This window comes from Lepisma saccharinum, chromosome 26 (genome assembly GCF_977018435.1).
Source record: "Lepisma saccharinum chromosome 26, izLepSacc3.1, whole genome shotgun sequence".
NCBI classification, from domain to species: domain Eukaryota; kingdom Metazoa; phylum Arthropoda; class Insecta; order Zygentoma; family Lepismatidae; genus Lepisma; species Lepisma saccharinum.
Window position 1 is genome coordinate 16,051,353 of NC_139254.1, and position 1,112,688 is coordinate 17,164,040.

Genomic DNA, 1,112,688 nt, shown 5'->3' on the forward strand with positions numbered 1-1,112,688 from the left:
TGTGTTGTACAAATCGTACGTCAAAGTCATGCTCTGCGTTGTTTGAAGCAGACGAGATGCACGAGTGCACATGGTCTTGATATAAAACTATGAACTTCTCTCTTCTTACACTTCAAATATTTTCAAAGTATTAATTTATTTATCGTGAATACAAGGAAGGTTGTCATACTATGCCAAGTATAACTAGTCATCCCCACAATAACTTTATCCCAAACTGCATGTGCGGGATCTCCACTGATGCTGTCATCTTGCAAGATCTTGTGCAGATGAAACGAGACAAGTTTTCCTTGACTTGCTCTGACTGAAAGATGACTGTAAGCCGTCTGAATCTTCATCTTACTATTCAAGGCATGATGTCAACTTCTGGCTGCCAGGTGCTGAACGTGCAAGATTTGCAAGATGACTTGAAGTTATCTGGCTCGCCGAACAGGGTTATTTTGACAGTTAACAATTGCATTTGGAAAAGTAGTCATTGATCCCACTGTTGCAAACTAAAGTTCTCAGAATGATTCTCTGGAGACCTAGGTGGGGATGTTTACCTTAGCTGTACCAGATTTCACTTTTTGTTGTGGAGGCTAGATCCTATAGTCCAATGAGTAGCGATTCAGTGGTAGAGCTAATTGCAATGAGAAGGTTTTAGAATGTATATATGTGTATTCCTGTTCTTGATGCAAAAATACTCCACCTGAGGTGTAACTTACAAGAAGTGAGCACACATGCAATATTTCAGTTCCACTGACTAGCCAAAAGTGTCATTACTAAGGGGTGAACTTCTGGTAAGACATCCAGTAGTCGGCCTCACTTCCACATAGTGCACGTGCGTGACATCACAAGATTTGTCAAACATCAGGGTCGATCTTTCAACGGAAAAGGGGGGGGGGGCACAATATTTCTCTGCGACAAACGCCAAGGTCATTATGCCAATTCAATGTAAAAGCTCATACCACAGACCTTACGACTACAAAAGATGCATAATTCTATCCCATACAACGAGAATTATTAAATATGATGGAAACTGAAATGCAAACGCCTCAATTGTCGCGTTTAAAGGTAAGAAGAACCTTTATGGTTCGCCTCGAATTGTTGTTTTGATAATGAAAAATAGATTCATATGGTTCAATGTGTGCTTTCCGTCTTAACAAGTGGAAATAGCAGACATTCGAGTGGTGTGCCCAGGATTTTCGAAGAGGGTGAGGTTACGTGTACTTTTTAGTAGTCATTCCTGAAGTCCTCATTTTGCCATATTTTCCTGCCTTTTCTTTCTTCTTTTTTTTTTTCAAAGAATATTGAGCCTAAGCAGAATTATGATCCTCACCACCCCTCCTTGAGCACGCCACTGGACACTCGGAAGAATCTTGACTCCAGACAAACCCTGCCCTGGTTGTAAGCTTGGGGATGGGGGCTGAAAAAAGGGCCTGTTATGACCCAGACTGGACCTGTCTGCCTGTTCGGAAGCGTTCGGCTGTTCTTGGCAGAGACCAGAGAGATTCGTACCATTCTGCGATGAGCTGGGCCAACAAACACCATTGCCTTCAATAGGAAACTTGGCGGGAGGGTTCGGCGCGAGGGGTAGTACTGGGGCATCATTTCGATGCGCTAAGATTAGCGAATCTCTTGAGCATTTCGAGCTGTTTCATGCTGTCGCTTGGCTTATTTTGCACAAATATGCGAGTATTCTGACTTATTATTTTTACTGCTTCTCTAAAATACATAAAATACAATCGCAGCATCTCCCGATGGCCTCTGACTCTGGACAGACCCTGGAGATTTCCCCACGCTTCTGGTGGCCCTGCATCAGAATTGGTTTCTTACTGCATTGACAACACTCACACTCCAGCGAACCTCTTGCAGACTCCCTGTCCCATGCGATCGTGCCCTGGTGCAGGTTGTTTCTGGTTTATATGTTCTGTTTCATACTTGCTTCCCTCCCCCCTCTCCAATAATCAATTACTATTCAGTTTCTCTTCACATGTGAAGTTAATATTGTAAAACTAGGTTATGTGGAATTCAGAGTGCGAGTATTTAGCTAAAATAGACAGGGTGGTTTATAAAATTTGGGCCCCTAGGTTATCCTTTGTTTCGGGCTCTGCCATCATCATAATCATTATTATTATTATTAACAGTTTTGTTATCACTGTACTTCACTTTGTAAACTTTAAAGTATAGACACCTGATTAAAAATTATTCAACTTAAACTCAGTTTAAAATACATTGCTGCTAATAGGGTTATGATGTAAGACATTTACACACTAGAAACTCCTTCCTTGTACCTTCTTTCATGAAATAAGCAAGCAAAAGGACTTGACTGAAATGTTTTATTTTGCTATTATCACAATATTAAGGAATATTAATAGTTGATGGTCTTTGTTGCTTCTGCCTTTTCATCGTCTCATTTTTGTGCAGTGACAAATCCCCCATAAATATAGTGATCTTCGAGACACATAAATGTACCCTAATTGTCCTAATGATATGATATGAAAAACCTAGAGATCAGGCACATATCTAGAAATATGTTTCGAGGTGGGGGAGTGTCCAAACCAAGTGTCTCAGGATTAATAGTAATAATAATGTTTAAAATAATTATTTTAAATCAAATTAATACTAATTACAATACATAATATTATTACACGAATAGGTAAAAAAAACTGTTTATGAATAGAGATATAACTGCATATTCATTACATAGCTTACATATAGTTAAGATCGGAATAATTTACATAAAAACAAGTGCCCTGGCAATGAAATTGATGTCAAATAGATGAATAATTGAATATTTATCGAACAACAAAAATGATGTTACATGTAGTTGAAGAAAAGTAAGTTTCTGATTAATATTTTATGCATATTATTTTGAGTAGTAGTGTACATAAATCTTCTTTGTAATGTCATTCAAAGCCGTATGATCTCAATATAATCCTTGCCTTCTAAAAAGTTCAGAGGAAATTAATAACCATCGATATGCAACAAATGCTAATATTTTCATTACTTAATTTTAACCCCTTAAGTGGGTGTTTTGATTTTATAAATTGGGTTACAAGCAGGTTACCCGAGCTGTGTTCGGGGTTGCAATGTGTAACGTTAAGCGGGTTGCCCGAGCTAGGTTTGGGCAGGAAAGTTTATTCCAACTTCAGATCGGGTAACGTGAATTGTTCTCTGGTATTGTTGTGTCCACTATGTGGAATCTGATGTGCAGTTGTTTTTGTAGTTTTGAAAATGGCAGCACGGTATTATTAACTGAGCGGGAATAGCATTAGTTTCTTTCATGTGAGAGAATAGCTGAGAAAATGCAAAGCACGGACCAAATTCGACTTTTTCTTGAGGATTCCAGTTGTGATGAAAGTTCGTAATTTGAAATTAGTGATTCCAAAGGAGATACGAACTATCATATGGGATGTTGTCTGGAAATGTAATTCTTCTCCATGACAATGCCCACCCTCACACGGTCAATGTGACAACAACAACTCTGGCCAACATGCGCTGGGAAGTTCTGCCCCATCCCCCCTACAGTCCAGATGAGAGTGGAAGTGAAGAAGTTGAAGGTGAACAAGAAGAAGAATATGAAGCTTGGACCATTATGCTTCAGTGTCAAAGATCAGAGATTCCTTTCACAGCTGACTGTGGAATAACGATAAACTTTACAAATCCTTCTGATCCATTAATTTTTTTTCGGATTTTTTGTAAATGATGAAATAAATATTGTAGAGATATGGAGACTATTAGACCGAGAAAACCTCGTCATGTTAATATTCACACTTGTTCATTTCCTGAACTTGTCCGACCAGCGAGTGATCCCAAGAATGCGCTAACTTGTAACTTCCGTAAAACCAGGAACTGGAAAGGCAAACGCGTGGATCTAAACAGGATCTACCGCGTTTGAAAGGTTTAACAACCTTTCGACGCCTACAATGATAAAAGCAAGCTCCTACCCGGAGCGAGCTCTCTTTTGATTCTGACACTCATCGACGCTACATGGATAACTAGTCCGATTACTCTACAACACGTTACACTGCTAACTACGACGATGGAACACGGAGTTACCGCTGCTTAGCATGCTACAAGGCGCAAGGGATCGCTTGGCTTGGTGAACTGAGGATCGCTGGATAGAACCTTGGAACTTTCACGATTCGGTCTGCGAGAAGCATTAGGACAAGACATCATACACATCTACCAGGTATGAACAAGCGTGAATAACCTTTTACACCAACTTTCCATATCTCTACCCTCCTACGGAGCAGGTTCAGCCATCAAACATTATTAAGCTCTACCTAAAATGTTTAAATGAAACTACCCTGTACCTCTCAAAGCCCAGGTAAAACGGGCTTACAACATGGTGGAGGTGCTTCAGGCCCTTTTTTGCAATTAAGTACCCTCCTGTACGAATTGCTTTACATTAAATTATTCCCTCCCACCCCTCCCTCCCACTTTGGGAGCATTTTTAAAGTAAATTTCTAGTAATTCCAACTCATACTCCCACAAAACGCTTAAGATGCGTCAGACCCAGTGACAATTTTGTGTATTACCCTATGGAAAACAACCCCTCTTTTTCATTTATGCCGAGCCTCCCCCTTTTTCAACAAAAATCTAGTTCTTCTGCATAACACGTATTCAAGCATCATTCACACAGGAATGAGAACACTTGCTTATACTTATTTGACCAGCGATGTATTAATGACATAAATAACTGTATACCCATACTTTCATTTGTTCTTTGGTCAGCACGACGAACCTTCGTTTATGAATACGTCACAGATAGCGTTGCACGAACACCTAGATTCCTCCCTCGACCAAATCATAGAGTTAGCAACTGCAATCACGGCAAATCCAATAAATTCACGTCCTTTCTCCCCAATTCCCTCCCCTCCACTAACACGGTTAAGGTCTGCTAATAGAAATTACCCTCAATTTGTCCTTGGACTACAAACACCCAACAAAAACCAACCCCAGCCCTTAGCAAGTACCCCAGGTGAAGTTCCTACTCCCTCTAAAGGTACTAATAACTCTGATCACTTAACTGTAGAAATTTCCACCACTAACATGGCCACCCCAATCCCCACTGCATTATACCCGGCACCATTTAGCGGAAATGACCCTAAGCACATTGACTCATTTTTCCATAAGTTTCAAAATGTAGCACACGCCGCAGGATGGTCGGAAGCTAAGTGTAAAGAGATGTTACCTTTATTTTTGACGGACACCGCTTTAACTTATTTTCATGACATACAGAAACGACCCAATTTTGTAGACTTGACATACACCCATATCAAAGACGAGCTAAGTACGCTATTTAAGGGTTCATACTTGTCAGCAGATCCTGTACAGATAATTCTCCAGAGAAAACAGGTGGTAAGCGAGCCCATTCACACCTACGTTATTGCTAAAAAGGCATTAGTCCAGCAATACTTCCCGAACGCCACTGAAGAACAAACTCTCTCTTACATCATCACGGGACTGCGAGCCAAATACATTGGCTGTTTAACCAACAAGCATTTTGCTAGAACAGAAGAATTAATTGCCCACCTACAGAATTTCGAACGCCAGCAGTCATTAATTAATTCCCGTATGTTGGAAGAGAAATTGGAAATTGATCAGGCCATTGCTCAGGCGAGCTTGCCCCAGACATTCAACCCGTCACCACTTCACAGCTGTTCGCATGCACAGGTCTATTCCCCCCTCCCCAGTAGTGCACACAACCCAGCTCAGCACTTTGTACCATACAACCAGTGTCCATCTCCTTCTCTCCCACCATTGACACATCAAGTCCAAAGTCCGGCTCTCGTAAACAGTTCCCACACAGTGTATCAAGGAATGTATCATATACCGAGTTCTGATAGTGCCCGCTGCGCAGCGACACCAGCCGTACCCAGAGTAGAACACGCTCCAAGTGCTACCTCTGGTGACGAAATAAACAAACTTTCGTCACAAATCTCGACCTTAACTCTGCACTCGAACGAAGAGATGAACGCCAGTTCTCTCTTCAATCTTTGCTCAAATGTGCTGGAATTTGCGAAGACGGCTAATCAAAACGCACATAACAGAGGTTTCAACAAGGGGAATAATAAGTCCTCTTCCTACAGAAATAATAATAATTCTAGAGCTAATCACAGAGGTAACTTTCGATCGAACTCAAGAGGCCAGTTCAGAAGTAATGGTAACAAGAGGTTTCAACGTCGAGATCAGGCTAATCGCGACGATGCAAATACCTCAGCCTGCAAGTTTTGTGGTCGTTATAATCACGAAAGCGACAACTGCTTTTACAAGCCACAACAAGACAGTGTTTTAAACTAAAATCGTCTTCGACTTGCAGGAACGAAATCGAAGATAATACCAGATTAGATAAAGTTCCTATAATTGAGAGAAATGGCCTATACTTTATTAATAGTAGTATACAAGGAAAACAGGTAGATTTACTTATTGACGTGGGTTCCCAAATCTCAATTTATCCTTCCCATCTTCTCCCTACTGAAAGAAAAACATACAAGGTACAATCCACAATCCAAGGTGTGTCCGGATCGAAACTGAGTGTGTCTGAAATTGTCGTTCTTCCTATCATAATTGGAAAGCGTAAATATTCGCACCCATTTAGAATAGTAGATTCAACTAACGTCCCTCCCCTTTTAGGAAATGACTTTTTACGAACGCAGAGGTGCGAAATGTCATTAAAAGACAATACAATAACTCTTTGTCATTTAGGACGTACTCCTAATTATAGTATTTTAAGATCAAAGTACAAGACTCACCAGCTGTCGCATGACATATTTACCCAAATTGAGAATGTAAATGTGTATGAGGGAAAAGCTACCCTTTCAAACACAGTTCAGTTAAGTCCACGATCCAAGACTTATATCAATTTGAACATTACCACTACGACACCTAATACCCATAAGCCTGTACTTTTTACACCATCTGCTTCCCTTATGAGCCAGCATCCAGTAATCCTTCCCAATGCTGCAGTAAACCCGCAGTCACCTGTCATTCACATACACAACCCTACGGAAACCACAATCACTTTGGAAAGTAACACAATATTAGGCGAAATATCGACATGTGAAATTTTAACTGACGTTACTTCCGTTTGGGAAAAAAGTGAAGATGTTGCATTTTCATACTCTTGTAATGAAAATACTACAGTAAAGCAACAACTTAGTGAAAGTCAAAAGAAATTTGACCCCTCCCTCCTCACAGTTAACCCTGATATTCCCCGAGAAGAAAGAGAAAAAATCCTAAAGCTCGCATACACGTATGCAGATATTTTTCTCTGGCCAGGGGATAAATTGACGAAAACTAATGTTTTGGAATACGATATCAAACTGACAGATGACACCCCAGTGTATGCCAAAACCTACCCTATTCCTTTTCATTACCGAGAACCCATGAAACAGGAAGTCCAGAAATTACTAGACCAAGGTGTTATAGAGCGCTGTGAAGGGAGTCCCTATCGACACCCAGTCCTATTAGTTAAGAAACCCAATGGGACTTACCGTTTTATCTCTGACCTCCGCGACCTTAACAGAATAATAGCTCCGATTTCCTTACAATCCCCAGACATAAAAACCATCATGACAGAGATGGCTGGAAAGAAATATTACTCAATTTTAGATATGTCCAGTGCATTCTTTCAGGTATCATTAACAGAGCGTTCTAAGGACATTACCGCCTTTTCTATTAACAATCTGGGTAGTTTTAGATATGCTAGGTTATGCCAGGGTTTGAAAACATCCCCCGGTGTAATGAACCGCGTAAGCGAACTTGCCCTTAGCGGAATAGACAGTTCAGAACTTTCTGTTTACACTGATGATATTATTATTTACAGTTCAAATCTCCCACACATGCTTAACATACTGGACAGAGTGTTTCAAAAGTTACGAACAGCATCCCTTAAATTATCACCCTCTAAGTGTAGGCTAGCTTTTACCGAAGTAAAAGTCCTTGGTAACTTGGTATCTCAAAAGGGAGTTAAGATTTCAGAACACATTCTTAAAGCTATTTTGGAATATCCCACCCCTACCACCAAACGCAAGCTTCGTAGTTTTCTAGGACTTGTCAATTTCATTCGACGATTTGTGCAAGGTTTTGCAGGACCCACAGAATGTTTATTTAAGCTTCTTAAAAAGAATGTTAAGTTTCAATGGACTGATGAACACCAGAAAAGCTTCGAAACACTGAAAGAAATGATCACGTCCGCCCCTATCCTCCGCCCTTATGACCCTAAACGCCCCTCATATGTATACATTGATGCGAGCGGAATTGGCATTGGAGGAGCCTTGTTACAGCCTGATGAAGAAGGAAATTTACATCCATGTGCCTATTGTTCACGAGCCTTAACAGACACAGAGAAAAGAGCTGACACATTTTCACTCGAAATTGCAGGTGCATATTACGTACTGAAAACTTTCAAATTTTTTCTTATGAATCAACATTTTGTGGTTCTCACAGACAACAAAGCCTTATCCTATCTTCGTTCAACTAAACACCATAGTTCTATTTTAGGAAGAAGAGCCCTTTATTTTCAGAATTTTGATTTCGAAATAAGGCATGTCAGCGCTAGTAAAAATGAACTTGCGGATGCACTCTCCCGTGCAAGTTTACCGCTTGACAAGACTAATCATGACAAGAAAGATGATGATGATGATGATGACTTATTCTTTCATCAAGTATTTCATGCACAAGCAGCAGATTTTGATATTAGTTCAGAACAACGTAAAGACCCCTATTTCAGAGACATTATTGATGTATTAGAAAACAAAGATAAAGCTAGTGACCCTAAACTAGAAAAGCTTTCGTATTCTTATGTACTCAAAAATGGAGTCTTATACAGGACTAATAAAATCAAAACTGGTAATAGGGATAGACTTTGTATTCCTCATGCATTAAGAAATCAAGTTTTCGATCTTATTCATGCACACAAAATGAATGGAAGTCATCAAGGTGCACAAAAGACATATAATTTAATGCTTATGCGCTACTTTATCCCCAATATGAAGAAATTTGTGTACGATAAGGTTAGACATTGCATCCCTTGTCAGATTTCAAAGAAACCACAAGGTTCTAAACCGCATACGCTGCAAACATTTCAACCAGCCCAAATTCCTTTCCAACGAATTCATATTGACGTATGTGGTCCTTTAGTCTCTTCAAAAACGCACAAATACAAATATTTCCTATCGGTAGTCGATAGTTGTACAAGGTATGTAATTACAGCTCCTTTGGCTAATCACGATGCACAAAACATAGCAACAGCTTTAGTTGAGAAAGTCTTTTTAGTTCATGGCATCCCGGAAACGATCTATTTAGATCGTTCAACGCCCAATTCAAGTTTACTCTTACGAGAGTTAGCTAATATTACAGGTGTACAACTAAAATATGTAGATACTTGTGCCCATTTCACGAATGGATTAGTTGAGAGTTCATTTAGTTACTTAAAGAAAGCTATGAGAGTCTTTGTGTTAGAAAAGAAAGCTTCGTGGTGTGATTATTTAGGTAGCGCAGCGTTTAGCCACAACGTTACAATCCATTCTGGATCACTCCAGAGCCCGTATTTTACTTTATTTGGCTACAACCCAAGGATCTTAGCTGACGCTGTCCTTCCTTCGAACCCCGACAATGTTTCCCAGACGAACGCACAGAGACTTGAACTCCTGACCTCCATACGTAAGACAGCACATGACAACTTGAACAAGCGTTACGAACAGCAGAAAAAGTACGTAGACCGCACTTCTAGGAAAATGCAGTACTCACCAGGACAACATGTATGGATTCTAGATGCCACTCCAACTCCAGGTGTGTCAAAAGCCTTTGCGTCCTCTTATAAGTACCAAGGAACTATTCTTCGTAAAGTTAACGAGAATTCCTAAGTAACTTACATCGCCGGCAGGAATAAACAAAAGACTGATACTATTACTATCTCTAGACTCAAAGCCCGCTACGACTAGTGCCATGAAAACCCGACTAACATTCATTAACACGCCACTCCGTTGTCACTCGCTTTAGCCTCCTCGCTTGTCGTTGCGTACATTGCACATGCATGATCCAGCATTTTCTCACGCTCATCCACCTCCCCCCCCCCCTCCTTCCACTTCTCGTGCACGCACTGCATTTCTGCGTTAGAACGAACTCATTTTTATTTTTAATACAACATGGTTATTTTTATTTTTAACAAGATCAGGATTACAGAATGCTATCTCAATCGTCGGAACATTTATAATACATCTCTTGCCTAATAATATTTTTTTTTACAGATATTTTAATGTTATTTTATAATTTGCGATTAAACGCATAGTAATAGTCAGAACATATCACTTAGCTGATTTGACTAATAAGTACTTAGTGTGTTTATGATCCGAACTAGCAAATATTTTTTTTTTCTTCCCCATTTGCTGGTACATATACGCTCAAATGAAGAAAAAAGTACAAAGAAATAAAGAACGAATGAACTAAGATAGAACAAGATCAATGATTTAAAGAACAAATGAACTGCGTAGAACTTGCTTGAACTTTTGGCTTTTTGGCCATAGCAATTTTTTTTATTTACGCTCAGGTGTAACGCGAACTGCTTCTTTGAAAGCTGCAATGCACTAAATATGTTAATAAAGCATATAATAAAATAGGCAAATGTTCCCAATCTCTCCTTTAATTTTATAGTTCAAATATTGATAGCATACAACATGGTATAGCTCATATCCCATGAAATTACAACCTACTCTATTTTTCAATGAACTATTACACAAATATATTACTTACTCTTTTTCACTTCTTTTTCAATTTTTTTTATTAGCAGCGAATCGAAGGCGCTTAAACCTTTGTCCACAAGACACGTAAAATTCTTGCAATTGCTTTTATAAACGACATTTACACATATTACAGAAGGAAATGTCTCGTAATCACTTAGTTCGTTCTATTATCGCTGAATTCTCCTTTCTTTTCTCATTTCATTCCCGGCTAAGCCGAATATTCTAACTACCCCCCCCCCATTCCCCCCCGGCGAACTTTCCTTACAACATGGAATTATTCCACCTACTTCCCCCCCCCCCCGTTGCCCCGGCGAACTTTTCTTCAGGTAAACCTGTTAATCATAAACAGGAACCCTTAAACACTCTACACCATACAAGTAATAACGCCCCTTCGCCGTCATTCAAATCAGATATTACCTCCCCTCCCCCCCAAAATAATTCACCAGTTTTAACTGAAAGTCCCTTTTCAATCGATTTTATAACCCGTCATCACTTATTGTAAATCTGCTCCACTACCTTTTGCTTTTTCCTAATTTTTCCCTTTTACGCTTGTTTCATTATCTCATCGCCACGGATGTTACTGGACCCATGACACCACCGGCTTGTACCATCGAGCGACAGACCTAGGCTCATCGCAGAGACCAACAACGATTTTGTGGAGTTCCAGCACCAACAAGGACCCGTTCCCGTCTGGACCCATGGCTGATTTTTCCATCTCCCACGCCGCGACCCAGATGTGGAGCGCTTTACCCAGGACGTTTCTTGCCCCGAAGCGCCATCGCAAATTTGACTTCCAGACTCAACTTCGCTGACGTCACGGCGATCTACATCGACAGGCCCCGCCCACTCCGTGCATCCTGCTCTTGTTTCCCGACGACACATGATACTTATTGTTATCTTACATCGGCTACAAGTGTTCCGGTGCTCAGCTACTTCAAGTACCGTAAGGCACACGCAATTAATACAAACATATGTCATTTACAGTGCCAAAGTTAGTGCCCATGGGTACTACCCATATTGGATTAGAGATACGTCTCTTTCTTTTGTGTTTTTTTTTTTTATCGTCAGCTGCACAGCACGTCCAGCCTATGGCGGCATGCAGTTTACAGAGTTGCCATAGGTAACATACCTCAAGGCTCCGCCCAGCATTGTGTATGTTCCGCCGAGTGTACTTTGAACTCAGCAAACAGTGAATACAACCGCTTGCGGTTCCCGGCGTTTCTTCACACTGTGCTGACATGTGTTTTTTTGTTTTTTTTATTGTGCTGTCATCATTCAACCAAAACTAGTTCAGTGTCACACTTATGTAATTATTTTTATCCATGCCTCAAGACTTAGTTATTGTGCTCGTACTTTTTGAGTTTATACGAGGCTATGACCTACAATTTTATTATTTTTTCTCTACGTGTTTTTATATTTTTTTCTCAACGGTGTTTGGTGCCACGATATGATATGACTCTTCTGGTGATTTCAAATTTTTTTTTACGGTGATGTGATTCTCCTACTGATTGATTTATTGTATTGGTTTCTACGAGTTTGATTTGTTAATAAATCCTAATTTTTAAATATAATCTACTCCGGCCGAGGTAGTCGACCATCACAGAGTGGCTCGATTATCTCAACAAGGGGAATGTAGAGATATGGAGACTATTAGACCGAGAAAACCTCGTCATGTTAATATTCACACTTGTTCATTTCCTGAACTTGTCCGACCAGCGAGTGATCCCAAGAATGCGCTAACTTGTAACTTCCGTAAAACCAGGAACTGGAAAGGCAAACGCGTGGATCTAAACAGGATCTACCGCGTTTGAAAGGTTTAACAACCTTTCGACGCCTACAATGATAAAAGCAAGCTCCTACCCGGAGCGAGCTCTCTTTTGATTCTGACACTCATCGACGCTACATGGATAACTAGTCCGATTACTCTACAACACGTTACACTGCTAACTACGACGATGGAACACGGAGTTACCGCTGCTTAGCATGCTACAAGGCGCAAGGGATCGCTTGGCTTGGTGAACTGAGGATCGCTGGATAGAACCTTGGAACTTTCACGATTCGGTCTGCGAGAAGCATTAGGACAAGACATCATACACATCTACCAGGTATGAACAAGCGTGAATAACCTTTTACACCAACTTTCCATATCTCTACCCTCCTACGGAGCAGGTTCAGCCATCAAACATTATTAAGCTCTACCTAAAATGTTTAAATGAAACTACCCTGTACCTCTCAAAGCCCAGGTAAAACGGGCTTACAACAATATATACACAAATTCCAAGATGAGATTGTATTATCCAATGCTACTATTCAAAATGTTGAATAATATTTGACGATATTTCTGTTTTGTCAATTTGCAAAATAATTAGTAAAAGGAATAAATATGTACAAAAATTCCAAAAATTCTTTCTGTTGTGTCAATTTGTAAAATACAAGGGTCGTTCAAGGTTGACCGGGATTTTCGTACGTAAAAAATCGATGAATAGCCGGATCATGATGAAACGTGCAGGTGACGTAATGTATTCCTTCGCGAGTAACTAGCGCCCGGCATGACATATTTCGCGCATGCGCAGCAGTTGCAGCGAACATGGCGGCAAGCAGTGTGTGTGTGGCTGTGGAGCAGCGGTGTGTAATCAAATTTCTCGTGAAGGAGAAACTGAAACCAGCTGAGATATTCAGACGATTGCAAGCACAGTATGGTGAACAAACAATGTCGCGGACAAGAGTGTACGAATGGTGTGAGCAGTTTCGCGAAGGACGGGAGCTGGTGACAAATGAAGCGCATGGACACATTCGCCCGACTGCAGTCACACCAGTGAATATAGCACGTGTTGAACAAATGATTCTTGAGAACCGGCGAGTAACAGTGCGGGATATTGCTGAGTGGTGCTGTACGAAAGTCCATTCGCAAGAAAAGACCTGGGATGTTGTCTGGAAATGGCATTCTTCTCCATGACAATGCCCACCCTCACACGGCCAATGTGACAACAACAACTCTGGCCGACATGCGCTGGGAAGTTCTGCCCCATCCCCCCTACAGTCCGGATTTAGCCCCCAGTGATTATCATTTGTTTGCACCCTTTAAAGACCATCTGGGAGGGAAGAAATTCACGACAGACGAAGCACTGCGGAGCTATGTCCTCTAGTGGCTACGACAACAACCAAGTTCTTTCTACGTCAAAGGAATTCGGGAGCTGCCAGAACGATGGCAACGGTGCCTCGGCGCGCACGGAGAATACTTTGAAAAACTGACATAGTTTGGTGTTTCTTCTGCTACCTATTTCCTCTGCAGAAATAAAAGTCCCGGTCAACCTTGAACGACCCTTGTAATAATTCAAAGGAATAAATATATACATATATTCCAATATGTAATATGAAAATTTTGAACAATATTCAATGAAAGTTCTGTTATGTCAATTTGTCAAATAATAAGTTAAAAGAATAAATATATGCACACATTCCTAAATGAGAATGTATTTTCCATGGTATTATTCAAAACATTGAACAAAATTTGAAGTTTTTTTCTGTTTTGTGTGTCCGGTAATTTCTCTGTCTCACTACATTGTCAAGGAGAGTGAGAGAGAGAGAGATTGAGTGTGTGCTTTGCCTTAGAATATGCTGTTAGGAAAGTAAAAAAAAAACTAAAGAAGGACTAAAATTAAATGGTATGACTCAGTTGTTAGCATATGCAGATGATGTAGACTTATTAGGGGATGATATAAATACAATTAAGAATAATGCAAAAATATTTTTCAAAACTGCTAAAGAGATAGGTTTGGAAGTTAACAAAGAGAAAACTAAATATATGCTAACAGGCCGAAACCAAGTGTTAGGTAAAAATCAAAATCTAATTATTGATTACAACTCGTTTGAACCAGTTTCCAAATTCAAATACTTAGGAGTAATATTAACAAATGAAAATTATATTAAAGAGGAAATAAAAAGTAGGCTTAATTCAGGAAATGCATGTTACTTCTCTCTTCATAAATTTTTGTCTTCTAGTGTAATATCTAAGAAACTAAAAGTTAAAATATACAAAAGAGTAATTTTGCCTGTAGTATTATATGGGTGTGAAACTTGGTCCCTTACATTGAAAGAGAAACATAAATTGAGAGTATTTGAAAATAAGATCCTTAGGAAAATATTTGGACCTAAAAGGGATGAGGAGACAGGTGAGTGGAGAAGGTTACATAATTTAGAACTACATAATTTGTATTCATGTCCAGATATTATTAGAATAATTAAATCAAGAAGACTTAGGTGGGCAGGCCATGTGGCACGAATGGGAGAGGAAAGAGGAGTTTACAAGATTCTTGTTGGGAAACCTGATGGTAAGAGACCTGTAGGAAGGCCAAGACGAAGATGGAGGGACAACGTTGAGATGGACCTAAAGGAAATTGGTAGGGATGGAAAAGAGTATATAGGGACGGATGGAAGGCCTGTGTTGCTGCAGCCATGAACCTTCGGGTTTAAGAAGGCTAGAGAGTTAGTTAGTGTGTGTGTGTGTGAGAGAGAGAGAGAGGGAGAGTGTGTGTACCTTAAACCTAAATGGGAACTGAAACTACTGCGCACATATTTTAAAGTAAATCGTATGTTGAATCTTAGACCCCAGTTCAGCGAGCCCCCAGTCCGCCCCTGTCCCAGAGGGCACATGGCTCTGGACAACATTATAACATTACATGTCTTGTAAATGAGAGAAAAGTGAATGAACACACAACCCATTCAAGCAAACTGTACAAAACAAAATGTATTTACTATGTATGTACTACTGTATATCCATTTAAAGAAAATAATTCCCCGCTACGAGAACATTGACTGGATCTGAAATGCACAAAAAGCCGCCAAATTCATTATGCCCGAGCACAACTCGGGCTCCCTGCTTAAGGGGTTAAACTTGGTAAGTCTGGACCCACCTAAATACTTCCTTCCTGTCCTTCAAAGCCATATGATCCCAATATAATGCTTGTCTTCCAATAAGTTCAGAGGAAATTATACAACAAAAGCTAAACAAATATATTTTTCATTATTTAATTTTAGTACTTGATATAAATACATCCTTGCTGAAGATGTCAGGAAATTTGGTTTTTACACGACATTGTAGACACCAAGTGATTTTCATGTGATTACATCTGAAACCCTTCCTTGTGGTCTGCTGTTCCACAATCATGACAAGATCAAAGAATGCATTATTCCCCTTGATTTTCTTTTGTTTTATTTTTTAATAAAACTTGGTTTGGTGTTTCATTTTTGAAGGTGTTTAGAAAGATACTTTGGCAATCCAGGTTATGAAATATCCTTTTTACAGACTGCCATATCCTTAATTGCAGCTTCAGTTTTCTGAATTTTTTTAATCTTCGTAGATTCTTCATCAGAAATGAAAATAGCTAAGAAGCCTTTATCATAACTGAGAAGCATCTAGGTACACATGAAAATTTGAAAAACTAAAGGACAGTATATGTTAGTAATCAAGGTTAAAGTTAGGATCTTGACCATCATCATCATCCTTTGCCGTTTCCTGCCTCTGACTGGATCAGCATAGAAGTCAAGCCTCTAAAGTTTCTTCTGGCCTTGCACCACTTCTCTCTTTCCACGGTGTTCCAATCTTGTCCTCTTCTCCTAACGTGCTCCGCTATCTGCTCTTTCCACCGACATTTTGGTCTCCCCTTTGTCCTTAGTCCCACACCTTGTGCATTGTAAGCTCTTTCTGCATCCATCCTCTTCATGTGTCCGAACCATCTTATCTGTGCCTGATCTATCCTGTCCTGAAGCTTCACCACACCCACTGTCTGTTGGATCTCCTCATTCCTTATTCTATCCCTTCTAGTCTCCCCAATATACTCCTTATTTCATCTCCACTGCCTGCATCTTTCTTTTGTCTCTCTCTGTCATTGTCCAAGCCTCTGCTCCATACATAATTATTGGCACATTGTATGTGTTATATATTACCTTATTGCATTTCATAGGTACATCCCTGTTCCATATTAATCTTCGAACATTTTGATAGAGTCCACCACCCATTTGTCCTCTTCTGTTTACCTCCTCATCTATTCTTCCACTATCCTCAACTCTTCTGTGTCCACCTTTATTCTTGGTACATTTCCGGCTCTGTTTCTTGTTATTAGAACCTCACTCTTTTCTGCACTGGATTTTATTCCTGCTCTTCTGATTTCCTGATTCCAACTATCAAGCTGTCCCTGTGCTCCTACTGATCTTGGCCAAGAACATATTAACTTTTTAGTATAAGTAAGCGATGACTGTGTTTTCTGCCTGAGGGAGAATTCAAGACTTTGGTTGCTGAGCACTTTGATTAGTCAATATAATCTCACCACTAAAGGTTTGTTTGTTTCCTGAATCTTGCGTTAGTGTTCCTTTGTAAGTCCCTCACATCTAATAACTTTAACTAATTATTAATTAAACTAAAATCCCTAAATATTTTTTGCAAAAAAGAAGAAACCTGTTCCATTCACCAGAATGGATCAATGCAATAATATAAACTTAAAACCATTAATGTATGTGTAGAATATTCTATTTTTTCTCTTATTGTATTTATGTATGAAAATTGAAAATAAAGACTAAGTGGAGGATAAAAAACTGACATCCTGGTTTATTTAAAAGTACCAGGACACAAAGTGCATACCCTCGAACGTGTGTGCTAGAGGTGTCTTACTTCAGGATCCTCCCTTATCTGTCCTTCACATCTGATAACCAAAAAATAACAGAAAAAATAGTTTTGAACTCAATGCTGCTATTGTAGTTCTTGATTTAGATGTACAGGCTTTCTACATGGCATGCTGTCCTCTTGTAATCAAGATGTCCCTGAATTGATCCCTGGTGAAGGCAAATTGCACAGTGATTCCGATCTCACTTTAATCCCAATTAGTACGATGGTTATTTTGTAAGTAAGGTCCGTTTTGCAATAAAAACGAAGTAAGTATTTCTGAATTTACATACACTTCTCTATTTTTCTACATAATTTCCTTGCTGGTTTAAACATTTATCGAACTACAAGTTTCTGGTTATCCTCCTCATAGAACTCTGCCGCCTGTGATGATAGCCAGTTTACTCAAGGTCGTTTTCACTTGTTCATCAGTGTCTAAATGCTTGCCGCCAGGAAGGTCTTCAGATGGCGGAGGAGGTGGTAGTCACTAGGTGCAAGGTCTGGTCTGTATTGCTGATGGTCAACACATCATCGCCGGTCAAAGTGAAAGCAAAACAGACACTTTCAAAGTGCAAGATCATGGCAACTGTGTTTTGGGACAGGCAGGGTGTTTTGTTAGTGGACTTTTTGCTGCTAGGAACAACAATTAACTCAGCTTCCTAGTATTAGACCCTAAGAAAACTTCATCGAGCAATCCAGAACAAACAGCGTGGAATGCTGTCAGCCAGTGTCGTACTGATTCATGACAATGCAAGGCCACATGCGGTGGCTCAAGCTCAAGATCTAATCGAACATTTGGCTGGGAGGTATTTGATCATCTGCCATACAGTCCAGACTTACACCTAGCGACTACCACCTCTTCCACCATCTGAAGACCTTCCTGGGCGGCAAGCGTTTAGACACTGATGAAGAAGTGAAAACGACCGTGAGTAACTGGCTATCATCACAGGCAGCAGAGTTCTATGAGGAGGGTATCCAAAAACTCGTAGTTCGTTACGATAAATGTTTAAACCGCAAGGAAATTATGTAGAAAAATAGAGAAGTGTATGTAAATTCAGAAAATAAATGTTTTTTTTTAAAAAAAAAAACATTTACTTCGTTTTAATTGCAAGACGGACCTTACTTAAAAAATAACCCTCGTAAAATGGAACACCTGAATATAAACAATATGATTTTCATTGGTACTACTATATAGAGGGCAATGTCATTCTAGGAATTCCCAATATGCCGGTGCCATCTCCAATTTATCACTGCGTACTCCTGGCTGGAACTTTGTATGTGTTCAAACGTCAGTGAATTCATGCAGTCTCATGCCACCCACATGTTGCTTGTTGTGTCTGGGTTTTTACTTTGCCAAACTTTTCTTCAGTGGTTTTCTTGAAAATGTATTACTAATTTGACCAAAGATGGATGTAGTAAATTAATTGTAAAATACAATGATCAATGTGCTGCTTAAAATAACTAATTATTTAAAAGAGTATGTCTGCAATTGCTACATCACCTATGCACCTAGTGGTGTTACAAAAGCAGCATATGCTCTGCAGTGTTACATGGTATGTCTCTTTTCTAGTCTTGCGGCAGGTGCTCTACATGCTGGCAAGGCTAGTGGGGAGCGGTGAAGCAACGAATCCAGTTCGATAAGAAACGCAGCAACCTGTGGAACGAGGTGGGGGCAACAGCTCCTCCCCTCGACGTCCTAACTCTCAGTGCTACCGCTGTTGTGTGGTTGGTCTGCGGTGTATTCCCCACTTCTCTTACCAGCTTGTAGAGTGCCCACCATAAGAGGAGAAGAGACTTATATAGTGAAGAGACACACAAAATGTCTTAAGTCTTTGACAGCAAGTATAGTAATTGTGATAATTATTGTAGCCGAGTTGTGCTTCTGATAATTAATTTCATCAACATTAGATTCAGTAGTAGTTTGTATGACATCTATACCAGTGTGGGTGATCTCAGGTGGAATAATTTTTCCCACAATGTCCCTGCATAGGGTGGCTCTGGGACCCATTCAGCTTCTAATCCTTACCTAGGAGAAAGTGCAGCTGGAGCATGGTGCTGATCACTATGACTGAGATGGAGAATGCACCTCGAAGACAAGGTGTAATGTTTTACCTTTTTTACGTATACTATCTCAGAGCCTCCCAGATGACATAGTGGCAGTGCCGGATCTACAAATCTTGCTCCCCCCCCCTGCAAAAAAATACCAAAGGCCCCCCTCTACCCACGTACCTACGTTTACACACACACATACAGTGTGTGTGTGTGTAATTCTTGATGTCATGTTGACAAAGTCACATATAAGGGTATAGAGGGTGATTCAAAAGTCGCTTAACACCCCCTATAAAAAGTAAAGCAGTCAGTTAGGCTGGGTACCATTTGTCACGATAGAAACACGTCAGGTTTCGGAAACAACCACATTGGTGTGTTCCAAGCGGATGTCTGCCATATTGAATTCAACTCAAAAATTTTTAAATGGGAAGGGGTGATGTGATATATATATGACACTGTTTTCTCACACCTAGAAAATGATACATTTGTTGCAATCATGCTGTCGTATCTTTTTCCTGATTAAAGATAGGTTAAAGAAATCACCACCACTGACTGCATTTGTAGTGAAATCCTAGCCTGCTTTGATTGCAGTCTGACACTCACTCAAGCGGAGTAACCCGGGGTGGGTGATCCAAGGTCGGAATATTTCCAGCTTTGTCCCCGCATAAAGCAACTCTAGGGCCCACACGGCCTCAAAATATGGTATTCGAAGGGGGTAAAGGTGGTCACAGTGTGGTGCTGATCACATCACTTCCAAGATGGCCGACATCGAAAATATGTTGGGTCCACATATCCTAAATGTACCTTCATAGCACAGTACTATATGCCTGGGGATACCTTTACCTGTATATATTGTATTCGTTTCTGTACCCCTGAGTAACTACGTTTATTTTTTACATACCCATATATGTCAATGGCTGAGGACCCCCTAAAGGCCTAATTGTCTCCACCCCCCCCCCCCCCCCCGCACTGCGGGGTTTTGCGGCTTGTAGATCCGGCACTGCATAGTGGTAATGCCTGGTGGAGGCACACACGCTAGTTTGGATCCCACTTTAAACTGTAGGTCCACTCCCAAATAGCCTATTGGTAGGGACATGAAGTTTTCGTTTTAACCATAACATGAGGAGAGCAAAATAAAGTGTTTAAAATGCATTTGGGTAGGCAAAGGAGGCAAGTTTTGAATGTTTTGTAATCGCAAAATAATGCGAATTGTGCCATTTTTCAGAATAACACCAAATCTTAGACTTTAACGCAAAAAACACCGCAAAATATGTAATATAAACTGGAGATAACACTTCTTCTGTTCAAAAAGAATTACCTGAAGCACTATTCTGTCATTTGTAGTTTAGCTGGTGATAGTTCGATTCAAAAGAGATTATCACGATTTATTTATTGCAATTTGGCGCAGTGATAATGTTAAACCTCGTCCTGAAATAGAATTTGCTCGGGGGGATCTCTCCAGAAGAGAAATTTCGTAGGAATGGGAAAATTTTCAGGGAGAAGCACATGTTGTGTTTCAGAAGGGGGTATGTATGTGTGTGTACACAAACCAGTATTTTGAGATCGCAGAGGAATTTTTGGGCATTGTTAGGGAAATGTGATGTGTATGATTGTGTACAAAGATTTGGGTGTTAACATTGAATAAACATTTCATATTTAGTGGCTGATGAGATGAAATAGTTTTCCAAATGGAAAGAAATGGTCATTTCTCACAACGGTAAAGGTAAAAAAAAAAAAAAAAAAGTAAAGTGCTCCCCTGTGCTTAGCACCATGCCATGAAGGCGTATAGGGGGTGTGGGGGTAACGCAAAGGTACGCAATAATTTATTTTTGTCATTAATACTAAAATTGTTTCAATTTTCCAGAACTAACACAATGTGAAAATCTTAAGCATAGAAGTAACAGTAAAAATGCATGTAAAAATAACACCAAATTTTGCCCTAAACCGCGAAAAATAACACCGAATTGAGTAAAAAATAACATCACAATTTAGGGAAAAATAAAACTAAAACTACACATCCCTACCTATTGGTGCATAAAGTGGGACTTAAAAACTCAATATAATAATGAACTATATTACTTGATTGCAATACACAAGCCATAAAACTTACTGTTATAATAATAATAGATGTCCAAGCTGGTTAACATATTCCTACTAATTGGCTCGTTGAAAGCTTCACATTTCGTAACACTACAAATAATGTAATATAATTTCAGGATACTTGAGCTTCTGACTGTATAAAGGTAACATGAGTCAAATATTCTCAGTGTGATAACACCATGTGTAACTGATATCTGTAAAGTACTTGTGTATTGCAACAGAGTACAAAAGAGAAGACAACCAACATTTTGATAAAATATTTTGAAACTGATAAGAATGGAAGTGATAACACTGCTTATCATTATCATGAGATCGATTATTGATTAGTTTATCACAGCCCATGTGACTCTTTGCTTATAGTTTCACATCTTGGTGCTCTGAAACAAGAATCATGAAGATTTGTGGTCCTAAACTCTCCATTTGCTGTACAATTCTCAGTGTATGGGGCGTAGTTCAACTGGTAAGTTATATAAGGTTATTTATTTAAATTGATTACTTATTGCCAGTATAGTGAAGCCAGAAATCTTGAAAGCAAAATATGGCTTCTTTTTAGTGCCATTTTTGCACATCCAATATTCATTTTTTAGGATAACTTCCACAGAAAGGTGATGTAAACCACATCAGCCCCATTCCTGGACATGCCATTTTGAAGGCAGCTTGAGAATTCCCATCAGCTAAATGGTTAGCATCCTTGCATTTGGTGCACAAGGTTCTGAATTCTATGCCTGGTGGGTGCTTTATTTTAGTGATGACCCAGCATTGTGAAGGGAATATGGAAGCAACTTGAGGAAGTAGCAAGCATTACTGTAAAGACCCTGTCCACAGAGTTTAAATTAGTTTTTTGTAGCTTGATGGAAGAATAGAAAAAAAATCATTCTATAATCATGTTTTAGAGAACTAAATAAAGGGGTAAAGTCAAGTGAGAACCAGCCTTTCCTGTAGCCAATGGTTGGCCCACTGGGTGATGTCATGCTTCATGCTGATTGGTTGGCTTGGTCGGAGCCTCTGAGAGGAAAGTTGTTTTGAGGTATCGCTAAGGGAAGTAGCATGCTAAGACAACACTCGACTTAACAATGCAAATGGTGAGTTTGTAGGATTGGGAATTTCGTTATGGGTATCTAATTTACATTAGTTTTCCTTTAGTAATTAATTTCTCATTACTTAACACTCGTAAGGTAAGTGCTCTCTGTGCATATAGCACCGTGCCACGAAGGCACATTTGTGGGGAAGGGTCCCACACATTCTCAATCTTGGCCATTTTGGGGATGGTGATCACCACCATGCTCTAGCCACCTTTACTCCCCACCCTGGTTTCCTCCAGATTACCATTGATTTGAGACTGGGTGAGCCCCAGAGCCACTTCATGCAGGGACAAGGTTGGAAAAATTCCGACCTAAGATCCACCCCAGGAATCGAACCCGGGTCTCCCAAGTGGAAGTCAGATACCCTGCCGACTACACCACCGCGTCTCATGTGAATATTCCAAATTTATATATTTTGTATTTGTTAGTTATAGGGAAAACCTTCTTTTGATTATCTCTCTTGTATAGACCCACTCACTTTTCATCATAGTTTGGTATCCGCTCAATAAAATTAATGACAAGGGGGATTAGTTTTCATAATGAATTTGATTGTTGTTGAAACATAATTAATGGTTAATTGCAAATGTGATGATCCTAGTTCGAATTGTAAATTAATTTAAGTTCTTGTCCATTGTGGTATCATTAATTGTTCAATAAATCTGAAGAAACTTGTTTTTAAGACTTATGTGTAGGGAGCGGAAGTTGATGACCTAAAAAATATAGGTAAATGACCTATAGAATGTCCTAAAAAATGGGAAAAAATGCAAGAAATGACGATTAAATTTGTTAGTTTCAGGTTAAAAATTGAAATGAAAAGGAAATTAAACAAAATACAATTGTGCTTTCCAAAAAAAAAAAAAAAAAAAAGGCACCAAATGATACCACATGCACATTCAATTAAAATATGCAACAAGGATTTCCAATGGAAACAACCGAATAATTTTAAAACAATGTAATGATATATATAGGCCTATGTTCACCTTGGTGAAAAGACTCAAGAATATTGCCAAAATGAAAGAAGTGACAAAATATGATGAAACAGTACATCGAATATTGCGAAAAATGACGAAAATCGGGGAAAATGACCTAAAACCTGGCAAAAAAATGCACTTTAAAATTACCTTTTTTGGGTTCTAGACGAAGTGTAATATTGTGTATATTTAATGGGCATCGTGTCCGAGATGTCAGAAAAAAGATGACATTTCATCAACTTCCGCTTCCTAGTTATATGTAATCCCTGGAATTATGGGACTATCCTCTGCACATTTCTACATGACTTTGGTAGATCCTGTTTCTGTCTTGACACAGACATACAGAAAAATAATGAATGTGCATTTACTCTGAATATTGGGCAATTAATACAGCAGAGTTACAAGGTCTGCAGTCAATGCAAAGATTTGAGACGATTTGCTGTGAAATGTGAGTTTCGTGGTGGTTTCAACATGGGGCTACACTGTAATCGATGTTGCACAACATTGCACCTAGCCATTGTGAAAATTTAGGTGAGACAGTCTTACACATCCTTTGTACAGCTTGTACCATTAGTCTTGCAATTTTCATAATTTCAGCTGAAGGTTGCAAATTTGTGTCTGATACTAATATGGGGCAGGATGTTACATAAATTATGAATTAGGAACCAAGGAATTTTGACGAGAGAAGAATTACTAGTAGCTCAAGGGCCAAGTGGTAAATATTGCCGACTTTTTTAAAATAAAGTTAATACTTTTTGACACAATTACGTCGGCTTAATTTCATTCAACTTGCCCTTTCACAGGCAATAATATCATGTGCCTGTATATTTTTTTCAGGGTTTGTTGGGCGTTTTCTTCTACATAAAAAGTGTAGCTTTAGCAGATGACCTTGCCATAACAGGTGGCCCATTTGAGACTCCTTCTGACTTTTACGCGGCAGCAGATGAAGCGTATGAAGAAGTAAGTATCATTCTTGCAAGTTTGTTCACTAATTATAAGATAGAATGTTACCATAATACAATGGTAATGTAGTGATTGAGTTTTGTAATCGGCGCCAAGGTTTGAGCCCCATTGGAGGTACATTCTAGTGGTTCAGATACCACTTTAATAGAAATTTGGTCGTTTATGTTATTAGTTCAATACCTCTTGCGTATGTCCTCCTCCGTGGCCGTGCAGTCTAAGGCACTGTGCTTTGGGCTCAGACCTCAGACTGTGGGATGGCATGGGTTCAGCCTCTGCATTTTCAGCCTGTGGCAACCCACCATCGTAAAGAAATTGGGGAGCTATGATCGAAGATCATCACACCTCTAGGTAGGATTGCGGGAGGGAGACTGGCAGTCAGGAGTTCAGCCTAGGCCCTTCTAGGGCTGTCAACCCATGGGTTATTATAACGGGTGTCCCACTAGCTTTCGAACCCGAAAAAAAAGTTAATTTCCGAACAAACATACATCGGAAAATGAAATTCATAAGACATGTACCTTGTTTCATGCTGAACACAAGGCAGGGTTGAACATAAGTGCGTGCGTCAAAACAAAGGCAGTAGGTGGCACCAGGGGAAGTGCTGCTTGGCATGGTGCATGTGGGTTAGTGTGACGCGAGTCCCTGCATCGCGAAGATGGATCGGTACACCGTACCAGAATGTGTGTTCATTGTAAAGAAATATTGGATATGGGGAACGTATCAGACCGTTCAACGTGAATTGTGCCGTGAATTTGGATGCCGTAAAGGACCATCGAAATCAACCAGGAGTTGAAGGCTACAGATTGGGAAAAGCGCATGACGTATTGTCGTTGGTTGCAACCTTTGCTGCGTGACAATCCAGGACTATACTTGGTTCACCGATGAAGCTTGGTTCCATCTCTCCGGGTATGTGAACTCGCAGAATACCTGGGTGTGGGCCACCGAAAATCCGCATGTGTACAACGAGACCACTTCATCCCTTGAAGGTGGGAGTTTGGTGTGCAATTTCCCGACAGCGTATCATTGGACCCATCTTCTTTGAAGATACAGTAAACACACAAGTTTACTTACACATCTTCAGTGCATTTGTGAATCAGCTGGATGATGAAGAACTGCGTCGGTTATTTCCAACAAGACGGAGCGACATACCATACTTCCAACGTGGCCATGGCAGAAATTGAGTCCTTTTTTGGTGACAGAATCATCTCCAAAGGATTGTGGCCACCAAGATCCCCAGATTTGACACCTCCGGATTTCTTTTTATGGGGTTTCCTTAAAGGTTGTGTCTACAGAAACAAACGACGATCACTGCAAGAGTTGCGAAACAACATTGAGAATGCAATTCACGAGATCACACCAGATACTCTACATCGGACTTTTCACAATATGGAACGCCGTGTACAAACGTCTGGACGTCCAGGGAAGACACGTGCAGCACCTGCTGTGACGATCTGTATTCAGCACGAAACAAGGTACGTGGATTGTGAATTTCATTTTCCTATGTATGTTTGTTTGGAAATTATAACGTTCTTTTCGGGTTCAAAAGCTAGTGGGACACCCTGTATTATTTTCCTCTTGTGTATGAATTTGGGTGGTAAGTGCTTCAAAATTATGTGTAAATATTATTAGATTTAATGAACCAGGTTAGAACAAATGGTCTTTGGACATCATCAAGGCTGCCCCCCCCCCCCCCCTCCCAAACAAAACTTACCAAGTACTAAAAATCAAATAATCAAAATATCCTTGTTTAGGATTGTACACATTACTGCTTATAATAATATGCATGAAATATTAATCAGGAACTTTACTCTTCATCCACTAAACCTAGCATCATTTTTTGTTATTCAATAAATATTAAATTTTTTACATTTTTGACATTATAATTTCCTTGCCAGCACAGTTGTTTTTATGCAAATTTTGGCCATATTAACTACACACAAGCCTCATAATGAATATGTGTTGTTATATCTGTGTTCTTATACCATCTTTTTACCTATCCATGTAATAATAAAGACAATATTAATCAATTTACATATTGTGAATAGACCTATAAATTATACGTATTAACATATTAATTATAAACATTTATATTATTATTAGTTCTGAGACACTTTGTTCTCTCCTCTGAAATATATTTCTAGATATGTGCCTGGACATTATCCATTGCCTAGTGCTTTGATCTACATTTATTCTAACATTACGTTTTGAGAGGTTTGACATGTGACAGGCCTGTGATTCGATCCCACTACCGGCAATTTTTTTTCTTTTCACCTGAAGATTAGCGAAGAGGTGCTCCCTTGAAATGCAGTGTTAGAATACGTAAGAAAAAAGTACTAGACAATGGATAATGTTTAGTTAACATTGCAGAGTTACATGATAGCAATGTTTTCCATGTAATTTCCTTCTAAAAATTGCTTTAGCTGAAGAAGAAAAATATTTTATCTTTTTCAGAATGCATACAATTGTTGGATAGCTGCTGCTTTGTATTTAGCCACGTTTTTTTTTGCTGGGTGGCAGTTTCAAGTGAACAGACGTCTATCTAAATAATATTGTCAACTGTACTTTTTTATATATAAAATGTAAATAACAACAATTTAAATGTGAAAGAAAAAAATATTTTGCATCATAATGCACAACATTCAATTTAAATGCTTTCTGTTGTACCAAAGTTGTAACATTGACCAGGATAATGTAGCGCAAATGGATGAATAAATTTGTATATAATGTGCCATAAAACACTTTATTTATAATGTCAGAAATAATTTTACGAAGCAGCATTAAAAAAATTAAGCACAATTGATACAGATGCTTGTGTGCATTTTATAAATTTTGTTCATATACAGAGTGAAGATATTTAATGTAATCATAGCACAAACTCAGATTCAATTCACTAAGAATAAATATTAAATCTCTGAAATCTCGCTCAAATTTCTTCCACCTTCTCCTCCGAAACACATCGGAACCTCCAGAATGTTTATTAATACTTCCAGTCGCCAAAAACTTCGCACAGCATGCCTTAATGGTTTTCCCATGAGGTGCTTCACCTACATATTCTCTCCGGTAATTTCTTTGCACTGTAATGATTGATTTGGTCTCTGCATACCAGAATACAGATTGTGCGCACTGCTGCGGAGTCACCATTGTGCTTTATGCGATTGTGGCGCTGCATAGTGAGAGAACGGTGAACTTCGAGGTCATGGAATATAATTCTTTGAGTTTCTCGTTCGTCTAGTACCACTTGCATTCTATTATGTTTCATAACCTTTTAGCAATGATGAATTGAAATGTGGCAGGTTTGAACAGAACACAGGTATTACTTTTATTCACTTATCTATTTGGTAACTTACTGCCAGCATTCACAAAATATTGTTTGTTTTGGGGCTAGTCTTGATTAGCAAATAAAAAAAATATATTTTTCACTACTAACATGGATTTAATATGTATTTATATGAGAAGTAAATATGTTTGGAATTATATGCAAATGAACAGGTCTTTCTGTTATAAAGCTTGTAAACGTAAATGTTGTTGTGTACGCTAGGGATACATTTATATAGAATTTTTGCCAATAACAATCAAGTACAAATATAAAATGTTCAAAAAACATTCATTGTTGCCAGAAAGTAATTTTTAGTGGATATAATAATATGCTACACACATTTTTTATGCATATTAAGTTGTGATTACTCAATTCTGGTCTCTTGTGTGATTTTTAGTGCTTCTCATGAATTTTGCTTTTTATTATGCATTTAGAAGGGAAAATTCCATGAAAATTGGAGCTATAATACTCTAGCAGGGAAACAAATGCTAGTCTTGAGTGACCCACATCACACATTGCCCTCATGATATTGGACGAACACTAAAATTTTAGAACTTCCACAGATGTGTGACTGTTTTCACCAAAGTAGGGAGCATTTACTAGTTGCAAATGATAGAAACTGATTGAAAAACTATTTTTTAAATTTCCCAGTCTGCTGTCCTTTTCCATAGCCATCTTGCAGTGAAAGGATGAAGGGGTATAGGTATTAAGTTTCCAAGTAGACCAAAGTTGTTTAGATTCCGAAGCAGTTATGTGTTGAGTTTGAGAATTCTTGTCACTTAAGTTCCATAGCATGTACAGTCACGGACACTTGTGGGTTGTAATGATTCCATTGAAAGTTAATGGAAGTGTTACAACCCAGAAGTCTCCGTGACTGTACAAGAGACCAACAGGACAGCATGAATTAAACATTTTCATATATTTTATAATCAGTACAACTAATTATTTTGAAAAATGCAAAGATATGGTTTCAGATCTAGCATTTATGGTTAATTGGGCGAAATATTTTGTTGGGGAGGGAGAGAAGTCGCATTTAATACACCACAAAGTACCATACAAAAAATGCTACTCTGATCTGAGAACATTTCTTTTTGTAGTCTTTCTTGTTTGTTGGTGGGCAGTAAGGGGGACAGCTGGGTCAACCAAGGGCAGCATCCACTCTCATGCCATCAATGGTTCCATCACAGCTCATTTTTATTTCAATAAAGTTTTGACGAATAAGGGTCACTTACAATTCGTTAGGTAAGTTTTATGTATCATTGTAAACTGCAAGAGTTGTAAAATCTTTCTTAGACTATGATCCCAAATAGGACACAAAGGCAAGTTATTGCACTTTTAAAAATCTCACTCCTGGAAATTGCTCTGCATTTAGTGCTTTTTTAATAATCCAGTTTGGTAACATTTGGCTCCAAATGAGAAGTTAATCCACCACAGTATGTAACAAAATAGTAGAGGAAACTTTCAGATAAACACTCATTTTACATATCCTTTAGTGCCATACATTTTATTCAATCCATGCAACATTTTTCCCGCCATTCCAAAAGATGGAAAATCATTGAGACTTGCACAGAAGACAGTGTTGAAGAAATTAAGTATAAACAAAATTGTTAAAAAATATATATTTGTTATTTTATGCTTACAAACTGTCACATACATGGTAACTGAAATTATTATTGCATGAGAACTCTGCACTTTTGCATTTTCCAAATAAAAAAAAAACACTTTGTCACTTGCTTACCAGTGCCTTTTCCCAAATGAACAATAATACAGTGGAACCTCGATATTATGTTTTTTTTCAGGAGACCATGATGGAAAAACTTAAAATGTAGCAAAATGTAAAATCCATAAAAATTTTATAGTATAAATCTTTATTGTGACCATGAAGGTTGAATGTACTATGGTTAAACGAAGCTCTCTAGAACCGTTTTGAAGCATCAGTGTGAAGTGAAACTTGGTACGGAGGCTATGGAGGTCATGGAAAAGCGCATGCTGGTCAAAAAAGGTTCAAATTTTCACCACAAGATGGAAATGTCATGCTGAAATCTGATGCACAGTAAACAACATCCTGTTGTTGATGCTGTCTTACGCTTCCAAAGGGTTACTCATGTTGACGGTGTTGACGGTTTACTAACATAAACTCAAAATAAAGTTTTGAATGTCTGATTTGTGGTTGATATTTCAGCACCACATTTCCACCTGGTGGTGAAAATTTGAACTTTTTTTCTTTTTTAATCAGCATTCGTTTCCCCATGTCTCCATAGCATCTACCCAGTTTCAGCACAATCCGTTGCTTCGAAACGGGCTCCGAGTGGTGGAACTTTAATTTTGACTACCCGGTGTAATGCAGGAAAATGCAAATCCAGGAACATAAATCCACTGTATATCTCGTAGTCTGATTGGAAAACCAACTAAAAATGCTCCTACATGCACAAAAAATAAAAATGTCATGTTCTGTTGGACATTATGAAGATCAACTGTTTGCAATAAATTATATTCTTCAATAAATTAATTGCAACTATTAATTTTTTTAAATACCTGCAGAAGTAAATTACATATTTATAAAAAATTATTATTCCAAATAACCAACATACCTTACTGGCAAACCATGTAAAAATGATAATATTATCCTCAGAGCCCTTTTCCTACAGCATTTACCCAGCTGTTTTTCCCCCCGCATAAACAGAAATTGAAGCTCAGATTACAAGATGCATCAAACAAGGTTGAATTTTCTGCCTATGTAATTATATACTTGGCACATAAACACTAGATGAGTCAATATAATACGTTATTGTTGAGTTGTGCTTTGTACAATGTCAAATTTGTGTATTATGGAGCCACAGTTCTGTACATATATATAATATTTTTACACATATAATACGTTCTTAAAAATTTATAAAAAAATAACCACACACAAGTCCTATGTACAATTGGATAATTCAAATCCTACTGCCACTTTACAACTAAATAATACCATACTTTTGTACCGTTTGACAGTTAAGAAACATACAAAGTATCTGGCACATTGTATTATTTTGAGTTTCGTTCTAAAAGTAAACATATGCATAATTGCATGCATGTTACCACATTACACAGATATTCTCATTCACATATATACATTCCTGAAGATACAAAAGGTTTGCACTCACACAGACACATCTTCTCAGAGTCACAATACTCTTCCGACCAGGGAGATTGGTATTATTTTTATTAGCTTTCTCGCTTGTAGATCTTTTCCATGAACTTGAAAAACAGTTCGTGAGGCAGGCCTCGGGAAATCTGTTGAATATGTGTGCAGATCAGATTGTAGCTTTCTTCCTCGTATAAGGAAAAGGTTGCTGGCAATCCAAGATCTTCATATAATGCCTTCACAGCTGCGACTTTAACCGGATCACTGGAGCCGTAACAGTCCTAATAAAATAAACAGGTAACACACAATGAAATAGTTAATTTGATTTAATGTGTTTTAGTAGAGTTGAGCTGATACCATTGTCAATTTATGGTGTCTACTGATTGATGTGATTTATTTTTATTTTGCTTTTCTTCCACTTTTCGCTAATCATAAGGAGGATGAGTGGTGATGATGAAATTGATGAAGCGATACTCACAAAGAACACCCATGCCAAGGCCAGGATTCGAACTTGTGACCCCTGATGTCACAGTACGCTGTGCTGACCACCACCATGGAAGTCAGTCAATGTATGGTATCGGCTAACATGGTTGGAATTTATCCACCAATAGCATCTGATACCATTCTGGTGATAGCATAGTAGTTTCAATCACACTTTAAACTGTAGGTTCAGTCCCTATTAGCTTATTTGACCATGAGGCAGACTTAACATTAAGCTCAGTCCTAGTATTTCATTGGCTCACTGCTGAACTTTTATGTTGTATGGTGTTTATATGTGTCATATTCCTTTAAATACTTCTCTTCATCTTTAACCCCGTAAGTGTGGATGGCGTATATATAAGCCCTCCACATTGTGCTGCTGTAGTGCGTATATATATACGCTTCATGTTTGTTTCAATAATATTTGATTTAATGTGGCGTATATAGTCACACAGATGTTTGGTGAGATAGTTCTAGTTGTAGTAGAAACAAAAATAGTAGCAAGAGAGGAAAAGGACAAAAAGGAAGAAGACAAAACTAATTTTTCCCTTCTTCTTCTTTCTTTTCGCCTGCTTCTTTTTTGACTTTTTCCTCTCTTGCTACTATTTTTTGTTTCTACTACAGCTGGAACTATCTCACCAAACGTCTGTGTGACTGTATACTTATTTTCCTGTAGTTTACGGTTATTACAAGCATAAGAAAACAGTTTTCCGTTGTGACGTTTCAGGAGAACACACGCTCCCTTCATCAGACATTTATTTTCATTTTGACTAAAGATACAGTTACAACAATGGTTAGCAGTTTTTTAAACAAAAAGAATCCATTATATAATGGATATTGTCAATGATACATTGTTGCAATATAGCAACTTAACAGTGAAAAGAAGCAGTCTGTTTTAGTTTTATTTCAGATAATAAAATTAGATCACATAATTTCTTATTTAAAATTATGAATCCCAAATATCATCAGGTAATTCAAAGTCATCATTGTTTTCACAAAGTCTTTTGATGTTTTCTGTTACATTAAATTTTAAAGATGGTGGCTTACTCCATTTGTGAAAAAGAAAACTCCATACCGGATCTATGTTACCATTTTTATTATTTAATTTATTCCAATGTTCTTCTGCAAGAAGCTTCCCAGACATTCAACTCTATGTTTCCCGTCAATCTTTTTAAAACCCTTCTCTTTTTAATCAAATGCTTTTCTTCGATGATGTGAGCTGACAAACCTGTTCTCCTGAAACGTCACAACAAAAAACTGTTTTCTTATGCTTGTAATAACCGTAAACTACAGGAAAATAATTATACAATGCAAGCAATGCGTACATACAAGAAAAAGTGACTGTATACGCGACAATAAATCGAATATAGTTGAAACAAACAAAAAGCGTATATATACGCCTTCCGCACTACAGCAGCACAATGCGGAGTGCGTATACTGAATTTGACGAAAAACCTACATTTTCCAGCAAAAAAAACTATATTTTCCAGTACGGACTTGTTCAACAAATTTCACACTTCAGGGGTTAAAAATCATTTCCTGCCCCAATCTAAATATTTAATATTCCAAGGGCCTTAAGTTTTAGTACGCATATTGCCTTGCTTCTCACAACTCCTCAGTAGAACATCATCTTTAAATTAGTTTGGTGGTTGTAGCTAACCTTGGAAGCAAACCTGTCCAAACTCTGCAGCTAGCACAGATTGCAAATGCTGATATGGTAACCATAATTGAATAACTTGGGAGTGTTTTTTTAACGAAACCAGCAAAACGAAATTTAGGCACGTAAAACAAAAAAGTGGCATAAAGTTTACTGTGCTGTGTTACCCTCCTAAAATTAGCTCATTCCTAATGTGGAATATTTTAAACATAGGATATTACCTCCAACAGTGCTCTTTGTTCAGGGTTTGCACGTTGCAGGGCCATTACGATAAGCCAGGAACATTTTCCATCTTCAATATCGGAGCCTTTCTTTCCCGTCACTTCAGGATCACCAAAGCAGTCGAGATAGTCATCCTGAAAGACAATGCATCTCATAAACTTTTTTCTTTTTTAACACATATTCATTAAGTGCTCACGTCACTACCATTGATATATCAAACACAGAAATTCTACATTTGGATGGGGCAGATTAATTATCTGATAAATAAACAATAATTTTACAGATCTTTTATAGGTACAAAAACTGCATATTTTTTTTTATTATTATTATTATTATTATTACGGATATATATCCTGATTGATACAGCTTGCTGCAAGTTTAAAACATAGCAAATTATCCACTGCCAATTATTTTACTTGTACATCTTTTGCATTTCCAGTAGTATTAATTCTCAAACCTCATATTACATACAATGGAACTAATGAACTAGGTAATAGACAACTGACCAGTAGCATAGCAACATATCGCAAGACCTTGGGCAAGATTAGAATGCGAGGCCCCCCCATCCGTTTTTAAATTGAAATTGAAATTTAGAATTTAAAGCCAGATAAAAACAGAATGTTGAATTTTATTGGCCACAAAAATTCGCCTTTTCCATCTTTTTTATCACTTCTATTTATTACATTTTTCGTATGAACCCCGTGGGACATGAGGCCCTTTCAGGCATGAGGCCCTGGGCGGTCGCCTACTTCGCCCATCCCTTGCTACGCCACTGCAACTGACCTACTATTGTTTCACATTTTCTGCTGGCTGTACATGTCTAATATGCAACTTCGTTTTACCTTACGCAAAAGTCAACAGAACCACAGTTGCATACATTAATTAAAGGCATGAAAGAAACATTAATTAAAGGAGTGAAAGAACCATTTATATTTATGAGTTATTTATGTCAGTAAAATTTAATGCTGTGGATTCACACTTAAAAGGACTTAACTCTTACTGTGTAGCTTAGAACCATTGTTAATTATATACTGCAACTCTTGTATTATTTCCAGAATTTAGACAACTTTGTAGTACCATTTTGTTTCAATAATAAATATTTGATATTTACTGGTTCTAATAATGGGAAGTTTTACAATCCTCCATTCTGTACTATGAAGTTAACAATCAGTGATATTGCAGAAATATTTATTTAATGAAAAAATGTAATCTGAAGATTTTCATTATAAACAATATTCAAAGCTAATACCTGGGATATTTTAATGCCTTTTTGACATTTTCTGTAATTTTCAGTGCCTTGAAATTCAGTCAGCAATAACTGAAGATATATAAATTAAAGCCAAACATGCAAATTCAAATTCAAATCACTGCTCTCGTGAAAATCAGATGAAATGTCCTTACCTGTATTTGGAAGAAGTGGCCCATTTCTAGCAAGATAGTCTTCGCTTGTCTGTGCATTTCTGGATCCCTTATTCCACTCTGCAAAAAGAAAATCATTAACTGTAGTTTCACTGAAATAACTGAAGTAGCCAAAAGCAGTCATTTACAGCAACATTAACATTATAAAGAGAGACAATACATGATGGCTGAGAAGTTTTGTTTTGACTTTTGATGTTATCATGTAAGCAAGCAAAATGCTAAAAATTAATGTTTCTTAACTGTGTTAGAGTCCAGTCAGTAGGACATCTGAAAGATAGTACATTGCGTGATGACGTCAAGTTGAATATCATCCATTGAATGCATAAAGGGGAGACAGAAAAGATAACAAAACAGATAGACGATGGAAAAGCTTATCAATCAGCAAGTATTTTTTTTTGTCCAAATAAGGAAAAGGTACCAAAGCATTATGTTCTTCATTTTTAATATATTCCTCAAAATACCAAGCACTTCCTCAGTATATTAGTAAAAATATTAGGCATAATATAATCTCCATTGTTGTCCTATAAATACATAAAACTTGCAATAATACTACTTTACAATAAACAAAACAAGACTTACCATGTACATTGCTAAACCTACAGGGAGCTGAAACGAGTAATATGATGTTTTGTATTTAACAATAGCATTGTAACGATCCATGGTAAAAAGTTCCAACACAGGTTTCTTCCCAGCTTGCGAGGAAAGAAGGTCCAAAGACTGACCAAGAGCTGTCTTCAATGTAATCTACAATGAAGGGTAAATAATACCAAAATTAACTTAATGAAAACTTAGTATACCGGTTATTCTAATAGCAAATTCAATTTCAAATATTAACATTGTTTGTAATTTAAATATCTTAACTTAATCATGGCCTTTACATTATATTTTTTTTCTGTAAAAGTATCAGAAGCAGGTGAGCAATTCTTGCCACGAAAATGGAGCATACGTCAGGCAATATGCAGGTACGTTTTGAATCCTTGTGTCCCTGTGTCCTAACGAAGTTAAAATTTTGTAAAAAAAATATTTTTTCTTACTTTCATCATCTTCTTTTAGTCGATAAATGAAAATTTGGTTTTTTGACCACAGCTTATACAAGCACAGCTTTTACATTAGATTTTTTTTTCTCCACAAATTTTGCCACGAGGTACGGTTTTGAACCCTCACATCTCTCATAATATTGTTGGGAGGAATAAATTTTATGATTAAACAAGTGCTCCTGTAAAATTTTCAATATTTTAAAGCAAAAATTGAGGTAGATTGCTTGGTATAGTTCAAATGGAAAACTTATCAGTTAAAATTTATAAATATTCTTAACAAATTTGAATCGTTACAATTTTCAAGTATTGGCATTGGTACTAGTGGGAATCAGTAAGGGTATTGGTATCATTATTGGTTCAAAGTGGTATCGGTTCAGCCCTACTATGAGAATATTCATTCACTGTTTTCCTCAATTACAGGTTCGAGTATTGAAACAAAGTTGTTAGAAACAACACACAAACAGCACAATACGAGACACTTTAAAAGTTTGTCCGAGCTTTCGACTCCATCTCACAATCATCATCAGGGCTGGTCGAGAGATGGTGAAGAAGACATGGTTGAGGTTCCGATGACACTGCTAGCTGTGTCTGTCAGAAGATGTCGTTGTGGTCTTGAAGTATTGGCAAGTTCCTGGTTGTTCCAATTGATCTCATCTCTCTCAGTCATCAATCAGAACAACCAGGAACCTACCAACACTGCAAGACCACAACGGCATCTTCTGAGACACAGCAAGCACCGTCATCGGAACCTCAACCATGTCTTCTTCACCATCTCTCGACCAGCCCTAATGATGACTGTGAGATGGAGTCGAAAGCTCGGACAAACTATTAAAGTGTCTCGTATTGTGCTGTTTGTGTTATTTTAAACAAAAATACGCTAGAGTATTGAATTTAGTCTACTTACATAAATGAGTATGTATTCGTTGTCTCAGATTGGATTGACTTGGTGTTTTACGTCCAGCTTTATGCACAGTAAGGCTAATCGGGACTGGACCTACAGTTTAAAGTAGGATCCGAACAACCATGTGCCTCGACCGGGTATCGAACCTGGGACCCCTTGATTACAAGGCGAGGATGCTACCACTGCACCATTGGGGAGGCCCTATGTATTCGTTGTAAACTACGTTTCGAAATCTTTACTGCTTCCTTCTTCAGGTGGTCGTATTTTAGGCTTGGAACATCAAGTCACGTCGGAGAAGTGTCACCTAGTATCCTCGCATTCCTTCCGAAACGTAGTTTACAACGAATACATACTCATTTACGTAAGTAGACGAAATTCAATACTCTAACGTATTTTTGTTTATAGATAGTGAGTAACACGCACGTAACCAATATGCTATTGTGTTGTTTTTGACAAGAATGTTGCCAGTTTTTTAATGTCATGTATTGAAACAAAAATACCAATGAAACAGAAAATAATACCCTTCAAAACACTGCTAGTCCAAATCCATTCTGTGGAAGTACACAGGATGTATAAGAAATGTGAATGAAAAGTACTGATGCACAATTTGCCTCCATATATCTGAATGCATGACTGTACTGTTACCTCTACCACAGCAGGAAAAACTACAACACATCATGCATAAGCATATTATAAAAATTACATACGTCATGGAACATTTCCAAAATATCTTGATAATACATCTTGTTCTTGAAATATTTTTTGATAAGTTGGTAGATTCCAGCCTCCATGAGGATTGCATCATTGGCAGCTGCCACTCCAAGATCTTCATACCTGTACCAACATGGTCTTCCACGTCGGGTCTCGGAGTTGTCCATTATGTCATCAACGACGACGAAGAAAGCCTGGAGCTATGGAAAGACATGTAAATACAGTCGTTCAAAAATGCAGATACGGAAGAAAAAAATCTAAAATTGTTTGAATTCCCATCGAGTGTATGTTCAAGTTAATAGTGTATGAACTATTTCATGTTAACACGTACGTTTATTCCCATCTTCTAAAAACTTCAAAATTATTTCTCGCGTTTCCTCTAAGAATATAATCCCAAATTTAACTGAAATCATCTGCAATAGGTTAAAACCATAAATATTTAAAAATATTTAAACTCCATGGTGTAACAGCCCTCTAAGGGCTAGAGCCTGCCAGAGCAGCTTTTTCATTGGGTGATGCATGATCAGCACATTGAGTCCCATCGCCGCTGTATTTTGGCTTTTCAGTTGAGCCCACTTATTTCAAGTAGTTTCCCAATTTTCCTCACGGCAATGTGTCAATCCTGAAATTTTGGGGATCCCATCGAGAATCGAAGACAGGATCACTCACACCAAATGTGAGAGCGCAAACCACTTGGCTACACAGGATCCCCATAATTATCTTTACCATTTAAAAACATGAATTGTTTTTGTAATTGTTGGGTGTATAAACTTCTTTATACAAGTTAATTCAAAATTAACTCTCTAAACCTAAGTGGCCAAGCACTCTGAGTGCTCAACTCATGAATTTGTGAGATGTTTTTAACACACTCTGACAAAATTAACAATACTATTATAGCTAGTGTTCAGTACAGTAATTTTGTTTTCAAAGCTGGCACTATAGATTGGTTTAAGCCCTGGAACATCATATGCACAAAGTCCTACATAAACCAACTTACATTTTCACGTAATGGTATTCTATAAATTAAAAAATAGAATGCATGCATTACTTTCCAATTATTTAAGTAGGAGAGATCAGGGCAAAAATACCGTGCTTATTTTCTACTCAGTTTTTTTTAACTGGATATTATAAATTTCTGAAACAAATCTCAACCACAAATTGTTTAACACAAACATGGGTTTCTTCAGTAAATGATGTCTATTCTAATTCCTGATTAACACATACGTTAATCTGCTAATATCTTTAGAAGAATGGTCTTGGTTCAGTGGTGTGTAACATCTTGCTATAACTGACATACAAAGTGATTTTATACAAGATTATTCAAAAAGAACTCCCTGGCTCCATTTTATTGTGCAGACCCCATGGAAATATCGTCATTATATGAGTGTACATCTGTGTCTTACGGCCACAAGTTTTTATCTGAATAGTCCAGCACACCGCTGGTCTAATACTTCGCTGTTGCAAGTGCGCAATGCAACATGCCGGCATCAGGAGAGGAGAAGGCACTCTGTGCCCTGTGACTTCCATGAAATAAAATCTGCATGACGATAGTGGAGGGACCAAAAAATCAGAAATATCCACCAATGGAGAAAAGCATTCATTATTGGTACAAATAATTCATGGCTACGGGTTGTCTGTGAAAAGAAAAATTCAGTAACTGATCATCGTATCAAACGAGGCTGTGGACTGGGTCTGTGAAGCTTTCCAATGAAACCCACGGAAATCAACAAATCTGGCAAGTTGAGAGCTTCAGCTGTGTGGAGAATTGTCTGAAAGCATCTACGAATGAAGCCATCACACTTGCATTTTGCACTCCTAGTGGCAAAGTATGGAACCAGTGGTGTCCGGGACTATTTCAATAAAAACTTGTGGTCACAAATGTACACCCATATGATGACGATATGCTCCATAAGTTTCCCACAATAAAATCACAAAACCAGAGAGTTCTTTTTGAATAACCCTGTACATCTCATTACTGAAAATTTTATATGCAGTGATACAAATTCACAAAATTATTACCATTGTGCTATTTCTTACATATGAATACACTCTGTAGAGAAAAAATAGCGACACTTGCTCGGATATGGTTTTCACAAGATTATGAAGTGAATTAAAACAATAAGAAAAGCAGGATTTGTCCACCAGCCGTATTTGTGAAGGAGCGTTCTCGAATGCATTAGTAAACTGTAGGAGCAGGGGTGCTGGAGCATTGCAAGGGAGCAGATAGGAGGGAGTGGGAGAGGCAGGAGACATCGTCGGTCGTGTTCTTTCGATGGAAAACCTCTCGTCATGTGATGCCTCTCTCACTCCCTCCTATCATCGTAGAAGAAATGGGAGGTGTTTTTTGCGAAAACGATGGCATTTATCCAACACCCCCAGTTCTTTTCTATTTTCATTTATTTTCTTGTTTCAATGCAAGAGGCTCCTTCTGTTGCTACTCTGTTGCTTTTGAGGTGCATTGTGCAGGCGGGAAGTTCGCATTGCACGAAGCACTCATCGGCCTCCATGCAACAGAGTAGAACCAGAGGGAGCCTCTAGCATTGAAACATAAAAAAATTAATGAAAATAGAAAAGAACTGGGGGTGTTGGTTAATGATTCTTGTGAAAACCATATCCGAGGAAGTGTCGATATTTTTTTCTTTACAGAGTGTATATGACTAAAAATCATGCTCACCATTTCAATGCACCATCCCAGTATTTGAGCTAACCTTATGTTTTCTGGGGTGAGGTGACTAGTTGGTGCCAGCAAGCGATATGAGTGGACCAGAGCCAAGCCTCTGTTCTTCTTTCCATTGGGAACATTGTATTGAAGAACCTAGAAACCAAGCAAAAGTGACTTTGTAAATGAAAACAAACAAAAGAATTAAAATATCCATTAGGATCATCCTTATCAAGGATAAAAAGGGATCAAAATACTGTGAGATAAAAACCATTCACATACACGCACAGAATCACACATTATCCTTCATTCTCTGTGTGTGTTTGCGATATTACCCTTAGTAAAGTATATTTGTCAAAACTAATTGCTTATCTTTATTGTAGTGACAAAAACTGTCCCCCCATCCAAGACATTTTTTGGTGGTGAGAAATACCACCTGCCCCCCCCCCCCCCCACAGGTTTTTGCATCCTGGGCCACTGTAAATGATTTTGAAGGGCCATATGTTCAAATAAAACTGTAATTTGATATTTACATTCTTTATGTTTACGCCGGACCCTGTGGCCGAATGGTTAGCACATCGTGCTGCAATGCCAAGGGTCCCGGGTTCAAATCTCGCTCGGGGTTGGTTGTTTGTGAATGTCCATTCATCAATTTCATCATTTCATCACTCATCCCCATCTTCGCAAATTAGCCGAGAGGCACAAAACGCGAAGTAAAATAAACTAAATCCACCAATCCATCCACCATCTTTATGTTTACAGGATCCAAACAAGGTAGGCTCCCATCATATTACGGAGTGACCACAAACAAAGAACCTTTGCGTATCTTCCCTTCAGCTCCTCCTACAGTGAAGCCTGCTTCACTCTGCCCCTCCCCTATCCACATGAGAATGATGCACCGGACAGGCAGTTCTGCGCAGGTTATTTTGCTTGTGGTCTCACTATATCTACACATGTAAACATTTTCATTGTATTGGGTTGGCAACTAAGTTCCCACCGTTTTTTTAATTGGAAAAATCTCTATGACATTAAATACATTTGGCACGAAGGTGTACATCATGCGAAAGAGAATATATTGTTCTACCTAAATTTATGTTTCTTTGTTACTAAGACACATTTTTTTGTTATTTACAGATCATTAAAATGGAATGTCAAGTTGAGAAGAATGAGAATTTTCGACACCTCCTCCTTTTTGCCTTTAATCAAGGTTCTAAGGCCGCAGAAGCTGCTCACAACATTTGTGCTGTGTATGGAGTGAGTGCTATAGCTGAAAGAACCGCCCGTGATTGGTATGCGAAGTTCAAAAAAGGAAATTTTGACCTCAAAGACGCATCTCGTTCTGGCCGTCCAGTTGAGTTCGATGAAGAGCGATTGAACCACCTGTTGCATGAAAATCCGCGTCAAACAACAAGGGAACTGGCAGAGAAAATGGGTTGCTTCCACACTACTGTAGAGAAGCATCTTCACTCGATGGGAAAGGTTCAGAAGTGTGGAGCATGGGTGCCTCACACTTTAAGTGTCACCAACAAAAATCTACGAGCCACAATCTCCGCTGGTTTGCTTGCTCGGCACCGTGCAACCCATGGACACAAGGAACGATTTCTTCACCGAATCGTTACTGGCGATGAAAAGTGGTGCCTTTACATGAATATGAAGCGGCGTAAGGAATGGCTGAGCCCCGGGAAACAAGCGACCCCATGCGCAAAACAGGAACTTCATCCGCGTAAAACGATGTTATGGGTATGGTGGGACTGGGAAGGGATTCTCCATTTCGAATTGCTTGAAAGGAACCAAACGATCAACGCGGAACTCTATGTGCAACAAATGGAACGACTCAACACGGCTATTCAAGAGAAAAGACCGAATCGGCAGCATGGTGTTCTTTTGCTGCACGACAACGCCCGCCCTCATATCGCCAATATGACCAAGGATGCCATTCAAGCTCATGGTTGGGAAGTGCTGCCACACCCACCATACTCTCCCGATTTGGCACCAACGGATTTTCCCCTTTTTCGATCTCTTTCAAATGCTATGCGGGGAGTTTCGTTCAATACTGATGCAGAATTGAGAGCTTGGTTGGATGACTTTTTCGAGTCTAAACCACGTGATTTCTACCGACGAGGTATTGAAAACCTTGTTGAACGTTGGCAAAATGTTGTAAACAACACAGGAGAATACATTATTGATTAACTACTTGTACAGATGGGGGACAAAATAATACGAACACCTGTGAATGTAGAGAAAATCTTTATTAATAGGGGTTTGGACCACCCTGTGACTGAAGTACACTTTGTATGCGACGTGGGATGGACGCATAGAGGTCATGCACAATGTTGAAGGGAATATGGAGCTATTCTTCCTCCAGAGCAGTCTCCAATTCCGAAAGTGTGGCTGGAGGCGGACTTCGAGCACGAAGTTTGGACTCCAAATATCCCCACAAATGTTCTATAATGTTCAGGTCAGGAGACTGTGGGGGCCATTCAAGATGTCCTACTTCATCGTCATGTTGTTCAAACCATGTTTGGACAGACCCAGCAGTGTGGATAGGAGCGTTGTCGTCTTGAAAAAGTGGTCGGTCCCCAGGAAATAAAGTCTGGACAAAAGGATGGAGATGATCCCCCAGAATGCTCCGATAGTGACTGGCATTGATCTTCCCATGCAGAAAAACAAGTGGTCCCACACCATGCCAAGATATCGCGCCCCATACCATAATGGACTCACCTCCATGCTTCACAGTCGGCAAGAGGCAGTCAGGATGAAATGCATCTCGAGGCGTTCTCCACACATTAATGCACCCCGTGGTCTGAAATAACGTGAATGTTGATTCATCAGACCAGATGACTTGTTGCCACTGCTGTGGGGACCAACTTCTGTGAGCTCTGCACCATTGGCGTCGCTTGACAGCATTACGTGATGTCACCAATGGCTTACGAATTGCCACTCGGCCATGAATGTTTGCAGCATGGAGTTCCCTTTTGACAGTTTTGGTTGAAATGGGGTCCTGGAGATGCCTGTTCATTTCAGATGTTATCTCTGATAACGATTGCTTGTGCTTTCGGGCCACTATGCGCTTCAACACCCTCCTATCCCGAGCAGCAAGCTTTGTCTTTCGTCCACTGTTGTGCTTTGAAGACGCCATCTTACCTTGTGTTGTGTATGCTGTCATAACGGCTGATACTGTGCTCCTTGCACACCCAACAAGCTTTGAGGTTTCAGTCACTGTGGCTCCAGCTGAACGTGCTCCAACAATCATGCCTCTTTGGAACTCTGTCAGGTCTGACATTGCAGTGTCTCTTGAGAGCGTATGATAGACGAATGCACCACCAATGACTGCTGTTGGCAAACTAATACATTCCCCTTCACAGCCACTAGGTGGCAGACTTCAGTGCCAGATGGTGCTGCTGTACTGCCTGTGTGAAATGTGGCATACTTTTTCACAGGTGTTCGTATTATTTTGTCCCCCATCTGTATCTGTTTATTGAAAACTAACCTTTAACACCTTCCTTAAAAAACGGCGGGAACTTAGTTGCCAACCCAATATTTCTATCATGAAACTTGGCTATTACATTTTGACAGGATGGGCTAGCAGGTGACCGACCCATCCTTGGTACTGTCCATAGAGGGATAAACAAAAAGGTCATGAAATTGGATAGTTACGTAGAAATGAGGAAGTGCCTGTTACAGTTACAAAAAGTATGAGGACTTTAACCTGTAACTGGCATGGTGCCAGATTGTAACGCAAATGGCGTGAATTCACTATTTCCATAAGTTATCGAAACAGTAGCGAATGTTTTCACAAATTATCATGTATTTTGGACCTTCTTTATGGAATTATGATAAATTTTTGTCCACTATTTCCGTTATTGAGGTTTTTATTACTCAATTTATCTAACGCTACAAAAATCTGTTCGTTTTTCATAAACGGCTCTGTACATACATTTTCAGGGGACTGTAGATACAAATAGTCATTTAATTGTTCAATTATCACAGAACATACATGTAGTTAACCAATGAAAACAAAATTACATAAAAAATTTCACACAAAAAAATTCTGCACAACATCAAAATGAGAGGGAAAAGCTAATTGATCATAATGATAGTGGAGATAAGTACTTCCTTATCACTTTTATGTTCTGACTCCAGATCTGATAAATCTCTTCCGCTTGCAACTTATTCAAGTTTATTTTTCATTACAAGAATATTTTCACTAAAAAAAGAATCATCAACTCAGATTCTCGAACAAGGTACCTTGCCAAAAGACTTACATAAACGGCATCGCGTTTTTCCGTGGGACCCACAGGTGTCTATTGCTCTGAAAGTAAAATGCAGCTAGCGAAGTGGCGCCGGCAGGTTACGTGATATTGCAAAATATGAAGCTACCGAAAAGGAGAGGGAAGTACATGTTATTGCATCAGAGAACGAAAGTGTTGTTCTAGGTAGTGGGTCCCAGGCCACACCATGACAGTTACAGGTTAATATGGTAATTACTGGCACTGACAAGCATAAGCTCACCAGACCTGGGCTCCTCCTGAAATTATAACAAATTACACTGCTCCATAATTGATTTTGGTTTTCAAAAACAAAAGTAGCCTTTACAGACCTTAGGGAGCTGAATTCCAAAATGCCAGTTTAAAGGCAGTAAAAATATTTCCATTTCTGACTTTTTCAATATATCTTTATCTTTTAGCCTTATAGAATTCTGAATCAGATTTGCTTTTCCTGGCATGTATCGATAGTGCGAAGCAGTGCTCAAAGTGGAAATTCCTAGTAAAGGAGATGCTTTCTCGAGTTTGGGGACAGGTGGGGAGATGCTTATATGGATCAACATGTGCAGAGATGCCTATCCTAGCAGGGAGGCTTTATAAGAATTTCCTGGGTGGATAGCATTCCCTTGCATTCCTTCCCCTTCACTTTGAGCACTGGCATGAGGCCCTGTAAGATGGCACATTGCACACCACTAACTGCAACCCTGATACAAATATATATACAAGGTGTACAACTTTGCTTCCGCCGTTTTCCGACAGGTGGCAACAACAGGAAGTAGCGGTCGAAAGAAGCAGATCGCAGACGTCACGCAGTTAGCTTGGACCTCTGTCAAGATAACCCCATTCAAACATTAGTCGAGTGGTGTGTGCATCGTGAAGTTGTTCGCGATTGAAAATGTCAGTGTACGAGCCAAATTCTCGCCATTTGCGGGAGGTTCTACTTTTTTGTTTCAATATGAAGAAAACTGCAGCTGAGGCTCATCGAATGCTCTCCACTACGTATGGTGAGGACACTATAAGTGAGAGAACCTGTCGTGAGTGGTTTCAACGCTTCAAGAATGGTGACTTTAACGTCGAAGACCGGCATAGTGGTGGAAGACAGAAAGTTTTCGAAGATGCAGAATTGGAGACATTGCTGAGTGAAGACTCGCGTCAAAACTCAAGAAGAATTGGCACGATCATTGGGAGTGACACAGCAAGCCATTTCAAAACGTCTGAAAGCCATGGGTATGATTCAGCATGACAACGCACGACCCCACGTTGCCAAAGTGGTGAAAACGTACTTGGAAACATTAAGATGGGACGTCCTACCCCACCCGCCTTATTCTCCAGACATCGCTCCCTCTGATTATCACCTGTTTAGATCAATGGCTCATGAACTGGCTGACCAACACTTCCGATCTTATGAAGAAGTCAAAAAGTGGATCGATTCGTGGATCGCCTCCAAAGATGAACAATTTTTTAGACACAGCATTCGTACGCTGCCCGAAAGATGGGAAAAAGTAGTGGCCAGCGATGGACAATACTTTGAATAATGCCTGGGTAAGCAATATTTTTCATTCCAGCATCATATTTTTGGGGAAAAATGGCGGAAGCAAAGTTGTACACCTTGTATATATATATATTTTCTTGTTACATAACTACAATAGAAATAAAAGTTAGGGTAGTTCTATATTTTTGAACATTCAAGGTATAAAATTACCAAATGACACAATATCTATGTTCACAAAATACCAACCAGTAATAATTAAATTTCTTCAATTCTGATATGAATGTATAAGATAGTAAAAAATTCATTTCTATTTGACAAAAATAAAATTTTATGCTCTACCCCCAACATATTGTTCAAATTATTTGTAGTAATATGGTTTTAAATTAAGTATTTGTATGGCTTAATTGTAATCATATTAAGATAATAAATAATATATATATATATATATTTTTAACTAAGCTCGATTGATCGCAACAATTACTGCATGGACTGAAACTTTGAGCTTACCTTAGCAAACCATTTTGTGACATCTGGAATGTCCAGATGCCTCCCTGCATCTGTCAGGTCACGAACAATGTCAGGAAACACAGACATAAACTCTCTCCTTTCATCCTTGCTTACTACTGTTGTAGTAGCAGCAAGAGGAACAGAAGTGTTCAACGTGGACAACGTCCTGAAAACAAACAAAAAACACATGTGAGTGAACATACAAACTTCGATTTACATAATCGGTAAACACATAATAGGCAATTACAAAACAATGCAAATAACAGTTGTTGCTCCTTGAAAGTTTATTATTGTAAATGTTGTGCCAGGATGCGGGGCATAGGCGCCGACTCCATGGGGCTTGGGGCTCGAGCCCCCCCCCCCCCCCAATGTTAACGATGTGGGGCAGAGCCCCCAAATAATTTTGCTTAAGAGGATCTAATGTATTATTTTGCTTCTCTTGTAAAGTTTACTCTGACTTGTGCCACATGAACTTAACTTCAAATAAACATTTGATCTAGACCATCAACTTTGGGGGCTGAGACTGCTAAACCATCAACTTGGGGGGGGGGGGGGAGGCTATGACCAGAGACAGCAAAACACATGACTTATTACTATATAAGTATGTAATTATGAGTATTGTTAAAATTTTTACTAAAAAGAGTTTCAAAAGACGATGTGCATGAACTAGGGTAGTGTATGGGACGTTCGGGCTACAAACGGCTCTTACATGACATTCAGAATGAGATCATTGATATATTAGGGAGGTCTGTTTTGCGCTCCGTGGTAGCAGATATTAAAAGTCGGGAATATTTTGCTATTATGGTTGACGAAACTTGTGACATATCCATCCATCGACAATTAATATTCTGCATTCGAACTGTGAATGAAAATTTTGATATTTTTAACGAATTCATGGGCTTTTATGAGATTCCGAACACTGAGGCCAAAACTTAAAAAGGGAGAGAGTGTGTCATTCATTAATTTATATCAGTGATCAGACCCCCCCCCCAAAATTTTGACAGGTCGGTGCCCCTGATAAGGGGCAGGGGGGAGTGGTATAAGTATAAAGGGAAGGTTACGTCAATGTTTCTTATTTGTCGTTTCTCTATTTCCAGTGTTCAACAGTTTATTTTAAAAAGTACCAGTTGCAGTTACCAGTAACTTGGTTCATAAAGTAACTGACTTACAATTACAGTTACTCATTTTAAAGGTAGCTAGTTACAGTTGAAAAAGTAACTGTTACTTGTAACATTACTTCCAAAAAATGTCTATTTAACCATCTTCTCCTGCATTTGATATTGTAATGATATATATTACATTAGGATTATAGGACAGTATATTGCATTTATATTCGTGACATAACAATAAGAATAAACACTGGGTAAAAAATTCAGTAAACACTCTTGTAAACTTTTTTTTTAAAATTTGGAACATTTATGTCTCATGTTATACTGTTCATTTGAAAACATTTTTGTAATCTGTAATTTTTAAGACAGTATATTGTTTGAAATACAATATTCCAAACCATATATGAGGTAGAATTACACATATTGTCAACTCACCCCGCACTTATAGTCAACTCACTCCATATACGGGGTGAATTGACAATACTGACACATTTCGAAAAAACAAACAATAACTTTACAAGTTCTTATGTGTGCTGAGTGCCCCTTTACAGCCTCAGCTTTTAAAAAAAGTCAGAATATTTTAAGATTTTTAGTTACACAACGTTAGAGTTGTTATTTGTAATGATAAGGGGCTGGCCCCCGTATAATGTGACGGGAGCAAAATAGCCTAAGTGCTGACGCTCCCAAAATTTTAAATTCAAATTCAAAACTCAAAATTCAACAAGTTTTAGCATCATGGTGTAATAAAAAATCACAGTGGTCAAGGAAACTACAGGTATTGCTCGTAGCATTTCATCAATAGTATATAGTAAGTTTTAAGAACTGCAGAAATTTAAACATAAAAACATGCTCAACTCACCCTGGTGTCCCCTACTTGCAATTTGTTCTCTTGTGATTTACAGGCTAAATTAGATCTTAATCTCTAATGAAGTAGCTAACAATCTTGTTAAGTATAGAGAATATTCAGAACGAAGCAACACATGACCGGGGGGGGGGGGGGGGGGGTCACATTGAAGTGACAAGGGTCCCTTCAGTCTAAGCAAACATCCACCACGCATGCACAAACATGATGCGTGCCAATGAAGGAGCTTTCAGACTGAAGTCACAGATGACAAGCAACACAGTCTCCTTCAGTATGAAGCAAAACATTCACCGTGCATGCAAGAATAACAGACCAAAGCGGCACGATTCACACCACTGAGAAAACAGTATAGTCCGAGCAACATGCAAGTGACATGTTTAGCTTGTTGTCGTGCTTCAGTTCAAAAGGTTGAATGGATTACTGAGGGTCTGCTTCCAAGTGAAACATGTCACTTGTTGCTTCGGTCTGAAAGTTCCCTGAGAAAAAGGTACAGGCCAAGTGACAAGCGACACTTGCAGCTTATGTTGCTTCGGTTCGAAAGGTTGCATGTACTTCTAAGGGTTGGTTTCCAAGAGCCACATGTCGCTTCCATCTCAATGCTCTGTTAAACAGGATATATACACAAATTCACGTAATATGTAAGCTTCTGTGTAGTGTTGTGAACAGTAAAGATTTTTAATTGTATTGAAACATCGAATATTTTGATATTAACATTTGTTTCATATTTTATGACAAACATTTATATTGCGATAAAACATGTAAAAGCTTGTTTTAAGTCCATTTCATGGTCTGATGTGCTCATCAGGACTACATGTTTAGTTTTCACCCTAGTTTACCCATGCCATACAAGAAACTTACATACCAAGGGGCAGCTCATAGGTCCACACTTTTTTTTTATCTCTAAAATTCAAGAAAACATTTTATTATTGAATCACTGCTTCCTTTCCTGATTATATATGTGCTGTTATTTATTAATTATAATACAAAAATTACTATCATAAATAAAAAATAATAACCAATTATTGCATGAGTGTCTCATATTTTATCATTCACTAAAACTCACAAAATCCATAATATTTTTTATTAATCCTTTTTAGTTTGCAGAAGTGCGGTTGTTTATTAAATATATTAATTACAATAATTACCATCATTACCAACCAATTGTACACTGTCACTGGCATGAGTGTGTTGAATGAGACACATTCAAAGATGGTGCCTGATATGCGCACCAAGTGCATTTTGCCTCCTAATTACTTTACATTTGTTTTTATGAACAAAAGTAATAAATAAATATATTCGGAACACCCTAGTAAACAATGTAATTTTATTTTCAAGCAATTGAAAAATCTAAAAATAGAGGTGGTTGGCCTGCAAGCCCCCTCCCCCTCGGTAAGCCACTTGAACCATTATGCAATATGTGTCTCCTGGGATTAGCCAATATATATCTCTTGGCTGCTACATCATGTCAATTTGTTTTAGTTAGTTGTAAAATATGTCACTACAAACCTGTAAACTCATAACAGTAACTTCAAGTGAAATAGGTTAGCTATAATTGGTAAAAAGCCAAAAATCCGGCTTTTTATCGGGAAAAAACATCCATTCAAAAAAGCCGGCATTTTTACAACTAATTAATGTAAACCAATGATTATTCTGATCTCCGAATAATCATTGGTCCTTTTTACCATCATGTAAAAAGAAAATGGAAATTACAAATAAAGAATAAGGAACAAGGATAAACTGGGGAATCCGATAAATATTTCGCGTAACTGACGTTCCGGTATAATTTAAGGCACCAGGACAATAGTGCATACCTCCGAATGTATGCACGTGGAGGAGAGGGCATTTTTCAGGGGTTCCCCCCTTTATACCCAGTCGTACCATAAGTTCTGATACAAAGTGATCGCCTGTCTACTGGCACTGCAAACCCAGCACGATCTAGTGGCAAGATGGTAAAATATCAGTCGAAACATAGGTGTTGCCTGTTCAATCTTGGTGTAGTCAGTAAGAGCTACGAAAGTGTCAAATGGACATCAAACAGAAGCATGCAGCAGTGGTTGCCTTGTACAGTCACGGACACTGCCGGCTTGTAACGATTCCATTGAAAGTCAATGTATTCATTACAAGCCGACAGTGTCCGTGACTGTACAAGGCAAAGAAGATGCCCACTGAGATTTTCAAGGACCTAAAACATCCGGGCATTAACAGATTATTTTTTTATCGCACGATTAAAAGGTTTGATGAGACCATCGGAATTGCTGACCGTGTTAGAAGTGGTCGTCTGCTGTCAGTCCGAACACCAGCTCTCGTCAAAGCCGCCAGGGAGCGAATTCGACGGGAATCCCTGTCGCAAGAAGTCTCTCCTTGCAAAGCAAATTAATGTTGCGACAAGAACAATGTGACGCATCATTAACGAAGACCTTAGACTCAAAGGTTATCGACGAACAACTGGGCATTTCCTCACAGCAGACCTAAAGTGTAAGCGACAACTGAAAGCAAAGGCACTCTTGGATGGTCGAAACGGCCACAGAGGATTCTTTTTACGGAGGAGAAAATTTTTGACGTAGAGGAATCCTATAACCGCCAGAATGATCGTGTGTATGCTCGAAGTGCTTAAGAAGCTAAGCAGAAGAATAAATGTGTGCAGCGTTCTCATCATCCTGCATCCATCATGGTGTGGTGGGGCATTAATTGTGAAGGCATCACACAGCTGCACTTTTGCGAGAAAGAGGTTTAAACCACTGGAAATGTGTATCAAGGTACCATCTTAGAGCCAGTGGTGAAGCCCCTCAACGAAACCTTGTTCCATGGAGAGGATTGGACGTTTCAACAAGACTCGGCCCCAGCACACAAAGAGAAGACCACCCAGCGGTGGCTCAGGAACAATGTGCCCCACTTCATAGCAGCTGATGATTGGCCCTCGAGAAGTCCCGATTTGAACCCACTGGACTACAAACTCTGGTCTGTGTTGGAAGGCAAGGTCTGTCAAAAGGGTCACCCTAATTTGGAAAGTCTGAAACGGACCTTGACCAAAGCAGCCGTTGAAATTCCGATGGAGGTGGCCCGTGCCGCAATGGATGAATGGCCAGACAGACTTGGGCTTGTGTCAAGGCAAAAGGTGGCCATTTCGAGTGAATGTTGTATTACTGTACATCTGAGAGGCACAATCAAGCTCCTTGATCTTCCAATTGTGTCACAGAAGCGTGGTGCTGATCACATTACCCCCACATTCGGCCGTGATCAAGAAAGTGTGGGGCCCTAACCCCCACCCCTATACGCCTTCATGGCGTGGTGCATAGCACAGGGGAGCACTTTACTTTACTTTACCTACGTGTACTGTGTTTTATTTCTACTCCCTGGTATGTGTATCACAACTTATGGCACAACTGGGTATATATCGTCACGATATTTGGCGATATATATCGTGGAGAAGATATATCGCAGATATCACGATACGGAAAAAAATATCGCATCGTATCGCCTGTGATGTATTTTCTTGACGATATATCATGATATAAAATTTCCGATATCATCCATCCCTGGTTCCGCAATCATTCCGGATAAAAATCCGTATTTCGAAGGTTGCAGCCAAGAGCGTCCGCAGGACTTTTTTCGGGCGTACTGTGTATGCTGCGCTCCTTATTTTCTTTTTATTTTTTTTTTTATAGAAAGCAACTATGCACTATCCACCTTTACAATTGCAGCCCCTCCCGAAAAATCCTGCGTACGCCAGTGAACGAGACTGATGCTTTTAATCTAGGCGAGAACGAGGCAGGTATTTACAAACCGAGAAAAGACAGAGACTGTTAATTTTCATCTTGTCTCGATACGATCCATATGAGTTTTCTATTGTGGACAAAAACGTTTTTTCCCCACCTAGAGACGAAGAAAAGATACTGTAACGTGAAAGTCCTACAATATACAAAAAAGAGTGCTTTTGCGACAATAGGTGCGAAACCAAACATTTCTCCGCTCTACTTAACAGCACAAAAAATGATGGACAAAACTGCACTGCGTTACAAACTTACCCTCTTTTTTGGCCCAAAAGCTCTTCCATCACCGCGGACTTGGTTTTCACTATGAAATCAGTGTCAGGCAACAGCGACAAAAAGCAGCAGCAGCCCACACCTAACTCTTATACGAAGCGATATCGGGCGGAGTTACGGAGAGCGTGTCCTTGGCGACCAGCCAATAGCAGGAGTGCAACGTTGTACAGTTAGGTTTGCGCGCAAGAAGTTCTTTATAAAACTCGCCACTTGAAGGTTCATCATTGCATGGGACACGACATATGAACCTGACTGTCCAAGTCCCATGCATTTCCGTCGCCTACAGCCCGAGATATCGTTTCTCGAAGAAACGAGGGAAACAGCGCGTCTCTACACACACACAATGACCCTTCGTTTTCCTTCAGTGTTCCGTCTGTTTTTTTTATTTGCCACCTTGTTAACACTACTGCGTTTTGTCTTAGTGTCTTGTGTTAAATTCGGCTGAATATGAACAATGGCCCTTCATTGTCGTGGGCATTTACGAACATTGCGAGTCTGAGTCACTTTCAGTTCAGCGTTTTCGTAACAAGGGCAGTGTAAGACAATTGTACTCGTACGCCACGAAGAACAGTTGTGAGACGATTCAATATGGCCCTTATTGATGGATTAAATGTTGGTTTATTTTACTTCGCTTTTCTGCTACCTTTGGCTAACCGCAAAGATGAGGATGGATGATGATATGATGAAATTGATGAAGGGACACTTACAAACACCTATGCCCGGGCCGGGATTAGAACCCGGGACCCCTGGCGTCGTTGCCCTTATGTTCGATAGTTATGCAATAGTGTGTGTTCCGCGAGTGTTACTTAATAATTTCGCGCCGGCCCCCATGGTAGAGTGTTAGCGTATCGCGCTACGACGCCAGGGATCCCGGGTTCAAATCCCGGCCTGGACATGGATTTTGTGAATGTCCAGTCCATCCATCAATTTTATCATATCATCACTCATTCCCATCTTCGCAATTAGCCAAAAGTGACAGAAAAGTTAAATAAAATAAAGCAAATCAAATTAATAATTTCGCTCTCGAAACCTATTACAAGTAGTACAGGCACCAAGGATAAAATATTACGTTCACAAGACAGAAATCTTAGTTTTAAAGTGTATTCTTGCTTCAAGGAATTTGCGTCGGAAGAAGTGCGTGCTGAAACAGTGTTTTCTCCGAGTCGAGAACTTACGGCTCAAGCGTGTGGTGTGTGTGTGCATACTGTGTTGCGTATTATAAAACAGGGTAACGTATCTACCACAGAAATCGGTGACCCCCTATTCAAATCTCCTGGGAAACATGTCAGAAAACAAAAACGAGAGCGATGATGATGACCTTGCAGTTCCTCTACAATAAATACCTTCAAACTTCTTTCAGGTACGAGTTTCTCTTATATGCTGCAGTGATATGATATAATCCTGTGTAGAATTCTTTACTATATATTTCATTGTACTCAAATATCACGTGCATGCATTATACGTATATAAAAAGCTGAATATTGGACACGGCGAAATCTCTGCGTTTCCTTTCCGCTAGCAGTTGGTTTGGCAGCAGCGCGACAGCACTGGCTGCGTATTGGCTGAACTCATGTTTCTTCTAAAAGCGTACGCTGTTTAACTGATTTCTATTTCATTCAAGTCTGTGACGGCGAGAAAGTTTAAAGGGTTATAACCTTGAGCCCTGTCATGCAAAGCAAGATATATCGTGACAATCGCGAAAAAGCTGGGTAAACCTTTATTATTATTATTATTATCTACGTTAACGATTTTTAGCATTGTATTGTATTGTATAAATGCTATCTCCGTAACCATCTTCAGCCATGGACAAAACACGCTCACCTTCCCAGTCTACAATGCCACAAAGGTTTGAAAGATAACACGAAAGCGGGTGGCAAGAAAGATTATTAAAATCCATTTACTCATCCACCACCGTGTCTGAGGCTCTGGACTGGAACCTGTGGTGTAAGCCTCGAATGTGTAAGTCGTAGGAGGGATGTCGTTATCCAGAATTTTCTACCTGGGGAGGGAGTATAAGTTCGTGTTTAGGGGGGGCTGCACAGGTAAAATTAGAGCAAAATGACCTTTGCAATTCTAAGGGTGTGTTGAGAAAATTTGGGGTGTGTAGTTAATTATTTTTCTATGGTACGAGGGTACATTATATACTCTCACATTTTAGAACATACAGTTTAGGAGGCTGTAAAGGTAAAATTATAGCAAAAATGGCCATAAATTGGGCCTTTGTGAAAAATCTTAGGGGGTGTTGAGGAAATTTGGTGGTATGTCAGTGAGGATAAATCACTGGTGGAAGAACTTTGTAGTTAATTATTTTTCTATGGTACGAGTATCTAGTGGCGCAGGAACAGGGGTGTACAGTGGGATCCATGAGTATTACCGTGCAAATTGTCCATCACCATGTTCGTGCACTTTATTTAACCCAATGAGAGCTTCAAGAATTAAAGGAAAACTCAAAACAAGCTGTTGACAACTTCAGCACCAGCATACATAAAAATCCATAGCTTAAAAACACACAGGATGTAAGAGAAAAACTAATGAAAATAGTCATGGACAATTTGCACGGTAATACTCATGGATCCCACTGTACAAGGGTACATAGTACACTCTCTAGTTTTTTTTAGAAGTTACAGTAACATCCTGAAGCGATCACTCCACATTGAAACCTCTGTAAATCCGTGACTGTAAGAGCGCTTGAGCGCTTGAAGTGCAAATTACTATCTGTCAGTATGTTTGGTTGAGCTTTGGTGGGGCTAGCTGGGGGGAAGCTCCCATGGTTTAACATGGTGAAAATGACATAGCTGAGGGGGAAGGGGTGCTTTGGGAAAATTTTGGTAGCTAGGGGATACCATCCACCGGAAATACAGTCTCCATCGTGTAACGGCATTTGATGTATTTGAACGAAATGAGTAATCAATAAGGGCACAGCAGATTTAACAGGCCATTCCACTTCCCACGAGTTTCTCTTGTAGCGGAATTTCCCTTTCATCTTCTCATGAAAATCTGCTTTTCCCTTGCCTTATTTTAGGAGTATAACGGTAGAGAGAGAGATTGGAATCAGCGATGGGTTTGGGAAGAAAATACTTCGATGCGTGACCAATTCTATCTATCTTAGGCTTCCCTTTCCCTTCTCTCTCTTACCATCTGTTTCTTCTCGTCCTGTCTGTTTGTTCCCATTCCTCCTTCTCTTTTCCTTCCTTCTCTCTCTCTCTCTCTCTCTCTCTCTCTCTCTCTCTCTCTCTCACTCACTCACTCACTCACTGTCTGAGTGTGTCTCTTCCTGTATATTGCTCCTTGCTCTCTCTCTCTCTCTCTCTCTCTCTCTCTCTCTCTCTCTCTCTCTGCAGTGTTATTCCTCTTTTTCCCACCTGCCGGTTCGCCTCCGATTCTCCCCCCTCTCTCACACACATTCTGCACGTGTTGCGAGTGTTTTGTGTGGAATATGCACTAACATCCAAGGATTTCTACGTATATTGGTTTCGCTTTTCACTGATGCCTGGCAGCATGGATACAAGATAAACTGCCAGTTTCTTCAAAATCAAAATCAAGTCTGTTGTTCTCTCTTCCGACAATTCGCGATTAAAATTATCCGATATGCTATCTGGTGAGATTTTCAGGAACCACTCCACGTAGGACACCTCCCTGCGCTTCGCCGTGTTGAAGCCATTCAAAGCATGGGGAACATGCGAAAAAGTAGCGTATACTGTTCAGTTTTTTGCTCTAAATCGTTTTGTGGTTCAGGACAAGTGAAAAGCTTACATGTGTTTTCCACCCCGTGGAATCAACAAAATGAAATGTTTAAATAAATCAGGGAATACAGAACTGATTGACAAGACTGGCATAACTGAAATGCGGCAAGGAAATTACGAAGAATGTACGAGTCTGTTCACTCTATTTTCCGAAATAATCTTTCGGAAAGATGATTTTATTGCCATGAAAGTAAGTTTTAAATTGTTCTTTGTGAATATAACATTTTTTTTCGAAAACAATGTATTTTGTATGTAATTTGGAACAGGTGCAAGTCGATTAAGTGCAAAGATGAAAATAGTTTGAGAATTAATTAATGTCCATAATCATAAAGGTAAGTCAGAAAAACATAATTGACATGCTAACGTTGCTGTTTCATTCAGTATGTTAATTTTCAGTGAAGACTGAAAATAGCCTCAATGAAATTGTTGTTTTTGTTATTATTATTATCATTATCCGGTGTTGTTATTAAACCAGCTTGCCTCTTTGGGGAAAAACTGCAATAGCACGTTTTAATTCATTTCCTCCCAAGCTTTGCAATACAGGTGAATTGCTTTATTTTCAAATCATTTCTGAGAGCCCCAGTTAGGCAGTTACAACCGAGGTGCAGTGCAGATGAAACAGCGCCGCTTTGAAAAACCAGTGCGTATAAATAAATGAGTTTCGTGTGCGTTTCCCGTGTTATTTTTATTATCATAATTAAATGCTTCGCTCTCAGCACAGCTTCACCTTCGTTATAGTTCCTGGAATTCACATCGCATTCGCAATATTTAAATATAACGCGTAATTTAAACGTTTCTTCCATACCAGCAATGACAACACGCTGCTATTACGTACTACTACTGTAAACAAAGATCTATCCTACGTATAGCGGCCATATTGGAAGCGACACTAGCGCTCAGATGGTAATTTTAATCGTGAATAGCATTTAGATTTCCGATAGAAGAATCCTACAGGGTTAAACAACTACCCTGGTGATTTAATGATAAAACCGTAGTCGTGAATGCGGAGCAAATTTTAAATCTCGTCTTATTCAAGATGTTGTCTCAGGTCTCGTCAATAAAAATTAATCGTTTCCGGAAGTCAAAAGGGGCTATTCTCGTACTTTGAGCATCAAATTCGTTTTAACTAGGGATGGCCAAACGGATCCGGATCCGAAAAAATGGATCCGGATCCAAAAGTTACGGATCTGGATCCGGATCCGAAAGTTCCGGATCCGGATCCGAGTGTTTCGTTTCTCAATCCCATTATAATATTACCACACCGTAAAAGATATTATGATCTTCGATTACAAAGAAATTTTTCGTTAGTCCTACAAGAATTTTTTTCAAGTGTTGTTCCAAAAATACTTTGCTACGCATCGGCTAACACACTCGTGCACACATGTCAGAGGTGATTTTGTAATTGCCATTGAAACGAATATGTATTCATTCGAATGTATTGGAAATGAAAACACACATAAATGTGAGACATTCCATTCCAGGATGAAACCTTTAACACATATAACAAGATAGAAATGTTATACAAATATTATACAATTGTTCTACAGTTACAGTTTTACAAATTAAAATAAAACATTATAATATATGCAGTGTTAAATAATTACAAAGTGTAAGACTAACAAGGGAGGTCATCTAAGTGTCCCCCTCCGATTTCCATGAAACTTGGCAGTATAGTGGGGCCCAAAGGAAGAATTACGTGTTTTTTTTTCAGCTAAAAAACGGTTTTAGGAAAAAAAACTCAAATGTCAAGATGAGGACAAATTAAAGTGATGATCTGACCCCTGTGTCCCTCCGATTTCCATAAAACTTGGCAGGTGTATACTGAGGCCCAATGGAAGAAATACGTGTTTTTTTGTTTCAGCTAAAAAACGGTTTTAGGGGGCAAAACTCCCTCAAATGTCAAGATGAGGACAAATTGAGGTGAGGATCTGACCCCTGTGTCCCCCTCCGATTTCCATGATACTTGGCAGGTGTGTGTATAAACGGGCCTAAATGAAGAAATACGTGATTTTTTTTGTTTCAGCTAAAAAAAACTGTTTTAGGGGGCAAAACGCCCTCAAATGTCAAGATGAGGACAAATTGAAGTGAGGATCTGACCCCTGTGTCCCTCCGATTTCCATAAAACTTGGCAGGTGTATAGTGGGGCCCAATGGAAGAAATACGTGTTTTTTTTTGTTTCAGCTAAAACACGATTTTAGCGGGGACAAAACCCCCTCAAATTTCAAGATGAGGACAAATTGAAGTGAGGATCGGACCCCTGTGTCCCCCTCCGATTTCCATGATACTTGGCAGGTGTGTGTATAAACGGGTCCAAATGAAGAAATACGTGTTTTTTTTTTGTTTCGGCTAAAAAACTGTTTTAGGGGGCAACCCTCAAATGTCAATATGAGGACAAATTTAAGTGGGTATTTGACTTATGTGTTCCCCTCCGATTTCCATGAAACTTGGCAGGTGTGTGTATAAACGGGCCCAAAGGAAGAAATTTTTGTTTCAGCTAAAAAACGGTTTTACAGGGCGAAACCCACTCAATTGTCAAGATGAGGACATATTGAAGTGGGGATTTGACCCCTGTGTCCCCCTCCGATTTCCATGAAACTTGGCAGGTGTGTGTATAAACGGGCCCAAATGAAGAAATACGTGTTTGTTTGTTTCGGCAAAAAATTTGTTCTAGGGGGCAACCTCATCTCAAATGTCAAGATGAGGACAAATTGAAGTGGGGATCTGACCCCTGTGTTCCCCTCCGATTTCCATGAAACGTGGCAGGTGTATAGAGGGGCCCAAAGGAAGAAATACAAGTTTTTTTTTTGTGTGTCGGCTAAAAAACTGTTTTTGGGGGCAAAACCCGCCTCAAATGTCAAAATGAGGACAAATTGACGTGAGGATCATCTGACCCCTGTGTCCCCCTCCGATTCTCATGAAATTTGACAGGTGTATAGATAGGCCCTATGCCCCCTGTTTCTTCCTATGCCATATTTACGTGGTTTCGGGGTCAGATCCCCACTTTAGTTTCTCCTCATCTTGACATTTGAGGGGGGCCTCTATACACCTGCCAAGTTTCATGGAAATCGGAGGGGGAGACTTAGACCTCCCTTGTAAGTGTATTAATTAATTACAAATCGCGCACGCGCACACACACACTATATATATTGAAAACAAATAGTCAAATCATAAACAATATAATATCTATACTTTTATTTGGTATAGATAGTTTCGAGATATCTGCATATACGGATGACATAATTTGCTACACAAACTCACAAACTCAAACTTAAATCCTATCGTATTTATCTAAGCTACATCCCGGCGTGACTCGATCCAATACCTTACCCGACGTCACACTACAATATATATATATATATATATATATATATATATATATATATATATTGAGTTGGTGTTTTAAGTCCACTTTATGCACAGTAAGGCTAATCGGGACTGGACCTACAGTTTAAAGTGGGATCCGAACCACTATGTGCCTCCACCGGGTATCGAACATATATATATATATATATATATATATATATATATATATATGTATGTATGTGTGTGTGTATATATATATATATATATATATATATATATATATATATATATATATATTAGCAGGTAACAATATGTTATAAGCACATTCTTACTTTCCAAAGAAGCGCATGTGGGATGGCAAACGGATCCGGATCCGAAAGTATCGGATCCGGAACCGAAAGTTTTGGATCCGGATCCGAAAATTCTGGATCCGGATCCGAAAGTTCTGGATCCGGATCCGAAAAATTTTAGGATCCGGATCTTTAGGATCCGGTACCAACCGGATTCGGATTTCGGATCCGCCAGGATCCGGATCTGGCCATCCCTAGTTTTAACCCGGGATCGGTCGCGCTCGCTTGTCACGCCGTCGGTCACGGGATTCGAACCCGTCCCCTGGCGTCGTAGTGCTGAGTTAACCACTACGCCAAGAAAGTAACGCGCAGATAAATAATTTTTAACATGGTAATAAACTGAGTGTGCGAATACTTTTTGCGCCTCATTTCTGTGCCATTTTGAAGAAATAAATTGTTACCCCCGAAATGTATTTTCATTAGCGTAAACATACAAGTTTAAATTGTTGTTTGACATTGTGGTCGAAGTAGCTGCGAGAAAACAGTTTTAAGTAAAAAAAAAAAAAAATCGAGTGTGCGAATACTTTTTACATCACTGTGCCTACCTACAGTGTGTATATAATACATTTTCCTAGATTATTGGGGGGGGGGGGGGCACGATCCGACTGTTTCCTTCGCTTCAGATGCTTATGCAGTTCGTAAATTTTTATGTCAAAGTTATGAGTGGTTAAAAGCAGCAGATGGTTTTAGAACTCAAGGAAAATAAACACGTCATGATGACGTAAGTAATTTCTCAGACCACGTGGGCTACAGCATAAATTTCAACATCCTGCACGTAAGACTTTCCTCTAAGGCTGGTTGAATTAATCTCAATCGAATGGACGTCCACAGACATTTCTGTAGGGAAGATCAGGCCATTGATACAAAATTTATTATTATTAATATCAGAAATTTATAACACCTATAGTATTAACTCACAGTAACAATAAATAATTTTGTTGCCAAACCATTACTGAGTTTGAGTTTCGTCCACTTTTATGCACAGACAGGCTAATTGGGACTGTACCTAGAGTTTAAAGTGGGATCCGAACCAGTATGTGGGTCTACTGGGTATCGAACCCGGTTCCCTTGATTACCAGGCGACGGCAGTACCAATACGCTACCGGGGAGACTCGCAAATCTGTTTTTCTTCATTTTACATTTCACAACAATAATATATTGAAATGGACGGTTATGCTATTTTGTTATTAACTTTTACACATTTCGTTCAAGAAAAAGCTTTGGATGTTATGGGGCTTAGTGCTACTTGGCCATTTTATCGATAACACTGTATTTGTAAAAGGAGAAATCACACGCATCATATCAATTTAAATAGTAAATAAGTGAAAAGCATTATCCCGCTTTTGTACCGTGCGCCTGCGCTACAGAGCGAGGTGGAGTGACATTCGAACTGGCACCTGGCGGGAATAGTGGGACCTACACTACTAGGAAACCTTTCGATTCGGAAGCTTTCCAGCAATTTATCATCATGTTGGGAGATGAGGAAGGTGTTTTAACTAAAAATTTTAAGCTTTGTGAGAAGAGCGGGTGTTCTCAGCACTCTGTGCGGAAGTTTTTTAGTTTGTCCTTAACTTTTTAATGTGTCTTGTGCATGTCCCTTTACAATCTGCATATTTAACCTTTCTCAAGGAAATTTTTAAACCGCTTTTAACTCTCAGGTAAGGAAGCTAGATATCCTGCTGGATTTTCCACTTGGACTAGTTGCGTAGTAATTGCTCATCTGATAGTTTTCGATTCACACGATTTTCGTTACCCTACTTGTCGATATTATTTTGTTCCCACAAGACATTGCGCAGAGCAGAGAAGCTAAAAAGATGGACGAGCCACTTGAGCAAGAACATCGTAGGAGAATATACTGCTGTTATTGTTTAAAATCATAGGTGCCGATTTCTTCCGATATTTGGGGCGGGGGCAAAGCTAATCAAAGCATAAATACAGACTTTTTTCCGTTTGCGGGGGGAGAGGGGGGAGCTTTTTCCGTAGTAGGGACACGTTTGAGAAAAACCTTTCAAAAATTGTAATTGCAATTAACTAGCTCAGAAAACACAAACATATATACCAGGCATGGACGTCCGGACGGGGGACGCACCCCACCCTTGGAAAATGAATGTCCATCTAAAAATCATATATTTCACACAATTTCATTTCAGTCCCAGTAATTTATGATAATTATTATAAATTCGTTGAAGAAACATGATAATTTCAGACTGAAATAGTGTTTTTTTGAGGAGGCATCACTATTGTGGGGGAAAATATGCCTCCATTGCCCCCCTGGAAAAATTACTTTCGTTGCCCCTCCCTGGAAAAAATCCAGCGGACATCCATGATACCAGGGTACATCAAACTTTATTATTTGGACAATAAATGAACTATATTTTGATTACACATATATCATACGTTTGTTTCTAAATTCACTGTGTGTTCGAAAGAAGAAATACTGAAGTGGGGTGTTCGCACAGAAATACTGAACACTACATAAACTCCACATTTATTATATGCCCATTTCAGAAGAGAATCCTGCGTAATTTCCCCGCTTTTTTGCATGCAAAAGTCTTATAATCATAAATAGAAGAAGTAATTCGAATTAGAAATGTGAGGAAATAAAGACCTAAAATATTTTCACGCAGAATCCTCACTTTAATTTATGGAATTTTCATCACATAAATAATATGTTGTTCCAAAATGTTAAAATTTATACATTGGGCCTCTTACAAGTGGGGCCCAAGTGAAGTTTGCGGGGCACCCCCGTTTCGGCGACCCCGTTTAAAATTAGAATAAAAGCATTGGCTCGAAAGAAAATATAGTGATCAAGATATGCTCAAGAAGCTTTTTAATTAACTCAGATATGTATATTCATACATGAGATTCGCAGGATTTATTCATAAAAAATATTTTGTTGAAAAAAAATGTCAAACATTCAATACAATGGTAATAAGAAGGATTTTCGTTATTGGCTAATCACATCTGTCGTGTACAAATCTCATCGCTTGGATATATTCCTAAATATTAATGAACACGAATGTACCTCATCGCTGGTTTTTTTTTTCCATCGGGCAGCGAACAAAAATAACCAACACTCGAAATTAACAGAAAAAAGAACATTTCTTCTTTGCCAAAGCCACAGATCATCTTCACATGGCACAACTCTCGCTCTGATTGGCTGTTCCACAGAATCTAGCAGAGAAAGCCAGTTGCAAAATAACATGGTCTAGTAATCAGAAGCAGTCTAGAAGGCTCCAAGGGCGGCCGCAGGAAGTTTTATTATTATTACTACTATTACTACTACTTATAGTAGTACTTATGTTGTTTTTAAAAATTACATGTATTTGTAATTTCCATATTTTGTATATCTATATATAATTTGCATAACTGTATACTTAACATTAATTCATGTAGGACAAAAGGCTGTTTTTTATAGTTAGACATAGACTGTAAGCTTAAATGTAACCCTTTTTCAAATAATAATAGTTGCGGCAACTTACGGCCTGGCCTGTAAGCCACGGAAAACAATACTTTTTGTTATAAAATACCTCTATAATTTCACCATTCAAATTACATTAACTCTTTCCAAAAAAAAACTCGGGGGGGGGGGGCAACCCATGCAGCCATCCTGGCAGTCATCATTTCCAGCTAGGTAGCCAATCCAGCTTTCCTACTGGAAATCCAGTTAAGTTTTATTCGGCCTTTAGATAAGGGGATTCCCCGTATATGTTGAAGAGTGCAAACTGGCCATATGTACCGATGCACGCAAAAATAATAATAATAATAATAATAATTCATTGATTCATTCGGACGCGGCCATAGATTACATTATCTACTAGCAGATACGAGGGTCACTATTTATATTTTGAACCTAACAAGGAGAAAACAGGAATTTGGCATTGAAAACTGCTTTATTGTTTTTCCAAGTATTCTCCTTTATGGTCAATACACTTTTGCATTCGTTCGAACCATTTGTCAAAGCAGTTTTTCCAATCTTCTTGAGACACCTCCATAATATGGTTTTTGAACGCATCAACGGCGTCTTCCGCCGACGAAAATCGTTGTCCACGCAATTTATTCTTGACATTCGGGAACAAGAAGAAGTCATTGGGTGCCAAATCAGGACTCACGGCGGATGAACCATCAATTCGATTTTTTGACTGTTCATAAAGTCGGTTGTTAGACGAGATGTGTGACAGCTGGCATTGTCTTGATGAAGAATGATCCGACGGCGTTTGTTTGTTTTCCGTATTTGACCGAAGACCTCTGGCAAACAAATTGTTGTGTACCATTCAGAGTTGACCGTTCTACGTTCCTCTAAAGGCACAGTTGCCACGTGACCAGTTTTCCCGAAAAAACAGGCGACCATTTGTTTCGATGTGCTTCGAGCGCGAACAACATTTGTTGGATTGGGTTCATCTTGAAACACCCATAACAGTCGACTGCTGTTTACGTTCCGGCTCATATGCATATATCCATGATTCGTCACCTGTTACAATCTTATATACGTCTTTTGAAGCACCACGATTGTATTTATTGAGCATTTGTTTGCACCAATTGACGCGAGCGTCTTTCTGAGTTTTTGTCAAATTGTGTGGGATCCAACGAAAACATACCTTTCTTACAGCTAAATGATCATGTAATATTTTATATATGCTGGTGGAACTAATGCCTATGGTTGCCTCAATCTCACAGTATGTCACATGACGATCTTGCAGTATTAGGTTTTGCACAGCATCAATGTTTTCTTGAACAACAACTGATTTTGGACGACCTTCGCGAATCTCGTCGGTGAGCGAATGGCGGCCACGATTAAATTCGTTATACCAGCGTTTCACAGTTGCAAAGGATGGGGCTTCATCGCCAAATGTGGAAGTAAGTTGATCGATGCACTCTTGTCTTGATAATCCACGTCGAAAATTGTAAAAAATCATCGCACGAAAATGTTCACGAGTTAATTCCATTTTATTGTTGTTGCGCAATCTCCAAGGCAACATAAACAACACAAATCAAGCTATTGACAAAACATTTGAAGTACGTTATGGTCAATAATGCCAGACGATTCCGTGCAAACGTTAAATCGCGCCTAACTTCAATCAGTGTTGCCAAGGCTCAAAATATAAATAGTGGCCCTCGTACAAATCGCTAAGCCTATGGCTACTGATACAATCGAAATAAGGCGATACTTGTAGCTTTGGCCTAGGCGCAAATTACTACTTTTACTCAAACTTGCTACATTTGGTTAGAGGTGAGTTAGTGGATTAAAAAAAATAATATTAAATCAGGGAAATTGATAATCATGAGATTTTAGTTATATGTTCTTATTAGAGAAATAAGCAATATATCATATATATGTGGATGCAAACATGTGTCTAACGGAGAGCTTAGCATAGTGCGCTGCAACGCCAGTGGTTGCGAGTTCGAACTCCGGCGTGAGCATGAGTGTTGTTTGTGTTCCCCTTCCTCAATATCATACCATCATTCACTCACCTTTGCGATTAATCAAAGTGGCAGAAAAGCAAAGTTAAATAAACCAAATCAATCTCTCATGTGTCTAGTTTGCTTCTGTAGTTGAGATTTATCGCCACAATGGTGATTGAGCATGTTGAGAACTGCATTTTTTAAGTGAAATTATGTAATTCCGTACAGAATGTTTATGTAAATGCGAAACGATAAGAAATTTAACTATTTTGTCGTTGACGTGAAAGAGTATCATGTGAATTATAAAGAGAAGGTTTCTATTTCCCCCTCGCCCCTCCACAAAAGCAAGTATCTAGAAATATATTTTGGGAGTGGGTCCTCGGACTCTCGCCTATACCCTGTCCCAACTATCTCTGGAGCAAGGTCACGCATAGCGCCAGAGAAGGGGAGGAAATCGAGTGGGCAGAGCGAAAAAAATTATATAAATTGTCTGAAATGTTCGAGCTATTTTCCTCAAAACAATTGGTCACGCATTTAAGACAAAACTGTTTAGCAGCAACAGTGTGAAGTATACACTTTGTCTTACTTCTCTCTCTGGTAATTTACAATGCATTACAGAAATGAATCATATTACGAGCGAAGCGAGGAAGAAATCTTTTAGATCCAAATTTTTGCAAACTGAAAACAATTGATTTAATAGGGCGCAAATATATTTTTTTTTCTTCATTTAGATCGTTCGGCTTACGAAATGTATTTTTATTTGTATAAAACCGACAAAACTTTCTTGGTTACCTTTATACACTTTGCTTTATTATTTCATTAAATTATTATTATTACATTAAAAGTAAAATTCAGCACAATAACGGCATATATTCATTACCTACCTTATTTCTAGTCAAAACAAGAACAAATTTTATTTGCATTAGCTATTCTGTGAAGGACAATCATGATAAAACAAACGGAGAAATGCAAGATTTGAAAGATAACAGCAAATGAAGAGTGAAGTATCTGGTTATTATTACTATTAAGGCCGAATCACACGGAACTCGATTTCCAGTTATTGCTTGACTGGTTTGAAGGAATAGGACATGTTCTAATTGCTACTGGCTCTCCTCGACTGGATTCTGTGGAACAGCCAATCAGAGCAAAGTTTGGCCATGTGAAGATAATCTGTGAGTTTGCAAAGGGGAGATTTTGTCTGTGGTTTCCGAGTGTTGGCTGTTTTTGTTAGTTTCTCGATAAAAAAAAATAAGCAACGAGATGACGTGCAGTGCATTCATGTTCAGTTCATTAATATTTAGGTATTTATGCAAAGCGATGAGATGTGTACGTGACAAACATGATTAGCCGAAAATAAAAATCCTTATTATTACAAGTGTATTAAATTAAATGTTTGATTTTTTAAAAATTGTGAATTTATTGATTGATTGATTTGGTGTTTTAAGTTAACTTTATGCGCAGTAAGGCTAATCGGGACTGGACCTACAGTTTAAAGTGGGATCCGAATCACTATGTGTGTCCACCAGCAGGCACAGGAATTCCTTTCGGGGAGGGGGGGGGCTCAACACCATTTTTTAAGGAGTATAGTAAGAACCTCACAATTGTATATTCAAGACCAGTGGTAGCAATTCGGTTCCAAAAAGGGGGGGGGGGGGTGCGGAGGGCGGTGCAAGGAAAGTTTACTTTCTCTTGGCAGACAAGGCTTAACATTAAGAGGCCATAATGTTGAGGCAAGAAAATAAAGAATGGGGAGCAACTATCCCTTAAATCGTGGCCACTGTAAGGCTGTCATTTTAATCAGAACGTGAAATCGGAACATTTTTTACCACTCGACTCCTCTGTTTCCATGCATTAACATTGTGTGCCGGAACCATCTCGGTATGTGTGTTTGTCCATTTCTTCTCATCTGGCATAAAAACATCTATGGTGTCTTTGAGTGTTTTTACGAAGCTGTTACACATGCACGGGATGGACAATCCACTCGACAACGCGAGATTCAAACTGTGGGTTGCGAACTGGACGCAGACAGTTCTCGAGTATTTCTCTCTGATTCGAGCCTGAACACCACTAACTTGTCTTGTCCTCCCATGTTTGCAGCTCGTATAGAAGGCAAAACCCACCAAATTGTTCAGCTTCAGGCCTTCGCACTCACAAGTGTTCAAAAATGCCTGTCACAGCTTCCGCTGTCTTGTCATATATCGGCACGAAACAAAGGAAGTCTACCCGAATACAGGTGGATCACGAAACAATTAATGCACAGTGAAAACCCTTCCCTTCCTAACACATCTAATGTTTCGTCTCCCAGTATGATCAAATGCTTACTCATTTATCTCCAGTGACGTGCCTAAGGGAGGGTTGGTGACCCCATTTCACCCAGTATTCCTTTTTTTTAAAAAAAAAAGAGAGGAACGTCAAAGACAGGAAAAAAATGGCAAAATCAGGACTGACCACCAAAAATAGTACGCGTAACCCCTCTCCCTTCCGAAAATCCTGGGCACGCCTCTCTTTATCTCGGACACATTTTTTTTTTTAAATCAACTCTCCAGAAGTTTTTATCATTCCGTATTGGAGATTGAAGTAAGATGCGTTCTTCCTGCAGGTTTGGATATGATCCTTTAGGGTGCTGTCGTCTGCCTGCCTTCACGCCTAACCTTAACAAGGCCCTAATTTTCCATCCTTGTGACTTGGATTATCAAGACTTAGGAAGGTTTCAGACTGAAGGGACACGCAATACATGTCAATTGGAATGGGCCAATCAACAGCAACGTTTCACACCGTAGCGACACAAACCTAATCTTCAGGCGACACGGTGTGATATTTCCCTTATTAGGCCATTGTCATCATCACCTCCAAGTAGTAGCTCTTGTTGACCACAGAAAAAAAATTCTCCTCAACCGGTGGGAATGCTCCTCAGTTTTCTTCTCTCTCCTATATTTTCTGTGCTTGTTCACTATACAGACACCTTACGATTTGATATACACAGGACATGTACTATGTAGACATTTTAACGAAAAATCGGTTGAAGTCAAGGATGGCTAGGTGGCTCAGTTGGTAGAGCCCTGATTTGGGTCCTGGTAGAGCCTGCAATTTCCGCCTAAAATGTCTACATATGCAACATCTTCCTTTCTCTTCTCGACATTCATAAAATTTTCGGCTGTCTCTTTATGGTAGTTAAGTGTTTGAATGTGTTTCGAACCCAGTAGGCTTAAACGAAAGTTTTTTTGTTTTTTTTTTTTACCATGAAATTCTCGGACTGCATATACGAAATTTTGTTCTGGCAAAACTAAATCATCACTCAAAACTTTGATTTTCAGTTGATCTATACAGCTTATTTCTGTTTTAATAAACCACTCCAATATCCGGTACTGCTGAAATATTCACTTTAGAGAGAGAGAGGCCTTGATCTCTTCGGCCCTCGAACCGAGCTAGCACTACTCTGAGGCCCCGGAAGTTCTGTAGTCGTCAATGTCTTCATTTTCGAATCACTATATCTTATAAAGAAACCAGAGGACGCTGACTGATATGATCGCCAATCGACTGTATGAATTGTCTTACCTCTGAAATCTCATTAACCGATTCTTTGTACAGATCAACCGAAAAATTGAATCCACGTATTTATATCCTCATTATATTCTAGAACGTTCCGCAGATAAAACGATTCGTTAATATTGCCAGTAGTTGACTCCTTCTTTCATTCAAGAACGTACCCTCTCTCGCCTTCCAGAGATTAGAAATTACAACGAATCGCCCTACGTGTGGCGCTACCTTTGTTGTGCAGCTTCCAAATGCTGACAAGTCTCTACATAGTGCTCAAGTGTGCTGCGACAACACCGAAAGCGTAAGAAAAGTTTACGTGCAATATTATCAACAACAGGGTTATAGAACATTCTCCGTCTTGCCTCGATAATTTTCTATCTCCTTAAATCATCGTCGCATTATTCAAAAAGCCAAAAACCTAATTTTATCTAGTGTAAAATAGAAAATTTCCTGGGGGGGGGGGGGCTCGAGCAACCTCAACCCCACCTTGGATACGTGCTATTAACAATAACAGGGTTATAGAACATTCTCCGTTTTGTCTCGATAATTATTTCTCCCAAATTATCATCACATTATTCAAGAAGCCAAAAACCTAATTTTATCTAACGTAAACTAAAAAAAAATCCTGGGGAGAGGGTCGAGACCCCTGTGCCCCATCTTGGATACGTGCTATTATCAATAACAGGGTTACGGAACATTCTCCGTCTTGCCTCGATAATTATTTATTTCCTTAAATTATTGTCACATTATTTTATTTCACACCACAAGAAACCAAAAACCTCATTTTATCTAGTGTAAACCTAAAACTTTCGGCGGGGGGCTCGAACCCCCTAAGCCCTCCTCTGGATACGTGCCTGTCCACCGGGTATTGAACCCGGGACCTCTTGATCACAAAGCGACGATGCTACCACCGCGCCATCGGGGTTGCACTAAAAAATTGTGAATGAATCCTGCGAATCTCATGTATGAATATGCATACCCGAGTTAATTAAAAAGCTTGTTCGGTACAGATTGATTACTATATTTTTTTCGAGCCAATCTCTAGCCCATACTTTTCTTTCTTAATTTTTAATAAAAGAACAAAGCAGTAATTCTCCTACAACGTTCTTCAAATTGCTCGTACACCTTTACAGATTGTCTGCTCTGCGCAATGTCTTATGGGAACGAAAGTCTATCGACAAGTACGGTGACAGGTATCGTGAGAGGCGAAAACTAGCAAATGGGTAGCCAGTCCATCGCCAACTAGGGCATTCCTACTGGAAATCCAGTTCCGTGTGATTCAGGCTTTAGTGGTGATGGTTATAGTAGTAGTTGTAGTAGTAGTAGTAGTAGTGGTGGTGGTGGTGGTGGTAATATTATGCATTAATTTTCATGTACACTGTCAATATAAAATTGATTCATGGCAATCAAATCCTATTATCGTGCAAGTTCAGTGAAAATAGTCATCACATGGCATACAAATATTTTGCTCAGCTTATTAGTGCTAAAATACACATTTTAATTTTATTGAACGAGAACATTTTTTTAAAATTGTTCTTGTCAATTCCTTCGAGAGGGTCTGGGACATCTGTAAAGCTTAACGCCCACCGAGACGTCGGAAACGCGCCACCCCAAACCTCCGAGTGGAAAATTCCATGTGCCTTTCCGAAGGTAGTCCGCCCATGTACCGCGCCGCCACGCCGCTTCGCGGAACATTTTCCCTGCTCGGCTACAGCGGGGTCGAGCATGACGCTTGCCGGAGCTAAACGAAGAAACGCGGAATTATACGAGAGGACATTTGGAGACGCGGCCAGCGGAAAATTTCCACCTGCAGACTTCTGGAACGGACGGTTCCGCACGTTTCGCTGTAGTGGGCGTTACACCATTTGATTTCAATAGAAGCAGACAACACAAGTTATGTTGCCGCATTTCTCCGCGTCTCAGTGGCAACACACACACTTTCTTTCTCAGGGGTGCTCCCCCCACCAGGCCAATTTAGCATCCCAATCATATCCTTCGCGTCCTCAAACCATATCGTAATCCCTACAAAGTATTTAATTACGACAGGGTGTCTACCGAAAGTAACTCCTTTCTTAGCTTTTTGTTACAAATGTACAAATGATGCACCTGCAGGCCCGTGGCCAGGTAGGGGCAGCCCCCCCTGGCACCGCCTTCAGCCCCCTTGATATTAGGCAAAACTATTTTCTGTAATTTGTTTGCAGTGAAGAGTAAAAATATAAGAGCAGATATTATTTTGCTCACAACTTTTGTGAAGGATAAATTCACAGAACATGAACAACAGCTAATACATTTGTTCATCTTATTTATAAGAAGAAGTAGCGGCAAGTATTTAGAAGATTCTCTTCTCTAGACTCTATAAGGTTCTTTCACAGGACAGCTTCTTTATCTGTACTTTCACTACCCCTGGTGCGACCTCCCGTTTAGACAGAAATGTGTGACTTTGATGTCATCGTGCAAATTCCCTCCGCATCTGAGTCAAAGGTCAACAGCTCCGATGTTTTGGAAACGAAGGGGAGTTTCATTGATTCAGCTGGGGGTGGAATTTATTGTAGGCACTATGATCGAATATTGTGCATTTTTTCATGTGTGATATAAATATCTGTATCATCAAAAGTAGTATCGGGTGTGTAGTGAGGGACGGTTGGTTGATTTGGTGTTTTAAGTCCACTTTATGCACAGTAAGGCTAATCGGAACTGGGCCTACAGTTTAAAGTGGGATCCGAACCACTTGTGCCACCACCGGGTATCGAACCCGGGACCCCTTGATTACAAGGTGTAGTAAGGGATGATGTTAGTATCAGTCAACATTTCAAGAAAACGATGTTTTAAAAGATATAGAAAAATATAGTATTTGTATGATATTTCTAAAATCCATATAACTTAATAACCCCCACACATAATTTACCTTCATTTAATACTGTTAAACTTTTGAAAATTGGACTTGGTTTACAAAGCCGCCCCCCCTGATAACCCGTGAGCAACCCCCTCCCCACCGGAGATCAATTCTAGCTACGGCCCTGTGCTCCTGCTTTAAATTAAGCAGTATACCAACACTGAACCATTATATTTTAAGACGTAATGTTATTAGTGAATATCGAGAATATCACTTTTGTCTTGTAATGCAGCTATAGTATTAAACTTCACATTCACCAGTAAAGCGCCAAAGAAACACGCATTCTTGCAACACATTATTGAGAGCAAGAAAATTTTCACATCCATTTCTTTGCAGGCTTTCAAGAATATTAATTTAATGGGATGTCAATACTTTCTTAGGATCCCGATATATTTAGTCTTTTCCAGCTTATATTTTGGCACGTTCGGGGCCGAAATCGTGTGGATGCCATATCGCTAAATAGGCTACAGTCTCCAAAATGTAATGTTCGAACTCTCTCTTCACTACAGAAATCCCTTGACAGTCTAAGATTTAACATTTTATCAAGATCTTCATATCTCCCCCTTTAAATTTAGTACTCAATCCTACCACCAAAATTTCTATGCCAATTTAGACTTACTGTTAATATTGAAGAGTGGATATTGCCTCCTCGAAAAAAATAATTCTGTCTCCACACCAGAATTTTCGCAACAGTTTAAGACAATAGTAATACACAAGAATTGGATACCTCCCTCAATTTAATGCTCAATCCCCCTCTAACTAAAATATCCGCCATAATCTAAGACCTAGAGTTAGATACTGTCTCTCCCCACAACGTTTAATTCAGAATCTCCCGCAGAACCCACGTGTCAATTAAGACCTAATATGTAAGAGTTGGATATTTCTCCCTCCCCCTTCGATAATGCCCTTAAACACTTTATTTTCTTCATATAATGGATTGAATATGGTGCATTTAAGGTGTACTAGTTTTACATATGTTTTAGAAAAATATATAATGTTGAATCTTACATTATTTGAAGGAAAGAAATGCCCCCCAAAAATCTCGATGGCGCAACCGGTGCCATAACCCCCCCCCTGTGGGCACACCTGCTCTCTATCTTTCTCTAATACTCTGAATATCCGAAATAACTGCTGCAACAATTGTTACACATTATACAACCTAATAACGATAAGCTACCTGTTTGGCCTTCTCCTCGTAATTAAAAAAAAAACTTTAGACATGTAATCAAAGAAACCCTGTTGACTACAAATTAAAGGAAAGATATTTAAAGAAAGCTCTGTCGTTAAGTTCAGCCTTTATATAATAAAGGATGGAAGACATTTAGCTTTCTAATTCCACGTTACTCAACCCCTTACCTCTTGCCAGGAGAGTTACAAAGGTGAAATGTAGGTTGGTTGCTTTCATACTTTCTCCGGCATTCCATCTCGTTTCACACCTCCTCAGACGGAATGACTAAAAAGAACTTTCCTTGCCAGAGTGAGACGTCACTTGAATTACGACACTACTGTCTCCAGGGCAGTTTCCGCTAAGGTTGTTTGTGTGTATGAGTAAATATGTTGCATGTTGAACTTGCATCCCCCTCCCCCAGTCCTGTAGTTCCAAAATTTTCAGAAGGCATACGCCGAGTTTCGTGAAACCTTTGGAGACAATGTTTTCACTAACTTTGGATTATATTTACATATATGGTAAAGGTAAAGTTCTCCCCTGTGCATAGCACCACGCCATGAAGGCGTATAGGTGGTGTGCGGGTAACACCCCCCACACTTTCTTGATCCGGTCGTGAGTGGAGGTGATGTGATCAGCATCACGCCCCTGACCGCCTTTACCACCCAGGGTTTCCCCCAGGTACCCATGTTATTTGACGCTGGGTGGGCGCCGGGGCCGCTTCCAACGTTAGAAAAGTTACCGGATTTGAACCGGCCGGGGATCGAACCCGGGACCTTGAGCATGGTAGTCAAACGCGTTACCGACTGAGCCACCGCGGCCAACATATATGTATGAAATCATTTAACTTCTACAAAAAATGTCTATCTTCGTACAATACTGATGGCGATGATGGCATAAAAGAAGAATATTACAATAGAGGCAAATGTAAAATAAAAAAAGCGCGTATTTAAGTGATTGCATTTAAACATAAAGGCTACAGTAGTATTTTATAGGCTACAGTACAGCATGTTGTATTTCATTTTCTTGTTGATACTGGCATGCTGTTAACAGTCTTAATAATACTGTTAATTACACTAAAAGTGAAAAATCTTGGAAAAATACTTATGTAAAAATACAAAAAAAAGAACAGAAAGAGCAATAATTCCCTATTCTATCGTTCTGGTAGTGTTTCAAACTGAAATTGTCCCGTTTAACGATTAGAGGCTTCATAGTCTATGATGCGCTCCTTCAAATAATTGGCGACAATAAAACTGTCCAAATGGTCGCACACGAGGCTCCGTGTATTGCAAACCAGTTGCGTGGCTTTACATTTCTTTGCTCACTACTTATCTGGTATGACTTCTTATTCCACGTAATGTAATGAGCAGAGTGCGGATTTTGCATATTTGCATATTTTATTCCGGTCCTCTAATTAATATACAACCGGGTTCTAAAGTTGTTTCAGAGCATTCCGAACCGAAGTACGGGGGTTTTAAAGTGCATATAAATGCATATTTAAGGTGTTCGTGTATATTTACTGCGTAAGCGCATATAAATGCATATTACGTGAAAAAATCATTAAATTGATAGTTTTTTAAAAATATATTTGTTTACTTGGTTACTGTTTCGTCTGTGGAGTGTTTCTGAGAGTAAAATTTTCAAGCACAGGTGTTCGAAAACAAGACCTAACGCCAGAGGACATAGCTGCATTGAAATATTGTCCAGTGACAAGTTGTAATGTGGAGCACACCTTTCTTCATACAAGGATAGATATACTAACTGATAAACTGAAAAAATTCACTAACCAATTTAGAGAGATATGTTGTAGTGCACTGCAATTTACATAAATTCAAAACTACTTAACGATTTTCGTTATATTGTATTTAACAACTGGAAATAGTAAATTCAATTTAATACAAGATTTTGCAACCTTACTTGACATGGAAGCTGTTGTTACTTCGTCTTTACCTTCAATGGTCACTATGTGTGTGTAGTACTTTAAAAAATAAATGTATTTCGAGGAATTTTTTTTGTGCCTATATTTGTCCTTTAGTGCATAATTTGCATATTTGAGTGCATATTTTACTTGTTTTTAGTGCATAGATGCATGCATATTTTCCACTTTTTTAGTGCATATTGATCCGCACTCTAGTAATGAGCAAATGCCTTCAAAACATTAATCTACGATATGTTAGATGATTTCTTGCAAACATATCAGCGTTTTGAAAAAATCAGGAGCGATGAAAATTTCAAAGTTTCTTAGACGCCACTTGGGAGCCTGGCAGGGCCTCCCTCCCTCCACTCGTTGAAGAGACGGGGGGCGGCGACCTGTGAGTCCAGGTTGATGAGAAAGAATTGACATTAGATATAGATGATCCAAAGATAGGAAAAACTGTACAAGGCCGAAATCGAAAGAAGAAGCAGTTTCAGTATGATGAAACTGTTGAAGACCCACAAAAACAGTACAAAGTTGATTTTTATTACCAGGTCCTAGACGATTATTTTAGCTCGAAGAGAAAAATTTGAGCAGCTTACATCATAGTGAATTTTCAATTTATTTTATGATATTTGTAAGCACAAAGACATGCCATCTGATCTCTTGTCTGAAAAGTGTAGAAAACTTACCGAAATGTTAACACATGAAGGCTACTGAATTAAAAGATGAACTAAAAGTGATTTCGGCTATAATAAAACAATCACACCAAAGGAGACCTTAAACTGATAAAGGGTCATGATTTTGCACCTAATGTGAGTGTAGAACCTCGAATTTATTAACTTTGTCGGAAGGAAGTATTTCTTTGGAAATTAAGACTAAAAAAAATATTATTTTCGGCCAATCATGTCTGAAACACGCTTGTTTCCATTTTATGCAAGATAGCTTTATACGAAAAACAATATTATTATTATTATTTATTATCTCAATAGGGTTACAATTAAGCCATACAACATTTCATTTAGAACAATATTAATACAAATAATGACTTGATGACTTGTCTGCTCTGCGCAATGTCTTATGGGAACAAAAGACTATCGACAAGTTCGATAACAAGTATTGCGTGAGGCGAAAACTAGCAGATGGGTAGCCAGTCCAGCGCCAACTAGGACATTCCTACTGGAAATCCAGTTCCATGTGATTTGGGCTTAATCCACAAGGCTGCATACTTTTCAGCAGGGAAATCTTTGATGACTGGGACCATTAATGGACACGAATGATGTTTCTTAAATAGTTAAGAAATTGTATAGCTGTATGGTGTCAATCTCATATTCTTTGAGGAGGATAAAAACATCCCTTGCAGGGGATAACATTTCTTGTGAGGGAAAAATCCCCGGCATCCGATCCCCACCCTCCTCCCTACAGCCTGCCCTCCCCCGCATAAAAACTCTGCATAAACCCGCAAGTGATGGAAGGCGAGTGTCCACAGGGACTGAACGAGATAACGGAAAAACCTCATCTGGGATCAGAGTGCGAAATCTTGGAGGTAACAAGGGGAAAATATACGCCAGTATTTGGGCCGCTTTAGGATGGAATGCCCAGAAGAGCGGTACTGCATGAGAGAGTTCAGGGTGAGATAGAAAGCCGGATGCCAATGTAGATCTTCCGCTTTCTCCAGACGTCATGGTCAAGGTTCGTTCCGCCAGTTTCTTTCCTTCCCACTCAATCAGAGCTGTACATGTAAACATCAGAAAATATATGTAATTTTACAGACTTTATGCTTGGGTGAACTGGCCTTGCCCCACAAGGTCTTAAGAAAAGGAAAAAACGCGTGGGAACTGCGACCAAGTATTAGGTGTACAAATTAATTCTCGGCCTTTTTTTAAACAAAGAAAATGCTTACTCGTTAAAAATAATATTATATCTTACTCGGCGAAATAATTTCCATTGGAATTTATACAGTTTCGCCATCTTTCAGGCAGCTAGCAAATTATCTGGGGATACAACGACGGCGTTTTAGAGTATAAACTCTTTCAACGCCTTGAAGGTTTTTGAAGTTGGAATCCACTAGATGGTGCCGCAGGGACTGGAACAAGTGGTAGTCTGAAGGGGCCAGATCAGGGAAATAAGGTGCATGACGCAGAACTTCAAAACCCAATGAATAGTGTGGTGAGTAGTGGGCTGGTCATCTTAAATGAAACTCAAATTAATCGTTCGTGCGAAATTTGAATTGCTGTTAAATCCACTTTTTGCACAGTATGGCTAATCGTGACTGGGCCTGTAGTTTAAAGTGTGATCCGAACCACTGTGCTTCCACCGGGTATCGAACCCGGGACACCTTGATTACAAGGTGACGACCTTACCAGTATGCCTTCGAGGAGGTCCAAATCGTTCGTGCGGCATGCTGTCCATACATCTGATGTAAATATTTTAATATTATCTGTTATTAATTGTAATACAAAATGCCATGGCATTAATTGCTAATGTCGTCACTGCAGTAATCCGGGACACACAAAAAAAGACAACACCATGTTAACGAACTTAAAGCGTTCCGTTTCGTGGCCTGGAAGAAAGAAGAGGAGAGAATGCGAGAAATGAAGAAAGGTATGCTATTGTGTTAACCGTCACGGGGAAGCTAAAGGACAATGAAAGGATAAACTCAAATTCCATGGCCTTCGTTAAATATACTATCATATCAAATATACGAAAAACAACCATCAACCATGACTTTTTTTTCAAAATATATTGAAAATGATTTATGAATTTCTTTCCCCGTACAAGGCGAAAAACCTAAACTTATTTTGAATTACTTGATTAATAAACGTGAAAGTGTTTTTTGAAGAAAAAACAAACTCTGTGTGCTCAGAACCACGCCCCTGGCCGCCTTTACCCCCGTGAGTTTTCTCCAGGCACCCACTTTAGACGACGCTGGGTGGGCGCCGGAGCCGCTTGAACAGGTGGGGAAAAAATCCCGGGCCTCTCGCATGGTAGTCCGACCCCCTAACGACTCAGAAGGAAGTGGAGTAAAATTAAAAATAATTAAGCCAATTTTCTCTGTTCTATCCTGCTTCTCTACATCAACACTTTTCTTTCAAAGATCTTGCCGCCCTCCATGGCACAGTTACGACGCCAGGGGTCTCGGGTTCGAATCCCGGCCTGGAATGGGTGTTCTTTGCGAGTGTCCCTTCATCAACTTCATCACTCATCCGGATCTTCGCGATTAACCAAAAGTGGCAGAAAAGCGAAGTAAAATAAACAAAAATCAATAAATCCAAGATCTCCAACACCACTAGCCTATAAACAAGTCATCAGTATGAACTTCCCTGGATCCACCCTCCCACCTGAATTTAATGAAAAAGACAGAATGTGAATGATCAGAAATTTTGTAGGTGGGGGGGGGGTCAGGCCATTCATAAATCTTGGAACGAATATTTTCTCACATTCTCCAGTTTCCAAACTCAAGAATTTGGCTATTTACACATGAACAAGGCAGTTAAAACTCCTATAAGAATAGTAGAAATAATAACAATAATAATAACTACTACTATTATTATGGCTATAATTATTAAACATTAATAACTATTATACATTAATATAAATAAACCAATTTTACTCCAAATGTATTTGTACTGTTATTATATTATTGGGGAGATACCACCAGATTAGTGAATCTGAAATCCACAGTCATCCTATTTTGTTGCCAACTTCTAGACACAAAAGTTAGGGGGACATTTTAGTCAAAAATTTATGTTGTCTGACCTATCACATAAAATTCCAATTTTTCGATTTTTGAAAACTCTTCGAATTAATGATAGAATATGAAAATATAACCTGGGTCCTCTATTTTACACTATTTTTTCGATCTAACGAATTTTTACTTCATGGTTATTTTCTTTTTTTAATATTAAATTACTGCAATTTATTTCAGTTATCAACAATAAAAATTAGCTTTCTGCTTTTTTTTCCTAACTTGAAATGAACGATGCCAATTTCCAGGGGGAGGGTCAAGGTCAACCCTGGCAGAGGTCGACTGAACATGATTGTTCACATTATCCACAGCTGTGATCATGAATGTGAAGAGCCTTGGCCCTTTCTGGAAAATTTTAGAGGTGAATTCTAGAAAATGGGTATACTTTCTATTTTAGTTTGTGTAGTGCAAGTCCTTTTTAGATGAAGTAAACGCAAGGTTAGCACCAAAAGGACTATAAATTTGGGAAGTGCCCTTAAAATTCGAGAGAGGGAGGTGTTCAGATAAATCACTACCATTGCACCTGTAAGGATTCAGAATTACACATTAAAACCCTCCCCCAACACACATGCACTGAAGGAAGTTGGCGTCATCCTATCCAAAAAAAAAAAAAATCACATCACACCTCAAAAATTTTGGATAACACCCTTTTAATTTAGAGTAAATTGCATGATGTTTTGAAAGTTTTTGCACATGCTTTGAAAACATCCGCCCATTCTTTAGACGTGATTTGAAAATAAAGATGTAGATAACAGTTGCGAACTTGCGTTAAGATGTAAATAGAATATACACTTGTACATAGCTACAATTTTCTATATTTATCCTTGAACCTGTAAGAATACCACTCATTTCTATGTACAAGGCTAAAAAATATAATCATTTCCTTCGAGCCAATATGGTCGAAATTAAATATTCTTTGTAGAAATCAAATACAATACACAAAACAAGCATCACTTTTAAAAATCGATTTAAAATCAACACACACAAGATAACATGCATATATTCCAAGTGCGTTTCACCACAGTAAATGGCTGAAGTGGATGTACATAATAACAGTATCTTACCTGGGATGTCTCTTTGCCAACTGAGATTTGCGCACAACACCTGAATTCTTCGTGTGAGTATTTTCACTTCGATTTATCAAGTTTTCGTTTGTGTAAGCACTCGAAGAACGATAAACACATTGCACTTCTGGCCATAACCTTCGTGTTACAGAGCACGTCTTGCTCAGCGAAGACAGCATAGTTCCTTCTTGGGAATAATACTTCCTTGAAAAGAAAAACCTGACGTGAGCACAAAGCACTTTCACTCAACACATAGTTTGTAACAAATTCCACACTACACACATCTCAGTCTACCACGTAGGAAAACTTGTCTTCTGCAATTGCTGGAGGAGGGGGTTGTTGGCATTCGAAAGCCGAAACAGTGCTGCCAACGTTAGTTAAATATTTCTCTCTATCCTTTCTGTTTCGTAAAGCAAACCAGAAGTTTATTCAAAATTTTCATCTTGGGGCAAGTTCGTATTTGTGGGTGTGTAAGGGTAAATTGCACAATTTCAGAGGTGAGTTGATTCATTAAATTGGTTCACTATATCTGAAATTCACTAAAACCAAATTGCCTTCCCTAAAGCTAAAATTATATTAGTAATTAGTAACAAAACAAAAAAAAAACCTGATGCAGAAGTACTTTGACACAGGACCTATTAATGAAACATAGTACACCTACAGTCCTACACTGTGGCGGCGATTGTGTCCCAAAACTGGGGGGGGGGGGGGGTTTGGCGAAATACTTGCTAAGTAACAAAATTAAATAATGAAATAATAAAAGAACTGCAATTAAATAATGAAAATATACTTATTATATATACTTATTAACTATACGTAGATAGATAATGAATACGTGCTGTTTCATTACTATCATTATAACATATTTTAACCTATTCATGTAATAAAACTATATTAATTAATTTCAATATTTTAATTTAAACATCTTTCTTATTATTATTATTATTATTTTGAGACATTTGGTTTGGACCCCCCGAAATATATTTCTAGATACGTTCCTCACGCCCCTCTGATAGTACAATATCAAACATAAAATCACTTTTTAGTACATTCTTAATTACTGTAACTACTTCAAAAAGTCAGCATAATAATAATAATAATAATAATTCCTTCATTTAGCGGGTGAGGTTCAGCCGTAGGCTGCTCTGCCACCTAACCCTTGTCATGAGCTACATAAGAAAATATAAGTATATATAATACTGTTTCCGTGTAAAATGGTCATTCAGTACTGTATCTGAAACTTTAGGTAAAATAAAATAAAATAAATATATGAGTACAGATCGAAAGCTTGATTACACTAAAGAGAAATTTAAAAATTCACATTACCTACAATTACGAATATTCTCATTTCAGTAATATTAGTCATAAGATAATATAAATGTGAAAGAACCAGAAAATATTAAAAAATAAAATACAAATGTGAAAAGAAAAAATATAAATGTGAATGTTAATGCTTTAGCTTCAAGAAATTGCTAACCTCCCTGTCCCTTTCAAACTAAATAACGATACTCACCTTTACATTTTAAATATTATGATCGACGGAAATTAATGTAAAAAAAATCATAAATTTCAATACTTGAATCATCCATCGAAATGGATCATCGTGTTCGGCCGTTTTCGTAATAGTTATAAAATATAAAGTATGGAAACACTGACAACCAATATGCTCGCCAGCCAGCAATCTAGACGGCATGTTTACACTACGTGAACTAAAGAACGAGCTGCTATATCCTCGCATCTCGTGCATCATGGATGTTACTTATTGCACACCATATTTTGCACCGTCGTCTACTGACGTCAGGAGTTGTTAGGTTAGGCACGTCAGATTTATGGCTCTTGGCATAAATAATACCCTTTTGGGTAAAGCCCCGAAAAATTTAAGTCTATTTGTCGTGTATTTATATTAGGAGTCCTGAACCTAACTTACCAACGAAATGAATCAGATTTACGTCAGTAAACGAAGGTGCTCAGTTCTGTGTGTGATAAGTGAGACCCATACGTCACGTAGGCAAGCATCGTCTGCTTTGTTTCGGAGCGTAAATTTGAATAGTAAGAAGCTTGGTAAGCTGTTGTCAAGGAATATAGAAGTATTTTAGGAAGAGCATTCCGAGGCACGGAGCTCTCCCATTGGCCAGAAGCCGCAACGAGCTCTGACGTGACCAAGGGGATCTGTCAAGGGGCGTGGCTCGCTTAGCAATGGAAGCTTACGGGAAATATTTTCATTTTTAATTGTCCATATCTTGGTTCTATTAACCATTTGCAGCAGAATAATAAGCAAAACGCAAGGAATAAGACCTAGGCAATAATATGAAGAAGTTTACAGCAGGCAATTACAATAAATGGCGTTATACAAATCAAACAAAAAGTAATCACGACTATCCTCTTATATCGCCCCTACATTGAAATCTGAACTTGCGTATGGGTAAATAAATACAATTTTACGTATTAAATATTTTGCTACCACACCAATACTTATTATCCTTCATACCTTCAAATTTTCACAGATGTTTGTTATTAATAATTTGTTCATTATAATTTATATATCTAGTATACATAGGATGTCGCTGTTGTTATATGACGTCGCTTTTCTACGTATTTAGGGTAACCGCAACAATAAAAATGAATGATGAAATGATAAATTTGATGGGCTAGATGAGTGTGGCAAGCACTGGTGTACGCAGGGGGGGGCTTAAGGGGCTGCAGCCCGCCGAAATTCTTAGAAATTAAAAAAAAAATCAAATGAAGACAGTAATGAAGTAAAAAAAAACAACTTTAAAATGACCCCCAATAACTATTTTTGTGTTTGAATAACTTTTAAAACGAAGGATTAAAATGGTAATTGGAGCTCGTATCTAATGAAAATAGAACAGCGACAACGGGATATCAGCGAAATTGATTTTCGGCGATACATTCTATGAACCAATCTCATTCTGTTCAGTAAAGGTTAGATTCATGGCACTGAACCCGCGTATAATTTGAATTGAATTAACATAATCCTTGAGTGAGGTGGAAATGGGTTTTGGATATTTTTTTTTTTGTAAATGTTAAAATCTTTAACTAGTGATGCAAACATGCTTTCGCTTACATTAAAGTTTACACTATGGTAAAATTGCAGAAATATTCTACCTAAACTAATTTGTGTTTAAAAAACCGTAACATCAAAATATGATTTTTAGAAATTAATAAATAAATAATAAATGGATAAAATGCAATGTCGTGGGAAAGCGTAATCCCTTAATAAATTCAAGGAAACTCGTGCCAGATCGATGGCGAATCTGGTCAACCGCGTGTTCGACTTTGAATCCCGTCACTGAAGTTCCCGACTTCGAGTCACGTCGTGGGCATTGATGTTCTTTGTGCCTGCCCTTTCATCAGTTTCATGTGATCATCACTCATCGCCGCGATTAACCAAAAGTGGTAAAAAAAAGCGACGTCAAATAACAAATACATGAACAATAGGCCTGGCCTCTGTCTTGGTTTAGCAATGTGATTTGTTAATCACTATACGGTGGAGGCCGAGGCGGAAATAAATATCAGTAAGAATAAAAATTCATTACAACTTACCCTTCCTGGAGACGAAGTGGAGACAGTGCTACCCACTGTCGTCTTTTTCTCGCTGCACTTGCTTCCATGGACTTGAGTTTCATTAGTTTATTCAAATGTCGAATTCTAATAAAAGTTCTTGTTCTGACATACAGGGAAGTAATCTTTTCGTTAACTTCAGGAAATTTTGACTGAAGTACTGTCTTTAGTGTGTCCATAACTTTATGTTGCTTGGAACCAATTGACCCATGGAAGGATGCAAACACAATCTCAAATTGAATAACTTTTTCCATATCCGAACCACTACGTGCCTCCACCGGGTACCGAACTGGAATCCCTCGATTATAAGGCGATGACGCCACCACTACGCCATCGGGGAGGCCCTCAAAATAGAAATAGATGTGGTGCCAGATTCCTTAAAGCCCCAATTGGTACACTCTGCAACAGCACAAGAATGTTTACCTTTGGCACGCTTATTCATGGTACAGACACCGAATACACGTAATACGACCTAAAATTACTCGCTTTAATATTCAAGACAAACAGCACAAGCACTTCTGTAAACGAATACCTGATCGCTACTACTGGACCTGCAGATTTTTCTGACATCTGGGAGAAATCTGTGCCTCGAAGTTGGCTTATAGTTATACCGAACAATGAAAGCCATGTCGCTTTCGGAAACTGGAAGCAATTACTTTCCATTTGAATGTTCCCAACTGCAGGTATGAACCCCCTCGGTGTACATCAAATCGTCTATCGAATATCCTTTACCTGGAGGAATCGCTAGCGTAACGCTCTATGAACTCAGAAGCGAACCTTGGTTGAGGCATGGGTGTGTATCATTGTGTGTCTTATCTATTTCATCTTTCATTTTTATTTCATTGCCCTAGTTTGCTCTATATGTCAAAAAGCGACGTGAAATAATAAAACAGATTGATTGAATTGGCGTTTTAAGTCCAGTTTATGTACATTGAGGCTAATTGTACCTACAGTTTAAAGTGGGATCCGAACCACTACGTGCCTCCACCGGGTACCGAACCCGGGATCCCTCGATTATAAGGCGATGACGCCACCACTACGCCATCGGGAGGCCCTCAAAATAGAAATAGATGAGAACGTTAATTGGTTCAGTAACGATCTCGCTACCCAGCGAAGGTTTAAGGCTAGAGTCCCGCCTGGACATTGTGTCCCTTTGCGGGTGTCCATCTATTCATTACTCATCCTCGCCTTCCAATTAGGTAAAAGTTACAGGAAAGCAACCCAAAAATAAGAAAAAAAAAATATTTGCCTCGTAATGACGCAATTTGACAAGGACGAACGCAAGATTTTTTCACAGGAGAGGCAGCAGTGCTCAAAGAGGGAAAGGTTTTGGAATGCTATCTCTCTAGTTAAGAAAATCCTCTTAAAGAAAATTCCCCCGCTAGGATATATTGCATAGACATCCTCCACCTACTGCATTTTCTCTATGATTTTGCAATATACTCGTACTTATTATGTTATGCAGCAGTAACTTCAATTAATTCTTGTCAACAATAAGTCGCCCCTGCAAAGAAGTTGCTGAAATTCTACTGCTGGAAATTTTTACAATACAACACTACCTGAATATATGTACAATATATTGACATAATTTGATGCATGTTTCTTCCGTATAAAAAAAAAAACACTACGTGTTAAATAAAAATTAAATAAGAAGGATACTGTTATAGACATTCGTATTATTGAAACTGATGGCAATATTTGCATTCCTACGGCTTAGACGTTTATTATTGCGTAACTGTAACTTCATAATAATAATAGTTTTATTCACACGCACACAACACCGAAATTTTGGAGCTTCTCGTGGATGCAACTCGACAGAACTCATACCACTGCATTTTACATACTAGTGACTAGCGAGGCTCTGGCGTCTGGACTCGTGGCCATTATAATTCTTGGTGGGGCTCGTATTGTGTTGTCTTTACATGTTTATGATTGTCCCTTCATCCGCCTCATCCTATCACGATTCATCCTCATCTTCGCGATTAGCCAGAAGTAGCAGAAAAACAAAATAATAATAAATCAATACGTATGTTTGCAGTGGCGTGCCCAGGGGGGGGGGGTGGTGGGGGTTAAAACCCCCCCATTGGTTTCGTCATTTAAAAAAATTCAAAGCAGAAATACATTTTATTTCATAAATTGCCAATATTGTAAAATGTTTACATTTGGCAATGAGAAATGTATTGCTTCTTCAATTACTTTTGATAATACTGGAGTTGAGTTACAGCAATGCACAAGCATTCATTCATTCCTTAGTCACTGAAAAGGAAGGAGAATTTCCTTCTCAGTATGGTCAAGAAAAGAGCCGCAACCCTTGGAATGCGAACTGAAGGAATCCCTCCTCCCCTTTCTTTCACCCACGATGACCCTCTTAGGAGAATGACCCTCCCTTTCCTGTTACGACAGTGCTGCTAACTTCCCTTTTCTTTCTTTCCCCTTCTTATACCATTTATACCAGCAGAGCAAAGTTCTGTGAGATTTGAATCACTACAATTAGTAGGCAAAGTAAGTCAAAATCTTATTTCGCACCTGGATGCATATTTATTTCAAAATATCAATAATTATAATAAAAAAAGTAAAGTAAAGTGTTCCCCTGTGCTTAGCACCACGCCAAGAAGGCGTATAGGGGGTGTGGGGGTAACGCCCCACACTTTCTTGATAATAATAATAATTGTTGCAGGCAGTAGCGAGGCATGGTTTTACGAAGGAGGCAAGCGATGTTTTGTACAATAGCATGCCGGGATGAAGGGAGGGATGCGTTATATAGCGCAACTGGCCCAGTCAGTTTCATAAACAAAATAAAAGCAATTAATATGCCAAAATATTATACGTTTTACTCTTGTGCTCTTTACAAATTAGATATTTTTTTCGCAACCAATTTCCAGCCTTCAGTTTATTGAATTTTATTGTAACATGTGTGAAAGATCTCGCTTGAATTTGTGCGTAAATAATTTAGCAGTTGCCAACACTACTGACACTGACACTACTGGTTGCTGTCAACACTGGTGACGTAATTTGAGCTGGACCAAGCTGGATCCATGGTTCAGACATTCGACCGCCCCGTATCTTTGTCCCAAGTCCTGGTGTTCACTGGGGTTGTAGCGAGTTGCAGTCTGCAAGGTAGCAAGTCGAAGTGGTCGTGTTGTGTGTTACGTTTCTGCGTGTGTAATAGATTTTTGACGTGGAACTAAAGATGGATAGAAAAAAGAGAGAGGAGAAATACATTATTAGATTATTTCAAAAAGAAACAAAAAATGGAAGTTGAAGCTTCACCTTCCACAAATAGAACGTCAGAAAAGGTCGATTTAAGTTCAGAGGAATTCCATCCGAATTGCCAGAGTGAAACGTGCGAACTTTCAGACTCTTGATATTCAACAAGAAGGCATAACAGAAGATATTGCAAACCTTGTTGCAAAATTATGTCAAGGAACTGTCGAGGTAAGTGACGTTCATTATTTGATAGCAGATATATCCATAGGCGGATTTAGAATTGTTTTTCTGGGAGGGCACAGCATGTGCTGTAAGCTTACAATCGTGTGTGTGCAGGGGAGGGGTGTGCCCGCGTGTGTATGTCTGGAAGACGTGTGTAGGATGTCACCCTATATCACCAATAAACTTTCGCAGGGCGAGAGAACATTATGATGAACAAGTTTCCTCAATGATTTCAGGGGCCTCACCGATGGTGGTGTAATCAAAGAGGTCCTGGGTTTGATCCCCTGTGAAGGTGCATTGCACAGTGGTACGTATCCCGATTTAAACTTTAAGACCAGTCCCGATTAACGTATCTGAATATAAAATTGACTTTAAAATCATTTACTTTTTGTTTTGTTCACGAACCCTCGAAAAACGATATTACCTATCTTATAGATCCACGAAGGTATTTGAAACCCTGGCGTCGGAGCAGTGGCACTAATGTCGCTAGTGTATATGTATGCAACCACATTATAAAATCACGGTTGGCATGGACAGTTTTATTATTTTGTAGGAAAGGGATAAAGTTTGTATTACGACACGGGATAGACTAGATAGGCATCCTATTAACTGTAAATATTCCTTACAAATCTTCTGAATATTTCTCTTGTACAAACGCAACAAATACAATAAGTAATATACGTGTGCAGTAATAAATTCATTTTCTGAAAGCATCTTTTCTGGCATCAGTGGTCGAAGTAGGGGATGCTGCCTTCAGTTAAGAAAGTTTCACAAATCATACCCCCAATTAGAATAATTTTCATATTGAGCATCCTCCACCTACTGTATTGTCTCCATGTTGATCCATACAAGGATGTACCCCCTCGTATTTCCAAAATCGATCAAACATCCCCTCCCTTTTCGGCTACGAATTTGCATTTCGAGCACTGTCTGGCAAGATTTTGTCGGGCTCAGTGGCAGATCCTGTGGTGCGGTACTGGGCTTCGGAGGGGAAGGGGGGAGTGGCCCCTTCAACAGTTGGTTTCGCAGTTCCATAACGTTAACATTATACAAAATTCCTCTCCATAGACCTAATATGAAAATGAATATGACACATTAATGACACTGTAGTAGAAAATGTTAATTACTGAAGCGGTTCGTATTTGTTTGTCGACTGTCAAACAAATGTTTTGACCAATAATATAATAATACAATGCCAAAAATGTACACAATATTTAGCAAAACCATCTCCACAACAAGTACAATGTTGATTGATTTGATGTTTTAAATCCACTTTATGCACAGTAAGGCTAATCGGGACTGGGCCTAAAGTTTAAAGTGAGATCCGAACCACTATTAGCCTCCACCGGGTATTGAACCCGGGACACCTTGATTACAAGGCGACGACGCTCACACTGAAATGAAACTGTGGTATCGTCATCTTGCAGCAATGCAAAGACGTCTAGTAAATGCTCTTGAAGCAATTGATATATGCAGTGAAGTAATATTTCCCTGGGTAAACACACGTTTGCTCATATTATGTACAATCCCGGTAACAACAACATCAAATGAGAAATCATTCTCAACTTTGAGGCACTTGAAGACCTATCTATGAAATACCATTTGCGAAGAAAGATTAAATGGGTTAGCTGCTCTGAACATTCACCGGGATATAAAAGTTACTTGTGACGAACTTACATGTTACTTGTCAGAACTCGCACAGAAACCTTGATGCCTAAATTTCAGAATTTAAATTGTTGAACTGTGGAACGTTATTTATTACTGTCTTTAAGACATCAAGTAGTCTTAATCTCTTTAATGTTGTTACAATGTTGTGTACATGTTTTTTGTTTAAAAATTATATTTGAGCAATTAAATATAAAATATTAATAATTTGGAAATATTCAAGCAGGTGCTTTTATATGATGCAATAAAAACATGAAGCATCCATAGCAAATACATTGATTGCGTTCATTGGGGTAAAATCCAAGTATATTAATTATCTAATTTATTACAAGAAATTTGACCTGTGAACTGGAAAATGTGTTGGATTCATAACCCCCCCCTTACGAAAATCCTGGGCACGCGCCTGTATGTTTGTGTCGTTCATTTAAAGACGAATCTCTACTGGGTTGATCGCTATTATGAGGATGAATGATGAACTAATGAGTGGAGAATGAGACAAACATTGCTATATGCCTTACTATGGTTCAAACTGGGGCCTCTGGCTTCCTAAAGCGTTATGCTGTCATGGAGACCCGTTATATACATGTAGAGGGACTTACCTAAGCCTTTCCGTTCAATCTTACTCTCTCGATCCTGTTGAAGTTATGTCCATGGTATAATTAATTAAATTAGTAAACTATTTGCATGAAAATATGCGCACGAGACTCTACTCCCACCCCTCTCCAGCACACACAGGCATTTAAAATTGTTTCACTTTACGATTTTTCGTGTGTTCTATCTATTGTGCTCGTCTCAAGATGAGACTCTCATCTAATAATCATTTAACTTCATTGCTGTGTCTCGTAATCAAGGGGTCCCGGGGTCGATACCCGGTGAAGGCACATGGTGGTTCGGATTCCACTTTAACCTGTAGGTCCAGTCCCGATTAGCCTTACTGTGCATAAAGTGGACTTAAAACACCAAATCAACCAATCAACCAACCAACCAACTTTATTGCTGCGTGTAGAAGTGTAGACAAATAGTGTTAGAGAATCAAAGACATTGATTCCCTTTTTGCTGAATTCAGCATGAATTTGTTCGTTTGCCATCCTCAGTTAACTTGAGAAGGTACGGGAAAGCAGTGAAGAAGAGCTACATGTTATAAACATTGCTTCCCAAGAGTTATAATCGCCTCTATGAGGCGATAAACTTGTATGATTTTACATGTTATTAAGCGGCCCGCAGCTGAGGGATCCCCTTTTTGACGTCACTCTAGCAGAAGACCTTCACGTGCCGCCGTAGCGCGGGAAGCCGGAATAGCACCCCCTGAGCTGTTGTGATGAGAATGTAGCAAATTTGAGTGTGTATAAATTGTTTTCATATTGTTGTGTTTACACGGGTAAATATGCGATATCGCCCGGGTGGATTTCTTCAAATTTACCGGAGAAAGTACTTACTGAAATGAGTTTCTTTAGCATTCTGGACGTTCTTGGAGGTATTTTCTTTCACGGAAAGTAAAAACTTCATAGTTTAATGCTGCCGAACAAGAATTAATCACTTTTTACGTAAGAAATTGGCATTGCCCGCCACATTATGCCGTTGTTTACATTGTGGGCGTGCAGATGGCGCCGCGCTTTCTTTTTTCGATGAATTTAGGGGTGAAATGAGTGCTAATGGAACCTAACCTAACCTTGTGTGAATGGTTTGTGGGGCTAGCCGTGGATGGTTTTTGGGGCTAACGTCAATGGTTTGTGGGGCTACCCATGGATGGATTTTGGGGCTAACGTCAATGGTTTGTGGGGCTACCCGTGGATGGTTTTTGGGGCTAACGTGCATGGTTTGTGGAGGTAAGGCATAACTTCACCTTAAAGAATGTTCCGCAAGGCAAAATAGGTAAGTACCAGTGGTAAAATTAAGGAATAAATGAGTGAAAGGTGTCCGGGCGTTATCGCATATTTACCTTTACATGAATATTTGTGACTGCAAGCAGTATTTATGTTAATTGCTAAGTAAAACGTATTTTATTTTTTCGGTAACAGTATGGTATAGCGAAAACACATTTCTTCAAATTTACAGGAGAAACTACTTACGGAGCTGAGTTTCTGTAGACTTTTGGAAGCTCGTGGAAGTGTTTTCTCCCTTCGTTCAACTTATTCGGCCGGTAAATCATGTATTTTTTGACATAAATGTATCTCCGATGCACGATAGCTATTGCCACCATTACCGTCGACTACGTGAATCAAATGGTCCGTGCTTTCGATTATGGGTACTACTTTACTATACCGGAGACACCTATCAATGATTTATTTCGCAATTTTTTACATTGTTAACCTACTATTCAGCATTGCGGAACATTTCTTTAGGTGAAATAATGAATTTCTAACGAAAACAATGTCCATTTCTTACAATAACGAGTACTTACTGTTGTTCCTTATTTCCCACAAACCTTCCACGGGCAGCCCAAAAATTCACGATAGCCCCACGAACCATCACGGGGACGAGGTATGCCTACTAGGTTAGGTTAGGCCTGTTAGGTTAGGTTCCATTAGCACTCCTTTCGTTCAATTTAGCATATACGGACAATACGGGAGCGTATTGTGCTCTCGTGCAGAAAGCAAATGGCAGCAGAAGCAATAGCACGTCGGAAATAGATTTTCGTAGAAAACCACATGTATTCGCATTAAAATGGATCGAAACTACATTCCCGAATATCAACAACGCTACAGAAAATGATTTGCGTAAGTACTTTCTCCTGTAAATTTGAAGAAATCTGTCTCTGGTATAGTAAAGTGTTACCCACAATTCGTTAATGGTCTTCCTTTACGCACAACAATCTTGCTGACGTCAGACGAGGAATGCCTAGGAGGTTAGGTTAGGCCTGTTAGGTTAGGTTTCATTAGCATAAATACAAAGAAAAATTAATATTTTAGCTAAGAGAACTATACCTTGTCTTGCCTGTTGATTTCTTCGTTGGGAAAATGGCGTCTTCCGTGGAGCTATTGTTCTTATGGTAGGGTTACGTTACGTTAAGAAAACATAGTTTATTTCGTTTTTTTCTCGATTTCCATACTTAACCACCAATTATTACATGCAGATTCGTGATTAGGAGTTCACAGTTAGTGAGTAGGCAAAATTTCATACAAATTGGAGAGTGGTCTGATATTGTAAACTCGTTGCTAAATACTTGTAATGTTAAAAATTTCGCTTTTTTCAGTGTAAAAAGCAAAATCCCATGTTCAAAAATGCTCCCCTATGAATAACAGGTAAGTACAAATGTAAATAATTAGGAAATAAACGAGTGAAATGTGTTTTCACTATACCATACTGTTACCATTTTTTCCAAGTGCACAAGTGGTGGATTATGAAACGGAAACATATACAGCTTTCCCTGTGTAACCTTGTCCCAAGAACTAAAGGCAAGAAATTTGAAAATTTAATATATCGTAAAGTGCCTTAGATTTTATTACTTCTCACGAAATAAGTAATATTGATAAGGATTCTGAATGTTCTAGAAATTTAAATCATCTTTTGAGTACAGAATAAATTCATCTATTGAGAAGAAAACCTTTTCTCTTAGCCAGACTTGTAGCACCCTTCTAAATTTTTCAAGAGGTGCACAGTGTCCTTGGCCGAAAAATAATATAAAATGCGGATTCAATATATTTTTGTCCCAAATGATACACCTGCTTTAAATTAAGCAGTATATCAACACTAAGCATTATATTTTAAGAAGTGATGTTATTAATTAATATCGAGAATATCGCTTGTGTCTTGTAATGCAGTTATAGTATAAAACTTCACATTCACCTCAGCAAAGTGCCAAACACGCATTCTCGCAACACATCATTGCGAGCGAAACGAGCAAAAAAATGTTTACACCCATTTCTTTGCAGGCCTTCAAGAATATTAATTTAATGGCGTGTCAATACTTCCTTAAGATCCTGAGATATTTTGTCTTTTCCAGCTTCTCTTTTGGCATGTTTGGGATCGAAAACGTGTAGATACAATATTGCTAAATACAGTCTCCAAAATTTAATGTTCGAACTCTCTCACCACTGCACAATCTAAATCTAAGATTTAACACTTTATCAAGAGCTTCCTATTTCCTCCTTTAAATTTAATACTCAATCCTACCACCAAAATTTCCATGCTAATTTTAGACAGCATTGCCTCCTCCAAAAAAAAATAATTCTGTCTCCACACCAGAATTTCTGCAACAGTCTAAGACAATAGTAATACACAAGAATTGAATACCCTTCTCAATTTAATGTTCAATTCCCCTCTAACTAAAATACCAGCCATAATGTAAGACCTAGAGTAGGATACTCCCCCCCCCCAAGTTTAATTCAGAATCCCCCCCCCAGGACCCTCGTGTCAATTATAGTGCAGACGGCCTTAAATAAAGATATCGCTTTGAGGGATTCCAGCAGACAACAATATGGGGGTGTGTCTGCGAGAACAAATCAGGTCCGCAAATGAGCGAGCCCGGTTGCCACAGCTAGCTCGCTGCACACTTCTGGAATGGTGAGTGACCTCTGCCTCTTGCTACCTCGGCCTGTTTGTTCGGCTGAGGAGCAGACGACGTGAGAGTATCGGCAATAGTGTGCGAGCGATGTCTGCTGTTAGCCCGCGAAATGCTCTTTCTAAGGCCTCCTGCACTATAAGGCGTAATATGCAAAGTTAGATATTCTCCCCCCCCCCCATTCGATAATACCCTTAAACACTTTCTTTTTAATCTTTATCTGTATTTCTTTTCTCTTGCCATATTCTTTAATTTTCTCTTTACCATTTCCTTCTGTTTTTTCTCTTTCTCTTCTTCAATTTGGCAACATCGCTTTCCTACTGCAGATTGTTTGCTTCTACTTCAAGAGAAAACCGCCACCTGGGTGTTTCTTTTAACAGAGAGTACCGCTCCCTTTGTTAACCGCTGGGGATATAATGAACGCACGGACTTTATTGTTTGCAATGTCAATGTGAATTGAGTAATTTGTGGGGTTTACATGTGGTAATAAAGAATGAGCTCAAAATTAGTACATACACTGCTTACCGTGGATATGCATGCGAATATGAAACATTTGTAGGATGTGTGGACATATGTGCGTTGTATGCATGGGAGAGAAAGGAGTGCATGTTATAAACATGTATACATGAGATCCTTGAAATACCTAAATATAGTCTAGGAATGATTAGTCATGTACAAAATATGTGTGAAAAATGTTCAGAATAGGACCAATTCTAGTACAGAATATATAATTTTCGTGTCCACAATCAAATGAAAACATCTACAAAATATTCATGAAATAACTTCCCTCTTAATAAGAATCCTATCAAACTTTGAGTTGACATCTGTAATTGTATGCATCTAAAATTGTTGTTAATTTATTTCACCTACAAGCATGTTATGCTATTTGATGCAAATTATTTTTTTATCACCATAGGCGTAGCTAGAACTTTATATTTGGGTGTGCACAAAGAAAAAAAATGAGGTCTTGTACCTTTTTAATAGCATATTTTGCAGCACAATCACTTTGCTCTTTAACTGCACTGATGTTTGTAAAGGAATATAAATTCACTAAATGACAGTGTTGAAAATTTCTGAATATATGTAGTAGAAAAAAATCAAATTGCATAGAAATCACACACACACAAAATGTTCATAAATGTTACAAACAAATGCATCAAAATACACGTCATCTATAACAAGAGACGTCTGTCAAAAGGTACAATGTTCTTAAACTCATCAATAGACTAAACTTTTTCCTGTTCCACAAATAGCAAGAGCACGGCTTCCAATCTATCCTGCTTCTGAGTTTCTCTTAATTTAGTTTTAACTTGGGTAAGCTTGGAGAAAGCTCTCTCACACTGCAGCTTGTGACAGGTATAGAAGAAAGGCACTGCAGTACAGAGTAGAATGCAGTAAATATCTTCTTTCTCCAATGACATCAAAAAATCGAAAATCTGTAGACACCGGTTTCATCAGCGATAATGCAAGTGTTTGTACCAATTAATGACATTTTCAACTTCTTACAAACTGCCACTCTTATTGAAATATCTGTATTTCATTCTCTTTGATAAAGCAGCCCATTAGGGTGTGCCTCTGGCGCACCCCGTAGCTATGCCTATGTTTATCACCCTATCTCTGACCTGCCCATCCCAATTTTTCCATCAGGCATTAGTACACACACTGAGCTACCTACATATAAAATTGGGGAAAATTGAAGGGGGGGGGGCAGGGTATTGCGTGAAATTAGTTCTTGAAGTTGGTCATTAATTTTATATGTTTATTCATACACTCTTCTGAAACGTTATTTAAAAGAAAGCTTACATTATTCTGAACAATAGAAAACAAACTTGAAGGTTCTGTGTCAAACCTGAGGGAAGATACGATCATTTAGACTGATGTGTGTCATTCAAAGTGGAGCTGCAAGTGGTGTACACGGAGATTTTAAAAAGCATGTAACTTCTGAACCCCTTGACCAATCTCAAAAAAGTTGTCATTTTTGTAATCGGCATTAAAAGTTCTATAAGTATATCGATTTTCATCAAAATCAGTGATAGTGTGCGACATTTTAACAAAATTCTGAATGATTTGACATGGAATGACCCTGCTGTCACTCACCCGCAGTGATGTGCTGTACACTGTAAGTTTACGTCTACACATAATCTACGCGTAGATTACATTGGGTTGTAGTTTACATAGACTATGTAGACAATTTAAAGTGCATTAAAATTAATTTTCAAGGCTTTCATAAAAGGAAAGTGACATTTTCAACTATATTGGTTTCCTAACAAACTGACAAGAATCATATGTACAACAAAATTTCTCTTCTATCATCAACTATGAAAGAAGACAAATAGTATGCAAAAAGAAACAACAGATGGCAGTCGTGAGGCAAAAGTAGTCTTTTTCCAATAAAACACTAGAATATTTTCTACGTTAGGTTTTATCCTAGTTGAGAAATTGTTCGAATTTGGAAGGAAGAGCATGAAAAGTACTGCTCACACATCAGCAACTGGTATGCAGTATAATTTTGTTTTACTTCCACAGCACCTTTTGCTAAGTTATCACCTTTCGCCATGTTGTTTACATAGATTCCATCATATAGTGTACGTGTAGAATGCAGACTTTCGTTGTTTACGCATAGACGCACATCACTGCTCGCCCATCATACAACAGCCAGATGGGTCAGGAGTGGAAGGGGCAGAGCAGGAGAAGGGTAAAGGTTGTGCAGTTAAAACTGCATGTCCTATTTATGGATGAAGTTGCGTGCAGCAGCTTCCACTTCTGCTGTTGGGGTGAAACATTTCATTCCCAGTGCCTTCTTCAGAACAGGGAAAATGGAAAAGGTCAGGACTGTAGGATGGATGATTTAGGTGCTCCCAACCATGTGTCAAGAAGGTTGACCATTGCTGCTGCCGTGTGGGGTGTTGCGTTGTCATCAAAGAGGAGGATGCCTGATGTCAGAAGGCTGGTTACGAATTTCCATACCGGAAGTCCCACGTGCCCTTTCGTAGCGAACAACAGCTCTCACTTCACCCTTTGTCAACAATTGTAACACCTCTGTTCTCCATGTTCGCAGGGCACACACTTCTCCACTCTTCCTGTCTTCAACACAGCAGTACACTGGCACCCTCTGCAAAGAAAATGTCATGTGTCGGGCAACAAAAGAAGGATGATGCTCATACCATGACATATTACCAACCCAAAATCTCCAGTTTCTAGACATACAGATGCGGGAAACTTTTTTTTCCCAACTTTCCCTCCAAATGGCTACACCATGTTATTAACACTTCCAGCAAACAGTAACAAGGAATACAAACATCAGATAGAAAATATTTAACAAATGTATTTATTTGCTCAATTACAAATTCAGTCTACTGCTAGCCCATTAAAAGGCTAATTAGAATCTCATAGTACTACAAAAATATTTTTTTTTTGTAAAGAAACGTTCCACTTTTCCTTGAATTTCACATAAGCTTAAGCATACAAAATATTGAGCAACAATATGTTCACTAAATGTCAAAAATTATTGTTAGTCATAAATCCATAAGTAACAATAAGATTTCACTTTATTGCATTTCATTGTAATATGTGCATGTAAACAAAACTATGTGACATATAGACTTTAACATCAAGAACAAAGCATTTTATATTTTTTTCCGTTATATGTTATGTGCACTTGCGTTAATGCTCTCTAAACATTGTTGCAAAAGAAGAAAAAATGCCTCTCAGCTTACAACTTTCCTTCTCAATCCACTTCAAACTTAACAGGCACAAAAAAAAAACCTTAACACTAGAGAAGTGTTATCACAGTTTTGATTATATCTTGTGGTCTATACATTGCACCATGGCACTGACATGGTTCATTAGTCATCTTGTGAATATATTCTGTCAAGGAACTTGAAAAACAGCTTGTGCGGCAATCCTCGTGTTATTTGCTGAATTTGTTTGTATATCAGAGCATAATTCTGCTCCTCAAACACTTTGAATGTAGGCGGAAGAGCAAGGTCTTCGTAGAGTTCCTTCACTAATGCAACCTTCTCGGGATCCTTGGAGCCATAACATTCCTGAAAAGTGAAAATGGAATGAACTTTGAACTTATCACAATGTACTTATACAGGTTTAGATGTCTGAAACTGAAAATAATGTACCAGGGGTTCCGAAACTTGTAGTTTCACAGCACCCTTGGTGTTTCAAGATTTTCCCGCAGTGCACAAGTCAGAATGTGACCTATGTAACACTTGCAATGCTCAGTTAGTGTGATTAGATATAAACATATATTTTAAATTCAGAAACATGTGTAAAAAGTACTAAATATAAACACATATTTGGAATAATCGTATCATTGATTGAATTTCAGTGAAAATATTGTAACATTTTTTGAGGCACCCCTATATCAATATCAATTGTTTATTCATCATTAAGCATTACAATGATGCAATAGATGTAGTCATTGGTACAAATATAAAACATAATACAAGGATAGTATATAAACATACAAATATAAGACATAATACAAGAATAGCATATAGTATATCTAAATAAAAATAACAAACAAGCCTACATAAATAATAAATATATAGGGTGAGTAGAGAGAGGACAGTATTACATATATTAAGAGTTCTAGAAATTTAAATCATCTATTGAGTAGAAAACCTTTTCTCTTAGCCAGTCTTGCAGAACCTTTCTAAATTTTTCAAGAGGTGCATAGTGAGCTGTCCCTGGCAGCTGGTTGAAGAGTTTTATTCCCATGTGTTTGTAATTATTTTGTACTTTGCTTAGCCTGGTTGATGGCGCACACTTTGAGAACCACTGAAATACACATAGAAGCAGAGTTGAGGAGTACTGTAACACATGCTAACCTCCATGGTGCAGTGGTTAGAACAGTGTGCTACATGCCAAGGGTCCCAGGTTCAAATCCCAGCATGCCCAAAGGTGTTCTTTGCAAGTTTCTATTCATCAATATCATCATTCAGCCTCATTCGTCACGATTGACCAAAAGTGGCAGGAGAGAGACCCTAATTAACAAAATTCAAATGAACAAATAAAATCAATATATAACAAGAATGCAACACCTACAAACCTTCTCAAAATTTAGAATGGGGTTACACTATGCACAGATAGGCTAATTGGGACTGGACCTACAGTTTTTAAAGTGTGATCTATCTGCCTCCACAGAGTTTCAAACCGTGGACTACAGTGACAAGATTAAAGACTAGCGAAGTGATGCGCTATACAATACACGGCAAATAATAATAATTAACAAATAAAAATATATAAAAAAAGAACCACATGGCACAAAAAGATGAAGACAACATAGATGAAATCGTACAATGTGAACAAAGCATCTCGATGTAGAGAGGAAGCTTTTTTTGAATGCTATAATATGTATTTATCCTGCACCTTGACCGTGCAGTCTAAAGCGTTATGCTTTGGACTCCGGCTACGGGACTTGCACAGGCTTGAGTCTCCTGAGGGAACTGTAACAACTTTTCTCTTGAGATTTTGGCCTGTGTATGGGACTGGTGGCCACACACCATCGGGAGGAAATTGGGGAGCTACGAATAAGTAGTGTAACCCCGTACATTAAAATGTCACCTTCCAACTGGTTGGATGATCTTGTACCTCGGGTGAGTGAGTGAGTAGAACAAGTAGGAGTGAGGCTTCTAAGCAGTAGGTAGGCCTGAGCCCTGAATGGGCTGTTGCACCACTGGTTATTGTTGATTGGTTTGTGTTATTTTACTTCGCCACTTTTTGCTAATTTACGAAGATGGGGATGAGTGATGATTGGACATCTACAAACATCCATGCCCAGGCTGGGATTTGAACCTGGGACCCCTGGCATTGTAGCGTGATGTGCTAACCATTCCGCCAAGGGGGCTGGCATGGGTTATTGTTATAATATATACTTACTATTAACACATTGGGGTCTGTACTTCGTCTCATGTGCGTGTTCATTCAAGCCCCTCTGTTGAAATTCCGATCCCTAGGTGCTATTTTTATCTCGCACCTGCGACTGTTTGTGTTGATGTATGTTGCATTGTTTAGAATGGCGTGGTTACATCCAGATTGCATATCGCGATTTTGATTATGCAGATGGATTTGAAGATTTGGAAGGTAGATTATATTCTTAATAATTAATTGTTGACAATATAAACAGTGTTGCAAACTCTAGTATTTTATGAATGAAGTGAGAAGAGGTATTTTTGTTGGGTCTATTCATCTTCCCTCTTGCTTGATTCTCCTACATGCACCGATGTATTTTTAGTTTTTCCATTTATTATTTTGTATAGTGTATGTCAAATGAAAATTTAGTTTATTTATTTGTTTAATTTTTACAGATGACGCAGAACCAACTGATATATCGTCTGGTCCTGTCCTGCAGCCACCTTTTCATACAAAAGCTAATTACCTGTAATTTGTAATTATTTTTGTTATGTGCACATAAGAAGTATTCTTATGCAAGATTCAAAACATGTATTGATAGTTTATGTAGTTAATTATTGAAATTTCCAGATTACGAACTTAAAATATCTCTATATTAACATTTGTTACAATGTTGTACTTTTTTTTTCACAAAACATTGCTGAAAAAAATATTCAAAAATGTCTGAAATTGAAAATAAAATTTAACAAATTTTTGTTCATTGAAAAGAGGAAGTTTTGTAGATTTAAGAAATGTGAGGTAAATAAAAACAAATTAAAAATATTTTTTTCTATGATTTTTTTTAAAAACAACCAAAAACCGCAGTCCAGAGGTAAAAATGCTGTATTATGAGGCCAGACCCGAATGTGTTAAAGAATATTAACAGTTTGGTTCACATTAAAAAGGAATGGTTCACATTAAAAAGGAATATATCACAAAAATATTGTTTTAATGAACGTGAACTGTCTGTTTCCATTACTGACAAGTTGGAATAGGAAGGTTCCAGTTATTCACGAACAGGAATGCCATTCTGGTCCTTTTCGAGCCCTGGAGGCGATTAGCTGCATCCAGACTTTTGTCTGTGCAGGACCTGTAACTGCTTGAACAATTGATCGTGGGCCATATTGTACTATATTTCCATTCAAGACAATGCCTCAAAATCAAGTTAGGGCTCTATAAATACTAAAGTGGGTCCTCTAAAAAGTGATGATTGGGTGAATGTGGACTGTCGGTCAAATTTTGATATGAAATCAGCAATGATGGAAAATATTTGAACGATATAACCAGGATAGGTGGAAGGGAAAGTTGCTGGAGCAATGAACCTCCAGCTTTAACACTGCCAGAGGGTTTGTTCATTGTTTTTTTAGCTAAAGATGTGTTCTTTAGCTACTTTAAAACAATGAAATATCGGAAAGGAGCCCCAAGGGCTGGATATAAATAGGAAATTATAATAAGTTGGCCACATCAAAGAAAATCTGAGAATAGTACTGATTCCATGTTTTGATCGTCTCTTAACAGCATGGTCAAGTCACATGATACTGAATTTTTCTTAATGTCTTGCTAATGTTAACTCAATTTAAAGTTAACTGAACACAATGAGTGTTAACCTGTTCCCTGAATTTATAACATGTTCATCTAGTTGCCATTAACAAATTTTATGTTCATCATCTATACAGGGTGTCTCATAAGTAATAGCGCAAACTGACACAGGTGAAAGTACACGATAATAGAAGCAAAAAAACATGGGTCTGCGAACGAGCAGTTTTCGATATAATCGTAAATGTGTGATTACAAGCTGCCACTGACTTCATTGTTTGTAAATGTTGTCCCAGTTGGTAAAATGCTAATAATACAGTAAGAAAACAGTCATTGGAGATCTCATTGCTTTTACTGGACATTCTACTTACTGATTGTATCCATCCTGTTCGATTACAATGCCAATGGAAATGTTCGGAGCAAACCTCCGAACGTGCAAGGAGTACAGTTCCCAGTGTTTACAAAATGCAGTCAGTGACGGCTTCTAACCACACATTCACACACATTATTAGCATTTTACCAACTAGGATGACGTCAGTGGCGGTTTGTAATCACACATTCACGATTATCTCGAAAATGGCTCGTTTGCAGACCCATGTTTACTGAGACTTTTTTGCTTCTATTATCGTGTACTTTCACCTGTCAGTTTGTTCTATTACTTTTGAGACACCCTGTATAGAGTGAGTCTAACTTCAAAATAGTTTCTGAGTAGGCACCCAAAAGCTGTTCTCTAGTTATCAGTTTACATCTAACTGCATCACAGGCTATTTTCAAAAGGGAAAAAAAAGGAAAAGACCTGCATTGTTACATGAAAATGAATGAAGCAAGTTGAGTATTGTAATTTAAGAAAATCATTGTGCTCTCCTAGAAGGAGGAAAGGGAAGAGGGTATCATTGAAAATTTTAAATGTCAAAGATGAACAAGTGACAGCTTTATGCATATAGATCTCTTAATTTATGGATGAGTTTTTCAGATTATCCTTTTTTGCTATTGGTCAGTGTGTTTGAAGGTCCACACACACACACAAATAAAAACTACTTTCCCCAGACAGAACTGTAGTTTTGTAACAAATGGGAATGTATTTTAAGCATTGCAGGCATTTGTAAATGCATAAACACACAATAGTTAGAACTAAAAAGTAGAAAACAACTGATAAATCGTAAATTTTCTAATTTGGATCTAAAATCCAAATTATGCTACACAGTTAAATGTGCAAAGAAAAGTTACATCAGTTTTTGGGTGCCTATTTGAATAATGTGACCCATAGAATGAAATGTTTTCTATAAAATTTGTTTGACATTAAGAGATTTATCCAAAAAATGCCAATCATCCCTCTTTACTACCTAAAATTGGGGGGCACTAATTAGGTTCGAAATACCACCTCTAGATCCATCCCATGAACTTCTGTGGAGATTATTCTTTTTGTGTTTGAAGGTACACACACACACACATAAAAAAGTGACATCGGTGCTTTGAGTAATTCATTATTAGTTTCGAAACGATAAGCCTGCTACTAAGTTCAAGATTCACTCGATAAAATAGAGAATATCACAGTAAGTACACTATCAGCTGAAATATCATAATTGGGACGCAATGGACTCATGGGAGGAAGGTTTGTTCAGTCTGACTTGGGGTGTGTGGCTGCGAAGGGCTAATAACATGATTCTACAATTTTGTCAAGTGCTTGCCAGTAATGTGGAATCTTTAATATTTGAAATCTTACCTGCAGCATCTTCTTTTGTTCTGGAGATGCCCTCTGGAGTGCTACCACACTCATCCAAGTGCATTTGCCATCTTGAATGTCTGTGCATGGACGACCGATAACTTCTGGATCCCCGTAGCAGTCCAAAAAGTCATCCTGTCAGAATAAAACAAAAATGTAACATCTTAGATTGTGAGCATATGAAGTTCAGGATGTGGCATATTTTATATATATATTTCTTAAGTGCAACTACGCTTTATTAGACAAAAAAAACCTCATCAACCACACTTTTTGCAAAATATACACAGTCATAGTTAAGTCATGTTTTGTATATCCTGCAGGTGACCACCATTTCTTTGTTGACACCTGGTCAATTTGCGATTGAACTCATCCATAGCACATTCCAACATGCGGAAAGGTGCGTTTCTTCATCAGTGCACTTCCCGTGTTTTCAAATTTCTTCAGGCACACCCTGATTGCATAGGCCGATGGAATAAGATCATGTCTCCCGAGATTAAATTATGTCGATATTCTCGTATCGCAGCAGCAACAGAGCCGCCATTCTTATAGAACGTCATCACAACTACAGCATGTCGAGCACCTCTCCAACAATCCATGTCCGTAAATGGCGTACATTGCTGATGCAAATGACAACCAATAAGTGTTGCCAACACCATTACAGAAACTCTTTCAAACGAAAACAAATGAGACACCCTGCGCTTTGCTAGAATTAGCATTAGAAGAAAAAAAATGTTTCCACCAAGTACACAAAAGGAGTAAGATTATTGTCATTATGGGGGGGGGGCTATTAGAACATTCCAAGGAGATTAAATATGGCATAACCTATCTTTACCTTTTGTCCATGAAAACCAGACTACTAAAAAACAGGTCATTTTCTTTGGTGTCTCCTTGACCCTTCCTAAAAAAGAACTGGGTGGGATTATACATGTCAATCGTGGCTTTTATTAAAAACACGGAAATTCTTTCTAAAAGTGACTATGTACATGAATGTTATTGTTTTCATTATTAAGAGGGTCATGTCAAAAAAAAAGGGCCGATTGGTTATTACAGAGAGTAAAATCAAATGAGAAAATTTTTATTTTGATGCCATACAAGTGTATATCCTGGCTATTTTTCTACATAGTCACCATGACGCTCCAAGCATTTTCGGTACCATGGAACAAGTTTACGTAGACCCTCTGCGTAGAAATCTGCTGCCTGGGATCTCAGCCAGTTGAGAACTTCACTACCATTGAAACATTGCGAAGCAAGCCACTTTTTGAGGTGAAGGAAGATAAAGTAATCACTTGGGGCAAGATCGGGACTGTATGGTGAATAATTAAAATGTTCCCATCGGAATTTTTGAATTGTTGAAACAGTACGGTCAGCTGTGTGTGGGCGGGTGTTGCCATGAATAAGCAGAATTCCAGACCATGACATTGCTCTTGCTCTTGCTCTGGATGGCACATCACAGATTAGACAGTGTTTGGCAATACACATCTGCTGTGATGGTTCGTCCCGGTTCCAGGAATTCCACGAGGATTACACCTTTTTGGTCCCAAAACACGGTTGCCATGATTTTGCGATGTGATGATGTTTGCTTGAATTTCTTCTGTTTTGGTGAACCGGAGCAACACCATTGCAAGTATTGCTGCTTCGACTCACCACTGACGTACGATATCCAGGTTTCGTCTCCAGTCACTATGTGAGAAAACAAGTCATCCTCATCCTTCTCCCAACGTGCCAAAAAATCACTTGCTGATTTCATTCTTTCATCTTTTTGATAGTTTGTCAACATTTTTGGCACCCACCTCGCACAGAGTTTGCAATAACCTAGATTGTCCGTTATAATTCGGTGCAATGTTTTATCAGACACTTCAGGGAACTTCTTACCTAGATCAGTAATGGTAAAGCTGCGATTGGATCTCACTTTGTCATCAACATGTTGCACAAGGTCGGCATCTGAACACTAGGCCTGCCCCTCCACTGGTCATCATGAACATTTGAACGTCCTTCCCGAAAAGCATGGCACCATTGTCTTAACTTTCCTTCACTCATTACTGTTTGTCCGTAAATGGTACACAATTCCCGATGAATGTCAGCTGCACTCAGTCCTATTGGGATATTTTCTATTACAGCAGCCATTTCAACTTCCTGCTACTCGCACATACGCCCCTCCACACTGAGAAATATACCTCTGTTGCAGGCACATAATACTGAAGCATGCTTCCATGCACGCCCAGCTTCGTCAGTGTTGCCAGTCCCAAGTGAAAAATTATCGGCCCTTTTTTTTTTTTACATCTGCCTCGTATTATAACTGAAATTACACATTGACCATTGACAATATTTGTAATTAACGAATTATATTACTTCTCCACTGATTAAATTTTCATAAATGTTCATGATGTTATTTTAAACTGAAATAGCACTTTGCGCATTTTATTATATTACTTTCAGAAGTATCAAGGAGTGTCTGAAATTAACAGTTGCAAGTTGCAAAATGTAACTAGACTTTATGGTTATACGTGTATGTAGATTTTTCAAGTTGTGACTAGCTGCATCCAACAGGCACAGTGGTTCACTAATTTCTTGAACATTTGTTGTTTTGTCTGCAGTCATAAATGACACTTTGACCACTCAAGATCTACTGTCCCACTTACAGCAGAGATACTTCTAAAGTAAGGAAGTCAAGAAGAACAGATGCATTTCAGAAAACTACTTGGATCAAGGCCCTTTGTATCTAGCTATAGAGTGGAAAACAAAAATTCCACTTTACCAATTAAAAGTGTCTTTCTCTGGTCCGTTCGATGGTCAGCATCCTCACTTTCTACTAGTCTACAAACATGACAGTTCTAAAATAACATCAGGCCAAGAAAGCAATCTCAAAAAAATGTTTTGAGATCTGGGGAAATACGGTCATTGTAGCAAACCTTTTTGGTAGTACTGAACAAGACAACTGCACATGATATGATCCCTCAGTAAAGTTCTGTGTTGAATTTCATCTGTGTCACAGTGGCATATTCTCCCATGTTACCTGGTATACCACCGGTAAACCAACTTTTTTCATATATGCAGTGGTAGCATCTTCGCCTTGTAATCAAGGGTTCCTGGGTTCAATACCTGGCGGAGGCACATAGTGGTTCGGATCCCACTTTAAACTGTAGGTCCAGTCCCAATTAGCCTTACTGTGCATAAAGTGGACTTAAAACACCAACTCAAACCAACTCCTGAAACTCTTGCAAAGTGATGCCTTTTAATACCTCATCATTTTTTTTCTTCACCTCTTCCACATCCGCAAAACATTTTCCTTTGAGTACTTTTTTTCATTCGGTGGAATAAGAAGTTGCACAGAGCGAGATCGGGTGGATAAGTGTTGCTTAAAAATTGTTTCACAGTCAAGGGTTTCTGTGCTGGCGCATTGTTGTGGGGAAGCCACCACTCCCCACTTTGCCACAACAACCAGGGTATTTAACTAATGTGTCTTGATGTCATGAAGTTTTCGGAAAAGTAGTATTCTATTTATAACAGCTTTGTGGATAAATTTCTTGGGAATGTGTTAATTTATATTGAATTACTTTTGTAACCCTTAATTGGAACAGTAGCATTGTGCAAATTTGTGAGAACATCCACCAGTGTTACATGATAATGTCTAAACACAAAAGTGTCTTGATGGGTGATACCTCTGCATGTACACCTTGCTCTTTGCATTTTGCTAAACGTTCTCTAGGATAAACCTGAATGCAAATGAACCTGCCTGCAAATGGAAAACAATAATAATAATATAGAATTACCTGTACTTGGAAGAATTGTCCCATTTCCAAAAGGATAGTTTTTGCCTGCCTATGAACTTCCATGTCGCTTCTCCCTGCCTAAAAGAATGAGAAAAGCATTTATTACTCAAATGTAATAATAATAAAGCATATGGAAGTAATACACAATTGCTGAATACAACTTTGGTAAAATTAACATTTTTCTCACATCTTTAACATTCACCCATTCTTCAGGTGAATGTTTGTTTCAAGATTTGCGAAAATATGGCTGGCAAATAATTTTATTGCATGTTTGCATTACAATGTTTATTGCATTAGTAGTTACTACCCTGCTGGCTCTGTGGCTGAACATATTAGGTGCTCAACTTTTGATCTCGTGACCAAAGTTTGCAGACTCGAGACCTGGTGTAGGCATAGGTGTTCTTTCTGATTATCCCTTCATCAATTTCATTTAATCATCATTCATCATCAGGGAAAGGATTTAAAAGTAAATTCATATTTACGTGTGAAGCTGAAATCAATTGAGTTTTGTATTATCTTTGCGCATCATAGCATCTAGACTCGAAAAATTAAGTTTTTATTTTCCATATTTGTACATATATTAGGTTTTGGATCATATTTTAGTTATTTTTACATATTATTTACATATACTCCATATTCGCACAATAACTACATGTCCTTGTGTGATTGAAAGAGTTTAAATTTCTTGTGAATACTGACAAAATCTGAAGAGATTTAAACAAATGGAAGTTTATGATCTTTTTTACACCCTCATGCGCTAATTGCAAGTTTTCTGTTATCTGAACAATATATGTATATAACAGTAGCGAAGCGTAGTCTTACGAAGGAGGCAAGCAATGTTTCAGTACAACAAAACATGTAGTACAACGACATGCCGAGGGGAAAGATTCAAGGTTTATAGCCTCATTTACCCAGTCGCTGGATTTGTCAAAATATCGTAAGAAAGTGACTGTACTAAAAATAAACCATATGATCCGCAAACGTCACATTTACTTTTTAAAAAAAATCCAGGTAACGTTATTCATATGACATTAAACGTTTTGCATATGCGAACTTTCCGCATAGGACTAAAGGGAGACGGAATTTCTTACTTACTTATTAGTACCTTTATTTGTTCATTATTATTTAATATGGTCAAACAGTGACCAAACCGATTTAGATAAAAAAAAATGGGAATCATTTGTTTATTTTACGCTGCATGATGTAATTTAGTATTTTTGGGCACCCTAAAAACCGCATTGGAGTAACTTAAACACTAAATAAAAAGTTAAACACAAACAATAAAAAATTCATTTCAAAGCAAAGAAACACATGCATAGACGATGTACTCACCACAATAAATTTCAAACTCTTGGTGTTGGTCGACCCCCTTCCACGATTTTCATTTTAACACTTATCTCTCTCGAGCTAAACGAAGCAATTTTCAATTGCTCAATAATACACCCGCACTTCACATCAACCGTTCCTAAATACGCGTTCATTCCGATAAATTCACAGCACAAAACACGAAGCAACAAACACTCACACTATCCCACGTGCTTTCCAAGGTCCGTCCAATCTCCCCTCCCTCCCTGAGAAAACTCTTCACGGGGGTGCAGAAATTCCACTGCCCCAACTCCCAATGTCAACTTTTTTTACGCGTTTTACATTTCGCGAAATCTAAAATAATTTGTAATATAATATGATATATATGGAATTTAGAACAGTGATAATAACTTCTTTTAGTTATTTTATGACTAACAATTAATTATTATATTTGCGATCTTGTTTACGTGTTCATGAAGACAAATATTCGTTACTAGTTTTTGCTGGCAACGTACCCATAGATGAATCCTTCTGCTTTCGGTTGAACTCTGCTATTTTCGGGAATCACGCAAGCTCGGAAAGCACAGCTTTTTGTAGAAGCTTTGTGGACGGGTTCCACCAGAATTTCACGCTTCGCCATGTGACTCCTTCGGAGGCCTTATTTTCCCGCAGAACGGCTGCAAGCATTGAGGCTGGTGCTTGCTACAGAGCTGCTGGGGGAGTTTGCGGCCGCATTTTTTCACGAAATCGAGTGTGATGGAAACTAAATACGGTTAGAACATTAAGTACATTAAATGATATTCGAATTATGCAAGCAGTGCTTGCATTGCTTGTACTATATCTTCGCCTCTGGTATATATACACTCCTCGCATAAAGTTTGGAATATTGTTACGTTAGACAATAGGTGATAGACACAGCCTTAGAATGCAACAACACATGGTATCTGTCTGGTGGTCAATCTCATCTTTTCGTCGACATATGCCATCGTGCCTAACACCTATTGCCTAATATAATAATATTAGGAACTTGTTGTGCCCAATATAACAAAATGCCAAACTTTTTCTGAGGTGTGTGTATATTTTTTAAAAAAAAAAATCACCTCCCAACTGTTTGCTTTTGCTATTTAAAAACACTTGAAATTCCTGTTTATTTACAATTGTCAACGACAGAGAATGCGAGTTAAAGCATCTGCTCCTGGTTGTTACAAACGTTATTTTTGCAACATTAGAAGAGTGTCCCAAGCAGTCCATTGCTAACCCCACAGCAGCACCAGAAGCAATGACTTTGTGGCACACGTATGGGATTCGCTTAATTTCTCTTCAAGACAGTCACGGTAATAGTTACAATGCCAAGACTGTATTTTATGTAGCTCAAGTAGTGTCTTATATTATTAAAAAGGTAAATGTTTACAATGTTAAGTCCACATTTAAGTCCATATTCTGGTGAAAATGACTGAATATGTATTTTTACTACATATAAATCCATTCCCTGCTCATCATTGTGATTGCATTTCTGCCATTTTGGGCTAATGTTAAGTAACAAAAGTGCACGTTACTAGTTATGCGAACAAACTAATTGAATTACAGCTCACCTGCATAGCCGGATAGTTAGTGCTACAGAGCTACAGTTGCTGATTTAAAAAAGTAACTAGTTACAGGTACAGTGGGATCCACTAGTATTGCTCGGCAAATTATCCATTACTATTTTCATTCATTTTTCCTCTCATTATCCTATGCGTTTTTAAGCGATGGATTTTTATGTATGCTGGTGCAGAAGTTGTCTAAAGCTTGTTTTGAGTTCTTTTAGAATCACTCACTCACTCCATAAACCCAAATTTGGAAGGAAAAGAATAGAAAGTTTAGATTAATTCTTGAAGCTCTTATTGGGTCAACTAAAGTGCACGAACATGGTGATGGATAATTTGCATGGCAATGCTCATGGATCCCACTGTACCATTACTCAAAATAAGTTTCCAACCGATGACCTAAACATTGGGCAAAAATACATTTTTAGCCACTATCAAGACAATACTTACATTAATGATTCTAACATACTGTGGTTATCATTTTAAATTGTCATTGATAAAGTGCTTACCATGTATAATGCCAAAGATACTGGCATCTGGAACGTGTGATATGCAGTCTTGTATTTGATAATGGCATTGTACCTGTCCATTGTGAACAAGGACATGGTCTTATCCGCCCTGGCCTGGGCATCCAACACCTGCCCCATTGTGGCCTTGTGCGCAACCTGTCAACAAGAGATGAAATTATGAGAAAGTATAAAACAATACTATGAGGCATACAAAACGATTACAAACCAGGAAGCTTAATGTCATTACATATCATAGATTCCGCAAGTTTAAATGATACTACTGTAGTCAAGTGTGCATTTACAAAATGGTGGTCAGTACATCTTCGCTACAAATACAAAAATAAATAAATAACCAGTAACACATTTTAACTTGCTCATAATTTATTTGAAAACACATTAAATTTGTCACGAATATTCTCTGAAAGGAGTATTTTTGTTCTCTCAAAAGCAATAATCTGAAAATTGTTTTTGTAAGTTTTTAAATTGTAAATTTAGTTAATAAAAATCATGAATGCAAAATTTCTGATTTTCAGTTCAGAGCATGTATCACACACACAATCTGTAGATACATTTTTAGACTCCCAGCTTAAAGTGTAAATCACCAACCCTGAGACCTTCTGTAAACAAACCGTCTCACCAATTCCATGTATCACTGAAAATGGAGACCTTCCCGGACGCATAGAACTCGCCACGTTGAAAGTGGCACTACTTCCTTGCTGTTCACAGGATTATTTTTAGAAAATAACCAATGTTATAAAATATCATTATGTACACAAATCTCTAAGCTCATTGAAAGTTACAATGCACATTCCTACAAAATGTTCACAGTTATCTTACCTTGCCATGTCACCAACTTATTTTACGAAGTGCACTATATTTGCTGGAACAAAAATCGTTATTAGGATGCTTGTCAAAGTTTCCAACCACAATAAATTTACGAACTTTCTTTGTCTTGTTTTGATCATCATCATCAATATATTTATTGGACTTACAGCATTGCATATGGCTGTTTATTCCCATTATATATTTTATTTACATAGATACAATTTACATAAAATCTACAAACAAATTGCAAATACACTCCTATCTATATCAAACCTTAGAAATATACATTACCATGTTAGATCATTTTGTCTAAAAATATGCAAGTGAAATATATTCAATTCGCATGCAAGAAAGAAGCAAAATTTATGGGAAATGATTACTGATGCAAAGAGTTAACCATAAAGGTGAAGCAATAAGTACAAAAGAAAGAGCATTGGGTTTAAAGTTAGACGTCATTTGTGGCAGCGTATCCCATACTACAAATTGGCCGTTATTTTACCTTACTTAATGAATCCTGTAACAACGCTGGATTTTTGTGTGGATTATTTTACTTATTATATGAGTTTGCAATGCTTTCTGCATGCATGTGGTTTTGTTTACAGAAGGTCTCAGGATTGGTGATTTGAACTTTAGATTATATTACTCTAAAATAATGTTTTCCCCATGTTGTCCACAAAACACTAATCCCACATCTAGGATACCAGGTGTTATTGTTTCAAACAACAGTACCAAATGGCAAGAAAAATTGGATTCCTATATATAATTGATTTTTTATTGATTTTTTTAAAAAATATCGCCTGCATTATTATTCCCAGATGTTCCTGCGACGTCAACATGCAAAGCAAGGAATTAAATCCTCGGCACACTTTGGGCCCAATTAGCCTAAGTGGCAGAAAAGCGAAATAAAATAAACCAGATCAATCAATCAATCATAGGAACCCATTGCCATCCCATTATGAAATTTTGCATACAACAATTTTTTTTTCCAAAAAAATTAAAAGTTGTGTTTTTATATTTTCAGATTTTTTTTAGTTTTTGATTTTAAATGCTACAGTCATGTTCTATTTCAAATTAAAGTTCATTAAAAACAGAAGATTGACACCAATTTGAGCTCACTAGGGCAAATAATTTTTGATCAACAGCTGTTTAAATATTTCAAAATGTCATTTTTTTTTCGAGTTTTCTGGAAACCAACAGCTCAAAATCTAAGAGTCCAAAAAATTTTAAATTTTGTATTTTTTGCCTCTTGATAAGGTGTTGTATTTCAACGCATAATTGTCACAGATTTTATGCCTATTTTTAAAAAAATTAAGAAAATGGGATGTGACCATTATGTGAAGCTCTTCATTTTTTAAAAAAGAATGTGCCGGTACTTAAAAAATCATTTATTACTAGGAAATCTGTCTCGTGAATAAAATTAAATTTAGATAGTCCAAATCGACGCACATAATTTCTTTGTGACAGTTAGCGAACATTTTTCTGGCATGAAATAAAAGTTAACACATTAATTGTTATTGGTTTGTGCATTACAGTCCAAATATTACATTTTAGAAAATTTACTACAATGTAGCGAAGTACGGACTGTGTCCCGAAATTCTGTACCGCTATCATATGTTTCCATATCTGACGCGCCAATGAGACGATTACGCAATGAAAGGTTATAAACCAATTTTTGGAATGAAAAAAATGTGCGGTGAAATACGGTACAATGAATAAACAAAAAAATGTTAAAAATTCTGAATTCTAAAGGTTCAAAAATATATTTTTTTTATTGGTTGACTTCATGACCCATGGTGGAAAGACTATAAGTCTTGTTTTTACACCATTGGAATGATCGACACACGTGGACGTCAGGAAAGGGGGGGCAAGGAGGGGCCGCCCCCCTGGGAAATGAATGTCCACCTGAAAATTATATATTTCACACAATTTCATTTCAGCCACAGTAGTTTATGTTATTGTAAATACGTTGAAGGAACATGATAATTTCTGACTGAAATAGTGTTTTTTGATGGGCCATCACTATTATGGGGAAAAATATGCCTCATTTGCCCTCCCTGGAAAAAAATGTCCTTGCTTGCCCCTCCCTGGAAAATATCCTGCGGACGTCCATGCCGATACATAGTGACTGTATACAACACTGTTCAGTATAGAAGTAATTATGGGTGAATCCCCTCCCTCGGAAGTTTTTTTTTTTCTGTCTACGGCCATGCCACTGGCATTCATATTCCCCCTGACCTCGGTGGCGAAGTGGTTAGCACAGAGTACTACGACGCCAATGCTACAGGCCTGATGTTTTTGTGAGTCTTTCTTCATTAATTTCATGCTCATCGTTGTGATTAGCCAAATGTGACAGAAAAGCGACGTAAAATCAATAAATTTACTCTGGCTTCAGCTATTATTTCTAGAACTTGCTGTGGACCCGGCGTGAATCAAGTCTTGGGCGTGAATGCCTCTCATAGTAGCATGTTGTACTTATAATTATTCAACGTTTCGGTTTTTCGACTTTTATGACAACTTCTACCACCGCCGTAGATGCCCCCCATTTTTTTTTGCCGGTGGCTGTACGCGAAAACAGCTCAACCCCTTCGCCCGCTCTGTGTTTTTCCAATTCGAGGTGGGAATGAGAACTAAAAGCATTACTACTTTCATCTAGTCAAATCACCTATAACTCATTTATTTCGTCCTTTTTAACATTGCTACTTACTTATTCTGCTTTGCGGAACATTCTATAAGGTGTAGTAATTATGATTTTCTCACGAAAATAATTTCAATTTTTCATATTACGAGTAATTATTGTTGTTCCTTTTCTTTCGCTTGCGTGACACAATATGGCGCGAGCGTTCTGGATCATCGCGCGTCGTGCTTGTGTTTTGTCGATTTATAGTGGGGTATGCAGTGTTTCCAACCTTATAAACCAAAAAATACCTACTTCAGTGTTATTCATTTTCTATTTTTTCCCGGGTTTGAAATGATGCTAATACCTAAAATTTGGGGCCATATAAGCATTGATCGATAGCCCCACGAACCACTCACGGTAAGGTTAGGTTAGGGAAGCATAGTTATAATTTGGGGTCGTAGAACCATGCACGGGTAGCCCCAAAAACCATTCACGGTAATGTTAGGTAAGGTAAGCATAGCTAAAATTTGGGGTCACGTCATCTTCTTGAAAAAACCACGGGGTGGTTGGAAACAGTGACAGAGGGTTAACGTCATCAAACGCACGGAACATCTTGTTCTTTTAGAGGAAGTACATGGAAGCAATTGCGATATTTTTATACATATAAACATGGATTATCGTTAAAAAAGATGAAACGATGACGGACAATACATTCGGGAACTTCAACAATGCTACAGAAAGTGATTTGCGTAAGTAGTTTCTTCTGTAAAAATGAAGAAACACTAGACGAAAGTGTTACCCTAAAAACATCATCATCCCGAAAGCCGTTAATCCATCACTGCATGTTATTAACGATCAAAATAAAGTATCGTTGATATTTTGAATAACTCTGTACACTGGCGTACGTAAGTTGTTGTTTTTTTCTTTTTCGGGAGGGGCTGGAATTTTAAAGATGGATAGTATAGCTGCTTTCTAGGGGACGGAACACGCAATATGACGATTCGTATTTTTAGAACTTTCCACTCTCAAAAATGGCAATCCGGGCTCTTTTTAAGGGAGGTGTGAATTTACCACTGGCTTTTTCCAGAGTTCTTCACGCAGGGTGCGAAATCACTGCAGACTGGTGGGGGGAAGGAGCAGACAGATACACACACAAAATTTTATTATTAAATAATTAAATCAATTATTAAATAATCAAATATTATAATTGATTGATTGATTGAGTTGGAGTTTTAAGTCCACTTTGTGCACAGTAAGGCTAATCGGGACTGGACCTACATTTTAAAGTGGGATCCGAACCACTATGTACGTCCACCCGGTATCGAAAATTATATTATAAAATACACAATATATTATTCTAAATTGAAGATTTCAGTTTACTACTATGAACATGAACAATGATTTGCGTGGCTAAAGAGGGAGGCAAAAATTAAGAAGATAATAGTTTCCTACATACAATTCAGATCTAAATGCTATTGTGTTTTAGCTGATGAAAGGCGATGAGAAATGGAGAAGAAAAAACAAGGACGAATTTCTGAGTTCTGGGGATTGCTGGGTTCAGTGTCCTTAGAGATGAGGCTCTTTGTTGTCCGTTATTTGTGTAAAACTAATTGTTTATGTTTGTTGTTAGAACAAAAACTCTCCCACCCGGAAAAGTTTGGGGGGGGATTTCAGGACAAGATCGTTGGTGGGGGGATTCCCCTGTCCCCCGGGGATTTCGCACCCTGCGTTCACGGTTTGTATTTGAAAATATTGATTTTATCAAAATTTCGGAGATGGCTATAGCCCCAACCCCCCCCTTCCTCTCTGCGTACGCCAGTGGCTATATTCTTTCAGCTAGGATCAAACAGCTAACAAGCCTGCGAGAAAAGCAGGGCCGCATAACCAAGTTCTATTAGTACAATTAGCGAAAGATTTACACTCCACGTGTTTGTCAACACAGCGCATGTTTACTTCAAGCAAGACGAGTTGAATGAACTCGTGGAGAAGTATGGCACAGATGGGGAGCGACAAACTCCTCCCAACAATGGTTAATAATCACCTGCTTCCCTCATGGCTCGGAGTAGCAGACACTGAGAATCACAAAAGACTGCATTAGAATTCTTGACACGTGCAGTCTCAACGAAACAAAGTACTGTCTACCACTCTTCTTCTGTGTAACATTCGTCAAGCCATGCTTGAGGTAGCGTCAGACCATCACCCCCGAGGGACAGTGCTCTTCTAATCTGTGCTCTATAGTATCTCCCCAGCTGACCATGGGCGTAGTTTTGCCCTTCCGCTTGAGGGGGGGGGGGTAGCTGGGGCTAACTTCATCCATGCTTTTATCGATTACAAAAATCATCACGGGCATTCTCCTTGGAAGACAGACTATTAATAAAATCTCTAGCCCAGGGGTGCCCATCCTCCCCCCCCCAAAATCATGTCATGCGTCCCCCCCCAATTATATTATTCGCGCACTCAAAGCATATACGTAGTAGTAATCCCCACGAAGTAAAGCTCAGGGCGATAATATAATATGGTTCCCCTTTCAAAGAACTCACGCCCCCGTTTTCTTGGGGTAAATATAATTATTTCATTAACCAATAACAATAATTACGTGGATTTTATCTTCAGTGCAAATTTAACTTGTTAAAATAAAAAAATATATATGTGACGTGAAGTTAGGAATGCGGATTCGATATATTTTAGTTCCAAATAATGCACCTGCTTTAAATTAAGCAGTATACCAACACTAAGGATTAAGTGATGTTATTAATGAATATCGAGAATATCGCTTATGTCTTGTAATGCACCTATAGGATAAAAGTTCACATTAACCTCAGTAAAGCGCCAAAGAAACACGCATTTTTGTAACAGAATATTGCGAGCGAAGCGAGCAAGAAAATTTTTATATCCATCTCTTTGCAGGCTTTCAAGAATATTAATTTAATGGGGTGTCAATACTTTCTTAGGATCCCGAGATAATTGATTAGTCTTTTCAAGCTTCTCTTTTGGCACGTTCGGGGTCTAAACGTCGCCAAATGCAGTCTGCAAAATTTAATGTTCGAACTCTCTCTCCCCTACAGAAATTCCTTGACAACATAAGATTTAACACTACCAAAAACTTCCTATCTCCCCTTTTAAATTTAATACTCAATCCTACCAACATAATTTCCAAGCCAATTTTAGACTTACTGTTAATATTGAAGAGTGGATATTGCCTCCTCAAAAAAAAAAAAAAAAATCTGTCTCCACACAAGAATTTCGCACCAGTCTAAGACAATAGTAATACCCAAGAATTGGATACCCCCTCAATTTAATGCTCAATCACCTTACAACTAAAATAGCCGCCATAATCTAAGACCTAGAGTTGGATACTGACCTCCCCCCAACGTTTAGTTCAGAATCCCCCAGAACCCACGTGTAAAATAAGGCCTAATATTTTGGAGGTGGATATTTCTCCCACCCCCTCCCTTCGATAACACCCTTAAACACTTTCTTTTCTTCATCTAATGGATTAAATATGGTGCATTTAAGGTGTAAAATTTTTACAAAAAATTTGGAAAAATATATAAATGTTGAATTTTATATTAGCCTATTTGAAGGGAACCCCCCCCCCCAAAAAAAAAATTCAATGGCGCAACCTGCGCCATAATCCCTCCCTATGGGCACCCCTGCTGTAGCCTATTAAAAGGAATGATCATTCTGTCATCTGTGTCTTAATTTCACAAACAGTATGAACACAAAATCAAATAATGATTTTCCGATAATTTCCAATCTCCAAAAGATGATTTCTTGCTGTTATATAACCAGCATAAGCACGTATCCACAATCTTCCTGCGTGTTACTTGAAACAATAAATAACCTTTTTCTTACCTCCAGAAGAATTTATCTATCCTGAGATTCCAAGCATCCCTAGAAGTGATTCACAAGATTCACCAGTCACCAGGAGAGTTGAACACACCTTTTAACTGCACCGCCTTCGTCCAATGAAAAACCCAAATAAACCTGGCACATCTGCACGCATATTTCTGACGCGGCGCAACGCACACAAAAGACTTGGAAAAGAGTGATTTCGCCAGTGAACTGTAGTGATCATAAATCAATTATGCGTGATTGAATCGCTTGTAGAGGATCGCGACACATTCACGCGACATTTAGGCGTACATCTTTAAATGTCCGCCACGCAATACAAATCCACAGATACTAAATTCACTTCTGTCAGAGCTAACGGCTTTTCCCTATCAAAACTGATTCTGTTCAAGTCTCTACAATGATGGCTTCTCTTTTTCATGTTCGAAAAAAAAAAATTGTAGGAACTCATTGTTGAAAGGCTACATGTATGTAGGCCTATATAAACACTGGATGCAACGCCGCTATTATTTGAATGTAACAAGGTGGAAGGTCAAAAGAAATAACGGCGATTTTATTCGAAATTTTGTCCGAAACATATGGTCCCCGTAAAAAGGCCCAATCACTTCAACTTTTATTGTATTCTACATCAGGACATAATTTGAAATTCTTTCCTTGCGTGTGACTGCCACACCACAAAAGTAACACATGAAAGTTTCCTGACAATTAGTATATAATTTTGTGGAAGTTTATTTCCTTAATTATTTTATACATTTGTCGCATGTGTTTGGGGGGAGGGTTAATGGCTTGCCCCCCCCCCCCTAACTACGCCTATGCAGCTGACTCTTACCCTATATGAGCATCCTACCGGTTAACCGCAAAGCTCGAAGGAACATACCCCTGCCAGGGTTGAAATACTGCGGGGGGGGGGGCAGATGGGAGGATTTCCCCCACCAACAATCTTGGCCTCAAGAATCCCCGCACCAAAAAATTCCAGAGGGAGAGTTTATTATAACAACAAAAGATAAGCAATTAACACACATTCTCTCTCTTTCAAGAGATCATTAAAAGATCTACACTAATAGCAATATATGCACAATAAAAGTATGAAAGCTAATTTATTTATATTAATAGAAAGCAAAAATTAAACAAAACTATTTTGTAATTTATTGACATCTTTAACCAGTTAGTAAAGAAATGAGTTTGCTACTTTGAAAATATCTGAAATAAAAGTAACAAGTTAATTCCTTTATATGTATACTATAATGATAATGTATTTTTAAATATTTAGTCATTTATTTTATATTTAATAACATTATATATATTGAGATATTTCTCCCCCCCCCCCCACCAGTCTTCAATGATTTCACACCCTGCCCCCGACTTTCGAACTCAAGACCGAAGTTCCATGGTTCGAATCCCGCATTTGTAGTCACGGACACTTCCGGGTTGTAATGGTCCCATTGGAGGATTGTTACAGCGCATTAGTCTCCGTGAGTGTACCAATCGAAAGAGCCCTCAACGCCGCGGTTAGCCTGATGCTAACATGTGACGACAAACACAACCTAACCATTGTTACACCGTGCGTTTGTTATTCATTGTTAGAACATCAAGGTACACCAAACAGCCAGTCTCTTCCTGCATATTCCAGCTATCAGCAACGCTTTTGTTCCAATCTTTTACTTGTGTCCATATGGCTTCACATCCATTCTTGGCGCAACAATGCATCGCGCTCCAACACAAGCGGCCAATAAGCACCAAGTCTTTGTGTAATTAAAAACCAAGGACCCTAATTATTCGACACAAAGGTGTTTTTTTCGGGCGAGATTAGATTAGAAAGAGTGTCATCTCACTAACAAAAAAAAAATCGTGCAAGAGTGATCACAGAAGTGAGACCCGAGAAAAACGAAAACTGTCATTAACAAGAGACAGAAGCAGCTGTTCCATGACGGTGAAAGACAAGAAAAAATAGTGAACGTTGCTTTTTGTACAGGAAGATTTTTGTGCCCAAATGAGCTTTTATTTGTTCGCACGCACGCTGTGTGCGTTTTGAAAGTCCTATATAAAAGAGCTCGCGACAGACTTCGAAATAATCCGACGCAAAAGCATCTGGGGTGTGGTGTACAAGATCCAACGTACGAGCCATGAGGCTTAGCTTTAAGGTACGACTGTCTGGTTCTGAGAAGAATGTACTATATATTATATCTCGTGTAAATTATCATATGGTTGGTTATATGGTTTAATAGCCTATGGTCGCATTGGATCTGGGTTTGGCCAACTTTTATTCTGACAAGCTCGACCGACATATGCTCTATGTGGCGTCACCGAGGGAATCTTACTGTTGGAAAATACTTTATTGATAGCCGACCTCTGTGACGGAATGGTTATCACAGCGCGCTACGACGCCAGAGGTCACGGGGTTCGAATCCGGGCCTGGGCAATGGTGTTCTTTGAGAGTGTCAATTCACCGGTTCCATCATATCACCATTCATCGTTACGATTAGCCAAAAGTGGAAGAACGCGAAGCTAAATAACAAATGAGATTTTGGCCTGTCTCGTCTCGTGAAAATGCAGTTTCGTGTCGAAGATATTAGTTTGCCTCGTCTCGTGAGCACTCCAATAACAAAAATCAAATCGTATCAAACCTTTATTTGCGCTTTTACTAACCAATTGCAGTTTGTGCTTTGCAATACACCTGTAATTTTACGCTAGTGTTCCCTGGCTTGTGATACTTTGTGATTGTTCTTGTTTATTGTGTAGTTAGGTTGAAACCAGATCTAATGCGGCCATATTTTGGGGTCACAAAGTTCTCCGAATATATTGTGTATATATATATTTTTAAAATGTATTATGTAATATTTTTCATTTTTTTAAGCTATTTGAAAAATATCGAGGTGTGGTAGTCAACTCAGTACGGCGCATCAATTCTCGACAAGATTTTGGTTAAGTTAATAAACGGGACGCTTTACCGACATGGAAGGTTTGTTTGTTGCTGTTTGTCGTGATGTTAGTAATTGTAGTGCTTCTAGGAGTGATAATAAATTAGGACTGAAAATTTTAAGGGAGTTGAGGAAATTTTGAGAAATGTAAGAGATGTGTTGGACAGAGGCGTCTGCTGAACGCATGCGGTGCATGCTGCGCATGCGTCAATTCTGGGGAAAAGGACAGCTTGCTCTGCGACGACATTAAGTAAAGTGCTCCCCTGTGCACAGCACCACGCCTTGAAGGCGTATAGGGGGTGTGGGGGTAACGCCCCACACTTTCTTGATCCGGTCGTGAGTGGGGGTGATGTGATCAGCATCACGACCCTGACCGCCTTTACCCCCCAGGGTTTGCCCCAGGTACCCATGTTATTCGACGCTGGGTGGGCGCCGGGGCCGCTTCCATCGTTAGAAAAGTTCCCGGATTTGAATCGGCCGGGGACGACATTAATGAGCATTTCTACATTCTAATTTCTTCATATAGGAGAAGTATTTATTTTACACGAGAGCGCTCAACTAAGCTTATATTACATTTCTTGGATCTGAAGTGACGCATGCGTCAATTGTGGGAAAATAATTATTTACTTCCTTTCACTTAAGATCCAACAAATGTAATATAAGCTTAGTTGAGCGCTCTCGTGTAAAATAAATACTTCTCTTATATGAAGAAATTAGAATGTAGAAATGCTCATTAATGTCATCGCAGAGCAAGCTGTCCTTTTTCCCACAATTGACGCATGCACAGCATGCGTTCAGGAGCCTCTGGTGTTGGAGATGTGTGGCTAAATCACTGGTGTAGGCATCAAAAGTGACAAACTATGTTATCTCTTCCTCTTGAGGAAATTGGCCCGGAGGGGTGGGGGCAGAAAGTGCATATTCCCAAGTTGGCGCCTATGCTTCCCAGTACTCAGACCCAGTTTTATGGGGGGTGGGCCTTGGCAACTCAGCCACAGGCGCACTGAGACATCTGAGAAAAAAACAAACGAAATTCGATATTTAATTATAAATTATACTGCTTTCTGTAACTTACAGGCTGTAAGTTACAGCGATTAGTGCCATGCCTACCTAGGTAGTAAAATAACAAACGAACGTCTTCACCACAGGCATTAGAATCATTTTGACTGCCGCAGCTAGGGAATGTGATGGACTAAAATCTTTGAAGAGACTGAATTAGGAAGGGAAACTTTTATACGTAAATCCCGTGGCTGAAAATCTCGAATTCTACACACTATTCCTCCCCCATCCCCTTCAAGTGATTGGCTTTGCACTTATTGAATGAAAACTTAAATTAAGTGGTTTTGTTTGATAATCTATGCATCGTGGAAAAAAATACAAAAAGATAAAGAATTGTTAATTACCCAAGTGATAGATGTTTATGGAAAGGAAGCAAGGCGAATTCTATTTTAATAGTGCACTGAAGTTGGAATTTGTCAACGGCGTCAAGATATTTTCACTATTTCAATTTTATGATTTGCAAATTAATAATCATAATATAAGAAGAAGAAAAAAAAGGAAAGGGAAAAGACAAGTTCTGCCCCCAATAAAAATTTTGCTGGAGCCCTTGGACTTCGCTGTGGGAAGATTGGTTTCAAAAGGGCCACAAAATGATAAAAAATGTATACATTTGAAATGTGCTAAAATATAACTATATATAACTATCGGACATAAAAGTGTAAATTGGGGCTCACTATAAGTCCAGACCTGCCAGTACTTGAAACTGTACGACCTTCCAAGCATATCCTATAGAAATTTAACTTTGGAAAAAGCAATTTGTTTACTTCAGCTATCACCTTTTCGCGTGGTTGATTTGCAGCTGTGTTCAAATACGCCTCTACCAGTTTGGTAGCAAGCCACAGCAACGCCAGTAGCTGGCGGCACGTGCATCACATTTTCACAACGCAAATTCTCCAGCTGTGAAGTGTGGGTTGAATCAACAAGATTCAAGGTTGACGAACGATAGCTAACTCGGCACGAATCATGAATGCACATTTTTTTCTATTTTCAGACCACGAACAATAAGCACTTGAAATACGACTTATTAATCCGTTGGTTCAATAACTCTTTTGCTTCATGTTTAACAAGACGTCCACGGAATGATGTGTTCAAGAGGCAGCTGAATGGAGTTCATAATACCCCCCGATTGGCTCATCTGCCAGAAACGGCGGTGACGTAAGATATAATACAGGGTGACACAAAAGTCCCGAACCATATAGGACAACCAAGCTATTAGCAAAAAATGGAAAGAGGAGAAAGTTTTTTGCAATATATGGTTTTCAATCGAGTGTGTGTGTGAATTGTCGACGAAGAATGCACTGCTGAGGCTGTATGTACACTGGTTCTCTGTGTTTCAAAAGTCGCCTAATGCTCAGCAAGAATAAAATTGAAATACATGTATGATTTTGTTCATTCATCCACGAAAACCTGTTTAAACATTAGAAAATAAGCATGTGGGTGCTGCGTGCATACATTTCGTACATCAGAAATTGAAGTTAGTTTTTTGTCTTTCAGTTGTTGTCCCTGCTACTGCTTCTATTAGCGACAATGTGCCTAGGAGAAGAAAAGGAGGAGAAGAAGGAAAAGAAAGTGACGTAAGTGCGCATGTTATGATTCTCAGTCTTTCATTATAGAGCCAGACAATAGTGGCGAGGGTAGAGCGAGATTATTTCTGTAACGTCTCTGACTGTTCTTCATTTGCAGCTTGGGAACGAGTCATAACTCTCGAAACCACCAATCAACGAGCGAGCGGCTGACATTATCTCAATCCAGCACCAATCGCTAACTCTCCAGCTCATGCTAGGCTCGCCAGCTAGTTTCTCGCAGTCAGCTGGGGATGTTACGAAAGTAACCTGACTCTACATACTCTGTGCCATAGGCGTGCGCACGGGGGGGGGGGGGCAATTGCTCCCCCCTATCATGGACGTCCGTAGATTTTTTTTTTCCATGGAGGGACATGCAAGGTATTTTTCCATGGGGCATATTAACCCGTTGCCACTCAAGACCACCACTTGAATTTGAAATTATCGCATTCCTGCATCTCCATTATAATAATTAATGTAAATTACTGTAACTGAAATCAAATTACACGTGCTAAATATATACTTTTAGATTGACATTCGTTTTCAAGGGGGGTGGCCATCCTTGCCCCCCCCCCTTCCAGACGTCCATTCCCCTATATTATTATACTTTCACCTAGAAATTTAGTGTAATGGAATCTTATCGCCGTTATTAAACGATATTATACTCTCAAAGAAAATGAAGTATTTTCAAGCCGATGAAAGCTCAAAGCAATTACAGGGTAAGGGAATGCAGTGGTGCGACCACAGTTTGCAAAAATTTGGATCTAAATTTTTTCTTGCTCGCTTCGCTTGCAATGTCATTATTTTCTGTAATGCATTGTAAATTACTAGAGAGAGAGAGAGAAGTAAGAACAAGTAAGAACTTCAGACTGTTGCTGCTAAACAATTATGTCTTAAATGCAAGAACAATTGTTCGGAGGATATGAAGCGACAATTTATAATTTTTGCTGTTGGTTTGTTATGGGGAGGATGAATTGATTATGTAATGCATTTAAATAATATACACCCACATTCAATGCAATAAAACTAAAAGAGTGAGATTAAATTATGTTTTTCTTTCCAGACTCAACTTTCATCAAGGCTTCCCCCCCTAATAATCAGAGGGTGTGCACACGCCTATGCTCTGTGCACTGTCCACGTGCCACCCAAGGAAAAGACATTTGGTAGCATTGGGTACACCTACCCCTCCCTCCCTCCCTTTCCCCCCCCTCTCTCTCTCTCTCTCTCTCTCTCTCTCTCTCTCTCTCTCTCTCTCTCCCCCCCCTTGGAAGGGGATTGCCCTTTACTGTTAATTTCAGATTTATTGAAAGTTTTAAAAGTCCTCGTTATGGCATGTATTAATTGTCATGATTCATTAAACAAATCCGTGTCTATAAGATGAGGCAAGTACAGTCAACTTCAAAGATACGAGTACTCAAAATTGTCCATTACCTTATTCACGCACTTTGTTCAGTGCTATGTGAGGTTCTAGAATTGACACAAAACCATCACGAAACCAAAGGCTACCTTCTTCAACACCACTAGTACAAACCACCCTGTATAAGCAGACAGAATGTAAAAATTAAAGTGATAAACTAGTGATGGACAATTTGTGTCCATATAATCTTTGAACTTAACTGTACCAAAAGGTAGTCAATTTTTCCTATTTATTTACTTGGACAGTCTAAACTCACTTAGTGGGGCAGAAATGTGAACTCCCAATCAGTGAATGAAATCCTAAACAAACAGAAGATAAGGAAGCCACATTGACAAACACTTTAAAGATAAACCCTACCTTGGGTTGTAAACTGGTCTATCTACAGATTCTGGTCTGCTATTATAGGTAGATTTGACAATCTAGTAAAATAAATCCTCTTCCATAATGAACATTTTCATAAGTTATTTTCTGCATCAATAGGTTAATCTCAGTGAGGAGGATGGAAGAACATGATAAAAATGGAAGATTGAATTGTTTTAACATCATGTTGATATATGAACTAAGCTTATCAATTTGATATTTTAAATATTACAAGTAAAAGTGTCTCTAGCATTTGGCAACCCTCCAAGTTTTCAACTTCTTCAGTTATTGTATAGTGCTGCAAGATCTCGATTTGCTTAAATTGCATCCATGGCGAATCCCTGCACCCTTCTCTATTATTCAATCTGAGTGATTGAGCTGAGAGGCCATGCCTCATACTTACTTGTCAATATATCACACTACCTTATTTTACAGCTAGACTAACCTGAACATACCCCCAACTCATTTTGCAAATTCTCCTCGAGCTTTTTCAAAATGTTATTTCTGGATCTTGTGAATATCTGTAGTCTATTTTTTTTCAGGAAAAGAAAAATCGTCATGCGTGTTCCGGTCAAAACAATGAAAGTCCTCCAAGTACCTCGCAAGATTGCAAAGTTGCTCAAGAATTCCAAGAACAATGATGACAGCAATGGTGGTTCAATCAAGTACTCAAGCACAGGTAACTATGGCAGCTCCAATAGCTACGAAAGTGACTACGAAGGCTATAGGGACTTTAAGAAACCCAAAGGATCTGATGATATCTCTTTTGGAGGAGGTAACTCGCATGATGGTGACAATGACAAAGGGTTTTATGGTTTTGGTAGCAGTGTGAAGAATTATAAGGATCACAAGCAATATGACGTCAGTGAAGAAGAGTTCAAAGACTTTAAGCAGTATGGTGTCGGCATAAAGGCCTACAGAGACCAAAGAATCTACGGAAACGGCCACGGGGGTTTCAGAGATTATGGTAGGGGGTATGGAAATGGTGCAGGATTCGACAGCAGCCCCGCAAGTTACAAAAGTAATGGTGCAGGATTCGACAGCAGTCCCGCAAGTTACAAAAGTAATGGTGCAGGATTCTACAGCAGCCCCGCAAGTTACAAAAGTAATAGTGCAAGTCACCCTGCCACTGAAGAAGAATACAGTCACAGGATACAACATCGAGGACCAGGATTTGCTCATCCTGTTGGTGGTTTTGTTGGCCCTCACATGCCGTATGCTGTTCCCGGACTACATATGCCATATGCTGCTGCTGGCACCATGATGGCTCCTGTAGTTTATGCACCAGTATTTCCTTACGCACCATATGCTTTCCATCATGGTTACGGGTTCTATGGTGGGCACTATATGGCTGCACCCGGACATTATGGTCACATGGTAGGATACTACGGAAGACCTTGGAAACGTCCTGGATAAGTTGAGTGACTGTGCAGTGTTAAATTATTCAGGATGATAAATACAAGAAAGTTCAAATGTGCATTTTCTTTTGATTTATGAAAATATTGTTATAACCTCAGTAGTGTGCCCAGAGAAGCCGGTTTGGTGCAGCATCCGTTACCCCATTTGCATTTAGAACTACATTTCACGACTGTTGCACATACTAATTATATGCACTACACATAGTAGTACTTAAAATTCATCCTTCGTGGCAGAATGGTTAGCACAGCATGCTATGATGCCATGGGACCCAGGATCAAATCCCAACCTGGGAATGGGCATTCTTTGTGAGTTTTGCTTCATCATATCATCACTCATCCTAATCGTCAGTATTAGCCAAAAGTGGCAGAAAATCAACGTAAATAACCTAATTCAATCAACCAATCATTAAAATTCATCCTATAACATACACAATTGGCAGCTTTCCTTGAAATTTTAGGGAGAGTCAAGACTGGTAGTTGCATTTAAGGCTTGGCAGGATCTTTGGCTCATGCCAGGGCAGTTGTTTTCGTATTTTCCTCTACTTTAAAAAAAAATACTGATATGAAATTCCAAAATCTGAAAAATTACAACATCTGCTTAGAATGACTTCCAGAGCATTCGCTTGAATTTTCACGTGATTTGCTTTCACTGTTGCCTAGTTTAATAGACTTGCATAGCCATAAGGCTATTAAGAATGTCTAGGCAACAGCAGAAGCTAACCACTGCCCTGGCATCGGCTCAAGGTCCAGTCCAGCCTTAAATACAACACTACTGACCACTAATTACACTGGATATGAATATCAGACAGATGATTTAAATACAATGTAATTTAAACTGAAAGCAACATCACCGGAGATGTACATTTGATGTTACAATATAATACTAATACTTGGCAATTAAATTATTCTTCTGCATGTATATGTGTGCGCATATTTGTACACACAAACATATACAGCGTGTCTCAAAAGTAATAGCGCAAACTGACACAGGTGAAAGTACACGATAATAGAAGCAAGAAAGTCTCGGTAAACATGGGTCTGCAAATGAGCCGTTTGAGATAATCGCGAATGTGTGATTACAAGCCGCCACTGACTTCATTGTTTGTAAACGTGGTCCTAGTTGGTAAAATGCTAATAATGTGCGGGAATGTTCTGTTTGATTGCAATGCAACCTCTTGGAAATGTTCTGTTTGATTATAACGCCACCTCTCGGAAATATTCTGTTTTGTAAAAAAGATCAAACCCTCGGACCGCGCAAGGAGTAAAGCACTCTGTGTTTACAAAATGCAATCAATGACGGCTTGTAACCACACATTATTAGCATTTTACCAACTAGGATGATGTTTACAAACAATGAAGTCAGTGGCAGCTTGTAATCACACATTTGCAATTATCTTGAAAACGGCTTGTGTGCAGACCCATGTTTACAGAGACTTTTATGCTTCTATTATCGTGCACTTTCACCTGTGTCAGTTTGCGCTATTACTTTTTGAGACACCCTGTACATGTTTGGTCATTAATGGTAAAATTGATATTTTGTCCTGATTTGTGAATATAAAATTATTTTTGGACATAATACGTATAAGCATCTTTATTTCTCCTCATTTCTATGAAGACCAAAACTTCCTTCTATTTATAAAAATATATTGGTATTTGTTTCACCTTTACAAGAACACTCAGAGTTCTGAATTCAACATATTTAAGTACATTGAAACTGAATAAGAATAAATGAAGCAGTTTTAAAAAGTTGGAGTCTTTACTACAGGGTGGCTCAATAAGTCACTTAACACCCTCAGTACAAGGCCACTGCGGCATGGAATGTGAAAATGGCGATGACCAATCATTGCCTGGCCAAGGGGGAACCACATTGACGCCACCCACACTGTCGGCGGCCATCTTAATGTCCACCATCTTGAATTCAACTTCAGAATTTTAAATGGGAAGGGGGTCGTGCGACATATCAAAATGGGCTAGAATTTCACGAGAAATGCAATGGTGAAGGTTTTTTCGACGTATCTTTAACCAGTAAGAAGTTATGACTGAATTCTTGTACCAATTTGCTCCTTTTCGAGGTGTTAGAAAAATGCCTTAAAATTTGTTTAGCACATCGGTAATGCATCGAGATCAAAGTGACGTCTAGGGAGAGACGTTCGCATGCCATTGCACATTATTTTAATCGGATACATCCATGAAGAGCTGTGCATTATGAATGGTTGTCGCGAACAATTTACAGTGTGATGCTTCCATTGAATTAAAAGTCCTTCACAGTGACAAGGCTAATGTTTATGTTCAGAAGGAAGTTCATAAACAGAATATTCGATGCTTTTTATCTGATAACCCATTTTCGACAGATCAAAGCTGAATGGTTAGTGTTGGTAAGTTAATGGTGTGACATGCTGTGTGGAACACGATTGGTTAGTCAATTTTCCATCAACGGAACCTTAAATGATTAGGGCTACTTGGATTTGTTAAATAAAGAGTTTCTTTCATCCTTGCTTATGGAAGAAGGTACTTTTTACAGAGTTTTTTCAATAGGGAAGAACACCAGAACACTTATGGGAACGTTATGAACCTGTTTTTGTCCAAAGTTAGTTATCAGATGACAAGGGTCGCATATTCTGTTTATGAACTTCCTTATGAACATAAACATTAGCCTTGTCACTGTGAAGGACTTTTAATTCAATGGAAGCGTCACACTGTAAATTGTTCGCGACCACCATTTATAATGTGCAGCTCTTCATGGATGTATCCGATTAAAATCGTGTGCAATGGCATGCGAACTTCTCTCCATAGACGTCACTTTGATCTCGATGCATTACCGATGCGCTAAACAAATTTTAAGGCATTTTTCTAACACCTCGAAAAGGAGCAAATTGGTACAAGAATTCAGTCATAACTTCTTACTGGTTAAAGATACGTCGAAAAAACCTTCACCATTGCATTTCTCGTGAAATTCTAGCCCATTTTGATATGTCGCACGACCCCCTTCCCATTTAAAATTCTGAAGTTGAATTCAAGATGGCGGACATCAAGATGGCCGCCGACCGTGTGGGTGGCGTCAATGTGGTTCCCCCTTGGCCAGGCAATGATTGGTCATCGCCATTTTCACATTCCATGCCTCAGTGGCCTTGTACTGAGGGTGTTAAGTGACTTATTGAGCCACCCTGTAGTTCTTCATTATGAAAAGAAAGGGTATTCTGCATAGTGACAAAAGACAGTATGATAATAAAGAAATAATTTATATCAGGCATGGGTTCCCTGGTGTTGAGTAGGCTTCATCAGCACCAAACTTCAGACTCCATTACAATAAAATCTGCTTGGCATTTCCCAAGTTATGACCCACTTGGTAAACTTTGCCACATGTATAGTTTTATATGACATGCAAATCCACATGGAGGGCAATAGGGGCAATTGGCGTTCTTAAGTACCAGGTTTTTGGATATACGTATTATTATCCCTAATGACTCAAATGTTCTTTTATGACCAAGTTTAATTGATTCGAGAATAATTTTTAGTTTTATTTAAGTCCCACTTTATATGTACTCAAAAGGGAGGTTATCCAAGTGTCCCCCTCCAATTTCCATGAAACTTGGCAGGTGTATAGAAGGGCCCAATGGAAGAAATACGTGTTTTTTCTTTTGGCTAAAAACTTTTAGGGGGCAAAACCCCCCTCAAATGTCTTGATGAGGAGAAATTGAAGTGAGTATCTGACCCCTGTGTCCCCCTCCCATTTCCATGAAACCCGGCAGGTGTATAGAGAGGCCCAAAGGAAGAAATACGTGTTTTTTTGTTTCAGCTAAAACATCTTTTAGGGGCAACCCCCCCCCCCAAATGTCAAGATGAGGAGAAATTGAAGTGGGGATCTGACCTCGAAACCACGTAAATATGGCATAGGAAGAACACGCACATATAATTAGAACACGCACAGCATAGAACTGTAGGATTGTCGGTACCAAACGCAAGTGCTATCATGAAGGACGATGGCGGTTGAAGTTCTGTGCTAATATGTAGTACTGGCAGATACACAAGTAGGACACTTGAGATATGAAGTGAATATCACTAACAAACACAGCTCTGTGCTGTGTGTGTTCCAATTATATGTGCGCGTTCTTCCTACCATATTTACGTGGTTTCGGGGTCAGATCACCACTTCAATTTCTCCTCATCTTGACATTTGAGGGGAGTCTTTTCCCCTAAAACTGTTTTTTAGCTGAAACAAAAAAAAACACGTATTTCTTCCTTTGATCCCCTCTATACACCTGCCAAGTTTCATGGAAATCGGAGGGGGACACTTAGATAGCCTCAGAGAGGCTAATTGGAACTGGATCTTCAGTTCAAATTTGGATCCAAACTACTGTGCAATGTGCCTCAAAAGAAGATTGGATCCTAGACCACTTAAGAGAATAGATTTTTGTTTTCTTTCCTTATTTACTGTACTCTTCATATCCGATCATTCAGTTTACTGTGGAAATGGAAGGAATTATGATAACATAAAATAATAACCATATATTCCAATCCTGGACCCTTATTTTTGCAAAACAATACTCTAATCTCTAGAACGTGGAAGTCCGGTTTACAGTACAATATACTGTGTTTCTAAAACAGTGCAAATCTATGTTAGAAATGACCCTTGGTGAGGTGCACTTGACTGCGCAATTTGCCCCTCCGAACTGTAACTTCTGAACCTGTTGTGCATCAACACCTATCATAATTACGATGACAGCTACTGTTTGCACTCTCTAAACCATCTAAAAATTAACATGTTTCATAGAAATGTAAGGGACTATGTACTTACATCATGGAAGAGCTCCATAACATCTACGTAATATGGTTTATCCCGGAAATGCCTTCGCAACAGTTGATAGATTGCAGTCTGCAACAGTGCTGCATCGTTGAATGCCACCATGCCTTGATTGGCCTCCTTGTACCAGCATGTTTTGCCACGTCGAGTTTCCGCACCATCCAGTGTGTCCTGAACAACTAACAATGAGCCATGGAGCTGAAAAGAAAATACATGTGACATATTTCCATCATTGAGATCCATTTTTTTTATTGCAATACATTTGACATAGGCGTAACTTGGTCCCTATCGAAAAAATCAGGTTTATTAAGATTTACTTTTGTTTTCGCAAATGTAATAGTTATTTAGCAAAATAGCCTTGGACATTATTTACATGGTATGGAAAACTTTCGATTCAAAATTAGGCTCCAAGTTACACCCATGAAATATACCTCATCCCCCCTCCCCCCAAAGGGAAAAAAATCCTGCAGATGTCCATGCATGGAGATTGCAATGGAAAAACCTGCCTAGTAAGGGAATGATGAATGTATGAGTATGGTTTTCAATCACAATATTTGAACTGCTCATCAGGAGACATAATAAAGATGACAAGTGTGATATTAGGATGGTCCCATGTTTAAAACCCAAATACAGGTCAGAAATAGTAATAAAAGTACATTGAAAAAGAAATCACAAAATTCCTATGAAACAATATCAAGAATTAACTTAATTGAGAAGTGTAAATTTTCATAACCAAGTTCAACTTGTTTGCTAGATTTTGTGTATTCTTCTCTTATCATTAAGTTGTTCTCAATCTTTTAGATTGATGTCTATTGAATCACATTATAAATAAATCTATAGAGATGATAATCGAGATAAAATATAATCAGTAAGTGATTTCAAAACTGCTTCCAACTGGTTAATCTACTCATTCTGCCACAGCTAAAGAAAATACTTGTCATTTTTTAAAATTGATTACATTTGCGTTAAGTTGTTTATTAGCAAAACAGAGGAAGTTGATAAAGAATAGATCACATGATTTTTATGTCTTGAAACAGTTTGTCAACCTTGAATAAACACTTCCCACTGATAATGTCAAGTTAGAAATATCAACTCAATGGATATTAATTGGTTACAACTTCCTCAATACTTTTTTGTTTTTATTAATCCTTGCTTTGTATTTAAATTATTCAATATATATATCAACTTTTGTTTTGCCTTTGGATACAATTTAGGGTACGACAGGGACGTCGTTAGGGTGGGGCCCGGGGGGCACTGGCCCCTCGAAACGTTCACGTGGCCCCGGCAAACTGTTCTACATTTGCTGAAAAGTTTACTTTCATGACAAATATTGCAAAATAGTTTTTGAGCAATTTTTTTATTTCAGTTAGAAACACTGTTCTTAATTTGAGTGGCACGAACCGAAAACCACAATTCTTTCTCGTTTTCCTGGTTCTAGCTATAGTGGATGTCAGTGTAGGAACCTAGAACTTCGTTGTTTCTCGGAATTTTGAGGGAGCGGTCTTTCTAACCCTAGCAGTCGCAGGTCAACAACAGGCAGGGTTGGGCGTTGAGTGTTGCCGTTGCGTCCAAACAATGTTTTGAGCTTGAGTAGATTGAAGAACGACTGCTTGTGCAGCGGTAAACCACATATATGCAAACAGTTACAACTGGTCCTGAATCAGAGCGCAATACACGCTAAATAAGTATAATAGTGGCAGGATGCCTCATATCTCCAGGTAAGTAGTATTATTCGCACCAAATATCTATTCTACTATTGGAACAGTCTAAAACACGCAACGTGTTATAAGTAATTATCTTCACAAACTGTACGATTTCTCGAGTCGCATATTTTTCTCGATATCGTGAAGACCGATTTTGAGAATCCTCCTTAACAAACGATGCCTCCCCGATTGCGCAGTGATAGCGTTGTTGCCTTGTAATCGAGGGGTGCCGGGTTCGATACATGGGTGGAGGTACTCAGTGGTCCGGATCTTACTTTAAACTGTAGGTCCAGTCCCGATTTGCCGGGCCTCCCCCATGGCGCAGTGGTAGCGTCGTTGCCTTGTAAGGGTCCCGGGTTCGATACCCGGTGGAGGCACAAGTGGTTCGGATCCCACTTTAAACTGTAGGTCCAGTCCCGATTAGCCTTACTGCGTATAAAGTGGACCTAAAACACCAACTCAAACCAAACCAAACCGATTTGCCTTACTGTGCATAAAGTGGACTTAAAATCACCAACTCAACTCCTTAACAAACTTTTTGAAGAATCGAAAATTTAAACAAGAACAAGTAAATACATTTTTGTAATTTTGAAGTAAGTTATTATTATTATTATTATTATTATTATTATTATTATTTTGTGTATTTTTGGTTCGTATGAATCTGCCTCACACAGTAAGCTTATTTTGTTGAGTCAAGTACAATAACAAACCTTTGCAATAAGTCACTGGAAAGACATATGAGGTTGCACATATATTTAAGCTCATATAAATAAATAATAACCCGTGGTTCGACAGCACTGGAAGAGCCTTGGTCTATCTCCCGACTGCCAGTCCCTCCCACAATCCTACCTAGAGGTGTGGAGATCTTTAACCAGTAACGGGGTGACGTGGGGTCAGCACGTCGAACCCCCAACTGTTATAGGGGATATCCGTAAAGAATAATTATATTCTTGTGGTAAGAAGTCGTTGTCATTTAACAAACTTTATTGATTTATACCATCAGCATTATTTAAAATGTAGTGCCATACTGAACTTACCAACTTATCAAAGGCACATTGATTGCTAAATGAGGCATTTTCCTTGTGTTGCAGAGCAGGTTCAGTTTTTGGAGTATTGCAATGTGTTATACAGTCCGTTCGAAGAATTTTTAGAATATTGATGTTTTGTCAAAGGGACCACCCCCGAATAAATATCTGTGGATGTTTTACAGGTTTCATCGTATTTAAGAAGGTAATCTTTCCGGTGCAACTTTCCTCCGTACAACATGTCTTTTGCCACTCAAACTGAAGAGCCGATTCATAGGTGCAACGACCTTGGCAGAAAGAAACTCTGATTGGCACCATGTTGACAAAAGACTCAAGAAGTCCCGCAACCGACAGAACTCGAAGCGCTCGGATCCTACGGTGACATACACTTTGGTTGAACACAAACGGATGCATTGGTAGGAAATGCAGTGATTTTATGGGCCGTCCCTTTCTGGGAAGTCAGGGACCTTTTGTAAACACACTTTTCCTTCATGCACACCAGGGGGCCTAAGTCAAGTCACCCCCTTCCCACAAAATCTTCTCTTCATCTGGCTCTGGTTATCGGCCGCGCCGAAACGCTACTTTATGGTTCAGCATGGACATAGGCTTTTCAAATTGCAAGAGACAAAATTCTACTGTTTGTCCCTTTTCTGGCTGGAGATGAATGACAAAGATGTCGCGGTTCCTTCAGGTTCCCACACTCAACCCTTGTGCTCATAACCTGCAATGAAGGGAAAGGCCATAATAAGCCTTTGTAATGTACCGACTTTATATCCTTCTGCTTCTTTTTGCCCTACTGTGTTGATTTGTCGACAATTGATGACTGTCAGCTAGTTCGAAGAAGAGTTTGATCCGAGAAGTGGTTTTATAGTTAGCTTCTGTAAACGTGAGATTCCGGTAGGATCACGGAGTGCTTGAGATCTCATTTTCATGCATTGCGAGGGAAATTTCGATTGATTTGGTTCATTTTACTTCACTCTTCTGCCACATTTGGCTAATTGCGAAGATGGGGATGAGTGATGATATGATTAAATTGATCAATGGACACTCACAAACACCCATGCTCAGTCTGGAATTCGAACCCGGCACACCTGGCATCGTAGCACGATGTGCTAATTACTCCGCCACGGGGGTAGGCGAAGTGAAATATCGAGTGTGAAGCTGCCAGCTCGTTTTCTTCTCGAAGAAATTGAAGTAGGATCGACTGATCGACCAAATGTCCAACACATTGATTTTCTAAATTGGTGTCCGACTACCACACAGGAGACCGGGTTTGACTCCCAGGGCGGTTGATCTCACATGTGATGAAGAATAAGTCACATTTCAGTTAAGGAAGGAAACGAGGTATGTAGTCAACTTTATATAGTAGTGTGCATGCTCTAGAAATAATGTTTCAAAATTCTGCATATTTTGTGATTTTTCTTCATTTAGCCTTCACTGGGGTTGTCAAAGGTCCATCTACCCATAAGTTCTATGGGTTTTATTGGGTTCCGTTGCAGGACAGGAACCTTTCTTCTCGCACAATTTAAATTCGGTCCTAGTAGTTTATTGTTCCATTAAAAAAAAGTTACTGGATCATATTTAAATTGATCCTGAAAATATTCCTGCACCGAAATTTAATTGATCCTGGAAAAAAGATTCTTGGACAGTGTTTAAATTCAGCCGGAAAACAAGGTTCCTGGACCGAATTGAGGCCTAGAACCCATTTACACTTGCTGATTTTCTCTCCCGGATGGGAAATGAATTTATTTACAATACCTGGACCATTAACAACCCTGGGATTGTTAAAGATTAGGGAACGCATACATTCTTCTTTGTTCTATAGGATTCCGTTATAGGACCGAAACCTTTTCTCTCGCACAATCTAAATCCGTACCAAGTTGCGAATTGTTTCATTTCAATACGGAACTTTGACCCTATTTAAACTGATCCAGAAAAAAATGTTCGTTGACCGTATTTAAATTCTTCAGAAAATAAGGTTCCTGGACCGAAATTAAATTCATCTGGAAAAAAATTCATGGACCGAATTGAAAACGTTACAGATGAAGAGGTTCCTTACGGTCCAGAACCCATTTATGTTTGCTGATTTTCTCTCCTGGATGGGAATTGAATTTATTTAATATTCCTGGACCTTTAACAACCCTGGCCTCCACCCGCAAATGCAGACGATGTGGCTGCTGCTTAGGCGGGAAAGTTGACTAGATATACAAATAAAATTAATCCAAAGTTATATAGCGAATAATAGTTACTTACATAATAATATCATGAAATATGGAGAGCCAAATTACTTATCAAGCATTTTCTGTTATTTGTCTAGCCTAGTGGGAGCGAAAATCATTTGCCCTTGCTGGTGAACTCGGTTCCTGCAAATTCAAGACGGCGTTTTCTAATTTACATTTCTATTTGGGCCGACAACTCCGTGGTGGAGTGGTTAGCAGGTTACGCTACGAAGCAGAATGTCCCGTGTTCGAATTCCGGCCTGAGAATGTGTCTTATTTGTGATGGTCCTTTCATCAAGTTAATCTTAACTCATTCTCATCTTCACGATTAGCCAAAAAGTGTCAGAAAAGTGACGTAAAATCGTAAAATGAACCAAGTCAATCAATAATTTCTATTTCGTTATTTTATGCCGCTTTTCTACCTCTTGGGTTAAATGCGACGATGAGATTGAATGATGATCCGAAGGAATAGCGATGCGAGACACGATGCAACCACACCTGTCCAAGGTCCGAACCTTGGACCTCTGGTTTCGTAGTGTGTCATGCTCATGCTTTGGGAGTGGAATCCTTTGAATGAAAAACTATAAAAGTAGGGTGAAAGAAAACAACATTGTACTGTGCAAAAAAGCTATATTTAGGTCCTCTAAAGAAAAGTACAGTTATTCAGTGAAATGAATTTTGAAGGACAAAGTCCGAAGTGTTTTCCCATTCGGTGACGCGTGGTCATCACATCGAGTCTCATGTAGTTTTAAGAGTGGAATTCGCTTACAATTTGATTTCAAGTAGCTTCCCAATTGTCCTCACGATGTTAGGCCATCACAGAAATTTTGGAGTTTCTACCAGGGATCGAACCTTGAAAGACTAGAGCGCAATAATTTGAACGCGCGGGAATTTTGTTGTTTCTATTGCCATCATATATTCAGTTCTGCACGCGCAAAGTGGATTACTTTTAAGAAATTAGATGTGTGCATAAAATTTCATATATATAGTCATCATTCTCCAATGTGTACAGTACAATGCCACAAAAGACTCGTTCATCTCCCATATAATAGTGGTTAAGGGTGTCGTCTTGCACTAAAGGCCGCCGGATTCGATTCTGGTATAAACAATATACATGGGATGCCTATCTTGAACTCATTACACAAACATTTCATTTTCGCACCGTTGTCATACTTGTGCACCTGATTCCAGCACTTTTTTTTTATATCTAAACTGACGGTAGAGGGTTTTCTCTACTTCTCAATTTTCTTCCAGCATATTTACAAATCTAAGGAGTAAGGACTAATGAAGGAACTGCCTGCTAAGAGATGCCTTGGAGGGAATGGTTGAAGGAAGAAAAGTCCGTGGAAGAAAGAGATATCAGCTTATGGATTATATTAAATTAACTGGGTCGTATGCTATTACGAAGCGTAAGGCGGAGAATAGGGAAAGCTGGAGATTGCAGTGAAAAACCTGCCAATTAGGCAGAAAACAATGAATGAATGAATATATATATATATATATATACACACACACATATTATACATATACTTATATATTAATAGTTTGTTAGTTTTTTAATGGTTTGATAGAAAAAAAATCTTAAGTTTTGGGCCCCCCCCCCCCCCGAACTGATCAACCTAGCTACGTCCCTGGGGTACGATGACTGTATGGCTCATTAAAGTTTGCTGTTATTTCTTTTTTTTTTTTCTTATTCTGATCCTCTTCTACCGATTAGTGTCAAGGTTTTACAGAGAGCTCGCCATCTGTCACGATCTACTGCCAACCTTCTTCCTTCACTCCACGACCTTTGGTCATATTGCGTATAATTCTTTCTTAGTTTGGGGGTGCATATCTCTGGCAATATAAACTTGGGGTTAAACATAATTTTGAGAGTAGTAATGCGTGGATATGACAAAAATAAAAGGATATTTTTTTTAAAAAAATCAAAAATCTTTACAATTTAAGATACACTTTCCTTAAAGCTACTTTTTCAGTTTGGTCTACTGAAACTATTTAATTAATGATCAATTATGAAAATTAATGCAAAGCACCATGATTTAAACCCATGGCGCAACAGCCTGTGAGGGCCAGGGCCTACATACTGACTGCTAGCCTCACTTCCACCTGCCAAGGTGGGAGATCATCCAACCAATTACAGGGTGATGTGTGGTCAGCACGACTAACCCCTAATCGTTGTTGTAGTTTCCACGACTGGGCTATGCTACTCATTCGTAGCTCCCCAATTTCCTCACAATGGTGGATGGCCACCGGTCCCATACACAGGCCGAAATCTCAGGAGAAAAGTTGTTACGGTTCCCCCAGGAGTCTCGAACCTGCACACGAACCATAGTCTGAGTCTAAAGCCTGTCATCTTAGACTGCAAAGCCATGGTGCGAGGGAAAATTAAATTATTTGCAGAAAAAAAATTCTACATTCATTCACTGAAGGCTACAGCCCTCCACTTTATCTCACATTCCATATGATCATGTTGATCACATGGTCCCTCTCCCGGAAAAGAATCCTAGCTATGCCTATGCTCAAATATAACACTCAATAAAACTTTAATAATAATAATAATATATCACTGTAACTGTGACAGAATGGGTTTATAAAATGATCAAATTGATTTAGTAGACAGACATGTCAGACTTCAATGACAATACATCAATTCCTTTTCCTGTTATCAGTGTTTCTTGCATACATTGATTTATGGTGTTGACAAACTATTCTTATTCAACAGAATGTAAAAATCAAACATTCATGTATCTCTTGTTTCGTGAGAGATGTTTATAAAATTCACAACATGAGCTTGCAATAACCATTGCACAATTTCTATAGTGGGTTTGGTGTTGTATGGGTATGATATTTTTTTTTTCAAAAATTGAAAAATCTTTCCAACTTTAGACATGCACACCTTAGGGCTACTTTTTAAGAAAATTTCAGAAGTCTACAGATGAAATAACACATGAAATCAGTAGTTTAACTTCATAACAAGCACTTACCATTTCAAGTGCCCATCCCATTATGTGAACCAATTTGATATTTTCTTCATCTCTGAGCATTTCCTCAGGTGCCAACATTTTGTACGAAAGCAGTGTTGCCAATCCTCTGTTCTTCTTTCCTCCTGTTACATTGTACTGGAGAACCTGCAAGGGGAAAAATCAATATTTCTGAATGGTTGTAGCAAATTGGAATTACATATTTTTTGCTACACACTAATATATATATACACTAGTGTCCAAAATTAAAGCAACAAACAGAAATCCTTTCCTCGTGTGATTTTTTTGTTGATAAATTTGCCAAGTTTAACCTGTTGCTATCGTGATTTTTTTTGTTGATAAATCCTGGCAGGGGTGCCCACAGGGGGGTTTTATGGCGCAGGTTGCACCATCCAGATTGGGGGGGGGGGTTTCCCTTCAAATAATATAAAATTCAATATTTACATATTTTCCAAAATATATGTAAAAATTTTACACCTTAAATATTTAATCCATTAGATAAAGAAATGAAAGTATTTAGGGCATTATCGAAGGTGGATAGGGTATCGAACTCCTCTATATTAGGCCTTAATTGACACATGGGTCCTGAGGGGGATTCTGAATTAAACTTTGAGGGGGACAGTATTTAACTCTAAGTCTTAAAGTATGGTGAGTACTTTAGTTAGAGAGGGATTGAGCATTAAATTGAAGGGGGTATCCAATTCTTGCGTATTACTATTGTCTTAGACTGTTGCGGAAATTCTGGTGTGGAGAGTGAGAATTAATTTTTGGAGGAGGCAATATCTACTCTTCAATATTATATAAAGTGTTAAATCTTAGATTGTCAAGGGATTTTTGTAGTGGAGAGAGAGTTCGAACATTACATTTTGGAGACTGTATTTTTAAGGCATCCACACGTTTTCGACCCCGAATGTGCCAAAGGAAAAGACTAAAGATCTCGGGATTTTAAGAAAGTATTGACACCCCATTAAATTAATATTCTTCAAAGCCTGCAAAGAAATGGATGTAAAAATTTTCTTGCTCGCTTCGCTCGTAATAATTTGTTGCTACAATGTGTCCTTGGCGCTTTAATGAGATGAATATGAAGTTTTTATACTAAAGCTGCATTACAAGACAAGCGATATCCTCGATTGATTGATTTGGTGTTTTAAGTCCACTTTATGCACTCTAAGGTTAATCGGGACTGAGCCTACAGTTTAAAGTGGGATCCACGCGATATTCTCGATTATGATGAACGATTTTAAGGGTGGTCTTGAGTGATAGCATCCCTGTTTAGGGAGGAGGGGCGTATCAATTATAATGTTCAGTAAAGCTAAGAAAAAGTTACTTTCGGTAGACACACTGTCGTAATTAAATATTTTGTGGGGATTACGATATGGTTTAAGGGCGCGAATGATATGATTTGGGGGAAACGCATGACATGATTTTTGGGAGGATGCGCCATTGGCCTTGGGGGGGGGGGGTGATGGGCACCCCTGAATCCTGGCACATTAAGGTTAGTTTATTTTCTATCTTAAAATAGTTGTCTATGACATCATAAACATTACTATCACCTGATCGTATTATGTGGTCAAATGGACACACAGGAAATAATTTCCGTTTGTTGCTTTAATTTTGGACATTAGTATATATTCTTTCTTAACTTCTAATGATATTTCTATCATGTGAAATAAAACAAAAATGTAATGACCATGAACAGGAAAACATGACAGTTAACTGCTTGAGGTCACTTGAGCACCTCCTTACGTAGAAAAAAAAATGCTTGCTTAACTAAGATTAATGTAAGTCATTTAAATGTATATGTCTGTTGTTAAATGCCAGCATCCATGGCGGAACGGATAGCACAGCATGCTAAGATGCCAGGGATCCCGGGTTCAAATCCCAGCCTGGGAATCTTGTGAGTCCCTTCATCACATTTGTCATTCATCAATCATCCTCATCTTCGCGATTAGCCAACATTGGAAGAAATGTGAAGTAAAATAAACTAAGTCAATCAATAAATCTGTCGTTACTAAAAATCATCATGCTGGATACTGTAGTATTTCATAAAATTTATTTAATTAGGATAAAGGAAGACAAGACTGGACAAGGAAATGGATCAATGTATCTCTCAAGATTTGCCTGGGAAAAAATGCAAAAATAAATAAATACGTAAATAATATTCAAAATGTTAAGATGGTAACCTGTAGGATTTGAATCTCCACCCTTTAGGATAGGATAATATTGTAAAAGTATAATGAAGTGAATATATATCTAAAAAGGAAAATCCTCTCTGGTAACCTATTTGTCCCCTGACCCTGGTAGCAAAATGTGTGCTGATTGTGGTGGCGATGGTGAAAATGATGGTGAATAACAAGAACAATTATCATGGCGGTAACATACCTTCGCCAACCATTTGGTTGCCACTGGAGCATCCAAATAGCGCCCTGTTTCTGTCAGATCTCTCACGATGTCTGGAAGAACTGCGTTGAACTCTAGAAGGTCTTGCTTGCTTGCAGATTTCCCCATCAGCGCCGGTGGCATAGGTTTGACTAGGGTGCTTCTTGACCTAGAAAAGACAAGCAAATATTGTTAGTATGTGTGTGCCTGACCACCAAAAATGTATTTGGGGTAGGAAGATTGAGCAAAACAATTATATTTACCTACTTATTAAAGTAAATTAACGCCACCTTGTAATCAAAGAGGTCCCGGGTACGATACCTGATGGAGGCTCATATAGTGGTTTGGATCCCACTGTAAACTGTAGGTCAAGTTCCGATTAGCCTATACAGGTATGTGCATAAAACGGACTTAAAAACTCAACAAACTCGAGTAAATTAAGTCCAAAGGGTTCGCAAACCCCTATGCTCCCCTTTATGTAGTCATGGGCATTTCTGAGTTGTAACAACGTCTCAGGCGCGTTGCCTGATAATGTTCGCATGAGCACGTGAACACTCATGTATATGCCTTAAATTACGTAGATATTAAATGCACACACACACACACACACACACACACACACACACATACATACGTATATTTATTCAAAAAATTACTACGTTTGATGTGCGAGTATATACACACAATTTATTCTGACACGACTTCTTTCACGTCTGATAACTTTCTTAGATAGTTGGTAACACTGACTCCTGCAGTGTTCCACTGAGGGCGTTGAACACAATTGCTGTGCGTGTTGCATAGAGCTGACAGCTAAGGGGCTGTTGGCCACTATACGCCGAAGATGTTCACTTCGCTGTGCGAACACTGATGTAAGCAACAATACTTCTTACATTCGGCACCAGAGTGCAGCATATACAAGGCATGTCTAGGGGGACTCAAAAAGGTCTGTGCTACATAGTTGCAAACTTTAGCGATAATTCGCTAAACCTGGCGGATTTTAAGGGGGAGAGGGATAATTTCCCCTAGGTCCTTCTTGTATTAATTCAAATATAGCATGATTTTGGGGGGAAATTGTTGAAAATAAATTGAACTGTTATTCTCACTTTTTCAATTGAATATGAAGTTAACAACGGAAAGGAGTAAATCTGCATTCAGTACAAAAACATTATTGTGAACACTCGTATGCGAACCGCACGCGACGCCACTGCAACGTCTTTGAAAAACAGTGGTGATAATAATAATGCCTTTATTTAGAAGCGAAGTTCTGCTATTGGACAATTTTCCCGCCCAACCTTTGCCATACATAGTTAAGATCATATGTAAATAATATAAGGATATAGAATTGTAGTAAAGAACATACCGTTAATAATAACAAAAATTCTATAATGATAATTGCAGTTTGAAAAATGACTTGATAATATAGAAAAAATATGAATGGGGAGAAAAGTGATCAGAAAAAAATATGCAAGTTAAAACAATCTGAAGATAGTAATAATAAAATGATCAGCGGCGTCGAAACTCGATCATTCCTCTGCCCGTCCTTCTCGACTTTGCATCCTCAACGCTGTTGTAAATTAATTCCGGAGTGAATCTCAATTCCACCCTACTAAGTAGCTCCACGGCACGGCGTGCATCAAATAGTCAGCTGTTTTGCATTGTGTGGCTGTTACTGCGTTACAAAATTGTTTAACGCGGTCAAAAGGTCGTTCCTGTTTCAGTGTAAAGGGTTTAATTTAATGATGAATAGGGAAACTGTACATAGCGAAAGCAGACTTAATATTTAACGTTATTGAATTTTTGGAGGGACGTTAGCTACAAAGCCTGTAGCATCTGCAGTAATATTAATTTAATGATGAATAGGGAAACTGTACATAGCGAAAGCAGACTTAATATTTAACGTTATTGAATTTTTGGAGGGACGTTAGCTACAAAGCCTGTAGCATCTGCAGTAATAGGATACGGCGGAAGAGAAGGAAAATTCTGTAGTACGATTACGAAGCAAGCCAGTGTGAACTTAGTGACTACTGTTATTTGCTTTAACATTTATTATTATCTTGATTTCGCTTGATTTGCTTGGTTTGATCGGTCTGTCATTAGAAATAAACAACAGCTAGATAGATTACAATTGATTTCCTCCATGTGGTAGTTGGATCGGCTTCTTTGATGTACGCCAATGTTGTTATTCTCCTTGTTCATTAATATCAGCAGAGCCAGGGAGAAAGTTTTTACCAAATATTTTGCAAATCGACAATAGTATTGATATTGTAGATCGGTATTTCTATGTTTTGAGTGATTTGTCAGGTTATCGAATGCTGAATTACATACTGCACAATAACATCGCTCTTGTCGTGATTGGCTGGATAATTTCCGAAATATTTGAAATTTGTAAAAAAATCCGTGTTAAAAAATCATGAAATACGTATAACTCTGTCATATCCCCATTTTCAGTGAAAGGTGATCAAAACTTGGGTTGCCAATATATTAAGCTTCATTATGTATGCAAAAACGGGTGTGAGTATTTCACAGGGGTGGTATAACACTTCTGGACGATAGACTGAAGTGCACACCCATAAGAGCCAGATCACGAGCCGCCCCTGCTCAGGAGTATAGTATCTGAAGATGTGGCTACAAATAACGATAATTCAATAGAATGTGCATAATTCTATTGACAAGCATGGCGACGTATAAAGAAAGAGGCACTTTGGAGTGTTTTCGAGTAAACAGGTAAAAGCAGCCACAGACGAAGACCTTATTGCTCAATATAAATAATGCTGTCTTCAAAGTACTCTTTACCAAGTGATTATTATTTTTATGTTCTTATCAGTATTACTAAGTTGTTAAGATTATACAAACGGACAATTCATAAAGCAATATCAACAACAAAATAAATACAATAACATGCTGTGCTGTAGCCTATAAAATATTTTTGTAGCCTTTATGATTAAATGCAATGATTAAAATACGAGTTTGATATATTTTTTTTATTATTTTAAAAATACCTTGTATAATGTAACATGCCTCTTTGGTGCCAATTGTATCATTATCAGAGTTAGGATTTTTAGGTGCGCACCTTTTTTTTGTAGTGAAAGTGGGACCTCTCTGGAAGGACTCAGTGTGTGAAATGTTGCCTCAACGTGAGAATGGAGCTAATTTTCCAGCACCTTTTTTCCCCTTTTTTGATAACCTTTCCCCTTCCCTCCCTTTTCTGGGACATTTATCTATTTTCCCCCTTTTTCGTGTTCTTAATCGCTTTTCCTCCCCTTTTTGTGTCCTTTTACTGGTGATGTTAAATATATTTCCTCAAGAAATCATTGAATTTTTATTTTCTTTCTTCGCGACACTTTTCTCTTTTAAGATGTTTTCACATTTTAACTGAAATTGAATGTATTTAAACTATGCTTGATTGATGCCTATTTGAAATCAACAATGGAAAGGCAGCTACTGATATGCACCAGATTGCCGTTATTTTTTTTTAAGATAGAAGGAAGAAGGAAACGCTGTTTGGTCTTGGAAGCAGTGAAGCAACAATGTGTTTCTGAAGTGGTGGGTTTCACATTTCATGTGTGGGCAGTGGACAGATATTATTGTTTGTGGATGTAAGTTCCTTACCTGCTTTTTCATTCTGTTATATCCTGTTAGTGCATGTACTTTACCATGCCGAAAGTGGCCAGATCCCGATTTCTCAGTCTGGCTCAAGAATTTAAGCACGAGTTCATAGAAAGTGATGGAACTGTTATTCGATGCACGGTTTGTGATACGGGAATCACATTACATGAAAAACACCAGAGATATCGCATCCAGCAACATATTTCCAGCTCTAAGCATCAAAAGAACAAGAATCTGCAAGGAAGTAAATCTCGGCAGCCTCTCTTACGCAATGCATTTGAGCATTGTTCTTCCAAGAACCAAAATTTAAAGGAATTTAATGTTGACTTTGTGCATCTTTTACACAGGTGGGGATTCCACTCAACAAGGTGAACCATCTGGCCTTGAAAGGGTTCCTTGAAAAGTACACATGGTTGTCAGTGCCCGCTTAGAGTACGTTAAGGAAAAACTATATTGAACCTGTGTATGAAGAAACTATTCGTAAAATTAAGGTGAAAGGTCTGATTGCGATATAGGTGTCATTCTGGATGAGACGACAGACTCAATGCAAAGATATGTTTTGAACATTTTGGTTTTTCCTCTGATGGGTGAGGAAGTTAAGCCCATGTTACTAAACAGTATGAGTTGCAGAAAACCAATGCCAGTACAGTGATGCAGTCATTTATGGATTTCTGTCAAAAACTCTAGCCCGGTGGAATTCAGTTCGAAAAAGTTGTTGTTGTAGTTACTGACCAGACTCCGTACATGCTTTCGGCAGTTAACCAATTGAAGCCGTTGTTCCCTAAGTTAAAGCATGTAACCTGTTTGGTTCATGCCCTTCATAGGGTTTGTGAATCTATTAGGAACGAATACAACATTGTAAATGAGTTCACATCTGATCTGAAGAAAATACTCCTAAAGGCCCCTAGTCGCATTCTTGCATACAGAGAAACTACCTGCCTGCCCCTGCCACATTTTCCCATCATTACTCGCTGGGGATCATGGATTGAGTGTGCTGCATTTCTGTGTGAAAATTTTGAAAAAATTAAGGAGTTTGTGCTTTCCCTGGATTCAACCGACGCAGGTGCAATTTCCCAGGCACAGCAACTTCTCCTCCCAGACAAGATAGATGATTTGCAAAAAGAACTATTTTGTGTACATTCCTGCAAGTACCTGTCGACAGCCATCAAAAGCTTAGAAGAACAAGGCGTCGAAAAGGAAAAACAATGGGATATCTTTACTACTGTGAGGGGACAGTTAGATGGTTTTGTCAGAGACAAACTTGAGGCTAGTCTTGACAAGAATCCGGATGTTGTGGAATTTGCCATTTCCACAGAGTTGCCATTCCGAGTGAATACTAAGTTTGCCCCACTTGTTTCTGTGGATCTAGAGAGAAGCTTCAGCTTATATAAAAATATTTTATCTTCGAAAAGAAACAAACTCACTTTTAAAAATTTAGAAATGCTTAATGTTGTAAGGTACAACAACTTTGTGTTTTTCCCAGACTCTGGTGAATAACTGTAACACAACATGTGTGTGTAATGTGTACACACCTTCGAGTGAATAGCTTACACTAATAAAATAGGAGGGAAAGTTTTAATAAGTAGTATAATTATCAGCACCTTTTTTTTGCCCCAATCAGCACCTTTTTTTGCCCCTTTTTGGGTCTTATTTTAGCACCTTTTCCCTTCCTTTTTCCCAATGAATTTTTCCCCTAAAAATCCTAACTCTGATCATTATCATCGGTATTCTTCCATCAATGGCATTTTTTGCCTTAGTTAAATGATTTCATCCATATATTTAATGGAATCATAATCCAAAGTTAGTGAAACATGGTCTTCAAAAAGAAAGTATTTTAACTAACAATATGGATAATCGAATATACGTATCTGCCTACGTTTCGGAGACATCAGATCGAAAACAATTGAGACGAGAGCCATTTTGATCGTCGCGGGGGAAAGAAGGGGAAACACTTATGAGAAAAGGCGGGAACTTTTGTGGGAATAAACCTTCCTGAAATTCGGCTTTCCCCGATTTTTCATTTTCCGCCATGTGTTGATTTTAGCCCTTTCATTTGTTGGACTAAATCTGATGTAATTTCTGACAATGATGTGCAAGGAGTTACGCGTACGAGAGCAAGCTCTATGCTACCCTCACAAAATGACGTCAAGAAGCATTTCTCTTGTTATTGGTTGAAAATTGTCCGTTCATCCATCCCTGGGCATGCAACCGCGGTGTACATAGCAGGCCAGGTTCAATCAAGGATTATCTATAATCCTTGGTTCACATTCCAAGAGACCGTTATTTTCGAAACAGCTATCAAAATGCACCAACCAAGAACATGGAAAAACACGGGTGAGTCGAAATGTAATAATTTGAAGTAAGGTGGCAAGTAAAGATGGAGAATTGTGCGCATCTAAGAATAATTGCCAGGGATTTGTACTTAAATATTTTCATTGATGCTAAAATCAATGTCAGCTTTGCGGATTGTGGCATGTACGCTCGAAAATGTTATTTATATATTACATAATTTTATATATTTTAGCTTTTAGCACGTATACATATAATTTCCATATTTTGAAGAATTTTCCGACATATATTCCATATTCATGATCTTACTACATTTTCTGTTCGTTTTTACTTTGTTTATTTTGAATATTGACGATAGACAATCCATCTGCTATTCTAAAATCCTTGTTAAAAAGCTTTGGAGTCAAAATTCATCGCATATTTTAAATATGTTCCCATTATTTCATGCGGTATTGAACGTAGCTTCAGTCAATAGGCTATAAATCTGCCTTTAGGGAGATTCATGTTTAGGAGATACACTTGTAAGTCCTTATAAGAAAGCTTAGTATTCCACTGGTTTGGTAACAATAAATAAAAGCACATTCTGTATTTGAATTTTGCAATAAGATTATTGTCATATAAGTTTTAGCCGCTTACTTAATGAAAATTGCCATTTTTCACAATTATAAGTCCATATTAAATTCCATATTTTGATTAAAATATATATGTATATATACACATCTTACGTTATTTCGTTGCCTTGTAATCAAGGGGTCCCAGGTTCGATGCCCGGTGGAGGCACATAGTGGTTCGGATCCCACTAAACTGTAGGTCCAGTCCCGATTAGCATACTGTGCATAAAGTGAACATAAAACACCAAATAAAATAAATAAAAATAAAAAAATCCGTTGCCTGACAATTACAAATAGCCAGGGACATTCCCGGTACGCGCTCTGAGTAAAATACACTGCTGGACCAAAAAAAAAACGGACGCTTGCATTTTTTGTGATAACGCATAAAATCTGATTCGAAGGCTCTAAATGTTGCAGAAATTATTAGAAATAAGAAAACCTCAATAATAATAAACGGACAAAGTATGGAAAATGTTCAATTCAATAATAAATGATCAATTGTTCAATATTTAACTGAGAGCGTGATTCATAAGTAATTGCAATTCACATGTCAAATATTAAGGTGTCCGGTTTTCTTTGTCCAGCAGTATATTACCCACAAGCAAAATTGTAAGTGTTTTAACACACATAAATAACAATACCCCTATCGATTAAACTAATTTTTATTAGTTTGAACATTTTCGTTGTATTACGCAATTGATAAAAATTAGAAAAAAAAAGAACGTTCAAGTATCAAACTGAAACGTGTGAGCGAGCGTGTGGGTGAAATTTGCTGCCACGGCCCTGCGAGCGAAACTAACGAAGTGTCACAGCTGATTCAAGGTCCTGACAGTCGAAAAGGTTCACAGGAAAGGTACTGAGAAGGGTGGCCTCGGGTACTCCTCGGGATAAAAAAAAATAGATTTGCCCATACACACGTCCTTACGAGCTACTATAGAGAGGCCGATGCGTTTGGAAGGGAGGCAAATTTGGATATATACGAGGGTTGTTTAAGGTCCAAGAACTCATACATTCTAATGGGTTCTGTTGAGTTCCCGTCCTTTTTTCTCTCACAATTTGCATCTTGGTAGGGCCTCTCCGATAGCGCAGTCGTTGCCTTGTAATCAAGGGGTCCCGGGTTCGATACCTGGTGGAGGCACATAGTGGTTTGGATCCCACTTTAAGCCGTAGGTCCAGTCCCGATTATCCTTACTGTGCATAAAGTGGACTTAAAAACACCAAATAAATAAATCAATTTGCGTATTGTTTCATTTCAATACGGAACTTTGACCCTATTAAAACTGATCCGGAAAAAAAGTTCCCGGACAGTTTTTAAATTGAGCCGAGAAAATGGGTCCTGGACCGTATTTGAATTGACCCCGAAAAAAGGTCCCCGGACCGCGTTGAAATACTTTACAGATAAAATGGTTCTTTACGGTCCAGAACCAATTTACGCTTGCGGATTCTCTCTCCTGGACCGAAATTGGATGTATTTAAAACCCCTGGACCTTTAAGCCGCCCTCGTAGCGGAGTGGTTAGCACATCGCGCTACGACGCCAGGGGTCCCGGGTTCGAATCCTGGCCTGGGCATGGATGTTTGTGAGTGTCCATTCACCAATTTCATCATATCATCACTAATCCCCATTCTCGCAAATTAACCAAAAAGTGGCACAAGAAGCGAAGTAAAATAAAGCAAATAAATCCTGGATCTTTAACAACCGACATATACAACAAATTTCCCTCATCTTCGCGGTTAGCCAAAAGTTGGAGAAAAGCTAAGTAAAATAAACCAAATGAAAATATTATTGTACAAGGGTTGATCAAATGAAAAGGTACAAAACAACACTGTCGGTGTAAATGAATACTTTATTCAAAGTATCCTCCATAGGCCTGAGCACATTGATCCCATTGATGAACGAGCCGAATGATTCCTTTTTCCCAGAATTCCTTTGGCCGTGACGCGACCCAGTCCTTCACAGCGTCCTTGAGTTCATCGTCCGAGGTGAAGCGCTTTCCTTTGAGATGCTTTTTCAGGGGACCAAACACATGGAAGTCAAAGGGGGATAAGTCCGGACTGTAGGGCGGATGGTCTAGCTGCTCCCACCTGAACCTGGCCAGTTCCGCGTGTGTGACCCTGGAGACGTGTGGACGTGCGTTATCATGGAGCCGAACCACACCCTCCGTGAGCAGCCCCGCCACACACTCTTCCCCGTAAACTTTCACCATGCGGCGATGAATATCGGCCGGTTTAACACCTTCCGCTGTCAGAAAACTGATAACGCCTCGCTGCTCCTCGACAGTCGAATTTGCCAATGTTAACGCCATCCTGCCCGAACACGCACTGCCGCGTCACTTGGACGGCGCTCTGTATCGGAGCCTCTGCTCTCTCCTGCGCATGCGCGTTCCCCTGCATGCTCCGATGCTGCGTGGCGACTCCAATCGCACCCCTACATATCACGCTACGTTCTCCCATCGCGGCATCGGTATTATATAAACGATTCCGTTGTTACGACGTTTCGTACCTTTTCATTTGATCAACCCTTGTAAGTTAGACCAGAAATTCAAAAGGAAAGATCTGGAAAAGTATATTTTATATCAATATATTTTGGACTATAAACACACACTAGCTATAATAATCACATTACTGTCACGTTTTATTCCTAGAGCAACTGCAGAGCATGTTCAATTTTTAAATCGATTTATTCAATAATTGACAATCTATTTTCCTCGAATTTTCCAACCTACACTGTAAAAAGTTGACTAGATAAATGATTGTCTAAGACCCTTTAGTGGTGTCTTGGAAGGACACAAACGAAATACTGATCTGCATCCTACAGCTTTATTTCGTTAATGTTTCAACTTACTTCCTATTTCGCATGTAAAGTCACCGGCAATGAAAATGGGGCACGTAGATCTTGAAATACTACACTCGGGTGCAAGCTATCTTGACAGTGACGTCAGCTGGGACCGCACTACAACATGATGTATCACTCCGCGCCAAGCATGACGAATTCTCTGTCACATTTGCTTAGCAGAGAAAGCACACAGGAGCGGAACCAAAGTAAGTATATAATATAGTTGAGAAAGTAGCGCAGTCTTCCCTCCCGAAGCTGAAAAAAGAGGGTCGTGGGCGTTCCCAACCCTGACGTCACTCACGGGACAGAACTGAAGCTGTCACAGACCTTTCCGCTTGTTATAGGATCTGCATTTGTGGGAGGGAACGTGAAAGTGCCTTGTGTTTTCTTTTTCTGTAGCTCTTGTGTGATAGTGGAGAATTTTTTTCAACAACAATAACATTTCAGAAAAATGCCGCGCAATTGTGCTGTTGCTTTGTGCCCGAACAACGCAACAAATACAGTAGGACAGGCACGTATCCAAGCAAAAGTTTTCGGTTTAAACTAGATAAAATGAGGATTTTGGTTTCTTGTTTTGTGAAATAAGATAATGTGACGATAATTTAAGGAGAGAAATTATTATCAAGGCAAGACGGAGAATGTTCTGTAACCCTGTTATTGATAATAGCACGCATCCAAAGTGGGGTATAGAGGGCTTGATCCCCCCCTCTCTCCAGGAAATTTTTCAGTTTACATTAGATAAAATTAGGCTTTCGGCTTCGTCAATAATATGACTGAGAATGTTCTATAACCCTGTTATTGTTACTAGCGCGAATCCAAGATGGGGATCAGGTGGCTCGAGTCCCCTCAGGTAATTTTTCAGTTTACACTACACAAAATTAGGTTTCTATCTTCTTGAATAATGTGACGATAATTTAAGGAGAGAAATACTTATGAAAGCAAGACGGAGAATGACCCTGTTGTTGATAATATTGCACGTAAACTTTACTTGAGCTTTCAGTGTTGTCGCAGTGAACTTGAGCACTATGTAGAGACTTGTCAGTATTTGGAAGCTGCACAACAAAGGTAGCTCCACACGTAGGGCGATTCGTTGTAATTTCTAATATGGAAGACGCGAGAGGGAATGTTCTTGAATAAGAGGAGTCGAACTACTGGCAATATCTATGAATCGTTTATCTGCGGAACATTCTAGAATATAATGAGGATAAATATGCGTTAATTAGAACCATTCCTAAATAGATATACTTTGACCGGATCTTGGATCCAATGAGAAAAATTGCGTTGTTTCTGACTTCATTGCCTTTTAAGTGTTCAATTCAAGGACTTGTTCATGATTTATTTGATCGTGTACAAGGCGCTTTACTTCAGTCTCCAATACGAAATCATAAAAACTTCTGGGGACTTGATTTCAAAAAATGTGTCCGAGATAACGAGTGGCGTTCCCAGGATTTTCGGAAGGGAAAGTGGTTACGTATACTATTCTTTGGTGGTCAGTCCTCATTTTGCCATCTTTTCCTGTCTTTGACGTTCAAATGGGGCTATGACCCCACCAACCCTCCCTTGGGCACATCACTGATGATAAATAAGTAAGCATTTAACCATATTGGGAGACGAAACATTAGATGTGTTGGGAACGGAAGGGTTTTCACTGTGCATTAATTGTTTCGCGATCCAGAAGACTTCGTTTGTTTCGTGCCGATGTGTGAGACTGCGGAAGCTGTGACAGACAATTTTGAACACTTGCGAGTGCTTAGGCTGAATATGAACAATTTTGTGGGTTTTTGCTTCTATAAGAGCTGCAAACATGGGAGGACAAGACACATTAGTAGTGTTCAGGCTCGAATCAGAGAGAAATAATCGAGAACTGTCTGTGTCCAGTTCGCAGCCCACAGCTTGAATCTCGCGTTGTCGAGTGGATTGTCCATCTCGTGTATGTGTAACAGTTTCGTAAAAGCACTTCTGGTACACAGATGGTTTGATCCTGATCAGAAGAAATTGATAAACACACATACTGAGATGGTTCCTGCACACAAAGTTATAGCATGGAAACAGAAGTCGAGTGGTAAAAAATGTCCCGATTTCACGTTCTGATTAAAATGAGAGCCTTAAACAGTGACGACGATTTAGGGGATAGTTTCTCCCCATTTTCTTGCCTCCACACTATGTCCTCTTAATGCTAAGCCTTGTCTATCAAGAGAAAGTAAACTTTCCTTGCAAACCCCCCAGTTTTAGAACCAAATTGCCACCACTGGCCTTAAACATACAATACACCCCTTAAAAAATGGTGTTCACCCACCTCGCCGAAAGGAATTCCTGGATACGTGCCTGGGTGTAAGCTATTTTTCGTTCCTAAAGGATCCGATTACGTGCAAGATGTGGGTAGTGAAGAGATTTGATCCTGTTAACACCAAAACAGCGACAGTGTGCTCATTGCATTTTCTGTATGCCGATTACGAACGGAACTTAAAAACTGCTGAGTATTATTACCTGTAGACCGCAGCTTAATAGAAACGCTGTACCATGTTTAAATTTGCGTGGTTGTGTGGTGAATTGTAGTAGTGTTCAATAGCCAAATGGCATAATTGATCGGAGTTTACGTGCCAATAAACGTCAGATTCGAAAGCGAGCAAATGACAGACTTGAAGAGTTGTCTCCTCGCAAAAGAATTTGCATGGCACATAATTCAGAGACTTTGAGTACTGGAAATATATCCAATCTCCAACAAGATAGTGTGTTGGAAACTCTGAAAAAGAAATTAAAATGTGCTGAAGAACAAATAAAGAAACTGCAAACACTACAGGATGAAAGTGGTAAAAAAGTAACTTTTGGATTTTAAACATGAAGTTGTAATATCTCGGTCCCAGTGATTTATCCAACAACTTCGCCAAACACCCCACACAATGTTTTAAAAAGGACAACTTTGTGGTCATTTTGGCTCTAAGTATAACTTTTCACCCCCATAAACACGAATTGACACCACTCAAATAGAAAATTCTGAACAAACCTCTCTGCTCCACCTCCGAGCCGGCTTTCCCGCTCGAAATTCTATTGATAGTTAACTTTCAGCGACACAGTTTACTAGATATAGTCTGCTCTATACATATACATTTATTTATATACACACACGCTAGAACATTCATTCGATTTTATAACAAATTTATTTCCGAAAACACGGAAGAAGTATGAATTCCTATGCCGTTGCTGGTGCTCGTCTTTGACATGTCCCGTGGCTGACGTCATCCGTGGAGGTTTACGAATGGTTCCGAACTTTTCCGAACGCCAGACTGCACCTCCCTGAGCGGAACGTTCTGAACACCTGTTCGGATCTCAGTCGCTGAGGAGTTTCCCTTGCCCTCACCTCGACTTGCAATCCGCTCCGAGATTCGGGTCAACGAACCCACACATAGAAGAAAATTTGATTCGATTGATTTGGCGTTTTAAGTCCACTTAATGCACAGTAAGGCTAATCGGGACTGGACCTACAGTTTAAAGTGGGATCCGAACTACTATGTGCCTCCTTCACTGGTTATCGAACCTGGGACCCCTTAATTACAAGGCGACGACGCTACCACTGCGCCATCGGGAAGGCGAAAATTTGATTCGAAATGAATTGACAGTCTGAATTATTTCAAGATTTTACGGAAGCAGGTAATATTCTGGCTGCTTCCAACAGTGTTTCCAGCTCCCGTAGTTTGTTGCCAAATTGAATAGAAAGAGGTGGGCTCCTACATTCGTTGAGTACATGTATACAATTAGATACATTGTCTATTCGAACACTACAGTAATGTGAGATACTCCATGTTTTTTTTTATTTATTTCACTTCGCTTTTCTGTCACTTTTGGCTAACTGCGAAGATGAGGATGAGTGATATGATGAAACTGATGAAGGGGAAATCACAAAGAACACCCATGCCCAGGCCGGGATTCGAGCCCGGGACCTCTATCGTCGAAGGGCGCTGTACTAACCACTCCGCCACGGAGGCCGGTCACAGGTTTTCTTGTTGTTTTTTTTCACGCAGCATATGCCACTAGTGAAGACCCTGCATTGGTATACTGTCACCAAAGATCAAATCAGAAAATATCGGTTTGCATTTGTAGCGTCACGTGATAAATGCGAGTTCGGATCACGACTCCGTATTGTGCACACTGTGGTAAAAACAAAGGCTGTACAGCAGTGTTGCCACATGAATGGAAATGTCCCTTTTGCAGGGAAATTCGGACCGAAATTTTAGCCAAAAGGAAAAAGGGACAATTGCAGGGAAATTTTAAGGTCATCCGACTACATTTTTACAGTTTATGATAATTTCGAATTTCAAATCCACATTTTTATGTTATTTATTTAGTTTGCTATTCCTACTTGTTTCTGCTCCTTTAAGTTTATTGTACGTTGCTTTTATGCATCTTTGGATAAATTGCAACGATGAGGTCATGAGAAATAGCGATTAAATAGGTTCCTGACCAAGATTCAAACGTGGGACATCTGGTCAGGAAGTGATGAAACTGAAATGTGAAAAAAAATTAAAATATTTTTTATTCAAAGGAATACTTAACTACGTACTACTGCTGCTTCCACCACCACCACTACTAATAATGCTACTACTACTACTACTAATTATTATATAATTTACTTATGCGAAGGGAAAAATTGGTGCAAAAAGGGACATTTTGCCCCTTGGAAAGGAAAATTATGCCCTCATATTGTGGCAACACTGCTGTTCAGCAGCCAACGGGCTGTTGGCCGCTGGACTTCGCTTCTTTGCATATTTGCTGATGTTACACATTGCCCCACTACAACAGCAGCCCGCAGATAAGCATTGCATGGCTTGGCGAATTTCGGAGACTTGTCTCATGTTGTAACAATACATACACTTGTCTTTAGCGTGTTTACAAGAATGGGAAGGGGGTTCTCAAGCAGTTCAAAGATCTCGGATGAAAGTGGCATAAAATCCTCGTGCACTGCTCACGTGATAATGTTTACTTTGTTGTAAAGTTAACATGTTTTCAGAATGTGATATCGGGATGTTTTTACTACTCTATTTCTAGGTCGCAATACATGACCACATGCGCGTACACATAAATGATACTTATGTTATTAATTAATCTAAATAAACAAATGTTATTACGCACAATATGTAATGGAAAAAGAACAAAAGCATATTACTGGAAATGAAGAAAACAGATTAGTATCCCGAAATTAGAATATCGAAATGTAAATGAAAAATTTAGAGAGCAATATTTTTATAAACTTCGTGTAGTTTAATTCCAGATTTTATTCGATGTTTGAACAAATTAAAACTAATGTAAAATGATTGTTACGCAGAGGCGTCTCGTGAACGCATGCTGCGCATGCGTCAATTGTGGGAAAAAGGACAGCTTGCTCTGCGACGACATTCATGAGCATTTCTACGCATGCGTCAATTGTGGGAAAATAATTACAGTATTACTTTCTTTAACTTCAGATCCAAGAAATGTAATACACTAGACTCTCGGTAATCCGGCCATTCCTTGCACATATGGGTGCCGGATTCGCGGAAGTGCCGAATTATTGAGAGGGTCGGAAATTACGTACTACTATGTAGTTTAAACACATAGGGACTATACAGGCTGTACTTTACGTGTTTCCTTTTAGAAGCCATAGTATGTACTGAACTTTACTGTAAGAAAGGCACAATTTCATATACTGTACGTATAGCATTGTTTAACATTTTAAACTAACAACATTGTTGAACACGATAATTCATTGTTGTGCGCCTCATTTCTGCTTGAGTGACTACAGGCCGGATGTGGGCCGGACTACTGAGAGGACGGACTATTGAGCGCCGGATTAGCGAGAGTCTAGTAGCGCTCGTGTAAAATAAATACTTCTCCTATATGAATAAATTAGAATGTAGAAATGCTCATGAATGTCGTCGCAGAGCAAGCTGTCCTTTTTTCAATTGACGCATGCTGCGCATGCGTTCACGGGACGCCTCTGATTGTTAGTAATGAATACCAACAAACACAACTGCATATGCTCAACCTCTCTCTACCCCTTCGCCTGACTAACATGCAAGAAACCGTTTTTTACATGTTATATTTTTCTTTATCTCTCGCAATCAACAATGTTTTGTGGAAAATGTGCGTTTGTGTTTATTATGACTGAGTAAACGCAAGAAAATTTAAGAAAAAATGGCTTGATAAGAAATCGGGACACGAACTGGAAAAAAAAAAAAAAAAGGATTTGTCACGACTATATCGGGACGTCTGGTAGCCTTATGTTGTTGTCGTCGTTACGTGGTTACTTTGACGATGAAACAATGGCGTCTCGAATCGGAAGTGCCATTGTGCATTCTAGGAAGGGCATTGAACGAGTGGTTTGCATTCAAAAGTTTATCATGTTGCCAACAACAGCTCGTACTTCTACGATGATGTACGGCACGTGGCCTAAACTGAGCATTGTTTGAGTGACGTTTATACACTGCTGGACAAAAAAAAAACCTGACACTTGCAATTTTTGTGATAACGCATAAATTCTGATTCGAAGGCTCTAAATGTTGCAAAATTATTGGAAATAAAAAAAACCTGAGTAATAATAAACGGAAAAGTATGGAAAATGTTCAATTCAATAATAATTGTTCAATACTTAACTGAGAGCGTAATAAGTAATTGCAATTCAGATGTCATATATTAAGGTGTCCGGTTTTCTTTGTCCAGCAGTATATTATGAGCTCATCAGCACATATTCTATTCTTGCTCCTCAAAGGGTCCCGGTAGAGGTGCATAGTGGTTCGGATCCTACTCTAAACTGTACGTTCTGTCTCGATTAGAGTTGACGAGCTGTATCTTTGCGGGTGAACCCTGCCCAAGCCTGGCTGCGCAGTAGCAAGGAGGAGGAGCTACCGGCTGCGCGTCATTATCCTTGCGTTCTGTCCTTGCTGTCGACCACCCAAAGGGCGAGTAGGTGGCAACTATATAAACATATCTCTCTCACACTCTGCGCGGAGTAGCCAAGGCCACCCGCAAAGATACAGCTCGTCAACTCTAGCATATCTGTGCATAAAATGAAACCTAATAACAAACCCAAACTCTTTCCGTCCACCTCCCTTTCTTTGTATTTCTCTGTTGATGTCTTTCTCCCTTCCAATCTCTTCCCCTCCTCTCTCTGGTCTTTTTCTACCTTTATATTATCTTCTTCCCCATTCTCTTTAACATACACATATTCTCTCAGTTTCTCCCTCTCCCTCTTTTTCTCTGCCCCCTCTCTCTCTGCCCCTCTCCCCCCACCATCTCACCCTCTCTCTCCATCTCTGCCCTGTCTTTTACTTCTACTCTCCCTCGTCCTAGCATTCTGATCTTGCATAACCATATCTCTCTGTGTCTATCTGTTCCTCTCTCTTCGTTTTTTCTTTCTTCTTCGCCTTCCTTTTATCTCTTTGTCTTTCTCTCCTTCTCTCATTTTTTACATAATCTACCCAGAGTCTGCTCTAGGGAGGGGCAACTCGGGAAGTTATAAATATGGCCACAAGGGGGCACTCACTCAAAGGGGAATATTTTTGTCTGCGGTGACTACAAGTTGGCTGCGGTCTTTTTATTCCTGATAGGTGTGTATTTATCTGTTTTACTATGTTTTCATGGGTTTATTTTTTATTTTTTTATTTCCATCCTTTCATCTCTCTCTCTCTCTCTTTCTCTCTCTCTCTCTCTCTCTCTCTCTCTCTCTCTCTCTCTCTCTCTCTCTCTCTCTCTCTCACACACACACACACACGATTTCTATTGTCTACCTTTATGTCATTCCTCTGCCTCTGTTCATGCCTCTACATATTTTATCTCCTTTACTCCACATTACTTTGCCCGTCTCCGTGGCGGAATGGTTAGCACAACGCGCAATGACACCAATTTCATCATCACTCATCCTCATCGTCGCGATTAGTCAAAAGTGGCAGAAAAGCCAAAATAAACCAAATCAATCAAACCATGTTACTTTGTTCTGTTCAATCATAATCATCTCTCTCTGAGTCTTCATTTCTCTGTTTCCATCTCTCATACTCTGTACTTTTTATTTCGCTAAATAAATAGATTTCCTTTCTCTCTTTACTTACTATATACCTCTCCATATCTCTCTTCAAACTTCATATCAACTCAGTTCCGTTGCGTTTAGTGGCGACAAGATAACTTCATGTTATGTCTGTCATACACACGGATAGTTAATTAATGCACTTTCTGAACTCGTCATTTTGTTGTTGCATCAACATGCTACACTACCGCAGGTCGCATGTTGCCTACATAATTGAGTTGAATCGCACCTTTATGTGTAAATCTTATCGTCACATGCTATCGCGTTGTAACTTCAAACGTTGATAATAAAAAAAAAAACACGTTCATTTACCAAGCTTGCAGCGTTATCTTTATATATATTTTTAGCAACAAAAACAAACGAAAGACTCGTTACAAATATCTTCCTTAGCTCTTGAAATCTAGTAAAAAAAAAACAGTCATTTTCTCTTATGTAACAGATAGTGTATGAAAGATTTCACGTGTTCACAAGGTTAGGAATAAACACGAGAATTGTTTTTTAATCTCAGTTTCTTATTCGCTAATTGCAATAATGCTGAGTTACTTGTGCATTAATTGCCTTATTTCATGGAGATTTATTTATTTATTTATTTTACCTCTTACCTACGAGGTTTATAATAATATATATAATAACTTATGACCCAACAGCCGGTGGTGGCTAGTGCATACCTGCATATCGACTGCCACTTCACTCCCACAAGCCCCAGCAGAGGTGGGGAATCATCTAACCAGATGCGGAGTGACGTGTGGTCAGCACGACGAACCCCAAGTCGTTGTTGTAGGTTTCCACGACCGGGTTACGTTACTCGTTCGTAGCTCCCCCATTTCCTCACGATAGTGGGTGTCCACTGGTTCCATACACAGGCAGAAATCTCAGGAGAAAAGTTGTTACGCTTCCCCCAGGAGACTGGAACCAGCGCGTGTCCCGTAGCCGGAACCCAAAGCCCGACGCCTTAGGACATATTTAATTATATATATGTAAAAATAAGTGCCGCGGCGGTGTAGTCGGCAGGGTGCCTGACTGCCACGCGGGAGGCCCGGGGTGGATGAACGGTCGGAATTTTCCCGTCCTTGATCCCGCAAAAAGCGGCTCGGCGGGCTCACCCATCCTCAATTATATGTCACCTGGCGGTAAAGGCGTGCAACGTCCCTCTAGTGCACTTCTTAATATAAACTTATACCTACCACGGCTACAGAAATATCTTAATCTCAGGGGATAGGTTCTTTATTGGAGAATTCCAAATAAGAAAGCGTTTTATAGCCAAGAGGATATAGTTAAATGCGGATCTATATTCTGAAAACTGTACACAATACAGAGAAAATATATAGCGAAGCTTGTATATACATTGAAATATATATATATATATAGGCCTATGCTGATTCCAAATTTACGTCGGTTATATATTCTTCTTATATATATATGAATAATTTAAAGGAAATCTTCTTTCTTCTCGTAAATTTGGGGAAAAGGCTTCTTCTTCTTTTCTTCCATTTTTGGAAAATGCTTCTTCTTCTTTCCTATCTTTGATTAGGGAAAAGGCTTCTTCTTCTTTTCTATCTTTGATTAGGGAAAATGCTTCCTCTTCTTTTCCTTCTATTTCTGGAAAAGGCTTATTCTTCTTTTCTCTCTTCTAATTTATTGTCTTTCCTTTTAAAGTGTAATCTTATTTATTACATATATGCGCTCGCTTTCCCCGCTTCTTTGGCATTATACAAACGACACAAGCTGTACTTATAGAAAGATTAGGGGCGACTAAACTGACAATAGCGCCACCTCCTATGTAACAACCAAAAGGGGAATAGCCCAGGATCGCTAACAGCAAGCGCTGCTTATGGCCCAATCCGTCTAATAAGGAGCGCAACAAGTGCTTCGGGGCGTCTAATTGAACACAGCGCCACCGAGGGACGGACAAACACAAAACCTGACGATGTTCTCCTCGTCAGAGGTATTAAATCAAATTTTTATCACTAGGATCATAAACGAGAAACATTTCTGAATTAATTTGCTCACTTATTAACTTTCATAATTGTTTCATATACGAGCATATTCTTATTTATCTTAATTGGCTATTTACAACATTTTATTCACTCCTTCTATAATTTTTATACTCTTCCTTTATGTATTTTGCATTTACTATAATATATATAATCACTCTTCTCCGCTCCTGGTTTCTACAGAGCTCTGTTCTTCTTTATATGACGCGCTGCCATCTATCGTTGCTCTCGGGAAACATTTCTTCCTTCCATTTTTTCATTCTGTCGTCGGAACTGGCACGTGACAGGCGTGTTGCTGATCACATGACCTCCAAAACTTTACCTTACTTTTACCTTTATATAGCTATGTAAATATTTTGCGATTCATTTTTACATGTAACAATAAATACATGTTTATCATAATAATTACATATATCACAGGTGTATCATAAATAATAGCGCAAACTGACAGTTGAAAGTACACAATAATAGAATCAAAAAAGTCTCAGTAAACATGGGTCTGCAAACGAGCCGTTTTCGAGATAATTGCGAATGTGTGGTTACAAGCCGCCACTGACTTCATTGTTTGTGAACATCGTCCTTGTTGGTAAAATGCTAATAACGTTTGCGAATGTGTGGTTAGAAGCCGTCACTGATTGCATTTTGTAAACACCGAGTGTTTTACTCCTTGCGCGGTCCGAGGTTTTGCTCTTTGTTTACAAAACAGAACATTTCCGAGAAGTGGCGTTGTAAACACACGGGATGGGTACAATCAGTACACAGTCTAATCGTATTGTGGGAGTCACGTCAGTTGTGCTGTACTGCGTAGTGAAAATGGAACCTTACAGCAACGAAGATTACATTTTACCAACTAGGACGACGTTTACAAACAATGAAGTCAGTGGCGGCTTGTAATCACACATTTGAAATTATCTCGAAAACGACTCGTTTGCAGACCCATGTTTACTGAGACTTTTTTGATTCTAGAGCATTCCCTGACATTCGCTACGAGACTCGGCAGCAAGCGGCCCGGCATCAGCGCTTGTCTTTCCCGGTGAACGGCTCCGCGACAGTCCGTAGAGTCGGCTATTAAAATTACAGTTTTCATATTGTGTACTAACCTTGACTACAGAAGGTGTTGAAAATGATGTCCCTCTGCTGCAACACATTCCTGGCATCTCCGAAGGAAATTGGCATTTACACGTGCAGGTTCGTCTATTGTAATTCTCCCGATTTCTCGTACAATACTCTTTTTTAACTCACGGATGGTGTGCGGATTGTCTTTGTATACTTTATTTTTTAGATTTCCCCATTTTTATTTCCACTTTAATTCAGAACTGACCCTGTTACTCTAAGCAGGTTTAATATAGTGGTCCTATGTGAAACGGGAACACTAGGAAATTTCGCTGCAAAACGTCGTCGCACTTCTCCACAATTCCCCTTTCCGAAGTAACATTCGACAAGATAAAGCCTTTGTTGCAATGTAAACTTCTGTGGTGCTATATTAAGCCACAATCTTCAACACACGGACACGACACAACACAACTTCCGAGGCAGGATTATACTGGCGTCAGTCTGCAACATCAACAGACAGGGAAAGAGAGCGAAGGCAGAGAGAGCGAAAAAAACAGACTTTCAACTGTGTCAGGATCGAAAGGCAATAAAAACTCTCAAAATAGGCAGGTAAAAACACCAAGAATACAAAAATTGGTACTAAAAATTATTAATATCGACGGATTTGTTATTATTATGCTGATCGCAGGCACAATTGTCGGCTGACCTACATAGACCTATCTGCCCACCAATAGTAGTCTCCAGAGGTGTGTGCGTCGATGAGTGTCAACAGCCTCAGTTGCAAAGTAAAAGCTGTAGGGGTAATATCGCTCTCCCGTTAGCACGTCGCCACGCGTACGTCTGTTTTTTGTCATTTGTTTTTATTAGCTTGTTTGTACACCGTCTGGTTGTTTTATGTGTTATTTTTCCGTGCTTTGTGTACTGTAGTACAACGTTTAGTAGTGGGTCTTGTGCTATGGAGAGCGCAAGAAAGTATGAACCCCCCCCAAGCAGATTTACCTACACTTAAAACAAGCTCAACATGCCTATATGAGTTTTTTGCTCAAGTGTGGAACTCAGTCTAATCCAAGAATTTTTGTAAAAAGCCCTCATGGACTCCATGAGAAAGTATGACCCTCCTCAGATTGATGAGGCTACACTTACAAAAGGTACTTCTGTGAGATTGTTGTCCATAAATTTGTCAAAAATATGCCCCTCTTGATATTTTTTTTGCCCACACTTAAAACTAGGCCACCCATACCCATACACACCCACCCACATACACCCACACCCACCCACATACACCCACACCCACCCACACCCACCCACACCCACACACACATACACACACACATATTGACCTTGACCCTGACCCTGACCTTGACCCTGACCTTGACCCTGACCTTGACCTTGACCTTGACCCTGACCCTGACCTTGACCTTGACCTTGACCTTGACCCTGACCTTGACCTTGACCCTGACCTTGACCTTGACCCTGACCTTGACCACACCCACCCACATACAGACCTACACCCACCCACATACACCCACACCCACCCACATACACCCACACATATTTACTTCCGGTCCACTTCCGGTTTGCCTACTTCCGGTCCACTTCCGGTCCACTTGTGACCAAGTTGTGGCCTATTTCTGCTTTTTTTTATCCAGCATAGAGTTTTGATTTGAATCCCAAGAAATTGTATATAAATACCAAAGCCAAAAATATCAACACATACACACACACATACATACACACACACACACATACACACACATACACATACACATACACACATACGCACACACACACAGTACAGTGTTGAACCCAACTGATATTTTTATCCAGCATAGAGTTTTGAATTGAATCCCAAGAAATTGTATATAAATACCAAAGCCAAAAATATTAAGTGTATACACACATACACACATACGCACACACACACAGTACAGTGTTGAACCCAACTGATATTTTTATCCAGCATAGAGTTTTGAATTGAATCCCAAGAAATTGTATATAAATACCAAAGCCAAAAATATTAAGTGTATACACACATACACACATACGCACACACACACAGTACAGTGTTGAACCCAACTGATATTTTTATCCAGCATAGAGTTTTGAATTGAATCCCAAGAAATTGTATATAAATACCAAAGCCAAAAATATTAAGTGTATACACACATACACACATACGCACACACACACAGTACAGTGTTGAACCCAACTGATATTTTTATCCAGCATAGAGTTTTGAATTGAATCCCAAGAAATTGTATATAAATACCAAAGCCAAAAATATTAAGTGTATACACACATACACACATACGCACACACACACAGTACAGTGTTGAACCCAACTGATATTTTTATCCAGCATAGAGTTTTGAATTGAATCCCAAGAAATTGTATATAATAAACAACAAGAAAAATGCCGAATCAAAAATATTGTAATCAATGCAATAAGAATATATCCAGCCCCAATTGGGCCAAGCACCAAAAGATTTGTAACCCAGACAAATGCAGAGCTCCCACAAAAATTTGCCCCAAATGCCATAGAAAATATAACATGCAATACTTCACATATACACATAAAGATACTTGTTCTGTACAGTCATCAACATTGCCCCCACAACCATCCACATCTGGTCTGAAAAGAAAGCATGAAGCACCTCTTAATGCCAGAGCAGCAAAGCAGCCACGCTATCAACCCATCCATAGCAGTTTTAATGCCCAACTTAGGGATTATCGGTTTGTATCAGAGCCAAGATGCGGCATTGAGAATTTTTTGAACAGTATAAATCCTGATGTACAGGCAATTCTAAATGCACAAAATGGCTCTTATAAGCTCTCTCTCAAATTGTTTGCACAATATAAGAAACCAAACGGCACAAAATTTACACAGCCCCACATAACAGAAACTGTACCTGTATATTCAAATACAAATTTAGACAGAATAATAAGCAGTTTGATGGATCAATTGAACATTGAACACTCTGAATTTGCGGCAAAAGAATCTGGATGGAGCCTATGCGGTTCTCCACACAAGTTATATGTTAATATTTCTGAATTCAGCCCATTACAAGGATCTACATATCTGCCATTACCTGCCAATATTAAAAACAAAAGAGCCGTGGTTAATATTGAAAATACCGACCAGAAATGCTTTTTGTGGTGTATATTAGCTGCTCTGTTTCCAGTTTCAAGAAATTCTCAGAGAATAACTTATTATAAACAACATGAACACTTTTTTGACGATGCAATGGAGGGTTTGGAATATCCAATGTTAGTTCAGAATATTGATAAATTTGAAAAAAGGGCCAGGCATATCAATGGCAAACAATTATCTATTAATGTATATATTTGTTCCACTGGCAATTGCTTGATAGATCCTCTCAGAATCAGTACATTTGATAATGATGATTCTGCTATTCCAATTAATCTCCTCTTAATTGAAGAGGATGGCAAATATCATTACACTCTGATACACAGTCTTGAAGCTTTAGTGAGAACACAACTAGACAAATCCAATACAATATTCAAGTTGTGCAGAAGATGTTTAAGTGTATTTGATGGTAGAAAAACAGTGAATGGGGTTCCTGAAGAGAATGCAGAAATTGCAAAAAACAAGTTAATTGAGCATCTGAAATATTGTGGCAACCATAAACCTGTTCATATGGTGATGCCTAATCCAAGTGAAAATTGCAAATTCAAAAAGTTTGAAGCCTTGTTGGAACACCCAGCATATATTGTCTGTGATTTTGAATCGAACCTCAAATCTCTTGCATTTTGTAGCCCAGATCCTGAAGAATCTTCTATTACACCATACCAGCTACATGAACCTTCCAGCTTTTGTTATGTGGTTGTACAGGATGGTGTTGTTAGTAAAGAATATTCATACATGGGAGCAGATGCCATCAAAATATTTGCACATAGAATAGAAAATGAGTGCCGTGACATAGCATCTAACATCTTATTAAAATCAAAGCCCATGTTGCCTTTAACAGAGAAACAAATTGAGGATTTCAACAATGCAGAAAAATGCCCGGTATGTGATTCTGAATTTTCAGATACAAATATCAAGGTGAAACACCATTCTCATACAGATGGTAAATTCTTAATGGCCCTGTGTAATAACTGTAATATTAAGATCCAGAGACCAAAATTTGTCCCCATATTTTGCCATGGAGCATCCAATTATGATTTCCATCATCTAATCAGGTACGAGGGGTTTGAGAAGCAGAATTTAAATATTTTAGCTGAAAATGATGAGAAATATATATCTATTAGCAAAACAATTAAAGTTAATGGTGTTCCTATTCACATGAGATTTCTTGATTCTTACAGATTTTTACCTGCTAGCCTGGATACACTGGCCTCTCAATTATCTGATGATCAATTCAAAATTACATGTGCCATGTTTCCAAATCAGGACCTGAAATTAATTAGGCGGAAGGGTGTATATCCTTATGATTATGCTACAGATTTTTCTAAATTTGATGAGTGTTCTCTGCCACCACAAGAAGAGTTTTACAGCGAAATCAGAGGTTCTGGAATCATAGATAAAGATTATCACCATGCCCAATTGATGTTTAACAATTTAAAATGCCGGACATTTCGTGATTATCACATGGCATATTTGAAACTTGATGTGACCATCTCAGCAGATATAGTGCAGGCATTCAGAAAATCTTGTATGCAAAATTATGGACTGGACCCAATATATTTTTTCAGTGCCCCGGGCCTAGCATGGGATGCAATGTTTTTAAACACCAAAAAGCAATTGGATCTGATCCAAGATCAAGATATGTATCTGTTTATGGAGCAAGGTATAAAAGGAGGGATGGTGCAATGTTCTCAGAGATATGCCAGAGCAAATAACAAGGATATTCCTGATTATGATCCAGAATTGCCATCAAATTATATAGTGTATGTAGATGCCAACAGCCTCTATGGTCATGCCATGATGCAAAAACTGCCATATGCAGGGCTTGAATGGGTCGAAGATTTTAATATTGAGGATCTTCAGGACTTTGATGACCGTGAACATGGCCTCTTCTTAGAGGTTGATCTGACAATTCCTGATGATTTGCATAACAAATTTTCTGATCTGCCCCCAATTCCTGAGGTTCAGTGCTCACCTGGCTCTAAACAGAAGAAGCTCATGATGACACTGGAGTCAAAACAGGGTTATGTCATATATTACAAAAACCTCCAGTTTCTAATAAAACATGGTGTTCAAGTGACCAAACTTGGCAAAGTTTTGAGATTCAGGCACTCAGAATGGTTGAAACAATATATTAATACAAACACGGAGCTTCGAACATCTGCAAAGAGCGAATTTGACAAGACCTTGTTTAAATTGATGGTCAATTCTGTATATGGCAAAACAATTGAAAATGTCAGAAAACATACCGATGTTAAAATAATTACTGACCCCAGGCTGAGCAAAAAAATGGTTGCAAAGCCTAATTTCAATTACAGAAGAATTTATGATGAGCATATGGCACTTTTCAACATGAAAAAAACAAAGATTAAGTTTGATAAACCTATTTATGTAGGGGCTGCAATATTGGAATTGGCCAAATCACATATGTTAACATTGTATTATGATGTGCTGAAACCTTTTTATGGTGATAATATAAAATTGATGTACATGGACACGGATAGTTTTATTCTTGATATTCAAACAGAAGATGTTTATCAAGATATGTCACAGCCTGAATTGCTTCAATATTTTGACACCAGTGAATTGCCAGACCATTTGAATATTCAACCCCACAACAAAAAAGTGCCTGGCAAGTTAAAAGATGAGACACTTGGTGATGTTATTGTGGAATTTGCTGGGTTAAGTGCCAAGATGTACAGTTTTAAAACATGTAGTGGTGTTGCTGCTAAAAAAGCCAAGGGTATTGGCAAAGTAGCTGTGGAAAAAGAGCTTGAATTTGAAGATTATGAAAATTGCATCAAATCACAGAGTTTAAAAAGAACATCAGAATGCAGAATTCAGAGTGAGGATCACTTGTTGACTACAAATGTTGTAAAAAAAGTGGCTCTGGACCCACATGATGATAAGAGATGCATTTTATCATGTGGCATACATACTTTACCATGGGGTCATTGTGATTTGAAAAATGGCAATCAATGCCCAATTCCAGAGCATGATTTGAAATAAATAAACATGCCTATGAACTTATTTGGGTTCAAAAAACGGGCTATTATGGAGCTGCCAACACCACAACCCTCTTCTGATATGCTGTCTAAACTGAGTGGCTTGTTAATTATTCATCTGAACAGCATACTTACAGATGTTGATGATGAAACAGGCAAAATATTGTACATATTCAACAATAATTTAAATCATTACCAATTACCTGTAGGTGGGCAATTGCAATTTATTACAACCCCTGAGGGTGATGTCAAGATTTCAATAGGGAGAAATATTTACAGAATTAAGCACTCAAACATGATTTCTGGCACTGTATATACTGTTTCTGCTGGTGACTGCTTATATATTGAGGTCCCGGGATCTTATGACAAGCTTATACCCTTTTTTATAGAATTAAGAATCAGATATTCAATAATAAATAACCACTAAACAAAATGCCTAATGATATATTTGGCCATACAAGACATGAAGATCACAGTGATGAGATTCTGATGCTTGATGTCAGAGTCAAGAAATTAAGAAGTGATTTACAAGCTTTACAAACCACACTCAATGCCAGTCTTCAATTAGAAATTACAAATTTGCAATCACAATGCATGGACCCTCTTCTTAAAATTGATTCTGAACTCAAATTGTTGCTTCAGAAATATACTGATTTGGCCACATTGGATAATTTTCAAAGTTTAGAAGAGGCTGTAGCAGCTCTTCAAGCCAAATTTAAGACCCAGGCCACCAACTCTGAGCAATTGAAACAGCAATTGGAAGAGCAAATAAATAATGTCCAGACACAGCTCCAAACAATTGTCAAAAGCATAAAATCACAAGAAGATTTTGATCTAGTGATTTCCACTCTAAAAGAACAGATTCAGTCACTCCAAATACCTAATCTGGATCCTCTGAACAATGCCATAGCCGAGGTTAAAGAAAAAATTGAGACACTTGAAAATTTTATGAACAACTTGCCATCTTCTGATGCATTGAGTGCAATAACTCGGAGTGTAGCAAATATTAAGTTGCAACTTGAAACATATGAAGATTTTGGAAAAATTCAAAGTTCCATAACCCATCTTGAAGGTACAATAGCAGCAGTGCAAAGTGATTTGGCAAATGTACTAGAATCCCGATTGCCCGGTATTGTAGATACTCTTGTCAGTGTCCAGCAACAAATCACAAAGCTTGAAAACCTCAACACTGAATCTGAGCTATCTCATTTTCATCACTTGATTGATGATATCCAAACAAAACTTGAAATTTTACAACAATCCACACCCTCTCAGGCAGATATAGCCCTGCTCCAAAATGCTATGCAAAATGTGGCTGATGCTTCTGAATTAAACAATATAAAATTGGCACTTGAATTTTTGCAAAATACAGTATCAAATCTTCCTACATCACAGGAACTTAAAAATATTAAGAGAGCAGTGAATAGGATATTGAAATCAGAAGATATCAAGAATATCCAGGCAGAGATCAAACAACTCACTCAGACAGTGGCCACTCTACCAACCAATCAACATATTAATGAACTGCATGCCCTGTTTGAGGATATCAGAAGACAAGTCCATGATCTTACTGCTCAAAATTCAAAATTGGCAGTTGTTGAAAATTTACAGCAAATTGTAGCTAATATCAAGCAACAGCTAGGAACCATGGAATCCAATCAAGCAAATGCCCTGTCTGTTTTTGCCACCCAGCTACAAGAAATTGTGCAACAATACAAGAAACTTGCTGTGGACATAAGAATCAAGCCGGGGCACGATGAGATTGTTAGGACCATCAATGAGCACCTTGAATCTGTAACAAGCAGATTGCTCACAGCAGAAAAATAAATAACTGGCATAATCGAGAATCCAAAACATTCAGTAATTCTTGAATTGTACAGCATCCCCAACAAAGAATATGATTCACCATTTACACCAGGAGGCAAAATATATATGCTGTCCCCTGCACAATTTTATTACCAATTTTTTGTTGGGGGCACATTGAGACCAATCAAGATCAAATATTGGCATCAGCCACAGGCACACCACTACCCTACCTTATCAATAACAAATGCTGAGAACAAACCGAAAATCACCAGTGTAGAATTAGAGGATTTTACAGATCCCAATACATTAGAAACAGCCTATACTGAAGATGATGGCTCTCTGGAATTTAAAATACAAATTGGAGACAAATTATATTTAGAAAATCCTGTAGTATCAGCTGCTGAATACCCCATAGTTGCAATATTCTTGTTTACATATTATGTCTAGACAAATTATTGTTGATGAATTACACAGACAAGCCAGACATAATTATAAGAGACTCCCAGTAGTCACAAAGGGCATAGATGATTTATGGCAAAGCGACTTGATTGAAATGGCAAGTGGACAGTTGAAAAACTTAGACAAAATCAACAAGGGCTACAAGTATCTACTCACTGTCATAGACACATTTTCAAAATTTGCCTGGGCTGTGCCACTCAAATCCAAGACTGGAAGATGTGTTACAGAAGCCATCAGAACAATCATCAATCAGAGTGGAAGATCACCACGCTATTTGCAAACAGATAATGGCAAAGAATTTTATAATTCAGTGTTTCAACAATTTATTAAAAGCCAGTCAATACAACATTATTCGAGTTACAGTGATCTCAAGGCCTCAATTGTAGAGAGATTCAACAGAACCTTAAAAAATCTTATGTATAAGCAATTTACCCTCCAAGGTAATTATAAATGGATTAATATTCTTCCAGAACTTCTACATAAATATAACAACTCGGTCCATTCCACAATCAACATGAAACCCTCTGAAGTAACTTCATCTGATGAGCAAAAATTGATCAGCACTGTTTATTATCCTAAATATCAGCCAACAAGAAGAAAGGCCAAATACAAGGTGGGGGATCAAGTAAGAATCAGTAAATATAAGCACTTATTCAAGAGAGGCTTCACAAGAAACTGGAGCACTGAATTATTTACAGTGGTTCAAGTTAAACCTGGGACCCTTAACACATATATAATAAAGGATCATCGAGGAGAAATTCTCAAAGGCAGGTTCTATGAACAAGAGCTCAGCAAAACTAAACAGCCTGATACATATCTCATAGAAAAAATCATCCGCAGAAAAGGCAACAAGTTACTTGTCAAATGGCTGGGTCATCCGGAAAACAGCTGGATCGATGCAAGCAAAGTGATAATATGAACACCTGGGATGTTATAAAGAGGCTGCCAGAACCTGAACAGCAGAATAAGAGAAATGGCAACTTGCTGCCTGATAATATTAGGTGTCTTATTGTTGGGCCATCTGCTTGTGGTAAAACTACACTAATGGTTGATAATTTTTTATTGGCACCCAACTGGTTAGACTGGAAAAACAGGCACTTGTATATCTTCTCTAAGAGCTTGGAACAATTAAAATATCAGCAGTTGATGAAGCTATATGATGGACTGGATATTGCCACTTTTGAACCAGATGTTAAGCCACTCCATGAATGTCTCGATAATTCTGTTGTTGTGTTTGATGACATTATATTGGATAATCAAAACAAGGTTAGAAATTTCTTTACACAGGGCCGACACAAAAACATTGATTGCTTCTACCTGGCACAGACTTTTTCAAAAATACCCAAGCAGCTGATCCGAGACAACAGCAATTTTATATGTATATTTCATCAAGACCATACCAACCTCAAACACATACATGATGAATATGTAGGTGGGGACCTGAGCTACAATGATTTTTCCAAGTTTTGCAGTGGATGCTGGAGCCAGGACAGTTATGGGTTTGTCACAATTGATATGACAAGAACACCTAATACTGGTAAATATAGAAATAAAATCAACAATTTTCTAGACATTGAAACATATATAAATAAACATGAAAAGGCCAATCATTGATGATCTTAAGTTAAGAGATTATCTTGTAAAAAGATTTAAGGGATGGAAATCAGAGAACCGAGGAATTTATGAAAAACACAAACAAACAGAACAGCCTGTAATTGATGCTATTAATAATTTAGGTAAGAATATCAAAACTGTTACAGAGCAAAATCAAGATTTGATCACAGAGCTTGTACCTGTAGCTGCAAGGAACATATTAGATTATCCATTCACCCCACTTTCCAGTATTCATACACCTAGTCCTATTGCTCCTAGAAGAATTGAGGCTAGTCAGGATCCTATTGAATTGGGTCTTCTTGCTCAAAAATATTTAACAACACCTAAAGACAACAAAGATGAGGTTTTTGGCTTATATGCTGACACAGAGCTTGATGGCAGCATTATTCATAGAATTGGCAATTTCAGAGTAACATTTATGGGAGATGATATAATTGTATATTCAGAATCTCGACTTGGAGAAAAAGGTGCTTTTGTTAAGTACACCGGAACACCTGGATTGTGGGAACTGATGACTAGGAAAAGGCCTGGCAGCTATACAGATCAGGATTATGAGGATTACAAAGAAATATTAATAAAATCAGATGCCCTATACCAGAACAATGATCCCACACAAAAAAGAGTCAAGTCGAGCAGTGGGGCAAAATACAACAACTTAATCAAGCCCATATGGTCACAGATCAAGACTGGCAGTGGAATCAAACAATACAACACCCTGCCCAAAGAATTTGTGTGGGTTGATGATGTCAGGAAACTTGTAGATAGGTTATTGGTGATTGCTGGGGAGGAAAATGCTGGGAACCACAATTTTTACAATGAAAAGGTTGGAATTATGGACATGATAAGCACCAAATTGTCTAATTTTATAGTGAATGACACTAAGGGGATTGGATATCTTATAAAAATTATTAATACTCTACCACCTAAATTTTGGAATATTTCTGAGGGTCGGGGCCTTGTTAATGACATTATAAACAAGCTGCCATTTGAACTACACATTCCAGGCTATCAATATTGTGGTCCCGGTACAAAATTAGACCATAGATTAAACAGAGGTGATCCTGGTGTTAATCCTTTAGATGTTGCTTGTAGAGACCATGATATTGCATACAACACACATTCTGATCTTGACAAGAGACATGTTGCAGACAAGAAATTAGAAGAGGCTGCATTTGGTAGATTTGTAAGCAAAGATGCTTCTTTAAGTGAAAAAATAGCAGCTTTGGGAACTACCATAGCTATGAGCACCAAACAAAAACTGGGGTGGGGGTTGTGAATATGTATATAATAAACCTACAATGAAGGCCAAGGGTGTTATGTATCAAATACCTTATGCAGGTCTCAAATCTCTTAAAACTATTGACAGTCTTTTAACCAAAAAGCAGCGCAAGAAAAAAAATTCTTGTATTGCAAAGGGGCATGGTATGAAATTGTTGCTTAGCACCCCCCAATTAAAAAAATTACAGCAATCAAGAAAAAAATCACATGTGGGGGGATTTATATTTACTATCCCTGCCATCTTAGCTGCTCTCGGAGCTGTGGGGAGCTTGGCTGGGGGATCAGCCGCAATAGCAAAAACAGTAATAGATGCCAAGAAAAATAAGGCAGAATTAGATGAGCAGAGGCGCCATAACCTGGCAATGGAGAAACAAGGCAAAGGTGTTAAGAGAGCCATGAATAAGTTTAAAAAAAACAAGAGCCGCTTACAAACCAAGATATTGAAGCTTTAATCAAACCACTGGGCATCAAACATTTTAGAGGTGTGTACATGTCTGATTCTTTACCAGAACAACCACTCAACAAAGAGTGTGGCATTGTTAATTTGGATAAGTACAAAAATCAGAGCACTCACTGGATCTGCTATCTTAAATATTTAAAAAATGAGGCATTTGTGTTTGATTCATTTGGAGGTATTCCACCTGAAAATTTAATAAAATATCTAAAATCAGCTAATTTGTATTACAATAATTCCCGTGTTCAAAACTTCAAAGATGTTAATTGCGGACATTTGTGTTTATCAGTTCTTAGATATATGTCTCAAATAAATAAACCATCAATTGAAGATTTTCAAAAAGCCTTGTGGTATCTGAAACATCATGGGGGTATTCCATCTCACCAGCCAAAATTCAATATTGAAACTCAAATTGCATGATGACATAGTGTATCCCAAAACAATAGCTCTCAGAGCATTTTATGGCATGTACCTGATCCCTAATATTACGCACCACAACAACATAATTGCAGTAGGGGATCAAAAAATTGTTATTACTCCAGGGCAGTATAATCTATCCACTCTAAATGCTCAATTACCCAGAGGTGAAGTGTTAAGTCAAAATTCTGTCACTCACAGAGTAGAAATTGTATCTGCTACAGAAACAGTGAATCTGGGTACTATAGGAGAGCTGTTAGGATTTGAGAACAACACAAAACTTGAACCAGGCATCAAACACACTGCTATGAATATACCCAAATTCTTAGCCATAGAGACTCTGAATATTCACTGTAATGTGGCCGAGGGTATGATCACCAAATCAAATGGCATAGGCACTCACAAACAAACCGGCATCATTGCAACATTCAAACCTAATTCTGAATTTATGGAGCCAATCATCTACAATCCATCCCCAACATTATATTTCCCTGTGTGCCATAATAGAATAGATAATATTGAATTGATGGTCACTAATGAAAAAGAAGAATTAGTTGATTTTGCTGGAGCCACAACAACTGCTATCATAGAGATTAACATTTAAATAAAAATACATACAATGGAAAATATTGAGAGTTATGAGCTACAATCATTCCCTCCAAACAGGAGGACATTTGCAAATTTAAATCAACCCAACACAGAGATAGAGGTTGATCTTGATGTAGGGGATGGCTTTATACACCCCCACAGAGCAGATCTATACATCAAATTTGATGTTGTAAAGCTCGATGGAACAGATTATCCGGCAAATTCAAATATAAGACTTGTAGATAATTTTGTGCCGCATCTATTCTCTGAAATTGAGATCAGAAAGCACGGTGTTGTTATAAACAGAGTGGATTATCCCGGCATTACCTCCACAGCTTTGGCCACACTAAAATTATCCAAAACCGAGGCTTCTTACTACAAAATAGGAGGATTCGAGGCTGGTGATAAGATATTATCTAAAAACCACACAGTGCTGTTCCCGATGCGCCTGTTGCCAGGATTCTTCTCAGATTACAAAGATATTATGTGGAAGGGTGGGTTAAGAATTACATTTAGAAGAGCTGCAAATGATAACAATGCTTTGATGAGGTACAGTGCAATAAACCCTACGGGGGAAGCTCTGCCTAATACCATACCTGATGAGGGCAAATGCATTATTCAGACTATGGAGTTAAGAATCCCTGTTGTTGAATACGAGGCCAGTTATGCTCTTAAATACAAAGCAGATATTCTAAAAAATCCACAGGTTCCTCTGCAATTTTATACATATCAATGCGTACAGAAGCCAGCATCTGGTACATATTATGAATTTGATGCCACAAATTCATTCTCCAGCATTCAATATGACATGCCTGATTTTGTAATAGTACTATTTCAGACTGGAAGACACAATAATCAGGAAAAAAATTCAAGTAAATTTGATAGCTGCAACATCAAGAACATATATCTTAAAAATGGCAGAAATGAGGTCTTTCCCAGAGAAAATTACAATTTAGACATGTCCAAGGATGATTTTCTTAAATTATATGAGGCTTTTACGGCTTTCAAACGTGTCACTACTGGCAATACTGACATGTATTACACACCAGATGAATTCAAGGCACAGAGACCCATGTTTGTAATCAATGCTTCAAAAAGAAAACAAGTTGTGGTGAATGACAGAACAAATATTAAAATTGTCTGTGAATTTCATGAGGCATTACCCGATGACACCATATGTAGTGTTATTCTCATAGGAGAAAAATCATATGTTTATGATGTAAGAAATGAGAGAGTCACGGAGCAATTCTAGAGGGTCTCTGCATATTACATTGTTTTAATATTGGATATACAAGTTGTGGCTGGGCTCCAATTAAACTTAAATTGGAAGTAAATATGTGTGTGTGGGTGTGGGTGGGTGTGTGTATGTATGTGTGTGTGTCTTGGCGTAGTTTTAAGTGTGGGCAAAAAAAATATCAAGAGGGGCATATTTTTGACAAATTTATGGACAACAATCTCACAGAAGTACCTTTTGTAAGTGTAGCCTCATCAATCTGAGGAGGGTCATACTTTCTCATGGAGTCCATGAGGGCTTTTTACAAAAATTCTTGGATTAGACTGAGTTCCACACTTGAGCAAAAAACTCATATAGGCATGTTGAGCTTGTTTTAAGTGTAGGTAAATCTGCTTGGGGGGGGTTCATACTTTCTTGCGCTCTCCATAGCACAAGACCCACTACTACGTTTGTCCAGTAATGACGCTGATCAACTCTCTGTCTCCTCCGTTTTTACAGTACGTTTGGCAACATGCGGTGCGGTGAATCCGACGCTGATTTGTTTCGTCCCGCCAGCAACGTTCGGGTGTCTCGTGACACGAAAATGCCCGATGACAGTCGAAGATAATTCAACAGATCGCCGTTTCGTTGCTTCTCAGCCGCCAGTTGGAAATGCGATCAGTATAGGCCCCAAAAAGCAGTTATCTTCGAAATAGGCACTTATGACTACAGTAGGCAAGTACAGCCACTATAAAATTCATATATTCCTCTCAGAAATTGCCTTTAAATGTTAAAGCTTATATTTTCTTGCCAAGGGGGGAGAGAGAGAAAACATATTAAAGGAACTCCAAACTCATCAATGTTACTCCAAGGTTGATGCCACTGTTTGTGCATCGTATTTGCACAGTATCCAATGTGTATCTGTCTACGAGCAACGTTCGTTCAAGGGAATGCAGCTGGTTTTATCGCTGGAGGAGAAGTTAATTACCTTTAATCCGATTTATGCGCTTCTTGTGCCACATCTACATCATTTTCTACTTGAACAGAACACGTTTCATTCGAGATTTCCGACTCGGCCCACTAGCGACATCTGCTCCGACCACTCGCGAGTTATTTGCATCTTAGCACCCTCAAGCATGGTTGCCAACTTAAGTCTTAGTAAGATGCAGGGATGCAGTGGCGTGCCCAGGATTTTCTAAAGGGAGGGGGGGGGTTAAGCATAATTTTTTTTTTAATCGGTCCTTATTTTGCCATCTTTCCCTGTTCTTTTTTTAGGAATACTAGGACAAAAAGGGGGGGGGGTGTATCACCGGATGACGTCTCATCTGATTTGATTTCTGCTATTTGGCGTCGTTTTTTTGCCACATGTGGCTAATCGCGACGATGAGGATGCCATGGCCAGGCCACGATTCTAACTCTGAACCCTGCCGTCGTAGCGCGCTGTGTTAACCACTCCGCCACAGAAGACCGCCACACGGGAGACACGGGTTTGATTCCGGTGTGGCTGATTTTTGGTGGGAATTTTTTGAAGCAATATCCCTGCGTAGAGTGACTCTGAAGTTCAAAAAATCTCTAATAAGTTGGTCGCGGGGAGATAAAAGGTGGTCAGAGCATGTTGCTTATCACACCACTTCGATAAATGGCCGCCGAGATCGCGTATATTGGGCCCGTTCCGAAAGTCGCACGAGTTTAACGCGTTAAACGAGTTATGGTAACTGGCCGTTCCATCAGTGCTTCCGTGCGTTTCGTGAGTTTCATTATGCTGTCCCAAAAGTCGCATTCCGTGCGTTTCGTGCAAGAACGAGATTCACCAAACGCACGGGCCAGGGTGCTGGTTTGTTCCGTGAAAATCGTCTGCTCCTTGCAGACAAAGCGCGTGCTGATGGATTCAAACTGCACTAGTTCGGAAAATGTATTATAATTTTAACAGATAGCGATATGAAGCAACATGCACAAGATAAGTATGCCTTGACCGTTCTTAGAATGTGATTAAAATGAGTAACAGTGGCCATAATAAGAGTTTATTTTTGCCATAAGGACATCCCTTCCGCTGACGCCATGCGGAAACTTTCTCTAAACAAAACGTTGCGCCTGCGCTTTCGCCTAGCGTGTCCCATAAGTCTGTAAAATAACTGGTTTCACCAGATTCACGAGCCCAGTTATTTTCGTTGAATGCGTTCGTTTCGTTAAGACTTTCGGAACGCACCCATTGTGTGTGGAGCCCGTGACGACGCCAGGGAAAAGTGACTGGGGGGGGGGGGGGGGGGCGGAAGCGGGGCGACAAAATATTGTTGGGGGCAGTCACATTAAAATGCCCGAAACACTACAGATATTACTTATAATAATAACAACAATATTTTTTATTATTATTATTATATTCATATACGGTGTTTTGTGTTTGTTCTTTATTTAGAGTCGGCGTTTACTGCCTAAATTTAATTCGTGATTACGAGTTTATCTCCGCATGATTCGCTTTAATAAGGGCATTAATTCTTTCTTTTTATTCGTGGGAACTGCCGCAAGTTGCGTTGTTTCTAGTGTCCTATTTCAGTATTGGAAGACATTTATAATTTTAAAAATCATGGTCTTTCTTGAGATGAAACTACTCATATAAATATTAAAGTTATAAAATAATAATATAAATGACGAAAAAAAATTCAGAGTTCAATATTCTTGCAAAATAAACATGACGTTGGAAGAAATTAATCTTCTTAAGTATTACCAGGTGTGCCGGTTAATAATTCTTCATTTCGTCGCTGGATGGCGCTGGAAGAAAGGGTTGGTGCACAGTCTCAACTGTTACGTCAATGTGTTGCCAGGACAGTACCTGTCAAAACGCCGTGGATGTGCAACCGAGTGTGAGTGATCGGATCGTGATATTGGGTTTGTGTGGTAAACATGTCAACCTTCAAACCAAATAAGGAGCATGTGCGGCACGTCCTGCTTTTCTTGTTCAATCAAAAGAAAAACGCGAGTGAAAGCCATCGTATCCTTGTGGAAACGTACGGTGACAATGTCCTAACGCAAGACGCGTTGGTTTCGACGATTCAAAAGTGGTGATTTCGACTTGAAAGACAAAGATCGCCCGGGCAAGCCGAAAAAATTCCAAGACGCCGAATTGCAAGCACTGTTGGACGAAGACGATACGCAAACGCAACAACAACTGGCAGAGAAGTTAAATGTTGGTCGCCATACCATATCTGATCGTCTTCATGCCATGGGAAAGATCCAGATTGGGCGACAAGACACGGAAAAGTGATTTTGCAGGACGACAACGCCTCATCACACACAGCGAAAGGTGTCAGAGACACCATTTCTGCACTTGGCTGGGAATTCTTGCCCCACCCGCCATACGCACCAGACTTAGCCCCTTCGGACCACCACTTGTTTTCATCGATGTCTCACTCACTTTCCCAGCAACACTTCAACAATTACGAAGATGTCGAACAATGACTTGCTGACTGGATCACCTCAAAATGTGAACGATTTTTCTGGTAGGGCATCCACAATTTGACGGACAGATGGGCAAAATGTATAGCTAGCGATGACGCATACTTTCAATAAAGTATTTGTTACCTTTCTCCCAAAATACACTTGTTTTCTTTCGGATCAATTAAGAATTGTTAACCGGCACACCAGGTAGAAATAACGAAAGTCACTTAGTGAAGTGGAATTATCCTGTAGGAGAATTCTGCTCTATGTGCTTTGGAGAACACATTGCCCCCCTTCGGTACGTCCAGGACTTGACATTTCTTCTCAATAGCAAGGACAGCCAAATGAGGCAAGGCAACTAGCATCCAGCATCCTGTTTCGAACAAGGCTTTTCAAAGGTTTCAAACACGAAAAAGTTCTTTCACACGCTGCATTGGAAACTGGAATTGTTACAGAGAATACGACTAGAGTGTGAACCTTGTGAAATGTAATTTATACTTTCCTAGGATTTCGAAGAAATCCATTAAGTGAACTTTCGTTCCATCTTCGTAACGCTGAAGAGTTTGGGCAAAAACTGCGTTTCATCTTTCAGGGAAATGTCACAGGAATAAAAATCTGAAAAAGGTTACAGTTATCTCATAATTAAATCTTTTACCTGCCCGCGATACAAATATCTGTCCTGTTCCTTTCTAGCAATGTATTTTGTTTAATCTGATATCAGTGCGAATACTTTCGCCTCTTCCACTTCCTCGCTTATTTTGCTGAGATATTGTGTGGATATTACGCAGATTAATTTGTTTTGAATCGAATTTTCAGTATACTTTGCATTTTAAGGTTAAAGTTCAATACATTTCCGAATAACATCCTCATTTTGAAATTAACTTTAAAAAGTATCAAAGAAATTCCCTTTTAAGATTTGCATCAGACTCATCATCTCGAAAATCAAGTCCCTGAATAGTAAGAAACCGCGATGCATGCACAACTGGCATATAGTACTGTTGGATTTCTTGGATCGCCTTTTGTCGCAGGTTCGGTACCCGGTGGAGGCACTTTAAACTGTAGGTCCAGTTCCGACTAGCCTTACTGTGCATAAAGTGGACTTAACACCAAATCAACCAACCAACCAAATCTTGAATCACCTTTTAATGTTTTTTTACTAATTATCGTTGTCACTAACGACCCATGATTAGAATAATTTGCCCGTACAGATGATGTTTTGTAGTCCTCAGAATGTTCGTGATGTTTTAAAACCATCCACATTCAACGCTTTATTCCAGTTCTTAAAACTGGTTAAAACTTAGGTTAATCGCCACGATTACAGGACATAAATGAATGAGAAATCACCTATGCCCAGGTCGGCGTCCAAATCTTACACGAAAGTCACACAAACATACTAAACTAGAAGAAATTGATATTTGTTAGTCAAGTTGGTATTATAAGCAGGAAAAGTAATATCATGCAAAATACACCACTTAAAAAGTATGAAAATCGTCATACTCTTATAACTGAACTATCTTATTATTCGATATTTAATTGACTTCAGTTGGGAGCCCCTGCTCCCCTCTGGCGTCGTCACTGTGTGGAGCCCTACCTCCACATCCTTCAGATACTTCCATGATAAGTTGGAATGTTTGCATACTATTGCGCACACACACACACACACACACACACACACACTATTCACAGTGGAGATATTAAACACGCTTTGCCGGGAGTTGCAGTCTGGCCGCCTACAGGAGGACCAAGCGACGGGGAAACGCAGTGTATATAATTAGAATTTCGTTAAACGACGTACTAACGCAATTTACAATAAAGTGACGTTTCACTTGCTTACTTTTCTTCCCTAGTATGAAAAAAAAACTTTTAGCTCGTTTGACAGTATTTTTTTTTTTTAAAAAAAAAAACATTTTTCTCCCTATCATTTCGAAGCCCCAGACGAGAAAGACAATTTCCCTTAACAGTTCAGTGGGTTGTGTGTTTTAATTGATAAGAAACGGTAAATACTGTACATGATAACATATGTGAACTTTTGGCACAACTATTGATTGAGAAAATATATTTTAACTTTTTTCCATGTTGATTTCTAAAGTCATACGTATTGCCGACTGCAGGGTAAGTAAAAGAGCATCATCTGATGGCATTAAAAAGCATAAAATTCCTTTTCATACACAATTCTAATTTTAAACTAAACCAAACAGTAATTGAACCCCTATCAAAATATATCGAATTGAACGACTAACTATTCAATGTAAATGAATATCCTATCTAATAGAAATAAGTAAAGAAGTCGTTGGAACCCGAACCAACACCACCATTGGACATTGTCAAATACCACAACCAGTAAATGAATTTCCATCAGATTCCCATGAAACCCACGTTTAGTCTTAAAATGTACAGTTGGCAACACTATATCTGGTTTCCTGAGCTTGACCTCCCTGACAGCTCGCCTGACTAGAGTTGGTGCTCGGAAAAAAAGGTTACGTAACCGGTATTGCGAGCCATACGACAACCACGTGGTCGTCACAAATACTCGACACTTCATGAAAAGCCTGAGGTCACACTCTTGGAAAATTAGTAACAGAAGGAACAATTTAGAGTTTATCTGTTGTGAGCAACAATTGACGTCAGAGCATTCGGATGCCAACGTAAAATTTTTCACAATGCAAGCCGAAGATAAACTTAATGAAAGTTCATCACTGCAAAGGATAAGTTTATCTAAGTCGTTTTAACCCCTTAAAGGTTACGATTTGAACTCTTGAAACGAGCACTTTATAGGCTTGCCGTTTCTGAATAAAAGGAAAACTGAAGCAAAAAGTTTACTTTTTGCAGTGCTCTAGAAATTTATTTTTAACAATTAGGTGCATTCTTCTCGTTGATCTGAATAATGAATGGATGATAGAAAACTCACTATTCGTCCTCGTCAAATCGAATCTCAGTATGAATCACCAACTTGTCTGGTATGATGTGGCCAGTGGCGTGCTCATAATTTTCGAAATGGAATGGGGGGGGGGGTTACGTGCAAATTTATTTTAGTAAACACTAGACCTCGGATTTTTTGGTTCTAAAAAGTGTGCTTTTAGGTTCCTAAAATAGACTAAAAAACCTAAAATAGGTTCTAAAAATCCTAAAAATCTTAAGTTAGGCTCCAAAAATACTGAAGTAGGTTCAAAAAACTTAAAAATAGTTCAACATTTCTGAAAAATGCTGATTAGGTAGTCACTGACAATGAAAATGGGACACCTATATCCTGAAATACGCACTATCTTACATAACGTTATGTGTGTTGCCTAACCCTAAGGCGATGGCAGAACTTTCGATTTGAAATTTGCTATTAAAATCCACTCTTCGCCGTATAGTTAGGCAACAATCTGTTTTCATGTTATCCACAGTCAAACTCCGCAATTTTGTCTGTGAGGATCATCTTATATGCTGAAAATAATCTTACAACAAAGACATAGTCAGTGGTGAAAACTTCAATGGTCAAATGTTAGTTTGCAAGGCGTGAATGTCACAAAGCACCGAAGTGACGCGAAAGTGAGCAAGACCACACAGATCAGATCAGACCACTTTGGAATCTACAGGTAACAGTGGCACAGACATTTTGCTTTGTTCACAGCTTTGAAAAATCACGACGGACTTGGGGGAAGGGAAATCCACGGAGAGTACGTTTCAAACATGCCCGTTTTTTTTTTTTTTAGCAAATGCAAATGCCTGTGTGTGACATAGAAGCCTGTAGAACCTTTAAAAATATATAAAAACCTAAAAAAAAAAAGTTCGATTTAGGCACATAAACCTAAAATAGGTTCTAACAAGCAAAATAGGTTTTTTTAGGCATTATAAAACTTCATCAATTGTTGCGTTTTTTTAACGAAATGCTGACATAACTTATTTCTTACATACCTGTAAAGGAAAAATAGGTTAAAAACTAAAATCCGAGGTCTAGTAATCACCCTCTATTTAACTATATTTTCGTCCAGGAATACTGGGCCAAAGAGAATGCTAAGAGAACTACACCTAACAACGAAAGCAATTTGCCTGATGTCAGAAGGCGAAGGGCGGGATTTGACCATAACGTTGTTTGAGAAGGGTGCGATCAGTTATACCCACAGCATTCTGTATGGGAATTCCATTACTAGAACGGTACTTTCGCTACCGATTCGGACACAGCCATCCATGTACTGCGTTTTAACGACAACAAGGAATCCGAAATTTGATTTGCAATAGCTTCCATTACAATAAACACTGAAATGCTTTATTTTCATGTTCAAATCATTGCATTAGTAATATGTGGATCGGTTATAATTGAACAGAATTGGGAGATTTGTTTATGTTGATAAAGAAGTACATTAACCCAGGAAATTCTTACCGATATGCTTCTCAAACTGTCTTCTAAGCTTAGTCCGTGCAGAAAATATTGCTTTACAGTTCAACTATGTTCTTATGCTTTTCGGTTATCGGCTCAAAAAAATTACTCATTTTCGCTCGGGGATGGTGCACCCAACAGCAAAAGAAACAGTAGGCGAATTGTCCACCAATTTATATTTATCTTTGCGAATATTGGTATGCAACCTCGAAAATATTTTACATATATTAGATTTTTGTACACATTTTAAATATTTTAGTAATTTTTACATTCATTCATTGTTTTCTGCCCAGGGGGCAGGTCTTTCCTTGCAACCTCCTTAATCGATCTAAAACCCTTCGCTTTGGTAGCAGCGTAGGACCCATTTAATTTGACGTCGTCAATCATTAGGTATCTTCTTCTACACCGGATTTTCTGTCCACTGACCATCTCTTCAATAGCATCCCTTAGGATACAGTTTCTTCTCATCCAGTGGCCGAACCAATTTCTTATTTTCTTCATGATTATCTCCAGCATTAATCTCTCTATAATTTCCATATTTTTCAAACATTTTGCAACATAAACTTTTAAACAACTCATTAGACTCCTCTCAGCAGCTCTCAGAAATCCTTTTTTATGTACCATATAATAAAATAAGGTAAGATCACGGAAAGAGCTGTTTCAAGTACCGAGTGCTCAAACAAAGTCAGTCAATGCGGCACCCACTCGGAGAATGTGTAGGTTATATAACGAAATTGCAAAGACATATGATAAGATAGACATCTTCCAAAGTTTTCGAAGGCTCAAAAGGGAAACAAACTTACTTCCAACACCAGACTTAACTTTGTTTAGTAGTTCAGTCTCTTATGTACAGGCGAAAGAGTCTATCCTATGTTTTTCTATTTTTTGTGTTATTTACTAATTACTATCATTACATCTATATATCATCGTTTATATGTAAGGTGCAGCTCACATGTTTTTCCTTGGTTATTTTCTTGGTTAGCATGTGTAAGTTCTAACCTCACCTGTCAGGTTACTACTTTATACTTCTTTTTCATAACTAATCTTATATTAATTTTTATATTACTGTAACACATTATCATAGTACGAGGGTGGTTCAGCATGCTCCGCCCCTGACATAGAAGGAACCCTCGTAGGAAAACCAAATCACTGTCACTTTTCAACATAGTCCCCTGCAACATTAACACACTTTTCCAATCGGCCTTCCAGTGCTTCAATCCCAGCAGAAAAAAAATATTTTGGTTGGTCCTGCAACCAAGCATTCACAACATCCATAACCTCGGAATCACTGGCAAAATGTTTTCCACGAAGGTGTTTCATGTTCGGGAACAGGTGGAAGTCACTTGGGGCCAGATCTGGAGAATAAGGGGCATGAGGGACAATTTCGAACCCTGCTGCATGAATTGCAGCCACCGCAACTTGGGAGGTGTGGGCGGGAGCATTGTCACAATGGAACAACACACCACGGGCCAAAATTCCGTGGCGTTCCTCCTTGATGGCACTACGTAATTCTTCAATTAGGGTTGCAAAATAAACACCTGTGATTGTCTTTCCCTGTTGGAGATAATCTATCAAAAGAATTCCTTCTGCATCCCAGAACACAGATGCCATCACTTTGTCCTTTCATGGTTGAACCTTGAATTTCTTTGGGGGTGGAGAATGGGGGTGTTTCCATTGCATGCTTTGGCGTTTACTTTCGGGATCGAAGTGGTGAACCCACGTTTCATCCATTGTAACAAATCTCTTCAGAAACTTTGGCTTGTCAGCCTTTATTGTCTGTAACAGGTTCTGACTTCTCACACAACGTGTCCTCTTTTGGTTGACCGTCAGCATTCTCGGGACCCAACGTGCAGAGATATTTTTCATTAACAAATGATTATTAATAATTGAATGCACACTGCCAGTTGAGATGCCACATGTATCTTGCTATATGGCGGACAGTCACTCGCCGGTCAGCCAAAATCATGTCATGCACTTTTGTAATCATTTCTGGCGTTGTCACCGTTGCAGATGGGCCACCACCATGCTCATCTTCACAGGTCTGCCGACCACATTTAAATTCACGGCACCATCTCTTCACTAGGTCATATGAGGGGCTAGAGTCTCCAAGAGTTCCCACCATATCTGCATGGATGTCTTTCGGTGCTAGATTTTTCTTGAGTAAATATTTTATCACTGCTCGGACCTCAGATTTTTCCATTTTTTCACATGTGGCTACACTTCTTACTGATCATCAACTTGTAACAAAAAGATAAATTGTTGTAAATTCTTGAAACTTTGTGGATATTAGTCTAAAGAATGAACAATGGTACATATAAAATTACAGGTCTCTACTATCACTGGAAATGGGTCAGGGGCGGAGCATGCTGAACCACCCTCGTATTCTACCATATGAATTCTGCTGATTGCATATTTTGTGTACCAAACAGTGCTATAATACAATACACTGTACGTAGGCATTTGCCTGTAGTGTCATGTCTTTTAAATAAATAAATAAATATTCATGCTATTAAGTACTAAAGGTTTTCCATTTATAAGTATTCTGTTCGTTTTCTACTCTGTGTGTATTCTAACATTCTTGTAAACAACCCCAGGCTTTTGCGCTGAAACCCATTGACTATTTTAAATATACTCCCACTATTTCATGCGATATTGAAAGCAGTTTTAATCAATATAAATATGCCATTTGGAACAACAGGAGGAGATTCACGTTTCAGCACTTAATAAAAAGTTTGGTAATCCATTGTTTTGGTAACAAAAGTAACGCATCTTTTGCATTTGAATTTTTCATAACCATGTCATGTAAGAAAAATTTAGTAATTCATTGTATTGGTAACAGAAAATAATGCACGTTTATTTGAATTTCGTATTGCTAGGTAAGCACTTTGCCTAATCAAAATTGAAAAACCATGCTAAATTCCATATTTTGATTAAAATAACTAATATACATTTGTAACGAGTGCACTCACGGTCCCCGAAATGACGTGTCAATCATACCCCGGCACGGGGCCAAACGTCGTTATGTGTACGGGGAACCGGTCGTGTCTCTCGGTCCAGGTTTTCAAGTTCGGTACTGAGACGGTCGTTTATTGTCATACTATTGCGAGGCGGAGATTAATACCTTGAAATGTTACACTGTTTTGTTTACCTTTGATATGTAGATTCGAACAATCATAAAACACTAATAGCATAATATCTGGTACCTGAAAAAACGTCAAATAACAACACTGACGAACGGTAAAAAGTGAATATATATTGTAACAACAAAAAAAAAAACATTGCAATCAACAACTGTTTACAAAGCCTCCTCAAACTCTCACAACATTCACTCTATCTCTCTTTCACACACATGAGGTATTTTTACATATGAAGTATAGATACAAATGATGGATCTCATTAACATATCATTCCTTTTTTTGTTTTAAACTGTAATGTGAATTTAGGGCATTTGTCTGCCAGCTCCTGTGCTCTTTTAAATTAACTTAAGTGCCAGCCCTCGGAAAGCGGTTAACTAAGACAATTGGGTCGGCGTGGTTAAATCTTTCGTTCGAATGAACGTATGCGTCCAGTCGAAAGCACGACATTATACAAGTTTCTCGGACGGGGGTAATACACATAAGCCTCTCTCGTCCAATGAGAACAACTACACAATTACATATTGATGCAAAAACTTAATTGGCTCCAGCTGCCGGAAATACACAAATCAATCGTCGGTGCGAGCAAAAATTACATCAAAAACCACTATGCAACAAATAATACTACTTCATGCGCACGACCTTGCAATAAAAAAAACTACGCTTTCCACAATTAACAAGGACTCATCAGTCAACTATTGACAAGTTAAATGGCGCGACGGACGGGGCGGTGGGTTACACAAAAAATGGAGCACACTTTGACAATTTACACTAAATATTAAAGAAATGAAATGGAGCTTCTAACGCTGAATGCAGACAATTAAATTAGAACATCTGAACATGAAATAACCCTTTTTTACAACAATACCAAAAATTATCAGACACGGAAATTAGGTTCGGGGTTTCCTGAGTAACTTCGCGAATAAGTGAGACTTCGGCGTTAACAGTACGGTGTTGATACTAACAATGCACGTTTACATGGACATAAGACCTTCTGAAGTATACTCTACCGGACTCTGCTACATTGCGTTGTCATTCATCTCTCCTGGACGCGGGACTTACACGGTTCCTTTGTGGCGAAATTGTTCTCCGAGGTCGATCGCGACTAAGAATAATTGCGACGATATGGTGTACTTGCACCTCCTCAGTACTTCGGGCGTTCCTCTTGTCACTAGCGTCGGGTGTACGAGGTCACGCGCCGGTCCGGAATCTCTCTAGTGTCGGGCATCAATTGGGCGTCGATCTGGAGTCGTCCTTCTCTCTCTCTCTCTCTCTCGTAACGGGCTTCAGTTGGAACGTCGATCTGGAAACGTCCTTCGGGCTTTGGTTGGAACGTCGATCTGGAAACGTCCTTCGGGCTTTAGACAGTGTTCGGCTGGCTTCACCGGATGGTAGCGGCGCATCGTTGCGGGTGCCGGGGAGGCGACAGCCCCCCTTCTCTATCTCCTTTAGCCCTGCATTATTAGGTAGTCCACGCTTGGCAAAAACAAATCACCGCGTAATCTTCACCAAGATAAGGCGCACACTGGTAACTCTCTATCTGCAATTCGCTCACGGTACGTAAGGAAACAAAGTTCACGGACACAAAACAATAATCACGCGAGAGTGTAGCGCGGAGATGCTGTCTCTATGAAATCCGGGTAAAAACTGTGTCTGGGATCGTGGTACTCTTGTTTATATGTCACTTTCGAATTCGTCCGTTGGGGAGGACGCTAAGGTGGCTTCGCTTCGGTTTCCCAGGGGAAGCGAATGACCTCTGTCCATTGTCTTGAAACGCGGTCACCGAGGCGTCTTCGATCCTTTCAGGCTTGGGCTCCAGCTGATTTTCCTGGTCATCCGTGAAAAATGGGTTTGCTCACCCGCTGTTACTTAAAGCCCGGTAGCGACGAAAATAATCTTTCCTTATCTCCGTGTTGGTGCAAATATGTCATGTTCTAAGCGGCGGCTGTCACTCAGGAAAAACCCGGCTCCCAACTCCCGACGTCTGGCTCGGATACAAGTTTATCCACAAAATAAAATCAAACCTCACACTTTCATGTTTGTGCATAAAATGAATCAATAAACAAAAAATAATTTATATCGAACTGCGTTTCACATGTCACTAGATACCGTGACACATTTATATATCAAACAATTGTTTTGGTACATATAAATCATTTTCCTGATAATTATAAAGTAATTGGAGACAGAAAAAAAGACAAACGAAATCCACAATCTTTACATGCCTTCATGAATCTACATCAAGCTTGTTCTGAGGAAACAGTCCTGAAAATATATAGTGACCGTAATTCAATTCAAAGAAGTTCATTGCGTAACCATAATTTTTTGGACAGTTTTACTGTTACCAGCCTATCTTACTCGGCTGTCTAGTGTGGTAGGCACACAGCAACAGATAGGAAATTAATTATGTAACTAAGCTTAGTGACATAAATACTCTAGTCCACTGCACAGATTTCATAATTGCACGAGAAGTGATTAACTGATGTAGTTATGTAGTTATGCAAGATCTACACTGTAGCTGATTCAATTTTTTTAACATCCTTCTAATTTGCTACAACAAAAGTGAAACTTTCTGATTTTTCTGTAAAAAATAGTACGGAAATCCACTTCTGTTCAAGTTAAGAATAAAGAGAAAACTCTGCCTTTGAGACATCCCCAAAGAAAGCCTGTGCCTGTCAGATCTGGTGACCTAGCCGGGCAAGGACATCCACAAATCTTGAGATCAATCGATTTGGAACGAACCGCTACAGTCTAGCCATCCTGGGAGGGGTTGTGTGGGCTGTATCTCCATCTTGTTACGGCGTTGCAACTAATGATCGGTAAGAAGTATTAAATACATTTCTCAGGGAGAGAAATCATGAGGGGGTGGGGGAAATTCCCTCCTCACCAACAATCTTGGCCTCAAAAATTCCCCCCACCAAAAATTTCCGGGGGTAGAGATTTGTTATAACAATGAAAGATGAACAATTATTTTTGACTTCAAATATACTTTACTAAGGATAATATTGTAAACACACACTATCTCTTCATTAACAGATTTGCACCAATAGCAATACATGCACAATAAAAGTAAAACAAGAATGCAAGACAAAGATACGTATGAAACTAATTGAACCAATTCAGACCTGATTTTTATTGAGCGCTAAATAACAACAATAACTCGAACACAGAAAAAAAGAAAATGTCATAATTCTTAAGAGTAAGGCAATTTATTTTTTTATGCATGTAAAGAAGGGTGCCTGCAGATTTTTTCTAAGAATAGGTAACAGTGCTAAACGTGTGTGTATGGGGGGGGGCATTGTGGATGCTATGCCCTTAGTTAAGACAATTGTCGTAAAGCACCCCCCCCCCACTAGGATAATTTGCCTAGGCATTTCCCCACCACTACATTTTCTCCACGTTGATCCATTCAAGATTATTTCTTCAAACTGGGCAAACCATCCTGCCCTCCAGTTTGAAATTTCCACTTCGAGCACTGGGGGACAGTAAGAATTCATACCTTGCCCTTCAGTCACAAAATCTCACATTTTACCTTTTATTACTATTATTATTATTATTACAAATCATAAAACTGAAATGAATTTAATATATTTTAACGTTCTCAAGTTCAGATTTGAGGCCACCATTTAAATAGAAACTGGATTACACTCGCTTTCTTTCCATAAACATCAATCACGCTGTTGATGAAAATGTCTTTTTTTGCACAGATTCAGTTTTTTTGCACAGATTCAGTTTTCATAGCACCCCTCGTCCATGTTTTCAAGCTACAATTTCACAATTTGAAATACATTATTTTTTCCTGGTACCTAAAGGGGGCAAGTGGCCCCTTGCCCCCCTTCGGGGCCCCTTGAAGGTATACCGAATTTAGATTTGGCAGTAACTGTAGTGTGGAGTTGTGGAGAGATGCACTTCTCTAACCAATAATCAATCCACAACTCCTTCAAAGCAAGAAATGTAGGGGGAGGAGATGTTTATGTCTGCTAGGGGTGCCGGCATTTTAAATTTGCCTGGGCAAACACATCTGAACAAAAGCTACAAAAACACATGAATTTAGTAGAGCTGAGCCGATACCACCATTTGCCGATACCGATACCGACACTTGTGTAATTCCAGTATAAAATAACAAAGGCTGTTCCCGAGTCATACTAACTGGTCACATCACTCTACACGTATTTAGAAATATATAATTTGAGGAGCCAGTCCGAGCCAAGTGACTCAGAAATATAATAATAAAATTGTTTCTATTTAATACGCTCTAATTATTTGTAATATGAAATTTATTAATTACTCAATAGTACTCAATTTCTCCGATGCGTATGGAGTATTGTTGTATGTAACCACAGACTAAGAAACTGAGGAAAGACAATGTTCATACCTATTTGTTATTTGTTTCTTGACTAAGAAATATTTTTATTACATAAATAGTAAATAGACGCTATGAAACCAGAGATAAAACAGGACATTTCAACATGTAGCTTACGTATAGTTAAGACAGTCAAGGCAAGGAAATTTGTCAAAGAAGTAAAAAAAAATGAATATTTATTGAATAACAAAAAGAATGATTGTACGTACATTTGATGAAAAGTAAAATTACTGATAAATATTTTATGTACATTATTGTAAGTAGTGGTGTACATAAATCTTTACAGGGGCCTCTCCGATGGTGTCACCGTCGTCTTTTAATCAATAGATCGCGGGTTCGATACTCAGTGGAGGCACATTAGATTAGATTAGATTAGATTTATTTTCTTTTTGTGCGAGCCATAGGCTGTACGCACTACATATTTTTGATTTTTCTACAATATTTTTTTTCGTTTAAGCTGGCTCTTACTTTGTCCCCTACATACACATTCTTCCCCTCCCTCGGCAGTTCTTCTTCCAGTCTTTCTCCTCACTTCTCTTTTCCTGCACTCTCACCAAAACACGCATACATTTTGCTTTACACACACTTACACTATAAAGATGGCTCGTCTGGAGCATGATCACTCATTTCGTTGCCTTCTCTAATAGCTTTCCCCCGCCGTTCTCTACTTCTCCCAGGTATTTCCCCACTTGCTGCCCCGCTTCCTTTATCTTTATTCTGTCGTCTACCACTTCTATCATCTCCCTGCCTGTTAAAGTGGTTCGGGTCCCACTTTAAAATGCAGGTCCAGTACCGATTAGCTTATCTTTCTTAGCACTGTCATTCAAAGCCGTATGTTCTCAATCTAATTTCAGCGAAAATTATTGATTGATTTGCTTTATTTTACTTCGCTTTTTTTTGTGCCACTTTTGGCTAATTTGCGAATTTGGGGATGAGTGATGTGATGAAATTGATGAAGGGACACTCACAAACACCCATATCCAGGCCAGGATTCGAACCCTGGCGTCGTAGCACGATGTACTAACCACTCCGCCACGAGAGGCGGCTTTCGGCGGAAATAAATAGCCATCATTGGCCGATACCGGCAGTCACACGAAAGACAGAAGTGAAGAGGATAAGTATAAATTGCTGATTCCCCTTCCCGCTTGAACGTAGAGAACACAAAGCTAATTTCACAGTGAGTGACCTTCATACCTCTTTTCCAAGAACTCCGCAACTACCTGGCCCGGCATTATTGCGGCGGGGGGCTAAAAACATCCATCTATCTTACCACCACGAGCTTCAACCAATAATTGGCAATGAATGGTTTATTTCCCACAGCGTGAACTAAGCAGTTACATGCCTTCATAGTCACGTTCGGGTTCAGCTTTCACTTACCCATGCCTTATCATCTTCTTTCCAGGAAGGTGGGGTTTAATGCAGTGTTTCTAGGAAAATCTATGGAACTTCCTCTGCTTGTCTCCCAATCTGTCACAAGGAAGGGTGAACGAACTTTTAGAAAAGACAAATGTTGAGACGAGCTGTTGCCTTTGCCCGCTCTTCTAGTAACTGAAAATCTTTGGTATCGGATGGTATCGGCAAAAGAAAATCAACCGATACTCACGGATGCCGTTACCGCCGGTATCAGCCGATACCGATCTCAGCCCTAGAATTTAGTGTTCAAAACAACACCATACAGCTTTTGTATCATAAATTCTCGCACACCCTGTGCGCAATCACAAGTTTAGAAAGCAAAACTGCCTGCTTCTGATAATCTATCATGCTGTAATCGTAATTTTATCTTCAGCGTAGGACATCAAAACAGATTATATATCAGACTAGAACCTGTACAATTACACATTCTTTGTGTACACTGATAAAGGCGCAAGGTTGCCAGCTTGCCTTGTGTCAACATAGCGAGCAGCTCATTTTTATTGCAGTCAGGCTGGATGAAGACTTCCGCAAATATGTCACTCGCTACCAACGTCACCACGCAGCTGTTTCCGTGCAATTACACTGGAGGACAAGGAACATTCTACATCTGCTAGTTTCGTCCAGTTTTACAAAGGAAACAAACTCCTTGTTGTGTGCTCAGAGAATTACAATGCAAGCTGAATGTCAACTCGACTTTTAACCAACCTGTGGCATTGCATGACCAAAAAAGTTAGAATAGATATGAGAAAATGTTCATTGCTTCCAATGCCGTAACTATGAATTTGACTTTCTACTTAGATAGTTCAGAAATATCTACGCTAACTTCGCGAGATGTAATAATGAGATTCATAAGTAGAACCCACAGTTTAGAAGTAGCAGTCAATTCTCAAATAACAGTAGCTGTAAAGAAATCTGCATAAGTTGCTCAAGAAAAAGTAGCGCGTTACAGTAACAGTTACTTTACCTCTAAAGGTAATGCACCACCGTCCCCCTTACTTGTCATACTACAGGGTGTCTCATAAGTAATAGTGCAAACGGACACAGGTGAAAGTACACGATAATAGAAGCAAAATAGTATCGGTAAACATGGGTCTGCAAACGAGCCGTTTTCGAGATAATTGCGAATGTGTGATTACAAACCGCCACTGACTTCATTGTTTGTAAACGTCGTCCTGGTTGGTAAACTGCTAATAATGTGTGCGAATGTGTGGTTAGAAGCCGTCACTGATTGCATTTTGTAAACACCGAGTGTTTTACTCCTTGCGCGGTCCGAGGTTTGCTCCTTGTTTACAAAACAGAACATTTCCGAGAGGTGGCGTTGTAATCAAACGGGATGGATGGATACAATCAGTACACAGTCTAATCGTACTGTGGGCGGCACGTCAGTTGTACTGTACTGCGTAGTGAAAATGGAACCTTACAGCAACGGAGAGTATGCGGATATGCATTTCATGTATGGTTTGGCTAACGGCAAACGGGAAGCTGCACGCTTGTACCAAGAAAAATACCCTGCTCGAAGGCACCCCGAGAGTCGCACATTTACAAGGGTACATCAGCGCCTCAGAGTACATTATTATTACTGTATTATTAGCATTTTACCAACTAGGACGACGTTTATAAACAATGAAGTCAGCGGCGGCTTGTAATCACACATTCACGATTATCTCGAAAACGGCTCGTTTGCATACCGATGTTTACCGAGACTTTTTTTGCTTCTATTATCGTTTCACCTGTGTCAGTTTGCGCTATTACTTTTGAGACACCCTGTATAAGGACATTTACCGACCTCAGTAGTGGAGTGGTTAGCGCAGCGCTCTATGACGCCAGGAATCCCGGGTTCGAATCCCGGCATGGGTGTTCTATGTGAGTATTTCTTCATAGATGTCATCTTTTCCTCATCTTCGATATTAGCCACAAGTGGTAGGAAAGGGAAGTTAAATAAAATCAACCAATCAATACAGACATTTATAACTGTTTACACAAGTATCAACTCTGTTCTCCGTAGTGCAAATTTTTCCAATGTAACTTTACATGGACGAGTTTAAGATGACACAAAGCATGTTTCGTCATGGCAAATAAATACTCCAGAGTGCGCGTCAAATCTCCTGCATATAGCGATAGCCAATAGCAGCACACTGCAGCGGCGCCATGTCGAAATCTCACACGGTTGAGCGAAACCCCTTGTCGCAGACCACGGAACTAGGCAACGCCGCACGTCTGTGATTCGCTGGTGCTGTTCAGCCGTTCAAGGCCATATGCAGGCGATTTGACGCGCACTCTAGTTCTGAATTTATGAAGCTAACTCAATCACAGTAACAAACAACTTCACAATTACCCTTGTATTTTCGGCAGCGCATCACGTTACACCCCAAGACTGGCCTGGACGCTAAGAAGGAAAAGCGACCAGAAGTTTTACACTGTCTCAGTAATCTCTGGAGCAAGGCCGCGCATAACAGTAGAGAAGGGGAGAAAACGAGTGGGTGGAGCAAAGCAGTGTGCGCTGCTGCAAACGGCTGGTAGCTGCAGCCGCGTATTCCCTTCCATGCTCTCACTTCCCCTTCCGCGTTCTTGTTTTCGTTCGCCTGCTCCAGAGATTACCGGGATATGGTGTATCTATTGGTGCTAATGTAGCAGAAAATAATGCAAAACGCCGATTTCCAAACTTGCGCTAGTTTTCCACCGTTTCTTTTAGTGACTTTTTTTTAGCCTCTTTGAAGGTCTGCTTGATCCTGTATTGCGAACTCTGTCGACTTGAAATCAAAGTGTCCCGACTTCGATCCTCGGTGGAAGCAACTGTATATCTAGTCCCGATTGGCCTACCTGAGTGAAGTAACATTTCCTGCCTATTTGGCTTATTCGCGACGATGAGAATCGATGAGGAGTACATGACATTAATAAACGAATACACAGAAAAAAAATGGTAGTAGCTACAGTCAGAAAAAAAAACTTTCGGGGCAGGAGCGTATATTCCAGGCTAGTTAGGTTATCTGTGAATCCTGAAGCCTAGAAAGTAAAATACTGAAGAGTGTAACGACCCTGCGTGGTCGCCACATTTAACGATCCTGCGTGGTCGCAATATTATATTTTGTTTAGAAGGTATGGATGAAGAATGCATGCTAAATGTTTAAATGTGTTAACGGATCGACCTCTACGTTTATTAGTTTCGCTTATTATTATTTGACGCTGCGTGGTCGCTGTATTCTGTAAATGTTAACAGGTCCACCTCTACGTTTATTAACTTCGCTCATTATTAAACCCTGCGTTGTCGTTGTATTTGGTAAATGTTATCATTTATTGTCATTTACACTGTTCAATTCGTTGCAAAGTCCTGCGAGGCTCATTATTAATTGTATTGTCTGAATGCACACAGTTTTAGTTTATATTTGACCCGTGCATCTAGTGATTTTCCCACTAGTGTTTTCTTAATGTCACTTCTTGGATGTTTCTCAGTACGAAGGTTGCAATATGTAAAAAAATGAGTTAGCACCGCGTACTTGTAGTTAAAATTTTCACCACCCATGCGCCACCGCGAGTATAAAGCCAGCGCAGCGAGGCTCAATCATAGTAACGGCCACCGTCAGGGGGTGCTATTTCGGCTTTCCGCGCTAAGGCGGCACGTGAAGGTCTTCTGCTAGAGTGACGTCAAAAAGGGGATCCCTCAGCTGCGGGCCGCTTAATAACATGTAAAATCATACAAGTTTATCGCCTCATAGAGACGATTATAACTCTTGGGAAGCAATGTTTATAACATGTAGTTCTTCTTCACTGCTTTCCCGTACCTTCTCAAGTTAACTGAGGATGGCAAACAGGGGTTGGTTGGTTGATTTGGTGTTTTAAGTCCACTTTATGCACAGTAAGGCTAAACGGGACTGGGCCTACATGTTAAAGTGGAATCCGAACCACCATGTGCCTTCACCGCGTATCGAACCCGGGACCCCTTGATTACGAGACACAGCAATGAAGTTAAATGATTATTAGATGAGAGTCTCATCTTGAGACGAGCACAATACATAGAACACCCGAAAAATCGTAAAGTGAAACAATTTTAAATGCCTGTGTGTGCTGGAGGGGGGTGGGGGTAGAGTCTCGTGCGCATATTTTCATGCAAATAGATTACTAACTTAATTAATAATACCACGGACATAACTGCAACAGGATCGAGAGAGTAAGATTATGGTAAGATTGAACGGAAAGGATTAAGTAAGTCCCTCTACATGTATATAACCGGTCTCCATGCCAGCATAACGCTTTAGGAAGCCAGAGGTCCCAGTTTGAACCATAGTAAGGCATATAGCAATGTTTGTCTCATTCTCCACTCATTAGTTCATCATTCATCCTCATAGCAGCGATCAACCCAGTAGAAATTCGTCTTTAAATGAACGACACATACATACATATTGATTTATTATTATTTCGTTTTTCTGCTACTTCTGGCTAATCGCGAAGATGAGGATGAATCGTGATAAGATGAGGCGGATGAAGGGACAATCATAAACATGTAAGGACAACACAATACGAGCCCCACCAAGGATAATAATGGCCACGAGTCCAGACGCCAGAGCCTCGCTAGTCACTAGTATGTAAAATGCAGTGGTATGAGTTCTGTCGAGTTGCATCCGCGGGAAGCTCCAAAATTTCGGTGTTGTGTGCGTGTGAATAAAACTATTATTATTATGAAGTTACAGTTACGCAATAATAAACGTCTAAGCCGTATGAATGCAAATATTGCCATCAGTTTCAATAATACGAATGTCTATAACAGTATCCTTCTTATTTAATTTTTATTTAACACGTAGTTTGTTTTTTTTTGATACGGAAGAAACATGCATCAAATTATGTCAATATATTGTACATATATTCAGGTAGTGTTGTATTTTAAAAATTTCCAGCAGTAGAATTTCAGCAACTTCTTTGCAGGGGCGACTTATTGTTGACAAGAATTAATTGAAGTTACTGCTGCATAACATAATAAGTACGAGTATATTGCAAAATCATAGACAAAATGCAGTGGGTGGAGGATGTCTATGCAATATATCCTAGTGGGGGAATTTTCTTTAAGAGGATTTTCTTAACTAGAGAGATAGCATTCCAAAACCTTTCCCTCTTTGAGCACTGCGGCCTCTCCTGTGAAAAAATCTTGCGGTCGTCCTTGTCAAATTGCGTCATTACGAGGCAAATATTTTTTTTCTTATTTTTGGGTTGCTTTCCTGTAACTTTTACCTAATTGGAAGGCGAGGATGAGTAACGAATTGATGAAATTGATGGACACCCGCAAAGGGACACAATGTCCAGGAGGGACTCGAGCCTTAAACCTTCGCTGGGTAGCGAGATCGTTACTGAACCAATTAACGTTCTCATCCATTTCTATTTTGAGGGCCCACTTTAAACTGTAGGTACAGTCCCAATTAGCCTCAATGTGCATAAACTGGACTTAAAACGCCAATTCAATCAATCTCTTTTAATATTTCACGTCGCTTTTTGACATATAGAGCAAACTAGGGCAATGAAATGAAAATGAAAGATGAAATAGATAAGACACACAATGCTACACACACATGCCTCAACCAAGGTTCGCTTCTGAGTTCATAGAGCGTTACGCTAGCGATTCCTCCAGGTAAGGGATATACGATAGACGATTTGACGTACACCGAGGGGGTTCATACCTGCAGTTAGGAACATTCAAATGGAAAGTAATTGCTTCCAGTTTCCGAAAGCGACATGGCTTTTATTGTTCGGTATAAGCCAACTTCGAGGCACAGATTTCTCCCAGACGTCAGAATCTGCAGGTCCAGTAGTAGCGATCAGGTATTCGTTTACAGAAGTGCTTGTGCTGTTTGTCTTGAATATTAAAGCGAGTAATTTTAGGTCGTATTACGTTTATTTGGTGTCTGTACCATGAATAAGCGTGCCAAAGGTAACCATTCTTGTGCTGTTGCACAGTGTACCAATTGGGGCTTTAAGGAATCTGGCACCACATCTATTTCTATTTTGAGGGCCTCCCCGATGGCGTAGTGGTGGCGTCATCGCCTTATAATCGAGGGATTCCGGTTCGGTACCCGGTGGAGGCACGTAGTGGTTCGGATATGGAAAAAGTTATTCAATTTGAGATTGTGTTTGCATCCTTCCATGGGTCAACTGTTTCCAAGTAACATAAAGTTATGGACACTCTGAAGACAGTACTTCAGTCAAAATTTCCTGAAGTTAACGAAAAGATTATTTCCCTGTATGTCAGAACAAGAACTTTTATTAGAATTCGACATTTGAATAAACTAATGAAACTCAAGTCCATGGAAGCAAGTGCAGCGAGAAAAAGACGACAGTGGGTAGCATCGTCTTCAAAATCATAAGTCTCCAGGAAGGGTAAGTTGTAATGAATTTTTATTCTTACTGATACTATTTATTTCCGCCTCGGCCTTCACCGTATAGTGATTAACAAATCACATTGCTAAACCAAGACAGAGGCCAGACCTGTTGTTCATGTATTTGTTATTTGACGTCGCTTTTTTACCACTTTGGTAAATCGCGGCGATGAGTGATGATCACATGAAACTGATGAAAGGGCAGGCACAAAGAACATCAATGCCCACGACGTGACTCGAAGTCGGGAACTTCAGTGACGGGATTCAAAGTCGAACACGCGGTTGACCAGATTCGCCATCGAGCTGGCACGAGTTTCCTTGAATTTATTAAGGGATTAAGCTTTCCCACGACACTGCATTTTATCCATTTATTATTTATTTATTCATTTCTAAAGAAACATATTTTGATGTTACGGTATTTTAAACACAAATCAGCTTAGGTAGAATATTTCTGCAAATTTACCATAGTGTAAACTTTAATGTAAGCGAAAGCATGTGTGCATCACTAGTTAAAGATTTTCACATGTACAAAAGAAATATCCAAAACCCATTTCCACCTCACTCAAGGATTATGTTAATTCAATTCAAATTGTACGCGGGTTCAGTGCCATGAATCTAACCTTTACTCAACAGAATGAGATTGGTTCATAGAATGTATCGCCGAAAATCAATTTCGCTGATATCCCGTTGTCGCTGTTCTATTTTCATTAGATACGAGCTCCAATTACCATTTTAATCCTTCGTTTTAAAAGTTATTCAAACACAAAAATAGTTATCGGGGGTCATTTTAAAGTTGTTTTTTACTTCATTACTGTCTTCATTTGTTTTTTTATTTTCTAAGAATTTCGGCGGGCTGCAGCCCCTTAAGCCCCCTGCGTACGCCAGTGCTTGCCACACTCATCTAGCCTACGCTCCCATCAAATTTATCATTTCATCATTCATTTTTATTGTTGCGGTTACCCTAAATACGTAGAAAAGCGACGTCATATAACAACAGCGACAGCGACATCCTATGTATACTAGATATATAAATTATAATGAACAAATTATTAATAACGAACATCTGTGAAAATTTGAAGGTATGAAGGATAATAAGTATTGGTGTGGTAGCGAAATATTTAATACGTAAAATTGTATTTATTGACCCATACGCAACTTCAGATTTCAATGTAGGGGCGATATAAGAGGATAGTCGTGATTACTTTTTGTTTGATTTGTATAACGCCATTTATTGTAATTGCGTGCTGTAAACTTCTTCATATTATTGCCTATTGCTTATTATTCTGCCTCAAATGGTTAATAGAACCAAGGTATGGACAATTAAAAATGAAAATATTTCCCGTAAGCTTCCATTGCTACGCGAGCCTCGCCCCTTGACAGATCCCCTTGGTCACGTCAGAGCTCGTTGCGGCTTCTGGCCAATGGGAGAGCTCCGTGTCTCGGAATGCTCTTCCTAAAATACTTCTATATTCCTTGGGCCACCGTGGCCGCTGACCAAACCACCCTCCCCTTCAAATTCAACTATAAGAGGGCCAACTGGCCTAAATATCAAACACTAATAAGGGAAATCCTACCCCTCCCCCACAACCCAACTCAAAAGAAGAAATAGACCAACTTGTCGATGCCCGAACCGCTACTATTAACAAAGCTGCAAAAGCTGCAATTCCCCGCCGTAAACCTCCCCCTCCCATCCAGAATGATCTCCCACCTCACATCAAAAATCTCATAAAAACCCGAAATCAAACGAGGGATCTTTTCCGGCGTACCCACGACAGGGGCTACAAATCCCTCATAAATCAATTGCAAAGACGAATCAAATTAGAAAGTGAACATTTTAGAAACAAGAAATGGGCTGAGTTAACATCCCACCTTAAAATTACTGACAACTCAGCCTGGAAATTAACTAGGGCACTCACAAAGCCCTTCGCCCCACCTACGGCTCTCCATGGCCCTAACGGTTTAGTATATGATGATGAGGAAAAAGCACAAGCCTTCGCCGACACCCTTGAGCTAGCCTTTAGTGAAAATAACACCAACACAGATCCGGACGAGGAGCGACATATCTATCGCACGGTCCGAACCTTTTTCCGAGAGGAAAACAATGACAACGCTGTCCCTACCAACGTTAGAGAACTAAATAGCATTATTAAATACCTACCCCCTCGTAAGGCACCAGGCCCGGATGGCATACAAAACATATTAATCAAAAACTTACCCCTAGAAGCTATAACGCTACTCGCTAACCTAATAAATGCGATATTAAATCTAGCATACTTTCCCATACAATGGAAAAAAGCTAAAATCATTATGATACCTAAGCCGGGAAAGGACCCTCTTTTTCCGCAAAACTACAGGCCCATTAGCCTCTTGTCCACGCTTGCAAAAGTCACGGAGGCAGTAGTCCTCCGTAGACTCAAATTTTACCTTATGCAAGCCAACACCATAATAAATGAACAATTTGGATTCCAAACGAAACATTCCACTACCCACCAACTAGTCCGCCTAACGGAATTTTTAACGGGGAAATTCAATAAAAAAATGACCACAGGTGCAGTTTTTCTAGATATAGAGAAAGCATTCGATACGGTCAAAGTAAATTCCGCCACCTCCAGGTACTTAAATATAAATGCCGGGGTGCCGCAAGGGTCACTACTTGGACCAATCCTTTTTAATATATATGTCAACGACATCCCCCATGCACCATCCACCCAAATAGCCTTATTTGCTGACGACACGCTAATATATACCACAGGCTACAAACAAAATGTCAGAAAGAAAATACTTCAAGACCATATTACTATACTCAAACCATGGTTCGATAAATGGAAGATCAAAATAAACGCAAACAAATGTGAAGCGATTCATTTTACAAGAAGACGCCGACCTCGCCCAACCACTGATATAAAAATAGGCCAAACAACCATTGCATGGAAAGAGTCAGTTAAATACCTGGGCGTTCACCTAGATACTAACCTAGTATTCAAAAAACATACAAATGTTCAGATTGGTAAGGCACAAGCCACTCAACAACATAAAAGGACTTTTATATAGCCCTCAATTCCCTATCAACCACAAAACCACGCTATATAAGGCCCTTCTGCGCCCAGTGGTAATGTACGCTATCCCAGCCTGGGGCTTTGCACTCAAACTCAACATGAATAAAATTCAGAAATTTCAGAATAAAGTTATAAAAATGATGACCCGGGCCTCAAGGTTTACAAGACTTGCCCCTCTTCATCAAGAGCTAGGTATCTTCCAGGTTGACCGGTTCCTGACCGAAACTATAAATAAACTGTACCTAAAAATGAACAACCACCCTAATCCATTAATCAGAAATCTTGGCAAATATGATTTAAATTATCACTATAAACATAAGAGACCCCTCCATGGAGCATTCATAAACCCTCGACCAGTCAAAAACAGACAAAATTAAAATATGAATCTAGGCAAGCAAATATATCTAATCTAATCATTTAATCAAATAATAATATATCCATAATAAATAAAGTAGGAAGCAATCTGTAACTGGCGATTAAACAATTAACTCACCCGCCCACATACAACACACACAACCCCTACGCTAAAATAAAGTAGCAACCCAGAAACCCACAGACCTATACAACCCCATACCAACCCAAACGGGCCACGGGAATGTCAGAAGGAAAGAACGAAAAAGTCAACATCCGGAAGGAACGAATTTGTACAGCAAATAAATAAAGACGACGAAACCAAAGTAATGCCCCCCATGCTCGTCCCCCCCCAAAATGTAAACAAATAGAACAAGGTACCTAAATGGCGAGTGAGTTGATATGTTGTGTGTTAGTATAGATAAGTTAGGCATAAGAGCGTCGGGGTGGGGGGTGGGTGAGGCGAAACCCCCCCGGCGCAACAAAAAAAATGACTCAGACTAATGTATCTATTTGCATGTATCCAATTGTATATAAGATTATAGTATGTATCAGGACGACGCCTCAGGTTCAAACCCATCACTAAAACCCAAAACTACTAATCCCAAGCTTATAAGTTTCTTTTCAGACCCATCCTGAGGTCGACCCGGCAATGATAAAGGACCTCGCCAATAAATTATACCTTAATTAATCATTATTAGAGTCACATTAAAAATAAAGCATAAACTTTGGCATCCACTTCCCACTAACCCCCCCATAGCTTGTACCAAAAATTAGTAACTTTCTTCATAGGTCACCAACTCCACCCAAATTTAGTAATACTCTTACACTTGCTGTCCCATAACAACCCATACCCTGTCACAGAAATAAAACACACATATCAAACCTTAATAAAATTTGACTAGTTGGTTTTTTTACTGCCCTTCAGGCAGGTTTTTTCTCCTTCATACGTTAAAAATCTTTTTCTTCTTTTTCTTCGCGTTTGCTGCAACTTCCTTCCTTTTCCTTCCTCTCATTCATACTACCCGAAAAGTGCCGAAAGGCAGAAGTCGGAGATTGCAACTCACACTAGGTGTGCTTTCCATGTAAACTAAAGTGCAAGCTATCTTGACAGTGACGTCAGCTGGGACCGCACTACAGGTTGATGCGAAACCATTGTATCACTCCGCGCAAAGCATGAAAGATTCTCTCCTCACAGTTGTGTCTCAGAGTCCGCAGAGAAAACACACAGGAGGAACGGAACGTTTTTGTGTACAGCTGATCGAGGGTTGGGTCGGGTGGGAGGTGGGGGGTAGTAAACTGCTCGACTTCTGACACCCTTTCAATGTTGCCAAACTTACATGGACGAAAGGTCATTGAGTTCGAGTGCGTCTGTTGTTTGTACCGAAATGAAGGGCAAAACCGTACATAGTGAGAGCCGAGAGGTGATTTCCAATGTTGTTAATTTTTTTGACAACGAAGCAAGAGAAGGATGTTACACGTTTCCGGTCAATCAAGCTACAAAGCGTGCGGCGGCTGCAGTTCAAATGTCGGACACTTTCATTAAGAAAATTAGAAAGGAAGGAAATTCCGGGGGGAAATTTACGACACCAGGTAATCACAGGTCTGCCGAAAAGAGTAGAATTGTTGTAGACGACTTTGACAAGTGTTTGATTAGAAGAACTATTGGTAATTTTTATACGGTTGAACATGAAGTGCTTTCGAAATTAAAGAAAGAAATTAATTTTCGGGGTAGTCGTGAAACTCTTCGCAACATTATTTGCAATGACTTAGGATTATATAGTATTATATATATATATATATATATATATATATATATATATATATATATATATATATATATATTAGTTATATCAGCTAATCAAAACCAACAAAAAGCCCCCGCAATATCGGGTCGACACTCTTGCAGCAGAAAACGGCCACACCGTACTTCGTCTTCCACCTTATCATTGCGATCTAAACCCTATTGAGTATGTTTGGGGTATCATAAAGGGTCGTATTGCATCACAAAATGTGGATCGTAATTTGGGCAGAGTACTGAAAGTTGCAAGAGAAGAATTTCAGAACTTTCCCAAATAAGACTGGAATCACAACCATGACAATAGATTTTATTGTTATTAATTATTTAAATCGGGAATCGTCACGAACGCTATCCATACTTCTTCAACCACTGACCGCGCCACCCTGAACGTCGCGTTTTGCGGCAGGTCCACCAGAATTTCATCTGTCAGAGAACAGCTGTGAGGCATCGTGGCAACAGCGTGCCATTTGAGAGCAAAGGAAAAGAAAAATTTCCCCCATATTCTCGTCTGCTGCCGTTCACCGCGACAGAAACAGGTGGGGGTGGATTTTAGTTCGCATATTTTCCGGGTGTTTTCTCTTCTTTGCTGAGCAGTATATATAATTTTAACTTTGACTTGTAACAAAATAATCGTGCCGAATACTCTACATTTCAACAAGTTTTTAAGTATCTAATATTTTTAACACATTTATATGCTCTGTATACGCTGTAACGTGTTTTCATTAAGGAACTATATTTTTGTGCTCAAGCCTCGCGAACTTTCCGTTCAAAGGCGCGTTGCCATCTCGTATTCATTATCCGATTCCGTTCATTTTCTTGTATTTATACATCGTGCTCGTTTTAATTGCTCTTTATTTTACATGATTCCATTCTAAAAGAAACCTCGCATTGCGACATGTTGGACTTCCTTCCCTTGCATTTCAAACTATTGAAATTCTTTCCCTTGTTTGTCTTTTTTCTTAGTGCAGACAGTGAAAGTATTAACGATGGAAGTTTGCAATGCTGTTACTACGTCACTGTCAAGATAGGTTGCACCAGAGTATAGTTTACACCCTAACCGCATGAAGCATGCTACACACAAGGAGGGCGCTCTTGAGCTCTACTGTACCCGCCTCACGGGTGGTCGGGTTCAAGAGTGGCTGCCATTATTCCGCAGCGCCGCAGATCTGGCTGGGCCCCACTTAATGCGGCGGAGAACTTTGGGGGCCGCATTAATAACAATAACAATAGCTCGGAGTCAGTGATGCCAAAAGCAGGGAAATTTCCCTCGGCACAGGGAAATTTGAGGGTGAAAAGGGAAATTTACTGAAAAATAGCTAAAAAAACAGGGAAATCTAAACTCACATTTTCGTTTCATTCTTTTAAAAAGTTCGAAAATATTTTTTTCAGCGTGTACTTTTTCCAAATGAATAGTTAGTAACAGTGACACTTTTCAGTAAGCTTTCTTTCTCCCTGTTATAGATGACCTTGACCGGTCAGTCTTATATTTGTTGCGTTTCCTAGAAAGGCCTCAAGGCACGAGCCGCGCTGCACCTGGAAAGAATTTGGGACGCGATTTTCATTTTTTTTATTGTTCCATCCGTCATTTCAGAACGTGTCTTAGTGGCTGTGTGTGTGACTTTGTGTGTCCTGTGTCTTTGCAAGGAGAATGGAAGAGGTAACTGATAGGAAGCTACCTGCAACTCCCAAAAAGGTTGGAAAATGTCGTGGGGATTTATCAGCGGATGAAAATATATCTGGGAAACATGTGGAAAAAAATTCGTATTGAGTGGCTGCCCATTACTTCACACTTTTATGATTTTCATAAATATTTAATAATAATAATAATAATAATAGTAATGTTTGTTCCTAAGGTAAAACAGGCGTCAAAAGAAAAATATTAACAGCAGGCCCCTAGCTAACTTTGACAATGGGTGGGTTTCAAAGGCCGACAATCATTGCGCTGCAGAAGAATTTTTTCTTGGTATGGAGATATTTTACATACATTAGTGTTTTATTTTAAAATTCAAATGTTTATTTTAGGATAATTATATTATGAAACTATGATCAGTTTCTAGTATTTTATTCAATGGAGGGTTTGAACCCAGTAAACCCCCTTATATACGGTCCTGATTAACAGTTATAGTAATACAAAGATACAGCTTCAGATGTGTTTTAAAAATCGAGGAAATTTAGGTCGAAAAAGGGAAATTTTACACTGGTAAAAGGGAAATCCTGCATTCGGAGATTGGCAACACTGCTCGGAGTTCAGTTGGCTTTCAGGTCGGCTCCCGATAATATCTCTCTTACCAACAGACCTGGAAGAAAGATAACTCCGCTCTTGCGAGAGTCCAAGCATCCTAAGGAAGGAAGTTGCACTCCGCTCTTGCGAGAGGCCAAGCACCCAAGAGAAGTTGTCCTCCGCCTGCGGGCGAGAGAAGCCGCACTCCGCCTTCCAGCGAGAGAGGTTCAACTCTGCCTTTGGCAAGAGAACCCACTCCACTTTCGAGTGAGAGATACCCCACTCCGCTCGCTTATTGGCGAGAGAGAACAACTCCACTTTAGAGTGAGAGGACCCGCTCCGCTTGCTGCGAGAGGTTTCCTTCCCCTATCAACCTGCGGCACCCCGCCAGGGTAGTGTGGCGTTGGGTTTCCAGACAACCTAGTCTCTCTTTCAGGGGAACCCGTGACGACTGCGGCGACCAGGCCCTAAATAAAATTAGGTCCCCATACTCCCTATTGGCGCCTCACTGCGAGGAATGAATTGGATGTTCCCTGCTCCCCCCTTATCTCTTCGAGTCTAAAGGTGGTACAGGTAAATGCACGTGAGTGGTAAGGGTAAAGGTAAGGACACGTGTGTAAGTGTGCTAACGGACATCCTTGTGATAGGATTATAATAAACTGTTACCTCTATATATAAACCTGGTTTAGTCTTTCTTTACACCCAGCAAGCCCTGAGATATTTCTGAGTCTTTGTACTACGACTGAATCAGTTAGCACACATGGGTAAACTTTTGCCGACCACCCAACTGTAGTGTTTAGCGTGTTGAACGCAGCCAGTACCAGTACTCCTGCGCCGTGGTGCTGAGCACTGCGTGGGTGGACGTTGCAAGAGACATCTCTTAGAAACTGTGTGAATTAAGCTGATTTGAAAAAGAAGATAATGGCGATTCTGAAGTTGGCAACCTGAATTCTTAGGAGTTGGCAAATTGATTTCTTAGGGAGTTGGCAAGCTGAATTCTTAGGGAGTTGGCAAGCTGAATTCTTAGGGAGTTGGCAACCTGACTACCGTTCGGATGGCAACGTGGCTTCCCTGAAGACGTCAAGAATGAGTCTAGTCTTCTCCCTTCCTCCATAGCCTAGGACCAGGTGACATAGTGAAATAGCCCAGGTCTTAGACTCAGCATACGCCACTGTTTCGGGGGTTACATGTAAATATCTGCGCCGACTTTCACTTATAGACACCGTTACGACGAGGCGCAACATATACGAGGTGCATTCATTTATTGGTGGATGATGTCGTTTTACTACATATCGACTTATTTGTATATTTTAAATCATTACATACCTAATGTGATAATAAAGAAATGGGCTTGTTCCCTGGTCAACCCAATTTATTTTCGGGGGGAGGTGGCATGTCACGAGCCGGAAATAAAATCCTATGTCATCCCAAAAACCTCAGCCAGCTCCCGGGTGAGGTCGCAGGAGCGGTTCGACTAAGTAGTTCCAAAGGGGAAGTACTTTTTTCCATGACTGTACGCCCATAATTGATCCTACTTAAAAATACACAGTGCGGCAATTTGAAATCGAGACTGATTTCTCGATAGGTAGCGCCACTGTACAAGCATTCTGTGGTGCGAACAAGTAACGGGTATCACACGAACAATCGACGCAGAGCTCGTTGACCTTCAGCGACATTGTCGCTTGTGGCGTTGTTAAATGTGGGCACATGTCGTTTAAGTGCGTCGTGATTTCAACATGGAACAAAGAGCAAACATCAAGTTTTGTGCGCTCTTGGGTAAACTGCTGCGGAAATGTTTCACATGTTGTAGCAAGTCTATAGGGACAATTGTTTATCCTGTACGTGTGTATTTGAATGGCTCAGGCTTTTCAGTGAAGGATGGGAGCCAATTGAACACAACGAGCATCCGGGTGTAGCAGGGACGGTGAGAAAACCAAAATTGGTTGAGCAAGTGAGGCAAATCATTACTGAAGACTGAAATTTCAGACAGACTGTTACTGCTGCATTTTATCTTGAGGTACTGAAATGTTTGATGCAAAGGATAACACGTGTGAGGCCAGAGTATCGAGATGATGGCAGCTGGCATCTGCTTCATGACAGTGCCCCAAGTCACAAGACTGATTGCGAAGAACTTTTGGCCCTAAATCGACTCTGTGTGCTACCACACCCTGCCTACTCACCGGATCTGGATCCTTGTGATTATTTTTTATTTCCTAAACCAAAATCTGAACTGAAAGGCTCCTACTTTTATGATGTACCAACAATCAAGAAGGCTACGACATGGATTTTAAACAGCGTTGCACAAAACGAATTCCAACAATCCTTCCACGCACTGGTAGGCATTGCACTAAAATGTGTGGATGTAGGAGGGTCCTACTTTGAATCATCCAAAGTAAGTACGGTAACTTTCTATGAAGACTAGTTTATTTTTTAAAGCACCAGTCTCGATTTCAAATTGCCGCACTGTGTATATACAATCACTAAACACTAAAAGCATGCATTTTATGAAACAGAAGATAGGTCAAATCTACCTCTTAGATATTAATTCATTTCGCCTTATTTTCCATGGCGAAATTAAGGCTGTGGGAGCTTTCTCTACCACTTAACTATGGTTGCATCTACAGGTTTTCACTGAAATAAGCATGTAGAAAGAATGGAAATATATAGAGAAGGAAATTCCACACGATATAGTACAGGGTTACCTTTTTGGGGCCACCCTGTATAAAGTAATTTCATAAATGGGCAAAGGTAAGTAAACACAGAGAATCTAAACCTAGACAAAGACATATACACACGACATACATACACGCGCGTCTCTTTTCGGAAATATTTTGGTATTTAGAGTGACAGACATGACAAATAGTTGACGGATTTCAGTTTTCCTTTTATGGAGTTGGTGATGTCTGATGTGTATATTAGATTTGAATTGATGTGTTATTGCTTGATATCAAATATCTTAATTTGCTCTCGAAAATACACATTGAAGATGCGTTTCGGATTTCAAGGGGCAGTTTGTCCCACAGGCGTACCGCTGTGCAAGGGAGAGGAGGAAATGAGTGTATATCGCCCTACAAAGCCAGAGGTTCCGGGTTTGAATTGAACCCTTGTCAAGGAGGATTAATCTTATCAGAAAGGGCATTTTCAGGCTACACCAGGAACAATATTGGAAAGAGGGCGGCCAAAAAGGAAGGTGGCGAGACAGGGCCGTCCGAAGGATTTTTTCTCAGGGGGGGGGGGCAGTCACAGAAACTTCTATATTATTATTATTATTATTATTAGAGGAGAAGGTCTAAATATGGACGAAGGTTTAAATATGGGTTTTCGAGTTATCAGTGCTCCTGGGTGCTGCAGCCTGGCAGAGGCTATTGGAACTGGTTATCTGTCAAGGACAAAGGTTGCGGCGCCAATTCGCAAGAGAAAGTGGTGGTTAGTTTCGGCCTTGGACGCTGTTATAGAATTGCGACCTCCGAAAACTTTTTGCAGGTATGTTTAAACTCAGCGTTTTCTGAATTCTCATCTGCTTTGTATATTATCGGTACATAAAACAAATGTGTGCTTTTATAATGACATGATTTGTTTATGAAATATGTACTACAGAGGGCGAAAATAAATTGAAGAAGAAAAATAGCGAGATGGTCTAAATATGGGCTATGACATGAGGTCTAATGTTGAGATCACATTTTCAACAAATATTTGGACGTTTTTCTTAATTTCTATTTTTCGCATTCCGCGTGATTTTCAAAACAACAGATTATTCATAAATATGAATTTTATAATGTTTTAGCGATAAATAACTGTTTTTTAAATTTTAATTGCTTTTTGTGATATTGCCACTAGTAGCCCATATTTAGACCACAATTTTGAAATGCATCATTTTACAATTTTTTGCAAATTGCTTTTTTTTTTAAAAAAAAAGGCAGACCTTCTATACTTTAGCATGCTATTACATTTACGTATATATTTCATAGATATGCATTTTAAAGGCAGGTGCTTGATATATTAATTTTTTTCCCTCCGAAAATGACAAAATAAAAAAGGGGGCCCATATTTAGACCTTTTCCTCTATAGTCATCCGTGGCCGTGCGGTCTAAGGCGCTGTGCTTAAGACAGCATGGGTTCGAGTCCCCCTGGGTTCAGTCTCCGGGTTATCGGCCTGTGTATAGGACCGGTGGCAACCCACCCTCGTGAGAAAATTGGGGAGCTACGAGTGAGTAGCGTAACCCGGTCATAAAAATCTCCTACAACGGCTGGGGGTTCGACGTGCTGACCCCACGTCACTCCATTACCGGTTGAAGAACTCCGGAAGGATTGTGGGAGGGAGACTGGCAGTCGGGAGATAGGCCAAGGCCTTTACGGCCTGTAGAGCCACGGATTATTATATTCTGTAAATCTATATACAATTCGCATGACTGTATACTTAACATTAATTCATGTAGGACAAAAAGCTGTTTTTTATAGTTAGATAATTAGTGTAAAATAGACTAAGTTTAAATGTAACCCTACTTCAAATAATAATACTAGTTGCTGTAACTTACGGCCTGTAAGTCACAGAAAACAATACTTTTTGTTATAAAATATCTACAATTTCACCATTCGAAATACATTAACTCTTTCCAGAAATCTCAGGGGGGGGGGGGCAAATGCCCCCTGGCCGGGGCGAGACCCTGAGGCTGAGGAGGGTCGATCGCTCCAAGTCCACTACGGTGACCAACTCTCCCGTATTTCCCGGAAACTCCCGTATAAAAGCTATTTTGTTGGGTTGGGTACTCCTGGCTCCCGTATTGACATTCTACTTATTTCCCCCGTATTTTACATTTACAATGAAGATCGCGAAATTTAAGTTCATTCCGATATAATAGGAGTTCGGCGAGCCGTACAAGGCAATTATTGTGAGCATTGTTGTACAGTGTTTGAAATTTCCACCAATTTTTTTTAAAAAATGCTTGGTTCTTCAGCGTCAGTGGACAAAAACATATAGGTCAGGACTAAGAAACTTGTAAATTTAGAAATTTTTATTGTGTTGTGGCCTGTTTTTTTTTATCCATCCCATGAACATCTGCAAGTGTGACACTGAACCGCGAAAAATTCACAAAATTTGTCGCACTTAAATCTCCCGTAAAATCATGGTCGAAATTTGGTCACCCTATTGGGCACGCAGGTGGCTCTTGTGTTCCTAAATACATCACGATTCGTTTCGCTATCCGGCCGAACATCGTGGCCCGTTGTGCATTCGGCTGCAATATTTCCCCGGGAACTAGAGAATAGCACAAAGGCAAAGCTCAAGGCCACTTCCGAAAAGCAGAAAATATTGACTATCCCGAACTCTGTTTTTACCTGGGCAACTCCGCCAACGTGTGTCTGACCTTGAACGTGTCCATTTTCTTTCGTGCCTGCTTAACAAACGGTTATGTTCGTTTCCTCTGCGGCCTTGAAAAGTGTTAACTACGTACAGACGAGGCGTAATGTCACATATTCAGCTACGCAGTGGTGGATTCCCGGCAGGGCCGCCGTTAGGAAACGCGAGGCCCTTATATTTTCAAAAGTGAAATATAGACACCTTTCTTTCCTTGTAAAACACTGACACCCCCCCCCCCCCCATCGCCAATCCTCCCCATCAGCCCACAAAAAAACATTTTATCTTGTGTAGTTTTCGAAGTGGAAATTTCTAATCGGGATGTGGTGTTGATGGGGGGAAATGATTGTGATGAAGGTGCAGCACAGGGGGACTAACCCCATGGTTTCATTACTGTCAAGAGTCAAGTATTATTATTTTTTTGTTTTTGTTTTAAGTTCACTTTATGCACAGATAGGGTAATCGGGATTGGAACTACAGTTTAAAGTTGGATCCGAACCACTAACTCCTCCACTGGATGTCGAACCCGGGACCTCTTGATTACAAGGCGACGACGATGCCATTACGCCATCGGGGGAGCCTTTTAGTAGTACGAATATTTAATATTTTACGTATTTAGAGTAATTTCTGGCGATTCACATTGAAATTTACTTGCGATAGGTAATAAATAGATCCGTCATACACATGGCGACAGAGCCGGACTGGGACACCGGGGGCAAAATACCAGTGCGCCCTTTTACCATGGCGCCCTGCCTCCAAATAGGCGCCGAAAAGATGGGCTCACCCATCCTAGCTTATGCTATTATCTACAACTAAAACATAAATTTCAGAAGACTTGGAGAATGAAATGAAATTTTATCATTTGAAGCACTAGTGCATTCGGCTTCCATCAAAGTATTTCATTTCCAGTTAAAAAAAAATGTTAAAAAAAATCGTCTAACATCGCCGACAAAAAGTAGCAAGTTGCGAAAGTGGCTCCCCCGAGTGTGGAATGCTTTATGGGAATTTTCTTAACCGGGGGTGATGGCGTCACCCCCATGTTCCTCCCACTGACCCCCCTTTTAAAAGACTCATGCGGGCGCCCTTGATTTGAGAACCATGTTTTTTTTAAACACTCACCACAGTCGCCACCTGTCAAAATTTTGACTTCGATAACGTGACTGAAATAAATAAACAAATGAAGACTTCGATACACAAAAGGCGAGAGATTGTATGAACGGTGAACGATACGATTTTTGCCTTTATTGTATTCTACAAGTTTTCTAAATGAATTTCACTCTACGATACTTTCCTAAACGATACGGAATGTTCACAATTTACGATACCAATGTGTGAAGACTGCGTAACACACACACATTTATGCAGAAACTGTTTGGATATACCCGTATACAGAGTCGCTGAACTCCGAGGCGGAGTGGTTAGCACCAGGGCTCTCTGGTTTGAATCTCGGCTTGGGCATGGGTGTTCCTTGTGAGTGTCACTTCATCAATTTTATTTTGTCATTCATCCTCATCGTCGCGATCAGCCAAGAGTGGCAGAGAACAGACACTAAATAACAAGGTGACATTATGGACCACAGACAAACTTTAACAGCTTGCAGAGGACGTCAATGGGAACAATTTTCCTTGATAACGGTTTGTTCCTTGACGTTTCATTTCGGCTTCAGCTTTCAAATATAGCATTTATTTTGTATCCTGTATGTTTGTGTCCATGCATCAAATTCATGGTTACTACGGACTAGCATTTTTCCTGTCGAAAGACGACAAAATCTTTAGTACGCTGCGAAGGATGACCCTCAGGATATAAATATCTCTGAAAAAAACAACAACTTAAGAAGTCTTTAATGTCACAATAAGAAGCAGCGTAACTTGGGGTCGAACGTGAACCTCAGGTTTCTAAATATACAAAAGGTTTAACATTCCAAAACATATGTGTACATTTTAATAAACGTGGAGATTTGGCCCCAACCCTTTGCCCACGCCAAGTTACGCCGATGACGATAAGCAGGAGTGCATGAATTAAGCGAAAGGGACAATCTCAGGGGTTTCATCCGTCTGCTAGCATGATCCCGTTTCCATAGAATATTGACGTCTTTAGTATGTTATCTGACAGAAAAAATATCACCTACATACACACAAGATCAGCGTCCAAAGTGTGGAGGGTGAAACGCAGCGGGATGATAACCCCTTCAGTTAAACAAATTTTATACAGTACCCGCCAGCTAGGCTAATTTGCCTGAGCATTCTTCCTATAAAACCTTTCCCGGATTCTCTGGAGTAAGAAAACGCGAACGCGTTCTGTGCGCATGTTGAAGGGTGTGCGCCTCGTCCAATGAACGCGCGGAGGGGAGGGGCATCCACGGGGGGGGGCTCATTCGCGGTCCAGTAGTTCCGTAGTAAACATGTCAGCTCGCAAATCTAGGGGAACTCTGCATTCAGGAGAGTGCCTCATAGTGTTGAATGTGTTCGAGAACAACTTGTTTGAAAAGTTTAAAACACATGTTTTTTTTTTTTTTTACAAATGTTTAAAACAAAGTGTTTGAACCATGTTTTTCAGACTTGTTTAAAACACATTTTGATACATGATGTTTCATAGTTTGTGGTTATTTTCATGTTTTTTTTGAAAATGTATGTTTAAATTTGTTTTAGTTCTTTTCTGTTCTTCGTAGCATCAAAAGACAAATAAACGTGCAATATTATTTGTTATTTGTGTAAAACAATACACTGGCCATAGTTAAGAATAAAAGAAGAAATTGGCAGCAGAAAGCGTTTTGCTTTACGGCCGTTATACAGCGCAGCACTTCCTTGCTTTCATCCAGCACCCTTCCCCACCTAGTCTGGCCCCGCCCACAAGCTTTCCCCTCTGCGCGTCGCTACTAAAGAGAATCCGGAAAAGCAGTATAGTATTTTCAATATTTTCAGGTGGTAGAGGGGAGATTCCATTGATTTTTACAGCATAGATATACAGTCCCCAAGGGCTGAACATTTGTAAAAACTGGGCAGTGGCGGATGCAGGATGGCACTTGGGATGGATGGTTTTTCCTGCGGAAGTCCATTCCAACTAATATTTGCATAGTTTTTTATGTAAACAATGCACAGCACTATTCTGTGGTCCTAGGAATTAACGTGTACAGGTTGAGATACTGGATTCGTACTCCGTATAAGTAAAGAATGTATATTATTGTCATACATCATTATTATAGCTTTCCATTGTCATGATAAATCTAACGATACTAGGATACGACGCAAAGAGGGGAAACGAAGAAACAAGGATCTTGTTTCTAGAATAAAGCATTAGGTCGTTTCTTATTTATTTAATTTTGATATTAAATGTAGATTATCATCAGTAGACCTCAATACAGAATTAGGAACAAATAATAATAATCAGTGGGGGCGATTGGATTAAAAAACGGGGGGGCAACTGTCCCCCACGCCCCGCCACTGATAATAATTATAATTTGACATTATAATATCTACGAAATATCCATAAAAACCATCCATAATGTTTTACACCAATGGAATAAAACAATACTGAGATGCAAATAAAATTACATCGATTAAATATAATGTACGCAAAAATGTAGACCAGCCATTTGAGAGGGGGCGATCACCCCCATCGCCCTCCCCGTGGATCCGCGCCTGCCACTCGGAAACAGGCAAACACAGATACCGTGTCAACAGCTAATCAACAAATAATTTCACTATCACCTACAAATGTGATGGATCTATTTATTAGCCATCGCTCATAATATTTTTTTATGCTGTATCTTAGTTTCTCCCCTATATACACATTCTTCCCCTCCCCCAAAAGATAATTCACTTCACTCGTTCTTCTTCCAGTCTTTCGTCCTCGCCTCACTTCTCTTTTCATTCACTTTCACCAAAAACACTCCCACTTTTCCACACTTGCTGCACTCTGTTCCACAACTAATTTGAGAGCTCCTTCCTTTTCCAAACCCTCCAACCATTTGTCTTGCAGGGCGCGCGTTCCCAGACACGAATTTTTTTTCCAGTCAACTTGTGAATGCGGGTTCATTTCTTGCTCTCTGATTAGCTGTTGGAAAGTTACGGTGCTCTGATTGTGAGAATATCTTATTTCCTATTTTCAGCGCAAATTTGTTGCTTTCTAATCTAACCTAACGTAACGTACAGCGCAAATAAGATATTCTCACAATCAGAACACCGTAACTTTCCAACAGCCAATCAGAGAGCAAGAAATGAACCAGCATTCACAAGTTGACTGGAAAAATAAAACGCGCTTCCCTTCCTGGACATGCAAACAGGTGATCCGTCCCGTCATTCCCCTTACACATTATACATTCATATGTACCTCCCTCTCTTTTCACCGCACTGTGTCTCATTCCTCAATCTCTTGCTTCCTTGCATACTTTCTTCATATACTTTGCTTGTCCTCATTCCCGGATGTCCCTTGATGTCTAGTGATATTTTCGTTGCACTTTCCATAATTATTTCAAGTGTGCCTTGGTCTACGTGCTCTTCTTCCCATACCCCTCCCAACCCGATCTCGAATAGCTTGGCAAAAAAGTGGGGGCAACCATCCCCCTAATCGCCGCCACTGACGCTGAGTGATAGGAGAGTTGTTTTCGTAATCTTCAAAAGAACAATAGTTTTCCAGTTTTTGCATGTCCTTGATCCAACTAGTGCCCATAGTCAAGCAATATAGGTTGCTCTTGACACAAATTGTATAAAAATACTCCCAATATATCCAACTACATGCACATTAAACCACTAGCATACGAAGGATTTTTGTCCCGGGGGGGGGGGGGCTGGAATTGTATAGGTGGAAATCGCTGGGATCTAGCACACAATTTCGTAATTAACGACTTTTAATCTGTTTTAAAAGTTGTTCTAAGGCAAAAATATTAACTGGGATCATTTTAAGGTTGGTTCGCATTTACCACTTTAATTTTTCCCAGAGTTCTTTACTGCATTTCAAAATTTTGATATTCTCAAAATTTCGGGAGGAGACGTAGCCCTATCAGCTCTCCCATGCGTACGCCAGTGCAATAAGCTCAAATATGCACCTTAAAACTTCACCAGATTAAAGCAAATCAAGTGTGATGAATTGGTGTTTAAAAGCTTGCGTGCATTATTGCATCCCCCGCCCCCGCCCAAGGGAAAAATTTGCAAATATGCAAAATATACGCCCCCCTTTATTGCGACAGCAATTTTGCCCTGTCCATCACTATGTTTTTTCGTCGAAAAGTTTCTCTTGTATTATTGTATACACAAAAGGACTCGTCCATGACCTTCCTCACGATTGTTCGCAATTATCAGTTCCTGGGTGGAACCCTCTGTTAGGGCTATAAATAGCTGCGACACAATAGGGTGTGGTGGCGACAATAAATAAGCAGGTAGTGAGTGCGACTTTCCATGAACCTCTTATTCGTGCGTACCATCACGTAGGCACGAATCGCATGGTGCTTTTGCCTGGTAAAACCACCCAAGCATGAACAACAGTGTTGCCAATTACATCGTAATTATGCTTCTTACATGTGGAAAAATATATTCGGAAACCATATCACGATAAAATAAAATTGAAATAGTATGTGCGTCAGCTTCTGGGCTATATGCACCCGCCACATTATACGCCCCTTACCACAACCAAAATCTCCACATACCCACAGGCTATAAAGAGGAGAACACATCACAACAGAGGATTATATAATGACGAATCTGAAGTTGATGGGGGAAATGATTGTGATGAAGGTGCAGCACAGGGGGAGACTTACCCCATGGTTCCTTCACTCGCCCTCCCCCAGTTGTAAACTATTTAATCACTTCTTTTGTCCTTCATATTTGAATTATCTTATTTGTTTAATTGGTTTGCTTTATTTTACTTCGCTTTTTGTGCCACTTTTCGCTAATTTCCGAAGATGGGGATGACGTGATGAAATTGATGAATGGACACTCACAAACATCCATGTCCAGACCGGGATTCGAACCCGTGATCCCTGGCTATCTTATTTGTGTCAGACGTTATTTTATAAAATAAATTTGGGGAACATATGTTATTATATTTACAGCATCAATAAACGTATCAATCCACGCATATTTGTAATAAGCATAATTCATCAAAGAAAAATTGAAAGAAACAACGATAGACACAGGGTTCGAACCTGGGACCTCTGGCTTCCCTTATACTGATCACGCTGCCACGGACGCCAGACGTTCTTTCCCAGTTGAGAATGGAAGAATTTGAAGAAAGGACACATCAGAGGAGGGACGATATCAATTTCATTGCCAACATTAATACCAATGACCTTTTGAAGATCCGAACCCAGGAGTTCTATAGTTTCAGATCGCGTTCTACTGACCACTGGTTCATGGATATCTGTAGTATTTTTTCCATATTTCCTATGCTGTCAATTAGGTTATATATTTTTTTTATCACCACTACCATAAACGTAATTGAAAATAAAATGTAACACTTCCAATGATTTTTATTTTAGGGTCACTTTCCTTCCAATTTTGGCTAACCGCAACGATGAGGATTAGTGATATGATAATATTGATGAAGGGACATTCACAAAGAACACTCTTGCTTGGGATTGAAACCCGGGAGCCCTGGAGCTGTCACGCGCCGTACTAAACACTTCGCCACGAAAGTTGGCAATGCAATACTCGAAATTATAGGCTTAATTTATTTTTGTCCGAGTTTCTGTTTTATGCGCAGAAGGGTTAATCTGGGGGGACTGGATCTACAGTATAAAGTGCGATTGAAAACAATATATGCCCTCACCGAGTATCGAACCGGGGTCCAGGGGTTGTGACGATGCGAAATTTTACCTATAAAATCGCATCGTCACAGGGTTTATCCAAAACTGGGGGATTTAATTCCGATTTTTGGTGGGTAGGGGGGATAAAGGTACAATATCACTGCCAAGAGATCCTTTCGAGTACAAAGCGACATCGCCACTGCGCCATCGGGGAAGCTTTAAATGCATTTTGACTCCTGGTTAAGAAATCCTTGCTTGGATCACGTGATAACAACGTGAACAATATCAGTACATCCATACACGAAGACGTACCCCACCCAAATCTTTGACAGTCACCCATTTTGGCCCATACACACCAGCAAGTCTGGCACCGGCAGTGATATACTCTCATCATTTTTTTATGGATCTCTAAAACTTTCCCGATTTCACGTTCTGAAAGTATAAAACTAATTTCTGTCATTTCAGGAAACAAAATGCACTTACCTCTCGCTCCTGTGCGGTTTTGGCTTTGGTTGTTTCCTGGTTTGCGTCCATGATGGGTAAACGGACGATGCACATCGTAATGAGTTAACCACTGTGTTGTTTATGGGCGTCAATCCCACTAACTGGGACCCCAGCTTCACGACTGCCGACGGTAACATGTTCACGTATCAAGATCAAAATGCACACTGACTCGCCCCGCAGCCACAGCCAACCACAAGCCTTTTGAACAGCTGAGAAACCAGTCGTAAGAAAAACAGAAGACTACGCACGCTACCAAAGTCTGTTTCTTTGTAAACAAACTTCTATCGTTCTTCCGACTGCCTTCCTATCTCAGCGCCACGCACGGCGAAACTTGGCTACGTGCCAATGAACAGCACAAGTGGTTTTGTACATGGAAGTTGTCCTTGAATGTCCTTCCAGCGTTAGGGGCGCAAATTTGGCGGATGTTACGGCATTTATGTATCTACTCTTAAGTTAACGTGCGTTTCTTATCGTTTTGAATGGTTGATATCCTAATTGAAAATGAATCACTCGTGTGGAACGAGCGATCTCTTAAAAAATTATTAATAGCTTTGCTTCGCAAAATTCACTTTTGTAAATAATGACAAGCCAGCTCCGGTTTTGGTACTGTTACCAGGCGTGATGCGTCCTCCCAGAACATTTACGTCGTTAAGGGGAGGGACCGGGGGCGCAGGCTCCCAAAAAAAACCCGTGCCCTCCCCACCAAAATTTTCCATGGTTCAGAGGAAATTTTACTTTATTTTTTAAAACCTCCAAATTATTGTTTAAGAAAACTTTGCATATTTATCGCAACTGGCTTATTTATTTTAGCTTGTGTACTTGTTGAGACATATACTAAGTTATATATAAATGTAAACAATAATTTGAAACAAATTAAAACACCACATCAATGAAAACTTTATATGTACAGGGTGGGCCACGAATAAGTGGCCCGTCCCCGCACCGCAGTACATCATTTCAGTCTGGGGCTACTTTTTCGTGGCCCACCCTATATATGGCAATGTGCGTGTGTGTGTGTGTGTGTGCGGGTGTGTGTGCAATGGACGTCCGCAGGATTATTTCCAGGGAGGGACAAGCAAAACTATTTTCTTCCGTATTTTCTTCCAGTGCGGGGGCAAACGATGCACATTTCCCCGCATAAGAGTATCGTTACCTCAAAAAAACATTGCTTCAGTTTGAAGTTATCATGTCCCTTCAACGCCCTTGTAATAAATAACATAATATTACTGTAATCAGTGGCGGCGATTAGGGGGGCGAAGGGGGCGGTTGTCCTCTACTTTTGCCACATTTGCCTCCGTAGTATTCTAAACCTTATGTACCAAGGGAAAGTAAAATCAGCGGCGGCTATAAGGGCAGAGCCGCCGTGCCGTGGCACTACCCTCAGAAGAAACGCATACCTCGCCAAAGTATTGTTAAATTAATACATTTACAATTTACAGACAAGGAGATTCGAATCTCGCAATCGGTCAAGCTCGTGGCGGATAGGCATGGGTCAAGCTGACGACCGATCCCAACTGTGGTCTTAATACGTCACGGGCGAAACTAGCGACACCTATTGGCAGTGCACCCAACTACGTTGCCGATTTGCTTCTCTGTGGGCACGCTAGATGGCACGCTGTGTATACTGCTTTTCAGGATTCTCTGGAGTAGCGACGCGCAGAGGGGAAAGCTTGTGGGCGGGGCCAGACTAGGTGGAGAAGGGTGCGGGATGACAGCAAGGAAGTGCTGCGCGGTGTAACGGCCGTAAAGCAAAAAGCTTTCTTCTGCCAATTTCTTCTTTTATTCTTAACAATGGCCAGTGTATTGTTTTACACAAATAACAAATAATATTGCACGTTTATTTGTCTTTTGATGCTACGAAGAACAGTAAAACATTAAAACAAATTCAAACATACATTTTCAAGGAACATGCAAATAACCACAAACTATGAAACATCATGTATCAAAATGAGTTTTAAACAAATATGAAAAACATGTTTCAAACACTTTGTTTTAAACATTTGTAAAAAAAAACAAAGCCATGTGTTTTAAACTTTTCAAACAAGTTGTTCTCGAACACATTCAACACTATGAGGCGCTCTCTTAAATGCAGTGTTCCCCTAGACTTGCGATCTGACATGTTTACTACGGAACTACTGGACCGGGAATGAGCCCCCTCCCGTGGATGCCCCTCCCCTCCGCGCGTTCATTGGACGAGGCGCACACACTTCAACATGCGCACAGAACGTGTTCGCGTTCTCTTACTCCAGAGAATCCGGGAAAGGAATATAGAGGAGAGGGAGGGGAGGGTGTTGTACCGGTTGTACCAACAAATATATTTCAAATATTTTCTAAGTTTCTCGTTTTTACCTTTTAAATATTATACTGTTAATATCATTTTCTCTTCAATGAAAGCATGAGCGAAATAACTAATTTTGCAGCTATAGGTTACAATAACAGTGCATTAAACTGCCGTTGCTAACGAGTCCAAAACAAAGCATCCTCCATACATCACGCTGCACCTTCGACCCTTGTCTATCCACGTATATTGTCCAACTAGCGGTGACGGCCGTTTCAAATTCAAAGCTGAGCTCACGGGGGCTGGCGAACGTTGAATGAGTGTTGCTAACTCTACCCGCAGAAAATGAGCTGAGCACTGGATGACAGTAAAAAATTATTTGTGGAAATAAATATCAATGTCAAGCGCTGTGTAATATAAGCTTCATATTACAAGCAGCAAATACCAAGGATTAGATATAATTCATAATTAATACTAATTAATAAATAATTAGTTCTAAGACGTCTACAGTATTCTTTGGGAACTCAGGGCCAAATTTCGAGTTTCTTATTCAAGGAAATAAGTTCAATACTGTATTACATAATGCACAAGACCATGTCGCATCCCGGATGGCGTAATGGTAACTTCGTTGCCATGTAATCAAGGTGTGTCGGGTTCGATATCACACTGGTGGAGACTGGAGAGTGTGTTCGAAATGGAAGTTTTTAGATGAGGGAATGTTTGCTCGAGCCGTGAGTTCAGTTGTCGAATGCTCCTATGTTTTCAAATAATAAATTATAAAATAGGACAGATGGGGATGCTTTGCGTAGATATTTCTACCTTGGAGATACCCCGCACATCGTTGTCCATTTCAAGCATTTAATGGTGTGATCCCATTTTAACGTGCTGGGCCAGTCCCAACTAGCCTATCTGTGCATAGAACAAACTTAAAATTCAAGACTTCTTCTGGAGATATTCCTGCGAGGACTTTCAAGTAGATGTCCTAAAAACGTTCAATGTAACTAGGATCAGCAAATATATATTGTGTTTGTTTTCACTGTTAATTGGCGATGGAGTGACATCTAGCGTAGAACTATGAAATACTTCGCGACTGAAGCGCATAACTTGGGTGCACTGCCAATAGATGTCGCTTACATCGCTGACGTCACGAAGACCACAGCTCGCGGCATTAGAGTTTCACCCCCGTGACCCGAGCTCTCCGAGAGCTGGCCTGACCCAGGGGGTGCTCGTTCGGCGGCGCAGATCGTATGCGCAGTTGTCCGTGGATACATGACGTCATCATCGAGAAGCTCTGCACGGAAAAGGCTGGTTCCATATGCAAATATTGAGATATTTTGACAACGAATATCTTCTAAAATATAGTAGCAGTGGAAAAGTTACAACTTTTACTGTTAAGATTCATCCCTTCTAATCAATTTATCACAAAGTTGATTCAAATGTGTAAAATGGTTTTCAAGAAATCGTGTTACGAAGGAACCCCTGTTTTGTTCTCTCCAGGCTTCCAATGTAATGGAGTTTTAGCTTAAGCGCGTTGGATTTCTTTTTGCTGTATGTTTTAAAATAAGATTATTTTGTTCTTGCTGTGAAAACTATTATCAGAAAACGAACGGAAGAAATCTAAAGTATCACAGCCTTTCCAGTCGGTAATTGCGCAAGTAAACGTAAAGACAAGATTGTTATAAATAATGCGGGATTGCCCATTTTTGTGAAAAAGACATTGTGCGAGATCTAAAAGCAGAACATTTTAATATGGTATGTAAATGTAAGGGTGTAATAAACGTGACTGCTTCCCGTAAAATATCACTGCACTCTCCACGTTTCTCTTCTGTCTTTTCTTTGGCGCCGTCAATAGCTTCAACACGTTGTTTTTTTATATATATTTGTCACATATTTGTTTTAATTAGTATTCTGCTCGTTCCGCCACCTGCACGCAGCAGCTACGGCTCAAAGGGCAGTGTAGTTACACCGGAAGAAGGCTCGGAAATGGCAGGCTTCGGAAGTTAACTCATCCAAATTAAATTAAACAGGTATGTGCTCTCTCTAAATTTAAATCATAGTTCACAAATAATTTGATTAAAAGTTTTAAAAGTATCTGTTTTATTTAATAACGTATTAATTGGTGAATTCTTCTCCAGCATAGCTATAGGCAGTGACCACACTACGGGGGGCAGGAACGCCCCCTATTCTCGTTCGACAATTTCTCTCTCTCTCTCTCTCTCTCTCTCTCTCTCTCTCTCTCTCTCTCTCTCTCTCTCTCTCTCATCTGCCCCCAGTAAAACGACAAAAATAAATAAATGAATGAATGTTCTTTTAGCCAAAATATGAATTTTTGTGTCGTATGTAACGGAATAATAAACATGATTGCCCCGGGAAAATATGATTTACCCCTCCATCTTTTCTATTACGCCGTCACTAGCTACAACATATTTTGATTTCTATTGTTCCCACATATTTATTTTAATTTTAGTATTGTGAATCATATTCCACTGTATTACCTCACGTAGCCACCCCCCCCCCCCCAACACACACAAATGTACGATTTCAGTTGTACGTTTTAGACTACGCTTGTCAAATGTCCACTTATATCTTTGTATTCTTGAGCCATTTAAAAAGAATCATTTCGCCCCTTCTTCTGGACGATGTTTTCCCACTGGAAGCCCCTTTGCAGATCGAGATCCGGGGCTATAGCCTTCCCAAGCCACCGTCCCCTCCAAATACTGTCCTGGCCTCATGAAAGAAAAATATATGTATTTATACGAAATATTAATTTGACTTGGCAGTTTCTTTTTTCGAACAGGAATATGGATTTTCAAAATACATTTTTTCACATGTACTTTGCCCCCTTTTAAAAGTAGCAAGTTTTCATTTATGTTACTAATCATTAAAAAGATGCCTCAATACCATCTTGGAGGATGACAATTAATATTTTCCCCCTCCTAAAAGTAATAATATACTTTCGCTCTCTGAATCTCCCATATAAATGCTAGGAGCCGTCTGCTTCAGCCGAGTTCACTCCCTCTCTGGTGACGTCACGCGTTCGTGCAAGATCGGCAATCTTCGGATGGCTTTACCTAAACTCTATCTACCTTGGGCCTGACCAAGTTGACACATGAGCAGAGGGTGAAACAAGTCTCAGCCAGTGTTGCCACAATATGAGGGCACAATTTCCCTTTCCAAGGGGCAAAATTTCCCTTTTTGGACCAATTTTTCCCTTCACCTAAGCAAATCATAATAATAATAAGTATTATTAGTGGTAGTAGCAGTAGCTGTAATTATTATTATTATTATTATTAGTGGTGGTGGTGGAAGCAGTAGTAGTAGCATTTCCGTTGGTCCATGTCCGTGTGAATAAAAAATGTTACATTTTTCACATACATGTCACTTTAATCACTTCCTGATCAGATGTCCCAGGTTTGATTCCTGGTAAGGAATCGATTTAATCGTTAATCTTCATCGTTACTATTATCCGAAGGTGCAGAAAAGCGATGTACTTAACAGAAATATAAATAGTTACAGGCTATATTCAAGGGAGCAGAAAAATGAACAGAAAAATGAAAATGTGAATATGAAACTTGAACTTAACATTAACTGTAATAATGTAGTAGGATGTCTTAAAATTTCCCTGAAATTGTGGAATTTTTCATCGAAATAACCTTTTCCCTTTTGGCTAAAATTTCGGTCCGAATTTCCCTGCAAAAGGGAAATTTCCCTTCATGTGGCAACACTGGTCTCAGCTGGAAACAAGGGAGGGGAGGGGGTAGCCATGCTGGTGATGAGACACCAGCCAACGTTTTCGATTGGCGCGACGAGGGACATAGTTGCCACCTTTGGAGATAAGTCGCTTAATGTGACTGATTTGTAAGACCCATTGGGAAGCAATTCGTCAGAAAGGTACAGGGTGTCCCACGAACGGCGCAACTGGGAATTAAGAGTGGCGTTACTTTGTAACCGAAACCTGTACATACATAAGTCATACACCAAATGTTAGCCCTGTCCAAGTAGATATTTTTAAGCATAGAAACAACAAACGGGGTGAGGTGTTGTTCATGCAGTGTTGCCAAATGGAAGTGAAAGTGTAAATTTATTTTTCCACAAAGCATGGAAAATTTCATGTCAAACATGAAGTTGCCAGGAGTAGGTAAGTAACACTTTTTTCACCATAATTTTCATTTTCTTTTTTTCCTGTTTCCAGTATTTCCATGTCATAGACCATCACTAAACACACCTTTTGTTGCCTTCAAACATCAACAGTGTTGCCACTGTACCTCATAATTTTTTTAAAACACCCATTTGGACCGGTACGCCTTTACGAGGCATTTCAGGATTGGCTATACGCGAAAACGATCGGTTTTCTTCTCTGAACTATAGATGGCGAAATAGTCCACCTACCCAAGGTGGAAATTGACGTCCAAATTTCCGTACGAATGTTTGACATGCAAATTTCCATGCTTTGTGGAAAAATAAATTTACACTTTCACTTACATTTGGCAACACTGCATGAACAACACTTCACCCCGTTTGTTGTTTCTATGTTTAAAAATATCTACTTGGACAGGGCTAACATTTGGTGTATGACTTATGTATGCACAGGTTTCGGTTACAAAGTAACGCCACTCTTAATTCCCAGTTGCGCCGTTCGTGGGACACCCTGTACTATCTACTTTTCTGCCTACTTTTGGAAAAACAAACGTAGTATTTAGCCAAAGTTAAATGAACAATTAGAAAAAGATAGATGCGTCTAAAGGACCATCCAGACATTTATATTTTTTAGATAGCAAAAAAGCCTATGGTGATGCGAGTTTCCTTTGACATTTCGACAATTTATTTTAAAATATATGTCTAGGATATTTTCGACGTCCAGTTGGAATACATGTACATGGGGGAGGAGAAGGTGAGAGGATTTATTTTTCCCTTTCTCTTGTAATTGTTGTGTCTTTAGGGAAGTGTCCTGTAGTGTATAAAAGATAGATTAGTGAGTGAAGACGAATCGCATTAGTGCGTTATTACTTATTACGCACACTGTTTTCCACGTTACCAAACGAAGATAAATTAAAAGCTAACATCTTGACCAGTGGCGCAACCACAAGGAGGGATCGGGAGGAGGGGCATTGCAGAGGGTTTTTTCTTCGATTTTTTGATCACGTTGGCACTACCCATCATAGTAGCCGCGGGCCGCCACTGAGTAAAATGTTCTTGCTTCGCACTTTTTGCACCTTGCTCCTCTGGATTTGGAACCCAATCACCGCCACTGACTGAGATTGAAATGAAATGTATACGTATGTGTGAAATATGTAATTTTTGCACGAGTTTAATTTTCCAGGGGATCGTGGCCATTGATGAATAAACACTCACAAACATCCATGCCCAGGCCGGGATTCGAACCACTTTGACATCGTAGCGCGTTGTGCTAACCACTCCGCCATGCGAGCCGGCATTAATGAATATACAATGAATACAGTGGCGTATACTGAGTCCAAAATCTGGGCTATCTCACCATGTCACGTGGTCCTAGGCTATACATATAAATAAATTTACCAACTCCTTAGAAATCAGGATGCCAGCTCATAAGAAATCAGGTTGCCAACTCATAAGAAATCGGGTTGCCAACTCATAGGAAATCAGGTTACCAACTCATAAGAAATCAGGTTGCCAACTCCAGAATCAGTATCATAATCTCACTTATAACCGATGTACTAGTGTTGCCCACGGGACGAGACGGGACAGGCTTTTAAAAATTCGAGACGAGACGAGATTGACCATGTGTCATAAGACAAACGAATATTTTCGAGACGAGACAGCATTTCCACGAGACTCCACGAGACGAGACAGGCCAAAATCTCGTCTCGTGGGCAACACTACGATGTACCAATTACCAGTTACAATTACCATCGGTCTTTCTACGCATTTCTCCCCAAGATTTCATTTTTCTGCTCTCTGAGAAAAGGACAGCCGTCTCGAACAAACCGTCTTGAACCGGCATTCTTTCCCATGAAGCCCTGCATATATTCTACTTCGAGATAAAGAAGCCAGTGTGTTCCCGCAATAAACTCTGATATCCAGCCAGTCCACATTCGACTCACGTCACCATCAATTCAAGTTCAGCGTGATGGTTGAAATTTAGAGATGCAGCTATACCGCGTCTGTTACAACCTGTCCCGGTTCCCGCGCTAGCTGATCGCTGGCGTTTCTCCGTGCTGGAGAAAGTCAAAGCCAGGCAGCCAATTAAAGTGCGCAACGTCTCAACAGTGTCTACGTAAGCGCCTCTCTTCTGGCTTCCATTCGCTCCTCGCTGGCCAGCAGACGATTTTTTCCTCGTTTCTCATTGGCACCGAAACTGTCAAGCGATCGCTAGCGCGAGAAAAGGGACAGGTTCTAACAAACGCGGTATAATCACAGAACTTCAGGCATTTTAAAATTTAAAACCCCCAACGAGACTCTCGCCCTCGTCCCGAACAAGGACCCTCTGTTCTCAAGGGAGTGAGCATCTGGTCAGGCCCGGAATCAAAACAATCGTCCTACACATAACAGACCCTCGCAGACGGACATAATTTCTACAAGCGCGCCCGTCAGTCTGGCTCAGTGACAGTGAAGTGACAAGGGTAAATAGTACGGAATCTTGAACTACAACCTCGCCCGAAAATATCTCTTCGCCTCAGTGAAGCTTAAGCCTCGCGATAGGGTAAGTTTGCAGCAAGTTTTATGTATTAATCCACGCGAGAACGGCGCTCAGCATCTCCCGTGCCAATCTTACCTCAACCGTCGAGCTGTTCATGTCACAGGCAGTGAGGAAATCGGCAGTATTGCAGCGGAACTATATTCTGCGCGCACGCTTTGGTCTACATGTGTGAAATGTTGCTGCAAACTTAACCTGTCGCGGGGCTTAGACAGCAACAGAACGCATAACTTTAACGAACTGTCTGCATAACTTTAACGACGTGTCGAGCTGTGAGCAGTAAAATTTAATTAGAACGAAATACTTTGATGTTGAAAATAAAGATAGCATGAAATATGCATGAATGTTTTAGCAGAGGCACATTTTTTTTCTGCGGGAGGATAAACGTGCCAATAATAATAATAATAATAATAGTAGCAGCAGTAGTACTAATAGTAGTAGTAGTAGTATCAAAGACTACTCGTAAATTTCGCTAAAGCAGTGGTAGCCTCCCCGATGGCGTAGTGGTATCCCCGTCGCATTGTACTCAAGGGGTCCCGGGTTTGCTACCCGATAGAGGCACAGTGGTTCGAATCCCTCATTAAACTGTAGGTCCAGTCCCATTTAGCCTTTCTGTGCATAAAGTGGACTTAAAACACCAATTCAATCAAATTAAAGCATTGGCGTTGGACAAACGAATTCAAATATTTTTTCGACACGTTCAATTTCATATTAGCTAATAATTGAAAACAAAGCACATAAACTGTATTTTTGAAAAACAGAAAATGCATGACGAATATAATTATTTTTGTACATGTGACATGTATAATTTTCATGTACGTACAACATATGTTTTACACATATGCAACATGAAGCGACGTAAAAAATAAGAAAATACATGTGCAACATGTTAACACTAAATTGTGTACGTATTAAAAGTTTATTTAATACGTACATATAAATAACATATTATTTAAAGACGCGTCTTGACCGCATTTTGGAACAAGAGGTCCGAGGTTATTGTACTCCGCTGGAATCCAAGCCACGCTCATCCTAGCCAAAGAGAATGATCCTAGCGTCCCTTCCAACTGAAATTTTCGAATTTTGTATAAAACGACAGGATTCAGGATTTTCAAGATAGTTTACCGCGAATCTCGTTGCGAGAGCACCTCCGTGCCGGAGCACCGCCTACAGTGAACTTAAGAGTTTCGAGCACCGTCAGCATGTGGTTATCAGTGAGACGCGATACGTGCATATACATCGCTCACTAGAGGACGCCGAAGTGAGACGGTGGTTCGGTGAGATCATACGCAGTTACTTCGTTTTGTGAAAAGAAGACTATCCAAAACCATGGCCGGCTAGACAGATAAAAGAAGGAGGGATGTCGGGTTCCCAAGTCCACGACGACGCCCTACTACCAGCCGACGTCAAAACCATCGACGTTCCACGCCATAGAAGCCAGCCAACACCAAACTCCATCCACCGCGACGCTACAGCCCGAACATCCAGCGCCCGATTGTACCGACGCTTGAGAGATGCCCGAAGCCCGAGAGAGAGGATTCCAGACCGACGCCGAAAGAGAGGATTCTATACCGACGCTCGAGAGATGCCCGCCGCCAGTGGAAACAGTAGACCGGAGCGAGAGACGCCTGAGAACAACCAGAGAGACGCACGACGTGTGAAAGCGACGAGTCAAGAACGCTACCTGATGAATGAAAGTGCCAAGGATGACCGAAGAGTGTCCATTGTTACTGACCGAAGGAACATTTTTCACCGCAATGAAACCAAGTGCGATTAACCCTACCAAAGAAAGATGCAACGTCCGACAACATAGCTGAGTCTGGTATAGTATTCTTCTGTTGATCCACATCCACGTGCAAATGTATTGTTTTCTGTCGACGCCCTACCACTAAAGCCAAAATCGTATTGATTTGTCATCCGTAACGTGACTCAGGTTCCCTAACCTAACGTTCGAGTCTTACATTTGAGTAATTATTTAAAAATAGGTCGTTTCAGTTAATTTTCATGTAACTTGTTAAATTGTGCTCCATGGTACAGTAACTAACCGCCCAGTCGTTTCAATTAACTCCTCAAAGGTCTTTTCATTGTTGAATATGTATGTTAAATTGCCCAGGGTCGTGCAAGTGTGGTATTCTCTATTGTATAGTGATAATGTAATTTTTGCTCGCGCCGATGTTAAAGAAAGTGTCCCGGCAGCTGGAGACTAATTAAGCATGGCCGAGTCTGCTGCCACGCACGTGTCAGCAGTAAGAATAAGCGTCAAATTTGCTGCTGCCACGTAATTAGTCTGCTAAGAGGATGTTACAAATCTTAAGAACAGATTGAGACGAGAGACATGCAAGTTTATGATTAGTGGGAATTAATGTACAGGTAATTTAGAACCTTTTTCTTTAGAAAGCATTTAGCGATATTATTTTAATGCGAACAGAACTTAAACTAACTACGAGAGCATTTAGGTTTATTCATTAAGTATTGCATCACCCGGTAGAGAGGTAATTGTTTACAAAGGACGAGAGAGGCTTGCTGTAATACCCCCGTCCGAGAAATTGGTAAAAATGTCATACTTGCGGTACTGATGTTTATATTCATGTGGACAAAAGGTTCATCCATGCCGATATCATTCTGATAATTGTTTTTCGAGGGCTGGAGCATATTGATAGTACTGAGCACGGGAGCAAAGACTAACGACCTAATTCAATTTCATCTTAACAAAGGAAAGAGCACGTTGACGAATAAGAACCATGTAAAGCCCCTATCACACGGAACTTGATTTCTAGTAGGAATGCCCTAGTTGGCGCTGAACTAACTTTCTAGGTAGCAATCATGGCGCCTGGCTGACTGCTTGACTGGTTTGGAGGAATAGGACATGTTCTAATTGCTACTTGCTTTCCTCGACTGGATTCTGTGGAACAGCCAATCAGAGCAAAGTTTCGCCATGTGAAGATAATCTGTGAGTGTGCAAAGGAGCGTTTTTGTCTGTGGTTTCCGAGTGTTACTCCAGCAATGTATACGAGGGTCACTATTTATATTTTGAGCCTAACAATGAAAAAACAGGAATTTGGCATTGAAAACTGCTTTATTGTTTTTCGAAGTATTCTCCTTTGTAGTTAATACACTTTTGCATTCGTTCGAACCATTTGTCAAAGCAGTTTTTCCAATCTTCTTGAGACACCTCCATAATATGGTTTTTGAACGCATCAACGGCATCTTCCGCCGACGAAAATCGTTGTCCACGCAATTTATTGAAGACATTCGGGAACAAGAAGAAGTCATTGGGTGCCAAATCAGGACTGTACGGCAGATGACCCATCAATTCGATTTTTTGACTGTTCATAAAGTCGGTTGTTAGACGAGATGTGTGACAGCTGGCATTGTCTTGATGAAGAATGATCCGACGGCGTTTGTTTGTTTTCCGTATTTGACCGAAGACCTCTGGCAAACAAATTGTTGTGTACCATTCAGAGTTGACCGTTCTACGTTCCTCTAAAGGCACAGTTGCCACATGACCAGTTTTCCCGAAAAAACAGGCGACCATTTGTTTCGATGTGCTTCGAGCGCGAACAACCTTTGTTGGATTGGGTTCATCTTGAAACACCCATACAGTCGACTGCTGTTTACGTTCCGGCTCATATGCATATATCCATGATTCGTCACCTGTTACAATCTTTTGAAGCACCACGATTGTATTTATTGAGCATTTGTTTGCACCAATTGACGCGAGCGTCTTTTTGAGTTTTTGTCAAATTGTGTGGGATCCAACGAGAACATACCTTTCTCACAGCTAAATGATCATGTAATATTTTATATATGCTGCTGGAACTAATGCCTATGGTTGCCTCAATCTCACAGTATGTCACATGACGATCTTGCAGTATTAGGTTTTGCACAGCATCAATGTTTTCTTGAACAACAACTGATTTTGGACGACCTTCGCGAATCTCGTCGGTGAGCGAATGGCGGCCACGATTAAATTCGTTATACCAGCGTTTCACAGTTGCAAAGGATGGGGCTTCATCGCCAAATGTGGAAGTAAGTTGATCGATGCACTCTTGTCTTGATAATCCACTTCGAAAATCGTAAAAAATCATCGCACGAAAATGTTCACGAGTTAATTCCATTTTATTGTTGTCGCGCAATCTCCAAGGCAACATAAACAACACAAATGAAGCTATTGACAAAACATTTGAAGTACGTTATGGTCAATAATGCCAGACGATTCCGTGCAATCGTTAAATCGCGCCTAACTTCAATCAGTGTTGCCAAGGCTCAAAATATAAATAGTGACCCTCGTAACGTATACAGCATGAAAGGCGCGTTGAGTAACACCATCTATGCTGAGTGCACGGTGTTTACATTTGAAACAACTAAAATATTCTTCCATACGTGTACAGTAAACGTTGTAAAGTAAGTATTTAAGCAGCGCCATTGTTTTGTACCTAATGACGTTTTATACGAAACGGGTTCCTCTCGGTTGAATATTTATCGGCTTCTAAAAATGTGAAGTGATAGATTGTTTACATCTCACGCGGCCGCCATTACAACTTCCCTCGTATGGGAACAAAAGTCTATCGACAAGTACGCTGATAAGTATCGTGTGAGGCGAAAACTAGCAAATTGGTAGCCAGTCCAGTGCCAAGTAGGGCATACCTACTGGAAATCCAGTTCCGTGTGATGCGGGCTTAAGTGTATTTTTCATGTGGAAATACCCCAAGAGAATGAATGAGTGAGTGAGTGCACGTATGAGTCAGTCTGGCCTTGTATTTGCAATTATATGTTTTTTTTTATTCTAATATACATATTTTTACTGTTCGTATGAGTTGTCATTTACGTTTACAGGTCACAGGTGTATCAGGTATAATGCTATTTGTGTTTATTTACTACTGGAGGCGATAGGTCTCAGGTAAATTGAAAGGTGTCATATTTCAAGGTATTTAATTCCCGCCTCCGCTCTGATTGGACAACCAGACAGTCCCGAGACCCGAACTCAACCTGGATCGTTTGCAATCGCACGAACGGCACCTCCTGCCTATTGTGACATTTGGCCCCATTCCGGGGAATGAAAAATATGTCACCCGGACCGGGAATTTGATTGTAACATTTGCCGCCCCGTGCAGGTACTTGGGATAACGTGCCCATTAGGCGAGTGCGTAACAATTTAATACGGCGCCACATTCTCTAATTTATAACTTTTATATTTATAATGTTCGCCCCCCCCCCCATCATATGGCTCTGAACTTTTACGAATTTACGAAATTTCGTTTACGAAACGTACTTTTATTTGCATAAAATTTTAAATCAAGGATGGTAATTGTTTCTCTGTGCCCCCCCCCCCTGCAGGTCCCTTGGCCGTCTGGAAGAATAAATAAATAAATACATGAAAACTAATTCCATCTTGAGTATCATTTTGTCCTGCTACTCTTAGATTCTGCTAGCCTTCTTTTTTTTACTTCAATGTTACCCTCTTGCCCCCATAGAATTGATTTCCGACCAAGGTTGTGGGGTAATGCCCCCTGCCCCCTGTGGTTGCGCCACAGATGCTGCTGTGTCATGACAAAACGCGAAGTGCACGGGAACTTCATCTTTGTTAAAATCCCCTTCTGCTGCACTATCCCCATCAACGAACTGTAACATTTCTTCGTGAACTTTGGGCTACACGCCGAAGTCTGAAATGGTACTTTACTGGAACATACAGAACGTACTAACAGGTAAATTACCCGTCACGATGCAAATCGCGTTAAATAATTTCCCGAGCACAAACTGATGATATTATTATCTTGAAAGCACCTGAATTTTTTTTCCAGTGCAACTTTGAGAAAAGAGGAACAAGTAGGTGGACAATAAAACCGTTTAACAACAAGGCAAAAAAAAACAAAAAAACCCTGAGCTGTAGGCAAATATCGAAAACATAAACAGGCCACTTAAAACAAAATAAAGCCCCTATCACACGGAACTAGATTTTTAGTAGGAATGCCCTAGTTGGTGCTGAACCAACTTTCTAGGTAGCAATCATGGCGCCTGGCTGACTGCTTGACTGGTTTGGAGGAATAGGACATGTTCTAATTGCTACTTGCTTTCCTCGACTGGATTCTGTGGAACAGCCAATCAGAGCAAAGTTTCGCCATGTGAAGATAATATGTGAGTGTGCAAAGGACCGTTTTTGTCTGTGGTTTACGAGTGTTACTCCAGCAATGTATAACGTATACAGCATGAAAGGCGCGTTGAGTTACACCATTTATGCTGAATGCACGGTGTCTACATTTGAAACAACTAAAACATTCTTACATACGTGTGACGCACAACGGGGAGCGGCGAAAGGGATGGCATGAGACTTATGAAAGTTTACGTAGGTGTTAACCATTTCCCCACCTCGCCGCCGTGAGCACTATAATTTGTTCATAAAAAACAACCAGTACAATAATATTTATACAAATAGTGAATTTATTATTTCTGCGTTGTTTAAAAAAAAGATGATTAAATGATTGTGAACATTATAGGTTATATACTTTTGCTTCTTGTTGTATTTACAGTTCCATCTTAGTTATTAGAGGCCTCTACTATTTGTTTTACTTATCCCATGCACACACACTAAGTCCCGGCGCCTTCTGTTGGGGCCCTTATTCACTGCACTCTCACCTGCATATTCCTTCTAACCTAGTCCAGTCCTCTTCTTTTACACACTTTCCTTCGGCGGCTTCTTTCTTTCACACGTACTACACTATGTCCAATCCTTTCCTAAGATCCTTGCTTCGATATTACACATGTCAAAAAATCCTTATCCGCACTATTTGCACAATGCACACTCGCACACTCTCTACAGGCTGTTTTACTATGTCCTTCTACTCCGCCATACTATTTCTTTGTTGTGTCTTTTTGTAGCCTCTCTCCTCGAAGAGAGAAAAAAAAACATTAAAAAAACTTCCCCCTTCTCCCTCCTGGGGTGATTCTTGGACTGACCGGCAGAGGGGGTGTCCAACAGGCAGGCCCGTAGCCAGGAATTCTTTGTAGGGGGGGCGAAGTCAATCCTAGAGGGAGCAATTTCTTAATATGTTGTATATATATATAGCAGGGTTCACAGAGGCATTTGCCCCCTCCCCCAAAAGAGATAAGTAACAGAAAAGGGATGATATCTTGAAACTGCAACGAACAATAAAAACTTCGACCATCAAATAGCAATATTTCGATAATATTTTAAAAAAAAAAGGACGTCAAAGGCAGGAAAAAATGGAAAAATGAGGACTGACTACTTAGAAATGTAGACATAACCTCTCCCTTTCGAAAATCCTGGGAATGGCACTGCAAAGAATATAACGTTTTACATAAATAAGCTAATAGGGACTGTATCAACTTGACATTTAGAGGTCGATAATGTTAATAGATGATTAACATGTACCAACAGCTTTGGGCCTCTGCAAAACTGATTAAGGAAGTCCTTTATAAATCGTGCTTCATGATGTTTCCCTCTAGTTTCCAGTATGCAAGATTTTTACTCACAAAGGAATCTATCCTGAATCCAACAACACCATTGTGTTGTTTTATGCAAGAAAAATCGAATTACTGTAATTAAATAATAATGGTTACATATTATCTACACTTTGATCTAAAATTGTGTAAAAATTTGTAATACATTTTTTTGTACTTTCTAAAACATTAAAACATAGGCCCCTTAGTCCACCACGGACTCTATTTCCTTGAAAGGGGAGACTCTTACATCACTACAGACAATGTTTACCTACTGATTACGTTAACCATTTTGCAAAATATTGTATGAATTGTATTATATTATAGTTGAAATAAGTAGTGTAAACTTAGCGGTTCAACGCAACACTTGGTACGAGTGCATTTGTAGCCTCTTTTTTTATCAATCGAATATCAGTTTTTGACATATTTTGACAATTTTTTGTCGATGTTTTAGCGCTTAGCGATGTTTTAGCAAAATTTCCCATTTTTCCCACCTCACACTTGGTACGAATGCCACCATCTTACGTGATATAACTTAACCTATCCTTTTTTCTTACTTATTGTTTCAAAATAATACTTTGTAGGTATCCTCTTTTTTTATCAATTGAATATCACTTTTTGACATATTTTGACAATTTTTTGTCGATGTTTTAGCGTTTTAGTACAATTTTCAATGCAATCAAACAGATTTTTCCTAAGTCTTACCGTTTCCAAGATAACCCCACTTCCGGTCGCCATTTTGGATTTCCGAACATAGGTTCTATTCACATTTTACTCACATATAGGCGTACGTGATGAATCCTCAAACAGATTTTTCCTAAGTCTTACCGTTTCCAAGATAACCCCACTTCCGGTCGCCATTTTGGATTTCCGAACATAGGTTCTATTCACATTTTACTTACGTATAGGCGTACGTGATGAATCCGCAAACAGATTTTACCTAAGTCTTACCGTTTCCAAGATAACCCCACTTCCGGTCGCCATTTTGGATTTCCGAGCATAGGTTCTATTCATATTTTACTTACATATAGGTGTACATGATGAATCCGCAAACAGATTTTTCCTAAGTCTTACCGTTTCCAAGATAATCCCACTTCCGGTCACCATTTTGGATTTCCGAACATAGGTTCTATTCATATTTTACTTACATATAGGCGTACGTGATGAATCCGCAAACAGATTTTTCCTAAGTCTTACCGTTTCCAAGATAATCCCACTTCCGGTCGCCATTTTGGATTTTCGAATATAGGTTCTATTCATACTTTTTCTCACGTATAGGCGTACATGATGAATCCGAAAACAGATTTTTCCTAAGTCTTACCGTTTCCAAGATAACCCCACTTCCGGTTGCTATTTTGGATTTCCGAGCATAAGTTAGTAGTGTCACAAATATGCCTTCTACAACAACCCTGATTTTTCGACCCCTCAGAAAATCACATCGAAACCTCAAAAACTCACTTTCTCTCCACGTTTCGCGCCTCATTTCTTGCGCTGACGATGTTTCACGGCGCAGAAAAGCCGTGATGAGTACATTCACTTTCTCATCCTTGAAGGATGAATGCATCTTATCGTAATTTTTTTCTAAGTCCGGGCCAAATGTTTATATATCGCGAGCTTTGTAAACCTCTCGCGAACGATGTGATATTTCTGCCACACACACACATATGCGCGCGCCTCTCATTATTTCCGTATTGTGACTCAAACAAACAAATAATAATAATAATTGTTGTTTTTTTTTAGGATTCCTGGCCCCTATAACCTCGCCAGGGTGCGTGGTGCCCAACCAAAAAAAAGTAAAAGGTTCTAACGGCTGCGGTTGTAGATAACCACACCTCTGTAGAGTTTCGCGTGTTTTTTTTTTCTCAAAGGTCCTATGGGACACCTCTGTTTGTCAAAAATTCGAGATATTTGCAATTTAACTCAGGACTTGGAAAAAAAAATGCGGAAAATTTTTGGTTCCATGACGACCTATGTTTATTTTGGTATGGGTGGACAGAGGACACCGAGACTCGACCGATACACTAAACCCGACCTCTCTACGACAATTCGTTCAAAAGTTACGAGTGATCGAAGTTTTGGAGGTGGGTGGGCTAACTTCTTACCCCTTGACCCCAGGACCACCAAAACTTGGTATACGTATTCTACACCTCCAAAATCGACAGGGGGCATCTAACGATGCCGTATGGGGGTGTTTTTCGATATATTTTTTCGATAACTCTTACCATTTTCGAGATATTTGCAATTTAAGATTTTTTTTTAACGCTGGACTTAGAAAATTTTCGGAACATTTTTTTTTTGTTCCATGACGACCTATGTTTATTTTGGTATGGGAGGACAGAGGATACCGAGACTCGACCGACGCACTAAACCCGACCTCTCTACGCGTACTCTACGTCACCAAAAAAGGTTAAAGGTTCCAAATAACAATAGTTAGAGTTTCGCCAATCTAGTAAAGTGGATTGGTTGAAATCTCCAAGGCGTATTTTGCATTTTTTTTTTTCAAATATGAACACGTTAAAACTGAACTGTCTCAGATTTTTGAGTTTTGTATTCGCCCTGAGAAAATTCTATATAAAATAACATACCTGAAAATTATATTCACAGTAGATTGATTTTTTTTTGAGTTTTGTAATCACCTCAAGAAATTCTATATAAAATAACATACCTGAAAATTGTATTCACAGTAGATTGAATTCTTGAGTTTTTGTATTCGCACACAAGAAATTCTATATAAATAACATACCTGAAATTCTATTTACAGTAGATTGAATTTTTTGAGTTTTGTAATCACTCCAAGAAATTCTATATAAAATAACATACCTGAAAATTGTATCGCTATATACTAGACTTTTTGATTTCTGTGATTTTGGAGAAAGCAATGGCATCCACCACCAGTTTCAATCATAAAAATGATAAAACTGAATGTGTTACTTGCCAAAAATTAATATCTAAAACTAATATTAGCAAGCACAGGGCAAGATGTAGCGAAACAGGTTCGAGAATTAATCGTTCGTTACCTTCTAAGCCTTGTGCTCGATGCGGAAAGATGATCAGCATTGCACATTTAAGTAAACACCTCAAAATTTGCAAACCATCGACCGGACAAGCATCGAAAAGGAAAATCGATAATTCAGAAACGGAAGCTTCCACTTCCAAGCAAATTAAATTATCCAATGAACGCAAACCAATTAGATCTGCATTCAACGACCAACTCCAGGATTTTTCAATTAAGTCAGAACCAGGCCGTGACATCCTTAGTTTCTTGGATGAAACGAAAACATCTGTACTAAATATTTTAAAAGATAAACTTGAAAACAACTCTATAAAAGTATACGTTGTTCTGTTTTCTGAATACGAGAAAGTTGATGGCACAACGAGTATTTTTTATCATCGTACAAAAAACCAGACACTTTATTTTGCTGACGTCGATAACTTGAACGAATTTTATTCTGATCTTTCAAATGAACTGGTTAAGAAACATGACGATTTCGAGGCTAAAGGGTCGGGATGGTCTCTGTGTGGAAGTCCTCACACGTTAACTGTTTACGTGAACCAATTCTCGCCTCTTCGTGCATCCAGCTACGTTCCTCTTCCACCGAACATTCAACACAAGAGGGCTGTGTTAAATATACAGAACAGCGATAAAAAATGTTTCCTTTGGTGTATATTGGCTGCACTGCATCCTGTTCATTGGTCAAATCATCCAGAACAGGTTTCTCATTACAAGCAATACGAGTCCGAGTTTGAAAGTGTAATGTCTGGCATCGAATACCCGGTGACATTGTCGGATATAACAAAGTTCGAAAATCGTGCAGGAAAACGCATCGCTATTAATGTATATTCCTTCACGTCAGATAAATATCTCGTGCATCCCGTCAGGATAAGCGACATCGACGATGACGATGCTCGTGTAATAAATCTTCTTCTCATTTCCAACGAGGATGTTCATCACTACACGCTAATTCGTTCAATGTCTCGATTACTACGAAGCCAAACTACCAAGTATGAACATTGCATCGAAGTTTGTCCGAGATGCCTAACCACGTTCGACGATCTAAAACAACTCAATTATCGAAAATACAGCGGACGTCAAATTGCTATCGATAAACTTGTCGAACATAAAATTTATTGCGGCAACAACAGACCGGCTAGAATGTTGATGCCCGAAACGAACGAAGTGGAAGAATTCAAAATGCACAAGGCGTTGTTGGAACATCCAGCCATCATCGTCGCTGATTTCGAGGCGTTCCTCAAACCACTCTCATACTGCGAACCGGATCCCGAAATTTCCTCCACAACGCCGTACCAGCTTCATCAACCTAATAGTTTTGGCTATGTTGTTGTGCGACGTGATAAAATAAATGAAACATATATATACCGCGGACCAAATGTAATCGAACACTTCCTGGAAAAAATGGTGGAGGAGGTTGAGGTAATTGGTAGCGTACTGCTTACATCAAAACCGATGGCACCTTTAACTGAAAATGAACTTCAAAATTACAATTCCACTGAGGTGTGTCCGGTATGTGATCAAAGTTTCACTGATGAGAACAAAAAAATATTCCACCACGATCATTTCAGCGGAAACTACATAGGTGGAATTTGCAACACGTGCAATCTTAAAATCCAGAAACCTAAATTCATCCCCATATTCTTTCACAACGGTAGCGGATATGATTTTCACCACCTGGTGAGACATCTTGGCTACGATCCGAAACGTATAGGTGTCTTGGCCGAGAATGAAGAACGCTACATTAGTCTCAGCAAGCAAGTGTCGATTCCGGGAACGAAAAATACAATCGAGATGCGCTTCCTGGATTCGTATAGATTTCTCTCTGCAAGTCTGGATGCTTTAGCGAACAAACTCACCGACGATCAATTTAAAATAACTAGAGCTAGTTTTCCCAACGTAGACATAGAACTCGTTAGACGTAAAGGGGTTTATCCTTACGAATATGTTAGTGATGGTTCTAAATTTAACGACGACGCTCTCCCACTTCCAAGAGAATTTTACAGCAGACTCAGAGAGAAAGGAATCACGGACGAAGAATACCAACACGCGCAACTCATGTGGAAGAATTTAGAATGTAGGACACTCGGAGACTACCACGACGCATACTTAAAATTAGACGTGACGATACTCGCGGATGTTTTTCAAGCGTTCAGGAAAACGGCAACGAATATTTATAAATTAGATCCAGCGTATTTCTACAGTCTACCGGGATTAGCGTGGTCGGCAATGTTATTCCAGACAAAGGTCAAGCTGGAACTGATATCGGACGTTGACATGTTGCTATTCATCGAAAGAGGGATACGAGGTGGAATGGTGCAATGCGTACAGAGACATGCAAAAGCTAATAACGTACACATGAAAGAAGATTACGATTCAAATCGAGCATCGAATTACATCTTCTACGCCGACGTTAATAATCTCTACGGACATGCCATGGTTCAGACTCTTCCTTACGGGGGATTCGAATGGTTAGATCCCACTTCGATAGACATTATTCATTTCGACGATAGTGAGTGTGGTTTCTTCGCAGAGGTAGATCTCCAATTCTCCGACCACCTGCACGACACGTTTTCGGATTTGCCTCCGACTCCCGAAATCAAATGTCCACCCGACTCGGTTCAAGACAAGCTTTTGTTAACATTGGACCCTAAACAGAGATACGTCGTCCACTACAAGAATCTCCGGTTTTTGATAGGGAAGGGTGTTCAGATAGTAAATGTTAGAAGAATACTAAAGTTTAAACATTCCACGTGGTTAAGACCTTACATAGAAACTAACACACAACATAGAACAGCTGCCACTTCCGATTTAGACAAGGACTTCTTTAAATTAATGAACAATGCGGTGTACGGAAAGACCATGGAGAATGTTAGAAAGCACGTAGACGTGAAATTAATTTCCGATAAGAATAAATGTCGGAAGTGGATAGCCGATCCTAGATTCAAGTCGAGAAAAATTTACAACGAGAATTTGGCACTTTTCAATCTAGATATAAAATTGATGAAATTCAGAAAACCAATTTACGTTGGCGCAACGGTTCTCGACTTGTCGAAACTTTACATGTTCGAATTTCATTACGACGTGATGAAACCCTTCTACAATGATAAGATATCACTTTTGTACACGGACACCGACAGCTTCATTTACAGCATACAAACACCTAACCTATACGAAGACATAAAAAATCCTTCCATGCTTGAGTATTTCGATACTTCTGCGTATCCTCAACCCAACAGATTTGGAATTCCATCTCGTAACAAAAAAGTCCTAGGTAAACTGAAAGATGAATGTAACGGTGATATTATTGTTGAGTTCGCGGGTTTGCGGAAGGTGAGTTTGTTCTCCACCGTATTTTTGCCCACACCTTTTGCTTTCTTCGTGACGCTACTCTCTGTTCTCATGGCATACATTTTCGAACGCAAACCCGCGAACTCAACAATAATATCACCGTTACATTCATCTTTCAGTTTACCTAGGACTTTTTTGTTACGAGGTGGAATTCCAAATCTGTTGGGTTGAGGATACGCAGAAGTATCGAAATACTCAAGCATGGAAGGATTTTTTATGTCTTCGTATAGGTTAGGTGTTTGTATGCTGTAAATGAAGCTGTCGGTGTCCGTGTACAAAAGTGATATCTTATCATTGTAGAAGGGTTTCATCACGTCGTAATGAAATTCGAACATGTAAAGTTTCGACAAGTCGAGAACCGTTGCGCCAACGTAAATTGGTTTTCTGAATTTCATCAATTTTATATCTAGATTGAAAAGTGCCAAATTCTCGTTGTAAATTTTTCTCGACTTGAATCTAGGATCGGCTATCCACTTCCGACATTTATTCTTATCGGAAATTAATTTCACGTCTACGTGCTTTCTAACATTCTCCATGGTCTTTCCGTACACCGCATTGTTCATTAATTTAAAGAAGTCCTTGTCTAAATCGGAAGTGGCAGCTGTTCTATGTTGTGTGTTAGTTTCTATGTAAGGTCTTAACCACGTGGAATGTTTAAACTTTAGTATTCTTCTAACATTTACTATCTGAACACCCTTCCCTATCAAAAACCGGAGATTCTTGTAGTGGACGACGTATCTCTGTTTAGGGTCCAATGTTAACAAAAGCTTGTCTTGAACCGAGTCGGGTGGACATTTGATTTCGGGAGTCGGAGGCAAATCCGAAAACGTGTCGTGCAGGTGGTCGGAGAATTGGAGATCTACCTCTGCGAAGAAACCACACTCACTATCGTCGAAATGAATAATGTCTATCGAAGTGGGATCTAACCATTCGAATCCCCCGTAAGGAAGAGTCTGAACCATGGCATGTCCGTAGAGATTATTAACGTCGGCGTAGAAGATGTAATTCGATGCTCGATTTGAATCGTAATCTTCTTTCATGTGTACGTTATTAGCTTTTGCATGTCTCTGTACGCATTGCACCATTCCACCTCGTATCCCTCTTTCGATGAATAGCAACATGTCAACGTCCGATATCAGTTCCAGCTTGACCTTTGTCTGGAATAACATTGCCGACCACGCTAATCCCGGTAGACTGTAGAAATACGCTGGATCTAATTTATAAATATTCGTTGCCGTTTTCCTGAACGCTTGAAAAACATCCGCGAGTATCGTCACGTCTAATTTTAAGTATGCGTCGTGGTAGTCTCCGAGTGTCCTACATTCTAAATTCTTCCACATGAGTTGCGCGTGTTGGTATTCTTCGTCCGTGATTCCTTTCTCTCTGAGTCTGCTGTAAAATTCTCTTGGAAGTGGGAGAGCGTCGTCGTTAAATTTAGAACCATCACTAACATATTCGTAAGGATAAACCCCTTTACGTCTAACGAGTTCTATGTCTACGTTGGGAAAACTAGCTCTAGTTATTTTAAATTGATCGTCGGTGAGTTTGTTCGCTAAAGCATCCAGACTTGCAGAGAGAAATCTATACGAATCCAGGAAGCGCATCTCGATTGTATTTTTCGTTCCCGGAATCGACACTTGCTTGCTGAGACTAATGTAGCGTTCTTCATTCTCGGCCAAGACACCTATACGTTTCGGATCGTAGCCAAGATGTCTCACCAGGTGGTGAAAATCATATCCGCTACCGTTGTGAAAGAATATGGGGATGAATTTAGGTTTCTGGATTTTAAGATTGCACGTGTTGCAAATTCCACCTATGTAGTTTCCGCTGAAATGATCGTGGTGGAATATTTTTTTGTTCTCATCAGTGAAACTTTGATCACATACCGGACACACCTCAGTGGAATTGTAATTTTGAAGTTCATTTTCAGTTAAAGGTGCCATCGGTTTTGATGTAAGCAGTACGCTACCAATTACCTCAACCTCCTCCACCATTTTTTCCAGGAAGTGTTCGATTACATTTGGTCCGCGGTATATATATGTTTCATTTATTTTATCACGTCGCACAACAACATAGCCAAAACTATTAGGTTGATGAAGCTGGTACGGCGTTGTGGAGGAAATTTCGGGATCCGGTTCGCAGTATGAGAGTGGTTTGAGGAACGCCTCGAAATCAGCGACGATGATGGCTGGATGTTCCAACAACGCCTTGTGCATTTTGAATTCTTCCACTTCGTTCGTTTCGGGCATCAACATTCTAGCCGGTCTGTTGTTGCCGCAATAAATTTTATGTTCGACAAGTTTATCGATAGCAATTTGACGTCCGCTGTATTTTCGATAATTGAGTTGTTTTAGATCGTCGAACGTGGTTAGGCATCTCGGACAAACTTCGATGCAATGTTCATACTTGGTAGTTTGGCTTCGTAGTAATCGAGACATTGAACGAATTAGCGTGTAGTGATGAACATCCTCGTTGGAAATGAGAAGAAGATTTATTACACGAGCATCGTCATCGTCGATGTCGCTTATCCTGACGGGATGCACGAGATATTTATCTGACGTGAAGGAATATACATTAATAGCGATGCGTTTTCCTGCACGATTTTCGAACTTTGTTATATCCGACAATGTCACCGGGTATTCGATGCCAGACATTACACTTTCAAACTCGGACTCGTATTGCTTGTAATGAGAAACCTGTTCTGGATGATTTGACCAATGAACAGGATGCAGTGCAGCCAATATACACCAAAGGAAACATTTTTTATCGCTGTTCTGTATATTTAACACAGCCCTCTTGTGTTGAATGTTCGGTGGAAGAGGAACGTAGCTGGATGCACGAAGAGGCGAGAATTGGTTCACGTAAACAGTTAACGTGTGAGGACTTCCACACAGAGACCATCCCGACCCTTTAGCCTCGAAATCGTCATGTTTCTTAACCAGTTCATTTGAAAGATCAGAATAAAATTCGTTCAAGTTATCGACGTCAGCAAAATAAAGTGTCTGGTTTTTTGTACGATGATAAAAAATACTCGTTGTGCCATCAACTTTCTCGTATTCAGAAAACAGAACAACGTATACTTTTATAGAGTTGTTTTCAAGTTTATCTTTTAAAATATTTAGTACAGATGTTTTCGTTTCATCCAAGAAACTAAGGATGTCACGGCCTGGTTCTGACTTAATTGAAAAATCCTGGAGTTGGTCGTTGAATGCAGATCTAATTGGTTTGCGTTCATTGGATAATTTAATTTGCTTGGAAGTGGAAGCTTCCGTTTCTGAATTATCGATTTTCCTTTTCGATGCTTGTCCGGTCGATGGTTTGCAAATTTTGAGGTGTTTACTTAAATGTGCAATGCTGATCATCTTTCCGCATCGAGCACAAGGCTTAGAAGGTAACGAACGATTAATTCTCGAACCTGTTTCGCTACATCTTGCCCTGTGCTTGCTAATATTAGTTTTAGATATTAATTTTTGGCAAGTAACACATTCAGTTTTATCATTTTTATGATTGAAACTGGTGGTGGATGCCATTGCTTTCTCCAAAATCACAGAAATCAAAAAGTCTAGTATATAGCGATACAATTTTCAGGTATGTTATTTTATATAGAATTTCTTGGAGTGATTACAAAACTCAAAAAATTCAATCTACTGTAAATAGAATTTCAGGTATGTTATTTATATAGAATTTCTTGTGTGCGAATACAAAAACTCAAGAATTCAATCTACTGTGAATACAATTTTCAGGTATGTTATTTTATATAGAATTTCTTGAGGTGATTACAAAACTCAAAAAAAAATCAATCTACTGTGAATATAATTTTCAGGTATGTTATTTTATATAGAATTTTCTCAGGGCGAATACAAAACTCAAAAATCTGAGACAGTTCAGTTTTAACGTGTTCATATTTGAAAAAAAAAAATGCAAAATACGCCTTGGAGATTTCAACCAATCCACTTTACTAGATTGGCGAAACTCTAACTATTGTTATTTGGAACCTTTAACCTTTTTTGGTGACGTAGAGTACGCGTAGAGAGGTCGGGTTTAGTGCGTCGGTCGAGTCTCGGTATCCTCTGTCCTCCCATACCAAAATAAACATAGGTCGTCATGGAACAAAAAAAAAATGTTCCGAAAATTTTCTAAGTCCAGCGTTAAAAAAAAATCTTAAATTGCAAATATCTCGAAAATGGTAAGAGTTATCGAAAAAATATATCGAAAAACACCCCCATACGGCATCGTTAGATGCCCCCTGTCGATTTTGGAGGTGTAGAATACGTATACCAAGTTTTGGTGGTCCTGGGGTCAAGGGGTAAGAAGTTAGCCCACCCACCTCCAAAACTTCGATCACTCGTAACTTTTGAACGAATTGTCGTAGAGAGGTCGGGTTTAGTGTATCGGTCGAGTCTCGGTGTCCTCTGTCCACCCATACCAAAATAAACATAGGTCGTCATGGAACCAAAAATTTTCCGCATTTTTTTTTCCAAGTCCTGAGTTAAATTGCAAATATCTCGAATTTTTGACAAACAGAGGTGTCCCATAGGACCTTTGAGAAAAAAAAAACACGCGAAACTCTACAGAGGTGTGGTTATCTACAACCGCAGCCGTTAGAACCTTTTACTTTTTTTTGGTTGGGCACCACGCACCCTGGCGAGGTTATAGGGGCCAGGAATCCTAAAAAAAAACAACAATTATTATTATTATTTGTTTGTTTGAGTCACAATACGGAAATAATGAGAGGCGCGCGCATATGTGTGTGTGTGGCAGAAATATCACATCGTTCGCGAGAGGTTTACAAAGCTCGCGATATATAAACATTTGGCCCGGACTTAGAAAAAAATTACGATAAGATGCATTCATCCTTCAAGGATGAGAAAGTGAATGTACTCATCACGGCTTTTCTGCGCCGTGAAACATCGTCAGCGCAAGAAATGAGGCGCGAAACGTGGAGAGAAAGTGAGTTTTTGAGGTTTCGATGTGATTTTCTGAGGGGTCGAAAAATCAGGGTTGTTGTAGAAGGCATATTTGTGACACTACTAACTTATGCTCGGAAATCCAAAATAGCAACCGGAAGTGGGGTTATCTTGGAAACGGTAAGACTTAGGAAAAATCTGTTTTCGGATTCATCATGTACGCCTATACGTGAGAAAAAGTATGAATAGAACCTATATTCGAAAATCCAAAATGGCGACCGGAAGTGGGATTATCTTGGAAACGGTAAGACTTAGGAAAAATCTGTTTGCGGATTCATCACGTACGCCTATATGTAAGTAAAATATGAATAGAACCTATGTTCGGAAATCCAAAATGGTGACCGGAAGTGGGATTATCTTGGAAACGGTAAGACTTAGGAAAAATCTGTTTGCGGATTCATCATGTACACCTATATGTAAGTAAAATATGAATAGAACCTATGCTCGGAAATCCAAAATGGCGACCGGAAGTGGGGTTATCTTGGAAACGGTAAGACTTAGGTAAAATCTGTTTGCGGATTCATCACGTACGCCTATACGTAAGTAAAATGTGAATAGAACCTATGTTCGGAAATCCAAAATGGCGACCGGAAGTGGGGTTATCTTGGAAACGGTAAGACTTAGGAAAAATCTGTTTGAGGATTCATCACGTACGCCTATATGTGAGTAAAATGTGAATAGAACCTATGTTCGGAAATCCAAAATGGCGACCGGAAGTGGGTTATCTTGGAAACGGTAAGACTTAGGAAAAATCTGTTTGATTGCATTGAAAATTGTACTAAAATGCTAAAACATCGACAAAAAATTGTCAAAATATGTCAAAAAGTGATATTCAATTGATAAAAAAAGAGGATACGTACAAAGTATTATTTTGAAACAATAAGTAAGAAAAAAGGATAGGTTAAGTTATATCACGTAAGATGGTGGCATTCGTACCAAGTGTGAGGTGGGAAAAATGGGAAATTTTGCTAAAACATCGCTAAGCGCTAAAACATCGACAAAAAATTGTCAAAATATGTCAAAAACTGATATTCGATTGATAAAAAAAGAGGCTACAAATGCACTCGTACCAAGTGTTGCGTTGAACCGCTAAGTTTACACTACTGAAATACATGTTTTGACACCTGACAAACAAATAGGAATCCCTTGATTGATCAATGAGTTCTTGGATCATCATCAATATTTCATAATAAGTTTCATAGAAAGAAATTGTTTTAATAGGGCGCAAATAACTTGACGGGGCGCCATGGCATTCTCTTTAACATTTTTTTTTACTATAGATCGTTTGGCTCCCAGGGCTGACTCCCGCCGCCCCATAGCTATGGCTCTGAAGTTGGACTATAAGAACAGCAGACATTGCGAGCGAAGTGAGCAAAAAAATATTACGAGATGTATTTTCATTTGAATAAAATTTGAAATTCAGGGGGGCAGTTGCCCCTTTGTGCCCCTTACAAGTGCCCTTGGCAGTCTGGAAGAAAAATGCAAGGAACACGTAAAAACTAATTATATCATGAGTATCCAATTGTCCTGCTATTCTTAGATTCTCCTAGTCTTGTTATTTTTTACTTCAATGTTTGCTTCCCCTAGGATGGACTTCCGTCCAAGGTCGGGGGGGGACAATCCCCCCCTGTGGTTGCGGCACTGTTTATGAGTGTCTCTTCATCAATTTCACGTCATCACTCATTGTTGCGATTAGCTAGAAGTTGCAAAAAAGCAACGATAAGTAACAAAAATCAAATATTGACACGCACCTTCTGCCTTTAGGGCTTTATGTTAGTCTTGTTTTAACCCTTTTATCGGACTTCTCAAAGGCTTCTAAGGGTTAGTAGGACCAAGCCCTAGCGAGGTCTGTGGTGTAGGATTTATTTTTAATTATCACCTATGTAGGTTTGAAATAAAAGATCATTAAGACCTTTCACTCGAAGATTTATTTAAACTGATGATGTTATACAAACACTTTTTCAAACAGACAATTCACCCGGTATAACTTGTAGGCCTAAACCTATTAGTTATACCGAAGTTTATAACCCTGGTCTTTTGATGATGCAGGAGAACACCTTATTCAGAGTTGGGTTTGTAGAATATCTGCCAAAATGGAGTACAAGTACACCAGCCAATCCGAACATTGAAGCAAGATATTCCCCAACGTCCCCTGAACCATCAACCTTTCGGCAACCAGGAGAATGTCCCGTAGACTTACAAAAATCTAGCTCTTTTATATCATATTGTTGTTTACAATTTACCAAGGTTACTACATAGTTGTTTAATATTTCTATAGTTTCAACATTCTTTAAGTTAAACAATTCATTACCGATTGTAACATTAACAATAACACATTTTTTTAAGAAAGATTCCAACATAGATTAATATAATACAGATTGAAAAGTTTTTTGCTTGAAAAATCATGTGTTGACAGGGGCGACACATAGCGTTCCCCCAGAAGAAAATAAAATTAAATGTAAGTTAACGTAATTTAATTTTGTTTTATAACTTTTTCCCTTTTCATATATTTTCATTTTTGTTTCCCTTCTTATTCTTCATGATGTGAGGCGATGTTTCATTTGGCATCGTCTTCTTGGACTTCATTCTTCATCTGCATGTAGCTTCTGAAGAAAACAGGAAATGGTTTTACATCTTGTTCAACACGCTCCTTGGTAAAACTTCTTAACGTCAATTAGCCAGGTCTTCCATCCATTTAGGTCTTCTAGATTCTCCTCTTTTGGAATGGGAGATGGATTTTGTAAAGGAAATACAGGTAGTTCTGTACTTATCTTGCAGATTGAAGTATTTACAAGTCCCTGTTTGTCAGAAAATAATGGGCAGTGTAGTTCCTCCTCATCTTCTTGATTCGGCAACCCTGGAGCGAAAGCCTTCTTTCTGATATCTTCCTCGGCAGCGGACCTATTGTCTGAATGCGATTCCCTTTCAGCCATCGATAGTTTAACACACGAAGTCTTACCATTAATTGCTTCAAAACTATCTTCTTGGTCATCTGGAATCAAACTTTCTTCAACGACTTGTCCCTTCACCGTTAAATATAATTTATTGGCACCAGCATCCAAATTGACTCTATATCTCTTGAAGAAGGGATATCCAAATAACAAATCTGCCTCTAAATTCTTTATCACATAGACTTGGTCTTCAAAAGTGTGTCCTGCAATTTCAAAAAGAATGGTTCGGTATCCCACAATTCGGGACCTCTCATGTCCAACAAAATCTTTTAACCTTATTCCTGGACATCTTTGCAGTTTCAAGCCTGGTAATCTCTCTCGGAGCTTTACCCAAACATTATAATTCATGACAGTGCACTCGCTTCCTGTATCCAAAGTACATCTTATGTTTAATCCTAAAACTTCTATTAGAATTTCTGGCTTCTTGCTGCAATTCCCAGTTACTTCGAAAACATTAAACAATTTCTCTTCTTCTGAATTTGGATAAGAATTTATATCTAAATATAAAACATCTAAATTTTCATTAGTAATTAATTTGTCTTCTTCGCTCTCACAAACATCAAGATTGTGTCGCGTTGTAGAAGGGAGAGCTTCATCTACAACGACCTCTGGTTTAAATTTGCTCGACTGGTAGAGGGAATATCCCAAGAAGGAGCTTTAATAGCGGAGGGAATTTCCCATACAGGTGCTCTAGGGTTCTAAGCACAGTCTTCTGGACTTTCGTCAGTCTGTATTCCACATTCTTTCTTACGAGACTGGTTCCAGTTTCTTTGATTCTGGTTCTTATTCCAGAATGTCCTTCTATCGGCATCCTTCCTTTGGAACCTTAGATTTTCATTAAACCTTTGGTTGATCGGTGCGGGCCTCTTATGTTCTTCTCTTCCATTCCTCCGGGATAGCTCTAGATTCCTGATTCGAGGTTGAGGATTTCTTCGTTCATCAGTTTGTTGGTGATCGGCTTTCCATCCTTCCATTTGTTCAGACGCTTCGAACTTTCCCAGGAAATTCGTGAGTTGGTCTATGTTGGCGGGATCTCGAGTTAGTACCAGTTGTCGCACTCGTGAAGGTAATTGGCCAATGATTAAGTTCAGCACTTCTGATTGGTTGATGGTTTCCGTCAGATTGCAGTATGCTGCATATACCTCCCAGCAATATTCTTCCAATGATAACCCTGCACCTTTGCTATAATGTTTATTCCTCAGGGTATTCATTTCCCTTTGTTTTGCTTCAGGTGATGCGTATTGCTTCCTAAATGCAGAGCGGAAATGTTCAAAAGTTTTCCATCTCTTTTCGTTTGCCATAAACCAAGCCTTGGCTTTACCCACCATTAGCGAAGGAAGGACCTTTAGTCGATACATCATGGGCATTTTCATTAAATCCATATAAGTATTTATCTCCTCCAGGTACCTTTCAGCAGATACTGAATTGATTTCTCCATTAAACTTGGTGAGGGAATTGACGTCAGACATTCGGAGAATCCGATTGGATGAATGGTTTAAGTAGGAATTATCTTCTACCATTTTTTCCGTAGCGTAGTCTCTAGTTCGTCTCATTCCGCCACTCCTTTTTCGTTTCTTTCTTTGGCATGGCTCAGAATGTTCGGGAGATTCGGAACTGGAAGAACGTGAGGAGCAAGAGGTTCTTACACATATCCTCTTTGGCAGAGTTTCCATCTCTTCATTCCTATTCTCCTTGCCTAGTTGTAAGGTTTCCAACTTTGAGGTTAACGTTTTTATAATTTCAACTTGTTGTGTTTGGGCCTCTTTTGTCACTCTTATTTCACCCTCCAAATTTACGGACATTTCCTTTTGACTTTCCTTCAGCTCAGTCATTTCTTGGTTCAAGCCTTCTTGTAGCTGTTTAAAACGGTCATCATCTATCTGCCGATCTTCTCTCCTTCTTTCCACTAGTTCTTCATATTTTTCGTCTCTCTCTTTTCTGATTTCAGCTATTGCTTCGGATATTTCTTTTCCTAGATTTACTTTAAAATCTTCAAACATTTTCTTACTCATTTCTCGTTCCCTTTCTCTTTCTGCTTTCTGTTCAGCATCTCTTTCACCCAAGGTTTCAATCAAACGTGCGAACTTTTGGTCATTTTCTTCCTTCTCCTTTACTCTTTGCTCTTTTTCTTCTTCCCTTTCTTTTAATCTTTGTTCTCTTTCTGCTTTCTGTTCCACATCTCGTTCACCCAATTTTTCGATCAAACGTGCAAACTTTTGGTCATTTTCTTCCTTGTCCTTTACTCTTTGCTCTTTTTCTTCTTCCCTTTCTTTTAATCTTTGTTCTCTTTCTGCTTTCTGTTCCATATCTCGTTCACCCAATTTTTCGATCAAACGTGCAAACTTTTGGTCACTTATTTCTCGTTCTCTTTCTCTTTCTGCTTTCTGTTCAGCATCTCTTTCACCCAAGGTTTCAACCAAACGTGCGAACTTTTGGTCATTTTCTTCCTTGTCTTTCTTGAAATCAGTCATAAACGAGATCATCATTTCCTTCCAACTATCATCTGTTGGGGTTGGCGTAACTTGTTTTTCCACACACTGTCTACATTTAACGTCTACCTCCGCTGCTACGTCAGATCCTGGGGTTTTATGTGCGCAACTTTCATGAACGTATCTGTTGCAGCCGGAACATGGCAATAAGGTTTCCTCCTTCTTTTCTTCATTCGTACAGCAAACGAGCCTCTCCCTTTGCTGTCTGGTCAAAGGTCTCTGGGAACCTATCATCTTTGCTTCTTCTGTTTCTGGAATAGGCTTCGTCTTCTGTTTCTGGAACAGGCTTCTCCTTCTGTTTCTGGAACAGGTTTCTTCTTCTTCTGCTGGGCCACGAAGATCCACAGGTGGTTGCTTCGAGGGTCCTGTCACGGTCGCCAAAAATCACTGACACGCACCTTCTGCCTTTAGGGCTTTATGTTAGTCTTGTTTTAACCATTTTATCGGACTTCTCAAAGGCTTCTAAGGGTTAGTAGGACCAAGCCCTAGCGAGGTCTGTGGTGTAGGATTTATTTTTAATTATCACCTATGTAGGTTTGAAATAAAAGATCATTAAGACCTTTCACTCGAAGATTTATTTAAACTGATGATGTTATACAAACACTTTTTCAAACAGACAATTCACCCGGTATAACTTGTAGGCCTAAACCTATTAGTTATACCGAAGTTTATAACCCTGGTCTTTTGATGATGCAGGAGAACACCTTATTCAGAGTTGGGTTTGTAGAATATCTGCCAAAATGGAGTACAAGTACACCAGCCAATCCGAAGATTGAAGCAAGATATTCCCCAACGTCCCCTGAACCATCAACCTTTCGGCAACCAGGAGAATGTCCCGTAGACTTACAAAAATCTAGCTCTTTTATATCATATTGTTGTTTACAATTTACCAAGGTTACTACATAGTTGTTTAATATTTCTATAGTTTCAACATTCTTTAAGTTAAACAATTCATTACCGATTGTAACAAACAATAACACATTTTTTTAAGAAAGATTCCAACATAGATTAATATAATACAGATTGAAAAGTTTTTTGCTTGAAAAATCATGTGTTGACAGGGACGACACAATATCCACTCTCTCTCTCTACCACATGAATCACTATTACCAAAAGGTAGACTTGGGAAAGAAACATTTAAGCAGTTCTAAGTTCATAGCAACACATCCAAGAAAAACATCCCCTTTAGGCACCTTTAATACAAGACTACTCAAAATGTCACAACTGTTCTAGATACTGAAAATTACGAAATCTTTTCCGAAGTCTGAATCTGGAAGGGAATTCCCCTCCCATCACGATACGACATTATACGGAATCCCATACACCCTAATAAATCACAAAATCAATAAGTGTCTTTGTTATGCTGCTAGAGTAACACATGATATAATTGTAAAGATTTTTGAGAACTTCAGGTAGGAATGTGTTCTGTATTTTTCACAGGGGGGGGGCAAAGCAGGCTGTCAGACGGGGCAGTTGCTCCACCTGCCCCCCTCTAGCTACGGGCCTGCCAACAGGAGTCCTTTTTGGTCAGTCACACGAGGTGCTGCCCTCTTGCGTATTTTGTTACACTCCATGTTGAAAATCCACATCTATAGTGCAGGAGGCCTTAGAAAGAGCGTTTCGCGGGCTAACAGCAGACGTCGCTCGCACACTATTGCCGATACTCTCGTGTCGTCTGCTCCTCAGCCGAACAAACAGGCCGAGGTAGCAAGAGACAGAGGTCACTCACCCTTCCAGAAGGGTGCAGCGAGCTAGCTGTGGCAACCGGGCTCGCTCATTCGCGGACCTGATTGGTTCTCGCATACACACCCCCATATTGTCGTCTGCTGCAAGCCCGCGAAACGATCTTTCTAAGCCTGCACTTATAGCTGCCCGTAATCTGCCATGGACCGTATATGAGGGTACACTGATAGTACTGGACCTCAATTAATCCCTAACTATAACCCGAATACCCCAGGAGAATAGGAATAGATTAAATATTTAATATAAACCCAAGAAAAAAATAATAATTAAAATACAAAATTTCTACCCTCACCTTCTCGCCAGAATCCTTCTTGACTGGATCACTTATACTCCAAAGAGCGCAAACTACACACGAAACACATACAAAAAAAAAATAATATGTATATTATTATTGAAAAAGAAATACTAAACTGGTGGTTGCCTAACAATACGTGTACAGTAAACGTTGTAAAGTATGTATTTAAGCAGCGCCATTGTTTTGTACCTAATAACGTTTTATACAAAACTTTTTTCCTCTCGGTTGAATAGTTATGGGCTTTTAAATATGTGAAGTGATACATTGTTTACATCTCACGCGGCCGCCATTACAACTTCGTTCGTATGGGAACAAAAGTCTATCGACAAGTACGCTGATAAGTATCGTGTGAGGCGAAAACTAGCAAATGGACATTTCCACTCAATTTTTTTACAACAATTTTAAAAACTACACCCTGGAAAAATGACCCCTGCAAGTTCTCGCGTTTCTCTGCGTCCAGTTTAAGGCAGAAACGAGACTTCCAAAGTTGCGAGGCTAGCGTTGCGCTGAAAACACGCCGCAACTACGTCACTCCTTAGGGAGAGCTCGTTTGTCGTCTGCTTGGAGCGTCCAGTTTCGGATTGTTCCGGATGGGTAGCCCACGATGAGCGAACACGTGCAGCATTTTCATAAATCTGTACCGATTTAAATACTGGAAGGAGGAGCGATAGAAGAAAGGAAAGTTATGCTTTGTAATGATCATTCTTCTATGAAATATCCGTGCTGCTCACGTGCAAGGTAAATGGAAGGATTCAGTTGCGTGTGTGTTCTCAGGCCATACGAAAAATATTGCTTATAAAATTGGTTGCTGACCAGACACTCAAAAATAATTTTTAAACTTATGTTTATCGATATTTACCGTAAGCTATGTAGTGCAAGATAGGAATTTTCACATTCTTCACTTTATTTATAAAGCCTATTTAACTTTCTTTTCCATAAAGCAATTTCAGTTTGTGTTCCATTTCTGTTGCGCAAATTATGATCAAATATGTTTGTGCAGATAAGAGAAAATACACTGAGAAGATTACATTAGTTGCACAGTACATACCTATACTTAGTTTATGTACGTATAATTATTACAAGGAAATAATGTGTATAACCATGGGCGTATTTAAGGGGGATTCAACGGGTCCAACCCCCCCTCTTTTTTTGGTTCACTAAAATTACCAGTTTCCTTGTTCTTTCCGCTTGTTCATAAAAAATTCCTTCGGACTTATTTCATTCTCTTAAATTAGAGACGTATAGGACGGGATACGGATGGGAAGGAAATTTCGTAATTCTACACACCAGATGGGACTGCAGACCAATATCTGCAATTTCCTGATAGTTTCGGAATTTCTGCGATAAGAAACTGCATTGAGACTGTCAAATCAGTTATTTTCCCCCCCTCGAATCATATTAAAGAAATTTGGTTCTTAAAAACGTAGTGACACAAGATGAACAGAAAAGTATCAATACTAAGTAGCATGACTTCGTGACTACAAACACACAACTTTGTCGGGTCCAACATTCCCTCCCCCCATGCTCCCCAACAAGCTTCCGGCCAGCAGTGTCGTGTATTTTCACTTACGAAATAAAGCAACCCTAATCATACCAAAAGTTGATCCATCCCTCCCTCCCCCCCCCGTGAACTATATATACGCCCATGTGTATAACAATATCCCATACTGAAATAGTACGATATAATTATTTTGAATTTTGTACTCCGAAAAAAGCCGCCTCATCTCGTTACCCCGAACGCATGAATTGGTTGGTTCACAACTTCACGACTAAGGATCCTATCGAGACGAGACATGGCAGCCTTGGTCTCGTTCTCGTTGAGAGTTGTAAATGTCTGTCTCGTGTTTATTTGTAAATGTCTCATTGACAGTCTCGTCTCAATTTATAAACATCCGTCTCGGTTTGGGAGGGCAATTCTCGTTCTCGTCTCAAGTCTAGAAAAATATAGAATTAACAACGTATGCAAAGACTTATGATTATAAATACAAGAAAATCTCTCTTATTATTTTTTTTGACTACTCGTTTCGACGGTACAGCCCTCGAAAACTAAATATTATCCTGCTTATATATGCAAACCAAACTGCAGATTCAGAATTACGAGGAATGAACTGGCGTTGTAATGATTATACACAAAATTCATGATTTATCTGAGGAAGTCGCATGTTCAGGTTTGACTCTCGACCTGGGCATGACTGTTTCCTTGTGAGTGACATTTCATTGAACTGGAAATTGTTACATGGAAGGATGTTTGCTCGAGACTTTGGGGACAGCTAGGGGGTTGCTTCTATTGTTAATGTTAGTGTTGCTCACGAGACGAGGCATGTTCCGTTTCGTCTCATAAAAGGAATGGGACAAGTGAATGTTTTCGAAATGAGATGGGACAGAAGAAAAAGTTCGTTTCTTATCATGGCAGGTTGGGTGATACTCAGTTGGTGGTAGTGTGTGTGTGTGGGGGGGGGGGTGTACTCCTGCACCCCGACTTCGAATACGGCTTGTAGTTCTTCATCTTCATTGTAGCGATTAGCCAAAAGTGGGAAGAAATGTGATGTTAGAGATGATAATTAATAAATAATTTATAATAAATTAACCATGCGTTCTCATCGTTGCGGTTAAACAAAGTGAACGGAAAAGCGACGTAAATGTAGGCTAAATACAAAAATTTGCAATATATATATATTAACTGAAGAAAACTGTCATTTATTGCAGGAAATTGAAAAACTCACCGTACCTTTTTATACCGTATCACCTCTTATATTGCAGAAATTGGCGTGTAAACCAGTGTGTTCTAAAAGTATTATCTTAAAATTTGTGAAGAAAATTTTATGACGAAAATAACTGTAATTCCAGAAAAGGCATTCCTATAATATTAAGTTCTTGCCAGTCAGAACTAACCTATGTATTCGCAATGAGCAAGGCTGTTCACGTGTTCAGCCATTGACCCTGTTACAAGGTTTGCTTTGTCACCCTAATGGGAAAACCCTCTACCGAGTGGCTGAATTATAGTAAATACTACTATACTGCTAGAGCATAATTCATCTCCAAGAAATGGAGCACAGATTTTTGCACTGGAAGTTGTAAGATACTTGTTTTACACAGTAGCAAGTGAATTTGCTGTCGCTTCCGCGGGTCATGCTAAGTTGACGGGACGAGCAGAATCCCCGCCTGCACGCATTTCTAATGGCCGTGTGCACGAACGAAGATCAAATTTTAAAATCGGATCAGGAAAGGATCACTGGAAAATTCCATTGCACGAAGGCGGTTCGTTCAACACTTGATCGCGATCTAGGAACATCAAAACGCGTTTATCTTCTGAACGGCCATTCGCCACCGTTTTGGTGGCCGATCCTGGTTCACGATACTGACGCTTCGTCTGCAGGCAGTTGTTTTTTAATATAAAAAGAGCGGAAAGTGATATCGAGGGCGTGCAAACGCTATAGATGTTGAATATGCAATGCTGATAATTCGAGAGTTGTGTAAAGTAATCTAAAAACTGCCAAAATAATAATAATAACTTGTGGTTCTGTGGTGCAAAGTCGAAATGTTTCTAAATACTGTACCTTCTATCCCAGAACACAAAACATGTGCAAGTGCAAGGTAAATTAGAACAGAACAATGTTACGATATTGCTACATGGTGTTGCTACACGACATGACAATATAAATATATAAGAATTAAGAAATGAAAAATTCAAATACTTACCACAATACAGTAATAATAATAATAAAATATCTTTATTGAGCGGGCGAGTTTCAGCGTACGCTGTTCTCTCGCGAATGCATTTCGTAAGGCATTGAAGTCCCGTAGAAGAAGGTTCCATGCTTTCTCCTTATTCTTTAGTCTTATGCCGTCAGTTATTTTTTAAGATTATTATTTCTTTACACCCTACTACATCCTTGTACTCGTCGACAAGGTTGATCAGTGCATTTCTCAAATTCAGATAAGTTTGCGGCCCGAATTACTTTCTTCTCCTACACGTTGATACTTTAACACATCACACTATTCTGTGGGGTTCTTGATTGTCATTTGTTTTAGCCAACCAATCAGGTATAGCCTTACAAATTAATCTCGGATCATTTGAACGGAATCTCTTGAACGTCGTTTTTCGTTGGTGCAATGCAAATCTTTAAACCAAGTTCATTTAGAGTGGATCAAAATTGATCCCGCTCATCTGAACTTCGAAATAATCGGCGTTGGTGCACTCGGCCATAAGTGATGATGTCAGAGGACCTCCTGTCTGTGGAGAGGACGTTTTCAAATCCGTGACGTAGTAGGTGAATTTCAGCGATGTTTGAAGGCGTTTTTCTCGAGAACCGAAACAAATATCGCCGAGATATTTTGCACATCTCATGTTTGTGTCATTATCTGTAAAATGAATGGATTTAAAACGTTTTTCATGTCAAAGTGGAAATGTCCATTGGTAGCCAGTCCAGCGCCAAGTAGGGCATACCTACTAGAAATCCAGTTCCGTGTGATGTGGGCTTAAGAAACAATTCTTAACAACAATATTGACGAAATAAAAAACAGCGGATTCAGCCAACAGTACAGGAAAAGATATGCGGCTTCTCTTTCAATGCTTGGCTGTTGAATGCAATAACAGCGGTCTCACCACAATACTTAACATTCGGGCGCTCAATGTGATTACCACATATGACACTGTTAATGTTTTCAACATGTATTTTGAATAGGGGTTGTTCAAACGCCCCTGTATAGCATACACGGCTACTACTTGGAGACAGAAATTCTCCTCAACTAGCACTCTGTATCCTCCGTTCAATGTGCATTATTTTTTTTCTCTTGCATCCTAAGTATTTTTAGTACGATTGGTGGATGCAGAGATTGATTGCCTGCACTGCAGCTTCCCTCGCGTTCTGTTTGCGTAAAAGATATAAACATGGTAATGGACAATTTGCTTGAAACTATAACAGTCGACCACACTGCCATCTGCAAGGTGCTAGCTAATCTTTGACCATCTGCGATTTCCTTGGGTGTCATCATTCTCTATAGTTGGTTAATAATAAACCATTGCAAATTTGGCATATTTATTCTTCTCATTCTGGCGTGCTGAAGTATGATATTAACTTACGAAAGTTAAGAAAAGAAAAGAGAGATTGTACATGGTGTCATTAAAGACTTATAACACAAAGTGCGTGAATATACTGTTAGAAATTGTCCTAGATAAGTCCGTAGTGTTCTCAAAAATGAACCAAAATTCTGTAAAGTGTCTGTGTTACTGTGAAAATTCAAGCATGAATGCTTATATGCAGCGTAAATATATTGTGGAAATTACTAAATCAAAAAAATCTGGATGAATTGGATTACTGCAGGTAAGACATCTTGAAGATGTAAGTGCTTAGTTGCTATAATGCTGTACGTAAAGAGTAGGCGAATGTAAATTAATGGGTGTATCTTCTCCCTTTTTACCATTCTAGATACTGTAAAATGCTACATATTGTCTTACAGCTCTGAGAAATCGTATTCGTGACCGAATACACAGATACCTTACCTTTAAATTTAATTCTGTGGTACTAGTTTACTATCCTTCGGACAGATTTCTTCATTTCTACAGAAGAAACTACGGTACTACTTTACTATACCGGAGACACCTATCAATGATTTATTTTGCAATTTTTTACATTGCTAACGTACTATTCTGCATTGCGGAACATTTATTTAGGCGAAATAATGAATTTCTAACAGAAATAATGTCTATTTCTTACATTAACGAGTACTTACTGTTGTTCCTTATTTCCCACAAACCATCCACGGGTAGCCCCAAAAACCATTGACATTAGCCCAAAAATTCACGATAGCCCCCCACGATCCATCACGGGGACGAGGTATGCCTACTAGGTTAGGTTAGGCCTGTTAGGTTAGGTTCCATTAGAACTCCTTTCGTTCAATTTAGCATATACGGACAATACGAGAGCGTATTGTGCTCTCGTGCAGAAAGCAAATGGCGGCAGCAGCAATAGCGCGTCGGAAATAGATTTTCGTAGAAAACCACATGCATTCGCATTAAAATGGATCAAAACTACATTCCCGAACATCAACAACGCTACAGGAAATGATTTGCCTAAGTACTTTCTCCTGTAAATTTGAGGAAATTCGTCTCCGGTATAGTAAAGTGTTACCAAAACTACTTACCGTAATAAGTTCCTGTAGTATTGTCTAACATCTGGAAGGTGTTTTCTGTGATGTGGGAATGTTTCATAGCGGAAATTCAACCATTGACGCATAGCCCCACAAACCATTTCCGGTAAGGTTAGGTATGGTCACAATAGGGTACAATAGTTAAAAATTGGTTTCGAAAAAAATATGCGTAGCCCCACACACCATTCTCGCATAGCCCCACAAACCATTTGCGGAAACGTACGTTCTTTAGTTACCAAAACAGTACTAGTTTACTATCCTTCGGACACATTTATTTATTTTTACAGAAGAAACTACTTACCGTAATAAGTTCCTGTAGCAATGTCGAACATCGGGAAAGTGTTTTGTGTGATGTGGGAATGTTTCATAGCTGAAATTCATATTGTTCGTTGAAAATTAATTCTTCGACGGAGAATAGCTAGCCCCACGAACCATTGGCGCGTGGATAGGTTAGTTCTGTTAGGTTAGGAAACATAGTTAAAATTTGGTGTCGTGTTAGTATCAGGATCTAGAAATTGGAAATAATTGCAAACCATTCGTGCTAGCCCCACGAACCATTGGCGCTTGGTTAGGTTAGTTCTGTTAGGTTAGGAAACATAGTTCAAATTTCATCAAAACAACGTTGATACACCTTCAGGAATGTTCCGCGAAGCAGATACATAAGTATGAATGTCAAAAATTGACAAAACGAAAAAATTAGAGGTGTCCGAAGGATAGTAAATTTTTACCGTAGGTGGTTTCCTGGTGCCAGTTTTTCAGAGCTGGCTCCTAGCTCTACAAATATACATTTTTATACAGTTTCCATTTCTTAATAAAAGCCCTGTTTACAATATTAAGTATACTAATTTTGTTATTTTCTATTACAGTTTCTTTGCAAGAATTTAGAAATGGCTGCGAGACGTTCACGAATCAAAGCAGTAGCCAATTTACCTTTAAGGCGGAAAGCAGAGCAATCCAATGGAGATCTTGAGGATGGAAGTGTTCAAGAGATAGTCCCGTTGTCCGCCACAAAGAACGAAAATCCCTCGAAACCTATTATAAGAGAGCTTTTGCTTCAAGTAAAAAGTGAAGACAACAATAGTCCTGCAATTAATGGAGACAATGGTGTCAAGGATGAAAAGGAAGACAAGAGTAGTCCCGGAATAAATGAAGACAACGTCATCAAGGATGAAAATTCTTCACAGAGTACAGTGCATTTGGAGAGCCCAAGCAACAGTGTTATATGCGATAGTAGTTCATGTGAAAATTCTCAGAATTGTAGTCAAAGTAGCACAGGTTCCACAGATTTACAAACCGATGTTGACAAATCAAAAGCCACAGGAAGACGTGGACGGATAAAGTTGAAGCCAAACGTAAAGGTCATTGCCAATGGTAGCAGGAAAGTACCCGGGTCTGATGAAAAATCTTTAGTTACATCAACAAATATTAAAAAGTTTAATGGCGATGCGACTGTCAAACACGATTACAATGGAAGCTATTCGATAGCTTCTAAATCTGACAAACAAGGCAGTGATGATTTAATAATAAATGAAAGTGCTAGTGCAGGAACGTCTGTTAAAGATACCTCAGTGCATTATTCCTCGGATTTAAATAAGGCTTCGGTGTGTGGAGTGGAGGATAATGGTATTAGCATTCCAGGTATAACCCCAATACGAATAGGTACTGCGGTCAAGTCAAGTGAAATAGGGAAGAACTTGGTTCCCGAATCGACATTCGTGGGCGAAGGTGACCCTCAGCATAATTCAAGCACAGTCGGAGCCAATCTGCCACTCGAAGGTGCTGGCCAATCGGAGTTGACCACCAGGAAGGATGTTGAGCTTTCACCCAGCCAAACGTTACCCTCTCGTCATCGGATGAGGTTCGTTCGGCCATCTCCAAAGTTGATTGACTCTGCTGCCAGAAGAAGCAGTTATGGTGGAAGTGGTTTGAGTGCCAGCGAATCAGAAGATGAATCAAGGAGAGGATCGGCTTGTACAAAGAGGTAGGTAAGAGTTAACCCCCTATCCCAAATTGCAAATTGACATTGTACCTTTGAATGTTAAAAGAAACGCAAGAAGCTTATTTTTATGATAGTTGGTAAAAGAAATATAGGGTGATTCATTTGAAATGTCAAAAGAAGAAAAAAGTTATAGAAAGGAATCCACTTAGCTGCTAGTTATTCCACTCAGAAACTCCTCAGAGATATGTATATTACCTTCTTGTACATGGTGGTTTACTTTTTTGACATTTCAAATGGATCACCATGTACATTTCAGCTAATTACTATTCCAGCAGAATACAGAAGATTGCTCACGATAAAAATAGTCTACTTTGACTGGCCATTGCGAACGATGCATTAAACTGCTGTTATGTCCCGATACAGAGCTGGCTACACTGGGGCCTGTACTAGATAACAGTATCAGTTGAGCACGATCCGTGGAACGATTAAGGTAAAAGTGACAGCTTTCTAGGAGGGGTTCATTTGTGGACTTTCCACCGCCCATTATAGTAACTCAGCAATAGTGAAAGGGTGAAAAGAAAAGGGTTTAATCGTCAGCAAAACTGGTGTGGGTCTCATCATCCGACGATGTGCCCAAAAGGCCCCTGCCGTACGTGGTCGGACGGAAATTGTGAGGAGATTACGGCCCCAGCCCACTCAAACCCCTAATACAGTGCGTGCCATTAGGGCATCAGTGACACATGACAATCCACCAACGCAGAGAAGTTTGGCTATATGCTACTGTATCTCAAAAGGCACAGTTTCCAACATCATCCGGAAGAACCTCTCATTGGAAGCGCATCACAAAGTGCACGGACACCATCTCACAGAGCGCCACATCCAGGAGACGTTCACAAATGCCAGAAAACTGTATGAAACATACCTTGCAGGGGACAAGTTGAAATTGGTGTGTACCCTGGATGAGGGGTGGCTCTACCTAGATCAGACCAACAGAGTTCGATCCATTTTCTACCGCCCAACAGACCAGAAGAGCCGTTCTGACTTCGTGCTGCAGTGCAAGAAAAAGTTCTTGTTAGGGGCCTGTCCTCAATTTTGTGTTTAGTTAAGGGGTTTATCCCCATATTACATAACGGACAAAAATAGCCTATGTTCTTGAGAGCCCATAATATAAACACCAATGAATCAATCCAGCAGAAAAAGAATTCCACACAGGTAAAACAGTGCCAACGAAAAATCAGGCTATACCGGAGACCTGGATTCAAGATCTGGCCGAGCCTGCATTTTTCGCTAAAATTGGTACAAAAATATTCTACCTGGAAAAGAACAGAGCATTCCCCGACATTCGCTACGAGACAGTGTGGCAAGCGGCCCGGCATCAGCGCTTGTCTTTCCCGGTGAACTGGGTCCGCGACAGTCGCACGCTACACTCTCTTTTTTTCGCTCTCTTCCCCTTTCTGTTGACGTTGCAAACTGATGCCAGTATAATCCTCCCTCGGAAGTTGTGTTGTGTCGTGTCCGTGTGTTGAAGATTGTGGCTTAATATGGCACCACAAAAGTTTACATTACAACAAAGGATTTATCTTGTCAAGCGTTACTTCGGAAAGAGGAATTGTGGAGCAGTGAGACGACGTTTTGCAACGAAATTTCCTGGTGTTCCCGTTCCACATAGGACCACTATATTAAAGCTTGTAAAAAAGTTTAGAGTGACAGGGTCAGTTATGAATGAAAGTGGAAAGAAAAATGGGGAAATCTAAAAAATAAAGTATACAAAGACAATTCGCACACCATCCGTGAGTTAAAAGGAGTATTGTACGCGAAATCGGGAGAATTACAGTAGATGAACTTGCACGTGTAAATGCTAATTTCCTTGGGAGATACCAGGAATGTGTTGCAGCAGAGAGACGTAATTTTCAACACCTTCTGTAGTGAAGGTTAGTACACAATATGAAAACTGTAATTTTAATAGCCGAGTACCGACTGTCATGGACCCCGTTCGCCGGGAAAGACAAGCGCTGACGCCCGGCCGCTTGCTGCCGAGTCTCGTAGCGAATGTCAGGGAATTTTCTGTAGAATTTGAATTCATATACCAGGTCAGAACTTTTTTTGTGGGGGAAAAGTTTAATAATTTGCAGTCTGAAAAGTAAAGGATAACAATTGTGCCAGATATTTGGTCATCTGATGTATAATAATTATTATACAATTATAATTGTAATTATATCAGTGTACATTAACAAGATCAGTAGCTCACCAATCGTCCTTATCCCATGGAGGCATACTAAATATAAAATTCATATTCTTTAAATGGCACGAATGGGAGAGGAAAGAGGAGTTTACAGGATTCTTGTTGGGAAACCTGATGGTAAGAGACCTGTAGGAAGGCCAAGACGAAGATGGAGGGACAACGTTGAGATGGACCTAAAGGAAATCGGTAGGGATGGAAAAGAGTATATAGATCTTGCTCAAGATAGGGACAGATGGAAGGCCTGTGTTGCTGCAGCCATGAACCTTCTGGTTTAAGAAGGCTAGAGAGTTAGTTATATTATTTGGAAGTAGTTGCTGGATGGAAATTTTTCAAATACCCCACTGAAACTTCTCTTATCTTGCACGGAGGGCATTGTTTAATTTTTTACAAATAGGTAGGGATGTGAAGTTTTAGTTTTATTTTTCTGTAAATTTTGATGTTATTTTTTATTGCAATTCAGTGTTATTTTTCATGGTTTAAGGCAAAATTTGGTATCATTAATTTAAAATCTGTGTTGTTTTTACATGTGCATTTACTGTTTCTTCTATGCTTAAGATTTCTGCATTGCTTTAGTTCTGGAAAATTGAGACGAAGTTTAGCTTTAATGACAAAAAATAAATTAATGCTTACCTTTGTGAGAAATGACCGAATTTCTTGCATTTGAAAACTATTTCATCTTATCAGCCACTAAGTATAAAATAAACACTAAACCACCAAACTGCAATAAATGATGTGTGACAATCTCTTTGAACTTTCACCAACTAGGCTAGAAATAACGGAACTCTTAGTGCTTCAACGCTCTTTGAACAGAAGAAATGTTATCCCCAGTTTATATTGCATATTTTGCGGCGTTATTCTGGAAAATGCCATAATTTGCGTTATTTCGTGATTCCGGAACACAGAAAATTTGCCACCTTAACCTACCCAAATACATTTTAAACACTTTATTGTGCTTTCTTCAACTTTTCGATGTTATCGTTAAAAGAAAATCTTCACGTCTACAAATAGGTTGTTAATGCAAGTTGTAAGATAGAATTATAATTAAACAATTCATCAATTAATATTATAGTGTATAATTTGCTTCTGAAATACAACAGTGTAACATTTAGAATATGGGAGCACCAGTTAAATAGCGAATGATTTTCACTGTTCTCATAATTCAATGAAAATAATTTATTGAGAATGAGAATGGTCTTTCGGAACTGTTTTTGTAAATATAGAGAAGCAATTCATGTACCCTTTTCTTTAATATTAATTTCTATGGACATATATATCAAGAATTAGTGTTATAATCACAGACTTTAAATAAGGATATGATTTTTTGTTCAATTTCTTCATATATTTTCTTTATATTACATCAGCACATTGCTTATCTGTTCATCTTGTCATTAACTATTTTTCTATTAATATCATGATATTTTTCCATGTAGGAAAGATGACGAAGCCTCAGAAGCAAGTGGTGGAAGTAATACAGATACAAATAAGGAACAACACTCAGGCGAGGTGAAAATAAGGTAAGTGTTGATGTGTGCATTAAGGGTATTTGTCCCAAAATACGGTACAATCTAACCCCTCTGCCCGGGATTTAAATCTCCCACCTGCTTAACCTCAAGCAGTATTTAAATCACTCAGCTTTAGTGTTTTCAGGTTACATCAAACATATTTCTATATATTTAAATCTAGAGAATATTTTAAAATTAAATTTTCAGAGTTATTCACCAACTGTGTCCTCCTCACACATCTTGATCGGTGTGAATTTTTTCGATTCATGCATTCTAAATGCATTGTGTTTATGACTATAATATGTGAACACAATGAGAGAACTTTCTAAAATCTGGTGAATCTTCTAAATACTTGCTGCTACTTAGACTTTTTCTCATAAAATAGATGAACGAATGTAATAGTCGCTGTTCATGCTCAGTTAATTTACCCTTCACCAAGTTGTGAGCAACATAATATCTGCAGGCTACATTTTCACTCTTCACTGCAAACAAATTATATAAATTAGTTTTACCTAATGTCAAGGGCAGTGCCAAAGCCCCCCTCCCAGTTGGCCCCTGGTTTCATGTCAGTCATGCATTGAACGTACATGTGTATGTCGTACCCCATTAACACAGAATTCCGCGTATGTACATGTGTTCCTTGAAGGGTTAAGAGAGTTTCCTTGATGGACAATTTTCATATCAACATCTGTAAGTTTGGAGTTCTAGAAAGCTGTCTCCCTTGTAGTGAAAAGTTTGTGGGTTATTAAATATAAGGGCGAGTTGAATGAAAGTGAGCCAATCCGATGTTTCGGGAAAACAAGTATATTTATTCTCATATTGTACACCAGCCAAGACCAAAATTGTGATTTTTTCCTTGCATTGAATGTTAATGACAGGCACCCATGCTAAATCAATCAAGTCATAGGTCATGCAGAAATATTTAGGCTGTTCGGAATTGATTGAGACTGTGTCCTGTGTGCCTATATGCTGTAAACGAGAACAGAAGTGAGTGTGGTGTGTAAGGGCGGTCACCTTGGACTGTGCGCCGCCTGAGTTTCATTTTCCTAGCTGCAGATGGCACCACATGACAGGCATTTGTTCCTCACAGTCACTTGCTCCCTGAACCTTGTTCGCCACAGGTTTAAGGCACAGAATATATCGTTTTGAGTTTTGATCTCATGAAATGGCAGGCTTTACCAGCTAATCAAGAAGTATTTATGATTAACGGCTTGCAATATGCTGCAATTACAGAGAAAGTTCGAGTAACAGATAAAGAAGGTAATATAATTTTCCACTTTTTGTAATTGTATTAAAATGAAAGTGTTGTTTTTACTTCAAACATACACCATACTTTTTGCAAAGTTGTGCGAGTGTGTGAAAACAAAAATTTGGTGAAAAATGTGTTTGGTTTTGTTTTCATACATTAGCACCCATCATTGTGTTGAGAAGCAATACATATAATATTAGTTTTGCAACGCACAATCACAACTGATGGCACTGATGTTTTGCAGTGAGCACACACCATCAAGTAAATGATCTGTCTGCTCAATGAGCGAGAATCTTGCTCAGTGAGCATTGCTCAGATACTCAACACACCCCTGGTAATGCTGGAGTCATAAAACTCCTTTGGCGTTTGGATGAGGACATTTGCTGAAAACCTTTACACCATAGTTTCACAGTGCCCAAGGACAGACATGTGATAAATCTTGTGTTGTGACTGAGGGGTTTTATAAAATATGGGCCCCTAGGCTAGGGCTACCATATTTTGAAATGCTAAAAAGAGGACATTTTCTTCGAAAGCCCCACACACCATCAATTTATTCACAAACACGAAAAAATTACATAAATCACACAATTTATCACCATTAAATAAAATATTATTCTCCATGATATTATACTGCCACTAACCTAACCTGACTTTATAGTATTGACGTCCACCCTCTTATTGACGTTCACCCAGTACTGCCAACATCAGACGTTTAATGATTCGAAAAGTTGTAACTTCGTGATCTCTGACCTATGATGATTGGATAAAAGTAAAAACCCGGACATTTTAACAGAAAGTAAAAACCTGCCCAGATGCAAATTTCAGGGTCCGAATAGAGGACATGTCTGGGAAAACCAGGACGTATGGTAGCCCTACCCTAGGCTATCCTTTACTTTGATCCTTGCCAACATTATTATTATCGGGTTTTATCACTGTACTTCACTTCCACTAATTGCATGCTCTGTATTAATAACACTTGTATACTTTAAGATGTACACATATCTGATAAAACCACAAGGGGGAAAACCATTAGAAGTAAACACACTAAAGCTACATCAGATAAGTGGTGATATATACAGGTAAAATGAGAATTAAAACTCAATGATAGGTACACTGACAAACATAAATAAATGTTCATAAGTGTACACATTTGAACCATTACGAATCGTCGTGCGAGAACCGGAGGAACATAACTCCAAAGATGCAGTTTTTCTTTTGTTTAATGCGTCTCCTCTGTAAGTCTGTGTTGGTCTCTCACGATGATATGTGTGTGTAAGGAGTTTGCTGGTGTTCTAGTATGATAAAATTAATGCAAAATCTATTTGTCTGTCACGTAGCTCCAGGTCCCGACGTCCAACCAATAAGGAAAAGGAGAACAGATTGGCCGAAGCACGCAGGCAGTTCAGACGGAGATTCGAAAATGGTGTACCGGACAGAAGCACAATTAGAATGTTTGACTTAATTTATTACAACCCAACAACAAATCCAATGAAGTAAGTATTTTGCAATCAAGTGCCTTTCATGTTGTTTTGAATGCATGCCCAAGCAGAGAAAACATTTTTGCTTTGCAGAAAAAAATCATCCTTTGCCATGATTGAGGGATATCTTTTGAACGTTTCAAGCTAGTTCATAGGAGCAGTGAATACTTAAGGTTAAGAACCTTGATTTTAGTTCTGAGAGAAAGTGTATACCAGCCTGTACGAGTGCCAATACTGGGTAGAAAAATACAGTGTCCATTTTTAAGTGGGGTTCTAATTTTTTTTTTTTCAATTATTCATTTACACTTATGGATATTTTCATGATCTTTTTAAAATAAAGTAACGAGTATGGTATATGTTTTGTATCATGTGTACCATTAAATCAGAATAATAAACATTGCATTATAAATTTTTGCAATGTTGCTAGCCAAATTTTAAAAGCCGCCTTTAGGAAGCCCACTCTGGCAAGAAATAACTACTTTTAATCCATCTTGTGTAAATATATTAGATGTTTTAAGGCTTTTTTTAAAAAAATGTTTATCTTGATCTTAAGTTGGATTCATAGCCACCTTAGCCTGTATTTGCAGAAAGAGAAATTGCTGCCTCCTGAGAAAAAGGGACTGGTGCCTGAATTATTTTTAGTTCTTTCCACCTCTGCACTTGCCAATTCACACCAATACCGATACTGTTGCTTGAAGATTCATCATCATCATCATCCTTCGCAGTTTCCTGCATCTGCCTGGGTCGACATAGAAGTCAAGCCTCTCCATTTTTTCCTGGTCTTCCACCACTCCTCCCTTTCCACCGACATCTTGGTCTCCCCCTTAACCTTATTCCCACTCTTTGTGCATTCTAAACTCTTATTGGTAGTCTTTCTGCATCCATCCTCTTCATGTGTCCGAACCATGTCATCTGTGCCTTATCTATACTGTCCTGAAGCTTCACTACACCCACTGTCTGTCGGATCTCCTCATTCCTTATTCTATCCCTTCTAGTCTTCCCCAATATACTCCTTAAAAATTTTATCTCCACTGCCTGCATCTTTCTTTTGTCTCTCTCTGTCATTGTCCAAGTCTCTGCTCCATACGTAATTATTGGCACATAATATGTGTTATATATTACCTTCTTGCATTTCATAGGCACATCCATATATTAATCTTTGAAGGCTTTGATAAGAGTCCACCACCCATTTGTTCTCTTCTGTTTACCTCCTCATCTATTCTTCCACTTCTCTCAATTATGCTTCCTAGATATTTGAAGCTCTCCACTACCCTCAACTCTTCCGTGTCAATCTTATTCTTGGTTCATTTCTGGCTCTGTTTCTTGTTATTAGCTCCTCGCTCTTTTCTGCACTGGATTTTATATGCTCTTCTGATTTCCTCATTCCAACTATCAAGCTGTTTCTGTACTTCTTCTTCCCTGTTCCCCAATATTACTAAGTCATCAGCAAACAACAGGACCTTCATCTCTTCCTCTCCTATCTTTTTCCCACCTCTTCGTTAATTGCATCCATTGTAATTATGAAGAGCAGTGGGGAAAGAGCACTTCCCTGTTTTAGTCCATTACTTATACTGAACCACTCCGTTCTTCCCACTGGTGTCTTCACACAGCTCTGGTTGGCCTTGTATTGCTCTGCACTCTACACACTATCTCTTCCTCGACTCCTTTCCCTCTTAGAGCCTTCCAAATCTTTGTTCTGTCCATGCTATCGTATGCCTTTTCTATATCTAGGAATGCCATAATCATCATTTCCATACTCGTAGTGCCTTTCCTGTATTTTCCATATGTTCATCTACCTCTTCTAAATCCATACTGTTCCTCTCTCATGTTCAGTGCTGTTACTTCCCTTAATCTTTCTCTAATAGTTTCTCATACACCTTTGCTGAGTGGCACATAAGTGTTATTCCTCTTTAGTTTTTACATTCCTTTCTGTCCATTTGACCAATCTCTTGGGACTTCTTTCTCTTGCCACACTGTTTTCAACACTCTGTACAGCCACTGTACACCAATGACTTCTGGTCCTAGTATCATTTCCTCTGGCACCTCATCTACTCCAGGTGCTCTACCTCTCTTCAGAGCTTCCTCCACTTCTTTTCATGTCAGATTCATTTTTTCCTTCCCGTTTTCTTTTTCCTTCACTTCTTCTTGATGATTCTAATAATTAAACGTTTTTAAAAAACTGATAAATATTAATATGTAAGTATTCACTAGAATTATATGCAAGAATTTTACAAGAGTATTGTTTTCGAATGTACAAGAATTACAGCCAGTTGTTAAAAATGCATGTTATGTAATCACAAAAATCATTTTTTCTTCGCACAAAATTGGTGCAAAAAAAATGAAACTTTAAATTTACTTCTAGTGGTTATTCAAACCTTCAAGAGAGTACCTTGTAATTGGAAACACCTACACGGAATTTATGATTTTTATCATTTTGGTGTATTAATTTTTGCTGTATTTTTCCTTTTTTTTTTTTAATGTAAATTGCAACTACATGTATGTTATAAATATTCTTAGGTACACAGATTCCAGTCCAAAATCTGGTTCGAATGAAACCATACTAGGTCCTAAGGAGCCAGAAAAGGAGTCTACAAATCCGTAAGTTTTCAAAATAAAATTATAACCATAAAAATTATAAGGGTAGTTACAAAGTGCATTTGGCATTTTATCAACAGAATTCTTTTAGTATGTTTCAATTGCAGCATAATTACTAGAAGCTCAACTTTGTTTTTACAACCCCGAATGGGTTGATTGATGTTGACATACACACTTAAATCAGCCAGACCTGTTTTGATTTTGGAAACTGTCAATTTAAGCCTTTCCACTGGCGTAAGTTATGAAAAGCGGGAGGGGGTGGGGGGGGGGAAGAGAAGTTAAAATTTTCCCTACTCTGAGCACTTTGGAGCTTGTTTGAAGCAATGGATTGTAGTGAAACTTGGTACAGATTCTAGGAGACCTTGGGGAAGTGAATGTTAATGAAAAAGAAATTTGTGACACTGAAATAACAATCAGAATTCTGACATGCAACACTATATTTTTAGTTTACAGAGGTGTTAAATATGCACGCCGTCAATGTGAATTACCCTTTGGCAGCGTAAGACAGCATGCTCAGTGGTTGCATGTGTTTCCTGGGATGTCGTTCACTGTGCACCAGTTTATAGCACCACATTTCCACCTGGTTGTGAAAATTTGAACTACATTTTTTACAGGAGGATTCACTTCCTCATGGGGTCCATAGCCTTGATACCAATCTACACCCATATAACAGTACATAGTAATGCATCATTATAATCTGGTTAAATTATAAAAATATAATTAACATTGAAATAATTAATTTACTTCATATATAGTGTTCAACTGCAGTGGAACACAAATTGTTAAATTTCCTTTTGGTTATTTCTTAACAGATCATAATTTTTACGTAAATTGCAGCACTGCTTTGAAGATTAAACTGTATAAAATTAAAACGTATATTAATTTGTGCTTATAGTATCAATATAAAGTGCTTATGATCACAAGAAATCATACATAAAAACATCTAAAAGTCAGGATTTATCTAGTTTTGCAAGATAATTATGTTATCAGGTAATATTCTTGATGATCAGCATTGAGATTTGTCTCAAAAGAGCAGGTTTAGATTTTAATTTACTGATTAATTCAAGAAAAGCATCTTATATTCTAAGTTAATTCTAATCTTTAATCCTATTCTTAAATTAGGTAATTTCTTGTAGCCATATCTCTGTATGGGGAAAATCTAATAGGCATGTAAAATAACCTTTTCCCCCTCTATAGCTGAAAATATTATAACTAACATTTTAAACATGAAAAATATTCAAAAACCTTTGATTTTGTATCAGAGTATATTTATACTGTACAAATAAGGTTTTATTAAAAAAATATATGTATATATTACAGTGTATACAATTGGATTTCACATATGTATATACTTTCGAAGTTAGTAAGTAGCCTGTGACAATAGGGAATGAATGAGAGGTTTGGCAACATTGAAGGTTTATCAAAAAGGGGGTGGTAGGAAGGAAGCAAGTGGATAAGTGTAGAGCCTGAAAAGAATCTGAATTTGGGGTTCAAGGACTAATTATGGAGAAGTTCAGTATCGCAAAATGATATACTGACACCCAAAAATGTGTGTGGGTAAATTTGGCTATTTGTAAGTCCAATATATTACTTGAACTTAAATTTATGTGATCAAGTGAATGCTGTGAGAACGAGATGATTTTCTACAGTTGAAAGGTATTGCATATCCAACAGATAAGTACTTTTCTAATTTTAATGACTAAAAATTGATAATAAGTGGTAACATAAGAATAAAATAATATCTTTGGACAAAAGTGAGATGATGCATACATAGATATGTTTCCCATGTTATGAGTAGAAGTGTTTGAACCAGCTGTGAAGGCTCTTTAAGTATTTGGATTCTGCAAATAGGCATGGAGTGACTTGTCTATTTAACAGGAGTATCACATGATATATAAATACAAGGACTTTAAATATGTAAATGTTGTGTGTTAAGGTTGTTAAATCTTTTTCATTGGCCAATAATTATTTATAATTGTACTTATGAATTTGCAAAGTTGAATATAGGTATAATTTATTGAATTGTTATGTATAGATTGTTGCATGATGATGAATGATAGATTAGTCTACCAAATTCCCTTTCCCTATGAGGGCATAGCGCTCTTACTTGTGTCACATTTAGAGATAATACAAGTCAAATTGTAAAACAGAGGCAAATTAAATTGAATATTAAAAATGGAGATGGTATACCCACAGTCTGAGTAGGGTATTTTTAATTATGACCACTTGGTAGAACCACAGAACTGTGTGCTTGCGGGGGAGGGGGGGGGTGTAAGGGCAGGGGTTTGGTATTGTGTATACATACAGGGTGCATGAGAAGTAACTGGGCATTGAAAATTTGCTGTAGTTTTTGTAATATTTAAGCAATCTCAATGAAATTTTCTGCACGCATATACATTATGGAATAGGATTACATACGTGCCAGTTCAGAATTCAATGTAGGCCCCGGCGGCATCCACCAGCTTCATCCAACGAACGGGGATGGAATCCATTGTCTTCTGCAGGAATTGCTTTGTGACATTTGTGGTAACATCCCAAATCCGTGCCTCCAATTATTCCATAGTGCAGGGTTTTGTCTGTACACTTCCTCCTTTGCCAGCCCCACAGGTAAAAGTCACAGGGTGTGAGGTCTGGATGTCTGGCAGGCCATTCGTGAGGTCCTTGTTGCCCCGGAAAATTGTGGTCAAAGTGCAAAGTGTGGCAGTGTACGGTCTTGCATGAAAACAAACTCACCAGCAAGATACGATGGTCCAAATATGCCCTTTCAACATTGTTAGGTAGCATTCACCATGCATGGTGTCATGCAGAAAATACGGACCTACAGCCCTATCGGCTATCATCATGTGAAATTCGTGTGTACATATGTAATCTTATTCCATAATGTATATTTGCACAAAGTTTCATTGAAACTGCTTAAATATTAAAAAAATAAAGCAAATTTTCAATGCTTACTTACTTCTCATGCACCATGTATATTTTATCTTTTCTAACACAATGTATTTTCTTAAGGTCAGTTGAGGAAAGATTAGCTGAAGAAGTAGTAGACGATCCCGGAGAAGATGACACTCGATCCGAACAAAGGAATAGTGAGGGCGAAGATGATTCCAACAGTGCAGTACCTGCTCCTCGAGTTAAAGTTGGTCCTGATGGGCAGATTGTACTTGACGAACAAAGTTTGGTGAGTAAGAAAATAACCCTTGAATTACCATTTATAATTTGGATAGTTCACTGTTGTGTGGCATTGAAAAAGTATTTTCTAGGGCTGGGCCGATACCTCTTTGACCCAATACCTATGCATGTACTCTTACTGATTACTGCTTAACTGCAGGCTGATAAATAATGATAATAATAATATAACAATAAGGTGGTTTCATATAAATTACGATTTAAATTAGATTTAAATCTGATTTTTTTTTTAATCACTGATTTAAATCATTTTAAAGAATTAATTTGTAGAAAAATGTATATAAGTATTTGGTGGATAGCAGAATCACTTTTAGAGAAAGTACATTAATCTCATACTCATTGAATGGTGTATTAGGCTCTAAGAAGGGGAAACAAAATATATGTACTAATGGGTCATACAAAAGGAAATGAAATGTTAAATTAAATTTCTCATGATTTAAAATTCAATAATTTTTATAGGCAAAAATAGAAAAGGTAACCGAAATTTTACTTTGTGTTTAATTTGTTTATTTGTGTTATATGAATTTACACACTCTACTATTCACTATGCAAAATATAGTTTACCAGAGGAAGCCTTTCTACAAAAAAAAAAAAAACATCTCTATGTACAGTGCCAAAACACATAGGCCTACAAGCAATTTTAAGCGTGTTTTTTAAAAATAAAAATAAAATATCGATTTAAATTGAAAAAAAAAATGATTTCACTTGCGAAAGCAAAATTACCCTGCAACAATAAGTTAGAAGTGCGAATTTGACACTATTCATTTTCCTGTTTTATCGAGTAATGTGCAAGATGTTACTATGAAGTACACAGTTAGTACAAATATTGCAGCATAGCCGACAATATTTCTAATAGAACCATATCATCAAACTGACCCACCTGCTTTAAATGAAGCAGAATACCGACAGTAAACTTTATATTTTAAGAAATTGTATTATTAATAAATATCGAGAATATTGTTTGTGTGTTGTAATGCAGCTACAGTATAATTCTTCACAATCGTCTCATGAAAATACCAGACATACATTTTTGTAACGGAAGAAAATTTTTATATCCATTTCTTTGCAGGCTTGTAAGAATATTAATTTAATAGGACGTCAATACTTTCATAGGATCCCTCGATATTTACTCATTTTCCAGCTTCTCTTTTCCCATGTTCGGTGCTCAAACATGCTCATACCATATCTCTAAATATATTTCCCAAATATAATGTTTGAACTCTAAAGAAATCGCTTATCAATCTAACATTTTACACTTTATTAAGAGCTCCATATCTCCTCGCCTCAAATTTAATATTCAATCCTTCAACCTACATATTACCCCCTCCAAAAGAAAAAATCTCCGTCCCCAAACCACATTTTCCGCTACAATCTCAAACGTAATATTAATACACAAGAGTTGGATATCCCCCCCCCCCAAATTTAATGGTCAGCCCCCTAACTAAAATTCCTATGATAATCTAAGATTTAACACTGATATTCAATAGTCGGATAATCCCCCCTCCCCCAATGTTTAATACTCAATCCCCCAGCAGAATCCACATGTCGATTTAAGACCCAATGTGTAAGAGTTGGATATCCCCCTTTCTTTACAATAATATTACCCATTACAATTTCCTTGGCAGTCTAGAATTTGCTGTTTATGTAACAGCGATGGATAGTTAATAATGTAATTCAACTTGTGCCAAATGCTGTACTGTTTCACATCAAATTTCCATCACAAAAAATCCCCCCCCCCCAAAGAAAATAAGTTGCTTGGACATAACGTGAGTCCACAAACCTACCTTTGGGCATTGCTGCCTCTAAATACTTTATTTTCTTCATATAATGGATTAAATATGGTGTACCTAAGGTGTAAATGTCTTTATATTTATTTTGGAAAAAATATATAAATGTTGAATTTTATATTACATTAACGAAAAAATCTCCCCAAAAATGTGGATGGCGCAGTCTGCACAATAACCCCTCGTGGGCACCCCTGGGTGAAATAAAAAATAAGAACCAGCATGACAGAAGAGTACTTTTATTACCATCAGCACAACGGAGTCATCAGATCTTTTTTTTTTTCAAAAAGTCTAGAAAGTTTGGTACTGAGGTTCAGTATAATTTCAGAGTTTAACTGTTCTGTCTCTCATAAATATATTCTGACTAAACCTGAAATATTGATAAAAATTGACTCCTCTGAGAAGCATCAGTTAATAAGAAATGTATTGTGTAGTAGTATTGATTACAAGTTTGGAAATAGCTGAAAAGTGGATATTTTGTATTACTTTCTAACATGTTCTGTAACTAACGAACTAACTCTCTAGCTTTCTTAAAGCCGAAGGTTCATGGCTGCAGCAACACAGGCCTTCCATCTGTCCCTATCCTGAGCAAGATCTATATACTCTTTTCCATCCCTACCGATTTCCTTTAGATCCATCTAAACATTATCCCTCCATCTTCATCTTGGTCTTCCTACTGGTCTCTTACCATCAGGTTTCCCAACAAGAATCCTGTAAACTCCACTTTCCTCTCCCATTCGTGCCACATGGCCTGCCCACCTAAGTCTTCTTGATTTAATTATTCTAATAATATCTGGACATGAATACAAATTATGTAGTTCTAAATTATGTAACCTTCTCCACTCACCTGTCTCCTCATCCCTTTTAGGTCCAAATATTTTCCTAAGGATCTTATTTTCAAATACTCTCAATTTATGTTCCTCTTTCAATGTAAGGGACCAAGTTTCGCATCCATATAATAGTGGCAATATTACTGTTTTGGATATTTTAACTTTTAGTTTGTTTGATATTAAACAAGAAGACAAAAGTTTATGAAGAGAAAAGTAACATGCATTTCCTGAATTAAGCCTGCTCTTCATTTCCTCTTTAATATCATTTTCATTAATGAACAAATGATTTATTAAGAACATGTTTTGTAAATGTGTGTTATTTATTGTGAATGTTTTGTGTCCTACATTTTGACTTAAAGTCCTACATTTTTGGACAGCATGTCCTACTTTTCCCTCATAGCGATCTGGTAACCCTATTAATGACTTTAGTCTGGAAAATTTTGGTTCTCGATCTGGAAAACCTGGAAGAGTGAGTGATTTTTTTTTTTTAATTGTAGACACCCTGTACGTTGTGCTGGTTATTGATTAACCAATCATAACTGAAGGTGTGTATGGTAAAAATAGAAGTAATGAATCACTGTTATATAATTATAGGTAATTGAAACGACTGAAGCGAAAAAAGGAAGACAAGACATGGAGAAGATTCCCATTGTGTTTGAAGGCACCAATCAACTTACAAACTATGGAACATGGAGCAAAAAGAGGAAATCGGCTGATTGGTCAGGTGTAGGTATGTATTTGTGTTCAACATTCATCTTGAATTTTCTCTTTCTATTGCATTTGGCTCTTTTTTGATTTTCCTTATTCCTTGTTTTGTTCATCAAGATTTAAGCACTGCCTGTTTACATTTGAGAGTATTACTGTCTATAATAATACAGTATATCGAGGTCAAGTGCTGATCTCGATATGGAAGTGGTTGTATGGAAATACAGTAAGACCTCATTAATCTGGATGCTGATAAGCTGAACTTTGCTTAATCCAGACAGGCAAAAAAAAAAAAAAAAGAATTAGCAGATTGCAAGGTTTTAAATCTGGCTAGAAGTATAGATTAATTCGTATTTTCAATAAATTAATCAAAAATACAAAACTTTTGTACTTACGTGTAGCGAGTATCTATTATTTCATAATTTATGATGTGTGCAACTTACTCACTTTTATATAGATTAATTCGCATTTTCAATAAATTAATAAAAAATACAAAACTTTTGTACTTATGTGTAGCGAGTATCTATTAACCTTTAGTCCCCCGCCGTTCCATATGTGGAACAAAAAAAGTATGTCCCTGTCAGCCACGGTTGCATATATGGAACAAACAGCTTTAGATACAATTATCGAGGGTTTGCCACACTTATATTTGTATATTGAGGTTGAAACATTGACAGTTCGGTTTGGGAACATGTGTTTACGAAAATTCCAACCCCCCCCCCCTCCTTTCTCGGAATATGTCACGTGTTTGGGCTCACACTTGGCAGACACAATGAATGCTTGGTATTTACGATGTTGTTTTCCTCCAAGCTTCCAACGCTGTGATTTAGTACTGATAAGGCACACATTCTTCTTTGTGTTTAGACCTGGTGATCCAGCCGAAAGTAGTAGCAGGAAGGGGGGGGGGGGGAGGGGTCAAGGAGAGGCTGGATTGGAAGAGGTTTAGCGGTGTCAACTTTCTGTCGCCTCTATGTTAGAAATGCAATGAGCCTGATGACAGCCCGAGGCCAGAAGCCAGAATCATGAGGCTATCCAGAAGTATAGACAAAACAAAGTAAGCTAGAGGGCTCATACCCCACATATGAAGGTCTATAATTAATCCTTCCCTTTTTAATGCAAAGGCTCCCTCCCCTCCTCTGTTTAGGAAAGGCCTCGCCATAGACGTTCAGAGCAGTGGCTGTGAAAGACCGTGTTTTGTGCTTTCCGATTGTGTGCCCCCTGAGCTGTGTTGAACTTGTGTTGGGTAATTTTTTTGTGATATGTGCTTCTGATTTTTTTCGTTCGCTTTTGCATCTTGTGTAGCTACTGTGAATCCATTTGTTCCCTGTTGACTCGGCTCTTTGTGGAAATATGTCCGGAAGGAAACGATTATGCGTTAGGGAGATCGATGAGCTTTTATATGATACGGACAATGAATGTGAGAGCATGGGATCAGATGTTGATCAAGATGATGATTTTGATGTGGGGGGGATATCTGATTCTTCTTCGGATGAAAATGACTCTCCTCTCCCAACAGCATCATCATCGACGTCATCAAGTTCATCAACCTGGGGCCCGCACACCTCTCATGTTCAGGGTCCAACTCCTTTACCTTTTACTGGCCGGCCCTGACCCAAGACCTCAGATTTGACTCCTGATTCTTCACCTTTCGATTCTTTCCGCCTATTCTGGACGGATGCTCTTCTCGACATTATTCTGGTAGAATCTAACCGATACTACCAGCAATTTGTCGATGAGAATAATCCGTCCAGGGTAGAACCCCCTCATCACCCTTGGAGAATTATTCCTTTTCTTTGCCCTCTGGATCTATTTTGGACATAACAAGCACGACTACATGGACTCTTACTGGCAGACAAATTCCTTCCACACACCTTGGGTCCGGCATGTTATGTCACGCAACCGTTTCCGTCACATCCTAGCTTTCCTGCACTTTGCCGACAACTCTTCCCCTCCTCAAGACAACACCGATCGCCTTTGGAAACTACGACAGGTTCTAGAACATCTGAGACAACGTTGCTTCGACTTGTATCACCCGACGGAATACGTAGCCATTGACGAGGCTATTGTTCTTTACAAGGGAAAGGTGCTTTTCAAGCAATATATCCCAAAGAAGCACAAGCGATTTGGCATAAAGCTGTACTTGCTTTGTGATGCTTTGGGATATACTGTTGATATGTTAGTTTACCTTGGAAAGGACAGTGCCAGACAGACTCCAACTGTGACAGCCACCCATGCCCTGGTCATGGAACTAAGTAAGAGAGTACAAGGAATTGGTCATAAACTTTTTATGGACAATTACTTTACCTCTCCCGAACTTTTTGATGATCTCGCAACAAAGGGCACCCAATGTTGCGGAACTGTCAATAAGAATTGGCGTTCCATGCCCACTGTCTTGAAAATGGGGAAGACCAAACGTGGTGACCTGGATGTGTATACAAAGGGGGACCTGACAGCTATACGTTGGAAGGACAAACGTGACGTCCGTGTGTTGACAAATTTTCACAAACCCCCCGCACAAGGAAACTTCACTGACGACCACGGCAACCCTTTGAAGCCCCAGATCATACTAGACTACAATAGGAATATGGGTTACGTGGATAAGGCAGACAGAATGACATGTACATACCTGACTGACAGAAGGACGATAAAGTGGACCAATAAACTGTTTTTCTACCTTCTAAACCAAAGCATCCTCAATGCATACATCCTCCTCAGCCAGGTCTCCCGGACTCGCAGACATCGAGACTTCCGGATAGTTGGTTCGGCGGGGATCTATGGAGCAGGCTGGTCCTTCTAGACCTTTGATTGTTGATCATCCACCTCCCCCTGAGATGGTAAGATTGGAAATTTCTGTTAGCAAGCATTGGCCTAGAAAGACCAGGAAGCGCATGAGATGCAAAGTGTGCAACAAGAAAAAAGTTTTCCGCCGCATGTTTATTCAGTGCAAGAAGTGTCTTGTTTTTCTGTGCCTTGGTCCCTGTTTTGAGAAGTATCACACAGTACAATAGTTGGTGAGTACCTATTTATATAACCCTAATTATTTTGCTGTGTTATATATTACTAACTAGCCCTCGATCATGTCTCTTTTTCGAATGGTTTGCCAAATATTGTAATACAAACATAATATTTTAGTCATTGCATTGTCCCACATAATGACTTATTTCACTTTGTATGGCAGCTAGGAACATGAAACAAGTTTCATTATGTTGCGAAAGGTCCATTCTTTGAAAAAAAGCAAAAGTTCAGGTTTTCTCCCCAAAGTAGCTGGAGAAGAAGGGGCAAACTCCACATTTTATGTTTTTTCATTGAAATTCGGGGATGCAGCCCCCGCCCGTAACCCCCCCCCCCCCCATGGTTGGGGCATCCAAATTTTACATGGTTGCATGCACTGATGTTCTACCTGCAAAACAAAAGTTATCCGAAGTAGATTGGTCCCATAGTGTCCGAGTTATAACAATTTTATGAATAATATGCAAATTGGCTAAAATTCGCTAAAAAATATCTAAATTTGAGTAAAAAATTATACGTGTTACAAGAAGTAAATATTTCCTTGTAATAGCACATTTGTGTAATTATCAAAGTGTTAGGTTTATTCCTGTGTAAATTTTTGCTTCTAAAATTTTTACAGCAGAATTGATCAATTTTCTGTGAATTTGCATAAGTCGCAGGCAAATTCAGACTTCAGAAAGTCTTGTGTTGGTAAATAAACTATACATTTTGTGGTTAACTTTAATTTGAATTTAGCAGCCATTTCACATCATTTTGTGACTAAAAATGGTAGGAGAACGTACCTCACACCTTTCACCTGAGACTTTTTTGCTTCTATTATCGTGTACTTTCGACTGTGTCAATTTGCACTATTACTTATGATACACCCTGTATATTAGAATTGAGTAGTCCAAATCGACAACACATTACTAGTTGTTATTGATTTGTGCATTATAGTTGAATTAGTACACTTGAGAACAGTTTCTACAGTGTTGGGAAGTACAAATTTAATCTTCTGTGTTCAAAGATTCTGTGCTTCTATCATTGATTTCGTTATCTGATGTGCTGATAAGCGATGAAATGTTACAAACCAGTTTTTGAACTGGAAAACCGATGCTGTGAACGATGGTATGTTTGCTATCTTTGAACTCGCTACAACATGTCTTCAGATTTAGTGAATATTAATTGATTCTTCACAGAGACCGTGCGCTTCTACAAGGCCCTGAGAGCGGTCGGAACAGACTTCTCTCTCATGCAGACAGTGTTTCCCAAAAGGACTCGGCAAGACTTGAAGAGCAAGTTTAAGAAGGAAGAGAAGGTGAATTGTGCCTTGATTGAAAAGGCTTTGCAGTATCCTCTGCATTTTGACATCACGGAACTTAACAAGGAGCTAGGTAACTGTTTTTTTTTAATTACTAGGGTTCGGATTTTTATGACCTAAAAACTTCTGTAATATGCATGCATTTATGCGCTTAAAATTAGCAAAATATGACCTTAAAAACTGAAAATATGATGAATAGGATATATGTAAAATTTAAAATGACTGACATTTAAAAAATATATGAAACACAATTTCCAAAAACAAACTATATTACATACATTTTCATTCATACATGCACGAATAATATTTGGGGTAATTATTGAGAATTATTGCTTTTCTAAAATAAAGAATTACAAGAAAATGAAACTTACAAGGACATCTTCTGGCTCTCATAAAAATGTTTGAAAAGTACAGTTCAGAAAATGCATAAAAAAGTTACATCACATCATCTCCATCACTACGGTTGCACTGAATTACAACATGCATTTTCAAATTATCAAATTTGAATGCCCTTCTGTTGTCCGCAAGCACAGTCTTATACCTGGAGAAACTTCTTTCCACATTACGTGACGTAACAGGAGCATATCTGAAAAATGTGAAATCATTTGGGGGAAAGTTCTAAATCTTCGCCCACTTGCACATCTTTTCCGCAAAGAACTTTAGAAATTTTACAAAGGGTTGAATATCCAGGGTTTCGTTGAAGCACACTTTTCAATTTTGCATTTATTTTGTCAGCTGCTTCACTCTGTGCTCGCGATAATTTCGCACTCTCTGGGCACTTCACTTTCGGCATCTTGAAATTATAACAACGTACGCATTACCTACTTTCTGGAGCAAAGGTGGTCTCTGGATGCACTGCGAACTGGAAGCTTCAAACTCTAAATGACAGGATTCCTTTCTTCCCTTCCTTGGCACTGATACGATCTCTCGGTGAAAATAACTTACACTTCCAATGCTGACTGGTTGCCGTGTATAGAAGGGGAGAGGAGGGGCAGAACAGCTAACGATAAGGAATGAACAATAGCCTAACAATCTTTAAGCCGATTGTGGACAATGAAAAGAACGATTGGAAAACAATCTCACTGTTTATTTTTTAAAGCACGTCCAGAAAAAATACACCGTTGGTTGTTTTCCAACCAAGGTATAAAGCAAACTAAGATAAGTTTAGATAAGTTTGCGAAACAAGCCAGGAATTTATTTTTAAACACTGGAGTACTGTGTGTTGAACATGAAAATATGCTTTTATTCCACACTTTTGGGCCATAATATGCCCTATTCCACACTTTTGGGCCATAATATGCCTTAAACCGAAAATATAGTAGAAATATGCATTTATATGATCAATAAAAACAGTGTTATTGATTTCAAAACACCAAGAAACGTGCTTAAACTAACTTAACAAACAGAAAACCAGACTTTGGGAAAATATGATGTCATAAAAATCCGAGCCCTATTTATTACAGTTAATATAAATTATTCTTAATATTACAATAGGGATGGGGGCAGATCAATCAGTACTTTATCGGTATCAGCCGATATATCGGTAAATTATTACCAATTATTTTTACCGATCCAATGTATCTATAAATATCTTATACAGGGTCGTTACTCACCAGGAGTTCCTTCAATTCTAAGAATTATGCATGAATTATTAGCTCAGGGAATTATGCATGAATTGTGCGTGAAACACTGCAACTTTTTAGAATCCCAATTCCGTTTAATTTATACATATTTTTTAATGCCATGAGGTAAGATTTTCACAGTTTATCCTTGATTTTTATCTAGGAAGGAAAAGAGAAGAAAGCTGTGTGCAAAATAAAACAGAATTCTCTCACTCCGTTTCGTTTGTTAGTGTCTTTTGCAGAACAATCTATCAGTATTGGTATCGGAATTGGTATGAGTATCGGTTTATGGCTACGAGGGACAGTTTCGCACCAGATGGGCATTTATTTCAGTAAAATGTGAACTGCTACTGAAAGAAACGACTGAAGCGAAAGAGAGCATGAATTTCTCCCCATGTTGGAAGTAACGCTGTTTTTTAAGTTGATTATTAAGCCAGATACGATCTGTGAAACATGTGATGAATATGTACTTACAAGATCCCATGTATTCCTGAGAGGCAACTTCAACTTACGTCTAATGAAATGAACATTTTGATTTTTTCAACCGCAAATAAACTTGAGCCTGTTCTGTTTCCATTCATATCTTTTTCTTCGCCATCTGAAGTTTGATATTCCCAAGAGAACAAGTAAAATAGTACTCTCATAAGCGTAATGCTAAGTTTTCTCCTACGACCATCCAGTGCACAGACCTCTCATTCCCCAGTTCGCCGTAGCGAAAGGTTGGTGGGTGTGAAGCAGTTTAGTGTATTTTGCTTCTGGCTGGATACAAACTGTTCCTCCTACCCTTAAAGTGATATCAGCTCAGCGCTGGTATAAACATTGTCAAGGTTTGCCTCTAGCAAAGCCATGAAATATATTTAACATTTGAAATTGATATAATTAATAATTGACAGTCGGGCTAAAAATGACAAATACATTGTGTCCCAAAATGATTATCGGGGTTTCAAGTAGTTGGTATATTGCAACAGACGAAGGTGAATATTTATATCGTACATGTATGATAAGAACGGCTGTGGAAGTTTGCTACCCTGAGCGCTTATCATTTGTTTCCCATCAGCCACTGCAGCATAGGTGTATTACAAGATGGTGACTCCCGTGCAGAAGTCCTTTTGTGTCATTGAATTTGCAAGGTGTGGTTCTGCTGTTTCAGTACAGCGAGCTTTTCGACTGCGATTGGAAGTGATCCTCCGTCAGATAACAATATTCGTAGATTGTTTAATAAGTGTCAAACAACTGGATGTGTCTGCAAAGGGAAGACTTCCGGATATCGAATCTCAACAGGGACGCCTGGAACCCACTCCTCCGTAAAACACGACACCAGCCAATAAGAACACCGGGATCCAGAGCGAGCCAATATGAAGACAGCATCCAAGCTCTACCCCATGATAGTCTTGTATATAATCCTACACTTATCTCAATTGTTTACATTCCCTGATGAGGAGAGCAATGTATGCTCTCGAAACGTTGGAAGCTAACACCGATTTAACCTGGCTGGTAACCCGAGAATACTTGTTCGAATCACGTCACCAGGAAAGCTGCAATTGGTACAATTCCTACATCCAAGTGTGTCGAATGAAAGCGTCTAGAAGCACTGGACTACATGATGGATGTGTGCCGTGTCACGAAAGGTGCTCACATTGAACATTTATAAGGTACATTGATTGATTGATTAAATAGTTTTTTAAGTGCACTTTATGCACAGAAAGGCTAATCAGGACTGGACCTACAGTTTAAAGTAGGATCCAAACCACTATGTTCCTCCACCGGGTATCGAACCTGGGACCCCTTGATTACAAGGCGAGGACGCTGCCACTGCACCGTTGGGGAGGCCCTCTGTAGATAGATAGAGGAAAAAGGATCTAGAATGAATAGAGGTTAAGAGAAGAGGGAAAGAAAGAAAAACAAAGGGAGAAAATGAATCTCTTTTAAGATGGAAAAAAAGTAAAATGCGACACCAAAAATATACACACACATACATACTCAGTGTGTGTGTGCAAGAGAGAGAGAAAGAGGTGCCCAATGCTACCAAATGGCTTTTCGTTTGGTGGCACGTGGACAGTGCACAGAGCAGAGGCGTGCGCAGACTCTCTGATTATTGTTGGGGGGGGGGGGGGGGGCAAAAGCCTTGACGAAAGTTCAGTCAGTTAGTCAGTTCAATAGTTTTCTAAAGTCCACTTTATGCACAGAAAGGCTAATCGGGACTGGACCTACAGTTTAAAGTGGGATCCGAGCCACTGTGCCATGTGCCTCCACCGGGTACCGAACCCAGGATCCCTTACAAGGCGACGACGCTACCACTGCGCCATCGGGGAGACCCTTATAAGGTACATTATGTAAACTTGTTGAGTTGTAAGCTTTGTCCTTGCTCCCCACATATAAGGGAAATTAAATTACTATGAAACCCTGATAATCATTTTGGGACATGCTTTGTAACATTTTTAGATGTCGCTGACCTTTTGTGTGTGCCCCAGAGCTAAAGAACAGCTGTTTCATTGTATTTTTATTTTTATAATTTGTTCTGTTCTCATTGCATCTTGGCTTGAATATTACAGAAAGAGATGAGTTAGCAAAGAAAGAAGAGAAGGAAAGGGTAAGACAGGAAAAGGCGAAGCAGGCCAAAGCAAGGAAGGGGAAGGAAAACTCTTCGCAGAAGGTTTCGAAGGCAGAAAAGAAAAAGACCAAAAGTAAGTACAAATTTTGTTTGTGTTCAGCAAATGCTATTTCTTCATATACATGAACTTGTATTTACATGAGTCAGTTATTTTCAATATGTTAGGAATGTGCAGCATCAATGGGTGGTGAGGGTTAGTGGAAACATTTCTCCAACATGCTGATAGCACAAACCGTAACCCTCCTAACCAACTTATGTGTATTATTTTTCACAGAATTATAATCATACCTACATTGTTAAGAAGTTAGGAGGCCAGGTTTAGGGCTGATACCAGCCCATTTTCGTGATGTGCGAGCAGCTGCTTGTGCCCCGCATCCAACCTTAGGTTAGCTGTATGAATAATTGGTTAACAGTTTCATAGATTGGAGACACATTAAAATCGCATATTTTGTGTTTCACATGGTTCGTACGTACCAATTGTGTATTGCGGAACATAGTTCGAGGTGCCATTATGCTTTTTACACGAAAACAAATGCAATTTTTCACATTCGGAGTGCTTTTTTTTTTATTCCTTTCTTCGCTTCCGGAACACACAGTATGGCGGGCACATCTTGACTCACGTTGTGGTTATGCAGTGTTACAACCTTCTTCACCGAAAAATACCTACTATCGTGTTCGCCACCAGTGGAAATTATACATTATGCACGGGTAGCTGATGAATAGCCCCACGAACCATACATGGATAGCCCCACAAACCATTTCCGATAAGGTTAGGTTTGGTTGGGTTAGGCAAGCATAGTAAAAAAAAGGGGAGGGGTTGAAACACTGACAGGGCCTGACGTCATCAAACGTACGCAGCATCCGGTTGTCGTAGGGCAAGCAAATGAAAGCAACGTCAATTGTGCGTCACTGTGATGTTTCTCTTGAAAAATACATGAGTTCCCAGTCAAATATATTCCAGATGAAAGAAAATACCTCGACGAATGTTGTAAACCTTTGAAAAACTCATTTCCGTAAGTAGTTTCTTGTGTTAAATTGAAGAAATGTGTCTCCGATGTATGAAACTGTTACCGAATAATTGTTTTCGCATGGGAATAGATTTCAGTCCAATACATACATTTTTTCTTTCATCTTACAATAAAAAACATTCAAGCACAAATTATTTATTTGTGACTGTGTTTAACCTTTTGCATCAGATCTGTTGTTAGACTATGAGAAGAGATAAAAGAAATAATTTGTGATTTGAATTTCGTCCAGATTGATTTCAATTTTTAAATTGACTAGTATGTGAAACATCATGTAACCTCCTCCCCCAATGTGTGGTCCATATGTGTACCAGCACCATGTGGCAGCAATTATCATATTTCTAAAAAATTACTGTTTTATTTGTTCATTTATATAGATATGAGGGTATTACATACTTTGAATTACAACTCATGGTTTTTGTTTTAATTGATATGTTTGTTAGTTAAAGCACATACTTTTCAAATGCATGGGGATGTTTTTAAAAAATCTAGGAATGAGAAATATTCGTTGTAGAGAGCTGAAGTTTGTTTTATTTTGGATGCAATGCCTAGGGTTTTCATTTGAAAAACATTGTTGACATACCAGAATGGGTGCTCTAAAGTTGACCTCCATTTCGTTCCACACATTCTATCAGTAAGATAGGAAATTGAGCCACCTCTTCCAGGATCCGAATCTTTAAGTTTATTGAGGGTGTGTGGGAGTTGGTTAGAAGACTTTTGTTTCAAAAATTCCCAAAGAAAGTAATCACAAACAGAGAGATTTGGTGATCTGGCGGGAACAATGTACTGTAGTGTAAAGTTTTCAAATATGTTATAATGTAAATAGATACATACATTATTGAATTTCTTTTTTTTAATTGTTGTTTCTAAGTCCACTTTATGCACAGATTGCTTAATCAGGACTAGACCTACAGTTTAAAGTGGGATCCAAACCACTGTACAATGTGCTTCCACTGGGTATTGAACCCAGGACCCCTTGATTACAAGGTGAGAAGGTTACCAATATGCCATAGGGTAGGCCCCTGATATAATGGGGTAACGTAAACTATGTAATATAATCTAGGGGTACTGGAACTTTTCGGACACCGTGGAGTAGGCATCTTTCCATGAGTTTAACTGGTTTAATTTTATTTCTAGAAACTAGAAGTAAATTTCTGCATTTCATCGAAAAAGAGGAGGACGAAGATGAAGTGATCAAGCCAAAGAATGCAAGTAATAAAAGAAAACAAAAGAAACCACCACCGCATAGATTTTTTGAAGAGTCTGCTGAACTGAGACTCGACCCTAATGATCCAACAGGAATAGGTGCTCTCGCAAGAACAGAGGATCCAGCTTGCAGTGTTGTTATAGACCGAGAACATGAACTTAGTGATGTTGAACCAGTTCCTGATTCCGAGCAAGAAAATACAAATTTGAATGTCGAGGATGTTCAGGTTGGTGAAGTATCGCAAGAGGAACCTGTGATTATAATAGAAGGCACAGCTGTAAATGAGAGTGAGTCACAGAACAGCAACAGAGAGTCTTCTGAAAATACCTTGGAAGATCAGGGTAATGCAGAAACATCGGAAGTAGCCAGTGCGAGGAAAGAGTGTGAGAGTGAAGAAAGTGAAGACGACGAGTTGAAGTTTCTCTCTCAACAGAGACCTACGCGATCTGGAAGGCTCCCGAAGCGGAAAGAAGTCTTGGAAGTAGGTTTTGAACCAACAAGGAAACGTCGACCCTCCAGCAGAGCATCGTCCGTGGCTTCGGATTCAACATCTCGGAAACGTAGACGAAGCAGATCGAGAAGCCGAAGTAGATCAAGAAGCAGGAACGGCAATAACCCGGTGTCCCCAGCACCACCTTGGGAACAGTTCTCGACTTACTTATCTGGACAAGACGACAGCTCTGATGGCAGTGACGAAGATGATTCGAGAAACGAAGCCGAATCGCCCGACATCGCTGAGAATGGCAACACACAGGAAACTTCAATAAAAGAACCCACAGCCAGTACGATGAGCATGGTTCCACAAATCGCCAACCTTTCGAATGTCGAACCGGGATCACTGGTTGTCGTCGCTACTCCAGCCCCTCATTTACCAGAAAAACATGTTTTCCAAATTTTCTTGGTTTCACCATCATCATCGGGCCCATCCTCACAGCAAGTATCAACCCCCGTTACCACATTTTCTCAACAAACAGCTTCGTGCTCTGGTGGTATGTATGTAAACCTCCAGTCCCCCAATCAACAAAATGAACCTCAGAACCTGAGTAACAAGTTGCCTCAGACATCACAAGAACAGTTCGAAAAAGTAAACCGAAGTTTTACGAACACCCCAGATCACATACTGCCAGATATAATGGAAAGTGAATATCCTTCTTTACCCAAGGCGTGATAAGAAACTATTTAGTTGCATAATAATTTAAGAAGCTACTTACTTGCATAATAATTTAAGAAGCTACTTGGTTGCATAATAATTTAAGAAATTTACATGCAAGAAGATTACAATTTTATTTATTTTTCATTTGGCATAATATTTAATTTGTACAAAGAGGATTGGTATATTATTTACAATTTTTTGTTTGGTTGAAAACGAACTCTAGAAAAAAATGGAAGGTTTTGGATAAATGTTATATTGTTTTTATAACTATAAGAAACTTAATCATTGTGATATGAAGTTAAAATTTGTGGAATCATCAATTATTGTTTGGTTATGAAAATATATTATTGAAACTTTAAAAAAAATGACTTCTTTATCAGAAAATATGCATTTCTGTAATGACATGTTTAATGTTATTTATTTGTTAATCAAATTTGTTCAGTGAATTGACATAAGTTACCAAGATGCAAACGAGGCTGATTGATTTCCTCTCTGTCTTAATTAATGTAGGAAACTATGTCTCAGAAGTTTTTCTTTAAAAAGTATTTTACTAAATTAAGGTTCATATTATAATCATACAAAAAAAGATTAACAAAATGTCAGAATTGTCCACTCACTTATTTGCCAAGTATGATCAGTAAAATTAAATAGCACATTGGCAATTTTTTTATGTCGTAATACTGATTCTTCTGACCCATCTGAAATAAGAAGCATTGACTGACAATAGAGATTACTAACATTTGAAGATGCACTGACATAAAGTTTTTATGTGGTACTGATAGATATGATATAAATAAATGAGATGACAAACATCTAGTTTACAACAGTTTTTCTGTGGAAATGTATTTATATTTACATGATACATAAATTATTCTTCCATACAGGGGTGGGCATGAGTAGGTCAATTGTTAATTTTTAATTCTTTTCAGTTTCTTGTATCTCGATGGCTGGAAATTTAACTAAAGACACTAGTGAAGTCCAATGACTCCTTTACATGACAGGCCAGTGCAAACCGTAGCGCTGGGTTGATTCAGCTGTTTCTCTATTGTTAAGTGGGGGTTTAATGTTGAGTAGTAGACTCGGTTATGCCTATTTACAGCACCCAACAGTTTAAAGTGTGCTTCGACAGACCACACAATTCTTCGAACAATTTCAACTTCATGCTCTTCGTTCAACAACACTTCACAGAATTGTAAACGACGATCTGGATCATCCTCTAATAAACAATGCATCAATCTTGGCCGATACAATTTCAATTTTAGATGTAACATCACACGACTCACAGATCTGCGTGCGATGTTCAGTTCCTTAGATGTTCTCACTTTTGATTTTTGTGGGCTTTTGAACAAACATTTCATTTTTAGGCATTGTAACGGTGACTGGTCGACCACTCTTCGGCACATTACCGACGGACCCTGTCTGATCAAATTTGTCACGTAATCGGTAGATTGTCAGCCTTGCTGGAGGTGGTGTTTTAAATTCTACACGCCATTTTTCTTGAACCCATTTGCAATTTTCTGTCATCCAGTAATGTTTGAAAATCCAGATTCGTTGGTCTAGTTAAATTCTCAGCCATCGTGACACAAGAAATTGAAAAGAATGAAAAATTAACAATCAGTAAACAAAAGACAAAGCTGGGAAACTTAGTTAAGAGAAATTTTCCTGTAGCCACAAACATATGTTCAAAATACTCATCTCAATCCACCTAATATACCTATTATACAACTGTATACCTATTTATTCCAACCCGTGTATAATTGTAAGAACAATCAACGGAATCACAGAATTGCTGACCTCTGTGGCAGAGTATAAATAACGCAGGGTGTTTACCAGTATGGAAATCCTGGAAAAGTTGGGAATTTACCGTTTGTGTTAAAGTCATGGAAATGCCAGGGAAATTTACTGTTTTTCTGGCAGTAGTGTACTAAAAGTAGGTTTTGAACAAAGAATTGATAAGGAATTTTAAATTTGTTGTGGACAAACTATATTTGTTTGGTATACTGAGTATTACCGCTGGTTGAAGTAGAAGTTGCATATTAAAAACTCAAGGAAAAGGGTCCATGTTTCAGGCAGAAATCTACTACAATATGTAGGCATTTACCACTTTCCTGTTGCAATTTTTTGGTTTTCATTTGGTTCATGTTAGGATTAATGCACATATTACTAAGTTTTAGTATAATAGCCCATGGCACAACAGCCCTTGAGGGCCAATCCGTACTTACTGCCGGCCTCACTCTCACCTGCCGAGGTGGGAGATCATCCGACCAGTTAGCACGACGAATCTCCAGTCGTTGTCGTAGGTTTCCATGACAGTTACGCTACTCATTCGTAGCTTCCCAATTTACTCACGATGGTGGATGACCACTGGTTGTACTCTCTGAAATGTCAGGGTTAAGTTAAACTTCCTCCCAGGAGACTCGACCCCACACATCCTGTAGCCAGAGCCCAAAGCATGATGCCTTAAACCACATAGCCATCCATGTTGGGGGACAAATTTTTGTATAATTATGATTTTATATGTAAAAAACAAATTTTGTTTGACATTAGTGAGCACGTGGCAAGTAATATGTAATAGCTCACACCTGACATCCAACAGTCAATTTCTGTTCAGTTTCCCTTCTTATTACTTTTTAACATATAAAGTGAATATTCTAAAAACTTGCTTACGTAGGATTGTAATTCTGGTGTTTAGCTAAAATGTAGTGACCTTCTTACATGTTTAAATACTTGAATTGGTCTGGGAAACCTTGAAGAGTCAGGGAATCCTTTTTTTTTTTTCACACACACAATTGTAGACACCCTGTAGGAGTCCCAGATCCAAATTTCAGTCTGGGCATGGATGTTCTTTGAGAATGTCCCTACAATTTCATCATATCATCATTGTGATTAGCCAAAAGTGCCAGAAAAGCGATGTAAAATATAATTTAATCAAGAATCACAGAATTGTGGAAATAACTTGCATACTATTTAGAACAATATTGGATCAGTAAAATTGCCATTGATTTTTTTTTTCAAGTATTCCAATATTTGCTGATGTTGATACAGTATATATCAGCTTGACCCTTTCTCAATTGTGTTGCATATTTCGTGCCCTTTTTTTAAAAAATGTTTCTTACACATATATGAAAAGAAATATGGCTAACCAACCACCAGATCAATCTACAGACAATGGTGAATGCTTCCACTTTTACAAAATCGTGTATTTTTTGGCTTTGTGTGTACATTATACATAAAGTGATGCCTCATAATGATTCGCAAAACTACATCATCAAGAAGAAATCACATGCATGTTATTTGTTGGATGTACTTTTTTTTCATTATTAAGAATTATGTATTCTATTGTGTTGATTATCATCAAATAAAAACTAATGTAAATGATAATGTACATTGGTGACCGTTTCGTCAATATAATTGTGCAAATTATGAAAAATAACAAACAATTTTATCCCTTGTGAAACTTTAGTGTAGTGTTAGCTAATCATGTACACAATTTAAAACGTGTTGCTAATTTTACCTAATATTTTTTGGTTTTTATTGTGTCACCAAATATACAATCCTATTTTACAAATGCTAATGATAAGTGGGCCTATATAAATCAATAAGATAATTCTTCTATTAATAAATGTACCCTGATTATGATGTATGCAATAATCACACTTATGTTTGTATATTATAGAAGACTAGTTCATCTGTGAATAGGCATGCTACGATGCCAGGGTTCCTGGGTTCGAATCTTTGCCTGGGCGTGGGTGTTCTTTGTGAGTGCCCCTTCATCATATCATCACTCATCCACATTCAATTAGACAAAAGTTGCACAAAAGCTAAAATAGATCATCTACTGTATGAATAGCTGATCTATTTTGTGGAGCATTCCTTCGCTATGCAACTTTTCCTCAAATTTTAATTTTGCAATTTGTAGCAGACCATTGTGGGGCTAAGACATTGTGTTTTGAAAGTCGTGTAAATATAACTTTCAATGAAACTAACATGAAAACTGAGTGATTTAATTTTTTGAATTATAAAGCCTCACCCATTGCAATATTCTTAAAATACTTTTGATTGTGGGTGCATTCCATACAGGAAAATCTAGAAATTAATAGTTCAGGCCCCGAGTACATTTTCTTCCAGAATGGCAATTTCGTGGAGATTTGCAGGGTTGTAATCCAAAAGTTCGTGACTGCTTCCTTGATGCCACCTTGTGACTGTGAATTGAGGTACAGGAGAATGCAGGTGCTTAATGCGAAGAGTGACAATTTCGCTCCAGGTATGCATTTATTTCAGTATCATCCGAATGAAAAAGCAAAACAGAGTATGAGTTTCTCTCCGTGTTGCAAGTGGAAGCTGTTTTGTTAAGTTGATTATTAAGCTAGATACGATCTGTGAAAAATATGATAAACAATTATTTACAGAGTCCCAAGTATTCCTTATGGACAAACAACTTCAACTTCAGTTCCAACGATGATGTTGGCAGTGGCCACTAAAATTAATAGAACAAAGAAGAAAAAAACAGCTTTGCGGATAAAGTGAGTACTAGTTTCTCCACATTTATATACAGCATGTTTATAAATGAATGGTGCGGTTATAAAAATTAATAATAAATCTATTTATTACCTTACACGGGTAAAACCTACACCGTCAGCAGTGGCAACTGTCCAAGTTTCTGATCCATTATTCACAATCCTTCAATATGCGCACCATTGGTCACACGACGCACATCGACGCGGTAATCAAATTCATTCCATACTCGCTGTAGATCGTCTACCGTGATGGTTTGCAGTGCATTAGTTATCCGTTCACAAACTTCCCCCAGGGACACGGGCATTGGCGGTACATAAACTTTGTCTTTAACAAACCCCCAAAGAAAGAAATCGCATGGTGTTAAATCCGGCGAACGGGATGGCCAGGGTAGAATGTTGGTGTCTTCTTTTGCAGCACGTCCAATCCAGCGATGGTGAAGAACACAATTAAGAACCTCTCTCACATTCCTGTGAAAATGGGGCGGAGCACCGTCAAGTTGCAAAATGTAATCATCGTAATTGGTGTTAAGCTGGGGTAACAACCAGGTTTCCAACATGTCTAGAAATGATTCACCGGTGACTGTTGCTTTTTTGAAGAAAAATGGGCCGTGCACTTGCTCCCGGGAAACTGCACAGAAAACGTTCACTTTTGGAGAGTCACGCTGATGCTCTATCTGGGTATGTAGTTTCTCGCTTCCCCAGATACGGACATTGTGTTTGTTCACCTTGCCACTTACATGGAAAGTGGCCTCATTACTGAAGATGAGTCTTTCTACAAAACCATCTTCTTCTTCCATTTTCAACTGCATCTCTTCACAGAATTCACGCCTTTTAACTTTGTCTGTTGGTTTAAGGGCTTGCACTATTCGCAGTTTGTACGGTTTAAAACATAGTCGCTTACGCAACACCTTCCACACCGTATTCTTTGGCAAGTCCAATTCCCTGCTTGCTTTATTAAGTGACTTCCGAGGACTTCGCTGAAACGCCTGCCGCACTCTTTCAACATTTTCATCGGACACGCGAGGTCGACCAGAACTCTTCCCTTTACACAAGCATCCAGTTTCCACGAACTGTCGGTACCACCGATTTATGTTATTCTTGTGTGGTGGGTCTTTCCTAAACCGTGCACGAAACTCACGTTGCACTGTTACCACAGATCTGGACACCTCAAAACGGAGCACACAGAAAGCCTTTTCCTGTTGCGACGCCATCTCGGAACAAACGCTCGCTGCGGAAACTGACTGACTCGGAATTGACGATGCGGCCCCGCAGCAAGCATGACAAGCAAACAGCAGGTAGCGCATCAAAAACTTGGACAGTTGCCACTGCTTTCGGTGTAGGTTTTACCAGTGTAACGTAATAAATAGATTTATTATTAATTTTTATAACCGCCATTCATTTATAAACACGCTGTACTACCGCGTCTCTTTTCCCAATTATGAATTCAACTTGAAGTTACGGATAATCAAATGGAAGTTTCGACTTTTCCTAATGCAAGCATAATCTTCAACCTGTCCTGTTCCTGCTGATGTGTTTTTCTACATCGTCGGAAGTTTCATATTCCCAAGAGAACAAGTAAAACAATACTCCCATAAGCGTAATGCTAGGTTTTCTCCCCCTCCTACAACTATCCAGCGCACAGGCCTCTCTTCCCCATCTTGCAGCGGAAAACGGTCTGTGGGGGAGCAGTAGTTTCGGGTTCTCGCGACTGGCTGAACATGGAAACTGTTCCTCCTGCCCTTAAAGCCATGCCCACAATTTTACCTGTCTTAGATCATATTAAGCTGCTGTGTTATGGGGCTTTGTATTCAACCTGTACCCTCCCCCACCACACACACACACCCATGTCATTTAGTTCGACGTCTGTTGTGAAATTGTTTTTTTCCATCAAAGGGAATTACTCCACTTTAGCAGTAGCATGCCTGTGGTGAGGAATTGTTAGGGTTCACACCTTGACGTATATCTAAGAAAAAAATTCCCACTTTACTAGATATTTACCCACTCTAACTTAACAGAGAGAAAGAAGAAACTAAGGTAGCTACTCTGAACCTGCCCAGGTTTTGTATGTGAATAAAAATTATTTTGATTAAAACTTTTGCTTAAGTTACAATGGTTTTAAATTGTATTTCTATTCACAGTCTTGATTACAAAGCCCTTTCTTTTCTTCCTTTTGAAGTAGTTTGTTCAGCTGCTGCCAAAAGAATTCCCTGGGCTCCTTAATTTATTGTTTCCTTGCCATGGAGTTGTTGATTTGATGCTAGTAATCCTCAATGAGGCTTGGTGCTTCTAAACAGTTAAGCCGATATCTTGAGTTGCGTCAACTTTGAAGGTTTCAATCATTCATAACTCCACGCAGGTTGGTAGTAGACTGAGGCAGTAGGTGTAGAAATTTTCATATTATATCATCTCTTTTCTTCCGCTTGTTTATAATCAAGGCCTCCCTGATGATGTTGCCTTTTTATCAAGGTATGCAAGGTTCACTACCCAGTGGAAGCACACAGTATAGATCGACCACCATATTTGAAACACTGGTGCTAGTTTGTCATAGGGAAGCTTGTAGTTTGCGCAGTCACCATTGGTTAAGAATGTTTTAGAATATAAAAAATAGTAACCGAGGGTGCCCATGATCTAGATACAGACTGCTGGCCTCACTTCCACCAAAGGTGGGAGATCATCTAACGTTACAGCGTGTATTGTCAGCAGGACGAACCACCCCCAGGCTTTGTAGGTTTCCAGAAATGGGTTACACTACTCGTTCGTAGCTCCCCAATTTCTTCACGATAGTGGGTGGCCACCTGTCCCATACACAGGCCGTACGTAATCTCAGGAGAAAGGTTGTTAGCCTTCTCCCAGGAGACTCGAACCTGCGTGCATCCCGTAGCCCAAAGCATGATGCCTTCTACCGCATGGCCACGGTGCAGAAAGTTTTAGAATATTCCCTCCACAACTTAATTATTTTACTAACCTTTCTGCCTGGATACTGGCAAATTTTGTACATCGTGGTGCCAATAGAAAATACAGGGTGAGCCACGAATAAATAGCCTGGCTCCCCAGTACCCCATGTCAGCATTTATTGTTCATTTAAACAGGATCCATTTCCAGCACTTCTTATGACAAGCGAGAATGTTTGTGCCTTAGACTGCAGTGCAGGACAAATGTGAGATGTAGGATCTTTTTTTCCCCACGACAATTTGCTAACATGTCGTGCTTCCCTCCCCTATAAAGATGCTAGAGTAATTTGATTTGCAGAATCGGAGATATTTCCACAATGACAGTCTGTGATTATTGTATCTAGGAAGTCATGCACATAAAAAAAATCACAAACATATAACATCACTTTTATTTGTACTTTTTTACAAATCACGAAAATGACATAAATTATTTTTAAGTACTCGATGAATATGTAAACATTAAAAATAGAGTACCCAATGAAACAAAGAGCTATGATGTGATGATCAGATTTGGATGTTTTAACGTTCCACAATGCTAACATCATTGTAACAATGAGCCCACACTCGTACAAAGTAAACAAAAAGGATATTGTTGGCAAGTTACACATACATCTACATAAATAGTGAGCAGTCAACAGTTAGGCAATAAATGATCATTTGCTTACGTTGAATTATGGGAGCATAGTACCCACTGAGCCAGAGAATTCTTATATAGTAGTGATTTTTTATTTTTCCACATTTCACCAAAATGATAAATTTAAGTCTTTAATGTTATTACATTCATGCTCCATAAGAAAATGTCAGACTTTTGAGTTCACAGTTTCTCTGTGGTAAGACATTTCAAAACACGTGTGTGCCATTAACTGATACGTATTAGAAACTAACAACCAATATATACATATGAGTTTCGTCACTGCTACATTATATAGAATGAATAGCCATATATTTCAATGCCATAAATTGACCAGAATAGCCTTTACGTATTATTCCTGAAAAAAATTCTATCAAAATCCTAAACAAACAAAAAAAAATATTTTTGGGGGGGGGGTGATACTATTCTTTAGTTGGGTGAACAATTTCACAACTTATAATCTAGTCTTGTGGCAAAATAGAATAGGAAGACTTTCTTAAAATTGAACCCTGAGTGCAATGCAATATCACACAATGGATCAGTATTTTCATGGACTTTGTATAGAAATATGTCGACTCATTTTTTTTTATTAACTAAAATTGTGTTGTCCATTTACAATGATACATGATATAAAACTAAATGTTACGTGCAGAAAATCAATGTTCAAATTAAATACAGTGGAACCCCGATTTTACGTTGTTCAGGAGATTAAGGTGAAAAAAAACTTAAAATGCATCAAGAAATTTATAATATTTTTCCCCATTGGGGCCAAATCGGGGTTCTACTGTATCTGGGAAGAAAATGAGAAAAGTAAAATTTTGACTTCTTTTAATGATAGCATGCAAATAACTGCTGGACAATCACTGAAGCCAACTGCCGATATTCCATTTTGGGTTAGATTAGCCTAAGCTGTGCAACGGAACAGTACAGGTTAAAGCACTTGAAAGTTTTTCAGTGGGGAGAAAACAATAGACAATTGCCACAGGATTAAGTTACATTTGATGCTACATACTAATTTACTGGCTTATTCTCTTTCCCTGCAGTTCAACAACATACCGGCATTACATTTTACAAAACACAGCCTTAATCTCAGTCTACAGTCTGTCGTGGTAACAAGGCTCCCTTATATGGTACAACAGTCTTAGCACAAAACATACGTAGTTTAAAACCTCAAACTATTAACAATAGTCGATTATTTACATATGAACCACAACCATTACAAAAAAACCTTTGTAAACACACTTTGTTTACAATTTAATAAGTTTGTGCAGCTTAATATAAGCAAGCTTTACACAGGGAACATAAAAACACAACAAATTATTATTATACCCTAAACTGTTTGTAATGTCTTTTTCTTTTCGTTGATAATTTCAGTAGCTACTCTCTTGTGATTATGTATGAAAAATCAAGCGCACTTTCACGCATGAACATATATATTTTTATGTACATATTGACAGCTATAGCTGTCACCATGAAAACAGTCAAGGTCGGAGCTTTCCCTTGCCTCCTCCACACCCCTGTCCGTCCAGGGTTGACACATCTAAGTTGCTCAGCGAAAACTTCGCACGTTGTATGTATGCAGTTGATTTTGTCTGTTGAAATTGTTGCTTATTGGCAACACTGTCGGAGGATGGCATGACCTTGACTGGACTATTTTCATAGTGAGAGCTCTTAGTGCTCCATGCGTTGTTTGAAACAAATAAATGACTATTACAAGGACTAGAAACAGGAACTTTACTCATAACATACAATCATTTATAAATGCAGCGTAGGATGCACGTCAGTTTTCAGAATGATAAATGTGCAAATTTTCTTGTTTTAATAACCTTGTAAAAGATACATTTCCAAATTCATCAATGAGATGTACTATAGAAATGGAATTCGGTAGATATTTCAGCTGTACTCTTTCTTGTGTATTCAGAAACTTAAGTCAGTATCCCACAGAGCTAGATTTCTTACTAGAATTGTCTTCTCACTGCTGGACTACGCACCAGGCTAGACATTTTTGCCTTACGACTTGCTGGGAACCTGGGTTTGGCAACTAGAACATGCACTATTTTAGGAATTGTAGCTTTCCTGATGTCGTGATTCAGTTCTTGGGTTACCAGCCAGGTTAAATGATACTTGGAGCTTAACATTGGACGGGAGGGAGAATCAAAATGTCTTCAATAACTTACATTTGCTTGCAAAAATGATAAAACGTACTTGTTGCTTTGCTCCTCAGGTTCAAGGAGGTTAACAAAACTACCATTAACTTGTAAATTTTCATAAATCTGAAAATTTAGGGGGGTAAGTGATTCCATTGCCCCTGCCAATTTACGCCTATATATACTACTATATATACAGGATGATTCAGAATTCCTATTACACACTTCTAGGGGTTGTAGAGGGGATTTGAACAAGTTTATGAGGAACCCATGTCCGGAAACGTACCGTTTTGATACTACACAGATGACAAGATCACATAATTTCGCATCTCCCGCTTCACGGTAGGCAACACATAATCACCTGATGTCATGTGTACTGCTTCCAACATCCTCTGTTTACAATCCAATGTGCTTCGACCTTCACGTCAGTTGCTATTGAGTCGTTGCGGAAGGCAGTACAGTATGGTTGAATACACGTTTACCGAGAACACAGACATGTTGTTAATTTACAGCGAAGCTGGACGTAATGGTAGAGCTGCGCAACGTCTGTATGCAGAGCGTTTTCCGCATCGTGTCACTCCATCACATACCATTTTTGCCCGATTAGATGATGATGGAGATGTGAAATTATGTGATCTTGTCACCTGTGTAGTACCAAAACTGTATGTTTCCCGACATGGATTCCTTATCAAAACTTGGATCTACTAAGTCCCCACTACAACCCCTAGAAGTCTGTAATAGGAATTCTGAATCACCCTGTATACATACAAGGGTATGCATATATAGAGCCATATATTTAAGGTGAATAAAAGAGGAAAATTTCAGTACAAAGACTGCACATTTTGACAACAAAAGCGGTATGGTGTTAAAGTGGTGAATATAGCCCTAAATTTGTTGTAATGTTACACAAAATGAACATTTCCCTTCTAATTGCTTATTTATGTAGTTCTAGGAGTATCGTGTTTATTCCTGTGAAAAGGAGTCCATAATTTTTCCATGATTTACACAACTTACAGTGTTGCATCTGTATATAAACTTCAGATTCGAGCTTAAGTGTTTATTTTGCAGTTCATTTCCCATCATTTTGTGACAAAACATGGTAGGAAAATGCACCCCTTATCTTTTTTTTTTAAAAAAAAACAACCCAAAAATGAACATTACAATGTGTTATTTTATATTTTGTGTTTGTGAAAAATGCAATGTGCATGCCCCTATATACAGCACAAATGTTATCTCAATGAATACGTAGCATATCCCGTTGGTAAGGGTAGAATCTTGTCTAAACATGTCAGACCCTGCCTAGATTTTGTTGCGGAAAGTGGTTTTTTAATACAGGAACCTGAGTGGCTCTTCTTGAGCTAGGCAAGCCAAGGTAGCAGTGAGAGTTACAAAACATAGGAATCTAGGAGCAGGGGGATCTTTTGATGGCGGCTCATCGAGGAGGTAACAATGCTAAGACAGAGCTACTCGTATCGAATGGGGGGTAAGTCATCTCTAATCCATAATGCTGCCATTCTCGGTCAGAAGTGTTGAGTTTTAAACATCAATCATGCCATTTAATTGCATATTAGTTTAGTACCTCACATCTGGCCCTTTAGGGCCATTGCAGCCAAGTGAGCATTTGTAGTTCAAGGGTTCGATCCCAAGTTGCACAGGGTGGAACACTACAGATAACCAATTCAGGGACAAACTAGGTTATGTAGCACTGCAATATTGTAGACAGTAATTATGGCAACAGTGGTAATACAAACTAGATGAATAAAGTTGGAAAAATCTCATTTACAAGGCTCATTCAATATAGACCCGGAAATATGTTGTAACAAATATTTATTACGAGCACCAAAAGAAACTACAGTACTATGTTTCAACATAGTCCCCCCTAGTTCAGTGCACTGATTCCACAGGTAAAAAAATCTTTTGGAGGCGTGCATAACCACTCGTACACTGCCGACTGGACTTTCTCGTCATTCTGGAACCTCGATCCACTTAGTCCATCTTTCAGTGGGCCAAAAGTGTGGAAATTGAAAGGTGCCAGATCGGGTGAATATGGAGGGTGGGGTAAGCACTCAAACTTTAGGTCCTGGACAATGTGATATTGGCAGTGTGTGTTCTCGCATTGTCATGGAGCAAAAGCACACCAGTGGACACCAGACCACATCGTCTCTGCAGAATGACTGGTTTCAGTTTTTCAGCCAAAAGGTTGGAGTAGGTGGTAGTGTTTACATTATGACCTCTGTGCATTGTACCAGCAGGGAAAGAGAGGCAAATCATCTCCCGTATCAAGTCCTCCACTTGAGCAATGTTGCTTTCCGTGACAGAAGTGACAGAGCGACCTGGACGCGGAGAATCTTCAACACTGGTTATGCCCTGTTCGAACTTCTCAGCCCACTCTTACACTTGTGATTGACTCGTGCAGTTGTCACCGTACTGAACTGTCATGTCTATCTTCATTCAACAAAAATCTAACGAAATTTCGCTGCTCAGCTTGGAGCACTCCTGTAAGGGTGCTGCCATCTTGTGTTTCCCAGCGTCCCGTGCGCGAGGCACGCGTGCTAGCCCCAGCTATGAATAGCTTACAGATGCCTTCACAAAATAACAAACTAACAATCACGGTCGTATTTTTTTAATACTAATTTTCCGGTTATTTTTTGAATGCACCTTGTACTTTACATTGACTCCTTTCTGGTTATAATATACTTATTCTCTGATTTACTTCAAAAGCTATGAACATAATTTATAATGTAAAAGACAATCATCATATAACTTGTAATTTAAAATATCAGATGTATTGAATCTATAGTAAATGTGCTACATAAAGAAACAAAATAAATGTGCTGTGACAAGTACCGTGTAAATCCAAAACTAGAGGACAAGTAACAATTTGGTACCTGGTTTAGCTCTCAAGAAGCTCTTTATAGCAGGAATTCTAGCTCCGTGGGAGTCAAGCTATATTTATTTCAAGGTAATATAAACACGCACACTTTCTACAAAAAGAAAAAATAATATAGGTGAAACTTTTCTGTGGTAACCATAGGAAGAATATAATGCAAAAACAACTTCATACATAAATTAAATATTTTTTGATCACAAACTGGCACATGACAAAATCAAATTCACAACATGTTATTTTTAAGTTTTCTTTTCATGCGTTTAAATATAAAGGTGGGTAAATGCAGTTTGTGTTTGTGGCCATGTTGTGCATTAGTCAATCTACCATATACAGGGTGGCCCCCAAAAAAGGAAACCGAAATGTAGAACCGTTCCTTGTGTGTTTGGTTACCTTTTTTTGGGCAAAAGAGATAGGAGTTCAACTTATATGAGATACAAAACCTCAATAGAATGTATTTAAGTTCTTTGACATGTTCTTGTTACCACAGTGTTTATGCTATGAACTTCGATTTGTTTATATACGCAACATTTCTTCTGTGCTGTACTTAATATATTCTCGATGTTTCAAATTACATCTTTTTCAATTGATTGAGTTGGTGTTTTAAGTCCACTTCATGCACAGTAAGGCTAATTGGGATTGGACCTACAGTTTAAAGTGGGATCTGTGCCATGTGCCTCCACATCAAACCCGAGACCCCTTGATTACAAGGCGATAATGCTTCCACTGTGCCATCGGGGAGGCCCTACATCTTTTTCAAGATCTACATATACAGTCTAAGGTACCAGGGTTTAGGCTCGGGCTATGGAATGTGTGCAGGTTTGAGTTTCCTCGGGAAAGCATAACTTTTCTCCCAAGATTTCGGGCTGTGTATGGAACTGGTGGACACCCACGACCGTGAGGAAACTGGAAAGCTACGAATGGGTAGTGTAACCCAGTTATGGAAAATGTACAACATGACTGGGTGTTTGTCACCCTGTAACTGGTTGGATGAGCTCTCGCCTCTGTTGAGGCTGGCAGTCGGTAGGTAGGCCCTGAACCACATATTATTATTACATACAGTATATAAGTGTTTAACAGTCAGTTTGAAGAGATAGCTCCCCTGGGGTTTGCACCACGCCATGAAGGCATATAGGGGGTGTGGAGTAAGGGCCCCACACTTTCATGATCACGGCCCAAGGTGGGGGTAATGTGATCGACACCACACCCCTGACTGCCTCCACTTTATATGATGCTGGGTGGGTGCCAGAGATGCTTGAACAGGTGGGACAAAACCCCAGTTCTCCCTTGCCAGAGATCGAACCCAGGTCTCTCGTATGGTAGTCAAACGTCCTAACTGTTAGCTCACAAAATGTGTTTGTTAAATTATATTTGCATTGTTACCTTTAATTTCATTTCTATTTTCTTTCTGCCTGATTTCATTTTTCATACATTTATATACAGATTTTGTGTAATATAGGAGGTGGGAAACATATTTCTCTCTTCATTTGTTTCTTTAATCCATTCCATGCTTAAATTCCCCTCATTTCTGTTCTTGATTTTGAAATGTCGATAATACACTTCTCACAAAAAGTTTGGAATATTGTTTTATTAAGCACAAAAGTTTCGAATGTTGTTATATTAGGTGATAGGTTTTGATTGATTCGTGTATTAAGTCTACTTGATGCACAGTAAAGCTAATCGGGACTGAACCTGCCGTTTAAAGTGGGACCCGAACCACTATGTGCCTCCACCACCAGGAATCGAACCCGGGACCCCTTGATTACAAGGCGATGGTGATTAGGTGATAGCCACGGTGGCATATGTCGGCGAAAGCACGAGGCAGATACTGTGTGTTGTTGAATTTCAAGATCTTGCCTATTACCTAATGCCTAACAACAATATTCCACCGTGACGGAGTGGTTAGCACATTGCGCTACAACGCCAAGGCCCCAGGTTCGAATCCTGGCCTGGGCATGGATGTTTGTGAGTGTCCATTCATCAATTTCATCATATCATCACTCATCCTCATCTTCGCCAAAAGTGGCACAAAAGGCAAAGTAAAATAAATCAAATCAAACAATATTACAAATTTTTGTGAGGAGTGTATATTACAGTATACCATAGAAGAACGCTGTTTATACATGCAAACAAATCAAAGTTCATAAAGTGGACACTGGTAATGAACAAAGTTCAGAACATGTTTACATGCAAATTACCAGGCTATCTGTGAATTAACAGAAATGTAAAAAGTATACGGAAAAACAAATCGCAAGTTCCACAAATTAAAATTACTGTTAATTATGTTCTGCCTTAGCGCAAGAGTACATGAATCTTATTGCCAGCAAGAGACGACATGGGGGCAAAACTGCAGTTCGCATTCACACACACACATACACGATCAAGGACTTAAGTTCTTGAAAATTCGTACTCCATAAGAACAAATATAATAAATGCTGTTTATATATACACACCATACTGAATGCATCCTTCAGATAGACACAAATTTTGTAACAAAAAAATGTAACGATTCTGACACACGAGTACTACAATTATGTATATATTTTGGCTTATACATTTCTCTAAATTTAATAGTATAATATTAAAGAAACAAAAATGGAGAGTTCTTTTAGTCAGATCTTGTTCAAATAGCAAAAGGTTTCAAAAATACTTTGTAATTTTCTAATTTAACCTTATACTATTGTTTTAAATCTAGACATTGGTTTATAAAAATATTCAAAATATCACCACTCTTAACATATAGGCACTTACAACATTGGCAGACATTAAAAAAAAGTTTATTTTAGTTTTAATCTGCTTTTGTACTTCACAACATTAACATGGCAAAAAAATAGTTTAAAAACTTAAAACTATGCTTCTGATCAATTATTGTACTTAAGTCTTTGGTTCCTTTGAATCTACTAAAGGTGATACTTTTTAGATGTGGAGGTAGAGTTCATCTCTTTAGCCAGGTTTGCCAGAAAACCTAAAATTATTCACGTTTACAAAATAAATTCCACTAAACAAGTAATTTGATCTTTTTCTAGTCTCTTGAAGCAATTCACACACACAAATTCACACATTGGTCAAAATGTGATTATTAGTACAATTTTCGGACCTATTGACAATGATATCACAATGATATCTTGTTATGTTCTGTGAAGATTACTGTAAGGGCTGATTTGATAACACTTCGAAGTGATGCAGAGATTCTGACCAATACTTATGCTTGAAAATTGTAACAATTAAAAAGTTGTGCTTAAGGCACTTCAGGCAAGATTGCAAACTATTTCGCTACTCATTATTATTATTATATTATTAAATCACGAATAACACAAAAAATATTAAGGTAGTGACCAATTTGTAATGACATATTGGCAAGCCAGTATTAACTTTGCCAATCGATATGTATTTGTAAATATTTTAAACTGTTTAGTAATTTTTATGAATGCATTGATGGCAGAGGGGAATATTATCTTCAGGTTCTAAACTAAGGATGCCCCATTCATACTGATATATTTTGGAATTAATATTCTATTGGTTTCTGCAAAAAAATAATTTTCATATGCTAATACAACAGTTTTGTTTCCTCTGTGCTTCAGTATGTATTTATTTTTGTTTGTAAAAAAAAAAATCAAAATTGAATGATAAACCAAGTTAAAGCAGCATTATTAATAAATATACAGTAAAACCTCGTTAATCTTGACAGGCAAAAGGCCCCCCCCCCCCAAAAAGCAGAATACAAGGTTTTAAATGTGTCTGGAAGTCAACAATCACATTCGTCGTATGTTCTACATTGTTGCACAGTATTGCTTTACATTTTACTATTTAGGCCTATGCCCTTTAAATACACCATAATAAAAGTGTTTTGTTACTATAAAAAGGAGTTTTAATGCACTTTCTACTGTTCTTTTAGGTTAAATAAGTTAATCCAGACTTTTGTTAAACCGGTCAACTTATCCCCCCCATTAGTCAGGATTAACGAGGTTTTACTGTATTAATTAAATACTTTTGTTTTATGAAATTAAAAATTATACCTTCAGTTGTGGTGAACAAGATTAGAAAGCTATGTAGGTTTCATATAAAAATTGACCTCTTAACACAAGTGTAGTATGAACCTAATATACAGGATGTTTCATAATTCCCTCTGGGATTTTGGAGGCTGCTCAGAATTTTTAATACGTCCTCCCTTGGTGACTCGACACAAGTCAGTTCTGTAATTTTGCTTGCATGTGGTCCACAGTCTTGGCCCCCGACCTACCTGTTGGTTTTACGTCTGTCGAGTCACCAAGGGAAGACAACGAATATTTGTAACGTGTGTTAAATTTACTCTCTTTACTGACATGCTCTCATCTCTGTGAGTGAGTTGAACTCTGAGCAACCCACTTCCGAAATCTCAGAGTTTGAAGTTGGAAATGTTAGCTTGGGGGGTTTAACTGGTTTAAGTGAGCCTTGGGTTTAACTGGGGGGGGGGGGGGGTGAGACAGCTGTGTGGATGCTTTGTGAAAGTTTTTCATCCCCTCACATCCCCACTCACTTCGAAAACCGAGTGCAAGGAGCCAATTTACATTAAAATACAGCCCATACTGTTCACATAATCCTTGTTGATAAAAATGTGTCTTAGAAATTTGTGTGTGTGTGTGTGAAGAAGAAAATAACTTTTTTATGTTTACTCAAGTTTGAAAAAAATATATTGAAAATAAAAAATTAACACAATTATTCTAAAATTACAAAAATTAATGGACTTTCCTGGTTTCCTGGCAAACCCTCAAATGCCACACATGCAGATATTTGTGCATACCTTGTTTCCTGATGTTAAACCAAGAAAAAAAATCTTGTAATGTTGGTCCCTTGTGAAAAGATCTTTGTACTTTTCTTTTCAATTGAAATCCACAAACCACAACATTGCTCTTCTGTGACAAATAACAAACATTGAGCTGGGTCAATAATGTGGATAGGGTCCTGTTGTCAATTCAATATATTGAGCATTCAAGGGTGGTTCTGGACGAGTCATTTTGTTAAGTGAAATACCATATCCTAGAGAAGAGAAAAGAAAGTTACATTTAAAATATAATTTGGCTCATTTCGACTACTCTATTCAACACGCTGTTGGTTGTAGGCAGGCCCAGATATAACAGTTGGGCTGAAAAGTTCGTAAGCTAACATAGTAAAAAATATTTTTTTGACAAAATTCGATTTTATTATTCAATATAGTTGCCTTTGAGGGCGATACAACGATTATAGCGGTCATACAATTTTTCGATGCCATTTTTATAGTACGATTTCTCTTTAGCCTCAAAATAGGCCTCAGTTTCGGCGATTACCTCTTCATCAGTGCTAAATTTCTTTCCAGCGAGCATTCTTTTAAGGTCTGCAAACAGGAAAAAGTCACTGGGGGCCAGATCTGGAGAATATGGTGGATGGGGAAGCAATTCGTAGTCTAATTCATATAATTTTGCCATCGTTTTCATTGATTTGTGACACGGTGCATTGTCTTGATGAAACAGCACTTTTTTCTTCTTCAAATGGGGCCGTTTTTTCGTGATTTCATCCTTTAAACGCTCCAACAACGCTATGTAATAATCGCTGTTGATGGTCTGGCCCTTTTTGAGGTAATCGATGAATATAATTCCATGCGCATCCCAGAATACTGATGCCATAACCTTGCCAGCCGACTGTTGCGTCTTTCCACGCTTTGGATTTGGTTCATCACGTGCAGTCCACTCGGCTGACTGTCGATTGGACTCTGGAGTGTAGTTATGGAGCCATGTTTCATCCATTGTAATATATCGACGGAAAAATTCGTGTTTATTACGGTTGAATATCGCTAAACATTGCTCCGAATCATCAAAACGTTGTTGCTTTTGATCGATTGTGAGCACGCGCGGCACCCATTTTGCACACAGCTTTCACATGTTCAAATATTCATGCACAATATGTCCAACATGTTCCTTTGATATTTTTAAAGTCTCAGCTATCTCGATCAACTTCACTTTACGATCATTTAAAATTATTTTGTGGACTTTTTTGATGTTTTCGTCGGTAACAGCCTCTTTGGGGCGTCCACTGCGTGCATCGTCTTCGATGCTCATTTCGCCTCGTTTAAATTTAGCAAACCACTTCTCAACGGTTGATTTTCCTGGTGCAGAGTCCGAATAATGTTTATCAAGCCAAGCCTTGGCTTCAACAGTATTTTTTTTCGCCAAAAAGCAATGCTTTATTAACACACAAAATTATTTTTTATCCATTTTTTCACAATAACAAAAGCTGCTTCACTCACAATGCTATATCTCACGAACTAATTATCCGGCAGCTGTGAAATTTATACACGTATCTTTTGAAGGTTAGTACTAAGTAAAAATCACATGGATTTAATTCTAGTAACGCCATCTATGAGTCAGCCTATGAACTTTTCAGCCCAACTGTTATATATACACAGGTTGTTCTTAAAACAACTTCAATGGTTTGGTGCTGGTAGATATAATAAAAAGTAACTTTTCCTTGTAAACATTACCTCGAATGCACCTAATTTCTGCACTATCAGTGCTGAAAATCTAACATGTATGTACGCAACCCAACACAGATATCTATCGCTCTGACATAACTTCCAGGGACACGTGGCAGAACTGCCACTAGCATCCATTGTTAAGAGAGACGACTTGAAATTGACAACTTGGAAAGGGGGGAGTCTTACCTGAGGAAAATACAAAATTATAATGATACTTGTGATGATGTAAGAAGTATTTACAATATTTACAAACTGACCAAGACAAAGAATTTCCAATAAATGTGTACTGAAATCTAAAGACTGTTCATTCTAAAATGCCTCCATCGTGTTTCGAGTGTCATGCAATTTCAATAATCGCGAGAGACACATGCAACAGATGTTGATGAAATTGATGAATGAATAATTTCAAACATAATGCATTTGCCACCTTGCTTTGAACATGCAGACTGTTATGTTATAACAATTTATTTATTTGGAAATTATACCTAGGTATGTTTGCTCAATTGCTAATTGAGCCCCTCACACAATAGGGGGGAGGGGCAAATTCCTTACTGAAAAGAAAATAATGGTAGGGCTCTTGCAATAAAATGAAAAACATTGCTTAAACATTAATTGATTCCTACATGAAAACTAACACAGGAGATGTAAAATTTTCAACGTGGATTAAGTTTATTTTTAATAAGAGTACAATGGTAGAATTCAGTTTTCTTATATCAATTATTTTCTTATACAGTTCTGTAATTTTATTCCTATTATGTATTTTAAAAATGAAAACAAGCTAGTAACGTAAATGATTAAAAAAAATATTAAAAAATGGTATTGGGTATTTTTTTTTAATGCTAGGGGCACCACACAGAAAATATGACATGTGAATGACAGGGTGGGCTCAAAAGTTGGGGAACACTATACTGAACGCAACTCCAACTGGCAGCTGGGAAACAGCGAATCAGCGATCAGTGGAGTTTTCTTCGACTGAAATTGGGCATTCTCGAGTCACAAAGTACCGAACATTGTTCGTGGGACGAAACAAATGAGCTTTCGGTCTACCACATGTTGCCAAATGTACTGTAAACTGTGAGAGGTTTTCTCGGGCACCACCAGAAATCAGCAGGCTGTTAATGATACAACTGCACATGTGCTACTACATGAGGGAGTTTCACACACAAACATGCAAATAGAAAACTGGCAAAAACAGAAGTACGCTTGGCAATGTTGCTTCGGGAGAGCGATGTGATCCCTTCAGCTTTTACTTCGCAACTGAGTTTGTTGACACCCATCGAGCCACACCCCCCGAAGATGATTGGATGAGAGAAAGGGCCAGAAATAGCCTTCAAGGTCAGCCGCCAGGTGGAGTTGTGATCAGTACAGTTCTAGTGTATTTATGAATGTTATTATTGCTGTTAATGCTCTTGTTGACTGGGCTATGGAATACTTCTGATCTATACACATGGGTCAGAAGTGGGATATCCATATTTAATAGCATTTTGGCTAGTGGAATAATTTGTGACTAGGAATTTATTGTCAAGTGAACTGTACGTTTGGCCGATGCTAGCAAAGTCATTCTCAAAAATTCCTCTCCTTTTGAAAACTTCTATGATATTCCAAATTGTGTACATTGGCTTACCAGAGCATTCACATGAATCGTCGTGTGGTTTGGTTTACAAGAAAGGTGGCGGTGGCCACTGAAATTGATAGAACAAAGGAAAAAAAACAGTTGTGCAGATAAAGTGAGTACTAGTTTCTCTGCATTTACTCCTTTGTAATTTGGTTGTATCATAAATATGGTTTAAAGGAAATAAAGAAAACTTTTGTGTTTGTCTTACCAGCTTTCATGAGTTTTGCAATATCCTGTGACATTTCGAACTCCTTGAGTTTATTGTGGTGGATGTGGAAAGAGTCGTCTGATGATTTTGTTTCCAGAGGTTGAAGGTATGGTACGGAGTCCCTTTTCTCCGAAAGATGGGTTTTTGCCGTCAGTGGATCAGATTCCTCTTCACTACTGTGCTGACTTTCCCTGTAAAATTATGTAGTTAGGTGTAATATACTGAACACATAATAGCACGAGTGCGTATTACTCACTTGAGATAAACGAAATAATGTCTTTATTAAAAAAAAAAAAAAAAAAAAAAAAAAAAAACAAAAAAAAAACAACTTTTTTTTCTAAAAACACTAAAATTGCTTACGATCAGTTTGGGAGTTTTAACAGTTAAGACGTTTTAACAGTTTGGGAGTAGACTTTATATATTGCACCTCTGGGGCTGCTTATTGGAGGGATACATAATATGGAAATTTTATTAAGGCTTAGACTACATTCACAAATCACATTTTTTAAACCACAAGCACCTTTTAGCCAATCCTTGTGTTTTTTTTATAATAAGTGATGCGACATGATTCCAATGCCTGAAGAAGGGGAAAGTAGTTACCCCAAAATGATGCTCTAATCAACATTGAACTACTCGCTAATCGTAAGTAAGCAATTTAATAAAGATTATTTCGTAATATACTGAAAACTGGTTACTAATAAAATTTAATGATGAGCTCGTTCAATAACTCTTATCAAAATGAATGAATAATTTTAGGAAATAATACTTAAAAAACAGATGATGATAAACACAAAGGCTGTCGCAGAGAAGGTGAGACAGATTTTTTCCTGGCTTGGCAACACTGCCTATGGTTTTGGCACTAGTCACATCGTGCAGGATGACTCATTCTGTTTCCGTAGCAAGTTGTCACATATTGCGAAACCACGTTAGTGAGCAGCTGTGTCGATTTATGTGGAACGTGTTTCGTTTACCTCTCCAGGTTTTTGTGTATAACATTGCGTTTTGCGATGAGTATTCAAGATGAACAGCGAAATGCCATAAAATTTTGTTGGCGTTTAGGGAAAAGTGCTGCGGAAACATATGCAATGTTTCAACAGGCATATGCCGATCAAGACAGACTGAGTAGTCATTGAGACTCTGCGCCAGCACGTAGCAAAAAAGAGGCCGCATTTGAAGAACTCCACATATTGCATCACGATAACGCACGCCCGCATCCCGCGTTGGCTTTTCAGGATTATGCGACGAAGAGAAAAATATAAATTTTCCCACATCCAGCATACAGCCTGGACCTTGCACCCTGTGACTTTTGGCTCTTTCCACTTTTAAAGGCCACTTTACGTGGTCGTCATTTCATGACGAACAAAGAAGTGATCACCGCAGCGCAAGATTTCTTCAGTTCGCTACCTGACGATGAATTTTCAAAGACATTCACAAAGTGGCAGGAGCATATGGATGCTTGCTTAGCTGTCAATGGTGCCTATTTTGAAAAAGATGTACGTCTACTCGATATGGCTGATTCTGAATAAAAATTTTGTGGTTTGTATTTTTCTTGTTTCATTTTAATGATTTTTGGAGGGGTCCATGTACATGCTTGTCTTTTAATTGCTACGCAGTCACGACTTTTTGACCTATTGCGCTCATTTTGCTCTCAATCGGCAGCTAATGAACCAAATTTTCACCCTAGTACGAGGGTCACTATTTATATTTTGAGCCTAACAATGAAAAAACAGGAATTTGGCATTGAAAACTGCTTTATTATTTTCGAAGTATTCTCCTTTATGGTCAATACACTTTTGCATTCGTTCAAACCATTTGTCAAAGCAGTTTTTTCAATCTTCTTGAGACACCTCCATAATATGTTTTTTGAACGCATCAACGGCGTCTTCCGCCGACGAAAATCGTTGTCCACGCAATTTATTCTTGACATTCGGGAACAAGAAGAAGTCATTGGGTGCCAAATCAGGACTCTACGGCGGATGACCCATCAATTCGATTTTTTGACTGTTCATAAAGTCTGTTGTTAGACGAGATGTGTCACAGCTAGCATTGTCTTGATGAAGAATGATCGGACGGCGTTTGTTTGTTTTCCGTATTTGACCGAAGACCTCTGGCAAACAAATTGTTGTGTACCATTCAGAGTTGACCGTTCTACGTTCCTCTAAAGGCACAGTTGCCACATGACCAGTTTCCCCGAAAAAACAGGCGACCGTTTGTTTCGATGTGCTTCGAGCGCGAACAACTTTTGTTGGATTGGGTTCATCTTGAAACACCAATACAGTCGACTGCTGTTTACGTTCCGGCTCATATGCATATATCCATGATTCGTCACCTGTTACAATCTTATATACGTCTTTTGAAGCACCACGATTGTATTTATTAAGCATTTGTTTGCACCAATTGACGCGAGCATCTTTTTGAGTTTTTGTCAAATTGTGTGGGATCCAACGAGAACATACCTTTCTCACAGCTAAATGATCATGTAATATTTTATATATGCTGGTGGAACTAATGCCTATGGTTGCCTCAATCTCACAGTATGTCACATGACGATCTTGCAGTATTAGTTTTTGCACAGCATCAATGTTTTCTTGAACAACAACTGATTTTGGATGACCTTCGCGAATCTCGTCGGTGAGCGAATGGCGGCCACGATTAAATTCGTTATACCAGCGTTTCACAGTGGCAAAGGATGGGGCTTCATCGCCAAATGTGGAAGTAAGTTGATCGATGCACTCTTGTCTTGATAATCCACGTCGAAAATCGTAAAAAATCATCGCACGAAAATGTTCACAAGTTAATTCCATTTTATTGTTGTCTTGCAATCTCCAAGGGAACATACACAACACAAATCAAGCTATTGACAAAACATTTGAAGTACGTTATGGTCAATAATGCCAGACGATTCCGTGCAAACGTCAAATCGCGCCTAACTTCAATCAATGTTGCCAAGGCTCAAAATATAAATAGTGGCCCTCGTACATTTGCTAGCCAATGGAGGTCGCTGTTTTCCTATACAGGAATTAGTCTCACCTTCTCTGCAACAGCCTTTGTATATCGAATATCCATGTTGATCATGAGGCTATAAGCTGATGTCACTCTGAGGCATCTGCAAGGACTGACTGACTACTTCAATGCATTTTTATACATTTATTTCGTTTTAATTTTTCTAGCTGTGTTTTACCTCTCCATGATTATTAAAAAAAAAGTCCCTGGTTTTGTGATTTTATTGTTTGAAACTTATCAAACATATCATCATACATGGTGTTCAACTGTGCCTGATTCCACAAGTTTTTATTCGAATAATCCAGTACTGAACCAGTAATCCTACACTTTCACCAATTAAAATTACAAATGGGATGGTTCATTTGTAGCCACTTTCGGACAATTCTCCAGATAATCGTTTCAAGCTTTAGACTTGTTCGATTTGTTGATTTCTGTGGGTATCGTCAGAAAGTTGCATGGGCCTCGTCTTGCAATGATGGTATGACCATAGGTGGAGTTCTGGAGGGGCCAGGGGGGCTTAAAAAAAGACCAAAAAAATAACACATGATTAAGTTCAGTTACTACATTTTTGTCATGAAGCCATACCGCAAATCTTGACGTTTGGCATGATGGCATGTGCGGTAATTGCACCGCAATAGCGGGTCTTAGACGATTTGATTGATGTGTACAGTTTGAAGGAAGAAAAACATAAAATGACTTTGTGTTGAGTCAACAGTTACTGCTGAGGCATCAAAAATAACTTTTCAATTTAATTTTTCTAAAATTTCTGAAGCTTACTATTGTACCGTAACTTTTTTTAAAGTAATACGAGTATTGTATCAATAAAAAATTAATGAAATGCAAAATGCAATAATCGTACGGTTTTGCTTCTTTTAAAACTGACAACGAATATACTAATTAATATTTGTTTACTTAAGCGAGGAAATTTAACATTTTCAAATCTAAAAGGCCTAGAACTCAGTGCTTTTAAGTTGTTGTTTTTTAATTTCCTGGGGAAGGTCTCCAGACACCTTATAAGCTAGGATATATTCAACAACCCTCCGGTACATCATATGCTTCTCCCAGAGTCTGCCCCCCCTACAAATCGGAGAGCAGACTTACTGCTATGGAAATTAAATTCTTAAGAAAAACAGTAGGAAAGACAAGGAGAGATATGGTACGAAACACAATAAGAAGAGAATGCTTGAATCAGGAACCACTGATTGAAACAATTGAGAAGAGGGAATTAGGCTGACTGGGACATCTCATTAGGATGAAGGAAGAGAGAAAACCGAAACAAATATTTGAGGCCTGACTGGAAGGAAAGAGAGGAAGGGGACGACCCAGGTTGAACTGGAACCAGTACATTTATGGACTGGCACAGAAGAGAGGGAAGACACCGGACAAAGTGAAAAGACTGACACAGGATAGAATTTCTTTCAAGAAGTGGCTGAAAGGACCTGATGCCTAAATGGGCATATGGGAGAAGAAGAAGAAGAAGAAGAGTTTGCATTTGCCATTTTACATAGCCGAGACTCGACATATATCTACAAACACATAAATGTTACATAATATACCAATCTACAGGGTGACAATTAATGAACTATATGAAATAAAATGGAAATTAGTGACAAACCACGTAGTACACAAACTGTATTGCACATGTAAATGGCACTACAGACATTCGGATTTAGGTTATGACATGTTCGATATGTCTGCCATCTCTGGCGATGACGTGGGGCAGACGAACAGCAAAATTCTGCATGACCCGCTGAAGGGTCAAAACATCGATGACCTCCTGAATGGCAGTTTTCAGCTCGGCAATGGTTTTGGGGTTATTTCTGTACACCTTGTCCTTAACATAGCCCCCTTCCAGTGGCCTCTGGGTACCCCAGAGCCAGAATGCAATCCCCAAAATACTCCTCCAGGACATTTTCACTTGCAAATGGCCGACATCAACACGTTGTGTGCGCATACGCATACAAATTCCCATCATGCCCTGTGGCCAGCCACGCAGTTTGGACGTCATCACGCGAACTGTTCAGAAATTATGATGGTTTTATTTCATATCATAGTTCATTAATTGTCACCAGGTATGAAAAAATAATTAATTGTACAATAATTTCAAACTCAAATTTACCTGCACAACTTTGACATATGTTGCAATAATCTTCCGTCTGTCAGATAGAGAATTCTCTTTTATTTCCCATATAGCTTTCTTTTCCTTCCTCAATAAAAATAGAAGCTAAACCGTGAAAAACTTGCCTCATGGCATTTATAAATATGTTTAAATTTAATGGGATTTGGATTGGAAAAAGTTGCATTTTTTTCACATCTTCGGAAAAAAATTCAAGCATAATTCCCGGAGCCAATAATTAACGCAGAATTCCCAGCGAGTAGCCACCCTGTGTAATTTATGATAGGTTTTATTTGTACATGTTTAAAAATTGCTCTATTGACTAAAATAATTTAATTATTTTCAACCAACTTGAGGTTCTAAGAAAAGATTACAGAAATGCCCAGAAGGTACCAACATGAAGCTAGTACTGTTGGCATACACAGCACAGGAATCATGAGGGAGGAGGGTAGCCTGAATGGGTCAGTTGAGCCCCACCTCCAGTGAATTTGCATTCACTTAATTTTTGGAAAAAAATGTGCTATGTTTATAAAAGTAAATAAAAAAATAACTACTAATCAGTTAACTACTGTTCTTGCAGAATAAATTAAGTAAATAATCTGTTAATTTAAGTCAGAGCTTGATGTTTTCATTGTTTACCACTTAATCCAAAATATAAATATAATTTTTTTTTTAAATTTGAAATTTGTGACTTTTTCCTCTTTACTTCCAAACATTTTTCAGTGTAATAATAATTAGAAATGATGATGAAGAAAAAAAAACAACTTTTATGCCAGACATTTGCTTGCCTAGTGAGTAATTGGAACTCATTTTATTTTATTAATAAATTTTAAAAAAAACATATTTTCATGCATATAGCTTTCATTTACTGTATGTACACTGCTCGCCATTAAAATTGCAACACCCAGAAGCAAATAAGATAGAAACACGAAACTTGGCAAATATGTAGTTCATAATAAGATAAGAAAATGATTACAGTTAGAGCTCGGTGGTGTGACATGTAGAACATGGTTGCATAACCCCAAGGAGCTAGTAGTGTGTACAGCCTCCACGGGCGGCAATAACTGCTGCAACACGGCAAGGCATGGACAGAATGAGTCTATCGATGTCTGCTTGCGGTATGGCGTCCCAAGCGGCTTCCACACGGTGCTAGAGGTCTTCAACATTACGTGCCGGAAACCTGAGTTGGGCCAGCCGGCGACCCACCATGGACCAGACATGTTCAATTGGCGACATATCTGGCGAACGTGCTGGCTAAGGAAGCAGGGACACGTGGTTAGCTTCCATAAATGCGAGGACATTCCTTGCAACATGGGGGCGCACGTTATCCTGTTGAAAAGTGGCATTATGCAGTGCATGGATTAATGGGACAGCAACAGGGGTGAGAACCTGTGTGATGTACCGTTGGCTGTTCAATGTCCCTTGAATGCGTACGAGACGCGAACGAACACCTATGGCGATGGCACCCCATACCATGATACCCAATGAAGGCCCTGTGTGATGATGCATGCGTCATGAAGCCTAGTGCCACGGTGCCGCCACACGCGTGTACGTCCATCATGATGTTGTATACAGAAGCGGGATTCATCAGAGAACACTACAGCATTCCACTCCGCCATCCATGCATGACTGTCTTGGCACCATCTCAGACGCAAACGCCTATGCTCTAGCGTCAGAGGAATCCGCAATAGTGGGCGCCGGGAAAAAATCCCCCGGTTCGCCAAACGACGAAGCACGGTTCGTGGGGGACACTGGACATCCCGTACTTCATGTGCAATCCTCGTTGACGTGGCCGTTCTGTCTGTAAGGGCCATGCGTATCAGACGTCTGTCCTCTCGTTCCGTCGTCCGACGCGGACGTTGTGAACCTCTACGTCGCTCTACAGTGCCTTCCTGGACCCACTGGTTCCATACACGGATCACTGTGGATGCATTCCGTCCTACACGGGCACCGGTCTCACGGTAGGATAATCCGCATTCACGGTATGCAACAATTCGGCCGCAATCGAACTGGGAAACCTGCTGAATCGCTGCCGTATTAGACGACGTGGCATTGCTGACCGATTTTAACACACTACACTCACGACCATGCACTTTCACTGCTCGTCTGCACCTATCTGACCTGCTACAGGTACCACTTTCCAGATGGCGTGGCAGGCGCACATGACGCATGACGGCCTTGAACACCTAATTATTTCCTTCCGCACCTCTCCTCTACACACTGTGCACATTTCATCCGATTCCGATTACTCCTTCTGGGTGTTGCATTTTTAATGGCGAGCAGTTTAGTTAACTAATATTCATGCAGTATTTATGCAATATTCACAACATAAGTGATGTACAGTCAGATAATTTGGAATCTTTTTGACAAAGGAGAGAAGGGTATTTTTAAGATAAAATAAAGAGAATTGTTTTGTTTGTTTGGTTTATATTTTTAAGTCCACTTAGGATATAGTTTAAATTGGGATCAGGACCACTGTGCAATGTGCTTCTACCGGGTATCAAACCCAGGATCCCTCGATTACAAGGTGACGTTACCTGAGGAAATATAGAGAGAATACTCACCTCGATGATTCATGAAGCATTGTAGCAATTTCATCACAGTTAATGTCTAGATTGAGGTAGGGCTGTGACGAACATCGTTCTAGCAACGATTCAAGTCGGACACGAAGTTGAGTGAATGTTGGTCTATCCCCAGGTCTCGCTTGCCAACATGCCAACATTATTTCATACCTGGAATAAATTATTCAAATTGAGAAAAAAAGTTAAAGTGACATGATTAGATGCACATATTTTCGGTAAATAAAAAAGCAAAATTTCGGTACAAAAACAGTCAATTTCGGGTTCAAAAGCGGTAAATGAAATGGAATTTCACTGTTATAGCAGTGAAAAAGCGGTATATAAAATGACATTTTGGTTTTAAAAATGTGAATATAATCCCAAATTTGATTTAAAAACTGCACCTATTACACAAACTAAACATATCCCTTCTAATAGCACATTAAATCATTACCAGAATATTAAGTTTATTTCTGTATAAAGGGGTCAATTTTTGCTTCTCAAATATTTACAGCAGAATTAATCAATTTTTCGGTGAATTGCATAACTCACAGGATACTTCAGACTTCAAAAAGTGTCGCGTTGGTATATAAATGGTAAATTTATTGTTTAAGAATATATTTCTCATTTTGCATCATTTCGTAACAAAACAGGGTAGGAAAATGCACCTCACACCTTTCAGAAAAATAAAAAATTAACATTACAATTTGTTATTTCACATTTCGTGTTTTCGTCAAAAACGAAATATGCATGCCTCTAGACGTGATCTATCAGAACCTACAGTTCATGTTTACTCAGGTTGACCATTTTCTTAAAGTTTTCATATGCAAGGGTAGTTCAAAACAGGAATTATTCTTATAAAACTAGACTTTGTTTAAAAATGGTGGCCATTTTTCTTTCATGACTTCCGGCATTTTTAGCCTTTACAGACAGTTGGGATAACTATAACTCAGCTAAAAAAAAGTGATAGAAAGTTGGGGATAAAACATTGTTTTCAGTACATTTCAATCTACATTTTATGTTCTACACCTTTTTTCACCATCTCTAACGCAAATGGTTGAAAATTAGTGCCAAAACTGAAATATAATTTTAAAGAAAAATCAAAGTTTAGAATTGTTTCAGCAGGAAAGTAATGTAATGTTAGAACTATATTCTTTTGTAGGAAACCTATATAACATGAAGGGCCAGGGGGAAAAACGATGAATGTCGATTTTTCGCCCATTTTGAGATCGCAACGCCATCTGATAGTTCAGAAGCTGTACTATAAGAATGAGAACGGCCTTGATTGGGAAAGGATGAGAAGTGCCTGAAAAACGCATTATTATTTTGGCATATATTAACGTACTTATGGAAAGAAATACTTTGTTTTTCATTTCCTGGCAAATTGTCTCGAATGAACATTCATCGTTTTTCCCCCTGGCCCTTCACATGTTTCTGAGCATAATAATGCATTTTAATAATGCTTATTTTGAGATTTAGTGCCTATCTATCATAATCATGCCTAAAATGCCTTTGTTGTATTTTTTTTGCTTATTTCTGTTTTCTTTCCTTACTGTGGCTGTCCCCACAGTACACTTGGTATACAAGTACCCAGTGTAAAAATAATGAACATGCAATAGAGAACAAACAACAAACAACAAATCAAATCAACAAGTGTGCAACTAAGAAAAGGAATGAGAAGCTCTTATTCACTGCTTATTCTCATGCCTTCTTTCATGTATAGCACCTAACTTCATTTTTGGTTCCTATTTTACAAGTTTTTCGTGCCGATAGATCTGCACCCTATTCGTATTCTATAAACAATGCCACTAAATGGCAACAGACCTGTTATTTCGCTACAGCGATTACTGCAGTGTTACGTTAAAGAAGTCAGCATTTTCAGGCACCTCTGCCACACAATGAAAGCAACTTACAGGTACATCGGTAAACAGTGCATCAAGAAATTCAATTTATACATTACATCGCTCTACCAAAAATATTGATTAATCATTGCTTGAGATGTAAAGTTCCCCCTGATATAGAGTGAAAGAAACCCCCTCTCTCTCTCTCTCATTCTGTCCCCCACCCTGAAGCTCTCTCTCTTTCCTTCAGGAGCCGAGAGAGAGAGGAGAGAGAGAGAGATATATAAAAGAGCTATCTCCCTCTGTCTCCCTCTTGATAAAGTTGAAAATACAAAATGCCAGATTAATTTACAAGACAAACCTAGAATTTCAATTTTTACGAGACCTGTGGTATACGTCATGGCATGGCAACTATATTTTTTCTCAAGGTTAAACGGTTGTACCAGAATATGATCATATGTCCCGTAGAACATGGCACCTTTTGTATGTGGACACGCCACTAGATAGCAGTGTGATGAATGGTTATTGTACAGAGGACAGTGGTAATTCAGTATTCATGTATCTAGATAGCCATTCTTCGGGGGAGAAATTCCAGAGGATGCCGCAGAGAGCTGGTGGAAACTGCGGGAAATAGTGTCCTAAAATAGTATGTGGCTCTTTTATTCTTGCAATGCTAATGGATACTTTCAGACTTGTAAACACATGTGGCACAATGCTATTTTTAAGGATGTTTTGCTCGCGTTCCTATCCTACACCCGGTACACATGATCTGCATTGTTCATACATTCCACAATACCATACAGTGCTCCCTTGCATTTGTATATTTCGGACTTTCGTGCCGGTCTTGCATTCGCGCAAAAAAAAAATTAAAAAAAAAAAAATACCATGACTTATGCTCCAACCTTCGTATATTGTGTTGGTTCATCTTTAAATAAGTTTTAGAAATAATAATGCTACTTGTTTATCAAAAGAGGAAATTCAAACAACAGATGCTTACAGTTCTTGCCTACAGTTGTTAGGTTTCTCCATCCTGTACCCGGATTTAAGGAGTTGGAAAACCTGATTTGCTGGAATCCCTGGATATGGTGTTCCTCCCAAGGTTACAATCTCCCACAACAAAACACCATATGACCACCTAGAAGTAAAGTTGTGGACATTTTAAAACAGACCAACAGAATATTAATACACACAATGTTCATTTCAAGGTCACTTGCACTCTCTGATAGGCTAATCAGAACTTGATTCACAGTTTAAAGTGGGCAAAGTTCTGCATCAAACCACTAACAAGAATCAACCTTGGTACCTCTAGGTTACAAAGCAATGACATAATGACAAAGGCCCTACAAAAGCACTGAAATAGAATCTGAGCTGCCAATAAAAATTGCTTGTAATCAGCCAAACGGATATTTATAAGCAAGTAGATTTCATACCATTATCATATTCCTTAGTGTCAAGATCTTTCGTGAGATAAGATTAGATTTCACCAATCCTCATCCTGCCTAGTGAATAGTTTGAAATATTGTAATGGGAATAACAATAAAAATAACTATTTACGGGTTTGTGTAAAAATATGAAACAAAGATTAAAAATAAAATCAAATCAACTATATTAAAGAATGAAATACAAGAAAGTGAAAAATGTACAGATTGTTGTTGTGTCATGTTATAGACTTATCCCATACCAATATACATATATCATAATTATATGTAAGATGGGTAAGGAGGAGGGTATGTATATATGTCCCCTGCAAAATGGATGCCAGTCTAAAATTATAATTTTGCTTGTATAATTTTGTTTTACTCACAGTAATTTGCAATCATTACTACGAGGGTCACTATTTATATTTTGAGCCTTGGCAACACTGATTGAAGTTAGGTGCGATTTGACGTTTGCACGGAATCGTCTGGCATTATTGACCATAACGTACTTCAAATGTTTTGTCAATAGCTTCATTTGTGTTGTTTATGTTGCCTTGGAGATTGCGCGACAACAATAAAATGGAATTAACTCGTGAACATTTTCGAGGGATGATTTTTTACGATTTTCAACGTGGATTATCAAGACAAGAGTGCATCGATCAACTTACTTCCACATTTGGCGATGAAGCCCCATCCTTTGCCACTGTGAAACGCTGGTATAGCTGGTATAGCGCCATTCGCTCACCGACGAGATTCGCGAAGGTTGTCCAAAATCAGTTGTTGTTCCAGAAAACATTGATGCTGTGCAAAACCTAATATTGCAAGATCGTCATGTGACATACTGTGAGATTGAGGCAACCATAGGCATTAGTTCCACCAGCATATATAAAATATTACATGATCATTTAGCTGTGAGAAAGGTATGTTCTCGTTGGATCCCACACAATTTGACAAAAACTCAAAAAGACGCTCGCGTCAATTGGTGCAAACAAATGCTGAATAAATACAATCGTGGTGCTTCAAGAGACGTATATAAGATTGTAACAGGTGACGAATCATGGATATATGCATATGAGCCGGAACGTAAATAGCAGTCGACTGTATGGGTGTTACAAGATGAATCCAATCCAACAAAAGTTGTTCGCGCTCGAAGCACATCGAAACAAATGGTCGCCTGTTTTTTCGGGAAAACTCGTCATGTGGCAACTGTGCCTTTAGAGGAACATAGAACGGTCAACTCTGAATGATACACAACAATTTGTTTGCCAGAGGTCTTCGGTCAAATACTGAAAACAAACAAACGCCGTCGGATCATTCTTCATCAAGACAATGCCAGCTGTCACACATCTCGTCTAACAACCGACTTTATGAACAGTCAAAAAATCGAATTGATGGGTCATCCGCCGTACAGTCCTGATTTGGCACCCAATGACTTCTTCTTGTTCCCGAATGTCAAGAATAAATTGCGTGGACAATGATTTTCGCCGTTGATGCGTTCAAAAACCATATTATGGAGGTGTCTCAAGAAGATTGGAAAAACTGCTTTGACAAATGGTTCGAACGAATGCAAAAGTGTATTGACCATAAAGGAGAATACTTCGAAAAACAATAAAGCAGTTTTCAATGCCAAATTCCTGTTTTTTCATTGTTAGGCTCAAAATATAAATAGTGACCCTCGTATAAGTGACTGATAATTGTAAGTAAGGTAGGTACGGTGGTTGCAACAACACAATAACTTCAAACTGGAGCAGTGTTTTTGATAGACCAGCACTGTTTTAGGGGGGAAATACCTGGTTCCCAACAGAAAAATATTTCTGTGGGCATCCAGCAGCATGATGGACACATACATATGGTATACTATTCTATAGAAACAAATTCTTTGAATTGCTAAGTAATTAATTACATTGATAAATATTTCATAATAAAATAACAGTATCCTGTCTAATGAAATGGAACGTAGAAATGCCAGTAATAAAGAGATGGTAGTGATTCAAAGACTCATTCTAGTTTAATGAACTTTTTAAATATACAGGGTGCTCCATATTGATGGCACACATTTGAAATGCAAATTTATTAAGCACCATGTGTAATATATAATATAATATATAACCAAGATACAGGAGTTTACAATAATGTCTATCGTTGGATATAAGATCCTGTAGATGGGCTCCAACTTGAGGAGAACATTCTTTGGTTCTTGAAGCCATACTGCTGCGTAGCAAATCGGACGCAATGGCCTCTATCTTCCTTTGGACATTTCCTTTGAGTTCAGCAATTGTTTGGGGTCTCGTGGTGTACACCCATTCCTTTAGGTAACCCTACAGGAAGTAGTCATGTGGGGATAGATCCGGTGATCTGGATGGCCAATTGATATCGCCAAATATGGAAATTTGGGAAATGGGTTCTTATTGTCACTAATTCTGTATGACGAGTGATACCATCATGTCGCATCCACAATTTATAAGATAGAGCCGCCTCATCTAGGAAACAAAAAAATTGATTGACATGTTGCTGGGGAACTCAGCAGTGACTGTTACAGTTAACCTTTGCTGAACTGTATTCGCCACACATTCAATGCTCTTTGTACTACGAGGCATTCTAGGTTGCCCAGATGAAGGTTTCTTGTCGGCATTAGCTCTCATGGAAGTTTTTCACATAACGCAGGATTACTTTCTGTGATGGTGATTCATTTTCTTGAAATGTTGTCGGAATTACCTTTGTGCTGTAATGATGGAGCACCCGCTAGTGAGGAACTCTTCCACAACTAAAGTCCACAGCAGCATAATTCAGTGGAACAATAAAACGAAGGATGAATTAAAATTAACTCCCAAGCTCTATCTCGCAAATACACTACATTTGAAAAATGTTAGAATATTCCTATTGTATGAAAATAGAAAATAAAATGTGGACCACCCTGTATTTGTGTTTTATGTGACAAAACAGATGTGCAAAACCATTTGCTGTGATGATTTTACTATAAAGTAACATGAAGTAAACGAAACCTGAAAACTTACACATCACTTCGAGTTGTGTAGACTTGGTGTAGCAAAGACTCCAAAGCCATCCATTTAATGGGAACCTTCCCGTCACCAGTTTTCTTATATACATTCTGTTCGTACACATCCCGACTCAATCCGAAGTCCGATATTTTCACTACTTTGTTCTTGCAGACGAGAACGTTCCGGGCTGCTAAATCTCTGTGCACTACACGCTGACCTGATAGGTATTCCTAGAAAGATAAGAAATGAAGCAAGTAGGTATTATGGGCAAATCAAATTATTTGTATTCTTTGGATATCAACCAGATGGCTACCAGACATGGTTCAAAGTTTTAGGGAGCTAACACAGGGTGGCTACTCTAGGACCATGATAAAATTCCCGTTTTTCAAGAACTCTCCAAAAATTCAAGCAGATGTTTTCTCTATTTCACCCTTGCGTATTACCGCCTCTCAACATCCACACACAACTATCTTAATAATATAAAGGGTCTATGTGATTCCAACATCCAAAAATTATAATTCAACTAAACGTTGTACGTAATATAATTAAAATATTTAATTTAAGGTGCTGAGTTTCTATTTACAATCAGAGCGGCAACCACGAATTTTTGCCTGAGCGGCCGGGGAGAAAGTGCCAGGATAAACGTACTAATACTACTACTAATAATAATAGTGTTAATAATAATATTATTATCATTATTGATTTGTTTCATTTTACTTCACTTCTTGTGCCACGTTTGGCTAATTTGCGAAGATAGGGATTAGTGATATGATGAATGGACAGTCACAAACATCCATGACTAAGCCGGGATTCGAATCCACCGGGACCAACATTGTTGTTGTTGTTGTTATTATTATTATCATTAGCAGTAGTAGTAGCAGTATCAAAGACGTTATTATCCTCGTAAATTATGCAAAAAGGGGGTAGAAGTTGGTGCTAAAGCATTTGTGTTCAAAAAAATTATTTCAATTATTTTTTCAACACATGGCACAGTAGTTTGGATCGCACTTTAAACTGTAGGTCCAGTCCCGATTAGCCTTTCTGTGCATAAAGTGGACTTAAAACCACAAACCAATCAATCAATTTTACAACTTTTTATCATTTAGATAGCCCAGTGCCGAGGGCAGATTCCCGCTATGGTTATAAACTTGATAAGACTAACAAAAGCAGGAATTGCGAGCAATGAAATATTTTTATAGATACCTGTAGGGTCGTGAAGTTTTTGTTTTAACGATAACACCGAAAAGTTGAGGAAAGCAAAATAAAATGGTTAAAATGTATTTAGGTAGGTTAAGGAGGCAAGATTTATGTGTTTCGGAATCGCGAAATAATGCAACTTACGCCATTTTTCAAAATAACACCGAATATTGCACTTTAACGTGAAAAACGCCATGTTGTATATAGTATAGATATACTTGGCATAACTGTTCAAAAAGAACTACCTGAAGCTTTATGAGATCTGCCATTTCTAGTCTAGCTAGCGAAAGTTTGATTCAAAAGAGTTTGTCACGCTTCATTTATTGCAGTTTGGTGTAGAAATGACTGACAATGCTTTGACTTTGTCCTGAAATAGAATTCGCTGTGGGGAACTTCTCTGAAGGGAAGTTTCAGAGGAACAGGAAACACCTGTTGTGTTGCGGGGGAGGTGGTCAGGGATGTTGTTGTATGTATGTACAGAAAAGGGTATTTTGAGGTGTAATAGGCATTTTTTGGGAATTTTATGGAAATTTCAGTCAGTGTAATAGGCATTTTTTTGGGAATTTTATGGAAATTTCAGTCAGTGTAATAGGCATTTTTTGGGAATTTTATGGAAATTTCAGTCAGTGTAATAGGCATTTTTTGAGAATTTTATGGAAATTTCAGTCAGTGTAATAGGAATTTTTTGGGAATTTTATGGAAATTTCAGTCAGTCAGAATCCCTGAGGCTTCATACTTTGTGCATCGTCTTGCATTTCCTTTCCCTCCTGTGGCGTACTTCGCAGTATGACAAAGCCAGCACTAAATGCATTAGCTTTCTTCTGAAAGACCTTAAGCTTAAGACAGAACTATATTATTTTGTAATCATTGAATTGCAAAATAACATGCAACACGGGAGCGGAAGGATTTCTTGATTAAGTGCAATGGAAGTGAGAGGCATATGGAGGAGAAAAGTTTGTTTGTTTGAATTGTTGTCTTACGTCTACTTTAAGCACATAGAGGCTAATCGGGACTGGACCTACATTTTAAAGTGGGATTCGAACCACCATGGTGCCTCCACCGGATATCGGACCTGGGACCGCTTGATTTCAAGGCTGTGATGTTACCTCTACGCTGTCTGGAGGTAACTAAATCGAGTTAAACAAACTGGCAACTACCAGGTGTAGGCACATAGTGGTTCGGATTTCACTTTAAACTGTAGGTCCAGTCCCGATTAGCCTTACTGTGCATAAAGTGGACTTACAACACTAAATCAACCAACCAACAAACCGGCAACTTTCTGCCGTCTAAGGCTTTGGGAAGCCTAAAAGAAGGAAAGAAGACAACGCGTACATCGCACTTTCAATTGTGGAATCCTTTGTTAAAGCAATCATTCCATTGGAGTGAATGGGAAAAAAACATCTTATCTTTCTGTTTAGAAGTGCGTTTTGCACAGGAAGTTTTGCGAGTGAATTCTATGAACATTTACTACACACCATCTGTGCATGGTTATTGTAAACTGAAAAGTGAATTTAAGAACAACAATTTATGAAAATTTTATTTCGTGAGAGTGAAAAGTTGGAAATATCATTGTGTTCAAAGATTTGGGTGATATCCTTCAATAAAAATTTCATATTTTGTGGCCGATGAGATAAAATATTTTCCCAAATGCACGAAATTTGCTCACTTCTCACAAAGGTAAGCCTTAAATTTATTTATTTTTTTCTTTAAAACTAATCAATTTTCCATAACTAAAGCAATGTGCAAATATTATGCATAGAAGAAACAGTAAAAACGTATGTAAAAATAACACCGAATTTTGCTTTAAACTGCAAAAAAACCACTGAATTACAGTAAAAAATAACACCGAATTACAGTAAAAAATAACACCGAATTACAGTAAAAAATAAAACCTAATTACAGTTAAAAATAACACCGAATTACAGTAAAAAATAACACCAAAACTTAGGGTAAAATAAAACGAAAACTTCACGTTCCTAGTCATAAGTCCACAGAAGTAAAACAGAAGCAGCAAAAAATATGACGAAACTGGTAATTTAGTTGATAGAGCGATGATACAGTATACCAGATACCTGGGTTCAAATCATGATCGAGCTTGCACTTTTCGTTTAAATTTGTATGAAGTCAATATGGTTTATGTTTATTCTGTGTGAGAGGTTCATGGTGGACCAATCAGATGCTGTATATTCACTGTCGATGATCTCAGTCACACTATTCAGTGTAAGCCCTGTGCCCCTTTTGACACTGCTTTTGTTCCATTACGAGGGAATTTTTCCCAGATTATGCAGTCTTAGTAGTTTGATGACTGTCCTTAGCTCTCAAACACCTCGATATTCCAACCCAGGAATAATAACAATAATAATTTGAAATTTCCAAAGCTGAATGAGTCATACAAGAACAGAAAGAAGGATTTAAATGATTTTAACACAAGTTTTGATTTTCTAATTCTAGAAAGCCATTGAAATTTCTCGACAACGTTTTAAAAACTTATCAGTACTAGCAAATATTTCCTATTTGTGTGGTACTTTTCTTGGTCATGTTATGACACCATTACTCAGTGATCAGAACGCTACATTTTAAAAGTAGCTTCGTTACAGCTACAGCTACTCTTCCAAAATGTAGCTTCACTACAGCTACAACTACATTTTCCAAGAAGTAGCTCGCTACGCTATTCCTGTTCGCTACTCGCTACTTCGCTACTTTTCCGCTACTTTTGCATAAAAGAAATTAACAACCACATGTATATTCCAAAGAAGACCCTAGTATGATAGTTGTACTTACTGGAAAATAGATTTTGTTATTTATTATCATGATTCCCGTCATTCGGTAATTTTGATAGCAGTGTTACTTCAGTTGGTTATTTTCAATATAGTGTTTCAGAATAACGTACCTATGTAAGCGGCAGATCAATTCAAATTTGATATATGAGTAGTGCAATTACGATGACACAAAATTAATGATTACAAACATACACAAATAAAATTTGGTAGAATTATTTACACTTATATATCAACATATTTTCCTTGAGAATAAATATTCAGTTAAGTCACATAGAGGTTCGAAACCAGTCTCGATTTGCTTATCTGTGCATAAAGTGGACTGCAAATAAAAACTAGGAAAGATGCCTGGTCCTGCTCCTCCATTCCCCATGTTGCTCATCGTCTTTCATCATTCTTCCTCATTCTTACATTAGCCAAAAGTGGCAGAAAGAGACTCTAGATATGATTGATTGACTTCTTGTTTTAAGTCCACTTTATGCACAGTAAGGCTAATCGGGACTGGACCTACAGTTTAAAGTGGGATCCGAACCACTATGTGTCTCCACCGGGTATCGAACCCGGGACCCCTTGGCTGTAGATAAGATAATTGCTAAATAAAACATTGATCTTCATTGTCATGATTAGCAAAAGTATCAGAAAATCTAAAGGGAAATATATTGAGAAAACTGATGTGTAAATCCGAGAGTTCTGTTAACATACTGAGCCATTGATTGCTGGCACTATTGCTATCATTCTAGTGGAAAATGGATCGCTCCTTTTTGCACTGCAAGTTGTGTTTTACACATAATTAATGACATTTTGCTGCCTATTATACTAGGGATATCCAGAATATATGTTCCGGGGTGACGCAAACGAGGTATTTTTTTTTTCCAGGGGTGCCACAAATGAGGCATTTCCACAAAATCTCAAAAAAAGTAGCTGTTAGCTGATATATATTCATATACCTATGTCAGTTAGTTATCTGGATATTAGAATAATTAAGATACTAATGAAATAAATTACGCGGATACCTATACCGCGATATCAAGATATTTATAATCTACATTATCCGTATTTCCATGTAATAGACTTTGTCTTTATGAACCTCCTGCAAAAGTAAGCATTATTGTCGATTTTTTTAATGCTGTTGCCACATTCAAAATTTACCTCAAAATGCTGAGAAGAAATGTAGCTGTAGCGAAATTTTCGCTACAACTACAGGAATTTTGTAGCTTCGCTACCGCTACAACTACAATTTTCAAAATGTAGCGCTGCTACAGCTACAAGTAGCATGCTACTTTCGACCACTGCCATTACTGTACCCAACAGGTACTCTTCACATAACCTATAACTAGGAGCATGCATATTTCGTTTTTTACGAAAAAACGAAATGTGAAATAACACATTGTAATGTTAATTTCTAATGTTTCTGAAAGGTGTGAGGTGCATTTTCCTACCCTGTTTTGTCACGAAATGATGCGATATGAACTGTAAAATGCGAAATAGACTCTTAAACACGAAATTTACCGTTTATATACCGACGCCACACTTTTTGAAGTCTGAAGTATCCTGTGAGTTATGCAATTCACGGAAAATTGATTAATTTGAGAACCAAAATTGATCCCTTTATACAGGAATAAACTTAATATTCTGGTAATGATTTAATGTGCTATTAGGAGGGATATGTTTATTTTGTGTAATAGTGCAGTTTTGAAATCAAATTTGGGATTATATTCACATTTTTAAAACCAAAATGTCATTTTATACTGCTTTTTCACCGCTATAACAGCGAAATTTCATTTTATTTACTGCTTTTGAACCTGAAATTGACTGTTTTTGTACCGAAATTTTGCTTTTTTATTTACCAAAAATATGTGCCTCTACCTATAACTCTTAACAAAGTAGTAATACGTGGTTTAACATTTTGTTAAATGTTCAATGATTTTTGTTGCTTAGATGCATTATTAGTAATTAAAAGAATATTATTTTAGGGATAAAACAGCGTAATCTTTCTTGAGAGACCATATCGTCAGGAGGGGTTGCCACCTTGGAGTTGGATTAAGATATTATTTGGGTGTAGAATTTCAAATTTAATGGTCTGTTAGACTTTTAATTTCTTACATGATCCGAGTTCAAACCGGCATGAGCCAGGTTGGTTTCTATCTCTTGATATTTTAAATGTTTTAGTATGAAAGGACCAAATGTTTATATTATATATAATATAATGAATAATTACTGTAATGGCAGAAAAGTGTATTGAATTTAGGATTAAAAAATGGCGTTAATACTTTCTTATACCAAATGGTATTGGATTTATTTATTGGAATTTATTCTTTTATTGATTTAGTTGTGGTTGGAGTTGCTTTTTTTTGCCTTACTTGAACTCAGGGTTTTAGGATATATTCAGATTCGGAAAGGACCTAATAGGACCACAATCTTGGCCATTTGTGGAGGCGATGTGATCACCACCACACTCCAGCTGCCTTTAACCCTCTCCCCCACATACACATTTATTTGAGGTTGGATGAGCAAGGAGCTGCTCAGTAGACACACACTGCTGGAAAAGTTCCCACCAGAAATCACTCGCACTGGAAACCGAACCTGGTTCTCTCAAGCAGCAATCATAGACACCCTACCAACTGGACTACAGCTCTAAAAAGTAATATAATATATTTTTAAAAAACATCTTACATCATTGCTAATACTATTAAAAGCCTCCTCTACACCAACATTGTCACTCCCATGGCCTGCACTCCATAGAATCCTTCCTCAACAACAGACCAAAACCCCACAACCCCAGCACTAATTTCCGGACCCACCTAGCCTGCCTTGTCCTCACGTGCAACAACTTTACCTTCAAGGACAAGCACTACCTTTAAATCCATGGCACAGCCATGGGTACCAGATAATGCCAATCTTTTCATGGACAAACTTGAACAAGAGTTCCTGCAGACCCAATCCCTGAAACCTCTGGCTCAGGTTCATCAATGACATCTTCATGCTCTGGACACATGGAGAACCATCCCTGTCTATCTTCCTAGACCAACTAAACCATTTCAGCTCCATCAAGTTCACCTGGACCCACTCCACCAACCAAAACACCTTCCTGGATGTGGATGTGCACATGAAGGAAGGACATTTGGAAACCTCTATCCACATCAAACCTACAAACCATATGCAATACCTACACTTCTCCAGCTCCTATCCATTCCACACCAAGAAAGCCATCCCATTCTCCCTGGCCCTCAGAGGTCAACGCCTTAACACCTCACTCACCTCCCAACAGAACTATAATCTCCGCCTACACCAAGCCTTGACCAACCGTGGATATCCATCCTTCCACAAATATCACGAGCTGCTTCATACACCTCCACCAAGAAACCTGGCACCAAGCCCCCCTGTACTTGTCACCTAATACCACCCCCACCTCAACAAAATCAGACACACACTACGTTCCCTCCTTCCCATCCTTCAAAGTGATCCTGACACCAGAAACATCTTCCTCAACAAGCCCAGAGTTGTTTTCAAATGTCCCCACAACCTCCAAAACATCCTGGTTCACCATATTCCCCAACTCACAATCAGCTCCCCCCTGCCCACAAATTCAACCACCCAAGGTGCAAAACCTGCAGCATTTTTGTCACTTCCCACACCCTCCAGATCCACACTGCCACTGGCAAATTCATCCTCTACCCAAAGGAACCTGCAGCACCTCTAACCTCATTTATATACTCACCTGCAATATCTGTGGTGGTTTCTATCTGGGGTAAACATCCACAGCCCACAACCTCTGAATCAACAACCACCGCTCCTCCACCCAAAACCTGTACTTCACTGTTGTCATGCATACTAACCACCATAATATTCCCTTCAATGAATGCTTCCGGGTAGCAATCATCCACCCCTCACCCCAATTCACCAACACCTCAGTACATAAAATATGTGAGGTCAGCCTACATATCAGCCATGAGTGCAACCACATCCCCTGGCCTGAGCAACGCCACCCAGTAATGTCCCTCATCCCTCATCCCTCACCTTCATCACCACCCTTTGCCTCCTCCCACATCTACAGGCCAGACCATTGCTCTATTAGTGTCACTAAGTTCACACACATTGTTTCTACATCTGAAGATGGAGCTCACAACAGGATAGGGGGTTCAAACGTCTCATTCTTACGTGTTATATTACTGAAAAATAGACTGCCTTGGTCAGCATATGTAGTGTTTTTACCTTACACCAATGCATACTTGCAAAACGAATCATACTGTGAGCATACGTACCATTCCCATTGCTATTTGCCTGGAAAATGATAGCAAATCAGCAGGTGTTATTGGATCCTTCTGCATCGGTTCGTCATCCAAGCCATCTGAAAAAATATTCCAGTATGCAACACTTGTTATTCAAATGATAGATTTTAACAATATAATTTAGCTAAAAAATAAGATTACCATACTTTCAGCAAGTAAAACTGTATTATAACTAAGATTTAAGAGTGGAATAGGGGGAAATAAGTTCACAAAATACTTATTAATATTCTGAACAAATTCAAATTATTACAACATTTAAGTCTTGCTATCATTGGAAACTGGCAAGTTTTGTTGTTAGTGTTGATAAGTGTTTGAAAGTTATTTGTAAGTGCACTTCGTCATTTTCTTACTTTAGGTCGCTTTTCTGTCACTTATGTTTGTTGTGGTTGAATTTGTTTTAAGTCCACTTTATACACAGAAAGGACAATCGGGACTGGACATACAGTTTAAAATGATATCCGAACCACTATATGCCTCCACCGGGTATCGCGAGTTTAACTTTCGGTTATGTGATGAAGGATGATGATTAGATGAAATTAATGAAGGTACAGCTCACCACTCAGATGATCCCCAATGGAAGTGAAGTGACGTAGCGACAGGCGACTTCACTATTAGAGTTGGAGGAGTGCACCCTGAGTGAGAAACACACGTGGGCTCGTTGTAACCGCACTAGTCGTTTAGGGTTACCCGACGTCCTCTTTTACCCAGACAAAACCTCTATTTCGAGTCCTAAAAATGGTGCAGGCAGGTTTTTATGGAAATTTGGAGATATCCAATTTTCTGGGATAAAGACAACTGCTTAACTTCAAGATTAGTAACAAAATGTTGTTTGAAAATAATTATTAATATTATTTCAGTTTTCAATTTCAAGTAAAGAAATACACAACACACTCAGTCGCAAGTGCAAAGACAATAAATTTTTCTTCCAACAATAAAAAAAAAATGTTGGACTTTTGCATCTGTTCTGTTGTCGCCGTCACACCGCGTGAGGTTTTGATTTCGAAGCATTTGCGACATCTACCGTGGCTCATGGTGAGCAGCATGTGTCTAACAAAAGGTAAGAATATACGATATGCCGTGGCTTACTTTGATTTGAGTTTCATGACAGAATTCAGAAATTAACAGTAATTTTTAACTGCTGTACTCTTAGTTATTACATGGCAGTGGAGAAGTGAAGTTCTGTCAATCAGCGATCTGAACCATTCCGAAACGCAAATGTGTTTTTAGTGATGATTTACAAAAATGGTTTCCTGACTTTAGGCCTGGAAGAAACAACTCTGAGGCAGAATGTCAATTTATGTTATTCTTTTAAAGTAAGAGACCAAGTTTCACAACCGTATAATATTACGGGCATAGTGAATAAATATTAGAATATTCAGACATTTGCCTACCATGAGGCCTATTATTAGTTATATGTAAACGGTGTAAAATTGTTTTACATGGGTGTGTGTGATCTATAAGGTCACCTAAACACGAGTAAGCACAAAACGTGTGTTTGAGGTGCTGCATCCTTGTCGAAAATGAACTTTTTGCAATCTTAAAATGTCCTCTTTCTTCAAGTTTGTCATCTGGTAACTCTAAAGTCATTGCTGTATATTATTTTTTTAATTATTTGAAATACAGTCTATATAATGCACAGGATAAGCAATACAAAAGTATTCTGGACACTAAAAAAAAAAAAAGTGGTAAACCTGTTGCCGCAGACACATGCTCTGTGTGATTGATGCAAATCAACTCCTACGCACTTCCAAAGGGACACTAGACCGCAGCGGAAGACTTCCTGCTACCCCTAAAATCTGCGAATGGACGACCGGTCCTTCCGTTTACCCCCGCATCCTGTCTCCCCTCGTTCGGGGATCTTCTCATGAGCTGACTGTTGTAACTGACAAGTGCCTAAGCTGATCTTTGGCGTCAAGATTGCAAGTTGATCACTCATTATGCCTTGCCACCGAGGTGATATTGCTTGTTACGTCGCATCACTATTCTACCTCTCTAGTTTAATCGCAAAAACAAAGATGAATTGCTTAAATAGACGATGTGATACACAAAATAACACATCCATGTCCTACACAGGATTTGAACCCAGGATCCCTGGCTCATTTATATAATCTGAATGATGAAATATCAAATGGAGGATAGACCATCATTGTCTTGTAATCGAAGGGTCCTGGCTTCGATAGCTGGTAGACACACACAGTAGTTCGGATCTTATTCTAAACTGTAGGTCCAGTCCAAATTAGCATTCTGCATAAAGTGGACTTAAAACTTCAAATTCACATAGAGAAAATGAGTACAAATGGTAAATTTTAACATATAATATAAATGAAAATGATTACATGCCACACATTTTAATGCAACACTCAGTTCACATATAATTTAAAACTATTTTGTACATTAAAATTTATTGTTCAATGTTCCATTCATGTTATGAGAATTAAAACAACTAACTAACTAACTCTCTAGCCTTCTTAAACCCGAAGGTTCATGGCTGCAGCAACACAGGCCTTCCATCTGTCCCTATCTTGAACAAGATCCTTTAGGTCTATCTCAACGTTGTCCCTCCATCTTCATCTTGGTCTTTCTACAGGTCTCTTACCATCAGGTTTCCCAACAAGAATCCTGTAAACTCCTCTTTCCTCTCCCATTCGTGCCACATGGCCTGCCCACCTAAGTCTTCTGGATTTAATTATTCTAATAATATCTGGACATGAATACAAATTATGTAGTACTAATCTTTGTAACCTTCTCCACTCACCTGTCTCCTCATCCCTTTTAGGTCCAAAGATTTTCCTAAGGATCTTATTTTCAAATACTCTCAATTTATGTTCCTCTTTCAATGTAAGGGACCAAGATGCACACCCGTATAATACTACAGGCAAAATTACTGTTTTGTATATTTTAACTTTTAGTTTCTTAGATATTAAAAAAGAAGACAAAAGTTTATGAAGAGAGAAGTAACATGCATTTCCTGAATTAAGCCTACTTTTTATTTCCTCTTTAATATAATTTTAATTTGTTAATATTACTCCTAAGTATTTGAATTTGGAAACTGGTTCAAACTAGTTGTTATCAATAATTAGATTTTGATTATTACCTAACACTTGGTTTCGGCCTGTAAGCATATATTTAGTTTTCTCTTTGTTAACTTCCAAACCTAACTCTTTAGCAGTTTTGAAAAATATTTTAGCATTATTCTTAATTGTATTTATATCATCCCCTAATAAGTCTACATCATCTGCATATGCTAACAACTGAGTCATACCATTTAATTTTAGTCCTTCTTTAGTTTCTTTTACCTTCCTAACAGCATATTCTAAGGCAAAATTAAAGAGAAATGGAGATAATGCATCTCCTTGTTTTAACCCATCATGAATTGTAAATTTGCCGGACACATTAATACCCACACGAATTTTACTTTCTGTTTCACTGTGCATACTTTTATCATACTAACAAGCTTCTTAGGTATTCCAAATTCGACTAATATATTATATAATTTCTCTCTTTTGACCGAATCATATGCTTTTTTGAAATCAATGAATAGCTGATGGACATTTTGATTATATTCCCAATTTTTTTCAAGTGTCTGTCTAATGTGAAAAATTTGATCTGTAGTTGATCTGTTACCTTTAAATCCACATTGATAATCACCTATAATTTCATTAGCATATGGGGTTAGTCTTGTTAAAAGAATGTTAGATAATATTTTATATGTTGTTGAGAGTAGAAAAATTCCACGGTAATTATTGCAGTTCATTCTATCACCTTTTTTAAACACAGGAACAATTATGGTTTCTTTCCACTGTTGAGGGATTTCTTCTTTATTCCATATTAAACAAATTAATTTATGAATTTGACATATTAACGAATTTCCACCATATTTAATTATCTCAGCTGGTATTAAATCAATGCCAGGTGCTTTGTTATTCTTTAGCCTTTTAATAGCATCTTTAACTTCAGTCAAGTTAAATTCTGGAACTAAAGGTTCTGCTGTGTGTACTTCATTTACTTCTGATTTATCTCCTACATGGACATTTAAAAGGTCATTAAAGTAGTTCTTCCATCTATTTAGAATATTTCTTGGGTCTGCCAGAAAATCACAGTCTTTATCTTTTATCAAGTTTACTTTAGGTTGCCACCCCTTTCTAAATTCATTTACACCTTTATATAAATCTCTGATATTTTTATTTTTGTTGTTTGCTTCAATTTCGTTAATTTTGCTTTTCAAGTCATTTTTTTTTTTACTTCTAAACGTGCGGTTAACTTCTCGCTTTATTCTATTATAATTGCTTAGATTTGTATCATCCGAGTTATAGTCTAGCCTGATTTCTTATTTCTATTAGATTATGACATTCATTATCAAACCATGGCTTACTTTTTCTTGGTTTATGGTATCCTATACTTTCTTTAGCTGCTGATTCTATTGCATTACGTATGTGCTCCCAATTCTTATTTACGTGTTTCATTTATATTTTCATCATCATTTAAATCCTGCAAAACATCAAATCTATTTGACAGTTTAATTTGGTAACCTTTCTTAATTCTTTCATCAGTAAACTTTCCTGTATCAAATTTTATAACTTTTAGATTTTGTTGCTTATGATTTATCACTGAGAGTCTTTCTCTTAATTTAGCAATTACTAAATAATGGTCACTGGCACAGTCAGCACCTCTATGTGTACGAACGTCAATTATACTAGTATGCCTTCTCTTATCAATGAGAATATGATCTATCTGATTATGAGTTTTACCATCTGGAGTAGACCAGGTATATTTATGGATATCTTTATGTTTAAAAGTGGTACTTTTCACAATTAAGTTCTTTGAGGTTGCAAAAGTAATTAAATTAAAGAATTAAAACAAGCAAAAAAAAATAATCAAGAAATGCAAAAAACAAAGAAATGCAAACTAAAATTCACACTAAAAAAATGCAAAGCAAATCAAGTGATCTAAAATGTGTAAAATTAGTTTCATGTTTTCCTCTTTTGTCATTAACACATTTCAGCTGTATATGCCCAACTCAGAATTCAGTGGCATGCCCAGAAATTTCGTAAAGGAGGGGCTCATATGACCTTAAGTGAGTATGACTTCTTCTATTGGCCAGTGCTATATTTAGCCATATTTTTGCATATATGCCATTTTTTAAAAAGAAAATATGGATTATAGGGAGTTATAGCCCGTACCAACCCCCCTGGGCATATCACTTGTGCAATTACATAATGCATTTTGATCACTCACCTTGATCAAAGCCATACAGGGCATTTATGACCAGCTCTGGCCGACGTTCAACATCAGTGCCTCCTGCACTCCACGTAGCGCTACCTGTTAGTAGAAGATCGAAACTTAAATATTCCAGTGTGAAGAACAACGATCTAGTCCCAACGTTAATCTATTTCATGCGCAGGAGTAGTAACTGCAAAACAATGCAATAGAGAGCATTGTGCATTTTTTTTTAAAAAAACATCCATATCTAAAGACTGAAACAGAGCATTACGTATTCAACAATTGGCGATTTTGGAGAATTATTTTTATGAAATATATACTTTCAATGGAATTATATACATCCTCACAGTGATTGTGCACATATTGGGGAGAAAATAAATGAAAGTTGTACACTGTGAAATGAGACAGTGCACTTATGCCAGTGAAGTACTTCAAGAATACACATATGTAAATGTTTGTGCAGAATGTTGGATGACACTACTTGTTGTTCTAGCCTGGCAAAGTCAAAATTTGTGATATTCATAAAGATGATCTTAATAAGGAGGAACTTTAAGGTTGTTTGTGCACAAATCAGTTAATTAGTCTTTGAAAATGTATCACAAGCAAGTCGAGTGTCACAAAGAGTACATTCTTGGATTTTAGGCATATTTAATGCAAGGATGTGAAAGCAAATGTATTTACTTCAATTCTTAAATATCATGAAAAAGTTTAGATTTAATTTTTATTAAACTTTGTGCAATAATGAGCAAAATATGTTTCATAGCACTGTAACAAAGAATAATCAATTGCCAGAGGAAGTCTTTAATTGAAATGGTCTGTGGCGATGTGTGATATGCTAGAGATCAACGATATTACTAGCGAGCATGTTATGATATTGTGTTAGAGCAGTCATTCATAATATCAACTCAAAAATTAAGCAAAACAGGAAAAATAGAACATAATGTTAAAAAGAAAATACAACCAATAAAAAATATAAAAATATAAAAATATAAAAAAAATATAAAAAAATAAAAATGAATGTTCAAGTAACAGAGTTTGCTTGACATTGGCATTGAAACCAGTGAAAGTAAAGCAGTTATATGGAACGCCAACTAGGAAGGTGCTTGAGCAATCTGCAACGTCATTAGCAAGGTACGGATTTGTAAATACATATAAAGGAATGTCCAAAAGTAACGCAGGATTTTAATTGTGTGCCATTTTTCCCCCTGCAGGGTTGGCAGCATTCTGTGAGGTCATATATTGTAGTAAAAACATTGATATAGTCAATGTGGAGCGCTACACAACGAAGGAGCGAGTGACGATTGTTAAAATTCGTTACAAGTACGAAAACTGTAAGCAAATTACCTGACATTTTCAATGGGAGAAGTGACCCAAATGAAGCAACTGTGCAACCTCACACCGTGCGATTTTTCTCCTCTGGGGATTCATTACGTCCAAAGTTTATGCTGCGAAGATAGCAACGATTCCTGAATTGAAAGCAGAAATTCGATGAGCTATCGACGGCAATGAACCACAGTTATGCGAAAAAGTGATTCAGAATTTTGTCAAAAGAATTTGAGTGTCAAATGCATCGTGGAGGGCATTTTGTCACCCTTTCATATAATGTAATAACTTTGCCAACTAATAAATATATGAAATGTTTTTTTCTTAAATTAAATCCTGAGTTTCTTGTGGGACACCCATATGTGTGAGGCTGAAATCAGTTATATTTTGTATTATGTTTGCACATCATGGCATCTAGACTCGAAAAATGCAGTTTTTATTTTCCATATTTTTACATATATTAGGTTTTGGCTCATATTTTCCATATTTTAGTTATTTTTACATATTATTTCCATATTTTAGAACATTTCTCAACATATACTCCATATTCGCACAATAACTACATGTGCCCGTGTGACCGAAAGAGTTGGGTTAATTTCTTGCAAATAACTGACAAATTTGAAATACACTCTTTACTTCTTGCGATATTCAACGCAGTTTTAGTCAGTATAAATCCATCTTAAGAGACAACAGAACGAAATTCACGTTCAAACACTTGCAGCAAAATTTTGTTATTCATTGTTTTGGAAACAGAAAATGAAAACACATTTTGTGTTGTTTTACAATTAATGTCAATGTAAGCGTACTGTATTTTATGTAGCCCATGTAGTGTCTTATAGTATTCAAAAGGTAATTTTTTACAATTTTAAGTCCATATTTAACCCTATATTTTGGTGAAAATAAATATGTATTTACATATTTAGCACATTTTTACTACATATCAATCCATTCCCTGGTGATTAGAAAACAATCACACTGTCACCAAACTGAACGTTGTGAAAAGTGCAGTCTACTACATTTTGTGTATTTTGCTGGCCAAGCCCAGCCTGTAAGCACAGTACCAAAAACAAACTGACTCTGTCCCAAACTGTCCACTCTGATGCAATAAACAGGAGTGCTTAAAGGACTGAAAACAGAGCTCAACTATTATTCATTGCATTTTTGCATGCTTGGCCTGAGCCATTCTACTAACTCCTTTATAATTGGCTTACTCTCTACCATAAATACAGCACACACATGAATATCTTTAGACTTTGTTTTTACGTTTCAAGCTCTTACATTTTCCCACTTAATCTTCTCCATCCCAAACATCAAAATGTAACATTTTTCTCCTGAATGCTATGTTTTCAGCGTCAGAATACAAAATAACATGCAATCAAGGTTTCGCTGTATCTTGAGAAGCAACGGTTAATCGTAAAATCAGAATCTCTTTGTGTACAGGGTGGGCAAAGAGTCTTTATACCCTTGCAAATAACATGGAGTAAATAACATGATTTGCCTTTCATGAATATGAACAGGTGATCTTCTGTCATCAGTCCCCAAAAGAACACTGAGTGGGATATATTAGAGTTCTTGGTGAAAATAGAGAGTCTCATTTGGTCCAAAGATAAACCTCTGGGACATAGGAACTCCAATAAATGGCATATGAATATTATTTTTATCTGCTCTTCTTGGAAAGTGTGAAGAAGCAACTCGGACACTAAAATCCATATTGATGATAGGGCTATATGTTTTCGCTCCCCCTGTATGTATATTAAAGTATACATTTATTGTAAGATGCAAGTATAGTTCACTTGAAATCATTTTGGAACCATTACAATACAGGGTAAGTCAAAATGATGTTTCAGATTTGAAACATATTACTCACACTTAATGAATTGATTTACTTTATTTTACTTTGCTTCTTGTGGCACTTTTGGCTAACTTGCAAAGATGGGGATGTGTGATGGTATGATGAAATTGATGAATGGACACTCGCAAATATCCATGCCCAGGACGGAATTCAAACCCAGGACCCCTGCATTGTAGCGCAATGTGCTAACCACTCCGTCATGGGGGCCAGCACTCACATTTAATGGAATCCAGGTGCCAAGAGTTGGTACAGATGGAAAGATTAAACTTAAAAAGTTTACGTTTCTATACCTCTCTTCGTTCCAAGGGGTGACAGACAAAATGGATGCCATCAAGGACAGGACACAACTCTCTTAATTTGAATGCTGCCAACACAGAGACACATTGCATATTGAAGCATATTCTGATTGATTGGCACGACGGTTGATGCAATTCATATTTACAGGTGAAGCATGATCTGTGGTAAAAGTAGTGAAGGTGATACTTTTGAAGGCTGTGTGTGTAACTTTCATGGAGCCGCTCCAGTGTTTCCTCATTTTGATTTTTTTTAAACAAAAATTAAGTCCACTTTATTCCCGGAAATGCTACTTAGGACTGGACCTACAGTTTAAGGTGGGATCAGAACCATTGTGTGCCTCCACTGGGTATCAAACCTGGGATTCTCTGATTACAAGGCAGCGAGTATAGGCGTAACTTGGCGGGGGCAAAATTTTCGGGTTTATTAAAATTTACACGTTACGGAACCTGAGGAGCAAAGTAATAAATATTAATATTTGTAATTTCGTAAAGTTATTTAGCAAACAATCCTTGATGCTGTTTTTAAGGGATGGAAAACTTTTCGAGTCTCTTCCACCAAAGTTAAGCTCCAGGTTTGAATCTTCCCCCTCAAAATTAGGCCCAGTTTAAGTCTACCCCCCTCAAAGTTAGGTCCCAAGTTACAACTATACCATCCCAGAGTGTTTCCTCGTCTACTGGCAAGTGGTCAATTTATTTTTTCCTACAGCTAAGTCCCTTCCCTTACATTCAGAATACCACTTATGAATTGCATGTCCACTGGGTGAATATTCAGTAAACTTGCTGCAGTTGTACACTTGAATAACAGACTCGTGCTGTGCTCCATTGATGGCAGCCATTTTCCCTAAATGTCTACCCTGGCAGCAAACATTGCATCTGCACAGCTGAGAGGTAGATCAACAAACTTTTTGAGTTTCTCTTGGATGGATTCCATTAAACGTGAGTGATATAAGTTTCAAATCATTTTGACTTACTCTGTATTGTATGCCAATAGATGAATTTAAACTGACAATTTGAGCTTCATAAGACATTCACAAAATGCATAAAATCTGAGAGAATGCATAGAAGAGGAGATTATAATAGAAGTGAATTTGTATTTTCATAAAGAAAGGATAAATTATACTCCTAGCAGAAGCATTCATAACTATACTCCATGAGGCATTGAAAAGATCGCTTCACGGGCTTGCAGCAGACGACAATATGGGGGTGTGTCTGCGAGAAACAATCACGTCCGCGAATGAGCGAGCCCGGTTGCCACAGTTAGCTCGCTGCACCCTTCTGGAAGGGTGAATGACCTCTGCCTCTTGCTACCTCGGCCTGTTTGTTCGACTGAGGAGCATGAGAGTATCGGCAACAGTGTGTGATCGACGTCTGCTGTTAGCCCACAAAGCGCTCTTTCTAAGGCCTCCTGCAGTATAACAACACACAAATATAGGAAAAAAAAAACAGAAAAAGGAAATTAAGGAAATAGAACATGTATTTAGCAATGAAAATTGACTTAATAGAAAATTTCATAAAATGACATCAAAACACACACGCGTGCACACAACAGCTGTATACCTTACCACAAAATTCTTCTACATTACTTACCTCCTTGCATCAGTTCTGCATATTTTATCTGTCCTGACTTCGAATTACAAGTATTTTTCAGATCTAAGGAATCGTCATCATCACTACTGATCGAATATAGCTGCTTCCACGCCTGAATTAAAAACAAGACAGATGTTAAATAATAATAATAATAATAATATAAAAAGTTTCTACGAAAATTTAACTACAAAGAACTTTTTTTATGTGAACTGTTACGAGCAACAACCTTTTGAGAAATGAGACAAACACAATTTTTGGTGGTTAGCGTATCAAATTTCATTGTCACCATTATCTGCTCTTCTTGGCTGGAGTCTGCTGCTACTTGTGTACAAGTAATTCACTGATTTGGATTTGAATTTGAATTTAAAATTTTGGGTGCATCAGCACTTAGGCTATTATTCACCTGTCACATTATACCGGGTCCAGCCCGTTACCATAACTAAAATAGCATAATTGCAGTGTCGTGTTACTAAAATATTAAAATATTCTGATGTTCATTAAAAGCTGATGCTGTGAAGGGGCACTCAGAACACACGAGGACAAAAGAACAGGACAACACACAGGAGGACAAAAGAACAGGACAACACACACAAAATTATACTGGCCATACTGCCAGTCGTCAGAGCCTCATTCGTCTGCCATAGTGCCAGTCGCCAGATCCTTGTTCATCTGCCATAGTGCTAGTCACCAGAGCCTCGTTCGTCTGCAAAAGTGCCAGTCACCAGAACCTCGTTCGTATGCCATAGTGCCAGTTGCCAGAGCCTCGTACGTCTGCCATAGTGCAAGTCACCAGAGTCTCCTTCGTCTGCCATAGTGCCAGTCGCCAGAGCCTCGTTCGTCTGCCATAGTGCCAGTCGCCAGAGCCTCGTTCGTCTGCCATAGTGCCAGTCGCCAGAGCCTCGTTCGTCTGCCATACTGCCAGTCACCAGAGCCTCGTTCGTTTGCCATACTGCCAGTCACCAGAGCCTCGTTCGTCTGTCATAGTGCCAGTCGCCAGAACCTCGTTCGTCTGCAAAAATGCAGTCCAGGGTGTACTACGTGAAAGTGAGGTTGACAATTGGGTATACTATGTGGAAGGTCACCCCTTACACCCTGCTCCCTGATTTGTCCAGTCCCCATAAGTCAACCTCACTTCCCCATAGTACACCCCAGTAACAGCTTCTTGCAGGCCAATGAGACTCTGGCATCTGGATCCACGCCCACTACGGTCCTCTGTAGAGTTGTGTTTGTCCTTGTGTGCATACAGCCTCAGCTTTTAATAGGCAAGAAAATTTTCTCATTGGAAAAAGCATACAAGTTCTTACTAGTGAATGAATTAGTTTTAAAAATTGTGTGAGCAAGTTTATAATAGCTTCTTCTTTTACGTTACGGACCTGTGCTCAATTTTATTTGGTTAAGGAGCTTATCCCTGTATTCTGTGATGGACAAAAATAGCCTATGTGCTGATGGGCCCATAATATACAATCCATCAATGTCTGTACAGTCAGTGGTTAATTGACGTTGATTTGCATTTCTTGTTGCCAAGTCAAGTAATGGTACACTCCTGTTCAGAAAAAGTGGCACATTTTTCAACTGTCCAAGCATATAAAGTGTGCTACTTTATATGAACAGGAGTGTACAAATTAAGGGGTAATTACATGATGCATGCTTGTTTTTTTAGAATTTAAATTGTAGGAATTTCAGCATTTCTGCTGATTATACCAAAGCTGAGAGTACTAGCTATTAGGCTAATCCTAAATAAAGACATGTATTACAGTAAATGAAATGACATTCAGTTAACCTGAATGATATATTCACAGTTTAATAAGTGTATAAAATGAGGTGATTCAAATTGGAGTTGCCTTGGGGAAAATGGAAATTATTGTAGATTAAAAAAATATGTATATATATACATGAACTTTTCTGCCCAACCTCCATGGCAGAGTGGTTCACAGTGTGCTACAATGCCAGGGTTCCCAGGTTCAAATCCCAGACTTGGAAGGGTGTTCTTTGCGAGTGTCCCTTCATCAATTTCATCATATCATCACTTATTCTCATCTTTGTGATTAGCCAAAAATGTGGCAGAAAAGCAAACTAAAATGATCCAAATCAATTAACAAATTTTTCTTCATATTTATGCAGAAATTAACAAAGTGACACTATATTTGATCTTTGAAGTAATCAGCAAATTTACAGATTGCAAATTTAGCAGTCTTATCAATTCAACACAGGTTCCCAAAATTGTTTTCATTTCACTGAGATTGATACATGTTGCAATGCTGTACTTGGGTCTTAACTTTGGAGGTCAGAATCAAAAAGTTTTCCATCCCATAAAAACAGCATTCATAGTTATTTGTTAAATAACTGTTACATTAAAAAAAACACAATTGTTACTCTTTACTACCTCAAGTCCAAGGAAGTTAACAAATGTACACTTACTTTGTACATTTTTAAATGCCTGAAAATTTTAGGGAGGTCGTGTCCCTCCTTGCCCCACCAAGTTAAGACTGTGGTTGCATACAAGTGAGAAAAATTGCAGCGGTTGCAACTGACATCCTTTGCCAATAATACAATTAAGAAGATTCACATAATCTGCAATGAAACACACACACTCGTGTGCTTCTGCTGCACCTACAATGTTATCTTGTGTGATAACATGTTGCAACAAGAACATGTTTTAATCAGATCTGCCCAGCCTAGTCTATATACTGCTCCAAGTAACCAAAAGTGATTGGCCCGATGTACTGAAAATGGTTGGTCAAATGTAAGGACATACCATTGGGCAATGGTAATTTTGGCCGTGGTTCCAAAGTTGACCCAATGCATGGTTTTTGCATTGGGCTAACATACTGCAAACTAAAGTATAGACAGGTTTGTGTTCTGATACATACCTAATTTATTGCGAGGCCAAATGTAAATAAGAGTACAAATTATTTTTGAAAATAAGAAAATAATACATAGCACTTTCTCAGTCACATGGTATCATTGTTTTCAAGGCACTGTACCTTCAAGTGGTAGCACAAAAGCTATCCAGAGCTTGCTTAGTTTTCCACCTTTCATGGAATTTAGTCTGCACGTAACATTGCTTAACCACCTTCACAATAATACCTGTAAGAATGATCTTGTTCTATTACAGCTAAAGAGAGAAACAATAAGCAATTCCCAACACATCTTTCATTCATGGTAGCTGACAAAGGCCTGGTGAGTGACTGCAAGTTAAAAATAGCTTCTACTTTAATTAAAAATATATTATATTTCCAGTATGTGCTGTGACTGAAATATTTGAAAAGAAACACTGTTACATGTCATTTATTCTACACTCTATAATTTACAGCATACTCTTGAAAGTTGTCTTAACAGGAGAAAGTAGTATTTAAAACTGATTTTGACTCACTTTTCCATGGTTGGGCAAACATTGGAAACCACCAGTGGCCCAACGTAAAACCAAAGTCAATTTGCCAACCAACCTAAAGCCGACCTTTCCCACGTAAAAACCGACGTTGGCCCAACGGTTGTGGTTACTTGGGGCTGTTCAATTTCAAATAGAAGCATGATGCAAGTTAAAACCCACCTGTCTCAGGTAGTTCTGAAGGTCTCCCAACTCACAGTGCTCCACAACAAGAAAAAGTTGGCTTGGCTTTGTTGAGCAGCCAATGATGGAGACTATATTCGGATGGCGACCCACGGATTTCATCATCTCAATTTCCTGAAGCAACTGTTTTCTGTCTTCATCGTTTGGATTAGCTGGAAAATAATCCAACCATTACCTTGCAATTTGAAGAATTTAAAACTATTTCAAGTGTTACCATTCACTCCTAGCCAGCTTTCAGACCGAAGTGACACGTGACATGCATCACTTGGAAAACAACTTTCATACCAACGTGACATGGCAAGCTGCACATGTCATTTGACACTTGTGTGCTGCTTGGACTGGCTTTCTCATTATCATACACCGTGCCACCTTGGTCTGTTGATGGTGCATGTACACCGAATGCTTTTCTATAGATTTGATGGAGCCCACATCAATTGTCACTTGTCACTTTCATGTGATACATCCATGTCGATTGTCGCTTTGGTCTGAAAGCTCCCTTAAACTCTAACAGACAGACAATCACATTTAATATATTCTTTGTTTTTATTTGTTCAAGCTTCAACATTCTAAATGAAGCTTTTCAGGAAGAAGTTTTGTTAAATTAAATTTACAATTTTGTTCTCATCAGGTAATGATGAGGATAATATGTAAAAGTGTGGTGGTACATACTTTTAGACTAGACAGTACACGAGATGACAATGAAAAACAGTCCCTCTACATGTAGAAATTTCAGCAAGAAAATGCAGGCTCAGCCAGAACTCGAGCCCGAGTCTCTGGCATACTGTGCCGTTGCTCTACCAACTGACCTATTGAGCCAGCCCATGGTTGCCTGATTTTTTGTTCCACTGTTTAAACTGTGTGTGAAATTGCACAAAATCAGCAAAACCAGGGCTGGCTTGGTAGCTTAGTTGGTAGAGTTTTGGCACGAAATGCCAGAGACCTTGGTTCGAGTCTCAATTGAGCCTGCATTTTACACTGAATTTCCTGTACACATTTCCCATAAAATACATATTTATGAGAAAGTGCAGCAGTTGCTTATTCTTTCGTTACCTGGTTTACGCTTCTAAACCAACTTTCTTCATATACAGTCACACACAGATATATATATACAGCAATAGGATGAGAAAAGGTGCCAGAAGGGCGGATAAACACAAATGAAGGAGGAGACAGTAAACACTAACCACACAAAAAGAAAAAGTTTGATATTTCGCGACCCAGGTTGCATTTTCAACGGAGAAGAAAGAGATCTTGGTTACGAAGAGTAAAGGCAGCGTCACTACCGTCAGTGTTGCCAGAAACAGTAGATAGAAAACTTAGTTACTTTTACCATTGTTTACTGCATGGTGGGTGGGTGGTTTCAGGAAGAGGGGAAAGGGTTATTGGTTGACTAGGTTGAGTCCCGGCGATATAGTGGCATGCATGCTTGATATATAGGCACTTTCCCATCGCCTGCGAAAAGACGTGTCTGTGTGTGTGTGTGGGAGGGGGGGGTAAACGATGGATAATGGCAAATGGCAACACGGAAACAGTTGTTGAAGGTGGTATTATGGCTGTTGGTGTGGATGGCAACTGTGAAATCAGAGTTTTGGTTGGATGAACCGTTCATCCACCCAAAACTCTGATTTTACAGTTGCCATAATACCACCTTCAACAACTGTTTCCGTGTTGCCATTAGCAAGTAGGCATGGTGACTTTGAAAGTCTGCAGAAATGGTAAACAAGATAAATAAAATGACGAAGTAGGAAACCAAGGAGATGAAATGGATAAAGTGAGATGGAATCAATGCAGTAGAAAAATATAAGAAGAAATTGTTTGAAAGTAGGCAATAACAATATATAGAAACTGAACATGGGAACAGGGAATGAAATGTGGTCAGACTAACAGAAACCATAAAAGAAGAAGAGAGATCAAGCAAGGCAGAAGTAAAACTAGAATGTATGAAAGGAATTACTAAACGAAAGCAAGCAAGAAAGAAATAGAGATAAAGAAAAACAGCAAGGTAAAAGAGTGGAAGATAGATCAAAAAGAAAATATTACTTACAACGCAACATCTTGACAGCCACAGTTTCCCATAGAGTGAGCGATTGGCTGTTCAAACTTCGAATCTGTCCCTGATGTACAACACCAAAGGCTCCTTCCCCGAGAATGGAACCAAGCAGAAGCTGGTCAAAACTCAGTTCAAATTCATCATTAATCTTCATTTCTTCTCCTGGAGGCACAAAGTGGTTCTGCAATTCTTCTTCTTTGCTGTCCAGACCCTGCAAACACATGCAAGTATATTGCACATCAAATTGCATTATATTATTAATGCTATGAACATAAAGTTAACACCATCATTTGTAAACAAAAACCTTTGTGGGATGTCAGGGTGTGCAGGATGAAACTTTTTGACTGGAAAGGGATTCGGGCAAAAGGTAAAGGTAAAGTGCTCCCCTGTGCGTAGCACCACGCCATGAAGGCGTATAGGGGGTTTGGGGGTAACGCCCCACACTTTCTTGATCCGGTCGTGAGTGGGGGTGATGTGATCAGCATCATGCCCCTGACCGCCTTTACCCCCCAGGGTTTCCCTCAGGTACCCATGTTATTCGACGCTGGGTGGGTGCCGGGGCCGCTTCCATCGTTAGAAAAGTTCCCGGATTTGAAACGGCCGGGAATCGAACCCGGGACCTTTAGCATGGTAGTCAGATGCGTTACCGACTGAGCCACCGTGGCCATTCGGGATGACGTAGGGTCATCCCGAATGGGATGATAGGGATTCGGGCAACAAGAAATAATCATGTTCAGGATTTCTTGAAACTTTTCACATGTAGAATTCTACACACTATTTCTCCCTAAACTGATTTTATTCAGATTTCAGGCACACTATTTCTCCCTAAGGTGATTTTTTTCAGATTTCAGGAATGGTAAATGCACCATTATGGTGCAAAAATTTCGACAATTAAGCACCGTTAATACATAGCCATTTAAAACTTCCCAACTCTTCAGGATCCTGAATACCTGGAAAATAATTTCCGCAAGTTTTTCCGCACCATGGCCAAGCGGTGGTCTAAGGGGTCAGTAGCTTTGGCTATGGGATGAGTGAAGGTTTGAGTCTCCTGGGGTAGCTAACAACTTTTCTCTTGAGATTTTGGCCTGTGTATGGGACCGGTAGCTAAGACATGAAAACCTACGACGACGACTGGGGGGTTTGTCGTGCTGACCACACGTCACCCCGTAACTGGTTGCATGATCTCCACCTCAGGTTGTGAGTAGAATCAGGTAGGAGTGAGGCCGCCAGTCGGTAGATAGGCCCGGACCCTCAATGGGCTATTGCACCACTGGTTATTGTTATTTCCCAGTCAGGATCAGGATGGGCATTTCTTTTACCTGATCATTAGGGTCATGCATATTTCGTTTTTGACGAAAAAACTAAATGTCAAAACACACATTGTAGTGTTAATTTTTCATGTTTTTGAAAGGTGTGAGATGCATTTTGCTACCATGTTTTGTCACGAAATAATGCGAAATGAACTGCAAAATGCGAATTAAACTCTTAAACACGAAATTTAGGTTTTATTTACCGACACGACACCTTCTGAGGTCTGAATTATCCTGGGAGTTATGCAGTTCACGGAAAATTGATTAATTCCGCTATTAATATTGGAGAAGCAAAATGGGCTCCTTTACACAGAAATAAACTTGATACTCATTTCACGTAAGTAACAAAGTTTTGTATTTTTAATTTATTGAAAATACGAATTAATAAATGTGCTATAGAAGTGAAATGTTGATTTTGTGTAATAAGTGTAGTTTTTAAATCAAATTTAAGATGATATTCACAATTTTAAAACCAAAATGTCTTCTTATATACCACTTTTCATACGATTTTCCACCGTATAACACCGAAATTTTGCTTTTTTATTTACCAAAATTATGTGCCTCTACTGATCATGGTACTGTTCTGCACACCCCTATTGTAACGTAGGGGGGTGGATAGTAATTTTAGATAGCTAAAAGAGACCAGAGGATCTCAGCTTCTCCAGTAGAGAATGCCATCTTGGAGTTGTATTTATTTCCATCTTTCAAAATGTATTTCCATAACGTTTCTTCACTTCTTTCTCAAAGTAGGGAGACTGTGGAGGGATGGCGTCTCCCCAGTTGGGATAATTTGTGTAAGCAGTTCTCCCTCCTACTTATCGACAAGGCTAGGAATATTCACTTCAATCGCCAGTTAGGGGAAGTGTACTGCTCTTATTTCACACATGCAAAACTACATATTAATGAGTGTAAATAATCAAAAGTGCTATTTCCATTCAAGACAAATAATGCAAGTAGATCACTCGATTACACGTTTCCCCAGTAAACAATTTTTTCTTCAAAATTTGTACAGCTAGATATATACTTTATAGAAACATTATTCTACAAATTAATGATTACTTGTGTACTGATTCATAATGATTGAAGTGAGTGATCAAATTTCAAAATGCATTTAAAGAGGGAACTGTATATGTATGTATGCTTATGTACTCACAGACACAGTTATCTTTATATGTATTGTGGAACTTCTGCAAAATTTGGATATTTTGAACAAACCCCCCAATAGTGCATGAGGACTCCCCACCCCCCTTCCTCGAGACCAGTTCTATCTATGGGTCCTGTAAGATTCTACATTTATTTACACTACTAGTATATTGATCACCAAATATAGCTCAAGGTATTAATATTTCAAAATATGTTTTTGTAAGATTTAGGTCAAAATATGTTTGTGTAAGATTGAGGTTAGGAAAATACTTCTACGTAGGATGTATATTTATTTTGCAAGACTTGCATATACTGCATTTTATGAAAAAAATGTGTAAACTTTAAAAACTATTGAATATTTCGAGCATTTTCATAAAACAATATCCCGGGTTCGAATCCCGCTCGGGCTTAGTTGTTTGTGAATGTCCATTCATCAATTTCATCATTTCATCACTCCTCCCCATCTTCGCAAATTAGCCAAGAAACACAAAATGTGAAGTAAAACAAACTAAATCAATCAATCAACCTTAAAACAATACAAAAATAATAAATAAAAAATGTAATATAATGTATTTAAAATATTATGACATTTGATTAAATAATATTTTTAAACAATAAGTAGTTATTCTTGTAAAGTGCTGATGCTTAAAAGATGTAAGTAACTAATCTGGGTACAAATATGACAAAACATAAAGATATCCTAATCTTTCATGGAACCTTTCCTGTACTTACCTCGAAGTATCGACACAGAGCCTGATTTCTTTTCCTTTTTTTGTAAAATCGGTATACAAGCAAGAACAATCCAAATGCAAAAATCGTGAAAAAGAATAGTGAGAAAATCAGGAAAATAGTTCGGTTGCCAACATTTGGAACAGAACCTGGAATGGACAAACAGAAATACAGTCAGTAAACATACCACTTGCCCAGTACAAACTAGTAAAATTTAGACCCAAAGCTACACTACCTCTGTGCTAGAGTCAACCATGGTTTCGTCTCAATTTTTGCTGTTTTCATGACATGATGTCTCCTGCAAGTGCTCAGATCTAATGTTATGACCCTTGCATATACAGAGCATTCCCTGACATTCGCTATGAGACTCGGCGGCAAGCGGCCCGGCATCAGTGCTTGTCTTTCCCGGTGAACAGGTCCGCGACAGTCGCATGCTACAGTCTGTTTTCTTCGCTCTCCCTGCCTTCACTCTCTTCCTTTTCTGTTGACGTTGCAGACTGATGCCAGTATAATCCTCCCTCGGAAGTTGTGTTGTGTCGTGTCCGTGTGTTGAAGATTGTGGCTTAATATGGCACCACAAAAGTTTACATTACAACAAAGGATTTATCATGTCGAGCGTAACTTCGGAAAGAGGAATTGTGGAGAAGTGCGACGAAATTTCCTGATGTTCCCGTTCAACATGGGAGCACTATATTAAACCTCGTAAAAAGGTTTAGAGTAACAGGGTCAGTTCTGAATAAAAGTGGAAAGAAAAATGGGGAAATCTAAAAAATAAAGTATACAAAGACAATCCGCACACCATCCATGAGTTAAAAGAGAGTATTGTATGAGAAATCGGGAGAATTACAGTAGACGAACTTGCACGTGTAAATGCTAATTTCCTTCGGAGATGCCAGGAATGTGTTGCAGCAGAGGGACATAATTTTCAACACCTTCTGTAGTCAAGGTTAGTACACAATATGAAAACTGTAATTTTAATAGCCGACTCTAATGACTGTCGCCGACCCCGTTCACTGGGAAAGAGCCGCTTGCTGCCGAGTCTCGTAGCGAATGTCAGGGAATGCTCTGTACAATCATTCACCTATAGTAAAAATCCTAGTACTACTCTGAGCACAAGTAGTACCCTTTTCAGTTATTTAATATGTGTAGGAAAATGGATTTTTTTTGGAAAGGGGAAGGAAAATGATTCATCTGATTTCAAATGTCTGTATCTTTTGTGTTTATGAAGATACAGTGATTACATGCTCATAAAATAAAAAAAATCATCCATAATTTTGTTTGGCCATCTTACAAATGTTCTACATGACTTTCCATGGTCCCGTGGATAACATCTAAATTATAATCCAATTGTGATCAAGCATTCTGTTATCACTGACTTCACAGTACTAGAATGCTAAATCAGAGTACATCTAGCATTGTGGGAAATGGCAGCACCTACACAATATCCTTAACATATCCCCATAAGGAAAAGTTGCAGGGGGTTAGGTCTGGAGACTCTGGAGCCACTTGCAGAACTCCAGAATGCAAAATGCCTTTCATTGTGTAGTTGCCATTTTCATACTTTCTCTGAGCAGTATGGTACTACACTGGAGAACTGTAGCAGTGAGATTTTAAAACTCACGTGTTTCTATTGAATGTAAAATGCATATTACGTACATATAACATTACTTTTTATGGAGATGATCAAATGTAATCTGGTTAACAGTCATGCTTGATCACATATAGTGGGAAATGGGTCATGTGTGTTACCATGGCGATTCACATAGAGCATTTCCAAGGTATGTAAACAAAATTCTGGGATGTTTTCTTTATTTTATGAGAATGTAATATTACTGTATCTTCACTAACACAAAAGATACAGTCACACAATTGTGTGTTTTTAATTAGAAATACGCAATTTTTGACTCTGCCATCTAAACAGAATGTTACAATTTGTCACATATGGAAAATGTCTGCAATGGTATCTATTGCCTTTGAAACACTGATGATGTCAATGATGCTTGATTTGATTTGTTTTAAGTTCACTTTATGCACAGTAAGGCTAATCGGGACTCGACCTACAGTTTAAAGTGGGATCCGAACCACTTGTGCTCAGTGGTGGATTACCAAATAGGCCCACCAGGCACGTGCCTAGGGGCGGCAACTCTTGGGGGCGGCAAATCTTTTTTCCAGAATATCAAGAATAATAAAAAGTGTCTTATATACACAGTGACAATTTATACCTATGAAACCAATGTTTCAAATCAACGGTTTGCAACACTTTCGCTTCATATGAAAGAAACCTTGATGTATCGGATTTATGTGTTATCAAGAAATGTTTTGTCTGCTCTGCCTCCTTCAGGCGCCAATCAATTTGTTTTTAACCCTTGCTGTGGCTTTTATCGCTTACAATGACAATGCAAGCCGCCCAGCCTTTGTTGGTTTGTTTTTGTAAATAAATACCCCTCGATCTTCCACTAAGCTTTTGTTAATGGCCAGGCAGGAAAGAAGACTGATTGTTTGAAACTCGCACCTGTAACAATGCCAGTCTTAAAAAAAAAGTGATAAGTGAGTGCAGCTTTCGCATGGACAGCAACTAGTTTTTGTCTTACTGTATTCTTTGGCTGGTGCATTCAGTTTGTTGCTAGTGCGTTTGCGATTTTTTTTTTTATGCAGCAGGCAGCATGAAGCGAACAAAGTTAAGTGGGATGGCTTATCGTAAACTTGCAAACGAAAAGCGTGAACGAGGAGCAACCTTACAGTGCAAATTTCGTTAGTGACGATCCTGCCGAGTGGTGTCTGAATGAGTCTACAATTGGCATTCTTCTAAGACGTGGAATTAATCAGAATGCTGAAAACGATTTTTCTAAATCGCAAAGACTCATAGCAGGTAAGACAAGATTTTTAAATAATAATGTTTTTTTCGTAAAACTTGTAAATGGCCAGTGGCGTCTCGTGGCCTCAAATTTGGCCGGGGTTTATTTTTTAAAGATTTAAAATATAATGACAATTCACATGAATTACAAAAAATAGGTATTTTTTCTTCTAGACTACAAAACTGGACTTACTTTTTTGAAAGAATTTAAAATGTAATGTCAAATTACATGAATTACAAAAAAACGGGTGTTTATCTTCCAAACTACAAAACTGGACTTATTTTTTTAAAGAATTTAAAATATAATGACAATTCACATGATTACAAAAGAAACAGGTATTGTTGTGAAACATACCTTTCTACGAACGTTGACTCCTGTTCTTCTGCTCAGCAAATTTTGTTATTACTTTTTCGTTGAAATTATATCTCTATTGTAAGCAAGTGCCAAGGCATTTGGTCTGTCTTGTCCCATTGCATTTCTTAAGCAGGTTTTTATACGCTTCAATGTGCTGAAACATCGTTCAGATTCAGCTGTTGCCACTGGAGTTATTAAAACTATGTTTGTCATTTTTACTGTTTCTGAAAAGGTACCCTCTAAATAATTTTAAATAAAAAATGAATGCAATCTACTAATAGAGTTTATGTTTTTCAACTCTTCACTACAATAAAGAACACAAAGTTACCTCTTCTATGAAGGGATAATAAATCTGGGAAGATGCCTCTGTTTAAAGATTGTTCTCTTTCATTATGTCCTCGTAGAGCAAGTTCATGTCGACCACAGAATTTTAAGCAATCGATAATTCTATTTAATATATGCCTATTTTTCGGGACAAATTCATTGTGTCTTGTAATTGACAGCCTTTGTCCTTCATCAATTTCTGTTCGAACATCAACCCTGCCAAACTCACTCAAACATAGCGAATGAAAGCCACCACAACACTACAGAACAACACGCGAGATTGAACGCGACGCAACGGAGCTAGTCCCGAATCAGCACTCAAATCCATTGCACTCTCCCCTCCTCTCTCTGCTAGCATGTGACCTTCACTGTAGCGTAGGTGGGTGTAGGCCACGCCTTCCTTTGCGACGTGCCCCGGAAAGCGATAATTGACATCAATGCCGCTAGGAGGGCTGTCGTATCCATTGCAACAGACAATGAATTTACGTGGGTAAAAATCGCCTTTTAAAAGACTGTGTGATAGTTATGCGTTATGGTGATTGATAATTACGTGAATACGTCCATTTTTCTGTAGGGGCTAAGCCCCGGAAGCCCCAAGGGACGAGACACCACTGTAAATGTGGAATCAATTTTGCGGAATTATTTGGTATATTCGTGCAGCACTGGTGCTGTTTATTGTGTACATCATGCTGGTTGTTCAAGGGCAAGACAAACAACGCAACTCACGGCATTTCAGACTGGAAAAGCATTTCAAATATTCTAGCATCACACGAAAAGTGGTGACTGGTGAATTTAATTTCTCAATCCATTACATAATTTTAGGTATAGCACATACAGAAAATGAATTGTTTGTTACTGATTTTTATCCTTTGTTTTTTATTTCAGTATGTTCACTAATTTTTATATTAGCCTGTAAAAATACTGCAAATAAGTTACTACTTTCCTTTTGAGAAGGGCGCACATTAAGTTTGTGCCTAGGGGCAGCGAGGAAGCTTAATCCGCCACTGGTTGTGCCTCCACAGGGTGATGTCAATGATGCCTAGTACCTCCCAGCATGGAGATGCACATGATTTGACACACACAAGAGATATATTACAGATATACGTTAAAAATATATTTTTAATATCCGGTTGCAGCAATTACGTTTTTTTTTAATATTCTTTAAGGCCAATATACATGAAATCTTACATTAACAAAGTAAGCATATGACATCATTGTAGGCATACATTGCAGAGGTCGCAGATTTGTAACACAGTCAGCACTATTATCAATAAGCTAATAGACTTGTATGCCACTATATACTTACAGCTTACAAATTAACAATTAGTCACATTCTTAAACTATACACAAACATTGCTACTACTTTTTACATGCCTGGTTCATCTTGTTTCTTCAGTGGTTGTAACGTCACAACATCCTCGCTTCTGCCACCAGGAGATTCAGCCCATATTCTTATTCTAAATGCTTTCTTTCTCTCATCAATGCTCACATTTGTAAATTCGACTCTGGAGATGTTCTAAAATGGAAATTAATTATTATTTATATGTGCAAAGTATTTTTCCTACTACTAATAGAAAAGTAACAAATTATTCATCCCTTACTTATAAAGCATTGTTAGTAGAAAATGCTCCTGAATCTAACATCACAATGGGGAGGGGTGAAGGGGTGCTTGACCCTCCTTGCATTCAAGTATGCACTTCCTTCTGCACTCAAAGTTTTCAATTCAATAATAAATTAATACATGTGGCATCAAGTGTACTGTACTGGTTACATATTGCAATAAGATGGTGATAGACATATCGTAAGTGCAACCCAGTATCCATTATAGCCTCTGTGTAATATAGTTATTGGTTTTCTTAAATAACTATTCAAAAAACAATTGATTTCAAAGCAGTAAATTAAAGCAGTAATGTGCAATTTTCTTACTGTTTCATATATTTAGTCGCTCATATAAATTACTTATGAAATTACTTACATTGTTTTTTTCTGATTTTATTATCATCCTTTTCATTATCTATAGAGGCATGCATATTTCGTTTTTTGATGAAAACACGAAATGTGAAATAACACACTGTAATATTAATTTTTCATGTTTCTGAAAGGTGTGAGGTGCATTTTCCTACCCTGTCTTGTCACGAAATAATGCGAAATGAACTGCAAAATGCGAAATAGACTCTTAAACACGAAATTTACCGTTTATATACAGATGCCACACTTTCTGAAGTCAGAATTATCCTGTGAGTTATGAAATTCACGGAAAACTGATTAATTCTGCTGTAAATATTTGAGAAGCAAAAATTGACCCCTTTATACAGGAATAAACATAATATTCTGGTAATGATTTAATGTGCTATTAGAAGGGATATGTTTATTTTGTGTAGTAAGTGCAGTTTTTAAATCAAATTTGGGATTACATTTACATTTTTAAAACCAAAATGTCATTTTATATGCCGCCTTTTCACCGCTATATCAGCGAAATTTCATTTTATTTACCGCTTTTGAACCTGAAATTGACTCCGTTTTTGTACCAAAATTTTGCTTTTTTATTTACCAAAAATATGTGCCTCTTTATCTATATTTTAATTATATAATATTAACATGTAATATATTTGGTAAATATGAACATTATGCATGCAAAAGAGAAAAAATAAATATGCAAGATCAAAAGTGTAAATATACGGGAGCTTTGATCTAAATGACAAGTGACGTATGACAAGTAACAAGTGTTGCTTGAAAGCAAACCCTCAGTAATCAATGCAACCTTTCGAACCGAAGTGACACAATAAGCTGCATGTGGCGCTCAGACTGGACATTGTCTTAATATCGTGCATGGTGGCACCTCAACCTCTTGGTAGTGCATGCACAGTGAATGCTTGCTCATAGATTGAAGGTTATTGTGTAGCTTGTTGCTTGTCACTTCGGTGCAAAAACCATGTAAAACTTGTCACCTGTCACTTATCTCCTGTTGCTTTGGTGTGAAATCTCCTTAATGCGCAACCTTGCTGCAAACAAGAAATAATAATACTAACAAGACAAATTTAATATGTGTACATAAACATAAATACATAGATCTGTCATTATTTTATTTTTTCAATGAAACACACGTTCCCAATCCTGATGCTGCTTGTGATTGCAAGTATGAGCAAATACCACAGTAAATATAATCCCACTATGAACTCCTGCTGCACAATGACAAAAAAAAAGAAACAAAAGAAGAAAAAACTTACTCCAGACACTGTTTTGTTAATAAAATCATCTTCTTCTCCTATTCGTTCCAACTGAATATACTGTGTAGTAGCAGCATTGTCATCCGTTACAAAATCTGGCAAGCACCATGTCACCATGACATCTACAATAGTGACGTCTACCTCCTTCACCTCAATAGTCACATTTGTTACTTTAGGTGGTGCTGAAAAAAACAAATGTCAGTTGTAAATAGGCACATTCTGAACTAGTGTTACTACAACATAACTCTCAGCTAAACTGTGCACACATTCCTCGTATAATGCATTTTCATAACTCCCAATACATCTCACAACTACTTCTGTTATCTACATCCACAGACCTCCCTTATGGCATGGTGGTAATAATACCACCTTGCTACCAAGAGGTCCTGGACTCAATACCCCTGTGGTTGACCGGTGCATATGCAGGTCCAGTCAAACTCAAACCTACCAGTAACTGAAAATATAATTATATAAAATGTGATTTTGATGTAACAAATCCACTTTATTTATGGATTTGACAAATTTTAGAGACATGCAATGTCAACTTGACATTTCATAACAAATGTGATTTCTTTAATAATTTTTATAATTATAAAAATGCCAGCTTGGTGGCCCAGCATTCTAAGTGATTGACTTTCAAGGTCACCACAGTAGTCTCCAGCCCAGGGCATGTTCTTTGTGAGTGCCTCTTCATGGATGCTCTCTAATCATCACTCATCTCATCATTGCAATAAGCCAAAAGTGCAGAAAAGCAATACAAAATACAAATTATAATTCAAAAATACAAGTTGAACAAATAAATATTAAAAGTAAAAAAAAAAAAATATTGTTAAGCAGATAAGAAATACAGGGTGATTATAAAGTTTTGATCCATTTTTATGAAAATGGACATTTGCGAGGTTTACACTTCAAAGAGATCCAGGTAAAGTTCGAAAGGAAATTCCACACACCTGTTCCAACCAGGTTTAATATCAGGGCTACTGGTTCAAACATTCAAGCGAACAGGTACTGTGAATGATGCTAATCATTCAGGAAGACCAAGTGTAGTAGTCAAAACTGTGCAACGGATAGAAGATGCCATCACCAGACTCCCAAAAGCATCAACAAGAAAGCTAAGCCGGGAGCTGTTGTTGCGACAACTGACTGTGTGGGAGATATTTCATTACACCCTAAAAAAAAAAAAGCTCATACAGACTTCAGGTAGTTCACAGGTTAGAAAGGGAGGACTATGCATGCAGTCAAACAATGTGTGCAGAGCCGTTACAGGCAGTGGAGGAGAGAAAGATTTGCTGGAATGCGTGGTGTTAGCGATGAAGTCACATTTCACACGTATGGAACTGTCAACTGACACAACCGCATATTGTGGGCCAATGAACAGCCACATGAGGTCCTCCAATGGGAACGAAAGTCAATGTGTGATTGGGAATCACAAAGTCCAAGGTATACGACCCGCTTTCCTTCGCAGAACACACAGTGACAGGCAATGTGTGTCTCAATATGCTGCAATTGTTCCTTCAACCACAATTGGAGCAGGATAACATCTTGGAAACCAGGATGAGGTCCACCTCACTTCGTAAAGACTGTTCATGCATTCTTGGATGCTACGTTTCCACGTGAGTGGATTGGTAGGGGATCACAACGTATATGGGCACCACGATCTCTGGATCTCATTTTTGCATGGGGCTACATGAAGTCACAGGTGTACAGGGCGAGAATCACCTCTCTTCAACACCTAAGTCAATGTATCCAGCACATTGTGCTCAACATGACACCGCAATGGCTTCAAAGGTGTTTGGTGTAACAGTTTCATCATTGGGATTCATGTTTAGACATGTAGGGTAAAAGTGAAAGTACTGTGAGGTGACACTTTCATGGATTTTCTTCTGTACGCCACTTGTCATGTCCGATATTTTTCATTCAATGCTGATTATGTCTTACCATGTGCTTGGGAGTTAGTTTAATACATTTGTTCTAATATTAAGCCTATTTATCTCAAAAATGGGTTGAGCCTTTATAACAGGGTGTCTACCAAAACAACAAATCCAAAATTCTTGCCTTATTCATGACTTTTTCTCTTAACATTTATATAATCCCACCCTACTTAGGTATAGTTGGAAATTATGAAAATATATATTTTTATTCAATGAAAAACTCCTACCACATGACAAGTGAAGATGAAAACTGAAGATGTACTTTAACAAGAGATTTAGACGTGCTTTAATTATTAATGCATGTAAAAAATAATGTTTCAAACTTCATCCTAGATGGGAAATGGCCACATTACTTTACTTAATATTTCTACAAAACTTCACGCATACAAGAATGTAATTCTTAAGAAACAAATTGAACAAATCTCAACCACAACTAAATATAATTTTAGATTTCCAAATATTCAATTTTATCAAATCCCAGTACAGGTATATAACAATATAAATTCACTATACTGAAAAAAAAAAATATTGACCACAAGCATAATTTCTTGACTGCTCGACACCCTGTATACACCAATACAATATTTCAATACTCCAGTATTTAGAAATATATCATTATAAAACTCTAACATGATTAATAAGACTAAAAAAAATAATTACAACAATGCCTACAGGATGGCGTAGTGGTAAGGATTTCGCCTTGTAATCAAGTTGCCTGGGTTTGATACCCGGTGGAGGCACATTGCACAGGGATTTGGATCCCTCTTTAAACTGTATGCACAGTCCCGATTAGCCTACTTGTGCATAAAGTGGACTTAAAACAACATTTCAAAAATGCAACAACAATAATATCTATTAAAATGTTAATTTATTTATTTATTTATTTATTTATTTATTTAATAGAAGATTCCAAATACAGCGTTAGCCATTTTACATTGGAACGTTTTTATAGAACATAAGGACAAAAAAATAATAACATAATACATAAAAAATAATAACATAAAAAAAATTACATGTGGTTAAAAGACTTACATATTTTTTGCTAACTTTCTTCTAAAACTGTCCAGATTTTCAAAAATGTCTATTTGGCTTCCTAGATTATTATATTCACTGGGCAGTCTATGGAACAGAGAGCGCTGGATGAGACACAATCTCGGCTTCTGAGAGGCAAAAAGTTGAGTGCTTCTTGTTGAACGGGCAGGCACACGAAAGTGAATTTCCTGAAGAAGGCGGTCACTTCTGAGATTGCCATTCACTATTTTATGTAGAAATATTTGGTCAGCCTGTCTATGTCTCTCTTGTGGAGTTTGGATATTTAACATTTGCAGGAGGATGGACTTTTGCAAGTGTTTTGTGGACGGAATTCGGTGTCGAACAATGGCCAGGAAGAAATTTAGGACGGAATTAAGTCTATCTGAATTTGAGGGGCATGCCATAGACCAGATCGGAGAACAGTATTCAATTTTAGGTGACACAAAAGATTTGTAAAAGGTGCTGAGGGCAGTCAAGTTGTTTATTTCCGTGAAACGATAGAGAAGACCCAGCATACGCATTGAACCCCTTGTGACTGTAGAGATGTGCTCAGAAAAGGAAAGTTTCTCGTCAAATATGACGCCCAGGTCCTTTTGTGCGGCAACTCTTTGAACACAATTATTTCTTATGAAATATTTAGTATTAAATGTGTTTTTCTTTAAGGAGAAGGTCATCATGGTACATTTTTGAGGGTTGAGTTTTAAGTTCCATAATTCACACCACTTTATTAGAGAATCTAAATTCTTTTGCAGAAGTGTCATGTCACTGAAATTGGAGATTTTACTATATATTTTGCAATCGTCAGCGAACAAGAGAAGGTTCTTGCATGACTCGGAAAGATATTCTGGAAGATCATCAAGGTACAGGATGAAGAGAAGAGGTCCAAGAACACTGCCTTGAGGTACACCAGAAGATACAGCTTGATAAGAAGAAGACATTCCGGAAAGAACAACTTTTTGTTGTCTGTTTTGGAGGTAGTGCTTGAGCAGAGAGAGAAAGTTTCCATGAATATTGAAACGGTGGGATAATTTATGAAGCAGAAAATTGTGGTTTATAGAGTCAAAAGCTTTCGAAAAATCCAGATATATTACATCCAGTTGAGAGTTTTCAGATATAGAGTTGATAGCGTCAGATAATAAAATGCTTAAGTTGGTTAAGCAGGAGCTTCCTGGTAAAAAGCCGTGCTGTGCTGTATTTATATATGGAGAGGTAAAATTGTAGAGTCGGTCCTTTATTATCTTTTCACAGGCGATAGAAAGTGGTGAAAGAAGGGAAATAGGTCTATAAGAAGAAACAGCACACTTGTCTCCAGATTTATATAATGGTATCACGTTAGCATTTTTCCATGAATCTGGAAATGTACCCTCATTGAAGCATCTGTTTAATAAAATAGAGAAGGGAATAGCGAGAGAGGAAGCAGCGTTTTTTAGGAAATTAGAAGGGATTTCATCAGGACCATTGGCGCGATTTTGAGGCATTGAAGATAGGATGTGTTGCACTTCTTCTGGAGACGTGGAGAGAGAAGTTAGAGAGTGACAGCAAACTGGACGGAGGTTGGGAAGGGATGAAGCCGGTGTATTCGAGGTTGTATTTATGGAGAAAAAAGAGTTAAAAAGATTAGCTTTGTCAGGGCCCTCTGCGCATACTGAGTCATGTGTTACTTTCAAAGGTATTCGGGAATTTTGCCTCCTTGAGTTGATTAGTGACCAAAAACGTTTTGGATTTGATTTGATATTGTTTGTGATGGCACCGATGTATTCCCTGTATTTGGTCTTCTGCAATTGTTTAGAGTGACGTCGTAAGTCGGTGAAAGTTTTCCGTGTGTATTCATTCGGAAAATGTTTCCAGAGATCCCAGGCCTTTTTTCGGTTTAAAAGGGCAAGCAAGAGCTCAGAGTCGAACCAGGAAGGGTATTTGCTTGATTTCGTTTTTTTGAGTGGCACATAATCCTTTATCACTGCATGAACCACATCAGTAAACACGTCACACGCTTCGTCGACACTTCCACTCTCCAGGATTGTCCAGGGAATGGAATCCAGCGCCGAACGGATGTCACCCCAGGGTGCTTTGCGCCAAACAAGGTATTGGCGTGGAGGGGTGGAAGGTCGTTGACTTTTCAGGTGGTCCGGGAGCCAGAATACAGCGTCCAGCGATTCGTGGTCCGAAGGGATGAGATTTCTCGAAGGGGTAATGTGCGCTGAAGGGAGTGATGAGAGAATGTAGTCCAGGTTATTGTCTTTTCGTGTATTGAACATATTGTGCTGTTGAAGTCTGAGGCCATGTATGAAGTGATCCATGAAGTACGTGTCGTTCTTGTCGTTTGTAAGGCCATGCCTGGAGTCTGTCCATGTAATTGACAGATTGAAGTCTCCGAAAAGAATTACGTCGCCCATAGAGGATGCCGACAGCACAGAATCATAGCAAGCCTCCAGAACTGCTACGGGGCAAGTTTTGTGTGGCCTGTAAAAACAACCGATGAAAAGTTTGTTTTTCTTGCCGAGAAGCACCTCAACCCACAGAATTTCACAGTCGCGATCCAGGTCACTTCGCACCACACTTTTCCATTTGTTATTTATGCAAAGCATCACTCCCCCGCCCCTTGAGCCTCGGTCTTTCCTGTACATAGTGAAATGTTTAGAAAAAGGCAGTTCGGAATCCAGTACATTGTCATTGAGCCACGTTTCGGTTATTGCAATACAGTCCTGCTCCATGAATTCTCCCAATTCCAAAGTGCAGTCAGAAAGTTTATTCTTTATGCTCTGGGCATTATGATAGTATGCACTGAATTTGTTTTCCATTGGCCTGGGGCCTGGATTTAACTTAATGTCTCCACACAGCAGCACAAGGAAAAGAAAGTTCAAGAGCCGGTGAGGCCTGGGCTTACCTTGGCCGCTGTCCGTTGCACGTGTCTCCCTCGGCGAAGCAGAGAATAGCGTCGGGAGGACGGCTGCCGCTGGAACAATAAAACACCTCTCACTGCATTTCCACTCACTTGGGTTAATGTTTTTATCGTCGGCACTGTTCAATAGCAATAGCTTAACACCCGTGCAAAGTACCACAATAAAGAAATAAACTGAGAACACAGAAAATCCAATCTTATGCGGAGCGCGATCCGACAGCTTTCTACAGGTGGCGGAAAAGCTGAACCCCTCCCATTCTTCATATATATATATGTATTATATTTTACTCTAGTAGAAAGTAACAAATGAATAAATACTTACAACAATGCTGGAGACTATAGTTATGGAAGTCCAAACACGTGGGAGTTAAATAGTACCGGATGCTGGGCACACCCTTCCAATCAGAAAACTTAGTTTCTGGTATAATTTTTATTGTGTAATTAGCACCATACTCCAGATTCTTCATGGTAAATGACAAGGAATTCTTCTTCAGCTAAAATAAGGAAATTTTAAGACAGGGTGAAATAAAATATATTTATAACCAATATGTGAATGAGGTTTCGAAGCCCTTAATGATTTGACTCAACATAACATTGCATCTGTTGACAAAAATTGAACTAAAAAATTTGAGCAGAAATTATAAGGTTAGGCACCTTCATGGACAATAGGATTGAGTATTCAACTTACAATTTCATCCATAAAAATTCTGCATTCATATCAAAGTCAGTTTGTGGATGTTCAACTGCCTATCTCCTTTCATCTATTTCGGATCTTCATCATTGTAATCAATGAAAACGCTGAAGATCATGTTAAAATAAAAACATTGATTTTTTAAAAAAAAAAACTATATGATACATCCACATCCATTGCAGTGAATGCAATTAATAACTTTGTTGATCATAGAGAAACAAAGTGTGTATTTAGAACTGTGGAATAATATAGAGGGTGTCGCTAAGTCCTGTTACCATTATAACCAAACTTAACTCTGAAACAACATGACAGCAGGTTGGTTTTTTGCAAAGTGTTGTACAGCTCAAAATGTTTTTATAGTTGTCATTTGTGTTCTAGGCCCATTGTTCTTAATAGAGCACTGGGAAAATTTACTGTGACATGCTTGAATAGTCTACTCCCCCAGCAGGTGGAGGAGTTGCAGCCATCCATTATTTTCCAAGACGAAGCACCCCATATTAGTCTCATGATGTTCAGGATATTGTGAATAGACATTTCCTTGTGAGATAGATAGGCCGTGACGGACAAATCGCCTGCCCCCCCCCCCCCGCAATAACTGATATCACCCCTTTGGATTTTTCCTTTGGTGGTATGTTACACTTTGCAGAAAGGAAAAAAATAACGGATGGGACTTATGGGCATCCTGTACATTTATTCGTGATTTTATTGGAAGTACAGAGAAGAGCATTAAACTCAGATCAATGATACTAATCTAGCTTGTAAGATGAACTATTTTTCAAATAGTTCATCTTGCAGTAGCAGCAACAAAAACAACAAAAAGAAACATGAGATACTCACTATATCTATTTTCTCACTATCGCCTTTATCCTGGTAGTACCAATGAATTATATATGAGCATGTCTTTCCTGAAAAAAATATCAAGGTAATATATGTATTATTTATCTGAGGTTAGTAACAAAACAATTGTTATTAGCATTTGATTTTAATGGGACATGATCCATTATCTAGTATATCCCGAATAAAGAAATATTTGCCATGTTCTAAAGTAGAAAATAGATGTAAAACATTGGAATGTTTGGCTACAATCTGTTCTTTAACTCCTTGTTATGCATCTGCCAGTGCTGTGATGTAAACTCTATACATTAAATGAATTGTGTACGTGTAATCTATGCACAGATTACTTGTAATAGCAGTGACGTGCGGTGATGTCGACACTTGGGGTAGCAATCAGTAGTGTGTCCAACGGTGGTTGGTGTGGGTTATAATCCCCCCCCTCCTTTTAGGGCCCAGTATTCCTAAAGATAGAACGTCAAAGAAAGGAAAGGATTGCAAAATGAGGAAGGACCACTGAAAAGAAGCACGTGTTAATCCCACCCTCTTTCGAAAATCCAAAACATGTTGATTTGACTATTAAGCCATACATCCCGGGTTCGAACCCCGACCTGGGCATGGGTGTTACTTGTGTTTGTCCCTTCATCAATTTTATCGTACCATCTTGACGATTAGCCAAAAATGTAGGAAAAGCGAAGTAAAACAAACCAAATGAAACAATCAATCAATGATTTGATTTATGCTACTTAGCGTCGCTGTCATATTTGGTTAATCGCGAAGATGGTACAATACAATTAATGAAGAGACAAACACAAAAAACACCAATGCAGAGGTCGGGGTTCGAACCTGGAACTCCTGGTGTCATAGCATGCAGTGATAACGACTACCCCGTGGTTGGTTGATTTGGTGTTTAAGTCCACTTTATGTACATAAAAGCTAATAGGGACTGGACCCACAGTTTAAAGTTGGATCCAAACCACTATGTGCGTCCACCTGGTACCCTCCTGATTGTCCCTCGTGACTTCCATAAGTTCATTAGCTACTTATCGCGATTAAATCTATACAGCTAGAAAGAGTGATGGAAGTTGGCAAAAATTAAATATATTAGAGGGGATGAATAGGTAACAAAACACACTTTTTTGTAGTTTCTTCAACAATATTCATTGGCTTTTTTAGTTCTGGGATACATTTTACATTCCAAATTATTTCATTATTCACTGCAGAGTACAACACATAGGAACAAGAATGCGCTTGTCACGGTTTCGAATCCCGGCCTAAATTGTTCTTTGTGAGGTCCCTTCATCAATTTCATTATATCATCACTCATCCTCATTTTCGCGATAACCAAATGTGGCAGAAATATGAAGTAAAATAAACCAAACCAACAACAACAATTAGAACGCCTGTTTTCTTGCCCAAATTAATACATCCGTATTTATAACTGTTTAGCTTACCCATTTGTTTTTATTGGAGGCCAAATTATTAGTATATTTAAATAAAACACCACTAAAACGAGAGCGAGAAATAGAGCAGCAAATATTTGTTATTTAATCATTATATATTCCATATTTGAAAAAAGAAAAGAAACCATAACATTTTTGTCTGCACATAATACAAGTACGTTCCCATTCATATACAAATAAAACTACATCTCATATTATACATACATATTGTAAAAAGTTTAAAAGGTTGTGCAAATACAGAGAACATATTACTGCAGAAAATTTTCCCCTGAGTTCTTTAGAGGATTTACAAAGAAATCTAAGGGAAACCAATCCCCTATCTGTCCTATAGGAGATAGACTGGAGGACCTAAAACCATGGGCTTTCAACCATGGGAGCGGGGGCGAGGGGACAAGGGAGGTACAGGCAGAAATCTTCCCTTTCCCTTCGGGGGGGTTGTCTATACCTGGATCTGGTAAGACGGAAGAAGAGCCAGCTAGGGTATTCAGCCTTGCCAGCTGATCTCATCGAGGGACGAGAAGCACGTGGAAAGAAATGTTGCATATGAACTGAGGCTTCAAGATAATAAATATTGTCATTTGAAAATAATTAGAGACGTGAGATTGATTGATCTATCTCTGCTAGACTAGCTACTCCTCAGTGCACGTCACTGTGTAATAGCAAGGCAGACTTACCTCAAATTCACATTAATTTTGCAATGCAAGTCACATGAACTTGCAGGAAATTTTCAGAGCAAGTCTGCAAATTTGCAGCAAAGGTACTAATTACCAACATTTGGAATTGCAGCAAGTTCTAACTGTAACCTGCAGCTAACTTACATGACAAGTCCCAAGGTTTGCTGCAAGTTAAGATTGAAACTTGCAGCAAATTGACCACAACCTTGCTTGGCAGCAGCAGCTGGTGGGCCCGAATAAGGTAAAGAATTAGAAGGAAAAAATGATGTATTAGAGAAAATTAAACCAATAGTTACACATACTTATTAGAAAATTGGATTTCTAATGAATGTGTGTAACTATTGATTTCCTTTTCTCTACTACACCATTTTTCCTACTAGCCCTTCACCTAATTTGGTCCCAATGCCTGCAGTAGGGTATGAGGTGGAAATCCAAATACCACTCACCAACACACAGATACACAGACCCTTCCATCTCTGGCATTTCACATTTTAAACCAATATTTCCAAATATAGTAAAATCTGGACTAATTGGGGCATGGCCGTAGGGAGGAAAAAATTTCGGGGGGGGTTCATCCATAATTGTTCCCATGGGCGTCGCCAGAAATTTGAATAATAGAAATAATAATTAAAATTTTATAATAATAAAACAATTTTATTCCATAATAATAATACTAATAATAATAATTATTATATTATTGTTATATCCTTGAGGGGGCTTACTCAATCCAGCAGATGAGTGAATATCCAGCACAAGTTTCTTTTTTTTTTTTTTTTTTTACGTTTCATACAGTGTGTACTGAAATGCACAATTATTATACTTCGTCATTAAACTTTAGATACCTTCAAGAGAAAAGCTTTAAAAGTTAGATGGAAATTTTAGTCATAAAGCTTTTGTTGTTTGACTTTAAAATTAAATTTTTGGAATTTTGAAAAGTGTGGAACCAGTTAATTCTTTTTAAAAACTTAGCCTGGTGCATGGATTGTAACCTCAATCGCGAACGTAATGCGCTACAAAACTGGAGATCCTAGGTTTGAACTCCTATCAAGGGGGATTTTCGACTTGATCGGACAGGGAATTTAAAAGCTGGAAAGGGAATTTTGGGACAATCATAAGGGAATCTTCAGTATATATTCCTTGTGACTCAGGAGCGACACTGGAAAGATGACAACAGAAGTGATAATGGTGGGGTCGCGGGTGGGCTACGATTCTGAGAATAAATCCTGTTTCACTCAAGTTTCAGAATTCCAAATGTATGAAAATTCTAGCTCGATCGTTTCAGTGATGCTTGGGGAAAAAAAAAATGAAAATTTGTTACAGATTTTGGTTTCTGAACTTCCATTAATCCAACATGTTAGAAGTTTCGGGGGGGGGGTTGAACCCTAGAAACCCCCCCTGTAAATACGGCCATGAATTGGGGGGATAAGTTGACCAGTTTAAAGAAAGTCCGGCTTAACTGAAATAACCTAAAAGAACAGTAGAAAGTGCAATAAAACTCAGTTCATAGCAACAAAACACGTTTATTCACGACACCATCTCTTCACAGTTAAATATGAAGGGGAAGAGTCACCTAACGTATTCACCAAATCTTCATAAATTTGCTTTGTGTTTAGTTGTTTTTTCAGAAGATACTTTATCACTGCACGGTACTCGGAAGGCTCCATTTTCAGACAATGTCACAGAACGCTTCCTTCGCACACATGTAATTAGAAAAGCAAGTGGTTTAGAAACTTGAAATGATGCATGTAAACTTACTAAAGACTATCACACAACATATTAAATTTCCAAGGTTGGATCTTCTTTCTAAGTGCTTCAGGGCGAAGACTTATTGATCCGCCCTCGTATATTCTGGTTACCATAAAAAGGAAGACTCACGCGGCATGGAGGAGCGAGGATATTCTCTGGAATGGTCACATTTAATATTACAGAAAATGTATATTTAAACATTAGCCTTATTTTCTCCGCAATTGATGACTGATTCTTGCGCCAGAAATAGATGTTATGAGGCCTAAAAAGTGATAAATGCAGTCTCGAACAGCATCTAAATCCAAACTCTTGTATACTGAGACATTGATCACATTGAAACAAAAGATAGGACCAATAAATCAAGTAGAAATTGAAGAAGAAAATGTACGCTGGGGCTCGTTCAGTAGCTCATTTGGTATAATAATGCCCCCATTCGGCGAGCCAGACAACTGCAAGATACATCTGAGAGGAAGCACGTGACTACCAACTTCCGGCTTAAGATCATCTTAGCTGAATCGCCGAACGGTCGTAGATGAAACTAGTCAATGCAACAACTAGCATACAAGCTGTAAAGGAGGTAATTACGGTAAATATGGTATATCTTCTTTGGTCATACGTCTAATTGAATTTAAAAAATTAAAATCAATTTTGAGTTCATTTTTACATTCAGCTTTATAATATTCCGAGATCAATCAAAATATTTATTCTGAATAGAAAAAAAATGTTACCACTTTAGGTCTCATTATGGATATATACTTGACATTAATTAAAGTATGTTGTATTGTTCAAACCTTGCGTCGAAGTCACGCTCTTCGTTCTCTGAAGCAAACGAGATATTCAGTGAACGTGGTCTTCATATAAAACAATCAACTTCTCTCTTCTTACACTTCAAACCAATATTTAAACATTTTCAAATTATCATTTATTTATCTGGAGTACAAATAATGTTGTCAGACATCGTCAAGTATAACTATAATCATCCTCGCAATAACATTATCCCAAACAGAATATATCTCCACGGACGCCGCCATCTTGCAACATCTTGTACAGACGAAACGAGTCAACTTTTCCTTGGCTTGCTCCGGCTGCAAAATGGCTGAAAGCCGTCTGAATGGCCGGACGCTTTCACTCTGTAAGACGTGACGTCAACTTCCGGCCGCCGAACGCCAAACGTGCAAGATCTTCAAGCCGACTTGAAGTTGTCTGGCCCGTTGAACAGGGCTAATGGCATGGTATGACAGAGAAGCAGGTTCTAGTCCTGGTCGAGCATGTGCAAATTAATTTAATTAAATTTCTACTGTGGTATATCTATCTCCCTAGTGGGCGTAAACACAAGAACGAAGTTCTGGTTCTATCTATTTATTTTTCTTATTCCTTATTAACAAGGGTGTCAAACTTGGAAGGGGCATTAAGCATGGGGCAAAAAGTTGAAAGAAAAAAAAGTTGGGGGACAACTGCCCTCTCTAATTGCTGCCACTGCTTATTAATAAAAATGGTGCAAAAATTACCAAATCAAAATGCGCCATCTGAAGTCCATATGTGAACTAATGGTGAATTGTACTGCAGCTTTGAAGCAAGTATAACAAGCCAGTAAAAAGCAAATTAACATGTGCGCACTTGCAGCAAAATTATGTGGATTTCAACAACAAAATTATGTGGACTTAAACAGCAAACTCATGTTTCTTGCACACTTAGATTGAACTTGCATCCAACTTGAAGCGTCAGGCAAGTCTTGCAAGATAAAATCGAATCTAGTGAACACTTGCAGTTAACTTTCATGCTATCTGTAGCTTTGCTTTCTTGTTTTTGTCTAAATAGACTATTCCTATGTAAACTATAGGAATAGTCCATGAATAGAAACAAGAGAATGAGACAGTATACACACACTTCACAGCACTCAACTGACAATATCAAACTGCCAAGAATATGAAAGAATTCTCCCCCTACAAGCTTATCTTCTCGCTTCTGTGAGATCTGCCCTTCTTCCGAGTCATTCATATCCCTTTGGGCATTGAGGACTATCAAACGAAAGATGAAACATGCAATAAACCTGTCACCTGAAGTGCCTGCCCCTGGAGCATACTGCCCGCCCACTGACAGGACAAGACTTTAGTTCCTCTTCATCAATTTTTACAAAAATTGATGTAACAAAGAATTGACGTTTCATTAAATAAATAAAATGCATGTCCAATATCGCAGCAGGAAATAATTTCCGGCACCAAACTGATTCGCCAGAACGGAGTTTCAGTGCATTCCGGCTTATTTTAAGTCATAGTAGGAAAAAGTGACAGCTACCATTCTACCATGGACGCCTGCAATGGCGCTAAAACAATGGGAAGTAATGGCGGCACTAGTTTCTATTCACTAAATATCTGCGCTTGCGCGTACCTATTCATGGGCAAGCTCTATCACGTGCATGCAGACAGTACACATTCAGCAAAAAAGCATTACCAATGTCACAGCCATTTTGCGTAAGGTTTCCCGACAATCAACCGGAAACTGTATATACTCCACGAGGCCTTAGAAAGATCGCTTCGGGGGCTTGCAGCAGACGACAATATGGGGGTGTGTCTGCGAGAACCAATCAGGTCCGCGAATGAGGGAGCCCGGTTGCCACAGCTAGCTCGCTGCATCCTCCTGGAAGGGTGAGTGACCTCTGCCTCTTGCTATCTCGGCCTGTTTGTTCAGCTGAGGAGCAGACGACACGAGAGTATCGGCAACAGTGTGCGAGCGAAGTCTGTTGTTAGCCCGCGAAACGCTCTTTCTAAGGCTTCCTGCAGTATAATGACAATTATCCCAAGAGACACACCACGAGTAATTTAATAATAGCGGCCTGGAAATTTTCACTTGCGAACATCCTGAAAGATATCCTGTTACGTTTACATCAATTCCTCGATGTCAACCTTACGAAGACAGAAACATTGTATTCCTGTAAATTGAATGAGGACGCTAAATGTACACGTTGTGAAGTTCTGTAGCGATAAGTAGCGATGATATATGTTTCGGTACTTGAAAAATTGCAATCAAAACCACCTCTGTGTATTGAAATCTGGAAACGTTTATTGTGAGGTGTAACGTTGCATGTTATTTATGTGATGCATTTTTATCTTTAATTTATTTCAAATATTCTGTGAAGTCAATATTATGAATGATATCAAAATGTGACTGAGGAGGATTTTGGGAGTTTGTTGTTGGTTTTAAGCTTCTCTAGACAAAAGTACTCGCTCGATAATCATTGTATTTTCATGTGCTTTCTCCATTTCAGTCCGGTCCTCCCCGATGGCGGAGTGGTACCGTCGTCGCCTAGCAATCAAGGGGTTCTGACTTCGATACCCGGTGGAGGCACATGGCACAGTGGTTCACATCAAGTGGACTTAAAACAAGAAATCTCCATTTCGGTCCATATGGCGAAGCAAGCTTGCCCCGGAAAGAGTAGTTACAGAATCTCTTGCCCGATGCCATATCAGCTGAATTCGCGAATAGACAATCTCGAACGAGACGAAGAATCTCAAACACTAAGTTTCGGTCTCGTACAGATTTTACAGATTTCCAAAACACAATTGCGATATATTTCAACACTACACATTGCAACTTTTACAGTATGCATCGCCACCATCTCCCCAAAATTGTGAGATCATGAGTGGAAAAAAGAACTTACCATTTGGAGTGTTAAAAGTAAACGAAGCAGCCATCTTTTTACCCTTCTCATCAGCAAACTGCTTAACGTTTTCGAACTTGCTAATCGTCGCCTCGCTGCCATTAACTGTAAAAAATAAACATTTAAAAGATTGCTATCACGTTAACGTAGAAAACACACACAAATATAACAGGTACTTTATTGGGAACTATAAGAAAATCGTAAAACAAAATCTGCACCAGCCGGCCCCCGTGGCGGAGTGGTTAGCACATCGCGCTACGACGCCAGAGGTCCCGGGTTTGAATCCCGGCTTCGGCATGGATGTTTCTGAATGTCCATTCATCAATTTTATCATGTCACCACTCATCCTCGTCTTCGCATATTAGCCAAAAGTGGCACATAAGCAAGGTAAAATAAAGCAACTCAATCAATCACATATCTGCACCAGTTTATATTATTTGAACTGACACATTTAGAGGCTAGGAAAACCATTCGTTTTTGCAATTTAAGGATGCAACCGAGATGAAATTAGAAGTTTTCTTCGAGACTGCCAATTTTAATCTCATCACGATATTATATTTCAGTGATTTTGATAAGATAAGGTGTTACTTGAGTTTAAATTGGGTGTTTTAAGTTCATTTTATGAACAGTAAGGTTAATCGGGACTGCATCTGCAGTTTAAAATAGGATTCGAACCACCTACCTCCACCGGTATCAAACCCGGGACCCCTTGATCACAAGGCGACGACGCTACCACTATGTTATCGGGAGGCCCCATAAGGTGTTACTATACAACAAACGTCCTAAGATTGACTGATTGATTTTTTTACTTCGCTTTTATACGCCACCTTGGCTAATCGCGAAGATGAGGATGACTGATGCTATGATGAAATTGCCCAGCCCGGGATTCGAACCCAGGACCCCTGGGTTCGAATTGCGCTGTGCGAACCACTCCGTCATGGTGGTGGCTGCATGTATGCATGTATGTGTGCATGTATGTATGTATACATGTATGCATGTACGTGTGAAGGGGTGGCAATAGTAACACAAATATTTCTTATCTTCACAAATAACACCAATGTGCAGGGCGAGACTCGAACCCTGGATCGCTCGCTCTCGGTCACCGACAAGTAACACAAACACGGCAACATTTTAGTACAAAGTGAGATCTGAACCACTGTGTAACGCCCCTCCACCGAACCCGGAAGCCCTTAACAGTGTTACCACTTCACCCGATTTTTCTACTCAAATTTTTGAAGATTGAAAATCTCGAAAATATTAATATTTCTTAAGTTAGTATGAAAATGGGATCATGGTGAAGCATAATTATCTGGAAAATGAACTGTAGCTGGCAACCCTGCTGACGTACTTGAGTAATTACCAAGCACAACAGCCATTGGAGGGTTATCGGAATGCCAATGCATTGAAATTTGATTTTATCCCACTTGTGAACATTGTTGAGGTCATCCAAAACAGTGTCAATTAATTTAACATGCAATCCAGAGAGAGCGAGAGAAAGAAAGAGAGAGAGAGAGAGAGAGAGAGAGAGAGAGCGAGAGAGAGAGAGCAAGCTGCTTACCCGATAGTGTCCTAATCCATTTACTGATCATTGGCTCTCCAATCAGCCCATCTTCTGTCACAGCAGTAACTCGAATCCGGTACTGGATGCCAAACATCAGGCGAGAAAATGGAATGACTGCATGGTGTGTCTGTGAAGGAGAACAACAATAAATTATCGCTACAAATTATAATTTGGTCAACAAGTTACAAGCAATACAGCTGAAATGACAATACAGCTCGCCAGATATGACTGTCGACGAACTCGCATGCGCAGTACACAGCGGAGAGTCACGTGACCGCGACATCCAATACGCGTCCTTTGTACTGAAAGGACCAATAGGAATTCTCGCAACGTCATTGGTCGGTTTCCTACACCGTTTCTCTCTCTCTCTGCCTGCGCGGCCATAACATGTGTATAACTGTATAATTGGTACATAACAAATGCAACTGTAGGTCAACAGCAGTGTATCCAGTCCACCCGGTGGGTCAATTTGCTGCTAATTGCTAGTGCAAAGGCTTTCCACGGAGTCATTGAAACAGATTTTTGGCACAAAAAACGTGGAACGTAAATTGCCGATCTGTAGTGCCTGTTAAAACACAAGCACACTGTCTCTTCGCAGTAACGGTGATGGTGTGTCGACTTTTCCTTAAGCACAGAGGTGCCATTTGAAGAAAAAGGTTCGATTTATTTCCATCCACTTGATCATACAAGTATTGCACTATGATATGGGATAGGTGAATTACGTTTATGTCTAATTTTGAATACCAAGGAAACAACCTGTACTTATATCTGTAAAAACAATAATACTTAGGGAAAGTTACAAAGTAATGTAATTCAATACTAAAAAGTTTTGAAGTTAATGTCCATTGATGGAAAATGTGACCTAAATAACCTTCTCTAGCATGATAAAATGTTTCATTAGCAAACTCTTTACTGTGGTTCTAAATTTAAATGGATTTAGATCTTTGAAATACTATGGCAACTTGTTATATAGTTTTACACCTTGAAACCCTACGCCACTTTGTGTTTTGGATGGGGGTCGAGAGTATGAAGTTATTAGTATCGAGACTACTTGGAAAAAATCAAGTCGAAGTAAAGGAAATTGGCGGGAAAACTTTTGATGATGCATACATCATTTCTCTCTCTCGCCTGCATTCAAGCAAACAGTTTTCTTTAAATCTACAAACTTTTCAAGTTATTCATCACCTCCATTTTCATATTCTTTTCTTATTTCCTGCAGATACCACAGCAAATCATCACCAATTTATATGACAGCATCCATTTGTCTCTATCTGCTAGAGCTACCGTTTGATTTAACTCTTTCATTTTCGAGAATTCTTCTAAGTTTCCTTCTCATTTCTCAGTTTATCCGTTCCATTAATCCTGAGTCTCTCCTCCAGTCCATATTTCTAAATCCTTTCCCCATTCCATGTCCTTAAACCATTTACAGCACCATAGACTTTTCCTAGGAACTACGTCAGGCTTGAGCATTTCACTTAAACTTTGGATTGATTCGATTTACTTTATTTCTGCTACTTTTGGCTAATCGCGAAGATGCGTGATGATATCATGAAATTGATCAAGGGACACTCACAAAGAACACCAACGCCCAACCTGGATTCCAACCCGTTACCATGAAGGTCGGCCATTACTTTAGAATTCCAACATCCCCGTTAAAAGTAGCCAGGCTCAAAGACATTTGTCTACGAGGCAAATTTCGCACCAGTAAAATGGATTAGCCCATTGTAACGTGAACCGTGGTAGCTACTCAAGATCATCAGTATGTACACACACACTTCATTTCTTTTCATGATCCTTGGCATGTGACTGTTGATCGGAATAAAATGGAATAGTTAGTTCAAGAGATACCCCTGAGGATCAATGCATAAAATATGATTTAACTGCATTGGAGCAGGAAAAGGGAGTACAGGTGTTATCCTGCCCCCGTGTCAGGGCAACAGTGTTTTTTCCCTTATTGAAATATTTATTAATATGTTAATTAATTGGGTAATCAAGTGTATAAACATATATATGTGTGATTAGTGTAAATCAATTTTTAGGTTCGTATTATTCCATGTATAAATACCATGTAGCTCTCTGTTCTTTCTTCGTGTTTCGAACGTTCAAGGAAAGGCGGGCAGTTTAGCTGTTAAAGATTAAAAATTTTGAAAGAAGGGCCGTTGGCAACAGACGCCAACCAAACTATATAAACTCCCAGATGAGAGTGGGGGAGGTCGGCTGTTGGAACTGAGACTTGGAAGGGAGAGGCTGTTTTTGCTTTGGTCAGCTCGGATCGGAGAATAGATCTGTCGTAACGGATGCTGTAAGAGATTGGATTGCCGGGCAGGCTAGTGCCTTGGTATTCAATTTACAGGTCAAAGGTAGTTTGTACTGGATGTTATTTCGAGTAATTACGGTGCTCCGGGCAGCCTAGTGCCTTGTCACCGTGGAGGTTGAGAAATGTACACGTCGGACGACCTCGCGCCTGTTAAGACGTTTCTTGGAGTCACGCGAGTCTACCTTGTGACAAACGTACTCCCAATGTAATTCATAAAATATAAAGCATCCAGGTACAAACATTAGAGATTTCCAACATCAAAATTAGAGTTTTGGCCCGATAATTAGAGAAACAAATGTTCGGATATGACTTGTATGTATTTATATTTACGTTAATTAAATTTTAGAAAATACCCAAAAATTTCAGTTTTTTAATTTCATAGTTGCTGGACAAGGTAATTTTTCCCCCTCATCAAAAAGGTTACGCAAAGGTTATTCGTTGTCGCTTGTTATTTTGTAGTTAATTATATAATTATGTTGACTTGTTGCAACCCACGTGCAGTGTCGTACAAACAAAGATACCCATAGACAAATCAGAGCCGAGTACGAAGTGCACAGAACCTCGAGTGCGGAGGTAGTGTGGGGGTGCCAGGCGAGTTACACAGGGGTACAATGGACAGTGGAATGTGTAAGTATTACGAGCAAATTGTCCATCACCCTCTTTATTACTTTTGTTTTACGCAATCAGAGTTGAGGCAAAACGTCTAACAAGATGGCAACCTTTGCCCTACCATTCGTAGAAATGTATTCCTTAAAAACATGTTGGATGCAAGATAAAAATCTATGAAAATAGCAATACTTGTGCATCCCACTGTACCCCTCAATTCATACTGCATCCCTGAAAACGTGTCTTGCAAATGCGAATTGTTACCAACTGTATTGGACAACATTATCCCTAAAGGCATGCAATTTCCATTAGGAAATATTATTCACATAAAAAAAATTGTGGCATATTTTCAATATAGTGAATTCGTAACAATCCCTAAGATTGTATGCTCATTTTGATTAAAGTCTCTCTGAACGCTTCATGTTGACCAGGGCATTCACTTGTTTTTCTCAGCTGTCTCAAGCCTCTTAGGCATGTTTACAATGCATTGTGTTGTGCCATGCAAACCTCCTGAGCATTCAGGAAACAGGTAACACTTCTGGGTTTGGTGTCAGCGGTTTGCATGGTAGCAATTATGATAATAAACACGATTCGGCGATTCGGCATCGAGGAAGAGCTCGATGGCCAGGGAATATAGAGGTGAGACAAGCTGGGAAGTGACTGGACTTTGGGAATTGAGTTGGTAGAGAGAGGTGGTCAGCAAGGCAGGAGGTCGATAGTGGAAGCACGCTTTGGTCAGCATAAGAGAGAAGCTTACAGAGGACTTCGCTATTTTCATTCAGCTCAGAGACTTCAGTTAGACAGGTAATTATCCTACACCCAGCCATGATACAGGTTCAACGGTTCACAAATACTTGACTATCTCCTTAATCTAAGCTCCCTTCATGAGGTGCTAGGAGACTTCAGTCATTAAGAATATAAATGAGTGGTCCTCGGGGCCTTATTCGTTCCCAAAACTATATATGTATAAAAATGTAATATCCTCGTTGCAATAATCTTAGCAGTTATAGTTCAAGCATTCTAAATCATTTACAAGTTACGGTCAATTTTAAACCAAATTTAAATTAAACTTTTAAAAAATTTCAATTAATAATAATAATAATAATAACAATATATTGACTCAAACAAGCATCCTCTGTGCCATGACTCGTTAAAATGCACCATAGTGCCGATTGACTCTGACTCGGTGGCACTAATTTATTTTCCTCATTCATAAATAATTTTAAAATCCACTTTTAATCCACGTTATTAATTAATTAAAATGTTACTATTTACTGTAGCTTACTGCTTCCTCATAACCAACGTTGTAATAATTTTCGTATTCAAGATTATGTAAAAAAAATATTTCTAAAATCACTGTCAATGCAAGAAATGTTCAAATCTAAATGCCTTTCCCTTATTCCTTATTTAAAATTCTGGATGGTAAAAATTTTCCCAGGTGGGAATTTGTCGTAACCATGGTACCGGGTTCGTGAGTGAACCACAGAGCTACCAGGAGCAGATTGATAGGGAATCGTCCACGGACGTCCCTGGGCCGGCCACATTTTTGATGAAATGGGCCTCCCTCAAATCCGACATCGAACCTTCCGCCACGCGGAATGCCGGATGCTCCTGATACCACAGCGCCAGCCCGACGTGGGTAACCGCGACGGAGCTAGGGCGCAGGTTCCTCCTCATTCTTACATTTCGCTGATTATCGACCCAGCTTGAAGTCGATAAATTTAATCGAATTCATCCTCATGTTAGACTAAACATCTATCATGGCATATATAAATTCTTCTCCCCCCCCATTAATGCATAGGAGGTTTCGAGAAATATTAACCTTTCTAAAGGTGTGAACACTCTCGAAAGCTGAAGAAATGGAAAAGTCAAATTAACGGAAAACGTGCTTAGATGTTTTTGGAGGTTATACAATAATAGGTGAAAAGCAGACATTTTCCATATACGCATTGTGTTTTTGAAGTGAAAGCATACAGATTTCGCAAATTCATACACAAAAAAACGAAAGATTGGGGTCTATTCGAGTGCTTATTCTTCATTCTCCCTATGAGATTTATTAAAGTGAACTTTGTACCCCCTCAAATTAAAATTAAAGTAAAGTTCGTACCGCTCAAATGTTTCAATTGAATTTGTTTGTTTGAATTGTTGTTTCAAGTCCACTTTATGCACAGTAAGGCTAATCGGGACTGGAACTACAGTTTAAAGTGGGATCGGAACCACTATGTGACTCCACCGGGTCCCCTCGATTACAAGGCGACGACGTTACCACTACGCCATCGGAGAGGCCTACCGCTTAAATATAAAAACTTTCCATCGCTTATATGTCACCACGATAGTCTACGCGATTACTTTGGAAATACACTAATTAGTAATTATTAGGGGAGATGATTTTAAGGTTCAAAACTATAGTCGGGAAACGGAAAAAAGATTCTGAAATTTTTTTCAAAAAAGGTGCAAAAAAAGGTACTGATAGAATGCCTTTATATTCAATGCTCTCTTTTCCTGTGCCTTCTGTATATAATGCGCGCGGACCGCAGAGAGAGCTGTGGTTCTGCCGAATAGGTTTTGTTAAGTTTGTGTTTTCTCTCGCAGGTTTTGCTACATATCTCGGGAACTATTAGGGCTGCAATGATTATATTATACCATTTTATAGCCCTCGTTCTGCTCTACAAAATGAGACTATAAGGTTTTATGTAGCTGCTCAAGAAGAGTGAAAATCATTCACTTTTCTGTCCAATTTTTTAACAAAACACGAAGGAAAAAGGTACTGAAGCATCAAAGAGGGGGTAAAACGGGATAAATGTGCTAATCTCACGAAAAGGTAGAAAAAGGTACAACGAAATGTGTTCATTTTACTTGATTTCATGTCCTAAAATACATATCTCAAACGATCGGTGTGAAAACAGCTATATTTTTGGAAAAGTGCTGCACCTTAAAATCCGTTCCCTAGTAATCATTATGCAATTTCAATACAATAGGCTACTAAGTAAATGCAAACAATAAATTTTGTAAAGAATTAGGTGGTCTGGATAATGTACGGCTACCTTGAAAGGACGGAAATCTATTCCTTTAAATAGAGAAAAGAAAACTATCTGCAAAAAGATGTAGACCGAGAAATATGCAAATTACATTGAAGAACAAAACACTGAAAGGGAAAACTAATTCCGAAAATAAATGTGTGACGTCACCCGTAGCCACTTGAGAAGGTTCTAAAAATGCTCACCAGAGGGGAGAAACGGCTGCTCTGACGTCACAAGTGAAGTTTTCTATTTAAGAACCGACACGACGAAAGGGAAGGGGTGAGGATGAGAAAAAAGTAATAAAACGTTAGGAAATGCTGAGGTTTTATCGAAATATTTTATAAATTAGTTGTCAGTAAAGCCTGTTCTTTCATTTTAAGCAGTTCATTGCAATTTTTACTGTTTTTCCCGCATTTCACGTTTTCGAAGAAGAAAATTGGTTCAACGTAACAATCAGTGAGGCATCCTACGTCTCATTATATGGTCTTTAAGAACCAACTGTTGAATCTTTTGTTACCTTACTATAAATATTATGTTAGTTTTATTTTGGTGGACGAGTTCAATACAACTCGCAGATCATCAATAATAATAATTGTAGCTAGAGTGCAAAATTATTAAAGACTGGAGGTGATGAGGAAGTGGAGGAAGATTCACACATTTACACACACACACACTACAGATACATACGAATATAAATAATAAAAGATGACAACATGTACAAAGAATATGACATTGCCACTGTTGGCTAATCGTCACGACGAGCGCAGAATGGTTAGCACAGCACGCTACGACGCCAGGGGTCCCGGGTTCGAATCCTGGCCTGGGCATGGATGTTTGTGAGTGTCCATTCATCAATTTCATCATATCGTCTCTCATCCCCATCTTCGCAAATTAGCCAAAAGTGGCACAAAAAGCGAAGTAAAATAAAGCATATCAATGACAGCGCGTTACGACGCCAGAGGTCTCGGGTTCGAATCCTGGCCTGTGGATGGTTGTTTGTGACTGCCCCTCCATCAATTTCATTGTATTGTCACTCATTCTCATCTTCGTGATTAGCTAAAAGTGGAAGAAAAGCGACATAAAATAAACCAAGTCAATAAAATCAATCAATCGCGGCGATGAGGATGAGTGATGAAATTGACGAAGGAACACTCGCAAAGGACATGCATGTCTGGATTCGTATCCCTTGCGATAGCGCGCTGTGATAGCCACTGAGTTACAAGGCGACGACGACAACAACAAAATAAACTAACAATTTGCGCTCCAATACATTTGCTCCCGACGGTACAGGCCGTTAGAATAACTGACCTACTTCCGTTTTGTCATGGTAAGCTCACTTTAGAACCACCGCGATAGTTAACAAACTTGTCAGAAACTAACGCTTCGTCGACCGCAGAAGATGCTCGCTTATCCCCCTGGACCGATAGGTAACCCTGAACGCACACGCGTGGGACGGGAAACAAAACTGTCAGGGGCAGGCGTGCAAGTGACGTCAGAGGCAGCTCGATGCGACTTCCAAGGGGAAGAAACTTCCGCATCAATTACCCGATGCTCGAACGATGTGTAAACACGTCGCGAAATTAAAAACCGTCTGCGCCTACATTCGCGACCTCTCAAGAACGTGAGAGAAGGAGCGGAAAGGGGTGTGGGTGAGAAGTAGGAAATGGTGTTTGCATGTAACAACTATGAAGGTCGCCAGAATTTTAGGGAGAGGGTCAGGCCATTGATAAAACTTGTTGGGTAGAAATAATCATATTTATTATTATCACGGTTATAATTGTTATTTTACAATAATAACTGTTATAAACTAATATAACTCTCTAGCATTCTTAAACCCGAAGGTTTATCAATCCAATCTTTTCCATCCTTACAGATTTCCCTTCGGTCCATCTCAACATTATCCCTCCATCTTCGTCTTGGCCTTGCTACTGGTCTCTTACCATCAGGTTTCCCAACAAGAATCCTGTAAACTCTTCTTTCCTCTCCCATTCGTGCCACATGGCCTGCCCACCTAAGTCTTATTCATTTAATCATTCTAATAATATCTGGACATGAATACAAATTATGTAGTTCTAAATTATGTAACCTTCTCCACTCACCTGTCTCCTCATCCCTTTTAGGTCCAAAGATTTTCCTAAGGATTTTATTTTCAAATACTCTCAATTTATGTTCCTCTTTCAATGTAAGGGACCAAGTTTCACATCCATATAATACTACAGGCAAAATTACTGTTTTGTATATTTTAACTTTTAGTTTCTTAGATATTAAACGAGAAGACAAAAGTTTATGAAGAGAGAAGTAACATGCATTTCCTGAATTAAGCCTACTTTTTATTTCCTCTTTAATATAATTTTCATTTGTTAGTATTACTCCTAAGTATTTGAATTTGGAAACTGGTTCAAACTAGTTGTTATCAAATTAGATTTTGATTATTAGCTAACACTTGGTTTCGGCCTGTAAGCATATATTTAGTTTTCTCTTTGTTAACTTCCAAACCTATCTCTTTATCAGTTTTGAAAAAAATATTTTAGTATTATTCTTAATTGTATTCACATCATCCCCTATCAAGTCTAAATCATCTGCATATGCTAACAACTGAGTCACACCATTTAATTTTTGTCCTTCGTTAGTTTCTTTTACCTTCCTAACAGCATATTCTAAGGCAAAGTTAAAGAGCAATTGAGATAATGCATCTCCTTGTTTTAACCCATCATGAATTGTAAATTTGTCAGACACATTAATACCCACACGAATTTTACTTTCTGTTTCACTCGTTAAAGAAAATAATTTAAAAGTTGAGACGAAAATTCACTCATAATGTTTGTATGACTTCTCACATAAAATTATATATTTTTGAAAATTTTGAAAACTATTGAATCATTTATTCGTTACATTAAAAGGTTATAAAAATATAGCGTGTTTTTTGTATTGTATTTTACACTACATTTTCGGATATAGTACAGTTTTAACTTTGGTTATTCCGCTCGACGGGCCCTTTCGACCCTCCACCCCGACGGCCACGGCAACAACCTGAAGACCCGATGGATAAGGACAAGAAGACATTTGGGTTGTGTTTCGGGTGGAAATCGTATACTATTTGTAGAGAAAAACGTATAATTCGCAAGCAAAATTGACGTGAAATGAATTAAGTAAACTTTTTGGGTACGTCGACCAGTGGCGTACTCAGAATTTTAGAAAGGGGGTATGTGTGCTGTTTTGAGTAGTCCGCCTTCATTTTACTTTCGTTTGACGTTCTTTTTAGAAATACTGGACCAAAGGGGGGACGGTAAAGCCCCACCACCCCTTCCTTGCGCACGCCACTGGCGTCAGCACATGTAACCATTTTGCACCTTTCAAAGTATACATCTTACCTAAAATCCTTACCTTAAGGGTCCCTCGAGAAAGGTTTAGCCGGCCCCCGTGGCGGAGTGGTTAGCATATCGCGCTACGACGCCAGGGGTCCCGTGTTCGAATCCTGGCCTGGACATGGATATTTGTGAGTGTCAATTCCATCATATGATCACTCATCCCCATCTTCGCAAATTAGCAAAAGTTGCACAAAAAGCGAAGTAAAATAAAGCTAATCAATCAATCGAGAAAGGTTAAAAACGATATGTTGTGAAGAGCACCATAGGAGCACCCTCGGCCATCTAACCCCATACAAGTTGTTATTTTTTTCATCATTTACATCTTATCATCATTCATCTTCGTAGCTTCGATGAGTCTAAAGTGTCAGAAGAGCAAGGTAAAATAACAACAACAAAATAATTCTACCTTCTTTTTTTTTTTTAAGTACGGAAAGCTAGTAGATTGATTGGTTACATTCTTAGGCTGATCTTTGATTTGATTTGGTTATTTTACTTTGTTTCTCTTCCACTTTTGGCAAATCGAAAAGATGAGTATTGAAAGATAAAGGGATGCTCACAATGATTCGAACCCGTAACCCGTGGCGTCATAGCGCGCCACACACGCACACTCCATTGTCACGGGTGGGGACATCCAGACTATATTTTTGACATTAAATTGACCATTCTACTATTCTAAGCAACATATGTCTTGCAGTTTTTGTGCAATGAATTATGAAACTAAAGAATGTTGATTAACATAACATATTGAACTAAATCAATGAAGTAAACATAATTACTCTTAAAATACTTTCCCAGATTAATTGCTATAAGTGAACAATTTTGTGTCACGAGTGGGACACATTACAAAACAAAAGTAAATCAAAAACTTAAAAACAATAAGTAAAGTCACTTCTAACCATATCTAATATATAAAAATGGATGTATGTTTGTTACGTCATAACTCTCGAACGCTTGGAGAAATTTCAACCAATCTTGGTACACGTATCACTTGCAATCTGGAAAGAAATACTGTGGGGGTAAGACACTCCTGGCACCCCTAGGGGGGGAAGGGGGAGTTATGTAAAAATAATCGAAAACGACCGATATTAGTGTGTAATCCATAGTTTTCGGGGTCGCTAAGATGAATAGTGACACTCCGAATGCCGTCCAACTCCAAGTTCATCACCTATCGGCATAGGGGGTGAGAGGCGGGTGAAAAATAAAATGTAAAAAATGACCTATATTAGTGTGGAATCCATAGTTTTCGGAGTCGTTAAACTAATTGGTAACATTCACGATGACATTTGAGAGAGAGAGAGAGAGAGAGAGAGAGTGAGAGTGAGTGAGTGAGAGAGAGAGTGTGAGTGAGTGAGTGAGTGACAGAGAGAGAGAGAAAGTGAGAGTGAGTGAGTGAGAGAGAGAGAGAGAGAGAGAGAGAGAGAGAGAGAGAGAGAGAGAGAGAGAGAGACACTTGCTTTCTCGATCACGATAAACAAGTATCAGGGGCAGTCTATGAAGCCCTAATGCGGAGTAGATTTAAGATAGACTTGTTTCCCCCACGGACAACTTTAATAGAAGACAGAATAAAGTTACAGAGTTGCATTATTTGAAATTTTAGAATCATGGTCACTTTGACATGGAGTGAAATAACATATAAACATTATTGTTGTGAAAAGTCTAACTTTATCATTTTTTCATGTACTTGATGTTATGTACACTAAGGATAGCTGGGTGAAACGGGGTCTATCACGTCCTCCATCCACCCCTGCCTGAGCAGACACATTACAGAAATAACAACGATTCACTCCCAACGTACAGCACCGGAAATTCACAAAAGCCTCTCTACGGTACCAGAAAACATGTCTACAAGAGTTTCACTTCCGTACCGTCGCCCTTAGCTACCGCGGCAATCTTTACCGTAATTTGACGGTCGGTCTATTGTCCCGATTCCTCTCGGATTTACAGAGTATGACGTCAATCCAGCCCTCATCAATCTTCCCGCGTCCTTTTGTTCCTCTTTGCATTGCTTTTTCCGTCGATTTTCTTAGTCCATCTCACAAAGAGCAGAAAACCCACGCCCTTCTTCAAACAAAACCTAATCTGGCGGAAAGAAACTATTAGAGATGGATTAAAACATTTAGCCAAGCAGGAGAGTAGAGGGAAAATGGAGGGGGGGAACAGGAATCGCCAAGGGGGGCGAAGGGGGTGCTTAATAGTAAGAACAAAAAAACAGTAGACTATATTATAGCCTACGAAGTGGCAAATATATGCAATACAGTGATCTGATGCTCCATTTTGGGTGGCGATATGGATGTCCAAAGTGTAATCTAGTCCTGGTTAGTCTACGAGTAATATAACTGTCATTGTATACGTATCTATGAAAATTAACTACAGAATTCAGGTTGCTAACTCATAGGAAATCAGGTTGCCAACTCATAGGAAATCAGGTTGCCAACTCGTAGGAAATCAGGTTTGCAACTCATAGGAAATCAGGTTGCCAACTCATATTAAATCAGGTCACTAACTCACAAGAAATCAGGTTGCCAACTCCAGAATCACCATCATCTCACTGATATGAATAATATTATTTACAATTTCTGATCGATTTTTCTCCTGTATTTTATTCTCTAGACTTCAGGCTTTGCAGCCTAGAATATAAGCTCCTGCTTAATATAGTTATAAACAGTATGCAAATTAACAGGGGGGATGCCGGGGATATAATGTTTCTAAATTACGTGTAAATGTTAATGTAATGTTAAATGACTTACAACCAATGTTCTAAGGTAAATAGAAACGGCAAAAGTTTCGTTTACTAAGTGATAACATACAAATTTGCATACTCAAAAAACTTACCCCCCGAAATGCAATCACAAATACGCCACTGAGTGGACACCCCCCAAAGCAAAAAGCTTAATTTGCACAGTGGTTATAAAAATAAAGTGTGGTGTCCTATCACGTAAATATCACACCCCCACAAAATAGACTCCTAGATTTCATACCCTAGCGCTGCCTAAAAATTGAAGTCTATTGGGCGTAAAGTGAACCTAACCACGAAAACATGCTCACAGAAATATGTGAGATAGTGTTGCAACATGATCATCGTAGAGTTTTTAAATAAATTTATCTTGTTAGCTGTAAGAAGGAAGTCAATGCAGAGAAATACACGTGGCTTCTGGGAAATCCTATTGGTTTATTCGAATAGCAGCTGTGCAGGGGCCTTCCGCGTAGAAATATAGTGCACGTGATAATGCCTTACTACTCAACGTAGCTGCTATATTTAAATTGTGGGACCTTATATTAGAACTGTACGGCTACGAACAATACAGAGTGTCCCAAAATAGTGTTTACACTCTTTACAGGAACACTAAATTACAGCAAGCACGAACTTCTTTTGGTATCCCATACCTTAAAGTTATAGATGTTCAGAATGACCACCATTGGCAGTAATACATTATTTGCAACCTGAACAGATCTATAAACAGCAGATAAGGTTTCTGCGCGAAAGGCAGCGTAGGTTGTCTCAATTGCATGTCCGACGTCATTCAGTGTCTCTGGCTTTGTGGCGGACACAGAATTCATCACAGTTCCCCACAGGAGATCTGAATGGATATTCGACTCTTTCTACGTGTCTCGAACGAAAAATTTCTCACCTCTGCTATTTTGTGTACACTAATGACTACCGCTTGGCAGGCTGTGACGAGACTAAAAACAAAAGAAGGTCTATATGCTCTCACACGTGCTCAACATCGATATTGCAGCTTCAAAGGCAAAAAGTCCAGTCAAGTCATCTTTAATAGTTTCTCTGTTATTGAAGTTCAAAGAATGTAAACATTATTTTGGGACACTCTGTATATTCATGGGGAAAATAACAACAGAACTAACACATAAGAAAGGAACTGCATCTTACAAGTCACGTGATTTTGTTTACCCTGACTTCGCCGCTAAGAAAACAGAGCTTCCTAGTTCGAGGACAATAGTTTCGTCATATTCGTCAATTCTTTGGAATTCAACATTCATTTTCGTTGCCACGATTACCCTAGATATGTAAATTGCGAAGTAAAATAACTGAAATACACGAGGTTCAACAACTGAAAGTAAACCAACAACAACAAACTAGAGAACTCTCTCTCTAACACAACAGGGACAAAATCAATTAAAAACTAGTGGAAAATTTTACATTCAAGCATGTTTGAACTTGATTGTACGAGTCGTTCATAATGCACACTTTACTGGGAAGTGTGTGTTCTGAAGATGAGGAAAATAACGTTATCCCTACCAACTCTGCATATCCATGCCACTGTCTCCCGAAAATGTTTGACGTAAAGAATATTTATAATGTTTAGAAACCAGCTGGAATAATCCTCCTCCTCCAGAGTGGAGTTTGACTTGCAGCTCACAACACCCAAATGACAAAGATCACGGAACAATAGTCGATCTGACGTTGATTCAGCAAAGGAGGTAGGTAAATGAATAAGATAAGAGACGGGAAAAGATAACTGAGAATTACGGAGTATTGCAGGTCCATTGTGAGCGAGATGATGATTGCAGAGATGATCAAGGTTCTGCAAGGGTTGTAGTTGTAGTTGGAGGGAGAGAGAGAGAGAGAGAGAGAAATACAGAGAATGGGAAAGACACAGAGAGAGAGAGAGAGAGAGAGAGAGAGAGAGAAATACAGAGAATGGGAAAGACACAGAGATAGAGAGAAAGGAGGAAGATGGAACAAGAGACAGAGGAAGATAGGTCAAGAAACAGAGGAAGAGAGACAAAAGGAGAGAGTGGAGAAGGAATGAATGATTGTGATAGGTTGATGAGAAAGAGAGAGAGAGGGTGTGGAAAAACAGAGACAGAGAAAGGGGAAGGACAGATATAAACAGTGAGAAAGAGAAATATAGAGAGAGAAAAGAGACAAACAGAGAAAGATAGATAAAAAGAGAGAGTGGAGTAGGAATGAAATATTCTAATACGTTGATATGAGAGAGAGGAAGAGAAAATAAAATAAACAGATATAAATAGAGAGAAAAGAGTAAGATAGAGAGAACAACAGACAAATAGAGGAAGATAGAGGAAAAGAGAGAGTTCAGAAGGATAGGAATATTGTGACAGGGCGATGAGTGAGAGAGAGAATAAGGGGAAGATGAAAGAGGAATATAGAAAAAAGGAGAGGATGCTGGAGAAAATGAGGGTGAAGAAGAAAGATTATGATAGATTGATGAAAAAGGGAGGGAGGGAGAGAGAAAGGAGGAATATAGAGAGGACAACAGACATATGAAGGAAGATAGAGATCAAGAGAGGGTGGAAAGAGTGGTTTTTGATGGAGAGGAAAATAAATGAATGAAATAGAGAGAGAGAGAGATTTAAAACAATTGGCAGCCCATAACTGTATTTCACAACACATTCGATGGGAGACAGCTGCAAAAAAAAGGGCCACAAGCAGCCTCAGAAGGAAAAAGAGTCGTTAATCTGCCACCGAATTGATTGATCTATTTTTTGTAAATACACAAAAAGCATGCAAAAGCTCACCTTTCCCTTCGTAACCCAGTGCTGAAGGTTCGTCTCGTTCTGCAACTGAAGGACGAATATGACAGGCGGTGGATCGTCGAAGTGGTGTGGAAAGAGAACATTCCACTGCATGTAGAGTGTGATGTTCCCGTCTTCCTCTACGTCGTTGCAGATAAATTCCGGCTTCGTAAGCCTCACCGCTCGCAGGCTGCTCTTCTGCACCGTTTCTGAAAACAGAGAGGAATCACTTCAATATGATTTCTAAACGATGGAGCAATCATCGACATACATACAAGCAGAAAGATAAAGTCCTTCGTATCAACTTATATAGAAAGAGAAAGTGATCGCCAATTAAGATATCATTTTATGTAGAAAAAGAAAGCTATCATCATCATCGTATATATCAACTTATGCAGAAAGAGAAAGCTATCGTCAACGTAGATATCAATTTTATGCAGAAAGAGAAAGTTATCGTCAACGTACATATCAATTTTATGTAGAAAGAGAAAGTTTTTCGTCAACGTAGATATACATTTATGCAGAAAGAGAAAGTTACCGTCAACGTAGATATCAACTTATGCAGAAAGAGAAAGTTATCGTCAACGTAGTTATAAAATTTATGCAGAAAGAGAAAGTTATCGTCAACGTACATATCAATTTTATGTAGAAACAGAAAGTTATCGTCAACGTAGATATCTACTTATGCAGAAAGAGAAAGTTATCGTCAACGTAGATACTACCAACTTATGCAAAAAGAGACAATTATCGTCAACGTAGTTATAAATTTATGCAGAAAGGGAAAGTTATCGTCAACGTAGATATCAACTTATGCAGAAAGAGAAAGTTACCGTCAACGTAGATATCAATTTATGTAGAAATACAAATTTATTGTCAACGTAGATATCAACTTATGCAGAAAGAGAAAGTTATCGTCAACGTAGTTATAAAATTTATGCATAAAGAGAAAGTTATCGTCAACGTACATATCAATTTTATGTAGAAACAGAAAGTTATCGTCAACGTAGATATCTACTTATGCAGAAAGAGAAAGTTATCGTCAACGTAGATACTACCAACTTATGCAAAAAGAGACAATTATCGTCAACGTAGTTATAAATTTATGCAGAAAGGGAAAGTTATCGTCAACGTAGATATCAACTTATGCAGAAAGAGAAAGTTACCGTCAACGTAGATATCAATTTATGCAGAAAGACAAATTTATTGTCAACGTAGATATCAACTTATGCAGAAAGAGAAAGTTACCGTCAACGTAGTTATCAACTTATGTAGAAAGAGAAAGTTTTTCGTCAACGTAGATATACATTTATGCAGAAAGAGAAAGTTACCGTCAACGTAGATATCAACTTATGCAGAAAGAGAAAGTTATCGTCAACGTAGTTATAAATTTATGCACAAAGAGAAAGTTATCGTCAACGTACATATCAATTTTATGTAGAAACAGAAAGTTATCGTCAACGTAGATATCTACTTATGCAGAAAGAGAAAGTTATCGTCAACGTAGATACTACCAACTTATGCAAAAAGAGAGAATTATCGTCAACGTAGTTATAAATTTATGCAGAAAGGGAAAGTTATCGTCAACGTAGATATCAACTTATGCAGAAAGAGAAAGTTACCGTCAACGTAGATATCAATTTATGCAGAAAGACAAATTTATTTTCAACGTAGATATCAACTTATGCAGAAAGAGAAAGTTACCGTCAACGTAGTTATCAATTTTATGTAGAAAGAGAAAGTTTTTCGTCAACGTAGATATACATTTATGCAGAAAGAGAAAGTTACCGTCAACGTAGATATCAACTTATGCAGAAAGAGAAAGTTATCGTCAACGTAGTTATAAATTTATGCACAAAGAGAAAGTTATCGTCAACGTACATATCAATTTTATGTAGAAACAGAAAGTTATCGTCAACGTAGATATCTACTTATGCAGAAAGAGAAAGTTATCGTCAACGTAGATACTACCAACTTATGCAAAAAGAGACAATTATCGTCAACGTAGTTATAAATTTATGCAGAAAGGGAAAGTTATCGTCAACGTAGATATCAACTTATGCAGAAAGAGAAGGTTACCGTCAACGTAGATATCAATTTATGCAGAAAGACAAATTTATTGTCAACGTAGATATCAACTTATGCAGAAAGAGAAAGTTACCGTCAACGTAGTTATCAATTTTCTGCAGAAAGAGAAAGTTATCGTCAACGTACATATCAATTTTTTGTAGAAAGAGAAAGTTTTTCGTCAACGTAGATATAAATTTATGCAGAAAGAGAAAGTTACCGTCAACGTAGATATCAATTTATCCAGAAAGAGAAAGTTACCGTCAACGTAGATATCAATTTATCCAGAAAGAGAAAGTTACCGTCAACGTAGTTATAAATTTTATGCACAAAGAGAAAGTTATCGTCAACGTACATATCAATTTTATGTAGAAACAGAAAGTTATCGTCAACGTAGATATCTACTTATGCAGAAAGAGAAAGTTATCGTTAACGTAGATACTACCAACTTATGCAAAAAGATACAAATATCGTCAACGTAGTTATAAATTTATGCTGAAAGGGAAAGTTATCGTCAACGTACATATCAACTGATGCAGAAAGAGAAAGTTATCGTCAACGTAGTTATAAATTTATACAGAAAGTGAAAGTGATCGTCAACATAGTTAAAATTTTATGCAGAAAGAGAAAGTTGTCGTCAACGTAGTTATAAATTTATACGGAAAGGGTAAATATATCGTCAACGTAGATATCAATTTATCGTTAAGAAAGATATCAGTTCATGTAGAAAGTTATCGTCAACGTGGATATCAAAGTATGCAGAAAGATAAAGTAATCAATGAATGCAGACAGCGAAAGCGATCGTCAAGAGAAAGCCATCGTCAATGTAGTTATCAACATATGCAAAAAGAGAAAGCAGCCGTCAACGTATACTCTATCCCGCGAATCTCTAGAGCAAGGCTGCCCAGAAGGATAGGTAGTAGGTGGGGAAGGGAAGCAGTACACGCTGATGCAAACAGCTGGAAGCTGCAGTCGCTTTCCCCCCTCCACGCAATCCTGTTCCCTCGCACGTGTACATTGGTCGAGCCCTCTCGAGTCACTACTTGCGCAGAGAGTTGGTTTCGTTCGCTCGCTCCCGAGATACCATGGACAGAGTATAGATATCAATTTATTCAGAAAAAGAAAGTTGTCCTCATAAGGGATAAAAGTGAATACAGAGATCTATCGCCAATGTAGATAGTGAATGTAGAAATAGTAGTGGAACATCAACGTAAATCTCAATTATTGGGCAGTTTTTAAATTCGTGCTTAAGATTAGCTTCTTGTTGAGTAAGATAGATTTAATGCTTCTCATAGCGATAAAATGAAAACTGTTTTTTTACATGATACAACACGAACACCAAGGCGTGATGTACAAATCCTAGTTCATAAAAACGATCCGTAGTTAGAAGTTGACGAGCTGTATCTTTGCGGGTGAACCCTGCCCAAACCTGGCTGCGCAGTAGCAAGGAGGATTAGATACCGGCTGCGCGTCATTATCCTTGCGTTCTGTCCTTGCTGTCAACCACCGAAAGGGCGAGTAGGTGGCAACTACATAAACATATCTCTCTCACACTCTAGCGGAGTAGCCAAGGCCACCCGTAAAGATACAGCTCGTCAACTCTAATTGTAAACGATAATGAAAAGCCTCATGATAATTCGCCTACCCTGGTTAAGTACAGTAAATTATCGGCCATGGCTTTTTTCAGTGGCGGTCCCTCCATGGAACAGAGGGAACAGGCTGTTCCCTTCTACTTATCGCCCTTTTTAGCTATTTAAATGAACTATAACAACATAATAAGAACACTTCTTTCTTCCGAAATCAACACGCCGATGAAAAACTTTCACCGTGACTGGACGATTGTTTACTTCAGTTTACTTCAGTTTACTTCACCTACCCTCATCGTCCCACCCTCTGCTGTTTGACGCCGAGTATTTCCGACCACGCGCGAAGGTAAACGATCCTCATGGTGCCACCTCCCACCACGCAAGCTGAACTCTCTAGCTGTTTCCTACGAGAGACATAGGGAATTTGTTTTCCTTAGAGTTTTTGAGTGAAAGCTATTGCAGATTCGGAAGGGTGGCCTCTTCCGTATACTCTATTGAAAGATCTTGACGTGCACATTCCGAATTTAAAATCGCCATATCCCCGTTCCTAATTGAGCTAGGAGGATGGTTGATAGCTCGTTGGACTCGGGATGAAGTCCTCTTTCCGATTGTTTCCATTTAAAATTTTACAGTTGCCCCCCGCCCCACCCCCGAGAGGTGGGTGTGGGGAATCAAGTGTGATATCATTGAATAGCTTTCTTTCACTTATTAAACACGTATTTTTTCGTCTTCCGATTCGATGTGTATTTCTCAAGATATTTGACCGTTCCGGGACTTTTGGACCACCCGGTATGGAATCTCTTGAATTGAAAACTTGGCTTGGAACAGTGGAAAGAACATAAGTATTTATTTTGCTAAGAAGTAAAATATACTTCTTTTCTCTTAGTGAAAACTTGACTTTGATTTTTATTTGACCAACGAACGAACAGAGATCTTATTACCCAATATCCTGAGAGGCATCACGAGTCTTCATGTGATCATTGTTATTGTGTTTTAGTTAAATAATGTTCTTTTGACTGAAAGAACGTGTCCACATTTAAATTAATTAATGCTGTTATTAATCAATATTATATCTGCCACGAAGTAATATGGAATGGCGTTACGGCAATCACGGTTATTAAACGATATACAACCATGTTTAACTATATACAATATAATTTTTATTACTTCATCCTAAATACCACTACACATTAACAAAACTAACTCTTTTACTCTCACAAGTTTTCACACTATAACCACCATTTAACATATTTGAAAATATCTAAATAACTATTCCAGTATTTTTCATCCTCAATGAAAAATGCTGAAAGTCTAATTACAGTAAAACCTCGTTAATCCGGACTAATGGGGGGGATAAGTTGACAACGAAAGTCCGGATTTACTGGAATAATCTAAAAGAACAGTAGAAAGTGCATTAAAACTCCGTTTATAGCAACAAACACGTTTGTAATGGTGTATTTAAAGGGCATAGGCCTAAATACACTATACAGTACAGTACAAAGTCTGCGGGAAACAGAATTTCATCAGTGGTTGACTGCCTTTTCTTTGGGAAGTTCTCTTGTTGACTTCTAGCCACATTTAAAACCTTGCATTCTGCTTTTTTTTTTGTCTTTTGCCTGTCCGGATTAAGCCAAGTCCGGCTTATCGAGTCTGGATTAACGAGGTTTTACTGTATATTATTTACATTGTTTGTATAACTAACATCGATGTTCACGTGATGTTCATTTGAAAATAATAAAGAAATTAAGAGGAAATGTAAGACGGGGGAACCGAAATTCAACGGAATTAACGTCCTGGTGTAAATTTCAGGTACCAAGACAACAAGCGCATACCTCTGAAAGTATGCGGGTGGAGATTCGGCTACTTTTTATACCTTCTTCATATCATCACCCATCCTCATCGTTTGCGATTAACCAAAAGTGGAAGAAAAGCGACGCAAAACAAAAATAAAATCAAATTAGAAGTCAAAATGACCACCACTTGAAGTCTAGAACAGAGGTGTTCACCATCCGGAAGTCCGCTATCATGAGGGTAGACCTGACCCCCACCCTCCGAAAGACTTGCGAGGGTGATATTTGGATGGGATTGAACCAGTAGTTCCCTCAAAACGTCCACGCTTGACGTTATTTTGCATACTACCGACTCGTTACTATGCAGGGAAATATGCCAATTTGCATAGATTGAAGTGCCGGATCTACAGGCCGCAAAACCCCGCAGTGCGGGGGGCAGAGACATGTAAGCCTTTAGGGGGCCATCAGCCATTGACATAGTAAAGGGTTCGCGTATATAAAAAGTAAACGTAGTTACTCATACAGAAACGAATACAATATATACAGGTAAAGATAAAGTTCCCTGTGCATGGCACCGTGCCATCAGGGCACATTTAGGGTATGAGGGGGGTAGGGCCACACATACTTTTGATGTCGGACATCTTGGAGGTGATGTGATCAGTACCACGCTCCGGCCACCTTTACCCCCCTTCCCCTCCTCCACCGTATACCATTTGATTTGAGGCTGGGTGGCCCCTTGTGCGGTGACAAAGCCGGAAAAATTCCAACCTTGGATCACCCACATCGGGTCTCCCGCGTAAGAGTCAGGCTAGAATTTCACGAGAAATGCAGTGGTAAAGTTTTCTTCAAACTGTTGTGTATTTTGGAACACACGCAGATCGCACTCAAGGTGTCGAATAGATTATCAATGATAAGCACTCATAATTCAACAATATTTAATTGATCACAAAATTCCATTCAACAAACTATAATGAACTCCATTTATACAAGACAAAACACAATCTGTTTTTATCAACATCTTCCCAACTTCAAGGGTCTTATAAACAATACATACTATTTACGCAATAAGCGTCACACATACGACATTCCCCCGCGTCGATGAAATTTTACATTAGCAAAATTTTGGTTTTAATTTTTTACTTCTTTTAACAATAATCACTCAAATCCAATCTGTCAGGTGGTTTTCTTTGCCTCTGACTTCTCCTTAATACTCTTGACTCTGCTGCTTCACGTCTATCTAAATCTATGTCTCCTCTTGCAGCTTCTTCCACCACTTCGTGATTGTCTCCACTCTCGTAATCCTTAAACGTATCATTCGCATCTAAATATCTTCCTTCGTGGACTTCTGAAGATGCGTCATTATTCTTATCGCCTGTTTCATCACTATCATGATGATATCCTCTATCATTTTCTCTCACATTTCTCCATTTTATCTGGTTTCCATGCACTAACTTAACATCTGTACCAACTTTAATATACCAAGTATATGTCCCTGCTCTCCGGACAACTTCACCTTGAACATAGGATGCACCACTGGAATCTCGGTTGGCAAGTTTCACCCAAACTTTGACACCTCCTCTGGTATCCTCGCGTTTGCTTTTATCAGGAATATCCTGCAACCGACCTATATCATCTTTCGGTCTCGGCTCAAATGCATACATCATTTCAGCAGGAGATTTCAAATTAACGGTGTTTGGAGTCATTCGGACACAATGTAGCACATCCAGCAAAGCATTATTTAAATCAAAATGCTTGTCCTCTTTTCTAGTTTCGTACAATTTACATCTCAGAGCACTTTTTATAATTTGTACGTGTCTCTCAGCTTGTCCATTACTAGCCGGATGATAAGCTGGTGAATGCATCAAAGCAATCCCTTGATCTTCACAATATTTCTTGAATTCTGCAGATTGGAAGGGAGGACCATTATCCGTAACTAAGGTGTATGGCTGATTATACCTTGAACTTAGTCTTGACATAAATCCTTTTACATCCCTGAATGATGTAGAAGATACAACTTCACATTCTGGCCATTTTGTAAATGCATCAACAACGAGAAGCAACACTTTTCCTTGAAAATAGAAAAAATCCATGTGTGCTCTCTCCCACGGCTTAGTTACTTCCTTCCAATCATTGTATTCTTTCTTTTTGGTGTCAGGTTTTACAGCATTACAAACGTTGCACGATTTTACGTGATCTTCAACGCATTTGTCTATACCAGGCCACCAATATCTTTCACGCAATAGTAACTTCATTTTAACTACGCCATCGTGATTCTCATGAGCTTTCTCCAAAACTTGTTGCCTCATTGAATTAGGTACAATAACTCTAGAACTCCACAGCAATATATCTTCTTCACATTGTAGTTCATTTCTTCTTCTTCTCAGCGCTTCGAATTCACTTGCATCTATATTTGGATCCTTAATCTTAGATTCTGGCCAACCTTCCATAACGTACCTTTTGACCTGTTTCAACATCACATCTTGTTCTTGCAAAGTTCGGAAGACATCTTTCAGACGATCCGTGAGCTTGATTGCATTTACAAACTGAATCCCGTCGATATCAACTGTTTCCCCTTGCAATGGCAACCTCGACAACAGATCCGCTACTTCAACATTCTTCTTGTACACAATTTCATATTCATAATTAGCCAAGAACAAACACCAACGTTGAATCCTGGATGAAGCCATAATGGGTATAGCCTTCCATATTGAAGTAGTTGTTTGGCGGGTAGTGAATCAGTCCATATTTGAAATTGCTTTCCATAAATATATTTTCTAAATCTCTTCACGGCAAATGTAATTGAAAGAGCTTCCTTTTCATGATGAGGATAAGCCATTTCATGTTGCGAAAGAGTAGTAGATGCACACTCTATTGTTTTCAATTCACCATTAATTCTATGGCATATCTGAGCTCCTAGACCATAGCTCGAAGCGTCACATATGATTACTGTATCCTTGCTAGGATCAAACGGAGTTAAAGTTTCGGATGACTGCAGTGTTTCTTTAACCTTTTTGAACTGACTTTCACAGTCATCACTCCAATTCCAATGCACATTCTTCTTTAATAAATTGTACAAGGCTGGAATCAGTATAGCCATATTTGGAATGCACCTTCGAAAAAAATTAATGCCTCCCAAAAACGACTTCAATTCCTTCACGTCATGCGGACGTGGACAATTAAGCAATGCTTCAATCTTGCACTGGCATGGTTTAATTCCTTCCGCAGAGAGTTCATATCCTAAGTATTGAATGGATGATTTAAAGAACTTGCACTTTTCCAAATTAACCTTCACGTTATATTGTGCTAACCTGTGAATGACCTCAATACATCTGCTAACCGTTTCATTCAGTCCAGATCCACAAATTAGAATATCGTCTTGATATGGAATTACATAATTCAGACCTTGCAATATCTGTTCAATTACTCTCTGAAATATTTGAGACGAAATTTTAACTCCAAACGGTAATCTTGTGTGTTGTAATAATCCCCATGGCGTGTTCATTACAAGCAACCTTTTTGCTTTTTCACTCAAAGCTATTTGCCAATAAGCTTTTTGCAAATCCAAACTAACAAATACGGCATTTCCTCTAACTTTCTGGAAAATATCCTCTAACAGTGGTAGGGGATAAGAAGCATTTTCTACATATTTGTTCAATGTACTTTTTAGATCGCAACAAATGCGTAAATCTCCATTTTTCTTTTTAATGACAACCATCGGACTGGCCCATTCACTAGTATTGAATTTTTCATAAATGCCATTTTCTAGATTTTACTTTATCTTTAATTCCATAAGGTACATTGTAAAATCTCTTAAAAATTGGAGTTGCGTCAGGTTTTAATGGGATATCAGCTCTAAAATCTTTTATAGGCAAGCTTAAATCGCCATCAAATGTAGAATGAAATTCTTCCTTTATAATATCAACGATCCCTTGTACATTATTAGTTTTTATACAATTGTCACATTTATTTAATATATGCTTGACATTACGAACATCAGAGTTCATTGCATTATTTCCTGTGACATTGTGTGCAATAATATCAGACTGCGGAGAACAAGTTCCCCTTGCACAAATTTCAGTCAACTCACAATGTAACTTGGGTATCATAATTTGAATCCAACTTCTTCCTAAAAGCGGATATTCTAAATGACAGTTAATTATGTACAAATCTAGACGATAGAACTGATTTCTCCACGCAACATTCACATTAACTTTTCCCAGTAAAGGTATCACATTATTATCAGCACCTTTCAATGTACAGTTAGGTTCAGACATTTGTACATTATGCAGAAACTTTTGATAAAAATCTTTACTAGCTACAGATGCATGGGATCCAGTGTCAATCTCAAACTTGGCTTCATGACCATGTACATTAATATCTATTAAATATGTACGCTGGTTAATGTTGGAATCTAGTTCCCTTGTACACACTTTTATATCATTTTCCGAATCGTTGACCACATGTTGTGATGATTGAAGTTTGGATGCATGATTTACGATTTCTTCTTTATCAACTTTACTATTAAAGTTGATTTGTGCATCATTAGAATGCGTAAAAATAGTGGCAATAAATAAATCTTGATTTGCAGCTGTGTTTGTTGGACTAGCTTCAGAGTTAGGTGCGGATTCTAACTCAGTTGTATGAGCAACAAATTTGTTATTGAGTTCATAATTTGTGGCTTTTCTACGTTCAATGTTAATCCTTTTATAACATTTCAAATAATTATGGACTTGCTTCCCACAAAACGAACGAAAACTTCCTTCATAATGCCCTTGCACTTTGGACTTTGATTTATATGATTTTGAATTATTACCTTGACCATGAAGATTACTTTGCTGATTGCTAAATTTGGAATCAATCTCATTTTTACGTGAAACGTTATTCGCTTCATGAAATCTTCTGTCATTGCCCTTGCACTTAATATTATTCATTGTGCCTTTTAAGTTCACTTCACGGTAATAATCCTTCATATCACACTCGAGTTTTTCCATTTGTCTAGCTAACTCAAAAGCTTTCTGGAATTCCATGATATTTTCTGCTATTATTTTCTTCCTAATAACGTCAGACCTTAAACCGCTCACGAACGTGTCAAACAATGCAATAGGTAAAAACTCACCATATCCACATGCTTCACCTATCTTTCGGAGCCTTCTTGTAAAATCTTCAACCTTCTCCACATCCAATTGCGTACATTTTCTTAACTTTAGGCGTTGCACTATAAAATTACTACTTGGATTGTAATAAGAAATGAGCCTATCAGAAATTTCTTTGAACGATTTCTTCTCTGGTAGTATTGGAGAGAACAACTCGCGTAACACTTCATAAGGTTTGGCGCCAAATACAGATATGAATCTAGGAACTTTGCTTTCCTCAGATATGTTGAAACCTCGGCAATAATTATCATATCTTTCCAAATAAGAGTTAATGGTTCCTTCATCTGGATCATATTTGTCAAATCCTGGCACGTACGACATGATGCCTACAGCAATGATTAAATCCAATTAATCATAGACAAAACTCACCTAAATCTGTACTACGCCGTTAAATATTTTCCTCGTCGCCATTTAATACATCTGTTGTGTATTTTGGAACACACGCAGATCGCACTCAAGGTGTCGAATAGATTATCAATGATAAGCACTCATAATTCAACAATATTTAATTGATCACAAAATTCCATTCAACAAATTATAATGAACTCCATTTATACAAGACAAAACACAATCTGTTTTTATCAACATCTTCCCAACTTTAAAAGGTCTTATAAACAATACGTACTATTTACGCAATAAGCGTCACACATACGACACAAACTATCTTTAACAGGAAAAAGTTATGACTCAATGATTGTAACAAATGTATCATTTTTCAGGTGTGAGAAAACAGTGTGTATATATATACGTATCACATCACCACGGGCCCCTCCAGTTCTCGTCTGGTACCCACCTATGGAGGGCCCAATTTATATTTTTTAACATATTACATAAGTTTTGCACAGAGAAACTTCGCACACAACAGGTGGGAAATTTCGCAGAATTCTGCTCTGAAATGGGCGGAATTAATAGGGGTTATAGGGGCGTTAACGGACTTTTGAATCACCCTGTGGGCCCTTGCATGCGAGTGTGTGTGAAGGTAGGCAGGTAGAGAGGGGGCCATTGGTAATATTTTGCACGGGGTCCCAAGATTTGTAGATCCGGCACTGGTAGAATGCCCACGCATTCAAATACTTTCCATCCCAACATAATTGTTATCTTACGGTTGGCCTTTAATGTACTGTTCCAGAGCAGGAAACATGATATATCACACCACACTTGTCCCTTTCCTAAGAAGTTGATGTTTATTGTTCGGGTCAGCGACATTGTGTACTGGTCACCAAGGGAAACCACTCGTGCTTCAATGAAACAAAAGGAGCTTCGAAGACTTCCCGCGGCTATGAAGAGAACACTCAACCCTTTGATCCAGAAGCTTATTATTTTCTAAATTTATCACACAATACCTGCTGAACGGTGAGCTCCTCGGACGGAATTTTTCATTCTTCTCTGTACCAAAAGCATGAAAGGAAATATATCTTTTCTCTTGTTAAGGAGAATCGTTGAAGAAAACCCAATTCAACCTGTTAGGTTAGAGTTTAATAAGATGATGAATAAACGGGATGCTGGGATTCTCAAAATAATGAGTTTGGGTTATACATGAATGGAGTAAAATATAAATTAAATGTCAGAGTTAAAGTCTAACTCCAGCTTTAGACAAAACCACTTTCCTTAGCATTTCTCTTAACATTTGTGCCATGACTAAAAAGCTACCGTGTAAAGTGAGAAATCTTATGGCATTTCAGATGCCATGGCATATTTCATGACATTTCACAAGGATAGGATCCGTCCTATTTCCGTATCATAACCAATCAGAAGCGATCCCTAGGTCACGAACAAGGACGTATTTAGGGGGAAGGGGTGCAGGGGGTCCGCCCCCCGAAAGATTTATCCAGTACCTAAATAACGTAAATAATGAAAAATATATTATTTTAGCCTCTGAACTTGTTGGAAGACAAGGATTATATTGGAATCATACGGCTTTGAAGGACGTGTTTAGGGGGTCCAGGGGTGCGGTCCCCCCAAAAAGACTTACGAAGTACTAAAATTAAGTAATGAAAATATTAGCATTTGTTGCATAATCGATGGTTATTACTAGAGCCCGGAAGTTTGGCAAAATGCCTCTTTTTATCTAATGCATATATTGATAAAATTTTTCCGGATATACGTTTTTTATGTTGTTTCGAATGTTTTAGAAGCCTTTTCATTTTGCCTATTTTGCCTATTTGGGACCTCACTGCCTATATTTAATTATAATGCCTTTTTTTGCCTTTTTCAATGAAATTTGACAATTTTTTTTTAAAAAAATGTGTATAAATTATTTTTCTCCCAAAAAACGTTGTTGGCATTTATTTTTCTTCTGTTTATTATGTGAATAATTTTCGCCTTATTTAAGTAATATTGAACTCACGCATTTTTCAACATTGCTGAAGGAGAAAAGTGTGAGAAAAAAGTATTTCATGCTGAGTTAGGATATTGCCTTTCGGTTAACATTTCTTGTGCATGATTGACTGTTGAAGTCGACAGGTTGATTTCGAACACAAAGAAAATATTTCTGAAATCTCCCTCTCGAACCCGAAAATTTCAGGAAGTTGCGATTGAGCTTAGTTTACCTCAGCAACCAGTCTTGATGAGATAGGGAACCTGGATATCAGCAGCTATATATTATGCTAACAACCTTGAAAAAATCAGTGAGGCGATCGATGCTCTTCCAGAAAATGAAGCGGCTTCAATTCGTGAAGTGAAAAAAACTCCTGTGCTATTCAAGTTTATTTTTGCACATTATGGTGCATTGCCAGAGACAATTACAATTATAGCATCCATGAAAATCTACGAGGAATCTATGCAGCAGATGATGGAAGTGCCAGCAGAAAAGGGGTCAGCTGTTGCGGAAAAGTGCAAACGGGTAGTGAGTGCAAATGAGGACTTGAAACAATTGAAAACAATTTGTGATATTCTTAAAGGTGAAAATGCTGTTACCAAAATGAGTCCAGCTACATTAGCTTGTTTTATGTATGCTCCAATAACTTCTGTCGAAGTAGAAAGATCATTTTCTATTATGAAAAACAGACGACTGTCAATGAATGTTGAGAACTTTAAAAAACGCCTTGTAGTTATGTGCAATCAAGAGGGAGAAAATTGAAATGGTCTTCCACATGTAGATTTTAATATTTTGCAAGAAATTATAGATAAAAGTAAGCGACTTCCAAATGTGCCTTTTTTCGGTTTATTTTGCCTTTTTTTCATTTTTAGTGCCTATTTTCCGCATTATAAATGCCTTTTTGCCTGCCTATTTTTAACGAAAATAAATGCCTGAACTTCCGGGCTCTAGTTATTACTTTCCTCTGAACTTTTTAGAAGGCAATTGGGATCATACGGGTTTGAATGACATTGCAAAGAAGATTTATGTACACTACTACTCAATATGCATAAAATACGCGTATTAATCTGAAACTTACTTTTCTCCAACTACATGTAACATCATTTTTCTTATTCGATAAATATTGAATTATTCATCTATTTGACAATAATTTCATTGGCAGGGCACTTGTTTTTATGTAAATTATTCCGATCTTAATTACAAGTAAACTACGTAATGAATATGCGCTGTTACATCTCTATTCTTATACACTCTTTGTATCTATTCGTGAAATAATAATATAATATAAATTTATGTATTGTATTTAGTATTAATTTTGTTTAATATAATTATTTTAATTTAAACATTATTATTATTATTATTCCCGAGACACTTGGTTCGAACCCCCCCTCCCCCCACGAAACGTATTTCTAGATACGTGCCTGGTCACGAGTGCTGATGTAATGGAGGCCGCGTGAGATGTAAACAATGTATCACTTCACATTTTTAAAAGCCGATAACTATTCAACCGAGATGAATAACGTTTCCTACAAAACGGTATTATGTACAAATCAAGGGCACTTAAATACATACTTTACAAAGCTTACCGTACACGCATGGAAGAATGTCGTGCACTCACCATGAATTGCGTAACTCGACGTGCCTTTCGTGCTGTATATATTATACATTGTAATCGACAAACCTTACCGAAATGTTACATGAAATGCTTCCGTCTGCTATAAGATTTTTTTAAGCATTTACGTAGCATTTATGCTAACAAAAATGTTAAAGGAAATGCTTCCGTCTAAATCTGGCCTAGGAGCGTTTGCGCACGCGCCGATAAAATCGGTGGCATCTCCGAAACCGATATCGTCAGCGAAAGAAACCAACGAAGGTTAATGGAACAGCTGCAGGCGTGGTCGGACACGATACATTTTCCCGTACGACCACCGACAGGTCGGTATTCAGCCTGAGCTCACTTCGACAAATCGGCATAGTACCGGACTGACGACCGTTCTCTATGAACAGGACACAGCCGCCCCCCCCCCCCACCAGTCATGAACTTCAGCTGTGTCAAGGAAGAAGTTGTGTTGTTAAAATAGCCTCCCACCTCATCTCCTTTCGGGAAAAGGCCTGTGATTCTATGGAAGGTTGTACGGAAAAGGAAAAAAAAAGCTGAATTGAGATTTTGATTTCTTGGAACCTGCCTTACGAAGAATATTGGGACCGGTATGCGAGTAGTTATAAAGGGGGCACGAGCAAACACCCCCCCCCAAAAATCTAACAATTTTATAGTGAGCTCTCTTAGTGTAATTTAACTGAAAAATCATGATTTTAGCTGATTTTCCAAGTGTAAAAAACTGAAAATTTGTTTTACGCAAGAGCTTAAATTTCAATTTTATTGTATAAAAATTCTAAGATTTAGATAATTTCCCCTATGACACCCAATTTTTTAAAATTTCACTTTTTTCAAATAACTAAAGCGAAATCCATTACTTTTTTAACTGTAAAAAATAATTGTCTCTCATGAGTCAATTTTAAAAATTTTTGCAAAATATCCCAGTATACATTCGGTCCATTTATATCTGAACCGAAGATACCGTACTTGCATATTCTCATATCCTCCAAGTGTTATGACATTGTTATTCACACTGTTTGTGCTTATAACTAATCAGTAACGTCATGGCGGTACACGAAATATACAAGTTTAATGTATTCTAGTATTGGGGGGCCCACAAACTTAGCTACGTCAACTTAAGAGCGCTCTATTAAGGTCTTCAGCTAAATCCCGTTACTGCCGGACGATATATAAAATCATTGAGTAATGAATTTTGTTTTCCAACAAGTATATTTTTTTGCAACTAGATGGCAGCATCTAGTGATACTTACAGCTTTTTTTCTCCAAGTACATTTATTTCCAACTAGATGGCATTGGTGATATATAAATTACTGTGTAGGAAGTATTTTTTGCGAACCTAACTTGCGTCACATGCAAGAATTCTCATGTAAGCTAGTTTTTACTTAGACTTTATTGATCTTGGCCGAGCTGGAGGTGATCTGATCAGCACCCCGCGCCGGCCGCCTTTAATAGAGTTTCCTCCAGGTATCCACTTTATACGACGCTGGGTGGGCGCCGGAGCAGCTTGAACAGATTGAAAAAGGTCCCGGTTCTACCCCGCCGGGATCGAACCCGGGTCTCTCGCATGGTAGTCAGACGCCCTAACGACAGCTACCGCGGCTATGTCTTTTGTCATTTTATGATCAATATTTTATCAACATAGGCGTGCGCAGACACTCAGGGTGAGGGGGGGGGGGCAAAAGCCTTGATGAAAGTTCCACGGAAGAAGGATAAACCTCATTTCATCTCGCTGTTTTATTGCATATATGTATGGAACAGGACAGTATAGAGTTTGCCCGGACCCGCAGAAAATCATCGTATTAGAATTCCAACTTCCGTGGCCCCAATGTTCTTTGCTCCCAATCTATTTCCCCTCTCTGTGGTTCAGACACTATCTTATATGTAAACATGACTGCGTACAGCAGGTTCAAAAGAACTATATACATAATTTATCCATTTCCAACAGTGACGGTGATTAGGGGCGCGTGGGAACACCATACATTCTTCCGCTTTGTTCCACGCACTATGGTCCCTTAATGCTAGCTTCGTCCACAAAAAAAGGGAAATTGTTTTTTAGCCCTCCCTACTTTTGTCACCCAATCGTCGCTAGTGATTTCCAATGTATGGGAAATGTATTCTGCAAAAGTATAGAGGTAACACAACTAACTAAGTGTATGCAATGTTAACAACAAGAAATTTGCTGGAGAACGAAGTTGGAAAGTTCAATTTCATAGGGGTAAAATGCACCTCCCATCCCCCTCCGCAGCTGCTTGAAACTTTCGTCGGCTTGAAACTAATTAGTTTTTAAGGAGTATAATAGAGTTTATAATAACTGCAATAAGGTTCCTCTACACTAAATTTCAAAGTAAGAGTATTAGGGGGCCTCCCCGATGGCGCAGCGGTACCGTCGCCGCCTTATCAAGGAGTCTCGGGTTCGATACCCGGTGGAGGCACACAGTGGTTCGGATCCCACTTTAAGCTGTAGGTCCAGTCCCGATTAGCCTTAGTGTACATAAAGTGGACTTAAATCACCAAATCAATCAATCAATAAGAGTATTAGGAACTAACCTCTCTTTCCCCTCCGTGCGCACGCCTATGTTTATCAATAAGTAAATAGATTGGTGTGCTCAGAGTGGAAATGATGGGTGGAGAGTTAATAAACCTCAATTCATGCCATGATTCCTGAAAAATATGCAATAAGCAAAATATGCAATCTAATATATAAAAATGGATGTATGTGTGTGTGTATGTATGTTTGTTGCGGCATAACTCTCGAACGCCTGGAGCGATTTCAACCAAACTTGGTACGCGTATCACTTGCAACCTGGAAAGAAATACTGTGATACCCCTGGCACCCCTAGGGGTGGGGGTGGGAAGAGGGTGACATGTAAAAATAATCGAAAACGACCGATATTAGTGTGTAATCCATAGTTTTCGGGGTCGCTAAGATGAATAGTGACACTTCCAATGCCGTTCAACCCCAAGTTCATTTTACACTATAGTTAGAATTCATTATTTTCCTGTCTAATAAGAAGATTGGGATAAATAAATGCCCGGGCAACGCCGGGCAATCAGCTAGTTGGCTATATTTAAGCGGTTAATAAAAATAAAATATAAATTCCATCACGATTTGGCACACACAGAAGTTGTACAGTCACAAGGAAAAGAAATGGGACACCTTTATCCTGAAATACTCGCTTCCCTGCAAAGTGTTATGTGTGATGCCTAACTATACGGCGTTGGTAGAAGTTGCCATTGAAAATTTGCTATTAAAATCCACTTACCACAGTAGAGTTAGGCAACACACATAACGCTAACGCATTTCGGGAAAGCGAGCATTTCAGGATCTATACTTGTCCCAGCTAACTGTAGAGCGGGACGGCGCATAGCGGCAGAGGAGGAGGAGGAAAATCGAGTGGTGAAAGTGCAGTGTTGCCAACCGTACGATCCAGACCTTAGTCCGTACGCTAAATGCACGGCTTGTCAAAATTTGCTCTTGCAGTTTTATCCTAATATTTCCATAAGAAATTCTCAAACCAAGCGTATGGCGGACCTGGAGACAAAAATACGGTCCGTTTCCCATGTGCGTTCGGTATTATCCTTTTCAAAAGTTGGCAACGCTGCATGGCGAAGGAGGAAATTCGGGTAACTCCCGTCGCTCATTACGCAATCCAGTTTCTCTCGCTGTTCATTGGTGGAGCCGTCCTGCGTCACTACTTGCGCAGAGACTTCTTCTCGCTCGCCTGGTCTACAGTTAGCTGGTACGGAATTTAGGTATTCCATTTTCTATTGCCATTATTATTTAATTTATCCCATTGACTGCACTATCGAGAAATTCCAGCGAGAAATGCTGTTTCGATTAGGACTCACTGTTGCTCGAGTTGGTAGATCAATGTTCGAGTCATGATCAACCTAGTATTTCTCGCTGAAATTCTACATATTTTATAAACGAGATAAGAAATTCATTAAGCTTACCTATCCTTTGGTAATTGTTCTGTCGAACGCATCGCCGTCCTATGCAATATGGGGAATCCTAGAACAAGAAGAACAGAGAAATTATGTGAGTTTGTATACATTTTTTTGTTGTTGCAAGAACCACAATTTCTAGATGTAAGGAAATAATGTACGAAACACAACCCGAAAGTTTTCACAAGACAATGGTTATTGCCAATAATCATTTACTGTAGTAGATTTTTAGTTGAAAATACAGTAAAACCTCGTTAATCCGGTCTAATGGGGGATAAGTTGACCGGTTTAACGAACGTCCGGATTAACTGAAATAACCGAAAAGAACTGTAGAAAGTGCATTAAAAGTCCGTTTATAGCAACAAAATACGTTTATTATGGTGTACTTAAAATACACTATACAGTACAAAGTTTGCGGGAACACAATTTCATCAGTGGTTGACTGCCTTTTCTTTGGGAAGTTCTCTTGTTGACTACTAGCCACATTTAAAACCTTGCATTCTGCTTTTTTTTCCTTTTGCCTGTCCGGATTAAGCGAAGTCCGGCTTATCGTGGTCCGGATTAACGAGGTTTTACTGTAGTTCAAAACATAACATCTTAGTATTTAATACGTAATTTCTATTGTAATTGTCGGTAATGCTCAGTATATCCGACTGTAGTATAGTTTGTCCACAACAAATTCAAAATTTCTTGTTTCCACTTTCTTTTTTGTTCAAGAACCTATTTTTAACGAATCCACGACTTTTGCGACACCGTCGTAGCATTTCTGCCGTCATATGCGACACTGTATGGAAAATATATTCCATGATAGTTGCGACACCGTCATTTACGACACAAAGTGTAAATAGCTTCCCTTCACACTTTATCCAGGCTTAAGACTGTCAGCATCAGAAGCTTGTGTGTTTTTTAAAACCTTTATTAGTTTTCCTTCACACTGGCATCATGGAAGCTGGGTGTTTAAAAGCTGGATGTATTTATCCTTTGTCAATGTCGGATTTTTTAGATCCCTTGTCAGTATAGAAGTAGACTGCAATCCCCTGTCAGTGTAGAAATGCAGAATGAGTCGTTCCTCTTGTAGTTGAACCAACATCTTACTATTTTCATTCTAATTTCTGAACGTACGCCATTCTCCTCAAGAAGCGCTTAGATCTCTATGCATTTCATAGTCGGCAAACGCTCTTTGTATTCTCTCATCTAATGTAATGTACTGACGTCGTCTACGTTTCCCTTTAAGATTCAAGGCCTTCCTCTCACATAAGTAGTCGTTGTACACAGCTTCTAATCTTATAGTCTTCACTAATTGGTACACGTTAGGAATTGACTTTTCCGTTAATACATTAACTGTATGGTTCCATCCCTCGACTGCTTTGCCGCTGTTTGGAGCAGTTCCACATGGAAATGTCGAAAACAGAGATGTTCATCCACTGTTCAACGAAATAATCCAAAAATGTTTTCAATATGTCGTGGTTTGGCGCATCTTCCATCACAGACAGCCATCCATCATCGGCGTCAGCCACAGGGAGGTAAGCCAGAGCTGAACACATTGTTATACACAGCCGCACGTCTGGATCTGTTTTGTAATCGTTTGTCAGTCCCAACTCCTGCACCTTTCGCCACAAACATTGGTTAAAGTGATAATTACAACCACTGATCTGAGCCTCGGGAAATATTTTCTTCAGAGACGCTATTGCTGCTGCACGTACGCAAATGTCGCTAATTCTGGTAAACAAATTAGAAATCGTAGGGGAAAATCTAAGCAGTGTCGCTTATGACGGGAAAAAAAACAGTTTTTGTCTTAGTGTCGCAAATGACGGTGTCGGAAATGTCGGAACTCCATTTTTAACGCACTTTCTCAAAAATATTGATTTTCTCAGAAAGACGGTAAATTTCCGCAACTTTTCCAGAAAAACTAAATTTCCTGTGATAACAGCATTAAGCCTTGTTTCCATGATAACCAAAAATTCAATGTGCTGACCAAGGCAGAATTTATTTTATTTTAAAACATAAACGAAGAAGACCTTGCTAGAAGGTTGAAACGTAACGTTTAGTTTATGTTTTAAAATAAATTCTGCCTTGGTAAGTATATTGAGTTTTTGGTTAAATTTCCTGATTTTTCAAGGATTTCCAGACTAAGAGTGTAAAAGAAAAGACTTAAGGAAAACAAACCAACTTCTTTTTAGTGGCGTTAGAGATATTGGGTCTCCAAACTTCTCAGGGAACGTCACTACCCTGTGAAATTTAGTCTGGATATTCCTTAGTTATCAGGCTGCACGAGAAGATGATGTGCATCAGTAGCGTATACTGAATCCAATATCTGGGTTATCTCACTATGTCACTGGTCCTAGGCTATGAGACATAAAGTTACCAACTGCTAAGAAATCAGGTTGCCAGCTCATAGGAAATCAGGTTGCCAACTTATAAGAAATCAGGTTGCCAACTCATAGAAAATCAGGTTGCCAACTTATAAGAAATCAGGTTGCCAACTTATAAGAAATCAGGTTGCCAATTCATATTAAATCAGGTTGCCAACTCCAGAATCAGCATCAGTATCATCTCACTGATATGAATAATATTATTTACAATTTCTGATCGATTTTTCTCCTGTATTTTATTCTCTAGGCTTCAGGCTTCGCACGTATCCTAGCTAGCCGAGAATGTACGCTCCTGTTGTGCATATCTGGTGCCCTATAGCCTTCACTTCAAGGAAGGATCTTCCTGGTGAAAGAATATTACAAAAACAACTGCAACCCGGGGGAAAAACCCGGAGAGCATTCTGCACAAAGTATGGGGTCGAAAGTGGGACGAACACACTAAACAGTTGCCAATTTGATAATGAAGTTTGAAAGAACTGCAAGTGTAGCGGCTGGGCTTCTGTTCTCGCTAATTTTGAATGTAGTCTTGATCACGTGATTACCTATGATGGGGTCTCCTCACACAGGGTTGTTAACGCCAGAAATCCATAAATTCTAATGGGTTCTATTGGGTTCCGATGCAGGACCGGAACCTTTCTTCTCGCACAATTTAAATTCGGTCCAAGTTGCGTATTGTCCCATTTCAATACGGAACTTTGACCGTATTTAAATTGACCCGAAAAAAAGGTTCCTGGACCGTATTTAAATACTTTACAGATAAAAAGGTTCTTTACGGTCCAGAACCCATATACTCTTGCTGATTTTCTCTCTGGACCGGAATTAAATTTATTTAAATGTTCTGGACCTTTAACAAGCCTGGTCTCACATGGAATATAATATTTCCGTGACTTATGTAATTTCCATCTTGAATGAATTAAATATCTGCTTTCGTTGGAGAATTACGACGGTTCGATTCCACTCTTTACAATAGTAATTAATTATAATTAAAAGCAAGCTATCAAATCTACGCGCATATTTCGTCCAATTTTAAAATTAACTTTATATTGATGAATATCAATTCATGTTTTTCCTACTTCCTAATAGATTGTGTCTAGTAAAATGTAGCTACATCAAAAATGGGAGAAGGGAGCGATGGTCGCTGCCATTTGATTCAGGCCAGTAAACAAGATAACCAAGATAAATACATATTCTTTTAACGAATATTAAGGTTTTTTGTAGGGTGATGAGGGTTATAGTACATTGAGGTCCGGAAAAAGGGGGGAGGGGCACGACCTCTCTGAAAAATGAGTCACAATAATTCACGATTATCAGAAGGGAGTTGCAGGAACATGATAACTTCAAAGTGAAGGTGTGTTTTTTGAGAGAGCAACACTATTATCGGAGAAGTATGCCCCCCTGGAAAAAATACATTGTTTGCCCTTCCTTGGAAAAAAAACTTACGGACGTTTGTGTGACGAAATTGAGAGGAAAAGACCCTTTACCGGCAGTGGAACTAGGTAGGTTTTATTGCTGCATGATAACGCCAGGCCGCATACGGCAAAAGCGACTAAGGAGATGTCATGCGGCTCATTTCCCTGACCTGGCCACTTCAGATCCTGCAGCACCACCTAGTGGATTCCCATTTGAAAACCTTCAAGAGGTGGAAGATAGCCTTGTTGTGTTTGTAGACTCTAAACCACCGTCTCTATATCATTAGGGGATTCGCCAGCTGCCCGAAAAATGGCCAAGAGTGTGTACATTTTAATGGATATTACTTCACCGGTTGAAATGTAAGATTATTTTTCACGAATAAATTTCTTTATTTAAAAAAGGCCGATTAATTTGAACACCTAACATTTCCATGTAATTGCAGCGTGGGACAATCACGCATGAAGTGTGTAAATCTCAATGGTTGTTCAAATGCGCGCGTGAAGTCCAACCCTCCACACCACTGTAGCACGGCTAAGTTCTGTTTGACCCACGTTCAATTCATGTAATGCCCGGAATTAACGGTTATCGGAAATATCTGCATATCTGAAATACGATTTACGCACAACAGAGGGCTGTAGTAGCTCATAACACATTGCTTACTTAAAGGAAATTAACCAGTAGCGACTCGTGGATTATTTTGGGTGTAGAAAGTTATAATAAACATACCGAAGAAAATTTTCGAATGCTCTCCCTGTCTGTCGTGTGTGAAATGAGTACAGTCTTGCCAATTCCAACCTCCTGATAAGAAAAAAAGTACTGTTTCAACTCTTAAATTACGCTAAATACGATAAAAGTATGCTAGTGTCCATTATTATTAATTTATCATTTTCTAATGGCTGTAGTAGTTTTAAGTTCAATTTATGCAGGTATTTTGGAGTTGTGAACTGCGTTATTAATTATTTATTATACTTAAGCAATATTAGGAATTTCGACCCTTTAATAAGATGGGTTCAGTATAGTGCTTGGAAAAGTTGAAGAAAATTCGACGACAGGTAACGGCGTCAATTTGTTTTTACTTGTGACCCCCTGCTTTCTAACGATTTCCTTTCATGAAATGTTCCTCATTTGCTAAATCAGAGAGGATAAAGAAAATATTAAAAGAAGAGGATGTACGTAAAAGCTTGTCCCTTGGTCGGCATACTTCCTTTTATTTGAAACAAGTCCGCTAGAAAAGTACGAACAAGATTTGGAGATTTATAAAAAAATAAAAATATTTCCTCAAAATATCTTCATTAGAATTCAATGTCTCTGTTTCCCAGGGACGTTCGTTTTCGAGATGATGCTGGATTCTACCATTATACCAAACACAGAGTGTTAGGTGTCAACCAAGTTCAAATTTTCTAGGTTTAGAACTATTATGCTAGGGTTGGCACCACTGATTGAGGAAACCACGAGAGCTTCCTCGCGGACCGTATAACTTGGCAACCCTCCTCCCAACCTTGCACTGCCCCTCACCCATCTGCCTGTAGGATGACGAGAAAGCTTCCCCAGCCGCTCAGTTTCAGGCGAAAACGGTCGTTTTTAGGCAGCAGATAGGAGCTAGCGAGTGATAGCATACTGACTCTTGACAGTTGAGTAGCGAGCCTACATTATTCTCATAAACTCTTAAAAAGTGGAGAACTGGAAATAAGTATAAATGAACTGTAGGAAGTTCCTCATTTCCTACATGTAAGAATCGCCCCTGAAATTAACCCCAGGCAACAGCTCTAGAATTGTTCAATATTACGATGTATCTTGCAAGTGAGTGTTTTCCATGTTCAACCGCCAGATTAAACGTGCAAGTGGTGAACATTATTGCATCTCTAGAAGTTACCGAGTTATCGAACAAATTTATAGATACACTACTTCCTATCTCCAGTTCTCGGTTCATAGATCAAATTTAGAGAATTACACTGCTTCATGCAAATAGGTATCAAGTTTTCGATGCAATTTAGAGCATCGAAACTATACTGCTGGACAAAAAAACCGGACACCTTAATATTTGACATCTGAATTGCAATTACTTATGAATTACGCTCTCAGTTAAGTATTGAACAATTGAACATTCATTATTGAACATTTTCCATATTTTTTCCGTTTATTATTTATCTATTTATTTACTCGTATTTACTTATTTGGAACACCTAGTAGGCTCAAAATTAATTTCATGCAATTTTGTTTTAATTTATTGATTTTCAATTCCTGTTGATGTTATTTTGTTTATTGTCTAGAGAGCCATGAATTTTGGTTCATAGTAACCATAGTAACAGATATTATTGACATTGTCATTGCTGGTGTTTTTCTTGCAAGTGTATTGTAAGTTTGCTAGCTTGAAAATGAGACGTGGAGAGGTAGTAAAAGCAATAGCTCTTCGCGATGATGGTCGTAGTGTACGCTATTTTGCTAGGGTGATAAATATAGCACGAGGTACTATCCACGAAGCTCTCAGACGGTATGATGCAACTGGTTCCTATGGTAGAAGACCGAGTTCTGGTCGGAAACAACGCACAACAGCATGGGAAGATCGTTTAATGCGTATCATAGTCTTAAGAGACCGTCGTACGACTTCAAATATTATGGCACAGCATTTGAGAAATGTTCATAGAGCTGTGGTTTCTTCACGAACAGTTTGTAGATTTCACTACATGAATTAGATAAAATCAAAATCAATTGCAGGTACGTGAAGTCAGTTTCAACTACAGGTATTCGATAATACTATTTTTAACTAGTTAGAGCTAATTTAAATAAATTTGTTATTTGGCGCAGGAGGTTAAATGATTGGATTTTTAATACATAATGTTCTTTACGTAGCCAAAAAGGGGGAAAAAATCATTGGCTTTAAATCAGGACCTCGCGGTGGCCAAGGAATGGCCCTGTCCTGCCTATTCATCTTCCTGGGAATCAGTTGTTGAGCTCAGTCCGCACAGCTGCAGCATAATGTGGTGGAGCTCCATCATGTTGGAAAATGAGGTCCTTCATGTGCTCAATTTGCGGAACACCATATCCAAGTATGCCACACTCATGGGAAAAATGGTCCAACTATTCGACCACACATTCACTTTCGGACTGTTACGAATTCCACCAATTAATTCATGCGAATTTTGTATGCCGAAAGAAAAAAATATAATATACTCGTATCTGAAACCCCGGAGTTATTTTCCGTACACGCTATGTATATAGACATTGTTATTTAAGATCGTGTAACCATGCACGTAAACTAGATTTTTTCAAACATGCCTAAAAAAGAGTGTTTTTTGATCCATTTTTTGATCTTGTATCATATTTTCTTCCATATGGTTAGTTTCACTGGTAAATGCTGTGCCTAACGGCGCTTACTCTTTCGATATATGGACACGAAATAACAAACTGTTTTTTATGGTTGGCGGTACACGCAGCAAATATTTGCAAGGCCTTATAATAAACTGCCAGTTCCCATGACAACTTCAACCCCAACTTGCACAGCTGACGTCCAATGCCAAGGGCAACAGGTTCAGAAATGAAACAAGATTGTGGATTGTGTATTGCGTGCAGTGTTTCCAAATCAGATTAGTGAAAAGGAGCCAAAATGTTGATAGATTTTTCTCAAGCTTGCCAGTTTCTCCCCGTCCTCGTTCGAGTTATAGGAACATTTCAGGGTGCGTCAACACAAATATTACTTCGCACTTGCATCGACAAGTTGTGACATCCTAGTATGAACGTTTATTCCGATATACTTCCACACAACTGAGGGGTCTGTCGCCTGCTAGCCCAACATGTGAGTGTTTACGAGTTCCCCATGTTGCTTGTGTGTTTCTTAAAATTTTGTACGCAAAATTTGATTAATGAAAAAGTTATACGGGGTAGAATAATACAGGGCGCCCGGTCGCCATGGCGCCTGAAAATTTTGAATTGGTGACTGAATTTTTAAATCCACTTGTATTTTTTTTTTTTTTAATATTTCCAGTTCGATTACGGAAATCTTCATAACCCTCTGCCCACAAACGTACTGGTAACATTGCATGACTTCATGCCTGGATTTGATTGGCTGGTATGCTCGGAGCCGCGAGAAGGAAACGACCATGCTTTGTCTTGAGGCATCCGTCACGGAATAAAGAGCGGTGTAGCTCTGACTAATACTGTGAATGGTGAGTGTGGCGATATGATGGGAATTTAAGTAGATTGTGGTTCCTTTAAATTCTATAGTTTATTTGTTCATTTATTTGCTCTATATTAAGTTTTGGTTATTCTAACTTCTTATTAAATTAATATTAGTTTGGGCATTGAAGAACCTATTCTTAGAATTCTCGGTCGTATGGCCGCATTCACTATACACTCATTGCCCCCTAATTATTTATCAATTTAACTTGCATGGCTTATAGTTGTCTGATTAATGATATATAATGAAAGGGAAAGTAATTACTTGTTGATTGTTACAATTCTATAAAAGTACTCTTGCACTGTTTAAATAAAGAGGAAAAGAGCAAATTTTCTGGTTTTTGAATTGGTAACTAATTTCCTAGAATAATGGACTCTGATAACAGCCTGCTTTCGCTGTTCCTCTGTATGCTAGATCCTGCTTAAGCAGTTGAGGTTGAGCGTGTCGAATATGAGAAATGGGCCTTTTTTAGATTAGTTGCACATTTAAAAAAAAACAACGAATACAGTATGTGTTTTTTAATGTTTGTGTGTTTTGTGTATAATGTGTATTATTAAATCAGAAAAATAAACATGCCATTATGTATTGCATAGTTATTTATGCTGTTACCGGTCCAGTCTTCTTTAGGAAGGCCACTCCGGCGCAAGCATTAATTACTTTTAATACACTCTTGTATAAATTAATAAATTAAATGTTTTAGGATCACATTTCAAAATGTGTGGCTTTATCTTACTTCGATTCATGGCTTTCTTAGCGTGTATTTGAAGAAAAAAATGGCTCCTGAGGAAAAGGGCTGGCGCCTGAATAATTTATAGTTTTGTCTACCCCTGGAGTGAAAGTCATCGACCCTTTTACTATGCATCGCACAAAGATAACTAGTTTGGCAGCCCTTGGTCTCGCTCAAAGGGATGTTGCCCTAATGATTTCAGTTAAGGCCATGCTGAACTGTTTCACGGGGCTCTCCCCAAGCTTCTCCCCCGTGGCAGAGTTGCCAACTTAGCTCTCTTGGAGCCAGATCTGGCTCTTTGGTGCACTCGTTCGGCTGTGAACTGGGACGCCCACCTCCGTGTCCCACTATGATGCCATCACTGGTTCCGGCCCACATAGACCAACTTTTGTCATAATTATACATTTTGCACGTGACGTGATATTATTATATTGGCTAGGTCGCCCCACTCCCTCTTATATCCCCAGCTAATTTTCTTATAGCGCCGTGTTGACGTGAAATTGGCATAATATTGTTATCAGGAAATCCTTCATTTTCGATTTCGTACGACCATGAGATGGTAATGCCGCCGGATATAGATGGTGAAAACTAAGAATAAATTGTCATCAATTTAGAGTTAACGGTAATAGCAGCGCCCCACCCCGTTGACAACTAACATTACCCTAGGAGGCACTTTATCCAGCTCCTTGAAAGTCAGTTTTAACTCCATTTAAGGTGAAATTTAGCTCTTTTATGCGCATCAGGTTTGGCAACACTGACAGGTTGGCCATAGAAAGCAAGGTGAATTGCATTGGACTTATGGGAGTATTATTTGATTTGTTATCTTGGGATTATCAAACTTCCGATGGAATATAAAAAGATATGAATGGGAAGAGGGCAGTTTGAAGATGTATTTGGCAAGCGGAAAAGTCGAAACTTCCATTTGATTAGCCGTAACTTGATGTTGAAGTTAATTCCCCATAAGGAATACATGGGATTCCGAAAATTCTTATCATATTTTTTCAAACATCGTGTCCAGCTTGATAATCAACATAAAAAAACGCTTCCACTTGCAACATGGGGAGAAATTCATACTCTTGCATGCACCCAGTTTCTTTTAGTTACAGTGTCCCTTCGGGCGATATTGAAATACTAAATGCACAACTGGTGCGTAACTGTAACTCCTCCCCTTAATAGTAAGTATTAGAAGACAACAGTAACTAACTCTCTGTTGAAGAGATCCGTAGCCAAGCCGTCGTATTTGGAAAGAGCACTGTCGTATATAAATGTGGGTGCCTCTCCGATGGTGTAGTACGCATAGTAATGTCGTCGCTTTATAATCAAGGGGTCAGACGAACGCACATAATGGTAGGTTCAGACTCGATTGGCCTATCTGTGTATAACGTGTACCTTAAGCAAAACTGAAACTAGTATGCACATATGGAATGCAGAGCGAGCTGCGGTACTGTAGCGTTGTAAGAGGGTCGGAAAGGAGGCTTCGACGGTCGCGTTGGAAACCTTTCTTCGCCTGATTCGGGAGTACCACCCGCTTTAGACGAAAGGAAGGTACTGCAGTCTGCAAAGTCACCTGGGAAAGGCAGAAAAGGAAATATGATTTCTGCCTGCAGGGTTGGCCACATTGTCATGACTAGGATTTTTATGACCTAAAGATCACCAAAGTATGCAAAATAAAATATGCTCTAATGACCTAAAATTTTACAAAGTATGGCCTTATAACTAGACTGTTTCAAACATCAATATCTAACTTATGCTGAAACATTTTCACATATGAACTATTTTTAGTTCACTTTATGGGCCCTGAATTGCAATGCACAATGAATACTTTTTGTAAATTTTCAAATAAAAATGAAAAAGATTTTGCTGCAGTCCAAAAAATGAAAAAAACTCGAGTGAACATGGAAGTTAGAACGAATCCGCTCCGAAAATGACTGTATTTCTTAAAAAAGCGAAAACATGCTGAATATGACCGACAATCCATCAAAATATGCTCTATCACGTATAAATGACCAAAAATATGCCCTTAAAAAGCACCTTAATTCAATTAGTTTCTTCATAATATGAATTTCTATATGTTTAGGGAACACATCACCCTTATCGAAAAAAATATGCTAAGTCATGACTGTTACAGCTATACTACTAGCTAACAAGGATATGCACACTCCGACAATTAAGTAAGGAGACAGTCGTTGTCAAATGAATAGAACAAAATAATTGAACATCGCCTGTTTATTACTTAAAGTACATCACTCCTGCAACAATGCAGCAATTGGCATTGTTGGCCAACGATTGAAGCGACATCTGCAAGTCTTCGTGTGGTATGACTTGAAGATTGGGCCTTACAATCTATTGGATGTTCCTATGTTACTCAAAAGTGCGTCATTTCAGCCTAGCTTCACTTTGGGAAGCAGGAAATAATCAGAGGGGGATAAATCTGGAGAGTAGAGACGATGATTCAACACTTTCACTTGTTTTGAGGCTAGGAATACCCAGACGACAACCACTGCTCACTGGCACCGTGCAATATCGTGGAGCAAGAAAGAACTGCCCGGTTTAGGATACTAAGGTCGGACACGGTTTGCAGTTTCACCCAGGATGAATTTGTTTCACAGATCGATGTTACTAATCCAAACTTCGAAAAGGAAACAAGTGGTCGTTAATGATAGAACAAATTTCAAAATCATCTGTGAATTGCATGATGCATTGCCTGAAAACACTATCTATCTCACTGTCGAGAAATCATTTGCGAAGTATGTGAAAAATGAGCGCCGTAGCCAGAATTTTATTTTTCGGCTGGGGACGGGGGGGGGGGGGTCATCCCTGGTCAGCCCGGGCGTCGCCATATTTGTAGAGGGCCAGGCCATAGGTACAACTTGATTAGTACAAATAATAATGACAATAATAATTAGTTATTTTACAATAATAACTATTATAAGTTATTAAAAATATACCAATTTCAATCCAAACTTATTGTTATCATTAATAAATAAAAACTTTGGCACTCAATCCACCATATCAGTGAATATCTAACTCAATTGTTGTCGATCATTTTTCTTAGATTTTGTACAGTTAGTGTACTGAAAATCATAGTTATTGTATTTTGTTATTAACTTTTACACAATCGTTCAAAAAAGGCTCTAACAGTTAGTGGTAAATTTTACTCATAAAGTTTATATTCTGTGACCTCTCTCAAAGAAAACTATAAGTTTTGGAAACTGTGGATCCATTTATTCTTTGGATGAAATGGTAGAATATTAAAATATAACTTGGGATTTCCATTATACACTAAACTTTCTTCGATGTAATGCAGTTTTTACTATAGTTATAACTTTATTTCTCGTATTAACAATAAAAATAACATTTTAATTATATATTTGAAGGATTTCGGGGGGGCTTCCAGGGCCGGATTAAGACGAAATTGGGCCTGATGCTTGAAATCTTCGGTGAACAATGACGACGTTATAGTTACGTCACAGCGCAAAGAATAATAGTAACTGTATAATAAGTAACGCTGTGTCTAGGCGTCCGAAATTGGGGCTCCAAATTTAATTCCAAGATTTATTTTCAGGTTAATATAGCAAAAGAAAACTGTTCAGCTTTCGGAAAATTCTCGTTTGTTTTCATCTGGGCCTATTTCAGGAACGGCCCTACTGCTGCAGCATCAATAGCACCCACCTTAATCCGACCCTGGGGGCTTCAGTCCCTTTAGCCCTTCCCCTAGTTACCTGCCTGGTTTCACCCTCTGGAACAAATACAAGATAAATAATGTCTTTGCTGTCGTAAAAACACAACATTGTCGTAACTTTTGGAGCTGCATTTTCTTGCCTCTTGGTATATTTAGAGGCCTCCATTCTGCGATTTGCCGTTTCGTAGGAAAACCGCAACGAAAATGCCCGGTATTGTCCTCCACAAGAATACAATACAAGAAATGTTTATTCCTGCAAGTATTTTTCCGAATATATATCATGTTCACTAGGTGCTGCATAGCGTTTACGTAACGACACCTTCCTCATGACATGGCGGCATAATTCCCAGCATGCCCATCGCAAGTTTATCAGGTGTTGCCAGCTTATAGTGTAACACCCCAGCTCGATATCGTGAGCACACCTTGTCTCCCTCTGTCTTCACCTGGTAGCCATAGGCGTGCGCAGACCCTTTCATTAGGGGGGTGGGGCAAAAGCTTTGATGAAAGTTTAGGCGCAACAGAAAAACAAAATTTTATCTCACTGTTTAAGTTTTATTTCATTAATGGATATGTGTGTATATACACACATCAGTGGCGTATCCTGAGTCCAAGATCTGGGCTATCTCACTATGTCACGTGGTCCTAGGCTATGAATAGAAATCAGGTTGCCAACTCATAGGAAATCAGGTTGCCAACTCATATGAAATCAGGTTGCCACTCACACGAAATCACGTTGCCAACTAATAGGGAATCACGTTGCCAACTAATAGGAAATCAGGTTGCCAACTAATAGGGAATCATGTTACCAACTAATAGGGAATCAGGTTGCCAACGAATAGGAAATCAGGTTGCCAACTAATAGGAAATCAGGTTGCCAACTAATAGGAAATCAGGTTGCCAACTAATAGGAAATCAGGTTGCCAACTCACACGAAATCAGGTTGCCAACTCATAGGAAATCAGATTGCCAACTCACAAGAAATCAGGTTGCCAACTCACAAGAAATCAGGTTGTCAACTCATAGGAAATCAGGTTGCCAACTCATAGGAAATCAGGTTGCCAACTAATAGGAAATCAGGTTGCCAATTCATAAGAAATCACGTTGCCAACTCAGAAGAAATCACGTTGCCAACTAATAGGGAATCACGTTGCCAACTAATAGGGAATCACGTTGCCAACTAATAGTGAATCATGTTGCCATCTAATAGGGAATCAGGTTGCCAACTAATAGGAAATCAGGTTGCCAACTAATAGGAAACCAGGTTGCCAACTCACAAGAAATCAGGTTGCCAACTAATAGGAAACCAGGTTGCCAACTAATAGAAAACCAGGTTGCCAACTCACAAGAAATCAGGTTGCCAACTAATAGGAAACCAGGTTGCCAACTCACAAGAAATCAGGTTGCCAACTAATAGGAAATCAGGTTGCCAACTCACAAGAAATCAGATTGCCAACTCATAGGAAATCAGGTTGCCAACTCATAAGAAATCAGGTTGCCAACTCACAAGAAATCAGGTTGCCAACTCATAGGAAATCAGGTTGCCAACTCACAAGAAATCAGGTTACAAACTCAAAAGAAATCAGGTTGCCAACTCCAGAATCAGCATCATCATCTCACTGATATGAATAATATTATTTACAATTTCTGATCGATTTTCCTCCTGTATTTTATTCTCTAGACTTCAGGCCAGATAGCCTAACTAGCCTAGAATATACGCTCCTGATACACATATACATACATACATAATCAATTCATCCGCCCCATAACAAACCAACAGCAAAAATCATATAAATTGTCTCTCAAATGTGCGCGCTCCTTTCCCTCCAAACAATTGTTCATGCATTTAAGAGAAATCCTTTAGCAGCAGTACTTCTCTCCGTGGTAATTTACAATGCATTACAGAAAACAAATTGCGAGCGAAGCGAGCAAGAACATTTTCAGATTCAAACCTTTGCAAAATAAAAACAATATTGATTTAATATGGCGCCCAAATTTTCTTGGAACGCCATGGAATCCTCCTTTACAATTTTATCATTTAGATCGTTTGGCATCCAGGGCCAACTGCCGCCGACCCCTAGCTACAGCTCTGAACTTAACAAGACTGCAAGAAAAGCAGATATTGCGAGCGAAGCCATCAAGAAAGTTTTACGAGACGTATTTTTATTTGTATAAAATTTGAGATGGAGGGAGCAATTGCAGCTCTGTGTCCCCCCCCCCCCCCCCTTGCAGGTGCTCTTAGCCATCTGGAAGAAATAATGCAAGAAAGACGTGAAAACTAAATCCATCTTGAGTATCCTTTTCTCCTGCTGCTCTTGCTTTCTTCTACTTCAATCTTTGCCCCCCTAGAATTGATTTCCGTCCAAGGATGGGGGCAATGCGCCCTGCGCTTGCGCCACTGCACCCCCTTGCCCCGTAGTCGCCCTTGAACTTTCATTGACTTGAAAATACTTCATTTTCTCTAAGAGTATACTATCGTTTAATAACGCCGATAAGATTCCTCTATCCTAAATTTCTAGGTGGAAATGTAATAATAGGGGCATGGACGTCTGGAAGGGAGGCAAGGTCACATGAGTGTCAACCTAGAAGTACATTTTCACACGTATAATTTGATTTCAGTCATAATAATTTACATTAATTATTACTATAATGGGGATGCAGGAATGCGATAATTTCAAATTCAAGAGGTGTTTCTTGAGGGGGCAACACTATTATCGGGGTAATATGACCCATGGAAAAATACCTTGCTTGTCCCTCAGTGGAAAAAATCGGCGGACGTCCATGATTCTCTTGGTCTTGCCTGACTTTCACTCACCTCCTCTCAAGGTAAGCGTCTCCCCACTTTCTCGGCCAAATCCAGCTACAGGTTTGGGGAAGTTTGTGCAAGATTATGTACTATATCGAGCATGTGTTACGATAGATCATGGACTACAGCACATCCCGAACACGTTACCCCACAGATAGAATCGACACGTGGTGAACATAAAATCAGTCCCATTTAACTGTCGGACTATGCATTCACCTCCTTAGGAATGCTCCTGCCCAGAGAGAACACAACGAGAACATCCAGTAAAAGATGAAAGACCAACAATTTCATTCATGATGAAAGAAAGACCCTTCGAGCGCCAAAAGAACAAGGATGGAAACACTACATAGAGCCTCATAATTCTGCCACGGGGATAACAGCTGCGATAAGAAAGAGATGAAATGACACAAGCAGGTGAATGTTCTGTCGGCACTACAATTGTGGCCCGAGGGCAAAAACCTTTTTTAAAACGGTTTTTATTTTCTTTGCAACTAGGGAGAGTAACTTTTGAATTGTCCACCTTGGGAGACCAGATTTTCTGCCATTTTTTCCCAAATAAAGTGGGGTGCAACCTCTACTAGAAACTTGTTCTTAAATATCGTGCCAGTATTATCTGTCTTTCATGCAAGATTAGGATGTACAGAATACGCGTGAATATACGTTAAAATTGATTTAGTCCAAATCGACGTGCAGGGTGTTCCATATTGATGGGACACATTTCATTTTGTATTTTCAGACAGTAGGAACATTCAAACATTTTTCAAATGCATTTTACAGCGTGTCCATAAAAAATTCCGTGATTATAAACGACCACAACATTTTAATTATGTATATTACGAAATTTGTACCTATGCCATTCGAAAGAACAGCTCAAAGAATTTTAGCGGATGTGTATTTGTTGGCGTTAACTACAACAATAGATGGCATAACAATAAAAGAATGAAAAAATGAAAAACTTTTGATTGTTAATGTCAATTGTAAATGGCATTGTTGTTAGAAGCAAATTGTGTAGAGCTATCCTGAACTTACAGAGAACCATTTTTACAGGAATTGTACAGAAGTGGACATCAAGCGCCACTGACACTGCCTTGTTTACTGACTTCTCCTTCATCCTCGGTATTCTATATTCTTACGAAATATCTTAATAAGTCGAATATAATTCTGTAAAAGTGTAATGAAATTTGGTAACTATTTATTATGAAAGGAATAATTGTGAGTAAATATTATGTGCATACATGTATATATTAGCAATTGATAAATTGTGAACTGGTGCATGGATTTTGTCCACAACCAATAAATATTATATATAATATTTATAATTATATATATAATGTTAAACATCCCTAAATCCTCCGTGTCCAAAATCCATCTCCATGTTCGGAATTTTCTAAATGAGAAACTTTAAGGAAAATGAATTGGGCGCTCCGGAAACAAAGATGCTGTGTTCTGGAAGCGGTCACCGAAGTCCCCTGACTTGCCTGTCTATGACTGCTTCTTATGGGGTCACATAAAAGATCTTGCATACGTACCTCCGCTGCCTCAAGATCTGGAAGATCTGAAACGTCGTATCATTGTCGCCATCAGGACTGTCACTGTAGCTACGTTGGAACGCGTGTGCCATGAGTGGGAATATCGCCTTGATGTTTGCAGCGTGACACGAGAAGCGCACATTGAGTGTCACTGAGGTAGATAGTTAGGTATTAAAACGTTTGAGTTTCTGCTTCTAATGGCACCAATTTTTTATAAATATGAGTACTAGAGCGATGCTATATGTGTCTATAATCATGGAATGTTTTGTGGACACGCTGTATTTGGAAGCCTCAGCTTGGGAGTTTATATTAATTCAATTTTCATTTTATTGTTCTAATGAATAATGGTGCTGTGGACTCCGATTGGAATTACTTATATTGTGGAAGCGTTCCTTACAGTGGAAGCTTCATCATCATCACAGAGGCGATTCATAAAACATTTCAAGCACCATTTCGGAAGGTAATCCTGAGTGCCGTGAGAAATATCCGTAAGGCAGCTAATGCCGGCAAGAAACCTTCACCTGGGCAACGTTGAACGTCTAGTAGTGCAGAGAACATTTAACGCCTGGCGAATACAGTCGTGTAATATACCAACAGTCGCTTACAAGCGCTACAACGACATGTTAATCACGTATCTCGTTCCATAAATGAGATGGCTCGGTCTTACACAAACGTGAATGCAACAAGAAGGTGGCACGCGTCGTGCAGGGTTAGTGCCAATGAGAATCCTTCGAAATCATTTACCCGATCGCCTCATTTCTATATTCAGCTATGCCAATTGGCCATCCTGATCACTAGATGTAGCCCCACAGCACAATTTCCTGTGGGGTATATATAAGACCCCAAACAACTGCTGAACTTAAAGGAAACATCTAGAGGGAGATAGAGGCCATTCCGGCCACAGTATGACTTCGAGAATCCAAGAATGTTCTCAAGACGTTGCACATCTACGGGATGTTACAGTCAAACGATGAACAGTACTGTAAACTCCTGTATCTTAGATATGTATTACACGTAGTACTTAATAAATGTGCGTGTTCCATTCCTAGAAATGTGCTTTTGAAATGTGTCCCATCAATATGGATCTTCCTGTACATAATTTCTTCGCGCCAGTTTGGCGAATATTTTTTCGGTCTGAAAACAAAAGTTAACACATTACTTTTTATTGATTTCTGCTTCGTATTGGAAATATTAAAGGGATCCCTGTGCATGTGCCACATGCCATGAAGGCATATGAGGTGAAGCGTATGTAGACCTCCACATATTCTTGACCTCGGCTATAATTTGGATGATGTGATCACCATCACGCTCGGCCACCTTAACCCCACAGGGTTGTCCCCAAGTACCCAATGATGATACGAGGCTAGATGGGCCTCAGAGCCGCGCAGAAACAGGGAAATGACTGGAAAATTTCGTGGTCGAACCCGGGTCTTCCCCCCTGGTAGCCAGATGCTGTACCAATTGCGCTACCGCGGCTCCATTGTAACTATTACACGTGACAAAATTTAATACTCTCTTGCGAAGTACGGACTTAAAAAAAATAATCTTCTATGCCCGAAGATTCTGCTCCGCTATCATTATCTGCAGCGTTAGTGCGACGATTGTGCGATGAAAGGTTATAAACCAATTTTTGGACTGAAAAAACAGGGTGCGACCATTATGCGGTGAAGTACGGTACTGTTGTGTGGATTGCAACAAAACTTGTCAGTATTTGCCAGGGAAGATGTTTGTCTAGGTCTCTAGATGATTCCCTTTGCAGAAAAAATTATTTTACTATGCTTGAACCTGACTAACCATTTTATACGTACCACTCCAAAACTAAACCAATCATGTTGAACATATCATCCATAAATTGAACCAATCATGTTGAACGTACCATTCCTAAACCTAACCAATCATGATGTACTTAACCATCTCTAAATCTTACCTGTAGTGTTGTACGTACATTGTACACACTAGGGTACTGCATCGAACCACTTTCGCTTGCTCAAACTCGATCGAATCTCCCACGTTCGAGCGTGATTCGCTCGAATATATAGAATATCAAATATCATTTCAATGTAACAATAATCGTACAAATATACAGGGTGTTCCGGGAGGAAGCGGCAATACATTTGGAACTGGTAGTATGGGTGATTCTAAGCAAAAAGGTTCATATGAACATGGTCCGATTTTGAACGATAACGGAGATATGAACAGAAATAAAAATGATGTAGGAAAACGTAAACTAAAACAGTAGCAAGTAAAACATGGCAATGTAATGGTAATTGTGTAAGTAAATACGAGAAGGGACATGCTGATACTAATCTTTATTGCATGAATTTGTGGTGTAGCAGTAATTAGTACACGATAATTAAGTAATGAAGCAAGCAATAAATGTAGAACTGCTCATTCGTGTCAGTTGATCATTCAACAACTGAATTCCACCTACCGTAATCGATGGATTGGTCGTTTTCGTCGTCGTTGTAGTGGTCTGGTTCCGTGGCCACCTCGTTCTCCCGACCTAACCCCTCTTGATTTGTTTATGGGGGTGGATGAAACAGGAGGTTTACCGGGAAAGGGTGAATACAAGGGATGAACTGCACATTCGCATTATGAATGCTACTGCGTTAATCCGGGAACATCATCGGGAACTTTGTAGTGCAAAACAAAATGTCCTCCGACGCGCTCAGAAGTGTATTGATATTGGTGGTGGTATATTTGAGAATCTGCTGTGACCTGCTATCATTTCTGTGGCCTTTCCCTCCTTACATTCGTTCATGTGAGTACTGACCAGCAGGTGTTAACATTTCATTTCCCTACATTTATTGCTTGCTTCATTACTTAATTATCGTGTACTAATTACTGCTACACCACAAATTCATGCAATGAAGATTAGTATCAGCATGTCCCTTCTCGTATTTACTTACACAATTACCATTACATTGCCATGTTTTCCTTGTTACTGTTTTTGTTTGCGTTTTCCTACATCATTTTTATTTCTGTTCATATCTCCGTTATCGTTCAAAATCCGACCCATGTTGATATGGACTTTTTTGCTTAGAATCACCCATGCTACCAGTTCCCAAAGTATTGCCGCTTCCTCCCGGAACACCCTGTGTATATAAAATCCGTCCTGGCAGTTTCAGCCCATAATCATCTATTCATTTTCATATATTGCTATGGATTGGTAAGATAGACTAAGTTACATTTTAACATGGAGACGATGACTGGGTCATCCACTTGAGTTTCAATCTCACTGCGTGTTTCACCTCACGATCCATATTTGAGAGCCCACTACCACAGACACATTACGGTTGTTCGTGAATTATTGGGCTTCGAGCGTATACAGATCGTTTGCCTGTTCCAGCGTTATTCGCTCGAGCGAAGAAACTGTCGATTTCCTAGAGCCATCCAGCGTCATCCGTGCAAACTATTAGACGATCGAGCAAAAAAGCCTCAATGCAATACTCTAGACACACATTCTTAAACCTGACCAATCATGCTGTGCATGCCATTTCTAACCTAACCAATCATGAACCATTTCTTTTGACTACAGTGCCTTGAATAATGTAGTGTGGAAAACGGACGGTTCTGGCCCCTCTGGCAGGTTCCACTCAGAAATGATACCGCTAGAGGCGCTGGTGTCGGTACAGGTGCATGGCATTCGTCTGCTTATAATGGAAGTAAATGGAGTTTTTGCTGCAACGTCTGATTCTTTTCCTTGTAACATTTCTTTGTATCAGAAAATTGTTATGATATTTGGTAGAGTAGTCGCGAAAATATTAAAGAACATTCTGAACCGTCGATCATGACCTGTCCTTGAGTTTTTTTATTAACAATACGGAAGAAAACATAGGTATGGATTGTTATTCCTAATATGACAATTGCCGCGAGAATTAATATTGTGTATGCTATATCCTGAAAGGTCATTAATATTGTCATTGTCACAAACATTATTTTTATGGAAATTCACACAGACAATACTCGTTTATTTTTCAAAGATCTGCTTTACATCCACTCGCGTCGCGTGTTGTCTAACTTACCGCCCAAAATATCGCAAGCGTGAAATATGACACTTTTCGTTTCCCGCTTACTGGAAAAATGTAAACAACGCGTTGGTTGAGTTATATTTTCACCATGTCTCGAAGATGTGAACGCGACTGTTTTGTGCCTGGTTGTTCTAGTGGATATCGTTCAAGTAAAGAAAAGGGTATTTGTATAGTTAGTGTTCCCAAACAAAAAGATAAATTTTATTAGCATACAAAAATAAACTTGTGTACACAATCCAACGTTCGACGTCCAGCCTCACGTTGCGATGTTGCTGCTCGTGTCGCGTTGCACATAAAACCTATTTGTTACTTTTCTGTGTAAATTCATGCCATTTCGTGACTGCAAATCACTCCACAAATATAACTGTTTCCATCAATTCACTTACAGCCTTTCAAGACAAACAAATCTACACAATATATTCCAAAAACTAACTAAGCCGCATCACTTTCATTACAAAATTAGCACCTGTACGGATCGCACTGCCATCTATGTTGTCATTGTCTCGGGAACCAGTTTCTTGGGTCGTTTTCCACACTACGTTATTCAAGGCGCTGTACTTTTGACAGGTTCCGTTCCTCGTAAATTTATGGGTAACCCAAACCAGCAAAATGGAAACACAGTTACACAACCCTCCCGCTTCTCTTCTTAGCAATGCTCCAGATTCTACTCCTCCTATTGTTATCAGCTCGGCGGCAAAATTTATGGTTGACTCTTGGCACCGTTCTCCATTCTTCTTCAGCCCCCCCCCCCCCCCGTGGCCCACTCTTAGCCTTGACGTCGTTGGAAGATTTCGGGAGTTAATGTTTCCAAGATCAGAGTGATAAGAACTGGGGAAAGCGAGCGGCTTATCTTCAAAAGAAAACTTTCAGTAAGTTATCCGGCTTAAGGTAGGCTAAATATTTCATTCTCAAAAGTAATGCAATTTGCTAACTTTCAGGCAAGTTGGTCTGTAAACCGTTCTTGGTCAATATTGCGAAAAGGGGCGAGGGCTTCTGTGACAGCAAACGCCGAGAACGTCTTGACGAAGAGCTCGCGACTTGAAACAAAACAAATATCTCTCTCGTAAACTACGCAAAGTACAGTATCGGCCAAATTATTGCACTCATTAGTTGAATAAATGAAACACAGATAAACTCACTTTATGTAGAGAAATTTGACAGATTTAATGTTTTGTGATACACATTGCATTGTTATATACACTGCAAGTACTGTCAGAACTTCGTATGACCACCTTTGGCCGAGTCCATTGTAATCACTGCTTCTGTACAATTACTTTATCACTCTAATTTCTAAACTTCAAACAACGTGGTTTATGAAATTACATGTTGCCTCGGAAATACAAAAAAGAACACCCTTTCAACAATCAGAATTAATATTATATCCTTTGTTATAACCAAACAAGTAGCATAAATAACAATGTAAACAATGTGCGTATTGTTCCAGGCATTTTTGCGAATGTGCAAAGAATCGTGCCGCCACCTACAGAAGGTCGTTTCACGTCCATGGTAACAAAGTTAGAACCCACCTCACCTTAAGAAAAACCGTGACGCCACGAGCGGTGGTGCTCCACGTGATACCCCTGTCTTGCAGCAATGACCCTGCAGCGGAGTTTCCATTTGAGGAGACTGCGTTAAGAACACATTGGTCCAAACGATCATATTCCTCCTGACAAGCTTTCCAAAGATCCTCAATTGTGCGGGGCCGTCTGCTTCCCACGGCTCGTTTCAACAACGGAAACCCACAAAAATCCATGGAAGAGGTATCGGGGGATTTCACAGGGATGTCTGTAAAGGGGATTGCATGAATGCCCGTTTCACGTGCCATCCGATCCATGTATGCCTGGGTGGACTTTGCGTGTGACTGGAAGCCTTGTCCTGGTGGATGACAACACGAGATGTGTCGCTGCCATAGAGAGAAGGAATATCATGTCTGTAAGGTGGCTCCAAAATATTCGTCTGGTAATAGGCTGCATTTATTTTAGTCTTTTTTTTCCACTCTGCGCAATGGAAGTTTGCCGTTATGGCAGTAACCAGCAACAACCATGAACCATGAAAACTTTCAGCACATTCGCGTACCCACTCAGATCGACCTCTTGCATCACGTGGACGATAGTATATGGCCCTTTTTTTTACCACATCCCGACAGATACACCCATGCTTCATCCAGGGACACCACATTCTTCCAGCGGTCCCCTGCCAGATGGCGTTCGTAGAGCTTCCGACTGTTGGTCTTCCTCTCCTGGACATGTGAGGCACGCAACTTATGAACTTGAGCCTTGTGCTTCCGCACAAGTTGTAAATCTTGGGCTATGATGAGATTTACAGTTGCAGGGAAACATTGCACTGCCTGTGCAATCACTCTTTGCGTTGCAGGGTTTTCACATCGCACCAAGGATCTCACTTTCCACACAACATCGGAGGAACGCTTGGGCTTCCGATATGTCCGAGGCCCACTTTGACTGGTTCCAGCAACAGGTACAGTGAGAGCTCTATGGCGATTCAACACTACATTGATGCCCTTCTTTGACACATGGAATGCTTTCATGTGGCACTGTTTAATTATCTGGCTATAACTGTAACCAACGTCGGAAAGGGCACAGATGTACCCCTCGGTGCCATATAAACACTCACTCACACACCAACCATCGTCTTTGCAAGTCAACACACAGTCCTACTGGCTCTGGCTGCTCTCTGCTATGCCTACGTGCTGCTCACTGGTGATCGAAATCGTTACCATCAACGTGAAACAACCTTCTGTATTCTTGGGACACAGTAAAAGAAAGGATTGTGGGAAACACGATTATATCGAAGCAGACAAACAGTTCAATCCTATAAAAAGTTATAACATTCGTCAATTATATTTAGTTACAACACTTTCCTGATTGCTGATGAGCTATGTCATTGAAAATGGATGGACTCTAGCTTGTAGAGAATTTTGAAATCTGAACTGTATGCTCTGAAAATCTGGGACCTGGATCATCTCCGGAAAACCTCTACAATGGCTGCCTGGATCCTCACATTTGGAACAGAATTCGAAGTAACATGTTTAAACTTGTGTGCGTGTTGAAACTGGTGGCGGAAAATTCGAGCACTAAGGACACATGCAGTTCATCAGTTTTTCCTCTAACTGCAGCTTTTATGATCACCCTGTATTGTTACGGATATACAGGGTGATCTGGGTATTGCTTATGCTGGAAACACCTTCTTGATGTATGCAGGAATTACCATTCCTCAGGCCCGCAGGAGTACCCTCCCGTTCTGATGCCCCCCCCTTTTACCCAATTGTCTACTGTGATTTCTGTAAGCTACCTTCGTCATACCTTTTCCCATACTAATTAGGACCATCCGATACCTTCCCATCATGATGTATTAACACACAGATTCAACCCACCAGGTCGAACATTTCTGGCGCCGATCCACGCTTTCAAAACACTTTTTTTACAATATGTTTGCAAAACATTGGCTGACGACTGAACTATGGATGTTTACGAAGATAGATACTAATATTCAGAACACCTGGTCTTTCACAGAAACGTCAATAGGACGGAACTATCACAACAAAAGTAGGAAATAATCCACACACGCAGTTTACATCATCAATGCAACCCTTAGGCACTTTCCACTGTAATTTACGCAAGTAATTTAATATCCACATTCGTAGCCTAACAATGTATTAATTAGTTCGGGATATTCTAACATGTGGAGGTTCACATTAAACCGACACAGTGTCTATGTACAATGAAGTTTGATGATTCGAGCTTATTTTGCATTGTATTTCAAGTTGCTGGTTTCAGCAGAACAAAATGTTCTCACGGTAATGCGAAATATTTTGCATAAAAACTCTTGGTAAACAAAATTTTAAACAGATTTCATACAGTATCTTCTTTTTTTTGGGATGGAAATATGAAACTACGTGGTAGAGTTACAAGCGGAAACTTTTCTGACAAGCGAATAGGCTTCGTTGATTCATTTGGTTTTACTTCGCTTTGGTATGATGAAGGGACACTCGTAAAGAATATCCTAGGCCGGAATTCGAACCCGGGACCCCTAGCGTCGTAGCGCGTTATGCTAACCACTCCGCAACGGAGGTCGGCACCAGTGAGCAGGCATACTTGTTGCACATTAATATATATAAGAGTACTAACAAACATAATCACGATATGCAGAGTAATTATGTTATATACAAGGTCCGCCCATAAAGAAACCGAACTGTAAAAAAAGAGAGAACCAAAGCAAATAAAAAGGTACCATATTCTGGCAACACTGCAAAGGGCTGTATCTAAAGTTCCCGTCACAGCATGTTTCAACCTGTTACAGGCAGTCTGTATCGCGGCAAGCGTGCGTCAGATGCATGTCGTGTGCAGGCGGCGTACAAAATACGCGCACCAAGATGGAACAACGTTACAGCATAAAGTGTTGTTACAAATTGGGTAAATTGTTTACCGAAACGTTACAGATGATACGGGCAGTGTATGGTGAACAAAAAAGACAGAGTGCGCAGTGGAAAGGACAGTTCTCGCCCGTAAAGAAAAAAGCACGGATGTCGAAATCGAAGACCAAGGTGCTGCTGATCGCATTTTGTGATTCCCAAGTACTGATCCACCATGAATTTGTCCCTGAAAAGCAAACAATCAATCAGTGGTATAACAAGGAAGTGCTTGGTCGACTCAGGAACAGGATGAAGCGGGTTAGAAGGACCTCTGCGATTTTGGCCAATGGTTTCTGTTACACGATAATGCTCGGCCTCATACCGCATTGTCTGTACAACAATACCTTGCTAAGCATTCAGTGACAGTGATCAATAACCCTCCATATTCTCCGGACTTATCGACTGCTGATTTTTTTCCTTTTTCCCAAGCTTAAGATGGCTATGAAAGGGCGAAGATTTAACGACGTCGCGGACATTAAATTAAATGTTACGCGTACTTTGCGAATACTTACTGCCAATGACTATCAACAGTGTTTCCAAAACCTGATTATGTTGAAGGTGATAAATTAATTTGAAGGTAACTACTTGTTTTTTTTTTCTAAAAAAAAAAACAGTTCGTTTTTTATGGCCGAATCTTGTATTTTCTAACTTTTCCAGCTTTTTAAATGTTTGATAAATCTGGGAGTGTTGCAGTCGAAGACCAATTTCCGACTTTTCCTGGATTTTAAATATTTGTTACCATTATGCTTCGAGTTTTGTGTGTACTAACGTTTCAGAGGCTATTTCTGTTTGTTTGACGGATACAGAACAAGGATTTCTATTATAGGTAGTGCCTACAAGAAATATTTTTTAAGATCTAGAAGAATAATGAAATAAGCATTAAAAGAACGGAACGGCATCTTAAAGCTAACGCTGGCACAAATAAAATTAAAAAGGAAAACTAATAAACGTAATGATATATTTCACATTTAGAAAATACAACTCTATCAATTGAAAAATAGTTACAGTGATCACATTGAATTACAATTGTACTCAAGCTAGATGAGATACTCTTGAAGGAATGCAAATGAGATTCGTCAAATATTTGTATTCAGAATTTAAATTATTTAAATACTAGTTACAGAAGCGAGAACGTTTTGTAGAAACTCAACATTCAAACATTAATTAGCAGAATGAGCAAGCGGATTGAGGATATTAGAGTAAGATGGGGCAAGACGGCGCAGTTTTTGTTCATTATGTTTTATTGAAGTTATGAATCAATAGTAACAAACGAAATAAGTAACACAGAATGCACTATCCTTTGCCAACATACAGTAAATTTTCGAACGCTCAGTAAACAATATTTTAGCAGAAAACAAAGAAAAGCATGACCATACAAACGCGCAGTCTTACCCGCAGCAATCACGTTCGGGTAAGAATGCGCATCGTACTAACATTTTCTAACAGGGGTGCCCACAGGGGGGTTTTATGGCGCAAGTTGCGCCATCGAGATTTTTTTGGGGGGGATCAAATAATATAAAATCAACACATCTTGTCCAAAATATATGTAAAAATTTTACACCTTAAATGCACCATATTTAATCCATTAGATGAAGAAATGAAAATGCATTATCGAAGGGGGGGGATATCGAACTCGTACATATTAGGCCTTAATTGACACGTGGGTCCTGAGGGTGATTCTGAATTAAACTTTGGAGGGACAGTATCCAACTCTAGGTCTTAGATTATGGCGAGTACTTTAGTTAGAGGGGGATTGAGCATTAAATTGAAGGGGGTATCCAATTCTTGTGTATTATTATTGTCTGAGACTGTTGCGGAAATTCTCGTGTGGAGACTGAGAATTAATTTTTTGGAGGAGGCAATATCCACTCTTCAATATTGACAGTAAGTCTAAAATTGGCTTGGAAATTTTGGTGGTAGGATTGAGTATTAAATTTAAAGGGGAGATAGAAAGCTCTTGATAAAGTGTTAAATCTTAGATTGTCAAGGGAATTCTGTAGTGGAGAAAGAGTTCGAACATTACATTTTGGAGACTGTATTTAGCGACAAGGCATCCACACGTTTTCGACCTCGAATGTGCCATAGGAAAAGCTGGAAAAGGAAAACACTAAATATCTCGGGATCTTAATAAAGTATTGACACCCCATTAAATTAATATTCTTCAAAGCCTGCAAACAAAATGGATGCAATGGATGAAATACGAGCTTTGCTCGCAATAATTTGTTGCTACGATGTGTGTTTGGCGCTTTAATGAGATGAAAATGGAGTTTTTATACTAAGACTGCATTACAAGACAAGCGATATTCTCGATTGATTGATTTGGTGTTTTAAGTTTACTTTATGCACTCTAAGGTTAATCGGAACTGAACCTACAGTTTAAAGTGGGATCCACGCGAAATTCTCGATTATGATGAACGATTTTAGGGGTGGTCTTTAGTGATGGCACCCCTGTTTAGGAAGGAGGGGCAGATCAATTATAATGTTCAGTAAAGTTAAGAAAAAAGTTACTTTAGGGAGACACGCTGTCGTAATTAAATATTCTGTGGGGATTACGATATGGTTTAAGGGCGCGAATGATATGATTTTGGGGGGGGGGATGTGCCATTGGCCTTGGGGTGGATGGGCACCCCTGCTTTCTAAACAGAATCACATTAGCATGAAGGTTATATAAAAAGAAACACAAATCACTAAAGAAAGTTCCTCTTTCATATGAGAAGCATTTGTCGTGCCATCCTCACATGTGGCACAGTGAATCAAATCCTCGGCTGGGAGTTCGCTGTACTTCTCATCCAGGGCAACTAGACTCTTTCTTTTGACGTTGCCAGCTTGATACGTCTTCTTCAGAAAGGATGTTCGTTTTTATCATCGTACCAATAACAAATGGCGGATTCCCCATCAAGTAGCTCTGCTTTCTTTCTCTTCCGTGGAAAGATGAATGCAGAAGGAATTAAACTTCCTGAAGTGCTCATACGACATACAGCAGTGATGGTTTGTTCATGTTCTCCACTAACAACTTGCTTAACAGATCCTTTTCCCTTCACACTTATCACCTTTGGAGGTTTCGAAGGAACCGTGCTGACATCAGATCCATCCATATTAAATACACGGCATGGTTGGAATTTATATCTATCCAATAATTACTGCAGATTTGTAAAATATCTCTTCACCTTGAATTTATTGCGCAGTCTTGCCTCGTATTGCAATCTGGAACAAAGCACGTGATTCTGTCGATCCATTGCACAATGCAATGAAAACGAATACAGAGGTGGATCCGGCATTAACACAGCTGCCTTTATGAATCAACATCGTGATATTCTGTACATTTACAGTGAAGAAATTTTAAGAAAACTTAGTACCAAAATAAATAGAAAAAACATTAAAATTCTTCTCGCTTTTCTCTCTCAGGAGAACGAACTACCAACATGTCTTAACTAACATCCACGGTAAGCTTCAATCTCGGGCGAAATGATGGTGGAGCAGTCGTAGCCACTCCCCCCCCCCCCTCTCTCCTACCTTCACTTCCCGTGAACGCAATGCACTTATGCATAAGAACGAACATATTTTTATTTAAAAAGCCCAGGGTTACAGAACGCCCCCCTAATCACCGGAAAAAATATAGTAAATCCCTTGCCTAATAATTAATCCACCTGGTATTTTAATCTTATTATTTTTATTTTTTGACTCATAAGTACTTAGCGCGTTTATGTTCCTGATATGCAAACATTTTTCCCCCCATTTTCTGGTACATATACCCTCAAATGAAAAAAAAAGATGAAAGTAGTGTAAGTTGATTGTTTCTACGCAGTACTTAGTAGGTATCGTCTTTTAGCCTCTTTTTTTATCAATTGAATATCAGTTTTTGACATATTTTGACAATTTTTTGTCGATGTTTTAGCGTTTAGCGATGTTTTAGTAAAATTTCCCTTTTTTCCCACTCGTACTTGTAGGTATATCACGATCTTACGTGATATAACTTAACCTATTCATTTTTTTTATTACGTGCTAAACTACACGAGAGCCTCTACGTGCTTTGACCTACTTTAGAGTAGTGGGGAAAAGACAGTTCTGCAACCGAAAGTGAGGCTCGAAGTGAGGCTCGGTGAGGCTCGACTTAATGGTTTGCTCTTGTAAGGCATAAGCCTCATTTTCTCGCAGTGTTGCCAACACCTTACTCGAAATAAAATCACCAAGGTTTTTTCCTTGGTCTAACCTAACCTAAAGCAAGGAGCTGGCGAGCCCTTTTTTTTATGGATTTAACCTCTGTGGTAGCATATTTTGACGATTTTTTTGTTGATTTTATAGCGTTTGACGATGCAATTTTCACCGCATCTATTTTTTTTCCCACTCATACTTCGTACGAATGCCACGATCTTACGTGATATAACTTAACCTATCCTTTATTTTTCTTACGAATTTTTTTTAAAACTGTTCCGTGACCCTCTCGTTCTTCACGCCATGGATGAAGGACTTCTCTGCGACCAGGATGACGCTGCACACGGTATCCTCGGGCAGCGCGTCGTGGAACTCGCAAACGATCTTGATGTTGGTTCGATCGTTGACCACCACCTGCTTCTGCTTTGCCGTGGGCCACACGATGCTCGTGACGATCTGATCGACCGAGTCCGTCGTACGATATCCCGTGTCGAAGTATTCACCCCACGCTTTCTTCAGGATCGTGATCAGAAAATTTCTTTCTCGCACGTCTATGGCGGTCCTCAGCCCTTTAAATTGCACCTCGTCGCTGTCGGCCAGCTGCACGACGTACTTTTTCTTGGTCAGCGCGAAAAAGTTTTTCAGTACGAATTCGACCTTCACCCGCAGTTCGGGAACCAACCGCTCGTGCAGGTGATCGATCAAGCTATTCTGAGCGCGTTTATCCGTGAGTATGAAAAGCGAATCCGTGTCCATGTACATCATGCGAGGTCGCGGGTTCGAGGGAAAATTTTTCGACCACGTCGCGCGATTTCAGCAGGATGGTTCGCGACAGAAAAGTGACGATGGGGAGGCGCAAGCGGGGTTCTTCGAAACGAACGAGCCCCCAACGTTTTCCCGTACGGCCTGCGAATGTAAGGTTGGTTCACGTGAGCGCGAATTTCTTCGGGAATGTCTTTCAGCTCGTACATCTGACCGTACATGCTGTTCATCATCAACTTCGCAGTGTTCTGTTTCGCGTCCATTTCGAGCAATTTGCACGGCGGCAAGGGTCTTGCAGTCCTTGGCTTCCTGATTTTTTTTACGCAAGGTCATGATCTTGCGGATGCACAGGGCGTTGAGCGTGTCGGGCGAAAAATACACGTGGAGATCCGCTTCCGTGCAGCCGGTTGGGATTCGTGCTGCCGCGATAAAAGTCCACTTCCGTGCCTGGTGGAACGGACGTTCCGGTGTGGAATTCACGCCCTTCAACGTGAACTTGAAGTGGCGAGAGCCCCGCTGCGACCATGACGCTCGGGTAGAGGGGACGTATGAACCCCTAGAAAATTCTATATAAAATAACATACCTGGAAATTATATTCACAGTAGATTGAATTTTGATTTTTGTATTCCCCGCGAAATTCTATGTAAAATAACATACCTGAAATTCTATTCACAGTACATTGAATTTTTTGAGTTTTGTAATCACCCCAAGAAATTCTATATAAAATAACATACCTGAAAATTGTATTCACAGTAGATTGAATTCTTGAGTTTTTTGTATTCGCACCCAAGAAATTCTAAATAAATAACATACCTGAAATTCTATTCACAGTAGATTGAAATTCTTGAGTTTTGTATTCACACCCAAGAAATTCTATATAAAATAACATACCTGAAAATTGTATCGCTAGACTTTTTTGATTTCTGTGATTTTGGAGAAAGCCATGGCATCCACCACCAGTTTCAATCGAAAAAAATGATAAAACTGAATGTGTTACTTGTGGTAAGCTAATCTCAAGGAACAATTTATCGGTACACAGGGCAAGATGTAGCGAAACAGGTTCGAGAATTAATCGTTCATTACCTTCTAAGCCTTGTGCTCGATGCGGAAAGATGATCAGCATTACACATTTAAGTAAACACCTCAAAATTTGCAAACCATCGAACGAACAAGGAACATTGAAAAGGAAAATCGATGATGCAGGAACCGAAGCTTCCACTTCCAAGCAAATTAAATTATCCGATGAACGAAAACCAATTAGATCTGCATTTAACCGTCATATTCAGGATTTCTCTTTTACTTCGGAACCAGGCTGTGACATTCTTAGTTTCTTGCGTGAAACGAAAACATCCGTGATAAATATTCCAAAAAATAAATTGGAAAATAATTCCATAAAAGTATACGTTGATCTATTTTCCGAATACGAAAAAGTCGATGGTACAACAAGAGTCTTTTATCATCGAACAAAAAACCAGGCTCTTCATTTGGCGGACGTCGATAATTTGGACGAATTTTATTCTGATCTTTCAAATGAGCTGGTTAAGAAACACGACGATTTCGAGGCTAAAGGGTCAGGGTGGTCGTTATGTGGTAGTCCTCACATGTTAACTGTTTACGTGAACCAATTCTCGCCTCTTCGCGCTTCCAGCTACGTTCCTCTTCCACCGAACATTCAACACAAGAGGGCTGTGTTAAATATACAGAACAGCGATAACAAGTGTTTCCTTTGGTGTGTGTTGGCGGAACTTTACCCGATTCATTGGTCAAATCATCCAGAACGGGTTTATCATTACAAGCAGCATGAACCTGAACTGGAAAATGCAATGGCTGGCATCGAATACCCGGTGACCATTTCTGATATATCAAAATTCGAAACACGAGCACGAGATGCAGAAGGAAAAAGCTTAATCATCAACGTGTATTCCTACAGGTTGGATAAACATGTCGTGCATCCCGTCAGGATAAGCGATGTCGACGATGATGATGCTCGTGTGATTAATCTTCTAATTTCAAACGACAGTGTTCACCATTACTGTCTCATTCGTTCACTATCACGCTTGGTCAGAAGTCAAACTACCAAGTATGCAAACAACATCGAAGTTTGCCCGAGATGCCTAACCACGTTCAACGATAAAAAACAAGTCGATTATCGAAAATACACCGGACGTCAGATTGCTATCGATAAACTTGCCGAACATAAAATATATTGCGGCAACAACAGACCGGTTCGAATGTTGATGCCCGAAAAGAACGAAGTGGAAGAATTTAGGATGCACAAGGCGTTGTTGGAACATCCGGCCATAATCGTTGCTGATTTCGAGGCGTTCCTCAAACCACTCTCATACTGCGATCCGGATCCCGAAGTTTCTTCCACCACACGTTACCAGCTTCACGAACCAAACACTTTCGGTTACGTTGTCGTGCGACAGGATAAAATAGATGAACCGTACGTATACCGAGGACCCGATGCAATCGATCGGTTCTTCGAAAAGATGATCGAGGAGGTTGGGAAAATTGGATGCATGCTGCAAACATCGAAACCGATGCTTCCGTTATCTGCTATCGAACTTCAAAATTACTATGACACTGTCAAGTGTCCTGTGTGTGATAACCACTTTACAGACGACAATCGTAAAGTGTTTCACCATTCGCATACGGACGGTCGCTTCATAAGCGGAATCTGTAATGCATGCAACCTCAAAATCCAAAAACCAAAATTCGTCCCCATATTCTTTCACAATGGTTCTAATTACGACTTTCATCCCTTAATTAGGAAACTCGGATACGACGCTCAAAAAATAAATATTATTGCTCTAAACGAAGAACGATAAATCTCTATAAGTAAGAAAGTTATGATTCCTGAGACTAAAAATACCATCGAGATGAGGTTTCTGGATTCATACAGATTTCTCTCTGCCAGCCTGGACGCTCTTGCCAGCAAACTTTTAGACGAACAATTCAAAATTACAAAAGCTAGTTTTCCCAACGTAGACATAGAACTCGTTAGACGTAAAGGGATTTATCCTTACGAATATGTTAGTGATAATTCTAAATTTAATGACGACGCTCTCCCACTTCCAAGAGAATTTTACAGCAGACTCAGAGAGAAAGGAATTACGGACGAAGAATACCAACACGCGCAACTCATGTGGGAGAAATTAGAATGTAGGACACTCGGAGACTACCACGATGCCTACTTAAAATTAGACGTAACGATACTCGCGGATGTTTTTCAAGCGTTCAGGAAAACGGCAACGAATATTTATAAATTAGATCCAGCGTATTTCTACAGCCTACCGGGATTAGCGTGGTCGGCAATGTTATTTCAGACAAAGGTCAAGCTGGAACTGATATCGGACGTGGACATGTTACTTTTCATCGAGAGGGGGATTCGGGGCGGGATGGTACAATGTGTACAGAGATATGCAAAAGCCAACAACGTGCACATGAAAGAAGATTATGATTCAAATCGAGCATCGAATTACATCTTCTACGCCGACGTTAACAATCTCTACGGACATGCCATGGTACAGAAACTTCCTTACGGGGGATTCGAATGGGCATCAATAGATATAGAAAATTTCGACGATAGTGAGTATGGCTTCTTCGCAGAGGTGGATATCGAATTCCCCGACCATTTACACGATCTGTTCAGCGATTTACCACCGGCATCCGAGTTCAAATCTTCGCCTCATTCTAATCAATGCAAGCTTTTATTGACTCTAGAGGGGAAAAAGAGATACGTTGTTCATTACTCGAATCTCCGATTCTTGATCGGGAAGGGTGTTAAGGTAGCGAAGATTAGAAGAGTCCTCAGGTTTAAACATTCCGAGTGGCTCAAACCGTACATTGAAACAAACACGCAACATAGGGCAGTTGCCACTTCCGATTTAGACAAAGATTTTTTTAAACTGATGAATAACGCGGTGTATGGCAAGACGATGGAAAACGTGCGGAATCATGTAGACGTGAAATTGGTTTCAGATAAAAATAAATGCATGAAGTGGGTGGCCGATCCTAGATTCAAGTCGAGAAAAATTTACAATGAGAATTTGGCACTTTTCAATCTAGATATAAAATTGATGAAATTCAGAAAACCAATTTACGTTGGCGCAACGGTTCTTGACTTGTCGAAACTTTACAGGTTCGAATTTCATTACGACGTGATGAAACCCTTCTTCAATGATAAGATATCACTTTTGTACACGGACACCGACAGCTTCATTTACAGCATACAAACACCTAACCTCTATGAAGACAAAAAATCCTTCCATGCTTGAGTATTTCGATACTTCTGCATATCCTCAACCCAACAGATTTGGGATTCCTTCCCTCAACAAAAAAGGTCCTAGGTAAACTGAAAGATGAATGTAACGGTGATATTATTGTCGAGTTGGCGAGTATGCCATGAGAACGGAAAGTAGCGTCACGAAGAAAGCAAAAGGTGTGCAAGAATACGGTGGAGAACAAACTCACCTTCCACGATTACATCGATTGCCTTTACTCACAATCGACGATACTAAGTATAGAACAAAGAATCCAAAGTGTAGACCAGGTGATTACAACACACAAAGTTAGGAAAGTAGCATTAGATCCGCATGACGATAAAATATGTATTTTGTCTTGTGGAATCCACACGTTGCCTTGGGGGCACTATCGTTTAGAAATTAGTAAAAATTGTAGGCAATGCAAATGAAAAAAAAAATGAAAAAAAACTTTAACTGTCTCACATACACAATAAATAAATAGCAAGAACAATGAATCTTTTTGGTTTCCGAAAGCAAACAATGGAGACTGTACACCGCACGACAGATCTACCTTCCGTGTTATCTAAACTCAACGGCCTGTTGATCATTCACCTCAACAGCATTTGGACAAAATTGGATGACGATGTGGGCAAGATTTTTTACGTCTTCAATAACAATGTACATTTCTACGAAATTCCGATCGGCGGAAAACTTCGGATCACCGTGAATCCGGAGAACGAAGGGCGAAAAATCAAAATTTCTAGCGGCAAGAACATTTTTCGAATGAAGCACGACAAGGTGCTTTCTAACATGGCGTACGATGTTTCTGCAGGAGATTGTTTATACGTGGAACTCCTCGGAGATTACGACAAACTCATTCCTCTCTTCGTAGAATTACGAATCGTCTATCCTATAATAAATAATCATAATGCCTAACGACATTTTCGGCCACACCAAGCGTGTAGACCACGCAGAAGAGATTCTCATGTTGGATATTCGAGTTAAAAAGTTGAGGAGCGATTTGATCCCTTTGCAGGAGACCTTAAACAAAAGTTTAGAGTCAGAGATCGCTACGCTCCAAACTCAATGTCTCGATCCTATTCTGAAAATCGATTCCGAACTGAAAACGCTCATAAAAAAATATGTTGACGTACCTTCTTACGACAACGTTCAAAATATACAGTTGAGCGTGGATTCGCTTCAAAATGATTTGGCCAAATTACAGCAATTTCAATCGAAAGATTTGGAAGAATTGAAACTCAAAATCGAAGAACGAACTTCCGCAATCGAAAAGAATTTCTCTGAACTTCAAACCGTCGTGAATGATATCGACGTAGAACGCTTGCATGTCGTCGTTTCCAAATTACAAGAAGAATTCACCAGCACGTTGGAAGAAATTAAATCCAAGTTACAGACTTTGGAAGATACAATGACAAACCTACCATCGTCAGACGAACTGCAGGTCATCGGTAAAAGCGTTGCGAACATAAAAATTCAATTGGAGGCTTATCAAGATTTCGAACACATTCAAACCACCATCGCTACGCTTCAGGCGTCTCTGGAGTTGATCAACGAAGAAAATAAAAATATTCACGTTCAAGCAAGCGCGTTGACGAGTATTCAAGACACGTTAAGCACGGTTCAGCAGAAGATCGAATATTTAGAAAATTTGAACGTCGAATCGAACCTTGCTCATTTTCATCACGTACTGGACAACATACAGGGTGACTTGGAATCGTTACGGACGAGCGTGCCTTCGAAGGAGGATTTGGAAAAATTGAAAACGGCAGCGACGGCATTATCCGATTCGAGCGACGTCAAAAGTTCATTGAGCGATCTCGAAATTACGGTGGCCAATCTCCCCACCTCCAAAGAATTACACGCTTTGAAAAGGAACATATCTCGAATGCTGAAACGACTAGAAACGGAAACGGCAAACGTGGAACAGATTCGAGATGAAATTACTTCGCTGGTGTCGACGTTGCCCACTTCGCAGAGCGTCACGGATCTTCACACGCAGTTTACCGAGATGCGAAGCATCGTGAACGATCTTACCGAGAAAAGTTCGAAATTGAATCAAGTTGAGAACCTTCAGAACATTGTCGTCAACATCAGAGATCAAGTTGGAGTGCTGGAATCCACGCAGGAATCGACGCTGGCCTCTTTCGGTGCCAAGTTGCAAGAACTGAACGAAAACTACAAGCAGTTGAACGTGGAAGTGAAAATCAAACCGTCATTTTCAGCCGTAACGGATACCATAGTCGAGCATTTGTTGCCCATTGAAAATAAACTTGGACACGTTCACAGTAATCTGCTCAGCGTCGATACTAAAATCGCCAAATTGTTCACCTTGCAAGCCATCGAAATCAACAGTGTACCCAATCAACAGAGAATCTCCACGTTCGTCGAAGGTAACAAACTGTACATGTTACATCCTTATCATCCGTACTACAAGTTTCTCCTCGATGGCACGATTCAGATAAACGAATTTTCGTACTGGACTCACGGCAGAAAAGCTAGCGTTCCCACCATGACGTTGATATCGAATCGTGGTGTCCAGAAAGCAGGAAACATTCCTCTGGCACGTTGGAACGAAACGCGCAACATATATGAAATACACGAAGACGAAGATCTTACCGTTTTCGACGTGAGTGCCGGCGATAAGCTGATCATTCAAAACACGAGCGAGGTGCCACCCTCTTTGAATCCCATCACGCTCGTGCTTCTCTTCAAACGTAATCTCTAAAAATGTCTAGGCAAGCCATCGTCGAAGAATTGCATAAACCTGCACGCCGCAACTACGAACGTTTTGCGGTGGTAACCAAGGGCATCGATGACCTCTGGGAAAGTGACCTCGTGGAGATGAGCAGCGGCAAGTTAAAAAATGTACATAAATTGAACAAGGGCAATAAGTACCTCCTCACCGTCATAGACACATTTTCGAAATTCGCATGGGCTCTACCTTTGAAAGTCAAAACGGGAACATGCGTCACGGAAGCATTCAAATTAATTTTTCGCGAAAGCGGCAGACGACCTCGGTTTCTGCACACGGACAACGGGAAGGAATTCTACAATACCACGTTCAGGCAGTTTATTCGGAAACACGACGTTCAACATTATTCGACTTTCAGTCACATCAAAGCCAGCATCGTGGAATGATTCAATCGGACTCTGAAATCGCGCATGTGGTCACGCTTTACGCTTCAGGGAAGCTACAAGTGGGTCACCATTCTTCCGGAACTCGTTAACGACTATAATCACACGGTGCACAGAACGATAGGCATGAAGCCAGCTGACGTTACGAAGTCCGACGAGCAGCGCTTAATTTCTACCGTTTACTGCCCAAAGTACACACCCACGACAAAAAGACCTAAATTCAAAATTGGAGACCAGGTGAAAATCAGTAAATTGAAGCGAACGTTTGACAAGGGTTTCACACGAAACTGGAGCACGGAACTTTTTACCGTGGTTCGCGTTTTACCCGGGAACCGTCACACGTATATAATAAAGGATAGTGGCGGTGAAATTTTATTGGGGCGCTTCTACGAGGAGGAACTCTCTAAAACTAAATACCCCGACACGTACCTTATCGAAAAAGTTTTGCGTAAGAGAGGTGACAAACTTTTGGTGAAATGGCTGGGACTTCCGGGAAGGAGTTGGATCGACTCGAACGAAGTGATTCTATGAGTACGTGGAATGTTGTGAAACGTTTACCTGATTCGGAAAGTCAAACGAAAAAAAGGAACGGCGAATTGCTCCCCGACAGCATACGGTGTCTGATCGTAGGACCTTCGGGGTGCGGAAAGACGACACTGCTCATTGATAATTTTATCCTCGCACCCAATTGGTTAGACTGGGAAAACAGACACCTCTACGTATTTTCGAAAAGTCTCGAACAACCGAAATACCAGCAACTTATGAAACTGTACGAGGGACTTCGCATTGCAACTTTCGCATCTGAAATCATTCCACTGGACGATTGTCTCGAGAATTCCGTTGTGGTGTTCGACGACATGATCCTGGAAAATCAAAACGAGATTCGTAATTTTTTCACTCGAGGTCGTCACAAAGGATTAGATTGTTTCTACCTGACACAAACTTTTTCCAAGGTTCCGAAACAACTGCTACGCGATAATGTTAATTTTATTTGCTTGTTTCGACAAGACCACACCAATTTAAAACACGCACATGATGATTACGTAGGGGCTGAAATGAATTACAATCTATTTTCTAAATTCTGCTCCCACTGTTGGAACCAAGGTGATTTCGGATTCGTGACCATTGACATGACTCGAAAAGCAAACCATGGAAAGTATAGGAATAAAATAAAAGTTTATCTAGACGTCTCAGAGGCTAACAAGAGGAAAATTTCAGATTTGCAACAAGAAGAAAAAAATAAAAAAATAAAAACGGTCGTGAGAATCTAAAAAATAAAATTTGAATTTTTTTTCAAACGTCTCAAGCATATATAAAATAACCATTATAACAAAAAGTGAGTGTTAGAAAAAGTGGATAGTCTCAAGCGGGTGACGGCAAGAAAACTACGAGAACCGAACGTATAGGCTAAGAATTCGACGTTTCAGAAACGTTTCGACGTATATATAAAAATGTCAAAACGTCAATTTCAAGAAGACGAAAATCTCAAGTTGCGCGATTACCTCGCGAAACGCTTCAAAGGTTGGAAATCCGAGAATCGCGGTTTGTACGAAGAGAAGAAACGACAAGATCAACCTGTGATCGGTGTCACGGAACAAAATAAAAATTTGATCAACGAACTCGTACCACTTGCAGCTAAAAGTTACACTGTACCCACGCCGATTTCGAGCATTCCTTCGACGCCGTTCGAACTGAAGGAAGTACCGGCACGACGTCAAGCCATAGGTAGCACGTCGTCTTCGGATAAGATCGAGTTGGGACCTTTGGCACGAGACTACCTGAGCACGGGGAAATTCGACAAGGATGAAGTGTTCGGATTGTATCCGAGCATGGAAACCAACGAGGGTGTGATTTGGAAGATTGGAAAATCGAAAGTCACCTTCGAAGGCAACGACATTAAAGTTAATTTAGGCGAGAAGAATAGTTGGACCAGGTATCCGGGTACGGTGGGACTGTGGGAACTCGTTGCCAAAAAGCAGCCGAAAGATTACACCGACGAAGATTACCAGAGTTACAGGGAAATTCTAATCATGACGGATGCCATGTACCAGAACAACGATGCCTCGCAGAATAGGGTGAAATCGAGCAGCGGTGAGAAGTACAGGAATCTCATCAAACCGATATGGAACGAGGTGAAGAGTGAAAGCGGCGTCAAACGCTACAACACGTTACCCAAAGAATTCGTTTGAGTGGACGACGTGAGGAAACTCATCGACAGATTGTTAGTGATAGCCGGTGAAGAGAATGCAGGCAATCCTAATTTCTACAACGAGAAGGTTGGCATCGTGGACATGATCAGCACCAAACTTTCGAACTTCATCGTGAACGACGACAAGGGCATAGGTTACCTGATCAAAATTATCAACACGCTGCCTCCGAGATTCTGGAACGTGGCCGAAGGAAAGGGACTCGTGAACGACATCATCAACAAGTTACCTTTCGAGATGCATCTACCTGGCTACCAGTACTGCGGACCGGGTACCAAACTCGAGAAAAGATTGGAGAGAGGAGACAAGGGTGTGAATCCGTTGGACGCGGCATGCAAAGATCACGACATCGCTTACAACACTCGCACCGATCTGGATGCACGTCACGAAGCAGACAAGAAATTGGAACATGCCGCTTTCGAAAGATTCGTCAGCAGGTGAAAGAGTTGCAGCATTGGGCACCACCATCGCCATGAGCACGAAACAAAAATTTGGATGGGGTATATAAATAAATAACATACAGTAAAAAAAATAATAATAACAACATGTCTTGTATAACCGACTTACCACACGAACTGCTATGTAAAATATTCAAACACGCTTGCGAGGATGTAGGGAAACTTTTAATCATAGCGAGAACAACACCGAAATTTCGTATCCCTTGTGAAATGGTTGTCAAGGATTATCTTCGGGAGATCAGTGGCATGAGGTGCGGTGATCTCGACACTTCTTTCGGGCGCAGGGGAAAAATTAAACGAAAAAATGGACGAACTTCACGAGGCGAGGCAGGGGAGAAGACGATACACGGATGATTGGCGCAAGTCTAAACAGGAGACCGATGATATCATCACGCACATCATCGCGTTTTCCGAAGCACGAACTTTCTTCCTCTGTGAAAAAAAATAATAATATATACATGTCAAAAAAATGTACGTGTCAAAAAGAAAAACTTGATATATAAATAACACACATCGTGAAAAAAAAATCTTCGGTATATAAATAACACATTGTGAAAAAAATTAAATTTCTATAACTCACACACCCTGAAATTTCTCTTCGATATGACTGAAAAAATGAGTGACCTCCAAGCATTAAAACAAATGCTAAATTTGTCAGTCGAGTATGTAAAAATTCAGGAATTGGAAGTCGACAAACCTTACACGATAACTTCCGGTTCATGGAATGAAATTACTTCTCAGCACACCTCAATTGAAAAGGTTGCAGCGTTCGCGGAAACAGCAAAAGATCGGATGTTTCATATTCAGCATCCCGGCCATCCTGGCAGCATTGGGGGCCGTTGGAAGTTTGGCTGGGGGTAGCGCCGCCATCGCGAAAACCGTCATCGACTCGAAGAAGAACAAGGCGGAATTGGAAGAACAGAAACGTCACAACCTGGCCATGGAGAAGAAGGGGAAGGGGGTCATGAGGAAGTTAAAAAAAAGAAACAGCACTCACCAACCGAGACATTGAATCTCTGATCAAACCGTTACAAATCAAACACTTCAGAGGAGTTTTCATGTCCGACTCGTTACCTTCATCCGTTAAAAGAAGAGAATGTGGAGTAGTCAACTTGGACAGTCAAGAAAATCCAGGCACGCATTGGATATGTTACCACTACGCAAATAATAAAGCATTCGTTTTCGATTCTTTCGGAGGTGTTCCACCTACAAATTTAGTCCATTATCTGAAAACGAACAAACCTATATACTACAACGACGAACGCATTCAAAATTTCGGAGACGTGAACTGCGGTCATCTCTGTCTCTCCATGCTCGCGTTTCTCTCTAAAATAAATAAGCCACAGGTGGAAGATTTCCAGACAGCATTGTGGAATCTGAAACAGCATCACGATGGGCGTGTTCCATCTCACGAGCGAATCTTCGATCTTGAAACTCACGCTGCACGACGACATCGTCTATCCTAAATCCATAGCTCTGCGTGCATTCTACAGCATGTACCTCATACCTAACGTCACGCAGCACAACAACAAAATTAGCGTCGGAAGCGAACATATCGTCGTCACGCCAGGTCAATACAATCTTTCTACTTTGCAAGCTCAGTTACCTAAAGGCACGTACCTTTCTCAAAATTCGGTCACGCACAGAGTGGAAATCGTGTCCGCGACGGAGACCGTGGACCTGGGCACCATAGGAGAACTTTTAGGTTTCGAGAACGACACCAAACTCGAAGCTGGCATCAAGCACACGGGAACAAACATTCCTAAATTCTTGGCCATAGAGACTCTGAATGTACACTGCAACGTAGCGGAAGGCATGATCACGAAATCCTCGGACGGATTGTTAGGAAGTCACAAGCAGACGGGAATCATAGCCACGTTCAAACCCAGTTCCGAATTCATGGAACCGATCATTTACACATCCTCTTCGCCGATCTATTTTCCAGTATGTCGCAACCGCATAGACAACAGAGAGTTGGTGGTGACGAACGAGAAAGGAGAGGTGGTGGATTTCGCAGGTGACACGACGACGGCCGTCGTGGAGATCAACGTATAATAAATAACACATAGTGAAAAAAAATGGAGCAAATCGAAAGTTACGAATTGCAATCTTTCCCTCCCAACCGTGGCACGTTCGCAAATTTGAACGAAGCGAACCGTGAGATCGAATACGACGTGGACGTAGGCGATGGGTTCGTTCATCCTCACAGAGCGGACCTTTACCTTCAATTCGACGTGGTGAAGAAAGAAAGCGGAGACGCGTTCCCCGCAGCAGCAAATTTGATACTCGTGGACAACTTCGTGCCTCACCTGTTCTCGCAGGTGGAGGTGAGGAAACACAACACCGCCATCGACAGAATCGATTATCCAGGCATCACGTCGACGGCAGTGGGAACATTGAAATTATCCAAAACGGACGCAGCATACTATCAGGCGGGGGGTTCGAAGCGGGGACGAAAATCGACGAGAAGTCACACGGTGCTCTTTCCCATGCGTCTGCTTCCGGGATTCTTCTCGGACTACAAGGAGATCATGTGGAAGGGAGGACTGAGAATCACATTTCGAAGAGCGGCCAACGATAACGACGCACTGATGCGATACAGCAACTTGAACGCGGACGGTATCACGCCGCTGCCCAACTCTTTACCCGAAGCAGCGAAGTGCGTCATCCGGAGCATGGAGTTGAGAATGCCGGTGGTGGAATACGAAACGAATTACGCCCTCAAGTACAAAGCGGAGATCTTGAAGAGTCCGCAGGTGCCGATTCACTTTCACGGTTACCAGTGCGTGCAGAAGATAGTAGTACGGTTTGTGGTATTATAAACTCGAGAAAGTATGAACCCCCCTCAAGCAGATTTGGCTACACTTAAAACAAGCTCAACATGCCCATATGAGCTTTTTGCTCAAGTGTGGAACCCTGTCTAATCCAAGATTTTTGTAAAAATGCCCTCAAAAATTTTCTGAGAAAGTATGACCCCCCCTCAGATTGATTTCCCTACACTTATAAGAGGTACTTCTGTGAGATTGTTGTCCATAAACTTGTCAAAAATATGCCCCTATTGATATTTTTTTTGGCCACACTTAAAACTAAGCCATTCTCACCTATACCCACATACACACCCACACCTAACCACATACACCTACACACCCACCCACATACACACCCACACCCACCCACACACACACCTACACCCACATACACACCTACACCCACCCACCCACACACACACACACACATAAAGCACACTGCTGAACCCAACTGATATTTTTTATCCAGCATAGAGTTTTGATTTGAACCCCAAGAAATTTTATATAAATACCAAAGCCAAAAATATTAACACACATACACACACACACACACATACACAAAATATACAAAGCACAGTGCTGAACCCAACTGATATTTTTATTAAGCATAGAATTTTGATTTGAATCCCAAGAAATTGTATATAATAAACAACAACAAAAATGCCAAGTCAAAAATATTGTAATCAATGCAATAAAAATATATCCAGCCCCAATTGGGCCAAGCACCAAAAGATTTGTAACCCAGACAAATACAGAACTCCCACAAAAATATGCCCCAAATGTAATAGAAAATATAGCATGGAATATTTCACATATAAACATAAAGATACTTGCTCTGCACAGTCATCAACATTGCCCTCACAACCATATACATCTGGTCTGAAAAGAAAGCATGAAGCACCTGTTAATGCTGGACCTGCAAAGCAGCCACGCTATGAACCCATCCATAGCAGTTTTAATAGCCAATTAAGAGATTATCGGTTTGTATCAGAGCCAAGATGTGGCATTGAGAATTTTTTGAACAGTGTAAATCCTGATGTGCAGGCAATTCTAAATGCACAAAATGGCTCTTATAAGCTGTCCTTCAAATTGTTTACACAATATAAGAAGCCAAATGGCACAAAATTTACACAGCCCCACATAACAGAAACTGTACCGGTATATTCAAATGCAAATTCAGACAGAATAATAAGCAGGTTGATAGAACAATTGAATATTAAACACTCTGAATTTGCAGCAAAAGAGTCTGGATGGAGCCTATGCGGATCTCCACACAAGTTATATGTTAATATTTCTGAATTCAGCCCATTGAAAGGATCTACATATCTGCCATTATCTGCCAATATTAAAAACAAAAGAGCCGTGGTTAATATAGAAAATACCGACCAGAAATGCTTTTTGTGGTGTATTTTAGCTGCTTTGTATCCAGTTTCAAGGAATCCTCAGAGAATAAATTATTACAAACAACATGAACATGATTTTGATGAAGCAATGAAGGGTTTAGAATATCCAATGTCTGTTCAGAATATTGATAAATTTGAAAAAAAGGCCAGGAATATCAATGGCAAACAATTATCTATTAATGTATTTATTTGTTCCACTGGCCGTGGCAATTGCTTGATAGAACCTCTCAGAATCAGTATATTTGATGATGAATCTGCTGTTCCGATTGATTTGCTCTTAATTGAAGGGGATGGCACATATCATTACACTCTGATACATAATCTTGAAGCTTTAGTGAGAACACAACTAGACAAATCCAATACAATATTCAAGTTGTGTAGAAGATGTTTAAGTGTATTTGATGGCAGGAAAATGGTGAAAGGGGTTCGTGAAGAGAGTTCAGAAATTGCAAAAAATAAGTTAATTGAGCATCTGAAATACTGTGGCAATTATAAACCTGTTCATATGGTGATGCCCAATCCAAGTGAAAAAGCAAAATTCAAAAAGTTTGAAGCCTTGTTGGAACACCCAGCATATATTGTCTGTGATTTTGAATCAAACCTCAAGCCTCTTGCATTCTGCAATCCAGATCCTGAAGAATCTTCAATTACACCATACCAGCTACATGAACCTTCCAGCTTTTGTTATGTGATTGTACAGGATGGTGTTGTTACTAAAAAAGATTCATACATGGGAGCAGATGCCATCAAAAAATTTGTACATAGAATAGAAAATGAGTGCCATGACATAGCATCTAATATCTTATTAAAATCAAAACCCATGTTGCCTTTAACAGAGAAACAGATTGAAGATTTCAACAATGCAGAAAAATGCCCGGTATGTGATTCTGAATTTTCAGATACAAATATCAAGGTGAAACACCATTCTCATACAGATGGTCGATATAAACAGGCCCTGTGTAATAGCTGTAATATTAAGATCAAGAGACCAAAATTTGTCCCCATATTTTGCCATGGAGCATCCAATTATGATTTCCATCATTTGATCAGATATGAGGGGTTTGACAAGCAGAATTTAAATATTTTAGCTGAAAATGATGAAATATATATATCTATTAGCAAAATAATTAAAGTTAATGGTGTTTCTATTCACATAAGATTTCTTGATTCTTACAGAATTTTATCTGCTAGCCTGGCTACACTGGCCACTCAATTATCTGATGATCAATTCAAAATTACATGTGCATTGTTTCCAAATCAGGACCTGAAATTAATTAGGCGGAAGGGTGTATATCCATATGATTATGTTACAGATTTTTCTAAATTTGATGAGTGTTCTCTGCCACCACAACAACAGTTTTACAGCAAAATCAGAGTCTGGAATCACTGATGAAGATTATCACCATGCCCAATTGATGTGGAACAATTTAAAATGCCAGACACTTGGTGATTATCATATGGCTTATTTAAAACTTGATGTGACCCTCTTAGCTGATATACTGCAGGCATTCAGAAAATCTTCCATGAAAAATTATGAACTGGACCCAATATATTTTTACAGTGCCCCAGGCCTAGCATGGGCTGCAATGTTTTTAAACACTAACATACAATTGGATCTGATCCAAGATCAAGATATGTATCTGTTTATGGAGCAATGTATAAGAGGAGGCATGGTGCAATGTTCTCAGAGATATGCCAGAGCAAATAACAAATATATGCTTGATTATAATCCAGAATTGCCATCAAATTATATACTGTATGTAGATGCAAACAGCCTCTATGGTTATGCTATGATGGATAAATTGCCATATTCAGGGCTTGAATGGGTTGAAGATTTCAATATTGAAGATCTTAAGGATTTTGATGACAGTAATTATGGCCTATTCTTAGAGGTTGATCTGACAATTCCTGATGATTTACACAACAAATTTTCTGATTTGCCCCCAATTCCTGAGGTTCAGTGCTCACCTGGCTCTAAACAGAAGAAGCTCATGATGACACTGGAGCCAAAACAGGGTTATGTCATATATTACAAAAACCTCCAGTTCCTGATGAATCATGGTGTTCAAGTGACCAAAATTGGAAAAGTTTTGAGGTTCAGGCACTCAGAATGGTTGAAACCATATATTGATACAAACACAGAGCTTCGAACATCTGCAAAAAGGCAATTTGATAAGGCCTTGTTTAAATTGATGGTCAATTCTGTGTATGGCAAAACTATTGAAAATGTCAGAAAACATACCGATGTTAAAATAATTACTGACCCCAGCCTGAGCAAAAAATTGGTTGCAAAGCCTAATTTCAATTACAGAAGAATTTATGATGAAAATATGGCACTTCTCAACATGAAAAAAACAAAAATTAAGTTTGATAAACCTATTTATGTAGGGGCTGTAATATTGGAATTGGCCAAATTACATATGTTAAAATTGTATTTTGATGTGCTGAAACCTTTTTATGGTGATAGTGTAAAATTGATGTACATGGACACGGATAGTTTTGTTCTTGATATTCACACAGAAGATGTTTATCAAGATATTTCCCAGCCTGAATTGCTTGAATATTTTGATACCAGTGAACATACAAAGATTCAACCCCACAACAAAAAGGTGCCTGGCAAGTTAAAAGATGAGACACTTGGTAATGTTATTGTGGCATTTGCTGGGTTAAGGGCCAAGATGTACAGTTTTGAGACATGTAGTGGTGCTGTTGCCAAAAAGGCCAAGGGCATTGGCAGAGTGACTGTTGAAAAAGAGCTTGAATTTGAAGATTATGAAAATTGCCTCAAATCATGTAGCACAATCAAAACATCAGAATCCAGAATTCAGAGTGTGGATCACTTGCTGACTAGCAATATTGTAAGAAAAGTGGCTCTGGACCCACATGATGATAAGAGATGCATTTTATCATGTGGCATACATACTTTACCATGGGGTCATTGTGATTTGAAAAATGGGAATCAATGCCCAATTACAGAGCATGATTTGAAATAAATAAACATGCCTATGAACTTATTTGGGTTTAAAAAACAAGGTATTATGGACCTGCCAACACCACAAGCCTCTCCTGATATACAGTCTATGCTGTCTAAACTAAGTGCTTTGTTAATTATTAATCTGAACAGCATACTTACAGATATTGATGATAAAACAGGTAAAATATTGTACATATTTAACAATAATTTAAATCATTACCAATTACCTGTAGGTGGGCAATTACAATTTATTACAACCCCTGAGGGTAATGTTAAAATTTCAGTAGGGAGAAATATTTATAGAATTAAGCACTCAAACATGATTTCTGGCACTGTTTATACTGTTTCTGCTGGTGACTGCTTATACATTGAAGTCCCTGGATCATATGACAAGCTTATACCCTTTTTTATAGAATTAAGAATCAGATACTCTATAATAAATAACTACTAAATCAAAATGCCTAATGATATTTTTGGCCATACAAGACATGAAGATCACAGTGATGAGATTCTGATGCTTGATGTCAGAGTCAAGAAATTAAGAAGTGATTTACAAGCTTTACAAACTACACTCAATGCCAGTCTTCAATTAGAAATTACAAATTTGCAATCACAATGCATGGACCCTCTTCTTAAAATTGATTCTGAACTCAAATTGCTGCTTCAGAAATATACTGACCTGGCCACATTGGATAATTTTCAAAGTTTAGAAGAAGCTGTAGCAGCTCTTCAAGCCAAATTTAAGACCCAGGCCACCAATTCTGAGCAATTGAAACAACAATTGGAAGAGCAGATAAATAATGTCCAGGCACAGCTCCAAACAATTGTCAAAAGCATAAAATCACAAGAAGATTTTGATCTAGTGATTTCCACTCTAAAAGAACAGATTCAGTCACTCCAAATACCTAATCTGGACCCTCTGAACAATGCCATAGCCGAGGTTAAAGAAAAAATTGAGGCACTTGAAAATTTTATGAACAATTTGCCATCTTCTGATGCTTTGAATGCAATAACTCGGAGTGTTGCAAATATTAAGCTGCAACTTGAAACATATCAAGATTTTGGAAAAATTCAAAATTCCATAACCCATCTTGAACTTACAATAGCAGCAGTGCAAAGTGATTTGGCAAATGTACTAGAATCTCGCCTGGCCGGTATTGTAGATACCCTTGTTAGTGTCCAGCAACAAATCACAAAGCTTGAAAACCTCAACACTGAATCTGAACTATCTCATTTAAATCACTTGATTGATGATATCCAAACAAAACTTGAAATTTTACAACAATCAACACCCTCCCAGGCAGATATAGCCCTGCTCCAAAATGCTATGCAAAATGTGGCTGATGCTTCTGAATTAAACAATGTGAAATTGGCACTTGAATTTTTGCAAAATACTGTGTCAAATCTGCCTACATCACAGGAACTTAAAAATATAAAGAGGGCAGTGAATCGCATATTGAAATCAGAAGATATCAAGAATATCCAAGCAGAGATCAAACATCTCACTCAGACAGTGGCCACTCTTCCAACCAATCAACATATTAATGAACTGCATGCCCTGTTTGAGGATATCAGAAGACAGGTCCATGATCTTACTGCTCAAAATTCAAAATTGGCAATTGTTGAAAATTTGCAACAAATTGTAGCTAATATCAAGCAACAGCTAGGGACCATGGAATCCAATCAAGCAAATGCTCTGTCTGTTTTTGCCACCCAGCTACAAGAAATTGTGCAACAATACAAGAAACTTGCTGTGGACATAAAAATTAAGCCAGGCCATGATGATGTTGTTAGAACTATCAATGAGCACCTTGAATCTGTAACAAGCAGATTGCTCACAGCAGAAAAAGAAATAACAGGCATAATCGAGAATCCAAAACATACAGTAATTCTTGAATTGTACAGCATCCCCAACAAAGAATATGATTCTCCATTTACACCAGGTGGCAAAATATATATGCTGTCCCCTGCACAATTTTATTACCAATTTTTTGTTGGGGGCACATTGAGACCAATCAAGATCAAATATTGGCTTCAACCACAGGCACACCACTACCATACCTTATCAATAACAAATGCTGAGAACAAAGTGAAAATCACCAGTGTAGAATTGGAGGATTTTACAGACCCCAATACATTAGAAACAGCCTATACTGAAGATGATGGCTTTTTGGAATTTAAAATACATATTGGAGACAAATTATATTTAGAAAATCCTGCAGTCTCAGCTGCTGAACACCCCATAGTTGCAATATTCTTGTTTACATATTATGTCTAGACAAATTATTGTTGATGAATTACACAGACAAGCCAGACATAATTATAAGAGACTCCCAGTAGTCACAAAGGGCATAGATGATTTATGGCAAAGCGACTTGATTGAAATGGCAAGTGGACAGTTGAAAAACTTAGACAAAATCAACAAGGGCTACAAGTATCTACTTACTGTAATAGACACATTTTCAAAATTTGCCTGGGCTGTGCCACTCAAATCCAAGACTGGAAAATGTGTTACAGAAGCCCTCAGGACAATCATCAATCAGAGTGGAAGATCCCCGCGCTATTTGCAAACAGATAATGGCAAAGAATTTTATAATTCAGTGTTTCAACAATTTATTAAAAGCCAGGCAATACAACATTATTCAAGTTACAGTGATCTCAAAGCCTCAATTGTAGAGAGATTCAACAGAACCTTAAAAAATCTTATGTATAAACAATTTACCCTGCAAGGTAATTATAAATGGATTAATATTCTTCCAGAACTTCTACATAAATATAACAACTCTGTCCATTCCACAATCAACATGAAACCCTCTGAAGTAACTTCATCTGATGAGCAAAAATTGATCAGCACTGTTTATTATCCTAAATATCAGCCAACAACAAGAAAGGCCAAATACAAGATTGGTGATCAAGTAAGAATCAGCAAATATAAGCACTTATTCAAAAGAGGCTTTACAAGAAACTGGAGCACTGAATTATTTACAGTGGTTCAAGTTAAACCCGGGACCCTTAACACATATATAATAAAGGATCACCGAGGAGAAATTCTCAAAGGCAGGTTCTATGAACAAGAGCTCAGCAAAACTAAACAGCCTGACACATATCTCATAGAAAAAAATATCCGCAGAAAAGGCAACAAGTTATTTGTCAAATGGCTAGGACTCCCAGAACACAGCTGGATCGATGCAAACAAAATAATAATATGAACACCTGGGATGTTATAAAAAGGCTGCCAGAACCTGAACAGCAGAATAAGAGAAATGGCAAGTTGCTACCTGATAATATTAGGTGTCTTATTGTTGGGCCATCTGCTTGTGGTAAAACTACACTAATGGTTGATAATTTTTTATTGGCACCCAACTGGTTAGACTGGAAAAACAGGCACTTGTATATCTTCTCTAAGAGCTTGGAACAATTAAAATATCAGCAGCTGATGAAGCTATATGATGGATTGGATATAGCCACTTTTGAACCAGATGTTAAGCCACTTCATGAATGTCTCGATAATTCTGTTGTTGTGTTTGATGACATTATACTGGATAATCAAAACAAGGTTAGGAATTTCTTTACACAGGGCCGGCACAAAAACATTGATTGCTTCTACCTGGCACAGACTTTTTCAAAAATACCGAAGCAACTGATCCGAGACAACAGCAATTTTATATGTGTGTTTCATCAAGACCATACCAACCTCAAACATATACATGATGAATATGTAGGTGGGGACCTGAGCTACAATGATTTTTCTAAGTTTTGCAGCAGGTGCTGGAACCAGGACAGTTATGGGTTTGTCACAATTGATATGACAAGAACACCCAATAGTGGCAAATAGAGAAATAAAATCAACAATTTTCTAGACATTGAAACATAAATAAATAACCATGAAAAGGCCAATAATTGATGATCTTAAATTAAGAGATTATCTTGTAAAAAGATTTAAGGGATGGAAATCAGAGAACCGGGGAATTTATGAAAAACACAAACAAACAGAACAGCCTATAATTGATGCTATTGGTGAATTAGGTAAAAATATCAAAACTGTTACAGAGCAAAATCAAAATTTGCTCACAGAGCTTGTACCTGTAGCTGCAAGAAATATATTAGATTATCCATTTACCCCACTTTCCAGTATTCATACACCTAGTCCTATTGCTCCTAGAAGAATTGAAGCTACTCAGGATCCTATTGAATTGGGTCTTCTTGCTCAAAAATATTTAACCACACCTAAAGACAATAAAGATGAGGTGTTTGGCTTATATGCTGACACAGAGCTTGATGGTAGCATCATACATAGAATTGGCAATTTCAAAGTAACATTTATGGGGGATGATCTGATTGTTTATTCAGAATCTCGTCTCGGAGAAAAAGGTGCTTTTGTTAAGTACCCCGGCACACCTGGATTGTGGGAATTGATGACTCGGAAAAGGCCTGGCAGCTATACAGATCAAGATTATGAACATTACAAAGAAATATTAATAAAATCAGATGCTCTATACCAGAACAATGATCCCACACAAAAAAGAGTCAAGTCGAGCAGTGGAGCAAAATACAATAATTTAATCAAGCCCATATGGTCACAGATCAAGACTGGCAGTGGGATCAAACAATACAACACCCTGCCTAAAGAATTTGTGTGGGTTGATGATGTCAGGAAACTTGTAGATAGGTTATTGGTGATAGCTGGGGAGGAAAATGCTGGGAACCACAATTTTTACAATGAAAAGGTTGGAATTATGGACATGATAAGCATAAAATTGTCTAATTTTATAGTAAATGACACTAAGGGGATTGGATATCTCATAAAACTTATTAATACTCTACCACCTAAATTTTGGAATATTTCTGAGGGTCGGGGCCTTGTTAATGACATTATAAACAAGCTGCCATTTGAACTACATATTCCAGGCTATCATATTGTGGTCCAGGCACAAAATTGGATCATAGATTAAACAGAGGTGATCCTGGTGTTAATCCTTAGATGCTGCTTGTAGAGACCATGACATAGCATACAACACACATTCTGATCTTGACAAGAGACATGTTGCAGACAAGAAATTAGAAGAGGCTGCATTTGGCAGATTTGTAAGCAAAGATGCATCTTTGAGTGAAAAAATAGCAGCATTGGGAACCACCATAGCTATGAGCACCAAACAAAAACTGGGGTGGGGGTTGTGAATATGTATATAATAAACCTACAATGAAGGCCAAGGGTGTTATGTATCAAATACCTTATGCAGGTCTCAAATCTCTTAAAACTATTGATAGTTTTTTAACCAAAAAGCAGCGCAAGAAAAAAAGCTCTTGTATTGCCAAGGGTCATGGGATGAAATTGTTGCTTAGTACCCCCCAATTAAAAAAATTACAGCAATCAAGAAAAAAATCACATGTAGGGGGATTCATATTTACCATCCCTGCCATCTTAGCTGCTCTCGGGGCTGTTGGGAGCTTGGCTGGGGGATCAGCTGCCATAGCAAAAACAGTAATAGATGCCAAGAAAAATAGGGCAGAATTAGATGAATTGAAGCGCCATAACCTGGCCATTGAGAAACAAGGCAAAGGTGTTAAGAGAGCCATGAATAAGTTTAAAAAAACAAGAGCCGCTTACAAACCAAGATATTGAAGCTTTAATCAAGCTACTGGGCATCAAACATTTTAGAGGTGTGTACATGTCTGATTCTTTACCGGAACAACCACTCAACAAAGAGTGTGGCATTGTTAATTTGGATAAGTACAAAAATCAGGGCACTCACTGGATTTGTTATCTTAAATATTTAAAAAATGAGGCATTTGTGTTTGATTCATTTGGAGGTGTTCCACCTGAAAATTTAATAAAATATCTAAATTCAGTTAATCTTTATTACAATAATGCCCGTGTTCAAAACTTCAAAGATGTTAATTGCGGACATTTGTGTTTATCTGTTCTTAGATATATGTCCCAAATAAATAAACCATCAATTGAAAATTTTCAAAAAGCCTTGTGGTATTTAAAACATCATGGGGGTATTCCATCTCACCAGCCAAAATTCAATATTGAAACTCAAATTACATGATGACATAGTGTATCCCAAAACAATAGCTCTCAGAGCATTTTACGGCATGTACTTGATCCCTAATATTACACATCACAACAACAAAATTGCAGTTGGGGATCAAAAAATTGTCATTACTCCAGGGCAGTATAATCTATCTACTCTAAATGCTCAATTACCCAGAGGTGTAGTGTTAAGTCAAAATTCTGTCACTCACAGAGTAGAAATTGTATCTGCCACAGAAACAGTGGATCTGGGTACTATAGGAGAGCTGTTAGGCTTTGAGAACAACACAAAACTTGAACCAGGCATCAAACACACTGCTATTAATATACCTACATTCTTGGCCATAGAGACTCTAAATATTCACTGTAATGTTGCTGAGGGTATGATCACCAAATCAAATGGCATAGGCACTCACAAACAAACCGGCATCATTGCAACATTCAAACCTAATTCTGAATTTATGGAGCCCATCATCTACAATCCATCCCCAACATTATATTTTCCTGTGTGCCATAATAGAATAGAATATATTGAATTGATGGTCACTAATGAAAAAGAAGAATTAGTTGATTTTGCTGGAGCCACAACAACTGCAATCATAGAGATTAATATTTAAATAAAAATACATACAAGAAGAAAATGGAAAATATTGAGAGTTATGAGCTACAATCATTCCCCCCAAACAGGAGGACATTTGCAAATTTAAATCAACCCAACACAGAGATTGAGGTTGATCTTGATGTAGGGGATGGATTTATACACCCCCACAGAGCACATCTATACATCAAATTTGATGTTGTAAAGCTCGATGGTACAGATTATCCGGCAAATTCAAATATAAGATTGGTAGATAATTTTGTGCCACATCTATTCTCTGAAATTGAGGTCAGAAAACATGGCGTTGTTATAAACAGAGTGGATTATCCCGGCATTACCTCCACAGCTTTGGCCACATTAAAATTATCCAAAACCGAGGCTTCTTACTACAAAATAGGTGGATTTGAGGCTGGTGATAAGATATTATCTAAGAACCACACTGTGCTGTTCCCCATGTGCCTATTGCCAGGATTCTTCTCAGATTACAAAGATATTATGTGGAAGGGTGGTTTAAGAATCACATTTAGAAGAGCTGCAAATGATAACAATGCTTTGATGAGGTACAGTGCATTAAACTCTACAGGGGAAGCTCTGCCTAATACCCTACCAGATGCAGGCAAATGCATTATTCAGACTATGGAGTTAAGAATCCCTGTTGTTGAATATGAGGCCAGTTATGCTCTTAAATACAAAGCTGATATAATAAAAAATCCACAAATTCCTCTACAATTTTATACATATCAATGTGTACAGAAGCCCGCAACTGGTACATATTATGAGTTTGATGCTACAAATTCATTCTCCAGCATACAATATGACATGCCTGATTTTGTAGTGGTATTGTTTCAGACTGGAAGACACAACAATCAGGAAAAAAATTCAAGTAAATTTGATAACTGCAACATCAAGAACATATATCTTAAAAATGGCAGAAATGAGGTATTTCCTAGAGAAAATTACAATTTAGACATGTCCAAGGATGATTTCCTCAAATTATATGAGGCATTTACATCCTTCAAAAGGGTCACTACTGGCAATACTGACATGTATTACACACCAGATGAATTCAAAGCACAGAGACCCATGTTTGTAATTAACACTTCAAAAAGAAAACAAGTTGTGGTTAATGACAGGACAAATATTAAAATTATCTGTGAATTCCATGAGGCATTACCTGATGACACCATATGTAGTGTTATTCTCATAGGTGAAAAATCATATGTTTATGATGTAAGAAATGAGAGAGTCACGGAGCAATTCTAGAGGGTCTCTGCATATTACATTGTTTTAATATTAGATAAACAAATTGAAGCTGGTATACAATTGAACTTAAACCGGAAGTAAATATGTGTAGGTGTATGTGGGTAGGTGTGGGTGTGTATGTGGGTATAGGTGAGAATGGCTTAGTTTTAAGTGTGGCCAAAAAAAATATCAATAGGGGCATATTTTTGACAAGTTTATGGACAACAATCTCACAGAAGTACCTCTTATAAGTGTAGGGAAATCAATCTGAGGGGGGTCATACTTTCTCAGAAAATTTTTGAGGGCATTTTTACAAAAATCTTGGATTAGACAGGGTTCCACACTTGAGCAAAAAGCTCATATGGGCATGTTGAGCTTGTTTTAAGTGTAGCCAAATCTGCTTGAGGGGGGTTCATACTTTCTCGAGTTTATAATACCACAAACCCTACTACTGAAGATAGCGTCAGGAAGTCACATGGAATTCGACGTGACGACGCAGTTCAACAACATACAGTTCGACATGCCAGATTTCGTCGTAGTGCTCTTTCAGACCGGGAGGGACAAGAATCAGGAAAAAGATTCCAGGAAGTTCGACGACTGCAAGATCAAGAACGTTTATCTGAAGAATGGTAGGAACGAAATGTTCCCGCGCGAAAATTACAACCTCGACATGACCAAAGATGATTACCTAAAACTTTACGAAGCTTACACGGCTTACAAGCGCGTGACCGAGGGAAGCGTGGACGTGTACTACACGCCCAGCGAATTCAAAGCACGCAGGCCCATGTTCGTCATCAACACCACAAAAAGGAAGCAGGTCGTGGTTAAAGATCGCACCAACATCAAGGTCGTCTGCGAGTTCCACGACGCGCTGCCCGAGGACACCGTGTGCAGCGTCATCCTGGTCGCCGAGAAGTCCTTCATCCATGACGTGAAGAACGAGAGGGTCACGGAATAGTTTTAAATATATCGCCAACAAGCAAGAATAGCTTTTCTACAATCCCATTACAAAATTTTTAATCCAAAAAAACACCCAAAGCACTCCAATAGGATGCAGAGTGTTTTTAGGATCACAAATTGAATTTCTTGAAAAAAAAAATTGAGGGGGGCGCTTGCTTGTACTCTCCCACTCTCGTATTGTTCACTGAACATGCCCTTCACGCAGCACAGTCGATTTCAAATACCGCTACAATACCATTTTTTGCATCATGAGGAGAAAAAAAAAAACATCGTAGCAGGAGGAGGGGGCCCAAAAACATCGTAGGAGAGATGTCCCGTTTAGGTTGTAGCAGGGGGGGGGGGGAACATATTGTAGAAGATCACACATGAGTTTTTTTTTTTTAAAAAAAAACATCGTGGCAGATTACGCTGAGAGCAAGGTCGTAGTAGATTACAATGAGGGACCTTACAGTAAGAGGAGACAGCAGACTTATAGGAAAGTCATTTCAAGAGTAGGTCAAAGGGCGAGGTTAGCATAAGAGCAGGAGGTAAAAAAATAGCTTAAAAAAGTGATGCCAGAGCTTCTTCTGTCCACTTTTCTCTCATTGTAGGTTAGTTTATTCCGTAAAAAAACGTCGTAAAATAAAAAAAAAAGTAGATCAAAGGACCCAGCCAGAACTTTGGGTTCCCGCCATAAGGGAGGAGGCCGGTAAGGGAGGGGGGGTAGAGAGGAGGAAGCATTAACACCGCTATTGCCAGCTGGCGTCGTCTTCTTCATCTTACTGCATAGTTATCATCTTATAGAAGGTTACGCTGTCAACTTGTAACTTGTAGGTTAGCCTCGCCTGTGAAATATCAAGAGGTTTGTGAAGCAACTAGTCAGTGTTGCCAACTCCTATTAGTAGGTTAGCTTCGCCTGTAAAATATCACCATGGTGAAATTTTCTTGGGGTGGGTTGGCAACACTGAACCCCACTTGATGTTGGTGAACTCTCTTTACCCCACTACTCTAAAGTAGGTCAAAGCACGTAGAGGCTCTCGTGTAGTTTAGCACGTAATAAAAAAAATAGGTTAAGTTATATCACGTAAGATCGTGATATACCTACAAGTGCGAGGTGGGAAAAAAAAGTGGTGCATTGAAAATTGTACTAAAACATCGCTAAACGCTAAAACATTGACAAAAAATTGTCAAAATATGTCAAAAAGTGATATTCAATTGATAAAAAAAGAGGATACCTACAAAGTGCTGCGTAGAAACAATAAGTTTACACTACTCATGAACGACTTAAAGAACAAATGAACTGCGTAGAACCTGCTGAACTTTTGGCTTTTGGCCATAACAAATTTATTTTTACTTACGCTCATGTGCAACGCGAACTGCTTCTTTTGTAAGCTGCAATGCACTAAATATGATAACAAACATAAAATAAATATAGGCAAATGTTCCCACTCCCTCATTCGATTTTATAGTTCAACTAATCACGGCACATATCCCATGAAATCAAATACAACCCTCTCATTCCATGAACTGTTCATAAACCTATTACTACTTATTTTCACTTTTTTTAAACTTTGGTTAGGAGCGAGTCAAAGGCACTTAATCCTTCGCACACATTACATGTACAAATTTTGCATTTTCCTATACGACATTTACACACATTACAGACGGAAATGTCTCGTAATCACATAGTTCGTTGTATTATCACTGAACCTCCCCTTTCTTTTATCATTTCAGACTCCCACCACAAGATGTCTTCCGCTTATTATGCCCTTATCGCGACCATCGTGATAGCTCTTATCGGCATTCTTTTCCTATTGATTATACTAAAAACATCTTCTGTTGTTCCCCCAAATCACGTGCTACAACATCCCGAAAACAACTAAAGAAACCTTCTATAATTTCCCCACTTGCTTTACAATCGATTTCACATGCCCCGGAGACAACAGCTATTCCCACCACCTCCCTCTCCCCCTCTGGTACAACAACAGTCGTAGCCACAGTAGTCGTGGCACTCGTGTATGACTTTCACTTGAAAAAATAAAAATAAAACCTGTTCGCAGTATTACCCGACGCGCAGTCTTACCCATCTCTACTCTATATATGCAACTTTAGATATACGTGTACGTGAAGAGTGGCTACTCGTAATCAAAGAATTCGTAAATAAATTGATATCAGTGAGAAGGAAATACACATGTAATAGCTTCTGACAGAATCTAGTTAAATGTGCAAAATTAGATTGTTGTTATTTTCTTTAGTTATTAGTTTGTTCTTTTATGTGTATACATGATCTTTAATAATATTCACACCATTCAATTTAATATTATTCATCTATTCTATGGCAAATGATTGGTATAATATAGTGTAGGGTGCACTTTTGTTCACTGTAGTTACATAGGATCTTGTACAGTGAGATGCACAAGTATTCCTCGGCAAATTGTCCGCGACTACTTTCATCATTCTTTCTCATGCATCCTACTTGTTTTCAAGGATTGCATTTGTACGTTTACTTATCCAGAAGTTGTCAGCAGCTTGTTTGGCTTTAATTTTTTAAGATGTAATTGCGCAAAACAAAGGTAATAAACATGATGATGGACAATTTGCGTGGTAATACTTATGCATTCCACTGTACAACATATTGTATTTGAACTTCTGCTGTAATGTTCTTCTTAATAATTGTGTGCAAGCAATATTTATGTTGTGGTTATGAAATATAATGCTGCGGAAGGCTGTCAGCTGTGTTTAGCATTTAAGATAAAGTATCATCATCATTATAAATTAACAATAAGAAAATTTCGCGCCTTTATCACTACTTTTCCACTCTTGCGATGAATTCCTTAACGATTTTCAGGCCACCGGAAACCCTGAATATGAAATTAGAGGAAATATTTCACGGGAAGAATATGGTTACATATGTAAAATTGTAAAGAATGGAAAAGTTAAGACATGCGTAGGATGACAGCGGACAGCATAAAGGAAAATAAAATAGCACTGTTTACAGTTGTTTCTCATTGGTAGTTTACGATGTATTTCAATATACGCTCCTCACAAAAAAGTTTGCAATATTGTTACGTTAGAGAATAGGTGATAGACACGGCCTTGGAATGCAACAACACATGGTATCTGTCTGGTGGACGTTCTCATCTTTTCGCCGATATATACCACCGTGCCTAGCACCTATTGCCTAATATAATAATATTCCAGACTTTTTGTGAGGGGTGTATTTCGTCCGTCCTTATTCGCTACTCACGTATTACAGAGTGTCCAGAAAAAAGTAACCGAATTTCTACTTAATACTTTCGGTAACGTTCTCTTTGAACCACCCTGTATTTCAGGAAAAGTTTGATGTACTACTTACGTTTTCAGCGGAGCAATTGTTCTTTGGTTCAGTAGCATTTACACCACTCAGACACTGCAAGGAAAAAAATAGTCATTAGTTATATTTGTCTTTGAAGATAATATGCTACATCAATATTTAGAATCTGAAATAGCACCTCTTTTGTGTGTGTATATACACACGAGGTTATATCAAAAAGTAACATATGCCTTGACTGCTAATAAAAGTAATTCTAAGTTACGCTTGTAATGGTATTGTGAAGAACTCGCTCCGGTAAACTTTCCTTATCCGGAAAACGCCTGAAACCCGCTATTTATGTCACTTTTCATATTCGTACTTACGTATTCTGCACTGAGAAACATTGCTGAAGGTAGCATTTTGCTTTTTTCACGGAAATAAGCTCTATTTGCGACATATCGAGTAATTTTTGTTCGTTTCTTTTTCCCTTCGGTAACACGCTAAATGGCGGTCACAGTTTCACTACCGTACTCGGCATGCAGTGTTTCCACCCCACTCTACCTAAAAATACCTACGTAGCCCCACGAACCATTTTCGGTAAGGTTAGGTTAGGTTGGGTCACGTTTAGGTTAGAATAGTTAAAAATTGGTTTAGAAAAAAATGCGTAGCCCCACACCATTCTCGCATAGCCCAACAAACCATTGACACATAGCCCCACGAACCATTGACACATAGCCCCACAAACCATTTGCGGAAACGTACCTTCTTCAGTTACAAAAACACGTGTTTGGAAACACTGACCGGGATTGACCGGGATTACGTCATCACACACAGGCAACATCCGGGTGGAAGGAAGTGGATGCAACAGCTTTTGTGCATCCACTCATTCATATCGAAAAATACAAGATTTACCGGCAAAATTCAATAAACGATGCGAGAAAACACTTCCCCGAACGACCATAAGTCTAAAGAAACTGCATTGTAAATTTTAAGAAATCCATTTTCCGGATACGGAAAGTTTACCCTCGCTCCAATTGGCATTATTTATTTACCATTAACAACAGATAAAATGTTTATTCAATTACAGTGGGCCTAAAAGGGATGATGAGACAGGTGAGTGGAGAAGGTTAATTTAGAACTGCATAATTTGAATTCATGTCCAGATATTATTAGTAAATCAAGAAGGCTTAAGTGGGCAGCCCATGTGGCACGAATGGGAGAGAAAAGAAGAGCTTACAGTCCAAGGGTTCTCAACTTGGGGGGCGCCCCCCCCCTGGGGAGACGTTGGAGAATTTCAGGGGAGGCGTGGTGAGCAATGAAAAATACATGAATTACCCCCCCTTCCAAAAAAAAGTTGTGGCAAACACAAACCCCTTGTGTAGCTCTCAGAAAAGAAACTTCTGTCTGTCACTCGTTAATTGTGTTCTTAAGAAATAAAATCAAATGATGTAGCTTGAAATTTTAACTGCAGTGAGGGCAGAATGCTTTGTAATGTAGGCCTATTAGGCACTTTTATTAATTAATGGAAATGTTTTGGTTTGAGTTGGTGTTTTAAGTCCACTTTATGCACAGTAAGGCTAATCGGGACTGGACCTACAGTTTAAAGTGGGATCCGAACCACTTGTGCCTCCACCGGGTATCGAACCCGGGACCCCTCGATTACAAGGCAATGACGCTACCACTGCGCCATGGGGGAGGCCCTTAATGGAAATGTTCTATCAACAAAACAAGTATTAGTATTTTTTAATATCTGTAATAATAAAAGCATTGTAAAATATTATTTGAGTTAGATTTATTAACCCTAACAGCACAGTTTTGTACATCAATAATTAATTACGCTTAGAGGGAGGGGGCGTGGACTAATTTGAGGACGCAAAGTGGGGGGCACAGGCCCAAAAAGGTTGAGAACCCCCCTTACACGATTCTAGTTGGGTAAGAGGCCAAAACGAAGATGGAGGAATAACGTTGAGATGGACCTAAACGAAATCGGTAAGGATGGAAAAGATTGGATTGATCTCGCCCAGGATAGGGACATATTGAAGGCTTGTGTTGCTGCAGCCATAAACGTTCGGGTTTAAGAAGGCTAGAGAGTTAGTTAGTAGTTATAGTAGCAATAATACCATATAATAATTTTAATGGTGTGGTCCGCACAATTATTTCCCCTCTGGCCACCCCCATCAGTTTCCAACATCGGTGCGACGCCTTTAAAATCACTCTGTATAAATCGGTTCTAGACGCTCGGTAGTCCAGGCACATTTCGCACGGAAAAATCTTTCTCTACTCCCAGAGAATAAATAAGAGCACCTTCACCCTCTCGCTTCTCTCAAGCCATCCACTCCGATTCCAAGAACCACACGCAGTGCCCTCACCTGGAGGAACTCATAAAAGTTTAAGAAACCTGGAAGCCTTTTGAAGTCGGTACAGGTAGGCGGAGAAAGCATTACAGGTTTTTTTACAGTCAGGTCACGAATGTTTGCTGAAATGTTAAAGAGAGGACACGTTTGACATGAAAGGATTCAAAGGGACGTAGGAGATTCGAGGGGTTTCAACATACTGAAGATGGCAGGAGTCGACACTGATTAAAGTCAAATTGTTAAGACCAAAGATGAAAGTTTTGAAGAAATGAAAGCGTAGGCAGACAATCTACCCGACTTCATATATGGGAAATACAGGAAGAATTGAGGTAGGGGTTTATTCAGAATTTTACATCTGCAGGGGTGCAAGCACCAAAACAGAATTTCTGATTACATAAGCGTGGCTACATGTTTGTTTGCTTGCGTTTATTTTTAAGTCCACTTTATGCGCAGAAAGGATAATTGGAACTGGACGTATAGTTTAATGCAGGGTTGCTAAAGTCCAGGAATTTTAAATAAATTCCGGTCCAGGAGAGAAAATCAGCAAGCGCAAATGGGTTCTACACCGTCAAGAACCTCTTTATCTGTAAAGTATTTGAATTCGGTCCAGGAACCTTTTTTTCCGAACCAATGTAAATTCGGTCCAGGAACCTTTTTTCCGGACCATTGTAAATTCGGTCCAGGAACCTTTTTTTCCGGACAATTGTAAATTCGGTCCAGGAACCTTTTTCCGGACCAATGTAAATTCGGTACAGGAACCTTTTTTCCGGACCATTGTAAATTCGGTCCAGGAACCTTTTTTTCCGGACCAATGTAAATTCGGTTCAGGAACCTTTTTCCGGACCAATGTAAATTCGGTTCAGGAACCTTTTTTTCCGGACCATTGTAAATTCGGTCCAGGAACCTTTTTTTCCGGACCATTGTAAATTCGGTCCAGGAACTTTTTTCCGGACCATTGTAAATTCGGTCCAGGAACATTTTTTTCGGACCATTGTAAATTCGGTCCAGGAACCTTTTTTTCGGACCATTGTAAATTCGGTCCAGGAACATTTTTTCGGACCATTGTAAATTCGGTCCAGGAACCTTTTTTCCGGACCATTGTAAATTCGGTCCAGGAAACTTTTTTCCGGACCATTGTAAATTCGGTCCAGGAACCTTTTTTTCCGGACTATTGTAAATTCGGTCCAGGAACCTTTTTTCCGGACCATTGTAAATTCGGTCCAGGAACCTTTTTTCCGGACCATTGTAAATTCGGTCCAGGAACCTTTTTTTCCGGACCATTGTAAATTCGGTCCAGGAACCTTTTTTCCGGACCATTGTAAATTCGGTCCAGGAACCTTTTTTCCGGACCATTGTAAATTCGGTCCAGGAACCTTTTTTCCGGACCATTGTAAATTCGGTCCAGGGATCTTTTTTTCCGGACCATTGTAAATTCGGTCCAGGGACCTTTCTTCCGGCTTAATTTAAATTCGGTCCAGGAACCGTGTTTCCGGATCAATTTAAATACGGTCTAGAAACCTTCAGTCAATGTAACAATACGCAACTTGGACCGAATTTGAATTGTGCGAGAAAAAAGGTTCCGGTCCTGCAGCAGAACCCAATAGAACCCATTAGAATTTATGGGTTCGTGGACCTTTAACAAACCTGGTTAAAAGTGGGATCCGAACCACTAAGTGCCTCCACCGGGTGCGTGGCTATTTGTTTTAAAAAGTGCCTCATTTATTGACAAGAGTTAATTGAAATTACTGCTGCATAACATTATAATTATGTTACAAAATTGTATAGCAATTAATGTTATTTTGATGTCATTATGCAGATATTAAAATCAACACATACCTACAATAACAGTACTACCAAATTTGTACAATAATAAATTATTTGTCGTAATTAGAACTGACGGATTCTGTAAACAAATTGGAGTTGGTGTGTGGACGTAAACATAATTTTAGTGCTGAGGAAGAAGGGATTTCCGCTTGGAAAAATGCTTTTATTGACCATACTAAAAAGGTTTAGATTTGGAGCTAAATTTACCTTCGTGGAGCTTAAAAGCTCCTTAAAGCTTTCGAAATTTAGGCGCCGAACGAGTGCGAAAAAAGAACCAGACCTGGCTCCAAAAGAGCTAAATTGGCAACAGTGCCCTTCTCACGCAGCGCACCGTGACGTCATTTTCTACCTTTACGCACTCTTTTCAAATACGTGGGCCTTCACCAAAAACCAGCGTCTTAACTGGGACAAGCCAAACGTCCACCCGAGTTTGAAGCCCGCTTTAGAAAAGCATTTCATTCTTCTTAATATTTATGCCATGACCAAAATGCTTCCGTGTAAAGAGAGAAATGTTATGGCATTTCAGATGCCATGGCATTTCTCAAGGATAGAACCCGTAATATTTCCGTAGCATAACCAATCAGAAGCGACCTCTAGGTCACGAGTGCAGTTGTAATGGCGGCCGCTTGAGATGTAAACAATGTATCACCTCGCATTTTTAAAATCTGATAACAATTCAACCGAGAGGAATTACGTTTCGTGTAAAACGTTATTAAGTATAAAACAAAGGCGCTGCTTAAATACATATTTTACAACAGTGGTTCCCAACTTCAAAAGGTCCGAGGGCCAACATTATATCCAGCATTTGATTGGCGGGCCGAATTTTTGTTGGGGGGGGGGGGATTAAAATTTACAAAAATTGTAAGTACTGAACTGAAAATGTGGTACTTTCGCATGACTTAAATTTCTTAAATGAGGCAATAAAAACAATGGAATCACAAATCAAAATTGTATAATTATAATTTATTTCACAAAAACCCAATACTTATGGATGAATTGAAAGAAATGAAAAACACACCATACAAATAAGAATCCTTCATAGTAAGTGTTCAATGTGAAAATTGAAGCCGATCTGCTATTTTTTATCAAAGTTGGAATGTCCACTTCAATTTCTGTATTTGAAAGTCTCAGAAGGTGAAGCAGTGAAGCATCTGCCAGTCGGCTTCTGTAGCTGTTCTTGATGAACTTCATTGAAGAGAAAACACTTTCACACGTGTATGTGCCGAACATCGAAGTGATTCTTTGCCCAAAAATACGAAGGTTTGGAAAGCGTTCCTTGGACAGGTATTTGAAAAACTCTGACCCCTTTTCTTGCCTAGTTTGAAGGAACACATCGCCTTGCAAATCACACAATTCAAGTTCGAGAGAAGCTTCTTGTTCTTCGATGTTAACGCAAAGAGGATTGCTAAATAGCTGGATGCTGCTCATTTAAAATGGCTCATTTCGATATTTGCACAAACTTTAACCATCAGTCACAGTACAATCCGAGATGGAACACTGGAAATCTCTTCGTGCGTAGTAAAACAGATCTCTATAGCGCCGCTCTGCAGCTTGTTTCTAAACACAAAGAGTGAAGCCAGGGCTGTTTCAGTGTTATGGGAGATTGGTTGACCGTAGTTAGTATTCTGTGTTTCTACTGTTCCTCGCGAACCGGCTGAAGTCAAATTCGCGTCCATATTCACGAACCTTTTCTTCTACAAAATTTTATTGTGAGAATGTGAGTAGAATACGTGTAATATTTACAAATAGTACAGTGGGATCCATGAGTATTACCTTGCAAATTGTCCATGACTATTTTCATTACTTTTTCTCTTACATCCTGTGTGTTTCTAAGCGATTGGTTTTATGGTACCAGCAATGTACGTATTCTACAACTCTTTCATTTACACAGTATTTAGTTTCTAATTTGGATAAGTAGCTTCATCCGGCCGAACAGTCTGCTTAAATTTTGAAATTGTGTCGTCTGATTCTTGTCGTTAGAATATTATTTTGGGGATGCGGTAAGTGTTGCCTAATGTAGTTAATGAAATCGTAATTGAACATTGTATAAAATCACTGCGTAATACGTATCAAAAGCTTTTTTTTCAAACGTGATAAAGAAGTATCGCCAAACGTGAACCAAATTCCGTTCATTTCATACATGAGTACAGGCTTGCATTCAGTATCGAAATCGAACTTTCTGATTGTAATTGTGTATCATTTGTTGTGTAAAATAAAAACTCAGGAATTTTAATGAAATGGTAATAATATTATATACTGTTCTGTAAGGGACAAGTTCCATGTGTATAACTTAATCTGTGATGTTATGCTTCTGCAATAACTTATTTTTTAAATTCCTCTCGTATTTGCTTGCTTGCTTGAGTGGTTTAGGTGGACCAGGTTTGGTTCTCTTACTTTTATAATTATACACACGCGCGGAAATAATCAGATAATTAAACCTAATGATCCTAACCTACTTATGTTATGATTCCGGTAATTATTTTGCTAGTGAAAATAACCCTACATGCTATTCTCACCACCTGGTGAAAATAGTCTCAGCCTTTTTTATTTGTATGTAGCTAATCCTTAAGGATCATTTGAGGTAAATGCAACTTTGTATTGAAAGCAGCATATTTTCAGTTACTATTTTCACCAAGTTTTTGTGCTATTTTCACCTAAATTCATGATTCTTCACAATGTGAGAATTATTTTATAAAACATTCACGTTCTCTTGTAAGATTTTGTTTTGCATTGCTTGTTAGGTTCTATGTCTCAAAAAATAATCATCTATACCATGTGATATCACTGCTCTCTCTAAAAAGTGGTAATAGTAATCAATAATCAGCATTTTTAATTTGTGTTAAGCTCTATGGTTAGTTGAGTGATTTAACTTGCAAAAATTGGCTATGTGTGAAATATAATAGCATCTGTACTTAATAATAATGGTACCAGTTTCATAGATCGGAGACACATTACAATCTGATATTTTGTGTTTTGCATGGTTCGTACCTACCAATTGTGTATTGCGGAACATAGTTCAAGGTGCCATTATGCTTTTTACACAAAAACAAACACTTTTTTCTACTGAAAAAAATGCATTTATCTAAGTGCTATCGAATACACGTAACGGTGCGATATCGCTTACTTTGTGAATGATATCGCTCCTTTTGTTTTCGAATATCAGTGTTTTCCAACCTTCTGCACCGAAAAATACCTACTATCATGTTCGTCACGTGTGCAAATTGTACACTGCTGACGGATAGTCCCACGAACCATTCCGATAAGGTTAGGTTAGGTCCGATAAGGTTAGGCAAGCACAGTTAAAAAAGGGGTGGGTTGGAAACACTGACATGATTTCCCGGTCAAATAGACACCACGATGAAAGAAAATACCTTGACTAACGTTGGAAACCTTAGAGAAACTCATTTCCTTCCCATTGTGTGCTGTTTCTTTAGAAGCTGTACAAGAGAATGAAAAGGTGATCTCAGTACTGCAAACAACTGTGGGAATAACATTGGAGAAACCTTTCTGTGGAAAAAAAAACACTTCAGAGTGTCATCATTTCCACAATTTATCTATTTTAAGATGAACATTTTTGTGTTCAGTAACATGCATGTATCATGATACACACAGTACAGTAGTTACTGATATAACAGATTAATCAAGTCCGGTGAGATGTATGAAAGTAAGTAGTCTGCTGCACACTGTTTATGCTGTACTTCATTAAATACTAGTTGCTCATGTTATAAAACTATGCGTAATAACTACAGAAAGGATGTTTGGAGTAGCAAGGTCCAATATGAATTTTTCATTTTTGTAATGGTGCTCGTATGTCCTTAGGATAAAGCAGCCAAAGTTGATAATGAAGTCATGCATTTCTTAAAGTGAGTACATTAAGTACATTATTTTTGTTTGCCATAGCTTCGGTCGACTTTATTTCTGCAAAGTGTACTCTCATTTATGTGGTGAGCACTCTAGCATGTTGGCTACTGAAATGTTAGTGTACCCATTGGGCAGCTCCCAGTACATATTTTTTTAATAGTATTTGAACATGAAAACGCAAGAAAATTAATCCGACTGTACAGCACTGTAGAGCATTTATTTAATTTCTAGGAATTATCCACCTGTACGCGTGTTTTATGCACACATCAAGATAGAAGAGATACAAATGCAAAGTCCGGTATGGGACTTGGACGTGGGAAGTGTAATAAATATGGCACTTCTCTGTTTAAGTCTCGTATCAGCTGGCACAAAGTTCATCGTGGAGGGAAATAAATCAACATTTCTTCATTCATGTTCAATATTTAGTAAGAGATGAGTATTTGGTTTTTGAATAAACTGTTTTATGTAAGAGATATTGTAGATATTATTTTATATATATATAGATATTATTTTTGTTAATATTTTCTGTGTCTTTTTAAAGTAGAAATATTAATTTTCAATATTACGGGTTTTCATTCTTCCAATTGCTTTAAATGCTGAAAGAAGTCTTCCAGGAACAACTATTAATTTTCGAAAATATGTTTTCATACTTTTATTTCAGTGTAAAAAGCATATATGTATAGTAAGTGCTGCTGCACTTGCTACAATAAGGTATGAACTTAATGGTCAGTGTCATGACAATAAATTTGTGTTAAAGGCTGAACTTTTTCGTAGCATTCAACCCAGTACTTTTTATTTATTTGATTTTTGAAAAAACTTCCGAGCATTCTCTTGGTAATTATTATATTTTTCTGTGCAGACTAACCTATTTCTAATCAGTGCCATAAGGTATGTGAACTGATCCCTGACAGTATTGAAATTTTTATTATCAAACTGAGTGTAGTTGCTGTACGCGGTCATTTTTTCAGTTTTAATGTGTGGCAAACAAACTATTTTTTATTGATCGGTGTATAATCTTGCAATACAATCCTGTATAGCCGAAGGATCAACCAGCAGGAAAAAAATATTTTTGCAAATATGGATTAGCATGACATAAATCGTTCTGAATTCTTGTCCAAGAAAAAAAAAGTCACCTATTTTAAGACTGTCATTTTCGTATGATGAAGAATGTTTTTAAAAATGCCTTTAGAGGAATTTATATATTTCAGGAAGTTTTGGTAATAGAATGTTTTCCATATAATTTTCGTATACTTTTATTTTTGTGATAGAAATCAATTTTAATGCGAAAAGTTTGTAATTAAACGAAAGCATTGCATATAATTAATTTCCGCCACTTATAACTACGTTTAGTCAATTTGCACGTATAATTTATTATACGCGCAAATCGCCTGAACGCAGTTAAAAACCATTCGGAAAACGAATGGTACTGCACACGATAGTGTTTTGTCGTTTCGAGCAGTCTGCGAGTTCTTGCGCATAGCGTTCGTCTTCTGTTCTTTCCCCGACGGTGCTGCCGTCGGTGGTCGCGAGGAAAAGACCTTCCAGTGCCGCCATACTGTCAACCATTTTTAACCCGCAGCTGTAACATCTTGTAGTAGTATGTCTATGAGTGAAGCCTTCGCGGAAGCGGGCGAGTTCATTCCGCATAGCGAAGGGGTAGAATGCATGGTGTGAAGAGAAAGTTACGTCACTTTAGATTCTTCTGTTGATCATTAGTGACTGCAAAATCAATTCTACTCGTTCTATTGTCGTTCTTCACATAGCTTCCGTTCCTTCAGTAAAAATAGAATGTATTTTAATAAAAATACATACAATTAATGTATTTTGCAAACTGGCTTTGCGGGCCGCAAAGAAAGGCATCGCAGGGCCGCCAGTTGGAAACTCCTGCTTTACAACGTTTACTGTACACGTATGAAAGAATACTTTAGTTGTGTCAAATGTAAACACCGTGCACTCATAGATGGTGTACCTTGACTTGATGTATATGTTATTCATTGCAATCACAAAAGCTAGCCGAAACGTTACATGAAATGCTTGTGTGTAAAGTACAGTGGGATCCATGAGTATTACCGTGCAAATTGTCCATCAGCATGTTCGTTCACTTTATTTGACCCAATAAGAGCTTCAAGAATTAAAAGAAAACTCAAAACAAGCTGTTTACAACTTTTGCACCAGCATACATAATAATCCATCGCTTGAAAACACATAGGATGTATAAGAGAAATTAATGAAGATAGTCATGGACAATTTGCTGAGCAATACTAGTGGATCCCACTGCACCATCTGCTATAAGATTTTTGGAAGCATTTACATAGCATTTATGTAAAGGTAATGCTCTCGTCTAAAGCCGGCCTTGGGAGTAATTTCAGTAAGTTGAAAATTTAATCAAACAAATCGTCTTACGCTGTCGCATTCATGAAGACAGAAGATAATTTAAGGAGAAAAGAGCTTTCGACCGCCACCTGAAACCCAGTTCTGATTAAAACCCCCTCTAAATTTTCCTTCCCGTAATTCGCATTTATAAATTCGTTCTCAGCCGAGGAAAATATACTGCACTTCCGCCAAACTTAGGAAGGAATGAATTATGTAGGGATCATAAGCCTTTGAAATAGATTGCTGCATCGTGGCCTTTTTGCTCGATCGTCTAATAGTTCGCACGGATGACGCTAGATGGCTTACGGAATGGACAGTTTCTTCGCTCGAACAGGCAAAAGATTGGTATACGTTCGAAGTCCAGTGGTTACCGTGAAACCATAATTCTTTTTTAGTAGAGGGGTCTTCAAATATGGATCGTGAAGTGAAAGACTAAGTGAAATTGAAAGTGAAGTGGGCATAGTCATCATCTCCATGTTAAAATGTATTTTAGACTATCTTACCAATATATAGCAAGATATGAAAATGAATAGATGATTATGGGCTGAAACTACCAGGATGAATTTTACATATATATCGTATTGGCCCGAATATACAGGGTCCGTTCTGAAAGTATCCGAACTGTCCGGAGCGCGGCGCGAGAATCGGTCGAGGGTTTGGGTAAGCTACGCCAGGTGGCAGTGGGGACCTTAACCTTCAAAACAAGGCCTCGCTCAGTTGCCTGCGAGCAGTGGTTGAGGTGCAATCGCTCGTGTTGTGTACACGAAAAAAACGCCGCAGTTGGTGGATTTGGTGAAAATGGAGCGTACTTTGGAACAGCGCTACGCTGTGAAATTTTATGTTAAATTGAAAAAACACTTTACGGAGACTTTAACCATGCTACGGGAGGAAAGTATGACCCCGAAAGGAAGAGACAAAGTTCAGCATGGCACACCCCCGCGTCCCCTCGTCAAAATCAAAGGTGAAGACATTGCTCTTTGTCTTTTTTCGACGCGAAGGGGGTCGTGCACAAAGAGTTTGTACCTGATGGGACCACCGTGAATGCAGCTTACTACAAAACAGTGCTTCAGCATCTCCGACAGAGGGTCCAGCACGTCCGGTCTGACATCGCCGACAGGTGGGTGCTTCACCACGACAACGCACCGGCTCACATAGCGCTGTTGGTAGGTGAGTTTTTGGCTAACGTACGCGTGGCAACGCTGCCTCATCCCCCTTACAGCCCGGACTTGGCACCGGTCGACTTATTTTTGTTTCCCAAGGTCAAAAGGGTGCTCAAGAGGAAGCGTTTTGCGTCAATTGAAGAGGTTCAAGCTGCCACGACCGCAGCATTAAAGAGGGTGTCAGTCAAGGACTTCCAGGACTGCCGTGAACAGTGGAAAAGTCGCTATACTCGCTGTATTGGGGCTGAAGGTGCCTACATTGAAGAATATTGACAGCAGTTGTAATTGTCATCAATAAATTGTTTGCAAATAAATAAATTCGGATACTTTCAGAACGGACCCTGTAAGTCGCCCCCGAATATAGGACGCAAAAAATGAGTTTCGGCTCAACAGCAACCCAACGTCGCACATTAGATTCCTCAAGTCCGTATTTCCTTCCGGCCTCTCTGTTGCTTCTGGCTTTAGCGTAACGAACAACTGCAAGTTTGAAACTTGCATCGTAACTACGCCTTGTTCCCAGCCTTGGTAATGCTTTCTTCTCCACACGATCGTTCATATTGGCGACAAACCTGTAGATCCACTTTAGTAGAAATGAATACCTGTATAAGCTTAGAGAAAAACGAACACAATCTTAATAACATCAAAGAGTACGTTATCAAGAATGCAGACAGTTCTTACAATGTCCAGTTAGAAACAACAATGACAGTGGCGGCGATTAGGGGGGGCGAAGGGGGAAGTTGCCCCCCCACTTTTCGCCAATTTTGCTCCCGCACTATTCTAAGGTGAAATATACAATATTTGTCCCCTCAGTTTTGGCACCTTGCCCCCCCCCCTCCCCCCGGTTTTGGAACTCAATCGCCGCCACTGAACAATGCTATTGATCCAGTTAGAAACAACATTGCTATTGTTGGATAACATTACATTACGTATCTTATCTCGTATGTTATCTACAATGGAGCCAGTTTCTACAATGCTATTGTTGCATTATCGTTATTTCAAATGAGAAATTGGACCATTTTTAACAGCATATGATTTGCCGAAATATCATAATTTATTTTTTAAGGCCGCGAATATAAGACGCATCCTAATTTTTCACAATTGAAATTTGGATAAAATGTGCGGCTTACATTCGGGCCAATACAGTATTTGTACGATTATTGTCACATTGAAATGATATTTCACATTCTGTACATTCGAGCCTATCACGCTCGAGCGTGGGAGATTCGATCGAGTATTTTCGAGCGAAAGTGGTCCAATGCAGAACACTACTTTGAAAGTACCAAAGAGGATTTATGCATGATTAAATATTTATCAGGACGTTTGCTTATCGTCAAATGAATCTAACTTTCTTTTTTGTTATTCAATAAATATTCAGTTCTTTATTTTTCCTTACAGTTGATTTTATACAAATTTTGGCGATCTTTGCAACACGTAAGCTATATTCAATCCAACGAATCTTTGGAGCCAAACCGTGCATAAGAAAGCGAGTGGACGCAGCGAAGCAGTACACGCTGCTGCAAAGACTGGGAACTGCGGCCCCCTTTCCCCCTCTACACAATCCCGTTCCCTTGCACTTGTTCATTGGTCGAGCTCTCTCTACTCGCTCACTCCAGAGATTTCAGTGACAGAGTATAGGTAATGAATATGTGCTGCTGTAACTCTATCCTCGTATACCATCTTATTACTTATTCATTTAATAATAAAAATACAAATTTAATTAATTTACATATTATTATAAATAGACCTATAAATTCTATTAACGTATTAATTTAAACATTTAGGGTAAAGCACTAGTGATAATTCTTCTAATTCTTCCCATCATGATAATGCATTGGAGAAGATTGGCACAGTGAGCCATCTCGTGTATTGCTGGCTATGCTGTGACATACGTTACGAGAATTATCACCAAATAACCTATGCCACCATATTACCTTACCTTACCCTTTATTAGTATTATTATATTTAAAACATTGATTCAGATTCACCGGAAATACCAGATACGATCCTGGTTGTGGCCACAAATTGTTAGGGTTAGCGAGCTGTATCTTTGCGAGTGAACCCTGACCAAACCAGGCTGCGCAGTAGCAAAGGGGAGGAGCTACAGGCTGCGCGTCATTCTCTTGTCACCTTGTAAGAGCTGTCGACCACCCAAACGGCGAGTAGATGACAGCCACGGAAATGTAACTCTTCTACGAGGAGTATCTACGGTCACCCGCAAAGTTACAACTCGTCAACTCTAAGTGCATTTCAGTTACGAGTAGTAAAAGAGGCAAAGAACGCATCCAAGGGACTGTAATTTTGTGAATGACAGTAGCATGCTGTGTTCAACACTTGCGCTATCTCACCATACTTCAGTGGGTAAGTGGTTAGCACAGAATGCTACGACGCCAGTGGTCCTGGGTTCGAATCCCGGCCTGGGCATGGTTGTTCTTTGTGAGTTTCCCTTCATTAATTTCAGCATATCATCACTCATCCTTATCTTCGCGGTTAGGTGGCAGAAAAGCGAAGTAAAATAACCCAGATCAATCAATAAATCAATCGATATTAGGAGCGAACTGTTAATTTCTATCAGAGACGTGGTCATCGCCGCGATTAACCTAAAGATACAGAAAATGGACGCAAAATTAGCACGGTACTTAAAGAAAATACTGAAATGGAATAAAAGGGACGTTCAATTTTTTTTTCACCTACCCACATGTGGCTGTCAATTCAAACACTGCCTTGAGATTAAAGCAAACACACACACGTTCGGTTTCCAAGGTAGCAGCAGCAAGGAATTCCACACTTGGACAGACGTCGCAGTCATGCGTCACCAGGAAACTAACGTGAAATTCCCTCGCTGGAAACTATCCTCTGACGCTTGAAAAACGGACAAAGGACGCGATCACGGGAGGCGAAACTATATCCCTTTCTTCACAATGTCCACCAAAGTGAAGTTCTCATCTCCTTCCTTTGAGAAACGGAGAATATTGAATTTCCAGTAGAAAGAGCAAGCGTCTCGTGATTTCCGGCTCGAAACGTTGTAAACCTTGTTTAAACGAGAAAGGAAAGTGAAAACACTGCATGTATCACTGCACAGTTTTTCCTTCACTTCACTCTTATATAAGCCAATACCAGGAACCGGATTTATTATATAACTGCATTTTCCCTTCTTCTGTTGGAGATAAGAAGGTTAAGTTAAGTTGCCTCCTGTACATTGCAATATACAGAAGGCATGGAGGTAGGGCCACACACATTTACAACCTCTGCAAATTTGTCGAGGTGATGTAATCAGCACCACCACGCTCTGGCCGCCTTTACTCCCCGGGAATGTAGGTCAGGGTCGTAGCCAGGCAAGGGGCTGAGCTCTCTGGCATTGCCGTAGGCGCCCTCTGAAGTTTGGTAAAACTACTTTGTAAACTATTTGTTTGCAGTGCCGAGTGAAAATGTAGAGAGCAGATATTATTTTGCTCAAAATTTGACAAAGGTTAAATTCACAGAACACGAAGAACTGATATCGCATCCGTTCATCTGATTTACGAGCCGGTCAAAGTAGCGGGAAGTATTAAATTCTCTCGGCTTCAGCTATGAGTGGGAAGAAGGGGTGTGTGCAAGATAGTGATAATAAACTGTATGTATTTGTATATTTCTACATTATCTATGCCCAAATGCGTGATGACGTCAAAATGAATATCCTCTATTGCTACATGATTTTGCAATATACTTATTATGTTATGCAGCAGTAACTTCAATTAATTCTTGTCTGCACAAATCGAATCCTCATGTAATCAGAAATGAGGTTTTGGCACCCCGAGCAATCACCCGCCCGTGCAAGGGACCTTGGAGGCTTAAGGCGGATCGGTCCTTATAAGGGCCACCAACCTCTCCATTTCAGGTCCCACTGCTATCTGCGAGCACACACTGCTTTAACCAGTCACGAAAATTGTTTGCCAGGAGCCCTAAAACCTGGCCCTCCTAACCTAACCACGTATGAATTATTAAAACTAATGCAATAAATGCCTACGTGGTTAGGCTAGGAGGGCCACGTTTTAGGGCTCCTGGAAAACAATAATCGTGACTGGTTGAAGCAGTGTGTGCCCGCAGACGGACCCGCGATCTTCGGATGGGGACCTTTTACAAGCAACGTGCTAGAAAACATATCTACGAAACCACAACGCACGATGACATTTCAACGATGGAAAATTTCCAGAAACAATTCCATTGTCGAACAAACAGTCTGTTCTGTTTAAATGCATTATTGTTGCTAAGTAATCCCCGGTGCTACACGATGACAATTGAGTGATGGGCAAGGAATCGATTCCATTAAATAACGCGCCATCTGTCAGCGAATATAATTACTAGACTGATGGGGAAAAGCTGGGGAAACAAGAAGCATCGATGTGCAGAAATTACCTAAAAATTGGAGATATATGACTACATAGCAGGCTTTCAATAATGATGGAGGGTAGGGGTGTAGCTAGTATGCGCAATTTGGAAGTTCGAATCGATTGCGCAATTAGCAGAAGAGCTTCGACACAAACAAATAAGAACATAACATTTCGTTGTTGATTTTCTTTATTTTACTTCATTTTTCTGCCACCATTTGCTAATCGCACAGATGATATGATGAAATTGATGAAGGGACACTCATAAAGAACACAGATGTCCAGGCCCGGACTCGAACCCAGAGCCCCTGGCGTCGTAGCACGCTGAGATAATAACATTTCGTAATAAAAACGTGAAATTTCGAACCTTTCATGAGAAATCTATTTGAGATACTATAACGATAAAGTGTTTTATTATTATTATTATTATTATTATTATTATTATTAGACTTAGCTTTGCTTTTTAGCTACTGTTCGATTGAAATAAACTGATATCAAATATTATTATACTTTTTAATGCATGAAGAAAAGAATAACCAATTACCTTTTCTTTCTTTTATTACAGAAGAAAACTAAGAAATAACTTCACAAAAATTTAAACGTTCACACTGATTCGCTGGTGGTTCTTGGTTTACACGAGTAAACCCAGTACTTTAGATTATCTTGGTAAAATAAATATAAGAAGAAAAAAAATCACTCATATATTTATAAAAATAACAAAATTAACCTTTCTACTTACGATTACCTTGCTGGCGTTTAGAAAGAATTAGCGCTTTTCAAACTTTAGCGGGATTTTTCATCAGAAGGTCAAGATTGTGGGGATTATAACACGAGAGCTCTCGACACTAGGGACCACTTCTATAAAATCCTAGTTGTTCCGTCTTCTTTCCCCGACGATCCTCGGTGTCTTGTCGCTGGAGAATTTCCATCTCTGCAACCTCGGCTTCATGATCGACCATGGGGTACTTCGCTGCGACTGACGATTCCATAATTGCTAGTATGACGATCCAGAGAACACAGGTTTCGTCCACACTTTTAAGTCTTTGCGAACTCACGTCATAAGAGTCCACTGAAGTATTTTCACTTCCGCTGACCACTCGCGTACTTATTCGTTTATCGGCAGAAACTTAACGACCAAAAAATGTCCACGAGCAGTTACTTGCGCGACTACGTTTTCGTCAAAATCTCCGCGCCAACTGCTGCAAACTACATACTACGCGCGAAAAATGCACGAGCGCTCATTTTCCTTTGTCTACCGGACTCAGGCTCTGTCCGAAAGGTACAAAGTACAGACTTGAAGTATGGTCTTAGTGGAACTGATGTCACCTAGTACAGTTCGAAAGCGCCAAGAACAGAAGCACGCAAGTGCAAAGCTCGCAGTGCAGATGGTTGGTGACTAGGTCACGTGGTTTCCGCACTCGTTGTTCATTTGTTTAAAATCACGGAGGTAGAAAGCCAGCGACACAGGTAGATATGCGTTATGGGCCAGCAAGTTGTTGGTTATAGTTCTTCTAATGTGTGGAAATGTATGATATGATATGATATGATTTATTTGCATCCACTACAATTTTGTACAAATAGGTACATCTGTAGTATAGGACATGTCAAGTAGAAGTACATGATAATAATATTTGGTAATTTTAACATAAGATACATGCATATATGTTGGTGTATTATAACCCGGTAACAGTAGTATAAGCCGGAGACACATTAAACTCGTTTATTTTCAAATAAAAATCATTGCTACTTACCTCATATGCATACCGGAACATTTTTCAAGCTGGGGATAACTTTTCTTCCATGAAAAAAGCGTTATTTTTAACATTATAATCATTTATTGGTCGTTGCTAATTCGGCGGGCAAATCTTGACTCACGTTGTCTGTCGTCAGCTGATATGCAGTATCGTCACAGGTATCGTCAGCTGATGTGCAGTGTTTCCAAACTTATGAACCGATAAATGCCGCTCAAACTATTCACAAAAGGTTTTTAAGCAAAAATTGAGGCTAGACTCTACTTTACGTCCTTATCTGCATGGTGATTGCTTCTTTGCGTTCGCGGTGCGCGATCGTGGTGCGGCACCCGGCATCTCTTCGGGTAAGTACCTCTTTCTTTTTACACTTTCTGTTCAAGATAGCCCCACTATCCATTCACGGGGTCGAGGTATGTCTATGAGGTTAGGTTAGCCCTGTTACGTTATGTTCCATTAGCACTCATTTCACCCCTAAATATGTGCTTCATCATCTAAAAAATTCCTCAGTACGTTCAATTGCGCATATCCGGACAACATCGGTTTTTCTCGATTCACTCCTTCAGGAAATTTTTGCTCGCTTTGGGATTTACGTTGTTGAATTCCTTATAAAATAAGCTTTCCAACGATATATGACACGTATTCCTTAGGAAAGGGACGTAAACTAGAGTCTTACCTTAAATTGAAAAAAAAACCGCTCATACGTCATCTTGTAAAACTACCGCGTGGTTGCTACACTGACAGGGGGTTACATGATCGAACGCACGGAACATTTGATTCACGTAGTCGACGTTAATGGCTGCACGAGCTATCGTACAACGGAGATGCATGAATGACGAAAAATACCTTACTTACAGGCCAAATAAGTTGCACGATTTGAAAAAAAAAATTCCCCGGCTTCAGAAAGTCCTCAAGAACGCAATTCCGTAAGTACTTTCTCGTATTTTCTCCTGTAAATTTTAAGAAATCCGTCTCCGGCTTATACTATCGTTACCTATAACCCTTGCATGTCAAGATGATATACTATACAATTTCAGTTTGATGTGCAGCATCAAGCCCTGCATGTATGGTAACTAACCATACCTTTTAACATTTATTCTGGTTACACATAGTATTATAGGACATGTCAAATAGAAATACATGATAATAAAGTTTAGTAATTTTAACATAAGATACATTGCATATAAAATATTATACTTGAAAAATTTCAGTTTGATGTGCAACAACAAGCTCTGCACGTATGGTAACTAACCTAACCATGCCTTTTAAAATTTATTCTGGTTACAGATACACAAGACCTTCAAAAGATGAGTGTTGCCTCTGTATATTCTTGTATGCTGTAAAATAAATGTTGAATTAGCATGGTTTTGATTTTGTTTTTAAACTTTTCCACTTTGGGTTCGTGTCTTAACTCTCTGGGCAACTTGTTATACAGGGAACATTTGAAAATGCTATGTGATATCTATGGTGAAAAATAAGTGTTTAAAACGCGAGGAAAACAACGTGTACTCAGATTTATCTACTGATCGTATTTGGCGCTGCAGTCCAAGTGCAATTCGATAGACGTGTACTTCCAGTCAAAGACTTGAAGACCGCACTCCAAGACCATACTCGGAGGATGCTCGCTTGAAGAACGGTCTTGCACCTTTCGGACACGGCCCTAATCTATTATCTAAAAAAGGTGCGTTTCTAGTAATTTTGCTTCTTTCTTCACGGAAGGTTTTGTAAACAATCGGAGACACTGAAAATGACATTTGAATCCATTTTCCACAATAGCTACTAAAGTCACCCGTGGATTCAAATATCATTTTCCGTGTCTAACTATCTCAAATAGTTTCCTTTGAAACGTACCACGGAAACATCACTCTATTGTAGGGGTGTGCGGGACAGATTTTTTTTGGTCGGGACGGAAAAATTCACAGTCTCCCGACAAAGTCTGTAAATTTTCGGGACGGGAAATGTTCGAAATTTCCTGAAGCTCTGAATATCTCGAATTCTACACGTCATTTTCAACTTTATTGATTGTTTTTGCATTTTTGGAATAAAGACAAATAATTTCCGATACGTTCCATACACTTGCAATGCAGAAAACTTCGAGAATTAACAATTTTTTAAAATGACCAATCGGTATTTCCCGACTGCTCGGGATCCCGAAAAGTCGGGATCCCGAAAAGTCGGGATCGGGACTGGAATTTTTTCCCCCGATCCCGGTCCCGACTTTTCGGGATCCCGCACACCCCTACTCTATTGTATTGTCTGGGTCTGTCGTACGTTCTGGGAGGGGGCGATGTGTTCCCCTTGATCTGGATTTCCTTCTTTCAAAACTATGACTGGATGCGTCAAAAAGTGGGGAAAAAATAGTTCTGGCTACACTGTTTCAAGTTGCCGTTAAATGTACGACATTCTACAGTTAACAGTCTGCTTGTTAATTTACAAAAACGCGACAACCTTTTAAAATTTAAATTTGATATTTTATCATGCACGAACACATATAACTATTATAAATTCATTTGTGTACACCATAAATATATATTTTAAAAGTGCATTATTAAATTTACATTAATTATGTTAAATATGTAATGTCCGCTCATACTTGTAAAACGGGCACGGTAATTTTTTACGATAGTTGAATGGCAGCGGAAATTAACGGTTTTACCCCGTCAATTCGCTAGTCAACGTTTTCCAGTGTAATAGAAAAAGGAAGTCAGAACAGGTCTTGGCAAAAGTGGTAGCACCAGAGGGGGAAGCAGGGAGAGGAGCCCCCATGCTCCATTAGAACATAAATAAATACTCTTTTGGTCCAAACGTGATTCTTGGTGTGGTATTTAGGTGTATACTAAAAGTAATTGCCCTTCAGAAAAAATCGTCCCCACCCGCCTGCCTACTCATTCATTTTTTTCTGACGTCCTTACTGCTTAGTCGAGTCTTTAAAATAAGGTATTTGATCTGATAAACTAGATTTAGAATTAAGTAGTCATTATGAAATATATTCGCCATGTTGGATTCAAATTTGGAGTGGTTCCTTATCTAAAATGACATGCGCAGAGTTTCATGATTATATTTCCGACTGCCATAGTCCAGCATCATCTACTCAAGTGTCTGGAAGCTATTTTCAGTTGGTCTCTGAGTCCGTACATTTAATACCAGATGCATGGCAGAACAGTTTCTTCAGACGATTCCGTTCTTTCCACGTTCTGGCAACAGTTTGGAATGGATCCTATATCTGCATCAGCACGACAACGTACTTCCCCATACCTGCATTCGGGATTTCAAGACATGTTTGAGCGAAAGAACTTTCCTGGCCGGCACGTAGCCCAGATCTCAACCCAATTTGCTTTTCACGTGTTGAGCTGAAGTGACAGCCACGAGCCAGGCGGTTAAGCTACTGAGGCCGAACTTGTCCTTTGGAACTCGCCCCTTGCTCTTAGGAGAGGAAATAAACGGTTTGACCCGGAAATAATTGCAACACAAATGTTTTTTGTGCCAGATTGTGCGAAATAGTATAGTGAATAACATTAAAAATCCGCCATGATTGAAAATGGCAGCAAAAAATCACCTTAAAATGTACAAAAAAAGTCTCGAAAACGGTGCATTGAACACAACAAGTGAAGATAACCAAAATGAAACAGCAGAATTTTTTCTAAATTAAGGTTCTTGTTTGATAGAGCTACCATAAATCTTAACTGAATTACAAAGATTCAAATATTTTCTTTAATTTTTAGAATTAGCGTAAGTTGGTTACCGACACAAATAACAGCAAATATTAAAGAAACTATTGTAATTTATGTTCTAAAGTCATTGAACCAAATTTATAGCTTATGATTTCCTCTAGAGATTGGTTTTTGTTTCTTGCCTATAGAGTCAGGTGTTGAGGAGATATGTGCATAGTTTAGAGTCCTGTGTTTCGCTAAATTTACGTGTCACATTTCTTATGATATTGGTGAGAACGTAATATATTTATTCTGCAATGTTTCGATCACTTGCGTTTGTTACACGTTGTATTTGTTGTTTAAACATGTATGCACACAGTAGAGGCGATTAGGTGTTTTAACTGAGCGGGGAGGGGGGGGGGTCAAGGACAGTTCACTTTCTACTTACTGCAATTAGAAAGAATCATATTGAAAATGGAATTCGGGCAAATGATTTTGGGTGAAATGCAGTAGACAAGGCTTAGCATTAAGATACCATACTGCGGGGACAAGAAGTGTGTATGGGGGGGGGGAACTGCTCCCGATGCCCCCACCGCTAATCGCCGCCACTGTCAATACATTGAACTAGTATGATACGGTAAAACACGGTTCCAAACCGGTTGCTTTGCCTTAGGGACCATTGCAGGATTGTTCGTAGATACCTGGTGCTAACATGTTAAATTGCATCATTTCCTGTACATACAGACGTGCACTCGTAGCACAGGTGTTGCCCCTGATGCAGCAAAAGGAGAACATTTGCGTAACTCATTGAAGACGTCAACTCCACTTCCCAATACGCTCGGCTTTAATGAAATTCCGAAGAATATCGATCATCCTAATGTATTGCAGCCACAGAGCAGCAGTATCCTGTTATCTTTCAGAGTTGAACCAAATGTAGATAAAAAAAAAGATCAGTTCCCAATAAACCTCTCAGCTTAAGAGGATGTCAAAAACACTCGAGACAGAGAACTATATGAAGCATAATCCGAATGGTATTTCTCCCTGGAAGAACCTTCTACAGGGTACTTCGAAAGTCATGGAACCAAATCTGTAAATCTGTATAACTGTCACATGCATCCTTTTTGTATCATAAAGACGCTCGCAAATATTTTATGGCGCATGCCATAGTGAAATTTGCTTCTCAAACGATCGAAGGAACGGCACGCTGAAAGGTTGCCAACTACACTTAACTTTGTCTGCCGGAAAACATACTGAAAGCACCTATACTACGGAAACAGAATAAGTCCAGCCGAAATGTTGAGAGTCGAAGATGTAACCAACATGCCAAAACTTTCACGAATCACCACTTCTACGTACGTGGGTTCTACATTCTAGTTATCACACGGTGAGCATTGTCAGATACCAGTGTCATGTATGGAGTGCCAAAAGTGGTCGGTGCAGCGGTTGAAATGGACACTATTTTGTTCGCTGCCCTAAAACATGTTTGGATCAAAATCCAGATGGCCCGTGGCAAAAATGCACGACAATGTCATCAATACTTGCATGAAGCCAGTAGCAACAATACCTTTACGTATCTGATTGTTTCACAATGGGTACGTGCAGAGGCGTCTTCTGAACGCATGCGGTACATGCTACCCATGCGTCAATTGTGGGGAAAAGGACAGCTTGCTCTGCGACGACATTAATGAGCATTTCTACATTCTAATTTCTTCATATAGGAAAAGTATTTATTTTACACGAGAGCGCTCAACTAAGCTTATATTACATTTCTTGGATCTGAAGTGAAAGAAAGTAATACTTCTTTTCCCACAATTGACGCATGCGTCACTTCAGATCCAAGAAATGTAATATAAGCTTAGTTGAGCGCTCTCGTGTAAAATAAATACTTATCCTATATGAAGAAATTAGAATGTAGAAATGCTCATAAATGTCGTCACAGAGCAAGCTGTCCTTTTTCCCACAATTGACGCATGCGCAGCATGCGGTGACGCCTCTGAGAAGACGCCTCTGGGTACGTGCATTTCTTGAGGAGGTTTGAATGTGTCAGTGAGAACATGAGGTATGGGTTCCCTATATTGTCACCCTTCTGCAACTTTCATATACCGCTAGGTATTGTTGACATTCTCGTGCATTTTTGACACTGGCCACACAATCCCTGTCTTTCCTTGGCAAGACATGTTTTAGAGCAGTACTGAAAATGGCGTTCATTTCAACCGCGTACATACGCAACAGCGCTCGTTGCACCGACCACTTTTGGCAGCTGCCAGCTCCTCTGCGGTGCATGCAGCCATCCCTATTGCTGGATATCTGCCTACCCGTGGACGACGAACACTAGTGCACTGTACACGATGGGGCGTGCCTATCGATAACACCTAGGCCACTCGTACGTATTCAACCGCAAACGAGGGATGGTGGCCTGATGCGCGGTGATGCTGATATCGCAGTACCTGAAGCACGAATGACAGCGACCGGTGCTTTCCTGCCGGAAGAAAACTACTATGTTAGCGCCCCTAGTGGGAAACGCCAAAGTCAAGGTCACGCTTAGGCCTTTCGGGACTGTATCTACTTGATATTTACAGGTCGATAATATTAATGGACGATTAATATGCACCAACAGCTTTGGGCCTCTCTGCAGAACTGTTTAAGGGAGAGCCATTCATAAACCGTGCTTCATAATGTTTCTCTCTTGTTTCCAGTATGCAAGATTTTTACGTACAAAGGAATCTAATGAGAATCCAACACCACCATTGTGTTGTGTTATGGAAGAAAAATCGAATTAATTAAATAATAATGCTTATATATTAATATCTACAATTTGATGAATTGTGTAAAAAAATTGTAATACATTTTTTTTTTGTACTTGCTAAAGCATGGGGGTCTCAGTCGACCACGGATTCTATTTCCTTCAAAGAGGAGACTCTTGCATCACTACAGACAATGTTTGCCTACTGGTTACGTTAACCATTTTCCAAAATATTGTGTGAATTGTATTATATTATACGTGAAATACATGTGTTTGACACCTTACAAATAGGAATCAATGGCTTCTTGGATTACAGTGTCCTCATTATTATTTCATATTAAGTTTATAAGAGAGAAATTGATTTAATAGGGCGCAAATAAATTTACGGGACGCCATGCCATTCTCTTTAACATTCTTTTTTCATATAGATCGCTTCGCTCCTAGGGCCGGCTCGTACCGCCCAATAGCTATGGCTCTGAACTTGGACTATAAGAACAGCAGAGATTGCGAGCGAAACGAGCAAAAAAATATTACGAAATGTATTTTCATTTGTATAAAATTTGAAATCAAGGGGGGAATTGCCCCTCGGTGCTCCCTTCTGGAAGAGAAATTCAAGGAACACGTGAAAACTAATTCCATCTTGAGTATCCATTTGTCCTCCTATTCTTAGATTCTCCTAGTCTTGTTTTTTTTTACTTCAATGTTTGCTTCCCCTAGAATGGACTTCCGTCCAAGGTCGGCGGGGACAATGCCCCCTGCCCCCCCTGTGGTTACGGCACTGTTTGTGAGTGTATCTTCATCAATTTCACGTCATCACTCATTGTTGCGATTAGCTAGAAGTGGTAGGAAAGCAACGCTAAGTAACAAAAATCAAATATCCACTCCCTCTCTCTACCACATGAATCACTATTACCAAATAGTAGTCTGGGGAAACAAAAATTTAAGCAATTCAAAGTTCATAGCCACACATCCTAGAAAAACATCCAAGCACATGAGGCACCTTTAATACAAGACTACTCAAAATGTTACAACTGTTCTAGATATTGAAAATTGCGAAATCATTTGCCGAAGTCTGAATCTGGAAGGGATCTCCTCCTCCAATCCTGGTACGACATTATACGGAATCCAACACACCTTAATAAATCACCAAATCAATAAGTGTCTTTGATATGTTGCTAGAGAAATGAAGGACATAATTGTAGAGATTAGTCAGAATTCCGGGTAGGAATGTGTTCTATATTTTTCACAGGGGGGAAAAGCAACCGCCCCCCTGCCCCCTCTAGTTACGGGCCTGTGCGACAGAGCTTCTAGCGACGCTATAATGTCTGCATCGACATTGGGGGCCGCCATTTTGAACACCTACGTTTTCGTCGTGAAGTGCTACGACACACTGCAGAAATGTCCGTATTAAATCTTTCACTTGTCTTATTCCACTGTCACCTCCCAGATGGCGCAGTGGTAGCGTCCTCGCCTTGTAATCAAGGGGTCCTGGGTTCGATACTCGGTGGAGGCACACAGTGGTTCGGATTCCACTGTAAACTGTAGGTTCAGTCTTACTCTGCATAAAATCGACTTAAAACACCAACTCAATCCAATATTCAACTGTTTTGGTTTATAACGCTTTCAAGACAGTCCCCATCCACCCTGCCAGTTTGATTCAAGGTCACGGAAACACCCTGTTTAACGATTCTCCGACACCAACCGTTCATTCTCGAGAACTGTGCACATACGTGAATGTATTTACACAAAAGTTGGAGCGTAAACACAATGACTTTGATTAGTTCCTGGTAACAAATTGACCTACTTGTCCTCGGCCCTTCCTTTGCAAACAACTGATGTTTGCTGTCTCTGGTCAGATGGTCAATCCTTTGGTGAAGCCTTCCGCTGCCGAGGCGATCTTTCTTTGTTCCTGCGTTCGTGCCTCTGTGTGCATCCTGAAGGGTTGGTACTTTGGAGTTTCATCATGTAACAGACGCGTGCTAATTCTGCTCCGTCTCTGCAGAGGGGGAGGCGGGTAGGATATGTGCAGGATTAAAAGGTAAGCATTAGGGTGGAACGAATTTTCTTTTTTTAAAAAAAAATTCTAATAGTGCGGAGAAGTTGCCCTTTGATGTAAAAACGACAAAAATTAAATTTGATGGTAATCGGAGCATGTCTTGAGGTGCGGCAAGTACGATAAAGTTTCATAAATTTGAATTTTTGTTGCTCTATTTCAACCTTTTTCTCTAGTTTCTTATTTGCCAAAATCAAAAAGTTCGTACTTTTTATGCCTTTTTATTAATAGAACAAATATTTTTGGGGGTTTTTAATTTTATGGATAAAAAAAAATATTATTAAAATATTAAATTTAAAACCCTCCAAAAACGTTAGTTCTATTAATAAAAAAGGCATAAAAAGTACGGAATTTTTGATTTGGGCAAATAAGAAACTAGAGAAAAAGGTTGAAATAGAACAAAAAGAAATCAAATTTATGAAACTTTATCGCACTTGCGGCACCTCAAGACATGCTCCGATTACCATCAAATTTTGTTTTTGTCGTTTTTACATCAAAAGGCAACTTTTCCGAACTATTAGAATTTTTTTTTTAAAAAAAATATTTTTGGCTCTGGTATCCCTTTCTACACTCTCGATTTCAGGCACATTTAAAATATTTTCGTGAAAATATTTAGTTCCTCATAACAAACAGTGTTTGCAAATAGAGCGGAAGTTAATTTTTTAGATCTATGTGCTACGAAACTTACGTTTTTTTAAAAAAATTAAAATTCCTTGCGTAACGTCAAAAAGGTTTTTCAGAGCTTCTATGATGGCGGATGATGGATTCATGTCACAGGCGCAAGTCTGATTTTTTCTTTTTCTTCTTATGATTGACTTGTGCAATGGGAACTTTTGCGATTGCGATATGTTATTTGTGTGATATATTGGCGGATTGGACATTTCAGACATTGGATTTCATTTATGCGACTTCAGAAGTTGGAATTAATTATTTCTTCTTGGCAACTGCAGGCCGTAAAGGGGAGGGTTGTATTTTCTAAATGACTTGTGGGATGGGATAATTTGCGACTTCTTATTTTTATGATGGGAAGGGAGTGGAGGGTGGTATTCTGTGGAAAGGACAACAAGGACTTTCAACGTAGGAGTTACTTCATTTTGGGACTTACAAATTTAACTATTTAACAATTCAGTGACTGGCCTTGGTAAAAAGAGGTAAGTTACCTTCTTAGGTTTAATTTTAGCCTTCATTTTTGGTATCTTCATGTGTCAATGCGGAAAACAGTGAGAAATAGTGTTGGGGCAGGTGACTCCGGCCAATTTCTAACATGCCTTTAAAAGTGACTCTATAGATAAAGGCGGGGCCGCGGTAGCGGTAGGGGCGGTAAGTCAATTATCTCAGGGGCGGAGCCCGGAATCGGTGGGTAATTTGGACTCAACAATTTCAAACGACAATATCTTAACTTCAAACGGCTGTACAGTCGTAAATACTTCTTTCCGCGCTCCAAATTTTTGTTCTTCATAATTAGCATCACATAATCTTCATTAGAAAAAAAATCCTCCGAAATTGAGGGTGTAGAATGGGATACCGGACCCATATTTTTTTTCGTTCCACCCTAGTAAGCATGTCAAAGAGAGAGAAGGGGGACACGAAAGGAAGAAGAGAAAGAGGATAACGGATGATATAAAGCCAAATGTAAACAAGTGCGAGGGCAAGGACAGTTTACTTTCTCTTAATAAGCAAGGTTTACCGTTAAGTGTCCATAGTCCGGAGGCAAAAATGTATGAGGAACTACGCTCTCTAATCGCCGCCTCTGTTGCAGCTGACGGTGGCTTCAGATATTTCGTTTTGTTTCGAGCTTTGATATCATAGACTTGGATGAAGAGAAATGAACAGAAAACGTTTCAAACACGCCAGTCATTGAATTATTTCGTCACCAAACGGAATAAATACATCTGTGAGATGTAAATATATACAGGGTGTTTCTAAAGTTTGTTTCCAACGCGTAGGAGGCGATTCTACAAGTAAAAATAAACACAGAAGTTCACGTGACGAAATGCCGAAAACGCACCCATTCAATCTCTAACATTATGTGTTGCTCCACGAATTTTTCGACTTACAAATTTAACTATTTAACAATTCAGTGCCTGGCCCTGGTAAAAAGAGGTAAGTTACCTTCTTAGGTTTAATTTTAGCCTTCATTTTGTGTATCTTCATGTGTCAATGCGGAAAACAGTGAGAAATAGTGTTGGGGGCAGGTGACCCCGGCCAATTTCTAACATGCCTTTAAAAGTGACTCTATAGATAAAGGCGGGGCCGCGGTAGCGGTAGGGGGCGGTAAGTCAATTACCTCAGGGACGGAGCCCGGAATCGGTGGGAAATTTGGACTCAACAATTTCAAACGACAAAATCGCAACTTTAAACGGCTGTACAGTCGGAAATACTTCTTTCCGCGCTCCAATTTTTTTTATTCACAAATAGGATCACATAATTTTCATAATGAAAAAAAAAAGAAAATTTCAAAATTCGATGGTGTAGAATAGGGTACTCGACCCGTTCATGTGACGAAATGCCGAAAACGGTACCCATTGAATCTCTAACATTATGTGTTGCTCCACGAATTCTCGAGACAGAGTGAATATCTGGATTATATTGACAATTTGGAGAATTATCTGCATACAAGATGAGATAAGAGCTACTTTTCCCAAAAATTCGTTTTCAGTTTTCGTACTTGTTCAAACATAAAATCACATACAGGTGTCATATTTAATTTATTCCTTTATTTGGAACCTAACAGCTTTTATGCCGTTTTTTGTCCATAACAACACATATATAAAATGTAAACAATTGTTTGACATTTAAATTTTAAGTTTCCCCCCTATTTTACAGATATTAGAATTTTTTTAAAAAATAACTTTTTCCCTTTTACAATTGTATGTTACACTTCCTTAAATATGATAACAAACTATAACCAATCCGCACATCTGGATTAACAACCGAACTCAACAAATTTGTTGAAAACTGAACCTTTAGATTATTTAAAGTTCTATACAAGATATTTCTCTCTCTATTATATTTTGAGCATTCCAGTATTATATGTTATGCATCTGCATTTTTCCAGCCACATTCACATTTCTTATTGTTCGTTATTCCAATTTTGGATAAATGTTGCCTAGTACACAAATTGCCCGTTCTCAGTCTATTAATTAATACAATTAAATTGTTTGTAGCACTTACATGATGAAACCATAGTTTATGTGTTTTGAATCCAGCAAAGGTTCTGTATGATTCATTTCGACACCAATCAAACATTCATTCAGAATTTTCTTCTTTTCTCTAGGGAGAAGATCCGTATAGTATAATGATAAGTTCGTAATATTTTGAAGACACGCTGCTTTCTTTGCACCTTCATCTACATGAGAATTGCCTGTAATATTACTATGAGCTTTAACCCAAGTAAACTCAATGGTTTTTCCAAACCAAGGAGTTCCCATGGGGTTGGTAACCATGACAATTTCGATCAATGTTATTTGTGCTGCGATGTTGGATTGACATTGCTGATTTTGTTTGTCTTGCTATGAGTAACCGCACGAGTGCTTTGCAATTATTCGGTAAACTGACCTCACACATAGGCTTGCCTCACTATAAAGAATAACATTTGGGTAGATTTCTTTACAGCCTTTGAACCATGGCCTTGTAAGGAGGTATGTGGCCTCATACACATGTACAAAAATAATGGGTTTGCTTCGACTTACTGCAGTTCAAAGATGGTACAGTTTAATACATAAAGTTTTAATCGCTACTATTTATTTATTATGAATATACAAGTTTAAATTATAACCAGTAAAATTTGCACTCCAAACAATAAGCCGGACTTCGCTTAATCCGGACAGGCAAAAAAAGCAAAAACAACAACAACCACAGAATGTAAGGTTTTAAATATGTCTAGAAGTCAACAATTGCATTCGTCATATTGCTCTGTAACGGCTACGAATGTACATCAAACGTCCATGGGAGAACTTCCCAAAGAAAAGGTCCGTTGGGCACATCATAATATGAGTATCGCGTATGTACAGTCATGTTCAAAAAATCTGTCGCATGGATTTTTTCTAAGTCCAACGTCTTACGAAATTATGTTGGTAGCTCTGAAACAAGGAAGTGTTGTGAAATATACGATCCTCCAATCAGAGTGAAGTTCGATTCTGAGGAGCAGGAGGCGTGACTCACGGTCTTGTCCACAGGAAGTTCAACCAATGCAGCATTTCCAAATATGAGATAACGTCCCCATTGGTTAAATATTGTTTCAATAATGCGAATCGGCAGAAAGATTGCGCAAAAGTTTACTTTGTCGTTTTAATGCTTTTAATCGTTTCAAATTAGTATTAAATTGTCCCAATTATAGTTCAAGAGCTTAATATAATGTATTCATGTATGTGTTTGACAATCATATATCACTCATTAGAACAATTTTCACATTGTTTTCACTACGTGAGATGACATTTCATTTACATTTACGATAAAATAGTGGTTTGGGTGTAATAACAGTTTTCATTAATTAATTTAGAGATGCATTTTTATTTGTTGAGTTAATGATTAGGTTAATTCGTTATTTCTCGCGAAAAGAGGGAACCACAGCTGAAAGAAAATACACAACTTGTATTATTGAGGTCAAGAGTTCGTTTTAACATCACTTTTTGCACACATAGGCTAATCACAACTCGGGATACATTTAAATTGGAATCTAAAACATTATGCGACCTGACTGGAACTCGGAAAAGGACACACCGATTACAAGACGTCGATACATTACCACTTGGTCTGGCTAACGCCAACAATAATGAGGGGTTGTGGGAGTGGGAGAGGGGGGACGGAAAGTAGAAAATAAATAGTATTTTTGGGGATATTTAATGTTATATTTATACGCATACAAACCTAAGAAAATATTTATTTTGATACATGTGTGTGGGGGGTGGGGAAGGGGGAAAAGAGAGGGACAGAAAGATATTGGGAGAGATGGGACGAAGAGGTGATTGTGGAAAATGTTTTATTTGACGTTCAGTAATAAAAACAATCAAATCAATGATGATTATCTTATAAATACAATATTTAATGTAAATTTGTTTTAAAAATGGGGCCGGGGAGCTGTTTGTTTTACGTTCAGTGCAGGATAACAAGTAGAGACACATAGTGGTTCGTATCTCACTTTAAACTGTAGGTCCAGGCCCCATTAGCCTATCTGTGTATAACGTGGATTTAGAATTCAGTAGAAAATAACGTCGATCTAGTATTTTGGATTTTAGATGCGTTGAGACCACTAAAATTTCCAATTCTTATAAGAAGAAACCTGTCCTCATATTACCATTTAGAAAAAAGAAGAGTTAATTGTATAATCTTTCGTTGTTAGTTTCAAAGAAGACTAATTCAAATAGTAACAATGGGAACGAATAAAGCTTACGAAAAGTTTTAGCCACCGTGCGGATTTGAACCTACGACCATTAGAGTGACAACCCAGTGCGATAACCACTACCCCACGAGTTCGTTCCTTCTTACGGCATGATTATGAGTTAAGACCAATTCGTTTAATATGCATTAGAAATATAATCCCCACCCGCCTCTTTATAAACAACACACCCAAACGCTCCTTTGTAGCAAATGAAATAAAGGTGGTGTGAATGTCACAAAACATTTAAGCAAAATCTACTATATTTACGACGCAATCGTTTTACATGGAGAGGCTACAGCTTCGAGAATTGAGGTTGTGACGTGGCTTCTTGTAGTGGTAGGGTAGATATTCGTATGGCAAGGTTCCAGCGTGCACTAGCCAGTAATTTCCGAGGAAAAACCTCAATTTATTTTATGATGGTAAAGTGGTTCGGTGATAGGCTATCAGTATTACACGCCGAAGATTATAAGTTTGACTTCTGTTCGATTACCCCTATAATTATTATATATAGCAACTAAGTATTGTATTTAATTAATAATTGAAAGAAATAAAAATGTTATGTATATTTTTTAAAAAGTAACACTCCTTTCTAATAATTTTTCAATGTTATTTTTAAAATAATTTTTCAGAATATGTTTTTGAATTTCTCATCATTTTACTAGGATTTGCATAGAAATGATCCATGTTTCATATTCGACGAAATGTCATGTACAGCGAAAGTTATACATTTTTATATTAGGGAAAATTATCAAGGAACAAAACAAATAAATACTATTGACATCCTTTTGTGAATAGTATTTATATTACATTACTTTTTGTTCACCATGCATAGTTGTATTCTTGTAAAAAGCATGAAAAACAATATATTCTCTACATTTCGCTAAGCAAATAATATACGAATTTTCGTAATAAGTAAAATGCAATAAATAATTTTTCGGTTTAATATGAAATAAAAATCGCAGAGTTAACCGAACGGTGAATCGAACACAAAATTTTACAACCCATAAAATGCCTTGTAGCCTTTGCAATGAAGTGATGTAGATTCAAGTAATAAAATTTAATGCAAAATCGTACGTTATAAGATTGTTCAAATATATTAAATCAATGTGTCCATAAGTTATTATACTGTCAGCCATTTGGCACATCTCGTTACAAAATCTCAGCACATCATCATTCACTAGTTAATCGAATTGAATATTGATTCACTTCACAGTTCAAATTGCAACAATAGTTTCGACTCATATCACGTGAGATGTAAACTCAATTCAATTCTCTCATTGTATATAACTTGTATGTTGAACTCATGTAGAAATATCAATTATGAGCTCTAAGCTAAATTTGATGCTACAATCGCTTGATCAACTCTTGCGTCTCGCTGCCAGACATTCTACGTTCCTGCTTGCTCCAGGTCGCTTCTGCATTTCATTATCATTGTTTTTACCTCTGTTTCAGTCTCATCGTAGTTATAAACCTACGTAATTTCTACTGTTTACAGTAGACAGAATCTACTGTTATCAATTGTAGTACTCTACTGTGTCTCTCGGAAATCTACTCAAAATCAATGATTTCCTACTGAACACTTTCAGTAGGCCTAATGTGTAATTACAGTTGAGGAACTACAAGTGAAATATTCTCTTCAGTATTACGTGTAATATTGCATGTAGTGTGTTTGAATTTCAATTTGAATTCAAAATTTTGGGTGCATCAGCACTTAGGCTATTTTGCACCTGTCACTTTATACGGAGTCCAGCCCCTTACCAGAACTAAAATAACATAACTGTAACGTCGTGTTGTAACTAAAATATTAAAATATTCTGAATTCGGTTAAAAGCTGAGGCTGTTAAGAGGCACTCAGCACCCACAAGGACCAAACACAGGACAACACAGAAAATTATACTGGCCAGGGGCCAGTCGCCAGAACCTCGTTCGTCTGCAAACTGAAGTCCAGGGTGTACTACGTGGAAGCAACAATTGGGTGTACATATTTCGTGGAAGGTCATCCCTTACACCCTTGTAGTGTATTTAGCTCAGCATGTTAGCTGTAAATATAACTTTTTATTCCTCCTCACTAACAATTTGTTTTTATATCTATTTAAAATTTAAACCAACCTCACTTCCATGTAGTACACCCTGAACTGCATTTTGCAGACTAACGAGGCTCTGGTGACTGGACCTACTGTTAGTATAATCTTTGTAGGACTGCGTGTGTGTTGTCCTTGTTTGTGCTGACTGTCTGTCGCTTTACAGGCTTAGCTTTTAACCCAGGTAAGGATATTTTAGTTTTCAGACACGCTTTCATTTTTGTCATGATAAGGCGCTGGACCCCGTATAGCGTGACGGGTGTAAAATACTCTAAGTTTTCAGGCACACAAATTGTAATTCAAATTTAAAAAATCTTAACATAGATGTTTCAAACCACCTACTGATCTACTGAAAACAGTAGACAAAAGTTTCATTGGAGTAAGTAGAAAAGAGTCATGAAATAATACCCAAAAAAGTCAACCATTATGAATTAATGTTACATACTTTTTTTTATTTCACTTTCCAAAACCTAGGAGCTCAAAATAATACATGGCATGCGATTTACTAGACAGTCTGCTTTTCTGTGATTGATTCGTCGTGCCCAGTCGGGGATTACTACCGTTCAAGGTAAAAGGGGAAGGGGAAGAAATCCACCACAGTACCATGACGTATGAAGTAACATGTTCACAGGCATCCAATGCAACTGATAAGGGTTCACCTGACCTTGGAAGTGTGGGAAACACGTTTCACGCCGGTTCCCACACTTCTAAGGTCAGGTCAGGTGAACCCTTATCAGTTGCATTGGATGCCTGTGAACATGTTACTTCATACGTCATGGTACTGTGGTGGATTTCTTCCCCTTCCCCTTTTACCTTGAACGGAAGTTATGAAATATGTAGACTTTGATTTATTTATTATAGTAGACGGTAGAGAATTACTTACCACGAAAGTCAAGTTCTAAATTGCAGACATCAAAATCTACTCCAGGTTGTAAAATACATTTGTGATAGACAGCAGATAGGTTAATAAGGTTTACAAGATTGCTAACGACTCTTAAGACAAACATTCAACGAAGGTTATTGAGTGAGAAAATGGGAAATTGTTAAAAATAGCGGCCTAGTTGAGTGAAGATCGAAGGTTCGAATCTCTTATAGAACCGGCTATTTTTTTACACTAATTTTTGGTGCGTAATATATTTAATGTATTGTCGACATTTATAAGAAACAAAATATGAAAACTCTCCTCCTCTGTAACGGTGCGGTCTAAGACTCTGTGCTTTGGATTCCGACTGCAGCGGGACGGCATGGATTCGAGTCGTCCTGGGTTCTCGGCCTGTTATCTGTATAGGACCGGTGGCAACCTACCATCGTGAGGAAATTGGGGAGCTACGAGTGACTGGTGTAACCTGGTTTCAGATATCTTCTATAACGGCTGAGGGTTCGACGTGCTGACCGACGTCACCTCGTTGCCAGTTCAAGATAACTCTAGGTAGGATTGTGGAAGGGAGACTGACAGTCGGGAGATAGCCCATGGCCCTTCGAGGTTTTAAAATATGAAAACTATTCCTTCCGTAAATCTAATTTCTCGTCATTGTCACGTGAAATTTATTTTCAGTATGACTCCTGCAATACTAATTAGTTCCTAAGTAGGATAATGAGATGGACAGAGAGATATTAAATTATGAGTTCACTGTTTAAAAAATTTGCATTAACACATTTTTATATTCACATACCTCTTTACAAATTCCTGAGCACGTCACTACAAATGAACCAATCTAGTGCACACTAGAGCCTTGGCTTATCGATATGGGGTATCCTACAATTACACTCAAACCACAACCTCAATTCTCGAAGCTGTAGCCTCTCCATGTAAAACGATTGCGTCGTAAATATAGTAGATTTTGCTTAAATGTTTTGTGACATTCACACCACCTTTATTTCATTTGCTACAAAGGAGCGTTTGGGTGTGTTGTTTATAAAGAGGCGGGTGGGGATTATATTTCTAATGCATATTAAACGAATTGGTCTTAACTCATAATCATGCCGTAAGAAGGAACGAACTCGTGGGGTAGTGGTTATCGCACTGGGTTGTCACTCTAATGGTCGTAGGTTCAAATCCGCACGGTGGCTAAAACTTTTCGTAAGCTTTATTCGTTCCCATTGTTACTATTTGAATTAGTCTTCTTTGAAACTAACAACGAAAGATTATACAATTAACTCTTTTTTTTTTCAAAATGGTAATATGAGGACAGGTTTCTTCTTATAAGAATTGGAAATTTTAGTGGTCTCAACGCATCTAAAATCCAAAATACTAGATCGACGTTATTTTCTACTGAATTCTAAATCCACGTTATACACAGATAGGCTAATGGGGCCTGGACCTACAGTTTAAAGTGAGATACGAACCACTATGTGTCTCTACTTGTTATCCTGCACTGAACGTAAAACAAACAGCTCCCCGGCCCCATTTTTAAAACAAATTTACATTAAATATTGTATTTATAAGATAATCATCACTGATTTGATTGTTTTTATTACTGAACGTCAAATAAAACATTTTCCACAATCACCTCTTCGTCCCATCTCTCCCAATATCTTTCTGTCCCTCTCTTTTCCCCCTTCCCCACCCCCCACACACATGTATCAAAATAAATATTTTCTTAGGTTTGTATGCGTATAAATATAACATTAAATATCCCCAAAAATACTACTTATTTTCTACTTTCCGTCCCCCCTCTCCCACTCCCACAACCACTCATTATTATTGGCGTTAGCCAGACCAAGTGGTAATGTATCGACGTTTTGTAATCGGTGTGTCCTTTTCCGAGTTCCAGTCAGGTCGCATAATGTTTTAGATTCCAATTTAAATGTATCCCGAGTCGTGATTAGCTTCTGTGTGCAAAAAGTGATGTTAAAACGAACTCTTGACCTCAATAATACAAGTTGTGTATTTTCTTTCAGCTGTGGTTCCCTCTTTTCGCGAGAAATAACGAATTAACCTAATCATTAACTCAACAAATAAAAATGCATCTCTAAATTAATTAATGAAAACTGTTATTACACCCAAACCACTATTTTATCGTAAATGTAAATGAAATGTCATCTCACGTAGTGAAAACAATGTGAAAATTGTTCTAATGAGTGATATATGATTGTCAAACACATACATGAATACATTATATTAAGCTCTTGAACTATAATTGGGACAATTTAATACTAATTTGAAACGATTAAAAGCATTAAAACGACAAAGTAAACTTTTGCGCAATCTTTCTGCCGATTCGCATTATTGAAACAATATTTAACCAATGGGGACGTTATCTCATATTTGGAAATGCTGCATTGGTTGAACTTCCTGTGGACAAGACCGTGAGTCACGCCTCCTGCTCCTCAGAATCGAACTTCACTCTGATTGGAGGATCGTATATTTCACAACACTTCCTTGTTTCAGAGCTACCAACATAATTTCGTAAGAAGTTGGACTTAGAAAAAATCCATGCGACAGATTTTTTGAACATGACTGTACGTATTGCATTGTCGTATTGCTTTACATTTTACTGTACTGTATAGTGTATTTGGGAATATGCCCTTTAAATACACCATAATAAACGTGTTTTGTTGCTATAAACAGAGATTTATTGCACTTTCTACCGTTCTTTTAGGTTATTTCAGTTAATCCGGACTTTCGTTAAACCGGTCAACTTATCCCCCATTAGTACGGATTAACGAGGTTTTACTGTATAGCTAACCTTCAAAAACATTTTAATCGATAGTGTTTTGAGATGTTGTTTATTTGATTATACAATTAGTGTCAAATGTTCCCTAAATCAATGGAAGGGGCTTGGACCCGTCAATCCCTTCCCCTGGAAGACTAATATCTTGAACACCAGATATTAGCTGTTTGTGGTCTTGCTACTGTGAATACAAAATTGAATCAACTTGATCAAAACAACTTATACTTTGTCACGTCTATTTCTGGAGTAAGGCCGCGCACAGCAGGAGAGGAGAAGGGGGATCGAGTTGTGACAGAGTACTTTGGGTCACGTAAAATAACGCACACGTAAGACGAAAGGGTGATTACGAGGAACAGGAATGGTGCGTAGGAAGAGTGTTGAATTACAGTGAGCGGTTTTTGCATACTGGCGCAATAGAAGCTGTCGCTAGGCGGGTAAGAGCTTGAATGCTATTGGTTAACATTGCATGGCGTGATTATGCAAAGACTAATCACAGCCTTAGAGTTGCAATGGGGTGAGTGATGCAAAATGAACGAGAACAGTGCGGTTGGTAACAGAAAAGGCGTAACATCAACTTTCTCGGCGTGGAAAGATTTCCTCTGTTAGGAGTAGTGCATTCGTACGTCGCGTTGCGAGTTCCCCGCGATTGATCAAACTTTATCCGGGCGTCGCGAAAATACTTTCATAATCCCACATCACATTCTCTGGCATAAGAACAGCATAACAAGAAAAGTTCATACCACTGTTTATAGTGTAAAATGTAGTGAATATTGGAGTTTAAGGTTTATTTTCAAATACAAGGTAACAATTATATATTAGTGGTTTATTTCCTTTTGTGTTAATCTTTTCACAGTACACAAATTAGCTAACTTAAGACTTGCGAGTGACTGGTCGGTCTGGTGCCATAAACCCAGAGCTCACAAGCCGAATCAGGGTACTACAATCAAAACAAGAGTAAAATCAGAAAACAAGTAAGCAACCACAAAATTGAAAACGGTTGAAGAGTGAGCAGAGCAAAGCAGTACATGTTGCTGCGAAGGCTGGTAACCGCAGTCGCTTCCCCTTGCACGCAGTCCCGTTCCGTCTCATATGTTCATTGGCGGAGCCGTCTCTCGTCACTACTTGTGCAGAGACTAGATTTCGCTCAATTGCTCCAGAGGTAGGTGGGACAGAATATAGTAAGCACAATTTGTAAGTAAACAAAACTAAATCAATAAAGAGATACATAGACTTTCCTGAGGCCGTAAAAAACAAAATAATAATGATGCTAGATCTCTTCATTCCGGGAATGAACAAACATTGTCCGGGAGAGAGAGAGAGAGAGAGAGAGAGAGAGAGAGAGAGAGAGAGAGAGAGAGAGAGTTAGTTCCATTCCGGGGGAACTCCCGCCCATTCCGAGAGATTTGGAAATCCTACCCACACCATACGATTCTTCGCTTTGGGATATCGTGAAAGATGGCGGCTTTGCTCATAAACCACGTGATCTCAATCACTTGCACCGGTTGACGGGACAGCCGTTCCGGAACTTCGACATGGATCGTCAGTCATGTTAGCTGCCATTTGTGAGTCGGTGTCAAAACGATGTGATTTGCTTACTGAAAATCATGGCCTCCATTTCGAACGAACTTTGTAAGAAATGTGCAACAACAATGTAAGGGCATTGTTAAAGTTTTAGGGAAAGCTACTTTTCTCTCATCCTGTATATTATTTCCAGCTACAAAAATGTGGCATCTATATCCTCTAATACTCACTTCTCTACATGGCATTATTGTGTTGCCTAACTACTGGGTGTTCCATTTACAACACAACCCGGAGTTGGGGATTGTACAACTTTTGAACCGGAAGTGGTCCACATATAATCCTTATACTAAATTGAAGCCTTGTTGATGCATATATTGTTAAACCGGGGAACAATGATTGGATTTCATTAGTGTCCACGCATGCGATGAGATTACATTTTCTCACGCTTGGAAAGAAACAGAGGAAAGGCCAGTCATGTTCTCATCGCATGGTTGCCAGGTGCATGTAAGTAGCACTATTTTCATGAAAATTTCCAAGTTTCTTTTTTATTGTTTTCAGCAATTGCAAGATGTACACAGTTTCGAAACACACCTTTTGTGGCACTGAAACACCAGCAGTGTTGCCAATGCACAGTCTTAATTTCTAAAAACAACGATTTTCCTAGTTCCCCCTTAAAGACGCCTCATCCGATTGGCTATCGGTAGAAATGAACATTTCTTTTTTCTCTGCCATAGATGCCGAGCTAATCCACCTAACCAAACTGAAAATTACCGATGGAATGTCCATACATGTGTGTTATGTGCCATTTTTCATGCTTTCACTGTATGTACAATACCTTCATAGCGTCAACGCCTCAGGGCGTTACGAAAAACTACTGATTTAGCAATATACTCTATAACAACTCTCCCTTACCACAAATAAAATTTATATAATAAAAAGGAGAGAAACTGTGAGATGAGGAGAAAAGAAGATAATTTCCAGACAAAAGAATAATGAAGAGTGACAGGACTTGAAGAAGAGAAAGTTTTCTAAGGACTGTGGTGAAATAAGTTCTTTCATAATGTGCCGAAAAAATTAAGGCTGTCAGCAAAGAAAGGAACAAGTGGGTGACAGAAAGAAGGAAACATTTCAGAGTACAGACAAAGTCGTTGGAAGAAATCCAAACGAAATGGAAATTTTTAAAAGTCACATACGTCTTTCAAACTGTCAAAACACTGTGATCTTACACACTTTCTGCAGTGGTTAACGTTATTGGCTTTTAATAAAGAGGTTCAGGGATGGACTTTCAGGGGAGTCAAGGAGAGTGACGACCAGGTGCGGATCCACGGGGAGGGAGATAGGGACGATGGCCCCTTCCAACTGCCAGGTTTTTAGACAATGCTTAATACGAGATATTTGAAGACTTAAATGTTCTGTATTTTAAGATTTGATATAAGCCCAGTTATGCTCATGATAGACTACAGTTTGAACTCGTATTTGGATTCAAACCACTGTGAAACATGCCTTAAAATCGGATTGAATCTGAGACCCGTTGAGAAAATATATAATTATAAAATAATACAATGAATCCTACAATCTTACACGTTCATATTGTAGCTTTCTACAAGTTCAGCTGTTAAACCTCTGGTCCTTTTGAGACATGTTAGAATCGAGATGTTCCTGTGGGAATTTTATAAGATATATTATTCAAAAAGTATTCACTGTCTATTTGGAAAGATAAAAATCTTCCGAACAAAATTGTTCCTTTTCATTTTTCTTCTAAGAAAATTCAGAATAATGCTGTTCATAGTAATGATACTACTACTAATAATAATAATCGTTTATTTTAAGTGTTGAGCACAGTATGAAACCTTATACAGCACTAAGTCAAATACAAAAGTACAAAGTTACACGAATAAAATACGTAAGCTGTAGAATAACATAACATAACAAGTTAGCATATTTACACTTCAAGTTACAGTTTTCAATGAGATCTATTATATCTCTGATACTAATAATTGTTTATTGTTATATAATATTGTGCAATTAACTGTGTATTGTTCTAATAATAATAATAATCATATTTATTGAAGTCATGATAACGATTAAACATCCACTATGTCATACAAAATTAAAAAATTGAATACATTATTATAAAATAAAACAGTGGATCCTACAATCTTATACATCAACATAAATTCAAATTGTAGGTTTCAACAAGATCAGCTTCTAAACCTCTTGCCTTGTTTAGGCATGTGAGAATTGAGATATACCTATGGGAATATCTGGGAATTTTATAAGCTATATTATTCAAAAAGTATTCACTGTCAACTTGGAAATTTAATATCTTCTCTACAAAATTTATCCTTTTCATTTTTCTTCTTTCTTCTAAGGAAAACATATTCAACTGTGATAACCATTCAGAGTAATATTGGTCATAGTGATTTTTTTTAAGCTTTGTGCATAATAACCTGATAAAAAGTTTTTGAACTGATTCACTAAATACGATGATAATAATAATAAAAAATCATTGATTCATTTATATAACTGATAAAAGCTCTTGTAAATTTGAAGGATGATGTCTTGTGAATTAAATGTAGAAACAGGACGTGGTGGTGTATTTGGCCAGCGATGCGTTCATCATGAAATAACAACAACAATAAACAATTATTACTATTAGAGGTATAGTAGAAGATCTTGTTGAAAACTATGTATAACTTGAAAGGTAAATATGTTGCTCTGACTATTATTCTACGTCTTACATAGTTTTATCCGTGTAAAATTTCCTCTTTTCTTACTAGACTTAGTGTTGCATAAATTAACTATTATTATTATTTTATATTTTTTATCGTGATGCTTGGTGGTGTGCTTATTGAAAAGTAAACAAGAGATTTTTATTAATATCATGATACATGGAAGGAATGATTTATGAGATTTTTTATGAACTTACAAATCAAGTGTTTGAGCCCACCTAATGCTATTCAAAAGTTATATAAGTTAGGTGCATCTATATTTTTGTATTTTTTATATTTTTGTACTTTATTCTCTGGGTTTCGGTTTTCGCAGATGGCCTAGCTAAGTAAGTGGACTTAAAAACGCAAAACAACGCTTCCACCCTCTCTGTCACTTCCTTTCTTTCTCTATCTCACACTTATTTTATTTCTCCTCTCTCTCTCTCTCTCTCTGTCTCACACACACATTATATAGTACACTATATATATATATATATATATATATATATATATATATATATATATATATTGATGCGTGACAAGGTCTCTATCGAGGTACGGGGGATGTTACTTAGGGATGTAGAAGTAAAACAATGTTCCACTGGGATTTACAGGTTGTGGATATACACACACACACACACACACACACTATATATATATATATGTTAACACTAAAATGAGAAATATAAAATTTGCTTAAAGGAGGAAACCTTGCTACAATGACAGGAATTTATTCGTGTGACAGTCATACACACTATACCACCGGGCATGTGCACCCGTGCTCTGCAGACTACATGGGACAGGTTTCAAAAATGTGTGGACAATGATGGTAAACGTGTGGAGAGCATGTGAAACCATTGTCCTGTAAATGTGTTCAATATAATTCATTAGACAAGTAAGCGTAGACGGCGAGTAGTACATTTTCTATTTCCCATATAGTGTTAATATTTTTTAATCACCCTGTGTATAGACACACACACACACACACACACACACACACACACACACACACACACACACACACACACACACACACACACACACACACACACACACACACACACACACACACACACATAAAATCATAGACATCCTCTGTCCTTCACACATCCACAATTCTTTTCATCCTCTTTTCCTCTTTCTAGCTTCGTTCCCTTCTTTGTTTTTTCTTCCCCTGTCTCTAGCTTCGTTCGCTTCTTTGTTTTTTCTTCCCCTGCCTCCTCTAGCTTCGTTTCCTTCTTTGTTTTTTCTTCCCCTGTCTCCTCTAGCTTCGTCCCCTTCTTTGTTTTTTCTTCCCCTGTCTCTAGCTTCGTCCCCTTGTTTGTTTTTTCTTCCCCTGTCTCTAGCTTCGTTCGCTTCTTTGTTTTTTCTTCCCCTGCCTCCTCTAGCTTCGTTTCCTTCTTTGTTTTTTCTTCCTCTGTCTCCTCTAGCTTCGTCCCCTTCTGTGTTTTTTCTTCCCCTGTCTCTAGCTTCGTCCCCTTCTTTGTTTTTTCTTCCCCTGTCTCTAGTTTCGTTCACTTCTTTGTTTTTACTTCCCCTGTCTCTAGCTTCGTCCCCTTCTTTGTTTTTTCTTCCCCTGTCTCTAGCTTCGTCCCCTTCTTTGTTTTTTCTTCCCCTGTCTCTAGTTTCGTTCTCTTCTTTGTTTTTTCTTCCCCTGTCTCTAGCTTCGTCCCCTTCTTGTTTTTCTTCCCCTGTCTCTAGCTTCGTTCTCTTCTTTGTTTTTTCTTCCCCTGTCTCTAGCTTCATTCCCTTCTTTGTTTTTCTTCCCCTGTCTCTACCTTCGTTCCGTTTTTGTTTTTCTTCCCCTGTCTCTACCTTCGTCCCCTTCTTTGTTTTTCTTCTCCTGTCTCTACCTTCGTCCCCTTCTTTGTTTTTCTTCCCCTGTCTCTAGCTTAGTTCCCTTCTTTGTTTTTCTTCCATTGTCTCTAGCTTCGTTCCCTTCTTTGTTTTTCTTCCGCTCTCTCTCCCCCGTAGCTTTCTTTCTTTTTTCTCTGTTTCGTCTCTCTAGGTTCCTTCCATTTCCTGTTTCTTTTCAATTCTTTCTCGACTTTTTTTCTAGCTTCCTTTCTTTCCTATGTGTCTTGTGTTTCTCTTCTGGACTCTCTGTCTCTCTCTCTCTCTCTCTAACTTCCTTCCTTCCTTCCTTTCTTCATTATTGTCTCTGTCTATGTAGCCTCCTTCCTTTCTTTCTCTGTGTCGTGTTTCCTTTCTCTCCCTCTACCTTTCTCTACCTTCTACCTCATATTAAATATCCCCTTTCTTTCTTCCAGTCTTTTAACGTTTCTTGCTGATGACGTCAATACATCTCACTTCCAGACTCAACTTTTGGATTCCTCCCTCCCCCCTTTCCTGGAAAATATTCTGTGAACGGCTACGCATAAGAGCCCAGTATTTAATAAACGTAAGGTAGCTATTAATGAAGTTATAAGTATTAATGGTATCGCACCTTCTCAAGTTCCTATGTTCTGTAGCCATACGGATTCTCTGCAATATAAACATCGCTGCTTACGTCAACACAGACTCAAGGGCAACCGGATATGTGTTCTTAGGGTAACAGGGAAACGCTTCCATTCAACCTTGAAATCCAAAACCTACACATTTTCGCACAAAGCGACAATTTAGCTGCTTCTGTCGAACGACTATTCAAAGGCAAAATTCGATAAACTACTTTTTAAGAAAATGTTAATTTGTATGACCTTCCTGAGTTACAGTTTCCTTGGAGAAAAGATTAACTTTAAATTCACTTCCAACAGCTCACATCCGCCGATTTCACCATGGCTGAAAGTTGTAGCAGGGGGTCCTATCGATTTGGAGGGGGAGAGAAATGAATTAAAGGGACATTGGAGGGGGGGAAATATTCAACATTCGAAATCCACTCTCCTGGTTTTCGTGGAGTGAATACAAACGAGGTTATTAGGTTATTTTAACTTTTTGCGGTTCTGACTGGAATTTCAAAAGGTCAAAGTGTGTGTATATATATATATATATATATATATATATATATATATATATAAATTGATATTTTGAAATTCCAGTCATTCATGCACACAAAATGGCGTGGTGTGTAGTGTGCGAGTGTGTGTTACCGTGCGTGCTAGTGTGTTTGTGTATGAGAGAGAGAGAGAGAGAGAGAGAGAGAGAGAGAGAGAGAGAGAGAGAGAGAGAGAAAGATTGATTGACTGATTGATTTAGTTTATTTTACTTCGCGTTTTGTGCCTCTTGGCTAATTTGCGAAGATGGGGATGAGTGATGAAATTGATGAATGGGACATTCACAAACAACCAAGCCCGAGCGGGATTCGAACCCGGGACCCTTGGCAAGAGAGAGAGAAAGAAAACGAGAGAGAGAGAGAAAGAGAGCTTAATTATGTAATTTGAAGAACCAGATGACTGTCATATAATTCGCGGTCCCGTCCACATCAACATTGATTCGATTTGAGTTGCTGTTTTAAGTCCACTTTATGCACAGTAAGGCTAACCGGGACTGGACCTACAGTTTAAAGTGGGATCCGAACCACTTGTGCCTCCACCGGGTATCGAACCCGGGACCCCTTAATTACAAGGCAATGACGATAACACTGCGCCATGGGGGAGGCCCATTCGATTTGATTTTTGTTATTTTTCGTGTTGCATTTCTGCCACTTTTGGCAATCGCGACGATTATAATGAGAGATGATATGATGAAACTGATTAATAGACACGAACAATCGCTCATACCTGGTACGGGATTCGAACCTGGGACCCCGGGCATCATGCGCTGTGCTAACCACTCCATCCAGGAGGTCGGCAGTTGAAAAAGGGATGTGAATTCAGACGATTACACTGCTCTTCCAGAATCATCATATACCTTTATGACGCCCAAGCTTTCTTACCACAACTTTACTGATCAGCAACCACTAAGCATATCTTGCTTCCGTTATATAACTTGAGATGTTATGAAGATGAGATGAGCATTGTTCGTGAAAAAACCTCTGCATCTTCTCTAAAGTCCGACCGAGCAAAATAAACTTCAGTAAACCCAGATTCTTCGCCTCCAGTTGTGGGAGTTTCAAGGGAGGGAAAGCGCTGTTGCCACACGCCTGATTTTAGTTCAGTGTTACAAGACACCGTTTGCTGTTAACATGCATCCTCCGCTCGCATTTCAGGCAGAGCATTTCGGAGATCCACTTTCGCTTGCTACGCGGCGGCAACCATTAGGCTTCGCCGTGCTTGGCCCAGTTGAGAGTGGCACCTGTATCAAAAACGATTTGAAACGAAAAATTTGGCAACGCAGAATATCACGAGAATTTCCGCTCACCATGGCAACTGGACAAAGCCGATTGGTTTAGCGCTTCATGTGACCCTTCCTGGCTTTCGACGGAAATGACAAAAATAGAATTTTGAAGTTTGTTATTCCGCCGAACAGGCTTTAGTTGCAAACTCCTGTCTAGCTCGTTCTCGTCTCGTTAATCATCTGGCATGCTTTAGTCATTGTATCAGATACCAATAGGCTCGCCGCAACCGAATTGCGCACACTTTAGATCCAGAAGTGCGCACAAATCTCACTGACCTGTTTTGCGGACAGATTTTGATCCAACGTTGCTACTGAAAAAGAAACCTGTTTTTTTCTTTAGACAAGAAGAGCTAGGTTAAACACAACAGAAGTGAGAACGGCTTGAGAACATTTTACATCTGACAACATCGCCTCATTTTTTTGTGCGCAATCCTGTACATTGTGGCAGTTTGTCAACGGCTTATCAGATACCACTGATAAAACCGGGAAAGTGTGCGCAATCCCGCTGAAGCCAATAGGCTTGTCAATGATCACGGAATGGTCGGAGTCTGCCGGAATAAAACTCACTCTTCCGGTCTCCAGGACAAACTTTGTTATCTCCCGGAACGACGAGATTTAGTATTCCTATATATTTTCTTTTTTATTTTCTCTTGGTAAACATTTCCCGACCGAACAAATTTGTTATTGCAAATCAAACAATTAAAATTTAAAATATGATTTTGAAGCAAGGTGAATTGATTTAAATAAATCATTTATTTGAAACAAAATATATGTACTGATGGGTGACGCTCATACGAAAGGAAATAATATGTTTACTTTAAGCACACTTAAATTTCTCTTCATTTTAAGTTCAATAATTTTTAATGAACAAAAATAACAAACATTTGGTGTATAAAATACAACTGTATTTTATGTTTTATTTGAACGGATTTTGCCGTGCATCGATCTTGCGCTCAGATGACGTGTGCCCGGGTACATTTACTTACTGGGGGAACAAAATATTTCCCGCAAGTCCACATATTTGTACTTCGTCCACAGTAAGAATCATTACTATATCCCTCTATAACAGTGGCGGCATCAGGATTAATTATCTAGGGATGCTGGGGGAATGCGGAATCAAATTAAGGGGTTGCGATCTTGAAAATAAAGACAACACGAAACAAACATGTACACATGTTAACACCAATCAACTTTTAGAAGGTTTCCATAAAAATATGCCATTGAAAGTGAATTCTATCATAGCAATTGGCTTAATTTTTGTGCATTTGTGTAATTTAGCACCGATTTTCTGTCATCTTTGACCAATCGCGACAATGAGGATGAAGGATTGGATAACATTGATGAATGGACAAACACAAGGCTTGGACTCTAACAGTGAACTTCAGTGGCGAGATCAAAATTCGGCCGCTTGTTGAACTGTGCGACAGAGGCAGTGTTTCATTCTTGCAAGATTTTAAAGTAGCGAACAAACACATGTTTTCAAATTTGAAACGATCAAGGCTTCTTGAACGAAGGCCAATGGCATACTATATTACGTTCACACTTCAAGAAAGTCATTATAAAATGTAAACCGAAAACGAGCCGACAGAATAAACAACAGGGGAAACAATGCTTAACAACAATGCAGGCGAAAGAGAGACAACAGCCGCTGATATTTGTAGAGACCGCCGCTACTGCATTAAAGCAAATGTTAAAGTCGTGCATTTCAGTGCTTTTGCGTAACCGTTTGTAACTCTTTGTTGGTGACTCGAAGACAACGTTCACACCTCAAACCTCTGCCTAAGTTAAAGTACTGCTGATACGTTCTACAGACTTTTCAGAAACCCCACAATCTTCCGCCGTCAGTTTTTTGTACTTGTGCAAAATTGATGTTCTTCTTATATGCAAGATTTCTGAAAACTTGTAAACGTTTCGGAGGGTTACCTTACTTTGTTTTTAAATGTCCGTTCGCCGGGTACGTACAGTACCATCACTTCTACCTGCTATTGTACCGCACGTAGGACGCTGCTCCTCAATGTCATTCATAATGAATGCGAAATCAAATAATCCGTACACAATACACCATCGAAGACGCAATCGGCCGCATACGCAGAGAGCGCGAAGTGTCGACCTAGCAGCTTAGAAAAAGTGTGGCAACCCTGGATGGCCAGGGGTGTAGAGGAGGCAAGGGGACGCCTCGACCTTGACTGGACAGTTTCCGTGACGTACCTGCAGACGGCGTCACGTGAGAGGCATTTGTTTCTCGCAGTGTAAGTGGAGGTGTATGATATCAGTATGTAAGAAGGCTACTGCAGTGATAGGTGAACCACGTGGTTACTGTGGAGAGAAGAAACACGCCTGTCGTTCATTACTATGTCATAAACCTGCTGAATCGTGCCAGGGGTTTGAGATGAGCGACGACGTCCAGGGCTGGTTCCCTTCTTGGCAGTAGCGGCTTCTGCCTATTCGCACGTGCACACCCAAATAAATCTGTAATGCAAATCATTATTATTATAATTATTTACTGAACTTTTATCTCCTTCGAAACATCAAGCGTTCCCACGCCGCTCCACCAAGAGAGATGGTAGACAAGTCTGCGATCCGTAATATCAACCAGGAACACAATGGTAGTTTCGCTCAGGGAGGTGCAGTCTGGCGTTCGGAAAAATTCGTAAACCTCCACGGATGACGTCAGCCACGGGACATGTCAAAGACGAGCACCAGCAACGGCATAGGAATTCACATTCCTCCGCCTCACCAGTTCCAGGTAGAAACGGCCGCCAAAAGGAAAAGGGATGATTTCTGCCTCTACCTCCCTTGCCCCTCGCCCCCGCTGCAGTGGTTGAAAGCCCGTGCTTTCAGGCCCCCCAGTCTATCTCCTATAGGAACAGATAGGGAATTGGTTTCCCTTCAATTCGTTTTTAAATCCTCTAAAGAACTAAGGTGAAAATGTTTGCAGTACTTACGTTCTCTGTATTTATGCACGTTGTATAATATGTATCTATAATGTGGGATGTAAAAATATAGTATTATTGTTTATGAAATGGGAACGTATTATGTGCGGATAAAAATACTTGGAAATGTTATGCTTTATTTTATTTTTCTCAATTATGGAAGATGTAATGTTTAAATAACAAATATTTGCTCACGCGCTCTCTCTCTCGATCTCGTCTAAGTAGTTTCTTATTTAAATATACTAACTCTTGGCTTCCAATAAATAAAAACGGGTAAGCTAAACGGCCATAAATGCGAATGTATTTATTTGGGCAAAAGAACGCACGTTCTTCTTCTCGTTGGTTTATTTTACTTCGCTTTCTTGCCACATTTGGTTATCGCGAAGATGAAGATGATTGATTGATGAAATTGATGAAGGAACTTTACAAAGAACACCCATACCCAGGCTAGGATTCGAACCCGTGAAGAACGCGTTCTTGTTCGATGTGCTGTACTCTGCAGTCGTGCAGTGTAAAATGAAATAATTTGTAATGAATTATGTATCCCAGAGCTCAAGGAGCCAAATAAATAGTATTGATTGATTGATTTGGTGTTTTAATTCCACATTATGCACAGTAAGGCTAATCCGGACTGGACCGACATTTTAAAGTACGGATCCGAACTACTATGTGCCTCCACTGGGTATCGAACCCGGGACCCCTTGATTACAAGGCGACGACGCTATCACTACAGCTTCGGGGAGGGCCTGAATATTATTGAAGATGGTACAAAAAGCGTCTATTATTACCAGTTCATCCCCCTGGCTGTATAGATTAAATTGCCATGATAAGTAGCTAATGAGCTTTTGGAAGTCATGAGGGACACTCATAAATAGAGAACTCGAGACTCCTGATTTCGTAGTGTCCTGCAGATGCACTGGAAGGAAATAATTTGTATTTGTGTTATTTAGCGTTGCTCTTTCATTACCTAATCTTTGCTATGACGAAGAACGTTGATTAAATTAAACGGGTGAAGAGTGGTTACAAGAAACAGCGATTGTGAAATTAGGGTAATCAAGAAATAAAAAAAATATTAATCATATGCAAAGATGGTGTTTCAAAAATCCAATTGAAAAATACCACTGCGGGAAAATGCAGTTTGCTTTACCGATACCCACGCATCCGATTAGTTAAGCTTTCCTCCCGTCTTTGTTTGGCCTACCTCCCTGGATGAGTGGTTAGCACAGCGCACTACGACACCAGGGGTCCCGGTTTCGAACTCCGATCTGGGTATGGGTGTTATTTGTGAGTATCCCTTCATCAATTTCATATCACCATTCATCATCATCTTGGAGATTAACCAAATGTGGCAAAAAGGCAACGCCAAACAACAAAAATAAAATCGTTGATTGATTGCTTGATTTGGTTTATCGTACAGCTTCGCGATTACCCAAAAGTGGCACTTTTGGGTAATCGCGAAGACGAGATGATAAAATTGATGAAGGGACACACACAAAGAACAGCCATGCCCAGCCCGGGATTCGAACCGTATCTCTATCTTCGTAGTCAAATAAAATCATTTTTGTTGTCATGGGTAATAGGTTCGAATCCTAATGAGAACCCCAAAGTGTGTGGGAGCTACTTGAGAATACGTATAGGCTCCGGTTTCGGAAAGAGGCGCGATGGGATTCGACGCGTTGTCTACGCGTTACCCCCCTCTCCCCCCCCCGCACTTTCTTTTTAAAAAAACGCCTGATAAACGCACCTTGCTTTCTAGGCCAACAAGAACTCGCATTTCGTGGTGACGATGAAATAGAAAATTCAGTGAATCGGGGCAACTATGTAGAACTCAGTGGCGTGGCGTGACTTTTTCAAAAGTGTTACCGGCCATCAGACGTTATCATCTCCACCCTACCGCACCCCCCCCCAAAAAAACATGCCTTCGATCTGGATTTTTTCTTCTTTCTTCAATCCGCTCAATGATTTATTTAGCCACAATCACTCCTAGAAGGAACTACCACTCATGAGAGAGTTACCGCGAAAATCCAGTGAATAGTAGTCGAGCCTTGTCAACCATCTCTGTTTCTTTGCAAAGAGGTGGAATGGGGAAGAAGAACCACACATTTCTCAGGTCAGTTTGACGTTTGTGCGGTGAGCAGATGACAGAATTCCCCTCCTCCAGCGGTGGGAGGAAGTCCAGATGTACTTAGTTTTTTGGAGCAAATCACGAATCGCATCAAGTACTTAACTTTTCGTCTATTACGTAAACGGTCTCAGTTGTAGTTAAATCCAGCTTTGGCTTTGCAGTCTAGCTCTAGTTGCTTCAGAGAAATAGTATCCCGTTTTAGGCGGGATTTAGCTCTTTTCTGGAAATCCAATGTGACAACACTTGCTGATCCGGTATGCCGCAGCGGCAACAGGGCCCCTAAACATGCAATGAATAACCCCCTAGCACACTTGCCTCCAAGTCTTTCCCCGCTGTTCCCTTGCATTGGCGGGCGCCCTTTCCTCTTGCTGCCTCTTGAGGGTCGCGGAACGGCCTGTCTCTTTGCTTTGTCGGCTGCAGAAAAAAATGACCTCTGCGATATACACTCAACTGCAACGCTGTCGGTTAACTTATTTAACAATGTTGTTATTTTATTGAGAAAAAAAACTTTTAAATTTCTTTACATTTTGCTGTTAGCTGCGGTAACACCGGTTACATGCACGCCACGCCTCTGGTAGAACTTCTTAATTACACCGTCCAATACGACGATTAAAAAATAGTTTTCAAAGTGCTACAGTTTTCAAGGGCGTTTCGAACAGATTCCAAAACGACTTGATTGAATCTATTGGATGTGCTCTTTACAGCAAAATTCAGAATGAAATCACATCATCGAAATTTGTTACACTTGCAATCATGGCTGATGAGACAACTGATGTCACGAATAAATCTCAGTTGTCAATGGTACGTATATCGGTACATTAAAGATGGCCACGTGGGTCAGAGATTTGTTGGTTTTTGTGACGTTAGTGCTAACAAAAAAGCCCAAGCTGTTGCTGATGTCATTGTCGTGAAGGAATCCTTTCCTGAAGTGCTTTTTGATCACACGTTTTAAACCTAGTATTGTCATAAAGTGCGTCAAATATTTCAGAATGTCGTATTCAGAATGCCACCTTAGGTGGATTGGCAGCATTTATGTGCTCGGTCGCCAAAACGTGCAATATACAGCGGGTCCATAAATATACTGTCATATTTTAAAGTGGTATTACGTCGCTTTGGATAATCGTATTTAAATGAAATTGGTGACATTTGAAAGAAAAACTCAAATATTTTACAACTCGTAGACAATGAATGTGGCCTCCACGAGTGGCCCTGCAGACATCAAGGCGATATTCCCATTCATGCGCACACACGCTCCAACATATCCACAGGGATGGACTGGATTGCAGAAGTGATGCGATATGATATTCTAAAACACACCAACTACGTTCTTAAATCTTCTGTAATAACAACACAATTTTAAAGGAAAACACTCACATGTAACCTGCCTGCCTGCTAAATATCCAACAATGAACCCGCATCGTCCATTGTTGACAGGAGTGAATTTATTTCAGTTTCTATGTTTGATCTCGTTCATTGTTGTCCATTGCTGATATTGGTGTCCATTGTTGACATGTACAATACGATTTAAATACGATTATCCAAAGCGACGTAATACCACTTTAAAGTATGACAGTATATTTATGGTCACGGTATTTAGAAGAGTTCCTGAAACGCCGCCTCAAAAGCGTCTGCCCAACCAGGTAGAACTATTCATCGTGTCTGGTAAACAGTGCACGAAAAGAAAGAAAGCCTACGTGAAGTGTTTTGTGTCATGATCGACAACAACAATGATCTTGAAAGAGATGTTTTGGAATCTGTAGAGGGTCACTTAGCAAACACGGAAACTTTTCAATTTTGTTTCCTTCTTGCTGTTTTTCACCGAATATTCATGCACACAGATGTTCTCTTTGTCCTATCTTCAGAAGCAAACTTTGGAGAGTGTGTACTGCAGACATAAGGTGTCGGTTTGGTTTGGTTTGAGTTGGTGTTTTAAGTCCACTTTATGAACAGTAAGGCTAATCGGGACTGGTCCTACGGTTTAAAGTGGAATCCGTACCACTGTGACATGTGCCTCCACCGGGTATCGAACCCAGGACCTCTTGATTACAAGGCGACAACGCTACCACAAATGGGAAGCCCACATAAGGTGTCGGAAACTTTAATGGTGATTCAGTCTCCAAGAAATTATTTTGATTAAATTTATGATGCACGTAGAAGACCACGTAGTTCCGATGCTTCGTTACATCCGAAGTCAAATTTCAAGCGTTTGTTCATTGAAATCTTCTAATATGTAAAAATTGATATATGTGTGTGTATGTTTGTTCCGCCATAACTCTCGAACTCCTGGAACGATTTCAACCAAACTTGGTACGCGTATCACTTACAATATGAAAAGAAAACTGTGGGGATAAGACACCCCTGGCACTCCTGGGGGTGGGGGGTTGGGAGGGGTGGCATGTAACAATAATCGAAAACGACCGATATTAGTGTGGAATCCATAGTTGTCGGGGTCGCTAAGTTGAATAGTGACTCTCCCAATGCCGTTCAACTCCAAGGCACCTCAGACACCCCTAGGGGTGGGGGTGGGAAGGGGGTGACATGCAAAAATAATCGAAAACGACCGATATTAGTGTTGAATCCATAGTTGTCGGGTTCGCTAAGATGAATAGTGACACTCCCAATGCCGTTCAACTCCAAGGCACCTCAGACACCCATAGGGGTGGGGGTGGGAAGGGGGTGACATGTAACAATAATAGAAAACGACCGATATTAGTGTGGAATCCATAGTTCTCGGGATCGCTAAGATGAATAGTGACACTCCCAATGCCATTCAACTCCAAGACACCCCTGACACCCCTAGAGGTGGGGGTGGGAAGTGGGTGACATGTAAAATGACCGATATTAGTGTGGAATCTATAGTGTTCGGGGTCGCTAAGATGATTAGTGACAATCCCAATGCCGTTGCATTTTACACTATAGTTAGTATTCATTGTTTTCCTGCCTAATAGAAGATTGGGATAAATAAATACCCGGGCAACGCTGGGAAATCAGCTAGTATTAGATAATATACAACAACAGATTCACAACAGATTTCAGGACTACAATAGCATTTCATTTTTAAGCCTTTTGGACACATCAAAATTTCAGACATATAAACATCAATTTCCTTCGGAACATTTCAGGAAGTTGATTGCAAGCTACGGTCGTTTCTTTGATGAAGTTCTGTTGAAAAATGAGTTGGTCGTAGCCTATTCTTCTGCTGAATTTGCAGACAAATCTCCTCACCAGCTGCTACTTTATCTGAGCGCAACGCCTGTTGGGAAGGCAATGCCACAGATTCTCATACTAGCCTCCTTGATCTCTACAATACCGGCAACGACAGCCACAGTGGAACGATCGTTTTCAGAAATGAAAAGGATGAAGAACTACGCGAGAAACAGATACGGACAAATTCGTATTTCTAATCTTGCGCTTATATCAATTGAATCAAGACTGCTGAGGGAACTAAAGGAACAAGATACATTTTTGAGTCTGTAATTGACCACTTCGCTACACTACAGCAGAGCGTTGAATGGACTTCACATACAAATAGGTAAATCTTTGGATTTGTCATGCATTCTATGTTGTACAGTCACAGACACTTCTGGGCTGTAAGAACCCCATTAACTCTCAATGTAATCGTTACATTCCAGAAGTGTCAGTGACTGTACGTCTTGAATGGATTTGGTATTATGCTACATCTATTTTATTGTTTATTTTAGACGAGGGACATAATTACTGGAGCATCCAGTGGGGGACAACGAGGAGCGTTAGCACCCCGTCCCCAAAAATTGTTCAAAATTTTGTGATGGCAAAAGTTTTAATATCGGTTCAGTGATATTGCTCAAACATTAAAATTGTGCTTGTTCTTCTGCCTGAATAAAATAGACATTTTCAAATTTGTAAATATTAAAAAAATATATCTTAATGTTGTTTTCCCCCACGGGAGAAAGTTTGTTTCCTTGCAAATTTTTCTGGGTACGTCCATGAACATACTAGAAAGTACAGTCTCACAATGTAATTTGATTTGTCGCTTCTATTATCGTCTTCGTGCTATACACATATTGACAAACCAAATTGTGAGATTTTCAGTATACCTAAGCATATACCTAAAGTTTGTGTTCTCATATCTCGTTTTATTCATAATTTCGATGATGAGGTTGTGACGATTATGACCAATATTCAATACTATATATTGCTGCAAGTCAAGCTCTTTTTCTTTAGCTATACTTGTCCTAAAGGGGGGGGGGGGAGTTTATAACCCCCACCAACCCTCCTTTGGCACTCCACTGATTGCCACCCCAAGTGTCGACGTCACCGCACGTTACTGCAGCATATAGGCACACGGGATGCAATCTCAATCAATTCCGAACAGCTCTAGTCTGGTCTTACGGGAGGCGGCCTACATCCTGGCAAGGGAAGTGGGAAAGCGACCAATCCAGCCCCATGAGGAACAGCACCTTGAAGAACGAGGTGCGCGCAGCAGCACCTCCCGCGACGTCGTAACTCTCGGCTGTTGTTTGGTTGGTCTGCGGCGAATCCCCCGCTCCCCACTTCCCTTGCCATCTTCTAGAGCGCCCGCCGTAAGATTAGAGAATTTTAAATTGGCTCTACCTCTGTCTCGTTGCTCAACAGCACCTACCCTCCTGGGAACCGTCATTGTACAGTCAACGGCAAAGATAATGGTAGGCAAATTGTCCACCGCTATTTTCATTACTTCTTTATTCTACATCCTGTGTTGTTTTAAGGAATGAAACTACGTTGGTTCGAAGCAGGTATTGTTCTCTGCTTAATGAAGTCATTATTGATTGATTGATTGCGTTTATTTTACTTCGCGTTTTGTGCCTCTTGGCTAATTTGCGAAGATGGGGATGAGTGATGAAATTGATGAATGGACATTCACAAACAACCAAGCCCGAGCTGGATACGAACCCGGGACCCTTGGCGTCGCAGCGCGATGTGCTAACCACTCGGCCACAGGGTCCGGCTTGAAGTCATTATATCAATTTATTGTCATTACATTGTGTAATTCAGACCGAATGAAACTGGTGGTGGACAATTCTCCTACTGTTTCTTTTGCCACTGGGTGTACGAGAAGATAACAGCTGATATTCAGGATATTTTAATCTAAAGGGTTTGAAGGCTGTAAACAAATCTCCGATGCTTGATTTTTTAAAAAAATTGACATGCCTAAATACCAATCAACTTTTACTAGGCTTCTATGAAAATATGTCAGTGAAACTGAAGACTACTATTTTTTTTTTGCGCGCGCTTTCACCACAATATGTTTCGTAATATGAAACGAAACGAAATGAAAAAAAAATATGCATTTTATCAACAACACTCTAGAATGAAAACATAAAACACCTGACTCAAAGATGTAGCCAATTATCGAAAACCACAGACGGGACACCTGAACAAGTAAATGAAGGAACAATTTTTAACAACAATATTGGCGAAACAATAAGTTGCTGTTCTTTGTAGAGACTGTCGCCAGTGCAGGAAATGAATGCATGAATGAGTGCGGCGGCAAGTACAGGAAAGTAAAGGCCGAATCACACGGAACTGGATATCCAGTTACTTGGCGCTGAACTAGCTACTTGCCCGGATATGATGGCTGCCTGGCTAGGCTTGGCTGGTTTGCAGGAATAGGACATGTTCTGCTACTGACTTTCCTCGACTGGATTCTGTGGAACAGCCAATCAGAGCAAAGTTTGACCATGTGAAGATAATCTGTGAGTTTGCAAAGGGGAGTTTTTTGTCTGTGGTTTCCGAGTGTTGGCTCTTTTTGTTAGTTTCTCGATAAAAAAAGGAAAGAGATGACATGCAGTGCATTCGTGTTCAGTTCATTAATACTTAGGTATTTATGCAAAGCGATGAGATGTGTACGTGACAAATATGATTGCCCGAAAATGAAAATCCTTGTGTATGAAATTAAATGTTTGGTTTTTTTTAAAAAAATGTGAATGAATCCTGGGAATCTCATGTATGAATAATTTGAATATGTATACTCGAGTTAATTAAAAAGCTTGTTCGGTACGCATTGATCACCATATTTTTTTTCGAACCAATCTCTAGTCCATACTTTTCTTTTTTTAATTTCTAATAAAAGCACAAAGCAGTAATTCTCCTACAACATTCTTCAAACTGCTCGTCCATACAAATTGTCTGCTCTGCGCAATGTCTTATGGGAATAAAAGTCTATCGACAAGTACGGTAACAATTATAGTGTGAGGCGAAAACTAGCAAATGGGTAGCCAGTCCAGCGCCAAGACATTCCTACTGGAAATCCAGTTCCGCGTGATTCAGGCTTAAGTGTGGCTTCAGATTACTATCAATTACTTACTTGCCTGCTGTGTGCAATAATAGCGGCCTAACATCATTACCTAACATTCTACGCATTCTACATCCCGAGTTCGAATGCAGACCTGTTCTTTATGAGTGTTCCTTCATCAATTTCATCACATCATCAACTCATCCTCATCGTCTCGATTATCTAAGTGGCAGAAAAGAGAAGTAAAGTAAATCAAATCAATCAATCAACATGATAAAATGCTTTTAATAAGTCATAACGTAATATGACACTGCAAGAGTATGGAGTGTTTTCGGTTCAAAATTGGTTTTGAAAGGGGGGTGGGGAAGAAAATGAAGCACCACTTTGCACTCCTATGGCGCTGCTGTTCTATTCCTAGTTTGGAAGGAATGTATCGATCTCATGTCCGTATCACATCAAAACAATATATACAAATACATATATCCACATTAAAGAGCATATATAGCTTATCTATCATAGTCATCATAGTAAGTCTCAATATGGATCATAGTATAGAAATTTAGATTTGTAGGCAAAATTTTCACTAACTTCACATTCTCATTTAATGAAGTCTCCAACAAGAATAAACTTTCAGACATTACAACTTGATCTCATCTAGATCTTATAAACCAAAGCGAGATTTCACACTGAAGCGACTAGCTGCAACCGACAGGCGACAAGCGACACGGAGAATCTACAGCGGTAAGCGGCACGAGTCCGTTCAGTATAGAGCAAAACATTTACCGCGCATGCCCGAACAGGACGATGCACGGTGGTGAGAAACCGGCCCAGTCCGAGCGACACGCAAGCGACAAGCGACATGTCCAGCTTGCCGTCTCTATTCGGTTCCAAACGTTACATTGATTACTAAGGGTTCGCTTCCAAACGACGCCTGTCGCTTCGGTGTGAAATCTCTATATATTTCGTTCTCGTTACCATACCAACAACAAGTCCAAGAGTAATACTGAACTTAATTACGTTACACGAGGGGGGTAAATGTGATAGTTGTAAAACCAGCCTGGGATGATTTAGACTAAAAATAGATTCCTGACACAGAAAATAATCAACTGGCGTTTGGGGGAAATGCAGGGGGGGGGGGTAAAGGTCTGTCGGTAGCTTCACATAAAGAGGCGACTGTTCCCTCTGTGCCTACCGCAGAAGCTTGGAATCCCTACTTCACTGAAAACTAACAGCACCTAAGAGCTTTTGTCGAAGAGCCAATTAGAGCTGACTTTCTTGAAGAAGATTCTGACGTCATTTTCTATCGAGCCAATCTCGAAAATTAATAATATAAACCCTAGCAACCATATAGACCCTCCGCTAGAAGTGGGAGGTAGGAATAGCAGGACTATGATAAAATAAACTGCGAGCTGGTTGGTATTTTTAAATAGAGGCACTCGAATTTATAAATAGGAATATTACATTGTTTCTTTTTTACTTATTACAACTTTTTTGCAGATGAATGCCGGACACAATGGATCTTAGGTTAAACTAAGACTTCAGAGATCAAAATATTATCAATAAACAGAATGCGGTGACATCTACTGGCAAAAAATGAAGCTGCTGCTTCTACACGAAAAAGAGCTTATTGTTTATCACCAGAGAAGGATTTTAAGATGCAGCACCTAGTGATGTGAGTCTACGCGTAAACAACGATAGTCTACATTCTGCACGTAGACTATTTTATACACGTAGATTAGGTAATCTATGTAAACAACAGGGCGAAAGGTATTAAATTAGCAACGGGCGCCGTGGAATTAAAATAAAATTATACTGCGTATCAGTTGCTGATGTGAAGAGAACTTTTCATACTCTTTCTTCCAAATTCGAACAATTTCTCACCTACGAAGAAACCTAATATAGGAAATATTCTAGTGTTTTATGTGAAAAAGACTACTCTTGCCTCACGACTGCCATCTGTTGTTGTTTTTTGGGTACTATTTATCTTCTTCCATAGTTGATGATAGAAGTGAAGAGAAATTGTGTTGTAAATAGGATTCTTTTCATTTCGTTAGGAATCAATATAGTTGAAAATGTCACTTTCCTTTCATGAAAGCCTTGAAAATTAATTTTAATGCACTTTATATTGTCTACGTAGTCTATGTAAACTACAACCCAATGTAATCTAGGCGTAGATTAGGTGTAGACAACGCATGTAGACGTAAATTTATAGTCTACGGCACATCACTGGCAGCACCTTATAAAAAATATGGCTGTTTTCACACCGATCGTTTGAGATATGTATTTTAGGACATGAAAGCAAGAAAAATGAACACTTTGTTGCACCTTTTCGTGAGATTAGGACATTTATCCCATTTATACCTCTTTCCTTGTTGCTTCAGCAACTTTTCCCTTCTTTTTCTTTCACGTTTTGTTAAAAAATTGGACAGAAAAATTGAATGATTTTCTCTCTTGTTGAGCAGTTCTATTTGCCAAAGCCAAACTTGGATTCAATTTGAAGAACAATCTCGCCTTTGCAACTTCGACTGAACTACCTCTCCGTGATATGCTCCATTGGTTTAAGTTGATGTCGAGCGGAGTTTCTCCACACACAAGGATCTCCTGAGCTCAAAGTGGCAGTAACTTATATTCGAAAATACAGAAATGTTGAGCGTATAAGAAGTTGGTTGAAACCCAGTAAATGCCACGCTTAGTTCCTAAATACTCAGGTGTCCCGGGTTCAAATCCCGACATGGCATGTGTGTTTGTGAGTGTTCATTCATCCCCATCTTCGCTATTAACCAAAAGTGGCAGAAAAGAGAAGTAAAACGAACCAAATCATTCAATCCTATGCTATTTGCTACAGTGTTAAATGTGTTTAGACCTGAATAAAAGCATTTTATAAGCACCTTTTTTAAAACCTTTTCAGGACCTTCTTTTCCCTTTCCCGACCATAATTTTGCACCTTAAAATCCGTTTTCTATTCATCACTTAGGTACAGTGATTCACATGGAAATATTCCGGCTATCTCCCGCCAAGAGAAAGCTGGTCAACAAAGATAAATTTTGATCCCTACCGAGGATTATAAAAAGCAATATTCACATTGTTGCGTGAAGATTTCATGCTTTCAAATGTTATCTGTTCAAACACAGATAGTGCTTCTGACTCCTATGCCTGCATAAAGCATATTGTTAAGAAATCCACACCGTATTTGTCCTGCAGTGTTTCGCTTGGTAAGGTGCCTGACTACCAGACTGGAGACCACGGTTCGATTGCAGGGTTGGCGACTATAGGCAGGAATTTTGGCGTTCATCTTCTTACGTAATAAGCTTCCTTGTCAGTAGCTAAGCAGCTACAATTTTATATCATTTTAATATTACCGAGGCTAGCGCTAGAGGTTTTAACTTACACAGTCCGACAATTAAGTAATGACACTGTCGTTATCAAATCAAAAGGAAACAAAATATTTGAACATTTTATGGTTATTACTGAAAGTACTGTACATCCCTCCTGCATCAAGACAGCAATTCGCACAGTTGGCCAACGATTGAAGCGACATCTGCATTGCAGATTCTGCAAGTCTTCATGTGGTATGTTGATGTTCCTGTGTTCATCAAAAGTGCGTAATTTCAGCAGCAGCTTCACTTATGGGAACAGGAAATAATCACAGGGTTGGGAAGTAGCGAGGATGATTCAACACACTCACTTGTTTTTGGACTAGGAATACCTGGCACCGTGCATTATCGTGGAGCAGGAACCAACTGCCCGGTTCAGGATACTGGGGTCGAACATGATCAGTTCTCTTTCATAATCATTCAAACACTACAATAGTAACAACCAATTACAGTTTCACCCTCTGGAACAAATACACGATGGCATACAATGCCTTTGCTGTCGTCTAAAAAGAAAGAAAATAAAAGAAAAACAAAACTTCACCTTTAATTTTTTGAGCTGTATTCTCTCTTGCCTATTGGCAAATTTAGCGACTTCCATTCTGCGATTTGGCGTTTCGTAGGGGACCGTAACGAAAATGCTCTGTATTATCCTCCACAACAATGGAATTCAAGAAATGTTTATTCTCGCAAGCAGTTTTCAGAATGTCTTTCAAAAGGGGTCCCGGGTTCGATACCCGGTAGACGCACAAGTGGTTCGGATCCCACTTTAAACTGCAGGTTCAGTCCCGATTAGCTCTACTGTGCATAAAGTGGACTTACAACACCAACTCAACTCAACAAGAATGTCCTTCATGAAACTTGATGAACCTCCGCCCCGGAAATTATACCTGGGTCTGCCGCGTGCAAGTAAAATATCCTACCCAAAGGATCACCGTTAAAATTTTATTTGTTACTAGCTCATAGCCCGGCGTTGCCCGAGTATTTATTTATCCCAATCTTCTATTAGACAGGAAAATAATGAATTCTGACTATAGTGTAAAATGAACTTGGAGTTGAACGGCATTGGCAGTGTCACTATTCATCTCAACGGCCCCGAAAACTATGGATTCCACACTAATATCGGTCGTTTTACATGTCACCCTTTTCCCACCTCCACCCCTAGGAGTGCCAGCGGTGTCTTGGAGTTGAAAGGATTTGGGAGTGTCACTATTCTTCTTTGCGACCCCGACAACTAGGATTCCACATTAATATCGGTCGTTTTCGATTATTTTTACATGTCGCCTCCTTCCCACCCCTACGTCTAGTGGTGCAAGGGGTGTCTTGGAGTTGAATGGCATTGGGAGTGTCACCATTCATCTTAGCGACCCCGAAAACTATGGATTCCACACTATTACCGGTCGTTTTCGATTATTTTTACATTCACCCCCTTCCCACCCTTAGGGGTGCCAGGGGTGTCTTACCCGCACAGTATTTCTTTCCAGATTGCAAGTCATATGTGTACCAAGTTTGGTCATCGTGAATGTAACCAATTAGCTTAGAGACTCCGAAAACTATTGATTCGACACTAATGTAGGTCATTTTTGACATTATATTTTTCACCCCCTCTCACTCTCCATCCCGATAGGTGATGAACTTGTAGTTGAACGGCATTGGGAGTGTCACTATTCATGTTAGCGACCCCGAAAACTATGGATTCTGCACTAATATTGGTCGTTTTCGAGTATTTTTACATGTCCCACCCACACCCCAAGGGGTGCCAGGGGTGTCTTACCCCACAGTATTTACATGTACCAAGTTTGGTTAAAATCGCTCCAAGCGTTCGGGAGTTATGCCGGTACAAACATACATACATTTTTATGTATATACGAGATACGAGATAAGAAGAAGAAGATACAAAGAGAAGATAGATAGAAGAAGATTGTTTATGTACGTACGCACTAAAAGGGTATTTTTGTTACTGGGTAAAAATAGGAACATAATCGATACCCTTGGTGCGAGCGAGCGCATGCATTTCTTGTTTACAGATGCACATTGTAATTAGGTGCACCTCCCATCCTCCGCCAGAAACGCATAAAACTTCAATCCTCACACTGGCTTACAGTGTTTGCAAAGCTGTAAGCGCGGTTAAATCTCCCCTATACAAGAGGTATTACCTTCCTCATCAATTTCATTTCGCCGAGCAGTATATCCGACCAATCGGGATATCGACGGAAGCTGCGTTCAGACCTTAGTGTTGCCAACCATACAGTTGCCACTACGTGAGGTGATTTTTTAGACATATTACTGAAGAAAAGAAGAAGGGTGTCATGAACGCCAGAGATCTAAAGCTGCCCTCTTTACTTGCGTTTTGTCTACCATGTGCACATAAAGGTTAATCGGGACTGGACCTACAGTTTAAATTGGGATCCGAACTAGTATGCGCTTCCATCGGGATTCGAACTCCTGGACCTCTTGATTACAATGATACCACAACGCCATCTGGATGCACATGAGGAGATGATCGGCTATTATTGATGGTGATGTGGCAAGTACCGCGTTTTAATAGTGTTTAATCCTCATGGTTTAAAGTAGCCATTTATTAGAGGCATGGTGAACCCCAGAGCCGCTCCTTGCAAGAACACTGTCGAAAAAATTCCCACCTGAGTTCACCCACCCCTGGAATCGAACCCGGGTCTCATGTGTGTCAGTAGGGTTAACCACTGGAACACCACAGCCCGAAATATAATTGTTTTAGAACAGTTCCACCACATATAAACGTATTATAATACGTTTATCTGTGTTTAAACTCACAATCTTGAAATAGCCTACATAAGTATATATTATGCCAGCCAGCGTAGAACGCTACTAAACCAAGGGTCCTAAGCAGAGTTGTTAAAGGTCCAGGAATTTTAAATAAATTCAATTCCGGTCCAGGGAAGAAAATCAGCAAGCGTAAATGGGTTCTGGACCGTAAATAACCTTTTTATCTGTAAAGCATTTCAATTCGGTCCAGGAACCTTTTTTTCGGATGAACCTAAATACGGTCCAGGAACCTTTTCTCCGGATGAATTTTAATCCGGTCCAGGAACCTACTTTGAAGATCAATTTAAATACGGTCCAGGATCCTTCTTTCTGGATGAATTTAAATACGGTCCAGGATCCTTTTTTCCAATGAAACTATACCCAACTTGGACCGAATCTAAATTGTGCGAGAAAAAAGGTTCCGGTCCTGTTGCGGAACCCATTAGAATTTATGAGTTTCTGGAGCTTTAACAACCCTGGTTCTGACTTGAAACATAAGTGAGGCATGAATATGCATTTCTCTAATCACGTATTTAATCAGTTCTTCATTCAGCCTGATCGTCCTAGCACACAGGAAACTAATAACATAAAGACACAAATAACTTACAATTTATGAATGTTCCTTCACATATTACGTAAGTTAATTATTCAATCTCACACTCACAATTCTAGAAGGGACGGAAATACGACATACACCACGGGAGAACAAAAAGTACAGCCGACTCCGTGGCCGAGTGTGTTGATTGGGCGCCCTCTGCCTGGGTGTTCTCTTCCAACTGAGCCTTGCTCAATTTCGTCTATTCATCATCTGTCCCTGTCGTCGCCTTGTAATCAAGTGGTACCGGGTTCGATACCCGGTGGAGACACATAGTGGTTCGGATCCCACTTTAAACTGTAGGTCCAGTCCCGATTAGCCTTACTGTGCATAAAGTGAACTTAAAACTCCAAATCAATCAATCACCATCTGTCCCCATCGTCGCGATTAGACTTAAAAGCGGCAAAAGCAAAATGTAAACTATAAGAACTACAATAAGCAGGCACACCTATTCTGTTTATACAAATTAGTAGTAGACATGTAAAACTGCTTGGTGTAGACCAGGTTTAAGCATCTGTCACTTGTGGAGGCCAGCGAGCGCTCCGTGCGGTGTGAGCTTCCGCCTGTACACTACAGCTCAAGGCTAGAACAGGAGTGGGGGAGCCACGTACGTTAAGAGGTAAATACTACTGCGTGGAGAGCGTCCCCCCTTTTCATGGAACCAGCACCTGTCATGGTCACCATGTCACACTGCACGGTTACTCATAAATGAGAAGAGAGATTCTCCACTGCATGAACGTGACCGACGAAGCCTACGCTACAGCACCGCTGCTTGGTCTGCAGTTCACACATGCATGCAAGAGTGCTCTTTCACAGAGGAAGCAATGCTGAAACACAGTTGGCAACACTGCTTAAACACTGTTGGCAACACTGCTTAACTCTCCTAATTGTTTAAAGGCTACATTTATTTTCCCATTTTGTTCTTGTAAGTTTTTCAATAACGAAGTTTTCATGTGACAAACCAAGAGTGTCTTTATTGCTGTGCAGGGTTTGTTTATGGATTCGCCAAAAGCCTTTAAACTTTCTGGTTGACTGAAGTAGAAATGTGAGATGTTGGGGTATGAGGAAGACAGAAGCACTGTTGGCTAGTAATGGTTAGAATTCAACAAATAAATGAAAGCGTACATAAAAACACGCTTGGAGCGCTCGAGTAATAGTTGCTCGTCAGACTGGAATTCTAGAATGCACTTACATGTTGTAACACAGGTAACCGTGTTGCATAGATGCTATCCACGTTTATGAGACTACCGTTACAGAGTATATGCAACCAGCTTTGCCATAAAGGTAATTTCAGTGTACGGGGGATGGATACATTGTTTGAAATTCACAGTAGCTCTTGTCCAGTCTTACGGCGGGCGACCTACATGCTGGCAAGAGAAGTTGGGAGCCGGGAAGCGACCAATCCAGTGCGATAAGAAGCACAGCAGGCTGTAGAAAGAGGTGCGCGCAGCACACCCTCCCGCGACGTCGTAACTCTCGGCACCACCGCTGTTGTCTGGTTGGTTTGCGGTGTATTCCCCGCTCCCCTTGCCGCCAGCTGTAAGACTAGACACAAGGTATAGTAAAGCACAAACAAAAAGTTTGCTAAGTTTTTGTGCTTAGATACACTAATTGAGACTTGATCTCCAATTTAAACTTGTATCGGAACCACTATGCAATGCGCCTCCATTGGGAGATCGAACCCGGAACCCCTTAATTACCAGGCGACAGTCATTTTTGGAGGTGATGTGATCAGCACCATGTTCCGGACGCATTTATGTCCCAGGCTTGCACCCAGGTACTAATTTAATTTTTGGCTGGGCCCCAGAGCCCCTTTATGCACGGACAAGGCCGGAGAAATTACCACCTCTTATCACCCATCCCGGGAATCGAACCCAGGTCTCCCACGTGGTAGTCAGACACCCTATCAACTAGACCACCGTGGCTCCAGTACCATGCAACGTTCCCAGATTGTACACCAGTCGTCAGAAAGTTAGTTCGCTACTCGTTTAGTCGGGAACATGAGAATCTTTGCAAATCAAAAGGGCTTGCTGGGTAGAAATGAAACACAACACAGTATTCAAAGTTAAACGCAGTTTTATAATCACTTATATTTCCTATCGTATGTGGACTTACAAGCAAGGTACAGATTTGATTACGTTTCTGCCTGAAGAGGAACAATTCTATAGCATATTAAATCGCATCACAATCACTAAACACACTTGCATATAGAATTAACGTTGGACAAGATAAACGTAAATACACGAAAGTTTCTGTACTTAATTATTTTGTCCCGAGTATAGCCAGAATGAAACGAAAATAATTACCAATTACACTATTCGGGCATTCCATTGACCGTTACCACATTTCTGTTGATTTCTCACATTCACCTGTTTTCTAACTGAGTCTGTCGTCAGGTGAAAAACATTCAGGTGGGTTCACTTCCTCTGCTGAGATGAGAAAGTGACGTCAACACGAACAGATTATGACGTATTTATAAACATATCGTCTCATACCCTTAGGTATGTGGGATCTTTTGGGAATGTAGCTCACTAATCATCATTCATCCTTGATGGTATAGCACTCTCTGCTCGTGGTGAGCTTGATGGTAAGGCGCTAGAGGTACTAAATTTACACACTTGAATGGCAACACATGACACTTGAGTTTCACACCCCTAAAGATTGGATCAGCATGGGTAATGTAAGGATATACCTGTCTCTGTACTCCAACTGAAGATCTGCCGTGAGAGGTTATGCCTGTGACTGTACGTAGAGTCTGACTTGCGACTAGCGTTAACACGCTCTCCCTAGAACCTCCTCCTCTCTCTCTATTCAATCGTAACTTGCTCCTCAATAACTGAATTAGAACTGACCCCGAACTCTCTGCCCCCCAGACATTTATTGCAATTCAATTTAATAAACAAATGCACAGTCAGGCCTGTAGCCTCTTCCTGGATTTCGTCTGTTTACAGCTGATGACCAGGAAGAGCTTCAGTGCTGTCTGACACTGCATTCCTGTGATGTTTCTGAATATTTCCTGATTGGAAAACGATGGTTGAATGACTGGAAGTTGGAGTTCGTTCTCCATAATAATTAAAAGATACTACGGATCGTTACGATATATACAAATTCCAAACACAACTGTATCAATCTAACTATAGTTGCCTGTGACAACTTGCACATTATTTGAAGTAACAAACATTTTAAAAATCTTAACTTCTTACAAATATAAAACCTTAAAGGTTTGGGGGTGAGTGTCTGTGGTGAAATATTAGCTTGTTGCGTAATATATAGTTACAGACAAATTCAAGCTTAAATTGTGGATTTAATCATCGTTTTTATTGTAAAAGTGTTCTGTGTCATTACAAGACAGTACATTTATTGAAGCATAAGTTAATATTAAATAATCTTGTAATTTAGAAGATAAATCAGTGTTAAAATCTAGATAGCACGGAAGGCTCTGGGCCATCCAGATAAAGTTTCCTGCTTGTAAGAAATTTAACAAATTTCATTCAAGTGAGGGAAATGTCTAGCGAGGAAATTATTAATCAAAACAGAGAGGACGTCCAAATGGAGACGAATGAAATAGTGGAAGTAAAAAAGGATACGTCTTCAAATAAAGACGGAGAAAATATGGATGTTGAATCTGTTGCTAAGCAACCAAAAAGTCAGAACACAAAACGAAATCTAGCAAAAGTTAGTGGAAAGGAGGAATCTATAAATGCACCAAAAAATTTCAAACCAAACGTATTAGAGCGTACAATGCAATCAAAGGACAATGTGAATAAAAATGACTTATACTATCCTGGGCACGATGGCCCATATATTGTGCTTGTTGAAGGCGTGGAACACAACGTTGGTAGCTTTAGTGCTATTATGTTAGGTAGTCACTTAAGAGAAGCTAGAATTAAGGTGAATTATGTTAAGGCATCGGGTCCTAATCGTGCAAAGGTTTACTTTTTAACATCCAATGATGCAAATTACTTTTACTTGAACAAAGAGTTTCAGAAGAAGTATAAGGTAAATGTCAAAATTCCGAAGAGTCTTTTACACAGAATGGGACTAATATATGGGTTACCGTTACATATAAATTTAGAAGAAGTACAATATGAAGCAGAGGCTGAGAGATATATTCCAATAATCAAAATGGAAAGAATGAAGAAGAAGATTTATCAAGAAAATGGGGAATTTGTGTTCAAACCGACCAAATTGATCAGCGTAACGTTTCAATCACAAAGGTTGACCTCGCATGTAAAACTACTCAGTAACATATTTCAGGTACAACCTAAAATAAAATCTGTGATGCAGTGCAGGAATTGTTTCAGTTTCTCTCATACAAAAAATGTTTGTAAGTCCAAAGCGATATGTCCAAGGTGCGGTGATTATGAACATGATGATATATGTGCTGCAGTACCTAAATGCATAAATTGCTCAGGGAATTATCTTGCAACTGAGAGGTCGTGCAGTAAGTGGGAAGAGGAAAGAGAAATTCAGAAGGTGATAGCATATGAGGGCTGTTCATATCAAGAAGCAAAGAGAAAAGTTAGTTCTAGTAGTTCATTTATGACCGAAAGAGACGATTATTCTTATGCAAACATACTACAAGATTTCCCAGAGTTAAAAACAACTAAAGCAGAGTCTTCCTTTGTACAAGATCCAAGTTCAGCAATTACAACAGGTAACAGATATGAGGTGCTGGCCACTCTAAGAGATGAGGAATCAGGGACATCAAGAAACTTATATTCTTGGAAATCTTCTCAACTTTACAACATGAACAATAATTATGCTGATCGAAGACTTGGGAAGATATTTAAAAGCAAAGAAGTTATGATAAATAAAGGTATGCAAAATCTAAAGTTGTGTGACAAACCTAAAACCCAAAACGAACAAGAAAGACCAGATTATATTTTATTAAATTCCCAAAGCAGTCCAACGTCAGTGACAACAACGGAAAAACGAAAATTACGGACTAGCATCCCACAATATGACTCTCAAAAGAAAATAATGATTAGTTTATTACAAGTTATGGCGAAATAACGTCGAACATAACTGTGGATGATAATCTTCAGAGAATTAAAAATATTCTAGTTGATTGTGCAAATATTACTTCACAGTTATTGAAACTAATTGAAGAGCTTGAATCATATGAAGATGCTTAACATTAAATATAATAATCAGTAAGTTATCACGTGCAAAATATGTTTTTGTTTGTGCAATGGAATTTATGCTCGTTTCCTTCAAGAAAACTTGAACTCATGAAACTGATAGAAGAGCATCATCCTCTCATTATATGCGTGTGTGAAGTATGGGGCGATGGAAGAGTTTCAATTGAAATAAAAAAAATATCACGCAGTACTTAATCAAAAAGGCGGAAAAGGAGTGGGTATATTTGCACATGAAAGTCTGGCATTCCAACCCATATCATTTAATCCCAATTTAGTGATTCTTCGAGAATATCGGGTGGAAGTAGTGGGAATACAAGTGCAAATTTTGAATAAAATATTTACCGTTATCTCGATCTATATACCATCTTCCTATACACCGCAAAAAATTGCAGTGAAGCATTTGAGGTCTATGATTAGTTCATTCAAGACTCCATTAATCATAACTGGATATTTCAATTGCCACCACCCATTGTGGGGTCGACAGGCAGCAGATAAGTTGGGTCGAACTGTTGTTGAATGGATGGAGGCGGAGCAGTTAACTATAATAAACGATTGTTCACCTACTCATATGCCTAGAAATGGAAGTAATCGGTCATCTATAGACTTAACATTAATTTCAGAAAAGTATTGTGCAGACTTTACATGGGAGGCCGATATGAACTTGAGAACAAGCGATCATTATCCATGTTATTTTTACCTGGCTTATTACTATGGAACAAACGAAAGAATACTAATTATTCGTAAATGGAAAGTATTCAAAGCTAATTGGTCTAATTATACTAAACTTTTAAATATTTATTTCTCAGAGAATCATGGATTAAAACCTGATAATATTACATATGAGGAGTTTGTAAAAATCATTTCGGCTGCGATGGACTTGAGTTGTCCCAGGGTGATAAAAAGTAGTCAGCAACACTTCCCAAAGATATACTGGTGGACAGAAGAGTGTGATGATGCAAAACTACATAGAGTCGAATTAGCAAGAATATACTCACGTCAACCAAATCCGGAGAACTGGATAGCATTCAGACGTTCTATGGCCAAATCAAAGAGATTATGCATAAAAGCAAAACGAAATTCATGGAAATTATTTTGTGAAAATTTACACCCAAGCATGAAATTAGGATATGTGTGGAAAAAGTTTAGGTCGCTCAAAAATCCTCGTACAGCAAATGTAGTCCCTTTAAAATCACATTGGAAGACTGAATTTATTCAGAAACTCATACCTACAGTGCCAGACGGAGTAATTGAAACACCAAATGAATTATGTAGTTACACATCAAAACTACGTTCGGCGAAAGGTTTTGCAACTCCAATTTCAAAAGAGGAAATCTATGAAATAATCAGCAACAATAAAGAATCTGCTCCAGTGATGGATTGAATTACTTATTCGATGATTAATCACCTTCCAGATGTAGCGTTAACGGCGATGTGCACAATTTTTAATAAATTCTTAAATAATGGAAAAGTACCAGAAGATTGGTCCAAACAGTTGATTATTCCAATTTTAAAAACAGGCAAGGACCCTCAAGTAGGTAAATCATATAGACCTATAGCTTTGACGTCAGTTATAGGAAAGATATTTGAGAAACTGATACAAAAGAGAATAGAATGTTTTTTAGACAGCCAAAACATATTTCAGTTCGAACAAATAGGATTTAGAAAGGGATTAGGATGCCAGGACGGATTAATCACTGTTTCCTCGTATATTTTCGACTCACTGAAAAGAAACAGAATTGTATTAGCTGCATTCTTAGATGTAAGCGCAGCTTATGATAATGTAGATATTAATATCCTAATCCAAACAATACAACAGCTAAAAATACCTCACAACTATGTTTTGATATTATGGAAGTTACTGAGTAAAAGATCTGTATATTTCCACTTTTTCAGTGAAAGTAGAGGACCGTATTCAGCCTGCAAAGGGTTACCTCAAGGAAGTCCTTTAAGTCCTTTGTTATTCAACATATATATGATTGGGATGAAAAGGAAATTAATTCCCAACAGTCAATTATCTTCAATATGCAGATGATATCTGTATCTATATGTCCACGACACAAATTCATACTGATTTTCCTGTTTTAGAGGAACAAATATTGGAAATGCAAAAGTGGCTTGAAAGTAAAAAAAACTCTCGATTTCAATAGAAAAATCTAATATTAAAATTTTTAGTAAAAGGGAACACCTGCAATAGTTCACTCAATGTCTCGAAAAACAAGAATTCCCATTACATCCAGTGTAAAATATTTAGGTGTCATCTTGGATGAAAAACTAACTTGGAAGGACCAAATTAAAGCAATACAAGTCAAATCAGAAAAAGTGTTTAATTTGTTCAAAGCAATAGCAAATACTCAGTGGGGATGTCATCCTTGAGTTATGCTTTTATTTTACAAGAATTATTTTCGGCCTATGATAGATTATTTTCTATTGGTAATGTGTAACTTGACAGAAGGAAAATTGAATTCCATTGATGTCATACAGAGGAAATTCTTGAGAAGATGTTTAGGCGTTATGAATAGCACTCCAAACGCAGTAGTATACATGGAAGCGGGCGAATGTTCCATTTCATGTAGACAGAAGATGTTAGCAGCAAATATGCTCTTCAAAATGAAATCATATTGTGAGCATCCTTTGAACAATGTACTAACAAATATGATACACTTACATGAAACAGGAAAAATAACAAACAGAAAAGCTGCTATGTGGATAGAATTGTATAATTAGTTTTGTCAAGAATACCAGGATGTTCTACAGATGCCTTCACGGCCTGTTTTTTCATTAGATTATCCTCAACAGTCTCTGGATAATATTCATTTCCCTCGTTATTCTCACATATCGGAATATTTTACTCAATGGCCAAGTTTTTATTTCATATACACAGATGGATCTAAAAGTGAGTCAGGAGTTGGATGTGCAGTGTACGATCCACAACATAAAACAGACCTATTATTTCGGCTTCCACAAGACTGTTCAATATTTACAGCAGAATCTTACGCAATTTACCAAGCTTTAATATATGTCCAAAAATTAAATTTAAGAAAGTTCTTAATACTTACTGACTCGCAAAGTGTATTACAGGCTCTTAAATCTTCTTACAAGAGTCTTTACAAATTATCCCCTTATATTATAAATTGTATACAATTAGTTCCAACAATACAAAAATCTGGAAAAACCATTGAGTTTTCTTGGGTTAAAGCTCATAGCAATATTACAGGTAATTCTCACGTAGATGAATGTGCAAGGAAAGCAGTGCGTCTTCCAAATATTACGAACTTATCATTATACTATACGGATCTTCTCCTTAGAGTAAATAAGAAAATTCTGAATGAATGGTTTGATTGGTGTCGAAATGAACTTACAACAGTTGGAGAATCATACAGAACATTTGCTGAATTCAAAACACAAAAACCATAGTTTCATCATGTAAGTGCTACAAGAAATGTAATTGTATTAATTAATAGACTGAGAACGGGCCATTTGTGTACTAGGCAACATTTATCCAAAATTGGAATAACGAACAATAAGAAATGTGAATGTGGCTGGGAAAGTGCAGATGCACAACATATAATACTGGAATGCTCAAAATATAATAGAGAGAGAAATATCTTGTATAAAACTTTAAATAATCTAAAGGTTCAGTTTCCAACAAATTTGTTAAGTTTAGTTGTTAATCCAGATGTGCGGATTGGTTATAGTTTGTTATCATTTTTAAGGAAGTGTAACATTCAATTGTAAAAGGTAAAGTGTTTTTTTTTTAAATCTAATATCTGTAAAATAGGGGGGAAGGACTGATAATTTTAATGTAAAACAATTGTGTACATTTTTTATGTGTATTGTTATGGACAAAAAACGGCATAAAAGCTGATAGGTTCCAAATAAAGGAATGAATGAATGAATAAAACCTTAAACTCTCAGGTTCCTTACAACCATTATCGAAACAGTGTCATTGATTATTTTAAAGCAAGGGAAGAATCACTGTTATATTTCGATATCATAGAGGTCACCACAATGCAACCGTTTTCAAATTCCGAGAAAACAATAGCTACATTTTGAACTTCAATTGTATTTTGTTCGGCAGTATCGAAACGTAATTACCCAGTATGTAATGAGCGAATGAGCGAATGGCGGCCACGATTAAATACGTTATACCAGCGTTTCACAGTGGCAAAGGATGGGGCTTCATCGCCAAATGTGGAAGTAAGTTGATCGATGCACTCTTGTCTTGATAATCCACGTCGAAAATCGTAAAAAATCATCGCACGAAAATGTTCACGAGTTAATACCATTTTATTGTTGTCGCGCAATCTCCAAGGCAACATAAACAACACAAATCAAGCTATTGACAAAACATTTGAAGTACGTTATGGTCAATAATGCCAGACGATTCCGTGCAAACGTCAAATCGCGCCTAACTTCAATCAGTGTTGCCAAGGCTCAAAATATAAATAGTGACCCTCGTATATTGTTAGTAACTGACGAATCATTTCCAAGCACCCATTTGCACTAGCGCGCACACAGAGAAAAAGAGCTAAGGGAAACAAAAACCGGTACCCTAGCCTCAGTTCAGGATTTACAAGCTTGTTGGGTTTTATCCTAAAATTGCGCAAGTCTTACTATTCTCTTCCACTCATAATCTTTTGAAAATTATATTAACCATTACCTGGCCACGTAGAAAGCCTCAAACCCCTAACTACACAGGGAGTGGCTGTATAGAATGTGACAGGTTCAGACTTTTGCTTCAGGAAAAGTTTCCAGTTTTTGTTAACAAATATGAATTGAAAAAGAAAGGACGTTTACACAATATGGAACCCATTAAAGACAGAAGAGACGCTCAAGGACAAAAGGTAAGGAAGAGTACAGCCTATTAAAATAAGAGGATTACATAACTCATACCATTTTCCCATTCCAGTTCATTTTAATGACAAACCACAATGTAATGACCAAGACTCGACAACGGATTTCAAACAAAATAAGTACAAAATACGATAAAAAAACTCTGCAAGAACAGCTTGACAATTGAGCTCGAAAGAGGAACGCAAATTTGTGCAATGTTTTACCTCTACACGTTTGCTATGGCAAAAGAATGAAGTAGGGAAAATAGTGTGTAAAGACAAAACTCAGTAATTAAAAACTCGATAGCCAAACTGAAATAACTTTTTCCATTCAAACATATGCTAAGCAAAGAAACGAAAACTCACCTAGTCAACACACTTGTAATGCCAAAAATTGATTATGCTTCCCCCGTAATTATAAACATCAATAGTACCCTATATTACAAGCTACAAAATCTTCAAAACAGTTGGATAAGATTTATACTCAATGTCAAAAGAAGAGAACATATTTCCCCGTATTTACAGAAACTTAATTGGTTACACGTTAAGAATAGGAGAACATTTTTGGCATTGTCGTTATTGTACAGTGTCTCTCAAAAGTTTTAGGACAACGACATTTTAAACTAGGCAACCCAATTTACGCAAGGCGTTGGTGGGTTGCGTGTAGAGTTAGGCTCAATTTCAGGGTTGCCACATGCACAATAGATATTTATAAAATACGCGAAAGGAATGAAAACAAGTAATATTGTATAAAATTATTAAAAATATCACTATTATATCGCAAGTGACAAAATTCTTTCTCGAAGAAAAAAATAGGTTTTCTAGTATTTCATCGCTCATGAGTCTACAGAAAGGAAAAAAGGTGAGAGAAAACGAAAGGTGACAAGGAGAGGAGAAAGAGAAAGCGAAAGGAGAAGAGGAAAAGTAGAGGAGAGAAGAAGAGAGAAGAGGAGACGAGAAGAGGGAAGTGGAGAGTAAAGTAAAGGAGAGAAAAGAGAAGAAGAGGAGAAGAGTGCAGTGGAGTCGGAAATCTAAGACAGGAGAGGAGATACGAGGAGTGGAGATGAGTGGGATGGAGATAAGATGCGAGAAAAGTAGGGAAGGCGATATGAGATAAAAGTAGAGCGAGCAGAAGGAGGGGAGAGGAGAAGGAGAAGGTAAGAACAGAAGGGACTGAAGAGAAGAGGTAGTTGCAGAAAATATCGTCTCAACGTCAAGAATTGATGCATTGGTCAAATTATCGACATGAAACATTCAATAACATTTTGAAATGTATTGGAGAATGTATTAGATCGGTTCGAAATGCCTTTTGGCTTAGTTCAGATGGGGGAGGGGTAAAATCTTTCACGTAAGATCACTGATTTTACCTGCGATTATACCACTAAAAACATGAATGCAATTTGAATATTTATAAGAATTATCCAATTTTCGTCCACTTCTCGGTTCGTTGAAATGGAGATTTTGTAATTTAATATTTCCCCTCCCCCATCGTTAATTCCAAACTGAATCATTCCGATTCACACGGCGTGGACAATGAACACAATGGGATTGGTCTAAAACTTACGAAAATTTTCTGCCACCGGAAGGGTTTGAACCTACGACCATCAGATTGACAGTCCTGAACGGTAAACACTACCCTACAAGCTTTCGCTCCTGAAAGTAAATAGAAGGAGCTGACCAATGTGAAATGTAAGTAGTGTAAGTGTATCGTTTCAAAGCCATCCTTGGTACGAGCTCTTTTTTTTTATAGATTTAACCTCAGTGGTAGCATATTTTGACGATTTTTTTTGTTGATTTTATAGCGTTTGACGACTTTTCAGTGCAATTTTCACCGCATCTAATTTTTTTCCCACTCATCCTTGGTACGAATGCCACGATCTTACGTGATATAACTTAACCTATCCTTTTTTATTACGTGCTAAACTACACGAGAGCCTCTAGTAGTGGTTATGGACCGGTTCTGGAACATTAAGTGGGGATAAAAAAACCCTCAAAAACTCACTTTCTCTCCACGTTCCGCGCCTCATTTATTGCGCTGACGATGTTTCCCAGCGAAGAAAACAGCACCAAAACCTCAAAAACTCACTTTACTCATTTGAGGATCACCAAAACCTCAAAAAAAAAAAAAAAAAACTCACTTTCTCTCATTTATTGCGCTGATGATGTTTCACAGCGTGTTTATATATCGTGACCTTTGTAAACCTCTCTCGGGAACGATGTGTAGTGGACTTTAGAGAGTTCTGCGCCCTTAAGTGAGGTTCAGTGTTAGCAACCCCCTAAAGAAAAGTGGACAGAAAAAAAAAAAAGCTCTGGCATCACACTTTTTAAGCTATTTTTTACCTCCTGCTCTTATGCTAACTCGTCCTTTGACCTACACACTTTTGAAATGACTTACAACATTTTTTCCTATAAGTCTGCTGTCTCCTCTTACTGTAAGGTCCCTCAGTGTAATCTACTACGACCTTGTGCTCTCAGCGTAATCTGCTACGATGTTTTTTTTTTAAAAAAAAAAAAAACTCATGTGTGATATTCTGCGGTGTGTGTGTGTGTGTAGGTGTGTGTGTGTGTGTGTGTGTGTGATAATCAAAATTATTTTTGTTAAGACCCTCAAAAAAGAAAAAAAATATATCCTGCCAGAGATGATGGGGGTGCGTGGTGCCCAACAACCAAGTTCTAAATGGTCATGGCTATCAAAGCCACGCGCGCCTCTGTATAGAGTTTCACGAGTTATTATTATTTTTTTTTTTTAATTTGCGCACCGAACTAACTTACATTGGACCCCGATAGTAGTGTGTAGCGTTAATTTGATGGGAGGTGCTTTATCGATTGGATCGTCGTTCTGCAACACCGTCGAGAGAAAATCCAAATTGTACACACGCCTGCCAAAATGTTTTCGTATGCGTGGAAGGGTGTGCTCGGACCAGTGTGGAAATTTATTTTTCGCGCAACCGATGTGGTTTGTAGGAGTCTTCGTACTCGAAGTGTGCGAGGGGCTCGTGGTCGAAGATGATGCGGTGTCCGTCGTGCTGGCGATGCTCGTCATCTTAATTTCGTCGTCGGTCTCGGGACAATAAGGATTCAAAACAATTTTGTCGGGCTGACGCAAATCCAAAACTAAAATCCACTAGGATGATGAATTAATTGCAAATTTGCAGCATCGACGTCGGACGACGATCTAAACCAGGCGCGGCATTTTTGGCATACTCTGTAATTGTTCGTGGTGGGTTGCAGCGAGGAAGATTCTGTGCCTACGAGTATATAACTTTCAAATCCGAAGAAATGAGCATCGTGGGGTTGTGTTGCTCAGCGTCTGCAAGAAGCACATCGTGTGGCAAAATTCGCAGCACGCGTCAGGTACGTCGCAACAGGAGAATTCTATGCGAATGTCGTTGCCCGGAATAAAATGGAGCAAGCAGCACGCTTCGTTCTCCTGCTGGTCCATCTGATCGAGGATCAAGCTAAATCCCAATTTTGGAGAAATGACTGCTTTCACGGTATTGTTGCTGTTCGCCTCGATTCCAAATAATCGCCTGGCTCCGAAATTGCGATCATCTTTCATGTGAAAATAAGAAAAAAGCGTTCGCACGACGTCGACCCACGGCGAGGGGATCTTTACCCAGTTCACGCGCTCGATGCGCTCCCGAACGAACGCGGAATCCTTTTTGGGGAAGTAGCGTTCTTTGCTCGCGTCCAGGTTGAGAGAATCGATGTACGTGGCCCAAGACCACACGTTGTGCTGTTGATCCCCGCTGCTGCCGCCACAACCTTCAACAATCTGGTGGAAACGAAAATTATCCGGCAGGATCGTCCGTTCGAAGGTTTTGTACTGATTCGATATTCTTTTTTCCGTCCTCAGGAGGCGCAGAAATTGAGTTTTGAATGCGTCAGTTTCGGTCACGTCCTGGTACAAATCTTTCAGGACGTTCAACTTGTTTTCCAGAACTGTATAGTGTAGCACCAGGTAATTGATGTTGCAGTGTATGATGAAGAACGTCGGGATGATGCAGCAGAATCGATAGATCAGACCCCAGCCGAGAAAGTATAATGCGTGTGGAAACGATGCTGGGTCGTCCACGTGAATTCGTTGAGAACGTGGCCGTCGCAGACGGTATTGGGAAAGATCGTTCGCAGGTACCTGGCCGGATCCTTTCCGAAAACCTTCTCGAAAAAACATGACGCCAAGCTAAAGCGTTGATGCAGTCGCTCTTGAAACTAGCCAACGGGGCGGACAGATCGAGCTTCCTCCCCAGATCGAATTGAGTCGCGTGCCTTTCCACGAACTCCAGGTAAGCCTTCGCCGTGGGCCACACGATGCTCGTGACGATCTGTTCCCCCGAGAAATTCTATATAAAATAACATACCTGAAATTCTATTCACAGTATAGATTGAATTTTTTTTTTTTTTTTAGTTTTGTAATCACCCCAAGAAATTCTATATAAAATAACATACATGAAAATTCTATTCACAGTATAGATTGAATTTGTTTTGAGTTTTGTAATCACCCCGAGAAATTCCATATAAAATAACATACCTGGAAATTATTATTTTTTGGTTTGTGTGATCTGAGAAAGCATAATGGAATCCACCAGTTTGATCGAATGTGTTACTTGCAAAAAATTAATATCTAAAACTAATATTAGCAAGCACAGGGCAAGATGTAGCGAAACAGGTTCGAGAATTAATCGTTCGTCACCTTCTAAGTTTTGTGCTCGATGCGGAAAGATGATCAGCATTCCAAATTTAAGTAGACACCTGAAAATTTGCAAACCATCGACCGAACAAGGAACATTGAAAAGAAAGATCGATGATTTAGAAACGGAAGCTTCTACTTCCAAACAAGTAAAATTATCCGATGAACGCAAACCAATTAGATCTGCATTCAACCGTCATATTCAGGATTTCTCTTTTACTTCGGAACCAGGCCGTGACATTCTTAGTTTCTTGCGTGAAACGAAAACATCCGTGATAAATATTCTAAAAAATAAATTGGAAAATAATTCCATAAAAGTATACGTTGATCTATTTTCCGAATACGAAAAAGTCGACGGTACAAAAAGAGTCTTTTATCATCGAACAAAAAACCAGGCTCTTCATTTGGCGGACGTCGATAATTTAGACGAATTTTATTCTGATCTTTCAAATGAACTGGTTAAGAAACACGACGATTTCGAGGCTAAAGGATCGGGATGGTCTCTGTGTGGAAGTCCTCACACGTTAACTGTTTACGTGAACCGATTCTCGCCTCTTCGCGCTTCCAGCTACGTTCCTCTTCCACCGAACATTCAACACAAGAGGGCTGTGTTAAATATACAGAACAGCGATAACAAGTGTTTTCTTTGGTGTGTGTTGGCGGAACTTCACCCGATTCATTGGTTAAATCATCCAGAACGGATTTATCATTACAAGCAGCATGAACCCGAACTGGAAAATGCAATGACTGGCATCGAATACCCGGTGACCATTTCTGATATATCAAAATTCGAAACACGAGCACGAGATGCAGAAGGAAAACGCTTAATCATCAACGTGTATTCCTACACGTCGGATAAACATGTCGTGCATCCCGTCAGGATAAGCGATGTCGACGATGACGATGCTCGTGTGATTAATCTTCTTCTAATTTCCAACGACAGTGTTCACCATTACTGTCTCATTCGTTCACTATCACGCTTGGTCAGAAGTCAATCAACCAAGTATGAACATTGCATCAAAGTTTGCCCGAGATGTCTAACCACGTTCAACGATCGACAACAATCCGATTATCGAAAATACACCGGACGTCAGATTGCTACCGATAAACTTGCCGAACATAAAATATATTGCGGCAATAACAGACCTGTTCGAATGTTGATGCCCGAAAAGAACGAAGTGGAAGAATTCAAAATGCACAAGGCGTTGTTGGAACATCCGGCCATCATCGTTGCTGATTTCGAGGCGTTCCTCAAACCACTCTCATACTGTGATCCGGATCCCGAAGTTTCTTCCACCACACCTTACCAGCTTCACGAACCAAACAGCTTCGGTTACGTTGTCGTGCGACAGGATAAAATAGATGAACCGTACGTATACCGAGGACCCGATGCAATCGAACGCTTCTTCGAAAAGATGATTGAGGAGGTTGGGAAAATTGGATGCATGCTGCGAACATCGAAACCGATGCTTCCGTTATCTGCTATCGAACTTCAAAATTACTATGACACTGTCAAGTGTCCCGTGTGCGATAACCACTTCACGGACGACAATCGTAAAGTGTTTCACCATTCGCATACGGACGGTCGCTTCATAAGCGGAATCTGTAATGCATGCAACCTCAAAATCCAAAAACCGAAATTCGTTCCCATATTCTTTCACAATGGTTCTAATTACGATTTTCATCCCTTAATTAGGAAACTCGGATACGACACTCAAAAAATAGATATTCTTGCTCAAAACGAAGAAAGATACATCTCTATAAGTAAGAAAGTTATGATTCCCGAGACTAAAAATACAATCGAGATGAGGTTTCTGGATTCGTACAGATTTCTCTCTGCCAGCCTGGACGCTCTTGCCGGCAAACTTCTAGACGAACAATTCAAAATTACAAAAGCTAGTTTTCCCAACGTAGACATAGAACTCGTTAGACGTAAAGGGGTTTATCCTTACGAATACGTTAGTGATAATTCTAAATTTAACGACGACGCTCTTCCACCTCCAAGAGAATTTTACAGCAGACTCAGAGAGAAAGGAATCACGGACGAAGAATACCAACACGCGCAACTCATGTGGGACAAATTAGAATGTAGGACACTCGGCGATTATCACGATGCCTACTTAAAACTGGACGTGACGATACTCGCGGATGTTTTTCAAGCGTTCAGGAAAACGGCAACGAATATTTACAAATTAGATCCAGCGTATTTCTACAGCCTACCGGGATTAGCGTGGTCGGCAATGTTATTCCAGACAAAGGTCAAGCTGGAACTGATATCGGACGTTGCCATGTTACTTTTCATCGAGAGGGGGATTCGGGGCGGGATGGTACAATGTGTGCAGAGATATGCAAAAGCCAACAACGTGCACATGAAAGAAGATTACGATTCGAATCGAGAATCGAATTACATCTTCTACGCCGACGTTAATAATCTCTACGGGCATGCCATGGTACAGAAACTTCCTTACGGGGGATTCGAATGGGCATCTATAGACATAGAAAATTTCGACGATAGCGAGTATGGCTTCTTCGCAGAGGTGGATATCGAATTCCCCGACCATTTACACGATCTGTTCAGCGATTTACCACCGGCATCCGAGTTCAAATCTTCGCCTCATTCTAATCAATGCAAGCTTTTGTTGACTCTAGAGAGGAAAAAGAGATACGTTGTTCATTACTCGAATCTCCGATTCTTGATCGGGAAGGGTGCTAAGGTAGCGAATGTTAGAAGAGTCCTCAGGTTTAAACATTCCGAGTGGCTCAAGCCGTACATTGAAACAAACACGCAACATAGGACGGTTGTCACTTCCGATTTAGACAAAGATTTTTTTAAATTGATGAATAACGCGGTGTACGGCAAGACGATGGAAAACGTGCGGAATCACGTAGACGTGAAATTGGTTTCGGATAAAAATAAATGCATGAAGTGGATAGCCGATCCTAGATTCAAGTCGAGAAAAATTTACGATGAGAATTTGGCACTTTTCAATCTAGATATAAAATTGATGAAATTCAGAAAACCAATTTACGTTGGCGCAACGGTTCTCGACTTGTCGAAACTTTACATGTTCGAATTTCATTACGACGTAATGAAACCCTTCTTCAATGATAAGATATCACTTTTGTACACGGACACCGACAGCTTCATTTACAGCATACAAACGCCTAACCTCTACGAAGACATAAAAAATCCTTCCATGCTCGAGTATTTCGATACTTCTGCATATCCTCAACCCAACAGATTTGGGATTCCTTCCCTCAACAAAAAAGTCCTAGGTAAACTAAAAGATGAATGTAACGGCGATATTATCGTCGAGTTCGCGGGTTTGCGTTCGAAGATGTATGCCATGAGAACAGAGAGTAGCGTCACGAAGAAAGCAAAAGGTGTGTGCAAGAATACGGTGGAGAACAAACTCACCTTCCACGATTACATCGATTGCCTTTACTCACAATCGACGATACTAAGTATAGAACAAAGAATCCAAAGTGTAGACCACGTGATTACAACAAACAAAGTTAGGAAAGTAGCATTAGATCCGCATGACGATAAAAGATGTATTTTGTCTTGTGGAATCCATACGTTGCCTTGGGGACACTATCGGTTAGAAATTAGTAAAAATTGTAGGCAATGCAAATGAAAAAAAAAATATAAACTTTAACTATCTCACATACACGATAAATAACTAGCAAAGGACAATGAATCTTTTTGGTTTCCGAAAGCAAACAATGGAGACTGTACACCGCACGACGACAGATCATGAATTTCTACCTTCCATGTTAACTAAACTCAATGGTCTTCTGATCATTCATCTCAACAGTATTTGGACGAAATTGGATGATGATGTGGGTAAGATTTTTTACGTCTTCAATAACAATTTACATTTTTACGAAATTCCGATCGGTGGGAAACTTCAAATCATCGTGAATCCGGAAAACGTAGGCGAAATCAAAATTTCTACCGGCAAGAACATTTTTCGAATGAAGCACGACAAGATGCTTTCTAACATTACGTACGATGTTTCAGCAGGAGATTACCTGTACGTGGAACTCCTCGGAGATTATGACAAACTCATTCCTCTCTTCGTAGAATTACGAATCGTCTATCCTATTATAAATAACCGTTAACCAAAAAATGCCTAACGACATTTTCGGCCACACCAAGCGTGTAGACCACGCAGAAGAGATTCTCATGCTCGACGTTCGAATTAAAAAGTTGAGGAGCGATTTGATCGCTTTGCAGGAGACCTTAAACAAAAGTTTAGAGTCGGAGATCGCTACGCTCCAAACGCAATGTCTCGATCCCATTCTGAAAATCGATTCCGAACTGAAAACGCTCATAAAAAATTACGTCGACGTACCTTCTTACGACAACGTTCAAAATATACAGTTGAGCGTAAATTCGCTTCAAAATGATTTGGCCAAATTACAGCAATTTCAATCGAAAAATGAAGATTTGGAAAAATTGAAACTCGAAATCGAAGAACGAACTTCCGCAATCGAAAAGAATTTCTCCGAACTTCAAACCGTCGTGAACGATATTGATGTAGAACGCTTGCACGTCGTCGTTTCCAAATTACAAGAAGAATTCACCGGCACGTTGGAAGAAATTAAATCCAAGTTGCAGACTTTGGAAGATACCATGACGAACCTACCATCGTCAGACGAACTGCAGGTCATAGGTAAAAACGTCGCGAACATAAAAATTCAATTGGAGGCTTATCAAGATTTCGAACACATTCAAACCACCATCGCTACGCTTCAGGCGTCTCTGGAGTTGATCAACGAAGAAATTAAAAATATTCACGCTGAAGCGAGCGCGTTGACGAGCATTCAAGACACGTTGAGCACGGTCCAGCAGAAGATCGAATATTTAGAAAATTTGAACGTTGAATCCAATCTTGCTCATTTTCATCACGTGCTGGACAACATACAGGGTGACTTGGAATCGTTACGGACGAGCGTGCCTTCGAGCGAAGATTTGGAAAAATTGAAAACGGCGGTGACGGCATTATCCGAATCGAGCGACATCAAAAGTTCGTTGAGCGATCTCGAGAGTAAGGTGGCCAATCTCCCCACCTCCAAAGAATTGCACGCTTTGAAAAGGAACATATCACGTATGCTGAAACGACTGGAAACGGAAACGGCGAACGTGGAACAGATTCGAGACGAAATTAGTTCGCTGGTGTCGACGCTGCCCACTTCGCAGAGCGTCGCCGACCTTCACACGCAGTTTACAGAGATGCGAAGCATCGTGAACGATCTTACCGAGAAGAGCTCGAAATTGAATCAAGTCGAGAACCTTCAGAGTATTGTCGTCAACATCAGAGATCAAGTTGGAGTGCTGGAATCCACGCAGGAATCGACGCTGGCCTCTTTCGGTGCCAAGTTGCAAGAACTCAACGAAAACTACAAGCAGTTGAACGTGGAAGTGAAAATCAAACCTTCGTTTTCTACAGTAACGGATACCATAGTCGAGCATTTGTTGCCCATACAAAATACACTGGGACAGCTTCACAGCAACCTCGTTAGCGTCGACACTAAATTCGCTAAACTGCATTCTCTGCAAGCCATCGAAATCAACAGCGTACCCAATCAGCAGAGAATCTCCACGTTCGTCGAAGGTAACAAACTGTACATGTTACATCCTTATCATCCGTACTACAAGTTTCTCCTCGATGGCACGATCCAGATAAACGAATTTTCGTACTGGTCTCACGGCAGAAAAGCTAGCGTTCCCACCATGACTTTGATATCGAATCGTGGCGTCCAGAAAGCAGGAAACATTCCTCTGGCACGTTGGAACGAAACGCGCAACGTATATGAAATACACGAAGACGAAGATCTTACCGTTTTCGACGTGAGTGCCGGTGATAAGCTGATCGTTCAAAACACGAGCGACGTGCCACCCTCTTTGAATCCCATCACGCTGGTGCTTCTCTTCAAACGTAATCTCTAAAAATGTCTAGGCAAGCCATCGTCCAAGAATTGCATAAACCTGCACGCCGCAACTACGAACGTTTGGCGGTGGTAACCAAGGGCATCGACGACCTCTGGGAAAGTGACCTCGTCGAGATGAGTAGCGGCAAGTTAAAAAACGTACATAAATTGAACAAGGGCAACAAGTACCTCCTCACCGTCATAGACACGTTTTCGAAATTCGCATGGGCTCTACCTTTGAAGGCGAAAACGGGAACATGCGTCACGGAAGCATTCAAGACAATTTTTCGCGAAAGCGGCGGCAGACGACCTCGGTTTCTGCACACGGACAAGGGGAAGGAATTCTACAATACCGTATTCCAAAAGTTTATTCGGAAACACGACGTTCGACATTACTCGACCTTCAGTGACGTCAAGGCCAGCATCGTGGAAAGATTCAACCGGACTCTGAAATCGCGCATGTGGTCACGCTTCACGCTTCAGGGAAACTACAAGTGGGTCACCATTCTTCCGGAACTCGTTAACGACTATAATCACACGGTGCACAGAACGATAGGCATGAAGCCAGCTGACGTTACCAAGTCCGACGAGCAACGATTAATTTCTAGCGTTTACTGTCCAAAGTACACGCCCACGACAAAAAGACCTAAATACGAAATTGGAGACCAGGTGAGGGTCAGTAAATTGAAGCGAACGTTCGACAGGGGTTTCACACGAAACTGGAGCACTGAACTTTTTACCGTGGTTCGAGTTTTACCCGGGAACCGTCACACGTATATAATAAAGGACAGTGGCGGTGAAATTTTATTGGGGCGCTTCTACGAGGAGGAACTCTCTAAAACTAAATACCCCGACACGTACCTTATCGAAAAAGTTTTGCGTAAGAGAGGCGACAAACTTTTGGTGAAATGGCTGGGACTTCCGGACACGAGTTGGATCCATTCGAACGAAGTGATTCTATGAGTGCGTGGAATGTCGTGAAACGTCTACCTGATTCGGATAGTCAAACGAAGAAAAGAAACGGCGAATTGCTCCCCGACAGCATACGATGTCTGATCGTAGGACCTTCGGGGTGCGGAAAGACGACACTGCTCGTTGATAATTTTATCCTCGCACCCAATTGGTTAGACTGGGAAAACAGACACCTCTACGTATTTTCGAAAAGTCTCGAACAAGCGAAATACCAGCAACTTATGAAACTGTACGAGGGACTGGGCATTGCAACTTTCGCATCTGAAATTATTCCACTGGACGATTGTCTCGAGAATTCCGTTGTGGTGTTCGACGACATGATCTTGGAAAATCAAAACGAGATTCGTAATTTTTTCACTCGAGGACGTCACAAAGGATTGGATTGTTTCTACCTGGCACAAACTTTTTCCAAGGTTCCGAAACAACTGCTACGCGACAACGCTAATTTCATATGTTTGTTTCGACAAGACCACACCAATTTAAAACACGCATACGATGATTACGTAGGGGCTGAAATGAATTACAATCTATTTTCTAAATTCTGCTCCCACTTTTGGAACAGTGACGATTTCGGATTCGTGACCATTGACATGACTCGAAAAGCAAACCATGGAAAATATAGAAATAAAATAAACGTTTATCTGGACGTCTCAAAGGTTAACAAGAGGACAATTTCAGATTTGCAACGAGAAGAAAAAAATCCAAAAAAAATCAAAAGGTCGTGAGAATCTAAAAAAATAAAATTTGAAAAAAAAAGAACTTTTTTTTTCAAACGTCTGACAAGCATATATAAAATAACCATTACAACAAAAAGTGAGTGTTAGAAAAAAGTGGATAGTCTCAAGCGGGTGACAGCAGAGAACTAGGAGAACCGAACGTATAGGCTGAGAATTCGACGTTTCAAAAACGTTTCAACGTATATAGCAAAATGTCAAAACGTCAATTTCAAGAAGACGAAAATCTCAAGTTGCGAGAATACCTTGTGAAGCGCTTCAAAGGTTGGAAATCCGAGAATCGCGGATCCTACGAAGAGAAGAAACGTCAGGATCAACCTGTGATCGATGCCATCAGCGGTCTAGGTAAAGAAATTAAAAATGTCACGGAACAAAATAAAAATTTGATCAACGAACTCGTGCCACTCGCAGCTAAAAGTTACGCCGTACCCACGCCCATTTCGAGCATTCCTTCGACGCCGTTCGAACTGAAGGACGTACCACGACGTCGAGCCATAGGTAGCACGTCGTCGTCTTCGGATAAGATCGAGTTGGGACCTTTGGCACGAGACTACCTGAGCACGGGGAAATTCGACAAGGATGAAGTTTTCGGATTGTATCCGAGCATGGAGAGCAACGAAGGCGGTGGTGTCGTGTGGAAGATTGGAAAATCGAAAGTCACCTTCGAAGGCAACGACGTTAAAGTTAATTTAGGCGATAAGGATGGTTGGACCAGGTATCCCGGCACGGTGGGACTGTGGGAACTCGTTGCCAAAAAGCAGCCGAAAGATTACACCGACGAAGATTACCAGAGTTACAAGGAAATTCTAATCATGACGGATGCCTTGTACCAAAACAACGACGCCTCGCAGAATAGGGTGAAATCGAGCAGCGGTGAGAAGTACAAGAACCTCATCAAGCCGATATGGAACCAGGTCAAAACAGGCAGCGGCGTCAAACTCTACAACACCCTGCCCAAAGAATTCGTTTGGGTGGACGACGTGCGCAAGCTCATAGACAGGTTGTTGGTTATTGCAGGAGAGGAGAATGCAGGCAATCGTAATTTCTACAACGAGAAGGTTGGCATCGTGGACATGATCAGCACGAAACTTTCCAACTTCATCGTGAACGATGACAAGGGCATAGGTTACCTCATTAAAATCATCAACACGCTGCCTCCGAGATTCTGGAACGTGGCCGAAGGAAAGGGACTCGTGAACGACATCATCAACAAGTTACCTTTCGAGATGCATTTACCTGGCTACCAGTACTGCGGACCGGGTACCAAACTCGAGAAAAGATTGGAGAGAGGAGACAAGGGTGTGAATCCGTTGGACGCGGCATGCAAAGATCACGACATCGCTTACAACACCACGCAGACGGATCTGGATGCACGTCACGAAGCAGGCAAGAAATTGGAACATGCCGCTTTCGAAAGATTCGTCAGCAGAGACGCTTCGCTGGGAGAAAGAGTTGCAGCACTGGGCACCACCATCGCCATGAACACGAAACAAAAATTTGGGTGGGGTGTATAAATAACATACATTAAAAAAAAAGAAAACATGTCTTGTATAACAAACTTACCGCCCGAACTGCTGTGCATCATATTCAAACATTGTTTAAACGGAGATTGTGGGGATGTAAGGAAACTTTTAAACATAGCAAGAACAACGCCGAAATTTCGTATACCTTGTGAAATGCTTATCAAGAATTATCTTCGGGAGATCAGTGGAATGAGGTGCGGTGATCTCGACACTCTTCTTTCGGTCGCAGGGGAAACATTAAACGATAGGTTAGATGAACTGCACGAGGCGAGGCAGGGAAGAAGACGATACACGGATGATTGGCGTAAGTCGAAACAAGAGACGGAAGATATCATCACGCACATCATCGCGTTTTCCGAAGCACGGACTTTCTTTCTCTAACACAGACAAAAAAAATCTTCGATACAAAAAAAATCTCGTGAAAAAAAAGTATATATAAATAACACACATCGTGAATAAAAATTAAATTTTTCTCTAACACACTCTGAAAAAATTTTTCTCCTTCGATATGAGTGAAAAAAAAATGAGTGATCTCCAAGCATTAAAACAAATGCTAAATTTGTCAGTCGAATATGTAAAAATTCAGGAATTGGAAGTCGGCAAACCTTACACGATAACTTCCGGTTCAATCGTTTCTACCCAGTACGGTCCCAAGGTGCGTCTGTTGCTCAACGGACAATACAGTCTATTTTTACCAGATCGATACGCTAACATGTTATCCGACGAGAAGCTATCTATTTTAATCGAGAACAAAACTCGAATCGTGTACAAGGGGACAAAGGAACTTCTTGGTAAGAAAACGAAGCACGTACTAGAATTTGTGTAACGGAGGCTGCGCGGAGTATATATATAAAATAACATCCCTTGAAAAAAAAATTACACGAAACAAAAAAAAATCTCAGAACATTTATATATAAATAACATACCGTGAAAAAAAAAAAACTACGCGAAACAAAAAAAAATCTCAGAACATTTATATATAAATAACATACCGTGAAAAAATAACATATAGAGCATCAACATGAAGCCCAAGGGTGTCGTGTACCAGATACCATACTCCAATCTAAAAAATCTAGGTGCCCTCGATGGGTTACTCACCAAGAAACAACGCGAGAAGAAACGTTCTTGCTTGACGAAAGGACACGGAATGAAATTGCTTCTCAGCACACCTCAATTGAGACGCTTGCAGCGTTCGCGGAAACAGCAAAAGATAGGGGGTTTCTTATTCAGCATCCCGGCCATCCTGGCAGCATTGGGGGCCGTTGGAAGTTTGGCTGGGGGTAGCGCCGCCATCGCGAAAACCGTCATCGACTCGAAGAAGAACAAGGCCGAGTTGGAAGAACAGAAACGCCACAACCTTGCCATGGAGAAGAAAGGGGGGAAGGGGGTGGGCGTGATGAAAAAGTTTAAAAAAAAGAAACCAGCACTCACCAACCGAGACATTGAATCTCTGATCGAACCGTTACAAATCAAAAACTTCAGAGGCGTTTTCATGTCCGACTCGTTACCTTCAACCGTTAGGAATAGAGAATGCGGCGTAGTCAACTTGGACAGTCAAGAAAATCCAGGCACGCATTGGATATGTTACCACAAAAATGATAACAAAGCATTCGTTTTCGATTCTTTCGGAGGGGTTCCACCTACAAATTTAGTTCATTATCTGAAAACGAACAAAACCTCTATATACTACAACGACGAACGCATTCAAAATTTCGGAGACGTGAACTGCGGTCATCTCTGCCTCTCCATGCTCGCGTTTCTCTCTAAAATAAATAAGCCGCAGGTGGAAGATTTCCAGAAAGCATTGTGGAAACTGAAACAGCATCACGACAATGGGCGTGTTCCATCTCACAAGCGAATCTTCGATCTTGAAACTCACGCTGCACGACGACATAGTCTATCCTAAATCCGTAGCTTTGCGTGCATTCTACAGCATGTACCTCATACCTAACGTCACGCAGCACAACAACAAAATTAGCGTCGGAAGCGAACATATCGTCGTCACGCCAGGTCAATACAATCTTTCTACTTTGCAAGCTCAATTACCCAAAGGCACGTACCTTTCTCAAAATTCTGTCACGCACAGAGTGGAAATCGTGTCGGCGACGGAGACCGTGGACCTGGGCACCATGGGAGAACTTTTAGGTTTCGAGAACGACACAAAACTCGAAGCTGGCATCAAACACACGGCAGCAAACATTCCTAAATTCTTGGCCATAGAGACTCTGAACGTACACTGCAACGTGGCGGAAGGCATGATCACGAAATCCTCGGACGGGGGGTTGCTGGGAAGTCACAAGCAGACGGGAATCATAGCCACTTTCAAACCAAGTTCCGAGTTCATGGAACCGATCATCTACACACCCTCTTCGCCGATCTATTTTCCAGTATGTCGCAACCGCATAGACGACATAGAGTTGGTGGTGACGAACGAGAAAGGAGAGGTGGTGGATTTCGCAGGTGCAACGACCACTGCCATCGTGGAGATCAACGTATAATAAATAACCATACATAGTGAAAATGGAGCAAATCGAAAGTTACGAATTGCAATCTTTCCCTCCCAACCGTCGCACGTTCGCCAATTTGAACGAAGCGAACCGGGAGATCGAATACGACGTGGACGTAGGGGATGGGTTCGTTCATCCTCACAGAGCGGACCTTTACCTTCAATTCGACGTGGTGAAGAAGGAAAGCGGAGAAGCGTTTCCGCCCAATGCAAATTTGATACTCGTGGACAACTTCGTGCCTCACCTGTTCTCGCAGGTGGAGGTGAGGAAACACAACACCGTCATCGACAGAATCGATTATCCAGGCATCACGTCGACGGCGGTGGGAACATTGAAATTATCCAAAACGGACGCAGCGTACTATCAGGCCGGTGGGTTCGAAGCGGGGACGAAAATATCGACGAGAAGTCACCACACGGTGCTCTTTCCCATGCGTCTGCTGCCGGGATTCTTCTCGGACTACAAGGAGATCGTGTGGAAGGGAGGACTGAGAGTCACGTTTCGAAGAGCGGCCAACGACAACGACGCGCTGATGCGATACACCAACTTGAACGCCGACGGCACGCCGATAGCCAACACATTACCCGAAGCAGCCAAGTGCGTCATCCGGAGCATGGAATTGAGAATGCCGATCGTGGAATACGAAACGAACTACGCCCTCAAGTACAAAGCAGAGATCTTGAAAAGTCCACAGGTACCGATTCACTTTCACGGTTACCAGTGCGTGCAGAAGTTGGCGTCGGGAAGTCACATGGAATTCGACGTCACGACTCAGTTCAACAACATACAGTTCGACATGCCAGATTTCGTCGTAGTGCTCTTTCAGACCGGACGCGATAACAATCAGGAAAAAGATTCCAGTAAATTCAACGACTGCAAGATCAAGAACGTTTATCTGAAGAACGGCAGGAACGAAGTGTTCCCGCGCGAGAATTACAACCTCGACATGACCAAAGACGATTACCTCAAACTTTACGAAGCGTTCTCGGCTTACAAGCGCGTGACCGAGGGAAGCGTGGACATGTACTACACGCCCAGCGAATTCAAAGCACGCAGGCCCATGACCGTCATCAACACGACGAAGCGGAAGCAGGTGGTGGTCAACGATCGCACCAACATCAAGATCGTTTGCGAGTTCCACGACGCGCTACCTGCCGATACTCTGTGCAGCGTCATCCTGATCGCAGAGAAGTCTTTCGCGTACGACGTGAAGAACGAGAGGGTGACGGAACAGTTTTAAAAAATAATTCGTAAAAAAATAATTGCCACATACTAAAAAAAAAAAAATCAACAAGGTTATATAAAATACAATGTAAGTTAGTTCGGTGCGCAAATTAAAAAAAAAAAAATAATAACTCGTGAAACTCTATACAGAGGCGCGCGTGGCTTTGATAGCCATGACCATTTAGAACTTGGTTGTTGGGCACCACGCACCCCCATCATCTCTGGCAGGATATATTTTTTTTCTTTTTTGAGGGTCTTAACAAAAATAATTTTGATTATCACACACACACACACACACACACACACACACCTACACACACACACACACACACACACACACCGCAGAATATCACACATGAGTTTTTTTTTTTTTTTTAAAAAAAAACATCGTAGCAGATTACGCTGAGAGCACAAGGTCGTAGTAGATTACACTGAGGGACCTTACAGTAAGAGGAGACAGCAGACTTATAGGAAAAAATGTTGTAAGTCATTTTAAAAGTGTGTAGGTCAAAGGACGAGTTAGCATAAGAGCAGGAGGTAAAAAATAGCTTAAAAAGTGTGATGCCAGAGCTTTTTTTTTTTTCTGTCCACTTTTCTTTAGGGGGTTGCTAACACTGAACCTCACTTAAGGGCGCAGAACTCTCTAAAGTCCACTACACATCGTTCCCGAGAGAGGTTTACAAAGGTCACGATATATAAACACGCTGTGAAACATCATCAGCGCAATAAATGAGAGAAAGTGAGTTTTTTTTTTTTTTTTTTGAGGTTTTGGTGATCCTCAAATGAGTAAAGTGAGTTTTTGAGGTTTTGGTGCTGTTTTCTTCGCTGGGAAACATCGTCAGCGCAATAAATGAGGCGCCGAACGTGGAGAGAAAGTGAGTTTTTGAGGGTTTTTTTATCCCCACTTAATGTTCCAGAACCGGTCCATAACCACTACTAGAGGCTCTCGTGTAGTTTAGCACGTAATAAAAAAGGATAGGTTAAGTTATATCACGTAAGATCGTGGCATTCGTACCAAGGATGAGTGGGAAAAAAATTAGATGCGGTGAAAATTGCACTGAAAAGTCGTCAAACGCTATAAAATCAACAAAAAAATCGTCAAAATATGCTACCACTGAGGTTAAATCTATATAAAAAAAGAGCTCGTACCAAGGATGGCTTTGAAACGATACACTTACACTACTAATGTAGATGCAAACCTCCTCCTACATATAATGTGCAAAGAATACTTGTTTGTAACAAAGAAAACGAAGGTAGTACGACTCGGCGAAAACATTTAATGGAGAATTGCACATAATGAAAACTTTTCATTCGATATTTTCGGAGGTATCCTTGCATTGAACTCGAGTGGGAAAAGGGGTAAAATTAGTATGTCCTGAATTGCCACAAATATAAGTAGTTATTTCATTAATATGGTATTTGTCAATGTCTTTGAAGCAGTAGACAATTATCGTTAGAGTATCATAATTCACGAGTCCTCCTCCGTAGTCGAGCGGGTTAAGGCGTTCACTCGTTTTGAGATCGTTCGCTGCGGGACGGCGTAGGCTCTGGTCGGAATTTATTCGGCCTACGTATAGGGAAGGTGGCAACCCACCATCGTGAGGAAATTGGGGAGCTCCGAGTGAGTGAGCGTAATCCGGTCGAGACGACCTACTATAACGGCTGGGGATACGTCGGGCTGACCCTCCCCCCCGACTATTCCAATACTGGTTGAAGATCTCCACGCTTAGAGGTGACGAAGGAAAGTGTGAGAGGGAGACCGGCAGTCGGTAGGTATGCCTAGGCCCTTCATGGGCTGTTGCGCAACGGATTATTATTATTATTATCATAATTCACGATCTTATACATGAAAATATCCCTTTGAATGTGTGTCAATTCATTTATTTGTTTATTTTTTATAAATTCCATATGCAGAACAATGTGGCCACTATACACTGCTATTACAAATAATGTTACCATGCTCTCCACACCTAGTATGGAGGATCGAACCTGGGACCGCTAGCAGCCCAATCGAGAACTCTAACCACTACACCACGCTCTTACCTTCGATTGAAACAACAATTTTTAAGTATTCTGTCCCTCCAATATTGTAAATGTCGTTGGGTACATGTAGTTGAACTTTTACTTTAATTTTGAATTGCTTTCTTGTAGTATAGCAGATATCTTCGAGCAATAATTTTCGAAGTGATGAAGAAAAACGAGAATATTGGTAGTTGCGAAAATGCGAGTTATTTCTTCTAACTTATTATTGTGATTAGACATTATTAATGGAAAATATCTAGAGGCTTGAACATTGAAGGACGATATTCTTTTCCTGTGATACTGCAACAGACGAAATGCTTGTTTACTGACGCAAGTGTCGTGTTCAGAACAGTCTTATGAAATGTATTTGCTGTTGCGTAAGGTAACACGAAATAATTACACCGTTTGCGAACTACCAAATCTGCGCAACATTAGACGTAAACAGGCGGAAAATTTTATTCATAAAATCCCTTCACATTTGACAGTATTAGTCAAGAGAGACTCGTGGTACACTGTGTTAACGTTAAGCTGCTGGAGTAAATACTTCTTATTTTTCTTCCTCGAAGAACAACAATTTTTAAAGTAGAGTAACAGTCGTTCTGCTCTTTCTTATTTCTTTTAAATTCTTCCACATTCCTTTAATTGGGTTAAAAATAAATAATAATATTGCTTGCATTTCTGTCATTGACGTAGACCAGGCCCATACGCAGGATTTCTTTGAGGGAGGGGCCAGACCCAAATATAAGAGAGAGGGGCTGTTGCGCAAAGGATTATTATTATCATTATTATTATATATATGAGAGAGAGAGAGATATATATATATAGATATTACAAAATAGTTCAAATAGTGCGAGCGCCATTGAGAAGTCATGATAATTCTATGTTTAGAAAATAATATATTTATAATTAAATGTTGCGTACTAGGAATTATTATTACAATAAAGAACATGTCTAATTGTGAGTTAAGAAAAAGCAATAATAAAGAGACATTCTCGCATCACGTTTGCAATTCGAAAAAGTCAGGACAGGGATTGAAAGTAACGCACTGTCCTGACTAAATTGTTGAATCGGACGTCTGGTAGCCTTGCATCAATGATGATAAAACTAAAACTACCCAATATTGCAGCCTGAAGACTTTTGCGCAAGAAACAGATTCATTTATGTAAGAACAAAATTGAAATTTTTACACATTTCTAAAATCGACGATGTTATTTTCGTAGTTATTGATAGGTTCACATTTAAATATTTTTTTCAGGGTTCGAGAGGGACATGGCCCCCATGCCCCCCCTGGGTACTGGCCTGGCGTAGACAGTGGGAGAGAAATTTTGGAGAATCTTTCTATTAAATTTATTATTTACATCCACCTTATGCTCAGATAGGTTTATTGACAATCGTGAACTTCTCGTTTAATAGATAATATTTGGTTTTAAACGACGGGAGAATATTGGTCAAATTTCCTTTCGTGCTCTTTTGAGAGAATATATACTTTTACAATAGCAATCGCGCTCGGAAACTGTGGAAAAAAATGATTTGGTTTTCAAAGGCAGACAAGCTTGGTAGCGTAGCTTGCTCGTGTTCAAAGTGACTCACTTACGCCATTCAAGGCCGCTTCTTATCGCAAAACACTGTGAGTCGATGCACAGTGTCTGCGCCCAGCAAGTTACAAGTGACCAGAGTCGAATTTGAAAGAGAATCTGAAGCAGTGGCGTAGCGTTATAGTACGCCCATACGCCTGGCGTTCCATGATTTAAAATTTCAAAAATACGTAAATGCTGTAAATATAAAGTAAATCTTGACTAATTTAATATGTGTTTGACCTTCATGGCATTATAATAGCTATTTTTTGCGATCCGCTTGCAACGCTCCACTAACAACACTCGTTCCAGTATTTTTTTCAATGCCTTTCCTGTCTGGGCGCCGGGCAGGTTCGGCGTAAAGAACTTTATATTCCTTGCTGTCTTTCTGGAGGGAAATCTTGGACAGGCTTGGATCTCTACAGCACGCGCGCAAATGCTCTCTCGTACGCCAGCGTATGGAGCAGAGAGCTACGTCATTGGTTCACGTAACCCTTCCTGCCTTCTGAAGCAGACGACAGCAGTAGAATTCCTACCCAGTTCTACGCGCTCGTGCAACTCGTGCTATGTGATGCTACAATACGCAATATTGACTGACGTAACTTTACCAAACTCAAATATACCATTTCTTAATGACCATTGTATTGTATAATTTAACGCACGAACAGCGATGTGTATTAAAAACGGAAAGATCAACACAGTTTTTGTCAAATAAGTTGGTGAAGTCCTCGTGGTAGAAGTTCAGCCTGTGCCTGCTCTACAACTTAACCGCAAAACTATTCTTTTTTTTTATTATTATTATTTTTTCGTTAGTATCTAACTGCTTAATATTGTGTCAATGAAAATATTTAGCATTCATTTGAAAACTCTTTAACATCGAATGGTCTGTGGACAAAATTATTTTAAAATGTTTATCACCATTCCAAGATGCAATAAACAGTAGTCTCACTTACTAATCGGCACTGTTACGTCAGTAAGGTGTACGATAGTTGGATCATCCACCCACCTCCGTGTCAGAGTGTTTTGCACAGCGCGCCAAGACGACAGAGGTCCCTGGTTCGAATCCCAGCTTTAGCACGGGTGTTCTTTATGAGTGTCCCTTCATCAAGTTCATCAATATCATCACTCATATTCATATTCGTGATTAACCAAAAGTGGTAGAAAAGCGAAGTAAAATAAACCAAATCAATCAGTAGTTGGATAGCCCACAACAATGACGTCTACTGTTGTTCAGAGGCGCTTATGATTCAGGTAGGTATTTTAATGACTTGCGTCATTCCGAAAAGTATAAAACACCAGAGATCGTGAATTATGATACTCTAACGATAATTGTGTACTGCTTCAAAGGCATTGACAAATACCGTATTAATGAAATAACTACTTATATTTGTGGCAATTCAGGACATACTAATTTTACCCCTTTTCCCACTCGAGTTCAATGCAAGGATACCTCCGAAAATATCGAATGAAAAGTTCTCATCATGTGCAATTCTCCATTAAATGTTTTCGCCGAGTCGTACTACCTTCGTTTTCTTTGTTACAAACAAGTATTGTTTGCACATTACATGTAGGAGGAGAGTTGCATCTACATTTCACATTGGTCAGCTCCTTCTATTTACTTTCAGGAGCGAAAGCTTGTAGGGTAGTGTTTACCGTTCAGGACTGTCAATCTGATGGTCGTAGGTTCAAACCCTTCCGGTGGCAGAAAATTTTCGTAAGTTTTAGACCAATCCCATTGTGTTCATTGTCCACGCCGTGTGAATCGGAATGATTCAGTTTGGAATTAACGATGGGGGAGGGGAAATATTAAATTACAAAATCTCCATTTCAACGAACCGAGAAGTGGACGAAAATTGGATAATTCTTATAAATATTCAAATTGCATTCATGTTTTTAGTGGTATAATCGCAGGTAAAATCAGTGATCTTACGTGAAAGATTTTACCCCTCCCCCATCTGAACTAAGCCAAAAGGCATTTCGAACCGATCTAATACATTCTCCAATACATTTCAAAATGTTATTGAATGTTTCATGTCGATAATTTGACCAATGCATCAATTCTTGACGTTGAGACGATATTTTCTGCAACTACCTCTTCTCTTCAGTCCCTTCTGTTCTTACCTTCTCCTTCTCCTCTCCCCTCCTTCTGCTCGCTCTACTTTTATCTCATATCGCCTTCCCTACTTTTCTCGCATCTTATCTCCATCCCACTCATCTCCACTCCTCGTATCTCCTCTCCTGTCTTAGATTTCCGACTCCACTGCACTCTTCTCCTCTTCTTCTCTTTTCTCTCCTTTACTTTACTCTCCACTTCCCTCTTCTCGTCTCCTCTTCTCTCTTCTTCTCTCCTCTACTTTTCCTCTTCTCCTTTCGCTTTCTCTTTCTCCTCTCCTTGTCACCTTTCGTTTTCTCTCACCTTTTTTCCTTTCTGTAGACTCATGAGCGATGAAATACTAGAAAACCTATTTTTTTCTTCGAGAAAGAATTTTGTCACTTGCGATATAATAGTGATATTTTTAATAATTTTATACAATATTACTTGTTTTCATTCCTTTCGCGTATTTTATAAATATCTATTGTGCATGTGGCAACCCTGAAATTGAGCCTAACTCTACACGCATCCCACCAACGCCTTGCGTAAATTGGGTTGCCTAAGCCCCGCGACAGGTTAAGTTTGCAGCAGGTTTTATGTATCAATCCACTCTAGAGCGGCACTCAGCATCCCTGTGCCAGTCTCACCTTAACAGCTGAGCTGTTCATATCACAGACAGTGAGAAAATCCGCAGTATTGCAGCGGACCTATTTTCTGCGCGCACGTTTGGGTCTATATATGCTAAAAGTTGCTGCAAGGTTAACCTGTCGCGGGGCTTAGTTTAAAATGTCGTTGTCCTAAAACTTTTGAGAGACACTGTACAGGATCCTGAACAGTAAGGAACCAAGATATTTATATGATCAAATTGCTCCGTACAGGAAGAGAGGAAAACAAATTAACCTTCGCCAAAAAACACAATTCACGATTCCTGTAGACAGAACAACATTCTATGGAAATTCTTTTATAGTCACCGCAATAAAGGAATGGGATTAACTCCCCCCACCACTGACCTCAGGGGAGCTCCACCCTGCAACACACAAAATAAACCTAAAGAAGCATCTACTGTCCAAACAATAGTGTCTGGATTTGTCTTTTCTGTAATGAATGGGAATGAGGTATTGCTTTTAGTTTTAGCTGTAATAATTGTATTCTAATTGTGGTTTTAGATTTAACTCTGTACCTTCAGTACATTAATTGCTTACATTATAAGTATGAATGTTTAATTTTTTATTATTTTTTATTTTTATTCTTTCTACTGCAACAATGATTTTCAAGAAGTGTAAAGTGTCAATTGTAATATGTTTTTCTTTTAAGGGTTTGTTGTAAGAACGGCCCGCGAGGCCGAAACACGCCATCTCAATAAAGACGATATTATTATTATTATTAATATTATTAATGAAGGTACAGTGGATGAGTACATAGGCCTAACTGAAAAACAGAGAAAGGATGAAGCAGGATTATAAAGAAGTATTAGCACTAAGATAACAGTTGTATATTCATCTTTGAATGTATGAGGAAGACATTTTGACTCCTTGCTTCAAAGATTAAGTTTTTCGCTTTCATTTAAAGTCAGTTCACATGTACATTACTTGACATCGTAGTGGAAAAGTTCTAAATCATGGGTCATTCCATGTCAAATCATCCAAGGTCTGACTCAACCTTTACATATTCAGAAATTGATAATGTTTGGTGCAGTGGTAGTACCAGTAAAGTTGACGAAAACTGCCAAATTTCAAAGTTTTGTTATTTAGTGACTTTCAAAAAAGCAAATATCCCAAAATGTGACGAAATCTTTAAACAGCTGTAGATCAAAAACCATTTAATATAGAGAGCTCAAATTGGTGTCAATCTCTTCTGCTTTTACAACCACTCAACTTATGTTATCGTTTTAGCATGGAAGTCAACAAAATTAGCAATTTTTGCACGCATTACAATACAAAAAAATAATTTCCTTAGGAATCCATTCCTGTCCCATTATGAAATTTTGCACACAAATAGTCAATTAATGTCTTCAAAACATATATTTTTTTCAAAATAATAAAAAAATGGTGTTTTCAAAAAAACTTTTTTCGAGTTTCTTAAAAATTCCAAATTCAAACAGCACAGTCGCGTTGCATTTCAAACTAAAGCTAATTAAAAACAGAAGAGAATGACACCAATTTGAACTCTCTACGTCAAATAGATTTTGATCTACAGCTGTTTAAAGATTTCAAAATGTCGTCAAATTTTGGGATTTTTGCTTTTTTGAAAGTCAATAACTCAAAAACAAAGAGCCGAAAAATCTCAAATTTGGTAGTTTTTGTCCCCTTAAAAATTTAAAAAATATGAATCCTAAAGGTTCAAAAATAATTTTTATCCTTTGATTTGACATAGAATGACTATACAAAATGTAATTTAAATACAGACATGATCAAATTAGAAAAAAATGACACTGACGAACAATCTATTGTGGAGGGCAAAAGAAATCGAGGGAGGGTTCTGAATTAATTATTTAAATTTTACGTCACTGTTCTTTCTCTTTACACTAACTACAGTGAGAATGAATGATCATTACATGAAACTGACGAAGGGAAAATTTCACAAAGAAACAATTATTTTCAAGCCATGATCCGAACCCGGTGACAAGAGAGTGACTCGACTGTTAACAGCGATGTGTCATCGAGGCGACTGGGAAGGAACGATACTGAAAAACGAAACTACAAAGGAAGTATAGGGTGTCGTCACAGGGAGAGTGAGGGTGGGCTCTAACACACCTCTCCTAACTCTAATATGCCAGGAGAATAATTTATAACAAAGCTAGAACACCACTCAGAGGGTTAAACAGGTAAACATAATGAGAAAAATGAGAGAAATAAATAAAAAAATGATAGAGAAAGGGAGAAAGAGAAATTAGCACAAAGATAGAAAAAACGACATAAAAAGATGGAAAGCTACGAAAAAGAGAAACAGAAGAAGGAAGAGATAGAAACCGAGGAAGATAGACAGAAACATGGAAAGAAAAATAGTGAGAAAGAAACGTGTACAGAAGAAGAGACTACGAAAGATAGAAAGGTGGAAAGGAGAAGGAGTAAGAGAGCTAGAAACGTGGAAAGAAAAATACGTAAGAAAGATAGAAACGTGAAGAGGAGAAGAGAGTATGAAAGATAGAAACGTGGAAAACAAAGAGAGTAAGAAAGAAATTGGAAAGGCGAAGAGAGTATGATAGACAGAAACGTCGAAAGTAAAAGAGGAAAGGAGAAAGAGTAAGAAAGCTAGAAACATGGAAAGAAAAATTAGTCTGAAGTATAGAAACGTGTAGCGAAAAATAGAGAATGAGATATAGAAACGTGGAAAGAAAAAAATAGTAAGGAAGACAGAAACGTGAAAAGGAATAACAAAGCTAGAAAGGTGGAAATAAAAAAGTAAGATAGATTGAAACGCGGAGAGAAGATATTATGAAACAGAAACGTGGAGAGGAACAGAGTGTAAGAAATATTTAAAGGTGGAAAGGAGAAGTAGTAAGAAAGTTAGAAACGTGGAAAGAAAGAAGAGTAAGAAAAATAGAAACGTGGAAAGAAGAAGGAGTAAGAAATCTAGAAACGTGGAAGGAAAAAGAGACTAAGAAAGATAGAAACGTGAACAGAAATAAGAGTATGATTTAAAAATTTATGAGATTGAAACGTGCAAAGATATTAAGAAAGATAGAAACGTGGAAAGTAAAAGAGAGTAAGAAAGATATAAACGTGGAAGGAAAGGAGAGTAAGAAAGATATAATTGTGGAAAGAAAAAGAGAGTAAAAAAGTTAGAAGCGTGGATAGAAAGAGAAAGAAAGATAGAAACGTGGAAGAAAAATAAATAATGAGGAAGAAATGTGGAGGAAGAGAAAGATACAAACTTGGAAAAATAAAAAAGAAGAAACACGGAAAGAAAGAGGAAAATTAAACGTAGAAAGAAAAAGAGACAGAAGGTTAAAACTAAGAAAAAGATAAAGGAATATAGAGAAAAAAGAGAGTCTTAGTATTCAAGACAAGGTAGATCTCACGTGACAATATTTCTTCCACCGTTGAGCTCACCCTTAAAAAATTCTGTGGCGAAGCCACCGAGAAGGAATATATGAAGTGCAATGAGTAAATTTGAAATAGACGACCGGATATAACAATTGGTGCGTTATAATTAGTTTCGGAGAGCTGACACTCGCGATGGTTCATGAAGAGTGGATCATTCAAATTCGTGCTAAGTAATTCAGCTCGCGATGCCATAACAAGAGGTTTTGGTTTCCGCGAATTCTCTGCAACCCGGGACGATACTCCAGATTGCAGACAATAGCACCGCCACTGTTGCCAACTTATCTATTTTGGAACTAGATCTGGTGACTTCGACCCAATACCTCTTTTTAGGTGTCTCTTGCTCGTCTTCATAGATGAGGAATGGTCAACTAGTCATATCCAGAGTACATATTCTCCACTCAAACATCACGCCGTGCTCCAAGTTTATTTTTTTGACCGCAGTGTGGCAGCAGCGTCGGTGGCAGAATTGGGAGATGCAATTATGCAGGGACTTGCTCATACCCTGGGCTGAAATTAATTACAGGTGAGCGCCAAAAGTCGTACAGGGCACCTGTAATGTTTAATTACATGGAAACTTAGGTAGGTACTTTAATGGTTGTTGCAAACTACATAATAAGTTCACCAAGTCATTACATAATCTTGTAATGAGGACGCAAATTTGTAAAGAGCATATACAGTAGACTCGCGATTATCCGAGCTAATTGGGACCGAGATTACCTCGGATACGGAAAACTCGGATAATACGGAGATAATGTGCTAATAGGTTGTAAATTACGAAACAACACTTAAAACTGTATAGTAATTACTTATTACTAGTACAACATAAAGGAGAAGATTACTTTTTCCGCTTAGAATAGGCCTACACAGACTTAAACACCACCGTAACAATCGGGATACACCAACAATGTAACGAACACGTGCAGCGCGGAAAGTGACTTGACTCCATAAACAAACAGGGGGGTGCGTTGTGAAGCGCGATGTTTTTCAACCAGTCCCTCGGTTAACCCGGAGCCTCGGTTAATCGCGAGTCTACTGTATTTAAACCACGAAAGTAGGTAAGGTTTATTTCTACTATTTCCTACTCTCTTGGAATCTGTGTAGCAAGGCCGCGCATAACAGTAGAGAAGGGGAGGAATTGGGCGGAGCAAAACAGTGCGCGCTGCTGCAAACAGCTTGTAGCTGGAGCCGCATTTCCCCCTCCATGCACTCACATCCCCTCTCACGCGTTCATTGGTCGAGCCCTCTCGAGTCACTACTTGCGCAGAGGACTTGTTTTCGTTCTCTCGCTCCAGAGATTCCCGAGACAGTGTACCTTTGCGTTTTATGTTGACAGGTATCGAAAGGAGAAGCTTGTGTTAGGTATATGCACGTGTGAAAAGTTAAATCAGTCAGTGCACTCCTCCACGCACCATCCCATCCATTGTCTCGAGTGGCTGTGGAGCGAAAGGAGATAAACTTCAGTGAGTATGGTTGAACGTGAGATTTAGACCTGCGACCTCAAGAATTAGTGTCCGTCACCTTACATACAGGGTGTCTCATAAGTAATAGCGCAAACTTACACAGGTGAAAGTACACGATAATAGAAGCAAAAAAAGTCTCAGTAAACATGGGTCCGCAAACCACAAGTTTTCGAGATAATTGCGAATGTGTGATTACAAGCCGCCACTGACTTCATTGTTTGTAAACGTCGTCCTAGTTGGTAAAATGCTAATAATGTGTGCGAATGTGTGGTTAGAAGCCGTCACTGATTGCATTTTGTAAACACCGAGTGCTTTACTCCTTGCGCGTTCCGAGGTTTGATCTTCGTTTACAAACAGAACTATTCCGAGAGGTGGCGTTGTAATCAAACAGGATGGATACAATCAGTGCAGATAATTGTTCATGCAATGAGTTCTCCAATGACTGTTCGTACTGTATTATTAGCATTTTACCAACTAGGACGACGTTTACAAACAATGAAATCAGTGGCGGCTTGTAACCACACATTCGCAATTATCTCGACAACGGCTCGTTTGCAGACCCATGTTTACTGAGACTTTTTTGCTTCTATTATCGTGTACTTTCACCTGTGTCAGTTTGCGCTATTACTTTTGAGACACCCTGTATATTTGCATATTTCTTTCATAGTTTGGAATCGTATTAGAATTTTTATTCATCGAGAGAATAAACCTCGCTATTCAACTCCAATAAGGTATGGATGACGATGTCGGTAGCGGAGTGGCTAACGTATCTCGCTTCTGGTCATGAGTCCTAGGTTCGAATCTTGGGTAATTAATGGAGGTCTTACTGTGCTTCTTCCTTTGGGGCCTTCTGATGCCTTAGTGGTAACGTCGTCGTCCTTGACTAAGGTTTTCCGGGTTCGATACCCGGTGGTGGAACAATGCACAGAGGTTCGGATCACACTTTCAACTGTAGGTCCAGTCTCGATCAGCCCATATGTGCAAAAAGTGAACTTAAAACAAAAAGTCAAACTCCTTCATCCATTTCATCTTCATCGTTGCGATTAACTTGGAGTGGTGGTAAAGCGACATAAAATCACAATAATAGAAATAGAATTCACAACGTTTAAATGAAAGTAGATGAAACTACAGACAAAACCACACATGTTGTAGCCTGAATTGGAACCATGAATCTTGTAAGGCGAGAGGGAGGTGTGTTACGATAAGCTGTAGGGCACCGGAGAGACTTGCATCTCTCTAAATCTATTTGTTTAGTTCTTTTTTGACTGTGGCGGTTGGCAACACTGATCAGCGTAGAGATGCTCTAATCAGAGGAAATGACTTCTACCACTACAAAGTCACTTGGACGACCAACAAAGGAAAGGAATCCAGTCTGCTGATTCGAATCAATGAGGAAATGAAATCTTGTGCTCTGAGTGCCACGTGCTCTCATTGGTTGACCTTGCAGGGAGGCAGGAATTCTGTAGTCTTCCACCGGATTATTTTAACAGCTTTGACAACACACAACGAAATTGTTGTCATTGACCTTACGCGTCATGAAGACAGAATAAACGAAATCACTTTTAAAATAGTTTTCTGGCATTCCTAAAACCGAAGGGTTTATTGATGCAGAAAATGTGTTTCATCTTGACCCTATCCTAGGCAAGATATACTCACTCTTAACCACCCTTATCAATTTCGTTCAGGTTGTTCTTAGTCTTGGCCTTTCCATAGGTCTCTTACCACTAGGTTTTCCAGTCCATCCCATCCCATCTGTGCTACATGGGCTGCCTACCGAAGTCTTCTTGATTTAATTATTCTAATAATATCAGGGGATGAAAATAGATTATGAGACTCAATATTTTGTAACCTTCTCCACTCCCCTTGTTGTTTAATCTCTTTTAGGTTCAAATATCTTTCTTAAGATTCTATTTTTAAAAATCCTTAATTTGTGTTCCTCTTCTAGTGTAGAGGACCACGTGTCACACGTATCAAAGTTATAAGTATGATTACTATTTTGTATAATTTAACATTTAGATTATTTTATATTAGACGAGAGGATAATACAGAACATTCCCTGACATTCGCTACGAGACTCGGCGGCAAGCGGCCCGGCATCAGCGCTTGTCTTTCCCGGTGAACGGGTCCGCGACAGTCGCTTATATTAAACCTCGTATAAAAGTTTCGAGTAACAGGGTCAGTTCTGAATAAAAGTGGAAAGAAAAATGGGGAAATAAAGTATACAAAGACAATCCGCACACCATCCGTGAGTTAAAAGAGAGTATTGTACGAAAAAACGGGAGAATTACAGTAGACGAACTTGCACGTGTAAATGCCAATTTCCTTCGGAGAGGCCAGGAATGTGTTGCAGCAGAGGGACATCATTTTCAACACCTTCTGTTAGTCAAGGTTAGTACGCAGTATGAAAACTGTAATTTTAATAGCCGACTCTAGTGACTGTCGCTGACCCGTTCACCGGGAAAGACAAGCGCTGATGCCGGGCAGCTTGCCGCCGAGTCTCGTAGCGAATGTCAGGGAATGCTCTGTATAAGTTTTTGGAACAAACACTTTTAAAAATCACGATGGAACAGGAAGTCAGCTTTGCTTGAATGATTTTAATTGGAAAAAGCATTGACCAGGGCCACGGTACTTTACACGTGGTGGCATCAATTCCACTTCCTGTTTCCCTCTCTTCAATTCCAAGCTGAACAAGATCCAGTCCTTCCACCGAAAGCACCGAAGTTTTAAATTTAGCATGTAACATAGCCTGGCTTGCATGCTTTAGGCAATGGGACGAACATCCTTTCACCTTATCATCCAGGGAAGACAAGTTGGAAACAGAGTTGCCAAACTTCTCTCATTCCTCAAGTTACTAATCTTGCAAAGTAACTGTTCATAACGCTACATTGATGCAAAAAGTAACCCCGTTTCATTTACAGCTACTTACTTTTAAAAGTTACTAGTTATTAGTTAGAATTCCTTTAAAAAGTAACCGTTACTCGTAACTACGTGACTTGTAACTAATCACCTCCAAATATCGATTTTTATGCATACTTCTGCGGCTAACAATGGCATGCAACCTATGGTTTTCTACATTTTCGAGTTTTCAGAATTCAATGGAAACAATCAAATTGCACTACATTAAAATTCAACCTTAAAATGGTCTCACTCTTTTCCAGGAACCGAAGCTTATGAAAGAGAAAAATTCATCTTTTGGATGAAAGAACACTAACCTCTATGCAGAAGGGCGAGTTGCAAATCATGCGCCTGGACACCTCCGAATCTTGGAACCCGTACTGCAAAAAGAACATAAATAAGGACGGTTAGCAAAAAAGAAATATAACAAATAAGTGTTGCCAACTTCAGAAACAATACTCAAGAAATACACAGTGTAGCCAACCTGTTCAAAACAAAAATCACTAACACGGTCTTGGCTGCTGTTATTTTTAAATCCTAATTTATTGCGCACGATACAGGGTGTGCCAAAAATAGTGTTACTTTGCTGACTATGAAACACCGGAAATACCTTTGCAATTGAGTAACAGTAGCATTACGCATTATCAGCAAGGGAGTGTTGACATTGTAAACATATTCAAGATTATATTTATTGCCTAAAAATAAGGCAGAAAGTAGATCAGTGATAAGAAAAAACTCTACATTCTGGTATCAAATAATTCACAATAAACGTTAATAATAACATGATTATCAAGAGAAAGGAATATTTGTAAACCGGGTTCGAATCCTGAAACATTACTACAAGAAAGAGAGGGATTCATATTTGTGTTTTCCATTTACGATAAGGTATGCAACGGTATGCATTCCTAGGTAAACTTTTCCTCTTCAAGGGTAAATTTTTTGTCACAATTACATTTACCTCATTTCAAAATTATGTCATTGAGGCAAAACCCTGTTGACTATGAACCCACTTTATCTTACATTTTCGATACATCTTGGCGAATGCTAAGTGAATCGCCCTGTATATTTATTGATAGTTTCAGATACTACCTCCCTTCCACGTAGTACATCCTGGACTCCATTGTTGCAGACTAACGGGGGTGTGGCGTCTCAACTCACACCCAGTACAATCCTCTGAGAGGCCCGTGTTGTGTCATCCATATATGTCTGCGATTGTCCATTCATCTATCTCATGTTATCCCCATCGTCGCGATTAAACAAAAATGGCAGAAAAGCGACATAAATTAAATCAATAAATAAGATACGGGCTGCATTGTGGTTAGCAATCAAACCTGTTTATCATTATGCACGTCAATTCAGTGTTCAAATATTTTTATTATTTGATTACATATGTAGGTCATGTTTATCTGTGTATTCTGCTTAGCAATTATTAATCAAAATAGTAACTAGTGTGTGGATGCAGCTACTATATTTGTTTACTATTTGCATAATTTGACTTTGAAGACTGTAAAATGGATAACACAAGTAAATATGTAGTGTGGATATTGCTAGAGTATTCGGGAAAAGGCACATAATTCACAAACTGCGATTTGCTATTGCTTTCATGACGTTACACTTATTTTATATTTGGCAAAGATTTGAAACAGTGATGATCCAACATATATATAATGTCTGTAATGTTTCCTATTAATAGAAAAAACAAATAACTGCTACTGTAAAACTACACTTTTTGACTTAAGGCTGTACTAATGCCGATTTTGCGGTAACTTTTCGATAACAGATGGCAGCATCGTTTGTCATGGCAACCGAGGGCCATATTGCCAGATCTCCGCGTAAATATAATCGAGGTAGATACATACAGGTTGGTCGATTAGGGTACTCGATATGAGATGACGCCATATTGGTTCGTGGATTTAAAAAAAGCAGTAGTGGATTAGCGAAAGTTATTATCATGAGATTTTAGTTACATGTTCTCAATAGAAAAATAACCGATTTATCATCAGTGGAAGGTAGTAATAGTCGAAATATTATTTTTTTCCGGAACAGCCTTCAACATGTGGACAGACCAGGACTAGGATCCAGAACCTTCCGAACCGAGATCCAAGTCCAACAGGCAAGGCCAGGATTGCGGTTTATCATCCTGCTATGGGATTGGTGAACAAGTGCGCTGTCGCCAAAATCAGTTTGAAAGGTAATTTCAAAATGTTTCTTTTCTCGCGCTTGCAAAACGTCAGCACCCGATGGATTGCGCGCGCGAACCGAACTAAACTTGGCCCCATAGATCCCCGGACATAACTCCTCTTGATTTTTTCATAGGGTTTTTGTAAAGTCAAAGTGTACCAGACACGAGTTCGTGACCTTCTTGATCTACGACATCGCATTTGTGCTGCAATCCGAAAGATAAGGTCGGAGCTTGAATACAGATTGGACATCTGTAGAGCAACTAATGGTGCTCATATTGAGGTGTATTAGCTATGTAAAAAAACTTTCTGGGTTACTCTATAGGTAGAAGAAAACTCTACCGAAATATCTTAATAAACTTGAAACTTATAACATTTTCATTTATTGTACTTTTAAGCCGGACACACTGTATAATTTACATATCCGCATAATCCGTGTGTGTAGAGCATTATTTAATTTTTCAAGTTCCGTAAGTTATTGTGGTAAGAATGGTTTCTGAAATAAATCAAAAAGTACCAAATAAAGGGTAGAAATTATCCTTGTAACGACCCACATTGAAAAATAAGCAAAGAAACGTGATATACAGGGTGTCTCATAAGTAATAGCGCAAACTGACACAGTTGAAAGTACCCGATAATAGAAGCAAAAACGTCTCAGTAAACATGGGTCTGCAAACGAGCCGTTTTCGAGATAATTGCGAATGTGTGGTTAGAAGCCGTCACTGATTGCATTTTGTAAACACCGAGTGGTTTACTCCTTGCGCGTTCCGAGGTTTGCCCTTTGTTTACAAAACAGAACATTTCCGAGAGGTGGCGTTGTACTCAAGCAGGATGGATACAATCAGTACACAGTCTAATCGTACTGTGGGAGTCACGTCAGTTGTACTGTACTGCGTAGTGAAAATGGAACCTTACAGCAACGAAGAGTACATTTTACAAACTAGGACGACGTTTACAAACAATGAAGTCAGTGGCGGCTTGTAATCACACATTCGCGATTATTTCGAAAACGGCTAGTTTGCAGACTCATGTTTACTGAGACTGTTTTGCTTCTATTTTCGTGTACTTTTAACTGTGTCAGTTTGTCGTATTACTTATGATACACCCTGTATACTGAAATTAGTAATGCAAAGATTTGTTTTAGAAAAATGAGGTAATCATTTAAAGAATGCGCCGAGAATCTGTAAACGGATAAACGGACGGATTGGATGACGCGTTTGTTGAGAGTCAGTAGTAGTATTTGTGGTAGGGAGAGCACAGGAAAGTATGAGCCCCTCTCGAGCAGATTTGCTACACTTAAAACTAGCTCAACATGCCCATATGAGCTTTTTGCTCAAGTGTGGAACCCTCTCTAATCCAAGAGTTTTGTAAAAATGCCCCTCGGGAATTTCTCGGAAAGTATGAGGCCCCTCAGATTGATGTGCTCATACTTACAAAAGTTGCATCAGCTTGATTGTTGTCCATAAACTTGTCAATTTTTTGGCCACACTTAAAACTATGCCAATACACACACACATACACACATACACACACACACATATTTACTTCCAGTTTAAGTTTAATTGGACCCCAGCTTCAATTTGTTTATCTAAAATTAAAATATTATATGCAGAGACCCTCTAGAATTGCTCCGTGACTCTCTCATTTCTCACATCATAAACATATGATTTTTCTCCTATGAGAATAACACTACATATGGTGTCATCAGGTAATGCCTCATGGAATTCACAGATAATTTTAATGTTTGTCCTGTCATTCACCACAACTTGTTTTCTTTTTGAAGTGTTGATTACAAACATGGGTCTCTGTGCCTTGAATTCATCTGGATTGTAATACATGTCAGTATTGCCTGTAGTGACTCTTTTGAAAGCCGAAAATGCCTCATATAATTTGAGGAAATCATCCTTGGACATGTCTAAATTGTAATTTTCTCTAGGAAAGACCTCATTTCTGCCATTTTTAAGATATATGTTCTTGATGTTGCAGTTATCAAATTTACTTGAATTTTTTTCCTGATTGTTGTGTCTTCCAGTCTGAAACAATACCACTACAAAATCAGGCATGTCATATTGTATGCTGGAGAATGAATTTGTAGCATCAAACTCATAATATGTACCAGTTGCAGGCTTCTGTACACATTGATATGTATAAAATTGCAGAGGAACCTGTGGATTTTTTATTATATCTGCTTTGTATTTAAGAGAATAACTGGCTTCATACTCAACAACAGGGATTCTTAACTCCATAGTCTGAATAATGCATTTGCCTGCATCAGGTAGGGTATCAGGCAGAGCTTCTCCGGTAGAGTTTAATGTGCTGTACCTCATCAAAGCATTATTATCATTGGCAGCTCTTCTAAATGTAATTCTTAAACCACCCTTCCACATAATATCTTTGTAATCTGAGAAGAATCCTGGCAACAGGCGCATCGGGAACAGCACAGTGTGGTTTTTAGATAATATCTTATCACCAGCCTCAAATCCACCTATTTTGTAGTAAGAAGCCTCGGTTTTGGATAATTTTAATGTGGCCAAAGCTGTGGAGGTAATGCCGGGATAATCCACTCTGTTTATAACAACGCCATGCTTTCTGATCTCAATTTCAGAGAACAGATGCGGCACAAAATTATCTACCAATCTTATATTTGAATTTGCCGGATATTCTGTACCATCGAGCTTTACAACATCAAATTTGATGTATAGATCTGCTCTGTGGGGGTGTATAAATCCATCCCCTACATCAAGATCAACCTCAATTTCTGTGTTGGGTTGATTTAAATTTGCAAATGTCCTCCTGTTTGGAGGGAATGATTGTAGCTCATAACTCTCAATATTTTCCATTGTATGTATTTTTATTTAAATATTAATCTCTATGATAGCAGTTGTTGTGGCTCCAGCAAAATCAACTAATTCTTCTTTTTCATTAGTGACCATCAATTCGATGTAATCTATTCTATTATGACACACGGGAAAATATAATGTTGGGGATGGATTGTGGATGATGGGCTCCATGAATTCAGAGTTAGGTTTGAATGTTGCAATGATGCCGGTTTGTTTGTGAGTGCCTATGCCATTTGATTTGGTGATCATACCCTCAGCCACATTACAGTGAATATTCAGAGTCTCTATGGCCAAGAATTTAGGTATATTCATAGCAGTGTGTTTGATGCCTGGTTCAAGTTTTGTGTTGTTCTCAAAGCCTAACAGCTCTCCTATAGTACCCAGATCCACTGTTTCTGTGGCAGATACAATTTCTACTCTGTGAGTGACAGAATTTTGACTTAACACTACACCTCTGGGTAACTGAGCATTTAAAGTGGACAGATTATATTGCCCTGGAGTGATGACAATTTTTTGATCCCCAACTGCAATTGTGTTGTTGTGGTGTGTAATATTTGGGATCAGGTACATGCCGTAAAATGCTCTGAGAGCTATTGTTTTGGGATACACAATGTCATCATGCAATTTGAGTTTCAATATTGAATTTTGGCTGGTGAGATGGAATACCCCCATGATGTTTCAGATACCACAAGGCTTTTTGAAAATCTTCAATTGATGGTTTATTTATCTGAGACATATATCTAAGAACAGATAAACACAAATGTCCGCAATTAACATCTTTGAAGTTTTGAACACGGGCATTATTGTAATAAAGATTAGCTGATTTTAGATATTTTATTAAATTTTCAGGTGGAACACCTCCAAATGAATCAAACACAAATGCCTCATCTTTTAAATATTTAAGATAACAGATCCAGTGAGTGCCCTGATTTTTGTACTCATCCAAATTAACAATGCCACACTCTTTGTTGAGTGGTTGTTCCGGTAAAGAATCAGACATGTACACACCTCTAAAATGTTTGATGCCCAGCGGCTTGATTAAAGCTTCAATATCTTGGTTTGTAAGCGACTCTTGTTTTTTTTAAACTTATTCATGGCTCTCTTAACACCTTTGCCTTGTTTCTCAATGGCCAGGTTATGGCGCCTCTGCTCATCTAATTCTGCCCTATTTTTCTTGGCGTCTATTACTGTTTTTGCTATTGCGGCTGATCCCCCGGCCAAGCTCCCCACAGCCCCGAGTGCTGCTAAGATGGCAGGGATGGTAAATATGAATCCCCCTACATGTGATTTTTTTCTTGATTGCTGTAATTTTTTTAATTGGGGGTTACTAAGCAACAATTTCATACCATGCCCCTTTGCAATACAAGAGCTTTTTTTCTTGCGCTGCTTTTTGGTCAAAAGGCTGTCAATAGGCCCAAGAGATTTGAGACCTGCATAAGGTATTTGGTACATAACACCCTTTGCCTTCATCGTAGGTTTATTATATACATATTCACAACCCCCACCCCAGTTTTTGTTTGGTGCTCATAGCTATGGTGGTTCCCAATGCTGCTATTTTTTCACTCAAAGATGCATCTTTGCTTACAAATCTACCAAATGCAGCCTCTTCTAATTTCTTGTCTGCAACATGTCTCTTGCCAAGATCAGAATGTGTGTTGTATGCTATGTCATGGTCTCTACAAGCAGCATCTAGGGGATTAACACCAGGATCACCTCTGTTTAATCTATGATCCAATTTTGTGCCTGGACCACAATACTGATAGCCTGGAATGTGTAGTTCAAATGGCAGCTTGTTTATAATGTCATTAACGAGGCCCCGACCCTCAGAAATATTCCAAAATTTAGGTGGTAGAGTATTAATAATTTTTATGAGATATCCAATCCCCTTAGTGTCATTCACTATAAAATTAGACAATTTTGTGCTTATCATGTCCATAATTCCAACCTTTTCATTGTAAAAATTGTGGTTCCCAGCATTTTCCTCCCCAGCTATCACCAATAACCTATCTACAAGTTTCCTGACGTCATCAACCCACACAAATTTTTTAGGCAGGGTGTTGTATTGTTTGATCCCACTGCCTGTCTTGATCTGTGACCATATGGGCTTGATTAAATTATTGTATTTTGCTCCACTGCTCGACTTGACTCTTTTTTGTGTGGGATCATTGTTCTGGTATAGAGCATCTGATTTTATTAATATTTCTTTGTAATATTCATAATCTTGATCTGTATAGCTGCCAGGTCTCTTCCTAGTCATCAGTTCCCACAATCCAGGCGTTCCGGGGTACTTAACAAAAGCACCTTTTTCTCCGAGACGAGATTCTGAATAAACAATCAGATCATCCCCCATAAATGTTACTTTGAAATTGCCAATTCTATGTATGATGCTCCCATCAAGCTCTGTGTCAGCATATAAGCCAAACACCTCATCTTTGTTGTCTTTAGGTGTGCTTAAATATTTTTGAGCAAGAAGACCCAATTCAATAGGATCCTGAGTCGCTTCAATTCTTCGAGGAGCAACAGGACTAGGTGTATGAATACTGGAAAGTGGGGTGAATGGATAATCTAATATGTTTCTTGCAGCTACAGGTACAAGCTCTGTGATCAAATCTTGATTCTGCTCTGTAACAGTTTTGATATTTTTACCTAAATTATTAATAGCATCAATTACAGGCTGTTCTGTTTGTTTGTGTTTTTCATAAATTCCCCGGTTCTCTGATTTCCATCCCTTAAATCTTTTTACAAGATAATCTCTTAACTTAAGATCGTCAATCATTGGCCTTTTCATGTTTATTTATATACGTCTCTACGTCTAGAAAATTGTTAATTTTATTTCTGTATTTGCCACTATTGGGTGTTCTTGTCATATCAATTGTGACAAACCCATAGCTGTCCTGATTCCAGCACCCACTGCAAAACTTGGAAAAATCATTGTAGCTCAGGTCCCCACCTACATATTCATCATGTATGTGTTTGAGGTTGGTATGGTCTTGATGAAACACACATATAAAATTGCTGTTGTCCCGGATCAGTTGCTTGGGTATTTTTGAAAAAGTCTGTGCCAGGTAGAAGCAATCAATGTTTTTGTGCCGCCCCTGTGTAAAGAAATTCCTAACCTTGTTTTGATTATCCAGTATAATGTCATCAAACACAACAACAGAATTATCGAGACATTCATGAAGTGGCTTAACATCTGGTTCAAAAGTAGCAATATCCAGTCCATCATATAGCTTCATGAACTGCTGATATTTTAATTGTTCCAAGCTCTTAGAGAAGATATACAAGTGCCTGTTTTTCCAGTCTAACCAGTTGGGTGCCAATAAAAAATTATCAACCATTAGTGTAGTTTTACCACAAGCAGATGGCCCAACAATAAGACACCTAATATTATCAGGCAGCAAGTTGCCATTTCTCTTATTCTGCCGTTCAGGTTCTGGCAGCCTCTTTATAACATCCCAGGTGTTCATATTATCACTTTGTTTGCATCGATCCAACTGTTTTCCGGATGACCCAGCCATTTGACAAATAACTTGTTGCCTTTTCTGCGGATAATTTTTTCTATGAGATATGTGTCAGGCTGTTTAGTTTTGCTGAGCTCTTGTTCATAGAACCTGCCTTTGAGAATTTCTCCTCGGTGGTCTTTTATTATATATGTGTTAAGGGTCCCGGGTTTAACTTGAACCACTGTAAATAATTCAGTGCTCCAGTTTCTTGTGAAGCCTCTTTTGAATAAGTGCTTATATTTGCTGATTCTTACTTGATCACCTACCCTGTATTTGGCTTTTCTTGTTGTTGGCTGATATTTAGGATAATAAACAGTCCTGATCAATTTTTGCTCATCAGATGAAGTTACTTCAGAGGGTTTCATGTTGATTGTGGAATGGACCGAGTTGTTATATTTATGTAGAAGTTCTGGAAGAATATTAATCCATTTATAATTACCTTGCAGGGTAAATTGTTTATACATAAGATTTTTTAAGGTTCTGTTGAATCTCTCTACAATTGAGGCTTTGAGATCACTGTAACTCGAATAATGTTTTATTGCCTGGCTTTTAATAAATTGTTGAAACACTGAATTATAAAATTCTTTGCCATTATCTGTTTGCAAATAGCGCGGGGATCTTCCACTCTGATTGATGATTGTTCTGATGGCTTCTGTAACACATTTTCCAGTCTTGGATTTGAGTGGCATAGCCCAGGCAAATTTTGAAAATGTGTCTATCACAGTGAGCAGATACTTGTAGCCCTTGTTGATTTTGTCTAAGTTTTTCAACTGTCCACTTGCCATTTCAATCAAGTCGCTCTGCCATAAATCATCTATGCCCTTTGTGACTACTGGGAGTCTCTTATAATTATGTCGGGCCTGTCTGTGTAATTCATCAACAATAATTTGTCTAGACATAATATGTAAACAAGAATATTGCAACTATGGGGTGTTCAGCAGCTGAGACTGCAGGATTTTCTAAATATAATTTGTCTCCAATATGTATTTTAAATTCCAGGGTGCCATCATCTTCAGTGTAGGCTGTTTCTAATGTATTGGGGTCTGTAAAATCCTCCAATTCTACACTGGTGACTTTCACTTTGTTCTCAGCATTTGTTATTGATAAGGTAGGGTAGTGGTGTGCCTGTGGTTGAAGCCAATATTTGATCTTGATTGGTCTCAGTGTGCCCCCAACAAAAAATTGGTAATAAAATTGTGCAGGGGACAGCATATATATTTTGCCACCTGGTGTAAATGGAGAATCATATTCTTTGTTGGGGATGCTGTACAATTCAAGAATTACTGTATGTTTAGGATTTTCGATTATGCCTGTTATTTCCTTTTCTGCTGTGAGCAATCTACTTGTTACAGATTCAAGGTGCCCATTGATGGTTCTAACAACATCATCGTGGCCTGGCTTGATTTTTATGTCCACGACAAGTTTCTTGTATTGTTGCACAATTTCTTGTAGCTGGGTGGCAAAAACAGACAGAGCATTTGCTTGATTGGATTCCATGGTCCCTAGCTGTTGCTTGATATTGGCTACAATTTGTTGCAAATTTTCAACAATTGCCAATTTTGAATTTTGGGTTGTAAGATCATGAACCTGTCTTCTGATATCCTCAAACAGGGCATGCAGTTCATTAATATGTTGATTGGTTGGAAGAGTGGCAACTGTTTGAGTGAGTTGTTTGATCTCTGCTTGGATATTCTTGATATCTTCTGATTTCAATATCCGATTCACTGCCCTCTTAATATTTTTAAGTTCCTGTGATGTGGGCAGATTTGATACTGTATTTTGCAAAGATTCAAGTGCCAATTTCACATTGTTTAATTCAGAGGCATCGGCCACATTTTGCATAGCATTTTGGAGCAGGGCTATATCTGCCTGAGTGGGTGTTGATTGTTGTAAAATTTCAAGTTTTGTTTGGATATCATCTATCAAGTGATGAAAATGAGATAGTTCAGATTCAGTGTTGAGGCTTTCAAGCTTTGTGATTTGTTGCTGGACACTGACAAGTGTGTCTACAATACCGGGGAGGCGGGATTCTAGTACATTTGCCAAATCACTTTGCACTGCTGCTATTGTACCTTCAAGATGGGTTATGGAACTTTGAATTTTTCCAAAATCTTCATATGTTTCAAGTTGCAGCTTAATATTTGCCACACTCCGAGTTATTGCATTCAAAGCATCAGAAGATGGCAAATTGTTCATAAAATTTTCAAGTGTCTCAATTTTTTCTTTAACCTCGGCTATGGCATTGTTCAGAGGGTCCAGATTAGGTATTTGGAGTGACTGAATCTGTTCCTTTAGAGTGGAAATCACTAGATCAAAATCTTCTTGTGATTTTATGCTTTTGACAATTGTTTGGAGCTGAGCCTGGACATTATTTATCTGCTCTTCCAATTGTTGTTTCAATTGCTCAGAGTTGGTGGCCTGGGTCTTAAATTTGGCTTGAAGAGCTGCTACAGCCTCTTCTAAACTTTGAAAATTATCTAATGTGGCTAGGTCAGTATATTTCTGAAGCAGCAATTTGAGTTCAGAATCAATTTTAAGAAGCGGGTCCATGCATTGTGATTGTAAATTTGTAATTTCTAGTTGAAGACTGGCATTGAGTGTAGTTTGTAAAGCTTGTAAATCACTTCTTAATTTCTTGACTCTGACATCAAGCATCAGAATCTCATCACTGTGATCTTCATGTCTTGTATGGCCAAAAATATCATTAGGCATTTTGTTTAGTGGTTATTTATTATAGAGTATCTGATTCTTAATTCTATAAAAAAGGGTATAAGCTTGTCATAGGATCCAGGGACCTCAATATATAAGCAGTCACCAGCAGAAACAGTATATACAGTGCCAGAAACCATGTTTGAGTGCTTAATTCTATAAATATTTCTCCCTACTGAAATCTTGACATCACCCTCAGGGGTTGTAATAAATTGCAATTGCCCACCTACAGGTAATTGGTAATGATTTAAATTATTGTTAAATATGTACAATGTTTTACCTGTTTTATCATCAACATCTGTAAGTATGCTATTCAGATGAATAATTAACAAGCCACTCAGTTTAGACAGCATATCAGAAGAGGGTTGTGGTGTTGGCAGGTCCATAATAGCCTGTTTTTTGAACCCAAATAAGTTCATAGGCATGTTTATTTATTCCAAATCATGCTCTGTAATTGGGCATTGATTGCCATTTTTCAAATAACAATGACCCCTTGGTAAAGTATGTATGCCACATGATAAAATGCATCTCTTATCATCATGTGGGTCCAGAGCCACTTTTCTTACAATATTGCTAGTCACCAAGTGATCCACACTCTGGATTCTGGATTCTGATGTTCTGATTGAACTCTGGGATTTGAGGCAATTTTTATAATCTTCAAATTGGAGCTCTTTGTCAACAGTCACTCTGCCAATGCCCTTGGCCTTTTTGACAACAGCACTACGTGTTTTAAAAGTGTACATCTTGGCACTTAACCCAGCAAATTCCACAATAACATCACCAAGTGTCTCATCTTTTAACTTCCCAGGCACTTTTTTGTTGTGGGGTTGAATATTCAAATAGCCTGGCAATTCACTGGTATCAAAGTATTGAAACAATTCAGGCTGTGCCATATCTTTATAAACATCTTCTGTTTGAATATCAAGAACAAAACTATCCGTGTCCATGTATATCAGTTTTACTCTATCACCATAAAAAGGTTTGAACACATCATAATACAATGTTAACATATGTAATTTGGACAAATCCAATATTGCAGCCCCTACATAAATAGGTTTATCAAACTTAATCTTTGTTTTTTTCATGTTGAAAAGTGCCATGTGCTCATCATAAATTCTTCTGTAATTGAAATTAGGCTTTGCAACCAATTTTTTGCTCAGGCTGGGGTCAGTAATTATTTTAACATCGGTATGTTTTCTGACATTTTCAATTGTTTTGCCATATACAGAATTAACCATCAATTTAAACAAGCCCTTATCAAATTCGCTCTTTGCACATGTTCGAAGCTCCGTGTTTGTATTGATATATGGTTTCAACCATTCTGAGTGCCTGAACTTTAAGACTTTTCCAACTTTGGTCACTTGAACACCATGTTTCATCAGGAACTGGAGGTACTTGTAATGTATGACATAACCCTGTTTTGGCTCCAGTGTCATCATGAGCTTCTTCTGTTTAGAGCCAGGTGAGCACTGAACCTCGGGAATTGGGGGCAGTTCAGAAAATTTGTTATGTAAATCATCTGGAATTGTCAGATCAACCTCTAAGAAGAGGCCATGGTCACTGTCATCAAAGTACTGAAGATCCTCAATATTGAAATCTTCAACCCATTCAAACCCTCCATATGGCAATTTTTGCATCATGGCGTGACCATAGAGGCTGTTGGCATCTACATACTGTATATAATTTGATGGCAATGCTGGATCATAATCATCACGCATATATATATTATTTGCTCTGGCATATCTCTGAGAGCATTGCACCGTCCCTCCTCTTATACTTTTCTCTATAAACAGATACATGTCTTGATCTTGGATCAGATCCAATTGCTTTTTAGTGCTGAAAAACATTGCAGCCCATGCTAGGCCCGGGGCACTGAAAAAATATATTGGGTCCAGTCCATAATTTTGCATAGAAGATTTTCTGAATGCCTGCAATATATCAGCTAAGAGGGTCACATCAAGTTTCAAATAGGCCATGTGATAATCACCAAATGTCTGGCATTTTAAATTGTTCCACATCAATTGAGCATGGTGATAATCATCATCAGTGATTCCAGATCCTCTGATTTTGCTGTAAAACTCTTGTTGTGGTGGCAGAGAACACTCATCAAATTTAGAAAAACCTGTAACATAGTCATAAGGATATACACCCTTCCGCCTAATTAATTTCAGGTCCTGATTTGGAAACAATGCACATGTGATTTTGAATTGATCATCAGATAATTGAGTGGCCAGTGTGGCCAGGCTAGCCGATAAAATTCTGTAAGAATCAAGAAATCTTATGTGAATAGAAACACCATTAACTTTAATTATCTTGCTAATAGATATATATTTCTCATCATTTTCAGCTAAAATATTTAAATTCTGCTTGTCAAACCCCTCGTACCTGATCAGATGATGGAAATCATAATTGGATGCTCCATGGCAAAATATGGGGACAAATTTTGGTCTCTTGATCTTAATATTACAGCTATTACACAGGGCCATTAAGAATTCACCATCTGTATGAGAATGGTGTTTCACCTTGATATTTGTATCTGAAAATTCACAATCACATACCGGGCATTTTTCTGCATTGTTGAAATCTTCAATCTGTTTCTCTGTTAAAGGCAACATGGGTTTTGATTTTAATAAGATGTTAGATGCTATGTCACGGCACTCATTTTCTATTTTATGTGCAAATATTTTGATGGCATCTGGTCCCAAGTATGAATCTTGTTTAGTAACAACACCACCCTGTACAACCACATAATAAAAGCTGGAAGGTTCATGTAGCTGGTATGGTGTAAATGAAGATTCTTCAGGATCTGGGCTGCAGAATGCAAGGGGCTTTAGGTTCGATTCAAAATCACAGACAATATATGCTGGGTGTTCCAACAAGGCTTCAAACTTTTTGAATTTGCAATTTTCACTTGGATTAGGCATCACCATATGAACAGGTTTATGGTTCCCACAGTATTTCAGATGCTCAATTAACTTGTTTTTTGCAATTTCTGCGTTCTCTTCACAAACACCATTCACCATTTTTCTACCATCAAATACAGTTAAACATCTTCTGCACAACTTGAATATTGTATTGGATTTGTCTAGTTGTGTTCTCACTAAAGCTTGAAGATTATGTATCAGAGTGTAATGATATGTGCCATCCCCTTCAATTAAGAGCAGATCAATCGGAACAGCAGAATCATCATCAAATATACTGATTCTGAGAGGTGCTATCGAGCAATTGCCAGTGGAACAAATAAATACATTAATAGATAATTGTTTGCCATTGATATCCCTGGCCTTTTTTTCAAATTTATCAATATTCTGAACAGACATTGGATATTCTAAACCCTTTATTGCATCGTCAAAATCATGTTCATGTTGTTTGTAATAACTTATTCTCTGAGGATTTCTTGAAACTGGATACAAAGCAGCTAAAATACACCACAAAAAGCATTTCTGGTCGGTATTTTTAATATTAACCACGGCTCTTTTGTTTTTAATATTGGCAGGTAATGGCAAATATGTAGAACCTTGTAATGGGCTGAATTCAGAAATATTAACATATAACTTGTGTGGAGAGCCGCATAGGCTCCATCCAGACTCTTTTGCCGCGAATTCAGAGTGTTTAATATTCAATTGTTCTATCAACCTGCTTATTATTCTGTCTGAATTTGCATTTGAATATACCGGTACAGTTTCTGTTATGTGGGGCTGTGTAAATTTAGTGCCATTTGGTTTCTTATATTGAGTATACAATTTGAGGGACAGCTTATAAGAGCCATTTTGTGCATTTAGAATTGCCTGCAGATCAGGATTTACACTGTTCAAGAAATTCTGAATACCACATCTTGGCTCTGATACAAACCGGTAATCCCTAAGTTGGGCATTAAAACTGCTATGGATGGGTGCATAGCGTGGCTGCTTTGCCGCTCTGGCATTAACAGGTGCTTCTTGCCTTCTTTTCAGACCGGATGTGGATGGTTGTGGGGGCAATGTTGATGACTGTACAGAGCAAGTATCTTTATGTGTGTAAGTGAAGTATTGCATGCTGTATTTTCTATTGCATTTGGGGCAAATTTTTGTGGGAGTTCTGTATTTGTCCGGATTACAAATCTTTTGGTGCTTGGCCCAATTGGGGCTGGATATATTCTTATTGCATTGATTACAATATTTTTGACTTGGCATTTTTGTTGTTTATTATATACAATTTCCTGGGTTTCAATTCAAAACTTTATACTGAATAAAAAATATCAGTTGGGTTCAGCAGTGTGATTTGTGTGTGAGTGTGTGTATATGTGTGTGTATACACTTAATATTTTTGGCTTTGGTATTTATATACAATTTCCTGGGTTTCAATTCAAAACTTTATGCTGGATAAAAAATATCAGTTGGGTTCAGCAGTGTGATTTGTGTGTGAGTGTGTGTGTATGTGTGTATACACTTAATATTTTTGGCTTTGGTATTTATATGGGTCCAAATCTAATCTTTATGCTCAATCAGTTGGGTTCAGTACAGACAAAAAAACTGCATAGCTCTATGTCAATTAGTTCTTGAGATTTGTATTTAGGAACCACTTTGGGCTGGAGTATTTTCTCCTGTGCCTACCTCCCGTTTCTCGGCTGAGTGTACATGCAATCACAACAGCAGTGCCGTGTTACGGCGCTCGCAGAAACTAGAGTTGCTGAAAGAAATGTTCTCCCCAAAATATTGATCTGATTTTGCTCGTCCCACAGCTCCACTCGGGAATCGGAGGAACTAATGTATTGATCCGATGCTCGCAGCGGCCTTCAGAGGCATTGACCTAGCACAAACATGCATGTCCCAGAAGGCACTGACCTAATGCCATGTGTATTGATTTTAACAACTTGGACAGATATAAGCCTGACTCTAAATATGAATAGATTACAACAAACAAGCTGGATGTAGCAAATATCAGGCAACAATATATATTTAATTAAATCAAACAGGCCTATAAGTATGAGGAGCACTGTAAAAACACATCTGTTCTCCTCAGCCACTCTCACAATACTGCAATATTGCATCAAAGCTGCAATCGTCCAACCTCTCCTACAACGCCACGCTTCGGGAATCCGAGGAACTGCTCCAAGTATTGATCCGGCAATAAAACTGCTAATAAGACTGCAGGAGTTGCTAATAAGAATTGCTGAAGCCAATAGAACTGCCCGGGGGAATCAATATATTGATTTCCTAGCACGGAGCTAAGAACTGAGTCAGGTAGAATCAATATATTGATTCCCCCGGGCAGTTCTTGTCACAGAGCAATTCTAGAGGGGCTCTGCATATTGCATTGTTTTAATATTAGTGAACCTGGTATCCAATTGAACTTAAACCAGAAGTAAATATGTGTGTATGTGTGTGTGTATTGGCATAGTTTTAAGTGTGGCCAAAAAATTGACAAGTTTATGGACAACAATCAAGCTGATGCAACTTTTGTAAGTATGAGCAAATCAATCTGAGGGGCCTCATACTTTCCGAGAAATTCCCGAGGGGCATTTTTACAAAACTCTTGGATTAGAGAGGGTTCCACACTTGAGCAAAAAGCTCATATGGGCATGTTGAGCTAGTTTTAAGTGTAGCAAATCTGCTCGAGAGGGGCTCATACTTTCCTGTGCTCTCCCTACCACAAATACTACTACTAGAGTCCGTACGATAGAAATACCCACATGAATAATAAAAGAATACGCTTAGAACCCGTAAAACATATAAACGATAAAGCTTTCCAGATAATGTACACTCACCGGCAATAAAAAAGGTACACCGATATCCTGAGATACCTGCTAATCTTTAATGAATTATGTGTTGCCTAACTACTTAGGGGATAGTAGACCTTGCTATTACAAAGTTGCTGTTGAAGTTGGCTCATAGCGGCAGAGTTATGCAACGCACATAAAAGGGAAGCAAGCATTTCAGTTGTCCCATTTTTATTGTCGCTGACTGTACGCATTCAGATATTTCTGACATCTGGACATCAGAATATCCGATATCCTGATTTGGCCATCCCTACATTGAACGCACCCTGACACTGAGCCGGATACGGATTACGCACCACTGTGTACGGGGGGTGGCGGAAGTCTTCCTTCTCACCATTTCCCCCCTCCCTCATAATAAACAGGTGTGAAGAAGTGACAACAGGACTGGATGGCCATTCGTTGGATTTTCGGGAACTTCGCCAGAACCTTTTCTGCTAGTTTGTGTTCCCTCTAGCTCGGAAAAACGACTGATGAACGTTGTGACGTCACCGGAAACTTTCTCCATTAGCAGGAAGCCACGAGAGACTAAAGAGCGACATGAACTCGCTCAGGTATCGTAGGATTACATATGTGCCAGCTCAGCATTCAATGTGAGCAGCAGCTTCCACAAATGAACGGGTATGGAATTGATGGTCTTCTGTAAGAATTCCTTCGGGACGTTTGTGATAACATCCCGAACACGTGCCTCCATTAGTTTCACAGTGCGGGGTTTGGTTTTATACATTTCCTGCTTTGCCCAGCCCCACAGGAAAAAGTCAGAGGGCGTGAGGTCTGGACTTCTGGCAGGCCATTCGTAAGGTCACCATCGTCCCAGCCAAAACTGTGGTCCAACCAGATGCGTATGGTAAGTACAAAGTGTGGCGGCGCACCGTCTTGCATGAAAATAAACTCACCAATGTTTCCCACGTAGCGTTCGCCAGTCAAGGTGTCGTGCAGAAAATATGGACCTACGATCCTATCGGATTTCATATTGAAATTCGTATGCACATATGTAATCCTATTCCATAATGTATATGTACAGAAAGTTGCATTGCGATCGCTTAACTACAGAGTGTCCCAAAAAAATGCGTACACTTTTTGAACTTTAATGTCAGAGAACCTATTAAAGATTACTCGAGTGCACGTTTTCCATTTGAAGCTTCAATGAGTCTGTTGAGCATGTGTGAGAGCATAGGACTTTTTTTTGTTTTTAGTCCCGTCACAGCCTGCCAAGCGTGTACGCAAAATAGCAGGGGTAAGACATTTTTCTCTCGAGAAACGTAAGAAGAGTCGAATATCCATCCAGATCTGATTTAATACAGATAAATTACCACCAGTGAGGAAATGTGATGAATGCTGTGTACGCCACTAAGCCAGAGACACTGAGTGACGTGGGACAAGCAATTGAGACAACCTACGCTTTCCTTCCCGCGGAAACAGTATCTGCTTAGATTGCACATAATGTATTACTGCCAATGGTGCTCATTTTGAAATCCATTACTTTAAGGTATGCGACACAAAAAACGTTCGTGCTTGCTGTTATTAGTGTTCCCGTTATTGATGTTCAAAGAGTGTAAACACTATTTTGGGACACACTGTATTAAAAAACTCCAGCAAATGTTCAATGCCTAGTTACTTCAAACTTACCCTGTATAATATATATATCTATATATATTCGTGTGGTGTGCAGCACAAATTTACAACGTAAAATATCAAACAGAATACATAAAATGCAGAATTCCTGCATTCGTCACGTTCTCACGATCAGGAGAAATGAGCATATCTTACCATTGCTCAATACACACAAAATTCTTTACATGTCTAGGCGACGTGTTCTGCATCAATGTTGTTTAGTGTATAAAATATATAAAATAACAAGCACGTAGCTATCTCCAAGGGAAACTGACATTTAAAAATTCGATACACTCATACAACACGAGAGGTCGGCAATAAATCGACATTACGCGCCACTCTGCTGTCAGTTTCGAAGGCTCCCTCTCCCTCTGGTCTGCAAAGGATTGGAATGCTCTTCCCGTTTACTTTGTATCTGATACATCACCCAAAAGCTTCAGAGAACGAGTTCTACTATTTTTGTTGCAAAAACAACAACAGGGCATTAATTCGTACAACTAAGCATGAACAAGAACCAAATGAAACCCTGCATTTTGCGAACACTCACCTGACACCTGGGTTGTTAATTCTAATGGGTTCGGGCCTCACCTATGGCGCAGTGGTAGCGTCGTTGCCTTGAGATCAAGGTGTCCCGGGTTCGATACCCGGTGGAGGCACATAGTGGTTCGGATCCCACTTTAAACTGTAGGTCCAGTCCCGATAAGCCTTACTGTGCACAAAGTTGACTTAAAACACCAAATCAAACCAATTCTAATGGGTTCTATTGGGTTCCGCTGCAGGACCGGAAACTTTTCTTCTCGCACAATTTAAATTCGGTACAAGTTGCGTATTGTTACACTGAAAAAAGGTTCCTGGACCGTATGTAAATTGATGCGGGGGAAAAAGGTTCCTGGACCGAATTTAATTTGGTTCGAAATAAAGCTTCCCGGACCGTATTTAGATTCATTCAGAAAAAAGGTCCGTGGACCGTATATAAATTGATCTAAAAAAATGGTTCCTGGACCGAATTGAAATACTTTACATAATAAAAAGGTTCTTTACGGTCCAGAACCCATTTACGCTTGCTGATTTCCCCTCCTGGACCGGAATTTAATTTATTTAAAATTCATGCACCTTTAACAACCCTGCCTGCCACAACAAGATATTTCCAATTGTGTATAAGTTCAGTCTTGATTTGGAAAGTGAGTATGTACACCTGTGTGTATGTGTGTGTGTGTTAAAGTATCTGTCATTGTACTCTTAAAATTCCATTATTTTTTATTCATGTGAAATTCATGGTTAAATTTGACTTTAGTGTTATAAATATATATATTGTACTTTTAATTACCAGAGTTAGGTGGTAGAGCAAGCAGTCTGAGGCTGAACCTCGCTCTATTCTATTCTATATACACACACACACGCATATATGCACATTAAAGGCACACATACACATTGATATTCGGTCACCAACTTGCAGCTTCTCAGAACTAACATCGACTGTTTTCTAGGAATAATGAAAGAATACGCCTATTACTCGCTTCAGCAACTCCCCCCCCCCCACATTACTTTCGACTACGCAGTAAAAGAAATACGCACATAGGAAAAACACTTGCGGGAAATGATGAACTTTCATTGCAGAACGTGGGTGCGAATTGGAATAGAGTTATTTCCTGAAAGTTATGCGACCCACCACACTGCACTGCTAATTGGGTTGCATATGTAAACGGCTGCAAAAATCCGAATTAAGTTCCTTGACAACCTAGCTTTGTATTGAAGCATGAGCATGTCTGTGGTTATAGCAAACGAACGGAAAAAAATTGCCTAACCCGGAAAATTGCAACACAAATGTTTTTGTGCCAGATTGTGCGGAATGGTATAGTGAATAATATATTAATAATCCGCCATCAAAATGTTTGGGGAAAATCCGCCTTCTTTGAAAATAGCGGCAAAAATTCACCTTAAAAATTAAAAAAAAGTAATATCTCGAAAACGGTGCATTGTACACAAAAACTGAAGATAACCAAAATGAAAGCAGAATGTTGCTTAAATTATGTTTTTCTATTTGATAGAGCTACCATAAATATTAATTGAATTAGAAAGATTCAAGTATTTTCTTTAATTTTTAGAATGGGCGTAAAGTTTATTTTCAACACAAAAACAGCAAATATTAAAGAAACTTTGTAATTTACGTCCTAAAGTCACTGAACCAAATTCATAGCTTATGATTTCCTCTAGAGATTGGTTTTTGTTTCGTGCCTTTAGAGTCAGGAGTTGAGGAGATATATGGTTTAATGCAGAGTCATGTGTTTCCAAAAAATTACGTGTTCCATTTCTTATGATATTGGTGAAAATGTAATATATTGTTTTCTGCAAAAAAGAATATAAATATTATAGGACGTATTCATTTTCTAGCTTACGTGAAGTTAAGATCGCCAAAAATTGTATAAAAGCAAGTACCCTGGCAAGGAAATTAATGTCAAATTGATAAAGAATTGAATATTTATTGAATAACAAAGAAGGAGTTAGGAAGAATTAACGAAAAATAAAGTTCCTGATTAATACATGTATTTTATGCATATCATCATAAGTAGTAGTGTGCATAAATCTTTGTAAATATTCTTCAGAGCGGTATAATTCCGGATCCTTTGGACCCCCTTAAGTATTAGAGCCCACAAAAGACACGACGTTGATTTGAAAATGTAAGTTCACAAAGACTGGATCCTGTGAACACACTTCAAACTTGTTCCACTCCACATTCAGCAAACAGACTCTCAGTATCATGAAAACTCGGAAACGGGAGCCTGAAAGGCACCGGCTTAAGTTGACGAGAAAGAAGGAAGAAGAAAAAAGAAATGACGCTAAACATTCTCCAGATGAGGAAGCGTGGGAGCTTCATGTTTTCTTCTCGCGTGAGTTTCAATTCGATGTCGCTTAGTCGAACGTATACAAGCAACTAATGTTTACTTCGGTGTTCTATTCTCAAGAACAACCCAAGGGAAAAATTACAGAAAAACAAGAGAAAATGGAAGGTCGTAACCAAAATTCCTTAAATAAACACTCGATGAGTGGGCAGCGCTAGGAGAAACACTAGGAATGTAAAATTGGAGTGCTTACAGTCGACTTCTCATTTTTTCGTGCTCAGTGGCGCGGGGAAGGTTTTTGATTGGGGGGTACAATGGTCAAACCACCTACCACACACACACACACACATTATTATATATATATATATATATATATACATACATACATACATACATACAGGGTGGTCCAGAAGTCCCGCACCACAGGCTGTATTACAATATTCGTTGAACGTGTTGGCTACCATTGTCAAAACACAACTGTAGGTCCAACCCATCACTCGCAGGATGTGGCTCACAAAGGCCCACTCCTCAGTAGTCAACATGGTTCACTTGCAAGAAAAATCGCGAACATTTCACAATTATCGTCATACGCCTATGGTGCGGGACTTTTGGGCCACCCTGTATATATATATATAATACATACGAGGGAGAGTCAAAAGAAAACCTTAGAAGTCCGACAAAGAATTACAGGACAGACTGTAAACAGCTCTAATTTACATGAGGTATCGACTGTTATTTACAAAACGATCTCAAGGCTACAACACTGATCAAGCGAGCTTCACAACATCATTTTTGTCATTTTAAAAATTGCATACAGATGCACCAGCGAAGAGCAGTGGTTTCTTGCTCTCTGGAAGCCTAAAACCTGTAGACATTCTACGATGATGTAGGTAATGTAGCCAAAAACTTTTTGCATTTATCTGCTACAAACGAGATTCTTTGCGAGGCAGCATGGTTACCTTTCTTAAGTGACGACCCGAACCGAAGTTAGTGTCTCTTCATCAATATCACCGTTTACCTTCACCGCCTCATTTAGCCAAAAACGGATCTCTGTGGAGAAGTGGTTAGCTCAGCGCACTACAACGCCAGGGCTCCCTGGTTCGATCTGGCATGGGTATTCTTTGTAAGTGTCCCTTCATCAATTTCATCATCACTCATCCTCATCTTCGCGACTAGCCAAAAGAGACAGAAAAGCGAAGTAAATTAAACCAAATCAATCAATCAAAAAACTCAAATAGCCAAAATTAGCAGAAAGGCAAGAGTAAAGGCACCTACCTCACACAACGAGCCATGAAGACCAAGGTGTAAAGATAGCGGCTCCACACATTCACGATCTCGGCCATTGTGGAGGTGACGTGATCAGCACCACCCTCCGGCCGTCTTTGCCGTCCCAAATTTATGCCAGGCTGGGTGAACTCCAGAAAAGTCTTATGCACGCGCAAGGCCTGGAAATTTCCACCTACCCCGGGATTCGAACTCGGCACCCCCAACGTCGTAGTGCGCTGTGCTAACCACTACACCACGGAGGTCGACACGACTGGACCACCGCGGCTGGGAAAAAGAGAACAAGCAAGAGAATGCAAAAATTCAAATCAACAAGTATGCAGCGGACCAGGAAAATGTAAATAGCAGTTTTATGCGGACTGACTTTGTCACTTGGTGTTTACAAGTTTTCAATGCCTATATATGCAGCCCCCAGTAATGACAAATTGTTGGAATGAGTGAAACTTAATTTTCACAACACCAAGCGATCCAGAAACATGAAGCGCATTGCTGAGCGATTCGCCAAATTAATGAAGCTTTCAGGAAATGTACGCAATTCGAAATGGAATGTGCACTGCGTATTCGACAATGACAAATATCTCCATTTTCCCTACACTGTCAAGGTGACCTGTTCCTTCGCATTCTAAATATGCAGCCGCCTCACCTCACTTGCTATTTTTTCCTGTGACTAATGTTGTATTGCTCTCAACATTAAAGCAAATTGATTTCATATGGTTAAGTAAGTTTGACAGTTCACAGAATGATACAATTCAGGGAATACATTCTGGCGAATGTGACGTCAACGGAATGTGTCCTAAGTATTACGTGACCTAGTTTCTTTCGGAGGAGAATAAAGCTTAACGCCCACAGATACGCATAGAAACGTGGCAAGAGATGAATTTCCGGCGGCTCGGTGGGCGATATGCTTTAAGATAAGCTGAGGACTTCTGGCACGGAAATTCCGCGCGTTTCCCTGTAGTGGGCGTTATACAATTTGATTTCAATAGAAGCAGACAACAGAAGCTCTATTGATTTCTGTTGTTGGGTTTCTCCGCGTCTCACTGGGCGATATGCTTTAAATAACCTGCAGATTTCTGGCACGGAAATTCCGCGCTTCGGCTCGGGGCGGTTAAACTGTAGTGGGCGTTACACCATTTGATTTCAAAAGAAGCAGACAACAGAAGTTCTGCTCCTGCGTTGCCTCGCGGCTCAGTGAACGATATGCTTTAGAACCTTAAAGGGGGCACAATGATACTGTGATTGCTTTCACACGGCTGAAATTTACTGGAAATAGTGACACACATGGGCGTCGGCAGGGAGGTGGGTGTCGAACCGGTTGGTCGACCCTCCTGGAAATTTCCATCTACTTTTTTTTTCAATTTATGGCAATTTATAAACGAAACACTTTATTTCACCTCATTTTGCGTCATTGTTTAAAAATGGTCTTGAGATACCGAATTTGGTACGAAACTTTGATCATTTGCAACACTGAAATTCTGTAAATTTGTAACTTTCACACGCTTTGAAGCTTCTCATACTACTGCGTTTGCTGCTGCTACTGCTACTAATATTAGAATTAACTATTATTGGATGCTAAAATAAACTAAACTAAAACTGCTACTACTGTTGCCACTAATACAACTAGTAGTAGTAATAATAATAACGTAATTTAAATTCCGATAATGCAATAATTTTGAAAATGAACCCCTCTTTGACAAACTTCTGCATATGCCACTTGTCTGCATCACAATATTTTTGAGGGGAGGTCGTGTCCTCGACATATTCGATTCCACCCCCCTAGGAAAATTTCTGGCGACGCTCATGGTGACACAGCAGCAATTGCATAACTGTACACTGCCTCTAACCAATGCTCTAGCAATCCTAAACCTGAAGGTATATTTCTGTAGCAATATTAAATCGTCCACCTGTACAAACTGTAACTTTACATTACAGTTGAATGCTTCTTATATCGTAACATCCCCCATAAAACTGAGAAACTTTATCAGGCATGAAGTTCATAAACCCGATCACCAGCCGTTGCACTCATAAGTATCTAAGGAATACCATGTCAGAAGTTAACCAACCTTCCTCAATGAATGGTTTTTGCAAACAGGTAAATAAGCTGCTGACCCAAAAGGTATATTATAGGGTAATGACCCGGCATTATGGAGAAAGGAGAAAAAATAAGTATTGAGTGCAACGGGCGGTGAGGAGTCATTTCCATGAGACTGTGGCTTGTAAGCAGCAGGAGAGTTTTGGGAGAGTTGTACGGTCTCACGCCTAAGTGTTCACTCTGAAGGTCAGAGCTATCAGCAAAGACGTAATTACCTCATATGACCATGTGTGATCCAGACTTGAAAGCGTAAAATCCAAACGGTTGTGTTTTGCCATCTCTTGAATGTGTGTTTCACCTCTCGCTCCTTGCCACTGAGCTATCAGCAAGAGGTGAGTGTTCTTTTGTCGTGAGGATGAATGGTGATCGAGCTACGCCACCCATCGGTACATCTAAACGTCGCTCGTTCGATGCTGACGATATTCTCCTCGTCAGAGGATCAAAAAGGAGAGAGACACATTTCTGAATTCATTTGCTCACTTATTAACTTTCTTGATTGTTTCATATATAAGCATATTCTTAATTATCTTAATTGACTATTTACAACATTTTTTTCACTCCTTCTATAATTTTTATACTCTTCCTTTATATATTTTGCATTTACTATAATATATATAATCGCTCTTCTCCGCTCCTAGTTTCTACAATGAGCCCTGCTCTTCTTTATATGGCGTGCTGCCATCTATCGTCGCTTCCGGGAAACATTTCTTCCTTGCATTTCTCATTGTGTCGTCGGAACTGGCACGTGACAAGAGGATACAGAAATACAAACAGTTCAAAGCTTTAAATACCTGGGAATGGTAATAGATAACAACAATCAAATAAGCAAAACAATTTAGGACAGAATACAAGCAAGCAACAAAGCATACTACGCCAATATAAAGTTATTCAAGAGCAAGTTAATCGACAGGAGAACTAAAATGAAAGTATGTAAAACGTTAGTAAGACCAGTAATTACGTACAGCTCTGAAGTGTGGACACTCTCGAAGGAAGATGAAAACCATCGAAGCTGTCTCACTCTCTCTGTCTGCGTGTCTTATTTTCGTCAGGTGGTCGTGTCTTTCGCTAGTTGTATGTCACAGCTTAACCCGTGAAAAACCGTACTAGGTAATATTTTTTACATGAGGTAAGTTAGCAAATCTAGTGTGAATGAGATCGTCTATCTGGGTTCTTTTGTGCGTACAGTTCTGTTAGAAAAATCTGACGCATGGAATTTTTCTAAGTCCAACAACGTCTTACCAAATTATGTTGGTAGCTCTGCAACAAGGAAGTGTTGTGAAATATACCATCCTCCAATCAGAGTGAAGTTCGCTTCGGAGGAGCAGGAGGCGTGACTCACGGTCTTCTTCACAGGAAGTTCAACCAATGCAGCATTTTCAAACATGAGATAACGTCCCCATTGGTTAAATATTGTTCCAATAACGCGAAACAGCAGAAAGATTGCGCAAAAGTTAACCTTGTCGCTTTAATTGCGTTTGATCGTTTCAAATTAGTATTAAATTGTTCCAAATACAGTTCACGAACTTAATATATGTATTCATGTATGTGTTTGACAATAATATATCACTCATTAGAACCGTTTTCACATTGTTTTCACTACGTGAGATGATATTTAATTTACATTTACGATAAAATAGTGGTTTGGATGTAATAACAGTTTTCATTAATTGATTTAGAGATGAATTTTTAATTGTTGAGTTGTAGATTGTTAATTCGTTAATTTTCAGGAAAAGAGGGAACAACAGCTGAGAGAAAATACACAATTTGCATTATTGAGGTCAAGAGTTCGTTTTAACATCACTTTTTGCACACAGAAGCTAATCACGACTCGGAATACATTTAAATTGGAATCTGAAACATTATGCCACCTAACTGGAACTCGGAAAAGGACAAAATGATTACAAGACGTCGATACATTACCACTATGCTCTGTAGAACGCCTATAATAATGAGGGTTGTGTGAGAGGGAGAGGGCTGACGGAAAGTAGAACATAAATAGTATTTTTTTGAGTATTGAATTTTATATTTATACACATACAAGCATACGAAAAACAATATTGTGATGCATGTGTGTGGGGGGGGGGGAAGAGAGGAACAGAAAGATATTGCGTGAGATGGGGCGAAGAGGTGATTATTTTGGTTGTAGATCATGCATTTTGACGTTCAGTAATAAAAACAATCAATAATGATTATCTTATAAATACCATATTTATTGTAAATTTATTTTAGAAATGGGGCGGGGAGCTGTTTGTTTAACTTCAGTGCAGGATAACAAGGGGTTCCGGGTCGTATACCTGGTGGAGACACATAGTAGCTTGTATCTCTCTTTAAGCTGTAGGTCCAGGCCCGATTAGTCTATCTGTGCATAAGGTCAACTTAGAATTCAGTAGGGAAATAACGTCGATTTAGTATTTTGGATTTTAGATGCGCTGAGACCTCTAAAATAACCAATTTTTATAATAAGAAACCTGTCCTCATCTTTTCATTTTGAAAGAGAAACAGAGTTAATTGTACAACCTTAGTGACAATGAAGTTCGACCAGTCACAAATATAGGAGTGCGTTGTGAAAGAAGGAGAACACATGCATATGCTGAACATATTTTATTCAGCAGGCTACATGGAACAAAGGAAAACATAAATTTCCGCTGCAACGCAGCAATGTATGGTGTCCACACAAAATAAAACATTTTCGTCCATCTACACGTGACATTGAAGTTCGACCACTGTTAGAGGGGATCCTGTTTACCATGGTGTGACGCCGCCCCGTCGGCCAATAACTGTGGCAATGCGTCGGGGCATGCTGCGGACGAGTCGTTCAAGGTATTCCACATCGATGCGGTGCCATTCCTCCTGCAGGCAGGCGATAAGAGCAGCCACTGTCGTGGGTCCCCTCTGTTGCACACGTCGCTTAAGAACACGCCACACATTCTCAATGGGCGAGAGGTCGGGACTCGATGGTGGCCATGGCAGAGTTCGCACATGATGGCGAGTCAACCATTATCTTGTCAGCCGCGCTGTATGAGGCCTGGCATTGTCGTGTTGAAAGATGAGACGCCGCCTGTGGAACAGGTGCCTTCGCACTGTGGGAAGATGCCGCTCCAGCATGCGTGTATAGGCGTGTGCATTCACAATGCCCTCACAGACGTGTAGTGGGCCAACCCCAGATGCCGTCATGCATCCCCATACCATCACTGACGCAGGTTTCTGTACCCGACGTGCATAACATTTTGCTTCATTCTGTTCCTCCTTCCGACAAATGACTGTTTTCCGTATTTTCCCGTACACAACATTGAAAATGGATTCGTCCGTCCACAAAACCCTGTTCCACTGCCGAAATGTCCATCCCCGGTACATTCGTGCCCACAGTAGTCGATTGCCTTTGTTCAACATGGAAAGGAAGGGTTTACGTTTCGCCTTGTACACTCGGTAACCGCATCGCTGTAGGTAACGGCGAATGGTTCTGGTTGACACTTCAATGTGAAAGCGTTCTCGAGTCCACAGTCGTAATTCGGCCACAGAAACATGATTGTTGGTCTGGATATAGCGCCTAAATATCCGTAGGTCACGCACGCTCAGCAGGCGTTTTCGACCGGGGGCCTTACCTGGCTCTGTAGTACCCGTATTTTTGTGGTGTTTGATGATGCAGTGGACGGTTGACTTGGGTAAGTTCAGTTGGCGCCCTATTTCCCGTTCACTGAGTCCATCCCGTTGCAACTCCACCACTCTTCTCCTCACGGTGTTGTCAATAGGTTTGCCCCTGGCCATGGTGATGATGCACTGCGGTTCCTCGGTGCACAGCACGCGCTTATATACGGCGGACTCCCTTATCGTGTCCGTGACGTCATGCTTCCGTCGAATGCGCCACTATCTGGAATTTGCCGTATGGGTCTGGTGCCTGGTCGAAGTTCAATGTCACACGTATTGTTCCCCGTTTTCGTTCTTTACGTGACCTTGGGTGCAACATGCTGGGATCACGATTCTTGCCTGCTCACACGCCTCCTCTTACACACATGCGTCACTTCTGCGGGTCACCCATTCCACCGCCTATGCCTCTGTGCATTTAATCACGTATTACTTTCTGGTCGAACTTCATTGTCACCAAGGTTGTATAATCTTTCGTTGTTAATTTCAAAGAAGACTAATTCAAATAGTAACAATGAGGAACGAATAGATCTTACGAAAAGTTTTTGCCACCGTGGGGATTTGAACCTACGACCGTTAGAGCGACAACCCAGTGCGATAACCACTACCCCACGAGTCCGTTCCTTCATACGGCATCATTATAAGGGAAGACGAATTCGTTCAATGTGAATTAGAAATATAATGCCCACCCGCCTCTTTATAAATAACACACCCAAACTATTTTTTTGTAGCAAATTAAAGAAAGGTGGTATGAATGTGACAAAACATTTAAGCAAAATCTACTATATTTACGTCGAAGTCGTTTTACATGGAGAGGCTACAGGTTGGAAAATTGAGGTTGTGATGTGTGACGTGGCTTCTTTTAGTGGAAGAATAGATATTGGTATGGCAAGGTTCTAGCGTGCACTAGCGAGTAATTTCCTAGGAAAAAAACACTTAATTTTTTTAAAATGGTAAAAGTGGTTCGGTGATAGGCTATCAGTATCACACGCCGAAGATTCTAGGTTTGACTTCTGTTCGATTTCCCCTATTATTATTATTATTATTATTATAACGATGTATTATATTTAATCAATAATTTAAGGAAATAAAAATGTTATCTATTTTTAAAAAATACACTCCTTTCTAATGATTTTTCAATATTTTTTAAATTGATTTTTCAGAATGTTTTTTGAATTTCTCATCATTTTACAAACATTTGCATAAAAATTATCCATGTGTTATTATATTCAATGTCATGTAGAGCGAAAGTTATACTTTTTTACTTTAGGGAAAATGATCAAGAAACAAAACAAATAAATACTATTGGGAATTTTTTGTGAATAATATTTATTTTACTTTTTCTTGTTCACAATGCATAGTTGTATTCTCGTAAAAACATGAAAAACAATAATACATTTCTCTACATTTCGTAATACTTTCTTAGCATTCCGCGATATTTACCCTTTCCAGCTTCTCTTCTCGCACGTTCGGCGCTGAAAACGTGTGGATACCATATAGCTGAATATAGTCCCCAGAATATAATATTCGAACTCTCCCTCACTAAAGAAATCCCCTAACAATCTAAGATTTAACACTTTATCAAAAGCTTCCTCACCCTCCCCCCTTTAAATTTAATATTCAATCCTACCATCAAAATTTCCATGACAATTTATGGCTTATTTTTGATATTGAAGAGTGGACATTGCCTCCTCCAAAAAATTAATTCTCAGTCTCCTCACCAGCATTTCCGCAACAGTCTAAGACAATAGAAATACACAACAATTGCATACCCCCTCAATTTAATGCTCAATCCCCCCTCTAACTAAAATACCTGACATAATCGAAGACCTAGATTTGGATACCTCTCCCCGAACCAATGTCTCAGTTAAGGCCTAATATGTAAGAGTTGGATACCCCCCCCCTCTTCGATAATACCCTTAAACACTTTCTTTTCTTCATCTAATGGATTAAATATGGTGCATTTAAGGGGTAAAATATTTACATATATTTTTGAAAAATATAAAAATGTTGAATTTTATATTATTTGAAGGGAAAAAATCCCCCAAAAAATCTTGATGGCGCAGCCTGAACCATAATCCCCCCTTGTGGGCACCTCTGTGAGGAACTACAATTGAAATATTCTCTTCAGTACTACATGTAATATTGCATGTAGTGTGTTTAGCTCAGCATGTTGGCTGTAAATATAACTTTTTATTCCTCCTGATTAACAATTTGTTTTTATATCTATTTAAAATCTAAACCAACCTCACTACACGTAGTAGTACACTCGGGACTGTATTTTGCAGACTAACGAGGCTCTGTCGTCTGAACCTACGGCCAGTATAATCTTCGTAGGACTGTGTGTGTGTTGTCCTTGTTTGTGCTGAGTGTAGCTTTACAGCCTCAGCTTTTAACCCAGGTAAGGACATATTAGTTTTCAGACACGCTTTTATTTTTGTAATGATAAGGTGCTGGGCCCCGTATAGTGTGACGGGTGAAAAATACCCTAAGTTTTGACGCACCCAAATTTTAATTCAAATTTAAAAAAATCTTAATACAGATGTTTCAAAACAACTATTGGTCTCCTGAAAGCAGTACAGTAGAGAAACTACGAGTGAAAATAATATATTCAGTAAAAATGTTAAGCTTAATATTTTGCTTATAAATATTACATTTCATTCCCCCTTATTAAGTTTTCTCATTTATATCTTTTTGAAAATCTGAACACAGTTGATGTTTCAAAACACGTATTTATCTACTGAAAACAGTAGACAAAAGTTTCAGAGGAGTAAGTAGAATAGTGACATGTAATAATACCCAAAGATGCCAACCAAAATTAATTTATCATACATACGTTTTTTTATTTCACTTTCCAAAACCTAGGAGCTCGAAATAATAAATGGCATGCGATTTACAAGACAGTCGTCTTTTCTGTGATTGTTTGGAAGTGCCTAGGTACTACCGTTCAAGGTAAAAGGGGAAGGGGAAGATATCCACCACGGCGCCATGACGTATGAAGTAACATTTTCATAGGCATCCAATACAACTGATAAGGGTTCACCTGACCTTGCAAAATGTGGGAAACACGTTTCCGCTGGTGTTCAGAATGCTAAATCTGGAACTAACGGTGGAATGAGAAAGCGTTTGTAACATGTAACAATGACATTTCGCATTTACAAAATATGAGATATGTAGACCTTGATTTATTTATTATAGTAGACGGTCTAGAATTACATACCACAAAAGTCTAGTTCTAAATTGCAGACCTCAAAATCTATTCCAGGTTGTAAAATAAATTTGTGATAGACAGCAGATAGGTTAATAAGGTTTGTCTAACGACTCTTCAGACAAACGTTCAACGAAGCTTTTTGAGTGAGAAAGTGTGAAATTGTTAAAAATAGCGGCCTAGTTGAGTGAAGATCGAAGGTTCGAATCTCTTATAGAATCGGCTATTTTTCCATTAATTTTTGGTGCGTAATAGAATTAATGTATTGTCGACATTTACAGGTATAAGAAACAAGATATGAAGACTCTCCTCCTCCCTGGCGGTGCGGTCTAAGGTGCTGTGCTTTGAACATGAATTCGAGTCAGCATGGGTTCTCGGCCTGTCTATAGGACAGGTGGCAACCCACCATCGTGAGGAAATTGACGAGTGACTGGTGTAACCCGATTTCAGATATCTTCTATAACGGATGAGGGTTCGACGTGCTGACCCACGTCACTTCGTTACCAGTTGAAGATCTTCACACCTCTAGGTAGGATTGTGGGAGGGAGACTGGTAGTTGAGAGATAGGTCAAAGCCATTCGAGAGCTGTCGCGCCTTGGGTTACAAAATATGAAACTATTCCTTCGGTAAATCTAATTTCTCGTCATTGTCAGTGATTTTTTTTCAGTATGACTCCTGCAATACTAATTAGTTCTTAAGTGAGATATGAGATGGACAGAGAGAGATATAGATGAAATTCGTACCCCTTCGTAACCCAGCTGAAATTAAAATATGAGTTCACTGTTTAAAAAATGAAGAAGCACTAACGCTCTTTTATATTCACATTCCTCTTTACAAATTCCTGAGCACGTCACAACAAATGAACCAATCTAGTTCACACTAGAGCCTTGACTTACCTATGGGGTATCCCACAATTACAATAACAACCACACCCTTAAGTTTTGAAGCTGTAACCTCTCCATGTAAAACGACTTCGACGTAAATATAGTAGATTTTGCTTAAATGTTTTGTGACATTCATACCACCTTTCTTTAATTTGCTACAAAAAAAAAGTTTGGGTGTGTTATTTATAAAGAAGCGGGTGGGCATTATATTTCTAATTCACATTGAACGAATTCGTCTTCCCTTATAATGATGCCGTATGAAGGAACGGACTCGTGGGGTAGTGGTTATCGCACTGGGTTGTCACTCTAATGGTCGTAGGTTCAAATCCCCACGGTGGCAAAAACTTTCGTAAGATTTATTCGTTCCTCATTGTTACTATTTGAATTAGTCTTCTTTGAAATTAACAACGAAAAATTATACAATTAACTCTCTCTCTCTCTTTCAAAATGAAAAGATGAGGACAGGTTTCTTATTATAAGAATTGGTTATTTTAGAGGTTTCAGCGCATCTAAAATCCAAAATACTAGATCGACGTTATTTCCCTACTGAATTCTAAGTCGACCTTATGCACAGATAGACTAATCGGGCCTGGACCTACAGCTTAAAGAGAGATACAAGCTACTATGTGTCTCCACCAGGTATACCACCCGGAACCCCTTATTATCCTGCACTGAAGTTAAACAAACAGCTCCCCGCCCCATTTCTAAAATAAATTTACAATAAATATGGTATTTATGAGATAATCATTATTGATTGTTTTTATTACTGAACGTCAAAAAGCATGATCTACAACTAAAATAATCACCTCTTCGCCCCATCTCACGCAATATCTTTCTGTTCCTCTCTTTTCCCCTCCCCCCCCTCCCACACACACACATGCATCACAATATTGTTTTTCGTATGCTTGTATGTGTATAAATATAAAATTCAATACTCAAAAAAATACTATTTATGTTCTACTTTCCGTCGGCCCTCTCCCTCTCACACAACCCTAATTATTATAGGCGTTCTACAGAGCATAGTGGTAATGTATCGACGTCTTGTAATCATTTTGTCCTTTTCCGAGTTCCAGTTAGGTGGCATAATGTTTCAGATTCCAATTTAAATGTATTGCGAGTCGTGATTAGCTTCTGTGTGCAAAAAGTGATGTTAAAACGAACTCTTGACCTCAATAATACAAGTTGTGTATTTTCTTTCAGCTGTGGTTCCCTCTTTTCCTGAAAATTAACGAATTAACAATCTACAACTCAACAAATAAAAATTCATCTCTAAATCAATTAATGAAAACTGTTATTACATCCAAGCCACTATTTTATCGTGAATGTAAATGAAATATCATCAATAATGTGAAAACTGTTCTAATGAGTGATATAATATTGCCAAACACATACATGAATACATACCTAGGTACATTAAGTTCTTGAACTATAAATGGGAAAACGTAATACTAATATGAAACGATTAAACGCAATTAAAGCGATAATGTAAACTTATGCGCAATCTTTCTGCTGATTCGCGTTATTGAAACAATTTTTAACCAATGGGGACGTTATCTCATCTCCGAAAATGCTGTATTGGTTGAACTTCCTGTGAAGAAGACCGTGAGTCACGCCTCCTGCTCCTCCGAAGCGAACTTCACTCTGATTGGAGGATCGTATATTTCACAACACTTCCTTGTTGCAGAGCTACCAACATAATTTGGTAAGACTGTAATATAATTAAGCCTTGTTTCCATATTAAAACCAATAAGTTGCTGACCAAGGCAGTTTATTAAGATAAAAACACTTAACACGTAACGTTTCGACCCTGTATCAGGGTCTTCCTCAGACGAAGAACTAAACTAAAATGATGAAATATACTACACACAGAAAGATTACATACACATAGCAGGGTCACAAGCCACACAACAACAAATCAAGTTGACAGTCCTTATCTAGGAAGATTTCTCCAAAGGAATTAAACATATCGCCTACTGACAGTTGTTGACTAATGGGTCTACTACACTGACAGGTGATTCGCAGGTCAAGATTAGCAAGAGTCTAGAACCACCTCCTTACCACTCACCCACCACCTCCTGCCTTTTTGGTTATGGATGATTACCTCCTCCTTTGGTCTTCTTCTTTTCTCTTCTTTCTTCCTTCTTCATACTTCTTTTTTCCTTCATTCCTTTTCTTCATCCTTTCAACTTTCTCTAACACACTCTTCTATTCCTTGTTTATCCAGTGATGGAACTAAACGTAATTTTATGAGGAATATGGAAGACCGAATAAAGAAGATATGCACAGAGAAAGGGGAAGAAGAAACCAAGATTAATAGCCTGTGGGAACAACTAGAAGAGAATGGCTATGAAAAGAAAGACAGACACAACATCAACAGAAGAAGGAAAGAGATAAAAGAGAGAGGACTGGAAGAGAAGGAAGAAAAAGAAAAAGAGAGATGGTTTGGTATAAGAAGTATGGGTGATGCCACAGAGAAGATATGCAAAGTGCTGAGGAAAGTGGGTATAAGAACTTACAGGAAGGGAGGACGCACTATTTTAAGTATAGCCAGCAAGAAGAAGGAAGAAAAGAGAGAGGAAGAAGAGGAAGGGGTTATCTACGAGTTGAAGTGCAGAGGATGTGAAAGTGTATATATAGGGGAAACGAAGAAGAGACTTAAAGACAGGTTAAAGCAACACATGGATGATGTGAGATTGAAGAGAGACAGGAATGCCATATTCAAAAGAGAAACAGGACATGAAGTTGAATGGGATTCGGCTAGGCGAATAGGAAAAGAGAAGAGAGAACTAGTGAGAAAATGGAAGGAGGCCAAAGAAATAGAAAAGAAAGGAGAAGACATCATGAATTGGAATGGAGGACTCAAGATAAACAAGGAATGGAAGAGTGTGTTAGAGAAAGTTGAAAGGATGAAGAAAAGGAATGAAGGAAAAAAGAAGTATGAAGAAGGAAGAAAGAAGAGAAAAGAAGAAGACCAGAGGAGGAGGTAATCATCCATAACCAAAAAGGCAGGAGGTGTGGGTGAGTGGTAAGCAGGTGGTTCTAGACTCTTGCTAATCTTGACCTGCGAATCACCTGTCAGTGTAGTAGACCCATTAGTCAACAACTGTCAGGAAGTGATATGTTTATTTCCTTTGGAGAAATCTTCCTAGATAAGGACTGTCAACTTGATTTGTTGTTGTGTGGCTTGTGACCCTGCTATGTGTATGTAATCTTTCTGTGTGTATATATTTCATCATTTTAGTTTAGTTCTTCGTCTGAGGAAGACCCTGATACAGGGTCGAAACGTTACGTGTTAAGTGTTTTTATCTTAATAAACTGCCTTGGTCAGCAACTTATTGGTTTTGGTAAGACGTTCCATGCGACAGATTTTTCTAACATGACTGTACGTAATTTTGTTGGGAGGGGGAACTAGATGATTCCCCCATTTCTCAATAAGGTTGCGTTAACCCGGATTTGTGCACTCGGGCATTTTTTGAGTTCTTTGTCTCCTGCGAGCAAGCCAAATCGATCCACGTAGTTCAGGGTAGAATATTGGGCTGGGCGAAATAATACTAAGGTAGCAGCTTCCTAAAATAATACGCTTCAAATATTTATTTAGAGAATTTTGTATATCGGGTAGCAGTTTGTTTAGACAAATTGAAGCGTAACAAAAAATATGATAGTATTCGCCACAATATCTACTGAACATTCCTAATATCCTATCCAGAAATTCGGCATGAATATCCAGAAGATATTCATAATATGTCTTCTGGATATTTATATGCTGTATGGGAAAGAGTATGATTCTCCGTGCGACCGCCAAGAGGCTCGTGCTGGCCATCTCAGGCAGACCTTGTGGGGCCATTCCCATAGCCGCGAGCCTCCGTTTGCGAGGGAAACGAAACGCCCTGTATACCACTTCATTTCTGTTATTAACCGTGACGTTTTATCTCCTACGTCACTTCCTCTCAGTGACGTGTTCCGCGCGCGAGCGTCTCATTATTCCAAAACCAATTAGCTCGGACGCCATTGATTAATGACATCACTGACCGTGAGCATATTCCGGAGAAAGGTACAGTGCTCCGTCAGATATTACAGACACGTGAAAAGGACCATCGTATAGATTGTGTACTACCGCAGCTGCATGTGCAGACTAATTGCAATCGCCTGCATTAATTGCAACAATTTTCTCTCGGCGAGAAATTTCCGTCCGGTTGCCCGTATCATAAATGAGTCTCTGTTTATTCTAGCTGCAAACTCTAATGAGTATAGTTTGCAGTCTAGCTGAAAATCCGGGCTAAGAGACAATAAGCGAACCGCTTCATCTGAATAGGCAGAGTAGGATTTAAAGCATTGCCGTCCCTAGGTCAATGTGAAAATGTCACCCCCTCCCGCAGTTCTTTCTGTGAAGATGCTGTTGTACATCACTAGAGAAGTTCACCAATATTACTAAAGTTTAAATTTGCTTTAGATGAATCACAAATTTTTTCAGCAATCCCGCGCCACTGATTTGAAAGGGTTCGGCAATAAATCGGGCGATTCTGCAACACTGGATGTAGCTAGTTGTTCCGTCAGAGTTAACACGTGACTACTGCCATATTTGAGTCCCTGCTTTACCATTCATGATGGATTTGTAGAACGGAGCACAGCGCGTATTCGCTGTAAAAGCTCATTACAAAAACAACGGGGATATTCGTTGGCCCGGCAGGTCACCGGATCTGTCCGTGTGTGATTAATTTCTTTGGGGTTTTTTAAAGGAAAAGTCTTCTAACCAACCCCGGATGCGGGAAGAGGTGGTTCAAATTCCTACCCAAAAACTGAGAGTGTGTGGAACGAAATGGAGGTAATCTTAGTAATTTTATTTTCAAATCAATTAAAATGTAAGGATTGTATTTTATTTGTTCTTCAATGAATAAAGTATTTCATTTTGTATTAATTATGTATTATTTTGTCTGTATATACTTATTCATCATATTTTTCAAACATAGTGTCTAGCTTAATAATCAACTTCGAAAAACAGTTTCCATTAATTCACACTCTCTTGTCCAGCCGAGATTTTTTTTAGTAGCAGTGCCCTTTCCGATGATATTCGCGCACAGAACAGGTGGGAAACTGTCACTTTTGACCTTAATATCGAGTATTTAAAATCGCCCGATCGCACTGTGATCACTAGGGAGCGGAAGTTGATGAAATGTCATCTTTTTTCTGACATATCGGGCACGATGCCCATTAAATATACACAATATTACACTTCGTCTAGAACCCAAAAAAGGTACTTTTGCCAATTTTCAGGTTTTAGGTCATTTTCCCCGATTTTCGGTATTTTCCCATCATTTTTCGCAATAATCGGTATATTGTTTCGTCATATTTTGTCACTTCTTTCATTTTGGTAATATTCTTGAGTCTTTTCACCAAGGTGAACATAGGCCTATATATATCTCGCAGGATTGCAATTTACGAGCAAAAGAAATGCTGAACTGTTGACAGTCTTTGTTGTGTCGGGGGAAAGCACCATTAATCGGTTGTTTCCATTGGAAATCCTCGTTGCATAGTTTGATTGAATGTGCATGTGGTATCATTTGGTGCCTTTTTTTTAAAAAAGCAAGATTGCATTTTGTTTAATTTCCTTTTCATTTCAATTTTTAACCTGAAACTAACAAATTTAATGGTCATTTCTTGCATTTTTTACGTCATTTCTTCCCATTTTTGTAGGACATTCTATAGGTCATATACCTATTTTTTTTAAGTCATCAACTTCCGCTCCCCAGTGATCAGTCATGCCCGTTTGCACCAACGACGATTTACTCGCGAGTAAGAGTAAACTCAGAGTTAACCCACGAACCGGCTGATTATCTGTTGCACCAACAGAAACTCCAGGTAAGCTTGGAGTAAAAGGAGGGTAAATTTTACCCTCCGAGATTGGTGAGTAAAAGCGGAGTTAACCCACGCACAGCGGAGCAATGGCTGCCATCCGCAACCGCTAATGTATCACTTCAGAATTTCAAAACTAAAGTCCATGTTTTTCCACTACGAAGTGGATGTAAACAAAAGCACATGTTCTATAGAGCGTCTCAACCTTAGAAGCCAGTATGGATTAAATGGAGCGCGGCGTTGCCAGATCAACAAACGGAGTCGCATCGAGTCGCTGTTAATCGCTAATGATTGCGACAAATTTACTTCCTTAATATCGTATAGGAAATCATCAAAATGTATGTACTTGATGCATTTTGAAAAAAAAAAACATAGTTACCTCAAGATTTGCATGTAAATGTTTATATTTCGACGTAACTATTTACCATTTTATATTTGCATTATATGTGTAATACACGACTCTCAACTATTGTTAATTCTTTCGTTGAATGTTGTATCCTTTACATAAACAGAATTAAATAAATGCAAAAACAAACATTAAGATACATGTTTTACGGAAAATAAAGCACACTGCACTTCCTACGAACCGGGGCACCTGCCTGCACCTGAATTGTGGTGGCATACAATGAATTTGATACGCGAGACAGCCCGCATAAACAAACTACGATTGCGGAATAAATAACGGTGCTGTGGAGTAACAATGCATTCTAAAAATAACTTCAAACAATGGTCAACACTTTTCTCGCTTGGGCTGCACGTGTATCGCGACAAACCGAAAAGTTTCTCCCTAACCAACTTTTTCGTGTTGCGGTCTGATGATTTATAGAAAATATCCAATATATATAACTCTCCTCGTAAGCAAATTAATTCACTCAGACGAAGAATATCATATCTACAAACATCATAGATCCCGTAGAAAAAAACTGACAAAGTTGTTCAAGCGGTTTGATATTTATGGCTTTTGAAGTATTTACTAGAAAAAAATTAAGCGTTTTGCAAAAGTGCATAATTATGAAAAATTCAGATGACATGAATTTATGACAGGTTATATAATGCCATCAGTAAATAGAGCATAAAAAACTCTACAGGATAATGATTTCACTGTTTGAAATTTTTGACTTTTACATTTTGTAAATTTTGTAACATCTCGCAACGCAGCGGTGGTAGAGAAGGACAGAGCTATTGGCTAGAGAGAGAGGGAAGTACTCCATTTACTTCCATACTGACTTTTAAGGTTGAAACACTCTATAGAGAAAGCCAGAGCAGCCCTATTGGTGGATTCTGGCAGTAGTCCCTCCGTAGACCTTTTGCACCGTGATAGATAGTCCATTCAATGCCGTCTCAAAACTAGAGTAATACAGCATTGTATGCTGTTCAAAGCATTTACTAGCCTTATTCTTGCTTATGAATTCATAACCATTCTTTAGTAAAGCACCTACGGTGACCTTCACTCATTCAAATTAACGAAATTCCCGCTACTTGTCCGTCACTCTGTGTTGTGCAGTGTTGCAAATTCGCAATATTAAGTAGAGTCTATAATCTTGAAACACCGGACTAGACAGAATCAGAAAACATGATTTCGACTGACAGTGACTGACGTGGGAATCTCTAGATTACACACGCGTTGATGTACCAGGTGGTTATAATTAAAGTGACGGTGTTCAGAGTGGTACAGCACAGGCTGTAATGAGAGTAGCAGTCTGAAACTTCGTAGATATGCTAATGAAGCAATGCGCTCGCGAATTATGCAAAAAAAAATTAGTTCCAATTCTCGCCACCAGGGTTAAAAAAATGGCGCTGTAAGCAATCAAAACATGGAATTTTCCGTAACTCTGACGTCAAAGTCGGTGACATTGCCTAACCATTGTGTGAGCTCCCTGGTTGTTGTTGGTGACGCTTGTTGCTTTTTCCTTTAGTAATGTTCATGTAATTCGAATAGTGAAATTGTAGCGATATTTTATTACAAAGAGTATTGTTTTCTACGATTTATAGGGTTTTTCCTGTAACTATACCAAGTTTTGACTGCTTACAGCGCCATTTTTTACCCTGGTGGCGAGAATTGGAACTAATTTTTTTTTGCATAATTCGCGAGCGCATTGCTTCATTAGCATATCTACGAAGTTTCAGACTGCTAGTCTCATTACAGCCCGTGCTGTACCACACTGAACACCGTCACTTTAATTATAACCACCTGGTATATACCACAAACACGCACACACTACTTTCAACTTCATGCGTTTTATCTATTATGGTAAAATCAACACACTGTAAAAGATTGTAGGGAAACCTTTGAGAAAGCCAAAGTGCTTGGTGCAAATACAACCAGTGATGCTTGAAATCGTACGGAATGTTACTTTAGCATTTATTAAATGATCCACGTACGCTTCCTTTCCTTTACTTCCCACATAAACATGCTCAGATTTCAGGAACCTGAATTCCCCCAGCTTGTCAAAGAAAAATGCCAGATGCATACACTGGCAACTGCTTCCAAGAAGGAATGTGTAGAGGGCGGGGACACAAGCTTTTGGCGTTACAGATGGGCAAACAGTGTTGCTACCAGACCTTTATAGAAACATCGTTACAATTCGGTAATATTCCAAAACCGTTATCGTATCTAATTGCTATATAGCCAACTTCACAACTAGAAAGTTTTATTAATAGAGAGCGGAAGTTGATGACCTAAAAAAATATAGGTAGGTCTATATGACCTATAGAATGTCCTAAAAAATGGGAAAAAATGACGTAAAAAAATCATAAAATGACCATTAAATTTCTTAGTTTCAGGTTAAAAATTGAAATGAAAAGGAAATTAAACAAAATGCAATCTGGCTCTCAAAAAAAAAAGGCACCAAATGATACCACATGCACATTCAATTAAAATATGCAACGAGGATTTCCAATGGAAACAACCGAATAATTTTAAAACAATTTAATGAAAATATCGTATACACTGAGTGAATTGGTGTAAAATGCATTAATTCACCTTGGTGAAAAGACTCAAGAATATTACCAAAACGAAAGAAGTGGCAAAATATGAAAATTGTCGAAAATCGGGGAAAATGGCCTAAAACATGAATGGGCAAAAAATGAAAAAAAAAAATGCACTTGAAAATTACATTTCTTGGGTCCTAAACGAAGTGTAGATCCCCGGCCGGTTCAAATCCGGGAACTTTTCTAACTTTGGAAGCGGCCCCGGCGCCCACCCAGCGTCGATTGACATGGGTACCTGGGGGGAAACCCTGGGGGGTAAAGGCGGTCAGGGGCGTGATGCTGAACTCATCACGACCGGGTTAAGAAAGTGTGGGACGTTACCCCCTATACGCCTTCATGCCGTGGTGCTAAGCACAGGAGAGCACTTTTCTTTTTTTTTTTACCCTACACTTCGACTTATTGAGGTCCGTGCGACTAAAACTTCGAGTTATAGAGGTGATCAGAATTTAACTTCGACTCATAGAGGTTTTTCATAGTCTACCTTCGAGGTAGAGATCGAACAGTATCCCATAAACTGTTAAAAATTCATCTTATCAAGGTTTTATTCGAGTTGTTGAGGTAATATTAGTATTGAGTGTTATGGACAATTCAGGGGGTTACAATACGAGGGGCGTATCATAAAGAATTACACTTTATTGTATTCGATACATACAGACATAGATACATTTAATCGGCTATATGCACTTTCTCAACATAGTCCCCCTGGAGCTGTAGACACTTACGCCAGCGGTGTGGAAGTCGTTCGAGACCATTTTGAAACCAGTTCTTTGGAGTTGTGTGCACCCATTGCTGGACAGCCTCATGGAGTTCCTCACAATTGTTGAAATGGTGACCACGCAGGGGCTTCTTCATGGCGCCAAACAAGTGAAAATCGGACGGTGCCAAATCGGTAGGGTATGCTGGATGTGGTAACACCTTGAAACCCAGTCGGTCAATAGCAGCTGTTGTTTCACGACTGGTGTGCGGCCGGACATTGTCATGTTGGAGAAGCACACCTTTGCCCCATTTGCCTTGCCTCTTCTTTTGAATTGCACGACGCAACCGCGTCAGTGTTGCCACGTAGACTGCACTGTTAACGGTGGTTCCCCTCGGTAGCCAATCAATGAGGATGATGCCATCACTATCCCAAAACACAGAGGCCATTTGTTTCCCAGCCGTGGGCGCCGTTTTAAATTTCTTGGGTGGGGGGCTACCCTTATGTTTCCACTGCATGGATTGGGATTTGGTTTCCGGTTCGTGGCAATGCAACCACACTTCATCACCTGTCACAAGCTTCCCCATGAAATCAGCTGGATTCTGGTCGTAAAGTTCCAAAAGCTCCCTGGAAATGTCTACGCGTTGTTGTTTGTGGCATGCGTTAAGACATTTCGGTACCCACCGAGCTGACACTTTACCCATTTTCAAGTCACTGTGCACAATGCGTTGCAGGGTTCGTCTGCTTAATCCCGTAATCCTCTCCAGTTTCGTAAACGTCACACGCCTGTTCTCCAGTAAGACATTTTCCACACGCGCGATGTTTGCGACTGTTTTCACACTCACATGTCGCCCTGGACTCTTTCCCTTCTCCGTCGACGTTTGACCGTTTTTCCAGCCAGTTACCCAATTATACACCGTTTTCCGTGACACTGCATACTCACCACACACAGCCACTAACCGTCTATGGATACGTGCCGTTGTTTCCCCCTCCTTCCACAAAAACCAACTCGTCCATCGTTGACCACGTTCATCTTGTTCCATGTTGTCCGCAACAGCACTCGTGACGTTGTGCTTTGACGGCTGCACAGGCCACAGACTACGCACTGTCACACGGTGCTGCCACCTGGCGGTAGACAAGGTACCTATGCGCCCATCCTGCGCAGTGCGTGGAATTACGCCATTTCATTTTGCATTAAAACAATAAAGTGTAATTCTTTATGATACGCCCCTCGTATATTCGATTTAGCACGGAATTCGAGTTGTTGAGGTTCGAATTGTCAAGGTTCCACTGTATAATGAAACAATATCGTACCACATAACTACAGTATATGTCGACTAAGTCCTCAAATATTGAAATCAAGGAGAGACGCGAAAAGATATTGCTTGGTGTGAGAACAAAAGACTAACTATCCATGGTCACAAAGTGAAGTCCCTGCTTGCTGTAACAGGTCAGGAACATAGAAAGCGGAGATATAGCGACGAATGTGGCTAACTCCTATATTATACCACCTTCTTACGTCTTCGACATTCATCTATTTTAATAAGGACATTTGGATAAAGAAGGGGTATATCTAGACCCCTTTCCCGATACGCCACTGCATAATCGATACTGAATCTTAAGAAACTGATATCGAACCGTCATTCGGAGGATTTCAATTAAATAGACAACTGCACTAAAGCTAGCGCCATGAAAACAGCCCAGTCAAGGTCACGCCGCCTACCTACATTGTTGCCAATAAGCAACAATTTCAACCGTCGAATAACCGCATACGAACAACACGCGGAGTGTCGACCGTGTAGCTTAGAAGAAGTGTGGCAACCCTGGAGGGCCAGGGGTGTGGAGGAGGCAAGGGGAAGATCCGACCTTGACTGCACTGTTTTCGTGGACAGAGCAAAAATGCATTACAATCATTTAATCATTCTGGTGGATTTGATTTGATTTGATTTGATTTAGTTTATTTTACTTCGCGTTTTGTGCCTCTTGGCTAATTTGCGAAGATGGGGATGAGTGATGAAATGGTGAAATTGATGAATGGACATTCACAAACAACCAAGCCCGACCGGGATTCGAACCCGGGACCCTTGGCGTCGCAGCGCGATGTGCTAACCACTCGGCCACAGGGTCGGGCGTCATTCTGGTGGAAATCCTACCAATATTGCGAAAGCAATTCCTCTACACTGGCCACGGACCAACCCCTTAACACATACCTCCCCCACCCACACATACAAAGAGAGAGAGAGACGGATTTTTTGAATTAACAAAACACGTTTGATTAAACTTTTTGGTAACCACAAACATTAACAAAACATCTTTGACTAAAAACTTGTTTGCAACCACAAACATTAACAAAACACGTTTGATTAAAAACTTGTTTGTAACCACAAACATTAACAAAAATGTTTGATTAAAAACTTTTTGGTAACCACAAACACTAACAAAACACGTTTGATTAAAAACATTTTGGTAACCATAAACATTAACAAAACATGTTTGATTAAAAGTGTTTGTGTTTACCAAAAAGTTAACAAAACACGTTTGATTAAAAACGTTTTGGTAACCACAAATACTAACAAAACAAGTTTGATTAAAATCATTTTGGTAACCACAAACATTAACAAAACATGTTTGATTAAAAACCTTTTTGGTAACCACAAACATTAACAAAACACGTTTGATTAAAAACTTTTTGGTAACCACAAACATTAAAAAAACACGTTTGATTAAAAACTTTTTGGTAACCACAAACATTAACAAAACACGTTTGATTAAAGCTTTTTGGTAACCACAAACATTAACAAAACACGTTTGATTAAAAACTTTTTGGTAACCACAAACACTAACAAAACACGTTTGATTAAAAACTTTTTGGTAACCACAAACACTAACAAAACACGTTTGATTAAAAACTTTTTGGTAACCACAAACATTAACAAAACACGTTTGATTAAAGCTTTTTGGTAACCACAAACATTAACAAAACACGTTTGATTAAAAACGTTTTGGTAACCACAAACACTAACAAAACACGTTTGATTAAAAACTTTTTGGTAACCACAAACATTAACAAAACAGTTTGAGTAAACTTTTTAGTAACCACAAACGAACAAAAAATGGTAGCCTTTAGTAAATTTGAACTAAATCAAGATTACTAAAATAATTTTGTTCAACCGAATACTTGGTTGAGTGAAACTATTTTTGTTATTCGAAAGAACCCTTTTTCTCTAAGCACACTCACAGATTCAATATATATTTTTCTAACAATCCAAATATTAAGAACCTGATTTGCGATACTTGTTCACGAATTTAATCGCTTTTACAGCTTCTGTATAACTTGTAATGCAAACGAGTAAAATCTTACAGATTTTATGAAGCATGACATTTCAATTCTGATGAAACTTAATAAATATTCAGATCTGCAGTTCTATTATAGACTAATAAGCAACGTTTGCCTTCTGTATGTTTCTGAACCTCTTCTCCCCACAATTTTCCGTAGGGCCTACTTTATAGCTTTGGTAAAACAATGTTCAAAGACACGGAATGGCTGGCTGCCCATACATCCTGACCTAAATCCCTATAATGCAAAAATGTTGACTAGTTCGTAATGTACTTTTGCGGGTGGAAAACATCGCAACATTCCTTTCACCCCTGGAGGTTTGTCGGGGAAGAAGCTTTCAACCTTTTGATCTGCAAAAGTAGAGACCGCTTCCGCGCAAATAAGTATGGGATGTGGAAGGACGATCGATAAAAAATTCATTACATTAATTCTACTTGGAATCAATAACCAAAAAGGCACATTCCCATGTCGCTTTACTAAAAAAAATGCCTAAGCCCAATGTTAGGGTGACCAGACATACTCTTTTTAAGAGTATTAGCCTATACTCTTTTAGAAGTTCATATACTCTATACTCTTTCCAATTTGCAAAAATCCCCAAATATACTCTTTTCCTTGCTATTTAATTTCATTCATTATTGTATGCGTAAAAATGCCTTAAAATCCAAAGAACGGAAAACGTAAAGATGTCAACAAACTGAAGTATTTACTCCTTGACTCAAGAATTTCCTATGAACAATTTCAAGTGTCATTTTCATATTCCATCAACAAGCAAAACATATTTCAAATTCATTGGAATTTAATGATAATGATTAGGGCTGAGCCGATACCACTTTGAACCGATACCGATGCCGATACTCTTACCGATTCCCACCGATACCGATACTTGAAGATTGCAATAATTAAAATTTGTTCAAAATATTGATCAATACTGGTGTGTAAATATTCTCCTACAATTATATGCATCAACATACCAAGAAATTTGCTTTAGAATATTCAAGAATTGCATCAGAATATTAAAATAGATATTATGTAGTCACAAAATATAGTTTTTTGTGCGAAATTAGTGTAAAGTAAAAAGGAAGTTTTAATTTTGCATAATTTCCAGGATAATTAGACTGTCAAGAAGTCGCGTGGAATTTTTGCGGACCCCGTGAAAGAGCAAAATGCATGCGCACCTTCAACCTATAGACTATACCCTTTTTGGTCAACAAATATCTGGTCACCCTACCCAATGTGGTGGAAATCTCGGTTGGATTTCACACGCTTGTTTCCATGATTGGTATTGAATCACTGGCGGTCTACTTATTTTATTAGACATAACAACGAGAGCCTATAAACGGAAGCAAAGGGGCAATTACCATACAATTGACATTGATTATTTTATTTTATTGTATGTATGTATTTATTTATTTACATATTTATTTATTAAATAAGTTTTGGCTTCAGTACTGTGGGCTTGGCACCTGTTTTAGGTGATAGTGGTAAGTCTTTTGTTTCTTCTTACATGGTTCACTCATGACTTGGCGGTTTGTAGCACGACTAACAAACTGCCGACAGTAGCCTCACAGAAAGTTTACAGTCTTAAGATCGCGAACTTTCGACAAACGTCACAGCGTTCCACGGGGTTAGAGGGAGATTATTTCCATAACATCTTTGGCTGTTATGCATTTGAAGCTTCGGAACGAGTAACAACTCTCGAAGCAGCCAATCAACGAAGCGAGCCACTGACGTCATCTCAACCCAGAACCTATCGCTAAGCCCCTGCTCAGGCTCTACACGCCCACTAGGCTCACTAGACAGACTCGCGTAGTGCGTTGGAGATGTTTCGAAAGTAATTCTGCCTACTAGCCCAGTATTTTGTGCAAACAATGTTGCGTCTAACAATGTAATCAAACCTGTCTTGTCGCTAATTACAATGTAGGTAGGAGAAGAAAGCTTTCGATCGCCCATTGTTCAGTCATTCAATAACGAATTGTTGGTTACTCCGAACGGAGAAGGGAAAGAATATTACATTTTTTATGGTTAATTATTATGTGATTCAACAAAGAAAGAAATTAACTGTTACAACAAAGCTCTTTTCCTCATACAGCAGTTGAAAATACAGAGAAGTAATAAAATGTTTTGTGACTATGGATAATAAAATCCATATAATATGACAGAGAACCGCGGACTACTCTCGCGGCTTGCCGATCGACGCGTTGGCCATCCCTGGTAGAGACCAATAAATAAATTTCCAGTACGATATTATGCACGCTGCATCGTCCACATTAAGTAGATGCGTTTTGGCTCTGCATTTCACTATTTGAGAAGTATCCACCGCTGAATGTTATTTTCTTTCGCAGATCGCTTAGACTTGCTCCTGAGAATTCTGATGTAAACGTGTGTTTGTGAGGGAAGTAATGAAATGGATTATAGTATTTGCAGTGGGGCATTGTGTAGGGGCGTGTTGAATTTTTCATCTTTAAAAATCCTGATTTGAGGGGTGTTAAAAAGTTGTGGTATGATTAGGTAATTTGAAATATATTTTGGTTACTTGTAAATATTAAGGTCTTGCTTGGTAAGTATCTATGTGAAAAGTTCCTACTTTTTAACATTTTTTAAATTTTTCTGTCATTTAAACGTATGGGTTTTTCCAAAATTTTCATGAAAGCAGATGTTGATAAGTGCCTAAAATTGATTACAAGTTATTGTAGTTCTCTTATATATGTATTGTAGTTATCTGCACTATTAATATTTTACTATTATTATGTTATATTTTGTACTATTAATATTAATATTATACTCCTTTCTTTTTTCCAACAGAGACTGAAGAATTTCCATTTTGAGAGTTGCAATCGGTGTCAACTGTGTCAATGACAGTGTGGCTGTTGCATGGCAGATACGGTATGTGATATCTTTTTTGCTTTCTACAACCAGTGATAACTGCTTCACTATGACTACAAAGAAGAGAACAAGACAGGGAACATTCACACTTATGAGAAACCTTATTGGAAGCGGAAGAGACATGTTGCCTTCTGAATTACCAACTTTGCGAGACGTGTTAAGATATGGACTGTTGCTGAGAGAACAAAGTAGTGAGGATATGAGAAACTATCCAGCTGACAGTGTTTCAAAAGACATATATACTAAAGTACTTGAAAAATGGGAACGAGCAAACTGTTCTTTTGATTTCCCTGTTGTGAATTCAAGAGTAAGAGTATTAGCAAAGATTCAAGAAAGTTGGGAGCAAGCAAAAAACATATCTCTTGGAAGGGGCAAGTTAGATATTAAAGAAGCCTTTGCTTCAAAACTTGACAAGCTCTTTGACATTCTCAATTGCAAATGTGAAATCATTATGTGCTCTGAATTTGGCTGTGCTACAGATTGCACAAAAGAAGCTCACATTAATTGACAAGAAGATCCCAGTGAAAGAACTTGCTTTCATTAAAGGCCAGAGTAACAAGATTGGTTCTATTGGACCACACCAAATTGGTTTCCAGATTTTCCAGAACATAACAGACTGATAAAGAAGCAAAAGCGAGGAGAAGTTGAGAGAACAAGACTTGCTGAATATAAAAAGGAATGCTTGCAGACTTCTTCACTTCCATCACATGAAGAAAGTTCCTCTGGGGTTGGAAATGAGGAAAAAGAATCCGATAAAGAAGATGGAAGTGAATCAAATTATGATTTAGCAGCTCCTTCAACTTCTAATGGAGAGAAACAGTACAAGGTCTTCGTGGCACAGCTGCAATTACCACCGCTGCATTTATTGATATCGTCTTGATCACTAAAGAAAACACGAAACTTGTTGTTGACCACAATAAAGTAAAGAGGGCGGAGGAGAAATTGATGATATCATTAGACAATGAATTTGAAGAAATTTGTAACAAGGGTCAAATTGATTGCATAATTTTCGATGGTCGTGAAGATTCAACTAAAATTATGCTGAAGGCTGAAAATTCAGAGCAGCAGTTTCCCAGTACTATGAAAGAACAACATTATTCAATTTGTAGTGAGCCAGGTGGGAGATACCTTTATCACTTTACACCAGAGAAAAGCTCAAAGAATGAAAAACCAGCTCAAATAATTGCTGACAATTTACTGAATTTCATGAAAGAGAAAGGTATTGATAAAACAATACAAGCAATTGGAGGTGATTCAACAAATATTAATACAGGCTGGGAAGGTGGCACCATGCACTGGGTAGAAGTCAAACCAGGCAGCAAACTTAACTGGCTAGTTTGTGCTCTTCACACCAACGAGTTACCTGTTCGTCATTTAATCACAGCCCTTGATGGGAAGACTTTGTCAAACAACAAGTGGACAGGTGACATTGGTAAAATGTTAGATGCAGCTACAGAGCTTGATATTAATCCTAATTTCCAAACATTTCAATTGGAGTACCTGTTATTGAACTCAGTGACAGTATTGTGAAGGATGTGTCAACCGATCAAGCGTATGGATATAGAATTACACAGGCCATAAGAGCAGGTAAACTTCCCAATAATCTGGCACTTCTTGAAATTGGACCAGTGAGCCATTCATTCAAGGTGGCTTACAACAGCAAACAGACTTTGTCGCTTGTGAGTTTCCAAACATGGCCTAAAAGGCAAAAACCTCGAGAATTTAAGGCTGATTGTGGAATACATCGTTGGTGAGTACTATCCGTGTTGGTTCAATATCAAAGTAAAACATTTGTGGATAGAAGGCCCACGTCATTTGTTGTTTGAATTACAACAGCTTATATTGCAAAACAAGGCTGTAGTAAATGCTGTTTTGCCTACTGTTAAGCGTTCAGCGTAGTATGCATTTAATAAAATGTTAATTCAGACACTGCTGTGCTCAAATAATAAGGAAGAAAGAAGAGCTGGAATTCCAAAGATCATCGATTTGAGAGGTGGCAATGATGATACATTTGGAGACCTTTCAGTACGTCCAAGGAACACCTTCTATAAACATCTCTGCTTCAAACTTATTGGAGTTGATAGACTGGTTTGATGGAGTTTATGAACCTCCATTAACATGCAAAATGACCTTGACAGAAATAAAGGAATTTATTGACAAGCCTATGCAAGTGGCCTTGTCATGCTCAAGGGATTGAAAGATGTGTGAAACAAGTCACGGAGGCTGCAGGAAAAGTGTATACACGGGAAAAAAGGGAGGGCGTCATAAGAGGCCAAGAAGCAAGTCGTCGGCTTTTGTCAAGAAATGAATTAAAACAGGACTTGATGAAACTTGTTATTAATTCTAATTAATGTTATTCTTTTTTTTACTATAATAGGTCGTTATAAGATAAAGTAATGATATGTTGTTACAGCTGGAAACAAAATTTCTTTATATTTCCGCTTGTATAAAATGATTAAAAACTTCAACTTCGCTTCAAAATGCCACTTTTTGGCTTTTTTTTTTAGTGCATTTCAAACAAACCTCAATTTGTCAAGCTAATCATCAACCAATCATAAAAATAATTGCAGATTTGGATTCCTCATGTCCAATAACATATTTTCAGAACCCCTCATTGAGCAAATTCGCAAAAGAAAATTTTCCGTCCTTAAATGACACGCCCTCGATCGATTTGTGCGCAACTGCAAAGTGCAAATAATGATGTTAATTGCGATATAATCAGGTTAAAACTATAGCTCTTGTATAGTCTTACGGCGGCCGCCCTACATGTTGACAAGGGAAGTGGGGAAGCGACCAATTCAGCGCGATAAGAAACGGAGCAGCCTGTTGAACGAGGTACGCGCAGCAGCTCCTCCCGCGACGTCGTAACTCACGGCGCCACCGCTGTTGTCTGGTTGGTATTTCCCGCTCCCCACTTCCCTTGCAGCATGTAGGCCGCCTGCCGTAAGACTATACAAGAGCTATAGTTTATTGGATACGATGTAGGTACACACTGTCTCGGGCATCTGTGGGGCAAAGCCGCGCATAACGGTAGAGAAGGGGACAGAAAGTGGACGGAACAAAGCGGTGCGCGCTGCTGCAAACGGCTGGTAGCCCATTCACGAGCTCATTGGTCGAGCCCTCTCGAGTCACTACTTGCGCAGCGAATTTCTTTTTGTTTTCTTTCTCCAGGGATTATTAAATAACTTAATAAACACATTGGGTGACGAAATATACGAGGGGTGTTCAAGTAAATCCGGGACTTTTTTTTTACAAGTTTAAAAACAAATCGCAGGGTGGAGGTAGTGCATGCAGTAGGAACTGGTAACTGTGTCCTGTTACTGGTAGGCGGTGCTCATTGCACACGCCAGTCCAGAGACCAGTATTCAAGATGGCGGACAATAGTGTGAACAGCGTGTTGTGATGAAGGTTTTAGTGAAGGAGGACATAAAACCAGCTAAAATTTACAGAAAACTGCAAGCACAGTATGGTGATGAAACAGTCTTCTGCAGTAAGACATTTGAATGGTGCAAGCGCTTCAAAGACGGCCGTATGGCATGCAAACTCACCACCATCAAAGAAATTTCGAACAATTGCGTCAGCAGGTAAAGTGATGGCAAGTGTTTTTTGGGAACAAATATGAGATTATTCACGTGGATTTTTTACCCCGTGGTGTCACTATCAACAGTGAATATTACTGTCGCGTTCTGCATGTTGTGCATAAGAATCTGAGGAACAAACGGCCTAGTTTGATCACGAAGGGTGTTCGGTTTTTGCACGACAATGCAAGACATCATACCGCTCAACGCACTATGCAAATATTCCAGCAAATCGGCTGGGAATTATTGCCACATCTCCCTTACAGTCCGGACTTAGCGCCAAGTGATTTCTACCTTTTTGGACCCCTCGGAAGTCAACATTTCAGCAGTGATGACGAAGTGAAGCAGGCTGTCATTTGAAGGTGAATCAGAAGGGAGAGAGAGATCTAAGCAATTACATATACCATTGGCTATAAATGCTCTGTTACATACACACCGGCGAGCGACAATTGAATAGCGTTCATTGTTAGTGCAACAATGCCTTCGCCCTGTAACATCATGCTTCCTGTTGTCAACGTGACACGTTCAATGCAAAACGTGGCCTCTTTGATAATCATGACATTATCAGATCTCCCTAGTACTTGTAGCAGTGTTGCTAACCTCTGAACATTTCCGGGCAGAGAGGAGAGGGTGAGGAGAAATAAAAGACATGGGAGATAGAGAGAGAAATAGGGAAGGGAGAGGGGGGCATAAATAGGGAAACGAGCGAGAGACAGAGAGAAAGATATAGAAAAGCAATCTGCGGGTTCCCATGATCGCCTGCACCAATCACCAACCCCTTAGAATTTACACAAACTGAATTTTGTTCTTTCTTCTATAAAAATGGAGTAGGCGTATGTACGGTATATACAGTAAAAATCTAGAATATCTTAACCTTTTTTTCGAAAGTTCAGAAATATTATTTTAATAACCCTGAATGTTAGGGATAATGGTTCTACCAGTGGTGTGCCCAGGATTTTCAAAAGGGGGGAAGGGGCTTACGTATACTTTCTTTAGTAGTTAGCCCTCACTTTACCATCATTTCGTGACCCTGACGTTATTTTTGAAGTGTACTGGAGCAAAGGGGGGTTATGATCCCCACCAACCAACTTTATCCTTGGGCACGCCACTGGGTTCTACATTAGCATTCAAGGTTAACTGGATATTATCCATTGTTTAATGCTTTAATAAGTGTAGTTTTAAGAACTAGACAATGGATAATGCCGAATTAACATTCCACGCTAACATTAAACAATAAAAAAAAGAAGTGATATTTCACTCATCTTAGGAATTAGGATTGAAATTTTATTTTTGAATGCTACTTGTTTGTTGTTCACTAATCTTAACTGTGCCATTAAAATAATTCTCAACTAGTATTTTGTTTTTCTGCTTATCCAAAGTAAATGTCTCATGCAAAGTTTTTTTTATATTTATTTAAGACACTTGTTCCTGTCATGAAGACAAAAGAGAAATATTCAGAAGCTGTGCAGAGGAATGTGAAGCATATGAACGGACTGAAGAGGGATTATTCTGTGGTTGTTGATACCCACCAACAAAGCAAGCAAAAGGTAGGTGTTTGTGACATACTGTTATCCGAAACATGAAAAATTACATTTCCAAACCAAACAGTGCTAAGGAAATCTATTTCCACAGAAAATTTACCATGGCGCAAGTGTCGCTCATGTTTTAAATTAGGACTTGAAAGTTAACAAATATAAATAGAATATTTCAATGTTGAATAAATTTGCAAATGTCTTCAGAATACTTTTTCGTTCGCTTCAACATTACATAGATTATAGGTTTATTAATTAAACGGCTTGACATAACATCCAGTGGCATGCCCAAGTTGGTGGTGGTGCATCTGAGAGGAAACACGTGACTATCAAGTTCTGACTTAAGATTATCTTAGCTGAATCACCGAACGACAAAAAAAGTCACACGCGGTCTGTGGATGAAACTAGTCAATGCAACAACTAGCATACAAGCTGCAAAGGGGAAAATTACGGAGAATAAATATATTTAGGAAAGAATGAAAAAGTAGCTACTATTCTCGGAAAGGGGGTAAATATTATGTATCATCTTTGGTCATACGATTAATTGTATTTAAGTAATTAAAATCAATTTTGAGTTCATTTTCATATTCAGCTTCATAATATTCCGAGTTCAATCAAAATATTTATTCTGAATAAAAAATGTTACCACGTTAGGTCTCATTATGGATATATATACTTAGCATTCATTAAAGTAGATTGTATTGTTCAGATCTTGTGTCGAAGTCACGCTCTTCGTTCTTTGAAGCAGACGAGATATTCAGTGAACATGGTCTTCATATAACACAATGAACTTCTCCCACTTGAAACCAATATTTCAACATTTTCAAAGTATCATTTATTTATCTTGAATACAAAGAATGTTGTCAGACATCGCCAAGTATAACTATAGCCATCTCCGCAATAACATTATCCCAAATCGCACATATCTCCACGGACGCCGCCATCTTGCAAGATCTTGTGCAGACGAAACGAGTCAACTTTTCCTTGAGTTCCTCCGGCTGCAAGATGGCTGTGAGCCGTCTGAATGGCCGGACGCTTTCACTCTGTAAGACGTGACGTCAACTTCCGCCCGCCGAACGCTAAACGTGCAAGATCTTCAAGCCGACTTGAAGTTGTCTGGCTCGCCGAACGGGGCTATAACCATATCTTTGAAACGGTATTCCTAACAAAAGAACATCAAAAGCAGAAAAGATGGCAAATTGAGGGTTTCTTAATAAAAATATGTATATGTATTTTCGAAAATCCTGATAATTGATAACATATATGCAGTCTCTCTCTCTCTCTCTCTCTCTCTCTCTCTCTCTCAATGTGTGTGTGTAAATTATACTACACCTGTTTCTTATTTGTATACAAAATCCAAAGAGTTGATGTTAAATTTGTCTCAGTGGTGGAGTTATTTTGTGGAAAATGATTTCTGTACTTGTAGGCGTTATAAATAAGGATATCATGTCAATTTCCTGCTTAATTTTGCTTTTTGACTTCTTAATGTGCAATAAATATATCTCGCCTCTTTCATTTTATATATATTCTTACTCCCTTTATGCTTCCTTTCAAATGTATCTGCAGCACAATGCATATTATCCTAATGTCATGTGGAATATGCATTTCTAAGTCATAAGGTCATTTTGGCTATACATTTACCCTACCACCCCCTAAATACAAACTTACACCCACATATGAAAAATTCAGGATACACCCCTGAAAATATTTCTATTTTTTTAAAATGCAAATGATAAATAATTTTAAGTAACTATATATACATAATGGCCAACACAAGATTCAGTCATGTATTTTCTCTTCCATTTTATTAATTGCTTAAGATAAGCAATGAAAGGCTTTTAATATTTTTTTTACCTATTAATAGGGACATTGAATTTTTGCGATGCGCGAAATCGCGAAATGTGAAAAAAGATGCAATTTTGAACATTCTGCACGTAACTAAACCCCCAATGATGAATTATGCATGAGTTGTATTCGCGAAGTAATGCGAAATGTGTGCTTTTCCACGAAATGAACGCTTTTTCGCGAAATAACCGTGAAATATCATCAAATTCAATAGAAAACACACAAAAACCGGCAATCGAGGTTGTGCGCGCAAACTGTCGATTTGTAACGAAACGTTTGCCTAAAGTTTCCTACCACTTGCAGCTGAAGAACCTTTTATCTTCGATCACATCAGGAAAACGCTGCAAATTGGGATTTCCCATGCACATAATCTCAGTTCGAAAACTTCGCTCCCTGTCAAGCTGCATTCCTTTCTTCCCCGGAATGTCTACTCAACTTCCAGTTTCATTGAACTTGCTAGCTGTAGCAGCCATAAGATTAGTCTGTTCCGCACATCAAGGGAAACAATGGCGTCATTTGTGTTCAGTCATGAATGAATTTTGTTTATCATCATGTGATTTTCAACATGTGTTTGTGTATGTGCAGTAGTGATTATTTTATTTGTTGGACAGCAAGGATATCCTTTAAATACATACAATGAATAAATCACTTGAGATATGGAATTTAGAAATGAATTGATTTTGTGTTGATGTTTTCTTTTTGGTTGGACAGCTAAGTACTTGTGTATGTGTACAGTATATAAAAATGAAGTAGTTTATCAATTTATAGCTATTTTGTATGTTGTTTTCTCTCATGATGAAAAAGTGTGTGCTATTTTTTTTCTACCGCTGCTATATACCGCTGATCTAATATTTTATTTACCGCTCTCTTCAGTTTTTATTTACCATAAATTTGTCTCCCTACCTATTAACATACAAGTTTTTAGCACATCAAGCTACCCATCAAAGACTTGGAAATTTAATTATTATAATGACATTTAATCATGGAAAGTGGTACAGGAGGAGAGGTATCTGTTCTCCCTTCATTTATTTTCTTTCATTCTTTCTTATTTTTCTCCATTTTATATTTTTCGCACCTGCTGTCTCAATTCCCCTCTCTCTCTTTGTCAGAGAGAGAGAGAGAGAGAGAGAGAAAGAGAGAGAGAGAGAGATATGGAGAGACTCCTTTCCTCTCTAATTTCTTTCCTTCCCTCCTATCTCTCTCTCTCTCTCACCTTCTGTCTCTCACTGCATTTCTGTTATTTTTCTTATCTTCAAGATACATATATGAGAGAGTCTCTGTTTCAGAAAGATAAAGAAATAAATATATGTGTGTGTGTCATCTCTATCTCTCATCTCCCTTTCTCTCTCTCTCTACCCATCTCCCTCTTTCTCTCACTGCATTTCTTTCCTTTTTCATTCTCTCCGAGAGAGAGAGAGAGAGAGGGAGAGAGAGAGAGATTGCGAGAGAGGAAGTTATCTCTCATTATTTCACTTACTTTCCAGGTTTAAGTGGGGGTCTCTCTCTCTCTCTCTCTCTCTCTCTCTCTCTCTCTCTCTCTCTCCACTTTCTTATCCTTTTTATTTTGGAGAAAACGAGGTGGAGGGAAAAGACAGATGAGTTATAAAGTGTTCCTGATTGTAATTCGTATACAAATTATACTATTCAAAACTATGTAATATTTTCAGTTCTGCTTGTTTTAATCTGTTTTCGTCCCACATAAGTCCCTAATTATTTTATTTTCAAAGCTACAAGTCATGTTTCTCTGTGACAAAGTGCCCACTGTTTCACATTCATATTTATATTTATCCTCTTTATATATTAAAGAGGATAAACGTTTATGAACAGAATTGAATGTTCTATTTGTTTCCTGTTTGTGCTTTTCAATTGCTAATATTGTTCGTAACTAGCTGGATTTGGAAATTGATTTGAACAGGTTATCAATAAGAAAGTTTTTGATTTACCTATGTGTGTTGTGCAAAGTATTATGTCACTTGGTTTTGACCTATAATCATATAATAAGCATATAACACAATCTGTCTCCTTTACAGTACAAAATTATGATTACTATTATATTTACACCCCCTACATGTGGTAATGTTTTCCCAGTGTCAATTGAAATGTGATGTTTTGTAATAACATTCAAGAAAAATTTCATATTTATGAGTACTTAATTAATTTATTTTCATGAAGTATCTCCATTTGCTAACAGAAGATTTTCAAAATGAAGCACCTTATCTGGCACTATTAGTGGAATGAAAGTTGTCCTGGCAGCTGAATGGTAGAAAGTGCATTGTGCCACTTTACAAACATTTATCTATGCATTTGTTGACATGTACTATATTTTTTAATTAGACTACTCCGAAATCTGTGCTACATGTATGGCAGTTGCCGATTACATACCATTAGGCTACAAATAAAGGCTGTCGCCTCAAGATTAAGCACCAGTGTATCTGTGTCAAACAATAAATGTTCTGTCTAAGGATATTCTGTATCATTTGTTAGTACGGTATGAATTGCACCTAAGTTTCCCGACAATGCTTTTTACTCCTGCATCACTTAATTTTTGTTCATAATTGAAATTTTTCGATGTTTCTGTGATTGTTAATCTGCATGTATACGGTAAGACATAAACATGCGGATTAAAAGGGAGGGACATCAATTTACTTCTTTTTCTCAGCCTAAAAATGATTATGATCTCTCATTTTGTGCAAAAGTTATTTTCAGAATGTCCTGAAAGTGCTATTTTTATGTATTCAATATTCAATTTAATATTTGCACATATAAGCATAAAATCACAAAGATACCACTTTGAAACAGAAAAGTGTGTGTATATGTGAACAAGAGAAGCCCTTTATTTATTTAAGTGCAGCTTCAAGTCAGTACTCTTAAGTAGGAGGATACTAACACCCACATTCCCCTGCAGTAGAGAAATTTACACTAGGCCTAAGCATCCATCCACCTAAAAATTTCCAGTAATTATGAATTCTCTCATTATGTAGTAAGAAGTATTCGCAGCATGTTCTAAATGTGTGAAATGTACCATAAATGATAAAAAATTATTTCCAGAATGCACTTTACACACTTGTATAATATTTAATATTGACAATACTCTTTTCCATCACCTTTTCAGCAATTCTAACACTTCTATAGCACATTAAAAGTGAAGTGCTTCAAGAAAGTGTACGAAAAGTGAAATATTTTTTACAGTGGAGAAATGTATTGGAACTTTTCCCTTGCAGGTATGCAACCCCCATGAGGAAGACAAGGAAAGGAAAAAAACTGACGCACACTAAAAGTCCATCAAATTTTGTAACTCCCAACGACAAGTTTTGGTGCATCAAACGAAATATCCACTTAAATGTGTCATTTGACACATTTATGTGCATCATCCAGTTTTATGCATTTTAGTGAATAATTTGACTCATTTATTTTGATGCATTTTGGTGGATCTTTCGGTTTGATGCATTTTTAATGTGTCGTTGGAGTCAAAAAAATGATGCACTTTTGTGTGTCAATTGACACACTTTGAGTTCTGTGTGCACACACAATATCACAGAAAATGTACGCGGGTGATAAGGATCCTTTTGCCAATTTTTCTGATTGGTAGTAATAATTTAGTACCAAAAACCCACCAATTTCCCTTACCTTTCCGAGCTTATGAAAAATTTTGCAAAATTCCCTGATTTTTCCAGAACCTTTCCACTACATCTAAGCCAATTTCCCAGACTTTTGCAGGTTTCTGGACCCGATCGGAGGCCTAGTGCGTTAAATAGTCAAATTTCGATCTATTTTGAATTCTAGTATTGGCATGGTTATTCATTTCGAGTGTCAATTCATTAATTTTGTTACTCGCCGTCGCGAGCTAAAAATGAAAAGGGATGCAAAATTTTAAAAACATGATTTTTTTTCAGGTTTTCGCGTGTTTTTTGAAAATATCCTGATTTTACCAGAATTTCCAGGTTAATGACTAACCCAAGTTTACTACTGAACCATCATACGTTTCCGCAGATCCATAGAAAATTAAAGGCACGGTTTAAGGTACTGGATATGAAATTATCGTACATAAACCATTAAGATCATGAGGTTGGGAACGCTGATTTGTAGGGAAAGCTACTTTCAGTTCTTGACTTTAGGTAAGAGGCTTTGTAAATTATCAATGCAGCGTGACGTAGTAAACGCAAACGCTTTTACAAACTTTGTCTTCCGTTCTGCTGTCTCGCGCTTTCCGATCTGCCAAGTCCCGAAAGCGGAAGTGGAGGGTTCCGCTCCCCTGTCGCTTTGTGCCGTCTCTCTACTCTCTAACCCCAGATGAAATTCGAGAAGGATCGAGCACAAGGCATGCAATTAGATTTACACGACAGGAAGGCTTTGAGTAAAGGACAATTGAAGGCTAAAATTTGTAAACGCTGTAAGTGCCACAAGAATTCAAACACAGTTTTCCACGTTAAGCTTTGAAATGTGCCATGCTTTATAATGTGGTAAACGTGAAAAGTGGCTGGTAGCCTTCTAAGTAGCTCAAAGGGCGTGTAAAGAGGTCACTAGTGTGAACGTTCTTACGGGCTGATGTGCTGAACGGTGCGATTTCCCAACACTTTCGCTTTTGGCACTTACAACGTTTCCACTTCTAGTCCTCAATTATTATTAAAATGCGAATACAAAATGCATGCGTGCGTTTTATTTATAATATTAAATATTTTGACCATCTTTAAGGCCCGACTGTACCTTTGGAAGCCGTCAGAGCCAATGTTTTCAAATTTTCTTCACAATTTGAAAAACCAATGTGAGATCTCAAAATCTGAAAAATTACATCAGCTTAGAATTCCTTCTAGAGCATTGACGTGAATTTTCGTGTAGTTTGCTTTCACTGTCGTCTAGATATTATCAATACTTTAATATCTTACGTAAGTCTATTAAACTATTGATAATATCTAGACGACAGTGAAAGCAAACTACACGAAAATTCACGTCAATGCTCTAGAAGGAATTCTAAGGTGATGTAATTTTTCAGATTTTGAGATCTCACATTGGTTTCTCGAATGGAGAAGAAAATTTGGGAAAAAAAATAGTTCTGATGGCTGCCAAAGGTTCAGCTTAGCTGCTGGTTCGACCTTTCCACACACCGTCGCTTCCACGCTCTTACAGCAGTGTTGCCACAATATGAAGGCACAATTTCCCTTTCCAAGGGCAAAATTTCCCTTTCTAGACCAATTTTTCCCTTCATCTAAGCAAATTATATAAAGGTAAAGTGCTCCCCTGTGCTTAGCACCACTCAATGAAGGCGTATAGGGGGCATGGGGGTAACGCCCCACACTTTCTTGATCCGGTCATGAGTGGGGGTGATGTGATCAGCATCACGACCCTGACCGCCTTTACCCCACAGGGTTTCCCCATGTCAATCGACACTGGGTGGGCGCCGGGGCCGCTTCCAACGTTAGAAACGTTCCCGGATTTGAACCGGCCGGGGAAATTATATAATAATAATAATTAGTAGTAGTACTAGGAGCATTATTAGTGGTGGTGGTGGAAGCAGTAGTAGTACGTAGTTAAGTATTCCGTTGAATTCGTTATACGTTTGAATATAAAATATTTTTAAGAAATTTCACATTTCAGTTTCATCACTTCTTGACCAGATGTCCCACGTTTGAATCCTGGTCAGGATTCCATTTCATCGTTAATCCCCATTGTTACTATTTATCCGAAGATGCATAAAAGCAACGCACAATAAACTTAAAGGAGCAGAAACAAGTAGGAAGAGCAAAATAAGTAAATAACATAAAAATGTGGATATGAAATTCGAAATTAAGACAACATGTAATAATGTAGTCAGATGACCTTAAAATTTCCCTACAATTGTGGTATTTTTCATCGGAATTCCCCTTTCCCTTTTGGTTAAAATTTCGGTCCGCATTTCCCTCCAAAAGGGAAATTTCCCTTCATGTGGCAACACTGTCTTACAGCGCTCTACAAAATAATAAATTCACGAGAGTTTCCCTACCCTCTCTCGCTTTTTCAGCCCCTAAGCGTAGCATACCCTTTTCTCACCCGTTCGGGAGACAACTCTCTGCTGACCATATCCTCCCACATGACAACATGTTACGGAAATTAATTCACGGTTAGTGCCACCAGGGGGGTGGAACGACCTCCTTAATGACATAAAAAGCTCGTCCTCTCTCGACCAATTTAAATCAAAAATTATAAAATCACCTTCTGGAGCTAAATTACCAGTACTGAAAACAGGAATATACAGTAGAATAAAACGAAACCCCATTTGCCAACTTTTTGTTACTAAAACTAATTTGCTCTTCTGTATAATGAGTAATTTTGTTATGTATGCGTGTGTGTATTAGTATGTTTTACGTATATTTTTACGTGTCTCGTTCAATATATAAGTTTCCGTATGCTGTAAAAAATTATATTTTTAAGATACATTAGAAAACTATACATACACGTGTAGGAGGATCCTTCCTCACTTTTCCACATAATCCCGAATGAGATTCAGGCATTTGTCCCACCGTTGCACCAATTTGTCCATACCCTTTGCAAGAAAATCAGGGCTCTGGCTATTGAGCAGTATTGTCACATTACGCTTCACTTCTTCATCATCTGTTTCGAAACGGTAACCTTGCAAATCAGACTTTAACACCGGAAAAAGATGGAAATCACTCTGCGCTAAATCGGGGCTGTATGGAGGGTGCAGCCGTTCCCACCCGAATTCTTCAATTTTGTGTTGTGTTTGCACTGCTGAGTGGGGGCGAGCGTTATCGTCAAGAAGAATGACATTAGCTGACAGGAGACCTGGTCGCTTAAGTCGAATTGCGTTTTTCAGTTTATCCAATGTTTGACAATAACGGTCAGCATTAATTGTTCTTCCTCGTTCCAAAAAGTCCATAAGCAGAACGCCCTTAGCATCCATGCTTCTGAACTCCTTATGACGCGAGCCCGCGTTTTCCGAACAAGCATTTACTTTTCGCCCTTGAGCGCATGCGCCTTCACGTCTGATAAGGAATCGATTGTTGTTCCTTGTAGACGAAGGATGGCGCTTGTCAACCATGTGCTTCTTTTTAATGGCATTGCTTTATACAATATTTTATAGCACAGGAAACTTATATATTTAACGTCCCTAGTATTAGTATGTTTTACGTATATTTTTAGCTTTTATTACAGTGCATGTTATATTTCTCGTCTGTTTTCCTTTTCGTTTGTATTTTAATGTTTTTAGTTTTTATATATTGTAAAATCTCAAAGAAAATACTTGTACCTTTACTTCGCCATCCAAAACAATAAACAAATAAATAAATAAATATACAGTGCTGTGCAAAAGTTTATAAACATCGCGTTTTTCAAACGCAACATGCGGGTTACCCTGTATCAATGGGTGTTAGATCAGTTAAGACTATTTACAAAGTTTCTAACAATCTTTTTCCGATTTTTTCAACCTGGCAAAGAAATGACACTTTCATTCTTATTACCGTAATACGTGAACGCTTTGAGCAACAATCACCAAACTATACTCTGTCCAGAGAATCTCTGGAGCCAGCGAAAGAAAGCAAGTCTCTGCTCAAGTTTTGACTCAAGAGGATTCGACTAATGAACGCGTGCGGCGGAACGGGATTGCGTGGATGGGGAAGAGCGACTGCAGCTACCAATCTTTCCAGCAACGTTTACTGCTTCGCTCCGCCTACTCCCTTTCTCCTCTTCTCTGCCTTTCTGCGCAGCCTTGCTCAGCAGATTCCCGGGATAGAGTATAGTTGTTCGTATCAATCTACTCCAAAAGCCCTTATCATAGATTACAGCCTGGCACCTGGGTGGCATGGAGTCGATCAATGTGTCGATCACTGACTGAGGGTTCTTGCCCTATTCTTCCTTCAGCTGGGCAATCTTATCGTGGTTATTCTTGCTGTATTGTGCTTGAGGCGTCACTGCAGTTCATCTCAGATGTGCTCGATGGGATTAAAGTCCGACCTTTGACTTGGCCACTCCATGCGAGTCATCTGATGGTGGCGATCCACTCCTGGGCGACACCCGATCGGTGTTCGGGTGGTTGTCCTCCTGCAGGATGGAGCCGCGTCCGAGGTGATGGCGAGCGAATGGGTACATGGGGTTCTCTGAGTTTGATGAAGAAAATAATTTTGTATATCAAAACAGCTCTGGAATGCCGGAACGGAATCCACTGAGACTCCGAGATTACGCATGTGTCTCACTGCTCGGGAAACGTTATTAAAAATGTTATTGATAATGTTATTAAAAATATTATTAATACTGTCCTACCATGTAAACATAACAGTCGAAATCAGAAACCGTACAATAATGGAAAATATTATATTCACACTATTGACAATTGGTTAAAAAAAAGTGTACATGTAATGTAATGTCACTCACGAGGTTCATGTCCTCTGTTCTGCATCCCAGAACAGAAATAATATCACATAAAGTATTGTATACATTAATTATGTCATGCATATATTCCTTTGTATAGCATTACAATTTATTATTATACCTATTTTAAAATGCAATCAAATAGTAATAAATAGAGGAAATAAAGTCGGGGGAACAGTCAAATTCGGAGCAACTGACGTCCTGGTATATTTTTAGGAACCAGGACAATAAGAGCATACCCTCGAATGTATGCGGGAGGGGGCGGGCTTACTTCGGGGGTTCCCGCATTATTACATGTATTGAATAGTTGTAATACGTGTATACGTCTATACGAGTATTGGTTGCTTATGGTTGATAATTGTCTATAATTATATGATAATGCAAATTCAATATGTAATGTAATGTAATAAAGGGAATTACGAGTATTATAACGGTAATCTCAATGGGTACATGACATTTGGTGCATTTTGTCCTCGATACGATGGAGGGGACCCATCCCAAGTGCAGAGAAGTACCCACACAATCACATTTCCACCGCAATGATGGTTGGCAGTTGGTACTCAGGGGCGTAGTACCCATTCTCCACCGCCCGTTTCAAAGAAAATGTACTCTCATGAGTCCACAGCACGTTGTTCCACTGCCTCCGTGTCTACATGAGCTAATCGGGACTCGACAGACAATTTGAAGTGGGATTCGAACCACTATGTTCCTCCTTCGTGTCTCGAACTCTGGATTCCTTAATTACGAGGCGATGACTTGTAACACTACAGCATTGGAGAATCTCCAATTCCCTGTTTATCAGACAAATCACATGGTAAGATTCTCGCATTCAGAGTCGACCTTAGGGAGGGACAACTTGGGCACTTGGGCGACGCCCCCTGCTTCAAAAGGTTGATTGATTTGCTTTATTTTACTTCGCTTTTTGTGCCACGTTTGGCTAATTTGCGAAGATGTGGATGAGTGATGACATGATGAATGGACACTCACAAACATCCATGCCCAGGCAGGCCATGATTCGAACCCGGGATCCCTGGCGTCGTAGCGCGATGTGCTAACCACTCCGCCAAGGGGGCCGACAATAAATGTTTGTGTACGGTGTATTACGAATTTGTAGCACGATAGTTGTGTCGCCTCAGTCAACACATGTCGTTTCAAGCACAAAAATGGTTTATTGTAGGTAAAGGATTGTTTAACTTAATTCTTACAGAGATGCTAAAACTATAGATATGTAAACAATCATGTAGTTACCTTGGAAAAATGTAAACAAATTTTTGATATAAAAGAGCAAGACCTTTGTAAGCCCGTGGGACATTCTCCTGGTTGCTGAAAGACTGATGATTCAGGGGACGTTGGGGAAATATGCTTCGGTCTTCGGTTCGGCTGGTGTACTTGTACTCCAGGTTGGCAGATATTTCACAACCCAACTCTGAATAAGGTGTTCTCCTGCATCGTCAAAAGGCCAGGGTTATAAACTTTGGTACAACCAATAGCTTTGGTACAACCAATAGGTTTAGGCCTACAAGTTGTATCAGGTGAATTGTCTGTTATAAAAAGTGTTTGTATATCATCGGAAGTTCAAATAAATCTTCTAGTAAGAGATCTGGATGATCTTTCATTCCTAACCAATATAGGATAATTAAAAATAAATCCCGCACCACAGACCACGCAAGGACTTGGTCCTTTTAACCCTAAGAAGCCTTTGAGAAGTCCGATAAAAGGGTTGTAACCGACTAACATAAAGCTCTAAAGCCAGAAGATGCGTGTCATAGTGTTTCCAATTATCCACCCCACCACATTTTGTTTTTTCCGAGTCGCTTTTCTGCCATTTTTCTTACCGGAGGGATGACGATGACTCGTGATTGGATAAGAAAACACTAGGAAAATCCTTACCCGAGCTGACAGGTCTCGAACCTGAAACCTTTAGTGGTAAAATCGTGTGTCATGAAAAGTAGGACACAAGGCTTACAACTAAAGTTGGTCCATTAACCTAGCAGAAATATAACTTAAATGCGGCAGTAGTAAGCTTAATCCATAAAATTGTATGTCTTGAGGAAGTTGAGTTGAGTTGGTAGTGTTTTAAGTTCACTTTATGCACACTAAGGCTAATCGGGACTGGACCTGCAGTTTAAAGTGGGATCCGAACCACTTGTACCTCCACAAGATATCGAACCCGGAAGAATACATAATGTCTTGATTGTAAAGAGGTTTATTTAACATTATGCCTGAAGGGCTTGAGACAACATAAAGACAACAATAGAAAGAATATAAACCCAAATTAACATCAATAATTAAAGTAACTAAGAAACAAATTTACAGAAAGCAAATGAATACAATTATATCTTTACATTATGATGTATTTCTTTCTAAGTCGCAACGACTTCCTCATACTTCAACCAAAAGGGATTATAATAATTTCAATTTAACATCCAATTTTAATATTCCTTTTCCCAAAAAAGACCATTCTCAGAATAGAACAAAGTGTGCTGTGCTTTAACTAAAATAACCCAACTAAATACACTACATAAAACAACTTAAAATACAAAACCACTACAAAAACAGCTACTTCCTGGTCTTTGTTCTATTCCGAGTATGTCCCTTTTTACACTCAAAAGAACTCAACTTAACGTGCTTTAAATCTCAGCTAATCCATGGCAACGGGAAGTGAAGTTCCGCTTTCCTCCGACACTTCCTACCCACGCCCCTTTTTCCTAATCAGAGCCATCTGATGGAAAACCAACTAAACATTTCCCTTTTTATATGGCTATAGACTCGACCATTCAACAGGATCCGCCACGAAGGCGGCGTAATGTGGTGGGATGCCGTTGCTATGGAAACATAAAAAATACACTGAGACTTCTCTTTACCGACATATGGAGCAACTTTCTTCCAGTCCCTACAAAGATGGTATATCTTATAGTGAAATTTATTACATATTCAAGTATTAAAAAGTGTTCAGCGCCTTATACACTTAGGATATAGCAATTTTCTAGTAAAAATAGACGTTTGCCGTTGTCATCACTAGGGGGCGGATTTATATGCACTAAAAAAGCCAAAATATGCACTAAAATTATTCAAAACAACTTATTCTAAGGTTCTGTACGCCTTACATGGGAAGTAAATGTATCAGTAACTCATTGAACGCAATTGTAGGAATGAAAGTGTGATAAATTGTGCTTTTTAGGATCACCAAAAAATAATAATTTACATATGCTTTTAGTTTCATGGAACAAATATTATATTGCACTCATTTCTTTGTCTGGAGGCTCGCTCTAAAAACCGCAATATTGCAATTATATTAATATACGTATCTTGTTGGAAACACTATGCTCTTTTCGTTGCATTCATCAATATCGGTAAATTTTTCCGTATCCGGAAAACGGATTTCTTAAAATTTTCAGGAGAAATTACTTAACGAATGCAGTTTCTTTAGACTTGTGGAAGTTCGGGGAAGTGCTTTCTCGCATCGTTCATTGAATTTTGCCGGTAAATCATCTATTTTTCGATACAAATGTGTGACCAATGCATGAAAGCTGTTGCATCCATTTCCTTATCCAGCCGGATGTTGCCTGTGTGTGATGATGTAATCCCAGTCAACGTTTCCAAACACGTGTTTTTGTAACTGAAGAAGGTACGTTTCCGCAAATGCTCTGTGGGGCTATGTGTCAATGGTTCGTGGGGCTATGCGAGAATGGTGTGTGGGGCTACGCATTTCTTTCTAAACCAATTTTTAACTATTCTAACCTAAACGTGACCCAACCTAACCTAACCTTACCTTACCTTACCGGAAATGGTTCGTGGGGCTTGTATGAATGGTTCGTGGGGCTATGCGTCAATGGTTTGTGGGACTACGTAGGTATTTTTGGGTGAAGTGGGGTGGAAACACTGCATGCCGACTACGGTAGTGAAAATGTGACCGCCATGTAGCGTGTTACCGAAGGGAAAAAGAAACGAACAAAAATTACTTCATACGTCGTAAATATAGATTATTTCCGTGAAAAAAGCGCAATGCCACCTTCAGCAATGTTTCTCAATGCAGAATACGTAAGTAGGAATATGGAAAGTGACATAAATAGAGAGTTGCAGGCGTTTTCCGGATACGGAAAATTTACCATCAATATCTTATTCTTTTACATTAGCATTTCAATATACTAGACGTTATTTATCAATGTTTTCAGCTAGCAGACTATTGCGATTGTTAGAAAATAAGTTTTTGCATTTTGAAAATCTTCTTTCCATTTCACAAGATGCCACTGGACAATATTTGTTCGTTTCATTTCTTGTGTTGATATCCTCATGTAAAATGGATTCTTCTGTATTCAGAATTTTCAAATAAATAAATTTCAGTTGTGAAATACACAGGCAAATCCTGGACAGGATCCCCCTGCAGGAATTGCAAACCTGGGTTTCTGGAAGCTATTGCTAACTCTTCCTCCAATTCAGTTTTCTCAATTTCTCCTGGTACTATTTTCTTTAGAGCAATATCGAAAAGAGATTGGATGGACAAAGAATGCAAAAAAATCTAATCTTTGCCTGTTCAAAACTATCAACGAAATTTTACCATTTTTTAATACTTCGTTTAAGATTCAGATTAACTGCTTTTTATTCAAACTAACAACACAATCATAAATTGCAAATACAACAATGGTCTGGATGGTCTAATGCGGTGATTCAACACTCCGAATGTGAATCCATCACCTTAACCGTCAATTCAAATGAAGTAATGCTGGATTGCTACATTGAACGTGCGGTTCTGGTGGTGATAGAGTTCGCACAGAGATAAATATATTATAGACAGATATTGAACTCAGGCAGCAAACCGTCTGCACTATGAATCTGTGGTTCGCACCTACCGTAACATGGGAGTCGAACAAACTATTTGTCACGTGATATTTAATGGAAAATAATGCACAGCGATATTCCGTCTTTGTCAACCTGGAATCATGTGAATGGTAAAAAACATTATTATTTCACTCATTTTCGTTCCTTTATTTCTCACAACCGACAACTTCTTTTCACTTTACAACGCGCCTTCTCCGCTTCTTATTCAGATTTTCCCCCCAACCCGTGTGCCAGTTGACAACATTTGTATCTTTTTGGAGAGCTTATGAAACGAGGAAGTTTCTTCCGTAATTTTCACGCTAAGTGTGTTACCAAGTTTTTGAGTAATCCTCTTCGATTTAAACGATAATTTCCAAATTTCTTCATGACGTGTGCACCAATGACTGTTTCTTTCTGTGGGTATGGGAATTTTGGGCATGATTTTTTTCCCCAGTAGTCACTCATTCGTCAGCTGTTAGCAACGTGTCGATTAAGTGTCCAGGGTGTAGTATTTTTTTTCACAATTAGTAGTTTTTTTGGTCGCAAGTCGGAATATGTCACGAAAATTTACAAATTGCAATAACTCGAAACCCATTGATTTCCGACCCCCGGTGCATAGGGTCAAATTTGTTGCAAATGTGCTCTAGTATTACCCATTTCCAGGAATTGGTCGAATTACCAATCACCCTGTATACGAGATATAATTGTGGCAATTTTCCTTATCAAAACCAGGGACCGTGTTTTATTCCCATAAAAACGGCATTAAATATATCAATAAGTACACAAATCCCACGGACGCTATCTCAGTTTCTATAGGACTGAAATTTTCCTCCTTCTAATTACTTTAATAGTAAAATTAGGACACCAAATCACTACTACTTTCGTGAAGAAAATCGCACAAAAATCATGTTTAATCCTCACCAGTATGTTGTTTCAATATTTAGCTGCCATCCATCGACAGACATAATCGCAAAAAGTTATTGTTTTTTATTATGTCTAATTTGAGATTAAAAAACGCTCATATTGCATATTTTCATCATCTGACCATCATTCCCTCAGTTTCTATTGTCTTGTTATTTTGTACTCAAATATCCTTCACTAGGTTATACAGCAGCATTGTTCGCAAAAGTTAACATAAGTTTATAAAAATCAGTGTCCTGTCACTAAAAATGAAAGCTTGTTCGAGCATGGTAAATTTGCATTTAGACAAATTTCCATTCAAGCTGCAAAAACCTACACTAAATACCTGAAATGTATTACATGTTTAGAGCATACTTGACAATAAATAACTCTGCCGGCGGAGGTAAACGCATCGTTACATTCTACCCACTGTTGGAGCAATATCGTAACACAATGCTAATACTGCGTTGGGATCGAACCAGAGACCCTGAGCCGTCTATTGGGTGGTGTAGTTATTCATCATTCATCTTTCAGATGGTAATTACTCGCTTGGCCTAATTGTGATATATGCAAGAGGTTACATTCAAAGTTATGGAAAAAGAACTTACATGTATAATAATTGGATTTCTGTACTCTCCATGATTGAACCGATATGGATTTGTCTAGAAACGGATATTACTTGCCTCACAATTAGATGAAGGTTATTTCCACACTTGTCCTCTCAATTGTGACGTTTGACCTCCCTGTCAGAAATCACTCTGTTCACTCACCATTGTCCAATAATCGTCCCCCACTTCCATTCTCTCTCACCATCCGTGATTTTACTCTGTCTCGTATCATCGCTCCCTCACGATTCCAACGCTCATTCCATAGCCGTCTCTCAAGTCAATAACCTAACGTTTGCCTAATTGTTTATCCCGCATTCCTTTCTCTGTTTCCTGCTATGGTAAGAATGACAGAAGACTTGTCCCTTCTATCCAATACCTTGGGTACGATATGCTGTTACTTCTTCTCTCCTGCGACATGTATTGTCACTTCTGCAGCACACATACAGCTCACCGCTCAGGAGATGATCCCCAACGGAAGTGCAGTGACATAGCGACAGGCGACTCCACTATTAGGGTTAGGGGATTGCGCCTGAGTGAGAAACACATGTGGGCTCGCTGTAACCGATGCAGCGATACAAGTCGTTTAGGGTTACCAGACGCCCTGTTTTACCTGGGCTAATCCTCTTTTCCGAGTCCTAAAAATAGTCCGGGTAGATTTTTATGAAGATTTGGAAACGTTCTCTTTTCTGTTATTTAATAATAATTGTTAATATTATATCCGTCTTCAATTTCAAAGTAAAGAAATACGACAATCACAGTTTCAAGCACAAAGCCAAGAAATGTTTCTACCAACAAAGAAAAAATGTTGGGCTTTTGCATGTCTTCTGTTGACGCCGCTCGTCGCGTAAGGTTTTGATTTCAAAGCATTTGTGACATCTACCGTGGCTCATGGTGATCAGAAAGTTTATAACAATAGGTAAGAATATGCGATACGCCGCGGCTTTCTTTGATTTGAGTTTCACGACATCAGAATTCAGAAATAAACAATAGTTTTTAACTGCTGTTCTCGTAGTTGTTACATGTCAGTGGAGAAGTGAAGTTCTGTGAATCAGCGATCTGAACCATGCCGAAACGCAAATGTGATTTTAGTAACGACTTACCTTACAAAAACGGTTTCCTGACTTTAGGCCTGGAAGAAACAACTCAAAGGCAGAATGGCTTGCAGAATGTAAATTTATGTTATTATTTTAAAGTAGGAGACCGAGTTTCACAACCGTATAATATTAAAGGGAAAGTGAATTAATATTAGAATATTAAGACATATGCCTATAATGAGGCCTATATTAGTTATACGGAAACGGTGTGAAATTGTTTTACAGGGGTGTGTGATCTATAAGCTCACTAAATGCCGTATATATCCTTTTTTAAATTCTTTGAAATGCAGTCTAAATAATGCACAGGATAAGCAATACAAAAGTGTTCTGGCCACTGAAAGAAAAGCAGCAAAGTGTTGCTGCGGACACGCTCTGCGTGATTGACGCAAATTAACTCGCACGCACTTCGAAAAGGATACTAGACCGCAGCGGAAGGCTCTCTGCTACCCCTAACATCTGCAAATGGACCGGTCCTTCCCTTCACCCCCCGCTTCTCGTGAGCGGTGAGCTGTACACAAACTCTCTCACAGATTTGTCAAGATGTCACATTAACACATAATCCTCAAATAACGTGACCCCAGTGTTGTCGTTGGAACTTGGAAATGTGACTCGAATCTCTGAAAGGTCGTTGGTTGAAGAAAGGGTGGGTTTTCCTATCTTCGCAACCAGACCTCCTGCAACGCTATGAGATGATTTTTTGAATGTCCTTGACCCAACTAGTGCCCAAGACCGAAGTAGGCTATTTTTTTTATACTAACACAAAGAACGGGGAAAATGAAGCAGACAAACTTGAAACGAACAATTACATGAAAATACTCCCAATATGTGCAGATTATATGCACGTTAAGCTAAAATATGCACAAAAGTCCCAAATATGCATTTATATGCACTATAAAACTTTACCAGAGTATTGAACATCATGTGAAATAGATAAATCCGTTGAGAGCATATGAATTTTCCTTAAGGAAAAAAAACATGCAAATATGCAAAAAATCCGCCCCTTAGTCATCACATTTCGCAGAAAGTGATTCAAAGTAAATTGTGCAATATTATTAGACAGCTTATTCATAGCTCTTCCAGAGAATACGGAAGTACAGTAGGAATCGTCGTCAGAAGACGATTCAGCAGAAAAATCTATTAAATTCTGGGACGGTCTTTTATTCACCCAACATGGTTTATAAGTCTGTTTGACTGAAGTTTCCTCCTTTTGAACATCACCAAATTCCAAAGGAGGTTTTGGCAAGGCAAGTGAAAACGGGTTTAATGACTGACCTTCATAATGTGTGGAACTTATAGGTAAGCCCTGGTACATAGTGCAGTCACTAGCAAGTGGCAGCAAGGTGTCTGGCACACCAGCCAAATCGACCGTGTGGAAGGGATTGCCGGTCGCATGACTCATCTTTACTGCTTTGTAACAACCAACGCTCTACCTTCTGATTTTCAAATTTGAACAAGTCAATCTGCAATTAAAGATACTATCAAATACAAATATTCGTAACAAAAATTTCCCAGAAATAGAACCAACTCTTGCAACTAAGCTGTAAAAAAGGGCCCATCTCATTGTAGTCACGCTTAATCTCAACTGCATGAAGCAGGATCTACTGTACACAGAGTGCCAGTGAAAGTAAGCTGTTGTCCCAGTCCATTCTTCTAGGAAATTATTTTTACGAATTCAAACCAGAACTTAGATCTTTCCAATTTTATTTTTAACAATGCCAGAATATAGAATTCTAATAGACACCTAGTTAATATTTCCATTTCCTTTTATATCAAATTCAAATAAATTTATGTTCTACAACTTAATTGATTAATAATTGGGGGACAATACGTGAGTAGTGCCCGCGGCCATATAACCGAGAATTATAGATTAGGTTCCTTGATACTGAAACTAATAAGAATATAATTATCAATTGAAAATAACAAACCTAATATTGAACAAATTAATAAATATCTATATAAAGAATTAAAAGGAACCCCAATCTACTTACATCCCCCATCGCATAGCCACACTCACCATTCACGTGTACAGTAAGAGTCACTCCACTCTTTCCCCCTTAACGGATGCCTTCCGACTGAGCAGGCTTGATTCTTCCTCATGGCTCTGAGCATGCTAGCCAATCAAAATGAGGCAAGACGTCATACAATGATACCAACTCACTTTGTGGGCAGAGGGTTATATAGTACGGAATTTCCAATATTTACTTAATACGTGGAAAAATCCGCTCTTCCCTTGAACCCCATTCAAACGTCCATTTCCATCAGCGAAGGATTACATTTTCCACGTTTGTTGTTCCATTGGTGGTGGGGACGGTAATTACGGTTCAGAAAAATATCCATTAGTAAAATTCTGAAAGAATTCAGAAAGTACTTAGAAAGTGCAAATGCATTAGTGGAAATCATATTGTAAACTATAATAAAGCGTATTAAGCAATGCAGATTTTGATTGAAGTTTTAAACCACAAAAGATACTGAATAAAACGAACTGTCTGTTCATGGAAAATATTATAGGAGGGGGGGGGGTTCATGTAATTAAGAGGTACGTGGTTCGATACCCGGTGGTTAGGATACCACTTTACACTGTTGATCCAGTCCCGATTGGACCTGTGCTGTTTTCTGCATCACGCAGCTCTGCGATTCATCAAGCTACTAATAAGTTGGTATCTGGGGCAACTCTTGGGCGAAAAGGCGACCGGAGCGTGATGCTGATCCCATCATCTCCAGAAACGCTCGAGATCGTTCATGTGTGGGTCCCTAACTCCACATTCAATATATATAAAGCCCCAATCCCACCACTGACTGACTCACTGACATAAATGTTCTCCATGAAGGAAGCCCCGGAGGCGAAAAATGCCCGATTACAACCCCCCATGAAATCGTCCCAAAAGGCCGAAAATTCAAAAAACGCTCAATCGGCCCTTTTTTAAGGGTGAAAATGCGCATTTTTCACGTCCTTAGCAACCGTTGCCACGGGCATTTTATGCAGCACACATTGTTTCCTTCAATTCTTAATTGTCGACACACATTATATTTCTCACAGATCAATAGCACACAGATAAATAACTCATGGTTTTGAAAAGGTGTCTGAAACGAGGGTGACATCTACATAAGAAGAAGATTCAATCCAGATACAATTACGTATATATTGTTATACACAATGCGTAAATATCTACATTATGCTTGTTTTAACTAAATGTTTAGGGGGTAAAATGACATGCAATTCCTTAGGGCTTGCCGTGCTTATTGTTGTCCATGGAAACTGACGTTGCTAGGAAACTTAAAGAACCTTTATTTTCACCCCGAAAACTACTGTAAGGGAATTATGCTAGACTTTTCGTATTTCAAAACATGAGCGTCAGAATTTATTACAGAGGAGAGGTAGGAATTTGATGGGAATGGCAGAAAACAATTATTTTCAACTACGTTTAAAAATGTGAAAATGACAAAAAATATTGCATTTTCAATTTAGTGTCGCTTTTGAATTCGTTTATGCAAAACATCCAACTTATTATCTTGAAACGGTTATTACTTACTCAGTTTATTATGAAGAAAATAGACAATAATATTATGAATATTTGTACATTATTAGAGCCTTACAGAGATAAAGTTAATTTCTAAACTTTTCAAATTAGCGAACTTATACACTTGTTCCCCTTCATCCAATACAACATGCAGACATTTTACCCCATCTAAAATATGAGAACGCCCACAACGTGGACGAAGGTCATGCATGCAAGCGTACAAGACGTGAGGCCACGTCGAAAGTACGCGAGTCCCCCATATAAGCCTACATGACGCAGTAAAATGAGCCTATGGAAATAGAATACACTCAGTGAATTTTTTTAAAACAAAGAATGGGGGGGGGGGGAATGAAGATTATTTATGTTTTAGAGACATCATATTATATATTATTATTCCCAAAATAGATTTGGAATGATTCGATTTATGACACTAACATAAAAATTTACGAGTAAATACAAAATATTCTTGTCACGTGATATTGGTATTTTGAAGACCATCGATCAAATTACATATTTACAGCATTATTGGTTTTGGAGATGTTGAAGGATAAAAAAAATCTGATTATGGGTTCCAGAATGACGGATAGTTCCAAGCTCTCTAAATTTAAAATTTCTATCTCTAGTAACTTATTAGCAGGGAACGGTTTTGTATGTAGTAAAAATGTGCTAAATATGTAAAAAAAATATTTAGTTATTTTCACCAAAATATGGAGTCAAATATGTATTTACAATTGTAAAAAAATACCTTTTTAATAACATAAGACACTACAAGAGCTACATGAAATACAGTTTTGGCATTGTAACTTTTATCGTGACTGTCTTGAAGAGAAACCAGAAGCGAATCCCGTACGTGTGGCACAAAATCGTTGCTTCTGGCGCTGCTATCGTGAAGAGAAACCAGAAGCGAATCCCGTACGTGTGCCACAAAATCGTTGCTTCTGGCGCTGCTGTCGTGACTGTCTTGAAGAGAAACCAGAAGCGAATCCCGTACGTGTGCCACAAAATCGTTGCTTCTGGCGCTGCTATCGTGAAGAGAAACCAGAAGCGAATCCCGTACGTGTGGCAAAAAATCGTTTCTCCTGGCGCTGCTGTCGGGCGTGCAACTAGTAGCGAGGGTGGGAGTAGCAATGGGCTGCTGGACTTGGGACTCTCTTCCAAGATAAGAACGAAAAGAAGAGGAGAAGAGTGCAGTGGAGTCGGAAATCTAAGACAGGAGAGGAGATACGAGGAGTGGAGATGAGTGGGATGGAGATAAGATGCGAGAAAAGTAGGGAAGGCGATATGAGATAAAAGCAGAGCGAGCAGAAGGAGAAGAGAAGGAGAAGAGAAGAACAGAAGGGACTGAAGAGAAGAGGTAGTTGCAGGAAATATCGTCTCAGCGTCAAGAATTGATGCATTGGTCAATTTATCGACATGAAACATTCAATAACATTTTGAAATGTATTGGAGAATGTATTAGATCGGTTCGAAATGCCTTTTGGCTTAGTTCAGAGAAAGGTAAAATCTTCCATGTAAGATCTTTGATTTTACCTGCGATTATACCACTAAAAACATGAATGTAATTTGAATATTTATAAGAATTATCCAATTTTTGTCCACTTCTCGTTTCGTTGAAATGGAGATTTTGTAATTTAATATTTCCCCTCCCCCGTCGTTAATTCCAAACTGAATCATTCCGTTTCACACGGCGTGGACAATGAACACAATGGGATAGGTCTAAAACTTACGAAAATGTTCTGCCACCGGAAGGGTTTGAACCTACGACCATCAGATTGACAGTCCTGAACGGTAAACACTACCCTACAAGCTTTCGCTCCTGAAAGTAAATAGAAGGAGCTGACCAATGTGAAATGTAGATGCAAAACTCCTCCTACATATAATGTGCAAAGAATACTTGTTTGTAACAAAGAAAACGAAGGTAGTACGACTCGGCGAAAACATTTAATGGAGAATTGCACATAATGAAAACTTTTCATTCGATATTTGAGGAGGTATCCTTGCATTGAACTCGAGTGGGAAAGGGGGTAAAATTAGTATGTCCTGAATTGCCACAAATATAAATAGTTATTTCATAAATATTTGTCAATCTCTTTGAAGCAGTACACAATTATCGTTAGAGTATCATAATTCACGATCTTATACATTAAAATATCCCTACTCCCCTCCAGACTATTAGATATTGTAATGTAATGTTTGTGTATATATATCGTCCTGTTTTGTACCTTGTTACATTTGTACATGGTGCAGAGTCTGAAGAAGACCTTGCTAGAAGGTTGAAATGTTACGTTTAGTTTATGTTTTATAATAAAATAAATTTCTGCCTTGGTCAGCATATTGAGTTTTTCATATCATGGAAACAAGGTTTAATGGTGTTATAACTGGAATTTTTGTATTTGAAGCTGCAATATTTGCATCGAGTGTGTATGTGAGCGCGTGTAGGCATTCTGCTATTTTTAGTTCCATCCCAGTCCACCAGGCAGCGGGCATTATCGTACCTAAAGTGGCAGAGGTGAGCGATTTTTCTTTTGAGCTATATAAGAAGTGTCTAATGATCTCCCAATTTAACACCGTTAGATTTCTTTCTACCTCTGGAAAAGTGGAGAACGTTGTGTACCCCACAACGCCATGGTCACTGGATGACATGAACATGCGATTGACGCTACCTGTGCTTCCCTTCCTGTGGAAACCATATCTGCTGTTTGTTGATTTGTCGATCTGTTCTATAGCATTGCAGACAAACTATTGATGCCATCTATAACTTTAAGGTATACGACACGCAAAAAAGTTCATACTTGCTGTTATTAGTATTCCCATTATGAACGTTAAAACGTAAACATGAAGCTGGGAGATATTTGAAATAGAATGAGTAGCATGTAAAGAAATACAGGGTGTCCACCAAAATAACAAATCCAAAGTTCCTGACTTTATCTTAACATTTTCCCCATTTTCCTGAACATTTATTTAATTGCTCCCTTACTTAGGTATAGTTGGAAATTAAGAAAAATAATATTTTTATTCATTGGAAAATCCCTACCACAAGACCGCCTGAGATGAAAGCCGAACCTGTACTTTAACAAGAGATATAAACTTGCTTTAATTATTAATGCATGTAAAAATTAATTCTTCAGACTTCTTCAAACTACATAATTTGTATTCATGTCCAGATATTATTAGAATAATTAAATCAAGAAGACTTAGGTGGGCAGGCCATGTGGCACGAATGGGAGAGGAAAGAGGAGTTTACAGGATTCTTGTTGGGAAACCTGATGGTAAGAGACCTGTAGGAAGGCCAAGACGAAGATGGAGGGACAACGTTGAGATGGACCTAAGGGAAATCGGTAGGTATGGAAAAGAGTATATAGATCTTGCTCAAGATAGGGAAAGATGGAAGGCCTGTGTTGCTGCAGCCATGAACCTTATGGTTTAAGAAGGCTAGAGAGTTAGTTAGTTAGACTTCACCCTGGATGGGGAATGGCCACTTTCTTACAAAATTTCACTTATACAGGAATGTAATTTTAAGAAACATGTGAACAAATCCGAACCACAACTCAATACAATTTTAGATTTCAAAATATTCAATTTTATCAAACCCAAGTATGGGTATGTAACAATGTAAATTCACTCTATTGTAAAAACAATCTTGACAAAAGCATAATTTCTTGACCTACCTGTTGATTTCTTGACTTTTTCTGGACTTCCTTGAATTGTAGACACCCTGAAATAACTGCTCACAAAAGGTGGGGAGAGGGGGGAGTGGAGACAAAGGATTGTTGCGAATAAATCAGGACGCCTTGTAGCTTCACGTAAACCGAAAAACAAAGACAGACTCCATCAGCGCAGAGAAAGACAGGTTGCAGAACTACAAGGCGAAATGTTAACTGAATTCATTTCTGCAGTTTCAAACAGTTTTCTCCGAGGCTTGGACCGTATCCTCGAGGGGAAAAAGGTGCGTCGCTTCGTAAAAGGAAGAGAGAACACTTTTGCAAAAGAGAGCGACGTTTCCATTACGAGATTCAGGAAAAAGAAAACAATAGATGGCACTAAGAGCAGAGGCGAAATGTAATGTAAATGTCTCCAGGGAAACTTTAGCAGGTTCCGTGTTCCTAGAGATGCGAGCAAACCTGGGAACAAATTTCTTCCCGCAAAGGTAATTGGCAGAAATGTACATCCATCTTACTCTGGAAATATACTCAGAAACGTGAACGGATCCGCTGAGTGGGTTATATTGAAGATGTTCTACCTTAATTTTTTTACGGCAGTGGTTTCCAAACTTTTTCGTTTCGCGGCGCCCTTAGTGTTAAAGATTTTTCCGCGGCACCCAAGTCAGAATGTAGGCCTATATAACACTTGCAATGCTCAGTTAGTGTGGTTAGGCTGCTTGCCTTAAGTTAAAAAATAAACACATATTACAAATTCAGAAACATTTTATGTGTAAAAAGTACTACATAAGCACATATTTGGAACAATCACATGCATATTAGTAACAATCACTGTCATTTCAGTGAAAATATTGCAACATTTCGCGGCGCACACCTTAGGGAGATTTCAGACCGAAGCGACAAGCGACACGTGTCGATCGCTAACAGACTCTTAGAAATAAATGCAACCTTTTTAACCGAAGCGACACCACAAGCTACACGTGTAGTTTGTCGCTCAGACTGGGCCGTTTTCTCAATACCGTGCAACGTATATTTCGGTCTATTGTTCGCGCGTGCACGGTGAAAGTTTTGCTTCAAGAAGAATTCGGACCGAAGCGACCCGTCGATAATAAATGCAACCTTCTGAACCGAAGAGACACGTGCCGTCTCGGTCTCTTGTTCTGGCATGTGCGGTGAACGTTTTTAGTTTCGACGGATGAGGCTCGTGTCGCTTGTTGCTTGCCAATTCTCCATGTCGCCTGTCGCTTCGGTCTGAAAGCTTTCTTACATCGACACCTCAGCGGGGTGATGAAAAAGTTTACGTACACATATTTTTCTTTAAAGAATTGGTTCAAGAACATAGCTTTTCTCCAGTCTTACGGCGGGCGACCTACATGCTGACAAGGGAAGTGAGGAGCCCAGCGACTAATCCAGCGCGATGAGAAACGCAGCAGCTTGTGGAACGAGGTGAGCGCAGCGTCTTCTCCCGCGACGTTGCAGCTCTCGACGCCACCGCTGTTTTCTTGTTGGTCTGCTGCATTAATATACAAATCTTTATTTCCTAGAATTACATTTTGTTATTGGGAATATAACTATGTAAAGACGATTCGGCCCATCCAATTTACATTAAGTAAGTAAGTAAGTAAGTAAGTAAGTAACTAAGTAAGTAAGTAAGTTAGTTAGTTAGTTAGTTAGTTAGTTAAGCAGGCAGGCCCGCATCACATGGAACTGGATATCCAGTAGGTATGCCCTAGTTGGCGCTGGACTGGCTACCAATTTGCTAGTTTTCGCCTCACACGTTACTTATCAGCGTACTTGTCGATAGACTTTTGTTCCCATACGAGGGAAGTTGTAAAGGCGGCCGCTTGATATGTAAACAATGTATCACTTCACATTTTTAAAAGCCGATAACTTTTCAACCGACAGGAATTACGTTTCGTATAAATGTTATTAGGTACAAAACAATGGCGCTGCTTAAATAATACATACTTTACAACGTTTACTGTACACGTATGGAAGAATATTTTAGTTGTTTCAAATGTAAACACCGTGCACTCAGCATAGATGGTGTACCTCGACGTGCCTTTCATGATGTATACGTTATACATTGCTGGAGTAACACTCTGAAACCACAGACAAAACGCTTCTTTGCACACTAACAGATTATATTCACATGGCGAAACTTTGTTCTGATTGGCTGTTCAACAGAATCCAGTCGAGGAAAGCAAGTAGCAATTAGAACATGTCCTATTCCTCCAAAACAGTCAAGCAGTCAGCCAGGCGGCCATGATTTCTAACTAGAGTCAGTTCAGCGCCAACTAGGTCATTCCTACTGGAAATCCAGTTCTGTGTGATAGGGGCTTTAGTTAGTTAGTTATAGCAATGGCACGGTATGCCAGAGACATGGGTTCGAGTCCTGGTCGAGCTTGCATTTTTCGCTTAAAATTTATATTTGTATTTTATATTATAATACGTCGCCTCCTTCTGTCTTTTGAGGCTGATAGCGAATATGTCGACCTCCGTGGAGGAGTGGTTATCACTGCGCGCTATGATGCCAGGAATTTGAAGATTCGAATCCCGGCGCGGGCATATGTATTCATTGCAAGAAGTGCCCCTTCATCAATTTCATTATATCATCATTCATCGTCGCCACGAGCGAAAAGTAGCAGAGAAGCGATGCTAAGTAACAGAAATCAAATCAAACCTAGATGGCAACACTGGGGGGGAGGGTTCTATTTCCTGAGGAAATATTCCCCCCCGACCAACCCCTGAATTCATCACTGAGAGTGGCTATCACAAAACACAAATATTGCTTGGAAACGAAACGCACACTGATATCCCGCAACGTCACTTCCAATTGCTTCCACTGATTCGCTGTCTCGACAACGTCGTCTTCAACCCCTGTGACCTGGGGATACTTTCATTTCGCCGAATGCAGCCCCGAAAGGTCTAGAATAATCTCGTTCGCGACAACAAGAGTTTATACTGTTTCCGACGCCTCCACACCAGCGAAGCAGCGATTCCATTATTTCGCATCCTCGCACCGTGGGGCACTGGGGAATTTGTGGATCGTACTGAAATTAGGAATTCGCATCATATCATCACAATATATTTGCATTCCATACAGCGTAAGCTCTGCAAACATTTCCTGTTCAAACATCAAGTTCAGTGTAAGTCGAAAGTTCCATACCTCCACGATGTGCAAATACCATTGTACAATAAACTGTTCCTTTAATATCCTGATATTTTCGTTCAAGGTTATATGTATATTTTTACCGAGGAATTGACGATTCAAATTACCGTTTTGTATATTAGTAGAAAACACAATTATTAACCTTCAGAAAGATAGATTTCGCTGTGAGGAATTAACATTATTACAATATTATATCTTGTGCTTAATGTTTCAACTATATACAGGGTGTCCCAAAAGTAATAGCGAAAACTGACACAGGTGAAGGTACACGATAATATAAGCAAAAAAGTCTCAGTAAACATGGGTCTGCAAACGAGCCGTTTTCGAGATAATCGCGAATGTGTGATTACAAGCCGCCACTGACTTCATTGTTTGTAAACGTCGTACTAGTTTCGTAAAATGCTAATAATGTGTACGACTGTGTGGTTAGAAGCCGTCACTGATTGCATTTTGTAAACACCGAGTGCTTTACTCCTTGCGCGTTCCGAGGTTTGCTCTTTGTTTACAAAAGAGAACATTTCCGAGAGGTGGCGTTGTACTCAAAACAGAATGGATACAGTCAGTACACAGTCTAATCGTACTGTGGGAGTCACTTTTCTTACTGTATTATTAGTATTTTACCAACTAGGACGACGTTTACAAACAATGAAATCAGTAGCGGCTTGTAATCACACATTCGCGATTATCTCGAAAACCGCTCGTTTGCAGACCCATGTTTACTGAGACTCTTTTGCTTATATTATCGTGTACCTTCACCTGTGTCAGTTTGAGCTATTACTTATGAGACACCCTGTATATGGGTTTGATTTCTGTATTGACCGTCGCTTTTCTGCAACTTTTGATAATAGCGACGAAGACGATGAGATTGATGAAGGGACACTTACAAAAGAACACCCATGCCCAGGCCATGATTCGAACCTGGGACTCCTGGAATCGTAGCGTACTGTGATAACCACGGAGACCGGCGGTCTATCACACACACACACACAAATATAGCTAAACATGATCACGATTACAGGTTATTTGCAAATAATAAGTTCCGCACCGTAGCAGTGCGATCTAAGGAGTCATGCTTTGGTCTCGGGTTAATGGACGTGCGGAAATTCGAGTCTCCTGGGGGAACCGTAACAACATTTCTCCTGAGATTTCGTGCTGACCACACGTCACCCACTTCTGGTGGGAGTGAGGTCTTCAGTCGGTTGGTAGTCACTGCCCCTCAATGGCTGTTATGCCACGGTTTATTGAAAAAAAATAAGCCACAATATATCTCTCTATATATAAAAATGGATGTGTGTGTGGGTGTGTATATTTGTTTGTTCCGGCATAACTCTCGAACGCCTGGAGTAATTTCAACCAAACTTGGTACACGTATCACTTGCAATCTGCAAATAAATACTTTAGGGGTAAGACAGCCCTGGCACCCCTAGGGATGGGGAGGGGTGACATGTACAAATAATCGAGAACCACCGATATTAAATTTCGCACAGACAGACATCCGTGACTCAATGCAATCCGCACAACGATAGTGTTTCTCGGGTTGTCTAACATTCAGGCTGTGTTGCGAGTGGAATCCATAGTTTTCGTGACACTCCCAATGCGGTTCAACTCCAAGTTCATCACCTATCGGCATGGGGGGTGAGAGGGGATGAAAAATAAAATGCCAGAAATGACCTACATTAGTGTCGAATCCAAAGTTTTCGGAGTCGCTAAGCTAATTGGTGACATTCACGATCACATTTAAAATTAGTTACATTTTACACTATAGTTAGAATTCATTATTTTCCTGTCTAATACAAGATTGGGATAAATAAATACCCGGGCAACGCCGGGGAATCAGCTAGTTTATTCTAAGATAATTAAATATGCAGGTTTATAAGCTGAATTTCTTAAAGTAAGGAAGTTAACAAGAAATCAACGAAATAAACAAATTTATGTGGGGGAAACACAAGAAAAACAAAAGCATTATTTTCACATTCCATTTCCAAAGGCTAACAAACCTTTCACCCCGCTCAGGAACGCAGCTTAACATATATGGCTCTCCTACTAAAAAGCTCTCATGAATTTACAATCTGACTATTCCACAATTTCGTCACTGCAACGTTTCGCTTAAAGCGAAGCCCCAATTAGCAAATTAGCAAAATTTAATTGGAAAGTTGCAAAATTTAATCACAGATGGTGCGCATCTGAAATCTGTAGTCAATTAAGAGTTTGTCAATATTTACCCTGTCCATGGAATGTTTGGGAACAGCTTAAATTCCACTTTTTAATTACTTCATATGTTGTTGTTGTTTTATCGTGAAGCGTATGGTCATTAGATTTCCGCACGAGTTATAATCCAGGCACGTGCAAGCTCTTCTGTAAAATGGGATTATGAAAAGCTGTGCTGTGTCTATTCAGCACGTAGCATGGCTCGATATACGTGTAATGCGCATTTAAATAATTTAGTTTCTTACGCGTATATGGTGTTTGCTACTGGAGACGGCGCCAAGGGTTGGCAGAGACCACGTGGGGGAAAGGGGGGGACAACCCTGATCAGGTCTGAGTCAAGCCCCTTGTATTTGATTAGTTTTCATGTTTCAAAATTTATTTCCACAGCATTTTCTCACTTTATCGTGCAAAATGAAATGTGCGCAATTGTTTCACTAGTGTAAAAAAACGAATTACTGTGTTTTGTATGTAAAAAAATAACTAATGCTTCAACGTTCTCTCTATTAATGACCTCAACTACCATGTCTCAAATGAATGCAGCAATCCACTCAAAACGCTGAAGCCGACTCCCTTGGTGGAGTGGTTAGTACATCGCGCTACGACGCCAGGGTTCCCCGGTTCGAATCCCGGCCTGGGCATGGATGCTTCTCAGTGTCCATTCATCAATTTCATCATACCATCACTCATCCCCATCTTCGCAAATTAGCCAAAATGTGGCACAAAAAAGCCAAGTAAAATAAAGCAAATCAATCAATCAAAAGGCTTAAATCTTGTGTCCAATTGAAAATGATGGATTGCAATAAAGCGCGGATCATCTTGACTTGAGCAATTCAATCATAACCATCTAGAGAAGACACATACTTGGAAACAGAATTGCCAAATTTAAATCTTACCCCATGTTACAAACTTTCAAGTTAATAATTTAAGTGTCGGATAGTAGTTGTTGATAGTGTTACTTCTACTGCAACGAAGTAACTCAGTTACAGCTACTTACTTCTAAAAATAGGTAGTACAGTTAGAATATCTAAAAAAAAGTAACAGTTACTTCCAAACACTGGTTGTTTGATATTTTACTTGTTCATCTCTGAAATACAAACAATAATTTCTAACCACCTTGTATGAATTTCACCGCCGAGACACACTGTATCGGCAGGAATTCTGCAAATCTAATTAACAAGTTCCGAACTCCCACACCTGCAATTTAAGCAAACTTCCTTGCAATTATTTATAGAAAATCGGTAATTCTAAGAAAGACATAAAATACATACTTTTCTCCTGGTACTGTCTGAATGTCACATTCTCTATCACGATAATGTGACAAGGATAGCGAGGGTTCCAAAGCAATATAATGGCTGTCATTCATGCGAGTCGATTCCCAATTACGGCGCCGATATTCGATATCTAGCCAGTGTTGCCAACTGGACCCATTTGTAGCCAAACCTGGAGCTTTTGATACCTTACTTAACTTTGGGGGTACGTTTCATGCTTTCGTGCATTTGTCTAATTAGGTTATATATTCAGGTTGAAAATAAGACTCTACGTAGAAGAATTTGATTGTGATCCATGACAGCGTGGCATGACCGCTTCCGTGCCGAGCAGGGAGTCTACAAGTCTACAGGCTCAGTAACAATGTTCGACCATTAACCGGCCATAGGCGTATCCAGACATTTCCCAGTGGGGGGTGGGGAGGGCAAAACAACACTTTCACAAAATTGTTTTTCGGACCATAACAGGCACTCTTAATTTTGATAATAAACATTTTATTCTCAATTACAAGTAATGTATTTGTACAAGGAATACAAACTGTACTGTTCCGGCGGTATGTATCGACATTAACTCTACACTCTGTCGATGGAATCTGAAGCAAGCGAACGAAAACAAGTTCTCTATGCAAGTAGGGACTCGAGAGGTCTCGACCAATGAACGCGTGAGAGGGACAGGGATTGAATGGAGTGGGCAACGCGGCTGCAGCTACTATACCCCCCCCCCCGATTCCGGGCTCCGCCCCTGGGGTAATTGATATACTACGACCCCAAATTTTAACTATGCTTGCCTAACCCAACCTTAACCTAACCAAACCTTACCGTGAATGGTTCGTGGGGCTATCCGGGAATGGTTTCTGGGGCTACCCGTCCATGGTTCTACGACCCCAAATTTGAACTATGCTTGCCTAACCTAACCTTACCGTGAATGGTTCGTGGGGCTATCCGTGAATGGTTCGTGGGGCTATTCGTGAATGGTTTGTGGTTCAATTGCGATCACGAACAGTTTTGTAACACTATAAAGGCAAACAATGCTTCCCCACGGAAGACGCCATTTTCGTAACATGCAATGGGACGCCGGAAATGGATAACTTTATTTTTCAACTTCTGGACGTCAATGAACAATTTCTACACGCCACCCCCAGTTGTTAACCTCAGATCATTCATCGGGACAACGTATTTCGTGAGTATAAGAAATATGAAAGAAATCGGATATGCTTCCGGTAATGTAAAATATAAGCCGAATGTTAATATTACAGAAATGTAAGTTTCGTAGCATGTAGATCTCTAAAAAAATTCCTTCCGCGCTAGTTAAAAACACCCTTTCTTAGAAGAACCTGGAAAAATATCTGTAGCCCCCACCTGGATGTTTCCTTTGGCATACAAATTTTCCGAACCTCGATTCGATATGGGACTGAATCAGTGAACCGATGCCGAAAACCCCTTCATACCTCACGGATGTGACCCGCACAGGAGCGAAAGTTCGTCCGAAAGACGATAGTAAACAAATGGCTGTTGTCAACGGTAGGATAACATAGGAGTAGGCTATATGGAAGTGGAAAACCCGTGTCAACAAAAATTACCCAGTAAGTTATCGCTAAAACTCCGCAGTATGTGTTAACATACGTACATAAATCGAAATCGAACCATGTAAAAATTGCATGATGAAATCGCAATGAAATAAAAGGAACTTGGGCCGAAGCGTATTCTAGCTGGGGCTTGGTTTCCTGTTTCCTACTGTTATAGGTCTTTTCTACTCTTACGGCGGGCGTCCCTCATGCTGGCAAGGGAAGTGGGGAACGGGGAATGCGCCGCAGACCAACCAGACAACAGCGGTGGCGCCGAGAGTTACGGCGTCGAGAGGAGGAACTACTACGTGCACCTCGTTCTACAGGCTGCTGAGTTTCTTATCGCGCTGGATTGGTCGTTTCCCCGTTTCTCTTGCCATCATATAGAACGCTCGCCGTAAGAGTAGAAACTACCTTATAACTATGGAACGGAACTTTAGGTAAATAAATGTTGTTTTTTTTTTTTTTGCGATAAGATAGAGACCCTCGTTTTTGCCAACATTCTGATCATAGCCTTATATGTCAACACAGCAAATTTATTTTACATAAAAACACATATTTTCCAGTTTTCCGTATGTAAATACATATTTTGCAAATTTTCATTTTAAATACATAAAATCGCTCATTGACTTCAGCTACTTCGAAATCCTCGAAGGAAAAATGTTTATTCTCCGCACCTCTTTCATATCGAGAGTGTTAGGTTTGTTTTGTCTTTGAACACGCTCGCTGGCAGACAGACTTCTGGTGCCTCGCCTGCGATCCTGTTGGGGGAAAATATTACCCCCACTGGATCTAATGGACAAGTGCTAATGTCTAAATGTACAGAAATTTTGGGGAAAAAACGAAGGTTTTCAAACTTTGTGCCAAATTGCACGTGTTTTGGAAGGTCAAGTAGAGGAAGAGAATGCTTCGAAAACTTCAGCGTTAGTGGCATTTCGTGCTTCAAATATGCAAGAATTGTTTCTTGTGACATGGAGCGATCTTTCTCACAATATAAGATGCTTTTTAGAGATAATTGTCACAGATTTACAATGGAGAATTTGGAATGGTGATCCACTGCAACTCTTCCAAAAAATAGCTCGCTAAGAGGCAAGCATTTCGAAACTGATTTCAGGTGTTTAAAATGCATGTAATATTTCGTTTTTGTTACCAATTTTTTTTATTTTTGGTCACATATTTTCCTGTTTTTATCACATATTTTCAACATTTATGACACATAAAAAAAAAATTCTTAGTTTTTTTGCACATAAAGTTCCGTTCCATACAACAGCCACATAACCTACGCCAGCTCTATCTCTATAATATAAAGTAAAGGTCCTTGTTTTGTTAGCTATGGATCTGGATGGTGTGAAGCTTGTAATACTTGTTTACCGAGTCGTAGAAGCTTGCTGATTGGAACGTGCATTAAGCGTAAGGTCTGCAAATTGGCCCTGTTTCGAGCGACACCGTGGGGAACTGCAATTACCCCGTTTGCAATTAGAAGAGCCCCGGGAAGTCCAAACAAAGACACGTGTCTAGAGAGGTCAATGAAATCTAAGACGCACTTCAAGACGACAGAGGGATCAAGGATGAACAACACCGCAGAACTGCTCCAGCGGTACTTGTGGACCGTGTTAAATGTTGAGTAAACACAGAGCATGCGCACTCGGTCGAGCACGCCCTGCAATCGCAACATACCCCTTCGGCACGAGTAGAATCTTGCCAGACAAGTGTTGCCACAAAAAGGGAAATTTCCCTTTTGACCGAAATTTTAGCCAAAAGGGAATTTCGATGAAAAATACCACAATTGCAGGCGAATTTTAATTAATATCATCTGAGTACATTATTACATTTTATGTTAATTTCGAATTTCATATCCACATTTTTATGTTATTTACTTATTTTGTTCTTCCTACTTGTTTCTGCTCCTTTAAGTTTATTGTGCGTTGCTTTTATGCATCTTTGGATAAATAGTAACAATGGGCATTAACGATGAAATGGAATCCTAGCCAGGAATCAAACCTGGGACATCTGGTCAGAAAGTGATGAAACTGAAATGTGAAATTTCTTAAAAATATTTTTTATTCAAACGAATTAAACGGAATACTTAACTACGTACTACTACTGCTTCCACCACCACCCTAATAATGCTGCGAATACCACTACTAATTATTATTATTATTATTATTATTATATAATTTGCTTAGGTGAAGGGAAAAATTGGTCCAAAAAGGGAAATTTTGCCCCTTGGAAAGGGAAATTGTGCCCTCATATTGTGGCAACACTGTGCCAGACTTGTTAGAACCTGCTTCTAGATGTTGCTGTTTTTACACAGGAAGCGGCGGTGGTTCATCTTGGGGGAGGTGAATGAAGAACGGGGCATGAACAAAACCGGGTAATCTGGGAATCGAGGGTCCCTTTGATTGTCATCACTGAGAGGAGTAACACTGCTAGGGGAGAGTCTATTCATACCGAACGGGGTAAGTTATCCCTTTTCCTGTAATCTCGTTTGGGACTTAAACATCTGTCATGTCATTTACTTGCTTATTAGTTTAGCTACAGCGTCTTGAAAAACGTAGTGTGGAAACGACCCAAGAAACTGGTTCCCGAGACGATGACAACATAGATGGCAGTGCGATCCGTACAGGTGCTAATTTTGTTATGAAAGTTTAGTTAGTTTTTGGAATATATTGTGTAGATTTGTTTGTCTTGAAAGACGGTAAGTGAATTGATTGAAACAGTTATATTTGTGGAGTGATTTGCAGTCACGAAATGGCATTAATTTACACAGAAGAGTAACATAAATACGTTTTATATGCAACGCAACACGAGCAGCAACATCGCAATGTGAGGCTGGACGTCAAACGTTGGAATTTTGTACACAAGTTTATTTTTGTATGCTAATAAAATCGAAATAGTGCCATGAAGGAGAAAAAATGTTTCGTGGCGTACAAATACATGCCTTCCCCAAAATTCTGTGGGTATCGTGAGGTTTTCTTTAAGCGAGGGAATGGACAAACTTTCATTAAATGTCAAACTGTTCTTTGGCTTTTTTGCATTTGATCCACACATTTCTCTGCATTTTTGTGAAATAATTTGGCAGATTTGGAAACTTCGTAGGCACTGCATCCTTTGTTAATAATATCCTCCCCCTTGGCAACCTTACCTCCTTACCATTTATTACATGAACAAAATCTCTGATAATGTATTGTTCATCGAAATGCAATTCACAAAAACCAGCTGTGTCATAGAGTTCCTTGTCAGCTCTGGGAATTGCTAGATACCACTCGGCTAATTTATCTTTTTTTTTGGGAACACTAAATATACAAATACCCTTTTCTTTACTTGAACGATATCCACTAGAACAACCAGGCACAAAACAGCGGCGACAGTTTCGAGACGTGGTGAAAATATAACTCAAACAATGCGTTGTTTACATTTTTCCAGTAAGCGGGAAACGAAAAGTGTCATATTTCACGCTTGCGAGTTTTTGGGCGGTAAGTTGGACAACACGTGTGTGGATGTAAAACAGATCTTTGAAAAATAAACGAGTATTGTCTGTGTGAATTTCCATAAAAATAATGTTTGTGACAATGACAATATTAATGAACCTTTCAGGATAAAGCATACTCAATATTAATTCTCGCGGCAATTGTCATATTACGAATAACAATCCATACCTATGTTTTCTTCCGTATTGTTAATAAAAAACTCAAGGACAGGTCATGATCGAAGGTTCAGAATGTTCTTTAATATTTTCTCGACTACTGTACCAAATATCATAACAATTGTCTGATACAAGAAATGTTACAAGGAAAAGAATCAGACGTTGCAGCAAAAACTCCATTTACTTCCATTATAAGCAGACGAATGCCATGCACCTGTACCGACACCAGCGTCTCTAGCGGTATCATTTCTGAGTGGAACCTGCCAGAGGGGCCAGAACAGTGCCGTTTTCCACACTACGTTATTCAAGGCACTGTAGTTTAGCTACCTCACATCTGGCCCTTTTAGGACGCAATAACGAAGGCACTTTCTATAGCCTGTCCCACGAAACTGTGGAGCAAGCGCACGATAACGAGTCGTCTGCGCAAATAGTGAATCGAGAGAGCTTGACCAATGAACGCGTGAGACGCAAGGCAATGCAGCTACCAACGTTTGCAGAAGAACGCAATGCTTCGCTCCGCCCACTTGCTTTCTCCCCTTCTGCACCGTTATGTGCGGCCTTCCTCGACAGATTCAATTAGACAAAACGTTAACGAACAAAACAACATTTATTTAACTTATAACTTCATGTTATAAAAACTACATGAAAGACATTCAACAAAGACAAAAGACAATCTCTTTCCAACACGACTAGTTCACAGTATCTCTTCTAAAATCTTTTATCTTTTTCTTAACTTCTATCAATTCTCCCCCTCTAACAAAAAAAATCATTCATAGGTCTTGTTACCAAAGGTAAGTTGTAGTCTATCCGGCTCCTTCTTGTTTCTAGAAGATCTTCGAAATTCTCTGTTTTCTATGTTTCTCGCTTCTGCCGGCACAGCTGCCTCTGGTTCCCCATGTACTGGTGCTGCCTCTGTATACATTGGAAACGTCCAAAAGTCATCCAACTCCTCTTCTTTCTTCTCACCCTCAAATCTCTGACCTTTATAGTTGTTCTTGAGTTTTCCCACTTGATGTCTGTGCACTCTTTTTGTAAATCCATTTCTAAGTTTCACTTCTAAAAGCCTTGCTCCTACTCTCTTAATCACCTGAGCTTTTATAAACTTAGGCACTAAGGATGGAAAATTTTTTACCCAAACTATCTCTCCTGATCTTGGCATCCAAGATTCTGCCTCATATTTATTATCTTCTACCTTTTCATCTATTTGGCAATTTGGTAAGTTGAATATACTTCTCGGCTGATAACTCATAATTCTTTCTGCTGGAGACATCCCTAATCGTTGCCACTTCGAAAATCTTAGGTAGTATAAAATACTATCTATACTTTTTGTCCAGTCAATTCTACGTCCCTCATTTCTACTTTGAAAATATTTCTTTCTTAATAAGCCTTTTACTGTCTGAACCCACCTTTCCGCTAAACCATTACTTTCCGGATTCCACGGTGGTGAATGTATCAATCTTATTCCATGCTTTTCACAGAATTTCTCAAATTGATTACTCCTGAAAGGCGGTCCATTATCTGACACAATAACAGAAGGATAACCAAATATCTGGAAATTTCTATTTAAACATTCTATAGTTTCTTCTCCATTTGTCGATCGCACCTGCCATATTTCTGTCCATCTAGAGCAACTATCAATGAATAGTAAAAATTTCCTTCCTCCGTATTCAAAAAAATCAATATGTATTCTTTCAAAAGGAATCTCTGTTTGTTTCCATCCGACATATTTGTTTTTGGATGTACTTCTTTGAAAACTATTGCATTCTACACATTGATTTCCCAACCTGTCAAGATCCTCGTCTATTAAAGGCCACCAGTAGAATTCTCTAGCCATCATCTTCATTTTAGGTGTACCTACATGTTCTGCATGTAACAGCTTCAGCACTGTTTCCCTGCATTCTTTAGGAATTATTATACGTCTTCCCCACATAAGGCATCCTTTGTTCATGGTTATTTCATTCTTCCTTCTATAATAATGTAAGATCACAGTATTTTGAAACTCTTTTGGAAGTGAATTAGGCCACCCAACATCAACCCATTGTACAACTTTTTGTAAAATGTCATCTTCTTTCGTCTTCTTTACTATGTTATCTAACAATAGAGGTTCAATTTCAAAGGTGTCAATATAATTTAAAGATTCCTCAGCATCCCCTGTGTCTTCCTCTATTGGCAATCTAGATAAAAAATCTGCTACATCTACACGTTTTGTGTAAACAATTGTGTATGAGTATTGTGATAATAACAAGGCCCATCTCTGTAAACGTGAACATGCTAACGATGGAATTGCTGCTGCCTCGCCAAAAATATATTTTACAGGTAAAGAATCACTATAGACTATGAAATGCTTTCCATAAAGATACTTATGAAATTTCTTTATGCCAGTCACTAAAGCTAACGCTTCCCTTTCAAATTGGCTGTAATTTCTCTCTGAAGGCGCTAGTGTCGCCGAAGTGCAGGCAATTGTTTTCAATTCACCCTCAATCTTATTACACAACTGAGCCCCAACTCCTACACCACTTCCATCTACAATCAATACAATATCTTGATCTGGATTGTATGGAGTTAATATCTCAGCTTTTCGCAATGCTTCTTTGGATTCAAGAAATTCCGCTTTATGTCGATCTGTCCACGACCACACTGCTCCTTTCTTTAGCAATTCATAAAGATGTGTTATCTTCATAGCGAACTTTGGCATGCTCCTATGATAAAATGAAATCATTCCTAAATATGACTTCAATTCTTTAACGTTTGTTGGCTCTGGACAATTCAATATTGCTGTCTTATTCTTGATTAAAGGTTGAAAACCATTACTAGATATCCTGTAACCTAAATAGTCTACCTCTTTTTTGAAGAACTGACATTTATCGAGATTAACTTTTATATTGTAATATGTCAATCTATCCAAAACTAGTTGTGTGTTATTGAAACATTCTTCTTCTCCACGGCCTATTATAATTAAATCATCCAGGTAGCATTTGGCAAATGTATAATCTAACAGTACTTGATCCATTGTTCTTTGGAAAATCTGTGCACTGCAGCTTAAACCCATTGGTAACCTATTATACGTGAACAATCCCCATTTAGTATTGAGAACCAATAACTTTTTAGCACTCTCATCGAGTAATAGTTGAAGATATGCTTTGGTCAGGTCCAACACTACATATGTGTCTGCATTCACTAAAGAATTAAGTAAATCATCCACTCGTGGCAAAGGATAAGTTACTTTTTCTACCACTTTATTGACGGTTACCTTAAAATCAGAACACAGCCGTAGCTCACCATTATTTTTCTTTACTACCACCAAAGGTGTACCCCAATCAGAATACTGAATGGGTGCCAAAACTCCCAATTGAACTAAATTATCCAATTCAGCCTTTACTTTCGGTTGTAAACTGTATGGAACTTCGTATGCTTTCTTGAATATTGGAACTGCTCCCTCCTTGATTGGTATTGTAGCTTTAAATTGCTTAATAGGCTCACAAATATTACCAGAAAAAACTTCTTTGTACTTATTTATTAAGTATTCAACTTTCTGATTAGTCAAACTTGGTTGCTTAGATACTGTTAACAAACAACTGTCCCTAGAAATCGGTAACTGAAACCAAGATTTCCATTCTGGCCATAATTTATCCAACCAGGTCCTTCCCAAAATAGGTGTTTTCAATGTATTTCGGGAAATGTACAAGGGCATTTTTAATCCTCCATTTTCTAACTGCACATCCAGCATAACTCTCCCTACTATTGGTAGTGGTCTCCCATCTGCATTCCGTAAAGTGAGAACACTCTTTATAACTGGAATGTTCCTATAATTCGTTGTATGGAATTCCTCATCCCAAACAGATACTGCTGCACCCGTATCCACTTCGAATTGGACCTGTTTGCCATTGCACATCAACCTAACTAAACAATTATCAGCTTCACTTCCAGAGCTACTCATTTCAACCTCCGATTTTTGTACATATAATTGATTATTATGTACATTATTCTCATGTGAAGGTTCACTTGAATTCTCAGTAAGACTCCTTAAGTCTAACCTACTGTTCTTATTATCGTACACAGGTTGTTTAATTTCCACATGTACGCCGTTTAACAACAAAGGCTTCATAGATGTATCAACATCATGTCTCACCTTAGTTGAAGCTTCCTTCCTAAAAACATTGCTACTTATATTCTTACAGCACTGCTGAAAATGACCCTTTAATCCGCATTTAAAACAATGTACATTCCAAGCCGGACATTTGTACTTTTCGTGTACATTATTACACCTTGAACATTTAAAAGCACCTTTCTTACTTTGCTGACTAACTGTTCTATCTTTTTGTAGATGATGTACATTACTGGATACAGTCTTATCTTTTTGATAAAACAACCTCACATCTTGTTCTACCATTTCCATGGTTGATGACAAAGATACTGCTTTGACAAAATCCAGCTCTGTTTCAGCTAATAATTTCTTTCTTGTTACTTCACTACGTATGCCAAAAACTAATTGGTCTCTCATAATTTCATTAAGAAACGTACCAAATGAACAATTAGCTGCTTGATGCTTCAAACATATTACAAATTCGGATAACGTTTGCCCTTCCTCTTGTCTCAACAAATGAAACTTATACCTTTCAGCTATGACATTTCTTTTAGGCTTAAAATGAGTTAGTAACAAAGTACATAATTCTTCATATGTCTTGTGTGGCACTTTTGCTGGTGCTACTAAATCACTTAGTATATCGTACACTCTTCCGCCAGCTACGGAAATTAATGTACAAACTCTTTTATCTGCTGCAATATTATTTGCCAAACAGAATTGGTCAAATCTTTCAATGTATGTTTGAATATTGCCACGTTCCACATCGAACTGTTCAAAAAACTGTACATGATTACTAACCTCCATTATTCATAGCTTCTTATTCATAATAAGACTAATCTTCTTATACACATTATTCTTGCTACCTTCGTTCCAATCCCATCCTCGTCGCCAATTGTAATAATCTTCAATTAGACAAAACGTTAACGAACAAAACAACATTTATTTAACTTATAACTTCATGTTATAAAAACTACATGAAAGACATTCAACAAAGACAAAAGACAATCTCTTTCCAACACGACTAGTTCACAGTATCTCTTCTAAAATCTTTTATATTTTTCTTAACTTCTATCAGTCTGCGCAAATAGTGAATCGAGAGAGCTTGACCAATGAACGCGTGAGACGCAAGGCAATGCAGCTACCAACGTTTGCAGAAGAACGCAATGCTTCGCTCCGCCCACTTGCTTTCTCCCCTTCTGCACCGTTATGTGCGGCCTTCCTCGACAGATTCCAGAGACGGTGTAGGCGTTTTGGAATATATGATGCTATGGACTAGACGCGTTCAGTCCAGTTTTCTATCGTAAGATAGTCAAATGTTGCATGGTAACGTTTCACCCTACAATAGCAATTCATTGGGCTATTACAGGGGATGGACAAAAATATGGAAACACTACGACATCGGAACGGGTGATATCGACCCAATTTTTCAACTTAAAATCGAACGCGGTGCGACATTCTTTTGTTTTGCGCCGTGAGATAGGACCAGTGATGTGCGTCTACGCGTAAACAAAGGTACTCTACATTCTACACGTAGACTATTTTAAATACGTAGGTGACGTAATATATGTAAACAACATGGCGAAAGGTTATCACTAAGCAAAGGGCGCCGTGAAAGTAAACAAAATTACACTGCGTATCAGTTGCTAATGTATGAGAAAAACATTTCATACTCTTCCTTGCAATTTTAAACAATTTCTCACCTAGAAAAACCTAACGTAGGAAATATTCTACTGTTTTATGGGGAAAAGACTAATTTTGCCTCACGACTGCCATCTGTTGTTTTTTTTGCATACTATTTACCTTCTTCCATAGTTGATGACGAAAGATAAGAGAAATTTCAGTTCGTTAGGAACAAAATATAGTTTAAAATGTCACTATCCTTTCATGAAAGCCTTGAAAATTAATTTTAATGTACTTTAGATTGTCTACGTAGTCTATGTAAACTACAACCCAATGTAATCTAGGCGTAGATTACGTGTAGACAACGCATGTAGACGTAAACTTATAGTGTACGGCACATCACTGGATAGGACCCTCTCGGACTGGCAGGAGTCGACAGTTGCCCTGTAGATAGTATGCAGTGCAGTTGATACTGAATCATGTCGGAGCTGACAGTGTTTCAAAGAGGGCAAATTGTTGGTGCCGCCTTTCAGGGGCCTCTGTTACCAAAGTAGCCATGTTATTGCCCTTATCGAGAAGGATTCTATCCAAGATCATGATGACATAATAGTGTGTCCGGAAAGAAATCATCAGATAAAGAACTGCGTGGACGAAAATGTACACTGAAAGACAGAGACAGGAGGACACTGAGAAGGATTGTGATCATGTTTTGCATGAAGAATGGTGCAAGATCCCATTATCCACCATCCAGGACTTGTATTTGTCCATTCCTCGGAGACTGCAGGCCGTTTTGGAAGCTAAAGGTGGTCCTGCACCTTAGTAGCTACAGCATTCCGGCTTTTCTTCGCAGGTGTTTCCATATTTTTGTCCATCCCCTGTAGATCGCAAGTACAAGAATTGATCTGCTTTCTTACCGAAAAGTAACTACGGAATATTGAAAGGTGACACGACGATTAGGTTCTAATACCGTATTTAACAATGAGCTTGCTGAACAGTGTGCGTTTGTCAGTTTGCTTCAAGTCCACATTATGCTGAGGTAGGCTAATCGAGACTGGACCTACAGTTTGAAGTGAGATCTGAAGCACGGTGCAATGCGCCTCCACCGGGGATCGAACCCGAAACCTCTTGATTATAAGGCGACAGTGTTACCACTACATTACCTGGGGAGGGTACTAATAATATTGTTTTTCAGTAACGAACCAATACGACTCTAATTCTTTATGTGAAAATCAACCACTTACCACATATCTATTTCGGTTTACATCGTTCTTATGCCACGACTTAATCGCGACGATGAAGATAAATGATGATATTGATGATGAAGCGGGCAAACACAATGCCGTAACCAAGGTTCGAACCTGGGACATCTGGCTTCGTAGCGCATTACGCTAACGACTGCACAGCGGAGGCTGGTGCTCTGCAAAGTCAACGGAGAAAGTCTGCCTTATGCACGGCTGTATATAGTCCTCTCTTAGAAAATGGCCGTTTCCTGCAGAGACAAGATGAGTTAAGCTTTCTTCTCAAACAGCAAACTGCCTCCCCGATGGCGCAGTGGTAACGTCGTCGCCTTGTAATCAAGATGTTCCGAGTTCGATACCCAATGGAAGCACATAGTGGTTCGGATCCCACATAAAACTGTAGGTCCAGTCCCAATTAGCTGTACTGTGCATAAAGTGGACTTAAAACACCAACGCAATGAAAATCAAACAATTCAATGAAACATCAAACGGATTGAATCTTGTCTCATTAGCAGGGAGGCATGACATAATAAAACGCATTCTCTAATTAACCCTTACTTTGAGGATCGCCCCCCCCCCCCCACGCAGAAACAAACGACAAACGAAACTTCTACGAAGGTCACACACCCTCAGGACATGCTACACAAGTTCTCAAGGCCTTGCCCCCTTCTCTCTCAAAATCCTGAATCGAATTTTGCTACCCTTTTGTCTTTTACGTTTAATTGATTTCCAATTGTTTGATTTGATTTAGTTTATTTTACTTTGCGTTATGTGCCTCTTGGCTAATTTGCGAAGACGGGGATGAGTGATGAAATGATGAAATTAATGAATGGACATTCACAAAGAACCAAGCCCGAGCGGGATTCGAACCCGAGACCCTTAGCGTCGTAGCACGATGTGCTAACCACTCGGTCACAGGGTCCTGCTATTGTCGTCCGAGAAGCAACAGGTGGCAATTAGCGATCGCTGACACGATCTACGAGAAGATCATTGTATTGACATTATCGTAGAGCTGTATAAAACAACAGTAATGAGGGGTCGCGGGTTCGAATCCTGACCTGGGCATGGATGTTTGTGAGTATCCATTCATCAATTTAATCGCACCACCTCTCATCCCCATCTTCGGAAATTAGCCAAAAGTGGCACAAAAAAACGAAGTAAAATAAAGCAAATCAATCAATGAAACACCAGCAATGTTTCAATAAATCTTGGATAAGTTTCACCATAGTGCAGCCAGGCACGTATTTGGCGGTTCTGAACCAAGTGTCTCAGAAATACTGTAATATGCCTCGCACCGTGGCCGTGCGGTCTAAGGCGGAAGCTTTGGGTTCCCGCTACGGGACGCGTAACAACTTTTCTCCTGAGATTTCGGCCTGTGTATGGGACCGGTGGCCACCCTCCATCGTGAAGAAATTGGGGAGCTACGAATGAGTAGCGTAACCGGGTTCGTCGTGCTGACCACGCGTCACGCCGTAACTGGTTGGATGATGTCCCACCTCTGGTGGGAGTGAGGCCGGCAGTCGGTAGGTAGACCCTGGCCTTCAAGGGCTGTTGCACCGTGGGTTATTTATTATTTCAGAGCCATTATTTTGAAATTCAAACAAGAAAAGTGATATTTGGATAGTTGTATTTTTTGATCTTCCTGCTCTGTAGAAAATGTCAAAGTTGAAGGTCATACCGTCCATTTTCCATGAAAAGTGAAACGTGAGTAACTTCGGAGTGCTGTATCTTTGGAAAGCAACAACACCCCAAACTTTTGTTTTGATACACGGTTATACCGCGTTTGTTACAACCTGTCCCGGTTCCCGCGCTAGCTGATCGCTTGCTTTTCTCCGTGCTGGGGAAAGTCAAAGCCAGGCAGCCAATTAAAATACGCAACGTCACAACAGCGTCTACGTAAGCGCCTCTCTTCTGGCTTCCATTCGCTCCTCGCTGACCAGCAGACGATTTTTTCCTCGTTTCTCATTGGCACCGAAACTGTTGAGCGATCGCTAGAGCGGGAAACGGGACAGGTTCTAACAAACGCAGTATAGTATAAGACTAGTCATCTAGTTCTGTTAGACGAGAGAACTGATCACCTTTTGAAGACTTGTCCACATCAGAATCCAAAGAAAACTAAGCAAATCAGGAGTACGCCATTATGCTTGCATGGTAAAGCACCAGAAAATATAAATTTGTGTCTGATGTTTAGAAATTCCTTTGGAACAGTGGCCATGAATATAACAAAATTACATTGATTATTTGCAGTAACAATATTAACAATATTCATGAAGGGACACTCACAAAGAACAATCATCAGCGGTCCGCTCCTAGGCCTACCTGAATTGAAAGCGATTTATTTTGGGAATCGCACATACAGTATGGTGTTACAAATACAGACTTTTACAAGAAAGTTCTGTTTTCTTTGGTACAATGATACAACATCTTTTGCAACCAACATACTCTTATCGCATGAATTCAAATATATATATATATATATATATATATATATATATATATATATATATATATATATATATATATATATAAAAATAGTGGTGTGCCAAAAATGGGGACTGGAGGGGATCTTAACCCCCCTTGGCCCAGTAAAAAGAATGTCAAAGGCTGGAAGAGGTGGTGACTATTGTAAAAATGTATAGCCCTCCCCCTCATTTCGAAAGTCCTTGGTACGCCACTGTATGTAGAGTTTTCTCTTTAAACCCACTTTATGCACAAGACGGCTAATCGGGACTGGGGATTTGCAGTTTAAAGTAAAATCCGAACCACTTGTACCTCCACCTTGCATCAAACCCGGGATCCTTGATTGCAAGGAGGTGACATTACCACTACGCTATCCATCACAGAAATAAAAGCTAAAACTATCCCACAACTTTTCAAGACAAGGACTTTTCCATTTGGAACAAAGAAAGGGAGGAGAAATGGCTCTTCCACTTTCTGATAGGGGAGGAAGTGTCTTAATTTACATTGACATTTCTTAACGTTTTGAATTTTTTCTCGAAAATGGGACGAGGCCCCAATGATTTTTCATTTCCACGTGTGAGTACATATATTCAGCTACAAGATGGCATACTAAGTTATTTCCTACCCTTCCGCTGTTTTGAGATAAGCCTAATTCTAAAGTTTCCGATTTCGCAATTTTTGACTGTTTAAAGGGTTATATCTGCTAACAGGGTCAATATCCAAGTAATGTGCTATATCAGGTAGCTTGTCCTAATAGTGAGCTTCCATGCCCAGTAAACAAAATTTTGGGGTAGTGTTGCTAAACCAAGATATTAAGGGCCGAAAAGAAGCAAAAACTGCATTTTGGACCCTCTCTGTTGCCGCATAACAATAAAAAGGAACAATGCCCCATCAAAACAATTTAATGTATACAAGCAGTCTTATACTAACCGCGTATCAAAACAAAAGTTTGGGGTGGTGTTGCTTTCCAAGGATACAGTAATCCGAAGTTACTCATGTTACACTTTTCATGGAAAATGGACGGTATGGCCTTGAACTTTGACATTTTCCACAGGGCAGGCAAAATTTTGTCAGGGTCTCAAAATTGCAGAATATTCATTCCTCATGACCTACTTCAACATATACAAAAATCAAGCCAAAGAAAAATGCAACTATCTCACTTTGTTAGAATTTCAAAATAATGGCTCTTAATAATAATTCCAATCCAGCGCGATAAGAAACGCAGTAGCCGCTCGCTTCCCTTGCCAGCATGTAGGCCGCCTGCCGTAAGACTAGACAATAGCTACAATCATTGCAACTTGTGACGTTCTCATCACGTGGTATCCTTACGTAATTGTCAGTACAAGAAAAGCAAGATGAGTTGTTTATTCCGATTCAGATTATTGTTGCTCATTGTCCTGCCAGTCTATATTTGCAAACTTCACAAGTATTGTTTGTAAGCTGGTTAACAAAATACATGGATAAAAATGTTAATATTAAAATTAGCTCGAAAATTGTAAATATATTCTCTCCCAAGAGTCTATGGGGCAAGCTTTCCCATTGTAAGTATATTTATTTACTGTGGCCTTTTTGCAGTTCTTGCCAATCTTAAGGATAACAAGTTTATTTCAACCTCTTAAATATATCCTTGAGTGCAGCAATTCCGCGCCATGCTGTACCGAAGAGGGTCAAAAAAGGTGTCGTGCAGTTTAGACTTTAACAATATTTTAAGAACTTATTACTCGAGAGGGATCGACCAATGAACGCTTGAGAGAAGTGAGTGGTGGTAGGTATTATTATTATTATTATTATAGAGAAACAAGTTTGCTACGGCCTCCTGAGAAGGAAATAATTTAAAAATTATAAATATTCCTTTCTCTTCAAAATATTCCCACATAGATGCTATTTAAGGCAAGCAATAAAGTTGTGTCCGAAACCCTAAAGGCATACGTCGTGTCCGAATCGGAAGCTGCTGTCGCCTACAGCACTCTTCCACCCGAGAAATGCCTCAACCATCATAGTCCGAATCCGCGGCATAGGTAGAGTTAAAGGGGAGAGGTGGAAGGCGTCGACTTTGGTGGCACTTTCTGCCCCCCAATTAACGTAGAAAGACACATTTTATGTATATTTACATACAGGGTGGTCCAAAAGTACCGGAACGGTCACATATCGTTAGAAATACACATCGAATCGGAAAACGAAAAAATACGTGTTTAATAAGTGAAAGAAAGCTATTCAATGATATTACACTTGATTCCCCACACCCACCTCGGGGATGGGTCGGAGGGCAACTGTAAAATTTTAATAGAAACCCCATTTTGTATTGTAGAATCGGAAAGAGGACTTCATTCCGAGTCCAACGAGCTTCAACCATCCTCTTAGCTCAATTAGGAACGGAGATATGGCGATTTTTAAACTTTCGCAAAAAAAAAAACAAAAAAACAAAAAAAAAAACCTGCGGAATCTGCACGTCAGGACCTTTCAATAGAGTATATGGAAGGAGGCACCCTTCCGAATCTGCAATCGCTTTCACTCTAGCTCAATTAGGGCGTCCCTTTGAAAATATTTTGGGTTTTATGAAATTTTTCACGCTTTTTTTTAAAAAAATTAAAATTTAAAATCGCCATATCTCCGTTCCTAATTGAGCTAGGAGGATGGTTGATAGCTCGTTGGACTCGGAATGAAGTCCTCTTTCCGATTATACAATACAAAATGGGGGTTTCCATTTCAAATTTCAGTTGCCCCCGCCGCGGGGGTGGGGAATCAAGTGTGATCATTGAATAGCTTTCTTTCACTTATTAAACACGTATTTTTTCGTTTTCCGATTCTATGTGTATTTCTCACGATATGTGACCGTTTCGGGACTTTTGGACCACCCGGTATATAAAGTATTGTTTATGCCGATCTTGCACCCCCAAAAATTTACCTTGCCCCAGAAATGTATCTTAAGTTTGACGCCTCTGGCGACAGGTGAACGCTTGAACTCGTTGTAGCCCTACGCTCGGTAGACACATTGCAATTTTCAATTTGCAAAGGCAACGTTTATTTAAAAAATGTAAAACTCAGTCCACTTGGACATTTTATCGATAACTCTGCGTGTAGAAAAATTTTTAAAGAAGAAATCACACGCCACATTTTAAATGTGAGTAGTAAATAGGTGGAAAGCACTGTGATGTATGTTTGGCGTCTGCTTTTTGCTTCCGTACTGTGCGCCTTCAACCCAGAGCATGGCCGTATTTAGAGGCGGGGTTTCTAGGGTTCAACCCCCCCCCCCTGCCCGAAACATATGACATGTTGGATTAATGGAAGTTCAGAAACCAAAATCTGTAACTATTTTCAATTTTTTTTTCGAAGCATCACAAAAGTACAAGGAGACAATGTTGAAACCATCGAGCTAGAATTTTCATATATTTGGAATTCTGAAAGTTGAGTGAAACAGGATTTATTCTCGGAATCGCAGCCCACCCGTGACCCCTCCATTTTCATTTCTGCTGTCCTCTTTCCAGTTTAGTTCCTGCGTCACAAGGAATATACACTGAAAATTCCCTTATGCTTGTCCCAAAATTCCCTTTCCAACTTTTAAATTCCCTGTCCGATAAGTTGAAAATCCCCCTTGATAGGAGTTCAAACCTAGGATCTCCAGTTTCGTAGCGCATTACGTTCGCGATTGAGGTAACAATCCATGCACCAGGCTAAGTTTTTAAAAATAATAACTGGTTCCACACTTTTCAAAATTCCAAAAATTTAATTTTAAAGTCAAACAACAAAAACTTTATCATTAAAATTTCTATTTTAGAGCTTTTTCTTGAAGGTGTCTTAAAATTTGATAACAAAGTATAATAATTGTGCATTTCAGTACACACTGTACGAAACGTAAAAAAAAACAAAAAAAAAACATTGTGCTCGATATTTACTCATCTGCTGAATTGAGTAAGCCCCCTTAAGGATATAATAATAATAATAATAATGATTATTATTATTATTATTATCATTATTTTGGAATAAAATTGTTTTATTATTATGAAATTTTAATTATTATTGTATAATTATTGTTATTATTTCTATTATTCAAATTTCTGGCGACGCCCATGGGAACAATTATGAATGAACCCCCCCCCCGAAAATTTTTCTTGCCTACGGCCATGACCCAGAGCGCTGCGGCCTTGCAGCTCCTCTCTTCCCTCCACGCAACGTGTTCATTGGTCCAGCCCTCTCGAGTCACCACTTGCGCAGAGACTTGCCAGCGATTCCTGGGACAGAGTATAGAAATAAGCAAGGTACAGTTGGATCCATGAGCATTACCGTGCAAATCGTCCATGACTATCTTCATTAATTTTCCTCTTACATCCTGTGTGTTTTTAAGCGATGGATTTTTATGTATGCAGAAGTTGTCAACAGCTTGTTTTCTTTTAATTCTTCAAGCTCTTATTGGTTCAAATAAAGTGATGGACGATTTACACGGTAATACTCATGGATCCCACTGTACAACATAAATAACACACACCAAGGGGCCATAAGTGCTCCTCCCAAATCTCTATGCAACGTGCCACGTATCACGTAAACAAACACATTCCATCAGAATTGATTCTCTCGGAACGTGCCTTCAAGATAAAGCTCACGAAAAAAAAAACGGTAAAGCCATCTCAGAGTTTCAGGAAGTGCCCATGACGGAGAGGGAGCAAGGTCCCTGGTAACAGCTTCTGACGCAATCGTGAAGACGCGCTCGAGAAGTAAACAATGCGTTCCAAAGTGACAGTCCATGACCTTATTCCATATCTTGACTATCGGTTGTTGTTTCATAACCATAGGGCATCCTAGATTGTAGAGAAGTCTGGCAACAAATGACTATAAAATGAGTCATGTCACGTATACTGAATCGGTTACACCAACAACGTCAGCAACAGTTTTGCCCACAAAGACTGTTTGCATGCCGGACCGTAAAGGACCATAACTGAATGTAGAACCTGTCCGGCTGTGAAGGACCGGAAATGAATGATGATCCGAACCGGTAGGATCTAAACAGGGGCGTCGATTTGCCAAAATTATTGGGGGGGGCCTCTGATCACTGACCCTTTTTAAAGTTTTGGCCTCAGTGTTTGGAATCTCATAAAAGCTAGGGGTGTGCGGGATCCGGAAAAGTCGGGACCGGGATCTGGAAAAAAAAAATCCCGTCCCGATCCCGACTTCGGGAAATGATTTCCCGACTTTTCGGGATCCCGAGCAGTCGGGAAATACCGAATGCTCATTTAAAAATGTCGTTATTTCTCAACGTTTTCTGCATTGTCAATTTCTGCAACTTATCGTAAATTGTTAGTTTTTGATCCAGAAATCACTTAAAGTGAAAATGACGTGCAGAATTCGAGATTTTCAGAGCGTCGGGAAATTTCGAACATTTCCCGTCCCGAAAATTTCCAGACTTAGTCGAGAAATTGAAAATTTTTCCCGTCCCGATCCCGTCCCGCACACCCCTAATAAAAGCCCATGAATTCCTCAAAAATATAAAATGTTTTATTCACAGTTCGAATGCAGAATATTGATTGTCCACGGATGGATATGTCACAAGTTTCGTCAACCATAATAGCAAAATATTCCCTACTTTTAATATCTGCTACCACGGAGCGCAAAACAGATCTCCCTAATATATCAATGATCTCGTTCTGAATGTCATGTGAGAGCCATTTGTAGCCCGAACGTCCCATCCACTACCCTAGTTCATGCACATGGTCTTTTGAAACTATTTTTAGTAAATTTTTTACAATACTCATAATTACATACTTAGTACATAGTAATAAGTCATGTGATTTGCTGTCTCTGGTCATAGCCTCCCCAAAGTTGATGGTTTAGCGGTCTCAGCCCCCCAAAGTTGATGGTCTAGAACTTTTCAAATGTGTGTTTAAAGTTAAGTTCATGTGGCACAATTCAGAGTAAACTTTACAAGAGAAGCAAAATAATACATTAGATCCTCTTAAGCAAAATTATTTGGGGGGCTCTCCCCCAAATAGTTAATATTGGGGGCTCGAGCCCCCTAAGCCCCATGGAGTCGGCGCCTATGGATCTAAATGTAAGTGAAATTGTGGGTTACCACTTATATCTCTCTGGTATGGATTGTGTAGCTACAGGGCAAAGTTCACCGCGATCCTCTTGGGAGTTGTAAAGAAAACACAGGCACACACACACTGATAACTATAACTATGTATTATAAGGTATATGCGCATAACACTTGATTACACTTCCCATGCACTCCTGTCTAGGGAAAACTGTTTACACGAAGTTGCAGCTGGTGTTACAACAACGCGCCGCTAACGAAACGTAGCCACGTTAGGCTTACGGTATCCATAATTGTCCGCGACGGTTTCTGGCTGTGTCCCGAGTGGCTTCTCTACGCACACTGGCTGGGAGTAATGAGAATGGATTAGCCAATGGGAGTGCAGGTTGCTTAAGGCATTTGATATACACAAATAAACAATTGAAGCTATATGCAATATAAAATATATAAAGAAAGAATAAACGTGATTACTTTTATAGATAAATCTCCAGCAAAGACATTAAATTGGAGAAAAATTGTTCTTGGCTTCCAGCATAGAGTAGTGACACAATTTACGAATAGATAGAAGATTTTTCTGCATCGTGGAACTTCCCGTTTCAGGAAAAACTTACACACAGGACCGTCTCTACGGGAGATTCATCATTCATTATCGTCGATGTGACTTACCCAAGTCAGAAAAAAAGCGTCCAAATTAGAAAAATACGAACCAAATATTATTTCTTCCCTCACTCTTTTGCTATTCAGGAGCTTACAGGTTGAAATCCCTGTGTCGGTCATACCGACTAAGGTTTTCCGAGTTTCCCTTCAATTAGCCCACCACCAAAACTTTAAGAACGCCACTGTGCCCTCTCTCCCCCACCACATCTTCTCAGTCAAGCCGTTTATATTTAGTTGTTTGGCAGTCTCAGATTTAGAAGTCTTTATCTATTGTCCACTAGCGTCCAAATCTTAGTATTTTCAATAAATACGATTGTTACGTCACTTTTCTATCTCGCTACACTCTGTCTAGGGAACCTGTGGAGTAAGGTCGCTATTAACGGTAGAGAAGTGGAGAGAACGAGTGGGAGGAGCTAAGTAGAGTACTGCAGGAAGAGCATTTCGCTCGGGCTCCAAATAGTTCGCAGGAACGGCGACAGATAGCGTACGGAATCGAGAGCTTCTTCTCTCGAGCGAATAACGCTCGAACAGGCATAATGAGCAGTAATAAGCTCGAAGCCCAGTAGTGCACATATAACCGTAATTTCTCTGTAGTAGTGGGCCTTCAAGTATGGATCGTGAAGTCATAGACGCAGTGAAATTGAAACTTAAGTAAACATAGTCCTTATCTCCATGTTAAACTGTATACATCATGCTACTGAAAACAATAAAAAAGAAACTTGGAAATTTTCATTAAAATACGAGTAGTGTTACTTACATGCACCTGGCAACCATGAGATGAGATTACATTTTCCCCCGACTTGGAAAGAAACAGAGGAAAGGCCAGCCGTGTTCTTCCATTCCCGATGCATCTGATTACAAAAATGTGAATTTTATTGTGCAATTTTTCGTTATATTTTCCATTTTTTACTTCATATTTTGGTATTTTTATTTGCGTTTTACGTCTTTTTTTAGTCTTGTTTTGCGTAATTGCAAAAAAATTAAAGTAAGTGCATTATGTTTCACTCATTTTTAAAAGTAAAACGTCAAGTAAATTTTAAACACTTTGTAATTGTTACTTCCCCTTGTCCTTACGAGTAGCTTCAATGGCAACAGTTCATAGTAGACTGCGGGGCTTTCCCGGTGGCGTAGTGGTATCGTCGTCGCCTTGTAATCAAGGGGTCCCGGGTTCGATGCCCGGTGGAGGCCTTAGTGGTTCGGATCCCACTTTAAACTGTAGGTCCAGTCCCAATTAGCCTATCTGTGCATACAATGGACTTAAACAACAACTCAACTCAACTAGACTGCGAACTGGTTTCCATCAGTTATCACTACTACACTAAGGTTGGCATAAACCAGTGCCTGCTAGTGTTCACGTTAAAAGCATATTTACCATGCGTTCAAATATTCAGGAACCCATGTTGTTGTGGAACATTATTTCAAGACAATATACAATGTGACCCAGTGTTCATCTACCATTTTGATTCGCGTTGTACTCATGTGGCCCCAGAGTAGGGATGACGCAATGTGTGCAAAAGCGTTCAGCGAGAGATGCCATTTCAGTACACATGGCGCGTTGGCCTGCTGCACATCGCGCATTTGCTGTTAAGACATCTTTCAAGAATAGTGAATCTGTTGTCATGACGCAATGACTGCTTAGATGGAACTTAAATATTGGAAGACATGGGAGGATAGAGGGATTTCTCAAAACACAAGAGTCTTTGAAACACGTCCGCCAGATCTAAACACACTCAAGCAGAGAATTGTGTAGGAAATAATGCCATACCGGCAGCAACATTCTTGCATGTGATGGAAAATGTGGTTACTCGAGTGCATTAACCAGGACGGCATCTACAGGATGTTATTTTCAAAACATAGCAATGTTTCTTGTGTAGTGACATACATGTGTGTTTCAGGTATCACCGTTGTGAATAAATTTGATCAATGATTGATGACGCAGTATAGGTTTAAAAATGGTAGATGAACGTTGGGTTACACTGTATATCGTGAAATTCTATGTACAATAATGGATATTTCTGGATCACAACAATCCACTGACTACTGCGTATGGCATGCTGACAACCCACAGTCATTTATTGAACCACCACCGCTGAAATCTAAGATATAACTGGAGAAATATGGCCGGAAATATGGTGAGGCATATTCCAAATATGTTCAGAGATCACTTTTGGCACTTTCTGTAACTTATAAAGTACGCTCAATCAAAATTCTCAGTGATAATATGATCTACTTTTAGATTGTAACCGGCCTCCGTGGTGGAGTGGTTAGCACAACACGCTACGACGAGAGGGATCCCTGGTACGAATCCCTGCCAGGGCATGGGAGTTCTTGTGAGTGAGTGTCCTTTCATCAATTTCATAATATCATAACTCATCCTCACGTCGCGATTAGTCAAAAGTGATACAAAAGCTACGCTAAATAACTAAAATGAAAATAAAACATTTAGATTGAACACTGAATTTCATTTGGAAATGCTGATCTAAAATATTTTGAAATGCATTTTCTTACCTTCGTAAAGGTGTACAGATGGAAAAAGGTTGCTTGAATTAATCAAAAAATAGTTTCTCGTAAAGAAATATTAATTTAAATAGTCGACAAACAAATGACAGTTCGCCAGAACCAATAGTCTTTTAGTAATAGGGCACATTTGCTTAGAGTTACGAAAAATTTAGTCAAAATTACTAAATTTAGTACAGGCGATCAAATTTCTCGTTTACAATTAATTCAAGCAATCCAGTTTTTTTTCTGTGTACAATGAGTAAATTTCACTGAGATTGCTACGTCTTGATAAATATTGTGTGGTTAATGTCACCAATTGAAATGAAGAATTCCCATGTTCTACACCTGCTGTGAATACATTTTTAATGTTTTGTACCCCATTTTATGCTATTTCAGGTCCTAATTAGTCTATTTATGCACAAAAGTGAGTTTTCAACAGCATTCCACCTAAATTTCGTCTGGACAAAATTTGGGGAAAATTTTGATGGTGTACGTATTGTATGTTGCTACCACTCATTTTTTAAACATCCAAAACAAGCAGTTTTCTACAAAAAAAAATATTGATAGATTGGTGAAAGATTTAATGCTGTAGTTTAAAAATAAGTTTTGTTTATGCATTTAATGTCTCGGCTCATTCACACATGTCTTATTCACAACCAAGAAAGTAGGGATGTGATTTACAGAGAATTTTTGTTCGGGACGGGAAAAAAATTGCAATTTCCCGAATACGTCGTGAAATTTTCGGGATGGGAAATGTTAGAATCTAGAATTCTACACGCCATTTTACCTTAAGTGAATGTCTTGTGCTTTTCTGGAATAAGAAATAACACTTTCCGAGAAGTTTCACACTCTTAAAATGAAGAAAACGCCGAGGATTAACCGGATGGTGTCCCGACGAAACGTACCACTTGGGTTTTTGCGACGAAACTTACCACTCAGATAAACAGCTACCTGTGAAGGATCAAAATGTTTACTCCGCGACAAAACGTACCACTTCAAGAAAAACGCTTGAACTTGTCCTTGACATGTCAGACATTACAACACGGTGCGTTATCCAGCACCCAGCTACGTTATTCGTTCTACCTCATTAGTCATTACGACTTTGAACCCTTAGGTGGAATATTCAGTTGGGAGCATGAACATGAAAGTAGAGCTAAGTGTTACTAATATAGCTTTCATGCGAATTTCCTGGTTGGTTGTTTTCATATTAGTTTAGTTTAGGTTAGAGTTTGAAACGCTTTACTCATTTTTTCATGGATGGTACTTTTAAGTGCTGTAGTAAACAATTTTCTCAGATGTACAGCATCGATGCAGGTTTTGGAAGCACGACTGAAGAAACAAATATCAACCCCGTAGTTTTTGCTCAATAAGGATAAAGAGAAGTATATTCGCTTCGCTTGTTTCGACTCATCATCCAGGCTGTTCCGGAGTGGAAACCACAAAGAGTGAACGTGGATTTTGAATTGGCAGCCATATAAGCGATTCGCCAAGTGTTTCCTTCGACAGAAATCAGTGGGTGCTTCTTCCATTTTAAGAAATGCCTCTGGCGTAAAGTTCAAGATATAGGACTTTCAAGTGGTACGTTTTGTCGCATCGCAAATATTTTAAGACTCATTAGAAGACCCTTCGCAGGTAGCCGCCCAGGTGGTAGGTACATTTTGACGCTGGTACGTTTTATCGATGATATGTTTTGTCGCGTATTCGAATTAACCACTTTAAAACATGACAATTTCGAATTTCCCGACTGTTCGATTTTTTTCCCCCGGTCCCGGTACCGACTTCTCTGGATCTTGCAAACTCCTACAAAAAGCAAACAATGTGTTAGAAATCACAAACTTATCAATATTGCAAGAACAGCCTTAAAGAAGTCCAGTAAGCAATAGGAATGTTTAAATTAATCTCTTACATATAACTTCCATTTTTACTGCATTGATTTTGGTGTGCTATTGTAATTCTTATTGCTGTATAATTTGAAATTCATTGTTATTTAAACTTGTAACCAATAGAAAGTTTTTGAGTTATGAGTATGAAGCAGCCTTACCAGGGCATTAGTTACATCTCTAGTTTGTACACAAAGTATACACACAATCAGCAGGAAAATCTTTATTTAACTTCAGCTAAGAGAAAAGAAAGTAATTACGTGCCAGTATGAAAATTTCTTACAAAACTATCAGCAGAATATATATACTGATTTTGTGTACAACGTAGAGTTAACAGCAACAAGTTTTCAAGAAGCTGCATTCAATTGGCTTCTTTCAAGAAACGAAGGTTGCCCACGAGGCTCAGAGAGGGGAAAGCAGATAGAACATGCAAGAGTTCTTGTTTGGTATCTGCGAAGTATCCATAGCACACTTTGAAGGTCTTTATCTTTGGCATATTCACTTCACACAGTCTATACAGGGCTCCGCTTGGCATTTCTTTCAGACGCACTTCTTCAATGTTTGGTGTGTGTTTCAGCACTTTTATCAGCGTATCAGCAGTCACAGTGCCGTGAAGTGTGATGGAGTGGAGGTCCTCCAGCACTGGCTTCTTTGAATCTTTGGTAAGATATCTGTCCGAGATGGATGTCTCAAAGGTTGTGTGAAGAGTCTGCAGGGATGGGTATTCCGTAAACAAACGTGAAAGATTGAGCACACCAGGGTGATATGTTCGCAGATGCTTTAGTGTTGATTTTATTCCCGGTGATAGAGAATAGATGTCGCTATTTCTGACGTCCAGTGACTGGAGGGAGGTGAAGCAGCTGAGTCTGTGAAGAGGAATATATGAATATTGACCCCGAAAGAGGTATCTGTGACACTTCAGCGACTGTAGGCGAGGGAACATATTCTGGATCAGCGGAAGAGTGCGGTCATCGAGTACAGACACATAGATAGAAGTTAGGTTGAGACGAGGAACCTCCACGTCTCCTCCTGACTCTACGATCTTCTCAAAGTCATCCAGCAGCTTCACAAGAAACTCCTTCAGGTCCAGCTCTCCGAAAGACTGCAATCCTGAAACCATCTCAAGCATCACCAAGAGTCCTGTTACAGTGATCTTGCCTGATCCCAACTCTAATCTCTTCAGGCTGTCGCACACAGGAGACTTCTTCCTCTGGTAACAGTCTACCCTTTCTCCATACGGTACAAGGTCCTCCATGGGCAGGAAGATATCTGTGTGTCTCCACATTGTGCTTTCCCAGTCATTATTTTGGTTGTCCACCGGTACAGCAACACTCACAATGTTCTGCGTGAGCAGATGGAGGCCATTGTCTGTTACCCTAGAACCTGCAGCACTTAGGATCTGAAGCTTGGTGCAGTTCAGCCCGATCAACCTCATCACCTCATCAGTGCACGTCTCGCCCAGCGACAAATAGACAAGGTTTTCTGCGACTCTTAGCACATGTCCCAATCTGAAAAGATTAGTCAAGGAGTTGGTATACTTGCTGAAGATCTGTAGTGACTGAATCGACTTCCCCTCCTGGTAAAGAAGCTGCAGCATGTGGCGGAAGTGATCTTCCTGAAGCTGCACATCCAAGCTGGTCCGTATCTGTGCTATTCCTGTTGTGAACAGAAGCTCCAGTGCTAGTAATCTCATGGGATATAACTGTTTGTCTTCTCCACCGATCGACCTCACGCGAAGCTCTTGCAAAAGGGAGTCCCGGCAACTCAACGGGAGTTGGAGGAAGTACTCCCTCATCTTCTTCACTTCTTCGCAGCCGACAGAAAGCCTCTTCCCAAAGTTCCGGTGAAACGAGCATATGATTCCCTTTACTTTGTTTTGGCTAATTTTCTGGAGGGAAACCATCTTTGGAATAATGTGGCCTAATTCCTTGGAAATGCAATCCTTTTCTATGTTCACATACAGCGCCATGTTGCCAGCCTGTGAAAGATTGGTGCAGTTAGGAATACGTATTCATTCTGTTACACCACATTCAAAATACTGACATAAAATTTGGTGTTTATTTTTATTTTACAATTAAGTTGAACAACGATAGCCTGAACAAGGAGAAAAGTAAAGGAATGTGAATTTAAATCTGAATGTGTATGAATCGAAAAAGAGAATTTGATTGACTTAGCACATATTTTTCGAAAAGGGTGTTCCTTAAATAACTAGAAATTCATGTTATGATGAAGAAATTAATTAAATTAAGATGCTCTTAAAGGGCATATTTATCCCGTTCTACGAGATAGAGCATATTTTGATATACTTTCGGTAATATTGAGCATATTTTTGCTCTTTCAAGGAAAACCCATTTTCCAAGTGGATTCGTTCTAACTACCATGGTCACTCAAGCTGTTGAATTTTTTAAAGTTATACGTCCGAGTTTATTTCCTAAAAATGGTGAAAACCAGTTTCCTTTTCTAATGGAATGAATATTTTCTGCAAAATTATGAGAACTACCTTCCTCCCCTAATGCAATGCAGTGCACAAAATGGACTTTGCCCCAAAACTTAGGGGTGGAAACACTTTCAATTGTGAAAAAACTGTGAATAACTTACATCGTGCTTGTGGTGAAGTGGGAGAACAAGTGTCAACGAAACCGAGGAAAGCTTTGGAAAAAACAAAGGGTACTATTGCAAATAAATTATTGGGAGCAAACTTTTCTCTCAATAACAGATTATTGATTGAATTGGAGTTTTAAGTCCACTTTATGCAGAGTAAGGCTAATCGGGAATGAACCTGCAGTTTAAAGTGGGATACGAACCACTATGTGCCTCTACCGGGTATCGAACTCGGGACACCTTGTCTCAATACGAGAGAACTTGAGCCGAATGACATTGTTTACTTTAAATGTGCTCGTCTCGTGTCAGCTGGATAGAAAGAAGCTTTCTCAGTACATGGCTTTGCTGGCAATTATTTTAAATTGAAAATTTACAGAAAGTATTCATTGTACGTTGCAACTCAGGACTCACAAAGCGAACTAAAACTAGTATGTGAAAACATCTCAGTATAAGTTAAATGTTGATGTTTGAAACAGTTCAGTAGTAACGACATTTTTTTCAAATTTTAGTGCATATTTTTTAAAAAAATTAGGTCATAGCAGCACCTTTTAATTTGCATATTTTGTTTATTTTTAGGTCATAAAAATCCTAGCACTATTCATGAAACTTACATTACATTAGGTATGTTCAAATGAAACATAGGCCAAAGACACGGTATTGATTAACACGTGGCATCATCCCTTCCTTGCTTGAGTTGCATTGAAATATATTTTCTTTCGTGCGTGTAAGTGAATGTTAGTTTGTACAGGTAAGGATGAACAGATAACAAAAGTTTACTGATACAGGTATGAAAATTGGCGATCCGAAAACTACAAAGGTTCTGTGAAGAAATAATCTACTATGCAAGAAAGCAAAAAAATGATACGGAGAAGAATACTTCGGAAATAATAAATAAAATAATTCCCCTCTACCCAAAACCGCTGAATTCAGAACCCTAGAGAATAGTAACGGACTTCAAATATATCCATTATTGCTAATTTTTATTTCATTCCTCGATACGCGACGGTTTCGCAGTTTGGCATTTAGCGTGAACGTTAAGGCGCATCCCCACTATGCCAGCTGGCAAGGCCGTGGGCAAAAATAGTTCTGCTTTGCCGAACTCGATAGACGTTCCCACAGGATTGCGGTGTGGAGACGTGCATGAGTCTGGTTGGACCGCTTGTTGCCAGCACACGTAAAATACTTCGTGAAAATTCATGATTGGCACAGTTGGCAAAATTTGTGTGTTTTTTTTTAGAAGAAACAAATAAAACAGTTTTTTGTTTTAAACATGTTTTAATCAAAAACATGTTTTAAACAAATAAAGCTTTTAAAACAATGCTAAAAAGACATATTTTCTAAGAATGATACCTAAGGAATCTGTTAATTATCCAAGGAATGTCTGTCTCTCTGCTTAGAAAGTAAATACTTGATTAACTTCTTAAAATACCTACTTACGCTACTCTTAAATCTCGCATGTAAGCTGTTCAAAACTATCCACGTGCTAGCAATCTGTGTTCTGAAATTCATCGTGAATGGAACAAAATACTGACATTAACAACTATGTGCAGTTTGTCAAGTGCGGAACAAATCTGTTTCATCCATATACGAGTCAATTTCATAAATGTTTTAAACACACAATTTTTTTTAAACAAAAATAATTAAAAAAAACAGCCAGGTGTTTTAAACGTGCCCCCCGGGTACTCATTCCGACATGTTTCTTTGTTAACTGAATATATATTTTCAGCCACTGAACAGACTTCTGTGCACAATAAACAAAATGATACGGATTGAATGAAAAGACAAAGTTACAAAACATGGAAATAACTGGGTATCAAATATTAAGTATCAAGATGTGTTTTAAACAAGTCTAAAAAAAGTTACAACACTGTGATTTAAACCTTTTAAACATTTGTTAAAAACACTGTCATGTTTTAAAGGTTTTAAATAAGTTATATGTTACATATATATGATTCATATTTCTAAAATGCTATAACTTTCGAGTCCGTCCACTCCACTCCATGATCAAAAGTTGAAGAAACAAGACCTAATCGTTCACTACCCTGCCAGAAACGCTCGGCGCCACTCGATGCGTCCCCCACTTTCAGCGTCGCTACGATTTCCTGTGAAGAAAACCGCTCTGGTCGGGTTGAAATCGGCCTGGCAACTGGCCTGTCAACACACGCCGACGACACGTCCCCACTTGCTCGACTTTTGCGTGGCCTTGCCAACTGGCATAGTGGGACGCGCCTTTACTCTCACATACTAACAATTGGCGTGTTATCAACATTGATTGTTTGCGTTATACGCGACAATACTCTACGAGGAAAGTATATTCTCTTGGGAAGTGGATTTTTTAGTAATATATTTTGTTCTCAAGTGGGAGGATATATGTATATATATATGTGTGTGTGTGTGTGTGTGTGTGTGTGTGTGTGCGCGAGCAGAAATCTATTCAGATTCCTTAAACTTTCGTAAAACGTTATGAAAGACAGTTCATAAGCAGAAAAAGTCTTCCTATCAACTTAGAAATAAAACAAATGCCCTGAAGTTTTCTTTCCCACTGAACTAGCAAAAAGAAAGATTGCAAGAGAATCGTAACAATTCTATTCATATATCATAAAAATAGTTATTATAATTGTATGATTCGTTAATTACAGTATGTGATATACAAGGTAGCAAGGGATATTATAAAGGAAAGCGAACAAGGAGAATAATTGCATTTGCACCAGGCAAATAAGGGGAGGGGAAGTTCCGAATTTGATTCTTGCCTTAGCGTAAATATCTCTAGAAACTGCTTTGATTTCAGTGGCAACAACGTGAGTCGATCACTCAACACGTTTTTTTGTTATTAGATAACATTAAAAGCTTTAGATGGTGATAGGTCCATTGTATCGAGTTGCTCGGACCCCTCTATCTAAGCCAGTATGCCCCTACATATGTTTGATTTCAACTTCTACTCATCATTGTTGAGAAGACAAGAAGAAATTAACAACAATATGTATTGAGGGATTCAACGAAAAGTGGTCCTACTCAATGTAAATAACAAAATTAATTATTGAGAAATTATTATTGTTATTAATTGCATTAAGGTTTAGATGTTTGTGAATGAATATAATTTGCACATTTCACCAATAAAGGTAACTGTAACATGCAGTATATACGTATGTTTCACAAGAAAATGAAGTCAAAATTTGCTACGTTTTTGAAGTGTCGTTACGCACGTAACACACTTTTGTTAATACTTTTCGTGCATTAAGCCTATGTCATCATTATAAAGTTTTATTTTTTCATTTCTTAGCAAGACAACATAAATTACATCATACTTATATGAAATCAGTTCATTATGAAACATTTTAATCCGATATCATGTCTATAACGTTAAATTTTGTGTGTAAAATGTCACACACGTAACGCTTGAATGCCCCTATTGCTATTTTTATTAGTAAGCCATTTTCGGTATGATACTTTCTTTACTTATCTCTTGCAGGAATAAATCTGATTAAATATGTTAAATCTACATCGAACTACTATTTCAATAAATTCAGAAAAAAATACAGGTCCTTTCTACTAATTATTATTCTTCTTCTTCTTTTTAACTGTCCCTGTCAGCATTATCTTGTCGACTTTGGACATCGTTATTGTTTTGTATTTGTTTTAATGTTTTTCTTCTAAGATTGATAGTTAGTGTCTCAAATTAATCAGAATCACAAATATAAAACGATTTTTATGAATAATTCACTTTTTATCCTTTTGCTGTTTCTTATTTTTAAAACTATATATATATATATATATATATATAAACTCACTTTATATTTCGAGCTTACATTTTCGAGCATCATACAGCATCCATATTAATGAAGGGGATAAATCTGTTAGAATGGACGAGAGTGATATTGGAAATGGGATTTTTAAACGTTGTATACCTTTCTACAGTGTGATTTGTTGATTTGAAAAAATTGGACATTCTAGAAATAAATTTTGAGCATCAGGATTATTATTGCCACATTTACATTTTCTTTGAGTTTTAATATTTTTTTTTGCTAAATGTGCTGGTGTACGCACATGTCCTGTTATTAATCTATTAATAAAAACTATGACTTGCCATGAGTGTGTATGAAATGAACCAAGGGTTTTTGGATTTAAATTCTGCAATCCTTCTATATGTATTGCCCACAGACTTAAATTGATCCTTGCACCATTCGTTGCATTGTTCCATAATTTTGATTTTCACTCGTGGTAATAAATCCGTATACATTAATCTATTGAAACTTATGAGTTTTAAATATCTGGCCTGTTTAGCATATAAGTCCACTTCATCATTTCCTACGTTAATATTATGCGCATTAACATAACTGAATTGTATGTCAATTCTACTAAAGCGGGTGGAAAAGAAAAGCGTCAACGTACACAAAAATTTTCAAAATTATAAAGGTCCATTTTATCCAAACTTAAAACAGAATACACTCGCATGCAAATTAGCAGTTTTGTACTCACTGTAATTATTTATTTTATGTGCATCAAACCCTTTAGATATTTATAAATTTACATAGTATAACCTAACTGTAATACTTACAAATTTTCCTCTTGGATTTAACTAATGAACACTAATCCGGTATATTTGACAACTCCAAATTCAACCCAAGATTTATTTAACAAGGTATCGTTACTGCCGGAAGAAGTTCTTTCATTCGTTATCAGAAAGACGTCATCAACATCCTGATGTTTCGCTTGGTACAAGTGATGTGCGTCTACGCGTACAACGATAGTCTACATTCTACACGTAGACAATTTTATACACGTAGATGACGTAATCTATGTAAACAACATGGCGAAAGGTGATAACTTAGCAAAGGGCGCCGTGGAAGTAAAACAAAATTATACTGTGTATCAGTTGTTGATGTGTGAAGAGAACTTTTCATACTCTTTCTTCCAAATTCGAACAATCTCTCACCTAGGAAAAACCTAACATAGGAAATATTCTAGTATTTTATGGGAAAAATACCACTCTTGCCTCACGACTGCCATCTGTTGTCTTTCTTGCATACTATTTATCTACTTCCTTAGTTGATAATAGAAGAGAAGAGAAATTTTGTTGTAAATAGGATGCTTTTCAGTTCGTTAGGAACCAATATAGTTGAAAATGTCACTTTCCTTTCATGAAACCCTTTAAAATTAATTTTAATGCACTTTAGATTGTTTACGTAGTCTATGTAAACTACAACCCAATGTAATCTACGCGTAGATTACGTGTAGACAACGCATGTAGAAGTAAACTTATAGTCTACGGCACATCACTGCTTGGTACGTACGAAGTAAATTGTAACGATCAAGTGCGATCAACGACTTGCCTTTAATTTCTTAAACAATGTTACTGGTAATCCCAACTCACTACAAAATCCATCCGTACACCGGTACAATTCAGAACTATCCCCCCAAAAGGTAGCCATGTAACATCCACCTTTACAAATCCAGCCCCCTATGCCCGAACAAAAAATTCTGCGTACGTCAGTACCCATCCAAGTGCTATCCAGACATAATGCTGCTTGATTTTTATTTTCATTGGATTACATGAATAAACTGGCATATTAGATTTGCTTTTGAATTTAGTCTCGGCATTTTGTGAATGCCTCTTCTTGGATAGAATTCGCCTATGGATGATAGCTATGGTGGGATTATGGTGGTGCTGTTCTTGTTGTGCCCAGAATTTCAACCTTTCGCGTTGCGCCTCTCAAACGTGTATAACCTCTACGGTCGAGAACTTTTCTCTACACGAAACTAATGCCCCCACTGCACGAGTCTTTTCGTTCGACTTTCCTCAGACAAAGTTTTAACCTTCCCAATTACTTATCATCCCTGTTGGAAGATGATGACAGTGTTTTAACCTAAGGTTTCCAAAGTGTGCGCTGCGGCACCCTCAGCCTCCGTGGCTGGCTTACAGGGGTGCCGCGAAATGTTCCAATATTTTCACTGAAATTAGTTGTACCAAACATGTGCTTATTTAGCACTTTTTACATCTAAAATGTTTCTGAATTTGAAAGCAACCTATCCACACTAACCGAACGTTGCAAGTGTTAGATAGGCCTACATTCTGACTTGGGCGCTGCGGAAAATTTCTGAAACACTGAGGGCGCCGTGAAACGAAAATGTCTGGGAACTCATGTTTTAACCAATGTTCTTAACACTGAGAGGCGTAAGCTTCTTACACTGTTTCTGAGGAAGTATTTGGACTAGCTTTACCGTTTTAATGTGTTTTGTATATTATGTGCAGGTCCCTTTACAACCATCCTCTTTTAAGCTTTTATGTTTCCACGCGTCCCATATTTAACTTTAATGTAAGGGCTTTAGAAAAGAGGATTCTTGCTCGTATACATTTAATGGTGCAATATGGTCATACAGGGTCCGTTCTGAAAGTATCCGAACTTATTTATTTGTAAACAATTTATTGATGACAATTACAACTGCTGTCAATATTCTTCAATGTAGGCACCTTCAGCCTCAATACAGCGAGTATAGCGACTTTTCCACTGTTCACAGCAGTCCAGGAAATCGTTGACTGACACCCACTTTAATGCTGCGGTCGTCGCAACTTGAAACTCTACAATTGATGCAAAACGCTTCTCCTTGAGCCGGTGCCAATTCCGGGCTATAAGGGGGATGAGGCAGCGTTGCTACGCGTACGTTGGCCAAAAACTCACCTACCAACAGCGCTGTGTGAGCCGGCGCGTTGTCTTGGTGAAACACCCACCTGTCGGCGATGTCAGACCGGACAAGCTGCACCCTCTGTCGGAGACGCTGAAGCACTGTTTTGTAGTAAGCTGCATTCACGGTGGTCCCAGCAGGTACAAACTCTTTGTGCACGACCCCCTTCGCGTCGAAAAGACAAGGAGCATTGTCTTCACCTTTGATTGTGACATCCGGACCTTCTTTTGACGAGGGGACGCGGCGGTGTTCCTTGAACGCCGTGTGCCATGTGTAAACTTGCGTGCGGGACATCACTTCCTCGCCGTAAGCCTCCCGTAGTATGGTTAAAGTCTCCGTAAAGTTTTTCTTTCAATTTAACACAAAATTTCGCAGCGTAGCACTGTTCCAAAGTGCGCTCCATTTTCACCAAATCCACCAACTGCAAATTCTCGACGCGACGTTTTTTCCGTATACAAAACACGAGCGATTGCACCTCAACCACTGCTCGCAGGCAACTGAGCGAGGCCTTGTTTAGAAGGTTAAGGTCCCCACTGCCACCTGGCGCAGCTTACCCGAACCCTTGACCGATTCTCGCGCCGCGCTGCAGACAGTTCGGTTACTTTCAGAACGGACCCTGTATGTGCCGGTGAAGCCAAAACTTTCAATTTATTCATACATGATTCTAACTTATCGCAGCGATTAAACTAAAAATAATTGAAATCAGACGTAAAATAACTTGCAAAAACTTGTAGCAGTTTCAAGAATATGCAACATAAATTCCCTTACTTTTATTTCAGTATACATAAATTAAAATTGTTGTTCACCCGTCCTATGGTTAAGTGTATAGAAACGCATGGCCATGAAAATAGGCCGCTGGGCAGAATTGCGCTGTTGCTACATATGGGAAAAGCAAAGCGAGAGAGGAACAAAAGTCACTGGTTCCCGCGCGCTGTGTGGCAACGTCAACCGGGCTGCGTTGCCTAGTTCGAGCATCAGACCGACCTCGTCCCGGGGCACTTTTGTGACATCCCTGACCTTTCGAGCAAATACTGTAAGTTTGTATGTATCACATGGATTGCAAAGACCAACTCTACGACGAGATCTTTCATTCTCTTAAACCTCCGAACACAAGGGGAGGTTGCTCCGACGTGTCAACAGCGCGAACTTCTGCCACCCGCCTAATTTCATGGTCGTGCGTTTAGTGTCAGCGTTCAATGATGACAGCACGGATAGATAAAACACCTGGATTACACAACTGGAAAAATTGCATCTTCCAGATTTGTTGCATTCGCTTTTTGCTCATCCTCCCAACGAATACGTAACGGTTTATTCTTTACGAGAATTTGCAAAACATTAACAGAGAAATTACCAGTTCAACTTACAATGTTGTGTAACCAGCGGCGAGCTCAGGTTGAAAAAATGAAACAGTGATGTGCTCACGGCGTTTATGAAGAAGGAATAAACTTGCAATTTAAATTTCGCTAATTTTCCTTGATTTATTATTAGTATTAATATTTTGAGAGCATATCGGGGAGATTGTTTCTCTCAGAACGCCCTAGGGACTCACACGAAGAACACCCATGCAATCACACAAAAAAGCAAATGCATCATCTGAAACAAAAGAAATGCATCAAGTATGTAGCTCAGACGAAGTATTTAAGTGCATCACCAAGAAAGATGCATAAAAAAGCTCAACTGATGCATTAAAATATATCTCGACAGAAATAAATACTCACTTGCATTATATGATGCACTTTGATGCATTATTGTACATAGTAAATGTGACACCAAACTGTAAACCTGATCCTTCGAAGAGGCGATAAAACACAGTTTAGTACATCACTAGATATGATGTATCAGTTTTCTGTCGGGCGAGACTCAAACAAAAGAACTTTGGTAGCGAGATTCATCATTATTTGAATAGGATTTATTGATTTAAGTCCATTTTATGCACACATACTCCGGACTAAACCTACAATTGAAAGTGGGATCTGAACAACTGTGCAACGTGCTTCCACCGGGTATCGAAGCCAGGACACCTTGATTACAAGGAGACGACGTTACCACTACGTCATCGGGGAGGCCTATCATGGTTCATTCACGATTATCCAATTGTCAGAAGCCGGCCCCCGTGGCAGAGTTGTTAGTACATCGCGTTACGACGCCAGGGGTCCCGGGATCTAATCCTGGCCTGGGCATGGATGTTTGTGAGTGTCCATTCATCAATTTCATCACATCATCACTCATCCCCATCTTCGCAAATTAGCCAAAAGTGGCACAAGAAGCGAAGTAAAATAAAGCAATTCAATCAATCAAACCAACTGTCGAAAGCATTCGTAGTGCGATGTGCTAACCACTCCGCCATGGGAGCCGGCGGTTACCATAGATAACGCAGAATTGAATAGGCTAAATTTTGATGTAACTCCTTTTCATGTAGGTCTACTGGTTAATATTTAATTGGAGTCTAAAATCGAATATCTATAATTTTTAATCCGACAGTAGTTTCCGCCAGATATCACTACTACGGTCAGTAGATATGGTGTGGCTGACAAAAATCAGTGTCTACTAGTGTTCACGCTTAAAGCATATTTTTACCATGCGTTTATATATCCAGGAACATATGTTGTTTGTGGAACATTATTTCTATAGATGAACCTGTATTTTCTGGGTCATAACAACCCATTCACTACTGCTTATGGCATACTGACAATCTGTAACCGCTTACCGAATCACCATCTCTGCAATCTAAAATATAACAGAAGAAATATGGTCAGACATATTGCAAATATGTTCAGAGTTCACTTTTGGCACTTTCTGCAAATTATAAAGTACGCTGAATCAAAATTCTTAGTGTTCATATGATCTACTTTCAGATTGTAACTGGCCTCCGTGGTGGAGTGTTAGAACAACACTCTACGACGACAGGGATCCCTGGTACGAATCCCAGCCAGTGCATGGGTATTCCTCGTGAGTGTCCTTTAATCGTTTTCATAATATCATTACTCATCCTCATCGTCGCGATCAGCCCAAAGTAACAGAAAAGCAACGCTATGTAACTCAAATGAAAATAAAACTTTTAGATTTAGCAAAGAATTTCCTTTGATATTGCTAATCTAAAATATTTGGAAATGCATTTTCTTACCTTGGCAATGGTGTACACATGGGAAAAGTTTGCTTGAATTAACCAAAAACTAATTTCTCGTAACGAGATATTAATTTAAATAGTCGACAAACAAATGACAGTTTGTCAGAACCAAGAGTCTCTTAGTAATAGTGCACATTTGCTTAGAGTTACCAAAAATTTTGTCAAAATTACTAAATTTAGTACAGGCGACCAAATTTCTTGTTTACAGGTAATTCAAACAAACCCGTTTGTTTCTTCTTCATTGTCCAATGAGAAAATTCCACTGAGATTGCTATGTTTTGATAAATGTTGTGTGGTTAATGCCACCACATTGAAATGAAGAATTCCCATGCTCTACACTGTGGTGAACACATTTTTAATGTTGTGTACCTCCATTTTATGCAATTTCAGGTCCCAATTAGTCTATTTATGCATAAAAGTGAGTTTTCAAAAAAAATTGTGGTAATTTTGATGCTGTACGTATTGCATGTTAATACCTCTAATTTTAAAAGAAATATAAAACAGCAGTTTCTAAAAGAAATTAATGTTGATAGATTCGCTTGGTGAAAGTTGAAATTTCGAAGCTTAAAAATAACTTTTAACGTTTCTGAACATTCACACATGTCGTATTCACAACCAAAAATGTAGGGATGTGCGGGACAGAGATTTTTTTGGTCGGGACGGGAAAAAATTGCAATTTCCAGACTAACTCGTGAAATTTTCGGGCCGTGATATGTTGGAAATTTCCCGACAATGTAAAAATCTCGAATTCTAAACACAATATTACCTTAAGTGAATGTTTTGTGCTTTTCTGCAATAGAAACTTAACACTTTCCAAGAAGTTTCACACACTTAAAATGCAGAAAACGCCGAAGATTATCCACTTTAAAAAATGACAATTTGGAATTTCCCGACTGTTCCAATTATTTTTGCCGGTCCCGGTACCGACTTCTCTGGATCCCACACACCCCTACAAGAAGCAAACAATGTATTAGAAATTACAAACTTATCAATATTGGAACAACAGTCTTAAAGAAGTCCAGTAAGCAATAGGAATGTTTAAATTAATCTCTTACAAATAACTTCCATTTTTACTGCATTTATTTTGGTCTGCTATTGTAATTCTTATTGTTGTATAATTTGAAATTCGTTGTTACTTAAACTTGTAACCAATAGAAAGTTTTTGACTTCTGAGTATGAAGCAGCCTTACCAGGGCATTAGTTACATCTCTAGTTTGTACACAAAGGCTAAACACAAACAATCACTAGTAAAATATTTATTTAGATTCAGCTAAGAGAACAGAAAGTAATACGTGACAGTATGAAAATTTCTTAGAAGATAATCAGCAGAATACATATACACATGTTGTTTGCAACATAGATTTAAGAACAAAAAAATTGGAGGAAGCTGTATAAACTAGGATTCTTTCAAGAAACGAAGGTTGCCCACGAGGCTCAGGGAGGGAAAAGCAGATAGAACAAGCGATAGCTCTTGTTTGGTATCTGCGAAATATCCATGGCACACTTTGAAGGTCTTTATCTTTGGCATGTTCACTTCACACAGTCTATACAGGGCTCCGCTTGGGATTTCTTTCCGATGAAAGTCTTCAATGTTTGGTATGTGTTTCAGCACTTTGATCAGCGTATCAGCAGACACAGTGCCGTCCAATGTGATGGAGTGCAGGTCCTCCAGCACTGGCTTCTTTGAATCTTTGGTAAGATATCTGTCCCAGATGGATGTCTCAAAGGTTGTGTGAAGAGTCTGCAGGGATGGGTATTCCGTAAACAAACGTGAAAGATTGAGCGCACCAGGGTGATATGTTCGTAGATGCTTTAGTGTTGATTTTATTCCCGGTGATAGAGCATAGATGTCGCTACTGCTGACGTCCAGTGACTAAAGAGAAGCGAAGCAGTTGAGTTTGTGAAGAGGAATAGATGCTGATTGGCCCCAAAAGGGCTATATGTGACACTTCATCGACTGTAGCCGAGGGAACATAGTCTGGATCAGCGGAAGAGTGCGGTCATCGAGTACAGACACATAGATAGAAGTTAGGTTGAGACGAGGAACCTCCACGTCTCCTCCTGACTCTACGATCTTCTCAAAGTCATCCAGCAGCTTCACAAGAAACTCCTTCAGGTCCAGCTCTCCGAAAGACTGCAATCCTGAAACCATCTCAAGCATCACCAAGAGTCCTGTTACAGTGATCTTGCCTGATCCCAACTCTAATCTCTTCAGGCTGTCGCACACAGGAGACTTCTTCCTCTGGTAACAGTCTACCCTTTCTCCATACGATACAAGATCCTTCATGGGCAGGAAGATATCTGTGTGTCTCCACATGGTGCTTACTCAGTCATTCTTGTGGACATCCACCGGTGTATCAACACTCACAATGTTCTGCGTGAGCAGATGGAGGCCATTGTCTGTTACATCAGCACCTCCAACACTTAGGATCTGCAGCCTATAACAGTTCAACCCAATCAACCTCATCAACTTATCAGTGCACGTCTCACCCAGCGACAAATGGACAAGGTTTTAAGCGAGTCTTAGAATCTGTCCCCATCTGAAAAGATTAGTCAAGGAGTTTGTGTACTTGAGCATACAGGTGAATATCTATACTGACTGGAGCGACTTCCCCTCCTGGCAAATAAGCTGCAGCATGTGGCTAAAGTGATCGTTCTGAAACTGCACTTTCAATCCGATCTGTGCTATTCCTGTTGTGAACAGAAGCTTCAGTGCTAGTAAGCTCATGGGATACAACTGTCTATCTTCCCCACCAATGGACTTCACGCAAAGCTCTTGGAAAAGGGAGTCCCGGCAACTCAACGGGAGTTGGAGGAAGTACTCCCTCATCTTCTTCACTTCTTCGCAACCGACAGCAAGTCTCTTCCCAAAGTCTCGGTGAAACGAGCATATGATTCCCTTTACTTTGTTGTGGGTAATCTTCTGGAGGGAAACAATCTTCGGAGAAATGTGGCCTAATTCCTTGCAAAAGCAATCCTTTTCTATGTTCACATACAACGCCATGTTGCCGGCCTGTGAAAGTATGGTACAGTTAGGGATACATATTCATTCTGTCACACCACATTCAAACTACTGAACTAAAATTTGGCATGTTTATTTTTACTTTACAATTAAGCTGAGCAACGAAAGCAACAATAGAAAAGTAAAGGAATGTTAATTTAAATCTGAATGTGCATGAATAGAGCTAGAATTCTCATGACTTAGCATATATTTTTCGATAAGGGTGATGTGTTCCCGAAATACATAGAAATTCATATTATGAAGATCTTAAGTAAATTAAGGTCCATTAACAGGGCATATTTAGGCGTATTTGTCTATTTTTACGCGATACAGCATATTTCGATAGAATTTCGGTCATACGCAGTATATTTTCGCTTTTTCAAGGAAAATACAGTCGTTTTCGAAGTTGATTCGTTCCAACTCCTATATTCTCTCAAGTTGATGATTTTTTAAAAATTTTACGTTGCAGTTCATTTTCTGAAAAGAGGTAAAAGCCAGTATCTTTTTCTAATGGAATTAATATTTTCTGCAAAATTATGAGAACTACCTTCCTCCCCTATTGCAATGCAGTGCACAAAATAGACTTTTCTCCAAAACTTATGAGCACAAGCACTTTAAATTGTGAATAAATGTGTGAATAACTTACATCGTGCTTGTGGTGAAGTGGTACAACAAGTGTCAACGAAAATGAGGAAAGCTTTGAAAAAACAACAAAAAAAATTGTGCTCCATTCCAAAAATGTTATTGGTAGAAAATGTTCTCTGAATACTAGAGAACTTTACCCGAATTACATTGTTTACTTTAAATATGCACGTCTCCTGACAGTTGAAGTAGAAAGAAGCTCTCTCAGTACAAGGCTTTGCAGGCTGACAATAGGCAAGTATTCATTGTACATTGCAACTCAGGGCTCATAAAGCGAACTAAAAATGGTATTAGAAAATATCTCAGCACATGTTAAATATTAGTGTTTGAAACAGTTCAGTTGCGTGATAAGACCATGTTTCATTTTGCATAGTTTGGTGATCTTAAGTCGTGTGCGTGTGTGAATGTTACCTTGTATAGGTAAGAATGAAACGATATCAAATTTTTACTGATACAGGTATAAAAATTGCCGATCACCAATACTCTGCCGATCCGAAAACTACAAAGGTTCTGTGAAGAAATAATCTACTATGCAAGAAAGCTAACAGATGATACGAAGATGAATACTCCTGAAATAATAAATAAAATTATTCCCCTCTACCCATAACCCAAGGAGAATGCAAAACTATAGATTTGAACTTTAGAATGGTACCGGACTTCAAATATTTCCATTATTGCTAACTTTAATTCATTCCTCGAAACGCGATGGTTCCACAGTTTATATTTATCAAATATCATATATCAAAATGTGTTTTAAACAAGTCTAAAAAAAACGTTACAATACTGTGATTTAAACTTTTAAACATTTGTAAAAAAAACTGTCATGTTTTAAAGGTTTTAAATAAGTTATATGTTACATATATATGATTTATATATCTACAATGCTATAAATTACGAGTCCCATGTTCAAAAGTTAAAGAAACAAGACCTAATCCTTTCCCTACCCTATCAGACACACTTGGTACTACTCGGTGTGTCCCTCACATCTAGCGTCGGCACGACGGCCTGGCAGCTGGCCTGTCGACACAGACGGACGACACGTACCCTTTTGCGCGCGGCCTTGCCAATTGGCATAGTGGGGACGCGCCTTTACTCTCACATGCTAACAATTGGCGTGTTATCAACATTGATTGAGTTATACGCGACAATACTCTACGAGGAAAGTAAATTCTCTTGGGAAGTTGATTTCTTAGTAACAATATATACACAAGTTATAGAAAAGATAACGAAACGAAAGTTTTGTATAACTTTAATCTATCATCTCATGTACCATGGTGGCCCACAGAAAATTTTCTGGAGAAGGAGGAGGGGGTAAAATAAAATATTTTGTTCTCAAGTGGGAGGATATGGGCGTGTGTGATGGTGTGTGTGTGTGTGTGTGTGTGTGTGTGTGTGTGTGTGTGTGTAGAAATCTACTCAAACTCCTTAAACTTTCGTATAACGTTGTGAAAGACAGTTCATAAGCAGAAAAAGTTTTCATATCAACTTATAAAAAAGCACAAATGCACTGAAGTTTTCTTTCTTCACTCATCTAGAAAAGATAAGATGGCATGAGAGTCATAACAATTTTATTTATATTACATAAAAATATACATAAAAATAGTTATTAGAATTGTATGATTCGTTAATTATAGTATGTGATGTGCAAGGTACCAAGATATAGGTATTATAAAGATTTCGAACAAGGAGAATAATTGCATTTGCCCCAGCAAAGAAGGGGAGGGGAAGTTTCGAATTCGATTCTCGCCTTGGCGTAAAAATCTCCACAAACTGCTTTGATTCTAGGTGGCAACAACGTGAGTCGAGCACTCAACACATTATTTTGTTATTTATTTATTTATTTATTTATTTATTCAAAGTTTCAGATACAGCACTTTTAAGGCCATTTTACACTGAAAACTCTAACAAATAACAAGAACAAGTCAAGGTGGTTTAAGGTAAAAACAAGAAAAGTTAAATATAAACATAAGGCATAAACAAGGAAACAAAGATTTACATATTCATTTTTAGGGAAGATCGGAAAATGCTTTCAGGGGCAAAAATGTCTATGTTTATGGGTAAATTATTGTAGAACTGGGGCAGCCTGTGGAATAGAGCGCGCTGTATAAGAGAAAGCCTAGCTGTGGAGGTGTGGAACAATTCAGTGTTTCGGGTCGATCGAGAGGGAACTCTGAAGTTGAATTCTGTAAGAAGAGATTCAGATCTTAATTTCCCATTGATGATTTTATAGAAAAAATTCATATCGGCCATATCGCGTCGGGTCTGCAGTAACTGAATGTTCAAAGTAGTCAGGATGTCAGGTTTCTGAAGATGCCGCAAAGAAGGAATTCTATGACGAACAATGGCGGTAAAGAAGCTGAGGACGGAATCCATGCTAGAAAGATTTGTATTGGAAGCCATGGCCCAGACTGGAGAACAGTATTCGAGAATCGGAGAAATGAATGACTTGAAAAACAGGCTAAGAGAAGTTGGAGTATCAATTTCAGTGAATCTGTAGAGGAGGCCTAAGAGGCGCATTGCACTTTTAGTTGTAGCTGCGATGTGTTCCTTAAAGTTCAGCTTTTCATCTATGATAACACCTAGATCTTTTTGGGCCGCAACTGTAGTAATATAATTGTTTTCAAGAACATAATGAGAATGTATTTTTTTCTTTTTTAAAGAGACTGTGAGGGAGGAACATTTCTGTGGGTTAAGTTGTAGATTCCACTGGTTACACCATGTGACAAGTTCGGAAAGAGCATTCTGGAGAATCACAGCATCTTGCGTGGTTGAGATTTCTTTGAAAAGTTTACAGTCGTCAGCAAACATGAGTAAATTGACAGGAAATGAGGAAAGTCTTTGAGGGAGATCGTCCATGTATAGGATGAACAAGAGAGGGCCCAAGACGCTCCCTTGTGGTACCCCAGACAGGACAGGAAGAAAATCAGAAGAGGCGCCTGAAAGGGTGACACGCTGTGTCCGTGAGTGTAAATAATCCTGGATTAAGGAGAGAAATTTGCCATGTATGTTAAATCTAGTTCGTAATTTGTGAATAAGAAGAGCATGGTTTATTTTGCCAAAGGCTTTTGAAATATCCAAGTATATCACATCTAGCTGGGAATTTTTGGAAATAGCCCTAGTGGCATGTGAAAGGAGAACTGAAAGATTAGTCAAGCAAGAGCTACCTGGAAGAAACCCGTGTTGGGCAGTACTGATATGCGGAGATGTAAATCTGAATAATCTGTCCTTAATGATTTTTTCACAGATTATAGACAGAGGTGACAGGAGTGATATTGGTCTGTATGATGTAGCACTATTTTTGTCTCCAGATTTGTGAATGGGTACAACGTTGGCTTTCTTGAACACCTGAGGAAACACGCCTTCAGAGAAGCACCTATTTAGCAAGAGAGAGAGAGGATGAGCCAAGAAGTCGGCAGTGTTACGGAGGAAAATTGTGGGAATTTCATCTGGTCCTAAAGAGCGGTGTATGGGTAATGAGGCAAGGAGAGATTTAACTTCATGAAAAGAGGTTTTGATAGTGGAGAGAGAGTGTGAACAGACCGACTGCACGTCGGGGAGTGGGTTGGTTGAAGCATGCGAGGTGAAGTTTTCGTGAAAGAAACTGTTGAATAAGTGCACTCTTTTATCTCCACAGGCTGATTCCGATTTGTACTTGATTTCCATGGGGACGCGTGGTTTTTGCTTTCTTGAATTTAACAAAGTAAAGAATTTCTTTGGGTTGGTAAGGCACTGTGCTGTTACGTTGTCTACGTAGTCCTTATATTTTTTCTTAAGTAAATACTTGGAGTGACGTCTAATACTACAGAACGTTTGGTGTGTATGCACATTGGGGCATTGTTTCCACAGGTTCCAGGCTTCCTTTTTGTTTTTTAGCACCAGGAGAACTTCATTGTCAAACCACAACGGATATTTTGTCGATTTCGGTCTCCTGGCCGGCACGAAGTCATCAATCACGGCGTGTAGTACGTCCACAAACATCTCCACTGATTTGTTGACGTCATCATCCTGCACCAGACACCACGGGTAGAAATGAAGAGCTCGGCGAATGTCCTCCCAGGGTGCATTCCGCCACAGGCGATAAGGCTGCTTTTGCGGTCGAGACTTTCTCTTCTCCACGGGGAGCAGGTACACAAGGACATCTAGCGAGTCGTGGTCCGATGGTAAAATGTTTCTTTCCGGGGTTATTTCTGGATCAGGCAGGGTTGCCAGGACGTAATCTAAGTTGCTGTTACCGCGTGTCTTGTGCATGTTGAATTGCTTCAGACCAATACCATTCACGAATGTGTCCATGAACCATTGATCAGCCGGGCAGTTTGGAGTACCAGACGTGGGGGTGTTCCAATCGATGGAAAGGTTAAAATCACCAAAAAGCATTACGTCACCACACGTTAAGGCTGCCAAGACTGAATCCCTGCAGGCTTCCAGAATTTGCACGGGAGAGTTTCTGTTCGGTCGATAGTACGAACCAATTAAAATTTTTCTACCTTTCTCAATGTTAAGTTCAACCCACACGATTTCACAGTCACGGTTCAGATCCTTTCGAATTTTGCTTTTCCACTTCACATTCACGCACACCATCACACCCCCTCCTCTTCCAACTGGCCGATCATTTCGAAAAATATTGAAGTGACTCGCAAAAGGCAATTCATTGTCTGGAACAGTGTCGTTCAGCCAAGTCTCCGTAAACACCAAGCAATCATAACAACATTGAAAGCTTTAGATGATGTTGGGTCCTCTGTATCGAGTTGCCCATGCTCCTCTATCTAAGACAGTACGCCATGGGTATGTTTGATTTCAACTGCTACTCATCATTGTTGAGAAGACAAGAAGAAATTAACAACAATACATATTGGGGCATTCCACTCAATGTAAATAACAAAATTAATAATTGTGGGAATTAATATTGTTATTAATTGCATTAAGGTTTAGATGTTTGTGAATGTATATAATTTGCATATTTCAGCAATAAAAAAATACTAGCATATGTAGTCTATATGTTTCACAGGCAAATGAAGTCAAAATTTGCTACGATTTTAAAGTGTCACACGTAACACACTTTTGTTAATACTTTTCGTGCATTTAGTCTATGTCATCATTCTAAAGTTGCTTTTTTTCATTTGTTAGCAAGACACCACAAAGTACTGCATAATTCTATGAAATCAGGGTAATTATCCGATAAGGCCCGAACACCTCTCACTCGTTTATTTCGTTAATTTTAGCATTGATACTTACCTATTCTGCATTGCGGAAGATTCTTTAAGGTGAGGTTATGCATTTTTCCATAAAATAGTGCCAACTTTTCATATTACGAGTCATTATTTGTCTTCCTTGTTCCGCTTGGGTAACAGACAATATGGCGTGCACTCGTCATGGATTATCGCGCGTCGTGCTTGTGTTTTGTCGATTTGGAGTGGGTATGCAGTGTTTCAACCTTCTTAACCGAAAAATACCTACTTTCGTGTTCATTATGTCATCACAAACCATTGACGGAAAGCCCCACGAACCATTGACAGATAGCCCCAAAACCCATTCACGATAGCCCCAAAAACAATTGACGGATAGCCCCAAAAACCATTCACGATAGCCCCACGGACCATTTCCGGCAAGGTTAGGTTGGGTTAGGTTAGGTAAGCATAGTTTTAAAAAAATCTCGTAAAAAAAGGCACGTTTGGAAAACTGGCGAGACCGCGTGACTTTCGACGCTCGCGCCATCTGCACGTACATAATGGAAACAACGGCATAATTTTACAGCCGTTAATGTTAATGTTACTTCCTTACATAACAAGTGATTATTTCTTGTTCTGCAGCATTCTATGGTGAAATGTTCAGTTTCCGCGAAAGAAAATACCTCCAAGAACTTCGACAATGCTAAAGTAAAGTGCTCCCCTGTGCATAGCACCACGCCATGAGGGCGTATAGGGGGTGTGGGGGTAACGCCCCACACTTTCTTGATCCGGTCGTGAGTGGGGTGATGTGATCAGCATCACGCCCCTGACCGATTTTACCCCCCAGGGTTTACCCCAGGTACCCATGTTATTCGATGCTGGGTGGGCGCCGGGGCCGCTTCCATCGTTAGAAAAGTTCCCGGATTTGAACCGGCCGGGGATCGAACCCGGGACCTTGAGCATGGTAGTCAGACGCGTTACCGACTGAGCCACCGCGACACTGCTACAGAAACTGATTTCAGTAAGTAGTTTCTCCTATAAATTTGAAGAAATACGTTCGGGCGATATCGGATATTTACCGAAATCACTTCATTATGAAACATTTTAATCCAATATCATGTCTAGAACGTTACATTTTGTGTGCAAAATATCACACACGTACTTACGTCTTGCAGGAAAAAATCTGATAACATTGTAATGTTAAATCTACATCAAACTCCTACTTAAATAAATTCAGAAAAAATTACATGTCCTTTCTACTAAACCTGATGGAAAAGAAATGCGCCAACTTACACAAAATGTTGAAACTACAAAGGTCCATGTTATCCAAACTTAAAACACAATACACTCGTATGCAAATTAGCAGTTTTGTACTCATGTGCATAAAACCCTTAAAACATTTACAAATGTACATACTATAACTGAACTGTAATACTTACAAATTTTCCGCTTGGATTTAACTAATGAACACTAATCCGGTATATTTGACAACTTCAAATTCAACCCAAGATTTATTTGACAAGGTGTCACTACTGCCCGAAGAAGTTCTTTCATTCGTTATCAGAAAGACATCATCAACATCCTGATGTTTCACTTGGTACTTACAAAGTAAATTGTAACGATCAAATGGGATCAATGACTTACCTTTAATTTCTTAAACAAATGTTAATGGTAATCCCAACTCACTACAAAATCCATCCGTACCCCGCTAGGATTCGGAAGTACCCTCCATCCCCAGGAGGTAAACATGTAACATCCACCTTTACAAATCCAGCCCCCGCCCTCCCCGAACAAAACATCCTGCGTACGCCAGTGCCCATCCAGGTGTTTTCCAGACATAATGCTGCTTGATTTGATTTTTATTTTCATTGGATTACATGAATAAACTGACATATTAGATTTGTTTTCTAATTTAGTCTATGCATTTAGTGAATGACTATTCTATGGATGGTAGCTATGGTGCGGTTCTTGTACCCAGAATTTCGACCTTTCGCTTTGCATGTATTCAAATAGCACGGCGCCTCTCTCAAGTGTATAACCTCTACAATCGAGAACTTTTCAGACGCGCGCTTTTCAACTTTGCCGAAAAGTACACAAACATCGAAGCTCGAGAATAAAGTGACCAGACGTCCGGTATAAGCTTGGACTGTCCCCTTTTCTATGACAACGAATCATCGGCATAGAATTACTGCTGCAATACACGTTCTTTACAATTACTATGATCCATGGCACTGTATAAATTATTTCATATTTCAATGTTAACAATTTGCTAAATTCCAATTTTCTTGAAATATTGGAGTTTCTTCTGTACACGAAACTAATGCCCCCACTGCACGAGTATTTTCGTTCGACTTTCCTCAGACAAAGTTTTAACTCTAACTCTCTAGCCTTCTTAAACCCGAAGGTTCATGGCTGCAGCAACACAGGCCTTCCATCTGTCCCTATCTTGAGCAAGGTCTATATACTCTTTTCCATCCCTACCGATTTCCTTTAGGTCCATCTCAACGTTGTCCCTCCATCTTCGTCTTGGCCTTCCTACAGGTCTCTTACCATCTGGTTTCCCAACAAGAATCCTGTAAACTCCTCTTTCCTCTCCCATTCGTGCCACATGGCCTGCCCACCTAAGTCTTCTTGATTTAATTATTCTAATAATATCTGGACATGAGTACAAATTATGTAGTTCTAAATTATGTAACCTTCTCCACTCACCTGTCTCCTCATCCCTTTTATGTCCAAATATTTTTCTAAGGATCTTATTTTCAAATACTCTCAATTTATGTTCCTCTTTCAATGTAAGGGACCAAGTTTCACACCCATATAATACTATAGGCAAAATTACTGTTTTGTATATATTAACTTTTAGTTCCTTAGATATTAAACGAGAAGACAAAAGTGTATGAAGAGAGAAGTAACATGCATTTCCTGAATTAAGCCTACTATTTATTTCTTCTTTAATATCATTTTCATTTGTTAATATTACTCCTAAGTATTTGAATTTGGAAACTGGTTCAAACGAGTTGTTATCAATAATTAGATTTTGATTATTACCTAACACTTGGTTTCGGCCTGTAGGCATATATTTAGTTTTCTCTTTGTTAACTTCCAAACCTATCTCTTTAGCAGTTTTGAAAAATATTTTAGCATTATTCTTAATTGTATTCACATCATCCCCCAGTAAGTCTACATCATCTGCATATGCTAACAACTGAGTCACACCATTTAATTTTAGTCCTTCTTTAGTTTCTTTTACCTTCCTTACAGCATATTCTAAGGCAAAATTAAAGAGCAATGGAGATAATGCATCTCCTTGTTTTAACCCATCATGAATTGTAAATTTGTCAGACATATTAATACCCACACGAATTTTACATTCTGTTTCACTGTTGCATATTTTTATCATACTAACAAGCTTCTTAGGTATTCCAAACTCTACTAATATATTATATAATTTATCTCTTTTGACCGAATCATATGCTTTCTTGAAATCAATGAATAGCTGATGGACATTTTGATTATATTCCCACTTTTTTTCAAGTGTCTGTCTGATGTGAAAATTTGATCTGTAGTTGATCGGTTACGTTTAAATCCACATTGATAATCACCTATAATTTCATTAGCATATGGGTTAGTCTTGTTAAAAGAATGTTAGACAATATTTTGTATGTTGTTGAGAGTAGAGAAATTCCACGGTAATTACTGCAGTTCATTTTATCACCTTTCTTAAACACAGGAACAATTATGGATTCTTTCCACTGTTGAGGGATTTCTCTTTTATTCCATATTAAACAAATTAATTTATGAATTTGACATATTAATGAATTTCCACCATATTTAATTAACTCAGCTGGTATTAAATCAATGCCAGGTGCTTTGTTATTCTTTAGCCTTTTAATAGCATCTTTAACTTCAGTCAAGTTAGGTTCTGGAACTAAAGGTTCTGCTGTGTGGACTTCATTTACTTCTGATTTATCTCCTACATGGACATTTAAAAGGTCATTAAAGTAGTTCTTCCATCTATTTAGAATATCGCTTGGGTCAGCTAGAAAATCACCATCTTTATCTTTTATCAAGTTTACTTTAGGTTGCCACCCCTTTCTAAATTCATTTACACCTTTATATATAACACTTGCAACATTCAGTTAGTGTGGTTAGGTTGCTTGCCTTAAGTTAAAAGATAATATTTTAATTTCAGAAACATTATATATATATATATAAAGTTTATATATATACAAAGTTTTAACCTTCCCAATTGTTTATCATCCCTGTTGGGAGATGACAGTGTTTTAACCTGAGGTTTCCAAAGTGTGCGCTGCGGCGCCCTCGGGCTCCGTGGCTGGCTTACAGGGGCGTCGCGAAATGTTCCAATATTTTCACTGAAATGATTTGTACCAAACATGTGCTATTTAGTACTTTTTATATATAAAATGTTTCTGAATTTGAAATATTATCTTCTAACTTAAGGCAAGCAACCTAACCACACTAACTGAATGTTGCAAGTGTTAGAAAGGCCTACATTCTGAGCTGGGCGCTGCGGAAAATTCTTGAAACACTAAGGGCGCCGTGAAACGAAAATGTCTGGGAACTCCTGTTTTAACCAGTGTTCTTAGCACTGAGAGGAGTAAGCTTCTTACACTGTTTCTGAGGAAGTCTTTGGACTAGAATTACATTTTTAATGTGTTGTGTACATTCTGTGTAGGCCTATTTACAGCAATGCTCTTTTAAGCTTTCTCAATTTTTCTTTCCCACGCGTCTCTTTTTTAACTTTAAGGTAAGGGTTCTAGAAAAAATAAATTTTCCTCGTATACATTTAAGGGTGCAAAATTGCCATATGCACCCAAAACCTTTAATATATTCATTCATGATTCTAACTTATCGCAGCGATTAAACTAAAAATAAAACAAAACCGACGTAAAATAACTTGCAAAAACGTACAAGCAATTTCAAGGATATGCAACATCAATGTCCTTGATTGGATTGGATTGATTTGGATTGATTTGGTGTTTTAAGTCCACTTTATGCACAGTAAGGCTAATCGGGACTGGACCTACAGTTTAAAGTGGGATCCGAACCACTTGTGCCTCCACCGGGTATCGAACCCGGGACCCCTTGATTACAAGGCGACGACGCTACCACTGCGCCATCGGGGAGGCCCTATCAATGTCCTTGAGTCCCGCAACTTGCTTTTTTATTTCAGTATAATTCTAATTGTAGGCCGCTGGCCAGAATTGCGCTCTTGCCACATATAAGAAAAGCAAAGCGAGAGCTGGACAAAAGTCGCTGGTTTCCGTGCACTGTGTGGCAACGTCAACCGGGCTGCGTTGCCTAGTTCGAGCGTCAGACTGACCTCTCTCTCCGGGACACTTTTGTGTCATCCCTGACATTTTGAGCAAATACTGTCAGTTTGTATCACATGGATTACAAAGACCAACTCTACAACGAGATCTTTCATTCTCTTAAACCTCCGAACACACGGGGTTGTGCTCCGACGTGGCAACAGCGCACACTTCTGCCACCCGCCTAAATTCATGGTCGTGAGTTTAGTGTCAGCGTGCAATGATGACAGAACGGATGGATAAAACACCTGGATTACACAAATGGAAAAATTGCATCTTCCAGGTTTGTTGCATTCGCTTTTCGTTCATCTTCCCAACGAATACGTAACGGTTTATTCTTTACTAGTATTTGCAAAACATGAACAGAGGAATTACCAGTTCAACTTACAATGTTGTGTAACCAGCGGCGAGCTCAGGTTGAAAAAATGAAACAGTGGTGTGCTCACGGCGTTTATGAAGAAGGAATAAACTTGCAATTTAAATTTCGCTAATTTTCCTTGATTTATTATTAGTATTAATATTTTGAGAGCATATCGGGGAGATTGTTTCTCTCAGAACGACCTAGGGACTCACACGAAGAACACCCATGCAATCACACATAAAAGTAAATGCATCATCTGAAACAAAAGAAATGCATAAAGTATGTAGCTCAGACGATGTATTTAAGTGCATCCCCAAGAAAGTTGCAGGAAGATGCATAAAAAAGCTCAACTGATGCATTAAAATACATCTTGACAGAAATAAATACTCACTTCCACCATATGATGCACTTTAATGCATTATTGTACATCGTAAATGTAACACAAAACTGTAAACCTGATCCTTCGAAGAGGCGATAAAACACAGTTTAGTACATCACCAGATATGATGTATCAGTTTCCTGTCGGGCGAGACTCAAGCAAGAGAACTTTGGTGGCGAGATTCATCATTATTTGAATAGGATTTATTGATTTAAGTCCACTTTATGCACACATACTCAGGACTAAACCTACAATTGAAAGTCGGATCTGAACTACTGTGCAACGTGCCTCCACCGGGTATCGAAGCCAGGACACCTTGATTACAAGGAGACGACGTTACCACTACGTCAACGGGGAGGCCCATCATGATTCAATCATGATTACCCAAATGTCAGAAAAAAATTGATGTTTATACACTCGCTAACATTCATACCCAGGCCTGCATTCAACCCGAGACCCCTGGCGTCGTAGTGCGATGTGCTAACCACTCCGCCACGAGGCCGACGGTTAGCATACATTTACGCAGAATTGAATAGGCTAAATTTTGATGTAACTCGTGCAACGTTCGATATTTATCAGCCGCGGCGACGAAGATGATGAGCCCCCACGTTGGGCGCCATAAATATTGAGACGTAGGAAATATCGCGGCGATGATGATAACGATTATATCGATGATGGGAACGTTTGAGTATGATATGAGAGGAATAGGCTGAAAGAAAGAAAAGGGTGGATTCCAGATTGCGTGGAGGTAATCATAATGACAACTTACGCACAATTACTCATGTAGTTCCAAGTTTCAACTGGCAGGCACCATCCCCTAACTTTGCCGAATCTTCTCTCATCAATTATATTTCACTAAGGCGACTTAGGCATGGAATCATTCCTCATGCTGAGCCGTCAATTCAAATCTCTCAATAAGAGAAGAAAAACAAATGCGAAAAAGCGGGCAGTGCCAAAGACGCCAACGTGTCATCATTTCTGAAAGGGAACCACCTCTTCAAAGTGCCACCATTAATTATTCATTTCCCCTTTACATCAGGATGCGCCTCAATCTACTCTCATTTTTCCCATGTGATATAGTTTCCTTTTAGGCCCCAAAAGCTAGCAGGTGGTTGAGCAGGTAGAGACTCTTTCAAATGGAAATCTTCCGTAACGCCATCCCAGGAACGGCCGATTGAATTTAATTAATTTTGACCGTAAAACAAAAACAAAAAAATATTAAACCTGGCAACATTGCGTTGAGTATTCACCAGAAATAAATTACACACAAATTTGACAACACTGGGCATGCGAGAAAATTATACTGCAAACACAATTTTCTTTACTGATAATCCAAATAGCATTTATTTAGATCTCTTCGGTTATATTTTTTTTCAAGGAAAAGTACAAGTTTACAACAATGAGATTCTCAAACTGATAAAAGTAAACTTCACAATGTCAACAATCACTTTATCTTAAAGTTATTTTACAAATATGAAATTTCTTTTCTCGAGAGCTCGAACGGCGTATGATTTAGTAATTGTATCTGACTGGGAATCCAGTGGTCGTCGGTTCGATGCTTGTTCGGTGTACGTTATGCGTACACCGGAGATGAAAGAAAAACAATCCCTGATGTTTGTGAAACTTAACGGACATTTATTTCAAAATGACTCGACTGCCCGGACCCACGAAAACTATTTACACATTAAAACCTCGGGTACTATTATAGTATGGGGGTGACACCTATAAATCATATATTTCGCACATTTTTACATTGCTAACGTACTATTTTGGAATGAGGAACATTTCCTAAGGTGAAATAATGCATTTTTAACTAAGATAATGTCTATTTCTTACATTGACGAGTACTTATTGTTACTTGTTATTTCGATTCTGTAACACATTATGGCGGGCGATAGCGTACTGTTTCAGGGCGCGTTGTGCGAGTGTTTTGTCGATTTATGCAGTGCTGCAACCTCGTTCACCGGAAAATACCTACTTTCGTGCCCGGATTTGAAATTATGCTAATACGTCGCAAACCATTGACGTTAGCCTCACAAACCATTGACATTAGCCCCAAAAACCATTGACGTTAGCCCCAAAAACCATTTTCCGTAAGGTTAGGTTAAGTTAGGTTAGGCAAGCATAGTTAAAAAAAAAATACTCGACACGTCATGTTCTAGTGAAAATACGGCGAGGCTGAAACACTGACTATGGGGTTATACACTCTCGTGCAGAAAGCAAATGGCGGCACCAGAAACAGCGTGACGGACAGAGATTTTCGCAGAAAACAACATGTATTCGCATTAAAATGGATCAAAACTACATTCACGAACTTCCACAACGCTACAGAAAATGATTTCCGTAAGTACTTTCTCCTGTAAATTTGAAGAAATCCGTCACCCCTATACTATAATGTTACCAAACCTCGGGTCGAAGAAGGCCAATGACCCCGCCACAGGAACCCTAATGCATACGTTCGGGTTCGAACCCGGGTTACTGAGTTCTGCAAAACCCAAAAAGCGAAACGTACGCACCGTCGCGCGGAAAGATCACAATTACCAAAGAAACAGAATAGTAGTAAATTAGAAAAAAATAAACAGAGTGACAAACTTCCGCCACTACAACATCAATTGCTAAACAATGATCGGATTCGACCCAAAGACTACGAGATCACTCAAAGTCCAATAGAGCACAGCCACGTTGCGCGTAACAAAAGAACACAATATTCAACTTGATTGACAATTACATAATAATCCACTTATTACAACAACTCCAGGATCCGGATCTCCTCCGGGCATTACAGATATTGGTCGATGGTTTAATCCGATTCCAAACATCACCCGACGGAGAGGAACGAGTTACACACCTTTGTACGGTGCTATCGCTCCTGTGATTTTGTGTTTTATGTTTTGTCGTATTGTGTTATCCCTTTTTTCTTTGGGTTATTCTTGGGAACAATGTCGATACAACCAACTGGGACAGTTGAAGATGGTTTTTGTAAATCTTTATGTCATGAATGAAAATAAATTGTAAACTGTGTACCCTAAGTAGCTGACGTCAGTTAATGTAGTATAAACAAGATACTGGTCCCGACATGTTCCGACAACAGCTCGCATAAAAAGGAGTTTAAAATAAATAAATAAATAAAAAAGTAAAAAATATTCTTGGCAGTAAGTTTATTATCCATTTTGCCTTGACTCATCTCACTCAACAGGTCGCGAGTTGATAGATTCCTGGAGATGAGGCCTTGCTCAAAAAGGTTTATTATCCTATTCTTGGCAGTAGGCAGTTGATTTTCATACTTGCTGGTCGCGTGCACATCGTTCTCCGCAATGTGGCCGCTCGGTGAGGTCTTGTTAATCTCGATATTAGGTTGGACAAGAGCTGTTGGTCATTGTTATTGCAGTGGATAACTGTGTTATGTGCCAGTGGTGTTTTGTCTTCTAAATTATTTTTGCTGATTTATTTTTAATTGGTATTCGATTAAATTTTTTTTCTTTAGTTCCGCGCAATGGTGTTATGCTCCGTTGGACTTTGTGTGATCCCGTAAATCTTTGGATCGAGTCGAGCATTGTTAGCCATTGGTGTTGCAGTGGCGGAATAGCCTTATACTTTTGGGGGTACTTACGTTATTTTCTAGTTTCATGTTTTCTAGGAGAACTGGCGGTTGTCCGGTATCATCTATCATCGGTGTATGTACAGGAGACGTAGTGCTCTCTGTAGATCGCTGTTGTGTTGGCTGCTGGGCAGTTTGTTGTCGCTGGTTTACTGGAACTTCGGTCTCCTTTGACCGAGTTTTAGAGTTGAAGGGGGCAGCTGTCGAAGGCTGCTGCTTCATGGCTGCTTCGGGCCTCTTTGACTGAGGAATTGAGTTAGATGGAGCAGAAGGCGTTGATTGGACTTCCTTCTGCTGCTGTCGAGAAGGTGCTGGAGGATCGCGGTGCTGTTTAGGGCGACGCATCGATGCAAGTTTCCGGTACAAGGGACAACCCTTGTAATTGGCGGTATGTGTGCCAGAACATTTGGCACAAGTCGCTGGTATTTGCAGGGAACGTCGAGGACATTTGTCGATCGAATGTTCACCGGCACATTTCACACAGCGAGGTTTAGCCTCACAGAATGACTTCCCGTGCCCATACCGCTGACATTTGTGGCACTGTAGAGTATCTTGTGATCGGAGTTTCTCAACCTTAATCGAAAAATCGAGAGTCCAATTGCAGTATTTCTTGGGCAGGACGATCTCCATACCCAGGACGTGGGTCACTATAACGTACTTCGACAAAGACGAGTGGGAGGGGGTGGTTATCCCTCTCCCAATAGCCAGTGTCTGCCGAAATCTTCTTATGTGAAGAGAAAGGTCTTGTTCCGAGACGACAAATTTCTTTGATATCATAGCAGAGTTTCTGAAGAGCGTGTCGAATCGTACTAAGGAAGCAATCAGTAGGAAGGTGTCGAATTATCACTTTGAGTGATTGATGGGCAGTGGATCCTGAGGCGAATTGCACATGCTGTTCTATGCTACCATTTTGTAGCGCTGACCAAATGGTATTTCTAGTTTGCTTTGTCGAGCAGGAAACTTTCAAACAGTTTCCTTTGTATGAAAAGGCATAGGTACCTTGTCGAACCAGACGACGTATGTTCTCTGCAACTCTACCGGCATAGATCAAAATTGGGGCAGGCTTCTCCTAGCGTCGAAGCGGAACAGCAGGCTGTTTCGAACGTGAAGGTGCAGAAGCATAGCTCGTGCCAGGCGAACTCCTAGATGATGACGAAGTCGTTTCCAACGATTCCCGGCGACGTTTCTCCCTAGACATTTTCGTCCGCCGAACGACGACCGCTCCATCCGGAATGCCAAGAATATCATTGAAGCTTCGTTTATATAGGAGTGCTCGAGCCAGCTTCGTGACTTTAACCACGCCACCCGAACATTCCCGACCACTCGCGAAGCTAGCCATTTTTAATAACATATGACAAAGGGAAAACATCACATATTCAATATGGTAATTTTAATTACAACAGACGCGGACCAGCCATAAGGGACGTGTCACTTGTTTCTATGTAGGTCTACTGGTTAATATTTAATTGGAGTCCAAACTCGATTATCTACAATATTTAATCCGACAGTAGTTTCCGAAAGATATCACTACTACAGTCAGTAGATATTGTGTGGCTGGCATAAACCAGTGTCTACTAGTGGTCACGTTTAAAGAATATTTTTACCATGCGTTTGTGGAACATTGATGTACATGTATTTTCTGGGTCATAACACCCCATTCACTACCGCTAATGGCATGCTGGCAATCTATAACCGCTTATCGTATCACCACCTCTGCAATCTAAAATATAACTGGAGAAATATGGTCAGACATATTCCAAATATGTTCAGAGATCATTTTTGGCACTTTCTGCAAATTATAAAGTACGCTCATTCAAAATTCTTAGTGTTCATATGGTCTACTTTTAGATTGACGCCTGCCTCCGTGGTGGAGTGGTTAGCACAACACTCTACGACGACAGGGATCCCTGGTACGAATCCCTGCCAGTGCATTGGTGTTCCTCATGACTGCCCTTTTATCGTTTTCATAATGTCATTACTCCTCCTCATCGTCGCGATCAGCCCAAAGTGACAGAAAAGCAACGCTAAATGACTCAAATGAAAATAAAACTTTTAGATTGAACAATGAATTTCCTTTGATATTGCTAATCTAAAATATTTGGAAATGCATTTTCTTACCTTCGCAAAGGTGTACACATGGGAAAAGTTTACTTGAATTAACCAAAAAATAATTTCTCGTAACGAAATATTAATTTAAATAGTCGACAAACAAATGACAGTTCGTCAGAACAAAGAGTCTTTTAGTAATAGTGCACACTTGCTTAGAGTTACCAAAAATTTAGTCAAAATTACTAAATTTAGTACAGGCGATCATATTTCTCGTTTACAATTAATTCAAGCAAACCCGTTTTTTTTTTCTGTGTACAAAGTAAATTCCACTCAGATTGCTACGTCTTGATAAATATTATATTGTGTGGTTAATGCTACCACATTGAAATGAAGAATTCCCATGTTCTACACCTTCTGTGAACACATTTTTAATGTTTTGTATCTCCATTTTATGTAATTCCAGGTCCCGATTAGCCTATTTATGCACAAAAGTGAGTTTTCAACAGCATTCTACCTAAATTTTGTGTAGACAAAATTTGGGGTAATTTTGATGGTGTACATATTGCATGTTAATACAACTCATTTTTTAAAAATATAAAACAAGCAGTTTTTAAAAAAAATAATGTTGCTAAATTAGCTTGGTGAAAGTTGTAATCTCGTAGTTTAAAAATAAGATTTAACGTTTTGGAACATTCACACATGTCTTATTCACAACCAAAAAATTAGGGATGTGCGAGATAGAGATTTTTTGGTCGGGACGGGAAAAATTTGCAATTTCCCGACTAACTCGTGAAATTTTCGGGACGCGATATGTTGGATATTTCCCGACAATGTAAAAATCTCGAATTCTAAACGCAATATTACCTTAAGTGAATGTTTTGTGCTTATCTGCAAATAAAAACTAACACTTTCCGAGAAGTGTCACACACTTAAAATGCAGAAAACGCCAAGAAATATCCACTTTAAAACATGACAATTTGGAATTTCCCGACCGTTAGAATTTTTTTCTCGGTCTCGGTCCCGACTTCTCTGGATCCTGCACACCCCTACAAGAAGCAAACAATGTATTAGAAATTACAAACTTATCAATATTGGAACAACAGCCCAGAGGCGAGGCGTCCGGTCATCGGTAGATGCGGCGATGATCAAGCAAAGTAATAAAAATATTGCATTTTATATATTTTAGAGAAGAAGTAAAAAATAAGTCAGCATACTCGCATATTTGTGCAAAATAAGACATGCGATAGCATGAAATACCTGGAAATAGGCAGGAGATTCGGTAATCTTAGCGCATCGAAATGAAGCCCCAGTATTACCCATCGCGGCGAACCCTCCCGTCAAGTTTCCCATTGAAGGCAATGGTGTTAGAAGCCCCAGTTCATCGCAGAAGAGGTGCGAATCCATAGTCTTTGACGGTGCCGAGAACAGCCGAACCATGGCCGAACGCTTCCGAACAGGCAGTTTCAACAACCTCTACTTTCCCCCCCTCTTGAAGGCCTGGGTCATAACAGGCCTTTTTTTTTAAGACCCCATCCCCATGCTTACAGCCACGGCAGGGTTTGTCTGGGTCCATGGTGGTCTGGCTCTGGAGTCATCAAGTTTCTTCAGAGTGCCCAGTGGCGTGATCAACGAGGGGTTGGTGAGGGTCATAACCCCAAGCTTTGGCTCAATAATCTTACAAAAAAAAAAGAACGTCAAAGGCAAGAAAAGATGACAAAATGAGGAATTCAGGAATGACTACTAAAACGTGCGCGGGCACACCACTGCAAATATCTGCTATTTCCACTTGTTAAGAGGAAAAGCACAAATTGAACGATATGAATTCTGCGTTTCATTATCAAAACAACAATTGAAAGCGGACCATGAAAGTTCTTACTTTAAACGCGATAATTGAGGCGATTTCATTTCAGTTTCGATCATATTTAACAATTCTCATCTTATGGGATAGAATTATGTGCTTTCCGTATTCTTAAGGTCTGTGGTATGAGCTTTTAGATTGAATTGGCAATAAACTTGACATTTATCGCAAAGATATATCGTACCCCCCACCCAACCCCTCCGTTGAAAGATCGACCCTGACGTTTGGGAAATCTTGCGATGACTACGTAAAAATGTCACGCTTAACCACTGACGCAGCCTTAAATAAGTCCAGTAAGCAATAGAAATGTTTAAATTAATCTCTTACATATAACTTCCATTTTTACTGCATTTATTTTGGTCTGCTATTGTAATTATTATTGTTGTATAATTCCAAATTCATTGTTACTTAAACTTGTAACCAATACGAAGTTTTGACTTCTGAGTATGGAGCAGCCTTACCAGGGCATTAGTTACATCTTTAGTTTGTACAAAAATTATACACTCAATCACCACCAAAATCTTTATTTAACTTCAGCTAAGAGAAAAGAAAGTAATTAGAGCCAGTACGAAAATTTCTTACAAGACCATCAGCAGGATACATATACTGATTTTGTTTACAACGTAGAGTTAACAGCAACAAGTTTTCCAGAAGCTGCATTCAATTCGCTTCTTTCAAGAAACGAAGGTTGCCCACGAGGCTCAAGGAGGGGAAAGCAGATAGAACAAGCGAGAGCTCTTCTTTGGTATGTGCGAAGTATCCATGGTACACTTTGAAGGTTTTTATCTTTGGCATATTCACTTCACACAGTCTATACAGGGCTCCGCTTGGCATTTCATTCAGATGAACTTCTTCAATGTTTGGTGTGTGTTTCAGCACTTTTATCAGCGCATCAGCAGACACAGTGCCGTTCAGTGTGATGGAGTGGAGGCCCTCCAGCACTGGCTTCTTTGAATCTTTGAGTAGATATTTATCCCATGTGGATGTCTCAAAGGTTATGTGAAGAGTCTGCAGGGATGGGTATTCCGTAAACAAACGTGAAAGATTGAGCGCACCAGGGTGATACGTTCGTAGATGCTTTAGCGTTGCTTTTATTCCCGGTGATAGAGCATAGATGTCGCCACGGCTGACGTCCAGTGACTGGAGCGAGGCGAAGCAGTTGAGTCTGTGAAGAGGAATAGATGCTGATTGGCGCAGAAAGTGGTATCTTGGACACTTCAGCGACTGTAGCCGAGGGAACATAGTCTGGACCAGAGGAAGAGTGCGGTCATCGAGTACAGACACATAGATGGAAGTTAGGTTGAGACGAGGAACCTCCACGTCTCCTCCTGACTCTACGATCTTCTCAAAGTCATCCAGCAGCTTCACAAAAAACTCCTTCAGATCCAACTTTCCGAAAGACTGCAATCCTGGAACCATTTCAAGCATCACCAAAAGTCCTGTCCATGTGATCTTGCCTAACTCGACATAGTCCAACTCCAATGTCTTCAGGCTGTCGCACACAGGAGACTTCTTCCTCTGATAACAGTCTACCCTTTCTCCATAAGGTACAAGATCCTCCATGGGCAGGAAGATATCTGGGTGTCTCCACATGGTGCTCTCCCAGGAATTCTTATGGTTGTCCACCGGTGCAGAGACACTCACAATGTTCTGCGTGAGCAGGTGGAGGCCATTGTCTGTAACCCCAGAACGTACAGCACTTAGGATCTGAAGCTTGGTACAGTTCAACCCGATCAACCTCATCACCTCATCAGTGCACGTCTCGCCCAGCGACAAATGGACAAGATTTTCTGCGAGTCTTAGAATCTGTCCCCATCTGAAAAGATTAGTCAAGGAGTTTGTGTACTTAAGCATACAGCTGAATATTTGTACTGACTGGAGAGACTTCCCCTCCTGGCAAAGAAGCTGCAGCATGTGGCTGAAGTGATCTTTCTGAAACTGAACTTCCAATCCGGTACGTATCTGTGCTATTCCTGTTGTGAACAGAAGCTCCATTGTTAGTAAGCTCATGGGATACAACTGTCTGTCTTCCCCACCGATGGACTTCACGCGAAGCTCTTGGAAAAGGTAATCCCGGCAACTCAACGGGAGTTGGAGGAAGTACTCCCTCATCTTCTTCACTTCTTCGCAACCGACAGAAAGCCTCTTCCCAAAGTCTCGGTGAAACGAGCATATGATTCTCTTTACTTTGTTGTGGGTAATCTTCTGGAGGGAAACAATCTTCGGAGAAATGTGGCCTAATTCTTCGTAAAAGCAATCCTTTTCTATGTTCACATACAACGCCATGTTGCCGGCCTGTGAAAGATGGGTGCAGTTAGGGATACGTTTCATTCGGTCACACCACATTCAAAATAAACTGATCTAAAATATGGCATGTTAATTTTTACTTTACAATTAAGTTGAACAAGTAGAATTGTAAAGTAATGTTAAATTAAATCTGAATTTTCATAAATAGGGCTAGAATATTCATGACTTAGCATTTATTTTTCGATAAGGGTCTTGTGTTCCCTAAATACATAGAAATTCATATTATGAATAAATTAATTAAAATAAGGTGTTTTTAAAGGGCATAATTAGGTGCATCTTTCCATTTCTATGTGGGTGAGGATATTTTGATATATTTTCGGTCACATTCAGCATATTCTCGCTTTTCGAAGTGGATTCGTTCTTACTTCCACGTTCACTCATGGTGTTGATTTTTTTTACAATTATACAGTACGTCCAAATGTATTTCCTGAAAAATTGTGAAAACCAATTCCCTTTTCTAACAAAATTAATATTTCCTCTGCAAAACTATGAGAACTACCTTCCTCCCCTATTGCAATGCAATTGCACAAAATAGACCTTTTCCCCAAAACTTATGAGTGCAAGCACTTTCAATTGTGAATAAAACTGTGAATAATTTACATGGTGCTTGTGGTGAAGTTGGAGAACAAGTGTGAACGAAAATGAGGAAACATTGGAAAAACAAAGGGTACATTGAGCTCTATTGCAAAAATTTTATTGGAAGAAAAATTTTCTCTCAATACTAGATCGATTGCGTTGAAGTTTTAAGTCCACTTTATGCACAGGAAGGCTAATTGGGACTGGACCTACAGTTTAAAGTGGGATCCGAACTACTATGTGCTCCTACCGGGTATCGAACCCGCAACTCCTTGTCTCAATACTAGAGAACTTGAAACAAATGACATTGTTTACTTTAAATATGCTCGTCTCGTGTCAGCTGAATAGAAAGAAGCTTTCTCAGTACAAGGCAATTATTCTTAATTGAAAATTTGCAGAAAGCATTCATTGTACATTGCAACTCAGGCCTCATAAAGCGAACTAAAAATAGTTTGTGAAAATATCTCAGCATATGTAAAATATTGATGTTTGAAAATTTCAGTAGTAAGGGCATATTTCTCAGATTTGCGTGCATAGTCTTTTTAAATTTTAGGTCATAACAGCATCTTTCAATTTGCATATTTTGGTGATTTTTATGTCAAATATCCTAGCACGATTCATAAAAGACGTTCAAATGAAACAGGTACGGTATTGTTTAACATGTGGCATCAGCCCTTCCTTGCTGGAGTTGCTTTGAAATATATCTTCTTTCGTGCGTGTGTGTGAAGTTATTTTGTACAGTTAAAGATGAACCGATATAAAATTTTTACTGATACAGGTATAAAAATTACCGATAACCAATAGCCGATCCTATATAAAATTACAAAGATATGAAAGTAGCAGGGACAGTGGAGACGGTTTTGCTCTTTAAAAATGGTATATTTAGATATTTTCTTTACGCTATATATTTCAGATCGACCAAATCTCAATGTCATTTTTGATTTTTTATTATTTTAGGTTTCAGATCCTGATATGGAGGAATGCTAAAAAAATTATACGAAGAAGAATACTTCTGAAATAATGAATAAAATTATTCCCCTCTACCCTATTCCAATGTGAATACAGAACTGCAGACTTATACTTTACAATAGGAACAGACTTCAAATACAGTAGAGTGTCGATTATCCGAACGTCGGTCAACCGAACGACCGCTTAACCGAACTGTGTACTCGCTCACTTTCAGATATCTGTAATGAAAAAAGTACGTGACTTAGCTGCTCGTAAGCGTGTAGGCTTGCTTAGACAGACCAAAATAAAGGATTTTTTTAAACGTTAATTTTGTGTACTGTGTGTATTGTTCATGCAAAATGCGTATGTAATATGTACATATTTTTGTTTAATAAACTGTACCACATACTATATATTCCTACTAAAGTTGCCTTTGTACGTTACTTTGTAATACATACTTAAAGAGATGCCTGTTTTTATGAATAAATTTACTGTACAGTACTTCTTTTTGGCAAATAAACATGTACAGTTCGATTATCCGAACAAACCAGTTTTCCGAACACCCATGTCCCCCAATTACTTCGGATAATCGACGCTCTACTGTATTTCGATTGTTGCTAATTTTAATTTCATTCCTCGATACGCGAGGGTTCCACAGTTTGGCATTTATCGTGAACGTTACTCTCACAATGCCAACAATTAGCCTGTTATCAACATTGATTGTTCGAGTTATACGCGACAATACTCTGCGCGGAAATACATTCTCTTGAGAAGTGGATTTCTTACTAACAATATTTACACAATTTGTAGAAAAGATAACGAAACGAAAGTTGTGTAAAACTTTATACAATAATGTACTTATCATTTCTTGTACCATGGACGCTAACAGAAACTTTTCTGGAGGAGGAGGAGGAAAAAAAAAGATCTTGTTCTCAAGTGTGTGTGTGTGTGTGTGTGTGTGTGTGTGTGTGTGTGTGTGTGTGTGTGTGTGTGTGTGTGTGTGTGTGTGTGTGTGTGTGTGTGTGTGTGTGTGTATATATATATATATATGTGTGTGTGTTTGTGTGTATGTGTGTGTGTGTGTGTCTGCAGAATCTATACAGACTACCTAAACTTTTGTATAACGTTATGAAAGATTGTTCAGAAGCAAAAAAAAGTTTCCTTATCAACTTAGAAAGAAGCACAAATTCACTAGTTTTTTTTTTCTCCCTCAACTGGGAAAAAAAAGATTGCACGAGAATCGTAACAATTTTACTCAGTTACATATAAATTGTTAATTGTATGATTTGTTAACTACAGTATGTTATATACAGGTTACCAAGTAATATTATAAAGGAAAGCGAGCTGTGGGAATAATTGCATTTGCCCAGGCAAAGGAGGGGAGGGGAAGTTCCAAATTCGGTTTGATTTTAACTGCTACTCATCATTGTTGAGAAGACAAGAAGAAATGAACAAGAAAACATATTGAGGCATTCCACGAAAAGTGGTTCTACTTCATGTAAATAACAAAATTAATTAATATGGAAATTATTATTGTTATTAATTACATTAAGGTTTAGATGTTTGTGAATGCATATAATTTGCACATTTCACCAATCAAAGTTACTAGCACATGCAGGCTATATGTTCCACAGCAAATGAAGTCAAAATTTGCTGCATTTTTAAAGTGTCACACATAATACACTTTTGTCAATACTTTTCGTGCATTGAGCCTATGTCATCATTCTAAAGTTTTTTTTTAAATTTATTAGCAAGACACCATAAAGTACTTCCTAATTCTATGAAATCAGGGTAACGATTAGATAAGCCGGAGACACATTTCTTGAAATTTACAGGAGAAAAGACGAGAAAGTACTTACAGGATTGAGTTCTTGTGGACTTTCTGAAGACGCGGAAATTGTTTTTTCGAATCGTGCAACTTATTTGGCCTGTAAGTAAGGTATTTTTCGTCATTCATGCATCTCCGTTGTACGATAGCTCGTGCCGCCATTACCGTCGACTACGTGAATCAAATGTTCCGTGCGTTCTATTACGTAACCTCCTGTCAGTGCAGCAACCACGCGGTAGTTTTAGAAGATGACGTGTGAGCGTTTTTTTTTTTTCAATTCAATTTTCTATGTTTGCCTAACCTAACTTAACCTAACCTAACCTTCCGTGAATGGTTTGTGGATCAATTTTCGCTTAAAAACCTTTCGTGAATAGTTTGTGCGGCATTTATCGGTTCATAAGTTTGGAAACACTGCACATCAGCTGACGATAGACAACGTGAGTCAAGATTTGCCCGCCGAATTAGCAAAGACCAATACATAATTATAATGTTAAAAATAACGCTTTTTTCATGGAAAAAAAAAGTGATCCAAAGTTGAAAAATGTTCGCTATGCGTATGAGGAAAGAAAAAATGAATTTTATTTGAAAATAAACGAGTTAAATGTGTCTCCGGCTTATCTAACTGGTACCGAAATGAGTTTACTATGAAACATTTTAATCCGATATCATGTCTATAACGTTAAATTTTTGTGTATAATGTCACGCACGTAACGCTGGAATGCCCCTATTGCTATTTGTATCAGTATCTCCCGATATTAAACAAATGCAAATTGTTTTCAATATCATACATTTCTTTACTTATCTCTTGCAGGAATAAATCTGATAAAATTGGTATGTTAAATCTACACCATACTGCTATTTCAATTCATTCCAAATTAAATACAGGATCTTTCTACTAAAGCGGACGGAAAAGAAAATCACCAACTTACATTTACACCAAAAGTTTCGAAACTATAAAGGTCCGTTTTGTCCAAACTTAAAACACTATACACTTGTATGCAAATTAGCAGTTTTGTACTAACTTTAATTATTCATTTATGCGCATAAAAACCTTACACAAACACTTAAAAATTTACATACTATAACTGAACTGTAATACTTATAAATTTTCCTCTTGTATTCAACTAACGAACACCAATCCGGTATATTTGAGAACTCCAAATTTAACCCAAGATTTATTTAACAAGGTATCACAGCAGCACTGCCCGAAGAAGTTCGTTCACTGGTAATCATAAAGACGTCATCAACATCGTGATGTCTCAATTGGTACTTGGATTGTAAATTGTAACGATAAAGTGGGACTTGCCTTTGTACTAGTACTCCCAACTCACCACAAAATTTATCCGTACCCCGCTAGGAGCGCTAGTAGTGCATGTTCAGGTAGCGAAGGTTGAATTATTGAAAAAGAGATGGGGCGGTTAACTTTCGCTCCGTCTTTGAGTGGAATAGGTATTCATGAAAACAATAGGTTTAGCTTTGTTTAGTTTTAGGAAGACGAAAAACAAATGCGGTTTCTTACATTGTTGAAAAAGATTGTTGCAAAATGACAGCAAAAGCTTTCTAACCCAATGCTGTGATAGGCTCGAAATGGAAATTCGAAGAACGCTATAAGTTCATTATTAACATGGTGTTCTTTCTCTTTTATTTTGTCACTGATTACTACAGCGAAGAGATTAACGACTAGTGAAACGACGCGCTGTATTACAATGAATAATAGTTAATATTAAGCTATCTACATGAACATAAAATACAATAAAGTACATTGGACTCGAGACTTGTGATTACATTCAACAAGTCCTGGATTCGATATCTTGTTGAGGAACATACATAGTAGTTTGGATACCACTTTAAACTGTTTGTCGGGTCCCAATTAGCCTTTCTGTGCATAAAGTGGACTTAAAAACAAAAATTAATCCAATCAACCGAGTCTTCTGGAGTATTTTTTTTTATAAAAATTTAAAGAGACTGAAATCGTGAGTGGTATTTGGCTCGTACAACCGGGGGAAAAGTTTTTGAATTAAATGCAAATATCCTTAATTATTTTTGATTTAATAATAGGTATTTAGAAAGAAGTTTGTGCAAGTGAGAGATATCTCTAACAATACGTCTGCTCAGCTTAGTATCATAAAAATAAAAAGCCTGCTGCAATAACGATTTCATTAGATTTATGAGGAAAGATACTAAAGGATAAAAATGCCAATAAAGGAGAACACAAATTTGTGTAAAGATCTCTTGAAGGAGGATATTTCTGTCAGAACAAACAACACAACACAAGACAATTAATAATGATTAACAATTAAAAAAACTAAAAATGAGAACCACAAGGCACATACACGCCATCATGGCCTGCCAAGCCCCTTACGTGAACAACACATTTCTATGTATATGGGAAGCATATATGAATGCCATAATATATTGCGGTGGTTCCCAAAGTGTGGGCCGCGGCATCAGGGGGCGCCGTGAAATGTTCCAATATTTTCACTGAAATGACAGAGTCTACACATGGTTTTAGAATCGGACCGTCGCATCAATCCAAATATGTGCCTATTTAGTACTTTTTACACATAAAATGTTTCTGAATGTGAAATATGTGTTTATTTTTAACTTAATGCAAGTAACCTAACCGCACTAAGGTTTGCAAGTGTTAGACAGGCCTACGTCCTGACTTGGGCGCAGCGGAAAAATCTCGAAACAGTGTTTCCAACTCGGAAAAAAGTTTGGGAACTCCTATTTTAACCAATGTTCTTAGCTTTCTTGAGGAGCGGGCTTCTAACATTGTTTCTGAGGACGTTTTTGGACTAGCCTTGTCGTTTTAATGTGTTGCGTATAGTCTGTGAATGTCTCTTTACAACCATGCTGTTTCAAGCTTTCTCAATTTTTTTTTTAACACTAGTCCGTCTTTTAACATTAAGGCAAGGTACTTTTTTCATGGTATACAATGAGGGTGCAAAATGATGACATCTGCCGATACCCCCAAAACATTTAATTTATTCATACATGATTCTAACTTATCACCGGGATTTAAAAAAAAAAAAGCGAGAGCTTGACGAAAGTTGTTGGTTTCCGCGCACTGTGTGCAACGTCAAACGGGCTGCGTTGCCTAGTTCGAGCGCCAGACCGACCTCTCTCCGGGTCACTTTTGTCTCATCCCTGACCTCTCGAACAAATACTGTCAGTTTGTATCACATGGATTACAAAGACCAAGTCTACAACGAGATCTTTCATTCTCTTAAACCTCCGAACTCACGGGGTTGTGCTCCGACGTGGCAACAGCGCGAACTTCTCCCACCCGCCTAATTTCATGGTCGTGCGTTTAGTGTCAGCGTGCAATGACGACAGAACGGATAGATAAAACACCTGGATTACACAAATGGAAAAATTGCATCTTCCAGGTTTGTTGCATTCGCTTTTCGCTCATCTTCCCAACGAATACGTAACGGTTTATTCTTTACGAGAATTTGCAAAACATGAAGAGAGAAATTACCAGTTCAACTTACAATCTTGTGTAACCAGAGGCGTGCTCAGGTTGAGAAAATGAAACAGTAGTGTGGCAAGTTTTGCACTGTTTCCGGCGTATGCAAAGGAGTAGATTTGCAATTTAAATTTTGCTAATCATCTTTGATTTATTATTAGATTTACTATTTTGAGAGCATATCGAGGAGATTGAATTACGCAGATTGTTTTTAAAAGTACAAGGGCATTACGTTAGTAAAAGGAAAGAAAGTGATGATAACAAGGGAATACTGATCTGAAAGTTGTAGCAGCGTTTCGTGCATGTTTCTACTTATGAGTAGATATATTGTGAAGCATCTACGATGTTATAATATCTTTGTAGGTCGATGTTGAATTGTTCTGTTGATTCTCATTGTTAAGTATGGAGTTAGTATTGTTGTAATATTTTGATATACGGATTAAATTGTTATTTTTATATGAAATCGAACCCGTATACGATGACAATACGGTAGGTATACTCCGTCCCGGGTATCTTTGGAGCAAACAAGTGTCTGCGCAAGTAGTGACGCGAGATGGCTTCACTTCACCAACGAACACGTGAGAGCAACGGGATTGCGCGGAAGGACTGCAATTATCAGCTTTCGCAGCAGCGTGTACTGGGGCTCGTCAAGTATAGTCCACGCGTTTTCTTCGTTAACGTCCAAGATCTGAAGCGAGCTGCCGCCACGAACGTGGGTGGGGATAAATAGTGGGCGAGTTGTTTTCGTCCAATCAGACTCAACCTTTAGCCAATGGGCGCAGCTGTCATTCTGCTCGTCTACTCCACGTGGAGCCTCAGTCACATGACTGCGGATATGCTGTTGCCGTACTTTGCAACTTCAATGCGGAGACCGTGGGAAGGCGGAGGGACGAGGTGGCGTAGAGTAGATGTGTGGCAACACTGTCGGTTGAGAGTGTATGTTACAGCTGGTGGGCGCGCTCCGTGGAGTTCAAAACCAGCTGGTCGTTAACGTAGCTAGCGCCTCGACTATATCTGATTGATGTTCGTTGAGCAGACAGATCATTTACTTAATGCTGTGTGCGCATTGATCAAAATATCAGTGCCTTTTAATAATCTGTGATCAATGTGGCTTCGTCGAGAGGACAAGATATCAGTGTTTGAAAACCTGTTAATTATGGAGTAGAATAGTTGATGTGAACAAAACTCTCGAAATTTTCATTTTCACACCCTTGCACAACTTTCCAAAACAACGGTGTATATTTAATTTTTTTTTTATTTGGAATTAACAACACTTTCATTTTAATACAATTACAAAAACTGGAATATTACAATTCCTTCAGTTACTTGAACTTTCTCTGTAATTACGCTATATCGCAAGCCATCATAATTCGCCACCCCGCCATCATCATACAGTTTTCCTTCTCTTCCCTTTGCCTCACGAGATCGAAACACAAAAACGATATATTCTGTGGCTCAAACCTGTGGTGAGCAAGATTCAAGTTCGCTGAGCGATCAAGTGAGCAGCGCTCACATACTTGACGCGCCCATCCTTCACTCTGTCCACTCGATTCTCCCACCTTCGTCTCTCCTTCATAGCGACGGGTGCGCTACGTGGGTCGAAGCCTAGGGCGTAGAAATTTTCTCTTGGCAGAGGTACATTCCGGTAAAACACCTCAGGAATTTTCTGTTCCCTACAGTATTACAGGTTACCAATTCTAGGAACATGATAAAATTCAAGTATAATTCCTGGTTTTCAAGGCTAAATTAAAAAAAAAAAATCAAGGATACAAGCAGATGTTTTCTCTATTTCAACCTTACGCAAAAATGTATACGGACTCTGTGATTCCAATGTATACAAAAATTATAATTAAATTAAATAAAATTGCATATACAGTAAAACCTCGATAATCCGGACTAATGGGGGAATAAGTTGACCGGTTTAACGAAAGTCCGGATTAACTGAAATAAGCTAAAATAACAGTAGAAAGTGCATTAAAACTCCGTTTATAGCAACAAAACATATTTACTATGGTGTATTTAAATGGCATAGGCCTAAATACACTATACAGTACAGTAAAATGTAAAGCAATACTGTACATACAATGCAGTACGTACATAGGCGATACCCATATTATGATGATGTGCCCGACCGACCTGGCTCTGTATTTAAAACCTTCCTTTTGCCTGTCCGGATTAAGCAAAGTCCGGCTTATCGGGGTCCGTGTTAACGAGGTTTTACTGTATACTTAAAATATTTAATTTAACGTGTGGAGTTTACATTGTCATTTCAAATACTCAGACTCGAAATACATCTACAAATCTAAGTCTCAAATGTTACGGATATACTCGTGTACGAAAAATTGCCAACTCCATAAGAATTTCAAACTCAAATTCTTATCTTTCAATACTCTTCCGTCTGTCTCAGAGATTGTTCTGCAAAGGACATTAACAAAGGAAACGGATGGAGAGAATTTACTTTATTGTCATCCAGATTTATTTTCGCCATCCTTGATAAAAATAAAAGTTAAACGGTGAGAAACCTGCCTAAGAACATTTATAAATATGTATAAATTCAATGAGGTTTGGATTAATAAAATTGTCAATTTCTCACGTCTACGAAGAAATATTCACGCAGAATTCCCGCACAATTCTCGGAATTCCCGGTGAGTAGCCACCCTGGTTTTGTATTACATAGAAACGCACAAATTTACCTACAATTGATGATGAAATTAGAAGTTTAAATTTGCCATGACTATAAATAAACTTACATGATTTCTTGTTCGAAGTACTAGAATCAGCTGTTGTTAGACAAAGCCATTTTGTAGGTAAATCTGAGTTCTCCATAAGGAAAATGGATCACGAGCACTCGTATATGACGTCAGAGTCATACATCCAGGGACACTATCCCTGCCTATCCAAAAGACAACTGCATTTCGATAAAAAAAAAAAAACAATGCTGAATAGTTTAACAATCGCTAATCAATTGTTTTCAGTTGCTATGGTAAGTACAGCTTACTGGATGTTGATGAAAAAAGATAAATACAGATTTAATCTAAAGCAAACCCAGGTAAAAATAGTGCTTAATTAGATACTATAAGGATAATTAACCAGACATGTCAAGTAATTTGCTTCAATAATCTGATTAATACCTAGCACGTAGAATGCAAGACCAATGACTCATAAGTACAAAGTACAGCCCGGATTCTTATGTCATATTTTTATTCAAGCACGTTTTTTAGTACAAAAACCTGAAATATCGACAGACTACATCAAACGATTACTCACACTAATTTTATTTTTTGCGTACATCAATGGATTCTACATATAACCTTTGTCAGAAAAGTTCCAGGACTGATTTTCTTATATTCTATACTTGTCACAATCAAGTGCAAGAAATGGATGTTATTCAGTCACCAGATATGTTTTCTGAATAGAAATGGCCTTGGAAGTGTTTCCATGTAAACACACTAGGTGGCAGGGCTGTGCCTAGTAGCCCACTGTTTGGCTTGTTGGCTCATTTAGTTGCAAGTTACACAAGTGTCGTGATGGACGTGCATTCCGAGCAGAGAGTTAACATTAAGTTTTGTGTTAAGCTGGGAAACCCCTAGTGAAACATGGACTATGATACAGCAAGCATTTGGTGACAAGGCATTATCGAGAAGCCGTATCTTTGAATGGCACAAATGGTTTCGGAAGAGCAGAGATTCAGTGCAAGATGATCCAAAGACAATGTTGAACCCAATTTTTCGTGCTAAAGGTTTGGTGCACCATGAATATCTGCCTGAAGGACAAAAGATAAACAAAAACCTTTATATTGACGTCCTGAAACATTTGCGTCAAGCAATTCTGCGGCGTTGTCCTGTTTTGTGGGCATCTGAGCAGTGGTTCTTATTGCACGACAATGCAAGGCCACATACTGCTTTATCAGTCCAGGAATATCTGGCCAAGCATCGTATCCCTGCTCTACCACATCCTCCATATTTACCCGACCAGTTACCGTGTGATTATTTTTTGTCTCCCCGTGTGCAAACACCGCTGAAAGGGAAACGTCATGAAGATATTGGTAGCAATCCAAACGGTTTTGTGACAGATGTGCTGAGAAGCATCCTAGATGAAGCTTTCCCTGCTTGCTTCCGTGACCTCCAGAAACGGTGGCAGCTGTGTATGGATAGCCGAGGGGACTACTTTGACAAAACCTAGGACCATTAATTCCTAAGTTGAATAAATTATTTGTTTACGAGCTCAGTCCTGGAACTTTTCTGACAAAGGTTGTATTTGTAGTGATCTTACACAAAACCATATATTTTAAAATTTTTCTAATTGAAGTTATGTCCTTCTGGAACACGTGAGTACAGAATTTTAAAATAAGGACCTGTCGATGTACCAAATACCACATTTTACCTCGAATCGCACAGTTGGGTCTAGATGATAAACAGATGTGTTTATCATTTAGACCCTAAAGTCATTTGACTGGATATAGCCGTTTGTTATGCAAAAACGAATAGTGTAAGTTTAAAGTTAGTAAGAATATAAATTTCAAGCTGCATAATAATATTTCAGTTTCATGAAGTAATAAGTTAGCATGCGTGGAATTTATGCTAAAGATAAATCAAGTTTTAATAGAGATCAAACAGGGTCTATGTAATATGGACTTTTTAGAAAGTAGCAGAGCTACTTAACAGAAATAGTAATGCAGTTACGTACGTATTTCTAAAGTAGCACTGAAGCATGATTCATTTGCGTTTAATATTATGAATATAGGAATGCAAGAACAGAACAGTTTGTGACATTTGCATCCAAGTACTGCTAACTTGCACTCTATGCTCTATGTATTTATTTATTACATTCGTGGAGGTACGAGCATATTATTGTACTGAGTAGAATGCAAAATAGTTTTGGCAAAACAATATGAATTATACATATATTAATGCAGAACTTGGACAATGTTTTCACTTTCAAAAAGTGTTGTCATACATCATTGCGTTGACATCATTTTGGAAATACATGGGGAAAGTAATCGCCTAGAACAAGGGTTCCCAAAGTTTTTCGTTTCACGTCACCTTTAGTGTTTCACGATTCGGTAACGATAGTATAAGCCGGAGACGGATTTCTTAAAATTTACAGGAGAAAAGACGAGAAAGTACTTACGGAATTGCGTTCTTGAGGACTTTCTGAAGCCGGGGAAATTGTTTTTTAGAATCGTGCAACGTATTTTGCCTGTAAATAAGGTATTTTTCGTCGATCATTCATCTCCGTTGTACGATAGCTCGTGCCGCCATTACCGTCGACTACGTGAATCAAATGTTCCGTGTGTTCGGTTACGTAACCCCCTCACAGTGTAGCAACCACGCGGAAGTTTGACAAGATGACGTGTGAGTAGGTTTTTTTTCCAATGTAAGGTAAGACTCTAGTTTATGTCCTTTTCATAAGGAATACGTGTCATATATCGTTGGAAAGCTTATTTTATAAGGAATTCAACAACGTAAATCCCAAAGCGAGCAAAAATTTCATGAAGGAGTAAATCGAGAAAAACCGATGTTGTCCGGATATGCGCAATTGAACGTACTGAGGAATTTTTAGATGATGAAGCACATATTTAGGGGTGAAATGAGTGCTAATGGAACCTAACCTAACAGGCCTAACCTAACCTCGTAGGCATACCTCGACCCCGTGAATGGATAGTGGGGCTATCTTGAACAGAAAGTGTAAAAAGAAAGAGGTACTTACCCGAAGAGATGCCGGGTGCCGCACCACGATCGCGCACCGCGAACGCAAAGAAGCAATCACCATGCAGATAAGGACGTAAAGTAGAGTCTAGCCTAAATTTTCGCTTAAACACCTTTTGTGAATAGTTTGTGCGGCATTTATCGGTTCATAAGTTTTGAAACACTGCACATCAGCTGACGATACTGCATATCAGCTGACGATAGACAACGTGAGTCAAAATTTGCCCGCCGAATTAGCGACGACCAATAAATGATTATAATGTTAAAAATAACGCTTTTTCATGGAAAAAAAGTGATCCCCAGCTTGAAAAATCTTCCGCTATGCATATGAGGTAAGTAGCAATGATTTTTATTTGAAAACAAACGAGTTTAATGTGTCTCCGGCTTATACTACTGTTACCATATAACTTTTTATATGAAGATTGCACACTGTACAAAACACTTTTAGCATCTGTTAATATTAATATCCTTTTATCTGGAATATTATTAATGTACATCAATGCACGATATATTCCATATCCTTCTGCCGAGAAAATAGAACACTCTCCAGGTAGTCTAAACTTTTTAATATTTCCATTTGAAGAGTCAATAATAGCACATCCTACTTCTTCTTTATTTTTTGATGCATCTGTGTATATGAATCTATAATTCTCCCAATTTTGTAAATATAATTGAATATTTGCATAACTTGTTAATGAAACATTCCTTACCGGTATTTGATCATATGAAATTTCATAAATTGGATGTTTGCTATGCGTTATTATTGCCAAACAGAAAGAAAAGAATCTCTATCTTTTCCCATTGTTACCAACTCGCTTATTTTTGCGGAGTTGCCAACCTCGCACAGAAAATTATCATACCTAAATGTGTGATAACACTAGATATCTTCAATGACCATACAGGCCCTCCTATACGTGTGATAACACTAGAAATCTACTTTGAAGATACAGGCCGGTGTCATACAATGAACGGATAACATTGGGCTAAATGAACATTTACATACATTAAACAGAGAAATAATAAGTTTTTTGCTACGACATAACTTGGGTCGTTGCAAACTACGCAGAGAAGACATTGTCCTAAGTTTTACCGTTTATCAAAGATGTGTGAACTGTTGACAGTCACTGCTCCCACAACAATAATTGAAAAAAATATATAGGAGATTTTGTCTTGAGTCATGTAGTTCATCAGGAGTTTCGCACTGCCATCTATGGTTCACTAACATTCAATGTTAAAGCTATTGAGTAGACAATGGTGTGTGACCCAAACTTTATATTGTCAGGACCTTCTAGGCCAGTGGTTCCTAAAAGGTGCGCCGTGGCGCCTTGGGGCGTCGCGAAATGTACCAATATTTTCACTGAAAATACACTCATTCTAAATATGTGCTTATTTAGTACTTTTTACACATAAAATGTTTCTAATTTTGAAATATGTGTTTATTTTTTAACTTAAGGCAAGCAACGTAACCACATTAAGCGTTGAAACCAAATGATAAGATAGGTCTACACGAGTTTAATGTGTCTCCGGCTTATACTACTGTTACCCGAATATATTATTATCATATACAGATATGTTACCAAGAGTTAAAAACAAAATTCAACAAGATTGGGAGATATGGGCCAAACAAAAATTTACATATATGGGTCATTCATATAAAAATGTACTAAATTTAAACAATAAGACTCCGTGGTATTATACATTTAATATACCCAGAAAGTTTTTAGTTTTAATACTAAGATTGAGATCAGGTCACATACGTTTAAATCACCATTTATATACAATTAATTTAGTAAATTCGCCTATGTGCAAGTGCAATCTAGATCAGGTAGATGCTCATCATGTTATATTTCAATGTCCACTTTATACCACTCAAAGGGAGATGTTATTAAAGAATCTAATAAAAAAAGGAATACCTCTTCCAACTTCTTTATCCTGTTTAATATCGTCACCAGATGTAACAATTGTATTTATCATATGTAGATTTTTTCATGATATTAATATAGACATATGAAAATTGTAAATATTCAAAATGTGTAACTTGATATAGTCACCAGATATAACAATTGTATTTATTATCAATTTTAAATTTGTATGATAATGATGTAGATAAATTATGTATAAGAAAACTGTATATATTCAAAATTTGTAATTTGTGTAACAGTGTCATGCATGACATATTTTTAGGACACTTGGTGTAGAGCTGGTATAACAGCTAAAACCAATAAAGTATGAATGAATGAATGGTTATGAAAAAAATATGAAAGATGGCATTAATGTGAGTCTAAGTTTGTGTTATTGCAAGTCCTTTTGTGAGTAATATTGTGACTATTTTACTGCTTATAATCTGTTGGAAATAGCAGAGCTGGAATTTAATGAAAAGATTGGTCTCTGTAAGGCTTGTGTAAAGTAAGTATCTCAGTGGAAGTGTCTTTTAAACGTGTTGAGTCACGTGTGTTGTTAAATAGTTGCTAGTTAAAGCAATTACTCTTAATAAAGCTTTAATTATGTGATATTAAGACTGTTACTTAAACCCAGCAAGCCCTGGGTGTAGAAGAGTTCTCATACTTTAAGCCGGGGATGTAGCAAGTTATGTTTCAATTATTTTTTGGGTGAGCACAAACGACAGTGATTACTCCTGGAGTTTTCCTGGGAAGGACCAGCATTGCACTGCCAAAGCCTGTGCTCTCAAAAAATTGGAGTGAGAGCTCGAAAAGCTCTTCGCCTACGTACGGATAGGCTCAGTCAATTTACAGTACGTTCCTGTATTTTCTTATATGCAAATGATAAATTTAAGTACTCGAGTTCTCAGGAGTTATCATATTTTTATTACAGTTTTGTAATAAAAATCAATATTTTTATGGTTTCCCTTAAACAGGGTGGCCACTCTAGGACCTGATAAAATTCAAGTATAATTCGCGGATTTCAAGGTGAACTTTCCAAAAATTCAAGGGTACAAGAAGATGTTTTCTCTACATCAACGTATTACGAATTTCACCATTAACACATATGCACACACAAATATATTAACAATATCAAGGGTGTGTGTTATTCCAATGTATCCAAAAATTCTAAATCAATTCAATTAAACGGTATATATATATATATATATATATATATATATATATATATATATATATATATATATATATATATATATTTAAAATATTTAATTTAAGGTACGGAATTAATATTTGCAATTCAACATATTTAGGCTCGAAATAAATCTTAAACACAAGTGACGGATGTTACGGGATATACTAATATACGAAAATTTGTTAACTGTACAAGAACTTCAAATTCAAATTTGTCTATTCAACTTTAAGATATCTTACCTTGCAATAATATTTCGTCTGTCAGATAGACTCTTCCGTAAAATACACTTGAAAAAGTAAACGGATTTAGAGAATTCTGTTTAATTTTCCCCACAGATTTCAATTCATTCCTCGATAAAAATAAAACCTATACTGCGAAAAACTTGACTCAGAGCATTTATAAATATGTATAAATTCAATGAGACTTGGATTAATAAAAGCGGCAATTTTTCACGTTTACGGAGAAAAATTCACGCGGAATTCCCGGACCTAATAATTCATGCAGATTTCCCGGAATTCCCGGTGAGTAGCCACCCTGTTAAAGTTCGGTAGAAATTATCCATTACATTGTTGACGATTGGAATTTTACTGTGAAGAAATTTGAATTCAAGGAATATATTTTAGCATGCGTATATCCCGCCGTCTGTTGAGAGTTTATAAAATGATTTTTTATCAAGAGGCCTCGGAAGTTGAGGAAAAATCCTTTTTTCCCCCTTGTGTCCGAAGACGAGGCCCACCATAATATATGTTCATTTTGGGTCATTGTAGGCCAGAAAAAAAGTGGGTTTTATTTGTCCTTTTTTGCCTTTTTCGGCGTTTTTTGGCTTATTGGTCCTTTTTTTAGGTCTTAACGGCTTTTGTTTTTGCAACTTCACCTTCTTTCGACTACGTTTTTACTACCCATTCTCAATTCAAGTCATCATCAGTTCATCACCTCTTAAACATCCTTTCTGTATTAACAAAATAAGAAGAAAGACATACATTTGAACCATCCCTGAAACGAGAGAAAAACATTTTTGGACGACTGAAGCAGGTACGGTACAAGGGCCTTTAACCGTAACTTGTCTGGAAAGTCGCGCTGTAAGTGGCAACTTTATCTTATTTTGAACCTTTCAGTTTATTCGCACTGTGTGTTCCATATCACCAGAATTTTGTATTTTTTTTACATTCATTAAATATGTAATTAAAATGAACTTATTAATTAATTTGGATCACATTTATACGTCCTTTTTTCCGTTTTTAAACTCTTTTTTGTTATTTTTAGGTCTTCAACTTCCCAGCCCTTGTTATCAACATTGCACTTCACTATAATAAGTACACGTACAGGCTATTATCATGTGTACTTCAGCTGTTTCCTCTTCCCTTGGGTAGTATTCAGAAGTCTTCAATGGTGAAATTTGCGCTGTGAAGACGTCTTAATTAAACTTTCGTGGATTGGTCTAGGTTGGATGAATTCGAAAACAAAAATAAACAAGCCTTTTTTCAAAGGAAGAGGAAGCACCAGAACAGTTGGTTCTCCGACGGAAGGCTGTACGGTGCAGCAGCCTTGCGTCCCTCTCCAACTCAAGAGAAAAGAGGTCTCCACAGACCCACAGACGGTGGAGACGTTGACGCAATTCTGGGGCTTCTGACTAACCTCTACTTGCAACCAAGCAACGATGTCTGTAGACAGGAAGAGAGAAACTGCCTCGAGTCCTTCAGAAATGTTGAAAATTAAGTGTGAAAGGTATTTTCCCTCAAGGATAGTAAGAAATTTAAGTAGGGTGTTTCAAAAAGAATCACCTGATTTCAAAGGGCTATATATTTTTTTTATTTATCACGCCAGGAACTTGGAATTGCTTTTAAAATACACATAAATGTTTACATAAAAAATGTTCATAAGTGCTCAATGTGACCCCCTTTGGACGCTCGGCATATGTCCATACGGTAGAAGAATTCGTTCCATACAGATGCGAGCATGTCTGGAGTCACTGATGCTGTGCACAGACAACCTGTGTCTTTGAACTGTTTCTGCCAACGTCGAATACTCTGTGCGTTAGGAGGTTCAACACCATACTCTCGCCGAAATTCAAGCTGCACTGCTGTAACAGATTCACACACTTTCAAAGTGCAGTACAAAACAAGCTTTTGTTGCGACGTCGCCATCTTGCCTGAATCTGATGCGAGCGCGGGGAGGAGTACTGCCGGTGTCACAGTCTAGAATGTCCCCCATGGCAAATGTTCCCCCGGAAAAAGTAAAATGTCCATTAAGTCCATTGTAAACTTTCCCCCCCTCATGGTAGAATTTCCCTCTCAATAAACAAAAGGGGGACGAAACACAATGGGTCCTAATTATTGTATATCTCCCCCCCCTCCGGAAATTCTACCATAACCGACCTATGGTATTTCGTCCTCCGTCCAAATTCAAGAATACGCTTGTCTATAGGTGAGGGGAACGTTTTACATCAGTGTAGGGGAGACCGGGGTAAAATGTAACACGGGTCAATTGTAACAGTCGCGAGTCTGGGTTTGTTTTAATTGACTTGAATGCCGGCAGATGGCTGAAGTAGCAGGAGAAAAAACTTGAACAAAGCCACGCAGGACCGTTAGTGTCAGTTACAATCGAGGCTGTGTAGGAGCGAAAACGTGTTTTTGTTTCACAAACATTTTGAGAGTGGAACGATCAGAATCTGATTGGTTGTTTGTAGTACTGCATTCCATCGTCTTCTCCGTTCTAGACAGGGAATAGAGGTAGGTACTAACAAGGGAGGTCATCTAAGTGTCCCCCTCCGATTTCCATGAAACTTGGGAGGCGTATAGAGGGGCCCAAAGGAAGAAATACCTTTTTTTCGGCTAAAAACTGTTTTTAGGGGCAAAACCCCCCCTCAAATGTCAACATGAGGACAAATTTAGAGTTTTGCCCCCTAAAACTGTTTTTTTAGCCGAAACAAAAAAAAAAACGTATTTCTTCCTTTGGGCCCCTCTATACACCTGCCACGTTTCATGGAAATCGGAGAGGGGACACTTAGATCACCTCCCTTGTAAGAGAGAACCGAGGTAAGATATTAGATTGAAGAAGACGGATGCAGAAAGAAAACATGATGATATAAAACTCAGTATAGATCAATTTCAATTCCCCGCTCCTGGTAAGGAAGAAGGGACATGCTTTTCTTGAAAATTGTCAGGGCGGGGACGCAGTCCTGGTTACACAAAGTCTTCCCGGGATGAGGCAAATCAATTACTCCCTTCAGCGGAGAGCAAACAGGGTGACCTTGACATTGGAATTCAATCTGGTGAGGAACGGGAAAACAGAAATGTCGGCCACTGGGACAAAGGTTGAGGATTCGCGTAAGTTACGGGAGAACGACATTTGGATATTCTCTCCAGGGAAGTGAGAGTCGTGTTTGCTGGCTGGAAGAACTGATTCCAAAAATAGTAATGACCAGAGATCGTCTTACCGATGCGTTCCGATTACACTTTTAACCCTTATACGCAGAGATGTAATATATAGGGTGGCGCATATTCTATCTACAGAGACGTAATATACAGGGTGGCGCATATTCTATCTACCAATTTCTAATGATAACAGAAAGACGGTTAGTCCTTGGAGTACCTTTATACGGTTATGAAAAATATATACGAGGGTTACAGCAAAAGTCATGGCAACCATGTTTTTCCACGATAATGTAGAGACAGTGGAGACCCCGTCACATGCAATGTATTGTGACGCCACTAGATGGCAGTGGCTGCTAAGACATTGAACTGAGGGAAGTGAGAAGTCAGTGCGTGCAGCGTTCTGTGAAAATAGCAGTTCTCCGTGGAAGGAATGCGAGAGAATGTCAAACTGAGCTTCTGGAAGCTTTAGGAAATGATGCTCTGCCATACCGAACTGTTGCGAGGTGGGCAACAGCATTCGGGCGTGGAAGAGAAGCAACTGCCGACATGCAACGTTCAGGACGACCTGTGACTGCGCGCATTTTGCATTTCTATCTATCCTGATACAGATCTCTATGTTATTCAAAATTCATACATTAAACGTTAGCATATATCGTGACCTTCCAATTGTATATTTTACAATTTCTTGCCTGACCCGCATTATGGAAAAAAGTAGTTGCCATGACTTTTGCTCTAACCCTCGTATACACATAGGCATTTAATACAGTGTATAATATAGACAATACATACATCAGCCGGACTCCGTGGCGGAGTGGTTAGCGCATCGCGCTGTAACGCCAGGGATCCCGGGTTCGAATCCCGGCCTGGGCATGGATGTTTGTGAGGGTCCATTCATCAATTTCATCATATCATCGCTCATCCCCATCTTCGCAAATTAGCGAAAAGTTGCACAAGATGCGAAGTAAAATAAAATCAATCAATCAATGTATCAGTGCACCTTGAAAATAACGTCCTCTAAATATCCTCCTTCTGCTTGGATGTGGGAAGGCTTTCATGACGCGGATCTCAACATGTCCTGTGGAATAGGGTGTATATCACGGCGACTAACGGTTCACAACATATCCCGTGACTCCACTGTCTAACCCACCTCAGAATGATGTGTCTCTCAGGGACAGGTGCATGGCGATCTTCAATGTTCAGCCACAGTGCCCGGTGCCTGTTTGGACAAAGGGTTCCACCGCCGCAATCCGTATCTGCACCGGCCAACGCTCCATGGTATAGGCTACTAATTGCCTGACTCCCAACTCTCCATGGATGTAGGTAAGCAACACATGCGCACGTGCATTCTCGCAGGGTTGCCAACTCAAATTGGAAGATACAATATGCGCCAGCCTGCATATGTCAATTTTACGTGTGAAGTCGCTAACGCCGAGATGTGACGTATGTCACACTTTTCTTTGTTTTGTTTTCAATTTTGGAACTCAGGTAATGTTCGGAGCTACACGATCTTTGAGACATGCGTCAGGTGTTTACAATTGAAACACCTAATGCATTCTTCCATACGTGCACTGTATGCAAGTGCCACGAGAGGTTCTCATGAAGTTTGCGACTTGCAGCCCGAGCTGGCAACCAACTGGAAAGATTACCTTTCGTTCGGGTTTCCTATCCTACCACTCAGAGGGGACTGTCACCCGTGGAGCCTCGAAACTTGATTTACAACCTTTGTCGAGTTGGGGGGACTTGCAGCCCGAACTGGCAACTATGTGGGAAAATAGCCTTACGTTCGGGTTTCCACTGCGATAACAGAAAAAGCCATTGCGATAGTGAAGGCAGTGATCAAATGATCTAACAGGAGCGCGCTTTGCTTCCCGCCTCTAAATTTGGAGGTTGACGGACGGGTAGTGAGATTACTTTCGTAACAGCTCTGGCTGTTTTGCATTGGCAGCTTTGGAGCGAGTCATAAGTCCCGGAGCAGCCAATCAACAAACGAGCCGTTGGCGTCACCTCTACGCAGCACCTATCGCTGTCCCCGTTGCTCGTGCTCTGGACTGTTGGTAGGCTCACTAACTGGACTCGCGCAGTCAGCTGGAGTTGTTATGAAAATAATCTGACTCTACCACGGTTAATTTAGTTTGCGCAGAAATTTCATTAAAATATATTGAAGTTGAAATACTGTGATTAATTTGAATTTGTCGGTGTCAGAAATGGGAACATACCAATGGAAGTTTTTTACTTATATTGGTCAGAGGAACTAATATTTCATTAGTGTCAACTAATATAATCCATTTTTTATTTTGTCAAGAAGCCTAGATATAATCTAACTCATCGCTACGACGCCGGGGGTGCCGGGTTCGAATGCCGGCCTTGTCGTTTGTGAGTGTTCCTTCATCAATTTCATTGTATCTTCACTCATCTTCATCTTCGCGACTAGCCAAAAGTGGCAGAAAAGCGAAGTAAAATAAATCAAATCAAAATAAAACAAATCGAACTAATACCCTGCCATAACTTTTTAATTAGGGCGCGGGTTCACGAAGGTTGAAAGAGACTGCCTTAAACGATAACACGCTAAGATTTAAGAATGCGTTTGCTACAAAAAGAAAAACACGAAAAATTACTAATATGCACTACAACAGACAAATCATCACAATGCACCTTGTAAAAAGCAATGCATTAACAAATATTTCCACTTTAATATGTGTCTTAGTAAATTATTTACAAACTTAAACTCTAGAGAACCATTTGGAAATATTTACTTCCTGAAACACACACACACACACACGCAAAGAGTTTAGTTATGGCGACTAATACATAAAACAAATTCTATATTATTTTCATGCCGTATTTAAAGACATGTATTTGTAAACTATACGTTAAATTTCACCTTCGACGTAATTGCTTTCATTACTTAACTGTGTAACCATTATTGCCTTGTCGTCTTTGAAGTTCCCCATATAATTCATGTGATATAATAATCTTCCTTACGTGCAACCTACGTCAATATTGTTTTTAAGTCGAAAACATATTTTCACTGACATCTGTCGGCAGGAAAGGGAAACATTCTCTTGCTCATTGGCATGGAGGAAAAAACTTTCGATTTTTCTCGACAGAAGAAATGCGTAATACGATTCTAAAGCTCGAGTCATATAACGGCAAGCTCAAAAGACTTTGCTGCATCTTACGAGGCGACATTGTAGGCACTCTGGCGTATTAACTTTTCCAGCTGCGTAAATACTGAAGGAAAAACTCTTCCTTACAGGATTGAAGCAGAAAATAGAATCAGCAAGTATTACACGTGCATTCAGCAACTTTGGAGCTCCACTTTTCAGTGGATGAATATTTTAAGCCCATACTTGTCCAGATAAAAAACTTGTAAAAGTGGTTACATATGTTTCAGAAGAACCGACTGCGTGGCTTGTTCATGGACAGATGTGACACATGTTAATATTCCACAATATTTCTTAAGTTAGTAATACATAAATATCTTAATTTCAATATCGTGAAAACATACAAAGATAAGGATGAATAGTTTCTTGTGGAGCTTGATTCATACACAATATGGGCAATGAAAAAGAGAGAGAATATACAGAGAGGAAAAGATAGATACAGTGTTGCCAGCCACTTTCTTCCGAGGGAAATCAAACTTCATGGTGTATGTCAATCAAATTACAAGGCAGTACTGAAAGTCGTGAGACTAAAGCCCCTATCACACTCAACTGGATTTCTTGTTGGAATGCCCTAGTTGGCGCTGAACTGACTTTCTAAGTAGAAATCATGGCCGCCTGGCTGACTGCTTGACTGGTTTGGAGGAATAGGACATGTTCTAATTGCTACTTGCTTTCCTCGACTGGATTCTGTGGAACAGCGAATCAGAGCAAAGTTTCGCCATGTGAAGATAATCTGTGAGTGTGCAAAGGAGCGTTTTGTCTGTGGTTTCCGAGTGTTACTTCAGCAATGTATAACGTATACAGCATGAAAGGCGCGTTGAGCTACACCATCTATGCTGAGTGCACGGTGTTTAGATTTGAAACAACTAAATATTCTTCCATACCTGTACAGTGAACGTTGTAAAGTATGTATTTAAGCAGCGCCATTGTTTTCTACCTAATAACGTTTTATATGAAACGTTATTCCTCTCGGTTGAATAGTTATCGGCTTTTAAAAATGTGAAGTGATACATTGTTTACATATCACGCGGCCGCCATTACAACTTCCCTGGTATGGGAACAAAAGTCTATCGACAAGTACGCTGATAAGTATCGTGTGAGGCGAAAACTAGCAAATTGGTAGCCAGTCCAGCGCCAAGTAGGGCATACCTACTGGAAATCCAGTTCCGTGTGATGCGGGCTTTAGTCAATGACTCTCATGCCTTGATTATTTCGGTTGAACCCATACCTATGGCAGGTACAGCCATCTGCTGTCTACTGAATGAACCACATGCTGGCGCATGCGCACTTTCTCTGCGAGTGCTGTCAGTAGGAGAAAAATGGCGTCCACAGACAGTTCGTTTCGTCAACGTGATGTCGTGTAATTTCTTGTTTGTGAAAAAGTTTGACCAGCAGAAATTCATCAGCGTTTACAGAACTTCTATGGAGATGCCTGCATGGGTTACAGTAGAGCGAAAAGGTGGGTAAAACATCTTGGAGATGGTAACACAGGCATTGTTGATAAGCCTCGTAATGGCATACCGAAAACAGCTTCCACGTGCAACAACACGGTCCGGATTGATGGCCTTATTCAAAGTTACAGGAGGATAACTGTACGCGAAATTGCACATTATCTGAACATTGGACACAGTGCTTCACAGGACATCATAAATATTTTTGGTTATCACAAGCACAATGTCATTTTGCAACATGACAACGCCCGTCCCCATACAGCTGGGCTTACAGTACAGAAAATTGAATGCCCCACCCTCCCTACATCCCAGTCCTAGCCCTGTTCGACTTTCACTTGTTTGCTCCGTTGATGAACAGCATTTGGGGTACCAAGTTTGACAAAGATGACAAGGTGGAGGGTTTAAGTTCGTCGGTGGTTACGTCGCGCCGAAATGGACTTCTACAAGAGTGTCATTTTCCAGCTGCTGTTACGGTGGCGTAAATTTGTTTACCGATCTGGATGTTATGTGGAAAAGTAACAGTAAGGTCCAAATTATTTATTAGCATAAGTAGAATAAAAATAGTGGTTTCTGACTTTTAGCAATATCACTTAGCTTATTACTTTTAGTACATTCCTTGTATAATACTAATACAACAATAATAATAGTTTTAAATTGCTTCTTACTTGTGATATGTAGTTAAGTTTAATTAACTATTATGCTAAGAACGATATTATGAGAATCAATAAAATAATATTACAGGATGCAATAATTTACACTTACAGCAAACTAAGGCGTCTGGGCTTTCTGCAGCATATCTGTGGATGAAATCATCTTATTCGTCTGTTCTTTCTTTTTCCCTCTATACCTTTTCCATTATTTTCTTTCTTTTCTTTTTCGTCTGTTCTTTCTCTTTCCCTCTACGTCTTTTACATTATTTCTCTTTCTTTTCGTTTTCGTCTGTTCTTTCTCTTTCCCTCTATACATTTTCCATCATTTTCTCTTTTTTCTTTTTCGTATGTTCTTTGTCTCTCCCTCTATGCCTTTTCCATCATATTCTCTTTCTTTTCTTTTTTCCTCTGCTTTCTCTTTCCTTCTACGCCTTTTCCATCATTTTCCTTCCTTTCTTTTTCATCTGGTCTTTCTCTTTCTTTTTACGCCATTGCCATGATTTTCTCCTTTTCTTTTTCGTCTGTTCTTTCTCCTTTCCTTTACGACGTTTCCATCATTTTCTCTATCTTTTTGCTTTCGTCTGTTCTTTCTCTCTCCCTCTACGGCTTTCATTATTTTTTCCTTTTTTCTTCGTCTGTTCTTTCTCTTTCCCTCTACGCCTTTTGCAATATTTCTCTTTCTTTTCTTTTTCGTCTATTCTTTCTTATTGATGACATCATCAATACCATTTTCTGTTAGTTCCTCGTCCCCCCTCCAGCAGACACCTTCACACAAGCTTGAAGGGTATCATGATCCATCCCATTTCTTAATTTAGCAGTTATCATAATGGATGATAATGTATTATAAATTCGTTCATTATTTTGACTCTTAATTATATAAAGGACCCAATCAGTGTTTATTACTACGAAAATAACAGAAAATGTACTTTCTTGAAGGTAAAATTAAAGTGAATGAAAAAAGCCACAGTAAACATGGTTGACAACTTTCCAATCTATTGACCGAATGCTCTGCCAGGTTCCTGAAATTTTTGGGGGAGGGCTTTTAAATTTATGGGGGGATCCCAATGGGCCACCTCTGAAATCATCACTGGATAGGTAGATTGAGACAGAGAGAGAGAGAGAATGATGGATAGAGAGAAAGAGTAGGGAGAAAGAAATGGAAAGACAGGATTGAGAGAATGGATAAAGAAGAGACTGGAGGAAAGAAAGGAGGGCGATGGAAGAAAAGAATGGGAAAGAAAAAGAACTACAGAGAGTAAAGAAATGATGGAGAGAATGAATGGTGAATGAAAGATAATACAAGTGGGAAGGGAAGGAAAGACGGAGAATAAATAAGTGAAAGAGAGAGGAAAAGATACACAGAAAGAAAAAAGGTAAAGTGAGGAAGAGGAAATAAGAAGGGACGACAGAAAGAGAGAGAAAAATCAAACAATATTAAAAGACTACAGAAGTGGAGAACTCAAGAAGATATTTACCCATCAATGAGCCCTCACACAAACAAAATTCGTTGGTTACAACATCCTTGAAACCTGGCAGTTCTGTGGTCAATGTTCAAAATGGTCATTGGCTTTGATATATTTTTCTGCTCGACATGCTATCCTATCTATTTTTCAATTTACAAGAAAAACATAGTGGCATAGGTCACACAAGACACAACTCATGGAGACATAAAAATAAACGTTGGCGTTGGTTCATAATGTCGCTCCAATAATATACAAACAAGAATTTCCAACAATTATTATTGATGTTTCCGCTGCGACGAAGCGCGGTTAAATTAATCTGTTTACTCCGAAATCCAGGTGGCGTTAGTGTCACTGTGTCAGGTGCATAATGGGAAAAAATAATGATGAAATTAAAATCTAATTATAGATGTTTATAAGAGAGTATTTTCTGTCTTTACCTCTCACCACCTATATTTTTCTATTCATTTATCTCTACTTTTGTAACTACCTATATATCAGGCTGTCATCTCTTCGCTTTATACTTCTGTTTCCTTGGCTCTACGTTTATTTCTACCCTTTTTCTCTTTCGCCCTCTACCTATCTCCTCCCTTTATTCCCTCTGTCTCTCTTATTCATACTGCCACCTCTCTCTAGCTCATCTACCAACATATATCTTATTCTTTCAGTTTCTGCGTTCTCCTTCATTGTCGATCTCTTTTAGTTCTTGTCTGTTCATTGTCTTTCCATCTACGCCGTTGTCCAGCTTTCTTATTTCTTCTCGTCTATTCTTTTTCTGTCCCTCTACGATTTTTCTCATCATATTCTCTTTCCTTTCTTTTTCGTCTGTTCTTTCTCTTCCCTCTATGCCTTTTCCATCATTCTCTTTCTTTTATTTTTCGTGTTCTTTCTTTCCCTCTATATATTTTCCATTATTTTCTCTTTTCTTTTTAGTCTGTTTTCTTTTTCCTCTACGCCTTTTCCATCATATTTTTTTCTTCTCGTCTGTTCTCTCTCTCTATCTCTACGTCTTTCCATCATTTTCTATCTTTTCTTTATCGTCTGTTCTTTCTCTTCCCTCTATGCCTTTTCCATCATTCTCTTTCTTTTCTTTTTCGTGTTCTTTTTTTCCCTCTATATCTTTTCCATTATTTCTATTTTTTATCGTTTGTTCTTTCTCTTCCCTCTATGCCTTTTGCATCATTCTCTTTCCTTTATATTTCGTCTGTTTTTTCTCTATCCATCTACGTCTTTTCTATCATTTTCTCTTTCTTTTCTTTTTCGCCTGCTCTTTCTCTCTCCCTCTACGTCTTTCCATCATTTTCTCTGAGCCGCGGTGGCTCAGTCGGTAACGCTTCTGACTACCATGCTCAAGGTAGCGGGTTCGATTCCCGGCCGGTTCAAATCCGGGAAATTTTCTAACGATGGAAGCGGCCCCGGTGCCCACCTGGGGGAAACCCTGGGTGGTAAAGGCGGTCAGGGGCGTGATGCTGATCACATCACCCCCACTCATGACCGGATCAAGAAAGTGTGGGGCGTTACCCCCATACCCCCTATACGCCTTCATGGCGTGGTGCTAAGCATAGGGGAGCACTTTACCTTTTTTTACCTTTTGCCTTTCTCTTTCCCTCTACTTCTTTCTGTTTCTTTTCTTTTTCATGTTCTTTCTTTCCCTCTATATCTTTTCTATTATTTTTTCTTTCTCCTCGTCTGTTCTTTCTCTCTCCCTCTACGTCTTTTCCATCATTTTTTCTTTGTTCTCGTCTGTTCTCTATCTCTCTCTCTACGTCTTTCCATCATTTTCTCTTTCTTTTCGTCTTCGTCTGTTCTTTATCTTTCCCTCTACGCCTTTCGTATTCGCGTGTTCTCTTCCCTCTACACCTTTTCCATCATTTTCTTTTTCCTTTCTTTTTCGTCTGTTCTCTTACCCTCTACACCTTTTCCATCATTATCTTTTTTCTTTTCTTTTTCGTCTGTTCTTTCCCTATTACCATTCTCTCCCCTCTACTTCTCTATATCCTTTTTCTATCTTTACGTTCTCCTCTCGCCGTTGTCTCGACTTTTTTCTTTTATCTATGTACTCTTTTCTCGGTACATCAATCATCATCTCCTTTTATCCTTCTACCTCTCTCTCTCTCTCTCGTTCTCCCTGTACTTCAACGTGGGCCGAGCTGAACGGGTGGAGGGGAAGATGCGCGAAGACTTCTGGCGGAAGGTTCTTTTGTTTATGGTCGCTCTATACCCGTCTTCTCTTCCTCTCTACTCTATACCATCTCACTTTAAATCTACCTTCTCATCTCCCCACTTCTTTATCTCAACTTCACCTACCGCTTGCACTCTCTGCTTCAGCCTACACTTAAATCTCCTTTCATTCTCATGAATGAATTTGAAATGGCAGCTTTGGCTCCGGTGAACACAAGTCATGGCTGACTAACAATGCCCTCTGCCTCACTGATCGCCATGCTCACTGAACAGGATGAGTACAACGGTGCAATAAAACTGCAATTCATTAACATTGACCATACTTCTCGTCCACTAGACGTGATGTTCCCCCTCTGAAAATACGAACGAGCCATATTCATGCATCTCCAAACCTACTCTGTTTGTGCAGTGATTGATGAAAAGGAGTTGATGTACTTTAAAATGCATTTTGTTTCCTGGAAATGTTTGTTCTTTGAATGACACTGCTGCAGAAATATCGAGAGGTAATAACCGCTCGCCAAAACCAATTTTCGAGATGGAAATAAAATGTAGAGAGAGATCAAGTTTCATAATGCTCTTTTGAGTACTTAGGGTTTAACATTTCAAGTTATAATTGATTGTTAATACTAGAGGTCAATTGCTTAATTGATAAAACAATAACCAGAAATGTCATATTATACAGAGTGGCCATAAAATTTGGAACAAATGGCAGTATTGTTTTCTGATTTCAGGTGTATTTAGAGAAGGGATCCTGCGGAATGGCCACCGCGGTCAGTTGACCTCAACCTTATCGACTTTGTAACATGGGAATTTTGAAATCTGTGGTGTACTATGCTGTGAAGAACCTGGTTCTGGATTAGTGAAGTGGAGATAATTTTCATCCGAGGCGTCATGAAGGAATGAGTGATGGTCATTTTCGCACAGCAGCACAATAATGTGTTCACGAAAACAAAAAAAAGAAAACCTCAGTTTTAATTCTCGGGTAGACATTCCTGCTGCTCCGCATAAGTAAGGTGACCAGATATGAACCGTGCGCTTGTGATGTCCTTTGCATCAATTTGCTAATGCCCGCCTCTGATATTCCTGTCGACCGTTCATTTGGGTTTCCTGCCTACATCCTACCTGCCGTTTGCAGCAGCGCGCGCTGCTCTGCTCCGCCCACTCACTTTCTCCCTTTATCTACCGTTATGGGCGGACTTACTCCACAGATTCCCGAGGCAATTCAACGCCCTCGGTCGGCTACGGAAGCGTCTGGTTTAGCGCAGCGTGCCACAAAGCCAGAGATGCTACACTCCGGGCAATACAATGGAGTGGTGACGTCACCAGTAGACAACTGAGGAAGATTGAGTCCAAACGAAGTAGTCACGCGGTGTTGCCCTATACGATACCATTGGAAAATCCATCGCAAGGGGCAACTTTTAAAATTGTGACAGCCGCAAAGTTTTGAAGTGTATCGTACATCCACGTAAAGATGAACTTTAGTAAGTTCCAATTATTTGACGATTGAAAAATAAAACGGGTGTCCAAATTACTAGCAGCTTTATCATGTATCATGTATGTTACAGAAAAGGACTCAGATGCTACATTAAATTAATTATAATGCAAAAAAGAATTAAGAAATTAAGTAAAACAGACTCTTTATAATATGGAAATACTTCTGTAACTTGTGCGTTTCTGTGTTCGCGAGGATTACGCTATTTTTAATATATTGTTTTTTTACAATGTAATTTTTAAATATATTTGTTCTTAATAACATGGCCGCATGTACAGATGACTGGAATTGGTACTTAAAATAATATTAAAGTATAAAAGACTTGTTTCACCATGGTAAACTTTAATTTAAAGTAGTACTGTAATCTTCATTAGTATTTGAAGGGCCAGGGGGAAAAACGATGAATGTCGATTTTTCGCCCATTTTGAGATCACAACGCCATCTGATAGTTCAGAAGCTGTACTATAAGAATGAGAACGGCCTTGGTTGGGAAACGATGAGAAGTGCCTGAAAAACGCATTATTATTTTGGCATATATTAACGTACTTATGAAAAGAAATACTTTGTTTTTCATTTCCTGGCAAATCGTCTCGAATGAACATTCATCGTTTTTTCCCCTGGCCCTTCATTTATCTGTACACTTTTGGAAATTGCTGCCCCCCAAAACCCTGGATCCGCCCCTGCCACAGACTACTGCACACAGATGTCAGAGTTCCATCTCGTCATTCCAGTCAGTGTTGCCATAACACTCTTTCAAAGTTCTGACGTTCAAATTGGTAGACCCTTTATAAAAAAAAATAGCACAACACAAAAACACAATATAGCAAAGACAACCGCAATCTCACGTTATGAAATCTCGAAAGAAACTTAATTGGCAACATCGCATTTATTCCATGTGGATCTGACAAGTACCGTCAGTTCCTAAAACGGACGTTATTGGTGGGAAAGGTTTGAAACTGATCTCTAGGAATTTTCTTTGAAGAAAAGTGGCGTTTGAATCAGGTCTTCAACTTTATAGGGAAACAGTTCGTGACGGGTTTGTTTGGACTTAATGTTGCTCAGTCACATTAATATCGTCCATTAGATACCATTTGCGGTTTTGCCAAATCAACAGCTTGTCACCGCTCGATAAGTTACAAGGTTTACGACAATATACAGGGTAATTCAAAACTAATGGCCAACTTTACACAGTTATTATGACGTTACTATTTATGATGGAAAATCAGACAAGACGTCAATATAAAGAAGAACTCTGTAAGTTTTACTCACATGACTCACATTATAAAGATTCAACATGGGAACCACGCGTAACGTGGAAAAGGTCCAAACGATACTTGCTATGCACGAGACAGCAAGTTGTTGTCAACGGTTTCGAAGGCACTAACAATTCGCAGTTCTAACTCTGGCAAATCTTTCAGAAGGGTGAAACATATGCATTACTACCGAAAATATGCGGAAATGTCCTTGCACCATTTTGATTGAGTCAGTTCTCAATAGCTCCAACACACAATACGCCTTCTACTAATCATTAGCCATTTTTGCGACATTGGCGATCCTGGTGGAGCATCGGCTAAGCAGAATAAGCCCGCTAAGTGGAAACAAAACTTCCAAAATTTTTCTTTGTATTGATGCCTTGTCTGATTTTATATCGTAAATACTAATGTCATGTTAACTGTGTAAAGTTGAACCATTCATTTTGAATTACCCTGTATACTTCCGTTTTGCATCTGGCTTTGTAATACACGTCATACAGAAAAAAATAGCATCGACTTTTACTGGAAAGACAGCAATGGTATAATTCTCTTCTGGTAAAATCAGCGGCTAAAATAACAAAGGGCAAATTCACATCGTTGTTCTTGTTTGTTTGTTTTTATTCTAAATATGTTGTTTTAACGAATGGAATTTTGTTGCTATTCTTCGTGTGGAGATTTCATTTCATGAATCTCAACTTGCAGAAAACAGAGTGATGGGCAATTCCCCTACTATTACCTTTGGAGTCGTATGTTACAGCTAGTACGAAATAACAGAAAAACTCAAAATGAATTCGCTGAAACATCGTAACAGGAACAAAAAGTTTGAAGTGAGTCTGTTGTTTTTTTGCCCCCACAGGCAGAGATTTGCCAGATATGAAGGAGTTACTTTTATATACACAGGGGGAAATCTTTTAACTTTTTTCATGATTTCATTATTTTTATTATACAACTCAAGAATAAAAACTGAACAGTCTTTTACGTAAGATTATTGTTTTCTGAAATCTTCTCATCCTCTTCAATTCTGAAAAATAACTAAGCTTCAAGAAATAAGACTCCATTTCTGAGGTCCTAGCATACCTGAATGCTAGTAACAATGGGTCTAGATTAGTAACAATGGGTCTTGAGTAGTAACAGTAGGTTTTGAGCAGCATGTGATGTTAATTGGTCATTATCCATTGTCCAGTGCCTCTGCTACTTGTACCAACACTACGTTCCTACAGAGCATCTCTTGAATATTCTTCATTGTCTAGTGATACTCCTGGGCGCTTTGGTCCGTGAACCTCCCACACAGCATCCATTCTTCTCTATTATCTGCTTTTGTTTCCATTTTCTTCCCAGTTTCCTTAAATCTTCAATTCATTCGAGGTCGATGTTTGTGATTGCTACCTCGATGGATGGAGGGTGCACATATCGAAGAGATCGCGTCCTCGCTTTAAGTTCTCAGTTTGAGGAGAAACATTGATGTGACGCGTGCGAAATTATTCCGTGCGTGCTTGAGTTCATTTTTCAGTTGATTGTGCAAATTCAAGTGTAGTTAAACCATGCACAGTGACAGTGAAGATAACGATTCTATGTCTACAATTACGAAAAGGTGGTTACTTTAAAATATTCAGAACAGGCGTTATAGTGCTCATCCTATTAATAAGAGAAACAAGATTTGGGTGAATATCATCATTTATTCCCGGAACTGAAACAGCATCCAGATAAATTTCATGAATATATAAGAATGTCTATTGAAATTTTCGAGTACATCTTAAATGAAATGAAGCAAAATATAGAAGAAATTCTGAACAAATGAAGATAGCATTCCGTGCAGCGCTTCGTGTCCTTGGGAGAACCAATGAGAACACGAGCCACAGCGATGCTTCCGCTTGACATCTATATAAAAACAAACTCGGTTGTTCATCATTCACCATTGCGATGTAGCGTATATCTCCGGCATGCACTTATCCTTTTAAATCAATGCGTTTGTGTCATCATGGAGGTGACATGGAGGTAGCGACCGCGACTTAAACATCGACCTCGACAGCGAGGCATCTTCGGCATGTCTTTACCCTTAGAACACCAATGACCAGGCCTGGATTCGAAGTCGGAATCTCTGGCCTTTCTGCTCCCCTTGTTAGTACCTTTCAAGATACATTCTATTCTTCCATTCTTCATATATGTTTTAATTTCCGTCACAATACATACATCCTTATATAGATCAAGCAGTTCAGTGGAGCCTTCCCCACATCGCCAGTTTGTAATCAACAACTCCCGGGTTCGATACCCGATGGAGGTACATGGTTGTTCGGACCTTGGATCTAGTCCAGTTAGCTTTTCTGTAGTCTTAAGCAGTGCTGTACCAGTCTCCTAATTGTTTACACCACAAGTTTCAACAATGAAGAAAAAGAGATTACAACAGCGGTGTAGAGTGATGATCGGATCATCGAACTCAATTTCCCCTGTTCAACATTTGAGTTTCCAAATAAAAATCCCGATTTCACACTCTGAAAATATGGCAACCATAGTCATACAGAGAGTCCCAAAATAATGTTTACATTCTTTGAACTTTACTAAAAGAGATACTATTCAAGATGACTTGACTAGCCTTTTTGCATTTGAAGCAGCAATGTCTATGTTGAGCACGTGTGAGAGCATATAGACCTTCTTTTGTTTTTACTCCCGCCACAGCCTGCCAAGCGTGTGCACAAAATAGCAGGGGTAAGAATTTTTCCTTTCGAGATCCATTCAGATCTCTTGATTTAACACAGTTAAATTCTTACCTGTGCGGAACTGTGATGAATTCTGTGTACGCCACAAAGCCAGACACTGAGTGACGTATGACATGCAATTGACACAACCTACGCTTTCCTTCCCGCAGAAACCGTATCTGCTGTTTATCGATCTGTTCAGATTGCACATAATGTATTACTGCCATCTATCTTTAACTTTAAGGTATGTGACACCAAAAGAAGTTCGTGCTTGCTGTTCGTGTTCCTGTTATTGGCGTTCAAAGAGCGTAAACATTATTTTGGGACACTCTGTGTATTGCACATATAAAATATAACCGTGTGATTTTGAACACGCAGCAGATGTACTTCGTAGGAATTTATGATAAAAATGCAAGCTTGACTAGGACTCGAAACCGTGGCTCTGCCATACCGTGCCTTTGCACTACCGATTAAGCTACAGAGATTGCCCTGGTTTGGCCTGGTGTCTAGCTGCCGCTGTTTTACCTGTGTGAAATCGTCTCTGTCAGTGATGCCACAAGGAGAGGTCTTGATTTCTTGTTTTACTTCGCTTTTCTGCCACTTTTGGCTAATCGCGACGACGAGAATGAGTGATGATATGACGAAATTGATGAAGGGACACTTACAAAGCACGCCCAAGCCAGGATTCGAACCAGGAATCCTCGGTGTCGTAGCGCGCTGTGGTAACCACTCCGCCACGGAGGTCTGCACCAGGACAAGAACCCACGCCTCTTATCATACCGTACCAACGGAACACCAATGTAACAATTGCACCCCGACTAAGGTACAGAGACGGCCATGGTTTGGCCTTATTTTTCGCTGTCGCTGCTTCACCTGTGTGCAATCGTCTCTGCAAGTGCTTCCGCAATGGGATCAGTAGCCTTTGAAACACGGATTACCTCAACGGTCTAAAATCTCCCTGCGTGCAGCTGTATACGTGTATTACCTTCCGCGCTTTCCAGATTTCACCGGTGGACGGGGTGGTGCGCAGCTGATGCACGCTTCGACTTTCCCTATTGCACCGGGGCGAAACAAAGCTTTCATCAGGTTAAACCATGACGTCATCAATTTACACCAGCCTCAAGTGCTCGTGCGGTTGGTGAATCAAAATGGCGTCGTCTGCAGTAAAGCTTCTTCCGATTCATGATATGCGTTCTGTAGGCAATAGTACGGAATGACACGCCGATTTTGTTGCACGGAGGGTGAATGAACTGAATGCAGACATAAACTGTCGACATTTTAAATACTACTGCTCCTTCACTTGCACGAAAAGTGAAATTGAGTATGCCGATGCATCAAAACATGCATCCATCTTCTGCTGCAACGTGCAGGAAAGAATCCATTTGCAAAATTCGATATCTTTACATAAGAATACCACTTAAATTCGTATTGCACAAGCAAAATAAGATGTCGCTAAGTGAATATATATAATAATCATGAAATATCTTGCGTGATTTAGTCACTGATGGTGAATTTTTCGTGGTAGACGCTGATATGCGTGCGCATCCCGAATCTAACTTTCATTTGTTTCGGCATGAAGCTTTCCGAATTTCACCGAATTTGACGTCATTTTTGGTGCACCAGTCTGATGCAGGCTGGTGAAATCTGGAAAGCGCGGAAAATGACATGGCACACATAGTATCGTTTATAGTTGAAGTCCTGGTTCGAACGCCAGTTTGGAATCTTTGACACAGCTAAAGAGGAAGCCGGCCGGACGCGTTATTTGGTTTCGAGCCAGCACATGTTTTCCTGAGAAGGGCTGTTGTCACTTTTATATGCAGTGTTTAGACATCCATTCATTCACTTCGACGTTATACTCCCAAGGTGTCTACATTGTAAAAAGAAATAGCACAACACAATAACACAAACTAGAAAGGATAACGCAACCGCAACCTCACGTTAAGAAATCTCTATAAAGAAACTGAATTGGCAACATCTGATTTACTCCACGTAGACTTGACACGTACTGCTAGTTTCTAAAACGGACGCTATTGATGGGCATGGTTTGAGGGAAGGATATACTGGGATACGCGGACCTGGTGCATGGTTGTCTACTTCTGTAGCAGAGGAAACGGATCTTTCAGAACTGTCTTTAAAGTAAATGGGTGTTCGAATCAGGACTTCAACTATACCAGGGGTTCCTAAACTATTTCGTTCCACGCCGCCCTCACACAGCAAACTAAAGGCATCATATCGATTGATGAACCAGAATGCATCGATTGATGCACTGAAGTGTGTTTTATGGCTTCTTCAAAGAATCAGATTCACATTTTTGTATGTCGTGAAAGAGACATCAAAGTGCTTCATTTGATTCAAGTGAGGATTTCTTTCAGTCGAGATGTACTTCAATGCATCAGTTGATGTTCCTTGATGCACCTTCCAGCATCTTTTTGGATGATGCACTTAAACATTTGGTCTGAGCTACAGAGTTTATGTAACTCAGAGGAAACGTATAAGTGCATCATGAGAAAAGATGCATTTTGATGCACCTTCCTGCATCAAGGTGAATCTGATTCTTTGAAGAAGCCATAAAACACACTTTAGTGCATCAATCAATGCATTCTGGTGTATCAATCGATATGATGCATCTAAATCTCTGAGTGGTTAGTCTTTCAAGCTTTTTTCGCGGTGCCCCAAAGCTTGCAGCGCTCAATTGTGTGGGTTAGATTGCTTGCTTTAAGTTTGTAAAAAAAGGTAAAGTGCTGCCCTGTGCATAGCACCACGCCATGAAGGCGTATAGGGGGTGTGGGGGTAACGCCCCACACTTTCTTGATCCGGTCGTGAGTGGGGGTGATGTGATCAGCATCACGCCCCTGACCGCCTTTACCCCCCAGGGTTTCCCCCAGGTACCCATGTTATTCGACGCTGGGTGGGCGCCGGGGCCGCTTCCATCGTTAGAAAAGTTCCCGGATTTGAACCAGCCGGGGATCGAACCCGGGACCGTTAGCATGGTAGTCAGACGCGTTACCGACTGAGCCACCGCGGCCATTAAGTTAAAAAATAAACATATTTTAAATTCAAAAGCATTTTATATGTAAAAAGTACTAAGTAAGCGCATATTTGGAACAATCATACAATTTCAATGAAAATATTGGAACGGCGCCGCTGGGCATACTTTGGGAACAACTGAACTATACATCAATCTTGTATCCCTATCTCCAAATTTATTTACATTGGTGCTACTGCCTGTAGGATGGTCAGTGCATTACGTTTGTATGTATATATCACACGACGCAATTGTGTCGAAAGCACAGCCGAACTTAGTAAACAATGTACGTAGATCCCGTCCCCCACTCCAGGGGGTATAATCCAACATCCAAATCACCTCTAACTGAAAACAAGTACGTGATGTTATGCATCAGTTGGAGATAATTGACGACGAGCTAGAATTTCCACCATGTACGTCACATCTGATTTAAGCCAGGACTTTGGCGCGAGTCCGTCCTGTCGTAGTTATTTAATACTATCAAAAGCTTTTTTATGCTTCTAGAAACTGATTTCAATCGCCATTTCGTTCTGTATCCCGTTGTCTACTTGTTAATGCCCTTTAAACAGTATTGCATCATCCATGACCTCGAACTCTGCTACAGTAATACAGGGTTATCCATTTGGGTATGGATAAAATAAAACATTAATAGAAACGTAAATGTGATAGTAGGAAAATTTTCGTATTGGTGTTGTCGTGCGTGAAACATGGGAGTTTTGCTGTAGTGTGTTGGCAACAATGAAGTTTGAACTGATTCGTTATTTGAAACTCAAAATCATACAGGCTTTCGACAGAATCACCCCAGAGATGTTACACCAGACGTGGACAGTGGCGTCGCGTGTGGTTCGCATACGAGTGTTTAATGTTTTTGTACTGAATGCAGATTTACTCCTGTCTCTTTTTAACTTCATATTCAATTCAAAAAGTGAGAATAACAGTTCAATTTATTTTCAACAATTTACCACCAAAATCATGCTGTATTTTAAGTAATACAACAAAGACCTAGGGGAAATTGTCCCTCTCTCCCCTTAAAATCCGCCGGGTTTAGCGAATTGTCACTAAAGTTTGCAACTATGTACCACAGACCTTTTCGAGTCCCTAGACATGACTTGTATATGCTGCACTCTGATGCCGAATGTAAGAAGTATTGTCGCTTGCATCAGTGTTCGCACAGCGAATTGAACATCTACAGGGTAGAGTGACCAACAGCCCCTTAGCTGTCAGCTCTATGCAACACGCACAGCAATTGTGTTCAACGCCCTCCGTGGAACACTGCAGGAGTCAGTGTTACCAACTGTCTAAAAAAGGTTATCAGACGTGAAAGAAGTCTTGTCAGAGTAAATTGTGTGTATATACTCGCACATCAAACACAGTATTTTTTCGAATAAATATACGTATGTATGTGTGTGTGTGTGTGTGTGTGTGTGTACATTTAATATGTACGTAATTTAAGGCATATACATGAGTGTTCACGTGCTCATGCGAACATTATCAGGCGACGCGCCTGGACGTGGAATGAATTGAATCACCGTTATGAGTTGTGCAGTGTTCGCAATGGAGGCAATGTGGAAAACTAAAAACTCTACCAAAGTGTTAGTAGTGTATAAATAGTGTATATTGCTGTTACAGTATTTTTTTTATTTAGCGTCACTTTTCTGCCATTTTGGCTAATCGCGACAGAGAGGGATTAGATGAAGATGATGAAGGGTCCCACACCCAGGCCGGGACTCAAACTCGGGAACCTGTGGGTCGAAATCGAAAGTCGAATACATAACGCGGTACGCCACTGGGGTAGCGAGTCATTAGGTCATCGTAATGCTTCTTCTTGAAGGCCTAACAACTTCGATTGATTGAATTGATTAAATTGTTGTTTTAAGTCCACTTTATGCGCAGAAAGGCTAATCGGGACTAGGCCTACAGTTTAAGGTTGGATCCGAACCACTATCTGCCTCCACCTGGTATCAAACCCGAGACCCCTTGATTACAAGGCAACGACGATACCACTGCGCCATCGGGGAGGTCCTCTAACAACTTACAAGGCGTCAAACCGGGGGATCGAGCCGGCCAGGGAATCGGGCCGCCTCGGCCAATCCATTTCTTTGGGTAATTTTCATCCAGCCACTGTCGCATGCCCAGGCAGAAGTATGGATGGGCGTCATCAACAATCATTTGATCGAGCAATTTTTCCTGCCGCGAATCTTAAATGGCATCGCTTATGAACATTTCTTGAGGAACGGGATGGCAATGATGTTGGAGGATGTGCCTCTAGCTACAAGACGAGACATGATTTATCAGCATGATGACTGCCCAGCTCGATCCCCCGATCGATTTGATGCCTTGCGACTTTTACATTTGGAGCCACATGACAAGACACCAGTAAATTCGCAAGAAGAGCTCAGGGAGAGGATTTTACCAGCTGGTCAACACATCAAGGACACCATCACATCACAAGTTAAGAGACCAAATGTCCGTAAAAACCTGCGTGCCTGCATTCGTAACGGAGGTGCCCACTTTGAGCAAGACGTGTAATGTTCTTTAATTGTATTGTTCATTGATTCCATTCACATGAAGTTGAATGAAGTATTATTTCTTGTACACAAATGTAAATGTTAGCAACATTTGTACCTTGTTGGATAGCAGATGACACATGGAAGTAATTAAGTAATTTGTACGCTTCGTGTCATACCATTTTTGTTATTAATACGTTGCCAAGTAAAATAAGAGTGCATTTTTTATCATCACTTGTAAGTTTAGACCCACCCGTTACTTACATGTGATTGTTATTTGGGAAAAACTTTTTTTAACGAACCACTTATTTGTTAGCTATCAGAAAATGCTGAAATATGTGCCATACAATGAGCAGTTTTTTCTCAATTCATCTTTTTATGTGGAAAATTGTCATTTCTTAAAAAAAACAATAGAAATTCGATTATCTCGAAAACTGCTAATTTTCGGACGGGGTATTATATGGTCAAATTTATTGCAAATTGTCTCTACTTTAACCCCATTCAGGGATACATCTAATTACCAGTCACCCTGTATATATAACTCTTGTCGTAAGCAAATTAATTCACTCAGGCGAAGAATATCATCTCTACAAACAACGTAGATCCCATAGAAAAAAACTGGGAACTTTGTTCAAGCGATTTGATATTTATGTCTTTTGAACTATTTACTACAAAAAAATTAAGCCTTTTTGTAAAATTGCATAATTATGGAAATTTCAGATCACATGAATTTATGACAGGTTATATAATGAAGCTTCAAGAATTATTTTAGGTTATATAATGCCGTCAGTAAATAGAGCATAAAAAACTACAGATAATGATTTCACAGTTTGAAATTTATGACTTTTACATTTTGTAAATTTTGTAACATCTGGCAACGCAGCGGTGGTAGAGAAGGACAGAGCTATTGGGAAAACTCATGTATTAGAGAGAGAGGGAAGTACTCCATTTACATCCATACTGACTTTTAAGGTTGACACGCTCTATAGAGCGCATTGTTTCGTTTCGTGTTACACCGAACGTATTTCTTTTTAAAAGTGTAGACAGTAGACAGTATTCTTTGTGGTTATCTTGAGAAGTGTGTGTCTACGATGTCGCAGAAACGCAAACGACTGACTTTAAAGGAAAAAGTTGAAGTCATCAACATTATGTTCGTAAAGGACGTACTGTAATATGCTTATCTTATTGTGTAACATCCTACACTTTTTTTCTGAATAGCGGACACTTCTTAATAACGGACATTTATTTTCCCCCAGGCCTGTAAGTTATTGAGAAGTTTTACTGTATATCGTTTGTAAAGGTAACACGAAATTGCATCATATAATCTAAGTGTATCTTTCTATGCCGAGCTGTACTTTTACATCAACAGATACGTTTTTGATCCATCATCCTGCATCTTGCTCGATGATGCTAACTAAAATTTGGCCTTAGCTGCAGACTTTATGCATTTCATTTCAACTGATGCATTTAATTTTCTGTGTATACAGTGCATCTCCACATGTGGCATAACTTATGTCCCTTCTCGCGCGGTCATTCCAGTAACCATACACTTACCTTCATGTCATTAGCAAGTTTGTTATCCAATCATAGTCCTCCTTAGCGGACACCATTTTGTTTTCAGGACACTAGCGCTCCAACCGTTCGCAATAAAGAAGCATCTACAAGTTCGGTGATTCATTTGTACTCACCTGTAAAGAAAATAAAATGTATATTAATATAGTGTTCATATTTTCCAAAATCTAAATGCACGATAACAAGAAAAAGTAATGCATATATACACTTGACAAACACACACAAAAACTTTATTTCCTTCTGACTTTTCCTGTATTTTCAAGTCAGAGGAAACATTATGTATGTGTGTGTGTGTGTATATACCCCCACAAAAACCTTCAACCCCCCACACATATATGTATCAGACCTGGACTAACTCATTACACCTGGTCCTAGGCTATGGAGGAAGAGAGAATACGTTCATTCTTGACGCCTTCAAAGAAGTCACGATGCCATCACAACGGTAGTCAGGTTGCCAACTCCAAAGAATTGAGGTTGCCAACTCAAAAGAATTGAGGTTGCCAACTCCAAAGAGTTGAGGTTGACAACTCCAAAGAGTTGAGGTTGCCAACTCCAAAGAATTGAGGTTGCCAACTCAAAAGAATTGAGGTTACCAACTCAAAAGAATTGAGGTTACCAACTCAAAAGAATTGAGGTTGCCAACTCAAAAGAATTCAGGTTGCCAAACTCAAAAGAATTCAGGTTGCCAACTCAAAAGAATTCAGGTTGCCAACTCAAAAGAATTCAGGTTGCCAAATTCAGAATCCCCATTATCTTTTTTTAATCAGGTTAATTCACAGTTTCATACGGATTTCTCTTCAGTAGCGGCAATTGGGTGCCAAAGTTGGGGGATTACAGATTACTATTTCTTGGTAAACAAGGCTTAGAATTAAGAAGACAGAGCGCAGGGACAAAATTCGCGAGAAATAGGGTGCAACTGCTCTCAACGCCCCGCTAATCACCGCCACTGTACACACACGTAGAAACTCAAGTGAACAAGTCTAAGACAATCAATTTTCACTGAATCCAACTGCCGTAAAAATTTACGACCGTTTCCTTAGTTATTACCCGCCATTATATACGCGTAGTTAACCTAATTACTAGGGAGACAAATTTATGGTAAATAAAAACTGAGGAGAGCGGTAAATAAAATGATAGTTCAGCGGTATATACCAGCGGTGAAAAAAAATTGGCTCACACTTTTTCATTATCAGAGGAAACAACATACAAAAGAGCTATAAATTGATAAACTACTTCATTTTTATATACTGTACATATACACAAGTACTTAGCTGTCCAACGAAAAAGAAAACATCAACACAAAATCACTTCATTTCTAAATTGCATATCTCAAGTGATTTATTCATTGTATGTATTTAAAGGATATCCTTGCTGTCCAACAAATAAAATAATCACTACTGCACATACACAAATACATGGTGAAAATCACATGATGATAAACAAAATTCATTCATGACTGAACACAAATGACACCATTGTTTCCCTTGATGTGCGGGAACAGACTAATCTTATCGCTGCTACAGCTAGCAAGTTCAATGAAACTGGAAGTTGAGTAGACAATCGGGGGAAGGAAGGAATGAAGCTTGACAGGGAGCGAAGTTTTCGAACTGAGATTATGTGCATGGGAAATCCCAATTTGTAGTGTCTGCCTGATGTGATCAAAGATAAAATGTTCTTCAGCTGCAAGTGGTAGGAAACTTAAGGCAAACGTTTCGTTACAAATCGACAGTTTGCGCGCACAACCTCGATTGCCGGTTTTTGCGTGTTTTCTACTTAATTTGATGATATTTCACGGTTATTTCGCGAAAAATCGTCCATTTCGTGGAAAAGCACACATTTCGCATTACCTCGCGAATAAAACTCATGCATATTTCATCCTTGGGGGTGTAGTTACGTGTAGAATGTCCAAAATTGCATCTTTTTTTCACATTTCGCGACTTCGCGCATCGCGAAAATTCAATGTCCCTACTAATTACTATTATTTAATGATTGAATATTTAAAAATATATTTATGGTGGACTCAACTGTAATTTATAACAATTATCTATCTTTTCGCAGATAAAATATTCAAATTTAAATTGTAAAAAACGGTTGCTTTCCGATTTTTTTCTTAATTAACAGGAAGACCGTTAATTTTTAGCAGTAGAAAATTGTGAATTTTATGGCAACTCCTAGCAGTGAAGATTACGTACATTATATGGTCATTAATTATCAAATACCATGGATAAAGTGAGTAGAATCGTCTTTCCATCACTGGTATTCGCGGTAACGTCATGGCAAGAGGTACACGAGTATCAACTACACAACACATTGATACCTGCCAAAGGAATTGTGATGTACGTACGCCGCGAGCTCCGAGCTGTCGAACGAGGCATTATCATTGGTTCCCTCAGGTTCGGCAATATTCCTTGTAATTCTTACAGTCAAATCAAGGTCACGTCACCCATCTACAGTGTTGCCAATGAGCAACAATTTCAACCGACGAAATCAACCGCATACGAACAACGCGCGGAGTGTTGACCGTGTAGCTTAGAAGAAGTGTGGCAACACTGGAGGGCCAGGGGTGTGGAGGAGGCAAGGGGATACTCAGACCTTGACTGGACTGTTTTCGTGGCGAGAGCTTTAATGTGCTTTCGAAGGGCATATTTAACGCTGAGCCACTGGCTCTACGCCATATCCAGGCACTGGGTTGACAAAACAGAAAGAAAAAAAGATCCCTGGACTCAGGGTTGCCAGGTTGCCAAGATAAAAATACGGGACAAAATCGCACAATCACAAGGTATGAATAAGGGCTTTGCTCTACTTGATATAAGTTGCGAGTTTGAGAACATGAAACTACGGGACAAAATCGAAACCGCAGATAGAAAATAAGAAACAAAATCACAATCGTGGGTTGGAAATACTGGACACAATTGTGAAAATACAGCACGTAACTATAATAAACATTTCTACTAAACTTTTCATCTTCAGAACGGTTCTTTTGGAAAAGCTACACAAGCTGTAGAAAAAGAAGATGTGTTATTCTTGTATTCTATTCCCTGACCAGTTGAGCATGCTGCATTTCATCTCTGCGACCGCCATGTGATATTGAGAATTCCTTGTTGCAGTGATTCCAACCTGCTTATATATTCACTGCCCATAGTTGAAAGAAAATCTTATTTGATTGATTGAGTAGGTGTTTTAAGTCCACTTTATGCACAGTAAGGCTAATCGGGACTGGACCTACAGTTTAAAGTGGGATCCGAACCACTATGTGCCTCCGCCGGGTATCGAACACGGGACTGAAAATCGTCTTCCCTCGAACCCTGACTTGCGAAATAAACAGACTTACAACTCTCTCGGGGAAGAAAGAGGAAGCGGTTGCAAACAGGTGGGGAAGTGGAACTGCAATAAATATCTGTCCCATAATGCAGCGCCATCAGTAAAAGTTGACGATCTGTGCGTTCAGAAATATAGATACAGCCGGGGAAAAAATGAAATTTGAAATACGGGACAATTGACTTCCGAGAAAGGTTGTCACAAGACGCGGATAAATAAGGGACTTTCCCTTAAAATTCGGAGCGCTTCCCGTTTCAAATACGCAACAATTTACGTCACAGGAAAGGTTGTCACGAGGCGCGGATAAAAATAAGGGACTGTCCCGTAAAATTCTGGTCACCTGGAAACCCTGCCTGTACTATCCACACTGATCTTATGTTTTTGTGGACACTAGGTTACCATCGAGTTTCATTCGCGAAATAAAACATCTCCGCTAAAATCCCTAGACATTCTGTTGCAATTTCGCGACCGTCTTCAATGCAAACTGTCTGTTTGTCCAGCCTTGGCATTTTGATGGTGTTTTTTCGACACGGTGAGCGTCTGTAAATCCCTTGCTTGCTCTCAAAGTGCTACAAGGAGGAAACGGAAGCTGGGATAACAGTAAGCAGCGAAAAGGCAATATTGTATTTGTGTTGTAAGGCCACGACAAAGATCATTCAGGTTCTTAGAATACGTTTCAGCACTGACATGAATTTTTCCCCCTTCTCAATTATAGTATCCTCGTGTCATAAAGATCAAATCAGATGCAGGGTTGCTACGATTTTTTGATTACGAAATTCCCTGACATTTCCATGTTTTCCACCCCAAAAATGAAATTTCTCCAGACATGTGTATCATCATGATTTGAACCTTGTGTTTTTCAAGTAAATATATAATGCATTAATTATTATGAATATTCACTTTCACAACTTTCTTTTAGCAAGTTTAATTCTACACACACAGGAACACGTGAACATTCGAAGAGTAAAATGTAAAATTACAATCGTCATCAAACGTATTGGGTGATACAATCACGTGCATCTAGCCTTCAGTAACAGAGGTACATTATTTCACCATAACAGATCTCCACAATATAAAAACTACAGAACAAGTTCATAAACCATACACAATTTTTCATTTTCTGGCAGATTCATATAGTGTCGTAGAGAATTCTGCTTTTTTGCTTACATTTATAAATGCACAGCATCTGGAGAAATTTTTGTTGCATATAGGAATTCTATAGGAAATGGCAACAAGACTAAGATCTATAAAATAATAGACGATAATCTCATCTTCACCAACTTTCCGATAATTATGATCATATTGTCAATGTACTTTAGTTATCAATCAGATACCTGGACAGCAAGTTTTACTTTGATATTCATTCTAATATCTAGTATTATAAAAGTGACAATTTATTACAGAAATTCGAAGGAACCATAATTTTGCACAAGACTGAGAATCATAAGAACGAAAGAAACAAGTCTCTGAACTGAATCTTTTTTGGGAGTGGAATCACAAGAACCGAATCCAGAAGTGGAAGTGAACTGCTTGTTCATTTTGTAAATTTTTCTCTTGCAGACTCCAAAATGCACGTAAATTCAAGACGATTTGTAAAATTCCCTGACATTTCCCTGTTTTCCAGGTTTTCCAGATGGGGATGTGACGAAGCTGAAAATGTACCGATGCCGATGTACTCACCGATAATTTTTGGAACCGATACCGATGCCGATATTCAACTATTCCGATGCATAAGATTATTAAACAGAAATCGGATGTTATTCTCAGCATGACCAAAAAATAATTGCTATGTTCATTTCTATTGCATATCATAATGTATGTAGTTATGTGAACCTTTAAGAAGAACATAGATTCTCAACAGATTTAATATTAGTACACAAGCAGTTCTTTGAAATACAAAATGAATTCCTGTTTTGCCAGATTCAACTTCAGAAATACGAGATTTGGAAGCACTTCAGGAAGTAACCTACTTCTTCTCTTATCGCAAATCTGTTCAGCAACACCGAACACTCAATCACTGAACACTGATGCAGCAGGTATCCCAAGTATTTTCTCACCACTTGCTTCAGGTTTGAATACTAATTTTTGAATTTCCAACACAACAACATATCCTGGTCACGTGGACTAGTTGATTCAGCAATGTACTGTTTTATTTCTGATTTTGAGGTAGGTTGATCCTCTGAATGAGAGTTTGCAATAATTTTATTACAAAAACTCTACAATGATGAAGAATCGTAAACTAATTTTCAACAAATCTTACAAAACTAAAATATAAAACTTATTAGAAGGTAAAACTCTAGTATAATCTGTACCGGTTTAAATATCGGATTTTTGCCGATGCCGATATGTCAATTTCTGCCGATTTTCATACATCTGTAATCGGCTTCGGCACATCCCTACGCGTAGCAACCCTGAGATGAGACATCGGGTCATAAGAATAAGAAGTGAGCACCTACCCATTTCTCAACTTGATCACTTGCTCCATTTCGCATGAATAAGGTAGCTCTTATATGGAGCTTACAGACCGAAGCGGCAAGCTACGAAGCGAATCGTCAGTAGCGACATGACAAGCTGTATGTGTTGTTTGTCGCTTGCGTTTCGCTTGAACTGGACCGTTTTCTCAATGCGTGCATCGTGTTGCCTTGGTCTGTTGTTGGCGCATGATGAATGTGTGCTTATAGACTGAAGGAGATGGCACCGCTTGTCGCTTGTCACTTCGGTATGAACCTTCGATGTCGCGTGTCGCTGCGGTCTGAAAACTCCCTTACATAGATGCATCCGAGAAGTAACATGCGATACGGGCATCGTCAGTATTTGAAAAATAACTTACTGCGCATGCGCGACCAATAGACGAAGGCGACAGAATGCAATCTATTGAATAAACGGACCAATCCGAGTGACACGCAAGCGACAAGCGACATGACTTCGTGGATATGAGATTGACTTTTCGACGTCTTCTGAAAGTTCATCTCCTCCACCTCTCGCGCGCTATTAGAAATGGCGATATACAATAAAGTGCTAAGTTCTGATTTAGCACGCAACGAATACTTACATTAAGCGATTACACGAAAAATCATTTCACCTTAGCATCGAGGGAAGTCAAATATTTCAAAGAGTTGCAAAATTTAGCTTCCCACCCTCCACGTTAACCCTTTAAGTGTCGTAAAGTAAATGTAAAAGTAACTACTTACAGCGTTACTTCTATTGTAAAAAGTAACTCTGTTACAATTACAGCTACTTATTTTTAAGAGAAGCTAGTTGCAGTTATTTTCCTCAAACAAATAACTGCGTTACAAGTTACTAGTTACTTCCAAACACTGGTTAATTGCGAAAAGGATGTGGAGATTAGATGAAACTAAAGTATAGCTATACAATTTCAAGAGAACATCCTTGCCCGAATACAAAACCTCCGGTGTGGTTAGTTGCACGTGGTGTTGTCGCTGTGTGTTAGTGGAGTCCAGTAATTTTCGGAACACCCCTAGTTGACTGAGCGAGCCTACCAACAGTGTAGAGCGACAGCAAGATGAGTAGCGATACGCGCTGGACTGAGATGACGTCAGCGGCTCAGTTGTTGATTGGTTGCAGCAGGAAACATGACTCGCTCCCTAGCTGCAAGTGCAGAAAAACAAGAGATACTACGGAAAATATCAGTCTATACTTTCTGAGTTATTGACAGTTGACATGCACGAACACAAGGAATGGTCTTTGCTTGCCAAGCGGTACTCTCAAAGCAGGAAATTTCACGTCGACGGAAAATAATACAAATTATGCAATCTCTATTCCAGTCTTTCCCTTGCCAATTGGAAACCTGATCTAATTTGAGAACTTGATAGTGGAAAGAAACAAATATGCACACTGCTTGTTTTCCTGTCTCTCAATTTCCCTTCTATATATATTCTTCCTTATTTTGATTCGCTCGATTTCGTAGATTTTTTCTTGTTGTCTTCTGTTCAAATCCGTAGACGGGACAAGAGATTGGCAGCGTTTCAAAATATATACTTTTCAGCAGTAACTAAGCTGCAGTTACTTTGATCCGAAAGTAACTCGGTTACAGTTACTCCCACGTAAACTCATTAAAAAGTTACGTAACTCAAACAGTAACTATGTTATACCCACTTAACTCAAACAGATACTATGTTACACCTACTTAACTCAAACAGATACTATGTTATACTTACTTAACTCAAACAGATACTATGTTACACCTACTTAACTCAAACAGATACTATGTTACACCTACTTAACTCAAACAGATACTATGTTACACCTACTTAACTCAAACAGATACTATGTTACACCCACTTAACTCAAACAGATACTATGTTACACCTACTTAACTCAAACAGATACTATGTTACACCTACTTAACTCAAACAGATACTATGTTACACCCACTTAACTCAAACAGATACTATGTTACACCTACTTAACTCAAACAGATACTATGTTACACCTACTTAACTCAAACAGATACTATGTTACACCTACTTAACTCAAACAGATACTATGTTATACTTACTTAACTCTAACAGTAACTATTTTATACTTACTTAACTCTAACAGTAATTATGTTATACTTACTTAACTCTAATAGTAAGTATGTAATACCTACTTAACTCAAGCAGATACTATGTTATACTTACTTAACTCTAACAGATACTATGTTATACTTAGTTAACTAACAGTAACTATGTTACACTTACTTAACTCAAACAGATACTATGTTATACTTACTTAACTCTAACAGTAACTATGTTATACTCACTTAAGTCTAACAGTAACTATGTTATACTTACTTAACTATAACAGTAACTTAGTTATACTTACTTAACTCAAACAGTAACTATATTATGCTTACTAAACTCAAACATATACTATATTATAATTACTTAACTCAAACAGTAACTATGTTATAGTTACTTAACTTAAACAGATACTATGTTATACTTACTTAACTCAAACAGATACTATGTTATACTTACTTAACTCAAACAGATACTATGTTACACATACTTAACTCAAACATTAACTAAGTTATAGTTACTCTTTTTGAAATGTAACATCTTTACAATTACTTTACTGAAACAGTTACACTTTTTTCATAAAGTAACCCAGTAACAGTTAATTTGCTCAAACAGTAACTCTATTACAGTTGCCCAAAGGGTAAATCAGAGTTACTCTTTTTGAAATGCTCAGTTAGTTATTTTTTCAAACAATAACTCAATAACATTTGCTTTTCTCAAGAAAGCAGGTTTGTGTGGAAAACTGGGGAGCTACTTGAAAAGAAAAAGTACACTGAAAAAATATCGGTGTTAAAACAACACAAACTGTGGTCCCAGGAAGTCTACACCCCATTTTGGTCAACGTTACACCTCAGTGGTGTTAAAATAATACAGATAAATGATAACAAAGTTTCAGAAATGTTGATTGTTACCATTTTAACACCGATATTGTTTACAGTGTACCGGCTTCAGGTCTCGAAAGCCAGAAAACAGCGCCGATGGGACTCGATGCGCTGACAATGCGTCAGCGAATGAGAAGCTGCTTGGCAGGCTCTGGCCCTGTTGTGCCGCGAAGTAGATTCGTGTGGCTTTTCTGCCACTTTTGGCTAATCGCGACGACGAGGATGGGTGCTATGAAATTGATGAAGGGACACTCAAAGAACACCCACGTCCAGACCAAGATTCGAATCCACGACCCCTGCCGTCGTAGCGCGACGTGCTTACCACTACGCTAAGGAGGTCGGTTTCAATAACCCCCAATAGGCATGTGAAGTCTGAGCGTTATCAGTGAGAGGATTATGTTGAAAGCTTTGTCGTAGCAACATTGTATCGGAAATCCAATGTGGAGATTCGTGATATTTATTTTGAATAGGCTTTTGTGTGTCACTCATCACCGCAATTTCCCTGCCCCCCCCCCCCATCCCTCCCCGGAAGAAAATACTCTGGAGCCCCTGTTGCCCTTTTGCTCCAGTGATGACATTAGAAAAATAATGAATGAGGCAGTGGAAATATTTTCTGGGGCTGGTAGCCACGTTTAGTAAACACCTAAATATACAGAAATGCATAATGGGTAGGGGCATGCATATTTAGTTTTTGACGAAAAAATGAAATTTGAAAAAACGCATTGTAGTGTTAATTTTTCATGTTTTTGAAAGGTTTGAGATGCATTTTGTGACCATGTTTTGTCACGAAATAATGCGAAATGAACTGCAAAAAGCTATATTAACTCTTAAACACGAAATCTAGGGTTTATTCACCGACGCGACACCTTCTGAGGTCTGAATTATCCTGAGAGTTATGCAATTCCCGGAAAATTAATTAATTCTGCTGTTAATATTGGAGAAGCAAAAATGGACTCCTTTACACAGAAATAAACTTAATACTCTTGATAACTACATAAATGTGCTATTAGAAGTGAAATATTAATTCTGTGGAATAAGTGTAGTTTTTAAATCAAATTTAGGATTATATTCACAATTTTAAAACCAAAATGTATTTTTATATACCACTTTTCATCGAATTTTTCACCGCTATAACACCGAAATTTTATTTTATTTACCGCTTTTGAACCTGAAATTGACTCCGTTTTTGTACCGAAATTTTGCTTTTTTATTTACCAAAAATATGTGTCTCTAATAATGGGGCATTTTTCTTGTTTTTCCTTGTTTTCTGCGGGTGGCGGAAGGGGGGGGGGGCGGTGCAGCGTTCGCTCACTTTTCTTTCCGCCGAAGCAAAAAGTTGGCGTCGTAAAATGGAAATTGACGTTCCCGGCAGGGAATTTTCCATGGAACGGGAAACTTTTGGAGCCTAAAATTACAGGAAAGGGAAAAAACGGGGAAAAAAAGCAAAAGTGTGCAGGAAACAGGGAAATTAGACGTTATGCTCCGATCGCCTTACTCTCCCACAGTAACACATTTATTTTGAGGGTGGGTGAGCCCCAGAGCCGCTTCATGCTCGAGCAAGGCATGGAAAAGTTGCGACCTTAGTTCACCCATCCCGGAAATCGATCCCGGGTCTCCCGAGTGACACTCACACGCTTTACGCGACTAGGACAACCGCGGCTCCACCGTATTCCCTCCGAGATCAAAATTTCGGAATAAACACTCAATAAGTGATGTTTTTGTATTTGTCTGTGAAAGATAAAATTTAAAGGTAAATAGTAAAGTTCTCGCCTGTGGGTATAGGGGGTGTGAAGTTAGAGCCGCACACTTGGTGCAGAGTCTGAAGAAGACCTTGCTAGAAGGTTGAAACGTTACGTTTAGTTTATCTTTAATAATAAAATAAATTTCTGCCTTGGTCAGCATATTGAGTTTTTCTTTTCTTTTGTATTTGTTTGTGAAAAAGGAAATGTTAAGGTCCGAAAGGGATTTTCTTTTGGTATACGTCAGGGAAATTTCCCTCTAGGTCAGGAACATTACTGCTGTAGCCTCGTGCCTAGCAACAAAAATGCTCTCAGAGATAAATGAAACGTCACACGATTCGTTATGAATAATGCAGCCCAGCGGCAAGTTGGAGAGGCTGACCAATACGCGGACGACACAAAACCCAATTATGCAGCCTGCTTTCCTCGTGGTTGTAATCAGACACCGCAACTGCTCCCGGACTGACAAACCGCTGATGGTTCCCCGAGGGAAGTCGGGACCTCCGGAAAGCCCTAGATTATGCACAGGAGGAGGGATATTTGCAAGTATCCCTTCGCCTTCACGTAGCGACACTCGCCATGGTCGTATGTAAGACGAGGGTTTAGCGGAGGGTCCAAATCCCTCTAGTGTGTTTTGAAAGTTTCTTTTTAAAAGTAAATGAGTTAAACTTACTTTGATCAAAAACTTATCCACTTACTTACTTTGCTCAAACATTAACTCTGTTAAAGTGGTTTTGATAAAAAATAACTCCGGCACAGTTACTTTACTAAAGTAGTAATTTAAATATATTATAGTTGTTTCGCTACAAAAGTAAATCTGTTACAGTTACCTTACTCAAAAAGTACCATTGGTACAGTTACCTTCTTCAAAAAGTAACTTTGGTACAGTTACCTCACTCAAAAAGTAACTTTCGTAGAGTTACCTTACTCAAAAAGTAACACTGGTACAGTTACCTTACTCAAAAAGTAACTCTAGTACAGATACCTTATTCAAAAAGTAACTCTGGTATAGTTACCTTACTCAAAAAGTAACTGTTACAGTTATCTTACTCAAAAAAGTAACTCGGTTACAGTTACCTTACTCAAAAAAGTAACTCTGTTACAGTTACCTTACTCAAAAAAGTAACTCTGGTATAGTTACCTTACTCAAAAAGTAACTGTTACAGTTATCTTACTCAAAAAAGTAACTCAGTTACAGTTACCTTACTCAAAAAAGTAACTCTGTTACAGTTACCTTACTCAAAAAAGTAACTCTGTTATAGTTACCTTACTCAAAAAGTAACTCTGTTACAGCTACCTTACTCAAAAAAGTAACTCTGTTATAGTTACCTTACTCAAAAAGTAACTCTGTTACAGCTACCTTACTCAAAAAAGTAACTGTTACAGTTACCTTACTCAAAAGTTACTCTGTTACAATTCTCCTACTCAAAAAGTAACTGTTACAGTTACCTTACTCAAAAAGTAACTCTGTTACAGTTATCTTACTCAAAAAGTAACTCTGTTATAGTTACCTTAATCAAAAAGTAACTCTGTTATAGTTACCTTACTCAAAAAAGTAACTCTGTTATAGTTACCTTACTCGAAAAGTAACTCTGTTACAGCTACCTTACTCAAAAAAGTAACTGTTACAGTTACCTTACTCAAAAGTTACTCTGTTACAATTCTCCTACTCAAAAAGTAACTGTTACAGTTACCTTACTCAAAAAGTAACTCTGTTACAGTTACCTTACTCAAAAAGTAACTCTGTTATCGTTACCTTAATCAAAAAGTAACTCTGTTATAGTTACCTTACTCAAAAAAGTAACTCTGTTATAGTTACCTTACTCGAAAAGTAACTCTGTTACAGCTACCTTACTCAAAAAAGTAACTGTTACAGTTACCTTACTCAAAAGTTACTCTGTTACAGTTCTCCTACTCAAAAAGTAACTCTGTTAGTTACTTTATACAAACAATAACTCTGTTTTAGTTACCTTACTCAAAAGGAAATGTTACTTACTTTACTCAAAAAGTAACTGTTACAATTTCCTTGCTAACAAAGTAACCTAGTTATATTACTTTGCTCAAAAAGTAATCCAGTTACAGTTAATTTTCTCAAACAGTAAATCAGTTACAGTGGTTTGGTTACAAATAACTCCGTTACAGTTGCTTTACTAAAACAGTAACTCAATTACAGTTACTTTGCTCAAAAAATTAGCTCAGTTAAAGCTGCTCATTTTCAAAACGTGTTTATTTGTCAAAGTTTGTTTAATTTGGCGACAGACTTCTCATCCCCATCGTCGCGATTAGCCAAAAGTGGCAGAAAAGCGAAGTAAAATGATTGATTTGCTTCATTTACTTTGCTTCTCTACCATCGTTTTTGGCTAATGATGAAGGTGAAGATGAATGTTGATAAGATGAGATGGACCCACCGCCGAGGATTATACTGACCGTCAGTCCAGTCGCCAGAGCCTCGCTAGTCGGCTTAATGCAGTCCAGGGGTGTACTACGTGGAAGGAAGGTTGACATTTATGTGTCTGCAAGGAGGGTCCCCCCTTGCACCCCGCGATGTAAGATACAGCAAATCAATCATTCACTGCTTGTTCTGCTTCAATAGCGACTCATCCATCCATAAATATCAAGTGGCATCGTCACCTACAACAAATCCAGTTTCTGATATACAGGGTGGTAATAATTAAAGTTCCCAATTAAAGTTCCCCTACAGAGCCCTCTGGAGCCCGTTTGAATCAACGGGTGGCGTTGAAACTTGGTATGGAGTCTATGGAGGCCATGTGGAAGCGGATACTGACGAAAAAAATTATACTTCAAATTTATATCACCAGGTGGAAACTTGGCGCTGAAATAGCTACAACCAGAAGTCGGGCATGCAACACTTTATTTTGAGTTTATGTCAGTACAGCAATGTTCAGTATGTGCGCTATAAAAGTAAATGACCCTTTGGAAGAGTAAGACAGAGTGATTAGTGGTCGCACGAAGCTTTTCCCGGGATGTTCATTGTGCACTACATTTCATGGAAAATTTGGTGATGAAAGTTTGAACATTTTCTCGTCAGCATTCGATTCCCTATGGTCTCCATATCCTCTGTAAAAAGGTTTCACCGCAATCCGATGCTTCGAACGGGCTGCAGAGGGCTTTGAACTTCAATTGTAACCACCTGGTAAAGTTCAAGTCCTTATTGGAACGCCACTTCTGCAGAGCTCGAGAGGAAGCCGACCGGACACACGTAAAGAGATGATAATTATGTATTAAAAAAAGGAAGGATAATCACTGAAAATCAGGAAGAAGAAGAAATTTGGTAATGTAAAAGATGTCATTACTTCCTGACAGCAAACAGCCCAGCCAGGAAATATTAATGGAATGCTTATGTCAGTTATTGCCAAGTTGAATTTATTTGGTGGGGGATCAGGACATGTGAGAGTAGGAAGGATGACACCTGAATAACTGGGGATTGTTATGTGGAAAGAGAGAATAAATGGTTGGGGGAAAACACTGAAAGGGCGATTCAATCGGGAGTCGTTGGTAAATCAGGAATGGGATATTAGCTACGGAGTTCCGAGGAGATTCACGTCTATCACTGAGATGTGTAAGAATCCTTACTTTCATATCCTAAATATGTGATGGTTCCAACCTTGACGATGTAAAATGCATTTGAGTGTGCGAGTCCTTATCCTAATATGTCATGGTTCCAACCTTGAGGATGTAAAATGCATCTTAGTGTGGGAGTCCTTATCCCAATATGTGCTGGTTCCAACCTTGACGATGTAAAATGCATCTGAGTGTGCGAGTCCTTATCCTAATATGTGCTGGTTCCAACCTTGACGACGTAAAATGCATTTGAGTGTGCGCGTCCTTATCCTAATACGTGCTGGTTCCAACCTAGACGATGTAAAATGCATCTGAGTGTGCGAGTCCTTATCCCAATATGTGCTAGGTCCAACCTGGACAATGTAAAATGCATTTGAGTGTGAGAGTCCTTATCCTAATATGTGGTGGTTCCAACCTTGACGATGTAAAATGCATCTGAGTGTGCGAGTCCTTATCCCAATATGTGCTGGGTCCAACCTGGACAATGTAAAATGCATCTGAGTGTGAGAGTCCTTATCCTAATATGTGGTGGTTCCAAACTTGACGATGTAAAATGCATTTGAGTGTGCGAGTCCTTATCCTAATATGTGTTGGTTCCAACCTAGACGATGTAAAATGCATTTGAGTGTGAGAGTCCTTATCCTAATATGTGTTGGTTCCAACCTTGACGATGTAAAATGCATCTGAGTGTGCGAGTCCTTATCCCAATATGTGCTGGGTCCAACCTGGACAATGTAAAATGCGTTTGAGCGTGCGCGTCCTTATCCTAATATGTGCAGGTTCCAACCTTGACGATGTAAAATGCATTTGAGTGTGTGCGTCCTTATCCTAATATGTGCTGGTTCCAACCTTGACGATGTAAAATGCATTTGAGTGTGCGCGTCCTTATCCTAATATGTGCTGGTTACAACCTTGACGATGTAAAATGCATTTGAGTGTGCGCGTCCTTATCCTAATACGTGCTGGTTCCAACCTTGACGATGTAAAATGCATTTGAGTGTGCGAGTCCTTATCCCAATATGTGCTGGTTCCAACCTTGACGATGTAAAATGCATTTGAGTGTGCGCGTCCTTATCCTAATATGTGCTGGTTCCAACCTTGACGATGTAAAATGCATTTGAGTGTGCGAGTCCTTATCCCAATATGTGCTGGTTCCAACCTTGACGATGTAAAATGCCTTTGAGTGTGGGAGTCCTTTAAAGTTCTCTTAAGGTTGTGTTATCTGGTTTCGGTCAGCACCTGTTTCTCTGAGAACCGCTGTTGTTACTTTCACCTGCAGGGTTTACCAGTGGCGGCGATTAGGAGGTGGCGATGGGGGCAGTCCCCCCCCACTTTTGCCCCCGCACTATGCTAAACCTTATCTACAAAGGGGAAATAAACTGTCTTTGTTCCCCGCCCCAGTTTTGGCACCTTACGTCCCCGGTTTTGAAAGCCAATCGCCGGCACTGGAGTTTAGACACCCAACGCTAACTGCGATGACGTTACACTCCCAAGGTCTCAACATTGTCTTAAAAAAATAGAAATAGCACAACATAATAACACAACCTGGCAACATCTCATTTACTCCACGTGGACTTGACAAGCACAGTCAGTTCCTAAAACTGACGCTATTGGTGGGGAAGGTTTTAGGGGAGGATATACTAAGCTCCGCGTGGACTTGAAATATGGTTCTCAGAGCGAAACTGATCTTTCAGAACTATCTTTGAAGTGGCGTTCCAATCAGAACCTGAACCATATGTGGTATTCAGTTAAGAAGCGAAGGCTTTGAGGACAACGTGCTTACTAAGAAAAGGCGCTGAAAGTAAAGCAAACCAAGAATAAGAAACATTTTCCGAAGCTGAAAGGCAAAGTTCACGGAAAGCCAGACAGCGACCTAGTTTTTCTTCCAACTTATCTGTGGAAAAACTTCAAAGGGCCGGCATTGTATGACATCGCCATGGGTAACCTTTGCTCGCCTCGCTCGAAGCAGAAGGCGCTTGCACACACACAGCTCTTTTAGTGCTAGCGCACTGTCGAGTGAGTAACTGGTCACATGCAAGTTGGTAGGGTAGGTGAATTGGGAGAAAGCAGAATAGAGGAAACCAGTGTAGAGAAAGAGGAATATGCAGGGTAATAGAGGAGATAAGAAAACTGGTAGGATGAATTAGTGAGGGAGTGAGAATAGGAAAACGTACTGAAGAAGAAGAGAAAGAGAGAGAGAGAAAGAAAGAGGAATGTGCAGGGTATTAGAGGAGACAAGAAAACTGACAGGTAGAAGGGGTAAGGGAGTGAGAATGGAAAAACAAAACTGAAGAAGAGACAGGCAGAGAGAAACAGAAAGAGTAATGTGCAGAATAAGATAAAGAGAGAGTGAAAGAAAGAGGAATATGCAGGTATTAGAGGAGACAAGAAAATTGACAGGTAGAATGGGTAAGGGAGTGAGAATGGAAAAATAAGCTAAAGAAGAGACAGGCAGAGAGAAACATTAAGAGTAATATGCAGAAGAAGAGAGAGAGAGAGAGAGAGAAAAAGAGGGATATGCAGGGTATTCGAGGAGACAAGAAAACATGTAGGATGAATTAGTGAGGGAGTGAGAATAGGAAAACGAACTGATGAAGAAAAAGTAGAAGAGAGAGATAAAGAAAGAGAAATATGCATGGTAATAGACGAGACAAGAAAATTTGTAGGAAGAAGTAGAGAGGGGGTGAGAATGGGAAACAAGCAGAATAAGAGAGAGACAGAGAGAGGTAAATAGGTAGAGAAAGAGGAATATGCATGATAACAGAGGAGACAAGAAAACTGACAGGTGTAAGTAGTGAGGGAACAAGAGATGTGAAAGTAAACTGAAGAGGGACAGACAGAGAAATAGTTATGTAAAGAAGTGCGGAAAAGAGAGAGAGAGAAACAGGGGCGGGACAAAAAGGCAAGACGGAAGAAAAGAAGTAGAGATTTAAGTAAAATGAGACAATGAAAGTGAGAGAGAAGCACAGAGATAGACATAATTTTATTTGATTTGTGTTATTTAGCGTAGCTTTTCCTCCACTTTTGGCTAATCGCGACGATGAGGATGAGTGGTGATATGATAAAATTGATGAAGAGACACTCAAAAACACTCATGCCAAGGAACAGCTACGTCATAAAATGCTACGATACACCGCAGTAATGTCCATATTATCTACAAGCAGCATCTTTTAGTTGTCTAATTCCACTGCCATAGGCAGCTCCATCTAGTTTTGGCCTCTAACATTTTAATGGAGTGTTTCCCGACCGGGGTTCCACGGAAACACCTTGTGTAACTGTACAATATAAAAAAAGGAGGGGCGAAGCATCTTAAGAATAGGGAAGAATGCAAACAAGATAAAGGAAAACAGAGAAGAGAAAGAGGAACGGATTATCTACGAAGTGAAGTGTAAAGAATGTCAGAGTGTGTACATAGGAGAAACGAAAAAGAGGCTGAAAGACAGGTTGAAACAACATAGGGATGATGTACGACTTAAAGAGAGAGAGAGAAATGCGATATTTAAACACACGAGAGAAACAGGACATGACATAGAGTGGGATGAGGCTAAGCAGATAGGAAGGGAGAAGAGAATACTAGTGAGAAAATGGAAGGAGTCGAAGGAAATAGAGAAGAAAGGTGAAGAAGACACAATGAACTGGAATGGGGGACAGAAGATAAACAAAGAATGGAAGAAGGTGTTAGAAAGAGTGGAAAGGACAATAGCGAAAGAGGAGAGAAGAAGGAAGAGGAATGAAGAAAGAAAGGAAAAAGAGTGACATAAGGAGTCCAACCACTTTCCAGATGAAAGGAATTGTTTATCCAAATCGCCTGTCAGGTGAAAGTACAAGGGAAGGCCACCTGCTAGAATGTTCCAGAAAAACAACTTTCTAATAATCTTGTGTCTGCAGGGGAGTGATTTTTTGTATATATATATCTTGCTGTTTTGTACCTTGTTTCCTTTGTACTTGGTACAGAGAAGAAGACCTTGCTAGAAGGTTGAAACGTTACGTTTAGTTTATGTTTTAAAATAACATAAATTTCTGCCTTGGTCAGCATATTGAATTTTTCATATCATGAAAACAAGGCTTAAGGGTGTTATAACTGTACAATATAGTTTACCCAACCCAAGTACCAAAAGCCGGCCCCGTGGCGGAGTGGTTAGCATGACGATAGGGGCCCCGGATTCGAATCCTTGTCTGGTCATGGATATTTGTGAGTATCCATTCATCAATTTCATCATATCATCACTCATTCCCATCTTCGCAAATTAGCCAAAAGTGGCACAAAAAGCGAAGTAAAATTAAGCAAAACAATGAACCAAGTACAAGAAAAACACCCAATCGAGGTGCGGCAACCAGAGGGGGAGAAGTGAATCGCGCATCAAATACAACCCTGCATATTTTGTTTACCAGAACACAGCCAGTGTGCTTGCAAGAATGTATCTCCATGAGTTTGACATATGCATGTGATTGGCAACACTGATTCACGCAGTTAAAAATCACTTGCGCTGTGTCAACTCCAGTTCAGTTTCCAAACTGAAACCTGGTATCGTAACAATCCCTAAGATTGTATGTTTATTTTATTAAGTCTCTCTGAACGCTTCATGTTGACCAGGGCATTCACTTGTTGTTTTCTCAGCTGTCTCAAGCCTCTTAGGCATGTTTACAATGCATTGTGTTGTGCCATGCAAACCTCCTGAGCATTCAGGAAACAGGTAACACTTCTGGGTTTGGTGTCAGCGGTTTGCATGGTAGCAATTATGATAATAAACACGATTCGGCGATTCGGGATAGAGGAAGAGCTCGATGGCCAGGGAATATAGAGGTGAGACAAGCTGGGAAGTGACTGGACTTTGGGAATTGAGTTGGTAGAGAGAGGAGGTCAGCAAGACAGGAGGTCGATAGTGGAAGCACGCTTTGGTCAACAATTAGAGAGAAGCACACAGAGGACTTCGCTATTTTCATTCAGCTCAGAGACTTCAGTTAGACAGGTAATTATCCTACACCCAGCCATGATACAGGTTCAACGGTTCACAAAATCCAACGAGTTACCATTGTCTTTTCAGTAGTTTAATTCCTTTGTGTAATTTGTACCTTTCGCATGCCAAGCAATAACTCGTCATGTCAGTGACGAGTGGTCTCATCAAGAGGATGAATGATGAGTAGTTTACATCACCCCATCAGTTAACTGGTTCAGATCCCTTCATTCTATAGAATGACACGGTATTTACTTTTCTTCTTGCTCCACTGTCCTGACGCTACGAACAGACAAGAGTGATCGAGTGAGAATTGAACGTTTCCTTGTTTTTCTAAAGTCCTTCGTTCTTGCTTGTTTTTTTTTCAGCGTACTCATGTGCAAACCTCAATTGTACATTGGTTCTAGTTCTCGTTCGTATTAGAAACGAGTGTGTGGTTCGGTTCAACGTTTCCGACAAAACCGTGAGGTTTTTTTTCTTCTTCCCCGAAAGTTTCTGGAAATCTCTCTAGTATATATATGTATGGGTGTGTGTATATATGCTATATATAAAAGTATGAAGATAATTATTATATTTTATAGATATGCAATTCTGACAAGCTGCAAAAGTGAACCTAAAGTACACAAGTTTCCGCAAATTTTGTCTCACCAAAATAATTTTTGTAAATAATTCGGCATAAAGGGGGGGGTATTTTCTACCTTTTGGGGGCGAGTGGGTCATAAGTACGGCTCGGAAGTTGAAGACCTATAAATTGCCAAAAACGGAAAAAAGGACGTATAAATGTGAACCAAATTAATTAATAACTTCAGTTTTAATTACGTATGTAATGTATATGGTCGTATACACCGTGCTGAAAGCTTCAAAACAAGAAACAGTTGCCACTTACAGGGCGACCTTCCAGACAAGTTACGGTTAAAGGACCTTGTACCGTACCTGCTTCAGTCGTCCAAAAATGTTTTTCTCTCGTTTCAGGGATGGTTCAAATATATTTCTTTCTTTCTTTACTACACAAAGGATGTTTAAGAGGTGATGAACTGATGATGATTCGAATTTAGAATGGGCAATAAAAACGTATTCGAAAGAAGGTGAAGTTGGAAAAAAAGCCGTTAAGACCTAGAAAGGCTAAGAAAAGGACCAATAAGCCAAAAAAACGCCGAAAAAGGCAAAAAAGGACAAATAAAACCCACCTTTTTGTGGCCTACAATGACCCAAAATGAACATATATTATATTGGGCGTCGTCTTCGGACAGTTCCGAGCCCTAGTCATAAGCCTTGGGGGCGGAAGGGCACCTCTGATTTTGCCCAGGCAGCCAAAATATATAGCAACGGGACTGGAGAACGAGTAAATATATTTTTTACCTTCTACACTGAAGCTAGAATAAGCGTACATCGACTTTTTCAAAGCCACAATGTTAACTGTTTTATTTTGCATTTTCACAAAAATAAAATCAAGTCTGCACCGCAGAAATTTGCTTCTGATGAAATAATTAAAACTAGTCAGCTGGCTTTGACATTTACATCTCGTGTGTGTACGCACTGAACGTGGAGATCGACTATGGACATAGACCAAGGCTTTTATAGAACTTTACGAAGTGTTGTTGCTCCTTTATTACCGTGTCTCACGGCTGAAACCTCATTAAAGTAAGTGAGTTAGTCGCTAGAGGGCCGGAAACTTGTCACCAAAGAGATTGAACTGTCACTACGCACACGTGGTTCATTCGCACAAAGGAGCAGGCTATAACGATTCTATTTAAAACAGTTTTTGCTTAGCTACTTCAGTTTAGCAATTTGTCGAAATATCTTACAGTAAATTGAAACTGTCAGGTGTTGATTCGCTACCAAGATGCGTTACGTGTATATTTCTTTGAAGGAATTTACCATGGTAGCCACTGCGATAACGATTTTAACTCGCAAAACAGCAAAATGCTTAATACCTTGCACATTACACGCACACACATGCACAAAATATTTTGTAAATATATTACAATAATTACAATGAAGACGTTCTTTTGTTCTTTCAAAAAAAAATAACATTGTATAAATTTCAATCACTCAAGTTTTTTTATAAATCAAACCGAGTTGTTTGAAAATTGTATTTCACTTTAAATTACATGTTTATACATATTTAGAAAACGGTATTCTACACTTTGTCCCCGTTATCTCTGGAGTAAGGCCGCTCATAACGGCAGAGAAAGCGAGTAGGCGTAGCAGCAAAAGCTGGTAGAGCTCGCGCACGTTCGGAAGTTCTCTGGCGTTTCTAATGCGCAGCGTCGTTTCGAGTCTAACACTCCACACGGAGGTTCCCAGGAGAGGGGAAGTGAGTGGGCGCGAATGTCAGAGCCAATCAGCACCAAGTGCCTCGGCACATGCGCGTACGATCATCAGCTGTTCTGCTAGAATGCTTGTAACAGCGAGAGTTGGAGAGGGACAAAGTAGAATACTAGTAATACAGCAGTGCATTTAAAGATAACAAATCATTTGTAATCCAGTATGAGACGTATGCGAAAATGAATATCCTAATGACAATAAGTACTTAGTAAAACGTGGAAACTTACGTGGTGGAACTGGAACAGATGTGTGATGGCGACATTGCGGCTCTTTAATTCAATCTTTCGATGTCGCTTATGGAGGAATCTTCTGCTTCGGAGTCACTGGAACTATCACTGCATATTTCACTGTCACTACTGCTGCTGTTGCTGTTAACCCTGATAGTGAGGCGCTCTATTTCAGGCTCCAACAAACCTTCACATGACGGCAGTCATCACTCCATTCTTTCGCTCCAATCTCCGAAAATCTTCTTTTACACAGCTCCCACACATCAATTAATTTGAAAGTGACATTGTGTTGTCCAACCCATTGTTTTACGTTGCCCCATATCTTCTCAATGCTGTCCAAATCTGGATGATAAGGTGGTAAACGTAGGACCGTGTGACCATATTCAGCTAGAATTTGATCTAAAACGAACTTTTTGGCTTTGCCCTTATGCAACTATATGAGTTCGTAGAGTTCAGTTTTATACATACCATCACCGAAGGGAATATTGTTTTGTAACAACCAGTTTTGCATGTCTTGCTTCCTACTATTTGAGGTTGGGCATTTCTCGTACTGAACATTGTGGTAAGAAGCATTATCTATTACTAAAACAGAGGTAGGTGGCAAATTGGGTAGGAGCATTTCTTTAACCCAGCGAATGTAATTCTCAGAATTCATTTCTCTGTGGTAATCTCCGGTTGCTTGATTCGATTTGAAAATCAACAACGCGTTGGGAATGAAACCTTTTTCACTGCCGGCATGTACGATAATGAGACGCTGTCCCTTTGAAATAGGCACTTTCATACCTTTTACACTATCATCGCACCATGCTTTGGGATTTGCGTGCGAACTATGTATGTACGTTTCATCACTGTATATTATCGGTCGCCCTTCCCGACAAAATCTGGTAATGGCTCTCAAGTAAGCTAGCTATACGTGTATTACGTATGTCACTTCTTTCAATGAGCAGCCGTCTGTTGCTTCGAACCTTTTTCCAGCGAAACCCCAGTTTTCGAAATATTTTTCTTAAGCTAGATGATTGACCTTCATATCCAATATCTTGGCGCAATTTCAGCAACACGGATTTCAAGGTAGGAATTCTCTTTTCCTGAATATAAAATTCATTAATTGTTCTTCGCACTACACAGAGATCAAATTCGTCCAAATTTGTGCACCGTCGCGGTCGGTTCTGATTTCTGCGCGGTGTATCATAACTGGTTGATGTGCCTTCTTCCACCTTTTCTTTCTTTACAGATTTTATAATTTTCAAAGACACACCGGTAGCAGCAGAAACACGTTCATATACTTTCTTTAGTGGAATGGTACATCCATTTTCATCGGCTTCCCTTTGCATGAATTGCAGCACGTTTGTCACAACTTCCCGTGTTTGCCCACGAATCGTCCTGCGGAAAACCTTAGAATGAACGGGAGGCATGTTTCCCTTGAAACGAACGAACAAACGAATGTGAAATTAACAGCACCCGCGTGAAGATAAACAACCGATTTCCAACTTGTTTCTGCCTGGCCGCCCACGACAACAATATTCTGACTCATACTTTTCTCCTCTCCCCTCCCCTACCTCGCGCCAGCTCGAACCTTTGCTGAGGCTCGTTGACCAGCTTTCATCCATACGCCAGAGAACTTCCGAAAGTGCGCGAGCTCTAACTGCAGTTGCTTTTCCAACCTCCACGCAATCCCATTCCCTCCCATGTTCATTAGTTGAATCCTCTGGAGTCACTACTTGCCAGTGTTGACACAATCTGAGGGCACAATTTCCCTTTCCAAGAGGCATAATTTCCCTTTTTGGACTATTTTTTCCCTTCACCTAAACAAATATAATAATAATAATAATAATAGCAGTGGTAGTAGTAGTAGCAGCAGCAGTAGTAAAATTTCCGTTGGTCCATGTTCGTATGAATAAAGAAGGTTAAACAAATTTTTCACATACATGTCAGTTTCATCGCTTTCTGGTCAGATGTCCCAAGTTTAAATGTCCCAGGTCGACTAAAATTTAAATACAGTCTTCTAACAAACAAATCATAATCCTATACTGCATAAAATACAGGATGAGCGAAAAGTCGCCGGACTGAAAGTTTAAAAAAACATTTTCAAAGTATGGTTCCGTCCGCAGGATCAAAACAAGCACGGTTTGTTTGGACAACCCTTGGGAAGGGGAGGAGCCTATTTTGAAAGTGAGACTGGCGTTTTAACTGCAGCAGTGGCTGTTTGTTGACCGCGCAGTGCAAGATGGATTTTAATCGTGAGAAGCGTGTTGCTTCGTTCGAGACTTAATTGAGCTGAAGACCTATACTTTGTGTGTGGATTTCATTTTGTGCATTTCTTTACTTTATTATCTTATCCTTCTTAATATTGCACTAAGATCTATGTTAATAATAGTAATAATAACAATAAATAGCAAATTTCAGGAACAAGACATATTATTGAATACAGGAAGATACATTCTACTCCCTCTGTCCCATAATTATTGTCCGGTACCCTTTTGTTTGTTGTCTCATAATATTTGTCCGATAGGCAAACTGTGACATTGGTGTATACAGAAGAAGAAAATTAAACACCGGAATGTGTCATACAACGTTATTACTCAAGGATCAGTACAAATTTGCCGATCAAGTATACAAAAGAACATAAATAAAAAGTCACCATTTTGGCATACCGGACTATAATTATGGGACAGAGGGAGTACATTGTTTGAATTTGTAATTTATAAATAAATAGCTAAGAAAAATAATCGCAGTTGAGTCCGGTGACTTTTCGCTTGCCCTGTACTAGATTTTGATTCGTAAGACTTTCAAATCGCAGCTATTCTCATAAAATGTTATAAATAGTGAGCTTTCTCTACAAAGATACCGTTTTTATTTGTCACAAAAGAGATTTATTGATTTATTATGGAAGTTTACATTATTTGAAGCATTTCTGAGAAAATCGAACCTTGATAGGTGCCATCGTTCCCGAGATATCTATCTTCTATTTTTAGCTAGATAAAAATGGATGTATGTGTGTATATATGTATGTATGTTTATCCCGGCATAACTCTCGAACGTCCGCAGCAATTTCAACCAAACTTGGTACACATGTGACTTACAATCTGGAAAGAAATACTGTGGAGGTAAGACACCCCTGGCACCCCTAGGAGTGGGGGTGGGAAGGGGTGACATGTAAAAATAAACAAAAAAAAATCAATATGCTGAGCAAGTCTGAAATTTATTTTATTATAAAACATAAACTAAACGTAACGTTTCAACCTTCTAGCAAGGTCTTCTTCAGACTCTGCACCAAGTACAAATGTAACAAGGTACAAAACAGGACGATATACGTATATACACAAACATTACTCCCCTCCAGACTATTAGAAAGTTGTTCTCGATATTGGGATAATTAAATACCCGGGCAACGCCAGGTAATCAGATAGTATAAAATAAAAAATACTCAATATAGCGGTCTCATTTGAAGATGGCAGCGGTCAGCTCGCAGACAGCGATTGGCTACTCAACTGTAAATATCTTAAATGGTATAACAATTAATCTTACCAAGTCTCTTGCTTTTATCAAAAAGTCAGTTATTGAGATTAGTCATCGCACTGTCACGTCACTGTGATAAAGGTCGTTGCTACGAGACGCGCCTTTTGGGACTATCCTCCATTTGGAGACAGATTTTATGGCGTATTTTTCATTACAAGTACATTAAAATTATATTGTTTCAAAGCTTATAAATTAGGCTACAACGTTTATTCCAAACACTTTCCTGTCTCTTAATCCATTCAAAAGTTACAAGGTAAAAACTATAAAAATGTATTTTTTTAGCACTTTTAAAATATTATTTTTAAAATTACGGTAAAACCGATGACATAAGCGAAAAATCAAACATAATCTTATATTAGCTCATCTAATGAGGATCAAGGCGAAAAAAAGATTATCTGCTTACGAACATTAGTTACGGAGATATAGGTCAAGAACGAATATTCTGTGTGAGGTTTGGGGTGACGCTGGGGGCAGGGATATTTGGAATTTTGCACTCCCAGTAGTGTTCTAACAACTGACAAATATTCAGCTTTTACGGAATTATTCCTGGCATTCGATTCTTTCCTCTTCAATGACTGGACTACAGGGGTATACCACCCCCGCATCCCCCTCCGCTTCCAGCACTGCATTAAAAGACCGTGAAGGGGTGAAATATTTTAGAAAACCTAATAATAATAATACAGTAAGATCTCCAACAATACTAAACAATTAACCCCTTTTATCTTTCTAACTATAGCCGACCTCCGTTTCGGATTGGTTAGATCAGCGCGCTATGATGCCAGGGGTCGCGTGTTCGAATCTCGGCCTAGGCATGGATGCCCTTTGTTAGTGTCTCTTCATCGGTTTAATCATGTCATCACTCATTCCCATCGTCCCGATTAGCCAAAAGTGGCAGAAAAGAGAAGAAAATTAAACCAAATCAATCAATCTAGCTAAAGTGAAAAATGCTATACTCTGTCCAAGCTAACTGTGGAGCAGGCGAACGAAAAGAAGTCTCTGCGCAAGTAGTGACGCGAGACGGCTCCACCAATGAACACGTGAGAGATAACGGTGTTGCGTTAAGGACGTGAAAGTGACTGAAGTTATAGATGACTCCTCGCTTACTTCGTTAACGTCTAAGAATTGAAGGAAGCCGCCGCCACGAACGTGGGTGGGGTTAAACAGCGGGCGTGTTGTTTTCGTCCAATCACACACGACCTCAGCCTCAGCCAATAGGCGCAGCTGTCATTCTGCTCGTCTACTCCACGTGGAGTCCCTTCACATGACTGCGCAGTGACTGTTGCCGTAGTGTCAATTTGTTGTTTGCAACTTCAATGTGGAGACCGTGGGAAGGCGCTAGTGCGGGGCGCTGGAGAGTAGATGTGGCAACGCTGTGCGTTGAATGTGATTGTTGCAGCTGGTGAGCGCGCTCCATGGACTTCAAAGCCAGCCGGTCGTTAGCGCTCTGGCCAATCTATTTCCCCCGCTACTCTGACGCTATGTGCGGCCTTGCTCCACTGTTAGCTCGGACAGGGTATACTGTTATGGTCGACGCGCTAGCTACGTTAACGACCGGCTGGATTTGAAGTCCACGGAGCGCGCCCACCAGCTTCAACAATCACATTCAACGCAAAGTGTTGCCACATATCTACTCTACGCCACCTTGTCCGTCCGCACACACACATCTTCCCACGTTCTTCACATTGAAGTTGAGAAGTACGGCAACAGCGTGTCCGCAGTCATGTGACTGAGACTCCACGTGGAGTAGACGAGCAGAATGGCAGCTGCGCCCACTGGGTGAAGGTTGAGTGTGATTGGACGAAAATAACTCGCCCGCTATTTATCCCCACCCAAGTTTGTGGCGGCGGCTTTCTTCAGTTCTTCGACGTTAACGAAGTTAACGCGTGGACTATACGTTGAACGCCTGAGAAAATGCGACTTTTCATCAATACAACAGACCTGATAATGTGCACTTCTCAAACATGGCCACTTGTAAATGAAAAGCGCTTCGCAACAGCTACCCAACCTGATGGTACTCAAATTAGCTTCTTTAATTAGTTACATGATCTAGAAAGAACAACCCAGGTGTAGAGTGCCTTAAAAGAGGCGAATCATAGCAAGTAGAAGAAAGCGGCCTGAGCCGAAGTACCACTTCAGATAGGTATCCTCCTACTTTAACTTGAAGGCTGTAATTTGTTCTAAAAAACTACCCTCCACAGCTTCACGCAAAGGTGTTCCTGGCGTTCGCCATTTAATGAAGTAATTGAGATTGAAGGTCGTGTTCACTTATATTACAACAAGCTCTTTCTACGAAACGCGAATAACGAAGCACTCAATTAACGTTGACACAGCCTTGCACATGTTCAAAAGTTTATAAGCCGGCTTATCAGCTTTTATTTTATTTTATAACCGTTATTTGAACGTGCCGGAATAGTTAAGAAGGAAATGTGTTAAGTACATTCCTACATTTTGAAAGAGATCTTCCTGTGTCGAAGCATTGCCGTTAGGTTTTTGAGTCACGGTGGTGATCTCTTAAATTTAGACGCGAAGATGGGAGATCGCTTCACTTTAGACGTGAAAGCGGCTCATCGCTTACTTTTAGACACGATGGCCGATCGCTTAATTGTAGACATCAAGGTGGATATCGCTTGCTTTTATGCCCGTTTGCACGAACATTGAACGAACTCTCCATTACTCTCCTGCACGTGGGATAACTCGACTTTTACTCGCCGATCTCTGAGGGTAAAGTTTACCCTCCATTTACTCCCAGCTTACCCGGCATTTCTCTTGGTGCAACAGATAATCAACCGATTCGTGGGCTAACTCTGAGTTTACCCTTACTCGCGAGTAAATCGACGTTGGTGCAAACGCGAAAGTGGATGATTGCTTACGTGAAGGTGGGTAATCGCTTAATTTTTGACGTTAAGTTGTCGCTTGCTCTTACATTAAAGGGCTTATTGATTGATTGATTTGGTTTATTTTACGTCGCTTTTCTTCAACTTTTGCGCAATCGCGAAGATGAGAACGAATGATGAAATTGATGAATACCCAGTTGCATCAACGTTACAAAATAAAACAAAAAACATTCCACTGAATGCGCTTTAGTTTGGATGGTCACCACCGTGAGCGCAACAAGTGTCAGATCGGCGTGTTTTGTTTAATCTGAATTTGTGTGTGCACTGTCCACCAAAGCTTATATTTCCTACAACGTACACTAGATGGCAGTGCGACTCAAATGCAAAACAAGCATAAGTTTTAGTAACACAAATAAAGATAACTTCGATTGTAATTAGTGAAAAAAATGTGTTTTATTATCCTTCGAAAGATGTGTGAATATTGAAGTTGTAAGGAAGATCAGAAAATGAAATGTGGTGAATACAAGTGAAACTCCCATGATAAATATTTTTATCCCAGACTATATAATCAGGAGCTAAGTACTGCAAAAAGAAACTTATTACCAGGGTGTAGTTAGAGATTGGTTAATTCATCAAACTCTCCAGACTAACAATTGCCTATTTTGATGCAGCAGGAGTTTTTATAAGCTGTAAAGAGAAACTGTGACGTTACAAACATGGGTTTTTCCTGTTACGCATATGTATTATATACAAAAATGCCTTGGCGAGATAACCATATTTTAAATATGCATTGTTGTTATATTCGTAAATTACACAGGCAGCAAGGTAATGTTGCAAAAAAGTTAGGTATGTAAGGGGTTAACGTTGCTACATAATGTTCAGTATATGTTGCCATAACGTTGTCAACCTACGTTGCAGCAACGTTGAAATAAATGACCCTTAAACGCTGACACAACGTTGTATCAACATACATTGAACATTGTAACAACGTTAGGTATGTTAGGGGCTAACGTTGCCACAACGTTGTGGTAACATTACCTTGTTGAATGGGTAGATAGTCACAAAGAACACGCATGCCCAGGCCAGAATTCGAATCCGAGACACCTGGCTTTGATAACTACTCCATAATGAATGAATGAAGGATTGCTGATAGTTTTTTGCGTCACGGTGGTGATCTCTTAAATTTAGACGCGAAGATAGGATATCACTTCTCTTTAGACGTGAAAGTGGTTTATGTGAAGTTGGGTTATCGCTTAATTTGCTTCCTATCACGTTAATTGAGCGTGAAAGAGGTGACCTGAGAAGGCACCACAAGATAACCTTTCTTTCACCACGCGTACCCTGTTAGAGGAGAAGTTCTAAATATGGGCGAAGGTTTAAATATGGGTTTTGGAGTTATCAGCGCTCCCGGGTGCTGCAGCCTGGCAGAGGCTATTGGAACTGGTTAACCTTAAAGGACAAAGGTTGCGGCGCCAATTCACAAGAAAAAGTGGTGGTTAGTTTCGGCCTTGGACGCTGTTATAGAATTGCGACCTCCGAAAACTTTTCGCAGGTATGTTTTAACTCAGCGTTTTCTGAATTCTCATCTGCTATGTATAGGTTATGATTATTAGCGGTACATGAAACAGATGTGGGCTTTTATAATGACATGATTTGTTTGTGAAATATGTACCACAGGGAGCAAAAATAAATTGAAGAAGAAAAATAGCGTGATGGTCTAAATATGGGCTATGACATGAGGTCTAATGTTGAGATCACATTTTCAACAAATATTTGGATGTTTTTCTTAATTTCGATTTTTCCCATTCCGCGTGATTTTCAAAACAACAGATTATTCATAAATATGAATTTTATAATGTTTTAGCGATAAATGACTGTTTTTTTAAATTTTAATTGCTTTTTATGATATTGCCACTAGTAGCCCATATTTAGACCACAATTTTGAAATACATCATTTTACCATTTTTTTGGAAATTGCTTTTTTTTTAAAAAAAATTGAGACCTTCTATACTTTAGCATGCTATCACATTTAAGTATATTTCATAGATATGCATTTTAAGGCAGGTGCTTGATATATTATTTTTTTCCTCCGAAAATGACAATATAAAAAGGGGGCTCATATTTAGACCTTTTCCTCTAACGGCATTTTTACAGGGTAACGAGACTCTGGCGAGTAGACGCTCATTTAGGATAATACTCTGTTGGGCTGTGTTTTCCAGTGTTGCTCCTGAAGCTATTTCCACTCTGACAAGTTCCAGACTCATGACGCGAAACATGTTCCGCGTCAATTAGTGCACTGTTTCCAATTCAAAACTACTTCAGCAAAATACGCCCGCAACAGCACTGGAGTGCAGGACCGCAGCGTAGCGTTGTGCAGTGCTTGAGAGTACTTCAGTGTTTCTTCTCTTGTACTGTAATAATTTGGTGGTGATTTAACTTGTGTAAAGATGGACAATGCAGCTATGGCGGGTTTTGTGGTTTTGGTCGAACTGGTGACATTCCACAATACTGACTCCTGTTCATATTGCTCTATAAAATTTACTACTTTATCCTTCGACCACTCCATGTTGTCCACAAAACAAACACTAGCGTACAACTACACAACCAACTACAACAGCTACACTCAAATAACAGAACGTTGTGTCGTGACGCTGCTTCAGTCTGAACAGCGAGCACGTGGTTGTCGTTGCGTCGTCTGTCTTTACTCTAGTGCGCATGCGCGTGCCCCAGGAACTTGCTGCAGCCTGTTTCCATTGTCCGCGTCGCATGCCGCGCGTCATGTTGCTCTGCAAATTTGTGGTAACGCAAACGGGGCTTTACATGTGCTGTTGTCCCTTAACAGCTGACACGCACCTTCACTGGTCCTCTAGAACCTTGGACTGGTTACTAAGTTATCCTGATCGGATTTCTCAGTGAGCTATTAGGGTAAATAAATTGCAGGCCCTGACTTGCCACTGGTGTCGGATTTGCACCTTTCTTAAGTTAGAAATGAAAGGTTATGGAACATTCTTCCCATAAAGTCTGCTGTTATTATCGTTTATGCACAGTATACAATAACACTTATTCACTGGCAATCTTAGATTCAAGTTAACTTATGCAGATCTGACTACAAATCTATAAAGGGTAACCCTTCCAAGATTATTCACGGTTGCTTTTTGGTATCGCAAGAACCCAGAGTTGAGGCAGCAGGTTTATGAGAAACTAACCCAAACAAATTGCAGAGTCCACAAAGGACCGAGAAGTTCTCCCTACGAGGTAGACTTGTGATACCAGCAATCGGGTAAGATAACCGAAACATACAAAATTCTGGATCCTTTTTATACTAAATGGTTGTTCACAAAATACCAAGGAAACCTGGTTGATATTTACACGTTTCTATGGATTTACATAATTACTTCATGCAATTTAGATTTACAATATTTACATAAAATAATAAAAGTTGTAAATAACATACGTTTCTAATATATTTTTTCAATGCCAAAAACGTTTACATAATTATTAATTTTGTTCTCTTTAAGAAATGCAGATTAATTCTCGAACAGTCTAATCTTGTGCGAGTCACAGATAATTTATGCACGCGCAGATGTTGAACTCCTGCTTTACAAATGGAAACATGAACAGATTCGACTGGGGCGACACACAGACTTACCTTTTAATTAATCTTAAGTCTTCGGACTAGGCAACCTGTGGAGCAAGGTCACGCATAACGGTAGAGAAGGGGAGAAAGGGAAAGGGCGGAGCAAAGCAGTGCGCGATTTTGAGCTTGTAGCTCCAGCCGTGTTTCCCTCTCCATGTACTCACTTTCCCTCATTGGTCGGACCCTCTCGAGTCAGAGGACTTGGTTTCATTCGCTTGCTACAGAGACACCCGAGACAGAATGTAGATTTAGGAGTGAGGGGGAGGTGCCAAAACTAGGTGCAAGCAGGATGCGAAATCCCGGGGGGGGACAGGATGGAATTCCCCCACCAACGATCTTTTCCTGAAATTTCTTCCCCACCAAACTCTGCCGGGGGGAGAGTTTTTGTTTTAACAACAAACATAAAAAATTAGTTTGGGATTCGAATATACTTGACTGGAAAACATAGAAAAAGAACGGACAACAAAGATCCTCATGTCTAAGGACACTGAACCCAGCAATCCCCAGAACACCGGAATTAGACCGACTTGTTATTTCTTATCTCATCGCCTTTCGTTAGCAACCACGAAGTATATAAATATTTTAATAAAACACGTAATAGCACTTATATGTGGAATTGATACAGGAAACTAAATTTTTAGGCAAATCACTGTTCATAGCATCAGTAGTACATTAAAATCTTGAATTTGCAATTACACTTTGAATGAAGGACAGTCAATATCATATATTGTATATTTTGTAATATAATTATTTAATAATTGACACATATTTAATGACATATATATATATATATATATATATATATATATATATATATATATATATATATATAGTGTCTGTCTGTCTGTCTGTCTGCTCCTCCACCCCCCACCAATCTGCAGAGATTTCGCACCCTGGGTACAAGGACTCTTTACTTTCCCTTTGTAGATGAGATTTAATATAGTGCGAAGGCAAAAGTTGCAAACAGTGGAGGGGCAACCACCCCCACGCACCCCTAATCGCCGCCACTGAGTTGTAGTATTTGTCTTGGTATTGATTTTTAAAAGAGAGTGAGTGAGTGATATGTAGTTAAATCTTCTCAAAGCGTGTGGCCTCGATTTTGTTTGTTAAGGCACTTGTCTCCGTATTATGTGACATGCGCGAATAGCTAATGTGCTGAATACAGTAAAACCTCGTTAATCCGGATCCCGATAAGCCGGACTTAGCTTAATCCGGACAGGCAAAAGGAAAAAGGAAAGCAGAATGCAAGGTTTTAAATGTGGCTTGAAGTCAACAAGAGAACTTCCCCAAGTAAAGGCAGTCAACCACTGATGAAATTCTGTTTCCCGCAGACTTTGTACTGTACTGTATAGTGTATTTAGGCCTATGCCCTTTAAATACAACATAACAAACGTGTTTGTTGCTATAAACGGAGTTTTAATGCACTTTCTACTGTTCTTCTAGGTTCCGGACTTTCGTTAAACCGGTCAACTTATCCCCCCATTAGTTCGGATTAACGAGGTTTTACTGTACCTATTAATTTACAAATAAAATCAGTAAAATAAATCTCACATTAACTGTCTATTGTTTCCTTAATCCTCCCAAGGCCTTTGTTGTACGTGTTGGCACCTGATCAGTTCACAGTACCCAACGACCTCGCTGCCAAATAAAATTAACCATACAGAGAAGTACACTGTTATGAACATACCCAACCACCCTATTATACTCAACCTACCTACACAGTTTCTACTTGAAGCGTAATCTTCACAGCTTGTTCGCAGGTCAACGCGTTAGCTCCTGCTCACAACAATGCATGCTCAACAATACAACGTCAACTCTCAATCGCTTAACGCATCAATTTGAGCCCATCTGTTTCCATTCCCCTGGGTGCGGACATTCTTCGTGTGGAAAGTGCTTACGATTGAAATCCCACCTCACAGACAGTGTTGCCAACTATCTAGCACAAAAATATCTTGCTTCGCTTGGACCAAACCGACACAAGAAGTTTCTTACCATCAGTCTCTATACACTACGTCACCCATATGTGCAACAAGATCTCTTAAACAGGTTTTATTGAACTGAAAATTCGAATAGAACAGGGTGTTTCAAAAGTCACGCAACCCTTTCATCGATACTTGAAAACCGTAGGTGAAACTTGAAGCCTTGTATTTTGTCATATTTCTTATTAATCTATATTACAATTTATTCCATACAGGAAGCTCCAGAAATTTATTAAAGGCAAGTCGGATGGAACTTTTTCAGAATGTTAATTTCGGGGAAGAAGACCTGTGAACATTTCGAAGATTCGTGCCTCATGCCATGCTAATCAGTAATTTACGATCAATTCACGTGACGGGTTTGAGAATAGCTATTTTGGGGGAAATATATAGGGTTTCCTGATGGCGTAGTGGTAATGATGTCGCCTTGTATGTAACCAAGGGACTCCGTGTTCGATCCCCGGTTGTGGCACATAGTGGTGGGATCCCACTTAAATCTAAGTCCAGCCAGATTAGCTTATTCAGTGCATAAAGTGGACTTAAATACAAGCTTCAACTTTAGGGGCATATAATCTTGGTTGGCAACAACCATGGTCAAAATTCTGGACTGCTAGTGTTTTGTTTTATCTATTTATTTTAATTCGCTTTTCTGCCACGTTTGGCTAATTGCAAACAAAAAGATCAGTGATACGATAAGGGGACACTCGCAAAGAACGCCCAGGCCCTGATTCGAACCCAGGACCCCTACAGAGACGGTAAACTGTTAGTGTTGCCAACCAAGATTATGTGCACCTAAAATAGCACAAAATAAACCAATTGGAAACTTATGAAAATCAAAAAAAATTGAGGCTGGTAAGTACACCCAGTGACACAAATAACCCTTTTGGATTTAAAATGGGAGCATGGGGACAAAAAAAAAAGCCTTTCAATATTAAATGCAACGGTTAACCTTGCATTCAAATTGCATACTCGTGGAGTCAAAGTTCGAATTCCGTGCACAAAACCACTATCGTTCGAAGTGGAGCATCAAATCCAACCCTGGACATTGCATCCCCGTCGACTTTTGTCCTGAGAAAGTCAACCCTTAATTCTATTAGGCCTATGTCCTTCCACAAGACGTCCGCTTGAATTCTGCTAATGGCACATTAACCCAATTACAACACTTTTCACCTACTCTTCACCTACATTCTTCCAGTTCAAGGGGTACCTCCTGATATCCCTACGTTCCTCCATATTTTTGCAATGCAAATTCACTGTTAGGCGGTTAATTTCCATAATGAGGAAACATGTTTCATGTTAGCGGTTATCATTGGAACTTAATGGGGTCCACTTTTCAAGATTAAAACACACACTCACAATTTGCCGACTCCTGTGGCGGAGTGGTTAGCACATTGCGCTACGACGCTAGGGGTCCCGGGTTCGAATCCCGGCCTGGGCGTGGATGTTTGTGAGTGTCCATTCATCAATTTCATCATGTCATCTTCGCAAATTAGCCAAAAGTGGCACAAAAAGCGAAGTAAAATAAAGCAAATCAAAATCAATATAAACAATCAACATTTCATAATTTGACAACTTGAGGAAAGAAAGTATTCATTTACCATTATGTAGAGCCAAGAGTGTATTTGGTGACATTTTCCCTTAGTTGATTGGTTGAGTTGGTATTTTAAATCCACTTTATGCACAGTAAGGCTAATCGGGACTGGACCTAGAGTTTAAAGTGGGATCCGAACCACTATGTGACACCACAGGGTATCGAACCCTGGACCCCTTTATTACAAGGTGACGACGCCACCACTGCGCCATCTGGGAGGCCCTCGCATTCTCTCTTAAATATTCTCAACTATTTTCACACAGTAGTCTAGTCCAGTGGTTTCCAACTTCAAAAGGTCCGAGGGCCAAAATTATATCCAGCAGTTGATTAGTGCGTCGCAATTTTTTTTTTGGGGGGGGGGATTAAAAATTACAAAAATTGTAAGTACTGAACTGAAAATGTAGTACTTTCGCATGACCTAAATTTCTAGAATGAGGCAATAAAAACAATGGAATCACAAATCAAAATTGTATAATTACAATTTATTTCACAAAAACCCAATACTTACGGATAAATTGAAAGAAATGGAAAACACATCATACAAATAAGAATTCTTCATAGTAAGTGTTCAATGTGAAAATTGAGGCCGATCTGCTTCTTTTATTAAAGTTGGAATGTCCACTCAACTTCTGTATTTGAAAGTCTCAGAAGGTGAAGCAGTGAAGCATCTGCCAGTCGGCTTCTGTAGCGGTTCTTGATGGACTTAATTGAAGAAGAAACACTTTCACACGTGTATGTGCTGTCCAACATCGGTGTGATTATTTGCCCAAAACTACGAAGGTTTGGAAAGCGTTCCTTTGAGAGGTATTTGAAAACCTCTGGCCCCTTTTCTTGCCTAGTTTGAAGGAACACATCGCCTTGCAAATCACACAATTCAAGTTGGAGAGAAGTTTCTTGTTCTTCGATGTTAACACCAAGAGGATTGCTAAATAGCTGGATGCTGCTTTTAAGTTCTTGAAAATCATTAAATGTGGAGTCAAACTCATCCATTATTTCTTTAATATTTGCAATGAATTAAAAAAAGTCCAGTGTTTCTTCATCTTCTGCTAGCCGCCGATAGCTTGGAAAATGGACCAGATTATTCCTCTCCAAAGAAACGTTGAGTTTATTACGCCCATTAAATCTGACACCAGCTGGTTTCTTCCCTGCAGTTTCAAGTTCAGTTCGTTCAGATGACCCGTGATATCTGTTAAAACGGCAGTTGTTTAAGGAAGTCCATACTATGAAACTGTTCCAGTTGTGTTCCAGCGAAGAGGTGGGAAGCGGGCGAGTACATTCAGCATAGCGAAGAGGTGGAATGATTGATGTGAAAAGAAAGTTACGTCACTTTAGATTCTTCTGATGATCATTATTGACTGCAAAATCAATTCTACCTGTGATATTGTCTTTCTTCACAGAGCTTCCATTCCTTCAGTAAAAATAGAACATATTTTAATAAAAATACATAAAATTAATGCATGCGGCCCGCGAGTTGGAAACCTCTGGTCTAGCCAGTAGCGCGTCTGACTGCCAGGTGGGATAACCAGGTTCGATTCCGGGGGTGGGTGGATCTAAAGTCGGGGCTCTGGAGGTCACCCAGACTCAAATCAATGGATACCTGGGATCAACCCTCGGGAGTAAAGGTGGCCGGATCGTGGTGCTGATCACATCGTAACGCAACCTTCACAAATCCTCCACGACATCACCTCAAAAAATGCCCGAGATCGAGAATGTGTGGGGTACTACCTATACATCACCTTAATAAACCTTCATGGGACGGTGCTATATGCAGAGGAAACTTTACCTTATTTTAACACAGTTTGCAGATATATCTTTACTATGTATTTTCCAATTCACGCTATTTATTTCGTGAATGGTTTCAGCCAATGGCGTACGCAGGGAACAGCTGATGTGGCTACAGACCGGGCCCGTACCAAGGTATTCGCAAAATGGAAGACATGTGCGAAAAGTCTAGACCGGAAGCGGAAGAAAACGACATCAAAAGAGTCGCTCCTGTCGAGATCTGGACAAGGAAACAACGGAATTCTCTCGTACACCCATTCATCTTAAGAATTACATCCACACCGAGGATCATTAGGCCTCCTCGCATGGTTTCTCTTTATTTAACGACTGAGGACACAGACCCGATGCGGGACGTTCGTTTGTTGCCATGGCGACCGGAAGAGTGTATGATTGGATCGGCTGCTCCGGGCATCGAGTTACAATAAGAACTGGACGCTCGAATGAAGAAGAACGAAACACGTTACTCCCCGATGCTGTCTTTAAACTGAATGTCTGTGAGTGATAACCAGGTTCTTGGTGTCCATTCATTACCCGTGCGAGTAATTTGCTTGTAACGCCGTTAGAGAGAGAGAGAGAGAGAGAGAATTTGTTTTGCAAGTGTGAGGCTTCGTTTTAATGAAACATTTTACTTCTACAGGTGTTGCTGTAATTCTGTTATTTTTACAGGCTGGTGATTGTTCCTTTTATTACAGGCGTGTCATTGTTAAAGACAACAAAAATCACCAAGGGATATCCACAATGTCCAGATCAGATCCACGGAAATCTATAAGACATCCATGATATATCCCGTATCGATATCCAGAGATACTCCAATGCTGGATATCTATGGCATCTCCATTGCTGGATATTCATGGGACATTCGGTATACACAGTGCGGTAATTTGAAATCGGGACAGATTTTTTTCTCGGTAGGTGGCGCCACTGTAAATTAAACAATGACGGAACGAACCATCAGAATTATCCACTGCATTCTATTGCATTAGCACACTCGTTTCACTTAGTAACACTACGGTACTCAGGATTTTTTTCTCAGGGGGCTGGAATTACATTCTAATTTTCGTTTTTAAGGTAGTTCAGGGACAGAAATGATAGTCGGTGGCCGTTTTAAGTGGATTTGCATTTTTACCACTTCGTTTTTCCCAGAGTTTTTTATTGCTTTTATGAATGTTATTTTTTTTTCAAAATTTCGGGAAGGGCTGTAGCCCCATCAGCTCCTTCTGCATACGCCAGTGCATAGTAGTGCCGCTTCTTTATTCGGTATTGTTGTCCTAGGCAGAGTTCGAGCGACATTATTCGATCCTTTAAAATTTAGAATATTTTATTATTTTGTTTAATTATTATTTAATTCTTTAAATTTGTTTGAATTGTGTTTTAAAAGACTACTTTATGCACAGGTAGGCTAATCGGGACTGGACGTACAGTTTAAAGTGAAATCATAACCAGTGTGCATTGTACGTACCTCGACCGCGTATCGAACCCGGGACCCCTTGATTACAAGGGGACGTCGATTTTTTTATATAATTCTTCTCAGTGAAAGTGGAAACTTCGATTTTTTCTTCCACTTTTTTTTGTCTAATTGTGATGACTTGGACTTTGGATTTTCATGACTTAGCATATTATTTTGGCTAAGGGTGATGTATTCCGTAAACATATAGAAATTCATATTATGAAGAAACTACATAATTAAAATAAGGTGCTTTTTAAGGGCATATTTTGGCACATTTGGCCATTTCTGCGTGATAGAGCATATTTTCATGGATTTTCGGTCATATTCAGCATATTTTTGCATATTCAACAAATATACAGTCTTTTTCGAAGTGGATTCGTTCTTACTCCCATGTTTACTCGAGAATTTTTTTTTTGACTGCTGCAAAATCTTTTTCATCTTTATTTGAAAAGTTAGAGAAAGTATTCATTGTGCATTGCAACTCAGGGCCCATAAAGTGAACTAAAAATAGTACGTATGTGAAAATATATCAGCATTTAGACATTGATGTTTGAAACAGTCCAGTTATAAGTGCATATTTTTTAAATTATAGTGCATATTTTGTAAAATTTTAGGCCATAAGAGCATATTTTATTTTGCATATTTTAGTGATGTTTAGGTCATAAAAATCCTAGGCCTAGTGATGAGTGATGATATGATGAAATTAATGAAGGGACACTCACAAAGAACAACCATGCTCAGGCCAGGATCGATGAAAATGTTTCTAAATAATTTTACAAAACGTTAAAATGTGTTGTCAAAATCACACATTACTACTAAATTCGTTTGCTGTACATTTACCCGGACGCCAAAACTGCAAGGTGGCCTTTCATCCCAGCTATTCCATGTCACCCAGATAACCTAACGATCAAGGTTATCAGCTTGTAACCAATGTTGCCCTAAGGAATGCTGAAATCCTCAGAAACCTGCATTTAACTTATGCAATAAAGATATCGGATTTTCAGAACTGCCTTAAACGAACCTATTACATGAAATGATATATTTCGCAGCTCCAAAATAGTGTAAATTGCTCATATCATGTGTTGAGGGGTAGCGAGAACATCAACTCATACAAATGCTTAAGGCTTAAGTATCCTCATACTCTTCTCCATAGCAGATCAATGCTCCAAGGTTGTAAAGCTCAGAAGTTTTGAATGTATGTACTGCACTTACAACGAGCATTATTCAAGGAAAATAGATATAAAGGTCAACTTATGGGAAGGCGTTTTTCGATCTCAATTATACACACACGCGCGCACCTACCCACCCACACACACACACACACACACATATACATACATACATATATATATATATATATATATATATACACACACACACATACATACATACATACATACATACATATATACAGTAAAACTTCTCCTAACGGACATTTTTAAATTCCCCAGCTGAAATACATGGGGTTTAATGGCATTATTACTTCTCAATAACGGACATTCTTAATAACGGACGCGGACATTGAAAACTACCTCCCCAACGCAAATAACGGACAGCCTGAAAGAAAACGGTCGCAATTCCTGGAAATCGATACAACAATGGCCAGTATTTCGAACTAGCGCATTTCATGTTACACCGAACGTATTTCTTTTTAAAAGTGCAGACAGTAGACAGTATCCTTTGTGGTTATCTTAAGAAGTGGATTACACTACGTGCACTGTATTTTCTTTTTTGAAATCTGTAATGTATGTAGGTATACTTTAGTAAATTTAAATTCACCGTATGTAGTACAGTCTTTTGTTCCTTGAATGTAGGAAAAAAGCATCATGTTCGTAAAGTACGTACTGTAATATGCTTATCCTATTGCGTAACATCCTACACTTTTTTCTGAATAGCGGACACTTCTTAATAACGGACGTTTTTTCCCACCAGGCCTGTCAGTTATTGAGAAGTCTTACTGTATATATTTATTGTGTGTGTGTGAGAGAGAGAGAGAGAGAAAGAGAGGGATAATTTGTATTACTTTATTACAATTAATAATCATTGATTGTGTGTAACTTATTTTCAAGAAAATTTGAGCACGAAATAACTGTAACAGGAACGTAGAGTTACTTTTCAAGGACAAGCAAGTGAGTTACTTTAAAAAAATAGTAACTGTAATTGTAACTTAGTTACTTTCATAAAGTAAATTTGCGAACAATGATTCTTATAAAATAAACACTGCGCAGAATCTCGCCATGTTAGCGGCATATATTACATTTAAGTGCAAAATACGGTGCAATTCGCACCAAACTACACATACCGGCGTGAGCATGATTGTCCCTTCATCAATTTCATCATATCATCACTCGTCCTCATCTTCGCCATTAGCGAAAAGTGGCAGAAAAGCGAATTATGATAAACCAAATTAATCTAACTACGGAAACTTGGTGGGTTCATGCACGACAAGGGTGATAGAGACGTTTAAACATATGCCATATCACGATTATGTTCCAGGCGCAGTTCCCTTTGTTTCGTTTGTGCAAAATCATCTGTGAAACATTCATATCTACTCAAAATATAAAGCAACAGTCTTGATTTCCCACAACAGTTCTGCTATCGTTCGCCGAAGGTCATCCAAGCCACAAGATTAAGTGTCGAACAAGAAAACACGGCAGTAACTAAAATGGTGTCTGCATGTGTTCCCACGGTCGCTACTAATGCTGCGTGTTCTGAAGCAAGTAATGCGAGGGTATTTTCGTGGAATTTCAATAGTTTAAGCTGCATTTTGTGAAAATTTAAGACTCTAGGCCAGTCATTCCCAAAATGTGAGCGGTGGCCGGTTTACAGGGGCGCTGGGAGATGTTCCAATATATTCAATCAATGATATGATTGTTCCAAATATGCATTTATTCAGTACTTTTTACATACAGGGTGAACAGAAACTATAGGAACAAACTTCAGGAGGTGATTCCTGACAGGTAAAGGAACAAAAAAGTTCATATCAACATATGTCCAGAAACGCATATTTACCAAGGTACGAGGGCAGGCTGAAAAGTAATGCCTCCTATTTTTTTGTGACTGTGTAAAGACATTTTGGATTTTGAGCAACCATGCATTGTACTCCTCAGACTTTCCCCCTTCTCCATTCCAAGTTTCAAACTTCTATCACCAGGGGTTGCTGAACTAGAGCGAGGAAAATGGCAGCATGTATCCATGCTATGTCTGTGCACCTGAAACTGCGTGTGGTGACCAAGTTTCTAACTGCAAAAAATGCGTCCCCCAATTGACATTCATCAGATAATGAAGGCTTTTTATGGCAATGAATGTGTAACGTCAGGATGTTGGGCTGTTCATGCTCACAATGAAAACCCCTGCTGAGCAGTGGCGGATTAAGCTTCCTCGCCGCCCCTAGGCACAAACGTAATGTGCGCCCTTCCCAAAAGAAAAGTAGTAACTTATTTGCACTGACCCAGTACGTAAGTTCCGTCTGAATATGTGATTGAAAATGGTTCCCCAAGGTCCCAACAGATTTCTGCCTTGTTAAGAGTGCCAACTCGCAGTTTTTGTGTTCTTCAGAATTTTCGTGTGATGCTAGAATATTTGAAATGTTTTTCCAGTCTGAAATGCCGTGAGTTGCGATATTTGTCTTCCCCTTGAACAACCTGCATGATGCACAATAAACGGCACCAGTGCTGCACGAATATACCAAATAATTACGCAAAATTGATTCTCCATTTACAAGTTTACGAAAAAAACACTATTATTTAAAAATCTTGTCTTATCTGCTATGAGTCTTTGCGATTTAGAAAAATCGTTTTCAGCATTCTGATTAATTCCATGTCTTAGAACAATGTCAATTGTAGACTCATTCAGACACCACTCGGCAGGATCGTCACTAACGAAATTTGCACTCTCACTGTCACAATCAGGAACTCCTACGAACTGAGGGGACACTACCTCAGGTGCACTTTCTTCCTCCACTAAACCCACAATATTTTCGACATTTTGCGTTTCACAGAGTTCACTCGATGTAGCCGCTTCCACTTCAATTTTTGGACTGCTTTCGGAAATCACTTGTTCCTTTCGCCTAAAAAACGTGTCCACTGTACCAAGCTTTTTCTGTAAGGTTGCTTCTCTTTCACGCTTTTCGTTTGCAAGTTTACGATAAGCCGCCCCACTTAACTTTGTTCGCTTCATGCTGCCTGCTGCATAAAAAAATAACCCACCAAATCGCAAACGCACTAGCAACAAACTGAATGCACCAGCCAGAGAATCCAGTAATACAAAAACTAATTGCGGTCCACGCGAAAGCTGCACTCACTCACTCACTTATCAGCAGTGTTTATGTGTTTATTTTTTAAGAGTGGCATTGTTACAGATGCGAGTTTCAAACAATCAGTCTTCTTTCCTGCCTGGCCATTAACAAAAGCTTAGTGGAAGATCGAGGGGTATGTATTTACAAAAACAAACCAACAAAGGCTGGGAGGCTTGCATTGTCATTGTAAGCGATAAAAGCCACAGCACGGGTTAAAAACAAATTCATTGGCGCCTGAAGGAGGCAGAGCAACGAAACATTTCTTGATAACACATAAATCCGATACATCAAGGTTTCTTTCGTATGAAGCGAAAGTGTTGCAAACCGTTGATTTGAAACATTGGTTTCATAGGTCTAGATTGTCACTGTGTACGTAAGACACTTTTTATTATTCTTGATATTCTGGAAAAAAGATTTGCCGCCCCTAGGCACGTGCCTAGTGGGCCTAGTTGGTAATCCGCCACTGCTGCTGAGGAACTCTCAACGTGTGTGACAAGGAACTTCTTGAGAGTTAAGTTAATCGTTACACCTTGGTAAATATGCGTTTCTGGACATATGTTGATTTTGATTTGATTTGATTTAGTTTATTTTACTTCGCGTTTTGTGCCTCTTGGCTAATTTGCGAAGATGGGGATGAGTGATGAAATGATGAAATTGATGAATGGACATTCACAAACAACCAAGCCCGACCGGGATTCAAACTCGGGACCCTTGGCGTCGCAGCGCGATGGACATATGTTGATATGAACTTTTTTGTTCCTTTACTTATCAGGAATCACATCCTGAAGTTTGTCCCTATAGTTTCTGTTCACCCTGTATAAAATGTTACTGAATTTGAACCTGTATAAAATGTTACTGAATTTGAAATATGAGTTTATTTTTTAACTTCAGGCAAGCAGCCTAACCACACTAACTGAACATTGCAAGTGTTAGATAGGCCTTCATTCTGACTTGGACGCCGCGGAAAAAAATCTTCAAACACTAAAGGCGCCGTGAAACGCAAAAGTTTGGAAACCCCTGCTCTAGAAACGTTTTCATGAATTTCCAAACGTTTCGGCACATGAATGCCATGAAGGAGGAGGAGTCGAAACTACCTGTCAATTCCCCTGGTCGGAAATTGACATCTTTCATTTCAAATTAGTAGGAAAAAAGGGAAAAAGCTTATTGGTGCGTTTATATCTGGATCAAGCGAACGAAATCAAGTCTCTGCGCAAGTAGTGACGCGAGACGGCTCCACGAGAGTGAGTGCATGGAGGGGGAAACGCGCCTCGATCGCCTTCTCCCATTCTCTACCGTTATACGCGGCTATGCTTTCACAGATTCCATATACAGAGTGTAACCTCAACTGTTAACGCAAACTGCAGCATGGATGTTCACCTGTACATACAAGGCCTGTTCAAAAAGAAACCGAACTCTTTTTTTGTGAAGTTGTGTACAAATTCGTTGAAGAGAACAGACAGTGATGTCCTTAGTTATTAACGTGGCCCAGTTTCAAAGTTGTTGCTAGCCGCAGCAATGCAGTAGGTTGTGTTGAGTGTCCGCGGCGATTTTCAGTTACCTCACCATGAAGGAACTGGAAGAGCATCGAGTATGTGTGAAATTGGAGAAACGTATGACATGTTACGTGAAGCCTGTGGCAAAGAATGTTTCAGTCGAACACAGTGTTACGAATAGTACGGACGTTTCAGATAAGGTCGAACCTCCATAGAGCACGACGCAAAATCTGGATTCTCCTCCACCTCTACTGACATCGATCATGTGGAAAAGGTACGGGAAGTCATACGCTCAAACCGTTGTCTGACCGTACGTGAAGTTGCTGTTGAACTAAACGTCAGTACAGGATCGTGTCACGGATAACCGGCAAATGCAAGTCCTGGGTGGTTCACCATGATAATGCGCGTGCTCATTCTTCGCTCGTTGTCCAGGAGTTTTTGGCAAAATTCCAGACACCTGTTGTCCCTAAACCGGCCTACTTCCCTGATTTGGCACCAGAATGCTTCTTCCTCAAGTTGAAATCAACGCTCAAAGGTCACAGATTCCAGACAATAGAATACATCAAGGACAATACGCTACGGGACCTACAGGCCATTCCAAAACTTGAGTTCCAGGAGGCATTCCGGGACTGGGAGAAACGCTGGGTGCGGTGTGTGCACGGTGGAGGGTAGTACTTTGAAGGAGACAGGTGCAAATAGCTGGTGAATATTACAATTTTCTGAATTTTGTAAAAGTTCGGTTTCTTTTTGAACAGCCCTTGTATATGGAAGATTTTTTTTAAAGGTTAATGTTTTATAGAGTGTCCCAATAAAAGCGTCGCATTTAATATGCTTAAGAAAATACTGTATGTTTACAAATTGGCAATTTTTTACATCTTTACAACAGGCAAACGTTCCGATTTAAGAATGAAAGATGACATCTGGAATATGTCCCCCGGCTAGATCTAGAGCGTGGTGTTTTAATGTCTGCTGTCGAACCTGTTTCCTCAAATTTCTTGATCAACTTGCGAACTTACTCTCACTAGGTGCACTTTCACGTCCAAGGATTGCACAAAGCTTCCTTACAGTATCTGCATAACATTCGCTGTTCTTGTAATGAGTTTTCACTATCAAAACTCGTAATTCTCTTGTGGAACCATCCATCTCAACTAAGCTGCAATAATCATTGATAAAGGAACTTGTAAGAACATTGTTACCATCCCAACTACAAGACATGTTGCGTTAATCAAACTTGGCATTCTTAAATCGGAACATTTTACCGTTGTAATGATGTAAACATATTTGTCATTCTTTTTTAAAAAAGTATGATTCGAATAACATGGGTACCTGGGGGAAACCCTTGGGGGTAAAGGCGGTGAGGAGCGTGATGCTGATCACATCACCCCCACTCACGACCGGATCAAGAAAGTGTAGGGCGTTACCCCCATACCCCCTATACGCCTTCATAGCGTGCTGCTATGCACAGGGGAGCACTTTACCTTTTTTAAGCCTATAAAATCCGTCGCTTTTGTTGGGACACCCTTTACTTTGAAACTTTCTACAATACCTTCTTTATTGATCAAGTAGACCTCAAACAAGCAACACGTGTTTCCTGAAGTTAGTACAAAACTCTGACGTCATCGGTAAATTACAATAAGTAAATCGTACTGCGCTGTGTTATGGCCATATGACTTTTCTTGCCACTTTCCTTTAAAGAGAGCTCGGGTGAATTCTTACTACGTAAGCGTCCCTCTTTGTTGAATTGAAAACGCGATCGGATATAATTTACATTAGTGTAATTTGAAAGGTGGCACAAGAAAGCGGATTGACTGTATTGTGAAAAGTTTTCAAAAGAATGGAATTTCTAGAAAACGGTGCCAGCATGGGATAAAACTTCTCCTGTAATATATTTTTCAATAATACAGGGTTATTCAAAAAGAAAGGGCAGATTTCAAATGTTTATCTCCCACGAACTATAAAAGATAGAAACACGTGCCATACATCAATGGATAGAGGAAGGTTCAAAGTTTTATAATCCTGTCTATTAGTGCCATTCAATACACACTGAATTGTTGTAGCTATCAATTCGATAACTAGGGACCAGTTAATTCGTGTGTGGCAAGAAATGGAGTACCTTTTTGATGTTTGTCGGGCAACACATGGTGCTCATGTTGAGTGTATACATTAAAACTTTCAACAATAAAACTTTGAACCTTCCTCTATCCATTGATGTATGGCACGTATTTCTATCTTTTATAGTTCGTGAGAAATAAACATTTGAAATCTGATCTTTCTTTTTGAATGACCCTGTATTTGTATTGACTTTTCAAGTTTATATCACACCTTTGTTGAGAGTTACTATACATTACATAAACGGAATATATCACTATTCCGAGGCATATTCATTGGGATGTTGAAACTAACTAACGTAAGATAGAATGAATACTTACGTGGGTAATCTTTGCCATTCTTACACGAAACCAACACGAGCTTCTAATATAAAATATTAAAAATATAAAAGTACCCCTCCCAAAACGTGCTCTTACTGTGGCTCTGCAACTTATTGATTCATTGATTTTTATACTTAGTGTCGCTTTTCTGCCACTCTTGTCTAATCGCGATGATGTGATGAAACTGATGAAGGGACACTCACAAATTACATCCATGTCCAGGCCGGGATTCGAACCCCGAACCCTTGCGTCCCAGCGAGCTGTGTTAACCGCTACGCCACGGAGATCGGCACACACACACACACACACAAAATCAAATAAATCTCTCTATATATAAAAATGGATGTATCTCGTATATTTGTTTGTTCCGGCATAACTCTCGAACGCCTGGAGCAATTTCTACCAAACTTGGTACACGTATCGCTTGCAATCTGCAAATAAATACTGTGGGGGTAAGACACCCCTGACACCCCTAGGGGTGAGGTGGGAAGGAGTGACATGTAAAAATAATCGTGAACCACCGATATTAAATTCCGCACAAACAGACATCCGTGACTCTATGCAATCCGCACACCGATGGTGTTTCTCGGGTTGTCTAACATTCAGGCTGTGTTGCGAATGGAATCCATAGTTTTCGTGACACTCCCAATGCGGTTCAATTCAGCACCTATCGGTATGGTAGCTGAGAAGGGGTGAAAAATGCCACAAATGACTTAGATTAGTGTCGAATCCATAGTTTTCGGAGTCTCTAAGCTAATTGCTGACATTCACGATCACATTTAAAATTACTTACATTTTACACTATAGTTAGAATTCATTATTTCCCTGTCTAATACAAGATTGGGATAAATAAATACCCGGGAAACGTCGGGTAATCAGTTATATATACACATACACACACGCACGCGTGCACCAAATCGCAAACATTGGCAATCACAGAAGGAATTACCCCCCTTCAAATGCCACCCTCTGTATACGTCTGGTTCTAAAACTAATAATTCCTAACTTACAGTGCCTCTTAGGTGTAATAATGCATACATAGTTAGTTTGGGACGGCCAGACCCCCCCCCCCCCTCTCTGTGTTTTGACAAGAAAAGTGGATGGAAAATGCTATTTCTCGTGCTTAATTATTAGCATTAGTTTTACGAAATTATTTCAGAGAATTGCGGGGGCGGGGGAGGGGGGGGGGTTGAACACCGTCTTGTCTCTCGACACATCCTTGCTTTCGGAACTACTTACTTACTGTAAGTCATTGAGAGAGAAATCGAAATATCCTCTTCAAAGGTACTACTTTTCAAATAGAGCGTCCAATGTGGGATTTTATAGTTATAATGTAAATGTCAAAATTCACTTTACTTCCTGATATTATACAAACTATAATAATTTATTTATTTATTTATTTATATCCTTCAACAGAGAAATTATCTCCTTTTACAGAAGGTAGTCAATAAAAATACAAATAAAAATACAAATACAAAAACAAGAGAAACACATAATATAATACAGTGAGACATAACACAGGTAGAACACATAAACAAATATGTATGCCTTTGAAAAAACAAGATAGATCGTATGTATAGGTAATCGATTTTGAAATTCTGCATGAACATCTTGAACAAAATTAATTAAATTTGTTGTAGTTGACCTTCCAGGAATGAAACCATGTTGATTTTCATTTATGTAACATTTACTGTGATTCCAGATTCTTGTGTACAATACTTGCTCTAATATTTTGGCGGGCGCACAGAGAATTACTACAGGTCTATAATTTTCTATTTTACAGTTGTCTCCTGACTTAAAAATTGGGCAAACTCGAGTTGTTTTCCAGATATTCGGAAAAGTTTGATATTTTAGAACTAAATTGTATATAAAACAGAGTGGCTTCTTTAGTATCTCTGCAGATGCCTTTAATTATTATGAGAATAACGCTGTGCTTGTCTCAAAAGTTGGACTGTACGACATGAAATGAAGTTAAAAATCCACTGATGTGGTGTTACCACCCGAATATAAAATATAAATAGTGTATACTGGTAATTAATTTTACTTCCTTAACAGGAATAAACATTAGATCGAAGAACGTTTAGTGTATAATAGAGGAACCAACCAGGTTATAGTATTTTTATTTTCTACCATTTAATCCAAAGAATAAATGGATTCACAGATTCCAAAACTTATAGTTTTCTTTGTGAGAGGTCACAGAATATAAACATTATGAGTAAATTTTGGCCCTGACTTTTATAACTTCTTTTTTAAACGGAATGTGTAAAAGTTAATAACAAAATACAATAACTATGAATTTAAGTACACTAACTGTACAAAATGTAAGGAAAATAATGTGTTGGATATTCACTCATACTGTAGATCGAGTAGCAATAATAATAATAATAACAATTATAATAATAACAATAACTTTGGAATTGAAATTGATTTATTTTTAATAACTTGCAAAATGACAATTATAACCGTGGTAATAATTATTATTGTCATTATTATTTCTACTAATCAAGTTTTCTTAGTGGCCTGCCCCTCTGCAAATATTTCTGGTGACGCCTGTGCTGATAAGGGATGAGCTCCCCCGAAATAAAATCCTGGCTACGGGCCTGCTTATCGCACGTAAGTCAAACACCTTCTCGGTTAATGGCCGTATTTCTTGTTCTGGTGTCAGGCAAAATGTATCGTATTCATGCTAAGAAATGTATACCTAACAAGCCTAAACACCAAGGCACTTGATCAATGTGTTTGACTTACGTGCGATGAGTCATACCCGGGAAAGCAACTGCTCAGAGTTATTTGATTGTATATGGCATTAGCCCGTACACAGCTCAAATTGTTTATGAGTTGAAGAAATCCGTCAAGTTTCAAGAGCAGCTTCATTACGAAAGACTTCCTACGGCTGCACTTGATCCTCGGTTAAACTCGAAGAGCAGGATGTGCCGGAAATGTTCAACTTTGTCCACTTGACACTATAACCTGTCCCAGCTAACTGTAGAGCAGGGCTGCGCATATCGGCAGAGGAGGAGGAGGAAAATCGAGTGATGAGAGCGCAGCGTTGCCAACCGTACGGTCAAGACCTTAGTCCTTGCGCTAAATTTGCTCTTGCAGTTTTATCCCTAATATTTCCCTAAGAAATTCCTAAACCAATCGTACGGACCTGGAGACAAAAATACGGTCCGTTTGCCATGTGCGATCGGTATTATCCTTTTCAAAAATTTGCAACGCTGCGTAGCGAAGGAGGAAAAAATCCCGTCGCTCATTACACAATCCCTCTCTCGCTGTTCATTGGTGGAGCCGTCTCGCGTCACTTGTTGCGCAGAGATTTGTTCTCGTTCGCCTGGTCTACAGTTAGCTGGTATGGATAATACATCTTGTTTCGTATGCAAAATAGACAAATGTGCTCAGAATTAGAACACACTGTGTTTTCACGAACACAAGACTACAATCTAAGCAATAACAATGGAATAACGGACAAGGAACTCTTGGCAACGCAGTGTTGCCAACCCATAACAAAACGCTACGAACTTATGCACCGACCCAATGCATTATTCTATAAATTATTTCTTTAAAGAGATTTAAAACAGTGATTTTCTTAAATCACCTGATTTAAATCGCGATTAAATCAACCTGATTTAAATCAATTCACCCTGTTTAGAACGTATTTTATTTTGCCGGCTTGGCACAATATTTCCATAATTTTCTGTTTTTACTAATTTCGGTACAACCTTACTTTCACATAGTACATCCAGGTTAATGGAATGTTGCAGGCTAACGACGCTCAGGCGGCTGGACCTACAGTCAGTATAATCCTCTGCTGTGGGGTTTCTTGTTGTGTCATCTACTGTATGTGTTTCATCTTATCATTTATCCCCAACGTCGCAATTATACAGAAGTTACAGAAAAGAGGCGCATACAATTAAATGAAACCAATTAATTTCGGAAAATAAGTAGCCAGTGATGGTTCTAATTTTGTATTATTTAAACTTTTTTCTTAATGTTTTTAGCTCTTTTTTGCTTATTCTGGCTTTTTCGCACTAAATCGTAACATACCCTTCGGTATGTGGGATCGAACTGAGTGATGTAACTCATTCATCCCCATTCTATGGAGCAACTCGCTACTCATGGTAAGCTCGATGGTAAGGTGCGAGAGGCAATAACTACACACTTGATGGCAAAGCACAACACTTGAGTTTAAATCCTTACAGACTGGATCAGCATGGTGAATGGAAATACATGTCTTCCACTGTGTGGAACTGTTCCCTAGAGATGTCCCTTTGTTGAGCAAGTCTGAAAGCCCAGACTTAACTCCCTTTCTCCTTGACTCTTCCTCGTACTTCTGCACCCTCTGACTGCTAGTTTAGAAACTGACTACAGTAACGCAATGCTATAACTGCGTTGGGATCGAACTAGTGACCTTTAGATTGTATTTAATGGTGTAGTTATTCATAATTTATCTTTCAGATGGTAATCACTCGCTTGGCCTAAGTGTGATATATGAAGAGGTTACATTTAAAGGAATGGCAATATAATTAACTTAAGTTAGATATGGTTTTTGTACTCTCCATGACTGAACCGATACGGATTTATCAAGAAGAGGATATTCCTTGCCTCACAATTAGATGAAGGTTATTTCCACACTTGTCCGCTCAATTGTCACATGTCTGACCTCCCTGTCAGAATTCACTCTGTTCATCACCATTGTCCCATCATCGTCCCCCACTTCCGTTCTCTCTCTCGTATCCTCGCCAACTGTCCTCAGATTCCAACTCTCATGCCACATACGCCTCTCAAGTCAATAACCTAACGTTTGCCTAATTGCTTATTCAGCATTCCTTTCTCTGTTTCCTGCTATGCTAAAAATGACGGAAGACTTACCCAATACCTTGGGTACGATACGCTACTGACCTCTCTCTCCCCAGACATTTATTCCGATTGATTTTACTAAACAAATGCAGAGTCAGACCTGTAGTCTCTTCCTTGATTGCGATCGTTTACACATGTTTACAACGATGGCGATCAAGGAAGCTCGGCAATGTCTGACACGACATTCCTTAGATGGTTCTAGCAATTTCCTGCTTGGAAAGGTGATGGCTAAGTGTCTGGTATTTTAGAGTTCGTTGTACAGTCACGGACACTTCTGGGTTGTAATGAATACATTGAGTTTTAATGGAAGTGTAACAACCCAGCAGTGTACGTTATATTTCGAAGATTCTACGGATTGTTACGAAATAACCACAAAAAATTATCTGTTCATTCGATCATCATTGAATGTCATCTATTAAGCCATAGAGGAAGAAAAGCGATGTAAAATACCCAGTATGGAAATATAACAAAAAAAAAAAACGATTGTCGGATATAGACCCAATAATGTCACCGTATGTACGGCACTGGTTTGGATAAATTTGCTTCAAAAGTTTCCAAAGGGACCATCAAGAATTAACAGTGTTTGCCCAAGTTATGTAGAGCTCTGGTTGAGCATTTCCGCAGATTTTATTCCGAGTCTTTAAACAACTTCGAGAAGTTCCCTCGGCAAACGTCTTAGTCCTTGCAAATATTTTCGCGAAAGAAGGGACTGAACCTTCGAGTACGTTAGCGACCTAACTTGGAAGTTCGTGTGTACACAAATCATTAATTATAATTAACGAGAGGTTAGAGCTTGGGACTGATTGCGTAACGACCGCCATGTTAGGCAGATTTCAGTCGTATATTGGCATTTATCTTATTCGTGTACTTTCAATTTAAGAACTTGAATTAAATTATTTATACTTACTTCTTTTCATAATTCATGTATATATTTATGTTTTATCTTATGTTATAATATTATTTGCGCATTTTTGCAACATTTATTCAGAATTTATAGGCTACTAATTATCCCAAATAATATATGCAACGTTTTCATTGTCTTTCAAATCCAAAATGGCTAGGATTATTTCTATCTTTCACGCAAATTTTGTTGTTTAAGCACAAGTTAAATACATTTCTTCTTAATATCGATTTTTGTTCAACAATGTACAAGATTGAAGTAATTTGCCTTCGTTATAAACTAAATCTTTATTTAATCATTTTTTATGTACAAAGGCAAATATGAATTATTTGATAAAATCAGTTTAGTTATTTCTATATAGTTTAATATTGTAATATTATAGCAAACTATTTCTCCCTCGTTTTCAATAAAATATCGCTTTCCTATTGGCTGTTTATGTTAGGAGTGGGGGAACCACGCTACGTGTTTTTGGAGATGTAAAAACTTCCACGTTGGCATTTTTAATTGTTGCCAACCTGAACTTTAGCTTACTATCGCTAATTAACATTGAATCAATTGTCAGTTTTTCTTGTGTTATTTTATGTTATGAGTTTGTATTATTGTAAGATAGAACAATTCTGTTATGCTGCGCCTCGCGCTTGAGGTAGCAGCTGAGGTCTTGCTATTAACTGTGGAGGCGGTGCGCGGACTCTCGTGTTAAGTAAGTTGGTTATCACTGCCTACGAGCGTGCATGACCTAACAAAATATAATTTTAACTTGTGCGAATCTGTATGTACGCGCGCGATTCGTGATTAAAGATTTTGGACATTTTAATTATAAAGTATTTGAATTTTATTTACTGTCACGTGTCGCAATTCGGTGGTTTTTCTTCCTGGAGGAAGGGTGGATCGTCTTAATCCCGATCCCTGGGTGAGAACTGGTGCTCCCAACTGACCAGCCGGAGCAAGGAGCGGTGTGTTGCCAATTCGGATCTCCATACCCTGGAGTTACGAGTGATGACACGTTGCAATTGTTAAATCACCCCGGACATGTTTCAACATGACAGAAGTCCTAGAGCAATGTAACAGCGCTATGTTTAGCTGTTTGGCTAATTCTATGGGATATATTTCACGGGAATAGTTTAAATGCTGGCATAGACATATCTCATGAGCTTGTTTCGTACACCCGACTGCAGATATAACAGTAGTAGAAAGTTTTGCTCCACGGAAAATAAGTTGGCAATGTTGTGCACACCGAGGCATTCTTGATAAAACGCTTGAGGAGTCTCTATAGCTCGACCACAAGGGAAAAAACATTCCGTCAAAAGCGTCGCGCACCTTCCCTGCCGTTCTCTGTGCTCGGAGCAGTGTTGCCAGGTCAGACTTGAAAAAATCGGAAGAATGTTCCTTGGGAAACCAGAAGATCTGCTACAAAATCCGATGATCTAAAATTAGCGGATGAACGACGTTCTCGGGGGCGGAGAGGCGGCATAGGCGTGCGTACTGCTAAAAAGAAGCGAAGCGCAAAAGACAGCAGAGTTCACGAGATAAGATAAAGAGATACAGAGCGGAATCTCAATAACATGACAAAATGCGCATCGAGAAATGCCAAACGAAGAGACACAACATTCTTGGCTAAGTCACACGACTTTAGAAAAAAGCATAAAGGAATTCCTGAGCTGCACGCCTGAATAGTTCCTGTAGAAAATACCTAATCAATTTTGAAGAAACCCCACAGCGTCTGAAACCTGATGGAAGTTTGAAATTGTGTTATTACTTCTTGTAAAAGTTGCCATGCAGGACAATTCAATCAATAGCCATCCTTTGTTGACTTTTCATCTCCTCGTTCTCCAATAAGGAATGAGAGAATAACGGAGGAAGCTGACGAGACGCGTTTGAAAAGCTTCTTTGCAGGACAGGAAGAAAATAAGAGAAATTCCTCTTTCTCAACTAAAATATCCAGACCTTGCAATTTGATAGTTTAATGACAAGAAATACTACCCTGGAAGGTAGCGATGGAAACCATTCATCTTCTGAGCCTTGTAAGCTGTCGATTTCCTTGTCTTGTTAGCTTTTGCTGGGTAAATACTGTTTCCAAGGAAATCCATAGCCGTAGTCGCTAAATGGCGAGCAGGTTGAAAAGGATTATGCAACTGGGTTTCATTTAAAATTCTAGTAAGTCGTTTTGATGTATCACTGTACTTCATTACGCTTTTCATCTCCCGTTTAGATGTATCTGACAATTCACCTCTGCCGGCTTCGCTCTCAATGTCAGGTCAGTACTTTAGTGTAATTTATCATTTCCCACTTGTCTGACGTGTGTGGGTGGCAGCGGGATATTTTATAAAAGGAACGCGCCAATACAAGAGGCTGTGTCTTCACGTGACGACATTATGTTTACAGTTCATCGTAATATAGTAATATTTCAGGAAGAGGAAACGAGAGAGGAATAAGACAAGTGATCGAGAAAGAAAAAAATAAGAGAAGTGAGAGAGAATCAGACAAAAGAGAAATAGAGAAGCGATAGAGAAAGAATGAAGAGGAACAGCAGAAGATGGATACAAACAAATAGAGAAGCGGCAGAGAGAATGAAGAGGAACAGAAGAAGATAGGTAGAAAGAAATAGAGAAGTGACAGAGAGAATGAAGAGGAACAGCAGAAACTAGATAGAAAGATAGAAATAGAGAAGCGACAGACAGACAGAGAGAGAGAGAGAGAGAGAGAGAGAGTGAAGAGCAGCAGCAGAAGATGGATATAAAGAAATAGAGAAGCGACAGAGAGAATGAAAAGCAGTAGCAGAAGATGGATAGAAAGAAATAGAGAAGCGACAGAGAGAATGAAGAGCAAAAGCAGAAGATGGATGGAAAGATAGAAGCGACAGAGAGAGAGAGAAAAATGAAGAGGAACACCAGTAGATAGACTGATTGCAACGAAAGAGAGTAGGGAGGAAGATAAGGAAAGAGCAAGCGTATTGAACCAGATCGGAAAAGAGATATACATAAGGAAGAAGACAAGAAAATAAAAAGAAAGAAGAAGGAACTTGACAGAAACACTGCATAAAAATAAGAAGGTTACAATTAAAGAGAACGGATAGGCAATTAGATACACAGACAGAAGGACAACGTAAGGAACAGTGCGGAAAACAGATGGAGGAAGGTCGATATAGAGATACAGGGCAGTGCAAAAATAGATATGAAACAGAAAAGGCACAGAAATAGATAGAGAAAAAACTCTTTAAACAGCGATTTATCGAAAAACGTAAACAATGTAGATATCTCTTTAAAACTCACAGATAAGAACGATAAACAAGGCCAAGTTACGAAACGTTAGTATGATCAAGGAGACAGAAACCACAAGGGAAAAAAAGCTCCAGACAAGCACAAAAATGGCCTTACAAAAGATCCTATAGAAGATAGCAGAAACGACCCCCACCGAGACATCAAGAACAGCTATGCGTGAAGGTGGAAAGTGGTCAATATTGGCGCAGGGAACACAACACAGATAACATCACAAGAATCCCCTTGAGGTAATCCTACACCGAAACCAAAAAACAAATCGAAATTCAGCTGAAGTTTCCCTACCGGCTACGAACTTCTTTTGTTTGCGTTGAACAGAAAGGTTTTCCTAAAAATGACTCCTCGGATTATCAGCGTGTGAAATTTATAGGAAGCACAAACGACGCCGTTTGTTTAGGTAAAGTTATTATACCCTCGGGGGATGCGCAATCCTGTGCCCTTTTGAAGGGAACTGAATATGGTTCGCTCGTTGTTATTGTGGGAATGTAAGTAGCATTCATTAGCAGGCAGTGTGCGAATTAACGGGGGGGGGGGGGGGTGCAGGGAATATCCCCCATTAAATTTTATCCCCGGCACAAAGAAAAAGGTTTTACTCCCTGCCAGGGATGTTTTTATTTGAAAGCATATAATATATCATTTGTTAACTTTGGAACAAACACCACTGAATAATCATTCGGGAAAACGGTTAATTAAAACCTTTAAAACAATTGCATCCTAATTGGCAGTGAAGTTCTATTTTTGAATAGCGCATTGCTTATTTGTTTATTGTCGTCGTGCAGTAATGCAGTTGTTCTGTCCATTGTCAAATAAAATGGGAAAGCCTTGATATGAAGAGCTGATTTCGCCAGCTTCATTCGTTGGAGATACGTAGATCACATTTCACGCCGCACGCCGTCATTGAGTTGTAAGCGCAATAGATAATGGGTAAACTTTTTTCTCTGTGTTACTATTTGAAAAGGTCTTCTTGTGTATGGGTTTAGGTACATCTAAATGTTATCATAAGATTTGATGTCCTAGGTAATTAGAACTCGGAGGCAATAGAAGAGTTTACCTACTGGTAACATATACCAATTTGAATCTCTCTATATATAAAAATGGATGTATGTGTGTATGTATGTGTTCCAGCATAACTCTCGAACGCCTGGAGCGATTTCAACCAAACTAGGAACACGTATCACTTGCAATCTCGAAAGAAATACTGTGGGGGTAAGACACCCCTGGCACCCCTAGGGGTGGGGGTGGGTAGGGGGTGACATGTAAAAAGACGGCTATTCGTGTGGAATCCATAGTTTTCGGGGTCGATAAGATGAATAGTAACACTCCCAATGCCGTTCAACTCCAAGACACCTCTGGCACCCCCTAGGGGTGGAGATGACAAGGGGTGACATGTAAAACGACCAATACTAATAGTGTGAAATCCTTAGTTTTCGGGGTCGCTAAGATGAATAGTGACACTCCCAATGCCGTTCAACTCCAAGACATCCCTAGGGGTGAGGGTGGGTAGAGGGTGACATGTAAAACGACCGATATTAGTGTGGAATAGTTTTCGGGGTCGATAAGATGAATAGTGACACTCCCAATGCCGTTCAACTCCAAGACACCTCTGGCACCCCCTGGGGGTGGGATGGGAAGCGGGTGACATGTAAAACGACCGCTATTCGTGTGAAATCCATAGTTTTCGGGGTCGCTAAGATGAATAGTCACACTCCCAATGCCGTTCAATATATCTATTCTTGCTCTTGGAGGTGGAACTAAAAACGTTGTTCATAAATTGTTGTTAAATTTATATTATAGTGAATTTGTAAAATACATTACTTTATAATTTGTATACTGTACTTAATACTTCTAAATACCTGTAAATAAAATTAGTTACTTTTTACGCTATAGTTAGAATTCATTAAACACCCGGGCAATGCCGGGTAATATGCTGGTATCTTATAAAACATACCCCCTTCACCCCGAAATGAAATTACAAGTACGGCACCGAGTTCGCATCCCCCCAAAAGCAAATTACTTAATTTACGCTGAAAACAGGCTGCATTATTCCAGGAATCAAACAAAAACAACAAGAAAGCAACGCTAGGGTTGCCAATCATCAGGGCAACCGTTAGGAGACACGAGGACATGTGCAAGTAATCCACGAATTCATTGTTGCCACTGATACATATATTTTTTCTGTCGGACGACACGACTTTAGTATTCAACAGAAATAGAAGCCAACAGGATGATACTCTGAGATGTGAAAAGTGAAAATGTACATAACTTCCATTTCTCGTATAGATCACACAATATTACAGTCCAAGTGCATTCGGAACATCTCCAGTTGACTGCGCGAGTCTAGCCAGCGAGCCTACGAACAGTGTACAGCGTGAGCAATAGAGTTAGCTATAGGCGCAGAGTATAGATGACGTCAGCGGTTCACTTCTTGATTGGAGGCGTCGAGAGTTATGACTCGCTCCCAAGGACTAAGCGCAGAACGATAATCTCACTCTACCATTTGTTAATTTTTACATCCACGCACATTATATCAACCTCCGTGAAGTAGCGCAACCACAGGGGGACATTGCCCCCTCCCACAACCTTGGACGAAAATCAATTCATGGGGGGGGGGCAAACATTGACGTCCAAGGGCACCTGCAGGGGAGCACACATGGGCAATTGCCACCCCTCGATTTCAAATTCTATGCAAATAAAAATACATTTCGTAAAAATTTTCTTGATCGCTTCACTCGCAAATCCTGATTTTCTTGACCTCATTAAGTTCAGAGCGGTAGCTTGGGGCGTCGGGAGTCGCCCCTGAGCGCTGAACGATCTAAATGAAAAAAAAATGTAAAAGAGAGAATGCCTTGGCGCCCCGTGGAATTATTTGCGCCCTAATAAATCAATATTGTTTTCAGTTTGCAAAAAATTGGATCTAAAAGTTTTCGTGCCTGCTTCACTCGCAATATGACTTCTGTATTGCATAGGAAATTACCAGAGAGACAAGTAAGACTTCTCATAATTGACTTCTGTCTTAAATGCATGAACAATTATTTTGAGGAAAAGGAGCCTGCACATTTCAGAGAATTTATATCATTTTTGCTGTTGGTTTATTATGAAGTCGATGAATTGATAGGTAATGTATTTAAATAGCATATGTTGTATATATGTATTTGTGTCCAGATATTATTAGAATAATTAAATCAAGAAGACTTAGGTGGGCAGGCCATGTGGCACGAATGGGAGAGGAAAGAGGAGTTTACAGGATTCTTGTTGGGAAACCTGATGGTAAGAGACCTGTAGGAAGGCCAAGACGAAGATGGAGGGACAACGTTGAGATGGACCTAAGGGAAATCGGTAGGGATGGAAAAGAGTATATAGATCTTGCTCAAGATAGGGAAACATGGAAGGCCTGTGTTGCTGCAGCCATGAACCTTCGGGTTTAAGAAGGCTAGAGAGTTAGTTAGTTATGTTGTATATATATGTATTAAAGAAACTTTGAATACGTTCAACTCCAAGACACCTCTGGCACCCCTACGGGTGGGGTGGGAAGAGGGTGACATGTAAAACGACGGCTATTACTGTGGAATCCATAGTTTTCGGGGTCGATAAGATGAATAGTGACACTCCCAATGCCGTTCAACTCCAATACACCTCTGGAAACCCTAGGGGTGGGGGTGACATGTAGTATATTCTTATTTTACATCGCTCCATATTGCACATGTGTAAAACATATATTGTACATGAAAGTTATACATGTTAAGTGTACAAAAATAATTATATTCGAAATGCATTTATCATGGACTTTCTACCATTCAAAAATACAGTTTGTGTACTTCTTTACCATAATTAGTTAATGTGAAATTGAACATTTTGAAAAAATATTTCAAATCGTTTGTTCCAACATAAATGCTCTAGCACCGACCTGTACCTCCTTTTTGCGTGATTTACGAGGATAATAACGTCTTTGATATTACTACTACTAATAATAATAGTAAATATTATTATTATTATTATTATTATTATTGGAACATTATCCTGGTACTTGCCCCCCCCCCCTCCCCGCCAGACAAAAATTCGTGGTTGCGCCTCTGCCTCCGTGGCGGAACGGTTAGCACTCCTGTACTCGTCACTTCTTTACGAAAGGTTTTATTTATTTCTAAAGATTCGTTTCCCAGTGATAAGTGTGGCCTGTCGTTTGTCACTTCGGTCTGAAAGTTCCCTTAAATTACTCATCGCCCTGGTTAAGATTCCTGTCACCTAGGTAACGTGCGATCATTCGACTCATTCATTTTATTTCTCTCGCGAAGGTGAGGATGAATGATAAGATGCGATGGATGAACACATGGACAGAACACAACACGAGCCCCACACTGGGTGCGAGTCCAGTCACCAGAGCCTGGCTAGTCAGCAAAATGCAGTCCAGGGTGTATTGCATGGAAGGAAGGTTGATATTGGGGTGTCTTGAGAAAGGGCTATCCCTTGCACCCCGTAACGTGCGGTCAAGCAGTTCCAGAGTTGTCTAGGGCTCGGAAGTTGAGGAAAAATCCTTTTTTCCCCTAGTGTCCGAAGACGAGGCCCAACATAATATATGTTCATTTTGGCTCATTGTAGGCCAGAAAAAGGTGGGTTTTATTTGTCCTTTTTTGCCTTTTTCGGCGTTTTTTTTGGCTTATTGGTCCTTTTCTTAGCCTTTCTAGGTCTTAACGGCTTTTTTTCCAACTTCACCTTCTTTCGAATACGTTTTTATTGCCCATTCTAAATTCGAATCATCATCAGTTCATTACCTCTTAAACATCCTTTGTGTAGTAAAGAAAGAAAGAAATATATTTGAACCATCCCTGAAACGAGAGAAAAATATTTTTGGACGACTGAAGGTGGTACGGTACAAGGTCCTTTAACCGTAACTTGTCTGGAAGGTCGCGCTGTAAGTGGCAACTTTCTCTTGTTTTGATTCTTTCAGCACTGTGTATACGAACAGACAGCACGCGCCTGCAAAGATCTCAAGTCAGATAAGGAGGTGCTGTGCAGAGGGAGTGGGCGGGGAAATTATATAATGTCTGAAAGAAGATGCATTTCATTCAAAACTTTCGGATCCGGAATTTTCATATCCGGATCCAGAATTTTCGGATCCGGATCCAAAACTTTCGGATCCGGATCCGCGGATCCGGTATTTTCATATCCGGATCCAGAACTTTCGGATCCGGATCCAGAATTTTCGAATCCGGATCCAAAACTTTCGGATCCGGATCCGTTTTGCCATCCCACATGCGCTTCTTTGGAAAGTAAGAATGTGTTTATAACATATTGTTACCTGCTAATATATATATATATATATATATATATATATATATATATAATATACACACATATATATAGTGTGTGTGCGCGCGTGCGCGATTTGTAATTAATTAATACACTTACAAGGGAGGTCTAAGTCTCCCCCTCCGATTTACATGAAACTTGGCAGGTGTATAGAGGCCCCCCTCAAATGTCAAGATGAGGAGAAATTGAATTGGGGATCTGACCCCGAAACCACGTAAATATGGCATAGGAAGAAACAGGGAGCATAGGGCCTCTCTATACACGTGTCAAATTTCATGGAAATGATGATCCCCACTTCAATTTGTCCTCATCTTGACATTTGAGGCGGGGTTTGCCCCCTAAAACAGTTTTTTAGCCGAAACAAAAAAAACACGTATTTCTTCCTTTGGGCCCCTTTATACACCTGCCAAGTTTCATGAAAATCGGAGGGGGACACAGGGGTCAGATCCTTACTTCAATTTGTCCTCATCTTGACATTTGAGGGGATTTTGCCCCCTAAAACAGTTTTTAGCTGAAACAAAAAAACACGTATTTCTTCCTTTGGGTCCCTCTATACACCTGCCACGTTTCATGGAAATCGGATGGGAACACAGGGGTCAGATCCTCAATTCAATTTGTCCTCATCTTGACATTTGAGAGGAGGTTGCCCCCTAGAACAGATTTTTAGCCGAAACAAAAAAACACGTATTTCTTCATTTAGACCCGTTTATACACACACCTGCCAAGTTTCATGGAAATCGGAAGGGGACACAGGGGTCAGATCCCCACTTCAATTTGTCCTAATCTTGACAATTGAGTGGGTTTCGCCCTGAAAACCCGTTTTTTAGCTGAAACAAAAAAAAACACGTATTTCTTCCTTTGGGCCCCACTATACACCTGCCGAGTTTCATGGAAATCGGAGGGTAACACATAAGTCAAATGCCCACTTAAATTTGTCCTCATATTGACATTTGGGGGGGGGTGTCCCCTAAAACAGTTTTTTAGCCGAAACAAAAAAAAACACGTATTTCTTCATTTGGGCCCGTTTACACACACACCTGCCAAGTATCATGGAAATCGGAGGGGGACACAGGGGCAGATCCTCACTTCAATTTGTCCTGATCTTGACATTTGAGGGGGTTTTGCCCCCTAAAACAGTTTTTTAGCTGAACACGTAATTCTTCCTTTGGGCCCCACTATACTGCCAAGTTTCATGGAAATCGGAGGGGGACACTTAGATAACCTCCCTTCTTAGTCTTACTCTTTGTAATTATATAACACTGCATATATTATAATGTTTTATTTTAATTTGTAAAACTGTAACTGTAGAACAATTGTATAATTTTTGTATAACATTTCTATCTTGTTATATGTGTTAAAGGTTTCATCCTGGAATGGAATGTCTCACATTTATGTGTGTTTTCATTTTCAATACATTCGAATTCGAATACATATTCGTTTCAATGGCATTTACAAAATCACCTCTGACATTTTATGTTAAACAAGTAAGATTATTTTTGTGCACGAGTGTCTTAGCCGATGCGTAGCAAAGTATGTTAGGAACAACACTTGAAAAAAATTCTTGTAGGACTAACGAAAATTTTCTTTGTAATCGAAGATCAGAATACCTTTTAAGGTGTGGTAATATTATAATGGGATTGAGATACGAAACTCTCGGATCCGGATCCAGATCCGAAACTTTCAGACCCGGATCCGGATCCGGAATTTTCGGATCCGGATCTGTTTGGCCATCCCTATTCCATACCACCAGAATTTTGTATTTTTTTATTCATTAAATATGTAATTAAAACTGAAGTTATTAATTAATTTGGATCACATTTATACGTCCTCTTTTCCGTTTTTAGGTCCTTTTTTTGATATTTTTCCGTCTTTTTTTTGGCGATTTATAGGTCTTCAACTTCCGAGCCATGACTAAGGGGTGTAAGGGGTGACCTTTTCTCACGACACCCCCACCCTTCTTCCACTAAGTAAATCAGTGACACAAATTAGTGTGAGGGGGTAGATAAGTCCTGCTAGTAAAAAACACGTGTGATTGGTCAGCAGGTGTGCGCAAGGCGTAAACGTGTTATCAGTCAAGATAAAAACCCAAGCTATGCTGCACCCCCCCCCCCCACCCTTAAGTTTCATGAAACACACATGATTCAAATTATTTACATTGGTTACCTTTTATTAACATGTGATTCTATAGCCTCAGGAACTTCTGCCAGAAGAAATAAACGGCATTATAATTATTTTTGGAAACCTCAAATAAAATGTATCAATTCAAAGACAAATTAGTGATAATGACATGAAAATTATATTAACTTTAAATTTCAAACTGTGCAATGCAAGATATATTATTTCTCAATTTTCATGGGAAATCGTAACTTATTGTATTTGCCATTTTTAACTTTGCCATTTTTACCTAAATTCGAAAACGACGGACACCTCGTTTATTAACCAGTCCTTAGTTCGACACCTCGAGTGAGCACTTCCACACGGTAGAGACAGCTATTTCCATTTACCATGCTGATCCAGCCGTTGAGGGTATTAACTCAAGTGTTGTGTTTTGCCATTCATGTGTGTATTTATCACCTCTTGCACCTTACCTTTAAGCTCATATGAATAGCGAGCGAGTAAGCGCAATTGAGGATGATGATGAATGAGCTACGCCATCCTAATTCGATCCCACATACCGTAGGGTATGTTCCGGTTTAAAGAATGTGTGATGGACATGAAGGAACAATATTCAGATTACTCGTATCAAGCCTGAAACTCAACTCAGCTGCTGCAAGGGACGACTTGTGTCTCACAGAAGATTGGAACGGCATAATGGAAAATGAAGTTGACAAGGAGGACAAATCCAGCAGCAAAATTGAAATTAGAGACGGGAATGTTTTCCAGGCTTTCAACAACAATGAACGTCAGTTAACCTGACAAATCAACAAGTCGGGACTTTGTTGTCGCTGAGACTTGGCAGACACTTCCTGGGGCACCACGTGAAGTGTCTCTACGTTGATTATTAACACGTGGAGTTGAATATTGCTCAGATATAATAGATACGGCAGGATCGATGCTATTTGCACCCTACAAAAAGCAGAACTAATGTAAGGCAGTGGGGAAAAATAATAAATATTTTGGTTAAAGCGCATTTGTGTATTTTTTTTCCAGTTCGGCTAACAACAATGTGATGAGTTTGTTTGGTTGGACTGTTGTTTTAAGTTCACTTTATGCACAGATAGGCTAATCGGTGCAGGATCTAAAGTCTGACTGTGCAATGGGTATCGAACCTGGGATTCCTTGATTACATGGCGACGACGACGTTACCACTAGGCCATCGGGGAGGCAATACAGTGGAAAATTGATGATTGGATGAAATTGATGAAGGGACACCCACAAACAATACCTATGACCTGGTCGGGACTCGAATCTGGGAACTTCGGTGGGTAGTTCCAAAGTCGACCACTTAAGTCTCTTCGAGCTACATGGCGGACATTTTGACGAACAAGCAGATATACTGCTTATCAACAACAAAGTAAATCACGAAAGAAAAACTAAAACGAATACGCTTGGGCAACAGCTGACACTGCAAAGCGTCCTCAAGCACATTGGGGGGGGGGGGGACTCGCCTCCTACGAAACTTCTCCATAGCCCCCGAAAAATTTTCTGTGGCTTAGAGGAAATCTTACCTACTTTAAAATTTTACATAAACCTTGTAATGAGGCGATTCATTACTTGATCCTCTTTTATTTTATATATTTAATTAATTAATTTAATTGGATCGATCTGGTTTTAGTGTCATGTATTTTGGTAATGTTGTGGACGTCTAAGTATTCATGTACGTGCGTATTCTTGGCCGTTGGGTAGGTAGGTGTGTCTCTGGACAGCCGGCAAGCGGAAAGTTTCCAGTAACGGTTAGGTGATTAGCGGGGGCCTATAAAAGGAAGGGAAGGGAGCAGTCGGCCTCAGAGGTTTTGGTGCAATTCGGCGAGGTAAAGAGGTGTCTTTTGTCTATGGGGCGAAACGAAGAATATTTCTTGATACTATGAATCGGTGGAGACTTTAACTTTCTTTCTTGCTTATAATACACACACTTGATCTTTTTTTCACATTTATTTCCATAGTACATCTCATGTGAGAAACCGGGTACATATGTACACATACCTTCAGCCACCTTTTTTGGTACTGAGGGTTATATTCTTTTTTACTCGTGGAGCCAGTGGCTACGCGAGTCTACACATTCTTCGGGAAGGGGGGACAGGGTACACCATAATGTAATTTTGCGAATAACGACCAAGAATTAACATGTAAATATAATATGAATAAACCTATATATATCTAAAAGGAAATGGGCGTTAAGCTATAATTTGAAGAAGTACTAAACTAGCATCCACAGAACTTCAGGTACTGCAAGTTTTGAACCTAGGGACAAAGATTCAAAAATGTTTGGTTGTGTATATTGTGCATGTTGCTGAGAAAGAAAGAATTTGAATAAAGAATCGCCTTAAAAGCACAAACTAGACCTATACAACCTACAAATATTAAAAAAAAAACTGCACGTAGAATATATTTTTAGTTGTATTACAGACTATGTTAAATGTAATAATGACAATCATAATAATAATAATTTCATGCATATTTATTAAACTACAACTACATCTGTCCATTTTCTGGGTAATTAACTGGCCCGCATAACTTGTAAGTAGGATTTATAACGTTACATGTTAAATTTCGATCTCAAACCTAATAAACTAACCTTACTTAATGTTTCTCCTTGTCCTGTAAAATCAACTTTTTGAACTTACAACGTGTGTGTGTGTGTCTGCCTGTCTGTGTGTTAATCAAAACTTACACGTGACATAGAAATCTTATATGTGCAGGCCTCCCCGATGGCGCAGTGGTAATCGAGGGGTACCGAATTCGATACCCGCTGGAGGCACATAGTGGTTCGGATCCCACTTTAACTGTAGGTCCAGTCCCGAGTAGCCTTACTGTACATAAAGTGGACTTAGAACACCAAATCAATCAATCTTATATGTGCGTCAGCGCTTGAAGTGGGAAAAGTTAGCTGGGTTGATGTTTGGTCCGAGCCTTGGGATTAGCTTGGACGATGCTATTAAGGTTTGACATGGTGCCACATTGTGACAATCAGGCAACTGGAGGGGAGGGGATGCTTTTTCGAAAATTTTACCCCATACCCTCCCTCACTTCGAGCACTGGAATGTGTGGTTAATACAAAGTCAACAGTTTTTAATTTATAAGTCGTATTAAGTTATGTATGTAAATTTGACCCCTCTCCCGAAACACATCCGGCCAAGACTAGGTTTTCGATGACGCACTTGTAAGCACATTCCTTTCCTGCTACCATCGTTATTTTACAGTAGTTAAAGACAATGTACGTGTAATAGAGTGTTATGCATCAAACAGACTACCAAAATTCGATGTGTGCCGTCACTGTTCCGTTGGCTGTGCAAACTGCACGAATCAACGCCCACCTGCTGGACGTGAGAGAACGCACCTTGCGGCGAGCCTCGTAAACAAGAAGCTGCTTGCTTACCGCTCTTCCGCATGGCAAGAAATTCGTCATTAAGGCTCGCCACACCGGATGCGGTAGATTGTATGCACATGTCCTGCACTGGGCACGCCAAGCAAATACGAATTCCGGTCACAGCAATTCGCTTGGCATGGTCGACAATCAATCGAGTAGTCGAAAAATGTCTTCCGTAGCCTATTTGCGTACAGTGGCCGTGTCCGAAAGGTGCAAGACCGTACTTGAAGCGAGCATCCTCCGAGTATTGTCTTGGAGTGCGGTCTTCAAGTCTGGACTGCAGCGCCAAATACGATCAGTAGATAAATCTGAGTACACGTTGTTTTCCTCGCGTTTTAAACACTTATTTTTCACCATAGATATCACATAGCACTTTCAAATGTTCGCACACATACATTTCCACACATTAGAAGAACTATAACCAACAACTTGCTGGCCCATAATGTATATCTGCCTGAGTCGCTGGCTTTCTACATTTGTGATTATAAACAAATGAGCAACGAGTGCGGAAACCACGTGACCTAGTCACCAACCAACTGTGCACATGCGTGCTTCTGTTCTTGGCGCTTTCAAACTGTACTAGGTGACGTCATTTCCGCCAAGACCATACTTCAAGTCTGTACTTTGTACCTTTCGGACAGAGCCAGTAGATCACAGTGGGGTCAATCTTTTTATTGACTGACTGATTTAAACATTAAATTAGGCGGGTGGCAGAAGTTCGCGCTGTTGCCACGTCTAAGCACAACACCTGTGTTCGGAGGCTTATGAGAATGAAAGATCTCGTTGTAGAGTTAGTCTTTGTAATCCATGTGATACAAACTGATAGTATTTGCTTGAAAGGCCAGGAGGGATGACACAAAAGTGCCCCGGAGAAAGAAGTCGGTCTGACGATCGAACAAGGCAACGCAGCCCGGTTGACGTTGCCCCACAGTGCGCTGGAACCAGCAACTTTTGTCCCGCTCTCGCTTCGCTATTCCCACATGTGGCACCAGCGCAATTCTGCCCAGCCGCCTATTTCCGTGGCCATGCATTTAGTTTACGTCGCTTTTCTTCCACTTTGGATAATCGCGACGATGGAGAGGAATGACGATAAGGAACATGTAGGGACGACACAACACGAGCCTGACAGAGAATTATACTGGCTGAGTCCAGACGCCACAGCCTCATTAGTATGCAGTATTGCAGTCCAGGATGGCTGTTTGATTTCATTGATTTAATTTTAAACGTCCAATGGTAACACTTTTAAGCTTTGTTTCCATATTTAATAAAACACTCAAAATGCTGACCAAGGTATCTCAAAATAACACTAAAAACATAACTTTTCACCCTGTAACAGGGTCTTTCAGACAAAGAAGAACCTCCTGCATTTCAAGCACAGTACCAATCTTAATACTTATAATTTAATTATCACTATTGATTTATTATTAATAAACAATTTTTAAATGATAACCAAGTTTATGTCTTATAACCAATAAAACTTTCTCTCTAAACAATTGGAATGTAACTAAAGGGTGTTCCGTATAAGACCCGAATTTGAATCGAGTACTATTGTTCTGTTTCGAAGTTGGCAGACATGTTCTTAGCAATGTTGGTATCTGTTGTCATGCCGATTAACGTAGCCTTAATTGTTTTGACTAGTTTGTTGTGGTTTCCTTCCGAAAATCCTCGAGTAATCCAGGAGCGTGAAATCCATCCATCCGCTGAGAACGACTGTGTGTTGTGGGTTTTGGCAGGTGGAGTGTGATCTTACACCCTGTGATTTCTTCTTCTGGGGGTTTGTGAAATCACAGGTGTACGCCAAGAAACCACGAACCCTTTTGGAACTGAAGGCAGAAATCATACGGGTGATTGGAGGCATCGGGACAGACATCCGCGAAAGGGTTATCAATAATTTTGTGGAGCGTATAAATGCATGCAGACTCAGTAGGGGTGGGCATATGCCTGACATTGTCTTTCATACGCAAATGGGAGATGTTACTGCTTACATAAATGTGAAATATAACTATTTTCATGATATTTTCCCTAATTTTATTTAATTTTCTAATTTGGCGTCCTATACGGAACACCCTATATTAGCTTGATACATTTTTTTCTGACCACAACACTATTGATTTTACATTTAACGTTATTAGAATTACGCTTTTATGTAATTCAAAAACACTATTTTTTGTGTGTCATTATGGGCATTCCAGTGTTGCGTGTGTGACATTTTACACACAAAATAGAAGGATGTAGACATGAGTATGAATTAAAATATTCATAATGAAAACTGATTTCATAGAATCCTGAACTACTTTGTGGTGTCTGCTAACAAAATGAAAAACACTCGAGTGTTATGGTATAGTCTGAATGCATGAAAAGCATTAACGAAAATGTGTTACGCGTGTGACGCTTTAAAAATGTTGAAAAATTTGACTTAATTTGTCTGTGAAGCATACAGGCTACAGATGCTCATAATTCTTGTTAGTGAAATATGTAAAATATATGCATTCACAAACACTTAAACTTTAATGCAATTAAAAACTATAATAATTTCCAGTGAATTCCATTTTTTTATTTACATGGAGTAGTGCGTACCACTTTCCGTGGAAGCACCATTAATATAACTTTCAAAATCTTTTCAACGGATTTAGTGTCTGAATTTGAATTTTGAATTTTGGGTGGGTCAGCACTTAGGCTATTTTGCATCCATCACATTACCATAACTAAAATAGCATAATTGCAGTGTCGTGTTACTAAAATATTCTGAATTTCGTTAAAAGCTGAGGCTGTTAAGGGGCAGTCAGCACACACACAAGGACAAAAAACAGGACAACACACACAAATTTATACTGGCCACAGGGCCAGTCGCCAGAGCCTCGTTCGTCCACAAAATGCAGTCCAGGGTGTACTACGTGGAAGTGAGGCTGACATTTGGACACCTATGTGGAAGGTCATCCCTTACATTTTGATATATTGTCTATTTGATTACACAATTAGTGCAAAATGTATACTAAATCAATGGAAGGGGGTTTAGACGCGTTAAACCCTCCATTTTAAAACGCATCATAAGCGAGGTTGGCTGCATCTAGTTATGCGATACCCTGGATACACGCTGTAAAGCGAGCTCCAACGCAGGAAGACGAAAAATAGTCTTGCCATAAGTAAAATGATTCACGGAAACAGATTTAAAAAGAAAATGGTTTCGGAATCTCTGGACAAGAAAATTGCCTTATCGGATTATGACGGAAGCCAATAATGGCTTATATTTAGATCATACAAGGCTGTTGTGACGTAATAATATGGAGGCATTGTTGTCATCCTGAATAGCATCGTTGATTGAGATTGAAAGCGAGAATCCCACGCTCTTTTCCAGGAACCTAGACAAACACACAGCACCCACTATTAAATGACAATTCAAGTGAATCTCCCTATGACTTCTTCGCAATCAAATTGTGTACAGCTGGTAAGTACGTAGGTTACGTGGAGGTCAATTCCTGTCTTTATAGTTTTTTTATTACATTCTCTCTCTCTGTTCTGCCGAGCTATGTTTGTTTCTGCATTAGTTTCTAGTTTTCTTTCTCGCACACACTCTCTTCGCAGTTTCTCTTATTTCTCTCTTCTTTCGAGCTACCTTTTCTTCTCTATCTCTCTCTCTTTATAGTTTCATTTGTCTTTCTCTTTTCTAGTTCTTTTTATTTCTCTCTATCTTATCAGTTTTGTCCCGCCTTCATCTCTAGTTTTATTCTATCTCTCTCCCTCCCCCCCTCTCTCTCCTCTTTTGAATAACTTTTGTTTCTCACTCGTCCCTCTCTGTTTCTACTTCCTTTCATTCTCTATCTGTTTTGCCGAGCTATGATTGTTTCTGCATTAGTTTCTAGTTTTCTTTCCAGCTAATGTTTCTTTTTTTTCTCTCTCTCTCTATCTCTCTTTATACTTTCAATTGTCTTTCTCTTTTCTAGTTCCTTCTATTTCTCTCTCTCTCTCTATATCTATCTTATCAGTATTGTCCCCCCTTCCTCTCTAGTTTTATTTTCTCTCTCTCTCATCTTTTGAATAACTTTCGTTTCTCACTCGTCCCTCTGTTTCTACTTAATTTCATTCTCTCTCTGTTCTGCCTAGCTATGTTTGTTTCTGCATCAGTTTCTAGTTTTCTTTCTCACACACACTCTCTTTGCAGTTTCTCTTATTTCTTTCTCTTCTTTCGAGCTACTTTTGTTTCTCTCTCTCTCTCTCTCACTCACTCTCTCTCTCTCTCTCTTTCTCTAGTTTCATTTCTTTCTTTTTCTAGTTTCTTTTATTTCTATCTCTCTTTTATCAGCTTTGTCCCCCTTCCTCTCTAGTTTTATTCTTTTACCTCTCTCTCTCTTCCCTCTTTTGAATAACTTTTGTTTCTCTCTTCCCTCTCTGTTTCTACTTCCCTTTACTTCTTCATCTCTCTCTCTACCTGTTTGTAGTTTCTTTAATTTCTCTCTCTCCCGCTGTCGAGCTACTTTTGTTTCCTATATTTTATTTTATTTCTCTCTGTCTCCTTAATCTGTTGTTTCTTCCCCTCGCTCTCTAGTTTTCTTTCTCTCCCTCCGTCTAGTTTCCTTTATCTCTACTCTTTCGAGCAACCGTTCTTTCTCATTCTCCCCTCTATCTGTGTAGTTTTTTAATTCTCTCCCACTCTCTGTCTTTATTCTTCTCTTTCTATCTGTCTTTCGGCTACTTCGTATCTCCTCACTTTTCTTTCTTCATCATTCTAGTTTCTTTTCTCTCATTCTATACTCTTTCAATCAACTTTCGTCTCGCCCCTCTCTTTCATGTTTCTTTCATATCTCTCTTTCTCGGAGGGCGAGGGGGGAGCTCAGATTTGTGTGACTTCTTGTTTACAGATCAATAGAAAATAAAAATGTTTTAAGATAAGCAGTCGACCTCGGTGGCGGAGTGATTAGCACAGCGCGCCACGATGGCAGGAGTTCTGAGTTCGAATCCTGGCCTGGGCATGGATGAACTTTGGGAGAGTCCCTTCATCAATTGGATTAGATCATTATGACAGGTACTGTCATATGGCTTGTTTTATTAACTATACCTATGCGCATGTTGAATAATAAGATTATTGGTACACGTCTATATGCACAAAAAACATAATGTTCTGAGAATTCACGAAAAATGGAGTATAAATGCCGTTAGAATTCATTTTTACTCACGATAATTTTAGAAGATAGCAAAAGATGGCCCCAATCTTGAATTGCGTCTCGCTTGGATATCAATATGATGACAAATTCAATTTTTAGTCGTATCTAAACATTCTGGTAATACATTTTGACCTTACGTTATAAGATATTTTATTTTCATAAGAAATACCGCGGAAAGTTTGGTGTCGCTTTATGCACAGGGACGTTTTGACCAGACGGTGATTTTATCGGTTCCTGGAATTTGCACACTTGTTTCTAAGTTATAATTCATACAGCGCGTTATTCTCCATTCTTCTGCATAAATAAAACAATTATGATTATTCAAGGTTTATTACAATAAGATCATTGACATATGTACATTTGCATATATAGCTCAATAATACATTTGAAAAAATTGTTACGTTGACGTGGTAAAACGTGTTGTGAAAAAAGTGAGTAAGGGCCCCATTTGGAGGTTAGGGCGCAAGGGTTGGAACAATGGAAGTCGGTCTTTGAAGTGCTGGAAAAGGAACGCGCGAAGGAAAAATCTTCGGATTATCGCGTTGACACGGCAAGAGGATGGCTATAACAAGATAATTTTTAATGATGAATGTATGAAGATCTGTCGGGCTAATAAGTGAAACGGGACACATCAGTAGGACATTGGTTATGATTGAAAGAAAAAGGTAGGGGATGCGTTTGATGTTCTGCAACCCAACCCGCCATGAGGTAAGCTGGCATCCATCATATTTTACTGCATGAGCTCATGTCATCGTACATTATTGGTAGATCTGCCTAATATGCAATCGTAGATAAAAGCATTCTTGCGTGTGTTTCGTGTGGTGCGAAGAAAATGGTAAAACGTTCGTACTGAACCTCGTGGTTATAGCAAATGGCGGGCGACGCCATTGCTATCAAAAGTTGTATTTTATGGTAAAACTAGCATAAAACTAACGAAATCCTTTCAGAAAAGATGGAACTTAGCACAGATGTAAACTAATGTGATTTGCATCTTGATTTCAGTTATTGACAAAGGATATTTTCAACCTTTATTTTGTTTTTTAAGGTCACTTGTCCGTACATGGACATGCTGGTTGCACATAAAGACATGGCGTCGTATCAGCTGTGCGACGTGAAAATTAATGTGTAGTATGAGTTAATCCTTTCAGACTTGGGATAGTTAGAAATAATATGTCAGTTTGAAGTAGCCTAGACTAAATGACCAGCAAATACACATTGTAGTAAGTGTATCCTTCAGGGTAAATCAATCAGCTATTTATGTTGGTATAAACAACATCGTTTGTTTAAAGAAGAAACAGAATTTTCTCAATGCTCTTAAGCGACAGATATATAAAATTAACATACTAATAAAGGAGTTCAATAGTTTCTGGATTCTATTTCACTCAGAATTTGCACACAAAAATTAATCTGTACTTGATGCATGAATCCATGTTCTGTCATGTGTGTATTCTCTTTCAGCAGGGGGTCCCAGGTTCGAATCCCGGTCGGGCTTGGTTGTTTGTGAATGTCCATTTATCAATTTCATCATTTAATCACTCATCCCCCATCTTCGCAAATTAGTCAAGAGGCACAAAACGCGAAGTAAAATAAACTAAATCAAATCAAATCAAAATCAAATCAAATCTTTCAGCAGGGGGAAGTTTGGGTGTGCTATTGATGTATCCAGTATTATCACACATACTAAACAACCTCACCAAATGTTTGGGAATATACAATGAGGTATTTCTGTTCTGTGTTTATCCTTGACATTTGCCAGAATTAAGAATTTAGTTCTGTGGGGTTTAAAAGAACATGCAAAATTATTCGTGTTTCTGGGAAATTAGTATACACGAGGACGTGTTTGAATATTAAGGTTTGGGTGCAAGTTTGGAATCTTGGGATTCAAATATCACTCCAGAGGGATATGGGGATGCATTGTGGTATTACAGATAGTTGTTCAAAATATACATAGGGTGCTCCTGAATTTGGTAAACAGAAATAAATTAATCTTTTAGTTAATTGGCTATTTTCTGTTAGCACTTCGTTTGTGTGTGTATATATGTATATATATATTGTTGGGTTTATTAGCTTATTCTCTTTGTGATTGGACTTTTCCTTGCAACAACACACTCCAAACAGCGCTACCAGCGTTTCGGGCGCGACACTCGAGAGCCATCCTGGAAAGGTTCAAGGTTCAAGTAGTGGTAGTTTGAGATATAGTAAGTCTCTTTTTGGGGCTCTCGTGACGTGATTGCGTGCAGGTAACCCTCACCTCTGACGTACCGTCTCATCATCACTCACCCTCATCGCGATTAGCCAAAAGTGGCAGAAGAGCAAAGTGAAATAAACCAAATGAATCTATTTTATAGAAGTCTGTCTCGTTCCCGTCAGATCTCAAAGGGTCTGGTCCTTAGTTGTCATTCCCGTCTCCATCACGGTTTCCAAGCTACGATCTGCCCAAAGAAAGGCAATCCTTAGGCCAACAGGAGCATTTCGTGCAACTTCCTCACTAGGCCTACTCGTCTCGACCGGGATTTGACCAATTGACTTGATAGTCAAGCAATGGGCCGCCAAGTTCTGACTTAGGAAAGGAATGGACAACAAAATTATTGATGATTTCGTTCCTACAATGGCGGATATTAACAGAAATCTGATTCATAAATGGCAGGAAGAATGGAATCAAGCTACAGTAGGGAGAAGACTTTACAACTTCTTCCCAAACATAGAAGAAAGATTAGCGATGACACATGTACAACCATCGAGGGACATTATTCTCTTTCTAACTGGCCACGGACCTTACGGCCAAAATCTGGTTAGATTCAACCAAAGGCAAGGAGAGTGGATTTAGCGAAACACAGGCTCTACCACTGCACCACACCTGACACGAAGATAACGCGCCTAAGGCATGAGCTCCCAAACTATGAAACATACCACCTTCTTCGGTCGGGGCACTACAACACCTTAAATGACCTGGCAGACGCGGTATCAGCAGCTGAGTTGCGAAAATACGAATCATCACGAAACCAACTCCCAATATCTCAACCCCTTACTTTACCGAGACTTGTAATCAGAAAGGCTGCAAAACCAGATACGTCTCCGATCACCAGAAGAACCGACACCGGAACTTAACGAAATCCCTAACGGAACTGACACAAACCTTTCGCAACACAATCTAATCCCCCCCCCCTTTCTTCTCAAGGCATCCTGATGCATCCCAGGCAATCCCCTGTTCCCTGAAGTTCCCAGGATTACTTAGGCTACATACATCAGTACTACCTATTCCTTCTCCACAAAAAAAACTTTACTACCCTTACTCAATCCAGGCTGTCCCGTAGTCACTTTCCGGAACAATCGCAAACATAACAAACAACAAAAAAAAAAACCTCACATTACTTCATTTACACAAATAATTTCCGCGTCTCATTTACCCAAGCCTGTACTGGTTAACAGAACAGAATTGGCAATTAATTAATTACAAAAAAGTATTGTAACAAATATATTGTAACTACATATATTAATCTCTCTCTATATATAAAAATGGATGTATGTGTATATACCAGGTGGTTATAATTAAAGTGACGGTGTTCAGAGTGGTACAGCACGGGCTGTAATGAGAGTAGCAGCCTGAAACTTCGTAGATATGCTAATGAAGCAATGCGCTCGCGAATTATGCAAAAAAAAAAAAAAAGTTCGAATTCTCGCCACCAGGGTAAAAAATGGCGCTGTAAGCAGTCAAAACGTGGAATTTTCCGTAACTCTGACGTCAAAGTCGGTGACATTGCCTAACCATTGTGTGAGCTCCCTGGTTGTGGTTGGTGACGCTTGTTGCTTTTTCCTTTAGTAATGTTCATGTAATTCGAATAGTGAAATTGTAGCGATATTTTATTACAAAGAGTATTGTTTTCTGCGATTTATAGTGTTTTCCTGTAACTATACCAAGTTTTGACTGCTTACAGCGCCATTTTTCCCCTGGTGGCGAGAATTGGAACTAAATTTCTTTTGCATAATTCGCGAGCGCATTGCTTCATTAGCATATCTACGAAGTTTCAGAGTGCTACTCTCATTACAGCCCGTGCTGTACCACTCTGAACACCGTCACTTTAATTATAACCACCTGGTATATGTATGTATGTTTGTTCCGGCATAACTCTCGAACGCCTGGAGCAATTTCAACCAAACTTGGTACACAAATGACTTACAATCTGGAAATAAATACCGTGGGGCTAAGACACCCCTGGCACGGGTGGGGGTGGGAAGGAGGTGACATGTAAAAATAATCGAAAACGACCGATATTACTGTGGAATCCATAGCTTTCGGGGTCGCTAAGATGAATAGTGACACTCCCAATGCCGTTCAATTTATTTATTCTTGCTCCTGGAGGTGACAGTAAAAATGTTATTTATAAGCAAGTTTTGAGTTAAATTAATATTATAGTGAATTTGTAATAGATTTTACTTTATAATTTGTATACTTATACTTTCAAATACCTGTAAATAAAATTACATTTTATCCTATAGTTAGAATTCATTATTTTCCTGTCTAATAGAAGATTGGGATAAATAAATGCCGGGCTACGCCGGGCAATCACCTAGTAGTTAATAAATAAGAAGTTCATACAAATTAACGGGGGAACCGTACAACTTTCGCGGAACAGACGTCCTGGTCTAATCCAGGACAATACGTGCACACCTCCGAATGTGTGCGGGTGGAAGATGTGCACAGGGGTTCCCCCATTTATTTTGTTTCGTCTCACTGTACATATCTGCGAGCACTAATGATATTAACAATTACAATATTACTTCATCAATTGGATTACATCATCACTCATCCTCATCGCAAAAGTGGCAGAAGAGTAAAGTGAAATAATCCAAATGAATCGAAGTCTGTCTCGTTCCCGTCAAATCTCAAAAGATCCGGTCCTATCTTGTCATTCTCGTCTCCATCACGATGTCGTCTTTAAATTCGGGATAAAACTGAGATTTGTATCATCACAGTACGCGAACCCCGGTCTCAATTCTCCGCCACAAGTTAACTTATGCACATAAATTGACTAGAGATTCAACTCTCAGTAGATTTCTAACGCGACCACCACTAATTCGTCCAATGGCAACTGGTCGAATCTTATCCACTGCCTACTTCAGCCTGCGTCTCTTCCCAGGCGGTAAGCTATTGAACAGGGACCGTGGAATCCAATAGAAATGTAAGGGGATTAATTAATTAAGGAACGGACAACGAACCGAAGGTCATCGACTGGCGGAACGTTAATAAATACAGGAAACCAACTCGACTCCGTATTCCCACACCATGTAAACAAGGAATTCTCGTTGGATGTGCGCAGCAATTCGTGTTTACTGGCCGTCGCAGGAATTTCACATAATTGACAGAGACCTGACGCCCTGGCTTGTGTACTGACAATCCATGACCTGTATTCACTCACCGCATGATATCCTAAAGCATATCGAAGGACATAAAGGCTAAAGAAGGGGAGGAATGGGATCGAACTCACCACAGGCCTAAGAGTTACATTTGGTTCTGCATCCCTCTAGATCTCCCTCTCTACCTCCTTCGATCTCTTTGTAGTTTCTTCTAATTTCCTCTCTCCTCTTTCTATTTTATCTCTTTCTTCTTGTAGTTACTTTTGTGTCTCTTTATGGTTCCTTTTGTTTACCTTTTCATAGTTCCGTTTGTTTTCCCCTGCGTAGTTCCTTTACATTCTCCCTTCATAGTTATTTTCCTTCTCCCTTTAGAGTTTCTTTTCCTTGCCCCCTTATAGTTCCTTTTCCTTACCCCTTTATATTTATTTTTCCAACTCTCTACATAGTTCCTTTTCCTTCTCCCTTTAAAGTTCCTTTTCCTTCTCCCTTAGTTCTTTCTCCACATCTCTACATAGTTCCTTATCCTTACCCCGTTATAGTCCCATTTGTTTATGTCTTTATAGTTCCTTTTCCGTCTCCCTTATTAGTTCTTTTTTCAACTCTCTACATAGCTCATCTTCCTCTTCCCTTTAGAGTTCATTTTCCTTACCCCTTTATAGTCCCTTTTGTTTATGTCTTTATAGTTCCTTTTCCATCTCCCTTATTAGTTCTTTTTTCAACACTCTACATAGCTCATCTTCCTCTTCCCTTTAGAGTTCATTTTCCTTACCACTTTAAAGTTCCTTCTCCCTTTAAAGTTCCTTTTCCTTCTCCCTTATTAGTTCTTTTTCAACTCTCTACATAGCTACTCTTCCTGACCCCTTTATAGTTTATTTTAATTACCCCTTTATAGTTTCTCCCTTTAGAGTTCTTTTTGTGTTTCTCTTTACTTTTGTATCACTCTTTAGAGTTCCTTTGTTTCTTTATAGTTCATTTCTCTCTCTCTCTCTCTCTGTCTCTCTCTCTCTCTCTCTCTCTCTCCTGTTTATAGCTAGTTTCTCTCTTTCTAGTTCCATTGTTTCTCTCTCTTTCCAGTTCTTGTATAAGGGAATGATACCCGCAACTCCAACCAGGGACCTCGACATAAGAGCTCTTATCCTGCCGTGGAATAGTCTGTTCCATTAGGACACATGAGAATTTCTTCAGAACCATTTATAGCGTAGCAAGAGTCAGAGGTATAAAGAGAAAATGATACAGAATTATAAGATGAAGGAAAGAAACAAGGCACAACAGAAAGAGAGAGAAATTGAGGGAAAGATTAGAAACAGAAGAAAGAGGGAGTAGGAAAGATAGAAATAAAGAGTAAGAGAAGATCTTTCCCTCAGTTCCATGCTCTTGTGTGTGTCTATTACTATTTTTTTCCCCAAATTATACCTATCTATTCTCCCTCCTCTCTTTGTGAAATCTTTATCTTTCTCCGTGTTTTGTCGCTGTATCTTCCTCAGTTTCAATTCTGCCCTATCTCAGTGCCTCTATTTTCACTTCCCCTCCGTCTCTTATCCCCAGCTTCTCTCGGATATTTATGTCTGTATTTCTCAATTTTGGCCTGCTTTTGTGTATGTGTGTACAGGGTGTCACGCCGCCAAGACTTTGAAAGTAGGTAACTCTTGTACTAAAATCGACAGAGACATGAACCTTGCAGCCGACCTTTGCGGCGTAGTGGTTATCACTGCGCGCTGCGACGCAGGGGTTCCTGATTCGAATCCAGGCCTGAAAATGGATGTTTTTGTGAGGGTCCTTTCATACATTTCAGCACATCATTCATCCTCATCGTCGCGATCAGCCGAAAGTTGCAGAAAAGCGACACTAAATAACAAATCAAATCAAATAACCTTGCACTAGGTATTAACTTTGTCTATGTGGATAATTTTCAAACAGTTGCTAAGTTACTAAGATTGTAAAAAGAGTTTTTGTACGAAGTAAAAATAAATATGATAAAAGACAGCTATGAAGTCGCTCGCAATAATTTTCGATATGTACCGACAGTCGCTGTGGGTTAGGGTGTATCGAAATATTGTTTTTTCCGAAATTCAAAAACATATAGTGCGCAAAAGTTGCATTATCGTACGAATACATCACACACAAAAAATTAGCCAAATTGAAAGATTTCTAGCCGCGCCTCTTCGGGTTTCAACTTTTATTTCTTCAATGATATCATTAAGAGTGCACTTGGTGGATTTACAATGTATTGTGTAATTAAATTCACGGGAAAAGGCGAAGAAAATAGCTTTGTGTTTATCTACACAGTACAATGAACCAGCGGGAATAGGAAATGTTGAGTCTATAGGGTTGGGAATGGGAAGGGGGAGGTGGAACAGAGGCCAGAGACCGTCGTCACCACATGCTACTGCTTGGGCGAAGGGTTGCTGCCAAAGTGGTTCACGCGGGTTGTGCTAAAAGTTTTCACGTACACTTAATTTCGGCCCTGCATTGTAGTTTCGACATCGAAGTTTCAGAATTCAGTAGTGTTTGTGCTGAGAACAGATTTGGATGTGTGTGTGTGTGTTTGTGGTGACCATGGCTACCGCTAAACCATCTGTTCGTACAAGTACGAGTTACGAATCTCTATTCGGAACTCCTTGTGCGTTCTCTTCCAGGACGTTACCTTCATACAGTGATGTGATGAGATGCTATAGACAATTATAGCAAAGAACCAGCGATTCGTTCCATTTGTGAAGAAGTGGCAAAAAGGTTGGGAGAAGTGTGGTTGCCATCCTCTGTTCCCAGTTTCCTTTTATAGGGTTACTAGCATGATAGATGAATATCACAAAAGTGTCAGGGCTATTTTGAAAAATGTGAAAAAATAAGCAACCAGAAAAACTAGAGAAATTTAAAGAAGATTCCCCAAGACTTTTTGATATTGCTAGTTGCAAATGTGCAGATTTCAGTTCGTGCAGATGTGAAAAATCTAAGAAAATACCTGAAAAGGAGAGACAATTTATTATAGATTAGAGAACAGACAGAAAAATGGCAATAGGTCCCGTCGATGTACTGGAAACTAAAACTCTTCTGAAAGGGAAGAAAGGAGAGTAAGTTTACGTTCTGCCGTAGAAGATGATTTACAAGAACCGTCGACCAGTGGGATGCAAGCGACAGGCAGTTCGTCAGAAGTGGAAACCGTAAATGACAGTGACTTTAAGTGGTCTTATCCCCTAGAGTCTCGACCAAAGAGACGAAAAAGACAATCTTCAACACAGATAAGGACACCTTTTCCAACTTTAGCTAAAGTGAAGGATAAAACTGGAGTGACTTTAAGAAAGGTCGCTGTTCTGCCGTTTTAGAAGATTTGAACATATTTTCACACAAAGATGAACAGAAAGTGATAGACAAAAGTAAGGTTCAAAGAGAGGTTGCAAAAAACCGTAGTTTTGTGCAAAAAGAGAACTTAGTGAAGGCATTAAACCTCAAAGTTTATATTTTGACTGTAAGAAGGATGAGACTGTAATGTTAAAGAAGATTGGCGATCAAAAACACAAAAGAACTGCAAATGAGTAACACTACGTGTTATTTGAAGAACCAAAGAATCGATACCTTGGCCATGCATCGGTGTCAGGATTGTAACGACCCTGCGCGGTCGCAATATTATATTTTGTTAAGAAGGTTTGGATAAAGAGTGCATGCTAAAAGTCCCTGCGAAGCGTACGCTTTTAGTTTAAATGTGTTAACGGATCCACCTCTACGTATTATTTGACCCTGCGTGGTCGCTGTATTCTGTAAACGCTAACGGATCCACCTCTACGTTTATTAGCTTCGACCCCGCGTGGTCACTGTATTCGGTGAATGTTATCATTTGTTGTCATTTATACTGTTCAATTCGTTGAAGAGTCCTGCGAGGCTCAATATCAATTGTATTGTCTGAATGCACACAGTTTTAGTTTATATTGACACGTGCAACTAGTGATTTTCCCACTAGTGTTTTCTTAATGTTACTTCTTGGATGTTTCTCAGTACGAAGTTTGCTATATGTAAAAAAAAATGAGTTAGCAACGCGTACTTGTAGTTAAAATTTTCACCACTCATGCGCCACCGCGAGTATAAAGCCAGCGCAGCGAGGCCCGGAGTTCAGTTGGCTTTCAGGTCGGCTCCCGATAAGATCTCTCTTACCAACGGACCTGGAAGAAGGATCACTCCGCTCTTGCGAGAGGCCAAGCACCCGAGAGAAGCCGCACTCCGCTTTCCAGCGAGAGAGGTTGAACTCTGCCTTTGGCAAGAGAACCCACTTCACTTTCGAGTGAGAAATACCCCACTCCGCTTATTGGCGAGAGAGAACAACTCCACTTTAGAGTGAGAGGACCCGCTCCGCTTGCTGCGAGAGGTTTCCTTCCCCTATCAACCTGCGGCACCCCGCCAGGGTAGTGTGGCGTTGGGTTTCCAGACAACCTACTCTCTCTTTCAGCGGAACCCGTGACGACTGCGGCGACCAGGCCCTAAATAAAATTAGGTCCCCATACTCCCCATTGGCGCCTCACTGCGGGGAATGAATTGGATGTTCCCCCCTTTTTCTTCGAGTCTAAAGGTGGTACAGGCAAAAGTACGTAAGGGATACAGGTAAAGACTCGTGTGCTAACGGACATCTTTGTGTTCAGATTTTAATAAACTTTATATATATATATATATATATATATATATATATATATATATATATATATAAACCTGGTTTAGTCTTTCTTTACACCCAGCAAGCCCTGAGATATTTCTGAGTCTTTGTACTACGACTGAATCAGTTAGCGCATATGGGTAAACTTTTGCCGACCACCCAACTGCAGTGTTTAGCGTGTTGAACGCAGCCAGTACCAGTACTCCTGCACAGTGGTGCTGGACTCTGCGTGGGTGGACGTTGCAGGATCATCCACTGTTTTTAACATTGGAAGTTCGATAATTCAGAAGCTGAAAGATTATAATGTGTGGACTTGATAGATCTGAGGGAAGTTGGTTGCGATGTAAGTAATATTAACGTCAGAGTTCGGGGGGGACTCATAAAATTTCTCAAGAACCACGTTCAAAGACCTTTGCAGTGGTTAATTTGCCTCCTGCATTTCAGTGAATTACCACTTCTACACGTGCTGAAGACAATTGATGGACACACAACAGGACCTTATACATTTTCGGGCCCTGTAGGAAAAATGCTCCATAATTGTGAGGACAGGCCAGTTACGAGCTTCGAGGCTTCTATACCTGCCGAAATGCCAGCCTTAGATATACAAGATTTGAGCTCAGATCAGCCAATATGTCAAGCTGTAATCAGTGGCAAGTGCGACACACGTTTAGGAAACAAGAAGCCGCCCGGAAAATTATCTCATGCTAGATGGCTTACTACTGGCTATCACCTGCTTCGTCTCTACAATTCCACAGAAAACCCAACAGAAGAACTGAAGATTCTTGCTAAGTTCGTTGTGTATGTTTATGCCCCTGTTTGGTTATCTGTGAAATTAAACCCGACATGCAAAGATGGGCTTAGGCACTTGTATCTGACAATTAAGCTCTCAATGTACCTTGAGGAACCTTTGAAAACTGTAGTGAATAAGGTGACCGCCAGGAATTCATTTTTTGTTCATCCAGAGGCTTTGTTGCTCAGTATGCTGACAGATGATAAGCGTGAAGTCGGAGAAATATCTGTGAGAAGGATTTTAGATGCTCGGGCAAGGAAAACATCCGGTGAAGGGCCAATACGTAAGTTCAAAGTGCCAGAAATATATTTCATGACATAGGACTACATCAACATGATAGACTGGGATGTGTGCCTTGTAACAGACAGTGGCGGATTAAGCTTCCTCGCCGCCCCTAGGCACAAACTTAATGTGCGCCCTTCTCAAAAGAAAAGTAGTAACTTATTTGCACTGTCCCAGTACGTAAGTTCCGTCTGAATATGTGATTGAAAATGGTTCCCCAACGTCCCAACAGATTTCTGCCTTGTTAAGAGTGCCAACTCGCAGTTTTTGTGTTCTTCAGAATTTTCGTGTGATGCTAGAATATTTGAAATGTTTTTCCAGTCTGAAATGCCGTTGAGTTGCGATGTTTGTCTTGCCCTTGAACAACCTGCATGATGCACAATAAACGGCACCAGTGCTGCACGAATATACCAAATAATTCCCCAAAAATTGATTCTCCATTTACAAGTTTACGAAAAAAACACTATTATTTAAAAATCTTGTCTTACCTACTATGAGTCTTTGCGATTTAGAAAAATCGTTTTCAGCATTCTGATTAATTCCACGTCTTAGAAGAATGTCAATTGTAGACTCATTCAGACACCACTCGGCAGGATCGTCACTAACGAAATTTGCACTCTCACTGTCACAATCAGGAACTCCTACGAACTGAGGGGACACTACCTCAGGTGCACTTTCTTCCTCCACTAAACCCACAATATTTTCGACATTTTGCGTTTCACGGAGTTCACTCGATGTAGCCGCTTCCACTTCAATTTTTGGACTGCTTTCGGAAATCACTTGTTCCTTTCGCCTAAAAAACGTGTCCACTGTACCAAGCTTTTTCTGTAAGGTTGCTTCTCTTTCACTCTTTTCGTTTGCAAGTTTACGATAAGCCGCCCCACTTAACTTTGTTCGCTTCATGCTGCCTGCTGCATTAAAAAAAACACCAAATCGCAAACGCACTATCAACAAACTGAATGCACCAGCCAGAGAATCCAGTAAGACAAAAACTAGTTGCGGTCCATGCGAAAGCTGCACTCACTCACTTATCAGCAGTGTTTATGTGTTTATTTTTTTTTTAAAGACTGGCATTGTTACAGATGCGAGTTTCAAACAATCAGTCTTCTTTCCTGCCTGGCCATTAACAAAAGCTTAGTGGAAGATCGAGGGGTATGTATTTACAAAAACAAATCAACAAAGGCTGGGCGGCTTGCATTGTCATTGTAAGCGATAAAAGCCACAGCACAGAAGGAGGCAGAGCAACGAAACATTTTTTGATAACACATAAATCCGATACATCAAGGTTTCTTTCGTATGAAGCGAAAGTGTTGCAAACCGTTGATTTGAAACATTGGTTTCATAGGTCTAAATTGTCACTGTGTACGTAAGACACTTTTTATTATTCTTGATATTCTGGAAAAAAAAGATTTGCCGCCCCTAGGCACGTGCCTAGTGGGCCTAATTAGTAATCCGCCACTGGTAACAGAGCTTAGTTGCCCATCTGAATTCCGAGGACATTGGGAATATTGCAGAAACAACAATTGCATCCTTTCCGTGTCACACTCAAGCAGTTGAGAGACTGGTTAAAATAGCGAGTGAGGCTTCAGCATCTGTTTGTGGTGAAAGAGAAAGAGATGCTTATATCAGATCTAAACTTGATGCAAGAAAGCAATTACCAACATATGAGAAGAAATCTGATTATTTTGAGCAAAGAAGGTAGTAAAACTGAAATTAAAATAACAGCTTAGGGAGGGAAAAGTGGATGGAGGGAGGATGGGATGGAACTCGCTGGCAGCCACCTGCACGCGGTGAGTTCTGGGTTGGTGCAACCTGCAGCATTATACTACACTAAACCAGACATGTGCGCACATGAATATATTTTGGTTCCATTGCTATATTTGTTTTTTGTTGTAACTAATCTAAATAGTTACATTTCGTTGTAAAAGTTGCAGTTTGCATCAAGCGAAGAGCTGCACTTTCTTCCATTGGTCATTGTGCCCAACTAGACTCAATAGACCCCTCGGGAGGCGAGGCTAGAAATTCTTCAATTTGGCTAAAAAACATTGTGAGATGTTTTGCTACCATTACGCAACTTTTGCACACTATATGTTTTTGAATTTCTGAAAAAAATGGAGCCTTTTTCGATACACCCTACCGTGAGTATTCATGGAATTGAAAGGGAATAATAAATATTAATTATTATGTATTACAGACGATTTCTGGGAATAATCATGACATATTCACACAAACGTATGTTTCTTTTTTTAATATAATTACGAGGTGTACTGGCAACATTGATCTTGTCAGAGGGCAGCACCAGGTATGCCATGCTGTGTTATTCAATCAATGCCTAGATGAAAGAAAAGAGTTGAAATTTGTAGTACAAAGGTTAGGTATACCCTGTCCCAACTATCTCTGTAGCAAGGCCACGCATAGCGGCAGAGAAGGAGCGTGGGGGGATCGAGTGGGTAGAGCGAAGCAGTACACGCTGGTGGGAAGACTGGTAACTGCGGAGTTGCTTCCCCCCTCCTCCACGCTATCCCGTTCCTCTCATATGTTCATTGGTGGAGTCGTCTCCCTTGTTTGTGAAAAACAGGGAATTTTAAGAACGAGAAGGGATTTTTTTTTTACACATGATAGGGAAATTTTCCTCTGGGCCAGTAACATCACTGCCTCGTTTCCTTGCCCGTGGCACCACTATGGCGATTAATTGCATTCCCATTTCCTGGAAACTATGCGAGGTTCAATTTACCCTGCTCCAGAACCGAGAAGTATTTTGTTCTGCTATCCACGCGTGTAATAATCTCTTGCTTTGTTGCGATTCCACACACCCACTCTCCCCACGCGTAAAAAACAAGTAATCTCTCTCTGTTCTGTAGCCAAGCAGACTTCCACCGCAACTTCGGGAGTTGGAAATTTCCTGCGTACTAGAAAACGTGAGTGGGTGAAAAGAATGTCTTGTGGAGATGGGAACAGCAGGAAGGGCGTCCATTCTGGGAAAAATTGATTACTTATTCTTCCATTCTCCCTTTTCTTGGTTCATCTTTTTCTTTGTTTATATCCTCTGATCATCATACTCACTTTCGGGATCACATCTTCATTATTACCTTATCTATATGTTCGGCATAGTATACTTCTATATTCTCCATCAATCTTGTCGTTTCCATTTCTCGCTATATAACTCTGTTATTTCTCTCCCCCCAAAAAAGTGCTCCCCTGTGCATAGCACCACGCCATGAAGGCGTATGGGGGGTGTGGGGGTAATGCCCCACACTTTCCTGATCCGGTCGTGAGTGGGAGGTATGTGATCAGCATCACGCTCCTGACCGCCTTTACCCCCCAGGGTTTCCCCCATGTACCCATGCCATTCGACGCTGGGTGGGAGCCGGGGCCGCTTACAACGTTAGAAAAGTTCCCGCATTTGAACCTGCCGGGGATCGAACCCGGGACCTTTAGCACCAAGACAACAATGTATGCGGGTCGAGGCGAGATTACTTCGGGGGTTAATACATGTCCATTCATCAATTTCGTCACATCACTCATCCCCATCTTCGCAAACTAGCCAAAAGTGGCACAAAAATCGAAGTAAAATAAAGCAAATCAATCCTCTTCTTTACTTTCTCTTCTCGGTTGCATATTTATTATATTTCTTTATCTCTACTTTTAATTATCTTTCTCGCTTTTTATTTCTTTTTCTCGCTCTTTGTATTCATTTATCTCGTTATTTGTAATCATTTTTCTCGCTTCTTGACTTCTATTTTTCTCATTCTCGGTTCTTGATGTTCCTCCTCTTACTTTCTCTCGCACCAGCGAGGAAATCTTACTCCATAAGACTATGTAAAACGAGACGCGATTTTCTCTCTCTCTCTCTCTCTCTCTCTCTCTACCAAAGAAAGAAAGAGAGAGAGAGAGCCTTCTTTCTTTCTCCTTTCTTTTTCTTTCTTTCATTTCTTCCTCTACTTTCTCTCTCTCGCGCGCGCGCGGGGGGAGGGGGAGCCCATCCCACTCTCTTTCTCTCCCTCTCTCTTCCTTTCTTTCTTTCTTTCTTTTTCTCTCTCTTCCTCCCTTTCTTCTCTCTCTCTACCGTAGAAAGGAGAGAGAGAGAAGGGAAAAGAAAGAAGGAAAGAAAGAATTTCCTTCTCCTTTTCTCTCTCTCTCTAAAAAATGTTTCTCTTTTTCTTCCTCTCTCTCTCTCTCCTTTTCTTCTTCCTCTCCTTCTTTCTTTTATTTCTTTCTCTCTAGTCTCTTTCTCTAGAGAGAGAGAGAGAGGAAGGTATATCTCTCTCTCTCTCTGAGAGAAAAAGAAAGATGGGAAGAAAGAAAGGAGGAAGGAAAGAAGTCTCTCTCTGTCTCTTCTCTCTCTCTCTCCTCCCTCTCCTCTTTCTCTCTCTGAGAGAGTGAGAGAGAGATAGAGAGAGAGATGTTTCTTGGTGAGAGTCGCTTCATCAATTTCATCTCATTCTCATTGTTGCGATTAGCCAAATGTAGCACTCTCCTCTTTTTTCTCTCTCGTTTATTTCTATTTTCCCTTCTCTCTACATTCTTTATTTCAATTTGCTTCTCTCTCTCGTACACGTTTCTTCATTTCTCCCTCATTCTCTCTTATTTATTTCTCTTCTTTGCTCGCTTCAATTCTCATTTTCTGCCTCGCCGTATTTCTTTAACGTCTGTTTCCCTATATTTATCGCTCTTGTTCGCTTCTCCTTTTCTTCTCGTCGTACTCCCTCCTCTCTCTCTCTCTCGCTTGTTTGCTTACTTCCTGATTTCTTCTTCCTCGCATCTCCAATCACCCTGATTTGGCGGATCGCTCAGTCCAACAAATGTTTATTTTGTAGATGCAGTAGCTTTAACAGGGCGAAAAGGTAAACGTACAAATTACAGATTGGCAAACCGAAAACCGCTACCTGCACAGCACCGGGGACAACAAGCCACAAACTTTAATTAATGCATTTTCAGTACAACCACACAAGAGTGTTGCTTTCAGAGGTTGAGACGGCCCACGAATTTTCTTTTTCCAGTCAACTTGTGAATGCGGTTTCATTTCTTGCTCTCTGATTGGCTGTTGGAAAGTTACGGGGGCCTGGTCGACGCAACGTACCTGTGCAAGCAAGTTGTATCCTCCCGTGGCCAAGGCCATTTATGTGTCAACTATCGACCTCGTCACCGAAGTTTCTAGTCCAAGCCAGTGTTGCCACATGAAGGGAAATTTCTCTATTTGCAGGGAAATTTTGACAGAATTTTAAGCCAAAAGGAAATTTCGGTGGAAAATATCAAAATTTCAGGGAAATTTGAACATATCAGATTGAATAGTATGCATTATAGTATATACTCTTTATTCATTTTTTTTTTTTTGCTGGCACTTGGTATTTCCTTTCCTTTGAGTTTAAGCTTGTATGTATACTTAAATTTTTATTTTCTTAACGTCACTTTTCCTTGTCAAGGTTCGAACTTGGAACATCTGACCTGATTATGTAAGCTTTGTTAACCATTTTTCGTAAACACGAACATGGAATAACGAAAATACTAGATACTACTAATACATATTATTATTATTTATTATCAGCACTTAAAGTTAAAACAAGGAAATGCATTATCTCCATTGCTCTTTAATTTTGCCTTAGAATATGCTGTTAGGAAGGTAAAAGAAACTAAAGAAGGACTAAAATTAAATGGTGTGACTCAGTTGTTAGCATATGCAGATGATGTAGACTTATTAGGGGATGATAGAAATACAATTAAGAATAATGCTAAAATATTTTTCGAAACTGCTAAAGAGAAAGGTTTGGAAGTTAACAAAGAGAAAACTAAATATATGCTTACAGGTCGAAACCAAGTGTTAGGTAATAATCAAAATCTAATTATTGATAACAACTCGTTTGAAACAGTTTCCAAATTCAAATACTTAGGAGTAATATTAACAAATGAAAATTATATTAAAGAGGAAATAAAAAGTAGGCTTAATTCAGGAAATGCATGTTACTTCTCTCTTCATAAACTTTTGTCTTCTCGTTTAATATCTAAGAAACTAAAAGTTAAAATATACAAAACAGTAATTTTGCCTGTAGTATTATATGGATGTGAAACTTGGTCCCTTACATTGAAAGAGGAACATAAATTGAGAGTATTTGAAAATAAGAATCCTTAGGAAAATATTTGGACCTAAAAGGGATGAGGAGACAGGTGAGTGGAGAAGGTTACATAATTTAGAACTACATAATTTCTATTCATGTCCAGATATTATTAGAATAATTAAATCAAGAAGATTTAGGTGGGCAGGTCATGTGGCACGAATGGGAGAGGAAAGAGGAGTTCACAGGATTCTTGTTGGGAAACCCGATGGTAAGAGACCTGTAGGAAGGCGAAGACGAAGATGGAGGGACAACGTTGAGATGGACCTAAAGGAAATCGGTAGGGATGGAAAAGAGTATATAGATCTTGCTCAAGATAGGGGCAGATGGAAGGCCTGTGTTGCTGCAGCCACGAACCTTCGGGTTTAAGAAGGCTAGAGAGATCGTTAGTTAATTATCAGCACTTAAAGAAAACTTTATTATTATTATTATTATTATACCTATGATTTCTTTAGTTGATCGGAAAAAATAGTCGAAAAGGGGAAGTTTTGCTCCTTGCAGAGGGAAATTGTGCCATCAGATTGTGGCAACACTGGTCCCAGCCATGAGTGGAGGCAGGAATTTCATGTTATTACATATTTTTCTAACATGCTAATTTAGTCGCACAAAAATTTAAAACGTTGACAGATTACACTAACAATGCCTCAATGTTGTTTTCCCTTCTAGAGTTATCTTTTTCTCTCTCGTTTCTTGATTTCTTCTTTCATATTTTACATATTTTTCATATTTCTATCGATTCTGCAGTTCTGTGATTATTTCTTATGTGGTTCATTTACCTTCGCTTTTATGCCACTTTTGGCTCATCGCGAAGATGAGTGATGAAATTTATGAAGGGACACTCACAATACCACCCATGCTCAGGCTGGGATTCGAACCCAGGACCCCTGGCAAACCACTTCGCCAAAGAGATTGGCTTTTGTGATGATTATAAATGAAATTACATATTTAGGCTACTCTAATTTTGGCTGTGTTTTTTTGCATTAAGTTGTGTCAAATATTCACGAGTGTTATGTAATATGGGCCGTAGTACAATGGTAGTTTAAATGAGAAAACAGAATGTTATAACAGGATTTGAACCTATGGCTACCTGCAGTTAAGCATTCGCCTCAAATGTGCGAGAGAAACATAAAGAGAAGAGGGAGACACAAGAGGATAGAAACAAAAAAGATGTGTGAGAGAGATATAGAGAAACGGTGGGAAGGAAGAAATAGAAAGAAGCGATAAACAGAGAAAGAAGTAAAGAAGCGGGGAAAGGGGAGAGAAAGAGAAAGAAACTCTGGAAAGGGAGAGACAGAGAAAGAAGTAAGAAAACGGGAAAGGAAGAGAGAGAAGAAAAATAAAGAAGCGCGCGAGACAGACAAGGAAACGGTGGAAAGGAAGAAGGAGAAAGGAGCAAGAGACAGAGAAAGAAGTGAGAGACAGGGAAAGAAATAAAGAAGCGGGAAAGAGAGAAATCAAACATGAGAGATTGTGTAAAATTTCCCAATCTTCTGGTTTGTATAAAAAGAGGGATAAAAATGCAATATCCTTGTTTTAAAGAAACGTGGGAATGTTTCCAAAATACATATAATCGATTTCAAACGATATTTCCTAATATTCATTCAGTGATTGACAACTGCATTTATTTTCATAATAATAATAATAATAATGATAAAATAAGCGAGTAGGAAAAGTACACCCATTAGAAATTAAAGAATGCGCGATTCTACATATTTAATTACATACAGAGTGTTCATAAAACCTTTTCAGAAATGAGTATATAGTACAGAGCGCTATGGAAATTGAAAATATTGGAAAACTTCCAAATTTAAAAATGTTAATATAATGAATGAGCGAATTAAATTTTTTTATTGTTTTTTTAGCCCGGATAGAGGTGGTGATTAGCAGGGGCTATTATATCTGGTATGAAGGCTAGATTAGAGGATATCAGCAGACTACGAGGGTCACTATTTATATTTTGAGCCTAACAATGAAAAAACAGGAATTTGGCATTGAAAACTGCTTTATTGTTTTTCGAAGTATTCTTCTTTATGGTCAATACACTTTTGCATTCGTTCGAACCATTTGTCAAAGCAGTTTTTCCAATCTTCTTGAGACACCTCCATAATATGGTTTTTGAACGCATCAACGGCGTCTTCCGCCGACGAAAATCGTTGTCCACGCAATTTATTCTTGACATTCGGGAACAAGAACAAGTCATTGGGTGCCAAATCAGGACTGTATGGCGGATGACCCATCAATTCGATTTTTTGACTGTTCATAAAGTCGGTTGTTAGACGAGATGTGTGACAGCTGGCATTGTCTTGATGAAGAATGATCCGACGGTGTTTGTTTGTTTTCCATATTTGAAAGAAGACATCTGGCAAACAAATTGTTGTGTACCATTCAGAGTTGACCGTTCTACGTTCCTCTAAGGAACAGTTGCCACATGACCAGTTTTCCCGAAAAAACAGGCGACCATTTGTTTCGATGTGCTTCGAGCGCGAACAACTTTTGTTGGATTGGGTTCATCTTGAAACACCCATACAGTCGACTGCTGTTTACGTTCCGGCTCATATGCATATATCTATGATTCGTCACCTGTTACAATCTTATATATGTATTTTGAAGCACCATGATTGTATTTATTGAGCATTTGTTTGCACCAATTGACGCGAGCGTCTTTTTGAGTTTTTGTCAAATTGTGTGGGATCCAACGAGAACATACCTTTCTCACAGCTAAATGATCATGTAATATTTTATATATGCTGGTGGAACTCATGCCTATGGTTGCCTCAATCTCACAGTATGCCACATGACGATCTTGCAGTATTAGGTTTTGCACAGCATCAATGTTTTCTTGAACAACAACTGATTTTGGACGACCTTCGCGAATCTCGTCGGTGAGCGAATGGCGGCCACGATTAAATTCGTTATACCAGCGTTTCACAGTGGCAAAGGATGGGGCTTCATCGCCAAATGTGGAAGTAAGTTGATCGATGCACTCTTGTCTTGATAATCCACATCGAAAATCGTAAAAAATCATCGCACGAAAATGTTCACGAGTTAATTCCATTTTATTGTTGTCGCGCAATCTCCAAGGCAACATAAACAACACAAATGAAGCTATTGACAAAACATTTGAAGTACGTTATGGTCAATAATGCCAGACGATTCCGTGCAAACGTCAAATCGCGCCTAACTTCAATCAGTGTTGCCAAGGCTCAACATATAAATAGTGACCCTCATAGTACAGAGCGCTATGGAAATTGAAAATATTTGGAAAACTTCCAAATTTAAAAATGTTAGTATAATGAATGAGCGAATTAAATTTTTTTATTGTTTTTTTAGCCCGGATAGAGGTGGTGATTGGCAGGGGCTATTATATCTGGTATGAAGGCTAGATTAGAGGATATCAGCAGACTATTCTAGCAGAATGTACGCAGAAAATATCTTTATTAGCAACAAATGTGAATAAGAATCGAGAAGGGGCGGAAGGAAATAAGTGTGTTTGGTGCAAACTGCAGAACTGGCTTGGCTTGGTTCAGACTGGGTGGATGGACACAATTAGAGTTGTAAGGGGAGAAGGCAAAAATGTCACATTCTCCTCCAGTGAATGTTACATACGAAGTCAGTAGGTTTTAACGTAAACAAAAATGTTCCAATTTCCATAATCCAATTAAAATGAGATAAATATAGAACATCTGTCACGATCCTATACAGCATAGTCCAATTAAAACCAGATCAATTTAAACAACCAATCTCTTAAATTGCATTCACAGTTTCATATACAGCAAAGCAAAAAGGAACAAGTTAATAATTTTGTAAAGCAACACTAATTGGATTTGCTATGTAAATGGAAAGGTCACTCACAGGTGCGATTAACGTGATAATGCACAGACTTCACTTGTTTTTATGAAACGATTCAACATATATATCTATTTTTGACATGGATATAATTGGAAATGCTCCTAATTATTTTTTTCAGTTAATTTTTAATCCATTTGATCACAAATATTATGAATACATGCAGTGCAGCTTATGGGAGGGTAGTCGGGAGTTGCAACTCTTCACACCCCTGTGAAGTTGGCCACCTCAAACCTAGTCAGGTCGTTAGTTCTTCGTTAGTTCTCGTAAAACTTTCGTTAGTTTCGCAAATACATGGAAATTATTAAGGAAATAAATGGTGGATAGAGCCAAATTTACACTCCCATAAGAACTCTTAAAGGTTTCGTTACAGTCTCTCCCCGATGGCGTGTGTAGTGGTAACATCGTCACCTTGTAATTAAGGGGTCCCTTCTTCGATACCCAGCACTGCACAGTGGCTCGTATCCCACTTTAAACTGTAGGTCAGGCTATGTACTTTCGATTAGCCTTTGCGTGTGTAAAGTTGGCTTAAAACAATAACAAATCAGGACTTTCGTTAATTCTCAAAATTTATCCAATTTATTCGTAGAATAAATAAAGGAGATTTGCAATTTCCCAATATCCACGAGGAATTTTGACTAAACAACGGTTCATATTGGTAGCATCTGCACAACTCTGCTCCGTTTCGATAAAAAAAATTCATCAAGTTCCAAAATACATAAAATAAATTGGATAAAGTTTGAGATGGCAAAAGGTAAAGTTCCCCGTGCATATAGCACCGTGCCATGGAGGCACATTTAGGGAATGTGGGGGGTAGGGCCCCTCTCATTCTCGGCAGTTTTTTCTTTTGGTGATGTGATCAGCACCATGCTCCGGCCGCCCAAAGTTGCCCCCAGGTTGATTTGAGGGTGGGTGGGCTCCAGAGCCGCTTTATGCGGGGACAAGGCAGGAAGAATTCCGACATTAGATCACCCACCCCGAAAATCGAATCAGGGTCTCCCAGGTGGCAGTCAAGACGCTCTACCGAGTAGACAACCGCGGCCCGGATAAAGTTTGAGAAGTAACGAAAATTTTATGTCAACTAACGGGAACTAACGAAAATCCTATCTGGATAGTTATCCGTTCGAAATTGAAAATGGGTTGGGGGTTGGCCCGACCCATTTATTTCCTTAATAATTATTATGTACGAGGGCTGTTTTATTTTCAACCTCCGATACGGCATGAAATCAAAATCACAGTGAATAGCAAAATGGGTTTATTGACAATTGATACGTACATGTATCATCTACTTTTCAAGTACCAGGTCTGCACGGTGTCCCGAAGCTCCTCATTGGTGTGGAAGAGCAGCCCTCCCAACCACTTCTTCATCGCCGGGAAAAGGTGGAAGTCACTCGGCGCCAGGTCTGGGATGTAGGGAGGGTGAACAAACACTTCCCATTGGAATCGTTGAAGAAGATCTTGGGTTGACGCAGCAACATGTCTGGCATTGTCATGAAGCAAGACAATGCCTGAAGACAGCATGCCTCTCCGTTTGTTCTGGATGGCTCTGCGTAGTCTGTGCACTGTCTCACAGTATGCAGCTGCATTGATTGTTGTCGCCGGCTCCATAAAGTCAACCAGTAACACACCTCGCACTTCGATTGTAGCAGACATATCTACGCGCCCATCGTTCAGCTGAAGCGTTGGCCTTGGCAGTGGTGGTGGTAGCGGCAGGTGAGACACCAATCACGCTGCGCGACTCCCCGCTTCCTAGCGCTTCACGAGCCACCTGGCGGCGCCATCGGAGGTTGAGAAAAAAATAGTCCTCGTATTTGCGGAACTAACGAAAATTTTATGAGAATTATTTAGGACTCAGGAATAGCAAACGGCTTGGCTATTTGAGGTGGGTCACGAAAATGATTCGGCCAAATTCACAGGGGTACTCTCCACCCCTTCGAGCCAAGTTCTTTTAGAAGAGAAAGATACTTGCAAAAAAAAATAATTAAAAAAATAATAAAGCTGTGAATACTAGAAGAAGAAACCCTGCCCATCCTAGAAAATACCTGTGCACGCCACTGTCTACATAAACTATTGACACTATTACTACTTGTAATGAAGGGATATGAAGTCATTTTCTCCGTTAACTAATGAATAATGAATCTCATGGGCACAATCAGTGAGACAATAAAGAAAAATAATTATTTATTAACTTAACATGTATTCCACATAGAACTAATGTGTTCCCAATAAGTTGCTTTTCAGGGTGTAGTTCTTCTCAATGTAGTTGTAATTTTGTTATTTAGCGTCGTATTTCTTTCACTTTGTGGCTAATCGCGTCGATGAGGATGGAACTACGTAAGAGACAATTACAGAGAACACGCATAAATTAGGGCGGGACTCGAACCCGGAACGTCGGTGGCAGTTCCAAAAATCGACGACTTATATGCTCGGCCACAGAGGATGCTCTTATAAATGTATCATTCTCCAAAATTATCGCAATGGTGACAGAATTTCGGAATTAAAAAAATAGATATATAAAGAGTGGCCGTTTCTAAAGATACCACAATACAACCTCTCTTCCACGCATTGCAGCCTGGGCATCTTCGATGGCGAAGTGGTAGCGTCGTCGCCTTGTAATCAAGGGGTCCCGGGTTTAGATCCCACTTTAAACTGTAGGTCCAGTCCCGTTTAGCCTTACTGTGGATAAAGCGGACTTAAGGGCATGCGATACAGTCTTCCCAATCTCCGTGGCAGTGTGCCAACTTAGCTTTCTTCAAGCCAGATCTGGCTCTTTGGTGCACTCGTTCGGCTGTGAACTGGGACGCCCACCTCCGTGCCCCACTGTGATGCCATCACTGGTTCCGGCCCATATAGACCAACGTTTGCCATGATTATACATTTTGCACGTGACAAGATATTGTTATATTGCCTGCGTCGCCCCATACCCTCTTATCTCCCCAGCTACTTCTCTATAGCGCAATGTTAGACGTGAAATTGACATAATATTGTTATCAGGGAATTCTTTATTTTCGATTTCATACGACCATGGGTGGATTATTGAGATGGGCAATGCCGCAGGATTTAGATGTTGAAAACTAAGAATAAATTGTCATCAATTTAGAGTTAACGGTAATAGCAGTGCCCCACCCCTTTGACAACTAACATTACACTAGAAGGCACTTTATCCAGCCATCGTAAATCTAGCTCCTTGAAAGTCAGCCTTAACTCCATTTAAGGTGAAATTTAGTTCTTTTATGCGCATCAGGTATGGCAACACTGCCAGGAGACAATGAAGAAAACACTGATCATATGGGAGTATGATTTGATTCGTTCTCTTGGGAATATAAAACTTCCGATGGAATAGAAAAATATGTCAACGGGAAGAGGGCAGTTTGAAGATGCATTTCACCAGCGCAAAAGTCGAAACTTCCATTTGATTAGCCGTAACTTGATGTTGAAGTTGATTCCCCATAAGGAATACATGGGATTCCGAAAATTCTTATTCATCATATTTTTCAAACATCGTGTCCAGCTTAATAATCAACATAGAAAAACGCTGGTCCCTACACTCACTGTGAGGTTCGTGTAGGTTGTGTCATCCATGTTTTGTTTGAAATTGTTCCTTCATCTACGTACTTCATCTTATCACCATTCATTCTTATCTTCTCGATTAACCAACAAGTGGAAGAAGTGAAGTAAAGTAATTGTATTAATTGATTTGGTTTGGTTTATTTTACTTCGTTTTTCTGCCACTGTTGGCTAATCGCGAAGATGAGGATGAGTGATGATACGATGAAATTGATGAAGGGACACTCACAAAGAAAACCCATGCCCAGGCCGGAGCCCCTGGCGGCATAGCGCGCTGTGCTAACCACTACGCCACGGGGGCCGGCGTAAAGTAATTGAAGTATTTATTTTAAAAAAAAAGGCTTTTCAGTCTCCCAATAGTAGTAAATCGCACGTTACTCGCGAAATATTGCCAATAATAGGTATGTATTCGTATTGAGCTTAATTTAAGTCACTTTTATACGTTACTAGGTTAACCACGACGATTAGAATGATTGATGCAAGCCTCAGTGGCTTAGCAGTAAGTGCAGCGTGTTACGAAGCCAAAGATCCCAGGTTCGAACTCTGTTGGGTTAAGCATGGATCTGTCTAAGCTCTTTCATCGATTCACCATTCATTCTCGTCGTAGCGATTAAGCCAAGAGTGTGAAAGAGATGTAAACAAAACTAGAAGTGGGGAGAATGATTGATGACTTAATATAAAGTAAGAAACGCAATGAAAGATATCGTGCATTACACAGGGTCCGAACCTGGGAAAATTATCACAGTTTGCCACGGGCTTAAGCAAAGAGTTAAGGGTGGCTACAGTGCCTTGAATAACGTTGTGTGGAAAACAGACGGTTCTGGCATCTATGGCAGGTTCCACTCAGAAATGATACCGCTAGAGACGCTGGTGTCGGTACAGGTGCATGTATTCGTCTGCTTATAATGGAGTTTTTGCTGCAACGTCTGATTCTTTTCCTGTAACATTTCTTTGTATCAGAAAATTGTTATGATATTTGGTACAGTAGTCGCGAAAATATTAAAGAACATTCTGAACCATCGATCATGACCTGTCCTTGAATTTTTATTAACAATACGGAAGAAAACATAGGTAAGGATTGTTATTCGTAATATGACAATTGCCGCGAGAATTAATATTGTGTATGCATTATCCTGAAAGGTTCATTAATATTGTCATTGTCACAAACATTATTTTATGGAAATTCACACAGACAATACTCGTTTATTTTCAAAGATCTGCTCACGTGTTGTCTAACTTACCGCCCAAAATCTCGCAAGCGTGAAATATGACACTTTTCGTTTCCCGCTTACTGGACAAATGTAAACAACGCGTTGGTTGAGTTATATTTTCACCATGTCACGAAGATATGATCGCCACTGTTTTGTGCCTGGTTGTTCTAGTGGATATCGTTCAAGTAAAGAAAAGGGTATTTGTATATTTAGTGTTCCCGAAAAAAAAAGATAAATTTTATTAGCATACAAAAATAAACTTGTGTACCCAATCCAACGTTCGACGTCCAGCCTCACATTGCGATGTTGCTGCTCGTGTTGCGTTGCACATAAAACCTATTTATGTTACTTTTCTGTGTAAATTAATGCCATTTCGTGACTGCAAATCACTCTACAAATATAACTGTTTCCATCAATTCACTTACCGCCTTTCAAGACAAACAAATCTACACAATATATTCCAAAAACTAAGCCGCATTACTTTCATAACAAAATTAGCGCCTGTACGGATCGCACTGCCATCTATGTTGTCATCGTCTCGGGAACCAGTTTCTTGGGTCGTTTTCCACACTACGTTACTCAAGGCGCTGTAAGCGTGGCTCTCAAACGGTTTTCAAATGTCAACGTGTCCACATAACCTTTGACCCCGTGCCCGTTGTCGACTATTGAAACAGAACAGACTTCAGGAAACCTGTAGAAGGAGTTTGTCATTCCGTTTCTATTTGAACTGTGGCGAGTGTATTTCTGCTTTAATCAAAAACGAAAGGTAATCTGTTGGTCATTACAAACATAACTACCTTCAATAGGGAAGCGAAACGAACCAACTCAATTTACCTTGTACAGGGAATGTTCTATTTGTGCAGTGAAGCTGTGATTGCAAAACGAGTAATTACTCCTTGTCGCTTCTCTCTCGATCTTTATTTCTGCCTGTTTATTCTCTATCCCAGTGGTTATCAAAGTGTGGCTGTCTTACAGGGATGCCGTGAAATGGTCCAACATTTTCACTGAAATTATATGATTGTTACTAATATGTGCTTATTTAGTATTATTTACATGTAAAATGTTTCTGAATTTAAAAATAACAACCTAACTACACTAACTGACCGTTTCATGCACGTTTATTAAAGGTCCCATAAATTCTATTGGGTTCCGCTGCAGGACCGGAACCTTTTTTCACGCACAATTTAAATTCGGTCCAAGTTGCTTATTGTTTCATTGAAAAAAAGGTTCCTGGACCGTATTTAAATACTTCACACATAAAAAAGTTTCTTTACGGTCTAGAATCTATTTACACTTGCTGATTTTCTCTCCTGGACCGGAATAGAATTTATTTAACATTCCTGGTCATTTAACAACACTGGTTTCAAGTGTTGGAAATGCCTATAGATTCTGACTTGGACGTCGCGGAAAAATCTCGAAACAGTAAGGTCGCCGTGAAACGTAAAAGTATGGGGTGTACCCTCGTCTCTCTCTCTCTCTCTCTCTATCCTTTTTCTGACTGTATCTCTGTCTCATTTCTCGAACCTCTCTCGCATCTCACTATGTATCGCTTCTCTTCTTCTTCCTCTTTTTCTCGGAGAGAGAAAGGTGGGGGGACGAGCGATGGGAGGAGGAGGAGGAGAGAGAGAGTGAGAGATAGAGAGGAGATGGAAGTAGAGAGAGGGGGGAGATGAGAAAGAAGAAGAAGAAGACAGAGAGAAGGAGAGAGAGAGAGAGGGGGGGGGGGGTGAGAGAAGTAGGAAAAATCAACTCCCTCTTTTCTCTCATCCATTCCGAAGAGAGAAAGAAAAGTCTCTCTCTTTTTCTTTCTTTCTCTCTTTTTCCCTTTCCTCTCCCACTCTCTCTCTCTCTCTCTTTCTCTCTCTAGAAAGAAAAAGAGAGGGAGAAAAGGAGAAAGAGAGAGAGAGATAGCAAGAAAGAGAGAGAGAGCAAGAAAGTAAATGTGGAAAGAGAGAGAAAGAGAGAGCGAGAGAGAGGATAGAAGAGAGAAAGAGAGAGGATAGGAGAGAGAAATAGGAGAAGGAAAAGATAAGAGAGAGAGAGAGAGAGAAGTATCACGCCGCAGGCGTGAGTCCAACCTAGGACCCGGGCATCATAAATAAAAAAGCTAATCATGTTATAAAAAGAGCTTCTTAAAAGCTAATTACGACAGCGACCTTCAGCGAAGTTGGAAAACAAACGCTGACATTGCATTAGGCCGAAACAGTATGAAAACCAGAGTTTTTCCTCAGAATCGCCGTTGCCGAAGGACGCGATCGAGTCAACTGTCTTAACCAGGGCCGTATCAAGGTTTATGGAGGCCCCTGGGCAAAATGTTTTGTGGGGAGCCCCCCATTTTTTAAAATTATTTTTTACTAGGAGCTTTATTAGCTCAATATCTTGTCACGGTATCTAGTGACATGTGAAACACAGTTCGATATAAATTATTTTTGTTTATTGATTCATTTATGTTCAAATATAAAAGTGTGAGGTTCCTGATTTTGTGAATAAACTTGTATCCGAGCCAGACGTCGGGAGTTGAGAGATGGGGTTTTTTCTTGAGTGACAGCCGCCGCTTAGAACATGACATATTTGCACCAACGCGGAGATAAGGAAAGATTATTTTCGTCGCTACCAAGCTTGAGTCGCAGCGGGCGGGCTAACCCGTGTTCACGGATGACCAGAGAAACCTGCTGGAGCTCAAGCCTGCAAGGATCCAGGACGCGTCGCCGACCGCGCCTTTCAAGACAATGGACAGAGGTCATTTCCATCCCCTGAGAAAGCGAAGCCAAGCTACCTGAGCGTGGGTTTCAACGGACGAATTTGAATCTCTTATATATATGCGGTGCTACCACCCCAGAGACAGTTTTTACCCGGATTTCACAGAGAGAGCATCTCCGCGCTACACTCTCGCGTGATCATTGTTTTGTGTCCGTGGACTTTGTTTCCTTACGTATCGTGAGCGAATTGCAGATAGAGTTACCAGTGTGCGCCTTATTTTGGTGAAGATTACGCGGTGATTTGTTTTTGCCAAGCGTGGACTACATAAGGATGGAGGGCTAGAGAAGATAGAGAAGGGGGACGTCGCTTCCCCTGACGCCCGCAACGATGCATCGCCATCTTCCGATGAAGCCAGTCAGCCAACGCCAAAGACGACATCAAAGCCGAACACTGCCCAAAGCCCGAAGGACGTCTTCAGAACGACGCCAATCGAAGCCCGCCACCAGAGAGAGAGATTGAAGGACGACTCCAGAACGACGCCGATCGAAGCCAGAGGGAGAGATTGAAGGACGACTCCAGAACGACGCTTCCAGAACGACGCCGAATCGAAACCCGTCACCAGAGAGATTCCGAACCGGCGCGTGACCACGTACACCCGACGCTAGTGACAAGAGGAACGCCCGAAGTTCTGAGGAGGTGCAAGTACACCATATCGTCGCAATTATTCTTCGTCGCGATCGACCTTGGAGGACAATTTCGCCACAAAGGAACCGTGTGCAAGTCCCGCGTCCAGGAGAGATGAATGACCACGCCATGTAGCAGAGTCTGGTACAGTATACTTCAGAGGGTCTCATGTACATGTAAACGTGCGTCGTTAGAATCAACACCGTACTGTTAACGCCGAAGTCTCACTTATTCGCAAAGTTACTCAGGAAAAACCCAAACCTAACTTCCGCGTCTAAAAATTGTTTTGGTATTGTCATAAAAAAGAGTTATTTCATGTTCAGATGTGCTAAATTAATTGTCTGCATTCAGGGTTAGAAGCTCCATTTCATTTCTTTAATATTTAGTGTAAATTGTCAAAGTGTGCTCCATTTCTTGTGTAACCGACCGCCCCGTCGCGCCACTTAACTTGTCAATAGTTGACTGATGAGTCCTTTTTAATTGTGGAAAGCGTAGTTGTTTTTATTGCAAGGTCGTGTGCGTGAAATAGTATTATTTGTGGCATAGTGGTTTTTAAGGTAATTTTTGCTCGCGCCGACGATTGATTAGTGTATTCCGGCAGCTGGAGCCAATTAAGTTTTTGCATCACTATGTAATTGAGTAGTTGTTCTCATTGGACGAGAGAGGCTTGTGTGTAAGACCCCCGTCCGAGAAACTTGTATAATGTCGTCCTTACGACTCGATGCACACGTTCATTCGAACGAAAGATTTAACCACGCCGACCCATTGTCTTAGTTAACCGCTTTCCGAGGGCTGGCACTTAAGTTAATTTAAAAGAGCACAGGAGCTGGCAGACAAATGCCCTAAATTCTCATAAAGGTTTAAAAATTAAAAGGAATGTTATGTTAATGAGATCCATGATTTGTATCCATACTTCACATGTAAAAATACCTCATGTGTGTGAAAGAGAGACAGAATGAATGAGAGAGCGTTTGTGGAGGCTTTGTAAACAGTTGTTGATTGCAATATTTTTTTGTTGTTACAATATATATTCACTTTTTTACCGTTCGTCAGAGTTGTTATTTGACGTTTTTCAGGCACCGGATATTATGCTATTAGTGTTTTATGATTGTTCGAATCTACATAGCAAAGGTAAACAAAAGAGTGTAACATTTCAAGGTATTAATCTCCGCCTCGCAATAGTATGACAATAAACGACCGTCTCAGTACCGAACTTGATAACTGGACCGTGAGTCACGACCGGTTTCCCGTACACATAACGACGTTTGGCCCCGTGCCGGGGTATGATTGACACGTCATTTCGGGGACCGGGAGTGCACTCGTTACAATCTTAACCACTAATTTTTAGCAGTTGAAATGGTAGACCTGATTTTAGAATCGGTAGTCATTCACAATCGAACATATCGCAGATAGGTTTGCAGGGAGAATAGCGCAGTAAAATAATGTTACAGGACAAAAATTACAGCGCTATAGCAGCAGTAAAATTCTGCGTCTGAATGTCTACAGTATATAATGAAGAGTGGACACCGTAACTACAATATATATTAAATACTAAAGGGGTTCAGACGGAAACAGAGAACTGAGCAGTAGACTGTACTTACGTACATAATTTATTATAAATGATATTATTTACAATTAAGAGTAAATATGTCACTACATATGCACGGTCCATCTACTGGACAATTGCCGACAGGTTCATTGTGGAAATTGTAGTAACTACACTTTCTTCAAGAAAATTCCCAAAGGCTTAACACTTATAGTAAACACATTTTTCTTGCCTTTTTCACCGAAAATTAATCTACTAATTCACGAAGAAGTTCATGTTCAATGCTTAATAAACAAAGATTGGATAAGCGATCCTGTCCCATAGCAGCACGAAGCCTGTTTATCACTAATTTCATTTTTGAGAAAGATCTTTCTCTGCTGCAGTTTGTTACCATTAAGACCAAATACATTCTAACGAGAATTTCGACATTGGGAAATGTACTGCGGAACGGGTCCTTACATACAATAGTATACATAGACAGTTCCATTGGGATGTCTTCCTGATGTTTGACATTGCTACTGCTTACTAGGTGTGCAAACTGTATCAGCTCATTCTCTAGAGAGGGTTCCAGATCCTCCTCGTAGATGTTCGCAAGCTGCAGATGTAATTTGTGATCGAGTTGCCACTGCAAGTTCATTTAGAATACTGTACCTCTTTGCGACAGTTTCAGAGGGAGAAATCCTGTCTGCGAGTGATGAGGTGATTTGATCAATCACTGGTAGAAAACTTTCCACTCTGAAATGTTCACTACGCGAGAGGTGGATTTGAGGTTCATTTTCATAGTCAAGAGGATTCAGTCGGACGTTTCTCACCCGCTGACGTGTCATATTTCCACACCACAGCCAAATCAATCCATGGTATAAAGTATACTGAGCTTCAGATGTCTACAAACAGATCGACTGAGAGCTGTGCTACAATTGGATGCAGAAGGGTGTAGACATACGACAATATTGAATTTTTTTTATTTTTAAAATAAAAGTTCTTATTTGAATTTTCACAAGCATAGCCAACAACTATGTAAAAGATTTTTTGGTGGGGGGCCCCAGGGCAATTGCCCCAGTTGCCCATAGGTTAATCCGGCCCTGGTCTTAACGGTCGATAGTTCGAATTTCATTTAAATAGGTCGTGTGAGAAAATCTCAGTCTTAGTTGCCTTTAGATTTTCAGCGAATGTAGTAATTGCTAGTAAGCTCCTGAATTGCTTTCTGTTTCACATCGAAGTTAAGTCTTAATAATTGAACTCCTAAATAATCGAAGTTAAAGGAAAAGGAGAAGATTGCGTTCATTAAGTGATTGTTTAGAAATCGCGTTTACGTTATGGCAGTTTTGGGAGAAACCGAGTTACGCTCCCTAGTTGCGATTTGTTACAGGGTAGGACCACATCGAAGCAAGGACCTCCAAGGACGAGAACTTCCAACGGCGCTACAGGTGAACGAACGTTCTTTATGTCTTTCCTCACCCTGCCTGTTCAGTCAAAGGTAGTGTTCTTAAATAGCTGTCCGTGTGTTGTTATTTCACGGGGCTAGCCCCCTTGCTGTTTGATGTTGACGTAGCTCCTCAGGGCTACATTCCTATCTCTTACAACGTTCCTCTCGCTTAGCAAGCGAGTGTCCAAAGGCTGTCATAAGCCTATCGACGATCCCTAAATCTAAACAAAGTGGTGTTTAGACGGTATTTCTCTTAATCTCTCATTCTCTCCCTCTCCCTCCCCATTACCCGTTCCCGATTCTCACTCGTTCTTCCTTTGTGTCTGTTATTTCCTAGCCTCATATGTATATACATACGAACATATATATACATACATAGCTACACATATAAATATATCACTTCTCACAAACAGTTCGGAGTATTATTATACTATGTTAAAAGTGCATTAGTGCGATAGCCTGAGGTGAAACACGTCTGTTATTGACACGTGACAGCAACAGTGTTGCCAGTGTCCCTCGTAATATTGTGAAAACATCGATTTTTGGAACAGCCCATTTATTCCCTTGTTCAAAAGGTTTTGAAACTTCGTCAAAGTTCTTTCTCTGTCAAATTCAATAGATGCCCATCCAAATTGTTCGTTGGTATTGTGAAATGTTGCAATAATTTACCTCAGTGAGTTCTGTGCATCAATACACACGATTTGCATTTTTTTTCCGCCTTTGGCAACACTTTCCTTATTTGTTATTAAAACAAGCATGTTCTTACATATGTTTGTCTCTCTAAATTTTCCCAATATACAGGGCATTCTCTTGGCAGAAAGCGTTTCTTCTCATTCCGTTATACGGTCGTAAACACCGGGTTGCGTGACTTTTCGGACACTCTGTATTAGGCAATACGTGATAAGGACGGTGGCATAAGTCGGCGAAGAGCGAGAAGGTCCACTTTCTTTCTCTCTCTCTCTCTATCTCTCTCTTTCCCTCTCTATCTCTTTCTCTCTCTCTTTCTTTCTCTCTCATAACCTCCCCACCCCCTCTCTCTCTCTCTCTCTCTCTCTCTCCTCTCTCTCTTTCTCTCTATCTCTTCTCCTTTTCTCTCTCTCTCTCTCTCTCTCTCTCTCTCCCCAAAGGAGAAGAGAAAGAGAAAGCGAAAGGAGAAGAGGAAAAGTAGAGGAGAGAAGAAAGATAGGATAGAATATATATATATATATATATATATATATATATATATATATATATACACACACACACACACACACACACATATATACATCCTTCTCTGTATTTCTTGTCTCACTAACTTCTCGGTTGACTCTCCTCTCTCGCATCTATGTTCTTCATCTTATTCTCTCTGCCTGTATCTCCTTTTCTTCATCTCTTAATTTATCTCCCTCTGTACCTCTCCTTATCTTCTTACCTTAATATACAGCTTGTCCACAAAGTCCTGCTACCGTTACAATGAAACTTAACTCCTAAACTATACGAGATAAATACATGCATTTCTTTACAACGTGTTCTACAGCTCTCAAAGTTTATTTACAATTACAACACTTCCACATGCGCCCCGTTAGTTGCCCTCAGGACGTCGAGACGATATTCGATCTCCAGCATACACGCTGCAGCATAGCAGCATCAACAAAAAAACAATAAAAAATTATAATAATAATAATAATAAAATGCCACTACTTATTAAAACTTTGGGAGCTGTAGAACACTTTGCAAAAAACCGCATGTCTCTATCTCATATAGTTAAGGAGCTATGTTTCATTGTAATGGTAGCAGGACTTTGTGGACACGCTGTATATCTCTCTCAATTACCCCTTCACGCTTCTCTCTCGTTCTTGCTTTGTGCCTGTTTTATTTTCGATCCTCATATTTCTCTCTCCCTCCCTCTATCATTCTCTTTCTTGTCTCACTTTAACCTCCAGCCTCCACGATGGCGTAGGGTTAACGTCGTCGCCTTGTAATCAAGGGGTCCACAGTTCGATACCTGGTGGAAGCACATTGCACACACTTTAAACTGTAGGTCCAGTCCCGATTAGCCTATCTGTGTGGACTTACAACATCAATTCAAGTCACTTTAACTCCTGTGTTGTCTCCTCTTTATGTATTTCCCATTCTGCGCCTTCATTCAGGTCTTTTGCCCTACATCGAATATTCAAATATTCAAATTTTATCACTCGTGGAGTGAGAGAAGGGGGAGGGGGACGTAACGTTCTTTCGACCCTCTTTCGGGGGGCGAAAAGTTGGGAGCAACAATTTCAACTCGGCGTAAACTGCCCCATTAGAGCTTCGCTTGACAGGAGCACAGCGCAATTGTTAAGCGCAGCAATCACACGCACACAAAGGTTCGGAGCGAGTCTTAAATCTGTTTCCGAGCCTCTTTTATCATTGTAATGCGTCATGTGACCTTTTCGGCTCCGTTGCAAGGGTCAAACGTGTCACCTGCTCGACTTTGCATAAGGAGCAGGTCGATAAAGAAAATAAAAAAAAGGCAAAGACAACAGAATAACAAAAAGCGACCGGTTACAAGCAGGACAAGAAGTCTACTTTAATAAAGATGAAGGCAACGTGCTGGCCATGGGAGAGTTGCGGACGCAAAGGATGACGGGAAAAATTGTCCACAAACAATGCAAGTGACTTTTTTCCCATGCTGGCCATCGTGTATGCGTACAGGGTGATTCAAAACTTGCGCAACTCTAAACTCTGACCGTTGTAACATGAATGAATACCGTACTGAGAAGTCTTGCACTATCAAACCTTTCTTTACAATTTACTTTGCGTGTTCACGACAGACAGACCAGTTCAAACTCTTCATCTTACAAAATGCGGAAAAATTATCATTGAGGCGCACTGGCACCAACTTATATGGGCCCGTGGGGCCCGAGCGCACCCAATAATTTGTCGTGTTATTATTATATTTGTTATCGTGGTTCGTGGTTTAGTAAATAAGAGATTATTTCAAACAAAATAAGTAACGATGGATTGTTGGTGTGAATTAATATTATACTTGAAAGGGCGATACTTCATGTCCTATAAAAGTGTAAAATATGTAGGTAATTATGTCATATAAATTGGAAAATATGTCATGAAAAATTACAAATATGTCAGAAAAATGCAGAAATATTCCCAGTAAAGATAAAAATATGTACAACAGGCTCTTGAATTTCTCCCATACCCGATAGAGCAGAGTAGGGGCTGCAATGTACCGAATGTTATTTTTACTTTTGACTGATTTTTGTGAAAAGGGAAAAAGGCAAAGAAATGAGAAGGAATCTTCTTTACTTCCCGTGCAACAATGAGAGAGAACATTTTTCCTCAATAATGTTTGCATGGCTATCAATTGTCGGCGGGATAAAAAGTGGGGTATTATTGTATTGTACTAAGAAAAGACGGCACCTTTCTTTCTCCGTAATTTCCATATCCTGCCATAGACAATATGAAATATCCCTTGTGCTAAAGCTACGAACAAAAAAAATATGAAATAACCCATTATGTGCGAGAGAATTAAGAAATTATACAGAAATATGTATTATTACAACAAAATTGAAGAAATATGTTGTAAAAACGCGAAATTGGTGAAATATGTCAAAATATGCTTCGTCAAGTTTGTCTATTTCGGCTGATTTTCATCAGATATGTAAAGATCTTACCCAAATATTAGGTCCGAAGCCAATTGAAAAATATGTTATAACGTAAAGTCCAGGGCCTTAGATATAAACTCAAGTGTTTGGGCCCATTCAATGTTTTATCAAAAGTTTGCGTCCTTTCTGAGGCGTAATTTCTAGCTACCTCTCTCCCTCCTCACACACACACACACACACAAGGAGAAAGGGGTCAGAATAAGGAGAAAAGCGAGAAAGAAAACAAGGAAGAATAAGAAAGCGGAAGAAGAGAAAGCTAAGAGAGAAACACCTTTCTCTCTCTCTCTCTCTCTCTCTTCGTTATCCCACTTTCTCTTTACTTTTTCTAGAAGAGAGAAAGAGAGAATGGAAAACATTAGATAACATTAACATCGAGTATTCTTTAAACGAATCAAATGGAAGCTTTAATTTTACTTTACTTTATCCTTTATTCTCAGGCGCGCTATTGCTGAGAACCTCCGTAGTTATCACTAGGGAACGGGAATCCACGACTTTTGCGACACCGTCGTATGCGACACTAGCATTTCTGCCGTCATATGCGACACTGTATGGAAAATATATTCCATGACAGTTGCGACACCGTCTTCTGCGGCACAAAGTGTAAATAGCTTCCCGTCACACTTTATCCAGGCTTAGGACTGGCAGCATCATGGAAGCTTGTGTGTTTTTTAAAACCTTTTTTAGTTTTCCTTCACACTGGCATCATGCAAGCTGGGTGTTTAAAAGCTGGATGTATTTATCCTTTGTCAATGACGGATTGTTTAGATCCCTTGTCAGTATAGGAGCAGACTGCAATCCCTTGTCAATGTAGAAATGTAGAGTGCGTCGTTTCTCTTGTAGGTGAACCAACATCTTACTATTTTCATTCTAATTTCTGAACGTACGCCATTCTCCTCAAAAAGCGCTTAAGATCTCTATGGATTTCATAGTCGGCAAACGCTCTTTGTATTCTCTCATCTAATGTAATGTACTGACGTCGTCTACGTTTCCTTTTAAGACTCAAGGCCTTCCTCTCGCATAAGTAGTCGTTGTACACAGCTTCCAATCTTAAAGTCTTCACAAATTGGTACACGTTAGGACTTGACTTTTCCGTCAATTCATTAACTGTATGGTTCCATCCCTCGACTGATTTGTTAGTCCTGTGCCGCTGTTGGGAGCAGTTTGACATGGAAATGTCGAAAAGAGTTGTTCATCCACTATTCAACGAAATAATCCAAAAAGTTTCTCAATATGTCGTGGTTTGGCGCATCTTCCATCACACACAGCCATCCATCATCGACGTCAGCCACATTGAGGTAACCCAGAGCTGAACACATTGTTATACACAGCCGCACGTCTGGATCTGTTTTGTAATCGTTTGTCAGTCCCAACTCCTGCACCTCTCGCCACAAACATTGGTTAAAGTGATAATTACAACCACTGATCTGAGCCTCGGGAAATACTTTCTTCAGAGACGCTATTGCTGCTGCACGTACGCAAATGTCGCTAATTCTGGTAAACAAATTAGAAATCGTAGGGAAAATCCAAGCAGTGTCGCTTATGACGGGAAAAAAACAGTTTTACCTTAGTGTCGCAAATGACGGTGTCGGAAATGTCGGAACTCCAGTGAATGGAACTTTATGTGCTAAAAATCTCAGAAATATTTTTTTTTATGTGTCATAAATCTTGAAAATATGTGATAAAAACAGGAAAATATGTGACAAAAATAAAAAACATTTGGTAACAAAAACAAAATATTACATGCAATTTAAACACCTGAAATCAGTTTCTAAATGCTTACCTCTTAGTGAGCTATTTCTTGGAAGAGTTGCAGTGGATCACCATTCCAAATTCTCCATTGTAAATCTGTGACAATTATCTCTAAAAAGCATCTTATATTGTGCGAAAGATCGCTCCACGTCACAAGAAACAATTCTTGCATATTTGAAGCATGAAATGTCACTAACGCTGAAGTTTTCCAAAGCTTCCTCTTCCTCACCTTCCAAAACACGTGCAATTTGACACAAAGTTTGAAAACCTTGGTTTTTCCCAAAAATGTCTGTACATTTAGACATTAGCACTTGTGCGTTAGATCCGGTGGGGGTAATATTTTCCCCCAACAGGATCGTAGGCAAGGTGCCTGAAGTCTGTCAGCGAGCGTGTTCAAAGACAAAACAAACCTAATACTCTCGATATGAAAGAGGTGGGGAGAATAAACATTTTTTCTTCGTGGATTACGAGGTAGCTGAAGTCAATGAGCCATTTTATGTATGTAAAATGAAAATTTGCAAAATATGTATTTACATACGGAAAACTGGAAAATATGTGTTTTTATGTAAAATAAAATTTGCTGTGTTGACATCAGAATTTTGGCAAAAACGAGGGTCTCTATCTTATCACAAAAAAAACAACATTTATTTACCTAAAGTTCCGTTCCCTATAGTTAATACAGAGCGATAAGACGTCGGGGTCCCGGGTTCGAATCCCGACCTGGGCATCGGTGTTCTTCGCGAGTGTCTCTTCATCAATTTCATCATATCATCACTCATCTTATGTTCGCGATTAACAAAAAGTGGGAGTAAAGCGAAGAAAAATAAACCAAAACATTCAATCTTGTGGCTATCTTATTGAGTCTCTCTTAATGTCTCCTTTCCTGTGATATTTCCATTTTATTTCTTTTTAGTCTATTTCTTTTTCACTTTTCTAGGTTCTCTCTCCCGCTTCTCTTATTTAATAGCTAACCCTCGCTACACGAAATAATACGCAAAATACCATATCCACCAAGCTTTAATAATACCTATATGTTGGGAAAATAAGGTTTTTAATTATTTCTCCTAATATTATTAGTATTATTTTAGGTTGAGATGGTTCAGGATTGGTTTCATATTGTTTAGTAATTTATTATCAGACTTTTTCCATAAGTCCGTTTATATCTTTACATTTTTTAAATTCCATCGATTATTTGCTGTGTCTCTTAATTTCTCTCTCTCTCTTATTCTCTGTGTGTCTGTCTCTTTCTCTCTCTCTCTCCTTTTCTGTGTGTCTGTCTCTTTTTCTCTCTCTCCTTTTCTCTGTGTGTCTCTCTTTTTTCTCTCTCTCTCTCTCTGCGTGTCTGTCGCTTTTCTCTCTCTCCCTCTCTCTGTCTCTTTTTCTCTCTTTTTATTTCTCTCTCCCTCTCCCTTTTTCTCTGTGTGTGTGTTTCTTTTCTCTGTCTTTTTTTCTCTGTGTCTGTCTCTTTTTCTCTCTCTCTTTTTCTCTGTGTGTCTCTTTTCTCTCTCTCTTTCTCTCTGTCGCTTTCCTCTCCCTCTCTCCCTCCTTTTCTCTGTGTGTCTGTCTCTTTTCTCTCTCTCTCTCTCTCTCTCTCCTCTCTTTTTATCTGTGTGTCTGTCTCTTTTCTCTCCCTCCCCCTCTCTCTTTTTCTCTCTGTGTGTCTGTCTCTTTTCTCTATCTCTCTCCCTCTCTTTTTCTCTGTGTGTCTCTTTTCTCTTTCTCTCTCTCCCTTTTTCTCTGTGTGTCTCTTTTCTCTCCCTCTCCCCCTCTCTTTATCTCTGTGTGTGTCTCTTTTCTCTCTCTCTCTCTCTCATCCTCTCTCTTTTTTCTGTGTGTCTGTCTCTTTTCTCTCTCTCTGCCCCTCTCTATTTTTCTCTCTGTGTGTGTCTCTTTTCTCTCTCTCCCTCTCTCTTTTTCTCTGTGTCTCTTTTCTCTATCTCTCACCCTTTTTCTCTCTGTGTCTGTCTCTTTTCTCTCTCTCTCTCTCTTTCCTTCACTCTTTTTCTCTGTGTGTCTCCCTTTTCTCTCTCTTCTCCAAGTACAAAACAATATATTCAGGTTCCGCCCTAAAAGCATAGCGTTTCCTCGCACACGAGACCACCAATCACCTTTCTCCTTGAGATATGCAGAACAATCTACAACAATCACTGGTGAATTACTCCGTCTAATTGTTCAATAAATCTTATTAATTGCCAGATAAGTTTCCACTGTTCTTATTTCCGTAACTCAACAAGGTCAGAGAACGATCACACGCATTACATTTAAACAGCGATAAGAACTAATGTGAGTTATCTGCTAAAACTTTCCAGTCCAGGACACACGACATATCAAATCCAAAATCCAAGAATTACTTCTAGTCAGTGGCGCAGGAACGGGGGGGGTACAGGGGTACATTGTACCCCCGCAAATTTTTGAAGGGGGGTACTGTACCCCCTAAATCCGTAAATCGAGTTGTACCCCCTGTACCCCCCTTTGGTAATTTGACAGCAGACGGAAGGTGCTACTGTTAAAATTACCAATTATCAATTCGCCCAATAAAAAAAATGTATTATTGTTTATAAATTTTAAGCATTATAGACCTTACCTCAGAAATTCAAAACATTTAATTGTAAACTTATTATACTACATTGTGCTTGCTAGTAGTTAGTTCATTGACCTATGTTCTTGGAAACCTCTTTAAGGAGATGAAAATTGTTTAAAATGTGTGTGGAACGATGGAATCATATTCACTCTCAGGCAATTACGCTGCAGACGATTGCTGCTTTGCGTAAGGGGGGGGGGGTACACATTTCTCAAGCAGTGGTCGCGTCGATTCGAAGATAAGATACAAATCTTCATCAGAAGAATATATGACTAACCCCATTTTCTTTTGAATATTTATAATGGTATTTTCCGAAACGGAACACTTACACGAACGAGACGAGACACGACAGACCAACTTGGGGGGGATTAAAATGCACTCCTGTACCTCACCCATATTTTTCAAAAATTTGTAAGTGTGTGTTGGGAAAACTATACTTAAACTATATTAAGATATATATATATTTTTTTAAAAAAAATAGAGTGCCGATTAGCCTATCTGAGAATGAGGTAAATTTGGAATAAGTTTTCATAACTTCAGAGTGGAAACCGAAAGAAAAATAAGCACAAACAAGAACGAGAAGGACCTCACCACACAGGAGACGAGATGAGGCTGTGACAATTCTTGACTCATCGCATCGCGATATCATTCCTAGGTGAAATGAAATCTTTCCTAGACATTTAAACAGGGTGCAATTTGCGATTTTATCAGAGGGGGTACTATTGTTTACCTATGTATTAGGTATACTTATAATTGGACATTAATTGATTAAAATCTAATTGTGATATCGAATGCAACACAAACACAACGCCATTCTATGTTAAACTCTAAAGTCAAATTGTAAAAAAATTACATTAGTCAGATAAATGCACGAGATAAATGAGACTCACTGCAGGTTCTATTGGTAGATTTTGGATTGGATTTACAAGGTATCTGGGAGTACGATGGGAATATTTGATTGATTGATTTGGTTTATTTTACTTCGCATTTCTGCCACTTTTGGCTAATCGCGAAGATGAGGATGAGTGATGATGATATGATGAAATTGATGGACACTCAAAAATAACACCCAAGGGCAGGCCAGGATTCGAACCTTGGACTTCAGGCGTCATAGCGTTCGAAGCACATCGAAACAAATGGTCGCCTGTTTTTTCGGGAAAACTGGTCATGTGGCAACTGTGCCTTTAGAGGAACGTAGAACGGTCAACTCTGAATGGTACACAACAATTTGTTTGCAGAGGTCTTCGGTCAAATACGGAAAACAAACAAACGCCGTCGGATCATTCTTCATCAAGACAATGCCAGCTGTCACACATCTCGTCTAACAACCGACTTTATGAACAGTCAAAAAATCGAATTGATGGGTCATCCGCCGTACAGTCCTGATTTGGCACCCAATGACTTCTTCTTGTTCCCGAATGTCAAGAATAAATTGCTTGGACAACGATTTTCGTCGGCGGAAGACGCCGTTGATGCGTTCAAAAACCATATTATGGAGGTGTCTCAAGAAGATTGGAAAAACTGCTTTGACAAGTGGTTCGAACGAATGCAAAAGTGTATTGACCATAAAGGAGAATACTTCGAAAAACAATAAAGCAGTTTTCAATGCCAAATTCCTGTTTTTTATTGTTAAGCTCAAAATATAAATAGTGACCCTCGTACCAAATACATGGCTTCTAAAAGGCATTGGATGTGGTACACATCTGCCATAAATTGTTTAAAGATATTTTTATGCGTAGCTATGGGACTTTTAAAATTAGAATGAACGGAACGGAAGTGGAACTATATAATGTAGTTTCTATATCCAGTGGGTGGGAGATGTTTATTCCTGGTTGGGGTGGCTCAAGATCCCCTCACTCCTGATTTTCCGTTCCGTGAAATCCAAATAAGCCCAGAATGAGGTCCAGAGCTTAGCCTTATATGTTTCAGAATTGTTATCTGATTTTAAAATCTGTTTTTTTTTTGTTTTTGTTTTTTAAACTTAAATTCTAACAAAAACAATGTAAAATATTTATGCATATTTTGCATTAAATAACAGGACATTCGTGTGTGCCGTTCTAAAAGAGAATATTTCTCATGGCTTCACATTATACCTAGGTATCAAGGACGTTTTTGTGGGGGTCGAGGGGGTACGGACCCCTTCCCCCCGAAAGACTTACCAAGTAGTAAAAGTAATTTATCAAAATATAATTGTTTAGCATTTGTTATACTCAATTTCCATCAATGCCAATACCATGCTTGAACAACGTAACAATTACAAGTTAAGGTGCGGCAGAAATATCTCCCGGATTTCATTTGTGAATAACAAAGCAACGATAGATGTTATGCAAAACTTTATTGCACAGTTGGAAAGAACAAGGTTTACCATTTTATTGCACATTTACAAAGAACAAAATGTTCCAATTATTTTTTTGTTAAAATTTCCACAAGTCACCATTTTGTGTGACATAGTTGACTTTGTTTTAAAATGATATCGTCTAAATGCCGATCTGCACAGTGTACGCATTTCTGAAGTCTCGCCCTGAAGTTCTGCATTACCCTCCTAGTCATGTCTGGGCGGTATTGCCGCTCTTTCCTGTCTGGTACTATCTTTCAGATCATTGGCTGTTCTCGGCCTTCCTTGGTAAACTTTAGCCTTCACGTACTCCCACAGAAAGAAGTCGCAGGGTGCGAGCTCGGGGGAACGAGTTGGCCATGGAAGGTGACTTCGAAATGAGATCAGACGCCCTGGAAACATTTCACGTAGCACGTTCATCGATACGCGTGCTGTGGCACCATCCTGTTGAAACCACACAACCAATTTGCCGCGTTCGTTCGATTGCGGTTGCAGGAAGTTGCGTAACATCCATACATAACGGTCAGACGTTACATTAACTGCGTGCCGTCTTCCTCAATAAAGTGGAAAAGTTCATGGAGTTGTCTCGGTACATATGGGAAACAAAATGGTAATCCTTGTTCTTTCCAACTGTGAAATAAAATTTTGCATAACATCTATCGTTGCTTTGTTATTCACGAATGAAATCCGGGAGTTATTTCTGCTGCACCCTGTATACTCGATGGTTTTCTCCGCTGAACTTATTGGAAGACAAGGAATTTGGCTCATACGGCTTTGAAGGATTCCAATGATTTATGCACACTACTAATGATAATATCCATAAAATATTAATCAGGAACTTTACAATTCGTTAATTGGATGGATCTAACTTCTTTTTTGTTATTCGATAAATATTCAATTATTTTTCTATCTGACATTAAATTCATTGCCAGGGCAGTTGATTTTGTGCAAATCTTGGCGATCTTAACTACACGTACGCTAGATAATGAATACTTGCTGACATATTTCTATTCTTTTACTATCTTTTACCTATTCATGTAATAATAACAATACAATATTAATTAATGTACATATTTAATTAATTAATATATTAATTTAATTTAATATAATTATCCTAATTATTATTGTTGCGACACTTGATTGGACATATATATATATATATATATATATATATATATATATATATATATATATATATATATATATATGGGAGGCTGAATTTTGTACCCCCCCAAATGAAAAACGTTCCTGCGCCACTGCCTCTAGTACTATGATACATGCGATTAAATCTACTGAGGCAAGTCAAGTAGCTTATTTTCTTGTAACTGCCATGTGTTTATAAAAAGTGATACACAGGGCGTCCCATGTGGAAGTTCATGTTTATCAGATTAACACACAACTTACAGGCATCGTGTATGTATAATTTTTATACACGGCTCCTTTCAAAACAAATGTGTACTTTGTTACTATAGGGCGTGTATAATTGTTATATGCATGGTCTATGGAAGATGAAATTGAAAATTGTGTATTACACAGGCCGTGTGCATAATAATTACAGTTAAACCTGAGTTATACGTATGTCAAGGTGAAGAGAAAATAGTACGTATAACCGAGAATTACTTACAAATACCATGTTATATTGTTATTAAAACACTGTAATTGTCTATTTAAGGAGCAAGATATTCGTAATACGGGTTATTTCTATCATAAAGTGACAAATTAACGAATCTAAAAGTTTGATATTTCAGTACATTACATTTGTAACTTAATTAGTGAACACTTCGGTACTGAAATACTGCAGTAGACGCTATAGTTTTATAGCGTTAATACCCATTTTTTTAAAAAAAATCGTCTAAAATAGCAACTTATGACTATGCAAAGGTATAAGCGATGCCGAAATCTGTTGCCATTTCAGTTTTAGTATTTTCTGGATTATTCAGTATAAATTTTACTTTCTGGTCCAGCGTGTAACTTTTCCTTTTTCTGTTCTGCATGGACGACCAGTAGCAATTGAAAACTGTCACTTCTGTGACATTGTTGTAGCTTGGTTACGTTCAAATCAACTGTATCAGTAGCGCAACCACAGGGTGGGGGGGGGGGGGCATTCCCTTTCCCCAACCTTCGACGGAAGTCGATTATAGGGGCAAGGGGAAGCAAACGTTGACGGCCAAGGGCAACTGCAGGGGGCACAGACGAGCAATTGTCCAACTCAATTTCAAATTTTATGCAAATAAAAATACATTTCGTAAAATTTTCTTGCACGCTTCGCTCGCAATGCCTGCTTTTCTCAATCTCGTCAAGTTCAGAGCCGTAGCTAGGGGCTGGCGAAAGTCGGCCATGGCCTCCCGTGGAATTATTTGCGCCCTATTAAATCAATATTGTCTTCAGTTGCAAAAATTGGATCTAAGAATATCCTTGCTCGCTTTGCTCGCAATATGGTTCTTTTCTGTAATATATTTAAATAATAATGTCTTGTATATATGTATTGAATAAACTTTGAATACGTACACAATTTAGTGTTAGCATGTTACATATGTATTTTTCATATTTTGTGTTGCTCCATGTTGCGTATGTGTAGAACATATCGTGTACATGAAAGTTATCCAAAGTTATGTACAAAAATAATCATCTTCGGAATGCATTTATCATTAATTTTCTGCAATTCAAAAACACAGTTTGTGTGCTTGTTTTCCATTATTAGTTAATGTGAAAATGAAAGTGTTGAAAAAGTATTTCAAATAGTTTGTTCCAAACAAATGCTTTAACATCGACTTCTACCCCCTTTTGGCGTAATTTATAAGGATAATCATGTCTTTGATACTACTACTAGAGAAAGAGGTCTAAATATGGGGCCCCCTTTTTATGTTGTCATTTTCGGAGGGAAAAAAATAATATATCAAGCACCTGCCTTTAAAATGCATATCTATGAAATATATACTTAAATGTAATAGCATGCTAAAGTATAGAAGGTCTCAATTTTTTTTTTAAAAAAAGCAATATCCGAAAAATGGTAAAATGATGTATTTCAAAATTGTGGTCTAAATATGGGCTACTAGTGACAATATCACAAAAAGCGACAAAAAATTGAAAAAACAGTCATTTATCGCTAAATCATTATAAAATTCATATTTATGAATAATCTGTTGTTTTGAAAATCTCGCGGAATGGGAAAAGTCGAAATTAAGAAAAACATCCAAATATTTGTTGAAAATGTGATCTCAACATTAGCCCATATTTAGACCATCATGTTATTTTTCTTCTTCAATTTATTTTCGCTCTCTGTGGTACATATTTCACAAACAAATCATGGCATTATAAAAGCCCACATTTGTTTTATGTACCGCTAATATCATACTAGGTCTCGGAAGTCGAAGACTTATAAATTGCCAAAAAAGGACCTAATTATAAAAAGACCTAAAAATATAAAAAATGACCTAAAAACGGAAAAAAAGACGTATAAATGTAATCCGAATTAATTAATAACTTCAGTTTTAATTACATATTTAATGAATAAAGAAAAGACAAAATTCTGGTGGTATTGAACGCACAGTGCGAAAAAAAACTATATGAATGAAATGCATCTTCTTTCGGACATTATATATTTTTTAGATTAACATAATTTGAAAAATCATATTTGAAGAATCATATTTGGTCTAACCACACTAGGGTTACAGAAAAAGGTGAAGTTGCAAAAAAAAAGCCGTTAAGACCTAAAAAAAGGCTAAAAAAGGACCAAAAAGCCAAAAAACGCCGAAAAAGGCAAAAAAGGACAAATAAAACCCACCTTTTTCTGGCCTACAATGACCCAAAATGAACATATATTATGTTGGGCCTCGTCTTCGGACACTAGGAAAGAAAAGGATTTTCCCTCAACTTCCGAGCCCTAATCATAACCTATACAAAACAGATGAGAATGCAGAAAACGCTGAGTTGAAACATACCTGCAAAACGTTTTCGGAGGTCGCAATTGTATAACAGCGTCAAAGGCCGAAACTAACCACCACTTTCTCTTGCGAATTGGCGCCGCAACCTTTGTCCTTGACAGATAACCAGTTCCCGTAGCCTCTGCAGGCTGCACACCCGGGAGCGCTGATAACTCCAAAACCCATATTTAAACCTTCGCTCATATTTAGAACTTCTCCTCTACTACCACTAATAATAATTACCTATTTTGCGCTACACTGGACTCCAACAATAACATTATAAATATAACATTCACAAGCCACGCAGGACTTGAATTGAAACAAAAACATACGTTAAAATATTTTAAGATTCGATTTCACTTATAGTCCTTGTAACGACTTCGGGTACGTTACAACGTATAACACCGAATTACGCATAAATGAATTACATACAAATAAGGTATAACTAACATCTTTTTAAATTATATTTTGCCGGGACATACAGAATTTACGTATAAATCAGAATTACATAGAACTGAGTTACGTATAAAGTAGTCTCAACTGTATACACTAGGGTGACCTTATTTTAAATTTTTGAAATTCTCTGCTCCCAACCCCTAATCTTGTTCCAATGTACCGTATAAAAAAGCGTACCTTGCAAAGTTTCAGTTCAATTGCACAATTTTAAGGTGACCCCCAAACGCATTAAAATTTCAAGTTTCCTCAAAATAATAGTCAAGAATAACTGAAAGACAATTTTAAGTACTGTATAACGATTTTCTGCATTAAGTTATGTATAATAAAATTTAGCCAAGGTATTGAGAAAAGACTGACACCAAAAAGAGAGATACACACTTCACAATGAACGTAATGGAAATAGTAACAACTAAAATGCAATAATATACCAGATTTTGCTGCTTCATTAGGCTGGTAGCATCTAGGTACTTTTTTCTGTTTTAGCTAACAATGTATTGCTTTTATTTTTTGTTGTTGGTCACAATCTTCTGGTAATCTTGAATTCGCTTCTCTCCTCTCTCAGCCACTTCGTTAACTACTACAATGTTTTTCAGTGTATCCAACCCGAGTTGGAAGTTGACATCATCTATCCCAATACAGTTTTGTAGAAAATTTGTGTTGATTGAAAAACTTGAGAAGAACATGTTTGATCTAGCAGAAATGAAATCATAGAAGTACTTTTCTATTCAACAATTGAGGTGTTCACTTCCAACAATGAATAATTTTATTTGATTTTCTGCATCGCTGTCACTAGTCATCGTTGCAGTAGCCATTTTTCGCTTCATGTACTGGAACTTCATCATCAAAGAATGCGAATGCCGAAGTTTCTGGTGAGAGATACCATAAATGGTTTCCGATTTTTTTCATGACGGCACTACTAATTTCTGCATCTACATCCTTATCCTCGATTAATTTGAGTAAAGAAAATTGCAATCTAGATACAGAGCTTTCACAGCCAGCAGTGCTAGGAACCAAACCTGTAAATAAAGTATGATAAATGCTTATTCTTGTGTTTGAATAGTTTCCTTCTTTCTTCTGTTTGATTTTAAAGGCATAAATAGCCTCTTGCCATCCAGCGAGCATGGCTCACAGCTCCAGGAACGCGAAATGAGACTCCTTTTAAGTGACAACCACTGAGAGAATATCCATAGCTAATTCTAATAATTCGCAGCAATCATCTCTATGCTGTTTCTGACATAGCTTATCTTGTAGAAATTCCAGCAGGCAGACACGGACATCTTCGGCGACATGTTGCATGCCACTACCAAACTGTTTGTTGTCTATGATCGATCAGGTTTCCATTTTTTTTAAATAAATATTTTAAAGAAACTCACATCTGCCGTGGCAGGGGTCCCAGGTTCGAATCCTGTTTGGGTGTTTGTGAGTGGTGCCCCTTCATCAATTTCATTCTATGATCGCTCATCCTCGTCTTGGTGGTTACCAAAAGCGAAGCAAAATAAACCAAATAAAGAAAACGTTTCTCAAGAATAATTCGAAAATATAATGTTGACAGACACATTTTCTCAAGATTTGTACAGGCACCATATTCGACCAGTGTTACTTGATCTTGTATCAAAACACAAGGCCTGTACTTTTTCTTCTATGCCCCATTTTTCACTGCCTGATAAATGGCTACAGCTTGATCTTCTCCTGTATATCTTAGAATTTCAGGTATATTTAATAATTGTTCTTTTCTGAGAAAGGTAACAATTCAATCTTTTCTACACCAGATACATTATTACAGAGGAGAGGTAGCAATTTGATGGGAATGACGGAAAACAATTATTTTTCAATTACGTTTACTAATTTGAAAATGGTCCCGGGTTCGATACCCGGTGGAGGCACATAGTGGTTCGGATCCCACTTTAAACTGTAGGTCCAGTCCCGATTAGCCTTACAATGCATAAAGTGGACTTAAAACACCAAACCAAACCAAACTAATGTGCAAATGACAAAAGATGTAAATATTGCTTTTGCAATTTCATGTCGCTATTGAATTCGTTTACATGAAATATCTAACTATTTTGAAACGGGCAATATTTACCAAGTTTATTATTACGAAAAGAGACAATAACGTGTTGAATATTTGTACAGAATTAGAGTATACACATTAAGTTATTTTCTAAACTTTTCTAATTAGCGAACTTATACACTTGTTCCCCTTCATCCAATACAACATGCAGACATTTTCAAAGTCATTAAGATCATTGAGGAACCCCATCTATAACGTGACTGAGTCCACATCGTGGCCGAAGGTCATGCATGCGAGCTATGACCAGCTTCTTATTGTACTTCTTTTATAATTATTCACTAAGAAATATTGCCCTTCATTAGGACACAAGGCTTAGTGGAAGGCTTAAGCCGTAAAATTGTAGGTTTAGAGAAATTATACATAAAAGGCTTGATAGTATAGAGGTTTATTTAACAACAAAATGCCTGAAGGGCTTGAGACTACATAAATCATGATTGTAAGAGTATAAACCCCCAATATAAATACAATAAATAATAAAGAAACAATCAAATTATCCAATTAAATCTTTAGATAATTTAGACTTCCTTACACGTTATTTAACCAAAAAGAGATTTAAAGCCATCTGGTGGCAAACTAACTAAACATTTCTTTTTCTTTACTCGTACACCTTGTATATGGTTATAGAGCGTACAAGACGTGGCCAAATGCCACGTCGAAAGTACGCCGAGTCGCTAAGATAAGGATGAGTGATGAAATTGATGAAGGGACACTCACAAAGCTCACCCATGTACAGGCCTGTATTCGAACCCGGGACACCTGCTGTCGTAGGTTTTAATACCAATTAACGGGAAACAACTAAAGAATGAGGAACATTAAGTAATTGTATTTTCAGAAAGAAGAATAGAATTTCTGAGAGCGAGAACAACTCGTGTTGTAACAATATGACGTCATACAAGATGATACAATCGGATCGCATCAACTTTTTTATGAAATTAAAATGACGAGAACTAAAGAACTGCTAATAGCTAAAATCTCATTGTAGATTTTGAAATATCATGTCAATTTATATATTTTTATACGTAATAGGTCAAGGTCTATCTTTTATGCTTTGGAAACGGTCAACGGGTAGAGATGTATAAAACGAGCAAACTGTTGCATGTTCTTACTCAATTCGTAACAATACGTACAACATACAACTTACAGTGGGATCCTTGAGTATTACCGTGCAAATTGTCCATGACTATTTTCATTAATTTTTCTCTTACATCCGATGTGTTTTCAAGCGATGGATCTTTATGTATGCTGGTGCAGAAGTTGTCGACAGCTTGTTCTGAGTTTTCTTTTAATTCTTAAAGCTCTTACTGGGTCAAATAAAGTGCACGAACATGGTGATGGACAATTTGCACGGTAATACTCATGGATCCCACTGTACAATAAAATAAGCTACATGAGGTGAAAGCCCTTTAATTGCAGTTTTATTTACGTACAGGTTTGATTACACTGTACTGCTTATAGGTCGCGAGTTATGAGCGTTTCAAAATGTTAACGGCTTACGCGCCGCAATCTCTCATCAATTTACCCTCGTGAATAGACGTCACTCACTCAATAAGAAAAATCCTGCGGTGTGTCATGCACTGTCGATCTACGTGACCAAAATATGCCATTACCAGAGAACGTTAATTCGAGAGTCTAATGCATTAGAATAGTTTGGATGACATGCGGTTTCAGGGTATCAACGTATTTCCAAGCTCATTCGCGATTCGAAATTTGATTAGCAACTTCCAAACTTGTGGGTTCATCAATGTCTGGCATACGATGAGAAATTTCACTTTTGGACATTTTCCCCTCAAACATCGAGGCATGCAATTTTCGTTGTAATAAGCTATCGAAGTCGATAGCTGCGTGGAAAGAATCAACAAGTGATGGTTCCTACAATAATGGCCTTCTCTATACAGAGTTTCATTTATTGTCAGATGGTTAGTTACATTATACAGGGTAATTCAAAAGTCTCTGACTGGTTTTCAGGATGTGATAAAATACACCGTTGTTTTCCAGCAAGATGTTGCACCACCCCATTTCGCCAGAATCGTTCGGGACTACCTCGCTGACACCTTCCGTGGTTCAACAAGACTTTGGGCGGCTCGCTCTCAGACCTGACACCCCTACACTTTTTGTCTAGGATTTCATCAAGTAAAGGTTGTACCAAGTAAAGACGAGAACCATAGAGCAACTGACACAGCGAATAGCTGCAGCAACAGGGGAGATCAGGGATGTTGCAGCAAGTGTTTCGGTCTACAAGAGAGGTGGGTACTATGCCTAGATTTACAGGGCCACCACTTTGAAATGTACTGAGTTTGTCTTCTATTATAGAGTACTCTTTATCAGTACTGTAATTTTTTTTTTAATAAAATGGTTTTTGATTAAAAAAAAGTCTAGAGACTATTGACTCACCCTATATATACTTTTACCACTTTTTGAATATTTAATGTTCTTCATTTTGTGTGCCTTTTTAAAGCGTTATTTACCCCAGTGGAGGCTCTTTTCCAGATGGAGCCATCTATCCCTTCCATTTCGCCTAATGGCTTATCAGCACCCGACAATCATATCTGATAGCTGTCCACCATTTTAGGCGAAATGAGTAATCCCATTTCGCCTAAAACGGTTGCAAGGGAAATTTTTACGGTCTCTGATGTAGCTAACGCATGGTGATCCACGTAAAACAACAAGAAATTCTGAACATGTGTCGATGCTAATTACGAACAGCCACGTTAGCCAATAATAATCAGCAATATAACAGCCAATAGCCTTAGTCGTATGCTAAGCGCTAATTAAGTTCAGGTTAGGTTATTGTATTGTATTATTAACCTAACCTTAAGCGCTAATTAATGATAAATTATCATAACAAAACAGAGCACTTACGTATCTCCCTGTTGAGAGACAGTTAAATTTCCCGTATTCGAAATATTTCCCTCCGTTAGGCTAAAGGGGCCCGTTTCGCATAAAATGGCGGCCAGGTAATGAATCACATTATCTTGTGCTTATAAGCAATTAAGCGAAAGGGGATTTGGCGAAATGGGGCTACACTATCACCCCTATCTCCGGACATGTATCGAGATAAGAACGAGACAGGCGTCTGTCAAATCGAGACGAGACAGAGACTTAGTTTCCGAGAATCTCGGTTCCGTTCGATAATTTCTTAGTGTTATTTGGAACAACTTAGCTCAACCAAAATTACAATACTTATGGGTTGTAACAACTCCTTGTACTTTCAATGGGATTCTTACAGGCCAGAAGTGTCCGTGCCTGTACCATGTGACTCCTTCAGTTCCAATTCATTAGTGCGGGCTTTTCCGTTCTCGTAGTGGTAACGTCACCTCCTTGTAATCAAGAAGTCCCAGGCTCGATACCCAGTGGAGGCACATAGTGGTTCAGATCCCGTCTAAACTCCGTACCAGCTAACTGTAGACCAGGTGAATGAGAACAAGCCTCTGTGCAAGAAGTGACGCGAGACGGCTCCACCAATGAACAGTGAGAGAAACGGGATTGCGTAATGAGCGACGGGAGTTTCCCGATTTCCTCCTTCGCTATGCAGCGTTGCAAACTTTTGAAAAGGATAATACCGAACGCACATGGGAAACGGACCGTATTTTTGTCTCCAGGTCCGTACGATTGGTTTAGGAATTTCTTAGGGAAATATTAGGGAAATATTAGGGATAAAACTGCAAGAGCAAATTTTGACAAGCCGTGCATTTAGCGTACGGTTGGCAACGCTGCGCTTTCACCACTAGATTTTCCTCCTCCTCCCCTGCCGATATGCGCGCCCTGCTCTACAGTTAGCTGAGACAGGGTATAGATCCCGATTAGTGACAATTTTGTGCACATTCAGGATAAATTTAACTTTTTCGCGGAAAAATTATTAAGTTGTCTGCTTAATGACCTCTATACGTTGTGAAAGATTGTGCGGTGTTGTTGATATTTCAAGACCGAGTCTCTATCAAATCTGTTCATGTCTGGATACCACACCTAAACGCACGGCCATGAAATTAGGCGGGTGGCAGAAGTTCGCGATGTTGCCACATCGGAGCACAACCCCGTGTGTTTTTTAGGTTTAAGAGCAGTCCGGTGTGTAGATATGGGACTCCATTTCTGGGGCCTGTAACGAACTTTCAATTCACACGATCACCAGCTCTTTATCGAATGGGACTCAAAAGTGCCCCGGAGAGAGGTATGTATGGCGTTCGAACTAGGCAACGCAGCCCGGTTGACGTTGCCACACAGTGCGCGGGAACCAGCAACTTTTGTCCAGATCTCGCTTTGCTTTTCCAATATGTGGCACCAGCGCAATTCTGCTCAGACGCCAATTTTCATCACCGTGCGTTTAGTACAGGGTGGGAAATAACTTTTTGCTAGGGGTCCACAGTAAAAAGTAACAATTAAGAAATTATGGTAATACCAAATGTTTACTACGACAATTGTGGTTACAAAAACAAAATTAAAAGTTAGTTCACGACAAAGTCCCTTGCTTCAAGGCAAATGCTAAAACCAAGACCTTCTTCGCGAAGTGGCATTGACTTCTTCAGCAGTTCTGAATGGCCGGGTGCATCACCGGACCTGAATGCAGCGGAGCACTTTGGGGCTATTCTGAAGGACGCAGTTGAGTCCTTGATGATAGTGGAACGCGGACCGCACCGCTATTCCCGAGCAACACTCCTTGCAGATCTGGAACAAGTCCTCCGTGACATGGAATAGAATACGGACTGTTTGCGAATCTTCTGAGCTCCTACCCTGATCGCCTTCGTGCTGTGAGAGAAGCAAATGGCGGACATACTAACTTTTAATTTTGTTTTTGTAACCACAATTGTCGTAGTAAACATTTGGCATTACCATAATTTCTTAATTGTTGTTACTTTTTAATGTGGACCCCTAGCAAAAGGTTATTTCCCACCCTGTAATAATCGTATCAGTCTCTACGATAAAAAAAAGTTGTTGTACAGCCGACCTCCGTGGCAGAGTCGTTAGTGCAGGGGGTCCCGGGTTCGAATCCCTCCCTAGGCATGGGTATTATTTGTGACTGTCCCATCATCATATCATCACTCACCTCATCGTTACGATTAGCCGAAACTAGCGAAACGCTTAATATAAAAAAAATTCAAATCAAAGTTATTTCATTGAGGACATTTCGTGAAGCCAAGCTCTTTAACCCTAGAACACTCCCCTAACAAATCCCTCCCCTATCTCCCACCTCGCACCTACGCACCCTTCCACCTAGCAGTGCCAAGTTGTCTGTCGGACATAAGGCAGTACTGTGGTAAGGAGGGTCCCGCTGATCGTCTTTATTTGGTTTGTTATGTTGTGCACTGTACGTCAATTTTACGTAGCTGTAGTAAAACGAGACAAATCTTTCACATAATTTTGACATTCCTAAATTCCATTTGGATAGTTAGATTTTGAAAACAAAAGTTTAGAAGCATCAGTGGCGTGCCCAGGATTTTCGAAAGGGGGGGAGGGGGTTACGTACACTTCTTCTGGTAGTCAGCTCTCATTTTGCCATATTTTCCTACCTTTGATGTTCTTTTTTTTTAGGAATACTGGACCAAAATGGGGGGGGGGGTTATAACCACCACCAACCCCCCCTTGGGTACGCCACTGAGAAGCATGCACTATTTTCTTGTAAGACTTCATAATTACATTCGTTCTTTATTTACAGCGTTATGAATATTATTATTGTTTGTTTTTCATTGTTCGAACATTTCGCCTTCATTCTTACTGTACGTACGGGCTTGTCAATTAAGACATTCTCTTAAAATATTCTATGTTAAATAAAACCATGTTTATACATTTTAAAATGAAGAATATAATTCCAATATAAGGAAAATAAACAAAATAATGTTCACAAAGAATCGTCATTTTGTTTTCATGATGTAGAGGTTGTGTTAATAACAGATTCCTTCATGTACGTAAAATTTACGTAGCGTTAGTTACACTGGAATATTGGAACACGATAGTGTTCTAGTGTTAAAACATCCGTTGTCTGCAACTTGAATGTACAACTTCTTCACGTTGTAACGACCTTTTGGCTTTCAATAGCGACTTTACAACGTGGAATCCCTCATGACAATAACCGTGTAGATTTCAATACTGCTTAGTCGTTAGGGCGTCTGACTACCATGCGAGAGACCCGGGTTCGATCCTCGACGGGGGAGAACCGGGATTTTTTCCACCTGTTCAAGTGGCTCCAGCACCCACCCAGCGTCGTATAAAGTGGGAACCTGGAGGAAACTCTGGGGGGTAAAGGCGGCCAGGGGCGTGATGCTGATCACATCATCCCCCACACGCCTTCATGGCGTGGTGCATAGCACAGGGGAGCACTTTACTTTACTTTAGCATCATACAGAGCGCTTTATGTACAGAGAGTTGGCAAAGGAGGCGTTATCCATGAGATCGTTTCAAGAGGAACTTCAGTAGTGATGCTCAACCAGCATGAACCAAAACTTCCGAGTCCCGTTCACTTGACAACTTCATTAGGGCTTCCAGCAAAACGATGAAAGAAAACGCAAGGCACAGGGTGTTGAATGAATGGGTGCCACGTTCTCTCTCGTTCACGCTACCTGCTTCCTCCTCTCCTAATTGTCATCTCATTCATGTTCCTCTTCTCTACATGCTTCGCGAAGATCATACAGCCCGTAACAAAGGTTACACGCGACCTGCTCATTTTAACAGCTATGAAGTTTCGTTCCGATCTGATGATATCATCTTCACGATGAACAAGGTCAAGGTGGTCTTTTCAGTGTAAATACTGTAATGCTTTAATTGCTACTTTCCATCTTGTAAGATCATTAACACTGACACGTAAGAGTGTTGTGTCGCCTCGGTGGAAAAGTGTGTTCAGTGGTAGACTCGCAATTAGGGATAGTTCGATGAAACGATGAAACTCTCATTCATTCATTTGGAGTTTTAAGTCCACTTTGTGCACAGTAAGGCTAATCGGGACTGGACCTACAGTTTAAAATGGGATCCGAACCACTATGTCCTTCCACCGGGCGTCGAACCCGGGACCCCTTGATTATAAGGCGACGAAGCTACCATTGCGCCATCGGGGGGGGGGGGTGCTCGATGAAACTCTCGGATTTGTCTCAATCTACTCAACCGAGAACGAGAACAGGATAGGGATGGACGATATCGGAAATTTTATATCGCGATTTATCCTCAAGAAAATATACGATATTATTTTCGTATCGTGATATATACTATTTATATGTTGAGCCTAACAATGAAAAAAACAGGAATTTGGCATTGAAATCTGCTTTATTGTTTTTCGAAGTATTCACCTTTATGGTCAATACACTTTTGCATTCGTTCGAACCATTTGTCAAAGCAGTTTTTCCAATCTTCTTGAGGCACCTCCATAATATGGTTTTTGAACGCATCAACGGCGTCTTCCGCCGACGAAAATCGTTGTCCACGCAATTTATTCTTGACATTCGGGAACAAGAAGAAGTCATTGGGTGCCAAATCAGGACTGTACGGCGGATGACCCATCAATTCGATTTTTTGACTGTTCATAAAGTCGGTTGTTAGACGAGATTTGTGACAGCTGGCATTGTCTTGATGAAGAATGATCCGACGGCGTTTGTATGTTTTCCGTAGTTGACCGAAGACCTCTGGCAAACAAATTGTTGTGTACCATTCAGAGTTGACCGTTCTACGTTCCTCTAAAGGCACAGTTGCCACATGACCAGTTTTCCCGAAATAACAGGCGACCATTTGTTTCGATGTGCTTCGAGCGCGAACAACTTTTGTTGGATTGGGTTCAGCTTGAAACACCCATACTGTCGACTGCTGTTTACGTTCCGGCTCATATGCATATGTCCATGATACGTCACCTGTTACAATCTTATATACGTCTTTTGAAGCACCGCGATTGTATTTATTGAGCATTTGTTTGTACCAATTGACGCGAGCGTCTTTTTGAATTTTTGTCAAATTGTGTGGGATCCAACAAGAACATACCTTTCTCACAGCTAAATGATCATGTAATATTTTATATATGCTGGTGGAACTAATGCCTATGGTTGCCTCAATCTCACAGTATGTCGCATGACGATCTTGCAGTATTAGGTTTTGCACAGCATCAATGTTTTCTTGAACAACAACTGATTTTGAACGACCTTCGCGAATCTCGTCGGTGAGCGAATGGCGGCCACGATTAAATTCGTTATACCAGCGTTTCACAGTGGCAAAGGATGGGCCTTCATCGCCAAATGTGGAAGTAAGTTGATCGATGCACTCTTGTCTTGATAATCCACGTCGAAAATCGTAAAATAATCATCGCACGAAAATGTTCACGAGTTAATTCCATTTATTTGTTGTCGCGCAATCTCCAAGGCAACATAAACAACACAAATGAAGCTATTGACAAAACATTTGAAGTACGTTATGGTCAATAATGCCAGACGATTCCGTGCAAACGTCAAATCGCGCCTAACTTCAATCAGTGTTGCCAAGGCTCAAAATATAAATAGTGACCCTCGTATATATCGCCAAAATATTGTGACGATATATCGCCGGCACGATATATATCGTCAAAATATCGTGACGATATATCGTCGGCACGATTCACAGAGCATTCCCTGACATTCGCTACGAGACTCGGCGGCAAGCGGCCTGGCATCAGCGCTTGTCTTTCCCGGTGAACGGGTCCGCGACAGTCGCTTATATTAAACCTCGTTAAAAAATTTAGAGTAACAGGGTCAGTTCTGAATAAAAGTGGAACGAAAAATGGGGAAATAAAGTATACAAAGAGTTGGGTTTGAGTTGGTGTTTTAAGCCCACTTTATGCACAGTATGGCTAATCGGGACTGGACCTACAGTTTAAAGTGGGATCCGAACCACTTGTGCCTCCACCGGGTGTCGAACCCGGGACCCCTTGATTACAAGGCAAAGACGCTACCACTGCGCCATGGGGGAGGCCCAAAGTATACAAAGACAATCCGCACACCATCCGAGAGTTAAAAGCGAGTATTATATGAAAAATCGGGAGAATTATAGTAGACGTACTTGCACATGTGAATGCCAATTTCCTTCGGAGATGCCAGGAATGTGTTGCAGCAGAGTGACATCATTTTCAACATCTTCTGTAGTCAAGGTTGGAACACAATATGAAAACTGTAATTTTAATAGCCGACTCTTGCGACTGTCGCTTGCCCGTTCACCGGGAAAGACAAGCGCTGATGCCGGGCAGCTTGTCGCCGAGTCTCGTAGCGAATGTCAGGGAATGCTCAGCATGATGCAATTTTCCTCATGTTGAGGTTGTTCTCACGGACGCATCACCACCTCTTAAAGAAATGCACTTACTCATTACGCAACCATCAGATACGGCTAGGTATTCTTGCTACAGGCTTCATGCAAGTCTTGCTGATAATGTCGTGCACTTTTTCCACGGGCAACCTGGATTTTGATCCACAATCACTGTTCTACCTTTGTAAACATGTTTTAGAGCAGTACAGAAAATGGTGTTCATTTCAACATACACCACAGCAGTAGCTCTACCGACCACTTTTGGCACTCCACACATCGACATGGTTCCAAACTGACATTGCTCTCTGCCTGACAGCACATGCTCGGTGTTATCACCATTTCCTGACAGTGTTGCCACTACTTTATTTACAACCCACGTATGTAATGTAAACGATAAATAAGCTTCAAAATATGTAAAAATACGTAACATGAAATTCACATAAATCGTTTCTAACAACGTAATTCGCCGACATTTGCAAATTTTGCTTGCCTACATGCAAAAGGACAAAATATGTAATTACATTAAAATTCCGGACCCTAGTTGAACATGATGAAATTGTTGAGTACTGGTTACATCGACGTCACAGAGTCGGGAAATAAGAATGCAACTCCAGAGACATTAGTTACAATGTGTATAATTCACCAACAAAACAACTGGGGAAGAATTCACATCAACTTACATAATGTAAAAGATTGTACATGTCCATTTACCCTTGACGACGGTACGGAGCAACAGTGAACATATGAAAATGGCTGCAACCATAGGCGCCGACTCCATGGGGCTGGGAGTGGGGGACTCATATAATTATGAGTAAAGTGCGGATCAATATGAACTAAAAAAGTGGAAAATATGCATGCATCTATGCACTAAAAACAAGTAAAATATGCACTCAAATATGCAAATTATGCACCGAAGGAAAAATATAGGCACAAAAAATTACCTCGAAATACATTTATTTTTAAAAGTACTACACACACGTAGTGACCATTGAAGGTAAAGACGAAGTAACAATAGCTTCCATGTCAAGCAAGGTTGCAAAATCTTGTATTAAATTGAATTTACTATTTCCAGTTGTTAAACACAATATAACGAAAATCGTTAAGTAGCTTTGAATTTATGTTAATTGCAGTGCACTACAACATATCTCTCTAACTTTGTGAGAGTGATTTTTTTCCCACACTTGTAATGCTTTTCCTGCTTTAATCATGTCACGAAGATTAAGAACTTGTCTTCTCTATCTCCGCTTGGCCATAAAATTTCTGAAAGTAAGACATACGCAATTTTAACTCAAGATACCCGAATGAAGAAATGATATTGGAAACAGAAGCAGTTGAAGTTCCACAAAACTGTGCAAAATATGTTAACTTCAGAAAATGTGTTACTTTTGCAAATAAAAAAAATGGGGAATCTAATTTTTTTATTAAAGAAAACATGTTTCTGTGGTAATTTTATGTGAAGGAGAGAGACTAAAAATTAAAATACAATCGGAAATCGTACTTACGTAGTGCATCACGAACTGCCCTGCAGCGCATAAACAGAGGTTTTCGACCTGTGCTTGAAAATTTTACTCTCAGAAACACTCCACAGACGAAACATTAACCAAGTAAACAAATGAATTTTAAAAAAAAACTATCAATATAATGATTTTTTCACGTAATATGGATTTATATGCGCTTACGCAGTAAATATGCACGAACACCTTAAATATGCATTTATATGCACTTCGGTTCGGAATGCTCTGAAACAACTTTAGAACCCGGTTGCATATTAATTAGAGGACCGGAATAAAATATGCAAATATGCAAAATCCGCACTCTATTTATGAGTATTGTTAACATTTTTACTAAAAAGAGTTTCAAAATAACGAGGTGATATGACAATTATACCAGTATGTTGTTTAGTGAATTCTGAACAATTTGAGGTCGTAAACACGACTTTCAGGCAATATTGATATGTACGATATTTAGTTATCCTCGAAATCTCTTCCTCTAGTCCAAAGAATAAGGGGAAAATAATTCTGAAGTCTGAGTTTATTTAACACTGGCTTGCAGTAAAGTATACGCAAGGAAAGCTTATGAAAAGTCTGTATTGCGAAAGCGGGAACGGCTATGATCAAAGGCATTACTGCTAAAGCACGGCGTGCTATGTGTTTGTTTATTATTGCAAAATTAAATTTAAAAAGTAAAATATTGTAGCAAAAAAAAAAAGGTAAAACTATTTGCCTGCGATTTGAGTTAGCATTTATGTAAATAATTAAATAAAACTGTTAAATATTGTAAATATTCGCTATTTTTATGGGTACGTCAACACAAAGGTTCTTTGCACTCGTAACATGTCCTTTCTTCACAAGTCTGTTGCGGACATTAAAACACACCCATGCCCTCGCCGGGACTCGAACCCGAGACCTCCGGATGAAAGCGAGTTGAGCCGACCACCCAACACGCTCGGCTACCGAGGCCGGCATAAAACTGTTATGTTGGCCTCTTCCTATTTTTAAATAAAAATGTTAATTGTTATCTAAAAACAAATGAGCAGACACACGTTTTTCATGTTACATTTCATTTGCATGAGGAATATAATAACTGCTTAAAAACTGCTATACGAAGACGTAATTTTTTATTTTTTGAAAAGGGGGGAGTGAGTCATTCATTCATTTATTTCAGTGATCAGAGCCCCACCAATAATTTTGACAAGTTGGCGCCCCTGGCTGCAACAGATGACTAACGACAGATAATTTACATAAATCAGGTCTGGCGCACAGAGGCCCGTACCCAGGATTTTTTTTAGGGAGGGGCCAGATCCCCCTCTCTCTCAAATTACCTCATCCCAACAATCAGCCACCTTACTTATTGTTGCCATTCAATTGTGAGAAGTATTCGAATAGTTCCGTTTCTTTTGAACAGCCATGGTAATGATAATTCTATGTTGAAAATAATATATTCATAAATTAAATTATACGTATTAGCAATTATTATTATAATAAAGAACTCTACATGTGAGTAGACCAAAAGAAGGAGACATTTTCGTAGCCAGTAGCGGCGACTGAGTGCCAAAACTGACCGGGGGGGGGCAAGGACAATTTACTTTCTCTTAGTAGACAAGACTTAGCATAGTGCAGGGGCAAAAGTTAGGGGGGGGGAGTGACGGACACAGCTGTCCACGCCCCCTAATCACCGCTACTACTGGGCAGCCTTGTATCAACGATTGTACAACTAAAATTGCACGATATTGCTTGCACACTGCTGACTGTTGAAGTCTGCCTCTCTACACAACAAGCAAGAAAAAAATTGAAATTTTAAAAATTTGAAAACTCGTCGGTTATTTTCGTAGCTTTTTATAAGTTCACATTTTAAATATTTCATAGTTCGAGCGGGGGTTCCTTGGCCCCTACCATGCCCAGACCGACATTCGAACCAAGGACCCCTGGCGACGAAAAGTGAAGTGCTAACCACTCGCCACGAAGTCGGAAAAGTGATGAAGGGACACTGACAAAGAACACCCATGCCTACTCCGGGGTTCGAATCCGGGACACCTGGTGTCATATACTGAACTGAGATAGAAAAGTTATGAGTCTTGTGGATCAGCATTCCCAACTTTAAAAAAAAATGCAAATAATGAAGTAATTTGAACCCAACAAAATTTTAAAAAGTTTAATAGTAACATTCTGACGATTTAAGAAAGAAAATGTCAAACCACAAGCAAACTGCAGTAACGAGCAAAGAAACTCAAAAGGTTTCAAAATATAACCATATCGAGCAATTTAAAGTTGTTGTCTCGTAGCAATTGCAAGGTCGATAGTAAAGTTAGCTGCAGTGCAGAACACCAGATTGAATTTCCAAACTCTTTTGTTGAAAAATCAATTTCAGAAAAAAAAAAGTAAGAGACATGCGCATGCTGGAGTCAAAAAAACGCACAATGTATGATTAAATTCACAGCTGCTTGCACAACACTCCTTTAAATACAACAATCAAGTCATTATTTGAGTAGAATTGTTTAATAACAACAGTAACGCAATATGAAAACCATTCTTCAGCTTCAAAGATTCGACCAAAGCAAAAGGTCAATATGTTCGTGCTGAGTTTCCAACAAAGGTAGTGTTGCCAGACGTCCCGTATATACGGGCAGTGTTTCTTTCAGGCACCAGCACCCCCGGAGGGAATCTACCGCCCCCCGCCCCCCGGACAAAATTGTACAAAACAACCAAAGTATAAAACTTTTCTGCTGCCGTTGTTTCCCTTGCATCGAACCGCATTACTTTGTGTGGCGAATATTTTTACCTTTATATTTCCCTGTGTAAATAACAACGCCCACACTTGTCCAATCTTACAGAAGAAGCAGAATAAAACTGACAATCGCACTAGCCTTATCTCCTCTCGCCCATCTCGAATGTGCAGTAGTGCTTTCCACATAAAAAGCGCCGACTCGTTGTCAGCAAAGCTGACGCGGTATTTTCTTTGTAATTGATACACAACAGTATATTTGTAATCGATAAGAAAATCGATTGTTGAGTCAAAGGTGGACTGACTGAAAAGTTCTCGGGACGCCCATTTGTCCCGTATTTAGCTAAAGAAGTAACGAATTCAAATTTCAAAATCATTGTATACAATAAGAAATTAATTACAAAAAAGGTCCTTTTAAAGGACGCCAAGGGTTCACTCAAATACTAATATATGTTGTCAAAATGTTAAAAATTAGGGATTAACAATACTTTAAACAGCAATTGATTTTGTAATGTTTAAAAATGTTATAGAAAACAAATGTAACGTTATCCATGTCTACATAATCTGCATGTCCCGTCTTTTTATTTTAGAAATCTGGCAACCATAAACGAAGGAGTTGTTGATTGATTGATTTGCTTTATTTTACTTCGCTTTCTGTGCCACTTTTGGCTAATTTGCGAAGATGGGGATGAGTGATGACATGATGAATTTGATGAATAGACACTCACAAACATACATGCTCAGGCCAGGATTCGAACCTGGGGCCCCTGGCGTCGTAGCGCGATGTGCTAACCATTCCGGCACGAGGGCCGGCGAAGGGTATTGCTGTATTTAGTGTAGTAAAGTACCAGTACTTTTCATATTATCACACACAAAGACGTTATTTTTTGTTACAAGAATCGCTGTGGATACACATCATTACATGAATTCTAATTTTGATTAGTACACCTAACGGCAAAATAAATAGTAGACGAATTGTCCATCACCATTTTCAGTAACTCTAGTTTTCCACAATGTGATGATCAGGGGACGGGACTAGGATAATATCTGCTTCACATCAAGATAATTCCATATTTTAAAACAAAATAGGAAGTAGAATAAAAAATAATGAAAATAGGAATAGACAATTTACCGACTATTACTTTTTGCCGTTGGCTGTACAAACGTGTGAGGGGAATTTGCTAAAATAATTTTCAATATGTCCGTCAGCCTCTAAACAATGGGTATCTGTATTAAGTATTTTTTGTTACTTAGTGCACTTTTCTGTCACTTTTGGCTAATCGCGACGATGAGGATGAGGGACAGTCACAAAGAATACTCATGTCGACGTCGGTACTCAAACCCACGTCCTTCGGTGGCAAAATCGACCACTTACGTGCCTGGCCACCGAGCAGGCGGTACTTGAGAGGTAAAAGCAGCAGGAGCGTGGTGATGATGACATCACCTCCACTATGGTTGAGGATAAGGAAGTTTGGGGAACCCTAGATCCACATCCCTGGTATGCTTTCATGGTTTACAAAGCTTTATTTATTAGAAGAAAATGATTGATTGGTTGATTTGATGTTATAAGTCCACTTTATGCACAGTTAGGCTAATCGGGACTGGACCTACAGTTTAAAGTGGGATCCGAACCACTATGTGCCTCCACCGGGTATCGAACCCGGGACCCATTTTAGAAGGAGATGAGTCAAGTTTATTAAATTGCGAGAGTATAAAAATAGTGCCGAAAACAAGTTTTTAAATCTGAGTAAAGACTAAATAAATAATGATGGGTGTAGAGGAGCACACCAAGTGGTTTAAAAATTTAAGAAAAACTACTTTTAAAGTCACTCTTTCATATGTAAGAAGCTTCAATGCAATATTTACCTATTTTCTAATTGAGTTAAATGTGCAAAAAAAAAATTGGGATACTCTGTACATCCTGAAGGAAGAGTTCTTCCTATAACAAATGGATCGTGCGTATAAGTAAAACTCTTCTCGAAAATAGCATATTAGGCCAGTCAACAAGCGGGTCCAATAAGGTAAAAAAAATCAGGGAAAGCTGGAACAAATTAGATTAATTTTTGACATAACCTCTTTTGCTATAAAATACTTTCCAAGTTAGAAATTTGCAAAAAAAAACTGATATTGGCCGCCATTTTTCAAAGATGGCGGCCAAATCCGGTGTGGTACAGGGGTGCAAAATTAATATGTTGTTAAGAACCATTTTAGGAAGATAACAAAATTTGTTGCTTTCCTTATTGGACCCCAAAAACATCCCTTATTGACTGGCCTATATCTTTTGTTTACAAGCAGAGCTAAGACGCAGAAGGAAAAGACAATGAACTCATTTTCTCCACATTTGTATTCTGCAAATAAGTCGCAGAATGTCTTGTTGTGAGAAATACTACGTTCAGCCTTACTATAAACACAAAGACTTACGTCCATCGTATTCACTAAAACAAAATGCGTCTAAATTGTGTATACAACTTCGATTTCTTGTCCGTAGTTAAACTCAAAATTTGTGTTATTCAAAATTTACTTGATTTCTCTGCATCATTAGGCTAACGCCGACTAAGAGGATGAATGATGATTAGAGGCCGGATTTGTATGTAATTACATATTCTATTTCTTTCTACAGAGCATTCCCTGAAATTAGCTACGAGACTCGGCGGCAAGCAGCCCGGCATCAGCGCTTGTCTTTCCCGGTGAACGGGTCCGCGACAGTCGCTTATATTAAACCTCTTAAAAGAGTTTAGAGTAACAGGGTCAGTTCTGAATAAAAGTGGAAAGAAAAATGGGGAAATAAAGTATACAAAGATAATCCGCACACCATCCGTGAGTTAAGAGAGTATTGTACGAAAAATCGGGAGAATTACAGTAGACGAACTTGCACGTGTGAATGCCAATTTCCTTCGGAGATGCCAGGAATATGTTGCAGCAGAGGGACATCATTTTCAACACCTTCTGTAGTCAAGGTTAGTACACAATATGAAAACTGTAATTTTAATAGCAGACTCTAGCGACTGTCGCTGACCCGTTCATCGGGAAAGACAAGCGCTGATGCCGGGCAGCTTGGCGCCGAGTCTCGTAGCGATTGTCAGGGAATGCTCTGTAGATACATAGTACCTTGTACAGGAAAATGTCAACGAATTATATAACTGACATCATTTTGAATAAGTTTTATGTTACATATTTTTACATATTTGCCAGATTATTACATATTTACTAATTTACTTTACATAAAACAACATATTTTGGTATATTTTTCCTATTTTGATCCTTTTTATTACATATTTCCGATCTCTGAAACATGATGAAGATTTGTATCTCATGTGATGTCATATTTTCTAATCAATGAGATGCCTTGTGCTAACGGTCTCCTAAAGTCGAAAGACAGGCTGAAGACAAAAAATAAAAAATAATAATACGGGAACTGTTATTTATAGAGATATGCTCGAGTTTCACCCCCTACATAAATAAGTCATGTATGCATTAATTCTTCTTGAATCTACCCCTACGTTTACATATTCTACAATAATTTGCGATGCGAAAAGTAATTAATAGTTGTCAAAATTGGTTCCTTAAATATGCACACGTTGCTGTGCTTTTTTGAGTTTATAAATTTGATACAAATTTAATTTGAACAATTTAGGTCATTAAAATTATGTTGAATATGTTCAAATAAAATAAATATCTAGCAGAATTGTTAAATTTGCTTGGATACTCGATTATTATTAATATTACATTATTACATATTATTCGATACTACATATTTAGCTACATATCGTTTTGATAATACATATTTAGTTACATATTTTATCAATTATTATTACATATTTATGTACATAATTTGTACTTTGATATTACATACAAATCCGGGGTCTAGTGTTGATTAGCTGAAATTGATGACATGACACTCACAAAGAAAACCCATGAGACGCGTATTTTAATGATTGCATTTAAATATAAAGGCTACAGTACAGCATGTTATTGTATTTTATTTAATTTTTGTTGATATGGCTTTCGTGAATTATCAGTTTGTAAATGAATAAGTTAATACATTTAATAATACTGCTAATTACACTAAAAATGAAACACTTGAAAAAATACTTGCATAAAAAGCGAAAAACTGAACAGAAAAAGCAACAATTCTTATTTCGTTCTGTCCGTGTTTGTAACTGAAATACAACAAACCTCAATTGTAGCGTTTAACTATAAGATCCTTTATAGTCGGCCGACAATTGTTGCAGGAAAGAGAGAAAAAAGAACATTGTTGAAAGTTTCGTGTGGTGTTAATCTATACGTGTACTTGGAAATCTCAAGTCAAGTCAAACAAATGACGGATCTCATGTTACTCAAGACCTGCACAAAGGGACCAACCAAGGTAGTAACAGTTCTGCTGAACAGAAGCATTAGATTGCAGGGTTCTTAACCCGAGAGCACGCTCGCGGCGACATCTTACGAGAGGAGGCGCGCGCGGTCAAAATGACCGCAATCGAATATTTAGGTCTATTGGGCTAGTTTCATCATATTTTTATTTTTTTTATATTTTTTTGTTTCCTTGTATTTTTTACATTCATTTTCATTTTTTTAATACAATATAGGAAAGCTGGTACATATGAATTTTCACAGTTTAAAAAAAAAAGTTTTGTTCCTTCTGTAAAAATATATGAGGCGAAGAAAACACGATTTTACCAAAATTTATTAGGTAATATTTTTTGGTTCTATTTATTTTTTATTGTAAGAATACAATATAATTATGAAAAAATGATAATTGTATATACCTTTGATGCAAAGGTTTTAGAAAGAAGGCAATTGTGATACTAAAAGGTATTTACAATTGTCTATGTTTACTACTGTTTTTTTTTTTATTTATTTCACCTCTTTACTATAGCCTGACAAGTGAAGTCCCGATATGTGCAGATCGCTGCGGAGCACTTCCTATTACGTCATCCTCTCCACCACTCTTCTACGTACTGGCCTGACCTTGAGACTACGAGTGGTGCCAACTAGGCAAAATTAAGCTAAAACAAATATGATAAACTATTTTTACTGTGTAGATTGTCGGTGCCAGCTCATATCAGTTTATCAGTGGTTCATTTGATTTAATCCGGTCTTTGAAAATGCGTGCGGTGCGCGGATCGTAAACTAGTATTACGCACGCGCGTTAAGGTTTATAACGAAGAGAAACTACTGGGCGAATGACTTCATTTTCTGAATGCGACATCGAGCAGTGGCCTGGTTTTTTTTAAAGCCGAGTGGGGTGGGGGTTATTTTGTTTATCGTACAACAATCACTACGAGAAGGCAATCTGATAACACGCTTGCCTGTGTTCTTTTTTAAATCACTGAAATGTTCTTGCTCTTTACTCTTGGCTGCATATTTTTGAAATGCAAAAATCAAATCATGCTGGATCCAACGAAATCCACAATCTGCTCTGGAAAGACCCTTAGAGGACAGGCCAGAGAAATTTTTTACAATGTTGCAACATATTTGCGAAATCAGAAGGAGTTACATAAACTTAAGTATAATGTTGTCGAGTACACAAGCGCCGCGACGGGAGTATTTAAATGGATGGTTTCTCAAGTTTTAAAAGGATTGGATTCATTTGTTGTTTTAAGTCCACTTTATGCACAGTAAGGCTAATCGGGACTGGACGTACAGTTTAAAGTGGGATCCGAACCACTATATGCCTCCACCGGGAATTGAACCCGGCATCCCTTGATTACAAGGCGACGACGCTACCACTGCGCCATCGGTGAGTTCAAGTTTTAAAAGAAGGAAAAGAGTCGTTGGCGAAAGGTGAGCTGAAGTTCTGTACTCCCAGGAAGAATCGAATACAAATTTCGTTCAAAATCCTCAGACCATTCCGCTCCCTCCAGGTTGCAACACTGCGAACCAACGTCGCTGCGGAGAATGGAGTGAGGAAACGTGGTGTGAGCTGGGCAACAGCTATTTTCAGCGTCTTGTTTTTAAACTTGTCAAGTTATACACATCCTCTTCATTGCCATCAAGATTTCCATTTGCAAATTCCGTACATTAAAAAATATGTGCTCACCGCAGATGCAGAATGAATAGTGGTTGAATGTTCCTTCTTTTTCTGATTCACATTAACACCGCACAAGAAACTAAACTAGGCGTTTTTAAATGGTATAAGGCCACTGTATGGCTGGCCAGCGCGTCTTTTACATGTCCATCATGGATAAGGGGTGTAGGAACCAAACAAACACGCTTGCCCAAAAAGGCAAGCAAAGAAAAAAAAATCAGTCAAATCCAGGAACCCATAAATTCTAAAGGGTTCTATTGGGTTCCGCTGCAGGACCGGAATATTTTCTCTCGCACAATTTAAATTCGGTCCAAGTTGCTTATTGTTTCATTGAAAAAAAAAAAGGTTCCTGGACCGTATTTAAATTCAGCCGAAAAAAAAGGTTCCTGGACTGAATTTAAATTGATCTGGCAAAAACGTTCCTGGACCGAATTGAAATACTTTACAGACAAAAAAGTTCTTTACGGTCCAGAACCCGTTTACGCTTGCTGATTTTCCCTCCTGGACCGGAATTGAATTTATTTAAAATTCCTGGACCTCTAGCAATCCTGTTTGATGGTAATAGGCTCACTCGAGAAATGATACAATTACGTATAAACGAAACAAAAGTATAAGGGATACGCTAATGAGTAAGGTTAACCAGCCGTTTATACTTGACTACAGCCCTGTATAAAAGTAACAATTACTTTTAAGGAACACTTAAAAGTTACTTGAAAAAGTATGAGTTCTTCCTTGGATGAAGCAACTACAGATTTAACGTATTATTAAAAGTAAAAACTACCTACGTCAACTTTTTACCAGAATGGCAAACTATAAAAATTCAATATGATAGTATCTCACCAGTTACACACGCTTTGCCTGCTTGCCTGGCGGAGTGGTCAGCGTAACGCGTTATGAAGCCAGAGGTCCTACTTTCGAACCCTGGAATCGTTTTTGACTCACCACCCCTTAATCAGTCCTTCATTCATGTTCATCGTCGCGATTGGCACAAGAGGTAGAAAAGCGACGTACAATAACAAATATTTGATTTTGATTTATCTCACATCGCTTTTCCTCCACTTTTGAGTAATCGCGAAGACAGGATGAGTGATGATATGATGAAATAGATGAAGGGACACTGCAATGTTTCTGACTCTGACCCTGACTCTTCCAGGTTTTCGAGACTAAGAACCTTTTTTTCATTTTTTTTAAAAAAAAGGCCAAAAATGTTTATAAAAAAGTATGTAGTAATATTATTAGAAAATAAAAGCATCTATATGTCGAGTAAAGTTTGCTTTGTGAAAATAAAATAAAATTGTTTCAGTAAACCCATATATTTCAGTTTTCTGAAAGACTGGGTAACGTCATAAATTTATGTCACAATTACAAAAAAATGTATTTTCTGTAGCTGAAAATTGAGATGGGCGAGGAATATTATGAAATTAAATAACTTTCATAAAGGAAAATGATATCACATGAAATGATAGAGTTACATATTTGAAGGTGCTAATAAAATAATTAAAAAATGAATGTAAATTTGTCTGAATCTCACACCCGTCATAATGAAATTGCCCTTAATCAAGTTTTTTGAATATTCACATCACATGTAAAAGACACAACGAGAATAGGAAACTGAATAGTGTTTACCAAAGGTGAGTTGATTTACGTAATACTTCGCATGTATTCACTTATGTATAACAAAGAATTATTTTTATTTGAAAATTCACACAATTACAGCATAAAACACATTGTACTATTGTAAAATTGAGTAATATATGTATTAATCCTAATATCTACCAAACACAAGTCCAAAAATTGCAACACGAAATTGGTAAATTTTCAATAGCCACTTACTGCAGTAGATTTCTACAAGAAAATAGTTCAAAACATAACCTTTAATCAAGGGGTTCCGGGTTCGATAACCATTGGAGGCACAAGTTGTTCGGATACCACATTAAACTGTAGGTCCGGTCCCAATTAGCGTTACTGTGCATAAAGTGGACTTAAAGCAACAAATCAAATCAAAACATAACCTTTTCCAAGAGTATTTAATACACAATTTATACTGTACCTATCGATTTACTCAGTGCATCAAACTGAAGTACAGTTTATCCACAATAAATTTTGAATTATTGTTTGTCATTTTTTCTCTTTGTTCAAAAACATACCGTTAGTGCGCTGCTACAAAAACGTTGATTTTTTCAAAAACCCAGTAATTTCCCTACTTTTCCAGGATTTCCAGACTGGTTGTCACCCATGCTCAGGCCGGGATACGAACCCTGGACCGCTGGCCTAGTAGCGCACTCTACTAACCACTCTAAACAACCTAGAGATAAAAAAATTCTACTGACACTTTGCTACTGGGAAAATTACCATATTACCTCATTGGTTCTTCAGTTTCTCTGGCTAACAGCTTACCTTGAATTTTGTTTTTCATTAAACGGCGGCAGGATTCAGTCGCCTTAGGGAATCTGAAATCTGCATGTTCTGCACGTATGATTGTACGGTTAGAACGGATTCAAATGCGTAGAACGCATGTTTAGAATTACGCAATGAGAATATGTCAAGGCCAATATACCCCTGATGTCAATATGAGCAAAATAGAGATAACATTTTCTCAGCTGATTATGTTTCCCGACAAGGATACCTATTAGTACTAGTTAAGCAAACTATATTTACATAAAACGTAAGCTTTATAGGGTATGTTGATTAGTATTAAGCCTAGAATTTAATGAGGAGTTCATCTACTTGGAAAACAATTGTGCCACACTGTTTCCTTTTCCCTCTATTCTCCACGCTTGCCAAACTAACTCTCTAGAATTCTTAAACTCGAAGGTTTATGGCTGCAGCAACACAAGCCTTCCATCTGTCCCTATCCTGGGCAAGATCAATCCAATCTTTTCCATCCTTACCCATTTCCTTTAGGCAGGTTTGTTAAACGTCCAAGAACCCATAAATTCTAATGGGTTCTATTGGGTTTCGCTGCAGGACACGAACCACTCTTCTCGCACAATTTAAATTCGGTTTAATTTTTTAAAAAAAGGTTCCTGGACCGTATTTAAATTGAGCCTGAAAAAAGGTTCCTTAAATTCATGCGGAGGCTCCAGAGGTCTGTGAATAGAACAACTTTAATTGTGCCCACCTGGTAGTAAATTCTGCTTCGGTTTGTTTAAATACCGAGTTTGTTCAAGATAAGTTTATCAAACTCGCTTCTTTCTTGTGCCGTTGATATATTTTATCACGTTTGGAAATTCTATCGACTCCTTAGCAGTATGCGTTTGGTGGCAATGTATCCGTAAATCAGTCTTATTTTCATTGTTACGTAGTTGGTCGTCACTCCGTAAAATAAAAACATTGCCAGTCAAAAATATCGTGTGACAAATATAATTTTCTCAGCTGTGCAAATAACGTTTATATTTCGTAATGTATAATTAATGAAAAGTACAAGGGTGGTAGAAAATAGACGATATATCATATTGTTTTAATGGGCATACGAGCTCAATGTATGTGCACACACACACACACACACACACACACACACACACACACACACATATATATATATATATATATATATATATATATATATATATATATATATACGTATGTACGAGGGTCGTTCATGAAGTAATAATTTTTGCTTTTTTGACATAGGTGTGAGCCAGATCATAGAAGAATACATGCCTATATTCTCATTGTTCTACATCAAAAGAAGACATCAAGTAACCTACAGCTATTAATAGGAGATAACACTATATAGTGTTACTCAGAGGACAATAGAAAGTTTTCATCCTTGACTATGCAAGTCCTGTCACATAGTCACTAACATTCTTCTCATCATAATAGGTTTTATTCTTGGAGTTTTGATTTTCCCATTGTTAATCATCTATATTACCTTCTATTACTCTCTATATTATACTCTCTCAACTATTATAATCATATTCTATTATCTGTGTTGCGTTTGAGATTTTCAAAAATATATCTCTTATGGGAAGTATACAAGTTCCATGTATACAATGATATGTCAAGGTTCTACCTGACTCATCTCTTCTACGAACAAAGTACTGGGACGTAAAGAAGATGAAGAAGAGGAATGATAGAAAATAAGGAAAAAGTATCTAAGGAAAAGAAAAAAAGATGAGGAATGGATCGAAAAGAAGAAGGAAGTAATAAGAAGGAAGAAGCTAAAGAAGAATGTACGTTGAGAATCGAGAGAACAAGAAAGAAGAATCTATAACACATTATGGAATAATTAGAAACACTATATACATAAAGTGTATATTATATTTATAAGATCTAAATTAAATGTCAGATCAATCACTATATCATTATTTAGACATGTTCTCAATTAATTAATATTATTGTATCTTTTATATATTTTTATTAGGGTTTGTAAAATTGATATTTATTATACGAATTATTTTTACATATACAGGGTGACTGGTTATTAGATGTATTCCCTGAAAGGGGTTAAAGTAGAGACAATTTGCAATAAATTTGACCATATGATACCGCGTCTGAAAATTAGTAGTTTTCGAGATAATAGAATTTCAATTGTTTTTTTTTTAAAAAATGACAATTTTCCACATAAAAAGATGAATTGAAAAAAAACTGCTGATTGTATGGAACTTATTTCAGCGTTTTCTGATAGGTAACAAATAAGTGGTTCGTTGAAAAAAAAAGTTTTTTTCAAAATAACAATCACATGTAAGTAACGGGTGGGTCTAAACTTACAAGTGATGATAAAAAAATGCACTCTTAGTTTACTTGGCAACGTTTTAATAAAAAAAATGGTATGACACGAAGCGTACAAATTACTTAAATTACTTCCTTGTGTCATCTGCTATCCAACAAGGTACAAATGTTGCTAACATTCACATTTGTGTACAAGAAATAATACTTCATTCATCTTCATGTGAATGGAATCAATGAACAATACAATTAAAGAACATTACACGTCTTGCTCAAAGTGGGCACCTCCGTTACGAATGCAGGCACGCAGGTTTTTACGGACATTTCGTCTCTTAACTCGTGATGTGATGGTGTCCTTGATGTGTTGACCAGCTGTTAAGATCCTCTCCCTGAGCTCTTCTTGCGAGTTTACCGGTCGGTGTCTTGTCATGTGGCTCCAAATGTAAAAGTCGCAAAGCGTCAAATCGATCGGGGGATCGAGCTGGGCAGTCATCATGCTGATAAATCATGTCACGTCTTGTAGCTAGAGGCTCATCCTCCAACAACATTGCCATCCCGTTCCTCGAAAAATGTTCATAAGTGATGCCATTTAAGATTTGGTGCAGGAAAAATGGCTCGATGAAATGATTGTTGATGACGCCCATCGATACTTCTGCCTGGGCGTGCGACAGTGGCTGGATGAAAATTATTCAAAGAAATGGATTCGCCGAGGCGGCCCGATTCCCTGGCCAGCTCGATCCCCCGATTTGACGCTTTGCGACTTCTACATTTGGAGCCACATGAAAGAATTAGTTTACAAGACACCGGTAAACTCGCAAGAAGAGCTCAGGGAGAGGATCTTAACAGCTGGTCAATACATCAAGGACACCATCACATCACGAGTTAAGAGACCAAATGTCCGTAAAAACCTGCGTGCCTGCATTCGTAACGGAGGTGCCCACTTTGAGCAAGACGTGTAATGTTCTTTAATTGTATTGTTCATTGATTCCATTCACATGAAGATGAATGAAGTATTATTTCTTGTACACAAATGTGAATGTTAGCAACATTTGTACCTTGTTGGATAGCAGATGACACAAGGAAGTAATTTAAGTAATTTGTACGCTTCGTGTCATACCATTTTTTTTATTAATACGTTGCCAAGTAAACTAAGAGTGCATTTTTTTATCATCACTTGTAAGTTTAGACCCACCCGTTACTTACATGTGATTGTTATTTGGAAAAAACTTTTTTTCAACGAACCACTTATTTGTTACCTATCAGAAAACGCTGAAATAAGTTCCATACAATGAGTAGTTTTTCTCAAATCATCTTTTTATGTGGAAAATTGTCATTTTAAAAAAAAACAATTGAAATTCGATTATCTCGAAAACTACTAATTTTCAGACGGGGTATCATATGGTCAAATTTATTGCAAATTGTCTCTACTTTAACCCCTTTCAGGGAATATATCTAATTACCAGTCACCCTGTATAGTGCAGTGTATTCAAAGGAATGCAAAAGGAAACATTCCTATGCACTTAAAGAAGGAGAGGACATTACCGCATCCAGCACTTAGTATGAAAATGAGAGTCAAAATATAAGAACTAAGAAAATTAAAAGGACATAACATCAGACTAGGAACAATACTCAAGATTTGAGAATACTCGGCCTGGACTCTTACATAGATGCCAGGCCCACAAAGGACTGACTAGCTGGACGAGAGGGTGAAGCTAGTGTGAGTGTCGATACGTGGTTGGAGGAATATATACAGTAAAACTTCTCCTAACGGACACCACTGAATAGCGGACACCTCTAAATTACGGACATTTATAAATTCCCCGGCAGAAATACATGTGGTTTGTCACGTGCCAGTTTCGATGACACAATGAATGTTGCAAGGAGGAATGGTTTCTCGGAAGCGACGATAGATGGCAGCACGCCATATAAAGAAGAGCAGAGCTCATTGTACAAACTAGGAGCGGAGAAGAGGAATTATATATATTATAGTAAATTGAGAAATATATAAAAGAAGAGTTCAAATACTATAAAAGAAGTAAAGAGAATGATGTATATAGTAAATTAAAAGAATTAAGAATATGGCCGCAGATGAAACGTTTACGAAAGTCATTAAGCGAGCAAATTAATTCAGAAATGTATCTCATCTCAATTTCTTTTTGATTCTCTGACGAGGAGAACATCGTCAGCTTTTGCATTTGTCCGTTCCCCGGTGGCGCTGTGTCAAATTAGACGCCCCGAAGCACTTTTCGGTTGCGCTTTTTATTAGTCGCACTGGGCCATTGGCAGCGCTCGTTATTAGCGATCCTGGTTATTCCCCTTTGGTCGTCAAATAGGAGGTGGCGCTATTGTCAGTTTAGTCGACCCTACTCTTTCTACAAGTATAGCTTGTATTGTTTGACAAAGAAGCGGGGGGAAAGCGAGCACATAAATAAGATTACGCTTTAATAAAAGAAGAAGAAGCCTTACGATAATCAAAGAAGAAGAAGCCTTTTGATAATAAAAGAAGAAGAAGCCTTACGATAATCAAAGAAGAAGAAGCCTTGTTGATAATAAAAGAAGAAGAAGCCTTTCCATATTAAAAGAAGAAGAAGCTTTTTAAAAGAAGAAGAAGCCCTTTAAAGAAGAAGAAGCTTTTTGATAATAAAAGAAGAAGAAGCCTTTTAAAAGAAGAAGCCATTTAAAAGAAGAAGAAGCCTTTTGATGATAAAAGAAAAGAAGAAGAAAAAGCCTTGTCGATTATACATATATATATTTATATATTTTCTCTGTATTTTGTATAGTTCTCAGAATATAGATCCGCATTTAACTATATCCTCTTGGCTATAAAACGCTTTCTTATTTGGAATTCTCAAATAAAAGAACCTATCCCCTGAGATTAAGATATCTGTAGCCGTGGTAAATAACATTTAAGTACGTACCCACAAGGGGCGCAGCATTAGTGGCGCCCATAACGTGGAGCTTTACCTTACCCACGAATGAGAGGTATAGTGGAACCACGAGCAAAACAACCTGCGCAGACCCGCGACTCCTGTGCACCTTTTCATTTTTGTCACCTTTTGCGAGGCTCCTATCTCGGAAACGAAGCCTCAGTCGTAAAAATGGAACTTAGACTTTTTGCTTGTTTTCGTGTGAGGAATCACCTCCCAAGCGTTGTAAACGACCTTTAGAAACACCCTGTATATTTTCTCTGTATTTTGTATAGTTCTCAGAATATAGATCCGCATTTAACTATATCCTCTTGGCTATAAAACGCTTTCTTATTTGGAATTCTCAAATAAAAGAACCTATCCCCTGAGATTAAGATATCTGTAGCCGTGGTAAATAACATTTAAGTACGTACCCACAAGGGGCGCAGCATTAGTGGCGCCCATAACGTGGAGCTTTACCTTACCCACGAATGAGAGGTAGCAGGTTTAATGGCAATATTACTTCTTAATAACGGACAGCCTGAAAGAAAACTGTCGCAATTCATGGAATTCCTCACAACAATGTCAGAGACAATGGCCAGTATTTCGAACTAGCTCGCATTGCTTCATGTTCCACCGAACGTATTTCTTTTTAAAAGTGCCGTCAGTTTAGCATCTGAACTTGAAACACATATTCAAAAGACAATTGTAAAGAACTTCAAGATTCAGAAAAAAAAATAGATGATTATTTTGGACAATCTCGGTCTGGCCAGAAATAGTTAGAGCCTATTGAAAATGAAAGAGTATTTTGAATGCAGTAATTTAACAAAGGATTACACTACGTGTACTGTATTTTCTTTCTTGAAGTTTGTAATGTATGTAGGGATACTTTAGTAAATTTAAATTCACAGTGTGTAGTACAGTATTTTGTTCTTTGAATGTAGGGGAAAAAAACATTATGTTCGTAAAGTACATACTGTAATATGCTTATCCTATTGTGTAACATCCTACACTTTTTTCTGAATAGCGGACACTTCTTAATAACGGACATTTATTTTTCCCCCAGGCCTGCCCGTTATTGAGAAGTTTTACTGTAATTCTCATTGTTATTGCGTCATCGAAACACAGGTTTATTAACCAATAATAGGACGTTATAGATTGCAGTGAAAACAAATTATACGCATTCAAATGTTGAATTCCAAATGTGTTCAATTTTAGGTTCTATTAATTTTGCATTATATAGTAATAATTAAAAATTTTGAAATAACTAGTAATGTGAAATATGGAAAGATATTTAGTAGAGAACGCTGCGATACTAGAGGTCCCGGATTCGAATCTTCAAAGGTTTTCTATTAAATTCATCATCATTTCTACACTTTCATGATATTTTCATCCCTAAATTTGGATACTACATTTTGTCAGTGTGCGCTGGCATAATTTTCGGTTAGTCATGGCGCATGAGCCATGGAAGCTCCCCTGCTAATCACAACGATGAGGATGATGCAATGATTACATGGATTTGATAAAGGGACTCTTGCAAACATGCCCAAGACTAGATCCCTGAACTGGCAAGCAGATGTCATTTTACTAAGACAATTCACTTTTGACCAAAAGTATCCTTTGCCATAAATTTTGAATGTACATTTTTTTTAGTGTTTAACACCATTTTTCCTTTTTGCCTTTCTTAAGTGAATCGCGGCGACGAGGATGAACGATGGAACATAAATGGACCAATACCCTGACCAGGATTCGAACAAGGAAACTTCGTTGTCGAGGTCGCAAGTAGACTATTAACTAGGGCTGAGGCGATACCACTTTGAACCGATACCCTTACCGATACTCACCGATACCGATACTTGAAAATTCGAATAATTTAAAATATTGATCAATATTGGTGTGGAAATAATCTTCTCCAATTGTATGTATCAATTTACCCAATAAATTTGCTTTAGAATATTCAAGAAATTCATCAGACTATTAAAATAGATATTGCGTAATCACAAAATATAGTTTTCAGTGCAAGATTGGTGCAATATAAAAAAAAGTTTGAATTTTTCATAATTTCCAGGACATTAGACTCCGTGTAAGAGTCGCGCGGCATCTCTTACGAACTCCGCGAAAGACCAATATGCGGGAGAAGTATCGGCTGGTCTACAAGTAGACCACAATCTTATGCTGTGATAAATAGGCTCATAAATTTTCCATGAATTGCCTACCATTACGACATGGCAACTTGAAATAGCTAGTACGATTGGAAACTTTTCATTACGTCTTATCGCAACAGGGTCAGCGAGTTTTTCAAACCGTTTACAACTGAGGAGCGAGTTGCTGTACGAAGTTCATTCTGTGTTAGCTCATCTTGCACTTAGAGCCGCTCTTAAAAGGGAAACTGGGGCAACTGCTCAAGGTCTTTCCCCTAACAGGTACAATACAAAATATACCGGGTGGTCCAAAAGTCCCGGATGGAACAGGACTTTTGAAAATTCACACGTGTAAAAGTCCCACAGTAAAAAAAAATATTTTGGTAAAAAAAACTAAAATTAATAGTAAAATAGTGTACTCTAACTTAATATCTATTACAGGCACAGTAAATAAGGTTCTAAATAGTTCAATATTAAAATTGCCACTGTCGCAATGTACAACGTCCACCAGGCCAAAATACAATAGATTAGGCCCATTGTGAACTTCATGGTAGAATTTCCCCTTCAGAAATCATGATGGACAAAACACAAGGTCCTCCCCTCAAGCGACCTTCTACGAAGGCGACTTCTGAGACATTTTAGTAGTCGATTTTCGATCTGTCCACCGAAATTCTCGGGTTCGAGTGCTAACCTCATAATAGGTGTTCTTTCTAAGTGCCCGTCAATTTCATGTCATCACATCGTCGCGATTAGTCAAAAGTAGGGATGGACGATATCGGAAATTTGATATCGCGATATATCAAGGAAATATCGTCACAGACGATACGATATTTTTTCCGTATCGTGATATCGATGATATATCGTCTCCACGATATAAATCGCCAAATATCGTGGCGATATATCGCTGACACGATAGCTATATATACTATATATCGCTAAAATATAGTGAAGATATATATCGCTCACACGATATATATCGCTAAAATATAGTGACGATATATCGCTGACACGATATATATCGCTAAAATATAGTGAAGATATATCGCTGACACGATATATATCGCTAAAATATAGTGAAGATATATCGCTGACACGATATATATCGCTAACATATCGTGACGATATATCGTCTATATTTTTTCAATATCGCGACATATCTCTGGACGATAGATAGCCCAACACTAATCAAAAGTGAAATAAGTGACGCTAATTAATAGAAATGCAATTAATCAAGAAAGTAGAGCATGGATCTATTTATAGATTGGAAATAAAATATGACAATACAGTAGTATGCCTGCCTATATAATATAGACGGAAGACATGCTATCACATCGAGGGGCTTTAGGTTTGAATCCTGTGGGGATTGTGTGGGCATGCATGTGTAAGGAAACACATTCTGCGTTAACGGAAACATATTGACTTAGCTTATACAAAACTAGGTAAATTTTGTGACTGATGATTTCCTCCGGAAACTGGTAACAACAAGCTACCGTCTACAATACGAATAATAGTCGTGGCAAGCCAAAGTTTTGCAAGTTGCCTTAAAATACTTTTGATATTTCATTTCGCTTTCGACCATCGCGTTGATGAGGATGAGTGATGATTAAAGTGAATGAAGGAACACTCACATTATCAGCAGTGGCGAAGAGTCATAAGAGACCCGGAGGCCGGACCTACCCTCATATATTTGGCTATTACGGATTATTTTATTACTTACAATTTCATTAAACTACGCCTTAATACAAGAAAACTAAAATTCTAGGCCTTACGATAATTTCCACAAATTTCCATCCCTGGCAGGGGCTCTACCGTCGCATGTCAAGCCACTTCTCCGAGGGCCTCAGCTGGTCCCATAACATTCTATGTGATTCATGCGGGAAAGCATAATTTTAGGGGCGCGTTCGCCCGAAATGGACACAGTGAGTCCGGCCTCACGCAGTGATGCTAAACGTAGTACAATTTGAACTTTGTTGGTACCTAGCACCCTGGGTTTGGCATAATGGTAAAATATAGTATCATCTACAAACATGCGTTCCTGGGAAACAGATAAATTGAATTCAGAGGAATATAAAAAAAATCAAAAAAATCGCAGATCTTATTTGTTTCAAACAAAAGGTAGCATGCCGATCCAGCCATATCTGGTCCACAGTCTTCTTTTCATATTTTCTTTATCGTTCCTTATTTAGCTCACGAGGAACATTTTATTGAAGGAAATTGCTAGAAAGTTGGGGTCACAGATAAAAAAAAAGCCGCCGCCTTTTGTAGTCGTCGAATTTTCTCAAACTTTTTCAAGCGTTATATTGAACCAATTATATTGGTTAAACCATTGTATTTAATTTAATGGGGAAAAATACCAATATTGTTTAACTAATCCACAACGCATGTTCGCATCACAACTCCCCCAAAATAGATGCATAAAATGAACTTAAAACCTAAGTCATCCGAGCACAATTTAGTTGCATTTAGCAAAATTTAAGAGTTTAGTTTCTCGATTTACTCCTGTTGCGTTGTGGTTGTTGTTTTATTGTTAAATTTTATCTTTTTCTTTTCGTTCATTTTATTTTTTATTGTTGCTTGATTGATATGGTTTATTTCATTTCGCTTTTTGTGCCACTTTTGGTTAATTTACGAAGATGGGGATGAGAGATGAACGGACACTCAGAAATATCCATACCCCTGGCGTCGTAGCGCGATGTGCTAACCACTCCGCCACGGGGCCCGGCTTTCATTGTTGTGAGCGTGAAGTGAGCAAGGGGAATAATGACTTGTATTACTCTGGAATGCTAAAAGCCTATTACCAGGCATAGGAAGAAAGAAGGGCCATCGAAACATTGAGGACTGCCACTCGAATGACATCTAAAGCATCAATTTACAATAAAATCAAGAAATACGATTTACGAGTTAGCACACATCAAGATTTACTATTCAGGTTAGATGCAAGAATATGTTGTTACATTTTGTAAAATAACTTTAAAGGTTATACTTTTCATATTTTAAAAAAGTCGCGCCCATAACAACACGAACTCACACGCCTGTGCCTACCCTTCCAGCGACACCACGCTTCGCCACTGATTCAGACCGGGACTCGAAGCCGGAAAGTTCAGTGGCGAGATCGAATGTGCACTTAATGCGCTCGGCCTGAGTCTGTAGTTGTCTTGCCGCAAATTCTCCTTTAGAACACAAGGATCACTAACATTATCGACAACACCGAGACTGCAATTGACGCAACGTTAGCACATTGAATAATTATACGATAATAATTATATATAAATAATAATAGCCTTGCAACGAAGGGCAAATTCGTGACAATGTTATAACATTCCTATGGATTATGATAAGTTTCTAATACACTCACGCTTAAATTATATTTTCTTTGTGTTCTAACCATTCTGCAGTAATAGATACACTTGTAGAATTTGATAAAAAAAAACACCTCGATGACGTCATCGCTTTGTAATCAAGGGATTCAGGATTCGACACCCAGTGTGGGCACATGCTGGTTCGTATTCCACTTTAAACTGTTGGTCCAGTCCCGACTAGCCTTTCTGTGCAAAATGCGCACTTAAAACAAAAACTCAACCTGAACTATCTCTAATTTAGATAATTTAATGTATGAGCCCAGAACCCAAATTCATTACATGTTGCTACTTAATATTCTTCTAGCACCGCAGGTGGCATGTTAAGATGTATATAATTGACAATATTTTAATGTTCGATCTTGCTATGTTTAAACTCACTTTGTGTTTGTCCATCAAATATTAACGGTTCATTACTTTTATAGAAAAAATCATTTCATTGGCTTTATCGATATATTCGTATTTTTCGTCGCTGCCTTGTAATCAAGGGGTCCCGGGTTCGATACCCGGTTGAGGCACATGGTGATTCAGATTACACTTGAAGGTGTAGGCCCAGTCCTGATTAGCCTTACTGGGCATAAAGTGGACTTAAAACACCAAGCAGCCAACCAAATATTCGTATTTTCTTTTTCGCTTATATTGCCGTTTAATTTCAATGTTCATTTTGGTTATTTCAAGGTACATTTCTTCCTTCTAGAATAATCCGAAATACGGATAAATATGAAGCGATGAAATAAACGATGGCATATATTTTAACGAAGATTCATCGTTTGACGCACGCTGCACTTTAACCAGTTTATCATATAGAGAGGCAATTTTGCTATGATCTGCATGCAATTATTCTAATAAAATGTCAATCACACGACGAAATTGACGCTTTTTTGTATTACAGTGAATGGAAAACTCAAGTTGTCGATTTAATATGCACAATCGTAAGACTTTAAGGTATCAGATCCGATGTTATTATTGAGAGAGGAACATCGCAACACCGATATCCAGGCCGGGATTCGAACCGGTACCCCTGGCGTCGTAGCGCGCTGTGACAACCACTCCGTCTCGGAGGTCGACATGAATGGTGTCAAAATCACAGGTTAAAAATGAAGACGGTAACTGGAAAGACATGTAAAAAAAGATGTGACCAAGACTTACTACACAGTAAATGTAGAGTATACGTAGTATAAAGTACGGTGAAAATGCCATGAGAATCTATCTTTAAGATATGACATTCATGAATACCAATAGGATTTGCATGAATTGTTAAATTTGTAAAAACGTATATTTTTAGTTGATTTTAATGAGTTCCTTTTTAATTTTATTAATATTATTGTTTCGATACAAGATCTAGAGTTTCTCTACTTGACCACGACGAAAACGAGACAAGTTTGTAAACAAAAAGAGAGCGAAAACAACACTGTCATTTTTAGGCATGATATTGTCAACGAAAAATGCTTCATCATTCTTCAGGCGAGTAGAAACTGCCAAGTACAACGTCTCAATACCGTGCATAATACCTGTGCACCGAGTTATATAACTTCGATAACCGAACGAAAAAACAAGCATGTGTAATCAAAGCAGTTTTATACTCTGCAAAAGCAACAGAATCAGACTGAAGAGTAGACAAGTTCCGAATTAATGAACTATTAATTAGTTCAAGGCTATTCAAAACCGTATTTAACGCCAAACTAAAGAAGTCTAACTTCGACAAACACCAACAGATAAAATGAACTGCATCAACGTAAGTATTGATATCAACCATTCTATTATCTACTTTTGAACATGTAATTGAAGGATACTTGTCTGACGATAAATAAAATCACATTTGTAACTTGTCAACTTTGCTTTACGTCACGTACAAGGGGTTAACGACTGTTACTTCCTGTTCTAAAAATGTTCTACATTTTTACGATGTCAAATTCCGTAGCAAGAAAAGAACCACGCTCTTCAGATGTTTTTTATCACAACAATTCCACTGACAACAATCGCAAAGGAAGATAATAGCACATGCAAACATTGTTTTTGTACTTACCAGTTTGTAGCAAAGGGCATCACATTGTGCTCGGCTAACCACAGACAAATACTTTACGTCTGTCGTTTTAGATTCCACAATCAGTTTTCCACAAAATTCCCAAGTTAGAAGTAATAGCAACACTTTATAAGAAGCACTCATGTTTTCGTTTACACACACACATAAAGTTAACGACACAACAATTCACTATGTGCAAAATCTTAAACTTGACACGTCAGTATAGTTTGAGAATGTATAAAGTAAACACTTCATGTTTGAAAGCGCAAGGGCACTGTCGAATGCCCGGTACAATTCTTTCCGAAGCGCTTGTCAACGACACTTTTGCCCTTGCACACTTTTCTGGTTCCTTGGATGAAAAATTCTGCTGTCAGATGGGAATGACAAAAAAATTAGTCAAATATTATCGAACACACGTGGAACGTGACCGAAAACACACACGTTGATGCACGCGCCGCGCCGTTCTGTCGCTACGAGTTCAACGAATCACGTTGTTCACTGCATCGGGACGGACGAATGAATGAACGTGCAAGAACTTTACGGTGTCGCGTTTCTGCTAGGCGACGAGTTTACGTGTGGCGCACAACGTTGCCGATAACTACCGCGTTGTAACTGAGAGTGCGCTAGGCTGACATTGAAAACTCCCTTTCCGGAAACCGAAGTTTGTTCCGCTCTCGGCAACGATTGTTCGCGTTGCTTCCGTGCCGAGAATAAAGGAGGTACTTTTATCTTTCAACAAACTACGAGTCGAATGCGACCTAGATTCGTTACTATAAATGTCTTAATACTTGCATTGTAGTTAACGTGGGCTCTCGTGAAGTCGAATAGAGTTCTTGTCTTTAGTGTGAACATTTCCGCTTGTCCTCAGATGGGACCAAGCTAGGGCAAACGCAACGAGTTTGTTTAAGTCCACTTCTATGCACAGACCTCTGACTACCACGTGGGAGGCCCGGGTTCGATTCCCGGGGTGAGTGATATCTAAGGTCGGAATTTTGTTTCCCCATAAAGCGGCTCTAGGGCTCATCATATCAATGGGTACCTGGGGGCAACCCTGGGGGGGTAAAGACTGCCGGAGCGTAGTGCTTATCACCTCCAAAATGGCAGACATCGAGAATGTGCTTTCACGGCACGGTGCTATGTGCACGGGGAACTTTACCTTACCTTACCTGTATGCACAGATAGGCTAATTTTGACTGGACCTACAGTTTAAAGTGGGATTCGAACCACTGTGTCTCCACAGGGTGTCATACCCGGGACCCCTTGATTAAAAGGCGACGACGTTACCACTACGCTATCTGTGAGGCCCAAACGCAAAAATGAGTACAGTAGTGGCATGTTTGTTTACGTTTTAAGTTAACATTATGCACAGATAGGCTAATCGGTACTGAGCCTACAGTTTAAAGTAAGATCCGAAACAATGGCGTAGAGCTAACCTCTGTGTCGGAGTGGTTAGCACAGCACCCTACGACGCCAGGGGTTCGGGGATCGAATCCTGACCTAAGCATTGATGTACTGTGTGAGTGTCCCTTCATCGCTTTAATGATGCATCCTCATCGTTGCGATTAAGCAACGTAAAATAACCTAATTCAATGAATCAACCGATGGGACAGTGATAACGTCGTTGCTTCGTAATCAAGGGGTCCCGGGTTTCATATCCGGTGGAGGCACATAATGCTTGGGATGCCAATTTAAACTTCAGGTGCAGTCTCGATTAGAATTTCTGTGCATAAAGTGAACTTAGAAACAAATACACTCGAACCACTAAGTACCTTCACCGGGTGTCAGACAGTGGCGATGCCAGGGAATTTCACGCCAGTGGGCTCATGGGTAGAAATATTCCTCGGTGGATTTTCTCACTCACTATTTTGTCCTTTCTCAGCCCCTCACTTTCTTTCATTTTTGATTTCTCACTTTTTCGATTATTTTCGTATTTCATAGTTAACTTGTCTCACTTTCCCTTTCACATGTTTTTTTATTCTTCTCTATTTTCGTTTTTCCTCTTATTCTTAACAACAGCTTACGCGAGAGAGGTGGCACGCCCACCACTTCTTTCTTTTATCGATTTTTCAGCTGTGAATCTATCTATACAGGGTGTTTCCGGGCTGATGATACAAACTTTCAGGGGTGATGGAAAATGGCACCTGTATAAATTTGAGATAAGGAATCCTGGTCCGGAAACGACTTAGTCGAAAGTTATAAGCGAAAATAGTTTTCGGGATCGATAAGATGAATAGTTACACTCCGAATGCCGTTCAACTTCAAGACACCCCTGGCATCCCTAGAGGGTTGGGGTAGGAAGGGGGTGACTTTTTAAAATAAACGAAAACGACCGATATTAGTGTAGAATTCAAAGTTTTCGGGGTCTCTAAGATGAATAGTTACACTCCGAATGCCGTTCAACTTCAAGACACCCCTGGCACCCCCAGAAGGTTGGGGTTGGAATGGGTGACATGTAAAAATAATCGAAAACGACCGATATTAGTGTAGAATTCAAAGTTTTCGGGGTCTCTAAGGTGAGTAGTTGCACTACCAATGCCGTTCAACTGCAAGATACCACTGACACCCCTAGAAGGTTGGGGTAGGAAGGGGGTGAGATGTAAAAATAATCGAAAACGACCGATATTAGTGTAGAATTCAAAGTTTTCGGGGTCTCTGACATGAATAGTTACACTCCCAATGCCGTTCAACTTCAAGACACCCCTGGCATCCCTAGAGGGTTGGGGTAGGAAGGGGTGACATGTAAAAAAAATCGAAAACGACCGATATTAGTGTAGAATTCAAAGTTTTCGGGGTCTCTAAGGTGAATAGTTACACTCCCAATGCCGTTCAACTGCAAGATACCACTGACACACCTAGAGGGTTGGGGTAGAAAGGGGGTGACATGTAAAAATAATCGAAAACGACCGACATTACTGTAGAATTCAAAGTTTTCGGGGTCTCTGAGATGAATAGTTACACTCCCAATGCCGTTCAACTTCAAGACACCCCTGGCATCACTAGAGAGTTGGGGTAGGAAGGGGTGACAGGTAAAAAAAACGAAAACGACCGATATTAGTGTAGAATTCAAAGTTTTCGGGGTCTCTGAGATGAATAGTTACACTCCCAATGCCGTTCAACTTCAAGACACCCCTGGCATCCCTAGAGGGTTGGAGTAGGAAGGGGTGACATGTAAAAAAATCGAAAACGACCGATATTAGTGTAGAATTCAAAGTTTTCGGGGTCTCTAAGGTGAATAGTTACACTCCCAATGCCGTTCAACTGCAAGATACCCTTGACACACCTAGAGGGTTGGGGTAGGAAGGGGGTGACTTTTAAAAATAATCGAAAACGACCGATATTAGTGTAGAATTCAAAGTTTTCGGGGTCTCTGAGATGAATAGTTACACTCCCAATGCCGTTCAACTTCAAGACACCCCTGGCATCCCTAGAGGGTTGGTGTAGGAAGGGGTGACATGTAAAAAAATCGAAAACGACCGATATTAGTGTAGAATTCAAAGTTTTCGGGGTCTCTAAAGTGAATAGTTACACTCCCAATGCCGTTCAACTGCAAGATACCACTGACACACCTAGAGGGTTGGGGTAGGAAGGGGGTGACATGTAAAAATAATCGAAAACGACCGATATTACTGTAGAATTCAAAGTTTTCGGGGTCTCTGAGATGAATAGTTACACTCCCAATGCCGTTCAACTTCAAGACACCCCTGGCATCCCTAGAGGGTTGGGGTAGGAAGGGATGACAGGTAAAAAAATCGAAAACGACCGATATTAGTGTAGAATTCAAAGTTTTAGGGGTCTCTGAGATGAATAGTTACACTCCCAATGCCGTTCAACTTCAAGACACCCCTGGCATCCCTTGAGAATTGGGGTAGGAAGGGATGACAGGTAAAAAATCGAAAACGACCGATATTAGTGTAGAATTCAAAGTTTTCGGGGTCTCTGAGATGAATAGTTACACTCCCAAAGCCGTTCAACTTCAAGACATCCCTGGCATCCCTAGAGAGTTGGGGTAGGAAGGGGTGACATTTAAAAAAATCGAAAACGACCGATATTAGTGTAGAATCCAAAGTTTTCGGGGTCTCTGAGATGAATAGTTACACTCCCAATGCCGTTCAACTTCAAGACACCCCTGGCATCCCTAGAGGGTTGGGGTAGGAAGGGGTGACATGTAAAAAAAAATCGAAAACGACCGATATTAGTGTAGAATTCAAAGTTTTCGGGGTCTCTAAGGTGAATAGTTACACTCCCAATGCCGTTCAACTGCAAGATACCCTTGACACACCTAGAGTGTTGGGGTAGGAAGGGGTGACTTTTAAAAATAATCGAAAACGACCGATATTAGTGTAGAATTCAAAGTTTTCGGGGTCTCTGAGATGAATAGTTACACTCCCAATGCCGTTCAACTTCAAGACACCCCTGGCATCCCTAGAGGGTTGGTGTAGGAAGGGGTGACATGTAAAGAAAATCGAAAGCGACCGATATTAGTGTAGAATTCAAAGTTTTCGGGGTCTCTAAGGTGAATAGTTACACTCCCAATGGCGTTCAACTGCAAGATACCACTGACGCACCTAGAGGGTTGGGGTAGGAAGGGGGTGACATGTAAAAATAATCGAAAACGACCGATATAAGTGTAGAATTCAAAGTTTTCGGGGTCTGTGAGATGAATAGTTACACTCCCAATGCCGTTCAACTTCAAGACACCCCTGGCATCCCTAGAGAGTTTGAGGTAGGAAGGGGGTGACATGTAAAAATAATCGAAAACGACCGATATTACTGTAGAATTCAAAGTTTTCGGGGTCTCTGAGATGAATAGTTACACTCCCAATGCCGTTCAACTTCAAGACACCCCTGGCATCACTAGAGAGTTGGGGTAGGAAGGGGTGACAGGTAAAAAAATCGAAAACGACCGATATTAGTGTAGAATTCAAAGTTTTCGGGGTCTCTGAGATGAATAGTTACACTCCCAATGCCGTTCAACTTCAAGACACCCCTGGCATCCCTAGAGAGTTGGGGTAGGAAGGGGTGACATTTAAAAAATCGAAAACGACCGATATTAGTGTAGAATTCAAAGTTTTAGGGGTCTCTGAGATGAATAGTTACACTCCCAATGCCGTTCAACTTCGAGACACCCCTGGCATCCCTAGAGGGTTGAAGTAGGAAGGGGCGACATGTAAAAAAATCGAAAACGACCGATATTAGTGTAGAATTCAAAGTTTTCGGGGTCTTTAAGGTGAATAGTTACACTCCCAATGCCGTTCAACTGCAAGATACCCTTGACACACCTAGAGGGTTGGGGTAGGAAGGGGGTGACTTTTAAAAATAATCGAAAACGACCGATATTAGTGTAAAATTCAAAGTTTTCGGGGTCTCTGAGATGAATAGTTACACTCCCAATGCCGTTCAACTTCAAGACACCCCTGGCATCTCTAGAGGGTTTGGGTAGGAAGGGGTGACATGTAAAAAAATCGAAAACGACCGATATTAGTGTAGAATTCAAAGTTTTCGGGGTCTCTAAGGTGAATAGTTACACTCCCAATGCCGTTCAGCTGCAAGATACCACTGACACCCCTAGAAGGTTGGGGTAGGAAGGGGTGACGTAAAAATAATCGAAAACGACTGATATTAGTGTAGAATTCAAAGTTTTCGGGGTCTCTGAGATGAATAGTTACACTCCCAATGCCGTTCAACTTCAAGACACCCCTGGCATCCCTAAAGGGTTGGGGTAGGAAGGAGGTGACATGTAAAAATAATCGAAAACGACCGATATTAGTGTAGAATTCAAAGTTTTCGGGGTCTTTTTAATTGAATAGTTACACTCCCAATGCCGTTCAACTTCAAGACACCCCTGGCATCCCTAGAGAGTTGGGGTAGGAAGAGGTGGCATGTAAAAAAATCGAAAACGACCGATATTAGTGTAGAATTCAAAGTTTTCGGGGTCTCTAAGGTGAATAGTTACAATCCCAATGCCGTTCAACTGCAAGATACCACTGACACCCCTAGAAGGTTGGGGTAGGAAAGGGGTGACATGTAAAAATAATCGAAAACGACTGATATTAGTGTAGAATTCAAAGTTTTCGGGGTCTCTGAGATGAATAGTTACACTCCCAATGCCGTTCAACTTCAAGACACCCCTGGCAACCCTAGAGGGTTGGGGTAGGAAGGGGTGACATGTAAAAAAATCGAAAACGACCGATATTAGTGTAGAATTCAAAGTTTTCGGGGTCTCTAAGGTGAATAGTTACACTCCCAATGCCGTTCAGCTGCAAGGTACCACTGACACCCCTAGAAGGTTGGGGTAGGAAGGTGTGACATGTAAAAATAATCGAAAACGACTGATATTAGTGTAGAATTCAAAGTTTTCGGGGTCTCTGAGATGAATAGTTACACTCCCAATACCGTTCAACTTCAAGACACCCCTGGCATCCCTAGAGGGTTGGGGTAGGAAGGAGGTGACATGTAAAAATAATCGAAAACGACCGATATTAGTGTAGAATTCAAAGTTTTTGGGGTCTTTTTAATTGAATAGTTACACACCCAATGCCGTTCAACTTCAAGACACCCCTGGCATCCCTAGAGAGTTGGGGTAGGAAGAGGTGGCATGTAAAAAAATCGAAAACGACCGATATTAGTGTAGAATTGAAAGTTTTCGGGGTCTCTAAGGTGAATAGTTACACTCCCAATGCCGTTCAACTACAAGATACCACTGACACCCCTAGAAGGTTGGGGTAGGAAAGGGGTGACATGTAAAAATAATCGAAAACGACCGATATTAGTGTAGAATTCAAAGTTTTCAGGGTCTCTGAGATGAATAGTTACACTCCCAATGCCGTTCAACTTCAAGACACCCCTGGCATCCCTAGAGGGTTGGGGTAGGAAGGAGGTGACATGTAAAAAAAATCGAAAACGACCGATATTAGTGTAGAATTCAAAGTTTTCTGGGTCTCTAAGGTGAATAGTTACACTCCCAATGCCGTTCAACTGCAAGATACCACTGACACACCTAGAGGGTTGGGGTAGGAAGGGGGTGACATGTAAAAATAATCGAAAACGACCGATATTACTGTAGAAGTCAAAGTTTTCGGGGTCTCTGAGATGAATAGTTACACTCCCAATGCCGTTCAACTTCAAGACACCCCTGGCGTCCCTAGAGAGTTGGGGTAGGAAGGGGTGACAGATATAAAAAATCGAAAACGACCGATATTAGTGTAGAATTCAAAGTTTTCGGGGTCTCTAAGATGAATAGTTACACTCCCAATGCCGTTCAACTTCAAGACACCCCTGGCACACCTAGAGGTTGTTGTGGGAAGTGGGTGACATGTAAAACGACGGATATTAGTGTGGAATCCATAGTTTTCGTGGTCGCTAAGATTTATAGTGACACTGCCAATGCCGTTCAACTCCAAGTTCATTTTACACTATAGTTACAATTCATTATTTCCTGTCTAATAGAAGATTGGGATAAATAAATACCCGAGCAACGACGGGCAATCAGCTAGTCGAATATACAGGGTGGGCACAAAGTCCCGTGACCCGCCTCCATATTGTGACTGGAATTGCTAAATTATCATTTGTTGCTAATGCATGTATATACGTATTGCATGTTGCAGGTGTAAATCATGGCTGACACAAGTGACTACACCATTGAACAACGCCTGATGGCCAGCGTTGGGTTCACGAAAGGAACGAGCTGGACGAACATAGGAGAATGTGCGAATAGACTTCCTACAGCGGTTTGGACGAGCCCCTCCTCCCGAATTCATATTGCTGCAATGGGAAAAAAGAGATTTTTACCACCGGTAGCGTGAAGGACAAACCACGAAGTGGCACACCGTCCACCAGACAGGAACAGTGCAGAGAGGTAGCCGAATCCGTGGTAAGATCCCCAATAAAGTCGACGAAGAAGAGATCCGCGGAATTGGACATACCTCGGTCCAAAATGCGTAAGGACATAAAGTTGGATTTAAAGGTACAACCATATCGGCCGATGAGTGTTAATAAGTTATCTGACAATGACTCGATGCGCAGGAAGGACGCATGTGCCGCACTGCTTCAGACTTTGACACGGTACCGAAGCGGGGGAGAGTAATCTTTAGTGATGAGTGTACCATTGGTCGGAGCTCCCGGGCACGAAACGTTGTGTTCTGGTCTTATTTTTACTAAGAACTGGAGAACAACCCTCCTCATGTCATGATATGGGCGGGCGTGGACAGTAAACGCCTTTATGATCCTTATTTTATAGACAATGTTGTGAATCAGCATGAATATCTGAACATGCTCCGTAATTGGTTTGTACCTCTCTTGGCAGACATGGGGGTTAGGCAGACATGCTGGTTGCAGCAAGATGATGCGCCCGCTCCTTTTGCAATTCGAGTTCGCGAGTATATCAATGAAGTCTTTCCATAACGTTGGATTGGTCGTGGGTCTCCTGGCTTACCGGCTCCACTTGACTGGCCACCACGCAGCCCTGACCTCACAACGTGTGACAATGCACTATGTGGTTTTATCAAATAAATTGTTGCCAAGGACCATTATGATATTTTTAAAGAATTGAAAGACGCTGTGCGGATAGCGTTCACACACGTTACTCCAGCAATGTTGAGGAAGATGTCACACAGGACATGGCGACGAATAGTTCTGTGTTACGAAAACGATAGGGTTCATACGGACCCTTTGGACAGTTAGTGACAGTTAAGAAGTAGGCATATGATCTGTGAAATACTGGATTGGCATACGTCATACAATATCATATTAGTGGGGGTCACGGGACTTTGTGCTCACTCTGTATAAAGCCCAAATCCCACCACTCACTCACTGACATAAATAGACACCCTGTATATAAAGCCCATCTCACTCACTGATTTCATTTTCTACAAGAAGGAAGCCCCGGAGGCAGAAAAATGCCCGATTACAACCCCCCATGAAATCGTCCCAAAAGACCGAGAAAATTAAAAATTCGCTCACTTTGCCCTTTTTTAAGGGTGAAAATGCCCTTTTTCACGGCCACGGGCATTTCTTGCTGCACATATTATTTCCTTCAATTCTTAATTGTCTAGCTACATTATATTTCTCACAGATCACACACAGATGAATGAACTCCTGGTTTTGAAAAGGTGCTTAAACAAGGGTGACATCTACATAAGAAGAAGATTCAGTCCAAATACAATTACGTATATATTGTTATACTCATTGTGAAAATATCTACATCGCGCTTGTTCTGACTAAATGTTTAGGAGTATAATAACAAACAGCTTGCCGTGCTTGCTGTTGCCCATGGAAACGGACGTTGCTAGGGAACTTAAAGAAAGTTTATTTTCACCCCGAAAAATACTGTAAGTGAATTATGCTAGACTTTTCGAATTTTAAAACATGAGCATCAGAATTTATTACAGAGGAGAGGGAGGACTTTGAGGGGAATGACGGAAAACAATTGTTTTTCAATTAAGTTTACAAATGAAGAGTAAAGGAGTAAAACAAGAAATGTCCATTTTTTTCGATTTTGAGGTTTACAGCTCACTCTGTTGGTTGGAACTGGTACTAAACAACTGTACAAAAGCCACTGGAATGAAATGAGAAATGTGCGTGTAAGAGACGATCGAATATTTGAGGTACTGGGAAAGAACATAGGAAAGATTAGGATTAAAATGTCGTTTTCTCGAAAAACTTGTTTTCTGACATTCCTTGTTCTTTCCCCTTACCCTTCAAATGTGAAATTTTTTTTAAAAAAATATTGCCTTTTCAATTTAATGTTGCTATTGAATTCGTTTATATGGCGTCCCCGATGGCGCAGTGGTAGCGTCGTCGCCTTGTCATCAAGGGGTCCGGGATTCGATACCCGGTGGAGACACATCGTGGTTCGGATCCCACTTTAAACTGTAGGTCCAGTCCTGATTAGCCTATCTGTGCATAAAGTGGACTTAAAAACACCAAATCAAACAAACAAACGAATTCGTTTATATGAAATATCTAACTATTCTGAAACGGGCAATATTTACCAAGTTTATTAATATGAAAATAGACAATAATGTGTTGAATATTTGTACAATATTAGAGTACACACATAAAGTGATTTTTCTAAACTTTTCAAATTAGCAAAATTATAAACACGCAGATTCCCCTTCATCCAATACAACAGGCTGACATTTTCAAAAAGTCATTAAGATCTTTGAGGAACCCCATCTATAACGTGATTGCGTCCACAACGTGGCCGAAAGTACGCGAGTATTTTTATAAAATTGAAAATAAATTACTCATACATTGTTCCCTATGGGGTTCCTGTATTACTTTTGTCATAAAGATAACGTACATAGAGGGACAAAATTCACTTGGTGGGCCTATCAGTCCCCCCCCCCGCGCCGAGATGTGTGTTCCAACATGACACGTGGTTTGTAATGATGGTAATATTTGTAATTGTAATAATTACTAAATAACTGCACCTATATCAACAAATGAAAAGCATTGAAAGCATCGATGCGACTTTAATTTGGCTTTCTGAGGGATTTTCTGAATGATAAAATATGCATGTGACAGTCATGAAATAATTAGTTCTTATTTATTTATTATTAATTAATTTATTAATTATTTGATAATGAATGTCATAATCTAATAGAAATAAATAAATCAGGCTACACTTAGGTGGTTAAATAACTCTGATGATACAAATCTAAGCAATTATAATAGAATAAAGCGAGAAGTTAACCGCACGTTAAGAAGTAAAAAAAAGAGATTACTTGAACAGCAAAATTAACGAAATTGAAACATACAGCAAAAACAAAAATATCAGAGATTTATATAAAGGTGTAAATGAGTTTAGAAAGGGGTGGCAACCTAAAGTAAACTTGATAAAAGATAAAGATGGTAATTTTCTAGCTGACCCAAGCGATATTCTAAATATATAGAACTACTTTAATGACCTTTTAAATGTTCATGTAGGAGATAAATCAGAAGTAAATGAAGTACACACTGCAGAACCTTTAGTTCCAGAACCTAACTTGACTGAAGTTTGATGCCATTAAAAGACTAAAGAATAACAAAGCACCTGGCATTGATTTAATACCAGCTGAGTTAATTAAATATGGTGGAAATTCGTTAATATGTCAAATTCATAAATTAATTTGTTTAATATGGAATAAAAAAGAAATCCCTCAACAGTGGAAAGAAACCATAATTGTTCCTGTGTTTAAAACAGGTGATAAAATGAACTGCAATAATTACCGTGGAATTTCTCTACTCTCAACAACATATAAAATATTATCTAACATTCTTTTAACAAGACTAACCCCATATGCTAATGAAATTATAGGTGATTATCAATGTGGATTTAAATGTAACAGATAACTACAGATCAAATTTTTCACATCAGACAGACACTTGAAAAAAAGTGAGAATATAATCAAAATGTCCATCAGCTATTCATTGATTTAAAAAAAGAATATGTTTCGGTCAAAAGAGATAAATTATATAATATATTAGTCGAGTTTTGGAATACCTAAGAAGCTTGTTAATATGATAAAAGTATGCACCAGTGACACAGAAAGTAAAATTCGTGTGGGTATTAATGTGTGTGATAAATTTACAATTCATGATGGGTTAAAACAAGGAGATGCATTATCTCCATTGCTCTTTAATTTTGCCTTAGAATATGCTGTTAGGAAGGTAAAAGAAACTAAAGAAGGACTAAAATTAAATGGTGTGACTCAGTTGTTAGCATATGCAGATGATGTAGACTTATTAGGGAGATCATATAAATACAATTAACAATAATGCTAAAATATTTTTCAAAACTGCTAAAGAGATAGGTTTGGAAGTTAACAAAGAGAAAACTAAATATATGCTTACAGGCCAAAACCATTATTGATGACAACTCGTTTGAACCAGTTTCCAAATTCAAATACTTAGGAGTAATATTAACAGGTGAAAATTATATTAAAGAGGAAATAAAAAGTAGGCTTAATTCAGGAAATGCATGTTACTTTTCTCTTCATAAACTTTTGTCGTCTCGTTTAATATCTAAGAAACTAAAAGTTAAAATATACAAAACAGTAATTTTGCCTGTAGTATTATATGGGTGTGAAACTTGGTCCCTTACATTGAAAGAGGAACATAAATTGAGAGTATTTGAAAATAAGATCCTTAGGAAAATACTTGGACTTAAAACGGATGAGGAGACAGGTGAGTGGAGAAGGTTACATAATTTAGAACTACATAATTTGTATTCATGTCCAGATATTATTAGAATAATTAAATCCAGAATACTTATGTGGGCAGGCCATGTGGCACGAATGGGAGAGGAAAGAGGAGTTTACAGGATTCTTGTTGGGAAACCCGATGGTAAGAGACCTGTAGGAAGGCCAAGACGAAGATGGAGGGACAACGTTGAGATGGACCTAAGGGAAACCGGTAGGTATGGAAAAGAGTATATAGAACTTGCTCAAGATAGGGAAAGATGGAAGGCCTGTGTTGCTGCAGCCATGAACCTTCGGGTTTAAGAAGGCTAGAGAGTTAGTTAGTTAGTTATTTATTAATGATGGTAATTTTTTTAACTATCATATGTTATTAAAACTACACCTGCATAAACAACAAAAGAAGGAGTGATTCAATAACATAATCGTTTCTAATTGATTTGGTGTTTTAAGTCCATTTTATTCACAGTAAGGCTAATCGAGACTGGACCTATAGTTTAAAGTGGGATCCGAACCACTATGTGCCTCCACCGAGTATCGAACCCGGGACCCTTTTATCATTTCTCAAATTTTAGTGATAAAAAAATTTGTAGGCCTTTGAGTTCCCCTCAGGTAAGTAAGTTTCTTGTACGGCACGGGTAGCCTACAGTTAATGTAATACAATAAATATTCATCAACAAATGAACTGTCTACATTTCAGGATCTGATTAATTCTCACGGAGCAGTAAACGCAGCTCCAATGACTATGGGGGTGTTTAATCCGCAGATGCGGGTAGGAAACTGGAAGAGTCTGAGAAACGCTGCAATGGAGTTCTTATCTGTTCGTCAAAGCTTAATCTATTTTGCTGACGTATGCCCTAGAAGAGCGCTTAGGAGTCTTCCCATTGGTCACAGAACACGATAAAAGACACTTCGAGAATATCAACAAAAGAAGTGGAGGACTAGACGGTTTGCTTCTACCCCATCTGTTCCGCTAATACTGTGCTTCAACTTTCGACCAAAGACAGGAGAAAGCCCTGATCTATTTCGTTTTCTCGGACGGAAGAAAAAAAAAACAAGTTTCGAATGAAATTAAAGTAGAGATCGTTCTCCCATAATGTTGAAAGTTGACTGGGTTATATCAGATGAAGATCGAAAAAATGTTTCTTTTTTATTCTTAGCGTGAATTGACTGAGTTTGTGTTTTAAGTTCACTTTATGCACAGTAAGGCAAATTGGGACTGGACCTACAGTTTAAAGTGGGATCCGAACCATTACCTGCCTCTACCGGGTATCGAACCCGGGACCCCTTCATTACAAAGTGACGACGTTACCATCGGGAGGCCCTTTTTTTTAGCGTGAAGTGCAGGTCTCCTATATAATAACAATATAAACCGCATTAAAGTTAATAAACAATTATTATAATGAAGACTACAGCGGAAAGAGGAGGTAAGTCAGTTTTCCAGAATTGTACAGAATATCAAATTTAAAGTTTGAAACCAAATAATCTTTATACTTATTGATGTACGTTCTTCATTACATGTATTATGAAGCAAGCGTATATTTATTTGTATGCAAATGAAGACTACAAATGTTATGACAAAACTTTCTTAATGTAGCAGCTTACAGCATTATGAAGTGGTGCACAAATTCACTTGTTCAGGTTTAGGCAGTGCTGTCCATATTGTTTCTGCCAATTAGGTCCACGTGGCAGGTTTGTGTAGTAAACCTGAGCCTCTCTTGTGCAGAACACTTTCAATTCCTGAAGATCTTGGAACTTATCGTCTGATATTTGTAGACGTCCCTCATAAGCGCTAGCAGGGTGTAGAAATTCGTTAGATTCCAGATGAGGTGCGAGGCTTCTGTTTTTTTTCTTCCCGCGGATGATTGTGGAAATCCATGCTGCATTGTAGTGTTTCAGATGCATGATCAGACGGTGAAGTTACTTTCGTAAAATGACTTGCCTCCTTTTTCCCCCCTGTATTCAACTGACTTACCTCCTTCTTCCCCTGTATGTGAAATCTTCAAGATTAAATTCCTCAGTGACTAACCTCACCGTTGCTCTGACATTGAGTCCACATAAACTATATCATTCAAGCTACATGAATCTGCTGATAACTCATTTTCGACCATTTACTGACGTGCCTCCTTTTCACCCTGTAGTCTTCATATATCTTTCGTATTATTACTTAAAACCCTAGAAAGCTAACGTATCGTAAGACCTACGATCCAAGATGACCATATTTCACCGTACACCCCTTAGCCGTTGGGGAGTGGACTCGTCTGCACAGTTCCGCTCACCACGTTGCCTTTTGTGACGGTTTATAGCAGACTCAGTTGTCAACCGGCCGCCGGTATAGTTGTTTTGAGAACGCGCTAGTAAGTTGTACGACACGTTAGATTCTCCGCCTGGATTTTTGCTGCAAACCTTTTTGCGAACTTTTAAATTTTGGTAAATTTCTTATCTCCGGAAAAGGGATTTCTTCAAATTTACAGGAGAAATTACTTACCGAATGTAGTTTCTTTATAGTTGTGGACGTTCGGAGAAGTGTTTTCTCGCATCGTTCATTGAATTTTGCCGGTAAATCATCTATTTTTCGATATAAATGTGTGACTGATGCACGAAAGCTCTTGCATCCATTTACTTCCAGGTGGATGTAGCCTGTGTGTGATGACGTAATCCCGGTCAGTGTTTCCAAACACGTGTTTTTGTAACTGAAGAAGGTACGTTTCCGCAAATGGTTTGTGGGGCTATGTGTCAATGGTTCTTGGGGCTATTCGAGAATGGTGTGTGGGGCTACGCATATTTTTTCTAAACCTATTTTTTAACTATTGTAACCTAAACGTGACCCTTTCTAACCTAACCTTTCCGGAAATGGTTCGTGGGGCTATGAGTCAATGGTTTGTGGGGCTACGTAGGTATTTTTGGGTGCAGTGGGGTGGAAACACTGCATGCCGAGTACGGTAGTGAAACTGTGACAGCCATTTTTGCGTGTTACCGAAGGCAAAAAGAAACGAAGAAAAATCACTTTATATGTCGGAAATAGAGCTTATTTCCGTGAATTAAGCGAAATGCCACCTTCAGGAATGTTTCTCAATGCAATGCAGAATACGTAAGTACGAATATTGAAATTAAATGAACTAGCAAATTTCAGCCGTTTTCCGGAAAGAAATTTACCGAACTTTTTTCATTATTGTGTATAGTTTGTGAAGTTTTTAGTGAGGGTTGTGTTTTGATTGAATTAAAGTTCAAATTATTTATAAGCACCAAAAATGAATCCACAAAACCAGCCACGCACAATCTGCGGAATTTGTCCATCGGCAAAGAGGAGGATGACGTCATTGTACTGCTGCCGCTGCAACAAGCCAATCTGTGGGGAGCATCGGGGAAAATGCTGTGTGCACTGCACTGATGAACTTTAAAACAGTTTTTTGTAACCAAAATGTTTGTCAAAATGTATTCTAACAAGTCATGTTCATTGAAATTCAATTTTTTAAAAACCTATTGGTTGTCATAGTTATTTTAACCCCCTCGTAAATTTTACGATAAGTTAGCTTTAACGAAACGTTTCATACACGTTAGCTTTCTAGGGTTAAGACCTATAGGGAGAAAATCTTAAAAGTTAAATCCAAGAATTGTAGGAGCCTAATAAAAGTTTTTAAATCAGTGTTTCATTTGTGATGTGTCAATAGTGCGACAATCATTATATTTAATTACAAAACTATGTGTGTTCAATATTAAACTATTATTTTATCAAAGTGACAATTCTTAATCATACCCAATAAGTAGGTACTCTCTCATAATTCTCTTTTGTTTACTTTTAACTGAATTTTGACATTAGTGAATTTACATTGTTTAATATAAGATAATATTTTCACTGCATGATTTCATTCTATAAATAAACGGACAGTGCATGGGAACTATTTTGATTTAAATAGTTGAACACGACCTTTATTTATATATTACTGAATTTTTTTAATATTTTCAATTTTCCTAAGGAACAGTAAGTGTCCATTTGTTTATTTCACTCTTTCCATTTCCTTTATTTAATGTTGCGTTTGCTTTAAATTTATTTCACCCGATGTTTTCGGTTTGAAGTCCACTCTATTACTTTGTGGGCCTCCCCGATGGCGCAGTGGTAGCGTCCTCGCCTTGTAATCAAGGGGTCCCGGGTTCGATACCCGGTGGAGGCACAAGTGGTTCGGATTCCACTTTAAACTGTAGGTCCAGTCCCGATTAGCCTTACTGTGCATAAAGTGGACTTAAAACACCAACTCAAACCAAACTCAAACCAACTCTATTACTTTGTAGGAAGTCAAATGGATTTGGTTATCTCCCAGCATTCGGGGTGCAAGCATTGTATTCGACATTCATTTGTCCAATCTTGCTGCTCCTGTTAACCTTCTTTTTCTTGTTCTTTATTTTTGGCTCACACCGCGTTTGCGATTTCTAGCCAACGTTGCTGAGTTCAGGTACTATTGCTAATATATATGTTCCAAACTGTTGTTGAATTTCATTCAATTTCTTCGAAACACTAATGACTTATTGAGCGTTGTAGTCCATTGTGTTCTTATGGTATAACGGTTTTGCGAGGTCTTGTTCATTTAAATTGTCGTGAGGATCATCATGACCGTTTAGATTGTAAACCTGTTTTCTAGCGAAGATATAAAAAATCCAAATAACTGCAATGTGAGGTGCAGATATTAATGTAGATAAGGATATCGGAAATGGAACCTATGCAACTTGTAAGCTTTTATATAAAGAATCTCGGTGTTGTTGTCTTAAGGGGCATTCAAAAAATAAATAAATGAATAAGTGTTTGATTAGCTTATCTGCATTGGCAGAAAGTTGATGGCATAATCTTTAAACGAGCCAAATGTTGATATACTAATTCAACCTATACAACCCTCAATTGTTGTAATTGGTGCCCTTTCATTGTTGCTGCAAGTTTACGCTCGTAGCCATTGATACACACATGAAACTATGTCTGGTAAATCTGTCTGTATCGGAGGTAAACAAATGCCTTTCAGACCCTGCAATTCGTTCACTGACAATAATGCCTTACTCTATATCCCATAGATGCTTATTCTTATCTAATATACTCGTAATATACACAACAATTATGGCCATTAAAACTGTTCCCTTCATCGTCTGTTTGGGGTCATTGCACCGCATATGCACAACGATCTCTAATAATGTGGACATTCATTGCGAGTGTGTATGTACTGTTCTAGAATCGAAGGTTATTTACGAATTTCCGCCGAACTTACAGAAAGCAAGGATTAGTTTGGTATTATACGGCTTTGAATTGACAATACCTACTGTAATAGGAACACTACTGCTTTCAATAATATGCACAGACTATTAATCAGGAACTTTTCTTTTCGTCAACTTGATCTAAAATGATGTTATTCAGTATACTTGTATATTGAACAGTTGCTTTTATGGGCCTCTCCCATGGCGCAGTGGTAGCGTCATTGCCTTGTAATCAAGGGGTCCCGGGTTCGATACCCGGTGGAGGCACAAGTGGTTCGGATCCCACTTTAAACTGTAGGTCCAGTCCCGATTAGCCTTACTGTGCATAAAGTGGACTTAAAACACCAACTCAAACCAAACCAGTTGCTTTTATGCAAATGTTGGCCATCTTAACTACACATAAGATAGATAATGAATATGTGCTTTTATATCTTCATTTTTATTCCGTCTTTTTTTGTCCTCCCCGATGGGGCAGTGGTAGCTTCGTTGCCTTGTAATCAAGGGGTCCCGGGTTCAATACCCGATGGAGGCACATAGTGGTTCGGATTCCTGTTTAAACTGTAGGTCCAGTCTCGGTTAGCCTTACTGTGCACAAAGTGGACTTAAAACACCAATTCAATCAATTATTCAATTTAGCTGTTCATGTAATAATAACAATACATTTAAATTAATTTACATATTATGAATAAAACTTATAAATTATATTACCATATTAATTGGAACATTTATATTATTATTCTTATTTGTGAGACACACTTGGTTTTGATCCCCCAAAATATATTTTAAATACATGCCTAATTTCATCGGATCATTGTTCTTTTTATTGTTCCTATTTTACCTCTCTTTAAAGCAGGGCTGGATTTTAAAATATCTTCCTTAGGTCAATTCAATACAAAAATGTTACCTACTCTTTCCCCAATTCTACATACAGATTCCCAAAGGCATCAATTGGCACAAATATGTTAACTTCGGTAGCGCATTAAAGTTTATTAGCTGCTAATGATGCACACTTTACACAATAATTTGTTTTTAATATTTTATTTAACAATATACTTGTCGATTAAAAGTTTGCTCTTTACCTACTTGGAGCTCTGTGAACAAGTTCAATGCATTTCCACAGCAAGGAAAACACAAACCTTTAAAATCTTTCACGAATCTGTCAAAGAAACGTATTTGTCTCTTAAACATATGAAAAGATGGTCGTAGGCCGGAAGCGCACAAACAAAGCATGCTTGCGCTTGTGGTTAAAAATGTATACCACGAGCGCACAAAATCCATGGCGATGTTGCCACGTTGTGTCAACTGTTTCCTTTTTAACATGAATACATATTTGCGTAATAATCTTATTTCTATATGCTAATTTTATAATTACTCTAAATTCTTTATATCTAACCTAACAAAAATAAAATCTATCCAAAGAGGTCATTTCAAAGAGGGAAGGAAGGATGGTCTCTAAAGAATCATAAATGTGGCAACTCAGCATTGGATCTTGTGCGCTAGTGGACTGCACCCGAAAAGATTGCTGAATCTCTCATACCTATGGAGACAAGGCTCATAGCACAAGTTAAATTGAGTAGAAAACGCAGTGTTGCCATCCATAGGTTAATTTTAAGTCTCATAAGAACGTGTACAGTCCATATCAGAATTTTAGACATATGGAAAGTAAACGAGTATAATTTCATTATTTAATTTTAGTACTTGGTAAGTCTTTCTGGGGGAGGGGCAGAATTTCTTTAAATACGTCATTGGATGAGATGAATGAAAAAAGAACAAATCGATGTTCATACCAGGACCAGATCCTAGAATCTTCGAGCTATAGTGTGAGTTGCATACTTATAGCATCTTTATTCATTCAAAGTCAGCCTAAGCAATATGTTTGCTTTTCGCCTCAAATAGTGAAATGTTTCATTTAATGGGAAAAAAGGCATCTTGCTATTTGTTTCCGTTATCTCAGGTCAATATTTTTATCTCCCTTGCCTCCACACGGGTTTTGGTACATTTTCAACATGGTCTACACTTATCAGAACTATAAGTTTGAATTATACCACGCCCATCACCATCATTGATAAGAAGCGCGTTCAAGAATGAAAACAACTTGATGTAATTTGATTTGTAATTAATTTTTGATGTTTGAATTTCTTTCTCCTCAAAGGAGTTCGTGGGAGAGGCAAGAGGGGGTTCAGACCCCCTCACGAGAAACTGATTAATATACACATGATTAATTCAATTTCACATTCAATATTAAAAAAAGTTTAAGTACTTAAGTTTCTTTTATTGATTGATTGATTGATTTGGATCATTTCACTTCGCATTTCTGCCACTTCTGGCTAATCTACAAGATCAGGATGTGATTAAATTGATGAAGGGACACACAAATAACACTCATGCCCAGGCCAAGATTTGGGTCCGTAACCTTTGGCGGTTAAGTGTCTCATAAGTCCATTACATACTCAGATAGGTTAATCGAGATGAGAATTAGAGTTTAATGAATAGCTTAAGTTCATTTACGTCATTTTAATACCAGTTTTGGCTAATCACCTTGAAGATGAATGGTGATACGATGAGATGCATGAAGGGAAAATCACAAACAAATATGGACGGCACAAGTCCTGTATATAGGATTTTTCTGACTGCAGGTACAGGTGCCAGAGCCTCGTTAGTCTGTAAAATGATGTCCGGGCGCCAGAGCCTCGTTAGTCTGCAAAATGAAGTCCGGGCGCCAGAGCCTCGTTAGTAGTATGATTGGCCCTATAACCAGGACGGGAAAGTATGAACCCCCCTCAGGCAGATTTGCCTACACTTAAAACAAGCTCAACATGCCCATATGAGCTTTTTGCTCAAGTGTAGCACCCTGTCTAATCCAAGATTTTTGTAAAAATGCCCTCGGGAATTTCCCGGGAAAGTATGACCCCCCTCAGATTGATTTGCCTACACTTACAAAATCTACATCTGCCAGATTGTTGTCCATAAATTTGTTAAAAATATGCCCCTCTTGATATTGTATGATATCTTAAGTATAGTGACTGCTATAGTGCCCTAGCATGCATAGATTTCAAAATATAAACAATTTTGTTAATATTGCACTTTTCAGAAAATTCTATTTATAAAAATTAAGCATTTACAGCTTAAATATTGCATATATCAGGAAAATTATAGAGACAAAAAATGTAGAGAATCATGCCTAGAATATGCCTACAAAATTTTAAGTCTCCAGTACTGATAGTTTTTGAAAAAATCACAAATTCAAAAAATTATCGATTTTTTAACAAAACTTCTAAACAGCCTCTAGATTTCAAATATGCAACCCCCATGCTCCTATCTTGAAAAATAGGCAAGTTATTCAAGATCTAGAGAATGGCAAGAGATTTTTGAAAAATTATAGAGATCAAAAAGTTGCATCTCGGCATGCCCATGAGAAATCACCAAGCCCCATGTCTCTAGCATTCATGGTTCCAGAGATAATCAAAATTATTGGTTTTTTCCAAAATTTCAGTATGTTGCTCAGTGGGACCTAACAAGCCTATACCTTACTGCTAGAGTGTCTGAGCATGCATAGATTTCAAAATATTAACATTTTTGTTAATATTGCACTTTTCAGAAAATTCTATTTATAGAACAGACATAAATCAGAGATTTACAGCTTAAATATTGCATATATCAGGAAAATTATAGAGACAAAAAACGTAGAGAATCATGCCTAGAATATGCCTACAAAATTTTAAGTCTCCAGCACTGATAGTTTTTGAAAAAATCACAAATTCAAAAAATTATCGATTTTTTAACAAAACTTCTAAACAGCCTCTAGATTTCAAATATGCAACCCCCATGCTCCTATCTTGAAAAATAGGCAAGTTATTCAATATCTAGAGAACAGCAAGAGATTTTTGAAAAATTATAGAGATCAAAAAGTTGCATCTTGAAATGCCCATGAGAAATCACCAAGCCCCATGTCTTTAGCATTCATGGTTCCAGAGATAATCAAAATTCAAAAAATTATCGATTGTTTCAAAATTTGAGTATGTTGCTCTGGGGGGCATGCAGAGTCACCCCCATAAATATAATTGTCCTAGGATCAAAACTAGTGAAAATTTCAGAAATAAAATTATCGATTTTTTTAAAATTTCAGTATGTTGCTCTGGGGGCCATGCAGAGTCACCCCCATAAATATAATTGTCCTAGGATCAAAATTAGTGACAGAATGTAGAAACAAAAATTATAATAAGGCTTGGATACAGCTACCAGCCACCATATTTTTATTTTGAACACAGCTCTTAAAACTAAGCCAAGATGCCACCCACCCACACTCACCCACACCCACCCACACCCAACCACACCCATACATATTTACTTCCAGTCCACTTCTATTGCATCATGTTGTGCAATATTATGCAATAAATTATTGGGCATGTGTTGTTGATGATGTGGTGTTTTCTGATTGGTTTAAATAAGCAAGGTTTCTATTGGCTCTATAAATCTATATAAGCCAGAGCACAGTGCTGTTTGTCACCATTGCTGGATCGGCAGTGGAACCCACAAGTGGGGGGCAGAATCTGAACAGGCTCCACCAGGATTGTAGGAGACTTGAAGCATACAGTCTGGTGGAATAACCCAAGTAAGATCATAGAGACAATATACACTGGTGCAGTAAAAGCCAATTTTTGGCAGGGGGGCCAAAGTGGTTCCTAAATACAAAATAATTAATATCTCAAGAACTAATTGACATAGAGCTATGCAGTTTTTTTGTCTGGACTGAACCCAACTGATATTTTTTATTAAGCATAGAATTTTGATTTGAAACCCAAGAAATTTTATATAATAAACCAACAACAAAAATACCAAAGCCAAAAATATTAACACATACAGATACACACATACAAATCACACTGCTGAACCCAACTGATATTTTTTATTAAGTATAAAGTTTTGATTTGGACCCCAGGAAATCTTATATAATAAACAACAACAAAAATGCCAAATCAAAAATATTGTAATCAATGCAAAAAGAATATATCCAGCCCCAATTGGGCTAAGCATCAAAAGAATTGTAATCCAGACAAATGCAGAACTCCCACAAAAATATGCCCTAAATGCCATAGAAAATATAGTCTGGATTATTTCTTATATACACATAAAGGCACTTGCTCTGCACAGTCATCAACATTGCCCCCACAACCATCTACATCTGGTCTGAAAAGGAAGCATGAAACACCTGTTAATGCTGGACCGGCAAAGCAGCCACGCTATGAACCCATCCATAGCAGTTTTAATGACCAATTAAGGGATCACCGGTTTGTATCAGAGCCAAGATGTGACATTAAGAATTTTTTGAACAGTATAAATCCAGATGTGCAGGCAATTCTAAATGCACAAAATGGCTCTTATAAGCTGTCCCTCAAATTGTTTACACAATATAAGAAACCAAATGGCACAAAATTTACACAGCCTCACATAACAGAAACTGTACCTGTATATTCAAATGCAAATTTAGACAAAATAATAAGCAGTTTGATAGATCAATTAAATATTAAACACCCTGAATTTGCAGCAAAAGAGTCTGGATGGAGCCTATGCGGATCTCCACACAAGCTCTATGTTAATATTTCTGAATTCAGCCCATTACAAGGATCTACATATTTGCCATTACCTGCTAATATCAAAAACAAAACAGCCGTGGTTAATATAAAAAATAATGATGAAAAATGCTTTTTGTGGTGTATTTTAGATGCTTTGTATCCAGTTTCAAGGAATCCTGAGAGAATAACTTATTATAAACAACATGAGCATGATTTTGATGAAGCAATGAAGAGCTTAGAATATCCAATGTCTGTTCAGAATATTGATAAATTTGAAAAAAAGGCCAGGCATATCAATGGCAAACAATTATCTATTAATGTATTTACTTGTTCTACTGGCCGTGGCAATTCCTTGATAGAACCTCTCAGAATCAGTACATTTGATGATGATTCTGTTGTTCCGATTGATCTGCTCTTAATTGAAGGGGATGATACATATCATTACACTCTGATTCATAATCTTGAAGCTTTAGTGAGAACACAACAAGGCAAATCCAATACAATATTCAAGTTGTGCAGAAGATGTTTAACTGTATTTGATGGTAGAAAAATGGTGAATGGGGTTCGTGAAAAAAATGCATAAATTGCTAAAAACAAGTTAATTCAACATTTAAAATATTGTGGCAACCATAAACCTGTTCATATGGTGATGCCAATGCCAAGTGAAAATGCCAAATTCAAAAAGTTTGAAGCCTTGTTGGAACACCCAGCATATATAGTCTGTGATTTTGAATCAAATCTCAAACCTCTTGCATTCTGTAGCCCAGACCCTGAGGAATCTTCAATTACACCATACCAGTTACATGAACCTTCTAGTTTTTATTATGTTGTACAGGATGGTGTTGTTAGTAAAGAATATTTATACATGGGACCAGATGCCATCAAAGAATTTGCAGATAGAATAGAAAATGAGTGCCGTTGCATAGCATCTAATGTTTTATTAAAATCAAAACCCATGTTGCCTTTAACAGAGAAACAGATTGAAGATTTCAACAAAGCAGGAAAATGCCCGGTATGTGATTCTGAATTTTCAGATACAAATATCAAGGTGAAACACCATTCTCATACAGATGGTAAATTCTTAATGGCCCTGTGTAATAGCTGCAATATTAAGATCCAGAGACCAAAATTTGTCCCTATATTTTGCCATGGAGCATCCAATTATGATTTTCATCATTTGATCAGGTACGAGGGGTTTGACAAGCAGAATTTAAATATTTTAGCTGAAAATGATGAGAAATATATAGCTATTAGCAAAATAATTAAAGTTAATGGTGTTCCTATTCACTTAAGATTTCTTGATTCATACAGAATTTTATCGGCTAGCCTGGCTACACTGGCCACTCAATTATCTGATGATCAATTCAAAATCACATGTGCTTTGTTTCCAAATCAGGACCTGAAATTAATTAGGCGGAAGGGTGTATTTCCATATGATTATGTTACAGATTTTTCTAAATTTGATGAGTGTTCTCTGCCACCAAAACAACAGTTTTACAGCAAAATCAGAGCATCTGGAATCACTGATGATGATTATCACCATGCCCAGTTGATGTGGAACAATTTAAAATGCCAGACATTTGGTGATTATCACAAGGCTTATTTAAAACTTGATGTGACCCTCTTAGCTGATATACTGCAGGCATTCAGAAAATCTTCCATGCAAAATTATAAGCTCGATCCAATGTATTTTTACAGTGCTCCGGGCCTAGCATGGTCTGCAATGTTTTTAAACACTAAAATGCAATTGGATCTGATCCAGGATCAAGATATGTATCTGCTTATGGAGCAATGTATAAGAGGAGGCATGGTGCAATGTTCTCAGAGATATGCCAGAGCAAATAACAAATATATTCCTGATTATGATCCAGCACTGCCATCAAATTATATACTGTATGTAGATGCAAACAGCCTCTATGGTTATGCTATGATGGATAAACTGCCATATGCAGGGCTTGAGTGGGTTGAAGATTTCAATATTGAAGATCTTAAAGATTTTGATGACAGTAACTATGGCCTGTTCTTAGAGGTTGATCTGACAATTCCTGATGATTTACACAACACATTTTCTGATCTGCCCCCAATTCCTGAGGTTGAGTGCTCACCTGGCTCTAAACAGAAGAAATTGATGATGACTCTAGAGCCGACACAGGGTTATGTCATATATTAGAAAAACCTCCAGTTCCTTATGCATCATGGTGTTCAATTGACCAAAGTTGGCAAAGTTTTGAGGTTCAGGCACTCAAGATGGTTGAAACCATACATTGATACAAACACAGAGCTTCGAACATCTGCAATGAGCCAATTTGATAAGACCTTGTTTAAATTGATGGTCAATTCAGTGTATGGCAAAACAATTGAAAATGTCAGAAAACATATTGATGTTAAAATAATTACTGACCCCAGCCGGAGCAAAAAATTGATTGCAAAGCCTAATTTCAATTATAGAAGAATTTATGATGAAAATATGGCACTCTTCAACATGAAAAAAACAAAAATTAAATTTGATAAGCCCATTTATGTAGGGGCTGTGATATTGGAATTGGCCAAATTACACATGTTAAAATTGTATTATAATGTGTTGAAACCTTTTTATGGTGATTGTGTAAAATTGATGTACATGGACACAGATAGTTTCGTTCTTGATATTCAAACAGAAGATGTTTATCAAGATATAGCACAGCCTGAATTGTTTAAATATTTTGATACCAGTGAACATTCAAAAATTCAACACCACAACACAAAAGTGCCTGGTAAGTTAAAAGATGAGACACTTGGTGATGTTATTGTGGCATTTGCTGGGTTAAGGGCCAAGATGTACAGTTTTGAAACATGTAGTGGTGCTGTTGCCAAAAAGGCCAAGGGCATTGGCAGAGTAACTGTGGACAAAGAGCTTGAATTTGAGGATTACAAAAATTGTCTCAAATCATGTAGCACAATCAGAACATCAGAAAATAGAATTCAGAGTGTGGATCACTTATTGACTAGCAATATTGTAAGAAAAGTGGCTCTGGACCCACATGATGATAAGAGATGTATTTTATCATGTGGCATACATACTCTACCATGGGGGCATTGTGATTTGAAAAATGGCAATCAATGCCCAATTACAGAGCATGATTTGAAATAAATAAACATGCCTATGAACTTATTTGGGTTCAAAAAACAGGCTATTATGGATCTGCCAACACCACAACCCTCTTCTGATATAATATCTAAACTAAGTGCTTTGTTAATTATTCATCTGAACAGCATACTTACAGATGTTGATGATGAAACAGGTAAAACATTGTACATATTTAACAATAATTTAAATCATTACCAATTACCTGTAGGTGGTCAATTGCAATTTATTACAACCCCTGAGCGTAATGTCAAAATTTCAGTAGGGAGAAATATTTATAGAATTAAGCACTCAAACATGATTTCTGGCACTGTATATACTGTTTCTGCTGGTGACTGCTTATATATTGAGGTCCCTGGATCCTATGACAAGCTTATACCTTTTTTTATAGAATTAAGAATCAGATATTCAATAATAAATAACCACTAAAACAAAAATGCCTAATGATATATTTGGCCATACAAGGCATGAAGATCACAGTGATGAGGTTCTGATGCTTGATGTCAGAGTCAAGAAATTAAGAAGTGATTTACAAGCTTTACAAACCACACTCAATGCCAGTCTTCAATTAGAAATTACAAATTTACAATCACAATGCATGGACCCTCTTCTTAAAATTGATTCTGAACTCAAATTGCTGCTTCAGAAATATACTGACCTGGCCACAATGGATAATTTTCAAAGTTTAGAAGAAGCTGTAGCAGCTCTTCAAGCCAAATTTAAGACCCAGGCTAACAACTCTGAGCAATTGAAACAACAATTAGAAGAACAGATTAATAATGTCCAGGCACAGCTCCAAACAATTGTCAAAAGCATAAAATCACAAGAAGATTTTGATCTAGTGATTTCCACTCTAAAGGAACAGATTCAGTCACTCCAGATACCTAATCTGGACCCCTTGAACAATGCCATAGCCGAGGTTAAAGAAAAAATTGAGACACTTGAAAATTTTATGAACAACTTGCCATCTTCTGATGCTTTGAGTGCAATAACTCGGAGTGTTGCCAACATGAAGCTGCAACTTGAAACATATGAAGATTTTGGAAAAATTCAAAGTACCATAACCCATCTTGAGGGTACAATAGCAGCAGTGCAAAGTGATTTGACAAATATACAAGAATCCCGCCTGCCCGGTATTGTAGATACCCTTGTTAGTGTCCAGGAACAGATCACAAAGCTTGAAAACCTCAACACTGAATCTGAGCTATCTCATTTTCATCACTTGATTGATGATATCCAAACAAAGCTTGAAATTTTACAACAATCAACACCCACTCAGGCAGATATAGCCCTGCTCCAAAATGCTATGCAAAATGTGGCTGATGCTTCTGAATTAAACAATGTGAAATTGGCACTTGAATCTTTGCAGAATACTGTATCAAATCTGCCTACATCACAGGAACTTAAAAATATTAAGAGAGCTGTGAATAGGATATTGAAATCAGAAGATATCAAGAATATCCAGACAGAGATCAAACAACTCACTCAGACAGTGGCCACTCTACCAACCAATCAACATATTAATGAACTGCATGCCCTGTTTGAGGATATCAGAAGACAGGTCCATGATCTTACTGCTCAAAATTCAAAATTGGCAGTTATTGAAAATTTGCAACAAATTGTAGCTAATATCAAGCAACAGCTAGGGACCATGGAATCCAATCAAGCAAATGCTCTGTCTGTTTTTGCCACCCAGCTTCAAGAGATTGTGCAACAATACAAGAAACTTGTTGTGGACATAAAAATCAAGCCAGCCCATGATGATGTTGTTAGGACCATCAATGAGCACCTTGAATCTGTAACAAGTAGATTTTTTACAGCAGAAAAAGAAATAACAGGCATAATTGAGAATCCTAAACATACAGTAATTCTTGAATTGTACAGCATCCCCAACAAAGAATATGATTAACCATTTACACCAGGTGGCAAAATATATATGCTGTCCCCTGCACAATTTTATTACCAGTTTTTTGTTGGGGGCACACTGAGACCAATCAAGATCAAATATTGGCTACAACCACAGGCACACCACTACCCTACCTTATCAATAACAAATGCTGATAACAAACCAAAAATCACCAGTGTAGAGTTAGAGGATTTTACAGACCCCAATACATTAGAAACAGCCTATGCTGAAGATGATGGCTCTCTGGAATTTAAAATACAAATAGGGGACAAATTATATTTAGAAAATCCTGTAGTATCAGCTGCTGAACACCCCATAGTTGCAATATTCTTGTTTACATATTATGTCTAGACAAATTATTGTTGATGAATTACACAGACAAGCCAGACATAATTATAAGAGACTGCCAGTAGTCACAAAAGGCATAGATGATTTATGGCAGAGCGACTTGATTGAAATGGCAAGTGGACAGCTGAAAAACTTAGACAAAATCAACAAGGGCTACAAGTATCTACTCACTGTAATAGACACATTTTCAAAATTTGCCTGGGCTGTGCCACTCAAATCCAAGACTGGAAAATGTGTTACAGAAGCCATCAGGACAATCATCAATCAGAGTGGAAGATCACCGCGCTATTTGCAAACAGATAATGGCAAAGAATTTTATAATTCTGTGTTCCAACAATTTATTAAAAGCCAGTCAATACAACATTATTCGAGTTACAGTGATCTCAAAGCCTCAATTGTAGAGAGATTCAACAGAACCCTAAAAAATCTTATGTATAAACAATTTACACTTCAAGGTAATTATAAATGGATTAATATTCTTCCAGAACTTCTACATAAATATAACAACTCGGTCCATTCCACAATCAACATGAAACCCTCTGAAGTAACTTCATCTGATGAGCAAAAATTGATCAGGACTGTTTATTATCCTAGATACCAGCCAACAACAAGAAAGGCCAAATACAAGGTGGGCGATCAAGTAAGAATCAGCAAATATAAGCACTTATTCAAAAGAGGCTTTACAAGAAACTGGAGCACTGAATTATTTACAGTGGTTCAAATTAAACCTGGGACCCTTAACACATATATAATAAAAGACCACCGAGGAGAAATTCTCAAAGGCCGGTTCTATGAAGAAGAACTCAACAAAACTAAACAGCCTGACACATATCTCATAGAAAAAATCATCCGCAGAAAAGGCAACAAGTTATTTGTCAAATGGCTAGGACTTCCAGAACACAGCTGGATCGATGCAGACAAAGTGATAATATGAGCACCTGGCATGTTATAAAAAGGCTGCCAGAACCTGAACAGCAGATTAAGAGAAATGGCAAGTTGCTGCCTGAAAATATTAGATGTCCTATTGTTGGGCCATCAGCTTGTGGTAAAACTACACTAATGATTGATAATTTTTTATTGGCACCCAACTGGTTAGACTGGAAAAACAGGCACTTGTATGTTTTCTCTAAGAGCTTGGAACAATTAAAATATCAACAGCTGATGAAACTATATGATGGATTGGATATAGCCACTTTTGAATCAGATGTTAAGCCACTCCATGAATGTCTCGATAATTCAGTTGTTGTGTTTGATGACATTATACTGGATAATCAAAACAAGGTTAGAAATTTCTTTACACAGGGCCGGCACAAAAACATTGATTGTTTCTACCTGGCACAGACTTTTTCTAAAATTCCGAAGCAGCTGATCCGAGACAACAGCAATTTTATATGTGTGTTTCATCAAGACCATACCAACCTCAAACACATACATGATGAATATGTAGGTGGGGACTTGAGCTACAATGATTTTTCCAAGTTTTGCAGTAGGTGCTGGAACCAGGACAGTTATGGGTTTGTCACAATTGATATGACAAGAAAACCCAATAGTGGCAAATACAGAAATAAAATCAACAATTTTCTAGACATTGAAACATAAATAAATAACCATGAAAAGGCCAATCATTGACGATCTTAAATTAAGAGATTATCTTGTAAAAAGATTTAAGGGATGGAAATCACAGAATCGAGGAATTTATGAACAACACAAACAAACAGAACAGCCTATAATTGATGCTATTAGTGAATTAGGTAAAAATATCAAAACTGTTACAGAGCAAAATCAAAATTTGATCACAGAGCTTGTACCTGTAGCTGCAAGGAACATATTAGATTATCCAATCACCCCACTTTCCAGTATTCATACACCTAGTCCTGTTGCTCCTCGAAGAATTGAAGCTACTCTGGATCCTATTGAATTGGGTCTTCTTGCTCAAAAATATTTAAGCACACCTAAAGACAACAAAGATGAGGTTTTTGGCTTATATGCTGACACAGAGCGTGATGGTAGCATCATACATAGAATTGGCAATTTCAGAGTAACATTTATGGGAGATGACATAATTGTATATTCAGAATCTCATCTTGGAGAAAAAGGTGGTTTTGTCAAATATCTTGGCACACCTGGATTGTGGGAACTGATGACTAGGAAAAGGCCTGGCAGCTATACAGATCAAGATTATGAACATTACAAAGAAATATTAATAAAATCAGATGCTCTATACCAGAACAATGATCCCACACAAAAAAGAGTCAAGTCTAGCAGTGGAGCAAAATACAATAATTTAATCAAGCCCATATGGTCACAAATTAAGACAGGCAGTGGAATCAAACAATACAACACCCTGCCTAAAGAATTTGTGTGGGTTGATGATGTCAGGAAACTTGTAGATAGGTTATTGGTGATAGCTGGGGAGGAAAATGCTAGCAACCACAATTTTTACAATGAAAAGGTTGGAATTATGGACATGATAAGCACCAAATTGTCTAATTTTATAGTGAATGACACTAAGGGGATTGGATATCTTATAAAAATTATTAATACTCTACCACCTAAATTTTGGAATATTTCTGAGGGTCGGGGGTTGGTTAATGACATTATAAACAAGCTGCCATTTGAACTACATATTCCAGGCTATCAGTATTGTGGTCCAGGCACAAAATTGGAGCATAGATTAAACAGAGGTGATCCTGGTGTTAATCCCCTAGATGCTGCTTGCAGAGACCATGACATAGCATACAACACACATTCTGATCTTGACAAGAGACATGTTGCAGACAAAAAATTAGAAGAGGCTGCATTTGGTAGATTTGTAAGCAAAGATGCTTCTTTAAGTGAAAGAATAGCAGCATTGGGAACCACCATAGCTATGAACACCAAACAAAAACTGGGGTGGGGGCTGTGAATATGTATATAATAAACCTAGAATGAAGGCCAAGGGTGTTATGTATCAAATACCTTATGCAGGTCTTAAATCTCTTAAAACTATTGATAGCCTTTTAACCAAAAAGCAGCGCATGAAAAAAAATTCTTGTCTTGCAAAAGGCCATGGTATGAAATTGTTGCTTAGTACCCCCCAATTAAAAAAATTACAACAATCTAGAAAAAAATCACATGTGGGGGGTTTCATATTTACTATCCCGGCCATCTTAGCAGCACTTGGGGCTGTGGGGAGCTTGGCCGGGGGATCAGCTGCCATAGCAAAAACAGTAATAGATGCCAAGAAAAATAAGGCAGAATTAGATGAATTGAAGCGCCATAACCTGGCCATGGAGAAACAAGGCAAAGGTGTTAAGAGAGCCATGAATAAGTTTAAAAAAAACAAGAGCCGCTTACAAACCAAGATATTGAAGCTTTAATCAAGCCACTGGGCATCAAAAATTTTAGAGGTGTGTACATGTCTGATTCTTTACCAGAACAACCACTCAACAAAGAGTGTGGCATAGTTAATTTGGATAAGTACAAAAATCAGGGCACTCACTGGATTTGTTATCTTAAATATTTAAAAGATGAGGCATTTGTGTTTGATTCATTTGGAGGTGTTCCACCTGAAAATTTAATAAAATATCTAAAATCAGCTAATCTTTATTACAATAATGCCCGTGTTCAAAACTTCAAAGATGTTAATTGTGGACATTTGTGTTTATCTGTTCTTAGATATATGTCTCAAATAAATAAACCATCAATTGAAAATTTTCAAAAAGCCTTGTGGTATTTAAAACATCATGGGGGTATTCCATCTCACCAGCCAAAATTCAATATTGAAACTCAAATTACATGATGATATAGTGTATCCCAAAACAATAGCTCTCAGAGCATTTTATGGCATGTACTTGATCCCTAATATTACACACCACAACAACAAAATTGCAGTAGGGGATCAAAAAATTGTCATCACTCCAGGGCAGTATAATCTGTCCACTCTAAGTGCTCAATTACCCAGAGGTATAGTATTAACTCAAAATTCTGTCACTCACAGAGTAGAGATTGTATCTGCTACAGAAACAGTGGATCTGGGTACTATAGGAGAGCTATTAGGCTTCCAAAATAACACAAAACTTGAACCAGCCATCAAACACACTGCTATTAATATACCTAAATTATTAGCCATAGAGACTCTGAATATTCACTGTAATGTGGCTGAGGGTATGGTCACCAAATCAAATGGCATAGGCACTCACAAACAAACTGGCATCATTGCAACATTTAAACCTAATTCTGAATTTATGGAGCCAATCATCTACACTCCTTCCCCAACATTATATTTTCCTGTGTGCCATAATAGAATAGATAACATTGAGTTGATGGTCACTAATGAAAAAGAAGAATTAGTTGATTTTGCTGGAGCCACAACAACTGCAATCATAGAGATTAATATTTAAATATAAATACATACAAAAAAATGGAAAATATTGAGAGTTATGAGCTACAATCATTCCCCCAAACAGGAGGACATTTGCAAATTTAAATCAACCCAACACAGAGATTGAGGTTGATCTTGATGTAGGGGATGGCTTTATACACCCCCACAGAGCAGATCTATACATCAAATTTGATGTTGTAAAGCTCGATGGAACAGATTATCCGGCAAATTCAAATATAAGATTGGTGGATAATTTTGTGCCGCATCTGTTCTCTGATATTGAGATCAGAAAGCATGGTGTTGTTATAAACAGAGTGGATTATCCCGGCATTACCTCCACAGCTTTGGCCACACTAAAATTATCCAAAACCGAGGCTTCTTACTACAAAATAGGTGGATTTGAGGCTGGTGATAAAATATTAACCAAGAGCCACACAGTGCTGTTCCCTATGCGCCTGTTGCCAGGATTCTTCTCAGATTACAAAGATATTATGTGGAAGGGTGGTTTAAGAATCACATTTAGAATAGCTGCCAATGATAATAATGCTTTGATGAGGTACAGTACATTAAACCCTACAGGGGAAGCTCTGCCTAATACCCTACCTGATGAGGGCAAGTGCCTTATTCAGACTATGAAGCTAAGAATCCCGGTTGTTGAGTATGAAGCCAGTTATGCTCTTAAATACAAAGCAGATATAATAAAAAATCCACAGATTCCTTTACAATTTTATACATATCAATGTGTACAGAAACCTGCCACTGGTACTTATTATGAGTTTGATGCTACAAATTCATTCTCCAGTATACAATATGACATGCCGGATTTTGTGGTGGTATTGTTTCAGACTGGAAGACACAATAATCAGGAAAAAAATTCAAGTAAATTTGATAGCTGCAACATCAAGAACATATATCTTAAAAATGGCAGAAATGAGGTATTCCCTAGAGAAAATTATAATTTAGACATGTCCAAGGATGATTTCCTTAAATTATATGAAGCATTTACAGCATACAAAAGGGTCACTACTGGCAATACTGACATGTATTACACACCAGATGAATTCAAAGCACAGAGACCCATGTTTGTCATCAACACTTCAAAAAGGAAACAAGTTGTGGTTAATGACAGGACAAACATTAAAATTATCTGTGAATTCCACGATACACTCCCTGATGACACCATATGTACTGTTATTCTCATAGGTGAAAAATCATATGTTTATGATGTAAGAAATGTGAGAGTCACAGAACAATTCTAGAAAATCTCTGCATATTATATTGTTTTAGTACTAGATATATGAGTTGAGGCTGGTGTATAATTAAACTTAAACCGGGAGTAAATATGGGTGGGTGTGGGTGGGTGTGGGTGTGTATGTGGGTGGGTGTATCTTGGCCTAGTTTTAAGTGTAGCCAAAAAAAAATATCAAGAGGGGCATATTTTTAACAAATTTATGGACAACAATCTGGCAGATGTAGATTTTGTAAGTGTAGGCAAATCAATCTGAGGGGGGTCATACTTTCCCGGGAAATTCCCGAGGGCATTTTTACAAAAATCTTGGATTAGACAGGGTGCTACACTTGAGCAAAAAGCTCATATGGGCATGTTGAGCTTGTTTTAAGTGTAGGCAAATCTGCCTGAGGGGGGTTCATACTTTCCCGTCCTGGTTATAGGGCCAATCATACTACTCTCGTTAGTCTGCAAAATGAAGTCCGGACGCCAGAGCCCCGTTAGTCTGCAAATTGAAGTCCGGACGCCAGAGCCTCGTTAGTCTGCAAAATGATGTCCGGGCGCCAGAACCTCGTTAGTCTGCAAAATGAAGTCCGGACGCCAGAGCCTCGTTAGTCTTCAAAATGAAGTCCGGATCCCAGAGCCTCGTTAGTCTGCGAAACGAAGTCCGGGCGCCAGAGCCTCGTTAGTCTGCAAAATGAAGTCCGGGCGCCAGAGCCTCGTTAGTCTGCAAAATGAAGTCCGGACGCCAGAGCCTCGTTAGTCTGCAAAATGAAGTCCGGACGCCAGAGCCTCGTTAGTCTGCAAAATGAAGTCCGGGCGCCAGAGTCTCGTTACTCTGCAAACTGAAGTACGGGCGCCAGAGCCTCGTTAGTCTGCAAAATGAAGTCCGGGCGCCAGAGCCTCGTTAGTCTGCAAAATGAAGTCCGGACGCCAGAGCCTCGTTAGTCTGCAAAATGAAGTCCGGACGCCAGAGCCTCGTTAGTCTGCAAAATGAAGTCCGGGCGCCAGAGCCCCGTTAGTCTGCAAATTGAAGTCCGGACGCCACAGCATCTTTAGTCTGCAAAATGAAGTCCGGGCGCGAGAGTCTCGTTACTCTGCAAACTGAAGTACGGGCGCCAGAGCCTCGTTAGTCTGCAAAATGAAGTCCGGGCGCCAGAGCCTCTTTAGTCTGCAAAATGAAGTCCGGGCGCCAGAGCCTCGTTAGTCTGCACATTAAAGTCCGGATCCCAGAGCATCGTTAGTCTGCAAGACGAAGTCCGGGCGCCAGAGCCTCGTTAGTCTGCAAAACGAAGTCCGGGCGCCAGAGCCTCGTTAGTCTGCAAAATGAAGTCCGGGCGCCAGAGCCTCGTTAGTCTGCAAATTGAAGTCCCGGTCGCCACAGCCTCGTTAGCCTGCAAAATGAAGTCCAGGGCGTACTACGTGAGAAGATGAGCTTGACTTTTGGGGGCTTTTTCAAAAGGTCACCACTTACACTTAGACCTACAGTTCAAAGTGGGATCCGAATCACTATGTCGTTGTATGAGAACCAGAGGAAGGTAACTCTAAAAATGCAGTTTTCAGTTCTTTTTAAATAGACTACCATGAAACTCTATTTCAGTCAGATCGACACATCTCAACTTCTGATCCATGGCAGTAAGGTGGAGTCACGTATCTGCAATTTACTAACACTTTTTAAAAGTCAGACATATTCCTAAGAATATATTATTTCCTCTCTCTTGTAAATTTGATTATAAATAAAGCCGCGGTAGCTCAGTCGTAGTCGGCCTCCGTGGTGGGGTGGTCAGCGCAGCCCGCTACGAAGCCAGAGCTCCCGGGTTCGAATCCCGGCTCGGACATGAATGTTTGTGTTCGTCCGTCAAGATGAAAATAAATTGTCATGTATGATTTTGATGTGTGGGGAAGGCTGCCGCGTAGGGGTCTTCCTTTAAAAAGAAAAAGTCCAGAGAAGCATTTTTTTTTGTTTGTAAATTTGATTAATGGAGCTACGTCCCTCTGGTTCCCAAACGATGATGTGTTCGGGCATCGAACCGGAACTCCGACGTTACAACTACGCCATGGGGGAGGATTGCAGATTTATGTTCTTCCATTTTTTTAAAAAAATACGAGTGGGATGCAAAGCCTCCCAGTAGAGTTGAAACTTCACTTGTTATACAAAACAGTTAGCCAACGCTTTCGGCGGACAAACATCAACAGTTTCCAACTTTTACTGCGCTCAGTACGGGTCATGGACCTACGCTATCGGCCCACGTACAACTGGAACAAGCCACTGGACACTAAGGATCAAAAGTGGGTTCAATTCAGCAACAATGTGAGCCTTATAACCAGGCAACAAATCTGTAGTACAAGTTTACCAGTTTGCATACAACTCAAGGATATAATTTTGCTGATGGAGTTCATTGTATAGTACTGCTTCAGGCATACAAATTGGTGTGTTTCAAGCACAAAGTGAAATTAATTGAGTTGAGTTAAGACTCAGACCAGTTCAGAGAGGCGAGAATTCTTTGGTAACATTATTAAGCCTTGTTTCCATATTTAATAAAGAAATAACAAGTTACGTCTGTATTTCATAAGAACCGCAACAACTGATGAAGTTTTATAGTACCTAAAATAACCTATTTTGCTTGTTAGAACCTATTTTAGGTTTATTCGCCTAAATCAAACCTTTTTTGGGGGGGTTTCAGGATTTTTATATATATTTACTCTGTTTGGTGACGAAAAATTCAATGACTAACGTGATTGAAACATGCTCCTTTCCCCATGTTCATGATGTTTTTCCAAAGTTCTATACAAAATGTCTGGCACCATTGCTACCAGCACAGTCCAAAGTGCAAATTTCAAATAAAAAAAAATCAAATTTGCGCCACTGACAATGCTTCTGTTGAAAGATCTTCAGCATATAAGATGATCGTTACAGAAAAAAAAGGCAGAGCTTGACTGTGGATAACACGAAAAATATAGTTAGGTAGTCGTGATGGCAGATACAATAAATTGTTTGTCATATTTCAACTTTTTGTATTACCGCCGCTTACCACCCGCCCACAGACACACACAAATATATTAACAATATAGAGGGTCCGTGTGATTCCAATGCATACAAAATTTCTAATTCAATTCAATTAAACAGCATATACGAGGGTCATTTTTCTTGTAGTGGCAACATGTATGAGAAAAAGACATGAAAGAAGACACATACCTGAAATCATTTACAATCCTCCAATGTAATCTCCTGCTGCTAACTGAACATGTTTCCAAACATCTGGCAGTCGTTGGATGCCATTGATAGTTCCCGTTCGTGCCAGTGTGCGCAGATACCGCCCTGTGGCCGAAATGATGCTCGGGACGTCTGGAAAGCGTTTCCCCTTCAGCGGTCCCTTCATCTTGGGAAACAAATTAGTTGCAGGGACTCATGTCAGGAGAATAAGGTGGGTGCTCCAACGCCTCCCAACCCCATTGTAGCAGTACGCTCTGCACCACTTGTGCTGTATGACATCTTGCGTTATCGTGGAGAATGATGGGTCCTCATTGCAGGAGATGTGGTATATACGTCTAAGAGCAGGGCGCAAATGGTAACGGTATGATACGATAAAGCGTGGTCCCCACATGCCTCGCGTAAACCCTTGTGAATTCGCCATGCATTCCTTCCACGTGCAACCTGAAATTTGATGAATAGGGCTCCGAAGTTGAGGAAAAATCATTTTTCCCTAGTGTCCGAAGACGAGGCTCAACATAATATATGTTCATTTTGGGTCATTGTAGGCCAGAAAAAGGTGGGTTTTACTTGTCCTTTTTTGCCTTTTTCGGCTCTTTTTGGCTTATTGGTCCTTTTTTTTTTAGCCTTTTTTAGGTCTTAACGGCTTTTTTTTTGCAACTTCACCTTCTTTCGACTACATTTTTACTGCCCATTCTCACTTCGAATCATCATCAGTTCAACACCTCTTAAACATCCTTTCTGTAGAAACGAAAAAAAAATATTTGAACCATCCCTGAAACGACAGCAAAACATTTTTGACTGAAAAAAGATGCATTTCATTCATATAGTTTCATCGCACTGTGTGTTCCATACCACCAGAATTTTGTAATTTTTTTATTCATTAAATATGTAATTAAAACTGAAGTTATTAATTAATTCGGATCATATTTATACGTCCTTTTTTCCGTTTTAAGTCCTTTTTTTGATATTTTAGGTCTTTTTATATGTTTTTGTTTGGCAATTTATAGGTCTTCAACTCTCCGAGCCATATTGATGAATATTCCCTGTTCTTCACACATGAACATTGTTCAGGTTCTAACTACCACACAACAGTACTATTCAGCACCTACACACGATCCGTAGTACAAGACTAAACAAGACCCGATCGTCTTTTGTCTCAGCTGACAAGCAACAGTGTTGCTTCGTATATTTAAAATATTTTATTTCAGGTCTGGAGTTTACAGTTTCCATTTCACATACCCAGGCTCTATAAACACGTCACAAATGTTAGGGATATACTAACAATTGTTAATTGTAATAGAATTTCAAACTCAAATTTACCTAATCAAGTTTAATACATTATATTTTGCAATAATCCTCCGTCAGATAAATAGAGAATTCTGTTTTATTTTTCAAGCAGTTTTATTTTTCCTTCCTCGTGAAAAACTTGCCTCGGCATTTAAAAATATGTATAAATTTAATGGGATTTGGATTAATAGAAGTTGTAATTTTTCACATGTATGGAGAAGAAATCACGCATAATTTCCAGAGCCAATAAATCACGCATAATTTACGGAATTCAAGAGATTCCCAGTGAGTAGCTACCTTGTCATTGTGCAGCAAATTATACATACGTACATAATTCATTTTTCATGTAAACAAGTAACTTTTGCTAACAGCACAAGTATAGTGTTACAGTAGTTTGTGGACAATTTTGAAAATGATGTGTACAAATGAAAATTTTCTTAGAAAATTAATGTGTTTGTTATGTTAGGCGCAACCAGAAAGTAAGTTTCCCTGGGGTCGTGCACAAAAAGGAAACATTATTTCATTCAATGATTTATTGTCACAGATACAGCACTTGTCCAATTACTTGTCAACATAATTCCCGCAGGAATTCAGGCACTTGTCATAGCGTGGGACTAACTTCTGTATGCCTGCGTCGTAGAAGTCCGCCGCCTGGACGCCAAACCACTGTGTGACAGCCATCTGTAAAAATATTGACCGGACAGGAACTTTTTCAGGTGCAAGAACAGGTGGTAATCACTGGGAGCGAGATCCGGGCTGTACGATCGAACACCTCCCAACCTAACCTATCCAGAATGGCTGCAGTGAACCTAGCCATATGCCACTTCGCATTCTCGTGCAGCAAGATCACCCCAGCACTGAGCTTAGCGTGTCGATTATTCTGAATGTCCCGTCTCAGTGTGTTCAGTGTTTCACAGTAACAGTTAGCGTTCACAGTCTCACCTCTGGCCAGAAACTCGATGAGCAGAATGCCTTGTCTGTCCCAGAACACCGTGAACATCACTTTTCGCGCCGACACAGTCTGTTTGAACTTCGTTCTGTATGGAGATCCACTGTGACGCCAATGGATGGAGTGCTGCTTGCGTTCTGGGGTGCTGTATGCAACTCACGTCTCATCCCCTGTGATGATCCGGTTGAGAAAATCGTCATCATGGTAATGCTGCAGACATGTCAGCGCCGTGCCCATGCGTTTTCCTTTGTGTTCGGGCGTCATTGTTTCGGCACCCACCGTGCACACGGTTTCCGGAACAAGAGGCGTTTGGTAACAATGTCGTGCAACAACGAACGAGATATATGCGGGAAATGGTTGCTGAGGTCCGTGATCGTGACGCGACGATCCTCCAATATGCGCTGCTGCACCTGCTCCACAAGCTCGTCCATAACGGCCGATGGCCGCCCACTGCGCATTTTGTCGGCCTTCAGTAAATGTCCTGCACCAACGACGCACCATCTGCTTGCTCATGACGTCTGGCCCATACACCTGTCACAGCTGACGATGAAAATTTCGATCGGCTGTATATTTAGTGCGTTCAAGAACTTTATCACCGAACGAACCTCGCACGCGGCGGGAGATGGTATAAGCCGCGACGCTACTGAGGACTGTCGGGAGGCGTCTTCTAGGACATTCACTAGCCAGGGCATGTGCCTCTCACGCATGCGCAAAACCGGTTTCAATATGCATGGCCTGCCACCTGTGGGCGAGTGGGAAACTTACGGTTCTTTTGAAATTTTGTTTTTAACTATTGTACCTTATCAATATTTTTCAGTAATATTGAACGGTTTTAAGTTTTTGGAACCTACTTCAGGACTTTTCGAGCCTAATGTAAGATTTTTAGAACCTATTTGAAGATATTTAGAACCTATTTTATGATTTTTGAACCTATTTTAGGATTCTTAGAGCCCATTTTAGGAACCTAAAGCACATTTCTTAGAACCTAAAAATTCGAGGTCTATTAATAAAACACTCAAATATCGAGACACAGTACCTAAGATTCTCGGTTTCGTTCGAGACTTTCGTATGACTTTTGTAGAAGAAAGATCCTAGTCCTGGACAAACTTAAAGCAAGTCGGACCTTATCGTCCGTACAAAACCTAATTTATTTTACTCCACTGCTCACCACTCATTTTTTCTCTTTACTTCTAATACAGCATAGTTTGGTACTAAATTGAGTTTTCTTGCAGATAGCTCTTGCCATAGCATCAAGAAATATACATCATGTTACAGTGCACAAACAATAGCCTGGAGGTGGGCAAGGAAGGGCGAGGCATTTTCTTGACTGATTGATTAGGTATTTTTTACTTCCCTTCTCTATCACTTTTAGCTAATCGCGAAGATTAATGATGACATGATGAAATTGATGAAGAGACACTGCTACTACTTTACTATACGTGAGACACTTATCAATGATTTATTTCGCATTTTTACATTGCTAACGTACTATTCTGCACTGCGAAATATTTCTATAGGTGAAATAATGAATTTCTAACGAAAATAATGTCTATTTCTTACATTAACGAGTACTTATTGTTGTTCCTTATTTCCACACACAATATGGCGATAGCTTACCCGTTCATCGCGCGTTGTGCCAGTGTTTTGTCGATTTGGAGTGTGCATGCAGTGTTGCAACCTTGTTCACTGAAAAATAGCTAAATTTAAAAATACCATTTCACGAATTTTTTTCACCAAAAAAAGTTGAATTTTTGACATGAAGAGTAATTATTAAACCATTGACGTTAGCCCCACAAACCATCCACGGGTAGCCCAAAAAACCATTGATGTTAAACAAAAAATTCACGATAGCCCCACGAACCATCACGGGGACGAAGTATGCTTACTAGGTAAGGTTAGGCCTGTTAGGTTAGGTTCCATTAGCACTCCTTTCGTCCAATTTAGCATATACGGACAACATCGGTTTATCTCGATGAAAGAGAATACACGGAATTCTTTTAATTTTAACCTTCCACGTCCTGCATTCCACTTCTTTCTTCAAGATTCCGTGTTGAATTACAAATTGCACGGCGTCTTCCACACCCGGCAACAAATTCACGACGTATCCCCGTCATCTTGTAGCGATAACACGGCGTGGTTTGAAACACTGACTACGGGGTTTACGCATTGTTCTCTCGTGCAGAAAGCAAATGGCGGCAGCAGCAATAGCGCGTCGGAAATAGATTTTCGTAGAAAACCACATGCATTCGCATTAAAATGGATCAAAACACTACATTCCCGAACATCAACGACGCTACAGAAAATCATTTGCGTAAGTACTTTCTCCTGTAAATTTGAAGAAATCCGTCTCAGGTATAGTAAAGTGTTACCGAGACACTCACTAACAACACTCATTCCCAGGTCGGGAAGTTGTGCTAACCACTCCACTCGGCTCAAGGCATTTTCTGCCCACAAGGATGCAAAGTCACTCTCCTTCCTAGCTTATCTTTCCTCTGGGTTGTTCTCTTAGTCTGTCTCTGTCTTTCTAACCCTTTCTCACTCTCCCTTGGTCCTTCTTTCCTCTGAATTGTTCTCTCATTTATCTCTGTTTGTTTTTCTTCCTCTCCCTCCTTCCCACATCTCCCTTTGACTTTCTATGTTCTACGTAGTTCTTTCATACACTCTCTTTCTCGCCTTTCTGTTTCTCTCTCTCTCTCTCTCTCTCTCTCTCTCTCTCTCTCTCTCTCCACTCACTCTTTGTTCTTTTTCATCTGGATTGTTCTCTCATCTGTCGCTGTTTTTTTGCCTCTCCCCCTTCCCATCTCTCTCTTTGTTCTTCGTAGTTCTATCATACACTCTGTTTTTTCGCTTTTCTGTTTCTCTCTCTTTCTCTCTTTGCCTTTTTCTTCTGGGTTGTTCTCTCTGTTTTTCTGCCTCTCCCTCCTTCCCACCTCTCTCTTTGTCTTTTTTGTCCTTCGTACCTCTTTCATACACTCTTTTTTCGATTTTCTGTTTCTCTCAATCTCACTCACTCTTTGACCCTTTCTCCTCTGCCGGACCCTGAGGCTGAGTGGTTAGCACATCGCGCTCTGACGCCAAGGGTCCCGGGTTCGAATCCCGCTCTGGCATGATTGTTTGTGAATGTCCATTCATCAATTTCATCATTTCATCACAGTAGTATTATTTGTGATATTACTGGGACGAGAAAGTACGAGCTCTTCTTAGGCTGATTTGCCTATACTTAAAACTAGGTTAAGATGTCCATATGAGCTTATTGCTACTCTGTCTAACTCAAGACTTTTGTAAAAATGCCCTCGGGAATTTCCCGTGAAAGTACGACCCCCCTCAGATTGATTTGGACTACACTTTCAAAAGTTGTATCTGTCAGATTGTTGTCCATAAGCTTGTTAAAAATATGCCCCTCTTGACACTGTTTTGGCTACACTTAAAACTAAGCCAAAATGCTCATAAGAGTCACACCCACCCACACACACCCACACCTACCCACGCACACCCACACCTACCCATGCACACCCACACATATTTACTTCCGGTCGTTTGGACACCAGGCCAAACTTGTTTATCTAGTACTAAAATAATGTATTGTGCAGAGGTCTTCTAGAATTGCTCTGTAACTCTCTCATTTCTTACATCATAAACATGATTTTTCACCTATAAGAATAACACTACATATGGTGTCATCAGGGAGTGTATCATGGAATTCACAGATAATTTTAATATTTGTTCTGTCATGAACCACAACCTGTTTCCTTTTTGAGGTGTTGATGACAAACATGGGTCTCTGTGCTTTGAATTCATCTGGTGAGTAATACATGTCAGTATTCCCGGTTGTAACTCTTTTGTATGCTGTAAATGCTTCATATAATTTGAGGAAATCATCCTTGGACATGTTTAAATTATAATTTTCTCTAGGAAACACCTCATTTCTTCCATTTTTAAGATATATGTTTTTGATGTTGCAGCTATCAAATTTATTTGAATTTTTTTCTTGGTTATTGTTTCTTCCAGTCTGAAACAGTACCACCACAAAATCTGGCATGTCATATTGTATACTGGAGAATGAGTTTGTAGCATCAAATTCATAATAGCTACCAGTAGCAGGCTTCTGGACACATTGATATGTATAAAATTGTAAAGGCACCTGTGGATTTTTTAGTATATCTGCTTTGTATTTAAGAGCATAACTGGTTTCATATTCAACAACTGGGATTCTTAGTTCCATAGTCTGAATAAGACATTTGCCTTCATCAGGTAGGGTATTAGGCAGAGCTGCACCAGTAGAGTTTAATGTACTGTACCTCATCAAAGCATTATTATCATTAGCAGCTCTTCTAAATGTAATTCTTAAACCACCCTTCCACATAATGTCTTTCTAATCTGAGAAGAATCCTGGCAACAGGCGCATAGGGAACAGCACTATGTGGCTTTTGGTTAATATTTTATCACCAGCCTCAAATCCACCTATTTTGTAGTAAGAAGCCTCGGTCTTGGATAATTTTAGTGTGGCCAAAGCTGTAGATGTAATACCAGGATAGTCTACTCTGTTTATAACAACACCATGTTTTCTGAGCTCGATTTCAGAGAACAGATGTGGCACAAAATTGTCTACCAGTCTTATATTTGAGTTAGCCGGATAATCTGTACCATCGAGTTTTACATCAAACTTGATATAGAGGTCTGCTCTGTGGGGGTGTATAAAGCCATCTCCTACATCAAGGTCAACCTCAATCTCTGTGTTGGCTTGATTTAAATTTGCAAAGGTCCTACGGTTTGGGGGGAATTACTGTAGCTCATAACTCTCAATATTTTCCATTTTTTTGTATGTATTTTTATTTAAATATTAATATCTATGATAGCAGTTGTTGTGGCTCCAGCAAAATCAACTAATTCTTCTTTTTCATTAGTGACCATCAACTCAATATAATCTATTCTATTATGGCACACAGGAAAATGTAATGTTGGTGATGGAGTGTAGATGATTGGCTCCATAAATTCAGAGTTAGGTTTGAATTTTGCGATGATGCCAGTTTGTTTGTGAGTGCCTATGCCATCTGATTTGGTGATCATAGCATCGGCCACATTACAGTGAATATTCAGGGTCTCTATGGCTAATAATTTAGGTATATTAATAGCAGTGTGTTTGATGGCTGGTTCAAGTTTTGTGTTATTTTGGAAGCCTAATAGCTCTCCTATAGTACCCAGATCTATTGTCTCTGTAGCAGACACAATCTCTACTCTGTGAGTGACAGAATTTTGAGTTAACACTATACCTCTGGGTAATTGAGCATTTAGAGTAGACAGATTATACTGCCCTGGAGTGATGACAATGTTTTGGTCACCAACTGTGATTGTGTTGTTATGGTGTGTAATATTAGGGATCAAGTACATACCATAGAATGCTCTAAGAGCTATTGTTTTGGGATATACTATATCATCATGTAGTCTGAGCTTCAATGTTGAATTTTGGCTGGTAAGATGGAATACTCCCATGATGTTTCAGATACCACAAGGCTTTTTGAAAATCTTCAATTGATGGTTTATTTATTTGAGACAGATATCTAAGCATAGATAAACACAGATGTCCACAATTAACATCTTTGAAGTTTTGAACACGGTCATTATTGTAATAAAGATTAGTTGATTTTAGATATTTTACTAAATTCTCAGTTGGAACACCTCCAAATGAATCAAATATAAATGCCTTATTGTTTGAATATTTAAGATATCAGATCCAGTGAGTGCCCTGATTTTTGTACTTATCCAAATTGACTATGCCACACTCTTTTTTGAGCGGTTGTTCAGGTAAAGAATCAGACATGTATACACCTCTAAAATGTTTGATGCCCAGTGGTTGGATTAAAGCTTCAATATCTTGGTTTGTAAGTGGCTCTTGTTTTTTTTTAAAACTTATTCATGACTTTCTTAAGACCTTTGCCTTTTTTTCCATAGCCAGATTATGGCGCTTTTGTTCATCTAATTCTGCCTTATTCTTCTTGGCATCTATTACTGTTTTTGCTATGGCAGCCGATCCCCCTGCTAAGCTGCCAACTGCACTGAGTGCTGCTAAGATGGCTGGGATACTAAATATGAACCCCCCTATATGTGATTTTTTTCTGGATTGATGTAATTTTCTTAATTGAGGGGTACTAAGTACATAACAACTTCATACCATGGCCTTTGGCAAGACAAGAGCTTTTTTCTTGCGCTGTTTTTTGGTTAGAAGACTATCAATAGTCCCAAGTGATATAAGACCTGCATAAGGTATCTGACCCTTGGCCTTCATTGTAGGTTTATTATATACATATTCTGGGATTGACTAGCTCAATTCAGTTGTAACCAGTTTATTTAATCTATTACAACCCCCACCGTAATTTTTGTTTGGTGTTCATAGCTATAGTGGTCCCTAATGCTTCTATTCTCTCACTCAAAGAAGCATCTTTGCTTACAAATCTACCAAATGCAGCCTCTTCTAATTTTTTGTCTGCCACATGTCGCTTGTCAAGATCAGTATGTGTGTTGTATGCTATGTCATGGTCTCTACATGCAGCCTCTAGGGGATTAACACCAGGGTCACCTCTGTTTAGTCTATGGTCTAGTTTGGTACCGGGACCACAATACTGATAGCCTGGTATGTGTAGCTCAAATGGCAGCTTGTTTATGATGTCATTAACCAGCCCCCGACCCTCAGAGATATTCCAAAATGTAGGTGGTAGAGTATTAATAATCTCTATAAGATATCCAATCCCCTTAGTGTCATTGACTATAAAATTGGACAATTTGGTGGCTATCATATCCATAATTCCAACTTTTTCATTGTAAAAATTATGGTTACCAGCATTTTCTTCACCAGCTATGACCAGCAACCTATCTACAAGTTTCCTGACATCATCAACCCACACAAATTCTTTAGGCAGGGTGTTGTACTGTTTGATCCCACTACCAGTCTTGATCTGTGTCCATATGGGCTTGATTAAGTTGTTGTATTTTGCTCCACTGCTAGACTTGACTCTTTTTTGTGTGGGATCATTGTTCTGGTATAGAGCGTCTGATTTTATTAATATTTCTTTGTAGTGCTCATAGTCTTGATCTGTATAGCTGCCAGGCCTTTTCCGAGTCATCAGTTCCCACAATCCAGGTGTGCCAGGATACTTAACAAAACCGCCTCTTTCTCCAAGATGAGATTCTGAATATACTATTAGATCATCTCCCATAAATGTTACCCTAATATTGTCAATTCTATGTATGATGCTACCATCAAGCTCTGCGTCAGCATATAAACCAAAGACCTCATCTTTGTTGTCTTTAGGTGTGCTTAAATATTTTTGAGCAAGAAGACCCAATTCAATAGGATTCTGACTAGCTTCAATTCTTCGAGGAGGAATAGGATTAGGTGTATGAATACTAGAAAGTGGGGTGATTGGATAATCTAATATGTTCCTAGCAGCTACTGGTACAAGCTCTGTGATCAAATTTTGATTTTGCTCTGTAACAGTTCTGATATTTTTACCCAGTTCACTAATAGCATCAATAATAGGTTGTTCTGTGCGCTTGTGTTGTTCATAAATACCTCGGTTCTCTGATTTCCATCCCTTAAATCTTTTTACAAGATAGTTTCTTAATTTAAGATCATCAATGATAGGTTTTTTCATGGTTATTTATATATGTTTCAATATCTAGAAAATTGTTGATTTTATTTCTGTATTTACCACTATTGGGTTTCCTTGTCATATCAATTGTGACAAAGCCATAGCTGTCCTGGTTCCAGCACCTACTGCAAAACTTAGAAAAATTATTGTAGCTCAAGTCCCCACCTACATACTCGTCATGTATGTGTTTGAGGTTGGTATGGTCTTGATGAAACACACATATAAAATTGCTGTTGTCTTGGATCAGCTGTTTTGGTATTTTAGAAAAAGTCTGTGCCAGGTAGAAGCAATCTATGTTTTTGTGTCGCCCCTGTGTAAAAAAATTTCTAACCTTGTTTTGATTATCCAGTATAATGTCATCAAACACAACAACAGAGTTATCGAGACAGTCATCAAGTGGCTTAACATCTGATTCAAAAGTGGCTATATCCAGTCCATCATATAGCTTCATCAGCTGCTGATATTTTAATTGTTCTAAGATCTTAGAGAAGACATACAAGTGCCTGTTTTTCCAGTCTAACCAGTTGGGTGCCAATAAAAAATTATCAACCATTAGTGTAGTTTTACCACAAGCCGATGGCCCAACAATAAGACAGCGAATATTATCAGGCAGCAGCTTGCCATTTTTCTTAGTCTGCTGTTCAGGCTCTGGTAGTCTCTTTATAACATCCCAGGTGTTCAGCAGCAGATACCACAGGATTTTCTAAATACAGTTTGTCTCCTATTTGTATATTGAATTCAAGAGAACCATCATCTTCAGCATAAGCTGTCTCTAATGTATCGGTGTCTGTAAAATCCTCTAACTCTACACTGGTGACCTTTGGTTTGTTGTCAGCATTGGTTATTGATAAGGTAGGGTAGTGGTGAGCCTGTGGTTGGAGCCAATATTTGATCTTTATTGGTCTCAGTGTGCCCCCAACAAAAAACTGGCAATAAAATTGTGCAGGGGACAGCATATATATTTTGCCACCTGGTGTAAATGGTGAATCATATTCTTTGTTAGGGATACTGTTCAATTCAAGGATTACTGTGTGCTTAGGATTCTCGATTAGGCCAGTTATTTCTTTTTCTGCTGTAAGCAATCTGCTTTTTACAGATTCAAGATGCTCATTGATAGTCCTAACAATCTCATCGTGGCCTGGTTTGATTCTTATGTCCACAGCAAGTTTCTTGTATTGTTGCACAATCTCTTGAAGCTGCGTGGCAAAAACAGACAGAGCATTTGCTTGGTTGGATTCTATAGTCCTTAGCTGTTGCTTGATGTTGGCTACAATTTGCTGTAGATTTTCAACAACAGCCAATTTTGTACTTTGGGCTGTAAGATCATGGACTTGTCTTCTAATATCTTCAAACAGGGCATAAAGTTCATTAATATGTTGATTAGTTGGTAAAGTGGCTACTGTCCGAGTAAGCTGTTTAATCTCTGTCTGGATATTCTTTACATCTTCTGATTTCAATATGCGATGTACGGCTCTCTTAATATTTTTCAGCTCTTGTGATGTAGGCAGATTGGCTACAGTATTCTGCAAAGACTCCAGGGCTGATTTCACAGCATTTAATTCAGAAGCATCAGCCACACTACGCATAGCATCTTGGAGCAGCGCTATGTCTGCCTGAGTAGGTGTTGATTGTTGTAAGATTTCAAGCTTTGTTTGGATATCATCGATCAAGTGATGAAAATGAGATAGCTCAGATTCAGTGTTGAGGTTTTCAAGTTTGGTGATCTGTTGCTGGACAATGACAAGAGTGTCTACAATACCAGGCAAGCGGGATTCTAGAGTTTCTTGTACATTTGTCAGATCACTTTGTACTGCTGCTATGGTACCCTCAAGATGGCTTATGGTACTTTGAATTTTTCCAAAATCTTCATATGTCTCGAGTTGCAGCTTGATGTTGGCAACACTACGAGTAATAGCACTCAGAGCATCAGAAGATGGTAGGTTGTCCATAAAATTCTCAAGTGTCTCAATTTTTTCTTTAACCTCGGCTATGGCATTGTTCAGAGGGTCCAGATTAGGAATCTCCAGTGATGAATCTATTATTTTAGAGTAGAAATCACTAGATCGAAATCTTCTTGTGACTTTATGCTTTTGACAATTGTTTGGAGCTGTGTCTGGACACTACCAATCTGCTCTTCTATTTGCTGTTTCAAATGCTCAGAGTTGGTAGCCTGAGTCTTTAATTTGGCTTGAAGAGCTGCTATAGCCTCCTCTAAACTTTGAAAATTATCTAATGTGGCCAAGTCAGTATATTTCTGAAGCAGCAATTTGAGTTCTGAGTCAATTTTAAGAAGAGGGTCCATGCATTGTGATTGTAAATTGGTAATCTCTAGTTGAAGACTTGCATTGAGTGTGGTTTGTAGAGCTTGTAAATCACTTCTTAATTTTTTGACTCTGACATCAAGCATCAGAATCTCATCACTGTGATCTTCGCGCCTTGTATGACCAAATATATCATTAGGCATTTTTTTAGTGGTTATTTATTATAGAATATCTGATTCTTAAAGAGGTATGAGCTTGTCATAGTATCCCGGGATCTCAATATATAAACAGTCACCGTCAGAGATAATAAATTGTAATTGGTAATAAATTGTAATTGACCACCTACAGGTAACTGGTAGTGGTTTAAGTTATTGTTAAATATGTACAATGTTTTACCTGTTTTATCATCAACATCTGTAAGTATGCTGTTCAAATGAATAATTAATAAACCACTTAGTTTAGATATCATAGATTGTATATCAGGAGAGGGTGCTGGTGTTGGCAGGTCCATAATAGCCTGTTTTTTGAACCCAAATAAGTTCATTGGCATGTTTCAAATCATGCTCTGTGATTGGGCATTGATTGCCACTTATCAAGTCACAATGATCACATGGTAAAGTATGAATACTAACATGATAAAATGCATCTCTTATCTTCATGTGGGTCCAAAGCCACTTTTCTTACAATATTTGTAGTCAACAAGTGATCCACACTCTGGATTCTGCATTCTGATGTTCTGATTGTATTATATGATTTGAGACAATCTTCATAATCTTTAAATTGGAGCTCTTTGTCCACAAATACTCTACCAATACCCTTGGCTTTTTTGGCAACAACACCACTACATGTTTCAAAACTGTACATCTTGGCTCTTAACCCAGCAAATGCCACAATAACATCGCAAAGTGTCTCATATTTTAACTTGCCAGGCACCTTTTTGTTGTGGGGTTGAATCTTTGTATGTTCATTGGTATCAAAATATTCAAGCAATGCAGGATGTGTTATATCTTGATAGACATCTTCTGTCTGAATATCAAGGATAAAGCTATCTGTGTCCATGAACATCAGTTTTACACGATCACCATAAAAAGGCTTCAGCACATCATAATAGAGCTCCAGCATGTGTAATTTGGCCAATTCTAATATCACAGCCCCTACATAAATAGGCTTATCAAACTTAATCTTTATTTATTTCATGTTGAAGAGTGCCAGATTATCATCATAAATTCTTCTGTGATTGAAGTTGGGCTTTGCCACCAATTTCTTGCTCTGGCTGGGGTCAGTAACTAATTTAACATCAATATGTTTTCTGACATTTTCTATAGTTTTACCATACACCAAATTGACCATCAATTTGAACAAGGTCTTATCAAATTGGCTTACTGCAAGTGTTCGAAGCTCGGTATTTGTATCAATATATGGCTTCAACCATCTTGAGTGCCTGAACCTTAAGACTTTGCCAACCTTGGTCACTTGAACACCGTGACGCATCAGAAACTGGAGGTTTTTGTAGTATATGACATAACCCTGTTTTGGTTTTAGAGTCATCATTAGTTTCTTCTGATTAGAGCCAGGTGAACACTCAACCTCAGGAATTGGGGGCAGATCAGAAAACTGGTTGTGTAAATTATCTGGAATTGTCAGATCAACCTCTAAGAATAGGCCATAGTCACTGTCATCAAAGTCCTGAAGATCTTCAATATTGAAATCTTCAACCCACTCAAGCCCTGCATATGGCAGTTTATCCATCATAGCATGACTATACAGGCTGTTGGCATCCACATAAAGTATACAGTTGCTACGTTCCCCGGATTATTCTCAATGGAACTACTTACGTTTATTCCTCAACGGCGAGCCTGAGACTTATCAGCCTACTATGAAGCCCTCAGGTAGTGGGAAATCAGATAAGGATACGCTTACGTAAACCTTACTAACTCTCGCACACAAAAATATATTTAGAAGTCAGTTAATGTTAATGTGAGTGCATACTTGAACTCACAATTAAACTTCTTATTACAAACAAAAGTGTATTTAGATCATAATACTTCTTCACTACACAAATTAAAACATTCACATTTCCAAAATCACTTCCATTATTCCAGCAACTTCCATAATATCTCTCACCTCACAACCTACAATCAAATGTTTTAAGGTTAGTCCATAACCATAAAAGACTACCCAATTGAACAAAACAAATTACGTCATAATAGACAATTAACATTTTAAACATATTAAACACCTAAAATGATACAATAAGTGGGTTCGTATCATAGTTTGATGGCCGTCATGGATCATAATCGGGAATATATTTGTTGTTGGCTCTGCTATATCTCTGAGAGCATTGCACCATGCCTCCTAGTATACATTGTTCCATAAAAAGATACATGTCCTGATCCAGGATTAGATCCAATTGCATTTTAGTGTTCAAAAACATGGCAGACCATTGCAACGATCCTGCGAGATCGCCACAAGTTACGCATTTGTTCTTTTTATTGTCATTGTTGAATAGCATTGTATAATCTTATCTATTGTGTTATCGCTTCTGCATAGGGTTTCACTGCTATGCTTGGTAGAGAACTTAGTTCTACCATATCTCACTAGGGAGCGTAATTGTTTATAATAGTTCATTGTTAATCTGTATAGATGGCAGTCCATGTTAAGCAGCGCTCTCGTAGTTCACGAGAATCCACTAGAGGCGCTGGCGCTGCGCTCGGAATTGTATATAAGCAACGACGCTGCCCCGGCCAGCAGTTCTGTGTTGACTCCTCTGCGACTCATGGTCGAGCTCTGCTCCCGCAAATAGCCCAGCATTGCAAGCACACGGGTGCTTAGGGATACAAGAGGGCTTCTTACAGTGTGGCCTACTCTGGTAGAATATACGAGAGGTAGCAATATTTCTCGGCCTACCGGGTAGAATATACGCATTGTTTCAAGCTCAACCTCCTACAGTGTGGCCTGCCTGTAGAACAGAAACGTACTCCTTGTGCGGCTTACAGGTAGATTATACGCATTGTATTGGGTTACGGTTTAGCTCGTGGACATATTTACTGTTGGGAGACGGCCTACTAGTAGATTATACGAAGGGTATCCGTATTCTTTGGCCTACTAGTAGATTATACATTTCACAACAGTCGATGCAGAAATGACGTCATCTTTTGGCCTACTGTTGTAGATTATACGAGCGATAGCAATATTTCTTGGCCTACCAGGTAGATTATACGAAGGGTGATGTTCATCGTTAGTTAATTTTTCATTAAGGGAAAAACGAGCAGTGTTTTATTACTGCCTTCAGCTTAGCATTATTCAAGTAATTAACGGTCATTCCATGTCAAATCATCCAGAATTTTGTGAAAATGTCACCCACCATCCCCGATTTTGACGAAATTCGGTATACTTATAGAATTTTTAATGCTGATTACAAAAATGACAATGTTTTTTAGATTGGTCAAGGGGTTCAGAAGTTACGCGCTCTTAAAAATCTCCATGTACGCCACTTGCGGCTCGACTTTGAATGACACGCATTAGGTTATAAATGATAGTATCTTCCCTCAGGTTTGCCGTAGAAACTTCAAGTTTCTTTTCTTTTGTTCAAAATAGTGTAAACTTTCATTTTAATAAGGTTTCAGATGATTGTATTAATAACCATGTATTTTTATGTATAGATTCATGTATTTTTTTAGAAGAAAAAATGACTAACTTCAAGAGCAAATTTCGTGCAATGCCCCCCTTCAATTTCCCCCCAATTTTATATGTAGGTAGCTCAAAGTGTGTACTAATGCCTGATGGAAAAATTGGGATTGGCGGTTCAGAGACAGGGTGATAAAGAAATCATTTGCATCAAATGACATTAAAAGTTAATCTTATTAAAAATGCTTATGTATTTAGCACAAAGCCTGAAGTACAATATGTTTTAAGGTATAATATTCAAAATTTCTGTTCACTATGTGTGAAGGTAAGCATAGGCGTAACCTGGCTGGGCAAAGGGAAGCATTTGACCCCTCCAAAATTTATAAATTAATTACAATTTGCCAGTTAAATATATATTGTGAACTTTCTGACACTTGAAGAACAAACAAATAAAGAGTAATAATTGTGATTTTTCAAATGTATTTAGCAAATACTCGTAATCTTGGACACTATTTTTATGGGTTGGAAAACTTTGTGATTCTTTCAACCCAAAGATAGTTCCCAAGTTACGCCCATGAAGATAGTACTAATAATACTTACTTTATTGTACTCTATGCATTGCCAAAGTTTCATGTAGGATTGTGCCCTTCCCATTTTAGAGGAATATTTTGACCATTTCGAACACTCTAAAGTATTTTACTTATCACTAAGTACATACAGTATGTCCTTCCATTTGTGTTCTTAATGTCCACTGTACGCAGAATATTTTGTGACCAGTAGTAGGAAGTTGATGGACCAAGTGGATGCAAGAATTTAATTGCTGCATTTCCTTTTTTCCCATGGACTTTTGAAGCAATCTTACAAACAAATTTTAGTCACACACACAAGCTAATACATAATTGTTTAGAGTTGGAATTCAGGAAGAAACTTCTTCACAACAGTCAAACCACACACTTACACAAAACTTATTTCATCAGCTCTTATTATTTTTGCATTGACTGTTAAACAACTAGTGTTTCGAAGTAATGGTTGCAAGTAACAGTTACTTTTTATTTAGGAATTCTAACTGTAACTAGCGACTGGAATTGCTGGCCTGGAAAGGAAGCTATGCTATCTACGGTTTACTTCAATTTATTTTTAATTACATGTGAAAACTTCAGTGTTTTTGGTGGTCTGCTGCGTTGATTTGGAATGTGCTTCTCAAGCTAGGAAAATGTCATTGTCAAAGGAGTGGACCTTGGTGATCTTGGAATGGAGGGGAAAGAAATAGGTACAAGTGGAATCAATGACACCATATTCAATATACCGTTTTTAGCATACTAATGATTTCTTAATTAAAATCATTCAAGCAAAGCTGACTCTGTGTTCCATCATTTATTTGCAGTAGTAATATAAATATATGAAGGCATATTATGTACTAGAAACATAAATAAAACACTCAAGTCTTCATGATCATTGATTTTGTGTAATTTTTACACAAATCGATTATTAACTGTAAGTTACTTTCACAGTAATTGTAAAGTACTCATAATTACTTTCAAAGTACCAGTAACTGTAACTGAGTTAGTTTTTAAATTAGTAACTGTAACTCGGTTACTTTGAAAAAGTAACTTACCAAACCTGTAGCCTAAGTTCAAAATAGTGCATACTTAATTTTCCTGGTTCTGTTGTTTAGTACTTTGCAATCGCTGACACATCGTACATGATTAATGAGAAATGTATGCCTTCAATATTATGTCTAATTAGTACATCGTTGCCACACTGTTTTAAGTGTTCCAACCAGCCTGTCACAAGAGTTTCTGTGGTATATGGCAAAATTTCCATGGAAAAACTTCAATCAGCACCAATGTGTATGTTTATGTTATTCAGGCAGCCAAGCTGAAAAAACTTATAATGCGAGAAAATGTAAAACGGAGGAAAATTTCTTAGCAATTTGCTATGTTGGGATCACAAAGATTGAATATAAAATGCAGGACAATGTAAAATCAAGGAACTTGAAATCGGCTTTCCGCTGCAATTATTATTTGTAAATTTAATTTAATTTATGAATATTGGAGGGGCCAAATGCTTCCCTTTGCCCAGCCAGGTTACGCCTATGCTTACCTTCACACATAGTGAACAGAAATTTTGAATATTATACCTTAAAACATATTGTACTTCAGGCTTTGTGCTAAATACATAAGCATTTTTTAATAAGATTAACTTTTAATGTCATTTGATGCAAATGATTTTTTTATCACCCTGTCTCCGAACCGCCCATCCCAATTTTTCCATCAGGCATTAGTACACACTTTGAGCTACCTACATATAAAATTGGGGGGAAATTGAAGGGGGGCATTGCACGAAATTTGCTCTTGAAGTTAGTCATTTTTTCTTCTAAAAAATACATGAATCTATACATAAAAATACATGGTTATTAATACAATCATCTGAAACCTTATTAAAATGAAAGTTTACACTATTTTGAACAAAAGAAAAGAAACTTGAAGTTTCTACGGCAAACCTGAGGGAAGATACTATCATTTATAACCTAATGCGTGTCATTCAAAGTCGAGCCGCAAGTGGCGTACATGGAGATTTTTAAGAGCGCGTAACTTCTGAACCCCTTGACCAATCTAAAAAAAGATGTCATTTTTGTAATCAGCATTAAAAATTCTATAAGTATAACGAATTTCATCAAAATCGGGGATGGTGGGTGACATGGCTTGGATGAATTGACATGGAATGACCCTGAATTAAAGTAAATAAAGTTTAACTAAGCATTATCCTTTGTAAGCTTATAGTAAATTTCCGTTGCTTTGTCGATATTACTCTTTACTAGGAAAGCAGATTTAAATGTTCCTTGAGTCGTTTAATTAATGCCCTACTGTCCCCAAGTCAGCACAAAGGCGACCCAATGCCATAAAAGAAAAATAAGGTCCTTTATTCCCCACTGGAGAAAAATTGAACGGTCCCTGTCCTCCCTCTCCAAGACGTCTGCAGAGGAGATTCGAACCTGGAACTTCAAGAACGACAAAAGCGCAGTGAAATATTATCAGGAGATATTGTGACTTTGTTTTGTGCGGATATCTAATTTCACCCCAGTGTAATAAACTGGTTACGTCGACGCTAACTTTCATTATACATATATACCCGAACCCTGAGTGTATAAGAACATCATATCTCCGGCTAGAAAAGAGCTAACATCTTGGGTAAAACTGAAAATGTTCCCCGTCACAACGTCGAACCCGGTACGTTGCAGTCAAGTACTATTCTGAGAAACCGCAACTGCAACGTTGTGCCGTGAGGATGTAATGTGTGTGCAGGTAGTCGAAACCGGGGCGTTTCACCATGCTAGGCCTGGAGCACTATAGAAATAGATTGGATCCAGCTTATAATTTTCCATCGATGATTTTCTAAATGCCTGTAGTATATCGGATAAGAGAGTCACATCAAGTTTCAAGTATGCCTTATGATAATAACCAAGTGTCTGGCATTTTAAGTTGGCCCACATCAACTGGGCATGGTGATAATCATCATCAGTGATTCCGGATGCCCTGAGTTTACTGTAGAACTCTTGTTGTGGTGGCAGAGCACACTCATCAAATTTAGAAATATCAGTAACATAGTCATATGGGTATACACCCTTACGCCTAATTAATTTCAGGTCCTGATTTGGAAACATAGCACATGTCATTTTGAATTGATCATCAGATAATTGACTGACCAGAGTAGCCAGGCTAGCCGACAGAATTCTGTATGAATCTAGAAATCTTAAGTGAATGGGAACACCATTAACACTGATTATTTTGCTAATAGCTATATATTTCTCATCATTTTCTGCTAAAATATTTAAATTCTGCTTGTCAAACCCCTTGTACCTGATCAGATGATGAAAATCATAATTGGATGCACCGTGACAAAATATCGGGACAAATTTTGGTCTCTGGATTTTAATATTACAGCTATTACACAGGGCCATTTTGAATTTACCATCTGTATGAGAATGGTGTTGCACTTTGATATTTGTATCTGAAAATTCAGAATCACATACCGGGCATTTTTCTGAATTGTTGAAATCTTCAATCTGATCCTCTGTTAAAGGCAACATACGTTTTGATTCTAATAAGACATTAGATGGTATGCAACGGCACTCATTTTCTATTTTATGTGCAAATTCTTTGATGGCATCTGGTCCCATGTATAAATATTCTTTACTAACCACACCATCCTGTACAGTGTCTCTTAAAAGTTTTAGGACAACGACATTTTAAACTAGGCAACCCAATTTACACAAGGCGTTGGTGGGTTGCGTGTACAGTTAGGCTCAATTTCAGGGTTGCCACATGCACAATAGATATTTATAAAATACGCGAAAGAAATAAAAACAAGTATTATCGTATGAAATTATTAAAAATATCACTATTATATCGCAAGTGACAAAATTCTTCTCAAAGAAAAAAAAAATAGGTTTTCTAGTATTTCATTGCTGATGAGTCTACAGAAAGGAAAAGAGGTGATAGAAAACGAAAGGTGACTAAGAAGAGGAGAAAGAGAAAGCGAAAGGAGAAGAGGAAAAATAGAGGAGAGAAGAAAGAAAGGATAGACGAGGAGAGGAGATGTCGTGAGGAGAATGGAACAAGATTCTAGGAGAGATGAGGAAAATGGAGCAAAGAAGAGAAAAGAGAAGGAAAACGAGATGAGAGAAGAGGAGACGAGAAGAGGGGAGTGGAGAGTAGAGTAAAGGAGAGAAAAGAGAAGAAGGAAAAGACGATTGCAGTGGAGTCGGAAATCTAAGACAGGAAAGGAGATACGAGGAGTGGAGATGAGTGGGATAGAGATAAGATGCGAGTAAAGTAGGGAAGGCGATATGAGATAAAAGCAGAGCAGAAGGAGGGAAGAAGAAGGAGAAGGAGAAGGAGAAGAGAAGAACAGAAGGGACTGAAGAGAAGAGGCAGTTGCAGAAAATATCGTCTCAGCGTCAAGAATTGATGCATTGGTTAGAGTATCATAATTCACGATCGTATACATGAAAATATCCCTTTGAACGTGTGTCAATTCATTTATTTGTTTATCTTTTTTTATAAATTCCATATGCAAAACAATGTAGCCACTATACACTGCTATTACAAATAATGTTACCATACTCTTGTTTAATAGAATTGAATTAAAAATAGAAAGAAAAACACCCAGTATGGAGGATCGGTGGTGTGTATGTATGTGTCTTGTGTTGCAGTTGTGCTGTCTAGTATGTTTGTGTAGTAGTTGTGCTGTCTAGTATGTTTGTCTTGTGTAGTAGTTGTGGTGTGTTTGTGTTTATATTGTGTTATAGTTGTGGTGTGTTTGTGTTTATATTGTGTTATAGTTGTGATGTGTTTGTGTATGTCTTGTGTAGTAGTTGTGCTCTCTAATGTGTTTGTGTATGTCTTGTGTAGTAGTTGTGCTCTCTAATGTGTTTGTGTTTGTCTTCTGTAGTAGTTCCTCCATTCATATTGGGGGTTAGGCGTAGAGCTGACAACTCTGCACTGTAAAAAGCCATGTCAAGAATCAGCAATATAAGGCCATGGATGTTCCCAAGGTAAAATATTCCGGAGGTAAAATAGTCCCCCGTTCGGATCTCCGGGTGGGGACTACTTTGGGAGGTCCCTGGACTAAGGATAAGATCTACGTTAGGAATAAGGATATTAAATTAGGCACCTGGAATGTTCTGAGCCTCTACCGGCCTGGGGCATTTCAGTGTACAGTTAATGAGATAGTTAGGTATAAATTAGATGTAGTAGCTGTCCAGGAAGTTAGGTAGCCAGGAGAAGGGAATTGTAAAACTAAAAATTATACCTTTTTCTATGGTGGTACTGAAAATCATAATTTTGGAACAGGCTTTTTCATAAATAATAGAATTATCTCGGCTCTTAAAACAGTAGAATTTATTAATGATAGGATATCATATGCAGTTTTACAGGGTTGGTGGTGTAAAATTATTTTAATAAACATACATGCACCAACGGAAGATAAAGATGATAATACTAAAGATGATTTTTATGCAGAGTTAGAACAGGTCTTTGATAAATTTTCTCAGTATGATATGAAAATTCTGTTAGGTGACTGTAATGCACAGATTGGCAAAGAAGAGACATTTAAACCCACGATTGGTAAAGAAAGTCTTCATGAATTAAGTAATGATAATGGTATAAGATTGATTACTTTTGCAACCTCAAAGAATTTAATTGTGAAAAGTACCACTTTTAAACATAAAGATATCCATAAATATACCTGGTCTTCTCCAGATGGTAAAACTCATAATCAGATAGATCATATTCTCATTGATAAGAGAAGGCATACTAGTATAATTGACGTTCGTACACATAGAGGTGCTGACTGTGCCAGTGACCATTATTTATTAATTGCTAAATTAAGAGAAAGACTCTCAGTGATAAATCATAAGCAACAAAATCTAAAAGTTCTAAAATTTGATACAGGAAAGTTTACTGATGAAAGAATTAAGAAAGATTACCAAATTAAACTGTCAAATAGATTTGATGTTTTGCAGGATTTAAATGATGATGAAAATATAAATGAAATAGACGTAAATAAGAATTGGGAGCACATACGTAATGCAATAGAATCAGCAGCTAAAGAAAGTATAGGATACCATAAACCGAGAAAAAGTAAGCCATGGTTTGATAATGAATGTCATAATCTAATAGAAATAAGAAATCAGGCTAGACTTAGGTGGTTAAATAACTCTGATGATACAAATCTAAACAATTATAATAGAATAAAGCGAGAAGTTAACCGCACGTTTAGAAGTAAAAAACGAGATTACTTGAAAAGCAAAATTAACGAAATTGAAACAAACAGCAAAAATAAAAATATCAGAGATTTATATAAAGGTGTAAATGAGTTTAGAAAGGGGTGGCAACCTAAAGTAAACTTGATAAAAGATAAAGACGGTGATTTTCTAGCTGACCCAAGCGATATTCTAAATAGATGGAAGAACTACTTTAATGACCTTTTAAATGTCCATGTAGGAGATAAATCAGAAGTAAATGAAGTACACACAGCAGAACCTTTAGTTTAAGAACCTAACTTGACTGAAGTTAAAGATGCTATTAAAAGGCTAAAGAATAACAAAGCACCTGGCATTGATTTAATACCAGCTGAGTTAATTAAATATGGTGGAAATTCATTAATATGTCAAATTCATAAATTAATTTGTTTAATATGGAATAAAGAAGAAATCCCTCAACAGTGGAAAGAATCCATAATTGTTCCTGTGTTTAAAAAAGGTGATAAAATGAACTGCAATAATTACCGTGGAATTTCTCTACTCTCAACAACATATAAAATATTATCTAACATTCTTTTAACAAGACTAACCTCATATGCTAATGAAATTATAGGTGATTATCAATGTGGATTTAAACGCAACAGGTCAACTACAGATCAAATTTTTCACATCAGACAGACACTCGAAAAAAAGTGGGAATATAATCAAAATGTCCATCAGCTATTCGTTGATTTCAAAAAAGCATATGATTCGGTCAAAAGAGATAAATTATATAATATATTAGTAGACTTTGGAATACCTAAGAAGCTTGTTAGTATGATAAAAGTATGCACCAGTGAAACAGAAAGTAATATTCGTGTGGGTATTAATATGTCTGACAAATTTACAATTCATGATGGGTTAAAACAAGGAGATGCATTATATCCATTGCTCTTTAATTTTGCCTTAGAATATGCTGTTAGGAAGGTAAACGAAACTAAAGAAGAACTAAAATTAAATGGTGTGACTCAGTTGTTAGCATATGCAGATGATGTAGGCTTACTGGGGGATGATGTGAATACAATTAAGAATAATGCTAAAATATTTTTCAAAACTGCTAAAGAGATAGGTTTGGAAGTTAACAAAGAGAAAACTAAATATATGCTTACAGGCCGAAACCAAGTGTTAGATAATAATCAAAATCTAATTACTGATAACAACTCGTTTGAACCAGTTTCCAAATTCAAATACTTAGGAGTAATATTAACAAATGAAAATTATATTAAAGAGGAAATAAAAAGTAGGCTTAATTCAGGAAATGCATGTTACTTCTCTCTTCATAAACTTTTGTCTTCTAGTTTAATATCTAAGAAACTAAAAGTTAAAATATACAAAACAGTAATTTTGCCTGTAGTATTATATGGGTGTGAAACTTGGTCCCTTACATTGAAAGAGGAACATAAATTGAGAGTATTTGAAAATAGGATCCTTAGGAAAATATTTGGACCTAGAAGGGATGAGGAGACAGGTGAGTGGAGAAGGTTACATAATTTAGAACTACATAATTTGTATTCATGTCCAGACATTATTAGAATAATTAAATCAAGAAGACTTAGGTGGGCAGGCCATGTGGCACGAATGGGAGAGGAAAGAGGAGTTTACAGGATTCTTGTTGGGAAACCTGATGGTAAGAGACCAGTAGGAAGGCCAAGACGAAGATGGAGGGACAACGTCGAGATGGACCTAAGGGAAATCGGTAGGGATGGAAAAGAGTATACAGATCTTGCACAAGATAGGGACAGATGGAAGGCCTGTGTTGCTGCAGCCATGAACCTTCGGGTTTAAGAAGACTAGAGAGTTAGTTAGTTAGTTAGTTATGGAGGATCGAACCTGGGACCGCAATCAATGCTTTCAAGAACTCTAACCAATACACTACGCCCTTTTTTCCCTTGGAGCAACAGTTCTTAATTATTCTGTCGCGTTAATATTGTAAACGTTATCCTGCAAAAATAAGTTCAATACTTTGATATAGCTCTCTACTTCTAGAATTACTCTATACACATGCATTTGAAATTTAACTCTGAATTTATTTCTTCGTTGTTAGTATATCTAACCTTGTGAATATATTTTATTTGTAATTTTATAACGGTTACATGAACATGTATGAAATAGTTCCTTATAATAACCTCCGGTTGACCAAGTTGCCAATATAAACAAATGGAATACAGATTGTCTTCGAGTTTACATTGTTAAGAAGAAGCGGATACACGTATTACTATCCCAATAGTTATCCCAATACTCATTCAATAAGGTTTCTTGTTTGTCAGAAAAATATCACTTAAACAATTGCATGTTGAGCTAGTGCCCACCTAGCCGCCTCTGATGAAATCTATCATTCTTCAGATTTTCTTTAAAATTCGACTCTGGTCACTTGTAACTTGAAGGGTGCAGACACTGTGCATCGACGCACACTGTTTTGCTATAAGAAGCGGCCTTGAATAGCGTGAGTGAGTGAGTCACTTTGAACGCGAACAAGCTGCGCTACCAAACTTGTCTGCCTTTGAAAACCAAATCACTTTTTTCATCATTTCCGAACGCGATTGCTATTGTAGTAGTATATATTCTCTCAAAAGAGCAAGAAAGGAAATTAGACCAATGTTCTCCCGTCGTTTAGAACCAAATATTATCTATTAAACGAAAAGTTCACGATTGTCAATAAACCTATCTGAGCATAAGTTGGATGTAAATAATAAATTTAATAGAAAGATTCTCCAAATTTCTCTCCCACTGTCTACGTCAAGCCAGTACCAAGGGGGGGCATGGGGGCCATGCCCCGTCGAACCCTGAAATATTTAAATGTGAACCTATCAATAAATACGTAAATAACATCGTCGATTTTAGAAATGTGTAAACATTTCAATTTTGTTTTTACATTAATTATTCTGTTTCTTGCGCAAAAGTCTTCAGGCTGCAATATTGGATGGTTTTAGTTTCATAATGCAAGGCTAGCAGACGTCCGATTCACCGATTTAGTCAGGACAGTGCGTTACTTTCAATCCCTGTATCGATTTTTTCAAACTGCAATTGTGATTTGAGAATGTCTCTTTATTATTATTTTTTCCTTAACTCACAATTAGACATGTTCTTTATTGTAATAATAATTCCTAGTACGCAACATTTAATTTATAAATATATTTTTTCTAAACATAGAATTATCATGACTTTTCAATTCCGCCCGTACTATTTGAACTATTTTGTAATATCTGTGTGTGTCTCTCTCTCTCTCACACACACACACACACACACATATATATATATATATATATATATATATATATATATAATATACAGGGTGTCATTTTAATGGCGCCCACGGACCACGGAAACATATAGAGGACATCAAAACAAACAACTTTTCTCAGTAACATTTTTCTCGTTGGTGCGTCGATTCGACGCTACAGCCGTTCAAAAAAGACCGTTTTGCCGCCTGGATGCTGGCAACCCAACACAACATTTGATCGTTTTTGTGACGTCATATCCTGCGGCGAAACAGCGCACGGCAGTGTTGCAAGGAACATACAAATTTTGTGAAAAATTACAAACTACGAACCACATTATTAGTTTTAAAACGAAGCGAGAAACGCGTCCAGTAGACTGAACATCATAGCCTACCAGCCAGAAGATCAGCAGTCATCTAAGGAAAGGGGGAAATGAACCAACGATATAGGAAATGGTAAAAAACGTATTCAAAATGAAGTGTCAATATCGGATTTTGTCTCAGCCTACATGTAAAATATCATCAACAATAAATGTTATTGGGCCAACAGCTTACATGTGGCTGTTTACGCCCAGCTACATGTCAATTATATTTGCAAATCTCGTTGCAAGGTTGATATCTACAGGTTTGTGCCCATATGCATTTTGGTATTTTTTTGCTTATAACGAAAGTATCCAAGTTTCACGTTGTTACATTACAGCTAAAACACGTACAACGACAGTAACAATGTAATTATGAATCAGTAGCGAATATACTGCCCTGTTCACAGTTGCAAACTATTACATGTGTATCCGGTGGTTAGATAAACACAGTCATCGGAGAGCTTGTTTTACTGCTACTTATATCCCTGCATTTTCAACCATTTTTGTCACTGCCTCATAATGCCCTGAATATACATTATACGTATTATGTGTTGCTTACCTTTGGAATTTTGAGTTCTTTCATTTCTATTTTGTCATCTGTTCAGTGTGTCACAGACACGTAGTAGATCAGAAGGATGAAGTGGATAGACTAAATTGTAGATGGCAACTTGGTAACTAGATTTGCAAATATATGACATGTAAGCTGAGACAAAATTCGATATGACCACTTCCACTTGAATTCTATTTTCTTTCTACCATTTTTCGTATCGTTTGTTAACTTACTGTTAAGTTACAGAATGTGTTTGCTCGTTTTGTTTTACGGTACATAATGTGGCTGATTGTAGCTATGTCATTTTTCACAGAATATGAGTGTTCCTGGCAACCCTGGAACGCATCGCTTCACGACGGGATATGACGTCACAAATGCAATCAAATGTTGTGTGTGGTTGCCAGCATTCAGGCGGCAAAACGGTTTTTTTTTTAAACAACTGTAGCGCCGAAATGATGACCCAACGAGAAAAATGTTACTGAGAAAAGTTGTTTGTTTTGATGTCCTCTATACGAATATGTGGTCCGTGGGCGCCATTAAAATGACACCCTGTTTAATAAAATATATATAAATTTCGGTCTGGCGCCTCCCTCAAAGAAATCCTGCGTACGGGCCTGGTCTACGTCAATGTCAGAAATGCAAGCAATATTTTTATTTATTTTTAACCCAATTAAAGGAATGTGGAAGAATTTAAAAGAAATAAGAAAGAGCGGAACGACTGTTGCTCTACTTTAAAAAATTGTTGTTCTTCGAGGAAGAAAAATAAGAAATATTTACTCCAGCACCTTAACCCAGTGTCCCACGAGTCTCTCTTGACTAATACTGTCAAATGTGAAGTGATTTTATGAATAAAATTTTCCGCCTGTTTACGTCTAACGTTGCGCAGATTTGGTAGTTCGCAAACGGTGTAATTGTTTCATGTTACCTTACGCAACAGCAAATACATTTCTGAACACGAGACTTGCGTCAGGAAATAAGCATTTAGTCTGTTCCAGTATCGCAGGAAAAGAATATCGTCCTGCAATGTTCAAGCCTCTAGATATTTTCCATTAATAATGTCCAATCACAATAATAAGTTAGAAGAAATAACTCGCATTTTCACAACTACCAATATTCTCGTTTTTCTTCATCACTTAGGAAATTATATCTCGAAGATATCTGCTATACTACAAGAAAGCAATTCAAAATTAAAGTAAAAGTTCAACCAAATGTATACCCTACGACATTTACAATATTGGAGGGACAGAATACTTAAAAATTGTTTCTTCAATCGAAGGTAAGGGCGTGGTGTAGTGGTTACAGTACTCCGTTGGACTGCTAACTTTCCCAGGTTCGATCCTCCATACTGGGTGTTTTTTTCTATTTTTAATTCAATTCTATTAAACAAGAGTATGGTAACATTATTTGTAATAGCAGTGTATAGTGGCTACATTGTTTTGCATATGGAATTTATAAAAAAAGATAAACAAATATATGAATTGACACACGTTCAAAGGGATATTTTCATGTATACGATCGTGAATTATGATACTCTAACGATAATTGTGTACTGCTTCAAAGACATTGACAAATATTTATGAAATAACTATTTATATTTGTGGCAATTCGGGACATACTAATTTCACCCCTTTTCCCACTCGAGTTCAATGCAAGGAAACTTCAGCAAATATAGAATGAAAAGTTTTCATCATGTGCAATTCTCCATTAAATGTTTTCGCCGAGTCGTACTACCTTCGATTTCTTTGTTACAAACAAGTATTGTTTGCACATTACATGTAGGAGGAGAGTTGCATCTACATTTCACATTTGTCAGCTCCTTCTACTTATTTTCAGGAGCGAAAGCTTGTAGTGTAGTGTTTACCGTTCAGGACTGTCAGTCTCATGGTCGTAGGTTCAAACCCTTCCGGTGGCAGAACATTTTCGTAAGTTTTAGACCCATTCCATTGTGTTCATTGTCCACGCCATGTGGAACGGAATGATTCAGTTTGGAATGAACGATGGGGGGGGGAGGGGAAATATTAAATTACAAAATCTTCATTTCAACGAACCGAGAAGTGGACAAAAATTGGATAATTCTTATAAATATTAAAATTACATTCATGTTTTTAGTGGTATAATCGCAGGTAAAATAAAAGATCTTACATGGAAGATTTTATCTTGCTCTGAACTAAGCCAAAAGGCATTTCGCACCGATCTAATACATTCTCCAATACATTTCAAAATGTTATTGAATGTTTCATGTCGATAATTTGACCAATGCATCAATTCTTGACGCTGAGACGATATTTTCTGCAACTACCTCTTCTCTTCAGTCCCTTCTGTTCTTCTCTTCTCCTTCTCCTTCTCCTTCTTCTTCCCTCCTTCTGCTCTGCTTTTATCTCATATCGCCTTCCCTACTTTACTCGCATCTTATCTCTATCCCACTCATCTCCACTCCTCGTATCTCCTTTCCTGTCTTAGATTTCCGACTCCACTGCAATCGTCTTTTCCTTCTTCTCTTTTCTCTCCTTTACTCTACTCTCCACTCCCCTCTTCTCGTCTCCTCTTCTCTCATCTCGTTTTCCTTCTCTTTTCTCTTCTTTGCTCCATTTTCCTCATCTCTCCTAGAATCTTGTTCCATTCTCCTCACGACATCTCCTCTCCTCGTCTATCCTTTCTTTCTTCTCTCCTCTATTTTTCCTCTTCTCCTTTCGCTTTCTCTTTCTCCTCTTCTTAGTCACCTTTCGTTTTCTATCACCTCTTTTCCTTTCTGTAGACTCATCAGCAATGAAATACTAGAAAACCTATTTTTTTTTTCTTTGAGAAGAATTTTGTCACTTGCGATATAATAGTGATATTTTTAATAATTTCATACGATAATACTTGTTTTTATTTCTTTCGCGTATTTTATAAATATCTATTGTGCATGTGGCAACCCTGAAATTGAGCCTAACTGTACACGCAACCCACCAACGCCTTGTGTAAATTGGGTTGCCTAGTTTAAAATGTCGTTGTCCTAAAACTTTTGAGAGACACTGTACAACCACATAATAAAAACTAGAAGGTTCATGTAGCTGGTATGATGTACTTGAAGATTCATCAGGATCTGGGCTGCAGAATACAAGGGGTTTGAGGTTTGATTCAAAATCACAGACTATATATGCTGGGAGCCATAACAAGGCTTCAAATTTTTTGAATTTCACATTTTCATTTGGTTTAGGCATAACCATATGAACAGGTTTATGGTTGCCACAGTATTTCAGATGCTCAACTAACTTGTTTTTAGCAATTTCTGCATTCTGTTCACAAACACCATTTTCCATTTTCCTACCATCAAATACAGTCAAACATCTTCTACACAACTTGTATATTGTATTAGATTTGTCTAGTTGTTTTCTGACTAAAGCTTCAAGACTGTGTACCAGAGTGTAATGGTATGTGCCATCCCCTTCAATTAAGAGCAAATCAATCGGGACAGCAGAATCATCATCAAGTGTACTGATTCTGAGAGGTTCTATCAAGCAATTGCCACGACCAGTAGAACAAATAAATACATTAATAGATAATGGCCTACCATTGATATCTCTGGCCTTTTTTTTCAAATTTATCAATATTCTTGACAGACATTGGATATTCTAAGCCATCCATAGCATCATCAAAATCATGTTCATGCTGTTTATAATAACTTACTCGCTCTGTATGATCTAAAACTGGAAACAAAGCAGCTAAAATAGACCACAGAGAACATTTCTGATCATTATTTTTTAGGTTGACCACGGTTTTTTTGTTTTTTATATTGGCAGGTAATGGCAGATATGTAGAACCTTTTAGTGGGCTGAATTCAGAACTATTAATATAAAACTTGTGTGGAGATCCACATAGACTCCAACCCGATTCCTTAGCAGCAAACTCAGAGTGTTTGATAAGCAATTGATCTATCAACCTGCTTAGTATTTTGTCTAAGTTTGTATTTGAGTATACAGCTACAGTTTCTGTTATGTGGGGGTGTGTAAATTTTGTGTCATTTGATTTCTTATATTGTGTAAAGAATTTGAGGGACAGCTTTTAAGAGCCATTTTGTGCATTTAGAATAGCCTTCACATCAGAATTTATATTGTTCAAAAAATTCTTAATGTCACATTTTGGCTCTGATACAAAACGGTAATCACTAAGTTGGCCATTAAAACTGCTATGGATAGGTGCATAGCGTGGCTGCTTTGCTGGTCTAGCATTATCGGGTGTTTCAAGCTTCCTTTTTAGACCAGATGAAGATGTAGATGGCTGTGATGAAGTAGAAGGCTGTACATAACAAGTATTTTTATGTTTATATGTGAAATATTCTATTCTATATTTTCTATGGCATTTTGGGCATATTTTTGTCGGTGTTCTGCATTTTTCTGGATCACAATTCCTTTGGTGCCTAGCCCAATTAGAGCTAGATATATTCTTATTGCATTGATTACAATATTTCTTATTTGGCATTTTTGTTGTTAGTTTATTATATAAGATTTCTTGGGGTTCAAATCAAAACTCTATACTTAATACAAAATATCAGTTTGGTTTAGCAGTGTGCTTTGTATACTTAGTGTGTTAATATTTTTTTGTTGTTGGTTTATTATGTAAGATTTCTTGGGGTTCAAATCAAAACTCTATACTTAATAAAACTATGACAGGTTGTAAAGCTAATAGCCTACATGCACAAAGGTAGAATAAGTATTGATCTACAGAAGCACTGACCTACCACAATTACATGTCTGCACGGGCATGTTGTGGTGTGCATAGAAAGGCAATGACCTAATACCGTGTGTCATGTATTGACCTTGTATAACAAACTGGGACAGATATAAATTGGTGTATCTGCCTGACTCTAAATATGAGTGGATTACAACAAACAAGCTGGATGTATCAAATATCAGACTTCTTTATACAAAATATAAGCCTTTTTTTCAGTATATCAGAAATATGTTTAATATGAATAATAAGAAATGTTTTATATTAAACCAAACAGACCTGTATGAGGAGTACTGCAACAACATGTCCATACTCTTCAACCACTCTCACAATACTAACTGATATGTAAATTCAACCTGATAATACTATTCCCTATGAAAAACTCTATGACCTTACTTGGGTTTTTCCGCCAAATTATATGCTTCTAGTCTCCTATAGTTCGGTGGAGCCCGTTCAGGTTCTATCCCCCGCGATGTGGGTTCCTCTGCCGATCCAGAAAAGGTGAGAAATCAGCACTGTGCTCTGACTTAAATAAATTTATAGAGTCAATAGAAATCTTGCTTACTTAAACCAATCAGAAAACACCACATCATCACATTACATCATAACCAACCAATCAGAAAACAGCACATGCCTAATAATTTGTTGCACAACATGATGCAATGGAAGTAGACCAGAAGTAAACTTGTGTGTATGTGTGTGTGTATGTCTGTGTGTGTGTATGTAGCTAATAAGATTACACTTTACAGAGTATTACACTAAAAGCAATAAGCTCATACGAACATTTTGGTTTAGTTTTAAGTGTATCCAAAACAGTGTCTAGAGGGGCATATTTTCAACAAGCTTATGGACAACAATCCGACAGATACAACTTTTGTAAGTGTAGTCGAAATCAATCTGAGGGGGGTCGTACTTTCACGGGAAATTCCCGAGGGCATTTTTACAAAAGTCTTGAGTTAGACAGAGTAGCAATAAGCTCATATGGACATCTTAACCTAGTTTTAAGTATAGGCAAATCAGCCTAAGAAGAGCTCGTACTTTCTCGTCCCAGTAATATCACAAATAATAGCAAGAGATCTGCCCATTGGGCAGTGAATTTTGAATTACTAACGAATGAACTCCTTTCGTCTCTTTCATGCTAGCGACATTGATTTTACATTACGTCACAATAAGCACGATTATTCTCCATAGATTTCTTACAAGGAATGCATAATTTATGCATAAGTGCACACACCTGTTTCAATTACGAAATGGGTCGGTCATTCAAGCGAGTTATCATTGTAAAGGGAAGTTTAAGATGGTGCTCGGGGATTTAATGCTTACTAAAGTGGAATGTTGATGGGTCTAAGAGTTTCATAACTTGGCATATTTCTAGTAGGCTATCTCACCATACCATAGTATTGATTGATTTGGTTTATTTTACTTCGTTTTTCTACCACTTTTGGCTAATCGCCAAGATGGGGATGAGTGATGACATGATGAAGGGACATTCACAAAGAACAGCCATGCCCAGGCCGGGATTCTCACCTGGGACCCCTGACATCATAGCGCGCTCTATCTATTTCTACTTTTATGATTTTCAAGTGATTTGATGCATGGGCGTCCATAAGAAGGAAGCAAGAGGGGGCGTGGCCCCCCTGGAAAATGAAAGTCAATCAAAAATTATATATTTCACACATATAATTTTATTTCAGCAACAATAATATGTGTTAATTATTGCACGAACATGATAAATTAAAATTCAAGCAATGTTTTTTGAGGCAACAACACTATTATTGGGGAAAATACCTTCCTAGCCCCTCCCTGGAAAAAATCCTGAGGACTTCTATGATTGTGTTGAAAATACATTCCTCACAAATAATAATGAAAATGTGTCAGTAAGAGGCCAACAGCAAGGAAAGATTTTAAGATTTTCCTGCTTATTTATAAAATAATATGTTGTGAAATATTTATGTGAGTCTACATGCGAGTGTAGAATATAGCATTTTATAAACTTCTTACCTTGAATACGTCATTTGAACAGGAACTCCATTCTTCTCTCCTTTGTGCTAAATTTCATGGTCGCTTATTCATAAAATGTTTCTTCTGACCACTCGCATTTTCACAAGAATGCTTTTTTCTTGATAGATAGAACAGCCAAATTTCTCAGCCTCACATGCAAATATGCTGAGATTTGGCGTTGGTATGTGTGTGTGTGTAAGAACGAGAAGGTATGTGTGTGTGTGTGTGTGGATGGTGTGTGTAATAAAAACTGTACTTATGTGTGTGAAAGGGCGAGTATGTGTCTTGCCTGTGTTTGCGTTTGCGTTTATAAACGATATATTTTCTGTTGTATTATTTTTTCTTCTTTCTTTCCTTTATACTTCACTTGTTAACAGATATAAGCAAATGGTTAATTGTAAGAAAAGTCATTAATTAAAGCCTTAACTTCGCCATGTACAAAAGCCGATAAATAAATACATAAGTAAATAAATGTGTGCCATATAGTTGGTTCGGGATTGAGCCCAACCCAAAATACGTGGGTACGCCACTAAGAGAGACAGAAAGATAATTTATATTTTGATAAACTAGCATTTTGTATGTCTTAATGCTCATCAAATTTTACATTTGTAGCTTTCGTAAAGTTCAAATCACCAACCCTGAGACCTTCTGTAAACAAAACCACGTGCATGCAGAAAGCATTGCAAACTCATAGAAGTAAAATAATCCACTCGAAAATCCAGCGTTGTTACAGGATTCATTACGTAACGTAAAACAACGGCCAATTTGTAGTATGGGATACGCTGCCGCAAATGACGTCTCACTTTAAACCCAATGCTCTTTCTTTTGTACTTATTGCTTCACCTTTATTTTTAACTCTTTGTATCAGTAATCATTTCCCATAAATTTGGCTTCTTTCCTGCATGCGAATTGAATATATTTTACTTGCATTTTTTTAGACAAAATGATATAACATGGTAATGTATATTTCTAAGGTTTGATATAGATAGGAGTGTATTTGAAATTTGTTTGTAGATTTTATGTAAATTGTATCTTATGTAAATAAAATATATAATGGGCATAAACAGCCATATGCAATGCTGTAAGTCCAATAAATATATTGATGATAATGATCAAAACAAGACAAAGAAAGTTCGTAAATTTATTGCGGTTGGAAACTTTGACAAGCATCCTAATAACGATTTTTGTTCCGCCAAATATAGTGCACTTCGTAAAATAACTTGGTGACATGGAAAGGCAAGATAAGTGTGAACATTTTGTAGGAATACGCATTTTAACTTCCAATGAGCTTAGGGATTTGTGTACATAATGAAATTTTATAACATTAGTTATTTTCTAAAAATAATAATGTGAGCAGCAAGTAAGTATTGCCACCAAGGATTATATATTACAGGATGAGACACTGAGCATATTCTCCACTGACTTGTGCGAACACTTTTCTAAGGACTTATAAACCACAGACTATACATACCCAGTACAAGCAGAGCCATCTGTCGGGTTAAGACAACGTACTCTAACAGTGAGGAACTATCGATTAATACGCATATCGATGTTTGATCTCGATACTTGGAAAGCAAATCGACTTTTTTCATTGGAATGTAATAAATTTAAAAAAGGAATAATTAAAATTGTGGATTCTAGTCTTGGATTGTCCAAAGGAAATATATAGAAAATATACTAATTTCTTATACATTTACTAAACATATATGATATTGGGCCATTTTCTGGTTGTCGTAAAATTCAAGACAAGAAACGACATTTTAATTCTTACACTAAAAATTTTACTTGATGGTTCATTATTGTAATTGATTTCAGGATTTTTCTATTATTTACCTTGGAGTTTAATGATTGTAATCCGCGTGACATGCAATGAGATGAACATTAATAAAACCGAAATATCTCCCCTTTGCACTGAAATAACAAACTATCCCTAACGCAGCACATTTACCACAGAAGAAATAGTGTACTGTGGAGTTACAATGAAAATGCATCGCATGCAATTATAGAGGAAGAATTAGCCACGTAATGTCAAACTGTAAGAATTTGTAACGTTGACTATATACGTTTTTCTTATTTGATTCGTCAACGTTACCTTGCACATTGTCTTCTTCTTACTGGCATTAATTAAAAATCATTTACTATTCCAAAATGTGGTAAATATGTCTATGTTTTCCTTAAAAATAATAACTATTCACGTTTGCAGCCAAAACTCATTTGTAGGATACAAGAAAGATTTATTTTCCAACTAAACTTGAATTTAATTCTACACGAATTTAAATTACACACACACATAAAATATGTAGAGTCTCTACCTTTGCTTAGAGCGATCAAACTCAACCTGTGTGCTTTGAGACTTCTTAGAGAGTGGTATTTAATCAATATAGAAGGTAAACGACGCATGTATAAGTTTTGTAATGAGATATCTACACGAATACCCAATTCCTAGCCTATTCTATACTATGCCTGACATAAGACAGAACACACATCTTTCACAGCACCAGGCTTAATCACAAAACTAATCACCACTGAATTCCTAAACGTTCCAGGAATAGCATAAGGGAAATCACGGAAGCTTGAAAATTTTCCACACTAAATCGAAATGTACTTATAACAAAAACTTGTTCCACGATGCGTTACCATAGGTTAGTCAATAACCAACTTTGAGAATAGTGAAATGCGTCACAATCTTCCATGAAAGTCTAAAATATTTACAACAGCTTCATTAAAAGTGTCAAGTGCTTGAATATGTACGACGTAACGCAGTACTACATAAATGTAATACAAATATACTATATAATGTATATAATGTATGAAGGTCTCCGTGTTCTCCGAGTTTGTTTTCAAAACACCAAAGGGGTGAGAAACAGATTCTACTCAATATTTATGTAACGTTCTGTCAGTGGTATCCTGAGAAACCAGTAAAAGAAGTGGTTAAGTTGGTATCCCTGTGCAGTGGTGTGTCAGTGTCTGCAGTTTTAAGGGTTATGAATGAGAGAAAAATGACCGTGAAAGTTGTGTCCCTCCCAAAAAAACTACAAAGTTGTGCCTCGTGTTAATAAGTATGACGATTTCGAAATAAGTGCAATAAGGCGCAAAGTGCATACTTTCTTTTTAAACCAAGAACTGCCTACTTTGAAAAAGGTATTAACTGAAGTTAATAATGATGAAGATCTTCCAAGTTTCAGTGTGTCTACGTTAAACCGCCTCTTGCTGGATGTTGGGTTTGTTTTTGGAAAGAGGAACCGACAAGCAGCACTCGCTGACAGGGAAGATATTGTTGTTTGGCGGCGAAAATACCTCCGATCCATTCGGGAACTACGAAACCAAGGTTAGAAAATCTATTACTTGGATGAAACGTGGATGAATGCGGGGCATACTGTAAGCATGGTGTGGCATGATAGCACTATAACCTCAAATAAGCAAGCTTTCCTCGAAGGACTATCAAATGGACTTAAACAACCATCAGGAAAAGACTCATTATCACTCACATTGGAAGTGAAAATGGCTTTGTTGAAGGTGCGGAACTTATTTTTGTGTCCAAGATGACTGGCGATTACCATGAAGACATGAAAGGTGGTGTTTTCATCTGTCCTTCCTAAACTTAATGCAGACAGTGTTATTGTGCTCGACAATGCTCCCTATCATAGCCTGAAATGCGAAAAATTACCGACTTCGAGGAAAGGTGATATTTTAGAATGGCTACGTCAGCTGATTCATTAAAGTTGGAACTTTTGGATCAAGTTTCCCACTTGAAGCCAAGCTACGATAGTTACGTGATAGACGAAATGGCAAGGAGAGCGTGGCACACTGTATTGCGCTTGCTCCCTTACCACTGTAACCTCAATCCCATTGAACTGATATGGGCTCAAGTCAAAGGGTACGTTGCCAGGAACAACAAAACATTCAAGCTTGAAGAAGTGAAGAGACTGACTGAGACTGGCATTGCTCAAACTTCAGCTATCAACTGGGCAGATGCAGTTCGACACGTTATTGAAAAAGAAGAGAGAAAACTGTGGGATGTTGACAATTTAACTGAGAACTTGAATTTTGAAAAATTTGTTATCCAAGTCAGCGACAGGGAAAGTGAATCCGAAGACACCTGTGACGAAGATTTGGCAGTAAGTGAACTCCTTCCATTGAATTGAAAATACATATTTTCTCATGTCTCAACAGTTTGGGTATTGTCGTGACTTATGAAATGTAAAGTGAAGAGGAAGAATCAACGTTTCATTTTTCTCGGCTTGCCTTTGATTTGAGTCTGATTGAAAAAGTGGCGACCTTTTCGTTCTGCCACCAGAATGCAATACTCTGCACGTCAACAATATTGAGAAATGTTTTGGTGTGAGTGAAATACTGAAATAAAGTTTAGTTTAAATATGCTTACGATTGTCTTTGCTTTGTCACTGATAACAAAGGAAAATTTAGCGTACTATGTTTTTGTTAGTAAATATACACATGGGACAGGTTATTGTAAAACAGTAGAAATAAGATTTGAAAATTTTTAATTCAACAACATTTCTGTTAGACATCCATTTTGGCTCTTGTATAAAACGAATATGTGAGACGGTTTGTTTAGAGAATGTCTCAGGGTTGGTGATTTATACTTTAGTTTCTGAGAAATTAATTGTTGCTTGCAACCCACACGGAGGTTACATATGGGTAATATTATCTATGATGTAATATATATATATATATATATATATATATATATATATATATATATATATTCATTTCATGTGAATAATTAACGGCTGTCATTCATTCACATGCATTCACATGAGAGGAAAAGATGTATGTATGTATGTGTGTGTGTATATATATTTATATATAATACACCTTTTCATCTCATGTGAATAACTAACAGCTGTAATTCTGCTTTTTATGCAAAAGGAGATATTCATAACAACATGCCGTTCGTTTTCCTAACCCTACGTGAGGAGAGGGGAGGGCCGTTCATGCAGCGAAACAAAGCTGGATTCATTCTTGTTTTGTTCTGTTTGTTAATTTCGTAAAATGTGTTGAAAAAAAAATGTGTCCAATGCGGATATGGGTGGGATTAACTGTAAAAGAGCAAGGGAAAATGTGTGCGTGAGTGAAAAATGACACAGACAATGACAAAGACAGACAGAGTGAGACAGCGAGTGATAATAACCAAAGCAGGGAAACATGAAACAAAGGAATAGAGAATGGGAGAAAGAGAGAGGTAATGAGTTAGAAAAACTTAACGAGAAAAACAGAGATTGAAAAAAGGATAGAGAGAAACACAGATAAGGAAAGAAACACACAAGAGGGAGAGAGAGACAGAGAGATAGATAGAAAGAAAGAAAATAATGACAAATACAGAGAAGGAGAAAAGAGATAGATTGACAAAGTTAGAGGCAATTAGTAAGAAGAATGAGAGAGACAAGAAAGGGAAGTAGACAGAAACACAAATTAATGGCTAGAGTGGTAGAAAGATATGGGGTAATAAAGAGGAGGGAGAGAGAGAGAGATAGAGAGAGAGAGAGAAGGACAGAAAGGATGAGCGAGAAACATAGATAGAGAGAGAGAGATAAAGGGATGAGGGATATGAAAAGAGGGAGGGAGAAAGACACACGCAAAGGTAGAAACATAGATGGATAGAGAGATTAAAGGATATGAGGGTTTAAAGGAGGGAATGAAGAAGATAGAAAGAGAGTGAAGGAGAAACATAGATACATAGAAAAAGAGAGATAAAGACATGATGAATATTAAAAGAGAGAGATAAAAGATGAGGGATAAAAAGAATGAGGGAGAGAAAGACAGAGAGAGTGAGGAAGCAATGTGAATAGAGAGAGAAAGAAGGGAGTGAGAGAGTGAAGAAGAAAAATATAGAGAGATAAGAGAAGGAAGAGAAAGACAAAGGAGGAACTTTGAGGGCGTGAAAAGAGGAGAGAGAGAGACAGTGATGGAGAATAGAGTGTGTGAGTGCGTGCATCATAGCATGTGCGTTTTATGTGCACATCTGTGAACATGTATAAGTGCGTTACGTCAAACAGAGAACAAATCCAAACAGAATGAATTGAATTATGATCCCCCTTTTGTTACTTCCGCAACGGCAAATTATGCTCTGTTTCTACAAAGAAGAAGAGGAACAAAGACCAAGTTTGTCTCAATAAAACTAATTAACATCGGGATACCAACTTAATTAACCCCTTCCCTATCCTTTCAAGACATTACCTCGTTTAAAACTTTGTTTCTGAATGTTGGAATTGAGTTTCAAGGCTATGTGCTTGCTACTTTGTTAATCATTGTTACCCGCAGGAAGCTAATTAGGGTTTATTTTTAATTAATTATCTAACCAATATTTCCAAGATGGCTTTCGGGAAGTAAATTACACGTCCTTCCAGACCATACTAATGAAGATTGTGTTTTAAGCACTTCGTTTTTGTACTAATAACTAATAACCTTTATCAATTTTGTAAATTTAGAAGAAGAATGGGTGTAGCAGAACTATGAAACTCATGTTTTAGAAGGTTAAAAAATTACCCATGTAAATTTTAATAAAATTGGAAATACATTTTTGGGAGGCGAGTGCCACTTTGCTCCCGCCAAGTTACGCCTATGAGTTTAGAAGAAGAATAATTGAAGGGCTTGGTGCAACATGACAAGCCACATCCGGTAAATTTTTCAGTAGATCAATTTTTAAGTTTTAAAAAAACTACAAAATTTTTATTATTTATTTAATTATAACACCATTAAGCCTTGTTTCCATGACAACAAAAAAATCAATATGCTGACCATGGCAGAATTTATTTTATTTTAAAACATAAGCTAAATGTTACGTTTCAACCTTCTAGCAAGGTCTTCTTCAGACTCTGTACCAAATACAACTGAAATAAGGCACAGAACAGGAAGATATATATCAAACAAACATCACTCCCCGCCAGACACAAGATTATTAGAAAATTGTTTATCTAGAACATTCCTTTCCAGGTGTTCCAGCAGGTGGCCTTCTCCTGTCAACTGTTGTTTTATCTGAGAGGCGATTTTGATAAACATTTCCTTTCATCTGGAACGTGGTTGTACTCCTTATCTCAGGCTCTTTTTCCTTATCCTTTATTTTTTCATTCCTCTTCCTTCGCTCTTGTCCTTTCCACTCTTTCTAACACCTTCTTCCATTCTTTGTTTATCTTCAGTCCCCCATTCCAGTTCATTGTGACTTCTTCATCTTTCTTCTCTATTTCCTTGGCCTCCTTCCACTTTCTCACTAGTATTCTCTTCTCTCTTCCTATGTACTTAGTCTCATCCCACTCTATGTCACGTCCTGTTTCTCTCGTGTGTTTAAATATCGCATTTCTCCCTCTCTCTTAAGTCGTACATCATCCCTATGTTCTTTCACCTGTCTTTCAGCCTCTTTTTCGTTTCTCCTATGTACACACTGTGACATTGTTTACCCTTCACTTCGTATATAATCCCTTCCTCTTCTTCTTCTCTGTTTTCCTGTTTCTTGTTTGCATTATTTAATGTTCATCCGGCTTCATAGTTTTTGAAATATATATTCTATCTCTTCTCTGGCTCAAACGAAAGTATGTTTTATGCGTTACTTTATTCAAAGTTAATTCTTTCCTAAAATAAGACACACGATTTTTTGCTTGTCATGCTCTTGCCTCATATAATAAACCAACTGAATGTCTCACGGCAACAATGTCTAAATAACATTCTCTAAATAACTTTAATAACTATTACAATATTGTAAGGTTCATTAAGTTTTTTAGACGTCATCTGCTTCTGATAATTATCATTGTTGTTGTTGCCTTACGATGATATCCAATGAACTTCAAATTAAAAAGTCATCTATTTGGTACCGAAAATAATTATGTACAAGATATTTTTTTCTCCCCAGGATGTTCTAGAAATTACAGTCACAATAGTTTGTCAAGCCACAAATTATTTTATTGTTAAATTACTTGACTTGAAGACGACGATTCATCATCTGATAGTCGATAGTCAATGTCCTCATCACTTTCGTCTATGAGAAAACAAAAATCATCACTAGAATTAGGCAACAAAGTGTCAAAATTAAACAATTATCTCCTAGGGTTGAAAACTCGTCATTTCATGACGTCATCTTACACAGTGACTTGTCATGTTCCTCTCAGAAAAGAGAAAGAAAGTAATTTGGGTATCAACATGACAGTCAGCATGCTGCAGTTAGCTTTTAGAAATTTACGGAAATAACACCTGAAGTAGTTGAATGCGGTAGCAACACACCATTTGAATTTGAATTTGAAGTTAAATTTTTGGGTGCGTCAGCACTGAAAGGATATTTTGCACCCGTCACCTTATACGGGGTCTAGCCCCTTTCCTTATCCAAAATATATATAAGAACACAATTGTGCCAAAACTTGAATTTTTTTAAATTTGAATTTAAAACTTTGGGTGCAGGTTGGAATTGCAGTGAATAAGCATGAAGTTTCTTTATGGAATTGCAGTGAATAAGCATGAAGTTTCTTTATGGAATTGCAGTGAATAAGCATGAAGTTTCTTTATGGAATTGCAGTGAATAAGCATGAAGTTTCTTTATGGAATTGCAGTGAATAAGCATGAAGTTTCTTTATGGAATTGCAGTGAATAAGCATGAAGTTTCTTCATGGAACTGCAGTGAATAAGCATGAAGTTTCTTTATGAAATTGCAGTGAATAAGCATGAAGTTTCTTTATGGAATTGCAGTGAATAAGCATGAAGTTTCTTTATGGAATTGCAGTGAATAAGCATGAAGTTTCTTCATGGAATTGCAGTGAATAAGCATGAAGTTTCTTTATGAAATTGCAGTGAATAAGCATGAAGTTTCTTTATGGAATTGCAGTGAATAAGAATAAGGTTTCTTTATGAAATTGCAGTGAATAAGCATAAGGTTTCTTTATGGTATTTCAAACAAGAATTTGAAGTTCCTGAGTCTTGAGCTTGACACAAACTTAAAAGAGAATTCCAGAGTTGTGTGTCTGATATTTGGAGTAAGGTTTTCGAGGAGATTAAGAGGTTGATGAAGAATAAAGCTTCTCCCAAGAAGATTGGTTCTTCTTCTAAATACCTCTAACATTCCTCAACTTCATCATCATCATAAGGGTTGATCAGAAAGGACAAGAAACGTAATACCGAGACTATAATAATTAATGCCTTTTGAGAATGATGGATCATATTTCATTTATTGTTTATGGTGTATCATTTACGTGATAAATCCTTTAATATATAATAACAATACGTTAATAATAACAATTATTTTATGATTCTTCAGAAAGGGGGAGGGGAGAGTAAACTGATTCCATTGGAATGTCCCATTTTTGGATCAAAATATGATTGTCCCCTCGGATCCCTTGGCGTAGCAGCACGCTGTACTAACCACTTCGCCACATATTTTTTTTTTCAGTTTTTAATACAGCGCGTCAAGCTTAAAAGTACAATGAAAGAAAAATAATCATTACTTGTAGAGGAGAAGATTTAAATATGAGCGAAGGTTTAAATATGGATTTTAGAGTTATCAGGGCTCCTGGGTGCTGCAGCCTGGCAGAGGCTATGGGAACTGGTTATCTGTCAAGGACAAAGGTTGCGGCTCCAATTCGCAAGAGAAAGTGATGGTTAGCCTTGGGTGCTGTCATAGAATTGCGACCTCCGAAATCATTTTTGCAGGTATGTTTTAACTCAGCGTTTTCTGAATTCTCATCTGCTTTGTATAGGTTATGATATTAGCGGTACATAAAACAAATGTGGGCTTTTATAATGACATGATTTGTTTGTGAAATACGTACCAGAGAGAGAAAATAAATTGAAGAAGAAAAATAGCGTGATGGTCTAAATACGGACTATGACATGATGTCTAATGTTGATAACACATTTTCAACAAATATTTGGATGTTTTTCTTAATTTCGATTTTTCCCATTCCGCGTGATTTTCAAAACAACAGATTATTCATAAATATGAATTTTATAATGTTTTAGCGATAAATGACTGTTTTTTAAAATTTTAATTGTTTTTTGTGATGCCACTAGTAGCCCATATTTAGACCACAATTTTGAAATACATTATTTTACCACTTTTTGGAAATTGCTTTTTTAAAAAAAAAATGTAGAGACCTAGTACATTTAAGTATATATTTCATAGATATGCATTTTAAAGGCAGGTGCTTGATATATTACTTTTTTCCTCCAATAATAACAACATAAAAAGGGGGGCCCATATTTAGACCTTTTCCTCTAATATTTAACCAAGAGCACCTTAATCCTTACGTACGGGTGGGAAATAACCTTTTGCTAGGGGTCCGCAGGAAAAAGTAACAACATTTAAGAAATTATGGTAATACCAAATGTTTACTACGACAATTGTGGTTACAAAAACAAAATTAAAAGTTAGTTCACGACAAAGCCCCTTGCTTCAAGGCAAATGCTAAAACCAAGACCTTCGCGAAGTGGCATTGACTTCTTCAGTAGTTCTGAATGGCCGGGTGCATCACCGGACATGAATGCAGCGGAACACTTTGGGGCTATTCTGAAGGATGCAGTTGAGTCCTTGATGATAGTGGAACGCTGACCGGACCGCTATTCCCGGCCAACACTTCTTGCACATCTGGAACAAGTTCTCCGTGACATGGAATGGAATACGGACTGTTTGCGAATCTTCTGAGCTCTTACCCTGATCATCTTCGTGCTGTGAGAGAAGCAAACGGCGGACATACTAACTTTTAATTTTGTTTTTGTAACCACAATTGTCGTTGTAAACATTTGGTATTGCCATAATTTCTTAATTGTTGTTACTTTTTACTGTGGACCCCTAGCAAAAGGTTATTTCCCACCCTGTACTTTGAAAGGTAATCTCAATTTCTTTCCCCGCACTTGCAAAATGTCAGCAATCGTTGGACTGCGCGCGCATGCGTGCGCGAACTGAACTGAACTGAATTAAACAGTCGTAGCGTCAGTAAGTAGCCATGTGGACTCCGCAGCAGAAGGCGTGGTGTGTTCTTTTTATTTGGGGTTTTGTAAAGTCACAAGTGTTCCAGACAGGAGTTCGTGACCTTCCTGATCTACGCCATCGCATTTGTGCTGCAATCCGAAATGTGACTCCAGTAATGCTGAACAACACATGGGCGGAGCTTGAATACAGTTTGGACATCTGTATAGCAACTCATATTAAGCTCATATTGAGTTGTACTAGTTATGTAAAATAACTTTTTGAGTTACTCTACAGGAAATTCCGAGAAAACTCTACGGAAATATCTTAATAAACTTTAAAATTTTCTTTTATTGTACTTTTAAGCCGGATACATTGTATTTCTGGATCCGTTACTGGTGTTGGGAAATAAATGCATGCCTGATTTGAAACTGTCACTCTTCTCCTTAAACTGTACGTCCAGGTTAGCTTATGTGTGCATAAAGTGGACTTAACAATTCAAACAATAGGCCGAGTAGACAAAATGACAGTTTTGGTACCTTGTGTTCTGACGTCAGACGAGGAATGCCTACGAGATTAGGTTAGACCTGTTAGGTTAGGTTCCATTAGCATAAATACAATGAAAAATTATTATTTAGACTAAGAGAACTAAACCTATCTAGCCTAACCTAACAACGTAGGCATTTAGCCTAAAATTAAAAAGCTGTCTCCCGTGACGTCAGAACACAAGGTTGATAAAGTGTTGTGCGATAAGTGAGACCCGGTGAAGCACTGCAGCGCACGTCAGAGTACCTGTCTGCCATTTCATGCTGTCGTAGGGCAATACGACTGAAACCGGATCCAATTTGATCATAGACTCAGGGGTGTTCACTAGTGTACACAGGATTTCTTTTTCAGGAAAGAGCTAGTTTATGGATTGATATTGTTTATTTCTGCCACTTTTGGCTAATCGTGAAGATGAATGAGTGATGATTGATCTTTTGAATCTAAAATTTTGGGTGCGTCAGCACCAGTGGCGTATACAGAGTCCAAGTTCTGTCCAAGTTCTGGGCTATCTCACTATGTCACGTGGTCCTAGCCTATGAATAGAAATAAATTTTTCAACTCCTAAGACATCAGGTTTGCAACTCATAAGAAATCAGGTTGCCAACCCATAAGAAATCAGGTTGCCAACTCATAGGAAATCAGGTTGCCAACTCATAGGAAATCATGTTGCCAACTCATAGGAAATCAGGTTGCCAACTCATAAGAAATCAGGTTGCCAACCCATAAGAAATCAGGTTGCCAACCCATAATAAATCAGGTTGCCAACTCATAAGAAATCAGGTAGCCAACCCATAAGAAATCAGGTTGCCAACCCATAAGAAATCACGTTGCCAACTCCAGAATCAGCATCATCGTCTCACTGTTATGAATAATATTATTTACAATTTCTGATCAATTTTTCTCCTGTATTTTATTCTCTAGACTTCAGGCTTCACAGTTAGCCTAACTAGCCTAGAATATACGCTCCTGGTCAGCACTTAGGCCATTTTGCAACCGTCACATTATACGGGGCCCTGCCCCTTATCTTAACAAAAATACAGGGTATACACAAATAAATGGTGCGGTTATAAATGCCAATAAAAAAAATATTTTTCAACTTACGTGGTTGCAGCAAACACTGTTAGAGGCGAAAACTGGCCAACTTGTATCATGTCCACTGTAATGTCCTGCACTGCATGCATTATCCGATCACGAAGTTGCTGGATGGAAGTTGGCATTAGTGTTGCCCACGGGACGAGACGGGACAGGTTTTAAAAATTCGAGACGAGACGAGATTGCTCATGTGTCCCGAGAACAAACGAATATTTTCGAGACGAGACAGCATTTCACAGCATTTCCACGAGACGAGACAGGCCAAAGTCTCGTCTCGTGGGCAACACTAGTTGGCATTGGTTGTGCATAAACCCTGTCTTTAATAAACCCCCATAGAAAGAAATCGCACGGTGTAAGATCCGGGGAACGTTGGGACTAGGACTCGAAAGTTGAGGAAAAATCCCTGAACGATCTAAGTGAGAAAAGTTTTAAAACAGAGAATGCTATGGCGGCCCGTGATATTATTTGCTATTAATGTTGGTTTGTTACTACTTGGATGAATTGATTATGTAATACGTCGCTCCATGTGAAAAGAAAATATTGTAGATGGAAATTTTACATGCCATATGTATGTACATTCGGAATGCATTTATCATGCACTTTCTTTCTTTCAAAAACAGTTTGTGTGCTTGTTTTCCATTATTAACTAATGTGAAATTGACGTGTTGAAAAAAATTATTTCTAATCCTCTGTTTCAACACAAATACGTGAGAACGGACTTCTACCCCCTCTTTGCGTACCCTTTTTGCGTGATTTATGAGGATAATAATGCCTTTCATGCTACTTTATTACTATTATTGTGATTGTTGTTGTTGGCACGTTTATCCAAGTACTTGAAACCCCCCTCCCCAAACGAGGGTAACGGCAATGCCCCTGGCTGGCTACGGCCCTGGTGTTCGCAGTAGAACAGTGTGTTGTTCGACTCGCGACCTCAGCGTCGAACGTGACATGTTTCAGTCCTGCTCTATATCACTATATATACGTATATTGGTTGTTTACGACATATACTTATGGATCCTGTGCCACGGAAAACCTATTTCAATGTGTGTGGGTGGGGGGGGGGGGTAGCAACATTCGTAAATCTCATTTCATTGGTGATGTGGCTTACGAAGCTTTGAGTTCCCTTTTTTAAGTAGTGAAAATCTATTGCAGTTGGCAACACCGCAGAACGGTGTGGGCGCGGTGCAGTTTCTACTCGAAGCAACTACGTCATGCAGAGGGAGGGGTCTGCAGTTGATGGAAAGAACGAACTGAGACCTACTAGGTATCGTAAGACTGCGGGTACCCGGCGGGTCTACAATGCCTGCCAGGAACGATCTGGGCAGGTGGTCAGACAAGCTGCTCAAGCGAGGGTGTTGCGCAGGTTGCATGGCATTTCAGGAGCGATGTCTCGCGAACGGGTCTGCTCCAGGTCTTGTGCACGCCTCTGGTCTTCAACTTCCAAGCCCTAGTTGGGGCCAAGGGAGAATGTGATCTTGTGGAAAATCCTAAGGTGATAGAGAGAAATCGAGGTCATATTTGGAATCAGCGTATCAAAAAGATTGTAATTTTAACTCGCATATCAAAAACTGGGACAGTTTCCGCCTCTAACAGTGTTTGCTGCGACCACGTAATTTGGAATATATTTTTTTATTGACGTTTATAACCGCACCATTCATTTGTGTATACCCTGTATAACTAATAACATAACTGTAATGTTGGAGGACTAAAATATTCTTACTTAGCTTAAAAGCTGAGGCTGTACAGGGGCACTCGGCAAAAAGACAAAACACAGCACATCACACACACAACCCTACAAAGGATTATACTGCCATAGGTCCAGACTCCAGAGCATCGTTAGTGTGCAAAATGCAGTCCAGGGTAACTACGTGGAAGGGTCACCCCTTTCATCCCAGAATGAATGATGAGTAGACATCGGATTTTATGTTTTAAATCTATTTTTTTCCTTTACAGGTATGTAAGAAATAATAAGCTATGTCAGCGTTTCGTTAAAAAATGCAACAACTGATGAAGTTTTATAGTGCCTAAAAAAACTATTTCGCTTGTTAGAACCTATTTTAGATTTTTGCGCCTAAATCAAGCCTTTTTTAAGGTGTTTATATATTTTTAAAGGGTTTCACAAGATTTTTATGTCTCACAGAGGCATTTGCTTTGTTTGGTCACGAAAAAAATCAATGTCGAAAGTGTTTGAAACGTACTCTCTGACGATTTCCCTTCCTCCAAGCCCATGGTGATTTTTCAAAGCTCTAAACGAAGCAAAATGTCTGGTGCCACTGTCACCTGTACAATGGTCTGATCTGTTTGGTCTTTGGCATCACTTCGGTGCTTTGTGGCATTCACGCCTTGCAAACTAACATTTCAGCATTGAAGTTTGCACCACTGACTATGTTTTTGTTGAAAGATTATTTTCAGCTTCTAAGATGATTCTCACAGACAAAATTGCGTAGTTTGACTGTGGATAACATGAAAATAGATTGTTGCTTAACTATATGGCGAAGATTGTTGTTGTTGATTTGGTGTTTTAAGTCCACTTTATGCACAGTAAGGCTAATCGGGACTGAACCTACAGTTTAAAGTGGAATCCGAACCACTTGTGCCTCCGTCGGATATCGAACCCGGTACCCCTTGATTACTAGGCGACGACACAACGCCATCGGGGAGGCCCTATATGGCGAAGAGTGGATTTTAATAGCAAATTTCCAATGGTAGGTTCTGCTATCGCCGTAGGGTTAGGAAACACACATAACTTTATGCAAGATAGTGCGTATATCAGGATATAGGTGTCCCATTTTCATTACCGGTGTCTATACCTAATCAACATTTTTCAGGAATTTTGAACTATTTTAAGAACCTTTTTGAACCTCCTTTAGGATTTTCCGAGTCTAACTTAAGATTTTTAGGACTTATTTTAGGGATTTCCGAACCTATTTTAGGATTTTTAGAGCCTATTTTAGGGTTTTTGAACCTATTTTAGGATTTTAAAGACTATTTTAGGGTTTTTTGAACCTATGTTAGGATTTTTAGAGCCTATTTTAGGGTTTTTCGAACATATTTTAGGCTTTTTAGAGCCTATTTTAGGGTTTGTTGAACCTATTTTAGGATTTTTAGAGCCTATTTTAGGGTTTTTGAACCTATTTTAGGGTTTTTCGAACGTATTTTAGGATTTTAGAGCCTATTTTAGGGTTTTTGAACCTAGTTTAGGATTTTTAGAGCCTATTTTAGGGTTTTTCGAACCTATTCTAGGGTTTTTAGAGCCTATTTTAGGTTTTTTCGAACCTATTTTAGGATTTTAGAGACTATTTTAGGCTTTTTAGAGCCTATTTTAGGGTTTTTCAAACCTATTTTAGGATTTTTAGAGCCTATTTTAGGTTTTTTAAACCTATTTTATGGTTTTTCGGACATATTTTAGGATTTTAGAGCCTATTTTAGGGTTTTCTCGAACCTATTTTAGGATTTTAGAGCCTATTTTAGGATTTTTAGAGCCTATTTTAGGGTTTTTCGAACCTATTTTAGGGTTTTTGGAACCTATTTTAGGATTTTTAGAGCCTATTTTAGGGTTTTTCGATCGAACCTATTTTAGGATTTTTAGAGCCTATTGTAGGAACCTAAAAGCACACTTTTTGGAACCTGAAAATCCGAGGTCTAGTGATGAGATGATGAAATTGATAAAGCGACACTCACAAAGAACACCTATGCTCAGGCCGGGATTCGTTCCCGGTACGTTTGGCGTCATAGCGAGCTGTGCTAACAACTCCACCAGGGGTCGGCCAGAGGAGGCTAGAATTTTATTATTTATTTATTTATTTATTTATTATTAAACACAACAGGCGAATGCCAAATTACAGTGTTCTACATTTCTTGCTTTGAGTATGTACATTTACAGTTTGATAAGAAATATTATTGTTCAGAAATGTAAATAAACATAAACATGTCAACGATAATTATATGTGTATACAACAGTTAACAAACCGAGTTATAATAATACATGTTAATTGAAGAGAGTGGAATAAAATATCTAACTATTATCTACAAAAATAGCCTACATGAATACAATATTTCAATTATTAAGTACAATGCACAACGTATTTATCTTTACACTCAGTATTTCAGATCTTTACCACCATGTACAATATATATATAAGGAGATACTAATATAATATATACTGCTGGACAAAAAAAAAACGGACACTTGCATTTTTTGTGATAACGCAATGGGTCGATAAAAGCTCTGGTACAAGGGCTAACTAAATGTTGCAGAAACTGAATTAAGTACGATTGCATAAACAAAGTCCGAGCCTATGAATGGTGCATATGGTACTACATGATCTGCCGAACATTCTGTAATATACCTGCGAGCTGTTATTGCAATTCAGATGTCAAATATTAAAGTGTCCGGTTTTCATTGTCCAGCAGTATATTATAAATTATAAAAAATGGAAATAAAATGAACACAGTATAAATCAAGGATACAAGTTATTTACCTTGAAGAAATACATTAATTATGTGTGTAATAAAGGACCTGTAAATAATTGACACTAGAAAGTACGTACATATATGTAATTTAGTATGAACTACGAAAGAAATATATATTTACGAAAATTGCGTTTATGTTCACATTGTTGACATTTATTCTTCCATTCCTTAAATAACTTTTTTGAATGTCCCAATAGGCATGTGAAATATATCTAATTTTGGTTCCTTTTCGGAACATCTGTTGTACAGTTCACACATTCTCCTGATAGGTGATTTATTTATAATGTTCGATCTTCTGTTACTACAGTAAAAGAGGGCCCCTTTGGATAGTGTATGGAAGATACGAACATGTACAGTATGTGTATTTCTTCTAGAAGATGTTGAATTGAATTGTGAAGGTGAATATTGCATAGTTGTATTCTATGTTGGTGGAGGATTATACTATAAAATATTTCCTATTCCCCACTTTTAACTTTCGTTTTAAAACATTTTCAAAAACAAAAAAAAATAATCGGGAGTCATTTCGATTATTTATGGGCGGGAGGTGTGGGTATCATTAATAATCCTAGGCAAGTTCTTATTAAATTTAGTGATATATTTATAATTGCTGATGTTGGGTCAAATGACTCGTTATCATTTTCAGGATTTATTTTTTGTTGTTTTATGTTTTACTGTGGTATTATTAATATTTAATATTTTATTATAATTATAATAAATAATAATTATAAATAGTAAGTAAGTTGTTATAAATATTATGAATAGGATAATTCAGCAACCACTTCTGTTTTTCCAGAGTTCTGTATTGAATATTTTGATTTTCTCAAAATTTCTGAATGGGCTGCAGCCCCATCAGCTCCCTTCTGAGTACGCAAGTAATGGTGTGCAAACATTTTTCTATGTGGGACCAGTAAATACTTGAGCAATTGGTTGGAGGCCATATTACGTGATATTTACACTGAAGATAAGAACTCGAAATAAATTATGAAATTTTATAAATACTAACGCAGCCATTTAAAAAGCCATGTGCTCCGCCCACCCCAATTTGGGCGGCCTGGACTACTTCATTTATGTATGGATAGCACATAGGCTCTAATATATATTGTGGCGAGGAATATGATCCAAAGTTGCAAGAACAAGTTCGATTACTCCAAAAGTACATTAATGGACGTTGCAGTAGCAAGCTAGGAGGGCGAAACCTGCTGTATAGAAGAAAAGAAGTTGTATTTACTGTGTTGGTACATTCTGACGTCACTGGAAAACAAACGGACGTTATCAGTGCGTCAAACACCTACAGCCAATCAGAGGTATCAGCAAATCGTCCTTTTCATCCTCTGAAACCTGGCTCTTGAAGCAAGTATAGCTACTTACCAACAGTGTTGCCAGGCGTAGTGGTTTCTTTGTTGGCATTCTGAAAAACTGGAACACACACACAAGGTTGAGGCGGATGCATGGCTTATCGGGTCTAAGTCCCTTCCGTTGGTGTGTTAAATATTTTGCATAAATTATGTACTCAAAGCAACAATTCTTTAAATAGTTGTATTACTGGGAAGAATTTTAGATAAAGTAATAGGGTAAAGTCGCCGAAATCCGTCCCCTGCCCTAAATTCGTCCCCCTCTTTAACTTCCATGGAAAGTGCTGCCATTTTGCGAGAGCAACAGGAAAATCTTCAGAACCATTCGGTTGCGTGCTGGCAGTGACGTAGTTGCTTTTTTCGGTTCATTCACCTTTAAGTTTTCGAAAATAGTTTGTCTGAAATCTTGCTACAGTGTGAAATCAACTTGAAACAGTTTAACACTACTATGCCTTGTTTTTTTAAAGAAAATTAATGCTAATTAATAAAAAGATTAATAAAAAGTATATATTAAACTTAAAGTTCTATGATGAAGGTGGCGCCAGCGGGGGGTCCAAAGGGGAACATGCCATCCTCCTCACTCAACAGACAAGGCTTTGAATGTAGCATTTATGATTCCTCTGAAAACTCTATACGCAAGGACTATAGAGCAACGGTTGGCCTCTAACCCAAACAGAATTGTGAGGAAACTACAAGTATCCAGTTTGTTCTGTAAAGCGTACCAAATTGCTGCTACTCTTGAAACTGCCGTCAATGGATTTAGGAAAACTGGAATTCATCCGTATGATCCCGATGTCTTTTAAGAGCATGACTTCATAGCCAGACAACTTGAAGAGTCAGAGGTGTCTGACAATGGACGGAATGATGACAACCAGAATGCTTCAGCTGCACCTCAAGTGGTCAGTCCAAGAGACATCCAGGAAGTTCCAGAAATCCAGCCTTCCACATCTTCTAGAGCCGGGACCTCATTCTTGGTAACAGTAAGTCCACATAAGATGTCTCTAAAAGCCTCTAGGAGAAGAAACAAATGGCGGAAGAGCGTCAGAAGAAACAATCCCAATAAAAGGCCAAGAAACGTCTCATCATTGAAGATAAAGATCAGCTTGGAACATCATCGACAAAACCTCCCAAAAAGAAATCAAAGAAATATGACTCAAGTTCAAGCGACTCTGAAGATGAAACACAAGTTCCACTGGTGTCCACCGATGACGAGGATAGTTCAAGCGATGAAGATGTGTTATGTCCTATTTGTGGAAAGCGTTTTTCCCAAGGCAAGCGAGGAGAGAACTGGGCAAAGTTTTCGAAATACTTCCAGTGGTGCCACGAGATGTGTTCATCTTCAACAAAACTCAAAACCTTTGTTTGCGATTTCTGTCTGGATGGGTAAAAAGATGTAACTTAAGTATAAAAATGTATAAACATGTCTTCATCTCAATAAATTTATTACAAGAGATTTTAACACTGCTTTAATCAAATGTCCAATAAAATAAATGAGTAGATAAGATCTGGAAAGGGGGGACGGAATTAGGACACCTTTTTTGAAATATCAAAATTTGCGTTTTTTTGATTATTTACTCTTTTTGGTTAAGAAAAAAGTATTTAGTAGAATCAGACCAGCAGCATTGTTAGGTATGGAGTTGCGTTGCTTCAATCAGTTGTTGAATTATTTTTAACTTTAAACAAATTTTCAGAATTGAAGATTTGGCTTAGTGGGACAGTATTTGGGCACTTTACCTTATTTACTGTTTAGAGATGACCCACATACCTGATGGATTGTCGTATATATTTCAAGTACAATAATGTTATTTTCTTCATAACGTCAGCATGTTTCAGAATTTTTTAAGTAAAAACTGTTACGTGCAATAATAAGTCTATGGGTTGGTTTGTTGATTTGGTGTTTTAATTCCACTTTATGCACAGTAAGGCTAACCTACAGTTACTGAACCTACAGTTTAAAGTGGGATCCGAACCCGGAACCCCTTGAATACAACGCGACGACACTACCACTGCGCCAGCGGAAGGCCCTAATTAATCTATGGACGAGCCAAGATGTTGGTATAATTTGGGGGTACTAATTTTCCTTTATACCACAGTTACATGGTTATGAATGGATGCCAAAAAAAACCATTATTGCCATCTCAAAGTGGTAGCTAATAGAAATGGTGGCCAATCCAATATGGCGGATGTTGACATTCGAGAAAATAACTATATCTCTGAAACCAACGGCCCGATCTCAACGAACTTTTTTTTTTTTTAATGAAAGCTTAATATACGTTCTATATATAATGTTATCTTTAGTTTTTCTATAGGAGCAACCGTTAAGTAGTTAATCACGGATTAGTAAAAAGAGTCGTATTTTTTTACTATTAATTTTATATTTATCATTAATTTATTAATAACCTAGGCATCTGAGAAGAAAATGTTCAAAACAAACATTGTAGCGTAAACGCTTATCTTTAATTTGACATATTACACTTGTTGGTTTTCACCTTAGAATTCATATAAAACAAATGAATTATGTATTGTGTGCATCGAATTCTTCTAACAACATGTGTCCTTAGTCCTATTTAATTACAAGTATTGTAACTGGTATTAACTATTGAATAGTATAGTATTGTTATATACATACAATAACATTTAATAATAATCATAATAACTGATATTAGTATCGTTATTATTATTATTAATAATAATAATAATAGTTGTTTTTGTTGTTGTAGTATTAACTAGCCTTTAATTTTGTTTAATTGTTCATGTTATTGATTGATTGAAATTAAAATTTTGTATTCGTCAGCACTTAGGCTATTTTCACCCGTCATATTATATGAGGCCAAGCCCCTTACAATGTATAAAAAATCACCATGCGTGTCTCTAAAATCTCCTTACCCAGGGTAAAAACCGAGGCGGTACTGGAGCACTCAGCACATATATTCCTATGAGCAATACACAGGAGACCATACATACAACCATACAAAGGTAGCCTCCCCGATGGCTTAGTGTAACGTCGTCGCCATCTGATCAAGTGGACCCGGGTTCGATACCCTGTGGAGGCACAAAGTAGTTCGGATGGATCCCACTTAAAACTGTAGTTTCACTCCGGATTTTCCTATCTGTGCATAAATTATACTTAAGAAGAAAATCTCAAATCAAACAACACTAGAAAGGATTGTGCTGGCGCCAGAGCCTCGTTGAACCATGGTAGATACCACCAGCGGCGAAAGAAACAGTAGGCGAATTGTCCACCACCATTTTAATTCGGTCTGTATTACACATTGTGATGACAATGAATTGAAGTAATGACGTCTATTAGCAGAGAACAATGCCTGCTTCGAACCAACATAGTTTCATTCCTTAAAACAACACAGGATGTAGAATAAATTAAAAATAGCAGTGCACAATTTGCCTACCATTATCTTAGCCGTTGACTGTACTCAAGGTCATCACTACACACACTTCATTTCTTTTCATGATCCTTGGCATGTAACTGTTGATCGGAACCAGGCTACTTTTAACTTGCACACCCTGTATAATAAGTTCACGAACAAGAAAACAAACAATAGCGGTTCTGCCAATTCAGCGCTCGCTTCAAAGAATTTCTACTTCGAACTGTCATTGTCGGCCCACGTCTATCAATTTCTTCCACTTAAGCGACAATGTTAGTTGAATTTCTGGGATTATATAAAATTACAGGAGCGAGAGTCCCTCCTGGCGGCCATTGCCACTGCCTTCAAACACTAATGTTTTGCTAAGTGATAACTGTTCAATTATTGAGCAGTAATTCGAAGCATTGCTACAATAATTAAATACTTGGCACGTCACAGTCGGCTTCTGCGTTCACTGTCGCCTTAAAATCACGTGACCCCAGAGGAGGTACATAGCCCAGATGTTGGGAACCCGTGTTAAACTGTACGTAAAGTCTGGCCATAAAATGAACTTAAAATACACTTCTCAGTTGTCAACATCTACTAAACGCTTCGGAATAAAGATGCAAATATTCGCTTGGGTTTACATGGCCTCCTGATCGCGTACCCCGGGTCTTTTGTTTTGGAACGACCCTCGCATAATTACTGAAATAAAATATATCTGATATAATTTGAAATTTAACATAGGCTATATTACGTATTTTCCAACCAGATGACAACTGCGAAATTGCTTCTTCTGCTTTAAGATTGTCGAGTGACACTTCTGTTAGGATGTAGGCTCGGGTTGGCTGCTTTTTCAACATTGGCGAAGTTTAAGGTGTTCCCAGCTCTCTCACGGTGTAATTTTCCTCAATTAGAAACAAGACAAGAATTAGAAATATGTCATAAAAACACTTAATTTAATACGAATACCGAGGGACTGGTTTACATTAATCGAGTGAGCGGGAGAGCTACTGGGACGAGTTACTTGCCTGTCTGCTCGACTCGACCCTTCTATAGCGATACACACTTTGTACTCGAGTCGAGCAAAGTGGGATAGTAGCTGCACCTGTTTGATGCTCTTTTCACAGATCGAACCCATCAACGTCTTTGGCCATTTAAAAAAAGGTCAAACGGCTTACACACTTTTTTTCACGAGAAATGAATACAATAATGCACGAGGACATGTCTGGAAAGAAAACTAATTTCATTAATTTTTCTGTTTTCGATCGTTCTTTGTTGTACGTACAACGTAAATTTCTTATTTTTAATTTTACATCTCGTACGTCAAATACATGAAGTCTCATCTCATACACTTATAGCCTTATACGCCCGTAGTTTATTTTGCTTGTTTCCATAATCGACACAAATTTTCCATATTTGTACATATATTAGGTTTTAGCTCATATTTTAGTAATTTTTACATATTATTTCCATATTTCAGACCATTTCTCAACATATTGGCGCAATAACTACATGTCCCCGTGTGACCGAAAGAGTTGGTTGAATTTCTTGCGAATAACTGACAAATTTGAAATACACTCCCATTACATCTTGCGACATTAAACGCTGTGTTAGTTAATATAAGTCCATCCGCAAACTATGTCCTGTATTAACCTTGCTAGCACCAAAAATATATCTATTATTTAAAACAGAATCGTTAAAAATGCACATGGCAATGGACGTTCATACGGTATTGCGATAGCGTTGAAAATTAACGGCCTTAGACAACTTTTTTACAGTTTAATGAAAGCAAAATCGCTTAAATACTAACAATTTATAACTTCTTGATAGTTTTTTGTTACATTCGTCACGACAGCAGAACTGTGGTTCAGACGCAAAACAATCAATAAAATATCTAATTAATAGTTTTAAACTCTTGCTCGGCCGTTATGAAAAGTTTGAAAAGAACCACGTTAAATTAATATGATTATGTCTCCACATATCTTTCTTCTTTACTGGAGATCGATAGAAATAGAATCTCGATAGAACACCACTTAATATAGCACAAACCGTATGTAATATGTTAGATCTGATATCAAATAGGCTACCAACAGCTATATATTTTCAAAATCACTACATGAAAACGCCAAACATGCATATCTCGATTTTAACTGTTTCAGATTTTCCAACTGTCAACACTCAACGGCAAAATAAACAGTAGGTAAATTGACCATCACCATTTGCATACACAATGTGATGATAATAAATTGAAACAAAAAGGTCAACTAAGGATTACCCTATATAATTTTTATCCTTGGGTGAACAAGCAGAGAACAACGTCTGCTTTGCATCAACATAATTGCATTCCTTGAAACAACACTGGATGTTGAATAAAAAGGCAATGAAAATAACGAAGGCTAATTTGCCTACTATTAGCCTATATCTTTGCTGTTGACTGTACATACGATTAGTCTTATCAGTACCTTGTGTATCACAACACCAGATATCAAATCGTTTACATTAACTGTATTTAAGCAGCAAGTATAGGCTAAACATATTAAACATACGAAACATACAAAAATATTAATTTAATAATTCACGAGGAACCTGATATTTATACTTTCCCTTGCTCCTTAGGCAACCCCCTGCCCCCTCACTCCCTGTACACTCAACGGCGAAAGAAACAGTAGACGAATTGTCCACCACCATTTTCATTTGGTCTGAATTACACAATGTGACGACAATGAATTGAAATAAAGGCGTCAATAAGCAGAGAACAATACCTGCTACGAACCAACATAGTTTCATTTCTTAAAACAACACAGGAGGTAGAATAAGAAAGTAGTGAAAATGGCGGTGGACAATTTGCCTACCATTATCTTTGCCGTTGACTGTACCTGATTGGGAGAAGTATATAGATGTTAGTATTCTATTATATATAATATATATATAGTATGCATATCTACATACCTTCTTGTATAATCAGTATATAGATATAAGATATGCATAAATAGTAATGTATTGTATTAGTATTAAATGATCGATAGGCTACCTGCTTTCAACTTATTTTCTTCACTTTTGTGTTTATCTTGCAAGTGTAAAACGAATTCTCTTTTGTAGCAATTAGATTAGTACATGTATTTTACAAAACTAAAAAAGAGACCGTACCTTTTTGTCCAGAATAATGAGGCTTTCAAGTAATATAAAACTATCTCCGTAGATTTAGTGTAAATTTCGTCAACAGATGGGGTACAAAAACCTTTACTAAATTATGTTGTATTCTTTTTAAAAAAATTAGATTATCAATAACGGCGCAAAAACAATTTTTGCAATATTTGTTGCAATTAAATTCACTAAATAAATGAAAAAATGTGTGCGAGTTTTGATGCCACAGTTCTTGAGGAATGTAAAATTATTCTTAAGCTCTCATGTCTAATTTTATAATTTATCTCCTTGAAATATTAGCTCGGGTATTTTAGATTATACAAAATACACATACGCCAACAATCGTATTTTCAAACACAAAATCGTTAAATATCACTTCCCTTACAGTTGGCTAGGAAGGGAAAAAACAAATTTAGATTATTCGAGACACTTTGACTTTTTTCCTCATTTGAGTCACTTTTTTGAAGGCGGTTAATCCGTCCCTACCCAGGCGACAATGGTTTTCTGCCTAACCAGGGAAATAAAAATATGTTTGTTCTTAGCTTCAGTCTCACAAAGTGTAAACAAAAAACAATAGAGAAGATTATGAAAAAGTATCGATACACTGATGGTTGGGTTGAGTTGGAAAGTTTCAGAATACAACCTAAGAAATACAAATAAGCGCATTGTAATCAAGGGATCCAGGGTTCGATACTCGGTGGAGCCATATTGCAGTTCGGTTCCCACTTTAAATTGTAGGTCCAGTCCCGATTAGCCAGTCTGTGCATAAGTGGATTTTGGTGTATAACGTGTCTTTTCTCTTTTGTCATAGAAGTTTTACAATGTACGTGTGACACTTATGACCCTAGCGAGTTCTCAGGCACTATTCGTCGGTATTGAACTTTTAAAAATTACAGCAAATCACATCAAATAATAATTATCTAAATACAATTAAACGTTGGTTATAAATTAACATGGTAAGAGTAATTTGCATAAAACTAGCCTCAATAGGAATTTCCACTTCGAACACTGGCTGAATGAAAAAGTATTAAGAAATATCTAACTGTATTTACAAATTGTACTATCATTTCTGAGGATTTTTTTTTTTTGAAAATTAAATTATTAAATAGAATCTTCCTTAAAAGGTAAAGTAAAAGTAAAGTAAGTAAAGTGTTCCCCTGTGCTTAGCACCACGCAATGAAGGCGTAGAGGGGGTGTGGGGGTAACGCCCCACACTTTCTTGATCCGGTCGTGAGTGGGGGTGATGTGATCAGCACCACGCCCCTGACCGCCTTTACCCCCCAGGTTTCCCCAGGTACCCATGTTATTCGACGCTGGGTGGGCGCCGGGGCCGCTTCCAACGTTAGAAAAGTTCCCGGATTTGAACCGGCCGGGGATCGAACCCGGGACCTTTAGCATGGTAGTCAGACGCGTTACCGACTTAAAAGGTACAATGATAAAATTCATTGAGTGGAATTCATGACCGTGTTTGGTATTGTAATATTAGTATCAGAGACTGTTTCTTTCGAAGAGCATCATGGTGATATTCGAAAGAAAGAAGACAAAACAAACATGCCATTACGCCCTGACTAGGCAGTGGTTAGAATATAAAGTACGTAGATTATATTTCTTCTTTTCTTCTTCTCGGTAACCTTCTCTCCTTCTTGTATGTATTTCTTCTCTCAGTGCTTTCCTGAACTCTAATTGTGTGACATTTGCTGGCACACTGTTGTAGGCAATATCTATACAAGATGACACGAGACTTGTCGCATTGACAGCTTGGAAGCGAATCATAACTCCCGAAGCAACCAATCAACAAGGGAGCTGCTGACGTCATTTCAATCTAGCAACTATCGCTAACGCTCTTGATCACGCCATACGCTGTTGGTAGGCTCGTTAATTAGCTAGAATGTGCACAAATTAAGCCAATGTGGAAATTTTAATTCAGTAAGTCTGGAATATACTGCATGAGAGGAAAATGAACTAATAAGCAGTTCCTATTATTCGAAATCCTCATTTTTAAGAAATCAATGGTATTTATGGCTTGAAATACGAGAGTCCTCCAGGAATTTATTAGTTTATTGTAAAAAATACATACATTTAAGGCGACACAATAAATTAGAGAGCCCTAAATCGTATTTACGAAACCACTGACGTTATAAAATAGACTGGAAAGCTTTTTAAACCTTACGACAGTAAATTTCGAGGGCGAAATACAGTTTTAATTACGTGTACTCACAACATCTGCTGCTGTAGCCTGTTGAAAGTTGATGTCGACAAAGTTTCTGTCGTCCGTGTACCTAATAGCACTTGAAAATTATTTGAAAAAATAATAATAATAACAAATGTTAATTTATTAATTCACACAAAAGAGTAGCACTAATACCATAAGCATGCATTATGTAAAATTAAACATACAGTAGTAACAATTTGTTTTCCTGCAGAATTAATAAATCTAACAATCGCTTCGCAGACAGTGTTTAATTTTACACGTATAGTTAATTGCTGTTTAGATTGTTGCAAACATATGTAGTTTTTGGTGCATATATTTCTTTTACAATTCAGATGTAGGAAGTTCCAAAACATTTTTCGTTATTCAAATGTATATTTACCCAACGTTACTCATTCTCTACAACCAAAAAGAACCTTAATCGTCCACGAATACTGAAAATTTGTTACAAAATGCAAAAAAAAGTGTGTAAGCACTGTACTTACTCTTACTCTCTCTCTCTCTCCTTCTCTCTCTCTCTCTCTCTTTCTAGCTTTCTCTCTCCCCTCTTTCTCAACCTCTATCTCCTCTTTTTAATTCTCTCTCTCTCTCTCACACACAAAAACCTTCTCCCCTATATCTGTCCTTCTCTCTCCAATGCGAACAACCTTTCTGATTGAAGTCTTTGTTCTTTGAGGGCTTGTTTATTCTGCATGTATGAAACCAGGCAGCACAGAATTAAGTAGCATACTTCCCTGTGAACTTCAAAGTTTCTGTGAAGTCCACTCTATGATAAAATAGGCTAATCGCAACTGAACCTGAAGTTTAGAGTGGGATCCAAGTTCATTGTGTAATGTGCCTCCACTGGAAATCGAACCACAGTCCCCTTGGTTACAAGACACATCTAGGACACTATATTACTCTCTCGGATAGTATATTATATGTTCGTGGGCCTAACTGGTCGCGCGTGTATGGCTTGATGAGTGTCAACAACTTCAGAAACTATAGGAGTAACATCGCTCTCCCGTTTCAACGTTGCCAAGCGTATGCCTGTTTTTGCCAGTTGTTTTCATTGGTTTCTTTGTACAGTGTTTGGGTGTTTGTGCACTAATTTTCCACGCTTTGTGTACTATTTCACAACTTTTACCGAGTAAAAGCGCTGATTAACTCTCTCTCTCTCTTTCGTTTTACACTAAGTTTGACAACATGCGATGCTCATTTGTCTCGTCCACCCCGGAACTTTCGGTGCCTCGTGACTCGAACATGCCCGATGTCAGTCGAAGAGAATTGAACTGATCGCTGATTCGCTGTTTCTCAGCCGCCTGCTGGAAATGAGAGCAGTATGTTATAACTGAAAACAGTATCTTGCTAACACATACGACAGGTTGCATATCCAGCCCAGAACATGATTTTTTCATACATATTACTTACCGCATTTATGCTTTTGCATTGACGATAGGTTTCGTAATTGTTATTCCAAAGACGTTCCTGCGTGTGTTCTCACTTCTCTCGGCTGCCTAGACCAGGGATTTCTTCTCGGGTGTGGTCCAACTTTTGGTGAAATAAAAAGTGAAAAATAATGCTGAAACAGCGATTCACAATGTGCTAGTCTCTGTGTATGTTAATTGTGACTAGCAGGCACGTATGTAGAAATATGTTTGGGGGGGGCGATCCAACTGTCTCAAAATAATAATGATAAGAAAAAAGGTAAAGTGCTCCCCTGTGCTTAGCACCACGTCATGAAGGTGGTGTGGGGGTAACGCCCCACACTTTCTTGATCCGGTCGTGAGTGAGGATGATGTGATCAGCATCACGCCCCTGACCGCCCTTACTCCCCAGGTTTTCCCCCAGATACCCATGTCATTCGACGCTGGTGGGCGCCGGAGTAATAATAATGTTTAAACAAAAATAAACATATTAAATTAATTAAAATAGTATTAATTATAATATTCAAATTTATTAATATTATATTTTTATTACATGAATAGGTAATATGACGTTATAAGAATCGTGATACAACAGCACGTAGCCTATTCATTATCTAGCTTACGTGTAGTTAAGATCGGGAAAATGTGTACAAAAAAACTGCCCTGGCAAGGAAATTAATGTCAAATAGGTAGAGAATTGAATATTTATAAACTTTATTAAAAAAAAAGTTGTTAGATCCAGTTGACGATAAGTAAAGTTCCTGGTGATATTTTATGAATGTTACGTTGTAAGTAGTAATAAATCTTGCATAGATCTACTTTGCCCCTGTCATTCAAAGTAGTATGATTACAATATAATCCTTGCGTTCCAGTAAGTTTGGCGGAAATAAATAACTCTTCATTAATGAATAAGTATATTTTCATTATTTTCAGTTATTTTATAATTTTCATTATTTAATTTTTGAAAATAGTAAGAGTAGAATCCATCCGAGATTAAGCCAAACAATAGACCCTTTAATTGACATTAATGGCTTTTTTATTCATTTTCGAGGGGTGACGCTATTGTTATTTAATCTAGCGCCACGTGTCGTGGGTGGAGGAGGAGATGAGTCATCGATGACTCATGCACACGTGTGAGTTTGAAATTAATGGTTTTCCATTAGTGCACAAAAGACACTATTATGTATTCCGTTTTCGGCCTAAGCTAACCTTTTGTTGTATTTTATTAATGCGTTTCTGCCGGATATGAGTCACAGATGATTTATACTGACGTTGGAGTTTGGAATTAATGGTTTCTCCATTAAGGTACAAAAGACACTATTATGGAGTTCGTTTTCGGACTATTCTAACACTATTGTTGTATTTTATTAATGCGTTTCTGCCGGATATGAGTCATGGGTGCTTTAGGCACACGTGGGAACTTGGAATTAATGGTTTTTCCATTAATGTACAAAAGACATTTTCGGCCAATTTGGCGTCGGTGGTGAGTTATATTTGGTATAATTAAGGATCCGGATTTACCCGTATTCAACTGGTGCCGACGCGTTCGATCGGAGGTAGAAGGTATTATAACACATGTTCGCTTTAAAGGCGAAGAAATTGAACGATGTATCCTATATGAAAACGAAGTATGCGAGCAGAATCCATGTTATTAATATTAACCTGTTACGGAAGAACCTGTTATGTGGTTGCATTCATCGGCACCCCCAAACCGCGCGCGTTCATGGACACGTGAGGGGAAAAAGGTTCTCTATTGTTACGGCCCCCATCGCTTGGTCTTCTTCCGAAGTTGAATGGAAGTCAAGTGTCGCCAAATTTTTACACACGAGTATTGATTTTCTTTTAGGTTCCAATTTTATGAGGGCTAATTGTCACACGGCGAACAAATAAGGAGACATCTTGTAACTGAACTCGATATTCTGAATTCCCACTAGTTATTAAAGCAAACGCATCGCTTGTTCTGTGCAATTTAACTCGCATAGACACTTTGTTCATTAGAAGGCGGGGCTGAGAGGTAATATCTGTATGAAGCCGACCATACATTTCGAAACTACGGCTACATGTTGCAAAAGACATGCGTTTCTCAATTCCTTTGTTTTCTGTTAGATTTTCTAGTTTTCCAGGAGTATCGCGATACCAGAGAGAGGCAGTGAGGTGAGATTTTTTAGCTTCGTTCGAGTAATTCAATAAAGTTTCAATGTAAGCACGGTAGGCATATGATCCAGAGGAGGATGAAATCAATTTGTCGTTCAACATTACGTCAACTTGAGAAAAGAGTGAATGTAGAAAATTGTTCACGGGGGAAACCAAGTTATCTGGAGCCAAATTTGCTCCATCCGGTTTAGTAATTTTACATCTCACATACAAATAAACATGCGAAGGGTCCAAATATTCATCGCCGCCCCCAACTACTGAAAATTCGACTGGAGAATCTGAAGTTAGCGTTGAAAGTGGGCGATATTCAACTAATGCTGAATTCTCTATACTTGTCTGAGTCAGTGGAATTGTAAACAAATCAAGTTCCGAGTTTGTACAATCACAGGAGCCAGGATGTAAGAACGACATGGTGGTTAGCTATCGAAAATATCTCTGTTTCCCCTACGCCTTCTCTTTTTGAACTGAGAAGGTACTAGAGGGATGCCAAATTTTATAGTTGCACCCTTCCGTTTTCTTTTTCCGCTACCAGAGAGAAGTTGAGAAACTTTTTGTTCTGCCTTGCCTCTCAATGCTTCTCCTGCTTCGCCTAACCGAGTTCTAATCGAATGCTTTACCGGCTTATTTTCCAGCACATCCCCCACTACTTGCATCCCAGTTGTCAGTGCTTGTTTTCCTAAAGTTTTAGCGCCTTGTTTGAGTAATGGAATAGCCAGACGGAACAACCCCTTGAAGATAGATCCTAACCCGTGTCCCCTTTGAAAGGGTGGACCTGAGTAATATGGGAGTCCCGAACCGGCCTGTTCGAGATAGTAATTGCGGTACAGTTCGCCTCTGTCGTATTTCATTTTCTCTTAAAATGAAGTTTAACGGTCAACTCCCCAAATGCAAATGAAGGTTTACGACCAGCATTGTCCCTTAAAAGGATTTCAATGGTGTCGAAATAATGCTTTGATGCTGATAAATAATGAACAGGATTGAAAATAATGCTTTGTGAACGTCCATACGGAACAGAAGGTATTGTAAACATTCTGAAAAGTGGAGCTTTAGTATCTCCTACTATCTGGTGACTTACTATGTCGCTGTACACCATAATTTGTTGTGGAACGCCAATACTTAAATTTGGTTGTTTCGAAGCTTGTGATTGCTTCACAATATTTCTATCTGGTTCAAAGCCCAACTGTAATGCTAAGATGGGCGAAAATTTGAGTGTGGATAATTGAGAATCGTAGTTTCCTTCGACAGAGTTTGCGGAGTAATTGCACCTGAAACGAAAAAGCCCTTCTCCTATGTGATTTTCATTCAAAACTTGAAACACAGAGTCTACAGTGGGATAATATCCAGGGGGCACCACCGTTTTTCCACTCTGCCTATTTGCCTGACCTGGCTGTGAGTTTTGAACTCTCCATGCAATCTCATTTTCCCCTTTCATAACATTGTAAAGACTATTAGTAAAGTGGACTTCAGAGAGCCCTACAACCCATTCTCCAGAATTTAAGTTGATTGGATATGCAAGTTTGGTACTAAAATGAGAAGGTGTATTGTTTCTGAAAAGTTTCTTGGACGCATTTGAAACCAAAGTGACGTAATATTCATTGTCACTGCCTTCAGCGATCATTGTTCCGCTTTTTTAAAATGTAATGTTACGCTCGACGCTCCAAACTGAAATGGGAGAGGGGTGCCGTGCTCTGATTTTAATAGTATTTCAATTGTTTCAATATATTGTTTTTCAACTTTTATGTATTGTCGTGGTTCGAAAATATAACTTTTCTTTGCTCCATATTCATAGTCTACAGTGCTGAATGATCTTATCACGGGGCCGATATTTGGTTGAGATTTCACAATATTTGAGCAAATGTGAATCTCGTGTGGAATATGAAAATCCATGTTGCATGGATACGTGGAACAGGTTCGTACTATCCCTGATCCCATATCAGAATGTATAAGTTCCTTTTTCTCTGGAACAGATAACGAATAACCAAACACTGGAACCAAGGAAGGCGACAAAAGTACTTTCATGCTTTCATCATGTTCCAAAGTTGTTTGCACGTAAATTGTGTGTTTATGTGCATCGTATCCTAAAGTTACATGTTGAGCAAGCACTTTTCGTTTTGGAGGAGGAATATTCGAAAGCAACAAAGAAATATTGGAATAAAATCCTTCTCGGACCACACTTTCACTGTAAAACACTTCGTCTGTTTTTAGGTTTATATTCATATATAATAATATTGTTATCTCCAGCTATATTATAGAAACTACATGTCATATGTACTTCAGCTACAGCAACGACCCACTTTTGATCCAATTCGATTGACTCACTCAACTTTGTACGAAAGTGAGCAATTGTGTTGTCTGGAAACAAGTCTAAACTTGCATTGGAGGGTAAAGTAAGATAGAAATCGTCTTGTGCCATAGTGTCAACTAACCTAAACTTGAGTAATATCAGAAATAAATACCCATGATCTCATGGCTCTGGGATACCCCCGCCAATGTACAAACGCCTTATTTCCTTTTCGCTTCAATATTTTTTCAATAATAAAAGGTCTATTTGGATCCAAGTTAATTTTCTGTAATTCAGGTTCGTAAAATATCCCTTCTATAATTTCTCCGTTCCAATCTTTGATTCTATACGTGGGGGGATCAGTACTTATTTGTTTGTCAACGACAAAAATTTCCTGTGTCCAATTAGGCAAATAACCTTTTTCGAATTTGAGCTTGTTTTTACTTATTCTTACATAATTACCAATATTAAATTTAAATTTTATATTTTCTTTTGGTTTAACGCGCGAGCGAGACCACACTTGCAAAGCATTATCAAAATTTACTTCTGCAGGCGCCATTTTTATGGATCTATGGTAAGAATGATTGTAGGATTTAACAATTTTAGCTAGAATATCAATATATTTGTAGGTATTATTTGCAGTGAAATGCTTATACAATTTTGATTTCATAGTACGTATAAATCTTTCGACCACGGCTGCTTTCATTTCAGAATTAACACTGTAATGTTGCACATTATACTTGTGAAACACTTTCTTCACATGAGCGTTGTAAAACTCCCTGCCTTTGTCTGTCTGACAATACACGGGAGGATATTCCAACATATTTATAATCTTTGTGATAGCCTTTGCCATAACCTCGCCTGATTTGTTTTTTACTGGGAGACAGTACGCTTGTCTTGAAAACACATCAATTGCACAAAGAATGTATCTAAAACTGTCGTTAAATCGAGCGATATTTTGCATGTCAGCTAAATCCATTTGAACAAGTTCAAGAGGAGTCGTAGCTTCGTAACGTTTACGAGGGAAAATTTTACGCGCAGGAACATGTAAGGTATACGCATCCTGTTCTGACAACCAGTTCTGAATTTGAGTTATAGATTGTGTTGAAGCCTTAGATATTTTTTCACTATTAGAAAAAGAAGTAGGAAGTTTATGAGTATAGTACAAAGTTTTCAGATCCATGTTACAAGTCTTCCCAAATCAATTCAGGTTTCCTTTTTCTTAAAGGGGGTGGAGGCGTGTGTGTAACAATATATTCGCGAGGGATGTTTAAAGAGTGAAGAATGCGTTCGAACTGATCTTTTCCTATTGGTTCCCTGCTTTTTTTACGTGGGCGTACAACTTCGTTAATCAAATCGACTATATTGGAATTTTGATATAATTTCCCATGCATGGTGACTGTTCCTTGAGAATCCCAGCTTATGTTCCGAGAAGCAAGCAATCTTTTCAATAACAATTCTGTCTTTTTCTGGAGTGTTTTAGGCACCGAAGCAATAATTTCTTCTTTGAGTGTGGCAGTTTGTGGAGGTTCTTTTCGCTCTGTATCTACACGTATTTCTTGTTCTTCTATCACGGGTAAATATATCTGACTGGGACTCGTATGTTGTAAGTATCTTCGAAGAGCCTGTTGGTATAATTTCCATTTTTCGGGTTCACTATAATCTTGCCTTGCCAATATAGCATGAATATCAGAATCTAACCGCGATTCGTGCATTTGTGAACGAGCGGCAGAAGCTTGCATTGCGGCTCCTGCTTCTTCAGGTACCAGTATCATTTTTTTTACACTCATTTGTTAAACAAGGCACTTCCTAAGGCTGCGATAATAGGGCCAATAAGAAAAGGTAGAAATCCAGCTCCTTTTTGTATAAGCAACTTTTTCTTCTTTTTAAGCGAAGTGCTCTTTGCAGCTAGCTTTCGTAGAGTGACTTTAAATTTTTGGAGCTTAGACTTTTGTACTTTTGAAAGTGGAACATTCCCTTTTATTGTATTGGCAGCACATTGACCGAGAACGCGTACTAGATCGGGGGACGCACGGTGCAACAATAGTTTACGCAGCTGAGGGTTGGATTTGCACAAAACTTTGAGCGCTGGAGCGTGTTGGTTCAGTTGTGAGGTCATTCTGAAGTACGCACCAGAAATGACTTGTTTGCGTGCTTTCCTGCCGCATATATAGTTAATTGTTCGTCTGGAAATATATGCGCCCTCATTCTTAATATTTCGGGACTCTGTTGTGTCATATCGAACATTAAATAGCTATGAGGTTTCTCTGTTGCATCTTCGAATGCTTGCAAAACACTTCTACTTTCGTCAGGTTTGAATTGTCGTGCCAAATAATGTATTTGTTGCTTATCTCGAGGGTTCTTGAAATACACAATGTAATGCGCGTTCAAGCTTATATCCCGCATCTTTGCACCTTTATGAAATAAATTTTGTACAATAAATATAACACTCATGTTCTTGTGGTGAGAATACTTGGTAAAAATGTCTGCTACTGAAGAATCTTTTCCACTCTCGTTCATCAGATCGTCAATAATAATTAATCCTGGAGATTCAATATCCATATTAGCAATATCGGGTATTCCTTCAACAAACTGAATATTGGTGTCTTGACACAATTTAAGATTTGGTCTAACAGCACCATACGCCCAGAGTATCGATTTCGGTACTCGAGTAAACATTTCATTTTTATAAAATAGTAACTTATCCACAAATGTAGTCTTCCCGCTCTGAGAAGGGCCGCACACAATCATAGCAAACGGGTGACCAAAGCGAAAATCCATTGTAAAATGAGCTTTGTTCCAACGTGAGCGTTTATTTTATGTTCTCTTGCTTGAACAGCAAACACAAAATGGCTGACCTATGCGATGTAGTCAGTATAGGTGCCAATATTTTCTCTGTTGACTCTATTCGGCGCTTAAAATGCATTTTGTCTACAAAATACGTATCCTTCCGACATTCACATTCCGGGGGAACATGAAATATAGTTTCTATGTTTATAGCAAAATGTACTTTTGACTTGTTCATTTTTCGTTTCAAAATAAAACTAATGCTTGTTACGTACATGCGGAACATTTTATCTTTACATCTCGTACGGTAAAAAGAGAGATGGGGAACATCTAAGTCTAAAATATACTCGAAAATACTCTGACATAAGGTTGACGGTTATCTGAGATCGAAATTTTCAGCTCATGCATAAAGTGGCTCTAGGACCCACCAAGCCTCAATAAAAATGGAAACATGCAGTAAAAGCCCTTGGAGAGTTGTGGTGATCACATCATATGAAAAACATGCAAAAACAAGAATATATGGAACCCTACTCATATATTTAGGAAACTTTACCTACCCTAACAGTAAGAAAATACCGAGGAAACTCTAAAATAAGCAAACTTTCCTACGAACCAAACCAAAAATAGCGTAGTGGAAGTCAATAAACCCTAACAACAACAACAAGATTCAACAACTACATCAAAACAAAAACAACAACAACAATAATAATAATACTAATAATAATAGTAATAATAAAGTTTGTGGGTACAGTTTTACTTAAAAGTACTTCTTCCTTAGTGATAGAGAAATTTTTTAAATAAAAAACAAAACTCAAAGTTAAGAATTAAAAAATATAAGATACAAAAGGCAACAAATAGAAAAATTAATAAAAGAAGTTGAAAAAATTATCTTTGCAAGTCAAAATTGCAATAAACACTCCTGCCAGAATAGATGAAATTGTGATATTAGAGTAAAAAATGGAAATAAACTTTTAAAATAACAAGTTAAAAGTTGAAAAATGTCTTTGTGAGTCCAAAATTTAATAAAAAATGTTGCCTGAATAGAAGAAATTGTGATATTAGAGTAAAAATACACAAAAAATGCGAAATATTGTCTCTAACAGTAAAAACATCTGGTCAATTTTACATGAATCCTGATGTTTATAACCCAATAATCAAATGGGCCGTGGTTGGCAACCCAGAAATAAGAGCAAATAGTGGATCGCATCCACTTTAACCTGTAGATACTGGAACTGAATGTTCCTAGTTCAGCCAAATTCGTTACGCCTTAGGTTAAATAGTCTTTGCAATGTTACAAAAAACGGCAGAAATACCGCGTAGATTACTTCCACCAAATAAAATTGGAACCTAAAAGAAAATCAATACTCGTGTGTAAAAATTTGGCGACACTTGACTTCCATTCAACTTCGGAAGAAGACCAAGCGATGGGGGCCGTAACAATAGAGAACCTTTTTCCCCTCACGTGTCCATGAACGCGCGCGGTTTGGGGGTGCCGATGAATGCAACCACATAACAGGTTCTTCCGTAACAGGTTAATATTAATAACATGGATTCTGCTCGCATACTTCGTTTTCATATAGGATACATCGTTCAATTTCTTCGCCTTTAAAGCGAACATGTGTTATAATACCTTCTACCTCCGATCGAACGCGTCGGCACCAGTTGAATACGGGTAAATCCGGATCCTTAATTATACCAAATATAACTCACCACCGACGCCAAAATGGCCGAAAATGTCTTTTGTACATTAATGGAAAAACCATTAATTCCAAGTTCCCACGTGTGCCTAAAGCACCCATGACTCATATCCGGCAGAAACGCATTAATAAAATACAACAATAGTGTTAGAATAGTCCGAAAACGAACTCCATAATAGTGTCTTTTGTACCTTAATGGAGAAACCATTAATTCCAAACTCCAACGTCAGTATAAATCATCTGTGACTCATATCCGGCAGAAACGCATTAATAAAATACAACAAAAGGTTAGCTTAGGCCGAAAACGGAATACATAATAGTGTCTTTTGTGCACTAATGGAAAACCATTAATTTCAAACTCACACGTGTGCATGAGTCATCGATGACTCATCTCCTCCTCCACCCACGACACGTGGCGCTAGATTAAATAACAATAGCGTCACCCCTCGAAAATGAATAAAAAAGCCATTAATGTCAATTAAAGGGTCTATTGTTTGGCTTAATCTCGGATGGATTCTACTAGTAAGTCTTTCGGGGGGTCCGGACCCCCCTTAAATAAGTCCTTGGTGACTAGGCCTGTGCTGTTAACACTTTGTACCGTATGGAGCGTAGAGCGTGCTAGCTCAGTCGGTAAAGCATGAGACTCTTAATCTCAGGATCGTGGGTTCGTGCCCCACTTTGCCTCTGTATGCACATAAAACTGGCTTGTTTAATGCATATGATCCTAAAGTATGCACAGCGGAAGATTCACGCCTTAAAGTTTACTTACATTGATATGAGGCATCTATGCTATACGATGTACAGCCGGGACTATATGTTATAACATATTTTTCAATTGGCTTCGGATCTAATATTGGGGTGAGATCTTTACATATCTAAAGAAAATAAGCCGAAATAGACAAACTTGACAAATCATATTTTGACATATTTCACCGATTTCCCATTTTTACAACATATTTCTTCAATTTTGTTGTAATAAGACATATTTCTGTATAATTTCGTAATTCTCTCGCACATAATCGGTTATTTCATATTGTTTTCTTCGTAGCTTTAGCACAACGGATATTTCATATTGTCGATGACAGGATATGGAAATTACGGAGGAAGAAAGGTGCCGTCTTTTCTTAGTACAATACAATAATACCCCACTTTTTTATCCCGCCGACAATTGACAGCCATGCAAACATTATTGAGGCAAAATGTTCTCTCTCATTGTTGCACGGGAAGTAAAGAAGTTTTGTTCTAATTTCTTTGCCTTTTTCGCTTTTCACAAAAATCAAAGTAAATAACATTCGGTACATTACAGCCCCTACTCTACTCTATCGGGTATGGGAGAAATTCGAGAGTACTGTTGTACATATTTTTGACTTTACTGGGAATAATTCCGCATTTTTCTGACATATTTGTAATTTTTCATGACATATTTTCCAATTTATATGACATAATTACATACATATTTTACAGTTTTATAGGACAAAAAGTCCCGGGCCCTAGATATAATACTGTTCCAGTTGATACGAGTTTATTTACATAATGTGCAAGCACCTCAAGACTACATAAAACTAGTTTGTTATATAAAATCGCTGAGAGAAAAAACACTCTCTCTTATCACTTGGCCAGTTTGATGGATATTCATTCAACCGAACTAATAATGAACTAAATTGGTCTCTTGCCTTTTTAAAGACAATCAAGGAGCAATGATTCACTGTTAAATCACTTCTGCACGTAGTATGGAAGAGAAAGTTCATGAACTAAATATAATTATGTGAGTGAGTGCAATTGATTGATTTGGTGTTTTAAGTCCACTTTATGCACAGTAAGGCTAATCGGAACTCGACCTACAGTTTAAAGTGGGATCCGAACCACTATGTGCCTCCACTGGGTATCGAACCCAGGACCCTTTGATTACAAGGCGAGGACGCTATCACTGCGCCATCTAGGAGGCCATGAGTAAGTGCAAGTTGACATCTTAACAACGTTTCTACCTGGAGGAAATACCACTTCCTTTCCTTTTGTGAGAATCCAAAATGCGCTGCCGGAAGGAGCGAGGTCGCACAGAGGCTTCGTTATGACGTCATTGTGTAACTGATTTTATTGACCTCTGTTGGCAGTAATAAACATGATTCCATGAAACTGCCACAAATGAAAGTGAGAAACACTCCGCGCGCAGTACGGTCCATAACCGATACCCATAACGATCCGGCGGCTCCAGGGGGTACGATGGTACGGCAGTACCCCCTGTTATTTAACGGACGCCGGGGCGACAGAACGTAGCCGGATTTTATTTACTGAATGCATCCTTTGGGGTAAACTTCCACGTTGCAAAGTTCCGACTGAAACACTTTGGAGATATGTAAGAAGAAATAATGCCAAAACATCGTTACTTTTGTTTCGCTTTTATTTTGCTTGCTGCTTCAATCAACTGTCAACAATCGCGCGGAACCTGTCCTCTAACGTCAACAATCCCTTATAAGATCCATTCTCACTTTTACGAATTAAATTGTCGGTGTTTCTTTTTCCGTTCACTGCTTCAGAATGCGGCAGGCGGCTGTTTGGAAGAGCTACTGGACGTTTTTTGAACATTGTAATAATGCGCAACAATGAGCGGCACGATATACATTTTTTTTAATAGTTCGTAGTATCGCTTCCCTTCGGATACTCGTTGTGGTCTGGTAGTGAGTGAATCGCATGCATTGGAAGAGTACGGTCTTAACAGTTGGCAGGCACATCTCTGAATTTTTCTTTCTGGTTTTCCATTTTCGCATCCAATGAAAATGAGTACAGCAAAGAAAAAACTGTCAGGGACAGAAAATAGGAAAAGGCAGAGAGAACGTGAAAAAGCCAGTCTACTATCATGAATAATTTCTGAACCATTCAGGTAAGTTATTGAAATCATTGAAAAACTGCCAACTTCTAGCGAATCATTTTTGTACACTTTTCCCGAACATGTTTGCGATTTGAGTTTCGAAACTAGAGATATTGACGCTTGAATTTTGGGTAACATTACGAGTTATGTCAGATTTAGTGTTGTTTTTGTCTTTCCTTTTCTTCTGGCTTTTTCTTTTGAAATCACAATAAAATATTGCTGCAATAATTGGACACTTCTTGGTAAAACTACGTATATTCTTAGGTACGGCTAACAACAACAAAACGAAACGTGAGTTGACCAACCTTTCGTCCTTGAAGTTAAGTTATTGAGAGACAATGAGAACAAGTAACATTTCGCCCCTGAGAAAAGAAAACTTAACCAAATCATAAGTTTTGGGCGAGTATTTGAGTGAAGTAGTCGTACATTATTCTATAGTTTCACCCATTTCTCATACTTCCGGTCGTCTTAATGATTCTAAAAGCAAGAAACAAATTATCTTTTATCGTCCCCCAAAGAAAATCAAATATTAGGATTAGACATGTAATTATAGTGTTCGGAACTCTGAAGTTCCCGATTTCTTCTTTGTGGCTTCTTGTTTGTTTTTTATGTTGGTATGTATACTTAGGATCAAAAATCTTAATTTTCAGGGTTAACAGCTAGCTAATGGGGAAGATGTTTGCAAAAATTATTATGCATTTCTTAATATTTTCTTCTCAGGGGCAACAGGCAGTGGTCAGAAGTAGCGAGCTACAAAATTTGTAGCTGTAGCTGAAGCGATGCTACATTTTGAAAATTGTAGTTGTAGCGGTAGCGAAAATTTCGCTACAGCTACATTTTTTCTCAGCATTTTGAGGTGAATTTTGAATGTGGAAACAACGTCAGAAAAATCGACAATAACCCTTAATTTTGCAGGAGGTTCATAAAGACAGTCTATTACATGGAGATACAGATTATAGATAGATTGTAGATTATAGATATCTGCGTAATTGATTTAATTATTATCTGAATAATTCAGATATCCAGATAACTAACTGACATATATGAATATATTCCTGCTAACAGCTACGTTTTTTTAGCTGCATTGCTATTTTGGGGAGAAATATGCCTCATTTGCTGCACCACTGGAAAAAAAAAAAGTGCCTCGTTTGCGTCACCCCCGGAACAAATCCTGTGGATATTCATGGTGTAAGAGACACCAAAATGTCATTAATTGCTGTGTAAGACACAACTTGCAGTGCAAAAACGAGCGATGGATTTTCTACTGCACTGACAAGGGAATAGTGCCACCAATAAATGGCTCAGTACGTTAACAGCATTGATCATCGTCAGTATATAGGATCTCACCAGCAAGAAATTATTGTTACAAGAATGATAGAGTTTCTGGATTTACAATTATTTTCGCGATAGTATTTGTTCACAAATTTTAAAATTACAATACGTTTAGAACACTCAGGTTTACACGACAGTTTCCTCAATAATTTTCATATTGCAAAAATTATGTTTCCTGCAGAAACGACATTTTTCCGTAGTTAATATACATAGTTTTCAAATTTATGTATTTCTCCTACTTTTGCGTAACTTTTCTGTAACTTTTGCTAATCATGACATCATCATCATCATCATCCTTCGCTGTTTCCTGCCTCTGGCTGGGTCGGCATAGAAGTCAAGCCTCTCCATTTTTCCTGGTCTTCCACCACTCCTCTCTTTCCAAGGTGTTCCAATCTTGTCCTCTTCTCCTAACACTCTCCACTATCTGCTCTTTCCACAAACATCTTGGTCTCCCCCTTGGTCTTATTCCCACTCCTTGTGCATTGTAAGCTCTTACTGGTAGGTCTTCCTGCATCCATCCTCTTCATGTGTCCGAACCATCTCACCTATGCCTGATCTATCCTGTCCTGAAGCTTCACCACACCCACTGTCTGTAGGATCTCCTCACTTCTTATTCTATCCCTTCTAGTCTTCCTCAAAAATTTAATATCCACTGCCTGCATCTTTCCTTTGTCTCTCTATGTCATTGTCCAAGTCTCTGCTCCATACGTAATTATTGGCACATAGTATGTGTTATTTAGTACCTTCTTGCATTTCATACAGGGAGGTTATTTCAGTCGTTTACCGTCAGACCGTCGGCCGCCGAACGGCCCCTTCATGCAACAGGTCCCGGCAAATTTACAATGAGGATGAATGGTTTATTTAATTATTCTCTTATCTATAGTCGCTTTCTGCCACTTTCGGGTAATTGTGAGAACGAGGAAGAATGATGAATGATGAGCAGTGTGGGGAATGGAGGAGCAGGAGGATCCCATCCTCCCAAGCCGGACCCTGCGGCCGAGTGGTTAACACATCGTGCTGCGACTCCAAGGGTCCCGGGTTCGAATCCCGCTCGGGCTTGGTTGTTTGTGAATGTCCATTCATCAATTTCATCACTCATCCCCATCTTCGCAAATTAGCCAAGAGGCACAAAATGCGAAGTAAAATAAACTAAATCAATCAATCAATCAACCATCCTCCCAACTTGGCGTCTTTCCTTGTTTTTGTTTGAGTCCATTTTATGCATAGATAAGCTGCTCGAGACTGGATCCTAACCACTATGTGCCTCTGCTGGGTATCGAACCTGAGGCCCTTTTGTAGTCAAAGGGCTCCAGGTACTTTTCATTCAAAATACTGACTTCATATCAGTCTATAAAAATGAAATATTTATTCTCAAGAAAAATATGTTGATGTGAACATAAATACGTAATCCTACCAAATGTTATTTTATAACTCCATTAAGCCTTGTTTCCATGATTATGAAAAACTAAATATGCTGACCAAGGCAGTAATTTATTTTATTATAAAACATAAACTAACGTAACGTTTCAACCTTCTAGCAAGGTCTTCTTCAGACTCTGTATCAAGTACAAAACTTTTGTACTTGATACAGAGTCTGAAGAAGACCTTGCTAGAAGGTTGAAACGTTACGTTAGTTTATGTTTTATAATAAAATAAATTACTGCCTTGGTCAGCATATTTAGTTTTTCAAATGTTATTTGTGTATAGTTGTAATAATTAATTTGGGAAACACCCTAATTGCAATATTCATATATCAAATTTGAATTGATATGCCACTTGCATAGAGTATTCTCAAAAACTATAGTAAAAATAAGTAACTGAAGTAACACTGCTATCAAAATTATCGAATCACTGGAATCATGATAAAAATATCAGAATCTATTTACCAGTAGTAGGGGATTTTTTTAATATCCATATGGTTATTTTTAATTTTTTTATTCAGAAGTAGCGCAAAAAGTAGCGAAGTAGCGAGTAGCACAGCAAGCTACTTTTTGGTCAATGTAGCTGTAGCTGTAGCTAAGCTACATTTTGGAAGAGTAACTGTAGCTGTAGCGAAACTACTTTTAAAATGTAGCGTTCTGATCACTGGCAACAGGTTATGTGTTCTGATTGTAATATATAATGTATTGTTATAATTTAAAGGAAGATGTTGTAATCGATTTTCATTCTGTATAAGTACAGGGGTGGCGCTGTTTTGCTTATCGTACCCTTTGTTCACGAATCCTGAAACCGCCAGTGTAGATACTCTTGCCGATTTCCACTTATTTCATCAGAATTTTAAGATTTGATTTGATTTGGTGCTTTAAGTCCACTTTGTGCACAGTAAGGCTAATCGGGACTGGACCTACAGTTTAAAGTGGAATCCGAACCACTATGTACCTCCAACGGGTATCGAACCCGGGACCCCTTGATCACAAGACAACGACACTACCACTGCGCCATCGGGGAGGCTGTCCGAATTTTAAGAATTGCATAAGAATATAAAAATACCTCTCACGTCATCACAAAATACAGCTTTTCCATACAATATTTGCACAAAGCCAATTGAAACTTCAAATTTTGTATAATTTCCAGAATATGGGAAAATGTCGTGCGACATTTTTGCAAATCCCGTAAAAGATATCGGCCGGTATCCGTAAATGAAATCCAACCGATATTTTCCAATACCGATGCTACTGGTAGCGGTCCATAACTAATTGTGACGACTTCCTCCCTCAGGTCGATGGGCCTTGTAGCATTGGGCAACTCTTATAATAGCAGGAGGAGACACTATCAAAGGGAAGGCTCTCATACAACAAATAAGGGGAGGAGAAATGGGCTCGTGGGCAATATAAGTTAAAGGTAAAACTATTCGAAATCGGGTTGGTATGGGAAGAAGAGCACGTAGACCAAGGAACACTTGAACTCATTAAACAGCGACTAGAAGATATAGATCGGCAAGAAATAATGATGGAAACTGCAACTAAAATAACACTAGACCTTCAGACAAGGGACATCCTGGAATGGGGACAAGCAAATTATATGAATAAAGTAATAAGCAAGGAAGCAAGAGAGGGATTCGTATGGCTGAGACCAGGCACGCATCCAAGGGGGGGGCTTAGTGGGCTCGAGCCCCCCCCCCCCCGAAAGTTTTCGGTTTACACTAGATAAAATGAGGTTTTTGGTACCTTGTGATGTGAAATAAAATAATGTGACGATAATTTAAGGAGAGAAATAATTATCGAGGCAATACGTAGAATGTTCTGTATCCCTGCTTTTGTTAATAGTGCGTATCCAAGGTACATAAAATTAGGATTTAGGCTTCTTGAATAATGTGATGATATTTTTGAGAGAAATAATTGTCGAGAAAAGACGGAGAATGTTCTATAACCCTCTTATAATTAATAGCGCGTATCCAAGGTGGGAATCCGGAGGCTCGAGCCCCCTCCCCAACACCTTCATGAAATTTTTCTGTTTACATTAGATAAAATTAGGATTTTGGCTTCTTGAATAATGTGATGATAATTTGAGAGAAATAGTTATCAAGAAAAGACGGAGAATGTTCTATAACCCTGTTATTGTTACTAGCGCGTATCCAAGGTGGGAATCAGGTGGCTCGAGTCCACCTACCCAGGAAAGGAAATTTTTTAGTTTACACTAGATAAAATTAGATTCTTGTCTTCTTGAATAATGTGACGATAATTTAAGGAGAGAAATAATTATCAAGGCAAGACTGAGAATGTTATGTATCCCTGCTTTTGTTAATAGTGCGTATCCATGGTGGAAATCAGGGGGCTCGAGCCCCCCCTTTAGGATTTTTTTTCTTTTTACACTACATAAAATTAGGATTTAGGCTTCTTGAATAATGTGATGATAATTTGAGAGAAATAATTGTCCAGAAAAGACGGAGAATGTTCTATAACCCTCTTATAATTAATAGCGCGTATCCAAGGTGGGAATCCGGGGACTCGAGCCCCCTCCCCACCACCTTCATGAAATTTTTCTGTTTACATTAGATAAAATTAGGATTTTGGCTTCTTGAATAATGTGATGATAATTTGAGAGAAATAGTTATCAAGAAAAGACGGAGAATGTTCTATAACCCTGTTATTGTTACTAGCGCGTATCCAAGGTGGGAATCAGGTGGCTCGAGCCCACCTCCCCAGGAAAGGAAATTTTTCAGTTTACACTAGATGAAATTAGATTCTTGTCTTCTTGAATAATGTGACGATAATTTAAGGAGATAAATACTTATCAAGGCAAGACTGAGAATGTTATATAACCCTGTTGTTGATATTGCACGTAAACTTTTCTTGAGCTTTCAGTATTGTCGCAGCAAACTTGAGCACTATGTAGAGACTTGTCAGCATTTGGAAGCTGCACAGCAAAGGTGTCGCCCCACACGTAGAGCGATTCGTTGTAATTATTAATCTCTGGAAGGCACGAGAGGGAATGTTCTTGAATAAGAGGAGTCGAACTACTGGCAATATTTATAAATCGTTTATCTGCGCAACGTTCTAGAATATACTGAGGATATAAATACGCGTTAATTAGAACCATCCCTAAATAGAAATTCTTTGACCGAACCTTGGATCCAATGAGAAAAATGTCGTTGTCTCTGACATCATTTCCTTTTAAGCGTTCAATTCAAGGACTTATTCATGATTTATTTGATCGTGTTAAAGGTGCTTTACTTCAGTCTCTAATACGAAATGATAAAAGCTTCTGGTGAGTTGATTTTTAAAAATGTGTCCGAGATAAAGAGTGGCGTGCCCACGATTTTCGGCAGGGAGACGGATTATGCATACTATTTTTGGTGGTCAGTCCTCATTTTGCCATCTTTTCCTGTCTTTGACGTTCTTTTTTTAAGGAATACTGTGTCAAATGGGGTTATGACCCCACCAACCCTCCCTTGGGCACGTCACTGGAGATACCTAAATGAGTAAGCATTTTACCATATTGGGAGAAGAAACATTAGATGTGTTGGGAACGGAAGGGTTTTCACTGTGCATTAATTTTTTCGCGATCCAGATGTATTCTATAGAGGACTTCCCTTGTTTCGTGCCGATATATGACAAGACTGAGAAGCGGTAACAGACAATTTTGGACACTTGCGAGGCCTGAATATGAACAATTTGGTGGGTTTCGGCTTTTAAAAGAGCTGCAAACATGGGAGGACAAGACACATTAGTGGTGTTCAGGTTCGAATGAGAGAAATATTCGAGAACTGTCTGCGTCCAGTTCGCAGCACACAGTTTGAATCTCGTATTGTCGAGTGGATTGTCCATCCCGTGCAGCACCAGTAATGTGCAGGTTACCTGGTACGCAGATGTTTTGATGCCTGATGAGAAGAAATGGACGAATACACATACTAAGATGGTTCTGGCACACAAAGTTAATGGAAACAGAGAAGTCGAGTGGTAAAAAATGTTCCGATTTCACATTCTGGTTAAAATCACACCCTTAAACAGTGGTGACGATTTAGGGGATAGTTGCTCCCCATTTTTTGCCTCCATACTATGACCTCTTAATCCTAAGCCTTGTCTAACAAAAGAAAGTAAACTTTCCTTGCACATACCCCTCCCCGGTTTTGGAACCAAATTGCCACCACTGGCCTTAAACATATAATTGTGAGGTTCTGTCTATACCCCTTTTAAAAAAACGGTGTTCAGCCCCCCCGAAAGGAATTCCTGGATACGTGCCTGGCTGAGACTGGGGGTGGAGACACAGCAGTGCGCTGAAAAGAGATGGAGGTACATATCAATGTATAATAATATGTAAGGGAAATGACGGGACAGATCATATGTTTGCATGCCATGGAACGTGCATCCTGCAGGACAAATGGCTGGAGGGTGTGGGAAAAGAGGAAGCACTCAAATTAGTTGTGGAAAAGAGTGCAGCTAGTGTGGAAAATTTAGAGAAAGTGTGTGTTTTTGGTGAAGGAAAAGAGAAGTGAGGCAAGGAAGAAGGCAGAAAGACTGGAAGAAGAACGAGTGTAGTGAATGAGCTGTTAGGGGAGGGAATAGAATGTGTACATAGAGGACAAACTAAGAGACAGCATATAAGATAAAATAAATGCAACATATATATATGTATTGTAGGAAAAATCCAAATGTTATGTAGTGCGTACAGCTTATGGCTAGCGCATGAAAGAATAAATCTAAATCTTTAGCATTCTCGCCCTTGGTGTGAGCGTTCCCGGGATCGACTCCTTGTGGGACCCACCCTCCAAAAAAAAAGGTCGACCTCCGTGGAGGAGTAGTTAGCTTCGACGACAGGGGTCCTGGGTTCGAATCCCTGCCTGGACATTAGTGTTCTTTGTGAGTGTCCCTCCATCAATTTCATATCATCACTAATCCTCATGTTCGCGGTTAATCAAAATAACAAAAATCAAATGAGTGCATAATAAAACTACCTTTGTCAGCAATTATAGTGCTTTCTTAAACTTGGAAACAATTCTTAATAGTGTTACCAAAGTGCTAAATGCACGATTACCGTTTTTGTCTTTGAACAGTTTTTAAAAGGAAGATTAAGAAATTCGTACGGTTTTTTTTTATCCGGTAGCAGCATTTGTAGTCAGGTATAGCCTCTTTCCAAAACTATAGATAGTCAGCCATCTTTCTGGCGGAAGAATTGCACAAAACTTCAATGGTTAAAAAAAATTTGTTCCTCAGGAATGATTTTATTTTCGTAGTCTTATTGCTATGAATACCATTGTTAACAATTACATTGGTTTCTCACTATTGCTACCATCCATAGGCGTAGCTACGGGGTGTGCCTAGGCACACCCTAATGGGCTGCTTTATCAAAGAGAATTAAAGACAATATCTCAAGAAGAGAGAAAATAAGCTGCAGTTTGTAAGAAGTTGAAAATGTAATTATTTGGTACAAATATGTGCATTATAGCTGATGAAATGAGTGTCTATAGATTTTCGATTTTTTGATGTCATTGGAGAAGGAAGATATTTACTGCATTCTACTCTATACTGCACCACCTTTCTTCTATACCTGTCACAAGCTGCACTTGTGTGAGAGACAACTTTCTCCATGCTTTCCCAAGTTAAAACTATGTAAATTAAGAGCAACTCGGAAGCAGGATAGATTGGAAGCTCTGCTCTTGCTATTTGTGGAACAGGAAAAAGCTTAGTCTATTGATGAAAATGAAGTTATTGATGAGTTTAAGAACATTGTACCTTCTGACATGGCCGTATTTAGAGCGGGGTTTCTAGGGTTCAAACCCCCCCCCCAAACTTCTGACATGTTGGATTAATGGAAGTTCAGAAACCAAAATCTGTAACAAATTTTCAATTTTTTTTTCGAAGCATCACAAAAATACATGGAGACAATGTTGAAACGATCGAGCTAGAATTTTCATACATTTGGAATTCTGAAACTTGAGTGAAACAGGATTTATTCTCAGAATCGTAGCCCACCCCCGACCCCTCCATTATCACTTCTGCTGTCATCTTTCCAGTGTTGCTCCTGAGTCACAAGGAATATAGACTGAAGATTCCCTTATGATTGTCCCAAAATTCCCTTTCCAGCTTTTAAATTCCCTGTGCGATAAAGTCGAAAATCCTCCTTGATAGGAGTTCAAACCGAGGATCTCCAGTTTCGTAGCGCATTACGTTCGCGATTGAGGTTACAATCCATGCACCAGGCTAAGTTTTTAAAAAGAATAACTGATTCCACACTTTTCAAAATTCCAAAAATTTAATTTTAAAGTCAAACAACAAAAGCTTTATGACTAAAATTTCCATCTAACTTTTAAAGCTTTTCTCTTGAAGGTATCTAAGTTTAATGACGAAGTATAATAATTGTGCATTTCAGTACACACTGTATGAAACGTAAAAAAACAAAAAGAAACTTGTGCTGGATATTCACTCATCTGCTGGGTTGAGTAAGCCCCCTCAAGGATTATTATTATTATTAGTATTATGGAATAAAATTGTTTTATTATTATGAAATTGTAATTATTATTGTACAGTTATTGTTATTATTTCTATTATTCAAATTTCTGGCGACGCCCATGGCAACAATTATGAATGAACCCCCCGACAGGCCATGCCTTTTGACAGACGTCTCTTGTTATAGATGACGTGTATTTTGATGTATTTGTTTCTAACATTTATGAACATTTTTTGTGTGTGTAAGTTATATGCAATTTGATTTTTTCTACTACATCTATTCAGAAATTTTCAACACTGTCATTTAGTGAATTAATATTCCTTTACAAACATCAGTGCAGTTAAAGAGCCAAGTGATTGTGTTGCAAAATATGCTATTAGAAAGGTACAAGACCTCATTTTTTTCCCTTTGTGCACACCCAAATATAAAGTTCTAGCTACGCCTATGCTACCATCTGGTCTAATTGTTGTACACACAATTTCCATCGATAAAGTTCTTACTACCTTAATGCTTTTACCATTATCTGGTTTGTCATATATATGTATGAAGGCACATTTAGGGGATGTGGGAGTAGGGCCCCGCACATTATCGATATCTGTAATTTTGTAGGTGATGTGATCAGCACCATGCTCCGGTCGCCTTCACTCCCCCAGGTACCCACTGATTTGAGGCTGGGTGAGCCCCAGAGCCACTTTATACGGGGGCAAGGCCAACTACCCCGAGAATCGAACCCGGGTCTCCCGTGTGGCATATGTATAGCTAAATATTTTGTGGTGTGCTTTAATGATTGCTTTAACAAAGACAAATATAATTTCTTAAGCATTGGATGCTTTACCATGCTGGAATTAGCGACAATCGGAAGACGCATCTTCACGTCAGAGGCGCGCGACAGTGGCGTAGCGCAATGGGGCTGGTCAAAGAAAACTATTGTAGGTGGCAGCACCTTTGTTGTGTCCCCACACTTTTGATGGGCAATTGTTCTCCCATTACATTAAATTTCAAGTTTAGTTTCATCTTAACCTCAGAAATTGTATCTGAGCATGATAGTTGAATAATCAATGCTGTGAAAATAACATTTTTGAAGAGGCGATCGTCAACAACAGAAAAGATATCGGAACTCAAAAAAGACTTAAAATTTGCACAGAACTTGTTTACAACACTTGTAATATTCACAATATAAGTGCTTTATTGTTGTGAATCCGGTAAGGAATAATACATAATAATTCCGCGTGACTGTACTTTTATTTTTATAGCTTCTTAATAACTGTGACGGTCCTGTGAACCCGCACAATATAATTATATGTTTATTGAAATTATTAATCTCATATTATACAAATGACTTTATATTAACGGTTCAAAAAATGTATAATAATTACTTTGTACAACATTAATTATGTTTTATGTTATTTATTGCTGTATACGCTGTATAAACGAGATAATTGGAATAGTCATTATGTGGTAATGTGTGTGACAAAATAGAAATATAGGTAACAGTGAACTGCATATTGCTCAGTTATTTCACTAATATATAGATCCATAGAAGTTGTATCTTCCCCTTCGCGTTTTTGCTTGAAATATTTATGAACGAAAAGTAATCGTGCAAATGATAGACTAGTGTATGTCACATAACAGACTCGTTTTTTACGTGATATCAATCATACTCTTCCGCATGACTAGTAAATATGGTCCTCTGTTATATATATATATATATATATATATATATATATATATATATATATATATATACGTACATACACATTTATCGAGAATAATAATTACAAAAAAATGTTTTATCTTGTGTTTCACCTCTAGCGCTTTCATATTTACAGGAATTGTTGTTTCCAAGAAAAGGAAATGATTTGTCAATTCCATTTTTTGTCTGCGTGTGTTGGGTGGGGGTGGAGCGGGAAACGATTTGTCAATTCCATTTTTTTGTCTGCGTGTGTTTAATAATAGCAGCTGGAGTACTGTGGAAACGCCAATACTTCCATACGCAACATCGTTGTTTTACAGGAATTAATTTTATTTTCTAGGCAATACAGCATATACCATTTAAATATTCCGGAATACAATTTGCTCCGAATTTCTTTTTTAAACCATGCAGTGCTCGTGTGACATTTTCGCTTCAGGAATTGTTTCCAGTGATCGACAATTTCATCGCTATTTCAGGTGAGCAGCCTCGTGTTTCCTATCCAATAAGTGAGCAACATGAATTGATGTTAACCACACTGTACAACCGCCGTCAGATCATAGTAAGAAAAAAAAACAGCATATGGCTCCCTGGAGATAGTGTTCATCGCAGAAAGTTCGTGGCGGAACTTTATGAATATACGAGGTGTGGCTAGAAAAAAACTGGACTGTTGCTACAAAATATTGTATTGGTTATTTTGTGCAATATGAACATTATCCCCTTCAAAGTACCGCCTGTACTATCGATACACCGCTCCATACGAATCTTCCATTGCTGGAGACAGTGCTGGAAATCATTTTCCGAAACCATGTTCATGACCTCCATCGTTTTTTTTTTTCACAGATTCTACGGTCTTAAATGTGGTTCCTTTCAGTGCTGACTTGAACTTTGGGAATAAAAAAAAGTCGCACGGAGCGAGATCCGGCGAATAGGATGGGTGTTCTAACACTGGGATCCCATACTTAGCCAATAAAGCCTTGACTGGCAATGCCGTGTGGGTAGAAACATTGTCCTGATGAAGAATCCATGACTTGCTTTTCCATAAATCAGGTTGTCGTCTTCTTACTCACCCACGAAGGGCGTCAGCATCGTAATGAAATATTGTTGGTTGACAGTTTGACCTTCGGGTACACAATTCGAATCAATTCACCGACATTTGCAATGTTTGATTCCGTTTTTGACGTGCAAGACCGTCCAGGACGCTTGTCGTTCGCAATCACTTCTCGTCCCTCTCTAAACCTTTGAAACCACTCAAATACTTGACACATCTCCATACACTTCTTTCAACAAACCATACGTTTCTGTGGCAAATATTTCGAGTTTGATAAGAAACTTCAGATTGATACGCTGTTCCACTTGCACACTTATTTTTTTTTCCGACGGAGCACAGATGTACGGTTCACTTCGTCCACAAACTACAGAAGAACTGAGTACTGCGCACCCTAGGCAATCACACAGCCAATAGGCAAGATATCACGTTATACACCCATGCACCGCTTATCCTTGACGATCTTGCCGTTTGTCGATAGCAACACCAATCCGTTTTTTTTTCTAGCCACACCTCGTATTCATATGCATCAAGCATGCAGTGGTTATGTGTGAAACAGTGTCGCCGTATCTGAAATCATATTTTGGAAAGTGTGTGGAATCTTGCATTCTCAACCATCGCGAACAGTGTTTCGACTGCACAGATCTTTCCCCTGTCCATGCATGTAATAAGTAGAAGTTTGTGCTTTCCCACCTACAGGTAATGGACAAAATAATATGAACACCAATGCAATTGCAGAAAACTTGTATTAGTAGTGAGTTCCCCCCCCCCCCTTGCCTTAATGGCAGCTTGTATCCTACGTGGGATAGACAAATAAAGGTCCTGTACAGTGTGAACTGGAATACGTAGCCACTCCTCGCACAAAACAGTCTCAAGTTCCGAAAGTGTCATTGGATGTGGAAACCGATTACGCACTTTGGCCTCCAAAATACCCCACAAAGGCTCAATGATGTTAAGATCGGGGGACTGTGGACACCAGATGAGATGTTCTACCTCATCACTGTGCTCATCAAACCATGCATCAACGCACCTAGCAGTGTGAATAGGGGCGTTATCATCTTGGAAGATGGGACATGCATCGGGAAACAAAGTCTGAACCATGGGATGGAGGTGGTCACCCAGGATGGTGCAGTACTTCTCTGCGTTGATTCTCCCACGCAGGAAGACAAGTGGGCCAACACCATTCCAAGATATAGCCCCCCAAACCATCACAGACCCCCCACCATGTTTCACGGTAGGCACTAAGCAGTCAATATCAAATGCTTCAGCAGGAGTTCTCCACACATAAACACGTCCTGTGGTCTGAAATAATGTGAAAGACGATTCGTCTGACCATATCACATGTTCCCATTGCTGCTGTGTCCAATTCTTGTGCTCTTGGCACCACCTTCTTCGTGTCACTGCATTACGTGGAGTCACCAACGGTTTGGGGATGGCAACTCTGCCATGAATGTTCAGAGAATGCAGTTCCATTTGAATGATTTTCGTTGATACAGGGTCCTGGAGATGATTGTTCATCTCTGTGGTTATCTGGGACAGTGTTGTCTTGTGCTTTCGAGTCACTATTCGCTTCAACACACGTCGATCCCTGTTGGATAACTTTGTTTTTCGCCCACTATTCTCCTTTGCAGACGTTGTCTTTCCGTGTTGTCTGTAGGCTGTCAGAACAGTTGACACTGTTCTCCGTGCTACACCAACAAGTGTAGCTGTTTTTGTCACAGATGCTCCAGCCAGGCGGGCTCCTATGATCATATCTCTTTTGAAGCCTGAAAGGTCGGACATACCTGCATTTGACGGATAGCTGACTGCTCGCATGAAACTCTCACACCAGCTTCTGATAGACTATATGTTTGCTTTTATCGCCACTAGATGGTTGAAATCTCTGCTGAGTGTTGTTCCTTTTCCACGACGGCGTATATAGGCCTTTGCAAACCAAGGTGTTCATATTATTTTGTCCATTACCTGTACAGTCTTAGAAAAAAATACCTGGGCCACGGGACGTAGAATTTCGTAACGTCTTAAAGCCTGTTGTTTATGCAACCCAAATAACAAAATATTCGCTTAAGTTTGCCTGGTGATTCTGAGTTCTCGGGAAGGATTGAGCTTTGATAGGCCGCGTCCGAATCGGCAGCAGATGTCACCTAGACCACCGTTCCATCCGGGGACTCAGCCAACGTCCGTTGTCCGAATTCGCGACAGACGTGGAGTCGGAGGGGAGAGCAGAGAGGCGCGACAGATGCACGCTTGAACTCACTGTGACCCTGCGCTTGGCAGCCATATTCCAATTTTCACTTTGTTCAGACAACCTTTTCTGATTAGACGATGTAAAACTCAGTGATACTTTAACATTTTATCGATAATACTGAATGTAGAAAAATTGTAAATGATGAAATAGCATGTTACATTTTTAATATGAGTAGTAAATGGGCGGAAATCATTGTGATGCTTGTTAGGCGTCTGCCTTCTGCTTCCGCGCGGTGCGCCTGCGCCCCAGAGCGCGGTGGGTGAAGTTCGGGCTGACACCTGGAGGGAAAAGTGACAACCATACTACAAGGGGACATGTAGATTCGGACGACTTGGACGTGACTTCAACGGCACGCGAGAGCAACGGGAGAGAACGGGACAGAGCGCTTGCCAATCCGGACACGGCCATAGCATGAGTCACATGACTCGTGCCCCAGCCACAACAAACAGCTGGGTGCTACGATGCCTCCAGAAGAAAATTTCATGAACTGGTTTCTTGACAAGAGCTACTCGTAAGGAAATACTATTCTTTCAAGTGATATTAGAGTCATTGTCAAGAAGGTTCGCTGAAATGATGGTTCTCATCACAGACCACATGCCACACGTTAATTGTTTAAGTCCAGTTCATGCACTGGACCTACAGATTAAAATGGGATCCGAATCAAATGCCTCTCTATTTGGTATTGAATTCGGAAGCCTTTCATTACATGGCGAAGACGTTACCACTGCGACATCAGAGAGGCAATGGAACCCCTTGAGAAAGAGATAAGCGAAAATTGCTACGTGACAAACCATATTTGACCGTAAATTTTAAAAATAAGACAATATTTTGTACTGACAGTTTCGAACCGTGGGAGAGGCATATATTTTTTTGTACCATCGTCCATTTCACGAGTTTATAATTCTTCCTCACCGACACGAGTAACGCGAGTGGTAGAAGAAAAGCGAAGTAAAATAACTGAAACAGAAATAGAAGGAAAAAGCGAAATAAATTTTATTCATAATATTCTGCAGTCACTTGAGTTGTATTCACGGGAAGCTACCTTTAAAGAAAGCCGTGGTCTCTTCCTTGTCTTTTTCGCTTTCTTTGTGCTCTTGCTTCCCCCTGTCACGATTGGTCTAAAACTAATTAATGCGACGTTAATTAAACAATCCAAACAACGAAACAATGCACAATCAACTGCACAAAACAACATTCCAAATGTTTTCGAATCGGAAAACAATTGAGATGCTGTAAAATGACTTAAGATGCAGTAATAAAGTGGGAATTCGGTACCGTATAGAATTTAATCGGTAGAGATGTTCGATTTGATTGGATGTTTGTTATTTAGATTTGCTATTCTTTCACTTTTGGCAAATAGCGACGATGAAGATGAGTGATGCTATGATGAAATTGATGAAGGGACACTTACCAAGGACACCCACGCCCAAGTCGAGATTCTAACCAGGGACCCATGGCATCGTAGCGCGCTGTGCTAACCACTCCTCCATGGAGTGGACATTATACCATATTTTGTGTGCTCAATTGGGATCAATCAATGGAATGAATAGGCATATTATATGATTAACAAATTCATATCATAATACCACGTTATATTATTCGGCACGAAGTAACATCAGAGACATTCAATCTTGCATTTTTGCCTTTCAACTAATTCTTTGAATTCAGGTTAATCACAACAATAAGATAAATTATGAAGCAAATGATAGTGAATGTGGGATATTATTACGAATTACCTGACAGAAACAACATTAAGCAGGCTCGGTGGTCAAGCTCATTAAGTGATTGACATTCGATATCGTCGCCAAAGTTCCCGGGTTTGAGTACCGTCCTTGTCGGGGGTGTTTGACTATTTCGTCATCAATTTCATGTAACGGTCACTCGTCCTTATCGTCGCGATCATCGAACAGGGAATAAAAATTATTAAAATAAATACGATGGTTGTTGAGTTGGTGTTTTTTAAGTCCACTTTATGCACAGTAAGGCTAATCGGGACTGGACCTACAGTTTCAAGTGGGATCCGAACCACTTGTGTCTCCACCAGGTATCGAACCCGGGACCCCTTGATTACAAGGCGACGACGCTACCACTGCGCCATCGGGGAGGCCCTAATAAATACGATGGAAGAGTACTTATTTCATCTCTCACGAAATCTCCTACAAAACCGGAATATATAAAATACATGTATATTCATTCACATACATTTTCGATTTCTATATTTAACTAATCGGGACCGAGAACGGGAGAGCAATTTTCAATTCGACAAACCGAGAGACGGAGAAACTGTCAAGTCTCGTTTCTTCTTGGCACCTCCGTAATCGAGTTGTTCTGTTTGTCATTGGCTTTGTATTGGCAATTATTGTCATTATTCTTCCCCTGCAGGTAAACCATAACGATGAATTATGATGAAATGAAGCAGATAAAAGGGCAAGAACAAGAAAGTCATGCCTGTTCGGGACTCCAACCCAGAACCTTATGTAACGAGATTTGAAATTCTGGAGAAGGCGTCCGTGTTTCGCTTGGTTTTCTCTTTCCTCTACTTCTCTTATATTATCATACATGTATAATAAAAATGGATCTGATACGATATGTTGCGATTCATAATTGTGCTGGTTAGATGCTACAGATGTGAACTCCAACCTGCAATATATTATTCCCTTTTGTTTCGTATCTGGTTGAACATGAAATTTTCTTACACTGTGACAATTTCTTTCTTAGTTTTGGTTTGGTGCACAGATATGCTAATCTGGACTCGACCTTCAGTTTAAAGTGGGATACTAACCACTATGTGCATCCACCGTGTATCAAACCGGGGATTCACTGATTACAAGGCGACGACGTTATCACTACTCCATCGAGGAGGCCCCATGACAAAATGTTATTCACTCGATCTCTACCATAATTTATTTCAGCATTTACATTTTCGTTTTCTTCTTCTTTTTTCCTTTTGTTAACTACTCTTATACAACTCTTTTTGCGTCTTCGAATTTCTTCTTGTTTCAGGAAAAAATAATACATGCAGGCATAGGCGCCGACTCCATGGGGCTTGGGGGGGCTCGAGCCCCCCAATGTTAACGATGTGGGGGCAGAGCCCCCAAATAATTTTACTTAAAAGGATCTAATGTATTATTTTGCTTCTCTTGTAAAGTTTACTCTGAATTGTGCCACATGAACTTAACTTTAAATACACGTTTGAAATGTTCTAGGCAATCAACTTTGGGGGGGCTGAGACCGCTAAACCATCAACTTTGGGGGGCTATGACCGGAGACAGCAAAATACATGACTTATTACTATATACTAAGTATATAATTATTATTTACTATTATACATATATTAATCAGAGACATAATGAATTTAGCCAACGACTTGTTAAAGACTGTTTGGGAATCCCCTAAAAGAATGCAAATATTTAGGAATATTTTTCATGTGAATGAGAAGGCTGGCCATACTGGACTGCGACCACTTTGCCCTCGTCGGTGGACGTTGAGAGCCTCCAGTATGCAACAGATCTTAAGGAACTATGAAAACCTTCTCAATTTTTTTGAGAAATTTTCTGAAGAAGATTCTACTGACGCAGCATCAAAATGTGCTGGATATCTGGAGACAATGCTTCACTTCAAGACATTTTTCTTTCTCTCCCTCTACTGCCATGTGATGGGTCCGATAGAAGAGGTAAACTGTAAGATTCAGTCTCCACGCATTGGTGCTACAGAAGTGGAATCAAAACTGAAATACTTGACTGACATCTTTCAAGAAAAGCGAATGGGTTTTGAGCAGTTCTGGCTGAAATGCACAGAGGGCAAATCAAGCCTCGTTGATGAGCCAGAATTGCCCCGGCAACGTCACGTCCCTAAGAGACTTGAAAATCCTGATGCTGCCAAAACTCACAAGTTCTACACTCCAAAATAGCATTATAAATCAATATACACTGACGTCTGTGACACAGCAAAATCATGTGTTAAACATGGACATGAATCTACAGGACTACAAAAAGTAACAGCCGTAGACAAAGAATGCATCTCAGCTGTGAACAGTTGCACAACAAACTGTCAGCAAACGCGAGAATTCTTTCGCCAAGATTTGGATGCCGATAGGCTCTCCTTACACATGTCCATGCTTGGTAATATCACCAAACAGAAGAAAGTGGTTCTAACTACCATGCGTGACATAAGGAAGTTTCTTTTGGAAGACAGCACCCTCCAGGAGCATCTGCCTGAAGTTGCCAAATTCATGATGGTCCTCTGCACTGTGCCAGTGACGACAGCCATAGCCGAAAGGTCATTCAGTGCTATACGCCGACTAAATACATATTTGAGATCTACAATGGGGTAATGTCAATAAAAATGTTAATTATCTAAAAAAACAAATGAGCAGACACAAAAGACATAAAGAGACTTTGAAACATTTTCTAAACATTTTTCATGTTTATATTTAATTTGCATGAGGAATATAATAGCTGCTTAAAAACTCCTATACGAAGGCGTAATTTTTATTTTTAAAAAAGGGAGGGAATGAGTCATTCATTCATTTATTTCAGTGATCAGAGCCCCCCCAATAATTTTGACAAGTCGGCGCCCCTGCATGCAGGACTGTATAAAAATCCCCCGTTCAAATAGATAAAACGTTCACTCTCGAGAACTAATTTACATGTTTATCACTAACGTAACCATTAGGAAGGAAACTATTGAAATGTTAACTGATATAACTGCAGATGAAACAATACTTACAGCCACTAACGAAATATCTATTCTTGTGTAGCCTCACAGACAACAAGTATATGGTGAGTCATTCACTCTTGCTGACTACGGGCGAAGGTCACTGAACTAAAGGGTGGTGGCAAGCAAGCAGGCTTCTGCTCTACCAAAGACGAGGTCACGTGTTCCAGTTATCAATGGCGTACGAAATAAGGAGGAACACAGCTATCTGATGTATGTTTTGGTCCCGTCATTGCACGTAGAACACTTTATCGTCGTGGCCTTGAAGTTCCCTCAGGGCACTCCTACGTAAAGGCTTCTCAGCTGGAAGGATATCTTCCCCATTGAGTGGAGGAAAAGTGGGTGCGTATAGAGGTCCTTCAACTTTCGTATTCTTTTTCATTTCAGAACCCGTGCTGTATTGTCGACTTAATTCAATCTATCCGATGTAGGTTTTAGGTTCTGTTTCTGTTCGGTTATTTCACGTTGTCTTCCTGCTTATGTTATTCGCGACGAAGGTTCTGGATTCGATAATCTGGACAATAACGGGATTGTGTTGGTTGGTTGATTGGTGTCTTAAGTCCACTTTATGTCCTATTAGGCTAATCGTGAATGGACCAATAGTTTAAAGGGGGATCCGAACCACTATGTTCCTCCACCGAGTATCGAACCCGGGATCCCTTAATTACAAGGCGCCCACGATCCCACTGCGCCATCGGGGATTGTGTTCGAAACGAATGAATCAAATTTGAGTGATATGATATGCAACCATTGGAAGACTATTGAAAGAAAAGCTATGGGAACCTGCCAGTTTTTCTACTGCAGACAGGAAACCATAAACATGGAAGAGAAGCTTATATTCTATGAAACCTGACGCTATGTGCTCGAATACTGGCTAAATATAATCCATAGAGGCATAGGAACGTTAAACAACCTCTTATATGATACATAGAGGTTTAAAAAGGTCGAAATACAAAGATTGTGTGCGCCTCACTGATGGCGTATAGGTAAGGCCTTGTAATCAAGAGATCTCGGCTACGATACCAGGTGATCGCACATAATGGTTCGGATCCCACTTTAAACTGTATGCACTTCAGATTAGTCTATCTGTGCCGGTGACTCAGTCGGTAACGCGTCTGACTACCATGCTATAGGCCCCGGGTTCGATTCCCGGCCGGTTCAAGCCCGGGAACTTTTCTAACGTTGGAAGCGGCCCCAGCCCCCACCCAGCGTCGAATGACATGGGTACCTGGGGGAAACCCTGGTGGTAAAAGCGGTCAGGGGCGTGATGCTGATCACATCACCCCCACTCACGAACGAATCAAGAAAGTGTGGGGCGGCGTGATGCTGATCACATCACCCCCACTCACGAACGAAACAAGAAAGTGTGGGGCGTTACCCCCACACCCCCTATACGCCTTCATGGCGTAGCGCCAAGCTTTTTTGCATAAAGTGGACTTACAACAAAATTTAAACTTGCGATAAAGATTATGATAAGGTATTAAAGAATTGGGTCTAACACATTTCTTTATTGTTTACCAATGACATTGTTAACTAATATTCTTAATTTCAGTTTTAAGATGAAATCGGCTACGAAATAAAAGGAGTGGGTTCATATTTCTGTTACGAAATTCCACTTTTGTAGTAGACCTGTGCCACACTAAGTTGGGACAATAAACAAATCTGAGACACTTTCAAAGTATTAAATTGCTATCTACGTATTTGGGAAAAATCTTTCAATATAATACTCTTTTTGGACGCGTCAAATCATAGTATTTAATTCCTGTTTTAGCAGCTTTAAGAAACCTGATTTGGGGGGGGGGGGGTACAAATGCCCTTTCTGCTCCCGTCAAGTTACGCCTATGACAAACAGGAATTCAAAGTAAAAGATTGTCCCGACTAAATCGGGAGACACGTCTGATAGATTTACAATTGGGAAAATCATAATTAAGCGTGTAGTTGAAAACAACCTATTTTCATATATTGCATGCAGCTCTACATTTTCTGCAATGTGGATCAAGAACTGGGGACGTGGAGAAGCACAACACTCCAAGTAACCAATAGTCACGTGACCCTCTTTGCTTTCCTGTCATGTTGACCTTCGCGTGGAACACATTTCTCGGTGTTAAGACAGGCAAAATCACCCGATCATCGAAGGGTGCAATATGTGTTGCCTATCCTCCTGCATTACTTGCTCCTATTAAAGCCTTATGGGGAAGAACTTTTTTCCATGACTGTACATGGATGTACAAAACCTGAGTCTTTGTCTATACAAACCATCGACGGGAAAAGACTTTCCAAAGATTTTTTTGTATTTTGCGAGAACATTCTTGTGGAAAAAATAGTGAAACATTTTAATTCAGTGGTTGCAGCAGACAGTGTCTATGACAGTGACACAATTTCTTATGTGGGTGAGTGAACAAACATAAAAAATAAGAACTTGCTAAATACCATGCTGCTAAACTGGTGACACAATATAAACATGTTACGTATGTGTGTGTGTGTGGTTCTTTTGAATTTGTAAATATTGGTAATAAACAGGGGTAAAATATATGTGTTTGCTTTTCCTTTCACTTATCAACCCTTTAAAAAAATCATATGGTTTATATTTTTACTGGTAAGAATCAGTGTTAATAACAACATTAATATTTAACTATATAATAAAAAAAGTGTGTATTGTGGACTTGTCGGAGATAAAGCATGAGAGCTTTTCTGCACAGCCCTGAACATGCAAAGGCAAGTATCTTTATTTTCATTATATTTCTAGCAGTGATTCTCTATTTTCCTTGTCACTATAAAAAACACTCATAGAAACGAATTCCATTTTTTTAAAACACATCTATCGCCATCTTTCTTGTTTTTTTGTTTAATTTCCATTTATGCATTGAGGTTAATCGAAACATAACTTTAGAATTGTAAATGGAATTGAAACATAGAATATTGCCTCCATTGGAGGAGTCGAACCTGCGACCCCCACCCCCCTTTTTGATCACAAAGCGATAGTGTCGGCAATGTTGCTTACCTTACCTACTCTTTATGCATTAAAGCTAATCGGTACAAGGCCCACACAGCAAAACAACAGAATCTGCTTTCTCTTTATACATTAGTGGTAAAGCCTTTGCATTGTAATCAATGAGGTTCCAGGTTCAATATCCAGTGGAACAACTTTATGCAGTACAATTCGTTAAAAAACACCAACAATAGCACCAGCTGGAATCGAACCCTCGACCCCTGGGTTACAAAACCCCAAAGTCAGCCATTTCTATTTGTGTATCAAGGTTAATTTTGAATAGTAACTCACTTTTTTTTTTAAAAAAAAAAATCAATGTTATTCTGCAATTTGCCAGCATTGGGACTCGAATATGGAACCTCTTGAATACACAGTAGTGTCAGCCATATTGTTTTGCCTTTTGAATATCTGTTCGAGCATAAATGCTAATAGGGACCGATAACACACTTCTTTTTTTATTTTAAAAAAATATTATTAGGCAATTTGACAACATTGGAAATCGAACCCGGGATCTCATTTCAGCATTAACTTTTACACCCTATTTCCACTTTTGTTCATTTCCTCTTTGTGCGTAAAACCTAATCGGGACTTTTAAAAAATAGAATTAAATATCTAATTTTGCCAACATTTGGAATCGAACCCCGAACCGTTTGATTAACAACATCAGCTTTAACCATTTTATATTTAAACTATTATCTATATCGGCCACAACCGCTTCGCCGCCGCCGCCACTGCACACAACACAGCCGCCATTATGTTTTATAGAAATACTATTTTTGCACAGATGGGCTAATCGGGACCTATATTTGGAGGAGAACCAATAGCAATTGACTCCATTTGACTGCGTACTAAATCGAACCGTGGACTTCTCTGTTACCAGGCAACAACTTTAACAACTAACCCAACTCAATTTTTGAACACCGCCATCTTGTTGGGGTTTATGTACACAGCGGATAATCGAAACAATTCATTATTGACTCTACAAGGAATCGAACCCTCGATACCTTCTTTACAAAGCAACAACCTTAGCCACTAGGCTTTCGGGGGATTACGCCAGCTTCGGCACCATCTTAAAATCAGGTTCCTTCAAAACTTTGCATCTTACACATTGGTTGCGCGCCCATATTCTCCGCCATATTGTTTTTTATACAAATACTGGTTTTGTGACTCTTTGTGCATCAACGTTAATTGGGAATAGTAACTCACTTTTTAAACAAATTAGTTATTCTGCACTTTGGCAGCATTGGGATTCGAACCCGGAAACACCTACATACAAAACAACAATGTCAGCCATCTTGATTTGCTTTTTGAATATCTGTTCGTACATAAATACTAATCGGGACTGATAACGCACTTCTTTTTTATTTAAACAGAAGTAATGGAAAATCTACGCTAAAGAAGAAATGCCATACCCATACACACGGACATTGCTTAAAAGAAAAAAACTGATTAATTGTAAACTGTATTAAAGATAAAAATAATAATTAGTTACCCCTTTATAAACAATAGTCATTATGATTATTATAACAATAATACTTGACATCCGAGTTCTGGATTCACGACCTGGCCAGAGACCGTTCCAGGTTCGATTCCTGACGTGAGCATGTGTGTTTTTTTGAAAGCCTTTTCATCAATTTCATTCAATCACATTCATTTTCATCGTCGCGATTAACCAAAAGTAGTAGAAAAGTGACTCTAAATAACAAAATAAAGTAACTTTTTAAAAGTTTATTACCCTTGGACTATTGAAAGTTGCACACCTATTATTTTCCCCCTATATAACTGTCATGGACAGAAAGGGCAACAGCCACATTTTAAAAATCTTAAAAAGGCTACCTACCATACATCCTTTAATTTATAGGATTCGAAATTAGGAGCTGAAAGTCGCGAAATGTGACTAATTTTTAGCTAGATCCCGATTTTTGAATGCCAAACAATCATTATGCTTACGAGCAAATTGTAAATTGTTCACATCTTCTTCAAGTAATCATTTATGTAATTCAACAAATTGATTAACAAATTTGATTAAACAAATCCTAGATTTAATCTATGAAAACGACCAGGTCAGATTTAAAGTTTTGTTTGTATACAGGAATTCATAATATTATTATTTGATTATTATTATTCTTAATATTCATGAAAGAAAGTAAAATCAGAAAAAAATGTATTGAACTGCAGTCTTCCTAAAATCCACCTGAGAACAACCACTGACATACGTACTGGTGTTGTGATTATGGCAACAGAGTTTTCTCTTCATGTACCTGGCAACATTTCTAGCAACATGCAACGCGAGACTAAAACAGCAGACAATTCTGAATCCGGTTTTCTTAATGTTTGGGGTCAGTGATTCAAATATGAGCTCGATCCTGATCTATGGTTTTGTTTAACAGAGGAAAAGTAAATGCAGTCAATAAACCTGTCACTGAGTTTTGTTGCGCCGACATTTAAAGAGCAAGAAGTAGTAGCCACAGACAGTTGACAAACGCCAAACAATTTGGAAGTTAATCAAGCAATTGAACACACTTCGAGGCGAGGTATTTGTGTCTTTCTTGTCTTTCAGAATGTTATAGCTAGAGATGAATCAGTTTTCTATAGTTTTGGCTACTTGGTACTGGATACAGTGGGGTACTGGTTTAACTTGTAAAGCTCCGGATCACACGGAACTGGATTCCAGTAGGAATGCCCTAGTTGGCGCTGGACTGGCTACCCATTTGCTAGTTTTCTCCTCACACGATAATTGTCACCGTACTTCTCGATAGACTTTTGTTCCCATAAGACATTGCGCAGAGCAGACAATCTGTAAAGATGGACGAGCAATTTGAAGAATGTTGTAGGAGAATTACTGCTTTGTGCTTTCATTTGCTCTGATTGGCTGTTCCACAGAATCCAGTCGAGGAAAGCCAGTATCAATTAGAACATGTCCTATTGCTCCAAACCAGTCAAGCAGCTAGCCAGGCAGCCATCACATCCGGACAGGTAGTCAGTTCAGCGCCAACTAACTGAATATCCAGTTCCGTGTGATTTGGCCTTAAGGCTCACTATTTCGAGTATACTCAGAGATAAAATTTTTGATGTGGGAATGAGGTACGTATAACTGATGTACGTCTGCCCGTAAACAACGGTTGGGTTGGCCGACAATGTACACTATGTAAACAATATGGCGATGAATGTCAGGTTAACAACGGACGTTGTTCGAACAAAAAATATTTGATTTTTTAAGATTTCTGAAAATATTTTGGTTACAGGCTCAGTATATTTTATGGCCCCCACCTATGGCCAGCCAGGAAGATGGGGTAATATTTTCTTTGTCTGTCCTTCCAAGAATCATTTCGCTATTTTAAATTCTGAAAATAAAAATTGTTCTAAGGAGCATTAAGAATATTTTTAATGGCTTGTATGATATTTTAACTTTTTTTGCTATCATTTAGTTACGATTCCGAGAATAACTTAACATTACAAAAACTGGCTGTTCACCGATGATAGCGTAGTGGCTAATGCAGTCGTCTTATCATTAAAGGGACAGGGTTCGATTCCTAGGGAGAGGGGACAATTTCAGTGCTTCGGACCTATGTATCCCGCTCGAAATAGCATATAATGTTGATTATAATTGACAATAGTAAGAGATATTCTTGAAAATTCATGACAGTTTTCAAAAGTTATCCCTACTCCCCAATACGAGTGAGTAGGTGATAGGAGACGAGCGAGACTATTTTGAGGGTGGAGATTCCAATTTTAAGTAGCCCATATTCCTACATATAATATGCAAATTTCTCTTTTACAGACAAACGTTCACTACCAGATTATTTACTACTGGAGTTTTCACTGTTGAAAACCGACAAAAAAATGGGAGAGAAATGTTCCTGTCTATTAATTGTTAAAGGTGCAACATCAGCACTAACCTTACAGAAATGAGAACTGTAGAAAATGTGATAGGTTGGCTGTTTACTAGGTTTGAATCTGCGACTCCGAGATTTTTTGTTCCCCGTTGCACATATACTAATGTTACAACTTGAACTGTTTACGAGATATAATGTCCCTTACATTGTTTTAATTAATTAGTTCACGGTCATCCAAACTACTGCCCGCGTTCCGCATCTGGTTTGCGTTTGTCTTTGACCATAATAAAAATTAGTTAGTATATTATGCAATATATTTAGTATGGTGCAATATCTTGCAACAATCGCTCTGCACATAAAAAGTTTGGGAGTCGGTGGATACATAGTATACATGTGGGGTGAGGGGACACTCAACCCCTAATCCCTCGCAATGACGTACCCAGGTTGTGGATCCATATTCAGACCCCGAAATTTCCTTAATTTTTTTGTGGATTCTGAAAATAACATCCACTAAGTTATTATTTTTAAAAAACAAACTGTTTTGGTACAGTAAGTGAAGTTGGTGTTTTTTTTTGTTTTGTTTTTTAATAATACGAGTGTATATGCAGAAGTGAAATGCTAAAAAGAAATACATTGCATTATGTACCAGACATTAAAAAAAAATATTGTCAATGTGTGAAACTCGATTTCTAGAGAAACATGACTCTTCATGTTTTTGTTAAATTTCTTCAACCTTGTCAGTTAAGCAGAGCTGTCCAAGTGAACCATCCCAAGCAAGTGATCTTCTAGACGCAGTTGAAATGAGGACTTTCTTAATTGTATGTACTCTTTATCTGAGAAAAGGTTTTCAGTTTTACTGATGAGCTGTCAAAGCATGTTTCACTCTGCCCCTCCCTTCCACGCGGGAGTACGATGCACGGACTCGCGGGTCTACGTTGCCTTTGGTCCTACTGTACTTTTCCCATCAGGGCTCTGGCGCCTGGAGCCGCAGCCAGTATCATCCTCTGTGGGGTTATGTGTTGTTCTTACGTGTGCTGAGTGTCTCCTTAGCTTCAGCTTTAAGCAATGGTATGGATATTCTAAGAAAGTTTTATCGGTCTTAATCTTGGTAGGGAGCTCACTTCCGATGAACGTTGTGAAATCAGAACAGTATATTTTATAAGAACCCCGGAAACCCACGATGCAAGGGCTTCTCAAAAGGTTGCTTTCTATTCTCAGTCATTACATTCTTCTAACTTTGTTCTAGCAATTGGTAATTTTCTATATTTAAATGATATAATTTAAAAAAAGTCTTGAACAATTAAGAACTTTGATATGTTTAGGAGCACCTCTTCTAGATTTGACCTCAATGAAGCTGGTATTGCAACAATTACATACCATAACAGTTTAGTAAGAATAAATGGAATTGAATACGTCAACAGAGCATCGATTGGCTGGTTAATGTATTTATCACCGCTTGTTTGTGCAATTTTATTACTTAGAGCGGAGAAGACGATGAGAGCAGCATCTATAATTTAATCTAAAATGTAATATAAATTAAATGAATATATAAAAATAAAATATATAATTATTAATATAATTTATATTAATTATACGTATATATATAAAGAGATTTAGAAAAAAATGGTGGTGGATCTAAGAACTTGCCCCCCCCCCCCCACTTCGAAATAAGTTCCGACGTCCCTGACCAGAACCGCACATTAAATGTAGCAATCCAGCTTTGCTTCCTTTGATTTGACGGTTAAGGTGATGGATTCACATTCAGAGTGTTTGCAGGTTGAATCCCCGCACTAGGCCATCCAGGTCATTGTTCAATGTTCAATGTCTATAGTTGTACCATGTGCAAATTATGATTGTGTTGCTAATTTGAATGAAAATGCAGTTAATCTGAATCTTGAAGTATTAAAAATATGGTAAAATTTCGATGATAGTTTTGAACAGACAAAGATTAGATTTTTCCCTTTCTTTGTCCATCCAATCTCTCTTCGATATTGTTGAAAAGAAAATAGTACCAGAAGAAGTTGAGATCTAGCTGAATTGGAGAAGGAGTCAGCAATAGTTTCCATAATCCCAGATTTGCAGTTCCTGAGACGGGTGATTTTTGTGTTGCAGGAAGAACCTGTCCAGGATTTGTCTGGGTATTCCACAACTAAAATTTACTGATTTGAAAATTATGAATACAGAAAAATCCACTTTAGATCAGGATATCAACACAAGAAATGAAACGAACAAATACTGTCCGATGACATTTTGTGAAATAGAAAGAACATTTTCAAAATACAAAGACTTACTTTCTGCCAATCGCAAGTCTGCTACCTGAAACATCGATAAATAAAGACTAGTGTATTGAAATGCTAATGTAAAAGAATAAGATATTGATTAATCCAACGAAAAGAGCAGAGTGTTTCCAACAAGATACGTATATTATTATAATTGCAATATTGCAGTTTTTAAAGCGAGCCTCCAGACAAAGGAATACGTGCAATATAATCATTTTGTTACATGAAACTAATACCATTTGTAAATTAGTATTTTTTGGTGATCTTAAATAGCATAATTTATCACACTTTCATTTCTATAATTGAGTTCAGCGATTTACTGATACATTTGCTTCCCGTGTAAGGCGTACAGAACATAAAAATAGGTTGTTTTGAAAATTTTTAGTGCATGTTTTGGCCTTTTAGTGCATATTTTGGCTTTTTTAGTGCATGTAAATCCGACCTCTAGCTCATGACGTCCGCAGGATATTTTCCAGGGAGGGTCAAGCAAGGTAATTCTCTCCCAAGGGGTGGGGGGGCAAATAATGCATATTTTCCCCCAGAATGAGGAGAGGGTTGGAGTGCTCTGCCTTGGCCTTTATTTAGAAAGGTGCCTCCACAGGTAGGAAGAATTGATTTTGAAAAGGATTACAATTTTTTTTTAATGAGAACTAGACGTGGAAAATGTACAAAATCGCGTCAATTCGTAAAATTTAGTTATCCTCTCTCCTGTGATTTTATCTATGACTGCACTAAAGAATCATATTGGCAGTCAAAGGCGTATCCTGGATTATGTCAAAAATTGCTAGGGAAAACAATTACTGAAAATAACACTTTCAATGTACTGTACCAGTAATAATGTGTGGGTGTGTATTCATAAACTGTAACTTTTGAACTAACATTTTACATATTGCAATTTTGGTCGTGGATAACAACCTTTCTAACTAGGAAAAGGAAGACTTGCAGCAATCCGCAGATTTTTTTTTTGGCAAAAATTTAATTTTTGCATAGCACTGAACAAGTTATTGTTGGCCTCTCTTGCTGTTATTATTCACATTGTTGGTTGCTTCCAAACTGAAATTTTGGCCTAAAATATGGAAGTATGATTTCCAAGATCATCATTGTATGTGCCACAAGGTATTTTACTAACATCCTTAATGCATTGATCAATATTTATAATTTTGCACAAATTCGTGGCGAACTCATGCCTGTGTAAGTTCACCCATGTATCCAACAATCAGCAGCGGCGGTGGCGCAACCTCAAGGGGGGCATTGCCCCAAAACCTTGGACGGAAATCAATTCAAAGGGGGGCAAAACAATGACGGCCAAGGGCACAGTGGGGCAATTGCAATTTCAATTTATTTATGCAAATAAAATACATTTCTGTCGTCGCCTTGTAATCAAGGGGTCCCAGGTTCGATTCCCGGTGGAGGCACATAGTGGTTCGGATTCCACTTTAAATTGTAGGTCCAGTCCCAATTAGCCTTTCAGTGCATAAAGTGGACTTAAAACAACAATTCAATCAATCAAAAATACATTTCGTAAAATTTTCTTGCTCGCTTTGCTCGCATTGCGTGCTTTTCTTATTTTTATCAAGTTCTGAGCCGTAATAGGGGGCGGAGGGAATCAGTCCTGAGTGTCGAACGATCTAAATAAAAAAAAAAGAAGTTGTAAAAGAGAGAATGCCATGTCGCCGCGTGAAATTATTTGTGCTCTATTAAATTAATATTGTTTTCAGATTACAAAAAAATGGATCTAAACATTTTCTTTCTCGCTTCGCTCGCAATACATGGTTGTTTTCTGCAATGCATTGTAAATTCCCTGAGACAGAAGTGAAACTTCTCTTATCTGATTTTGTCTTAAATGCATGAACAATTGGGAAATAAGAAGAATGAAAGAGGGACAAGGAGACAGAGAAAAAGAAGGGCATAAGAAACGGAGGAAGTTTTTAGTTGTTTTTTTTAATAGTTTTAACTTTACTGTGTGACAGTAAACGCGGTAAACTGTTTCACGGAAGACTTGCACTCCACTCAAAATATTATTTTAAATGAAAACACAATACGTATCATATAAATGGGATACATTAAATTTATTGCATTTTTTACTTTACTCCATAAGGTATAGGTATATGAATGGCATATTTTGTGTTTTCATTTGAAATAACGTATAAAGTCTAAATATTTGGGGATCTTTACTACAGGCTACGACAGCCTGTGGCGACTCCCTTGCTAAACGAGAGGAACACAAAGGGTATGGGGGTGATGCCCCCGATAAATGATAAACCTCTCACGACATGCAAAGGGGGCTGGCACCGTGAAATAAGAACAACCCCATAGGCGGAGTTCTGGAGGGACCGGGGGGGTTGCCTACCCCCAACTTAAAAAATATTAAAAAAATAACACATGATTAAGTTCAGTTACTATATTTTTGTTATGAAGCCATACCGCAAATCTTGACGTTTGGCATGATGTCATGTGCGGTAATTGCACCGCAACAGCGGGTCTTAGACGATTTTATTGATGTGTACAGTTTGAAGAAAGAAAAATGACTTTGTGTTGAGTCAACAGTTACTGCTGGAAAGTAAAATCGTACTGTTTTGCTTCTTTAAAACTGACAACAAATATACTAATTAATATTTGTTTACTTAAGCGAGGAAATTTAACATTTTCAAATCTAAAAGTCCTAGAACTCAGTGTTTTTAAGTTGTTTTTTTAAAAAAAATTTCCGTGGGAAGGCCTACGGACCCCTTATAAACTAGGGGATATTCAATAACCCTCAGGTACATCATATGCTTCTCCCAGAGTCTGCCCCCTCCAAGCAAAAGCTCAAACTCCGCCCATGAGAACAACACTCATAATTAAATTTAAACACTTCAATTGACTGGTCTGGCAGTGGTGTGAGAGAATGATAGACAAGGATATAGGAAAGTTCGTTACCTGTAGAATTCGATGTGAATATTTACCCGCCAATCCGTTGATGAAACTCTCCTGAAATAAAACTCCTTTTGATAGCGCACTGCTCCTCGCTGTAACTCCTTTTGTATCGATTGGTAATCCGACTTTAAGTCGGAGGCAACAACTATTCACGCCATAACTTTCTTAGTACAACTGCTTGTATAATTCAGAGGCACGACTGTGCACGCGATAGATATCAGATAACGACTGGGGGTGAGAAATATTCTCCCGAGCTATTTATATGAAATTCAAACTTTCGGCCGTTGAGAGACCGCGTCTCTCAATAACGGCGTTTTCAGCGTAAAGCTGTGTTTGCATTATCTTTCCTGCGATTCCGGAAGAATTCGTATCAGCGGATTTTTACATCCGCTGAAGATCGCAGGTGGCGTTTGCTTGAAAGAAGCTCTTTCCAGCTTCTTTCATACTCGGGCCCTTTTTATGAGGTTATTAGACTATCGGGCTATGGCGCCCGAGGTCCTGGGTTCGAGTCATGCCTTCAACATGATCCGATAATGAACCATAGTCCTTTTTCATGTCCGTTTTTGGCAATAACTTTCCCTTTTTTAGAGAAAATGTTTCTCTTTAGAATTCAGTCTGTAAATATTAGTAACTCTGACTATCGAAGCAAAACCCATCTGAAATTGTCCTCGCTTCAACCCACACAAATGGGATTTTGTAGCCAGCCCACTGAACGTTCAGTGTCTGTTCAACACGAGAATCGTTTCAGCCCTCTTACTTGGCAACAGTGAAGAGCAGCGATTTCTCATCTCATGATTGAATTTCCGATTCCGTGGTTTCAAAAGGTGCATGTGTGACGAGACACCCAATCAATAAAAGATCTTACGTAAGAGACAGGCTGCATTTGTCTGACCGTGTGACGTCACTTCAGAACTCGTCGAACCAACCACGTTCTTAATGCTGTAAGGTGACAAACCGGAACGCTGCGAGAAAAAATAATCTTGAGGAATCTATTTATGTTTGTAAGTTCTGTCGCGTTCTTATGAGATTATTTTGAAAATGGCAATTGTTGAGTTACATTCGTTTGATTTGGTGTTTTAAGTCAGTCCACTTTATGCACAGTAAGGCTAATCGGGATTGGACCTACAGTTTAAATGGGATCCGAACCACTATGTGCCTCCACATAGTGGAGGACCCAATTGATTATAAGGCGATGACGCTACCACTGCGCCATCTGGGAGGCCCAAAGAGTTACATTACAACTTACAGTATTCATTGAACAGATTAGAGAAAATCCAGGGAGAACAATATGCAGATGATCCGGGAGGATATTTTTGGAATTCGTGAATTCTCCAGCAGAAACTTTTGTAATAGGGGTTGAAACTGAAAAAAACTCTATACACAGACATGTTTTCAAGTTAAAAGAAAGATGCAAGAAGCTAGAAATGATAGAAGCACCAGAGAGAGAGAAAGAGAGAGAGAGAGAGAGAGAGAGCTGCTGCAAAGAGCTGGTAGCTGCAACTGCTTTTCCCCTCCATGCACTCACTTCTCCTCTCACAATGCATTGCTCGAACCCTCTCGAGTCAATACTTGCGCAGAAGACTTGCGCAGAAGACTTGTTTTCGTTTGTGTAGGCATTTTAAAAATTTGCGTTAGTAGAGGTTTCATTTTTCAGTAACATCTGTCAGAGTAATGGGATATCATACGAACCCCGAAAGCTAAGATGATAGAAACCAGAGGTGGGAATTTCCTCTCATCCCCTCGAAATACCACCATAAAATAACACACACACACATACATCACATACACCACACACACACACATCGTGTTTCATATGGACCGTGTTAAAAATGTAAACATAAACATTGGTGAGCTCTCGCCCGGTTCCCTCGGAACTTCCGGTTTAGGCAAGTTCCAGTTGTTTCCAGTACAGATTCACCGGCATACGAAGTAAGAAATGAGCGCTTGTTTTCATCAGTTGTGCGACGTTAGTCAAGAAAGGTATTTGTTAAAGTTCTACTATGAAGGAGTGAACGTCCTGAAACCGTCAGATGATCAACTGCAGTGCAGATTATTAAAAAATAACGTGTTTTGTGGCCGCCAGTTGTATGTTCATACATACAAGTATCTCATGTACACCACGGGCAGTACACGCACGACGAACTCAAATGTACGAAAGTTTAAAGATATTCAAATATTTTCTAAATGGAAATGTGAGGGAAAGAGAATGCTATAAAACTAGTGATATTGTTATATTATAATGTTATAATCCTGAAGTGAATCTTTGCCAACAAATCTGCAGAAGTAATGTTAGTTAATGTTAGAACACGTGCTAGTTAATGTGTGTGCTATCAACTTCTCCTTTGCGCCTGAGGGATTTAGAGAAAACCTATAATAAGACATGTCACTTTTACTTGCACCAAATCTTTTCAAACAACAATGGAGATTTCAGACTGAAGCGACAAGCTTGACACAAAAGCATTCGATCTAAAGCAAAACCATTCACCACACATGCGGGGCAACACGATGCATGGTATTGATAAAACGGCCCAGTCCGAGCGACATGAAAGCGACAAGCAACAGCTGCAACTTGTTGTGTCGCTTCGGTTCGGAGGGTTTTGTTTGTTTTTTGAATTTTTGTTTCCAAGAGACAAGTGTCGCTTGTCGCTTCAGTCTGAAAGCTTCATTTCGAACCATATCGCCACGTGCAAATGCACGTGTCGCTTGGACTGGACTATTTTCTCAGTAGCATGCATCGTGTCGCCTCGGTCTGCTGTACTCGCTCGCGAAATGATTTGGTTTGCTTTAGAATAAAGGGGTCTGTGTTGCTTGTCGCTTAGGTGTGTAACCTCCGTGTCACTTGAAATTGAACCCTCAGTGATCAATGCAATTCTTTGTACAGAAGTGACACGACAAGCTGAGCGGGTTGCTCGGACACACAATGGTATGCATTTTGCCGCCTGAGACATGCGCAGTGAATGCTTGTATAGATATACTAAAGGACCTGTGTCGTTTGTCTCTTCGGTGTAAACCATCGCTGTCGCGTGTCGCTTCGGTCTGAAACATCACTAACAGACGTATTTTCGACCACAACACAATACGCATATAAATTCTTTCTTCGTCCCGCTCGTATCCACAGGTTTCGTCTCTCTACGTCCTTCGGAAACCTACGAAGTGATACTTGACTCAATAAATTTGTTCCCGATCGGACTGTGCAACCATATGCTGCACAACTGGCACCCTGTTTCCTGTAAAAGAATCTCCACTTCGCCGTTTCATATTAGGGCCCATAGCACCGTAAGCGTAACCGGATGTTCGAGGGGAACCAGACGAGTGCGCATGCTCCGCAGTAGCTCCGCCTTTAACACCGTCTATATCCCTTCGGGATTTTGAAGTTCGGCCGTGCGGTAGCAAACCCACATACAAGAGATGAAAGCATGCCAACAGGTAGGGGAAATGTCTGATACAAGTTTGTTCCGTGTCAGATACCTTGGCTTAGTTACCCGTTTCTCCGCTAGGAGGCAGTAGTTGGCAAACATGGCGTTTGCAGACGTACAGAAAGGTCCTCCAATTTGATGAAACCTCACTCCATGTGACTTTTTTCTGTTCGGTTATTTTAAAGATTGTGTTTACATGCCTCACTTGCCAAGAGTTTTACCAGAGCTTCGACAAAGAATCATGTGTGCAGAGTTGCTACCATCGGTGATATGTTGAAACGTGTGTGGCAGGAGGATTGACGTGTATCGAGTCACCAAGGGAGGATATTAAATTAAAGTCTGAGCGAAATAGGAAACAAAAAAATGAAAAATAAGATTCGAAAATAGTAGGCTATTTTTTTTTAATAGAAAAAGTAGGGCGTCTCGGCAGATTCGGATTCGGTCTCCAGAGTGGATTTAAGGTGGGTATTTTTCCAGCATGGATCGGCTCTGGGGTTGGCTCAGCCTCCAATAAATGCGTACAGACAACCTTTAATACATATTAGAAATGCCATCCATAAATGCACATCTGGTGGAGGCACAAGTTGTGACTGTCTTCTACATTCACAAATAACTAATATTTACTTTATTTCTATTGTGTACAAGTTTATAAAATTAACAGGGAACTATTGAGATTAAGAACGCTGTATCAATGTTGATATTTGTTTTAAGTTGTTGATTTCGATTCGTTTTTGTTATATGTAAGAAGATTGAGTTAAAAATGTATTGTGTCAAAAATAAAAAATGAGTTTATGTCAAATGTTTTAAGGTGAAATAATATTTTGGAAGTCGAGTTGTGGTGTTTAATTCTTGCAATGTATGTATAATAACATTATGAAAACCAGTTGAGCGCTGAGGGCTTGCAATTTATTTTTAAAATTGTGTTAAAGTCTGCTCATCCTTCGCGTACAATATATATTCAGTGTGAAGTATCGTTGCAAAGTGGGTCGGATCCCATTTTAAAACTGTAGGTCCAGTCCCGATCAGCCTTACTGTGCATAAAGTGGACATAAAACACCAAATCAATCAATAAAGTAAATGCACATCTATGCTAAGAGTGTAATATTTATCTAAAGCTTGTTTGTGATTGCCTCTCTATCTATTTTATCTTATCACCATTCAACCTCATCTTTGCAATTAAGCATAAGTGGTAGAAAAGGGAAGTATAATAATTCAAATCGATCAATCAATCAAGAATCAACTTTAGGGAACGTTCGTCGATGTTTTCACGATTGTGAACAAAAGTTTCTCATTGTGTGCTTTCAGTTAAATCGCCCTGTATAACATAAAAGCATAAGCCAGGCAACCAAAATTGATACCATTTGGAATTCAGCATCCCAAAATCTATAAAGAAAGGCTAATTTTTAATAAAAACTTCAATCGCAGATTAATTTTGCAAAATATCAGAGAGGGAGGGACCTGGTATTGCCTACGCCACTGCGGAGTTCCGACATTTCCAACACCGTCATTTGCGACACTAAGGCAAGAACTGTTTTTTCCCCGTCATAAGCGACACTGCTTGGATTTTCCCCTACGATTTCTAATTTGTTTACCAGAATTAGGGACATTTTTGTACGTGCAGCAGCAATAGCGTTTCTGAAGAAAGTATTTCCCGAGGCTCAGATCAGTGGTTGTAATTATCACTTTAACCAATGTTTGTGGCGAGAGGTGCAGGAGTTGGGACTGACAAACGATTACAAAACAGATCCAGACGTGCGGCTGTGTATAACAATGTGTTCAGCTCTGGCTTACCTCCCTGTGGCTGACGTCGATGATGAATGGCTGTGTGTGATGGAAGATGCGCCAAACCACGACATATTGAGAAACTTTTTGGATTATTTCGTTGAATAGTGGATGAACAACTCTGTTTTCGACGTTTTCATGTGGAACTGCTCCCAACAGCGGCACAGGACTAACAATGCAGTCGAGGGATGGAACCATACAGTTATGTATTGACGGAAAAGTCAAGTCCTAACGTGTACCAATTAGTGAAGACTTTAAGATTAGAAGCTGCGTACAACGACTACTTATGCGAGAGGAAGGCCTTGAATCTTAAAAGGAAACGTAGACGACGTCAGTACATTACATTAGATGAGAGAATACAAAGAGCGTTTGCCGACTATGAAATCCATAGAGATCTTAAGCGCTTTTTGAGGAGAATGGCGTACGTTCAGAAATTAGAATGAAAATAGTAAGATGTTGGTTCAACTACAAGAGAAACGACGCATTCTACATGTCTACATTGACAGGGGATTGCAGTCTGCTCCTATACTGACAAGGGATCTAAACAATCTGTCATTGACAAAGGATAAATACATCTAGCTTTTAAACACCCAGCTGCCACGATGCCAGTGTGAAGGAAAACTAATAAAGGTTTTCAAAAACACACCAGCTTCCATGATGCTGCCAGTCCTAAGCCTAGATAAAGTGTGAAGGGAAGCTATTTACACTTTGTGTCGCAGATGACTGTGTCGCAACTGTCATGGAATATATTTTCCATACAGTGTCACATATGACAGCAGAAATGCTAGTGTCGCATACGACGGTGTCGCAAAAGTCGTGGATTTCGCCATTGCTACTCTTCTTCAGCGTATGCTCATTAATATGTACAAAACCTTCATTTTATCTTAATTTCGTTGAAACGTCACGTAACAGAAAACTGATATTGCGTAATAACTTAGAAGATCAGCGAATAACATGCAACATCCTCAGTTGATAGCATGTCATATTCCGAACTCTGAACTTTGGTTTTGTTGAAGATTCATAATGCCAGACATGCTCATGTCATGCATGAACGCTTTACATTAAGAGATTAATCTTCATTACTCTCTTGGCAATTGGCCACAATCAGTACATGAGCTCTATTATTACATCATAGAATAATTAATGTTTATATTGAGCCATTTCAGAGGTAACAGTCTGATGATTTAGGAGTAGATTTATTGTTTTTTTTTCTTTGTACAGTCATGGGCACTTCTGGGTTGTAACGATTCCAGTGAAAGTTAATGGAATTGTTATAACCCAGAAGTGTCCGTGACTGTACATGATTCATGAAACATATAGGCTAATGAAAAAAATATATAACCAAGGAAATTGACTTTCTTGCATAGCAAAACTTTTTCAAACATATTTAACTAGTAAGGGCTCGAAAAAGACCGGAACGGCGTTCCAGTTCGTGTAATACTCTTTAATTGTACATATTATGCCTTTTTATAAGCCTTGTAATCAAGGAATCCCGAGTTTGATACCCGGTGGAGGCATATAGTGGTTCGGATCCCACTTCAAACTGTAAATCCAGCCCCGATTAGGTGCGGCGCCAGAAAATTTTGACCGGGTGGACAGGATCCACATATTGATAAATTAGGGTGGACTGATATAAAGTAAGTGTGTGTGTGTGTGTGTGTGTGTGTGTGTGTGTGTATATATGTATATATATATATATAAGATGAGTTTCTCCCTTTCCCCCTCTCTCCCGATTTCGTTTGTATTTCTTTTCCCATTTCTCTATTTGTGTTCCCTCTCTCTCACACTCGCACATGCGGGCTCGCGTAATCCTTTTGCCAATTCTTCTAATTAAATTTCTCATCTGTATTCTCTCTCTCCACTCCACCCTAGAAAAAAGAGTGGCGAAGAAAATCGATGCTGTCACTTATTGAAAAAACGCTTGTCAGGTTCGTCAGGTTCTGCTCCTCAAAGAGCTGTTGCTGCGCACCGGTTTTTCCCCTATCTATAATTTCTTCTGTCTTTTCTGTGTCACTCTTGATATAATCTCTCTATTTCTTCTTCATTTATGTCTCCCTTTCTTTTATTCTGTCCATGCTTTCAGCTGCTCACTGTGTACTTCGCTTTGAATAGTGTCTTATCCCTTTAAGCTAAGAAAGAATTTCCCACATACTACTTTATTAGGTGAACGTAGCAAATAACAGTAAGGCTGTACTGTTTGATTCATACGAAAATTATGAAACGTATTGAAAAATGTCTTTACCAATGCAAGAGGAAGCAAGAGTTATTACTAGAGCTCGGAAGTTGAGGAACAATCCCTTTTTTCCCAGTGTCCGAAGACGAGGCCCAACATAATTCATTTTGGGTCATTGTAGGCCAGAAAAAGGTGGGTATTATTTGTCCTTTTTTGCCTTTTTCGGCGTTTTTTGGCTTATTGGTCCTTTTTTAGCCTTTTTTTAGGACTTAACGGCTTTTTTTGGCAACTTCACCATCTTTCGACTACATCTTTACTGCCCGTTCTCAATTCGAATCATCATCAGTTCATCACCTCTTAAACATTCTTTCTGTAGTAAAGAAAGAAATAAATATATTTGAACCATCCCTGAAACGAGAGAAAAACATTTTTGGACGACTGAAGCAGGTACGGTACAAGGTCCTTTAACCGTAACTTGTCTGGAAGGTCGCGCTGTAAGTGGCAACTTTCTCTTGTTTTGAAGCTTTTGAGCACAGTGTATACGACCAAAACTCACGCCCCTTCGAAGATTTCAAGTCAGATAAGAAGGTGCCGTGCATATTCATTAAATATGTAATTAAAACTGAAATTATTAATTAATTTGGATCATATTTATACGTCCTTTTTCCTTTTTTAAGTCCTTTTTTTATATTTTTAGATCTTTTTATAGGTCTTATTTTGGCAATTTATAGGTCTTCAACTTCCGAGCCCTGGTAATTACGTTACAAGAAGTATTTATATTTGTGAAACCAGCGCCGCCCCTACGAAAAGGATTCGCGCTATTTGGATGGAAGCCGCCTAGCAGAAAAATATTTGATATGAAGGCACATAGTGGTTCGGATTCCCCTTTAAACTGTAGCTCAAGTCCCGAACTGTGCATAAAGTGAACTTGAAACAAAAACTCAAGAAATTCAAATGTAAGTTAAGCGTTTAGATTCGTGGGAAAGCAAGTTATACCAAAATTCGTCATTGACAGTTGCGTAGTCTTTTAACTGCCCTCCTTGATTTTCCACTATTAACATCCATTACAAAACGAAATATTCAAGGATGGCGACACAAAGTACCACGTAAACACCGATAACGGTGAATTTCTCTTTTCTCCATATATCAAAATGAGATCTTTAATATGAATGTCCAGTTTTAATATTTTCAGTTTCTAACTAAAATAGTTCTGTTTCCTGAATGAGAGTTAATATAAATGATCTTTTTCCTTCGCTCACGGCGGGTTTTACAAATTGATACGTGTATGAATCTTTGAATCTAATTAATGTGGTATTGGGTAAGTTTTAAAACACGCAAGGAACGCACAATTTTTGTTCATTCTGCATTAAACTTTCCCAGCATAAAAACTTGAATTTTCACACAAGACATCACTTAAAAATGTGGTGGTAAAAATAAAGGAATTTGCTCAAAATAAATAAAAGAAATCGAAGCCGTTACATAACGCATCACTTACTGAAGTAAATCTTCATCTGGCCAATGCAGGAAAAGAGATGCTCGATAAGGTTCAACAGAAAAGCGCTGCAGAAAACAAATACTCTTAAGGAAAGTATTTAAAAAAAAATCATACGTAGCAATTCATCTCTTCACAGCGCTTTAAAACTCTTGGAAAAAGTTTTTCATTCCTTTCTGCCCCCAACTTCCTCAAGAAGTATATACATCATACATAAAATATTATTGTTGTCCCCACCCCTCCCATATTTATATGAACTCGGCACCTTCTGATTATTACACTACAATGAAACCTTGATAACGCCTTACAGTCCGGATCTCACCCCTAGCGATTATCACCTATTCCCCACTTGAAGACTTTCCTCGGTGGGAAGCAATTCAACAGCGCCGATGAAGCCAAACAGACCGTGACAGATTTTCTGTCTGATTTGGCGGCCGATTTCTTTGATGAGGGTCTACAAAAGCTCATCTGCCACTAGGATAAGTGTCTCAACAACTATGAGAACTACGTTGAGAAGTAGCTGAATGTACGTATATTGTTTATATTTTCACTCTTCACCTCAAAGAAATTAGAATACAAAATAGTTTTCCCTAATGCCAAGGGGGCTGGCGGACCTGTCGCGGGGGGCTGAGGGCCTGCGTTAATTATTATTATGTCTTGTCTTGTGGATTCGATTCTTCTGACATATATATCGTCCTGCACAAGATCGTGTCCAATGTATTTTATTTTATTTGGTGTTGTAAGTATTATGTATCATTAATTGTAAAACAGCGAGTCATTTCACTAGTCCTTAATCTCGTTACTGTAACTGTCAGAGATATAATAAAATTGATAGAAAGACCACACCATGTTAATTCTCCATTTCGAACCCTGCTACCAGAACTACATAAAAATACATTTGAAGGTAACAGCATGGTAACAGACTGACACAATTGGCATCCTATGGATCTGGGCGTTTCTATATCAAAGTTAGTGGAACAGTAATTGAAGACTAAAATTGGTAAACGCTGTAAGTAACTAACTAACTAACTCTCTAGCCTTCTTAAACCCGAAGGTTCATGGCTGCAGCAACACAGGCCTTCCATCTTTCCCTATCTTGAGCAAGATCTATATACTCTTTTCCATCCCTACCGATTTCCTTTAGGTCCATCTCAACGTTGTCCCTCCATCTTCGTCTTGGCCTTCCTACAGGTCTCTTACTATCAGGTTTCCCAACAAGAATCTTGTAAACTCATCTTTCGTCTCCCATTGGTGACACATGGCCTGCCCACCTAAGTCTTCTTGATTTCATCATTCTAATAATATCTGGACATGAATACAAATTATGTAGTTCTAAATTATGTAACCTTCTCCACTCACCTGTCTCCTCATCCTTTTTAGGTCCAAAGATTTTCCTAAGGATCTTATTTTCAAATACTCTCAATTTATGTTCCTCTTTCAATGTAAGGGACCAAGTTTCACACCTATATAATACTACAGGCAAAATTACTGTTTTGTATATTTTAACTTTTAGTTTCTTATATATTAAACGAGAAGACAAATGTTTATGAAGAGAAAAGTAACATGCATTTCCTGAATTAAGCCTACTTTTTAATATAATTTTCACTTGTTAATATTACTCCTAAGTATTTGAATTTGGAAACTGGTTCAAACGAGTTGTTATCAATAATGAAACCTATCTCTTTAGTAGTTTTGAAAAATATTTTAGCATTATTCCTAATTGTATTTATATCATCCCCTAATAAGTCTACATCATCTGCATATGCTAACAACTGAGTCACACCATTTAATTTTAGTCCTTCGTTAGTTTCTTTTACCTTCCTAACAGCATATTCTAAGCCAAAATTAAAGAGCAATGGAGATAATGCATCTCCTTGTTTTAACCCATCATGAATTGTAAATTTATCAGACACATTAATACCCATACGAATTTTACTTTCTGTTTCACTGGTGCATACTTTATCATATTAACAAGCTTCTTAGGGTATTCCAAACTCGACTAATATATTATATAATTTATCTCTTTTGACCGAATCATATGCTTTTTTGAAATCAATGAATAGCTGATCATTTTGATTGTATTCCCACTTTTTCTCAAGTGTCTGTCTAATGTGAAAAATTTGATCTGCAGTTGATCTGTTACGTTTAAATCCACATTGATAATCACCTATAATTTCATTAGCATATGTGGTTAGTCTTGTTAGAAGAATGTTAGATAATATTTTATATGTTGTTCAGAGTAGAGAAATTCCACGGTAATAATTATTGCAGTTCATTTTATCACCTTTTTTAAAAACAGGAACAATTATGGATTCTTTCCACTGTTGAGGGATTTCTTCCTTATTCCATATTAAACAAATTAATTTATGAATTTGACATATTAATGAATTTCCACCATATTTAATTAACTCAGCTGGTATTAAATCAATGCGAGGTGTTTCGTTATACTTTAGCCTTTTAATAGCATCTTTAACTTCAGTCAAGTTAGGTTCTGGAGCTAAAGGTTCTGCTCTGTGCACTTCATTTACTTCTGATTTATCTCCTACATGAACATTTAAAAGGTCATTAAAGTAGTTCTTCCATCTATTTAGAATATCGCTTGGGTCAGATAGAAAATCACCGTCTTTATCTTTTATCAAGTTTACTTTAGGTTACCACCCCTTTCTAAATTCATTTACACCTTTATATAAATCTCTGATATTTTTATTTTTGCTGTTTGTTTCAATTTCGTTAATTTTGCTTTTGAAGTAATCTCTTTTTTTACTTCTAAACGTGCGGTTAACTTCTCGCTTTATTCTATTATAATTGCTTAGATTTATATCATCAGAGTTATTTAACCACCTAAGTCTAGCCTGATTTCTTACTTCTATTAGATTATGACATTCATTATCAAACCATGGCTTACTTTTTCTTGATTTATGGTTGCATTACGTATGTGTTCCCAATTCTTATTTACGCCTGTTTCATTTATATTTTTATCATCATTTAAATCCTGCAAAACATCAAATCAATTTGACAGTTTAATTTGGTAATCTTTCTTAATTCTTTCATCAGCAAATTTTCCTGTATGAAATTAAGTAAGTGCTGTAAGTGCCACAATAATTGAAACACCGTTTTCCACGTTAAACTGTGAAGTGTGCCATGCATTATAATGTGGTAAACGTGAAAAGTGGCTGGTAGCCCTCTAAGTAGTACAAAGGGCGTGCAAAGAGGTCACTAGTGTGAACGTTCTTACGGGATGATGAGCTGAACGATGCGATTTCCCAACACTTTCGCTTTTAGCACTTACAACGTTTACCATTTTTAGTCCTCAATTGTTGATCATAGGCATGTGTAGACCCTCTAATTACGGGGTTCAAAAGCCTTGATAAAAGTTCAATCAGAGAAAGAAAAAACTCATTCCATCTCTTTGTTTTATTGTATTGATAGGAGTAGAGAGGCAGCACTTCGTTCCTACGCGTCAGCAAAAATTCGATGCGACTGGTGTTATGTTACATCCGGTGTAGCGGGGTACGAGCGATTTTATTGTTGAGTCAGCAGAACGTGTCTGATCACGTTGAAGGCATCGGAAGCGGTGGGGGAGGGGGGTCAATGGATTTGTCACGTTGTTTCTTGATGTATGCTAACCTAACACGTACGTATGTTTGTGTGTGTGTGGAGGAAATGCGCGCGCAACCATTGCGTATGATTCAAAGACATGAAGAAATGATTTAAAGATGGCGCCGAAGGTGTTTTACCCCGAAACCTTAGCGGCTAAGGTTATTGCTCTGTAAAACAAGAGGCATCGAGGGTCCGATTCCTGGTAGAGTCAATATTGATTGATTGATAGATTGAGTTAGTTTTTTTTAAGTCCGTTTTATGCACGGCAAAACTAATCAGGATTGGAGCTACAGTTGAAAAGTGGTGATTCGGACCACTATGTGCCTCCACCGAGTATCGAACCTGGGACCCCTTGATTACAAGGCGACGATGTCAATATTGAATGGTCTCGATTAGCCTGTGTGTAAATAAAGGCAACAAAATGGTTGAGTTCGAAAATCGAGTTGGGTTAGTGGTTAATGTTGTCACCTGGCAATGAAGAGGTCGCGGGTTCGATTTTCTAGGTAGTTAAATTAGGCCAATTGTTTAGTCCCGCCATTATAGGTCCCCGATTAGTCCATCTGTGCATAAATAGTGTTTGAATAAAATCAATATGGCAGCCTTTTGTTAGTGGTTATTGTTGTCGCCTGGTAATGAAGAGGTCGCGGGTTCGATTTTCTAGGTAGTTAAATGAGGCCAATTGTTTTGTCCCGCCATTATAGGTCCCGATTAGTCCATCTGTGCATAAATAGTATTTGAATAAAATCAATATGGCGGCCGCGTTTTGTGTTTAGCGCCGGCGGCGGCGACCGGGGGCTGCGTGGGGCGGCGCGGCGCGGGGCGGGGGGTGTTTTTTATTCCGCGAGATGTTTTAACCAAGTGGTTGAGGGTTCGATTCCCAATGTTGGTGAAAATTGGATATTCAATTGTATTTGTTTAAAAGTTCCGATTAGCTTTTTGTGCACAAAGAGAAAATGAACTAATTGGAAATAGGATGTTTATGCTGTAATGAAAAGGTCCCCGGGTTCGATTCACAATGTCAAATTGGCTGATAATGATGTTGTTTTTAAAATAAAATAAAAAAGAAGTGTGTTGAGTCCCCATTAGTATTTATGCAGGAACAGATATTAAAAATCAAAACAAAATGGCTGTGACTGGTGTTTAGTATTCGAAAGGTTCCAGGTTCGAGTTCCTAGTTATAATTTTTTGTTTTTAGTTTACAGAATTAGTCCCCATTTATTGCGTTTTGGCGAACACGTCCTCCCCCTTTGTGGCATTTGGACATGTTGGAGATATACATAGAAATTGTTGTCAAAGTGCCTAATAATGATTTTCTGTTTATATAAAAAAGAAGTGTGTTATCAGTACCGATTAGCACGAACAGATATTCAAAAAGCAAAACAAAATAGCTGATATTGTTGTTTAGTATTCAAAAGGTTTTGGGTTCCAATGCTGGCAAATTTGCAGAATAACATTGATTTGTTTAAAAAGTGAGTTACTATTCCCGATTATTTTTGATACACAAATAGAAAATGGGGTGATTTTATAGTTTTGCAACCAAGGGGCTAATGTTGGCGTTTTTTTAACGCAGTCCCGATTAACCGTAATGCATAAAGCTGTTTCAACGAATATCGAACCTGGAACCTTTTGATTACAATGCAAAGACTTTACCACTAATGTATGCTATGTTTTAAAACCAAAAATAAATAATAGTATCGAATTTTTAAAAAAATGCTTTACCAGTCTCGATTAGCCATTATGCACAAACAGATGTGTTTTGAAACCAAAGGGGGGTCGAGGGTTCGATTACAACTGGGTATGTGTGTTGAGGAAACTAAAGGTCAACAGGCATGGAAAGTTTTTATTCGCCATCTCAAAATAAGTTTTTGGGCTTGGTACAGGTAGCTTTTTGTAGAAAGCCCCACAACGACATCAACGTGGCTACCATCTGTGGGGGCCTCTTTTTTTTTTAAGTTGGAGAGGGGCACAAAGCCGTTTGTACCATACAACGTTGCACCGAAGAACCAACTTGTCAACTAGTCACTCACTCCATCATTAAAGTGCACAACATAATATCAGATTTGCACTGATAATAAGCAAAAAATTATAGCGGCTGCATAATTATATTTCAATGACAGCAAATGGTTTCAAATGAATGGTTTTCACTTTTATTTTTTACTAAGTAACAGATTTGGTAATGAAAAGCTTTAACATTTGCATATAATATGAGATTTGTTTTGGTATCCAGTTTGTATGTTGACCAAATCACAGATATACTATTACTAAGGATAGCATTAACTTAATCTAATAAAAATATATTCCACTGCATTACAAAATTAACTCATTCTGTTTTCTGTTGTTTGAATCCATATGGTAAAGTCTCGAAATTTGATGCACATCTTTTTCTTTTGGTATATACCACCTGAAAAACCCTTATTTCCGGCTTACTAACAACGGAATCTGTTTTTGTGCGTACGATTTTGTTCGAGTTGAGTAAAGTTAAAGAGGAGGTGTTGTTGAGAATAGCATTGGTGAGTGATTCGAAATTGATTGTGCTGCTGTTTTTATGGTTTAGACATATGCCTTTCACCTTGCAAACAGTAGTAACATTAGTATTGTCTGGATTTACTACCTCAAATGCATAACTTTTCGGCCCACTGGATGAAAATGCTCTGATATAAGCATTTTTCCCATAGAGTTCTAGTTCATTTGTTAACTCCCCTAGGTAGTCTCCAACAGGCAGATCAACATCACCTGGCCTTTGAATATAAATAACACTATCGGTATCAGAGTACAATACATTTTCGCCTAATGTATCCAAATATTCATAAAGCTCTAATCGTGCATGTGTTGTAGTGTATGCTGCAATAACTACATTTACAGTCGATAATGGAAGTGTAGATTCTTCGAGATATTGCCAGTGAACTATCAACATATCTTCATTTATAGGTATAACTTGATGTACTTCAACATTGGGATTTTCTAGTTTATCGAAAAAATCCTTAGGATTGTTGATAATACTAACTTGACCAGGGTTTTCTCTCTGTCCAAATTTACCCCAAAATGAATTCAGAATAAGTTTTGCTAAGCTTCGTAATCCAGGATTAGCACATATTCTGTTTTCATCCAACAACACATCCTCCTTTTCAAAATAGTCAGCTATGTATTTTTTTTTTTTGATTCTTCATCAATACACCACAATGGCCAGCCGCTTGCTTCAACTTTTGCTTTGAGAAATGTATTGATGTACTCTGCAAAAACACCACCTGATTTTTTTGCAGGATCATATTGTTGAACATTATATTCCCATACCTCATGTAATTCTAAAATTTTGTATTTCTTTTGAACTGCCTTCTGAACTTCATCCACAACCCAGGTTCCAGTTATAGCTCTTTCCCTAGCAGTATGGTTACATTCCGCCTGGTTTATTTCATCGGCACAAGTTCTACATAGAGGGAAAGTTAATTTTGAATTGGTTCGATATGGTAACACAGGATGGTACAGATCTGTCGGTGGAAGTATTGTTGCTTTGACAAGCCCTTCAAAAGAATAAATATCGGGGCATTCTTTCCCCACATAAATTTTCACCGGATGGCCAACTAGTAGTATGAAAGTACCTATTATAAACTCAACAAATGATGAGCCCCCTCAAGCAGATTTGGCTACACTTAAAACAAGCTCAACATGCCCATATGAGCTTTTTGCTCAAGTGTAGCACCCTGTCTAATCCAAGATTTTTGTAAAAATGCCCGAAACTACAGTGTACAAATGATGAGCCCCCTCAGATTGATTTGCCCATACTTACAAAGCTTGCATCAGCCAGATTGTTGTCCATAAGCTTGTTAAAAATATGCCCCTCTTGATTTTTTTGGATACACTTAAAACTAAGCCAAGATGCTCATAAACCCCCCCACACACACACACAGACACACACACACATGCTTACTTCTGGTTTATTTCTATTGCATCATGCTGTGCAACAAATTATTATCCAATATTATGCATGTGTTGTTTTCTGATTGGTTAATTATGACATAATGTGATGATGTGTTATATTCTGATTGCTTTGTTGTTTCAGATGTTTTAATCCATGCTTAGGGTATATAAAGAGATTTTGCATTACATATCAGCCAGTATTGTGAGAGTGGCTGAGGAGTACAGATGTGTTGTTACAGTGCTTCTCATACTTACAGGCCTGTTTGGTTTAATATATAACATTTCTTATTATTCATATTAAATAAATTTCTGATATATTGAACAAAAGGGCTTATATTTTGTATAAAAAAATCTGATATATGTTACATCCAGCTTGTTTGTTGTAATCCACTCATATTTAGAGTCAGGCTTATATCTGTCCCAGATTGTTATACAAAAATCAATACATAACACAGTGCTAGGTCATTGCCTTTCTAGGACATGCATGTCTGTGCAGGCATTTGCGGAAGGTCAGTGTAGATCAATATTTATTCTCTTTTTCCACTTGTAGGCTATTAGCTTTACAACCTGTCATAATAAGCATAGAGTTTTGATTTAAAACCCAAAAAATTTTGTATAATAAACCGAGAATAAAAATTAATAATATTAACATATTAAATATACACAAGAAATAAACAAAGCACACAGCTGAACAATATATATATATATATTAAGTACAAAATTTTGAATTGAAGCCCAGGAAATCTTATATAATAAACCAACAACAAAAATGCCAAATCAAAAATATTGCAATCAGTGTAATAAAAATATATCCAGCCCCAATTTTGCTAGGCACCAAAAAATTGTGACCCAGGCAAATATAGAACTCCCACAAAAATCTGCCCCAAATGCCATAAAATATTTAGCAAGGCATATTTTAATAGACAAGTAGGCTCTTGTTCTGCACGGTCATCAACATTGCCCCCACAACCATCTACATCTGGTCTGAAAAGGAAGCATGAAACACCTGTTAATGCTAGACCGGCAAAGCAGCTACGCATTGCACCCATCCATAGCAGTTTTAACGGCCAACTTAGGGATCACCGTTTTGTATCAGAGCCAAGATGTGACATTAAGAATTTTTTGAACAGTGTAAATTCTCATGTGCAGGCAATTCTAAATGCACAAAATGGCTCTTATAAGCTGTCCCTCAAATTGTTTACACAATATAAGAAACCAAATGGAACAAAATTTACACAGCCCCACATAACAGAAACTGCACCTGTATATTCAAATACAAATTCAGACAAAATAATAAGCAGTTTGATAGAACAATTGAATATTAAACACTCTGAATTTGCAGCAAAAGAGTCTGGATGGAGCCTATGCGGTTCTCCACACAAGTTATATATTAATATTTCTGAATTCAGCCCATTACAAGGATCTACATATCTGCCATTACCTGCCAATATTAAAAACAAAACAGCCGTGGTTAATATAAAAAATAATGATGAGAAATGCTTTTTGTGGTGTATTTTAGCTGCTTTGTATCCAGTTTCAAGGAATCCTGAGAGAATAACTTATTATAAACAACATGAAAATGATTTTGATGAAGCAATGGAGGGTTTAGAATATCCAATGTCTGTTCAGAATATTGATAAATTTGAAAAAAAGGCCAGGAATATCAATGGTAAACAATTATCTATTAATGTATTTACTTGTTCTACTGGCCGTGGCAATTGCTTGATAGCACCTCTCGGAATCAGTACACTTGATGATGATTCTGCTGTTCCGATTGATCTGCTCTTAATTGAAGGGGAAGACACATATCATTACACTCTGATACATAATCTTGAAGCTTTAGTCAGAAAACAATTAGGCAAATCCAATACAATATTCAAGTTGTGTAGAAGATGTTTAACTGTATTTGATGGTAAAAAAATAATAAATGGGGTTCGGGAAAAAATGCAGAAATTGCTAAAAACAAGTTACTTGAGCATCTGAAATACTGTGGCAACCATAAACCTGTTCATATGGTGATGCCAATGCCAAGTGAAAATGCCAAATTCAAAAAATTTGAAGCCTTGTTGGAACACCCAGCATATATAGTCTGTGATTTTGAATCAAAACTCAAACCTCTTGCATTCTGCAGCCCAGATCCTGAGGAATCTTCAATTACACAATACCAGTTACATGAACCTTCTAGTTTTTGTTATGTGATTGTACAAGATGGTGTTGTTAGTAAAGAAAATTTATACATGGGAGCAGATGCCATCAAAAAATTTGCAGATGAAATAGAAAATGAGTGCCGTTGCATAGCATCTAATGTCTTATTAAAATCAAAACCCATATTGCCTTTAACAGAGGATCAGATTGAAGATTTCAACAATGCTGAAAAATGCCCGGTATGTGATTCTGAATTTTCAGATATAAATATCAAGGTGAAACACCATTCTCATACAGATGGTAAATTCTTAATGGCCCTGTGTAATAGCTGTAATATTAAGATCCAGAGACCAAAATTTATCCCTATATTTTGGCATGGTGCATCCAATTATGATTTTCATCATTTGATCAGGTACGAGGGGTTTGACAAGCATAATTTAAATATTTTAGCTGAAAATAATGAGAAATATATTGCCATTAGCAAAATAATTAAAGTTAATGGTGTTCCTATTCACTTAAGATTTCTTGATTCATACAGAATTTTATCGGCTAGCCTGGCTACACTGGCCACTCAATTATCTGATGATCAATTCAAAATCACATGTGCTTCATTTCCAAATCAGGACCTGAAATTAATTAGGCGGAAGGGTGTATATCCATATGATTATGTTACAGATTTTTCTAAATTTGATGAGTGTTCTCTGCCACCACAACAAAAGTTTTACAGCAAAATCAGAGGATCTGGAATCACTGATGATGATTATCACCATGCCCAATTGATGTGGAACAATTTAAAATGCCAGACATTTGGTGATTATCACAAGGCTTATTTAAAACTTGATGTGACCCTCTTAGCTGATATACTGCAGGCATTCAGAAAATCTTCCATGGAAAATTATAAGCTGGATCCAATGTATTTTTACAGTGCTCCGGGCCTAGCATGGTCTGCAATGTTTTTAAACACTAAAATGCAATTGGATCTGATCCAGGATGTTTATGGAACAATGTATAAGAGGAGGCATGGTGCATGGTGCAATGTTCTCAGAGATATGCCAGAGCAAATAACAAATATATTCCTGATTATGATCCAGCACTGCCATCAAATTATATACTGTATGTAGATGCCAACAGCCTCTATGGTTATGCCATGATGAAAAAACTGCCATATGCAGGGCTTGAGTGGGTTGAAGATTTCAATATTGAAGATCTTAAGGACTTTGATGACAGTAACTATGGCCTGTTCTTAGAGGTTGATCTGACAATTCCTGATGATTTACACAACACATTTTCTGATCTGCCCCCAATTTCCGAGGTTGAGTGCTCACCTGGCTCTAAACACAAGAAATTGATGATGACTCTAGAGCCGAAACAGAATTATGTCATATATTACAAAAACCTCCAGTTCCTGATGAAACATGGTGTTCAAGTGACCAAAGTTGGAAAAGTTTTGAGGTTCAGGCACTCAAGATGGTTGAAGCTATAATTTGATACAAACACAGAGCTTCGAACATCTGCAATGAGCCAATTTGATAAGACCTTGTTTAAATTGATGGTCAATTCTGTGTATGGCAAAACAATTGAAAATGTCAGAAAACATATTGATGTTAAAATAATTACTGACCCCAGCCGGAGCAAAAAATTGATTGCAACAATTACAGAAGAATTTATGATGAGAACATGGCACTTTTCAACATGAAAAAACAAAGATTAAGTTTGATAAGCCTATTTATGTAGGGGCTGTGATATTGGAATAGGCCAAATTACACATGTTAAAATTGTTTTATAATGTGTTGAAGCCTTTTTATAAGGATCGTGTAAAACTGATGTACATGGACACAGATAGTTTTGTTCTTGATATTCAAACAGAAGATGTTTATCAAGATATGGCACAGCCTGAATTGTTTAAATATTTTGATACCACTGAACATTCAAAAATTAAACCCCACAACAAAAAAGTGCCTGGCAAGTTAAAAGATGAGACACTTGGTGATGTTATTGTGGCATTTGCTGGGTTAAGGGCCAAGATGTACAGTTTTGAAACATGTAGTGGCGCTATTGCCAAAAAGGCCAAGGGCATTGGCAGAGTGACTGTGGACAAAGAGCTTGAATTTGAAGATTACAAAAATTGCCTCAAATCATGTAGCACAATCAGAACATCAGAAAATAGAATTCAGAGTGTGGATCACTTGTTGACTACAAATATTGTAAGAAAAGTGGCTCTGGATCCACATGATGATAAGAGATGCATTTTGTCTTGTGGCATACATACTCTACCATGGGGTCATTGTGATTTGAAAAGTGGTAATCAATGCCCAATTACAGAGCATGATTTGAAATAAATAAACATGCCTATGAACTTATTTGGGTTCAAAAAACAGGCTATTATGGACCTGCCAACACCACAACCCTCTTCTGATATGATATCTAAACTAAGTGCTTTGTTAATTATTCATCTGAACAGCATATTTACAGATGTTGAGGATAAAACAGGTAAAACATTGTACATATTTAACAATAATTTAAATCATTACCAATTACCTGTAGGTGGTCAATTGCAATTTATTACAACCCCTGAGGGCAATGTCAAGATTTCAGTAGGGAGAAATATTTATAGAATTAGCACTCAAACATGGTTTCTGGCACTGTTTATACTGTTTCTGCTGGTGACTGCTTATATATTGAGGTCCCTGGATCATATGACAAGCTTATACCTTTTTTATAGAATTAAGAATTAGATATTCAATAATAAATAACCACTAAAACAAAAATGCCTAATGATATATTTGGCCATACAAGGCATGAAGATCACAGTGATGAGATTCTGATGCTTGATATCAGAGTCAAGAAATTAAGAAGTGATTTACAAGCTTTACAAACCACACTCAATGCCAGTCTTCAACTAGAAATTACAAATTTACAATCACAATGCATGGACCCTCTTCTTAAAATTGATTCTGAATTTCAATTTGCTGCTTCAGAAATATACTGATTTGGCCACATTAGATAATTTTCAAAGTTTAGAAGAAGCTGTAGCAGCTCTTCAAGCCAAATTTAAGACCCAGGCTACCAACTCTGAGCAATTGAAACAGCAATTGGAAGAGCAGATAAATAATGTCCAGACACAGCTCCAAACAATTGTCAAAAGCATAAAATCACAAGAAGATTTTGATCTAGTGATTTCCACTCTAAAGGAACAGATTCAATCACACCAGATACCTAATCTGGACCCCTTGAACAGTGCCATAGCCGAGGTTAAAGAAAAAATTGAGACACTTGAAAATTTTATGAACAACTTGCCATCTTCTGATGCTTTGAGTGCAATAACTCGGAGTGTTGCCAACATTAAGCTGCAACTTGAAACATATGAAGATTTTGGAAAAATTCAAAGTACCATAACCCATCTTGAGGGTACAATAGCAGCAGTGCAAAGTGATTTGACAAATGTACAAGAATCTCTAGAATCCCGCCTGCCCGGTATTGTAGATACACTTGTCAGTGCCCAGCAACAGATCACAAAGCTTGAAAACCTCAACACTGAATCTGAGCTATCTCATTTTCATCACTTGATCGATGATATCCAAACAAAACTTGAAATTTTACAACAATCAACACCCACTCAGGCAGATATAGCCCTGCTCCAAAATGCTATGCAAAATGTGGCTGATGCTTCTGAATTAAATAATGTGAAATTGGCACTTGAATCTTTGCAAAATACTGTAACAAATCTGCCTACATCACAGGAACTTAAAAATATTAAGAGAGCCGTGAATCGCATATTGAAATCAGAAGATATCAAGAATATCCAGACAGAGATCAAACAACTTACTCAGACAGTTGCCACTCTACCAACCAATCAACATATTAATGAACTGCATGCCCTGTTTGAGGATATCAGAAGACAGGTCCATGATCTTACTGCTCAAAATTCAAAATTGGCAGTTATTGAAAATTTGCAACAAATTGTAGCTAATATCAAGCAACAGCTAGGGACCATGGAATCCAATCAAGCAAATGCTCTGTCTGTTTTTGCCACCCAGCTACAAGAGATTGTGCAACAATACAAGAAACTTATTGTGGACATAAAAATCAAGCCAGGCCATGATGATGTTGTTAGGACTATCAATGAGCACCTTGAATCTGTAACAAGCAGATTGCTTACAGCAGAAAAAGAAATAACAGGCATAATTGAAAATCCAAAACATACAGTAATTCTTGAATTGTACAGCATCCCCAACAAAGAATATGATTCACCATTTACACCAGGTGGCAAAATATATATGCTGTCCCCTGCACAATTTTATTACCAGTTTTTTTGTTGGGGGCACACTGAGACCAATCAAGATAAAATATTGGCTTCAACCACAGGCACACCACTACCCCACCTTATCAATAACAAATGCTGATAACAAAGCAAAAATCACCAGTGTAGAGTTAGAGGATTTTACAGATCCCAATACATTAGAAACATCTTATGTTGAAGATGATGGATCTCTGGAATTTAAAATACAAATAGGGGACAAATTATATTTAGAAAATACTGTAGTATCAGCTGCTGAACACCCCATAGTTGCAATATTCTTGTTTTCATATTATGTCTAGACAAATTATTGTTGATGAATTACACAGACAAGCCAGACATAATTATAAGAGACTGCCAGTAGTCACAAAAGGCATAGATGATTTATGGCAGAGCGACTTGATTGAGATGGCAAGTGGACAGCTCAAAAACTTAGACAAAATCAACAAGGGCTACAAGTATCTACTCACTGTCATAGATACATTTTCAAAATTTGCCTGGACTGTGCCACTCAAATCCAAGACTGGAAAATGTGTTACAGAAGCCATCAGGACAATCATCAATCAGAGTGGAAGATCACCGCGCTATTTGCAAACAGATAATGGCAAAGAATTTTATAATTCTGTGTTCCAACAATTTATTAAAAGCCAGTCAATACAACATTATTCGAGTTACAGTGATCTCAAAGCCTCAATTGTAGAGAGATTCAACAAAACCCTAAAAAATCTTATGTATAAACAATTTACACTTCAAGGTAATTATAAATGGCTTAATATTCTTCCAGAACTTCTACATAAATATAACAACTCGGTTCATTCCACAATCAACATGAAACCCTCTGAAGTAACTTCATCTGATGAGCAAAAATTGATCAGGACTGTTTATTATCCTAGATACCAGCCAACAACAAGAAAGGCCAAATACAAGGTGGGTGATCAAGTAAGAATCAGCAAATATAAGCACTTATTCAAAAGAGGCTTTACAAGAAACTGGAGCACTGAATTATTTACAGTGGTTCAAGTTAAACCTGGGACCCTTAACACATATATAATAAAAGATCACCGAGGAGAAATTCTCAAAGGCAGATTCTATGAAGAAGAACTCAGCAAAACTAAACAGCCTGACACATATCTCATAGAAAAAATCATCCGCAGAAAAGGCAACAAGTTATTTGTCAAATGGCTAGGACTTCCAGAACACAGCTGGATCGATGCAGACAAAGTGATAATATGAGCACCTGGGATGTTATAAAAAGGCTGCCAGAACCTGAACTGCAGATTAAGAGAAATGGCAAGTTGCTGCCTGAAAATATTAGATGTCTTATTGTTGGGCCATCAGCTTGTGGTAAAACTACACTAATGATTGATAATTTTTTATTGGCACCCAACTGGTTAGACTGGAAAAACAGGCACTTGTATGTTTTCTCTAAGAGCTTGGAACAATTAAAATATCAGCAGCTGATGAAGCTATATGATGGATTGGATATAGCCACTTTTGAACCAGATTTAAGCCACTCCATGAATGTCTCGATAATTCTGTTGTTGTGTTTGATGACATTATACTGGATAATCAAAACAAGGTTAGAAACTTCTTTACACAGGGCCGACACAAAAACATTGATTGCTTCTACCTGGCACAGACTTTTTCAAAAATACCGAAGCAGCTGATCCGAGACAACAGCAATTTTATATGTGTGTTTCATCAAGATCATACCAACCTCAAACACATACATGATGAATATGTAGGTGGGGACTTGAGCTACAATGATTTTTCCAAGTTTTGCAGTAGGTGCTGGAACCAGGACAGTTATGGGTTTGTCACAATTGATATGACAAGAAAACCCAATAGTGGCAAATACAGAAATAAAATCAACAATTTTCTAGACATTGAAACATATATAAATAACCATGAAAAGGCCAATCATTGATGATCTTAAATTAAGAGATTATCTTGTAAAAAGATTTAAGGGATGGAAATCACAGAACCGAGGAATTTATGAACAACACAAACAAACAGAACAGCCTATTATTGATGCTATTAGTGAATTAGGTAAAAATATAAAAACTGTTACAGAGCAAAATCAAAATTTGATCACAGAGCTTGTACCTGTAGCTGCAAGGAACATATTAGATTATCCAATCACCCCACTTTCCAGTATTCATACACCTAGTCCTGTTGCTCCTCGAAGAATTGAAGCTACTCAGGATCCTATTGAATTGGGTCTTCTTGCTCAAAAATATTTAAGCACACCTAAAGACAACAAAGATGAGGTCTTTGGCTTATATGCTGACACAGAGCGTCATGGTAACATCATACATAGAATTGGCAATTTCAGAGTAACATTTATGGGAGATGATATAATTGTATATTCAGAATCTCATCTTGGAGAAAAAGGTGGTTTTGTTAAATATCCCGGCACACCTGGATTGTGGGAACTGATGACTAGGAAAAGGCCTGGCAGCTATACAGATCAAGATTATGAGCATTACAAAGAAATATTAATAAAATCAGATGCTCTATACCAGAACAATGATCCCACACAAAAAAGAGTCAAGTCTAGCAGTGGAGCAAAATACAACAATTTAATCAAGCCCATATGGTCACAAATTAAAACAGGCAGTGGAATCAAACAATACAACACCCTGCCTAAAGAATTTATCTGGGTTGATGATATCAGGAAACTTATAGATAGGTTATTGGTGATAGCTGGGGAAGAAAATGCTGGCAACCACAATTTTTACAATGAAAAGGTTGGAATTATGGACATGATAAGCACAAAATTGTCAAATTTTATAGTGAATGACACTAAGGGGATTGGATATCTTATAAAAATTATTAATACTCTACCACCTAAATTTTGGAATATTTCTGAGGGTCGGGGGTTGGTTAATGACATTATAAACAAGCTGCCATTTGAACTACATATTCCAGGCTATCAGTATTGTGGTCCAGGCACAAAATTGGACCATAGATTAAACAGAGGTGATCCTGGTGTTAATCCCCTAGATGCTGCTTGTAGAGACCATGACATAGCATACAACACACATTCTGATCTTGACAAGAGACATGTTGCAGACAAAAAATTAGAAGAGGCTGCATTTGGTAGATTTGTAAGCAAAGATGCTTCTTTGAGTGAGAGAATAGCAGCATTGGGAACCACCATAGCTATGAACACCAAACAAAAACTGGGGTGGGGCTGTGAATATATATATATATAATAAACCTACAATGAAGGCCAAGGGTGTTATGTATCAAATACCTTATGCAGGTCTTAAATCTCTTAAAACTATTGATAGTCTTTTAACCAAAAAGGAGCGCAAGAAAAAAAGCTCTTGTCTTGCAAAGGGCCATGGTATGAAATTATTACTTAGTACCCCCCAATTAAAAAACTTACAACAATCTAGAAAAAAATCACATGTGGGGGGTTTCATATTTACTATCCCGGCCATCTTAGCAGCACTTGGGGCTGTTGGGAGCTTGGCTGGGGGATCAGCTGCCATAGCAAAAACAGTAATAGATGCCAAGAAAAATAAGGCAGAATTAGATGAAATAAAGCGCCATAACCTGGCCATGGAGAAACAAGGCAAAGGTGTTAAGAGAGCCATGAATAAGTTTAAAAAAAACAAGAGCCGCTTACAAACCAAGATATTGAAGCTTTAATCAAGCCACTGGGCATCAAAAATTTTAGAGGTGTGTACATGTCTGATTCTTTACCAGAACAACCACTCAACAAAGAGTGTGGCATTGTTAATTTGGATAAGTACAAAAATCAGGGCACTCACTGGATCTGTTATCTTAAATATTTAAACAATGAGGCATTTGTGTTTGATTCATTTGGAGGTGTTCCACCTGAAAATTTAATAAAATATCTAAAATCAACTAATCTTTATTACAATAATGCCCGTGTTCAAAACTTCAAAGATGATAATTGTGGACATTTGTGTTTATCTGTTCTTAGATATATGTCTCAAATAAATAAACCATCAATTGAAGATTTTCAAAAGCCTTGTGGTATTTAAAACATCATGGGGGTATTCCATCTCACCAGCCAAAATTCAATATTGAAACTCAAATTGCATGATGATATAGTGTATCCCAAAACAATAGCTCTCAGAGCATTTTATGGCATGTACTTGATCCCTAATATTACACACCACAACAACAAAATTGCAGTAGGGGATCAAAAAATTGTCATCACTCCAGGGCAATATAATCTGTCCACTCTAAATGCTCAATTACCCAGAGGTATAGTATTAACTCAAAATTCTGTCACTCACAGAGTAGAGATTGTATCTGCTACAGAAACAGTGGATCTGGGTACTATAGGAGAGCTGTTAGGCTTTGAGAACAACACAAAACTTGAACCAGCCATCAAACACACTGCTATTAATATACCTAAATTCTTAGCCATAGAGACTCTGAATATTCACTGTAATGTGGCTGAGGGTATGATCACCAAATCAAATGGCATAGGCACTCACAAACAAACTGGCATCATTGCAACATTTAAACCTAATTCTGAATTTATGGAGCCCGTCATCTACACTCCATCCCCAACATTATATTTTCCTGTGTGCCATAATAGAATAGATAACATTGAATTGATGGTCACTAATGAAAAAGAAGAATTAGTTGATTTTGCTGGAGCCACAACAACTGCAATCATAGAGATTAATATTTAAATAAAAATACATACAAAAAAAATGGAAAATATTGAGAGTTATGAGCTACAATCATTCCCCCCAAACAGGAGGACATTTGCAAATTTAAATCAACCCAACACAGAGATTGAGGTTGATCTTGATGTAGGGGATGGCTTTATACACCCCACAGAGCAGATCTATACATGAAATTTGATGTTGTAAAGCTCGATGGAACAGATTATCCGGCAAATTCAAATATAAGATTGGTGGATAATTTTGTGCCGCATCTGTTCTCTGAAATTGAGATCAGAAAACATGGTGTTGTTATAAACAGAGTAGATTATCCCGGCATTACCTCCACAGCTTTGGTCACACTAAAATTATCCAAAACCGAGGCTTCTTACTACAAAATAGGTGGATTTGAGGCTGGTGATAAAATATTATCTAAAAATCACACAGTGCTGTTCCTTATGCGCCTGTTGCCAGGATTCTTCTCAGATTACAAAGATATTATGTGGAAGGGTGGTTTAAGAATCACATTTAGAAGAGCTGCCAATGATAATAATGCTTTGATGAGGTACAGCACATTAAACTATACCCGGGAAGCTTTGCCTAATACCCTACCTGATGAGGGCAAGTGCATTATTCAGACTATGGAGCTAAGAATCCCGGTTGTTGAATATGAGGCCAGTTATGCTCTTAAATACAAAGCAGATATAATAAAAATTCCACAGATTCCTTTACAATTTTATACATATCAATGTGTACAGAAACCTGCAACTGGTACTTATTATGAGTTTGATGCTACAAATTCATTTTCCAGTATACAATATGACATGCCGGATTTTGTGGTGGTACTGTTTCAGACTGGAAGACACAACAATCAGGAAAAAATTCAAGTAAATTTGATAACTGCAACATCAAGAACATATATCTTAAAAATGGCAGAAATGAGGTATTTCCTAGAGAAAATTATAATTTAGACATGTCCAAGGATGATTTCCTTAAATTATATGAAGCATTTACAGCATACAAAAGGGTCACTACTGGCAATACTGACATGTATTACACACCAGATGAATTCAAAGCACAGAGACCCATGTTTGTCATCAACACTTCAAAAAGGAAACAAGTTGTGGTAAATGACAGGACAAACATTAAAATTATCTGTGAATTCCACGAAACACTCCCTGATGACACTATATGTAGTGTTATTCTTATAGGTGAAAAATTATATGTTTATGATGTAAGAAATGAGAGAGTCACAGAGCAATTCTAGAAAATCTCTGCATATTACATTGTTTTAATATTAGATAAACAAATTGAACCTGGTATCCAATTGAACTTAAACCGGAAGTAAATATGTGAGGGTGTGTGGGGGGGTTTATGAGCATCTTGGCTTAGTTTTAAGTGTATCCAAAAAAAATATCAAGAGGGGCATATTTTTAACAAGCTTATGGACAACAATCTGGCTGATGCAACTTTTGTAAGTATGGGCAAATCAATCTGAGGGGGCTCATCATTTGTACACTGTAGTTTCGGGCATTTTTACAAAAATCTTGGATTAGACAGGGTGCTACACTTGAGCAAAAAGCTCATATGGGCATGTTGAGCTTGTTTTAAGTGTAGCCAAATCTGCTTGAGGGGGCTCATCATTTGTTGAGTTTATAATAGGTACTTTCATACTACTCCAACTGGAAACTTTTTAACTTTGCAACAATAAGGGTACAGGCTACATACATCCTTATATTGAATTGTTTCATTTTCTTTCACAGTGTAATGTAGTTTGGTAGCATTAGTTCTACCACCATAAAACGCCTCCCGGGGAATTATGGGGGCTTTAATTGATAACGGATGTTTTTCAACATAATGTTTCATGGTTTTGTTATTTCTCAACTGCTGGTGAAATTCGCACCCCCACATCTCATGGACAATGTAGTTAAGTGCTTTTAATCTGGTAATTTTATTTTCTGTTCTTTCATACCGAAAAGACAAAGTATCATATGGGTCATCATGAAGAGGTTCTGTACGTGAAGTAGGGAAACATTTGACACAACCATGTGTTCTGCATCCTTGATATTCAAATACATGCTCTTGCCCCTTTTGATCTTTAAAATATCCATCTACTTTCAAATTTCCTCCAACTTTTACTTCTGGTCCTCTGGCTGCATGTTGGATTTCGATTTTATGTTTTTTTTCCTCCCATACCAACCATTGAATAGCCTCTATAGACTGAATATCACACCATCTGTATCCGTTTTTAGGAATAATTCCTATATGTTCTGCTTTCAAAAATATTTTACGGAATACTTTATTACAAGCTGAAGCGATGATGATGGCTTCCAATAATGGGTTCACTGTTGTTTCTTTTTCAAAAGTGGTCATGAATTTCAAACAGGCAGCACGTAGTACATTAACATCTTCTACACAGTATTTTCTCAACTCCTTCTGCATATCGAAAACTACCCCTGTTTTCTGTTGTTCACTATGCCATTCCAAAAAACTGGTTCTCTGATTCTCCATCATAGAATCAACAGCGTAAAATTCAGTACCAGGGATACATCCGACATATTCTTTATTTTTCAAAGTATTAAAAAAATGAGGAAAATACCCTTTGGACATTGGGAGATCCAGTGCTTTCGGTAATTTGTTGAGCGCCATTGGAATAAAGTTGAGAGAATCTATGAAATGGATATTGTGCATCTTCAAAGATAATATTTTGGCTCCATTCATGATCACAGACGGTGTCCATTTCATTTTTTCGATCATAGTTTGCAGTACAAAGTGCGAATCATACCCTCTACTATTGTGTGCAATACACACAATATTGTTAATTTTGGTGCGGTGAGCTGAAACAAATTGCAGAAAATTGTAAACAGGTTCTGTACTATCAAAAATGTGCTGTCTTTTTCCGCATACACTGCACCATTGAGACATATATTTGTTCTCAATGCAATTATAGCATACATTTTGGCACACCAAAAGATTTGGAATATGCAGAAAATTGTTTTCAGTGCCTTCTAGTTTTGTGCCCTGCCTCGATTCAATATCGTAGAAAACAAGCATTGCTTTTTTTGATATAAGAGAAGATATTTGTTTGCCATAAATTTTTTGGATGTGACATAGGTGTTCAGATGGTACCATATTTTTACAGCTGACACAGAATTTCTCTCCACATATATGAGGATTTCTGTTTGTACGGATAGCATACGCTTTCAGGCATTTTTCACAACATTTTACTGTCTGACAAAGATAGTTTTTTCTATTGTAACATGTTTTATGATTATTGTAACATTTTTGACCATAGAAAAATCTGTTACAATCAGTGCACTTTATTTTGGTTTCTGAAACAGTACATTTGGGCTTTTCTTGGCATTGTGAACAAACAGCTGTACAGGATCCTAGATGTCTAGAAACATGATCATATTTTTTATGGCAAGTTTCACAATAGAAATTAGCGGAGAATGCAGCTGTAAGATATGTTATAACATTAAAATGGTTGTTTATGTACACCAAATTTAAAGTTTCGCGCCTAGGTAATAAAGGACCTTCATATATCACATCACTCCCGGAAAATCCATTATATACGGTAATCTTGAAATCAGATAAATAGTCCTGAAATTTTTGAATTTCGGTAGTTCCTCCACCACCATTCAAATTTTCCCCAGCTTCTCTGCACAGTTTATCCACTTCTTCTTCCATAACACATTTATGTTGTCTAACATACTGATAACGTTTTTTAGGTTCATTTTTGTAAACATTAATACCTCTTGCCACAACCAACGCATAAGCCAAACAGCTGCTATCGGAATTTTTAATAGTTATAATTCCTTTTTTTAGTTTACAGAATTGTTCCCCATTCATTGCATTTTGGCGAACACGTCCTCCCCCCTCGTGGCATTTGGACATGATGGAGATATACATAGAAATTGTTGTCAGAAAGAAATGTTGTATTGCTCTGCAATACTTTTTCCAATGCTGCCCACAATATCTCCATATTTACCGCCTGTGCTTCCCGAAAAGATAACCAAAAAGGGCGATCAGGGTGATCTTCATTTCTGATAATAATACCAACTTGGTCATGCTCGGCCACATCACGTAGAACATATTGGACCAGTTCTTGCAATCCCTCCTGAACCCATATCACCGGATTCTCATTGTGTGGTGCCCCCCGCAACCGAGCACGCACCATTCGTCCTTCAATATTGAATCTTTGGTAACGCCTTTTTGTCTCTTCTATAACTTCAACATGATGTAACACTGCATCATCGCCACCGCCTACCTGTCTGCACACTTCCGCTTCCTGAATACAATCCCGAAGAACCATTTGGTATAACGCTGGCGAAATATGATTTGTACATTGCTCCAATTCTCTAGTGTCTAAAACAGATTCTAAATGGAAAATATCTCCACATTTTTCATCGATTGTTCCAATACACCCAAATATCCCTGTATCCTGGTTGTTATAGTTGTTAGGAAACATTTCAACATGTTGGTTGGTCTCACTAGAAATAGAGACAGAGGGTCTGGATTGATTGCTGTTAATAGCAGTAGAGGTAGAGGGGGTAGATTGGTTGAGGTCATGAACAGTACTATGAACAGTAGGAGAGACATTTTGTTTGTGCTTATTATGCTCTTGTGAATAATCACCCCCCGTTGATTTATTAGCATTATTTTTCCCCAATTCATTGGCAATAGCAACAAAAATATTCTGAGTATCAATGTTTACAGATTTGTCTATGTTGTCAATCGATTTATTTGCTCCATCTGTACCCAAGGCCAAATCCAGATCACTGAGCATACCCTGAGTGGATATATAGCTACTCTGACTATATTCACCAATTTCATTTCTGATTGTATTCAAAACCTCTTGGGTGCTTATTTCAATACCCCCTCTCAAAATTAGCATTTTCCATTGAGGTGGAGGGCGTAGATTCGATGTAGTCACTATAACTACCATAACTATGAACAGTAGAAGAGACATTTTGTTTGTGCTTATTATGCTGTTGTGAATAATCAACCCCAGTTGATTTATTAGCAATGTCTTCCCCCAATTCATTGGCAACAGCAACAAAAATATCCTGAGTATCAATGTTTACGGTTTTGTCTATGTTGTCAATCGAATTATTTCCCCCAGTTGTACCCAAGGCCAAATCCAAATCATTGAGCACACCTTGGGTGGATATACAGCTACTTTGACTAAATTCTCCGATTTCATTTCTGATTTTATTCAACACCTCTTGGGTGCTTATTTCAATAACCTTCTCAAAATTAGTAGTACTTCCAGTTTCCATTTTTCGAAGATATCTGAAAATTATAAAGTTCAAAATTACCTAACAACTTGTCAACTAGTCACTCACTCCATCATTAATCTATATAAAACTGTGTTTGTAAAATTGTCTCCAGCCCCGATTACCCCATCTATGCATAAAACGGGCTTCTAAACAATTTCTCTGTTTGCGCACTGCGGCTGATTGGAACTAGTGCCAGTTTTTAAAAACTAATTTAAATACATACATATGACACCGCTTCAAACTGTAGACCGCAGTCCCGATTACCCCATCTGTGCATAAAGCGGCCTTCTAAACAATTTTTTTTCTGCATACAGCGGCTGATTGGAACTGGTGACAATTTAAAAAAATTATATAGATACATATAGCTCTGCTTCAAACTGTGTGGTCCAGTCCCGATTACCCCTTTTTGTGCATAAAACGGTCTACTAACAGTTCATCTTTTTGCGCACAATAGCTGATTGGGACTGACCTTCTAAACAATTTCTTTTTTTACGCACAGCTGCTGATTGGGACTGGTGACACAGTTTTTAAAAACAAATGTAAATAGATACATATGACTCCGCTTCAAACTATATGTAGAGTCCCGATTACCCCATCTATGCATAAAACGGGGTTTCCAAACAATTTCTATTTTTGCGCACAACGGCTGATTGGGATTGGTAACAGTTTTAAAAGAGTGATTTTATATACACACATATGGTACCGCTTCAAACTGTAGGTCCAGGCCCGATTACCCCATCTATGCATAAAGCGGCATTCTAAACAATTTCTCTGTTTGCGCACTGCGGCTGATTGGAACTGGTGACACAGTTTTAAAAACTAATTTAAATAGATACATATAACACCGCTTCAAACTCTAGATCCAGTCCCAATTACCCCATCTGTGCATAAAGCGGCCTTCTAAACATTTTTTTCTTTGCGCACTGCAACTGATTGGGACTGGTGACACAGTTTTAAAAACTAATTTAAATAGATAGATATCACTCCGCTTCAAACTGTAGATCCAGCCCCGATTACCCCCATCTGTGCATAAAGCGGCCTTCTAAACATTTTTTTCTTTGCGCACTGCGACTGATTGGGACTGGTGACACAGTTTTAAAAACTAATTTAAATAGATAGATATCACTCCGCTTCAAACTGTAGATCCAGCCCCGATTACCCCCATCTGTGCATAAAGCGGCCATCTAAACAATTTCTCTTTTTGCGCACTGCGACTGATTGGGACTGGTGACACAGTTTTAAAAACTAATTTAAATAGATAGATATCACTCCGCTTCAAACTGTAGGTCCAGCCCCGATTACCCCCCATCTGTGTATAAAGCGGCCTTCTAAACAATTTCTCATTTTGCGCACAGCGGCTGATTGGGATTAGTGACAGTTTTTAAAAACTAATTTAAATAGATAGATATGATTCCGCTTCAAACTATAGCTCCAGTCTCGATTACCCCATCTATGCATAAAACGGTCTTCTAAACAATTTCTCTGTTTGCGCACTGCGGCTGATTGGAACTAGTGACAGTTTTTAAAAACTAATTTAAATACAGTAGAGCGTCGATTATCCGAACGTCGGTCAACCGAACGACCGCTTAACCGAACTGTGTACTCGCTCACTTTCAGATATCTGTAATGAAAAAAGTACGTGACTTAGCTGCTCGTAAGCGTGTAGGCTTGCTTAGACAGACCAAAATAAAGGATTTTTTTAAACGCTAATTTTGTGTACTGTGTGTATTGTTCATGCAAAATGCGTATGTAATATGTACATATTTTTGTTTAATAAACTGTACCACATACTATATATTCCTACTAAAGTTGCCTTTGTACGTTACTTTGTAATACATACTTAAAGAGATGCCTGTTTTTATGAATAAATTTACTGTACAGTACTTCTTTTTGGCAAATAAACATGTACAGTTCGATTATCCGAACAAACCAGTTTTCCGAACACCCATGTCCCCCAATTACTTCGGATAATCGACGCTCTACATACATATGACACCGCTTCAAACTGTAGATCCAGTCCCGATTACCCCCATCTGTGCATAAAGCGGCCTTCTAAACAATTTTTTCTATGCGCATTGCGACTGATTGGGACTGGTGACACAGTTTTAAAAACTAATTTAAATAGATAGATATCACTCCGCTTCAAACTGTAGATCCAGCCCCGATTACCCCCATCTGTGCATAAAGCGGCCATCTAAACAATTTCTCTTTTTGCGCACTGCGGCTGATTGGGACTAGTAACAGTTTTAAAAGAGTGATTTTATATAGTTACATATAGTACCGCTTCAAACTGTAGATCCAGCCCCGATTACCCCATCTGTGCATAAAGCGGCCTTCTAAACAATTTCTCATTTTGCGCACAGCGGTTGATTGGGATTAGTGACAGTTTTTTAAAAACTAATTTAAATAGATAGATATGATTCCGCTTCAAACTGTAGATCCAGCCCCGATTACCCCATCTATGCATAAAGCGGCCATCTAAACAATTTCTCTTTTTGCGCACTGCGGCTGATTGGGACTGGTAACACAGTTTTAAAAACTAATTTCAATTGATAGATATAACTCCGCTTCAAACTGTAGTTCCAGCCCCGATTATGCGATCTATGCATAAAGCGACCATCTAAACAATTTCGCTGTTTGCGCACAGCGTTTGATTGGTGCTGGTGACACAGTTTTTAAAAACAAATTTATATAGATACATATAACCCCGCTTTGATTCGAACCCTAGAATTTTTTATTGCAGTGTTAATTTTATTCCATTTCAATTTGGTTCACATCTTATCGTTGGTGAATTCTACTGTTGGTTGAGCTACATTGGTCAAACTACACACCAGACACACACGCACTAGAGATTAAAATTAGTAACCATTAGAGAAGTAGGGTAAGCAGTTTGAAATAACAGTTAACTAGAAAAACACACTTATATCACGCACTTACCTCCAGTTGCATTGTGGGGTTGCAGCAGAAATAAAAAAGTATAGCAGCGAAACAATCAGTCATCTAATGATTCTTGTATAATTTTTATTAATCAATTAATAAAAGATTTGTGAGTTGTAGTTTCAACAATAATCGGTATAAATCTATGATTAGACCCACAAATTTCTGAACACTGTCCAAAAAATAGACCAATTCGACTAATGTTTACCCCTGCCTGGTTAAGTCGTCCTGGAGTGGCATCTATCTTAATTCCTATGGATGGCATGGCTCATGAGTGCAATACATCTGCAGATGTAGTTAGTACTCGAATATCTATATTAATTGGTAGTACTGTTCGATTATCTACATCTAATAATCGAAACGAGTTTAAAGATATTTCATTTGTTGGGGATATATATGAATCAAATTCTGCCTTTATAAAATCGGAGTATTCATAACTTCAGTATCATTGATGTCCAATAGTTTTAAGCGTTAATGAAGGTTGATTAATTTCATCTAATAGATATAATAAACGTAGAGAGGGTAGGGCAACAAAAACTAGGTTAATTGCTGGTATAATTGTTCATATTGTTTCTAATGTTTGTCCTTCTAAAAGTATTCGATTTGTTAATTTGTTATTAAATAATGATGCTATTAAATATCCTACTAATACTGTAATTATAATTAAAATTAATATTGTGTGGTCATGGAAAAATATTATTTGTTCTATTAATGGGGAGGATCTATCTTGTAGTCCTATTTGATTTCAGGTTGCCACTTTTAAGTATGGGGTATCCCTTATATTTGAAGCTTAAGTTCAATGCACTTCTCTGCCACCTTAAAGATTAGTTGTTAGTAAGTAGTATTGGAAGTTCTGAATATGTATGTTCAGAAGGAGGTGACATTTGATATCATTCAATTGATGATGCTTGTTGTAGATTAAATAATGTTGGTCGGGCGCTTGTCATGCCTTCTCAGGTAATAAAAATTATAATAATTACTGCTGTAAATGATAAGATTGATCCTAATCTTGAAACAATATTTCATATTGTATATGCATCTGGATAATCCGAATATCGTCGTGGTATTCCTCTTAATCCTAGAAAATGTTGTGGAAAGAATGTTAGGTTGACTCCAATAAACATTGAGATGAATTGAATTTTTAATCAATCTGGATTTATTATTACTCCTGTAAATAGTGGAAATTAATGTACTAGTCCTGCTATAATAGCAAATACTGCTCCTATAGACAGTACATAGTGAAAATGTGCTACAACATAGTATGTATCATGTAGTACAATATCTAGTGATGAATTTGCTAATACTACTCCTGTTAATCCCCCTATCGTAAATAAGAAAATAAATCCTAATGCTCATAATATTGATGGGGAGTAATTAATTTGTGTTCCATGTAATGTTGCAATTCATCTAAATACCTTAATTCCTGTTGGTACAGCAATAATTATTGTAGCTGCAGTAAAATATGCTCGTGTATCAACATCTATTCCTACAGTAAATATATGATGTACCCATACAATAAATCCTAGGAATCCAATTGCTATTATTGCATAAATTATTCCAAGAACTCCAAATGTTTCTTTTTTACCTCTTTCTTGAGTTACAATATGTGAAATTATTCCAAATCCTGGTAGAATTAGGATATATACTTCTGGGTGTCCAAAGAATCAGAATAGGTGTTGATATAAGATTGGATCTCCACCACCAGATGGATCAAAAAATGAGGTATTTAAATTTCGATATGTTAATAATATAGTAATTGCTCCTGCTAGAACTGGTAGTGATAATAATAGTAGAACTGCAGTAATTACTACTGATCATACAAATAATGGTACTCGTTCTATAGATATTCCCATAGTTCGTATATTAATTACTGTTGTAATAAAATTTACTGCCCCTAGAATAGAGGATACTCCTGCTAAATGTAATGAAAAAATTGATAAATCAACAGAGGCTCCAGCATGTGCAATTCCTGCAGATAAGGGAGGATACACTGTTCAACCAGTTCCTGCACCACTTTCTACAATTCTTCCTGATAATAGTAGAGTTAATGACGGGGGTAGTAATCAAAATCTTATATTATTTAATCGTGGGAAGGCTATATCTGGGGCTCCAATTATTAAAGGTACTAATCAGTTTCCAAATCCCCCAATTATAATGGGTATTACTATGAAAAAAATTATAATAAATGCGTGTGCAGTTACAATTACATTGTAGATTTGATCATCTCCAATTAAACTTCCTGGTTGGCCTAATTCTATGCGGATTAAGATACTTAATGATGTTCCAACTATTCCTGATCATACTCCGAAAATTAAATATATTGTACCAATATCTTTATGGTTAGTAGAAAATAATCATCGTTGCAAGAATGAGATGACTGAAGTTATATAGGTGATAAACTGTAAATTTATTTATGAGTTTTAAACTCTCTCATTAAATTTTGGCTTTATAGTTAAGAATAATAATTTTGAACTGCAATTTCAGGGTGATACATTATATGTATTAAGGCCTAAAAGAATACCCTTTATTTATGACTTTGAAGGTCATTAGTTTAAAATTAACTTAAGACCTTATAAAGATCTTATAAGGATATATAAATTGGTTGAATTATAGGTAGTCCACACACCGAGAGAAAAATTGTAACTACCGATAATACTTGTTCTTTTAAATTTAATGGTTTGTTGTTAATAATGTTTCATATATTAGTTTTATAATTTATTAAAATTGATGTAAGTGAGGTTCGTAAGTAATAGTATAGGGTTAATAGGATATACTAATTAGGATTATAATTATAATTAATTGTTTAAGGTTGGTTGTTTGAATAATAACTATTCATTTTGGTAAAAATCCTAGTAGGGGTGGTAGTCCACCAAGAGATAGTATTGATATGAATAAAGACATTTTTTTGATGGGGGAAGTTTCAATATAAACAGTTGATGGACGTAGTATGTTTTGTTTATTGAAAATAGCATAATGGTAGAGGTGGTTATAAGGATGTATAGTAGTAAATATGTTAATCAGGTGTTATCTTCTGATGTTATTCTTAGGATAATTCATGATATGTGGTTAATTGATGAAAAGGCTATAATTTTTCGTAACGAGGTTTGATTTAATCCTCCAATTGCCCCAATAATTGCTGATGTTCTAATTGTTAAAATTAGAATTATATTTAAATTGTCAATTACATAGCTAAGTAATGTTGATGGAGCAATTTTTTGAATAGTTGTTATTATTAAACAGTTAATTCATGTTATCCCTTCTATAACTTCTGGTATTCAAATGTGAAATGGAGCAGCTCCTATTTTTATTAATAAAGCTATAATTAGAAGTTGGGTTTGTATATTGAAATTTGCAGCATTAATTATAATTAATGCTACGGCCACAATTATTGATGATGCTAATGCTTGAATTAGGAAGTATTTAAGTGATGCTTCTGTATTTCGTTGATTATTTGGTGTGGAAATTAATGGAATAAAAGATATTAAATTAATTTCTAAGCCTATTCAGGCTCGGTATCATGAGGTGGAAGAAATAGAAAGGAGGGTTCCTATTGTGAGGGTCAATAGGAATATTATTTTTTTCGGGGTTGTGAGCATTAAAAAGGGAAGGATTAATTATAGACCTTCATATGTGGGGTATGAGCCCTCTAGCTTAATTAGCTTACCTTTTTATTATATTTTGGTGTATGATGCACTATGGGGTTTGATACCATTGGAGAAAGTTTAATTCTTTCAGTTATAAAAATTCATTTTTATTAAAAATAAATTTAATAAGAACATGTTAAATTTCATGTATACTTTACCCTATCATGGTAATCCTTTTTCAGACATCTTATTTATAAAAAAATTATAATAGTGGGCTAATAATATTATTTATTAGACTTTTATTGTTATGATCAATAAGTAGAACCTATTTATTAAATAATATAAAATACATCAGAATTGATTTTAATTTTATCCAATTTTTTTTAAGTTTTTGTAGTCTAACTTAAAGTAATTGACTTAATTAACATGTCATTTTAACACTTATTGAGTCTAGAGAAAAAAGAAGTTAATATATCTATATAGAACACAATTTTGAGGGGAAAAAAATTGTGTTCTATATAGTACGGGAAAGTGAGTAAAAATAAAAAAGGGAGGAAGTTTTCGTGAGATAATTTCTAATTATAATTTAATTTAATATAATACATACTATGTAATAATAAGGAACCTCTCTTTATATTTTAAAATTAAAGTTTTATTCTAGCTTAAATCTCCCTAGTTAAATTTTACATATGTATTTATTAAAGAGAGGAAAAACTTCCGTCAATTTTTAAGGGTTGAGACGGTGTATTTGGATTTAGTTCGCAGTGTGTGGGTTTGTTTAATTTTAATGTAAATCAGATTACAGGATATTGAGTTTTAATATTTATTTTGTCCGGCTAAATTCGTGCCAGCTGCCGCGGTTAGACGTGGGGACATAAGTGGAGGGTTGTTGGCTTAATTGTAGTAATAATTGATTTTTGGTTGTTTATATTTTATTTATTAGGTGAAATTTTTAATATAATTTGTTCTTTATTTTTATTAATTCTATAAAGGTGATATATTAAACTAGGATTAGATACCCTATTATTATCATTGTGAATTTGGTTTGAGTAGTATTAGTTATGATCTTGAAACTCAAAGAATTTGGCGGTGCTTTATTCTATTTAGAGGAACCTGTCCCGTAATCGATATTCCGCGTTTTATTTGACCTATTATTGTAAAATATCAGTTTGTATACCGCCGTAATTTGAATATTTAAATATATATGTTTTTTTTTTTCTATTGGAATGTATTTCAGGTCAAGGTGCAGCTTATTAGTGGGTGGAGATGGGTTACATTATGTTGATTTGGATAATGTATTGGAATTTTATTTGAAATTGGATTTAATTGTAATTTTGTTTTAGAATAACATTTTGGTTTATTAGCTCTAGGGCATGCACACATCGCCCGTCGCTCTCATTTACATAGGTGAGATAAGTCGTAACATAGTAGGCGTACCGGAAGGTGTGCCTAGTTTGAATAGCATCAAAATATTTCTGTTAGTTAGAATATTCATTTACATTGAGTAGTTAGTCGTGCAATTCGATATATTTTGATAGAAATTTTATTACTATTTGAATTTTGTTTATAAATTGTTTATATATGAAAAGGAATTTTATTGGGGTTGGTTATATACTTAGTACATATGAATTAGTTTGTTATAGATTATTAGTACAGTGTTGGGATTTATTAAATATATGAAATATTGATTTTTATTATAGGAGATGTTAATAATCGTACCTTTTGTATCAGGGAGGATTAAATTTTAATTGAATATTCTGTTTTCTCGAAGGGTGAGGAGCTAGTAGAATTAATTTTAAGGTAAAAGTGTTATATTTTTCTGTTAAAATTGCTACTTGTAATAAAATGTTATTCGACTTACCTTATATCTAGTTATTAGGGAATTATATTTAATATAGCTTTACATTTTAATATTTTTTATATTAATATTATAGTATATATATTAATGTTTAGTTATGACTAGGGGGATGTGCTTCTGGTTAATATATTGGTTATAACTTTATAGTAAACTATTATATTTATTGGTTTGGAGATTGCTAATTTTTGTAATTTTGTTATAATTTATTTGAAATTTTATTAAAAATTTAGTTTGGTTTTACTTTCTTACTTAATTATATGTTTTAATTGGTTTTATTTTGAAATTATGATTCTATTAGTACATTTATTTAATTAATTAAAGGAATTAGGCAAAATTTATTCTCGCCTGTTTATCAAAAACATCTTTTCATGATTTTTATATGAAGTATAACCTGCCGAATGACACTTGTTTAATGGCCGCGGTATTTTGACCGTGCGAATGTAGCATAATCATTAGTCTTTTAATTGGGGGCTAGAATGAATGGTTGGACGAGGGATAGACTGTCTTTAGTTAATTAATGTATAATTTTACTTTAAAGTGAAAAGGCTTTATTTTTTTAAGGGGACGATAAGACCCTATAGATCTTTATATTATTTTAATGATGTTTTGATTAGCAGTATAACTATATATATTATTAAGTAATATTTCGTTGGGGTGATGGGAAGATAATAATTAGCTCTTTTTTATATAATATTCAATAATTTTTTTTGTTTGGGATCCATTTTTAGTGATTTAAAGAATAAGTTACCTTAGGGATAACAGCGTAATCTTTCTTGAGAGATCCTATCGACAGGAGGGGTTGCGACCTCGATGTTGGATTAAGATATCATTTGGGTGTAGCATTTCAAATTTGATGGTCTGTTCGACCTTTAATTTCTTACATGATCTGAGTTCAAACCGGCGTGAGCCAGGTTGGTTTCTATCTCTTAATATTAAAAGTGTTTTAGTACGAAAGGACCAAATACTTATATTATATATGTGATATTGATTAATAATAATTACTATTATGGCAGAGAAGTGCATTGAATTTAGAATTCAATAATGAAGATAAATTTCTTTTTATAGTAGATGATATTAGATTTATTTATTGGAGTTATTTCTTTTATTATTTTAGTTGTGTGTGTTTTAATTAGAGTTGCTTTTTTTACTTTATTTGAGCGTAGTGTATTAGGCTATATTCAAATTCGTAGGGGACCTAATCGGGTTGGAATTTGTGGTATTTTTCAGCCTTTTGCTGATGCAGTTAAATTATTTACTAAGGAGCAGACATTACCTACTTTGAGAAATTATTACCCATATTATATATCTCCAGTTTTTAGTTTATTTTTATCTTTGGTTGTTTGGGTTGTTTTTCCGTATCACACCTTATTATTTAATTTTTATTTGGGGGCGTTTTTCTTTTTATGTTGTATGAGAATAGGAGTATATAGAGTAATATCTGCTGGGTGATCATCTAATTCTAATTATGCATTACTTGGTGGTCTTCGAGCAGTTGCTCAAACTATTTCTTATGAGGTTAGATTAGTATTAATTTTATTATCTTTTATTTTTTTAATTGGTGGTTATAATTTACTTTTATTCAATGTTTTTCAGGATTATTTATGATTTATTTTTATTGCTATACCGTTGGCGTTAGCCTGATTGAGTTCTTGTTTAGCTGAAACTAACCGAACTCCTTTTGATTTTGCTGAGGGGGAATCTGAACTTGTTTCTGGGTTTAATGTTGAGTATAGTGCTGGGGGGTTTGCTTTAATTTTTATATCTGAATATGCTAGTATTTTATTTATAAGTGTTTTATTTAGAATTTTATTGTTGGGGGATACCACTTTTCTTATTTTTTTATTTAAGGGTTATTTTTTTAGGATTTATTTATATTTGAGTTCGAGGTACACTACCACGATTTCGTTATGATAAACTTATATATTTAGCTTGAAGGAGTTTTCTTCCGGTTTCTTTGAATTATTTATTTTTTTTGTTGGTTTTAGTGGCTTGATTGTATCAATTTATATTTAGTTGCATAATAATTAGAATGTGAAGACTTCTAGAATATTTACATTCTATTTTATGTTTTCAAGACATACACTTAAAATTTCAGTCAAGAAGTCATTTTTTTAAAATTTTATCTCATAGTAGTAGGGTTGCCGGGGATATAATGAAGTATATAAAATATATAATTGTTAATACTTGCCCAGTAGTAATATATGGAGTTTCTACGGGTCGGGCTCCAATTCAGGTTAATAAAATAAAGGTTGCAAATATTAATCAAAATAATACTTGATTTAAAGGGTAAAATTGTAGTCCACGAAAATTTCTTTTATGATGTATTGGTATAATAAATAAAATTATAATAGATAATACTAGTGCTACTACTCCTCCAAGTTCTATTTTATGTTTTCAAGACATACACTTAAAATTTCAGTCAAGAAGTCATTTTTTTAAAATTTTATCTCATAGTAGTAGGGTTGCCGATGATATAATGAAGTATATAAAATATATAATTGTTAATACTTGCCCAGTAGTAATATATGGAGTTTCTACGGGTCGGGCTCCAATTCAGGTTAATAAAATAAAGGTTGCAAATATTAATCAAAATAATACTTGATTTAAAGGGTAAAATTGTAGTCCACGAAAATTTCTTTTATGATGTATTGGTATAATAAATAAAATTATAATAGATAATACTAGTGCTACTACTCCTCCAAGTTTATTTGGAATTGATCGTAGAATGGCATATGCAAATAGAAAGTATCATTCTGGCTGAATGTGTACAGGGGTTACTAGCGGATTTGCAGGGGTAAAGTTTTCAGGATCTCCTAGGGTTGTTGGAAATATTAATGAGAGTTGTATTAATCTTAAAATTATAAGTATAAACCCTAATGTGTCTTTTATGGAGAAGTATGGATGGAATGGAATTTTATCCATGTTACTATTAATAGATAGTGGATTATTAGATCCGGTTTGATGCAAAAAAAGTAGATGAACTATGGATATTGCTATTAAAATAAATGGTAATAAAAAATGGAAGGCGAAGAATCGAGTCAGTGTGGCACTATCTACTGCAAATCCACCCCAAATTCATTGAACTAATATAGTTCCTAAATATGGAATTGCCGAGAGTAAGTTAGTAATTACTGTGGCACCTCAAAATGATATTTGACCTCATGGTAGTACATATCCAACAAATGCTGTTGCTATTGTTGCTAATATAATTATGACCCCAATAGATCATGTGTGAAAATATAAATAGGATCCATAATATATCCCTCGTCCAACATGTATATATATACAAATAAAGAATATGGAGGCTCCGTTAGCATAAATAGTTCGTAATATTCATCCATAGTTTACATCTCGGCAGATGTGTATTACTCTAGAAAAGGCTAAATCTGTTCTTGAAATATAATGTATTGCTAAAAAAAGACCTGTTAAGATTTGGATTGAAAGACACATTCCTATAAGTGAACCAAAATTCCATCAGTAGGAAATATTTAGTGGGGCTGGTAAGTCCACTAATGCATTATTTGCTAGTTTAAGTAGGTGGTGATAAATCGGTGCTGGCTTTGTCATTTGTAATTATTTAATTATTTTTAGAGGACCATGTGAAAGTCTACTAATTTTTACAATTGCAATTAATGTAATAAATAAATATACTACTGTTATAATAGTTATTATTATAATGGATTCATTATATAATTTTATTCCTGGCAGGGGGGGGGGTATTTCTTCAGGTTGTATAGGTATCTATATTTTGTAGTATTGAGGGGGCTAATAATGGATCTATCATTATTAATATAAATAAACATAATAATATTAGGATTACGCCCAAAGCCAATATTTTTGTTCTCATTTTGAATATTTCATTTGGTGTAAGTCTTGTTGCATAAATAAATAGAACTAGTATTCCTCCTAAAAATACTAGGAATAATACATAGGAAAGTCATGTGGATTTTAGGAATGTTGATATTGTTAGACATGCAGTAACAGTTTGTATAATTAGTATAACCCCCATAGATAGTGGATGTTTTATATATAGTATTATTAGTGCTAATAATAATATAATGGTAATTAGTATTAATTGTATTTTAATATCAAGGAGTAGTTTAATAAAAATATTGGCTTTGGAAGCTAATGATGATATAATTATATCTTCCTTGATGTTTTTAGAATTACTAATTCATTTATGATTTACAAGACCATTGTTTTTATTAAACTATAAAAACTTATGTTAAGAATATTATTTATATTAATTATTTTATTTATTAGATTTTTATGTTTTATTTCTCAACGTAGGCATTTATTAGTAACTCTACTAAGACTTGAATTTATTGTATTATCCTTATATTTATATATAACTTATTATTTTATTAATAATCAGGAAGAAGCTTATTTTTGTTTATTATTTATTTCATTTTGTGAATGTGAGGGGGCTCTTGGCCTATCTGTTATAGTATCAGTTACACGTACTCATGGTAATGATTATTTTAATTCTTTTGTATTATTAAAATGTTAAAATATATTTTTTATTTTATATTTTTAATCCTTTTGAGATTTAATAGTTCTTTATGAATGGTGGTTCAAATTTCTATTGTTTTTGGTTGTTTTTTGTTTTTATTAATAGTGTGATTTGGTATCGGAGTATGGGGGGCTGGTTATTTTATTGGATTAGATGTGATGTCTTATTCTTTAATTTTACTTAGTATTTGAATTATTTTTTTAATAATAGTGGCTAGAAATAGTATTATATCTATTTATTTTTATCCTTGTAGATTTATATTTTTGTTAATTATTTTATTATTATTATTAATATTAACTTTTATAAGAATTTTTTTTTTTTTTTTTACTTGTTTTTTGAGGGATCATTAGTACCTACTTTATTTATAATTTTAGGGTGAGGATATCAACCAGAGCGAGTACAAGCGGGGGTATATTTACTTTTTTATACATTACTTGCTTCTTTACCTCTTTTGGTTGGTTAGCCTTACTGTGCATAAAGTGGACTTAAAAACGCCAACTCAACAACTCAACTCTTTTGGTTGGTATTTTTATGTTAAATTATAAGGTGGGTGGTCTATATATATATATTTAGATATATTAATATTGATATAAATTATTTTGTTTGATATATTAGAATGGTGTTTGCTTTTTTAGTAAAAATACCTCGGTTTTTGGTTCATTTGTGATTACCTAGGGCTCATGTTGAGGCTCCAGTTAGTGGGTCTATAATTTTGGCTGGGATTTTATTAAAGCTTGGGGGATATGGGATTTTGCGAATTATTTCTTGTATTGAGAGATTAGCTATTAAATATAATATTTTTTGATTTGGTATTAGAATTGTTGGAATTTGAATAATTAGTCTTGTTTGTATACGTCAAATTGATTTAAGGGCCTTGGTTGCGTATTCATCTGTAGCACACATAGGTCTTGTTTTAATAGGGATTATAACTATAGGAGCATGAGGGATAAATGGTGGCCTTACTTTAATAGTAGAGCCTTTGTTCTTCTGGGATATTTTGTCTAGTAAATATTACTTATGAACGATTAGGTAGTCGTAGTAAATTAATTAATAGGGGAATAATTAATTATATTCCTAGATTATCTTTGTGATGATTTATATTAAGAATTACTAATATGGCTGCCCCTCCTTCTATTAACTTGCTGGGTGAAATTAGTTTATTAAATAGAATTATTGGGTGATCCTATTTTAGTTTTGTAGGTGTTGCATTACTTTCTTTTTTAAGTGCTGGTTATACTTTATATTTATATTCTTATACTCAGCATGGAATATATTATTCTGGTGTATTTTCTTGTTGAAGAAGTAATATTCGTGAATATTTATTATTATTTTGTCATTTATTTCCATTAAATTTTTTAATTATTTTTTGTTCTCCAAAATTTCATTGAATTTAAAATATTTAAGTAGTTTAAGTAGAATAGTAAGTTGTGGACTTAGTGGTAACTAAAAGTTCTTAAATCAATGGTTTTTAATTTTTTTATTACAAGCATAGTATCAATTATTTTATTGATTAGTAGAATAATTTTATTATTATTAGGGATAATATTTTTAATTAAGGATGTTACAATTTTTATTGAGTGAAATATTGTTAATTTGAATAGTTCTAGCATTATTATAACAATATTATTTGATTGAATATCTTTAATTTTTATAGGTTTAGTTATATATATCTCTTCTATGGTTATTAATTATAGAGGTTCTTATATGGAGGGAGACTATAATATAAATCGATTTATTATTTTAGTTTTATTATTTGTTGGATCTATAATGTTTTTAATTATTTCTCCTAATATTATTAGAATTATTTTAGGATGGGATGGTCTAGGATTAGTTTCTTACTGTCTAGTAATTTATTATCAGAATGTTCGTTCCTATTCTGCTGGGATACTAACTGCTCTGTCCAATCGAATTGGTGATGTATTTATTTTATTATCTATTGCTTGAATATTAAACTATGGTAGATGAAATTATATTTGTTATTTATGATTAGTTTCTGATTTTGATATAATATTAATTACTAGATTTATTATTATTGCTGGAATAACAAAGAGTGCACAAATTCCGTTTTCTGCATGGTTGCCGGCAGCTATAGCTGCACCAACCCCAGTTTATGCATTAGTTCATTCTTCTACTTTGGTTACTGCTGGGGTTTATTTATTAATTAATTTTGGAGATATATTGATATATACTGTTCTTGGTAGGGCACTTTTATTATTATCTGGGCTAACTATATTTATAGCTGGGGTTGGTGCTATTTTTGAATATGATTTAAGGAAAATTATTGCTTTATCTACATTAAGACAACTTGGGTTAATAATATTAACATTATCTATGGGATTAAAGGAGTTATAATTTTTTCACTTGTTGACGCACGCTATATTTAAGTCTTTATTGTTTTTATGTGCTGGTGTAGTAATTCATATTATAGGTGATGAGTAGTGGTGTTTGTGGTGGGATAAACCCACGAAAGTATGAACCCCCTCCAGCAGATTTGCTATACTTAAAACAAGCTCAACATGAGCATATGAGCTTTTTGCTCTAGTGTGGAACCCTTGCCTAATCCAAGATTTTTGTAAAAATGCCCTCATGGATTCCATGAGAAAGTATGACCCCCTCAGATTGATGAGGCTACACTTACAAAAGGTACTTCTGAGAGATTGTTGTCCATAATCCTGTCAAAAATATGTTTTTTTGATATTGTTTTGACTATACCTAAAACTAGGCCAAAAATGCTCATATAAGCCATCCACACCCACCCATACCCACCTACACCAACCCACACACACATATTTACTTCCGATCCAGACGATCCGGGTGATCCAGCTCCGCCATTTTTGTAGTAAGTAGTAGATGGAAAATGGCGGAGCTGGATCACCCGGGCGAGTCGTAGTTTTTTATGTTGTATATTTTAAGGTACTTTCACGATAAAAAATTTTTGCATTACATATCAGCTAGTATTGTGGGAGTGGCTGAAAAGTGTGGGTATGTTGTTGCAGTGCTCCTCATATTTTTTTTTAAAAAAAAACACAAAAATATAGCAGATTTGTATAAATTAAATTTGTTTGATTTAATATACAGAATTTTTTTATTATTCATATCAAACATATTTACACACACACACACACACACACACACACACACACACACACACACACACACACAAAACACACTGCTGAACCCAACTGATATTTTTTATTAAGCATAGAGTTTTGATTTGAACCCCAAGAAATTTTATATAAATACCAAAGCCAAAAATATTAAGTGTATACTCACATATATACATACACACACACAAAGTACAGTGCTGAAGCCACCTGATATTTTTATCCAGCATAGAATTTTGATTTGAATCCCAGGAAATTGTATATAATAAACAACAACAAAAATGCCGAATCAAAAATATTGTAATCAGTGCAATAAGAATATATCCAGCCCCAATTGGGCCAAGCACCAAAAGATTTGTAACCCAGACAAATACAGAACTCCCACAAAAATATGCCCCAAATGCCATAAAAAATATAGCATGCAATACTTCACATATACACATAAAGATACTTGCTCTGCACAGTCATCAACACAACCATCCACATCTGGTCTGAAAAGAAGGTACGAAGCACCTATTAATGCTGGACCTGCAAAGCAGCCACGCTATGAACCCATCCGTAGCAGTTTTAACGGCCAATTAAGGGATTACCGGTTTGTATCAGAACCAAGATGTGGCATTAAGAATTTTTTGAACAGTAAAAATTCTGATCTGCAGGCAATTCTTAATGCACAAAATGGCTCTTATAAACTGTCCCTTAAATTGTTTGCACAATATAAGAAGCCAAATGGCACAAAATTTACACAGCCCCACATAACAGAAACTGTACCAGTATATTCAAATTCAAATTCAGACAAAATAATAAGCAGCTTGATAAATCAACTGAACACTAAACACTCTGAATTTGCAGCAAAAGAGTCTGGATGGAGCCTATGCGGTTCTCCACACAAGTTATATGTTAATATTTCTGAATTCAGCCCATTAAAAGGTTCTACATATCTGCCATTACCTGCTAATATTAAAAACAGAAGAGCTGTGGTCAATATAGAAAATACCGACCAGAAATGCTTTTTGTGGTGTATATTAGCTGCTTTGTATCCAGTTTCAAGGCATCCAGAGAGAATAAGTTATTACAAACAACATGAACATCTTTTTGACGATGCAATGGAGGGTTTAGAATATCCAATGTCTGTTCAGAATATTGATAAATTTGAAAAAAAGGCCAGGCACATCAATGGCAAACAATTATCTATTAATGTATTTATTTGTTCCACTGGCAATTGCCCGATAGCACCTCTCAGAATCAGTACACTTGATGATGAATCTGCTATTCCGATTGATTTGCTCTTAATTGAAGGGGGTGGCACATATCATTACACTCTGATACATAATCTTCAAGCTTTAGTGAGAACACAACTAGACAAATATAAAAAAATATTTAAGTTGTGCAGAAGATGCTTAACTGTATTTGATGGTAGAAAAATGGTGAAAGGGGTTCGAGAAGAGAATGCAGAAATTGCCAAAAACAAGTTAATTGAGCATCTGAAATACTGTGGGAACCATAAACCTGTTCATATGGTGATGCCCAATCCAAGTGAAAATTGCAAATTCAAAAAGTTTGAAGCCTTGTTGGAACACCCAGTATATATTGTCTGTGATTTTGAATCGAACCTCAAACCTATTGCATTTTGTAGCCCAGATCCTGAAGAATCTTCAAGTACACCATACCAGCGACATGAACCTTCCAGCTTTTGTTGTGTGGTTATACGGGATGGTGTTGTTATTAAAGAATATTCATACATGGGACCAAATGCCATCAAAATATTTGCACATAGAATAGAAAATGTGTGTCGTGACATAGCATCTAACATCTTATTAATATCAAAGCCTATGTTGCCTTTAACAGAGGAACAGATTGAAGATTTCAACAATGCAGAAAAATGCCCGGTATGTGATTCTGAATTTTCAGATACAAATATCAAGGTTCATCACCATTCTCATACAGATGGTAAATTCTTAATGGCCCTGTGTAATAGCTGCAATATTAAGATCAAGAGACCAAAATTTATCCCCATATTTTGCCATGGTGCATCCAATTATGATTTTCATCATTTGATCAGGTACGAGGGGTTTGAGAAGCAGAATTTAAATATTTTAGCTGAAAATGATGAGAAATATATATCTATTAGCAAGATAATTAAAGTTGATGGTGTTCCTATTCACATAAGATTTCTTGATTCTTACAGATTTTTACCTGCTAGCCTGGCTACACTGGGCACTCAATTACCTGATGATCAATTCAAAATCACACGTGCATCGTTTCCAAATCTGGACCTGAAATTAATTAGGCGGAAGGGTGTATATCCATATGACTATGTCACAGATTTTTCTAAATTTGATGAGTGTTCCTTGCCACCACAAGAAGAGTTTTACAGCAGAATCAGAGGATCTGGAATCAGTGATGAAGATTATCACCATGCCCACTTGATGTGGAACAAGTTAAAATGCAAGACATTTGGTGATTATCACATGGCATATTTAAAACTTGATGTGACCCTCTCAGCTGATATATTTCAGGCATTCAGAAAATCTTCCATGCAAAATTATGGACTGGATCCAGTATATTTTTACAGTGCCCCGGGCCTAGCATGGGCCGCAACGTTTTTGAACACTAAAATGCAATTGGATCTGATCCACGATCAAGATATGTATCTGTTTATGGAGAAATGTATAAGAGGAGGGATGGTGCAATGTTCCCAGAGATATGCCAGAGCAAATAACAAGCATATTATGCTGCCTGATTATGATCCAGCACGGCCATCAAATTATATACTGTATGTAGATGCAAACAGCCTTTATGGTCATGCCATGATGCAAAAACTGCCATATGCAGGGCTTGAGTGGGTTGAAAATTTCAATATTGAAGATCTTAAGGACTTTGATGACAGTGACTATGGCCTCTTCTTAGAGGTTGATCTAACAATTCCTGATGATTTGCACAATAAATTTTCTGATCTGCCCCCAATTCCCGAGGTTCAGTGCTCACCTGGCTCTAAACAGAAGAAGCTCATGATGACACTGGAGCCGAAACAGGGTTATGTTACATATTACAAAAACCTCCAGTTCCTGATGAAACATGGTGTTCAAGTGAACAAAGTTGGAAAAGTTTTGAGGTTCAGGCACTCAAAATGGTTGAAACCATACATTGATACAAACACAGAGCTTCGAACATCTGCAAAGAGCCAATTTGATAAGGGCTTGTTTAAATTGATGGTGAATTCTGTATATGGCAAAACTATTGAAAATGTCAGAAAACATACCGATGTTAAAATAATTACTGACCCCAGCCTGAGCAAAAAATTGGTTGCAAAGCCTAATTTCAATTACAGAAGAATTTATGATGAGCACATGGCACTTTTCAACATGAAGAAAACAAAGATTAAGTTTGATAAACCTATTTATGAAGGGGCTGCAATATTTTAATGGTCCAAATTACATATGTTAACATTGTATTATGATGTGCTGAAACCTTTTTATGGTGATCGTGTAAAATTGATGTACATGGATACGGATAGTTTTATTCTTGATATTCAAACAGAAGATGTTTATCAAGATATTGCACAGTCTGAATTGTTTCAATACTTTGATACCAGTGAACATACAATAATTCAACCCCACAACAAAAAGGTGCCTGGGAAGTTAAAAGATGAGACACTTGGTGATGTTATTGTGGCATTTGCTGGGTTAAGTGCCAAGATGTACACCTTTAAAACATGTAGTACTGTTGTCAAAAAGGCCAAGGGCATTAGCAAAGTAACTGTTGAAAAAGATCTCCAATTTGAAGATTATGAAAATTGCATCAAATCCCAGAATTCAATCAGAACATCAGAATCCAGAATTCAGAGTGTGGATCACTTATTGACTTCAAATATTGTAAGAAAAGTAGCTCTGGACCCACATGATGATAAGAGATGCATTTTATCATGTGGCATACATACTCTACCATGGGGGCATTGTGATTTGAAAAATGGCAAACAATGCCCAATTACAGAGCATGATTTGAAATAAATAAACATGCCTATGAACTTATTTGGGTTCAAAAAACAGGCTATTATGGACCTGCCAACACCACAACCCTCTTCTGATATGCTGTCTAAACTGAGTGGCTTGTTAATTATTCATCTGAACAGCATACTTACAGATGTTGATGATGAAACAGGCAAAATATTGTACATATTTAACAATAATTTAAATCATTACCAATTACCTGTAGGTGGTCAATTGCAATTTATTACAACCCCTGAGGGTGATGTTAAGATTTCAGTAGGGAGAAATATTTATAGAATCAAGCACTCAAACATGATTTCTGGCACTGTATATACTGTTTCTGCTGGTGACTGCTTATATATTGAGGTCCCTGGGTCATATGACAAGCTTATACCCTTTTTTATAGAATTAAGAATCAGATACTCTATAATAAATAACCACTAAAACAAAAATGCCTAATGATATATTTGGCCATACAAGACATGAAGATCACAGTGATGAGATTCTGATGCTTGATGTCAGAGTCAAGAAATTAAGAAGTGATTTACAAGCTTTACAAACCACACTCAATGCCAGTCTTCAACTAGAAATTACAAATTTACAATCACAATGCATGGACCCTCTTCTTAAAATTGATTCTGAACTCAAATTGTTGCTTCAGAAATATACTGACCTGGCCACATTGGATAATTTTCAAAGTTTAGAAGAAGCTGTAGCAGCTCTTCAAGCCAAATTTAAGACCCAGGCTAACAACTCTGAGCAATTGAAACAACAATTGGAAGAGCAGATAAATAATGTCCAGGCACAGCTCCAAACAATTGTTAAAAGCATAAAATCACAAGAAGATTTTGATCTAGTGATTTCCACTCTAAAGGAACAGATTCAATCACTCCAAATACCTAATCTGGACCCTCTGAACAATGCCATAGCCGAGGTTAAAGAAAAAATTGAGACACTTGAAAATTTTATGAACAACTTGCCATCTTCTGATGCTTTGAATGCAATAACTCGGAGTGTAGCAAATATTAAGCTGCAACTTGAAACATATGAAGATTTTGGAAAAATTCAAAGTTCCATAACCCATCTTGAAGGTACAATAGCAGCAGTGCAAAATGATTTGGCAAATGTACTAGAATCCCGATTGCCTGGAATTGTAGATACCCTTGTCAGTGTCCAGCAACAAATCACAAAGCTTGAAAACCTCAACACCGAATCTGAGCTATCTCATTTTCATCACTTGATCGATGATATCCAAACAAAGCTTGAAATTTTACAACAATCAACACCCTCTCAGGCAGATATAGCCCTGCTCCAAAATGCTATGCAAAATGTGGCTGATGCTTCTGAATTAAACAATGTGAAATTGGCACTTGAATTTTTGCAGAATACAGTATCAAATCTTCCTACATTACAGGAACTTAAAAATATTAAGAGAGCAGTGAATAGGATATTGATATCTTCTGATTTCAATATCCTATTCACTGCTCTCTTAATATTTTTAAGTTCCTGTGATGTAGGAAGATTTGATACTGTATTCTGCAAAAATTCAAGTGCCAATTTCACATTGTTTAATTCAGAAGCATCAGCCACATTTTGCATAGCATTTTGGAGCAGGGCTATATCTGCCTGAGAGGGTGTTGATTGTTGTAAAATTTCAAGCTTTGTTTGGATATCATCGATCAAGTGATGAAAATGAGATAGCTCAGATTCGGTGTTGAGGTTTTCAAGCTTTGTGATTTGTTGCTGGACACTGACAAGGGTATCTACAATTCCAGGCAATCGGGATTCTAGTACATTTGCCAAATCATTTTGCACTGCTGCTATTGTACCTTCAAGATGGGTTATGGAACTTTGAATTTTTCCAAAATCTTCATATGTTTCAAGTTGCAGCTTAATATTTGCTACACTCCGAGTTATTGCATTCAAAGCATCAGAAGATGGCAAGTTGTTCATAAAATTTTCAAGTGTCTCAATTTTTTCTTTAACCTCGGCTATGGCATTGTTCAGAGGGTCCAGATTAGGTATTTGGAGTGATTGAATCTGTTCCTTTAGAGTGGAAATCACTAGATCAAAATCTTCTTGTGATTTTATGCTTTTAACAATTGTTTGGAGCTGTGCCTGGACATTATTTATCTGCTCTTCCAATTGTTGTTTCAATTGCTCAGAGTTGTTAGCCTGGGTCTTAAATTTGGCTTGAAGAGCTGCTACAGCTTCTTCTAAACTTTGAAAATTATCCAATGTGGCCAGGTCAGTATATTTCTGAAGCAACAATTTGAGTTCAGAATCAATTTTAAGAAGAGGGTCCATGCATTGTGATTGTAAATTTGTAATTTCTAGTTGAAGACTGGCATTGAGTGTGGTTTGTAAAGCTTGTAAATCACTTCTTAATTTCTTGACTCTGACATCAAGCATC

The 1,112,688-nt window shown here is 38.7% G+C and overlaps 6 protein-coding genes across 7 annotated transcripts; 3 read left to right on the forward strand and 3 right to left on the reverse strand.

Annotated features, from left to right (window-relative positions):
• Nucleotides 1-21,882: 21,882 nt before the first annotated feature.
• Nucleotides 21,883-27,411, forward strand: LOC145979506 (ribonuclease kappa-like). The gene is made up of 3 exons (XM_083112444.1): nt 21,883-21,994; nt 24,425-24,547; nt 26,999-27,411. The coding sequence occupies exons 1-3, from the start codon at nt 21,926-21,928 to the stop codon at nt 27,092-27,094; spliced, it is 288 nt and encodes a 95-aa protein (XP_082968570.1). The 5' UTR covers nt 21,883-21,925; the 3' UTR covers nt 27,095-27,411.
• A 1,728-nt stretch (nt 27,412-29,139) lies between these two features.
• LOC145979733 (farnesyl pyrophosphate synthase-like) lies at nt 29,140-79,823 on the reverse strand. 2 transcript variants are annotated; one of them, XM_083112709.1, is made up of 8 exons: nt 79,476-79,823; nt 46,341-46,506; nt 40,092-40,232; nt 37,414-37,617; nt 35,348-35,512; nt 34,751-34,828; nt 33,349-33,483; nt 29,140-31,271 (listed from the first exon to the last, which is right to left on the reverse strand). In XM_083112709.1, exons 1-8 carry the CDS (start codon nt 79,652-79,654, stop codon nt 31,071-31,073), a joined length of 1,269 nt encoding a protein of 422 aa, XP_082968835.1. In that variant the 5' UTR covers nt 79,655-79,823; the 3' UTR covers nt 29,140-31,070. The 2 variants fall into 2 exon arrangements, with proteins under 2 accessions (XP_082968835.1, XP_082968836.1); XM_083112710.1 differs by lacking the exon at nt 79,476-79,823 and adding an exon at nt 52,337-52,397.
• A 16,136-nt stretch (nt 79,824-95,959) lies between these two features.
• On the reverse strand, nt 95,960-217,945 carry LOC145979337 (farnesyl pyrophosphate synthase-like). The gene is made up of 8 exons (XM_083112196.1): nt 217,609-217,945; nt 140,122-140,287; nt 137,743-137,886; nt 129,806-130,009; nt 108,986-109,141; nt 105,586-105,663; nt 101,816-101,950; nt 95,960-96,698 (listed from the first exon to the last, which is right to left on the reverse strand). The coding sequence occupies exons 1-8, from the start codon at nt 217,764-217,766 to the stop codon at nt 96,498-96,500; spliced, it is 1,242 nt and encodes a 413-aa protein (XP_082968322.1). The 5' UTR covers nt 217,767-217,945; the 3' UTR covers nt 95,960-96,497.
• LOC145979338 (uncharacterized) lies at nt 118,363-125,022 on the forward strand. Its single transcript, XM_083112198.1, has 3 exons — nt 118,363-118,420; nt 121,748-121,827; nt 124,135-125,022. Exons 1-3 carry the CDS (start codon nt 118,403-118,405, stop codon nt 125,006-125,008), a joined length of 972 nt encoding a protein of 323 aa, XP_082968324.1. The 5' UTR covers nt 118,363-118,402; the 3' UTR covers nt 125,009-125,022.
• A 39,845-nt stretch (nt 217,946-257,790) lies between the features above and the next one.
• Bdp1 (transcription factor TFIIIB component B'' homolog Bdp1) lies at nt 257,791-289,538 on the forward strand. Its single transcript, XM_083112386.1, has 10 exons — nt 257,791-258,168; nt 259,861-260,975; nt 264,606-264,689; nt 267,264-267,419; nt 269,922-270,002; nt 273,009-273,177; nt 276,394-276,529; nt 280,692-280,886; nt 284,988-285,119; nt 287,209-289,538. The coding sequence occupies exons 2-10, from the start codon at nt 259,882-259,884 to the stop codon at nt 288,444-288,446; spliced, it is 3,285 nt and encodes a 1,094-aa protein (XP_082968512.1). The 5' UTR covers nt 257,791-258,168; nt 259,861-259,881; the 3' UTR covers nt 288,447-289,538.
• A 16,681-nt stretch (nt 289,539-306,219) lies between these two features.
• LOC145979394 (tyrosine-protein kinase receptor torso-like) lies at nt 306,220-916,244 on the reverse strand. The gene is made up of 22 exons (XM_083112263.1): nt 915,748-916,244; nt 572,908-572,970; nt 467,172-467,225; nt 407,686-407,743; nt 389,207-389,412; nt 374,394-374,523; nt 372,836-372,940; nt 365,301-365,368; nt 364,095-364,266; nt 357,911-358,092; nt 356,058-356,199; nt 351,154-351,299; nt 347,963-348,179; nt 345,901-346,073; nt 342,351-342,462; nt 337,308-337,391; nt 332,046-332,131; nt 323,825-324,039; nt 320,390-320,527; nt 317,558-317,725; nt 309,875-310,065; nt 306,220-306,580 (listed from the first exon to the last, which is right to left on the reverse strand). Exons 1-22 carry the CDS (start codon nt 915,886-915,888, stop codon nt 306,486-306,488), a joined length of 2,946 nt encoding a protein of 981 aa, XP_082968389.1. The 5' UTR covers nt 915,889-916,244; the 3' UTR covers nt 306,220-306,485.
• Nucleotides 916,245-1,112,688: the final 196,444 nt, after the last annotated feature.

Bases quoted from the DNA above. Each gene is read 5' to 3' on its own strand.
- LOC145979506 (XM_083112444.1), top strand. From the start codon at position 21,926: ATGAAGATTTGTGGTCCTAAACTCTCCATTTGCTGTACAATTCTCAGT. The intron at 21,995-24,424 runs GTAAGTTATATA...TATTTTTTTCAG, and splicing joins TATGGGGCGTAGTTCAACTG to GGTTTGTTGGGCGTTTTCTT. The intron at 24,548-26,998 runs GTAAGTATCATT...TATCTTTTTCAG, and splicing joins CAGATGAAGCGTATGAAGAA to AATGCATACAATTGTTGGAT.
- LOC145979733 (XM_083112709.1), bottom strand. From the start codon at position 79,654: ATGCTGTCTTCGCTGAGCAAGACGTGCTCTGTAACACGAAGGTTATGG. The intron at 46,507-79,475 runs GTAAGATACTGT...GTTTGTTTTCAG, and splicing joins TTGGCAAAGAGACATCCCAG to GACGTTGTCCACGTTGAACA. The intron at 33,484-34,750 runs GTAAGGACATTT...ATTGTCTTTCAG, and splicing joins GCCACTTCTTCCAAATACAG to GATGACTATCTCGACTGCTT.
- LOC145979338 (XM_083112198.1), top strand. The intron at 121,828-124,134 runs GTAAGTGCGCAT...ATTTTTTTTCAG, and splicing joins AAGAAGGAAAAGAAAGTGAC to GAAAAGAAAAATCGTCATGC.
- LOC145979337 (XM_083112196.1), bottom strand. From the start codon at position 217,766: ATGTTACCGTCGGCAGTCGTGAAGCTGGGGTCCCAGTTAGTGGGATTG. The intron at 109,142-129,805 runs GTAAGTACATAG...TCTTGTTGACAG, and splicing joins TTATGGAGCTCTTCCATGAT to GTTGCGCACAAGGCCACAAT. The intron at 96,699-101,815 runs GTAAGATTTCAA...TTCACTTTTCAG, and splicing joins AACAAAAGAAGATGCTGCAG to GAATGTTATGGCTCCAAGGA.
- Bdp1 (XM_083112386.1), top strand. From the start codon at position 259,882: ATGGCTGCGAGACGTTCACGAATCAAAGCAGTAGCCAATTTACCTTTA. The intron at 260,976-264,605 runs GTAGGTAAGAGT...TTTTCCATGTAG, and splicing joins GGATCGGCTTGTACAAAGAG to GAAAGATGACGAAGCCTCAG. The intron at 270,003-273,008 runs GTAAGTTTTCAA...TATTTTCTTAAG, and splicing joins GAAAAGGAGTCTACAAATCC to GTCAGTTGAGGAAAGATTAG.
- LOC145979394 (XM_083112263.1), bottom strand. From the start codon at position 915,888: ATGAGTGCTTCTTATAAAGTGTTGCTATTACTTCTAACTTGGGAATTT. The intron at 389,413-407,685 runs GTAAGCTTAATG...CTCTGTTTTCAG, and splicing joins GAACAATTACCAAAGGATAG to AAACGGTGCAGAAGAGCAGC. The intron at 372,941-374,393 runs GTAAGCAGCTTG...TATTTTTTACAG, and splicing joins ATGGATTAGGACACTATCGG to TTAATGGCAGCGAGGCGACG.